Genomic DNA, 1,153,433 nt, shown 5'->3' with positions numbered 1-1,153,433 from the left:
AGCCTGTGTCCCCAGTCACCCCGCATGGCTCCTGGGCTGATCCTAGCTGCTCATGGCAGGCCTTACGCATTTTGTATTCAGTACATAATATCTGTCCCCTACTTTCCCTGACAAAAGAGTTACCAAATTTTTCTCATTTATCTTTCCTCTTTAGTATGATATCCAGGAGAAAAAGAGGGAAATGGCTGTCTCACACCATTGCACTCACACAAGGACGAAATTCCTTCTCAGATCTAAGCATTGCTGAAGGAAAGTTTTGTAAGCCGTTTGTCCTTGAGGGGACACCGAATGTGGCCCAGGTGTCTTCCCATTTTTCTTTAGTACGTAGGCTGTCCTGTTGCCCCTCCACCATCACATCCTTTCCTCATCCTCCTTAAAAAGTAAGATCAGCCAGGTACGGTGGTGCACGCCTGTAATCCCAGCGACTGGGGAGGCTGAGGCAGGAGGATCATGAGTTCAAAGCCAGCCTCAGCAACTTAGTGAGGCCCTGTCTCTAAATAAAATATAAAAAAGGGCTGGGGATGTGGCTCAGGGGTTAAATTCCCCTGGTACAAAAAATTTTTTAAAGGATCGCTAATCCTTTGTTGCTCTCTCCCTGTGTCCAGGCACTGTTAGGTCATTTGTGAACATCATCTCATTTTCTCTTCCTGACACACCTGTGTGGTAGATGCCAGGGCAGCAGTGGAGAGGGGGCCTCTGAGGCCAGGTGCCATGGTCTGAGTGCCACCTCTGGTCCCATTTTACCTTTCTGTGACAGCGTCAATCAAGGTTGCCGACAGACCTCCTTTCAGGTTTGTAAAGATCATGTAGGAGAAGAAATCAGCCCCTGGGGTGGAGTCTGAGATGGACGATGAGCTTCTGCAGCACCCAGCATGAGCTCCCGCTAAACGTTTGTGGTGGTTCTCCCAACTTCACGGATCAGAACAGGGAACTTCTTGAATGTTCTATAGCTACTAAGCGGTGGGATCTCCATTCAAATCAAGCTGCCAACACTCTGAAGGTTCTATGGTTATACATCGTATTTGCCTGCTAGGGCTATCAGAACAAAGGACGAAAGAGTGGGCGGTTTGGACAACAGAAACGTATCACCCACCAGTGCTAACGCCAGAAGTCCAAGCTCCAGGTGCTAACAGGACGATTCCTCTCAAGGGATATGAGCCACAATCTGTGCCACGGCCCTCTTCCAGCCTTGGGTGGTTTGCTGATGGATTCCGGTTTGCTGCTTCTGTGGGGTCTGGATGATATATCACCCCAGTGACTGCCTGCGTCTCCAGGTGTCATGAGAGAATAGGTCTGTCTTTCCCTTTCCACAAGGATGCCAGTCATACTGCATGAGGAAAGCATCACACTCTAGTGCGACATTGTGCTCACTGCTGTGGACCGAAGGTCTCCTCCCAAATGCATGTTGCACTTAATTGCCAACATTAGGGGTGGGTGGAAGCCCTACGGGGTGATCAGTCCACCAGGGCATCACCCTCCTTAATAAATGAATGCCATTATCAAATTAAACTCAGTCTACCTCTCTGTGGGATTTTGATAAAATAAAGAATAAGCTCAGCCGATTTATTCATATTCTCTCCCATCACACCCTGGTGGGCTCGCTTCCTCTGATGCTACGATACAGAATGACAGCCTCCACCTATGATGTTGGACTTCCCAGCCTTTAGAACTGTCAGAGAAAGTTATTTTCTTTATAAATTTCCCCATTGTGTATTCTGTTATAGCAGGAAAAAAAATACTAAGATACTCATTTTATTAATTACTCTGCGATCATTCTATTTCCAAGCACGGACACATTCTGGAGTAGAGGAGTGAAGAACTCCAACATATAAAGTATGGAGCCCAATCCAGCCCATGATAAACAGTGGTCTCCCATTATCCATGGTTTTACTTTCTGAGGTTTCAGACACCATGAGTCAACTGCAGCCTGAAAATATTAAACAAAAGTTCTAGAAATAATTTGTGAGCTTTAAATTGTGTGCCATCTGAACAGCATGATGGAATCTTACACCCTGTTCCATGCCACCTATGGCTTTGTCCAGTGTTTCCATGCGGTATATCCTACCTGCCTGTTAGTAACAAAGTAGCCATCTTGGTTATCAGATTGGCCATCACAGTATTCCAGTGTTCAAGTGATCCTTATTTCACTTGGGAAACGTACAAGAGTAGAAATGCTGCCAACGTGAGATGCCAGAGAAAAGCCATCAAGGACTTCCTTTGCACGTCATCTCACATCATTACAAGAGAAAAAGGGTGAGGACAGACGGCATGCTATTTTGAGAGAGACCCCTATTCACATAATTTTTGTTACAGAATATTGTTTTAATTGTTCTCTATTATTACTGTCATTAATCCTTTACCATGCCTGACTTACGATTTAACTTCATCATGGCAACATATCTGTAAGGAAAACCATAGTATACATAGTGCTCAGAGCTATCTATGGTTTCAGGCTTCCACCGGGGGTCTCATAATACCCCCTGCAGTCAGGGAAGACTACTGTACACACTGTGCAATGCCGTGCCCACCCCCGTGGTGGATAACGTGTGCCTTGTGCCCAGTGCATGTCAGCAATCGCCCTAGGATCTTGGATCTACTATCTCCACCTAATCCCCACCTAATAGAATCTGTGAATGAAGTCCTGTTATTCTCCCTGTTTTGTGGATAAAGAAACTGACTCCTATATGAGCAAATATTCTATCACTCTCCCCTGTCCGCAGGTCCTCTCTCCATGAGGACTGATCCTACCCTGCAGAAAGGCAAGAGAAGCCATCAGACAGGATCTGATCCGGCTCCTGCCTGCGCCTCTGTGCTCCTCTTTCATTTCTGCCCCTGCCACGGAGAAAGATCTTGAATCATCTTGTTGGAAATCAAATTTGAGGACCTATTTTATTCTCACCGGATTAGAAAACCAGGAACAGCACGTGCCATTTTATAGAGAAAACAAAACGTATCCCAGGCTGGGGGTGGTTATGGTCCGCGTGAGTCGGGCACCGTCGAGCATGGTGGCAGGTGGAGCCAGACTGGGCTTATCACAGAGGACAGCTGGTTCTCCACGTGAAGGATGAGTACGGAGCTGCTCAGAGGTGGCCTGGCAGATGTCCACTCCTGCCCCTTCACAGCAAGGAGGTGTCTGGGTCTCACTTTATACATTCATATTAAACATGCTTCTTGTCTTTGATTTTTATTTGCCTCGTGGACGTAAAAACTGAAGAATTCAGAAACGATCATGCTTTTCTCAGACAGCATTGGGGGCGTCCAACAAATGAAACTTTCACCCATCTGGACCGACAGCTCTGACGACAGCCCTATTCCAAAAATAGCCCTATTCAACCCGAAAGCAGATATAAGGAGAAAAATCACGTCAAGAAAGGACGTCACAGAAGCAGAGGAAGGGCAGACAGGCGTGGGTGACAGGACTGGGCGTCAGCACCCAGCCCCGACGCTCCCTCTCTGCCTGGCGAGGCTGAGCTGGTCACGGCTGGCGCACAGCTGGTGGCCTGTCGATCCCAAAGGTCCCACTGAAACACTGGTGGCATCTCTGAATAATGACAGCTGGAGAAGGGCCCAGCCTCGGGATCAGGGGTAGGTGACATGGCGGTTGTGAAATGGGAAGTGGGGTTTGTGGGCTCAGCCTCGTCAGTTTCCCCAGGAAGGTGTCCAGCCTCGCTCTCCTCCTCCTTGTGCTTCAGAGTCAGGTTCAGACCATCTTTGCGCTCGCTGGTGGCGTCAGAGGAGATGGAACCTCAGCCCCTGGTGCTGGGGACCCTGATGGCCTGTGAAGGCCTGGTCTGCTTTTCCTGAAGCTGCTTGGGAGAGGCATTGGACTGGGCCCCGAACTTGAATCCCAAACTCCTGGGTGGCTGGAGAACCCTCCTGCCTCTCTCCCGTTCACCGACTCTTCGCCAGTCGGCATTGACTGGGGCGGTGTTCCTGCCATCTCCAGCTCAGTGACAACCTGGTTGCTCTCCCGGTTTCTAAATTTGGTGGCACTGGCGAGACCATCACCAACAAGCTCCGTATTTCTGAAACGCTTCTCTTATTCCTCGGATTCTGTGCACTTGGTCTAAACTCCAACCAATAGTCAAATCTTTTTCATTAAATGAAAATAAAGATCTAAGTCAATTAAACAGCTAGGAAAAGAAGCGGAACGAGCTGCGTTTGCTGATGAGTTACCATGGAAACAAAATCCAGACTGGAATCCACTTCCGCTCTCTCTTGAGTTGGCAACTCACAGGCCTAATCGGTACTGGAACGGCCCACAGAGAAAGATCAGAACACAGTCCACTTAGCATTACCTCTGTTACCACAGGCAAATACACAAATCCATCTATTGATCCACCCGTCCATCCATTGACCTGCCTACCTGCCTGCCTAGCTAGTGGGAAACAATCTGCACACCAAGTGTTCATGTTCTGCGCTCCCATGATTAATTTAATTCTGGAAAGACAGTTGCAAAGAACCACAGCCTCATGCTCCAAATAAGAGAGAATCGTAACTTGGACACAGCACGTTAGCAAACCATACATTCATGGTCTGATTGGCTATGATGTTCTCCTGGCTCTTCCATCAACCCACCTTCAAGAGTTTGTACCATATGTTAAAAAAAAAAAAAAAAACTCGAGGACTGGGGAGATAGCTCAGTCGGTAGAGTGCTTGCCTTGCAAGCACAAGGCCCTGGGTTCGATCCCAGAACACAGATCTGCAGATATTCTACTCCTGTAAATCCTATAATTAAATAGGTAAGAAAATATCTAACCGATATGAAATTCAAAATCCTGTCCCTGGCTGTCTTCAGTCTAAAATCAAAGCCCTCTCTTGCCACCATTGCTTCCCGTGCTGGAAGACTGTATTTGGAGTCACTTCTAGTAATTACTATTTTCAGTGTCTATGAAAACCAATAGGATAAAGTTCTCCCTTAGGTAATTATTGCTAGGGCTGCGCTCTGTGTCTGCTGCCACAATGTCACCAGAGAGTTCTCAGTGGGGGATCCACCTGAGTTGCCTTTCTGCGTGATATCTTATGAAATGCAGCACACGCTTCATTGACATCAAACGGTGATTCCTCAATGCCCCCCTGCCTTCCCATGAGAACCACTTCATAAGGCCAAACTCACCTAACAGAGTCTTCCATAGGAAGCTGATGAAATTTGTCATAATAATGAATTTGGTTCCAATATGACATTGTACCTTGGAGCAAAATGACTCTAGGTGGAATTTGTTCTTTTTCAGTTTTATGCAGTAAGGACTGAACTGTTCATTTTTTCCATCCAGATTTCAGCAATATTTCAGGAATCCTTCTTTCATAAATCACTTTGGGACAAAAAAAAGTCACACCCAAAATGAAACAGTTGGAAGTATTCTGCTCTGTATGTACAAACAGTTGTAAGTCAGTGACAGTGTCTGTGGGTCCTCAGAGCAAACTGTAGTAATGGGAGGTAGGCAGCTCAGTTGGCATCGAGGTTGCTGCAGAAACTTGCATCTCCTGGTCCCAACGTCCTCACGTGTTTAAATCTCAATAGACAGATCACCACCAGGCCTTAAGTGTTGAAGAGGCACCGTAACACCCCTGCCATATTAGTCAGTTTTCCATTACTATAACAAAATACCTGATGCCGGGTAATTTATAAGGAAAACAGGTTTATTTAGCTTGCAGTTTGGGAGGCTGAAAGTCCAAGAAGCATGATGCTAGCTGTAGTGAGGGTCCCCCAGCTACATCACATCTTGGCAGGAGCCCTTGTGTAAATACTCACTTCTCTCCTCTTCTTATCATGGGGCGTCACCTTGATGACTACCTGTATCTAATTCCAATCACCTCCCAACGCCCTCACCTCTAAACAGCATAGCCAAATGATGTTTCCACCCTCACAATATCTCCCAAAGGAGATTAAATTTCTTTTTTTTTTTTTTTAACTTGCATTTCTCTAATTGCTGGTGATGTTGAACATTTTTTCATGTATTTATTGACCATTTGTATTTCTTCTTCTGTGATGTATCTGTTCAGTTTGTTTGCCCAATTATTGATTGGGTTTTTTTTTTTTTTTGATGTTAAGTTTTTTGAGTTCTTTATATATCCTGGAGATTAATGCTTTATCTGAGGTGCAGGTGGCAAAGATTTTCTCCCATTCTGTAGGCCCTCTCTTGCTGTTCTTGATTGTTTCCTTTGCTGTGAAGAATCTTTTTAGTTTGAATCTATCCCATTTGTTGATTCTTAAATTTACTTCTTGCACTTTAGGAATCTTGTTGAGGAAGTCAGATCCTAAGCTGACTTGTTGAAGACTTAGGCCTACTTTTTCTTCTATTAGGTGCAAGGTCTCTGGTCTAATACCTAGGTCCTTAATCCACTTTTTTTTAAATTTATTTTTATTGCAAACAAATGGGATACATGTTGTTTCTGTTTGTACATGGAGGAACAGCATACCATTTGCATATTCATACATTTACATAGAGTAATGATGTTTGATTCATTCCGTTATTTTTTTTCCTTCCCCCCATGAGATTAAATTTCAACATGAGTTTTTTGAGAGGGTAAAGCATAGAACCCTCTTATTTCATAAATGACTTGGTTCAGTGAGTTGTTTAAAGACAGTTAAGAAAATACAAACAAAGAACTGTTTCTATTTTATAACACACTGTTCTACAAGTAAACTAAATCCCCCTGCCTCCGAGGACCCGGGAATTCAAATGGAGTGTCTCCGTGTGGATCCGCTTGGACGCTGCCTGGGGATGTCTGCTGGCCTAGGAGAACTGGAAGCATTCATTGAGGGACTGCAGGACAGTGTGGTCCCCATCACTGCCCACTTAAGAACCAAAGATTGACACTTCCTCCCCTTACCACCCAAAACTGTGTCTCTGGTTCATTCAGGCTAATCTCTTGACTGACATCAAGATCATATTTTTTTCTTTCTCTACCAGTACTTCATAGAGTCAGCATCTGGAGTCCCTTCCCTTCCATCTCAGGCAGAAGATGCCTCCTGACTAGACTTCCGTCACCTCACTGAACGTGCCCGCACACTTTCCAGGAGGGCTTCACGTGGCCTGGGGTCTCCCAGTTCAGAGAACCGATGGAAATCTATGTTTGATTTCGTGGGCTCCTACTGTGGGCTTTACAGGGTAGAAAGGATTCCTAACTTTATTCACGGCTTCATTTCTGGATTGTTCCTTTTTATTGATGATTTCTAGAGTTCATCCAAGCTCTGAGATCCTACAAATGATGCACTGATATCTCACTATGTCAATAGAATAAAATATTTATCCACTGTTCATTCATGTGGTTTTCAGTTTACCTAAAGTCCAAGGAATCAGGGACTTTTTATGTCAATTAGCTACTGGTTACAGATCATCAAAAAACAAACCTACCGTCACTTTTCCTGTATCTTATTAGCTCCAGAACGGCTGCCTCTGACTTTCCTATTGCCTCGGGCCTTGGATAACCACATCACAATTGGCTTTCTGGATTTCCTCTCCCATCTGATATTGCTATGAAGCTGCAGAGAACATTCTAACATGAGTGGGAATGGAAGATCCCAAAGGGACATTTCATCATAGCACAGCTGAGCAGCTAAAGTTCACAACCAGGAATATGTCAAAGGTCAGAGACAAATGAAAACCGTTAAGATAAAAGATAAACACCAGGGTACTGCGGCAGGGATTAGAAAGCATGTCTGACACAGTCACATCAATGTTTATAGCAGCCCAACTCACAGTAGCTGAACAATGGAACCAACCTAGGTGCCCTTCAACAGATGAATGGACAAAGAAACTGTGGTACATATACACCATGGAATATTACTCAGCCTTAAAGAAGAATAAAATTATGGCATTTGCATGTAAATGGATAGAGCTGGAGACTATCCTGCTAAGTGAAATAAGCCAATTCCAAAAAACCAAAGGTTGAATGTTTTCTCTGATATTTAGATATTAATTCACAATAAGTGGCAGGGTAGGGTGGCAGTATCTAGGGAAGAATAGAGTTACTATGGACATGGCAGAGGGGAGTAAAAGGAGGGGAGGGGTGTTGGGGTAGGAAGAACAGTAGAATGAATGAGACATTATTACCCTGTGTGTATATATGATTACATGACCTGTGTAACTCTACATCACGTACAACCAGAAGAATGAGAACTTATACTCCATTCATGTATGATGTGTCAAAATGCAGTCTACTGTCAAGTACAACTAATTAGAATAAATTTTTAAAAAATTTTTTAAAAAGAAAACAAGTCTGAATTCAGAGTTTGATAAAGACTGGGGCAAATGATTCAGATTAGGGACGTGTTAGGGTGACAGAGGCCTGTCTTCCGTTCTTTTTTTTTTTTTTTTTTTTTTCACAAGCACAAATAAACCAACTTTAATAGATATTATTTTGTATTTATATAGCGCCTTCTTCAAGAACCTTAAATGCTTTACAGACATTATCTCTAATTAATCCCCACAACAACCCTGTGAGGTAGGTATTACTCCCATTTTACAAGACAGGGAGACTGAAGCACAGAGAGGTTAAGTGACTTGCCCAAGGTCACACAGTTAAGTTCACTGAAGAGCCAGGATCCAAGCGCCTTAGCCTCCCAGCTCCCAGCCAAATGCCTCATGAGAGAATCTTTAATGAAAAGTATCTTTAAAGAAAGTATCAAGGGTAGTATGTTATGAACATGAGGTCTTTCTACTGCCATCAAGGAAAGAAAAAATCCTACACTGATGGTTAGAGGCCACAAGACCCATATAGTACATTTCCTTCCCTTTTCCTAAAGTCTTCCGGTTCCTGTCTTAAAAGTACTTCTAAAAGTAAAATTTCTAAGACAGAAGCCATGCGACTTGGAAGTGGGACTGAATTTAGAATATTTACTTTTAGTTATAATTTATAGAAATTTTTATTCCAATATACAAAATATGGGACAGCTATCCCAACAAACATGTACAGTTATATAGCAATTAGCCCCATTTACAGCTGGAACCTGCCCCTCATTTTAATCACAGCCAACCAATGGACAAACTCACATTGCTTTCTAGGTGGGTCACTTTTCTTACTTATTATATACCTTTATTCTTTTTCCCCCAATCTAAACCCTAAATGTTCTTCTAAAAGTATACTGAGTTTCTGATAAGCTTCAAAACATTTTTACTTAGATCCAGCTGCACCAAGAGTAAAAAGTAGATTTAGGACCATCACCCCATACTCCCTCCCCCGACAAATCATACCATGAAAAACGGTGTAAATGTGAACAGTGTGTGACTACCATCGAACCCAACACAAACGCTAGAACTCGCTCTACCATGAAATTTAACTTGGTTTTTCCTGCATGTTTTTAACCCAAAGACATAAAAGCAAACACGACACAGTATTTCGATGCTGTACCTTTATGCAAATGACTTCATCTATCTTTCTTATACATGTTGTGTCCTAGCTGATGGTAAAACTGACTGCTTCACTTTACCCTTTTTCTCTGTACAGAAAACTGTAAAAGTACAGTTTTAAGTCCCAACACAATTTGGTTTAAGCCCTTAAAATACAAGCACTTCCACTGCTCAGACTTTCCTCACATTCTTGGTTGTGATTCTCTGTGCAATGTCAGTAGATCAGGCAGGCTATATATAATTTGTAGAAAACATCTCCAGCCAGGGTAAGGCATTAGAAACTGCATCTTAAAAATGAATTTGTCAAAATATTTTTGATATTTAGTATGAATACTAAATACTAAATATCATAATTTTCCTCCAGCACATCTGTCTAAGCAACCCAGTTAGCTAAGTGACCCTGTTAAAGATCTGTTTATGGGATGAATAGGTGAAGTCATTTCCTGAGCTAAAAGATACAGATAATAACTGTTAAAATAGCAGCACAAAAAACACTCTCTCGTTATTTTTCCACAGTCAACAGTTTTAGTAAAATAACTTTAGAAAATTTAGAGAATTTAAAAATATTTATGCCTGAAAAGAGCTCAATAAAAAAAAATTGAATGCCTGATTATTTTGAATATAATTTTCATTGTTTCCTACAAGTTACATTCAACCACTATCAGACAACTTATGCTGATGCATGGGAAAATGCCAACTTCAATGGTTTACATACATTTTACATTACATTTATTACTTCTTAAAACCCTCAATGAACAAATTTTAATTTCTGAACACTCAGATTTGTAAGGTTGATGGGGGGGCTTGTTTTTGGATTACTGGTCTATTTCTTCAAAATGTAATCTTGAAAAGGATTTTAGCTACTATCCAGGTTTCTAGAGTTACAAAGAATATATTACTTCTTTCCAAGGTAAAAGAAAAGACATTTGAAAATAATATAACTGCAATGACATGAATTTTTCCCAAGTGTGGCTCAACTTGGAACATTAAAATATTCAAGAATTCTAAAGACTGGTATATCACCACTGCACCAGAATTACTTTTTCATTCCAAGAACTACAGGGAATTTTTAAGTTTTTATTTTAGTGAAATGAAAGCAGAGTAAAATAACTGTCTTATAAACTATGACAAAAGAATAAATATTTAGCCAGAGATATCAGTTCCTCCTGAAAAAGAATATTTACCTTCTCTAATTGCAATTTTTCTCAAGGCATCTTAGTGATTTCAGATAAAATTTAAAATTCACTTTAAAAATAGAAACAAACTAAAGGACTACTTAAGCTGACACAACTAATAAAAATATGCTAAAATTTACTGACAGAATCATGGGCACTTCATACAATACTTAGACTTTACCAGTTTTAAGTAAAATAAATAAGGAAAAAATTATAATTACAAAACCAGTCTTTCCCCTTGGGGAAACAAAAAGCCACTTTTGACCAATTGTTCCCTACATATACATATACTGTATATTATCATAAGCTTCTTCAGAGAAGCAAAACATATTTGTCTTCCTGACACTGGATTCTAGTATCTGTTAGTTTTTTTATATCAGGAAGGCAACTGCAAGTGTTGGGCCCAAAAGTATTTCTGGTGTATGCTTCAAAAGACCATGGAATATGCTTCTAACCATACCAAACACAGGCATGTGTGCACTGTGTTGAGAATCCTCTCCTTAAATCATCAATACAACCTAGCACAGATTCCAATTCTTTCTACCGCACTCCCAAAGAATTCAAATCATTATTGGTGCAATTAATAAAGAGAAAATGCATATCAACAACTGGAAGGCTGTTTTATAAGAGGAGCTGGTATCTCTGATTTCATTTCCTTGTTGTATGGAACTGCACAGACAGCATGATACCTGAGCAAAGAAATCAACTACCATGATAGGAAGGGCTTGTTAATCCAGAGTCTTTGCTTTATTGTGTGCAAAGTGTGCTACTGCTCCCTGAGCTTCCTGCATTTCTCTTTTCTTGAAAAATCAGTGCTTGATCCTTTCCAAAATAACCAGAGAAGAAATGAGGCAGAAAATATCTCTTCATCACGGTTCCCCCTCAGTCCCGAGACTGATAGAAAAGGATGTAACCAGACTCAGAGTTCTTTGAGATATCTGATGTCAACCCGTAGAATTCTTCAATAGCTTGTGCATCTATTTTTTCTACAATGTCGTCATCAAACAACAACCAAAAGTCATGACTCTTAACTACTGCAATATAATGGCCTCGATTGGGACCACTTCCACAGTGAACCACAACAGCAACTAGGTCGTACATTCTGTCAGGATTGGTCGCATCACCTGAAGTGTTAAACAGACGGAGTTCTAAAGGAAAAACTACCCGGTAAGAAAGTTTTGTGTATCGATGAAGTTGATCCATATATTTAAATCTCTTCAGGTGCAGAGCTAGAATCATAGGCAGTTTTTAAACTTTCATCCGTTTATGTGCTTCCTGCTTGCTACGACACTCTTCACAGTAATATTTGTATTCACTGCACAGTTTCTGTGTTGCTAAAGCCCCTTAAACAGTGAGTAATTGATGTGTTTTGTTCCACGTCAACAGAAAGGTCTAAAAAATCTTCATCTTTGCTGCTTATAGTTTCACAAGTAAGACATCTGGTTTCATTAGTTAATGTTCCCTGAAAAATCTCATGTACCCACGTTGGGTCTGGTGTGCTGTTATTATTTTCACTATCAATATTTCCATTAGGTAAACGACCATTTTGTTTTTCCTGCTTTCTCTCTTCTTGTAAAATATCAGCAATTGTATTTAGTAGGTAATTTAAGAATTCATGGGCATCTTGCTGCATGTAGTTGTCAAAAAGTTCATTTTCTTTCCGTAATCTTGTTATGAACTTCTTCGGAGGAATTACTCCAACCTTTTTCTTCTGAGTGGCTATGCTATGGAAGAGATCTGCTAAGCAGTAAGAAGGTTCTCCTTCTTCCTAGGCTGACTCTTGTATGCTAGAACTTTTTCCCGAAATGGACGACAAAAATAAAGTGCTTGAAGAACTGAATTGCAGTAGCAGGTATTCCCAAAATTGACTAATCCAAAATAGTGCTCATTAACTGGAAACTGATCTGGACCAATCTCTTTCTCTAATGCCGAGGCATTGGCGCCCATGGTACAGATGGAAGCGAATTTGGAGACTGTCATTAGGATTTCCATCCGCCCAGCGCCATCTTCCACCCAATCACAGCGGCTGCGGCGGCGGGCGGGCGGGGGAGGAGGGCAGCCGCCGGCTCGCACCGCAACCCGCGGGCGGACCCGAGCCCCGCGGACCCACGCACAGAGCCTGCTGGGCCGCCGCTGCGGTCGTTGCCGCCGGCGCACAGGCCTGTCTTCCGTTCTTATTGTCTCTCTCTCTGGTGGATGGTTTTAATGTTTGCGGGGAGGTATAAGATTCAACTGAATTTCTTTTTTGCAGTACTGGGGATTGAACCCAGGGCCTCGTGCCTGCTAGGCAAGTGCTCATCCCCAACCCTGAACCGAATCCTGAAAGGTCTTAAATGACAAGCTCTGGTCCCTTGGCCTCCGTAGTCATCGCCCTGGACAGTAGCGCAGGGGCCCGGCCACCAGGACTACTGTCTCCACCATGAGCTCAGCCCTACTGAGTGCCAGGTCCACGCCCAGCGCCTCACCAAGCGCTTTTGATGATCGCTTCCCCTAGACTTCACGGCGACCTTGAGGCTGCTACCGTTCCGCCCGTCTCATTGCTGAGTGGCTGCAGGAGAGGGGCTGGGACTTGCTCGGGGACTCGAGTTCGTAACCAGGAGGGCCAGGCTCAGTAGCATCGCTGTGATCTCTGCTCCTGTCCTCACGGGCCACTCTGCCCCACCCAAATCTGGGACCTCTCGTTGTCTCACGAGGACACAAATCATTGAATTTAGGTCTTGCCCTGATCCATAGAGGCCTCACCAGAGACTGACTCATCACATCTGCAAAAGCCCTATTTCCAAACGTACGTTCTGAGGATCATGGGATCATTTCGAGGGAGATACTTTTCAATCCACACCCATCACTCTGCTATAGCCAAATGCACTGTGGGCCACTGATTTTCATAATGACTACTAATAACCGTCAACGGGAATTATGTTGGAAGGATATCCAGAAAGCAGTGCATTTTATTCGGAATTATTCTACTGCTTGCCACGTGATAACAGTAGCTAGGAGAACCTTCCATCCCTCCCGTTACCCTTGACACCTGTGTTGACAGAACCGCTCTCTCGTTAGGATGTGTGATGCTTTCTTCCTCAGGGAAGGCTCTCTGGGGTGGATCTGGGTAGAGTCAGAGTGTCAATTTACACTTCAACTTCAAAGTCCTGAGAAAACTTTCAAAGCCCAGGATTACCAGGTTAATGCTGCATTTGATTTACTCCAAGAAGAGATTTCCATCTTTAATAAAAAATAAATAAAGGTACCTATGAGTTCAAGAAGGAAAAAGGGAACAGACAGGCCCGGTCAGTTGAAGCTTTGGGTTCAGATCAAAGCCAGATAACTGCAATACACACGAGAGCCAGCGCGGTCCCCGCTTCCTACTGCAGGGAAAGGCCAGTGTTGTAGGGGCCTTTCAGATGAGGCCCAGCAGCAGGGCCTGTGTCTGGCAGAAATGGAAGAAGCGGCAACCGGAGGCAAGGATACCCGGTGTCCCCCTGGCAATATTAATGGGACAATAATGGCAGCTACCCCTGCCTCTCCCTACTGACCTCGGATCACTCCAAGTCAACCTTTCCTCCTCAAAGATGGTACATCTTTGCTCTGAAAGTCAGGAGACTTTGATAGATCGTTAAACAGGCAAGCAAGATCCTGACCCTAAGCCCACGTCCTTCCCGTCCCTCAGGAGCCTGTGGAGACAGGAATGACCTCAGGTGACAAGACCTTTGGCGGAAAGTGCTGAGCAAGGATCTGGCTTAGCAAATCCTCTGGAAAAGTGACCTGTCATCTGCGTCCACGTTCCACAGATGACAAGATGAAGGCGCGGGCCAGGCAGTCATAAAACGAAGAAGAGCAAGAACTCTCGGAGGGAGGCCGCGGGGCAGTGCATTCGAGTCTGGGTAAGAAGCTCTGGTGAAGATTTGGGTCAGACTGGCACATTCGAGTCTGGGTAAGAAGCTCTGGTGAAGATTTGGGTCAGACTGGCACCCAACAAATACTTTGTCAGCTTTTCACTTTTTCATTTAATTAGAATTAAATGCTGCCAAAGGTAAAAGGTCAAATCTCCTATTTCACGGGATGTGGTTTATAGTTTAGAAGGACAGAGAAAAGGAGGCCAGAGTTAAGTGGAGTCCCGCCAGCGTTGAGAGAGACATCCTCTAGTCCCATCTGTGGATAGGAGACTGTTCACGCTCCAGGTAGACCAAGTTTTAGGGTCAGAATTTTATTTTTACCAGTGCGGCAACGCCCTGCCAGGTGCCATGTGCTGGCTGAACTGTTGGCACCAGACTGGAAAGGAAGAACCAGAGAAGTCGAGGCTGCTCCTTTCTTGGTCATTTTCTCGCCAACGTGTGGGTCGGAACCTTACGGTCAGACGTTTGGTGCAGTTAGGGTGAGCTGAGGGAAGACAAGATGAGGTACCCAAGGAGACGCTCCTAGGGCTGCAGCACAGCCCTAAGAACTCCCTAGGAATGTCCGCTTGCTTGGCTTTGGGGGAAGGTGCTAGACAGGCCCCACATCTGCTTAGATTGACCCCCATGAAGCTTTGCTCCTTTACAAAGGACTTTCACCCACGTACTACCTGCCAGGACTGTTGGATCTTTGCTGATGCTGGTACAACAGTAAGTACTGTGCCTACTCTTAGGTTAGAAATGGTCCAAATCTTCACCTTGTTGGCTTAGGATCAGACTTCCTTAATGGGACTCCCATAGCACAAGAAATTAAAGCAAGAATCAATAACTGGGATAGATTCAAACTAAAAAGCTTTCTCTCAGCAAAGGAAACTATCAGCAATGCGAAGAAAGAGCCTACAGAGTGGGAGAAAATCTTTGCCACTCGTACTTCAGATAGAGCACTAATTTCCAGAATCTATAAAGAACTCAAAAAACTCTACACTAAGAATACAAATAACTACTAATAATACAAATAACTACTAAAAATAACAACTCAATCAACAAATGGGCTAAGGAAATGAACAGACACTTCACAAAAGATGTACAAGCAATCAACAAACATATGAAGAAATGTTCAACATCTCTAGTAATAAGAGAAATGCAAATCAAAACTACACTAAGATTCCATCTCACCCCAATTAGAATGGCGATTATCAAGAATACAAGCAACAATAGGTGTTGGCGAGGATGTGGGGAAAAAGGTACACTCATACATTGCTGGTGGGACTACAAATTAGTGCAACCACTCTGGAAAGCAGTGTGGAGATTCCTTAGAAAACTTGGAATGGAACCACCATTTGACCCAACTATCCCACTCCTCCACCTATACCCAAAGGACTTAAAATCAGCATACTACAGAGATACAGCCACATCAATGTTCATAGTGGCTCAATTCACAATAGCCAGACTGTGGAACCAACCTAGATGCCCTTCAATTGATGAATGGATAAACTGTGGTATACATATACAATGGAATATTACTCAGCTATAAAGAATAATAAAATTATGGCATTTGCAGGCAAATGGATGAAATTGGAGAATATCATGTTAAGTGAGATAAGCCAATCTCAAAAATCCAAAAGAGGAATGATTTCACTGATAAGCGGATGATGACACTTAATGGGGGGTGGGAGTGGGACAAGAATGGAGGAAGGAGGGACTGTATAGAGGGAAAAGAGAGGTGGGAGGGGTGGGGGGAAGGAAAAAAATAATGGAATGAATCAAACATCATTACTCTATGTAAATTTATGAATATGCAAATGTATGCTGTTACTCCATGTACAAACAGAAACAACATGTATCCCATTTGTTTACAATTTAAAAAAGCATTTAATTAAACATCTTCAGTTGTTTTAAAATTTGAATAAATGTCAAATGTGAATTACAAAAAAAAAAAAAAAGAAGAAATGGGAGGCACGGCTGGGTTTTGGTGTCTTTTTAGTATCAATCAACAACTGCGGATTTGCCCTCCTGTGCTAGGCAAGCGTTGGGTAGATTGCAAATAAAACAGAGAACCCCCTCTTCGTGCTACCAAGGTGACATGATAGTTCTGTTCCCGTTACATTCTTCTAATCTCTTAATTAGAAACAGGATCCCCAAAGTTGTCTGATGGGAAAGGTGTTAACTACTCGAGAAGCAGGCGAGGCAGGTGAAGTAGATTTGTTCTCTGGTGTTGCTTCACCCAAGGGCTGAAGAATCTCTGAGAGATAATGAAGATATTACAATAAATGAGATTAAACTGTTTCTTACAGAGTCTGTGACAAAGGCTGTATTTCCACGGTAGAACACAAAGCCAAAAGGTCACTTTCATACACTCATTTAGTCTTTACTGAACAACTACTATAAGCTCAGCTGTAGACATAGTGATAAACAGACATATCTGTGAAAAACTGCCATCTTAGAACTTTTTGGTGGGGCTGGGGCTGGGGATTGAACCCAGGGGGTGCTTAACCACTGAGCCACATCCCCAGCCCTTTTTATATTTTATTTAGAGACAGGATCTCACTGAGTTGCTCAGGGCCTCACTAAGTTGCTGAGGCTGCTTTGAATTCATGATCCTCCTGCCTCAGCCTCCCGAGCTGCTGGGATTACAGGCGTGCATCACTATACCCGGCCAGCCTAGATTTTTAACTGGGAGGAGAGAGATACTTAAAATGTAAAGCCTCTGTATTTTGGATATTGATACTAATCCTACTTATGAAAATGCATAACGACAGGCACATAGTACTTCCATAATAAAAAAAAAAGAGCTAAATTAAATATGCTGGCTTGTGTAAGTCACCACATGGAAAAACAGTTGTAATACAGAAAGGCCTCCAAGATGTAATTACAGGATTATTTACAGAGCACTGCATGACACTGCCTTCTGATTTCATGTCATAACATCATGATTGAAGGCTTCAATGTCAGAGTCAAATTTAGATCTCCCACTTAGGGATTATGATAATCAAAATCTCCTGTCACCGAATCCTAGCCTATTTGAAACACATTTCACTCCAACAGTGAAATGACAATATGAAGAAAAACATCATCAGCCTTATTTTTCTCTTTAGCTTGACAAAGACAATTTAAACGTATTTATTTAGGTCATTTGTTTTGAAATCAACGGGATGCATTATATTCCATGTAAAACTGCTTTGCATTTTTCCGGCATGCTTAAGAGAAATGGAAGCCAATGTCTAAGGAGAAGAGGAAGGAAAAGGGAGTGAATTAAAATCCCAGGTATGCCACATGGAACCTCTGCTAGCTTCCCCCTTATAAAATGGAATCCATCCATCCAACCAGCCAGCTATCCATAGAATAAAATGGAATCCACTACCCTGCATGCTCTCTTGGTTGTAAGAACTAAACGATTAAGTAGTGCCTGTTATAGCATTCCTTGACAAATTTTATTCCAAGAGGAATTTATTTTTCTGTGGAGTAGGGAGGTAATAAATCCGTCTGATTTTCTAAAAACCAGCTGATTTCCCCCAATATCCATAAACTCATCATCCATTTCCCTGAAACATTTTTTGGAATTCCAAGTTGTAACTTGCAAAAATGAAGCATACCCCCTGGAAAAGTCTCAAAGAAGCCAACAAAAATGAAAGAACGAGAAGATTTTTTTGGTGACCCTCCCCCAGGAATTCAACACCCATCTCCTAAAGGATCCTTTTATGTATTTAAATGCATTTAATGACGATACTTAGACCCGTAGGCAAGCACACGTAATTTCCTCTGAAATTCGGTATCATACTTAGAATTCTGTGATTACTACTCTGGCTCAATATACCACAAAAATTCTCCCCTGGCACCATCTACGAATCTGCATGACTTCTTTCAACATCTGCTAACATGTTTACAGATACGTACACATATTTTTAAAGTAATCTATATCATAAAAAAAGCTCAAACAGTACTGGATGTAAAGGTAAAATTAAAGTCTCTTAAACTTCAAATTCCCATTTCCTCACCCTAGAGCTAAGCATTTCAAATGGAAAGGATTTTTATTTTAAAAGTCATCTTAACTGTGGGAAACTGAATTCTCATTTACAGGGGTCTACTCAGTCTCTCTCTCTGTACCATACTGTTTTGAGAGAAAACATATTTTGATAACCGAGAGGGTACCAGGCCTTATCATTATTCTTCTCCTTCAAAGCTTCTCTGGATAGAATTTGAAATTTGCTTTTCCAAATGAAGTTCAAAAATTATTTGTCAAGTTCTCCAGGAGAATCAAAATAAGGAAGTTTGAATGTGATCACTTTGAATTTATGTGTTCACTCGGGGAAGAAATTAAATTTTGAAAATACTGAATCTATAAGTGAAAAGACATGCCATATTGTTTGATTAGTTCAGCTCTTTCTATGTCCTTTAAGAATATTTAATGGCTTCTGCGACTATTGAGAAAGCAAGAATCTTATTCACTCCATTCTAACAACTTCATTGAGGTTTAAGAGACGCACACTAATTGGCCACATGTTTGAAGTGTGCCATTTGTTCAGTTTTGAAATTATATTTGCATCTAGAAAATGGCACAAGTACCAATGTAATAAATATGAAAAAATGCTTCCAAATTCTGTGCCTCTGTGATCTCACCCCTTCTACTCCCTCTAACCACTGATATGCTTTCTGTGGGTCAGTTTTGATTGTCAAGTCATGAATATAAATGCAATTGTGACGGTTTGACATATTTGACTCCATGGAAATGTTACAGGCCAGGCTACGTGGGCAGTGACTAAACAGACTCCATTTTCCTTGAGACTGCATGTTATGTAGGAAATGCTTCCCCGTGGGAACACCCGCCTCTGTACCGGTCAACAGTCGCTTAGCATGACATGTTTGGCCATACAAAATGATGAAATGGCAATTCTTATATAATGAAAAATTGTTCTTTTTGATTCCTAGTTTCCTAAACAATGTCCCATGTTAATGGTGATGTCAACAGTGACTGTTTAGATGTTAGTGACCATTCTTTAGTTTGTACCTAAGTAAGGTCATTTTGACCCACTTCCCCCTCTGCTGATGATTTCAGATCTCATGATGCTAGTTTGTAATTTTGAATCACAGCAACAGACACTTATGATTGATGTGCTGACTTAAGGTATAAAAACCCCTGCAACCCTATGGTCAGGGCTGTTCTCCCAATCGCCATTTTGAGGGGACATTGTGTGAGGCAGTCAGCCGGCTGGCTTCATAACGACTCGCAGCTTTGGATTCTCAGTGGCGATGGGTCTGTTCTCAAGTTGAGGCCTGTAACAGCAACTGCACATGATTTCCTTTTTCTGGCTTCCTTTCCATCACAATTATTTCGAGAGGAATCCATGTTGGTTAATTTGGCGTTTTCTTAAAAAGTTCACGTATACCTACGATAGGACCCAGGAAATACACCCATGTGCATGAATCTTTATCCAGGTTTATTTGCAAGTGGATAGTCAGTCGTTTTAGCATCAACTGTTGAAAAAAACTATCCTTTAAGTTACCTTTGCTTCTTGGTCAAAGATTAAAACTAGAGTGCTGTACATCTGTTTCTAGGCTCGAATCTGGGCTGTTGATCTGTTTCTCTCTTTCTCCAGGACTATACTGTCTGGGTCACTGTAGTCTTGAAGGCAAGGAGTGTTAGCCCTCTGACTTTTGTTTCTTTCTTTAATTTTGTGAGGATATTTAAGACGGTTGGTTTAAAGCCTTTGTTGAGTAGATCTGCCATGAGATCTTTGGATGGGACAATTTCTGTTGACCTATATTTTCCTTTCAATGTGCTTTACTTTCCTGTTTCTTTATATGCCTTGTTTGTTGTTGTTGTAAAGACTGGTCATTTGAATCTAGTCATGTGGTAACACTAGAAATTGGTGTCCCCTGGTCCCAAAGATGATTTTTTTTTTTAAACCATCGTAGTCTGTCTGTGTGTGTCAAGGACCAACCTGAAATGTAGACCTAAAGTCTTCTCAGACTTTTCTGAGCATACATGGGCACTTTCTACTTTTCCTTCTATGGGGAGTTGGTTTTGATTGCCTTTGTCTATAATGTCTGGATTCTAAATGCAAGATAAAAATAAAATGAAGGGAGAGAAGCAGAGATTGCTATTCCTTCGCATCCTCTGGAAATCACTTCAACTGATGGGAGAGGTTTCCAACAGTGGAGGAAAGTGTACCAACAGTGGTCTCCTGCTCTCTCTGACTGCATCTTTGTGATCAGTCCTCAACAATCAGAACAAAGATTCTCACTATTTGGAAAACAAGATCTTCTTTCCTCTACCATGTCTCTCAGAAGCTGTGTCCACTCTAGAAACATCACTGCAACTGCCAGTCATTGGGGTGAAGGATGGATAAATGCAACTGTTATAAAGGCTTAAATTGATGGAAATAAAGCATGCTTTGCTGCCCAAGCCTTCCCCTAGAAATTCCAAGCCTTCAGGCTCCAGAGTTCCAAAACAGTTGCATTAGACAGATTCTGCCAATAAAATTATTTTCTAGGTGGAAAAAGATTCTTAGTGCTTTCTTCTCCTTCATCTGCCCAGAATCCTCCTTTGTCCACTTTTTAATTGGACTACTTTCATTAAGATATACAGATTTATACATAAGAAACTAACAGTCATTTAGATGACCAAAAAAATTTTAGTGCTCTTGCTTTGGAGTGTGTGGGAACACAGGGTTCCCCTTGACTGTTGGTAATTAAGCACAACACTTTTAGAAGGCAATCTGTTGACAGGACCCACATCTTTCCACATGGACATACTCTGATTCTCAAAATGCTCTTTGCAAATCCATCTGATAAAAGAAACTTTAAAAATATAAAGGATATATATATATATATAGATAGATAGATATAGATTAAAACTATACTAAAATAGATTATTTATAATAGAATTAGTATGTCAATGATCTACATATTCACCATTAGGGATTACAAAATTCTATATATATGTGTATACATGTAAGTATAAATAAAAGTATATATATGTGTGCATATATGTAATACAATATTAGAAAATCATTACAAATGAATAAAGTCCATCTGTGATACTGATATGAAAGAATATGTGCATATGTTTTTTTTCTTTTTTTTTTTCTTTTTTTTTTTTTTGGTACTGTAATTGAACCCAGGGGCACTCAAACACTGAGCTACACCCCCAGCCCTGTTTTGTATTCTCTTTGGAGACGGAGTCTCACTGAGTTGCTGAGGGCCTTGCTATGTTGCTGAGGCTGCCTTTGAACTCACCATCCCCCTGCCTCAGTCCCCTGTGCTTCTGGGATTATACGTGTACACGCTGTACCTGGCTGTGCGTGTCATTTATTTGGAACAACAAAGCAGTTACAGAATTTTTAAGAAACAAATTCTACATATATAAACACATATATGTGTGCAAGTTTACCTGTTTATATTACATATGTAAATACATTTCAGATGAGAAACAATCCCAAAGGCAAATTAAACTCCTATCCCACATGTGAAGTTTTTATTTACATCTTTGAATGGGTGGACAGCATGAATTGCTGAATTCCCCTTAGTTCCCTTCCTTAGACTTGTGTAACAAGTAACTAATATTTGCTTAGAATACTTTGTGGTCAGACATGGTGCTGAGGGCTTACCGTTTTACTTCACTTAATCTGAGATGTTATCCTACCAAGTGCGTTTGGATCCCATCCCATTTCACACTTGAGAACACAGGACCTAGAATCGTTCTCTGCTTTCCCACGACTGGGTGAGCGGTCAGCTGAGGAGCCAGCGGGATCCAGAACTGGGGCCAGCTCTGCACCGGCTACCAAATGAAATATGCCTTTATCCTCACTCATGTTAAATAGTAGTTCAATACTAGTAGATTCACATGAGCACATTTCCATTTCACGCAATTGTAAAGCCTGTTTTCCCTTACAATGGAATGGATAAGATTCCTGTAAATGATCAATCAGTTATTTTAAAACAAGATCAGAAATGGGCATATTTTCAAAAGATTAAGTTCTCCAATAAGAGAATCTTAAAATCCAGAGTAGACAATGTTGTGCCTTTCAAGAGGTCGTGGGTAATTACATAGAGGATCTGGAAAATACTGAGAAAAATCTGTAACCAAAACCTTACTCTGAGTCCTAAATATTCTGAACTATTTCCATAATCACTGTGCTTCTACAGTTTGGCACTCTCCATACATAACCTCAAATCTCTCCAGGTTTTAGAAATAGCTGTCCTAAAAACTCAACCTCAGAGGCACGGAAGTATTTCCCATGCACCAACACAGAGAGGACTCTGTCTGGAGGAAGTTCTCAAGAGATGGTGGGGGTCTCAAGGCTGATGGAACGCTTCAGCTTGACAGGTGTGCAGTGTCAAAAGGCTTCCATGAGAGACCCCGTTCTAACGGCGTCACCACTGGATACTAACCAACAGAGAGCTGAAATTACTTGCCTGATGACCTGTTGCTTGTTGGCTGAAGTATCAGGCTTTGCCCCTTTGGGGCCAGTGCTACTTGCATTTCCACCTGGACTTATAGTAACATGGGGACATGGGGCATATCATAGTTGGTGAATGAGGCGTCCCCCAGAAGCCGCTGTTTATGCAGGGATATGTAGAGGTCAAAGGATTGTGAGGGCTGGAACCTCATCCACCCCCGTTTGAGTGAACTGACTGACAGCTACCTGTGGACAGATGGGGCATGGTTGGAGAAGGTGGGTTGCTGGCGGTTCCCTGGAAAGGTGCACCTTGCCCATGTCTCATCCTCCTCCCACGTACTTCTCTCTGCTTCTGACCCACCCTGGACTGAGTCGCTCCCCTCTGCTGGGCCTTTCTTCATGATGTTCTGCCTCATCTTGGGTCCAGAGGCATGGAGTCAGCCACCGGTGGACTGCGACCTCTGAAACTGTGAGCCCTACGTCAGCTTTCCCTCCTCTTTGTCATTCTTACTGGGTGTTTTGCTCACAGTGATGCCAGAGTTAACTAACACAGGCCAGTATTCCCAGAGTTTCCTCAAGTCACTTAAAACACCACAGCTCCTCCAGGATGGCAAAGTCACCTCTTCTTATGCCATGCAAAACTCTCTTAACACGAAAAAAGACTAAAACATTCTAGAACAGAAGTCCAACCCTAACAAGATCCTCCACGGGCTGGACTCCATCTCCCTGTGTCCGAATATGATGGAATTCCGGTATCTGGGAAGTTCTCCTATGTTCCACATCCATCCAGTATTTAGAATTTCATGGATACTATTTATTTCATTGCTCAAAACTGAGACAAGATGGTTTTGGGTCCCTAGAGCATTCAGACTAAATGGAAATTGACGGTGACCACTTTCCAAAAGAGTAGGTCAAGACCAAAGAGAGGGCTGTGAAATCTGTTGTGTGTGTGTGCATGCATGTGTGTAAGGAAACAGAACAGGATAAAAGAGGGCATCATATGGAATAAGGATCATTTAGTCAAATATTGTGGCTATGTATATTTCTTACTGTGAGACACAAAATGTCACAGAAGCTGCTTTTCCGTGAGACATCTTTGATATCAAAGGTAGGAAAGTCATAAAGGGGCTCACTTTACAACAAGAACAGGTTGTCCTCAAAAGCTCAGTGTCCATCCACTGATTTGACAGGGCTGGGTAGGAAACCTTCAGCAAAAATGTGCCCTCCCACGACACAGTACAGTGAATCAAATTTCTAGCTGAAACAAAACCACTATTTATGCAGAGAGATGAAACTGAATTGGAAAAGGCAGCAGGTCAGGAGGACAGAGCAATGAGGTTGTTTTCCTTTCTCGACGATTTGATATAGAGAAATCAAGACAGAAAAGCATACCCTCTAAAACATCACCTGGGTGTGGGTTAGGGGTTTGCAGAAGACGGCGTGCACAGGACACTCCAGCAGGATTTAGAACAGCTTCTTTTAGATCTTAGAAGCAATGACAAAGATGACTTGGGTCAGCTCCGTCATCCTGTTGAGGAAGTTCAATGCCTTGCAAGACCATACAGCTCATGAGAGAGTAGGAAACGAAAGCAGATAGATCCCAAACCTGCTGTTCTTTCTACCATGTTTTCAGTCTCTCCTTCCCAAGAGCTGGTACAAAAAGTCTTTGAGTAGAAACCCAGGAGCTAGCGGGGAAGCCGAGACACACACAGAGCATGGAAACAAGATCCCAGGCACAAAACAAAGCACAACTTGAACAATTTGGTGATTTTATTTAGAACTGCCTTAAGTGAGAAATGTATTATTCATTCTCTGAATTCTGGGGCAAGTCACAATCCTAGCATGCGTCAGGACAGAACTTAGAGACCATAGCATCTGAGTAAGTCCAGAGAGCAGAGATTTGCTCAAGACCACACGGCAGCGTGGACAGAGGACTTGAATCCCAGGGGCCTAATGCCAGCCTATGGCTCTTTCCATCATGCCAAGCTCTCTCTCCTCTAGAAAGGTGGATGCAAACCAAACACAGGATGGCAACCAATCACCCCAAACCCATGATGGACCAAAGACAGTGTTGCAAGTATCGATATCAAGTTCCTCTTGGAAACCAATCAGCAGCTCTCAGGAAGCATTACTGACCCTAGCAATGCCTGCTCCATAGCAGGGCGGATGTTCGCAGGAGGATAAATCACCATCCATTTCTCCAGTTCCCAGTCTGATTCTTACCTCCTCAAGTGCTCCCGGGAAAACTGGACCACTTTGATCTTTGGTGAAAAATCAGTCCCTCAACTTTGGATACTTTTCTCCTTTAACAACATTTTGCTTTTGAGCTGTCGACTGCTCGTTTCTACTGTCAGAAGTAGACTCCAGAGGCTGACTGGATTAGAAGCATCCTTCAGAAAATGTTCATCTTCTCAGAAGATATGAGCAATCAAGGGTGGTGGACAGTGTTATTACTCCTTGTTTTAATAGGCAAAGAGGAGGAAAAGGAAGAGTTGGTCAGCAAGAGTTCTCGGCTTTTCTTTAGCGTCTGACTTCATCTACTACACTGACTTTTATGCTCCAATGAATCCGCACCCGCTGGAGATCAACTGAAGCTACCCTGATTGAGGGGCTTTGCAGAGTCCATTCAACAGAACCCCCAGCCAGCAGTCACCTGATGGCCAAGCTAACGGAGATACCACTGAGGAGAACAGCTGACTGTCGCTGGAACAGTACATCCAGCATAAGAATTCTGCCTCAGAACTATTTCCAGACAAGTTCTGGAGTTGCAGAGAACTTCCTTCAAATCCAGATTCGGACATTTTCCCAGGAATAGAGTTTCAAGTCTCTGCCTAAGCAAGTAACTCACTTGGCTCCCTCAATTATGTCCATTACCAGGGCCCTCTTTCATCCTGTTGAAATATTTTGAATAGGTACTCTGTGCTTATGATGCAGAACATAAGAGATATAGAAGAAAATCCAGTGAACCAAATGTTCCTCTCTCTTTTGTCCCACAGCCACTGAATGCTTCTCCCAGAAACAATCCCTTTACCTAATTCATGGGTTTCCTCCTGGAGATAAGCTACACATCTACAAACACACACGTTGAAATCGCATCTGAGTTCCTTGCTTCAGGCTTGTCCCTGGACCATCTAATGAATGGAGACAGTACTAACAGTTTCTCCAAAGCACTTTGGATAACCACTGGTGACATCCTAGGCATACTGGTGCCCAGATTCAGGAAGCAATAGCTGGAGGAAGCCATCACCCACTGTGGAGGAAGAACATCTGACGTATCACTCAGCTGACGTGCTGTGTGGTACTGATGATTCCAGCCATCTGTTTCTTCTCTTTCCACTGCCAGAGCATCATAAATTATTTTTTGCAGCCCCCAAGTTCTACCTCTTTCTGTAGCAAGCTTCCAGGGTGGAAGGAGTATGTGCCGCTAGACAAAGTCGAAGACAAACACCCGGCTAGGTTCTTTTGATCCAAGAAAATGGTTACAAAGTTCAGATGGATCTTGGAAGCCAATGGGAAATTTTCTTAAGATTAACTCCCATAAAGAGGCATCTTTTAATTCAACTTAATAAATAAAAAAAAAATCCTAAGACACACAAAGACAAAAATATAGTCTTAAAAGTGTTGCGTGTGAGTTGGAAGGTTTCTGAGTAGACAGTATCACTATTCCGGGCTCTTCACTTCTTCTGTTCATGCCTTTTGATGTGTGATTTTTTTTCAACTTTTTTCATTAGAGCTAGAATATATTTTGCCAACTCTGATGCTGGTCTAAACTACGTGACATGTGTTTGCCAAAAAACATACATAAAGGGGGCGGTGATAAGAGATTTTAGCTCAAGTTATAATTGGTCTTGAATATTTCTTTATCCATTGGTGCTTTCTGCCCTCAACATGAAAGGATCTGCCTTTGGTGATCCAGTGATCCAAGAAGGATGAAAGTCACAAGAAGTTTCAGAACTGGATTCTAGTTAGAAGGCATGCCATGCCCAGTTTGGCTAAACCAAAGCCAAACTGAAAATAAGGATACATGACCAATGAAATTGGATGTGGTTTGTTACACAGCACTATCGTGTACCTAGCTGACTGATACATCTTCAAAGATTATGATGTTACTAAAGGGGAAAGGCCTTTTTATGCTTCAGCTTAGCACACTGACAGGCACACACTAGGCATTTATGTTTTGCTGCATTGTACTGACCTAATTCAACAGCTTATCATCAGATAAGCTTTCCCTGGGTGGAGGAAGTCCAAAACTCTTGGCTAATATTACACAGCTAAGCAGCAGGAATTGTAGAGTAGTATTTTTTTCTCTCTTCCATGTTCGAGGACAGTGAGATTAAAGCATGGTTTCTCAACCTTCTCATTATCTCTACTTGCTAGATGCCAGTAGCATCCCTATCCGAGATGTCAAAACTAAAAGCATCTCCAGACATTGACGAATGACCCACGGAGGAAAAAATAATTGTCCATAGTTTAAATTAATAAGCAACTATAATCCTCATTGTTTTAGTCAGCTTTTCCACTCCTGTGACTAAAAGATCTGACCAGAGCAATTTTAAAGGTGGAGAAAATTATTTGAGGGCTCACAGTTTCAGAGGTCTCAGTCTCTAGAAGGCCGCTCCACTCCTCAGGGTTGGAGGTGAGGCTGAACATCATGGCGGAAGAGCGTGGCAGTGAAAAGCAGCTCACGTCATCAGGAAGCAGAAAGAGAGAGAGAGAGAAAGAGAGAGAGAGAGAGAGAGGGGAGGGAGGGAAACACTCCACTCCAGATACAAAATATATACCCAAAGCCATGCTGCCAATGAACCACTCTCTCCAGCCACACCCCATCTGCTCTAGTTACCACTCAGTTAATCCCATCAGGATCAGGATCAGGATCAGGGTCAGGATCAGGATCAGGGTCAGGGTCAGGGTCAGGGTCAGGATAAGGGTCAGGGTCAGGGTCAGGGTCAGGTCAGGATAAGACTCTCGCAACCCAGTCATTTTTCCCCCAAACCTTCCTGCACTGTCACACATCATCTTCTGGGGGACACCTCACAGCCAAACCGTGACACTCATTACCTCCCTTCTCTGGAAAGCAGGACCCGAACAGCCTTTGGGTTCAACATTTCCAACACCCGTGTTCAGAACCTAGAGGGCACTCAAAATATGTGTGCAGCAAGATTTCAAGAAAAAAAGAAACCATAGCCGTGTTTAGGTTCATTCTCTTCCAGGCACCAAATTACCTTAACACAATATACCTCCTATTTCATTATCACGGAAATTCTCGTTATCTTTAATTAGGAGGTTGAAGATAAGATTTTTTTTTTTTTTTTTTTTAAGAAAAACACTCATGGTCAAACACGCAATTTCTGAGACCGTGACTGGACCCAGGATTATTTCGCTCACACTGAGAGTCAGGAGGGCTGGGTGATGATGACGTGAACCCACATAAGCCATCCTTTCACTGGGGTCCTTTCCTTGGACAAGTGCAGCGTGGAGGAGTCAGGGAGCTGAGCGGCTGGGGTGTGTCCCGGCAGAGCCAGCTTCGTGGGCGACACGCTGGATTCCTTTGCCCCAGCTTTCTCGCCTGCGAAAAGGACAGGTTTGAGCTGCATGGCTCTCTAGGGGTCTGCAGGACTTGAGAACCCCAGGAGAGACCAGACAGGCCTCGTTCCGCGTGGTCACGGGCCGCAGGACCACCAGGGAGGAGGGAGAGCAGGTTTCTCCCTCTCGTCCTCCTGCACGCTTGGGCCCGGCTCTCCTCTCTGCTCACCAGATGCCAGAGATATCCCCATCTCGGTTGTGAAAACCACAGATGTCTCCGGACATAGCCACACTGTTCCATGAGGACCGTACACTTGACATCCAGTACAAAGCCACAACGCTTTGATTAGATGATGTTTTAGGTCAGGACACCATTTCTAAAAACACAGCTTTCTCCAAGGTGACCAGACTTCCGTGATAACTGTCAGTCTCTGTCATTGTGAGGCTTAGTCTGGTTTTTTTGGAGGGTGAGGGTACCAGGGATTGAGCTCAAGGGCACTTGACCACTGAGCCACCTCCCCAGCCCTATTTTTGTATTTTATTTAGAGACAGGGTCTCACTGAATGGCTTAGCGCCTCACTTTTGCTGAGGCTGGCTTTGAACTGGCGATCCTCCTGCCTCAGCCTCCCGAGTCACTGTGAGGCTTAATCTTATATTCAGGGGTGATTTCATCTTTGAGGGAATACTCTGAGGACAGTCCTCCTTGTACTATGTGTTGGACAGGTGACAGAACACTACTGATTCTGTGACTTTGCTTTTATTAAATACTATGTTGTTAATAAGGGCTACTCTCTGCCTCACTGTCCCATGACTTCCTAGAGAAATGGCCCGTCTCTGTCTCGTCCCAAGACATGACAACTGGATTTGGAGTCACGCAGCCCAGCCGAGCTGCGTCTCGCCTCTGCAGTGGGTGCTCTCTCCATGCCCGCATCTGCACAGGGCACCCCGTTCTTCACCCACGGGGGAGAGAGCAGCCCACAATGTGGGCCCTGCCCGTCGTCTCTCTAGAGAGAATCCACAGCTCAAGTCCCTGGTGGAGACTGGTCAGGGGTGGGCGAGGACCCAAGCTGTGTATTCATAAGTGCGAGCGTCATCTTTAAAGAGCTTTGAAAGGGAGCTTGTCACTAAGGACAGAAGTGAGTGTTCCATTTCAGGACTTAATTCTCTTCAGGGCTGAGCTGTTTTTCTGCTGCTTCTATCTCCAGAAATAACCAAAATGTCTACAAAGCGAAGTCAATGGCTCCCGTGATCAGAGAGCAGCCTGCTTTATGAAGAAACAGACCAGACTCTTCTGTTCAGTCTAAGACAAACCGCAGAAACCCCGCCAGCTCTTCTTTGGAATCAGCGTGATTAAGTGGACCTTTCATTTCTTTGTAACTCGTGAGCCCTTGTTATAATCTCACCTCAACTGGCTGTTCTTTGGACTGGGGCTTATAACCTCTGAGTCTCCTCACAAGAGGTGAAATTTAAATGATGATATCTCTGTTCTCTGAAAATGCCATCAGAAGCAAACTATAGCTTCAAAGAATTATTTCCCGAAGGCAAAATTGCTGCTGACAAAAGAAATACTGCTTAGATTTGACTCAGCAGGGTTAAGTGGATGCGAAGGAAGGATGTTTACCCGTCTCCACAGGGACTAGCAGAGAGCCCAGTGCTACCAACTCCAGGAAGTCCTTGTGGAATTCACAGCAGCGGCTGGGGCTGAGCACAGAAAATCTCACTCAGTCCCCCAAACTGCTTCCCATAACCCCATAACCCTGAGGTTATGGAGGAGGGAGGAGGAGGAGGAGGAAGACGAGGAGGAGGAGGAGGAGGAGGAAGAGGAGGAGGAGGAAGAGGAGGAGGAAGAGGAGGAGGAGGAGGAGGAGGAGGAAGACGAGCAGGAGGAAGAAGAGGAGGAGAAGGAGGAAGAGGAGGAGGAGGAGAAGCAGCAGGAGGAAGAAGAGGAGGAGGAGAAATAGCAGGTGCAGGAGGAGGAGGAAGAAGAGGAGAAGCAGGAGGAGGAGGAAGAGGAAGAAGAGGAGGAGGAAAAGGAGGAGGAGGAAGGAGGAGGAAAATGAGGAAGAGGAGGAGGAGGAGAAGCAGCAGGAGGAGGAGAAGCAGCAGGAGGAGGAGGAGAAGCAGCAAGAGGAGGAGGAGAAGCAGCAGGAGCAGGAGGAGAAGCAGCAGGAGGAGGAGGAGAAGCAGCAGGAGCAGGAGGAGGAGAAGCAGCAGGAGGAGGAGGAGAAGCAGCAAGAGGAGGAGGAGAAGCAGCAGGAGCAGGAGGAGAAGCAGCAGGAGGAGGAGGAGAAGCAGCAGGAGCAGGAGGAGAAGCAGCAGGAGGAGGAGGAGAAGCAGCAGGAGCAGGAGGAGAAGCAGCAGGAGGAGGAGGAGAAGCAGCAGGAGCAGGAGGAGAAGCAGCAGGAGCAGGAGGAGGAGAAGCAGCAGGAGGAGGAGGAGAAGCAGCAAGAGGAGGAGGAGAAGCAGCAGGAGCAGGAGGAGAAGCAGCAGGAGGAGGAGGAGAAGCAGCAGGAGCAGGAGGAGAAGCAGCAGGAGGAGGAGGAGAAGCAGCAAGAGGAGGAGGAGAAGCAGCAGGAGCAGGAGGAGAAGCAGCAGGAGGAGGAGGAGAAGCAGCAAGAGGAGGAGGAGAAGCAGCAGGAGCAGGAGGAGGAGAAGCAGCAGGAGCAGGAGGAGAAGCAGCAGGAGGAGGAGGAGAAGCAGCAGGAGCAGGAGGAGAAGCAGCAGGAGCAGGAGGAGGAGAAGCAGCAGGAGGAGGAGGAGAAGCAGCAAGAGGAGGAGGAGAAGCAGCAGGAGCAGGAGGAGAAGCAGCAGGAGGAGGAGGAGAAGCAGCAGGAGCAGGAGGAGAAGCAGCAGGAGGAGGAGGAGAAGCAGCAAGAGGAGGAGGAGAAGCAGCAGGAGCAGGAGGAGAAGCAGCAGGAGGAGGAGGAGAAGCAGCAGGAGCAGGAGGAGAAGCAGCAGGAGGAGGAGGAGAAGCAGCAAGAGGAGGAGGAGAAGCAGCAGGAGCAGGAGGAGGAGAAGCAGCAGGAGCAGGAGGAGAAGCAGCAGGAGGAGGAGGAGAAGCAGCAGGAGCAGGAGGAGAAGCAGCAGGAGCAGGAGGAGGAGAAGCAGCAGGAGGAGGAGGAGAAGCAGCAAGAGGAGGAGGAGAAGCAGCAGGAGGAGGAGGAGAAGCAGTAAGAGGAGGAGGAGAAGCAGCAGGAGGAGGAGGAGAAGCAGCAAGAGGAGGAGGAGAAGCAGCAGGAGCAGGAGGAGAAGCAGCAGGAGGAGGAGGAGAAGCAGCAAGAGGAGGAGGAGAAGCAGCAGGAGCAGGAGGAGGAGAAGCAGCAGGAGCAGGAGGAGAAGCAGCAGGAGGAGGAGGAGAAGCAGCAGGAGCAGGAGGAGAAGCAGCAGGAGCAGGAGGAGGAGAAGCAGCAGGAGGAGGAGGAGAAGCAGCAAGAGGAGGAGGAGAGAAGCAGCAGGAGCAGGAGGAGAAGCAGCAGGAGGAGGAGGAGAAGCAGCAGGAGCAGGAGGAGAAGCAGCAGGAGGAGGAGGAGAAGCAGCAAGAGGAGGAGGAGAAGCAGCAGGAGCAGGAGGAGAAGCAGCAGGAGGAGGAGGAGAAGCAGCAGGAGCAGGAGGAGAAGCAGCAGGAGGAGGAGGAGAAGCAGCAAGAGGAGGAGGAGAAGCAGCAGGAGCAGGAGGAGGAGAAGCAGCAGGAGCAGGAGGAGAAGCAGCAGGAGGAGGAGGAGAAGCAGCAGGAGCAGGAGGAGAAGCAGCAGGAGCAGGAGGAGGAGAAGCAGCAGGAGGAGGAGGAGAAGCAGCAAGAGGAGGAGGAGAAGCAGCAGGAGGAGGAGGAGAAGCAGTAAGAGGAGGAGGAGAAGCAGCAGGAGCAGGAGGAGAAGCAGCAGGAGCAGGAGGAGGAGAAGCAGCAGGAGGAGGAGGAGAAGCAGCAGGAGCAGGAGGAGAAGCAGCAGGAGGAGGAGGAGAAGCAGTAAGAGGAGGAGGAGAAGCAGCAGGAGCAGGAGGAGAAGCAGCAGGAGAATGAGGAGTAGCAGGAGGAGGAAAAGCAGGAGGAGGAGGAAGAAGAGGAGGAAGAGGAGGAGGAAGAGGAGGAAGAGGAGGAGGAATAAAATCTCCCGTCAGGACGTCTCCACAAGCGTGGCGGCCATTTCCTACCTGAATCAGTAAGGAAGCGCCCTGCCTTGTTCTCTGGATGTCTCAGTTTTGCTGTGTTCCTGTTCCCGATTGCTGGAACCTGGGGGACTGGAACAACACACATTCATACTCTCAGTTCTGTGGGGGACAATCGGGAGGAATCTCCGCAGACGAAAACCAAGCCAGCAAGGCTGCTGCCTTCTGGAGACTCGAGGGGGAGCCTGGGGTTTTGCTCAGAACTTAACAAGCAGAAATCTGTTCCTTTCGATGTGGACTGAGGTCCCCGTACCCATGCTGACTTAGCTGAGGCCATCGTCAGCCCTGGGGGCCACCTAGGCGCCTCAGCGTCTGATGCTGTTTCTCCACATGCAGAGCCGGAAACGGCTGCTTGACCTGTTGTCATCGGGTCATTGGAGTAATACAAACAGAAGCACCGGAACTAGATCAGGGGTCCTCGAAACGGCGAGGCCTGTGGACGAAGGATCTAAATGCATTCGTAGTATCAATAAAAAACCCTGGTTTTGTGCATGTCCAACAGCCCTTGTTGAAATCTCAAGTTGCTTGGGAAACGTGGCCCAGGTCAAGTTCATATCTACCCTATTTCAATCTAGGTTGAAATACAACAAAACTAGGATAAATGCATGAGTTTGTTCAAAAGCTACATTCTGTTAAATCTTAAAAAAAAAAAAACAAAAAAACCCATTTTTATGCCAAATACTATTATCAGAAGAAATGCACTTTTAAGATACATTATGTGTGGACAGTGATATGACTCTGGAAATTTGTTGGAGAAAAATCTATGCACTATCTTTGAACCAGAAATTAAACTTTATTTGCAGTTCCATTTTATTGTTCTGATCAACACAATGTTCCAGAATTTCCCATGCCTTGCTTGTGATTATTGATTTTGAAGTAGAAATTGGATTTTTTGGGTACTGATCCTAATAGATGAAGATACACGTGTATGTTCTTACATTTACAGGAAGACACTACAAATAAAAATATACAGATACACAGGGTGAGCATTCTGTAATCTGAAAATGCAAAGTGTTCCCAAATCTGAAACTTTTTTCTGATGTTCAAAAAGTTTTGGATTTTAGAACATTTCAGAGATCTGGAATAGAGAGGCTCAACCAGAAAAAAAAAAAAAAATCTATGTAACTATTTCAGAATTCAAACATAAAATAAGGTGAATCTGAAACACTTCTGGTCCCAAGCGTTTTGGCTCAAACTGTGTATTTTGTGTGTGTGAGTGCACACACACACACACAATATGTATTTACATGCAAATACAGGTATCGGTGCTGAGACAGATGCAAAGCTTTTTAGGGACACAGGTTAGATAAAATGGAAAGCTGTTCGTAGCTCTTGTGTTTTTCTTCGATTTTGTCCTGTTAAATTCCATTGTCTTGAAACTAAATGAAAGAGGATGAGTATTAGTGGCTTGTGTTGGCCACAGAGCAAAAATCAAAGTTCCTGCTCCCAACGTACCAGGGCCTCATAGCCTTGGACTACGAGCCCCAAGTGGTCATCTGGAAGGTGCTTGGAGAAATCACATGGCTGACCCGTTTGTCTTCCGTGGTAGCACAGAGTTCTGCCCGATTTCTACCTCCCATCACCTATTCTATCCTAAGGAGGACAATTGCTATTGATTAATGAACATCAGAGACATTCAGGAGGCCCTGTTTTCTAGGATACAGACCTTGGTTATGTATAGACATAAGCGATATTGAGCAAAAGTTCCTTCGGGCACTTTGTTTCCAGAGTTGGAATGACAAAGCGTGGAGTATACCCAGCCACCCACCGTCTTCTGGGGAAGAGTAGAAGGTGCTTCTGCCTCGGACCTGTCTGCATCTGAGAAGACCGGGGGCTGCTGGGGTTCTAGACCCTGGGCGATATTTTTCCATGCTCTGGTCCCCTTCTCCTGGGCTTGTACGTCTTACAGGAAGGTGTGCTGCGAGGTTTATTCCGAATGATGGCAGGACCAGAGGATGGAGCAATAGTGTGAACTGGGAGATGGTCAGCTGGCTGCCTAGACCCCCTTTGCTTCTGAGCTTAGCCAGGCATTAAGGTAGCATTAGGATTCGCCAAAGAGAATAGCAAACGCACCTTTCTGTGGGCTTCCCGCACCTCACCTGCAGGCCTTCTAGACCCAAGCATGGTTACGGGTCTAGGAGCAAAGAGGGGTGGTAGAGGAGAAGCACTATTACCTTGCATGGGAATTGCCTCCATGGAGACCATGACGATTCTCTCCGACAGTGCGGGGTTCATCTCCCTAGAGGTAGAAGGGCCCCTCATGCTGGGAGTGTGAAGTTACTTCTGCTGGGGTTGGGGAACCCTCCTCCTCCACCAGTAAGGAAAATTCACCAGCATTTAGGAGCTCAGTGCCCCCAGCTCCGTCTATGGCATCCCCCGCTTCCCAGTCAACACCACCTTCCAGTCCAACTCTCTCAGGCTGGAGTCAAGCTCCTGCTGTCAGTTTAGCCAGCTACAGATGAGGTTCTGCGTTTGATTTTCAGCAGTTTCTGCCACCGGCTATTTGCGTGCCCCCCCACCCTTCAGGCACACACAGAAGGCCGCAGGTCATTTGTGCGGAGCTCCAGCTGGGAATGCAAACCCTCCAGCTCACCCTCTCCGTTGACCTTGTTCACTGGCATTAGCAATAACCAACCGACATCATTATATTCATTTTTTAAAAATGTTCCTAAGTATCCTACAGGGTGACCGAGCTCCTTGTTTTTCATAAGTGGTTAATTAGCACAATCCCCTGCAGATATTCTGTGCATCCCTATTAACAGTCCAGGCCAGGGACTGTTAAGTGTGCTTTTTCAGACTGGAAAGAGTCACCGGCATTTTAAAATCTAATCAGGTTAGGAAACCAATTTCAGAAACCTCAGAAGCAATTCAGAAAATTCATCCTTGAAATTCTTTTCCCTTAGGTTCACGCTCAGTACCAAAAACAATCTGTATTTATCGGGGCTCGCCAGAGAAACAGAACTAGTATCATCTCACATCACTCTTCATCTTAGGGATGAGGAGACAGATTCAGAGATCCGAGTCCACTTCATAATGATCACCTTGTTGGCCCAAGGTAGACTTCGCTACAGGGCTGAGACAGACCCTATGTGTTACTCTCCTTATCTACAAAAGAACGGTGCAGTGGATGAAGAAATAATCGAATCCACTTCAATTACCTGGTGTGTCTAGGAAACAGGTAATTAGGTTTAACGAAGGGATAGACAATTTAGCAAATGTAACGTCTCAGATCACTAAGTTCACCGCTCAGTCTTGGAATGAAGATAGCTTCAATGTAGAAGGACTAACCCGGCTGGGAGATATCTTGTCCCTGTCCTTTCAAAAACATAGCCCTTAGTCACTCACTGTTCTGGGGTTGGAAGCAGAGACTCTCCAAAGACTTCTCACAGAAATACAAAGGTAAGGTGGCTGCTGACAATTTTACTGAAGCAGAAGAAACTCAGGAGGAAAACTGTAAAATCTTTTCCCCAAATGTCAAATCAGAAAGGGACAATTTCCAGCCATGAAATATATCTAAGAGCGGTTTTCCAAGATCATTTTTGATGCAAAACTATGCGCTAGAAAAGAATCAGAAAAAATAAGAGTTGGCCTATGTTTATCAAAGTCATTACACGAGAAAATGTGAAATGCTTGATGCCTCCAGAGTCTTCAGCAGCTACATGAACAGAGGACAAAATGAGACTCTTCTGAAAATATTCAAAAGCTCTTGCTGAATGCTTTGCACATGGATTAAAAAATCTTTGATGCTCACAGCTTCCTCGAAGACCGTTTTATTTGCGAGAGGAGACTCAGCTAGTGGTTTCACTTTTATGAAGCAGAAATATCATTGAATTTAGGGTTCCAATATATAAGAATTTCTCAACAGGTCCCTTCCTACCCTAGGGCCTTTGCACAAGAATGTAGCTCTTCCTGATGGTTGCATGGTTTGTTTCTCTTACCCACTTGGACCTCACTCACTCACGTGGAACTACAGAGAGATAACCACACCCTCCTCATGACAGTATCAACCCCACCCTGTGATCATATTATTTTTTTCATTGTACAGTGCAGCACAGTGATTCAGTTATTCCGTTCCTGATTATGTACAAGCTATTTAACCTCTTCGGGCCTCCCTTCATTCTGTCATCTAAGACAGCGGAACATTAAACACTGTACAGGGTCCTCGTGAGGGACCTGATGATACCACATGCCAATCACATAGACCTGGGACAGGCAAACACCGAGAACTCAAAAACCTTAGCTGAATTGCCGAAATATAAAATTCTTTTTAAACTTACTGCACTGCTTCTCCTGCCCACTCCCCTCCCAATACTGAAGGAGAGGTGGGCTCTCCCTAGTCTAGCACGGTGACTGGCACCTTACAGATGCCTCAGGGATTCACCGACCGAATTGATCGTGGGCCCAGGGTGAGTCCTAAGTGATCTGAGCACCAGTTTTATCACATGCAGAGGAGATAATGGCTCCCAGGCCACACGGTGGTGAGGAGTCGAGTGCGGGTTCCTGTCCTTCTTTCTCCAGCTGGAACGCATCCCCTGGGGGACAGGTTGCTACACAGGGGTATCATCAGAGGTCTGGGTTTGCAGGAAGATGGCGGAGACAGCAGTTCAGCATGTTTATGCTCAGCGCAGCATACTTCAATATGCATCGGTATGTTGCTCTCTCGGTATTTCCCCCGGCCCCTTCTAGGAGGGCAGGTTGCTGTTTTTCTCTCTTTACCTCAAGGGTCTTTGTGTTTCTAGGTGAAAGCAGCAGCTAGCTTTTGTTCTCAGGAACAAAAAAAAAAAAAAAAAACAGGAAAAAAAAAAAAATCCTGAATGCTGAAGGTAATTATGCTCACTCTACCCAGATCAGAGGGAGGAGAGGATAGAGGTGCGGAGAGAGAAAAAAGTTTCCCCCTTGTTATGAAAGGGATTCTTTGTTTGTTGGGATAGAGAAGGTAAAGGGACAGAGGCTCATAAAATATACCCAGCACCCCAAGGTGTTCCAAGGCAGGGGACACAAGATTCTGAGTCCTTCCGACAGACCCAAGTGACAAGGAGCCCGGGAGAGCTTGAGACTCAAGTTCTCCCCAGCCAGGCAAGTGGCCTGCGGAGGATCTGAGTATCCACTTAAAGGAACAAACGCCGCCCGGCTTACGAAGCTGGACAGCACTCACCCGGCACGCCCTTACCAAGCCCGGTTTGGTTCTTGCGCTAATGACAGGAGATTGTTTCCATGGGAGGCTATTTTGTCTTTTGCTCCTGTCCTTCCCTCCGCTCTCTGGACTCAAGAAAGTCCCCAGACCCATAAAGACTCCTGTGCACTGACTGCAAAATGTCCTCTGGACTGGAGGAAGCCAGCGGCGCTTGGGCCCAGAGCACATCAGTGAACAGGGCAAGACACCCACGTGGGGACAGACGGAGCTCCTGTGGCTGCCTGGGACAGAGCCACGGGTATTCCACCAGGTGGCCACTAGGGACTCTATCAGGGTCCACACACCCGCCTGACGTGGAGTCTCACTGCACAAGTCAGACCCTCCGTGTAAGAGGGTCATGAAGGCAGAGGATCCTGGCAGCAAAGGCCCCCACCTTCCGCCACTGAAAAATGCCTGCTGTCCATGTTCCCCGAGCTGGTAACAGAGGTCAGCCAAAATAGAGGGCCTCTCATCCACCAGCACCACACACCCCTTGAACACGCACTTAGCGTGGCCACCGCGGCCTGTGCTAAGCACAAACGTGCTGGGTGCACTTACGGACTAGCTTGGGGACACCTATCGGTGACGGCTATGGTGTGCATCCGTCCCCTCCGAAATTCAGGTCTGCCAATGTGACAGGAGGAAGAGGTGGGGTTTTGAGAAGGCGATTGGGTCGTGAGGGCGTCTTCCCTGTCCATGGGATGGAGGCCCCACCTCAGGACCAAGCCAAGGATGGCCACTCTGACTCCCTTCTTCAACGTAACACCAGAATCTTCATTCAGAGCGATTAGTCAGGAGGAAGAAATAAAAAGCACACCAATCAGAAGAGAGTAAATTTACCTTTGATGCATGATTCAATATCTCGGAAAACCGAAAGATTCCACTAAATGGCAATTAGAACTGAGACACCCAGTGAAGGTTCAGAATACAAAAATCAGCCTACAGAGGTGTGGGACAGACATCATCAGGATCCCACGTGCATGTGTGACTGCATGACCCGCATGATCCTGCAATCCGCACACTCCGAAAAATGAGATGACTCTCCATTTATGTACGATCTATCAAAACGTATACATGCATCCTACTGTCATGGACAATTAATTAGAATAAAATTTAAAGATTTCAAATAATAAGTAGCATTTTTATATACTGATAGTGAACTTGCTGAGAAAGAAATCACAAAGTCCATCCCATTCAGAACACAGAAAAATACTTAAGGATAAATTTAACCAAGGAAACAAAAGACCTCTACAATGAAAATTACTAACACTAAGATCTTAAAAACACTAAATATGGACAGGCCTCCCATGTTCCCAAATAGAAAAACATATTGTTAAAAGACTTATACCACCCAAACTGATTGACAGATCCAATACAATCCCTATTAAAATATCCTGGTGGGGTTGCAAATTGGTGCAGCCACTCTGGAAAGCTCTATGGAGAATCCTCAGAAAACTTGGAATGGACCCACCTTTTGACCCAGTTATGCCACTCCTCGGTTTATACCCAAAGGACTTAAAATCAGCAAACTACAGTAACGCAGCCACATCAACGTTCATAGCAGCTCAATTCACAATAGCTGGACTGTGGAACCAACCTAGATGCTCTTCAACAGATGAATGGACAAAGAAACTGTGGTATATATACACAATGGAATATTATTTAATCATAAAGAAAAATAATATTATGGCATTTGCAGATGAATGAATGGAATTGGAGAGTATTATGATGAGCGAAGTAAGTCAATCCCCCAAAACCAAAGACTGAATGTTTTCCCTGATAAGTGGATGATGATATATAATGGGGGTGGGGGTGGGGGTGGGGGGTGAGAGAAGAATGAAGGAACTTTAGATAATGTAGAGGGAAATGAGGGGGGGTGTGAAAGATGGTGGACTGAGACAGACATCATCACCCTATCTATGTACATGTATGATTACACGAATGGTGTGAATCTACATCGTGCACAACCATAGAAATGAAAAGATATACCCGATTGGCGTACAATGAATCAAAATGTAGTCTGTAAAAATAAAAGAAAAAAAAAAACAATGGTATTCTCCATGCAACTAGAAAAAAACAATCTTCAAGACGATGATACAGGTAATGCCTTTCTAGATAGGAACCTAAACACACAGGAAGCAGAAGCAAAAAAATTTAAAAACAGATAAATGGGATTTCATCAAGCTAAAAAGAAACAAGAAAGTCTAAGAGCAAATCCAGTTTTCTGATTCTGCACAGCAAAGGAAAAAGAATGAAGACCAAGCCTACAGAATAGGAGAAAATATTGACCAAGTATTAAATAGAGGTTTAATATTCCAGATATATAAGGAATTAGGAAAAAAACCTTTTAAGGAAACACCCTGAAGTAATCAAATTGAAAATGATTGATAGTCTGAATAGACCCTTCTCAAAAAGAGAAATACAAAGGATTAACAAATATATTAAATGCTCATTATCATTAGCCATCAGGGAAATGCAAATCTGAACTCTGATATCATCACACCCCAGGCAGAATGACTATCATAAAGAAGAAAAAAGAAAATAAAAGAAAAACCAAACACTGGCAAAGATGTAGAGGAAAGAAATCTCATACACTGTTAATGAAAAGTCAAATGGAATAGCCATTAAAGAGAAGAGTAGGGGGTTCCCCCTCAAACCCAAAACAGATCTACCACAGTGTTTTGGTCTGGATGGGAGGTGTCCCCAAAAATTGCACATGTGTGACACAATGCAAGAAGGTTCAGAGGAGAAACAACTGGGTTATAAGAGCCTTAACCCAGTCAGTGCATTAATCTCTGATGGGATTAACTGGAGGTAACTGGAGGCAGGTGCCGTGTGGTTGGAGGAGGTGGGAATTGGGGCACAGCTTTGGGATTATATATATAATCCTAAAGTGGAGTCTCTGTCTGCTTCCTGATCACTGTGATGTAAACTGCTTCCCTCTGCCACGCTCTCCCGCCATGATGTTCTGCCTCACCTGGAGCCCCAAGGAATGGAGCCGGCCTTCTATGGGCTGAGACCTCTGAAACTGTGAGCCCTCAAATCAACCTTTCTGCCTTTACAGTTGTGCTAGTTGGGTCATTTAGTCACAGCAGCGAAATTGCTGACTAAAACACACAGGATCCAGATTTCCCAGAAGGAAATAAAATCATCCTAAGAGGTAACTTCTTGCCTGCCTTTATTGTAGTACTATTCACAACAGTTGAGATAGAAAATCAGGCTAGGAACCCATCAACAGGTGACTAGATAACGAAAATATTGCATAGACACATGATGGTATATCACTCAGCCATAAAGAAGAATGAAATGTTGTCATTCACAGCAAAGTGGATGGAACTGGAGGATGTTATGTTCAGTGGAATAATTCAGGCACCTGACTTATTTTCTCCTGCATGAAAGGTTAAAAAGAAAAAGTCAACCTGAATATAGAATAATGATTAGCAGAGTTTAGGAAAGGTAAGGGAGGGAGGAAAGGAGTGATTAGATTTGGCTGATGCATATCGTATGCATCTAGGGAAATATCACACTGTCCCCAATGAATACATTTAAAAAAAATCATATAAAACTCTCAAATCCTTTTCCCATCTCCAAAAGGTGAAGGATGTCTTAACTTCATCCCCACGTGCTCCTGAGCCCTGCCCACTGGATTTTCCTCTCTTTATCCATCTTGTCACTGTCAAAGTCATAGAGGTGACAAGTGCCCAGGAAGCAGGGCTTAGATGGGTTGGGAAGGGCCGCAGGCGGCTTGGGGGCTTCACAGTAGCATCTAAGATGAGCAGCAGGAACCCAGGAGAGGTTTCGTGCTCCCTGCCACAGAGCTAGCCGGTTTCTCCTGGGCCATTTCTGATTCTTTCTGATTCTGCCACCTGCTGACATGAGCACCAAAGCAGTGTCCCCCGAGCAACAGGCTCAGGTCCCCATTTTCTTATATCGCAGAGGTGGGGGATGGGAGGAAGTGACATGAGCACGGAGCAAGTAGAGGCCGAGGTTTCTGACTGCCAAGTTCTCCTGGAGGGGAGGAAGGCATGGAGGGTGGCGATGATCAGGGTGTGGACTTGTCTGCTGGGGCCACCCGTCCCCACTGAGCAATCTGAAGAGCGGGAATCTGGGAGCAGCCCTCAAAAAGTGGTTCCTGGGCTGACATCACCATCGCCCGGGAGACGGGTCAGAAGCGCTCATCCCTGGGTGGCACCCCGGATGCGCCGAGGCGGGAACTCTGTGAGGGGTCAGCAAGCCAGGCAGGTGAGTCAGGTGCACGGCAGCCCCGGATCCTGCGTCTGAGCCCCACTGTGCTGACCGCCAACAGTACCTGGGAGTTTTCCTCTCCGGGCAGCACCCCAGGCCCTGCCGGGGAAACAAGAATCCCCGGGAACGGGAAAGCGGTCGCAGTTATTTTTGCAGACTGGACAGGTGATTGCAAGTCCAGCCAAGTGCAAGAGCCACTGACTTAGGGCATCACTTACTGTGACTGTCCCCCTGGGGGGCTGCACACCAGTGGCTTTTGTTAAGCTGGAAATCCCTCTGAAGTAGGTGCTGAGCCTCGGGGGTCCCCAGTCACCAGTCCAGAGCTGCCCGTTAACTCTCATGCAGACGCATGAACCCCGGGAGGCAAAGCCCGAGGGTCACCCCAGAGAGCCAGAGAGGAGCTGGGGTATACGCAGCACGGCACGCCCACCAAGGGGCTCTCAGGGGACCACCCACAGACACCAGCCACGCTGGGCAGCACAAGCCCACTGACCTGTGTCCCGGACACCCCGGAAGGGGCAGCAGACCTACCCCTCCCGTGGGCCATTCAGGGCCACTTCAATCAGACCCCGGCACCTGCGCCTTAGACCACCACGCGACCCCCTCTGACATTCACCTGGGGGGCCGCCCCCTGGATCTCACAGCGACACCACGGAGCTTCCCCTCAGGAGGGCACACCAGTCCGCGTCCCCCAACAGGGACGCGTGAGGCTGCTAAGTCACAGACAATTAAGGACCATCTCCTCTGAGCCACCAGAGAGCTGGTAGATCTGATGACGACTTCCACACCCAGGCAACATCTCCTAAAGGTCAGAAAGACCCCCAAGAAATCCCCCACCTCAAACAGCTTGGCCTGGAACGTCAGACAGCTCGGAGGTCAGCTTTAATCTTCTCTCTCTCTTCTCCCTCTTTCCTTTGACCGTTTCTCTCTTTCCCCCTTTTGGATTCGTATGTAGATTAATGGCCATGTTACTCTCTTTCATCATTAATTTCTCAACCTCGTCAAGAATATTTTTCCAATTTTTCATCAGATTACAGGAATTGTAGAGAACATTCTCAAAAAGTCAACTTTCCCTACAGCATATTTAGGACATGGCTTTGGCTAAAGAATTGCACTTCAAAGAGTTTAGTATTTTCTCTCAAAGTGGTGCTGGGCACTGGGCTTAGCAGTGGGTACCCACTGAGTGGAAGTCTCAATATTTAGAATATGGCTCAGCCTGAGGCACTGAGGAGAGAGAAACTCACTTATAGTCCCTTGAATAAAAACAGTCAAGAAAATCATCCCAGCAGATGAGCAGAAATGCATAAATGAGAAAAAGCAAGAGAACAAGGGACCCCAACAGCCCACAGCATTCAACAGCTGATCCCACCGAGACCACAGGGGCGGAGATAGCAGAGAATGTGAGAAGTTTGTCATTAAAGTGCTCAGTGAACTGAAAGGAGATGTAAGGAACTAAGAGAAAATACGGGAAGTTAAAAAAGTTTTTCAAGAAAGAGACTCTGAAAAAGAACCCAACAGAAATCCTGGAAATGAAAGACTCAATAAAGCAAATTAAAAATTCACTTAAAACCCTGGGCACCTCAGCAGCTCGGGAGGCTGAGGCAGGAGGATCATGAGTTCAAAGTCAGCCTCAGCAAAAGAGAGGCCCTAAGCAACTCGGTGAGACCCTGTCTCTAAATAAAATACAAAATACGGCTGGGGATGTGGCTCAGGGGTCGAGTGCCCCTGAGTTCAATCCCCAGTACCCGACCCCCCAAAAAAAATCCAGTTAAGAGCATCACCAATAGATTAGACCACCCAGAAGCCAAGGAGGAGGAGGTGAAAGGCCTCTACGATGAAAATCCTACAACAGTGATGGAGGAACTTGAAGATACTTTGGAAATGGAAAGACATCCCCTGTTCTTGGGGAGGCAGAACTGATATTGTCAAAATGTCCATATCACAAGTGATGCACATATTCAATGCAATCCCCATCCAAATACCTATGACATTCTTCAGAGAGCTAGGGAAAAAAAAAGTCCTAAAATTCATATGGAAGAATGAAAGACTCAAACTAGCTGAAGAAGTCCTAAACAGGAAGATGGATGCTGGTGGTCTTCCAATACCTGATCTCAAATTGCGCTACAAATACTAACATCATCAGAACGACATGCAGACCAATGGGAGAGAAGACGCGGAGACAAACTCGCAGACACCCGGCCGTCTGATACTTGACACAGGCACCAAAACATACTTTGGAAAAAAGATAGCCTCTTTAACAAAAGGTGCTGGGACTACGGGACAGCCGTATGCAGAAGATTGAAACAAGATTCCTACCTCTCACCCTGCACAAAAGTCAGCGCAAAGTGGATCCAAGTCCCAGGATTGAGACCAGAAACTGTGTATCGCCCAGAAGAAAGCACACAGTCAGCACTCCGACATATTGGCACAGGCTCTGCCATTCTTAACAAGACTCCTAAAGCGCAAGAAATAAAATCAAGAATCGATAAATGGGGCGGCATCACATTGAAAAGGTTCTGCACAGAAAAAAAAACTGAGTGCAGAGAGAGCCTACAGATTGGAAGAACATCTTTTCCAGCAACTCCTCCAATGTAGATTAATATCCAGAATATATAAGGCAATTTTAAAAAGCAGACTGAAAAGCAAGTAATGGGCAAAATAACTAAACTGTCATTTCTCCAAAGAAGAAACATAAATGGTTAGCAAATACATGAAAAAAAGTTCAACATTCCTAGCAACCAGGGGCAGGCAGCATCAGAAGTACACTGAGATTTCTTCTCATGTCAGAACGGCAATCTTCCAAAATACAAGCAAGCATGGATGTGGTCAGGACGTGGGGGCATGGCACACTCTACACAGCTGGTGGTCCATTTTTCTCTCTTAGTACAGACACTCTGGAAAGGAGTATGGGGATTCCTCAAAGGACTCAGAAGGAAACCATCAGAGGATCCAGCAGGCCCCTGCTCCCCATTTATCCAAGAGAACTGCAGTCAGCCTCCCGTGGAGACGGAGCACATCAGCGTTGATACAACTCCCAAGGGCCACGTTACGGAACCAGACCAGGTACCCACCGACAGAGGAACGGAGGAAGAAAATATGGGGTGTGTGTGTGTGTGCGCACGCACGTGCAAATACACACAGAGACACATATATAAATATACATACACAATGGAGTTTTACTCAGCAATAGAGAAGAATGAAATCAGGGCATTTACTGGTAAATGGATGGAGCTGGAGAACATGGCGCTGAGTGAAAAGAGGCAGAGTCAAAGTCAAAGGTGGAATGCTTTTCTACTGTCGTGCATAACTAAGCAGAATGAACAAATATCAATAAGTAAAATTTAAAAATAAAGAAGAGAAGGTGGAACGTTTCTTAGGTGGAAACAGAGCAAAATAAGGGAGGCGGGGATTGAGTGGGTGGAAATCTCGTGAAAGCCGGAGGGAGCTCAGGCAGGGGGCAGCTCTGGAAGGACCGACCCCAGTTTGCTGCACACGGGCGTGAACGAACCGCACGGGACCCCACCTTCTGTGTATCTGTGAGGCACCAGTAAAAATTAACAAATAGAAGGAAGACGGGTAGGGGAAGAGGGGAAGGGAAGTCCTGGACATTGAAAGGGAGCAGATTATAACCCACTCAGGTACCAATAGGGCCACATGAACTCCACTGCTATGTATAACACATGAATAAAAATGTTTTAAAAATAGGTGCCAATGGCTCCGGAAAGCAGTAGGGAGATTCCTTAGGAAACTTGGAATGGAGCCACCCTTTGACCCAGCTATCCCACTCCTCAGTTAATACCCAAAGGACTTAACATCAGCATACTGCACTGATGCAGTCACATCAATGTTTATAGCAGCTCAATTCACCATGGCTAAACTACGGAACCAACCTAGGTGCCCTTCAACAAATGAATGGACAAAGAAAATGTGGTCCCTATACACAATGGAATATTACTCAGCCATAAAGAAGAATGAAATGATGGCATTTGCTGGTAAATGGATGGAGTTGGAGAATGTCATGCTAAGCAAAGTAAGCCAAACCCCCAAAATCCAAAGGCCAAATGTTTTCTCTGATAAGGGGATGCTGATTCGTAATGGGAGGAGGCAAGGGAAGAATGGTGGAACTTTTGATAGGGCAGTAGGGGAAGGGAGGGCGACTGGAGATCAGAAAGATGGTGGAAGGAGTCGGACATTATTACACTATTTACGTGGATGGTTGCAGGAACTGTCTGCATGGTGCACAAGCAGCGAAATGGAAAGTTGTGCTCCATTTGTGGACAACGAGTGGAAATGGCTCCTGCTGTCGTGGATCACTAATTAGAACAAATTAAAAATATAAAGCTGGTGCTGGGCTTGAGGGGCGGTCAGGCTGCAGTTCTGCAGCGCTCTCGCCATCTCAGGCCTGGCTGCTCGTGGGCGGAAGCGCCTCCCCTCCCTGGGTGCCCATCATGCTCCTCTTCACGTTTCCTTCACCCCACTGCCCACTGTCGGGAGTGGCGCCTGTAAGGTTGAACACCCACTTTCCCAGGCAGCATTCTCTAACTCCACCCATTTACCTGCAAATGCCCTCATTTCATTCTTCTTTATGGCTGAGTAATATTCCATTGGGTATATGCACCGTCTGTCCCTCCTGTTCACATTGCTTCAGCTGTAGCATGTTTAGCGCCCCGGATGCAATGGGAACAGAGACACGTGTGGACGCATGAGTCAATTTTGCCAGGATCCAGTGTGCGACAGGACGATTGTTCCCACGACCTACCCCAGACTACCCAGTGTTCACGGCAGCGAACCCCAGGGTACATCAGCCACCGATCCAGCAGTAGCACCACAAACTCAAGTCAATGCTTTCATACCCCCGACCCTGAGGATCAGCATCTGTCACTGTGCCTTTGAATTCGCCAGCGGATCAGTCCTAACGTTCTTGCCTTGCTAGGTAGATGGCTCTCTTTTTAAATATCTCAGCCGTTCTTCTTCTAACATTTCAGTGTGGTCGAGATCATCTTGGCCAGGAATTTTAAGTGACCTTTGCTCTACTTTCTCTTCCCGTCATTCACAAAATTCAGTTTGGGTTTTCCTTGTGGCCTGGTGACAGCCATCCTCCTTTCGCTGAGTGAATAGACCTCCACTGAGTGGTGGATCAGAAGCAGGTGGGAATCCTCTCATCTTTATCACCTACCATCTTCTTCCTTTAAAAAATCGTTTTTCATTAAGTCACTTGAACCCACAGGGGTCACTGAATAAATTCCTGCATGCCCTCGCATCCCTCGGACCCTCTCCTAGAGTTGAGCTGGCGACCCTGGAACTCAGTCTTCACAGTGACCAGGCAAAGATGCTAATTCAGACTGTGCTTCTGAGGCTCTGGCCTGCTTTCTAAGAAAGTAGAACTTAAAATATCTCCTGTAACGTTCAGTGCATTTCACAGTCTACGCTCCCCCAAAAAAATTCTCCAAAATTTAAACACTGCTTAATTCCTCACAAAAAATATATAGAAAACCGACCCTTTAGACGTTGATTCTTTATAAAGCCATGAGAATCATTGAATGCACAAGAGATTTTGTCAAAACACCTATCTGGAATGATCCCTGTTTCCCACTTAAAAAAAAAAAGTATCCCCCTTTTATTCAATCCATATTGCTTCTTTAAAAAAAAAAAAACATCAAGATTAGAAAAATGGTTTTACGGAGGCATAACTGGTGTGTGCAAAACCTACACGTGCATATGCGTAGTAATGTAATATGCAATGTAGGGGCAGCATGTCTAATGTGTGCAATTTGATCTGCACAGTGACCAAGAGCAAATACACGCATCCCCTCGGGGAGGAGAGGGAAGAATCAGCGCAACAGGAGGCCAGCCTGACCGCTTTCAGTACCTACCCTGGGGCAGCAGGACTCTTGGCATAGACAGCTGGAGCAAGACTCTTAAAAACGCAACACACTTGGAACCGAGAAGGATTTTTAACAATAAGAACAAACTTGGAGATCCGGGTCTTCTTCCCTCTTGACAGCAGGCTGCGGCTAAGGTTTGCAAATGTCACTGTTAACTGGTCACATCCTCCTGACCCATGATCGGTCTCACTTGTTATTCCACATAGAAAACAGAGCCCACAAAGAGCTCTCCTAAGCCGATACCAGTTTCCCAGGATTTTGTTTTTTTTAGTGCCCCGTGAAATCTGATAACACAAAAAGAAAACTACACTGTTCTGACTCATATAATCATATCTAAAAGTCACTGATAAAAAGTGGGCCAATGAGAAAGTAGCATTATGGAAATTAATACACTGTGACAATGTATTCCACATGGAAATCAACGCAATAAACTCTGTGACTATATATTAAACCCAGGTGTTAAACTTATCAATCCTTCAGTATTTAAAATATTACTAAAGGGTCTGTGAGACTGTCATATGCATAATTAATACTGTGCCTGCAAACTTACTGGAAACATTATCCAGGTAGAATATTACGATCCAAGAATCTTGTAGAAAAATGTGTAATTAAAAAAAATAAATTCAAAACAAACGCAACCTCTACCATGAATATCAGCTTATTTCCAAGTTCTAATTAATGTAAGATATTAAAAAAAAGGCAAAATTATATGGCAGAGGGGGAGGGACGTCAGTCACAGGTGACAACATCCCAATCTTCGTAAAAGCAAATCACCATCCATCCACAAATTAGAAGCAATCCTTGTCCTCTATTAACGTGACTATACATCAGCCCAGACGTTACAGAAACTGTCCAGAGATTTCTCAAACAGCTAACAGTACCACCTGCAATCCCCCTTCTAGGTACACATCCAAGGGAAATAAACACCTCTATGAGGTGTGCACATCCCTCCAGAGATAAATGGATGGAAGAAATTGCAACATTTGTATCATGGAAGATCATCATGGAATATCATTCAGACTGGAAAAATAAAGGGGGTGTCATTTGGGACAACCTGGATGAACCTGGAGGACATGATGCTAAGTGAAATAAGTCAGGGACAGAAAGGCAAATATGGACCTGCTCACTCCATGCGTAGAATAGGACAGCTGAAGTGATACAAGCAGAGAGAACGGCTGGGACTGCAGAGAGAATGTGGAAACGCTGGTCGAAGCGTACAACTTTCAGTTACGAAATCCATAAATTCTGGGAATCTAATGTACATCATGGTGACTATAGCTAATAATGCTTACTTGCTTGCTTAAATCAATGTTTATAGCAGCTCGGTTCACAATAGCTAGATTGCAGAACCAACCTAGATGCCCTTCAACAGATGAATGGAAAAAGAAACTGTGGTAAATATACACAATGGAATATTACTCAGCCATAAAGAAGAAGGAAATGATGGCATTTGCTGGTAAATGGATGGAACTCAAGACTATCATGCTGTGAAATAACTTAATTCCAAAAAACTAAAGGCCAAATTTTCTCTGATATGTGGATGCTAACACACAACAAGGAGAGAGGGGAGAATAGAAGTTCACTGGAGTAGATAAAAGGGAATAAGGGAAGGGAGGGGTAAGAATAGGAAAGACAGTGGAATGAATGGGACATCAGATTCCTCTGTTCATCTATGAATACGTGGCCCATGTAACTCCACATCATGTGCAAGCACAAGAATGGGATCCTAATTACAGTAAGTCACACTCCATGCATGTAACATATGTCAAAATACACTCTTACTGTCCTGTATATCTAAAAAGAGCAAATAAGAAATGTAATAATTTAAATAAGTATTAATTCTTCCTGCTAAGGATTGCTTTAGCTATTCTGGGTTTCTTATTCTTCCAGATGAATTTCATAATTGCTTGCTCTATTTCTGTAAGGTACGTCATTGGGATTTTAATTGGAATTGCATTGAATTTGTATAGCACTTTAGGAAGTATGGCCAGTTTGACAATATTACTTCTGCCTATCCAAGAACATGGGAGATCTTTCCATCTTCTAAGGTGTTCTTTAATTTCTTTCTTTAGTGTTCTGTAGTTCTCATTGTAGAGGTCTTTCACCTCTTTTGTGAGAGTGATTCCCAAGTATTTTATTTTTTTCGATGCTATGGTGAATGGGGTAGTTTTCCTAATTTCTCTTTCTGAGGATTCATCACTTATGTATAAAAATGCGTTGGATTTATGAGCATTGATCTTGTAACCTGCCACTTTACTGAATTCACTTATGAGTTCTAAGAGTTTTCTGGTGGAATTTCCTGGTTCCTCTAAGTATATAATCATGTCATCAGCGAACAGGGATAGTTTGAGTTCTTCTTTTCCAATTCGTATCCCTTTAATTTCCTTGGTCTGTCTAATTGCTCTGGCTAGAGTCTCAAGAACGATATTGAATACCCGAACTTCAACTTTATTACAAAGCAATAGTAACAAAGACGGCATAGTATTGGTACCAAAATAGACAGGTAGATCAATGGTACAGAATAGAGGACACAGACACAAACCCAAATAAATACAATTTTCTCATACTAGACAAAGGCGCCAAAAATATGCAATGGAGAAAAGATAGCCTCTTCAACAAATGGTGCTGGGAGAATTGGAAATCCATATGCAACAGAATGAAACTAAACCCATATCTCTCACCCTGCACAAAACTCAACTCAAAATGGATTAAGGACCTTGGAATCAGACCAGAGACTCTGCAGATTATAGAAGAAAAAGTAGGTCCCGATCTTCAACATGTCGGCCTAGGACCAGACTTCCTCAACAGGACTCCCATAGCACAAGAAATAAAAGCAAGCATCAATAACTGGGATAGATTCAAACTAAAAAGCTTTCTCTCAGCAAAGGAAACTATCAGCAATGCGAAGAAAGAGCCTACAGAGTGGGAGAAAATCTTTGCCAATCATACTTCAGATAGAGCACTAATCTCCAGAATCTATAAAGAACTCAAAAAACTCTACACCAAGAATACAAATAATCCAATCGACAAATGGGCTAAGGAAATGAACAGACACTTCACAGAAGAAGATGTACAAGCTATCAACAAACATATGAAAAAATGTTCAACATCTCTAGTAATAAAGATAAATGCAAATCAAAACCACCCTAAGATTCCATCTCACCCCAATTAGAATGGCGATTATCAAAAATACAAGCAACAGGTGTTGGCGAGGATGTGGGGAGAAAGGTACACTCATACATTGCTGGTGGGGCTGCAAATTAGTGCAGCCACTCTGGAAAGCAGTGTGGAGATTCCTTAGAAAACTTGGAATGGAACCACCATTTGACCCAGCTATCCCACTCCTTGGCCTATACCCAAAGGACTTAAAATCAGCATACTACAGAGATACAGCCACATCAATGTTCATAGCTGCTCAATTCACTATAGCCAGATTGTGGAACCAACCTAGATGTCCTTCAATTGATGAGTGGATAAAGAAACTGTGGTATATATATACAATGGAATATTACTCTGCCATAAAGAACGATAAAATTATGGCATTTACAGGCAAATGGATGAAATTGGAGAATATCATGCTAAGTGAGATAAGCCAATCTCAAAAAATTAAAGGACGAATGATCTCGCTGATAAGTGGATGATGACACATAAGGGGGAGGGTGGGGGGAGTTAGTGTTAGGGTTAGGGTTAGGGTTAGGGAGGGGGACAAGAATGGAGGAAGAAAGGACTGTTTAGAGGGAAAAGAAGGGTGGGAGGGGTGGGGGAAGGGAAAAAATAATAGAATGAATCAAACAACATTACCATATGTAAATTTATGATTATACAAATGGTATGCCTTTAACCCATGTACAGACAAACAACATGTATCCCATTTGTTTACAATAAATAAAAAAAAGAAAAATAAATAAATAAGTATTAAAAATCCTTTAAGAGAAGATTTCAAGTGAACTCACCCCAGACATGAAATGGTAACGCGGGTGGCGATGACTAGGGTCGTCCTTATGAAACGCATCTGTGTCACGGCATGTTTTACACTGTCGAGGAAATAACTCGGGTGTGAGGGAGGAAGAAGACTTATTCTGACCAACAGGAAGGACTGTGCCCCAGGAACACGAGTGAACACGGTAGACCCCCAAAGGTCTGGTTCTCCCCTGAAGAGGCTGCACAAGTCTTACAGCCCCCAGAAAGGGGGTGGGGTCCTCAGGTGGGCATGGCACCTAGCGGTGGGGAAACCCTGTTTTCAGTAAGGCAGGGACTTGGCTATTGGGGTCAGAGCCATCTCACCCCAGCCTCAGATTTCATAAAGTCAGAAGTCCACAAAGCTGAGCATACGTATCCAGAGGTCAAAAGACGCCAGGTCAGAGAGGCCAGTGACCAATGGCTGTCAAAGAGGCTTAAAGGAGCCCAATGCAACCTAGGCTTCCTAATTACGGCACCTCATCTTTCCACGGATTCTAGATGCTCCTATCTTGAGACACTCTCCCAACCACAAATGCCGCCTGCTTGCAGAAACTTCAGTTCACAATACCTTGGACAGTTTTATCTGTCTGTTAAATAGCTTTAAAAGCAGCAGCATTTTGGAAAATGACAGAATATATAAGAATGCACCTTCCCGGATGTGGTCACAGGCACCTGAATCCCAGTGAGTAAGGAGGCTCAGGAAGGAGGATTGAGAGTTCAAAGCCAGCCTCAGCCACTTGGCGAGGCCCTAAGCAACTTAGCAAGACCCTGTCTCGAAATAAAATATAAAAAGGGTTGGGGATGTGGCTCAGTGGTTAAGTGCCCCTGGGCTCAAGCCTGGTACATAAAAGAAAAAAAAGAAAAGTAAAAAGAATGAATCTCTCCCAATACTGGCATTGGTTAGCCTAAAATACAGCCCATTCTTGCTTTTAACAAAATATGAGTTTTTTTCAGGAGTCACATTTCTTTTTAATGAATTGCTTGCAGAAAAACAAATCTTGCATGGTGGAAATGCTTTATAATCCCAGCAACCTGAGGCAAGAGAGTCGCAGGTTCAAGGTCAGCCTGGACAACGTAGCAAGACCCTGTCTCATTTTTTGTGGGTTTCCTAGGAGTTCATTTTAGTTACACTTGTATGGGGATCCGCTGTGACACACTTACACAGGTGCAGAGTCTGATTGGTTCCACCGGGTCCCCAGTACCCACCTTTCCCCCTTCCCCTCCTTCCCTGCTCCTCTTCCTCTGCTGGTCTATTTATTTATCGTCTTTTTTCAATGAGTGCATTATAGAGGCACAAAGGTGACACGGGAAAGTCTGGTGGGACACATTCCAGGAGCATTTCCCCTCCCACCACTCCATGATGCCCAATAAATCGAGGGGACATTTTCATAGACTTCCACACCCATGTTCAGGGAAAATCTGATATTCTGGTGTGGGTGTATGTAGCATGGTTTAAAAAAAAACAAAAAACTCAGAATCGATGACGACAACTCTAAGATTTGCCTGGGAAGCGGGGAAAGCTTCAGGGATGCCACTCAATGACACCAAAGGTGAAGAGCGCTGAGCTCGCAGAGCGCATGCACGCGGCTTCCCGGGCACGGCCACCGCGCACCAGCGGATGGACGCGCAAAGACCGGGAAGAGACGCCCTGGTAAAAGATGCAAGGAGAAAATAGTGACGTCATGTTCGGCCAATGTCGTTTATATAAAAACATGGGCAAATCAGCATGATTCAAATCGGAAACTCAAATTGAGCCGACCATGTACTAGATGGCTAGCAACTTTTTTTTTTGGTACTCGGAATAGAACCTAAGGGCTCGTTCCCACTGAGCTACATCCCCAGCCCTCTTTAGTTTTTGAGTCAGGGCCTTGCTAAGTTGCTGACCCTGGCTTCCAACTTAAGATCCCCCTGCCTCGACCTCCCCCGTTGCTGGGATTTCAGGCATGTGCCACTGTGCCCAACAACATCTTCTTTTTTTTTTTTTTTTTTTTTTTTTCTTTTTTTGCTTCAAACCTTTAGCAATGGGGTCCCAACCCCCTTGGAAACAGTAATTCGACTGTAGGGATTCATCATGAAAAGAAATATTTTTACAAAAGTCATAATTAAAAAGATAATCGTTGCAATGGTATGGTATATTCAAACAATGAGTAATTTAATAACAAGTTTACACAGCCTTATAATGCAATATGATGAAATAATTAGAAATGACACAGAAATTGAAGTGCCATGCAGAATAATATACTGTGTTAAATTAAAAATGCAGACCATGGGCTGGGTTGTAGCTCAGTGGTAGAGCGCTTGCCTAGTATGTTTGAGGTACTGGGTTTGATTATCAGCACCACATATAAGTAAAATAAAGGCTTATTGACAACAAAAAAAATTTTTTTTAATTCAAACCATACATAATGACTATGAGAGTAACCGGCATAAATATCTATAAAGACAATTTAAAAAAAAAAAAAAAAAAAAAAAACAGGAAAATACAGAAAATCTTTTTTAAATATTTAAGTTGTTGATGGATTTTTATTTTACTTATTTTATTTATATACAGTGCTGAGAATCAAACCCAGTGCCTCCCACATGCTAGGCAAGCGCTCCGCCACTGAGCCACAACTCCAGCCCCCAGAAAATATTTTGTAGCACAGAGACAACAATTAGGTTTTCTTCCTAAATTTCTTTCAAGTCTGATGTAATATTACCTTAATAAAACTTTCTTTCTTTTATTTTGTACCAGGGATCGAACCCAGAGACGCTTAACCACCCAACCACAGTCCCTCTAGTCCCTTTTTTATATTTTATTTTGAGTCAGATTCTCACTGAGTTGCTTAGGGCCTCGCTAAGTTGCTGAGCTGGCTTTGAACTCTCGATCCTCCTGCCTCAGCCTCCCAAGCCGCTGGGATGACAGGCGTGCGCCACTGCGCCCAGCATAATAAAACAGTTCTTAAAAGAGACGTGAGCAATAGCCAGGAACTTTCCGGAGGGATCCACTCTGCTCTGCATTTCTGCATCACAGTTTCCTCACTGTGTTATCATTTATCTTTTGAGTAATAAAAAGCCTCATCAATTTCCCTACTTGCCCCCCAGGAGTTTGCCCTGCACACCCCCCCCCCCCCCCCCCCAACTAAAGGACACCTTCCCTGAAGGTAGAGGCCATTTCTGAGGTTGACTCAATCTTCCCTGAGACGGGACTCAGGCCAGACGGCCTGTGCATGGCCTGGGTTTCTGAGGCCGGAGCCCCAGGAGGCGCCCCTGAGCCCTGCGCGTGGGTTGATGATGTGGCTTCCCAGACTGGAGGCCATGACGCGCGTGCTCCAGATCTGTCCCCACGCGCCTTCTGAGGTTGCAGCCAGCAACAGTTTCCCAATGCAAGGGTAACAGCAGGGCCGAGAGATCCAGGGCATCCTGCCCTGAGGCCTCAGAAGCAGCCGACAGGCTTAGGTGTTTAATTGAGGACCATGCCAAGCGCCACGCCTAGGACCCCCGGGAGCACCTTGCCAGCTCAAGAAACCCGAGAATGAGACCCGTAGAGACCCGAGCGCACCTGGAAAACCCGGCACCGGAAAGGGGTGAAGAGGGCCGCGCCCGCCCTGCACCGCCCAGACCTCAGCGAGGTGTGAGGCCATCGAGAAGCACCTACCGTCCAGCCCCGCTGCGCGCCGCAGCCCCGGCGGGTCTCAGCGTCCGCCACGCCTCCTCCTGACGCCGTGCGCCCTGCCAGGTGGGCTCTCAGGACAGACCCCACTGGGAAGCAGCCAGGTCCCAGGGAAGGGCTCCAGCTGGAGGGGCCGGAGCCACAGCCGCACCGCTGCGCCCACAGTGGCCCACCCTGCCCCCGGCCGCCCGCGTCCCAGCAGAGGCCCTGGAGCCTGGGCTTCCTCCCAGTGCGTCTCATCTCGCCTCCAGCAGCACCGAGGGAGACAGGGCCTTCCTTCGTCCCCCGAACACTGATGCCTTTTAACTCAAAGTCGAAGCGACACCTTGGTCACCTGGAGACTCCTTGGAGACGCAGGGTCTGGGCTGAGTTGGAACCACGCCCTTTTCTGGGCACACTTTCTGCCTCTCCAGGCCTGGGCTGGATCCTGGCTTCGTTCTGAGCTACTTTGTGAGCCGGTTCTGGCCTCTCCCGGGGTTTCAGGGCCCCACCACAGCTGAACCAGGTTTCGGTAAAACAGACTACCGCAGGGATTCAGTGCCAGGTGCGAGCTCACTGCAGCCTCGGTGCGCTGCGAGGGGCTTGCTGGTGTGAGTCTCTGTGTGGAGAAAGTTGAGTGTTTTGAAAGGTGAGGTGTCTCAAGCACCAGAGCTGGGATTTGAACTCCTGGCCGTCCAAGTTCACAGGCTTCGCCAGGGCCGCCCTCCCAGACTGGAGTTCCTTCACTTTCCAGCCACAACCCTTTGGTAGCCCTGGCTTCGCTTGCTGCCATTCAACAGCCACTCACTCACCAGTTTAACAGCCCACATTTATTACCTTCTGGGTCAGACGTCCTGGGTTGCTCCGCTTGGTTTCTCCGCACTGAGTCTGGCGAGGCCAAAGTCAAGGTCCAGCACACCCAGACACCCAGGAGAGAATCTGCCTCCCGCTCCCCTAGGTGACTGGCAGAGTCCAGTTCCATGCGGTGGCAGAAGCCCGGGCCCTGGTTGTTTTGGATAGCTGTGGGTCATGCTCAGCTACCAGGGGGCTCCACATTCCCTGCTCTGTGGTCCCCTTCATGGTAAGGTCAGCAAAAGCGGGCCAAAGCCAGGCCCCCTGCAAATCCCACCTGCCCTTCTGCCATGTCTCTCGGCTCCCAGGTGCCAGTCCTCTGCTTTCAAGGTCTCGTGTGGTTAGACTGAATCCACCACCTTCGATGGCTGCGGGGTAATTTCCGCAGGTCAGGCCCTGGCTCTTGACTCCCTCTGCCAAGTCCCTCTGGCGGTATGAAATAACACAGTCCCAGGGTCTGAGTGTCCAGTCTGGACATCTTCAGGTGGCCTTTCTGCCCTCCATACGTTAAAGCTCACGCTACTCCATTATCTCTCCGTCTCTCTCTTCTCACTTGTCATTGACACTTTCCACTCTTTACAGTCTTTTGACACTGCGTCCGTCTCTCTGACGGTCTCCTCCTGTCTCTTCCCTGTCATCGCCCAGGGAATATACTTGCGATCCCTGTGGTGACCTTCTCTCTGACTGCTGAGCATTTCCACTACCCACCCCGATTTTCCTGGTGACCTTGTGATGCTCCCATGCCAACAAGGAACTGGCAGTAAGAGGTTGAAAGTTGTCCCCAGATTCAAAAGCTGAATTTTTTTTATTGTAAACCTTCTGGCTTTCATTTGATAGTTCCTATATGCTAATCAGATTAATATCAAATTGAAGAAGCATGAACAATACGTGGTAAGAGAGGGTCAGATTTTGCAGCTTCTGCTAAAACATGTCAGTACAAGTACACTGATTTTTTTTCTCTTTCTTTTTAAATCCAGGGTAACCAGTTTCAGAGCCTCAGACCTCGGACTTCAGTAGAAAGAAATATGATTTGGGGAGGAAACCTGTTAACAGTCCTGCGGAATGACAGGGATTGATTTTGGCATCTTATTTGAATTCCCTGGCTGCTTTTAAAAACATATTAAAGAGATGGGTACTAAATCTGGTCACATCGACGTGATTTTAGAGAGAGGGAGCATGATTTACATGCTATATAAAACCCATTTCTCCATTAGGGATGGGGGAAGCAGGAATCTCAATGGAGTCCCAAGTGAGCTCAGTTACAGAGGAACACAGGATGCTGCTGTACCTAATGGAGACGTGAGATGATGTTCCCTGTTCTCTGTGGGCTGTTACTCAGCTCGATCGATTGGCCTGTAGGAGATCTAAGAGGCTGCCCTGCAGCTTCTGGACTGTGGATCTGCAAGCCCTGTTCCTTCCTATGGCAGAGGAGATACGACATCTTTTAAAGTGCGGCTTGTGTAAATTACTTGTAAAAATGAGAGTTAAGCCTTTACAAATTGAAAAAATAATAATAATAATGGAACTTGCTTTTGCTTCCCTGAACCTCACCATACAACCCCAATAATTCATACACTTTTAAATGCAGAAAACGAGGTTTTTGTTAAAAAAAAAAAAAAAATTTCCTGGTGTGGAGAGTCCTCTGATTTGGCAGTTCTGGTGTCCTGGTCAGGAATCAAGATGTTTAATGATCACCTCATCTGGTTCTGATAATGATGATCATAGAAGGGCTATTAACAGTGTCCAAGAGCTTCCCCTCCCTGCCGTTGTATTGAATTTTGAGGAAGGAGGCGGAAAACAAGAGATGGAGGGGAAGGACCCAGCTAACCCACTCCTTGATTTATACCCAAAGGACTTAAAATCAGCATACTATAGTAATGCAGCCACATCAGTGTTCATAGCATCTTAATTCACAATAGTTAAACTATGGAGCCAACCTAGGTGCCCTTCAATTGACAAATGGATAAAGAAACTGTGGCATACATACACAATGGAATATTACTCAGCCATATAAAAGGACTATAAAATTATGGCATTTGCAGGTAAATGGATGGAGTTGGAGAATATCATGCTAAGTGAAATAAACCAATCCCCCAAAACCAAAGGCCAAATATTTTATCTGATAAGTGGATGATGATACATAACGGGGGAGGGAGAGGCGAGAGAAGATTGGAGGAACGTTGGATTGTGTCAAAGGAAATGAGGGGAGGAGAGGGGGCGAGGGGAAGGAAAGATGGAGGAATGAGACGAACATCATTACCCAATGCACATGTATGATTATGCAAACAGTGTGACTCCATCTCACATTGTGTACAACCAGAGTGATAAAAAGTTATACCCCGTTTGTGTACAATGAATCAAAACAATTTGAAAATTTTAAAAAATAAATATTTTAAAAAAGGAAAGGAGTGAAGTGCAATTTTTAAAATCTTCAGAAAATCTTTCCTTCTGCTTCCTTTGTCTTTATTCCTTCTCATTTCCCAGCACCACATGGTTTCAAAGTAAAAGCCAGATTTGGCCTCTCGGTTAGGATTCGTAGCTCTGGAATGCTTCAAGGCCAAGTGCCCTTCAGCAACCCAGGTGCGATGCTTCCGAAGGGCTAAGGTCGGAGCAAAGTTGGAGTCACCCCAGATCTCCCCAAAACAGCTCCTCTCTAAATGGACACAGCAGCAATTTACCCACTTCTCATGGAAGTTCTCAAAAAAGGCCACTTGAACACCGAGAGAGAAAAAAAAAAAAAAAAAAAAAAAAAAAATATATATATATATAACATTATCTTCTTAGTGAATCATTTCAAAATGCAAATGGCTTATAGAAATTTTGAGCAGTGATGATAATTACAAATTTCCAGCGACAGGGTGGTCCTTGAAAAATCATGGGCGCGAAGGACTCCTTCAAGAATTTTAATTTGCAATCCAGTCAAGAGACGTTCTAGTGCATCTAGAAGCAGTTAGGGGACAGAAGTCCAGCACCAAAGGGGAAAGAACCCAACAAGGGTGTCGTGAAGACCCTCTGATCGTCTACCCCGCAAAGCTGTCCCACGAAGTCTTGCAAGCCACCCCGTTGGGCCACATGGGACATGACGCCTTCAAGTAGCCTTTCTCAAATAGGCAAGTCACGTCCTTCACTGAAATGTAGTGTTTGCCCCGGGGATGCTCCTCTCGTGCTGGAGAACTGCCTTTCAGCTGGCCGGGAGGTGTGCGGAGACCTGTCGGATGTGAGCTTCCTGGTAACAGGTCAGGATGGGATAGGACGTCAGGGGATGCTCTCAAAGCGACTCACAGCCAGCAGGGTCCCAGCGGCCGCTTAATAACTCCCAGACAGCGTCCTGTTCAAACAGGAGACCGGAGGACGGGAAGCAAAGAAGCTCGCCTTTCCTTAGGCCTCTGCTTGCCTGACACGCGAGACGTTCTCTGCATTGCCTTGTTGGCATGTGTCGCTCCTTTGCCATCGTGCCCTGGAAGCCGTCTGTCCCGCTGGATCAGAGGGCTAGTGGTCGGCTGGTTGCCCTGCACGTGTGTAAAACGTCCCTCCTCGTGCACGACCAAAAGATTAACTTCCAGATGGGCAAAATCTGTTCCGACCCTGCATTTTTGTTGCCTCTTATGGATCAACAGGGCTGCTGGTGGGCAGTGGCAGTGGGTCTGTTCCCTTCCTCTCCCCGGGAAGAGTGTCTGCTTCTTGCTTTCTCTTGCCACTGGTGATGGGGAAGAGAAAGACTTGCCTCTTTTGCTGGACACAAAATCCAGCGATGGCATTCGTCATAGGTCAAGTTCACAGAACGCCTTATTCACTCTCATTTCTTCCTCGACAGTGGATATGATTATTATCCCACCTTACAGATGATGAAACCGAGACTTTAGAACTTGACTACCTTTCCCACCGTCCCACAGCTAAAGGGTAGCAAGCCACGGGTCGAATCCAGGTTACGGCTGCACCTTCTCTCCTCCTAACCACGGTGGTATGAAGTAGTGACAGAAAAACGACACCCGGGTTTCAGATTGGGGCAGCCTCCCTCTGAGGCCACTGAAAATGTCACCGAGATCCTTCCCTCTGGGGCCATGATCCCCACCATGAGACAAACAGCACAGATCACCTTCGGTTCCTTGATGCCTTCCTCGTTTCCAGGCGTACATTCTGTTATAAAGTACTTTCCTAACAAGGGTCTTAACAAGCCCAGTGTCTAAATGTCCAACAACAAATCCAGAATTCAAAAGAAAGAACAGGCCTGCTCTCAGGTCTGTGGCTTCTCATTCTGAAAGTCCAGGAGGCTCTCCTCGGGCCCTGCACCCCCACAGCAAGGTCTTCTGCAGCGTAGGACCTGATACGACGTCCGGGGGAAACTTGCCTCTCTACAAAAATACAAGATCAGGAGCCGGCCCAGCCCAGATCTTTCATCCTAAGCTTCTCGCTCCAAGACAAACAGGTGCCTTCCAGGCGCAGAGCCGTTCGTGCCCGTACCACGTTGCTGTTCTGCCTTTGATACAGGCTTTTTTGGTGAGAAAATAATTCTCCCTCTCCTCTCCGCAAAGCATCAAACTGGGTGCCAGGAACACAGAGCTGCGCAGTTTCTTCCGTTGCTCTGGAGACCTGCTGAATGCACCCTGCTGTGCTGTGGCTTGTGAAGCCCAGGTCCTGAGCGGGACAGTCCCAGGTCTTCAGTGCAAACTGCCCACCTGCTTCAGGGAGAAGCCAAGAACCGAAAACGGCCACACCTTGTAATGTTTTGCTTCAATTTCCAAATTATCAAGAAAATAAGCTGAGTGCCCACCTCTGAGGATGTTGGGACAATTAATAAAGGTTTTTGCTTTTTTCCCTAAAGTTGCAGAAACCAAAGGAAACTAATATCGTATATTCTGCTGTATCACATAGATTAATGGGCTTCTCTGATCAGAATAAGCAATGAAGACTTTGTCCTCATTGGGAGGAGTCCAGTGTGTTATAAAAATATTTTCTTTCGGATCCCTCTTTAATTCATTTTAATTTGTTTCCATTGCCTGGTCTTTAATTTTCTGAAAGACCAGTTTTATAGATCATGATTTTTTTCAACTTATCTTGCCATGTGACTATAAAGTGAAAAATCAGTTTGATTCCAAGCAGGCAAGTAACTTGTCTGTGGCAATTGCTTCTTTCAATTAGATCTATCGCTCGGTGGCTGACGCTTCGCCCTTAGATTGATTGCTCAGCATGAATGAAACCTATTTGCAAAAATCCATTCTGTTGACTTTCCAGAATGTTAATAATGATAACAGTAAGAATGGAATGAATGAACTCAAATCATACGCTTTAGCAGTTCATCCAAATGATAAAACATAAGCCTCTTCTATTTTTTTTTTTTTTTTTAAGTTACCTTTTAAAGAAAACCAGAGTAATTGAATGAGTCAATATGCTCTGTGGCGAGACTTTGCCTCCCGGGGAAGGTCAAATTGTGGTGTCTTCAGACAGCTGACAACTTTCTCAAGTCAGTTTTAGGTTCGTATTTATTTTTTTATAATACATTTTTTATACCTTTATTTGTTCATTTTACGTGCTGAGGATTGAACCCAGGGCCTCCCAAGTGCCAGGCAAGCGCCCTACCACTGAGCCATGGCCCCGGCCCTAGGTGTACACTTAAAAGCGTGTTTCCTGTTCCGCTCAGTGTGTGCGAGGTACAGGGGCGTCTCCGCCCTCTGTACACCTGTGTCCGTGAGGACTGAAACGCAAATCCGGCTTTGCACACCTCCTTCCTCTGCAAGGAAGTGGGACTCTCCAAAGAGCATGCCCTTTCTTGTTTCAGTGGTCACCTATGTACCTACTGATTGAGAGAAAGAAATATGTCACCAGTACAATAAGTCCCAAATGTGTATGACCCAAAATGCTGAGGACAAGTAACAGATCTAAAGAGTGAGATGATTCGGGAAAAGTGCTAAGAAATGACCATTTTGGTGGCATCAAGATAATCCGAACATATAGAAGGACAGCAGGCCTGGTGAACATGGGCACCGTGTGTGGAGCACAGGCCTCAGAATCAGGCTTGGCCTGACAGCCTGGCTCCGTCACTTATGAGAGTCCACGTTTGTTAAAAATCCCCCACATGCACCTGCTGGGAGAATTCTTAAAATTCACCTAATCCCTTGCAGGTTGTGTTGCCCACCTAGCAAGCCCACCATACCTGACTGCCCCAATTACTCCTCACCATACAGTCTGGCCCCAGGAACAGCCGCAAAGGAAACACCCCGCCTCGGCCAAGTGCTTACCGCCACAGCAAAGCCTCCTTAGGAAAATCAGACACCTGTTTCAGTGTTTTTAAGGAGAACTGATGAAAATGTATTGCCCTGAATCACTTTTTTTCTTTTTTTGCTTTTTGTGAACTAAGGCTTTTTGTGAGCTCTGGTTCTTTCCTGGGCAGCATGAAGTGCCTTCTGGGGCAGGCGCTGGGTTCTGTCAGTCATCTGACGCACTGAAAGGGGGTCTTCGCTTCACTGGCTCTCCGTGAAGCCACCCTGGAACCCTCACACGGCTTTTCAGTGCCAAAGCCCTTTTCCTGCGCGGCCTCGGGAGGTAGGAAGAGGAGACACAGCTGACACCCAGGAGACACAGCTGCGGACAGATGCGCTCTGCAGCCCCTCAGCAAATGCCCGCATTTGATAAGGTGAGCGCAGAAGTCTGCTGCACAGTCGCCTGCCCTGAGTCATGCCCACCGTGTCCCCACCCACCACCGCCCAGCTCTGACGCCACCCTCTCCCGGTCTGCTCCACGGGCTCGCCGATTGGGTCGGCTTCAGCGTTGCGAAAGCGTCCGGATCGTCCCCGATCTCCACTGGACTCCTCACAGGACAGCAATAAACACTCGCTTATTACTTGGCTTTCAAGGTCAGGAATGGGTCATGCAGAGAGCAATCCCAAGTCCCCCACCGAGGCCAGTTACTTATTTTTTAATGTTTTTAAAACCTTTTTTAGACAGACAAAAGGAATAGCAGTGGATTATCACCCTGGACGCTTCCAGAAATACACCAAAACCCAGAGGGATCCTGACTAATGGCTCAGCGCTGCAGGACTTAAACTAATCTCATCCAAACCAGTTTTTAGGTGATACTTAAACCATGAATACCTGTGATACTCCACAGCCGCTCAGGACTCTGAAGATGAATGCTTACCTTTTTTTTTTTTTTTAAGTATCTATTTTATTAACACATATTAATTGTGCCAATTAATAGGATTCACTGTGATATTTTCCTACACGTATGTATGGAACATATCCATTCACCTTCTTCCACACCCACCTGCACCCTCCCTATCCCACACCTTTCCCACTTCCTAGCAATCACTATTCTATTTTGGGGTCAATTTTATTTTTCTCCTTAGTTTTACATATGAGTGACAATATGCAATACTCATATTTTTTGTGTCTGGCTTATTTCGTTTAACATGATGTCTATTTTCCTACAAATTATAGGAATTTGGTTCTTTTTCATGGCTGAGTAATACTCCACTGTGTATAGATACTGTGTTCTGTTTATGCGGCCTGGGTGATGGGCACCTGGGCTGATTTCATTTCTTAGCTATTGTGAATAATGTCACAATAAACGTGGGTATGCTGGTTTCCTTTTTGTGTGATGACTTCATTTTCTTTGAATGCATACCCAGGAGTAGGATAGTTGGATCATATGATAGTTTTATCTTTGTATTTTTGAGGAACTCCACACTGTTTTCCTTTTTTTTACTATTTTGATTCATTGCACACAAATGGGGTACGACTATCATTTCTCTGGTTTTACATGAAGTAGAGTCACATCATTTGCATAATCATATATGTACATCATTCTATTATTTCTCCTTCCCTCCACTGACAGCCCATCCCCCACTTTCCACTATACAATCCATTCTTGTCTTCCTTCCACCCCCTGTTATATATCATCATCCACTTCTCGGACAGATCATTCGGCCTTTGGTTTTTGGGAATTGGCTTATTTCACTTAGCATGATATTCTCTAACTCTATTCATTTACCCGCAAATGCCATCATTTTATTCTTCTTTATGGCCGAGTAATATTCCATGGTATATACATACCACAGTTTCTTTAACCATTCGTCAATTGAAGGGCATCTAGGGTGGTTCCATAATCTAGCTAATGTGAATTGAGCTGCTATGAACATTGATGTGGCTGCACCACTATAATATGCTGATTTTAAGTCCTTTGATTATACACCAAGGAGGGGATAGCTGGGTCAAAGGGTGGTTCCATTCCAGGTTTTCTGAGGAATCTCCACACTGCTTTCCAGAGTGGCTGTGTCAATTTGCAACCCCACCAGCAATGTCTGAGTGTGCCTTTTCCTTCACATCCTCGCCAACACCTATTATAAGCAGCTGTACTAGCTGACTTTTTTAAATCCCTTCCTGGTGCTTCTGAAACATGGTTTACAATGAGCAAATGAAGCATTTTCAAGAGAGTTCTTTCTGTCCGTTGAGGTCTCCATATAATGGCAGAAATTTGGAGGCACCAAACTCCCGTTCATTGCAGTGGTCACCTGTTACATAGGACATGACAGGAAGACAGCCTTTACGTAAAAGGAGGCCACTCTGTGCCTATCCACTTAGTCAGGTGTCACGGTATCATGCCAACTGGGAAGCAGGCACACGTGGCATAAACGCTTCACACACGGCCTCATCATGAGCATGTACTCTGTTCACCCAGAAGGACACATACCGAAAGGTGCCCGTGGTCATCCCTGGGGGATGGAGTCTCTGGGAATAAGAAGAAATGCTTTCAGTTTTACTTCACATATTCCTGTAGGAAATTTTTAATATCTAAGAGCTTTTAACAAGCACTTGCATTTTCACAACCTCTTTGATAACAAAAAAATATGCCGTTCATGTTTTAACAAGGGTCACCCTACACTGGCTTCACCTGTTAGTGAGCGTATTGCTGTGCTACCAGAAGCCATGGCTTCTGTGACCTCCTCCTTTGCTTCCTGTGCCCTCGGCTTTGTGCTCATGACCATGAGAATGGTTATTTTTGAGAACATAAGCAATAATAAGTGTTGGTGTGGAGTGGGGAAAAGGCACACTCATACATTGCTGGTGGAGTTGCAAATTAGTGCAGCCACTCTGGAAAGCAGTATGGAGATTCCTCAGAAAACGTGGAATGGAACCATCATTTGACCCAGCTATCCCACTCCTTGGCCTATACCCAAAGGACTTAAAATCAGCATATTACAGTAATGCAGCCACATCAACGTATATAGCTGCTCAATTCACAATAGCTAGATTGTGGAACCAAACTAGATGTCCTTCAATTGATGAATAGATAAGGAAACTGTGGTATATATACACAATGGAATATTATTCAGCCATAAAGAAGAATAAAATGATGATATTTGTGGGTAAATGGATGGAATTGGAGAACATCATGCCAAGTGAAATAAGCCAAGTCCCCAAAACCAAAGGCCAAATGTTTTCTCTGAGAAGTGGATGATAATACATAATGGGGGTGGGAGGGTAAGAGAACAATGGAGGAACTCTGGATTCTGTAGAGGAAAATGGGGGGAGGGGTTGGGGGAAGGAAAGATGGTGGACTGAGACAGGCATCATCACCCTGTGTACATGTGTGATTACACGGATGATGTGAATCTACATGGTGCACAGCCATAGAGACAAAAAGTTGTACCCCATTTGTGTAAAATGAATCCAAATGCAGTCTGTAATAATAAAACATAAATAAATAAAAATAAAAAAGCACATCTGGAAATGAACTGTAGTTGGAGCTCCCGGGCCAGGCAGGTAAGAGACGCGAAATTGGGGCAGGGGACACTACTTGGTCTGTCCTCCCCCCGCCTCTGACGGCCTGCTGCTCTCTGTTCTCTACCTTATTCTGTTCTCAGAAAAACAGCTGCTTCTTTTTGCGCATGGCTTCCGTGCCAGAGGAAAGTCACACCTGCACGTGACTGGTCTTGGTGTGCGCTTACTCAGGTCTCGGCTGCCCGGGACTTGGCAGCTTCTCACGATTCCAGGGCCTCTTGCTGCTGAGAGATCGTGAGAATTAAATGAAACCACACTCTTAAAGCTTCTTATGTTTCTTGTGATATGAGAGAGATCCAACCGACTTAAACAGCAACATAGTTGATTGCAAATCGCAGAGACCACTGGTACCAAGGTCATAAGGTTTCTGCGAGACGTTAGCATCACGCTTATCATACGGTACGTATCTGGCAAATGTTAGGGTGGGCATCGTTAAATCCATGGTGATTATTGTCCTCTGGATTTTCTCCTTGGTTTTACGGGTGCCTTTGTTTGCAGTGGTCTCTGCGGTAGGTTTGTCCCGCATTTGTGCCTTGCATAGTAGCACAGTGTAACTTGGCCAAAATCACTCCCGGCAGCTCCTCTCCGCCCTCCCTCCTTCCCTCTGGCCTGCTGAGCTCCCTTCGATTTTCACCAGAGCATCACGTTAAGCGAAATAAGCCAAACTGCAAAGGACGAGGGACTGCGCGTTCTCTCACACGCGGAGGCTGGAGAGGAAGAAGGAGAGGAAAGGTGGGTGGGGATCTCAGGAACATCTGAAGGATTTTTATAAACCAAATGACCCGCTTAACCCAAGTGGGCCGATTCCGCACGTGCCCAGTTTCCACATGGACCCTGGGAGTGGCCCTGTCGCATCACCTGCTGAGGAAGTACCGCGTTGATCTGAGCAGGTGTGCAAGAGGAACCCGCTGCGTCCGCTGTTCCGCAGGGCCAGGCAGTGGTGAGGACAGACGGAGATGGTCCCATTCAGAAATGGCTTCAGAAAAAGGACTGCAGGCCTGAATGGAGACAGTGACCACGTCGCTGACTTCATGCTTCCACTAATCACCAGCCGGGCGCTCGCTCAGCATGGAAGTGCGGACCGGTCAGTGCTGCTCACAGTCTCCTCTGTGTCTCAGTCCAGTGGAAGAGACTTGGTGAGCACAGAAGTTCCTGCCATGTCATCAGACACACAGGGAATTGAAGAGCCAACGTTCTTCAAACCCTCCGATGACCCAGCCTGGTCTGCGGATGGCAGAGCGCCCGGGAGGGACTCTTAGATGCCATGGGACACAGACTGGTCCCGGTCCCGGGTCCCTTATGAAATCAGCTAAACACGACACACCACCATCTGATGTATGGAACATGTCAGCTCAGCTATCGACACTTAGCATTTATTATGCTCCGCGACATTGTCTTAGAACTCGAAAATAACAGACATTTTTTAGCCAACAAATGTCAAGACAGAAGCGTGGACTGGGGGCTTGCACAGACTCTCCTGCACATTTTAGAGCAACACAGGTTTTGACAGAGGCCTCCTGACTGCTCAGTTTGATGGCCATGCCAGCTCATCAGAGCCGAAGTGTAGGATTTCCCAGGGGACGGCATAATGGAATAACCGCGCTCATGAATATGAATGGCAGGGAGGCCATCTGTTCCCTACCAACCTCTTTTCTTATAACAGCTCACAAAGACCCCGCCCCAGCCCCACACCTACCCCACCCTCCAGGGGAAGAAAGGAGTCTGCACGTGGAGATTTGTAACAGTCGGAAATGCTTCATCCCAAGTAAGAAACCAAATTTCAGTAGAAATAAGTTTACAGTCAACCTAAACATACATTAATGAGTCAAAGAGTGCTGGAGCAGGTCTTCTGCACCTTCCACCCTTCAGGAATGAACCTTTTTTTTTTTTTTAATTTTTTTATCCTTTGCTAAAAGGAAAATCACACGGACTTACTTTGGGGGGCTACAAGCATGAGACCCTGGATAAACTTCAGTAAGAGCGGAATGGGTAACAACAACTCCATGACCCCGGAATTCCAACTTGGTTCCAGTTGGTGGATATTCAAATTTGATAGTGTTTCCTTGAAACCTCTGGAATTCATTCCTCACCACTAATTTTGAAAACGGACAATACGGTCAGTCTTACTGCTCAGAGGTGACCAGAAAGAAACATCCAAGAGATCAGAAAATAGAGTCGACAAGGGATACAGCGACGGATGTTTCGGAAGAGTTGGTCCCAAGATGAGTAATATTTTTGGTCAACTGAATTGTATTTGAAATGCATGAAGAACATTTGTGCATTATTTATAGGATTCCTTTGGTAAGTCTTTTTTAAAGGACATGCATATATATGAAAAGAATAATCACTAATTCATTTATGTTGCAATCTCGACCTAGAGAATATTTTGCCTTCTAGTGAGTCTCTCTTGGTTTCAGGGGGAAAATAATCTAAAATTAAACTCTTCTAACAATCAAACAGGACTTGGAATTTAAAAAGAAGAAAGTATCAGCAGCAGAGTCCCTGTGCTTTATTAAATTTTCTCAAACTAGCCTGCTTGTAGATATGGTCTCTGATAAACCATTAGTTTTATCAGAAAAGGGAAAACCACAAGACAACAATACTGTTAAATTATGAAAGGTCGTAAATCGAATTGGGAAGAGCAGATACGTTCTAGAATGAGAAGACAAGGCTTCATTACCTCTTCTTGTTTGTTAACAGAGGTGTGATCTTGGGAAGTCCGCCCATGTGACTCACCCTCTGTCCCTTAATCTGTTATATCACAATAACAATGCTACCAGGGTGACCTGACAAGGTGATAAGGAAAGCAAAACATCTTGAAGCACAAGCGAAAGATTTCATAAAATAAACCTGAGCAACACGTGTTAATGAGAATTAATTCATAATAAAAATAAAATGCGTTTGCTCCTCAGCCTCTTCTTACCACTAAGCTTCACCATCTGCCCCCGACAAGATCCTTATACGGACTAAGACAGTTTCACTCATCTTTAATGCTGCTGCCAGATACTGGAACCAACTAGAAATTGTTAAAGTTGTGCCCTACACATGAGCCTCAAGAATGTTCTAGAACGCCCGCATCCTAAAGGGATGCCACTGAAGGAGCAAGACTTCCTTTGGAAGTCAGCTCACATCCATGTGCTCAGCTTCGATGGGGGTGAAGGCAGGTTATGGGATAGCACTGTGTCAAAGTCCCCTTCAGGCTCTGACGTGCCGGGCGGCTCAGAGGATGGCAGACTGGGACTTGTCAGCTGGCTATGGGGTTTTGCTCCAGGCAAGTTATGAAACCTCTCTGGGCCTTAGTTGCTCCATCTGCAAAGTGAGGGGGGATGAGCCAGAGATCTTTGGAGGTCCCTTCCCGCTCTGACAACATATGATGTCCCAACCCGGTGTTAAAAATAACTGAGAGGCTAGCTGGCGGAGGCAGTTTAGGGTCCGAGGTTAGCAAACCAAAACTCTGTGTAAAGGTGAAACTAAACTTAAGCCGGGTGTCATGGTGCACACCTATGATCCCAGCAGCTGGGGAGGCTGAGGCAGGAGGATCGTGAGTTCAAAGCCAGCCTCAGCAAAAGCGAGGCCCTAAGCAACTCAGTGAGACCCTGTCTCCAAATAAAATACAAAATAGAGCTGGGGATGTGGCTCAGTGGTTAAGTGACCCTGTACCAAAAAAAAAAAAAAAAAAAAAAAGAGAGAGAGAAAAAAAGAAAAAACAAAACCACGAACCTCTAACTAGGAGCTTCCCATGGGAATGATCCAAATATGGCTTCTGCTCCACCTGATCCAGCAACTGCTGTTGCCTGGCATTTGGGTTCACCTGTAAAGGTCCCCCTTGTGCCTTCTGCACAGCCGGGAAGGGCGTGCGCCCTGCAGCTGCCTGACTCATGAATTGCTCTCTGCTCAAATAAATGCTTTAAAATTTTTATGTGCCTAAGTTTATCTTCGAGTGACAGTTGAGGCGTAATGCATTAACTCCCTATTGAAAAAGTCTGCCAGCCTAGAAGACAGAGGCTGGCTAAAACTTTAAAGTAGCTCACGGGCAACGTCACAGAAGGCAGGGCAGACACAGACCTGTTCGGAGCAACGGCCATTCCTGCACCCAGGAAGCAGACGTTCTGTGAATGCTCAGCTTAGGACGGCCATCAGCACCAGGAAGAAAGCGAGGCACAGAAACCTCAGGTCTGGAGAGTGCCAACCAGGCGTGCCCAGCCCCCACGAAGCCTGTGGCCTGCAATTAAAATAACTTCTTGATTTTATTGGTATTTCTTTGTTCCCACTTTCTTTAACTTTCATTTAAAAATGTTTCCCTGGTCCTGAGGACATCCTTCTTTACCAGGTGGCTTTTCAAATAAAGTCTCCCTCCTTGACTCCACAGCCCGTCTCTCGTCTTAATTGGCCTGTTGCTCAGTGAACAGCCGGACTTGGGTCTGGTCACAGAAGCAGAGGACAAACTACCAGATGCCATGTAATTATTCTCAAAGACTCTGGGGAAGGCAGGCAGGGCCCCTACAATTAAAAACAAAACCAGACAGAGCATTAATCTCCAGCATATACAAAGACCTCAAAAAACTTAACACACAAACACCAAATAACCCCATCAGTAAATGGGCACAGGAACGGAACAGGCGCTTCACAGAAACAGAAGTACGAAGGGTCAGCAAATATATGAAAAGATGGTCAACGTCTCTAGCAATTAGAGAAATGCAAATCAAAACTACACTGAGATTTCCTCTCACTCCAGTCAGAACGGCAGTGATCAAGAACACAAGCAACAATAAGTGTGGGTGAGGCTGTGGGGAAAGGTTCACTCATACATTGCTGGTGGGAATGCAGATTGAGCAGCCACGATGGAAAGCAACATGGAGATTCCTCAGAAAACTTGGAATGGAAGCACCATTTGACCCAGCTATCCCCCTCCTCGGTTTATAACCAAAGGACTTAATATCAGCATACTACAGAGATACAACCACATCCATATTTATAGCAGGTCAATTCACAATAGCTAGACTGTGGAACCAACCTAGGTGCCCTTCAACAGATGAATGGATAAAGAAACTGTGGTATATATACACAATGGAATATTACTCAGCCAAGAAGAAGAAAGAAATCATGGCATTTGTCTGTAAATGGATGGAACTGGAAACTATCATGTTAAATGAAATTAGCCAATCCCCAGAACTAAAGGCAAAATGTTCTCTCTGATCTGTGAATAACAGATAGTGGCGAGGAGGGGGAGAACAGAAGTTCATTGGATTAGACAAAGGGGAATGAAGGGAAGGGAGGGGAGATGGGGGCTGGGGACGGGAAAGACGGTGGAATGAATCGGACATCATGTCCTCTGTTCATCTGTGACTACATGACCAGTGAAACTCCACATCATGTACAACCACGAGAATGGGAAGCTATACTCCATATGTGTATAATATGTCCAAATACACTTACTGCCATGTATATCTAAAAAGAAAAAATTTAATTTTTGTTTTCTTAAAATCTCATCTTTTCTTGTGGCATTCAATCAGAATATGGGACTTGCATGGTCACTATAATTCTTTTTAAACAAATTAGGGGTCTAGAGAAAGCATGTCCCAGCCTAAAGTTTTATAAAAGGCATAGTGTTGCGTTTTTAATTTTAAAAAAACATGGTATATGTATATACAATGGACTATTATTCAGCCATGAAGAAGAATAATATTATGCCATTTGCAGATAAATGGCTGGAGTTGGAGAATACCATGCTAAGTGAAATAAGTCAATTCCAAAAAACCAAAGGCTGAATGTTTTCCCTGATAAGTGGAGGATGATATATAATGGGAGTGTGGGGGTGGGGGTGAGAGAAGAATGGAGGAACTTTAGATTATGTAGACAGGAATGAGAAGGAGGGGGTGGAAAGATGGTGGACTGAGACAGACATCATCACCCTATCTATGTACACGAATGGTGTGAATCTACATCGTGCACAACCATAGGAACGAAAAGTTAAACCCCATTTGTGTGCAATGAATCAAAATGCAGTCTGTAAAACTAAAAAACAAATAAATAAAAAATAATAATAATATAAAAAAAAAAAACAGTGAAAGAAATGCTGTGTCCTTGGAATTCACGTCAACTAGGTCCCAAAAGGTCTTTACGACTGGAACGTGGCAACCGTATTTCCCAAACACTTTAAAGTCGTAACCGTGGCATCTTTTACTCAGGGGAGATTGACAGGAATACCCAGTCTTAGCGGCCTGCTGATCTGTTGTGAAAAATCTTCCTCAATGACATTGACTCAGACTCCGGGACACGTTTCAGCGTGTTGTCCTCTACGAAGCAAGCACATTCATAGGACACAAGGTTTTTTTTGACAAAGGGACAAACAGACACTCCACAAAGATCTGCTTTGGCTATGAAGGGCCTTTGGGAAGCACGAGGACCAACCCCAGAGTCTGCTCCACGTCCTGACTGCACAGCACGCAGGAACCAGCAGAGGCAAGAGCCGAGTTAAGATGAGCAGAAGCTTCGCGCAGTCCAGAGGGTCAGGGGCAGGCTTTGGGCCCGTTATTTATTTATTTATTTCTCATACTCTTTAAAAAAAAAAATTAGTTGTAAATGGACACAATGCCTTTATTTTATTTGTTTGTTTATTTGTTTATTTATGTTCTTATTTTTAGCTGAGGATCCAACCCAGGGCCTCTCACGTGCCAGGCAAGCGCTCTGCCACTGAGCCACGACCCCAGCCCTGTAAGACTCTTTCTGTGGTTAAAAATCAGAGTAAAGTCAAAGCTCGGTCAACAAAATACTCTTAGTGAAGGAAGGCAGAAGGTGATTTAGAATTTAGCGTTGACGTTCAGCTGGGTTCTGCCAGAAATGGCTCCATTTTACATACGTCATTCTAAATCCACCCGTAAAACAAAGTCGAGAGGGGATGCCTGAAATAAGTTCTTTCTTCTTTTGAGAGAATTTTATTTTAACTGCTTTATTAATGGATGTTACACCGAACTTGAAATTTATCCATTTGAGGTGTGGAATTCATCGACTTTGGGTAAGGTTACAGAGGTACGCGAATATCACCACAATCTAGGTTGGAACATTTCCAGCACCCAAAGAGAGCCTCCACCCCAAAACAGCCTCCACCCCAAAACAGCCTCCACCCAAAAAGATCCTCCACCCCAAGAGCCTCCACCCAAAGAGAGCCTCGACCCAAAGAAAGCCTCCACCCCAAAAGAGCCTCCACCCAAAAAGAGCCTCCACCCCAAAAGAGCCTCCACCCAAAAACAGCCTCCACCCAAAAACAGCCTCCACCCAAAAGGAGCCTCCACTCCAAAAGAGCCTCCACCCGAAAAGAGCCTCCACCCAAAAACAGCCTCCACTCCAAAAGAGCCTCCACCCAAAAACAGTCTCCACCCCAAAAGAGCCTCCACCCAAAAAGAGCTTCTACCCAAAAAGAGCCTCCACTCAAAAAGAGCCTCCACTCCAAAAGAGCCTCCACCCAAAAAGAGCCTCCACCCAAAAAGAGCCTCCACTGAAGAGCCTCCACCCAAAAAGAGCCACCACCCAAAAAGAGCCTCCACCCCAAAAGAGCCTCCACCCAAAAACAGCCTCCACCCAAAAACAGCCTCCACTCCAAAAGAGCCTCCACCCAAAAACAGTCTCCACCCCAAAAGAGCCTCCACCCAAAAACAGTCTCCACCCCAAAAGAGCCTCCACCCAAAAAGAGCCTCTACCCAAAAAGAGCCTCCACTCAAAAAGAGCCTCCACTCCAAAAGAGCCTCCACCCAAAAAGAGCCTCCACCCCAAAAGAGCTTCCACCCAAAAACAGCCTCCACCCCAAAAGAGCCTCCACCCAAAAAGAGCCTCCACCTAAAGAGAGCCTCCACCCAAAAAGAGCCTTCGCATCAATCCCCACCCTCTGTCTACATGACACTAATCTGCTCTGGATAGATTTGCATCTGTCTTTTCTGAACACGTCACCTAAATGGACTCAAGCACTACACAATCTTTTGTATCTGGGTTCTTCCACTTGGTTTAATATTTTTTAAATATTTGTTTTTTAGTTATCAATGGATATTTTATTTATTTCTATGTGGTGCTGAGAATCAAACCCAGGGCCTCACACATGCCAGGTAAGCACTCGACCACTGAGCCCCAACTCCAGCCCCTATTTGGTTTAATATTTTTGACGTCCACTTATTCTATACCATCGATCAGTAGTGAACTCTTTTTTACAGCTGAGTAGTATTCTATTGTCTGGACACAGCATGTTCTCTTTATTGCCTATTGATGGACACTTGGTTTGTTTGTACTTCTTGTCTGCCGTGAACAATGCTGCTATGAACATTTGTGTGCAAGCCTTCGTTTAGAGATAGGTTTTCAGTTCCATAAGATAGTTCTTCGGTGCATGTCACAGTCTATGCTGTGCTGCTATAACAGAAGACCACTGACTGGGTGATTTGTAATGAACAGAAATGTACTGGCTCACAGTTCTGGAGGATGGGAAGTCCAAGACCAAGGGGCCAGCATCTGCGGAGGGTCTTCCTGCTACCTCATCCCAGAATAGAAGGGCAAAGAGAGGGAGCGAACGGGGCTGGATTCATCCTTTTATAAGAAACGCACTCTCATGATGATGGCGTTACACTCGTGAGGCACGACCCTCACGCCTCGTCATCTTTCTCGCCTCTTAGTATTGTTACTTTGCTACTGAATTTCCACATGAGCTGGGGAGTGAACAAGCATTCCCACCAGAGCGGTGAGGAGTGACTCTGTGAAATGTCAAGTGCGTCTAGCTTTTCAGGAACTGCTTTCTGGAGTGGCTGTGACATTTTATGTTCCAAGGATGTGAAGGGGTCCGATTCCCCCACGTTCTTACCAATATGTGTTACTGTCTCTTTGATTAAGGTCCTTCTGTTGTGCGTGGAGAGAATCTCATTGTGCTCTTAATTGGCTTCTCCCTGATGATGGACGAGGTTGATCATCTTTTCATTTGCTTATTGTTTGTATTTCTTTATTCAAATGTCTATTCAAATCTTTAATTAGGTCATTTGTCTTATTGAATTGTAAGAACTCTTTATATATTCAAGTCCTTTATCAGATACCTTCTTTGCAAATCCTTGCTTCCAGTCCATAGCACATTATTTATGTTTTAATACTTTGAAGCATACAAGTTTTTCATTTTAATTGAGTTTGATATTTGATTTATCCATTTTTTATGAGTCCTGCTCTTGATGTTGTATAAGAAGTCCTTGCCTATTCCAAGATCACAATTTCTTCTAAAAGTCTGAGTTTTCATTTCTGTCTTTGGGGCCGATGAATTGTGATTTAACTTTTGTATACGGATTAAAGTCAGGTTCTAAATTTCTCCTTTCATGTGCATACCACATTGTCCCAAAACAAATTGTTGGGAAGACTTTCATTTTCTCAATTAAATCTCCTTTACTCCATTGTTGAAATATCATTTGGGGGGGAGGGTACTGGGGATTAAACTCAGCGTCACTCAACCCCTGAGTCACATCCCAGCCCTTTTTTGTATTTTATTTAGAGACAGGGACTCACTGAGTTGCTTAGGGCCTCGCTAAGTTGCTGAGCCTGGCTTTGAACTCGCAATTCTCCTGCCTCAGCCTCCTGAGCTGCTGGGATTACAGGCAGGAGATACCATGCCCAGCTGAAATATCATTTATTTTTAATGGAGAAATAAGTAAGAGTGAATAGGAGCTTGGATTGTGGATTCAAATACCCTGGAAAGAATGTTTCCTTCTGTCTTTTAGTAGCTGTGTGTGTCCTGGGCTAGTTACTGAATCTCTCCATAGAAGAGGGGAATAATAACAGTGCCCAGCTCCTGGGGCTGTCCTGGGGATTAATTGAGATGCTACATGGAAGTGCTGAAATGAGGACCTGACACAGAAGAGTCGATGCTCAACAGTGGGGAGCTGTCCCTGTCACCTCCTACCCCACAGATGGGCAGAGGCTAAGAACCAATTCAGCTTCTCCTTACCTTGGAGAACAAATCAAGGCCAACAGACCAAAATACACGAGAAGTCCCGTAGGGGTGGGTGACATGCATCCCAGGGACAGATTCCGTCTTTAACCCGCTCATCCTATCCACTCTCTGCTCCCGTTCTCCCCATTCCCAGTTTTGTGCCTTTTAAGCAATACCTCCCAGATCCCCTTGCAGCTGAGAGAGGCCTGTGGTCTCGTCTCGGTTCATGGGACATGAGCAGAATCAGCTCTGAGGAGGGTCAGGGAAGCTCTGGACTTCTGAGAGCAGCAGACGAGTCCAGCTGGCACGGGTGGGTTCTACTCCAAGGATCCCGTGGTCCTGCTGGAAGAGAGCCACGGCAGTTGTCCCTCAGCCATGGGGCTGATGGAGGAGGCAGGTGAGGTTGGTGGAGCCGAAAGTCAGCAGCCGGCGTGAGCAGCGGGCAGGGCTGGGCTGCCCAGCTCTGGACTTCTACCATCGACCAAATGCCTGGACCCAAGGGTTGGTTTAGGATTTCAGATCACTTTTTAACTTTGGAATATGTGCATATTCATAGCGAGTCTGAGCCTGAGGCTTGGTTATGTGTGACGCATACCTTGTATGCAAGGCAAATGCATCCGCCCCCAATCGTGCCTGCATTCTGAAAGCAACCCATCACCTGAGGACACTTGTGGGATTTTCTTCCACTTATTATCTCATGTTGGCACTCAAAAGATTTCATAGTTGGCATTTTTTGGAATTCCAGAATTTTTGGATTAAGGATGCTCGATCTGATTGATTGACAGCCTACGACGGGCAAAATATTTCATGTTACCTGCTCTCTAAACACTAGAAAAAGTTTTTAAAAGTCAGACATAAGTTTCCTAACTTATATATGAATGCACAACCAATGAAACTCCACATCGTGCACAATCACAAGAACAGGATTCTCCCTAGACTAAGTTATGCTCCAGGTATGTTCGGTATGTTGAAATAGACTTGTACTTTCACATGTACTTAAAAATGTACAAAAAAAGTTTACCATCTCCACTTTACAGAGAAGTGAGTTAAGAATGCAGTGAGTATATATAGCACAGTTGCTTTATCCATTCATCTGTTGAACGGCATCTAGGTTGGTTCCACAATCCAGCTCCTGTGAATTGAGCTGCTATGCACATGGATGTGGCGGCGTCACTGCAGTATGCTGATTTTAAGTCCTTCAGGTATAAACCGAGGAGTGGGATAGCTGGGTCAAAAAGTGGGTCCATTCCAGTTTTTTGGGGGAATCTCCACACTGCTTTCCAGAGTGGCTGCACCAATTTGCAACTCCACCAGCAATGTATGAGTGTGCCTTTTTCCCCACATCCATGCCAACATCTAATATTGCTTGTGTTCTTGATAATAGCCATTCTAAGTGGAGTAAGATGAAATCTTAGAGTTGTTTTAATTTGCATTTCTCTAATACTAGAGATGTTGAACACTTTTTCATATATTTATTAATCACCTGTATCTCTTTTTCTGTGAAGTGTCTGTCACAATGGAATATTATTCAGCCATAAAGAAGAAGAATATTACGGCATTTGCAGATAAATGGATGGAATTGGAGAATATCATGCTAAGTGAAATAAGCCAATCCCATAAAACCAAAGGCCAAATGTTTTCCCTGATAAATGAATGATGATATATAATGGGGGTGGGGGTGGGAGAAGAATGGAGGAACTTTAGATTACTTAGAGGGAAATGAGAGGAAGGAAGGGGTGGGGCATGAAAGATGGTGGACTGAGACAGACATCATCACCCTGTGCACATGTATGATTACATGAATGGTGTGAATTTACATGGTGCACAACCACAGAAATGAAAAGATGTGCCCCATTTGTGTACAATGAATCAAAATGCAGTCTATAAAAATAAAAAAATGATTTTAAAAAAAGAATGCAGTGAGTTGAAATCAGCTGCCCAAGGGTGGGCAGTGGCGGGGGTAGACGTGGTCTCCAAGGCAACACGCCTGGCTCCCCTGAGCCGCATGCACTGGCAGGGTGCCCTCAGGGCAGGGACCAAGGATGGAGCTCCATTTCTGCCCAGCCCAGTCCCTTTGCTTCCTCCAAACACGGCCTTCTCTCCTCCTGCTCTGCAGAGCTTAGAGCCGCCTCTTTACATTTTAAGGCAATATTTTTCTTCAGGGAAATTAGCATTTAGCACCAACAGACAAAGCTTCTGGTAATTGTTTTTAATCAAAATGGTCAAGTAATGGACTATAGGTTACTGCGTGGGCTCCACGGATAAATGGTTGGTAACAGAGTCATTTAAAGCTTTCGGGAAGTCACGTCGCGGCGGACCCCCTTAGGTGGAAAGTAACCCAGACGTTGCCCCTCTTCTTTCCCCCTCGACTGGTGTCCCTTACCTCCACAGAATATCAATGCACCTGGCAGAGCTTCTAGAACATACAAGGCCCTGAATAAATGCCTTTTCCACAGGCAAAGTGGCTTTGGGAAGGAACTAAAAAATATTGTTGTTGTTGATTTATTTAGGTTTTGGGTTTCAAGAGCAATTCCGCCTTGGACAGCATTTCCTGAGCAGGTATCCCAGGAGACGCTGCCGAGTCCCTTAAGACAAAGCTTCACACTGGCCGGATCCTTTGGAGAAATTCCTACTCACGTCCACCTAAGAAAGGTCTGGGGAGGGAGGCGGGGTTGATTTTTCTGAGCACAATATTCTCCAAACTCAATTGACCCCAAACTTATTTGATCTCTCATTCATCATTTATTTTTTGATTTTTGTGCAACATGGTACGGAAATTGCGGTTGTAGGAGAGTTAAAAAGAATGCCACAGCCGGTCTATGTATTCTACTCCATGGAGGACAGGAGCCAGCCGCTGGGAGACCCGGCCTGGGGCCTGTTTTTTGTTAAGGTCCAGGAGCAAAAAAATGGACTTCACACTCGTGCACAGTTGCGGAAACAAAATGTGAAGAAATAAAGATTGTGCAGCAGAGACCTGGGGCTCAAAGGCTGAAATATTGACTCTTTGCCTGCCCCTGCCCCAGGACAGCAAAATTTAAAAAATCGAATCCATATGTTCTGAGCACATAAAAATGGTTAAAAAAAGAAAAAAAGGAGGGAAGAGAGGAGAATGGAGAGAAGGCGGGAGGGCTGGTTTCCACAAGGGAGCAGCTGCTGTACCAGAAGAAACCCCCCCAGCTCTGTGCAGGATCATTTTGCACCGTTTTCTCTATGGCAGCCCTTGAAGGACCCTCTTGCCCGACGTGTGTGCGCCGAGTTCCTGCCTGTCCTTGGAGCCCTGTCTGAGTCTGCTCTCACCTTGGTCCCTTGTCGCTAAATAGGTCCCAGCTGGTCTACATCCCTCTCCAACCAAGCCGCCCACGCAGGCTGCGGTTCTACTCACCGGTGACAGGAGCCGGTTCCGCAGGCCTTCCTCTCAGGCCCTCCCCCAGCCCAGGACGCACACCCACGACGACGTGCCAACTCGTACACGTGGCTGTGTTTTGTGAAGCCGGCCCATGTTCTGGAACAGAGGAGAGTCACTCGCAGAAGCACAGACATTCCGCCTTTCACAGGGAGAAGAATATGCCAGAAGACCAGGCAGCCTAGGCCTGCATTTCCCCAGGCCCCAGGGAGCGGGAGGCCAGGAACTCTGCTCCATCCAGACCAGCACATGCTCTCTGGTTTGCCCCAGTCCCCACCACTCCTTAGTGTTGACCCCAAGGCTGTTCCACTCATCCTGGTCCCTGAGGCATTTGGCATTTGGCACTGTGTTAACCCTGACCCCTAACAGCCTATTTCTAGAAATATTTGCATATATATCAAAATATATTTTTAAATCATGCATCAGCAGAGAAGGGGCCGTAAAGACACTGTGAACTGGCATAAAGAAATACTCTGACCCTGGCTGCCCTGCTGGCGAAGACTGACTTCCATGACGGGTACTCCACACAACTAGGGATGGTGGGTGGAAGTGCTTGGAGCCAGGAAAGGAAAGACGGTAAAGCCGAAAGATGGAGCCATGTGGAAAGAGCCTAAGGCGAGGCAGAGAATCCCCAGGTCCCATTTTAACCTACTGTGTGTTATTGGGCTGCTTACTTAGCATCTCTGAGCTTTAGCCAACTTTTCTCCAAACTGCAGTGAGGCAGCACCTAGCCTTGCCCTCTTGATTTACGAGTGCTCAATAAAGTCGAGTTATAAATCTGGAAACACTTTAGTATCAATCACCTACAACACATAACTCAGGTATCACTAATCCCCTCCTTTCCAATTTGGCCCTAGGCCGAAGCGATAGGAAAAAACCCAAAGCAAAACCCAAAATACAACCACCAAAAAAAGCTGTGCAAAACCCCACAAACGGAAGTTGCTCTAGGACCAAAGCACATCCATCTTTGATGCTGCGCACTGTGTTGTGAAAGGTCCAGATGGAGCCAGCATGGTCTGCGAAAGATGGATCGCCACGCTCCTGCTTACCAAGAGTTCCAGACCCATAAGGCTTCCTGGCACAAGACCCCAGCCCTTCGGATGCACAGTGTCAGAGGTGAGGTGTGGAGCTGCCTCTCGGGCCACCACCGAGCTCAGCAGGGACAGCTGGAACGCTCAGAGAGGGCTCCTCGCTTTTGCGTCCGTCTTAACTCTTCCTGTGCCCAGCAGCCAGCGACTCCCGTCCCCACCTGGCTCATCACACTGCAATGCCTGCCCGCCCCTCCCCGGCCCCCCCAGTGCTCTGGGTTGCTCAGAACAACTCCTGCTTCTTGGAGTCCAGTGCCAAGGACAGACACACCTGTAGGGTCACCACTGGCCCCGCTCCCAGGAGGTACCATGACCTGTCGCTACCAAAGAAGAAACTTCCCGAAAGTCAGAGCAGCCGATGTTATTCCCACCGGGATCCCTGAGCTCCCTCTCCATCCCGAAGCCATGGATTTCAGGGTGGACAGCTTTTTTTTATTTTTCTAGCTGCAATTTCTTTTGATCATTTCCCAAGGTCTATGGCATTGTTTGCATTAGAATAACTAACGCTGGTTAAGCTGGTTCTTCTCCTACACGTTTGATCTCAGAACTAAGATTTTAAGAGGAGATGGTGGTGCTGTTGGAAATTGGTCCTCGAGCTAGTTAAGCAATCTCTATGAAAGAGGTCTTTGCAAAAGAAGAGAAGCCCAAGGGCGGGCGACGTGGACTCTTGGTACAAAAGAATGGTCCACAGCTGTCAGAGCTAACAGAAGGTGAATGTTCTGCTTCGAAAGGCTTTAGTCAAGCAGAGGGACACACTTTTGCCCTGGGAGACAGTGGAACAGACTGGAACATCCAACAGAGATAGGCTGGAAGCACATGACCTTAATGCCCATGTTTCCTGTTTGGGTCAGAAATAAGAGCATGAATCCAAGAGCTGGCTGCTATTGGGTGGGGCGAGACATGCACCACCAGCCGGCTGAGACTGCAGTGTGATTTCTAGGGCGATACATTTTTACTGTGCCCCAAATTAATGTCCCCACCACCACTCTAGTGGAGTAAAACAGAAAACAGCATTCAAGAAAATGCAGTTCGGTTTGTGCATTTTAACACCCACATAGAGATCCTTACTCTGAATAGAATTTTTGAGTCCATGTTCAGTCACAGCAAGGGAAAATTGGCTGAACTTCTCTCAACAAAACAGAATTAATAAAGGGCAAAGATGATATGGATAAGGAAATGACAGAAGTTGAATAGAGAAACTATGATGTGCTGGAGGTGGTGGTGCAGGCCTATAATCCCAGCAACTCAGGAGGCTGAGGCAGGAGGATATCAAGTTGGAGGCCAGCCTCAGCAACTTAGTGAGGCCCTAAGCAACTTAGTGAGACCCTGTCTCAAAGTAAAAAAATTAAAAGAGCTGGGGTAAATTACCCCTGGGTTCAATCCCCAGTACCAGGGGAAAGAGAGGGAAAGAGAGAGAGAGAGAGAGAGAGAGAGAGAGAGAGAGAGAGAGAGACACTACACCAAGTCTTACATATTATCTAATTTAACATTCACTATTGTACCCCTTCCACTATGTAAAAATGAATGAACTAAGTTTCGATAAGCTAGGCTGCTTAGTAGTTTGAGGGCAGACATTATTTAATAATTGGTTCGATATTATAGCCATTGGTGCATCATCAGCACTGTAAGTGACACTAACAGAGAATGGAAATGTGTCAGGTAGCTCCTTGTGGCCTACTAAACCTCTGGTCGTAATGCCTACCTATCATTACGCCTCATACCCTCAAGATGCAGGAAACTCCAGCCAGGTCTCTAATTCCTGCCATGAAGCAGTATTTTTATGGATAAGAGAGGAGAGGCCTGTTCTCAGACCGTGGTGGTGGAGAAGGATGGATGATGCTGGATTGAGAAATGTCAGACCCCTTGGAACAAGCCATGGAGCCTTCTGGACATGGAGGCCACACTTCCCCAGGTGTGCAGAAGCGGCACAGTGAACCCAGGGCTTCCTGGTGGAGATTTGACTTTTGACTTCAATCTCGACCTCTATTCACCCTGCAGCCTGACGTGCTAAAGACCTGCACGTCTGAAAAGGGCACAATACAGCTCTGCAGAGGTTTGGGGGCGCACGTCTTCACCAAAGGGACTGGCGCAGGTCCTCACGTGCTGTGACGAGGGAGAGGAACAGAGCTCAGATCTCGTAGAAAGAGCGTCAGAGTCTGTGGCCTGGTGGTAGATTCAGCAGCAGGGCTGTGAGGACGTCAGATCCAAGACAGTCTGCAAGGAGCCCACGCCCCTCTGCGCTCCGGGTTCAGGAGGGCCCGACCCCGGCTGCCTGGGTCAGCATCTGCCACGGCGCCTCGCTGGTCGTGTGAAGATTCATCCCTAGTGTCTGAGTGCGGGCGACTGGGAGATGTTTGATTACGCAGAATGAAAGGTTAATTATGGCAATTAATTTGACAGGGAGTGAGGAAGAGTGGACGTGCAACAGACCTGGGGCTAGTTTTAGGAGTACTGAAGAATGAGATGCAGAAATAGCTTGTCTTGGCTCAGAGGGAGGACAAATGTAAGACCCCAAAGGGGCTCTCTTCCCTCCAACGCTCCCTGAGTTGCTGCTGTCAACGAAATTGAGGAGCAAGTGACTCCAGCCTTGGGTGTCCATTCTGGACCGTAGCTGCTCCCTCAGTGAATAGTTCTGCCCACGATTCATTCGACCAATACGTATGGTCCGAGGCCCAGAGGAAGGGCTCAGGACGGTCCAGATGCGCACACTACCCTTGAGAAGATAAGAGCCGAAAGTGGCCGTGGGCCAGGCGCACAAAGATACGGTCATCGGAACACTTAAAGGGAGGACCTGGGCGCTGGCCAACCAGGATGGGTTTCTCCATAGAACTGGGTGTTGGAGGATTCCTGCCCTTTCAGACATTACGTTTTTACTTGCTGGATTGTGGGGCGATCCGAGGGGACTGGGAGAAAGGCCAGGGTGAGGGCACATTTGGCAGTTTGGGGACAGACACCATCTACCAATTGATTCAATATTACAGCCATTAGGGCTTCAGATTACATATAAGAGTTGATTGCCACCTTGCCACCCCGTAAGTGATATTAGCAGAGAACAGAAATGTACCAGGCAGCTACCTGCTGCCTAACAAACAACTCGAAACCACTCTGCTTTTAAATAAGGGTCATCGATGATTATGCCTCATAGGTGACAAATGGATCAGCTGATCTTGGCTGGGTCCAGTCAAATGTCTTGGAACCAAAAGGGACCTCTGCTCTAACATGGGCTTGGTTGAAGGCAAGTGAGCTGAAGCAGTTTTGGGGTACGTGTCTTTCTTTTTCCCTGGGGACCAATGAGACAGTGCAGGTACATCTTCCTCACGAGGGTAGCACAGGTTTAAGATGGAGCCCAGTCATGGAACATGCTTCTCCAACCACCATCTCTGCTGAATCCCATCGGTCAACACAAGTCATATGACCAAACTCAGCATCCAGGGCTTGAAAATGGCCTCCACCTTCTGCCTGGAGGACATGCGAGGTCTCTGGACAAAGCTCTTGGGTTCACGGAGGGTCAGCAACGCCATCTACGCAGCATGGACATTTCTACAAATGTCTGGTATCCATTTCTACTTCTGGAAAAAGCAGGTTATTTTTCATTTTATTTTATGGTTATAGACGCTCTCCTCCTCCTCCTTCGGTCACTGCTGACTCTACATCCCAAAGCCCAAGGGTGGCATATGGCCTAGGTCTGTCCGGTCACACCATTCTTCACTTTGGCCACGATCACGGTTCAGAGACTGACATGTGACTCAAGCAAACTGATACGATTAAATTCTGGGGATTCTGCTGGAGTTAGTGGGAAAGAGAAGACTCTTCCTAATGAAAGTTGCTTTTTCTTTTCCTCATACAAATTCTGAGCATTTTAATTAAAAATTCAAATGGATAGACATTAAATAATAGCTCATTGGTATTTTATTAATGAGCTTGAATATTCTCACATAAAAATATTGCAATTTATATCCATGTTATTTGCCTAGTTGTCCTTGGTAAGACATTTTTTTAAATTACTATTTTTTTTATTTTTACAGACGGCATTTTGATTCATTGTACACAAATGGGGTACATCTTTTCGTTTCTATGGTTGTGCACGATGTAGATTCACACCATTCATGTAACCGTACATGTACATAGGTAATGAGGTCTGTCTCAGTCCACCATCTTTCATGCCCCACCCCTTCCTTCCTCTCATTTCCCTCTACATAATCTAAAGTTCCTCCATTCTTCTCTCACTCTCCATCCCCAACCCCATTATATATCATCATCCACTTATCAGGGAAAACATTCAGCCTTTGGTTTTTTTGGGATCGGCTTATGTCACTTAGCATGATATTCCATTTGCAAATGCCATAATATTATTCTTCTTTATGGTTGAATAATATTCCATTGAGTATCCATACCACAGTTTCTAAGTAGGCTCAAATCTTCATCATGTTGGCTTGGGATGAGACTTTCTTAACAAGACTCCCAAAGCACAAGAAATCAAAGAAAGGATCAATAAATGGGATGGACTCAAACTAAAAAGCTTTTCCTCAGCAAAGGGTACAATCAATAATGTGAAAAGAGAGCCTACAGAGTAGGAGAAAATCTTTTCCACATACAGTTCAGATAGAGTACTAATCTCCAAAATTTATAAAGAACTTACAAAACTTTACACCAACAATACAAAGAACCCAATCAATAAATGGGCCAAGGAACTGGACAGATACTCTATAGAAGAAGATATACAGGTGATTAATAAATATTTGAAAAAGTGTTCAACATCTCTAGTAATTAGAGAAATGCAAATTAAAACAGCTCTAAGATTTCATCTTACTCCATTTAGAATGGCGATTATCAAGAACACAAGCAATAATAGATGTTGGCGTGGATGTGGGGAAAAGGCACACTCATACATTGCTGGTGGAGTTGCAAATTGGTGCAGCCACCCTGGAAAGCAGTGTGGAGATTCCTCAGAAAGCTTGGAATGGACCCTCCATTTGACCCAGCTATCCCACTCCTTGGCCTATACCCAAAGGACTTAAAATCAGCATACTACAGAGATACAGCCACATCAATGTTCATAGCTGCTCAATTCATCATAGCCAGAGTGTGGAACCAACCTAGATGTCCTTCAACAGATGAATGGATAAAGAAACTGTGATATATACATATATATATGAGATATATATATAAATATGAGTTTCTGAGAGGCTAGAACTTAAGCCCGGACCTTCGGCGAGCCATCCTGGTAGCAGAGGAAGCCCTGAGAACAGTGTCAATTCAAAGGACAAGGGAGACACAGCATGCAAAACCGAATCGCATAAAACTGATGCCCTTTGACGCCTGGCTCCAGCTGTGCCTGAAACATCAGCGCTGAGGTTTTCAGGTGTATGTGCCAAAATTTTCTCCTTCTTCCCCTTAAATCAGTTTGAGTTTTAGAGAGAGAAAAAGCCATTAAGGGTCTTATGTTGAGAAAATCATCTTGGCCAGGAGGATTTAGGCAGGATTTTTGAGAAACTGTCATGTGAACCTAACTGCTATCTTGTCTTTCTTTGCCTTCAAAAGAAACGTTTCAATTCTTCTTCTTTCCCTGGAGAAAATAATTTACAAGAAAAGGTCCAGCAATACCCAACACACTTTGAAAAATGAGTCGTGGGACCCGTCTTTCATTTCTACGCGGCACGTCTTAGCATGGAAATGAGATCCCTTCAGTCAACACCCTGGTTAATTTTCCAGTTGGTCTAACAGTGTGTTTAAGAAACTCGCCTCCCGGAAGATTAGCTGGGCCCCGCTGCATCAGGGAGGCAATGTAACACAATGGCCAAGCGGTTAATCTATTCATTATGTATATTTTCATTTTTAACTTTTTTCTGAGAACTAACTGAAGCATGAGGGATAACACAGCTTTCTTAAGCAAGTGCTTTCAAGTTCTCAGGAAGAAAGTTCTAGGCATCGATTTCTACACAGTCTTTGTCAAAGTTGCCTGATCCAAGCCAGCTGGGGATTTTATACCTATACTTTTCTCAAGGATGCCCCTTATCCAAAGCAGAATTCACCCCCCAGTCAAGGTGACCCACACTTGGGATCTTGTGCACATTTAGACATCTTTCCACGTGTTCTGTAACTCTCTGGAATATCCTCTAGGAAAGAAAATCGAAAGCATTTCAACGAATCCGGTTCTTCCACACATCACCCCAAGCATTGCCATTCAGTGGGTGATACCGACTCTTCCTGACGCTGATCTTCGAGACCAAAGAAATATCAAGGGGAATAACCGTGACAGTTTGCAGAGTCATGGAACAACCAAGGTAAAAATCCCCATGGCAACATTAATATCCCAAGTAAAGGACCGAAAAAGAAATAACCACGAATATACAGCCCCTGGCTGATGCGAGACACAGAGGCATGCACTTGTGCAGGCGTGATTTGTCACCCAAAGTCAAATACAAAACCCAGCATTCCCATTGATGTAGGCGGCCAGGCTGGTGATGAGCAGGCTCCAGCTGAGCTTTGCCCACCTACTGACCTGCACCCCTCCACTGCGTCCCAACCTGACATTGTTACCCTCGACACTCTTCAGAGCAAGAGGCCAGCACCGGCTTTGGGTCTGGGCAGTTGCTTATTTGTTTGCAAGGATGTTGACAGTTTTCGAAAGCGGTCACGAGGCGGGAGGGAGCGTCTGGGCTGCTTCCGCTAACGTGGGCCTGGCTTTCCCAGCAATTCTGCTCGGCAGGTAATGGCACGGCAGGATGCCCCCCAAGAAGCCCCCGGCCGTCCGTTCTCCCCAGATCCAGGGGGAAGGAAGGTGAGAGGACTGGAAGAGGGTCCTTCCCTCTCCAATCTCACTTCTCATGTCTTCCCCTCCATTCCCCAGCCCCGGGTCGGGCCGGGCCAGGTGCGGGAGCCCGCGGGGGCGACCAAACACTGACCTTTCAATCATGCCCTGGTCACCCTCGGAGATGCCACACTGAGGCTGCACTCAGGGCCCCGAAGGGAAGGAAGATCCCAGGCGAGTGTGTCGCCAGGAAGCCGCGCAGGGTAGGTTCCAGCCGGCTTCCTCAGGGAAGCTGTGACTGAGCCGGGATCAGGAGGACCAGGCGTGGAGCGATCCACATGCCAGGGCGCGGGCGAGCCCTGGAGGTGGAGGGACGTGCGGGCTGGGGCGAGAGCGCAGCGGTGGGGACGCGAGACGAGACAGCACCGCGCTGCGGAGCCCGAGTCTGGTTGGTGCGCACAGGCGGACGGAGGAGACGCTTGCAAGGGGTTTGGCTAGTGCAAAGCACCGGGGATGTGTCCACCAGTGGCCGACGTGGCCTAGGGGATGGGACAGTACTGCAAGAGCTTTGAAGCCACCCGTATGGAGCTGCCTCTGTAACCCCGCGAAGGCCCCCTGACCCTCCCCTGGAACCTTCCAGTTACCCTGTGATCAAGCGGCTGCCGGCCGCTCAGAGGGTCCCCGAGACACTCTTCCGTGCCAGGGCTGCCGTCCACCTTGGGATCGCCTGCCCCCTTGGTAAATGTTAGGAACGCAGGTTGCATTTTCTAGCAGAAACCCAGAAATAGTGTAGAAAATGCTCTTTCTTTTCTTTCTTTCTTTTTTTCTTTCTTTCTTTTCTTTCTTTCTTTCTTTCTTTCTTTCTTTCTTTCTTTCTCTTTCCCTCCCTTCCTTCCTTCCTTCCTTCCTTCCTTCCTTCCTTCCTTCCTTCCTCCCTCCCTCCCTTCCTTCCTTCTTTCCTTCCTTTTTTCCTCTCCTCTCCTCTCCCCTCCTTTCCTTTCTTTCCTTCCTTCTTTCTTTCTTCTTCCCCCTTAACTGGTGTGTGCAACCACGCCTGAAAATCAGAGCTGTCCACGTGTTGGATGAACTGAACGGGACTCACCCAAATTCACCGCAAGACCCCCAAACAAAGAATGCTTAAACAACGTGAGCGACATCAGGGGACAAGGTAAGAAGACAGAGCGCGTGCGTGTGGGGCGCCCTGAGTAAAGGAAACCAATGAGCGGGACGCGCAGGACGACCACGCAGGAGCGGAGGTCCCTGGGAGCTGGGTGGCGGGCGCTGCGTGCTCGTCGGCTTTTTGGGAAGACCGCTCGGAACTTTCCAGGTCTGTTTGAAGAGTGACCCCTGCCCAGTCTGAAGGGACCGCATTTCCAGTTGGAGAAAATCAGCCAGGCCACCTGGATACTTCCACAGTCACGTGAGTAGTGCAGATTTCACCCTGAGCCACACCATGCAGAGCTGCAGGGATTAGATAAGCAACTACTACCCTGCAAGATGAACGGATGTAAGAAGACGTGTCAGCTTCTTTAATTGCCAGTGTTGAAGAAGTAAAAACAACTGGGGGTATAGCCCAGCATGCAGAGGGCCCTGGATTCCACCCCCAGCAAAGTAAAACATTCTCTACAATATATATGGGGTATCTCTTAAAAAATGCAACATGTGTTCGTTTTTTTTTTTTTTTTTTTAATTCGGAGAAAAGTAAAAAGAAAAACTACCTGTAATGCTACTACCCAAGAACTGAAAATATAATGGTAATAAATTTTTTGGATTAATTTGTTTTAATTAGTCATGCATGACAGTAGAATGCACTTTGATATGTCATGTATAATGGAGTATAATTTCTCATTTTTCTGCCTATACATGGTGGAGAATCTTTATATGTACACAGGGTAATAATGTCTGACTCATTCTAACATCCTTCCCAATCTCCATACCCCCTTCCCTCCCACATTCCCCTCTACCTAATCTAAAGTAACTCTATTCTTCCCTAGCCCCACTACCATTGTGAATTAGCATCCACATATCAGAGAAAACATTTGGTGTCTGTTTTTCTGGGATTGGCTTATTTCACTTAGCATGGTATTCTCTAGCTCCATCCATTTACCAGCAAATGCCATCATTTCATTCTTTTTCAAAGCTGAGTAATATTCCATCATATACATATATATTTATATATATATTTGATATATTATCACATTTTTTAATCCATTCATCTGTTGAAGGGCATCTAGGTTAGTCCCATAGTTTAGCTATTGTGAATTGAGCTGCTGTAAACATTAATGTGGTGAGATGAAATCTTAGGGTAGTTTTGATTTGCATATCTCTAATTGCTAAAGAGGTTGAACATTTTTACATATATTTGTTGATTGATCGTATTTCTTCTTCTGTGAAGTGCCTGTTCAGTTCCTTAGACCATTCATTGATTGGATTATTTGGGGGTTTTTTGGAGTTAAGTTTTTCGACTTCTTTGTATTTCCTGGAGATGATTGCTGTATCTGAGCTGCATGTGGTAAAGATTTTCTCCCACTCTGTAGGCTCTCTTTTTATGTTATTGATTGTTTCCTTTGCTGAGAAGAAGCTTTTTAGTTTGAATCCATCCCATTTATTGATTCTTAATTTTACTTCTTGCACTTGAGGAGTCTTGTTAAGGAAGTCAGATCCTAAGCTGACTTGTTGAAGATTTAGGCCTACTTTTTCTATTAGGTGCAGGGACTCTGTTCTAGTGCCTTAAAGTATCCTACAGAGCTATAGAAACAAAAACAGCATGGTATTGGCACCAAAACGGACATGTAGACCAATGGTACAAAATAGAAGACGTAGAGACAAACCCACATAAATACAGTTATCGCATACTAGACAAAGGTGCCAAAAACATTCACTGGAGAAAAGATAGCCTTTTAATAAATGGTGCTGGGAAAATTGGAAATTCACATGTAACAAAATGAATTTAAACCCCTTTCTTTCACCCTGTATAAAACTCAACTCAAAGTGGATCAAAGACTTAGGCACTACACCAGGTAATATACTTTTAATAGTTTTTTTTTTTCTATACCAAATTTGGAGCTTTCTAAATTTTTTTTCTGTATTTAAATAGCTCTTGATTTGAAAGGGCTCCCTCTTCTGCTGTCGCTGCTGTTTTCTTATTTCTCGGTTCAGTGCCTTAAGAAGGCTATCACAGAGTCAGAGGCTGCTGAAGTGAACCTACTGCGATGTCACAGCTACAGAGTCTGCACTCAACAACGTCCACATTTTATTTGTTTAAGGTAAAACGGGGTGGTAAGAATGTAAATTGGCAGGGGCACAGTGGAAAACATTTGGCACTGCTCAAGAAATTAAATATAGAATTACCGTACGACTCAGGAACTCCAGTCCATTCCATATACAGAAAAGGAATTGAAAACAGGCAGTCAAATACTTGTTCACAAATGTTGATAGCACCACTATTCACAAGGTAGAAAGAACCCAAACGTCTATCAATGAATATGGATAAACAAAACGGGGTACATCCTTGCAATGGAATATTATGTAGCCATAAAAAGGAATGAAGTACTGATACTGTTAATAAACATAAACCCATTGAAAGTTTTATTCAATTATTGAATTTATTTATTGAATAACTTTATTCTTCCAGTTAATGACTTTCTAATCTTCCCGGGGAACTGGTATAGGTTTCTGAATCCCCTCCCATCTCCATAGTTATTGCATCAAAGTCCAAACTGACTTAAAGACAATGATGTGTCCCTGCCAGCTGAAAATTCTTGGACATAATGTGAACCTCACTCCACATATCCTTGGAGACTACATAGATGAAGGGTTCATCCCTCACTGCCGTCTCTGACTGTCCATTCCCACATCTAATCATTAGTCAATCATGATCTCCCTGCCCCTGGACCCTGCCCGTGAATCCTGTCTACCAGTTCCAGAAACTTGGCTAAACCATTCATGGACCTGCTGCTATGGCAGTGAGTGTGAGATCTTAGTACTGCCCCTGAATCAGAGCAGATGCCGGCCATGACCCTGTCCTGGTGATCCAAGTCTCCACCATGAGGCATGTTGTCATCTCTATCCTACTGAAGAAGATACTGAAGTCATAATGACCTGCCCAAGCTCACATCATCCACCTTGGTTCTGGGACTTGTGAACTTGAAGTTTGACCCTAAACCTGTGGCCCTAAGTATGGCACTGTGTCACTTCTCTGTCATATCTCATCAGTTTCTTTTTTTTAAAAAAATAATTATTTTTTAATTTTTACAGCCTGCATTTTGATTCATTGTACACAAATGGGGTACATCTTTTCGTTTCCATGGTTGTGCACGATGTAGACTCACACCATGTGGTGTCATACGTGTACATAGGGTATCGACGACTGTCTCAGTCCACCATCTTTCATTCCCCCTCATCTCCTTCTACGTAATCTAAAGTCCCTCCATTTTCTCTCACCCCGCCACCCCCATTATATATCATCATCTGCTTCTCAGGGAAAACATTCGGCCTTTGGTTTTGGGGACTGGCTTATCTCACTTAGCACGATATTCTCCAACTCCATCCATTTGTCAGTTTCTAAATGAACTCTTTGCTTCAGTGAAACAAATGACTCCAGATGTCTAAACTTGACCTTGGCCTGCCAGTCCACAACCTCTGAGGTCTACTGGCTCCAGGGCATCCTCGCCTCAGGGAAGCACTTCATTCTTCCTTCCCTCGGAGATGTCCCCGAGCTAAGTTAGCCTCAAGCGGCTCCATCTCTGCATCGACCTGCGTCTGCTTCCTTCACGTCGTCCCTCCTCCCTCCCCCACCTTTCCTCGTGACCCCCCATCCAGCCCGCCGTGCCTTGTGTGTGTGAGGTACGGGAAGCGCCGTGCACACGGGGGTAAGGCGTGGGAAAGGCTCTGCTCACGTGGCTAGTCTCCCTGCCCCCACCAGACCCCTGGTACGCATATGCACAGCCATCACCTCACACATGGGGCCTTTTGCTTTTTGCATGCAGAAGGCACTCAATCAATGCTGCCAGCAGAATCATTTCATCACATGCCATCTCCCGATTAGACTTCCGCCTGAACTGCGGCCTCCTTATCTTTGCGTGGCTGCACCAAACAGAGTTGGTGGCACGTAGGGGGAGGGGGAGGTCATAGCAGATGGTGGCTGAACGAATCAGTAATTGCAGTGTTTACTTAATGGAATGGTCACAGGTCCTCAATAATAATACACATCAACCCGTGCGTCTGGGTGGGTGGTGCATCCATGCCCAGGTAGACCATTAGTCCCTCGTGAACTCGGAATGTGGACTTTTGCAACCTGAAGTCCCTGAGCAGGTATCCAAACACAGTTAAACGGAAATAATAAGTTACAGTGCCCGACAGAACGGGGGGGCTATAGTTCACAACAACCTATTGTACATTTTATGAGTAATTAGAAGAGAAGAGGTCAAAGACTGTAAACGCAAAGTAATGATAAGGAGATGGAAACATTAATCATGCTCATTTGATCAATACATGTTGCCCTATCCATGGAATGGAATGTCACGCTTTACCCCATAACTACGTACAATTATTATGTGTTAATAAAATTTATTGAAGTTTAGGAGATGGAAATGTCACCAATTCTGATTTGTTTCTCACACACCGAATGCATGTGTTGGATTATCCCACAATACCCATAAGTTCACACGATCAAAATAATCTAAAAACTAAAATGTGTATTTTAAAAAGAAAACAAATGTAGCCTCCCCAACACTTAGCCCAGAAGACGTGTGGCTGAGGAGGAGATGTGTCTCTGTTCATTCAGTTTCGACACATACTCCCTGAGAACTCACTTTCTCCAGGCTGGGCGCTAGCCCCCAGGGAGGCGGTTATGACAGAGGTGAACTCTGCAGGCTCACGGTCCAGAGCAACGCGACAGAAAAATAGGCAAGCGATCCAGTAAGTCAAAATGCATTCCAGGCACATGAAGGAACCAAAGGCAGCAGCTCAGCAGAAGCAGATGGGAGGAGTGGAGGCCTCTTCAGAAAGAGCAGTTGGGAATTCATCTCTGCAGAGGGGAAGTCAGAGCCGAGACCTAAATGATGAGCTAAATTCCAAACTGTGAAGTTAAAAGTGACACTCGCTGCTGAAATCATTTTGTAAAAAATTCAGAGTCATCCCAGGTCAACACCACTCGGGGAAGAGGTAGCACCCAGGAAAATCGTTCTGAGGCAGAAACAAAAATCAGTTTGTTAAGGTGCAGCCAAGAAGAGGGAAGGCAGCCGGAAGGGCAGGTGTGGGTGAGACGGCCACAGAGACCAGAGGAGAGGACCAGAGCCGCCAGGGTAGGAAGCGGGGTTGGATTCCAAGTGCGAGGGAATGATCACAGTAGGATTTTATGTAAGAGGTGTCGCCCTCTGATCCACATTTTAAAAAATCTATTCTGTCTACGATTTGGAGAATAGACTAGAAAAAAAGAAATAAAAAAGATGAATGGAAGCCACCCCAGCAGTCCAAGAGGCGAGGGCAGGGAGGAGTGGTGCACTTGAACTATATTAGAAGTGTCCGCAGCAGGACTTCCTGCTGGATCGGACACGAGGGAGGGCCTCTCAGTCAGCTTTGTCATTGCTGTGACCAAAAGACCTGACGAGAGCAAATTTTAGAGGCTTAGAGGCGGTAAAGTTTATTTAGAGCGCACGGTCTCAGAGGCCTTGGTCCATACCCTCCATGGCTCTGGGCCGGAAGTGAGGCAGAACATCATGGCGAAAGCTGCTCAGGACAGGGCAACAGGAAGAAGGGAGAAGGCTCTATGCACCAAGGACAAAACAGGGGCCAGGAAGGCGCAGCCCCAGTGACCCACCTCCTCCAGCTGCACCCTGCCTGCCTACCTTGGCCACCCAGTTAATCCCGATCAGTGAATTAAGCCGCTGATTAGGTTCTGCCTCTCATAAGCTGGTGGTTTCGCCTCCAAACCTTCTTGCATTGTCTCACATGTGAGCATTTGGGGGGCAGCTCATATCCAAACACAACAGAGAGGGAGAAATTCAGGATGACGCCTTGGGCTTTTTGTTTCAGCAAATGTTTGGGACACCAATGCCTGTAATATATAGCAGAATAAACAGAGATAGCTTGGGAGCCCAACAATTCATATATAGATCCACTAGTGCTTTCCTCATCTGTCTCCACCCAGGATTCCTTGAGTGAAAAAGTATTAGACAAGCAAGTGAAGGGACCGGATGATTCAGGGAGGAATGTGGTAAGGCCAGACGTTGCTTTCAGAAAGCCCTGAGGACAGCCGTGGACCCTGGGTCGCACAGAGCTACTCTTTGTAAAGGAGTTCAGCCCGAGGCGGATGCATGCCCTGGTCCTGCAGATGGCCTGTCTGTAGCTGGAGAAGTACCTAGTGAAGGGACCCTCATTCTGGAGAGTTAAGTTCCCTTTTATTTCATCGTTTCTTTCTGCATCAGAAATTCAAAGGCATCTTGTCTACTTTTTCTCAACCCCATTATAAAAACCCCATAGCGATCGGCCTCTGCCAGTCACCTCCCGAGTTGAAAAAATCAAGGTAACAGATGTGACACATTCAGAATTTGTTAAATATAGATAGTGAGAGGAAGGATTCAATCCAGGTCACTCAGCCTGACAGCGTGGGCTTCTGAACAACTTGGGAATGGGTGGAGCTCAGGAGTTCCCCAAATGATTTTTCCATTATATTTTTATTTTTACAGGCTGCATTTTGATTCATTGTACACAGATGGGGTACATCACTTCGTTTCTGTGGTTGTGCACGACGCAGATGCACACCGTGCGTGCAATCGTACGCGTACACAGGGTGATGATGTCTCAGTCCGCCATCTTTCATACCCCCTCCTTTTCCCGCCATGTAATCTAAAGTTTGAACTTCAGTCATTGCCTCTCCCATATGCATTCCTGACTCAATATTTTATTCTGAGAATTTTTTAAGCAGAGATTTGATTCTGAGGTGCTCTAATTACCTGGGATCTGGGAGCAAACTAATGTGTACAGTTCCACATTACAGTTCCACAAAGAGCTCAGTGGATGACATTTCCAATGATTGTCTCCCAAGGCACAGGACTGGCTAAACTCACTAATTGTCCTTTGATTTCATGGACCATTGAGACGTCAGCCCTTGCGGTTTCCTGCTGAATGGCTCAGGGTCACCAATACCCACGGGGTCTATAATCTTCTGTAATTTCAATTATTGCTTCCTTATCTACACAGGCTGCTGGGTGGCCGCCCCTCGCTGTGCTTTTTCTTTGCTGAGAACTGAATTTCCCTCCTGCTCCTTCCTTCCCCAGCTACCCTATTTCCATGGATCTTATCCTCGCCTTGCCGAATTATTAATATTTGGGGGCTGCTTCTGCTGCACATTCCTGAAATATGTTTAGTCATGGTCATCAAAGGCCCCCTATGCAGGAAATAACGAATAGAATCATTTAACTCTGAAAAGTTCTCAAAAATGCATGAATGCACTCTACTATCATGTATGACTAATTAGAACAAATTTTAAAAATCTAAAAAAAAAATCGCAAATAATTGTGTGAATGCATATAAATTGGACTATTGCCCTTAGACATTATCTATGTATCATACATGATTATATATAATTATATATGTATAGCCAAATTATAGTATCAATAGGCAATAACAGAAGGCCAAATGGTAAAAATGTGTTCTCAGCTTGTGCTGGGAATTCATATTCTTGCACCCCACTTCCTGGTAGCATGAACTGGGTTGACCTATTTAAACATCTCTGGTTTTCAATTTGTTCATCTATAAAAATAAGAGTGAGTTTGAAAATCCCCTGAAAAAGTACTGCATTTAATGAAATAATTCCCCGAGTTTAGCACAGTGCCTGACACGCAGGAAGCAGCTGATAAAGATCCATGATTTCCACCACTATTATTATCAAGAACCTAGAATATTCTGCACAATTTGATCTCGCTTGCATACGTGAAAGGCATCGAGACCAGAGACTGGCACCCAGGGGCATTCAATAAATTTCAGATATTATTGCTTATGAATCAATTAGAATCACAATGTGATAGCTTAGGAGAGAGAAGTAGAGATTATCTGGTGTAATCCTCTCATTTTACAGATGAGGAGACTCGTTCGGGAAGGGAAATCACCTGTCACGGAGGACGGGGGCGCCAGAAGCAGACTGCCCTGGGGGCTCCTCGCCAAGTCACCCCCCGCCCTGACTCCCGGCCAGGGCACAGAGGGGACAGTTTTAAGTTGATGAGGAAGCAGAAGGAGAAAAAGAAAGAAAAATGCATAAGAGATGCTACGAAACGGATCCCACAGAGAACACCAGGGCAGACCCAGAAAGAGCTCAGTGGATGACGTTTCCAACGATTCCCGGGCATGAGAGGAGCCTCCCAGAAATCAAATTCTGACAATGAAAATTGGGACAAGGAAAAAAACAAAAATCTAGAGCCAACTTAGAAGCCCAATTTAGAAGAGCGAGAAGTTACGTAAAGTCCTTAAGGACGTGGATCTTACGGTGGCAGTGACTTTGACCTGAGATAAAGACCAGGAGCATCTTACGCATAATATTTTCCCCAGAGCCTGTTGATCACCGTGGGCCTCCCCAGATTATTTAAGACGTGTCCCACGAGGCACTGCGTTGGGAGGCCGCTCTGCCACAGTTCTGGCTATTGTGCTGCTGCTAAGTGTGCAAGAGTGACTTCAGCTGGTTAGAGGCTCCACCCCGGCTGGCTGAGGAGAGGGTACGGACCTGGCTGGCAGCAGGGAAGGATTGCCTCCTGCATAAGGGCACAGCGGGGAGCCCAGCGTAGAATGGCCATCCCTGTGTTACAGGGAAAGGACGCTAGTCCTCACGCAGGGGATCTTTTTAAGTCCTGAGTAGGGCATCGGCTGCTGCTGCTGCTCCTCCTGGCGGGGGTCCTGGGTGCGGAGCTAGTTAAAGCCCACCAAGTCCCCTGGGCTCTGCTCTATCACGGCTTCATACGTCCTGCGAAGCCAGGGGAGCAGAGTCTCCCTGTGCAGAGATCCTGCGTGGGAACGGGGAGGGCCCAAGGCTAACGGCAAGCACACGTCAAAGCCAAAGCAAAGGGCCCTGGGCATTCACCTGATGCGCTGCCAACAGGCAGAGGAAACCCCTCCCCGTTCCGTGGCTGCGTCTCTCCCTTGAAGGAGATGATTCTCTTTCTCGAGTGTGCTTAGTGCGCGGCAGGTGACGACTAGGAGCCCGGAACACAGGAACGTGGATGAGGCCTCCAAGAATTTAAGGACATGGCACCTCTCAGGTCTTCAGGCAACAGTGCCCTTCTGAGGGGACCGCTTAGCAGCATCCAACACAGCCAACTAGCTGAACTGTGCGCTGTCCTCTCTGGATCCTGGGAGAGGTCAGCGTAGAGGAGATCACGCCATCTTGCAATCGTGGAATCTCCTAGAAACCCTACATGAGGGCTGGTCCCAAGGAGACAAAGGCGAGAAGCACAGTCTCCAAATGTTGTTCCCCGTCAACAACTGGAACCATACTCTCAGGGCCCATACCCAGAGACTCGCCACTAAGGCAGACGTGGCTTGAGCATCCTATTAGGATGGCCAGCCTGACAGTAGATGGGAGATGCCTTGCTGGCCAGGTCCCCCGACCTGAAACATAAATTAGAGGCAGACACCAGATGAGGGTCCAAGCATATGGCACACAGCTCAGGACCTCGATGCCTTTGTTCCCATTGCTGCTCCTTCCTCCTTGACTGTTGAAGACCTCAGCCACTGGACTCGTGCAAAATCTTTCAACGATCCAAAAATGATCAGAGCTAGTCTTCTCAGTGAAGAGGAAGTAAAGATTCAAGAGGTGACTGCCTGATGGTCCAGATCATGGCAGGCCTGCCTCAGTGGGACCAAATGCCATGCTGCAATGAAGTACCACCCAGGCAGGTTAGGTGCCCACATTCCAGCAGATCATGACCAGGAGCTACCACCTCTATTTAGGGCAGCAGAGAGTAGCAGCAGGTCTTCAGAGCCAACTAGATTTGAGCGACAGTCATTGTCTTCTTCTAACTAGCTGTGTGACCTTGCTTAAGCTGCGTGGCCTCTTTGAGGCACGGCGCTTTCCTACCAGAAACAGGGCTAAAAAATACCGACCTGAAAAATCTAAGATCAAACGCGGTACTAAAGGCCAAGTGTTTCATCTATTGACTGCATGATAGGAAGAGATCTATAAATGGTAGCTGCCATGATCATAATTGTGTTTTTCCAGGATCATGGAAGATAAAAGGACCCCTGAGGTAATGGGATTCAGGCAAGTGATATTTTCAAAGGAGAGAATTAGGAGGACGGGCTCCCTCTGACCCCTGACAGGGTGGGCAATGGGCGAAAAGGGAAATGCAAAGGAACAGGGAGGGACGTTAAAACTTTCAGCACTAGACACAGCTGGTCCCAGCCTGATCGGCTCTGGGGGTCGGGCCTGGAACTACAAAGAGACCAGGGCACAGAGCAACTGCAGATGTTGAGGAAAAACCCAGCCTGGCAGGCAACTCGGAGTGTGTAATGACAATCCAAAAAATGGGCCATGCAACCCGCAGGCAGCGGGCACCTGGCATTCTGGGTGGGGAAGGAAACTTGGCCAGATGACCGAAGGAAGCCCAGAAGCCGTCTGCATCTGGGGAGTCTCTGGGCTGGCCACAAGATCCCAGGAGCAGACTGGGAGTCAGGATGACCGCAGTCTTGGGCAGGGACATTGTGAACACCTGGGTGCTAGAGGGGCTCTTGTTGGGCAGCTCACCCTGGGGTGCTGGCAACTCCCAAGCCAGGGACAGAAGGCAGGGCTAGTGCTCACATAGAGACTCACTGATGAGGGTCAATTAGCTCCTGGATTTAGGGGAAAGAAAATTGAGAGTGTTGAAACTGGACAGCGCCAGAGAGACAGAGTAGCGACGCTAGGGCCAGAAAAACCCAACTTGAGAGCCAGAGCTGGCGTTTTGTGTTAGCAACTAAAAGCTCCTGGCAAATTTCTTAACTTGTGAAGACTTCATTTATTTATCTATAAAACTGGAACAAGAGCTGGCAAACGGCATCATCGTGGAGACTCAATAAAACGAATATAAGCTGTTTTTCTTCACATCACTCTCTAGAGCTGATTTAGATATAAACTCTCGTGCACATCTTAGTAACTATATAAACAAATATAAAATGATAATTTATAGAACATTATAGCATTTCAGGTATAGCATGTTCAACAATGGGTACAGCAGATGATAACAGTCTATTTTTTTTTTTTATGATGATTTGGCACCTTGGGGATTTGTAGACTTGGGAGGAATCGCCCTTCCTGGGTGGGTGAATTTTCAGAGGTCATGATTTGCTTGAGAACATGACTTTCATATGCAAATCCATCAGTCCAGAGCGCAGATTCTCAACCTCCTCCTCTATCTAAATTTCACACACCAAGTCAATATTTCTCTTGCTCTTAATCACCCGAGAGCCAGGCACCGGACAATTAGGGACCACCCTACCGCCTAGAGTCCCCAGAAAGGATTCAGACTATTCAGTCCTGAAGTTGCCAAACTCACCCACACCGCCTCCATCCCTGCCCAGGAGAACTACCAAAGCCACCCTGGTCTCTTCAGGGGCCCAGTGTGCCTTGGTGTGCGGCCTGGTAGGGCACAGCATGACTCTCCTCTTGGGAACTGAGACTGTCTTAGTCAGCTTTGCTTTGCTGGGACAACACACCCAACAAGAACAACCCGCGGAGGAAAATCCATTCCTCCAAGTCTGAGGTGAGGCAGCAGATCATGGCGGAAGGGCCCAGTGGAGGAAAGCTGTTCAGCTCACGATGGGGTCAGGAAGCAGAGTGGTAAGGGAAGAGGTCCTTAGGGCTGGTGAACCCCTTCAGGGTACACCCCCAGGGAGCCACATCCTCCAGCCATGACCCAGCTGCCTACAGTTACCACCCAGGCAGTCCATTCAAACTAGGAAGGCCTGATTAGGCGACAGTTCCAAAACGCCAACACGTCACCTCTGAGCACTCCCACTGACACAGGAACTTCTGGGGACACCTCACGTCCACACTGGAGCGTGACTGATTAACTCACTTTTCAACTCCAGGCATCTCCTGGTCTGTCGGCCCCACTATGCCAAAGAAATACAAAATCATAGGTAATTGTAAGTTAGTTAAATCAAAGACAGTAAGTGGCCGTGAACTATCCACAAATACTTTGAATGCTTTTAAAAAGAGTGACAGAGAGGCATTATATTAAGTTAAAATGGAACGGTCTGTTCAACATGTTAAGTGAGAAAAAAGTAAGAACGAATTTTATTGTGCAATTCCATCTATGGAAAAAATATTTATCTATTCATCCACCTACTTATATATTTGTCTACAGAAAGAGGAATTAAGAATTCACATTCATTTACTGACTACATAGATGGACTGAGAAGAAAGATACTGAAGATTTATTTTTTTCTATATATATATATGTATCCTTTGAATCTTTAAAACAAAACTGAATTCATGCATTACTAACATAATAGTAAAACATGACTATAACATCCAATTATTAACATGTACAGAGTTAACAGGTATTGATACCATAGGATGATATCAATAGTCAATGAATATTACTTGGATATTACCAGACCAACTCCTACCTAAGAGAAACTAAGAATTACCAGTTTTTGACCATTGGGGATTTTTTTTTTTTTTTTTTGAGCTTCTAATCAGCTCTAATGAACTATTAGAGAAAGGCGTATGCTTGGAACCCACAGCTTTCAAAAAGTTATTTATCATCATTACCTTCCTCTCCCCTAATATGCAATGATTCATTTTCCCACATCCATAGTTTGCAAGCGACTTTTGAATTAAACCTTAAAAGCTAAATTTTTTAGAACCCGTCCAAGCCTAGCCCTCGCTGCCAATAACAAAGCACAGAGTAATTTGTTTTCCTCTATAATTTCAAAGTGGGTCGATATGAGAATCCTTTATTGCTGCCGTGGCTCCCGTAGCCCTTGATGGTGAATCATTACAGAAGAAGTCTGGGATCCATAGACTGGAGGTGGTCAGATTCCATTTTTCATGTGGTTTCTGTGGTTGCAAGTGAGCTTAAGGCAGAGAGAAGAAAAGCTAGCTTTCATACTGTGCACTCCACAGAACTGAGGGTCTGGGCTTCTAGAAGAGGTGGTGGGAGTAGGGAGAGGAGAGAAGCTGTGGGCTTCAGCAATGGCCTGGAGTCCAGTCCCATCTCTATTCTGCTTGGACGTGTGACCTTGAGCAAGTCACTTCACCTGATTGTTAAACCTTTGTTTCCTTATTGGTTTGATAAGGAACATGATGATATCCACACCATATAATTATTATCGAGAACCAGTGAGATAATTAAGGTTCCCGGTACACCGTTAGCACTCAGTACATAGTAATTATTTTTCTTGTATTTGAGATAGTACAAACTGAGTTTGGTTGAATTTTGCCTTCAATCAAAATCAGAGAAATCCATAATAGGCACCAACTATGGGAGAGCCTGAATCTCGGCTCGCAGAGAGCTTATTTTCTAGTTGAATAGGTCCAACATATTCTTACAAGGAGCTTGATAAGCATTCATGATTTATCTAGTCATTTAAGAAAAAGCCAGGTCAGTAGGTCGTCCCATATGAATTGTCTGGCTAACAAAAGCAACTGGATTTCAGAGGAAGGAGAGAGAGTTTTCTGGAAGGCTTCACAACAGGGTTGGGATTTGACTTGGTCTGTCTGGACAGAGAGCACGGTGCGAGGCATTGGCGAGGGGACGCACCTGTTGATGCTGATGCTTTTGGACAGTTCTGCCACTCTTCAGTACTTTCCTTCTGAGCATGCACATTTAATATTTGCATCTTGGCACAATCACTGCTGCTGTGATTACTTACAAAGCAACTTTCAGCTTTCCTGCCATCCCCTATTTTAGAGAGAATTCTTGAAAGGAACAAATCCCAAGGTCTAAAATGAGATTTTTTTTTCCCTCCCCAATAGCAAGAAGGAAACAAAACAAAAATTATTCATCAAATGGGTCATTTGACTAATGCAACTTTGCTTCTTGTTTTGTGGTTCAATAGAACCACCATGGAAAATTCTTAAAAGAAAAGCCAGCGTAATTAGGGCTTTATGGGTTTTTCGTGGAAAATGCTTTAGCTCTAGATGGGCTGGATTCCATTAGCGAACTTACTCAGAAGCCCACAGGAGCTATCCAACAAGAATATCCTGTTGTGGTGGTGGTAAAAGGCATAAAAATTGATCTTAATTACTCCCGACTCCAATTGCAAAGTCAGTGATTGATGCTGGAAGGTTAAGATGTTGCTAGTATATTTCTATGTTCCTCTCTAAAATGTCCTTTTCAAAGGAGGGTTCTCAGTTCAAGACATCAAAACATGAATGAATAAAAGAGAGAAAAAAAACTGAACTTAAAGACCAGAATGAACACAAGGTTAGTCAGTTTCCATAGCACCAGGAAGTAAGCAAATAATAACCCAAAGATCTTTCTTCCAACTTTTAGTACTGAGACTTAAAATGTTTTCCACCAACATGTTCCCGCTTGAATTCCCTGTCTTGTGATCTGCGGGCATCGGTACCTATAAGCATCGTTGGTGCAACATTTTTCTAGAGATGCTGTTGTGTACTTTGAAGAAAACGGCCGATCCACAGGGACCTGAGTGAGCCGTCAGAGTTAAGGCTGATGAGCTCACAGTGGAAAATGGCTCCTGACCCTTTCTCTACTCCTCAATGGCAATCCTCTGCTTCCCTGGTTTCGTCGCTAATCCCCAAATCACACAGCAAATACACGGTCACCTAGTCCTTCCTTCCACCTTGATATCCCCGTGGTCCTTTGGGTTATTTCTTCTAGTCACTTACCACCTCCTCACCCAAACTTCCTTCCCTAGCCTCCTTCCTCTGCTTTATTTTCTTAACATGTTGCATGATTGTCTTGATTTAGTCTATTGCCATTGACCCCTTCATTTGCTTATGAAGGCAAGGGCCTGCTGACCACTGTACTCCCAAGGCCTGGTGCATGGTGGACATTCAATACATGTTGGTTAACTGAAAGAATGGCAAAGGAAAGATGGAGTGGACAAGGAAAAATGTCCATGGAAATTTACTCAGAAGTAACTCTTCCATAAAAGAATAACTCTTCATATATGAATAGATTGACAGGATTTGCTACTATAGGACCAAGTATGGTAGTCCATGCCTGTAAACCCAGTGACTCAGGAGGCTGAAGCAGGAGGATCACAGGTTCAAGCCCAGCTTCAGCAATTGAGTGAGGCCCTAAGCAACTAAGCAGGACCCTGTCACAAAATAAAAAAATAAAAAGGACTCAGTGGTCAAACAACAAAAAGAGGAGGTGGGGGCATTGGCTACTGTAAGATCAAATGCCTGTGTTGGCCACCATGTGGAGAAGTGAGCCTTAAAACTCCTTCCCATCATCAAGGAAGTGGTCAGATGGCCTATCACAGCTGGCCACTGAAAACCACGTCTCTGCTTCTGGTTGAGACTTGGAACAGTACATGGAGACTGTGTGTCCCCAAGGAGAGAGATGCTACCTCCATCCCACTCCTGTGACTCAGAGCCCTACACCTGGAGCTGAGAATTGGCTGTTCTTTGATGCCCAAAGTCATTTTTAAGAGAAACAAGATGATTCACCAGGATGTTACCCTTCATCCTGGAGATGCGCCCTGAAGATGCTTATCTCCTCTCCAGGAAAGTGAAGACAGATGTCATCTGGAGTCACGATGCTAGAGGTCTAGCTCTAACCCACCAGCATCTGGCAGAGGGATTCAGGCAAGTCATTTGTCTCTGAACACTGGTTTTTCACCTATCAGTGAGAATAAAGGACAACTATCCCTAATCTGAACATCCAAATTCAGAAATGCTCTGAAATCTGAAACTTTGTAAGCTGACATGACATCACAAGTGGAAATAACAAACCTGCCCTCATGTGACGGGTTGTAGTTGAAACAGATGCACTAAAAACACAGTACGGAATCATCATCAGGTGCGTGCACAAGGTGGATAGGGAGCATCAATGTGTTTAGATTTCATCCCATCTCCCCCACAACCTCATCATATACAGGAAAAACTCCAAGATCTGAAAAACAAAACCGAAACCTGAAACACTTCTGGTTCTGAGTATTTCAGATAACGAATACTAAACCCAGAATAATACACAGCTACCATATATTGAGTAATTATTAACACTAAATACTTTAAACATATAATCCTATTTGACCTTAACAAGTATTATTATTATTATATTTTGGTACTAGGGATTGAACTCAGGGACACTTTACCACTGAGTCATATCCCCAGCCCTATTTTTTTTTTTTTTTTTTTTTTTTAATCTAGAGATAGAGTCTCACTGAGTTGCTTAGCACCTCACTATTGCTGAGGCTGGCTTTTTTTTTTTTTTTTTTTTTTTTTTTTTGTGGTGCTGGGGATCGAACCCAGGGCCTTGTGCTTGCAAGGCAAGCACTCTACTGACAGCTATCTCCCCAGCCCACCTGAGGCTGGCTTTGAACTCATAATCCTCCCGTCTCAGCCTCCCGAGCCGCTGGGATTACAGGCGTGCACCACCATGCCCAGCAACAAGTATTATTTGAAGAGGGCATGGAGGCTAGGGGAACATCAAGTAATTTATCTAAGAGCACCCAGAAAGTGTCAGAGCCCAGCTTTAAACTGAGGAGAGTCTACGTCTAAAATCTAAGCTCACAATGACAACATAACACCTCTCCCACAGACCTTGGAAATGGCATCCTGAATTTAAAAAAAAAAAAAGCTTTGAAAATTAAAACGCATTGAGCATGTGGACTTCCACTAGTAACCATGGTTTTCTAAACACCTACTGCAGAGTTATACAAATGAGAGGCAGCCTGTATTTTGCTTTGAGAAAGAATAGGGACCTTCTGCATTCAGCCATCACGGATGATTCAATAGTATAGCGTGTTCAGCCACAGTTTTCTAAAATACCTTGATATTCCCTTAGTTTTCCAAAATCAAACCTTTACCAAGTTATTCTGTGCCAAAAAATCAATATGAGGAAGGTGGAAGCATTTCAAAATTAAACCCCTAAATAATAAATCTCAATGAGGCATTTAAAAGAAATGAACCCATGACAGTTTCAATTTGAAAATTACTTTCTGTAGGAGGGGGTGGAACCAGCCAATGACATAATGTTTCTTAAGCCACCACCTTGCTATTAAGTCCGCTGAGATGTCTCCATGATGAAGGCCAGAAGTCAGGCAGAGTGTCGGGCTCTGTTCCCCTGGCTCCCCAGTGATCCCCCACCACGGAGGGCCAGGGCAAGCGGCTCGCTTCCTGTCTGCTTTTCCCCCTTTCGAATGTCAGTGCTGACACCTAGATTCACCAGGACGGTGTAGACTTCAATGAAATCAGAAATGAAAATCAATCATACATGCTTTCTGCTGCTACGGGTCCCCGAGCCACCCAGCCGTCATGCAGCCAGGAGCCATGTGAAGCCTGGGGAGACGCAGCCAGTTCAAAACACCCGCGCAAACCAGGACGGACAAGCCGCCAGGCCCAGGGAGGTGAGCATGTGCTGATTCCCACCAACAAAAGGATGGCGCACGGGGCCCTGCGGACGGACAGCCACCCGTCTCCGTTGGTGCACGGTGTTGGTAGTGTTTGCAATCTCCAGCTTGGAAAGTCGACTCTCTTGGAGAGGCCCGGGCTGCTGACCCACGTGTTAGTGAGCAGGAGCACCTGGGAGGGAAGCTGGCCTTCAAGATCCTTTTTTTCTCTCCCGGTTTTATCCTCCTGGGGAGGAAAGAGACTCGCCTAGGACAACACAGCAGGCCGGCGGAAAAGTCAGGTCTGAGTCCAGTCTCCATTTGCTCCATTTCACAGGTAACGACGTGGTTTCCTCTTAATATGCTCTGACTTTTGGAAGCATAGACGGGGCCCTCCCGCATCCCTCCCGCCCTGCTCCCTGCCATTCGTTCTATTGAACGCACAGATGCCAGACTAGTGCTGAAAAATATGCAGAGGATCATGTCTCTCTGGCTTCATGTCTCCAACAACGTACAGAATAAACCCCAGGTTTCTGTCATTTGGCTCCTGCCGGCCACCGTGGTCTCTCAGCCTTCCAACATGCCACCCACACCAGGTTTCCTTCCTGTTCTCTAAGCCCAGCTAACTTGCTTCCACCACAGGGCCTTTGCAATTCATGTTCCCTCTACCTGCAAGAAAGTCTCCGAGGCATTTATGGTATGGGCCCCAGTATTCTCTCGACTTTCTTTAAGCACTTTTTACTCTTTGAAATCATGGTATTCATTGGTAAATTTGTGTCATTTATGTGTTGTCTGTCACTGGAATGTGAATTTCAGGAAGGCAGTGACCTCGTTTGTGATATTCACAAGCATCTACCATGAGCCTAGCACACAGAAAGCACTCGATAAACACTGGCTGGTGATGCGTGAATGAATGAGTGCCACAGCTGTCATCTCCCGCCATGTGTAGGACACTGCCACTGACCCCATACGTGGAATATGACCCCTATTAATCAGAATAGCCCATTTCTGAACATGCTGGAACATCAGATTTCCAATATTCAGATCAGTGGTTCAGCTGCCCCAATGGAAGCATCTAAGTGCTGAACAGACCAGGTCTGTGCAGGAACCAGAGGAAATGATGTGACTGTGTCCACTGGGATGTCACCCTCCAGGATAGGGCTGGCTAAGAGAAACCCATTTTTCCCTTCCTTTGGGTTCCAGAGATGAGTTTGTTTATTTTCCCCCACTGCGCTAAAGCTGTTTCCTTCCCTGCTTCCTTCATCCCCCGAGTTAATGAATTTGCAAAGGAGATAGGATCTCCCTGCTCCACAGAGTGAAAAATGAAGATTTGTCCTCTCATGGAAAATCACAGCCACTTCTTGTGGGGCTCATGATCAGACTGACTAAACACCACAGGCAGAGAAGAGCTCATGTCAAAATTATTCCTATACAAAATCAAAAGCTTGTTCATTCTAATAAACTGTGGGGTTTTTTTCTTAATACATCTGGAATCTACACCCGCAGTTAATATTGTTAGTAAGATTGCATATTCATAAGAAAGAAAATATATCAACTATTAATGTTTCCCAATCCCAACTTTCACGTGTAATGTTTTAGGGTATTACTTAGGTTTTCTTCCAACAAAAGAGAGTTTGAGAAATGTATCAACCCAAAAATCTGAGGACAATCGCTAGTTAAAAACAGGTAGTTGCTTTGCCCTTCATAAGAACTCGAACCTTGGGAGCTGACAAATAAAGATAAATTACCAGTCTAGAGCACTCTAACTAACTAAGCCACTGTAGTCCCTTAAATGAATCTCAAAACCTAAATTTTGCTTTGTTAGCTAAAATTTCTTCTCTCATTGTCTTCGACTATGTGACCTAGAATTATGTAATACCAAGAAAAGGCTGTAAAAGCCAGGTTCTTTATCACGTTGACTTCACTTTCAGACTTAATGATATTCCTTGACTAGAAAAGGCTTTGCTTCATGCTAGAAAGATCTGTGAGATAAGACCTGTACTCTCTCTAGTTGCAAACATAAATTCTCATTCATATAAAACAAAGAATATATGGGACAATATTCTAGACAGTGTTATAGGGTATAACCAAATTCAATGTCATCTAATTTAAGAACTGATATTACTTGATGTAGAAATGTATGTCTTTCCTAATTCACCTTAAAAGAGATGAATGACTTAAAATTTCAAAAGCTTATCTGCATGCTATCCATAATATCTCACCTCACTTGCTTATTTTTGAGTTGTTTATGATATTATTTCCCCCAAATGGATCCATATTGTTTTTATCTGCTATGTCTTAGTAGTATTCCATCTGAGCAGAATCTGAATGTGGCTCCAAGGAACCATTGGAATCATATGGTCCCATTCTCTTGCTCTTCAGATGAGGAAACCGTGATTTCCACCACAAGGAAATGGCTTTCCCATGTCCGCTCAGCAAGGACTCCATCTCTCAGTCTTTGGACTGAGAGGATGAGCTCTTTCACTTATACATAGTTTCTTAAAGCAGGGAATGCAGGAGAGGGAGGGTGGGGAGTCCGCCATGCTTCTTTTTGTTCTAAATGCTGATAGCACGGTAAGGACAGTACTTTGGGAAGGAACCGCAAACATCAGTTGGGTTGACCAGTTCTCTAAGCCACACACCTGGTCACCGACAATGTATTCTGTCATCTAAGCCTTGACTGCTATTTCCCCACTGGTACTGAATGAATGCCTTATCCCAGCCTGCAGGCTTGGGGAAACCCCATCTGGTATCCTTCCTCTTCCTCTATCTCCACGTGAGCCTTCCAAAATAATCAATGTGGTGTGGGTCACTGTGAAAACGATACTGAAGAAAAGCTAGCATGAGGAACTTGCATGTAAAACCTGCCATGGCATCTTAGGAACTTTCTTGAAGCCCACTGAACTACGGCCCTCTGCACCATTTTGTAAATTTGACATTTGTCGGATGGGAATGAGAAAGTGAAGGGGGCAGAGACAGGCATCTGTTTGTAGAGTTTAACATTGATTTTTTTTTTTTTTTTTCTCCTTCTATACATATGCCCAGACATAATTGTGGTGAATAGTTCTTTAAAAATTTAAAAATACATTAAATAGAGTAATGAGCCTCCAATAAATGTGTACATGAATAGTTCTTTCCTTGACACGGCTTTCTGTCATGAGAAGTAAATGCATTCCCGGAATGTGCTGCGGGAAATCTCTTGACAGCTACTGTTTTGGATGGCAATATTTTATATTTGGGTTTCAAATGCCCTCTGATGTGTTTTGACCCCTCTGTCCTTCATCTGTTCTTTCCACCACTGTCTAAATCCTGCTTTGATGTGCCTTCACAAAACAGCTCAGTGTCCTGCTCCTGAATCTCCCCTTGGTCACCACACTGGTCCTGGCTTTCTCTAGTTTGTGCTGGGTTAACTGATGCACATCCTGAGCCGGCCCAGAATCCAGGTCTCTGCACAGACCCATGCTCCTTGCCTGTCCTGCTGTTACTGGGTCCCTTTCCTGGCTACACAGGTAGTATAGGCAGTGCTAGGACGTGGACTCAGACATAGATTGCCAGTAGTGCCTCCCACACTGAGTAGCACTATAGCTTTGGGCAAGTGAATTCACCTTTGGAACCACAGTTTAGCTATCTGCAGATGGCGGACAAATTATTTCAAAGTGTGGTTAAGAGAATTCAGTGGAAGGATCCACATTAAGTGTTTTGCATGGTGCTGGCATGTAATCAATATCCAATGGTAGCATGAAAAGCCATGTTGTCTGCGGGACAGAGTCTAGAGCTTCCTAACTATTGTAAACCCTCCAAAAACTAAGCCATCTCTTAAGCATCTCAAGTTTCCATGATTTCTTAAACAATGTGACCAATGAACGATTCACTCTAGTCCTGGAAACGCTGGGTAACCTATCTCAAGGAACTGCTTGTGTTGACAAGGCCAGGCAAGGCACCTAACTCACCTTGTTAATTTCCATCACGCTTGGGCTGGCAGGACCTAATCACCAATATGGGGAAGTCTCCACTCAACGCCGTGGATGCAGCTGCCTCCTTCTCCTCTGGAATTGCAGACATCACAGGCCATTCCCAACGAGGGTGACCCCAGATCCTCAGAGGTTGCAAATTTTGTCCCAACTACTAAGAATTAAACCTTGACACTACCCTGTATTTATATATGCTCAGCCTCTCCCCCCAGCTGAACGAGGAGTGGCTTGTTAGAGGAGCTCTCAAATGTGTTTTATTATCTTTGGGATCAAATTCACTCTCCAAATGATAGAAAATAGTTGTTTTATTTTTGTTTCTGTTGTGTTTTCATTGTAGTTGTTGCTTTGGTTTTTTGGTTTTGTGTCTGAAGTGCCTGATCAGAAACACTAGAGCAAGAACTGATTCCTGCCCTCTCTCATTCTCTTTATCTGAAATTTAAAAGACAAGTTAGTGTCTATCACCAGACTCTTCCCATTTCAAATAACAGAAACCTAATTCAAACAATTTTCAGCAAGCCATATATCTGATAAGGGGATATTATACAAAATATACACAGAACTCAAACTCTATAGTCAAATAAAAAAGTCTTAGGACTTGAATAGACATTTCTCCAAAAAGGACATATAAATGGCCAACAACAATTGTCTCAGCATCACCAATCAGAGGAAAAGACAAATCAAAACCGTAGTGAAGGCAGCTCAGTGGTAGAGCACTTTTCTCACATGCATGAGGCCCTGAGTTCAATCTCCACTACTGTAAAAATAAGAAAAAGTTTTTTAAAAAATTAATGAATATTACCTCATGCCTGCTGGAATGATTATTATCAAAAAAACACAAAATAACTGGACACAGCGAGTCCATCTGTAATCCAAAGGACTCACAAGGCTGAGACAGCAGGATAGCAATGTTAAAGCCTGCCTGTGTAACTTAGACAGAACCTGTGTCAAAATAAAAAATAAAAATAACCACGAAAGGACTGGGGATGCAGCTCTACCACGCTGACAAGGACATGGATAAAAAGAAGCTCTTATGTTGAGTTGGTGGGAAGATAAATTGGTGTAACCATTATGGAAAGCATTACGGAGATTTATCAAAAAACTAAGACTACCATGTGGTCGAGCACTCCCATTTCTGAATATACCTCCAAAGGAAGTGAAATAAGTATTTCAGAGAGATATCTGCCCTCCAATATTCACTGAAGCATTATTCACAGTAGCCAAGATATGGAAACCACCTAAATGTCTATCCACGGATGAATGGATAAAATAAATATTGTGTACACAAACACTCAAAAATTATTCAGCCTCAACAAAAGAAGGAAATACTGCTGTTCATAAGAATATGGATGTACCTGGAGGACATTAGGCTCAGTGGAACAAGTCAGACACAGAAAGACAAGACTACATGATGCCACTTATCTCTAGAATGTAAATGATTGAACCCATAGAAGCACAGAGGAGAATGGTCCTTGCCAGGGATTGGAGAGTAGCGGACACTGCAAAAAGCTGATTCATAGACTACAGAGTTTCACTGATGTCGGATGAATATGGTCTGAAGATCTAAGGTACGTCATGGTGACTGTGGTTAACAGTACTATATCGTATACTTGAAATTTCCTAAGAAGGTACAGAAAGAAAGAAGGAAGGAAGGAAGGAAAGAAAGAAAGAAGGAAGGAAGGAAGGAAGGAAGGAAGGAAGGAAGGAAGGAAGGAAAGAAAGAAAGAAAGAAAGAAAGAAAGAAAGAAAGAAAGAAAGAAAGAAAGAAAGAAAGAAAGAAAGAAAGAAAGAGAAAGAAAGAAAGAACAATAGGAGAGGAGAGAGAGGAAGGGGAGGGATGAAGGAAGGGAGGGAGGTAACACTGTGAGATGATAAATATATGAAGTGATTTTAGTTTGGTGATCATTTCTATAAACACACACATACACATATATGTCAGGACATCAAATTGTAAATCTTAAATATATATCATTTCTATTTATCAGTTATATTCTAATAAAGTGAATGTTTTTTTAAAAAAACTAGATTAAGGGGAGGCAGCAGGGGAAGGAAAGATGGTGGACTGAGACAGACATCATCACCCTGTGCACATGTATGATTACATGAATGGTGTGAATCTACACAGTGCACGACCACAGAAATGAAAAGTCGTGCCCCATTTGTGTGCAATGAATTAAAATGCAGTCTGTAAAACTAAAAATAAATAAAATCTTAAAATTTAAAAAACAACTAGCTGAAGCAAGTAAAGAGAAATTACGTGTACACTGAGATTTCATCTTTCATCAGATGTTAGGATGGCCATCCCTGGACAATAAAAATAACAACAAATGCTGGCAAAGATGTGGGGACAAAGGAACTGTTGTACACTATGGGTAGGAATGTCAACTAGTACAGTCATGATGCAAATCAGGACAGAGGTAAGCTAGGAAAGGAATCACCACATGATCCTTAGTATCCCACTACTTAGTAATTACCCAAAATAATTAAAGTCAGCGTACTGTAGAGATGCAGGCACACCCACATTCACAGCAACACAGTTCATAATAGCCAAGCTGTGGAACCAGCCTAATATCCATCAAAGGATGATGGGGAAAAGTGGCATACAACAGAGTTTTAGTCAAACATAAAGAATGAAATTGTTATTATTATTATTTTTTTTTTTTTTTTGGTATCAGGGATTGAACCTGGAGGTGTTTAACCACTGAATCACCCCCTTAGCACTTTTTCTTTTTTATTTTGAGACAGGACCTTTCTAAATTGCTTTAGGGCCTTGCTAAGTGGCTGAGTCTGGCCTTGAACTTGCAATCCTCCTGCCTTAGCCTCCTGAGTCACTGAGATTACAGGTAGGAGCCACTGCACCTGGTGAGATTGACATTTGCAGGAAAATGGGTGGGACTGGAGAACACCATGTTAAGTGAAATAAGTCAGGTTCAGAAAATCAAGGGTTGTATGTTTCCTCTTACGTGCGGAAGTTAAAAAGAAAGGAAAACAAATGGATCTCTTAGAAGGGAAACCATTACAGTACAAGAGGGAGATTAGAGGGAGGGACGGGGAGGGAAAGGGGAGGTACAGGAGAATGAACTTGATCAAATGACGTTACGTGTGTGAACGAACTTGCCACAATGAAACTCACTATTCTGTATAATTATTATGCACCAATAAAAAAAATTTAAAGGAAGAGATTAATTGGCCCATAATTTAAAATTTGATGATTATGCTAAGTCCAAGGAAGTCTCACTCAGTGCTCTCATGAAGTCCCTGAAGACAGGTCTATTTGTATTTTTTTTCTAGAAAGTTCTTGACATTGGCTTTGTATCAGGCAGCCCTCCCTGCCTGATTTCGTGATTTCCAGCAGCTCCGATCTCCCCTACTCTCACCCTAACAACCAGTAAAGTAAAAGCTTTTCCTTCTCAGAACTGGTGCCCTGTTTGAGAGGCCTGGCTTGAGTCTCGTGCCCTCTGCCAAACTCTTCACCGTATTTGGGGGAAAGCAGAATCCTGGATTGATAACCTCCCCAGGATTGGATGCAAGTGCAAGAGGAATCCTTCCCAAAGGAAAACTAAGAGTTGTTTTGAATAAGGAGAAGCTGGTCTGGTCTGATCTACTAGATCTAAGGCTCTGGAAGCCCTGTCGTAAGCTACCTTGCAGCCTCTGGACCAGGAGCTGAAAGGCCTGGCTGATTCCAGTAGAGAGACCAAGGGTACATTTCCCCTGCATCCTGGGGGAAGCTGGTCCTCTGGAAGTTACACGTCTCCCCTGCTGCTCTCAATAGCATTCCGGTGTAGATTCTCCAGGTGGTGAAAAGTGGTACGTTAAAGTTGGGTTTCATGGGACGCTGACTCTATCTGGTCTGAAGCCAAGTGAAAGAGGATGATAAATACTTCATCTTAGTCTAAGTCATGCTGCAGGCAAGTCAGTATTCCCTCTCTTAACATCGCCCATCCCTTCCTTCTCCTTTTTAATATTTCAGTCAGTCCATTATCGCCCAACATTTGTTATTTGCCTATGTGTGCCAAGCACTAGACTAGACACAAGTGCCAAAGAATTATAATTCTAAGTCCTTTTGGAGGGGGTGCATTTTATGATCTAGACAGTCGATGATGTGATCGTATATAATAAGCCCTATTAAATGATATGGCAAGGTTTAAGGAACATGAAGAAGGAACAGTTGTGAGATCAGACAAGGCATCCGAGAAAGGTGAGGTCTGGGTGCTGGAGAATAAAATGGAGTTTTCCGAATGAGAACGAGGGGAGTGGGGTCCCAGGAAAATGGGACAGTGAAGGCACAGAGGTGGAAAACAAGGCAGGAGGGAGAGTTCTAAAGAAAAGAAAAGAGGAGAGGAGGGGAGGGGAGGGGAGAGGAGGGGAGGGGAGAGCAGGAGGAGAGCAGGAGGAGAGCAGAGGAGAGCAGAGCAGAGGAGAGGAGAGAGGAGGAGAGGAGAGCAGGGGAGAGCAGAAGAGGGGAGAAGAGAGGAGAGGAGAGGAGAGGAGAGGAGAGCAGAGGAGAGGAGAGGAGAGGAGAGCAGAGGAGAGGAGAGGAGAGCAGAGCAGAGCAGAGGAGAGGAGAGCAGAGGAGAGGAGAGGAGAGGAGAGCAGAGGAGAGGAGAGGAGAGGAGAGGAGAGCAGAAGAGGGGAGAAGAGAGGAGAGGAGAGCAGAGCAGAGCAGAGGAGAGGAAAGCAGAGGAGAGGAGAGCAGAGGAGAGGAGAGCAGAGCAGAGCAGAGGAGAGGAGAGGAGAGCAGAGGAGAGGAGAGGAGAGCAGAGGAGAGCAGAAGAGGGGAGAAGAGAGGAGAGGAGAGCAGAGCAGAGCAGAGGAGAGGAAAGCAGAGGAGAGGAAAGCAGAGGAGAGGAGAGCAGAGGAGAGGAGAGGAGAGCAGAGGAGAGGAGAGGAGAGGAGAGCAGAGGAGAGGAGAGGAGAGCAGAGGAGAGGAGAGAAGAGGAGAGGAGAGCAGAGGAGAGGAGAGGAGAAGAGAGCAGAAGAGGGGAGAAGAGAGGAGAGGAGAGCAGAGGAGAGGAGAGGAGAGGAGAGGAGAGCAGAGGAGAGGAGAGGAGAGCAGAGGAGAGCAGAAGAGGGGAGAAGAGAGGAGAGGAGAGGAGAGGAGAGCAGAAGAGGAGAGGAGAGGAGAGGAGAGGAGAGGAGGGAAGGGGAGGGGAGGGAAGGGGAGGGGAGGGAAGGGGAGAAGAGAGGAGAGGAGAGCAGAGGAGAGGAGAGGAGAGGAGAGCAGAAGAGGGGAGAAGAGAGGAGAGGAGAGCAGAGGAGGGGAGGGGAGAGGAGAGGAGAGGAGAGGAGAGGAGAGGAGAGCAGAAGAGGGCAGAAGAGAGGAGAGGAGAGCAGAGGAGAGGAGAGGAGAGGAGAGCAGAAGAGGGGAGAGGAGAGGAGAGGAGAGCAGAGGGGAGGAGAGGAGAGCAGAGGAGAGGAGAGCAGAGGAGAGGAGAGCAGAGCAGAGGAGAGGAGAGGAGAGCAGAAGAGGGGAGAAGAGAGGAGAGGAGAGCGGAGGAGAGGAGAGGAGAGCAGAGGAGAGGAGAGCAGAAGAGGGGAGAAGAGAGGAGAGGAGAGGAGAGGAGAGGAGAGCAGAGCAGAGGAGAGGAGAGGAGAGCAGAAGAGGGGAGAAGAGAGGAGAGGAGAGCGGAGGAGAGGAGAGGAGAGCAGAGGAGAGGAGAGCAGAAGAGGGGAGAAGAGAGGAGAGGAGAGGAGAGCAGAGGAGAGGAGAGGAGAGGAGAGGAGAGCAGAAGAGGGGAGAGGAGAGGAGAGGAGAGGAGAGGAGAGGAGAGGAGAGGAGAGGAGAGGAGAGGAGAGCAGAGGAGAGGAGAGCAGAGCAGAGGAGAGGAGAGGAGAGGAGAGCAGAAGAGGGGAGAAGAGAGGAGAGGAGAGCAGAGGAGAGGAGAGCAGAGCAGAGGAGAGGAGAGCAGAGTAGAGGAGAGGAGAGACGAGGAGAGGGAAAACTAGAGTTGCTTCAAATAGGGAGAACACTGGTCTGGGAAGACCCTCAAGTAAGTGGTTACTCTGATTGGGGTCAGGGAAGCTCAGAAGGCTGTGAGACGAAGCAGACAGAAGGACATGCAGAGGCGGGCTGCTCAGATTCCCTTTCAAAGAAGGACTTGCTCCCCAGCAGCAGTGAGAGCAGTCAGCCGAGGGCCCCACCTCTGAGCAACCTCAAGGTCAAGTTCAGGGACGACTTCAGTGGTCCAAGGCTCTGCCTTCTGAACATCGAAAGGTCTGGCCACTTTGGCCTGGCAGGAGACACTCTGATTCACAGTACGACTCCAGATATGTAGGCTGACCGAGGCGAGGTCAGAACAACATCAGAGTCTGACTTTGTGCATCCAGTATCACTCTTCTTACTTCTTCTCACTGGTATTGCTCTCTGATAAATGCCTGGAACCCCAAACTCCACCTGGGGTCTGCTTCCAGAGAATCCGTCTTGAGAGACCAACATGGCTCGCACCACATGAGCTTGAACATGAAGCTCAGAAGTTTCCAAAGGAAACCACCATGTGAACTGATGAACTCAGGATCTCTCAACGTCTGGAATAAATATCCTGAAGCTGAGATGCCTAAGCTCAGAGAAGAGAAAAGAAAATCAAGGATTAAAAAAAAAGAAAGAAAGAAACCTGGGATTGGGGATCTAGCTCAGTGGCAAGCACAAGGCCCTGAGTTCAGTCTTCAGCTCTGGGAGAAAAAGGATTAAAAAATACACTATTGATTCAAGAGCATTTCCAGGTGTTCAGCATCCACTACTTTGGAGGCATTGGAAACACGGAGGGTAAGGCGTGGCACAGGGCACCCTGGGAAGGCTTCTGTAAGAAAGCATCCCTGCAGAGAGCCAAGCTTATCAGAAGCTAGCAAACTAGGCAAAAATGAAGATTCAAAGACACACTGCAGGATGAGCTCTGCCTTCGTTTGCTAGGGTTATCACAAACTGGTGGTTTTAAACAAAGGACATCTGTTCTCCCACAATTCGAGTCTAGAATCCAAACATCAAGGTGTCAGCAGGGCTATGCTCCTGGAAAGGTGGCAAAAAGCTTGCCCTTGCTGCTTCTAGCTTCCAGGGTTGCAGGCAATCCGTGGCATAAGGCACTAGTCATACTGGATTCAGGCCCGTCTGATGGCCTCATCTTGATCAGCAAAGCCCCTATTCCCAGCAAGGTCACATGCTGAAGTCCCGGGGGTTAAGGCTGCAACAGATCTTTAGGGTAGACACAGTTCCACCCCAAACAAGCTCTCATAAGAATGTCACTGGCCTAGGCAGGCTATAATCACCGTGGTTAGAAGGACCAATTTTAGAGTCGCACAGTCAAACACTGGAATTGTGACTTTCCACTTCCTATGTGACACTGAACAAGCTCCTTTTCCTGTGAGCTCCATGTTTCCTTATATATAAAACAGGAACAATGTCAGAAGGCCTCACTAATCCTCATTTTTCTCCTCTTCTTTCACAACCACTGCCTTACGAGGAAAGGCACAGTCACTTGGCTTTCTGTAAGTAATTCAGGCAGTGAATTGTGTGTCACTCTGGGCGGCGGTACTGAGGAGGTAGTTGGTCCTCTCTTCCTCCTGTCTCCTTTCCCCTCCTACGACTAATCATAGAGACTTGTGTTCAGAGGCAACAGCGTCGTCTTTAGCCTGATGTAATAATCAGAGGCCTCTGGCTACTGCATAAAAATGGATCTGCACTGGAAACGTAACATGAACAAGAAAACAATTTTGTTCCCTTAAACCACTATTCTGATGTCACTGACTGCCACAGTGCAAGATCTCATCCTGACTCGTACCTGGGGCCGAGCTCACAGTATTGTTATGAGGTTTGAATGTGATAAAGTACATAAATCGCTCAGCATAGGGCCTGGCACATAGGAAGTCTCAGTTACAAGAGTTTTTATTACATGCAACAGAGCAAATATATTGCAGCGTTTGCAGGGCACAAAATTTGAGTTTATTCTCATTCTAGCATGGGGGTGGGGAAAGAGTGCGTGTTCAGCAGCTGGTATATTCCATCCACGTGGATAACACTGATTAACTTTCTACTACTCTGTCAAGTACTATTCTAATAGCTAGATGTGTGTTGACTGATTTCCCAGGATTCTCCTTTGGTGCGGGTAAGAAATTTTCAATAGCTGGCTGAAGTTTTCACTAACTGGCACGTTCCGATAACTGGCTGAAGGTCACAGAGTCAGGAGATGGCAGAGCCAGCCCCTGAACCAAGCTCTCCAGCCCCATGATCTTGCACAAACAAGTACAGCTGATCGCAGAGTGTCTGAACCCTTCCCAGGACAATCCTGGAAGGGGGAACAGGAGAGGGAGGGTGTAGCATCTTGCTCTGAAGATGTCCCAGGGTCAAGTTAGCCATCATCCTGGGAGAGTAACAAAATGCTCTGAGGTCTCATCTGCTGAGTTGGGCAAGATGAGCACAACGCGTGTGTGACTTGGAACGTGGTTTCTCAGAACATCGTCAACACACAAGCACATTTGGTTTGAGCTCCATGTTTACAAAGAGGCCAGGCTGAGGATGCAGAGGAGGGACATATACCCCTCGGAAGGCTACAGACCCTCATTCTCCAGGCCTGCAGGAGGGAACAAGGGACTGAGAATTCCTCTGGAGCCCAAAGCATCAGACATATGACGTCCTCCTCCAACGAGTCCACTACTTTTACATGGGCTTGGCCTTTGTCCCCGCTCTCGGTAGATTGCTCTAGTATGGCAGGTCATGGAAGCACAAAGCCTTTTCTAGAGCCAAGTTTTATTTGCTGAAATTGCCCCCAGGATCTTGGAGTCAGAAGACCAGCTGCGTATTTTATGTGCTGTGGCTTTCTAGAGAGAAACATTGAAAATGGCCCATCTGTGTAGTTCCCCAGGTCTGCCAGAACCAGGTACCAGAGACAAGGCAGCTTAAGCAACAGAAATTCATTGTCTCCCAATTCTGGAAGCAGAAGTCTCAGACCAACATACCAGCAACATTGTTTTCCCTCCTGAGTCCTCTCTGCTTGGCTCACAGGTGACACAGCCTCTTGCTGTGTCTTCACACTGTCCCTGTCTTTATCTTTTCTCACAAGGATACCCATCTTACAGGATTAGGTGCTAACCTCATCTCATTCTGACCTGGTTACCTCTGTAAAGACCCCTCTCCAAACACCGTCGCCTTCTGAGGTCCTGGGGGTAGAACTTCAACATGAGAGTTGAGGGGACAGGGGACACAGTTCAGCCCATAAGACTCTCCAATAGAAGAATCGTAAATTTCAAAGAAAAAAGTATTTCACAACTTCTTAGGGAAGAGAAGTGGTTCTGAATATTCTGGTTGGTGGGGTATTCTGCAAATTCAGATTTTTTCTTAATTTTTTTTAGTTGTAAGTGGACACAGTACCTCAATTTTATTTATTTATTTTTATGCCGTGCTGAAGATTGAACCCAGCGCCTCACACAGGCTAGGCAAGCGCACTACCAACTAAGCCATGACTCCAGCCCTAAAAATTCAGATTTTTTTGGTTTTGTTTTGTGGTGCTGGGATTGAACCCCAAACTCATGCATACTAGTCAAGTGGTCTGACCACTGAGCCCCACCCGCATCCCTGAACTCTTTTCCCCTGGTGTCCGGCATGGAATCCAAGGCCTTGTGCATGCCAGGCAAGCACCCTACCACTGAGCTGTGTTCCTAACTTCAGCAAATATTTTCTAAAGTTTGTTGCTATTTTTTCCTATTCACTCCAAATGGGTAGAAAGACCAATTCCCTCTGTGAAGGTGCCTTTGTGGTCAGGACCAAAGAAAGTTGAGCCATTGGCCAGTCATACTGACCACATAACCAACTCATATCAGTACCATGCTGAACTTCCACTTCAAAGCCCTTTATAGCTGAAATCACTGATTGGTTTTCATGGTCTACCTTCACACCACCAGGAAGAAAAGAGGAGCAGAAGCCACTGAAAGGATAGGAAGCCAGGGCTCAGCCAAGCGTCATGTCACTTGTTTACTAACTGGTGAAACAGGGAACAGAATTGGAACTTTGGTTGTGTGTTCAAAATTCTATCACCCACCTCAACTTTACTGTGCTTTTCTGGTGGACACTCTTAACAGTGTGTGAGAAGTAAATCACACATATTCTCATTACTCAGAGCATTGCCAACGGACCAGCAGAACGGTTATCAGGTGGGACTTTGGCACAAGTACTGAAATTCAGGCCCCTGCCTTGCCCTGCTCAATTAGACTCTGCATTTTAATGAGATCACCAGGTTTTGCAAGTACATTGAAGTCTATGAAAAGAACACCATTGGTTTTATTCCCTCCATGTTCCAGATCAGGACATGAAGATTCCCCAGGACAACGGGTAACCTGTCTCACAGCACATGACCCTGTAGAAATAGGCTTGGGACAAGAACGCTCCTCTCCAGAATCCTAGTCGAACCCAGTAGCTTAATAAATAGTAGTATTCCTTCTCTGGGAATTGGTCTTCAGTATAAGAAATCTCTCTTCTCTCTTTTCTTCTCTTCTCTCCTCCCCTTCCCTCCCCTCCCCTCGCTCTCTCTCTCTCTCTCTCTCTCTCTCTCTCTCTCTCTCTCTCTCTCTCTCTCTCTCTCTCTCTCTCTCTCTCTCTGCCTTCTGACTACCATGTCCAGATGTTCTGCCTCACTCTGGGCCCAGAGCTGGGGAGTCAGCCACCTATGGACTGAGACTCTGAAATCTTGAGTCCCAAATAAACATTTCATCCTCTACATTTTCTTTTCGGGTCACATTTTCTTTGGCCACAGAGATGCAAAGGCTGGCTACACACCTCCCCCACGTTACAAGAAAAATGTCTCCAGATACTGATCCTGCTAGGACTCAAAAATCACTATGGGTTGAGAACCACTATACTCAATTCAATTCAAAAAATGACATTCTCTGCAAGTTTCTAGTAGGAAGTACACACAATTAACGTCCCCGCACTCAAATCGGCCCGGCCACCATATCTGTATCTTGACCTGGGCCCAGTATTGTATTCTCTGTTCGCTGTCCTGCAACCACCAAATGAAGTGGGTGATCTTGAATCAAATGCTTAACTTCTGTGCCCAGTTGCCTCAACTACAAGATGAGAAATGACAGTCTTTGGATTTGTTCCTTTCTTGAGTCCCCACGATTCTACACTCTGTGATACATATTTGGTTCAGTAACACAAGAGGCCTTGAATTCTTCATGGAAAACTATTTGGTAATGGGATTTATGTAAGTAGCTCAATAACGCACATACGTACGTTTAAAAGCATGGCCCTAACTATTTAACATGAAGTGCCATGGTCTGTATCAGAAAATCAATTTTGTATGTCAACACACCTCTCAAAGAAATCAACAACTGAGATATTTTAGAGGGAAGAGCAAGACAAAGCTGCAGAGGAAAAGGAAAATAATTTGCCTATATAAGAATGACTGGCCCTACTAGATATTGGGACATATCATAAAATTGTATTATATAATGAATCTATGGTAGGGGTACAGGAACCACCAAAGAGATGAATGAATCAAATGTATAGAATAGAATCATAGCTAAGTATATAAAACATTTAGTAGATCTGGGCATGGTAGCACACACCTGTAATTCCAGTGGCTTGGGAGGCTGAGGCAGGAGGATCGTTAGTTCAAAACCAGTCTCAGCAACCCGGAGTTGCTAAGCTAAGACGGTGAGGCCCTGTCTCTAAATAAAATACAAAAAGGATTGGGGATGTGGCTAAGTGGTTGAGTGCCCCTGAGTTCAATCCCTGGGATCCCCCCCAAAATTTAGTGGACATTAAAATGGCCAGTAAGTGTATGTTTAATAAATATTGATATCAAAGAAATTCCAATTAAAACATGTAAAGTACTCACAATAATTAGGTGGCATCCAGTAAGAAGAACTGTATAAAATTATATAATATTAACCAAGAAAAGCATTCAGGAAAATGGAGTAAAGGAGTGTGTGAAACTCAAGTCTCTCCTCTTCTCGACACCCACCCATCCCACCATGTGGCCCACCCGCAAGACCTTGTCTAATCTCGATTCCCTCCCCAAGACCCCAACTCCAAATATCATCGACATACAAATTTGAAATGTTTCCAATTATGGCCTTTCAAGAGACACAGTCAGACCATACCATGCCTTTGATTTTATTCTTACCTAATATACTTTGAATTTTTTTTCCATTTTATTAGATGTTATTTGAAAACACAGTAGTCATTACTAAGTTCTGTGTATTGGAGGCTTGGTACCCAGGGTGGCGCTATGGGGAGGTGGTGTACACTCAGAGGTGGTGTGATCTCCTGGGAGGTCTTTGGGTCACTGGGGAAACAAGGGGGTGTAGGGCCCCTGTTCCTTCTTTGTTTTTGCTCCTTGACCATGAGGTAGGCAGTTTCGCTCTGCTGTGCACCTCCACCATGATGTGCTGCCTCTCCACAAACCCAAAAGCAACCGGGCCATTAATCGTAGACAGTTCTCTAAACACTGTTAGCCAAAGCAAGCCTTTTCTCTTTATACGCTGACAACCTCAGCTGTTTGTTTTTAGACAAAGCTGACAATACACCAGTTAATCATTTGTTCACGGATCACAGTTTATTCATCCTTAAACATTAAGGCTGGGGTTGTGACTCAGTGGCACAGCGCCTGCCTAGCATGCGTGAGGCACTGGGTTCCATCCTCAGCACCACATAAAAATAAATAAATTACACAATCTTTAAAAGATTTAAAATAAACATTCAGAGGTTTCCAATTTTTGTAAAAATTAAATAAGAATGCAATTAATCTCCCTAAATATTGATTAGATTTATCTCTATTTTGCTTGAATTTCTAGAAGTCAAACTATTGGTCAGAGATGGTGAATATTTTTGCAAGACTTTTGATTGACATTTAACATCCCCTAGGATGATACAAACCCACACGCCCGTCTAGTAGTGAAAGTATAATAGTTGAGCCTATTTCTCCAACCACATTTCTTTTTTTGTTTCCAAACACATTTCTCACACCCATTTCTGTGGTTATATTTTGAATGTGCTAACACTAAATATTGTCACTTGAAAAATTCTGAAGAGGTTCCCCTTTGAAAACGATATATTTTGTTAAGTAGATATTTTACTATTAAAAGTTTGAACTCTGTCATACATTTTTAGGTCTTTTTATTCCTACTGTTTATTTGAACCACAGTCTATTTCATAGACTTTGCTATCTATAAAATCCTATGAACCACTAGCTTTATACTTTGATTATAGGAGCCTTGTAATATATTTTAATATCTAGGAAGATAGGTTTCTCTCTTGTTCAAAATTTTTTTGATCTATTACCAGGTTTTTTGTTTTGGTAGGAGGGGGTTGTTGAGGGGGACTATCCAAGCCAAAATCTAGAGCAGGCGCTTTAGATATTTTAACTGGAATTGCATTTAACCTATATGGTTACCTATGAGAAGTTAAATGATAGTAACTCAGTTTTATTTTCCATATAATAAAGCTCAATATTTGATCACTTGGTTAAGCTTTTTTCTTGAAGAATAAGATGTTACTTTTAAAGTTTATTCCTGGTTGTTTAATACTTTCTATTTTGAATATTATCACTTATTGATTTTCTAATGTTATTATTACTGGTATATAACCAAAGTGATTTTTTAAATATTTATTTTATACCTTTACTCATGTCAGAATTTTGCTGATATCACTCATAACTTTATAGGTTTAGGTCCTTTGCAGCCATTCACAATATTTTCCTGATTTCTATATGACATATATACATATAATCTATATGTATGTGTGTATATCTGTATATATAATATACATATAGATATATACAGATATATAGACATAGATATACAGATATATATGTTAAATATATGTTAAACTTACATTATGGTAGTATCTATATTTTTAAGAAATAAAGTCCAACTTCCAATATGCCTAAGCAATACAGTACCAGTCTAGGAAAACATTGACCATCTATCTATCACTGTGGAAAGTTAAAAAAAAAAAAAAAAAAAAAAAAAAAAAAAAAAAACAGATAATTCTGATACTCCTGTGTTCTCTTCAGGGCAATCTTCCTATTCCTGTTTTTAATTTTTCCTCCAGATTCTCAAAATCTCTATTTTTTCTAAGACTTTCCTTTTGATTTCTTATGCTAAGCTAGCATTAATCATTAGTACATGGGAGCCCTCAGATTCTCAGATACTCAGTAAAAAATTGCTTATTCTGTTAGCGTTTGAGCTAAATCAGAGAAAGGAAAAACAACAACAAGAAACAGCTGGGTGTGTTGGTCCCCATTCATAATCCCAGTGGCTCTGGAGACTGAGGCAGAAGGATCACAAGTTCAAGACCAGTCTCAGCAATTTAGCAAGGCCCTAAGCAATTTAAGAAGACCCTGTTTCAAAAGAAAATATAAAAAGGGTTGGGCATATGCTTGAGTGTCCCTGGGTTCAATCCCTGTTACCAAAAGAAAAAAAAAATTTCAAAAGAGAAGTGGCTAGTTTAGGGAAGCTAACTAAGGGACAAATGAGAATGATATCAAGGACTACTACCCTAAAGCTGAAATGCAAACACCTAGTTTTGAGAATTTCACTCTAGATTTTTCTATCCGAATGACCTAGGGTAATTCACTTAATCTTTGTCTGGTTCCTCATCTATAAAATAGATCCAAATAATAAATAAATAAGCAAATAAAAAATTTAAAATAAGGATAACTATAGCAACAATAATGAACTCATCCTCAAATCCCTAAAGCCCAGAGCACAGTAAGTGCTTAGATAATGTCTGCAGAACAGCTGGGCTTCACCTTCTAACCGGTAAATAGATAATACACACTGAGCAATATTTAGTGTTGTGAGCCTCAATGGAGATAATAAATATGAAAATTCCTCATGAACCATAAAGCACCACACTCATGCAAGGGTCTTTACAAGCCCCAAGGAGCACGATGGTCTTCCTGCTTGGAAGATATAAACCGCAGCTTGCTGTCTTCCCTTCTGCTGCAACACAATGGCGGTAACCAGCATCTTCAGCATGGGGTTATGAGGATGGAGCGCAGCAACCAGTCCGAATGGCCAACAGCACTAAGAGGTGGAGCTACAGGAGCATCTTCCTGATTCAGCAAAGGGGGTGCTGAGAAGCCGTGAGTGAGAAGACAAAGCTGTTCAGAATTACACTGCACCCCAAAGGCAGCCCTTGAGACAGGCTGAGGGCCCCCTCTGTTTCACGAGCCCTGGGAAAGGCAGTCAGGAAGGCCCGGGAAGCATATGGCAGGAGAACAGCACGCTGACAGCTGAAGCACTGTTTTATAATAACACGTAAAACAACAGCCACGCAAGTTAAAACAGGATCGCTTTAAAATGCATGCACAGATACACACACGGAGTCGTGTCTCGAAAGCTGGCACAGAGAGGCTGTCTGAAGAGGCAGACTGAGTCAGCTGAAGAGTCGGGAGTTAGCAAGCTCCTGCCTACGACACTGACGTACAAGACTGTTGGAAGTGGGGAGGGGGTCAAAACCCACCTCTCCTCCTCGCCATGGTCCTAACCAGCAGAAGGAAAACACCTAACAGTTAGGCAAGTCCCCAGGGACCCTCAAGTGCTTCTGCTGAATGGTTTTGAGAACGTAGCTTGGGTTCGAGGTCATCGAACACTTGGTATTTCCTCCAGAAACCTGATCTTGGGGTTGACCTGTGTGAGGATATTGGATCTACAGAAGTCATCTGCTCCTCCACCTAGCCAGTTGAATGGAAGACAACCAGCATCACCAGCAACAGGTCGCCTGCTACAGTGTGAGATGGCCAGGGCTGCCTTTTTTAGTAGTTGAATTAGGAAAGAGAAACATTGCTCTTTCCCCCAAAAATTTATGATTCATGCCATTAGCTGTTTTATACATATACATATATATATACATATACATATATATATGTATATATATGTATAAATAACATATTTAAGAACTCATGTAGATAATATATGAAATCCAGGAGAAAGTACTAGCCTCAAGAGGTACTCTCTATTTGGGGTGTGTTATGGTTCAAATATGAGGTGTTCCCAGCAAGTTCATGTGTAAGATGTGCAGAGGTGAAAGGATTAGATTAAGAGAGCTGAAACCTAATCAGTGGATTAATCCATTTGATGGATTAATCATTTGAATGGATTATGAGTGTTAATTAAAGGCAGGTAGGGCATAGCTAGAGGAGGCAGGTCCCTGGGTGTGTGCCCTTAGGGATATTATCCCCCTGTCTTTATCTTTAAGCTCTCTGTTTCCTGGCTGTCATGACCTGAGCAGCTTTCTCTGCCACGCCCTTCCTCCATGATGTCCTGCCTCACCTAAGGCCCAGAGCTATGGAGTTGGCCAACTATGGACTGAACCTTTGAAAGCATGAGCCAAACTACACTTTTCCTCCTCTAAATTGTTCTTGTCAGGTCTTTTGGTCACGTCACAGAGATGAAAATCTAACACAGGAGATGATATAAGCAGTTGACCAGTGCTCACATATTGATACAACTATAAAGGAGGTCACACTCTACTCATCCATCAAGGAATAAATGTCAGTATAACACAAGGTCCTGACTAAAGCCACATCATGTTGGTATAACCACTAACATGCAGATATGCTCAACTACCGTAAGACCTGGCCAATTTATACACCACCAATTTGCATTCGTCCTAACTACCATTGGACCAAGGTAGGGTTTCCCAAACCACAGGTAATGCCCATAGAAAGTTCTCCCCCATCTTATGAGTTCGAATAGTGAAGAACCTGCTTTGAAGAACTTTAGGTCCCTGAGAAGCACTGAGTTTCATTCTTAATAAGGGAGGACTTGAATCTTGAGTTAAATTTGTGATTTTACTGAAATCCCCTGATTTTATAGATGAGAATATTGAGATCCCAAAAGGTGAAGAGATGCCCCAAGGCTACACAGTGGCAGAACCAAAACCACACCATCCCATCCCAAGTAAAAACTCTTTCTACACAATGGTACACCCTAACTCTTGCTTTGCCAATGACAAATTATTCTCACCTATTAAGTAAATCTTCAGGTTTGTATTTGGCCCACTATATTGGCCCCTATTTACTTATAGACTTATTCTCTAAAGCTACTCTTCCTACTAAATACTACATAATGGAGCTGGGGAGATAGCTCAGTTGGTAGAGTGCTTGCCTTGCAAGCACAAGGCCCTGGGTTCGATCCCCAGTACACCAAAAAAAAAAAAACCATAAACAAAAAAAAACACTCCCTAATGCAGAATTTCCATAATGCAGGTAGGGTATTTACATTAAATGGTTGCTGTTGTTTCATTTTACCATGTTATATTGGGGAGGGGGAGAGTGTTTTGTTTTGCTACATCCCAATGCTTAATGAATTGAGATTTTAAAGATAATGGATCTTATTATTACTTGTTTGCAATATTGGATAGCTCTGGAGAAAATTCTCATTATTTGCTTAGATTCTCCTATGTAAGTCTCAAAAGGGACGTGTGAATTTCAATATGGTTGGTACTGGCCATGACCCTTGGAGTGCCTCACACCATACAGAATCTCAAGGGAAAAGGAGGACAGAGAAGCAAGAAGTGACAGAATTCTACGTTGAGTAGGCCACGTTAAATGGATTTGGTTCAAGTGTGTCGTCTGTTTAGCACTCATCTGTTCTTAGAAGCAGGAAATCCTAAGATTGGAGGAAAGTTGAGCTTCTACGGAACCACCTGCAACCCTCGTCTGTGCCGACCCTATTATTTGGGGCCTTCATTCCCCAATGACATTCTCAGTTCTCTTTTTCTATCTCTAGTGGAAATAATCATGTTTACTCTCAACTCAGAAGTACTTCCTACTCTATTTTACTCAAATCTTTTTACCTTCCAGGGATGATCCTAAGGAAACTTTGGTGCCAATGCCATTTCTAAGATTTGTTAGCTGTGTGACCAAGGGCAAGTCAGGCAAATCATTTAATTTCCTGAGTCTCATTTCCTGAGCTTTAAAGTGAGAGAATAACAGTATCTGCTTTATAGGAAGTCACTGCACAATTTGTGTGCGTATCAAAGAAATAGCGGCATTCACTGGGCAATAACAGTGATGCTTTAAGTTATTATTATTTTTTCCTTTCCACTCGAGATACTTCAGTACTTCAGCGGGGACCTTTCCCTCCATGTAAGGAAACCCGAGTTAACTGGCACTATAATTTCTAAATCATTCCGGTGATATTTTAAAATCTCCTGTGGATTGGTGACTAAGGAAACTGCCCCGTTGAACTGCCCTTTATCTCATCCTGAGCACAAGACCGTATTTATTTTTTTCAGGGCTGTTGTTACACAGCAATGAAAACGGGGTGGCTAAACCTATAGAGATTTATTAACTCATGGTTCCTCAGGCTAGAAGTCTGAAATCAAGGTGGCAGCAAAGCCACATTCTCTCCGATGAGTCTAGGGGAGGATCCTTCCTTGCATCGTCTACCTTCTGGTGTTTGCCTGCCATCTCTGGCTGCCTTGGTGCACTGGTGTAAATGTGTCCCCAAAGTTCAAGTGTTGGAAATTTAATTTCCAATGTAAAGAGGTGGAATCCTCAGGAGGTGACTCCGTATGAGGGCTCTGTCAATTAGAAAAGACTTCAGGCTGTGAGTTTGATCTCTCGCTCTTTCGTCCTTGTCCTCTCTTGTCATTCTGCCTTCTGTCATGGAATGAGGACACACAGAGGCCCTGGCCATATGCTGGTGCAGTGCACATGGACTCCCAGTCTCCAGAGCTGTGAGCCACATAAATTTCTGCTCAGTATCAATGACCCAGACTCAGGTGCTCTGTTATAGCAGTAGAAAACAGAGTAGGACACTTGGCTTATATATGTCCCATTCCATTTTCATGGCTGTCTTCTCCCCACCTGCTTGCACATCATCTTTGCTCTGTGGGTGTCAGTCTGTGTCCAAATTTCCCCTGTTTATGACATCACCGGCCATAAGGGATTAGGGCCCATTCTAATAATTTCATTTGAACTTGCCAAATTCTTTAAGATACTGTATTAGTCAGGGTTCTCTAGAAGAACAGAATCCACAGGAAGTATGATTTTAAAAAGGGGATTTATTTGATTGGCTTCCATGACCAGAAGCTGGATGGTCCACAGTGGCCTCTGCAGCTGGAGAGCTAGAAGAAGCAGCAGCTGCGCAGCCCAAGAGGAGGAAGCCCCAGAACAAGAGGGATCAGCAGTGCTACCTAGTCCAAGACCAAGGCTTCTGGAAACTCCCTGGAGAATCCCTGGCAGAGTCCACTTTGGGAGAGTGAAGAAGCGAGACTCAGGAATCCTCAGACGATTGAAGCAGCGATCAAGAACCGGTTCAAGAAGAGCCGAGCTGCATCTGCCTCTGCTTCCTTGTTCTTCCAGCTTTTATTCCATCCTATTGGGCGGTGTTGCCCATGCTGAAGGAGGGGCTTCACTCCAGTTGGCTATCCCACATGCCAATCATTCCTAGGCACACCCTCATGGCCACACCCAGAGGCCTCTGAATCATGGGCCTCTCTTAATGCAGTCAAGTTGACAATTCAAATTAACCTTTACAGATTCCATTTCCAAATAAAATCACCTTCTGAGGTTCTGGGGTTAACACGTCCTCATATCTTTACTGGGCACAATTCAAGCCATGATGAGAGACTAACACGCAGTAAGTTGACCACTGAAACAAGCTATTGTTTTTATTACATTACTGCCAGCAGGATTCAACAAAACTATGTATTTTCTCTACTTTGAATACATATTAGTCTTTTCTCTTGACTGTGGTAAGCTCACTGCCAGCTGAAGACATGTTTTGCTTATTTACTTTGAGATAAGTTCCTTCATCTGCTGGGGCTTCTGTAGCAGAACACCACAGACAGGGTGGCTTGAACAAAAGCAATGGATCTTCTCACAGGTGTGAGAGCTGGAAATCCAAGATCCAGGTGTCAATAGGGTTGGTTACTGGCATGCCTCTCTCTCTGCCTTGGAGAAAGTCACTTTTCAGCTGGGACCTCTTCTGTGCATCCTGGTGCCTCTCCTTCTTGGGAGGTCATCTCTTATGATCTCACTTAACTTTAATCATTCTTCTTAGAGGCTCTATCTCCAAACACAGTCACATTGGAGATTAGGGCTCCCATTTATGAATTTTGTGGGGACACAATTCAGTCTGAAATAATGATATTCTCTTCTAAGCAGATACCTATCCATGTGATGGAAATTAATCTATATTTTCTATTGAGCAAAAGCTTTGCATATGAAAGAGAAGGAGGAGGCAGAAGAGGAGGAAGAGGAGGAGGCAGAGAAGGAGGAAGAGAAGTTGGTGAATACCTATGTGTGGGGCATGGGGTGGAGGGAGTAGGAGGATAAATTCTCATAAATTCTCTAACTGAACTACTATCCTTCCTATGCATCACTACTTTGAAACACAAAAATAATGTGCATTTCTAAATGAAGGAACACCACGGAATGATCCAAATATTTGTTTCAAGTCAGGCATTCTGCTGAATTCAGAGCAAGATCCCAGAACAAAAATTATATACCCAACCTCTTCACTTTGTTATGATGAAGTATGTACAGACTAAAGACAAACGATAGTATCTTTCTGGAGTCTTCCAGAGTAATACATAGGAAGATGCCATGGATTGTTCTCTCAAATTATGTATAGAAGACACACAAATCCCTTCTTCCAGATCATCATAAAGACTGACCTCTGGGACACCACATCTCCTCATTTTTCTAAAAGCTCAGGGCTAGACACAACACCATCAAAATGGTACCGCTAAATCCAACTGCACCCTGTATCCAGCCCACCTGGGACCCTGGAAAAGTTACATGGTCTCCTTTCCTGGGAATTTTTAAGGCCAAATTATTGAGTTTCAGTGTGACCTATAGAGTTGAATCTCTTTCATTTTCCTTAACCACCATTCTCTCATCTCTCTAAAGGAATGGTTTCCAGTCTGGCTGGCTGGAATGTCCCACAAGTGGGGCCTGGGCAGCTCTGCCCTCCCAGTCTCCATCTAAGGTATCCACAATTGGAATGCCGGGGTGATAGGCTTCTCAGAAGCCTGACTTCCTGCAAACCTTCACCAGACTCTGATCACTCCTGTATTATGTGACCGTCTCACCGGCATCGATCCAAGGAGTGGGAAGTGGGTTTGTCGGGATGTTTTACAAGTGAGCCCTTAACTATTCTGTCACAATATTGTATCCATTCATCCATCCATTCCTTAGCAGACTGTTCAGTGACAGTCACTACTGTGAACTAACCCTGGAACCAGACAATGGGATATGAGGTTGAACCAAAGAGATGAGTCCTTGTCTTCAAGGAGGGCGATAAATTGTAGAAGTCCGCCTCCCACTGGAGTGGAGGGCAGGGGGAAGGTCTCTGGCGTCTTTTGTATTTTCTCACAGTGGCAATGGCAGGGTTGTGCTCACAGCAGGTGCTCAATAAATAACTGGTGAGTCACAAACCAGATGTACAGAGTCAGCTTTGTTGCCTGGGTGGCTACTGATTTATGGCTCCATATGGGGCCCTCTCTCACCTTCTCTTTGCCCTCTGTGCCAAGACCTCAGCCGCCTTCTTTCTGCTTCTATTCTTCCATTTTGTAGATTGTCTGCTATTTTCTTTGTCTCTCCTCAGACCCTAAGCAGCCCAACCCAAATAGAACAAAAAAATTGGAAGGAAACGGGGAAATGGCTTCTTCTTCCCATGCAGGCTACCCCACAGGTTGGCCAGGCTGTTTCTGCGGATGAAATGCAGAGTTAAAACCATTCCTAATCACATTAACCACTGTCAAGAATGAGCCGGTTAGTTACAAAGCATGATAATGCAGAGAAAATTCTAATTAAAAGAAATGAAGGAATCTAACACATATCATCAGTCATTATTCTGTCATCCTTACCAATATAACAAGGGGTGGTTTGCGCCAAGAGTCTGGCTATTGCTTTTGAAAGAGAACTATTTATAATTAGGACTGTGTTGAATATTTAAAAGTTGCAAAATTACCATGTCTCTAGGGGAAAGTGTCTGTGGAACCATGCAGCAGCAAATCCAGAAAGATTTCGGATGCATTTAAGAGCTTCCAATGTACATTAAACAAGGAAAATGGGCGATAGCAATTAAAAGCAACATGCATTTTTATAAAGCCATCCGGCTAATTAATTGTCATTGCACAAATGCTGCTAAGCCGATAGGATGTTGATGGGTGTCATAATTAGTGATTATTCAGTAAATCAAAATTCGAAGATCCTTTTTCTATTTTTTTCAGGTTTTATAGAGCACCTCATTAAATTGTTCCTCCAATGTCCTTTGACCATTATTTAGCTCTCCTAGCTATCTACAACATCTGAGAAAAGCTACCAGAAGGACAGCTGAGTTTCCAAAATAGTTAATACAAAGTCCATGACATTGTAATTCACGCAGATGACCTCAGAACCTCACCAAAATACTTTGTTTTTCATTTCATACTATAGAAAAGCACAGAGTGTGCTGTAATGACTCTCTGCCCATCATCGTAAACTATCTAATTTTATCTACACCCTGATCTATTTTCCCTCTTATTCTGATTATTTTGAAGCATATACAAGATATCAAATTCATCTGTCGACATTGCAGTTTGTAGCTCTTAAAGGACATGAAGTCTGAAAAAATGACCTCTCTCGTCCCTAAAATAATTAACAATAATGTGGCTTTCTTTACTTCAACAGACTCGGACCAGTAAATTAGATGGGTTGGAGAGGGAAGATATGCATTTACCTACTCACTGAATAATTTTAAGAACTCATTTAATTTCCTTAAGTTTCAGTTAGCTTAAAGTTAACTATGGTTGTTATAATAGTTAAATCAGAGATGATTTACATAAAGAACACAATTCAGGACCTTGCATACGCTAAGTGTGCAATGTCAGTTATTATAACTAAAATGATTAAACCAAACCCTGTCAGTCCTATTGGAGGTAAATGAGATAAATGGTAGTTCTCTGGACAATCACTTCAGTGAATCATCAAGTTCCACCCTACTTCTAAATCCGGAAGGGATACTTTTTGAACTCATGCGACTTCTCATTATTCTTTGACACTACCACTGGACACACATCCTGGGGGGAATCTCTTCTTTTGCCTTCCATGATTTCAAGACAGTTTCCCCACTGGCTCCTCCCTAATTTTCATTGGAGCACCTTCTCAGACCATTAACAACCATAATTTTTCAAAGTCCAATATGATTTAATTGCTAGCAACTTGCACATTCACAACTCCAGCCCCGATATCACTTTTTGATTCTGGATTTTTAAAGCCAACTCCCAGGGGTCATCTCCTTCTGAATGTCCCACAGCATCGCATGTACACATCTGAAAGTAGAATCCTATTTACCTCTGTTTCAGATATCTATTACTCTGCAATTAAACTTCCTCAAAACGTAATGGTTTAAAACAGTGAGTTGTTGTTCTCATGATTCTGTAGGTTGTCTGAATGGTTCTTCTGCTCCATGGGGGTAGGCAGGGTGCTAAGAAGGCTGAATGAAAGGTCCAACCTTCACATGGCTGGTGGTTGAGGTTGGCCACCAGTTGGAGGTCAGCTGGGGCTATCCACCAAGGGTCCTGGTTCTCCTCTGTGAGCTACTCCCACGTATGATGCTTGGGATTCTTTACAGGTGACAGGTGGATTCTAAGAAAGAACATTCTGAGAGAGAGAGAGGCAGAAGTAGCAAAGCTTTCAAAGGCCAGTCTCTGGGTCAACAGAGAATTACAGTTTTAGTCAGTTGTGTTTTTCCACTGTGACCAAAAGACCTGAAGAGAACCGGAGGAGGAAACATTAATTTGGCTCACAGTTTCAGAGATCTCAGACCAGAGATGGCCAACTCCATAGCTCTGGGCTCAAGGTGAAGCAGAACATCATGGCAGAAGGGAGTGACAGAGAAAAGCAGCTCAGGATATGGCAACTGGGAAGTAAATAGAGCTCAGCTCACCAGGGACAAATATAAACCCCCAAAGTAGGCCCCCAGTGACCCACCTCCTCCAGTCACACCCTACCTGCCTACAGTTACTGCCCCGTTGATCCCTATCAGTGGATTAAGAATCATAACTCAATCATGTCACCCCTAAAATTTCTTGCATTGTCTTACATGTGAGTTTTTGGGAGACACCTAATATCACAACCATGACAATCACTTTCACTGAATTCTACTGGACAAAGGAGGTCACCAGAAGACTCAAGGGGAAGGGGAATACGTCTTTTCTCTTGATAGGAGATTGGTAGGGTCATCCTGAGGAGGAAAAAAACAGCAGGAAAGGTGGGAGATATTTTTGCAACCATGTTTGGAAACAAATTTTTTGTTACCCCTAACTGTGTGCCTCCTCCAGAGTCCTCCTTCTCAAAAATGACATCATCCTCGGCCCAGATGCTCCTGCCGTAATTACACTTGACTCATCTTCACCCTCATCTCCCATGTCTCCCCAATCTCTGAATGTTGCCATTTTTACTCCATGTATTACTCATGAGTCTGTCTGCTCTTTCCGTATCCACTGTCACAATCTGGTTCAAGCCATTGTCATCCCCTGTGTGACTCCTGAAATAGACTCTTAATGATCTCCCCAGATCCACTTTGCATGACTTTAATCCACTCTTTAATCCACGTAGAGCAAAAGACTCAGTTCTCCAGCTAAAACCCATCAGTCGGTGGGGAGGAGAAGAGACGTTCACTTGATTAGACAAAGGGGTTGGAGGGAAGGGAGGGGTGGGAACGGAAAAGACGGTGGAATGAGCTGGACGTCACTTCCCTCTGTTCATCTGTGAATACCCGACCCGTGAAACTCCGCATCATGCACAACCACGAGACTGGGAAGTTATACTCCATGTATGTCTGACATGTCACAATGCATTCTACTGTCATAAATAACTAAAAAGAACAAATTAAAAAATTTTAAAAACCACCAGTACTTTCTCATTATGATTACAGTAACATTCAAATCCATAACCTGACCCCTAATGTTCTACATGAACTGTTCCCTGTCCACATCCACAGCCTAACTTCCTACCACCCTGACCACAACACACACTCAAACACTGACCCTGGTCTTCTTCTGTGTCTCAGATGAACCAGGGCCATCCTGTCCACTTCTTCCCGCCACCTCCAGGGCCCTTCCTGCTACTCTCAGCTCAGCTAATCTCCCCATCTCTTTCAGTTCACAATCGTGTCACTTCCCAAGGGACGCCTCTCCTCACCCCTCAGGTGAGGGTAAGTCCCTGTCCCATACACTCCATTATACATTCCTAGGAGAAGCGTGCCTCTGGTCACAATGTCGTCATCAACCACTTGATCCATCACCTTGTTTAGCGTGTGTGGCTCTCTGAAGATCCCTCAGTTAACACTTATTATTGATCGATTCGCATTGAATGGTCAGCAGCTCTATAACTCATGCAATGAAAAATGCAATGAAACTTATCTAACATACATTCATGCTTCATCTAATGGTTGTCACCGCTTTCTTGCACTTAATAAAGCTAAGTAACATGTCAGTGTTACGCTTGGGGGTCATTTTAAAGAGCAAAATTGCCAATAAAATCAAAGAAATGCAAAAACCACAGCACTCATTTAACCCCCCAAAGGGTTCTTACTTGCAGCCTGAGAGCTGAAACAAGGAGACAGAGCCAGGTTCCACCTCAGCTGCAGACAGGCCGGCTGGGCAACTGGAATTCTTCACCACTCTGTGCATGCCCGAGAAGGAGCGTAAAAGTAGGATGAGTATTGAATCTTAGGGTCACAACTAAATTTTAGTGAGCAGGTGAATTTTCAAAGACAGGTTCATAAATAAAGAGGGACCATGTGTCTATGTTTAGTGAATGTTTCTCTTATTGGAGTGTCAGCTTCATGAGAATAGGAGTTTGGTCTGCTTTGGTCACTGTGCCCCCACCATGCCTGGCATATGTAGGTGTACAATAAGTACTTTCCCAGTCATTAAATATAGGTGATTTTATTCTTTCTGTAGGGATGCAAAACTCAGTTCTTAACCCTAACTTCCATCTAAGCTATAAAGGAACAACCAAGATATACCCACCAAGAATAGATGGAGTCTATAAAGACCAAATTGAGATGAGCTCTTGCTGAAATAGGTTGACTTGGGTATGAGACAAAAAGGAATTTCTGTAATGGAATTGATGATGAAGAAGAGCTGAGTTGGGGTGAAAAATCAAGGGATGAAGAACTCAACCAGGTATAAAACTGACTCTTGGTGCATAGTATACAGTCAAACGTGCAGGTCCGAAAGGTAGACTCTACTGTGGCTCGTGCCTGGGGCAGGAGAGCTCTCACAGGAAGGTAAGGGAAGAAACTGGTAAACAACTGAATGAGCAGATGGAGGCAAGGCCATGGAACATGGAGAGCTGAGGTGATCAAATTTAATCAGCATGGTGCAATGTCACATACCCTAGTGACAATGTCACAGACAGTTCCTCAGGTCAAGTGGGTGGCAGAAGAATAGTTTGCAGGGATAAATGTATTCATAGGACATTGGTCTTGAGTTATGCATTTATAATTCAGTTCCTGGGAGAAGAAAGTAGCAGGATTTAAGTAAGAAACCAAGGTTCCCATCTCATAAATTGCATTCTCAGTAGGCTGTAGTTCCAGGAAGGACATAAGTACTAATCAGAGAAGGAAATCAGGGCAAGCTCACAATCACACATCCTAGGTACAGAGAGCCATGCCAGGCTAAGTGGACATGCACCCCCAGGGGAAAGAGACTCCAAAACCAAAGCAACAAGTCTGACCCCAAAGCCCACTTCACTGGATTGGCTGGTACATCACCTGCTTGAATAGGGATTGATCACCAAGTGGGTAAACCGAGTCTGCAGCAGGCTTCACAGATGGTCGCAGTTGAAAGGCACAGGTAAAAAACAGCTTGACTCTTTTGAAACATTCCAGAGTCTTAATGGGGCAAAAGACTGAGGGACTGAATGGCAAGATTTAGATGACATGTTTATTCCAGCCAGGATTCATTGAATGCCCATTAGAAAGAACAGGTCGAAGTGGAAATGAAGAAAGACCAACACAAGATGAATGTGTCCTCTATCAAGTGTGGAAAATTTCAGAATGCAAGACTTAGACAATGATATTAATTTTCTAAGAGATTTTAAGACTAGAAAGGCTGATGATTTTCTAATTAGCATCCATAGGACTATTGCATATAAAATAAATTTAAGATATAATAAGGGTCTTCAACAAGCAGAAAATGAATAGGAGAAAAGGTTTTGGATGATGAGTCAATCAAAACAAAAGAAACTCACAGATTCTAAAATGTTCCATAGGATTGCACGTGGATACATGGATACATACAGTACGCATGTCCCCATTTAGATGACACAAAGAACTCATAACTGCAGGGATGACTATAAGCACTGATAGTCCCAAGGAAAGACTACCGAAAAATCTACACTGAGGCGCTAAATCAGATTTTTCTCACTCTTAACTCAATCTGGAAATCTAACCTCACACATGCTGATTTCAGTCCCCAAAATAAACCCTGCTACAGAGAAAACCGAGATCACAGAAAAGCCTCGTGGGTTATGTTCAAGATGATCAGCAGAATTCTTTAAGGAGTCCTTGTGTTTCTTCATTAAAATAATCCTCTTGGAGCCTTTATACTTGGAATCTCTTGTCTTTCAGAGACAGTTTGTGGTTCCAAAATGAACTTAAAGCATAGCGTCTTATAACAAGGGGGAAGGAGGAACCACAGGTTGCATCCAGGTATTGAGCTTAATGCAAAGCGTAAATAAAATAAATTCTCTTCTCTGGATCCTCCTCCCAGGGTATGTTCACATATCACACATGCTTTGGCATGACGTATGCAAACACACGCCCACATACCTACACACAAACACACAACCTCGCCCCCAGTCCAATCCTCGGCTATCACCTGATTCCAACCCCTGTTGACAAATGACTCGCTCATGTGATTTCTTCCTGTCCTAGGTGGTAGCACTCTGGAACAGGGACAGCTGTTCAGCATCTTCTTCCTGCCTGTGCCCCATTCACACATTTAGCTTCCTCTCCTGCCAAGATCTTTCCTGTTGTTCTTCAACAGCTATCCCAAGCCCACTGATCCAGTCACGACTATTCAGGGTAAATCTAAAATGTCTCCCAGGGCAATAACCATTGCAAAGAACCACAGAGTTAATCAAGGACCACAGCCTAAATGTACCAAGGGAGGTGTGGGTGGAAACGCCACCAACAGAAGATAGAGCTGGGCTGCGGGTGTCCTGTCACACCCATACATGCTGGCCTGATGCCAGTTTCCCAGACGGAAGGGACGCTATGAGTTCTGAGTGCTCCTTGTCACTCGAGTGGCAGACAAGAAGTACCAGGGAATGGATGGCCTCTTGCAGCAGTCTTCAACCAATGACTGACAGAAACTGGCATCCCACTAGGCAGCAGAATTCTGGGTATATATTTTCCCCTGGTTGCCAGTTTTCTCAGCAGGATTAAGCTTCAAGGGCCCGTAGTCAGTCTGCCTTTGATGAGTCCATTTCTTTACTGGCTGTTTTCCTCTGGACTCTTTTCCAATACCAACCAAGTCTCCAACTCTCTGGACATTAGCTAGGAGTCATTACATCTAACTCAGTTCTGACGCTAACTACTCTGAGTTAGTGCACAGCCCACAGGTTAAGGACTCAGGGCCAGGAATACCAGTACTCTCCCACTTGAGATTCCAATCATAGGTACTGGGTCTCTAAGTCACCCACATCTCTCTCTGGTTGGCTCTGACCCTGAGGTTTCCATGACACCTTCCTTAGGTTTGATAATTTGCTAGAATAGCTCCTAGGAGAAACACTTGACTTAGGTTTATATTTGTTGTTTATAATAAAGGATGTAAGGCAGATTAAGAGATGTATATGGCAGACCTAAGAGGTGGAGAGGACAGGAGGAGGAGGAAGCATATCACCCCTCAGCACCTCAATGTGTTCACCAACTCTGAAGCTTATCAGATCTCATTGTGCTGGAGTGTTTTTGTTTGGTGTGGTGTGGTGTGTGTGTGTGTGTGTGTGTGTGTGTGTGTGTGCTCTTGCATGCATGCATGAGCTGGGAATCCAGTGCAGGACCTTATGCATGCTACCCAAGCACTCCACTACTGAGCCACATCTCCAGCCCTGTTATGGAATTTTACAGAATGTATCCTCCAGCCCCACCACCCATCTCCCCTACTTTGGCCCCAGAGGTCAGTGGGTGGGGTCAAAAGCCCTAACCCTCTAATCCCTTGGACCCTGGAGATGAAACCCATCCTGAGGCTATCTAGGAGCCCCAACCTAAAATCATCTCATTAGCATGTGCTCTGGTGTGATGAAAGGGACTCTGAATGAATAACAAAGACACTCCTACCACTCAGTACTAGGGTCTGAATGTTTGTCCCTTCCAAAACTCAGGGGGAAATTTAATTGCCATTGTAACAGCCCTAAGAGGTAGAAGCTTCAAAAGGTAGCTTAGGTCATGAGGGTACCACTCTCAGGAATGCATTAGGCCATTACTGCAGGAGTGGACAAAAGGAGGGAGTCATTTGGCGCCATCTCTCTCTCTCCCTCTCTCTCTCTCTTTCTCTCTCGCTCTTGCCACGTGACGCTTTCCGCCATGTTGGAATTCAGTAGGAAGGCCTTCACTAGATGGATACCACAATCTTCAACTTGCCAGCCTCCAAAACAGGACCCAAATCAACTTCTACTTCTTATCATTTATCCAGTCTCTGGTATCCAATTATAGCCGCAGAGAATGGACTCAGACACTCAGGAAATTCCAACACCTTCAGAAGCCCGGTGCCAGGAACCTGGGACAAAGACCAAACATATTACCCCACACTTCTCTTTACTGCTCCACTTCCCCAGTCCCCACTGGTGTTCCCTTTACCTTTCAAATAAGCCACCTGTCTCAGGTTTTGCTTCTGAGGAACCCAAAGCTAGTAGGTAAGATCAGCGACATGGGTGACGGCATGTATAAAACCTGGTTCCCTCAGATCTTCTCTAGCAGAGCAGACACAGAGGAGATTCAATAGAGTGTTCAGTGACACTCCAAAGATCCAAGTGACAATGCCTGTGGGGAGCGGGGTTCCATCAAAGTAAATTAAAGGACATTAAAAGAAAGAATGGTAAAGGCAATTCGCACGGCTGTTGAAAACGAGAAACGTTCAGTGGAAATCTTGTAAAATACCATAAAATTAAATGATCCACTCTTCAAAACACTTGAAAAGCAAAGTTTTCAGAAAGAACAAGCCTCGAGTTCAAGTTTAGAAAGAACAGGAAGGTCTACTGAACAGCTCTAATTAGCATTTTTCCTAGATCGTATTTTAAAGGAAAAATGAAGGTGCAGGTTTGGGAGAAATACAAGCCAATGTCGATCAACCCTCATACACTTTTGTGAGGTGTCTAATAATACCACTATCTTATTAAATGGGCCACAAGTATTCTGTTGCTGGTAATTAGGTTCAGAGTTTGTGTCAGGATTGTAATGGGTTATTGATTGCCTCTTAAAGAACTTCAGAGCTCCTCAGGCTTAGAATCCATTAATGAATGTTGGAGCTGATAAAGTTGAGTTTAATTACATACTGTATGTCTTGTTAGACATTAAACTTCCATTTATTTTATTTATTTTTTATTTTTTGCTTAGCTGAAATTTTATTTTAAGCCTTCACAAAATAAATGTCTGTCTTAGCTGTACCTTTTTCTTCAGAAGCTGCAGGCATCGATGAGAACTTAATTTGGAAAAATTTAGCACATTATTCTTCATGATTTATCATTTTATGCAGCAGTAAGGCTGTGTCTGTGCCTGAGTGGGTATATTGTGCAGAATCTGCAGTCTAATCAGGTATGCTGCATTGTGACGGCCTTTTTCCTGTTCCCAGTCCCCTGCTACTGTCCCCATACATGGCTCATTACATAGGATCCCCTCCCTACAAGAGGCTGATGTGTGGACAACATAGTGGCCAGGCCAGACACAGGGGGCCCTCAGGAACTAAGATAGGAATGGAGAAGCACAGCTTGCACCCCAGTTCACTAACTTTCACCCACCCATGCAGCTCTGGATTGTGCCTGTTTGAGCACATTCTAAAAGCCTCTCTTAATGGGTCAGCAGACTTGATATAATGCCCCAAGTAGTATATAGAACACACTTGCAAAAGAAAACAGCAACAGACTTTCTCATTACTCATGGCAAGGGAACAACAGTTTCTATTCTGAGCTCCATGCTCCCTAGTTCTCAAAACCGAGAACAAGTTCTTTCCTCTGTTAAGTTTTTCCTGGATTACACACACACACACACACACACACACACACACACACTCACTGTTTTAGTCAGTGGTTTACCCTGCTGTGACTAAATGATCCTATCAAACAACTGTAGAGGAGAAAGGTTTATTTGAGGGCTCGTAGTTTCAGAGGTCTCAGTCCATAGAAGGCCAGCTCCATTCCTTGGGGCTGGAGGTGAGGCCGAACATCATGGCAGAAGAGCATGGTGGAGGGAAGCAGCTCACATGGTGATCAGAAAGCAGAAAGAGACTCCACTTGCAGGATTCAAATATGTACCCCCCAAAGTCATGCTCCAATTCCCACCTCCTCCAGTCACACCCTACCAGTTCATTTACCACCCAGTTAATTCCTATCAGGGGATTAATTCACTGATTGGGCTGAGACTCTCACAACCCAATCATTTCTCCTCTGAACCTTCTTGCATTGTCTTACACATGACCTCTTGGGGGACACCTCACATCCACCATAACATTCCGTCCCTGGCCCCCAAATCTCACAATCTCACAATGCAAAGTACATTTTGTCCATTTCCAAGACTCCCCATGGTCTCAACAGTTCCAAGAGTACCCAAAAGTTCAAGTCCAAAGTCTCCTCTGAGATTCAGGAAAAATCTCCCATTTCAAGCTTCTATAAAATTAAAAATAATTTACAAGTATCCAGTATATAATGGTACAGAGTAAACATTTCCATTCACAAAACTAGGGGCATAGAAAAAAGGGATAGGACCAAAGCAAGACCAAAGTCCCATTTGGCAAACAAGTCTTAATGTTCCATGTCCAACTGGGCAAACAAGTCCTGTAGCACGTGGGGCACATGGCAGTGGGAAGTCCTCTCCAAAGGGCTTGTGTAGCTCTGCCCCTGTGGCCTTGTTGGTTGCAGCCCACGCAGCCTCTCTGTTGGCTTGTCTCTGTTCCATTCCTGCGGCTTTCCTAGAATTAGTTACTGGCATTTCTGAATCTCGGAAGTCTCCACTGCAGCTTCAGCTTTCTCCTCACATTTCCACACCTTCCCTTCTCAGGGGCTGCCCGCAGGGACTCTGACCCTGTTGTATTTTGCCTGACCTCCAGGCCTGTCTTCGAAATCTTGGTGGAAGCCTCAATGAACCCTTATCTCCAGCAACCTGCATTCCTGCAGAACCAGCACCACGTGGCTGATGCCAAGGGCTGCCGCCATCTTGAGCAGTAGCCAAACCTCCAGGGGCCCTTGCTGCAGTGGCCTCTGAGTGACTAGGTGGCTGAGCACGTTGAAAAAACTTGCAAGCCCCCTTGTGCAAGAAGGGTGCCCTGCTGGTCTCTTCTCAAGAGAATCCTCACCTTTACTCCCTTGAGCTAGAGATGGGTGTGGTCTTGCCAGCTCCTGAGATGCCCTCAAGTCACCTTTCTTATTGACTCTGGACCAAGTCTTTAGCTTTTCTTTAGTGGCAGTAATGTCTAATACCAACAACTTCCTTAACCCTAGTTTTACTGAGGCCTTTAAAGCCCAAGTTTTCTGAATCTTTCTGCTCTGCTTTCTGCTTCTCATTGTCACAATACATTTGTTTAAAAGCCACCAGCAATACCCATGCCACTTCCTGAATGCTGTGCTACCTAGAAATTTCTTCCACCAGATTAAAAAGTCCATCGCTTTTAAAATCAGCCTCATAGAAAGTCTCAGGACATGGGCAAAATGCAGACAACTTCTCAGTCAGAACAGAACATGAATGCCTCTACTCAAATTCCATTAGAGTCCTCCTTTCTGAGCCTTCCTGAGCCCTGTCTTCACTTACCACAGCCTCTTGCTCTTCTTGCTCTTCTGGTCTTCTGAGCTCCCACTAGAATCAGTCATTCATCTCCACTTACAACAATCTAAAGCATCTCCAGCTTGCACTGCTACACATCTCAAAATTCCTCCCACCAACTCCAAAAAGCTTCAAATGATTATGAACCATGAGGTTTCAATCCATACACAGCAGTCTGCATTCCTTGGGGCTTAAGGTGAAGCAGAACATCATGGTGGAGGGAAGCGACTTGGGTCATGATCAGCAAACAGAGTGCACAGGTCGGATACAAATGCATACCCCAAAGCCACACCCCAGTTCCCACCTCCCCCAGCCACATCTGCCCACTTCAGTTACTAATCCTTACCAGGGGATTAAATCACTGATTGGGTTAAGACTCCTAGAACCCAATCATTTCTCCTCTGAACCTTCTTGCATTGTCTCACACGTGAACTTGGGGTAGGGGGACGGGACACCTCACATGCAAACCATAGCACACACACACTCCCCTCCCTCTTATCTGCTAAACACTTTCAATTGTTTCTATCCTTTGTTTGGAAATGAACTACACATATGAGAGTTCCTGAAGGTCAGCTTCCTTGGGGACAGGGATGATTTTTTCCTCTAAGCTTCCCACTGGAGCTGATCACATTATTCTTGCTCAGGGGTTGGCAGTTTATTTGGAAGCCTAGGGAAACACTGAGTAGATAAAATCCTCTTTTTTTTTTTTTTTTTTTTTTTTGAGCAAGGCAGAGCTAAGGGGTGGAGAAAGAATATCCACAGAGAAATATTTTGAAGATATACGGGAAAATGTGAAATATCTGGCACTCTCTTAAGAACTTTCCCCAATAAAATGCTAATGGTTGATTTTAGACAGTTCCAGAAACTGATTCTCCTTGAAGAATATTTCTCAGACCAAAGGCAAAAAGAAAAGAACTGGAAAAATCTAATCAGTGTTTGACTACAAAGGAAGCTGTAGCCTAATCAATGGTATTAGCATATGTGAAGAAGAATATGTCAATAGAGATGGGGATGTCTGCATGGAATAGCAAGAGGGAGAGGTTTAGGGAGTAGTCTGCCATCCTATGCTCCCAATGCCCCATTAGCACAAAGAAGGGTGTCCTTGAAGACTGTCACCCTTTCCTAAGCATGGCAAAGCAAAGGGAAACTCATGTGCACCTGTCAGTCACCTGAGGAAAAAGGCCAGAAAAAATATTAAGTTCCTTAAGTGAATTGTGGCCCATGCGTTAACATTCTTTTGAAGTTCAAGAATCGAAAAGTTGCCAACTTTATGATCAATATGGAAAATCAAACAAAAAAGTCCTTTTTGTCATTACAGAAGATAAAAGTGACTTGCTGTTCTACCCATGTCTCATAGAGAGAATTCCACTCCCGTCTAAACCTGATATTCACCGCCAGGGGCTTTTTAATCTTGATTATAGGGTCAAAAGCAACTTGAGATTATGATTTGAGTTTCCATATTGGACGTGCTTCCAGAGACAGAGTACTCAAGATGGTTCTTTTCCTGACTAACCCTTTGGACTTCATGAAATACAGGGTCCTCCAGGGTGTCTTCTCCCAGCCGGTCATTGTAAAAGTCCCTCCCTTGCACATCCTGTGACCCTGGCACCCACATAATTGCAAGCTCACAGTCTTCTCTCCACCACTCTGTGATCTCCATGAGGCTGGGTCTTTCCATACATGACCAACAGTCCCAGGATGCTGGAACAGGGAGGCTGGTGGGGAAGGGAGGTGGCAGATGCAGACTTTCAGCATTAAAACCAGAAAAGTCCCAGGAAAAAAACAAAACAAACAACAAAAAAAGAAGAGTTGGATTATTCTATCATACACTGCTCTTTATAGTGGCCCCCCTCTGGTGTCTGCAAAATAAGTTCAAAACTGATTCTGGTGATTCTGCATGTAGAGTTACCAACTGGGCCAATTCAGTATATCTTTATGCATGTAATTATGACCAAGAATTTGTTTACAGTTTGAAATACACAAAGGACAAATCATTTTGTTGCTTTTTTTTTTTTAACTTTTTATTACCAAAAGAGAAAATAAAATGTGAAAAAGCACACTCCATAATTTATTGCACACTGGAGTATAACTCTGAAATACATCACCCAAGACTGAAAGGAAACATGGAGGTAGTTATGATGGGTTCAGGATGAATAGGATGCTGGTTTTGTTTTACTGGGGGATTTTTACATTAAAGATTATTTTTATGACTTTTAACCTGATTCAATGCTGATTCTTTTAAACTCCAAATCAGACTTTATTTTTCTCTAAAATCTCCTGGAAAGAAATCATTTTTCCTTTCTGAATTCTTTTACAACTGTGGCCTGTGACACTCATTTATCATACACCATTTTAGTGAGTTTTTGTTCCTCCCCTGTTGCATGTGTTCTGTCTGTCCAGACTCTAGACTCCCAGAGGACAGGCAGCAGGTTTCCTGTCACGTGCCGGCCTCCTCCAGTGCACAATAACCTCTCTGCCCCACTGTCCCCAGCCAGCCCTGTGCAGCCCTGCCTGGGAACATTATCCTCCATGATCCAGAAAGTCACAATGCACAGCCACATGACCCTGCCATCCTGTGCAACTAGACTCTCCTGAGTCCCGAAACATTCTCATGGAAATGGCTGGGCCATTCCTTCTCCATAATCCCCTCCTTTAAAAGTCTTTATAGGCCCCAGGACAGCCACTGTGAAGGCAGTCTCTGTAAATCAGTCAGCCAGAGATGTGCAGAGTGGAGACTTCACACGGGCCCTGCTGCAATTCACTTCTGCTCTGTTCTGCCCACAAGCAAGAGGCACACTGAGTTTGCAGGCAGGGTGAGAAGCAGCAGGAGACCACCTAGAGAGAAAGCAGCAGGTTTGGTGGAAGCAGCGGAGCGCTGTACCTAAGTGGAGGCCTGTTGTGAGATTTACGCTAACAAAGTTCTCAAAGTTAACCTGAGTCTTCAAAAGATGGAACTGAAGTTTTAGAGCCCTTTCTAAACACCTGTTTTTCAGGCTCTGATATTTATCCTACAGAGAGGGGATGCTCATTACAGCAAAGATGTTTCTTATACCTCCTACACCAACATGTCTTGCGCACTGGGGTTTAAGATCTCTGGAGGAACATATTTAAATGAGGAACTAGATCATCTTACCTCGCAATATGTGGACATTTCAAATTACAGAGAAGGGAAGACCCTAAACCAGAGGCAAACTGAAGGTAGACATGGAGAAAAAAAGTCTCACCACTTTTATATTATCCCTGTCCTGAGAAAAAGGGGAAATCCCTCCCTCCAGAGTGCTCAGCCAAGGGCTAAATTTGTGAACTTTTTCTTTAATTAAAGAGCAGGAAAATAATACTCAAAATAAGGAGATGGCCCTTAGGCCCAGAAATTTAAAAATATACTATACATTTTAACTTTTCCTTCCTTCAAGTGTTTTCTATTCTTTTCTTTCTTTCTTTCTTTCTTTTTCTTCCAGGCTAAATGTGGTCTCCTTGCTTGGTGGGAATTCTTGATGCAGGAACAAAAATCCCAGTTGTCATTGCGGGACTGAGAAATCATCAGGTGTGACGGCATTCTGGCCTGGGCAGTTGTCACCACTTTCATTCTGACATTCACAATTCATTCTTCTACTCCTCATCCACTTGACCCCCTCCTGGTATCTTTACAACATTATGCAATTAAGACCTTGTAATTTCCTAAAAAGCTTCTGGCTTATTACTCAATCTTAGCTCAACTAATATACTCTGAAAGCAAAATCATAGGCTGGGGACAGGAATAATTAACGATCACATACGCAAGTACAGGAGTGAAGAGAAAGGAGGGGACTCTATGCTGTGACGTGGCTGGGGTCATGATTTCACAGCATTGATGTGTTGCTAAATATTTCAAATACCAAATACTTGATGAAATTGAATTCCTAGTGCAATGTAGTACTTTCCACTATTGGATTATGCTTTTTTGGTATAAAATAGAGGTATTTTGATTTTACCTGTCATGACAAATATAAAGGCAAATGCATCCGTGAGAGTAGGTCCTATCTAGAATGTTCTATGCACTATGCCCAATGCCCTTGCTTCATTGGGCCTATCCGAATCCCCCCTGCCACTCAAGTCCTAACCCACTTCCACCATCACCAGGGAGCCTGCCCGTGTCTTCATATTGCTTTTGCAGAGTCACTGGATTATGGTTCCCAACTGCCCAGAGGCATAAATTCTCATGACATTGTATAAGGCAAAGAGAAACGCAGAGAAAGAGCACCCTGACCAGGGTTTCGCAGGGACCTGGCCCTGGTATCCCCAGCACTAGCCGTGTGGAAAACAGGCTGTGCTCAGCTCTGAGCTACTCCATCCTATAAGGCAGGAGTTTGCCATGAGTGCAAGGCCAGGATAGAACTGCTGCACCCCGTTTGTGCAAGTGAACAACCAACATCCACCCAGCCCCATCATAAGGCGCAAACTGGTAAATAACTTACGTGTGTCCAAGGAGCGCCTGGACACAGAGACATCCCAAATCATATCAGGAACATCAGACCCATGAGCATATCAGCTTCACCAGATGCAATTCCCTCACCTAAGACCATAAAAGGAGGAGCCCCTGAGACTGGATGGGTACCTTTCCTGAGCCCTGCTCAGGAAAATCGCCACAGCAATGACCTTCTGAATCTCCATCCTAGGGGTTCATCAGAGTGTGGTCTCTCCTGCCTGTGACAGCCACGGATGCCCCACTCCACACTGACATCCCAAACTGATACTCCAAGTTGACATCCATCTGGACCTTAGCCTACACTAAGCCCCTGTACTTGGACAGCTGTGCACCCTGAACAAGCTCTTCTGCTGGCTCATCATCTTATCTGACCCCCTACAGTGACCTCTGCATCTGTTCTCACTTCAGCCTCCTGAACCCCCGTGGCTGCCTTCGCCCTTTCCTGGCCTTTCTGTAATCGATAAATATAATTGTGTGAAGTGTGATGTGTGACTTATTGAGTGTTACAGAGATTAGAAGTTAAGACTGGAATAAAAGAATTTGTGATTGTCTGGCTTCTGGCTCCCAGGTGACCCACAAGTATTCAGTGAACGGCCACGGATGAAAGGGGTCTAGTTTATGAATTTATTGTTATTCACTAAATTCTGAAATTGTGGAAAGACACAAATGTGTTTGGTCTATGTTAGTGACAAGACTCACTCACAACTCAGGAAATGTGAGACTCAGTAAATGACCAAGGCTGTATTAGGGGTCTCCAGATAAATGAAACCAATCGTATGTATGCACATGCATGCGTGTGTGTGTGTGTGTGTGTGTGTGTGTGTGTGTGTAGAGAGAGAGGGAGAGAGGGAGAGGGAGAGGAGAGAGGGAGGGGGAGAGAGAGAGGGGGAGAGGGAGAGAGAGAAGAAATTTACTCACATGATTACAAAGGCTGAGGAGTTCCACAATCTGTCAACTGCAAGCTAGAAACCTAAGAAACAATGGTATGAGTTCCAGTCCAAGGGCAAGAAAAGAACAATGTCCCAATGCAGTCAAGCAGAGGCACAGATTGCTCTCCGCTGTGCTCTTGTGTTCTGTTCAGGGTGATCCTACACTGAGGAAGACAGGGCCCTTTACTCTATCAATCAAATGCTAATCTCGTCCCACCTCATCCAATACCAGTCCAAATGCTAATCTCATCCAGAAACACACAGCCAGAATTCATGCTCAAGCAAATGTCTGGGCACCCTGTGAGCCAGTCAAGTCAATAGATGAAATCAGTCACTACAGCCACTGTTTGGTTTCTACTCCTGGCAAAAGAAAAGTCAGCTTAGATCAAGTTTGTCAAGATGTTTTAGTTGTTCCTGGGGAATAATTGGTGTTAAACTGGTATTTTTTTAAATCAGGAAATTCTCAGAAACTTTATAAATCAAAGTTAAAAACAACTTTCCATGAGTAGTTTATAATATGCATAATACAATAAAACTCCCTGGAAAGTACGGAACCTTAGACCCTAAGATCATAAGGTGGGGTCTCTCACAGTCCTGACACAGGGATCAGCCGGTCTCCTTGCAGTCATTTAACCTATGCCTTTTTAAAAAATCCTAAATCATGCTCCAATGTATTTTATTATGTTGGTGTTTTAAAATGATTTCCTCAACTTTCCCATACGCAGGCCAAAAATAAAGATACTGTTTAACATTAGTAGTTGTAAATATGATCATTGCCTAGAGGAGAGGAAAAGTCACCCCTTATGCCTGCTCAGCCACGAGGCTGATTCATCTGCCCACCGCCAAGAACATGGAGGTGAACACGATAGATGGTCCCCCATCTGAACCTCCCCTCAGCACCCTAGCTGACCCTTATCCGGGCCCAGATCAGCAGCATGTTTCTCACCATTAAATTTCCAAAAATACTTTTCATCATCACCTTCGAGAGAAATCTGAGAAATAAGTTTCTTAGTTATCGCCGGAGAAGAGCTGGTGCCTGTGCTGGCTCAACTTCTATTGCTGTTGATGAAATATCTAAGAAAACTCATGATTAGTAGAAGTCTTCTTTGGGCTCACAGTTCTGGAGATTCCCATGCCCGATCCTCTGGCCCCCATGATTTGGGCCTGTGGCGAGGCAGCACGTTATGGCTGACGCACATGAGAAGCAAAACCCCTCATCTCATGGCTGACATGTTTAGTGGGGAGGTTCTTTAAGGGCACACTCCAAAAGACCTGGAGACCTCCCCCAAGCCCACAGGTTTGGGACCAAGTCTCCAGTATATGGGCCTTTTGGGGACAGCGAAGATCTAAACCGTAGCAATGACATCACGAGTCCCTCCTGTGCAGCGGCTCACAGAGAAGACTCACGCCTTATTTTATGATTTTTTTTTTCCATCAGTCTTGTCTTTCCATTTACGTTCTGGATTCTTTGTATCTGCACAAACAGGAAAACAGGAGGGCGGGAAGTACTTGCTGAAACCGTCCCTGCCTCCCTCACATTGCCACGTGACTTTGTGGATTTGTTATTACTTACCTCCCCCTCCCAATAACAAACCCGTCTGTCATCGTCACCTGTGCCATTATACACAGGACCGAACATCCACTTTGGAGGGAACCGTGTTTACGGAGTCCTTCCCGATCTTCCAACCCACACTCCGGAAGCCTGCGCTTCACTTACGGTGTCTGCTCCGTGTCCTTCGCCTCTCAATATCTCTGCATTTTTCTTGCTTCCCCAGTGAGACCGTGTACTCCCTGGAGTCAGAGCTAGCCTCTCACTCATCTGTGTTCTCACGTGGGCCTCGTTTCGTGTTTATGGAGATGAATTGAGCCACGGGTCTGTATCAGCTTCTGCTACGTAAAAAAAACACCCCAAAACTCAGTGCCTTAAACAACCACTATGAACTGAACAGCTTGTGAGTTTTAGTGCAGCTATTTGGGCGAGGATCAGCTGGGGAGGTTTTTCTAGCATCTTCTGGGCCTATTCATACACCAGCAGTCAACTACGAGCAGGGTTGGCAGACAGCTGGCTAGGGTGTTTGGGCACCAGTCCCTTGTGCTCCAGGAAGCTCTTTGGCACCTATTCATAGGAAGCCACCAGAGTTCCGAGATGACAAATGGAATCATGTTGGTTCCTTGAGGACTAGGCTTGGAATTGACATCACATCACTTCCACATGTTGCATGGCCCAGAGTCCAGGGGTGCAGAAGTAAGCCCTCCTGTTTGATGGGAGCAGCTGCAGGGCACGTTGCCAAGACCATGCATAAAGGAAAGGGTGGAGAAGGGTGGCCACTCTGCCATCTGCCTGGAGGTTTTCCTTTCTGCAAATCCAAAGCCGTTGGAAGCATGCGCTGGCTTGGCTTAGTCACCATTCACCGTGTTCTTCTCTATCACGAGGCCTCAAGGCATTTACCAAGCCTTTGCCAAAGACAGAGTTACTAGGAAGAATTACTAGTGGGCGTGGAAATTTGGAGATACATAAAATGGGAGAAGTCATTGGGATCGAGAATCTAAATAAACATATACCTAAAATGTCTACATCATCTATTTTCTTCAATTACGTATGATTTAAAACGGGGAAACCAAGCAACTACTGAAGCCAGTAATAAACTTCAAGATCATCTGGTTGAGGGGCTGCAAACCAAAATCCCTCAGAACCCAATGGGTAAGATAAACGAGTAACACGGTTGAAGTCAAGATGCACCTGGCCCAACTAAAGACATCAAAACTCTTGCTTTTTTAAAATAGGAAGAAAGAAATTGCTCAGAGTAAGTAAAAATACATGCCTAGACTAAACTCCGACCCCAGGACTCCATTTGGTCATTTCTGATCCCACCAGCTCTCACCCTCCACAAAGAAAAACTAAGATCCAGAGAGGTTAAGACCTTCTCCCAAGGTGGCCCAGCTGGCCGGCACAGAAATGAAACCAGACCCGAGCCTCCTGCTGCTTGGTACTAGTGTCAACACTACCTAGAGTATAATTTTGCAACTTTTCTTCCTGATGGGAAGAGGAGATTCAATCTCTTCACAAGATAGTTGCCTCGTGGGCTTTGTCAGAATAGAAAAAGCTTCCTTGGAAAGTGACCGTCTCGAGGGAGGACTGCCCGGGTCAAGCTTCTGAAAGCAACTACAGTTTGATTTGTGGCACTCCCCCGTGGGACCCTGGGTGAGCCTGCCGCTTCTCCTCTGCAAGCAGGAGGCAGAGGGACGCTGAGGTGAAGCAGCCAGCCGCTGTCGCACTGACGGATGCCACCCTCCTGGGCACAGGCTGTGCTTCCAGACAGCCCGGCAGACATATCTGACTTGCCCTCCTGGCCCTGATCTTGCCAGGCAGAAGTAGAAATGGCAAAGTGGGACAAGGAAGGAGAGAAATCCAATCAGGCTGCAGTCACTTGTGGTTAGAAATGGATGCTCTGCCTGTCTTTCCTTTGATTCTGTTGGTCTGTTTACTTCTCTTTTCCAAAACCTTGTGGTCTGCTGTTCAGGAAGGAGGAGGGGATGAAGCCAGGATGTGAAGAATGAGGAAGGGTTTATAAACCAGAGGAAAACATTTCCAACAGAAAAATCACACCCTCAGTATATGCAGGAGTACAAACTACAATTTGGCCAGCTGCCTGGCGTCACAAGGCGCTGGTGGCCTTGCTGTGATTCTCTGGGGAGGGTGGTTCTCCAGGAATCTGTCCTTGATGGTCACCTAAGAGTTGTCCTTGGTTTAAGCCTGCATGTGGCCTCAAAGCTGTCCCTGGAGGGTTTGCAGCCCAGCTTGGTGATGAAACTCTTAGATGAGAAAAGAAATGGCTTGCCTCCAAGTTCTTTTCTAGCATAAAAAACAAAACAAGAAATATTTCACTCAAACATGTGGAGGTGGTAACTAAAAGACTGGACCTTGGGTGCATACAAGTCAAAAGGAAATTGGGGCAACAAATGAGCCAGTTAGAAGTGAGTTCTAACCAACCTATAGGCCAGATGGTCAACCCCTTTAAGCCCAGAGCGGCACAATCAGGATGCTTGGCATACCAGAGTCTGCTCCTTCTACAAGGTTCTACGATCTCTGTTTAAGAAGCAATGAAAGTGCTGGCTTGTCAGGGGTCCATCTGATCCAATATAGAAAGAAAGATTAAAAAGGCAAACACTTTTAGGACAGGTATTGCCCTGGGTGTTTTCAGAAATATATCCACCCAGGGAGTGTCAGTTCTGGTTTTTACTTTCTGATTGCACAGTATCCATCTACTTCCATGTGGCTTTCAAAAGGTGATATTTTGGTGCACATCAAATGCAAAACAGAAATGGGCTGTGCAGGGGCTCAGAATACCCAGGCTCTGTTCTGGGTTTAAGGAATGGACCTCTGACCTCCGGAGTTTTAGGTGTCCTCAATTTTAAAATGAGAGATGGGAGCAAAAATGTAGGAAGATCCTTTTAGCTCGATAGTTTCATCTGCATTGATTTTGCCACAGTGATTGTTTATTGATGCATATTTATTCATGCTTTTTTTTTATTCATTCATTCGACAATTTTTTATTAAGTCCTGCTTTGTATTTTATCACCGTTGTAGGGGTGACTAAGTATAAAGTCAGGAACAATAAAAAGCAGAGTCCTCACCTTCACAGAACATCCATTCTAGATAGCGAGATAGATGATCAGAAACTTAAATTGGGGGGAGGGGAGCCCTAATTAGAAAGCAAGATCATTTTAGGGATGCTTGGGGATGAGAATCAGGAGAAGGGGAAGAACCCAGAGGCCCGAGGGACTCCCTGGGGTGAGAGGAGTGGAGAATAACCAGATCCACAGGTAGTCCAAAATCCTGGGACTGTCCCCCAGGTTGCAGTAAGTGAGGTGGCAACCTGGTAAGTGTAAATGGTCATATTGGGAAGGTGGGGGGCTAATTCAAAGAAAAGGAAATGAGATGCTAACACCTCCAAAGCTCTTTCCCCTCTCAAGGTTGGGGACCCCTGGGGGTGAGGGATCTGATCACAAGGAGTTGCTAATGAGTACCCCCTGGGCAGATCCCTTCCTGCCTTTTGGTCACCTAGGCAAGATAAGAAGAAACCTGAGATCTATAAAAACGCAAGACGCTCCCACTTCCCCGGGCACCAGCTCTGGGTCCCAGGGAGCTCCTCTCCAGGAGTGTTCGCCCTTTCCCCCTCTCTCTCTCAAATAAAATTTGCTATCTGCACAAAATAAAATTTGCCTGGGCTATTATCGGGTGTTAAATCTTCATCACCAGGGGAACAAGGACCCAATCCTTATTTCTAAGACTGTCTCCTCAAGATCTTTAATCTTGATCACATCCGCAAAGTCCCTTTCATCATCTAGTGCAACACCTCCGAGCTCCAGGGATGAAGACCTAGATGTCTCGGAGGCTCCATTAGGGTGTTTACCACCAGACTCCAGCTTCCTTTTCAGTAAATGACTACATCGAACTAAAAGCTCTTTCAAATTCAAACTACCATGAGCTCTTTGCTCTCACGTTTTGCTAAAACTAAAAGTCGCATGTCTTCTGCATAAGGACTCATGAATTTTGCTAGAAGTAAACTCTCTTAGGTGACGAGCGTGCCCATTTCACTTAGAAATGGTGGGGAGTAAATTAGTGTCAAAACTCCCTAACCTCTAGAAGATTCAGGGGCGGAGCTGGGAGCACGCTTGGGGTTGGCCCCTGAAGTTAGCAGGTGTTGGGGCTGCTCTGTATTACATGGCTGGCCTCAATCCCCTCAACTCTAAGAAAACAGAATCACTTCCCTTAGAGCCACTAGCAAGCAAGCAAGTCAACAGGATAGACTGCTTAAAAATGGAGCTTCAAGGGACATACATGCAAAGCTTCCCCAAACCATCCTCTCAGCATGTACCCCAGGGCCCACTGCCCTTCCTAAACATGCAGCTATCACAGGCCTTACTCGGGAGGCACAGGGCCACGCGGCAGGAAGAGGGGGATTACTTCTGGACTGCATCATGGCTGCTGGCTTTGCAACCTCATTCTTAGACGTTCTAAGAATCTTGACTCTACAGCAAACAAATGGCTATTTTCTACAATTTGCTCTTTTGTCTTTGAAAACTGAGAGAAAACCAGAGGAGCGGAGTGGAACAGGAACCATGTGCGTAAGCTGACAACCGAGGTGGGTGGGGAAGAATCTAGATGACTTTTCTGGTCTCAAGTCGCCTTTCCCTTGAGCAGTAGTGGTCCTGTTAAATTAGGGCCATAATCTCAGTGGTGTTCTCTGGCATCTGGGCTTGCTCTTGGGAAAAAGGCTGGGATCAGAACCACTGTTTAGAGTTAGGCTACTCAACTGATCTGTCCAGGGATTAAAGCCAAGATCTGGGCTCAAACACACCATTCAAATACAGGTCTCCTGAGAACCGTTGTCATTTCCAGAAGCTGCCAGATGAGTCAATTTCAAAAATTCTTATTTTGCAAATTATTATGAAGAATATAGAGTTTGGCGACAGAAGTTCCTGCCTTGAATCTTTTAATAAGATTCCTCTATGACCTTAAGCAAGCCATGAACTTCTCAATTTCTTCATCTGGGAAGCAGAAATTAGTAACATCTATATCACATGACCATCATAAGGTTCAAATAAAACTAAGAGAGTACAGCACTTGGCAAGATGTAAACACCTTACACATATTAAGGATGCTGCTATCCCCACAGCTCCTCAAGCAAGAGTAAATTGAGGGTGCTCATTAATTTTGACGGGCTGTCACGATTTTTAATTGTGTATTCATGTGCTTGTTAGGTGAGTGGCCCTTTCTGCCTGCATCCCTGCATCCTACAAGCTCCTGAGACCTGAGACAGTCTTTCATGATCAGCCATGTTTTCAGTCTCTTGTCTAGGACCTGCTTCTCAGTGGGTTCTCAAATATTTAATGAATTGATTAGAGAGAGTGAAAAGAACAGGAAGGGGGGCAATAGAAGGGAGGAGAGGTAGAAGTTTTGGAAAAGTGGATGATGCAATGCCAACATTATTCACTAAATTGTAATCAACCTACTTGTGGCCTAAAGCTATCCCTATTAAGAGCTTATAAAAGAAAAATCATAAAATAACCATTCACAGTTAGTATGTAATAATAATAGTGTGCTATATACAACTCACTGTCAGATCGAATTCTTAAAAGTCTTCTGAGAAGGTCCTATCCTGGTCTCATTTTATAGATGAGGAAACTAAGGTTTCGGAAAGGAAAATAACTTGCTGGAACTCACAGAGTTGTTGAATGAGAGAAATGGATTTAAGTCAAATCATGAAATCTAACTCACAGCCTGTAATGTGCTACTCCACACGAAATTCAATTTTTATTTATTTATTTTTTCATTTCAGAAATACTCAGAGCAAATTTAGAGTGAAGATAAATGATGGAAAGTAGGCCACAGGACAAGAAAGGAAGCATAGGACCCAGGTGCAGAGGTACATGCCTGTAATCCAGCTACTTGGGAGGCTGATTCAGGAGGATTGCAATTTTGAGGCCAACCTGGGAAACTTAGCAAGACCTGCCTCAAAACCAAATAAAAAATGCTGCGGAGATAGCTCAGTGGGATAGCACACATGGATTCTATCTCCTATGCTGACAAAACTAAATAAATAAAGGAAGAGGAGGAGGAGAAAGACAGAAAAATAAAAAGGAGACCTATGAAGTCCCCTCTGGGCAAACGGTATATCATACAAAAGGAAATAGGGAGAAGTGCACCGTAAGGTCAAGGGATGGAAGATATTCTGATATGCTGCCAGGCAGCTTTCAGATCAGTTCTATAAATAAATTATTTTCAAATATTCAATAAAAAAGAAGCAGGCATTATTTAAAGACATGGCTGGGTAAAATGACAAATGGCATACCATTTCAATTTCTCTCAGGCATGCAAGTTTTAGCTGAATAAACATAAAAGAAATCAATCTACATGGTGCAAATGTGGGGGGAAAAATACCCAAGATCTATGTCAGCAATAATAAAGGGCATCTACTATTCTGAAACAGCTAGCTCATTGAAAACAGATACAGAGACCAGTGGAGAAATGCACGATGGGAAAACCTAAGAACCTCTTTCCGTCAGTTCTAAGCTGTGGACGTTCAGTTAAGGTCATACTCTTCGGGGAAACATTTCAGAAAAAGACTCTGTAAGACCAACTGAATTGAGAAAGCCTGGTAAAGATTAACTCATTGTTTTTGTCCTTCTGTGATCAGCAGCCATTCCGGATCCCAGCATGGTTTTCAAATATTAATTATCTCCCCCAAATCCCAGGAAGTAACGTCTATGTTGTGGTGTTACAGAAAATACTTGTGTGGAAAAAAGACGGTGTCAAACTCACAAAGAAAAGTTGACCAAGATGTAAAATTGATCCCATTACTCCTGAACCTTAGCAATCAGTTTAAGAAATGCAGCAAAAACAAAGAATCAGATTGTCAGAATCTTGAAGATCATTTAGTCTAGAGGTAACTACTAGCAGCCCCTGGTCCAGAGAAACATGTGACTTGCATGGTGGCAGAGTGGGGTTTTGTTTGTTTGTTTTGTTTTGTTTAATTTTGAATTGGTGGCTGACATGTAAAAATTGGAAAATTCCAAAAATTAAAAAAAAAATCTGTATTTCTCTTGTAAATGTGAAAGATGAGAGAATTCTAGGCCCTCAATCCTGAGTGGAGACAATCTGCTAGATGGAGAAGGGGCGACCCCTTCCTGACACATGTAGTGCTTTCTAGATTGGCATAGTCCCTATTTGTACCCATTACTTGTGCTTCTGGATTTTCTGTTCAGAGAGTTAACATCAGCCTCTTGGATTCTTGGAATCTGACAATGGCTTATAAACATACAAATCGTCCAATTCACTGTCCCCAAAGCTCTTACAACTTCTTACATTAGTTATTCTTGTGTGCTCAATGGGTCCTTTCTCCATTGATTCATGTAGCAGATCAGTGACTACATGCTACAGTGCTGGATTCTGGGGCTAAAGCACGGGGCACCTTTTACACTCTGGTAGGGAAGAGATAGGGAAGTCTTAGCTCCCCAGTGACCTGGCAAGCCTCAAAGGCAGGACCCAATCCAATGTATTTTTAAACTAACACCCAACACAAACATATAAGTATGCAAGTGTGCGATGAAATAGAGAACAAATAAAGGAATCTCTTCATTTGTTGTTCACAATAATACTAAGAGAGAAGCATGGTTGAAATTATCTATTTATCAACAAATGAATCATGGACTGAGACTGACTTGGCCAAAGCCAGTAAGTAGCAGAGAGGGACCTGTCCATTCATCAGTAAAACGCACACCTTTCTAGAAAGGGTTTTACCTGCAAGTAACCCTAGCAGTGCTGTAAGACAAATACTATTTCCTGTTAGGATTCATTGCTTCTAGTCTATCACATGGATTTAGGTCTAGGTCAATTGCTAATTACCTGTGTGATCTTGAATAGATTACCTAACAGATGCTTGGTTCCTTCATCAATAAAATGTTAGGTTGAACAAGATAAAGCCCAGCCCTCTTTCCTCAAGTAAAACTCTATAATCCGTAGGATGCAAAGAAAGCTGATTGCAGTAATGCTATGGATGTGTTCATTTTTTTGGTTGGACTTATGCTCTTAATAATAATCTCTTAAGAACTAATTGTGTGCTGGTAGTTTAAGTAAACTATAGCTAATGCACCATCAGACTGTGATAAATGTTGGCAGGCACTCAATGCTGATTCAATTTTAACAGAATAATGGCATTTCCAATGTTGATCTACTTCCTAGATGCATCATTCAAATGAAAATATCACTGGCTCATAATATTTTTTTTCACCAGTTAGATTATGGGTGAAAAGTCAAACCATACTTTGACTTTCAAACTATATTTTGACTTTATAATTACAACGAAAAAAAAAAAAAAACCCTTAAATTACCAAGTTCTTTTTAATTAGTTGAGGGTACCTACAGATAACTTCCTTTCATTTTGAAGCTCTTCGGTAGGTAATGTTGAAATGTTGCCCCTTTACGACAATGGCACTTTATTAAATTGCTTTGGAAGCACATGAAATCAAAGTGCTACTTCAGTTTAAAGCTACTTAATATTAATATTTTATATGGAAATTAAAGTGTGATATAGGCTCTGGAAGTCTTAGCATCATTATGTTTTATTATGCACAGCGAAACATTGATCGATGGCAAGCCAGCTGAAGGTACTTCAGGTCATAATTTTAGATGGCTTTTAACTTCTAGACAATGTCTTGGAACAAGTTCCCCTTGTACATATCCCGCCTTGGCTTCTTGTTTTAGTCAGCTATTTTTGCTACTGTGACTAAATGATCTAACCAGCACAATCACAGAGGAGGAAAGGTTTCTTTGAGGGCTCATGGTTTCAGAGGTCTCAGTCCATAGAAGGCCAGTTCCATTCCTCAGGGCTGAAGGTGAGACAGAACATCATGGCGGATGAGCGTTGCAGAGGGAAGCAACTCACATCGTCAGGAAGCAGAGAGAGAGACTTCACTCTCCAGATACAAAACATGTACCCAAAGCCACGCCCCATTGCCACCTCCTCCAGCCACACCTACCACTTCAGTTAATCCCATCAGGGATCAATCCACTGATTGGGTTAAGACTCTCTCAACCCAGTCATTTCTCCTCTGAACCTTCCTGCATAGTCTCACAAGTGAGTTTTGGGGGGACACCTCACCTCCAAACCATAACACTTCTCATCTGCAGTTTTCCTCCTGATGCTTCATGAGAAGGGCCTGTGTAATCCTTAGAGCAAAGGAACCCATCAAATATGGGTGTTGACAAGAAGAGGGTGGTGTGGTAGGTGTCTGGGCAGGTGCATTCGACCTCCATGAAGCATGTAGCTTAAGTTCTGCCATATTAACCACTACTGAAATTAGGCCCAAGAGGTTAGTACCACTAGTTTGTTCACTGAACCTGTTCTAAACAAAACTTTATTCAAAAACTTTAGTACCATTTTTCATTCATTAGCAATCCTCTCGGATGTTCCCCATCCCAAACTCTCAGTCCTAGTTCCCTAGGAAATACCCAGTTCCTTCACCATATGCCTGTCATGTGTTTTTGGTTAAAAATTAATTTCTCTGCTTCTTTGAGAGCCTGCATTTTGAAACCATTTTGAAACTGCAAACAACGGCCTCTCCATTCACAGAGTTCTGCAGATCCACTGGCACTGCCCTAGTCCCGACTCACCTGCATCCCTCAACACACACTCAACTGAAAACAAGGAACTGATCACTAGTTGGAGGTAGGAAAAATTTACAGAGTATACTTTTCTACAAAAAAGAAGTAAACTGGGTTGGGAAGGGGGAGGGACTAGACCTACCACTTAGCTGACTGGAGTGGAGAAGCGGGTCACTGAGCTGCATGCCTGAGGTGGGGGTGGGAAGAAACCCAGGCGGAGAAAGAATGGACTGGACCCTACCTCAGTGATGACCACTGACTAGCCGAAGACTCCATCTCCTCCTGCTTCCCGGGACCCTCAACCCTGTTCCCCAAACAGGAGGGGGAGAAGGAGCGTGAAAGTGGACTTCCAACCCACCAAAACGGGAGAGGACAGAGCCCATGCCATTTCCTTAAGTGGGTCTTCCCTTCTCCGCCTTTTGAGATTTTTCCTGTGTCTTCTCCTTCCAGTGACTCAGACCTCCCATCCCAGCGTTCCCAGGACAGTCCCAGTTCATGCCGACCACGGCAGCACAAGGTGTGACAGCGTCTTCCTTCCTTCCCAGCCCGTTCCTGTCATCCAGGGGGAGAGATCATCACCTTGCAATGGCCACTTGGGATCTTTAAGAACATTCTCTGTTGTTCTACATAAAGTTCAGTTATTACCTCCTTCAGGAAGTCTTCCTTAACTTGCAAAGTTACCATGACCCCCTATTTTTTATTTCATAGATCTTGGAAGAGATGTGGTACTATTTCACCTTTATAAAAACAGTGCTTTGTGAATATAACCTCCCTCCTAGACTTAGAAGAGCCAGGACCAAATTATTCTTTTCCATGTTACTCATAATGACATATATACAGTAAATTTTATGTGTGTGTGTGTGTGTGTGTGTGTGTGTGTGTGTATAATTTTTTTTTTTTTTTTTTTTGGTGGTGGTACTGGGGATTGAACCCAGGGGTACTTAACCACTGAACCACATCCCGCCCTTTTTATTTCTTATTTTGAGACAGGGTCTTACTAAGTTCCTGAGGGCCTTTCTGAGTTGAACTTGCAATCCTCCTGCCTCAGCCTCCCAAGTTGCTGGCATTACAGGTGTAGGTCACCGCACCGGCTTATATATTCATATTGATATTTATAAATACATATTTATATATAAATATACACTTATATATTGATATATGTATATTTATCAATATAAATATTCATATATTTGTATTAATATATGTATATATTTTTGTACTTATTTATACCAATATAAATATATAATTTGTTTTATATATTTAGATATTTCTTCACTTGGTTTAAAAGTATGCATAAGTTATTATAATCCCTGAATGAGAAAATATGGAGATAAATTTTCTGTTAAATTTGTATTAGAATTAAATTTTACATACAAAGTACTTAGCACATTGTCACTTGGCAAGTCTTAATACTGGCATCCATTTAGTGTTATTGTAAATTATCATTATAAATTATTGTTATATCATCTTGTGATTAATTGGTTCTGCCTCTGTACTTTGTCCACACATTTACTTACATCATTGATCATGGATTATTTTAAATATATATCAGAGCTCAAGTAAGATACAAAAGAACAGAGACAAGGTTTGAAAACAATTTTAGCACAATGCCTACTTTATGGTATAACTGAACAATCTAAAACATACTGAATTAATTTTTTTGCATGCAAAATTGAATTTGCTTTTCCAAATCGTATCCAATAAGGGATTTGTATTCAGAACCCATAAAGAACTTTCATGAGTCAATAATGGAAAGATAAGTAACTTCATTTACAAATGAGCAAAAGATTTGAATAGACATTTTCCCAAAGAAGATATATGGTTGGTAACCACATGCAAAGATGCTCAGCATCATTAGTCACTGGAGAAATTCAATTCAAAACCATATAATACACCACTTCATATCCACAAGGATGACTAAGATTAAAAGACAAGAGCAGGTGTTGGTGATAACATGGAGTAAATAAAACCTCTAAGAATTACCAGTGGAAATGTAAAATGACTGAGCCACGCTGGGGAACACTTTGGTAGATCCTCCCGTGGCTAAACCTGTAGTTACCACACAATCCAGCAATGGTGTTCCTGGCTCTATACCCGACAAATGAAAACATGTCTACACAGACGGGTATACAAAAATTCACAGCAGCGTTACTCACCAAAGTCAAGAGGTAGAAACAATTGAACATTCATTTACTGGTGAAGAGAGAAACTAAATTCAGTATATCCACCCAACAGAATGTTATTCAGTAATCAAGAGAAACAGAGTACTAATGCTCTTACAACATGCAGGAACTTTGAAGGCATTCGCCTTTGCGAAACAAGACCCACGACAGAACACGTTGCTCCTTTTCTCAATAAAATGCTCAAAAGGCAAGCATACTGATAAAAGGAACTGATTGCTTCGGCGGGGGTGTAGGAATGGGGCGTAGGTGTAAATGGGCATGAGTGGATGGAAACATACTAAAAGTAGATTGTGGTAATGAATGTACAATTCTGCAAATAAGCTTAAATTCATTGACCTGTACGCTTAAAATGAGTGAATTTTATGGCATGTCAAGTATGCCTCAAAAAAGGTATTCTTAAAACAACCAAACTGATAACCTACTGAATAACTGAATAGTAATACAGTAAAAAAGAGCCATGTCTATGACCCACAAGTCGCCTGCTGCCCAAGTTCCCCAATCTAAGGGTATTTTTCCTTTTCCCTTTAATTAGGGAGAGATGCTTAAGAGATGTGGTAGATGTAATATCCCTTGGGTGATTTGGTTTTAAAAAACAATATGGTCACACTTTTACATTGCTGGTGGAGTTGCAAATTGGAAAGCAGTGTGGAGAATCCTCAGAAAACTTAGAATGGATCCACCTTTTGACCCAGTTACCCACTCCTCAGTTTATACCCAAAGGACTTAAAAGTAGCATACTACAGTAACTCAGCCACATAATTGTTTATAGCAGCTCAATTCACAATAGCTAGGTTGTGGAACCAACCTAGATGCCCTTCAACAGATGAATGGATAAAGAAACTGTGGTATATATATACAATGGAATATTATTCAGCCATAAAGAATGATAAAATTATGGAATTTGCAGATAAATGGATGGAATTGGAGAATATCATGCTAAGTGAAATAAGCCAATCCCCCAAAAACCAAAGGCCGAATGTTTTCCCTGATAAGTGGATGATGATATAAAATAGGGGTGGGGGTTGGGAGGTGAGAGAAGAACGGAGGAAATGAGGGAAATGAAAGGGAGCAGGATATGAAAAGTGGTGGACTGAGACAGACATCATTACCCTACGTACATGTATGATTACACACATGCTGTGAAGCTACATCATGCACAACCATCGAAACAAAATGGTGTACCCCATTTGTGTACAATGAATCAAAATGCAGTCTGTAAAAAATTAAAAATAAAAACTAAAACAACATGATCTGGACTGTAGTGGAATAAGGACCCTTGGTTCCATTCCTGTCTGTAAGTACTTTACTGTGTAGACATGGACAAATCCTTTACCCTATGGGTCTTCCATTCTCTCATCTTTAAAATGAAGCCCAGCAGATGTGATGTATCGTGCTTGCCCATCATGGCTTACAGGGTTAGTCCAGGACCTGAATTGGAATATATCTATGATTTCTAATGTCCTTGCTGCATTCCCTGAAATCCAAGGAACCCTGCAAAGAAGTCACTGCACTAAGTGGCTTCTATGTTGTATCTCAGCTCTTACGCTCTGCACAGATAGTCCATGGCTTACAGGTTCCTGGTTCCATGTAGGATTTGTTTTTTTAATTTATGATGAAGTGAAAGAGATTTGCCTTCGGTAGCAACTGCACTTCAGATTTTCAAGTTCGATTTTTTTTCCCACGATTGCATGTTGTATGATTCTCTTTTTTGACCCTGAGTTTTGATGGCCAGCCACAACTGCCAGTCAGCTCCACCATCACAAGAGGAAACACCCGACACTGTCCAGGGCCCCGCGTTGCTAAGCTGTGATATCTGGTAGGTCAGGTAGATTTTGTGCAGCTCCAGCTCCTGATGGGTTATCAGGATGCAGCCTTTTGTAAGCTGAGGCGCACATGGGCTTAATCTCTAACATGCCTTTGTCACCCAAGCCCAGCAAATAACAAAACCTCCTCCTAACTGACCCTTGAAACCAGGCACAGAGGTACACACCTGTAATCCCAGGGACTTGGAAGGTCGAGGCAGGAGGATCCCAAGTTCAAGTTCAGCAAGGTAGCGAGACCCTGTCTCAAAATAAAAAGTAGAAATGGCTAGGGACAGAGCTCAGTGGTAAAGCACTCCAGGGTTCAAACCCCGGTACCAATCATTTTAAAAAAAAAACAGTTACCTGAATAAAAGGTGGGAGAGATTTATTCTTATATTCCAAGTGGATATTGGAAAATACCTACTAGCCGAGTCTGATATAACGTGTGTGTAGTGCAATTTCACTTTGTCTCAACATTTATAATTTAGGGTAAATATAGATTTTAAAATTAAGGCAACCAAGGTAAAGTGTTGGATTCTGTAGTCTACAACTGTTAGCAAAAACATTCTCAGCAATTGCTCACTTAAAAGCCAGTCCTCCACTCAAGCCTCACCTCTATTCTGCTCTGCGGTTTCTAGTCTTTTGAAGAGCATAACAGCGCCCAAGCAGGGAGGTCCAGCCTCCAGGGGTTAGAACCCGAATCTGCCATTCTGCTTGAGGCCCACTTCATGAAATGGGGTTTTAAAAGGGCAGGCACATGATGTCCTTTTGCTGGGCCTAAATTACTTTACGTTCCTTCCAAAGAAGGAGCTAAGCGCCCCATAAATAAAACAATCAAAATTTAAAGGCGCCAGCCTGTTTTCTCACCAGACCACCTATTCTGATTTCACAGCCGGACTAGAAGGAAGACATCAAACATCCCAATCTATCAGCACGAACCCACGAAAGGGACTGGGGTGGTGGCTCAGTGGTGCAGTGCTTGCCTAGCACAGGTGAGGCACCAGGTTCCATCCTCAGGACTAACCAACCAAATGAATGAATGAATGAATGAATGAATGAACGAACAAATAAATTTATAAATCGTTATCTTAAAAAAAGGAATTCACCAAACTTTCTTTTCTCACTAATAAGGATGGAACCCAGGGCCGCTTGCTAGGCAAGTGCTCTACTGCTGATCTACATCCTCAGCCCCCATGAAACCCTCTTAGCGACCTGCTTCCTGGGAACTGAGAGCCACCAGACTCTTGCTGGGCATCATGGGATAACACCTGGGACACAGAACACTGGATGTGAATCGTGAGGTCAACGACCTATTCAGCAAAAGTTGAATTGGGACTCGGGTTAAATGGTTCTCAACCTGGGTCAATTTTGTCACCCAGGAGCATCTAGCAAAATCTGGGAACATTTTATCTGCCACAGTTTGGGCTGGAAAAGGTCCTAACAGCATCTAGTACAGAGAGGCCAAGGATGTGGTGGAACCTCCTAGGTTTGGTTCCGGTGCTAACTGACAGTGCTGTATGAACACCAAGCAGTTGTGGGAAGGCTTGGGAGTCAGGCAGGAGGCTTTATGGAGGGTATGAGGACAGTCCGAGAATGGCTTGGGATTTTATTGGGGTTAGGAGGTGGGCTAGGATGAAGACCCCACCCGTGGGCCTGAGTTTGCCTGATCTGAATTTCCCACCAGAGCCAAGACGGAGTCTCTGGGCTTTCTTAGGTCATGTTCAGAGGTGTGGCCAAAGGGAAATGGGGTGATGAGATTTGCAGAGGTGTCAGCAGTGGACAGTCAGCTCAGCAGACCCTACGATACACAGGAAGTACCCCCGCAACACCCCATCGAGCAGTAAAGTTCCACAATGCTGATTTAGAGAACCCTTGCTCCGCAGGCAGGTTCTTCTGCCTTGGGCTCTGTGTAGGTAGATCCTCTCAGCCAGCAGCAGAATCCCTTTCTGGAACTGCCTTTGGCCAGGGAAAGGAGCTATCTCACTTGAGATTCGCCCTTTTTCTGGAAGCACCCCACAACCAGTATTAGGCTGTACCAAAGCCCCTGTATTTCATTTCAGGGTAGCTTTGTAGGACCATCACCCCGACATCTCCCCAGAGATCAGCTGAGCCCCTGCTGCAATCGCGTCTCTGTTCAATGTCTTCTGTCTGGTCCAGCTTCTCTCCTCTTGTCTGTCTTCCTCCTCCGCCAAACTTCCCCATAAACTTCCTGTACACAAATCTCCATCTCAGAATCTGTTTCCCAGGGAACCTGACCTCATGACTAGGGTTGGAGTGAAAAGTAGAATTTACCTTGTGAGCAGGTACACATATACATATCTATTTTGTTTTCTCTATATAAATAAATTTTCACAAATCAATACCAACCATTATAATATACTCTGATATTTTCAAATCTAGTCTCTTTATTTTTTTTTAATGCTGACCAGAACCCGATACAGTGATCTCACAAAACACTAATGTGTCTTGATCCACAGCCTGGAAAGCATTTATTTCAACGTACAACCAGATTATCCATGTTGGTGGACTACACTTTTTAAAAATGTAACTAATTGAATTTCTTCCTCTTACTCAATTTGATCTGCCAGTTTGGATCCAAACACCTAATTAGTACTATGTGTGCAGCCACAGCGTAAAAATCTTAGCCACAGACTACTCTTAAATAGGCCTCATTAGCTCCAATCATGTATTATAAATGCAACGAAGGCTAACACGTTGTTGCCCTTGCCAAAATTAGTACATTTATTCTCATCATTATTGCACCATTAGTAACTAACTTATTGCTACTGCAAAGCTTAAAGAGTTAATATTCTTAAGAAAGTAAAACATTTCCCCCCCCAAACCTGGCTTAGACCATTTTCTTTAATGACCTCTTTCTTTTCTGAAAGAAAGACTTTGATAAGGTTACAAGAAAGGAAGTTTTACTGGATACAGTTTTCAACACATACGAACATTGATTCAAAAGATAATTTCTATGTGTGTCTCTTGCATGATAAATATCATTTACAAGGGTGGGATACAAACTATCTCCTAAGGAAGATAGTTCCTAAGGAAGAATCTGCCTCTGGGAAGCAGATTCATGAAAGCAAGTTTGGGAAAGAGCCACAGGAAGGGACAGAGATGGGCCAGCCACCAGGGAGGGACAGTGTTGAACAGCACCCAGCAGCTAGAACTCCTGATTATCTCTGCTGTCCTAATGCTTTTTTCTGTTTCATTGTAGAGCTTCGGGCTCTGAGATTTCCTGTTAACTTCAAGAGTTTGTTCCTTATGATCTCCCAGAAGATTTATTCAAAATAAGCTCAAAGGAACAGGTAGAGTTGTTTTCTGCTCAGAATATACCTACCACCGGGCTTACGGCCAAGGTGAGGAATATTTTGACATCTTCAGAATCACCTCTCATGGAGACAGAAACTTACTCTTCTTCATTTGTTTTCTTTTGATGAATCAGGCAATCCCTACATTTATTACTCTCTCTTCTGCTTCATCCTCAGGGACATTAACTGAGTCCTTGGCAGGGAAGAGACTCTAGCAAGATTCTGGCATGATGTCTTGGGGAAATTATGCCTTATTTGCTCATTTTGAAGGTGTTTGAGCTGGTGTAGACTCCTCAAGTCAAGATCTTAAGAAAGTTCTTAATCTAAATGAGTCTTATTTTAGAATTGCCCTTTCCAAACTCCTATCTGATTCTTTAAAGGGCTTTGTAAGGAAATCCCTTTATCTCATTTGGATTTCTGGAAATCCTGCTGGTTGGACCCAGAAAAGCAAACAATTTTGGTAAAGTAAATTTCAGATCTTTTAGCACAGGCTAAAGTGAATGTTTGCTATTAGGACACATGTAAATATTTTATGAAAAGGAGGCTTGCCTAAAATAAACATTTTTTAAAAGATCAAATGAAACTTTTATTTAGAAAGTACTTTCCTCCAAGGGGTTCAGAAATGCTTTCTAAACACTTGCTTGATCTAAAATCAAGATTTTTTTTCTTTTATCTTGGAATTATCAAAACATCTCCCTTCTGTGGTTAGATTTGAGTAGAGTTCCCATTCGGGGGAAATAGTCATTATTTCATTCAAAGTTCTCCAGAAATAATCTGGAAATCCAGAAATTAGGCCACTAGGCTTTTAACCAGGCAGGCGGCCCTGACCAAGTCAAAGGCCCACATTGTGTCCTAAAACAAGCTGACCTTGAACCTTTGAGGAGTGTTTCTAATCTGGAAGGTAGAGTTCCACAACCCTAGGGTCATGACAACACCATGGGAGATAATTACTGAAATATCCTGTTATTCAGGCTTAACTATAGTTAGGAGGTATGCAACTAATTTAACAAAGACATTCAGAACAGAACCCATTTTCCATTCTCTGTTTTGCATGTTTATAGTTTCAATCTAAAATTCTAGTCCATAGAATGTGGGGTTGAGAGGAAGAAGTGAGTTCAAACCAGAGCACTTTACCAATGAGCTGTGTGATACTGAGGAAATCGTCTGCCTTCTCTGATCCTCCAGTTGCTCATCTGTAAACTGGGAATAGTAACACCACCATGGTAAAGTTGTCTTGGGCATTAAGTATAAAACATTAAGGCCCGTGGCACAAACAGCACATTCAAGAGATGGGTGAGGTCTTATGCTTTTTAACACTGACATAATTATTTAGTTCATGAGAAAATTGGACATATTCAATTATTTCAAGAATGAGTCTATGGTGGGGGACAGAGGTAGTTATAAAGGGTGCTGAGAATAATAAAGGAAAGGAGGTGAACAGAGAGAGCCTTCCAAGAATGAGAGGGCTTCATATACAAGGAGAAAGATACATTTTGTGGATCAGAATAATGCAGGCGATAAGATGATCAGCTGAGCTTTGAACACTCCTGCTTCTGGAGAATGAGATTATGAATCCTCTGTAAATTCCCAGTAAACCCACAAGATGCTGAATGTTGACATTCGTGAAATGACAAAAAGGTTTGTGTGCTCCCAAGAATGACTGAGATATTCCTTAAGTTACCAGAAAAAGAAAAGATGCTGAATAATAGGTAATATCAAATCACATTACCACTCAAAACCAAACTCGAAACAGTAATTTCGGAACTCAAAATGCTACTTAATTAACATCAGAATTATTAATGTACCATCTTAGAAATTATATCAACTTCTCATTCATTTCTTAGGCATTTAAAGTCCACCAATCATATGTCCAGTTCAGTAACAGTCATAAAGAATAAAACCATCCAGGCATGGTGGTGCACACCTGTAATCCCAGTGACTCAGGAGGCTGAGAGAGGAGGATCCCAAGTTTGAGGCCAGTCTCAGCAATTCAGAGAGGCCCTGAGCAACTTAGTGAGACCTCGTCTCAAAATAAAAAACAAAAAAGGCCTAGGGATGTGGCTCAGTGGTAAAGCACCCCTGGGTTTGATCCCCAATATTAACCCCCAAAAAAGGAGGAGAAGGGGGAGGAAGAGGAAGAGGAAGAGGGGGAGGAAGAAGAGGAAGACAAGGGGAAGAGGAAAAGGAAGAGGAAGGAGGAGGAGGAGATGAGGACAACCAGCATGGGGGAGAATTCTTGTCCTCTAGAATTCCAGAATCATCTATCACATATTCCTCAAAATCGTAAGGAGCCCCGGTCAGCCTGTTTCCCCCCGCTGAGCACTGCACTGTCTTCTGCGTTCAGTCACGTGCCCTGACAGGTTCCATTCCGCCTGTGCTGGGGCACAAAGTGCATTCTAACCCAAGGTCACACTCTTAGGTGTGAGCAGATGCTGGAACCAAACCTGCATCCTCTCCCTTCCGCCAGCTTTCCCTGGAGTCACACGGTGCAGCTGATTCCTTCCTACTTGTCAGGTGCTGAAGCGATGTCAGCGAGTGAGCACCTGCAGGCGCCTGCAGAAGAATAGGCCCCTTCTCAGTGCCATGGTGTTGACCTCCTGTTCACCACCGAGTCTCCAGGTCCCAGGACAGTGTCTCACACCTCAGAGGAATTCACAATCGTTTCTGCTAAATGCAAACCTAGACACATACCCTAGATGTGCTACGGTCTATTAAAAACCTACCTAAAAGATAAAACTCAGAATCGAACCGCCTTCCAGGTATTGTCTGACCCATGCGAAGGACATTTTGATACCCCTGAATACAACCCAACAAAACACTATCTTTTTCTGGAAAAAAAAAAATGAAAACTGTCACCCATTCAGACAGATCATGAAGTTCACTCAGAGTCCCAAATCTTTCTCACAGGAATTTTTTTTTTTTTTTTCTTTTCTGCCTGTGTAGCTTTTTTTCTTTTCTTCTCTTTCTTGGGGTTTTGTTTTGGTTTGGTGTTTTGAGATGGGACTCTCTCTATGCAGCCCACCCTCGCCTTGAATTTGTGATCCTCCTGCCTCAGTCTCCTGAGTGGCTGGTATGGCAGGTGTGTGCCATTGAGCCCGGTTTTATCCTTGTTTATCTTTATCATATTAAATTTGGTCCATTTGGCATCCCTGACTGGTCTTGTTCAAATCTGCCATGTTATTTTCTGATGTGATTTCTACTCTTCCCAATTTCAACTCTCTTACAAAGCTGATTGGCAAATCCATCTGTGTTCTATCTAAACTTTAAATACACATACACACACACACACACACACACACACACACACACACACACAGGAAAAAACAGAACACTTTGAATGTCATTAGTCACCTGGCTCAAAATTGCTACCTATATATCAATCAGCTTTTGAATCTCCCTAAATCGCTATCATCCATAGACATTTCCCTCAAAGATATCATATAAAGCTTTGTCAAATGCTTTGCTCCAACTAGAGAGCCCAGGTCAGCCTGTAATAATCCCAACCTAAAGCTAAGTATGCTGAGCAGGGGGAATCCAGCATTTCCGTTTGTCAAATCTACTGTTTATTGCAAAAAGTCTACACTCTAAATCTTTTAGGGCATGAAGTTGTAAATTTAATCCCAGATACTCATGCCTTGAAAGCCTGTGTTTTTTACTATATTTTGAGAAACTTCTCTGCTTTTCAACCATATTCACCACTTACCTGAGCAAAGAATGCTTCTTATCAAATAAGGGAGGAGTGATTTGTCCAAGGAGATAGAGTCCATTTAAAGGAAACTCGGGTTAAAAAACCTCAAAACTCTTATCAGAATATTATCTGGCTACCTGGTTTAGAAATCAATCTCTTTTCTCAACTGTTAACTTTTCTTCCTGATGCAAGAATTTTAATGCTTGGGCTGAATCTGCAAGAAGACTTTATCCCACTATGTATACAGTAGAGTAGTTAATTATGAGAAGAATATTTGGGGAGTATTGTATGTTGGATGAAGATTAACTTGATGACTGCACCTCAAATAAGTTAAACTTTTCAAGAAGTTTGCAAAAAGGAAGGTTATTATAGCTGTCTATAAAAAAGAAAATCATTATTTTCATTATTTCATCTTTAGATCCATTGACAAATCTAGACTTTTGAAATAAGTTATCTTTAGTTGTTCTGGCTTTACCATCTATTTGTATGTCACAATCTATTTTTCTTAGGGAAACACATATCTATGATCTATGATATGTGTTTTGCTTTAGAAAATGGTTTCTTCGAGTTCTTGGAATAAATCACCAAGTCCTATTTCCTGTTTTTGGGTAGTTACAAGGATTCCCACAATTATTTCTAAAACTGACTAGAACATTGTGGAAAGAATGTTTAAGTTCAGAGCCAAAATTATCTTTGGTTGTCTTCCCTTTTATAGCCATTTAGCTTAACTCTCTATCTGACAGAACATTCTCCTAATAGACAAGCTTCTCAGAATGCATTTCGAGGCTTATAAGACCCCTGGCCTCCGTTAGTGCTAAAGCTAAGATGCCATCACCTCTGACTTATAAAACAGACCTCCCTACCTTGCTGCACTGGCCCACCTGGTGCTCCCACCGACTAACTGGTAACTGTGTTGATGTATGACTTTCTTTTCTTCTCTGACGCTAGAAGTTGGTGTAACCTCTCAGGGTCACTTGAATTCTTGTTTCAAGGTCATGGTTGCTCCTATTTGGCTTGGAATAAACTTTCTCATTTCCTTTCAAGCAGAGCCATTATTTTAGGTTGACAATATTTAAAAGGACAATAGTCATTCAAAAGACAACGGCAATCCTACCATGTGCCTTCACCAAAGAAGACGTAAAGGTCTTGCTCTTGACCTTTATTGCTCTATACAATAAAGAAGTCATTTCAAGGTCAATCAAAACTGATACAATAAATATCTACCACGAAATTCTTTAATTGCTGTTTGCTTTTATAAATCTGATTATGTTATTGTGATGTGAGGTTTTTCTTGGTGGACCTGCAAAAATAATGAATTTCTTGCTGTTTTTTTTTTAGTTGTTATTGAAGAGTCTCACATGAACATTTATGTTCTCCCTGAAAGGCTTTTGTGGATTTAGATCCTTAGCTGTGGTAAATCTATCACATTTTTCTACATTTGACACTTCACAGATTTTAATGAAAAATGGGGACCCCAGCCCTCGATGATAGGTGCTTATTATAGAGATTTGTTAAAAGTAATATCTCATGACAGCAATGTCTCTGACATAAATTATTTAAAAACCCTCTTGGAAGTGCAGAGCTATCATTGCTCTTTTGAATATAGTATCACTTCTTGTGGTACACAGCAAGGATGATAAATAGGAAATTATTACATTTTAAACCATAAATATTCATCAGATCTTGTTCTCTGGTCAATCGGTGCATCTTATTTTAGTTCCTATTGTTCTTCTTCAATCTTCTCTGGTATTTTCACTAGAAGAAAAGTGAGACAATCATAATTCTGCAGGTTTGTGTCTTTCCACTGCTGAAGGAACCTAAGGTGCATAACTTTGAAGGGAAAAACAATAAATGATGAAGGAAGAGCTCACCAATATCAAATGTCTTACTTGCCGATTCCAGATGGAAAGTGGAATAAATTATTGGTTTAATAATATTGCTTGAGAATTGCCAGCTTTCTGGAAATATTCTCAAAATGACAGACAATTGCCAGCGTGAATTCTTTTTCCAGTTGAAGATATTTAAAGATTATAGATGCCGGAGAATAAATCACTTTGAATTCATCTCAGAGTCTTATAACATTTAAAAATATTTAAATAGAACAATAAAAAGAATTCTCATCTTTTTAACAATTTTCCCATAATATTCTTCGGCATGATCGCCATTTACAGATGAGAGACTTATTTTCAGCCTAGGGCTTGTCAGTTATTATGGACCATGAAAAAAAAACCTTGATTTTTACCCTGATTGAAGCAAAGCAAAGTAAAACATTTAGAAAGCTGATTCAATAAAAGGAATGCAGTATTTGGGCTAATCTCATAACAAAGTTAAGAGTGAGTCCTATAGAAACCAAGGGGATTTCTAATTCTGGAAAGAATTCCTGTTTGATTGAAAGATGTCCCTGGAACTTCTGTTTGGCCAGAAAGATGCAGGTTCTTGCAGTGGGGTGTCATTGGCATGGAGGGGACTTGTCACCATAGCTGTAGGAGAAGTCTGAAGTAGCCAAGAGATGTGGGGCCTCTGCTAACAGGAGGGCGCAGAGTCTGCCATGGGAAGTCAAGAGAGACTCCAGAGAAGAATGGATCCGGAAGCTGAGCAGGTGTCCCCCCAGATGTAGGGAGTAAAGTAACTGCAGATACCTTAATGGAATGCCAGATTATGGGAAGGTGAATGAGCATAGATTCCTATCTTTGCATGAACTGTGATCAAATTCACTGCATAAAACAATACAGACATGTTCGCTCAGGTAGATACGGTTCCCAATGGGGCAGTTTCCAGGGTCGGTGCAGGAGTTCCAAGCTATTGGTCATGTCACAGGAGTATGGGAATGCCTGCTTTACCCTCCCCTTGGTTTTGACCAGCAGATGTGAAGGTGGCATCTAGAGATTGACACCACACAGACGAGAGGTCAAGTGCCTGGAAATTGACAGGTACGGGGATTTCAGGAGAGAAACAGTGACAGAAGAACTGAAGAAGGTCATGTGAAACCTTGATCACCTAGAAAATAAGGAGGGCGTTCAGGGTTCAAGGAGGAGATTGGATGCAGAGGGGCACACAGGCCAGAAGCACGGTTCTGGAAACTGAGGTACAATGGTTAATAGAGAAACCGAACCAGTTTTCATTGATGAGAAATGAGTCCCGAATCAGATCAAGGGCAGCAGGAAGAGGGATGGACCCAGAGGCCCCCATAATGAAGAAAGGGCTTTGTTTTCCACTCAACTAAACCAGTGGTGGGGAACACTGAGGCTTGATTTACCTGCCCACGCGTCACCCTTCCAAAGGTTTGGAGTGAAGTCTAGGAACCAGCATCTTACCAAGGGCCCACGGGCCTCAGACGCAGGTGGGCTGGGAACCAGGAGATAAGAAACACCGAATTTAAGTAAGGTTCCTTCCAGGGTCTGAGAAAGGAGAGAGCTTCTGCTGCACCGAAGATGATCAAGTCATCCTAGGTTATCCAGAACTTTCTCAGTTGTAGCATGGGAAGTCCCAGGTCCAAGGAAACCATTCCATCCCAGATCAACTGGGTCAGCTGGCCTCCCCGGCAGAAAGGGAGGTGCCCTCACATCCGGGAGCTCACGGAAGAATTAAGCCCTGCCACCTCGATGCCATGCTTCCTGCAGAATCCATACCTTGCTCACACACTTGAAGCTCCTCGCTTCTTGATGCAAATCTGTTACTCGTTGAGGGAAAATCTAATGCTTAAAAGCTCAGGAGGCCCTGCGTTGATGGTCCATGCAAGTCCTATTTCCAGAGGCTATAGATCAAATTCCCTGATTCTCATCCTAAAAATGGAGGAACTCAAGGAAAGGGCAGCGCACACTAGCTTTGGGACCACTATCTACTTAACTATCCTAATAAAATATGCCAGGCTGGTTGGGCTCCAGTACCTGGGTTTGTATCAACCTTCAGAAAATGTGTGACCACGGGCACTACTTCCTTCCCTGTGCCTATCTTTCCTCATCTGTAATTTAGAAATGAATCACAGTAGTGTCTACTTCATAGGATTAAACTAGTCAAGACATCGGGACCCTCGGTAATTACTGTGTGCCTGCCACACAGTAATTACTCTATAAATGGATGCAATTGGGAGCATTAAAATCCTAATATTTAAGATAATTCTGAACCATTCAGTTATTTGACTGACTAACACTAGTCTTTTGGCACCTGAGAAAGTGAAGTTGTAATATTCAAAGTCATATTAGGGTTGGGGATGAAGCTTAGGGATAAAGTCCTTACCTAGCTTGTGGGAGACCCTGGATTCAACGCCCAACATTGCAAAAAATAAAACAGGCACTTTAAACAAGAAGCTGCTTTTCCTAATCACTTAAAATATTGTGTGGAAAAATCCTGCTCTCCAGCCTTTCCCTGGAGCTGGTGGAAGGAAGGATGAATCACCCCACGCAGGATGTTCGGGAGCCCCCGTAGGCAGAGCATCCAGGAAGTTCGCAGCGCAGGAGGGAGCTTGGAAAGGTTTCAGAGCCTGCAGACGCTCAGATTGCTTCTGGAAGGATCAGCACTGGTGGGATGTCCTTAGCCACACACTCACCTCCATATGTCTCAGCCCTCTTCACCTGTCCCTCTGACTGTGACAATGAGAATATTGAAATCAATAAGTTCAGTCTGCTTGCTCCACACTCTCCAGTGCTCTGAAATGAAAAATGGCTCAGGAGGAAGACGCCAAGCAGAGGCAGGGAGGACTCAGGTGGGAGCTGGGACTGGCAGTGTGCACTGGCTCCAGACCCAGGAGCGGAGAGAGAAGAGCAGGCGGGGCTGGGAATACCGGGGGTCCTGCTCCATTCTGTCACTGCTCAGTAGTGGGGACAGGTCATTTTAATTCAGTGGACCCTCTAGTCCTTCCTCTGCAAAGTAAAGGCTCTGGTCCAGATAAACAGCTATCACCCCTTCTGGTTGCAAAAACCCTGACTGGCATTTGATGATAAAATGTCAGGCAGCTGGCTCTTGCTCCACTCACCTCCCCACTAAGTGCCTCCCCTTGTCACCCGGGTGTGCTGCATTTTGCGCATGCGCTTGCCTTTCTTACAGACTGAGGTTCCCTAGTGGTAGAGATTTTGTTTAAGTCTCATTTTACTCCCAGTGCTCAGAGCCAAGCCTGACATGGGAAGATGCTCCCTAAGTGTCTGGGGAACTGCACACCCCTGTCTTAGCCTCTTGGCGCCTATGAGTCAAGTCTCGGCCAGAAACTGGCCCTCTCACATGGAGTAAGCGGGGAGAGGGGAGCGGAGGGACTGTTTACTAGGTCCAGGCAGAATCAGGGTCAATGCGCCACCGCGGGAGCTATCAGTAAAGGGAACTGCTACCCTCCAGGCCCTGAAGGGGGGAGGGGAGACAGACAGCCATGGCAGGGACCTTGAGAAAGTAGTCAAAGCATGGGTGTTGGCAGAGCAAGCTGCGAAACAGCAGCTGAGACGGGCAGAGGGAAGCAGCTGAGGGCGTCCCAGCAGGAAGGGAATCAGGGCCACGTACCCGTCCCAACTCACCAAGCCCTCGTCCTTCCAGTCCTTCAATCTCCTGCCAAGGCCTCCTGGCTGAAGGGCAGGGAGCAGGCCAGCATGGTGGAGGGCCTGAATGTGACAGCGTTCACAAAGGGCCAGGGTGGGATGGACAAGGGTGGAGAGCAGATTTCAGGGGACAGGGGTCAACAGAAGACACCCCCACACTCGGCTCCCTGCGTCCCAGCTTCCTCCTTCCATAGGACCTTGAAGAACTCTACCGCTTCATGTAATTTCCTTCTCCATAAATGAATGGGCATCGCTTCAGCAGGCGTGTACATCTCTAAGTACACATTTACATGTTGCTTTAGAAATGTTACCAACTTTCTAGCTTATTTGGTCTTTTCTCATCAACTAGACTGGAGGCTCCCTAGGGGCAAAGATGATAGCTTCTATTTCTAGAACCTTCTCTAGCATATTCGTGCTATAACTATGACCCTCGATATGTGTAACATGATTGAGCATCTTGTTTTTTAATTGGTGCATGTTAATTGCACAGAACGATGGGTTTCCTTGTGGCATATTATTACATGCATATAACATACTTTGGTCATTTCTAGCCACTTCTACCCCTGCCCTGCTCCCACAGTCTCTGGTCCCCTTCCTCTCTTCTAACAGTCTCTATGTTCATGCCCTCTTTTCTTCCCCCTAGATTCACGTATGGAAGAAAACATGTGATACTTGTCTGGGTCTGGTTTTTTTCACCATGAGGATCTCCAGTTCTATCCATTTTCCTGAAAATGACATGACTTTGTTCTTCTTTATGGCTGAATTATACTCCATTATGTATATATGCCACGTGTTCTTGATCCATTCATCTGTTGACAGGCATCAGGCTGATTCCATAACGTGTCTATTGTGAATTGTGCTACAAATCAATGTGGATATGCAACTATTTCTATAGGGTACTGACTTTAATCGTTCAAGTATCTACCAAGGAGTAGTATAGCTGGATCACATGGTAATTCCATTTTTAGTTTTCTGAGGAACCTTCACACTGATTTCCATTGTGGGTGTACTAATTCACATTCCCACCAACAGTGTACAAGGGTTCCTTTACATATATCAAATTATGCAATCAGTTATTCCTATCATGTCAGTCAATTTCTAAATCTCTAAAAAGAACCAAATAAACTATACTGTGTGGGTGACTGTCTTGTATAGTGTTTTGTTGAAAAGTGATCATGGCAAAAAGTCTCCACCCTTGGGAAGATTGGCTTTGAACTTCTCTCCATAGTAGTTTCCCGGAATTTTTGTGTTCAACACACCTTTTTTAAAAAATATTTTTGTAGTTGTAGATAAAGGACAGAAAGCCTTTATTTTATTTGTTTATTTTTATGTGGTGCTAAGGATGAAACCCAGGGCCTCATGCCAGGTACGTGCTTTGCCACTGAGCCACGACCCAGCCCTTGACACACCTTATTAATATTCACTTGGAGTAAAGTGCTGCACAAGACATTGTGAGAAATCAAACATCAAATATGACTCAGCTTCTGTCCCAGAGAATTTAGAGTGCAGTGGGAGAGATGAGATATTGGTGTAACCAGGGGGAAAGAAGGGAAAAAGAATCCTAAAATAAAAAGAAATGAAATGCTAGGAGAGTTCGAAGCAAGAGCAGTGATTTTGATGGAGGACATCAAATAGGTTTCATTTGGGTTAGGTTCTTGAAAAACACATTCTGTGGTTATGAATAGGTTAAGAGAAAGAATTTGCTACGTGCATGTGATTGAAAGTCTTCAGGGGGGCAAAAAATCCTCTTGGTTAAAAGAAAGTGTCTCATGGAATACAATTTGTAAAAAAACAATATGGCAGAATCAAATATGGTGGGTCTTGAATGGCAGGTTGAATCTGAACCACTTCTCTTGCAGGCAATAGGGAACTACTGAAGGACTGGGAGCAAGTAATGATTGCTAGAACTTCAAGAAAGAATAACAGCAAGTTACAATCATTGAGAGCTCTGTGTGTGTGTGTGTGTGTGTGCCCGCTTGTGGAGCAGGGAATCAAACCCAAGCCCACACATGCTAGGCAAGCTCCCTACCATTGAACTACACCACACTTTTCCAATCCCCAATGATGCAATCAAGACTCAGGGTGGGAGGAGCAGCGACCCCCTACTTGGCCAGGGGAGAGAAGTATTGTATCACTGATACTGTTCAGAATTGCAGCTGCATGATGATAATGAGAAGCGTCTAGACTTTTAGCTGATTTCATTATTCTTTCCGAACTCTCCACAGACAATGCAATCCCCCATCCGCCCTTCTTGCCTGCACCTGGGGCAAATTATTCTACACATATTAGCTCATTTAATCTTCAAATCATCCCTGAGACGTAGACACCATCATGAGTGCCAGAGAAGCAGGGAAATAAAGGGATTTTCTCAAGATAACAAGGCTAGTAAGTGGCAAAGCAGAATTTGAATGCAGTCTGTCTGGTTTCTAATAACTACTCCAGCTGCCCTGGCAAGAAGATTATAGAGAGCTTCTTTGAAATCAGGGGTTATGCCTGTTAAACTTAACTCCGTGCAACCCCCCGCTAAATTGGAATTTACAGTGGTAATTTTGCGATGATTCCAGTCCTAAAGAAAGATCCATTCTTCTCTATACACACATTATCCTAAACAGCTCTATCCTGATTTTAACTTGCTTCTATTTTGAGTCCTAATAGACATAAATCAAGGTGTCCACCAAGAATCCAGGTGTATTTGACAGAAACCAAATAACTACAATTGTCTAATCAGGCATGTGGCGATAAGTGCTGTGGCAGCCACCGTGGGGGCAGGCCAGGGAGTTAACAGCCCGATGGTTAAAGCAAGTCATTTCCAGCCTTCTGACTGGCTGTTCTGTTTGCAGCATTTCTTTCCAAGTAGCCCAACTGTTCCAGAGGGTTGTTCTTATTATTAAACCCTTTAAGTATTCTGAATGGCAAGGGCAAAGCTCTTTGCCACGCTATGTTTTGAGCATGATTGGGCATTGTGAGGGAATTTCGCATTGTTCGCTGTTATTAACACCGACATGGTACTTTGACTAAGAAACCCTGCTGATTGGTGGATTTGGTAATCAGTTTCTACAGGACGATGCTTCCCGATTCCAGGGTGTCTTCCTGTCCCCTCCTCCTGGCACCTTCCTCCTGCCTTAGCCCCTTCCCCTTAACCCACCCCTCTCCCTCAGATGACCATCTCCTCACCATCACCCCTGCTGCTGACCAGCTAGAAGCTCACTAATACATGAGGCCCTGAACTTGGCTCAAACCCTCGCAGATTAAAATAATAATAAGAGCAAACATAATGGCAGCCACCAATCCTCAAGTAGGGCTTACCACCTGACAGGGGCGACCTGACGTAATCTCCCAAACAACTCTAAGTGGTAAGAACTGCCCGGACCTCCAGGTCTCTAAGAACACTGAGGACGCATAAGAAGAACGCGAGACTTCAAAGGGGTCTGTGGTCATGCTGTTCATAGCAAGTGGAGTCTGGATTGGCCAGGAGGCCTGCATGGCTCCAGAGTCCAGGCCCCTGGCCCCTCCGCTACACAAAGGGATTGCACTGCTGTTGTGATTGAACAGCAGAGGGAAGACAGAGGCAATCGTCCGAAGCAATTTCTATGAGAAACGTAAGTCCTAGAGGAGCTTTCCCTTTGGACTGGTTAGAAGGGGGATAATTTCCTCTTGGGACAGAGTTGGGCATGTGCATCATTTTGTGAACCCCTATTGAGGCAGGAAGTCAGGTGCCCCGTAGGCAGCCAGGAGGAGGGCCTTGGAGAAGGACAGGAGGGGAGGGGACATCACCCCCACCTGAAAGGAGACAGTGGGTCTGAAAGTCTTCCTGTGACTCCCTGCACCGTGCCAGCATTAACCAGGATGCCTTCCTCTGACCTAGGACACCTGCTTCTGCTCCTCACAGCTTCAACCCAGGCAGCCCCTCCTCGGTTACCCTTGCCCTTAGCCCTAGCAACAAGCAGACCCCTACCGGAGATGCTTCCTCTTCCTAAAAGACAGGTCCAAAACCTCCAGGTGAGACCTGGCCTCTTAACTATGTAAATAAGGGATTGAAATTATGCACTTCTGATTGGCTCATTGAACTCAGAGCTTAGAGAGCCCCGTTGGCCCACGCAGCCATCCCTCACCCCACCAAGCACCTGGGTTGGGCCAGCAGCCACGCCTTTAAAAACCCCTAGACAACAGACACCCCTCGGCAACCCTCTCTTGGGGCCCCTCTCCTTCAGGAGCTCTGCTTTCTTTCTTTCTCTAATAAATCCCAGTCCTTTGCCCTCACCCTGTGTCTGTGGACTTCACTTCTCTAACTCACAAGACAAAGAACTCGACTGCCTAGATCCAGTGTCACAGGATGGGTCACTCCCATGGCTGTGGTTGGTGACACTGACACTATTTTTCGTTGTTAAAAAAAAAAAAAGATCCAAGGAAAATTAAATTGCTTTCTCCAAAATAAGAGAATTACAGATCTCTGACCCTCCCCCCCAAGGAGACTTTGGTCTTTAAGCACAAAAACCCATTCTGCCTAGCATTAGCAAAAGAAAGTTTAAAGAAACAAAATTAGATTTTACCCGCAATATGTTAAATGAAACTCTCCGAATTAAGCCCATTTTTAAAGGTAATTGAATGCTAAGATTTTACTTATTTAAGAGCAATTCCATTCCACCCACTTGGCCTATTAGCAGAGCAGACATTAGCAAGCGCACTAATAATGTAGGGGTGCTTCACTCACTCCATTCTTTTCCTAGTCAATATGTCTTCTTAAACCGGGAAAAAGACCAAAAGAAAGAAAATTCCCCTGTAAGGCAAACTAATCTGAAGACACATGATAAGGGCAAACTTTTCCTCAATTCAAAATGAATATGCTTCATTGCCCCCTTTGATTGGTTTCAAATTCATTTCATTTGATAAACTGAGACTCATGTCTGCATCCAAACGTGTCCAGAGTGTCCATGGAACGTTCTTTCACCACTTCCAAACCTGCCACCAGAGGCTCAGACCTGGTGCAGGGAGGGGAAGATAAAAAGGTAGGGAACTTGCTTAGTCAGCGAGAACATTGAAATGACTTGTCTCCTCAACAATAAGATGGCAGATAGACATTTTCATGCAAGATAATGTTGAACAATTTTTAGAGGCGGCTTAGAATATTGACTTGGGAATGTTGATTTAAACAATGGCTCTTTGGTCCTGCCAAGGCTCAGGAGAGGATGCAGTGGTCAGTTAGCGATGTCTTCCATGGACAGTGAGATGCAGCTTTGGAGATGGCCCAGCGTGCTGGAGAAGATGTTGACGTAATAAAGCTTGGCCCGTTGAGTTCTCCATAAGCCATCCTGGTCCATATTCTCCTGCATGCTCTCATGTACGTTTTCTCTCTGGGGCTTGGAGTAATGGATGTCGTTTACAATTGTCAAGAGTGCTGGTCTCGCTCCTGTCCATCCACCCAGTTGATGAGACACCTTCACATTCCCACGGCTCCCAAGATGAAGGCCCAGCTCCCGACCAAGTTCTAAGCCCTGCATACTCAGACCCTCGGGCTCCTTTCGGACTTGTCCTCTGCCGCGTTTCCCTCCCTCCTCCTGAGCCCGGCATGCAGCACCCCAACCCCTCAGGGGTACTTACCCCACCCATCACAGGCCTGGGCGCACCTACTCCTCTGCCTGGAATCCTCTTCCTCCTCCCAGGCCCTCCAAACCTGTCCAGTGCTCTGCCCGATCATCTTTCCTCTGGGACGTCTTTAACCCATCATCCAGACCAGGATATCTTGCCATCCCAATTTGATTGGGGACCACCAACAGAGACTCTCATTACACAGGCTCAGAGCAGCTGGAACAGGTGCGTAGCTCTCCGTTTTGAGGAATGAAGAAGGAGGGGTGGAGGACAGGCTCAGAGCTGCCTTGACTATTGAAACTCATGTGACCTTTCCAGTCACTACTTCCCTAATGCTGGGGATAGAACTCAAATTGGGGGCCATCATCTGTTTCTAAAAGTACAGGTGTGGTTTCATCCCAAATCTCTCACGGGATAAAGCCAGCCAGAAAAAAGAGTACATTCACTATGTAGGCACAGGATGATAGGGACAAAGTCAGCTGTAATTAGATATCCAAGTTTTTATTTTCAAATCAGAAATATTATAATTCCTTTTTTTATTACAGAATGATACATACTAGTTATTTTAAAAATTCAAACAAAACAGAGACACAGAAAATAGGAAGTGAAAATTCTCTTCATCAGGGCCGTTACTGATAATCAGCAGTATGTTCTTTCAAGATTTTTACCATGTTCAAACAAACTTTTTTGTTGATATTTTGAAAATGAGATTACATTATAAACATGGTTATATAACTTTTTTTTTTCCTTCTAACCAAATACACCATAGATGCCTTTTGAGAAAGATCAAAGCCTTCTCTTACACCTGAAAGCTGCCTTGGTAGCATCCAGTAGACTTTGATGTTCTCCTGTTGAACTTGTCCCAAAACGTCAACATCAGAGAAGGCCACTCCATGACCAGAATGGATCAAGACAAGAACAAGATGACTTTACAATCACCTCTGAACACAGGCACAATGTGAACATTGTCTAAGTCACCACAAAAATACCCAGACATCCCTCTTTTTCTATCATGAGTGACAGCTGCTTTTTGATCCATTATATCCATTCATCCTCCTCCAATCTGTCCTCCTAGGTGAGCTTCATTAGATACAAATAACGTGGAATTGCCCTAGTGCTCAACAGCATCTGATCCAGACTACAGTCCCACTTTCTACCCCTCCTCAAAGCCACGTCCACAAGGCAAACCCCACAAGAGTCCTTTCTAACACCATCTTACTGAGCCGCTACCCAGTATTCCATAGATCTCTTCTCTTTCCCTGCAACAAGAAAACCACTCAGCTTGTTCATCTGCACGTGGGTGCCTGTTGGGCTTTGGCTGGATGGATTTCAGTACCAACATGCACAAATGTGTTTATTTTTAAAATTTGTTTTGTAGCATTCCAAAGTATGGATGTACTATTCTTAATTTAACTAAACATCTGTTGACAGATATATATCTGTTTCCAATGTCCGTGTAATGAATACCCTTCTACACATTCTTCTATGTATTGTCCTAGGCTACATTCCTAAAAATAGAATTGCTGAGTCAGAGATTATTATTCTTTCATTTCATTTTCAACAAGCTTTAAAATGAATTTTAGACCATATAAAATTTAAACTATCAATTTTAAATCACATATAAATTTTAAACTATATATAAATTTCAAACCATATAAATTTGAAACTATAGCTATGGGTGGCTCCTTTGTGGAAAAAGGTCATGTTATGCTGTGCTTATATTCAATTTTGATTCATACTTAAAAATTATCCTCTCGAAAGTGAATAATAATGCCTATTCCTCTGCATGTCAGTTTAAGATATGTAACTATAAAGAAAATTCAAAGGCCCATTTCTTTCAACTTTGGATTCCTTAGTTTTAAAATTCAGGCAACAGTGTCTACTTTGTAAGCCTGCTTGAGGACATTGAAGGATATAGTATAGAGAGAAGTTTTGTGCCTTTTGCTTGGCCCACAAAACGTGTATGAATAAATGATAATAATTGACATTATTAATGCTGTTATCATCATTTGGTTTGTCTGCCACCTTAAGTTTACCTCTGTGAAGGGGGCCTAATTCTATCCTTCGATGTTCAGAAACTAAATCTCCACTATACTAACCCTAAGACCTTGAGTTACTATCTTTAATAATATGAGGCTAGGAAATTTAAATCATGTGAGGGAGCTGGCTACAGCCTCTAGGAAAGAAAAATACCTTCCCTACTATCTTGCTAATCGGGCCTCTGGCTACAATTTCCAATTGATCCCTCCCCTGGGGAATTTGAGAATATTCTAATACCCAGAACTTTGGCACACAGGCACTTGATAAATGTCTGCAGATTTTATCTTAAAGAGCAATAATGCAATTTGGGTGAAAATAAAGAGCAGCCGACTGGAGGCTCTGAGGGATGAACGGGGAGATTTCATGGGCCCACTTCCCTATCACAGAAAGAGATATTTATTGCGTGCAGCGCAGCTGAGGGACTGCATTTGGAAATGCCATAGAAAGTAGTCTGTGGTGAGGTCCTGGGGCTCAGCCCAGGATAAGGCATTTGGCAGGTTCAGCCCCAGAATGGCAGGAAGCCTGCTTCCCAAACAGCAGCTGCAGAAAGAGACCGAGTTTGTTAAAACTTATTTTCCTCTCCCACTGCACCCCTGGGGCACTCTCCCAGGCACAGGGCTCCCTTTGTGGTGCCAGACAGGAGAGCAGGGGAGGGAGGGCAGAAGGGGAAAGGGGGGAGGGGGAGGGAGAGGGAGGGAAGAAGCAAGAATTCACTTTTTGACAGCAAGAAACATGATCAAGGTAATACTCACAAAGTGATCCTTTCCCCAAAAGAAACAGGCCTCTCTCTGAATATATGAATACATTATTATTGATATTATTATTATTATTATTATTATTAATTATTGTTATCACTGATGATATCACTGGAATTTTTATATTAACCTTGTTGGTGTCATTATTTCCTTAATCAAACCTCTTAATATCTATTATTTTCACTTCAAGGATGAAGGAACATTTTAAATAATAATCTTACATTTTATAGAAGAAACAGCACAGAAGTATTGAGTAACTGCCCTAATATTTTCTCACACATTGAAGACCAAGGGGATACTGGGAAACAGACGGCCAGGATCCCAGCCCTTGGGTCTCCCCCAGGCCAGTCTTCTGACTACTTACCTCTCTTCCCAATTGTTTGGCCGATGGATCATACCTATGTAGTATCCCCTCAATCATTAGAACAGCTTGATAGGCCAGAACTCAGGTTATGTAAATGGGTTATTAGAATGAATTTGGGCTTCATCACCCATTAGCTGTGTGACTACCAGCAAGGCTCTTACCTCTCTGTGCCACTGTTTACTTATCTATAAGGACAATATCCAAAATAATAATAATAATACCCGCCTAATCAGATCATTCTGAGAATTCAACAAAATATTGCTCACGAAACACCAATCAGAGTCTGACACACAATGAGAATGTGCTAAATCTTAGGGGAGGTGGTAGTGGTTAGGGACTAGTGGATTACTTCTTGATTGTCTAGTCAGGATTTTCCAGTTACATTGCAGATCTTGAAAAATAATTTTACTGGTCTCCACTAGATTTTTTTTTTTTTTTTAATGAATAAAAGGATTGACATCATCTAGAGCTAGAGAGGAGAGTTGCTTCAAAGGAGTCCATGCCAGAGGGCAAACTTTGGCATTTATTTAGCTGATGCCCCCCACCCCAAGTCCTCAAAGCCTGAAGACAAGAGGGGCCCTGAATTCTGAGTGCCAGCAATGCCAATGCCGTGGAGAGAAGCAGCCCAGCCCATTAGCAGATCCTCACTTGGGGGAAAAATTTCTCTATTCAAGATTCTGATCAAAGCTTTAAAGTAAAATGGACAAAGATGCAGAATTCTGCATCCAGTTTTAAGCCCTTAAATAATGCCAAGCATGCTTTGACAGATTAAAAGAAAAAGATAAAAGATGTATTAGGCAGAAACAGTGTTGCTTTTCTGCTTTTAGGGTTTGCACAGAAGTGGGAATTTTGATCCTAGACTTTTCTCCCTGGGGACTTGATGCTTCAGAGGGTCAGCATCCCCCACCCCTGACCTTTTATTGAGTCAGATGCAGGAAAAGAGGACAAAGTGCAGGCAGGAGTTGCAGCAAATGGGTAGGCAAGAATCTAGAACCTTCTGTAAATTATACTTCCTTCGACTTTCTGGAATGCTACATGGAAAGAAAGAAAACAAAGCCATCCTGGATGGACCTTCCAGGGACAAAGAAAGGTCTTTCCTAGCCTGTGTTTCCAGACTGAGCAGATTCAATCTCCTCTAGCTTTTCCTGCAGCATCCGTTGCTCTTTATCATGTGGAAGGCAGAAGTATTAATAGTGCTATGGAAAATGTGGGACCAGTTGTTCTCAGGAATGTTCTGCGGCTTAAGATTAAATGACACAAGGTATTTGATCAAACACAGACACCAGTAGGGCAGGCCAAAGCCTATAGCCCAGAAAAAGAAAATCACAGAGAAACCACAGAGGTGGGCACAAAGCAGATCTGGGACCATCAGAGACAGACCACACCTTCCAGAAAGGCAATTCAGCTTTAAAAGGAGGCCTGCAATTCTCTCCGTGCTTTCTTTTTACTGAGGCAGTGAGGCAGTCATTCCCCAGCCTGGGATCACAGCATTTCCTTATCAATGATTTGATAAAGTTGCAAATAAGGAAAGTTTCTTCTGGCAGAAGGTCTCACCATCTGACCTCCCATTTGACCTCCCCATCTGACCTCCCCATGGAAATAAATGAAGCCTCTCTAATCAGGCCTTTCCAAGGTTCTGTTCAAAATAACAGAAAGGGAAGAGTGACTCAGTCTATTTCACAGACCTTTAAAATGTGACCGATGTCCACAATCCAAACCCCTTGGTGTTGAAAGCAACTTCTGAAGTCCCATGGACTTCAGATACAGCAGACAGATAGGTAGATTAAGTTAAAGGGCCAAATTAGATTTTTCTTCTCTTTCTTCCTTTCTCTTTCTTTAAAGTAATGAGGTTTCATTAGCTCAGGCACACTGTGTACATGGAGTAACCACAATTAAACTGACAAAGTGTTGCTGGGGAGAAAACCAACTCTGATGGAGAGATCAGGGTGGCTGATAACCAGCATCAGTTACTTGGCACACAAGAACATCCTGACGAGTTTGAAAGTACTTTGTGCTGTCTGGCCTGTCTGTAAGTCTGTTCTGCGTAGTATATGGCTTAACTATTTTTCTTCTTTCCACTTAAAGAACAAAATGTCCTTTGCTATAAACCCTAATCCCTGATTTCTGTGCAGTGCCTGTTTGAATGTGCGTGAGTTTTTGTCTACGTAGCTCCTGATTTTATCACCAGTCCACTGTCTACCCCAAGCACTACACCTTTTTAATTCTGCATGGAAAAAATCTTCAAACTGGGATGCTTGGACCCTCTGGAGTACAAACTTTCCAAATGGCACAAATAGTTTCAAGGGAATATGTTTCCGAAGCCTCAGTTACAGTATGTAATTTCCCCAACACTTCACCCAGCAAAGGACCTGTGGTCAGTAATATGCCAAGTTTTGTCCCCTGTGCCTCAACATCTTTTAGAAGAAAAGCACGGCTCTCCCCTGCCCCAATGGCTGCTATGCTAAGATTATCCAGTGTCTCCAGTGCTTGCCTTCAACAAATCTGAAGGAGAGGTTAATGAACATGTCCACCAACACATCATTACAAATTAGTTTGATGATAAACTAAGATGCTATCTTTGGCATCTATCTGTAAAGTTGATCATAGACTTGACTGAGTAACATTAGTTTTTACAAAACCAAAGCAGAAAAATGACAAAATTGGTGCTATTTCATCTCTAATTCCAACAACAAGTAAATATGAATCCTGGTTCATGAGCTAAATAAAAAAGGAAAAATTCCAATTATCTCATTAAAAGATGAATTTCTAATACAATTCTCTAATATTAGTGTTTACTGAAATTGGTCTTGTGTGTTATTTTCATCAATTATCAACTAATGGTAAAAATCCAGAAAAAAATTAACTGTATGAACGTAAGATATTTAAAATTTTTTTTAAAATTTCAAATTCTATGCATATTTTTGAGATAGTTAAGTGACTACCAAAGACCTTCAACAGAAAAATTTACCACTGTATGATAAAATTTTGTGGAACATTACTTCAACAAGAAAAAAAAATGCTATATACTTTTTTGTTATGTAAGAAAAACTTGTCCAAGGACATTATCGATATGGACGATGTGGGGAATCACATCACCGTGGTTCATGGACCTGTGGACACATTTTAAAGAAGGATATGACTGTTCTCTTTTAAGATAGGAATAGTGACAACAGACTGGAAATTATATCTTTTGGAACAGTTTAAACAAGAAAAAATAGGAGTGGTCAACTTACAATTGTGTAAAAGGGTAGGTTTTTCAAAATTCTTTATGTGCTTCAGAAACAAAAATGTCTGAAGTCCATTGATCTCAACCCTTGCTACTCAATGTGAGGTTCTGGAACTTTCCAGGCATCATCTAAGAGCTTTTAGGAGTACAGATCTCAGGCACACCCTAGACAGGGTGAATCAGAATCATTCTAAGATGATCCCCAAGTGTTCCGTATCCCATCAAAGGTTAAGAAGAACTGCTCTAAGCTGGGCATGGTGGACATGCCTATAATCCCACTGACTTGGAAGGCTGAGGCAGGAGGATCACAGGTTCGAGGCCAGCCTCTGCAACTTAGCAAGGCCCTAAACAACTTAGCAAGGCCCTGTCTGAAAATAAAAAAACAAAAAGGACTGGGATGTAGCTCCATGATAAAGTGCTTCTGGGTTCAATCCTCGGTACAAAAAAAAAAAAAAAACTTTTATAGCATTCTTTCACATGAATAGTGTCTCAAAGTTAACCTTCTTCCCTTCATCCTGTAAGGACTCCCACGGAAACCACGCCGGACACGGGAAATCACATAAGGGAGTTTATTAAGCAAACAGAGTGTCTCCATGCAGGGTAAGAGAGAAAATGAGAGCAAAAGAGAAAGGAAAGAGAAAGGGCACGTGCAAGAAAGAGTGTGAAAGCCAGGAGGAGAAAGAGAGTGAGTCAGGGGGAGAGAAAGCAAGAGAAAAGATGGCGGTGAAGTATCTTTAAGAACCCCACCAGGCTAACAGGGGACCAATAACGGAGAAGGATACTTGCAAGCTGACTGATGAACCAATAGCTAGCTAGGATGTTCACAGACTGACAGTAGTTGGGGAAATGGCTGCAACGGAAAGGGCGGGGGGAGCAGCTTTGTACATTACACATCCTTTTTTTAAAATTTTTTTCAGTGCTGGGATGAAACCTAGGGTCTTGTGCAGGCTAGGCAAGTGCTCTACCACTGAGCTACATTCTCAGCCCTTTTTCTTTTGTTTTGAGACACGGTCTCACTAAGTTGCCCAAGCTGGCCTTAAACTTACAATCCTCCTGCCTCAGCCTCCCAAGTAGCTGAGATTACGGGCATGTGTCACCATGCCTGATTTAACTTTCCACATGTCTTCTGTTTGTTTCCCTATCCTAGTTTATCAAATTAGCATTCAGTGAGCCCCCAGTAGAAACCCACAGTCCTATTGAAATCTTCCTGTTCACACCCTGCAAAGCTTCTCACATCTAATCAGCCAAGAAACCAAAACAAGTTTATTTTTTTGAATAGGTAACTGTGTACCAGGCAATGAGGATTGAAAGTTAAATAAGATATATCCCAGGCTGACCTTCAATAACTTTTTCCTAATGCCTTCTCTGGTGGACAGACTCTGTTCAAAAATAAATAGAAGAACAATAAAATTTTAAAGAGTTTAACTGAGCAAACAATGACTCATGCATTGGCCAGGTCCAAGCCAGAGTGGCTCAGGAGTTCTACCAAGGGAACACCAAGGCGAAGCTTTTCTAGACAAACACAGAAGTAAAGCGCAAGAGAGCATTTGATTGGTTACAAGTTGGTCTATGCTGCTGAAAACTCTCTGCTCTATAAATCTATATAAATATGTGTTTGCTGATTGCTTCTGACTGGTTGAGCTAAAGTTCTGTTTTTCTGACCATTAATACGAAAGAGCATAAATTTCATTTAAGTTTACAATTTTATCAAGGTTAAGGCCACACGCGGGTCTGACTGGCTTTGTCTGCTCAGGGATTCTTCAGGCCTGGTTTTCATTCTATAAACTCCCAAAGCTCTCAGCCTTCAGGGGTTCTGTTTACCCCCTCCCCTGAGCGTGGATGGGGATGGGAGGGGTCTGTGACTTTCTCCCAAGCAACAGACTATGGCAAGATGGCAAAACAGACCACGCCATCATGGGCTACGTGATGTAAGTTCCCCGACAGACATGCTCTAGTCTCTCTCTGCCTTGCTGGCCTTACGGAAATGTCCGGAGCCATGGCCTTTGGAGAGGGTCATGTGACAGGAAATTGCCTCTAGGCTGCCCTCTGCCAAAAGACAACAAAAATACTTAGCTCTCAGCACTGCTACTGCAAAATTAACTAACTAATTTTCCCCAAGAACCCAAAAGCTCGGAAGCAGATTCTTCCCCGGTCGAGTCTCCAGAAGAGAATGCGACCCAGCCCCGGTCTCGGTTGCAGCCCTGTGAGAGCCCCAGGCAGCTAAGAGAGAGCCCGGCCCAGTCATTCCTGAACTCTGGAAGTTCCAGAATTCCTGCCCCAGGGAAAGTGGGAGATAACAACTGGAGGTTGCCTAAGCTGCTGAGGATTCAATGCTTTGTTGTGCACTATAGAAAACTACCCTGCTCTGACCAGACGGGCTCTGGAGGACTCTGGCCGCCGCTTTCTTATCCACCATCTCCCTCCTGTCCTTGTCCCACATCGACACCAGCAGCAGATGGGCTGGTGGAGCACTTGGCTGCCTGGGTGAGGTCCTGGGTTCAATGCCTGGCTGTGAAGAAAAAAGAAAAACGCTGCCCGCAGAGTAGCTGACAAGAACCTCACCACATCAGATCCATGCCTGAGATCAGGACCCTGTGAGGTCCCGAGAAGCAGGCCAAGCCCATCAGAGGCTTTTGATAAGTGTGCATTAAGTGAATAAAAACATAAGAGCAGAAGAGCCACCTGTATGTAATACAATACTGAGCGACGAACCACCAGATTCAAAGTGCAGGTCCTCCAGATGCATCCGCTCTACACAGCAAGGGGACAAGAGGGCCACACAATGGCGGGTCTGCTCTCGTCCTGGTGTGACAGCTAATTTTTTTTTTTTTTTTTTTTTTTTTTTTTTGTGGTGCTGGGGATTGAACCCAGGGCCTTGTGCTTGTGAGGCAGGCACTCTACCAACTGAGCTATCTCCCCAGCCCGACAGCTGATTTTTGCATCTTTTGAAAAGTTATTTCCCATATCGAACTGTCCTTCTCCAGCATCACATAAAGTAGGCAACCCTCTGCAAGTGCCTACTTGATGCATTTTGAGCCCGCATCCTAGTTCCTGCTGCAGGGGGAGGAGGATTTCTGGCTTCCTGCGGCACGCTTTGCTGGCTCCCCGTGATCTGGGACCTGACTCGTGTGGACAGGCACATCCCCGGAGTGTGCACTTCCCTCCGTTTGGCTTCATCCACACAGAGAGCTTCAGATGCTCCTAAGCTCTGAATACATTGCCAAGGTCTCACGTGCCCCGTGGCGAGGGCGCCAGGATCAACAGCAGCTTGGTTTCCTTCCTGACGGGCTGATCAACCCTGGAAGGCACAGGGCTGCTCTCCCTGCTTCTTGGTGTCACCAAATGGTAACCGGGAAAAATTAACATGATGGATGCTGGGGCTGGAGATGGAGCTCAGTGGTAAGGCACTTGCCTAGCATGGGTGAGGCCTGGGTTCAAATCCTAGTACATCCAAAAAGAAAGAAGTCTGGATCTCTGCACAGGGACTGTTCCATTCATTTCCACTGTGCCGACACAAGGTTGGTGGTAGTCACCGTGCCCACCTCCAGCCTTATGTCTGTCCAGCCCACACGACTCACCAATGCATGCTCAGTTCCATACGGCAGACCGCTGATTGTCTCTCTGCCTTCACACTCAGACCTGCGACGATCTCCAGGACGTCAGGACCCTTCCAGGCGATTCCCTGCGGGCCCTTTAGGGAGGTGCCTCATCTCCACGGGGCCCTCTGTGCTGCCCCTGCCCCGGCTCACTCGCCTCCCCAGGCCTCCTCACCCCAACACCTCGCTCCGGCCACCATGGCTGGCTTAGAGCAAAGCCACGATGCTCCCTCCGATGGAATTTCCTGCATCCTCCGTGCTCCTGTGTCCCTTCCTTTCTTTGGCAGGATGCTCGGTCCTCCATGAAGGCCGATGCTCAGGACCTCACCTGGTCCTGGGTGCCTCCACGGCCCACCTGCCAGTAGCCTAACACTGGAGCTTGGGGCTTTAACGCACGAATTTTAGGAGACATAGTTCTGTCCATAGCAGACCCTGGGGACCCTTCCGTGGCCCACTACCACCTTAATAAACTCCCACAGATGCATGGGGTGTATTAGCTCTGTTTTGTTCCGCCTCTCCACCCTTATCACTTGGCAAATTCCTACTTTTCCTCCAAATCTCTACTCAAATTTATTCCCTCCAGGAAGCCTTCTTTGCCTCCCTTCTGATCTTCTTATCTCTCCCTCCTGCCAACTCCTCTCACAGTTTCCTTTACTTTGATGGTAACACCTGCCACTCTGTATGTGAGACCTAATTTGCTCCTCAGTCTTCATCACTAGAATGCAAAGCCCTCAGGGGTAAGGACACGAGATCATTTGCTGCTGCGTGGAAGTTAGCATATTTTGGTGCACAGTGTGGACTGGGCAGAAATAAGACAGGAGGTAGGGCAGGCTGGGCCCCAAACAGTGCCTAGGATATAAGAAATGGCATGATTCATGCTTTGGAATGAATAAATGGGTGAGCTCGGGAGTGAAATTAGGAGAAAGTCAGGGAACAGATTCTCCCCTGGAGTCTTCAGAAGGAGGAATGGCTCTGTCTACAAGTTAGTTTCAAATTTCTGGCCTCCAGAAATGTAAGAAAATGTATTACCCTTGGAAGCCTCCATGTTTGTGATATTTTGTTACAGCAGCCATCAGAAACAGATACGGATATTTCTTTGCGTGATTCATTGAAACCAGTGACTCTAAGACTTGGGATCCCAGGTTCTGCCGTTACAGAGCCTGACTGGGTAGATGTGGGGCGAAGCCTAGAAATGCATATGATTTATAAGCTGCTTGGGTAATTCCATTAGGGTGGTTTCCATATGGTTTGGATGTGAGGTGTCCCCAAAAGCTCATGTGTGAGACAATGCAAGAAGGTTTGGAAGAGAAAGGATTGGGTCATTACCTTAAGCTCATCAGGGAAACAAGCCCTGATGGGATTAACTGGAGGCAGCTAGGGCGTGGCAGGAGGAAGCCATTCATTGCGGGTGAAGCTATTTTTTGTATCTGGGGAGTAGAGTCTCTCTGCTTCCTGATGATCATCTGAGCCCCTTCCCTCTACCACAATCCTATGCCATGATGTTCAGCCTCACCTTGAACCCTGAGGAATGGAGGCTGCTGTCTGTGTAATTGAGACCTCTGAACCCTGAGCCCCCAAATAAACTTTTCCTCCTAAAATTCCGTCACAATTGACGGAAACAGTAGATAACAGACAAAGTTTTGCAAAATGTTGCTTTAAACAGTCAAGGTGCCACGCTCTTCCCCCGACTTCAATCAAAAGTCTAGTTCTTTCTTTTGTGCTTTTTCCCTAGTTGAATGGGAAAGAGGAAAAAAAGCCTATGCATTTGGTTCAATATTCACTTGAAATGGTCAACAATGATTTTAATGATAAAGCAACGCTCGCTGAGCCCAGACACACCACGTCCCAAATTGTAGACCAGAGGGAGTGGAGTGAGCCAAATGACTTTCCGCTTGAATAGGGAGAACACGGGAATTCTGACGGACCCTGATCTTGCACCAAAACAAGCAGGTGTCACAACAATGCAAAGGACATGTGCTGGCAAAAGCAGTCACTCTCATTCTGGTGGCTCTCTTGGAGTGTTTGCATGTGTCAGCGGCTCACAGCACAGCCAGCAGGGTGGCGGAGGGGTCCAAGCTGAAACTCCTGACCCGGAAGCTGCGATTGTTTGTGTCCTCTGAGGTTCAAGTGTGGAAACTTCATCCCCAACACAGGGCTGTTGAGAGGTGGGACCTTCAGGACGCAATGCAGTCATGAAGTGTCTGCCTTATGAATCGATTGCATTGCTGTCCTGAAAGTGGGTTCGCTTTGGGGCAGGTGGATTTGGTATCAGAGGGAATTCAGCCCCCTTGGTTCTCATTGCTTTCCTGCAATGATTCAATTACAAGGCCATCACTAGAGGCAGCCCCTTGACCTAGAACTTCCTGGCTTCCAAAACCATCAGCCAAGTAAAATTCTAATGTTTATAAATTACCCAGTCTCTGGTATTCTATTACGGCTGCACAGAACAGGCCAAGACAGAAGCTTAAGATGGTCTGCATCAAATTCCCCACCAAAACTAGTCCAGCAGATCAGAATCCTACCAATGTCAGAATCTGCTGCCGTGAAGCTGGTGACAGCTCAGTGCTAATGGCTGTGGACCTGGACCTTAGTACTGAGAGGACCAATTTATGCTGCCATCCGAATTACCAGGCACATCATGTTGACCACAGGATTTGGGTCTAGGACTCACCTTAGCTATGTTGCTAGCTGGCGTAGGACTTGGCCCTAGTTACTTAACTTCTATGAACTCGGCACCCCATCTATGAAATAATGATCATAATTCCTACCTCACAGGGGCTGTTTGGAGATTGAGTAAATAGTCTGTGGAAGATAATCCATAAAATATTAGTTACTGTTGGAAGGCATGCACACGTTCTCTTGGCCATAGGCTACACCCTCAGCTTGCTTGACAGTGTGAGCTCACAGGAGACCAAGGAGAGTTCGTGAGTTGACCTGCACAACCCACCACCCTCATTGGCCAATCCCTAAATAGCACAGTGGGTACATCAGTCAATTTGACAGGGGGTAAGCTGGACATTGGAAATTTTATGACCTCATCTAGCATGACCAGATGGGCAATTGGGCAGGTGCTAGAAAATATTGGTGACAGTGGGGAATCCTTTAAAATGACGCATACATTAGTTTTTTTATTGTTTGTTCTGATTAGTTGCACATGACAGCAGAATGCATTTTGATTCATTGTACACAAATAGAGCACAACTTTTCATTTCTGTTTGTACACGACGCAGTCACACCATTCATGCCATAGTATATGTACATAGGGTAATAATGTCCATCTCGTTCCACCATCTTTCCTACCCCTCCCCCCTCTCCCCCCCACTTCCCTCTGTCCAATCCAACGTTCCTGCACTCTCCCTCTCCCCATCATGGATCAGCATCCACAGATATATCAGAGAAAACATTTGGTCTTTGGTTTGGGGGGATTGGCTTATTTTGCTTAGCATGATATTCTCCAACTCCATTCATTTATCTGCAAATGCCATAATTTTATTCTTATTTCTGGCTGAGTAATATTCCATTTTATATATATACCACAGTTCCTTCATCCATTCATCTATTGAAGGGTATCACAATGGGTTCCATTGTAAATTGAGCTGCTATAAACATTGATGTGACTGAATCACTGTAGCATGCTGCTATTAAGTCCTTTGGGTATAGACAGAGAAGTGGGATAGCTGGGTCAAATGTGGGTTCCATTCCCAGTTTTCTAAGGAATCTTCATACTGCTTTCCATAGTTGGTTGCACCAATTTGCAGTCCCACCAGCAATGTATGAGTGTACCTTTTCCCCCACAACTTCACCAACACGTATTGTTGCTTATATTCTTGATCATTGCCATTCTGACTGAACTGGGATGAAATCTTAGAGTAGTTTCAATTTGCATTTCTTTAATTGCTAGAGAACATTTTTTTATTCATTGCTAGTTGAACATTTTTTCATATATTTGTTGACTGACTATATCTTTTGTGAAGTGTCTGCTTGGTTCCTTAGCCCATTTATTGATTGGGTTATTTTTTTTTATGTTAAGTTTTTTGAGTTCTTTATATATCCTGGAGATTAATGCTCTATTTGAAGTGCGTGTGGTAAAGATTTTTCTCCCATTCTATAGGCTCTCTCTTCACGTTATTGTTTCCTTTGCTGAGAAGCAGCTTTTTAATTTGAATCCACCCCATTTACTGATTCTTGATTTTATTTTTTGTGCTTTAGGAGTCTTGTTACGGAAGTCAGATCCTAAGCTGTCATGGTGAAGATTTGGGTCTACTTTTTCTTCTGTTTGGTGCAGGGTCTCTGGTCTAATTCCTAGGTCCTTGATCCACTTCGAGTTGAGTTTTTTGCAGGATGAGAGTCAGGGGTTTAATTTCATTTTGCTGCATAAGGATTCCAGTTTTCCCAGCACCATTTGCTGAAGAGGCTATCATTTTCTCCAGAGCACATAATTTTAATTTCTATCCTCACTTAAACATATTAACTGAATCCATTCCTAAGCTTTTGGTGAAGGCCAAGGTCTTGATGTGTGGTTGACCACATTGGCCCAGGGGTCAGAGTTCACACTGTATTTGTTGGATAAACAACTTGAACTCGTCATTAACTGAGATGCACAGGCTTGCTCTGCGCAGAGCAGAATGAGAATGGAAAGACCGTGAAACATCCAAGTGCAGACTGCGCAGGGCTTGGCCCCTCCATCCTGCGGCTTTCAGAGGCATCTCACCCACACCTGATTCAGCAGTGTTTTTAGCAGCTCAGATTTACTCTCTCCAAAACATTTACAAGATCAACTCTCTTCTTGCACTTACGTTAAATGTTTACGGAACATTTAATCCAAATATGTAATTACATAACGAATAGAACTGGCACAAGAGGAGATGGGCGGGGACACAGCGAGCTCTCAGAAGGTAACCACTGGGTGGGAACAGAAGGACCAGGGAGCCATGCATTCATTCTCTGAGCCGCAGGCAAGAGGGTGGAAGGCACTGGCGATCGGGGGGGAAGATGAGATCGGTTAAGTTTCTGATGCAGCAATTTGTCTGATAAAGAAGCATTAAACAACGGGCAAAGAGCGGCTGACAGAATCCGCACGGACCGAAAGCAGCCTTGCTGGGCAGAGCGGCAGGTGTGACAGCGGGGTCAGAGGGAAGGCAGCGATCTGGGGCTCTTACTAAGTTGTACTTTAATGAACAACGTATTTCATCAACCCCTTGGGTATTTCGAGAGTCGCCTCAGATAAAGATTCCGCCCACTCCAACCCAAGAAGAAAGCTTAGGAAGAATCCAGAAGAACATCTCAGGACAGCAGCAGAAAGTCGAGAGCCGCCTCCACCCGAGGCCCAGCAGGCACGCTCGCAGGAAGGCCCTTTGGCGAGGCCACAGCCTCCTCACTCCAGACTCAGCCAGACCAGCATTCCCAGGACGAGCACACGAGGGTCCGCAGCACCAGTGGCAAGAGCCGCAGCAGCTACAGCTCTGAGGGTCTTCTCACGGCCAGCTACCACACCAAGGGCCGCGCGGACTCAGCGCACCTATGCATCAGGCTTCACAGTACCCGGGAGGTCCCATGTCACAAATAAGAACGCTGAGCCTTGGGAGGCTAGAAACATACTCATGAGCACATGCCAGTAAATAACAGAGCCTGGCTTTAAACGCGAGCCCGTCTCACAGTCGGTTTCATAGGACATAAGGAAAGAGGGAGCCTTCCTGGGTGTGGAGATTCACAGGAGCACAATGTGATTTATTTATCTGTTTGTTTGTTTATTTATTTATGAATGAACCCAGGGGTGCTTTACCAACTGACCCCATCTCCAGCCCCTTCTTATTTTCTACTTTGAGACAAGGTCTTGCTAAATTGCTTAGGGCCTTGCTAAACTGCTGAGGCTGGCCTCAAACTTGCGATCCTCCTACCTCAGCCTCCTGAGCTGCTGGGATTACAGGCTGCACCATCGCACCCAGTGCACAGTATGATCCTGAACAATAATTGTAATTATTTAAATGATGTCCCTGGAGATAAGGAGGGACTTAGTGTCTAACTCAGCAACACAGCAGAGGCAAAAAAGGGCCTAGATTTGGGGCAAGACAAGTGTCAACATCACCATCTGGATGTGATACTCTGAACTAACCTGTTAGGATGGTGGTGGCAGCGGTGGCACGATGGGGGGTGACAAGGGGAGCGTTGCCCAACGTGAGGCAAACAAGCACGGCTTCCAATTGGCCATTCCATCATCTAATACCTGCCTGAGAAAATGGCATTGGAAAATGCTGCTGGGATGTCACCTCTGTGGTAGACCATTAAGCACTAGCTGCACATGAAGCACCTCACCCAGTGTGATTGACAGGTGAACTCTAAGCCCTGGCACCAGACCAACAGCAGGCTGGAATGTTCTAGAAAATATCGGGCCCTTGCAGAAGACAGTTCTCACCTGCACCGTATCGCTTCCTTCCTCCAAGATCCCAACGGGGTTACGCTGGCAGCTCCATGTCAGCAAAGACAGACTTTGCTCAAGGGTGCCAAGCTTCTTACAGGTGTTAGAACCCACTGTTCTCCATAGGTGTTTGGTGGGTTAGAAATAAGACAAGAGGGCAGAGGAGGAGGAGAGACTGACCCAAAGGGAGTGTTTCTCCATGATATTCCTCAAAATCAAACCAGCCTTGAATGACGGAGAAGGACCACAGTCGTACTGAGAGGCTTAGATGCAAAGGAAATCAGAGAAACCGAACGTCTCATCCGCTCATCCCCTAAACGCATACACGCGACACCTGCCACAATCTCTGACCTGCCCGTTGCCCGCGGTGCAGCTCGTACTGAGGCCATGTTCTCTGAGCCAGGTCCACGGCCGGCTGACAAAGCGGCTGTTCACCTCCTGGAAGTACAGACAGAGTTTTGGTTCTGTGTGGGTTTATTTGTCTAAGAAATCGGCTCTTAGCTTTTACTCGATCCCCAAGTTCTTACCTTTAAAAGTTAACAACTGATAGTAAAAAAGAACCATGATTGAGGTAAAAGAATTAGCAAGGAATTATTACCTGGGAGGACCAACCTCCTCCCTCCCCTGTGTGTCTACTCCCGCGTCCCATCTGTGGTCACATTTTATGTGACGGATCCCTACTAGGGTGTAATGGTCTGCTGTTTGCCTTGTACTTTCTGAAGGACTGTGTATAAATAATAGTTCATGTTATGGTCATTACCACTCAATTTGCAGGTTGCTCCTTCTAACAGCTTCAAAGAAAGACAAATATTTAATGACCAGTCGCCGTGTTCCAAGGACAGAACTGTGCAACACATTTACAAAGAGGGCAAAGAAGGACTGCTCTCCCAAGCCACTCCATGGGCTGATGAGTTTGATCTGTTCTTTGCTTTCTTTCCTTTCCTCCTGCCTGCCTGCCTATATTTCCTTTTCAAAAATACAAAGATAGTGGAAAACATTAAGGCGTCTGAGAGATTTTTAAACGTGATTAATTCTGCATATTTATAAAGGATATTAACACATCCTGCAGCTAAATGGGACCAAATGGGTTTTATGAAAATAACAAATAAATAAAAATGCATTCGCACAGAGATGGGAATAGACACATAAGTTCCAAAACTCTTCTAGGAACTGAGGGAAATTAATGGATTTCATCATGAGACTCCTGAGCCGGATACAGACTCCATGTTCAATTGCATGATGCTTGGCTACATTGTATTCTCCCCCTTAGTTTGATATACACAGTGAAGAATCCTCTGAAGAATTTAAGCAAACACTGTCAGATAACAGCAGTTTTTGAAGACTGACAACCAAACACGCACACACACACACACACACACACACACACAGAGTCTGTTTTTCCCAGCTTCCATTTCCAGACTGCTTACACACACACACACACACACACACACATACACACAGTCTGTTTTTCCCAGCTTCCATTTCTAGACTGCTTCTCCGGTAAAGATGACTTATTTTAAAAAATAATTGCACTTATTTTGACTACTCTGGCTTTTGAAGACAGTTTAGTTATATTCATTGCACAAGCATTCGGAAATGGTCTATTTGTTTCCTAGATCCCAGCCCAAGCACTATCAATTCATCTTGTGGTTTTGAAAGAAATAAACACCCCACAGGACTCGTCTGTTTTCAAAGGCAGGTAGGTGTGTAATAACTCTGGGATTATTTTGGGACTTAAAGCAAAAGGGCTCCTGCCTTCTGCTGCTGCTCAACTCAAAGGAAGCTGGGTTCTTTGGCTTTGCAGAACACGGACACCGCCTTCTGCGACAGGTCTGGTAACAGTGCCTGGGCTAGAAGCAAAATCCTCAGAACGTGAAAATCAAATTCTATATAATCCGCTTACAGGAGAAGCAAATTAAAAACTATTTTTGTAAGTTTTTGAGCCCAACACACGGTCTCCACCACAAATGGAATTTGACATTCAATCCCTCCCTACCAATGACCCAAGGGATATAAGTCTGTCAAGAAGCTTAAACTTAGCTAAGAAGTCAACCTAAGCCACTGGCTGGCCAGTCCAAATTGAAGATAGGTTTGCTATATTTTTCTAAACAGAATCTGTTCTCTATTTTGTGTGGGTAAATAATTTCCTTGCAAATTGCTTAAGTACTGCATGAGCTCAAACAGAGCATAATGCTCAGCCTTCTTCTCTTTGTCATAAAACACCACAAAATCAACTCAAAGCCAAAACCCCAAGCCTGTCTGGATGAAGGACTGTTGAGACGCCATTTTTTTCCTTCTGTTGCAGTCCCTCTTTGGAGAGGAAGCAGATGCACTCATCTGCCTCGCGATGACTGTCTGCAAGAACACTGTGCTGGCCAGATTTCTGCAAACCTGACTAACCACTTATGCATATGAGAGATATATTCTATTGGCCAAGTAGAAATGTACCTGGAGACGTTCAGAATGTACTACATTAGACACATACTCACAGGCAAGTGTTTTTAAGTGGATTAGCCTAATGGTTACCCGTGCCAAGCTGACTATCAAACAGAACGTGCTCAAGTCCCATCTCTGGTACTAGTTAGCTGTGCGACCCTGTGCAGGTGACTAAACTCCACCATGCAGCTTTCTTGTTTTAGTCTACTTTTTCATCTGTGACCAAAAGACCAGGCAAGAACAATCAGAGAAGGGAAGCTTATTTGGCTCATTGTTCCAGATGTTCAATCCATAGTTTGCAGATTTCATAGCTCTGGACCAAAGATGAGGAAGGAGGACGCTAGTCAGGAACTGGCAACCAGGAAGCAGAGAGAGCTCCTCTCACCAGGGACAAAATAAACACACTAAACGCACACCCCCAGTACCCACCTCCTCCAGCCACACCCTAACTAGTCACCACTCAGTGAATCCATATCAGTGGATTAATGCACTGGTCAGGTTAAGGCCCTCAGATCCCAATCATTTCACCTCTAAACTCTTTCATTGTTCCATACACGGGTCATGAGCTTATGGTCATATCTAAACCATAACTTTTATTTATTTATTTTTTTTGGTACTAGGGATGGAACCCAGGGGTGCTTCACCACTGAGCCACATCCCCAGCTCTTTTTATTTTTTTATTTTGAGGCAGGGTCTCACTAAGTTGCTCAAGTCCTCACTGAATTGCTGAGGCTGTTCTCCAACTTTCCATCCTCCTGCCTCAGCCTCCTGAGCAGCTGGGATTTCAAGCCTGAGCTGGTGCACCCAGCAAACACTTGTGTTTTGGGATGTGACGATAGCTGTGGCATGGCTGTCATGGAGTCATGAAGTGCACGACGTTAAGACCCTCCTTCTGGGGCTATCTTTGGAAACTCGACTTCAGCAGCTTCATTACACAAAGCCTCAGCTTCTTCCATCTCAGGCTTCTGCCCATTACAAGTGGAGTCGGGAGGGATCCGTTCTCTGGGCATTTCTCTAAGCGGAAGCAATTCTCTTTTGAAAAACAATTCTGCTTTCAGCTTTAAAACTAAACAATAGGGGTAAAAACTTCAAGGACCTCCCCATATTAAACTTCTTAAAACCATGAGCTACATCTAAATCTTTAGCTTGCCCACTTCTGTGGAACAAAATCTAAATCTTTCAGTTTCAAGAGCAAGTTGGCGGACATCTACCTCCCTATTCCTTTCCTTGGGGTATACTTGTTATCCTGCCCCCGAACGTTCCCTGGCCATAATGTCACTGTCACTAACCGGTTTTGTTTCCTGCAGCCTCTGCTTACAGGAATCATGGAAGCAGGGGTAAAGAGAAGCCAAGAATATGAAGGGAAGTTGGGGACCTTGCTCTGTTGGTGGGCAGCAGGGCAGCGGGTAAATCAAGGCCCTGGTCCCACCTGTATTCAAAGCCAAGCCTAGTCTCTGAGAGGAGCCACACCCTTGTCTTCCCTGCGAATCCACCTGTAAGTCCCTGGATCCTTAAGGCAGCCTGACTCAGATTCCCTTCCCTGAAACCCAAAGAACTTATGTCCCATGCTTCCCACTGGAATGGACATTTTATTACCATACACTGTTAGGAAGCAGTAGACCATCTGGACATGTTCTATCAATCATAGGTGATTGACTGACTGATAGACAGACAGACAGTCAACCTTCCCATTCCAGAGAACGTCAAGTGGCATACATCCTTCTTTGCAAAACACTATTTCCCTACCCCATTCCCTCCTCTGTTCCAAACGGAACAGAGTCATGAGCAGAAATCACTGACACAATCTTTGGAGGAAGCCCCTACTTTTGGGAAGATGTTCCCATCAGTCCCAGGGAAGAGTCTGCCCACAGAGATCCCCACGCCGGGATGACAGGGCTACTCTGGTGAACTCCTGGGTCCCTGTAGAGGTGGACTTGGTTCTAGCTCATCAGTTCCTCGACCCCCTCAGCCATTAGCCCCAGCTTTCTGACCTCCAACCCAAGGGCTATTCCTTAACCCTGGCACTCCCCTGCTGACCCCCAACTCACCTGCTTACCATACGGCAGAGTTCGTGGCTGTTTGGGTACAGTTTTCTGATCCCATGTGGATGTTCACAGACTGACTCTTTCTCTCATCAAGCTCATAAAGCTCGGACAGTTCATGAGACTCTTTAGCCACAGATAATAGTGGCTCATTTCCTCTGACCCAGCTCTGATTCCTAGACCCCCCCAAATCCTAAATTTTTCACATCACTATACTGGTGTTTTAGTCAGCTCTCTCACCACTGTGACCCAAAAACCCAACAAGAACTATTTTAGAGAAAGAAACGTGTACTGGGGGGACTCATGGTCTCGACGGTTTTGGTCCGTAGATAGCCAGCTCCATTCCACAGGACCTGAGATGAAGAAGGATGTCCTGGAGGAAGGTAACTGGGAACATGGCACCAGGAAGCAGGGAGAGACTAAGCTCAGTTCACAAAATGTTTACCCCAAAGTCATGTCTCCGATGACCCACCTCCTCCAGCCACACCCTCCCTCCCTACAGTCACAATTCAATGACTCCCTGCCAGGGATTAATCCACTGATTAGGTTAAGGCTCTCAAAACCCATCATTTCTCCTCTGAACCTTCTTGCTTCGTCTCACACATGAGCTTCTGGGGGACACCTCACATTTAGCCATACCAACTGGGAATCAGGAGGTCTGGGTTTCAGCCCTGGATCCATTCTTCCGTGATTTGGCCATAGTCTACTGACATGAAACCACTTCCTAAACTCCATTGTTTAGTCTTCCAGGACCACCATAACAAGGTGCCATAGCATAGTGACACAAATTTATTACATCACAGTTCTGGAGGCTAAGAGTCCAGGATCAAGGACTGTGAGGGAAGGCTCTGTCCCAGAAGTCTCTCCTAGCTTCAGGGAGCCCAAGGTTTACCTTATCAATGGCCAACTGTTCCTGTGGTCTCTTCACCTCATCTGCCTTGTGTGTGTGTCTGCATCCAAATTTCCATTTTATAAGGGCAACAGTCATACTGGATTAGAGGCCAGAACTACTCCAATATGGCCTCATCTTGAAAAGTTACATCCACAATGACTCTTTTTACAAATAAGGTCACATTCTGCAATACTGGGAATTGGGACATCAGCCCATGAAATTTGGAGGGGACACATTTCAACTAAAAACTGGTATCTCCTGTTTTATCTACTTTCCAAGCTGACATGAGAGAGAATGGATACAAAAGAATTTTGTAAACTGTAAAGTGCTACCCCAACACTAGGAGTTATGGGGACTTCAACATACATCCTTGTTGAGCCTTACAGCCCAATGCCCATCCTATTAATTATTCTGCATATAAGACTGACTAGAAGTGGTCTTGCTACCTCTATAAAAGTGCATTTATTTTTCTGCAAATGCTATTTCCTTTGCATTTATTGATTTGCATAAAATGCCACTTGCTTAAATATTTATGTTATGTGGATTTGGTAATAGTGTAGCTTAATTTCCACAAAATAAAAAGGTACATTATCTCTCACTGCAGACAAAGCCCTCTTTTTTTCCAACCCATTTGCATCTCTATCTCTCCAAGACTGAGATTTATATAAATGGATTAACAACACAGAAATAAAATAGTGTCCTGGGAGGGGGGAGGAATCTGACGGGAAAAAGGGTGTGTACTTTGAAACTATCTAAAACTTTTCTAAGAGTTCCTCTAAAGCCTAAGCTGATAGAAAAGCAATTGAAAGTCAAACTAGCTGAAATGATAGTCACTATTTCCCCTAAGGAGGAAAAAGGGAGGAAGTTTTCTGATTCCATTTGGTTGTTTTTCCTAAATGCTAGTGTTGGGACTATTTTCTTCCCAGAGGAAGTGGATGACAATAGGAATAATTGTCTTCATAGGGAGTAGCGACAAAATTTTCTAATATCTTGGAAAATTATTTTTAAATTACATGGCGTATTTGTTTCCTGTAGCTGCTTCAACGAATTACCACTAGCTTGAGGGATTGAAATAACAAAGTTTTTCTCTCACGGTTCTGGAGGCTACATGTACAAATTTTGGCAGGATCACACTGCCCCTGGGGCCCCTGGAGATGGATCTGTCCCTTGCCTCCTCCGGCTCCTTGTGTCTATCTGTCCCCTGTCGCTCCAATCCCTGCCTTATCCTCTGTGTGTCTGCCTCAATTTCCCTCTGACTCCCTCTTGGAAAGACATGTAGGACGGCATCCAGGGCCAACCAGAGTAAACTGGGGTGATCACCTCATCTCAAAAAATTTAACTTCGCCATACATGCAAAGACACTTTTACAGGAGGTCACACTCAGAGGTTCCGGGAACTTGGTATGGACACCTTCCAGGGGGCATTTCTCAACCTGCCACATGTGTGTAGAAAAAAGAAGTATCAATATATGTGTGTGTGTGTGTGTGTGTGTGTGTGTGTGTGTGTGTGTGTGTATACACCTGTAATCCCAGCAGCTCAGGAGGCTGAGGCAGGAGGATCTCGAGTTCAAAGCCAGCCTCAGTCAAAGTGAGGTGCTAAGCAATTCAGTGAGACCCTGCCTCTAAATAAAACATGAAATTGGGCTGGGGATGCAACTCAGTGTTCAAGTGCCCTTGAATTCAATCCCTGGTAACCGCCTCCCCCCCCCAAAAAAAAAGAGCAGCTTTGTGTTCCTCTGTTTTGGATAATGGGGTCCCTGTGAGAAATGTCATTCCAGGGAAGATTCAGAGGCTTCAAAACAGGTTGAACACTCCAGCTCAAGGGTGGCGGTTCTGAAAATGCTTCTCTGACTGCACGTGGAAAAGAATTTTCTGAAAGAACACATACCTAGGTCCGCATAGGAGATTCTGTGTCACGGCTCCGGAGGTGCTTTGGAACCTGCGTGTTGAGAGGGGCCGCGGTGGTTTGATCCCGTCTCCAGGATAGGGTGTCACCTGGCTCCAGTAAGTCAGGGTGCTCGTGGGCCTGTTCTTCATCTCCTATTTGAGAATGGTGGCAGGAGAGGAAGGGGTCGTGAGGCTGACAAGAAGAACAGAAGTCTGGGGAGGACGTTCCTGGGCTGTGAGCACTTCAGGGCAATTGTTTTTTAAGGATTATTGGCATTTTCTTTAAAATGTTACAATGCCTCAAAAAGACAATACTGAGCAATTTCCCTTCTAAGATGTCCCTAGATTAGCCCATTCATAGAGACAGATGTGAAAGGTGGTGGCCAGGGGTGAACCAAGGGAAGGGAGAATGGGAAGTCGTGGTAATGGCACAAAGCCTGCGCTTTATGAGACGAGGTGTGCTCCATCGGATAGCGGTGATGGTGTCCCAAGGTGGATGCACTTATGGTCGCTGAACTATACACTGAAAATTGCTAACGATGAATTTACGTTATTGTATTTTACTATCTTTTTTTAAAACTTCTCAAGTGGGACTGGGCATGTCGCTCAGTGGTAGAGCACTCACCCTGGGTTTGACCCCCAGCACCAGGAAAAGAAAATATCGTATGAAGCGAGGTGTCACAGTGTCGAGCCCTAGTCCCGACTGAATTCTTAGTGGACGTTTTTGTGCACGCCTTTCCTGTATGATTTTGGTTTCTAACAATCGGCACCCTCAGCTTCTACTTGGACTTCCTTCAGAAGATGCTGACGAATGCCCAGGAAGAGCCTGGATGGCCCTTAGCCACTGACTTCTGGCTACACTGTGCTCAAGACAACTTTGCACGTAGCTCATATCCAAGAGTTCCCCTATGAGACCCCAAGGTTGCCTGGTCTCTTCCGATCCTCTGCCTCCCTGGCATGCTCACCCGTCTCCCCTAGAGTCCTTCCTTCAAAAATCACCGTGCCACACACACGCTTTACGGTCCCCATTTGGCCGAGCTGGTGAGAACAATTCTTAGATCAGAACCGACCACACGATTTTTTCCACCAAAACAGAAAAAGAGTTATGCTCTCCCTTGTGGAATGAGTTGGTTTTGTTTATTTTTAACGTGCACAAACAGCTTTAGGAAGCATATGAAGATGACCCAGGATAGCCAGGGACAGCTGCAGGGAGGAGGCATGGACGGCAGGAAGGATTTAGACGAGCACAGACTGGGGGATGATGGCCTGAAGCCAGGAGCCAGGCCGGAGGCCGCAGGGGCCAGACATATAACTGCGCGAAGAGACTACGTGAATGGCAGACGAGAAGCAAAGGCAGGTTCTGGGCACAAGAGATAATTTTTAGAAAAACCAGGCCTGCTCGACAGATGTGCAATTAAAACGTGCCCAAGATTTTATGTAGCTCGTCAAATGAGGAACAAGGAGAATGAAAACCAAAAACACATACGGGGCTACCTGCAGCGCCGGAACAAACCTGCCAACAGATGCATCTGTGACTTCACCACTAAAAACGGGAGAAAAGCATTTGTGCTTCTAAGAACAAGCGTCATTTGCATGCTCTTAGTTTTCTACAATTTACAGATCTGGAAGATAACTTGGCCTAAGATAATAAATGGCCAAGAATGCTACAAAATCAGAGAATGCCCAAGGGTAAGATGGTAATGCCACATATTCAATTGGAAGGACACGCACGTGTCTGTTTCGGCCCTTCCAAAGTCTTCTGACTTCTCCTAGCAGGGGTCAAATGATTTGGAGGAACACTGAGTTAAATAAAGCCGTGGGGTATCCGTTCTCAGAGTCTTAAAGGGAAATAAACATTTAGAATCAACACAAAGGGAATAGATAGAACGGGGGACACTTTTCTATAGAATGACTTTTAAGATAGTCTAGGCTGTACCAATTCTGTAAGGGTCTGCTTGGGAAACCCACACTGTGACCTTCTTGAGATAACAGGATCAAGGGAACGGGGACCTGGGTCTTCCCACCTGAGGATCCTGGTTTCTCCTCACCGCGGTGAGCAAACAGCTCCCCCGGGTGGGTCTCCTATAACTCGTGTGTCTTTTCTGTCCCCTGGATGCCCCCTGTTCCACTGCACAGGGCAGAGCCTGCATTCAAGGTAGCACATGCGGGTGGAGGGATTGGTGGGGAACCTATTCTTGTCCCTTACCCCACCCGTCCCTAGCGTTTACATCTGCACCTGTTATTTGTCTAGCATGACTTGGGCTCAATTACAGACCAAGACATTTCTCAAGAGAAAGGAATGTGGCCGAGACACACCTGCTCTACTCTTGTCCATCAACTTAGCTGTTGGCGCAGGGCATGCTCCAGCCCCCACCCAAGAACAAACAGCTGCTCTCATCAGCTGTAGGCCTTTCGGAGGTGAAGACACCAAGCCACTGGAAGTCACTTCTTCTGGGACAAGCAGAACGACTCATCATTCTGAGGTCCAATGGCGGTTGGAACCAGAAGACATAAATTCAAGTCCTGACCTTTATTGTCACTAATCCTGTAGGTTTGGGCAAATATTTACCACTTCTTTATCTGTAAAACAAATGTAACCCCCACTGAGCCCACGGGGTTACTGTGAGCATCAAACTATTCATTGAGAGAACACAAAGCACCTACTGTGTATCTGGCACATAAGAATTGCTCAATAAATGTCCATCTCTCACTAGTTGACTTCATTTAACTGAATTCAGGAAGGTAACACTCTTTGGAGTTCAGGCATATGGTGTGCTACCCCTAATGGTATGGGAGACAATTTTACACGGTACATGTGTTATTTTTATATGTATTATATTTTTAAAATACTTCTTCTGTAAGTCCAAGATTTCTTAGAAAATTTCGCTTAGGTTAAAACTGAAGTACTTAAGAAAACAAGCCAACGAAAAGAAGAATGTTAAGTGAATCCACTTACAGGTCGTAGACAGAAAAAGTGGTATATTGTAAAGTTGCATATGAGTGACTGACTTTAGGGAGACACTCATATATTGTGCTGATGGTCCAAAGAGGTTTTAGGAAGAACGTAAAGAGGCTTCAGGAAGAACGCTTCGCTAGGGGAGAACTCTGTAAGACAGCTGAACAGCGATGGACTGCTCCAAGAAAGCATTCAGATGCTGGAGCCGTGCAAGCCGAGTGTCCCAGACCTGTTGGAAGAAGCCACAAGGTGGATGTGATGCTGGCTTTATGTGTCAACTTGACACCTAATGGTTTGCCCAGACAGCTGGTAAAGTTTTTCTGGATCTCTCCGTAAGGGTGTTTCTGGAAGAAGTCAGCAAGTGACTCAGGAAAGAAGACCATCTCACCCAGTTTGGATGGGTTCCATTGAAACCACTGCAGATGCTTGGGATGAAAGGGCAGCGTAAGGAGAATTCACGGTCTCTGAGCTGAGACATCCATCTTCCCCTGTCCTTGGACACTGCAGCTCCTGGTTCTCTGGCTTTGGGACTCAAGTCTGGGCCTTTACTCCTGAAGCAGTAGTTACTACTGAACTATTGCTTTGCCTTTCTCCAGCTTGCAGATGGAAGATGGTCAGCCTTGCTGAACTCCACATGAGCTAATTTCCATAATAAATCCCCTCTTGAGGAGAGGGAGAGAGAGAGTACTGGGGAGTGAAACTGACCAGTTACATTACGCACATGTGTGCATCTCTCACAATGAATCAGGCTGTCGTGCATAACTATAATGCACCAGTAAAAATTAAAATAAAGAAGGTCGACGCCGTGGCACACACCTGTCATCCCAGCAGATTGGGAGGCTGAGGCAGGAGGATCTCAAGTTCAAAACCAGCCTCAGCAATTTAGCAAGGCCCTCAAGGACTTAGTGTTTCAAAATTTAAAAAATAAAATAAAAAGAGCTGGGGATACGGATCTGGGTTCAATCCCTGATACCAAAAGGGAAAAAAAAAAAAGAAATTGAAATAAAGAAATAACTCTCTTTATGCATCTCTCTATATATAGAGAGCCTACTGTAGGTTTTGTTTCTCTGGAGAACACACTCATGCTCGGGGACTCAGACTGCAGATGGATGATTAGACTGTGTGCCCATTAAGGTCCCCTTTGAACCACAGGAGACTATGCTGCTATCATTAGAAGGATTTTTGCTGTGCGAGTTTACAGGCCCCAAGTCAAAAGTCCTGAATGAGAGACTCCTGGGAGAAGGCGGTGTCCTTCAGAACTTGAGGGCCGTGGGCTCTCTCCGGTGCCCTGTGCGTCCCCTGGCTGAGTTTCTTGTCCGCCTCCACCAGCGACTCCGCGCCAATTTCCAGCACACTTCACAGGCTCTGCGCTTCTTTCACTGAAAGCTCCCTTGGAGAATAGGCCCAGATCCTGCCGCCTGGTGATCTCCTCTGGGTGAGAGTCCTTGGAAGGCACAAGGTAATTAAAGCCCACACACACGAGCTAGAGCCAGCTCTGGCTGACTGATGTGGCTCCCCTCTGATTGGGTCTGATTTGAATAAGAATGGCAGGCAGGCAGCGGAGACAGCAGAGGCTAAAGAGGCCCTTCCACCTTCTGAAGGGAAAATGTCAGAGGGGGCGTGAGCTCTGGAGCCAGCTCCCACCTTCCTTCCCCAGGGCGCGCTCTCTCTGCTCTCCTTCTCTCTCTGTCCCTCTCCCACTGAAGACCTCAGTCTGCAGTTTCTGGAATGTTCCCCTGGCCTACCTGGCTGCTTCACAGGAAGCACATTTAGCACAGATCATCAGGTGGGGTGATTCCCGGGAGCAAGGGAAGCCCCTCAAGCACCCCTTTTGTCTGGCATCCCTTTCACAGACAGCAATGTCTTGGTAAAGCAAGCCCCCCACCCCCTGGCCCCCCGGGAAGCACCATGATTGGAATTCAGGCAGAGGCTGAAATGACCTATTTGATCCTAATGGTAGAATTTGTGCCTAGGGACATCAGTGCCAATGCTGTGACTAAGGACAGTTCATGCCAGGCAGGATCCTGAGGAATATACTGATCCTTTGTCACGACTACCTGTGAGGTAAGGGGCTTTCATTATCCCCATTTTATAAGTGACAGGCTTGGATGAGCTGCAGGCTGGGGATTCTAGCTCCAACCTACGGACTCCAAACTTAGGTTCTAAACCAAGGAAGCCATCCACGGAGAGACCATCTGAACCAGCTCTTCCTTTTTAAACAATGGGAAAATGACCCCGGGGCACACACCTGTGACCCCAGGGACTGAGGCTGAGGTAGGAAGGTCGCCAATTCAAGGCCAGCCTGGACAATTTAGCAAGACCCCCATCTCAAAATAGACAGTTAAAGGGCTGGGATGTGGCTCAGTGGTGTAACCCAGGACTGCAAAACATTAATTAGTTAACCTGGCAGAGCGGGAACCCAAATCCAAGGCTTTCTGGAATTGAGTCCAAATTCCAGACTCTTTCAAAGAGGCCACCGTAATGAAGGGAAAGGAAGAGATGTGAAAGATTCTGGGTTGGAATTAGGGAGGAAGGAAAGGGGGCCAGCCATGCGCAAACGCTTCGCCCCTCCCTGGTGGCAGTGTGGGGTCCAGAGGGGGCCTGTACCTCAGGCCCCTGCTGCACCACCCTGGCTGTGTGGCCTCGGAGGAAGCAGTTATCCCTCCCCATTGCTGGAGAAGCAGAGGCTGTGAGAGGCCAGGTCACCTGCCCAAAGTCCCACAGCCCGGCCTGGTGGCACAGAGAGCCAGACCCAGTGACTGGTAGAACAAACTGGAACAATTGACTTTGGTTGTAAATGTTTTGAGCTTCTGGAGTTTGTTCGTTTCTTGGGAGGAGGAGGGGAAAGTGAAGCAGGTTGCTGGCTTTTCAAGTGTTGAGTCCTGACGGTGAGTGACATCCTTGCTAAGCACCAGCCGGGTGACCCTTCGCCCTGACAGCGTGCTCCCAGCTCTCCCCAGGTGCCGGGTGCTGTCCCCTTACCAGGCGGGCTCTCAGTGACAAGCTGCCTTTCTGACTTCCCGTGGGAAAGCATGCCCCGGTGACCCCCGGAGCAGACGAAAGGGTCACTGGGAGAATGAAGCAATTAGCGGCCCCTGACGAGCGGCTGTCATTAGTGACGGGGTGAGTGAAGGCGCCGGCCCCGTCCCCCCCATGACACAGCGAGCTGCGCAGGCTGGGGCCCTTGACCGTTCCCGCGGCTGCTATTCCCTAAGACGCCCATCTGGCTCTGGTACAGGAAGCAACCCACGTGTCCCCAGGACCTGGCTGGCATTTGAAGAAAAGGGGCTTGCTAATGAGTAAGCAGCTGGCCTGAAGGCCGCGCACCTCAGGGCCTGGGGCAGCTCTGGGCCTGGTGCCCCTCCATGCTCGGGCCCCACGGGATTGAGTGTAACCGTTAATTAGACACCTGGGCCCACACTTATGGCCCACGGCTTCAATCCCTGTTAAGGTTTTTAATAAATCAAACCCTCTGCAACCATCTGCCAACGGAAGAGGGTAGCAGAAGTCCCGCCCTGCTGTCTTCCCCAGCCGGCTTCAATCCCCAGCAGTTAACAGGCTGAGTTGCCCCTGGGCCACCCCTTCGCCTCGCTCGGCCTCTGTTTCCTTATATGTAAAATGGGAATAATGATATTTCCTAGTTTTATTAGAATTGCGTTGAGACTACACAACCAATGTTGTTTGCGTATACACTGCCCAGTCTCCTGTCTGCATCGCCCACTAACTAAAAAGTGACAGAAGGCCAGAAATAAAGGTTTCCATGCTCACCTGTTAGCTGAGAGGCTAAGTTGCCCCAGAAGCAGTCCCCAGGATAGGGACCTGAGAGCACACGACAGGTTTGGAAGTGATTCCAGGAAGCAGGAAGTCGGGAGCAGGGAGCCAATGAAGCAGGAATGTCAGCCACTTCCTGCTGTGGCCAGCTGAAGCTCGGTCTTGATAAGTCTCTGATAAAGCCTGCTGGGAGGGCCAGGGTGGGGCCCTCTGCCTGAGTCTGTGCGTGGCTGTTGAAGGGAGGGGGAGCAAGGGCGGAAGCTGAGCCCACCAATCCCCATCCGCCACCTGGAGAAGGCTGTTCCCAGGGGCACTGACTGCCCCGCTCCTCCATCCGCCCTGAGTACCTGGTAGACAGCCCTCAGGCAGAGTCGCAGGAGCTTGCACAGGACATCTGCACGCCCGGACGCAGTGGACGCCCACAGGAAAGGGCCAGTGCACTGCCAGGATCTGCTCCTCTTCCTCTCTTCTCTGGCTCTCAACACATGTTGGTACCCAACAAACATTGGGCAAGAGAAGGAATAAATTGAGGCGATACACATACAGATGGTGTTAACTATAATAATACAGGTAACTATTCAGAACCACAAAAGAGGAGATTACGTTACCAAGCAGGTTAATATATACATGATGGAATATTACTCAGTCATAAAGAAGAATATTATTATGGCATTTGCAGATAAATGGATGGAATTGGAGAAAATCATGCTAAGTGAACTAAGTCAATCCCAAAAAACCAAAGACTGAATGTTTTCCCTGATAAGTGGATGATGATAAATAATGGGACTGAGAAAAGAATGGAGGAACTTTAGATTACATAGAGGGAAATGAGGGAGGGTGTGAAAGATGGTGGAATGAGACAGGCATTTTTACCCTATATACATGTATGATTACACAAATGGTATGGATCTACATGGTGCACAAATGTAGAAACGAAATGATGTACCCCATTTGTGTACAATGAATCAAAATGCAGTCTGTAAAACTAAAAAAATAAAAAATAAATTTAAAAAAAGGAGATAGAGCTTACTTTATCTAGGAAGGATCACAAGGGTTTTAAAGAGGTATCATTTGAACTGGCTTATTAAGAATGGGTGACCTTTACCACCTCTGGAAAGCACAAGTTATATTCCTTTATCTCTGGTACAGTATTGGGGGCTTAATAAACATTTGTTTTGTGATGAATTTGACCAAGTAGCAGAAAGGCATTCCAGCAATAAGACTTGTATGAATAAGGGAACAGGGAGTAAAAAGCATGGCATCTACTAGAAACAGGAAGTACGTTTTGATCAGGGCGTAGATGCTAATGGTTTCCAGTTCCTGTAATGTGGGGATGGCACATTGCAGCAGGAATAAGTGAATGCCATGCTGAGGAGTTTGGACCTTATTCAAGTTGTTGCAGTGACACCCCCTGTAATGGTTAATTAGAATTGTCAACTTGATTGCATTAAGAGATGTGGATGATTAAGAGGCTTCTGGGTGTGGCCATGAGGGCGTGTCTAGGAATGATTGGCATGTGGGATAGCGAACTGGAGTGGAGCCCCTCCCTCAGCGTGAGCAGCACTGCCCAATAGGATGGAATAGAAGCTGGAAGAACAAGGAAGCAGAGGCAGATGCAGCTCGGCTCTTTTTGAAGGGGCTCTTGATTGCTGCATCCATTGTCTGAGGATATCGGACCCTCCCTTCTTCACTCTTCCAAAGCAGACTCTGCCAGGGATTCTCCAGGGAGTTTCCAGAAGCCTTGGTCTGGGACTAGGTAGCACTGCTGATCCCTCTTGTTCTGGGGCTTCTGTTTCTTGGGCTGCGCAGCTGCTGGTTCTTCCAGCTCTCCAGCTGCAGAGGCCACTGTGGACGATCCAGCTTCTGTCCTGGAAGTCAATCTAATAAATCCCCTTTTATGATCATACTTCTGTGGATTCTGTTTCTCTAAAGAACCCTGACAAATGCACCCCTGAAATAAACCCAGCTCCTTCTCCCTATATCCCTGCTTGGATTCTGGTCTTGGCCAATGGTACATTACCAAATGTGATGCCAGCAAAGGCTTGAGAAGCACCTGTTTACTGGGGGCCTGCTGTCTCTTGTTGCTCTGAGAGACCCTGAGATCACATATGGAGGCTGGGGGACCAGGTGCTCTAAAAGCAAACCATCCCAAAATGGCTCCTACCACCAGCTAACTACCCGACACCCGTGAACGAGGTTGACCTAGACATGCCAGCCCCAGCAGAGCCAATTCAGACCAGAAGGCTCCAACCAAACCACACAAGTGTGAGCACTCACAGACACTTCCTGTGTCACATGGGAGTGTTGGGATGCAGTGAGAGCTTACCGATTCGACTGCAGAGCCGATGAAGGTTTGTGGAGGAGATGATTGTTCTGGAAGCAGCGTGCGGGTCTCAGAAGCGGCTGCTCCAGCTCTGCCTTCACTGGAACAGGTGACCCACCCTGTGCTCTCGCCCTTCTCTGAAGTTCTCCCGCACAGGACTGAGACAGGCTCCCCACAGGAAACCCTGATTACGTCACGGATTGTCGCTAGACCTGCTTGTTCTAGACAAGATGTGAGACCTGATTTTTGGATCTAAATGTTCCAAGCACATGCCAGAACAAGATTCCAGGTTAATAAGACAACCAAACTATTATCAAATGGCAAAACAAGAAGATCAAAGCAAGAGGATCGAAAGTTCAAGGTAGCAGAACTACAGGGAAAATAGATCAGAGCCGGAGACGAGATCAGGATAAAGGAACGACTTTCCCCACTCTAAAGAGACATAGTCGCGTTTAGCTGACGGTGGCTGTTTGTGTGGCTCCCTGTTCAGCTCTGACACTTTCACCCTTGGATACAGTCAGCCACGTAGCGGAACTGGAATGGAATGAAGATGTGTGGCATTGTTTCGACTCCCAAGCTATGATAAAAGGCTCGGAGAGAAAGAAATTGCTGCCTAGTATGTCAGGATGCACTTCTTTCCAACTAGTCCAAGAATTGAAGGCTTTGTGTCAATCAGAAAAACTCAAGGTGGAAACAGGACCCTTGGCTTTTTTTTTATCATTATTATTGTAAACAAATGGGATACATGTCGATTCTCTGTACATGGAGTAAAGGCATACCATTTATTTGTGTAATCATAAATTTACGTTGGGTAGTGGTGTTTGATTCATTCTGTTATTCTTTCCCTTCCCCCCACCCCTCCCACCCCTCTTTTCCCTCTATACAGTCCTTCCTTCCTCCATTCTTGCCCCCCTTGGCTTTTAAAGACTCCATATTTGAGAAGTCCATCATAGCCAACCCCCTGGCAGTTCTATTCCACAGCTTTGGGCTGTGTGTATCTGGCCTTTCACAAATAGCCCAACCAAGGCTATGACAGCTTGTGACTTACTAGAATACCAGAGCAAGTCAGCACCAGGACCACGCTGGAAACTATCCCTGCAAATGTCCTGTGGTTGGCTTTATCCACAGCTCCATCTCTGCCCTCGCAATTCCCTCAAAGATCGAGGTGAGGCTAATTTAGGAAACTAGAAAAATCATTTGTCTTGTTTTCCTCTGAATTCTAATGTATTCTTCAGCTTGCAAATTGCATGAGATCTTAGCTAAGATAGGAAGCAGGAGAGGGTGAGGAATGGGGTCTGGTTCTGCTATATTTACTTAACCTTAAAAATCATAACCCACTGTAATTATGAGAAATGACCCAGAAAGGATCCCCTGTCCACCCCCACTGTCCCCTCCCCCCTCTACGAACCCTCATTTTCCTGACTTCAAAGGGAACCCGTGCTCTGATTACTGGTAAGCAGCGTTTCTGAGGTCCGCGTTGAAAGCGCAAGTCTTTGTGTCTCTATGGAACCAATTATCTGCAGCGCTAGAAAATTAAGAAGTCGAATTCTGTTTCCGTGGATGCACACTCAGATGCTAGGCGCTGGCGCCCAGTTGAGGGTGATAATGATCCTCTCACAACCCCTCGTGAAAACACAGCACTTACCTGGCAGCTCTTCCCACTTGCTCAGGAGGCCGGGCCTGGATCGGTGGGCCTACATCATGAGGCGTCACCCATGTCTGGTGCTGGTGGTTAGGGTCACTAACCACTATCTCATGGGGACCAACGGTTGTCTGAACTTGCTAAGCTGCTCATGCGCAGATAACTGATTTCATATTCGGTTTTCAGGGGAATTGATGGGTTTTTGAATCTGTGACGAGCATGACCCAATTGTAACAGGGTGGAGAGATAAAAGGAAAGTCTTAAGAGAAAAGAAATGAGAGCCCCAGGATTTACTATGAACTCTAGCAACATTAAATGTTATTGCTAATAAGGTTGTAAATAATAATAACATAACATTTATTGAGCTCCTCAAAGGCACCTGTGTCCAAATAGCAGGCTGCCACTTGCTTGGTGTGACCTTGAAAAATTACTCTATTAGCCCCTGAGGAGTCACTAACACAGAGCAGCTTAACAACAGAAATGTATCGTTTCGCAATTCTGGAAGCTGGAAGTCTGAAATCAAGGTGTCCCGAGCCCACACTCTCTCTGGACCCTTCCACGATGCTTCTTCTGTCTTCTGGTGATCGCTGGAAGCCCTTGGCATTCCTTGATCTACGGAGACACTGCTCTGGACACAGCCTGTCATCTCTCAGTGGGTGTCTGTCTCTAAGTCCAAATTTCCCCTTTTTATGGGGACACCATTCATAATGAACAGAGCCCACCTACTGACCTTATATGAACCTCTATAAAGATTTTCAGGTAAGGTCACCTTTTGAGATACTACAAGTTAAGACTGCAACAAATCTTTCGTGGGATAAACTTCGACCCACATCAGGTACCTAACCTCTTTATTTCACTTTCCTTTTATGGAATGAGGCTTCATCACGGGGCTGACATCTCGGGGCTACTGAGAAGATTAAATCAGACCATATATGTAAAGGGCTCATCACAGAGCCTGGCACACAGCCGGAAGGCAGTAAACGTTAGCTATTATTATCATTAAAGTAGGGATATAGTTCCTTAAAGCTCAATTTGTTTTGCTCTGCTTCATAGAGGAAAAGCTGAGGTGGATAATATTTTCTCTCAACTCTAAAGGGCATAAAGATTTTTCTTAACAGTGCAAGTTGATATTTACATCTTGTGCTTTACAGGGAACTATAGGTTTGAATAAAGTTTACTTTTTCTTTTAATATTGCAGCCTATTCATACCATGATAAAATCACTTTGAATAAATACCTTACTCCCAGCAAGTAAACAAATCTTAAAGGTTAAAAACCTGAACAATTTAAATAAGGTTAAGAAAGGTTCCTTCTACATTATCCCTAAAATAAAAGAAATTAAGGCTCTAAAATGCAATATCAAGGAGTTTCATCCCCCAGCTACACTGGTGCAGGTTAATATATCCCTGATGCTTAAATACTGAACAGGCCACAGCTTTTAGATTTGAGTACATCTGGATTCAACTCCTGACTCATGGGCTCTTGTGAGCCCTTACAGGCTCTGTGGCCAGAGAGAAGTTTTAATTTTTTTTTTTTCAGTTTGTTTCCTCATTTGCTAAATGGAAAATAATATTGCTTCAAAAGAGAAATGCAAATTAAAACAACTCTAAGATTTCATCTTACTCCAATTAGAATGGCTGTTATCAAGAACAAAGCAATAATAGATGTTGGCGTGGATGTGGGGAAAAAGGCACACTCATACATTGCTGGTGGAGTTGCAAATTGGTGCAGCCACTCTGGAAAGCAGTGTGGAGATTCCCCCAAAAAACTGGAATGGACCCACTTTTTGACCTAGTTATTCCACTCCTCAGTTTATACCCAAAGGACTTAAAATCAGCATACTACAGTGATGCAGCCACATCAATGTTTATAGCAGCTGGACTCACGAGCTAGATTGTGGAACCAACCAAGATGTCCTTCAGCAGATGAATGGATAAAGAAACTGTGGTATATATACACAATATTACTCAGCCTTAAAGAAGCCTGAAATGATGGCATTTGCAGATAAATGGATGGAATTGGAGAATATCATGCTAAGTGAAATAAGCCAACCTCAAAAAACCAAAGACTGAATGTTTTCCCTGATAAGTGGATGATGATATACAATGCGGGTGGGGGGGTGAGAGTGAGAGAAGAATGGAGGAACTTTAGATTACATAGAGGGAAATGAGAGGGAGGAGGGGTGGGGTATGAAAAATGGAATGAGACAGACATCGTCACCCTGTGTACATGTATGATTACATGAATGGTGTGAATCTACATTGTGCACAACCAGAGAAGTGAAAAGTTGAACCCCATTTGAGTACAATGAGTCAAAATGCAGTCTCTAAAAATTTAAAAAATAAGACAGCCTAACCATCAACAGATACACAGAACACATTGTAAGTCAAAATGAATGTGATGCACCTGACCTACTGAAGTCGGCATCCAGCCCACCCTACCTCAGGTGCGCTTGCTCAGAACATTCACGTTACAGTCGGCAACACCATATAATACTTCAGAGTACTGAACATCTTCTGCAATTTATTTATGCTGGAAATAAAAACAGCACGGATGTACGAGCACACTGTTGTACCAATGTGGACTTAACATTTTTAACATTGACGCATCATGGATCAGGGACCATCTGTATATACAAGGTGACATTATACTGTCTTCAAAAGGAAGGAATTTTGGACACAGGTTCCAACACGGGTGGACCTCGATGACATTTTGCTACATGAAACAAACCAGTCACAGAAAGACAAACACTGTGAGTCCACTTACATGGGGTGTCTGGAGTATGGGATCCATAGAGACAGAAAGTAGGACGGTGGTTGCCAGGGGCCAGGGGACAGGAGGGAGGGACAGGGAGCTACTGTTTAGTGACGCAGGGCTTTGGTTTTGCCATTTGGAGAGTTCTAGAGGTGGATGAGGCTGGTGGGTGGGCAGCAATGGGAACGTCTTAATACTACTTGTGAGGCGGAAACAGGACAGGAGTGTGCCCTTCGGGGCTTTGTGTGTTGACATTTTATTCCCATGATGAGGTATTAAGAGGGGAAAACCTAATCTGACTTGGTGTTTAGAAGCGGAACCTTTCAAAGATGATTAGGATTAGATGAGGTCATTAGGGTGGAGTCCCCACGATTGGATCCTGGTGACTTTATAAGAGGAGGGAGAGAGACCAGAAGATACACACACTCATCACGGATTCCCTGCCTCTTGCACGTAATGCTCTGTACCACCATGGACTGTGCCCACAATTGGGCCATCACCAGGTGACGCCTCACACCCTGGCACAAAAATAAGCCTCTTTTATTTATAAAGCAGCCTGCCTCAGGTATTGCATTACAGTAATGCAAAATGGACTAACGCACCGCTGAACCGTGCAATTAAAAATGGTGAGGATGGTAAATTTTATGCTATTGTATATTTCACTATGATTTTAAAAATCAATTCTGAAAAGCTAATAAATTCTAAAGAACAAAACAAAAATGCGAAGCAGCCTAAGGAAAGCCCCTAATGTGGTGGCTAACAGATGGCAGGTAGATTAGACACATTCCATCATTAATATTCTCCTTCCTCCCCATCACCGATAGTTGGCAAAAAGAAATGGAGTGTGCACAGGGGAAGGGACTCAGTGTGAAAGATTCCAGATAATCCACTAGCCCTTGATTCTGAAAGGAAGCTAATTAAGTAGGTCAACCACATTGAATCAGGAGATAAGGAAACTCGTCCTTATGCCACGAATAACTGGTTCTGTCAATGTAAGCAAGTCAGTTAGCTCGCTGGGCCTATCTTCTCATCTGTTAAATAAGAGGGTTGAATTGAAGGATCCCCATGAAAGCCCAGTCCTTAGAGACTGACTGCACCATATAAAGTCCAGACGCGGTGTTTAATAACGAGGGGCCATCGCTCAGCATGCTAATAGGCCTTTTATGCAGAAAATAGGAGAGGGGGAGAAACATCTTTTACCGTGTTAACATGACAGATGTGCCAAAGGGAAGAGGGAAATAAATTAGAAGTCAGGCTGAAGTGAGCAATTAATAGCAAAATACCACCACGATTCTTTGTCAAAAGTACCGTACTGTCATAACCAGGCGTGGCAGCCAATGCCTGTAATCCCAGCTACCTGGGAGGCTGAAGCAGGAGGATCACAAGTTTGAGGCCAAGCTAGGCCACTTATCAAGACCCAGTCTCAAAAATAAAAAATAAGAGGTCTGGGTATGTAGCTGCAAGGTAAGGAGTCCCTGGATTAAATTCCTGAGACTGAAAAAAAAAAAAAAAAAAAAAGACTACTAGTTTTTCAAGACGAAAGACCTCTTTTTTAAAAAAGTGTTTTTAGCTATAGATGAACATAATACCTTTATTTTATTCATTTATTTACATGTGGTGCTGAGGATCAAATGCAGTGCCCCACACATGCCAGGCAAATGCTCTACCACGGAGCCGCAACCCCAGCCCCAAGAAGAAAGACCTCTTGCACAACCATGCTGGTATAGTTAACACTACTACAATACACACTTAAAAATAGTCAAAATGGTAAATCTCATGTTATGTGCTTTCACCACGACCAAAGAATATGGGTTCCTATTCTCTTCCCTTCACCTCCTTGCTTCTCCAAACAATGCTGTTGGATTTCAAACCTCTTTAGAACATCAGATCCATTCTAAGGTTGAAAGCTGCGGGGGGTTCGAAACCTCCCAGTGTGGTCTCCCCGCACCCCAGCCCTCTGAAGATTCCCCCTGCTGCAGGAGGCTGGTTTGAGATCAATGCTGTGTACTCCATGAGGAAATGGAAATGCCCTCTCTCCGTGCATTCAGTGGGGAATTAATCAATAATGGTGGAGCTTTGCTAGCTAAGCCCTTCAATCCATCTAACCATTTATTGTAAATAATGCATAAGTGGACCTTAGAGAGGGTATTCCTGTCTGCCTCCATGGAGAGACTTGATAAATGTAAGAGAGGTGAAAAGATGCATTCATCAACCCCAGGGCTTAGCACATGCTCAGTTAAGTGGCAGTGACTGAACTCACAAGGGAGCCGAGAGCCAGGAAGGGCGTGGCAGAAGCGTGTGGATCATTCCTCCGTTCTTTCATTCACTTGCTGATATTTCCTTACCATCCACTCTATTCCAGGCCGCGGTTAAGAACAGGGGCTGAGGACGTGAGTCAGAGAGAGGAGTGCGCTCAGGGAGCTGGCTGGCTGGCGTGCTAGAAACGCCTGACAGATCGTTGTCACGGCCTGTGGGCCACAGAACTTCCACACCAGGCGATGCCCGCCATGGCCAGGGGGAAGCTGCGTCGGGCACCCAGAAGCAGCGACACGTGGGACTGGGTGAGTGTGTGGGAGCATAGAGCCGAGTTGGTAGGAGAGGAAGAAAGGAAGCCGAAGGCAGGCTGCTGGAGACTGCGTGCCGGGAGGGCCTGTCCACCTCTTCCTCCCTGGGCTTGCCCGTCTCTCTTTGCCCCCTCCTAGGGAACCTCCAAAGGTCACTTCCACAGAGACTTTTTTTTTAAATATGCAGTGCTGAGGCTCGAACCCAGGGCCTCGCTCATGCGAGGCAAGCGCTCACCACTGAGCTACAGCCCCCACCCTGAGACTTGCTTTCTGTAATCAGTAGTTTACTCCTAGCTGATGGAGCAAGAATCAGCAAAGAGGAAAGAAGAAAAAGGGACATTTCACCTCCTCAGTAGGAGCCAACACAAAACAATCAAATCTGCCGGGTGAAGTGGCACACACCTGTGATCCCAGCCGCTCGGGAGGCTGAGGCAGGAGGATCGCGAGTTCAAAGCCAGCCTCAGCAAAACTGAGATGCTAGGCAGCTCAGTGAGACCCTGTCTCTAAATAAAACATGAAAGAGGGCTGGGGATGTGGCTCGGTGGTCCAGTGTCCCTGAGTTCTATCCCCAATACCAAAAAAATAAATAAAATAAAATCAAAGCTGACTTTTACCCACAGAGGAAAACAGTGGATGTTGTTTGATGAGAAAACAAAGAAGAACGCGAATCCTTCATTCTGAGACATTTGGGAGGCGGACACTTTTGAGCAAAAGAGAGGACCTGGTGGGAGGAACCCGTCTGGCAGCTCCCCCTGAGCCAGCTGCACACAGAGGCGGGGTGCTCGGGGTCCAGCCTCACGGCGTCAGAGGGGCCCAGTCCCCACGCCACAGTCTGGGGTTGCAGGTACCCTGAGCTGGAGACTCTCTCCTTGGGACCCTCCCTTCCTACCTGTGTTTGACAGAAATAGTCCCTCCCTCTCCATTTTCTTACTGACCTCAGAAGACCGGCTTCCTTCACTCTGTGCCCGCGGGAACATCTAAGTCATCTCCCTACTCTTGAGAGTCGGAGTTTTAATGCTGACCGCAGTGCAAGGCACGGGGTCACCTTCTCTGGTGCCAGTCACTAGACCATCATCAAACACGCACGTGGTGGAAATGCTGACCATGGTCGAATTCTGACACTGAGACCTCAGGGTCTCCGCTCCTGTGTCTGGGGATACGTCTCCATATTGCCCAGATTTTAACTTTTAAAATCTTTGACTTGATAAAAATCCAAGCAATGGCTGCTTCCCTGGGGCCCGGAACCCCTGCCCTGTTCTCAGTTGAGACACAGCAGAAACCCACAGCCCCGCTGGGTAAATTCGGGCCGCAGGATCCGCAGGATCTCAGAAACAAGGAATGTCAAAAGCAAATTGCCTTTTGAAGTTTGCAAATCAATGTTCTAAACTATGAGTTTATTGGCGACCAGAGAGGACCGAGCACTGCCCTTCATTACCCAGAGTACTAAACTTCTCCTCTGGGGGCTAATTCTAAATTTCTGCTTATTAAAGAAAGAAACAAAACATGTTCAAGTCTTACCTGCTCCTATTTTTTGCCTTTTCCACTGACTCACAACATAATTTTGCATCTACCATCTCATTAATCTAAAAAACATTTTGGTGACTAAATTTAGATTTTTGTATAGCTGAGACTTGAGGGAAAGGCTGAAGTGATTTTGGTTACCTAGAGTAAGACTGGGCATCTACCACTTCAGGAAAACTACCAGAAACTTGTTTAATATTTAGGGAAAATGAAGAAACGGGGTCCAAGTTTGAAAATAGATGTTCTAAGTTTTAAACCGAAAAAACACGATGAGAGAGCCACACTCCGTGAGTGGGTGCGACAATTCATTGTTTAAAAAAATAGCCCCTTCTTATGTAGCAGTCTTAGATTTGCAGCAAATTTAAGCATAAATTACAGTCTGTCTATGCCCTACGCTCGCACCGCAGGCTCCCCGACATCAGTGTCCTGCATCAGAGTGATATTTCTTTTCTTTCATTTCCCCCTGAGTCACATCCTGAGCCCTTTTTATTCACTTATTTATTTTATCTGAGACAGGTCTTGCCAACTTGCTTAGGGCCTTGCTCAATTGCTGAGGCTGGCTTTGAACTTGGAATCCTCCTGCCTCAGCCTCCTGCATCTCTGGGAGACAGAAGTGCATCACCACGCCGGGCCAGAGGGGTGTATTTCTTAAAATCAGTGAAGCTACATGGACACGTGATTATCACCCAAATCCATAGTTTACCTTAGGGTTCACTTTTGCTGCTGTAAATTCAGTGGGTTTTGACGTATATATGATGACATGTATCTGATATCACATAGAAGAGTTTCCCTGTCGTGAAAGTCCCCTGTGCTTAATCTACTCATCCTTTCTTCTCTCATGACCCCAGAAAATGACTGATCTTTTTTTTTTTATCCCAGAGATACTTTATTTATTTATTCATTCATTATCTTTTTTTTTTGACAGTGACAAATATTTTTTAAAAAGTTCTTTTCATACATGTATACAGGGTAATAATGTCTGTCTCAATCTACTGTCTTCCTCTCCCCACCTGCCCACCTCTCCCCTCATTCCCCTCTGTACAATCCAAAGTTCCTTCATTCTTCCCTACCCACCCCCCACTATAGATCAGCATTCGCTTATCAGAGAAAACATTCAGCCTTTGGTTTTTTGGAGATTGGTTTATTTCACTCAGCATGATATTCTCTAGTACCATTCATTTACCTGCAAATACCATGATTTCATTCTTCTTTATGACTGTGTAATATTCCATTGTGTATATATACCATTCATCTGTTGAAGGACATCTAGGCTGGTACCATAGTTTTGCTATCGTGACAATGACTGATCTTTTTACTGTCTCCATAGTTGTGTGTTTTTCAGAATCTCATGCAGCTGAAATCATACAGTATGTCATCTTTTGGGACTGGCTTCTTTCATTACTAATACGCATTTAATGTGCCTTCGTGTCTTTCCATCCTCTGGACCCAACCCCAATCTAGTCACTCATTCCCTTATAAGGATGGGTGGGTTGTTTCCAAGTTGAACAATTCGTTTTCAAACCCCACCTGAGACTAATTGCTGTCTTTGTTTTCCCATAGAATTTCAGAGGCGACCCACCAAAACTCTTCACTGATGCATGAATCCCTGTCCACGAGCGTCCCAATGGCCTGACGCCTGGCTTTGCTGGCTCTTCCTCAGGAAGTAATTCACCCTTTTCACAAGGCAGCACGTTTCATTACAGGCTCTAGTGATTATTAAACAATTCTTCCTAGTGGTGAGTTATCCCTGCACCTTTCATAATAAAGCCGATGCCTTTCCATGTGCTTTACTAAAGGTATGTATATGGTAAAAATCTCAGTGTTTTTAAAATTGTTTTTAAAAGTGACAGAATTATGAGGTTTCTTGTTTATAAAAACATTTATGAAATTCATTCTCTTATTTACCTCTAAGTATGTTTTATTCCATCCCTGATTTCTTCTGCTGTCTGTTCATCCTTCCATCGTGAATTACTTAGGTTCACACTCATGATATTCAGCGACGGAGGATTTCACATAACCAGTAGGATCCCTCACAGACCCGCCATCTAGCAAGGCCATTCAGATGGTCATTGCTGGTCGCCTGAACTTCGTATTCCTGCCATGATGTGCATGTGACCCCCAGAAATTCACAGGTTGGAAATTTAATCCTCAAATGTATATGTTGATGGAATTTGGAGGTGGGGCCTTGGGGAGGTAATTGAGATGAGATGAGACCCTGAGGGTGATGAGGCCATGACGCCATTAGTGGCTTTATGGGATGGGTGAGCTAGCACACGCACTCGATCTCACCTTTTGAGGCCTCTACCATGGTGTGATAGAGCCAAGAAGGCCCTCATGTGATGTTGAGCAGATGCTGGCACCATGTTCCCAGCCTCCAGAACCATGAACTCAAAAACCTCTCTTCATTATAAATCATCCGGTCTCAGGCACGTTGTTATAGCAACAGAAAACAGACGAAGACACTCTCGTTGCGAGTCTCCCATGCCATTAGGGCCATCCTCATTTAGACTTGCTTCCTTTTACTCTATAATCTTTCTCCAAAATCGGGCACACTCTTCCGTGAGCATAGAGGAGAGGGAAACAATTATTTCTCATGTGTGGTGTATAAATTCCAATTATTGCAATTGGAGGTTGCATCAGTTTTCAACCACATCACTCTGAGACTACATGAAACCCAGAGTTAATTAAAACTCACCCCTTCCCCATCTGCTCGACTCTGCTTCCTCACTTCATCATATTTTCCCTCTATAGGTTTCATCCTGTTACATATGCCCCATTATTTTAATCTGTCAAGTTTTTTTTGTTTTTGTTTTTGTTTTTTTTTTTTCCTGTTACTAGGGATTGAACCCAAGGCCCTTTAACATGGAATTACATCCACAGCCTTTTTTAACTTTTTAAATTTTGAAACAGGATCTTGTTACGTTGCTGAGGATCTCCCTAAGTTGCTGAGGCTGGCCTTGAATTTGAAATCCTCCTGCCACAGCCTCCTAAGTCTCTGGGATGACAGGTGTGAGCCACTGCACTAAACATCAAGATGATTTTGAAAACTATGTCTACTATTGAAAATGTTGTTCCTCTCACTCTGTGTCATGGTATTTGTTTTTGAGCTATTGTGTTTAATTAATTAATTCACTCATTCAACCAGTATTTATTAGTGTCAATATGGTGTCAGGTTCTCAAGCTCTGAAAATGCAGAGTAAACATTCATTCATATTCTTAGGAAATATATAGTTTAGAGATAATGGCTGGTTATAATTGATCAAACTAATTAATGGGTAATTACAAGGGATACAACTGTCCTGTAGTATAAAAATATAATTTTATTCGTTATTATAAGCAAGTCATCCAGTGAGGATTTAGGCGGGGGAGTGGTAAAGAAAGGCTTCCTAGGGGATCATGGTTGAACCAAGAACTGATAGACAAGCGGAAGCTAACTAGGAGGTGAGGAGAGCATGCCAGCCAGAGAAGAGCCGAGTAAGGGACTGGAGGAGACGGAGAACAGCACGCTACCGGGACCTGAAATGAGGCCAGCATGTTCTTTTACACAGGTTTTTCATCATTGTGACCAAAAGACCCGAAGAAATATCAATCAGAGGAGGAAAAGTTTATTACAGATCACAGTTTCAGAGACAGCAGTTCATAGATGGCCGATTTCATTGCTCTGGGCTTGAGGTGAGGCAGAACATCATGGCGGAAGGGCATGGTGGAGGAAAGCTGCTCAGGACATGGCAGCCAGGAAGCAGAGAGAGAGAGCTCTGCTCACCAGGAACAAAGTACAAACCCAAAAGCACTCCCCCAGCGACCTCGCTCCCCCAGCCACGCCCTGCCTGCCTGTGGTCACCACCCGGTAACCCATTCAAGTGGATCCATGGTGATGAGGTTAAGAAGCCTCTCGTGACTCATCGTTTCACCTCTGAACTTTCAGGCAGTGTCTCTCACATGAGCTTTTGGGGGGACGCCTCATATCTAAACCATAACAGGTGTCCAGAACGCACGGTGGTAGCCTGGAAGGAGGCATGCGGGAGACACTGTAACAGAGGCAGGGCCAGACGACTTAGGGCTTTCTAGGCAGGAAGAATGATCTGGCTGCACTTCAGCAGCCCACGGGGTCTCTCTGAGGCAGACTCTTCTCTTAAAATACTTCCTCTTCAGTCCTTTAAATTTTCAGAGCCTTTCTGCCCCATTATTCAAGACCAGGCCCTTTAGCTTGTCTGATAAGGCCCTCGCTCGGATTCGGTCTTCCTTTTCAAGTGTGTTTCCAGTGACCTCTTGATGTGGGCCCTGTGTTTCTGCAGGAGGCACCAGCCCAGAGGACATTTTCCCACCCCTCTGCCTTCACCTGTAAGGTGCTGTCCCTCTGTTCCGGTCTCTTCTATGGTCCATAAGAGCCAAGAAGACATGGCTACTTCGCAGTTCCTCAGACAACGATTCAGTCTTGTTGGTGAGACTGTCTTTTCCCAGTGAGCAGGAAACATTTCTGTTCCTTGGTGGGGGGGCACTGCCTCACTTTAATCTCTACACACAGTAAACAGCTGATTCGTGTTTGTAGGTTATACACGTAGTCTCCTGTAAGAACTCCCACCAAGCGAGATCACTCCTTCTACCCAGCTCTACTGCGCTCTCTGTGCTGAGCAGGACACTAATGCCTGGTGATCATGACATTCAGGGTCTCCCGAAGAGATTCCGTGGAACCTTCTGCATTAGGAATCTTTATGCAATAAAAAGGGCACATTAGGGCATGTGGCTTCCTCATCCCTCATGTTTTAAGGCAGTATTTAAAAAACAATGTTTCTCACTAGTTCTGAGTGATATCAACAGAAGTCACTTGAAAAGGGGTCGGGCCTTATGTGTTTGGGATATCAAATCATGTACGGATCCTATTTGTCAAACTTGCCAGACCATCACCCTGTCGGTGGACATTCTGACTGTCCCAGAGAACATTATCATCTGTTTGTTCATTTGACAAATATCAAGACTACACCACATGTGGCAATATGTGTGCACAGAGGTTGGATAAGGCTTACAACCAGGTTTCTAGACAAACAAAAACCCCCAAAACAAAAATTACAAAAAATGAACTAGAAAGATATCCCAACTGGTAGTGCCTGCCAATGTCCATGGTGTAAATATTCCCACAAGGCTGAATGGCTGATTTCAAGTCAATATGCCATCACTGAACTCAGAGTAGAGAAGAAATGTTCAGTCAGGGCACACCAGGTACTCAAGCTGGCTAGTCAACAAGAGAAATGATGAACAAAACAGTCAGCTGTGCATAGGATCTACCCGGGTAGCTCTTAGAGCCCAGTGCCAGCAGAGAAAACAAACAAGTTAATAACAAATTAGGTAAAGCTGAACTGAGAGGAAGACGGCCAAGAGAAGGAACAGCCACTGGGACAAGGCAGGTAGTCACAAGAATCCTCAAAGGAGAGCTGTTCCAGCTGAGACGCTTTCAGAGGGAGCCTGTCAGGAAAGAAGGGAGGGGTAAAGCATTCCGGGCAAGAGGAACAGCACTTGCAAAATTTGGGACCTGGAAAGAATATAGTTGTTTAAAGGACCAACAAGTCCAGTATCTGGAGTGGATTGAATATGGGGAAATTGAAAGGGACTTAGTAGGAAAGGTGGGCAGGACCTATGTGCATGGTCTTGTCTCCTAAGAGGGAGTCTGGATTAAAAAACACAAAATAGAGCAAATGAATGTTATTTTTGTTTAAGACGTGAAATAGCCTTAGCAATTTTACAAGATCACTCTGACTGCTATGTGGGGAATGGCCTGGAGCATCTCCCTTGCTGATTTGACCATGGATCTCTGCTTTCTCCCTAGATTTTTCTCTGGAGTCATTCACAGTATATTTGGGGGAGATTTTATACTCAGAGTTGTAAAGAGGAATGCAACTCATTGCATTAGTCTGCTTTTTGTTACTATAATGGAATACCTGAGGCAGACTAACTTTATAAAGAAAAGAGGTTTATTTAGCTCATAGTTTCGAAGGTTGGAAGTCCAAACAGCATGGCACGGGCCCTGGAAATTCCCTTCCCTGTGACTGCATCATCTTATGGAGGATGGCAATAGCAGAAGTATGCATGGGAGGGAGAAATTACACCACAGAAAAGGAAGCCAGAGAGAGAGACAGGAGTCCAACCATTCCTTCTGAGAGCCCAGCCCCATTTCGGATGCCTTCCTGCACCTCCCAATACGACTCCTCTGAGCTTACAAGATACACTTAAATCAAATCCAAACCACGACCCTGGCTAACCATATTACTTCTCAACCTCTCTTGCAGCAAGGCATACAAACCTAAGTGTGATTAACAGGAGCTTCTTCTTGGCTGCTCCCTACCAAATCGTTCCAGGCTTTCCCAATAGACTTGGTGACATTGCCACTGTTTGTACAAAATCAGGAAGTGAAAACAGCTAACAAGAAACCCAAGTGGCCCCAGAAGACCCAGACGAGATGATGTCTCCTGATGAAGGTGAGGCCTGACGCCCGGATATTTTCAAAAAGAGGCGAAATCAGTTCCAGAGCAGCGCTGTTCAAGAGAACTCACCTGAGGATGGAAAGTTCTGTCCCTGTACCGTTGAGGACGGTCGTCACCGGCTGTAGGCCAATTGCACATTTCATTTCAGTCATGTGACAGAGGCACTGAATTTTAAATTTTATGTATTTTAAATTCCTTTAAATTCAATAGTCACTTAGGCTTCGGTGACCATAATTGATGTCACGGTACTAAAAATATTAATGGAAAAATTTTAAAGTGGTGACATCCTTCTATTTTATAACTAAAGGAAACCTCTGCTCCCACATAAACTCAATCCCACAAGGGCGAGGAAATACACTGAAGGTATTTCAAAGGTCACCCTGCAATTTAGTCTTCTGATGCTGTTTTCTGCCTATTTTTTCCTGTTCAAAGCCATATATACACAAGGGGACTTGTTAATGCCTCTAAATAATAGATTAGCCTTATTTATTACTTGTGCTCCCATACTCAATTTCTCCTAAAAATATTCCCACATTTTAGACATGAAGGCTTCCTCTTTGTTGGAAGAAGAAAGTTCGGAGAAGCTAGAGAAGACAAAATCATCTTGTGACTTGGTACCCAGATTGGTTTTGTCAACGTGTAGCTGAAACCAACCAACAGCAATTATTACCCACCACTCCTATTTTTGTATGTCACCATGAAGAGTTCCTTTAAATCTGCTTTAAGTTCCCTGAGCCCTTTTAAATTATATCATACCAAGTCGATGGATGGGGAACATGGCCAAGAATATATGGTCCATTAGAGAGTCCCTACTGGCCTCCTATTACAAGCCATTTCTCAAAGCGTTCTGTTATTTTGCAAGATGAATCTTTCTTATTGATTGTGCTTCCTAACCCCCCAATCAAGAAGAACCAAGCCTGTAAGTGGTGTAAGACAAGGGGAGGCAATTTGCTGAATTCAAATGAAACTCCCTCCACATAGGCTTGCTTTCCCTCATCTAGTGTGTCCTCTCCTTCCTTCCCTTATCTGTTCAACACATTTTCCCAGAGAGCTTGCTGTGTACCTGGTACTATGGCGGGTCTAGGGATGGAGTAATTAAGACAGACAGGTCTTCGTGCTATGCAGTCACGGAATGCTACCAGCATGCTGGGCAGCAGGAGAAAGAGAAAAGTGTGTGAAACAGATCAAACCGTTTGCGTAAAGAAAGGAAACTGCCAGGCTCCATGGCGCAGGCCTGTAATCCCAGCAGCTCAGGAGGCTGAGGCAGGAGAATTGTGAGTTCAAGGTCAGCCTCAGCAATTTAGTGAGGCCCTAAGCAACTCAGCAAGGTCCTGTCTCTAAATAAAATATAAAAAGGGCTGGGGATGTGGCTCAGAGGTTAAACACCCCTGGGTTCAATACGCACCCCCTGCCAAAAAAAAGAAGAAATTAAGAGATGTTTCTGGAAAACCAATACACTGAAGTCAGATTTCATCCAGAAATGTTGCCTTTGCTTAAAGAAACTATTTCCTAGAATCATCTTCAAGGCCCATAGAAATATTCATCTGAAAATTACTGACAGGGTTAGGAGCGTTGCTCAGTGGAGAGCTCTTGCTTATGTGTGCATGGCCCTGGGTGTGATCCCCAGCATCACAAAATATAAAAAAAAGAATAGGAATTTATTGGCAATCAAGGCAAATCTCACTCCATCACTGAATAAAGGACTTTCAGATCTGTGAATGGAAGAATAGATAAAATGTCAAAATTTCTGTTTCAGGAAGATATTAGTTTGAAATTGATTTGTGAGCCATTAAAGTTGCCCTATCACGGATGAGCTAGTCTGAACTCCCAGGGTGTTCAAGAGTCTCCAACATTTATCTCCATCTTACTTCACCAATTTTCTATCTTTCTGTCCCTCTCAGAAACCTTCAGTTGCAGTTGGATGGATGTACTGATTATGTCCGGAAAATGTTGGAGGGTTCTTTGCCTCTGTCCCTTAGTTTTCTGCTCAAATTCTTAGCAATTCCTCAAAGCCTAATTTAAGCCTTAATCATCTATGTGAAGCTTTGCCCAACCACTCTAACCTCTCAAAAGCACACCATCTTCTCCTCTGAGCTCAAGACACCTCATGAAAATGACACTTCTTAAAATTTTTGCAATGACAATTTATCTCTTTGCAGTTAGCAGAGGTAAGAGATGTCTGCTCAGCCATAAGGGCAAGATGCCTTATACTCTCTTTATTCATAAATTACTGTGTATACATATACAGTGCATTAAGCATTTTGCTGAACCTTATTTCATTAAAGTTAATCCTCATTATAGTCCAATTAAATAGGCATTTTCTTTACCTGTGTACAGAGAGGAAAACAGAGGCCCACAAAAGGGAAATGATTTACCCAAAGTTGTATAGCTAATAAAACAGAGCAGAGTTTAAAATGGAAGTTTCCATTTCAAAACTAGGGACCTTTCTCCATAAGAGTAAAGAGATTTTGAAATCAGACCCCTTGGTATTTATTCCTCTATGTGTGCAAGACAGCGCTGGCCAAAGAGTAGGTATTTAGTGGGTATATATTGAAAGACTGGTTGATTGCTGGTTAATGAATGATGATGTCGCTTCCAAAATCAGCAGCATCAGTAATGCAAAAGAAATGGGGTGAGGATTCAACCTCTATCATGACATACGCAGTAATTTGGGGGCCTAAAAAACAAATACAAAAAAGAATCGCCTGTGATCATGGCCATTGTTGCTCCAAATACATCTGACGCACCTGACCTCTGAATCTTTTCTTTCCCTAATGGTTTCAGGCCAGACCATCCGATCCTTTCTGGTGTAACAGCTCCTCCATAATGGAGAAAGATTAGAACAGACTATTAATACCCAAGCAGATGCAGAAGCCACCCAGATGGATAATTTCAATGTTAGTACAAAAATATTGAAAAGAGCTACAGAATGTCACATAGAGGATTAGCAATACAAAAGAGATTGAAGGCATTTATTTTTGGAAAAGTAATTTTTTTTCCTGAATATCACTTGTACATTTTGAATAGAGCTTCTACAGCTTATACATGAATTCTACTTTCTAAGCAAGAGGTAGTTTGCATGGTAGATAAGCGTGCGGGGTGCATAGACTTGATCGTATTAGCTTCCATTTGCCAAATGTGTCCTTGCTTTGCACAGGACAACTCAACCACGCTCAGTCACGTGGTTAGAGAGCACTCCCTAAACTGACTATAGGTTGGTGCAACAAGAGATTATGTAAGGATCATTGTAGAGATTATACAATCACAGTTTTGTGGAAGAGGTAAGTTTTTAACATGGAGAAATTCATTAGAAAATCACATTTAAAGAACAATTGAATAATATAATAGCTAAATTTGAAAAATCAAAATAAGATCATTTTTCTAAAAGGAATATATATTTTAAGGGCTTTCTTTTTTTCTTCTAAAAATGACCCAACAATGATTCAGCCACACTTAAACTCTATCGACAGTTTATGTGGAACTCTAGGGCCCAGGTGTTAGTTTCCATAAGTTTCTCTTAATAAGAAACCTGGGATTCTCAGAGGGTAACTAATCCCCTAGCTTGAAAGTGAGTCATATCAGGGAAGTGGGGAATACTTAGGTTTTGCTAAGGAACATTTCTGCTCTTGAAGACATCAAATGGTCCATGTCTTCATCTACTTTCTGCTGCAGTAACAATATCACAACCTGAGTGATTTGTCACTAATGCCAACGTGTTTTGTTCATTATTCCAGAAACTGGGAAGTCCAAGGGCAGGGCACTGTCCTGACAAGGAGCCCCCTCCTGCATTAAGACAGCTAACCCACTCCTGAGATAACTGAACTAATCCATTCCTGAGAACTCATTACCTCTTAAAGGTCCCCCCTGCAATGCTGTTACAATGGCAGTTAAGTTTTAACATGAGCGTTGGAGCCCACATTCAATCCAAAGCAGTCAGCTTAAAGTGACTTGCACTGACCAATTTAAGGCAATTTGAGCATCAGAAAGAGAAAACAATTATGGCTAAATGGAATCCATTTGAGTGCATGAAAGGCCATGATCCATTCAAACAACAAAGGGGGAATGCTAGCACAAAGGTAGTGCTATTGCAGAGGGTGACTACTAACATAATTTTTTTCTTTATACTTGGCTATAACAGTTTAAAGACAGATTATGTGTAGATATTTTGCTACTTCTTTTTATTCTTCTGGACCTCTGTTAAAAAGGTGTAGATGATATGCTTTCTGTGTAAGCAGGGAAGAGTAGGTAAAAGTAGAGGCAGCCATGGGGTTAGTTCCAAGGAATGTTGCAACCATAGAAAAGATTCATTGTGGCCGGAGGTGACACTAGGTAGCATGAGGCTCAGTTGGTGGTCAGACTCCATGACCAGAAAGAAAGAAAGAGAGTTCAACTGTCAGTTTTGAGGTGACTGGTGAGCCTGTTGTTCTCAGAGAGTGAGGTGGCCCTGTTGATTATAAGAAAATACTAATAGGTAGTACTTATTAGTATTTCAGGTATTCGAAACAGCTAATAATTTCAAAGAATATTTATAAGACAGGGTAATTATAATCATTGGCGGGAAAATTGATGATATGGTTCCGTTCATGAAAAACTCATTAAAGAGTGCCTCATTTTAAGGGAAAACCCCTAAATTTTAAGTATCTATACCTGTGGGAAAGGCATGAGATTTAAACCCTTCCAGTGATATAAAGAGCATCGTTTTGTAGATGTAGGCAAATGATGAATGACTCAGGTTCAAATCAATTTGGGATAAGAAATCATACACTGATTAGAAATTATTTGCTTGTTAATCCAAATCCCATAACGTAGGTTACTCTGGGAATGTATTGGGTGTGTGTTTGTTGGTTTCTTGTTGAATCAGCAAAGACCTTTACAATCTCAGGTATGCATCAATATAAATTCCAGCATAATTTCAAATTATATGAAAACAAGCACTGTTGTAACCCTACAATGGCATTTTAAAAACTTACATAGAAATAACAATTAAGTCAGAGCATTGATAATTTTGAACAGTTTAAGTGTAATTACAGTAATAAGTTTAGTAAATGTTATTATAGTTTTGTCTACTCTTTAAGGTATTTATAGTATTCAAAAGTTTCAGTTGCATTAAAATTCTAATTGTAATTTGCACATTCTACGAGTTTAATTAACTGTACTTGTAATACATTTGAAACGTTCAATTTGATGTTTCCAGTTTTCTTTATCAGTTATGTACATTTTTATTTAACACATTGAGCAGTTTATGAGCTATAGATAAAAATTTTTGTCCCTCTTTGTTAAATAAAGGAATTTTTTAAAAATTGTATCAGCTAAAACAATTTCAGAGCGCATAATTAATTTGCTTAGGTCACACTACCAATGAAGAGCAGACCTAGGACTCCAGTTGATCTATGCAAATTCAAAGCCCATGTTTATATTTACTGCAACCAGACTCTTGGCAGACATTTTTGGGATAGTTTTCACATTAGAGTATTTTTTTCCCTACTTTGCAGGAAATGATTTGGGTTGTCCACACGCAACTTTTCGAACAGGTTGCCCATGGCTGAATTCAGTCATTAGAACTGTTGGTTTGGACCCCATATTTTATATGTTACATATAATTAATAATACGGGTACTAGGAAGGCTGTGGCAGGAAATTCACACAGCAAGGCCAGCCTGGGCAACTTAACGGGACCCTATCTCAAAATAATTTATTTTAAGGGTTGGAGATGTAGGTAAGTTGTAGAGTCATTCCTGAGCATGTGGGAGGCCCTGGGCTCAATCCCCACAACCAAAAAAAAAAAAAAAATTAATTGATAACATTTTTAAATTGGAGAATTTCCCATAAAAAGGCAGGCACACTGGTGCACGTAACATCCCAGCAACTGGGGAAGCTGAGGGAGGAGAATTACAAGTTCAAGGGCAGCCTTGGCAACAAAAAAGGATAAAAGGATAGGGGATATAGCTCAGTGGTAAAATGTCCCTGGGTTCAATCCCCAGTACCAATGCAAATGTATGACTTTTCTTGAAAAACTGTTAATATTTGGCAACAATCAGCAGGAAGCAAGTGAGGGCTGTCCCTGGAATGGAGCACTCATCTCCTCTGCCCCACCCCACCAGCTTCACTGGCCCCAGTGTGCATGTAAGTGTCCTGTTACTACTGCACACCGATGTACTGAAACCAACTGCACAAGGACCCTCACGTCACTGCATGCCAATGTCAAAGGGGAATTTTTTTAAAAAGTTGTTTGACCTTTATTTTTATTTATCTATATGTGGTACCAAGACTTGAACCCAGTGCCTCATACCAGGCAAGTGCTGTACCACTGAGTCACAACCCCAGCCCTCAAAGGGGAATTTTAATAGTACAGAACACAAGGTAGAGCTGGGCTGTATTTTATGACCTCAGGGATACGTTCTAAGCTGCAGAAAGGCAATTCTCCTGACCTGGAATTGGATGGATGGAGTAATCAGCAAAGAAGGAAGAGCCAGCACAGGATACTGAAAAGGAGCAGCCAAAGAAGTCCGCTGAAGTCAGAAGCGTCCACCCACCCACCCACCCATCCATCCTTTCATTCACTTGAAAAGGCGCATACTTCACACACGGGTTCCTCGTGTAGGCAACAGACTTGCCTGGTGAAAACAGGAGGTGAAAGGGACAATGCTGTAGGCTGGGCCCACTGTGAAGATCCGCATGGCTTCTTTGGAAGGAATCTGCCTGTGGCTAGTCTGGCCCTGCCCGGATTGTCAACAGGATCTGCTCCCTTCCTCAGCAAACAACCTGCATCTGCAGGAGACAGGCAGGCCCGGAACGCCCTCCTTGACAATGTGAAGGACATGAGCTCCCCTGAAAGCAGGTGGGGGGGGACTTGGGTGACCTTTGCACAGACCAGATTCCAGGACCCAGGGAGACAGGACCAGCAGAAGCAAAGCCTCCCACCACAAATCTGTAAGAACAAGTTCCAGTTAGGACTGGTCAGTGTGGATCAACGTGACTCAGAGATGCCTTGGATCTTTAACATGTCATTATAACAGCAAAATCTCTCCTCCATGGGGAAGATCCTGCACAGCCAGGACTTAAAAGTCTGATGCCATCCTGCTGTCAATCAGGAGTCAGAAGGTGGATCTGGGTAGGACTCTCAGGAAACCTCCTTGGGACCCTCAATAAAACAGTAGGGCAGGAAGGACATGCTATCCCTCTCCTCTCAGAGAGGACCCGCTCTCTCCCTTTCTTCATTGAAAGTGCCCCCTTTTCCCTTTTCCTATCTCATGCCTGTTACTACGTGTGACTTGTCTGCAGTCCTTGGCATGGTGAGGCGTCCGCAGCTGCCTCAGCTCCATGGATGGCCTTGCTCTGCAGGGCTCACACTTGTGTGTTGACTTTGTCCGCACTGCACTGGACAACTTTCAGCACCGACTCTGGTCCAGGCACTGTGGAATATGTACCAGGTATCGATAGTGAACAAAATAGCCAAGACCCCTTCGATCACCTATCACAACCTCAATAGACAATCACACAGATAAGTTATAAAAAGTGTGATGAATGAGATAAAGTGGGGGGGGGGGAGTAGAAGAAGTTGTGAAAGCACATGCCAGAGGCTGTTCACCCCGTTCAAAACAGGATTCCCAGTTACTTAGAGCCCACGGGACACTGGCCATCCTTTTGGAAACCCTGGTCTGCTTCGGCGTCTGCTCATCTGCTAACTGAATTAACAGCAGTTGACAGGAACTGAGGACTCGGCGTGTGCTAAGTTGGGTAATGAGTACTTTCCACAGATCAGCTAGTTAACCCTCATACCAAATATATTCTAAGACTGGTTTTATGAGCATCTCCATTTTGTAGAAGAGGAAGCAAGCACAGGCATAGGAGAATGAAGAACTCTCTCAACTCTGGAGAGTGAAGTCAGACTACGTCATACCCTTAAGCCTTTGACCTTCATGTAAAGGAGGCATTCCTTTTCTGAATCCATGTAACTCATAAAAAACTGCACATCAAACACACACAACCACACACACACACACACACAAAGAGACTTATCCCAAAAGAGTAAATGTCAATAAACCTTAACCCACTTCTACAGTAAAGAGTTTATCCAGCAAGAACAATATTCCTCCAATGATAGCTTTTTATTAAGGACAACATGAGCTAGGACACAGGGTGCTATCCAGTCTCAGAACACAATTTTCAAGGACAGAGTATTTCCACTTTATGTTGCAAAATAATGAACACATGGACACCCCAGAATGCTTATCCAACATAGCTTGCCATGTTAGTATTTAAAATAGGCGAACATGTGCTGAGAGATATAAAGAAATGTAACTATACAGATGATTTCTTCCCTACTTGGCTCAACATTGATCATTCACTGTTAAGTAAACACTCTCTAAAGTAAAAGGAGTCAATGGGAATTTGGATCTTTGAAAAGAAATTACACAGCCAAAGCTCACTTGGAGAGGTGAGGAAAGGCAAGGCAGAGGAGTCTCTACCAGGGCTGAAGAAGAAGCTTTAGGGCTGATAACCTTGGCAGAGAAAAGCTTTCAGACTGAGCCATTAGCATATGCAAGGAGATCATTTTTTATTCCTTTACTTTTGGGAGCTGGGGAGAATGCTTTTTGCCCTTATCCAAGTGTGAGGAAGATCATGGCCCAGATTAACGTGAGAAGCATGAAAATATCTTCTTCCTAGGTTTCTTCTCATCACCAAGGACTCATGGACTTCCTTAAACCTTCAGTGTTCACAGCCCGTAAATACCACTTCCAGGGAAAGTTCTGATGTAGCCTGAATCCCAATCCTTAAACACCCTGCCCTGGAGGCCTCAGGAAACTCTGAAAACCTTCCTTTCTCCTCCGAAAACAAAACCTCACTAAGGTCAGGGTATCCTCTGAGCCATTCAGACATGGGAAATCTTTAACATGAGACAACATGCACACATTCTGCCTAAATAGAACAAATACTCGAAAGGCCTTACAAACAGTGCCAAGGAGGCAACAAAGTGTTTTGTTTATTTTTTGTATCTTGAGAGGATGGGGGAGAAAGAAATGTTTTCAAGTGCTATGAGGCCACATGATAAATTAGAGCAATATTTCTAAAGTGTATTTAATTACAAATTGGCTTGAGCTTCCGAAAGGACAGAACTTGTAGATAGATATGTCCTGAATGTGAACCATTACCATACTAATGATATATTAAATCACTTTTATAAAATAAAAAACCCACTGCTTCTGGAGTACATAAAAATGTATCTGAAGCCTTTCACAAAGCTGTGCGAAGGAGACCTTTTTTGTATTTTATTTAGAGACAGGGTCTCACAGAGTTGCTCAGGGCCTCACTAAGTGACTGAGGCTGGCTTTGAAGTCGTGATCCTCCTGCCTCAGCCTCCCAAGTGCCTGGGATTACAAGCATGCACCGCCACACCTAGCAGGCGGATACCCTTCTAAGTCCTGAGGATACAAGAGTGGATGAGACAAAAATCTCTCTTCTCCAGGGGCAAGATACTGTGTTATGGAGAAACAGGACACAAAAATTTCCGATACGATGTCTAGGAGGGGTGGAGTCCCTGAAGGTGCACACAGCAGCCAGTGGACAGGGTGGAGGTAGGGGCAGGAGGGATACGTATTATGAAAATAGTTTGCCAATGTCTTACCTCCTTTCCAGGCTGTGGGACACTGAGAACTCTGGGTGAGAAGCCAGGAGGTAGGGGCTCTTGTTACATCCTTCTCAGCATGTCCTCGGTTTGGTTATATTTGAGATATCAGGCAAATCTGGGAAAAATGAGAAGTCTTGACCAATCAAGAAACTGTGTTCGCAGGTCAGGTTCGTGGCTTTATTGGGAGGCAGGACAGAACGTGGGCACTGAAAGCAGAAGGACCTAAGCTCAGAGGCTAGTTCATCCTCTCCTTCCCTGTCTGACCCACAGCAAGTTTGCTTTTTCTCTCCAAATCGATATTCTCATTCATCAAACAGAAATCTATACCCACATCATACATTTCCTTGAGGGTTAAGTTTGATTGCTGTGCAAAATTAGCTCCAGGTTTGGCATGTGGCACACACCCAATAAATGGGAGATATCCTTCTGGTGGAGAGCAAATGAGACCATGACTAATACCTTCCAAACAAAGCCCTTTCTATTTTCTGCAGATGTCCCTTCTTTCTTCCAGGTAAAGTAACCTGATTATCGTAAATTGCTCTCCTGAGGCTGGTAAATGGTACCTGTCCGAGTTATAGACTGGTCCACTAAATATTCGCATTTTAAAAATAATAGAATCCATTTGCAGCCATTCAGATAAGTGGAAGGGAAAAAATCTACTGAAAACTAATACAAATCATTCAGTTACTGGGTACAAATCATTTACAATTGTAGGGGCCAGATTTGCCCAGGTTTGGACGCATAGGCAGACACCAGCCGTGGAGAGAGGAGAGACCTGGATACTGAGTGGGTGTGTTTATGTGCGTCTGAATGACTGTATACTAAAAACAAATAAAAAAATAAACTTTAACTTTGATTCCTTCATGGATTATTCTTACCCAGCACTCTGTGCTAGAGTTGGCAAAGATTTTCAAGTGTTGACTCGAAATGTATTTCTGTCATTTATATACCCTGTTTGGAAACAAAAAAGAAAGATTTTTAAAGCTTTGTAAGAAAACAGTGTGCAGCGGAGAGAAGATTAGTCATCTGGTGACCAAAGGCTCAGCCTGGGGAAAGCTTATGTCAGGAATGTAGGCCTCACGCAGCAGACAGACGCAGGGGTGTGGGATAGGAATTCCCAAGAAGTACCGCTTACATTTGATCCATGAAGTGGCAGGTGTTCTTGGAAATAGGATCCTGGGTTTGGCCCAGACCACATTCTCTGTCAAAATGGAAACAAAGACGGAAAAATCACCACCACACTGACATTTTCCATTAACCTCTGGCATGGAACCACACACTCTTATCTGCCCACAACTGCTGCTCAGTCAGCAACCCACCTCTTATCTTCATTTGCAGACTGTGGAATTACCGCAGTCTCTGAAAATGAACCAGGAGCAAGTACTACTGCCACCTGAAGCTCTCTGGTGACTCAGATCTTCCTGGGGCCCAAAGGGGATGGTGGTAAATAAATGTTTATCTTGATGAACACACATCACACGACCTGAGCTTTTAACTCCAGGTCAGTGTTTATGCCACTGTGTTTGGAACACTCAGGGGTTGACCATCCATCGGGCTAAGAGGGAGGACAAAGAAGAGTGACCAGTTGGCTGGAAGTTGTTGGCACACGCTGTGGCCACCCTCCTGTCTCTGCTGGGACTGTAAGTGCATTCAGGGTAGGAATGACCCCCAGGAAGAGGCCTCTAAAGAAGGAGTCAACAGTACAGGACATGGCCCAGTTCTTCACCCATGACAGACATCCCAAATGGACGTGGACTTTTTTCCCTGGTTGTCCATTAATAGGCCATCTTGGCTCACTCATCCAGATAGTCACTTCTGATTGATCAGACGTGGCACAAGGAAAGAAACGTGCTTCATATATGTTTACATAAGGGCACAGGATAATTGAGCACCTTTTCCCCTACAGGGATGAACTAAAACAACCTTAAGCTTAGGAATTTTAACACCATTAATTCCTGGCTAGATTTTAACCCACATGACACCGTTCTTCTGAAAGCCCGGAGTCTCTAAAGGAAAATGTTATCGCAAAGTAGCAGATGTGAAGCCTCGAAATGTCAAGTGGATTTAGAGGAAAACTGCACTTCTAAATGGCAACAGGTGGCCTTTACTTTTCATGCTCATTTGGAGAGGGAAGATCACAGAAGAGAACACATTCTTCCTGCCACGATCATGATAGATAATCAGGCAGGAGGCGAAAAGGAGGTCTAACGCCATAATGATGTTACAAGTCAAAACATTTGAAAAGGTTATAAAAATTCGCTTTCCATGATACTCAGTGGTTTTTGATTCTTTGGTGGGAGAAGGAACTGAGTGCTCATTGTGGCATTTCAATGATTATCTTAATTTCAAGTAGACAAAAATGGGTTTTGAAGACAAGTATCGAGTTGCATTTCATGAACAAAGAAAATGGACATGGTAGAGAATGAATGACAAAGAAATGACCTAAGCAGGTGTCCTCTCTACTGCCCATGCCTTCTTTATAGGCTATTTCAACCTTTAAGGAAAGGCGAGTCTATCCCTGTATCAATCAACACACAGGTGATCTATAAGAAGTCAACTTGGCTTGGCATCCAGGAAGGGGCTCATTGTGAAACCAAGGTCTTTCAGTGTGAGGTACAAGCCATTGTCTTGCAGTTGCTTTATTGGCTATTTTCACTTGTTCAAATCTACTCAGTCTGCATAAGCAAACACTATTCCCTGTACACCCGTCAATAAACTCACTTCCTGTGAACTTCAAGATGGCGACATTCTACCAAGCATCTAACCCGTGCAGAGCAGGGTTCTTGCTTGGCGTGTATTTTCTATACTTCTTGTAATCTTCTTTTAAATGGATCAAGCAAAGAGCCTCTCCGTGCCTAAGAGCTCTCACTGTTTCCTTTCTTACACTTTAAATGTATGTTGGACCCAGTTTGTCTCATTATTTCTTTGAACTGCTCCCCACCAGCATCCCATTTTGTCCCCCACAAAAGTATGCATGGAGAGAAAAAGAAGGAATGGAGGGTCAGAGAATTAACTGTCAGAAAGCTTCAAAAAGAAAACACACACAGAGTTGAAGAAACAGCTGCTAATTCTGTTATAGGATACGGAATGCACAAACTGCTTTATACCATCAGCTAGCTGATCCCCTGCAGTGGCAGATATATCCTACCCAGAGCCCCTCATTTTTTAAATGCTTTTTTATGCTGTCTTCACTCACACTGGTCACGTCTCACCCAACTACACCCTTCAACTACTGATTCTCACAACCCAGTTAACCCAAGACAAAGAGTCACAGGAATTCTGAAAGCATCAGATCTATTACACTGATTTGACAGGGAGTAATCATTTTTTTTTTCCTGCCAAAAACTCCTAAAGGAGTTATCCATTCTGTGATTCATTTTAATGATTTTTTCAATGAATTTTCCATTATTTTATTTTTATTGCATAATTAAATCCTTTACACACTTCATCTATTAAAATGAAATCAGTTTAGGCAAAACAGTGCTTACTTGAATTCTGATATGCATTGTGTTCTTCTTGCTGTGTTTAATTAATGACATTTCAATAATACAGTCATTAATCTTAAGTGATACAATCACCAGAGTCAAATGACGTGATGATTTCTAAGTTCCAGAAAGATCACTCAAAAATCAAAGATTCTTTAAAATTTTTTTGCAACACTTTTAAATTCAAAAGTAAAAAAGTATGAAGAGATTGACTGTCAGAAAGGCCAGTCCTCTCTCCTACAAAGTAAGAATTTATAGTGGCCAAGGGGACCTGGCTATTATCAGTTATGCCTTTAGAAATACTCAGAATTTTTCACATTTCTCTTCTCCTTTCATACTATTTCATAAGTGTTTCATCAAGTCTTGTTTCCATACCTTATTCCTTTTAATAAAATGTGGGCTAATAAAAACCACTAAGAATAATAATAAACGGCACTGAGTGGACATTTACTCCAACCCAGTGTCCTGTCTAAGCTCTTCCGTGTGAGAATGTGTTCCACTTCAACAAACTCTCACTACCGTTTTATTATTATGCCTATTTTCAAAAGAAGAAAGTGAAGTCAAAGAGGCTAAGTAACTTCTCTAACTTCACCCAATCCAGAAGAGTGGGTCTGTGGGCTGGGAATGTGGCTCAGAGGTAGAGTGTCTGCCTGGCATGCGTGAGGCCCTGGGTTCAATCCCCCAGCACCATGCACAAAAACACATATCATTATTTAAACAATAATTTAAAAAAAGAAGAAGAGCTGGTCTGGCATCTGACTCCAGAACTTAGACTTCAAACAGCACCATTCACTGCATCCCCTGAAAGAGAGTCACCACCCAATGCCTCGATTACTCCATTGTTTCTCCCCTCAGCCTGGACTGAACACGAGGAAGCAAACACTTGGTAGCAATCGCCTGAATTGTGTGCCTCCAAATGTTACTTAGAACAAATGCTTCTTAGGTCAGAGACCATTTTTTAATCATCCCGCCTTGGTCACACACTTCTTTACATGTTAAATGCTATTTCACACCTACTAAAATTATACCCTGCTTCAAAATAGTGTCCATTTCTGAGACTAAAATAGAGGGTAGTTCTGAAGAAGGTCAAGGCAGTATTCCAAAGAGTGGTGGGCAGGTAGCATGTTACATTGAGATTACCTTGGAAAGGATTAAAGCATTGACAAAATAAGAATTAAAAAAAAAAAAAACTTTAACATCTCTATCCTTTTTTATTTTTTTATTTTTGTAGACTTTATCTTAGTCCATTTTGTGCTCCTGTAACAGAATACCACAGACTAGGTAATTTATAATGAAAGAAATGTGTTTGGCTCGTGGTTCTGGAGGCTGAGGAGTTTAAGAACATGTAGTCAACATCTGGTGAGAGTTTTAGTCAGCTTTTTCATTGCTGTGACCAAAGGACCTGAAAAGAGCAATGCAGAGGAGGAAAAGTTTATCGGGGCTCATAGTTTGGAGGTTCAGTCCATGGTCAGTCAACTCCATTGCTCTGGGCCCACGCTGAGGCAGAACATCATGGTGGAAGGGCATGGAGGAAACAGCTCAGGACATGGCAACCAGGCAGCAGAGAAGGCTCCAGTCCTCTCTAAGGGTTTCCTGCACATGTTCAATACGTTGTTTATGATCAAGAACAAGAAGATTCTAGAACAAGCAAATATACATGGAAAACATCTGGTAGAACCTAATTATTTTACAGAGAAATAAACTGGTTCTGAGAGGTTAAGCAGGGTATCTCAGAACACACAGCTGGCTGAAGAGCAGATTAAGCACCAGAATCTCAAGGTTTTCATTCCTAATCCTGAGAATTTAATACCAAATCAAGGTTTTCAGCTAAAGAGAAACCTCACCTAAGGGAGAAACACCTGGTTTCTTCCACGCATTCATATCCACTTGCTCAAGAGGATTATATGCTAGGGGATTAAAAAAAAAAAAGACTTTTCAGTGATATTTAAGAATTTAAATAAATGGGATATTTGTCAAAGAATTGGGGTCAGATAAGCAGAAGGACAAATTCCAGTCAATGGTAGCCTGCAGAGACCACAACCCATGCATCAAAACCATGCAAAACACAACAAAGGATCAGAAAAGAAACATGGACATTGAGAAAAAAAATTTCTTCTCCACTGATGCCAACGTGAATTTGTTAAGAAGCCATTCTAAACGGATCTCATTTCTTTCTTGATAATTTCATTACTGGTAATAAAGTTCCCAGTTAGAGGGCAGTGACCATAGGGAAAGCCATCTTCTAATTCCACCTGGATTTCATTGAATCCTCACCACCATGTGGAGGTGTCGACACGCACTTTTCTGGGCGGAGTGGCAGACACAGAGTTCTACTGAGGTCTGTCTGACTCCAGAAACCCTCTTCTGTTCTTGCTATCCTCAGCCTGATGGTAGCCTCTAAGTTACTGGGGCAAGCGAAGGGCTCAGATATGGTTCACTGTGATTTTAGCAAAACACTTGACGGTCTTCTATGCTTGTGTGTTGTTCAAGAGACCAGCAACTATTTGAATGAACCACAGTCAGTGAGTGCTACTTACTGAATTAGTCAATACTGAATTGGAGAGAAGTCTTCAGGACAGTGCCATAAAGTTCTATTGGGGATCAAAAGCTCTTGAATGTTTTAATCAATACATCAGATTAAAATATAGAATATGCCTCTGCAAAAAAAAAAAAAAAAAAAAAATCTTTGGAACACACTACTGAGCAAGGAAACAGTACACTGGCCAACAAAATCAAGTTTCAGAATCATCTCTGCAGGAGGCACGGGTTAAAACCAATGTGGATAAATTCAATAACTATGAAAGTCAACACTTAACATCTAAGCTTTAAAAAAAAAAATCAACCAAACAAAGGCAAGAAGAGAAAAAGTCAGGTTGACAGCCATTCCTAGTTTTCTTTTAAAAATATCAAGGACTTTTATTTCAATATTACCCAAGTTTCCCTTTGAGACACAACCTGGTGCCAAACTGGCAGATGAGGCTGGAGGTGGGCATATGTGGAAGTAGATCGTGGACTTTAGCTCTGCCTCTAGAAGAACAGGTTGGGATCAAGCCATTCAGTCCTCTCCTGGAGGGTCACACAAAAGGTGCTGGGTAGCAAGCAAAGAAAAATAGGTACATATCCAACTTTCTGTGGTAACTCAAATTTATATAGTCTTTTAAAAGGTAATTGGAATGTCTTGCTGATGGTAAAAACAAAAAGCAAGAACAGAAGGTATAGAAGAAGTGTCCTTTAAAAATATCAATGACATATCCTGGAATGTGAAAATGTCCCTTTATAGTTAAAAATTATTTTAATATTGTACCATTTTAGACCTTGAATGAGTCTATGTTACAGCATGTGTCTGTAACATAGACTCATTTCAATTGTAAAAACAATTGAAATGCTACTTTAAAAAAATCAGAATCGGGCACTGTGTTGCACCACTACTGTATCTTTTTGAAAGAATTAACAGTATTTTCCTATTGTGAAAGTTAATTCTGATGACATTTTCACATTCACCAAAAATTTTTTTCTGTATTTTTGCATCCCCAAATATTTAATACAAGTAGATTGTGCATGGTTTGGGCATTCAGAGATTAATAGAATGATGAGTCAATTTTAATTTCTAAAGCCATGAAAAGTTGCTTTGAGGCTGAACAATTCTGAATTTTTATTTATAACAACATGCACTGTCCATGTTTCTTTCCCTACCATAAAGGAATTGATCAGTTTCTTCATTAAAGCAGCAAGAACTTAATAAATCTTGTTTTAAAAAAAAAAAAGAAAGAAAGAAAAGAAAAATAGGTACAGAGCAATGGTGCGTGACAGGAGTAAGAGTCCTCTGGGCAATGATAGTGGATTTGGAGGTGTGAGAAGAAGGCAGAAGTCTTGAGTTTTTAGATTGGCCAGTGGGCTTCTATGACCATGAGCAGCCACGGTCAATATGTAAGCAGATGAATGTGGCCCAGTTCCAATGAAAGCTAACTTATGGACACTGAAATTTGAATTTCATGGAATTTTCGCCTACCACAAAATGGCATTCTTCTTTTGACTTTAAATAATTTTTTTTTTTAAATATACAAAGCACTGTTAGCTCACAAGTAGTATAAATACAGGCAGCAGACCTGATTCCAGTGGCTGGAAATAGTTTCACGAATGAATAAGAGAAAGAAAGTGATTTATTCCATGTTTTAGGGAACAGAGGCAGACAACACCAGAAGCCATAGGAGATGGACTTCAAGAGGAAGAGGAGAAAATAATTCTATGGTAATCCAGCTGTTTTAGAATAAATCTGGGGGAAAATGCCAAACTATAAAAATTAACAATGAGTCAGGTGCAGTGACTCACACCTGTAATCCCAACAACTAGGGAGGCTGAGGCTGGAGGATTGCAAGTTCAAAGCCAGCCTTAGCAACTTATTGAGGCCCTAGGCAACTTAGTGAGACCCTGTCTCAAAATAAAACATGAAAAGGGCTAGGGGAGTGGCCCAGTGGTTAAGCACTGGGTTCAATCCCTGGCAAAATAAATAAATAAATAAATAAATAAATAAATAAATAAATAAATAAATAAATAAATAAAGTAAAGAAAAAACAATCACAATGGAAGAGTAGTAAGCCAAGCCAAAAATTGACCCAAGGAAAAAAGGGTCAATTTTCTTCCACAAAATGAGAGGAATTTCATCCTTCCATGACTTAGGATAGTCCTTGAGGCCGAGGTCAATAGGGAAACATGAGCCCTAAACAAGGGCAGAGGGCAGGCCCTGCAGCTTCCATGGATGGAAGGATTGGATTTCCAGTCACATTATTTTAGTCCACAACCCCAAACTTTTTCTCATTCCAGAAGCAAAGCTTTCAAAATAAATAAATAAATAAATGAATACAAAAGAAATTCTCTTCCAGAAGACTTTGGGTGACCATAAGGCTAAGTTTTAGTTTTTAACTCCAACTCCTTTGACTATTTTAATTTCATCCTCCATGCTCTTAGGAACCACATGAAACTCAGCAGCAGCCCCCTTGTGGAAAGAGGATGAGTGCAAAGCTAATAGGTTTCCTTGGTGGATGTGTGTCTTACTTGGAAAAATGTGCTCCTGAATCAAGTACCAGGGAATTGCTCAGGGCTGAAGATTTCCCCATGAATCACGTACTGCAATTGAACACTCAAATGCTATTTAAAAAAAAAAAAAAAAAAAAACACTGCCTTTATCTCAAATACCATGTTTGTAAATATGGCATGTAGTGGATTGATTTCTAAACGGTCAGGGTTAATACAAGTCCAGGGCAGGAGTGACGGACGGCCCGGCTGTGTATTACACTGTAGAGTTTTACCATCATCCTCTTTACATTAAAAAGTAATGAATCTCATCCCATTGCCAGGTTCTTAAAAGCAGAGCATCACTTGATCACGTGACGACATGAAGACCCAGCTCATAAATAGTAAATGCGAACCGGATTTTCTTACCTTCAGGAACAAGAGCGACTGAAAGCTCTCTGGTCCTCCTGGGACCTAAACTTCTTTAGTAAAAAAGTTTGGAAGTTCAGAGAGAAAAATAAACAAAATAAGAGCCCTTGAAAGTATGGTAGATCAAGGAAGTTGAGCAGTTACTCTATGGTTATACCACTTTTCAGAGTGGAAATAAAAAATCCAGCATTTATAGAAAATCCCCATTTGCTGATAATTACAAGTAACATGAATGTTCTCTTTTTTCGGGAGTAACTTTCAGAAATCCTGGTCATTCAGGTTAGCATAGCACGTGTATTAATTTCCTAGGTCTGCCATAAATATGTAGCACAAACTACGTGGATTAAAACAATTAAAAATTTATTCTCCCACAGTCCTGGAGGCAAGAAGTCCAGAATCAAGTGTAAGCAGGACCATGCTCCATCCGTTGCTCTGGGAAGAGTCCTCCCTTGCCTCTTGCTAGCTTCAGATGGTGACCAGCAATCCTTGATGCTCCTTGGCTGAAGCTGTACCGCTCCAGACTCAGTTTCCACCATCCTGTGACCTTCTCCTCAAGATCTCTCTCCTCTTCCTGTAAGGCACCCGTTGTGTTGGACCAGGAGACTGCTCCACTCCAGTAAGACTTCCTTGTCACTAATTTCACCTGCAATGACCCAATTTCCCAAAGGGTCATATTCCAAAAGGTTTGAGGAGTTAGGATTTCAACATGTCTTTTGGAGGCACAAAAGTAAACCATGACAATACTTAAATCTGACCCATAGGATCAGGCCATGTGAATGAAGAAGACAGAAGAGGCCAAAAATAAATCAACAAACATTTGTGTTGAACATTTTTGCATGCAATCAGACGTATGGTTTCCTTAAGATCTTTTCCATCTCAGGCACCGCAGAACATGTCTTCATACAATACTGCTAATCCTCATGCCACTCTGCAAGCTCCATGGATCATTTCAGTTTTACAGGTGAGAAAAATGAAGATCTAAGAGACACAACGACCTACCAAGGACACAGAGAGAACAAGAGAAGTGAGCAAGATTCAGATGCAGGGCTGAGAGACAGAGCAATGGATAAACTCATAGGGCCAAGCAGCCAAACAACAACAAAGTAAGTTTTTATTATTAATTGACAGTAGAGTGGTATCGTTTAGATGAGTGGTAAATATTCAGAGAAAAGGGTGTGTGGGACGGGGGCTTTAATGGTGTTTCATTCTGAACCCACGTACAGACTAGAATTACATTAAAAATTGTCAATTACTGAGCACTAAGTTTTGGCTAGGCCTTGAAGTCCATATTTGAGATAAAAGATTGAATAAGATATAATCTCTGCCTGCAAGATGCTCAGAGCTTATTACAAAAGAAAGATAAGGAAATGGACAATTTAAATTTGGTGTAATAAGATAACAATAGGTAACATGGATGGGGTATTTATGCCCTTCCTGGGTTTATTCTCAGTTCTTAATAAGCAGTCATGCGTCAATCCTAATATCAAGCCCTAAGAGGAGATGCTATTTTAAAACTCCACTCCACGAGTGCGTGCAGAGCAGCACTGCTAGGAAGTGGCAGAACTGGAATTTAGACCTTCCAAAGTCATACCCTCAGCTGTTAAAGTGTATCATCTTCCCAATAGAATATGGAAGGCAGAACTAAGCAAAGACATTGCAAGAACACAAAAATGAGGCAGGTAACCACGGCTGTAAACTATGGGCTGCCTCTGTGCCCAGTGAGGCGTTTCTTTCTCTGGCGTGATACAGGCAGCAGGTAAAGAGCTGGAATTTTCTCACCGTCTATAAGGAATAGAGTTCATGGGTGGGTAATCCTAATAATTGGTCACATGCATTTCTTTGCCAGGACCCAGAAAAATCAAGCTACTTGGCAATGGACACAATGCGCTCGGTCATAATCTCAAAGATCAATGGAGACGGGGTCTGAGCTCACCACAAATCCATCCTGGGGGAGTCCCCAGAGAAATGGTTTTAGTGACCCTCAAAGTCCCAAGTGGAGTTTGGGTGGGGGGAGTTTATTCCCCTTACCTATCTGAGCGGAAGGCAGGATGCTTGCAGGTCTTGTGTAGGTAGATGTGCTGAACTTCCCATGGTGTGTGGAGGATAATCCCCTACCCAAGTCATGCCACTACATGATGCATCGGCCTTCACTGGCTCAGCATCAGGTAAACTGAGTCATTCCTACTAAAGAGTCCGAGAAGTCTACACCAGTCTATTTATGTAAAATCTCAAGTCAAACAATCCCTCCATATACTGGCAACCTTTTGTTGGGTAAACATTGCTTACGAGGGAAAAATTTACCAATGAGAAGCCCACAAGGAGGATACAGCCCAGAGGCATATAAGAATGCTCCACAGAGCTTCCAGAATGTTGAATTAGCCACCATTTTTCTCCTTCCCAATAGGATGACTTATCTATTAATTAACTTTCCCCCCCTGCAGTACTGGGGATCAAATGCAGCACCTCACGTATGCTGGGCAAGTGCTCTACCATGGAGCTGCATCACTAGCCTGTTTGCTCTTTTCTTAAAATATATTTAATTGAGGAATCAACCCAGTTATCCCACTCCTTGGTTTATACCCAAAGGACTTCAAATCAACGTACTACAGCAACACAGTCACATCAATGTTTATAGCAGCTCAATTCACCATAGCCAAGCTATGGAACCAAGCTAGATGCCCTTCAATAGTTGAATGGATGAAGAAAATGTGATCTATATATATATATATATATATATATATGATGAAGTATTACTCAGTTTAAAAGAAGAATGAAATTATGGCATTTGCTGGTAAATGGATGGAACTGGAGCATATTATGCTAAATGAAATAAGCCAAACCCAAAAAACCAAAGGCTGAATGTTTTCTCTGATATGCAGACGCTAATTCACAAATAAGGTGGGGGTGCATAGGGAAGAAGAGAGTTACTTTAGATTAGGCAGAGGGGAGTGAAGGGAGGGAAGGGGTGTGGGGAAGGAAGGACAGTAGAGTGAAACAGACATTATGACCTCATGTACACATATGACTGCATGACCCATGTGATCCTGCAACATGGACAATCAGAAAAATGAGAGATGACACTCCATTTATGTATGATCTATCAAAATGTGTAAATGCATCCTACTGTCAGGTGCAACAAATTAGAACAAATAAAAAATTGAAAAATACATATTTCATTGTTTATATTGAAGGAATGCAACATGACAAGATGCACGTCCACAGTAAACTGTTGATCAGTAGTGAAACAAATTCTCGTGTCTGTCATTGCACATGGTTACCCATTTTCCCCTCCTCAGCAAGGATGGCTGCCATCTACTCATTTAGCAAAGATCCTGAATGGGTCACACTATCATGTCACACATTAGCTCCTTCTACTTGTTCACCCTACGGAGCTGCTACTTTGTACTCCTGGACCTACGTTTGCCATTTCTTTCCCCGTCCACCATCCTGACAATCCCATACTGTCAAGCTGCCATATTTTTTTTTAATCTGTTCTTTTTAGATGTACATGATAGTAGAGTGTATGTTTGGCATATTACACATCCATGGAGAAAAACTCATTCTAATTGGGATTCCATTCTTGTGGTCGTACATGGTGCGGAGTTTCACTGGTTGTGTATTCATATCTGAACACAGCAGAGTTATGTTCAAGTCATTCTTCTTCTGTATTTTAAAATAAAATATTTCACACAAATTCTGGATTTCCAGCTTCCTTAGGCAAAATCAGACCCATCACGAGATGACAACCTAAACAAACTGGAGAGCAGCTGCCCAGCATGCACAGAGGAGGCGCTTCCTTCCCAGTTTGGCACCATCCCGACCAGGTCACTTTCCTGGCCTATCTGACAGCCCCCTGCAGACTTCTGGGTTTGTGACTGCTCTTACAAAGATCGTGGCCGTTCCAAGAGGCAAGCGACAGCGGCTGGGATCCCTTCACGGGCTCTCATTTAACAGGATTCATGTCTGTGTGTGGGTGTGCTCCCTGTTATTTCTCGACCTCTCAGGGCACAGTACCTTTCACAGATAGTGCCATTTTGGTTCAATAAAGGAACAATTTCGTTTGAAAGCAGCTGCTCATGTTCAGTTGAAACTTCTCCCCTTTTTCAAGCATAATACTCCTTTTAATAAAACCTGACGTCACATAAGCTCTTCAGGCAATTATAAACATTCAGTTGTTCCTCCTGTCTGTTACCCTAAGAACAAAACACTGGGTACCACCCCTTATAATCCACAGGCACAGTCTCAGGAAGTCCTTCAAGCATCAGAAGGAGATGTTTCTAATTATCCAATTTTAGCAGATCTCTCCAGCCTGATTTGGGGCTGATCCCAACATCTCAGTGAGAAGCCAACTCTCAGAATCTCCAGCGTCTTTAGCTATAAGAGCATCTGGCTCAGCTGCTTCAATCATCATGAGAAGAGACCTAATGTGAACAGCAATGCAGTCATCACACGAAAACATATGTCAAAGGTGTCAGATGAACGTCTGGCATGAAGTCGAAACTGCCTGATGTGGAAAAGCTGGAGGAAGGAAGGAAAAGGAGAGGGGGGGATAACACTCGAGAGTCCAGCTAGCCATTAAGGGTGGATATGTGTTTCCTAAAGGGTACTTTTAAAGAAAGCCCTTTAGAGTCTCTACTGAGCAGACATTATGTTAAAAGAAAATCTGGAATTGCAAAGTTTACCTCTAGTTGGCTAATGTGGGGTTGCAGACGGCTGGCTTGTTGCTGCTGATAAACCGCAGCACTCGAACTGTTGGCTCTGGCGCTTCAAGCAGGGCTCTCTCAGGCTCGCAGACGCGGCAGGACCTACCTAGCAGAGCCGGGTACACGTCTGTTCCGTCTCTGCCGCTTTCTCCTGCCATTCAATTTGCATGTGTCACCGAATCACACACATAAAGGGATTTAAATGTAATAATGTAGGCATGGGAGGGGCTGCAGAAGGATAGCATCTGACCTGACTCCTCTGATTACATCAACTAAGACTTACAGTTAAAACGCAGGTTAAAAGTATACATATGTAATGTATAATATGATATATATAAATATATATATAGGATTTATAAAATATATAAATAAATTATATATAAATATATAATTATAAATATAATACAAATATAAATCTACATAAATATAATATATAATGTCATAAAATTAAAATATATAATATGTAATATAATATTTGTAAATAAATCATATATGATTTATATATTATAATATATATGAATACTATATATGAATATAGATAATTATATATAAATATGACATATTATAATACATAAATAAATATATAAAATAAATATATAATATAAAATTATATATATGTAAAATCAGTCCATACCAAAGAGCAAGAGCGATCTTAGAGTTAGGGGTCCCTCTCTCCAGGTCTCAGTGATGGTGCAGGACCAGGGGTTGGGGCACATTTAGGACTATCGCGTCTGTCTCCTCTGGAAGGGCAACAGAAGAGCCACTTCTCCTCTCAGCAGCAGCTTCCCCCAGCAGCCGCTCAGCTGCCAAGACCATCTGGACTCCCAGGGGACCAAAGGCCAGGGTAGGACCTGCTATAGTCCAGATCTGCAATGTCCCTCAAGTGTCAAACCAAAAGGCTTGGTCCCCAGCAAGGTGCTATGAGGAGGGTGGACCCTGCCTGCTGGGGGTCTCTTTGTGGGGGCATGCCCTGAAGAGATGGTGGGACCTCAGCCCCTCCCTTGCTGTTTTTGCCTCCCAGCCATGAGGTGAGCAGCTGTTCTCGTCCATGTTGTTTTCGTTGGCTTTTCCACCGCTATGGCTAAAGACGCGCCTAGGACAATCGTAGAGGAGGAAAGGTTTATTTGAGGGCTCACAGTTTCAGAGGTCTCAGTCCATAGAAGGCCGACTCCATTCCTCAGGGCTCAAGGTGAGGCTGAACATCATGGCGGGAGAGGGTGGTGGAAGGACGCAGAGAGAGACCTCACTTGCCAGATACAAATCTACACCCCAAAGCCATGTCCCAATGGCCACCTCCTCCAGCCACACCCCATCTGCCTCCAGTTACCACTCAGTTAGTCCCATCAGGGATTCATCCACTGATGGGTTAAGGCTCTCACAACCCGATCATTTCTCCTCTGAACCTTCTTGCATGGCCTCACACATGAGCTTTTGGGGACACCTCACCTCCAAACCATAACACATGTGCTCCTACCTAATATGCTGCCTTACCACAGACCTAAAAGCTATAGGGCCCACCAGGCATGGCGGGAACATCCAAAACTGTGCCAATAACCTTAACCCTTCACCAGCTGACATTCCTCCTCAGTGTTTTTTTCTAGTAACCCAAAGCTGACCAACAGGGCCACCGTGTGAGGTAGCACTCATGATGTCACAGGCAACGGGCTGCTAGTTTCGCACACGCTATCTCATTTAATCCTTGCAACACCATGATGCGGTTGCTGTTATTATTCCCACTTTACGGATGAATTACCGAATGCTGCTAGAAGTCAAGGGACTGAATCGAGAGACCAAGCGTGCAGACACAGTGACAGAGACATCCCGAGTTTACACACACAGTTGATAAGACACACAAGGTCTAGTAAGACAGTCTCACTGGCCTCTGATGTCCTTCTTTGGTGCCTTGATAATAACTTAAAGACTTATTTCTGATAATTTAGAGACATTAGAGAACGAAAAACTTATGCAAGCAGATCTCTGTAGAACATAAGGTAGCTGGAATTTGTCTGCTCTTTCTTTGGATTTCAGGAGCTTTGTGCTTGGGGCTTATAAATCTGAACCCATGCCAACACTGTGAGCAGTTTTCCTGTAACTGCATCTGCAAGTACTCTCAACTTAAAAATGCTTCTCTTGAAAGGCCCAAAATATCCCCCTCTGAAAAGAAGTCCCGTATAACATCTTTGTCAAATGTTCCCCTTCTCCTCCACACCCTCCCTCTCTTCTCCCTTTCTGTGAATCGGATGTTCTTGCACTGATATGCCTAAATGAGGAATTCAACTAAAATGTAAGTGGAGATAAAGCATACTTCTTGCATGTCATATTCTTAACTACTGATAATTAGAGAGAATATATTGGAACGAGCCAAGACCTACAGGAAAATGCTTGTTTAAACACCTCTACTTTCATTTAACCTTGGAAATACAGACAAGAAAGGAATTTGAGCACCAGAGAGGACCTTAGAAATCATCCAGTTTAGTGGTTTTCTGACTTGGACCTGCAGAGCTTTGGGGGCCTGTTTAGTGAGTGGCCAGACACGAAGGCCTGCTGAGCAGGGTTGGGGAGACCTGAGCAGGGCCTCCTGCCGCTGCTGCTTCAGTGAGCACAGATGGGTCACTGGGAGTCACTCGCTCAGCACCCAGTCCATCTCCCACCCAGGGGGCCACCTGTGCTGCGCAGGACCTAGGCTAGGCCGAGCCACCCAGAGGTAAAAGGGAGCTTCACGGTGGGGTGGCCACCGGCTGGGGGCTTATATCTTCTGACGGGGACAATGGCAGCCTCCATTGGGACAGGAGTGCAGTTTCTGGTGACCAGATCAGTGTGATAGGACGCCGGTCACCATGTTCTACCACAGGAGGCACATGGATGGCGTGGCGGGTGCTTTTTCCAGCTGCTCGGGATGTGGGCCAACATGCATCTGCTATTATGTCCTGTTGTGGCACTTCCTTACAATTTAATTTAGCCAGAGTTCTGGGGGAAAGAAAGTAGGAATGCCACCTATTCCATCAACGGCCTCATTTTACCCAAGGTCCTGGGGGGTCAGAGGGGTGAAGAGGTCAGCGGTAGAGATGAGCCGAGTCCAGTTCTCACTACGAGCTTGACAGGTGACATTCCAGGAAGTGGCTTGGCAAAGAGTATCCCAGGTAACAGCTCGGCCCCTTAAGAATCACCTGTGAGACCCCTGGCTGACCCTCACCTACTCCAGCCAAAAGCTCCGGTGTTACAAATAGACATTTCATTGCCTTTTACATTTCAAAAGAATTTTCAAATCACCTGATGTGGACTTCCAAATCTCATCCTAATAACATATCAGCAACAGTCCTCACGTGCTTCCTCCCAGAAAGAATTCAGGTGTCTGAGGACAGCTCCTGAGACATTACATAGGCCTCTTTGGTTTTTGAATTTGTCATTTCCCCCCCAGTGGGTGTAGTATCTGTGATATGGTCAAAATGGTGCAGGTCTTTAGATGACAACATCATAACACAGAAAGGACCAGAGACGACAGATCATATCACTGTTTAAAGCAGGAGCTCTGATATGGGACTGGTGACCTCGAGCGAGTTATCTAGCCTCATTCAGGTCTCAGTTACCTGGGCTGAAAAAGGAGAGTGATAGCATTACCTAACTAACTGATGGGATTGGGGTAAGGATCATATGGGATCCACCCAAAAACGGGACCATCCTGACACACGGTACAGGCTTAGTAAGTGTCAGCCACTCTTATTATTACTGTAAAATGGACTCCTACCTGTGATGGGAAAATCCTTCAGGAAAGTGCCTCCTGCCTTCCAATCCCAGGCTTCTGGAGGAATGTCCTGGGAGCATCTGGTCGTTTGTCCCAAGGTCTGCTGGTAGGTGATTTTCTGCCTGGGAACTTGGGCCAAAGAGAGCACTGCAGCTGGCCAGCGCCCTCTCCATGAGACATCGCTCACAGCCTTCAGTCTTTGGGAAACTCGTTCTCGAAGCCCACGTCTCTGTATTCTAGCATCATGAAAAAGCGTCTACATCTCACCATTTACCAAGCGCTTCTTTGAACAGTTTGATTTGATGTGTGAAAATGGTACGGAAGCAGGCTGGGCCGATCTTTACTCAGACTTTTCAGGGGCCACGAGAAAGCTGAGGAACAGCTGCGAGCATGAGAGAGGTATGTGGCCAGCCAATGGTGCACTCCAGTCTTCTGACTGTGGCTCGAGGATTCTTTGAACATTTGTGTAGCAGAATGGGTGGCTGTGTCAGTCAGCTTTCTGTTACTATTAACAAACACCTGAGAAAACTGACTTATAAAGAGAAAAGGTTTATTTTGGTACATAAAAGCTTATACGACTTCCCAATAGCACCAAGCTAGGGACTAAGCCTATGTAGATAGAGGTGAATAGTCATTCTTCTTCTTTCTTCTTCTTCTTCTTCTTCCTCTTCTTTTTCTTCTTCTTCTTCACTATTTTGCCATTCTGGGGATCAAACTGAGGGCCTTGCATGCTAGGGAAGCACTCTGGCCACTCAGCATACCCCAAGCCCTGGACATTTATGAACCAACCTATAAAGCAGAGGTTGCAGACCCAAAGGCAGATGCGTGGGGAACAAGTATGAATTAAGGCAACAGACCACATGGTGACAGAGACCAGGGACATCCTACCTGCCTAAAGGCATTAACTTTCAAAGGCTTTCAGTGTGCAAGCCAGTTGGCACTCTCTCACACCAAGGGTGGGAATGACAAATGGCACTTTTACAAAATTTGGCAGCTCTATAAAATGTGAAACACCTACCATATGATCCAGTCATTTCATGCTTAGGTATTTACCCAAGAGAAGTGAAGTCTTAAATACAAAGACTTGAACACAACCATTCCAAGAGACGCGATCTATATTAAGAAAGAACTGGACATAATCCAGATGTCCAGCAACAGGGGACTACATAAGCATATTGTGGTATCTCCATGTAATAAAGTCATACTCAGCAATAAACTATTGTTACACACAATATGCATGAATCTCAAAACAATTACTTTGTTAAGTGAAAGATATTCTAAAATACAAATAATTCTAAATTGACAGAAAGGAAGTGAGTTTACTAAGCCTAAGAACAGGCAGTAAGTGAGAGGACAAAGATCTAGGAAGATTACAAAAAGGTTCAAAGAAATAAACTGAGGTGCTGGATATGCTCATGACCTTGATTGTGACACTGGCTTTAGGGGTGAATGGGGTCACAACTGTAACATTAAATGTGCAGTTTATGGAATGGCAACTGTATCAGACTCCTAGAGATGCTGTAACAAAACAACCTCAAGGCAGGCAGCGTAAACAACAGAACTTTCCTCATTATTCTGGAGCCTAGAAGTCCAAGGTCAAGGTGTCAGCAGGGTTGGTTCTTTCTGAGGCTGTGAGATAGAATCTGTTCTGCGCCTCCCTCTTAGCTCCAGCTGGTTTTCTGGCAACCTTTGCTGTTCCTTGATTTACAGAAGCATCGGCAGAAGCTCTGTTTCCATCTTCCCATGACCGTCTCTCTGCGTGTGGACCTCTATCCAGCTCTCCTTATAAGGACACGGGTCAACTTGGATCCAGGGCCTTCCCTACTCTAGCAAATACCCTATCTTAACAAATCACATCTGCAGTGACACTGTTTCCAAATCAGCTTACATTCTGAGGTCCAGGAGGTTAGGACGAAGACACATGAATTTGTGAGGGGCATAATTAAATTCGCGACAGTGATTATTACTAAATAAAGTTATTTAGGACCTGAAGACCTGACACTACCAAATTAGCTAAACTCAAATTGTCGCTTACTGTATGTAATAGAGGATGAACTTTCCTTCATTTCTCCTAAAATTAAGACCTCCTGAAGTGAAGTTACCTTTGAGTTTGTGAATATAGGAATGATATCAATTCATTCTCCCCTTCCTTCTCCCCCCGCCTTTCTCTCTCTCTCTCTTTCTCTGGTGCTTCAAGTACTCAGTTTCCCCAAGCCCTGCCCACCCACCTTCTTTTCTCTCATCATTTTCCATTCGTGACCTTTCTGTGGGATTTTCTTTCTTAAAATGTGTTGACCCCTCCTGAGCTTTCACTGGAGGAGAAGATGCCATTTATCCACTGAAACCCCCGTCTTGTCCCTCATTTGCTCCAAATACCTTAACGCAGTCCTGCTGAGCGCTGATACCATCCCAAACACAAACGGAGGCACAGGCCCTTTTGGTCACTTACAGCCCCTCCATGATCAGGTCACCCTGATAATTCAGAATATGCTCATATTGATTCTTCATATTAGTAATGGAATTCCCACCGATTAAAAATTTCTCTGGACATACCCAGGCAGCACTGCTCCATCACAGGGCAGTTCTATTTTTAATTTCTTGAGGGACCTTCTACTGTTTTCCATAATGGCTGTATGTGACATTCCGGCCACAATGTGCCAAGGTTCCCTTCCCGCCACATCCTTGCCAACACTTGTTACCTTTGTCTTTTCTGATAATGGCCGCTCTACCAGGTGTGAGGTGATACCTTGTGGTTTTAATTTGCATGTCTCTGATAATTAGTGATTAAAAGCATTTTTAAATGAACCTGTTGGTCAACTGAATGTCTTTGTTTGAAAAATGTCTATTCAGACTCTTCGCTCATCTTTAGTGTGTGTGTGTGTGTGTGTGTGTGTGTGTGTGCGTGTGTGCGCGTGCACCCGCATGCCGTGCTGGGGATTGAACCTAGGGCCTCGTGCCTGCAAGACAGGCACCTGACAAGCTAAGCTATATCCCCAGTCCATTTACTCACCTTTTAATTAGGTTATTTGTTTCCTTACTATTGAGATTTCTGAGTTTCCTATGCATTTTGGTATGAATCCCTTATCGGTGTAGGTATCTCTTAGCTGTATATTTCTCTCTCCTTCCTGTAGGTTTTCTCTTCACGCTACTAATGGTTTCCTTAGCTGAGCATGAGATTTTACTTTGATGCTGTCTTGTTTGTCTGTTTTTGCTTTTGTTGCCTGTGCTTTTGAGTTCATAACTAGCAACCCAGCAGACTCTTAAGAAGAGTAAATGCACAAACTTCTGGAAGGTTTGAGGATCCCAGTTAAAGTTACACCAACAGATGACAAAGACTTCTGGTTTGAAAATTAAGAGAACTAGGTTTTGTGTCTAGTTCTTGCTATTAACCAGCAGTGGCACCTTGAATAAAGGTTAAATCCAATCAAGGTTCTCTGATGCTCTGAAGTTCCTGGAAGCATTAGCCTTCTTGATATTTCAGTTTGCTCATCTGTAAAATGAAAGGGTTGAGGGAGATCATCTCTGAGGTTCTTTTCAGCTCTAAAATCCTCTGGTACTTGCTGAGTTGAATTGCAATGATCTTGCTTCTAAAAACTAGAAAAGTCACCATTGATATATCACATATCTATCTGCAGCTTTCTTTCTCCAAACTCACAAAACTCAAACACTGAGTCTGTTTTCCAAAGGACGGTTTGTAAGTAATGGCAAGGTTCATGCAAGAATACAGACTTCAGGGCGCAATGTGAACCGAATGCAAGAGAATCAGGATTTCAACAGATAACTAGTCTGGTGGATGGGTACTTGTTATCCACGACAATGGAATACGGACAATGTTTTACTCAGAAGAGACCATTCAAAAAATATGAGCGTCCTCTATTACAAAAATAGAACAAAGCACAGCAAAATGGAGATAAACTTGACAGACTAAGGTACCAGATGAAATGTAGAGGAAATTCTGTGAGCATCAGTATTTCTGTAAAATGCGTATAAACCAGATTATCTACTCTATCTGCCAATCTTTCTTTTATAGCTTCATAGGCCCCTAGGACTAAAAGTAAGTGTTGATATTAAATTTATTATAATAGGGGAACTGAATTCCAGTGCAGTAGTCCCTAAGCATTTTCTTATGAGGAACAATTCTGAACTTCCTTAAAGTTTTATAGTTACTGAAAGAAAAAAGGTAATAAAGGGTGACAAGGACAGCTGACAGTCCCCCTCCCATCTCCCTGCCTGGAGTCTCTGGGAACTTCTGGTAGTAATGTGCTGAAAGTAATTGGGTCAGTAATCAACCAAGATCAGTTTAAAAAGGAGCAGAGAACGGGGCTGTTCATACACATTTTGTTTGCTGGAATTATATCCTTTTACTTCCTGTGTGAACCTAAGCCAGTCGTTTCCTCTCTCCTACCTTTGTTACAGGGACTTGGTAAAATAATAGCCAACAGTAGGAGAGATGGCTGTATTTCTAACATAGCTTATTACGTGTTCTGAACTTTCTTCCTCTACCTTCTAGGCACACATCTAGTGTACATTTCCCAGCTTCCTCTGCAATTTAGTGCAGCTATGTAGCAGTTCTTGTGAAGAAAGCAGAGGTGATGTGAGCCATTTCTTAGCCTGGCCCCTAGAGTTTTATCTTGTGATTCTTTATTCCCTCTCTCTGCAAGGCAGGTTCACATCTCTTTAATCCTAACAAAACCCCATGATATAGGTACTATTACAGATACAGAGAGCTTAAGTATCTGCCTCAAAACCACACAGTTGTGTTGGGTGGGATTACAAACCTAGGTAGCCTAAATCAAGAGTCCTGGCTCTTACCCATCGGCCTCTCTCAAAACAGGAAACGGTTTTAGGTGTAGTACCTGGCACAGAGTTAGATCTTAATTTATGCTAGCCACTATTTTACAGACAAAAGAAAAATCACCAGAGTCTAAATAGTTGAAAACAAACCTGATTCTAAAATCCTCTTATCAACAAGAATCTTTATAACACAGAAACATGGAAAACAAATAACCTTGTATTTTTAAGTAAAGTCTGTAAAGGAAAAAAATAATAAAAATCAGAAAAGCTGAATTTGTTAATTTGATGATCCAAACTATAGTTTATATCTATAGTTTAATAACCAAAATGGCATTTCTAATCAGTATGTTTATTATATGTTATAGCAAATAACTAACAAAGTCCTTATTTCTCACCAACAAAAGAGGTGTGGAATGAGCTGGTCAGTAAGCACGATAGCTCCAAAGACATTCTAATGATGTGAAGAAAATGTTCTTAATGTAATGTGATCCAATTACATAAAGACATTTATTACTAATTGGGTGAATTCACTCATTCAAAAATGTTTACTGAGTACCAAGTCCACGCTGGGTGCTGGGCTAGGAGCTGTTCATATGGTCCCTGCCTCCAAAGAGTTTATGGTCTAGCTATTCAGCACACGGATTCTCAACAGACAGGGAGCGTGCCCTTCCTAGGACTTGGTTTCCTTGTCTATACCACGAGGGGTTGGGTCACAGCCTTGTGAAAGGCTCTGCAGCAATTAAGTTCTACAGGAGGAAACAGGATCCTTTATTCGGCCCAACGTAAGACATTATTCAGTGTATCACCAGGCCTCTGACTCACCTAACAGCACCATGAACCTGTTAATTTCATTTCATTTCGAGTGACCAACCAACTTTGCATTCCCGAGACTGAAGTGTTTCCTGAGATGTGAGAACACTCTGGACCTAAGCCCAGAGTCCCAGGTAAACAGAGATGGTTGGTCATCTCAGTTCCATGTCAAGTTATGAGACTTAAATGCTAAAATTAATTACGGAAACCTCAATTAATGCCTTTTTGTGTTGGAAGGATTTCATATGCAATATAAAACAAGAAGAACAGGGACTGTGGGTACGTAGGAAACCCACTCAGTTGTCAAAAATGTTTAGAGAAACAACACATTTGCCATGAAGGTTGATAATTCACAACACTTACATAATTATAAGTTGCATAGTTATCAGCTTCTAAGAGTTTGGAGGTGGTTGTTTTCAAACTAGAATATTAGTTCAGAGACTGGAAGGAACACTGACTACCAGCACCCTTAATATTTCAGTGAGACAGAGACATATTTTTAACTTCTAAAAACTGTGGTTTTAAATGGCATATTATAATTTTGTTCTCAAAATACAGTGTTCTTTTAAAGATTATTCAAATATGATCACCCTCTAAAGTTTCATCTTTCTTTTTTCCCCTCATTTACCACATAGATCAGTACCAATTATAATGTTCCTTCAAGTCAAAGCTTAAGAATCTCAAGGGGGTTGTGGGGGAATCCACAGGGGTTCCTAGCCCCCCAACCCAGTCAACTCTAGGGGCAAGAACCCTTCCCAACATTAACAGTAAAACCTATCTGTCTTGGGAACTCCTGGGCCCTTCTCTCCAATTCCATTCTCTTCCAAAGACCCCAAGGTCTTCTACAATGCCCTAAAGAAATAAATTGTAAAATAAAGTCCTTTTTTACTCATTAATAAATTCAGGACCCCAGGGCCAAGCAAGCGCACCAGGAGTAATTCAGATGGATTTGAGGACTTAAAGCAAGAAACAAGTGACTTTGGTTGTTATGTTGGTTCATGGGGTGTTTCCTCTTTTATTCACCCCAGTGACAAAGGGCTGTAAAGTAGTAGTTCATAAAATATTCCCAAAATCCCTTCACAAAGTTGAAAATGGCAGCTTTTAAAATTGGAGCCAGTTCACCAGTAAGGCAGTTCACCAAATCTCAATACTAGATCAAGTTTCAGATGCTGGTCATGCTAGGCCTCCTCTGTCCTCCTCTCCTACAGCAATCTTTCCCAGGGCACTTCGATCCCCATGTTCCCGCTGACACTCCCCTGTGACACACACACACACACACACACACACACACGCACACACACCTTCCTAATGCTCCTTCTGTCTGGAGCCAAATAAATGCAAGATCAAGCAGAAATAAGCAGAGCTTCCTTTCATACTCTTGCTTTGGGGAAGAGGGAAATTTGCTTAAATAAACCATATGCTGATTTAAGAAGAAACGAACTGAACGGCAGGGAGACCGAGTCGATGTCTTTCGCTGGAGCTGCTAGTGCCTGTCAGATACTCAGTCACACAAGTCAGTTGTTAGAATCGCCATGCCACCTGCCTGACCTGAAGTCTTGTTTTAGTCTTCGAACCTGCTGATACTGTCTAGTGTTTACAGACTTCCAACGTTTACTGTATATCAAGCACTGCCCTAAGTGTTCTCCTTACTTACCCTTGCTTAACTAGCACAATCCTTTGGGATAGGTACTGTTATTAATCCCACGTTAGAGCCAAGGAAAACTAAGGCTTAAAGAGGTAAAGTGACTTTCCCATAGGGACCCTGCTCATAGACTGCAGGGCTGGGATTTAAAGCAGTGCTGGCTTGGTTTCAAGGCTCATAGGCCGGTGTTGGCTTCCTACCATGCTCAAGAAGCCTCCTCCAAATCCCGGAGGTGATTACCAATCTTAGCCTTCTAGACTAACTCCTCACCATCATTCATAGCTTTGGCTGATTCTATCCTAAGACTCACCTCTATAAAATTCTGCACACAGAGTGAAGCATCTTCTCTCTTCCAGTTCCAGGTAGACGGGCTCCCTGTGTCTTCTTGAATGATCAGATTCAAGTTCAGTGTTTCCACCAGTGGTCCACTTTCTTTCAGGCAAATTCCAGGCTATATCTGCACAAAAAAAGGGGAAGAAATAATGGCATGTAGTGAAACTTGGGTAAAGTTCTAGACTCAACTTACTTTGAAAGTTTTTAAATCTTATTCATTTGTAGGCAGCAATGGTTCTTTCTCTCTAGCTGGCTCTCTCTTCTTCAACTCCCTCCTAACCTTAATCTGATCTACACCTTTCCAAGAGCTTCTTAAGGTACACTGTGTGACCTGTTGTTATCTACGTGACATTTGCAGAATATCGTGGAGTAGATGAACACAGAAGGGCATCATGTCATGTCATTAGACATCTAGGCAAGACACCGAGAAATGCTGCAGGGATCAAGAACCTCAGATTATTGTTATCGAATTTATCTCTGGGCTTCGAAGAATTCCTAATTTGATTCTGTAATAACATGTCCTTCCAAATGCCCCAGAAGTTCTCAGCTCAGATATCATGAGGAAATGTAATCACATTCTCTAGCCCAAAATTATTCAGTACTGAAGGGCTAATGGTGCTCTAGCTTAAAGTTGATTCCCCCAATACAGAGTATCAAGGGCTTCTCTTGAGCCCTACTCTGGGCTGCCACTTTGAAGTTGAGACCCAGGTTCATGTTCAGTCTCCAAAGACCCATTTCCATCCCTTCCTCCCACCCTTGATCTCAGACATCCTTCACTGCCAATAGGCTGCATTTTTATTTCCCCCGCAAACACAACTTTCAGAAAGCTGCAATTTAGAAGTTTCATATACATTTGCTGGAAGCCTCCTTAAATAGGAAGTGGCTTCATCATTCACTTAAGAGTCCAAACACTACTTCCCGCGCCAAGGGCGAGGGCCAGGTCCACCCCCGCGCGTACACCCACCGGGGTTGTACGCACTGCCCACGGAATCACCCTACATTTTAAAACGAAGGGTCTGATTTCATATCGAAACTTGACTCTATCTCGGGTGGGATTTTGTCTGCTTCTCAGCCCCTGAGCCCGAGTTCTGCGTTGTGCCGAGATGTGGTCGCCTCATTGTGCCCGGCTGGCCTTCTTACACGCGCATTTTCTTTCTTTACATTTTTCTCTTTTTGCTAAGAAACGGCAGTGTGCCTCGCTTCCCTGACCCAGTCGCAGCCTGTCGTCCCCTGGACAAAAAGCGGCGGCCCGCTGCTCCCTGCAGCCGTGGTGGCGGCGGCGGCACAGCGCAGCCGGGGCCACCCGAGGCTGGTCGCTCTGCGCCTTTGTTGGGCCGGCTACAGATGGTGCCCCAGCACGGGGCTGAGCCGAGGGCGGGTGTGGGAGGCCGGGAAGGGGGTCGGGAAGGAGGGGGGACTCGGCGCAGCAGCCAATCGGCGCACAGCCCATCAGCTGACCGCTTTTGCTTACACCAGGTGCACGCCGGCTGCGGGGAGCACAAAGCGCGGCGCACCGAGGGCGCCGGCAGCGAGCCGGGGAGCGAGGCGAGGCCCGTGCGCCCGCGGCTGCAGCGCCTGCCCGGCGGGGAGAGAGGCCGGCGGCGTCAGCCCGGGCGGCGGCATCCCCAGGCGCCTTCCTGGGACCAGACCGCTCGCCACCCCGCCCTGTGCACCCCAGTTCTGTCGCGTTCCTTCCCAACCCTGCTCGCTTCTGCCCCGGCCCCCGAGAGCCGGATTTAGCCCCGCCGCGCGCAGCAGCTGTTGCTCCTGTAGCTGCCTCGCCTCCGGTCTTGGTGCTCTGCCGGGGGTCCCCCAAGGAGCCAGTGCGCGCTGCGGGCTGGGAGGGAGGCGCCGCTCAGCCGATCCTCCTCCTCTTCCTCCTGCTGCTGCTGCTGCTGTCGCCGGCCCGTGCGCACCCCAACACCCCCGCCGGCCGGGCCTTGGGGTAAGTGCACTGCCCAGCCGAGCCGCAGCGGGAGGGGTGGGAGGCAGCCAGGGGGAAGTCGAGGCAAACTTGTCAGCGTGGCGGACGCCGGAGGGTCTGGGGGACCGCGGGATAAGATCGCGGGCCTAAGGGGGACGAGGGGGCGCGGCTCGCGGAGCTGGGGAAAATGACGAAGTCGGGCAACGAGAATCGAGTTCTTCTCCCCTCCTCAAACAAAACCAGACCTCACCAGCAGCGAACCCGGGGAGGCAGGGAACGGTGGTTGGGAAGGCAGGCCAGACAGAAATGGGCACAAGGCGATGGCGGGAGCCCAAGTGGTGGATTTTGGGGACCCACCGCGGGGAGGGTGGTGCCCGGGAATGGGAAGAAGGAGGGATGGGATTGGGATGTGAACTGGGCAAGGCAGCTGGGGCCCGAGCTAGGCGCGGAAAGGGGGCCAAGACGAGGAAAAGGAAGGTGGCAGATCATGGGTAAAGAAAAGAGGAAAGAGGTCTTGCGATGTCCTTGTCGCTGAGAGGGAAGGGGCAAGGGGCGTAATTCACAAAGCAGTTTGTGTATTGAAGTCAGCATTGGGAAGAATCTGCCCTCGGGCAACCTAACGAGGGAAAAAACCTCACCGCACACATTTTGCGTCCAGAAGGGGTGGCAGCCCCAGGAAGCTTGCCAGGGATGCTGAAATGTCAGGGAAGCTTAGGTCCCCTCCTGGAACAGAACCGGCGCGGGGTTCCCGGCTCGGTCGGGGTCAGGAGCTAGGAAAGTTTGCCAGCGAGTGTCCTTTGTGCTGCGTGGAGAGGGGTGTGGGCGGCCGCCGACTCCCGCCGCGCTCGCGAGGTTCCCGCGGCGACCGCCTCCTGCGGAGGGACTCCCTGCCTGGCAGGCTGGGCTGGGTGGGAAAGTCCGGCAGCCTAAGGGGCGCCGCGCACCCGGGACGAGTGCGAAAGTCCGTCCCGGGACGGTTGCGGGAGAGAGGGCGTGGATACTACGACGGAACGACTCGGGTGATGCTTGCTCGGGGAGTGAGGGACCTTGCTTGCCATATTCGCCGCTGTAGCCCCAGCGCCAAGGACAGTACCATGAGAGTGAATGAGTGGGTGACCGAGTGAAGGAAGGAAGGAAGGAAGAAGGGGGGATGGTTTTGAGACCCTCGAACCACATAGCGCAAAAATCCAGAACAAGGTCTCTATCCTATCCCACCTTTAGTATTTCCATTCCTAGACCCGGATAATAAAAGTGGAACTCAAATTAGGTAAGTAAGCAGGTACTCATGACTTGGGTTTTTGCACGTAGGATTTCCTGCAGGACAATATGTTGTTTTGTTTTGTAATTCGTTTTGCCTCAAGAGTCTGGATGATTTTTATTGCTCAAAGTTGATGATTATTTGCTTTTAAAAGCTAGAACCCGACGAGTGGAAAGTTCAGGAAGGTTCATACTTTGCTCAGTGTGAATCAAGAGGAAAAGTGGTGTTATTGGCTCCAGGGGCCATGTGTGTCCCCAAGTCTCTGATTTGCATGCAAATGTGAGCAGATCCTGGCAGATGTCTGGCCTCATCCATTCACATGAAGGAATTTGAAAAGACAAGGAGTCTTCAGTTAACAATAGACCTTAAGAAAATGGAATAAAGGGGCAGTGTGAATTTTTCTGTTTGAGAATTCCATGGCTTGTTGACACCTTTATTCGAGAGCCAAATTCTTTGAGTGGTATTATTTTGAAGGCTCCAAGGCTGTTTGTTCTTTACCTGGCTGTACTGTGTTTGTGTGACATTCAAGCTAGGTATTCTAAGCTACTTAGGAAAAGTGCTTCCATGAAGCAGACAGTAACTTTAATTCACTTTCGGTGGCCTGAAGTGATTTCTGAATTGACATCTCAACTTTTGGAGTTTCCTTTCATGGTCTTTGAAAAATAGTACTTTTGGCTCACACTGGTTACCCATCCTCAGAGATAAGTCGTAGAGGAGAAGACAGTTGTCACTGACCAACAGGAAGTTCTCAGTAGAATGTTCACCGTTCTGTCAAAGTCATTTGGGTCTTGAAGGCACCAAACTTGTACAAGTGCCATTCCTAGTAACAGGAGTGGATTTGGGGTCAGAGTGGAGAACAACAAATAGGGAGGCAATCATGCAATGGACCCCCAGAGCAAGGACCTTCCTGCCTGGTTGAACCTTAGCTGATCAGCCAACCCCACTGCCCCGTTCACCTCCTGGCATTGGGTGACCCGGTGAACAAAAGGCCTGTGGGCCACACGTGAGGCCAGCCATTCTACCTCCTGACACACCAGCACCAGTGGCCTCTTCTTTTGTCAGTCTCAATCACTGCTGCAGGGAAAAAGACCCTGTTCACAGAACAGCATTTGCCCCTGTTTTCTATATATTCTCTGAAAGGGACATTAAAATACCACCAAAAAAAAAAAAAAAAAAAAAAAAAGACAACATTGTTTTGGAGGACTCAGTGTTTGGGGGGGTGGGGTGGACAACAGATGTTAGTCTTCTATTTTGTGTTTCCTGAAGTTATTTTTGCTGGTTCAGTGCCTTTAACACATAATGCAGTATTTTCCATGAGGGAAAAAGAAAATGAATTGAGTCCCATTTCAGTAAGAAAATGTTATAGCCAAGTTTGCATCTTCCGTCTTAGAGCTATATAGAAGTCAGAAAGTAACAAATCATTGTAATAAACTCTTATGTGACTCTTAAACCTGGAATTCTGTCTTCCTGATGGAGTTGAGGGATGACTATAAAATAAAAATGACATTTCTAAACTAAGACTACAAACCTTTTTGTTGTAAAGTTATCATCTAGGTATTTTTGAAGCAAAATACCAATGCTTCGTATCTGTGAATCTTTGTCTTTGGCTATTATCCTGCCTGTGTGAGATCTTTATTGTGCAAGTCTAATGAAAGGAAAGATTAGGGAGTTCATTCCTTGGTAAATAAAAGTAGTTAATTATTAGAATGGATCACTCTGCTACATAAAGGAATCTCAGGCCAGCTCCAACTGCAGTCTGTGCCTCTGAAACATCATCACAGGTAGCTCTGGTGAATGTTTGAAATTCTAAAATAAAGCAAGGGACAACTCCACCATTAATCTGTCTTTGGTTAGATGCTGCTAACCCTGGATCTTGTCTTGAATGGCCAGAGACATATATATATACTATAGCAGAGATACTCAAGGGAGTACATCAAATATTTTCAAAAATCTGCCTCTACAGAGTTATATTGCTACTTTCCCCAAGCCAACTGACTATAAGTAATTATAAATAATCAGAACTGTAGGCTTTTAATATCACCTTAAGTAAGCCATAAGCCACAAAATATGGTAAATTACAGGCCTCGAATGTCATTTGTACTAGAGTTCCACAATGCTTTCTTTAAATTCATTTCTAAGCTGCAAAATAATAGTTATCTGAGTGATTCACTTGAGCATTAATGTAAGGTTGCTCAAATATTGTGTTTAATTTTTTTGAGTTATTATGCAGATCATCTATTTTGGGTTAAGCCAATCTGAAGATAAAGCAAATTTCATTTTAGAAGCATATTTTCGTTTCTGGGAACAATGGAAGTATCTTTAACTCATGAACAGAGCTTTGATTAATATTTTATTCAGTATGAAATTATAATTATATAGATTAAGTCAGAAAAACATGTATTCTCTCTTGTTTGAGCTCAAAGTACAGAAGAGAGATTAAAGTTAAGCTCTAGTTGTAAAACTCAATATTTTAGGGACCATAGAACCAGAATTTAGAATTTGTTCTAAAAGTATCTTAAATGAAGTTTGCTTTTAAATTTGTCTTATTTTAGAATATAATTATTTATCTTCTTGGTAGATATGTTAAGACTATAGCCTTCACATCTCTAAAAACAGTTAAGTGCAAAAGTGGTTATTGACATTGCATTATAATCCATGGTAAAATTATATATATATATATATATATATATGCTTCACAGCCACTCTGTAAACCGACTAAGTATAATATTTAATAAGTAATATGTATGTCTGTGTATAATATATATAATTTTATGTTATGGTGTTTTTTAAAGGAAATAAAACGCAGGATTGTATTCTCCTGTTTTTCACTTTTTATGTTTTTAAAAGCTCTATCAAAGTAAGGATGTTATTCGCAATTTTACCAGTTATTTGGTTAGTAGCAAGCTATATTACTCAGTCATAGCCAGGTGATCTTGGATCGCTTTCTGAACAGCCAGCCTTCAGATTCCTCATGGCAGAGTTGGGCTGATAAAGCTGGAGGGACTAACTACCGGAATCAATCAGATTGCTAGAAGGTGTATAGAAGCGCTGCTTCCAATACTACAAGTAAAGTAAATATCACATCAGATACACTGAAAATCACCCGTGACATATAAAGCACCTAGGTTCACACGTGCAGTGATACACACCAAAGGTCCTGTCCACTCCGACTTCAGAGGACCCTCCAAAGATGCCGCTATATTAGCGCAAGACACTTAGTTTTGAAAGCTGTGCAGTGAAAGCTGCTTTTACAGTGGCTTATTGCCTTCCATTTACACTCTTTATAGCTCAGAGGTCGGAATGTTATTTGAAAGCTCTGATTAATATAAACGAGTTGTAATTTTGTGACCCAGGCTCTCCTGGCTCACGTCTATTATACCACTGGCAGACATGTGGTCTCCACAGCTGTCCCCTCATTTGTGTATGAAACAGACACACTGGTGGCATTTTTTGGTTACCATAGTTACATTTACAATATACATGTGACATGACATCTTTCTGTGTGAGAGGAGACCTGGGAGTTAAAGTACAGCTACTGGAAGTTGGAAGAACACATCGAGCAATCCGCCATTGTCTGTGCAGCTACCTTCTCAGTTGTGGGAGGAGGGCCATCCTCCAGTAGTGTCCAGGAAAGGGCAGTCACCAGCCTCTGCCTAACAAAGATTTCCAAGGGAGGTATTTCCAACAATGCCTAACCTCTGCAGGAGAATGTCCATTAAATATTCATTTCAAAATATTTGCTCTTACTATTTATGACTGTCCTTTGTGGGATAATGTATTAGCATAGTCATTTTCAACTCAGACAGGGAAACCTGGATAGTATCTATCTTGGTGAGACCTAGGAGACCAAAAAATAAATGAATAATAAAATTTAAAAAAAAAAATCAGTTTGCCCTATTAAGCAGTAAGCACAATGAGAGACTCTTCATTTAGGGAAACTGAAAAAAGCTTTACAAAGAAAGAAAGGTGGCTTAATTGGTTTCATGCCTATAATTTTCTCCTCTAGAAAAAAAAAATGTTAGCATGGCAATAAAGAATATCATTAACCTGCATTGTTATTTCACAATAGTAATAAGTCTTAATTTGCATCCATAATACTCGTTGTAATCAAGCCCTGTGCAGAGAGTCAGGCTCAGCTCCCAGCTCTGACACTAATGATGGACGTGTGACCTTCCAGATGTCCTGCAACTCTCCCCATGCTTCCTGTTCCTATCAGAGTTCTGTATAGAGAGTTAAAGGTCCAGGGCACAACCCCCTCCTTTTCTGTAAGGTGATTTTTCTCCTTCCTAGCTCTGCAGCTAAAAGATTTTGTTGTTCTTTTTAAAATGTTCTCCCCCTAATATTGACAGTTCCCTACCACCTCATCTGGGCCCTCCTGGGGGGAAAGAACTTTCCTGGGAATACACGGAGCTATTTATGCTCATTAAACATTTGTTCACCCAATAAATATATATTGAACACCACCTGCTGTGTGCTAGGCATTATAGAAGGCACTAAAACCAAGAAAAGTTGGCTTGATTTTTCTGCAGCTTGTAATTAAATCCACCATAAACATTTGTTTCCATGAATCCACATATTCTTTTACAAATATTTATGAGCACCCAGGACAATTGGCAGTGTCTGGAGACATTTTTGGTCAGTTGTTCTCAGGACTGAGAGCAGGCAGGGTCCTACTGGAATCCCGCAGACAGAAGCTGGGGGTGATGCTAAGCATCCTAAAATGGGCAGGATGGTCTCTACAGCAAAGAATTATCCGGTGAACATGTCAGTAGTGCAAATAAGACGACTTGGGGGTGTAGCTTAGTGGTAGAGCACCCGTGACTTAAATGCCCAGTACCATACCCGCCCCCCCACCACAAACAACTACAAACCTGGGGCAGAGTTGTTCATTGCTTGTAGGCCTCAGTCTGAAGTCAGTGGGCCTTGAGTAAAGAGGAGAGGAGGCTGGAAACAGAAAATCAGTAGCAACACACAGGGCAGCATGAGCTGCAGAAAGGGAAGTTGGGGCTGAGTTGACAGCTACAGATGTCTTAGAACTTTAAGTGTTGTAAGTCTCAAACATTTCATTTATCTGCCACATTATGAGATACCAGGCATTAGCACGGTTTCTTCTTTCTTCTAATAACTAAGGGACTGGGGCCATGAAGAAGGTCATACTGACCATGAACCAGTCCCAGTTTATGGGTCAAAGAAGAGGGGATGCAAGCCTCTTCCTAGCCTGAGTTGAATGTGTCTAGTTCCCACATCTAGTCCAAGATGGAGGCTGGGATAAGAGGCCAGACTCCCCTGTTCTCTTAGACCCAGTCCCTGCTCCAGCGGGACAGGGGCTGCTTCCGGGACTGCGGAATCAGAGCAGGACAGAAGACGACAGTGATTCAGCATCGTAGCTTCGGGGTTACCAAAGAAAGCAAAGACCAGGGAGGCAGCAATTCAAAAGTAGCAAGCAGGGAGATTTAAGATGGGTTTCCCGTGCGCCTCCGGACTCCTCAGGTCCTCGGTCTTAGGTCTTAAGCTGACCATAGCAACTTAAAAAATTCTTAACTGGGGGAGAAAGTTCCATACGAGAGGGAGGCCAGGGTTAGACGACGAGATGACCCAGAACGTGTGGAAAGAATGAATTGGGAAAAGACGCTTATAGCGTCAGTTTCCTGCTTCTGATCTTGCTTTGGCGGAGGCATTCCAGAGGTGACCAGGTATATACGCATGCCCAGGCCTGGACACTGGCCTACAAACAGAGCAGAGGGACTCCACACTGCGGACTGTACGCTTGTTTGTTTCTGTAATAAAACTTGCACATCAGAGTGAGTTTTGAGTTCCGTGTCGTAGGGGTGTGTTGTCTTCTCGTTTCTCCTGCATAGTGTAGTGTTTTCTTAAGAGACGGGAAACTGAGTCTGGACCCACCACTCAAGGTTTTCATTTGTTTTTGCAACATTGGGGATTGAACTCGGGGGACTCGACCACTGAGCCACACCCCCGCCCCCATTCTGTATTTTATTTAGAGACGGGGTCTCACTTAGCTGCTTAGCGCCTTGTTTTTGCTGAGGCTGGCTTTGAACTTGCTATCCTCCTGCCTCAGCCTCCCCCAGCCACTGGGATGACAGGCATGCGCCACTGCACCTGGTTCCTCAACCCTTTTTTATTTTATGTTGAGAGAGTCACAAAGTTGCCCAGGCTGGCCTTGAACTTGCCATCCTGCCTCAACCTCCTGCATTGCTGGAATGACAGGCGTGCACCACAACGCCTGGTTCTGCTCAAGAATTTTTTCATCCTCAGTGATTTCCAGGATCCTGAGTGAGATTTGCACAGGACTTCAGCCACATCCTGAGAGTTTCCAAGACACTAATGGAATCTACATTAACTCCTCGGACATGAGTTATGGAATCTACACACTCATTAAGTCATCAGCCGATAACAGAAACACCGAGAACAGCAGAGTAGCAATTACGGGAATTCTTCGGCCTGTTATTGCAGCTGATTAGGGTTCTGAGCAGTGAGGATGACATGTAAGGTTTACCTCCCCAAAGGACCAGTTAGCTTTGCTGTGTTCTATGGGGACACACCCAACCAACTTTCTCATGTACTCACAAACTCCTATTTCCCAGCGGGGAGGTCAGGTGAAAAACTTGGGTCATTTTAAAAACATCTGAAGGGAAAACACATAGTGGGTGGACAGATGCTGCTGGGATAACTTTCTCTGCATGTGTAAAAGAGAGCAGTGTCACGATGGAACGCTGGTGCAGAAGTTCCCAGATGGCTTCACTCCCAGGATTGAGCTAAGGGAATGAAAGCTGAGTTCCATGCAAATGAGAAGCGTTAGTAATTGGAGGGAAAATATTACACAGGGCTCCCAAGTCATACCCCCCAGAGTCCATCGTTTTCCTTAGCAAGTAGTCGCAGCAGGACCATGAAAATAACCCCCAACGTGAGTTCCTTGCCTTCCAAGTGTGTTGGGAACCACCACACACACTTTATATGCATTAACTCAGTTAATCCTTCCAACAACTACCATGCAGATTCTCACCAAGGCAGCTCAAGGTCACACAGCTAGTGTGTGCTTAATAAATATTTGTCAAATGAATGAATGGATATACTCAGAGGGCAGAGTCCTTCATATTCTCAGTGTATAGCATTCCTGCTTTGTAGGCAGGACACTTTGAAGAACTGCTTCTGGGACCTGTGAATGGCACTTCAAGAGCTGCTAAGAGGCAGAGCAGGCATGTGAACTTGGGTGTGTGTGACTCTAAACCTGCCCTGTTAAAGCACTTGGCTGTGTTTCTTCCTCCTTAATTGCAGCTATAAAACAAAAGCCTGGACTAGATTAGCTCTTACAGCCCATGCATATTCTACAAAGTTATATAATTCCATATAAAAGTAATGTTTATGTAAAAGAAAACATTTTTACCACTTTTAATTTTAAAATCTCTAACTAATCGTCATTGAATTATCCTTTAAAATTATATTGGAATTATTAACAGAACATATTTTTAAACCATATTTAGGATAAATAAGTTTAAATGGATGAAAATGCATATTTAAAGATTACATCCTTCCAACCATTACCATCACACTGCATATTAAATTATATCATCGCTGTCTAAATTTAGAAGTTTCTAAAAATCGAAAAGCATCTTCCTGTTATACAGAAATTCTTTAAAAAATTCCTGTTAATATTATCAGAGATAAGTAAATTGTTGACTCTTATGAAAAGTATTAAATAATTTTTAGAAGAGCTTCAAGCTGCCAGCCATGTTTAAAAACTACCACCTGAGATCCATTTCTAAAGCTTGTTTTGCTTTAAGGTATCCTTCTGACATGCAAGTGATGTGTCAGAATGATGTGTCACTCACTGCAGCAGTGTTACAGGATGTATAACCCCAGGCAGGGGGAAAAGAGTGGGTAACAAGGCAGGTCTTAGAGTTGGAAAGACTTTGTTTCAAAAGTGCATCTCAGCTCTGTGTGCTAAGCCTCAGTTTCCTCATCTGCAAAGTGAGGAGGGTAACAGAACCTGCAATTCCAGAATCGCTGTCATTGTTCAGTCATCTGAGTCCCTTAGCCCAGTTCTTGGACCAAAGTAAGTAGTAAGCAATCAGTAGAAGCTGTATTATGACATTTTCTGACATTTCTGCCTGCTACTGTGTCTGCATTCTGAGGATGCTAATTCTGAGGCAAGAGAGCAGTTCTAAGGGACCAGAAGATGTAGACTAGAAGTTTCGTGAAGTCAGAAGTTCATGTGATTGTTACTTTTTGTGGGTAAGAGAGCTTTATATTTTTGTCCAGACATGCAAGAAATCCTGTCAGCTAATGTATTTTGGATGACCTGGCAGACAGAGGAATACATTAGAGCCTTTTTCTTTGTTTCTACATTCTGTTCTGTATCTATGTTTTCTGTTCTTTTTCCAAAAATATTATAATGCCCCTTCTTAGTCTGTTTCCTGTCTGTTGCTATGACAAAATACCTGAGGCTGCCTACTTTACAAAGAAAAGATGTTTACTTGGCTTGTAATTCTGGAGGCTAGAAAAACCAAATAGCTGGACCCCAGAGTCTGGTGGGAGCCCCTTGGCTGTGTTACAACATGTTAGAAAAGGTGACAGGGAATTGGCTATATGTTGAAGGGGCACTTGTATGAATGGGGAAAAACATGAGCTGCAGAAACTGAGCTTGCTTTATAACAACCCATTTGCCCAGGAACTACTCAATTTCTGCTACAGGCAGACTAGTCTCCTCCAGTTGTTGTGCCCCCATGACCTGATCACTTTTCACCGGACACCGCCTTTTAAAGGACCCACTACCTCAACACCACCACACTGGGGACGAAGCTTCCAACACAGTGATCTTTGGCAAACAAACATCATCGAGACCACAGCTGACCCTAAATTGTAATTCGAGGAATCCCATTTTCTAGCCAGAGACAGAAGGTTACATTTAGAGATATTCCATAAAGAGGATATGAATTCAAGATGGTGTAATAACTCATAGGCCCAAGGGCTTCACCTCTCTGTATCCACTGTGATAATAAAATCATGGGGGCATGTAAAACTCGGAAACAATGCTAAGCATCTTGAGGGTGCTCAGCAGGCAGTGCTACACCCCATTATTGTTAATTCTTGACAGCGTCATCTTCACACATCATCAGCTTATTGGTCAAACTGCGAAGCTCCTGGTTAGATCAGGATGCTCCAAGGCAGAGTCAATCAAGAAGCAAGAGGAAGTCACCAGAGGAGCCAGATCTGAGTGACCTCTTAAAGTGATCCCAGGTGGATTGACAGGGGCAGACTGCTGTGACTTCGCCTCCGCAGCCCCCTGCCCCAGTTCAGCTAGCAGATTTCCATTTGCATATGAAAGAGAGCATCATGAACATTCTCTCTGAATTCTTTGTGATGCAGAAATAATAATTATTTACAGAGGACTTCATTGTCTTGATTAACCTTCATAATCAGGGCTTCCCATTTGATCGGTGGCTGCATTTGTTGATGATGGAAGGTTTCCACACTCTCAGTCCTTAAGTCTTTTGCCACGTGGCTACCCTTGCAGGCCAGTGAATGGAACTTGCTAAGGGTGCTGAGAGGAATGCGTAGCAACCCCGAGCATTAGGTATTTCCCATTGTAAAGATGTGGGGAAACCTGAGGCCAGGAACTTGCCCAATACCTTTCAGGTGGTACAGACGTCAGAGCAGCTGCTCCGGCTTCTGGTTCTCCTCTAGGTTGGTTGCACTGGTGACACTGACCCTGATTTCCCCGCATCTCCTTGCCCTTGCCTGAAGCATAGAATATGCTGTCTTAATTTAGGATTATTTATTCACATCGCTGTAATGCCATCACCACCAAACAGCTCCGTAAGGGAAAGAAAAGTGCCTTCGTCTCAGGTCCCTGGCACCTGTGATAGCACTTGGCACGTGGAAAATGCACTTAGCAAATATTCGGCAAGTGAAAGCATTTCCATGGCATATGTCTGTTTTCATTTTGCCAATGCTGTGCCTTTTCAACAATTTTTATAAAGTTATTTTCTCCATAGTTAAAGAGAAAACAAGTGGTTCTTCAGGATGGATTGTACTCCTGTTGGTGTTTATTATTTTAGAGAGTGTGTTACAGAAATTTGAACTCGTCTGGGGAAGTTTTTTGTGCTATTATTCCCAAGCAAGTGTTAGTAATCAAAAGATATTCGCTATAGGACCCTAGAATATCTTAGAAGGGTGATGTGGGAGGTGAAGACGATGTATGTGGTATTATTTCTGACCCAAAGGAGCTTCCAAACTCATTGGAGAGAGAAAGTGAAGGGAGACAAGCCAGTGATCATCGGCAGAAATTCCACAACAAAGCAGGGGGAGAAAAGGGGTTCCTTTTTTATTTTTGGCACCAGGGATTGAACCCAGGGGCACTCAACCATTGAGCCACATCCCCAGCCCTATTTTGTATTTTATTTAGAGGTCTCAGTGAGTTGCTCAGCACCTCACTTTTGCCGAGGCTGGCTTTGAACTTGCAATCCTCCTGCCTCAGCCTCCCCAGCTGCTGGGATGACAGGCCTGCACCACCATGTCCAGCTACGACTTCAACTTTGAATCTCTACCATATCACGTACTAGCTGGGCACTCTTGGTGAAGAGACTGAATTTGGGGGCCTAAACTCTCTCACTTAGATCTTGAAAGAGTATTAGGAACAGAGCTGTCCTGAGGACACATGGAAAGTACTGGTCCAGTTCTGAGAATGTCATGGACACTCGCTTCGGTCATTTGGCAAATATTAACCGTTCCACTTGTGCGCAGATCATTTTCTGTGGACGAGGGGTACGGTGGTGAGCAAAGCAGGTGGTGTGGAGCTTGCTATCTCTGTGTGATGACTCCACTGATCACCCACACGTGGATGGGAAATGACAGCCGGATCAAGGAAGCCCAGGGCAAGAGAAGCATGGAGGCCAGGAGCACATGCCATGGAGGCTTCCCAAGAAGACCCCCTAAGGAAGTGACCTTAAGACCAAAATCTCAATGACAAGCAGAGTTGACCAGGGAACGGAAGGAAGCGGAGAGCGCAGCACTGCCTTGTTAACTGAAGTCCAGAGGTCAGAAGGTGCTGGGTGGGCTTGAGGAACAGAGAAGAGGGGTGTGCCACGGGAGAGAGGAAAGGGGGACTCTCTTCCCCCTGCTTCCAAAGCACACTTGGAGTTAGGGAAGGCAGAATGCAGATGAAGTTCAGCAAAAGGAGAGTTCTAGTTATACACAGGAGAGATGTGCCCCAGGCTTTCCCGGAGAAAGCCTGAATTCCCAGAGAGGAGAGTCTCCCGAGCCGTTCTGAGTCTTGGCTGGTTGGGTGTCAGTCAGGCCGGGGTCCCACATGTTGGAAGTGGCCTGAGCCAAGCTTCAAGAACAAAGGACAGCCCTGGAAGAAACCCTTGCCTTCATTTCTGTGTGACCTTGTACATGTGAACTGACTTATCTGAGTCTTGACTGTAAAGGATGATTTTTTTTAATAACATCACAGGATTGCGAGAATGGAAAGATACGATGTAAGTGAGCCTGGCACACAGGCAGTTAGCTTAGCTTCTTCCGGTTCTGCTGTTCTTTGTCTTCTCCCCCTTGAAATATGATTTCCTTCTCTGTAGCTGCACCTCTGATAAGATGCAAGTTAACTGACCACCCATCACCGGGGTGGCCCATAGATGAAAACTGGTTGAAATTAATTTGGGGAGGCCTGAAAAATTTCTCTTGCTTGACCAGCGCATGGCTCCTGTGTAAGACATCATTCTTTTTTTTTTTTAATTATTTATTTTTTTATTTTTACAGACTGCATTTTGATTCATTGTACAAAAAATGGGTTCGTCATTTCATTCGTATGGTTATACACGATTTAGATTCATACCATTCATGTAATCATACATTAGCATACTACAGTAACGCAACCACAATTCACAATAGCTAGGTTGTGGAACCAACCTAGTGGCCCTTCAACAGATGAATGGATGAAGAAACTGTATATATACACAATGGAATATTATTCAGCCATAAAGAAGAAGAAGAATATTATGGCATTTGCAGATAAATGGATGGAATTGGAGAATATCATACTAAGTGAAATAAGTCAATCCCCAAAACCAAAGGCTGGATGTTTTCCCTGATAAGTGGATGATGATAAACAATGGGGGTAGCGGGTGGGGAATGAGAGGAGAATGGAGGAACTTTAGATTATGTAGAAGGAAATGAGAGGGAGGGGGTTATGAAAAATGGTGGAATGAGAATATCATTCTTGCTCATGATCCCCATATGTAAAAGGTATTTGGCTACATCTAGCTGATGAACATGGAAGAGACCCATGCTAAGTGCGAAAGGTCATCCATGAGACTTGCATGTTGCATATGTCCCTTTCTGAGGGATGTGTTCTTAGTGGAGAGGTTTTCTTTTTAGCCTGATCTCAATCATTTAGGGTTCATAATTCAGAGACCATTTCAACACTGAGTTAGTGCCAGTTTGCCTCTGTAATAATTTTTGTTCTGCCTTTGTACTGACGTATAACTAAATTCAGACACTATCACCAAATAGTTACCAAAGGAGCCGATGGAGTTATTTTTAAGCAAGATTGGTTATGCCTCATTCTTTCACTTTGCTTTTGTCTCACCCCACCCCACCCCTTTATTATTATTATTATTTTTATTTTTGCAGTACTGGAGATTGAACCCAAGGCCTCACAGATGCTGAGCAAGCTCTCTACCACTGAGCTACATCCCCCCCCCCTTTTTTTTGAGACAGGGGCTTGTTAAATTGCCCAGGCTGGCCTTGAACTTGGGCTCCTCCTGCCTCTTACTGTGCTTTGTAAAGGCAGTCAATCTCTGACTCCCCTGCCTCCTTTTATCAACAACCTCCTTTTCTGTCTATGCCCTTTGAGGTCTTCAGAAATCTTTACTAGATTTTGATGAAAAAAACTCCCAAGTGTCTCTCCAGCTGTCATTTAACTCCCAAGTGCCAGTCCTGTTTCCAAATGCTTCCTGGATGTTTTCACCCTGAGAATAACAAACATCACTAGGGGGTGAGAGGAAGCAAATCCAGAATGGACGGTGGCCCTGTAAGTGGAAACCACTGGCTTCTGAGGAGGAAAGAAGCCCCCGCCAGGTGGCCCGGCAGGGAGGAGGGCTCCCGCCCCTGTCCTCCCACCCAAAACGCTCAGGTGGAAACACATCCCCTCCAGAGTCGGTGCTGGCTCTGGGCGGTCATCGCAGTCTCCCAGACTCAACCTCGGCACCCTGTCCCTCCTCGCGTCTGGTTAGCTGACCACCCCAGTTCCAGCTGCGATCACCCTTTGCTTAGCAATTATGGAAGCACTTCCGAGCTGGTGGCCTGGTGTGGGTCTCCTCCCAGTGCGCCGGCCCCAGGGCGGGCGGACTAACCTTCCTCCTTACAGACACGGTCCCTGGTTCCCCGTGAGAGGCACGTAGGGGTCTCCGCCGGGAGGTGTCAGGGCCCCTCCACGTCCACTCAGGGCCCTGTCGTGCCTCTGCCTTGAGGATCAGGCACGTGAGCACTGGTTCAGAGCCGGGTCCCCGCCCTGGTTTCGTCCAGTCTTCTGCGCCTGGGTAGCTCGCCCTCGGGTGCTCCCTCTCCCTGTGCGCTCGCCTTAACCTTGCGCATGCTTCCTTCTGGGGTTTAAGTGATTGGTCCCTCCCAAGTTCATGTGCTGGCACTTACACACCCCTAGGAAGGTCCGCAGAGCTGAGGCCCCTGCGGGTGTGGCCAGTCGGGATACCTTGCCCTCGCCAGTGGCTGAGAGCCCTCGGAAGGAGGCTCAAGGACGGGCTCCGCACCCCGTGCCCTTCATCTCTCCCGCCACGTGAGCAGACAGAGAAGCCCTGCCCAGACCCTCTCTTCTGATGCCTAGATGTTTGGGTTTCCTGCCTCCAGTACTTTCAGGAAATTCTGTTCTCTCAGGGGGTGGGGGAAGGAAGGAGAGTAGACTGAAGCAGACATCATGACCTCATGACATTATGACTCATGACCCATGTGATCCCGCAACGTGTACAGTCAGAAAAATGAGAGAGGACACTCCATTTGTATATGTCCTATCAAAACGGATAAATGCATTCTACTGTCACCTACAACTCATGAGAACAAATAAAATTTTTTAAAAAACAGAAATCTATAGCAAAACTTTCTATTCCTTATAAATTACCCAGTCTTGGGTATTTTGCTAACAGTAGCAGGAATGGACTAATACACTTTGTAAACGGTCCCTTTTGAAACCCTTTATTCACTCCCTTTTGAATGTAGCCGCTGTTTTCTTCTGGGTCTCTGACAAGAATAAGCAGTGAAGAAAACTCCTCAGGGAAGCATGAGAGGCCCCGCGTATCGAGCACAGCCTTACCTTCCTGTCTTGATTTCGGTTCCTGTCCTGGCATAACTAAAACCCCATAGAAGTGCCAGAGTTCCTCCCCTGTAGCTATTCCAGGTCTGCGGCTGCTAGTAAGTGGTGAACAGCTGGCTCTGCAGAAACAAAGTCCTGATTTGTAGGGCCAATTTTAAACGTCCAACGTGACGTCTCTGAACTTGCACTTGGAAAGAACAGCTCGCCATTAGCTCTGGATGTCACGGCTGTGCCTGCAGCGTCCCCTCAACCTGGAAGTACTCCACCCGCCCTGTGCCTCACGCAGAAGAGTTGCTCATGAACTACTGGAGTTGGTTTCTATCACTCCTGCGGGCATGTGGAATAGTTGAGACCCTCATTACCAGCCACATGTTGATGGCTTTATCAGTCCAGAAATATTGTGCTAACATAGGTGCCAGGTAGATTTTTAAGACTTAAAATCCCTGAAGTGAAAATAAGCTCCTTGTTCATATTTTTATGCCAAGGTACTGAGCTGACTTACAAAAGTTGCTTAATTCTCCAAGATAATAGCCCTTTTTCTGGTCTCATTTTCAAATTATGTTGCCATGGTCCTCATTTAAATATAATGTTAAATAATAATAAGCCACCATTACAGTATACTTCCTTACTTATGTCCCTTTAAACCTAAAATTCTTTAGAAAACTTCTAAGGTGCACACTCATCCTAGCTATATAAGATTATGCTGCAATTTATTCTCTTTTTTCCAAAGAAAATAGCACATATTTACTACTGAACTCACCTACTAGCACAAGCATAAAAACAAAGAGAAAAATCATTTTCCCAGTAAAACATGTCCAGCTGTGTAGATAGTGGTGGTGTTTTCGGCTTGCTATGGTAAGACGACAGTGACCTTGAACAGCATAAATCTGTGTTCTGTCTCATGCGCAATTCCTTAGAGACCCTACTTGGTGGTTCCCCAATGTCTCCTCTTAGAATCGTACCTGATTTTATTACCAGCTTCATGAAGATCCACTGAGGGATGGACATTTTGCTTCTGTCTCTTACCCAGGAAAAACTTTATCCCTAAAGTCTCATGAGAAGACACAGGGAGGAGGAATGGAATCGACTGCACACACCATAACGGCAGAGAAAGGGAAAGAGATCTGCAGTTTATTCCAAATTGTGTTCTAACGAGAAAGAACCCTCTGATTTAGTCCAACTTTCTAAGCGATAACTTTAATTTTGTTTCATTTAAAAAAAAAGACTCCTATATTTAACGTTCAAAATGTAACTACGATTTCGATTTGAAAACCAAGGTAAGCATGAATAAAGATGATCTCGTAATAGCATTGGATCATCCAATGCTTTAGATTTTAAGGGTTATGAATGACAATACAGATATTCAACTAAAATTATTCTTTTTGCTTTTAACTTAATAAAACACATGAAGAGAAACTATAGGAGGCATTATGATTTATAATGGCTGCTGGCATTTTAATGTTATCAGCTGTTCCCTGGCACCATTTGATTACACAAGGCCTAAACTGTATAATTAAGGACCTTCCCACTAATGTGCACCATTGGATTTATGGTCTCCTGGTCATCAGCGCTGTGAGCACTTCTGAGTATTGGACCATTAGTTTCAAACTCATACTAAGATAGGAGAACCACTGTCATCAAGGAGACGCTATTAAAAGAAACTATTTCAAATTCAGGGAGGTGGTGTTCACCTGATTGTCATTTACCAAAACAATTTAAAAACCTGATTAACAGAAATCCTAATTAACTAGATTTTGCTCCCATGAGTCCACTTTTAGGAGAAAAGAGAAAATTGGAAGAAAATAAGTTAATAACCAAGGCTTTAGAGTAAAAAAAAAAAAAAAAAATTCCAATATGAGCTCATTATCAAGGACTTGAAGAAAAGTATACTTAAAAAAATAACACCCTTATCAAAGGCAAGAAAGTGGGTATTAAAGTTAGCATTCTCTTCAATACAGAAAAGAAAACTAATCTATAGGCTAAAACCTTGGTTAACCAGAAGAATAAGCTCAGGAATGTGGCAAGGCATATAGAATATTGGAGATCCAATGAGAGCGCTAAGGCAGGTGGTGTGACAGAAAAGGTCCTAACTTCAAGTCCAATAAACTTGGCTTTAACCTCAGGTCTTTCACCTAATAGCTATGGGAATTCTGATGAGTCACTTATATTAGTCATGGTTTTGCAAAGAAACATAACTAATAGATACAAATACAGGTAGGTAGATAGGCAGATAGGCAGGAAGGTAGGATGGATGGATGGATATAGAAGTGCATATGTATTATGGGAATTGCCTCATGTGATTATGGAGGAAAAGATGTCCAGGAGGCTGAGACAGGAGGATCTCAAGTGCAAAGCCAGCCTCAGAAACAGCAAGGCGTGCTAAGCAACTCAGAGAGACCCTGTCTCTAAATAAAATACAAAATAGGGCTGGGGATGTGGCTCAGTGGTCGAGTGCTCTCGAGCTTAATTCCTGGTACCCACCCCAAGAAAAGAAGTCTTGCCACCATATGCCAACTGGAAAATCTGGACAACTGGGGTTCAGTACTAGTGTTACGGGATCGTAAGTAAAGCACCGTCTACGGTTTTTGTGCCCTAACCTGCTCGCCTTCCTAGTCTTTGGTGTTGGGGACTCTCAGAGCCACCGTGGGGTCCAAGTCTTATAGGAAGGCATACCTTTTACTTCATTCTCTTGTAATGATTAAGAATATCAAGTTCTTTAAGTTCTTATTAGAATAAGTAGTTATAAAAAATAGTTTACAGAAGGAATTCAAAACCAAGTTTATTTGAAGAGTTCAGGGACAGATGGCTTTATTTTACTTTTTAAAACATAGCATTCAGTGTGCTTAAGTTCTGGCAACTCAGAGGCCATGTTCTGTCATTCATCTGAATACTGCTATCATTAACCTTGACTAGCAGGAAATTTTATGGTAAAGATATGTACACTTTCACATGTCTGTCCTCAAATTTTAAAGGAACATTCTAATGCGGAAGGGATATGTTCTTGACATTTTCTTTGTCTGAAGTTTAAACAGCACTTAATTGGCAAATTCTAAGCGGTCAGACTCTTTAGAGAAAGATCAGAGACATAGGCTCCCATCTTAAGGGCATGGATGTTTTATTTTTTAAAAAATAAAAGTGTTGTAGAAATGTCAGATAGTAATTGTTATTACTGGATTAAAAGTCTAACTAAAGGTAGCATGGAGCCCTAGTCAAGCAGAGAAGAATGTAGTGAGTGTTCTGAAATAGATGTGAAAATGTTTGGCATAGGTTGATAAGGAGAGTTATTTTCACTATTACAAACTAAACTTTAAAAGAGTCTGGGAGCAAAATCAAATCTGATGGAGTCTAATGGAATTGCTTAGCTTGGCTAGCATCCAAAAATCTATGGCTTGGTATTAGCAGCCTACACACTGGCATTTTCTGTACTGGCCATGATGAATCTGTTTTTCGTTGGTACATCTGTAGTGTAGGGTGTACCATCCAAAACCATTGCACCTACCAGCTTATATGCAATTTATTAACACAGCGTGGTGAAATCCATGTCCACAGTGAAGATACTAAGCACGATGCTGTGAAGTACTTAAAAATAAGTCATGAAACTGAGCCTTCTAGGCATATTAAGGCTGCCAAACTAAAGATTTAGCATTTATTTAACATTTAATCATGCTGCTAATTACAAAGCAATTATTTCATATAGACATATTACAAGAAGAGAATTAAAATGATCTGTAAAAGACTAAAATTAATTGATTTCACGGTAGTTTTTATATCACTGCACTTGCTGGTGTTAAAAAGAAGCAATAAAAATAGCCTAGTTGTTGGTTGATATTTTATTCTGTTTAGCTTCCTGTCAGTTTCTCAATGCAATAATGTTAAATTGCTACTTATGATTCCAGCTATGCAAAAAGCCCATTTCTTTTAAAGAAAAAAAAATTTCTTGATCATAACCAGTGAATTTAACAAGAGAAAAAAAAATGTTTTTCCTGTCTTCCTTCCTTTGCCTATCATAGAATCTCAGGTTTAAAAGGGATTTGAAAGACCAAAGGTTCAAGAATTTTTCAAACTGTGTCTGGTGTGTGAGTTTCAGAACATTGGAGGAAAAATGATTTGGGCACAGAGCTGAGATAGTTCATGAATAATTATTAGTCTGGCTCACTAGGTCCTCAAAGAAGAAGCTGCAAAGATCATCGAATTTATCGCAGCTTTTGAAATTAAGAAATGGCTCTCTCTATATATTTCTATGCATAAGATTTGTAGGTAGTGGGAGCAGACAACCAGCTTTCATAATCACTTACGAGTATTAGGGGTGTGTGGGGAAAGGGGTTGGACAATCAGTGCTGTATTTATTAAGATGAGCATTCACATGGAACTCATTGATGTGATCTTCTTTTATTTCCAGAAATATGCTTTTTATTGGATAGGCAAAACAAATTTTTGATTCTTTTTTAATTTTTAAACTTTATTTCTAATTAGTTGTACATGAGAGTAGAATGCATTTATATATTTTGATAGCTCATACATAAATGGAGTGTAATCTCTCCTTTTTCTGTTTGTACATATTGCAGGATCACATGGGTCATGCAGTCATACATGTACATGAGGTCATAATGTCTGTTTTCACTCTACTCTCCTTCCCTACCCCTCCCCTTCACTCCCCACTACCTAATATAAAGTAACTCTATTCTTACCCTATCCAACCCTTATTGTGAATTAGCATCTATTATCAGAGAAAACATCGGTCTTTGGTTTTTTTGGGTTGGCTTATTTCACATTAGCATGATATCCTCTAACTGCATCCATTTATCAGCAAATGCTAGATTTCATTCTTTTTTAAGCTGAGTAATAGCCCATCATATATAACACACACACCACTCACACACACACACACACACACACACACATATATACATATATATATATATATATATATATATAAAATTTTCTTTCTCCATTCATCTGTTGAAGGCATCTATGTTGGTTCCATGGTTTAGCTATTATGAATTGAGCTGCTATAAACGTTGATGTGGCTGTGTCACTGTAGTGATTTTAAGTCCTTTGGGTATAAACCAAGGAGTGGGATAACTGATCTTAAAGTAGTTAATAGGTCTATTAAAATCATACACTTTTTTAGTATTCTAGAGCTACTGTAAAAAAGTACTACAAGCTGAGTGGCTTAAAGCAACAGAAATCTATTGCTTGACCATTGTGGAAGCTCAAAGTTCTAGACAATGGTATCAAGGTTCCAAGAGACTTGTACTCCTTTGTGTCTTCCCAGCCTCTGGGGATCTGCTGGCAATCTCGGGTGCTGTTTGGCTTTCAGCCACCTGAGGCCAGTCTCTGCCTACGTTGTCACATGGCCACCTCTCTGTGTGTCTCTTCCCTATTCTCTTAGAAGCATCAGTCCTATCTGAGTAGGGGCCCAGCCTCCACCAGTCATTACATCTGCCACAACCTGATTTCCAACAAAGATCACAATCTGAGGACCTTGAGGTTGAAACTTGGACATTTTTTGTTTGGGGAGGATACAACTCAATCAAAAATAAACACTTTGTTCCAGATGATGGGACTCTCAGGTAGATGTCCTAGGCGTTTTACACTCGTTCCAGACGATGGGACTCTCAGGTAGATGTCCTAGGCGTTTAACACTCGTTCCAGATGATGGGACTCTCAGGTAGATGTCCTAGGCGTTTTACACTCGTTCCAGACGATGGGACTCTCAGGTAGATGTCCTAGGCGTTTAACACTTGGTCCAGATGATGGGACTCTCAGGTAGATGTCCTAGGCGTTTAACACTTGTTCCAGATGATGGGACTCTCAGGTAGATGTCCTAGGCGTTTTACACTCGTTCCAGACGATGGGACTCTCAGGTAGATGTCCTAGGCGTTTTACACTCGTTCCAGACGATGGGACTCTCAGGTAGATGTCCTAGGCGTTTTACACTCGTTCCAGACGATGGGACTCTCAGGTAGATGTCCTAGGCGTTTTACACTCGTTCCAGACGATGGGACTCTCAGGTAGATGTCCTAGGCGTTTTACACTCGTTCCAGACGATGGGACTCTCAGGTAGATGTCCTAGGCATTTTACACTCGTTCCAGACGATGGGACTCTCAGGTAGATGTCCTAGGCGTCTTACACTCGTTCCAGATGATGGGACTCTCAGGTAAATGTCCTAGGCATTTTACACATACTAGCCCATTTCATTTTTTAGGAAAGACACTACACCACTACCCCTCTCAAAGGAAGTCAGGGAGACTAGAAAAGCAACGTACGCAGAGCTGGGTTTTAATCTCAGCAGTGGGCTCCAACGCCTGTGTTCTTTCTCCTACTCTGAAGAGCTGCCTCTGTGGGCGTCACGGTTTACCGTTCTCTTTTTTTTCTCCTGGGCAACGTAATTTCCTGAGTTCCCCAAAGCCACAGCTGCCTTTCCCACAGTAATATACTGTGCCCGGCTACTTTTTAGAATTACTTTGATCTCGGGTCTTCTGTAGTTATCCAGTGCAAAGGTATCACACAGAGATGATTGATGTTTTCGCCAGGAGGTGGCTAAAATGCCTAACACACAAATAGGTGCGCCATCAACCAAGAAGGCCAGTTTATTCATTCTGCCGCCATTTCTGAGTGCCCACTCCAGGCATAGCATTCTGCTGGACCTCTGCACTAAACTTGCCATCCGAAACTCTCCATTTCTGAACGTCAGCCTCTCCTTTAGGAAACAGAAACCATGACATTTGGTAGAGGGTTACACAGTTTTTGTTCAGGTTATTTTCTACGCTGAGTGCTCTTGGCCAATTATTACTTTCAAATACCCTAGCAAGGAGAGCTATGATACTTGACTTGAAAATAGGGCCTCTATTCTGATGAAAATTTTTGTTTGCCTCATCCAGAGAATCTGGGCCAACTAATTCTTTATGGATTTTCTTCTAATTCAGCTGGTTGATTTCCTAAGAGTACATTGGTTTTCCTGATCGAATTTTTGTGCCTCCAATGTCCACACACCAGTTTCCAACAGCCCTGTCCTCTCTGGGGTAGCAGAGAGAAGCCCAATAAATGAGATCAAGGGTCTCTTATCTCACACCTTGTTTTCAGAGAATGTCCCTGAGCCCTTATAGGGTAGTCACTGTGCTCAGTGAAGTGCCTACTAACATAAATTAAGTGTCGTTGCATATGAGCACAAAGGTTAGGTCACCTCTGAGTGGAGACTGGAAACAGAGTGGCTTAGGACAAAGCCAAGTCTAGCCCCAGCCAACACGCCTGCTAAGACCCTCTGAGCTTGCCTGTGAGTGGTGGCAGATGTAGCCCAACAGGGATGGAGGAAGTCTGGAGTTTTTAAGCTTGTCTACCACTGGCAGGCCTTCTGTGGCACTTTTAAAAGACACCTATATTCCCAGATCTACTTCATCGAAATCTCCAGGAGGCACAAGAACCTGCATCCCTCTGAAGGTCCCTGCGTTAATGAAGATTGTGTTTGGAGATCTCTGGCTGTGCTGCCTGACACGGCAGCTACTGGTCACATCTGGCTCTTAGATTTAGTGATAAGGGTAAAGATTCCATTTCTGTCCCACCAGCCACATTTCAAGTATGAAGTGGCCACTCAAGAGTCAACGCACTAAGTGCTGGGACAGGACCTTCCTGTCACCTCAGGTGGGGCAGCTCTGAAGGATCTCTCTTCTTTCCTCTCTTCTGTCATGTGTCTTCTTTTACAGTCACTAGAATCCTTGTCTCATTGCTACCGCATAAGTGATGATCTCTTTAAGGGCAGGGTCTGTCGTCGCTGGCCTGTGACAGTGAACACGTAATGGGGATCTTTTAGACTGAATTAATCTGATTCATCCAGCACCATCTGATTGGATCTCTTGCATGTAGACACTCCAGATTCAGCAGAGTCTAGAGAACAGTTGGATCTGGAGCAGGTTTTTCTTAATCTCAAACGTAGTGCGATGGAGCAGATTTGTGCTAAATTGCAAGGATTTTTTTTTTTTAAAGGTAAGGCTTTTAAGAGCTCAGGTTTATATCACCCAAATGCAGAATAGACACGACAAGACTGTGAATGTTTGCAAGCTTAAACGTTGGCTTATGTGGGGACCTAGAAAGCACATTTTAATGGTTCTATTATTTGTTTGCTTTTGGAGTGCCCTCTAGTAGATGGTAGGCCCAGCAATAGCCCTGGGGTCACTCAATGGGAACAAGACCTGAGACTCATGCTCATACTGGCAGATCGAAATGCCAGCTAGAACTCTTTCCAGCCTGGACAAGTTGGGACAGAACCGGGGTACAGTTTGGGCTCTGGCCTCAGGTGTCTGGATTTACACAGAACTTCCACCAGGTACTGGTTCTAGACCTCCGCCATTATTTCAATGTTCTGAATCTCCATAAAAATAAGAAACATACTCATGTCATTAAGCAGAATAATTTATGTAAAGCTCGGTGTAGTGCATGCCATATAATAAGAGCTTAATAAGTGCTAATTCCTATTATTTTTACAACTACTACGCAACCAAAACTATTCTGCTGTGAATGTTATGATGTAGAAAATGGGAAGTGTCTACAGGGTTAGAAAATACCCTGTCATTACTTTGAGAGCATCATGTTTGGCAAAGTCAGCCAAACTCAGAAAGTCAAGGGCCATATGGGGAAGCTAGAGAGGAAAAAGGAAAGAAAGGTGGAGGTGGGGGTCTCGAGAGATCAATAGAGTAGAGGAAACAGGAGGGGAGGGAAAGGGGAAATTCTAGGGAGTAATATCGACCAGAATTATATTGTTATATCATGTGCACATCCAATTGTGTAACAATAAATCCCACCATTATGTATAATTATCATGCACCAAAAAAATGGAAAAATAATTCTCTATTGTTTCAAAACTATTCCATTCCTTCCTACTTTCCTTGGGCTAACAATTCCCTTAGTTTACGGTTTACATCTTTGCATCCAGAATAACTGAGATCGATATATTAATAAATATTTTTCATACTTTCCTATTTTTTCTATTTTATTCCTTTTTTTCTTTATTTTGTTTTGTTTTGGTTTGGGGAAGGATTTAACACTATTACCTGCAAGAAATTAGGCATGTGGAAGTGCTTTGCGTATCGTTCCGTCTCTCTTGGGCCATACCCTCATGTAAGATGTAAGGTTCCATGGAAACTAAACTACCTTTGCTTTTAAAAAAATTTTCTAGTACCCTAGAAATCTACTCTAGGGATAGAGGGTGTCTCTGAGGTAACCACACTGTTTTGTAAACAGATGAATCATCCCTAGGTCTTGACTATGCTTTGTTAAACTGAAATCATTTGGGAAGAATATGCATTGCCTTCACCAGCTACAGATGATCCCAGATGGTCAGTCCTTGCTTCTGATACTTTATGGTGATTGTCATCTGACTCAAACCCAGGGGTTCTTTGGAGAATTGTGTGACCTGTAGGAGGTGAGGTATAGATAATGGGTTTCAGGACTAGGATTATTCTGTTGAATCCTGCCTCCATGACTTTCCAGCACTGCCTCTTGAGGACATTACTTAAAATCCCCATGCATCAGTTTCTCCCGTGTTAAGGGGGACAATCATATGCTGACCTCCTGGGGATATTGTAAGGAGAAAAGTAAACATCAAAAAGTGTTAGACTGAAAAAAGAGGAGAAGAAAACTTCCGATATTTCAGGCAGCACAGTAATAGCCTTGTAGGAAGAGCACAACTAATTTAGTTTTCAGCAACCTCGATCTCATTTCCTAGTTGGAAATTTCCAAAGGAAATACATGTGTTGGTGATCCTAGGTACCAGGTGCTGCTCAGGACGTGTCCTTTCGTTTAATTTCTCCAACATGCATCTGAGGTAGATGTGAATATGTCCCTTCTAACAGAGGAGGAGCCAAAGCCCAGAAAAGTGAAGTGGCTTCCTCTCAGGTGCCATTGTAATTTCAGGACACACCCCGCCTGCTCTGTCTGCTTCTTGAGACAGTAGCCTTAAAAAAACACATGTAAAACACACACATGATTTCTCCTAAGAAGCCAGGACCAGGAGTTTTGCACCCAATCATAAGGTGTCCTGCATACCTGGGTGTCTGTAAGAATAGAAACCTGAAGGAGAAGCATTCCGCTTCTGGACTCTTAGGGCTGAAAGCTCTTCTCCATCATCTAGTCTCAGCATCTGGTCTACATCATCATTTTAGGCTGGTGTGCCCTGAGGTGGAGGCACAACCAGAGGTAAGTCCTTGGCTCCCCTCGTTCTTGGTCCAGTACTCCCAGTCTCTGCAATATATGTTTCTCAAACTACCTGAGAACCAACCAGGATTCACAGGTAGGGATGGGCCCATAGTCTATGATTTACTGGTTCACTTGGTGACTTGACCTCTCTGAAAGATAGGGAGGATCTACTATGTCAGTACATTTGTTGTTGTTGTTGCATAACAGAAACCTCTTATAAAGAAAAGAGATCGATTTAGTTCCCAGTTTTGGAGGCTGAGAATCAAACTCAGTGTAGCCTCTGTGGTTCAGCCTCCAGTGAAGACTACATGCGGGTCACGTGGTGGGAGGGCATGCAGCAGAGGGAGATCACATGGCGAGGCAGGAAATAGGGAGTCGGGTCAGCAACTCCAGGAGGCCACTGATCCCTTCTGAGTCAGTGCCTCTGATGACTTAAGAAATCGCTTACTTGGCCTCACCTCCTGAAAGTCTACATCACCTTCCACCAATCAGCACTCCTGGATTAAGCTGCCCACTCCTTTGGTGGAATAAACAGCATCCAAACCCTAGCAAATACTTCAGACTATTTGCATGTCGGGCACTCAGCATAGTGATTGATGCATAGAAAGTCTTCTATTTAAGTCTATTATTGAAGTGTGCTGCGTTCATGTTATTATTGTTATTATTATGATTCATGAGGCCTCTCCTATCTTGAGTGCCAGCATCCAACACCTACTCATTTTTCAAATCCTCTTTACACTTCTTTCAGTTGAGTTTCTATGTCCTTACACGGTTTGCAACACAGGATCTATCACCAAATTTTTAAAAAGTTAATTTATGCATCTTGCAAATTAAACTTGCAATTTGGCTGGGCTTATGTAGAACAGATCAACCATTATGATCAATTCACTGCCATGTTAAAAAAATCAATGAACGTTGTTTAGCTGAGTTGACTAATTTTTTTGGGAATAAGTTGGCCAGCAGCATGATTGATTGAGCTCTCTCTCCTACCCCTGACTTACCTAAGCAAAGGTCAGGGTGGAGGTTATTAAGGAAAGCAAGCTACTGCCCTATCCCTATCCTGAATGTTTTCCTAGGCTGTAATGAATGGTCGATTAATGGAACACTGGAATCCAATGTCCTTCAGAGTTTTCAACTTTACCTAAATGATAAAGAACACAAATTTAAAGTAACCCTCAGCTAAGCGAAGCCCTGTGGGGTTCTGCAAGGGATAATGTGGTAGAGACTGGGAACAGGGACAAGGCTGGCTTTCCAAATGCCTGCCCTCAGCTCTCCGAGGTGCCCTCTGTAGAACGAGAGGTTGTTGACGTGTGTCGGGCTGTCTCTGCACCTCTCCACCTTTGGGCTTTTGCATATTTCGCAGGGAGGCTGGGCCTGCTTGCCTCTGAGCAGTCGAAGCCCTTCAGAACTGAGGTTGGCATTACTCCCCGGGGTTTCTCGCACAGGGCACTCTCTCCAACCACACTGAGCCACCTACGTGGGTCTGGACTCGTGCCAGCTGGCATGGGCTTTTGGCTTTTCATTTTTCTTTGTTTTTTAAGTTTTTCTTTGGTCATTCTTTAGTCTACCCAGTCCAGGCCTGCCCTGTTTACCATGCCCTGGCCAACTGCTCTGAAAGGGCTAATGTGCTGGCCATGCCCAGTTCCTCTTGGGAGCCAAATGAATTGTGACCCCAGTTTTATGCTCAGCTTGGAGACCAGCTGCGCCTTTGGGCTTTCCCAGAGATGTTGGCGAGCCTGCACCTGCGGGGCGATGGATTTGCCCTGTCCTGAGAGGGAGGAAAGCCAGGGGGAATCAAAAGATCGCTTGTGTCCACCCTCTTCACACACTAGGACATTTATACTACCCAGCACGCCAGAGAATTCGGGAGTCTCTAGTAAATAATTAATAATAATAATAACCACTACAACTTGAAGATAATGAAACAAGGGAAGGACACTCCCATTTTTCTTTGGACCCAGAGAAACCACTCCAGAAATTTAAAAAGGGATTAGGAAATGATGAATGGAGATGAAAGCACTTGGATTTATTTGTTTTTCTGCCAATTAACTGGGTCAGTTTGGATCACCTAGGGATCCTCTAAGGTTCTGTCTGCTTTGAAAAATAGGTCTTCCAAAAGCAAGGAGAGTAAAATGAATTTTTGTAAATGTGATGCTTTTTAACAAACACAAATGAAGTTTTCTTTAAAGCAAAGATCCACACCTTCATGACCTGAGTTTGTAATGATAGGTTTACACACATGGAGTATTTGCCAACAATATTTTAAAATTCATATCTCAGCACCTCATTATCAAATTTTCCCTTTAGCTCAGCTTTATAGGTGATCATATTATATAATTCAGAGGTATAATTATATAATTCGGAGGTTGTAAACTAGTCACAGGCTCTAAAAGACTTCAGAAAGCAGATGGGTTTTTATTTGCCCTGCCCAGCTCCATCATTTCTGACTGCCTCTTGGAGTGCAGCAGTCTCCAAGTTTTAATATGACCACGGCCTCCTGTAGTGTTTGACTCAACTGCCTTCACGGCACTGAGTTTGAGATCTTTCCATCCCTCCTTGATATCTTAATAACACACAAACAAACCATAAAGGATGGAAGGAGGGGAGAAGAGAGGAAAGAAGGAAGAACTCCTTCTCTGAAAATGGCTGAAAGTGTAGCCTTCCATGACACCCCTGTGTGGAGAGTCTTCTCTACACAGAAGACTTCTTGAGCTTCCTTTTGGCTTGGGAAGCCAGGACCACTTTCCCCCTCAATCCACTTACTTTGAAATAAAATAAAGTAAAATAAATAAAATAGTTGCAGGACTTGTCCGAAGTCACCCAGAAAGTTTGCAGTGAAGCCCAAATTAAGGCTCCCTTGCCTGGCGGACATCCTGGTTGGCCTCGGACGCGCAGGTGCGCTGCTTGCTGATGAATCGAGTGGACTCTCAGGAACAGCTTCTCATGCAAAGGAGCCTCTGCGAGCTCCCCAGTGCCCTTGCAAAGGGATGCACTTTATTGTTTCCTTAATGCGTTAGGGAGACTATTACAGCTCTTCTCCCATACGGACCTCCATCTGCTGTCATGAACGCACGGCAGGGTGTTTGCTTTGGATGATGTGTGAACTGGGAACATAATTTTGGGAAATGGGTAGACAAATCAAAGAGTCAGGGTCAGAGGCCAGACAAAAGTTGGAGAAATTAATGTCTTTAAAATAGTCTATGCAGACTCAGTGTTTGGAATCCGTTTGCAAGACCTTCTTGACTTCCCAAGGGAAATAAAACATACCCCTCATAAAGAATCTGGCTCCGCCTGCAACAGCCATCTACATTTAGGTTCAGAGCTTGTAGCCAATTGGTCCACAAAAGACAACTTCCACTAATTTCAGCTACCCTCTACTTCCTTTTATTCTCCAGACCCATAAAAGAGACCCAGATTCAATGTGAGACATCAAACCTGTAAATAATAACAGCTAACATCTATTGGGCACTTGCTGTGTGCCAGGCCCTCTGCCAAAAGCTTCACATTTAATATCTCATTCTAATTCTCTCACCACTCTTGCAAAGTAGGTTTTATGATCTCCATTATCTTAAAAAAAAAAAAAAACAGAAATTGAGACTCAGAAAGTTTCAGTATCTTGCCCAAGGTCACAGAGTGGAATTTGAAACTAGTTCTGTCCCTCCAGAGGCTACACTCTTAGCACTAAGCTGTCCTCCTGTTTCAAAGGGCTTAAGGTCCCTGCAAGCATTAATAGCACGTGTACCTGCGGGAGAAGTCATGGTGGCCCTCAAGCACAGGGGATCCTTCTACAAGGTCACTCCACAGAGTCTGGTCTGGTTCTTTATCGCCCTCCAGGGAAGTGTCCATAGGAAGAGCTTGTGCTGAGGTGATAGATTTTTTTTTAACCTTTATAGGGCCAGAAGTAGAGCTGGGTTGAACAAAATCCCACTTCTCCATTATTGAAATCATCCCCCCAAAAAGACAGCAAGCAAATTTGAATGCTGCATTAGTCCTTGGATTATTTGCACACTGGGAGACCTAAAATAATGATTTTCAAAATGGTTTCTATCTGCTATGACTTTGTCTATGAAAGCATGCGTATAAAAATAAATGACTTAAGAAGACATTTTTCTTCATTGGATAAAGAATTTAGTTCTTCATTGTTGGGACTACACTGTCTATAAGGTTGGAGTTTTATGGGGTTTTGTTTTCCCTCCGCAGTGCCGGAGATTGAACCCAGGGTCTCCCACATACAGGGAAGGCCCTCTACCACTGAGTTACACCCCCAGCCCAAGGTCTCTGCCCTTATAATCTGCTTGCCCAAATAGGTGTTTAGTTTGACTCTGATGCAGTATTTGGTCTTTGGATTTCTAACCCTATTAATTCTAATAATACAAGTTGAAAATATAATGGAAAAGATAAGTAATAATAATGACTCTCCCAAACACCTGCCATGCCCAAGGGCCTTACAGAGATTTGCTCATTCATTACCTTCCAACAGCAGAATGAGAATGAAATGTAACCACAACCCTGAGGAAGTTCCAGAGATTCAAAAACCATTTGAGGGCCCATTACGAACTGGTCTCTTTCCCAGGCCCCAGGCCTATTATTTTCACACAGGGTTATTTTTATTATCATAATTTTCATGGATGAAGAATGTATAATTAGTCTTAATTTTAGCTATGGAAAGTGAGATGCAAAGAATTTGAGTAGTTTGCACAAGATAACCCACCCAATAAATCAGAGTTTGGACTCAGATCACCTGATTCCTCCAGGAGAGTTTATTGTGGAATCCCAGAGCTGATTTTTTTTTTGTTTTCTCTTTCTTAACAGTAACAAGAATTCACAAAATCGCTGGGCAAGGTGGTGCAGGCCTGTAATCACAGTGGCTTGGGAGGCTGAGGCAGGAGGATTGTGAGTTCAAAGCCAGCCTCAGCAACAGTGAGGTGCTCAGCAACTTAGTGAGACCCTGTCTTTAAATAAAATACAAAATAGGGCTAGAGATGTGGCTCAAAGGTCGAGTGGCCCTGAGTTCAATTCCCAGGACCAAAAAAAAAAAAAAAAAAAGAATTCACAAAATCATGTCATTTTAAGTGCATATTTCCTTTTGCCCAACTCCATAAGAACTTTGTGCATAAGATCCCAGCCTGAAGTCCTACCGGGTGTTGTCGTTTTGTTAAACAAACACCCCATCTGAAACAACTTCCTGGAGAAAACTAGAGCGAGGGCCAAGTCCATTGACAGTGGTGAGCACGCATTCCATTTCCTTTGGAATTTTGTATCCAGAGCAGAGTGTTGCAAACATATCTTGCTGAAAAAAAAAAAAAAAAAAAAAAAAAAGAAGCATCAAATGTAATTGTATAATTGTGGGCCTCTTTTGAAATGTGTCTCTTGCCAATTCTGGGCCTTTAAAACCATGGTTTGTTATTGAAGGGATTGTTTCTTTAAACTGCCAGGCTTGTTTGTGGAACATCATTCTGGTAATTAGCAGGACATTTTATTTTCACATTTGACAGATTTAGCCAGTCAGCCCTAGAATAAAGCCATTTTACTTTAAAAAAATCAATGCCAGCCATTTTTATTTGTTGCAGTATTTAGGATAATTAATTTATATGTGTGGTAAAAGTTGGCCTGAATTATAATGGATTTACCTTTTTACTGTGGTTAAAACATGCCTAATGTTACATTTACCACCTCTGATGTTTAAGTATGTCGTTCAGTTGTGTTAAGTATATTCACATTGTTGTACAGCAGATCTCCAGAACTTTTTCACCTTTCAAAATGAAAACTCTGTACCCATTAGACACTAATATCCTCTTCCCTCAGCTCTTGGCAACCTCAACTCTTATTTACCTTCTGTGACTTTGACAACTTTACTTTGTGAGAATGGAATCATACAGTGTATGTCCTTTCGTGACCAGCTTATTTCATAACGCCCTCAAGACTCATCCATATCATAGCTAGCATACAACAAGATTTCCTTCTTTCTTAAAAATGTGTGTGTGTGTGTGTGTGTGTGTGTGTGTGTGTGTGTGTATTTGTCCCTCAGTATCTTAGTGAAATTGGTTCTTAGGACACCATCTCAAATACCAAAATCCACAAATATAAAATCATGTGGTATTTACATATAATCTACACACATCTTCCTGTACACTTTTAAGTCATCTCTAGATTACTTGTGATTCCTAATGCAATATAAAGTCTCTGTAAATACTTGTTATACTGTAATGTTAGATAAATAATTACAAGAAAACATCTATACATGTGTAGTATAGACATGATTTTTTTCTGAGTGTCTTTACCCACAGTTGGTGGAATGTGCAGATTTGTGTACCCCCATGGATACTGAGGGCCAACTCTGTGTACCACATTTTCTTTATCTATTCATCTAGAGATCCAAGTCTGGGCTGCTTCTACCTCTTGGTTATTGTAAAGTTTCAATGAACATGGAGATGGGGGTGAATCTCACTTTGGGGTCTTACCTTGAATTACTTTGGATAACCAGAAGGGGGATTGCTGGATTATATGGTGATTGTGTTTTTAGTTTTTTGAGAAACCACCATATTGTTTTCCAGAATAGTTGCACCACGTCATGTGCAGAACAGTGCACAACGGTTCCAATTTCTCCATCCTTGCCAACACTTATGTTTTGTTATTATAGTGGCCATTATGTTACAAGATGGTAAATTACTGAGGTTTTTTAATGTGCATTTCTCTCTCTCGCTCCTTTTTTTTTTTTAATGGTATGGGATTGAACCCAGGAGGCACTTTACCACTGAGATATAAATCCTACCATTGAAAAATTTTTTTCACAGTATAAATTTAATTTTTAAAAATTTTTTTTATGTTTACAGACTGCATTTGGATTCACTGTACACAAATGGAGTACATTTTTTGTTTCTATGATTGTACACGATATAGATTCATACCATTTGTATAATCATACATGTACATAGAATAATGATGTCTGTCTCATTCCACCATTTTTCATATGCCCCTCTCATTTCCTCATATGTAATCTAAAGTTCCTTCATTCTTCTCTCACCCCCCACCCCCATTATATATCATCTTTCACTTATCAGGGAAAACATTTGGCCTTTGGTTTTTTGGGATTGGCTTATTTCACTTAGCATGTTATTCTCTAATTCCATCCATTTATCTGCAAATGCCATAATATTATTCTTTTTATGGCTGAATAATATTCCATTGTGTATATATAAAGAAACCACAGTTTCTTTATCCATTCCTCTGATGAAGGGCATCTCGGTTGGTTCCACAATCTTAGCTATTATGAACTGAGCTGCTATGAACACTGATGTGGCTGCATCACCATAGTATGCTGATTTTAAGTTCTTTGGATATAAACCTAAAATTTTTTTTTTTTTTTAATTTTGAGGCAGGGTCTCACTAAGCTTCCAGGGGTCTAGCTAAACTGCCCAGGCTGGCCTCCAACTTGCAATCCTCCTGTCTCAGTGAGTTGCTGGGATTATAGGCATGGCTACTGGCCATGCATGTCTCTTGTAATTGGCATGGCTTATAATTGAGCATTTTTTCATATGCTTACTGGTCATTTGTGTATCTTCTTTGGAGAATTGTCTACTTAAGTCCTTTGCCCATTTTTATTTAAGTTATTTTATTGTTGTTGAGTTTTAAGAGATCCTGATATATCCTGGCTATTATCTCCTTACCAGAAACATGGTTTGAAAGTTTCTCCTCTTGCTCCAGAGTTCACCTTCTCACTTGGTAGATCATTTTTCCTTTGGTGTGAAGACACAGTTCTCAGTTTGAAATTAGTCCATTTGCTTGCTTTGTTTTTTTGTTGTTCATGGTTTCGATATCATGTCCAAGAAATCTTTGCCAGATCCCATGTCCTGATGCCCTTCCCTACGTTTTCTCCTAGGGCTTTTGGGTCTTACGTTCAGGTCTTTAATGCGTCTTGAGTTAGTTTTTACATGTAAGCATCAGGTCCACGTTCATCCTTCTGCACGTGTATGTCCAGTCTTCCCAACAGATTGGTTGAAGAGACTGTCCTTTCCCCATGTCTCCTCTTGGCACCCTGGTCGAACATAATTTTGACACAGATCAATATACTGAAGGGTTTATTTCTGGGATCTCTGTTCCATTGGTCTGTGTGTCTTAAGCACCTTCTTTTGTATTACGGATGGTCATACTCTGTTTCTAAAGGAGTCGAATTCAGGTTTGGGAGAACAAAATGCCTTTCTTCCACATTTGATATGATAGCTGACATTGTGGGTTTCTGTAGTTGTTTGGTTGGTTTGTTGAGGTATGTGTTATGTGTCAAAGACAAATTTGAATATTTCACTGTAATAATCTCAAATCATACCATTTAAACTATAATGGAGCAACGCCCATGGTTTTCAAGCTACAGCCTCACAAAGGCTATTTTTCACTAGTAATCAACTGCTTGGGGGAGTTTCTCATAAAACTTTAATACATATTTTAATTCCTGATACATTTCCTTAAATTCAATTGAAACACAAAAATTAGTTGAAATTCCATCATAGAGTTATGAAAGATAGATTTATTGTTTTGCCTTTCTGTTTCAAATGTAGATTGAAGAATAACCTGTGACAGAATTTTTTTAAGGTTTATTGCAGCCCTTTTGCTTGTTTTAGGATTAGTCTAAACTGAAACAAGAGCGGAATGAATGTGTGGAGTTAATGATATTTGGAAAATGTTATTCTCTGAGGTATGTTTTCATTTTGTAGCATTCCCCATAAAAGTCAGAACTGGGTAGCTTTATAATAGTAAAAAGTTTTGCAAATGCATAATAAATGGCACAGTATTTGGGGTGAGGTAGGAGGGGGAGGAAGGCCAAATGCATTTCTTTCCCAGAGACCCACAGGCTTCTAGCATCATGCTAAACCTTCATCTTACCTCGAACCTGGATTGAATGATTTTGTCTTGTGAGACCAGTCACATCATTTCTGTTCTTTGTTAAGGAACAGAAAGGTTGTAGGATGTATCTTTTAGTACTCACTATTTATATTATTACACTTTTTGGCCAATCACAAGGACACCTGTTTTTAAAAGCAAAAAGATAACATGAAGTGCTAAGTGAGACTTGGCTAGGTGTTGAACACTACCAGGCTTTAAACACATTAGATGCCCTGTCTTATTGGATCTTTCTAGAAAACACAAGTCACTGAAGTTCCTTCAGTACTCAAAGCTGGGGTTGATTATGAGAAGAAAAGTTTAAGAGAACATACAACCCTACTTTTAATAATTAGCAAGTAATGGGCTGAATCTTAGAAAAGCAAGACTAATAACAAATCCATTATAGCTTTTTATACCTGAATGGAATCCAGAAAACTGGAACCATTAACCAGTAATATCATCTTTATAAGCCAGTGAACAATATATATCTGATCTCAGAAGATCTTATTAAAACCTATAGATGGGACTGGGTTGTAGATCAATCAATGGTAGAGGGCTTGCCTAGGATGTGTGAGGCACTGGGTTTGATTCTCAGCACCACATATAAATAAATAAATTAAGTAAAGGTTCATTGACAACTGAAAAAAAATTTTTTAAAAACCTATAGATGATGGTCAATAGATCAAATGTCCTTGGCTTTGCTTCTTTCACTTATCCTCTCACAACTACTTCTTAGCTAAAACTAAAACGAACACCATACAGTAACATGGTAATAAATAAGGAACATTTAACTTCAATGAGCATTTACTATGTGCCAGTCCCCATGCTAAAAGCTTGACATAGATTTCTTAAATTTTCTCAGGAATCCTATGAGAGAGGTACTTTTATGATCAACCCTTTTGTATAAATTGAGGAACTAGAGACCTCAAAGAGATTAAATAACACATTCATGGTTTATAACTATCATATGGCCAGTGACATTTTCATGAGGTTAATGAAAGTCCATATCTGAGATAATATTTTCATGCATAAATGGAATAAGTATATTTGTGGGGGGTTTTTGTTTGTTTTTGCACAGGGTTGTCTGGGGATTTAACCCACATCTTCTCTGCCCCTGAACTACATCTCCAGCCCTTTTTTATTTTTATGTTTTCATTTTGAGATAGGGTCTTGCTAAATTGCAGAGGCTGATCTCAAACTTGCAATCCTCCTGCCTTAGCCTTCTGAGTTGCTAGGATTTCAAGCATGCAACACCACCCTGGCTCTATATTTGTGTTTTTAATGAAGACTACTAGTATGGTACAATAGAATTCTTTTATTTACTCAGTCACAATCAGATGTGACTATTAGAATGTAATAAAAAAAAAAAAAAACTAATGTCTTCCTTTCATAGTTGTGTTAAATTAACTTTTTGCATAAAAATATATGAACTAGAAAAGCTTTGGCTGGTACATTCCCACAAAATGTACCATTTAAAAAAGAAAATTTCTGGAAACAATTGAGGTCTTAATTAAGAAATGCACTGAGCCAGGCACAGTGGCACAAGCCTATAATCCCACCAGCTTAGAAGGCTGAGGCAGGAGGATGATGAGTTCAAAGCCAGCCTCAAAAAGCAGAAGTGCTAAACAACTCAGTGAGACCCTGTCTCTAAAATACAAAATAGGGCTGGGGATGTGGCTTAGTGGTTGAGTGCCCCTGAGTTCAATCCCTGGTAATCCCCTCCCCTGAAAAGAAATACAAAATGCACTGAGTTTCTACTAAACTGCTTTTCATGTTTTGCTTTTAGTAGGGATGACCTTTTTGTTTTTGGAGCCATAAGTATGTGCAATTTCTAAAGTCATCTTTTCTTTTTAAAGAAATGACATCTACAAGCTTTTCTGGTGTAGTCCTAAATCAGTGTGCTGTGTGTGTATTTAACGACTTTGTCCTGTCCTACATGCACTCCCAATTATAAAAGTGAAGGAGCATTAACTGCTTTTAGTGTAGTAAGAGGGATGTAGGAAGTATCCTGGAGTTTAAAAGCTTATTTACCTATTTGAATGCATTTTAAACATTCCTTTCTATTAGATTAGTAAGTGACTAGGCCTTTTTAGTAGACAAAAGGAAGGTTCTAATGTAGAAAGTAGTGGAACAAGCATTAACGCCTTTCCTGATCTAATTTTCAGACACAGCGCCAGACTTGTGGCCGAAGTAACTCAGACTAGAAGCTGCACGCGTGCCTGGGATTGAGAGACACAGTTGAAAGACTCCAAATTGCTTCCTGCCCTTTGGAAAGTCCAGAACACGCTTCAACCGGGACTGCTTGAATGTTTGCGTTTTCTGCTCTCTGTCGACATAGAGTGTTCCCGTTTTGTTAAAACTCACGGGCAGTACTTGAGCTTGTTCAGCAAGCCAGCATGGCCGGGGTGAGCCTGCCAGCAGCGGCTTGCCAACTGCTGCTGGGCTTGCTAGTGCTGTCATTAACTGAGTCTTCCATACAGAATAGTGAGTGTCCACAACTTTGTGTATGTGAAATCCGGCCCTGGTTTACCCCACAGTCCACCTACAGAGAAGCCACCACTGTTGATTGTAATGATCTCCGCCTCACGAGGATTCCCGGCAACCTTTCTAGTGACACGCAAGTGCTCCTCTTACAGAGCAATAACATCGCTAAGACCGTAGATGAACTTCAACAGCTTTTCAACTTGACTGAGCTAGATTTCTCCCAAAACAACTTTACAAACATTAAGGAGGTAGGGCTGGCAAACTTGACCCAGCTCACCACTCTGCATTTGGAGGAAAATCAGATCACCGAGATGACTGATCACTGCCTGCAAGACCTCAGCAACCTTCAGGAACTCTACATCAACCACAACCAGATCAGCACTATCTCGGCTAATGCCTTTTCAGGCTTAAAAAATCTTTTAAGGCTCCACCTGAATTCCAACAAATTGAAGGTTATTGATAGTCGCTGGTTTGATTCAACACCCAACCTGGAAATTCTTATGATTGGGGAGAACCCTGTGATTGGAATTTTGGATATGAACTTTAAACCCCTCTCAAATTTGAGAAGCTTAGTTTTGGCAGGAATGTATCTCACCGATATTCCTGGAAATGCCTTGGTGGGCCTGGATAGCCTCGAGAGCCTATCTTTTTATGATAACAAACTGGTCAAAGTCCCTCAACTCGCCCTGCAAAAAGTTCCAAATTTGAAATTCTTAGACCTCAACAAAAATCCCATTCACAAAATCCAAGAAGGGGACTTCAAAAACATGCTTCGGTTAAAAGAACTGGGGATAAACAACATGGGCGAACTTGTTTCTGTGGACCGCTATGCCTTGGATAACCTACCTGAACTCACAAAGCTGGAAGCCACCAATAACCCCAAATTATCCTACATCCACCGCTTGGCCTTCCGAAGCGTTCCCGCCCTGGAAAGCTTGATGCTGAACAACAACGCCTTGAATGCCGTTTACCAAAAGACCGTAGAGTCCCTTCCCAATCTGCGTGAGATCAGTATCCACAGTAATCCCTTGAGGTGTGACTGTGTCATCCACTGGATTAACTCCAACAAAACCAACATCCGCTTCATGGAGCCCCTGTCCATGTTCTGCGCCATGCCCCCCGAATACAGAGGGCAGCAGGTGAAGGAAGTCTTAATCCAGGATTCGAGCGAACAGTGCCTGCCAATGATCTCTCACGACACATTTCCAAATCATTTAAACATGGATATCGGCACGACGGTTTTTCTAGACTGTCGGGCCATGGCCGAGCCAGAACCTGAAATTTACTGGGTCACTCCCATCGGAAATAAAATAACTGTGGATACCCTTTCGGAAAAATTCAAGTTAAGCAGTGAAGGCACCTTGGAAATAGCTAACATGCAGATTGAAGACTCGGGGAGATATACATGTGTGGCCCAGAATGTCCAAGGGGCAGACACTCGGGTGGCGACCATCAAGGTGAATGGAACCCTTCTGGATGGTACCCAGGTGTTGAAAATATATGTCAAGCAGACAGAATCTCATTCCATCTTAGTGTCCTGGAAGGTCAACTCCAATGTCATGACATCAAATTTAAAATGGTCATCCGCCACCATGAAGATCGACAACCCCCACATAACGTATACGGCCAGGGTCCCGGTCGATGTCCATGAGTACAACCTGACACATCTTCAACCTTCTACAGATTATGAGGTGTGCCTCACAGTATCCAACATCCATCAGCAGACCCAGAAGTCCTGCGTCAATGTCACAACCAAGACTGCCGCCTTCGCTCTGGACATCTCTGATCAAGAAACCAGTACAGCCCTAGCCGCGGTCATGGGGTCCATGTTCGCCGTGATTAGCCTCGCCTCCATGGCGGTGTACATCGCCAAAAGATTCAAGAGAAAAAACTACCACCATTCACTGAAAAAGTATATGCAGAAAACCTCTTCCATCCCCCTGAACGAGCTGTACCCTCCGCTCATCAACCTCTGGGAAGGGGATAGCGAGAAAGACAAGGACGGTTCCGCAGAGGCCAAGCCAACCCAGGTCGACACATCCAGAAGCTACTACATGTGGTGACTCAGTGGATATTTTGCTTCTGGTAGTAAGGAGCACAAAGACGTTTTTGCTTTATTCTGCAAAAGTAACAAGTTGAAGACTTTTGTATTTTTGACTTTGCTAGTTTGTGGCAGAGTGGAGAGGACGGTGGATATTTCAAATTTTTTTAGTATAGCGTATCGCAAGGGTTTGACACAGCTGGCAGCCACTCCTGGCTCCCGGTGTGTGTTTGGTTTTTATTCTTATCATTATTATGATTATTATTATTATATTATTATTATTTTATTTTATTTTAGTTGTTGTGCTAAACTCAATAATGCTATCCTAACGACACTGCTCAATAAAATGATTAATGACAGGATGGGGTTCCCCTGTGCTTTTACCAATAGCATGACCCCTTCTTCTGAAGCCATCAGTAGAAAGTTCTGCGTCCTCCAAAAAGGTAATTAATATACAGTTTTGAAGCAGCATCGAACCTTTTGTAGCAATCTGGTTCACAGACTTAAATCAAGAAGCTGACTAGACTCGCTACCTTCCTTGAATGATGTTAGTTGACTGTACTGTAATGTATCAACTGAATTGAATGTTTGCCTTTCAACAACCACTTCTCTCTGATTTTTCTTCTTCTTTTTTTTTTTTTTTTTTGTTGTAATAGTTCAAGAGGCTTAGAACAAGCTAACAGGCAATAGAACTATGTATATCAGATTTTTTTAATGTAACAAACTACATGTTAATTGTTACCTTATTCTTTTTATCTTTAGTAGACACTTTTAAAAGAAAAGATAATTTTGTTGTGTTTAACTCACCAACATGTGGTGTATCATGAAGACAGAACTATAATAAATTAGTTTTGTTCTGATTTTTTAGAACACTTGCAATAACGTAGCATTTATGGTTCTTGCTAGTCGCAGTGGTACTATTTTTCATATCCATGAAACGACAAATGAAATAAATCAGCCGTTGCATGTTGACTTTTAAAGCTAGGCCCTAAAACGTTTTGAATTCTTTTTGTATAGGAAGAAATAACTATTTTAATTCAGACATGTTAATGAACAATATTTCTATAATTTAAATATTACAGACCAGAACTAATATATAATGAATTTATATAATGAAAAAAGCTGTATTAATATATCCCATGTATAGCTAAACATGGTATTGTGTTTACACACACAATATGACACACACACACGCACACACACACACATGAGCACATGGATTTGTGATTGCTTTTCTGTAAGGGTTAAGACCTGATTTATTCCTTACAGTATCCACATTCTCCATCCAAGTGTAAAGCACGGAGCCTTGGACTATCTCAGAAGTGTGCCTGTGTCCCTTCTTAACAGCTATCTATGTGTTTAGAGTCACACTCGTCTGTGAATCCCTGTGGAGATATCTGCTGAGACAATGATCAATAGAAAATAGAACAACTTCTGCACGGTTGGCATTTGTCATCCAAACAATAATATCCACGTAGTTTGGCAGAGTGGAGTGTCTGAAGATCACATAGGAAATTGTGTGCGAAGCTCAGAACAGGAGCCAGGTTGAGGCAGAAGGCTAGTTCCAGGAAGAGGAGAGGGAGGGACTTTGAAAGTGTAGGTAGAGGACAGAAGACCCATTTGAAAATGTGAAGTGACCAGGCAGAGACGTGAGCAAGGCGATTCCAGATGGCTGCTCTGACATGGACACCGTCACATCAGGAACCATGAGACAGTAAAGAGGGAGCAGGATGAAGCAGGTGCCAGAGGGGCAAAAGCCAGGACAGTGGGCAGGAAGAAAGTCCAGCTGAGGCAGGCTGGGGGATTCCTGTCTTTGTCAAGTTCTGTGTTTTGTGACTCATTTGCTTAAAACAGATCACTCGGGGGTTGGGGGTGTAGCTTGGTGGTAGCACATTTGCCTAGCATTCCCAAGACCCTGGTTTCAACCCCAGCCCTGAGAGGAAAAAAAATAATAATTTCTTTCCATTTCTAAGGGAAGTAGGGAGGGAATTTCAGATGCTGAAACAAGCCAGCTGCGGCAGGAAACGGTGAGTCCCTGTGCTAGAAGCATCCCTCCCCACAGCCTTTGTTGATAAGAAAAACTGAGGTCCGAGGCAGGCTTGCCACTGACCCAGGTCAGACCCTCCTGCCTGTGACAACTCTGTTCTCACACTGATGGCCTCAGGCCCAGCAGCCTCCTAGACTCCTCTGCACAGCTCCTCAGTTCTGAACAACCTGATGCCCCTGCGCTAAAAATGCGGCAGCCCCCAACTCCTGTTGATTCAGGATGACTTTCAGCACCAGGGTAGCACAGAGGACCAGGCAACCGTCCACCTTGCTGCCAAGTCCGTGTGGAAAATGGAGTTGGGGAAGCTTTGGATGCAGCCATGAAGCCTTTCCTGTTGGGTAAGTCTCGTTTGCAAACATCTGCAGAGTAGTAAACCCTCTACCGACATCTCTGCTACATCTGTAAGCCATGAAAGCACGCAGCTCTGAAAATCAGACCCACGGCAGCTTGCAGCTGTCGGGAGGAGACACCCACAAAGCAATGACTGGAACCTGGCACAGAATGGACGAGGAAATATGGTGAAATAACTGAAGGAAAGCAATTCAACCATTTCTCCATTCTGAGTAACATAGCAAGCACAGGGAAACGCAAATGTTTTTGCCAACAATGTTCTTTGTTCAGTTGGGGAATTTTTTTTTTCCCTTTAAAAAAGTATTGAAGCCTTTTTTTTTTTTTTTTTTTTTGTCTTGATAATGGGTCAGTTTGTACTAGCTGGAAAGCAAGATGGCATAGTTCTTTTTCCCCTAGCCGAGTATTTCCTCATTTATATTTAATTTAATTTGATCAGTTAGACAGTCAGTGAAATTAGACATCAAACTAGGTCCTGATTGATAATGGAGGCTCCATCACCTCTACCAGTGAAGTGGCTATTACAGGTCACATTCTCATTTCACATTTTCCCTTTTACTCCCCGCTGCGCTCAGGGTGTGGAGTGTATCTCTAACCTGATTTTACAAGGTTATTTTTGGAGCAGTTCCCTAAGACAGGCATTCCCTAATTTGCTCATTTAATTAATGACAAATCAAATTGATGCCATGCATTTAAAAAATGCATGATGATCGGTGTTTCTACTCAGGCGACGTGACTGGCCAAAAGGAATCACCTTCAGTTCTTTTGCACACAATACCTAAGTCAGTATTTTCTGCCATTTGGTTTGTATTTCTTCATCCATTCACTTACTGCTAATAACACCACAGGTACCCCTTTACATGGTGTTTGCTTTCTAGCTCTATTCATTTTTCAAAGCATTTTCTTTTCTTCATTCCTGTTTTTAACCATTGGGAGGAAAAAAAGCATTTTGTGCTTCTGACACTTTGCTGGGAAAGCCACGCTTTCTGCCTTTCTGTTCACTGGAAAGGAGAATTTAACTGCTTTCCATGCACTCTGAGTACAACTGAAAATTATTTCTTCACCTCATTTCTTTCACTCTTACCCTGCTTGCAAATAGACTTTTTTTCTTTCTTTTCCTTTCCCTTTTTTTTTTTTTTTTTTTTTTGTTTCTTCCTTTTAATTCAAAAGGGATTATCTGGGAGAAAATGTTTCTTCAAAACTAAATTTTAGAATCACCATTTGTTGCTCTCAAATGAACCTCTGCAGGACTTGATCGAATTGGTGCAGACACGATTTCTTTGTTTCCTTTCCCCAACCAATAATGAGCTTCTCTCACTAAGTTAAACTGGGAATTTAAGGTACATAGTGAGCACAGGGGATGGTGAAGGAACGCATGATTTTTATTCTTGCTGGTTTAGCCTTGTCTTGGTTAACGGAACCAAACTGGTTTCTTACATTGCAGAACACCTCAGAGACTCGATATACTAATATGAAGTCATGGCATTTGAACATTGATAGAGAAATTGGGAATTTAATTGAATCCCGAAAAAGTCTGGTGAATTGAATATTATTCTTTCCAACTTACCAATATGAGCACTAAGACCTACAAAAGCTCTATAAGAAAGTGACCATGACGGGAACCTCTCGCTCCCCAGCCTTCTCTTCCTCCACCCAGCACCCTCCTGACGTGGAAGGAGGAGTTGCTATTGAAGGCCAAGTGCTGGGGGTCACTGGGCACAAAGGAGAGCTGGGGGAGGGACCCCGAAGGCTCTCTTCACATCTTAAACATTTATTCTCTCCTTTCAGACACTCTACATGCTGGGATCTGTAATATGGGCTTCAAAACGATTTACACAGGCTACATTTTAGTTCAGATCTTCAACTGCCCCATGCCCATCCCTGTTCCACATTCATAAAATTAAAATATTTAAACCTTTTTTTAAATTTTTTTTATTTTATTTATTTATTTATTTATTTTTGCAGTGCTGGGGATCGAACCCAGGGCCTTGTGCTTGCAAGACAAGCACTCTACCAACTGAGCTATATCCCCAGCCCACCTCTTTTTTTCTTTAATTGGAGGAAATTCAAAGCTCTTTTGTCCCTCAGGGGAAAGGGAAAACTTACATAAAACTAATGACAAACTCTAAAGATTAAATAGGAAAATGTGAAGCCCACGTGATTGAGCAGTTCCAAGGGTGGTACCCAACATCATGGAAACCCCCGGAACAGCCAACGGCTCCTGCATTATCATGGGTTGGTGCAGTTTGTGGCTAGACTTATGTGTAGCCAATACTGTGCCCCCCAACAAAAAGAAGCCCAGGAGCTGTCTCAAAAGACATTAAAATGATGGAGACTTTTTAAAAAGGAAATACAATTGCCCTTGCAATGTACACCATTTCGTTGGATGTATGCTACCTAAGACGAAGCAAAGTCAGGGTCACCTACCTTGTGAAAGTTTCTCCGGATGTCAACCAGGGTGGTTCTGCCACCCCTCGACTTTCCACCTTGGTTTTTTTACTTTCTTTCTCTTAAGGTTAGATCAACAGTGAATTTCAGCCTGGGCCCTGACAGAGTGATCAAGAATTCCTAGTAAGTGGGGTGTCCTGAATTAATAAGGTGGCATTTCAGTGTATCAGCCTGCATATTAGCGTGTCTCCACAATGTCCATGGAAGACCTTGTGGCAGAAGGAAAAGGACAACCAAGTCACTGCTGGCAGGACTGGGATTTTTTGTTTTGTTTTGTTTTTACAGCAAGGACTTGAGAGAAAAAGAGAAGCATGCATTGTGTATTTAGTCCTGTGCCAGGAGCCTCTCAGGGTCATTTACGCGAATCCTCCAGGATCTCCGTGACTTCCTCCAGGAGACAGGACCCATGTCGTCCCTACGTCAGTGAATAGTGATGATGTGCCCCCCAGAGCAGAGCAGAGCCTGGAATCATACAGCTGGTCAGAAACAGAACTGGGACATCCACTCAGGTCGACATGACTAAAACTTGCAGATTTTCAACCACAAAAGGGTCCATGAGCTACCTCTCAATCAGGAGTTTAGACACGGATCTCCAAAGCACATTTAGCACTTGGGACAGGGACGGTGGAGGAGAGGCACTTCCCAGCACTGAGTCCAGGGTCTCATTTAAGACTCAGACCTGAGATCAACACAGCCAGGCCTCCACATCCACTCCTTCTGTATCTGTGGATTCCACCACCCATGGATTGAAAAGGCAGGTTGAGTCGCCCTCATCTAAAATACTTAGAAACAGAAGGGCTGCAGGTTTCAAAGATTTTTAGATTTTGGAAAATTTGTTTACTGGTTGAAAATCCCTGATCTGTAATTCAAAACGTACCCAAATCCAAAAATTGTTGAGCATTATGTCAGTGCGTATGATACTTTTGAACACTAATATAGTGCTCAAACAGTTTTGGTCAGATTTCTAAATTAGGGAAGATCAAGCTATATTTTTTATTTTTTGGTGTGTCTGTACTGTTATGGTTTAGGCAGTAGGTGTCCCCCACAAAAAAGTTCATGTTTGAGGCAATGCAAGGAAAATTCAGAGGAAATGATTGGGTTTTGAGAGCCTTAACCTAATCAGTGTGCTAATCCCCTAATAGGGATCAACTGGGTGGTCACTGTAGGCAGGTGGGGTGTGGCTGGAGAAGGTGGGTCACTGGAGGTGTGCCTTTGGGGTATATATTTTGTCCCTGGGGGTTTCTTCCTGATTGCCATTCTGTGCCACTTTCCTCCACCACTGTTTTCCACCATGATATTCTGCCTCACTTAGTGCCTAGAGCAATGGAGCCAGGTGTCTATGAACTGAGCCCTCCAAAACCATGAGCACCAAATGAGCTTTTCCTTCTCTAAAAGTGTTCTCGCAGGCCTTTTTTTGTCACAGCAGTGATAAATCTGAGTAAAAGATGGACTGAACGTACCCTGTCTTTTCTTGTCATTGTTCTGTAAGCAATGTGCTATAACAAATATTAACTCAATAGCATATCCATTGCTTCAGGCATTATGTGTAACCTAGAGGTGATTTAACATGGAGGAGGAAGTTCAGGGTTATTTTCAAACACTGGGCCATTTTACGTGAGGGAATTGAGCATCTTCAGACTTTGGTATCCACCAGGGGTCCTGGAACCAATTCCTAGGGGATGGCCAAGTGACAACCATATGGAAATCAAACCAAGCCAACAGGGAAAAGAACAACTATAAAAAGTTTGTGATGCCCACTTCCTACAAACAATTGGAAGAAACTGAAGCTAAAGAAAAAAATAGTAATAAAATTGAAATTAATAAAAACAAGACAGGTGGTTGGGCGGGAGTAAAAGTAGGCTGCCTGAATGGAGAAGGCGGTATTCACTGGGGGCTGTGCTGAGCACCTGGTAAGAGTCTTACAGCACGCTCTGTAAGACGCACCCACAGTGCTGTGCTGGGCCCCTCCTTGACTTGACTGCCTTACTCCTTTCCTTCATGGGCAGCGAGGGAGAGAGCAGCTTTGGTGATCACAGAGGACTTCCCACAAAATGTTTGTTAACATGGCATTTAGTGCCACCAGCCAGTTACGAGGGGGAAAATGCTGTCTTGCTTTTTCTTCCTAAACCATTAAGGTTAATCATTCCTCTGATCTACTCTTTGAAGCTATGCTACATCGTCCAGTGCAAAGACTTATTCGGAGGCCCTAAGTGATCTCATCTTTACTGTAGAATATTCCAGGCGTAGGGGTGCCGGGGGCATCGGCTCGCTCTTAGGGAACCGTTAGTGAAACGCTTGATGCCCACTGCCACGTATTTGTGATCTCAGTGGCCCTCACTTGTAAAATATATGCTGTTCTACCTTCTGGAGAAAAATTAGTCTGGATGTCTCCTGTGCTAATGAAAGAAGACCACTATAAACTTCCCCTGTTAGAACACCACGTCCTCATTAACAATGTTTGGTGTCACCAGGTTCTATTCTGACTGGCTTAGGTGTGTTCACACATCATCAGGTGGTTCCTCTCTGCTATTCATTTAAATGCAGTATTCTTTTTTTTTTTTTTTTTTTTTTTTTGTGGTGATGGGGATTGAACCCAGGCACTCTACCAATGGAGCCGTATCCCCAGCCCAAATATGGTAAATACGGTATTCTTTTAACAGCAATAGATGAAGAATGGAGAGAAGTACATGTTAATAAAAATAGCATCTCATTCTAAGACAAGGGGAAAAAGAAGAAATAAATAAATGATTTGGGCATAGCTGCTTCTAGTCTTTTCTCCCTCTGTATGTATATTTATACTTGTATATACTCATAATTGTAAAAATTCACCTGTGGATATAGAATTAAAATCCTGGTATATATGTTTTCTATCATGCAAGAAGTAAGCATTTTTATATTACTAAATTCTCTTGGAAAGGATGATAGTAAAGGCTGTAGACCCATCTCATATGGATATGCAGGAATTGAACAATTCCTTCTTTTGGACACATCTCTTCCATGTTGAGGACTAGGGCCATGAAATCAAGCCTACACTGCCTACATTATCAACAGTGCAGTCATGGAGGAAGACCGACATCCACCGTCAGAACTCATAACTCCGCGAACATGACTTGAAGACACTGGGGCGGTCAGAGTTCAAATCTCACTACGTGAGCTCAGAATTAAAAGATAAGGTAAAAGTTCCACAAGGAGATGCAGAGGGAGGGTATCTAGGCGGAGGGAACAGATTGCCCTACGTGCCAGCTTTCCATCACTATGATGAAGTACCTGAGAGATGAGTCACTTACGAGGAGGAGAGGTTCACAGTAGCAATGGCTTTTTGTTCCGTGCACAGTCACTTGGCTCTTGTTTCTGGGCCTGTGATGAGGCAGAAGAACCTCAAGGCAGAGAGCGAGTAATGAAGCAAAACTTCTCACCTCATGGCAGCCAGGAATTGAAGGGAGAGGAAGGGGCCAGGGTCCCATCTCCCTTCAAGGGCACGCCTCCAATCAGCTAGCTTCCTTCCACTAATTCCCACCTTCCAGAGGTTCCGCTACCTCCCTATAGCACCAGGTGATGACCAAGCCTTTACCTTATGGACCTGTGGGGAACATTTCAGATCCAAGTCAACACTGATTACAGGGCATGGAAGAAGACTCCCTTGAAGACTTGGGGATTCTGAAAGCATTTTGAAGAAGGGGAAGGAGCTATTAAAAATAGAGTAACTGAATAGACAGCTGAGATAGGAGAGACGTTTCAGCAAGTTCTTATGTAAAGATGGGAGGGAGAGGCTGGGTTGAACGAGTCACCTATGGTCCCAGAAGAAGTCTTGCTTCCACTTTAATTTTTTTAAAGCTATTCGACATAATCACCGGTGGAGTGCTTTCCTTGTGAGATGAGAGAAGCTTGCAGGAGTCGCTTGGTAAACCTTTCTGAGCCCTGGGGGACTCAATATGGAATCTCGGCTGTGGTAATAAGTAAGACACAAGCATTAAACAGATGTGAGATTGCCCTAATTGCCTAAGTCTCTCCCAGTCAGTGGCCTGACGTTAGCATAGGTCCTCTGGTGTCTGGAGTCAAGGAAAGGGGAAGTACATGTTTGGAAAATTGAAACTGATAATGTGGAGTTTTAAAGCACAAATTAACTATCTAACTCCTTTGACTACTAATGTAAGTACTTCTAGTTCACTTGCTTAGACAACTAATTTTTTAGCATTGCAATAAACAGGCCTTGTCCTGGGAAAGCCACATTTCGATACAGCTACCCACAAACTTACATATTGTACTCCTGTTGTTTCCACAAGTACAAGTGAGGGATTTTCTTAGGGTTCCTATACTGGATTAATCCCTCATAACAAATTTATGACAGCAAACAGAGATTGACGGAAAAGCTTCTTTTCCCCAATTCGGCTCTTAACCAGTTGCATTGTGGACCTAACACTTGATGGTATTTTTATCACTGGGAGATTTGTCCAAACCTCTTTGCAGAGTTCACATATCCATTCTCTGAATTATGAGTTCTGTCTGGTGAAAGATCCAAATGACCATCCTACAGATACCTTAATTATAGTCCATTTCACCAGGGACAACACGAATTATAGTTAGCTTCCCGTTAGCTACATAAATTGAATCAAGCACTTTGGAGACAGTGAAAAACACTGGCCAATCCATAAGTCAAGAGAGGTTTGTTGAATGAGTGAAGTTATTCACAACTTTGACTTTGGAGTGAACAATAAATTGTTGCCAGAAGCAGAGCTATCTTCTGCTTAGGTGTTGTTGTGTCTGGTAATAGATTTTTGGACTGTTGCAGAGAGCAAGTTGGCATTTGGTTGATTTGGGGAACAGACTGCATTTCTTGAATTTTCTTCGTTTTTTCTTTCATGTTGAGGCTTGGGAAATTTTGCCTTCATTCCAAGTTTGTGGGACTCATCAACCCAGGACATCTGCTGGGGCTGAACCACTTGAGATGATCTGGGATTGCTTGGATTTCTGTTCAGTCCCCCAAGGTGCTATTCTGAACACATGACAAAACAGCTTACATTTTCTGAGCATATTGCAACTCCCGATAGATTTGGCCATCACAAATACTCCCCATGCAGATAAGTACATATTCTTTATGGTTCTGTGGGGTATACTCACAATTCCCCAAGGGCTAGAAGCCTTATTCAAGATACTTCAGCTTTCTCTTTTGACCTCCACAAAACTTGCAGTTTGAATATAACTAGCAGGAATTAATATGCAATCTCTCTACGATCTCCTACAACCACTAATAGCCGGGTTGAGGGAGGCGGTTTGGGAAAAATGAAAATACTAGGAAAGAAGTGAAAAAAAAAAAAAGTCAAGCAACCATGCAGAAACACCAAGCTGGTGTAACTACTGCTTAGGGTAGAATGGCAGACATCCGTCTCTCTTTCTCTAAAAGCCCCAGAACATGAGGTGCTAGTAGGAGTGAAGAAATTACCATTTCTTGCAAGTCTGCTGAAAGAAGAGCCTCTTAAGACAGTCTTGCGTGTCTCAGTTTCCCTCTTCCCTCTCCTTTTCCCTTTTTCTGTTAGCAAAGCTCTCTGGAATTCCTACCGCCATTCCTAACCTCATTCAGGTTCTCATCTCTGCAGGCAACAGCAATTCTCGGAATGAAGAGAACTTCAAATGTGACTGAGAAGGGTAGAGGAAGAAGCTTGAACTCTGAGAGTTCTAGTTTTGCAGTTTTCTTTTAAGCCGTCCTGCCTAGTTCCCCAAGGAAAATGAAAAGAGACATCCCGCCTAGAAGTTCTGTCCATGAACTCAACGTTTCCGTATGATAGGTTTGAACATCCTTGATTTTTCATCTAGGAGATCAGCAGAGAGTTAACAGGGTCTGGAATGGCCAACATCACAGTGGAATTGGTTGGATAATTCAATTCTTAGCTCTATTCTTGGTCTCTTCCTCCACAAAATAAATAAATGACATGAAATAAAAATTAAATTGCTTATATTTTCTAACTTAGTAGTTTCCATCAATTTCTGCATCTTTGCTTCTTGTTCTCTGCATTGCCATCCTGCAAGGCTATTTAAGACCCTACCTCCAGCCGGTGCAGTGGCTCATGCCTGTAATCCCAGTGGTTTGGGAGGCTGAGGCAGGAGGATGGCAAGTTCAAAGCCAGCCTCAGCAATTTAGCAAGGTCCAAATCAACTCAGTGAGACCCTGTCTCCAAATACAAAAAAGGGCTGGGGATACAACTCAGTGAGTAAGCACCCCTGGGTTCAATCCCTAGTACCAAGAAAAAAAAAAAAAAATAGAAAAATAAAATAAATATTTGTAGCTCCAAATACAGAAACATGGAAGTGGTGGAGTTCTAGATTTCCATGAGAGGAAACAATGACGTCCATAACTCTGCTGCTTGGGATGCCTGCCTGATGAACACACCTGGCTGGCTGACCCTTTGAGCTCTTCATGACGTAAAGCATGAGCTCTGCTTGCTTCACTTACTATGTGGTAACTTGTTACGGCAGCGAAAGTCAGAAGAAACTTTATATACTATTTAATTTAACATCCTGCTTTAAACTGAGGCCAGGGAAAGAAAAAAAGTCGAAAAGCTGAAACTAGAACTCAGCTCTGAATTTTAGAAATAGAAAAACTTAAGCTTTCTTCCCAAATTTTCCTACATTGCACCGTCAGGAAAATTGCTTAAGCCTTATATTTAGTCCTGAGGGAGAAAAATCTATGCTCACATATGTCTGCCTGTGGTGAACTTGCTGTGAGTTCCTGTAACAGTATGGAAAGTTCCTCTCGGCTCTCACCTCTATCCCTGGCCTAAATCAATCGTTCTGGACCACAAGTTACATCACCCCAACAACCCATTTCTGTTCTTCGAATGGACATTTTTTAAAAATATGGCATATTTCTCTTTTTCCTGCCATCTTGTGAGGGAAGTTGATGGCCAGATAGAAATAATTCATCATGATCCTTTCAAATACCAAAACACTCTGCTCCTATGAAATCATTTTGAACCTCTGTCACCAGTGAAAACGCTGGCTGTCGGGGAAAAAAGAACTTTCAGTTTCAAAAGATTCAGTTCCCACATTTAGAATCCCCCAAATCAACTTAAATTCATGAGTTGTAAAATTTATCCCTCCTAATGAAATTCTCCCCAAACCAAAAGCTCAGAGGGTCTTTGAACCTCACTCACTGTACACATTTTTGGACAACTTTCAATTTAAAATGAAACTAAGTTTTCCAATGGAGGTATATGTGTCATAGGAAGGTCCTTTTGCTGAATAAATATTTACTGAGCATCTGCTATGTGCAGCTGATGATCACAGGTCATTCTGTTTACTTGGTCAGGGCAAGCAACAGGATAAAGGGGTTCACATTGCTTCATCCCAGAGATTCATAGGAAAGAAACATTCTCCATATCCCAGCCACCTAAGTGGGTATCCGCAAGAGTGTTCTCAGTTCAAGTAGCTGCTGCTTTCACCTCAAAACAAGCCTTACGGGAATTTAGAGAAAGGAGCAATCACTGGGAACTGCAGAGAGCAGAAGAGGGGGAATTATTTTTGCAGAAGAATTTATAGATGAGAAAACACTGTGGTAGGGCCTCAGAAAACAGGGAAAATTTGAACTTGGGAAAGTGAGCACAAGGCAAAAGAAGTCTAAAGGAAATGCAAATTATGGGGTGTGCAATAGCACTTACTACAGTAAACAATTCAGTTGCTAGATCACGCAAGAGGTAGTAAAAATAACAAATTTCTGTTAAACTTCGAAAATGTCCTAGGCACAATGCTGGGTTATATGCATAATTCAATTTAATCTTCAAAATAACCCCATGAGACAGATTTTATTGTTTTTTTCCATTTTACACAGGAGGGAACAGGAGGCTTAGAAGGTTAAGTAATCTGTTCAAGGTCACCCAAGATGCAGAATCAGGTATTTAACCCCAGAAGCTATGTTTATAAACTGCAACACTATCCTGGGATTAGTTTATGAGGAAACTAAGTGCTGGTTTGAAGGCCTGAGACTTCATTCTGCAAGAATAGGGGTGCAGGGAAGGGTTTTGAACAATGAGGGTGACAATGTCAGTCTTCAGGAAAGTCAATATAGCAGTACCATGACCATATGCAAAAAAATATTCTCCTAGAATTCTCACGAAAATATGTGTGCATACATATGCACAGCTTTCAAGAACAAAGACTACTTCCCGATGTCCATGTATTAGCTTTTCTTAACTGTGACAAGAGGCCTGAAATAAACAACATAAAAAAGAAAAGATTTATTTTGGCTATTGTTTCAAAGGTTTCAGTCCATGGTTAGCTGACTCCACTGGTTTAGGCCTCTGTCAAGGAAGAAGAAACATCTTGGTGGAAGGATGTGGTGGATCAGAACTACTCACCTCATGGCAGCCAGGAAGCAGAGAGAGAAAGGAGAGAAGGGATCAGGGGACAAGACAGTCCCCGAGACTATGCCTCCAAGGACCCACTCCCTTCAACTCGGTCCATCTCCTACAGTTTCTACCACCTCCCAAGAGTCATTTAATTATGAACCCATCAGTGTATTAATCCGCTGATGAGGTCAGATCCCTCATGATCCAATTACTTCCCCATACCCTCTGAGTGTTGCTGTATTGGTGACCAAGCCTTAACTCATGAGCCTTTGGGGGACATTCCAGATCCAAATTATGACATTCGGCTACCATGAAAGGACATACAGTCAATTAGAGAGACTCCATCATTTCCCTCCCCATTTCAGGAAGTGCTCCAGGTCATCAGACTACACAGCTGATGACAAAGAAAGCTGAAGGGAGAGGTGAGTCAAATCCTCACAGAGGCTATTTGAAGATTTAACACACAAATTGCCTCATCTTTTAAACTTTTGTGGATGTGAAAATCAATTACCTATAGAGGAAGTATGAAGATTATCTGTGGTGAATGATTAATTATGATGGTATACCTTTACCCCTTTCTGCCTTCAGTAGTATAAGCCCCTAGTGTAATGGTTAATTTGAATTGTCAACTTAATTGGATTAAGAGATGCCACAGATTAAGAGGCTTCTGGGTGTGTCCATGAGGGCGTGTCTAGGAATGATTGGCATGTGGGATAGCGAACTGGAGTGGAGACCCTCCTTAAGCATGGGCAGCACCCCCCAATAGGATGGAATAAAAGCTGAAAGAACAAGGAAGCAGATGCAAGCTCAGCTCTTCTTGAACGAGTTCTTAATTGCTGCTTGGATCATCTAAGGATATTGGACTGGTTTTTTCTTCACCCTTGCAAAGCAGACTCTGCCAATGATTCTCCAGGGGTTTTCCAAGAGCCTTCGTCTTGGACTAAAGTGACACTGTTGATCCCTCTTGTACTGGGGCATCTGCGTCTTGGACTGCGCAGCTGCTGGTTCTTCCAGCTCTCCAGCTGCAGAAGCCACTGTGGACTATCCAGCTTCTGGTCATGGAAGCCAATCTAAAATCCCTTTTTATAATCCTACTTCCTGTTGCTTCTGTTCCTCTAGAGAACCCTGACTAATGCACCTAGCAATTTTGTTTTACATAAAACTGATATCCTTTTTATAGCAATGGAACCCAACAAAATGTGAGAGGGTGTTCACAAGAAAAATAAAAAGATAAATTACATTCCAAGCCTAACAAGCATTCACATCCTCCATTATCCATTTCACTGTTACCAGATAATATACTGACGTTCCTCACGAAGTTCATGTTGATGTGAGGTAACACTTACTAAGCATCACATGCAAACTTCTTTATTTGTGGTCCACAAGTGACATTTTAAAACCCACATTTATGGGAAATTACTATTTGGCTATGGAAATTCAAATGCTAATGAGCAATTATAAGTGTCTCCTCGAATTGAAGTCATAAAGGAATAGCAAGATTATATTATGGATTTTATAATTCATTCATTCATCACTAAATAAGTCTTTCTTGGACCCCTTACTACATGTCAGGGGACACCAGGAGAACAAAGCAAACTTGGTTCCTACTCTCCTTGAACTTATGTTCCTAAAGGGCAACTAGATCATAAATGCATTAAATAATTAGTTCATCACAGCTTGTAAGTGCTACGAAGAAAATAAAAACGAAGATAACAATAACGAGTGTTGGAGAGGGAAATAATCTATTCCTTCATCATGCACAGCTTTCTATAGCACATTCTAGATCATGCTAATATGAAGAGACTCAGTCCCTTGGTGCTGGCTTTGTAGGGATAGCTGACTGTACTCTGATGAGGACACTTTGTTACTTAAATATCTCTTGCAGCAGTTTGCAAATGGCATTCCTATTCATCACTGCAACACTCCTGAGAGGCAAGGGGTTCAAGCCTCATTACCTCTGTTTAAGGGAGAGGCTGGGCATTGACTGGAGAACCACCTTCAAGCAGATATTAAGGAGCAGAGCAGGTGTGGGGTGTGCCGTAGCCCGGCTCAGATCCCTCCAGCCTTTCCACACAGCCATTCATTCTGCCCCTCAGTGTGGGCCAGGAGCTAACACATGCCTAGAGCTTCTGGAAATAAACCAGCTCATTCCTAACTCAGGAAAGAAAGAAAAACATATTTGTTATGAAATTAAAATGATTGTTCCCAGCAATCGTTAATATAAAGTTTGTTTACGTATAAAAACTCCTAGGTGAGAAACAGTAAACAGAATCGCGAACTAAAAATTTTTGTTGAATATTTTAGCTGGGGTTTTCCTCCCTTATTACCACAAACAAATAGCTTTAACAGTGGAAATTTCTCTGATGTGAATTCATGCTAGCTGCTTTAAGGGAACCTTGTTATAAGACAAAGTCATCATGAATCATATTCAGAAGAATAGATTGTTATTTAAATGCTCAAAAGATAGCAGAGAACCATAAATGAATGTTCTGGAAAGATGGAAGAATTGTTTAGTTCAAACTTATAACATGATGGGCATGATTTGAAATCAAGAAAAATGAAATGACTTATCAAAGTTCTCATAGCAATTGAGCGAGATTCAGATTTTAGTTTCTTGGTTACAAATCCAGTACTCTGTCACAGGTTTTAGAAACTATATTCAGTGAAGTCCACACATCCTTGGACTCCACAGTGGATGTATGAAGACAGAGACACAGTGGCTTAGGAAAGATGAAGTCATTTTACTTATATCATAATGAGGGGAAGCAGGGCAAACTCAGTGACTCCAATGCCTTACACTTTTTTACATTTAAAAGTCATCATAATTAAGGACATACCAAAAAACTACAAGAATGATATAAAGAATTCTCAGATGCTTTTGATCCAGACATCTCCTTCCTCACCTCACTGTTTTTCCCTCATTCTCTCCCCTGATCTCTTGAAGAATAAGATATGGACCGATCTTTTTAATCCTTAAATTCCTCAGTGTGTATTTCCTAAAACTAAGAATATTCTCTTACATGACAATTAAAATTTACAAAATTCACACAGTAAAATTTACAAAACTAGGACATTAATAAGGATAGAATACTATAATCTAATCTTGAGCTCTTAATCAGATTTTTCCAATTTCCCCAGGAAGGCTGTTTATAGCAAAAGAAAAATCCAAGATTAGGTTTCATTGAGTTGTCATGTCTTTTTTAGTTTCCTTTAGTCTGGAATGGTCCTTGGGTCTTCATATTGTACAACCATGACATTTTTGAAGAGGACAGGCCAGTTGTCTTATAGAATGCCTCTCGATTTGGTTTTGTCAGGTCTTTTTTCATGATTAGATTTAAGCGATGCCCTCTTAGCAGGAGTACCACAGAAGTGATGCTGAGTTCCTCGTGGAGTGTCACATCAGAAGGCGCATGATACAAATGCATCCCGTGAGCCACCTGCATCATTTACTTCAGGTGCTATTTACCAGTTTCTCTATTGTGAAGTTATTCTTTTACCCTTTGTAATTACCATGTGGGAAAATGCTTTGAGAATACGTAAATATCCTGTTATTCCTCAAGCTTTCACTCACTGGTTTTAGTATTCATTGAATATTCTTGCCTGAATCAGTCAGTATTATGATGTTTCCAAAATAATGACCTGCCTCATACCAAATCATGAATGCAGAAATAGACCTGGCCGTACATTACTCTTTCTAATTACCCTGTCCCTCCACTTCCTCTTTCATGCTTTGCTTCTTTTCCCTCCTCTCTCTAGAAGCACAGTAACTCTGGGAGATAAAAAAAATAAAGTTTTCAGGAAGAGATTAAAAGAAGTGACTTTATTTTGCCTACAGAAATACAGTTGAGAGGCAGCCATAACTGTACGTTTTAAGAGAAGATGGCAGACTTCCGCAAGGCACATTTGCAGCAAATCCTATTTTTCACAAAATGATCCGCAAAGTTGGCATCTTGAAAAGTGAACCAGAGATGCTCAAGTTGAGAGTGCTGTATTTTAAACCCTTATTTTAATAACTAAGCTCTCAGGAGTCTGAGCTCTGGAGTCAGACTATCTAGGGTCAAATACTGGATCTGCCACTTACTAAGAACTTGGACAAGAATAAGACTTTCCCCCCATCTGCAAAATAGGGATAATAATAGTAATTATCCTTTTGGGATACTACTTCAAAATTTTTAAAAATAATATATGAAAAATAATCAACACAGAGCTTGCTTGCAAACTGTATACCTAACCAACATTTCTTAGGCATGTTCTATTTTTGAGGTATTTCAATAGCCATTAGGAATACAATTATAGGTAAGATTTACCTTGTTCCATTAAGAACCAATAATGCAACAATAAAAACACCTATATTCCTCACTATAATATGACGTGATGCCAGAGAATGCCATGGAGAAGGAACAGTGAACAATTTTTAATGAGGACAACATAAAGATTTCAAAAGGAGATTAATTAATTATTACAGTACTGGGGATTGAATCCAGGTGTGCTCTATCACTGAGTTATATCCCCAGCCCCTTCCCACCCCTTTTTATTTTGCTTGGTTTCCAAGGCTGAACTCAAACTTATGCTCTTCTTGCCTCTTCCTCCCAAGTTGCTGGGATCCCAGGAGTGTGCCACTGAGCCCAGCAGATTATTTTATTATTGGTCCTTCAAACAAAAGTAGAATTTTGCCAGTTGGAAAAGTAGGGCTAAAATCCCAGTAGCTAGAGCAGTGTAGTCAAAGTGTGGAGGTGTAAATGCATCTGTTATGCTCTTGGAAACGCAGAGTCTGGTGTGACCAGAGCATGGATTTCAAAGTGGAAAGAGTTAGAAATAAGCCTGGAAGGGAGCCTTCCTCCAAGTGCTGGCCAAATGATTAATGGGTTGATTAGATCAACAGACACTTCCCTGGCATCTACCATGTGTCAAAGATTCTGTTGGACACTAAAAAAAAAATGGGGAATAAGGCAGATATGGTCTCTGTTATTGGGCAACTGACTTTTTTAGAAGTACTAGCTACTAGTTCAAGTCTCAGCACCACAAATAAATAAATAAATAAGTAAATAAATAAATAAATAAAAATAAAGGTCCATTAACAACTAAAAAGTAAAAAATAAAAAATAAAAGAGGTACTAGCTCCAAGGGTGCCGTCAGAGATTTCATCTAAGATCTACATAAAAATCTCATAGAAAGACAAGGGCAAAACATTATGAACCTAAACCACTCAAACATCAGTTTAGTAAGCTGTTTGGGGCAAAACTCATTAGAAATGAATAAAAGGTTAGTGTTAGTGATATCAAGGTCTTCCATTTATATAAATATAGCTTGCAACGTTGTCCTCACTTGTCATTTGATCATACAATCCTTAATGAAGTAGGGGAAGTATAATTATCTCAATTTACAGATACAGAAACGGGTGCAGAAGATTAAACGGTTTGCTGGAGGTCTCAAGCAAATTTTCCAACACAATTTTGTTCTCAAATGACAAAAATCATGTTCCATGCTGACTCTGCCTGGTGGAAAGTAGAACGTGGCCCGATTTCTTTGCTCAGAAGAACCTTCTATTTATAGTAGGTGAAGATAAAAGCATTTAGGGAGAGAACAAAGTTCTGAACTAGACTAAGGCTCCATTCTACTTAAAGAACATTCTCCTACCTTCTTTCATAAAACAGCCCAATATCTGGCTACACCATTCACTAATGATTGTCCTTCTTACAGTTTTCTACAGACACACGAATCATTCCCCTTTGTTCTTGGAGGTCTTGAGTTTTGATTCACTGTGACTTTCTCCAGTACAATTCCTGATGGCTGTAGAGCATCCTTTCCCTTGCCTGACATCTGAACTCCTTAATCCCCTTCCTCTCTTCCATTGATCTGTGCCCCACACAACCTCGGTCACTCACTCCCACCATCATAAGGGACCTGATCATTCCATACTCTCAATTTCAAATATCACACGGGGAAAGGTGAATCTACCAACTCCTCTTATTCAGGCTCACTACTGTTACTCTTCATACCATCACAGGAGGATGTTCAAGGAGGTCACAGAGAGGGGGACCTTGACCCAGGACAAGGGGGTCCCTGATGTAGGTGATGGAAAGGAATTTTAGCATGCATCAGATATGGAGGCACAGAGACTTATTTGGGAAAGCAAGGAGTACATGGGCCATTTTAAGAGGTGGAAATGCCTTCGGAGTTCTTGGGCTCTTCTTTTAAAGGAAACTTGGTGATGGGTGGACACAGAATAGTATGTAGGGATGACATCAATCTGGTGATCACAACAGTTTCTGGTGGTCTGGCAGTAGTGTTGGGAAAGTACTCTATCACCTCCCTTTGCTCAGTCTATTTTAAAAGTACATACAGTAGTGGGATCATTAACAGCGTCTATGGCAATTTTCACAAGTGAGCAAATTTCCACTGACTTTAAGATTGTGAGTGAAGGTTTGTAGATCTCCTAGAAATTAGTGAAATTTCAGTCCTAGGAGAAAGAACTGCCTTAGGGAGTGAATGTGTGAGGAACTGGAACACAAGGTTTTCAGATTTAAGTTATGGTTTCCTTGTCCTTCCTTTTGTCTCCTTGTTACCTATTTTTTTTTTTTTTCTATCCTACCTCAGTCCCAGTCCAGGACCTGATCCATGAGTCCTAATGTTGCTTTCCTACCCTTCAAACCTCCCACGACCTTACTTCCTGCTTACCTGACTTCCATTCCTGGGGTATCATTGCCTTCCTTGATGGGCATCGGCCCCCATGCCTGTGTCCCTTCTCAATTTTCTACTTTCCAATAAAACCCTACCCTAGGTACATCCAACTCTCAACCAACTCTGCATGTATACTTGGATAGCTGAATGTGGCTGGGGTAAAACTACCACATGGCTCTATCTCTATGTTCGTGTCCACTACCCTCAAATGGGCCAGTCATGCATACAAAGCCCGGTCCATTCCCTTGCCCCTCTCCCAAGAGAATTATTTCATGCTTTCTCCTCCAATGGCTCAACTCCTCCCATGGCCTCACTCTTAGCTACTGAATGACTTTGCTCCTTATTTCACTGGGAAATTGGAAGCAATCACAAGAGAAATTCCACATATTCTCACCACCCTGTCTACCCACCCACTAGATTTGTGTCCTCCATATCCTCTGCCTTCCCTCCATTCTGTTTGCTTCTTGGACTAACTATTATTGCTCCTACCTCAATTCGTTCCCCACAAATGTACACTAGATTCCATCCCTTGCCTACTTTAGGATATTTTCCTAGCAATTGTTTCCTCTCTTTCCTGCATAATTAAATATCCTCCCTCTACTGAATTATCCCTGTCAAGTATTCAATTGTGCTGTAATTTCTTCCATCTCAACAGAATGACACAATCTTGACCTACTTCTCCCCTGGCTACAACCTCATTTCTCAGCTCCCCTTTATAAAATTCTCAACTCTCTGTCCTCCCCTTCAGTCTTTGGAATTTACTTCCCTGAAATTGGTCTTGACAATGGTGCCAATCCCCACCCACCACTGCTAAACTGCCTGGCTGACTTCAAGTTCCCATCTTACTTGAATGGTGTAGCACGTGACACAGCTGATCACCCCTTGCCCTGGAAACAGTGTCCTATCTTTGCTTATTGATCTTCCTCTCGCTTCACAGACCATCCTTCTCAGTTGTCGTTGCTGGTCTCTTTATCTCCCCAACCTCTTCATGGTGGAGTGCTCCAAAGCTCAGTTCTCATAACTCTTGTCCACCCACACTCACCCCAATCTCTGAGTTTGAACTGTCATCTGCACATCCTCGATTCCAAGTTTGTATCTCCAGTTCAGACCTCTCTCAAATTCTAGTCTTTGATACACAACTGCCTACTTTACATCTCTACCCTGACGTTTCATAGGTGGTTTTCAAATTAGCATGCTCAAAACTGAACCCTGATCTTTCTCCCCAAAATGCTCTAGCTCCAATCTTCCCTGTGTCAGTTAAGAGCAACTCCACTCTGCATTTTATCAAGTCTCAGATTTGTGGTGCCTGTTATCCTGGATTCCCCTCTTCCTCTCACACCATTACCATGTTTTACTGGCAAATCCTGTTGGCTGTACCTTCAGAATCCAACTCGATTTCACCACCATCAATGATAAAACTCAATCTATGTCACCACCATCTCTCACTAGAATTATTGGTGAATTTTGATAGTTCCACATTTAAAAATGTCCAAGATCTGATTTATTCTCACCTGGATCAAATAGTATCTCTTACCAATTTGACTCTAAGAGTCTCCTAACTGTTCTCCCTCCTCCTGCCTTTGTCCCTTATACTCTATTCTCAACAGAGTAGATAGAATGATTCTCTTAAATATAAGATGGAGCATACGACTTATGAGTCTGAAAGCCCTCAAATTGTTTCCCATCTCAGAGTGAAATTCCACATCCTTCTATTTGCCTTCAAAGCCAAATATGAGCTCCCATCCCTGCTACCTCCCTCTGAGACCTCGTGCCCTCCAGCTCTCCCCCCTGATTCTTCTCTTTCTACCACACCAGTCTTCTTGCATTTGTTCAAACACTCCACACCCTCTTTGACCTGAAGGTCTTTGCACTCTGGTTGGGCCCTCTGTCTACCTGTTAGAATTTTCTATGATACAAGACATGTTCTAGATCAGAGCTGTCCAATATGGTAGCCACTAGATAGATACCTGAAGCTATAGAGCAGTACAAATATTACTAGAGCAACTGAGGAATCAAATTCTAAATCCTCTTTAGTTTTTAATTTAAGTGTAAACAGTCACATATAGCTGGAGCCTACAATATTACAATATGTCCAATGTGTTCTTCCTTGGGACACCCCATGGACAGTCCCTCACTTCTTCCAGGTATCTGCCCAAATGTCATTTTTGTAATGAACCTTTCCCTAATCAAGCTATTTAAAATGACAGCTCTGTTCCCTGCTTTGTTTTCTTAATATTTCCATGCTAATTAGATACATAAGATACTTTCTAATTTTTTCATTTATTTGTATATTTTATCTCCAAGTTAAAATTAAAGGAAGGTCCATAAAAGCAAGGACTTACAGTTTTGTTTTCACTGCAATATCACCCATACCTAGACTAATATTTGGCACACATTAAGAGTTCAACAATTTCTTATCGAATCACAGTCTCCTGACAACCATTACCTTCTTGAATGATCTTGACCAGTCATGATCTGACTCTTGGCCTCTACTTTCCTCTTCTTCCCATTATTCTCTGATACTGAACTTCAACTGTTTTTTCTATTATTTTTTCTGTTGTTGTACTATTTTTTATTTTTGAAATTAACCTTTAATTTCTTTCTTAAATATTATTTTATAAAGTTATTATAGATCATTTTTTGAGTTCATATGAATCAGTTCATAGGGCTGGGGAGATAGCTCAGTGGGTAGAGTGCTTGTCTCACAAGCACAAGGCCCTGGGTTCAATCCCCAGCACTGCAAAAAAGAAAAAGAAAAAACATCTACTGTTCTGCTTCTTAGAACAATAACATTTCTATTTGTTTATTCACTTTTTTATTGCTTATCCCCTCACTAGACTATAAACTCCCAATAAGTAGGGACTATGCACATTTTAGTAATTTAACAGGGCGCTTGACACAATTATTGCTCATTGAAGAAAGTCTTTCTGGATTATGAGGTAATAAAGTCTGCCATCCAATAGGCATTCAATAAATATTTATTGAGGAGTTCATTAATTATTTAATCTTCAAAATGAAGGAATTTAACTAGTTGAATGAATAGGTTCTTCTAACTTGTGCTCAAGTTATGGGTCTTCAAGAAGTGTCCAAACGTAGGTCCGCATAACCACACAGAAAGTGTCCATCTCCTGCATGACTTAGTCTTGCAGGACTGTGGGTCATGAAAGTCCCCAGGGAGGTGAGGGCACACAGGGAAAGCTGGCATTATGCCTGCCAGCTGTGATTGGGAGCCTACGAGTGGCCCTCTGCTCTCTCACTGTCTTGGGTGATTTTTGTTGTGGGGTTGCTTTGTTGAAGTAGTTTTGTGAAAAGGCTGTGGAGGGCATTTTTGTGTTTCTAACAGAGCCACCTTCATGACACTGGCCAGCGTGGTGAAATGACCACCCCTGGCTGGGTCTACTGCTCTCTTCCAACCCTCCCCACGGGGCAGTGCCTTTTAATAGCCCTTCCATTCTTTACTGTGTGAAGCTAGAAAGCGGCAGAGACAGGAGACTGAACTGGCAGTAAACTTGCCCATTCACCTTTAACATTTCGAGTCCATAAAATATGCTCTAGTATTAGCAGAGTAGGGGCGAATTCCTTCCTGCTTAACAGATTTTTTTTTTTTTAAATAGAGTTTTAACATTTAAAAAAAGATATCCCCCAAGCTCTCAGCAGATCTTCCACATAATAGAACCAGGACCCACTGCTGCCTGCCTCAGCTTAGAAATCCATTTTGTCAGGATCAGTATTATCACCTCCTTAGTCATTCATGAGAAATGTTAAAAGTCACCTCCCAGTCATGTTACTGCAGGTAAAATGACACTGGACCTTACTGAGGCCTCTACTAAAGTGACTTTTCTTTACTTGTGACCTGAATGTTACCAAAGACAATCAATAATTGAATAGGTATTGGTGGCATCATTTCATTTTTGCCAAGTGCAAAATTTTAAGTTTATTTTATAAAGTGGAAATTTGTATTTCTCATTCTGAATTGAGGCCTCACTTTGCGTTGATAAAGCAGCCTTTGAAAGGCTTGAGACTTTAGGGGGCCTACACGTTCGCTCTGAAGCTATGCTAATGAATGACAAGAGTTTTTGGAGATAAGGAGAAATGGCCACCACTTATACATGGCCCTTTTCAAAGGGTACTTTCTGCAGCCTTTCCTTCTCATGCTGAGAGACTGCTGACTGACAGCCTCCATGAACCAGTTCAGAATGGGTTCTTGGCACTTCCAGTTATTTACTGTCCCTACCGTGAGAACCATCTTTACAAGTGTGCCCCTGTAAATCTTAAGAAGTGTCTGAACTTTGCAGTCTCCTCCTGGTCCTCCTCCTGATTCTGCTCTGATTTCTGATTCTGACAAATTACTGACAGTGGTGTAGTAATTGACTGTTTAGGGGAGGACAAACCATTCATGATGAATTAACATAGGCTAACACAGTGTCTGCTTTGCTACTTGCTAGATCTACCATGATTACAATCACTGTTTATAAACCTTCCAGTGTGGAAATCTTGGTGTACAAAGCAAATGTGAAATGCAGAAATAGATGAACTTGTAGAATATAATGAGTAATTGGGATCTTCTTATTTTCAAGAATAGTGATGGCATAAATTGAAATTCAAACAGCATTGCCCATCAGTGAGTGGACAAAATCTTCCGTAGTGAGAGGCGCAGAAAAGTGAGGGATGGGGAGAGGGCAATTAACGGGCAGAGCCACACAGGTGGAGAGCAGGGGTAACCTCCACTGTTCAGTTGCACAGGAGGGTGACTGTAGGTGACAACAATGAACTGAATATTTCAAACAAGCTAGTAGAGAGGACTTTCAGCGTTCACAACACAGAGAAATGATAAATGTTTGAGGTGGTCAATAGGCCAATCATCTGATCTGATCATTACACATTGAACACTTGAATCCAAAGAGTGCCCTGTACTCCATAAACATGTACAATTACCATGTGTCAACTAAAACATTTTAAAATCTCTTACAATGAAAACTCAAGATTTGCCTGTAATTAGAAAGTAAGTTTTCTTAGATCACATAGAAAACTCTTTTTAAGGTACCAAAACTCATCACAGATTCCTTAACTTATGGGGACAAATGACAAGTTTTTATTGTTTTTTTTTGTTTGTTTGTTTGGTTGGTTGGTTTTGTTTTATTTCCTTTTTTCCTTTTTTTTTTTTTTTTTTTTGCATTTTATTAGAGACAGTGTCTCACTGAGGCTGATTTTGAACTGGGGATCCTCCTGCCTCAGCCTCCTGAGAAGGTGAGATTAGAGGCATGTGCCAGTGCACCCGGCTACTGCTCTTTATAATAATGTCTGGAGAGGTTTCCTGATAGGATTGCCCACCTATCAGGCAGGTGTGCTCCTTTAGCTGATCTCGAAAGAGAACAGAGGTGGTAGGAAAAAGAATGGGAGCAGGGTAGCTATAAAAGTTGTTTTCGCCCTGGCTCTCACATTTTCCTAGTCTACATTCACGGAATACATCAGGACAGGGTCAGGAGACAGTGTGGTGTAGTGAAAATCACCCTGGCGTGGTGTCAGGAGTCCTTGATTCTAATAGCTGACAGCCTCTAACTACCATGTGACTCTGTGCCAATGACTGGCTGCCATCCCCCTCATCTACTTAATTAGGAGGGTCTGAAAAACTGGTCTGTAAAGAGCTCTTTCAACTCTAAAATTCTATGATTCGATGAAATGTAATGACTTTTGTAGAAGGAGACAGATAATTCATTCAACCAAGTCATACTGCCTCAACCTAAATGATTTTTTTTTGGTTTCAAAGTTCAACTGTAATTACAAAGAAATGAAGGGGACAGAAATGAGTTGCCACTTAAGGCTAACGGGCATCACAAGCAGCAGCTCACTTTCCTGAAATGCACATTGACAATTAGCAATTAACATCTTCTGGAGACAAGCAAATAATCAGGAAGGCTTCTGGCAGAAGGGAGTCATAAAATTTCATGGTACCACTTAACAGATATTTTATCACATGATAAATTAGGTACCTTTCCATCCACTGTAATAATATATTTCCTACAATAATTAGAGATGATTCAAGGCCTGATGCACTCTGGTTGGGCCTGATCCTGAAGAAATTGCTTGTTCAGTAAAAATTTGGTAGGTTTGTGACAAAAAAAAAAAAAAAAAAAAAAAGAGAAAGGAATGATTACCTCCTTTCATATTTCAGTAGCCAGTAACAGAAAACTGAACCCCCCAAAAGAAAAAAAAGTGGCTCAATAGCCTGCAAAGTCCAGCCTTTGGCCGGGCTTCAGGTAAGGCTGGATTCAGGAGAACACACTAGGTCACCAGGACACTGTCCTTCCCTCTTGCAGCTCTGCTCTGCTCTGCCTTCTGTTGGTTTACTCCCAAGTTCCACAAGCAGCAACGTGGCTGACTGCTGTGAGCTCAGGATCCACAGCTTCACAGGTTGTTTCAGTGCAAGTGAAGGCTTGTTTCCCCCCAAAAGTCAGAACAAGAACCCTGAGTATTATTGTTGGACTGCACGGAATCACATGACCAAGACTGAAGCAAGCACTCCAACCCAGGGATTCAAGATGATCATAAGTTGGTCTGGGGATGGTGGGAGAAGCATCCTTTCTTTCTCCCCTGTGAAGTAAGAAGGAAGGAGAGAGATGTTCCTCAAGGAAATTGAAGCAATATTGGCTAGATATCAATTTCATGTCTGAAATATCATGAGATCTTACAGTACAGTTTCCTAGACATCCAAGATCCAACTCTTTATTTAAAGCTGAAAATGCCGAGACTTGAAGAAACAGGCAGTAAAGCCTAATGGCTAAGCTGATAGGTTTGGGAACTGGACAGCCTTTGTTTTGAGTTCTGTTTCTGTCACATGCTAGCTCTGTGACCTGAGCACATTACTTTAATGACAAGAGACTCATTTTGCTTCTCTGAAAATAGAACTAGTCCCAGACTCACCTTGCAGAGGTGTTGTGAGGATTAAATGAGAAAAATGAACACAAACATTAGCAAAGTACCTAGTACTTAGTCAAATAAATGGCAGCGATTATTATTACAGACAGGAAAGGACTTGTCCAAATTCACAAAACTAATTAATGGCAAAACTGAAACTTTTCAGCCAAGAAGTCTCTTGACTTTTTGCTCAGAACTAGAATGAATCAAGGTGAAATTTAATAGTACTCAAGTCAATTAGACCCAAAATAACATAGAAAAAAATTAGACTTTATTCCCAAATTGCTACCTAGGACCTCTCAGATCACATTTCACAATGCCCTGCAATGTTAACATTATGAAACCCTCTTGAGAAGGGTCCACTCACTATGACTAAGCAGATCTGAGAAAGACACACTGAACTAAGCAATTCCTAAGGTCCCCGGGAAATATGGCTACCTGGCTTATCAATCAAGGGTTTGCTGAGTACCCTCTATGTGTCTAGGATTGTGTGAAAAATTGAAATAGAAAATACATCCCTTGCATTCAAAGACCTCACCTTTTGGGGTGGGTGGAGACTGAAAATGTTGAAGGTGCAAAGGCAGAAGGGATCACTATGGCCAGATTGAAATCACAGGACTAGCTGGGATAGATTCAATAAAGGCACAAGGAACTGCAGGTGAAGAGTTCAGCATAAGACTAATAAGAAACAACCAAATATAAATGAATGAATGAATGAATGAAAGGAAGTCTAGCAGAGTAGAGGAAGGAGAGTGGGAGAGGACAGGGGGAGGGGAAACGGGATCATACCTGTATGCATTTGTCAGGATGAACCCAAGGGCTACCTACGTATAGCAATAAAGCACTAATTAAAATTAAAAACCTTCCCATAAAAAACTTTAAAAAGCCATACACAACACTTCAACATACGTCATGCATATCAATGTACTCTGTGTGTGTGTGTGTGTGTGTGTATAGTTTGCAAGCACTATGCATAGCGATAAAGCACTAATGTACAATGAATCAAAATGCAGTCTGTAAAAATAAAAAAATAATTTTTAAAAATAAAACCAAAAGTTAAAACCTTTTCATAAAAAATTTAAAAAGCCATACAGAACATTTCAACATATGTAATGTATATCTATGTACTAATGTGTGTACGTATACATGTGTGTGTGTGTGTAACTTGGCACACACAGTGCACATGAAAAGGATAGATGAACTTGCTATTGAAGAGATGGGAAAGGGGAGCATGAAGCATAGACAAAGGAGAAGGAAATAAAGCCAAGCAAGACAGGGGCAGCCCTGGATTCAGGATTAAGAGGCTGTATGTAGGTGGGTGAAGCTCAGGACCAATAACCCGCAGAAGGATGACCCCCGTCATTACACTAGCCCTCAAGGTCTTTGCGGCATCCACCACTGAGTTCCTCCTCCTCCCAACAGACCTCAGTTCTTACCCAGCCGCTCTGCTCACTGTTTGCTAAATCTTCCTGAAACACCCGTCTGTGCCACGTGCCCCTTCTGACACTTAGCCTTTCCTGCCTCACGTCTGCCCGGCATAACTCTGGACCGTCATGTCCACGTCATGTAACTGTAAACCTCATCATTCCTTGAACTGATGATAGCTGGGTTTACTAAGTGAGGCAGGATGGTGGGTCTCCCGTAGGCAGACGGGATAAAGGCCTAGGACAAGGGAGGGAGGAGAGGAGAGCAGCATGCCCTCCTGGAGGGGGACATGGGTGGGGAGAACATTCCGTTACTTGCTACTCCCGCCCGCTCTAACCTAGGTGACTTCTGAGAACACTGGTTACCAGTCCTATAGCTGCAAACACAGCAGCCCTTCCTTAGTTACCCTTACCCCACCCCAGCAACCACCGACCACAAAGTCGACTCCTACCTGAAGTGCTTCCTCTCCCCAACAGACATGCCAAACCAGCAGGTTGGACCCGTTCTCTTAATTATGTAAATAAGGGATTGAACTTACGCATTTCTGATTGGCTTATTAAGCTGGGAGCTTGAAGATCATGACTGGTCCATGCTGGCATTTCTCACCCACCAGTCACCTGGGTAGGCCAGCAGATATGCCTTTACAAACTCCTAGACAGCAGACACCCATTGGCAACCCTCTTAGGACCTTGATCTCGTTAGGATTTCTATTAATCCTGTTACTTTGCTCTCACTCTTGTGTCCATGGATTTCATTCCCCAAATTCATGAGACAAAGAACGCACCCATCCATGCTTCATGTAACATGAGGACATCTACATCCACCATTTCATGTCCTCAGACTCTACCTGGAGCCTGTCACAATTAAAATTGGTTGTGATCTCTCTCCTGTCTAAGTGCCAAGTAGGAGAAATAGAAAAAAATGTAATACTGATGATAACACCACCCCCTTAATAAATATTAAACACTTTACCTGTATGATTTAATTCAATGTTTTTAGCAACTCCATAAACAATCTTGGCATTCTCGTTTTGTAGTTGAGAGAACTGATCGTCATGGTTTTGGGTCTGAAATACCCCCAGAAGCTGATGCATTGAAGGCTTGGTCCCCAGTGAAGCAGTGGGGCCTTTGGAGGTGATTGGATCATGAGGTCTCTGAGTCCATTGATGGAAGAGAAGCTTCCTTTTCTCTAATGACAATAATCTCGCATTGCCTTGAAAGTCATTTATTTATGTTTGTGTCAATCTCATGAGACTTCCAGCTCTTGTTGGAGTGGAGCATTGTTATATGTATTAATAATAAACAACATTTATATCATAACTCTCTAACTTACAAAGCTCCTTAACCGACTTAGTGCATGGGACTGTTACTACCATCTTGTGAAACAAGATTCGGATTTCTACCTTGCATGTAAGAAAATGTAAAGTTCAGATATTCCTAATGGGGAAAACTGCTGATCAGCAGTTGTTGGAGCTGTTCTACATAAATGCCCTGGTTCTCTCACTCTGCAGTGGAGACGTGGGCTCCACACTGGTGTTCTCCAGCAGGAATAAGGTCCAGTGACCACCAGTGGTAATTTCCTTGATCACATACCCTTTATGGGCTCCTTCCTATTCGCACTTCCCACATCTAGGTCAGTGTTTCCTGGGACCAATTCCCGAACAAACTGCTTGCTTTCAATTCCTTTTCTCAGGATTTGCTTCCAGGAAAACTGAATTAAACTACCTTCCAGAAGTACTGTTTTTCCTAGTAGGATGAAGGAGAGAGGTTAGGGAGGCAAAATCATCAGGAATTTTTAACTATGTGATTTCCAAACAAAGGGGAGGAGGGAGTTATTATCAAGAGAGTAGTCATTTAATAGCCTACAGCCTATTAATTCATTGCCAAGTCAAAACTCCTGCTTCAAAAGGGTCTGGTATTAAGTTGACAGTTGCTTTGGAATCTAAAACAGAATTGGTTAGAAGGGAGTAGAGAAAGATTTTTTTTGCATTTGTCTGGTTATTTCCATTACAGACAGAAATACTCTGACACTTGCTCCTTTGCTCTGATTACAGCTTAAGGCAATTTCAAAAGTTCTTAGGCTGAATTGGAACCCCAATGTGTACCAAGTAGCTTAGCTCATTCTCAGTGTCTCAAAGTCTTCACACAAAATCATGGGTCTTGATGGGGCCAAAGGGTTTCAATAGAAAAATAAACGGATACAATTTTAATTTGATGAAGGGAAAGGGGGAACATGCATAAATGCATGCACAGCAACACAGAAAGCCCACAGAATAACTAATGTTACTCTGAGCTCGCAGGGCATTTTTTTCCCCAGAGAATTATATGACTCCAGTGGTGACTTCATTATACTTATAGCATCTCTGGCTCTCTCACCAGAGGGAAAAATTGGAACACGGACATTTTCAGTCAAGAGGCAGAACTAGGATGAGGCCTTAATACCTGACTCATGTAAAATACTTCAGATTTGGGGAAAGCATATTCCTCAAAATCTTCACTTAACTTTCTGTTAATGAACAAGAAAGTGCTTTTATATCTGAAAAGGTGCTATGCAGGTATAAATATTTTTAGTTTATATATTTTTTTAAAAAATCATCTGTTCAGATAGAATTCCAGTTAAAATTGGAGGTGGGAGCTGGTTAGGAGACCTGGTTAGGATGTCAGAGATGTTGGTGTCTACTTTAGAGAGAGAAGAGGCCTGGCTCAGGACCGAGCAGGGCTGCTCTCTTGGCCCTTCGGCAGAGCCAATGCCCAAACTGAGAGTCAAACCTTCACGTCTTCACAAATCTGTGGGATAACTTGGCACTGGAGAGTGAGGGGTTTCACACCTGACTACATATTGAAACTCTGAATACTACCTAGATTCTCAGAGATCTTTGGAGGATCATCTCAGCAGGTGGTAGCTTCTACCTTGAGATATCCCTAATGGGTGAACTCTGGATAAAGGCACAGAGAAGAGGGACAACAAGGAAACTCTCATGGTCTCAAGTGATCGGGAGGGGACGCAGAGAGTTTCCTTCAAGCTAACACACAGGGTCACCACAAACCAAAATTTTCAATAAGAAAAAAAATAGAAGAAGAGGGACTTGAGAATTTGGAAAAGAGCATCAGAGAAAAGGTTTGTTTTTTTTTTTTTTTTTTTTTCCTCTTTGCATTTCTAGGAGAATAAGGAGGATAAAGCAAATTTCACCTGCTCCAGGCAAAGGTTTGAGGAGTCCAGTTGCCTTCTGCCAGGCTCAGAGGAGCTCTGCCTGTGCTGGGCATGCTCACGTTGGCAGAGCAAAGCCTGTGTTTTGAGAAGCGTGATCCTCTTGAGTACACCTGGTCATTTCTCTCACCCAGTTGTCCTAGGTTCAGGCTAAATCAAGGTAACCTGAAGCTTTTCTCTTCTCAGCTAAGACACTCTTCCTCTTCTTCCATATCCAACAGAGACCTGGGAGGCAGGAGTCATCACTGAATTAGTCTAAGTACAACTAAAAGCTCCTCTCGTGAAGAGGAGGCTCCAAGAGGGTGCAAATCTTTCACTTCAAAACCAAAATGGTGTTCTCAGACTTCATATTTATTAAGCTTTTGTTTACCATATGAGGTAAGCTGGGTAGGTGGTAACGGTCCCATTTTAGAGATGAGGCTATGGTTCATATTAATTAAAAGCTATCAAGTGATTCATCAGGTTTAATGACACCTACTTCCATGGAAAATACGATTCTCTCCAGGAGGGGGAAAGCCCCACTTTGATGGTTCCACTGATGTTTCAACCAGAGCTTCAGTGGAATGTCCCAGGTGGGTGACATTGACGTTTTCTTCCCCTCTTACCCTGTGATGCTCACTCTTCCCATCACTGAATTCTCCATCATTTTCAAAGGTGGACTTGTAATTGTAATAGTAATTGCCAAGGTCATTCCTCTATTAATGCTTTGCTCTTTGGGTGCCCTTTTCCTCCACTAAAGGTTATCGCACTCACTAATCAAAAGTAAGGAAAATGCCCTCAAAGGTCATTTTTGAAGCTTTGTCTTAAAGACATTTCCTTTTGCAACTTTGTCAGGATCTTTTGCTAGTTTCTTTTTGCAAGCAAAAAGAGTGCCATGAAAATTGTTCTTATATGCAAAAAGTTTCTGATATTCAGTAGAAGATTTATGGTGGGGGAGAAAGCTCAGCTAAGAGTCAGGAGGCTAGGTGCTATGAATGTGTCCCCCCCCCCCCCCCAATTTCATGTGCTGGAAGCATAATCCCCAATGTAAAAGTGGGAAATAGGAACTTCAGGAAGATGTTTGGGTCTAAAAGGTTTTTTGTCCTTGTGCAGATTAATGCATGATAAGAGGGCATGATGGAGAGAGTTTGGTACCTTTCTGCACCTCTGCCTTTTGCCCTGTGAGGAAACAGTGTTCAAGACTCCATCTCAGGCAAAGCAGCCCTCACCAGATCTGAGCACTTTGATCTTGGACTTCCCCAACCTCCAGAATAGTGAGAAATTGATTTCTGTTCTTTATTAATTATCCAGTATGAGATATTTTTGTATAGCAGCATAAACAGACTAAGATGCCAGAGCGTAGTCTTACATCTACCACTAACAGGCTATATGTCGTTGGGCAAAGCATTTAATTACTACATCACAAAATCCCTCATTTGCAAAATGAAGGAACTGGAACAGATGGTCTCTGGGGTACATTCCAAACCTAAATTTATTACAATTCCATGGTAAATAATATTGGGTTATTTTCAAAATGAAAAATATTTTACAATGAACTCTAACAAAATATTGAGATAAGGAGTCATTGCCTGTCTCTTGGGTTATAAAGGCTTTTTATCAGGATCTGGTTTTGTCCCACAGAGAGTGAGGACAGGAACTAGGAAGAGTTTAGGGTTAGATAAAAGGAAAATTTATTTTAATCACCTTGGTTACTAACCCTTTAATTAGTTGGTAGGTGCTGTATTCATTCTGAAAATCACTGACCAAAAGGCAATTTTTCAGGACCACACATAGTTCATCTCTTGAACAAAACATGGAATACTTTGAAGAAGGATGCCCAGTTTCCAGAATGGTAAGATTTCTGGCCCTTTGTCAAAACTGGACATCACATTTTCCCACCAGGGTCAGAGGGGATTAGAAGGGAGTGGCCCCAGTAATAGGTATTTCCCAAACCAACAATCCCAGGTCTGGTTCTAATGGAGATTTCCAAGAGAAAGGTGATATTAAAGATGGCACCCTGCAAAGAAGAAATGAAGTAAAATATGGCCATCTAAGAGAGCTCAGGTTTCTATCTCCATAATTGGGAAACAAACTCCTGGGGCTCCTTCCAGCTCTAGAATCCTAAGATCCTGTGGCTTTATGATGTGTCTCGATTATTTATGATATGTCTAGATAGAATCCTTTGGAAGCAATGTCAATCTAACTATAAATCCCCTGTTAATTCATAAACAGGCCTCTTTGCTGGAATTTTTTTGGTGACCATAAATCACTAGAACAAGAAGACAATAGACTTAACCCAGATACATTAATATCTTGAATTTTCAGGTTATTCTCTGTAAAGTGAAGCTATATGGAAGAGTCATTGACCAGAGTTCATTTATCATACCTACCAATTCCAATGATCCCTTTTACAAACTATTTTTATCCATTATTTTAAAAATCCAGTTGGTATGAATAGTATCTTCCTTAATTAGCTGGAAATGCAAAGTTTAATCTCAAAGCAAAGCCTCCTATGTTGCAACAGCTTGCTTTTCCAAAATCAAGTGGACAATTGTCCTTTGGATACTAATTAGCATGAACTCTGGTCCAGCTTGTCTCCACTCAGTCCTAATGAAGTGAAATAGTTCCAGCTTTTTAGTTTTCCTTGGTGTTTCTTTGCTTTGCTAACACCTTTCTAAGTAGGCTTTTAAGGCTGTATTTTAAAAGTGTTTTACAACTTTAAATGCAAAATGTATAAAAGAAACTGCATTGCTAGGTCAATAGGCTGGGATTAAATTAAATGTTTGTGAAAGTCTATTGTAAATGGTAAAGTACTTCACCAATGTTAATTACAATAATAATAAACATTGAAGCAATGCAGATTGGTGGTTAACAGCCATGGGCTTTGGAGGCAGAACAACCTGGGTCTGAGTCTCACCTTGTCTCTTACCAACACTATAATTTGACGAGTTTTTCCACCCCTGAGTGCCTCCTTTTCTCGCCTATGAAATACAAATAATATCAATATCTACCTCCCAGGTTCATCCTAAGTGCTGTTCGGAAAGCATATAAAGGACTTACCTAATGTGTGCTCAATACATTTTAATATTATCATTAACTATGTTAACTCGATAGATGTTGGTTAAGAACAAAAGTATTGATTTGCCTATGGATCACTGTGAGGGTCAAATGAGAAAGTGTGTACAACATACAGCACGGGCCCAGCTGATGTCCTACTTCACTGACTCTAGGAAGTCATCCCTCAGGAGGTACCCTGTTACGGTGTGTCTTTCTAAGAAAGAGAAACATTCTGTCCATTATACTATCAACCTTGAGGCACATTCTTATTGCAGAAAGGCAAAATTCTGAGGAAGGAAAATGTGCCTCAGGACCAGTGAAATATAAGGGTTTTAAATGCATAATATGCAATGGTGAAAGATAAGGGAGGGAGGGGGAAGAAAATTCTCATCAGACAAATTTTGATGTGCCTCAGAACTATCCGTGGATTTTTTCTCTCCATACATGCAGAATGATAATTCTTGTTACTGAGGAAGAAACAGTAAAACCCATTAAGTTCCAGGTTTTCAATTCTGCATATATTTTAGCAAAATCAACACAGGTGCATTGAAATGGGTTGGAAATTGTAACAGTGAGCTTATATAACCTTTATTTTCATTAAGAATAAAAATACAGATTGCCCTAGAAATAGGATACTGGGACAAAGAAGTATCTTTTTGCTCTGCAAGTCATCTTATGAATAGACTGGGCAAGTATGATATCTGCAACCATGGGACAAATGGGCCAAGGAACTTGCCAGAAGGAGTTCCTAAAGAATCATCAAATAAAGCTGTAATGAATCGTGACAAATCTCTGTAATATATAGGGAGTCCTTGCGGATAACCTATTGGTCATAGTCCCTTCTCCCACCCATAGTGAGTATCCCTGAGGAGAGGATAATTCCAGAGCCCCTTTCACGGGGTCTCAGAGTTGTTCTCACGGAACGTGAATCCCCTTTCACACGCTGATGCTGGGGTGGGTGGGGAGGAGCAGGATGTGGGGGCACGCTAATCATCGCTGCCAGCCTTGACGGCAAGGTGGGCGATGCCAACTCTAAGTGGCAAAGGAGAAAGTCACGTTTGAAGTACAACTTAGACAAGATCTGGAGAAGAAATGACACAGAAGAGGAGGAAGAGCTCTCTTTTATTTCAGGAAATTTTCCCAGTCGACTGCAATGGGTGGGAGACAAGAGAGGCAGGAAAGAAGGAATGTTCTGGGGGCCTGGGGTGGTGGCTCAGGGGAGCGCTTGCCTAGCATGTGGGGCACTGGGTTCGACGCTCAGCACCACCTTAAAAATGAATGAATGAATGAATGAATGAATGAATTAAAGGTATTGGGTCCATCTACAACTAAAAAAAAGATGTATTAAAAAAAGAAGAAGAAGAAATGTCCTGGAACAAAGGAAGAGACAGAAAATAATGCAGCTGCTGCTCTAGGGGTGGGTGGGGGACTCCGCAGTTACTGAAGAACACAGGCCTTTGTACCCTCCCAGTCACCATGTCCACCTTCAAGCCCACCAGTGAACCTATTAGAACCTACACTACTTTTAGACTGTTAGAAACATTAGAAAACAGCTAACACAGTGGTTCCCAGTCCAACTATGCCTTAGAACCATCTAGAAAGCTGTAAAAACGTACCAACATGTTAGTCTTACTCCTAGGGATTCTGAGTTAATTGTCCTTGAATTGTGCACCAGGCAATTAGTGGTTTGGAAAAACACTAATTTTTCTTCTCTCAAGTGATTCTAATAAATATGCAAGGCTGTGAACCTCTGATCTAATTCACACTCCTTGCTTCACAAGTAAAGCACTAGGGCCACACAGGAGCACAGAGACTTTCCCGAGGACATGCAGCTGAAGCCTCCAACAGGTATAGCTCTCTGGCAGAGTCAGGCATTGACCTCAGCTGTTCACTGCTCTGCAGGTGCATCCTACCCACACTGAGGCCTCGTGCGGGGTGAAGGTATGTCCCTGCCCTTTGACTTGGAATCAACTGTGTGACTTTTCTGGCCAATAGGATATTAGCAGACATGTCCTCTCACACTCCATCTTCTGAGATGAGAAGAACACACTTTGGTAACTAGTAGTGGATCCAAGGAAAATGGAAACCTTGTGGCATAGACATGCACCCAGCCAACCCAGACATGTATGAGTCAGAAGATTAATAAATATAAGAGAAAGTGTTCAATATCTCTAGTAATTAGAGAAATGCAAATTAAAACAACTCTAAGATTTCATCTTACTCCAATTAGAATGGTTATTATCAGGAACACAAATAATAATATATGTTGGCGTGGATGTGGGGGGAAAGGCACACTTTTACATTGCTGGTAGAGTTGCAAATTGGTGAAGCCACTCTGGAAAACAGCATAGACTATGAATCCTCAAAAAACTTGGAATGGACTCACCATTTGACACAGTTATCCCACTCCTCTGTTTATACCCAGAGGACTTAAAGTCAGCATACTACAGTGATGCAGCCACATCAATGTTTATAGCAGCTCAATTCACAATGGCTAGATTGTGGAACCATCGTGGATGCCCTTCAACAGACAAATGGATAAAGAAACTGTGAGATATATATATATATAAACACACATACACACACACACAAAATGGAATATTATTCAGCCATAAAGAAGAATAATATTATGGCATTTGCAGATAAATGGATGGAATTGTAGAATATCATGCTAAGTAAAATAAGCCAATCCCAAAAAACCAAAGGTCAAATGTTTTCTCTAATAAGTGGATGCTGATATATAATAGGGGTAGGGTTGGGGGTGAGAGAAGAATGAAGGAACTTCAGACTACGTAGAGGGAAATGAGAGGGAGGAGAGGGGTTGGGGGAAGGAAAGATGGTGGACTGAGACAGACATCATTACCCTACGTACATGTATGATTACACGAATGGTATGCATCTACATCGTGCACAACCATAGAAATGAAAAGTTGTACCCCATTTGTGTATAATGAATCAAAATGCAGTCTTTAAAAATAAAAAAATGAAGAAATGCATATTCTTATGAGTACTGACTTTGGGGTAGCTTGTCATGTGTTGTCATTATGGTACCCGCTGATTGAGATAGACGTAAACCCAGGTTTTCTAATATGGTTTGCTTCATCCCTAGACTTCTAAAGGCTTATGATCTATAGGCTGTGGAGTAAACTCTGATCTGCTAGTGCCTCCCAGCAGACAAACCAGTCCAGACCACTCACTTGAATAGCATAGAAAACTCCAACATGTAGAAGCCAAAGATTCTTCTTTATCAGACATTTCTTCTACTGATCGCACCTCTTAACCATTTCAGTATTTCAGTGATCCCTGAATGATTATAACAGGCAGTTTTTGATCTCTCAATATATTTAAAATTTAATTTTCTAAGAAAAGAATATTATTTTAGATAGGTACTCTTAGCCCCATTTTACAGATAAGGAAATCAAGGCCCTCTGAGATAAGAAACTTGCCCAAAGTCAGACAAAACGGGAACTACAGAGGCTACCCTGACTCTGAAGGACTGTGCGACACCACCCTCACCTTAACTATATTTCTGTGACCAATACTATTTTTAAAAGATTTTTTTAGATGTTGATAGACCTTTATTTTATTCATTTATTTACACGTGATGCTGAGACTCGAACACAGGGCCTCACACATGCTAGGCAAGCGCTCTACCACTGGGCTACCACCCCAGCCCTTACTAACTATTCATACTGGTTAATGTGGCAGGAATGCACGTCGCCCCAGGGTGCTATTCGAAGAGATCTCTTTTTCCTTCAGGCATTCTCTCCACACATTGGCTGTCCTTCCTGCTTTTGTAGTTGACACATAATAATTGCACATGTTAATGGGGCCGTGATGACTTGATACCTGTATACATTATGTCATGATCAGCTCAGGGTCATCAGCCTATCACCTCAAACATTTATTTCTTTTTGGCAGCGAGAGCTCCCAGAAACCTCTCTGCTGGCTGTTTCGGAAGACACAAAGAATATGACTGTTAACGACAGAGAACACTGCTGCTTGTCCCCTCTGTCTCCTTGTAACTTTGCACGTGTTCCCCAACCTCGTCCTCCTCTCTCCTCTGCTCCCCTCCCCGTCTCTGGTAGCCCCTACCCTCTTCTTCCACCTGTCTATGGTAGATCCTGCATGGGCTTGGGGTTAGATAGTGTTGTCTTTACATAATATCCTCCAGGTCTCTCCAGGTTGTGGAAAACGTTAGGATTTCATCCTTTAAAATGGCCACATGCGATTCCATTGTGCACATACACGCCACGTCCTTTGTGTATTCATCTATTTCTGGACATTTAGGTTGATTCCAGATTTTGGCTACTGTGAGTAGTGCAGTTCCTCCCTCCTTCTCTCCCTGTCCCTTTTTCTTTGCATTGACATTTAACTACAGGATGTCTGTAAAAACTGAATACACAAATTATATATGTATGAATTGAGGTGGTCCTTATTGGCATCATGCTCATTCACCCATGCTTCCAGACTTAGAGCACCCTGTATTTTTCCCTGATGGGGAGCTGCTAGACTGTAAATGGAATTTGGGGGTCAGGAAAAAGTGTTTGATTAGAGCACTAACCTTCGAGGGTTGTAGTCATTTGGAAAATGTCAACCACAGTAGAGTACGCTTTGTGTGTGTGTGTGTGTGTGTGTGTGTGTGTGTGTGTGTGTGTGTGGTTGGCTATGTGTTTGTTCTGCTTCTAATTTTCTTCAAGGAAGAAAAGTTGTAAGTTGGGAGTCCACAATACTGCAGCACCCTGATTGGGAAGGGAATACTATTTATTCCTCTTTATTTTTGAATGAAAGTAAACAATAACTGTTTTAAAATTTGCCTATCAGCCCCATAGAGCTAGGTACCATCTGTTTAGCGGATAGTATGTGCCATTTCTTTTCTGGAAGACTGTAATCAGCACGTGTTACTCATTGTGATGACTCAGCACAGAACCTCTTTCAAAGGTTGGGATGTTGCTGGGTTTGGGTGTCGCACAGGTTAAAGACCGCCTCGCCTGTTTGAGACTGGAAATGCTACCTTGTCTTTTTCTTACGCTTCCTTCCTGCCAGGGCACTGGGATGTGACCTCAGCTCTGACAATGAGATGCTGGTGCTGAGGCCTGTCCCTTTTCATAAGGCAGATGAAAGCTGTCCTTCAGGAGACCTCACTCCGCGGAGCAGAACGAGGACGCATGGCCACCGCTGAACACAAAGAAAGATGAGATGAATATGAAAGATCGCAGCCTCTGACACTGGATTTAGCAAGAGGGAAGAAGGCTGGGAATGGCTTTTCTGTGACCCCTTAGCAGGTAGGTATGGCTCTTGCCAGTTTAAATTTAAGGAAAGGAGGTCTGAGAGGAGAGGAGACTTGCCTAAGGTGACACAGCCAATGGGAAGAAGAGTTATGATTTAAACCAAACGTCTGTCAGACTTCAAAGGTCACACTGTTCACTCTGCCACTTTCACTGGGTGGACCGAAAACATGCCACAGCTATTCGGTAGTTCCCCGTCCAGAGGTGCAATTCCATCCTCCTCCTCTGGAGTGTAGGCTGGACTTAGTGACCAGTTTCTAACAAAGAGAGGAAAGAAGAAGTCAGGGTGCCAGATTCAGCAAACAAAAATAAAGGACACACAGTTAACTTTGAATTGCAGATAATAATGAATATTTATAGCCAAATATTGTGTGGGAGATACTTATACCAAAAAAATTACTGGCTGCTCATCTGAAATTCAAATTTAACCAGGTATTCTGGCAACCTGATTAAAAGTAGCAGCCTGTGATTTAAAAAAAGAGGTCATAAAATGTACTGTGGCTTCCTCTTCCTCTTAGAATACTTAAGAGTAAGTCGGCTGGCATTTTGCATAGACATCGAAGCAACCTGTGGAGAGGCAGAGACTTCTAGACAAGGGCCAGCAAGGAATTGCAGCTTCTAACCAACATCCATACTCAAGTCTCCACGTGATTATGACCCAAGGTGACATGTTAACTGACATATTGAACTCATGAGAGACGCCGGGCCAGAATCAACCAAGCAGTATTCCTGACCCAGAGAAACCATACTGTCCAATGATTTTTCAAGCTGTTAATTCATGGGGTAATTTGTTATTGGACAAAAGACAACAAATACAGTCATACTACTTAAATAGATATACATCTATTCAGAATTCTAGTTAACCATTTTAGCCTATAAAGAATCTTTTTGTTCAAAGGAAAATTTTGTCTTTTGTTTAAACGTATCACATCTCCTATAAAATATCTCTACTGCCCAATGCAGCTCCAATATAGCACTGACTGAGTTCTTTTAAGGAGCATTTATCAAGAATGTTTTCTGAGCAAACTTTAGGCAGGAAAAAAAAATTGTCATATACAACAGATAAGCAATGTGCTTTAAGATTGCAAACTTTCACATTGGTCATGTTATTTGGTCATTGAAATAAAGACTATTACCTGACTTCATAGGCTTAAAAATACAAAAGAAGGAAGGCTTTAAAAGATTCAGCGATATGCTGAAGATCACACGACCAATCACACAGCAAGGATTCTAATGCAGATCATCTGACACTCAGTGTCTAAGGCCCGGCCTCTCTAATCTGAACAGGGTCTCTTTCTTCCCGACATTGGTCACTGATCTTAAACGGTGTTCTCTTGCAGATGTTTTTCAGAGATGTTAAAACGGAGGATGGAAAAAAGGGTCATCAATCACCTAACATCAAATCACAAAAGCGAGTCTGTCCTGACCTCTGAAAAGTGACTTTTAATTTTCCTCATTAATTCAGCAGCTATGGCTGACAGTGCCATTGGTGGTCAAGAGTTGAGTCAATCACTCAGAAACTCCCGTCACACTATTTGACTTGACATTTCCCATTATGGGAAAGGCCCTCAACACAACAACAAAAGGACAAATATTGGGACAAATCTGTCACAGGCAGGAAACGCAAGACAAAGAAAAGCAGGGTTAAAGGTGGAAGGCTTGGACTTCCAGTCCCGCCAATCTAATGTGCGCCACCTCGACTCCCTGCCCAGGAACACTGGGTCTTGACGAAAGGCCAGTGGTGCTGGTTTCGCTCTGCAACTCATCATTGATTGTTCAGCTGTCCTGCCAACCTCCACACTGGAGTCCAGATTGGAATCTTATTTTTGAAGTTGATTCCAGAAAATGTGTGTTTCTTTTGTAAAGTGTTACAACTTGAATAAGCAGCATTCTAAGTACAAGGAGAATGAACTGGATACCAACGTTAGTAAAACTTGAAAAAGGAAGCAAATTCAGGAAGATGAATTTTGTTCAGAAATCATGGTAAAGAGGGAAATAATACAGTGGGAGAAACCCAAGAAACTCTGGAGCAGTTTGCGGTCTTTCCACTAAAAGTGTAAGGAGGAGCTGAGAACGGAGCAGGGAGCTGCACAAGAGGAGGGTCGACCTTTGCTGAATGCTTTGCTCTGAATCTTCACTCTCACTGTGTCCCAGGATAAATCAAAAAACCCGCCAGCAAATGACGCCAACTGTAAATACAAGCAGAGCCACAAGCCATCTAATATCTCCATCTTGCAAAATGTCTTTGCAAGATTTTTGGAGATTAAAAAGAAAATCACATGTGGATGTGGGATAAAAGGCATACTGATATGTATTGGTGCAAATTGGTGCAGCTAGTCTGGAAAGCAGTATGGAGATTCCTCAGAAAACTTGTAATGGACCCACCATTTGACACAGTTATCCCACTCCTTGGTTTATACCCAGAGGACTTAAAGTCAGCATACTACAGTGACACAGCCACATCAGTTTATAGCAGCTCAATTCACAATAGCTAGATTGTGGAACCATCCTAGATGCCCTTCAACAGATAAATGCAAAAAGAAACGTAATATATATATATATTATATACATATATATATACACATATATATATATATATACACACACACCATGGAATATTATTCAGCCATAAAGAAGAATAAAATTATGGCATTTGCAGGTAAATGGATGGAGTTGGAGAATATGGTGCTAAGTGAAACAAGCCAATCCCAAAAAACCAAAGGCTGAATGTTTTCTCTGATAAGTGGATGATGATACATAAGGCGGGGGCCCTGGAGGTAAAAGAAAAATGGAGGAACTTTGGATTGTGTAGAAGGAAATGGGGCAGGAAGAGTGGGGGAAGGAAAGATGGTGGACTGAGACAGACATCATTACCTTTGTACATATATGATTACACAAATGGCGTGACTCTACATCATGTACAATCATAGAAATGAAAAGTTATACCCCATTTGTGTACAATGAATCAAAATGCAGTCTGTAAAAATAAAAAATAAAGAAAATCACAAAAGAGAATTTATTTATAGACACTTTAAAAAAGCTAACCTGAGATTCTACCATTGAGCAGATTTGTACATTCTAAAGACCCTCTGCATATTTCACTGATGCTGACGGAGTCATTGTTGGCAGCAATAATGCAATTGTTTATGCAGATTCTGCCACCTGTTCTACTTGTTTGCTTTTTGCTGCTTGAAAAGGAAATTCCTGGCACTAGAAGAAAGTGGACCCTTACTCACCTGGGGTCCCAGGAATGACATGGGGCAAGTGCACACCCTGCTCTTACCATCCCACAGGAACGGCGTGTCTGCTCTAAGGTGGGGCAGAGTCAACGCTGGCTCTTCCTTTCTGACAAGGGCAAGGTACCAATGGCCATAAAATCTAAATTTCCTGCCACTTAGGGTGTTCTCTTTTGAGAAAATTATTACGGCAAGATGCAGATGTTGAGAGCTTTTTATACTTGTTCAAAGCTCAAAGTAGCCACCAGTGTTTGAACTGGAGTCCTAAATGCTAGGAGGTCACCTCTGGAAGGATGGGTCTTGAGAACTGTGCTCAACAGGAATGCTTCATTCATGCTGGGTAGTGACCAACCACGCCAATCAATTCTCCTCTTCTGGGGAATCTAAAATGCAAGAAAGGTATACCTAGCGAACTGGGCACTCAGCTCAGTATGAACTAGAAGTAAACAGGGAGAGAGAAAACCCAAACCATGAAAGCAGCTGATTGAATACTTGTTCTTGAGCCACAAAACCCACTGTGAACATCTGAGCTCCAAATGAGGAATGGCTATACAGTCACTCAGAGAGGATTCCACTGTTTCCTTAACTCCTGGACTATTTTAATGGTAAAAAAATGACTATGGAACCAACCTAGGTGCCCTTCAACAGATAAATGGATTTAAAAAATGTGATATACATATGTGTACATATATATATATATGTATATGTATACACACAATGGAATATTACTCAGTCTTAAAAAAGAATGAAATGATGGCATTTGCTGGTAAATGGATGGAGCTGGAGAATATCATGCCAAGTGAAATAAGACAATCCCCCAAAAAACAAAAGTCAAATGTTTTTTCTGATATACAGGTGCTAATTCACAATGGGGAGGGCACTAAGGAAGAATAGAGTTACTTAGATTAGGTAGAGGGCAGTGAAGGGAAGGGAGGGAGTCTGGGGTCAGGAAGGCTAGTAGAGTGGATCAGACATTATCACCCGCGTACCTATATAACTATATGACTGGTGGTATTCTGCATCATCTGTAACCAAAAGATTGAGAAGTTATACTCCATTATATATGAGGTATCAAAGTGTATTCTATTGTCATGTATAACGAATTAAAACAAATTTTAAAAATTAAAAAAAATGCTATAGCCTGAAGTCAAACATGTATCTTTCTTGGTACCAGAAAGAAATTGGTTAACTAACAAAACTTGATCGTTTTTAGTGCTTCCACTTTTTTCCTGGAAGCCAGGAAGCTCTTAGCTTATGTTAGTGACTATATCAACTCAAATGGTCAGCACTTTGTTGCTTCTTCCGTCGCTTGGTCCTGATTGTCACTACACATAAGCTTTGTGAATGTGCAGGCACATTATACTTCATACGCATTATGCTTTAGAAGGTCCTTGAAACTCATTGCTCAGTCTTTGGAAGGGCAGATGGCCAATAAAATGAGACATCCCGCTTAGAGGAATCTTCTAAATTCTCTTCTCTGATATTTTTATGGTGGCCTTTAGATCTCCGAGTCTTTGAGTTTCAGCAATTTCTAATTCTTTTCAAAGCAAAGAAAATGAAGTAAAAGCACCAAACAGCTGTCCAAAGTTCAGAAACAATCCTTCATGAACAATTCTGACTCCAGGCACAGATGGATGTCTCCAAAAGCTGTCAGGCCTGGTGTCTGCTTTTCAAAAGCTGATGTGGAGATATTATTCTCTTCTAAGCAGGAAAAAATACCCTTCTATGGTGAAATCATAGTATAGATCCTAAAAATACCTCATGTTTCTCTATGTCATGGACTTCATCTCTAAATTCCCAAGAGGTAGATGGAATTAAATTGATGGAGGAATAAATGTACACCCAGAATCCCCTCACCCTATCCTAATTGGGTAAAAAGCTCTTCGGTGTTGCTATCTTCCCCTCCCTCCCAGAGGCCCAGGTCAGCACCTTCAGTTCATAGATGGAGAGGGTGAAGATAAGAACCACCAAGCTGCTACCTATGCTAATTCAATAAAATGTTCTTTCCTCAAGGACTGCCTGTGTTCCAGGTTGCGTGCTAGGCACAGAGAATGCAGTAGTGAGCAAGTCATATCTGATACCTGCCTTCCTAGAACTTCTATTTTTCCATGGGTACACAACCAAGAAAAATATTCAGCCATATAGGGCACTGGAAAATGTCTGGTGATATCTTTAGTTGTCACATGGTTCAGATGATCTAATCCACCAGCATTCAGTAAGTAACTTATGGGGATAATTTAACACAATGAAGAACTTCCCCCAGCAAAATGCCAAAAGGTCACTGTCCGAGAAATAAGCAATTACAATAGAAGATGTTCAGTGCTGTTATAAAAGAAGCACAGGATGGCTTTGAAAGCACAGGTCAGGGCACTGACACAGTTTGGAGGCAGAGGGATCAGTTAGCCACATTCAGGCTGAAGGCAGACCGATCATGGTTCACCAGGTGTTAGTGGAACAGAGAAGCTGTTTCATGTAATTGTCCAAATGTACTGAAAGGATAACTAAATACGTGAATACAAGGTGGACATGTGGGGCTGGGCGGTGGCTCAGTGGTAGAGCGCTTGCCTAGCACATGTGAGGCACTGGGTTCCATCCTCAGCACCACATAAAAATAAATTAAAAAATAAAGGTACCACCTACAACTAAAAATTATTTTAAAAAAAAGATGGACATTTGTTCACATCTCATTCTAACCCACTCATTGTTGAGGTCCAAAGCTCACTGTCCTGTGTCTTTTCACGTCATTTGATTACACATATCATTTATCAGAGACCAGGTAGTGCTTTATCACTCCCCAGTAATCACAGCTTCCTCATCTAACCTGAAGGGGCAACAGGCTGAATTTGAGTGAAATTTCACTATAGATTAACCATCGTGTACTCCCAAGAACTCACAAATGCTCACGTGCTTCTGTTTGCAAGGAGGTCAGCTATTACCTGTTTTCCTCAAGCATAAGCACTAACTTGACTGACAACCAACTATATAACCTTGCCTCAACCGTGACTTGTCAAATGCCCCCAGAGAGCTCTTCTCAGACATCACCTAGGAAAGGATGGATGTTCCTGGGGCCAGAATCAAACAGAAACTAGTAATGTCCAACATGTATAGGTGATCTAATTGGGTCATTTTAAAGTATTTTTTAAGAGACAAAATAAAATGCAAGTATATGCTATTCTGTAATCCATCCTCAAGGAATTTGAGGGAAAGTCAAAGGAGAAAAGAAGCAATTAAAGAGATAAATTACATGCCTGTGGGTTCTGCTGGTATTTCATTTGATATAAAGCATTCAACACACTGAAAGTCATAGAATGTTATCAGTAGAAAAATCTTAGAGACGCAGGTCAGCACCTACAGTTCATAGATGGAGAGGGTGAAGATAAGAACCAGGAAAGAGCTAGTCTAGGTCACTGTGCTGGTACAAGAAGAGCTAAGACCAGAAGTACTAAGTATGAGCTCTGGGGTTAGGTAATCTGGAGTCAGGCTCCAACTCAGTCTCATTTTGTCCCACTTAGCTTCACTTTCCTCCCAGGGAAAACAAGGATTCTAGCAATGCCTAGATCACAAGGGGAGTATAAAGATTCAATAAAGCATGCACGTACAGTACTTAACAATTCTTGGTTTGTAGTAAGTGTGCAATGAATATTAGCTGTTAGGATGACTACCCATGGTAGAGAGGTATTCTAAAACACAAATCATATCATGTTGCTGAGGAGCTAGCTCTCCTATCTGGGAAAATACTTCTCTCCTCAGTTCTCTTGCCAGACACTGGGCGAGAATAGAATCTGAAGAACTAAGTGGGGGTGAGGGGCAGGCTCTGGATAGATCTTCAAACTCCTCCATGTACACAGGCCTCAAAGCCTGAGCCAAATGCTTCACTATTTGTTTTATCCTAGAGTCCCCCGGAGGTGTTAGAAAGTAACAATCGCAATTTTTGAAGGTGGATAGACCATGAATCATAGACTTATATGCTGAATAATATCTCATATACTTTCTAATCTAATTGGATCTTGATTATGGAATCCTCAAGGGTAAGACCTTAGTCCTTTACTGTATTATTTAGTTTGGGGTGGGCTGCACACCCCATCACAGTGCCATGCGAATTTCAGATGAATACTTGTAGAAGATGGAATCATTTATTGGTAGTTAAGCCTTGTTGTTGTTACCTTGGATTTGTCTATGAATTCTGTGAAATTCATGGTACATTTTAATACATTCCAGTATACAGCACATTCTGACCTCAAACTGATGATAACTTTAGTCAACATGAAGTGAGCATTTTCTAACCAGGCAATGGGAAATCACTTCACGTAGATCATCTCCACACAAGTCAGGGAGGAAAAGAGTCTTATCATTATCACCATTTCACAAATGGGGAAACTGAAGATCAGATGTCGCTCACCTGACATCACAGGACTCGTAAGTAGGGGAGCCGAGATTCAGTCCTGGGCCATCTTAGGCTGATCTCCCACTCTGAATAGACTTGGATCTCCAAATATGACAAAAATAATTTCTCATTTTTCCCATGTTCCACTACTCGGGCAATCTTCTACAGTTCGTATACACAGGCCAGAATTTTTAACCCCTACTCAGTCAGAGTAGGTTGTCTAGGCTACAGTCTGGGGTGGTTACCTAAACACACACGTGTTCATGCGCACACACATCACAACACGTGCGGAAAATGAGAACAAAGAGAGAATGCACTAAAACAGATGCCGTATCTGTGAACCATCCGCCACCCAAGGAAATCAGCCAAGTTGAGAGCACTTGGAAAAAGAGAGCAAAGCCATGTGTTTACTAACACTTGGGAAAACTGAAGTTTAATCCCAAGACCAGACATTAAATATCATTATGTAAGGCACCAGTGCTGTGTCAAGTTCCTGCAAGGCTTAACAGCCAAATTAGCAATAAATTCTGACAGCCCCATCTATCAGCTCTGTTCAGCCAGTCCAACAACAACACCATGTTTCTTTGCAGGCCCAGGGAACACACAGTTGCTGAAGGGGGTGGAGGGAAGCACTTGATTACATTTGGTTTTGAATAATTGGTTCACTGAAATTCTTAGGCTGAAGAAAAATGGCATTTCTAATTTATAGAAATCACTATTTGAAATATAGTTATGGCTGCTCAGAGAACCCCTGGAACTAAATAAATTTAAGTCGGCACATTTAAGAAAGCCATTAAGAGGTACCTAATGACAGCCCCTCCAATTATCCCTCCAACAGAGCTGATGTGGAACCCTGCCAAAAGGCAGCTCCTCTCCTCCCCCACTGAGGTCGTGTGTGGCTTGATGCCTGGAAGCCCAGATGGGGTGTATCAAGGCTTCTCACACCCACAGGGCAAGCTCAGAAGCCTGACGGGGCCAATAAAGGAGAATAACACATTCCAGGGAGAAAAGAAGGGAAAAAATTCTACTGGCAACTTCAATGCCTCTTAGGGAAGGTCCCTTCATAAATGTGTGCTGTCTGCTTGCAAATATCCTTCTAAGATGCGCTGGGTTTGCCTTCCCATTCAGAGTTACCAGCATCTTAGAGAGCTAGGAAGGGCTACGGCAGACCTGCTGACCATTGCAAGGAGCCTGGAGTGTTACCGCATGTCCGATCTGAGTGAGAGACAAGCCACGCTTCTTCGCAGCCCTGTTGCACCAGCACTTTAGTATGGTTTTGATATTCTTAGACCTCTTCATTGTCACACAGAAATTCAGGCAGACAGCATGTAAAAGAACACCTCCCCAGGTCACTTTGGTAGCCAAGTCCCCTGAAGATGAGTAAGGGTGATACTTTTGACCTCAAGGGCCTTCTGTGAACTCGCCAGTGATTATCTTACGGTCCAATTCTGGGCATCCAACAACTTCAGAAAACCAGTGAAACCTGGTGATCTGGTCTGGCTGTGATGAGAAAGCATGTCTCCTGTCTTTTGACACAACATGGCCCATTTTGTGACCTTGCTTCTTTGACAAAGTAAATGAGACCCTGGTTTGAAAGAAATGAGGCCAGAGAACGACACTCAGAATGCTTCTGCAAGCACTGCAGCACTGACGTTTCATTTTGGACTTATCGTTCCTGGACCCCCTACCCCGTTCATGCAAATAGGATCCCAGTTACCACTGTTAGTTACACCCATTAGACACAAATTAGGATAAGGGCAGGATTGGGATGTGAGCGAAATCTGATAATGGTATCTCTGTGGTAGACACAGATCTGGCATGGCCCAGATCCCCTTCCAGAAGATTTTGCTGCCCAGATACAGGGACTATAGCAGACAGCATCCAGCTGCCAGTTTGTACAGGGCCTGCCATAACGGCAGGAAGCAGCTCACAGGACCCGGGCACTTCCCAGCGCAGTCTGCATGCAGAGCCTGCAGAGCCCTTGACAGGCAACGCTTCCTGCAGCACTCTCTGCGAGGCAAGCCAGAGCTTCACTGGCCTGCGTTACAGTTTAACTTCTTCCTCTGCCAACTTTGCTTTCTCTTCCCCTTTGCAGATATTGATGCCCAAGGAATGTGTGATACCTCAAAACCCGTTTTAGCATGTGCTTCTGGAGAACCCAATATGTGCAATCACCTCCTTCTGTTCTGCGACTTCTCTTAATTATACCCCCTGCTTGCCCAATACCCAACAGTAAAATAGGAAGATAAAATGCTTGATCGATTGGCAGTTTCTTCCCCTGCTTTCATTTATTGTCCAAAGCATGATGTGGTAGTAGAATGAGTAAAGTCTTTTTAAACAGAGATCTGGGTTTGAACCTCACCTTTGAACGATCTGGGGCACAATAATTAATCTCTCTGAGCCTTAGTGTTCTCTTCCATCAAGAGATGATGTCCCCATCTACCTAAGAGGGCTCCTGAAGGAATTAAGTGTAACCACATGACAACATCTTGTACACAGTAGGTGTCTAATGCTTGGCTCTCTACAATGGCTCCTTTGGCATTTGACACACATGTTCGTTGACCTTTTCAGGTATCTATTTCTTGTTTCTTCTATGAAACACTGAGTTCCCGAAGAGCAAGAACAGTGCTGTTTGCGTCATCTGGATTTTCTATCTGATGCCAGGAACGGACTGATGTTGTAAATGACAAATACAATTTTTATCCATCAATTTAAATAAATAAGGTGAAAGAAGAGCCCACTGAGAGATATCAGAGGTGCCTTCTATGTGGCCAAGAGCCTGAAAGTGGGTTCTGGGTATCTTAGCCATGAGGTCTCACCATGGAAGTCAGCACAAAGGCTTCAGTGTAGATGGAGGCTTCTGCTCACCACTACGAACCTAAGGCACAACGGCTGACAAGGTAGAGCAGACAACGTGGTTGGGACCCCAAGGCCAAATGCACAGATATTTAACAACCTAAGCAGCCAGCACAGTTGACCCTCAATGTCCGTTCTCCCCCAGACGATCAATTCAATCTGATCACCCTGATCTAGTCTAGTTAGCTGGTTCAAAGACAAGAACGCAAACAGACTGGAGAGGAGGAGTTATACTGTACTGTCACCTAGAGGTTTTCTTCTTCTTGCTCTTGGAGGTGAGAAAGGAAGTATGAAGTGTCAGTTCACAGTCACCAGAAGGACCAGCGAGAGGACGAAGCTGATGCGGAAGATTACACGGCAGAGACCTCAAGCCCCTGGGCTGAGCTGCTGCATGGCCGAAATACAAAGTCTGCAGTACGTCTTGTCTTCCTGCAAAAATAAACGTCCTTGTGGTTCAGGACACTGGACTCTGGGACTCTGTTCCTTTGCATCTGCAGCTCAAATATCCTAAGAGGTAAGACAAACATTCAATATGCAATCGTAACTCTCCAGGGACTCTTATATTTAGCAGCATAACAAAATTGTTGCCTTAAAACAAATTTAGCAGAAAGAGGCTAATCTGAACTCTTCATTTTAAAATTAAGAAACAAGACCCAGAGCTTAGCTATTGTGAGTTGAGCTGCTGTAAACATTGATGTATGTGGCTTTGTCACTGTAGGATGCTGATTTTAGGTCCTTTTAAGTCCTTTAGGTATATACCAAGGAGTGGGATAACTGGGTCAATGGTGGGCCCATTCCAAGTTTTCTGAGGAATCTCCATACTGCTTTCCTGAGTGGCTGCACCAATTTGCAGTTCCACCAGCAATGTATGAATGAACTTTTCCCCCCACATCCTCACCAACATTTATTGTTACTTGTTTTCTTGATAACTGCCATTCTGACTGGAGTGAGACAGAATCTCATTGTAGTTTTATTTTGCATTTCTCTAATTGCAAGAGATAAATTAAACATTTTTTCACATATTCGTTGACCAATCATATTTCTTCTATGAAGTGCCTGTTCATCTCCTTTGTCTGTTTGTTGATTGGGTTATTTGTTTTTTAAGTGTTAAGTTTTTGAGTTCTTTTTATATCCTGGAGATTAATACTCTATCTGAGGTGCAGGTGGCAAAGATTTTCTCACATTCTGTAGGCTCTCTCTTCACGTTCTTGTTTTCTTTGATGTAAAGATTTTTAGTTTGAATCCATTAATTTATTAATTCTTGATTTTACTTCTTGCACTTTAGGGGTCTTGTTGAGGAAATCAGTTTTTAAGCCAACATGATGAAAAGTTGGGCCTACATTTTCTTCTAGTGGGTGCAGGGTCTCTGGTCTGATGCATAGGTCTTTGATACACTGTGAGTTGAATTTTGTGCAGGATGAGAGGGAGGAGTTCAATTTCATTCTACTGTATATGGATTTCCAGTTTTCCCAGCACCATTGTTGAAGAGGCTCTACAATGTATGTTTATGGTGCCTTTGTCTAGTCTGAGGTAACTGTATTTGTGTGGGTTTGTCTCTGTATCTTCTATTCTGTTCCATTTGTCTTCTTGTCTGTCTTGGTGTTGATCCCATGCCATTTTTGTTACTATAACTCTCTACTATAACTTAAGGTCTGGTTTTGTGATGCCTCCTGCTTCATTTCTCTTGCTGAGGATTGCCTTGACTATTCTGGGTCTTATTTCTCCAAATGAGTTTTATGACTACTTTTCCTGTTTCTATGAAGAACATCATTGGACTTTTAATACAAAATTGCATTACATCTGCATAGTGCTTTTGGTAGTATGGTCATTTTGACAATATTAATTCTTCTTATCCAAGAACATGGGAGATCTTTCCATCTTCTAAGGTTTTCTTTAATTTCTTTCTTCAGAGTTCTGTACTTTTCATTGTAGAGGTCCTTCACCTCTTTTGTTAGATTGATTCTCAAGTTTTTTTTTTTTTGTTTTGTTTTTTGCGGCTATTGTGATTGGGATAGTTTTCCTAATTTCTCTTTCAGCTGATTCATCATTGGTGTATAGGAAGACAGTTGATTTCTGGGTGTTGATTTTATAGTCTGCTACTTTGCTGAATTCATTATTCATTTATGGGTTCTAGAAGCTTTCTGATGGAGTTTTTTTTTTTTTTTTTTTTTTTGGAGGGGTCTTCTAAATATAGAATCATGTCATCAGTAAATAGGGATAGTTTGAGCTGTTCTTTTCCTATTCTTATCCCTTTAATTTCTTTCTTTTGTCTAATTGCTCTGGGTAGGGTTTCAAAGACTATGTTGAATAGAAGTGGTAAAAGAGGGCATCCCTGTCTTGCTATAGTTTTTAGAGGGAATGCTTTCAATTTTTCTTCATTTAGAATAATGTTGGCCTTGGGTTTAGCATATACAGCTTTTACAACATTAAGTTATGTTCCTACTATCCTTGGTTTTTCTACTGTTTTGCCAAATGAATGGATAAGGAAAATGGTATATATACACAATAGAATACTACTCAGCCCTAAAGAAGAATGAAATTATGGCATTTGTTGGTAAATGGATTGAATTGGAGACTGTCATGGTAAGTGAAATAAGCCAGTCCCAAAAAACCAAATGTTCTCTCTGATAAGTAGATGCTGACACACAATAATTTGGGTTGGAGAGAACAGATGTTCACTGAATTAGACAAAGGGAAATGAAAGGAAAGGAGAGGGGATGGGAATAGGAAAGACATTAGAATGAATCAGATATAACTTTCCTGTATTCATATATGAATACACACCAGTGAAACTCCGCATCATGTACAACCACAAGAATGGGATCCTAATTAGAATAAGTTATACTCCATGTATGTATAATATGTCAGAATATGCTCTACTGTTATGTATCTTGTAAAAACAACAAATTAAAAAAAGAAAAAATTCTAACAGCGGCCATTCCAATCATTTTTCATTTACAGTTTTGGTTCTTCTCTGAAACACTAACAAAGAGACGCATGAAAAATCTGTAACACATCCTCTTAAATTTTATGTGGTTTAAGGTCTCTTTGATTTGCTATCCATCTACCCAACTTGAAGGCTATCATACTCTAGAATATTTGGTCTGAGTCTAATCTAGTTTGAAAGTACACTCTGGTCCACCATAAATATTTTCTGTGTTATTTTACTACACTACAACTGTTTCATTTTCTGGCCAAAACATATGCCTTTTGATTTTTTTTTTACTAATTCACCTTGGTTTTGCATGCTTAAATTAATATACTTTTGTTCTGATTCATTTCGCCTGATTGTCAGTATTTACCCTTCTGTTGACCTACCTGTTTTTTACTACTTTTTTTTTTTAATTCAGAAACCATTTATTAAGGTTTAACTCTCAATTTCACTTGGAACTGAAGAAAGAGCTTCCCATTTGAAGGGTCCTAAGCAGGAAGATAAGCAGTGGTTACAGAGGGCAAGGTGGTCACCAAAAAACAAAAGACCCAGAAAGACTGAGTGAGCTGCCAGAGAAGACAGAAAATAGAAATCACAAGTAGTGTCAAATCTCTGCTTAGCCAAGACTATATACCAGGCTTCTGGGCATGCTCCACACAGCTGTTAATCCACGATCCAACAGCCTGTAATTACAGGTATCAACCACGTTCCTGGGACTGTGCCCTTTCCTTAGTATCATGCTCTTTGCCAAACCACATCACAGAAATGGACCTTACTACGAGATCTGCAACTTGAGCCCAGGGACAATAATAAATGTTTCACAGGCCCTGATAGCACAGAGTCATTTGTAAAATGCTATACTCATCGCCGACCAGAAAACAAGAGCAGCCTAAGGAAGAAAAGGGAGGCATGTTGATCTGATCGGAGAGACTTATCAGTTATAAAAAGGAATTTCAGTACCGCTCAGAGAAGGGAGATCTCTAACAATATTGCTCACTCTGACAATAGTGGAATGTATTCCTATAGCAGAAAGAGAAGGGAAATAAAGGTCATTATACGCAAGGCATACACACATGAGCTCAGTCAGGAGCACCCCCGACCATCCACCCAGCCAAAGAACAGTCACAGCTGAAAGGTTCTACCCTGATCTGAGGTGGGTGAAACAGGCATCTATCTTTCAGCAGAGGTTTAGGAGGACTTTGTCAGTTTTGTTCATATAAAACAGTGTTTGGAAGGCTGGGGTGCCTCAGTGGAAGGATGCGATTAAACCATTGTTGCTCAGTGTTGTCGGAAAAATCTTAGTGACCTGGAGCAAGGGAGTGTCTTAGACCTGAGCAGAGGAGGGCCCAGACGTGGCACTGAAAGGCGGGTCAGTCACAAGGTGTGCCTGAGGCACAGCGCTGAGGGAGGCAGTTCCTCCAGCCCGTCTTCTGTATACGTGACTCGGGCCCCAGCTATTTACACTTGACTCAGGGCAGCCCGCTCAGAGACTGGCCTGGAGCCCAGGATGGCTGAACGCGAACATCCCTGCTGAACACGGTGGTTAGAGTCCCGGGCAGGCGTGGGGCATGAAGCGCACGAAGGGTGATTCTGTGAGCATGTCAGGGGTCTTCAGCAGGAGTCGGTACCTTGGGACGACGAGACGGAGGCACCTGAGGGGCTTCATGGAGGCCCGTCGGGTCGCAGTGTGGTTCCTGGACGACTTGCCTCAGAATCATTTGAGAAATGCAGATTTTCTATCTCCAGCCAGAACCACCAGATCGGATCCATGGGAGCCGATTCCCAGACTCACACTTCGACAAGGTGGTTACCATGTCCGAAGATCAAGTTGTAGAAATGTTAATCTAACTCAGAACCATTACCTTATCGGTGGGGAAACTAAGCCACAGAGATCATTAACAGAATCTCACTCCCCATGTGTCCTCACGCTTTCCACCGCACGTGTCCCACGCCTCCCCTGACTGGTGGCTCCATTAGTCTCCTTCCGCGGGCAGTGCATTGCCGCCCTGCTGGGCCTTTCGCACGCGTTCATCCAGGGCACGCTTAGTGAATATCCCTAAAGGAGGAAGTCTTTTCTTAGGCTCAAGGGAAACAGAAATGGAATCCCAAAATCCGTGATCCAAGACCTACGTGTTGCCTCCATAAATTTAATTATAAACCAGATTTCTTTACAACCATTTCTATCACTCTTCCTTTAAAATTTTCAGGTGCTTGTTACACGCTCACCCAGCAGTTTTTCAATAACAACTGTTGACAGAACAGACCTGGTCCCCCATCCCTCTACCCGACTCTCCGCCAAAAGTCTTCTCAAGTCAAAAAACTAAACCTTCCTTGGGTTCTCATCTAGAAATAGGCAAAAATGTGCCTTCTTACAGTGAGGTCTTAGCTAATACAGCCAGATTTCAAACTGCTCGCCCAAATCCAAGACCATCTGAAGTCCTAATGTGATGATCATTAAACAGCTAATAACAACCCGCACACGAGGAAGACCATTAGCCATGCAAACTGGCTCCGTCCAACAAAGACGATCTGAGCACACGGTCCCCGTGTGCTTTCGTTTTAAATGTGTTTCTCTCTTTTATTGTCTAAAAACTGTAATGAAATGTCACCAAAAGGGCAAAAGGGACACCATATTTATTAAAATAGAGATCCCCCCCCCCCCTCTGCAAAGAAAACAAAGTGCCACCTAAGGCAGGCAAGGAATAGCACGCAGGGACATGGGCTGAGAGGCAGCCTCCCAAGGCAAGGAGTTTTGCAGGAGAGAGGAACATGGAGGAGAGTCAGCACTTCCAACCACCACCTGCTGGACCTCACTGTTCGAGGGGGAGTGGGGAACCCTGAAAAGAGGGCGAAGGGAAAAGAAAAAGTGGTAGAAAAATAAAACTTGGTCCCTCGCATAATTTTAGAGAAAGTTCAGGGAATTTAAACGGATAGGGCCAGAAACAATAATAATAGTACCTAAAATCCATAAATAAACCACTGCATATTTTTCAAAAAGCTTCAGCACCATTTTTATTGCTTCCTCCTCAGCCGCGGCCTGCAGCTCCGGTGGTGACGTCCAGTGTCAGTGGAGTGGGAAACACCTTGGTTCTTACCCGCCACATCTATAATTTTTGTTTCCCGTAAGAAGCCACAGAAGAGCTGTAAGAGTTAAGGGAGGCAGGCCAGGCCTGGTAATTTGTAGTTCTACAGAATAATAAAAGCTGCTTTTCCCACCCTGTGGGCTGGGATACCAACGCCAGAGCTACAAAGACATCATTCTGGAAATATTCCTAGGATATCTGTCACACAGTCTGGATTGCCAATAAAGCACTCCGCATCCCTGAGAGACTAAACCTACGACGCAGGGGTGGGGGAGAAGGCTCTCTCACAATGGGACAGTAAATGCAAAAGTCACCACTAAGTACCCAAGGAACCTGAATCAACGTGAGAATCAGGCTGCTCAAGATCAGTGCACTATCTAAATGTCTAAAGATGGAATGACATTTCCCTTTCCGTCGACGTATTCTCATGCTGCCAAGAACATCACAGGATTCCTTAATAATGGCCAAGGGGCTTTCCCTGAAAATAGGTCCTCCCATCTGTATCACACAGATATTACTGGCACACGTCATCTCTTCCTCACATACACAAAGCTTACAACCCACTGGCTTCTGCCACCGTTAAAATGATAGATTGCTACTTTTTTTATATAATTGTCATAAAATTCCATGCCCAAAACTGAAATGCTTTCTTCCTATTTTTCCACATAAGTGACCCCATTAATGTTATTTCTCTACTTGAAATAATTGGATAATCTAAAAGTGAGAAATAAGCACTTTCCTTTTCTCATTGTTTTTCCTTCTTTATCTCTACCAGCCCCAGGAGATCAAACACACTTGTCCTTAGGGAAATATCAGCAGTTAATGATTCATGTTCAAAGGCTCGAAGTTGTCTAATTAACAAAAGGCGATGTTTTGAAGAAGCCATTTTTGCTTTCAAGTTAATAGCGCACAGTATATACAAATGCTGGGCGGCATGCAGGTTTTCAAGCTTCCAGTGTGCTGCTAATTCAAAATTCTCCAGCATCATTTTGTCTGACCCAAACTTCATGTCACTAGAAGTGGACCACTTTCATTTCTTTCTTTCTAATTTATTGGTGCTTTTCCAGAATAGGTCACACATCACGTCCTTCTATAATGTGCTTGTAAAAGTCATGTTTCAGTTTTTATTAAAATACACACTTGATTAATGAAAACAATATGAACATATTTTTCTGTAAAGTGTCTCCTTAATAATATCAGTCACTAAAAAAACGGACTCATGAAAATAGTCCAATCATCCTCTTAATGTAACTAGTGGCATGGGCTAAATATTTCCTCAATAGCAGACACTTGGTAAGACTTCTGGTACTATACATATCACCATGTCATCATGAGATTTTATAGAGAGGAGCTGATAGTTACATTATAACTATTGACATTTCCTAAATCAGTATGTTTCTAATATCAGTGCTTTTGAAATTAGCAGAACCCCAAACACATCGGATAATGTGGCAACTTCACCATGATCTTGGATTTTTTAGCAAACTTGGTCTCAAGAAGCCAAGGGCTTGCTGCTCTACAATGCCTGGACGCTGTGCACGACAGCTTAGTTTCACGGCTGGTTTTCTTGTCTGTGTCTGCTCTAGCAAGCAGGCGTTTCATCTTTGCATCTTTACAATGCAACACAGTGGTTAAGAACCTAAGCTCTCAACTGAAAGCTGGCTTGGTTTGAATCTTGTTCCTATTTCCTAGTTTATGGGGAAAATAACTTCTAAGTGCGGCCTCCTTATCTGTAAAATGAACACCTGCTATTTTTTCTTATCACTCTGAATAAATACTATGTATTCAAAATGGCTTGTGACTAGTTAATACTCACCAAATGTTACCTATTATTTGTGTTCCTTGCATCCACCCACTGGATGAGAATATAGTTAACTACCTAATGCTTATGAAAAGAGCAAATGAGTGAGTTAATGAGTACTAGTATTCCCTTTTACAGATGAGTAAAGCCACCTTCAGAAAAGTAAAGGAACTTGCCCAATGTTGTCACCTTTTAAATGGCAGACTCGTTTCTCAAGTTCGGGTCTATTTCTGACTAAATTACAGCAGAAGACTGCCTCTCTTCCATACACAGGGTGAGCTTCCTACTGGTTGAGATAACACCTTAATTTCAAAAATGAACCAAGTGGGTTTTTTTTTATATTAGGAATTATTTTTAAAAAATTGTTAGGCAGAAATGTCACAAGCTTCTCTCCTGCGTCACTGCCAATTAATGTGCTAAAGAGCAATAGCTATGAAATTGGGACTTTGTTACCACATACTCTCCAAAACTCATAAAAATGGGGAACAGCTGATATTCTGACAGCTAACTTTCCCACTTAAGTGCCTGCCGCTCTCAATCTTTGTCAATGGGTTTCTCATAATTAAGAATTGTGGTTCTCAGAGGATACCAATGGCAACTCAATAGCTCAAAAGTTTTTAGAAAAATTCCAGTGCAGACTGAAGGGCCGGCACCCTTGAGCATCTGCACTCAGCTCCAATCCCAAAGACTCGGCTCGGTGAAGAGAGCAAGAAGCCATCTACGCAAGGACACTTAGGGTAGATGTTCTCATTCTTCAAGGATAATTACTTGAGTTGCCACCTTACTCCACTGCTACGAAGAAAAGGAAATTTTGTGAGAAGGAAATGAGATCATTTCTCAACTCTAGGTAGGTGAGGCCCCTTACACTTGTTCCTCTACCAGAAGTTATTACTAAGATAGATGCTCTTAATGCACACATTGTAAGTAAGACCCAGTATTCACCCTGAAAGCCTTGTCACTTTACTGTCCTAAGAGATGTGACTCTTTCTCCTAGTGTTTCAGAAAGGAAAGGAGGTTATATCTTACATGTAAGAATTTTTAATTGTACCTGATTTAGCTACATTTTAAAGGACTTATTCTCAAAATACATGCTTATAAGATTTATCTTTTCCTTTCATGTTTTGTATTCATCAAACGGAATTGGATTTCACTTTCCCAGAGCTAAAAAAATGACCTAATTTAAAATATTCAAGAATTAGCCATTAAAGAGGTATCTGAGAAAAAAAAAGTAATGGGTGAGATTCATGCATATGCTCATTCAACAAATCTGCACTTAGTCGTGATAACATGCCGAGGACATGTCCTGGAGAAAATGAGATCTTAGCTTTCAATTCCTCTCTAACCTAAATATCCAAAAACATAGCAATGTTGCTAATCATTTGGAATTAAAAATACAGAATAATTCTGGCCCAACCTAATTGCTTTTGTTGAAGGCAACACACCATAAAAGAAGATTACTAAACATTCAATTTTGAGAAAATACTCTTGGCAGGTATGCTGATTTTAGAAGTTACCAGAGAAGTCAGAGCAGAACCAAGGTTGAAAAAGAATGAAAAACTCATGGTATAAAAAGTATGGTGGGCCTGATCGCCTTTTAATGTGTATATACTCTCTGTGCCTTTCCTCCTGTTACTAATATGCTTATCCTAAACCTTGTCATCTTCTCACAGGTATTTCTCTATAATTTATGTGTCACTTACACTATTTCCAGAAGTATAAAAGTATAGTGTATATCAAATAATCTCTCCACATATGTAGTATATATACTATATTTATATATACAAATACCATTACATTACAAATACCTAGTAAGATACCCATTTGTGATACTTTGTTAGGGTCGCTATTGGAAGCTAATACAAGTGGGATCCGGCCAACTTGGGGGGAGAGTCACTCTCAACTACTCTCCCTGCTATGGGCAATCCTCTCCCTGTCCCATATTCTAGGGATGTCTTCACATTCCCATGGGAAAACCAGGTCAAGCTAGGGGACTGACCCCAGAGAAGTGAGCCTAGGAAAAGTGCCCCTTTTGATCATCTTACCTATGGATGCCACTGTCTGGCATACCAGTGTTCTCTTCAAGATCCTGCCATCTGGCATGCGGACAAGCTTTGGGGTATTTGGGGCTCTCTTCCACTTGAATCCACCATCCTCTATCCCATTCACACATTAAGGAACCTTTCATCTCTCTTGCCTCTGCTTCCTTTCTCTCAATGACAGTCACAAAAGCAAACCAGAAAGACTGTGTGGCTTGGGGAGCTGGGTCACTGGGGATATGCCTGTAGGGTACGTATTTTGTCTGGGGTGAGGGGACCTCTCTCTGCTTCTGATAAAGGCCACAATTTTTAAACATCACATGTATAGCTTCCCAGGCTTTCTAATCCTTTCGTGTCAGTCAAAACAAAACACAAACCTATATTGCAATAATTTATCCTGCTAAAAGAGAGATGTCCAGACAAGATTTATTTAAACTAGTTAATGGCTTCATGCTGCCTGGTCACCCTGTGCTGAGCTCATAGCTAGAATCTCTCATAATTGGAATAGCAGCCTAGCTACAGTGAAGGAAAACCTTCAAACGTTTCAACAAGCGGTGAAGCAGAAATAATTCCAGTTGTCTCTGGACTGGGTAGTTGTTTGTCCTGTCTCCTCCCATGCTATTTCTTCCTCCCTCACAGTCTCATTTTTCAACTTTTAGCAAACAGTATACAATTAGAAGACCTTGACTAGCACGGCCTCCATTCGCAAGCTTCTGAGCTGTTTTAATTCTCTGTTCACAGGAACTTCCTACTTATTGTACATTTCAAAGCTCTTCTGTTTCAAGTAATAAATTTGGTTGCTGCCTGGTAGTACATCCATTATAATGCTGTTGTTTCTGAGAATAAAGGTGCTCCAAGGTAATTAAATAAGAGCTGGGTAGTTTTCTATTGAAACAGAAATAAACAGCCCACTGTTCCTTTGGTGATAAATGAAATTCTTCTCGATAAAACAAGGTAGTACAGATGCTGCACCTTGAGTCCTTGTGTGCCCATCAATGATCTTATGAATGAGTCTAGATGTTATTATTTCCCGTCTTCATGTAGGTACACAGTGTTACAAAAGAAGTGGAATATGTATCATTATCATACAGAAAAAACATATTTTGGATAGGAGCTTAATGCATGTTCGCAGCAGCATCACTGGTGGGTGCACTGTGATTACTGTGTAGCACGATACCAGTTGTAATTTTTTATTTTTTAATTTTATTTGTTCTAATTAGTTGTACATGACAGTAGGATGCATTTATACATTTTGATAGATCATACATAAATGGCGTGTCATCTCTCATTTTTCTGATTGTCCATGTTGCAGGATCACATGGGTCATGCAGTCATACAAATACATGAAGTCCTCATGTCTGTTTCACTCTACTATCCTTCCTTCCCCCATACCCCTTTCCCTCCCTTCATTCCCCGCTACCTAATCTAAAGTAACTCTATTCCTCCCTAGTGCCCCCCCTTATTGCAAATTTGTATCTGCAGATCAGAGAAGACGTTCAGCCTTTGTTTTGGGGGGTTTGACTTATTTCACTTAGCATGATATTCTCCAACTCCATCCATTTACCAGCAGTTGTATTTTATGGTTCTTCTTCCCACTTCTAATAAGGAACTATATAAAACCTGCAAAGTATATTATTACTTATTAAAATGCCTTGTGATTGGATAAACAGGGAAGATTACTGGAGACCTGCATATTCCCCCATACTAACTTTCCATAATAGGCATATATAATATGCATCTCAATCTTTTATCCTGTAGGAATGAACTGCAGGAAATTTGATTATTATTCCTTCTTTGCTGAAATAAAAAGAATAAATTCTGTTGGTTCTATAATAGCCCAAGATGAAAAGTCACAGCATTTTCATTTTAAATTGTTTACATGTGGCATCCAAACTACTATAGAACTTTTCAGAATTTCAAAATCCATCTTCCCCCAAATTAAGATGAATTCACAAGTGCTTTTGTTTTGGAGGTTGTCACTAGGAAGATTGGGTTTCATGGGTCTAAAGGAGAATTAAAGAGCCTTTTCCCCATACTAAACCATTTTCTTTATTCATCCATTCACCAAATATCCACTGGGTACCACTATCCTGCACCAGACAGAGAGTGCTCTGGGTGCAGAAGAATCTTCAGCGACAAGAGGAAGTCACAGCTCACCTGGAGCCTGCATTCTGTAAGAAGACAGTAAGACGTTTGAAGGGGACTTTTATTATCACTTCATCTTCAAGGTATAAAGAGCACACCATGGAATGAAGAATTTCCATGGTTAACTGAAGACATAGTCTGAGTTGTTTTCTTTATCTCTACAGTCGAATCTTGATATTAATAAATGAATTAGAAAAAACGCAAGAAAATATTAAACTTTTCTGACAATATCATGAACAACCTTAATAATAAGCATGGGTTTTGGTTCAGATTATTGTCTTCAAAATAATGGTCTCAGTTATTTTAAACTATTTGCTATGTAAACACAGACTATATTGACTGCTCTTGTAGTTTAGTTATGAGCTGTTCCCCAAAAGCTCATGTGTGAGACAATGCAAGAAAGTTTGGAGGTAAAATAATTGGATTATGAGTCTTAATCAGTACATTAATCCACTGAGAGGTAACTCTAGGCAGGGGGGGTGTGGCTGGGAGACAGGGGTCACTGGAGATGTGCCTTTAGGGTATATATTTTGTCTGTGATGAGGTGATCTCTCTGCTTCCTGATCACCATGTCCTGAGCTGCTTCCCTCTACCACACCCTCCCGCCATGATGTTCTGCCTCACCTTGAGCCCAGAGCAATGAAACCCAGTGTCTGTGGACTGAGATGTCTGAAACCACGAATTCCCAATAAAATTGTTCTTGCCAGGTCTTTGGGTCACAGTGGCAAAAAAAAAAAAAAAAAAAAAAAAAAGCCAACTAAAACAGCTGCACAGAAATTATCCATTAGTTTCTTTTGCTTTTCCCGTACCTAGAAAAGAGTTCATTTTCAAAGTGATACTGATAAGCTCTATGATGCAACACTGCCTTTAAAAATGCTGCAGGCTCTGAAGACATCAATGCTGGATGCCACGTTGGAAATGATGCAACGATGAGCAATAGTAATACAGCTTAACTGTCAGCGAAACTGCCAAAGCATCAACTGGCCTGATGACTCCAAGATTCACATTCACACTCTGCCGACAGCTGAGCTCTGTGATCTCCTCCACTTGAGACATGAAGCCATCCAGAGGACACACACTGGCTTATAGAATCTTGTAATCTTCCTCCCTAGTCACTATTTCCTCCTAACCATCACTCCCCAGGACATTTGGTGGCACCCCATAATGGAGGTATTATCTCCACTTTACATATGTGTAAATTGAGGCTCAGAGCTGTGAAGTAACTTCTTGCGGTCACTGATAAATGGCAGACCCAGGATCAGCATTCAGGCAGCCATCAGTACTAGACTAGTTCAAGTCTTCTCCTGAACTTCCTGTCATTGGATGCATGTGGCTGGTGGGTGGTGTAAGCATCACAGACACAACTGTCCAGAAGCACAATACGTCCTTTCTTGTCCTCTGGTCACTTTCAGATTCTCCTGACCCTAATAATGACCACTCTCTTCTTGCCTACCTCTCCCTTCTCACCAAACCCATTCTAAGAAAGAATATATATCTGTCTTTTATATATTTGCATGAATTTGCATCACTAAAAGTCACAAAGGAAGGCAGAAATTATCTTTTCTAAACTCAGCCAGTTTACAGATGTGCAGACCAAGCCAAAGAAAGGTTATGGGACCTACCTGAGTTCACAGAGCTACTTATCTCACAGCAGAGGCAAGAGTTCTGTCTCTGGACTCCCAACGAGGGCTCCATTCACTACACATTCATGAAGGCATTCTGCATTAGAGTTTTTCTTTACTTCGAAGGAAGGGTTCTAACCCCAAAGGACTTTCATACATCAAGGACTAAATGGAGAAAGCACAGTGAAAGACAGGAGCCATGTATGATCGCTAGAAACAACATTTTGTGTGAGACCAGCCCTGAGGAGGGAACCCACTGGTGAGCACTGGAGACTTTCTCCTAATAATTTATGTGGAATGTCCTCTCCCTGCCACAGAAACCACAGTCCTCCTGCTTCCCTTACAAACAGCGAGCACCTCTCCCTCCCCAGTCCTCTCCAACAGGAGTCAACACAATCGTTATATTAAGGCTCCACTGGAAGCCACCACTGTGTAAAAAACCAAGAAAGTTCCAAATTGATCATTTCTAGTTGCTAAAGAAGAATAGACTTTCCTTTCCTGATTATGTTCATTATCATAGATTTCAATTTGTCTCAAATTACAAGGAAAAATAGATTGAAATCTATAGCTGGATCCCCAGGTGTAAAGTTTCATTTTTTAAAATCAATAGGACATGGAAGCCATTTTGCATTAAGTATTTCTGGCTCCTGCTCTGAAGAGCTGGGGCCATTATGCTGCATTTAGTCATCCAGATAGTTGATCATGCTCAGCCATGCTTCTTTCTCCTTTCAGCCTTTATGTCCTGCATAAGCATGAGGTGCTGAATGTCAGGTTTTTGAGTTTCTTTCTTCTGAAAATAAGTGTGTGTCGGTTTCTTGGTCTGGGTATTGATGGTTGGTTTTCTGTGTCTCTGCCTATGTAGATTAGTCCAGAGGGAGGATGAGGCAGGTCATCCAGATGCTTGGAAAAAAAACTGGGAAAAAATGGGGAGGAAGGAGAGCCAGACTATTCATATGACTATTCTCCTGTTTGATATGCAGTTTGATGTATAAGAGTTCAGTTCCTAACACTCATATATTGCTGGTGGAGTTGCAAATTAGTGTAGCCACTCTGAAAAGCAGTGTGGAGATTCCTCAGAAAACTTGGAATGGACCCACCATTTGACCCTGCTATCCCACTCCTCAGTTTATACCCAAAGGACTTAAAATCAGCATACTACAGTGATGCAGTCACATCAATGTTCATAGCAGTTCAGTTCACAACAGCTAGATTGTGGAACCAACCTAGATGCCCTTCAATTGATGAATGGATAAAGAAACTGTGGTATATATACACAATGGAATATTACTTGACCATAAAGAAGAATAAAATTATGGCATTTCCTGGTAAATGGATGAAGTTGGAAAGTATCATGCTATGTGAAATAGGCCAAGCCCAAAAAAACCAAAGGCCGAATGTTTTCTCTGATAAGTGCATGACAATATATAATGAGGCGGAGGGGTGGCAGGGGGAGGAGAAGAATGAAGGAACTTTGGATGGTGTAGAGGAAAAAGGGAGGGAGGGTGTGTGGGACAGAAAGATAGTAGAATGAAACAGATAATATTACCCTAAGTACGTATGATTACATGAATGGTGTGAATCTACATTGTTTACAACCATAGAAATGAAAAATTGTACTCCATTTGAGTACAAGGAATCAAAATGCAGTCTGTAAAATTAAAGAAAATTTTAATAAAAAATAAAAATAAAAATAAAGAGTTCAGTTCCTAAAACAATATATAGAACTGCATGAGAGTCAGAGCTAGGCAGAAGTAAGTCAGCAGCTAATTCAATCTCCTCATTTCATGAATGGCTTACCTGTGGTCTAGAAACAGGGAAGAGTTAGGGACATATCACAACCTACTTGCAGAGTTGAGCTTCAAAACTGTGTCTGAGTTCTATACTTTACACCATGATGTCTTAGCTTTCCCAAAAATGGTCTGGAAAAAGGACCTGGGGCAAGTGGATTATTTTGGAAGCAATCGTGAGAAATAAGAGCAGGGAAGCAGGAAGATGAGTGAGAGAAGGAGAAAAGAAAAGGCAGCACAGATCGATTATCACTGTGGCACCTGAGGACCAATGTCACTGGACACTGTCTGGAATCATGGAAAATGCACGTAAAAACGGAAATGCTTCCCAGGCTGGAAGGCGGGATGATCACCCACCCATTCTGTAAGAGTTGTCCCCAGAGGCAATGACTTCTCTGGACTTTCTGACTGCTCAAGTCTTTGCTAAGCAAGCCGAGTGACTTGAGAGAAAGCCCAAGGACAGAAAATCAGGGTGCGTGAACGGGCCGCACTAAGACACTTCCTTCACAGCTGAGCGGAAGTCAGGCGGAACAAGGGTGCTGTCCCAGGCCACAAAAGCTCCACCACACGTGGTTTTTCAACCGTGTCGCCTAGAGTTTTGAGGTTCTTCTACAAAGAAGCCCCAGAGAGGACTGAGGGAAGCTCGGTGTATCAAGTCAGGGTTCTCCGATGTTTAGTTTAACAACATGAAAGAGGATCATTATGGAAATTGGCTCCCGTGATCAATTATGGAGGCTAAGTCCCACAGTATGCTGTCTCTGCAAGCTGGAGACAGGGAAGGCTGGTGATGAAATTCAGTCTGAGTCCTGAAGCCTGAGAACCTGGAGGGAATGCGGGGACCAGAGGGGTAAATCTCAGTCTGACGACCCAAGAACTTAGAGATCCTCCCTTCTGGGGTTTTTCAATCACAGTAAAGGACAATCGTGTTTTAGTTCATTAACCACCCTATGAACCTATCACCATTGCCTAGGAGGACAGTTACTCTGAAATTTCGGCAGGTTATCAAAATGACCTAGAAGATTTGTCAAAACATACTTACCATGTCCTATCTCCAGATTTTCTGATTTTGCAGAAATATGCATTTTATTAACAAGTTACAGGCAATGCTAATACTGCTAAAGCACACTTTGTATACCACTGGCAGCAGGGATGAGGGACACAGTCAAATCAAGTCACAGCAACAGCCCAGGTTCAAGGGGTGCGGTAAAGGGAGAAATAAATTCCAACTTTATTCCAACTGGGAAGAGTTGGCAAAGAATCTGTGACTACCTACCATCTACTACGGGAGATGTAGTGAAGGGATCTAACGTAAGGGTAAGTGCATTCAAGGACAAAGGAAAGAGAATGAAGGAGAGTTCATGTGTTGATCAAACCTTTTTAAAAAGTGTTCAGGGAGAGGAAAATGCTAACCACCTGATCAGATCATACTGTACACATGTACTGAATCATCACTGTATCCCACATAACATTTATGATTAAAATATTAATAAAATAATTTTTAAATCAAGCAATTTAAAAAATGAGTGTCAATGTATGTGAAGAGATGATTACTGAAAATTTTCCAAAATAAATGCAAGGTTCCAATTTCATAGATTCAAGAAGTACTACAAACCCCTAGCAGGAAAATACAAGGAAACTCTCACTTGGCCACCTCATGGCTAAACAGGACGGAAGGAAGGAAGGAAGGAAGGAAGGAATGAAGGAAGGAAGGAAGGAAGGAAGGAAGGAAGGAAGGAAGGAAGGAAGGAAGGAAGGAAGGAAGGAGGGAGGGAGGGAGGGAGGGAGGGAGGGAAGGAAGGAAGGAAGGAAGGAAAGAAGGGAGGGAGGGAGGGAGGGGCAAAAAATGACAAAGGGAAAAACCTGTCAGGGAAAGGTGACAGACTACGTCTGGACAAACAACATTTGCAGGTGACTTCTCAGAATAAGTGATAAAAATCCATGAAGAAAATAGGGTGACATATTAGATAGACTAAAAATAAACAAACCTACAGCTTAGAATTCTATTTAGAGTAAAATCAAAAATTAAAGCAAATTTAAAACATTCCTAAACAAATAAAAAATAGGATAGAGACAAAACTGTGTTCAGAAGAAAAATTCCAGATTAAAAATGCATTTATCTGAAGATAATAACTGAACATTAATAATCTAATATTTATTGAAAGAAATGACAGAACAAATAAAATATAAGGGAAGTATTAGGAAGTAATAATGAAGATGCAAACAAAAACCAATGGACTAAAAAACAATTCAACATGCAAATTAATAAAGCCAATTAATGGTTCTTCAAAATAATGAATAAATTCAATAAACACCTATCAAAAGTGAGAAAAAAAAAAACAAACTGAATATCAAGAATAAAAGGGAGACAGTCCTAGAGACACTACAGATATTAAAAAGGAAACAAATTGATACTGTAAAAAATTCTATGCTAATATATGTGAAAATTTAAATGGTTTATTTTAGGACTGCTTTCTAGAAGAACGCAATGTACAAAACCCAAGAGAAGAAGATATGAAAGCTTTGGGGTTTCCTTACTATTTTTTCAATATTGAATCCATAGTTTATTTATTTATTTTATTTTATTTTTTGGTACCAGGATTGAACCCAGGGGTTCTTAATCCCTGAACCACATCCCCAGCCCATTATTTTTTTCAATGGCATGAAAATTAATTTTTATTTCAATACCTATTTTTATTTCAATATATATTAGGAAAAAACATTACCAGTACATCAACCCACTAATTTACAATAATGATATAAATTTTCTCTCTTAAAATTTTAAGGGAATATCTCTGGCATACACAAAATATCTATTACATAGAAAATGGAATAAACATGTGCACACAGATCAAAAAGAAAAAGGGCATTATGAATAACTAATTGTGCCCCTACAGGGTCTCTTCCTGATCACATCTTTCCTTTCCCACTCTTCAGAAATAACCAAATCTTCAATTTTGTGATTCTTATTCCATTGTTTTTCTTTACATGTTTACTACATATATGTGCATCCTGACACAGCACATTTAGTTTTGTATGTTTCAGAATATATGTAGGTGCAAACGTTACCTACGTACCTATGACTTGCCTTTTTGTTCCTGGCTACGCTTGTGAGATTTATCCATGATCCATTTTTATTGCTGTTAGTAGTCCCAATAGATCACATGATGCAACTCATGCTGAGGTTATTTCTGTATTTTGGGCTAAAATGAAATGTGTTATTTTGAATATTTTCTTTCATATGCATGAGTGAAACAGTTTCTTTAGAGAATATGCCTAAAAAGGAAATATTTGACCCTTTTTAAAAAAAATTTATTTTGAGACAGGGACTTGTGTAGAGTCTTGCTAAGTTTCTGAGGCTGGCTTTGAACTTGTGATCCTTCTGCCTCAGCCTCCTGAGCCACTGGGATTACAGGTGAGCATGCCCAGCAGAATTCAGTTTATACAGCTTTCCACAAGAAAATACCCAGGTCTATATTGGCCTCTCTGTTAAATTCTTATAAACATTTAATAAAGGAATAATAGAGACCTTACACAAAGATTTCCAATATTAAAAAAGGAGGGAAAAATACCAACTCATTTTATGAAGATACCATAAACTATCCTAAAATCTGATGGAAAAGAACTAGCCAATTTCTGTCAAGAACATATATCAAGAAGTTAAATCCAGCCATTTTTAAAAAGGCAGATGCATCATGATCAAGTTGAGTTTCTTCCAGAAATGTAAGATTGGCTCGACTATCAGAATGTTAATTCACAAAATCCACCATATTAACAAAATGAAAAATCCATCACAGAATCATCTCAACAGATGCAAAAACAAAAAAATCTTATAAAATTTAACAGCTATTAAGATTAAGAGCTTAGCACACTAGGAATGGGAGAAAATATCCTTAATCTGACAGATGCTAAAAAGAGAAGAGGGACTACAGAAATATTATGCTTAACAGCAAAATACTGAATGCTCTTCCTCTGAAATCAACCATGTGAACAGAATCTCTGCTCTCTTTGCTTCTCCTCACCGGTGTGCTGGACCTCCTAGACAGCTCAACAGAAGAGGAAAAGGCAGGTCAAATCATCGAGAAGGAAGAAATAAAAGTGCGGTAGGCAGGTGACCAGATCATACATAGGAAAATCCAAATAAGTCTGTTAATTTTAATACTAATAGGTGAATTTAGAAAGTTCACCAGCAACACAACTAGTACCTATTAAAAAAAAAAAAAAAAAAAGCTATTGCATTTTCATGTCAGAAAAACATTAGAGAAAGTTTAGTGCTGTTGTTTTGTTTTTGATTTGTGGTGCTGGGCAGCCAACCTAGGACCTCACCAAAATCAAGCAAGTGCTTTACCCCTGATCCTCACCTCAAGCCCAAGAGAAAGAAATTTTAAAAAAAGGACCCCATTAAAACAGAAGCCATAAAACCCAAATATTTACAAACAAATTTGAGTAAAATATCAAATTAAAAACTTCAAAACATTATTGATGTAGGAAAAAAAAAATAGCTGACTCCAGCTTCCTGAGGTGGTCCTTCCTGTCCTACCGAAAGTAGAAGGAAGGACTTGTGAAGGCCTCATTGCAGGGACTCAAGCTCACCTACAGACTGCGACTTAGTCACAGGACTATAGAAAGCTGCACCTTTGCCTATGAATGAAAGCCACATAACAGGTTCCTTTTACTCCATATACCACGGCTAGCTTTCAATGAGAATAAGGAAAAAAAAAGTTTTTTTGCATTCTAAAAAGTAGAAAACATAGTTAAAGAGGCAGAGGAAACAGATTCGAATACAGCAAGGATGTTATAATTATCAGACTAAAGTTTTAAAACAACATCGTTAAATACTAAGTGCTCTAATGGGAAAATTAAGCAGCATGCCATAATAGATGTGCAGTGTAAACACAGAGCAATTCCAAGGGAAGAAATCACAAAGAAATGCCAGAATCAAAATCCCTGTAATAGTTTAGCTATTGTGGGTTGAGCTGCTATAAACATTGATGTGGCTGCGTCACTACAGTATGCTGATTTTAAGTCCTTTGGGTATAAACCAAGGACTGAGCTAGCTGGGTCAAATGGTGGGTCCATTCGAAGTTTTCTGAGGAATCTCCACACTGCTTTCCATAATGGTTGTACCAATTTCCATTCCCACCAGCAATGTATGAGTGTGCCTTTTTCCCCACATTCTTGCCAACGTTTATGTTGCTCGTATTCTTGATAATTTCCATTCTGATTAGTGTAAAATTAAATCTTAGAATTAAACTATGGAACCAACCTAGGTGTCCTTCAACAGATGAATAAAGAAAATGTGATATATTTACTCAGCCTTAAAGAAGGATGAAATTCTGACATTTGCTGGTAAATGGATGGAGCTGGAGAATATCATGCTAAGTGAACTAAGTCAAACTCAAAAAACCAAAGACACAATGTTTTCTCTGATATGCAGATGCTAATTCACAATAAGTGGGGCACTAGGGAAGAATAGAGTTACTTTAGATGAGGTAGAGGGGAGTGAAGGGAGGGAAGGGGTATGGGGGAAGGAAGGATAGTAGAGTGAAACAGACATTATGACCTCATATGCATATATGACTGCATGACTGATGTGATCCTGCAATGTGTACAATCAGAAAAATGAGAGATGATACTCCATTTACATATGATCTATCAAAATGTATAAATGCATTCTACTATCATGTATAACTAATTAGAACAAATTAAAAATTTAAAAAGAAAAAAAGGAAAAAATTTTAAATGGGGAAAAAAAATCCCTCTAATAATAATGAAGAATGTCTTTATTGGTCCAATAGTACACTATTGCATGGCTGAGGAAAAGATTCTCTGAGCTTGAGGACATATCAAAAGAAACTTCCAACACTGAAAAACAAAGAGAAAAATAACTGTAAAAATGGGTGGAGGAACCCAGTAACTATAGGACAACCACAGGATAAGAAAGGAAGAGAAATAGAGGAAATATCTGAAACAATAATGTCTGAGAATTTCCCCAAACTATTATCAAGAATCTAAACCAGAGATCCAGGAAGTCAAGAGAACACTAAGCAGGATACATGCCCAAGACAAAAACAAACAAACAAACAACAACCACACTTAACCATCAGAGAGTCAAGCTGCACAAAATCAAAGATAAAGAAAACCTTGAAAGAAATCAAAGGGGGGAAAAACACCTTAGCTGACAACAGAGAAGCAACAATAAGAATTATGTGCAAATTTCCTCAGAAAACAGGCAAGCAGGAGCTGAGTGCAGTGAAATACTAAAAGTGTTAAGAGAAAGAAATTACCTGCTTGGACTTCTGCATGTTGTGAAATTATCTTTCAAATGTGAAATACTAAAGATGTTCTGAGACAAAACTATGTTGTCACTAGACCTGAGTTGAAAAAAAATGTTAAAAGAAATGCTTTGGAAAGAAAGATCAGAAACTCAGATCTACATTAATGAAGGAAGAGCATTGGGAAAAGAATAAGTGAATGTACAATAAAAAACTTCTATTTTTATGCTTCTTAATTGATTTAACAGGGAGGCTCATTCAGAACAACAATAGGAATAATGTAGTTGGCAAAGACAGATGATGTGTAAGTGAAATGAACAGTAGTAATGACGTAAGATGGAAGATGATGAATATTTTATAAGGTTCTTGTACTCTCAGGAAGCAGTAAAGTATCATGTGAAAATAGACACAGAATAGTTTTAAAAGTATATGAAATCCCTAGGGAAACAACTAAAAGAATTTTTAAGAAGTATAATTGATATGCCAAGAAAGGAGAGAAAAATGGAGTCATACAAAAGGTTCAACTAAAATCACGAGAGGCAGGAAAAAAGTGGACCACAAAAAATAGTAATAAAGAATAAGGGTAATGATTAGGAAACTCTACAAATATGGTACATGCCAATTCAACTGTAACCATAATCACCTTAAATGTCAATGGTCTAAATTCACTCAGTGAAAAAAGAAGGTAGAGGATCAGAACACAAGAACCACCTACGTATTGTTTAGAAGAAACCAACTTCAATACTGTGCTAATGCTAATCAAAAGAAAGCTACAAAACTATGGAACCAACCAAGGTGCCCTTCAGCAGATGAGTGGATGAAGAAAATATGGTATATATATACACAATGGAATATTACTCAGCCTTAAAGAAGAATGAAATGATGGCATTTGCCGGTAAATGGATGGAGCTGGAGAATATCATGCTAAGTGAAATAAAACAATTCCAAGGGCTGAATATTTTCACTGATATTTGAATGCTAATTAACAATAAGGGGTGGTGGGGCTAGGGTAGAATAGAGGTACTTTGGATTAGACAGAGAGAAGTGAAGCACGGGGAGCAAGTATGGGGGTAGGAAGGCTAGTAGAATGAATCAGACATTATTACCCTATGTGCATATATGATTACATGGCAGGTGTAACTCTACATCATGTACAACCACAAGAATGAGAAGTTATACTCCATTTATGTATGATGTGCCAAAATACATTCTACTATCATGTATAACTAACTAGAACAAATAAAAATCTAAAAAGAAAGCTTAAAATTTTTGTTGAAGCAGAATTGAGAGCAATGAAACTGTTCTGGGACAAAGGTAGACATCAATGGTTGTAAGGTGGTCAATTCTCCAGGAAGACATGGTAATCCTTAATGTACATGCCCTTAAGATCCGTGCATCAATATAGGAGAGGCAAAACAGAACTACAAGGAGAACCAGATAAATCTACTATTTTTATAGTCCTTTTGTTTTACAAAAAAAATCATTTATTTTTATTAGTGTATTATAATGATATAAAATAATGGGACTCATTAGGCCATATTCCTACATGCACTTAACAGTGATCATCTTACTCCCCAGGACCTTCCCTTTCACTCTCCTTCCTTCCCCATCCATTACTCTACTCTACTGATCTCCCTGCTATTATTATTTTAATTAAGGCATTATAAATCTGTCTGTCTATATCACTATTCTCACACATGGACAGAGCGTAATTTAGTGGAATTCATTCCCCAGTGCTCCCCATTCCCTCCCTCCTTTCAATCCTCTTCCTCTACTCTATTGATTTTCCTTCTAATTTTTTCGAGATTCCCCCTTTTTCATTACTTTCTCCAGCTCCCTCTCTAGCTCTTACGTAAGAGAGGAAACGTTTGGTCCTTCACATTCTCAGTCTGCCTACTTCACTTAGCAGGATGTTGTCTAGTGCCATCCATTTACCTGAAAATGACAGAACTGCAGTTTTCTTTATGATGGAGTAGAATTCCATTTGGTATATCTACCATATTTTGTTCATAGTAGGCCGGTTCCCTAACTTGGCTACTATGAATTGCAGCACTGTAGACATTGAAGTGACTGTATCACTACGTATGCTGATTTTAGTTCTTTGGGTAAATACCAAGAAGTGGGACAGCTGGGTCATATGGGGGTTCCGTTCCTAGCTTTTGGAGGAAGCTCCATACTGCTTTCCAAAGTAGTTGGACTAATTTGCAGCCCTACCAACAATGTAAAGTGTATCCTTACCCCCACATATTCACCTGCAATTATTATTATTTGTATTCTTGGTGATTACTATTCTAATGAGTGAGATAAAATCTCAGTGTAGTTTTGATTTGCATTCCCTTTATTGCTAAGGATGTTGACTATTTCTTCCATACATTTGTTGACCATTTGTATTTCTTCTTTTGAGAGATGTCTGTTCAGATCATTTGCCCATTTACTGATTTGGTTATTAGTTGTTTTATTTTCTTTATTTATTTTTTCAATGCTAAGTTTTTTGAATTATTTATACATTCTGGCTATAGCCTGGATATTAATCCCTCAACAAAAGAGAAACAGGCAAAGATTTTCTCCCATTCTGTAAGCTCTGTCTTCATGCTTTTGTTTCCTTTTCTGTGCTGAAAGTTTTTAATTTGATGCCCTTCCACTTATTGATTCTTGGTTTTCTTTATTGAGGAAGTTGGTTCCTGTACCAATATGTTGGAGTGTTGACCCTTAATTTTCTAGCAGTTTCAATATTTATGATCTAATTCTTAGGACTTTGTGCAGGGTGAGAGAAGATCTAGTTTCATTCTTCTATATATGGATATCCAGCTTTCCAGCACCCTTTGTTAAAAAGACTCTTTTCTCCAACACATTTTTGGGTCCCTTGTCAAGGATCAGATGACTGTACATATGCGGGTTAGTCTCTATGTCTTATATCCTATTTCACTGGTCTTCATATCTGTTTTTATGTCAGTACCAGGCTATTTTTGTTAATGTAGCTCTGTTGAATAATTTGAGATCTGGCATTGTGATACTTCTAGCATCATTTTTATTGCTGAGGATTGCCATGGCTATTTTGGATCTTTTATTCTTCCATAGTACTTTTTTTTTAATTCTATGAATAATGTCATTGGCATTTTGAGGGATATCTACTGATTGCTTTTGATTATAAGGTCATTTTTACAATATTAACTCTGTATATCCAAGAACATGGGAGGTCTTTTCATCTTATAAAATCTTCAAAATCTTTCTTTAGTTTTCTGTAACTTTGATTGTAGAGGTCTTTCAAATCTGCAGTCAGATATATTCCCAATTATTTTATTTTATTGTGAATAGAATTGCTTTATCGATTCTTTATCAACAGATGCATTACTGGAACACAGGGAAGCTATTGATTTTGTATGTTGATCTTATATCCAGCTACTCTGCTGAATTTATCAGTTCTAGAAGTTTTCTTGTGGAGGTCTTTGGGTCAAGTCATCAGTAAGCAGAGATAGTTTAACTGCTTTTTCTGTTTGAATGCCTTTAATTTCTTTCTCTCGTGTGATTGCCTTGACTAGAGTTTCAAGAACTATGTTGGATAGGAATGGTGAGAGTGGACATCCTTGTCTTGTTCTTGATTTTAGAGGAAATGTTTTTACTTTTCCTCCACTTGGTGTGATGTTGACTTTGGGCTTGTCATATATAGACTTTATGATGTAGAGGTTAAGTTCCTTCTATTCCTCGCTTCTTCAGTATTTTTCACATGAATGGGTGCTGGATTTTTTCAAAGGTTTTTTCTGCATCTATTGAGAAGATCATGTGATTTTTGTCCTTGATTTTATTTATGTGATGAATTACAATTTTTGACTTACATATGCTGAACCAAACATGCATCTCTGAGATGAATCCAACCTGCTCATGGCGTACAATCTTCTTAATGTGTTTTTGAATATAGATTACTAATTTTTTAGCATTTTTGCCACTATGTTCATCAGGGATATTGTTTTATAATTTTCTCTCCTGGAAGTATCCTTATCTGATTTTTGTATTAGAGTGATACTGGATTCAAAAAACAAATCTGGAAGTATCCCCTCCCTTCCTGTTTCATAGAACAGTTTCAGGAGAATCGGCATTAGTTCTTCTTTATGTCTTGAGAATCCATCTGATGGAAGGCTTTTCTTTGTTGGAAGGCTTTTTGTTACTGCTTCAATTTTTTTGTTGGCCATTGGTCTATTTGGGTTTTCTATGTCCTCTTGGTTCAATCAGGGTAAGTCACATGAACCTAGAAATTTGTCAATATCTTCTAACTTTTCCAGTTTATTGGAATATCAGTTTTCAAAATAGGCCCTAATGATCTTCTGAACTTCATCAATGTCTTTAGTGATATCTCCTTTTCCATGTCTTATTTTGTTAATGAGGGTCCCCTCTCCCTCTCCCTTTCCCTTTCCCTCTCTCTCGTCTCTTTGGTTAGTTTGGCTACAGGTTTATCAATCTTGTTTCTCTTTTCAAAGAATCGACTCTGTTACACTGATTCTTTGTATTTTTTTAAAATTTTGTATTTGACTAATTTTATCTCTGATAATTAGTACTGTCTTCTACTGGCTTTGGAATTAGATTGTTCCTGCTTTTCTAGGGCATTGAGATGCAGCATTAGATAGTTCATGTGGGAGCTGTTTGTTTTTAAATGTAGTTACTTAATGCTACAAACTTTGCTCTTAAAACTGCCTTTATAGTGTCCCTATGATTTTGATATATTGTGTCACTATTCTTGTTAAATTATAAGAACTTTTATGTCTCCTCTTATTTCTTCTATGATCCATTCCTCATTTCAAAAATATTATTCAATCTCCACATGTTTATATAATTCCTATAACTTTTCATGCTATTGATTTCTAATTTAGTTCCATTATGATCTGAAAAGATGCAAGGGATTATATCTTTTTGGTTTGTTTTTGATAAGACTTGCTTTTTGTCCTAAAATATGGTCTATTTTAAAAACACTCTATGAGCTGCTGAGAACCAAGTGAATTCAACTGCTGATGGATGATATATTCCATAGATGTTTGTTAGGTCCACTTGGTGTATGGTATTATCTAGATCAGAAGTATCTTTATTGATTTTATTCCTGGATGACCTATTAGTGAAAGGGGAGTATTGAAATCATCCAGTATTATAGTACTGGGGGTCTATATAGGATTTAATGTTAATAAGTGTTTGTTTGATGTCATTCAGTGCACCAATACTTGGGGCATAAATATTTACAATTGTTATATCTTCTTGTGAATTATCCTTTGCCAATATGGAATGATCTTCCTTGTGTGTTCTGATTAATTTTTGATTGAAATATGCTTGGTCAGATATGATAATAGCTACTCCTATTTGTTTTCTGACTCTTTTTGCATGAAATATCTTTTTCCATTCTTTTATTTCCAGCCTGTGCATGTCTCTGCCTATGAGTCTCCTGCAACCACCATATAGCTAGGTCTCATTTCTTAATCAATTCTGTCAATCTGTTTTTAATAGGAGATTGAGGTCATTTACCTGCAGAGTTATTATGGAGAGATGCTTATTATTTCCTGCCATTTTGGTTTGTTTCATATATTTAATTCAATATTAATTTTCACTTGCTGAACTGCTCTTCTAGTGAGCTACATCTTTTGGGGAGCTCTGGGATTGGTTTTTGAGTTTTCTGTGTGTAAGTATTTTGTTATGTATTTTCTGTACTGCCTGGCTTAGTGATCAAGAATTCTTTTAGTTAATCCTAACCTTTTAAGTTTGTAGTTCTCTTTCTATTCTGAATGATAGCTTTGTCAAATATAGCAATCTTGTTTGACGGTTCTTTTTTTCAGAGCTTGGATTATCTCATTCCAAACCCTCCTGGATTTGAGAGACTGAGCTGAGAAATCAGAAGTGAGCCTTATCTCTAAATGTGACCTGACATTTTTCTCTTGTGGCTTTTAATAGTCTATCCTAAGCTCCCTATTAGGTATTTTGATTATGAAGTGTCTTGGAGGGGTTGTTTTTCTATCTTGTCTATTTGGGATTCTATATGTATCCTGTATGTGGGTGTCCATCTCATTCCTAAGGTTTAAAATTTTTTCTATTACTTTACTTAAAAGTTTCATAATGCCATAAGCCCATATTGCCATGCCTTTTGCAGTCCCAATGATTTGTTTTTATTTTTACAGACTGAATTTTGATTCATTATACACAAATACATTTGGTCTCTTAATGGGCTTTCATTATGAGCTTTCATTTCTTATTTTTCTTACTGCTTACTGAGTGTTCAAGTTTATATACCCTTCAAGGCCTAAAGGTTTGTTTTCTATGTAATCTAATCCGTTGGTTAAACTTTCAAGTTAATTTTTACTTTGATTTATTATATATTTCATTTCCAGGAATTCTGATTGGTTTCTTTTCAGAATGTCTATCTCTTTATTAAAATAGTCTTTTGACTTCTGTATTTGTTCTCTTAATTCATTCCTAAGTTGTTCTTTTAGTTAATTAATCACTTTAATAATCAACTTTTTTGTAATCTTTCTCTAGAATTTTATCTCCTTCAATATCTGTGGGTCCCTTTTTGGGGGATAGTAAAATGAAGGGGAAGAAATATTGCCTGTGTTCTCATGCTTTCAGAGGTATGAGACTTGGGCAAGTATTGCAATGGATTCTTTCCCCCCTTTTTGAGAATGTCTGCTGGTGTATACTTATCTCTTTTATAATAATTTTTGTGTTGTTTGTATACCTTAGGTTCAATACCTGCTCAGTGTAATCCAAGTGTTAATTTCAACAACCAATGCCTCTCAGTTTGCTAATACAGAACTACTGATTTAATTCATTCTCAGGAAGCTGCTGTAATATTGTTCCTCTCTGGAACAAGAGGAATCTACAAATTATTTTTTGTACATGACACATGACATAGGCTGATGACACAAGTTTTGAGCAAGTAGAATCCAAATATTATTACAATAAGAGCAATGTTTCTTTCAGAGGTGCCCATATCGTGCTGGTCAGAGGGTTCCAATGGGACCATGTACCTTGCCTGGTGTGTGTATTTTGAGTGATATGACAATGAATTAGAAGAAGATGAATCTTGCATGTATGACTTCAAAGTATTTTTCAAGTGCAACTGAGTTTTCATTTAGTATTGCAACTGCATGTTTGATAAGCTCAATTGAATTACTAATATTGGCCAATTATTTGTGCAAGGCATCAGATGCTGTTTTGAGTTCTTTATGGTTTGTTTCAATAACATTGTTCACATATGTCATATCAACCCAGGTGATTTCCTGAGGTAGAATTGTAATATAATACTTCAGTGTTTGATTCATGACATAATTCATATCCACACAAAATTTCCTATATTCCTAACATAAGTACGTGAAGTTGCTATATTTATGGGGTAATAATCTACGATCAGGGTAATCTCCTAAAATGTATAATACACAGATAATGACCATTTATGCACCACTTCATTGTTAATACAGTATCCTGGCATGAATAATGGGTCTTCTCTACTTGAAATTTGATATTTATAACCATTTCATGTTTGTGGTACTGGTGCGGTGGGAAAAACTATCAATGATGTTCCACGTGAAAGTTGAATTACATGTAATAAGCAATCTCCTGATGCTGAGCATCCAGAAAGCCTAGATGGGTCAATTTGTGATATTGATTTTTGATCACAATTGTTAGTGTAGGTGAGCATGATGGCAGACACTTGCAATCCCAGCAACTCAGGAGGCTGACCAGGAGAATCAGAATCTTGAGGCCAGCCTTAGGAACTTAGCAAGACCCTATCTCAAAATAATAATAAAAAAAATTAAAAGGACTAGGGATATAGCTCAGTGGTTAAGTGCCAGTACCAAAACAAAAAACAAAAAAAAGTCAGTGTTAAAAAGTCCACTTAGTATGCTATTTCTGATGTCTTGCCATGCACTCTGCAGTAGCTGTCACATCTTATTACATTACGTTTGAAGCCTTCTATTCTATCCTGTTCTATTCTGAATCACACAGTACCTGAGAGTCTGCAAATCAGTTTTCACGATGCCCACCTCATGTTTCCGTTGTAATCCAATTGTTCCTGATATTTTTGCCAATTGTCCTGTTTTTGTAACAGAGCATTAATTTGCTAAGTTCAAGCAGACCATGAAGCTACTATGTATGCTGTCGATTGCTGGAAAGTCATTGGTGTGATGTTTGAAATTGAGTAAGTTTTTCTTTATTTCCTGAATTTCTGCTTCCCATATCCCTGAAATTGCTAAATTTGCTATTATATCAAGTGCTGCAATCAATTGTGGAGATTTCCTTCAATGGTATTTATCAAAGTATCAGGTAGGTAATGTGGAGTTGTATTATATTCTTTAAACATTGCACAAAGTATCATTAATTTGGTTGTGACACAATCATTTTTCTGAAATTTTATGTGGATCCTAGTTGGTTGGTAGATCATTCCAATTGGGACGTGCATCATGGTTTCATATAGTTTGGGTTTGTGAAGTTTCAGTGCAGGTAGTGTGAGTCCTTTGGCCCATGGTAGTTTCCAGTGTGCTGTTCTCAGGCAATGTGCAGCATTTCAGCATCCCCTCTACATATAGCAGTGTCCCAGTGAGGCACAGTCAATGCAGCATGATTGAAATAATATGTCTGAAGCTATGTCTCTTGGTATCCTCAGACTCCACAATGTTAGGTGTGTTGTACTGGGTACTATACCAAAACCTGGAGGTCATTCCAGGATCTTCTGGCTGGTAAAATCATGTCAAAAATAATAATTTGTGAATCCAGGGCCAACATGAGCTGTTTTGTCAAAATTACTTGTTGTGCCACGTCTCCATCACCAACATAGATATTTCCTTTGTACAAGACTATCTTGAGAACCTTTAGAAATGTGAATTATATGTCTTCCTGTGTGCGGTCTTGGAAGTGTGCTAAAAGTTCTGGATTTATGTAATAATCTGTCTTGTTTTCAGAGGTGTCTAGGTTTGTAATGTGTTCTGCCTTGAATTTTGTTAAGGTGTTACCAATTTGATATGTCCTGGAGAGCGTGCTTTGATTACTAATGGCGAATTGGAAAGTAAAGCATCATAATTTGGAGAGAATAGTTCAGGTCATGTTTGTTTGCCACCATCACAGATTAACATGTGGGACAGGCCTTTCCCCTGAGACAATCTCTGCTAGGCTTTGGGTGTTGTCTCGCTTGTTCACCACTCTGATACAACATCTCAATGAGTGTTTCTATTATGCAAAGGATCCCGGTGGTGGGTTGCCTACAGTGATGCCTCTGTCTGTTGCAAGTGGGTGTGTATGTGTCTGTGGAGTCAGTGAGCATGCTAGTAGTAGGTGGCAGTGTACGAACAGCATCTGGGTAATAACACCATTTTTGTGGGCACAATAGTAGGATGTGCTAGTTATGGTAGTGCAGATGATTAAAAATGAATAATGACGGCTGTAAATGTGCACAAGTAGCCACAAGGCTGAGAGCTCAACTGCATCTTATTTGAGCTTGGAAATTAGTGCCTGGACCCAGATCAATGTTAGAGTGGCAGGTGTTCATCCTTTTATTGGATTCAGTTTGGGTTTTGCCAATGCCACCTCGGTTACTGCTGCACTAGTCAAGATGACTAAAAATCTTAGAACAGTCGATATGATCAGTTATTGATGTATCTAGTTATATGGGCTGAGTAGTTGATTACTTTTTTTTTTTTTTTTTTGGTAGTTGTAATGTCCCTTGTGCCTTGAATGAGGACACAAGGTATTTTCATCTCCTGGTACCAAATTTTCCTGTGGGGAGATATTTCTTTAATATAATTTTTATTTGTTTTAATTAGTTATACCTGACAATAGAATGCATTTATGCATTTTGGTAAATCATACATAAATGGGGAGATATTTTTAACTTAGTTGTGACGTGTACCTTGTAAGGTAATGAGTTAGGTCTTTCTAAGTCCCTTTTTTCTATAATTTCAATGAGTGTATTTAAAAAAAATTTTTTTAGTTGTAGATGGATACAAGGTCTTTATTTAATTTATTTATTTGTGTGTGGTGCTGAGGCAAGCACTCTGCCATTGAGCTACCACCCCAGGCCCTCTGTGGGTATATTTAAATAGGAGTGTGTTCTCTCTGAGTGAGATTGAAACATGCTGGAAGCAATTTCAGTTGGAAAGTTGGGGATCTGGGCAATAATTTTAATTCTCTTTTCAACAGTCCATTAAATCTTCCTACGTATCTTGCTGCTGTCGAGTCATGTGGTAAGTGAAAATTCCATTATATATTCCTTTCATTGCTGAGGCATTGTGCTGGGTCCTCTGAACATACTCTATTATCCTGGGGGCCTGGGGACTGCACTCTATAGCCTTAACGCCCTGGCTGTAAAAGCTGCTCAGAGTTAGGCTGCTTCTAATGCAAAACATAATCCTTTGTAGATGTCTACCATTGTTACTGTATATATTTATGGGTATTGGTGTTGTACAGACCCAAAGAAGTCTATTGTATAGTAGAGTTATATGTGCCTGGCTTATCTGTGTCTGTTGGTATTCTGAATTTAAATTTTGTTAGTGAAGGCTTCCATTCTTCAGATCCCTGTGTTACCCTTCACATCTCATGTCAGATTACTTTCTGGTTCCTGTCTTTCATTCATACAGTCCAGGATTGCCCATATGTCTTTGAATGCACGTGTGATTAATAGCTCATGTATTTTTTTTGCATGTGGACTCTTCTTAATTGTCCATTTTTCTCCTTCCCTCTTGATTTCCAGCACCTTGGGTATATCCCATTTTGTCACCATCTCCTTTTCTAAGTGTTACAGGTGGGAGTGTATGTCTGCCGTTATTATCTCCAGCCTTCATTAATTTTGATTTTGGCATTTGATCCTCTATCCTTTTATTTCATGTTATGCATCTACTTGGTTTTTATATTTGGTTGTGTCTGAATCATCCTTCTGATGTGATGATACATGTGTGACCCTGCTGCCAATGTTTTGTGAGTCTTCTTGTTATTCTCCCCAATATTGGCATGACCCTAGGTCTTTGCTGTTTATTTTATAAGCACTTTGTGTTCATTTGTGACCACAGGGCTATGCCATTTGCGACCGCTTATGAGTCTAAATATATAAATTTTTGTCTGTTGTCCAACTTTAATACCACTGCTGAGTTCTGCAAGTAGTGCAGAAAGTGAAGTTCCTTGCTCCATGAGGACATGTTGTCCAGGGGCCTGAGGGCTGCTGCTTCCAATTTCATTGTCCCTTGGGCCACAGAGGCTGACCATCTCTAAACCAGGAGATATGGAGGTTTTCTGACCAGGGGTACCCCATTCCCCTACATTGGAATGAATTTGTTCTGCCTCCAAAACAAAATCTGGTAAGTTGATATCCGTCGTGTGTATCTCCTCTGTGTGGCCCTGGTTGGCCCTTGAAGCCAGCGTCTCTGCTTTGTGTGCACCATCTCCAGGTAACAAGTTTTTGATCCATTTGGATACCTGCCAACTTTTCAGAACTTACCTAGTATCATGCATCTGATTGCAATATGTCTTTTACAGAGTCGGAGGCTCTGTCCATTTTTCAAAAAGTGTATATGTATATTTACTTGATGCATTTGGGAGTTTAGTTTTCCAAAGTCCTACTAGAACAAAATCAGGTTGTCTTGGTTCCTTGTTCCACAATGTGCCACAAGGTGCCATCACAATTTCTAATTTTAGTTGTGCCTGAGGAGTTCCATAATGCAATTTTTGGAAGGTATGGAAATAACCTTTTAATGCTTCTAGTATATGTTTTTGCTCTGCTCCCCATGAGAATTCCTGTGACTTTTAAAATTTTATGCATAGGTCTTACTATAATGTTTAGATAAGGTATATTTTGCCTCCAGTAGATGAACAATCTTATCAGTCATTTCGTTTCCTTGTTTAGATGAAGGTGTCCACATTGCCAAAATTCTGTCTGTCACTGTCTTTGGTATCTCGCTACCATCTGATTATCATGAAGCTCCTAAAAAATTACAGGTGGTAATTGTTTTTTCCCCTCATTTATGTCCACCTCCTAGTTTTAAGTTCTTCTATTAATTGTTCCTTTCCTGCTCCTCATTTTTCCTTAAAATTATTTGTGATTATTATGCCATCTATGTAAGATATGAGTTATAATTTGGTTGATTTAAGAGTAGCGAATGAACTATTACTGGACTATTTATATATCCTTGCGGATTCTGACTAGAATAAGTGATACTCCATGTATGTATAATATGTCAAAACACACTCTACTGTCATGTATATCAAAAAAGAACAAAATTGTTAAAAAGAAAAAAGAAATAGCCTTGTGGGAGTCTTATAAATTGATATTGCTTGCCTTCACATGTAAAAATGTGGTAATTCTTGGTTTTCTTTATGTATACATATTGCAAAGAATATATCTGACATGTCAATTGTCACACACAATGGAATTTTCCATTATATGGTGTTACTTTATGGATGACTTCTTCTACATCTGGTTACACACCTGGAAGTTTCAAAGATACCATGGTTTCTATAATCTACTGTTAATCTGTAGGCTCCATTAGGTTTTAGAACTGGTCATACTGGGTTGTTAAAACTATTAGACCTGATAGGTACCATTACATTTTCCATGAGTAATTTCATTATTTTTTCTGTAGTTTCTTTATGACCACACTTCAATGAATATTGTTTTTATATATGCTGTGGACTGTGGGCTTGGGTATTGTGATATGTGCTATCTGCACTTTTGCTATCTGCATTTCATAATTTTTATGTATTTTGTTGACCATCAATTTTTACATACTTCAGGTATCGTATTTAGGCCCCAAATTTTCTTCAACTCAAGTGAGCAATACATGGCTCCTTCTATTGGGTGAACATGATAGCATTAATCTTTTTAGTCTGATTGCACTGTATTCCAATTCCAAGGATTGCCATCCAATCCTTCTTTTATTGTGGGGATACTATTTTTGTTAATCACTCTTCAATAAGGTTATCTATTATCCTGTGTCTATTGGGAAGGCGTTTCTATAGTTCCCTCGATTTCTATTGCCAATTGTATGTATGTCTATTATCTCCAGGTCCTATGAATATATTCTGTACTGGGCCCTTCTAGTTTGTTTGAAAAGAATCTCTGGGTGCCTCTTGTAGCATTATTTTGTAAGTTTTTTTGTTCTTTTCCTGGAGGGAATAAATTCCTTCTCTGTAAGCTGCTTCTATTTTGTGGGTTATATTCCTGGAATGGTCTTGGTTTCCAGGTTTCTCTAGGTGTACTGTATGTTTTGTTTATTGTCATACATAATTTTGTCTGTTTGACTGTAGTACAAAATTTTGCCTGTTTTGGTTGTGCTATATAACTTGTCCTATATGTATTTGGCCTAGTAAATGTTCTAGTGTTTAGTATGAAAAAAAATTTGACTTGTGATGGCCCTGATTTGAAAGTAATTTTGTCATGAATGCTATCTTGTGTGACCTATATGGTTGTGATGATGGTTTGAATATTGGTAATATGTCATGCATGTGCTGATAGTCTGCTAATGCATCCATGAATGAGAATTTTGTTCTGTTGCACCTATTAGCAATACTTTCTTTACTTCTTGGTAGCTGGTTCCTCAAATGGTGTTGCAGTTACAATTGTTTGGTGATATATACATCATTAAGTTGCTAATTTTCTGGTGCTTTTAATTGCTTGATCTAGATCTGTTCATGTTAAAGTACCCCTCAATTTTGTGGGGTCACACTAAGGGTTTGTTTTTCTACAGTTTATTTATTTATTTATTTATTTATTTATTTTGGTACTAGGGATTGAACCCAGGGGCACTTGACCACTAAACCACACCCCCAGCCCTATCTTGTATTTTATTTATTATTTATATTTTGTATTGTATTTATTTATTTAGAGTCAGGGTCTCACTGAGTTGCTAGTGCCTCACTTTTGCAGAAGCTGACTTTGAAATCATAATTCTCCTGTCTCAGCCTCCCGAGTCGCTGGGATTACACACGTGCGCCACTGAGCCCAGCTTACAGCTTACTCTTACCCAGCCCCATAAAGAGAGGACTTTGTGTGATTAGATGTGAGCCTTGTTATTTCATGATTTAAATTTGGACTTTTCAGCTAAGGAGGAAGTCTGTCTCATTTCAGAGCCATTTAATTCCCTAAAATTTGCTTCTCTGTCCCACAGGTGTGCTGGCCAATCAACATCAGTGGTTTGTTTCTGCATAAAGTCTGTCCTATGTCTTTGGAATTCTGCCCTGGTATGTCACCTGTCTGCTGCTGTTTTGAGGACCTCCTTGTCCCTGATTATAACCTACTACTATTCTTCTAGTTACAGTTGGGGGTGCTGCATAGATCTGTCCCCAGGGATCATCACCATCTCGGGGGTGCTTGGAATGGAGGGCCTGTGGTCCTAGGTGTCATCTGTTATGTGGTCATTATATCATCCACCGATTTATGTCACCTGAGTACTTTAAGTACCAATTGTTTGCCCTACATCTGTCCTGTCCAACTTGCAACAGGATTTTTTAAATAATATTGCAGGTACTTTCTTTCCTCAACACTCTTTATATTTATGGGTTCACTTTACTATGATCCTTGAAATATAATTCTACATGCTCTGGGACTGCTAGTGATAATTTTCTTCTGACCTCCAGCTCTGTGGGTACCATGGATCCCTGGAGGTAAGCACCATTTTAGGGGTTTTCTCTTGTATTCTGTACTTATCTTTCATCCTGGAATTAATATTTTTTCTAGTTAATTATCTTGCCCATTCAAATAATTTCCTAGCATAGCATACTTCTATCATCTACCTTACAGGGTACTAACAGCAGATGATCTAAGATTTGCTTCCCTTCCATCCCCTCCTTTGTACACTTCTATTGCCAACCAATCCTTCCTAAGATGAGATCTTGCACAGTGTAGGTAATTTGCCTTCCCAGATTTACAAACTTTGGTCCTTGATCACAGGAATCAGAGCTGTGCCCTCCTTCCAGGGCCTGAGTTAGTTCTCCCTGAACAGTCTGCACCACAGCATGAGCCAGGTCTTGGACTGGCAGAGCCAGCTTTCAGTCTATGTTCATGAGTCTTTGGTTAGGGCACCAAACTTACATATATTGCCAAATGACTTCATTTGTTTGAAAGAAAAATTTGCATATTTCCAATTATTTTGCCAATGGTCTGTTTAATCATTGGAGTCCTTCTTAAACAAATAGAACCCTGCCAACTATGCCAATTGTTACAAGCAAGCTATGCAATCAAAGTAGACCAAATGCATTTGTAGCTTTCCACAATGTTAGAATTTATTGAATAACAATAAATCCACAAGCTACAGTGCTAATTTACTGAATATATGTATATCTATACATAGATATATTTGTATTTCTCTGTTTAGATATATATGTATGTATCTGTGTATATATGTATATATATATTGAGAATATATGTATGCTGAATATATATCACTTAAGGACTAAGGGTTAAGGCAGCCGCAGGGTTTCAGGATGCTGTGCCAAGAGCATACCCGGAGAGAAAGATGAATGAGAAGAGAGGAAGAATCACCATGGGTGGTCAGATAAGGGTTTTAATGAACCAGTTCTGTGCAGCTGTCAAGGCAGAGGGTCGGACAGACGGCAGTTTCAGTTTCAGAGTGTCAGCTTGAAGTGTGGGCTTGGAGTAGGCCACACACTGTGACCATGGACAGGAAGAAAACACACTGTGAAGCAGCCCAAAGGGACAGGAAATTGGAGGTCCGTGGCTGCAGCCATTTCCTAACAAGTGAGCAGGTGATGGGCTGGGGCCACCACATCCAGTCTGGAGGGGCTCTCCTTCTGGGGTTCTTGGGTCCAAGGAATGGCATCTGAAGAAGTTAGTGAGCTTCTGTGTCCAGTGTTCTGATACAGCTGGGATGGCCACACTGGGCACTCTCAGTTCAGCCTGATAAGTTGGCAGGTGTAAGCTATTCATCAATTTGTGCCTTACGGCTGTGCCGGGCAAATGGTAGCTATGTATCTGTACAGACGAGGTGTCGCCCTGCACATCATGAAGGCATTCAGAGCAGTGCCCAGCCTGACATGCACAGGTCTTCAGATCAGACCCTGCCTGCTACTGTGCCTGCCTCTCCAGCCTCCAGACTCTTCCTAGCTGGTTCTGTGAGCCACTGGACCAAGGGGAAGGAAGCTGCATACCTCTCTGAACCCCTAGCCCGATCTCCCCGGGCACAGTCCTCTCTGCCCATTGAAATACACCCTCACAGGCACACTCCTGACCACCCAGAAGGCACTTGCCACGATCTCCTCGCACCCCCCGCAGCAGCAAGCCCCGCCTGGCTACTTCACCAGGGCACCCTGCCTCAGCTCTCCCATTGCCAGCCCAGCACAGATCACTTTTCCAACACCAGCTTGCTGTGCAGCTGTTGGTTCAGTGAAGTTCAGATGGCTTCTCTGTTCTATGGTTCTCCCATGCCACATTTGTTTGCTGTGTTCCTCTCTTTCTGTCTGTGTCACGCCTCCCTCTGTGGTGAACTGGGGCTGCTGGCACCAGCAGCCTGGCTCCCATGTACGTTCTTGTCCTTTGTTGGAAGCAGTGGTGCTTCTATGGCTCTATGACCCCTATTGTCCACTACTGAATAATAGTGGAATAACTGGGAAGTGGAATAACAGGGAAGCTTGGCCCTCCTGATTTACCCCCTTTCCTTCCCTCACTCTGCTGTTACAGCCAGAGACTTCAGTACCCCTCTCTCAGAAATGGACAGCACCAGCAGACAGAGAATCAGTAAGGGCATATCGATTTGGTGGGGAGAGGCACTGGGTTGCTTAACCACAGAGCTACATCCCCCAACACACAACTTTTTTAAAATTTTGAGACAGGAGCTCACTAAGTTGCTTCGAGCCTCACTAAGTTACTCAGGCTGGCTTAAAACTTGTGATCTTCCTGCCTCAGCCTCCCCTGTCTCTGGGTTTGATTGCAAGTGTGTGCCACCAAGCCCAGCAAGGGCATGTAGCTGAACTCAACAACACCACTGCTGAATGAGGCATAATCGACACAAAACAGCAGAGTAAACATTTTTTGCAAGCTCACTCAGTATGTTCACATTCTGGACCATGAAACTCACCTTAACAAGTTTAAAAAAGCAGACGTCTCTTCTCTGAACACAACAGAATTAGACTAGAAATCAATAAGAGTTGTAAAATCCTTCAAATACTTGAACATTAAGTAACATGTTTGAGCAAAGAAAACAATCACAAGAGAAATTCAGAAGTATTTTGAGCTAAACAAAAATGGAAACACAACTTATCGACATTGGTAGGACAGAGAAAGCAAGGCTTAAGAGGAAATTTAGAGAACTGAAATCACATATTAAAAAAGAAAAAAATCTGAGATCAGTCATCTAAATTTCCTAATCAAGAAGTTAAAAAATGAAAAGCAAACAAGAGAAATAATTAAAATAAGAATAAAAGTCAAGAAATTTGAAAATAGAAAGTCAATAGAGAAGATCAATAAACCAATAGCAGAGTCTTTGAAAAGATCAATAAAATCAATAAACTCCTATTCAGGAATTAAGAAAAATACATAAATTACTAAAATCGGAAAGGGAAGTGAGGCTATTACTATATAGCTCCTATGGATATTAAAAGGCTAACAATGGAATACTCTGAACAACTCTATGCCCAGAAATTTGGTAATACAGGTAAAATAGACCAAGTCCTTGGAAGACAAAATCTGTGAAAGCTCACACAGAAAGTAGACAATCTGAGCAGGCATATATTTATTTGAGAAAATGAATCAATAATCTATAACCTTCCTAAAGAAAAGGAAGTATACCCAGATGGGTTTACCAGTGAACTCTTCCAAACATTTAGGAGATAAATCACACAAGTTCTCTACAAACTCTTTCTAAGGAGAGAGGCAATGCGACACTTCGTAACTCGTTCTGTGAAGCCCTCATTGCCCTGATACAAAAATCAGACAAAGACTTTACAAGAAAAGAAAACTATTCACCCATGTCTCTTATGAGCATAGATGGAAAAAATACACAACTGCAAGAACATCAGGATCTGATCATAAAACTCAGACTCCGAAGGAATGAAGAGAATTGTCTTTGTTCATAGATGTTGCAGTTTTCTATGTATAAAATCTGAAAGAAAAAAAGAACCGCCTATAAATAATAAGCCATTAGAGAAGAGTTAATATATAAAGTTAATCTCTTTCCTATGTGTCAACAATCAAAAAGTGAAATCTGAAATTTAAAACACAATACCATTTTCATTGAAACCTCCAAAAATACTTAGGAATAAATAAAAATAACAACATATGTTTAAGATCTCTATAAGTAAAATGATCAAACTTTGGGAAAGAAAGAAAGGAAAAACTAAATAAATGAGGAGACTTTTGTGTTCATGGCTAGGAAAGCTAAATATTGTAAAGATGTCAGTTTTTCCCAACTTGATATACACATAAGACACAATCAAAATCCCAGAAAATTATTTTATAGGTATTGGAAATTTTGCTCTAAAGTTTATATGGAAAAGCAAATGATCTGGAAAGGCCAATACAATGTTGGAGGAGAATAAGAAAGTCGAAGGACTCCTAATGCCTGGCAGCAAGACTTTCTATGAGGCTAAAGCAATCAAGGCATTCTGATATTGGCGAAAGGATAGACAAAAAGATCGATGGAACAGAATAGCAGTCCAGAAACAGATAAACATAAACTTAGTGAACTCATCCTTGACCCAGGACAACAGCAAAACAGTGAGCAAAAGATAATCTTTTTAACAAATGAACCTGGAACAACTAAACAGCCTCAAGCAAGATAAATAAATAATCTGCACACATACCCACACTTTCCTCACCAACTAACTCCAAGTGTATCACAGTCCTTGACCTCAACCATAATAAGGACTTTAAAAATACAACACCAAAGGCACAATCCATGAAAAAAGTTGACGATTGTAATTCACAACTATTTAAAACTTCTGCTCTTTCTGCTAAGAAAATGGAAAGTCACAGACTGGGAGAAAAAAATAGGTAAAAGACACATCTGACAAAAGATTATTATCCAAAATATACAAAGAGGTCTTAGAGCTCAACATAGAATAAAACAACCTGACTAAAGAATGGGCAAATTATAAACAGAAACCTAACCAAAGATGATATATAGATGGAATAAAAGCCTATGAAAAGATTCTTCATATCACATTAGGTTATTGCAAATTTAAAAAACAATGAGATACTACTGCATACCTATTAGAGTGGCTAAAATCCAAAACACTGACAACACTAAATGCTGACAAAGATGTGGAGCAATAGGAACTCTAATTCATTGCTGGTAGGAATGCAAAATAATACAGCCACTTTGGGAGATGGTTTCATTTCTTATAAAACTAAACATATTTTAACGTGTGATCTGGTAATCATGCTCCCTGATATTTACCCAAATAAGTTGGAATCCTATATATGTGTACACATATACATACAACCCATACATGGATGTTTATCACAACTTTATTCATAATTACCAAAACTTGGAAGCAACCAAGAACCTATGGAATGCACTACCTCAAAAGGGAACCCTAAGGTACACTGTGGACTTTGAGTGATGATGGTGTGTGAGTGAAGGTTCATCTGTTGTAACAAATGTACACTCTGGAGGGGATGTTGATACTAAGGGAAGGTATAAATGAGTAAGGGTAGAGGGTTTATGTAACATCTCTGAACCTTCCTGTTAGTTTTACTCTGAACCTAAAAATGTTCTTAAAAGCCTATTTTTAAAAAATACATCATTGAGACACATTAAAGGAGAGCTAATTAAATAGAAGGGTATACAATATTTGTGGATTGGAAGGCTCACTATTGTAAAAATGTTAGTTACCTGTTAATTGTTCTAAAGATTCAACATAATTCCAATCCAACTTCTAGCAAACATTTTAATACATAAGTTGATGTGTGTAAAATTTATATAAAAATGCAAAAGGTCAAGCATATCCAGGAGTATCTTGAAAAAGAGCAAATTTAAAAGACTTAAAATACCAGACATGAAGATCTATTAAATACTATAATAATTAAGAAAAAGTTACATTCATACATTGCTGGTGGGAATGCAAATTGGTGCAACCATTATGGAAAGCAGTATGGAGATTCCTCAGAAAACTTGGAATGGAACCACCATTTGACCCAGCCATCCCACTTCTTGGTCTATACTCAAAGAAATTAAAGTCAGCATACTGCAGTGACAAAACACATCAATGTTTATAGCAGCTCAACTCACAATAGCTAAACTATGGATCAACCTAGGTGCCCTTCAAGAGATGAATGGATAAAGGAAATGTACATGTGTATGTGAATATATATATATATTTATATATATATGTACATATACATATATATGTATATGTATATATATATACACATGATGTATATATATCATGTATATATCATATATATATATCATGGAATATTACTCAGCTTTAAAGAAGAATGAAATTATGGAATTTGTTGGTAAATGGATGGAGTTGGAGAATATCATGCTAAGGGAAATAAGCCAAACCCCTCAAACCAAAGGCCAAATGTTTTCTCTGAAATGTGGATGCTAATTCACAATAAGGAAGGGGAGCACTAGGGAAGAACAGTTACTCTAGATTAGGTAGAGGGGAGTAATGGGAGGGGAAGGGATATGGGGGTAGGAAGGATAGTAGAGTGAAACAGACATTATTATTACCTCATGTATTTATATGACTGCATAGCTGATGTGATCCTACAATATGTACAATCAGAAAAATGAGAAATTATGCTCCACTTATGTATGATTTATCAAAATGCACAAATGCATTCTACTGTCATGTACAACGAATTAGAACAAATAAAAATTTTAAAAAGATAGTTTGCTTTGACCTACCTGTAGACAAATATTTCAATGTGATAGAAAAGGAACAGTCTTGCACATCTGTGATCCCTTGATTTAATGTACATCTTATTATACAAGTAATTCAATAAAGTTCTAGGAATTATCAATGAAAATATTTTCAGGATTTTAGAATAGGCAAAACTTTATTAAAAATGCACTAAATACGATGAAGTAACAGGTTGATGAACTGGACTACATTATAATTGAGCACCTCTGTTCATCAAAAGATATTTAAAAGGCAGGTCACAGGGTATAAAAAGTTATTTGCAGTATATGTGTAATGTGTATAAAAAACATTTAAAGAAATACAAAATAATAAACTCAGTAGAAAAAAGGGGCACAAAACTTGAACTTAGATTCTCCAAAGTAATAAATATTTAAAAAGGTATTCTACTTTGTTATCAAAGAAATACAAATTAAAACTACAATGAGATACTACTACATAAGTACCAGAATAGCAATACTTAAGTGATAATTAATGTCATGTACTAATAAGACTGTGGAACTACAACTTTCATTCTGCTATGAGAAAGTAAAAATTCAGGTAACTAGTAAGCAAAATTTACAAAACTGAACATACATGTTTATCCCTTATGACCCAATAACTTCAGTCTTCAGTATTTACCCAACAAAAATTCACATATATTTGTTGTGTACCAAAAGATGTATGCAAGGTGTTTATAGTAGCATTAGATAAACAAACAACCTAAATGTCCACCAATAATAGACCAGACAAATAAATCATAATATATATACATTTTATGTATATTATTTGTGCTTCCCATATGTATGATTTATGTATGATACACTGTTTTTACTTACCATAAATAGATTCCACACAAAAGCACACATATGCATGGATTTCATAGGAAAATTATTTTATATACTATATACAGAATTCATAAGTTAAAAAGTAACTTATTGAAATAATGATATCCACAACATAAATAATCAATGGCACAAAAGATGCCTTTAAATCATACTTTTTATGTCTATATATTATAAATTGTCCATCTTAGGATTCACTCCCTAGTTCCTTGTTATTTCATGTATAATAAAATCATCAAAATGGATGTCAGTTCTTAAAGATCTAAAAACATGCAACCATCCTTCCCAATTTTGGGAAAAGAAATAAAATGAGTCAAAGACTATTTCCTTTTGAACGCATGAGCTTCAGGGAGTCAAAAATAAGAGAAATGCCTGGCCTAGTTCGGTATCAATGTTAACCTAGTTACAAACTGATCTTTCATAGCTTGAATTGGATGCTATTACTTTCAATTTTTTTTTTTTTTACTAAGACATGTTTTATGAAATAAAGAAGACTCCAAAAAGACACCAACATGAAACTGTTTCAAAAATTAGAGGCACTGGTCTTCACTTACAAATTAATTTTTAAATAAATTACCACTAGGAGATCTGTGATCTTATCTTGCCTCCATCACTATATAACCTTCAGCAATTCATTTATCTTTTCTTGCTCAGTTTCATTACCTACAAAATATTAAAATTGGATAAGTTCCCATCTAGCCTTAGCATTCTACATATAAGCAAATGTTGATGAAGGTAAATTCCTAAGGTACTGGAGTATTCTACTTAATATTAACTCTTGTAAAGAATACACAGAAGAATTTTATTAATTAATTGCCTTAAATACATATCATTCAGAACTTTAAAGTCATAATTACTAGTTTGTGATGCCAATTCAGTGATATTAATTTTGAAACTATCTCTTCCTTCCTTTAATATTTAAGATTATTAATTAATGTTAAGATTAGTAAATGTTTTATAGCCAGAACACTAATTGCCCTACAACTCCTCTGTATTCTGTCTGAAAGACTATATGAAGTTATGAAAACTTTTTTCATTGCATTTTCTGAGAGAGATAACACAAATAATATTCTCAGAGGAACACTGAGTTTCAAATCTATTCCTGATAGCGTTGATAAGAAATCTATCTGGGTGTAGTGGCTCACGCCTGTAATCCTAGCAGCTCAGGAGGCTGAGGCAGAAGGATCATGAGTTCAGAGCCAGTCTCAGCAACATCAAGGCACTAAGCAACTCAGTGAGACCCTGCCTCTAAATAAAATACAAAATAGGACTGGGGATGTGGCTCAGTGGTCAAGTGGCCCTGAGTTCAATCCCTCATACCAAAAAAAAAAAAAAAAAATGGAGAAGAAGAAATCCAGCCGTCTATTTGATAACAAACAGGATAGTGGGGTGGGGGGAATATCAGTATGCATCCAGAAGATGGCACTTTCTAGGAATAGCTATGTAATTGTCAAACATGTCAAACATGTCACCAATCTGTACAGGTTTTTGTCAGGAACTGTTTTCTTTATAACAAGTGGCAACATAACGGGAACCTGCTACTGTTCAGAGTTGTAGATCGCCAAGGTGAAAGAATTCAAGGTGGGAGGGACCTGAAGGACAGCATGTATCAAAAATAAACAAAATGTCTCAGAAGGACACTTTGACCCACTGGACTGTTTCTTGATAAATGCACGTAAGGATAGAGTCCCTATTCGGTTTTTTCCCTAGTTAAAATATCTATGTTAATGTAGTGTGTGGTGCTCCCCAGGGGCTGGATGGCAACATGAGATAATTATGCAAGACCAAACTGCTGAAGAAACAGAAATAACATGACTGCCCATGCGTTTCAGTTCAAAATATTTCTGGTGTTAAGATTAGAATGACCTAAAAAGATCCCCACAAAATAAAAATTTTATAACTGAAAATATCTCTTAGGCAAATATCCAGATAAGTAAAGGGCCTTGTCCAAGGTCACTGCCCAAGATCATAGCCACTTAATGGCAAAGCCAGGAAGAGAACCTGTCACCAATAACAGGCCCTGCTCAGGAGACTTGACCTCCAAGCAAGTGGTCAGTGGGCAATGGACAAAATAGACAAAAGAGGCAGAAGTAGGTTTAAGAGACTTTCTTGGGTAATATCACAAATTCTATCCATAGGATTGAAACGTAAAAGGATTGTGTGTGTGTGTGTGTGTGTGTGTGTGTGTGTGTGTGTGTGTGTATGCGATTACACATAGTAACCTCTTTCCCGACCCACCTCCAGTTCACTGCCTATCCAGCAACTATGATCTTATCAAACCACAACCCATAGAAAGGAAACTAGGTACCATTATTGAAAAAGGCAAGATTTGATATCTTTTCAAAGGTCTAAGAATCTTGACTTGAAGAAGATCGACATCATGTGCTACAACACTAAGTTATGACTGAGAAGTGTTTTGAGATGAATGCAGGTGGTTTCAACTACTGTAGGTCAGATTTACTAGGCAGACTCATTACATGGCTTCTGCAATGTCCAAAGACATGATTATAGATAACCCCAAATTACCCAAATCCTGCATAGCTCAGAGAGGAGAGATGAGGGATCCCAACTCTAACTGAATTATTAAATACTCATCATGAAATAAGCCTGTTGAATGTAGAGTGAAACACACATTATCACCTCATGTACATAAACGATTGCATGACCAATGTGATCCTACAATAGGTACAATTGGAAAAATGAGAGATTATACTCCATTTATATATGATTTATCAAAATGTATAAATTCATGCCCAACTAATTAGAACAAATAAAAAATTAATTAAAAAAGTGAAAAAAAAAAGTTCTATACCAGAAAGAATTGTTGGGATTCATGCTAACAATTCTTAAAAACTAAGAAATCATCAAGAAGTAAGGGTGGGAGTTGTGGCTCAGTGGTGGAGCGCTCGACTAGCACATGTGAGGCACTGGGTTTGATCCTCAGCACCACGTAAAAATAAATAAATAAAATAAAGGTATTGTGCCCATCTACAACTAAAAAAAAATATTTAAACAAAAGATGTAAGAGCTGTTTCAGGAAAGTGAAAAGGAGGCAAAAGCATAGCAAAGCGGGCACAGAATGCCTGCTAGCCCAAACCACCATGTTTCAGCTCATACCGCCATTACAGCTTGCCTCTATTCTTTTCCAATATTCTCTTTAAATTGGCCCAGCCGAGTTCATTGTCTTATCCTTAACCTACTGCCTTCACACTTTACCTTGCTCTGTTCCTTTCGAAATTCCAAAATTATTAATCAAAGTTAGATTGCTCTATTTCATTTTTTTTTAATGTAAATAATTGGGTGGGGAACATGAAAGTAATTAAGGATTTCTTTTCTTGAATCCTCCTGATGATTGCCTCAATAACCCCTTTCACCAAAATACAAGAACTTCACCTTAGTAAAATTGTATCTGGCTATGGAATCAGCTTCGATAACCCACAGTAGAGGGACCTAGCTAAGATTCAATCCGAATTTTCCAGTTTTCTTGATAAATGACACAACACAATTCAAACTATGTAAAATAAAATAGTGGTTCAGGTAGCCAGGAAATGCAAAAGCATTTCTGGCTATAGGTAGGAGCTAGATATAGAGGTTCAAAAAGATTACTGGGACACTGGTTTTCTCCATTTCATGCCTCTGTTACTACAGTAATCCCCAGGAAGGCTCTAGCTATATTGCAGCAAATTCAAGCATCAGATCCTGCCTCTTAAACCCTCTCCAGCTGAGCCACGATGGTGGCATGAAAGAATCTCTTTGTAGAAATTCCAGCAAAACACGTGAACTTTAGCTTACTGACCGTGACCTGGCTTGCTTCATACACACATTGCTGACACAGCAGGTGAGTTTTTTCTCTTTGGCCAAGCCTGCATTCAAGTCTCCCAGGAGTCAGAAGGCAGACTGAAGCACACCCCACACTATACAACCAGTCCAGAGGGGAGGACATTTCCTCCCACCAAGAAACCAGTTTCTAGAACCAGAAGACAAGAACAGAAGCAAGTCAGAGGGACAAGAAACCAGAAATGTCCACTGGTAGGGCACACATTCTAGAAAAGACAAAACTATCTCCAAAAAAATGTACATTACCACCAGGGAATATTCCCAGAGTATTTTAAAACATGCCAACCTATGGTGACCACTATGGATTATCATTACTGTAATTTGTTGTACCTTACGAAGGTGTTGTTCTCTGAAAGATGGTGAACTTTATACATCAACTTGAAAACTATAAAATGCTCTTGACTTTGTAACAGGAGGCCAAGGAACTGGACAATAATTTCAAATGTTATTTCATGTGGATTATAACACTATTTAACTAGAAGTGCTTCATAGGTAAAATAATTGTTTGCACATTCAACCATTTTCTTTAAAAACTAACAGGCTTATAAAGTTTTAGGGTTGCATTGAAATGACATCATTTTTTTTCTAAATGACTATTTACAGGAATCTTGATCTACTTGCTAGATCCCAAAAAATAATTAGCTCCTTAGGGAAAATCCAACTCTTCAAAACTTCTAGTTTAAACAGAAAATAGCCTTTAGTTCTTCTTCCTAAATTGTTACATTTATTATTTATACATTGTTGCCCACTACATTTATAAAGAAAACTAATAATTTTTCTTAGAAATGCTTTGAGACATTGAATCTACCTCTTCAAGATATTTCAAGATGAAAAACTATCTCATTTAAATGTTAGCAGGTTTCAAAAAATTAATACAGCACAGAGTTTATAGCCTCACAAATTATTTCAAAAATGAAAAGAAAACTCTATTTGTTTTGTCCCCATTTCACAATCCCCTGCAGCTAGAAAAAGACAACAAATTAAGTGCAATGAACGTTCTTTTGCTTACTAGGGGCAATTGATGATTTTCAAGCCAAGAGTATTAAATGTATCTTTAAATACCTCATAAACAATAATATTAAGTGTAAATACTTAATTCTAATGTGAACATTAGAATTATTATTAGCTTCTATATATTGAGGTTTTTTTCTAAAAGAGTTTTAAATAAACTTAAAGGATAACAAAAAAAGAATGACATAATTTTTTTAAATGAAGTAAAGGAAAAATAAGGGTGTGAAAGCAAATTGAAGCTATAAGTGAAATTTATATTCATATGCATTCCATAAAGCCCACTTACTAATCAGGGTCTTAACCTAGATACTTCAGTTCCAAAAGCCCTGAAGTGAACAGCTACAGAATATTCTGAAACAAACAAATGAAACAATACTGATCAGCAAAAGAGAATTCTAAATTGTAGATGGTATACATGTCTGTAAACACTGAACTTAGTAAACTATTCTAATCTCTCTCTCTTTCTCTCTCTCTCTCTCTCTCTCTCTCTCTAATGCAAAGATACAGAATTCTTAAAACTTTAATTTCTTTTAAGTTCACCACTTTATTCTGATACATTCCAGGCAGAATGATTTTATATTCATTCTATGACAGGACCCCTTTTCACATGCTAACATTGTAGTTAGAGTAGGCTAAAAGGATTTGTTATAAATAGCCATTTTGACATCATAGACTAAGCAGAGTTAAAAGCAGAGCTTTGAAGCATCAGACTTAACAAACAGGGCAGGGCAGGCCTGTCCCAAAGAAGAGTCCTAGAAGCCCAAGGCTAACTGGTTGATGGATGGAGAATACAAGGAAGCAATAAGGGGAAAATGGCAGAAGGAGGGAGGGAGGGGGGAGAGAGAATTAAGAATCAGGAGTACAAAGAGAAAAAGGAAAGATAAAACCTAGGAATAGAAAAATTTCAACATATCAGGAAAGAGGGTCACTTCTTAGAAGGTTAGTAGAGCTTGCTCTCAGCTTCCTTCTTGACAGTGTACTTGATCACTTACAAATTCAAAATTCATTGATTCCTTTTTCTTCAAATACCTTAATAGGAGTTTATTATGTTTTTAACTACAAGTTTTCCATCATCAGCAAAGTATGCAAATTAAAACAACTCTGAGATTTCATTCTACTCCAATTAGAATGGCTATTATCAAGAATACAAACAACAATAGATGTTGGCAAGGATGTGGGGAAAAAGGCACACTCATACATTGCTGGTGGAGTTGCAAATTGGTGCAGCCACTCTGGAAAGCAGCGGGAGAATCCTCAAAAAACTTGGAATGGACCCACCTTTTGATCCAGTTATCCCACTCCTCAGTTTATACCCAAAGGACTTAAAATCAGCATACTACAGTAACGCAATCACATCAATGTTTATAGCAGCTCAGTTCACAATAGCTAGATTGTGGAACCAACCTAGATGCCTTCAACAGATGAATGGATAAACTGTGGTATATATACACACAATGGAATATTATTCAGTCATAAAGAAGAATAATATTATGGCATTTGCAGGTAAATGGATAGAATTGAAGAATATAATGCTAAGTGAAATAAGCCAATCCCAAAAAACCAAAGGCTTAATGTTTTCCCTGATAAGTAGAAAGTAATATATAATGGGGTCCAGGGAGTGGGGAGTGAGAGAAGAATGGAGGAACTTTGGATTATGTAGAAGGAAATGAGAGGGAGGGTGTATGAAAAATGGTGGAATAAGACAGAAATCATTACCTTATGTACATGTATGATTACACAACTGGTACGAATCTACATGTGTACAACTATGGAAACGAAATGATGTACCCCATTTGTGTACAATGAACCAAAATGTAGTCTGTAAAAATTTTAAAAATAAATTTAAAAAATTAAATTAAATGGTACCCTATTACAAATATTAAAAAAAAGAAAGAAAGAACATTGAATGAGTGCAGTGTGGGAAGTCATCCTTATCTAGCAGCATCAGAAGATTCCCTGTCCAGTTTCCCTGAGAGAAGGGCTCCCCTAACTCCATCCTATCCTGTCCATCACAGAAGCAGCTCCTCCCAGTCTTGCCCCCTTTACCTGTGTGTCTATAAATAAAAGAGAGTTCAGGGATCCCATGTTGTTGTTGTTAGAGGCCAGAGCTGGTATGGCCAGACCCGTCATGCCCCCTATCATTTAAAAAGGGTGAAGGCTCTTGCGTGTTTACTGAGTGGATAAGTTTATGGGTAATAGACTGAAAATCAGTCAACACCATCCTCCAGCAGTTAACCCTTTTCTCATCCGCAAGGGATGTGGCAGAGAGACCCCCACAGTGTAGGATAGTATCCTGGCTATTTGGTGTCAGCTACTCATGACAAAAAGTAGTTTCCAAGCAGCAGGTGCTTGGAAAAGTCCCTAGCAGTTTTATAGGATTCTTGTGATCTTCTTCAATCCAGGCACCTCAATATTCTTCCCTATCTTTCAACCAGACTTAAACTGACCTTAAAGTGACTTAAAGTGACTTAAAGTGACCTTTAAACTGTTCCTGAGGGCCATAGCTGTTTAGGGTCAAACAGACCTGGGCTGGATTTGCAGTTCACTTATTGGCAGGTCAAGGCATTTAGTCTTTCTCAGTTCCAGGACTCACAACAGGATATGGGTATTATAATATCAACTCCAACAGGCTGTTAAGAAGTCAAGTGAGAGAGCATGCAAAGCTGTTAGCAATATACCTGACCTTCATGAGGTGATCTGCATTATAGGCCCAAGAGAGAGGTTCAAGAGCTCTAAGGAGGGTAGGATCCTCCATGGGTCGAAAGACTATTGTAGAGACAGAAATCCTCGTTCTGACCCAGCTAACCTGTCCTCACTGTGGAAACCTGAGCCATCAGTGGCTCAACCTCAGCACCTGCACTGGATCAGAAGTGACAGATCCTCTCTCAGGTGCCCTTCCCCTTTATAAACTCCTGTGGCTGCCTGAGTATTGTGAACTAGGAAATTTCCAAGTAATTTCCCTTCGGGGAAGTTACGAGCTGTACATTGAACTCTCCTTCCTGTGTTCTCTAGTTTTCAACATTATCTTTTAAATGGTCAGAAAGAACATGTAAGATGTGAACGCTGAAGAATGGAGTTGAGTTTTGAGGGATGATGAAGCTTTGCAAGTAGGCAGACCTGACCTTGAATCCCATATTGGTTCTATGACCTTGAAGAAGTCATTGAAGCTCCGTGAGAACCTGCTTCCTGGCCTGCAAAATGAAGCTAAACATCTTCAAGTGTTAGTGAATTCTCCTGACTTTTAGTAAGCATTCAATCTTTTCTTTCAGTGACTTGACTAAAATACTCTGAAAAAAATCATAACAATTCATCTTAATCCTTTTAGAGATGCTGAAAATATTTTTGATAAAAATAACATAGCTGGGACATAGGGAAATTTTACCCAAAAAAATCCTATGCAATTTAAAATAACAAAAATTAAACAACAATAAGTTATTAAAATGATTGCTTTAATTTCACTATCAAATTGCAGAAAGACAACTGAACATCTGATTTGTACCTCAGATTGAATGTGCAAGAATTATAAGCACACTGAGAAATGTGTTTTAAGATATCATGAGCACACATTAATGATGAGACAAAAATTTTTGTTCACTTCTGAAAGACCCCCAAACCGAATATTTAAGTACTATTTCAAAACCTATTTTCATAAAAGTGCATCAAAATGTTCAGAAAAATTATTTGTGAATAATAAAACAGCCTTTCAAAGCCAGGAGGAAAACTGCAGCTTGGTTCACTTTTCAGCTCTCATATTATTAGTTCAATAAGTGTATTTAAAAATCTTTCTGATCTTTTACTCACAGTGAAAGTAAATTTTTAAAAATGAAAAACCTATAGGGCTTTTCATTTCCTATTAAGTATCATCCACATATCTAACATCAATAAAATATGACAGTCCCAGACCTGAATACAACAGCCTCTGTATTGTGTGGACACGTTGCCTACGGTACCCACAGAACAATCTCTGAAATCAGCAGGAAGGAAGATCAATCAGTAAAAACAGGAATGTGAGCTTCATTCAAGTACCTGAGAACACCAAGTTACTTTCATCTGTTCTCAGTACTGACTGCTTTTTAAAAGTCATAATATTTTATTTAAAAATATGAGTATAATTGACTAAAGAAATGTGTTTCATGGGCAGAGTGATCCTTTCTGCTTTGTTCTTTGTCTGGAATGAGCCAACTAATAATAATAATAATAATAATAATAATAATAATAAAAATCAATGACGATTATTGCTTAACTCTTGTCTTGAGGTCTTACGGGGTACTTGCATCACTGAAGTGCTTTTATATGCAGGACCTAAATTAATCCTCAAGACCATTCTACAGTTGAGAAAAAAAAAAGTTTTTGCAACTTTAAATAACTTGACCAGCCCATACATTAAATAAATGATGGAGCCTGGATTGAAATTCAGACATGTCCTACAAATTTCTGGCATGCATTTATCTATTTATTCTTTTAATAGATGGTCTTTCCTAAAGATACATTACCATAGAAGAAAGATGGCCAGGAATGTTTTGCCATCTCCTGGTGGAGAGGTGAAATCTACTTTTCTCCCCATGAATCTAGGCTTGCCCAGTGTCTTCCTTTGACCAATGGAATATGAAGGAAGCAACTGAGTTACTTCCCAGGCAGCATTAAGGAGATCCGCAGCTTCTGCTATCCCACTGTCAGATATCACTGCAGTGGAGGGAGAAGCCCAAGCACCATAGGAGGCCACAGGGAGGTGAACAAAGAAGTTCTAGTCAACAGCCCCAAGAGCAGGCACCAAATGCCAGTCCTACGTAAGCCATCGTACACATCCCAGGTCAGTAGAATCTCAAAATCATTCGCAGCTCTGATAAATACCACATGGAACAGAAGAACCAACCAGCAGAACACATGGCACAGTGACACATAATAAACGGTTGTTGTTTAAAACCATTAAGTTCTTATGTGGTTAGTCACACAGCAGAAGATTATCTAACGAGTCAAAATATTCTTCTCAAAAGGAGACTATTGGTATGATATAGCCAAATACAACTCTAAAAGGTATGAAAATAGATCAGGCAATTGCTTTTCTCTTGTAACCTGTATTTACAATACAGCCTAGTAAAGTAGAAAACTCAGAATAGACAATGGCCCTTTTTCTTACATATTCATTTGTTTACTTGTTCATTTAAATATTCATCAAGCAAGTATTTCTTATTATGGATGAACGTCTGTGTTAATTTTGAGGGTGACAGAGGAAATTAAAATATGCCTACTGTTTTCAAAAACTTTTAGGTCTTTAGATTGATTGATTCTTAGTCCATAGAAAGTAAAATGGAAGAAAGAAAATTTAGGGAAAGTGGGGGAATAAAACAGGGGAGGCCTAGTCAGTATTTTGAACTATTGTTGATAATACACAAAGGAGCTTATGTAATATATACTGTGCTTGTGTTTTTGTATACTTCATTCCTACCTACAAAATGTTAAACCCCCAAAATGAACAAAAGAAGGAGTATATATTCAATTGCTTTTGCTTTTCTGCTTTGATCTCTTTAAGGCTACTATTTTCCTTTTTTTTTTTTATTACTGGGAATTGAACCCAGAGGTGCTTGAACTACATCCCCAGCCCTTTTTATTTTTTATTTTCTATTTTGAGACAGGGTCTCACTAAGTTACTTAGGCCATTACTAAATTGCTGAGGCTGGCCTCAAACTTGCCATCCTCCAGCCTCAGCCTCCTAAGTCACTGGTATTACAGACATGGACCATGGTGCCCAGCTCTAATTTCCTAACCTATTTGAGTTTTAGTTGTCTTAAATGAAACCTAAGAAGATTCAGGCCCTGCTGGCCCCAAGAGATGTTGTGACATACAAATTATAATAATGAGGTAACATTATAAAACCTTGGTATAGAGTCCAACACTCATTTGCATTACCATCTTATTCAGAGTGACAACCTTCCCTTCCTTTCCAAGTGATATTTTATGCACATGTAGGCAAAAGATAAGCAAAAGAAGAAAATAAAAAGTAACTGCAAAATCATTACCCAAACATTGTATCCTCAGATTCAAACATGATGAGCTAAGAATCATTTTATGCCCCTCCCTGGCCTCAGAGCAGAGCGTGGATTTGAAGCTGATGGAGAAAGGACTTGGATTTTGTCATGGGCTATAAGGATATGAATCTCTCAGTACCATCTTCCCCGCAACATGTAGAAAACCTATATTTTATAGGAAATTGTGAAAGCCACAGACACTGAGAGAAATGATTGAATGACCAAGTCCTGACAACCCCCGTTTGATCCCTGGATCCAGCTGTGTCTAACCCTTACCTTCAAAGTTATGTGAGATAACAAATTCCTTTACCATTCAAGTTAATATAAGTTGAGTTTTTGTTAGTTTCACCCAAAGAAGTTTTGAATAAAAATAAAATTAAGAATATCAGAGACATATTGAAATCATCTGAGACCCTCCATAAATTGTTTGAACAATTAACCTCTTACAGAGATTAAAGCACCTCTAATTTTAAAACAAGACTGTAGTTAAAGCAAGATAGACAATGTGACCTTTTCATCCCAGACACCAACCTGAGGACAGCCTTTACCTTCCAGTTAAATCCCGTCCCTGAGTCTTAATCACATACCAACACAGGTCTTGTCTAGCCCTATCTTTTCAATTTCCATTTCACAAAGTGTTCTCTTTCCAGAATGACAGGAAATGAGCTGGAAGACAGGGCAAAGGGTCAAGAAAGGGAGGATGAAATTTAGTTGTGGCTTATTGGCATTATAGCTAATGCTTCCACAGAAGTCCCAAGCCTAGACAGCCTTATTCATTATCATTAAGAAAATAAATCTAGCAGGTGAGCACTCCTGAATATGTTAGGGGAATGGAGAAATACTGCTATTTTGATAATCAATTCAAAAGAAAATTAAATTTACTAATGGAAACTACCACTATTCATTTTCTGGACACCTATAAAGATAAAGCCAGCTTAAAACAACAAATAGCCACCTAAGCTCTTAACCTTCAGATACAGTGCAAGAACATTACCTAAAAGGTGCTTAATCATTACTGGTGAAGGAGGTTTTTGTTTCAAACTTCACCATAGATCATTTGACGCTGCCCTTTGGTCCTACGCTGACCCTTCCTTTCAGTGCCCTGGACCTTCAGGGAATGTTGGATCCAAGTGCCCAGGGCCCTCCCACCAAAACTCCACACACGGGGCAGAGAGGCAGACTGGGCCTGCAAAATAAATGGCTCCTGTCAGGCAAACTGGGTTCCAGCTTTTCCTCCAGCCAGGCCCCGGGAAAGGGCCAGAGTCCCGTGGACATTTTCCTTTGCTTACATGCAGAGCTACTCGAAACTGAAGAAGAAGCTCCTGGTCGACCACAGGCAGCCCCTTATCCTCCCACTGTCAGGGATGAAAGGATTCAAGCCTCGGGTGCAACAGAGCTGCAGACACTGACTTTTCCAAAAGATAAAAATCAACCCCCCTCCCCCCAAAATACTACAAGTTCACTGTGAAGTACAGAAACAACAGCTTCCTCAGAGTGGCTACTCTCCACACACACGAATGCTTTAAAGATGAAGAAGGGCTGTCGTATGTGTTAGGGCAAAGGACGAACCCAGAGCAGGACACTCAAGTCTCCTTTTTCGGGCTGGGAACATAGCTCAGTTGGCAGAGTGCTTGCCTTGCAAGCATGAGGCCCTGGGTCCCTGGGTTCAATCCCCAGCACCAAAAAAAAAAAAAAAGTCTCCTTTTTCGTGCTGAGGAACACCCTCTCAATTCCTGACCATCTTCGGGCAAACCGAGGACAGGAAGATGATGGAGGAATTACTGATAAGAGCAGGGGCAAGGCTGAACCCTGTGGGGCAGCACACAAGACCAAGTGCAGAGGGCAGCAAGGGCTCACAGGAGTGTTGCTCCTCATTCTGGAGTGCCCAGTGTTAGTGGTTGCGTCCAGTCATTCAGCTCAATGTTTACTGAACACCTACTACACATCAGGCCCTATTCTAGGCCTCTGGACATATTCATGAGCAAAACAGAAAAAAACAAACTTTCCTTGTGTTTTGTAGTGATGGACTCTGGGAAGAGAGACTGACAAAAAATTTTAAAAATGAATGGAGTTTATAACACCTTACCAAATAACCAGCTCTGCAAAGAAAATAAATCAAGGAGAGATCAATGAAATGGCAGGAGAGCCAACGGGAGATTTGCCATTTTAAGTTGTTATTCAAGGAAGACAACAGGAAGAAGTCACAGTGTGAAAGATTTGAAGGAAGGAAGGGAACAGGCCAGATGTTCTGGAGGAAGAGCATCAGAGGCAAAGGAAAGAACAAATGTGAAGACCAACAGGAAGGACCTCGCTGTTCAGATTCAGACAACAGCAAGGAGAACTTAGGGTAGATTAAGAGGGGGACAGTGGCAGAGGTTCAAGATGAGGACAGGGAACCAGATTGTGTAAGGATTGATAAGACATCGGCTCTTTCTCCTAGGTGGGAGGTCTTTGGAGAGTTGTTAGCAGAGGCATGATTTCTAACTTGGCTGCTCAATTGAGAGGGAACAAAGCCAGGATGTGTGTTAAGAAGTCATTAGCATCACCCAACTTTTCGGTTGTGCTCTGGGGAGTTCAACAAGCTCTCGCATTTCAAAATGCATCTTAATTTTATAATCAAATTATTACTGGCCTCCCAATAATACAGACCCACCTCATTCTTAATGCAATGACCTCCCCATGGGGAATTCCCCTTCCCCCCCTTCCTTCTCGCTCATTCTCACACCTCACTCCCACTTACATTATCCGCTCCACAATACAGGCATAATCTCACTGCAAAGGAGCTTATTTTTCAAAGAAATATTTAATTTTAATTTCTGATATTGTATTTCTCCATTTAGAAGTTCCATTTCATTCTTTATATATTTTCCATTTATTTCTGTTATGTCCATATTTTAATGTCAATTTCTGTAGATACTTATCAGAGCTGTTATAAAAGTCTGAATCGGCCACTTCCAATATCTCTAAAATTCCTTGGTCTGAGTCTAGGCTCTACTTTGCCTCCCGGATCACATCTGACTACAGGATCCTTTCTTACTCTTTTCCAGGCCTGGGGATAAGGGTCACATTGCCCTGCAACTTATATTGTTGACTATCTGGATTTGGATGTCTTCTTTTAAAGAGTGTTGAAGTTTTGATAGGCAATAAATATTACTTGCAAATAGGGGGATGTTTTCAAGGCTATTTTAGTTAGCTCTTCTCCTGCTGGGACTAAAGGATCTGATCGGAACAATTTTAGAGGAGGAAAAGTTTATTTAGGGGCTCACGGTTTCAGAGGTCTCAATCCACAGATAGCAGACTTCATTCTTCAGGGCTCAAGGTGAGGCCGAACATCATGGAGGAGGAATGTGGCACAGGGAAGTAGCTCACCTGATGAGCAGAAAGCAGAGAGACTCCACTCTCCAGATACAAAATATATACCCCCAAGGCATTCTCCCAGTGACCCACCTCCTCCAGCCATACCCTACCCACCTTCAGTAGCCACTCAGTTATTCCTCATCAGGGGCTTAATTCACTGATTGAATTAAGGATCTTATAACTCAATCATCTTTCCTTTAAACCTTCTTGCATTGTATCTCACGTGAACTTTTGGGGAGCACCTCACATCCAAACTATAACAAAGGCTCATTTTTATGCTCTGTTAAGATAGGTCTGGAACAGCCTTTACTGTAGAGCTAGTTTAGTTCTAGTAAAACACAAGCCTTCTGAGCTCTCTAGTGAATGTACCAGTGTTCAACTCAGTTTCTCCAAAACAGTTGAAACTTAAATAGCATCAAGTCCTATAGGAGATGTGGGAACTACTTAGCTCACAGCTACCCAGTCCACTGTCCAGCCTTGTTGAAGTTCGCCATGTGCATGAACAGAGTCAAGAAGAATCCTACATCTATCTCTGAAGCTTTTTAATCCATAATGATCTCTGACACTCTATGCCCAAATTTCCAGTGCTCTCGTCCTCCACAAGTTCCAAGACTTATCTCTTCAACTCAGAAGTCCTGCTGGGCTTTGATTGAGTTTCACCTCTCTGTGGCTCTTCCAGAAAGTGCCTCAGGATAAAAGCTGGAGTGATCTTAGGGATCATCTTGTTTATTGACCTTCTCACAGTCAACACGGACCTATATGGCCAGAAGCCCAACATCAAAAAGCTATTTTTTATGTTCTGTTCAGTTTTCAAGACTTTTTCCCCCTCTAGTAGATCAGGGTCGGAGCTACAAGAGCTTGACAGAGATGTCTACACAGAGCAGGGGTTGTAATACACTCAGGTAGCAGCACGAAGCTCAGAACCTATGTTTCCCAACTCCACGTGCTTTTCCCACTTCGGCACACTGTCTCCCATGGAATGATTAAGAGTGTTGTATATGAGTTTCCTAAAGTGCCGTATCAAATTAACACAAACCGATGACTTAGTACAACAGAAATTGATTCTTTCCCAGTTCTAGAAACCAGAAATCCAAAATCAAGGTGTGGACAGAGCTGGTTCATCTGGAGGTGGAGAGAGAGAATCTTTTCTATAACTTTCTCCTAGCTTTCGGTGGCTGTTTGCAATGCCTGATGTCACTTGACATAGACAAAAAGCACTCTGATGTCTGCCTTGTCTTGATATGGCCTCTTCCCTTATTTATGTCTCCCCCACTCATTTTTTTTGTTTTTTTTTTTTGTTTTTGTTTTTTTGGTATTGAGGATTGAATTCAAGGGTGCTTTACCACTGAGCCACATCCCCAGCCCTTTTTATTTTTTATTTCAAGATACAATCTTGCAACATTGCTGAGCCTGGCCTCGAACTTATGATCCTCCTGCCTCAGCCTCCTGAGTTGCTGGGATTACAGGCATGTGCCATCGGGCTGGGCTCTTCTCTTCTTATATAAGAACACTTGGCATTGGATTTAGAGCTCACCTGGTAAATTCAGGATGATTTCATATACGGGTTCTTACTTCATTACATCTACAAATCCCCTTTCTCCAAATAGGGTAACATTCACAGGTATGAGACATTAAGATCCAGGCATATCCTTTGGGAGAGGGGGCACAATTTGACTTGCAATAGATAGGAAGGATAAATAACATGACCAAAGTCACACAAAATGATTTGGAAGTGTGCGCCTTATGTGCAAACAGATATGAAGGCTGACTCCTGATGGGCTTATTTTGGGGAATTTAAAAGTGTTTTCATGGAGAGCTTCCAGGACCACAAGTAGAAACACGAAATTCAGTTGAAAATGTTCCGTCTTGCAGGAGCTGGGTCACATCGCGACCCCACACCACTCTCCACTTTCTGCATTAGACATTTAACAGCACCATTAAGTTGGCTGAATCACCCAGGATGTGCCCAAGGATGGCTGCTTTCACTTAATCCAGACTCTTCTCTCTCTAATGACCAAATGAGTCAGGACTAGAGGCTTGCATCTTGAAGGCAGAGACAAGTAGTCGAAATGAAGAGAAATAAACTGTTGACAGGCCTTACCTGGAACAGGAAAAATGTCACCACTATAATAATTCTGTTTGCTAAGAGGACCCAAATGCTGGTTTTCAGAGTCTTCGCTGGGAAAAGAAACAAAATCTGTTCTGTGGCATCTAATTGTTGTTTTAGCTATAATTTTTTTTTTTTTTTTATCAACAAGTGACCTTTGGTTTTCAGCATGAGTTCTTTTTCTTAAATGTTTGCCCTCCTTTCTCAGCAGGTTTATAGGGTCCATTGTAAGACAAAGATGAAAGCAACAGGGAGAATCATCTCATAAGAAAAATTAGCAAAAAAGCACGGTGACAGAACAGCAAGGGCACTTTGTTTAGAACATCAACCCAACATAAATAATTTGACAGCACTGATTCATTAAGAAAAAAAATTATCTAGAACAGATCCCACCCTGAGATCCCTAAACAATTCTCTGAAAGCTTCCTTTGCCACAGACACATCCCCAACATTACAATTGGAACATACCCACTTTTTACCTGGGCTCTAAGTCCTGCTGGGTGCTGATCAGAGCCAGTGCATTTGGTTTGCTTTATGATGTAGACAAAACACAAACATTAAGTGAGGTCAAACAGAACACCCACCGGCAATCCTCAAATCTCTAAAGCTGATTTAAAAGAAACTGGAAAATTGAGTTGAATAGGCATGACTAAAACAGGCTCATTTTTAATGAAAAATAAAGCCTGCCAATATCAACCCCCATTGTGCCAAAGACCCCACCAAATTGGACTGGACTGTAAGAGCCAGCGAGGACAACTGCTCCCCAAACAGAACAGCTCGACAGAAGGAAATATTTAGAAGAATGTCAACACACCTGAAGTCAGAATCGGGCTCTGTGCTTGTCAACTCAAGGCAGGTAAAAGAAGTTACATGTGTGGTCAAAGTAACTGGAAAATGAACTGGAAAATGACCAAGCGGGGCCAGCATGACACAGCTCTGCTAATAGGAGGGAATTAGAGATGGAACGTCTTGTCTGTGAAGTGTAGACACGTCAGAGAGCAGGCGGTTCCCTGCCCAAGGACCCAGAGCACCTAGTGCACGAGGGACAGCAGTTACCTGCCCGAGGTTGCAGAGCACCTGGTGCACGAGGGACAGCAGTTACCTGCCCGAGGTTGCAGAGCACCTGGTGCACGAGGGACCAGCACCCACGTCCTTCCTGCACTTTGCCGTCTTCACTGCAGCCTTCCTATGCAAGGCCTCGGTGGGGTGTCGCACTTTCTCCGAGCTCACACCTGGGCCCTTTCCTCTTTCTCCTCTTCCCTCTTTCTCCCCTTCCCAGTACATCTCATTCTTTCCCTGCAGCTTTCATTTCCATGGGCAGACCAAGGCACTTAGGTTCATTTCTCAGGCGCTGACCTCTCTAAACTCCATTCCTGGAGTCCGCGGTCCCATCGTGCTTTTGGCCCGCTCAAGTTTGACACAGACCAACCCTTCCCACCACCAGCCCCGCTCCTGCCCAGCTGATCTCCACCTACCGGATGGGACCACCATCTCGCCAGCTCCTCTGCCAGAAACCGAGATGTCAGCCTTGGACTCTTTCCTCTACCCTGCCCTCCATCCAGCCTGTTAGGAAGACCTCCCAGGTGAACCTCAGAAACATCTGTATCCACTTTCATCGCCACAATCTCGTCTGCACCGGCAACCTTTCCCTACGTGCTGCCTCCTAACTGCTTGCTCTGTTCTGCTCTTCTCACTTCTACCTCATTGGCCAGAGCACTTTTTAGAAAACATTCCATTTGGGCTGGGGATGGAGCTCAGTGGTAGAGGGCTTGCTTAGCATGTGTGAGGCCCTGGTTTCAATCCCCAGTACTGCAAAATAAAATGGAATAAAAATATTCCATTTGGGAGACCCAGACCCCTCCCGGCCACCTGCAAGGACAGATATCTTGCCTCACTTCTCCAGCCATGCACAACCCCCTCCTTGACCACTCTGCTCATGCGGAGCTCTTCAAACATCCCACATCCCTCACATTCTTTCCACTTTGGAGTCTTCTCCCCATGCTGTTCTCTGGCAGGAATGTTCTTCCATTCTGAAAGGCTGGTTCCTTTTATACTTCAGGGTTCCTGTTAAATGTCACTTAAAAAGAAGCCTCCTTGGATCAGCCATCTAAATGGCCTCTCATTTTCCTCCTGCTGCCCTTTACAGCAGGGCCTTAATTGTTTCCATCACAGCACTTAGTACGATCTGTAGTCATTTATTGATTTGGTTATTGGTTATCATCCATTATAAGTCTCAGTTAAATGCCAACAGTGATCAAGTCTGCCTCCCCCACGGTGACACCCCACAGCACCAGCACCTAGCATATCATACTCAATACGTGTTCCTTCACAGAACAAAAACAAAGGACATGTAAGACATTGTTCTCTCTACCCAGAGGGGACACAAAAGATGATGGGCTTCCATTCAGTATCAATATATCCAATACCATAGACAGAATCTCACATGAAGGTTGCTACAACACAGAAAGTTGTCAACTCTTATTCTCTAGAGATCCTTGTTAAACAGTATCCCATCCATCAAGGATGGATTAATTTCATCTCTGGCTCAAAGACAGAACAAGATGACTTCACCCAGCCCCTTACGATTTCATGAAAAATCCATAAGCGCTCGTCCTCAGAGCACTCTGATGACAAAGCAATTACCCTTTTAATGAAAAAGGATCCCGTTTTATACCCATCCCCATTGAATTATGGACCTCAAAACTGAATTGGAGTCTAATAGACACCAAGCTCAACTACTTTCCAGTTCCCAGAAAAGATGAGACAAAATCTGGTGATATCTGGGGACCCTAAGTGCCGTGCTGACAGAATGTCCTTCCTGCTTTCTCTAGAGGCTCTTCCCTGAGTACCAAGTCTGTAGGTGTCTGTTAGGTACCTTCTTCAGCTAGTGGGCCAGTCCCTGACAGCAGAAAAGACACTCACCACCTTTCTATCTGTTCATGGGTGTTCTGGTGTGGATGCGAGGTATTGCCAAAGCTCCTGTGTTAACACAGGGATGTGAGGAGAGGAGATGATTGGTGGATTGTGAGAGCTGTGACCTATTCAGTCCATCTTAGTTTGAAAGGACTAATGTGGGGGTGACTGTAGTTAGGTGGGATGTGGCCGTAGCAAATAGGTCATCGGGGTGTGCCCTGGAAGGGTTCACCTTCCCTGCAGCCCCTTCTCCCCCATGTCTCTGCTTCCTGGCTGCCAGGAGATGCTTCCTGCACCCTGCTCTTTGGTCATGATGTGCTGCCTCATCTTGGTCTCAGAGCAATGGATTTGGCTGTCTATGGACTGAACCTCTGAAACCATGATCCCAAAGGAATTTTCCCTCCTTTAAGTTGTTCTTTTCCAGTATTTTGGTCACGGCAATGAGAAAGCTGACTGAAATTAAGACTATACAGATTCCCTTTAAGGTGTGACTTTCTCCATCCCTACCACGTTGGCTTTGGCCAGAGGACTGGATTCTATACTAACAGCACATGAGTTCCTGTGCTGCGGAAGACCTGCTCTGGAATTCCAATCCATTTTCCTAGAGTCTTGAAACCTATCCAAGCCTCTGTCACCCATTTCTTCCACCAGAGACTGAGCTGCTCCATTACAGGACCCATGATGGAACCACGACTGACACCCCAGAGCCCAATCCATTCTCCTCTCCCAGTTTCCTCCACTTCACTGACACAGCTTAATTAGCCGCGGAACTAGCTATCCCATTCCAGAGACAAGACTTCCGCTCTCTCCTCATTCCCAGGCCTTCTTAGCTAACTTCTTTTCATGTATGTTTTATAATGTAATCTGTCCAAATTATCACACTGCTAGCTAAATTCACACTTTTACTTTGTCTTTCCATTTTAATCCTCCATGATTTCTTTCTATACAATATTCAGTTTGGAGGCATAATCTTATAAACCATTACTTTCTGGACAATAGCTCTAGAGAACTTCATTATTTTCAGAACACAGAGTGACAAATGCAGCCTTGGAAGGCAACAACTTCTTTCCCCCTTGAGAGTCTTTGTACAACTTTCCATATTCAGTACCCAAGGACATTTCCTTTCTCTTTCTGCTAACACAGAGTACAGTAAGGTTACATTAGCTAATAAAAGCCCTCTGCTGACAAAAGATGCTTTTGAAAAGTCACTCGAAAAGGGAGCTCTGTCGACAGCTTTATTAAAATAAAATGCCACATCTTTGTGAAGTTAAAAGTCTCAGGATTGTGGTTAAAAGTCTGGTCATCTCTATATACAATGGAAAGTCTTTTAAGAGTCATGTTTTGCTCCAGTTGGACTAACTGTGTATGACAGCTAGAATATAAATTCAGACTTTCTCAGTCCATCTAACATTTCCTTTCTGTCACGTAGGGGTTTCTAAGTGAGGGATAGATCTACAGAATAAGATGATAGGTAAGTTCTAAGCTGAACACCAAGTAGCAGAAATTATGGAAACCATAATACTGAAATATTTTCATGCAAGTTAAAAACTTAGATACTGTCCTATTCAATTTCTGTTTCTATAAAGAAATACCTGAGACTCATGATTCTGAAAGTGTTTGGTCTCTGGTCTGGAGGAGGCTAAGACGTTCAGGGTGCATCTGCTCAGCATGTGGTGGGGACCCTTTTCCTGCATCACTTCGTGGCAGAGGGCGTCACACTCACAGTGAGACTGCAAGCATGCCAGAGAGAGGAGCTTCTAAAACAAAGCCACTTCCTTGCTAGTTCTTCAGCTCGTTACCCCATCATGGATTCATTATGAATCCATTCATAATGAATCATATTCTCCATTCATGAGAGCAGAGTTCTCGTGACCCAATCACCTAACAAAGATGCCACCTCCAAATACCATTAGTATATAAATTCATAAATTAAGATTTCAGTACATAAATTTGGGGGGTACACAAACCATAGAAGGTATCATTGTTGCTCATCAGCGAGGTAAGAATGCTTCGACGTGACTCTTGGCCAGTATCCAAAGAAATGTTATTCCCATAAAATGTGACCTGGAGAGCACATTTGAATAGGCTTTCTAATACATACTTCTATGGCATTCATTAAAATGCAAAATGCAGATATCCTTAAGCTCAGTTATTCCTCTTCAAGGTACTCTGGAGAGATACCTGCACAGGTGCAGAAGGAAGCCTTTACAAGAATGCTCATTATAGCATTGTTCATAATAGTAAAAATATCAAGATTCACCAACATTCCCAGCATCAGGAGACTGGTTTTATGTATATCTACACAGCAATTTAAAATAATGAGGTAAATTTAAACGCACAATGCCCTGGAAAGATACCTCATAATGGAAATAGTATAATCCCACATGTATGAAAAGAAGAACCCTATTTCATTCATGCATTAATAATGAGATACATAATGCCTGATACATATATATATATTTAAACCATATATCAGATAATGATTTACAAATATTTTTACGACCTTTTTATATACACTTGAATATTTGGTTTTTGTGCATATGCTTTTATATATATAAATTTAAATTAAATTTAAATGCATGATTTACTTATTTGTACATCATATGTCTGATATATCTGATATTCTAAATCTGATAATATGTCTTTTGGTCAACTTTTTGTCCCTGTGAGCAGAAATATCTAACAAGAACAATGTAAAGGAAGAAAAGTTTATTTGGGGGCTCATGGTTTCAGAGGTCTCTATCCACAGACCGCGAACTCCATTGCTCTGGCCCAAAGAGAGGTAGAACATCATGGGTGAAGGACATGGTGGAGAAAAGCAACTCAGGACATGGTAACAGGAAGCAGAGAAAGTTCTGCTCACCAGGAACAAAATATGACTCCCAATGACTTGCCCCCAGTAATCTGTCTCCCCCAGTGGAATCCCACTTGCCTACAGTTACCACTCAATTAATCCCTATCTGCAGTCTAATCCCCTGATTAGGTCACTCCTCATAATCTAATCATTTCACCTGTGAAAATTCTTGCATTGTCTTACACATGAGCCTTTGGGAGACACCTCATATCTAAACCATAACAATATATAAAAAGAAAATAAAATATTTGGGAACCAATCTAACAAAAGAGGTGAAAGACCTCTACAATGAAAACTACAGAACACTAAAGAAAGAAATTAAAGAAGACCTTAGAAGAAGAAAGATCTCCCGTGTTCTTGGATAGACAGAACTAACATTGTCAAAATGGACATACTATCAAAAGCATTATACAGATTCAATGCATATTCTATTAAAATTCCAATGACATTCTTCATTGAAACAGTAAAAGCAGTCATGAAATTCATTTGGAAAAATAGGAGACCCTGAATAACCAAAGCAATCCTTAGCAAAAAAAGTAATGCAGGACGCATCAGAATACTTTAAATTATTCTACAGAGCTATAGTAACAAAAACAGCATGATATCAGCACCAAAACAGACATGAAGACCAATGGAACAGAATAAAAGGCACAGAAACAAACCCACGTAAATACAGTTGTCTCATACTAGACAAAGGTGCTATAAACATACATTGGGGAAGATAGTGTCTTCAACAAAAGGTGCTGGGTAAATTGGAAATCCATATGTAACTAAATGAAATTAGACCCCTATCTCTCACCCTGAAAAAAACTCAACTCACCATGGATCAAACACCTAGGCAAAAGTCCAGAGAACCTGCACCTAATGGAAGAAAAAATAGTCCCCAAACTCCATCATGTCTGCTTAGGAACCAAATTCCTCAAGAGGACTCTTAAAGTGCAAGAGGTAAAATCAATAATCAATAAATATCAGACTAAAAACTTCTTCACAGCAAAGGAAACAATCAAGAACATGAAGAGAGATCCAACAGAATGGGAGAAAATTTTTGCCACCTGCACCTCAGATAAAGCATTAATCTCCAGGACATACAAAGAACTCAAAAAACTTAACACAAATACACACACACAAAAAAAACAATCAATAAATGGGCAAAGGATTGAACAGACACTTCACAAAAGAAGAAATACAATGGTCAACAAATACATGAAAAAATATCTCTTGCCATTAGAGAAATGCAAATCAAAACTACACTGAGATTCCATCTCACTACAGTCAGAAGGACAATTGTCAAGAATACAAGCAACAATAAATGTTGGCAAGGATATGGGGAAAAAGGAACACTCATACATTGCTGGTAGGAATGTAAATTGTTGCAACCATTATGGAAAACAGGATGGAGATTCCTTAGAAAACTTGGAATGGAACCACCATTTGATCCAGTTATCCCACTGCTTAGCATATACCCAAAGGACTTAAAATCCGCATACTATAGTGACATGGGCCCATCAATGTTCATAGCAGCTCAATTTGCAATAGGTAAGGTATGGAACCAACCCAGGTGTCCTTTAAGAGATGAATGTATAAAGGAAATGTGATATTTCCTTTATACACACACACACACATACACACACACACACACACACACACACACACACACACAATGGAATATTACACAGTCATAAAGAAGAATGAAATTATGGCATTTACCAGTAAATGGATGGAACTGGAGGCTATCATGTTAAGTGAAAAAAGTCAATCCCTAAAAAACAAAAGCTGAATGTTCTCTCTGATATGCAGATACTGACTCACAATAGGCAGGGGTGGGGAGCAGAGCGGAGGTTCACCAGATTGGATAGGGGGAACGGGGTGAAAGAAGAGGGGATGGAAATGGGAAAGACAGTGGAATGAATCAGACATCACTTTCCTATGTTCATATATGAATATACAACCAGTGTAACTCCACATCATGTACAACCACAGGAATGGGAAATTATACTCCATGTTTGTATAATATGTCCAAATACATTCTACTGTCATGTATAACTTAAAAGAACAAATTAAAAAAATCTTTAAAAAAAAAAGGAACCAAACTAAAAACAGAAAGTAAAGGGTGAATTTCTGGCATTGCATTATATCTCAACAGAGCTATTAATTTTAAAAAATTAAAAAATTAAAAGGTCTTGAAGGGTACCTAATCATCTAATAAGAGTGGTTATTTGGAGAGAAGGAATTAAGATATATTTTAAGAATAAGAAAAAATTAGTATGTCTCTCATTATTTTTGTATTTTAAAATACATGGCAAAGGAAAGAAAGAAGGTCCTAAGTGTCACTCAAAATGGTGGTGTATTATGAGAAATGCACGCGAGTACATTTTATTCCTCCTAATTTACACGGTAAGAACAGATATTTATTGTAGTAAATATACACTTGGGGTACTCTTGCAAGCCCTGAGTATGCAAAAATTCATAAGCTCCGTTCCTTTCCTTCCTGGAATTTATGGTGCACAGAAGAGTAAAGACGTGTACACGGCCAATTGTTAAAACAGTGTGATAAATGCTATGTCACCAGCATAAACCTCTCGCTCTGGAAGTCCAAGGGCAGAGACCCAGGGGAGAGGAGCTGAACTTTAAAAGATAAGCAAAAGTGAGCCAAGCAGAGAAGGGGTGAGGGCAGAGGGTCCGCAAGAGCCTCGTGGCACGGAGTATTCACGAGTGCACGTGAGGGGTGTGCTTGTAAGAGATGTCGGTGGGGAGCTTGCAGATGCGGGCACAGCTGGAATAGGACAGAAAGGACTCTCAGTAAAGCCTTGCTCAGGGATTAGGACGTTATTCTGCAGACCAGGGAAAGGCAAAGCGAGGAAGGAGACGGGAAGGGAAGAGAATGGCCACAGGAAATAAGTGCGGGCTTCCTGAACCGACCAGACAGGAGAGAGGAGCCTGTGAGCCAGGCAGCGGGCCGCAGTGGGGATCTGAGACCAGCAGGCAGGACTCCGCGACTGGTGTGGGAGGGAGCAGGGGACGTCGCAGTGACTCCCAGAAGCCATTAGTTGTCGGAGCTCACAGAGGAAGATCATAGCGGCTCGCTTGCCCCTCAGGACACAAGATGAAGATGAGAAGAGGGTTTTTTCACTTGAAACAGAGGAAGCCCAGCCCCGCACTTAGCACGCTCCCCACAGACATCCTGAGCTCCAGCGGCCGGGACATTGCGCGCTGGGTGGAGTGGAGTTGTGAATGTGTAGCAAGGACGTCGCGGGGCAGGCGGTACATGGAGCCCAGTGCTCACGTGCATGGTTTCCCTGAATCCCCGGGACTCCACCCCGTATAAAAGGCTTACTGAGACTGAGAAACAGCACAAACGCGGCCGCCGGCCTGCAGAGAACCCATTTGCTCTCCTGCTTCAGACACAGACGGCTCCGGGAGGTGAAGGTAGATGGCCCCAGGTGTTCACATCCCCAGAAGCCGAGCCAGATTATAAACCCATCCGCCTTCCTCGCTCCCCCACATCCGTACTCATCCAGAGCTCCCATCCCTTCATCCCGGTGAGATCAGAGTGACTCTGCGATGGCTCAGTGACTTCCAGGACGTCTGCAACGGCCACGTGAGGCAGGTGCACCGTATCAAGGAGCAGCCTGGTAGGGAGTCCGAGCGCACCAAAGGCCTCCATGCCCTTCCTTCGGGCCAGGTGGACTATGCAGCCCAACACCTGGGGATTCCGACTCAGAGACTCTGGGATTTACAGACCCGCTATAGGAAACTGAGGTGGGATTTGTCGTTGCTGTTTGTTTTGTACTGAGGAACCCACAAGTGCCATCATCGAGCTATATTCCCAGTCCGTCTTTTTCTTTTCTTTTCTTCTTTTTTTTTTTTTTTTTTTTTTTTTTTTTGAGATAGGGTTTCACTATGTAACTGAGGGTCTCGCTATATTGCCTGGCTGGCCTTGAACTTGCAATCCTCCTGCCTCAGTCTCCTGCATCACTGGGATTATAGGCATGCGCTACTGCACCTGGCTGTTCTTTTTTTTTTTTTTTTTTTTTAATTACCTTGCATGTATTTGCTCCTTTTCTGTTAACATCACCCCTGTTTTTCTCTTGAGAACCACATGTGCTCTCGAGTCAGTCCACATGGCTGGTGGGGGGGTTGTACTTCACCTCTTCTTTCACGGTGAGTGTCTGATTCAGACTTGACTAATGGGTACATCTTATCACCTTTCCCTCAGGCATGTGATATAATTCAGTCCATGGAAACTATGGTCCAAGACATTTTTTCCAAATTTAGACTCACAAGAAAAAAAATTCCTGAAGCTTCAGGACACAGGAAGACCCTACCTGAGCAGATAACCAAAATGGGAGAATAAGGAGATGAAAAATGGAAACAGAAATGCTGAGTTCCTGAATCAAGCCGCTCCTGAAACCTAAGCTGGGTTTTTTAGTTCATTGCACAAGCCAGGGCAGCCTTGATGCTTTAGCTATTTTTCACTTCTGACATGTATTGGTCTGTAACCAAAAACAAAAACCAAAAAAAGTCACAAGAAAGAAACATTTGCACCACCTTCCTCAAGAATTAGAAAATGCTGAGTGGGTAGCTACCTAGCCTTCCCCAACATATTGGCAGATTCAGAGGGAGCTGAGAGCTGCCTAGGAGCAGCAGCTGATGCAGCTGTTAACACCCAGAGATGCATGTGTTGGTCTTGCAGAGATGCGTGCGTTGGTCTTGCACAGAGTCTGTTACACGCAGCAGCTGTGGGGTGTACATACCAAAAGAGAAGGTTAAATGATCTCGGCTCATAGGATGGCTCTGCTGTCCACCCAGCTCTCTGACATTCTGGCACACACAATTTCCTCTACCCTGACGTTGGGCATGGAAGTCCTCCCTCTCAAAATGTCCTCCCTCTTGGCGCCCGGCTGCTCCCATGCCAGTCATCTCCAAGACTCACCTCTAGATTCACCTCCTCCAAGGAATCTCCCCCAGTCACTGCAGCCTTGACTCTTGACTTCTTTCAACTCCTATCATGCTTACCCCATACGGCCAACATGAAATCTAGCAAAAGAGGTGAGTTTGCCTATCTAGCTTGGGAAGATACTCCCAAGGCTTGAATGCTGTGTGCTGCAGAAGCGGGAGGACACAAAAAGATAAACCGGAGGCTACTGTCAGGCTCTGTACCGTGAGAGCTCTGGGTTTTAGGATAAGAAGCGGGGCAAGATAATATCCGAAGAGTCTGCAGTTCTGTTGAGGGTGTCCTGGGAAAGGACAAGTGTTCACCAGCAGCCAAGGGTCTGCTCACTCAGGCCTTGAGTAGGTAGGGAAGTCTCAGCTTCCTTAATTCCTCCCAAGGGGGAGAACTGCGCAGATCTGTGGTGCAGGGCTGTCAGATGTTAAGAGAAAGGCTAAATGTGCAGTTGTTGAGAGCCCAGAAAGCCAGACTCCAGCAGACATCAAAGGGCCTATGAGATTGATAGGCAAGTCCCTAGGAGCGCTGCCAAGCAGTAAGGCACCCAGTGAGAGACACCACAGAGAGCAGCTGCTGGGGTTGTGGCCACAAACAGCACGACACTCCTTCACCTGGAGCTGTCTTGGTGAAGAGCACTAGACTCTAGCTAGAGGGTCTGACTGGGAACTTCACCTGGCAAAGGCCCAGCTTCTGACCTGTTATTGTGAAAAGCTGGTGGCATGCATTTAAGACGTGGACTCGGGGCTGGCAGGCCTGGATGGGAATCACAGCTCTGTCGCTGAGCACTGCACGACCCTGAGGAGCTCTCTGACCCTTTCTCTGTCAGTGTTGTCTTTCGTAAAATAGGGACCACAACAGTGCTGGGCAGATAAAACAGGAGAGGGCACAGGAAGTGTTTGCTCCAGGCCTGGCATATGGCAGCTGGCTCAGTGAGTGTTGGGCTTCATTATTAGGATTGCTGTTATCCAGGGGAAGCCTGTAGGGATCAGAAGCTGTTGGTGTGTCAAGACACCATTTATTGAAAAGATGGAATAAGAACTTGTCCCCTGGAAGCCCAAAGCAATTTCAGTAGCCCAGGATTGGCTGGAGCTCGGGTCCACACTGATCCCTGAGAATCTGGACAGTAAAGACCTCATATTCCTATTGGGGGTTTGGCCCCCAAAGGGAAGCTTACATTCTTTCTTGAGTTGCTTGTGAAGTTTTCTACATTCCTTGGTGTTGCTGGATTGTAAACTTCTCCAACAAACGACCATGTCTTCACTTCTAATTCGATCTCTTTAGGGTCTACATCAAAGTCAAGGGCCCGTACTGATCAGTTGACTGGCCCTAAGGGTCTGATGTGGGTAGCCACGGTTTCTCTCACAGTGTCAGAAAAACCTGCACACTATCAAAAAAATTGTAAGAAGAGGAGACACCTCAGAGGATACAGCAACGTAAACATTCTACAAAGACAGTTGTCCTGGAAGCCTTAAAAATATTCATATTTTTTAAAATTTATTTGTTCTAATTAGTTATACATGACAGTAGAATGCACTTTGATACATACATAGATGGAGGATAACTTCTCATTCTTCTAGTTGAACATGATGTGTTCCACCAGTCATATAGTTATATATGTACATAGGGTAATATGTCTGATTTGTTCTACTGTCCCTCCCATCCTCTACCCATCCCTTCCCTTCACTCCCCTCTATCTAATTTAAAGTAATTCTATTCTTCCCTAGTCCCTGCCCCCCTTGTTGTAAATTAACATCTACATATAAGAGAAAACATTTGACCTTTGATTTTTGGAGTTGGCTTATTTCACTTAGCGTGATATTCTCCAGCTCCATTTACTAGCAAACGCTATAATTTCATTCTTCTTTAAGACTGAATAATATATATAGAGAGAGATAGATAGATAGATAGATAGGTAGATAGATAGATATGATAGTCTCATATATATATATCACATTTCCATTATCCATTCTTCTGTTGAAGGGCACCTAGGTTGGTTCCATAGTTTAGCTATTATGAGTTGAGCTGCTATAAACCTTGACATGGCTGCATCACTGTAATAAGCTGATTTTAAGTCCTTTGGATATAAACTGTAGAGTGGGATAGCTGGGTCAAATGATGTTTTCTGGGAATCTTCATACTGCTTTCCATAATGGTTGCACCGATTTGCAATCCTACCAGCAATGTATGAGTGTACATTTTCCCCACATTCTCACCAACATTTATTGTTGCTAGTGTTCTTGATAATTACCATTCTGATTGGAGTGAGATGAAATCTTAGTTTTGATTTGCATTTCTCTGATTGCTAAAGATGTTGAACATTTTTTCATATATTGTCATATCTTTTGACATAGTGATTCCTTTCCTAAGAAATCATCCTACCAAAATAATCCAAAGAGTAGAAAAAAACTTTAGGTGGAAAGTCATTCTTTCAATTGAATATGTAATCAGGAAAATTTTAAAACTACCTAAATGTGTAACAATAGAGCATGTTATATAAACTATTTCTCTTCTTCCATGAAATGATTTATTTAAAATAATGCTTAAGCAGCATTTTAAAGGCTTAGTGTTTCTGATATAATGCTTAGCAGAAAAAGTTGTATACAAACTATGATCTCAGTTAATGTAAAATGCACAAAATATTAATACTGGTTATTTGATGCAAATCTGCTGTGCTTTTTATTTCTTTATTGATACTTTATATTTTCTATTTCCTAAGTTTTCTGCAATAACAGGGCATTACTTTGGCAATCAGAAAAATGTTGGAGTATTACTTTTTTAAATTTTTTAAAAATGTTTTTAGATGTTGATAGACCTTTCTTTTATTTATTCATTTATTTATATAGGGTGCTGAGAATCAAACCCAGTGCCTCACCCATGCCAGGCACAACCCCAGTCGCTGGACTATTTCTTTAAATGATGCGTGTGTACGGATTTTCTCGATCATGCCGTCACTGGAGCCAGCTAGGTATGGTAACTAGTAGACTCTGGCCAAGGTCGTGAGGGGTTAATCTCTGTGGTCTGGCCATGTCAGGGCAGCAAGATGGCTATCCGAAAAGGTGCCCAGCCTTCATCACTACCAGAGGACACTAGAACACCAAAACAAAGACTTCTCAACACTCCATGTCAAACAAACAGGTCTCTCTTCAAGACACCATTGTTCTCTCTGCTGGTTCAGCTGCCAAAGCTCTTTCAGTGCTCAGACACAGAGGCCTCTTCCTCACCAATATCCTGCCCACAGAGCCCTCCACCAACTCTTCCTTGCCCTTGCCACCAACCACCTTTTCCAGAGAAAGTTCTAGAAAGCTCCTTAATGCCCAGGGACCACAGGTCACCATCCTTGACCTTCTCATCAAAACGGTCTCTTTCAAATGCCCAGGACACTTGAAAATTAGGTGAATCATCAGTGTCTGTGTTAAGTACTACAAAGGCTCTGTTCAAAATAATAATGATAACAATAATAATGAATATAAAAAAAGAAGTCAATTCATGATATCCTCAGTTATTAGAACAGCTACATAAGATTATTTATGTACTTATTGGAAACATGACAAATACATGCTTTATTTTAATACCTCATTGGAAAAATATACAATATTTTATAAAATCATCTCTTCTGCCTGATACACTTGTTTGGCCATGTTTTCCTGATAATGTAAAACAGATGAAAAAGAATTTCTAATTTATTTCCTCTTTCTCTCAGAATTTCAAGGGATGTCCATTGTGAATACTGATAAAATGGTTCATTATTATTTTCCTAGGTTTTGGTCATCTCTGTGCTAATGAATTCATTAAAAATTCAAGTAAAAAAGAAAGTTCATGAAGATAGAATGTTAATATGCCAGTGCTGAGAAGACAGCATATGATTACTTTTGCAGAAGATCAGTTAGAGAACTATCTAGAGACAGCAAGATATTCAAAAGATGCTCCTAACATCCTTTCTGACCCTATGACTATTCTGAGCACAAACTCAGGATTTAGCTTCCTTCACTAACACCTAATGATAAAAAAAACCCATGTATTATGTATGAGAGCAGTAAAGCAGATAAATAATAGTCTCCTGACACTTCAAAGGAAAATGAAGAAAATGTGAGTAAATACAAAATCAATTCATCAGATATGCTTTAAAATTACAACTGTCAGAGTTAGAAGGCATCTCCAAAGATCATTTTACTGCATCAGCTGATTTCTGCTGATAAGCTACAGCTCCATCCACAAGAGTGAAGAAGTAGCCCCAGAAGGAAAAGGAGCAGGCCTACTGGCCGCACAGCTGGCCAGCACCAAAAAGCAAAAGCGAGTTAGGTTTCAGTCTCCAGTGTCCTCACAGGGGCTTCTTTCCACAGTGCACCAAGCTCCTTCTCTGCAAAAAATAACTCTCTCTGGAGAATGTGGAGATCATTTCTCTAGTCATAGCACACACATTATGCTAGTTAGTAGGAAACACACACACACAAACCATATATACAGTCTTAGCACTTGAAGACCTTACAATCCAGTGAGGCAAAAGTCAACACAGACAAGAGCTCTATCGAACTTGCACAGCCACAAAGAAACTCCACTTAGAAGGTGCACACACGGTTTCAAAGAGGAACTAAGCCCCGAAGGGTGAGTAACAGGTATTCCAGGCTAAACTCACCAGGAGGACCAAAGCCTGGATGTGAATAACTTATCTGAGAAGCAGCAAGCAGAAAGCACGAAAGCTATTCCCCATGCAAAGCAGAACAGCCTTTGCTTTCCACAGCCCTAATGAGCTAAGGCCTCTCCATCAGTCCTCCCTGTTTCTCAGGCCTCCCGAAGGGTGCCACTGTGTTCTCCTCGCCTTGGTCTACACTGCACCTCTGCAGGGAAGTCTTCTCTCTCTTCCTCTATGCCAACTCCCCATGGCTTTCCTGGATGGATCCCGAACTTCACCTCTTCTCCAACCTCCCTGGGAAAGTTCCTTATGCCTTCCTTTTCATTCCTATAACATTTTTTACATATTTCCTAGCAAGCATTTTAATTGTGAGTTTACATACCACCGGCATATATCTCAAAGAAGTCTGCAAGGAGGGTCGAAAAGATAATAGGCGCTTAAGTAATTTCCGGTTTGATAAACATCTTGAATGAATGCATGCATGCCCTTTTATGTTGAAAGCTCGGTGCTAAGGATGATACAGAGAGAATGCACAGAACGAGTTCTTAAGGGAAACACACAGAGATAACTCAATAAGTGGAAGAATAATTTTCAGTATTGAAATCCCCAGGGAAACATTTCAACTCAACTAAAGTCCTCATGTCAACCTAAAATCTTTCACATACAAATGCTTTGGCATTGATTTAAAACTGTACCTAGACAGATTCATAAATTCAGATCCTCTTCTTGTTGCATTCTTAGAGCTCATAAAAGGTGGTCTGATAAGGTAGATCTTTGGGTATGATTTAGTCGTATTAAACAGAAATATAAGGAAAAGAAAATCACTGGTCTTTCTTTCATCACTGGGCATGTAATCCATTATAAAGGTGTTAAATTCGTTGGTAAGTGTGAAAATGAGAGGAAATGAGTCTTCTGATAAAAAAAAAATGCAATGAGACAGTAAACTAAAATTAATGCTTCACAAATACTCAGCTCCTCAACCTTATTGTCTCAATTTGTTATTCTCATGAATTATCAGAAAGTGAAGCACAGCCACTGCATCTAAAAATAAAGATTTTATTAAACTTCATTATGCAGAAGAGTGCCTGAAGACACTGCTTCTCCTCTGACCTCCTGAGCTACTCAGTCCCAGGGTTAAAGTAACGTCTCATTAGCTGTACCTGATGTCAGCAGCTATGTTACTAAACTGCCTGTCACTCAACCCCAGGCACTAAAAAATACCTATGTCATCGGATGCTTTATGCCGCCTACTTCTCTTTGCCATACAATAGCAGGAACTGTAGTGCCAGGAATTGCTATTAAAAATAACTACAAAAACTTGGTTATTTCTGGGATACCTTTGAGTTAATGGGAAAGAAGCTACTATCTGCCAGGAAAGTGCTGCACACCAGAAAGAGCTGATTGATAGGTAGATGATAGTGTATTCGTCTGCCTGAGCTATGTCATAATCCATTAAGCTGTCTATTACGAAATATCATAAACTGGGTAGCTTATCAACAGCAGAAACCTAGTTCTCAGAGTTCTAGAGGCTCAGAAGTGCGTGATCAGGGGCTGGGCCTACCAGGCAGCTAATGAAGGCCTGCTTTCTAGCTCACAGACCCCGCCTCCTTGTGTCCTGCCATAATCAAAGAGGCACAGGAGCTCTCTGAGTTCCCTTTAATGAGGACACCAATCTCATTCACAAGGGCTATCCACAAGCCATAATCCCTTCCTCAAGGCCTCACCCCCAGTATCATCACCCTGAGGACTGGGCTTCAACATACCACAAACATTCAGACCACAGGAGAAGGTCACAACGAAATTCCACAGATTGACCTAAACAACAGAAATGTGTTTTGCTCAGTTTTTAAGACTGAAGTCCAAGATGGGGGTCCCAATGGGGATGGGGTCTAGGGAAGCCTCTTTTTTTGACTTGTAGGCGGCTGTCTTCTTGCTGTACCTTCACATGACCTTTTCTCAGGGTACAGATAGAGTGAACTGTTTCTCTTCCCCTTCTGATAATCCTGCTGGATTATGGGACCACCCTTATGACTTCACTGAACCTTAATTATTTCCATAAAGGTCCTGGCTTCAAATATAATCACCTTAGGGTTAGGAATTCAACACAGAAATTGGAGGAAAGGGGACACAATAAATAGACAGATGGAAGTAGAGTTACTAGCTTCTAAAGAGATAGGATCAGGATCAGACTTGGATGTGCAGGAAGTAAGACACTGTGAAGTTGAAAACTGAAAAGTGTCAGGAAAAAACCCATGATGCTCCCAAATGCTGTATTTGCACACATGTGCACCTGCACACCACAGTACCTAAAATGTTACGTTAGGAGTTGTTGCTGTTGTTTAGTTCTGGGGATTCAACCCAGAGGCACTTAACCACTGAGCTACACCCCAGTCCTTTTTATTCTTTATTTTTTAAATATTTTTTTAGATGAAGATTTTATTTATTTATTTTTATGTGCTGAGGATCAAACTAAATGCCTCACACACACAAGGCAAGTGCTCCACCACTGAGCCACAACCCCAGCCTTTATTCTTTATTTTGCTTAAGGCCTCACCAAATTGCTATCCTCCTGCCTCAGCCTCCGGAGTCACTGGAATTACAGGCATGTGCCACTGTTTCCAGTTCCCTAAAATTTTACATTAAACTTTCAAGAAACATTCACTGTGCAGAAATTTTGTGTCTGGCACAAAACTACATGTTCTGGAATATGATTAACTGAATTCCCAGCTAAAGATATTTATATTCTAAGAAAGAATCTATGTTTTAAGAAAGTTGTTCTTCACCTATCTGAAGGTTGAAATTAAAAATTTAAAAATACATTTTACATAATCATTATCTTGAATCTAAATGGCATGAGTGGGTTCTTCTTGGCATCTATATTTTATAGATATTTATTTATTTTAAAAGTCTCTCCGGGTGGGGCTGGGCATGGTGGCGCATGCCTGTAATCCCATCTCCTCTGGAGGCTGAGGAAGGAGGATTGCAAGTTGGAGCCTCAGCAACTTAGTGAGGCCCTAAGCAACTTAGCTTGACTCTGTCTCAAAGTGAAAAAAATAAAAGGGGTGGGGATGTAGCTCAGTGGTTAAGCACCCCTGGGTTCAATCCCAGGATCCCCAGTACCAAAAATCAAAAACAAAAACATACAAAGAAAAAAAAAAACCCTTCTCTCCAGGTGATTTTGAAGCACAGCCAGTATGGAAAACCAGTTCAGTCTACTGGGATAATCAATGGCCTTTTCTTTTAAACACTGAGGCCTCTAGAAAATAATGTGCGGATATTACATTCACATTGTAAATGAACTCTCTAGATTGCTAGTAATAAATGACTAGGGCAACATGAGACTAATAGGCAAGAGAAGGCCTGAGTGACTTAAGATAATGTACTGAAACTTGACAATAGATAAGAAATCTCTTCTTGCAAATATAAGAGACTATTACTGCCATTCATGGTGGGCCACCACTGTACAAGGCAGACCATTCCCCTTGAAGCGCTTCTCAGTTTTGAGCCAACACCTGTGTTTCTGTAACTTCTACGCTTTTCACTCTTTGCCTTCGCTACGAGTTTTTAGGAAGAGGCTCCACTATGCTTAAGGTCTATGGCTTCAGCCTTGTGGGGTGCCTGAGTATACTGGGACTAAGAATGATCAAGATAATTAGACTTAGGCCCACGAGTAGGTAGGAGTCCAGAATTAACCTTGCTGCCATTATCTTGGGATTCAGTGGATCACAAACCCAGGGCAGCTATGTATCTGTCATGCTACAACCTTCCCCTTAACCTCATCCTGAAGCCCTCAGTCTTATCTATTAATTAGATTTCTGTCTGGGTTGCCTGTTCTCTATTAGTGCCCACGAAGAAACCCTGGGCTGCTTGCTTGAGTACTGAAATTCTGTCTTGCTCTTGCTACCTGTACAGCACCCATTCAGCTAACCGCTAGATAGCCAGCTATGCTACCAGCACTCTATTGCTCTCCGTACATCAGAGTCCATCCCCTGTACAACTAGTCAGGGCCTGGACTACATGTTTTTCACTCTTGAAATATTCAGGTTGCTATATGGACTCCTTACTTAGACCATTGATTCTCATTGGAAATGATTCTGCCTCTCCTGCGGGGTTCTTGCTGGAATGTTTTTGAAATCGTTGATGATACCTTTGGTTGTTACAACAATGAAATCTGCCTCCTCCCATATCATTTCACTTTTACTAGCATTTAGAGTATGGTCGTCAGGGAAAAGGGACATCCTATAACAAACGCACTAGTTGGTCCACATAGGATCAGTTGCACTTTGCTCCTCTGGACATTTATGCAGAAGAAAAATCTCTTCATTCATATCTGAGACTGGACGCTAATATCATTTTACATACAATCCCTAAGTATTTTTTTTTTGTTTGTTATAATATGCAACAAATTTCCCAGAATAGGCTTTAGGGACTGTAAAATCAAGATGAGAAACTAGTTGGAACCTGAGCAAAATTGTTCACTGTCCTGAAAGTCACTTCACCAATAATTGTTGGGATTTAAGTCCTAAGTGCAAGGCTCCTGTATCTACTTGCATTTCTTATTTCTATTCTTCCTTTAACTACAAGTAATTGATTACTTCATTTTATCTTTTAGTGTAACGACGACAAGCACTTACACACTGAATGTATTAATTTTAATTACTTTACATTTGCTAAAAGTTGATATTAAAATTAGGACAATATATTGACTTATTTTCTATGCAAAATTATGAATGTACATAGATTGCATTATCTACTAATTAATTATCTTTGAGAATAAAGAGGTCATTACCAAATAGCTGTTGAAAAGATGAGATGTTAGGTCTGATAGGTTTGGGAGATCAGTATTAGTATTTATTCAAAATAAAGTGAATATTCACATAAACCCTGTGCATTTTGATGTCCCATTTCAGGGCCTGACCCTAGAACTACCTCAGTTTCTGCAGTTCAGCTCCCCAAAAGGATCCATGCAAGGATATCCCAGTATACCCTTCAACCAAGTTACCCAGAGACATATTCTATGCTATCATTTAAAAAGATATCATAAACATCATTTGTGTAATTCATTTGAATTAAACCTATGTTCTTAACACTGAAGGCATAGAAGAGATGGTTTTTCATATTTTTTAAACCTGTATTTTAATAGTGCTTTCACATGTATTGATTTTACTTCATATTTACAACAAGGACAGATAATAGAGGAGATTGCATATTTCCCTGTCCTAAAAAAAAAAAAAAAAAAGATTTCTTGAGGTTCTCAGAGTCTGACCAGTTCAAAGCCACAGAGCTGGCCAGAGAAGGCTGGAATTCAAGTTCACACATTCACAGGCCACAAGCGGAACCCTCTTCACTTCTATACAACACTGCCTCTCACGTGAGACAAATAGCCACAGGAGAAAAATAGAAAAGGTAGAAAATAAAAGGGATCACTATGAAATGTTAAAAATGTGTAGAAACAAATAGGATAAGGGTGATTTCTGAAAACCTCAAGAGAAAAATTCAACATGGCAATCTAGAAGATGTGACAAAGATAGTTTTTGGACATGTGAATATACTCTTTCAGGGCAACTTACCACAGCCCACATCTTTAAACCTCCTTCAAAGGCCCAAGGTCATGTATGAATGACTTCCTGAGAAGAGCTAGCTGTGCTGCCCTCTACTGTTGAAAATAAAGCAGACAGGCACGCAAATGGCAATCAGATTTACTGTGTGCAACAGTGTAAATGGACAGCAGCAGGGCTGTAAATATCATTTCATTTTCATCAATATGTAGTTCAATAGCAAGTTTTTAATTAAAATAAATATTTTGACTGCATTGATATCAAATAATTCTGTTGTCTTAATAAAGGCAAAATCATTACAATTCTTAATCGTTAATATTATCTGGATTCTATGCACAAGTGTAGTTGAATAGACATGAAAAAACGTTTAGTTCTCATACCTATTATTCAGTTCTTATAATGCCAGGGCTAAATGAACGTTAAAGATAACAGAGGTTCAGGCGCAGTGGCCCACACCTAAATCCCAGCAGCTCGGGAGGCTGAGGCAGTAGGATCTCAAGTTTGAAGCCAGCCTCAGCAACTTGGTGAGGCCCTAAGCAACTTAGTAAGACCCTGTCTTGAAATTAAAAATAAAAATTAAAAGGGGCAGGGAATGTGGTTCAGTGGTTAATCACCCCTGGGTTCAATCTGTGGTACCAAAATAAATAAATAAATAAAAATAACAGAGGCAGGCAAATGGATGTGTACGCCTGACAAATCTGAACCATAGGAAGCAGCTGTCTGGAGAAATGTGTAAATAAAAATTCTAACACGGTCTAGGATCAGTGAGAAAGAATGCCAAAATTGATTAGTAATGTCTTCCAGGGAAAAAAAAGTGAGATGATGCTCCACATGCAGCATTAACACCATCCCTGGGTTAAAGCAGAGGCCTAAGCTAGTTTGAACCCCTTATTTTACAGATGAGGAAGTCAAGGCCCAGTGAGATATGTAAAATAAAATTTGTAAAAGTCCATTAATTTGGACAGGGCTCCTGTATTAAGCAGCAGCAGACCAAACTAATATGGAGTTTAGTCACCAGAGCTGAGCTTTAAATTAACTGCAGGAAGCTGTATAACCAATTAGCCTATAGCCAATTAAGATGTCTCTATGCCTCACTTCTGTTTTCTATAAATGCTGTCAGATCACATTGTTGGTTGGAGTCCTTTGAACCTGCTTTGGTATTGAGGGTTGCCTGATTCACAAGTAGTTTTTGTTTTACTTTGTTTTGCTTTGTTTATAATTGCTCAAATAAACTCTACTCAATTTAATTGGTTATAGGAATTTTCCTTCTAACTGATAGTCAAAGATCGCCCCGCTGATTAAAATTAGGCTAGGTTAAGAATTCAAGCAGCTGGTACTCTGGAACATTCTCTTGCCATTAGATGTAAGTTTCTTCGTTAGACTTCAAATAAGAGTGCTAAAGAAATTCCAGTCCCAACTTCAGAAAGTAAGAAGTGGTGTCTGTTCTCAATGAAGCTTTCAGATAATTCTTTGCTGGCACCAATGCGCACATTTTCTCCCTCACATAGGCTGAAAGTCTTTGTGAAAGGTAAGGGTGCAGCCAAAGCCTTTTCATCTTACAATTGATCTTTTTGATGATTTGTTCATAAGAAACTAGAATTTCCCATTGTGGAGTCATTTCCATGGTTACCTATTGATTTCCTATAGGAAGCATGCTGTTTACACGGCCATCATGTCTTTATTGTGGAAGGTAAATCGCCTTCTGAGTTTTTGCTTTATTTGCAACCTGAGGCATATAAAAAATGAGCTCGGCAAAATTACCAGAACAAGATAAATAAATGATTCATGCAAGTTGGTTTTGCATGAATAAGTGATTAATCCTCTTTCAACCTTGCTAGGAGAGAATGCAGAATTAATGTCATTCTATGCAAATAGAAGCCCACTTTCCTGAATTCTGACCTAATTATAAGTATTTGTGAGGCAAAATGTATGTGAAATTTCTCACAGCTTTTAAAAAATCTGATAAGATTGCTACTGAAAAAATCAGAAACCAAGCACCTCTTCATAAACCTGAACTGCAGTTGCACATAATGAGATTTGCAATTTACCCTAAAGGTTCTTTCAAAACATTCTATATTTTAACATTCCAAAGGCATATAACTTTAGTGGTACAAATCAGGCCTTACTATTGCTTACCAAATAGCCTGGTGCTTGGTTTAAAACAGTAGCCTGAATTGATTACACTCTGGGAAGCAAGATGCCCAGGACACCAGTGTCTCAGCATAATGAGAAAGTAAGTGGATCACTCAATAAATCAATTAAACCACTAAAGAATCCAAGACAACATCAACAAAATGAAATTCCCTTAACTTGGAGGCATACAATAACCATTTCAGTCTAGAGAAACGTGCCTGAGCTTTGTGCTAGAGGCTTAAGTCTCTGCCCACAGTGTGGGTAGGGACTGTAAACATAAACTTGGACCAATCATGTAATGCCATACAAATCATAAAAATAAAAATATAGGAGGAAGAGATCACCTTGGACTAGAAGATGGTCCAAAAGCCTTGTAGTATAGGAAGTAAGAAGTGTATTTTGGATATTTTGAGGAGCAGTGTAGAAGCAGTGAAATTTGAATAGGTATGAGTGGAAAGTTAAGACAATTAACATTTAATATAGAACGGCTATTCCACTAAACCCTTTATACTATTTTTTTTGCAGTGTTGGAATAAAACCCAGGGCCTTGTAAATGCTCTACCACTGAGCTGCACTTCTGGCAATTTTTATTTTTTTATTTTGAAATGGGGTCTCACTAAGTGACCAGGGTGACCTCCAACTTGTGATCCTTCTGCCTCAGCTTCCCAAGTAACTGGAGTTACACTCACTATCTTATGTCATCTTCACAACTGTCTAAGGGGGTGGGTAAGCCATTATGGTATCTTTTTTATAGGTGGAAGAGCTGAAGTTAAACAGCTGGTGTCATAGAACCAGTAGCAATGATTTCAGTGAAGACTGTCTCCTGAGCCCACAGCCATGACTTTACCATTCCAGGGAGAAACAGGGAACATAGCAGCAAAGAAGCAAATCACACAGCAAGAGGGTGGCAGAGGGTAAATCACCCAGTCAAGAGACAAGAGGCGGTGACGGGAGAACCTGCAAGAGGCTGGATTACAGAGCGCTCTGAATGCCATTCTTGGTAGGATAAGACTGGAAGACTGAACCCCACTGAGAAGGTGCCAATTAATTCAGGTGGTGCTGACCTGTGAGGCAGAGGCGGTCTTAATCACAAGAATACTAAATGCTCATTATCCAACCTTTTAATTAGCAAAGAAACTACTCAGCCTGGAAAAGTTATCAAGAAAAAAAAAAAAAAAAAAAAAACAAGATTTGATCATGCTGTTAAGGGAGAGAAAAGAAAAGAAATAAACAATCCTCTGATCTCTCCCAGGCAACAAATCTGTATTTCAGATGTTTGTTTTTCTATCTTCCAGGTCCCCAGGGGAGACAAAACAAGCAAAGAGAAGAACAGATGGGACTGAAAGCGGAAGGTAACTGATGAAAGGAAAAGGGAAGGCTGGGAAAGAGTGTGGGGAGAAGGACTTGGGAGCGGGAGCCAAGGATTGTGAAACGTAGAGTCTCCTTCTCTACGGAAGGAGACACACCCAGTGACTCCTCTACTAGTTTGCCGTGTTAAATGCCCGGATCAAGCATTGGTGGAGCTTGAAGCCTTGGAACAATCATACAGACCTCTCAGCAGAATTTACCTTACAGAACCAGGTCAGGAATCAGGAGCTGGGTGTGTGCTTCAGCCCTGAGGTAGGAAAATGCAGGACAGCCAGATTCTCTGCCAGATTCTCTTCGACTGGTGAATGTGGAAATGAAACACAAGGAGGTGGACAGAGAGGGCATGGGGCAGGGAATCAGGAAGGTAGTCCATCCTCCTGAGAAAGGATAAACACATTTCCCCAAGGTGGCCAGGTAAGTGGTAGAGGACTCGCCGCATATCTCCTGCCTCTTAGAGAGCACGCTTTCTTCCATTCCTAAGGACTTCAGGATGAGCCACACCTTTACCCAAAGCCACTGAGTGGATGTACTTAGTGGATGTACGACCTCAGGCAAGTTATTTCCCTCTTTGCCATAAGGATAATGTTTTGGTAAGTTTTCCACTTCTATGACTAAAAAACCTGGCAAGAGCAATTAGAGGAGGGAAAGTTTATTTGGCGGCTCATGGTTTCAGAGGTCTCAGTCCAGATGGTTGGCTCCATTGTTCTGGGCCCAAGGTGTGGTGGCAGAACATCATGGTGGAAGAGTGTGGTGGAGGAAAGCTGCTCAGGACTTGAGGACCAGGAAGCAGAGAGAACCAGACAGCCCTCCTCACCATGGACAAAGTATAAACTCCAAAGGCGCACCGCCCCTGTGACCTACCTCCAGCCACACTCTACCTACACTCAGTTAATCCATTCAAGTGGATTAATGCACTGATTAGGTTAAGGCTCTCATGACCCAATCATTTCACCTCTAAACTTTCTTGCATTGTCTTACACAGGAGCTTTTGGGGGGCCACCTCATATCTAAACCATAACAGATAAATTAACTTCTTCACCCTCAAAAACTCAAGTATTCATGCTCAGACCTGTAGCCAAGGTTGAATGGGTGCTGCCAGCATTAGGCTCCTCAGTCTTCTGCCCAGCACCAGACTCGTGTAATTACAACCGAAGGGCTCAATGTTCCACTTGGGGAAGAGGCAGGCTCCTCCCTCTTTCCCCTAGCTTCTACAGTTGCTTTGACTGATTGAGGGGAAAGGAAGGAAACCGAGACAGCACCTTCAATGCTACGCATATTTATTGAACATCCGAGCCATGCACTCTGCTTAGAGCTTCGTATGTGTTATCTCATTCAATCCCCCAAGAGTCCTGTGGATCATTATCTTTGCTGTACAGACAAGAAAACAGACTTTCAGAAAGATTAAGTGACTTGCCCAAATCCCACTGGAACTGGCCCTGGCTCCAAGCTACAGGTGAACCAGGGTGCTGGTATGTGAACAACCACACTCCTACAGCCCTCGCCAACCTCGGAGGACTGTTCAATCCAAGCAAGGACAGCCTGGAGTCCATATGTAGGTCACGATCAAGAGGAATCCACTCCATTTCTGAATGTCAGTTCAACAAATCATGCTGCGTTCCTGTCATTTTGGAGACACTGGAGCGATGTGGCAATTAGAGAGAGATAGGAGGCATCTTTCCTGTCCTCAAGGAGCCTGTGGTCTAGGCTGAAGGTGACAAGGAAACAGATCACCACAATTAAGGCATCTTACACTGAGATCTGAGCAGAGCAGACGTGGAAAGGAGGAAGGAAATGAATCAGGAAACAGACACTGAGGGACTTTGGGAAGAAAGTAAGGGAGGAGGGAAAGGAGGGAGATAAGCACCTATGGAGTGCGGGCCCTATGCTAGGCTCCTGATTTCCTTACCCTCCACTCTCCCAATGCCTGGTTGTAGATGCCCTTACCCCATCACAGCCCTGCACCAAGCCCTGCACTGGTTTTCCTCAGAATGACCTGGATCCAGCCTTCCTCTCTGGTACAGATCCTACCACACCGGCACCCTCACTGTGCCTTGAACACACCCAGATCACTCCCTGTTTTAGTCAGCTTCTTCACTGCTGTGACTAAGTGATCTGACCAGCACAGTTAGAGAGGAGGAAAGGTTTGTTCAAGGGCTCATGGTTTCAGAGGTCTCAGTCCATAGAAGGCCAGTTCCATTCCTCGGGTTTCAAGGTGAGGCAGAACATCACGGTGGGAGAAGGTGGTGAAGGGAAGCAGCTCACGTCATCAGGAAGCAGAGAGAGACTCCACTCTCCAGATACAAGATATATACCCAAAGCCACGCCCCGATTCCACCTCCCCCAGCCACACCCACCACTTCAGTTAATCCCATCAGGGATTCATCCACTGATTGGGTTAAGACTCTTACCACCCAATCATTTCTCCTCTGAACCTTCCTGCATTGTCTCACATGTGAGCTTTTGGGGGACACCTCACAGCCACACCATAACACTCCCTGTTCTCTCCATCTGAAATGCTCCCCTACTCCCTCCAGACACACACGTGCTCTGCTTACTTCCCTCTCATCCTTCTGGTCTCTAAAACAATGTCGCTTCTACAGAGAGGCTTTCCGTGACTCCCCTACTAACCCACCTCCCACCCTCCTGCACTGTCTCCTTGCTCACTTCTTTGTCCCTCTGAGGCACCTCTCCCCACCTAACCTGATTTACATTCGTTTGTTGTCTGTCTCCCCACCTCTCTCCCACAATGTCCATTCCACAAGGGCAGTGATGTCGCTTACTTTATATATCCTAGTGTCTAAACAGCACCTGCCTGATAATAAATGCTCAATTAAATTTTATGAATATGCTGACAAACTTGTGTTTACGAATAAGGAAATGGGGGTTCGTGAAGGTTCAGGTCACACCGATGAGCCCACCGGCTTCAGGACATGGTACACCCTTTCCTGCCTCACATCTTGGGCCTTGAAATTCTGTCTTCCTGAGACTCTGCAGATGGGTCTGCCCATGTTCAGTTCCTCCTCATGTCTGCAGAAGGGCCTTCTCGGGTTATCCTACTTAAAATTCCCCTCCGCACTCCCCAAACCCTTCATCCCTTTACCCCATTTTATGTTCCTCATGACACTTGCGACTTTGGAAGTTCTCTGGTTGGTTGTTTACTGTTTATTATCTTCCCTACTAAGATGAAGCACTGTGAGCCACCGGACCAGTGGGGCCCGCTCTTCTCCGCCGATGCCCACTCAGAACAGCCCAGGACGGGGCAGGGAACGCAATGGAAAGCACGCCAATATGTGAATGAGAGTGCAGATCTCTGGGCACCACGCTTAGCCCATTATCAGTGCTCACTGGCTGTGAATTATTTTTTCAGTAATAGAGATTGTGAGGGTAGTCATACTAAAAATTTAATACGAAAAGATCATAGAAAAATTTCAAAGCTAAAGGAATATTGTGAAATCAGAGTTGGCTTTTCTTAAACGATATTCCCTAGGTAATTTTTGCCCAGTAGTCTGTGTCCTGGGCCAATATAGTGGAAATTGGGCCCAGTCACAGGGCTTCTGGGAAACTCCTTTCTTATGGGTCAAAAATAGTGTGCTTCAACCAAGAACTCAGCTTCTGAGAACCGTCCTGTGCAATTCGCCTATTAAACATATAAACATTTCAATTTCAGGAAAAGCATCTAATGTGCAATTTAATTTGGACTCAATTTTGTTCCTCTCTACTCAGAACTGATAAGTGTAGCTATTTTCACATGCAACAGATGTTTTCGTGCAGTTGTGCATGACTACCGGTGACTGGGAGCAAGCAAAACATCAACCAACAAGGACCATAAAACTGAAAGTACCTAAGACATGTGGCCTGAAACATGTATGAATTTTTTTAATTCTATAAAAGTGTAAGGTGCCCATTTACATATTTTGGGGAAGGTTCCTTATTATTCCTGATCTGTTAGTTTGATTCTAGCTTGCCAGAGCATGTTTTCTAATTTTTTAATTATTTTTAAATTTTTATTTGTTTTTAGATATAATGACAGTAGTGTATATTTTGACTTATTACATATATGGAGTGCAACCCATTCCCTTTTGGTCCCGTTCTTGTGGTTGTACATGATGTAGAGGTACACTGGTTGTGTATTCATACATGAGCACAGGAACGTGATGTCCAGTTCATTCCACTGTCTTTCCTATTCCCATCCCCTTTCCCTTCCCTTCATTCTCCTACGTCTAATCCAATGAACTTCTCTACTTCCCCTCTCTACCCTCTCTTGTTATAGGTTAGCACCCACATATCAAAGAGAACATTCAGCCTTTGATTTTTTGCTTATTTCACTTAGCATGGTATTCTCCAGTTATATCCATTGGCTTATTTCACTTAGCATGGTATTCTCCAGTTACATCCATTTACTAGCAAATGTTGTAATTCCATTCTTCTTTATGGCTGAGTAATATTTCATTGTGTACATATACTACAGTTTCTCTATCCATTCATCTGTTGAGGGGCACTTAGGTTGGTTCCATAGCTTGGCTATTGTGAATTGTACTGCTATAAATATTGATGTGGCTATGTCACTGTAGCATGCTGATGTTGGGTCCTTTGGATATGTGTCGAGAAGCTGAATAGCTGGGTCCAATGGTGGTTCTATTCCAAGTTTCCTGAGGAATCTCCATACTGTTTTCCAGAGTGGTTGTACCAATTAGCAGTCCACTGGCGATGAATGAATGTACCTTTTTTCCCCACATCCTCATCAACATTTATTGTTGCTTGTATTCTTGATGATTGCCATTCTGTCTGGAGTGAAATGGAACCTCAGTGTAGTTTTGACTTGCATTTCTCTAATTGCTAGAGATGTTGAAGTAGTGCTCTATTTGAGGTGTAGGCTGTAGAGGTTTTCTCCCATTCTATAGGCTCTCCATGTTCTTGATTGTTTCATATACTGTGAAGAAGCTTTTTAGTTTGATGTCATCCCATTTATTGATTCAGGTTTTACTTCTGGCACTGTAGGATTCTTATTGAGGAAATCTGTTCCTAAGATGACATGATGGAGAGTTGGGCCTTTATTTTCTCCTAGTACGTTCATAGTCTCTGGTCTAAGGCTGAGGTCCTTGAACAACTTTGAGTTGAGTTTTTTAGAGGGTGAGATATAGGGATTCAATTTCAATCTACTCCATGTGGATTTCCTGTTTTACCAGCACCATTTGTTGAAATACTATCTTTTCTCAATGTATGTTCATGGCACAGTTTGTCCAGTATGAGATGATGTATTTGTGAGGGTATGTCTCTGTGTCTTTTATTCTGTTCCATTGGTCTCTGTGTCTGTTCTGGTGCCAATGCCATGCCATTTTTGTCATTACAGCTCTGCAATATAGTTTGAGGTCTGGTATTGTGATGCCTCCTGCATTACTTTACTTGCTAAAGATTGCTTTGGTTATTCTGGGCCTTGTGTATTTCCAAATGATTTTCATGACTGCTTTTTCTATTTCTCTGAAAAACTGTCATTGGGATTTTAATGGGAATTGCATTGAATCTGTACAGCGCTTTTGATAGTATGGCCATTTTGACAATGTTAGTTCTCACTATCCAAAAACACAAGAGATCTTTTCATCTTCTAAGATCCTCAGTTGCTTCTTTGAGTGTTCTGTAGTTTTCATTATAGAGGTTTTTAACCTCTTCTTTTAGACAGATTTCCCAAATGTTTTATTTTATTTGAAGCTATTGTGAATGGAACAGTTTTCCTCATTTCTCTTTCAACTGATTCGTCATTGGTATACAGGAAGGCAGTTGATTTATGGTGTTGATTTTATATGCTGCTACTTTGCTGAATTTGTTTATGGGTTCAAGGGGTTTTCTGGTAGAGTTTTTTGGATCTTCTAAATATAGAATCATGTCATCAGCAAATAGGGATAGTTTGAGTTCTTTTCCTATTTGTATCCTTTTAATTTCTTTCTTTCTTCTAATTGCTGTTGGTAGAGTTTCCAGGATTATGTTGAACAGAAGTGTTGAAAGAGGGCATGCCTGTCTTGTTCAAGTTTTTAGAGGGAATGCTTTCAATTTTTCTCCATTTAGAATGATGTTGGCTGGGCTAGGGATGTGTCTCAGTGGTTAAGCGCCCCTGTGTTCAATGCCCAGAACCCCCCCAAAAAATAGAATAATGTTGACCTTGGGTTTAGAATATATAGCTTTTACAATGTTGAGGTATGTTCCTATTTATCCATAGTTTTTCTAGTGTTTTGAACATGAATGAATGCTGTATTTTGTCAAATGCTCTTTCTGCATCTATTGAGATAATCATGTGGTTCTTGTCTTTAAGTCTACGATGCAATGAATTACATTTATTGATTTCAGTATGTTGAGCCAACCTGCACCCCCTAGGATGAACCCCACTTGATCTTGGTGCGCTAACTTTTAAATATATTTTTGTATGTAATGTGCCAGGATTATTAAGAATTTTTGCATCTATCTTCATCAGGGATATTGGTGTGAAGTTTTCTTTCCTTGATGTGCCTTTGTCTGGTTTTGGTATCATGGAATGAGTTTGGAAGGGTTCCCTTCTTATCTATTTCATGGAATAATTTGAGGAGCATTGGTGTAAGTTCTTCTTTGAAGGTCTGGTAGAACTCAGCTGAGAATTCATCTAGTTTTCCTTTGTAGACTTTTAAAAAAATATTTTTTTTCTTAATTAGTTGTAGATGGACACAATACTTTTATTTTATTTATTTTTTTTATGCAGTGCTAAGGATAGAACTCAGTGCCTCATACACGCTAGGCAAGCATGCTACCACTGAGCCGCAACCCCAACCCTGTGGGTAGGCTTTTGATGGTATCTTCAATTTTATTGCTTGAAATGGATCTGTTTACATTTTCTATGTCCTCCTGTTTCAATATGGATAGGTCATATAGCTCTAGAAATTTGTCAATATCATCATGATTTTCTAATTTATTGGAATATAGATTTTCAAAGTAGTTTCTGATTTTTGTCTGTATTTTAATAGTGTCTGTGGTGATATTTCCTTTTTCATCATGAATTTTAGTGATTTTTCTCTTTTTCTTCATTAGCTTGGTTAAGGTTTTATAGATTTTATTTAGTGTTTCAATGAACCAATTTTTTGTTTTGTCTGTTTTTTGAAATTTTGGGGGGCTTTCAATTTCATTGGGCCTGATTTTAATTATTTCCTGTTTTCTAATGCTTTTAGTATTAATTTGTTCTTTGTTTTCTAGAACTTTCCGATATAATGTTAGGTTATTTAATTGGTGACTTTCTATTCTTTTAAAGAATGCACTCAGTGCAATGAACTTTCCTCTTAGCACTGCCTTCATAATGACCCAGAGACTTTGATAAGTTGTGTCATTATTCTCATTCACCTCTAAGTATTTTTTAAATTTCATCCCCAATTTCTTCTACTATCCATTGGTAATTCAATAATGTATTATTTACTCCAGGTATTAGAGTAGCTTCTATTATTTATTTTATCATTGATTTCTAATTGCATTCCCTTTTGATCTGATAGAATGCAAGGTATTATCTCAATTTTTTTGTGCCATAGCACATTTTTGAAACACATGTTGTATATAAATTTTTAAAAGGATATGTGCCTTGGGATATGTGCCTGTATTTTTTATTGTATTCAGTAGTAACTAAGTTTGCATGTTTGGGAGGAATTTGAAGCACTTAATTCAAGATTATTTAAGAAACATGTAAAATTTTTAATTCATAATATAGTATAAGGTTTATTCTTCAAAAAGAAAAAAACTTAAAAAGTTATAAAACTTAAACAATCTTAATAAAATCACAGTCCTGATACATAGAAAAATGAAGATTGCATTCATATGTCTTCAAGATTCCTTTGCAACTGCTCAAAGAGGAGAGGGTAACTTTTGGACACTGGTGTAGATCTTGTCTTTATTTAGGAGGATTATTTGGACACAGCTGTTATTGCCACAAAGAATAACCCTTCATACATGCGTACCACACCCACTTCTGACACACTCCAAAACTATTCCTGAAAAAAAGAGGCCAGCAGCTAAAGAGTGCTGTGGAGAGCAGTGAGTCTGCAAGAGAACCACCTGGATTCCAATCCTGACTTTGGGGCAGATTAGGCTGGAAGGATGGGCTAGGAGGCCTGTGTGTTGACTCTTCCCGAAGACCACTCCCCAGCTAACTACCCATCTTTGTACTCTGTGCTTACACTTGCCTTGAAAGGGAAAGATGAATGTGGCCAAAACGTATCTATAAATCAGTTCTGCAAGAAAAGAAACTGAGTTTCTGTAAAGTACCAAGGGAACCTCCAATGGCTTAATGCTCAACAGACCTAATCTTGGTTGATGGTGGCAAGTCTTGGATCTGGGTCCCCCAGTCATGCCGGCTTCCCCTGTCATGAATGCTGATGTGGCAAATCTTGCCAGTATTTTTCTTTCTTTTCTGTTCATTTTTTTCTTTTTTTTTTTTTTTTCTTTTTTTTTTTCTTTTTTTTTTTCTTTTTTTTTCTTTTCCTTTTTTTTTTTTTTTTTTTTTTTTGAGAAAAAGGAAGAATTTTTATTGCTTTGCTAGCAAAGGAGAAACACAGGAGACTCTTGTTCCAGAGTCTGATTCTGCCCATAATGGCAAGCATGGGATTTTTAAAGAGGTGATTCAGAGAAATGAGACTAGGGAGGAGAGATCAGGAAGGAGAAGACTAGGGAAAAGAAGATCAGGGAGGAGAAGGGCAGGGAATAGATGACTGGGAAAAAGAAAAAAAATGTAAGTTTCCAAGTCACAAGGAATATAGTCAAAGCATCTGGTGAACTCCTGTTACATTTCCCCACTGTCAATTTCTAGCTTCCATTTCTATGGGAAGTGGGTGATGACATCTCCATGCTACTTCCTGCTGAAAAGGGAGATGAAGAGGGCCTTTAGAATGAAAGTTTTTTACTTGTTGTTGCCATTCTCTTTTCTGGGTTTTTGTTGCATGGTTGCAAAGGGTGGAATAGCAACAGAGCAATAAATGGAGAAAGGCAAACACAGGGGCAGCAATGATGAACAGGGTAGTCAGAAAGGGGTAGAGAAGACCCAGTAAAATAGACTTTAATATCTCTTGGTATCCAAGAGAAGAGACTAGAGCACCAGTCACTTAGGCCTATCCCCATCTCAGCCAAAAGGGTTGTGGGGCATTCAAGGGTCAGTTGTAGCCAGGTTGCTCATTGTTGCCTGATCTCTTCAATACTGGTCTCCACCTGAAAGGAGTTGTTAATATAAATGCAGCAAGATGCATTAGCTATAGCACAAACTTCCCCTTGCTTGGCTAACAGATAGTCTAATGCCATGCAGTTATCTCGAACTACCTTGGCCAAGGAGTCCAGAGAAGTCTGTAAATTTGAGATGGACAAGGCTGTCTCATTGGCCAAGGTGATCCAAGTTGTTGACAGACTTTGGAGGACCCAATGGTGTGCCCCAATTCCCCACCAGGATAATAAGGTGTAACCAAAAACGTATTTTTGCCATCAGGAATTCCACAAGGGAGGTCCCGGACCAGTTGAGTGAAAAGCTTTCAGGAACTTGCCCAATGAGCTGATTCCTTTCAGGAATGAACTGAAAATGGAGTCACTATATACCCTATAAATATTGTGAAGTTTCTGAGGTATTTGGTAGCCCAAGGATAGTTATTAATTTTACAAAGTCAAGTCCTGCAGGTTTCCAGTGGTTTTCAAGACCACACAGTTGCAACCTCAAGGTTCAGTCTATGATCTTCTCATTATTCCAGGGAAAGTCTGGTATTACCCCAACCATAAATGCTGAGTTAGCAGCATGGTGCTGGAGCCAATTCATCTTATTGCTATACCCTGGCTGGTTGTGCACTACAGCAAGAAGGAGCTGATGCTTCCCTAACAGTTCAACTTAGAAGCCCCAAAGAAGAACTGGGGATGCAGCTCAGTGGTAGAGCACTTGCCTAGCATGTGAATATATGTGTGTGTGTGTGTGTGTGTGTGTGTGTGTGTGTACACACGCACATGCATATACATATCTTGATATATATAGACACATAAGAAAGAATAATGTATATATAGAGAGTAATATACATTATATATATGTATATATATATATAGAGAGAGAGAGAGAGAGAGAGAGAGAGAGAATGACTTCTAGCCATGCTATATTGCTGTGTGCTTGTGAGCTACCCCAGAATGTGATGAACAAAGAGAAACTCACACATCATCTCCTTCATGTTTTCCTTAGTTTGCCCCAGGGGTGATATGTGTACAGTCTGGTTACTTGCTTTGTTCACACAATCCCTGTGAAGATACTTAAGAATGGATGAATACTACTACTTGATAACCATTTAGAGGTACTAAAATAGGAAGAGAAGATTAAAATATATAACTCTGCATACAAATTTGTGTATATTTATTCCATAACTTAAAATCTCTTTTCTCCCTCTCAGATCATGTAACCCTTTGGACAAAACATGTAGATTATGTAAATATATATGTGTATATTTATATGTATGTTTATATATTTATATTCCAAATGTCTCCATGTGTGCATTGTGTGTGTTGCAGACTTCTCTGGACTCTTTGGCCAAGGTAATTCTAGATAACTGCATGGCATTAGACTATCTGTTGGTCGAGTAAGGGGGAGTTTGTGGATAGCTAATGCATCTGTATGTATTATTAAATTTATACTTACATCACATGGCATTTGGAGGTGGTAAAGGCACAGTCATATCTGCACAAAAGCCAGCTACAGTATTCTGAAATCTACAAGCCTCTTATGACACAAGTGGAGGCTACCAGAAGCAGGACGTCTGGTCCGTGGATGTGTGACCCCTCAGAGCTGGGCAGCTCTTCAACTAGAAGAGCTTTTTAAATAATCCAGATTGTACAAATCCCCTCCATACACGCATATTTCCTACAGTAGATTGTGCTAGAAGTCAGTCTTACTATCACAGTTCCATTATCAGAAAAAAGTGGAATAAGGCCTTTTCTAATCCATAATCACAATTTCTGCCTGAGTGTCTTGATTGAGACCACATTATCCTTTCTTGCCTATAGCCCTGTCCTTAATTTCAGACTAACCCAATTTGCTATCAAACGTGGCTTGGGATACAGGTCCACATGTTCCCCTCTGATCGGGACACAGCTAGAAGTAGCAGAGCTGGAATTCAACATGAACTCTCCATGGTCCTGAACATGGAGTTAGCATGAGTTGATTTGTTTCTCCCCTCCCCGCATTCCCTCAAAAAGATATGTTGGAGTCAAAATTCACAATACATCAGAATGTGGTCTTATCTGGAGACAGGATCTTTACGGAGGGAATCAAGTTAAAATGGGGTCATTAGCATATGCCCTAATCCATTATGAATAATGTCCTTACAAAAAGGTAAAATCTGGACATCAATGGAGACACATAGAGGGAAACTGATGTGAAAAGACAGTGAAAAAACAAAACCCAGCCATCTACATTCCATGGAGAGAGGTCTGGAACAGATCCTTCCCTTACAGCCCTCAGAAGGAACCAATCCTGCCAGATTCCAGCCTCCAGAACCATGAAATACATTTCTGTTGCTTAAGTCATCCAAATGGTGGTACTTTGTTATAGTAGCCCAGCAATCTGAGTGCAGAATTCCAAATTGCAAGTGTATGTCCCTATCAGCTCATTGCACCTGTCCAACTGCACAGTTCCCAGCTCAGGAGGGCTGTGTTCCCAGCATCACGTCACGGTACATTCTCACACCAGACGGCACACTCTGCACGCCCTCACACAGTGCCCCTGACCAATCTGAGGATGGACAGAGTCTAACACACTGAGAGACCTCAGCGTTAGTCAGAAAACACTTGTTCCATGTGATTAAACTTCAACAACAAATTTAGCTAAATTATCCTCAAATTAAAAGACTATAAAAGAATGATGTTAGGGAAGCACGGCTGGGTTTAACACAGTGCTTTTAAAAAGAGACAACTTGAAGTCATGGTATACTGGTAATTTTGTAATTACTGAATTTCAAAACGTAAGAATGCATTTGTGCTTAACCTATTAGGAACCTCATCTGAGTATGAGCCAGGCAGATGTTTGCATTGTTGGTAGAAAGTTGCTGACTCTAGATACCCTGGGTACAGCACTGTTTCCAATTCAGATGGCCTAATAATTAAAACTGTCCCTAGAGTAGAAGGAGTTTCCTCATCTAACATCACTGGCACAGAGCTTTTCAACTAAAGATCATACTAGTTTATTCATCCTCCTGCATAACATTTATTGTGTCACAGGTAAAGCCCCAGGCATTGGGGGAGTAAAAAGGGTAGTCTGAGTCATATCAATCTTGCTCTCAAAGAGCTGAGATGCTTCTAGGAGAAATGAGATAGGCACATAGCAAACTATAGTATAGAATGGAAAATTATTAGTGTCACACACAAAAAAGAACAGCTAAAATGCTGCAAGAGGTCAGAGGCATTTAGGAAGGAAGATACTGTGGGAGTGGTGACATTTTTCAAGATGAATGTCATTACTGGGGAGAGAAAATGGCATCAGCCAAGAAAGAGAGAAGTTGAGACAGACTGGAGTACAGGATATGTTTAGAGGAGGCAGGAAAGGCACTTGGAAAGGTTGCCTATATCTCATTTACAGAGGGTCTGAACAATTGCATCAGGAATGCAAGTTTCACTCCAAAGAATAAAAGCAGCTGCTCAAAAAAGATGATCTTCAGAGGTGCTGCAGAGAAATTCCAGGGGTAAGAAGTCACCTAGTGAGGTGTCTCCTTGTCAGACGACATGAGTCTCTGGATTCATGCTAAAAAACAGCAATCCCTCATCACAGACAAGGACCACACAGTGCGGGGAAGCTATAACCTTCTGAAAGCCCAGGTACACCTTAAGTGCTCTACAGGGAATAGAAAATCCAAACCCAAGGGGCCTCTTCCCTTCCTGGTGATTCTCCTGGGCAGGAAGCCAGTTCAGAGATGTCTGCAGCTTGTTTTCAAATCACAAATGACAATTTCTTAGCAGGAAGTAATATTTTTCCACTTTTTCTCACTCCTTGACACATAATTGGTAGACTCTCCCAATACCTGATAGTCTCATAAAAAACATAGCTGAAGGGAAAACAACTGTTGTGGGATGGAAGGAATAATATAAACTCTAGGCATCTCTGACCTGATTAAAGCCATTTACAGTGAACTTTAGCTGAGTGAAGCAACTACTTACAAAGCAACTAGAAAGAACTTAGAAAATCCACTGAACAGAAAGTCGATGGATCCCACAAAACCATGATTACAAAACGGCAAAGTTATACCAAGAAGAGGTTTCTGTACTCTGTGGCCTTATATCTAAAATCACCCCAGCTTGAGAGCTCCATCTTTGCCTACCATACCAATTGGCTAACTGTATTGTGCTACATACATATTCTGTGCCCAAGTACTATGATCAACTTTAAGTGTGGCTTCCAGAAATGTGTCAGGAGGAAACATAAATATGCAAAGACCTGTGCGAGAGGATGTTTACTGAAGCATTATCTAAAATAGAGAAAGAATGGAAACAATGTAACTATCCACCCCAGGAGAGGATGGCTTAAGTGTAGTACAGTAACACAAGAGATTACCACCCAGTCAATCAGAATAAATTAAATGCGCTAACAAGAAAAGATGCTCACATGTTGTCCGTGAGTCCATTAAATATTGCTAAGAAAGACCAGAATGCAAATAGTGTGTTACATGATTTTGAACCAAGTTAGCAATGATTGTTTCTGGGAATTGCAGAAAATCCTTCATTTTCTAATTTGTACAACTGAACGGTTTGAATTTTGTTACAATGAGCATGTATTGTTTTTATAATTAGAAAAAGGGTATTTCTATCAGAAAAGATTAAAAAAAGAAACTCTAATCCTTCATTAAGATTTCCAGATGTAAATATTGTAATATTGTATATAGTTGAGATGATTTTAAGATCTTTTAAAGTGTGCTGAAAATAATGTAGTATAAAATAAGCTGCTCAGCACAGTGGAAAGAAAGCTGAATTTTGAGTCCAAAGCTTTCAGTTATGAGTCCCACCTCTCCATTTTCTCTCTCTGAGCTTCAGCTTTTCTCATATATCAAGTAAGTTGCTACAGTTACTGACTCCCAAAGTCCCTCCAGGTATTAACATGTCATTATTCTAACTGGAAATAAACATATCATGGATTCTATTCTTTCTTGTTAGAAATGGCCTACCATGAGGCCACAAAACTGCTATAATTCAAACACAGGTGGGACTGGTCCACCTGAACTCTCAGAAGAGCTGAGTTGCATCGTGGAACGAGCTTCCATCCCAGATTCCTGAGTCACAGCACATTCTAGCTCACTAAAGAACATGAGGGAAAGGGAGTCTTTTTCTTTAAACTTGCAATCAGAAGTTCTGCCAATAATCCTAGAGTCCTCGCCACCCCCGCCATGCACACGTCAATTATTAGGCAAGAAACTAATGCCAGAGAAGGATAGGGACTGCTCAAAGTCTCACAGTTAATGGGTAGAAGATCGAGTCTAAGACACTTATCTTGGCTGAGTCTAAGACGCGACATCTTACAAACTTCAGGCTAAACAGATGAGGTGAGTTCTAACCAATGCCTCCATCTTCCTCCATGGCCCTTGATCTGATGAGTCTCTTTGTGATGCCTCCCAAAGCTCAGTACATTTCTCCAAAACCACAATACAGTAAAATAAAAAGCCAGCGCAGACAGATGATTTCCATTCCGCACTTCCCACCCTCACACAGGCGGGGACACTGCTATACACCTATCACCTACTTTGAGGACGCAACCACACTCCAGGTGTGGATCAGTTATCCCGGTCACCTGCCAGGGTAAGGCCAAAGTGCTTTGAGATGGAAGAGAAATTAAAATTAGGGTTGACTCAGAAGTGTGAGGAGCTGTATTTAACAGAAAGATCATATGAAATAGGCAATAGAAGACCTAGGTTTGAGTCTATGTTTGCTACTCAGTTGCTGTAAGACCCTGATAGAGCCATTTAAGATTTCTAGGCCTGGTTTCCATATGTATAATCAGGAACCGCTCATTCATTCATCCACACATACCTGTGCCTGTGTATTCCAGGCATAGCGCTAGGCGCAAGGGCTACAATGCTGAGTCAAACCAGACCCATTCAGTTCATGCTGTCATGGAATTTGTGGTCTTGAGAGAGACCACAATGCAAATAAATGGATGAGGATTGGAAGACAAAAAAACAATGAGCAATTAATGCTTCCAGTTGGATTTGATGGATGATTAGCCATTAACTCAGTGAAAGAAGAGAGAAGCCAAAAGGAAGTACATTGCAGGAAAAAGTAGCACCATGTTCAAAGGCCCAGGGGTAGCAGAAAATGTAGCTGGTTTAAATAAATGTGATACGGTCAGTGAAAATGGCCATTGAATAGTTTAAACTATGGGAGTGAGTATTATACGATAGCTATGAGATGATATAAAACAGGATGGAACATTGCTTTAACTATTAAAGTGCAAGATGGAGTAAGTGTAATAAGAAGATAAGAGTATACAAATCTTTTGAAAGAACTCTGCCCCTAACACAAAGGCACCCTCAGAACATTAGCTGGTATGGTTTAGTGACTAGTGTACTCTAATAATAAAGATTGGAATGGTTTTTAAAAGCATTAGTGACTTTTTTCAAGTTGAAATATTTCAGCAGAAAGAACCAAAGATAGAGGTTTACCATGCATAGAAGAAGGGTTTGCCTTTAGGGAAAAAAAGCAGCATGATTTGCCAGCAATATCTACTGCAGAAACACCAATGGATGCCAGCGCAGTGCGATTCAATACAGGTGAAAAGGCAGAAGGCAGTTACCAGCTTGTGCTCAAGGGTAGCTGCTTGGAAAGAGTTCAAAACCCAACATCATGGGTCAAGTCCCAATTACAGAAATCATAAGATGACTTTGTCACAACTAAAATTTCTTCCACAAAATGGATCTTTTGCTTTGAACTTGCATGAAACTTATAGCAAGGTATCAAGAGAATTGATGGGTCTTTTTTTCTTTCTTAAGAACATTGTTGGGGAATTTACTGATAGACTCATAAATGAGGGCGACAGAATGTCAGCTCTGGTAAGGATATTAATTAAAAGAAAATTGACTGTTGACATTTCCACAAGTTCAGACTAGTAGATCAAACACAAACCCAAAGGAAGACAGAAGGTCAAGGTGAAATTCTTTAAGCCAGAAAGTAGGTTAGGATTTTTGAACAAGATAAATGAAGTTGTAGACCTTGGACTTTTTTACTTATAAGAAACCTAAAAAGGAACCATCTGAAACTTAACAGGAAAGGAATTTATAGAAATAACATATCAGACAGCAATCACAAGACTTAATACAGATTAGACCAATGTAAATTTTCTTCTTTGACAAAGTGAAAGACTAAGTAAATAAGGGGGGTAAGGGTACAAAATCAATTATAACCTTATCAGTCTTTTAAATTCTACACTGCATGCATAATACTATGTAAGAGAAAAAAGTAGATTTTATAGTAATGAGGTGGTGGGAAATTTATACTTGCCACTTACAAGAGTAACTTAAATGCCAGAATAAATTACATTAAAAGATTTAAATATACAAAAATAAAAACATTTCAAAACTGAGTATGTACTAAAGCTTTAGAAAGGAAAGCCAAAAAGTTTTGTGTATTTTTTATTTTTTGGAAAAAAAATCTGAAAGGAAAAGATGCACTTCCTAGTTCACCTGTAAATCAACACATTTCTGAATATCAAAACATAACCCTCAACAGAGACCAACAGCAGACTGCGGAAAACACTGAAGAAAACATAGTAGACACTATAATACCAGTTTCAGAATAAAGCAAGCTCACTAAGATAATACCGATGGGGAGCAAGGTAAGGAATAACAAAGACAATGGACCTAAGACCAAATGCCTGCTTTCTGATGAGGTTTTGCTTTGGTCATTGCTGTAATATAAAAATTACCTCAAAATTTAGCAGCTTAAACAACTACATGATTATTATCTCACAATTGGTGTGAATTAGGGATCTACAAACAGCAGTCATCTGAAGCCCTGACTGGGTTAGAAGATGCATTTCCAAGATGGCTGACATGTATGGATGACATGTATGGATGACATGTATGGATGGCAGACCTCGGTCTCACCACACAGACCTCCCCATAGGCTGCTTGAGTACCATCAAGATTTTTAAGTATCTATAATGTGCCTTCCAGAGTGCTAGAACGTCACCCTGGCAAAATCAGTTCAAAACAGTAAACCTCAAAGTCATAAAGAACTCAAGAAATCATAATATATTTTAAAACTGAGCAAGATGGGATATGCAATTTTCAAATTATGCTCTCTTCTCTCCATCCCACTATATCAATGGGCCACTGAACTAACAGGAAGGTAGGAGCCCTACTCAAGAACCAAAGGGCTGTCCATGGGTGTCAAGATACCTCTGACTAATACCAGACCTGTACCAAGTATGTCAACACAAACTTCCAAACAAGGCCAGTGGTTTTCTACCTAGGACCAACCAAGAATCACCCACCAATGCTTGAAAAGCTTAGATTTGAAGTCTGAAAAAATTTTTAAAAATTATTCCAAATCCATCCTATGTACAAAAGGTGGTACTAGCCTACCACTCTACAGTGGGAATTCTACTTTACCATCCAATCAACAAGTGTTTATGGAGTATCTGTTAGGTGTCAGGCACCACATTGACTCTCTCCCTCTTTTTTTTTTTTTTTTTTTTTTGATACCAGGGATTGAACTCAGAGCACTCCTACAAACTCCTACACTTAACCACTGAGTCACATTCCCTTTATATACTTTATTTAGAGAAAGGGCTCACTGAGCTGCTTAGGGCCTCGCAGAGTTGCTGAGGCTGGCTTTGAACTTACAATCCCCCTGCCTCAGCCTCCCGAGCATGCACCACCGTACCTGGTCCACATCCACTCTTCACAGGAAAAATAGGCAATGAACAGGCAAAGAAATAAACTAAAAAAGACTTGTTGTAAGTACATAAAGGGAATAAGCAGAGGACTGTGACACACAACACTGGGAGAAGAGAAGGGGAACGGGGATGGGACACCTCTCTGAAATCAGGTTTAATGTGAGACTTACAGGAAGCAGCCACCTAACAAGCCAGGGAAAGCCTGTGAGGTCCAGCATTCCAGGGGGGCTCACAGAGGGGCACGAGAATGCTCGTGGGCACCCTGCATGAGTCAGGTGGCAGTTTGGCTGAATCAAGGAGCCAAGGAAACAGTCCCTCGAAATGATTATAATGGAAATAAGAGGCACAGCCCAACCTGGTCAGGGTCTTACAGCCAGGAGCAAGAGTTTAGGCTTCATGCTAAATACAGTGGGAAACCAGCAAATGGTCTTCATCAGGCAAGCGCCAAGGTCAGATTTAAATTGTACTTTGCAGCATAATCCATTAGCCCTGAGTGTGTGTGTGTGTGTGTGTGTGTGTGTGTGTGTGTGTGTGTGCGTGCGTGTATGTGTATGTGTGATAGCTGCTAGCAAGTAAAAAGGAACCAGGCAGCCTGATTTGGCCCACACCGGGATTAGACCCTTGCCCTTGCTCATTAGAATAGCACCATTTACACCGGACTCTGAAATGAATGCAGTGATTGCTGCTGATGGTTAGTTTGTCCTCATTTCCTTAAGGTGAAAGGTCTTATCTCATGACTCATCCACATGTCCTGCTGATCCTCCTAATGAAAAAGTTTTCAAACAATTGATACATTGGTTATTATGAGTCCAGAAACAGCAGACATAAATCCTTCTGTCGCCCAAATATATGCTAGGATTTCACCTCCCTGTCTTTTATCCTTACGAGGGGTATCCTTTAGTATAATTCTCATGACACCTCTTGCCATGCTCTTCTCTCTACTTTTTCTTTTTGGTAAGGTGACTGCTCAGTGATTATGAATATCATATCTGACATCTTTTTTTAAAAAAAAATAAGTCTCTGACAGTGACTCAAGGGGAAAGAGTCATAAAAATGTATTGAATGACAAGTTCTATGGACCACAGACTTAGGAATACATTGCAAGTTAGCCTTTTTACACCAAAATCAATAATGCACCTAAGAATTGAAGTAAAGTGAATGTGTGGTCATCTTGGTTTGCAGCAAACTGACTCATTCTGGCATCCTTTCTAAGCATTATAATGTTTTCATCAGTATAACTGGTTATATGCTATGAAGTATTAAAGGTGGAAAGAGCAATTCTGGAATTAAACTCTGTCCACTCACCTTACCCCTATCTATCCAAGACCTTCAAAGCTCCATTTCCTATGAGATAATGTCTCTAATTACTCTAATCACATAATTTATTCACATTAAATGACATTATGTGATTTCTTGCATAAAGCCATTAAGATACAAGCATGTATTGTATTTAGTTTTCCATTTACCCTAACCCTCAAGTAAACAAATAAACACAAACAGACACAAGGACTTGTGTGCAAGGAATTTATTTTGAAGAGACTCCCAGGAAGTAGCAGTTAGGGAATGGGGGAGGGGAGCAAAACAAACAGAAAAATAGGAAAAAGAAATAAAACAACAGGAGGTTCTGGTAGCTGTTGTGGGTAGCTGGTGCTCCATGCAGCCGGAGCTAATTCTCAAGGGCCTGGGTAGAGTGCACCCAAGAATTTCCTTCTGAAGGACAAGAGACTGAGACATTTCTTCCATTGTCCATTGGCTGAAGTCTGCCGGGGGGCATTAACTCCACCACAGTTCTGTGCTGCCCAAAAGGTAGATTTTGAGAGCTACAGAGGCTTTAGGAAAAGCCCTGAAGCAAAAGCATGGAGGAGCAGAAGGGACAGAAGATGGGATGCAGCCATCTTGCATGGTAACTGTCCAGCACAGCTGCAGCTGAAATCAGTGGTAGATGGAGGGCATGTGACCTAAGGTACAAAAAATGCCTGCTCAAGCACAGAAATGAGGTTGCTAACAAAACACTGAAGGTACAAACCATCATCTCTCTTAGCTTCACAGAAAGACTGGCTGATCGTCTGATCCGGGTCTGAGAACTGCCCGAGTACTAAACAAATACTCCCTGAGCCCTAGCTGGGATAAGGCAGAAGACAAAGACAAGCTGCCCAACTCTCAAGGAGCTTGCAATCTCATAGGAATTCTCCACAAATCACCACCAAATGAACATATAACTGCTGACTCTGAGTACAAAAGCAGAACAAGTGAAAGAGCATCATGAAACAGTACAGGGAATCCCTTCTTCTGGAGCCAGAAAGACAGAACCAAGACAAGTCCAGGAGCTGCAGTGCTACCCTGGACAAGGTGCTTACTGTCCTCAGGTCACAATACCTTCACACCATGGTTGAAAAAGTAACGTGGTTGCTTCATGAGGTCCTGTGAGAATTAAATGCAGGTAAGCACTAATTGCAGGGCCTGGCACACAAACAGTAAGTGTTGGTTATTTTTGTGAAAGTTAAAAAGAAATTTAATGGAAGAATGGGATTTAGAGGAGAAAAGGTGGATTCAACAAATTTCTCTAAAGTTACATTATCTGAGGAAGAACTATTTATTTTAAGACTGGAAGGCAGGCATTTAACAGTTCAAAAATGCAGCACAAAAATGCGTGGGCTTTGGAACAACACTGACATAATTTCAAACCCATGTATCATGCCACTGCATTGCCCTGGGAAAATCTTATATGGCCCTTCAACCAGGCCCATCTATAAAATGGGGCGATGTTTCCTGCCTCATAGGGTCACTGTGAAGAGCAAATGAGAATGTTTTTGCAGGGTTCTCAACCCATTTTAGATCCTCATGAGGGTTGTTTATTACTACTCACTGTTCATTCAGTAGACACTGATTAAGCACCTACTGTGTGTAAGGCAATGTACTAGTTTCTGGGGAACAAAAAGACAAGAAAAAGGCAAGGTTCCAACAGTCAAAAATCTTACAGGTTAATGTTATTAATATTTGAAGAAATCTAGCCATTTAAAAGGACCCAAACTTGCAAGTTATCCTAATATCAAATGCTATTACCCTAATACCAAAGAGAGGGAGGCAGGAAGTAAAGGAGGAAAGAAAGGAGAAAGGAAAGAAACAAAGTGGGTTACCTCTGAGACAGAGTTCCTGGACAGGCAAGATAATGAGCTCTATATAAATTCACATCTGCTCAGGGTAATCAGAAATCTGCAAAGTGAACTGAATTCAGAGGTTTCTCTTGTAGGGACTAAGAATGTATAAGGCCAACTACCCTGGCTTTGGAACAGATAACAATGCTCCTCTTTCTCTAATTTTTAATACAAGTATGACCAGGATGAAATGTCCATCAAAACAGCCTAGAAAGGAAATGATGTCATAAATTTGGGGAGAGAGAAGAAAAATGAATGGGGATTATTACGACGTTGTTCCTAAGTCACTGCCTTGCCAAAACAGAATGGGGTTACCCCTAAAGAGCTAGATCTGAGCTAGCATCCCAATTTTCTTACAATTAAGAGCGACTCTCAGGTAAGCATGTTATTGATGGTTATACACCATCCTTGGGGACCTTCCTTTCTTACATCTGCAGAATGCCTGACACTTCATAAATCACTTTAGTGTCCACTATCTCACAATTTTCATGACAACCTGGAAACCCAAATCTTTAAGTCCTGTTTCCAGGGCATTTTCCATACTGTGTTCAGACTCTAAGCAAAAGGAAGATGAAATCCACAGACTTGGAAAGCCCTGACAACAGGAAGCCATTTGTCCTTAGAGACCTTGAGGGCCTCACTGAAAGCATAATTCCCAGCTAAAGAATCAGTGGCTCTGACTCTGTACCATCCTTCCAGGCAGTCGGATGTGAAATCCTTTATGAACATGGAGCCTACTTCATGAACAGCACCATTAGAGTCAAGACAGTAAAATTCATTTGAAACTAATTGGTGAGTGAGTAATGAAGTTGCTAAGGTTTATGAGCCTTGCACTAACACTAATACAGAGGTACAGTGTCAACAATAAAAGCGTAACCATTGACAAAACTAGCCTTCTGTGGAGAGGGGAAAAAAAAAAAAAAAAAAAAAAAGCAGGCCTTTTCCCTTAGCCTGGAGGCAAAAGCAGCATTAAACAATTTCAGAAGTGACAAGATCACTTTCTCTCGCCTGGTCTTAATAGAAGGAAAAGATTCACCCCCAGAAATAACCTTTGAAGACTTGATAATGGGACAAAGCAGGAGGATGTGTGTACATCTCCCCCAGTTAGATTTCAAGCATCTACAGAAGCAAGTGTGTCTATGTAACAATGTAGCCTCAAAAGCAGCCATGGTCAGGGACAACAGCCCCTTTGCTCATGCGACTGTCTGCTACCACGGGGGGTGCCAGAAGAAAAGATTTTGAGCAGAAAAAGAACTACCTTCAGTGGGCCTCTAAGAACATGCTCACCTCCTTTGCACATCTTGTTATGGTTTAGATATTAGGAGTCTCCCAAAAGCCGATGTATGAGACAATGCCACAAAGTTTAAATTTAAATGGTTGGATTATAAAAGGTTTCACCTAATGAGTGCATTAATCCCCTGATAGGGATTAACTTGGTGGTAACTACAGGCAGGTAGGTTATGACTGAAGAAGGTGGGTCCCTGGGGGCAGGACTTTGGGGTTTGTCCTTGTTGAGCAAGGACAAAATCTCTCGCTCACTCTCTCTCGCTTGCCCTCTCTCTCTCTCTCTCTCTCTCTCTGCTTCCTGGTACCATGTTCCCACCTGATTTCCTCAGCCACACACTTCTGCCTTGATGTTCTGCCTCACCTCAGGCCCCAAGGAATGGAACCAGCTGTATATGAACTGAGGTCTCTGGAACCGTGAGCCAAAAAGTAAACTTTTCCTCATCTAAAATTGTTCTTGTGAGGTCTTTTGGTCACAGCAGCAAAAACACACCCACCCCAGATAGCTGAGCAAATGAATTCATTGAGTACTGAGGAAAATCTATGACCAAATATTTACTTTCGTTTGTGCTGAGTAGGTATTGAGTTGTTTGTCTTAATAGTATTGACTAAGAAAACCAAATGATTCTATGCATCCATCCTAGACAGTTCTAGCAAGCCCTGGAATGCCCATTGAGGACCTAGTCTGGCTCTAGAGCCATGCAGTCAAACACAAGCCATTAAGTACTGAAATGTGGCCAGTCCTACCAACGCTTGGTAAGTATGCAAATCACACCAGATTCTGAAGTCTTAGCATAAAAATAATGTAGAAAATTCACAATGATTTCTATGTTGACTATATGTTAAAATAATCATAGTTTGGATAGAATGGTTTAGCTAAAATAGATTACTGAATATGTTATTGAAATTAATTCCACCTCTTTATACTTTTAAAAACTACTGGAAAAGATAAAAATACAAATGCAATTCACAGGTAGGTAAAGCATTGTCTTTCTATAAGACATGCTGCACTGTCAGGCATATACTAATTCCCCCAAACCTCTATTAAGCCATTTGATAAGTTTAAAAGGAGATGGCATAAATGCCCTGTTTTAGTTCTCTTGATTTCAAGTAAGTTGGAAACTGTTTACCTGTTCTCCAATGTGCTTGGAAAGTGGTATACAAAACAGTGTATTTGTTTTCCTGGCTATTCTTGGCAGTTTGAACTTTCATTGGCTCCAGAAGGTACAAAGTCTGTTTAATGGATCTGTGAGATTCAACATGGCGTGATGGAACAGGGAGATGTTTTAACTGCAATGTTTCAGGAGACTGCTTAGAGTTCAGCTGTTGAAAGGAATACTGATGTATCTGAGGTTAAGCACTCCATCCCCAGTCAGACACACTAAGCTCAGCTTTTTTGGTGGGCCAGGGATGCACTACCCACCTGGGCTTGCTTTCATGTAAATGTTCATCCTTGGTTCCAATAGAGTCAGTGAAATAATGGTACAGTACACTTAGCAAATCCATTATTATTACCACCTTTACATATATAAAGAAAAGCACATATTTTTCTTGATATAAAAAGAGAGTTTAAAAAAATGTTGTAAGTTTCAAAAGTCATGCAAAGTCAAAATACTGGAAAAGATGTTGTATCTGTTCTCCCATTTGTCTTTAAAAAAGAATTCTCAAGCTGCAAAACATTTATATTTGGGCAACTTAAATCTAACCTACTTAGGAGATTTAGAAGATCATATAGAAAAGCATTCACTTATGTATTATGGCTTTTTATCATTTTTCAAAAATTCACTATTAAGAAACTCAGGATAGTAAATTCTTGCAAATTTGACTTTGATCCTTCAAATTGACAAGAGGCATTCACTGCAATATTATATAGGAAAAACCAGAGACCAGAGATCCAGACCAAAGGCTGACTCTACATTGCTATCTGTGTGGAATGGGACAGTTCATTTCCCTCTCTTATTCTGAGGGAGTCTGTCCCCCAACATAAAAGCATATTTAGTCCAATTCCATAATTAAAGCACTCTGGCTGAGCACCTTGAAGAGCCACATCCAACGTCAACTTCTCTTCGTCCACTTTCCCCTATTCCTCTCCCAGTGCAGTTGAGGTGATGCCTCATGAATTTGGCTGACCTTCATTTTCAACAGCTGTGCCGGGCAGCTTTGGCCCAGGCTCCTGTCTCCAGTGGCTTTTGCACCTGCAGTCTGGCTGGCTTGAGATTCTGTTTTCTGCCTGCCTTGGCAGCAGGCTGGAAGTGAGAGCAGTTGCCTATGGTTTTCTCTGAGCCTCCTGTCTCTGGTGACAGGGCCAGGAGCTACCTAAGGGGCTTGTCAACAGCTAAGACTGTCTTTCTGCTCCTAGTTTTGGGAATTATCTTGGCTAGGCCTAGCTACAGATCTGCCTTTTGGAGTGAAGGTTGACCTTTTGTAAATATTAACCTACAAGAAAGATAAAAAAAAATTGGCCCCACTCCAACAAGCCAACCTTAATAGATCAATAGGATTTGGATAAGAGGGCAGAAATAATCATACAAAAGGTAATGCTGGGTGCACACTACAGACTAGAAACCGTTAAGGAATATATGTGGATTTCTAATTTAATCTTTATAACAAACCTATATAATAGGTATTACTATTATTTCCATTTTTCAGATATGAAAGTTGAGGTTTAGAGAAATATTGTAACTTTCCCACAGGTTCATAGGTATTAAGTGACAGAAGTAGGATTTAAAGATATGTATATTTGCTTGATTCTAGAGCTTATTTATATCCCTACTTTACTATTGGGATTCTTCTCCCCCTCAGAATGAATTTTTGGGAAATCGCTTTGATGCAGAAAATGTTGGCTATGTTTGACTTGATCATCTCTTCTGCCTGAGATGCCTAAAATACCTGAACAGTTGTGCATTAGCTCAAGTCCACTGTGAAAGCTAGACATCACCATTCATTTCTAAGCTGACTTCTAGTTTGTTATTTTGCTCTCTTCCTTTTCTAGGGGAAAGGGTAGCAGGAGGGGACATAGAGAGACCTCATCAGGAAGCAGACAATTCACTAATTTCTACAATTCAAGCTTCAGTGCTAGTAGGCATCAGAAAGTAGAGCTTCCCTAGGTGTGTCCCTGAAAATCTCCTTGGAAAATAGGGAGAACCCTAGGACATTTCTGAATTTATGCTCATCTGCCTATTTTTATCCTCTAAATGCATTTGATAGCTGCTTCTCCTTTCAAAGGTAATTCAGATCACACCACAGCGCCATGGACCATAAATCATTCTGAAACAGAACTCTTTCTGGGGCACACCAATGTTTACTCAGGGGACCAATCTGGGAAAACTACCCAATTGTATATTTCAGCAGTCTACTCTAAGCTCACAACCTGACAACATCACAAAGAGATTCATCTTCAGCGCTCACCCATTGCCTTAACACCAGATTCTGCTCAGCTTTGCAGAAATGCCTTTGGAATCTCATCTTTCAGGATGGAACCTATCCTTAGTAGAAGAAATAATAGGAAATCATGCTCACCAGAAGCTCCTCTTAAGGAAACAGCTAAGGAGAAGGCATGAAGATTATTAGACCTCCAACCCTCAAGATATGATTGCTTTACATCTGCCAAGTTCACCAGAAACTTACTGCATTTCTCAGATCCAGGACCCATCTCTGAGCCTTCCCCTAAGCTGATGCTGACTTATCAGGTGGCACCTGCCAACAGCCTATAGTACATGTTTAAAAATGATTGAGGGCTGCTATGATAATTTCCCCCAATCGATTTCAATTTCACTAGACATTAGACCCTCCAGACCTGGACCCTCACTTAAAGAGGCAACTGGTATAGTAGAAGAGCGAATTATTGACAAATAATAATAGCTCCTATTTACTCACTGCATGCCAGACATTTTATATATATATATATATATATAATTTTATATATATAATATTCTGCTGACAACTTAAGGAATGATAACTCCCATTGTTTGAGTTGAGTAAATTAAAAATTAGATGATTTACCCAAGGTCATACATATAGTGCTCAGTGCAGCATAATTTGAATGGAAGTTTCTCTGATTCTACATAATTCTGCTATATAGTTACTGCCTCCAAATAGAAGGCAGGAAACTTGGTCCAAGTTCTAGAACTGGCAGCTGGGAAATCTTAACCAACCCTACTTGATTCACTCTGGGTCTTAATTGGTTCAGCTACAGAATGGAAACAATGCCATTGAGTCTTAGTTTAGGACACAATTCTGGGAATTAAATTGGCTGGGTTGAAAAACCAGCCTTACAAGAATTCAATTAGCTTCATCTCTAAAATGGGAACAACAGTAGCATCTACCCCAGCAGATGTTGAAAGAACTAAGTGAGACAAAATAGGTGGAGTTTTGACCTTGGCATATACTAAGCACTCTTCATCTTCATCATAACTACCACCACCATCTTATCGATATAAGGGGTAGATTTTCATCATTACCACAACCACCAGCGCCACCATTTTATCATTACAAGAATATATTTTTCCCATCTTACCTCTCAGGATGTTTTTGAGAACTGAAGATAACATGTATTGAAAACAATAAAGATCTACACAAATTTAAGGAAATTACTCTCTCTCTCTCTCTCTCTCTCTCTCTCTCTCTCTCTCTCTCTCTCTGTGTGTGTGTGTGTGTGTGTCTCTCTCTCTCCATGTTATGGAACTTATAATAAAGACTTAATTACATTATGAGAAAGCTCTAGGCTCCTTATTTTGACTTCAGGAGTCTGTAATCTAACCTGCTCCAAGTTAAACAACACAAAATTCTTCCACCCTGCACTTATATACAAGTAATACAGAGCAACTGGGTTACAACATGAAAACTCCCCATTTTAAAAATGGTTTTCTCCTCTGCCTGGCTCTAGAGACTCTAGACTTGTGGTGTTCCTCTGGACAGAGGAGAGCAGCCAACATCCCAGGACTCCTGATATCAGATGTTTCCATCAGGGGTAAAGCATGAAAATTGTCAAGAGCAGAAAAGATTCAGGTATCTCCATCTGAGAAGATAAGATCACAGGGGCCACAGAAGATAGAAGTTTTATACTACACAGTCAAATCCCGACAAGTTCGCTTATTGGTATCTCCTTTCCTTGTCCGTAACATCCAGCTGTTAATAGCACTGGTCTCACAATGTCACCAAGTGAGGTAAGGCACTCAGCATAGTGTAAGTAATAAATGATTAATAGACATGGTCATACTACTTGCTGAGGTAAGTAATTGTACCTAATAATGTTTCCTCCAACTTCCTGTGAAATATTTGCTGGTGAAAATATTAAAATGGGAAAGATTTGAAATTAGGGAAAAGTTGTGAAATCAGCTATAAGAAGGTGTTTGTGTCCTATGTCACTAAGACTTGGTCAGGAACATGCATCTCTGAGACAGACCTGAAGGCACTCTTCTGGCTCTCTGACCTCCCATGGAGAGTAATACCTCCCAGGCTTCTGAATACACACTGCTCATTTTTTTTCCAAGTTGTTCCCGGACATAAAGGGATTCTGGGCACTGGCACCAGAGCCTATCTTGCAGCTCAACCTCTTGTAGATCTAAACTAGGCATATTCTGGAGACAAACTGATTAGATTCAAATTCTGGCTTCATCATTTACTATTAATTCAATCTTTGGCAAATTATTTAACCTAAGCCTCTTTTTTCTCACCTATAATATGGGGATGATGAAATAGAGACCCTAGGAGAATTCAGCGAGACAGCGAATGTGTGAAAGAGAGAATAATGCTTCCCTCCCCACCAAGTGTCCATGGCCCCTAATTCCCAGAACCTGTGAAAGTACTAGGTTACATGCCAAAAGGGATGCTGCAAATGGAATGAAGATTTCACCCTGTTAAATAGATATTATTGTCCTGGATTATTTGGGTAGATTCAATCTAATTGCATGGGGCAAAAAAAAAAAAAAAAAAAAAAAAGGCAGGGAAATCACATAGAGAAGTGGCAGGAGGGCCCCAAAGCAAAGAAGGGACTCAACCCCGCATTGCTGAGTTTGGAGCCTGGAGGAGGAAGCCATGAGCCAAGGAATGTGGGTGAGCTCTGGAAACTGAAGACTTTGGTCAGTCGACAGTAGGGAAATGGGGACTTCAGTCCTACAACAGCAAGGAACTGAATCTTGTTACCAACCTAAATTATCAGGAAGCTGATTCTCTCCTAGAGCTTCCAGGGAAGACTGCAGCCCTTAGGGCACCTTATTTTTTGCCCCATAAGACCTGTGTTGGACTTGTGACTTACTGAACTATAATAATAACAATTTGGTGTGTTAAGCTCTAAGCATGTGGTAATCATGGCAGCGGTAGAAAAGTTGTACTTTCGAATGTCAACACTTAGAATCTCAAGCACTTAGACTGGTCTTTATAGAACAAAGTAAAAACTAATTAAAATCCAGCAATTGAATGACACTGATGATGTTTATCATCTGGAGGATGACCACAATGAACTTTTTTAGGTTACAGCTGAAGTTCTGAATATTAAACCTGCCTATAATCACAATATTAACATTTTTGAAGCCTCGCCATTGGTTAGCTACTCTACTACGTTTTCCTTGCAGTAAGTTATTAATCTAACCCTCATAATTGTCCTTTGAAGTTAATATACAATTATCTCCATTTTCAGAATGTAAAACTGGAATCCAGAGTTCATTTGTCTTATGCTAGATTCTGATCTGAGTGATTTGTGTTATGCAGAACTTATCAAGGACATAAATTCCTAAGTGGGAGAGAAAAATTCATAGTGTCCCCAGAAGATGAAAATACAGCACAATGGGTTATTTCATTAATGGACACACTTGCTTTCTATTCCTTTATATTAATGCCTAAAGCAATACAGTTGGAGCTCTTTGAAATCAAGTTAAACAAGGAGAAATGCACAGAAACAGTAGAACTTTAAATTCTTTAAGAGACAGAAAGAGAATTGTGCTCTTTGAGTAAGACAACCCTAGATATGTTCCTGCTGAGACTGAAGCATGTAAGTTTTAAATAAGGAAACCAACTCCGAATTCTCAGCAGCTCAAGAAACATGAAATGAAACTCACATGGACTGAGACAGAGTTTAGATATGGGATCAAATGTGCAGTCTCCTTTGAACAAAGTCTTACATGATGATTTTATTCTTCTTTCTCAATCAGAAGGCAATCTTAAGTTTCTCATTATATAACTGCAAGTGTCAATTAATAGGTGTACACCAGACAACTTGTGTTCTCCATATACTGTAGCTAGCACTAATGGCATAAAGGTATTAGAACTTTGGAAGGCATTTTAAAGGACTGGGGAAAGTATGTTTGGGGGTTGAATGTACTGGGTTAAGAAATGAATGCCTTGGGTGTAACTCTGAGCTCTATCATGGTCTGTGTGACATGCACAAAGTGACTTTACCTTCTAAAGGTTTTTAAATATGAAGTTTATAAAATGGAATAAATAATGTTCATCAATAGGTTGTTTTAGCATTAAAAGAAGCCACATGTGGAAAACACATAGCCCAATGCCTGGCACACAACTCAGTTACTTAATGATCATGAGAAGAATGAGACAGAGGAACATGTGTATGAGACAGCTGTCACTCACACACAGAGACCTAGTGCTCAGATGTTCATAAAGTACTTTTATGCACAATAGCTTCTTCAGGTCTTCTACAAACTGTTTATCATTGTTCTGTTTTGTGCCATGGGAAAAAACACTGCCAGTACAGATGCTCAGGGAGAGACCTATTCCCTAGATCACATTCTCATCAAGTCCTGCTGAGAATTTTCTGGTGACTTGTGGAGGGCAGAGGAGACAGAGAAGTGGTGTGGGTTCTGAGGGAAGATCTGCATGTGGGTTCTATAATTCCACTGATCAAAGGCAGCAGGAGAAGCCACGTTCTCACTCTGTCACTTTGGCATGATACTCATAAATTAATCCATAAGGAAAACTGGGTTAGTAACCAAGACCCGCTTGGACCACAGAAATCTCATACAGTCCCACTGTGAGGAGAATCTAACATGAAAATCTGGTGCTGAATGTCTGTCTGTCTCTATCTCAAGAAAGTAGAGGAGACTTGCTCAAAATAAATAAAACAATAAAAAGTTAACAAATTACCAGAGTATCCAAACAAAGCAGAACTGGGAAGCTCTTTTTTTTTTTTTTCTACTTGATGCTGGGGTCAGTAAGGCAGAAAGAAGAGGCCACAGTGAAAGCACACACTGAGTCACGTGGAAGTAGGTCACACTGATCTGGACACTCTGGCAGCTACAGAATATGAAGATAACAAGGTTCTAAAATAGACACGGCCGAAAATGTCCAAGGAGACACAAGTCAGAGAGCTGTATCACTAAAGAGAGGAAAACAGGGACACCCAAATATGCTCAAATTAGAATATAACACAGAAGTATTTTAAGGACTCAGATCTAATCAAACATACAGAGAGGAGGAGTGTTGGCAGGACAAGGCACAATACAGAAGTAGTATATATGGATAAACCACATTTGTTTACAAAGAATAAAGTCCCATAGCAAAGGTGAAATCAAAATTGCATTTCTAAATTATCTATGTAGTCCTGATCTTCTCATTCTGACTGCCTTCATTTAATCTCTATAAGAACATGTCACTAGTCCCCTCGTCCATCTCCAGTTTTAACTTCTCATATCTACCATGTTAGCATTCTTCCCAAAGTACACAAGTGGCTAACACACTGGAATAAAATTCACACACGCCATTCTAAGATGTGCCAATAAGAGATAGAGCGCCTCAGATAAAGCATTAATCTCTAGGATATATAAAGACCTCAAAAAATTTAACACCCAAAAAACAAATAACCCAGTCAATAAATGGGCTAAGGAACTGAACAGATACTTCACAGAAGAAGAAATACAATCCATGAACAAATATATGAAAAAGTGTTCAACACCACTAGCAGTTAGAGAAATGCAAATCAAAACTACTCTAAGATTTCATCTCACTCCAGTCAGAATGGCAATTATCAAGAATACAAGCAACAATAAATGTTGGCAAGGATGTGGGGAAAAAGGCTCACTCATACATTGCTGATGGGAATGCAAAATGGTGCAACCATTATGGAAAGTACTATGGATATTCCTCAGAAACCTTAGAATGGTCACTATTTGACCCAGTTATCCCACTCCTCGGTTTATACACAAAGGACTTAAAATCAACATACTACAGTGACACAGACACATCAATGTTTATAGCAGCTCAATTCACCATAGCTAAACTATGGAACCAATATAGGTGCCCTTCAACAGATGAATGGACAAAGAAAATGTGGTATATACATATGATGAAATAGTACTCAGTTTTAAAGAAGAATGACATTATGGCATTTACTGGTAAATGGATGGAGTTAGAGAATATCATGCTAAGTGAAATAAGCCAAACTCAAAAAACAAAGGCCAAATGTCTTCTCTGACATGTAGACGCTAATTCACAATGCGGGATGGCGCTAGGGAAGAATAGAGTTACTTTATATTAGGTAGAGGGGAATGAAGGGTGGGGAAGGGGTTTGGGGATAGAAAGGATAGTAGAGAGAAACAGACATTATTGCCTCATGTACATGTATGACTGCATGACTGATGTGATCCTACAATATGTATAATCAGAAAAATGAGAGATTATACTCCATTTATGTATGACCTATCAAAATGTATAAATGCTTTCTACTGTCATGTACAACTCATTAGAACAAATAAAAAAATTTTAAAAAGAGAACTGCAGCAAATGCACAAGTTATTTTACATTTGATAGATTAAGGTCAATTGTTTTCTAAAATTGATACATTTAGAAAATGAATAAAATACATTCTTTAAAAGATAAAAATAGAATCCCTGGAAAAACCAATAGTATAAACCTACCAAATTTACAGTGTTGACTCATTGTATACATACACAAACTAATAAAAAAAAAAAAACAAACACACATAAAGCAAAGGAAATAGCAAAGGAACATAAAAACAGAAAACATGCAACAATAAAATGACATAAAAAAACTAAGCATGTTTACTTACTATGCCAACAAATATAAATGGCACGAACTTAAATACTAAAGAAAAATACTTTCAACTATGCTCAAAAAATTAATTCCAAATAAAATATTTCCTGTAGTCCAAGACATGCATTCTTTATCATTCAACATTTCAGAACTCAAATGTTGAACATTTTGTGTTCATGTTTCAGGTGAAAAATAAATTTTTGTTTTTTTTTATGAATAGCTATTATTCAATAAAGAGTGCCTTGTACAATTCTTGGCATTTTAGAATATAGTAAAGGCTGCCACAAATGGCAGATTTAAAACAAAATGATTCAAAAAGATTCAGAGTGAAATGATGGCTAAGTTTTATCAAGCAAATGAAAATTAAAAGAATATGAAAGTCATGATATTAATACAAGACAAAGCTGAATTCATGTAAAAGGAGCATTAAAGAGGATAAAGGGATTAACTTAATAATCTACAATTAAGACAGAAACTTGAGCATCCCTGAAATGAGTAGCATAATATAAAAGTATTTAAATTTTGTTAGAAAGGAGACATTCACCTAAATACAATGGCAATGGAAAACATTAAAGAAATCCCTTCACTCCTGTGAGTTCAAGTGAAAAAACTAGCATAAACAATTGAAATCATGTAGGAAGTATGTTCCATCTAATATATATCATAATCCATATTCTAAAAATGGGTCTATGATCTTTTAAGCATATACGAAGAAGTCATAAAAATTAACCTTAGAGCTGGGGTTGTGGCTCAGTGGCAGAGCACTTGCCTAGCATGTGTGAGGCACTGAGTTCAATTCTCAGCACCGCATTATAAATACATGAATAAAATAAAGGTCTATCAGCATCTAAAAAAATATTTTTAAAAAATTAACCTTATATGAATTAAAAAGCAAAGAAAGTCAATATCCTAAAAATAATAGGTCCTGATGACTATTGTTAACAATAAAGTGTTATGTACTTGAAAATTTATTTTGATAAAATGAATTTTAAGTATTCTCACCACAAAAAATTAACTAAGATGATATGTTATTTAGTTTGTGATAATCATTTAATAATTTATACATCAAGATATCAGTGTACACCTTAAATACATAAATTTTGTCAATTATGCCTCAATAAAGTTGGGGGAAAATAAATACAGTCAATTGCTCAAGTTATGTCCCTAGAATGAATTGATCCATAGACTCTTTATAATCCACTTTTCCAGGCCCATTGCTACCAACTCATTCATTTCACAACCTACTATGATCTTCGATAGGCAGAATTAATAGTCAAAATGGCCATATTACCAAAAGCGTTATACAGATTTAATGCAATTCCTACTAAAATTCCAACAACATTCTGCATACAAATAGAGAAAAGCAGTCATGTAATTCATTTGAAAAAATACAAGGCCCAGGATAGCCAAAGAAATCTTTAGCAAGAAAAGTGAAACAGGAGGCACCACAATAAGTTATACTACAGAGCTATAGTAACAAAAACAACATGGTATTGGCACCAAAGCAAACATGAAGACCAGTGGAACAGAACAGAAAGCACAGAAACAAACCCACATAAATCTCTCATACTAGTCAAAGGCACCATAAATGTACATTGGAGAAAAGATAGGCTCTTCAACAAATGGTCCTGGGAAAACTGGAAGTTCATATGTAATAGAATGAAATTGAACCCCTATCTCTCACCCTGCACAAAACTCAACTCAAAGTGGACCAAGGACCTCAGCATTAGTCCAGAGACCCTGCACCTACTGAAAGAAAATGGAGGCTCAACTCTCCATTATGTCAGCTTCTGAATCGACTTCCTCAATAAGAATGCTGAAGCACAAGAAGTAAAATCAAGAATCAATTAATGGGATGGTTATCAAACTAAAAAGCTTCTTCGCAGCAAAGGAAACAATCAAGAATGTGAAGAGAGAGCCTACAGAATGGGAGAAAATCTTTGCCATCTGCACCTCAGAGCATTAATCTCAGGTATACAAAGAACTTAAAAAACTTAACACCAACAAAACAAATAATCAAAAAACGGGCAAAGGAATTGAACACAGGCACTTCACAAAAGAAGAAATACAATGGCCAACAAATATATGAAAAAATGTTCAATATCTCTAGCAATTAGAGAAATGCAAATGAAAATTACACTGAGATTCCATCTCGCTCCCGTCATGATGGCGATTATCAAGAACACAAGCAACAATAAGTGTTGGCCAGGATGTGGGGGAAAAGGGTGCACTCATACATTGCCAGTGGGACTTCAAATTGGTGCAACACTCTGGAAAGCAGTGTGGAGATTCCTCAGAAAACTTGGAATTAACCACCATCTGACCCAGCTATCCCACTCCTCGGTATATATCTAAAGGACTTAAATCAGCATGCTACAGTGACACAGCCACATCGATGTTTGTAGCAGCTCAATCCACAATAGCTAGGCTATAGAACCAATGTAGGTGCCTTTCAACAAATGAATGAATGAAGAAATTGTGGTATATATACACAATGGAATATTACTCAGCCATAAAGAGAAATGAAATCATGGCATCTGCTAGTAAATGGATGGAACTGGAGAATATCATGCTAAGTGAAATAAGTCAATCCCAAAGACCACAGGCCAAATGTTCTCTGATATGTGGATACTGACTCATAATAAGCCTGGAGAGGGGACAGTGGAGGTTCACCGGATTGAAGAGGGGGAAATCAGGGAAAGGGAGAGGGAATAAGAAAGACAGTAGAATGAATCGAACATAACTCTCCTATGTTCATATGTGAATACATGAGCAGTGTAACTCCAGTTCATGTATAATCACAAAAATAGGAAGCTATACTCTGTGTATGTATGACAGGTCAAAATACTGCCATGTATAACTAAAAAGAACAAATAAAAAATAATTTGAAAAAATTTTAAAAGCCAGCCAGGCTTAGCAACTTCACAAGACCCTCATCAACTTAGTGAGACTCTGTCTTTAAATAAAATACAAAAAAGGGCTGGGGATGTGGCTCAGTGGTTGAGTACCCCAGGGTATAATCCCTGGTATATATGTATGCATGCATGTATGTATGTATGTATGTATGTATGTATGTATGTATAAATAAATAAGATTGTCAGTATAAAATCAGTATAAAATCAGTACTCAGTATACTGTCAGTATTGACAGTATAAAATCAGTCTCAATAAAAGGAAGTTTAACAGACATATAAACTTAAGATTGGATATAAAATCTAAAGAAGTTAAGATTTTATTTAGCAGCAGTTTATCATATAAAAATGACAGGCTGGAAACTGATTTTAGTATGTAGTAAGCTTAATACGATTCAACGGTGTGCAACGCTGCTGCTGAAAAATGCTAACACTCTGTTACTGGATGTTTGGTAACTAGAATCAGAGAAGCAATCTATTCCAATTTCAGTTTGGGAAGAGAAACGTGTTTTTATTGACCTCAAAGACAGAGAGCACCAAGTTCTCCATAACGGGAAATGTTCAAGCAGAGGTAGAGCTATGGTCTGGGCCATGTACTCAGACTTTGCAGGATTAACCCCACCCTGGACTGAAGGTCTGAAGGTCCCTGGGGTCTGAAGTTTGTGTCAGTGGTGGAAGAGCGTGTGCCTCCCTGGAGCCTTATTCAGCCAACTGCATTCAACCAATTCAACTGTTCCTGACCCGAACACTCCAGGTGACTGACTTCTTATTTCCTTTCAGGTTCACACCCCAGGGCAAGCTTGAGCACACAGATTCTGGTCAGGGAGAAGTGGACTGAGTAGAAAGAGCAGCAGCTGGTAAAATCTCTCTGACGTGACCTGTACCTGAGTTGTCTCAGACACCTGGCATATTTATGGGTCAGACACCAGGGCAAAGAAGAAGTAGCTGTTCAGTAGCATATTCACAGGTAAGCGCCGTAACTTAGGGAAGGGAAGGCCTCTTATAAGGCAAAGGCTTAAAGGGAGGCATCTCCAGCTTGCTCCTGGGCACCCACGAGCTGTACTCTTCTCTCCTTTGCCTTTTCTGCTAAGAAAGAAGGAGCAGTGGCCAATTATGGAAACTAGAATCAGGGCCTCTTTCCTCTCCGTGTTCTCTTCCCCAAAGCCTGCTCAGGTAGAGAAGGGGGCCTGAATCACTGACTCGGCTCTTTTAGACCACGTGTATGGTACCGCCTCCAGCTCCTTGTCTGGTACTCTATGCCTTCACAAAGACATGGAGTCCTCAAAAGGCTCTAAAATGCTGAGTTAAGTGACATTCAAAGTGTGGTAGGAGAAATTATGGTCTATTCTGAGTCAAAAGATCTACTAGCCTTGTGACTTTGGGGAAACAACTTCCCCAACTCAGTCGTCCTAGCTGTAGGAGGGGAGTAATAAGACCTGTCTTGATACTTACTGTCTAGTTTTCAGACGCAAATGAAGTAAGAGACATGAGGAAGGGCTTACTGACTATAAAATGCAACATAAATATAATGAAACAAAGTCAAATTATTAAGTCATCCGATCTTTTTTCAACAACCCCAGGAAATGGTCGAGTTATTATCCCCAATTTTTTGGCAAGGGGCAAAATAGAAACTAAAAAGGAATGGACTATTTGCCTAAAATCCTTCAGCATTCTGTCCTGCCCCCTCAACTGTCCACAAATCCTTTTTGATGTTTCCTGCAGTCTCTGCCCTTTTTTGCATCACACAAGCCCCATTCCCCCTGGGTGGAGAGGCCCTCAGAAAAACAGCAGAAAGACCAGAAGAGGGGAAGAAACAGGGTTGGGACTTCTGCTCCCCAGAGCTCTCCCAGGCTCAGCACTGGATTGCTGATAATGGCTGGATCCTCACAGGTTCAACTCTTGTCTAGAGCTTCCAAGTGACAGGTCTCCTGGGGCACTGTGGACACCGGGTCCTCTTGCTGACCCCTTGCAATTTGGGCCTAAGCAGCATCATGGGTTTCTACCATTGCTAATCCTTGGGACCCCGTCACCTTTTTCTGGGTGCCTCTGCCCAGTCTAACACATCTCTAAATTATGCCTTTATTCACTTCTCTTAAAAATTTCAGTTATAGTGGGTGCAATGGTGCACACCTATAATCCCGGCAGCTTGGGAGGCTGAGGCAGGAGGATCATGAGTTCAAAGCCAGCCTCAGCAACTTAGCAAAGACCCTGAGAAATTCAATAAGACTCTGACTCTAAATAAAAAATAAAAGGGGCTGGGGATGTGACTCAGTGGTAAAGCACCCCTGGGTTCAATCCCTGGCACCAAAAAAAAAGGAAAAGGGAAAAAAAGAAATTTCATTTAGGTGAGATTTCTGTTTTCTGCTGGGTTTCTGGTGGCGAAACTCCTATTTTCCAAACTTCTTGTTCCTAGACTTCCTGGTACATTTTTACCACCAGGTCTCCAGAGTCTCTCTGAGCACTTCTCTCACTTTATTCAGACTCTCCCTGCAGGAATGAGGTGGCCACAAGCCAGCTGGTTCTCCCCAGGCACTAACTCACCTGGGGCTGGACCAGCCCTTTCCAGTTCTTTATGACTCCAACAGCTGCCCAGCCCTCTCCTAGGCTCCTGTTCTCCCATCCTCCCCTCTTCCTTCACCCCATATTTTGCTCACCTGTAGTAAAGAGCGTGGACTCTTGAGCTGTGTGCTGTGTGATCTGGGTTGAGAAACTGAGCTTTAAGGCACTCTGTGTACCACCAGGGAAACACATCCTATTCAAACCATGTGCTTCTTTCAACTCCACATTTGTAAACTAGCCTTAAAAAAAAAAAAAAAAGAAAGAAAAAAAAGAAAAGAAAAGAAAAAAGGTAATTTCTGCAGAAAGGGATAAAAATGGACCATCCTATCTGTTTTGCCCTCAAGGTTACACAGACTATTTCTTCCCTCGCAATACAATCAAGTCCATTTCTTCAAGACTAGATCACAACTGTTACTAGGCACATGGGCTGCTAACTATCTCCAAGGCTGCAATAAATCAGTGGCAACACTCTTTTCCACCATCAAGATTTACAGCGGACACAGACACAATAGTCATTTGGGCCTCCAGGGTGCCTTCTCACTAAAGACCATGAGTTCGGTGGTTACACATAACATACAATAATGGCTTCATCTTCCTAGACTGTGATTGAAGAGAAAGAAATAAAAATGTCCGTGACTTCTTATGTTCAGATGCATCCAAGGGCTGACATAGAATTCAGGATTTCAAGCCCACTCCTCTCCTTGCTGTGAAACCAGATGATCTGTTGATCTCTGATTGTCATTCAAAACATAGGCCCACAAAGTCAGCATCTGCCACCTCATTGGCCTTTTCTTCCTAAATGTGCTGGCTGTCACCAAAAAGGGAAATGGCGCTGCTAGGGACGCTTTCCAAACCATGTTAGTCATGAAACACTGAGGATAATTACCAACAAATTGAAACGCTTGCCTAAAATGATGACTTTACCAGCCTACCAAATAACTGGTATTTTTCTACAGTTCAAGAGTATGAGACTTCCTAAGTTATTTTATAACATTTTGGCTACTGATCACAGGTACAAATTACCCCATGCTCAATTAAAGAAAGATGAAAGTTCAGCTTTCTATAATTAAAAAAATAACTTGTTCAGCCTTGGGGCTAGAATTAAATGTTAAGGATTTGTGTCTCTTGCAATCCTCCACAAAGAATTAAAGAAGCAAATGCCACTGTCACAGACCTACTTAATATCAAGACTTTATTCATATTGGACATTATTCATGATGAGACTCTCTAAAAATAAGTCATTCTCATACTCTTTTGGCTGTTTGCAATAAATGACTTTCTTCTTCAATATTCTGTTTTGAATAGTGCATCATTTAGATCATTCTTGATAAGACAATCCAAATATTTTCTTTAGATTATGCTGTAAATATTACATTGAATTTAAGGACTTAAAAATATGTGAGGAAGTATTTTAGTATAATAAATAAAGCCCAAACAACCAACCCTGCAACTAGTTACCCATAGCTTTTATTTCCATAATGATAAAATGGCTTGTGATGGGTAGTTTCATGTCTCCCCTTAGCTAGGCTGCTGTCCTCATTTATTCAATCAAACACTAATGTAGGTATTGCTGTGAAGGTATTTTGTGTGTAAAGTATGTGTGTAAAGTCCAGTCAGTTGACTTTAAGGAGATTATTCTAGATAATCTAGGTGGACCTGACTGAATCAGTTGAAAGTCCTTAATAACAGAAATGAAACTTCCCTGAAGAAAAAAATTCTTCCCGTGCCTTCAGTTCATGCCCTGGGGTTACAGATTCCCCTTTCTGACAGTCTGCCCTACAGGTTTAGGAATTGCCTTAGCAGCCTCCACTTGTGTAAGCCAATTCCTACAATAAATCTCTCCATCCACTCATCCTACTGATTCTTTGTATCCTGACTGATAAATAAGAATAATAATGCCTATTCTGTAGCAGTACTATGAGGATAAAATGAGATCATGCACATAAAAATTATTATTTTTTATTTTTACAGGCTGCATTTTGATTCAGTGTACACAAATGGGGTAGATCATTTCGTTTCTATGGTTGTGCACGATGTAGATTCATACCATTCGTGTAATCATACATGTACATAGGGTAATGATGTCTCAGTCCACCATCTTTCATACCCCTCTCCCGCCTCATTTCCCTCTATATAATCCAAAGTTCCTCCATTCTTCTTGAACCCCCAAGCCCCTACCCCATTATGTATCATCATCAACTTATCAGGGAAAACATTCAGCCTTTGGTTTTTTGGGATTGGCTTATTTCACTTAGCATGATATTCTCCAACATAATATAATTGGGAAGCATAGGTAGTATTACTATTTGATATGAGTAGCTCAAATTCAGCTAATAAGTCCATATAAACAATGCTCTTTCCTAAAAGATCAGAACAAATCATTGTAATTTCCAAATGCTGAAAATTCTCTTACATGCAAAGGCTGCTTTGCAATACTATCAAACTCAGCTTCACAGATTTGAAGACTTAGATCGTCACACCCAAAGCTGCAAGCATCCGGATGTGGTAGTCCTCATAAGAAGCCCAGTGAACTTGAGGCAGAGTCTTCAAGGATGGGTATCAGAGGTCAAGTCTAAAGGGTAGGGGTAAGGTCTGTGTTCAAAGAGGAGTCTGGACAAGGCTGAGATAAAGGCAGAGAATGGGTTCAGAGTCAGAGCTGGAGGACTGAAAGTGAACAGAACTCGGGAGGAGGGAGGAGGGAGGAGGGAGGAGGGAGGGATCTACCTCCAGACAGCTCAGCTCTCCAGTGGCTGGGTGAGGGGAGGAGCCATGAAGGAGGGACCCCTGGCCCAAGCGGTGAGCCGAATGGACTTCAGGCTCAGGGACTCCCATACGAAGAATCTCATGACAAGTGGCACCTGGTGAGAGACATGGTCACCTGACTCGTTTCTTCCTTCATGTCACGCAGCTCACTTACCGCCCAGCCTCCCGAGCAGTCAGATCTGGGTGGACTGAGAATACCAACGGGAGAAGGGCGGAAGTGATTTTTCCCTTGGCAGAGCCCACAAACACCTTTCCACAATTCCGTTACTCTTTCCTCCTCTGACTGAATAAAATGGAGCCAGCCCCAGGAAAGCCTTAAAGCCACATATGGAAAATGGAAGGGCCATGGAAAATGGAGAGCCACAGAAAAAGCCCGAATCCCTCACTCACTCCCTGAAGAAAGTCATTCAGGAGAGCTGATTGAGAATGTCTGCATCAGACCATTAGATCATCAAAAAATGAACTTTCATTGCATTAAGCCACTAATAGTTTGGAGGTTCATCCGCTAGATCAAAAAAACTATTACCAAATTTGACATGCTGTTGTCACAAAAACTTAGAAGGCGCAGCATCGTTTTAGGCAGCAGATGGCAAGGAAATTTATAGTGGAATCAGAAAAGATGGAAACCCATGCTCTTTATTAACAAAACAACCTGGCCCTGAAAGTATCATCTAAGCCAACCACCAATTTAGAGGCTTGTCCTGAAGTTAGAATAGGACTATGGCCACCATTTAAATCTTTCTGAAGGATTTCCTTCCTTCACATCTATTTACCACTCCCCACTTTAAATTTTCTACTCAGACTGTTTATCCCAACAGGTGCTCCACCCTTTCCTCTTCCCAGGCAAATCCTATTCTTCCTCAAGGACAGGGCAAGCCTCATAGCTCCACGGTACTTTCAGAATTCTTTAGCCCATGGTAATCCTGTCCTCTTCTAAATACACTATTTTGCTCACTAATTTGAATATTAAATCATACGCTGTCCTGTACTTTCTTCTGATACCCTAGCGAAGCTGTAAGCTTATTTGGGGAGGGATCAAATCGCATGCTAACCTTCCCCCACCTTGATCTTCGCAGAGCCTTGCGAGAGCATAGTAGGCTAAAATGAATTGTAGTTCACACATTCTATATTTTGTTGTAAGCAATGGTCAGCTGACAAGGCTGTGGGAGAAAAGATGCTGATGTAACACACTGGGGAAGGCAAACAGATGTCGTTTGTACACCAACTCCAAAAGCATGGTGGTGTGGTTGCCTGGAGCACAGTAACGAGAAAGACGCTGGAGCCGTACCCAGGCTCCTGTCTTAGGACTCGTGAAGTCTACCAGCAGGATCTGCAAGGACACTGGGTAGGGATGTGGCAGCGTGAAGTTTTACTGCTTGGTATTGTAACCAATGAGTGGTGGCGAGACTCTCAAGGCTTGTATAGCCAGGCACCTACTTGGTCACACCAGATGTCACCCTGGCTCCTCATTTTACCTAATATTATATTCTTACTCTTATGTCCCCTTTATCTTCTCATCTCCCAATTTTCTTCATCTCAGTAAATGGTGCTTGTTAAATTCAGCAGCTCAAGGGAAAATGCAGGGCTTCACCCTCAATTTTTCTTTCCCTTTACCTCACTCTCTCCCAACATCCTGCCAATCCCTCCCTTCCCCGTCTCGCTCTTGGTCCTGGGGATGGAACCCAGGGTGCTTCACCACGGAGTTACATCCCCGGCCCTTCTTATTTTCTATATTGGGACAGGGTCTCACTAAGGTACCAAGGCTGGCCTTGAACTTGCGATCCTCCTGCCTGGTCTCCCAGGAAGCTGGGATTACAGGCGTGCACCACTGCACTTGGCTAACACTTGGGCAATTCTTTCTCCTAGACATACAATCGCTTTGTCCCTTTGGTTTCCTCTCCTCCACTCTATCATCATCTCTCAACCAGACTGTTGAAATAAACTCTTCACTGAAGTTTAAACTCCTAACTGGTCTCCCTGCTTCTTTCCTTATCTTCCAGCAGTCTATTCCCTCCAAAACAAAACAGCAGAATGATCTTTTAAATCATTAATCAAATTTTGTTACTCCAGTGCTTGAAACTTCCCAGTAGGCTTGCTTTGCTTTGTACTTAGAATAAAATTTGAACCTCAGAGAGTGGCCTAAACCTTATAAAGTTTGCCTTGTCCACCTCTCTCTGACCTCATCTCAAACCAATGTCACCCTGGCTCACTGGGCTTCTGACACACTCATCTTTAAGCACATTAAGCATAGTCCTCCCTTACAAACTTTGAAATTGAATTTCTTCTGTCTGGAACACTGCTGCCTTTGATTTTTGCCAGTACCTTTAGGTATGCCAAGTCTAGCCTTAAATGCCACCTCTTCAGTGAAAACTCTCCGAACACCTTATAAAAAAATATTCCCCCAGGCTCACTGTGTGCCCCGGTCACCTCTGGAATTATTATTATTATTATTATTATTATTATTATTTCATTTTGTCTATCTCCCTCACTGCATCGTTAGCTCCGTAGGAGCAGAGGCCTTTCCCAATGTCTTCATTGCTATATCCTCAGCAGTGTGAGCTTCATCATCTCATTAGCCTTCTTAACCCTTCTGTTCCCCGTTTTTAAGATAAGGACTTGAGAGTCCATGTTCGCTAGAGACCCGCTCTGACAATCTTTACATCTGTGGTTGCAGGAGAGTCCAGAGCTCAGGCTTTCCCAGATGGTAACATTTCCAAATGCATTTTTCAAATGGAGTCAACCCTCTTAGGCAGCCCAACAGGGAGGTCAAAGAGCCAGCAAGAAGGAAGGCGGGTAAGTTGAATCACACAGCTCCTTTGCCACACCACTCCTTCCATACTGAGGAGATGCAGATCATTAGGTACTAAATGTGTAGTGACTGTCACTATTAATTGGTGGGTATTAATACTGTAAGGAAATGGTAAATCTCAGGCTGGACTCCATGACATCAGTCCTTTACAATAAGATAAAACCTTAGGAGTTTGAATCTAAAGCATTACAAAAACCAACACAGAAATTGTTTTCCCTGTTGGTAAAAGTGAACATTGGTTTCTAGTTATACTGAATATTTCCTTAGTTACCAGGATCTGTATTAAACATTTTATGTAGCTTTATCATTTCATATTTATCATAATCCTACAGAATAGGCTCTAATATCGTCCTTGTTTTATGAGTGAGGAAACTTTTATACAGAGAAAAGATGCACCTTGCCCAGGGCCACAGAGCTAAGAATGATGGAGCCTAGATTTGGACTGGAGCTGGGCTCATTCTGAGCCCTGTGATCTTAGCCATGGAATAGTGCTGCCTATTCTCACCACTGTGATCTCATCATGCAATCTCAATTTTTCTTATTGAAAGGCTTTCCATTCCTCAAGTCTGAGTCAAAAGGCCACTTATCCCATGAAGCCTTTCCTAGCCCTCCCCACAGACCCACTCTCTACCTTTCCTTCTCTGCACTGGTCATGGGAAACCAATCTCTTGGGAAAAGAGGATCATGTAAGGCATGTCACAGACAGTGACAGAAGCTTCTGTTAATCTCACGCATGTCCTTAGAAAGAAGCATTAATATCTGCCCTGGAAGTTAAATGACTTGAGAAAGGTCTTATGGTTCAAAGTAGCAGAATCGGAATGTAAACCAGGGCCGGCATGATTGCCACACTGAAAGCATTTCCACAAAGTTGCCATGAGATCTTCATTATACCCCACAAAGAAATGCATCTGTTATAAACCCTAATAAGATCATGTCGCTCTTCTTTATTTTTGTAGTCCTTTTGCCAGTTATAATTTCACACATATTTGTATGATTAACTCAACTTCCTTTTTTTAGGCCTAACTCCATGAGGAAACTACCAGATTTCTTTTGCTCTACTAAATCCCTAGCACTTGGTTAATTCAGTAGTCATGGCCCTAAACATAAATAAATAAACGGTGTACCTTTTATCATCACATACTTAATATATAAATATAACCCATCCTTGCTAGACTGTAAGTTCCCTGAGGCAGGTCACCTGCCTAATTTATATCCCTGAGTCCCTCACAGGAACTCAGTAAGTATTTATTAAATGAATTTTGCTTATCAGTCTGTACCATCTGAAATCCCATATTAACCAAGGCTGCTAAGTGGGTGGTGGACAAAATCATAGAGTAAGAAGACCATGTCACTCCTGCACAGGGGTTTGTAATCTAAGAGCTACAAGTCTGAAAACCAGGAGAAAAGGTAGCTGAAACGTGAAACCCTATCTCACAACTGGCCCGGGTCAGAACAGCTCCGGGCATGCTGCTACTATGAACAGCTCGGCGCATTCGAGGCGAGATTTGTTTCTCACAGCACGCAGACGTTTCAGGCTGGCTGAGGGTGTTGCTTTAGGTCATTCCACTTCTAGGACACATGCTAGCAGTATCACTGGTTGCCAGGGCAGAAGAAAATGGGGCAAGGCAAATCATGCACAGCTGCTAGAGCTTCTACCTGTAAGTGGTTGATGAGGTTGGGTCCTTTGAGGTGAGCCACGCCCTCCCTTCCACAGCAGGGGGGGAAGCCAGGACATTTGGTGGACAATGTCCGCCCATGACCTCCACAAAAAAGACGGCTTAGAAGGAAGCACTGAGAAGTGATCCATTTAGAACCTGGTAAAAACACAACCAAAGCAATATATTGTTTCTAAACCACTGAAATCGCTCATCTTTCCCTCAGCTCCTGAGCAGCTGCTCTCTGGGCCATCAAGGTCCTTGTCTGGGAAATGGGGGAGGGGGGATGAAATTTCAAAGCTACTGTGAAAATGTAATGATGTATATAAAATCACTCATGTCAGGGCCTGAAACCATTTTTCCCTAAATATTAGTCTTTGGGGAAGTAAGTATTGTTGTTGAGACACAGGAAATACTAATTCCTCCACAAATTCCCACTCGTCTTCTAAGTTTGACAATTCCATTTGGTTGATATTCATGACCATCTACATTCCATACCAGAACTCAAGGAATTTGAAGAGGTATAAATGGTAGTGGCAGAGCACTTGCCTAGCACGTGTGAGGCACTGGGTTCGAGTCTCAGCACCACATATAAATAAATGAGTAAAATAAAGGTCTATCTAAAAAATATTAAAAAAAAAACCCTGGAAACCACCTGTCCATCATAGGCAGACCCAGACACCTCTATCCAATAGGCTGTGCAAGTTACCACCATTCCTCTGTCCTTCTGTTCATTCCCTGACTTCGCAGCCCTCCTGGAACAGGGCTCAGTGTAGGACTGATGTGGCGTGAGCCTCAGGGGCAGCAGCAAGACGCGAGGGGTCTTGCCAATGATGCACAGCGTTCCTGCTCTCCTGCTGTCCATGCTCGGCCAAGTGCGTGATTCAAGGAGCTTTAAAGGGCAAATGGACCAAATCAAAAATTACTGCAGCCCCACTCCCAGCCATACGTCCCTACAAATGTTCTCAGGGTAAGAAGCACGTGTCAGGGCTGGGATCTTTTTAAATACATGCGCCATGTGAATACCTGGGAAAGAGCAAGAACCCCAGTCCTTTCTTTCCTCTCGTTCACACTGATAGTCCTCAAGGACTGATACAGGAACGAAGGCTGTGTCTGCAGATGTCGGTCATCAAGGACCACTGCTCATGTGTTCACACTGTCTTCTCTCCCTTTCATGTTTGTTTTTTTGTTATTGTTCTGGGGGGATTTTTGCTTGTTTTGTTTTGTGCTCTTTTTTCTTTTTTTTTTATGCTTCTTTAAAATTTTAAGACAGGGTATCGCTAAGTTGCTTAAGGCCCTGCTGAGTTGCTGAGGCTGGCTTTGAACTCACAATCCTCCTGCCTCAGCCTCCTGAGTCCCTGGGATTACAGGCCTGTGCCACCATGCTGGCTTCTTTCCATGCTAATGGAACGACAGGAATGTAGACTGGCTCCCTTCATTTTCCTTCCTTCTGTCCCTGCAGTATAAGTAGTACACTGGTCCAACGTGAGTTCAACACTGCACTTTGTATGAGTGATATGAAACAAAAGAGAATCAAATAACAACCATGTGGCACTTTAATTTTGAAAATGTTTTTCACCTTCTGTTTCAGTCATCTGCATAGCAACCTGTATTTGTTTCCTAGGGCTGCCATGTCAAAATTCCACAAACTGGTTGACTTAAAGCAGTAAAAGTTTATTGTCTCCTAGTTCTGCAGACTGAGAAGTTCAAGATTAAAGCACTAGAAAATTTAGTTTCCTGGTTTATAGACGGTACTTCTTTGCTAGGTTCTCACATGGCAGCTCTCTGGATTCTTTTGTTTTTTTGTTTGTTTGTTTTGTTTTTATCGGGGGGTATAAGGGATTGAACTCAGGGTCACTCAACCACTGAGCCACATCCCCAGCCCTATTTTGTATTTTATTTAGAGAAAGGGTCTCACTGAGTTGCTAAGCACCTTGCCGTTGCTGACGCTGGCTTTGCACTCACAACCCTCCTGCCTCAGCCTTCCCAGCTGCTGGGATTACAGGCATGGGCCACTGTGCACAGCTGTGTTCTCTTTTGTAAGGTACTCACCCCATTCGTGAAGGTAGGCCCCCCACAACCCATTCCCCTCCCAAAGATCCCAACTCCTAACATCATCTTAGGAATTATGACCTCAACCTGTGAATTTGGGGGTGGATACAAACATTCAGACCACAGTAAAGGGGGTCATAATTACCTATCCTCCTCTTCCTAGAACCGACTGGAGAGTCAGGGCTAGCTCTCTGGTCTGGACACACAAGCTTCTTCCTCCTATCAGATGATTCTCAGAGAAAGTGCAGCTCCTGGCTACTTCCAGGGGCAGTTCTTTAACACCAAACTACTGGGGAAGCAAACATGCTCCCCCACCAAATGCAAAATCCCTCATCTAGATGCTGATTTGCAAATACTGCTTAACAACACACTATTTCATTTGGACCTTCAGTCTATTGTTTGTGCACATAAAATCTGCTTCTTGCTGTACCTCTAAGAGACAGGTAGAACAATTATTATCTGAAAAATGAGAAAATAAGGATCAAAAAGGCCAAGGGGAATGTACAAATATGCAACACAATTTAGAAGGTATGCTAGAATCCCAGAATCTCTTCTTCCTCTGAAAAGCCTCCATTGCCCTCCTCTATCCACAGGGACATGGCCTTGAAACTGGAGAAAGAGTTGAGTCACAGAGAAGATTTCAGAAGTAGAAGGAAATTAGTCCTATTCAATACTGAAGGGAAAATGGAGGACAAGCAACTCCCAGGACACATAAGAAAATATTGAACAAGTGTCCCTGCCCCTACACAATCTGTGTCGGTTAATGATCCCACCTTTCCAAGCATGGGAAATCTGAAATATGCATAAGCTTAGGGAAAAAAATCACACCTATGAAATCCTTCTAACAAAAAGTAAAGTTACATCATAATCACCGGCTCCGAAATAATTTGGAAGCTCTACAGTTGTCTCTTCTGCAGGTTAAAAACTGCCATCCTCCACAAAATTAGTCTCTACCAAATCAATTTCCAAAACAATCAATAGTAACACACTCAAAAAGAGTGTCTGAGAAATAATGAAGTCCGATAAAATGAATCACATCAGAGAAAACTCAAGCATGACCTTTTGAGCAATGCCATTTGTTTAGTTGACACTCTGTAAGATAAATAACTTTAAAATAAATGTACATGGGCCAACAGTGATAAAAAGGACTGTATTTGAGCATAATTTCAACACAGATCCCTAGTTCAGCTTTCAAAGCAATCATACCTTCCCCTGAAAGAGCACAGCTTCAATTTAAAGACTATATTACATAAATGATAAAATGTCTTAACATTTCAATGCTGGGTCCAGTAATAATCAAAGGAAACAGAAAATTAGTAGAAACTGAATAATTTGCTGACTGTAGCAAAAATCCCATGACAATCCATCACCTTGTCAAATGACATTTCTTTTATTGGCTCTCTGGCTTCAGTTTGAAATCTGTCCAAATGCTGTAGCAACAGTTAAATATTTTATTCAGGTATATGTTTTTGTTCCTGCTTTTAAAGACATCTCTACCCTCTGCCCTCCATTTATCTGTCACAGTCTCTTAGCATCAAGAACATGCCTGTTCCTAGCGTCATGTATTATTTATAAGATACATCATGCCTAACGCAGATAATGCACTGAAGGTCTGTCATCTCTGTACCCAACCTTCTTGACCCAGAATCCCAGAGAAACTGATAAATATGCAACTCCAGCAACAATAGCAATGACAATAATGATACCAGTTAACAGGTACTAAGCTTTTGCTTTGTTCCAGGCACCACATTAAGTATTTTGTGCGTAATGTTATTTCATCTGCACCCTAGCAATACAGATATTATAATCATCCAAATTTCACTCAGAAGAAAATTGAGACTGAGAAACACCCTCAGACCACACCACTGACATGCTGAGGCCTCCCCCTTCCACTGCCTTATGAACAGCATTAACCAACACACTGGGAGCCTTCAGTGGTCACCTAATCTCAGCACCTGTTGGTGAAACAGATCCTGCAATGAGTGATGGCACCTCTCTTCACCTGGGGTTGCTGATGCCCACCTGCTGACCTGAGTCAGCACACAGCAACCAAGAATCGGAAGTGGCTGGAAAGTGCCATGGTGTGTGGCATCCACAGAGAGAAATGGAAAAATGTGGAAAGGAAAAAAAAAAAGTACAGATAAAAGTGAAAACAGTGTTGGCTCAACTTTAAGAGTTTATTTACTAAATTCTAGATACTCTAGTGAGTTATTTTGCTGTATTCACACATTGACTCCTCATGATAGCTCTGTTTATTTACATACATTGGATATATTAGTTTTCTATGACTGCTGTAAACATTTCCATGAACTTAGTAGGTTCAAATAACATAGAAGTATCATCTTGAGGGTCTATATTTCAGAATCCTGGAACAGGCCTTGCTAGGCTATCTCCAGGGGTTGGTAAGGATGGATTCCTTTCTGTAAACTCTAAGGAAAAAATCTATTACTTCACCTTCCTGGATTCTAGAGGGATGTTGACAATCCTGGGCTCTTACCCTCCTCCTCTGCCTTCAAATTTAGCAACATTGGACCAACTCTTCCTCATGGAACCATCTCTGTGGTTCTTTCAAATTCCTCTTATACTTTTAAGGACCCTGGGCTCATTCCCATAATCCTGGATACCCCTATTTTCTAGTGGGCTGAGTAGCAACCTTAACTTCATCTGCAATATTAATTTTCCTTTGCCATGTAACCTAACACCTTAACAGGTCTAGGGGATTATGATATAGACATCTTTGGGGGGGCCTTAATCTGCATACCAGAGTCTACCTTCTGACCCCCCAAAATTCTCATCAGTCCCAAGCTGTATATTCAATCATTCCCATTATGCAAGGCTTATCTGAACTTTCTCTGTGGGAAAATCCTGCTCTCAAAACTCAGAAGCCAAATCGATTCATTCAGTATGTAATAAACCAGGAGGTTAAATAATAAAATATTAACATTGTTTATCTCTGGATAGTGGAATTCCTCCTTACCATGGATTCCATAATTTGTTACAACAAGCATGAATAGCTTTCATTTCAGTTATTAAAAATAAAATAAGTCCAAATGAGAGCCACTAGAGACATGTGCAGAACAGTCAGGGAACAACCAGAGTCACACCACCAGCTACCCTGAACTGGGGAGGGAACCGAAAGCCCTCACTGGAGAGAGAGTCTGCTGATGGACTGAAGGTTGAGTCTTGCAAGCCAACCCAGACAAAAATGGAGTTGGGGGACCATGTGAGGACTGGAAGTTAGTTACTCATGCAGCTTTGCCTCCCCTCGCTGCCACTCGCTGCATCTAGCGGGAGTCGGGAGAGGACAGCTGGCTCACGGTGAGAGGCTCAGACCTGATGAAAACCACAGGAGGATTCAAGAAAAGTGAAGGACATAGGTCAAACAAAAAGCCGCGCTTGGAGATTCGTGTACAACAGAAGAAAGAGCACAGAGAGCCAGGTTCAAGTCCTGCCTTCACAACTTACAACCGTGCTAACGTGGGCCACTGTGGTCACCTCTCCAGGTCTCCATTGGCATGACTCCAAAACATCAGTGGAAATATCACCCTATGCTTCACACAGGTGTTCTGGGAGCAAATCACACAGCGCAGGCGCAGAGCCCTTACTGGATACACAGGGTCATCATGGAGAGGGAGGGAGAATTTGTGACCAATAAAGTCAAGTGGCCCAGTGAGGTGATGGGAGAGGTGCAGGTCAGTGGTAGGTGGACTGGAATTTGAGAGACAGCTGAGGATAGAGAACTTCAAAGATATCAACTCGGGGGCTCCAAGAAGTTGACTTTCTCAAGTCACACACTTATAAAGGGTGGCCGGGCTGGGGTGTGCTCAGGGGGACAGCACTTGCTCAGCAAACTTGAGGCCCCAGGTTCAACCCCCAGCACCACAAAACAAATCTCTTGAACACTCTGGCTTCAAATTATCCTATATTCTTCTTCCCTCTGTTTATATCACCTTATGAAACAAGAAATTCAAGGCTTTGAGTAGCAGAATAAGGATTAGAGACTAGATCTGTATCTAAGTATAATGGGGTGTTTTCTCTGTGTCAGGCTCTATTGTAAGCACTTTGTGTAAAGTAATTCATTAAATTTCTCCAATATCATGTAAGATAATTGTCTCCCTATTGATAGAGGAGGACACTGAGGCATCCAGAAGTTAAATAAAATCCAAGATGGCACAGATAACAGCTGCGCAAGCCAAGCGTCCAATCTGGCGCAATACCAGAACCTGCACCCACAGTCACTAAGCTACACTGCCCATTAGCAGGTGTGCACACACATTCTGCCCGTGTCTGCATCCATTATAAAGGGTCATGCATGTAACAAGGGCTCTCAAAATATTTGTTAAGGTCAGAAAACACTGTGTGCTGCAGTATTATCTTGGGGCATGGTTTTAAAAAAAAAATGAAGTAAGAGGAAGAAATGGACATTCTGGGTAACTGGGTATGGAAAACCCATATCCAGAAGCGACAGTTGAAATGGCCAAGAAGGGACATGATAAAGAAGGTGACCAGGTCAAGAAACCAAGGGAACTGGTTGGATCCTTCCAGGATGGGGAGGGAGGTGTTCTGACAGATGGCTGAATGGGTTAAAGGGAACCCAAGGCAGAGGAAAAGGAGGGAATGAGGAATCACATAAGGGACGAGTTCCTCAAGATAACATGGTGACCTGGTATCTCTAATCACACAAAAGAAAATACAAAATTGAAGAAAATGGGATTGTTTGAAACAAACTAGGACAAGCACGGTTCCTCAAAAGACATTCGGTAGAAGATAAGTTTTCAACACATATTCAAAAGAAAGAATTTGAAGCCAAAAACACTCAGTAATTCTAACCATTGACCTAGTGCCCCTTTACCAGAGAGTTAGGTTTAGTTATTAGCTTTAATACTGCATTTTATTTTCAATTTCTGAGATTTAAACCTGGGAGGCTTTGTCGGAAACCAAAGAGGTGAGATTACTCTAGCCATTACTCCCTAATAATAGATTACTGCACTTGACAAAACCTGTAAATAAAAAAAAAAATGCTTTTCCTTTTACTAGAGAGAAAGAACTGTAAAGAGAGCATTTAGGAAAACATGTTGTAAAGACAGATCACTCTGAGTACATACTACGCTTTCATGGGCCATTTCTGTAGGCCTGTTGAATAATCCCACGTTATGGTTTGGATGTCCCCCACAAAGCTCAAGTGTGAGACAATACAAGAAGGTTTAGAGGAGAAATGATGGGTTATGACAGCCTGAATCCAATCAGTGAATTGATCTCCTGATGGGATTAACTGAGTTGGTGACTAAAGGCAGGTAGGGCATGGCTGGGGGAGGTGGGTCATTGGGGCCTTGCCTTTGGGGTATTTATTTTGTATCTGGTGAGTGGAGTCTCTCTCTACTTTCTGATATCTTGTGAGCTGCTTCCCTCCACCACACTCCTCCATCATGCTTTTCTGCCTCACCTTGACCCTTGAGTCCTATCTATGGAACAAGACCTCTGAAACCATGAGCCCCCAAATAAACTTTTCCTCTTCCAAAATTGTTCTTGTCGGGTCTTTCAGTAACAGCAGCAAAAAGACTGATTAAAACATCCCGCAAATATATTTGTGTTAAAATCAAATGAAAAGGTAACACGGCTTCCTCCAAAGAACTCTGTAATGGTTAATATGAATTGTCAACTTGATTGGATTAAGAGATGCCAATGATTAAGAGGCTTCCGGGTGTGTCCATGAGGACATGTCTAGGAATGACTGGAATGTGGAATAGTGACCAAAGTGGAGACACTCCCTAAGCAGGGCACCACCCAATAGGATGGTGGCTTGGAGGGAATAAAAGTTGGAAGAACAAGGAGGCAGATGCAGGTGCAAGCTTGACTCTTTTTAAACAGGTACTTGACTGCTGCTTGGATCATCCTAGGACATGGGCCTCTCACTTCTACACTCTTCCAAAGCGGACTCTGCCAGTGATTCTCCAGGGTGTTTCCAAAAGCCTTGGTCTCAGACTAGGGTAACGCTGTTAATCCTTCTTGTTCTGGGGCTTCCTCCTCTTGGACTGCACACCTGCTGGTTCTTCCAGCTCTCCAGCTGCAGACAGTCATTGTGGACTATTCAGCTTCTGGTTGTATAAGCCAATCTAATAAACCCCTTTTTTATAATCATACTTCCTGTTGTTTCTGCTCCTCTAGAGAACCCTGACTAGTATACCTGCCAAATACAATAAGGCATAAAGATGGATAGACAATGCCCTTGGTATGAGTGCCATATTGCCTTCACTAGAGCATCCAACACAGCATGGTTTGCCACCCGGAGTTTCTAAGAAAGCAGTGCACTTTTTCCATACTGTAGCTCATTTCAACTGCCCCTTCTACTTCAATAGGAGCAGGAAAAGAAGCCCCGGGAAACTGCCATTCTGGCAATGAACACAGAAATCCTCCAGAGAGTCATTAACTTTTAAGACACCTCAAAGTGCAACTCTATGATACTGAAGAAGATGGGGGTACTAGTTTTGCCAAGGACTGACTGAACAAACCTCTTCAAGGCCTACAAGTATTTCAACAAAACAAAGAAGTAAAGTTGTATTCTGCATAAAAGTCACTCATTGGTTTTATTTGGCAAACTTCTCTCTTACTGGGTGGCAATCTGTTGGGAGAAATCCTAGTTCTTGGCTGGCAGCAGTTAATGTCTCAAGTGTGTAAACATGCAGGGAAGAGCGTTCGGCTCCTACCTAGGAAAGTAAATAACTGCCCCAAGTTGACTCCGTGTTACCAAGGGAACCCATATAGGAACTTGGTGGTCTGTTCCCCCGTGGCACATTGTGATTGGGCAAGAAACCTATCAAATGCATAGCTATTCCTGCAATAAACGAGTTTGCAGGCTGATTGCCACAAGCCTGCTTCCATCCAACTTCCGGAGTCTGGGGGTCTTGACTCCACATCCTTACCAGCATCTGAGCTAGCCTGGCACAAACTATAGCCACCACTGTGGATACGGAATCACATGAGTGAGCAAAAATGGAAACAACTCCTTCATAGAGTTCTCAGTATGGAGGGAAGACAGGTATTCATGTAAGAATCACACAAATAAATGAAATCAGAAGTTAACATTGCTGTATTTTAATTAAAAATCATAAATTTACATAGGGCAATGCTGCTTGATTCGTTCTGTTATTTTTTTCCCTTCCCCCAACCCCTTCCATCCCTCTTTTCCCTCTATACAATCCTTCCTTCTTCCCTTCTTACCACCCTCCTTATCCCTAACCCTGAACCTAACCCTAACCCTAACACTAACCCCTCCTACCCCCCATTATATGTCCTTATCCACTTATCAGCAAGATCATTCGTCCTGTAGTTTTTTGAGATTGGCTTATCTCACTTAGCATGATATTCTCCAATTTCATCCATTTGCCTGCAAATGCCATTATTTTATCGTTCTTCATGGAGGAGTAATATTCCATTGTATATATATGACACAGTTTCTTTATCCATTCATCAACTGAAGGGCATCAAGGTTGGTTCCACACTCTGGCTATAGTGAATTGAGCAGCTATGAACATTGATGTGGCTGTATCTCTGTAGTGTGCTGATTTTAAGTCCTTTGGGTATAGGCCAAGGAATTGGATAGCTGAGTCAAATGGTGGTTCCATTCCAAGCTTTCTGAGGAATCTCCATATTGCTTTCCAGAGTGGCTGCACTAATTTGCAACCCCACCAGCAATGTATGAGTGCACCTTTTCCCCACATCCTCACCAAAACCTATTGTTGCTTGTGTTCTTGATAATCGCCATTCTAATTGGGGTGAGATGAAATCTTAGGGTAGTATTGATTTGCATTTCTCTTATTACCAGAGATGTTGAACATTTTTTTCATATATCTGTTGATTGCTTGTACATCTTCTTCTGTGAAGTGTCTGTTCATTTCCTTAGCCCATTTGTTGATTGTATTATTTGTATTCTTGGTGTAGAGTTTTTTGACTCTTTATGTATTCTGGAAATTAGCGCTCTATCTGAAGTATGAGTGGCAAAGATATTCTCCCACTCTGTAGGCTCTTTCTTCGCATTGCTGATAGTTTCCATTGCTGAGAGAAAGCTGTTTAGTTTGAATCTATCCCAGTTGTTGATTCTAGCTTTTATTTCTTGGGCTATGGGAGTCCTGTTAAGGAAGTCTGATCCTAAGCCAACAAGTTGAAGGTTTGGGCCTACTTTTTCTTCTATAATCTGCAGGGTCTCTGGTCTGATTCCGAGGTCCTTGATCCATTTTGAGTTTAGTTTCGTGCATGGTCAGAGATAGGGATTTAATTTCATTCTGTTGCATATGGTTTTCCAGTTTTCCCAGCACCATTTGTTGAAGAGGCTATCTTTTCTCCATTGCATATTTTTGGCACCTTTGTCTAGTATGAGAAAATGGTATTTATTTGGGTTTGTGTCCATGTCCTCTATTCTGTACCATTGATCTACCTGTCTATTTTGGTACTAATACCATGCCATTTTTGTTACTATTGCTTTGTAATAGAGTTGAAGATCTGGTATTGCGATACCCCCTGCTTCGCTCTTTCTACTGAGGATTGCTTTAGCTATTCTGGGTTTCTTATTCTTCCAGATGAATTTCATGATTGCTTGCTCTATTTCTGTAAGGTACATCATTGGGATTTTAATTGGAATTGCATTGAATCTGTATAGCACTTTAGGTAGTATGGCCATTTTGACAATATTAATTCTTCCTATCCAAGAACATGGGAGATCTTTCCATCTTCTAAGGTTTTCTTTAATTTCTTTCTTTAGTGTTCTGTAGTTCTCATTGTAGAGGTCTTTCACCTCTTTTGTGAGATTGATTCCCAAGTATTTTTTTTTTTTTTTGATGCTATTGTGAATGGGGTAGTTTTCCTAATTTCTCTTTCTGAAGATTCATCACTTATGTATAAAAATGCATTGGATTTATGAGCATTGATCATGTAACCTGCTACATTACTGAATTCACTTATGAGTTCTAAGAGTTTTCTGGTGGAATTTCCAGGTTCCTCTAAATATATAATCATGTCATCAGCAAATAGGAATAGTTTGAGTTCTTCTTTTCCAATTCATATCCCTTTAATTTCTTTGGTTTGTCTAATTGCTCTGGCTAGAGTCTCAAGAACGATGTTGAATACAAGTGGTGAAAGAGGGCATCCCTGCCTTGTTCCAGTTTTCAGAGGGAATGCTTTCAGTTTTTCACCATTTAGAATGATATTGGCCATGGTCTTAGTGTAGATGGCCTTTACAATGTTAAGGAATGTTCCCACTACCCCAATTTTTTCTAGTGTTTTGAGCATGAAAGGATGCTGTATTTTATCAAATGCTTTTTCTGCACCTATTGAAATAATCATGTGATTCTTAACTTTTAGTCTGTTGATATGGTGAATGACATATATTGATTTCCAGATGTTGAACCAACCTTGCATCCCTGGGATAAAACCCACTTGATCGTGGTGCACTATCTGTTTAATATATTTTTGAATGCGATTTGCTAAAATTTTGTTGAGAATTTTTGTGTCGATGTTCATTAAGGATATTGGTCTGAAATTTTCTTTCCTCGATATGTCTCTGTCTAGTTTAGGTATCAGGGTGATATTGGCTTCACAGAATGAGTATGGGAGGGTTCCCTCCTCTTCTATTTATGGAATTCTTTGAGAAGTATTGGAGTGAGCTCTTCTTTAAAGGTTTTCTAGAACTCGGCTGAGAACCCAACTGGTCCCGGACTTTTCTTTGTTGGTGGGCTTTTGATGACCTCTTCTATTTCATTGCTTGAAATTAATTTATTTAAGTTGTGTATGTCCTCCTCGTTCAGTTTAGGTAATTCATATGTGTCTAGAAACTTGTTGATGTCTTCGATATTTTCTGTTTTGTTGGAGTATAGATTTTCAAAATAGCTTCTAATTATGTTTTGTATTTCACTCGTGTCTGTTGTGATATTTCCTTGTTCATTCCGAATTTTAGTAATTTGAGTTTTCTCCCTCTTTCTCTTTGTTAGTGTGGCTAAGGGTTTATCAATTTTGCTTATTTTTTCAAAGAACCAACTCTTTATTTTGTTAATTTTTCCGATTGTTTCTTTTGTTTCAATTTCGTTGATTTTGGCTCTGATTTTAACTATTTCCTGTCTTCTACTACTTTTGGTGTTGGTCTGCTCTTCTTTTCTAGGGCTTTGAGCTGTAGTGTTAAGTCGTTTATTTGCTGATTTCTACTTCTTTTGTTGAATGCGCCCCATGAAATAAATTTCCCTCTAAGTACTGCTTTCATAGTGTCCCAGAGATTTTGATATGATGTTTCTTTGTTCTCATTTACCTCTAAGAATTTTTTAATTTCCTTCCTAATATCTTCTGTTATCCATTCATCATATAATAGCGTATTGTTTAATCTCCAGATGTTGGAATAGTTTCTGTGTTTTACTCTTTCATTTATTTCTAACTTCAATCCATTATGATCTGATAGAATACATGGTAGTGTCTCTATCTTCTTGTATTTGCTAACATTAGCTTTGTGGCATAATATATGGTCTATTTTAGAGAAGGATCCATGTGCTGCTGAGAAGAAAGTGTATTCGCTCTTGGTTGGATGGTATATTCTATAAATGTCCGTTAAGTCTAAATTATTGATTGTGTTATTGAGATCTATGGTTTCTTTGTTCAATTTTTGTCTGGAAGATCTGTCCAGTGGTGAGAGAGGCATGTTAAAATCACCTAGTATTATTGTGTTATGGTCTATTTGGTTTCTGAAATTGAGAAGGATTGTTTGACATACATGGATGAGCCACTGTTTGGGGGATAGATGTTTATGATTGTTATATCTTGCTGATTTATGCTTCCCTTAAGCAGTATGAAATGACCTTCTTTATCCCTTCTGACTAACTTTGGCTTGAAGTCCACATTATCGGAAATGAGGATGGATACTCCAGCTTTTTTACTGAGTCCATGCGCATGGTATGTTTTTCCCCATCCTTTCACCTTTAGTCTATGGGTATCTTTTTCTATGAGGTGAGTCTCTTGCAGGCAACATATTGTTGGATCTTTCTTTTTAATCCAATCTGCCAGTCTATGTCTTTTGATTGATGAATTCAGGCCATTAACATTCAGGGTTATTATAGAGATATGATTTGGTTTCCCGGTCATTTGGTTCATTTTTTAAATTTTATTTATTTATTTGTTTGACACAACTTGTTTCCTCCTTTATTTGACAATTCCTTTAGGGTAATTCCTCCCTTTGCTGATTTGCTTCTTTGTTTTTCATCTCTTCCTCATGGAATATTTTGCTGAGAATGTTCTGTAATGCTGGCTTTCTTTTTGTAAATTCTTTTAGCTTTTGTTTATCATGGAAGGATTTTATTTCATTGTCAAATTTGAAGGTAAGTTTTGCTGGGTATAAGATTCTTGGTTGGCATCCATTTTCTTTCAGGGCTTGAAAAATGTTGTTCCAGGCCCTTCTAGCTTTTAGGGTCTGGATTGAAAAGTCTGCTGATATCCGTATTGGTTTCCCCCTGAATGTAATTTGGTTCTTTTCTCTCACAGCCTTTAAAATTCTGTCTTTATTTTGTATGTTAGGTATTTTCATTATAATGTGCCTTGGTGTGGGTCTGTTGTAATTTTGTATATTTGGAGTCCTATAAGCCTCTTGAACTTGATTTTCCATTTCATTCTTCAGATTTGGGAAATTTTCTGATATTATTTCATTGAATAAATTGTTCATTCCTTTGGCTTGTTTCTCTAGGCCTTCCTCAATCCCAATAATTCTTAAATTTGGCCTTTTCATGATATCCCATAGTTCTTGTAGATTCTGTTCATGATTTCTTACCATCTTCTCTGTTTGTTCAACTTTGTTTTCAAGGTTAAATATTTTGTCTTCAATGTCTGAGGTTCTGTCTTCCAGGTGTTCTATCCTATTGGATATGCATTCTATGGAGTTCTTAATTTGGTTTATTGTTTCCTTCATGTCAAGGATTTCTGTTTGGTTTTTTTTTCAATATCTCTAACTCTTTATTGAAATGATCTTTTGCTTCCTGCATTTGCTCTTTTAACTGTCGATTGGTGCGATCATTCAATGCTTGCACTTGCTCTTTCATCTCATCGTTTGCTTCTCTGATCATTTTAATTATGTACATTCTGAACTCCTTTTCTGTCATTTCTTCTGCCATGCTGTCATTGGGTTTTATTGATGTAACATCTAGATTTGTTTGCAGCATTTTCTTTCCTTGTTTTCTCATATTGTTCAGGTATCAGTGGACCGCTGAGATATTGCAGATTTCCTCTATTGACTTACAATGTCCCTGAAGATTTCTATATATATCCCCCCTTAGCCTTCAGTAGCCTGAAGTCTTGGAGGAAGTTGATAATGCGGTGCTCCACAAGGAAGCTGCCTCTCTAGGAGTGGTGGCCTTCAGGTGGGGTATAATCCCTGTTAGTGGGCAGAGGTGCCTCCACTTGTTGACCAATGGTCATCCAAAGGGGACCTAGGCTGCGGGCTGAGGCAAGGCCTGTTTGGGCCTGAGTCTCTAGTTTTACCGTTCTTGTGGGAAAACCTCACCCGGCAGGGAAGACTCACCCGGTGGGGAGGTCTCGCTGGTCAGTTCCCTCCTAGAGGTTCCCCTCAATTTACAGCTACCTCCTGGGCTGGGCTGCCTTCCTCTGCAAAATTCCCAGGGGCCCGGCCCTACCTCCTGGGCCTGGGAGCCTCACCCTTTGCAGATGAATCTCCTTAGGCTGCCCCTCCTCAGAGAATCTGCCCGCAGGCCTGGAACCTTCGCTCCGCCCTAAGCCTGTCTCTGTGCAGCTCTTCCACCCAGAAGCCTCCTAGATCCTGGGACCCTGCTCTGCACCTAATCGCCTGGCTATGCGGCCCCTCCTCTGAGCAGCCACCTGGGGCCCCGTACAATCGCTCTGAGACCCAGAGACCCGCCACACGCCTCTTCCTCCAGACAGCCGCCCAGTATTCCGGTGCGGTCACTAGGAGTCCAAGAAACTCACTGCATGCCTCCACCTCCCACCAACCACCCGTAGCCCTGGGCAATCAATCACTCCGAGTCGAAGTGACCCTCCCCGTTCCTTCTCCTTCTCCAGATAACCCCCCGAGTGTTCAGGAGCGGTCGCTCTGAGTGACTCTGAATCCACGTGACCCGCTGCACGGGTCCTCTGGGCAACCGCCCGGAGCTCTGGTGCGGCCACTGAAGACCAAGCGACCCACCACGCTTCTCCTCCAGGCAGCCCCCCTGTGTTCAGGAGCTGTCACTTTAAGTCCAAACCACTCACCACTCGCCTTCTCCTCTGAGCAGCCGCCTGAAGCACCAATGCAGTCACTGCGAGTCCAAACGACCCTCCGCGCTCCTCCTCCTCCTCCTCCTACTCCTCCGGGCAGGCCCCGGGGTTCAGAAGTGGTCTGAGTCCAAACAGCTCACCGCGCGGCTTCTCCTCTGGCAACCGCCAGTAGCTCTGGTGTAGTCACTCCGAATCCAAGTGGCCCCGCTCCTCCTCCTCCTCGTCCTCAGGGCAGGCCCCGGGGTTCAGAAGCGTCGTTCTGAGTCCAAACAGCTCGCCGCGCGGCTTCTCCTCTGGCAACCGCCTGTAGCTCTGGTGCAGTCACTCCGAATCCAAGTGGCCACGCTCCTCCTCCTCCTCCTCAGGGCAGGCCCCGGTGTCCTGAGTCCACAGAGCTCTCCTCGCCACTCCTCCCCTGGGCAGCCGCCGGAGCCCCAGTGGTTGCTCCGAGTCCCAGCGCTGTGCCGAGCGGCCTCCTTTACGGCCTTGAAGTTCCCTTTGATATCTGAGGAAACGTCATTGGGTTTTATTGATAAAGTATCTAGGTTTGTTTGGGACATATTCTTCCCTTGTTTTCTCATATTGGTCAGATGTCAGTGGGACTCTGTGATATTGCAGATTTCTTCTATTGACTTATAGTTTCCCTGTAGATTTCCAGTGTATCACCTCCCAGCCTTCAGTAGCCTGAAATCTTGGGGTAAGTTGATAATGCAGTGCTTCCGAAGAACGCTGCCCCTAGCCTGCTACTGGTTCAAGGAAGAGAGACCTGGAGAGGTCTCTGAGTGCCCTGCCCTGGTCCCAGAGGCTGCTTGCGGGTTGGAGGTCTCCGCTGGCTTGGGGACTTGTGGCTGGCTCTGTGTAGAAAGGCTCTCACTGGGCGGTCTGCTCCGAGAAGCTAGCCTAGAAAGGCGCTTCCTACCGGAGGAAGCCGGGCTGCTTGGGGAAGACCCTGGCTGCCCTGTCCTGGTCTCTGAAGCAACCTGCGGGCAGGGCAGGCCGGAGCTCGCTGCGTTGACTCAGGGACTTGGAGCTGGTTGTGTGCAGAAAGACTCTCACTGGGGGGCCTGCTTCGAGAAGCTGGAGAATCTGGCCCTGTGGGAGGAGCCCACCACCGGAGTGCTCAGGGCTGCCTGGGGAAGACTCTAGCTGCCCTGCCCTAGTCTAATAAGCCGCTTGAATCTGGGCCTGCCGCCCGGTCGAGCTTCACCGAGTGGGGGAGACTCACCCCGTGGTTCTATTTTAGTCCGAGTCTCTCAATGCCTCCCCTTCTTGAATCCTGGGTTTTGGAACGACTGGAGATGCAGTCACCCTCTAGTCCGCCATCTTGAATCGCCCCGTGGATATCATTGCTTTTATGAATTTAAAAGACCTCTTTGTGGAAACGATTTTGAACTGGGCCCTGGAAAGTAAGTGAGGTCACCAAGGCAAGACAGGAGTGGAGTGCTAGATAAGAAGAGTCTTCCTAGAAAAGGAGAGGCCATGTGCAAGGGCTTTGGAGCAAAAAACTCCATGATGTATTCAAAGTGTGGGTGCCAAGAGCAGAGAAAGCCCTGGGGACAGGGGCATGAGCTGAGGCTGGAGAGAAAGACTCAGTCAAACAGTGCCAAATGGAGGTTTTGGGTTCTTATAAATGCAGTAGGTAGGCATTGAAGAAGAGGTTGGTAGAGAAGGTGTGATATGCATCAGATTGGCATTTAAAACAAAAAAACATTGTGGTGCTCAGTGTTAAACAAATTGGTAGAGGCAAAAGATAATGACAAAATTAAAGGGGTGGGGTGGGATAAAGACTAATGGGGTCCTAAATTACATGATAGCACATGTACACAGAGTATCTAGATAGAGAATGAATGACTGTCACTTAATCCACGTTTGCTCGTGTCAGAAGAGTACTGTATGGTGGTTGTCAAAAGCACTGACTGTCCAGCCAGGCTTCCTGGTCTAGAAACCCAGAAACCTCACTGTGCACCCTTGCACAAGTTTTATAATCTCTTTGCCTCAGTTTCTTTCACCTATAACATGGGATAGTGCTATAGGTTTCCAAAACCATCAGGGTCACACGGTTCTTAATATTTATAACTTTTGGACTTTTTAAGGGTGTGATATTACACTAGATATTCTGTTAAAACTTCCTGCAGAGTCTGGGGCAAGCTCTCATAATTGAATATATTAACATATTTTGAAGAAAAATGTATGATTACAAACACTATGTGGGTTAGAAAAAGACTGTAATAAATAGACTCTCATCACTTCAGATCAGGTTTTGCCATCAAATGAGTTTGCACCAAAGTTTCTTTATATTTTTTCAGAATCTTTCAAAGTTCAGTATTACAAATAAGGGACTGTGAACCTATAGGATCTACCTCCTAGAGTTCTTAGGAGGAGTAACTAAATCGTTGTTGTAGTTCCTTGGACCAGTGCCTAGAGTAAATGCTATAGAAGCATTTGTGGAATAAGTAAAGCTCATGTGCACCAGCTAGCTGGGTATATGAATTTAGGAATTCTCACCTGTCAAATGCAACGATGACCTCTGAGGTCCTTCCATCCTCAAGTTCCCAAGACTCTCGAGTATCCTGAGGAATGCCTATTTCCATCTCTTTGTGGAGAAGTTAGAGGAGGACCCTGAATCCATTCCTGACCAGGAAGTAATGATGCCACAGCAATTTACGCCAGCCCTTTCACGGCTTCTGTCCCATGGGTCAGTTCAGTTACAATCAGACCCTATTCTGTATTTACCTCTCCTATAAGGCTATCTAACTGTCATCCTCCTAGACCTCAGCCTGAATAGACTTTGCCTCCCTCACAGTACTATTTCCACAGCTTCGGTCAGCCCCTGAACTACAGTCACCAATATGAGTCACCAAGCTCTGGAAAAGAAAGACCTCCTGGGCCAAGCACAACCAGAGCCCAGGAAATGGAAACCAGTAGCTGTTCTCACTGTGCTTGCTGTCAAAGGCACCAAGGAAGGGAAAGGTACCATCAAGGAGACTTTGGGAGAGTCAGAAACTTAACCATGCTGAACATTCTTGGTTCCCTATGTGCAATATCAGGATAATAATAACAGAACCCATTCTGCCGTCTTCCTAAAGTTGCTATGAGCACCACACAAGCTGTAATGTAAGTAAAAGGAACTTTATAGATTGTGGTTTATTATTATCATCTGTTGACTTTCTACCAAAATTCTTTCTGTTCTAGTTATAGATAGTATCCTGGGAAAAGAAAAATCTGCATTTCAATGCTTTATTAAAGAAGAGAATGAACACATATTGAGGGCTTACCAGAGGCCTTGCACTATTCTAGATCCTGTTCCATGTATTTTATCTCAACCAGAAGATCTGCTTTTGCAGACAGTCATCATATGCTTCATGCCTCAATTACTTAGTGTCTCTTGGTCTTTATTTCAAGACAAATACTGTTTTATGAAAGTAAAATTCATTTACAACAGATCATTAGCTAAGAAATAGAAAGCCCCTAAAATAAGAACACAAGCTTGATATTTTATAAAGGGTTTGTTCAGATATGGTCGTACTTAAATGTTCCAACAAGATACCATTATCAACCCTATCTGTAAGAGAAGGAAACTGAGGCTGGGGTAATAGCCTGAGAAGTGGGAAACTCAGAGACTGAATCCAGGCTATGAAAAGCGTGTATTCAACCACTCCACTCTGGACTCTCTGTGGTCCTGAGACTACACTGCAGGTTTTTAATGAGCAAGTGTTAAGTTTCTTTTCTCAGATCATTTTTTCAAACTATTTCATGTGGAAGGAAAATAAAACCGCATGGGACACAACAAAAAGTGGTGAGTGTCATTCAACTGGTGTAGAATGGAAACAGAAAGAGAGGCATCTCATGGTCACTTGCCACGTGGACATGAAAAGGCAGGACTGTGCCCCGGTGCAGCTCTCCGCCCTCCCCATCTTCCCAGTAGCTCTGAGCTGGGTGTGTCAAGTTCTACAGCAGAAGGAAAGCCACTCCTGTGTGCCTGGCCTCACCCTCCCCTCCCGTGTCAGAGGCACAGGGGAAAGCCACTGTGCAGAGTTCATAGTTTCTGGCACGTTTCAGACGCTGTTTTTCACTGCTTTTTGCTTCTTTTTCCTACATTGAGACAGAGAAGCAATTACCTCTCTGTCTTGCTCATCTTGATGCCATGCTTCACTGGCCTAGAGAGAAAAGGAAATGGGAATGGGAAACTAAAACCAAAGACCTAGAACCTGAAGACAATGTACAAAGTGTTTAACTCAATGAGATTTGCATGGAAATCTGCAGTTGAATTTCTATCCTACTCCATTTCTTGGAAAAACTTAATTATTGCATCTGGCCAAGGCAAGATGATTAAACACACACACACACACACACACACACACACACACACACACACATTTAAAGTTCAGAGAGCCTAATAGATCTACATGTTGCATTTATATAGTGACTTGCACTTAATAAAGCATGTTCCATACATTATCTCATGTATTTCCTAATGTAGTGCTAATTCTTTAAGCAATCATTTGAATTTCTGATGTGAAAGGATTTGGGAGGCACAACATCATTTTGAGTGCCTGCTAAATGCTAGTCATTGTACTGAGTGATTTGCATTCATTATCTTTAGTCCTTCCAACAACTCAGCAAGGCAGCCACATCAGTCAGCATCCCAGCGGAGTTTGCAATCTTCCGAGGACTGCAGGAGTAGCTGAGGCTAGCATCAACGCTCAGGAAGTCAGAGAAGGGAGCACACGGCAGCAGGAGCCAAGGCCTCCAGGCAGCACCGCAGCCCACCCTGGGATGAAACGAGAAACCCAGGGACAGACACTGGGAACCACTGTGTGCTGGTCCTGTGGTCTCCTGCTCCTCTTCTCCCTCCCCTCCACTGGCTGAACACACTGGGAACAGGAGGACAAGGGATGCCACCGAGGCGACCCTTCAGCCTCCTGGCCACAGAGCAGGGTGGGAAGGAGTGACAGCAGACCTGGAAAGGAAGCAGAAGACGTGCAGCACAGTCCAGTCCTCCTCCAGCACCAAACCCCTCCATCCAATTGAAAAAACACCAGATCCAGATGAGACGATATTGGTTCGGTCATCTTCCCAAATGACACCTCAACCAAGCAACTACCATCTTCTCATAAATATGAGAAGAACAAAAGGGAGGTCAGGATAACTAGCTAACATCAAATGTAACTTAAAAATTTTCCCGAGGCCTCTATATTTGAGCATGAGGTCTAAACTGATAAGCACAGCCACCAATAGCAACCAGCCTTCCTTTGCCGCTATTCCATGCTCCCCGTACCCTTGGCCTGCTTCTCAGCTGGAGATCGTTCTTCACAGATATGGCAACCCCAATCTTCATTCCTGAAGGATCTCGGTTCTTGGGTGGTTCTGTCATTGATACATTCCTATCATTGCCCATGGCCTAGGATTGTTGGGCAGAGTGCCACAGGCCCATGGCGAGGCCCAGACATAGTCTTCTTTTCACACACTGCATACCAATAACCCAATTTTCCCCTGTCAATCAGGATCTGTCCACGAATACAGTGACCCCTTTTCTATACAATGGGTCAGCAACACAGAGATGTCAAAATGGCCAGGAGCAGCTTCAATTTCCAGTTTACCAGAACCAGGCTTTAGTCTCTTTAGGAAGCATTCTTTCTCTGAGCATTAGAATCTCCAGGAGTTCTTCCAATGGGTTATTTGGTATATTTGTAAGGCAGGGCACTCTTATCTCTATTCTTGGTTCCCAGACTTGGACACAGGAATGGTACTATATTTTGACCATTAAGGCTTTCATACCACACCATGGAGTGCCCATCCCCCCTGTCCAAACCCAACCTGAAATCAGGGGCAAAGATGCCTACTGGCAGGGTAGATAGATCGTTCTTACAGAACACAAAACAAGATAGAGAAGGCACAACCCGAAGACAGAGACACCCAGCTCTATACATATTAAACACCCCTTTTTTTAGAAAAAGAAACTAAGACTCCAAATGGCACAATAGTTTGCCTGAGGTCACACAGCTTGGTGAGGAAGCTGAGACTCAAATCTAAGCCTTGTGTTCTTATTTAAGAAGCTAACACCACGTGGAAGAAGAGAAAGTCTCTCGACTTCCAGTTGAGGAGAATTAGGTTCATCTGAGATGCAAACCAATTACCAGCTTAAAACACTTCCTCACATTGATAAGTAAAAATCCAAAGTTCCCTCCTGTGGTTGTGAAAATTAAATCTTAAAGATTATGATAAGCAAGGGATTCAAACAGCTTTATTAGCTCACTCAGTGGAATGTGTTCTTAAAGATGGCTTCGCCCCTAATCACCAGCCCCCACAATCAGTCTCCAGTGCAGACATGTCTAATGGGAGTATAATGTGATCTATATTAGTAATTTCAAATTTTCTAGTGTCCACACTTTAAAAAGCAAAAAGAAAAAGATGAGGTTAATTTTAATAATATACTGGAACTGAATACATTCAAAATACAGTGTTGTGCTATATAGTGGTATTTTGTTTGTTATGTAAAGCTGGACCATTATTTTAATGTTTTTTACAACTTGATAAAATAAGTTCTTGGTGATTACAGGTATGTAAAGATGTACGAAAGCACTTAGAAATATTAAAAGGAAGGGAAGTTTTCCTGACTGACTGTAATCTTCAATAATTGTAAGAGGTTACTTTTCTGAAACTGCTATCAAATCTGCATTTATACATTTATCATTTTCAGGATCATTAGTAATCTGGGCACATTTCCCATAAATGATCTGCTTCCTTGTGTCCCAAGGCACAACTTGTTCATATTCACCTCAGTGATAGACCTTTGGCAATAACACCAAAAGTTGTATATACTTTGGTGTAAAAGGCAATCTTTTTTACACCAAGAATTAGCAGGCAAAAGGTAGCTTTCAGTTCAGGGTGTGTGATATGGGCCTTCTTGAGATATAAGCCCATTAGTCTAATGAATTTTCTTTTTTCTCATACAGCTTTCTCCAACAAGTCAGACTTCAGTAACTACCCTCTTCCATACTTTCTTTCCTCTCTTTCTTTCATTTAGGTGTTTTTGCCTCTTTCAATGCTCGTGAGCCTCTAAGCTTTCCTGCTTTCTCTTTTTTTTTTTTTTTTCATGGAAATCACTGTATCCATAACACTTAGGTATAATTCAAGATATTCACTTTGTAACATGATAAAAGCCACAGAACCTCCAGGGTACAAATAGGCTCTCAGTTTTGGGGTCCCACAGGTGAGGAGCTGACTCTACCAACCAAAATGGGAAAGCCATAGTGACAGTTTGATCAACAATGGACCACCTATACAATGATGATCCTGCAAGATCATGTCACCTGGGAACATCACAGCTTAGTTTGTGTAAGTATGCTCTACGATGATCACACACACAACAACAAAACTGCCCAACAACACATTTCTCAGAACTTATTCCTGTTGCTAAGTAACATATAATGTAATCAATATAAAAATTTTCATGGGAATTTCATGCTAATTTCATGCTAAATCTTTGAAGTCCATTGTGTGTTTTATAGGTATAGTACGTCTCAATTCAAACTTGCCATATTTTAAGTGCTCAATAGCTGCATGTAGCTAACAGCCATCTTATCAGACAGCATCATTCAAGGCATGAGAAGATCTTCCACTTGATGTGTGTTTTCTCTTCAGGTGAGATTTATTCTAACCTCTGCTCTCGTGTCTGTTCATCTTCCTTCTATTTCTGGGTGTAGGATTCCTTTAAGTATCTTCTGTAATGCTGACTTAATGGCCAGGAATTACTTCAGTTTATGCTTATCTTGGAAGGTCTTCAGTTCTCCTTTGATCCTAAAGAACAACTTTGTTGGATATAGTAATCTAGCTCTCAATTAATTTCTTTCAGGGCCTGAAATATATCATTCCTCGCCCTCCTGAGCTTCAGAGTTTGTCTTCTAAGAAATCTGTTTTTATCCCGATGGATTTGTCTTTATAAGTGTCTTTATAAGTGCCTTAACACTTCTATCTGGTAGATGTCAATATTCTTTCTTTCTATTTTTTTTTTCTGTACTTTTCGCAATTTAGCTATAAAAGGATGAGAAGAGTTTCTCTCCTGGTTATCTAGTTGGTTTTCTGAATATCTCCTATACCTGGATGTTCAGATCTTTCCCAGTGTTTGGGAAATTTTCTGATATTATTTCACTGAAGAGGTTTTCTGTTTCTTGAGCCTGTACCTCTGCTTCTTCATCTACACCTAGATTGGTACATTTGGTCTTTTAATCATGTCCCGTGGGTCATGTGCTCTGCTCATTCTTATTTTTATCTCTCACCCTCTGAATGTGACAATTCATCAACCTTGCCTTCAAGCCTTGATGTTTTTCTTCCACTTGGTCTCTTAGTAAAGCATTCAAGTGAGTTTGTTCTATGACTTATTGAGATCTTCATTTCCAAGATGTCGGTTTGGGTCTTTTTCAGAATCTCTATCCTTTCCTGATTTGCTCTTCCATATCTTGTATTATCTTCCTTATTTCATTCAGCTGTTTATTTGTATTCTCTTTGGATTTATTGATCACTTTTAACATCATTCTTTTGAATTATTTGTCCAGCATCTCCTCCATTTCAATGTCTTTGGAATAAGTTACTAGTGAGTTATGGACTGTTGGAGGAGACAGATGATGTGTGTTTTCTCAGTGTTGCATACTCCCTATCTTGAAATTGGGGTTAATAGTAACTCTTAGGACCAAAACAAATGATGATAGTATTTTTAAATAATAATAATCACTAATACTTCTTTATTTGTCATATAACAGGAATGCCTACATTTTAGAGGGCATATAGTACTTAATTTTTAAAATAAAATATGAGGAAAATCAAGTCCTAAAATTATTAGGTATCTGCCCCCACATCACATTAAGTATCTGCCCCACAGTTAACAATTAAGCACCAACAATGTAACTTCTAAGTCTAGGGTAACAGACTTTGAAGAATAACAAAAATATCTACCAAGTTCTAATTGTAACAATAATATCTACCCAGTACTGTACTTCAGTACCCAAAAGGGAAACAATCAGATTGAAATTTTGGCAAGGCCAACTTTGCATGATAAATGAAATTATTATTATGACCCTGTCCTCAAGAAGCTTATAATTTTGTGAGAAGAAAGAACCCAGAGGATGAGATAAGTAATCATAAAGGTAGTTTATAGCTTTTAACAGGCAAATAAAGGTGAGATGTATAGAAATCCAGAAAGGTAGTGATCAACATTGGATGTCACAATCAAGAAAGTCTGCCCAAAGGGAGCTGGGCCTTGAGGCCTGATAAGGGAGATGAAGGGCATACCTGCAAATGCAAGTGGAGGCCACTTCCTGGAGGCAGGTGACCTGTGCAATCACACAGGCCCTGCACTCAGAGGGATCCTCTTCTTATTCAATGTTCTGCTATCACTACCTCACAATTCTTAATACTTTTGTCTTTGAACTTCTATTTTTCAAGTTCAGTCTGTTGGGACAACAGAGAATGTGTCTGAACGAAAGAGATACATGGAGCGTACAATGTATGTGACCTTCTCCGATTTTTGCTGCTGCCCAAGAGCCTTCATGCTGCCCCTGAGCACAGAACTCCAGTGGACCCACAATGTGTGACTGTTCGACAGACTCAGAATGAGTATAAGTTAAATGCGTTATGACTACAACTGAGCATGCGGGCAGCCCAGAGACAGCACAATTCTATTTGAACCAGAACTTGTGTCAAGCACAAAAAGAAGACAGTATTTCTAAGCAAGGTGAAACTGTAGGAAACATGAATTGAAGAACTCCATCATATCCATTCTTATTTTCATCATTTCTCTTAATTAACCCCTCATACTGAAATGCCAACCAAGCAGAAAATGCAAAGAGAGCAATGCAGAGTTTCTTTTCCTTTTAGTCCCTCCTAGCTCATCAGAAAACTGAAGGCAGGAAGTGTCAGTAAAGTGTGTAAGTATTAAGACATAAAATTTTAACAGCAGATTTCATTTGGAACTTTTTTTTTTGCTGTTCTGGTAGGTATAACTACTTATGCACAAGCTATGAAAAACAAATTGAATAACTTTGGTAATTCTGCATGTAAGTTAAATGTTCTTATATTTGCATTTAAAAGGTAAATGGTAAAGCTTTGTGCCCATAATTTAAAGTTTTAATTTTTTCTTATTTAGAACAATATTAAATAACAAATAAAAACACTACATTAAGTCAAGAGAAGAAACTCAAGACAGATAGACAGACAGACTGTGGAAGAAAGAGAAAAGCTTTATATTTTAGTACTATCATGGCATTTTTTTCCTGCTTTTGAACAAGGACACTCATGTTTTCATTCTGCACTGGGCCTCACAAATTATGTGGCTAGCTCTGTGGGAAAGCTTGCATGCATTCCGCTTGCCTAAACCAAAGAAACACATTAGGGCAGGGGATGTAGCTCAGGTGGTAGAGTCCTTGCCTTGCATGCACAAGGCCCTGGGTTCAATCCCCAGCACCACAAAAAAAGAAAAGAAAAAAAAAAAGACATTATTGATTTCATATGGCACTGCTTCCTACTGAACCCAAATAAAAACTTGGGAATCCTTCTCAAAGCAGAACTGCAAGAAGCAATCCAAACAGGCATACAAGTTAAATATACGGACAAACCATGCAGATGGAAGGGGTGCTGGTATTCCAGGCAAAGAAAATACCAGCTGGTGTGTGCCAGGGTAATGAGTAGGTCAAGATGCTCAACTATCCACTGCCTGTGAACACACCATCCCATCTCCACATATCAAACAGTGTAACAAACAATATAACAAAACAAACAATATAAAAAAGGTCAGCTTGACACATCAGGTAACTAGACTCACATCAGTTGTGTGTGTCATTTACTACGGAAATGACTGGTGATATAGAGCTCCTTTTAAGTCTATTAGAGAAAAAGACTTTAAAAGATGTGAGCCACAATCAAGTTATCAATACTCACATGGTGCTTATTATGTACCAGATGCTATTTTACATGATTTGCCTATATATTAACACACTTAATGGGTGGAAAAACCCTGTGTACTGTGGTTATCCATTTCTACAGATGAGGAAGCCAGGACACAGGAGGGCCTGGTACCTAGCCCATGGTTATCAGCTCATCAATAGCAGAACCAGTAGCTGAACCTACATAGAGGAGATCCAGTGTTTGTACCCTTTAAATCTCTTCAAGGAGTCCCTGCAGAAGGTGTCTGTCACAAACACAGCAATGTTTTTCCAAAGATGCTGTGGATGGATGGGTTCTTGCACACGCGGGAGAATGGCCTCCTCTGTGTGATATTCTTTGTCACTTGGACCCAAGAGCAGTTCTACTAGAGCTACCTTGTAGTCCCTGATGAGCAATTTGCACTCATTTTATCCCTTCCCACACTAACCACAGGAGTTCAAACTCAGTCCAAGAAATAATGGCAGTCATGACACCAGCTCAGAAGGCTAAACTGCCCTGTATGCCAGGTTTTGTAAATATTCCTTCCTTCAGTCCTGAAACCACACTGGAATCGTTGAGCTGGAAGGGTCCTTAGAGATCATCGAATCCAGGGATAATAAAGAGGCTCATGTCACATGCCCGCTGTAGCTGGATTGATGGGTAGCGCGTGCCCGTGGCAACAAGATGAGAGTGTTTTTGAGACCATTTGGAGCCACTGACGCTGGGCACATAACCGATATTCAGTGATGAGAGTAAGGAGGGAACAGCAGAGGCTCGTATGCCATCCTGGCAGTAGAGCTCAGCACGTGGGCACATGGGCTCCGGCAGCAGATTTCCTAGGATCAAAATCTTGCCTCACTGTTTGCTGGTAGCAAACTACTAAACCTCCCTAACATCGGTACTCTTATTTGTAAAATAAGGATGATAAAATCAACCTCATGGAATCATTGTGAGAATTTAATGAAATAATAATTAGCATGCTTACTGGAGCATCGGGTTTACCTTACATCCTCCACACAGTATTATTACCTGTCGTCAAGGAGCAATTCATGGTGCCTGGCACGGGTCCTGGAGGTGACGGTGGCACATGTATGCCGTTACGATCTAGGTCCACCTCTGAGAACATACAGATGAAGATGCTGCAGCTGCAGTAACTACAGTATTGTCCCAAAATCACATACGTTGTCTCCTTCAGAATCGGGGGCACTCAGGGAACACTGTGCCGAGTCCTGGCTCTGGCCACGCCTGCATGCAACTCTGGGCAAGTCCATGTTCCCTGGACTTCAGTCTCCTCACCTGAAAAATTCAAATCCAGCGGATTTCACAGAGTATTTATTCCCAGAAGTTCTGTATTTCCAGGAGTTAAGGGTAACTTTTACCCCTAGTTCAGTGGATACTACAAACAGTAATACTTTCCTTCCAGTTTTCACAGTTTTAGTGTTAAATAACCACCTGGGTGTTCCTTGCACAAATACACGTGCACATTCCATTTCCTTTGTTCTCAAAGTTCAGGGTTTTATTCATGATGGCCACAGCTGGACACCAAAGTATTGCACCCTTAAATTTGCAATGTGCCTCAGCGGGTCTACTGAACTATGACCTGCAGAAGTCACATCAGCAGCCTTCCACTTCTTCAGCATAGGGCCAAGCTCACCTCCCACCCTCCCAGTCTCGACCCCTGCACCCGTGATAATACTTTCACTTTTTTTTTTTTTCAACTGAGTCCTATCTACCAGTTTACTATACTTCAAAATCCAAGGCAGAATCTAAAACACAGGTCAAAATGCAGATTTTTATTCATTTCTGATGGGCATTTACTTATAGTAAGTGCCCAAATAATATCATGAACAGTAAGGCAAAGAAGAATATAAATTTAATGTGAAGTATACACATACACACGTAATATGTATTTTTGGCAGAAATAAGCATACATGTTATAAATTACATATTTGTATTAGACAATGTTATATAGCTATTTCCAGGACTTTGTAGCTCAGGAATTGTAGCACTGCATTTGTAAATCAGGGGTTATGCATTCAGATTTCACTAAGACCTTCCCTATGTATGTAGTTCAGAGAAATATAACACAGATATTAAGAATCTGTACTCAAAAGCCACATTACCTGGGTTTAAATCCTGACTCTCCCTTGCTAGCTGCTGACTATGAGCAAGTTTTTAAATTCTCTACCTCTGCTCACCTGCAAAATGGGAAAAATAATGACTACCTCATAAGAGTCGTTTCAAGAACTCAATGATGCAATATCCTTTAAGCATTTAGCCCTATGATGACCCAAATTTCCTACAGAGATCAGTTCAACCCTCTTGAAATGAAGACCTCAGATACTGAAGTTTGTTTTGTTTTGTTTTTCGGATTTCTATTTTGCAGACAAAGAAATCAAAGTTGAGAAGAGAGCTGTTACTTGCCATTTGAGGAGCAGGGTAGGACAGAACACTACTCAGAGCAAAGCGAGAACCAAAATTCAGTTTTTTCTAAACCTCAGAGTACCTGCTTTGCCCAAGCCAGGGTTCATCCTGTCTCTTTTGATGGAGAAACATCTGCCTAACTGCTCCACTGCCTGAGGGGAATGCAGGTCATATTTTCAATGCCCAGTACCATTCCTAGTACATTGAAACTAAGGTCTAAATGAATTTATCGGTTCTTCACTTCTGAGTTCTTTTAGATGCTAAAAAGAACTGAGAAGTGGTAATTTCAGTCTCTGGGAAACACCCTAGTGTAGTAGCTTGGAGAAGAGCTCTGGAGCCAGAAGAGCACAGGCTCAGATTGTACTTCTGCCTCTTCCTCATTAATTTGATCCCAGCCAAATGACTTCACCTCAGTTTCTTCAGTCACGAAAAACAGATAATAACACCTCCGCCACAGGCATCTGAGTAATAAATTGGATAATATTTGATCTTTATTTTTATGCATCACCTTGGCTATATTATAAACACACAGTAGTCCAAAGACTTTCAGCTGTTGCTGCAGAAGTATTTCATAGAAGTGGTCAACATCTACAGTTGGCTATCATGAAACACAAAAGATCATTGCTTTAACCCAGGTGACCTGATCCAGTCAGCTGAAAGACAATAAAAGCAGAACCGAGGTTGCTCGAGGAAGAAAATCCACGCACGCACACACATGTGCACATGTGCACACCTACACACACACACACACACACACACACACATCCTCCTTGACTCCGTCTCTCTGGTAGAACTCTGGTATGGTATGTAAAGCACATTCTCTGCTCACAGCACTTAAAGAATGTTAACCACTAATAGCATTAGCAATATTTATATTTGTTGAACATGCAGCAAAAGCCATCAATGCAGGGACTATAGATATGAAGGGTATTTTTTTCCTAAAATTTTCCTGAAGGAATCATTCCAGCAACTTAATTTCAAAGAACTAAGTAGATAAAAAAAAAAAAAAAAACTCACATAGATAGATATTGTGAAAGCAAATAAAGGAAAATATTAATATTTAGAGATCTGGTGAGGATATATAGGATTCTTTGTAACACTTTTACTTTTTAGTATGTGAAATCATCTTCAGGCTGGGTATAGTAGTACATGCCTACAATCCCAGTTATTCAGGAGACTGAGGCAGAAGAATCACAAGTTCAATGCCAGCCTGGGCCACTTAGTAAGACTGTCTCAAAATAAAAAAATAAGCTGGGTGCAATGGCACACACCTGTAATCCCAGCAATGAGGGAGGCTGAGGCAGGAAGATGGCAAGTTCAAATACAGCCTCAGCAAGACCCTGTCTCTAAAATATTGAAAAGGGCTGGGGATGTGGCTCAGTGGTTAAGCATCCTTGGGTTTAATCCCTCATATAAATAAATAAATAAATAAGAAAGACTGGGGATGCTAGAACTTGCCAAGCATGCACAAGGCCCAGAGCTCAATTTCCAGTACCAAAAATAAAAAAATCATTTTAAAATAAAATGTTACAAATTTTTCCATAATAAAAATTGATAAAATAAATTTTTCCAACAGATTTACTGTGTTGACAACCAAAGTTCTAAGAAACAAGGATTGCTGCTGTGAATGTGAGTGACAGAGATTAGTGGAAAAGGCTTATTGTAAACATGTTAAATTTACTATTAAATAATCAATTCAATTGCCCACTATTGCACAGTATTATCTCTATGAACCCTCAATGAATAAAGTTTCAAAAAAGAGAAAGCGATTATATTTTGTTTGGGGAGATTGGAGAGAAAACGTAAAATTTCACTAGGGAAAAAAATGAAAGAGGGGAAAAGAGGGTCTCTCAGGCGATGAGACACAGGTCGAGTGAGGTCAGTCTGTTTCAGATGATGAAATCTATCTCCACAAACACTTATTACAAGTGCCCAGCAGTTGAACGAGCAGACCAGCACACTACCTAGCAGGGCTCCATGTATTTAAGAGCCCTTCCTCCAGGCACAGTGCTAAGAAGTTTATTTAGAAAATACCTAAGTATCTCCTGGGTCTAGATACTAGTGACAGTGGCAGGCCCTTCTGTTGGATCAAAGTGTGCCCTGTGGCTAAACGTGCCAGACTGACAAGGCAGAAATCCTGGGCCATCTGCTGGGCACAGCTTTGTTCACAGGCTTCGATTTTGATTAAGAGATCACAAACTGACTTGTTATTAATATTGTAATTCAAACTTTGTTGGCAGCTACCTCATGGACAGCCTGCCTACCCATTAAACATGACATTTGAGCTAATACCCTGTCCCCCTGTCCTTTTGCCAACAAACACGTTACTAAAAATCACTGGAATCCGAAGGCAGTGAAAGTTCAGCAATCAAACCCTGAATTCTGTTGCCATCACTCAGTGCCCATGGTGAGACGTTCCATTCAAGCTTCTAAGGCCACATCGGTGGGCCTGAGCTCATCACTAGGACACCCATGGACTTTGTCCCAGCGTGACTGTGAGACAAAGAAAAGTCTACAGGCCTTATCACATCATCTGATTCCCCCAATCTTCTGCTATCACTATCTTCCATATACGATCTGCTCCCAGGAGAGTATATTCTATCCCAAATTAGGGTTTAGAGTAGAACTGACTTCTTTATTTTAAAAAGTTTTCTTTGAAAACCTACCAAGTAGTCAATGCCTTATTAGATACTATACAAAGATACTGAGACACTCCTCCTATCCCCCAAGAATTTATAATCTGGGGGAGAGCTAAAACATAAATATAACCAGACCCAAGTATAACATCGTCCTTGGCACCCAGGTATTCCAGAAAGGGACTTTGTATGGTATTGACTATATGATGATGAGTTTTCTCTGGTCATATTTGGGACAAGTTTTGGGACTTTTTTATTTGTACTTTATACTTTGCTTAATTTTTTATGGTAAATATGACTCATTTTTACAAAAATAAAAAATAATGTTATTTAAAAGAAAAGGATCCATTGATGAAATGGAGCTTTTTTTCTTTTTTTCTTTTTTAATAGGGCATTATAGTCACACCTAATCACTGAGTTCATTTTGGCATAATTCGTAAACACATATAACATAATTTGCTCCTTTTGAGTCCCCAGAACTACCATCTTCCCCTCCTCCCTCCTGGCTCTATTGGTCTTCTTTCTATTAATCAATTTATTAAATGGTGCCCTCTATACATAGAAGTGTAATTCATTGCAATATATTCATACATGCACATAATTCATTGACATTTATTCTACATTTCCTCCCCTTTCCCATTCCTCCCCCTCTCCTCCTGACCTCCATTGTTCTTCCTTCTATTTTCATGAGATTCCCCCTTTTTAAATTCCTTATTTCTCTCTAGCTTCCACATATGAGAGAGAACATTCAACCCTTGACCTTCTGAGTCTGGCTTATTTAACTCAGAATGATGTTCTATAGTTCCATCCACTTACCAGGAAATTATATAATGCCATCTTTCTTTATGGTTAAAACTCTATTGTGTCTATATACCACATTTTATTTTTCCAGTCCTCTGTTGAGGGACACCTAGTCTGGATCCAGAACTTGGCTATTATGAATTACAGTTTTAAACATTGGTATGCATATATTACTACAGTATGCTGATTTTAGTTTTTTTTTAATAAATACTGGGGAGTGGTATGGCTGGGTCATATGGTGGTTCCATTTTTTGGTCTTTTGAGGAATATCCATACTACTTCCCAGAGTGGTTGCACTAATTTGCAGTCCCAAAAAACAAAGCATGAATTACCTTTCTCCACATATCCTCACCAACAATCATTGCTCTCTGTATTATTGATGTTGCTGTCCTAACAGGAGTGAGATAAAATGTCAGTGAAGTTTTGATTTGCATTAACCTGATTGCTAAGGATGTTGAACATTTTTTCAGATATTTGTTAGCCACTTACAGTTCTTCTTTTGAGAAAAGTTTCTTTAGTTCACTAGTCCATTTATTGATTGGGTTATTTGTTTTTTTGCTGCTAATTTTTTTGTTCTAAGTATATTTTGGGTATTAACCTCCTGTTGGAAGACTAGCTAGCAAAAATGTTCTCTCATTGCTGTACAGAGCTTTTTAATTTGAAGCCATTCTACTTATTAATTCTTGGTTTTATTTCTTGAGCTTCAGGTGTCTTATTAAGAAAGTTGGTATGTATGCCAGTAGGTTGAACTTTGACCCTATGTTTTCTAACAGTTGCAGAATTTCTGGTCTAATTCCTAGGTCTTTGATCTGCTATAAGTTAATTTTTTATGCAGGGTGAGAGATAGGGTTCTAGTTTCATTCTTCTACATATGGACATCCAGTTTTCCCAGACCATTTATTAAAAATGCTGTCTTTTTTCCAATATATTCTGTGGGCACCTTTGCCAAAGGTGAGAAAACTATCAATGCAGATTTGTCTTTGTGTCTTCTATTCCATTCCATTGGTCTCCTGTCTGATTTGACACCAGTGCCATGCTGGTATTTTTCCCTATAGCTCTGTAGTACAATTCAAAATCAGGTATTGTGATAACACCAGCATCACTCTTCTTCTTCAATATTGCTTTGGCTATTCTGCATCTTTTATTTTTCCATATGAACTTTAGAACTGTTTTTTTCCAGTTCCATGAAGAATGCCATTGGTACTTTGATGGGAATCACATAATCAGCATATCACTTGGTAATATCACTTGGTCATTTGCATAATATTAATTCTGCCTTTCAAAGAGCATGGGAGGACTCCCATAGCACAAGAAATAAAAACAAGAATCAATAACTGGGATAGATTCAAACTAAAAAGCTTTCTCTCAGCAAAGGAAACTATCAGCAATGCGAAGAAAGAGCCTACAGAGTGGGAGAATATCTTTGCCACTCATACTTCAGATAGAGCACTAATTTCCAGAATATATAAAGAACTCAAAATACTCTACACGAAGAATACAAATAACCCAATCAACAAATGGGCTAAGGATATGAACAGATGCTTCACAGAAGAAGATCTACAAGCAATCAACACACATACGAAAAAATGTTCGACATCTTTAGTAATAAGAGAAATGCAAATCAAAACTACCCTCCCTAAGATTCCATCTCACCCCAATTAGAATGGCGATTATCAAGAATACAAGCAACAATAGGTGTTGGCGAGGATGTGGGGAGAAAGGTACACTCATACATTGCTGGTGGGGTTGCAAATTACTGCAGCCACTCTGGAAAGCAGTGTGGAGATTCCTTAGAAAACTTGGAATGGAACCACCATTTGACCCAGCTATCCCACTCCTCAGCCTATACCCAAAGGATTTAAAATCAGCATACTACAGAGATACAGCCACATCAATGTTCATAGCTGCTCAATTCACAATAGCCAGACTGTGGAACCAACCTAGATGTCCCTCAATTGATGAATGGATAAAGAAACTGTGGTATATATATACACAATGGAATATTACTCAGCTATAAGGAATAATAAAATTATGGCGTTTGCAGGCAAATGGATGAAATTGGATAATATCATGCTAGGTGAGATAAGCCAATCTCAAAAAACCAAAGGACGAATGATCTCGCTGATAAGCGGATGATGACACATAACGGGGAGTGGGAGGGGGGCAAGAATGGAGGAAGGAGGGACTGTATAGAGGGAAAAGAGGGGTGGGAGGGGTAGGGAGAAGGAAAAAATAACAGAATGAATCAAACATCATTACCCTATGTAAATGTATGATTACACAAATGGTATGCTGTTACTCCATGTACAAATGGAAACAACATGTATCCCATTTGTTTACAATTAAAATAAATTAAAATTTAAAAAAAAAAGAGCATGGGAGATCTTTCCATCTTCTAACGTCTTCTTTATTCTCTTTCTTCAATGTTCTGTAATTTCCACTATCAACATCTTTTACCTCCTTGGTTGGATTCATTTCCAAGTATATTGTTTTGTTTTACTTTATTTTTGAGGCCATCAAGAATGGAATTGTTTTCTTGATTTCCTTCTAAGCAGATTCATTATTGGAGTATAGGAAAGCTGATGATTTTTGTATATTGATCTTGTATTCTGCTACTCTGCTGAATTTATTTATCAGTTCTAGAAGTCTTCTGTTGGGAGTTTTTGGGGTCTTCTAAGTAGAATTATGTCATTAGCAAATAGAGATAGTTTGACTTCTTCTTTCCCTGTTCGTATCCCTTTAATTTCCTTTTATTAACTAATTGCTCTGGCTAGACTTTCAAGAACTATGTTGAATAGGAGTGGTAAGAGTGGACATCCTTGTCTTGTTCCCAATTTTAGAGGAAATGTTTTCAATTTTCTCTAGTCAGTATGATGTTAGCTTCAGGGTTTGTCATATATAGACTTTATGATGTTGATGTAAGTTTCTAGTTTCTAGTTAGTAGAAACTAATTCCTAATTTCTCCAGTGTTTTTAACATGAATGAGTGCTGGATTTCATTTAAGGTAATTTTCTGCATCTCTTGAAATGATCGTGTGATTTTTGTCCTTAATTCTACTTATGTGATGAATTACATTTATTGACTTAAATATGTTCAATTGATTTTGCATGGATAAAATAAACTTGATTATGGTATACATTCTTCTTAATTCATTTTTGAATGCAGATTGCTATTATTTTATTAAGGATTTTTGCATCTATGTTCATCAGGGATATTGGTGTGTAGTTTTCTTTCCTTGACATGTCTTTGTCTAGTTTGGGTATCAGGGTTACACTGGCTTTAGAGAATGAATTTGGAAATGTTAACTCCCTTTCTACTTCTTGGAATGATTACAGGAAAATTGACATCAGCTCTTCTTTAAAGGTCTAGTAAAAGTCAGCTGAGAATCCATATGGTCCTGGGCTTTTTTTCCTTCATTGGAAGGTTTTTAATTGTCACTTCAATCTCATTGCTTGATATTGATCTGGTTGGGTTTTCTACACCCTGTTGGTTCAATTTGGGCAAGTCATATGTGTCTAGAAATTTGTCAATATCCTCTAGATTTTCCAACTTACTGGAATATAAGTTTTCAAAAAAAGTCTTCCTAAAGGCCTCTGGATTCCAGCAATGTCTGTGGTGTTATCTCATTTTTTTTTTTTTTTAATCTCTAATTATGTTGATTTGGGACTTCTTTTTTTCTTTTGATTTGGTTGTCTAAGAGTTTATCAATCTTATTTATCTTTTCAAAGAACCAATTCTTTCTTGCATTGATCCTTTGTATTCTTTTTATTCTCCATTTCATTAATTTTGTCTCTAATCTTAATTATTTTCTGACTTCTTTAATTATTTTCTGGCTCTAATTTTAATTATTTCCTTTTGGAATTGTTTTGTTCTTGCTTTCCCTAGGGCCTTGAGATATAACATTAGGTTGTTGACCTGAGATATTCTTTTTTCAATAAAAGCTCATCAATGCTATAAACTTTTCTCTTAGAATTGCTTTCACAGTGTCCCAGAGATAATGACGTTGTATCTCTGTTCTTATTTGTTTCTAATTTTTTTTTTATTTCTTCCCTGATTTCTTCTTGGATTATCCCTCAGTTAAAAGTACATTATTCAGCATGGTGGCACACAACTGTAATCTCAGCAACTTGTGAGGCTAAGGCAGGATGATCACAAGTTCAAAACCAGCCTCAGCATCTTAGCCTAAGCAACTTACTGAGACTCTGTTCCCAAAATAAAAATCAGAGCTGGAATACAGCTTAGTTGTAAGGCACTCCTACCTTCAATTCCTAGTACTGCCCCCTAAAAAAGTGTATCATTCAAGCTCCTTATGTTTAAATGGTTCCTGTTTTTTATCTTGTTATTGATTTATAATTTCATTCCATTATGGCCTGATAAAATGCAAGAAATTATTTCAATATTTTGTATTTCCTAAACCATGGTCTATTTTGGAGAGGGTTCCACATACTGCTAAGAAACTAATTCAGTTGTCAATGGATGAAATATTCTATAGATATCTGTTAGGTCCATTTTATTAACAGTATTTTTCAGATCTGAAGAGTCTTTACTTAGTTTATATCTGCATGACCTATCTATTAGTGAGAGGGGTGTACTGAAATCACCTACATTATTTTATTAGAGTTCATCTGGGTATATCAAGTAGTGTTGGTTTTATGTAATGAGGTGCAACAATATTTGGGGCATAAATGTTTGTAATCATTACATCTTCTTGTTGGATAGACCCTTTTATCAGTATGAAGTGACTTTCCTTGTCTCTTCTGATTGATTTTGACTTGAAGACTGCTTTTTCAGATCTGAGAGTAGCTACTCCTGCTTGTTTTCAGTCTCCATTTTATGGTATATTTTTTCCAACCTTTCAGTCTATGAATATGTTTTCCTCTCATGTGAGTCTCTTGTGAACAATATATTGTTGGGTCCTGTTTTTTAATCCATTCTGCCAGTTTCAAGTTTGACCATTTATATTCAGTAGAGAGAGATGATGATGATGATTTCCTGTCATTCTGATTTCTAATGTTTCATTCAGATTTGGCTCTCCTTTCTAAGCTACACTTCTAGTGAGATTCAGTCATTTGCTGGCTTTGAAGTTTGATTTACATTACCTCTGCAGAAAATATTTCTTTAAATATTTGCTGTAGTGCTGGTTTAGTGGTCATGAATTATTTGAGCTTATGCTTATTTGGGAAGGTTTCTATTTTATCTTCAATTCTGAAGGATTGCTTGTCTGGATAAAGCACTCTTGGTTGGTATAAACATTATCTTTCAGAGCTTGGTATACATTATTCCAAGATTTTCTGGTTTTTGAAAAGTCTGGTATGAGAGATCAATGGTGATTCATATTGGCTTACCTTTAAATGTGACCTGTTGTTTTCCTCTTAAACCTGTTCAAATACTCTCCTTGTTTGGTATATTAGTCATTTAATTATAATGTGTCTTGGAGATTATCTTTTTTGATCTTGTCTACTTGGAGTTCTGAATACTTTCTGAATTTAAATATGCATCTCAATTCCAAGACTTGGAAGTTTTTCTGATTTTATTTCACTGAAAAGGATATGCATGTTTTTAGTTTTTAATCTTATTATCTTCTTCAACATCAATGATCATTATTTTTGGGCTCTTCATGTTGTCCCAGATTTCTTGAATATTTTGATCATGGTCTCTTATCATCTTTACTTTATTGCTAAGTTTTTAAGATTGTATATCTTGTCTTCAAGACCTGAAAATTTGTCTTTGGCATGTTCTAATCTATTAGAGATACTTTCCACTAAATTTTTAATTTGACTTATTGTTTATTTAGTTCTAGAATATCTGTTTGGTTCTTTTTCAGGATCTCTATCATTTATTGAAATTATCTTTCACCTCCTGTATTATCTCTCTTAGTTCATTAGATCTTATAGTTCCTTGTTCATTTCAACCATCAACTTTTCTAATTCATTGGCATTTTGTCCACTTCAATATCTGAGGATTCAATCAGTGCAGGGTTATATACTTTTGGAGGCATTGTATTTCCTTGTTTCTCAAGTTTTCTGTATTTCTAAGTTAAGATTTGTCAATCTTCTGGAACAGATCTTTCTCCCACTGTTAACTGGAGGACTCTCTTATAGCTTACATTTACTTTACTATGTGTTCCTCACCAGCAAAATAGCTCTGTCAAAGAGTCTAATGTGTTCTCAGGATTTTAATCAATTATTCCACATTAAGGAGAGCTAATCATCACCTGTAAATACAACTATCGAGATTTTTTTTTTTTTTTTTTTTTTTTTTTTTTTTTTTTTTTGTCTTGGAAATGCCTAGGACACTCTAGAAGTATAAACTCAGGTACAAAAGATCCAATCCCAGAGCCTGCAGAAAAGTGATGGGGCAACTGCAGGGTCTTGAATTTCTGAATGGAAGTTGGCAGAATTAAAATGGCACTTTTTAAATGAATTTAAATTGGAGGAGGAGTAGTAAATTTTAACCCCACTCTATATATTTTGGAAGTCACTGCAGTAAGAAAACACCTCTTCCATAAACCTGGACAAATTCACAACTCCCTGCTTCTTATTCTTACTTATTCTGCCAGTAAAGTCCAAGAAAATGCAAGAGCATAAAAGTCAAGGATCTTTTTAAATCATCTGACTCAACAGACAGACTATGGAGGAAGGTACACAGGAGGAAGTATTGCAAGAAACATTATTTACCAAAGAGAGAAATGTCAGCTAACAAGTACCAGCTTATGGCTCCAACCTGCCTGTAAGTGTCCCTTCACTTAGAAGCTAATGGAATGATGTCTTCATAGAGGAAATAACTCACCTCTACTATGGAGAATGTACATGAGAAGTTGCATGTAATGAAACTCTCCCAGACAGAGATCCCTAGAATAATATATGCTGAATTATATGACTCATAAAAACAAAAGGTTTTTCAAAACCAAGGCAAGGGATGAAGTCGATTGAGAAAATGAACATGTAAATTTCTTCCTGACTTTGGCACTTACACAATGTGTGATCCAGGGAACTGCTGTCAAGTTTAATTAGCAATATGGTTCTGCATGTTGGGAACATGATCACCTTGCTCTTATTAAAACTTTACAAGGTTACATTAGAGCTTAATAAGTAACTCTTGTTAAAGTTCTTAGTACCTTGCAAAAGCATATGGTTATAATCCCTAAAGATTAGAAAAACACAGCTAACCTCTATGAGGAGAGAGCCTTTATTCTCCAGAAATGTCAATCCTAATTTTCCCCATTTTCAATATAAACAGGCCATGTTTCAAAAAAATTCTTAAATCTTCCAGTGTCCATCAGTCAGTGAAAAGACAATTGTACATTATCTGTCTTAATTCGTTCATTCAAGAAATAGACATTGCCTATCCATTCTCTGTATATTAATATAGGAGACAAAAGATTAATTCTCTAACAAATACTCAGAAGTAGATTAGGGATAAGCTGACCACTCAAGTAATAAGGGCCTCATCATATAGGGGAGAAGAAACACAGTTTTGGGGCACCGAGTTATTATTAAAAATGTGATAAGACTAAGAACATGGGTTTCACAGGAGTCCAGGTAGGAAACAAGGTATGTGACTAAAAAGAATTATCTAATAAACTACTCTGAGTGCTCTGTGAGTCCCACAAAGACATATCTGAAATGTCTGCTTTCTATGGAGGGTAGATATAAGGAGTTTAAAGAGTGATTTTGCTGAGTGGACAATATAAATTTGGGGGATAACACTTAGACAACAAAGGTTAAGTTGAGGATTGCCACTAGTGTTGGTCCTTCTTCATCCTTACCCCACACACAGCTCACACTCTAAATGAACACATACTTAAGCACATCTGTTAAAGAAGCATCAAATTGTTAGCCTGAAAGAGACACTCATGAGTCTTGTTAAGGTATGAGCAGTCTCTTCCGTCACGTTCTTGAAGTCTCCAGAACCGTAAGTGAACCAGAGTTCATTCTCCCAGTCACTGAATCCTCCTGGTGCTCTTTGCCCTTCTCTTAGACCATCCCAGACAGGACTGAAGTCATACAGCAACACATGGAAAAAAATAATGCTGAAGAGACTTTGGGTTTTTTGTTCTAATTTGTCCTATTAATTTGTTTTTAATAAAGCACTACAAATGTGATGCATGCAATTGTTTTAATATAAAGCCAAAAGGGGACAGAAATATTAGTTTCAGATACTAAATTGTATTATCTGTCATATAAAAAAAGACAATGCTCCAACAATTTAATATTGATACCAATCATCCCTTTCCTCCATTTTCTCTCCAAATATATAGACTACCAGTTCTAACATGAAAAGTACATAAAATTGAAACTTGCAAGCATCTGAGGTAAAGCTCAGTTCTGAGAAGCAATCAGTGTATCTCCTGGTGCAAGTTAATGCCAAGTGCCTCCAATAAGATCCACAACTCAATGAGGCTGAGGTTTTAAACACCGAGAACACAGGAACAAGGGTCATTAAACAACCTTGCTGATTAGGCAAAATGTACATCACTGACATTGTGATATTTAAAACACTGAAACAATAGCTCTGCTGTGTGTATACAACCCAGAATCAAAGAAAATACAATTATCTTCATTAAACTGGAGTATACAAAAGGAATCCCAAAACCACACTTACTATTTAAGCTTCTTCTCCACCTCATTCAGGTCCTTTGTGCCCTTGGAAAGTCAATTCACCTCTCTAGAACCCATTTTCCCCTGTGAAATTAAGAGGTTAGATTAGATAATATTTACAATGCTGAGCAGGTGCATAATACAACACAAGGGAGTTAGCAGCCCTGGCGTCTAGCACCTGATCTGTCATGAAAGGTTAGGCAAGTCATTTAACCTTCCCCGAGTCCCAGAATTCCTCATCTATTAAATGCAGACAAAATCACCTTCTCTGTTTTTTGTATAGAGCTAAAGACAATCAGGTTGAAAGTGAGTAGAGAATTATAAGGGTCACATAACTATATGAGCAAGGAATATCATGATTAATTTAACTTCCCAAAACATCAAATAGAAAAGAACATCATTTTCCCCCCTGAATTTGCAGAGGGAAATCACAAGGTGATGATTCTGCTACTCTGAGTATCTTTGGAGCAAATGGCTGATGAAGGTACTGGGAAACCAGAGTCGGGTAGTGAGAATTAGAAGTCAACTTCCAACACAGACCCTCTGTGTGACCTCAGGCAAGGTGCTTCATCTGATAACCTCAGCTTTCTGATCTCACAGATGCGGAGCTGGGCAAATTATAACAGAGACGATTCACTGAAAGCTCAAGAGGCACCATGCTCTGCTTTCCTGTGCCTTCAATCAGTCACATCTCAAAACAGCCCTAGGAGGGAGGAAAGATGGCCATTCCTGCTTCACAGGTGAAGTATGTGGCATTGCACAGGTACACCTCTCAATTATGTCCCCTGATGTTCAGGAACAAGCAGTTGGTCTGATTTAATGCCCACATGCTCCATCCCTAATCTGCAATTCTCAAACTTTTTGGTCTGAGGACTCCTAAAAATTGAGGTCACTAAAGATAGTTGGCTCAGAGTTACACCTACTGATACTTACTGTACTAGAAATGAAATTTGAGAAAATTTAAAATATTTAATTCATTTAAAAATAATAATAAACCATTATCTGGACTATTAATCAGCCATAAAGAAGAATGAAATTATGGCAGGTAAATGGATAGAACTGGAGACTACCATGCTAAGTGAAATAAGCCAATCCCAGAAAAACAGGCCAAATGTTCTCTCTGATAGGTGGATGCTAACACACAATAAGGAAGGGCGGGGAGAGGAAGAATAAAAGTCCATTGGATTATACAAAGGGGAACAAAGGAAAAGGAGGGGGAGGGGAATAGGAAAGACAGTAGAATGCATCAGACATCACTTCCCTAGTCTTGTGTTTGAATATATGACCAAGGTAACTCCACATCTTGTACAACCACAAGAATGGGATCCTAATTAGAATAAGTTACACCCCGTGTATGTGTAATGTGCCAAATATACTATACTTTCATGTATAACTAAAAAGAATAAAAAATAAACCATTATCTGTTAACATTAATAAAATATTTTGAGGAAAATACTATATTTTCCTCAAAAGTAAAACAGTCATTAGAATGACATTGTTTTAGTTTTACAACTCTCTAATGTCCAGCTTCATACAAGGTAGTGGGGGAACTGGCAGTTACCTCCCCCAAATCCAACAAAACAAATGTCAAACAGAAAGGAAACTAGAAAAGATAATTACAATTATACCAGCACCATTTTAACATTCATCTAATAAGTATCTTAAATTTCTAAATTAGAAGGTCACCATATTTAGTGAATGAAATGGAATAATAATCATGATGGGATTCTAAATTGCATTTTATACTTCAGTGATAATCCCAGACAAATCAGCCGTTACTAGCAATTACTAATAATTCATTTTTGTTAACAGCCTGAAAAAGTTTCTAAAGGGGAATTAATGATCAGGAGCTTGACTTGAAAAAATGCACATGCCTATGTGATCCTAAGAAGGTGTAAAACAAAGCTTCCTAAGCAGGTAAGGTCCGAGGGAGGAGAAGGAGGACTGGACGGGATGGATCCGTCAGCAAGGTACAGCTTGGCTGTCACTGAGAAGACGGCCCCTAGGCAGCCCCTAGGCAGCCTCTGAATCAGAGGAGCTGAGCGTCTCCCATTGCTTCCCCCCTAAGCCTGCGCCAGACCATCCCTTCTCACCTCTTCCTTCCACACCCCACCCTCAGGTAGGATCAGTCTGCTTTTCTGAGTCGTTTTGTTTGTTTCATTTTTTAAAAATTTATTCGTTCTTTTTAGAGATACATGACAGTAGAGTGTATTCTGACATATCACACACACATGGAGTATAACTTATTCTAATTAGGATCCCATTCCTGTGGTTGTACATGACGTGGTGTTCCACTGGTGTGAATTCATATATGAACAGAGGAAAGTGATGTGCAATTCATTCCACTGTCTTTCCCGTTCCCATCTCCTCCCTCCATACCTCTTTGTCTAATCCAATGAACTTCTAGTCTCCCCTCCCACCTTATTGTGTGTCAGCATCCACATATCAGAGAGCACATTTGACCTTTGGTTTTTTGGAAATGGCTTATTTCACTTCACGTGATAGTCTCCAGTTCCATCCATTTACCAGCAAATGCCATAATTTCATTCTTCTTAATGGCTGAGTAATATTTCATCATGTATACATACCACATTTTCTTTATCCATCCGTTGAAGGGCACCTAGGTTGGTTCCATAGCTTAGCTATTGTGAACTGAGCTGCTATCAACATTGATATGGCTGTGTCACTGTAGTATGCTGATTTGAAGTCCTTTGGGTATAAATCAAGGAGTGGGATAACTGGGTCAAATGGTGGTTCCATTCCAGATTTTCTAAGGAATCTCCATACTGCTTTCCAGAGTGGCTGCATCAATTTGCAGTCCCACCAGCAATGTATGAGTGTACCTTTTCCCCCACATCCTTGTCAACATTTATCGTTGCTTGTATTCTTGATAATTGCCATTCTGTCTGGAGTGAGAAGGAATCTCGTAGTTTTAATTTGCATTTCTCTAAATGATAGAGATGTTGAACATTTTTCATACACGTTTTGACCATTCTGCTTCTTGCAGCACTACGAAATTGACATTGAATCTTAGGGAATAGGCAAAAATAATATTCTAGATTCCTTTCCCTCTGAGCTCCACCTGCACTGAAACAGCATTTTATTCACCCAACAAATGTTTTCTGAACAACTGTCAAGTATTTTTATCTCCTCCAGATCTCAATGCAAATATCACCTACTCAGCAAGGTCTTCCAGTGTCCTCTGGATAACTGTGAGTACCACCAACATCACCACTTCCCTGTTACTTCCTTCTTTTTGCTGTAGTATTTACTAATGAATCAGGTCTGTTTTGTGCTACGTCCTCTCTTGGTTGACAGTAGTTAACTTTGCCTTAGTGAAGAGAATTTGACAAGGCTTTCTTCAAATTGGTTAACCATGCAGATGTCCAGCCTGCCTCCAATCTTACAGAGACTCGTGTAGGGAAAAATGAGAACATATAATACAAAGTCAAGAGTTTTTTGTTAAAGTTCTAGGAACTGTCCAGATCTTTAGTAAGTGTGTGTATAAGGGGGTGGGGCAGAAAGTTATTTTTAAAAAGAACACAAGTCAAGTCTAGAGATGGACGAGGAAAATTATATGTCAGGCCATTGAGGTTAAATGGATGGACTTAATTACACAAGTGATATATTCATGGAAGAAGTGACCAGAAAGTAGATTTGGGCCTGTGCTTTCAAATTCTTCCAATGAATGTGCCAAGGTTTAGCAATAGATATGGATGAATATAGGCAGTGCTTTGCAAATTCATAGCCTGGTTTCTGGCCCTGATTCTGCCATCCAGAGTTGTACTCCTTGGAAAAGTTACCACTCTGAGCTGCTCCATTTCCTCACATATAGAATGGAGGTATTATAAATTTCTTTGTCAGATGTGGATTATGGTGATTAAATTAAATCAGATTGAACAAGGTGAGACCTAACACATATATTACCATCAATTAATATTTATTAAGAACTTACTATATTCTAGTCACTCTTAGACCCAATAAATGCAAAATATAAGTCCCTGGTCTCAAGAAATTCTCAATGTGAAAGAGAAGCAGACTAGTCAATAATTCACTGTGATACATACTGTACTGGAACTTTGCAAACAGAAAATACAGAGAGCAAGTTCTTAAGAGTGGTTGAGGTCAGGAAGGAATAAAGAAGAAAGATCACAAAGATAGTAATGACTATGGTAAGTCTAAAAGAATGAGTTAGAATATGCAAGTACTAATAAAAAGAAGTTTTCTAAGCAGAATAACTATCACATGCAAAGGTATGAATGTGTAAGAAACAATCAGATCTGCATGCACAGTTCAGTGGTAGATAGAGTATGGAAAAAACCAGACTAAATGGCTGGCAAATTAAGAAACAACCAGATTTGAACTTCATTATTATTTCTTTTTCCTCCTCCTCCTCCTCCTCCTCTTCTTTTTCTTCTTCTTCTTCTCTTCCTCCTTCTCACTCTTCCCCCTCTCTCCTTCTCCCTCCCTTCCTTCCTTCCTCCTTCTTCTCCTCCTCCTCCTTCTTCATTCTTCTTCTTTTTTCTCCCTTCTTTTTCAGTACTGAGGATTAAACTCAGAGCCTAGAACTTGCCAGGCAAGTAGCTAGGCTCCGCCCCTGAGCTATATCTCTGCCCTTAAGAACTTGGTTTTTCACATAAAAGAATTGGATGAGGAGGATTAATTTTAGATAAGAAGAAAAAATTCAAAAGACAATGTTGAATCTATACATTATACTCCATTAATAAAGTGGCCTTCAATGCCAATTAAAGGAGTTCTAATTTTAGCACATGAGCTATTGGAAAGGCTTCTAGGCTCTAAATTAGGGGAGAAACATTAAAATTCCATTACAGGTAGATTGGGCAGGTATACATTCACAAAGAGAATTAAATTCACAACAAGGTAAAGAGCTATGAAGCTAGTGTACATCCAAGAAAAACAGAGTAAAGCCTCGGACCTGGATTTTGACAGTGGGAATGAAGAAGACACAAATCCAAAAGACACCTGAACAGACCTGATGTTGAAAATAAATAAGAAAGAGAGTCAAAATTGCCTGTAGTACTTAAGGTTTATGAAGGATATGTGGTGGTGAAATAGCTCTGAGGGTAGACCATTTGTTAAGAGTAGCAGTTGAGAAAGCTATCAGACTTTTGGTGCTGACATATTTATTCATCCATTCACTCATGCAACAATATTTATTTGTACTTATTTATTTATTTGATGGGTTATATGCATGGGTGTTGGAGACAGACAGAAAGAGGATGTAAATATAGATCATGAATCTAAACTTGGAGCCTTAATAGGGGACATACAGGATGTACTTAGGTAACTATTAAGACAAAGTAGAACATGATACATTTAATAAAAGAGGGATTCATTGTAGTGAAAAATGGCTCCCAATTGGGGAAATCAGAAAGGCATTATGGGAAAGTTATGATGTAAGCTAAGCTGGGCTTTGAGGGTGAGACAGGCTCATTAGACTTAGGTTGACTCTATGCTCCAGTTTACCCAACACAGTCCCAGTTATGCCTTTTGTCAAGGATAATGATCAAAAGCACCCCTCTTTCATTCTCTAAAGTGTTGGTTTAGACAATAGATTATGTGGCTGCCCTAGGCATAGTTAAGGGTGACTAGCCTGTGCTCTTAATAACTGTCAGTAAGTCTTGAAAAGTGAGGTTAAAAGGCTGTTAGCACTGTATTATCTACAGTTAGGGAGATAATGGCACTTGTCTTCTTGATCCTGTTATCTACTAATTTCTTGGTACCAAATATCAGAGGAGAATAGAGAACTAGATTCAAAAAGAGACCAAGATGGGAGCTGACTCCAAGTCAGGTTAATGCTCCTTTCAACCCAGGACCTCCTTTGAGAAAGCATCCACAGAACCAATGGTCTACAGAACACATTTCAAGAAACACAGGACCTCATAACCTACTGAGAGTTGGTGTGTGTATGTGTATGTGCATGTATGTGTATGATGTGTATCATTAGTAAGGTGCTTCTAAATATAACAGAGTCTAGGTTAATTCTATATCACCTACCACGTAAAGTACTAGGTGAGCTAAATCTACATAAAAAACAAATTCTAACACTTTCTTGGTTCCTCAATGAAATAGGTATGGAATTCCATACCTATTTCCCTAGCTAAGTATTGCCATGCAAGACCCAGGGCTTCCTGCTGCCAACTCTTCACCACCATTTTTTTAAGAGAAACTAGATTATTAGGAGGAATTTGATTTATGAATACCAGCAACTAATTTTTACCCATGATTCTAAACTCTACGTTTAAAACTCTACAATGGCTAAAAACATCCTGACCATAGGACACCACAAGTAACAGAACTAAAGGTGCTCTGCTTTCTGGTTAAAAAGGATTATTGTCCAACCCATCTCCACGAATGTAAATACCAGAAACCTCCACAGCTACAGAAAACCTGGTGCCTTTGGAAGTTTTCTTTTGAAAGCTCTGAAGAATGAGATTGATGATAGAATCTGTAATGTCTCTCTCTCTCTTTTTTGTAAGTCACACCACACAAGATTTAAGAGCTAAGCCAGAAAACATCAAATGACTTGTTCAGAATTGTTCAAGGAGAAACACTGATTTTTTTCTTTTGCCACCAACAAGAAACACTAATTTTTACAAAAGGTAAAATGAGATATGACTAGCAGCATGTCTGCTAAAAGATGCTGTTATACCAACTATCATAAGCAGATCAATAAAAAACAAATTCGTATTCCCGACTGCCTGAAAAGAAAAAGACCCTCACAAATCCATAATGCATGAAAGGAAAATGGTGTTAGCAACTAATGAATACAAAGCTGGATCCCAGTGACCTCCGAGCCTATAAAAATCAAACACATTTTTATACAACCTTTATTTCTTAGTGGATCTGGTAGTAGATGACTCTGGTATTCATTGAACAAGGGATAGCAAGATATTCTTTTATCATTTTAAGGCTCAACTTGGCCAATACAGGTATATTTTGTGGCAATGGAATGTTCAATCTTTAAAAAGGGAAACTACATCACCATCCAGAAACTGCAACAGCTAAGCACATAAATGTAATGGGGATTATATTGTTCACAATGCAGACAATCAGCTGGACATAGCCCAACAATTTAGAATTTCATAGGAACATGCTATCTTAAATTTGTGATATTCTTATGATCTAAGCTGCTTCATTTACATTATTACATTTGAGCTTCTCAGAAAGCTTGTGAGATAGACAAGGCACAGGAGGCAAGAGCCCTATCAGAGACGGAAGCCAAGCATCACCAACTCAGTCCCACGCCGGAGCGTCTTTCTCCAACACCACAGACGTCAAGCACGTGCTCCCCAACACCAAAAGTGCTGCCTGGCTCTGTCATAAGTTTTTAAATGAATAATATTTGAAGGATCATCTTCGCCTAGTCGAACAGTGGACGAAAGGGGAGCAGGTCTTTGATACCAAGGTAGCGAATATCCAGGTTCACTCTTCACAGTCAGGAGCAAGCAGCTCGTCTGTGTACTGATCAGGACTTGAGGGCGAGACCTTGGAATACAAAGAAATCTGGATCTCTCTCTTAGATCACCAAGAGAGCCAGGCCATCAGGAAGCCATGTGGCCAAACTGAGAGAGAGAGCAACGCTACAGAGATGAGACTGTGGGGGAGAACTCTGGAGGTATCTCAGCGGAGGGCGGGGTCACAGAAGTGTCTGCAGAGTCCAGGCAGGTAAGCTGGTGAGGGAAGCAGGCTGGCTGGACGCTGGGGTGAGCTGGACACACCATGCGCACCGAGTGACACTGCTCGACTCTAGCTAAGAATTGCCACGCAGGACCCAGGGCTTCCGGCTGCCAACTCTTCACCACCATATTTTTTTAAGAGAAACTAGATTATTAGGAGGAATTTGATTTATAAACACTAGCAACTAACTTTTAAAAATTAACACTGCATAGACCACACTGAATGTGTTGTTGATTAAATTTGGCTTGTGTGTCAGATTCAGCCTGTGGACTGACAATTTTCAACTTTGAGTTTCAGTTTAAAGCTTCTGGTTTAATCAACAAAACGTCCTTAATTCCTTCTGGGTTCGTGATGGATTATACCTAATCACTTAAAAATGTCCAATGCAGGGCTGGTAAATGCACACTACAGCTTTTACCTATTCACTGGGATGGGGGTGGCAGAGGCAGCATGAATCTCTCAACTTCAAGTTTATTATTTAAGATACCTGGAAGTATATTTAAAATTCACACAGTTTTTGCCTTCTAATTCATAAGACACGTGTTGATCCTTTTCGTTTCAAGGAAGGTTTTCACCCCAAATTCTCTAGTAAAATTGACTCCGAAGGAAAAAATGTGCCCCATTTATTCTATAAAAACCTCTGTGAACCCCTTTCAAGGAAAACAGCCCTGGATTAAACCAGAATTCTCTCAAAAGTGCCACCTTCCCCGCCTCCAGCTGTTGTTGCACCTAAAGCTTTGGCTCCAGCTATCCATCAGATTGACAACAGCCAAGGGCCAGCGCTGGCTGACGTGCACACACAAAGGCAGACACATTCCCAAGAATTCTCAGGGCTCACTCAGAACGTGGCCTGCTGGTCTTGCTTAATCTGATCAACACCCCGGCTGCTGTCAGAAACAATGGCCATGATTTTTCAGGCCTTTTCTGGCCTCTTGCCTTTCAAAACAATGCCTCTGCCAAAACGTCTAGAAGAATAACTCCTCTTCACCCCAGGGTTCAGACTACAAAAAGTGGCCTCACACCCCTTTCATCTTGAATGCCGAAGTTCACCGGGAAGTGGACGGTAGAATAACTCAGCGGGAGAGCGTCAGATGGAAGGTGAAGCTTCTGGGGCAGCGTTGCTCACAGCAGGTGCTGAGGTACTGCCCTTGCCAAACCAGCTTGGTTACAAAATATCCTAAATACTCAGAAGCACTCTCACTCCTAAGTCAGCTGGTGCCTGTAACAAGGTAGCTCATGGACCAGCACACAGGCACATTTCAAGGCAACAGACATGCGTGAACACACATTATACATTCAAGTCTGGCCAAGCCTGAAATATAATTTGCTTGCTCCACCTAAACTTTGCTTTTTAATCTTCTACTTCTGAGTGGATTCTTTAAAATATTCCTCTTGTATTCTCCATCTCCTAACACCAGAAATGCCCTTTGTGTGTCAATAACTGATGGATCTCAAATCAAAGAAAGCTGTCTCCTTGGAAAGCTTTCTGGGTCTCTGTTTTTTTTTTTTTTTTTTTTTTTAGGTGCAGTATTCTTTATCCTTGAAAATTGCATGATCATGCTAGCTATATGTTGATACGGGATTTTATTTTGACACCTTTGGGATGTTTCCTCCATCTGCCAGGAGCATTCAGCAGATAATTTATCCTTCATGGTTTCAAACCAAAAGAAAAAAAAAATTACATAGTAAAGATTAAAAGTGCCAGAAAAACAGAGTTAACTTACCTCCACTCACAGGCTAGAGAGGAAACCACAAAGGAATTTCTGACAATTGCAATTTGTCTTAAATATGCCAATACACTGTTCACGTTCAAGACCCATTAAGCAGATTTGTAGCATTCACTTCACATCTGATGTACTAGAGTCTGAGAAAATGGATTTTTTTAACCCGTTTGTGACAATGAAGCAGACTTCAGTAACTGCAGATCTGGGCAAAGCAAAATTGCCTACTCTCCGGGAGTCCTGAGGTTGTGTGAGACTAGACGAGACTCTGCCCTGATACAGGACTTGGGGGACAGTGACTGGACGGGCATCTTCTCTGCTTCCTGGTCAGGAGATGGATGGAAGCAGGTAACTGAGGACCTTGAGCCCTCCGTCCCTTAGCAAGGTACGGTAAGAGGTGGTCGGGTGATGACCTGGGGTTTGGAGTAAAGATGAGGTTCTGTTTCAGTGCTGATATGATGTGCAGGCGGTTCCTGCACTTCCCTGGGCTTGGATTTCTTCACCTTTAAAATGAACATATTACCCCCTTTGTAGTATTGTTGTAAAGATAAACCAAGATGGTGTACTTACAAAGCTTTGGCGTCTGACACACAGTAAACGCCCTGTGAACGTTTTTTTCTTGTGTGTATTAACTGAGGGTTGCTGAGATTCAAGCGCTCTTCTGGGTGCTGGATAAGATAAAAATGAGGAAGATGACTTTTTCTCACCCTACTGATCCAGGGCTCCAGGAATGACCTCACCCTTCTCTACAGCCTTCTCTCAGAAGTCCAACAAGGGGCCTCCCGGTCCACATTTTCCTGACTTGGAATGGTACTGCCCTAGGAGCCAATAAGCCCACATTAAATCCTGTACTGACTTCACTGGATACTGGTTGGGTCCTGCGAACAATCTGCGCCTGTGTTTGCAGAGGTGAGAAGCAGAACTCTTACATGATTTCATCTTCTCTTCTCTTTTCTCTTCTTTCACTCACAGCCAAATTCTGAGGAATTGCTCATGTTCGTCACTTGTCCTCATTTTTCAACCAACCTCTCCCTAATGTGGAATTGTCTCAATAATCGACTAGATGCTATAACATGGGTGAGTCGACACACAGATAGCCCATAAATGTTGACTACTGATATCACCAACAGGACAAAGAAATCGCTTCATAAATCATGGACAACAGTACAGTGTCCACTCTTTTTCCATTCATGGCTGTAGAAGTATTTTGTGTTGAAAATTATATGCCTCAGGATATTATCCAGAAAGTATCAATTGCTGTTTCCTCCTCTATTCTCTGTTTACCTTTGATACTGTTTCATTCCCTAATTATTTTCTAGTTATAATAATCATTAATGTTCAACACATAATCACATGACTCTCTCCATTATCTTGAATCCACGGAACTTTGATACAGATTTTTTCAGAGAGAAGTGGAAAATACGAGTTTTGCCAAACATTTGAGTTTTACTTAAGATGTGACTTGCATATCATCGTTTCTGGTCAATGCATCTTAATGTCATTAAATGTATGCAAAGACTTTCACTGGTGCCACAATGTCATTCCAAACTTGATTATGAAAGACCAGGAGCTTGTAAGAAACATCAATGAGCAATGCGAGAAAGAGCTTAATTCTAGAAGGTTTGATCTGGAAAGCTGTGATAAACAGGTCAGTGCCAGAGATGCCTTGGAGAAACTCTTAACTGAAGTACAATCCTCTAGACTAACGTTCTGTAGCATATGGAAATCCCGCGGCAGTAATAGCAGAGTCCAGCCTTCCTTTGCCTACATGGCCGACTCCCCCTATAGCAAGTGGTGAGGGTGAATTCTTCATTTCCAGTCATTCATCAAAGCCTCCTTGCTAAGGTCTTGCCCTTCCACAAACTTCATCTTACTCACAAAGTCCAAAAAAGAGAACTTCAACTATGGTTTTCTATAGTGCTCACAATGTTCTATACGGTAGAACATTATTCAAGAAATACTTGTTTTTTAATTACTTTTTTATTCTTACAGCCTGCATTTTGATTCATTGTACACAAATGGGATATATCATTTCATTTCTATGGTTGTGCACAATGTACATTCACATCATTTGTGTAATCATACATGTACCTAGGGTAATGATGTCTGTCTCATTCCATCATTTTTCATACTCCCCTCATTTTCCTCTATGTAAAGTTCCTCTATTCTTCTCTCAACCCCCACCCCCATTATGTAGCATCATCCACTTACCAGCGAAAACATTCAGCCTTTGGTTTTTTGGGATTGGCTTATTTCACTTAGCATGATATTCTCCAATTCCATCCATTTATCTGCAAATGCCATAATATTATTCTTCTTTGTGACTGAATAACATTCCATTGTGTATATATACCACAGTTTCCTTATCCATTCATCTGTTGAAGGGTACTAGGTTGGTTCCACAATCTAGCTATTGTGAACTGAGCTGCTATAAACATTGACATGGCTGCTTTACTGTGGTTTGTGGTTAGTTTATCTCCAACCTCTACCACTCTACCGTAAGCTCTACTGTAAGCTCAGAGTCCATGTGATGTCCATCCATGGGCACCCAGCACAGGACCCGGAAAGTCCTCAATAAAGTAATGTGGCTTCACTGATATAGTCAAGGAAGAGAGCAGGGGGAAGACAAGGGAGAAAGAAGGAAAGAAACCAGAAGAGATGGAGGAAGGGAGGGAGAGAAGGAAAAATGGATAGATTAACAGGCATATCCAAGAATTTTTTTAAAAAGATTATGTTTGTCCTCTGAAAGTATGTGACCTAGGCAAGTAGACCGAAATACGTACAAGAGTACAAGGAGTCCAGTACAAGGTGATCTATAATCGCACAGTCTAGGATCTGGTCTCAAAGAAGGGAGAAGGTGAAGGTCTATGGGGCTGCAGAACTTAAAGACTTTATGAAAAGAAGGTAATTTTTTTTGCTGGACTTGAAGGAAGTGCAGAATGTCAAATCCTAGGATGCTCCTTGGCTCTCTATCTCACTTCTTGTATTAGATGTTAATAATTAATGACTGTTGATTAATGTGCTATAAATGAATAGTACGATAAGTGCAGCTTGGTTTTCCTGGACTTGAAGAATAATTTTCACCATCATAGAGAATAAACTAATGTTTAATGAACACACCACGTATCATGCTCTATGCTAGGGGCTGAACAAGAATGACATAGTATCATCCTTAGACAAAGCACTCTGATAATGTCTTTCTACAGGTAAGGCAACAGAACAGAGAGGCTAAGCACCTTGCTCCATATCACATCACTGGAAAATAAGAATCAACCACGGATGCTTGGAAAACCTGAAAGAACCCAAACAGATCCTTCACTACCCTCACACATTTTTCATTCCAGTGATATCAGAGGTGCTGGTATTTGCACTACAGCCTCCAGATCCACTCTCCACTCTGCGTCCCAGCACCTGACCTCTGGAAATGAACCACAGCCTCGCGCCTGCTCTGGGCTTCCCATCACATTATCCAGTAGAATGCACGGACAGGGAACTGGAAAAGAGCGGTCAGGAGGCGTTCACCCCAGATCCCTGAGGGCTGACATCCTCCAGGAGGTAGAGGATTCTGCTAGTCAGGCGCTCCATATGTACATACAGCTGTCTTCCTCCCCTGGCCCTCGCTGCTTTACTCCCTGTCCGTCTCCCATATCTTGCTGCTCTTGCAAATGTTTACGAAGAATCCATTTATACCACAAGACCCAGCAATCCCACTTCTGTGTAAACATCCAAAGGAAGCGAAATGAGTACACCAAAGAGATCCCTGTAGCTGCGGTCACTGCAGCACTCTCTACAAAAGCCTGTCATCCCAGGACTCGGGAGGCGGCGGCAGGAGGATGGCGAGTTCAAAGCCAGCCTCAGCAAATGCAAGGTGCTGAACAACTCAGTGAGACCCTGTCTCTAAGTAAAATACAAAACAGGGCTGGGGATGTGGCTCAGGGGTCAAGTGCCCCTGAGTTCAATCCCCAGCACCACCACCCCACAAAAAGAAAATGTAGTACATATACACAATGGAACATTCAGCTTTAAAAATGGAAGGAAATGCTGTTGTTTGTGACTACATGGATGAGCCCGGAAGGCATTATGCTCAGTGAAATAAGCCAGACACAGAAAGACAAAAACTGCACCATCTCACTTGTATGTAGAGTCTATAAAAGTCACACTCATAGAAGCAGAAGGTAGAACAGTGGTTACAGAGACTAGCTGGGGGCATCGAGGAAGAGGGAGAGTCAGCAGTGTGGACCCAAGGGTACAAAGCTTCCGCTGGTTAGCAAGAGTTTCTGAGATCTGTTGCACCACACAGTCACTACCGTTTGTAATAATGCAATGTGTACCTCTTGCTTAAAAAAAATCCCTGTATTCAGCTTCCTCAGTGATACAACATAAGTGTGCCATCTTTCTCTGCAGAGAACCTGACTGTTGAGGGTGATGAGTGTGTGAATCGGAATACTAAGGTCCCGATCCCGGGCACATTTTAAAGGATGTGACACACCAAGAGCAAGTCACCAAGAGACTGATCTTCAGAACAGTCTAAGATTTTCAAGTCTAGGTAAACAGGAATATAATAATATTGACAGAAATAGGGGCATTTGTAAAGGTGGCTAGTAGTTTTTAGGAGACTGTGACTATTTGTCTTTTCATTTGAATGTCTGTTTCCGAACTATGAACCCTTTTTATTAAAAAGAAATAAGATACATGGGGCTGGGGTGGTGGCTCAGTGGTGGAGTGCTTGCCTCGCATGTTGAGGCCCTGGGTTCGATAGCACCACTTATAAATTAAAAAAAAAAAAAATTAAAAGATTCACTGACAACTAAAAAAAATTTTTTTAAAGGAAATAAAATATGCAAAAAAATTGATATCTCCACATTCCAGTTCTGTTCTACCAACCTCTTTTACCAAAGAAACATCCTTAAAGTGTTTTAATGCTTTATATAAAATATAAGTATGCTAGCTCAAGAAAACCATTACTCATAATAATGATTATAAAACTTTATGCATTAGATTAATCGGTGATAAATTACTATTTCTGTAATTTGGAAACTTGAAATTTTCACTCAAAATTGTGTGTCAGAGCTCTATTCAAGTGAACAGTACACAAACCTATTTCCTTTATTTTAATAGTTATGCAATAATCCATCACATGAATGTCATGTTTTCCTTGTTCCTTCACTGACTGATTTTTCACTTCAAAAACTGATACTTCAGTGAACCTCCTTGTAAAAAGTCTCCTCAGGAGAATTTTCCCAGGGTTCTTATGGCATTATAGGGCCAAAAGGAACAAAATGAGTTCAGAAATCTTGATTTTGAGTTGCTATGCTCTTAGGCACCAAAACAGGATTTTAACAGTAATTAGAAGATATAGTTTCCCCAAATGATAAAAGAACAAAGAACTAAAAATAAAGGTATTTCTGTGTGCAGTCATTTATTTTTTTCAGTTAAGGGATAAGAATATCTCTTCATCAGGCCTTAAACCTGGAACCTTATAATCATTATCACATTTAACCTTCACACCTACCCTTCATGAGATAATTGACATTCACCAATGCCTCATTAAAAATCACCACTCCACTACAATTCTGTTTTACCAGAAAAATAAACTAGGAAATTCCAACTGTTTTCAGTGAATTCTTTTACAAAATCATCTTCTCTAGTGCCAACAAAAAGGCAAGCCAATAATAAATAAATAACAAGTGAAATGTAGTCTGTGGGGAAAGTAGAAGCTAGATAATCCACAAAGTAGTCAACCCCAGGAAAAATCAGGAATGAGACTATACTTGAACTTTTAAAGATAATTTGTCCTCACAATGAGACAGTGTCCTGATTTGAGGCAAAAATGTCTCCTCCTCAATTAACTATAGATGTTAATTGCATCAGAACCCTCAATAACTCCAAGCAGTGACATAAATTAAAATTACCCCAGGTGGGCATGGGCCACATCTACTAGAATCACAATAGAAAAATCATACCATCAGGTAAATAAACTACATTTTCCCAGAATATGATGGTTTTAGGAAAAAGGCAAAATATTTTAAAGAAAAAAAATATTCACATGTCCCTCCAATGCATTCAGAAAGAAGGTCAATATCACCTACAGGGCTTTGTGGGTTTTCATTTGTTTTCTGCTGTGTTATTTCTTCAGTTCATTCCTCTGCCAGTTCTTAGCTTGGCACCCCAGTGGGGGGAACAAAGGAGCATCACATGGGGACAATCAGCAGCAGCCAGTGCTTCAGGTGTCATTAAAGTATGAGTTGAGAATCATTCCCAGTCTGTCAACTTGGAGAAAGCTGTCCCTGCGCTATGATTTGCCAGATTTTTCTGTGCTACCCCAAAGGATTAAGTGGAAAAGAGAATTTTCCTTAGGAGGGCAGTGTCTAGAGTTGGCCTTAGGGGTAGAGGCAGAACAATAAAGCAATAACTAACATTTTTCAGATGTGTATTACTTTATTTAGTCCTCAGAGCAGCCCAGGGAGGGCGCTATCGCTGAGGTTCCCAGAACTGCCCAAGGATGCAAAAGTTGAGACAGATATCTAGGGCTCTGACTCTGATCCTTCTCACGTGATACCATACCGCCCAGCCAGCTCTTCGTAGGTGACTAGCAGATGTCTGTAAACAGGCCTTCTGTGTTGAAAATCCACCTCTCTGAATTGCCTGCATTCTGTGATTAGCCATTCAGTCTCTCATGGAAGAAATATTCTCTATTCAAGTGCAAATATAAAGGGCCCTTACATTTTTTTTAAATATTCAACCTAGTAATTCCATTCTTCGGATTACTTAAACAAAACATTACCAAACACCTAAGATATTTGGTGTAACATTTGAAGTAGTATGTTCTGTAATAACGAAAAGAAGATCAAGAAACACATTGGGAAGGCCAGGGAAGGAACGGAAGGAAGAAGAAATAATTTCTGGAAATAACCCAAAAACCAAACAACAGGGGAATGAACTTTAGAATAGCAAAAGAGAGAACAGTATTTTTCTAATCACAAGTTATAATTTATAAAGGAAAAAAATATTACAGTTGGTCAAAGTCAGCAGGTTTTTTCTTAATAAAATGGATACAAAAAAATAGCATGAAATAGAAAAAAAAATGGAACAGAAAATAAAGGAAGTGAATCACAGCTTGTGAGGGTAAGAATTATTTCATGAAACCTCTCTTTGTAAGTATGTATGTGTATGCATACATCAACAGCTTCGTGGGTAAACATCAATATCTCTCAAAACACACATGGTTCTCACTTTATTGGCTAGCAGGGCGGAGGGAATGAGAAGACATCTCAAGTTCACTCTTCCCTTTTCTCCAGCTCTTTCCACTCATGCTGGTCATGGACCTTTTAGCTCCTGTCCCCATGTGCTTCTTCCTTTCACCATCAAAACCCCAAGCTTAGCTTCTTACCCAAAGTCACCTCAGACTAGCTCATGTGTCTTCCTAAAGTGCGTTCACTTGATAGGGGTCTCATCCATCTTTATGTGGGTCATTTAAGGTGTTTCTCCAGGAAGTGTAGCCAATTTTAAGCAAAATCATGGAGGAAAAATTCTAAATTATAGAACCAAGTTTAATATAAAATATATTTTTAGTGTGGGGCACAGGTTTAAATAAAAAAAAAAAAAACCCAATACTTTAAATGCATTGGCCTGGGTTATTATTCATTCATTAAAATTTACATGCAAGAAATTCTGGAGATTCTGTATAACTAAGGAAAAAGCAGGTCACCAAGTGGTACAGATATTAAGATAGCAATTATTGAAAATACAAATGCCTGTAGGTAGACGGGAGGAAAGGCATGAGCAAAAAAGAAAACAGCAGTTGTCTTGAAGAGACGTATGTGATTGTTACCCCTCATTTTATATTTTATTTCTAACTTGAGACAAATAGATCTGTTCCATAATTAACTCTAGTTCAAATTTGCCTTAGACTCTATCAATCATTCTAGTAAATACAACAAATCAGAATGTACTCCAAGCAGGCCAAGAGCCAGTCTGCTAGGGAAGCTTACAAACGGAACTGGTATGCTAACAGCATGACATTTGCATGGTGGATGGAACATATCCTTGCGTGTTTCCATGCATCCACACAGCTGTGGACACATGCAGATGCTGGGGGAATGACCACCAAAGCTATCCATGGTTGTTTCCACTTCAGCGTGAGCTAGTGTACCTGGTCCCTTCCAATAAAACATGTTAGTGTGTGTCCAGAGTGGATGACACTTCTAATGGTTACTAAAACAGTGAAAAGAAATCGTAAAGACAGGCACTAGAAGGTACTGAGATGTTTACCTTTAGGGCCTACTCCTCCCTCTTTTCAATTTATAATTTTTCCTCCAAGATTTTTTGCTTAAATGACTCACATAAAGATGGATGAGACTCCTACCAAGTGAACGCACTTCAGGAAGACACCTGAGCTAGTCTGGGGTGATTTTGGGTAAGAAGAAGCTAAGCTTGGGGTTTTGATGGTGAAAGGAAGAAGCACATGGGGACAGGAGCTAAAAGGTCCATGACCAGCATGAGTGGAAAGAGCTGGAGAAAAGGGAAGAGTGAACTTGAGATGTCTTCTCATTCCCTCCGCCCTGCTAGCCAATAAAGCAAGAAAAATGTTGTGTTTTGAGACCCTAAGAGTTACTGATGTTTCCTACAAAACTTTGATGTTTACCACAAGCTCAAGTAATTACGAGACTGTTCTGGTTCTTGCTACCCCACAGGATCTGGATTAATCTTACCTGTCAATCAATTGAACACCAACCTGCAGTGACAATATCTAATGTGTGTGGCAGGATGAAGTCTTCCAACCTCACGTCCACTTATTCACTTCTACTTCTCATCACCAGTTGAGAAGATAGATTTTAGTGAAGCTGATTAAAAAGAGAATTTTAAACTAATAATGCTAAAAAGTGGCCAAGACTAAGAGAAAACATGAAAGGTTTGTTTGGAAGATATACCACTCTTAAAATAACACAGAGACAACAGTCTCTCTTTATGTGGGACAATTGAATCTACCACCATTCCTGGATCAGGATCAGGAAAAAGGTCCTCATGACTTTGATTTAAGGTGGGAGAGTGGGAACAAGTCACTGAAAATTATTCCAGAGATCCAAACACCTCACCAAAAGCTAACGTGAAGTACAAAGTATATTTTCCTTCTCTAAATATCCTTTAGCCCTGTGGATATTTTCAAAGTATCCTATATAGATAAGTGCAATCATTAAAGGCCATCCCTTCTATAAAAGCTAATATTAAAAAAAGCTGAATGTACTTTTCCCAGATCCAACTTCATCTGTTGCTGTTTGGTGGAAATTTTATAAGCTTAATTTCTCGGGCAGAGACTGGGAGACATCCCTGACTTAAATTGAGAAACTAAATATCTAAATTTGAGACCAAGATTTCCTTGTTACACCTTGAACTTCTTGATCTAGGACAGATACTACCAATGAATAAGGAGAAAATTACTCACATTGGGGAAGGACATTAAGTCTTTTGAGTGAGTGAGGTACCATGCCGAGATCTCAAAGGCAGAATCAAGGCTTTTATATTCTCTGTCTGTCGCACCCCATGTCACCTATAGTGCAAACCCCTGGGGCAAAAGAAAGAGGAAATGAGTCTAGACTCTCATGAAATGAAAGGACCTTTAAATTCAAAGTGTAATTTTCCACAGTTAAGGAAAGATGCTTTAAAAAAATCCAGTACCATCAAAAGTAAAGTATAAATGTTCACATGTTCTCACTCACCATCCTTAAAGTACAGCCCTCAGTGACGAAGACACCAACTGTCACTTGTTAAACTCCTGTTTGCATTTTGTAATACCTTAAATCTTAGAAAAACATTAAATGACCGACATAAAGATTAATAAGATCTTTATCAAGCTAAACCACTTGATGAAGTTACCTCGGCTGGTCTGGAGTTATTTTGGAAAAGAAAAGGCTGAACTGGAGGAGGGTGGGGTGGAAGAAGTGTTTAACTTCTTGGTTAATATGACATGACTTATGGCTGGGTTGTGGCTCAGTGGTAGGGCACTTGCCTGGCATGTGTGAGGCCCTGGATTCAAACCACGGTACTACATATAAATAAATAAAATAAAGGTCTATAGACAACTAAAAAAATTTTTTTTAAATATTACATGACAAATATTGAAGAAATCATTGAACCTAATCTGTACATGTTCATATCACACACACACACACACACACACACACACACACGTTTTGTTTATGGAAAGAATCTAGTCCATGGCCTAGCTGAGCAGACTGTTCATTCATTTCCTTGCTGATTTTTTTGCTTTACATTTTAGCTAACTACATTCTTTCCATTTTTGAGTCTGATTTTTGAATGAAATGGTCTTATGTTTTGCTATAAACCCCTTGATGCTACAAATTTTCTAAACATGAAAATGTATTTTAAAAAACACTAAAACTCCAGTTTTTGAACAAATAACTACATCTGGGCAGATTTACTCTTTGGACTAGCTGATCTTCAATTGCAGAGCTCTAACAAGGAAAACAGCTCTGGTGTTTACACACTGAATTCTGTGAATAAGAAACCCTGCCATTTATCTGATTGAATGTAAATAAATGAAGGCTATTGTTATTTTTCATGACCACCTCATCTGCAGAGCTGTATTCCTTTCAAAGTGTTTCCAAACCCCTTATATAATTATGTCATTTGATTCTCAATATTTGTCCATGAGGTAGGTCAAGCCAGGGTGAGCATCGTGTCCAATTATACGTGAAGATACTGAAACACAAAGAGGAAAGGTGACCTATACAAGGTCACTGAAAGTTAATGTAGAGGAAGGACACGCCAGCTATCCTGGTTACTAATTTAATTTGTCTTCTATTACATTACTTGATTTCTCTAACATCAAGGACTGCCTTTCTTACATGTGCTTCAGAAATGTAAGTAAGAATGGTGATTATTATTCCCCTGGATTCATCCTCTCCTTTGTTCAGAATAAGTAATTTCCAGCTACCAACAGATAGAGTGGGTTTCCCACACATTTTCCCATAGACTCCGTGAAATTTTCAAAAAAGATATCCATCACACATGGAGGTATGAAGATGCTTTTGGTCTTATCTTCCCATGTCCTCATTTGATCTATTAAATTTGGAACTCAATGCTTCTCTGAAGGTGTTTAAGATTCAGTGCTCAAATCCCAAATTTCTCAAGGGTCAGTGAGTCAAATTCATTTACACTTTATCCCTGAGTTTCTTTCCTTTTTATTCCCACTTTTATATGAAAAGCAATAAACCAGTGACCCGTGCTTTTCACTCAGAGACTCTTTGGTCTGTACTTTAATCACTTCTTATCTGGGGCTTCACTGTAGGGCATCGTGCTGGAAATAAGTATTACACAACTATTTACTTCTCGCTGGACTATTCCAGCAATTTCTATCAGGTCAGCTCAATACTAAAGTAATCGGCAGTTATAAAATCATGAGTCCAAATCTGCTACTAGTTGGAAGGAAAATGAGGTCAAATATGCAGGATTGCAAAGGACAAAAAAAAAAATCTATTTGGGGTTTTGTATAAAACACAGTTCATGAACACCTAATAAATGCTGGGTAAGAAAAAAACAAAGTTATACTTAGACTCATAAATATAAAAGCCTGCAGTCATTAGAAATAATGATAGAAATCTAAGTTTACTGACATGAAATGTTGACAACTTTACAAAATTGTATATAATGACTTAATCTTAAATGTTACCATGCCTAAAAGAAAATCCGGAAATTTTAATTTCTCTCTAAGTAGGGGTACTATGGATTATTTTTATATTTTTAAATTTTTATTTATGCTTTCTAGTTCTTCTCTAATGAATTTATTCTTTCTTAATTTGTAATAAGGGAAAGATCAAAGTTTAGCTGTGTAAATTTAACTAAAGCAAAGGTTAACTGGACCACAGTCTTTCATTCCCCATTTTTCAAAACAGGGGAAGAGTTACAGAATAAAACTGATGTGAAAGGAAAGATTTCATGGCACAAAATAAAAACTTATTGCTGGGGAGCAATTTTAATTTATGATACATACCAATTAACCCTCAAGAAATTATAAATAAGTGAGCAGAAAGTTAAGGGCAGTTACTTCTTCATCTTTTCTGCAAATTATTTTCTTCATTATTTCTTGATCTACTTTAGGAACAAAGAGGTAGCTGGGTAGACAGAGTTCTGTACATGGAGTCAGAAGGCCTTGGTTACTCTATCAATCTCTCCTCTTCATTGGGTAACATTTACTACCTCTCTGAGATTTCATTTCTTTATCAAGAATGAGGACAATAATACCTAATTCATGAACCTGACATGAGAACTCGCTGAGAAAACATGGAAGATTTTGGAACATGGAGTTAGAACTCAAAAGTATAACTTACAGCCGGGCACAGTGGCATGAGGTGCTAACCAACTCAGGGAGACCCTGTCTTTAAATAATATATAAAAAAGGGCTGGGGATGTGGCTTAGTGGTTAAGTGCCCCTGCATTTAATTCCAGTATCAAAAAAAAAAAAAAAAAAAGTGACTTATATATGATTCTCTCCCCTGATTTTACTTTGGTTTTCTGCTCTGTCTGAAACAGAAATAAATATATTAATTTGTGACTCTTATTAAATACATCAATTCTTCCTCAGTTTCTAGGATGGTATTCTCCTCTACTTCTCTAAGAGTTCAACATCAACATCATTACTGCTGGTTGGTTTGCTTGTTTGGTTTTGGTACCAGGGATTGAATTCAATTCAGGGGCATTTGACCACTGAGCCACATCCCCAGCCCTATTTTGTATTTTATTTAGAGACAGAATCTCACTGAGTTGCTTAGTGCCTCACCATTGCTCAGGCTGGCTTTGAACTCTCCATCCTCCTGAGCCACTGGGATTATAGGTGTGTGCCACCACACCCTGCTACTACTGGGTTTTCTTCTACAATACATTAAACTTTGATGTTCCAGCTTCAGTTATTCCCTTTTTACCCCATATCTTATTTTTTTTTAATTTCTAAAGATTTTTCAGTTGTAGATGGACACAATGCCTCTATTTGTTTATGTGGTGCTGAGGATAGAACCCAGTGCCCCACGCAAGCCAGGCAAGCACTTACCACTGAGCCACAACTCCAGTCCCTTATCTTCTGGATGGATGACCTTGCTCCCAAGTTTCAGTTGCCACTTTAAGCCAATGACTGTCAAATCTCCATCCCGTGAGCTACAGTTCCATCTGTTCATATCTTCATCCAACATCCTACAAACACCTCAAACTAAGCACAGGCAAAATTCTACTCATTATTGATACACTACTCTCCACCTCCAAATCCCAAATCCAATCAGTGTCCTCCATTTGTCATCCAGCATGATGACAGACCAAGCTAGAATCCATGGGATCATTCTCAGTCCTTCCTTGACCTGCAGAGCAGACAAAGCTTTCGACCCAGCTCCCGTCTCTGCCTTAGCTGAGGCCGATCAGTTCTCTTCACAGGCCGCTCTCTTGCCGTTCAAACCATGCTCTGCATCACTGCCTGCAGTCTCTCTAAATCACACTTCTGGTCACTTCCTCCCTTGCCTAAAGCCTTCATTGACTCCTCATCAGCACCATCTTCCTTTCTGGCCTGCATAACCTGATTATAACCTGTACTCCACACAACCTCTGTCCCAGGCACAGTGGATTCTTTCTGGTCCCAGAGGCCGTGGGCCCTTTTATCACTCGATTCTGGTTCCACTGCCTGGAATTCTCCTCTCTGACTTCTTCAACTACAAATGAACTCATGGAGGCCTGGATACGATGTTACCTATTCTATGAAGTCACACAAAGAAGATCCTCCCAGGGCCTGTTCTCATTCCCTGCAGCACTGCAGGCCAGGCTCTGGGTCCATGGGACAAGCCCCACCCCCGTGCCCATCACTGCTTTCTCAGAGTATCTAGCTGATGGCCAAACACAGAACTTAACAGAAGTGACTGCACAGAGCAGGAATGCACTGGCACATGCTCAGACAGCTCCCCCTTGTTGCTGACTTCCTACAGGTTGTACAGTTCTACTGACACTATCCACTCAGTTAGCTGTAGTTCAGAAAGAAGCTGCAATCCAGCCACGCTGCCACCCTCCCGTGCTTGGGCTGACATCACCAAGCTGTGAGCAGACTCTCCTGGTTCACAAACCAAGCAGCCCCTGCGTAGGCACACCAGCCTAGAGGCCCCTCAACAGAGGAATGGATAAAGAAAATGTGGTGTATACACATACGATGGAATACTACTCAGCTCTAAAGGAGAACAAAATTCTGACATTTGCTGGTAAATGGATGGAGTTAGAGAATATCATGTTAAATGAAATGAGCCAAACCCAAAAAAAAAACCAAAGGCCGAATGTTTTCTCTGATATGCGGATGCTAATTCACAATAAGGGGTGAGGGCTAGGGAAGAATAGTTACTTTAGATTAGGTAGAGGGGAGGGAAGGAAGGGGAAGGGGTATGGGGGTAGGAATGATAGTAGAGTGAGACAGACATTATGACCTCATGAACATGTATGACTGTATGACTGATGTGATCCTGCAATATGTACAATCAGGAAAATGAGAGATTATACTCTATGTATGGTCTATCAAAATGTATAAATGCATTCTACTGTCACATACAACTAGTTAGAACAAATAAAATTTAAAAATTAAAAAAAGAACATAAAAACAGCAAAACAATAAATAAATAAAAGTTTCTTCCTTACCAAAAAAAAAAAGGAGAGAGAACGCTGAGTCAGAGAGCAATGCTCCTGAATAATGTCTTGCCTGCACACTTCCAGTCACAAAAAGTCCATCTTCAGATACCACTAATATAAAGTTGCCAGTTTTGCATCATAACTTATGTATTTATAACTGTCTTTGCCACTGAACTGTGAGCTTTCTGAAATCAAAGGCTGTATGTTATTCATATTGGCACACTCAGTGACAAGCCTAGCATTTGGCACCTAGTAGGGCACAATAAATTTTGTTGGAAGAGCAAACCTAATACTAATACCTAAAACCTGAAAAATTTGTTAGGTCTCAAAATCTATTTGTAATTCTAGCTTCCTATAATTTGGTGAAGGATACAAGCTTTAGAAAAAGGTATTTCAAAGAGGTAATCACAGGCAGCTAAAATTACAGGATACTTGAGATGGTCTTGCACAACACCAGCCTGGAATATCGTCTTCTGTGTGTTCCCTGGGGAGAAAATAATCATGATACTGTCCAGCCACCTGGAGTCACAATTACACCTGTGGTACACTCAGGTGAAAGAGCCAGTCAAAAAAAGGAAAGGGTCCCTCTCCCACAGCAGGTTTCAGATGGAGGTGTCTAGAGGGGTTTCCAGGATGCTCTAAGGAGGATGTTTGGGCCAGGCACCTTCTGAGCAGGTCACTCTAGTTGGGCTGCTAGCCCCACACTCAGCAAGGCACCAAACCTGTGGCACCAGGAACAGTCACAGTTTGATGTCAGATGTTCTTGGATCCTAAATTCAGTTCTATTCACTAATGATATGACCATGGCATCCTGCCAAAACTCTGTGAACTTCTATCTTTTTATTAAGAAGAAGCAGAATTATTGCGAGGACATGAGATGAAGAATCTTACACACCTAGCATTTACCAGGTGAGCAGCAGATGATAGCAGTAGGAAACAACTGAATTAGAAAAAGAACCTACAGTATGTAAAACCCTGGAACAGACTTCAGATCCAGGTGACATACAGTAACACTGTGACCCTGGGCTACTTGCAAAATCATAAAGAAGGTGACTTCCTCAACTGTCTATTCAAGGAGTTAGACTTGATTGTTGAAGTTTTTCTTTTACACCCATCACCTAGCATTATAGATTTCACGTAGCTAGTTTTATTTCTAGGCCCCTAATTTCATAAAGAACATAATTTATAACAATGAACCAACTGAGGTCAGAACAATTAAATGACTTATCCAAGATCAAACAGCTGATAAATTCCAAAAGATGGAAACTAACATATGTTAATCTTTACTATGTACTAGGTTCCATGCATAATTCTTGGATCTCAACCTTCTCAAAATGGAAATTATAGGTTTTGTTTTGTTTTGTTTTGTTTTTAGTAAAAGTAACTACCTTTGAAAAAATGATAGTGTATTTGTAGAGCTGACATTTAGTTGAGACCCAAATCTTCAGAATGAGGACTGGGCTGCAGGAGGGACACCACAGTACAGCAGAGACTATATTAATGGAGGCAGGCCATCTCACTATTCCTAAACCCCTACAGAGCTAAATTCCATATTTTCTGCATTTAATGGACACTGAATAAACACTGTTGAAGATCAGACTGAGAGGGAGCAGCTAAATGGCATCCAAAAGTTTTTCTGGGTTTGGTTTCGCTTTGCTTTTTGTTTTTGTTTCCAGTTTTTATCTGTAGAAAGCAAGCCATCTTCCATGAAACAGCCTTCTGTCTTCTCCGCTGTAACCGCTGACAAGGCTTGGAATGAACCGCCTGTAGAGTCGTTGTTGTATTGATCAAATAGTTGGAAGGAAGAATGAAGGCATTTCCAAACTTTTGTGGTAAGCAGAAGTAAAAAAATCGCACAGCAGAGGGGAAAGACCCCTGAACTGGCCATTAGGAGACCACCATTCTGGTCCCAACCTTGTCCTAACGTTCTGTACAAACATGGGGAATGGCTTCCACTGCTGGCGGGCAGCTCAGTGCTTTCTGTACCTTGTGGAAAGCGGACACATGCTCTGTCAGGTCTTGTTCTGGCTTATGGTGTATATGGGACTGGAAGAGGCAGGGTTCAGGGTGGGAAGATGGGCAGCACAGCAGACGTGGATCAGGCTTGGCCACAAAGCCAATGGCTGACCCGTGTGGCGACCGTCTCTCTGGGGTCTAGACTGCTTTCCCCATCTTTATATCCATGCTGCCACTTTCCAGATTCAACTCTTTTTCTGGAAGCTCTGCTCATTAATTCATAAGAATGATTGAGAATCCTGCTGATCAATTAAACAAGAAACTTCGGATAAAGCAATAACCACTCAGAAACTACATCGATTTCTTTCTTTTTTTCCCTTTTCATTCTGAAAAATAAAAATCCCACTATGATCACATTAGCTTTTCAGATCACCTCCCTACCCATGGGGAGACAGAATAAACAGATTTTTCTTTAAAACGGCATCAAGACTGTACATTTCCATCCTTAGAAAACTATAAAAGCATGCATATGCCTATTTAATTTCATATTAGAAGGAAGACTTTTCCTGTGTCTTGAGGAGTAGGAGAAGATAATGAGTTCAGTTTGGTACAAATAACATTTGAAACACAATGTTGTTCTCCTTCCTATAAATACAGACTGCAAATCTCATTAATCAGACTTCATTTCCTCCCTTTGTGAATCTAAGATTTTAATTGTTCTAATCCCTTCCCTGTTGATTTCTTGCTGCAATTTTACACAGCAGCAGGTCACCTCTTTCTTTTTTTTCAGAAATACATTAGCACAGTGCTGAAGTCCTAAATAATATATTTTTTAATTGGATGAAGAAAACAAAAAAGAGGAAATCAACACTGAAGTTCAGGGGACCTAAAAATAGGCTTATCCAAAAAGATACACGTTTATTCATTGGAAGCTAATGTTAATTAGCTTTGGCCTTGACAGCCAAAAGAGAAAATCTCAAGATTTCATATTTAGGAATATCTATCTACAAAGAATCACTGTATTGCCTTAAAAATTCTAACTATTTAATATCAAAAAATACAGGAAAAATGCTCAGTGTTTGGCCACTGGAAGGTAATACCTTATACACACTTTTATATCCATAAAGCGTTATTTTCTATAATATGGGATACATGAAAGATACATTGACGGGAATTCAAACGACCACCATTCTCACCTTCTTGTTCTGTTGATAACTATGATTCTGAACAAATTCAATTCCTTTAGGCCTCATTTTTCTCATCTGGAAATAGCTATAAAACAGTTAAAGATCATCTTAGCAAACAGTTTTATGATTTTATCAAATGAAACTTTAAATACCTCTTAGTAAAATATATACTTTCCATGTGTTTCATGAAGAATTTGGAGACAGTACAAAGCTATGCTATTCAATAGCCACAGCCACATGTGGCTATTTAAGCTTACAATGAGTAAAAATAAAATAGAGCAAATTCAGTGTTTCTGATGTACTAGGCCCATTTCAAGTGCCCAGATAACTACACGTGATCAGTGGACAGTGCAGACGTTGAACATTTCCATCACTGCAGATATTTCCATTGGACAGGGCTGGTATGAAAAGATAGAAAAGGCACTGGGGCTTTGTTACCTTTATCCTGTACTGGAAGAAATGTTTCTTTCAGTCTTTCAACTAAGTATTCCAATAGACGTCAGTCCACTGATGAATGCCCATTGGTACATGCAACCAGTTACACTTCTGCCCAAATTTTACTTTTAACCTGCCAACTTTCTCCTTCATCTTCCTAAGAATGTCATGAGAAATATTACCAAATCCCTTCCTGAAATTCAAGTGCCCAATGTATGTTTTAAAAGACCTCTGTAACCACTGGAAAAAATAAATACAGAAGGCTCTTCTGTCATGATCCCTTATTATTAAGCCATGCCAGGGTCTCATGCATCTTCTATGAAAGCACAAATCGTTCCTAGAATAGTTCTTCCACCATCTTGCTATGGTCCATGCCAGGCTGACCAACTTTCTTTCAAAACTGTTTTTAAATCTAAAGTACAAATACTTCTATTCCCTTTCTAGTTTCCCTCTTGCATCCCAGGGCTCCTTGCTGATAATAATCCAGCCATTCCTTTGTACCCAGAGACATAATTTGTATATTCCATATAATTTTAAACTCAGTTAAAATTAGGTGCTCCTTTGTGGATTTCAGCTCTGTCTTCTCCACCACTGTTCAAGTTTGAAAATAATAGTCCTTCACAGTTTTTTCTCTTCCCTATTAACTTTTCCTCTTTTTTTTTTTTCTGTTAGTGATGCACAATGATTCCATTCCTTACTCCTCTTCCTTCAAACACAGTGAGAGAATTTTGTTCCATTTTTCCTTAGAACTTCTCGCAAATCTCAGTAAGCCTCAGCCTCTCACGCATCTGTCAGATTTCTTATACTCATCCTTAGTTAATAAGCCTGTATTTGTTAAGATCTTGGTTGCAAAAAGTAGAAGCTCAGGGCTGGGGCTGTAGCTCAGTGATAGAGCTCTTGCCTCACATGTGTGAGGCACTGAGTTCAATTCTCAGCACCTCATAAAAATAAATGAATAAAATAAAGGTCTATCAACATCTAAAAAAATGTTTTTAAAAAAGCAGAAGCTCACTTGAAATAACTTTCACAATAAGAATTAAGAATACACGATATTCCCCCCTCCACTCCCTGACAAGGCTGAGAATACAGCCACTTCTCAGGGAAGACTAAAACTGACATATGAAAAGGTATCAGATTTCAAAAAGGGCAAAAGTCTTGGTGGTTTAAAGCTACAATATAAAGAAAATAAGAAACAAGTTAAATTAAAACTCTGAATTCATAATCATAAAAAGAAATATATTTTCAATCCTGTCAATATCAAAAAGGACTCACCAGCTGGGCATGCCTATAATTCCAGCAGCTGGGGAGGCTGAGGGAGGAGGATCACAAGTTCAAAGCCAGCCTTAGCAACTTAGCAAGACAATGTCTCAAAATCTTAAAATTAAAAAAAAAGGGGGAGGGGGTTAGGGATGTGGTTCAGTGGTAAAGTGCCTCTGGGTTAAATATCCAAAAAACAATAAAGTGACTCACCAAAAGCAGCAGTGCTTTGACCCCTTTGAATCTCACGTGTTCTCACACTTTGATCTCTTGGTACTCTTCCCTTGGTGACAGAAGGTCACCAACACTTACAAGAGGGTAATTGATTCCACTTCTTGAGGAAGACCAAAGTTATAATTAGTTTAGAAATACACTGTTAGAGAAGTGTAAGAATTCCTTTCAAGAGTTCCAGAGGGCAAGGGAGCCAATTTTAAGGGGTTCGTTACTGACAAATTTGAATACTTAATAATAATAACTAATTGAAACAGGTTGAAGGCATAAAAGGCCCTGAGGTGAATTTATCAAAGGCCTTTTCTGAATCTATTGAGATGATCATATGATTCTTGTCCTTAATTCTGTTTTATGAGGTAAAATACATTTACTAATTTGCATGTATTGAACCAAACTTGGCTCCCTACAATAAAACCCACTTGACCATACTGTACTCTCTTCTTGCTGTGTTTATTCTAAATGTGGCTAATATTTTATTTTTTTAAATTTTGGCGGTAGCTACCAGAGATCAAACCCAAGGGCATTTTACCACTGAGCCACATCCCCAGCCCTTTTGCTATTTTCTATTTTGACAGTTTCACTAAGTTGCTTAGGGCCTCACTAAGTTGCTGAGGCTGACTTTGAACTTACAATCCTCCTGCCTCAGCCTCCTAAGTCACTGGGATTACAAGTGTGAGCCACTGTATCCAGTTTATTAAGGATTTTTACATCTATGTTCATCAGGGATACTGTCTGTAACTTCGTTTTCTTGGTGTGTCTTCGTCTGGTTTTGGCATCAGGGTAATCCTGGCTTTATAGAATGTATTTGGGAGCGATCCTCGCTTTTCGACTTCATGGCATAATTTGAGGAAGACACCATGGCATTAGTCTTTTAAAAGTCTGGTGGCATTCTAGCTGAGAATCCCTCTGGTCCTGGCCTTTTCTTTGTTGGAAGGCTTTTAATGGCTGCTTCAATCTCACTGCTTGATAGTGGTCTGTTTAGGTTTTCTATTTCTTCCTGCTTCAATGTGGGCAGGTGATATGTGTCCAGAAACCTGTCAATATCATCCTGATTTTACAGTATATTGCAGTATAAATTTTCAAAATAGTTCCTAATGATCTTGTGGATTTCTGAAGTGTCTGAGGTGCTATCTCCTTTTTCATCTCTAATTTTGTTGATTTGGGTCTTCTCTCTTGGTGAGTTTGCTGAGGGTTTATCAACCTTGTGTATCTTTCAAAGAAACAAGTCTGTGTTGCATTGATCCTCTGTATCATTTTTTTATTCTCAATTTCATTAATTTTGGCTCTGATCTCATTTATTTCCTGTTTTCTACTGTTTTCACAAAGACAAACCAACAGTAGTGTGATACTTGATAAAGGTGCCAAAAACATTTGTTGGAGAAAAGATAGCCTTTTTTAACAGATGGTGCTGAGAAAACTAGATATTTATATGTGTAAGAATGAAACTAGGTCCCTAGTTCTGACCCTACACAAAAGTCAACTCAAGGTGAATCAAAGACTTAAGAAATAGACCAGAAACTTTGCAACCACTAGAAGAAAACAGGGTCAACAATCCAACATATTGGTGTAGGCACTAACTTCCTGAACAAGACCTCTAATGCTCCAGAAATATAACCAAGAATCAATAAGTGGGACAGCATCAAATTTAAAAGTTTCTACACAGCAAAGGAAACAATTAAGAACATGAAGAGAACCTACAGAATGGGAGGAAATCTTTGCCAGCTAATTTTCCAACAAGAAAAGAGACTACTTAAAAAACTCAAAAATATCCAGGGTATTTAAAGAACTCAAAACACACACATGCACGCATGCACACACACACACACACACACACACACACACACACACACACACACACAAAGTAACCCAATCAATAAACAGGCAAAAGAGCTAAAAAGACGTTTCTTAAAAGATGAAATACAAATGACCAACTACTATATGATAAAAATGAAAAAAATGTTCAGTTAGTCATGGTCACACATGCCTGTAATCCCAGCAGCTCAGGAGACTGAGGCAGGATCACAAGTTCAAGGCCAGTCTCAGCAACATAGAGAGGCACTAAGAAACCTAGTGAGACCTTGTCTCAAAATAAAGGGCTGGAGATACGCTCAGTGGTAAAAGCAACTCAAGTTCAAATACCACTACCAATAAAAATAAATAAAAAAAGATGTTCAATATCTTTAGCAATTAGCGTAACACAAATCAAAACTACAGAGATTCCATCTCATCCTGGCTAGGATGGCAATCATCGATAATACAAATAATAAATGCTGGCAAGGATGTTGGGGAAAAGGCCACTCATGTTGTTGGTATGACTGCAAATTAGCACGACCACTTTGGAAAGAGGTATGAGATTCCTCAAAAGACCAGGAATGGAACCACCACGTGGTCCAGGTGTTCCACTCCTTGGAATTTATCCGAAAGAACTAAAATCAGCATCTACAGTGATTGGGACACATCAATGTTTACAGCAGTACAGTTCACAATAGCCAAATTATGGAACCAACCCAGATGCCTATCAATAGATGAACAGAAAAAGAGTATATGGTCTATATGCACAATGGAGTTTTACCCAGTCATAAGAAGAATGAAGTTATGGCATTTGCTAGTAAGTGGATGGAACTGGAGGACATCATGCTAGGTGAAATACACCAGACTCAGCAAGTCAAAGATGAACGTCTTCTCTCATATGTGAAAGCTAGAGTAAAGAAGGGGGAAAGAGGGTGAGCTAGATCTCACAAAAATAGAAAAAGATCAGTGGAGTAGAGAAAGGAGATTGAGGGGGAAGGAGGAAGTACCAATTTAAAAAACAATAAATAAATAGAAGGAAGACCGTAGAGTAGAGGAAGGGAAATGGGGAGGGGAAGAGAAAACGGAGGGGATTGGAATGGAGGAAATTAAAATCCTTGCATGTATGATTCTGCCAAAATGAAGTCCACTAATGTGCATCACCATAAAGTACTAATAAAAACATTTTTAAAAAGAATGAAAAAATGAAAAAAAAAAAAGGTCATGGGTACATAATGAGCTCAAACAACAAAAATTAATGTAAAGAATGCAAAAACATAGTGACACAAATCTAGAGGGTTGAGCTGGATGAACACTGAAACCAGAATTTCACCCAGAGAGTGCCTGATTACAATGTAAATGGAATGTCCAACCTCACGGGGTGCCCACTTCTAAAGTGAGGGCATTAATTCAGAAGCAGTGGGATCCTGAAATTGGAATGGGAACAGATGGCAGGACCCTGATGAAACTGGGGATATTGAACCCTAAGCTCTTCATTGCCAGTAGAAGCAGTCTCGGCACAACTGTCCCCCAACACACGCACCCCTGTTCTGAGGAGATCGACCATAGACTGCCTGAGGAAATGCAAAGGCCTCTCGTAAGGAAGTCAGATTGCAAGACAGGGCGAATTCTCCCCTGGATCCACCCCCATCATCCTTGTCTGTTTCTAAATCTGCAACTACATTCAAGACCCAGGAGAACCCTAAAGGAAAGGTATAGACCAGATGTGGTGGCACACAACTGTAATCCCAGCGATCTGGGAGGCTGATTCGGAGAGCACAAATTTGAGGCCAGCCTTGACAATTTAGGAAAATCCTTTCTCAAAATTTAAAAAGTTGGGGATGTAGCTCAGTGGTAAAGTCCCCATGGAGTCAATCCCCAGAACTCCCCTGCCAAAAAAAGGAACAAAGGGTGACCCAGGAGAAGATCTGCTATACTCCAAGAGAACTACTTGAATTTCCTAAAGTACATGTGGGAATGGAGATTAAGGGTGTGGGATAATGGTAGGAAGAATGTAAACTTGAATCAGACCAAATCTATTGACATGAGGACACCAAGCAAGGGATTGTGCATTTAATGTCGCAACTCAGGTAATGAGAAAGGATGGAGAATGACTGGTGGATTGGCTGGAATATGCACCAAAATGTGCCCCATGTAAATGAATTTGAAATACCGGAACTGCCTAGGATAAGAGGAGGAGATTTAAAGGCTTAGGGAGATTAGACTGTCACAGTGGATTTGTCCTTAAAGACCTATTCGCTCACCCTGAGAGGGTCAAGGGGACACAGGCTTCATGAAAACTTTGATAGAAAAGTTGTGAGGAGAGCCCAACACCCAGGAAGAACTCACGATTCTCATCACTGTAGGCAAACACTTACTTAGTGGGAACTGCTGCCCACATATCGTATGAATAACTGGATCCCGGAGTGGGAGGGGCCACGTAATGGCACTCACTTCCAAAGGCCAGGTAACCACAGTTATTGTAATAGACGGCAGGGTCAAAAGAGCCATCTGAATAGTCTGATGCACACAGACTGATGGTGTTGCTTTAGTTGGCCATGGTGTCCCTAGAAGTGAAATTGATGGGAATCTAGAAGTACACGTTGCAGATGGAGTTGCAGCCTAAAACTTCCTTGTGCCAGATTCTCTCACAAATCATTGTCTAGGGGAAAAGATTCTCATAGATTGGTTCAGATAGCCTTCTCTGTGCCAACTTGCCATATCCACAAAAAAGAACCTCTGAGGAGTGAAATTGACAAATTATGCCATGTCCAGGCATGGCTAGATCACAGTGAATCCCACAATTAGGGGTAATCACAATGCATCAATAAAAAAATAAGAAGAAAGAAAACAGGATCACGTTGTATAAAGAGCATTGCTAGGAGGCCATGTCCACCAATGTGAGAAAAAGTTAAGGACGTCAGAATAAGGTGGAAAGGTACCCTCTCAGAATACACCTACTTTAGCTGAACAAGCCTAAACTATCAAGGGCATCCCATGCAGTTTGCCTCTTTTCTTTAGATACTGAGGCCACTATTATAATCACAAACTGTTTTCGAGAACCATCAGAGCCATTTTTAGCATCTCAAAATCCTTTTACTGAGGATTCTTTATGTCTGACTCCTTAAATTCTGGAGATCAATCTGGCTCTGCCCACAATTCCTTTGTCTACGGTAAACTCTAAGGAGGATGAATAAATTTCTCCCAAGGTCCCTGCTATATGCCTAAAAGGCAACTTAGTTTTAGTAAGAATATAAAACCAGCAAATGTCTCAATAACTGAACATAACTTGGAAAAGTAGATGGTGGAGATATAAAGCCCAAATGCCTCTGTCTAACTAATTCATGTCATTAAATTGATGGCATAATAAAACCTAGCAACAGAAAACAGTCAAGTACACATGGAGACCATAAATGACAGATTTCAATGCTAGTGATGCTTTTTCCCCCACGTCCCAAGGAAATAATAGGTTTAGACATTATAGAGTTGCATTAATGTATTTTGATTTCATGACAGTGTGGGATATTCAGATTTACTTTTTCTGCAAATGTCTTAAATTGATTAAACTTCCTAATGATGACTGGAATAAAAGAAAAGCAGAAAACATCTTTTTCTCATTGTTTTTTTCTTATGTACACACGAAATAAGGCTAAACTATAACAACACATCTGAAATGTGTTTTTTTAGTGAGCCCTTTCTGACAGATACTGATGCCTTTGTTGTTGTTTTTTTAAAATATTTGTTAGTTGTCAATGGATATTTATTTATTTATTTATTTACATGTGGTGCTGAGGATCAAACCCAGTGCCTCACACATACCAGGCAAGCACTGTACCATGGAGCCACACCCCCAGTCTGCTTTCATTGTTATTACTAGGTATTACTCTGTGGTTAATATTTTTAAAAGCACAGAAACTTCCTTGATCAAAATAGATACGTGTTCAACAAAAGTATCTTTTGCAAGGGCTGGGGTTGTGGCTCAGTGGTAGAGCACCTGCTTAGCAGGTGTGAGGCACTGGGTTCAATCCTCAGCACCACATATAAATAAATAAAATAAAGGCCCACTGACAACTAGAAAAATATTATTTTTAAATAAGTATCCTTTGCAAATTAAACTTGAGTTAGGACAGCCAGGATTCCAGATACTGAATCAGAAATGTTTATTTTACACAGTAGTCATCTCACTAAAATTACAAAATTGATAGAGTTGACACTTGAAAAATTTTAGCCTCAGAGTAATCAACCTACTCGATATGATATATACTTTGTGTTGTCAACAATTATGTGGTAAGTGGTTTTTGTTATGTGAATGAATTTTTCCAGTTACATCATTTTTAAGGTACTTGTTAGCAATTACAATCATGTTCTCCCTCCATCAGTTGGCATCTAGAAGACTTTGTTTTCCCTCGTGTAAGACAGCATGTTGCAGTAAAAGATAAGGACCAGTTTGACAGTGGCCAGAGCTTGCATGTGCTGGCTCAAAAGCAAGAAGGGTTACATTTTTAGGAATTCTGTAAGACAGTTGTTAAACACAACTGTTATTAAAACAAACAAGAAATAGAACTTCCTCAACTTGATAAAGGACATATCCACAGAAAATCTCATCCTAATTGAAAGAACAAAACTTTCCCCATAACATCAAGAACAAGACAAAACATTCACTTACCCTTAACCGCTTCTGTTCAGCCTTGTACTAGAAGTTCTAGCCAGGACAATTCATCAACAAAAAGAATAAAAGGATACAGATTATAAAGAAAGAAGTAAGGTATGTCATTGGGATTTTAATTGGAATTGCATTGAATCTGTATAGCACTTTTGGTAGTATGGCTATTTTGACAATATTAATTCTAACTATTCAAGAACATGGGAGATCTTTCCATCTTCTAAGGTTTTCTTTGATTTCTTTCTTTAGTGTTCTGTAGTTCTCATTGTAGAGGTATTTCACCTCTTTTATTAGATTGATTCCCAAGTATTTTATTTTTTTCAAGGCTATTGTGAATGGGGTAGTTTTCCTAACTTCTCTTTCTGAGGATTCATCATTTATGTATAAAAATGCATTAGATTTATGAGCATTGATTTTATATCCTGCTACTTTACTGAATTCACTTATGAGTTCTAAAAGTTTTCTGGTAGAATTTCCCGGTTCCTTTAAATATATAATCATGTCATCAGTCAATAGGGATGGTTTGAGTTCTTCTTTTCCTATTCGTATCCCTTTAATCTCTTTGGTCTGTCTAATTGCTCTGGTTAGAGTTTCAAGGACAATGTTGAATAGAAGTGGTGAACGAGGGCATCCCTGCCTTGTTCCAGTTTTTAGGGGGAATGCTTTCAGTTTTTCACCATTTAGAATGATATTAGCCATGGGCTTAGCATAGATGGCCTTTACAATGTTAAGGAATGTTCCCACTATCCCTATTTTTTCTAGTGTTTTGAGCATGAAGAGGTGCTGTATTTTATCAAATGCTTTTTCTGCATCTGTCAAAATAATCATGTGATTCTTCACTTTAAGTCTGTTGATATGGTGACTGACATTTATTGATTTCTGGATGTTGAACCAACCTTGAATCCCTGAGATAAAACCCACTTGATTGTGGCAGAGCAAGCAATCATGAAATTCATCTAGAAGAATAAGAAACCCAGAACAGCTAAAGCAATCCTTAGCAGAAAGAGTGAAGCAGGGGTTATCGCAATACCAGAACTTCAACTATACTTTAGCAATAGTAACAAAAATGGCATGGTATTGGCACCAGAATAGACAGGTAGATCAATGGTACAGAATAGAGGACACAGACACAAACCCAAATAAATACAGTTTTCTCATACTAGACAAAGGTACCAAAACCATGCAATTGAGAAAAGATAGCCTCTTCAACAAATGGTGCTGGGAAAACTGGAAATCCATATGCAGCAGAATGAAACTAAACCCCTACCTCGCACCCTGCACAAAACTCAACTCAAAATGCATCAAGGACCTGAATCAGACCAGAGACCCTGCATCTTATAGAAGAAAAAAGTAGGTCCAAATCTTCAACATGTCAGCTTAGGATCAGACTTCCTTAACAAGACTCCCATAGCACAAGAAATAAAAGCAAGAATCAATAACTGGGATAGATTCAAACTAAAAAGCTTTCTCTCAGCAAAGGAACTATCAGCAATGTGAAGAGAGAGCCTACAGAGTGGAGAAAATCTTTGCCACACATACTTCAGATAGAGCACTAATTTCCAGAATATATAAAGAACTCAAAAAACTCTACACCAAGAATACAAATAACCCAATCAACAAATGGGCTAAGGAAATGAACAGACACTTCACAGAAGATCTACAAGCAATTTTTCATACAGATATATGAAAAAATGTTCAACATCTTTAGTAATAAGAGAAATGCAAATCACAACTACACTAAGATTCCATCTCACCCCAATTAGAATGGCGATTATCAAAAATACAAGCAATAGGTGTTGGCGAGGATGTGGGGAAAAAGGTACACTCATACATTGCTGGTGGGGTTGCAAATTTGTGTAGCCACTCTGGAAAGCAGTGTGGAGATTCCTCAGAAAACTTGGAATGGACCCACCATTTGACCCAGCTATCCCACTCCTTGGCCTATACCCAAAGGACTTAAAATCAGCATACTACAGAGATGCAGCCACATCAATGTTCATAGCTGCTCAATTCACAATAGCCAGATTGTGGAACCAACCTTGATGCCCTTCAATTGATGAATGGATAAAGAAACTGTGATATATATATATATATATATACACACACACACACACACACACACACACAATGGAATATTACTCCACCATGAAGAATAATAAAATTATGGCATTTGCAGGCAAATGGATGAAATTGGAGAATATCATGCTAAGTGAGATAAGCCAATCTCAAAAAACCAAAGGACGAATGATCTCACTGATAAGCGGATGATGACACATAATGGGGGGATGGGAGAGAGGCAAGAATGGAGGAAGGAGGGACTGTATAGAGGGAACAGAGGGGTGGGAGGGGTGGAGGGAAGGAAAAAATAACAGAATGAATCAAACACCATTACCCTAGGTAAATATATGATTACACAAATGGTATGCCTCTACTTCATGTACAACCAGGAAACAAGATGTACCCCATTTGTTTACAATAAAAAAATAAATAAATAAAATGCAACCTGAAAAATAAAAAGTCTGGTGGAAAAGATAAAGATTCAGATTCAGCTTCATAACAAAAAAAAGACAAGAAAGAAGTAAAATTATCTCTATTTGCAAATGACTTGGTTGGGCACACAGAAAATCCTAGGAAAACACACAGCCAATTAGAGCTAATAAGCAAATTCAGTAAAGTTGAAGTATATTAATTCTATACACAAAAATCAATTGTATGTCAATATATTAGCAATGAACAATTCCAATTAAGAATTGAGAAAACTTCTCACTTTGAATAGCATCAAAAGGAATAAAATACGTCAGGCACAGTGGTACACGCATGTAATCCCAGCAGCTCCAGAGGCTGAGGCAGGAGGATGGTGAGTTCAAAGCCAGCCCCAGCAAAAACAAGGTGCTAAGCAACTCAGTGAGACCCTGTCTCTAAATAAAATACCAAACAGGGCTGGGGATGTGGCAGAGTGGTTGAGTGCCCCTGAGTTCAATCCTTGGTACCCCCCCAAAATAAGAAAGGAATAAAATAGTTAACCCATTTTGTCCCATCATCCCAGATGTGGAATACCTATAAGAACTTAATTTGAGCAACAGATATACCACTTATGGTAAATTCAAAGCACCTAAATATTTATAATGCTGCTGAATTAAAAATTTGGGACTTGATAAGTTAAGAATAAATCTTTGGTGCATGTCCATAATCCCAGCAACTGGAGAAGCTGAGGAAGGAGGATTGTGGAGGCCAGCCTGAACAACTTAATGAGATCTTGCCTCAAAAGAAAAAAATTTATAAAGGGCGGGAGATGTAACTCAGTAGTAGATTGCCCCTGGGTTTAATCCCAAGTACTACAAAATAGATGATAGATAGATAGATAGATAGATAGATAGATAGATAGATAGATAGATAAATAATAGACAAATAATCTTAAATATATTAAGTCTTTTGCAATGGAACATGGTAAAAAGAAATCAACGACCTAATATATGGAAAAATACCCTGTTTACATCAGTCAGAAGACTTAATATTAAGATGCTATTACTACCTAAAGTGACCTACAGTTTCAACATAATCCCCATCAAAATCTGTATGGTGAGAAGTTAACTTTATCCACAAAAAGGTCTAATCTTTACCCTTGGGTACAGGGAGTTGATCTCTAAACTTCTGGAATGTTCTGCCTCATAGAAGCGTCTCTGTTTGCTGGGGCTTTGACTAATTAACAGTCAATTATTGTGATTTATGGTGGGGATATATTATTATCAGTTCCAAACTCCAGAGGAAAGGGAGACTAACGGTGTCGGCCTGAACCTCCAGAGGGGCTGCAGACAACAGGTCAACAAACAGCATGTGATCAAGCCCCAGTAAAAATTCTGGACACCAAAGTTTCAGTGAACTTCATTGGTGGCAAGACCCTCTGAATATCGTCACTCGTAAGTTGTAGTGGGAAGGAAGTAATGCTATCTGAGACTCCAAAGGGAGAGGATGACAAGAGGTTTCATCTTTGCACCCCTCCCAGATTTTACCTGAACCTCAATCTTTTGGCTGGTCCTAATTTTTTTTTCCTTTTGCTGTGATAAAATATAATCATAAGAACTTTCCTAAATGCTATGCATAATTATTGAATTATAAAATCTGAGGCTAGTGTAGAAAACCCTAAACTTGTAGCCAGCTTGTGTGATGCTCTTAAGGCTATTTATGTGCATTTTTGTGTATGTTGGATTTATTATGTCATAGTATGGTGATGAACACCTCTTCTCAACTCGGTGCTGATTGATTTGCCTTGACAACTTGAAATTGACAATGTATTTATATCACAGAAATCAGCAAATGGCATGAATTTGATCTGAATTAATTTTTTTGCTAATAGTGAAACCATTAACAATACAAATTATACATAAAATTTTAGTTCATGTTTGATATAGACTATAATGGTATAGACCATTACATTGTGAAGAGCACCAAAATTCAGGAAATAGTCTTATAAATATTCAAAATTATTATCTACACAGGGAAAGGAGGGGGAATGAGAACAGGGAAGACAGTAAAATGAATCAGACATAACTTTCCTATGTTCACATATGAATACACAACCAATGAAACTCCACATCGCTACTAATTCATCGCTAATTCAGCAAATTGCTGACATCATAACAAAATAATAAATTTCAAACAAATATTTTCACTATTTAAATTTCACATTACTCGTTATTCTAAGTGAAAATATCAACCAATGCTCAAGATAGAACTTTGCCAATTCATCAACAGCAGTCATAGCTTAGCTACGATTTCAAGAATTCAGAAAAAATCAACAAGAGCATTCTGTGAGAATCAACTGTCTATATAAAATTCATAGTGAGAGTATTATACATTTTATTATTTATTGTAAATTGTATTCTGCACCTATTTATGTTAGTAAAATGCAAAGTAAACTTACATATGTTTATATACATATAATACACAATGCACACACACAGACATTTTGGAGAGAGGGTCAGTTGTTAATCATTTACCAGCATATTTTGGTGTTATTTTCCTGGAGGAAATAGGTCAGTCATTTGACAAACAGTTGCACAATAAGTTAAATTGCATAAATAGCCTTTCATAATTTCAAGATGTAGAAGATAGACTGACGAGTAAAGCATTCACACTTAATACCTCCAAGCTGTCTATTTTTTCTGAAAGATAACAGGCCATTTCTGCAATGACTCTGGCCTACTCTTCAGACAGACTAGAATTTATTGAGTTATTTGAACAGCGCGTGTAGCATATGTACTTCAAAAACAAGAATTGTTCTCTCTTCTAGCCACTCAGACACTGCAAAGGACCACAACACCTTGGCAGGAGTCAAAAATAAGTGAGTCATAAATGACCTAAGGCATTTCTGAGATTTCTCAATTCATTTTTCTCTCACCTCTTGCAGGGACACAATTCTTACCTACTTTAAAACTCTTGGCTCTGTGTCCTAATTCTAACCTGATCCCCGTCCTTGGGCTGAAATTTATCCTAATTCCGATGGTTAGCAATCTGTGAAGACTAGAGTCAAAGAGACATATTAGAAATAGGGAAGAGGGAAAAAATACAGACCCTAAAAAACAGAGAGCTGGCATTTCTTGGATTTTTTACCTGATAAGCAAATAAGGGACTATTTTAATACATTCTTCTGTTGACCTTTAAAACCATCCATCCTTACGTGTGGCATTAGAAGCACATAATGAGATTAGTATTTAGAGATTTGTGAGAATAGGTCAAGTTAGTCACAGGCACATCCTCATTTTGTTTCACTGTGTTTTCTGCCCTGGTCTTTTGCAAAGCAATGTGTACTGGTTTCAAAGACATGCAGCTGCGAGGATACCGTGCTGACCTTTCATCTCACTTTCCTCTAGTGTGCAGGGAAACATCAGTAAGCACTGACGTACTGGAATCAGGCACGTGTGTAAACAAAAGGTCTCCTGAAATGTCCAAGAGAGAGAAGAAGCTGAAATCCAATTCAGATGGTCTTCTAGATGACCCTCCCGAAATGCACCTGGGATTATGACCCTACCACTTCCCACAGTGAAAGACAGCCATTCAGGACAGAAAGGACAGGATGTGCCTCATCTGAGGATTCCTCAAGGCTTATTTAAATGCCAACTCACTCAGGAAGTTGACATTGATGATGGCAGCTGAACTGATCTCTCTTTCCTTGGAACACACCTACAGGGCTTCAATGGCACTTGGGGGCACTGACGGCCACAAGTGTTTTTAGGTGAGCAGAAAAGTCCCATTTTTTTAAATTGAGGGGATTTGCAAACTAAACCACCCAGAAGTCTAGGTTAGAACCACTAGACCAGTTCTTCTCAAAGAACTTCCAGCTCTAAAAAAGATCCACAGTCTCTAACAAGGGAGGCTAATGTTTGCCACTCTCTAGTCCTAAGAACGCAGAGATTCAATCAGTAGAAATGTGACAGTCACCTCTTGCTCTGATAAAGTTTGGGACATTGGAGGTAAGTGCATCTCTGCACAGAGGTTATTTATGTCCCTGAGCCTAGATCAGCTGTTTGGGCAAGGCTGGTAGAGGGGAAGCATGTTTGCCTCAGGAGTTTATTGCAGGCAAATTATCCCTGGAAAATACTGCTAGGAAAAGTGCTGACCAAACAACATCTATATTTACACAGTTAGATATTCATTAAAGCAGAAAATGCCCACTAAATTTAGAGAGATGCTAAGTGCCAGATTCAAGAACACACCAGTGCAGCAACGTTGGCTCAAATTTGCCCCCATTGTGCACCAGGGATAAATAAGTCACGTTCATGACAATAACTTTTCCCAGGTGATCCTGACTACAAGATTGTCAAGTGTACCTTGCAGGAAAAACAAGCTTTGCTTTTTCCTAAGGAACATAATGAGGTCAGATAGTAGGATTTCAGGTGAGAATAATACCAATTACATCTGAACAGGGTGTTCACTGCTGCTATTTCGATGGGTGGGCCTCAATGAGAGTAATCATTTCATATCTGATATTCTCAATTATTTTGACATCTAATGTGGTCAAATGATATTTGCAAACCCTCTCTATGAAAGAAGCAATCATTTTGTATATGTAGACTAGCTGAATTTTAGATTTGAGAGCATGCAGAGAAAGGGGGAACTGATGTGTCTGTCTCCTTCCTTCTTACATAAGAGAAAACTTGGCCCAGGGAAGCAGGTAATTTCCCCAAGATCAAAAAGTGAGAGGATTCACAATTTCTAAACTATCAAACTCTTGCTACTTAAATTATGATTCATGAAACAGGAGCAGCTGTATCTGGAAGCCTGTTCATATGCAGGATTCCAGGTCTGGCCCCAAACCTGCTGAATCTTTAATCCACAACCTAAAAAGAGCCACACTGATGTGTATGTTCAATAAAGCTCAAGAAACATCAGACCAGCCTGTGTTGCCTCTTTAAGGTGAACCCTGATCTAAGTTGATAGCTCGGGAAGCAGGTCCAGAGAAAAGAATGTTTGTGTTGGAGATGAGAAGCAATAGAAATGTATGACTCTGGAGAGCCTGAGACATTTCAGGAAGGTAAAGGAAGATAAAAGAGAACCTTGGGAGCTTTGGGCCCTGAGGGCACCATCAAGTTTTAAATCAAATAAGAGAAGAAAATTCTAGATCTGGGCAAGAAAGGCAAAAATGGGATGAAGGGACCAGAAAGAAATTTTCCCTTCTTTTTCAATTTTCTCTACAGGTCTTATCATTAGGAATTCAACTGGATTTCAATATTAAACTTTAAAAAAAACTAATGAGATAGGTGAATGCTTACTTCTTTTGAAGTCACTCTAGAGCACAACCGGCCAACTTTTTTCTGAGGTTTATCACTGGTATTTAGAATGATGTTCCTATAGCATGCAAAATCTACAGAGACAAAGTCGTCTGGCCATTATGTTTAGTAAAATTCTGTTATAAGTAAGTTTAGTTTTAATTCTTGAAAAACAGATCATGTGTGGCAGCTTTATTTATTTTTAGCTAATTAAAATCCCTATTCCTAAAACCCTAACAAACCATGGAATTTTTTTTTTTTTTTTTTCCTGGCACTTAGGATTGAACCCAGGGGTGATTTACCACTAGACTGACCTCAAACTTGCAATCCTCCTGCCTCAGCCTCTGGGGTCACTGGGATTAAAGGCATGTGCCACCCATACCTGGCCATGAAATTACCCTTAAGATATGAGCAATCTTAAAAGGCATTGACTATAGTCACACATGTGATACCCGAATCTTCCAGATGTCTGTTCAGTGCTGGGCCTCAGAACAGGAGAGTGCTTGACAGTAAGTAGGTACTCAGCAGGTATTAACTGAATGAACAAATAAAGCCCCCAAAGCCGTCTTCCCTCCAGCTCCTCCTGAAATGGAAACTACATGATTCTGATACTTTGTGGGGGAAATCTGCTTATCAAAAATTCCTTCTTGACATTCTGCAAATCCTTCCTGCAGCTCATCTCTAATCACTCTGGTCTGAACAGAATAAGTTTCTTTCCTATCCTGTATGACCACCTTGGGCTATAAGCAATTACAGTGCCTGCCCAGTCCACACCTATATTACTTTTGGATTACATCTGTCTCTGCGTAAAATGCAGGGTTGACTCATGATAGATATGAATGTCATGGACAATTGTTGCCTCAAGTTTCTATGATTTCTTCATATGTGCATCAAAAATGAATGGAATATATATTTAAACTTGGATCCAGGAGTTTTGGGGTTTGGGGTCTCTTGATGAATGGTTTCTAGTTGTTCCATATACAATGCAATAAGGGTAGAGGACAAGCAGCAGGGGAGAAATATTTTAAGATACTTCCCTTCAAAGGCTGCCCAGCCCCATTCATCTCTTCCTCTTTCCCCTTCTGCAGCTTTAGGCACAGTTACAAAGAACCGCACTGATTCCAATTCCCTGAGTTCAATTTTCAGGAAGGCATATTATGATTGATTTCAGGATGGCTAACTGAGAGGGAAAATCCACTGGGTCTCCCTGTGCTGCCAACTTGGTCTCACTGTGAAGCCCCACTCATTTCAACAGACAGGTACTTGACCTTCCCAGGTCCTAAGCACATCCAGCACTCTGCCTGAAACCACAAAGGTATTTCACCTGAGGACCCTTAGTACTGCAGAGAGAAAACAAAATCTTAAGTGTACCCAGGAGGGCTCTGAAACAAACCTGTGGCAAAGGAGAACAGCAGAGAGGAGAGAAGAAGGAAAGGCCACGGCCAAACATGTGGGAGTGAAGGGACAGGGACAATGAGAGGGAGCCGAAGGGAAGTGGCCTTTAGGTGCAAGAACGAGAGGGAGATGGGAGATCCAGTCCAAGATGGAGCGTCAGAGAGCCTCCAGCAGGGAGAGGGGTGGGGAAAAGACAAGCAGTAGAAGTCTAGTATTTTCCAGCTTTGCAATGAAATCAAAGCGTCAGCATATGAAAAAGTGGCCTAGAAAAGTTGATAGTTGCAGACAGCACCAAGACTCCCAGAAGACCAGAAATCAAGACCCACATAAATCATCTGCCTAATCTGTCATTTTATAGGCAAGGAATCTGAGACGTAGACAAAGGAAGTTTCTTCACTCGGCTACCAGCTGGGTATCAGCACAGACATAATAAATGACTCACCTGAAAAAATTGCTTGTTGCCAGAATTTATAGACTTTTCCTAGCCTTTCTGAACATGACCAAAGTTATGTGCCAAGGCTACATAAAAATTATTTTAGAAAATAAACTATGACCACATATAGTGACTGACTTACTGCTATATGGAACCAGATGCTTCTGATTACAGTCGTGATAGAGGATGTAGATAAAAAGAACCACCATTACCTCTTTTTCCTGTGCTCTGAAGCCAGCAGAATGATCACTCCAATAAGGACCCAAATCACAGATGGAAATAGTCCTATAATAAGCAGTGATTTCCCTTTCCCTGATCATAAGTTAGCCAGCTAACCATGAGGCTTCTAAATATGATGCCTCAGCAGAAATCAACTAATGACATTTTTTTTTTTCCACCTCAAGATAAGCAGCCTGCACTATGCTAGGAAATCTCACTCAGCCCTATTCAGGGAAATTGAGGTCAGATGAAATATAAGCCTCCTTGGCACTTTTTTTTAATGAAGCATTTTTTAAGTTTAATCACAAGGTTCAATATCAACATTTCAACACATAGGTATGGCTCCTAACCACTCCTTTGAACAACCCTTTCTTTTAATCTAATCTGAAATCTCTGAATGCAGAATTAAATTTTCCCCTAGTCATTCAGGCAGAGAAAGGCTACCATTGAGACAAGAGTTGAGATAATATCTTTCTCTTAAGCCATAATCATTTGCAGAATTTCTCACCCAAGAGATGGGGGTTGATTTTTATTGGCAGTTTCGATATGGTTATATGTAGCATTTCATGGATTGTTTTTATAAAAGTTCCTCACTTCAGTGTAGTTGATGAAAAACAATTACTAGTAACCTGGGTCAGAGTGCTTAGGCAGATGAACTATTTCCTCAGAATCATCTAGAAAACTCCTGCCTCACAGGAAGACATTTTATATGCAAGTGGATATACACATAGTCTTATAAAATAATTATAATAATAATAACAAAAAAAAATAGCTAGGCATAGTAGCACATGCCAATAATCCCAGTGGCTCAGGAGGCTGAGGCAGGAGGATCATGAGTTCAAAACCAGCCTCAGAAAAAGTGAGGTGCTAAGCAACTCAGTGAGATCCTGTCTCTAAATAAAATACAAAATAGCCTGGGGATGTGGCTCAGTGGTCAAGTGCCCTGAGTTCAATCCCTGGTATCCTCCCCCCTCAAAAAAAAACCCAACAAAATAAAACTATAATAGAAATAAAAGAGATGAGCAAACTGCTTCTTGTATCAGGCCAGATAGTAACTATATTAGCCACTGTAGACCCCAGGGGCACAGTGAACCTGGGGGGAATTCTACCACTGAGCTGCAGTCCCAACCCTTATTTTTATTATTCTATTTTGAGATAGTCTTGCTAAACTGCCCTGGTCAGCTTCAAACTTGGGCTCCTCCTACCTTAGTCTCCTGAGTAACTGGATTTAGAGGCATATGCCACGGCACCAGGTAAGAGTTAACAATTTCTTAAACTGGATTACCATAGATTCACAGGTAGAAACCACAAAACCTCATGTTTAAAAGGACCCTGACACAGATGTTATATCAAAGCTGCATTTACTTAGCCAAAGTTAACTCTATCTGCTATAAATTCAAAAAGAGCAAGGGAAAGAAAAAAAACCAACAACTTAAAGAATATGGAAATTAACCTACCATTCCATTTAGATCGACCTCTGCCCTGGTGCAAGACGGAAACTAGAGATAGGAAGGGTGAAATCTCATGTTTGCTCAGTCACTCACTTTTCCCGATTCTACTCATGAGTTTCTCAGGAACTCTGGAAGTCTCTAGAACTTTCATCACATGCGTACTCTGTCCCATAATAGTTACAGGTTTAAGAATGCTGTATCACTTTCTTAGTGAGGGGCGTATGAACTTCTTAATCTGGTGCTTAGCTAAAGAATCAGCAATCACCTCCAAGGCTGGAAGAAAGGGAGAATCACCCACCTTGCTGAAAAAGTTCAGGTCTCCTCAAAATGGTGTCTTCTCAAGGGATTTTCAAGAGTGATTCTGACTCTGCACCGTTTTTCCTTCAGCACTGATTTTAAAACCTACTCAGCATAAGACCCCATGCCAGCACACCTGGCCCAGCATTATTCAATGCCTTACACCTCTCTACCAAATCCCCGCCCAGCTCGCTGAGCCCATAGAAGAGGTGACAACTGTACTAGGAAGCGAGGGACTTCTGGAGGCAATGTGCTCCTTTTGAGAACCACTTCATTGAGAATTTATTTCTCAGACTAATCACACATCTCTGTGCTCCGGAAGTTTTGGACATACTACAGAAATCCCCTAACAGGAAGCAACTGCCCCCTATTTGGCACCATTGAAGTCTAAGGTTATATACTACTATTTCCAAAATTCGCTCACAGTACCACAATTTGGGGTGAGGAAGACTGGGAGCTCCCCACACACAACCTAGCTCCCTGGCCTGGGGACATGCGGCTCTACTTGGTGCCTAGAGGAAAAGCAGGCTGAGATAGCTGGAGGCCAGTAAAGCTCCCCTGGTTTTGGTTGATGCTGGTTCTCAACTACATCATTTGCTCTATAAGAAACTCATCGCTTCAGGAGGCCCCCATTTGTAACAGTGGATTTTGTGGGAGAGCTTAGATGTTTAAACGTCAACTTCTGGATATTTGGTCTACTGACTCATAGGTTTAAATACCAAAGAAAGATGGCAGTGCATTCTACTGCTGAACAAATGTCTACAGATTAGAAATTGCTCTTGTAATTATCCCAACTTTATATTTAATAAGGAAAGAAAGCAACAGAGATGCCTGATAAAAATGTTCATCTAGGCCTGATAGAAAGATGCACTGAAACTACTAGGACTGGACAATTCAGCATAATGGGCCTTCCCAGGTAATCATGGTGACCAGCCATTGAAATCATGGTCACCATCATCTGTCACCCTCAAAAGTCTCCTCTACTTGCTAGATGGTTTCTGAAGCCCTGTTGATGGGGGAAATGATTTTTGTTTCCTAATTCAAGTATTAACTGAATGGAAATCAAGCCTTCATGAAACAAGTTCACACAGAGATCTGAATAACTGATATGCCTGAGATCCGCCCATGGCTTAAAGGTAAGTAAAAATGAGACTCACTGAGAAAATTACATTAGGGAAAAGGTGCCGGGTAGAGAACACAGAACCGGGGAAGTTTACGTGTTTGAAATAAATAGTCTCATTTACAGATTTGCTGGGACAAGGGAGTGAGAGATGGAAAAGGAAGAAAGGATTGATCTGAGAGGTAAGTGTCAGTATAGGGATCTACTCCATGGACCACCTCACAGATGCGCTTCACTGCAAATCACTTTTGCATCTGAAAGTCACATTGCCTACATCTGACTAGACCAAAGCTTCGCAGGGCCTTGGCCATCCGGAAGACAGTAACGACAAATTGTTTCTGCCCACTCTCCCTATCCAGGCTCACCCCTTCAAAACCAAACCTCAGAACTCAACCCCAAAGCACTACTGAATGACGTCACTGTTACTGGTGGACTCGTGAGTACACAAAGCATATTTCTAGAATTTCCTCTAATTCCTGAGCCTCTCTCCCTGAAAATTTACTCTATTTGTCCAGCTTACCTTTTCCTCAGAAATAAAAATCCTGCCAATTTGCAATCCCCACCCAACAGAATAAAAGTTCTACCAACAGATGCCATAATTTCGTTTGCCTTTGTGGCTGAGTAAAACTCGATTGGGTACATATACCACATTGTCTTGATCCATTTATCTATTCATGATAAATCTGGGTTGATTCCATACTTCAGTTACTGGGAATTATGCTGCCATAAACACTGAATAGTACTATAGAACGCTGATTTTAGATCTTTCGGAGAATCATGCTAACTGAAATAAGTAGGACTCAGAAAATCAGTGGTTGAATGTTTTCTCTCCTCTGTGGAAGCTAGAGGGCAAGAAGGTGGTGATGGCAGAATCAGATATCAAAAAAATATGGGGAAGACCAGCAGCACAGAAAAAGGAGAATGAGAGAGGGGGAGGAAAGAGGGAAAGGGAAAGAAATGTGGAATGAATCTATCAAAGTCATATTACATGCATATATCAACATACCAAAGGGAATTTCACCTTTCAGGTACATGTAGAAAATACCAATAAATAAATAAATAAAGGAACAAAAGGAAGATCAGTAGAGGAAGGAGGTGGGGGAAGAACACACAGGGTGGGAGGGTGGGGATGGGAATCATATTCCTTGCATATATGATTTTGTCAAAATAAACCCAGATACTATGTATAATTACAATGCTCTAATAAAATGTCTAGACCTTCAAAAAAAAGGCTGGCTATAGGCATAAGCTAAGCAGACATCTGACCCTTCACCTGGTCTTCTGAATATTCCCAGCAAGCTCTTGGGACCCTGGGAGGTTATAGCTGTAATCACTTTTGATCCTCAGAAATCAGGTGGATATGAATAACTGCCCCTCAATACCCACAGGGTATTGATTCCAGGACCCCCAAACATAACAGACCACAGATGCTCAAGTCCTTTATATAAAACAGTGTAGTATTTAAATTATATTTTCACATATACTTTCAATCACCCCTAGATCGCTTATAACATGTAATATAATATAAATATTGTGTAACTAGTTGTCATATTGTACTGTTTAGGGAATAATGACAAAGTAAAACTCTGTATGTGTTTGGTATAGATGCAATTTTTTCAAATATTTTGATCTCCTGAGAGCTGAATCCATGGATGCAGAACCCACAGACAAGGAGGGCCAACTGTATATCAAAACATCAGGTTATACACCTGAAATGGATCAAATGCATTTTTTATTAAGTTGTTTGTGCAGTTAACCCAAGATTTCTCCTTCACAGGGAAACATACTTGGTCAAATACTTTAAAATATTCCTTTAGAAGTATTGTCCAATAATAAAGGAATTTCCTCTAAATAAAAATTGAGGCCAAGCTCTAAAAAATTATTTTTGCCATCATTGTTTATTTTCATCTTTTCCTATAGATTCAAGTTTAAGACCAATGCCGTTTTCTTATTTAAATGCAACTCCAATACCACCCAACTTCTGTGTATAAGTCCTGTCAAACATACCCTATTTTTGTATGATAGAGCCCATCAGTATGATTTCTTAGGTATTGGGTTGTTGGGTTTCTTTGGTTGGTTTGTTTGTTTTTGTTTTTTAGAGAGCAAACATCAGACTCACAGGATTTTATTAAGCAATTTGATTTTAAAAGAATATGGTGTTCTTAGGTATTGTTTACTGAAATTATTTTTCTAAACAATTTAATATATATTTTAAAAATTCAATATCAATTCTTTAAAAAGAAATGTGTAAAAAAAATAATTCTAGTGGGAGGCAGGGTGTCCAAGTTCCATCCTCATCTTACCGCTGAGGAAAGGGGCGCCTGCTAGTCCATTGGCCCAGGCTCTCAGCCCTGATTGTATCATTCACACCGCGACCTGTCCATTCACTGCTTTAGCTTCCAAAGATCAGGTCGTGTGGCGGGTGCTAGTGGTTCAAGCCTCGCTCAGCCCGGTGACCGTGCTGTGGCTGATGCAAATGGAAGGGCACAGTGCCAACCCAGACTGAGCAGTCGGGGAAGGTTTCTCAGAGGGAGAGGTGACTCCTGAGCTGGCTGTAGAATGCACAGAGGTACCCAGACAAAAAGGGGGGCAACTCGTGGAGAACTAGCCCTCTGTGGGAAGGCGCGAGGGGGATTCTGGGCCCGGCATCAAGTGTTTCTGTTTTCCTTCACTATCGATCACAATGAATGACACTAATCCCTGGGACTCCCAACCAATCAGGAGCCACTGGGAAGCTCTCCAGTCGTCAGTGGAATTTCTCAAGGCTCTCATTCATTCTTCCGTTCATTCACCCAACCATGCACTAACCACTTGATGAATATTATCTTTTCCGATCCTTGCCACAGACCTGCAAGACAGAATATTATCTCCATTTCACAGATAAACAAATGAGTCTCATCACCATTTAGTGATGGTGATCACACAGCTATGAAGTGACCAAAACAGAATTCTACCTATCCCCCTGACACGGGTTCTTTCCAGGACTCCCCACTGCCTCATTCAGTTATTTAAAATATTTACATTTATTCTTGCCTACTGTGTGCTCTCTGTTGTGGAAAACAAGTCCACAGAGTCAGAATTTTTAAATAGAAGTTTTGCCGGGAATATAGCTCAGTGGTAGAGCATGTGGTAAGCATGTGCAAGCCCCTGGGTTTGACTCCCAGCAACTTAAAAAGTAAATAATGAAAGAAAAAATAAAATGGGTATTTTTCTAAGAATTGCAGTGTAAGAAAGTCAAGGATGCTCACTTGCCAGTAGCTGTGCAACCACCACATCCCAGTTCCAGAGCACACCAAAATTACAGCTCTTCTTAACATGTGAGTACAACTTAACCAAGACTGAAAACTGCTCTGTGGTCACCAAGGAAGGACGCGGTTGTGAGCTCTGGGAGGAGAAAGAAGACTTCTGGGGCTCAGGAGAGAAGGGGTGATGAACATTTTAGTTTTATATTGGCAAACTTCCAAAGGGTTATTTGAAGAGAACATGGGTAAAAGTGAAGCAGGAGGTATCACAATACCAGACCTTAAACTATACTACAGAGGAACAGTAACAAAAACGGCATGGTATTGGCACCAAAATAGCCAGGCAGACCAATGGTACAGACTAGAAGACACAGAGACAAACCCACATGAATACAATTACCTCATACTAGACAAAGGAGCCAAAACCATACAATGGAGAAAAGGTATCCTATTCAACAAAAGGTGCTGGCAACATTGGAAATCCATATGCAGTAAAATGAAATTAAACCTCTATCTCTCACCCTGCACAAAACTCAACTCAGAACAGATCAAGGACCTAGGAATTAGACCAGAGACCCTGACCAAAGAGAAAACACAGTAGGCCCGAATCTTCATCATGTTGGCTTAGGATCAGACTTCATCAACAAGACTCCCAAAGCACAAGAAATAAAAGCAGGCATCAATAAATGGGATGGACTCAAACTAAAAAGCTTTTTCTCAGCAAAGGGTACAATCAATAATGTGAAAAAAGAGTCTACAGAGTGGGAGAAAATCTTTGACACATGCACTTCAGATAGAGCACTAATCTCCAAAATTTATAAAACTTTACACCAAAAATACAAAGAACCCAGTCAATAAATGGGTCAAGGAACTGGACAGATACTTTACAGAAGAGGATATACAGGCAATTAATAAATATATGAAAAAGTGTTCAACATCTCTAGTAATTAGAGAAATGCAAATTAAAACAACTCAAAGATTTCATCTTACTCCAATTAGAATGGCTATTATCAAGAACACAAACAATAATAGATGTTGGCGTGGATGTGGGGAAAAAGGCACACTTTTACATTGCTGGTGGAGTTGAAAATTGGTGCAGCCACTCTGGAAAGCAGTGTGGTGAATCCTCAGAAAGCTTGGAATGGACCCACCATTTGACACAGTTATTCCACTCCTTCGTTTATACCCAAAAGATTTAAAATCAGCAAACTACAGTGACGCAGCCACATCAACGTTTATAGTAGTTCAATACACAATAGCTAGATTGTGGAACCAACCTAGATGTCCTTCAACAGATGAATGGATATAGAAACTGTGGTATATATACACAATGGAATACTATTCAGTCACAAAGACAAAGAATATTATGGCATTTGCAGATAAATGGATGAAGTTGGAGAGTATCATGCTAAGTGAAATAAGCCAATCCCAAAAAACCAAAGGCCAAATGTTTTCCCTGATAAGTGGATGATGATATATAATGGGGGTGGGGGTTGGGGTGAGAGAAGAATGGAGGAACTTTAGATTACGTAGAGGGAAATGAGAGGGAGGGGGTGTGAAAAATGGTGGAGTAAGACAGACATCATTACCCTATTTACATGCATGATTACATTAATGGTGTGAATCTACATTGTGCCCAACCATAGAAACGAAATGATGTACCCCATTTGAGTACAATGAACCAAAATGCAGTCTGTAAAAATAAAAAATTAAACAAATATATATATATACAGATAAAATAAAGCAATTCTCTAGAAAAAATATATAATATGTAAAGTCAATCCTCATTATCAATGAAACTTACTTTCAGTCAAATAAAGCATGATTTCATTTTTCAAGTAAAATAAACATTTTAATGCATTAAAAGACAAACAGAGAAGAACATGGGTGACATTCGCTCAAAGGGGTCCTTGGTGTCAGTCCAGGGAAACACTGAGGACCTATCGTCTTGCTGAGACTCAGCTGACTCCCGCAGCTCCCGAAACGAAGCGTGCTGGTAATGGAGGGGCTGATACCTCACTCTGGAGGCTAACGTCCATGCCAAGCACTGAGGGAGGACTCGGAGGCAGAGGAAGATGTTCTGTGGGGTTATAAACACATAAAGGTGTAGGAGACGTTGGTTGTTCAGAACCCCTTCCTATGTTTGAGGAATCTCCATTTAATAGGTCTTACTGGGGGTCAAGGAGGGAAAAAAATCCTCTTTTCTAAGAGCTAAGATGCTAGCTACTTGCTTCCTCTGAATCCCTTGCCACAGGCAGGTGATGTGCACATGTCTTAGGAGCTTTTGAAGCAAAAGAAAAGAGATGAGAAACTGCACCTTCCCTCCTGGCTACAATACATTAAAGAAAAGCCACATTCCTGGTGAAGAAATAGCAGCAGCACAAAGTGGGATTTCCATGGTTTAGTGGTGGAGAAAGGAGTTTCCTCTCCAGATCAGCTCTATGGCATGATTTTGATCTGGTTCCCAGTCTTTACAACAAATTTGAGTTCTCCAACACTGATTCAATAACCTAATTCCTGCTTAATCAGCCAGTCAGTCTCTGTTGCTTGCATAAAAACCCCTACAGGATGCAGTGGGCATCTGCAGATCTGGTCTGCTTCACATCTTTTAGCTCTTTCCTTATCCGTTTCCCCAGGGAACTGCCGAAACCCCAAATTAAACAGGAGATCAAAATGGGTTTCCCCGCCACAGAGGCTGTTCCTGTCCCTTCCATCCATGGATACAGCTAAACAGCAGGCTCATCCTGGGATCCTGTTCCCCTAAACACGGTGACCTCTCTGCGTGTGACACATGACCAAAGCTGAGCCAACAATCTAACCGTGGATTTTGTTCCTTATTTGCAACTATGAACAGAGAACTCTAGCAGTTTGGCTTGTGAGACATAAAATATAAAATGGCCAAGTGCATTTGCCTTCTGATCACCATGAAGTAATCTGCTTCTAATATATATATATATATATATATATATTCTAATATATATATATATATATATATATTTTTTTTTTTTTTTTTTTTTTTTTTTTTTTTTTTGCGGTGCTGGGGATCGAACCCAGGGCCTTGTGCTTGCAAGGCAGGCACTCTACCAACTGAGCTATATCCCCAGCCCTGCTTCTAATATTTCTGACACAAAGGATCCTGCATAAAGGAAGAAAATGGGATTCGTCGGAATTTTAAGCTAGCCTGTTTCTCTCATTTGACAGAACAACTTTAGACCAGGGAGCGGAAGTGATTTGCACATGGCTACACAGCTTTTAGACAGCAGACCTCAAATCCTCTCTGCCTCCTGCCAACACCTGCACATTCTTTCTATCCCCTACTGGGCTTTAACCTTGCAGCACTAATTAGTACATAATCTAATGATTTACTAGAATGAAGGCTTTCTGAGGGGAAGGGTATTCTGTTTTTTTCTCCCCTGTATCTCTAGTGCATAGAAGCATCCAGTAGAGAGTAGATGCTCAATAAATTTTTTAAATAAATTAATGAGTTCATTTTCTCCACCATCTAGGTAAAGTAAGTGCAAACCTGAGTGATTAAGACCACACATTATAAATTGCACGTTTCACGTGCAAATGAATGCTAGCACTAAAATATTTCGAGAGTCTCTTGTGTTTTTCAGAGTTGATCCAGACAGAAGCCTTAGACACGTTTTGCCTGCATGTGAGAGTGCTCTGGCACCCTCCCAGGTCCAGGAAGCAACCTCTCACCCTTCATCCTGGTGGCTTGAAATCAGTGGCTAATCCCCTGTCCAGTGTGCCCACCCCCTACTCAAATGCCTGTGTGAACGGGATAATTCAGGGAAGACAGTACGTTGTTTAGCACCACGAACATCTCCAACCCACATCCTCGCTTCTCTCCCTCCCCACTGGGCCAATGCCTTGGGGGTGCTCTTCATTCCCTTTGAACTAGTAGCCACTTCAGGGAGGGGGGCTTGAGCTGCACTCCCCACTTGGCATGGTATTAGCCTTTGAAAGTCACTCAAGGTTGCTTTCCAAGTGGACTGTTTATTAGGCATAAGCTGTAGAAGAGTTTTTCTCAACATTTTGGTCATTATCCTCTGTCTGCTTTATGTTAGAAAAAGTGGTTTGCTTCTTTCCAAAAAATAACTTAAATCAATGGTTTTATCCATAGTTTCTGGTCATTTTATTTGACCTTCAGAGTCACTTTCTCAGAGTTGCTTGTATCAAGGGGATGCCCGTGTCAACTGTGGATCGTCCTGTTGTAATCGGCCCAAGGAGTTTCTCCTCCCGGCATGCTACCGCTCACCCTCAGGATGATTCATGTTCCAGATCCCCCTCCCTCTGCTTATCCCTATACACTCCTCCATTAATTCCTTTTCCCAGCATAAGGCAATCAGGATTATATGTCCCTGGTACACAAACGAGATAGAGAAGCATCTATTAGTAATCACTTTTGTTGCAACAGACCCACATTCTGGAAATGAGCACTTCTACCCTGCCATAAGCTGAAAGCTCTTCATCCTTCTGGGCATTAAGCTCATAGCATACTTCTACACTTCAGGCAAGCATCCCACACTATATTCTCTGTTTGCACTCTCTGGGCCTGGCAGCCCTGCCCAGTCCCTGGAACAAAGAAATTGAATATATTACCAAAAAGCATTGATTTCTCTTCAGTTAATGTCTAATTGCTAGACAACCCAGGAGCATTCAATCCAATTGAGTTCAACTCAAGAAGCATCTACCGGCACCAGGTATTGAACTCAGCATCCTCTGCAATTATCAGTGGGAGAAAAACACAATCTGTGCCTTCAAGGAGCTTATCATGGTCTACATGTTTACTTAAACAGCCAGGCCAGCAGCATGTGGCAAGTTATGATGGAGATATAAACAGAGGTCCAAAAGGTGGCGAAGGAAAAATGTGGATTGCTTCACAAAGCTGTGGGCTCACCACTTTGGAGACCACACTGGCAGTCCAAAACTGTGAGTTATTATTTAGCTCAAGTAGGTCAGCTGAAAGGGGAAGAATGCCCAGTGCAGAAATGCCTGATGTAAAGTCACTAGGTACTGAACTGAAGTGCAATCTGGAAAAATTCACTGTCCATTTCTCTACCAAGGAAATGCAGCCTCCATCCTCCTCCCTGCAGATTGCTAGGGCTTCCAAGCCACTGCAGTTAGCTCATGGAATAGAAGATCACAAACACTGACAAACAATTCTCTCTCCGTTTTCATCACACCAATACATGGACTCGGTCTTCTTCCTGCATTTTTAAATTTTCCTTTTTATGCAAATTTTCATGGAATAAAGGTAGGAACTGAGGGAAGGAGGGAAGAAAGGGGAGAAGGAAGACGGGAGAAGAAGTTTATGATTTTTTTAGAGAAATAAGAAAAGCTATTTAGCAATCAAGGTAGTTCTCAAATAATTTTTACAGGGGACTGGGTCATGGTCCAGGGGCTGACTTCTTGCCTTCCATGTGTGAGGCACTGGGTTCGATTCTCAGCACCTCATATAAATAAATAAATAAAACAAAATAAGGGTCCATCAACAACTAAAAAAACAATATGTTAAAAAAATAAATCACCACCTGAAAATCCTCAAGCCCTGCCTTCAAATGCTGCAGGACGCGGGCCCAGCAAGGCAGGTCCACAGTCATTGCCAGGACAGGCTCTGAATGGAATCAGGGCAGAATTCCCATGTTCCAGTTTCCTCGTGCGTTTGTGTTTTTTCCCAAAATACGGTGTTCCTGTCCCTCCCCACTCCAGGTCACCATCTGGCCTTAAGGTGTTAGGTCCTGTAAACCTCAACTGGTTTTTGCAATGAAATTCTTGCTGAACCTTTAAAAAATAATAATAATCACTTTTACAGGAACTTCCTTCATTTTCTTTGGGGATATCTGGTTTTCTTGTGTTGGTATCCCAGGGCTGTTTCCTCGGATCCACTTTCTGAAACATTTCTGTAAAACAAAAGTCTTTCAGCTCCTTTGTATGGAAGGAAACTGAAGACTTAGGAAGATCAATGTCCTGTTTGAAGTCTAAGCTGAGGCAGAGTCCAAACAAGAACCAAGTTTTCCAGACTCCCAATCTACGCTGCTCTAACCCCACTACTCCAGATCATAAATGGACATCAGGCTGTGGCTGTGCTACATTCTGTTTCTTAATTTCTAGGGTCAGTCTTCCAACAGAGAGCTGTCTTCCTATGTTTGTCTATCCTGAATTTTTCTATCTTAATTATTCTCTAAAAAAAGGGGAATAGCCATATTTTTTCCATGTCTGAGGCCACCTTGTCTTGGAACACATACAAGCCTAACAAGTTGAGTATCCCTTATCTGAATGCTTAGGGCCAATTTTAGGGGTTTTTTGTTTGTTTGTTTGTTTAGATTATTGCAGAGTATTTGCATATATACTATGAGATACGATCAGGATGAGAACAAAATGTAAACATGTAATTCATTCACATTTCATATACACTTTAAACACAAAGCCAGAGGGTAATTTTACACGATGTTTTAATGTGGCTGCAGTTTGATATCACATTAAGTTCAACATGGAATTTTCCATGTGTGATATCATGTCGGTGCACAACAGGTCTCAGATTCTGGAGCATCTGGAGTTCATAATTTTGGGGTAGGGATGCTGAACCTCTGCTCAGAACCAACTGTGAGAGGCCAAGCAAAACTCAGCAACACTCTCAGAACCAGTGGTTGTCTGATGGATAGCTTGATGGTAACAGTGGCCAACCAGACAATACACTCTGCTCATTTCTTCTATAAGCTAAAAGGTCAAAGAAGCAAGCCCTGGGATTTGGCCTGCATTTCTAAGAAAGAAAGAAAGGCAGTAAGTCCCTTGGTAAGGACTATTTAGATGTTGGGAAAAGGCATCTGCTTATCATTTTCTTCTCAGAAAGCCCAGTATAGAGCTGGAGTTGTAGCTCAGTGGTAGAGCACTTGCCTAGCATGTGTGAGGTACTAGGTTTGATCCTCAGTACCACGTAAAAATAAAGAGATAAAATAAAAGTCCATCGACAACTAAGAAAAATAAAAAATGAAGCCCAGCATAAAAGCAACCTTCCAATAACAGAAAACCAGAGCCTCTGTGCCCAGCTCTGCCCAGAGTCTCTCACAACAGTATATGTGGGGCTCACAGAAGTTTAAAACTCTCTTGGGTGCTTGGCAGTGACCATTATCCAACAGACAGAGCCTCTACTTTCAGATAGTATACAGGGTGGCAGATTATGTTCCTTCAACCAGAATGAGATGGTTATTCACAAGAACTGTGAATGCCTTCCTTTCCAAATGTAACTGTGACCATGGTATGCTTTAAATCTAAAATGCTAGATTTTGGAACTAGTATATAAAAATCTCTGCTGATTACTGTCCCAATCTGCCCAAAGCACCCCAAACTTTAATTTAATCATGTCTCTAACCTACTTAAAAATCTCCAGAGATGCTGATTTGCCCAAGGATGAATATAAAACTTTTTAGCCTGGAGTTCTGACCTTTTATGAAGTGACAAAAGATGGGACAAGATCTGTCCGACCTAGCACCAGCTCTGCTTAAGAGCAAGGTTGTTTTTTGCACTAATCATTAATCTGTTCTAGGGTAGGTGGCCAATAAATATTTTATGCAGATGAATTGCAGAATAAGAAAAAAACAGGACAGTAGTTAGAAACACAGGTTTCCTCTTCACTTACAATACATGCATTTTTCTGTGTGCATACTATAGTTAAATAAAAGAAAAAAATTTTTAATGAGCTTCCAAACTAGTTTGTCCGAGTTAAAGTCCCTGCTCTGCCACTTTCTGACAGCGAGCAAGTAACGTTATACATTACCCTTCTAAACTTCATCTGCAAAAGGAAGATGTGTTAGTACCCAGTGTTGTGGTAAGGATTTAGGGAGATGCATGTGAAGCATTTGGCACAGTAAGAGCTTAACAAATAAAGGCTACAGTTAACAAGGATGAATGAATGTTAATCTCCACCTCAACTTTGGATACTTCTTCCACTTACCAAGCACATACTGTGTATCAGCAACTATATTAGATACTGTTCCAGGAACTTGTTAAATTCTTACTGATACCTTGAGGCTCTCCTAACATTTTCTGTGCAAATAATCATTTTTTTCTCCCTCTTACCAAAAACAAACGAAATAGATTATCAAATTGAAACCGTTGTCTGTTTTACTGAAGGAGGGCAAAGAAATCTCTGTGCATCTTCCCCAGAGGTAAATGTTACAACTTGTAAGAAGCAGAAAAGATTAATGCTTGAAAATTCACATGTGAAGTTTCTATCTAGAAGAGCTACTGTTCGAACTTAGTCCCTTCTTTCATTAAGGGTTTCATTTGTCCCCCAATAAGACATTGGGTTCCTTACTCCCAGAACTTCTCAATGCCACTTTATAAAAATTTGGAGTTTGAATAAGATCAGGTTAAGGTGATTCTAGGGTGAGTCTTAATTCAATATTACCAATGTCCTGATGAAAAGGGAAATTTCAGACACAGGGGAATACTCAAAGGGAAGATAATGTGAAGACACAGGGAGAAGGGTCCATGGGACCAGATGCCTCTATAAGATAAGGAACAACAATAACTACCAAAGAAACACCAGAAGCTATAAGAGGAAAGAAAAAAATTCCTATTAATATCCCAAAGACATTTTTCACAGAAAAATAAAATGTAATCGTAAATTGTTTATGTAACCACACATATACACAAATAAATTTTAAAAAATAACCAAGCAATATTCAGCAAAGCAACAAAGTTGGAAGCATCACACCCCCTAATGTCCAAGTATGCTACCAAGCTACAATAATCAAAATGGAATGATACCAAAATCAAACACATAGATCAATGGAGCAGAGCAGAGAGCCTAGAAATAAACTCACTCATCAAGGTTGACTAATTCTTGAAAAGGGTATCAAGAACATACAACAGGGAAAGGAGAGTCTCCTATAACGGTGCTGTGAAAACTGGAGACCTCGTGTAGAAGAATGAAATGAGACCCTTATCTCACAACAGATGCACAAATCAACTCAAAATGGAGACAAGACTTTGACACTGGAACTGTAAAATGACCAGATGGAAGCAGAAGAGAGAAGCTGCAGGACTTTGGTCTGGGCAATGGGTGTTTGGATATAAACCCCCAAAGCAGCATAGACAGCAATACAAATAAACAACTGGAAATACCTGAGACTAAAGACTGCTTATGCACAGCAAAAACAATCAAGAGAGTGGAGAGAACATGCATGGAATGGGAGAAAATATCTGCAAATGAAATATCTGATAAGGATCAGAATATTCAAAATGCATAAGAACCTCAAATGACCCAATAGCAAAAAAATAAGGAACCCAAATAAAAAATGGGCAAAGCACCTGAATAGATATTTCTCAAAAGAAGACATTTAAATGCTCAATCAGTATGTCATGGGCAGGGTGGGGTGTGTGTGCTCAACATTACAAATCGACAGGGAAATGCAAATTAAAGCCACAGTGAGTTATCATCTCCCATTTATTTGAAAGGTTATTCTCCAAAAGACAAAAACCAGCAAATGCTGGCAAGTATATAGATAAAGAGGAGCCCTCATACAATGTTGATGGGAATGTACACTGTTATGCAAACGGTATGAAAGTTTCTCAATTAAAAGGAGGACTACCATATGACCTAGCAATCCCGCTCATCAGTATATATCCAAAGGAAATTAGATCTGCATGTTGAAGAGATATCTGCATTGCATGCTCACTAAAGCATCAATCACAACAGCCAAAACTGCAATCAGTCTAAGTATCCATCAACAGACAAACAGATAAAGAAAATGTGGCAGTGTGCACACAAGGTGGAATACTCTTCTGCCTTGAAATAGAAACTGTGTCATTTTCAACAACATAGGATGATATTAAGTCAAGGAAGCTAGGCATAGAAAGAAAAATATCACATGATCTCTATAGTATGTGGACTCCTTAAAAAGTTTAACTCATAGAAACAGAGCAGAATCGTGGTTACCAGGGAATATGAAGGACAAAAAGCTGAGAGGATGTTGGTCAAAGGATACAAAATTTCAGTTAGAAAGAATAAACCCAAGAGATCTATTTTATAACATGGTGATGGTGACTATAATTAATAACAATGTTTATATCCAGAAAGAGCTAACAGAGGATAAGTTAAGTGCACCAAAAAAAAAAAAAAAAAAAAGCATATGAGGTGATTTATACAATAATCACTTCAATTTAACCATTCTATAATATGTGCTTATTTCATGTATTTTTTCTATTCTTGTGGAACAGAAATGAATGCAGGGGTGCTCTACTACTGAGCCACATCCCCAGCCCTTTCAACATGTTTGTTTTGAGACAAGGTCTCGCCAAGTTGCCCACGTTGGCCTTGCCCTTGTGATGCTCCTGCCTCAGCCTCCCAGGTAGCTGGGATTACAGGTGTGCACCTCCACACCCAGACTTAATGTGTACATATGTCAAAATATCATTTTGCACAGGACAGTTACAATCTTTTTACTGGTCGATGTAAAAAAAAAATTAATGAAGAGAAAAGAAAGAATTCTTCTACCTCTATCAGAGAAAACAGTGTCTTGCAGTCATCTCAATTTTGGACTTTCAGTTTCCACAAATGTGGGGCAAATTTCTGTTTTTTTAAGCCACTGGTTTGGGGTACTTTTTCAGGTGACCCTAGCAAACTAAAATAGTCACCATTATAAATATCTTCTTTGGGGCTGATAATCTACATAGGTTGAAAAGCTCCTGTAGAATATGTCAAAAAAAAAAAAAAAATGTGAGGGCTCACACAGGTGGCACACTCAGGAACAAGGCTAAATGACAAACAACAGCTTTTGAAGTAAATAGCAGCAGGCATTGAGGGCGAGCTAAAGCGAGGTGAGAATCTGACCTTAGCATCAAAAAAGCACTGATAAAAGAATTGCTTAGCATTGATGGACCAAGTCAGTCTTCTTTGGAGGTTTTAAGGAGGATCTAAAATGATGAACACAGATCTCCAAGAGGAATGAAACAAACACCAAGGATGTGAGAGCTGAGAATGGATCCCAACAGGGGTTGGTAATATGGCCTGCAGACCAACACTGGTCACCAACTGATATTATAAACAAAGTTTTACTGAGACACAGCTATGCTTATTTATTTATATGTTGTGGATGTCTGTTTTCAAGCTACCATGATGGAACTGAGTTATGAAGAGACCATGACTGGCAAAGCCTGGAGTATTACTGTCTACCTCTGTACAGAAAGTTTGCCAAACCTGGAAAGGAAAGATGCTATCAGTCATGCTCGAGCTTTAGTGGGCACCAGAATCATGAGGAAGACTCGTTAAAATTCAGATTGTGGGGGTTTCAAGATTGTGGGATAGAGAAGGTTGCTTTCTTTGCTGCTCTGCAGTGTGAAACCAAGAAAGCGGATAGGCAGCTTCTCAGTAAATGAGGTACTGGAAACCTTCAGTACACTATAAGTCCACAGGGTAGAAACTCTACTGCCTCAGATGACACTGTTAGATGGGTAGACACACAAACAACATGATAAAAGCAAGGGAGCAAACTGCCCCCAACAAACCAACATACCCTAATAACAGAATCCATCGACACAACTGTGGAAGAAATATCAGAGGAGTTTAGAATATACATAGTCAACCTGATCTGCGAGGTGCAGGACAAAGTAAGGAGTAAAATCAGAGAGAAAACGCAGGAAGTGAAAGATCACTTCAGTAAAGAGACAGAGAATCTGAAAAAATAAATCAAGCAGAAATCCTCAAAATTAAGGAATCAATAAACCAAATTAAAAATTCAATGGAAAGTAGGACCAACAAACTAGATCACTTGGAAGACAGAGTTTCAGGCAATAAAGACAAAATATATAAACTTGAAAACAAAGTTGACCATGGAGAAAAGATGTTAAGAGACCATGAAAACAATTTCCAAGAAATATGGAATAACCTGAGAAGACCAAATTTAATATTCATCAGGATAGATGAAGGCTCAGAGATACAAACCAAAGGAATGTACGATCTTTTCAATGAAATAATATCAGAAAATTTCCCAAACCTGGGGAATGAAATGGAAAATCAAATACAGGAGGTTCACAGGACCCAAAATATATAAAATTACAACAGATCCACACAGAGGCACATTATTATGATAATGCCTAACATACAGAATGATAGCTGTTAAAGACTACCGGAGAAAAATGACAGGTTACATTTAGAGGGAATACAATTCAGATCTCAGCGGATTTCCGAACCCAGACCCTCAAAGCTAGGAGGTGTTGGAATTATATATATACCATGCTCTAAAAGAAAAATGGATGCCAGTCAAGAATACTATACCCAGCAAAATTAAGCTTCAGAATTGACAATAAAATAAAAACCTTCCATGATAAACAAAAGTAAAAAGAATTGACAACTAGAAAGCCTACACTATGAAACATACTCAATAAGATATTTCATGAAGAAGAAATGAAAAATAAAATTGAAAACTAGCAAAGGGAGGAACTACGCCACAAGAATAGTTAATCAAAAAAACTAATTAAAAAACTAGAAAACTAATTAAAAACCAGAAATAAATCAAAATGACAGGGAATAAAAAATCATTTCTCAATGATAACATTGAATGAAAATGGCCTAAATTCATCAATTGAAAGACACAGACTGGCAGATTGGATTAAAAAACAAGACTCAAGAACATGCTGTCTCCAAGAGACTCACCTCATAGGCAAAGACATCCACAGACTAAAGTCAAAAGGTTGGGAAAAAACATACCAATCGCATGGATCTCATAAACAAGCAGATGTTTCTAACTCATATCAGATAAAGTGGACATCAAACCAAAGTTAATCACAAAAGACAAAGAAGGCCATTTCATACTGCTTAAGGGAATTATACATCAGCAAGACAAAACAATCATAAATATCTATGCCCTAAACAACGGAGCATCTATGTATACCAAACAAACCCTTCTCAAATGTGAGGATCGAATAGACCACAACACAACAATACTAGGTGACTTTAACACACCTCTCTCACCACTGGATAGATCCTCCAAACAAAAACTAAATAAAGAAGCTATAGAACTAAAAAGTACAATCAATAATTTAGACATAAGAGACATACATAGAACATTTCATCCATCAACAAATGAATATACTTTCTTCTCAGCAGCACATGTTTCTTCTCTAAAATAGACCATATCTTATGCCACAAGGGAATTCTTAGCAAAAACAAAAAAGTAGAGATAATACCGTGCATTCTATCAGATAATAATGGAATAAAATTAGAACTCGATGATAAAATAAAAAAATAGAATCTACACTAACACCTGGAGACTACATAATACTACTAAATGACTGATGGATAGCAGAAGAAATCAGGGATGAAATTTAAAAATACATAGAGATAAATGAGAATAGCAATACAACATATCAACATCTCTGGGACACTATAAAGGCAGTGCTAAAAGGAAAGTTCATTTTATTGAGCTCATTCATTAAAAAAATAGAAAGTCAATAAATAAATAACTTAACATTACATCTCAAGATCCTAGGAAAAAAAAGAACAAAATCAACACCAAAAGCAGTAGAAAACAGGAAATAATTAAAATCAGAGCTGAAATCAATGAAATTGAAACAAAAGAAACAATCCAAAAAACTAACAAAACAAAAAGTTGATTTGTTGAAAAAAAATTAAGTTAATAAACCCTTAGCCAAACTATTGAAGAGAGAAAACTCAAATTACTAAAATTCATAATGGAAAAGGAGATATCACAACAGACACTACTGAAATATTGGCAATAATCAGAAGCTACTTTGAAAATTTATACTCTAAGAAAATAGAAAATCTTGAAGGCATCAGCAAATTTCTAGAGACATATGACCTACCCAAATTAAATCAGGAGGACATAGAAAATTTAAACATCAATTTCAAGCAATAAAATTGAAAATCCATCAAAAGCCCACCAACAAAGAAAAGCCCAGGACTAGATGGATTCTCAGCTGAGTTCTACCAGGCCTTCAAAGAACTTACACCAATCTCAAATTATTCCATGAAATAGAAAAGGAGAGAACCCTTCCAAACTCATTCTGTGAAGTTAGTGTCACCCTGATACCAAAACACATCAAGGAAAGTAAACTTCATACCAAAATCTTTGATGAACATAGATGCAAAAATTCTTAATAAAATACTAGCAAATCACATACAAAACATATTTAAAAGGACAGTGCTCCCCAATCAAGTGGGGTTCATCCCACAGAAGCAAGGCTGGTTCAACGTATGCATATGAATAAACGTAGTTCATCACATTAATAGACTTAAAGACAAGAATCACATGACTATCAATAGATGCAGAAAAAGCACTTGACAAAATACAGCATCCATTCATGTTTGAAACACTAGAAAAACTAGAGATAGTAGGAACATACCTCAACATTGTAAAAGCTATAAATGCAAAACCCAAGGCCAACATCATTCTAAATAGAGAAAAATTAAAAGAATTTCCTCAAAAAGCTGGAATAAGACAGGGATGCCCTCTTTTACCACTTCAATTCAAAACCGTCCTGGCAACTCTAGCCAGAGCAATTAGACAGATGAAAGAAATTAAATGGATATGACTAGGCAAAGAAGAAATCAGACTATTCCTATTTGCTGACAACATGTTTCTATATTTAGAAGACCCAAAAAACTTAACCTGAAAAATTCTAGAACTCATAAATGAAATCAGCAAAGTAGCAGGATATAAAATTAATACTCATAAATCAACTGTGTTCTTATACATCACTGATGAATCAGCTGAAAGAGAAATTAGGAAAACTATCCCATTCACAATAGCTTTTTAAAAAATAAAATATTTGGGAATCAATCTAACAAAAGAGGTGAAAGACCTCTACAATGAAAACTACAGAACACTGAAGAATGAAATTGAAGAAGATGGAAAGATCTCCCATGCTCCTGGTTAGGCAGAATTAATATTGTCAATATTATGCAATCAAAAGCACTATACAGATTTAATGCAATTCCTACTAAAATCCCAATGAAGTTCTTCATAGAAATAGAAAAGGAAGTCATGAAATTCATTTGGAAAAGTGAGAGACCCACAATAGCCAAACAAATCCTCATAGAGAAAAGCGAAACAATAGGCATCACAATATCAGACCTTAAATTATACTACAGAGCTATGGTAACAAAAGCAGCATGGTATTGGCAAAGAAACAGATATGAAGACCAGTGATACAGAATAGAAGACACAGGAGACAAACCCACACACATAGAGTTATCTCATACTAGACAAAGGCACCATAAACATAGAATGGGGAGAAGAGCCTCTTCAACAAATGGTGCTAGGGAAACAGGAAATCCATATGTAACAAAATGAAATTAGACCCCTCTATCTTCACCCTGCACAAAACTCAATTCGTAGTGGATCGAGGATGTGGCGTTAGACCAGAGACCCTGCAGCTTCTAGAAGAAAATGTAGGCCCAAATCTACATTTTAGGTTTAGGAAACAAATTCTTCAACAAGACCCCTAAAGCGCAAAAAGTAGAGTCAAGAATCAATAAATGGGATAGTATCAAACTGAAAAGTTTCTTCACAGCAAAAGAAACAATCAAGGTGAAGAGAGAGCCTACAGAATGGAAGAAAATCTTTGCCACCTGCACCTCGGATAGCACATTCATCTTCAGGCGATCCAAAGAACTCAAAAAACTCAACACCAAAAAAAAACCCCAGTCAATAAATGGAAAAGGAACTGAACAGTCAGTCCACAGAAGAAAAAATATGATTGGTCAACAAATACATAAAAAAACATTTGACATCTCTAGCAACTAGAGAAATGGAAATTTAAAACACACTGAAATTTTATCTCGCTCCAGCCAGAATGACGATTATCAAGAATACCAGTAACAATAAATGTTGGCAAGGATGTGGGGGGAAAGGTACACTCATACATTGCTGGTGGGACTGCAAATTGGTGCAAGCATTCTGGATAGCAGAATGGAGATTCCTCATAAAATTTGGAATGGAACTACCATTTGACACAGTTATCCTGCTCCTCAGCATATACCCAAAGGACTTAAAATCACGTGACCACATTAATGTTTATAGCAGCTCAATTCACAATAGCTAAGATATGGAACCAACCTAGGTGCCCTTCAACAGATGAATGGATCAAGAAAATGTGGTACGTATACACAATGGAATATTACTCAACCATAAAGACTGAAATTATGCATTTGCAGGATGGAATTGGAGACTATCAGGCTAAGTAAAATAAGCCAATCCCCCCAAAACAAAGGTCAAATGTTCTCTCTGATATGGGGAAGCTGACTCACAATACGCATTTGGGAGGGAGAAGAGGAGGTTCATGGGATTGGACAGGGGAAGTTGGGGGATGGGAGGAGGTATGGCAATGGGAATGACAGTAGAATGAACCAGACATGACTTTTCTGTGTTCACATATGAATACACGACCAATCTAACTCCACATCGTATACAACCACAAAAATGGGAAGTTATACTCCATGTATGTGTGATATGTCAAAATACATTCTACTGTCATGTATAACTAAAAAGAACAATTAAAAAAAAAAAAACTCAAATTGTGTACAGGGCATCGTAGAACAGGCCTGAAATCCCAGTGGCTCAGGAGGCTGAAGCTGGAGGATTGCAAGTTCAAAGCGAGCCTCAGCAATTTAGTGAAGCCCTAAGCAACTTAGGGAGACCCTACCCTAAATAAAATATAAATAAATATAAATTTATAAAAACTATAAAAAGGTCTGGGAATATGGCTTAATGGTTAAGCACCCTGGGTTCAATCCTGGTACCAAAACCAACCAAACAAACAAAACAAAACAACTCACAGACTGCTGAGTCCCCAAGATTTTCTGAATGAAAAACGCGGGGTGGGGCCTATGCATTTAAATTTCTAACAAGTACCAGTGACCACATTGTGAACCACACTGCTGTAAGTTTATAGTGACCAAATATATAGTGCTTTAAGTTCATAGTGACCAAATTCACCCTGTAAGAATGATTTACAGGGAAGAGGAAGATTTAAAGGAAAGGGCAGCTGATTTTTAAAAAAAGTTTTGATTTTGAAAAAGAACACAGTGGGAAGACTTCTACTGCCTGCTTTCGAGCTTATTAATACACCACAGTAATGTGTGCTATGGTCATAATGATGATAACAGATCAGAGAAACAGACTACGGAGTCAAGAATTCAACTATCACATACAGAGTCGACTCAACTCCGACAAGGATGAAAAGGTAATTCAATGAAGAAAGACTGTGTTTTCAAAAACTGGTGCTGGAACAGCTAGATACCCATTAGCAAAAAAAAAAAAAATGAACTTTGACTCACTTCTTACACCATACACAAAAGGGAGAATAGCCGCTTTTCTTCATGGTTTATAGGAAGAATAAACACAGAAGCAGATCACATCAGACACCGATACATGGAATATATCTCGAGATTTTTACAAGAAAGAAAAAAATGAATTTTTTAAATTAGTTCTTAGTTATATATGACTGCAGAATCCGTTCTGATAAAATTAAACAAGCAAGGACTATATCTCATTCTAATTAGGACCCCATTCTTCTGGGTGGGCACGATGGTGGGATTTCCTTAGGTATTTTCATATGTGCATGTAGGTGTTTTCCTACTGTCTTTCCTATTCTAGCCCCCTTCCTTTCCTTTCTTTCTGCTTTGTCTAATCTACTGAACTTCTCTTCCTCCCCTCCTTTATTGTGGTTTAGCTTCCACAAACCAGTGACATATCTTGTTATGGTTTGGATGTGCCTAAAAAGCTCCTGTGTTAAGTAGGAGGTGAAATGATTAGATTGTGAGAGCTGCGACCCAATCAGTGGCTTAATCCATTTGATAGACTTGATTAATCCATTCGATGGAGTGATAACTTGAATGGAATACTGCATGGTAACTGTAGGCAGATAGGATGCGGCTAGAGGAAGTAGGTGAGTGAGGTGTGTCCTTGGGGATGATACTGTGCCCGTGCTCCTCCCTCTCTCTGCTTCCAAGTTGTCAGGAGCTGAGTAGGTTCCCTCTGCCATGATGTTCTGCCTCACCTCAGGCCTAGGGCGATGAAGTCAGCTGACTATGGACTGAGACCTCAGAAACTGAACCAAAATAAACATCTCCTCCTCTAAGTGGTTCGTATCAGGTATTTTGGTCACAGCAACAAGGAGTTTACTAACACAAGATCCAAGTGTAAGCACAAAACCCACTTATGTCCAGATACTCCTTAGGCTCACAGCCTCAAGGTAATTTCATGCAATATTTTTAGTGTGGCTGCATTTTGACGATGACCTGTCACATGAGGTAAGGAGTGAAATGTACCACGTGTGTCAGCCTGTTAGTGCCTATAAAGTCTTGGATTTTGGAGCACATCATATTTTTGATTTTCAGTAAGGGATACTCAACCTGGACTCACATATCCTGAGGGAGAGAAGATATCCAATTTTCACCTATCACTGAGTGAACACCCTGCTCCATGTGACCCACTTCCCCATCACCATGCACAATTTTTGCCAACTACTAAAGATTTTGCCACAGTCAGCAACAAGGAATATTTGCAGATGCTTTGTAGGCTATTCTGGGATTCTCTAACTCACAAGGAAGTCCCCTCATCCTGCATTTGACAAAATGTTGGTCAGCACACAGGAGTCAGTAAGAAGTAGGTCCCCAGAACAGGAGATAAAGCAAAAAGTAAAGGGAAAATCAACTTTGAAGTGTTGGTTAGTTGATAGTAAGACTTGAGTTTCATAGATTCTTACCAAACAAATGTAAGAATCATCAGAACGATTCAGGCCAAATGATTTCATCTAAATGAGTTGAAAATAACAAAAGTGATTTTATTAAATACTCTCCTGGACAATGCAATATGAGAAGTGATCTCTGCTCTTAAGGGAAACCAAATGTACGTGGGAATATAAATCACCCCATGACGTGGCAGCAACAGGAGATGCAACCCAGCTCTGCTCATGCCCAAGAGGGCTCCACACCAACCTGAGTCCTAAAGAGTGATTCGTGTTTCAGGTAGATGCACTTGTGAGGTGGGGAGGACATGGAGCCGTGGACCAGGGAGGGCATGCTAAACAGAGGAAAGGCAGGTGAGAGCACAGGTAAGTTCAGGACAAAGCAAATCCTGATGTACATCTGAAATATCTAGAGGGGTCATCCAAATGAGACTGGGGTCAGACCATGACGTCCTTGTAGGCCAAAGAAGGCCCTTTCAAATACCTTGAAGTCATTCTCAAAGTGATGTTATTAAACACATATTTTAGAAAGATCACAGTCAAGGCAATACTATGGGTTTAATGTGGCCAGGAAGGAGGCTGGGAGGCCGGTGAGAACGTTTCTGTGGGAAACAGACTTCAGAGCGGACAGCAGCAAGGTAAGGGTGTGGGGCACGTAATTCAATGTTGATGTAATTCAAAATATTTGGGAAATTCAATTAGCAATATTTAGTAATTAGACTAGACTAGACTTAAGGGGTAATGGGCAGAGGGGAGTTGTTAAAGATGATTCCCAGATTTCTGGCTCAGGAGAGTTTCCCTGAGTTTCTCTTGGCATCAGTACCAAGATTGTGGGACTCAATCTGCATAACAACTCAGATCCACAGGATCATGAGCTGTTTTACAGGTGAGGAAAGTGAGACGACGCAGCCAGGTTAAGCGACTTGTCTAAGGTCACACAGCTAAGACTGAGTTTCAGAGCCCACTCTCCTCGTCTCTATGACATCTCGGTTAAGCTCCTTATTTGACAGATAAGAAACTGTGACTCGGTGAAATTGTGTATGTAGCTAGTATTAGGCAGGATTCGACTATGGTAACATAGTCTGGAAATTAAACTCGGTTTCTCCGGGTGGAAGAATCCTACTAAAATGTATTTCTCCTCAAGTATACAGGGAAAAACAAACTAGTAGTTCCTAACAAAAAAAGTCCTAATACATTTAATACATTAATACATTTAGTTAGTTCTGTGGGTTAGAGAATCAAGTAAACAGAGTAAATAAGTATGTGTTTTATGTAACTGTTATCCATATCACAAGATGGCACAGGGATTTCTTTATTCACAGAGAATACTGAAATTAAAAACTAAGGCGCCGACTGGGGTCTCTTCCTCTGGTGCCCCCAGTTGAGGGTGGTCCTCCGACTTGTGCTTGGTAAATAAAACCCTTTAACTCATGCTTTCCTTCATTTTGTGTTGTTAATTAGGACTTGTTCCAGGGACCCCCTCCTCCCCACCTCCACCCGCTTCCTCATTCCTGGTTAGCACCGGCCAGGATGGAACCACAGCCGCCAAGGCGCCCAGCTGAAAAATCACTCGCTGCCCTAGGGAATGTTCTTATTGAGAAGACTGCCTGAACAACACCCTGCAGTCAAAGCAGCCATACAAAATAACCCTTCCGGGTGGGAATTTCACCATACATAGAGTAGCTGCACAGAAAGGAAAGGAAGAAGATCTGAGCTCCGTCTGAGCACTGCCCTTGGCTATGGGTGCGACCTTGGTATAGCACATAAACTCTCTGCATCTCAATTGCTTTTTTATAAAATGAAAGTCTGGACCAAATGATCTCCAAATTTCCTTCCAGTTTCTAATTCTATGATTCATGAGATTCCTAGTACCTCTTTTTATTTCTATACAAGAGGGTCATCTATCCTAGTTTCCATATTTTAGATGGACCTGATACTAATTAAATGAGCGTACCCTTTGACCTGCTCCAAACAGCTAGGACTCCAGAATTCTCAGACAGTGTAGGCTGAAGTGTCCACATGCATGCCTGTGAGGCCCTCAGTACTCCAGGTGGACTGGGCTTGGGAAGCACAGGCTACTGACTTCTTCTGAATGGAATCCTGAGGAGCCAAAATCCAAACATTCCAGGTCATGACAATATTTGTTAATGGAAAAGAACAGAACGTATTTAACAGTCCAATCTTCAACTTAGAAATTTTTAGACATACAGTGAGTGGCTTCCATTTGCATTTTTATCTAGGGCTCTGAAATTTTTAAAGATTTCCCCAGAAATTCACATTCAAGTGTCTTCCTCCTAAACCTGGCACCATGATACACACCTATATGCAGGAAGATCTCTTGAGCCCAGGAGTACAAGGCCAGCCAGTGTAACGTAGTGAGACCCTATCTCTAAATTTAAAAAAAAAAAAATTAAGATTAAACAAAAAGAGACTGGTTCTTCAGAGTTCTCTAAGTTTTAATTAACACAAGGTATAAATAATGTTACAGGGTACAGTAGGCATAGGGTAGATGGGCTTTGTATACATTAATTCAGAGTCTCAAATGAATGGTCATGTTTCTTTCAAAAATAAAACCCCTTTTTGTTATGGTATAGATGTGAGATGTTCCCCAAAGGCTTGTGTATGAGACAATGCAGAAAAGTTTAGAGGATTCAAAGAGTGGTAACTCTAGGCAGGCAGGGTGTGGCTGGAGGAGGTGGGTCATGGGGAGCATGTCTTTGGGGTATATATTTTGTGAGTTGAGCTTAGACTTCCTCTCTGGTTCCTGGTGCCATGTCCCCAGCTGCTCCCCTCCACCACACAGTTACAACGTAACGTTCAGCTTCATCCTAGCCTCCAAGGAATGAAGTCAGCTGTCTATGGACTGAGACCTCTGAAACTGTGAGCCCCCAAGTAAACTTTCTTCCTCTAAAATTGTTCTTTTCTGGTAGTTTGGTCACAGCAACAAAAAAAAAAAAGTTGACTAAAACACTAGGCTTATTCTAAAATCTCCTAGGTTATTTTATTGGCCTTTACAGGGCTCTGTAAATCACTAATCTGTGCATTGTGAATCTAAGTTCAGAGTAATATCCGTCCCTGAGCTGTTGAAAACTGGTCACACAATTTTCTCTTCCCCATTCCCTGTGTCTAAAGGTAAAGAGAAAATTGAGTTCAGTGGGTGAAATCTGGGGCTTCGGACCCGCACTGCCATTAAATGATAGGGAAACTCTGAGGATCCCAAGGACCAAGAATACATTCAACAGCTTTGTTTTGTGACTTACTCTCCCCCAAACCCCCAAATGCCCATATTCTCCTCACTCTTGCTCTCATTCTGGCTTTTCACATTCTGTTCATTCCTTGGACATCAGCCTCAAAGCCGAGATTTGCCTTAGAAACTCCTTGATGCTACCTGGTCCCAACACCTTTTCCTGGCTCTCTATCACTCAGGCTACAATCCTCCATGTCCTCTGCTTCTGTAAATGCACGTTCAATCAAACTTGGTTCAAAAGTGTTTGAAGAGATGATTTGTCTGCACCAAACATGGACAGATTTTGCTGTTATTATTCCATAAATGATACGTTTTAACAACTATGTATATAGTATTTATATCATGTTAGGCATTGTAAGTAATCTAGAGATATATGGGAGGATGTGCATATAGTATATGCAAATACCTGTTTTACATATGGGGTTTGAATTTACACAAAGTTTGGTACCCAAAGGGGGTCCTGGAACCAATCCACCATGGATATCAATGGACAACTATGTTAGGTTATGTCAGTAGTGCTCAGTCTTATTCTGTCTACCTTTCTGCCCATCCTGCTACCCCCATTTTTTATTTTATTTTCTGTCCTAGTCTCTGCTCCCTGAAATCTTAAGTAATTCAATATATTCATTAATATTAAAATGTTAAGGGCCAATAACACTATCATACACTGGTATTTTAACAGAAGTTCCTTCACTTCATTTGGGTAATGTTCTCAACATTAGTATGCTGAAAAGTTGCCAAGACATCTTGTTAAAATTCAGATTTCCTCAGTCTCGGTAGAAAGGTTTTCATATTGGAGGCCAGGGGCAAGATCTAGGGGTCTGTATATTCTATAAAGTATCTGAGATGGCTCAATGAGAAATAATAAAGAAATGATTTTTATAGTGCAAATTTCAACATAATGGCAAATGGTAAGACAATGGGAAGATTTTAATGTTTTTATTAGTGTATTATAGTTGGACATAAAAGTGGAGTTCATTTTGACATCATCATACATGCCTGGAATATAATCTGCCCCACTTCAATCCCCAGTACCTCCACTCTCCCTCCCCTGTTGCCCTTCCTCTACCCTAAAGCTCTTTCTCCTACTTATTTATTGCTAGATATGCATAAAGGTGGGATTCACTGTGGCATATTCGTACGTGTACACAGCATGATTTGAACCATTTCATTCCACAGTTTCCTCATCCCTCCCGCCTCTACCTCAGTCCCCTTCCTCTATGCCACTGATCACCCTTCTGATTTCATGGGATCCTCCACCCGATTTTTTCCCATCTAGCTTCTGCATATGAGAGAAAACATTCCACTCTGAACTTTCTGACTTAGTTCACTTAGCACGCTGCTGTCCAGTTCCATCCACTTATTGGCAAAGGACATAATTTCATTCTTTTCATGACTGAAAGTCCGTTGTGTGTATATACCACATTTTCTTTACACATTTTTCTGTTGATGAGCACCTGGGATGATTCTATAACTTGGCTATTGAGAATTGGGCTGCTATAAAAATTGACATACCTATATCAGTGTAGTATACTGATTTGAGTTCCATTTAGATATATACCAAGGAGCGAGATAACTGGGTCACAGGGTGGTTCCATTCCTTAACATTTGCGTAATTTCCATACTGCTTTCCAATGTGGTTGTACTAATTTTTCTCCAGATCCTCTACAATACTTATTATTTCTGTATTCTTAATGATTGCTGTTCTAACTGGAGTGAAATGAAATGTCAATGTAGGGTTTTTTTTTAATATTTTTTAGTTGTAAATGGACACAATACATTTTATTTACTTATTTTTATGTGGTGCTGAGGATCAAACCCAGTGCCTCACACATGCCAGGCAAGCACTCTATCACTGAGCCACAGCCCTCAATGTAGTTTTGATACATAATTTCCTGATTGCTAAGTATATTGGACTTCTTTTATATATTTTGGGCCATTTGTAGTTCTTTTGAGCAATGTCTGTTTTGCACTTTCCTCCTTTTTTTAAATTGGGTGTTATATTTTTTTCTTTCTTTTTTTTTTTTTTTTTTTTTTTTTTTTTTTTTTTTTTTTTGGCGTTAAGTATTTTGAGCTCTTTATAAATTCTGGATTTAATCCCCTGTTGGAGGAGCAGCTGGCCGGATCTTCTCCCATTTTGTAGGCTCTTTCTTCATGCTCTTGTTTCCTTTGCTATGAAGAAGCTCTTAAATTTGATGACATCCCACTTATTGATTCTTGGTTTATTTCTTCAACTTCAGGAGTCCTATTGAGGAAGTCAATGCCTGTGCCAATATGTCAGAGTGTCGATCCTATGTTTTCTTCTAGCAGTGGTGAAGTTTCTGGTCTAATTCCTAAGTCTTTGATCCACTCTGATTTGACTCACGTTCTGGGTGAGAGATAGAAATCTCATTTCATTCTTCTACTAATTTCATTCTTCTACGTGTGGACATCCAGTTTTCCCAGCACCATTTGTCTAAAAAGGCTATCTTTTCTCCAGTGTATTATTTTAGCTCCTTTGTCCAGATGACAGTGAGGGCTCTATTACGCTGGTCTCCATATCTGTTTTTGTAATGTCCCCTGCATGGTTCTTGCTCAGAATTGTGTTAACTATTCTTTTTTCTCCCATATGAAATGTAGGACTTTTTTCTAGTTCTGTGAAGAATTATCATTGATATTTTGATGGGGATTGCATTAAATCTGTACGTCACTTTTGGTAATATGGCCATTTTGAGAGGTGTCTCAAACGCCAGAGGTCTTTTCATCTTCTGAGGTCTTCATCAATTTCTTTATTCAGTATTCAATATTTTCACTGTAGAGATCTTTCACCTCCTTGGTTAGCTTTATTTATTACCATGTTTTTTTTATGTTATGGTGATGAACAGAATAGTTTTCCTGATATCTTTCTCAGCAGGATCATTATTGGAGTATTGAACCTATTGATTTATGTATGTTGATCTTATATCCTGTGATTTTGCTGATTTTATTATTTCTAGAAGTCTTCTGGTGGAGGTTTTTTAGGAGAGTCTTCTAGATATAGGATCATGTTATCAGAAAGCAGAGCTAATTTGACTACTTCTGAACATTTATCCCTTTAATTTCCTTCCTTGCCTGACAGCTCTGGCTAGAGTTTCAAGAACGATATCGAGTAGGCGTGGGGAGAGTGAACATCCTTGTCTCGTTCCTGATTTTAGAGGAAATGCTTTCAGTTTTTCTTCATTCAGTGTGATGTTAGTTTTGGGTTTTTCATGTATAGTGATTATAATGTTGAGGTAAAAGTTCCTTCTCTCCCTAGTTCCTTCCACATTTTGAACATGAATGGGTGCTGCGTGCTGTTGAAGGCGTTTTGCATCTACTGATATCATCATGGGATTATTGTCCCTAATTCTGTTTACATTTATAGATTTGCAGGTGTTAGACCAACCTTCCATCCCTGGGATGAAACCCACTTGGTTATGGTGTACTGTCTTCTTACTGTGATTTTTAACGTGGCTTGCTAACATTTTGTTAAGGATTTTTACATCTATGTTCATCTGAGTTATTGGTCTGTTGTTTTTTTCCTTGATGTGTCTTTGCTTTGCCTGGTTTTGGTATCAGGATGATATGAACTTCATTGAATGAGTTTGGCAGTGTTCCCTCCCTTTCTATTTCATGGAATAATTTGAGGAAAGTTGGCATCAATTTTTCTTTAAAGTTCTGGTAGAATTCGTCTGAGAACTCATCTGGTTTCTGGGCTTTTCTTTGTTGGAAGGCATTTAATTGCCACTTAAATCTCATTTCTTGGTATTGGTCTGTATAGGTTTTCCATATCCTCTTGGTTCACTTTGGGTAGGTCCTATGTGCATAGAAATTTGTCCATATCTTCTAGACTTTCAAGTGTATTGGAGCATAAATTTTCAAAAGAGTTCCTAATGATCCTCTGGATTTCAACGATGTCTATGGTGATATCTCGTTTTTCATCTGGAGTGTTGTTCATTTGGATCTTCTCTTTCTGTCTTTTCTCAGTTTGCCTCAGGGTTCCTCAACTGTGTTTATCCTTTCAATGAAACAAGTCTTTGTTGCATTGATCCTTTCTATGTGTTTTATTATTAATTTCATTAATTTTGGCTCTGATCTTAATTATTTCTTGTCTTCTACTGGTTTTGTAGAGTTTGTTCTTTTGTTTCTAGGCCCTTGAGATCCCAGATTATTAGATTATTAATTTGGGATATTTTTGGTTTTTTTTAAGTAAATATTCAATTTTTTACACTTTCCTCTTAGAACTGCCTGCCTTCAGAGTGTTCCAGAGATTTTGAGATATCTCACTTGTTTCTAAATTTTTTTTTAAATTTCTCCCCTGATATCTTCAATGACACATTCCTCATTCAAAAGCGTATTATTCAACTCCACATGATAAAATGGTTTCTGGTTTTTAATCTTGTTGCCGATTTCTCATTTCTTTCCATTATGATCTTATAGGATACAAGGAATTGTCTCTGTTTTTGTGTATTGGCCATGACTTGCTTTGTGATGTACAATATGGTCTATTTTAGGGAAGCGACTCAGGTTCAGTTTCAGAGCACTTCAGCTTTCATGAGTAGATAGTATTCATGGTCAGAATTAAAAGGTTCACATCCTTAATGGAGAACACGTATTACAATGACCCCATAGGGAGATTAACTTATCACCATTTTACAGATGAGGAGACTGAGGCTCAATACAGATAACTCAGCAACTCAGGTGGCCCAGGTCATGAGTTTCCAAGTGCTCCTTCTGTTACTAAAGCAGAGCTATCTCAGGGTTTATCCTGGACTAAGCTCCAATGCATAATTTGTTTGAGAGTTTAGAATGTGAAGACTTACTTCCTGCTACCATTCAACTGGAATGAGGGAATTTATTGGTTTGGCAATTTGCCTCAATTTCCCAAAGAAGTATTCCATTCCAGGTACCAGAAGGAATTGTGCTTATGTTGAAGGAGCAGATTAGAAACTGCAAGGTTGTTATCAGAGGCAAGGACAGTTAAATGTACTACAGTCCCACTGTATGGACTTAAAGATAATTAGTAAGTAACTTTTTTTTGGTGTTTTGAAATCATCACATCCAGATTTAAATAAAAATAATATAGTAAAACAAAAGCGAGTTCATTAAAATCTAATCATGTCCTTCTCCTTTAGGTATTAAAATTGGAAGCTATGAGTGATGTCTTTAATTATAGTCCTGATGTTTTAGCTGCTGAGCAGTTTATTTAAAGTGACAGAGTCATTTTCTTAGTACATAATTACTCCTACTGAATTTGTTATGTAAACAAATAGGAGACTAATAACTCAGAGACAGAAGTAAAATTGATAGCACTCACCAGATAATAATCTTAATGTATTTATTGCAGATTGCTGATTCAGACCTAATTTAGTTTGAGAGTTAACTAATTAGAAAAGTGCTACAAGCTCAGTTCTTCAACAGAATCTGTACCTAAAATCTCATGGTGTTAAAGACAAAAAAGATCCATTGCAAACGCTGGGAAAGAAACATTAAAAATCAATATCAATATGATTTCTCAATTCTCTTTAAACCTACCTATATGACTCACCATTTCTAAGACCAAAGGGAGGATGCTAAATGCAAATCAAATCCTCATTTTAAAAAAATGGGAGTTAGTCCATAAGGTAATGGCCTAATTTATCAGTAGTGATACTCCAGCAAAGAGTCAGTAAAGAAAAAACGTTGGAGAGTAGATTCTCACACTGGGTGAGAGGTATGGTTTCAAGATGGTCTTGAAGGTGGCTTTAATATTCTACAGCCTCATATTCAGATCATAATCAATTAACTCCAATTTCACTTCTCCATATTTACAATTAACAATTATCTGGCTTTAAAAAATATGCTAGATATTTTCCCACATGCTTTTTAAAATCAAATCCAAAATGCTCTATAAACTGCTTTCTGATTAAAAAAAAAAAAAAGATATCAGGCTAGGAATGTAGTTCAGTGATAAGAGGGTTTGCCTTGCATGTACAAGGTATGATCATCCTATGTCATACAAGGAGTCTGTTGGTAAAATTTTGTCATGAGATGGTTTAGACCCATGATGGAGTCATATAGTTTCACAGTAAAGAATTATGGCTGAGTCCGCACAGGGCACGACATTGCTGGTAGGATTGCAGATTGGTGCAGTCACTCTGGAAAGCAGTATGGAGATTCCTTAGAAAACTTGGAATGGACCCACCATTTGACCCACCTAGTCCATGCTTTGGCCTATACCCAAAGGACTTAAAATCAGCATATTACAGTGACACGGCCACATCAATGTTTATAGCAGCTTAATTCATAATAGCTAGAGTGTGGAACCAACCTAGATGCCCTTCAACAGATGAATGGATAAAGAAATTGTGGTGTATATATATATACACAATATAATACAATGGAATATTATTCAGCCATAAAGAAGAAGAATATTATGGCATTTGCAGATAAATGGATGGAATTGGAGAACATCTTGCTGCGTGAAGTAAGTCAATCCCCAAAAACCAAAGGCTGAATGTTTTCCCTGATAAGTAGATGATGATATATAATGGGGACAGGGGTAAGGGAAGAATGCAAGAACGATATATTGTGTAGAGGGAAATGAGGGGTGGGGAGAAGGCAGGGGGAAGGAAAGATAATGGAATGAGACAAGTATCATTACCCTATGTACATGTATGGTTACACAGTGTGACTCTACTTCGTGTACAACCAGAGAAATGAAAGGTTGTACCCCATTCGTGTACAACAAATTTTTTTTAAAAGTTAGGGCTTTTACATATTATGCTCCTTTTAGATCAATGAATATTTTTAAGAATTTAACCTTTATTTTATATGTTTGTTGTTATTTGTTTGTCTTTTTCATGTGGTGCTGAGGATCAAACCCAGGGCCTCACTTATCCTAGGCAAGCCCTTTACCATTGAGCTATAACCCCAGCCCTATATCAATGAATTTTCCCAGGGGAATCATATATGCAAGCTTTGGAGGCATGGTGTCTGGTGACAAAGCAATCCGCAGTTGAAACTTGACACAGAGATGATCTGAACACCATATATAATCCCACCTTACTATAGAGGCAGATTTTTACATGTTCAAAATGTTGGCATAAACACTCAAAATAACCAATAATGGGCAAATAATGATCTTTCAACTGTAGGAGATGATGATGGACTTATTTTATTTTTCATTGTTTCTTTGAACCTAATGACAACTAATGCTTGATATGAGCTACATCATCCTACTTCAGTCCAGTAACCATTAAGAATGCTTTCATGCTTTCTTTTTTCAACAGATATCTACTGAGAGTCTACAATGTTCTCAGCTTCGAGTTTGGCAAACAGAAAAACCTCCCTTCTTTGTATTCAGATAGTACACATTGGAGACCACTCCAAAATTAATAATAATGAGAACTGCAGAAGGTGAGAGTTAATATTTAGAAGGGGAACGACAAAAGTAATGAGAGATGTCACGATTAATTGCAATAATCTTTAGAATGATTATAAATAGTTCAATTGTAATAAATGCTGCAGTCGTGAGAATAAAACCTTTGATAAGCAAGAACAAAAAGTATTTATATGTAATAGGTAATTGCAGGTATGTGTGGATTGCTGGGGTTATATAAATTATGCTGGTTTGAACACAGATCTTCTTGTAATTTTTTTAAAATTACTTTTAGTTGTAGATGGACACAATTCCTTCATTTTATTTATTTATTTTTATGTGGTGCTGAAGATGGAACCCAGTGCCTCACGTGTGCTAGGCAGGAGCTCTACCACTAAGCCACAACCCAGTCCCAATCTTCTTGCCCTTGTGTAGTCTTCAGCCTTGGAAAAGGCTGTTTGTGGGAGGGGGACAAAAACGGGCATTCTCAAACTCAACTGGATGGAGCCACACTGGATGCACCACAGGCATCCAGTCTTGCCCTGGCTCTCTCGACCACCTTGACCTGGTTCATTTTTCCTTTCCTTTCCTCATGGATGGTCTCTTGAAGATGACTGACCATGCTGAACATATTAAGAATGCATTCAGTCCCACCGGCTGCAGAGGCTGAGGCAGGAGGACCTCGAGTTCAAAGCCAGCCTCAGCAACTTAGCGAGGCCATAAGTGACTTACCTGCTCAGTGAGGCCCTGTCTCTAACGTAAAAAAAAAAAAAAAATGGCTGGGGATCTGGCTCAGTGGATTACTGCCCCTAGGTTCAATCCCCAGTACCAAAAGAAAAAAAAAAACCAAAAAAACAAAATAAAAGAATGCATTCAAGATATTGCTAATTCCATATTTAATAAACATAGGATGTTGGCATCAAGATATTAGGATGGTATGATTGAGCTAAAGGCTTATGCTAATGGGCAACGTAACATGTCACAAGATACCAAGATCCCTCAAGAACATAACCAGAACCTGAAGATCAACACCACCAAATTGGGAATCAAATTTGTATTTGCAGGTTCAATTCTACCATATTTTTCAATATGACTCAAGTCATACAGGCTATTACAGTTAATGGGAAAGAGTTGAACTGGAAGAGAAATATAAAATGAGGAGCAGAGACATAATCAATACAGTAGTTTAGTATTATATGCTCTTTAAGCCTACACGAATTCAAATACATCTTACTCAGTAAAAATAACCATGATAATAATAATTTCATTAATGTGGGTAATTCAGCCTGCAGTTTTACTCAGTAAGTATGTGGCCAAGAGTGAGTGGGAGGTGAAGTGCATGGATCTACTATTCTTTAGCTAATCTCATTTCCTTCATACTGAAAAATAAAAATGACTAAGAACAGGGCTGGGGTTGTGGCTCAGTGGTAGACAGCTTGCCTAGCATGTGTGAGGCACTGGGTTTGATTCTCAGTACCACATATAAATGAATGAATAAAATAAAGGTCTATCAACATCTAAAAAAATTTAAAAATAAAAGACCAATTATATTGGGTGTTTGGAGATAACACCCCAAATTCTACCTTACACGCTAACCAGAGAAGGTAACTTCCATGAGATGCAAACTCACTATTAAAACACTAACTGTTTTACTAAACCTTTTCACTGTGATCAAAAGACCTGACAAGAACAATCAGAGGAGGAAAAGTTTATTTTACGTCCCACAGTTGCAGAGGGCTCAGTCCATTCCTTGGAGCCTGGGATGAGGCAAGACATCAGGGCAGAAGGGTGTGGGGGAGGAAAGCAGGTCAGGACATGATGAACAGCAAGAAGATCAAAATACACAACCCTAAGTCAGCCACTGAACAACCCCCTCCCTGCCTTCAGGCTCTTAGGGGATTGATTGGATTGAGGTTCTCATAACTCAATCATGTCACCTCTAAACCTTTCTACATTATCTGCCACAGGGGCTTTTGGAGGACACTTCACATCTAAACCACAACACGGGTCAAAAATGTGAAAAAGCAAATTGTTCATTGATATAATGCCATATATTCATAATTTGAGTAAAGTTGCTAGAGATATACTGAGCCACACTCTGCTTTCTTCTTTATATTACATTGATATAATTCTACATGTTTCTAGTAAAAATTTAGATCTACTCCAAAATCAGATACCAACTAAAACTCACCCTGCAGGTAACACATGCCAATATGTTATTAGCGCCTTTTAGCAGCTGATGTGTTGGGACTATACAATAAGACGGTGGGTCATTGATCTTCTGAACTGCCAAAAGAATTAAGTTGTACTGTAACACAGACATACACCTTCACATCAGGAAGCGTCCAAGTAAACCCTTCTTCCTTTATTCTAAGACTTGCACTGGACTGAAACATTGATTTTCTTGCTCAGACATTTGAATTCTTGTTCAAACATGTGATTTTCTTATAATCCTATGAGCCTCTTAAGGCCAGAGACTATGTTTTGTTTACTGGCATATAAGTCCAAGTGCCTGGCAACCATAGATACTCAATAAGTGTTCAATGAACCAGTGAACAGAATGTTGGACTTAAAACTGAAGATGACAGAATTTTGTTAGGTTGGGTGGAGGTCCTACTAAATAAAAACCAAAATTGCCTCCAGTGTCAAGTGCAGCCATGAAGAGCAATCACTGATATGAAATACAGCATATCTGACTGTGTTTGATTGAGTACATAGGGAGACATAAATTTATGGACTCGTGAATTTCCTCTAATTTTGAATTTTGTGTCCATTGCTAATTTGTCTCAAACTTCCTTGGAACCTTGCAGTGTCAAAATAATCTTTGAGTTGAATAATATTTTCCGATGATGCACCCAGACCTAAATATGCATTTCATTGTGATAGTATAATGTTGGTATCTTTTAGTGAGGCTGATGCTGACCCCTCATGATAAAACATTTTTAAACCATTATTTTAGAGAAGTTTTAGGTTCACAGTGAAACCCAGAAGAAGATACCAAGATTTCCCAAGTAACCCTAGTCTCCCTCCGAACATGCTTAGCCTGCCCCATGACCCCTCAACATCTCCCCACCAGAGTGTTCTACTGTTGCAACAGATGAATCAACACTGATACATCATAATCACCAGAGTTTACATTAGTGTTCATTCTTGGTGTTACGCATTCTATAGGTCTGAACAAACGTACAACAGCACATATTCACCATTACGGTATCAGGTAGAGTATTTTCACTACCCTAATAATCTTCAGTCCTCCCCAACCCTGACCTAGGATAAAACTTCCTTTTGTGTGTGTGTGTGTGTGTGTGTGTATATATATATATATATATATATATATATATATATATATATATATATATATATATTTTCATTTCTCCAGTTTCTGAATGAAACTTCATTCAGCCGGGCCTGGTGGCGCACAACTTGGGAGGCTGAGGCAGGAGGATCACAAGTTCAAAGGCAGCCTTAGCAACTGAGTGAGACCCTGTCTCAAAACATAAAAAGAGCTGGATATGTGGCTCAGAGGTGAAGCCCCTCTGGGTTCAATACCTGGTACCATTAAAAAAAAAAAAAAAAAAACCTCATTCAGGACAGAATTCTTGGCAGCGGTTTTCCAAAAAACCATTCATTTAAGGAGGTTACAATGGCCATGGTCTGGGACTATACAAGGCAGTGAAGTGTTTAGGAACACAGACTGACATAAAGAAGAACAAAATTACGTCATTTGCAGGTAAATGGATACAGTGGAGAACATCGTTAATAAAATCAGCCAGACTCAGAAAGTCAAGGTTCATATGCTTTCTCTTATATGTGGAAGCTAGAGAGAAAGATGGGAGGAAAGCGTTTCATAAACATAAATGGGGAAGTACAGTAGAGGATAGGGGTTGGGGGAAGGGAGGTGGGGAGGTAAAGAGCAATAAAATTGACCAAACTATGTTCCGTGCGTATATTACTATTTAACAATGAATCCCACTATTGTGTTAATTATGAAGCATCAATAAAAAATGCAACATAAAAATAAAATAAAGATCACAGGCTGGAGGAAAAACTGTTCAGGGTCATATCCTGGCTCATCTCTTAATGCTGCTTGGCCATGAGTAATTTGCTTAACCTCTGTGAGCCTCATTTCCTCATCCATAAAATGAAGATAATAAGAACAATGACCTCAAAAAGTGTTTTGAGGATTAAGTGAGCTCACTCATGTAAAGCATTTTGACTAGTCACACATGGTGCATACTTATTGTACCACAGGCTGTCTTAAATGCTTTGCTTTTATGAATCTGAATAAACACAACTAATACATGTTACATGGAATAAATATCAGCAATTATTATTAAGTTTAATAAATTATCAATCCTCCACCATTATGACCCATAAAAACAATAATTTCATGAGTTTGATCTGATGTTTTATAAGTTGAAGATATATAAGTAATTTGTTTAAGACAGTTCTGGTAAATAGAGGAATGAGATCAAAGAGTGATTCATATATCAAGCCCAAAATATTAATTCATTAGTAATAGTCCCTGAACATATAAACTATGCATCCCTAACCCAAAAACACACACAAAAAAAAAAACTTTTTGAGCACCCATGTGATGCCATAAGTGGAAAATTCTATACCAGTTACACTTTGTTCATACATGAAATTATTTAAAATATTGTATGAAATTACCTTTAGATTATATATATAAGAATTTGCGAAACATAAAGGAATTTCATTTTTAGACTTAAGTTCCATCCCCAAGATTATCCCATTATGTATATGAAAATATTCTGTAAAAATCTGAAATGGGAAACAACTCTGCACCTAAGCATTTCAGATAAGAGATAGTACACTTAAAATAAGCTGGGGGTTCACATTGCGTTTGTATCTCCCAATCTGGGACAGAGAGAGTAAGCCAGTTTGGGAGGATACAAAATTGGAAGGGGAAGAAATATTCCCTTCGAGGCATCTGCCTGCATTTCTCTGACTACTCACAAATCACTGTCCACTGACCCAGCTCAAGGCTTACTTTGTCCATCTGGGCAGTTGGTGAATGTCTATGGGGACTGATCCCAGAGAAATTTTGAAAGCGTAGGCATCTTAAAATATCTAAAACTGAAGCTTGAAATCATCATCATTTGAATAATATTCCCAGAGGATTCCAAATAAATATACAAATACAATACCTTAGCAAGATCATACTTCATACATTCAGTGCCACTGGACAGTCTCAGCTTAGCTAAGAGATGGCTGAAAGGATCAGTGAGAAGATGCATACGTTGTGATGAAAAAAATCAATGAGAAAAGTTAAAACATACATAGCAGGTGAGATAATGGGAGACTCTGGACTAAAGATCAAAAGTACAAGTGAGGGGATAAAAATAAAATTAAATGACCCCACCTTCCCCGGGTGGACACCATCTCCCGGTGCTCACCCTGATCCTGTCTACCCTTCGGATCAGTGAGAACACCTTCCCACTCCAGTCTTCCCACTTTGTGCCTACTCTTTGGCTGATATAAAATCACCCTTTTCCTGAACTGAGATTACCCCAAATTGCCTTTTTTGACTAATATAAAGTGGTTGCTTTCATCTGAGCATCTGCAAAATCAATTTTCTTCACCCTTCACTTTGGAACACATGGTTAAATAAAGCTGCGTAGCTGTTGTGCCTACACCAGTGAACTGCACTCAGATCTAACTTTTCCAAATCACCATTGATAATCGTGAAGATTCTTGGTCCCACCCTAGAAAAAAACTTCCTGGCTGAATGATTACATTTTTAAAAAATAAGAAGCAAGTCTTCTCTGTGCTTTAAACAGTTTTTAAATGAACTAAGAATCCTTATTGAGAGTTTTTTTTTTTTTTTTTTTAATGAACTGAACGCAAGCATTAACACAGGAACAGTTGGGCGCTAATCATTTAGCTGGCAAAAAGTATATTACATGGCTAATGGAAACACCAGGGAAGCACAGGGGAAATAAGAACTATGTGTTGGCAACAGCAACATGTCTGTAGGCAGCTCCGAGTTACCAAGTAGGCTTTCATTGCTAAATGCAGTAAGGAGCAAAGGAGTTGTTACAGCATCCTTCTAACCTCTTGAGAATTTACCATAAGAGGCATCTCAGTCCTGAGAAGTTCAAAGAGGAATAGCTTTGACATTACTAAGGAATATACCACTCACATAAACTCCATGGGCCCATTCAGCAGAAAAGTGACCAGGGATAAAAACACCAGTCCTCAATATTTGTAGAGTACTGTACCCACCGTCCTCCTTTCATCTTGTCAAGAATAATGAGGTTCAAAGATGTTAAGGGACTTTTCCAAGGTTGCATAGGTAATAAATGACAGAGGCCAAATTTAATTCCATAAAACTAAATGAGCTTCTACTGACTTCCTAATCTTTGCTGGTAACATGTAGCACAGCTCTAAAAAATAAGTCAGAGGACCTGCCTCCCGAGAGTTTTCTGCCTGTGGAAGACATACATTCCCAATCATGCAACCACCATATACTCAGGGTCAAGCATATGCCTTGGGTGATGCGGATGCTGGGAAATAAGCACTGTCAAAGCATACTCGGTTCCTGTCACCCTGGAGCACACGCTCTAGTGAGGTCAGCAAGAGGCAAACAAATAAATAAGATGATTGATTCAGTGATACCGACTCAATGAAACAAGGTGGCACCACAGAGCTGGGAAAGTGCTCCAGTGGATCAAGAAATGCCCTTCTGAGGAGATGAGAGTTCAACCCAGGTTTGACAGACCTGGACCCTGAAGATCCTGCAGAACCCTGTTGGAAGGAAAAGACCAGAAAACTGCCTTGAGGCTGCATTCTGATAGGAAGCAGGCTGTTTTAGCTTGATTTTACCTTCATTTGGAATGGGTTTAGGGGAAGCTAAGGAAGAATATGGGAAGAGGAGAGAGACCAAATGCTCCTCCCTTCCACCACATTCTCACCACAAACCACACTTTGGTGTGGTCTGCTCAAAGAAACCAACCTGGTGTCTGAGAAACAAAAATCAAGAGGCAAAGCCTAGTGAGCAAGGAAGCCAGGTTCAAAATGAAGGAGAAACAGGCTGCTTGCATGGGCCCTTGCGGGCCACCATACGATGTCCGCACTTTGTCTCATTGAGAAGAGAAACCAGTGGCAGATTTTGAGGCAGCAGTGGTACAGTTGGCTCCACCTTTTCAAAGGAGAGAGCTAGCTGCACATGAGAATGGATTGGAAGAAGCGAGGGGAGAGGCAGGCAGACAGGTGAAAGGTCAAAGTGTGGGGGCATATTTAAGCTCTAAAGCAAAGGACTTGCTATCAGTTGGGTATGCGCGAGATGAAGGCCAGAGGAAACCAGGTGATTTCCAGATTCCCGAATGGAACGTCTTGGTCAGTGACGATGGTCTATCAGGATTGGGAAGACAAAGAGAAGAATGGGATTATTCTTAAGAAGCGAATCGAGAAACCCGTTAACACGTGAGATGTCCATCTGATGCGTGTAAAAGAATTAAAGGACAGAAGGACACAGCCACTGAGACCGAGGCCTATTCTGAATAATGTGAAAACACAGGGAAGAGAGGTAAACTCAGAGAAGCGCGGCCGAGGAAGGGCTCACACAGGAGGTGACACTTGGCTGGTACTTTTACAAACGCTCAAGAAAGGGCCCCGGGCGAGAACTGGACTCCGAGGCCATGGGAACAACCTACGCCCAAAGGCAGGAGCCACAAAACCACCCAGGCTCATGCTGAGCTTTGCCACATCTGTCTCCTGAGAGCGGCCTGGGCTGCCAGGCACAGGAAGGCAGCGGGAAAAGAATGAGAAGGAAGGTCATGACCAGCGCCCCAGGAGCAGCCGGAGGCTGTGAGGAGGCAGAGCACCGGATGTAAAGTGAAAGGCCGGTTCCAGTCTCAACACCACACAAACCGGCCGGGCAAGGGACTTCCCTTCTCTGGGTTTACTACCGCAACTGTGAAATAAGTTGTTAAAGTCTAATTTTTTTTAAGACAAACTTGAAGTTGAAAAATATAAATAAAAATGATTAGTAGTCCTCTAGTATCTCCCACACAGAGATACTTTCTCTCTCTCTCTCTCTCTCTCTCTCTCTCTCTCGCTCTTGCTCTCTCTCCCCCCCATACATGTGTGTGTATATATACATGAACATTATAGACATTATATATATACATATATATACACGCACACACACACACACACACACACACACACACATAAATAAATCCTCCATCTCATTTCAGAAAAAAATTTGAGGCAACCCTAAGAAATACATACTGATGTGTAGTGAATAATTTGTCCAGCTTTGTCCCAGTTCCTGGGAGATAACTTCTCAATCCTGGGAATTTCCTGAGAGAGGAGTCTGCCGTTCATGAGACTCCTCGGATCAGACCTCGCTTATGCTGATGAGATAACTCCCAGGATGGGTGCCTGGAAAGACCAACTGTGGTCTTGGGAGGGTTGGAGGCTGGAGCTAGCCCAGTCTCCAGGGAGGGGAAGAGGACTGAATATTAAATGCAGTCACACAACCCAGGCTTCCATTAATCAGGCCGATGCAATGGCCATATTTGGATCTGGAATGTCCCCCAAGGCCCATGTGTCCCAGGCTTGGTCCACGGCCGGGCACTTTGAGAGATGGAGCCTCGTGGGAGGTCTTAGGCACTGAGGGCATGCCATCAAAAGCACATTGGAACTCTATTCTCTTCCCATCTTCCACTGCCCAGTCTCCATGAGGGGAGCAGCTTCCTCTGCCACGTGCTCCCTCTACGATGTACTGCCTCACTGCAGGCTCCAAAGCAACTGGCTAGCCAACCATGTGCTGAAACGGAAGTCAGAAAAAAAGACAGGCAGTTAGTGTAGAAGAGGTCATCGGGTCGAATGGAGGAAAACGAAGTATGATCTGAGTCCGAGAAGTTGGAAACCGCACCTGGGAGACTGGAACGTTCATGTTTTCAGAGCCCTTTGATACCACCCCTCCCAAAAAGGTTGTTAATGAAGCACCTCCTGAGCAGACAGAGGGCTACTCATCACTGCCCCCTGGGCTGCTACTCCCTTCCTGTCTAGCACTCCACCCGGGCCCTTCCAGCCCGCCTGCCCCCCGGTCATCCCACTGGCATCTCCTGGGCATCTCCTGGGCCTAGTCCCATAGGCAGGAGGAGAAAGATGAGGTGGGGGGAGTGGGAGAATAAAGGAAACTTTAGTCTATAAAAGGGGCAGGGCACTCTCACTTCTTGGGGTACCAGAATACTAACCATGACCCTCTTTTCCCTCCTAGGAGAACCTGCTTTAACTCCTTGCCTCGGTGTACTTCTCTAATGTTCAGACTTCAACATTTGAGGAAGCAGAGCTCATCACCAATAACCAGCAGTATCAAAACCTCCAAAAGTGAGATTCAAAATTAATCTTTCCTCAAGATTTCCTTAAGTTACCTCAGTTATTTTGTTACAGTAATGTCAAGCTGACTAATACAGAAATGAAATCCCAATTAAAATTGTGGAAACCAAGGCTTGCATAAGCTTCCTGGTTGGTGAACATACGAATGTTTCAGGAGGCTGATGGGTCCTGTTTCCAAGGGGAGAGGATATGGAAACTCTACATCAAGGACCCTCCCAGACCACACTCTTTGTCTCTTTAATTGGCTGGTCCTGATAGACAGTCTTTATATTAAAACTGGTATAATTTTAAGTATAGCACTTTTCTAAATTTGTGAGTCATTCTAGAAAATTATCAGGCCTGAGAGGGGTCATAGGAACGCTTGAAGAAGTGGCTAAGACGAGTAGGTATTCTAGGGACTTCTAAACTTACAGCAATTGTGTGAAGTGATGTCTATCTTTTGGGGGGACTGTGTCCTTAATTTGTGGAGCCTGGACTAACTTCAGTTAGTATCAGAATTCTATCATAGCACTATAATGACATAGATGGAATTAATAGCTACAGCCCAGAGAAACAGGGATACAGAAATAAAGTGGTAAAAGGAATGCAGTTACTACTCATATTCCAAAAATGAATTCTACAGCAACTTCATGGTGATTTTAGAAATAGTATGATATGATGGTTATGAACACAGTTTACAGCCAAACCTACACAACTCAAATGCTGTCTCCTGGGTAACCACAGGCTAGTAACTTCACCTCTCAGAGCTTTCTTACCAACCATCATCTACAACATGGAAATGATAATAATGCCTATTTTGTGAAATTATTTTAAAAATTAATCAATTCATAAAAAGTGTTTAGTGTAGTGTTTAACACACAAGAACATTCAATACACCTTAGCTATTATTATGAGAATAAACCATAGCATAGGCCAATGTCAACACTTTACAACACGATTCAAAGTATTTTTTAAATGTGCTCCAGATATGAAACACTGTTTAGCACTCTCAAATAGAACTTCTGCAATATCATGTTTTATATCTGTGATGTTCCCAGTCATGCATAGATACTGAGCACCTATAATAACTTTTAATTCACTTGATTTTCAATTTATTTAAACAGCCACATGAGACTAGAGGCTATTATAAATTGGACAGGGAAGAAGGGAAGGGTATGTGGGTCAGGCCACATGCCTGTTGGGTGCTCTTTCATGAATAACATTCCTCTTAGCCAAGCTCCTGGCAAGGCCTGGGCAAGTGAGAATTCAAGTCCACCTAATTCTAAGTTACTAGCTAAAGCCAGAATCATGTGCCATGTTCATCTAAGAGTAGGGTTAAAGTTTTATTATGAAGCTCAAGAAGCATATCCATCAGGCATAAGCCTGGAGAAGAGCCCACCACCCAGCACATGTAGGTGAGCCCCGGTAATATTTGCAGATATGGATAAGTCCAAGTCTTTCCTCAGAAAATAGTCCAGGGCCTGGGGATGTAGTTTAGTGGTAGAGCACTTGCTCAGCATGTGCAATGCACCCAATTTAATCACCAATACAAGGAAAGAATCCAGTTTACTACGATTTATAACAATAAGAGGCCCCGCAGTTTTACATGCTCTTATATCGTGGTATGAATTAAAGGAGAAAATGCACATAACTGTTTGTCACATGGACTTGCATAGCAAATAGATTTTAGCTCTTATTGTCATCATGGTCGAAATTATTCTATGATATAAAATATGTCTGCAGTAATTACAACCTAAAAAATCATGTAAGCAGATATTTAAAAGTTCAATACATTGCCCATAATCTCAGGCTGGGCTATAGCTCAGTTGGTAGAGAACTTATCAAGCATAAGTAGGCTCCAGAGTTTTATTCCTAGCACTCCTGATAAGAAAAATAATACAGAATCTCAAGTAATGTTATTTACTAATGAACCCTTCAAGATAAGCTAGTGGTAAAATATAACCTGTACAAAGTGAGTTAACATTTTTGCATAGGATTTTTAGACCTTGGCCAATTAAGTGGTAGTGAACCTTTGCCAAAACTGATGATGTAGCATTAGAAGCAACTTATTTAAAATAATTAGATCATAGGGCCACTGTCTGCGGAGGATACTCTAAATTTGAGAAAATAGAACTATATCATCAGCATTTGAACAAATGCTTATCTATTTTCTGCTGCAGAACAGCATGAATTTGGCTCATCCAGGAATAATACCAAGTCATTAAGATACACATTAAAAAGGAGAGTCTGAAACATATTGTATATTGTCTCCCTTTAGAGCTATCTAATCTATCGAGACAATGTCTCTAATGGCCTGGATTCTGGAAGTGGTATCAGGAGACAAGGTACAACTTCCATATGAGTAGCCAGGGGTATAAATCTAGGGCATAACTAATTCCTGTACATAAGCCAAGGGAAGGTCAATAAAATCAACATTTCCAAGGTTCTCAAAAAACTTAAGCACAAACTGATGAAGCTTATATAATACTAGTCAATGAGGCAAGAATTCAGCCTAAAGCCCAGATGTTTCTCCTGCAAAATACTGTCCTGAGACACCCGGACCTGCTGTTTACCAAAAAGGAATTGACCTACCTTTAAATGGAATAATTTGGAGGGAACAGAAAGCGTTTATAGTAGAATCTCTCTGTGTTTGGTCCTAGGCAGGTAATTGCTCCTAGGAAACGAGAGTAACAAATAGACTAGGATCTGAGCACAACACGGAGACCAGTGGCAAATATTCCAAAGGCAAACGCCTCTGCCTGTGCTCTGTGTCATCAGAGACTATTACCAGGACCCAGACGAAGGTCTAATTTCAAGGTTTTTAAAGTTGGGAGTGTTGCTCCGTATCGCTCTTTTTGGACACCACAAAGTGAACACAGAATCCTTTGGTATTCATCTCCTCTGCCTTGCTTATCACCTCTGCAGCACACCAAGATCACAGGGCAGCAGTGTGGTAAAAGAAGAATGAAGAGATGGGTGCTTTGGGGCACCAAAAAACCACATGGAACAATTTAGGTCATGTCAGTTGTACAGCAGTAAAAACCACCACGACGAAATGATGCATCCATTAGAAATAAAAGTAACACGGAAAACATGCCAATGGAAGCTTATGTATATTAAAAGAAAAATTTCTTAGACCAAGTAAATTTAGTAGTTCATTTGAACCAAGGAAAACAAACACAATCCACAGATCCAGCAAAAGGTTCTCAGAACTCCAACCAACCATAGGATCAGACAGCGCTAATCGGGGAACAGAAGCAAGGCATAGAAAACAACTTAACTGGCTACAGCCTAGTCAACCAGTCATTTAGGGACAGCTTAACTAGTACTTGTTTGCAGGCTAATCAGGTAGGTGGCCATAGTGCTTCTGCAACCAGCCAAAGCTCAATCACCATCGTTTAACTCCTTGTTTGCTCTGCTATGCCCAATACAGATGCCTAATCCAAACCCGTGGCCTCCCACAATTTTTATTTCACAATTTAGAACTTATTTCTGCTCACATAAGGGGAATTTCAGGGCATGCAATTGTGGGTTCAGGTTTAACTTGCTCTAGAGCCTCTGAATTGCCTGATGTTTCCCTCATGGACCCAGGTTGGCTGCTACAACTCCACCCACACAGTCACATTCCAGCTTAAGGGAGAAAGGAGAAACGTTTGCACCTACTGAGCAGCCCAGCTCTGAAACAAAATTCCATACAGGATCATTGCGTCGAACCATAGCCAGTTTCAAGGCTCTGCCTGGCGGGCTTCATGGGGTGGGGGGCCTCCCTCCACACACCAGCATGATACACCCCAGTAAATTCCAATTTTCTGGAGGGAGAGGCAGTCAAGGAGGACGCTGCAGCACAGTGACCCCCACGCCCTGCCCAGCCAGCCATACCTATAGCCACATCTGCATTCCTAGCTGGGCATCTCCAAATCAGAGGCCTCTTTCCCAGAGGCTGTGGCTGAGACACCTTCTAGGCACCTCCATCAAGATGGCCTTATGGGGGCCTTGCTAAGCACTTTCTCCACTTGGACTTGGTGCTTTTCTACTCCTAGCCCCTCCCCCTTTCCCATCCTGGGAACCCTTTCCCCCAGCATCCATAAAACAGCAGGAGTCTTCCTTTCAGGCCCCTTCAGCAATCCAACAAGTCCCCTATATGCATGCACCCTTGCTCTAAGCTGATCCAAGGGTGGGGAGCAGTACAAGGGAGCCAGCTCCACTTTTTGCCTCTTGCTTGTCATCCCAATAAATCAATAAAGACTTAACTTTTACTTTTAGCTTGGCTCATTGTCCTAACTGGCTACTGCAAACATGGCAGCTGGATGGGACCACAGACCTTCCCAGAGACCCCACAGCCAACTTCTACTCCAGCCTGACTGGCCCAATTGAGACACATGCAGCTGCTCTTAGAGGAATAGTATCTACGGTGAGAAGACATTGATCAACCATCACTGTCTGCCAGAACTGGGAAACACAGAATTAGGAATTCAGAAAAGAAAGACATTTAGGCTGAGCCACAGGAGACAGTTTCACATAAAAGGTTAAACTTTATACTGTGCTCCAAAGATAAGGTTTAGAGATGAGAGAGCATGACAGATGAAATAGACTCGGGAAAGGGTCTGAGGAAGGAATGAGCTTCTGGGACGAAAGAAACCACCCTGCTTCTCTGGAAAAAAATAGAAGGAAAGTTGGGGGGTTCTGTTGTGGTGGTGGCCCTGAGGATGGAGCCGAGGGGCACCTTCCATCTGAGCTACATTCCCAGCACTTCCGTTTGCTGTGACTAAGTTGCCCAGCCTGTCCTAGAACGTGCAATCCTCCCACCTCGGTCTCCTGATTCTCTGGGATCACAGGTCATGTGCCACCACACCTGGCAGAAAGGTTGGATTTGGGAAATAGATTACAGTTGTACTCCAGGAGATGACAGAGCATGTCACTCATAGGAGAATCTTTAGCAAGTCTTGTACTGGGAAAGTAAACTGAGAAATGCCTGTAAAAGAGCTGCTATTGTCTCTCCAAACATGTTAGTAAACATTTATGCACAACAAGTGGCCTTAATACATGCAGATTGCACTCTTCAGAAGAGCCAAGGAAAGCACAGCAGTGCAATCCAATGAAGAGAGCCGATCTGCCAATGTCTCAGCTTTGCCTCCCGCTGAGATCCATGGGGTATCTACACAGGGAACCAAAGCAACATATGGCCCTGGAAATACAAGCCTCTGATCTTGGAATCAACAGAGGACTCTTTAAATTAAAATATCAAATAAAAAATGCCCCTGAATAACTCTGAGTTTGAGTTTTGTTTCAGGCTTTTTTGTATGTGCAAAGAGAAACGGGGCCATTGGTCAAATGAAAAGATGTATTCAATAATTACAGCAGATAAGATCAAAGCCATGTTTTCCCTGTATGCCCTGAGAGGCATGTTACTCCCGTTCCTTATTAATTGGCACTGAAGGTATAAACAAACAGTGGAAATAGAACCGGGGAGTGGGGTTCTTTCAGGTCTCTGGTTACACCGCCTGTGGAGTAGCATGGGGTTAAACACCAAAAAGCTCCAGGACCAAGATCTTTCCTGCCACGTCTAAGGGAGCTCTTCCCCAGAAGGAAGTGGGAACTCTCCAGAGATCGCTCCTGAAGCAAAGCCTCTACTGATTCGTAAGAGCTCGCCTTCAGGATGGTTCCCAACAGTCTCATTTTAAAGAAGATGCTTTTTCTTTCCGAACCCCAATTGGCAAAGTGACTGTTACCAAAAACTAAAATGTGGGATGGTCTCGTTATGCAACTATGCTGGAGATGGACAGAAATCAAGAAACCTGCAACTCTAGCCTCTGAAAAATGAAGTCTCACATTGGCCCAACAAAAAGAAGACATTTTAATTAATATGCCTCCCTGTGGCTTTGCCTTTCTTCTTGTGTGCTCAGCTGGAGTAATTAGAGGAAAACCGAAGGGAAGCCTCCCCCAGAAACCTCCTCCAGGCCCCTCCAGCTGAGTCTCACTCTTCACTAGCAACCCAGGAGGAGACTCGGTAATGCACATCTGCGCTGGGGGAATTATCCCTCCAACCACCACCCACCGGGAACTACCCTGGGGTTTTTGTTTTGTTTTGTTTTGTTTTTGTTTTTGTTTTTCAAGCAGCATACCCTACTCATTTTAAAAGAAAGAAAAAGAAACAATCACTTATAAACAATCATTTATAAAGAAACCCACGTCACTCTCCCTCTGATTCAACTCCCTCTTCTGAGATTTATCCTTATTTAAGAATAATTTATACTTCTATGAAATTCACCCACTTGAAGTGTACAGGTAAGATGAGTTTTAATACATTCAGGCAGAATCAAGCTATAGAACATTTCCATCACTCGGAAAGTTCCCTAGTGTCCATCTGCCATCAATCCCTATTCCTGTTCCCAGGTCCAGGCAACCAGCGATCCTTCTGTCTCTGCCAATGATCCGTGTCTAGAATTGTGCCTGTTGTAGAGATTTCACATACACAGAATAACGCAATAATGTCCTCTTGAACGTGTGTCTAGTTTCTCCTACTGAGCATGTTTTGGAACTTCATCCATGCTATTACATTTACAAGGAATCTGTTCCTTTTTATTGCTGAAGGACATTCCACTGTATAAAAAGCCCCATTTTGTTTATCTGTTTGCCAGTTGGTGAACACTTGAATTGTTTCCAATTTGGAGGTTTTATGAATAAACAGGAACATTCAAATACAAGGCTTTGTGTGAACACATGATTTCATTTCCCTTAGGCAGATGTATAGAAAAGAAATTCCTGGCGTGTAGCTATCTGCTCAACTTTCTAGGAACCTTTCAGGTAATTTTTCAAAGGGTTGTACATTTCCCACTTCCATCAGCAATGTGTGAGATTTCTTCTTCATAATCCCAATAACATTTAACATATTGGGTGTCTTTCCTATTACATATCTTTTAATGAATGTATAGTGATAGCTCATTTGTGTTTCCCTCATACTAATGATGCTGACCATCTTTTGTTATTCATAGAATTTTTATGGAGAAATTTCTGGTCAAATTATTGGCCATTTCTTTAATTGGATGGCATATCTTTCAATTACTTAATTCTTTTTTTTTTTGGGGGGGGGGTGCTGGGGATCGAACCCAGGGCCTTGTGCTCACAAGGCAAGCGCTCTAGCAACTGAGCTATCTCCCCAGCCCCTCAATTACTTAATTCTGTGAGTTCTTTTCATATTCTGGATAAGAGTCCTTTTAACAGATATAAAATTTTCAAATATTTTCTCCCATTCTTCTTGCTCCCCACCCCCATTTTCCTAATGCCATTTTTTATAGAGCAGAAGTCTTCATTTTTTTTTTTTTTTTAGTGTGCATCCTAAGAAATGTTTGCCTAAGGGGTCGCACATTTTTTTACCCTTCTTTTATTCTACGTGTACTATCCTTTTAACTCCTACATGTAGATCTCAGATCCAATATTTGAAGAGAATTTTGTGTGTGTTGTGAAGCAAGTGGCAAGAGTCTTTTTGTTTGTTTTTTCAGATGTAGCTACTGTAATGATTAATCTTAGGCATCAAGTTGACTGCATGAAGGAAAATCTAAATAGCAGTAAAGCACTATTTCCAGGCGCGCTTGTTGGGGTACTCCCAGAGGAAATTAGTGTATGACTAGGTAGACTGAGTGGGGAAGATGGGCCCTCAAACTAACTTTACAAGTAAACTTTAAAAACCAGATACCTGTTCAAACTAGTCATGGTACAGATATAACAAAAAGGCAAAAGAGAAATGAACTCACTTCTCGAGAACTAGCATACCCTTTTCTTTTACCCATGGAAATTGGAATTCCAGGTTCTCCAACCTTTGGACTCTGAAAGTTATACTCACGGCATCCAGGTTCTACAGATTTTAGCTTCAGTCTGAGCTAAACCATGCATTTCTCTGGGTTGGAAGCCTTTGGATGTGGCTATCAGCTTCTTAGATTCTCTAGCTTTCAGACGGCCTACTGTGGGACTTCTCAGCCTCTATAATTATGTGAGTCAATGTTCCCCAATAAATATATATATATGTATATCTTCTTTTTCTCTCCTTTTTCATATTGCCATCTTATCTGGATACATGATAGATAGATAGATAGATAGATAGATAGATAGATAGATAGATAGATAGATAGAAGATAGAGATAACCAATGGGATACATACATATATCATATCGGTTCTGTCTCTCTGAAGAACACTGACAATACAGGCACTCAATTATCCCAGCATCATTTATTGAAGACTCATTTTCCATAGACTCACCTTGCAATTATGTCAAAAAAAAAAGAAAAGAAAAGTGACCATAAATGTGTAGGTTTATTTCTGGGCTATGATGCTAACACCAAACTGTCTTGATCACCATAGCTTTATAGTAAACTTTGAAAACCAAGTAGCCTAAATCCTCCAATGTTGTTCTTCTGTTTTAATGTTTTTGTTGTTGCTTATTCTGGGTACTTTGCATTTTAATTTAAATTTTAGGATTTCTCAATTTTTATCAAAAGCCTGTAGGGATTTTGATAAAAATTACATTGAATCTAGAGCTCAACTTGAGGAGAACTTTCATTTTTACTAAAATGAATTTACAAGCCATAAATGCAGCATATCTCTCCACTTATTTAGGTCTTTGTTAATTTCTCCTAATAATGCTTCATAATTTTTGGTATATAGTTCTTGCAATTTTATTAAATTTATGCCTAAATATTCTGTTCTTTTTTATTTCACAGTAAGTGATGTTATTTTCTTAATTTTATTTTGAATTTTTAATTTCCAGCATATAGAAATACAGCTGATTTTTACATATTTATTTTGTACCTTGTAGCCTTGCTAAACTTGCTTATTGATCCTGGTAGCTTTTTGGAGGATTCCTTAAGATTTCCTACATACAAATCATATTGTATGTGAATGAAGATAGTATTACTTCTTGCCTTCTAATTCATATGTTTTTAATTTCTTATTCTTGTCTTATTGCACCAACCAGTCTGCAGGGCAAAGTTGAATAAAAGTGGCAAGAGAAGCATCTAGGATCCTTTCAAAGGATGGTTTTTAATATTAAGCATAGGGTTATCTGTAGCTCTTCACCGGGTTGAGGAAACTATCATCCACAGTAGCCTCAACCCCATTTCATCATTCAAAGTTTCACTTTTTGCAGTTTCAGCTACCCACAGTTGACTTCTGGAAATATAATGTCATGACTGTTTTGAGAGAAACCATATCCACATAACTATTACAGTGTATTTTTAAAAATATTTTTAGTAGATAAAGACAATACCTGTATTTTGTTTAGTTTTTTTATGTGGTGCTGAGAGTGAACCCAGTGCCTCACACATGCTAGGCAAGCACTCTACCACTGAGCCACAAGCCTAGCTCTACAGTGTATTTTTATAATTGTTTTATTTTATTAGTTATTGTTGTAAAATTCAAAACATAAATTAAGCTTTATCATACTCATGTATGTATAGGAAAAAGCTGTATATAGGGTCCAGTACTATATACAGTTTCAGGCATGTACTGAGGTCGTGGGACATAATATCCATGGATAAGGGAAATCCTCATTTGTCAAAAAAATACATCATGAATGCATATTGGGTATTTCAAGTGGATTTTGTCTTTTATTCTATTAATATGATGTATTATACCAATTGAATTTTGAATAATAAACCAACCTTGCCACGTAAGGAGATGAGAAGTCACCACTCTATCCTAACAACAAGCAAAAGGCTGGACAAACTGAAAAACCAACAACTCTTCTTAGATCCATCAGAGAAGTGAGGTCACCAGGCAAACCTAAGCCCACCAAATCAGAGGACACACAGGGGGACACAGAGAAGCACAATCTACTAGAGCAGAAACCTCTGCAGGAACCAGTGCCCAGAGAGGAAAACCTGAACTGTAACTGAAAATTGTCGGAGGCTTGGTGTGGACAAATGTAACAGTTCAAACTCCAGGGGACCTTGTACAGTGGCACACACCCATAATTCCAGTGGCCAAGGAGGCTGAGACAGGAGGATCCCAGGTCAAAGCCAGCCTCAGCAACTTAGCAAGGCCCTAAGCAACGTGGTGAGACCCTGTGTCAAAATAAAAAATAAAATGGGCTGGGAATGTTGCTCAGTGGTAAAGCACTTCTGGGTTCAATTCCTGGTAAGAATAAAAAAATAAAAATAAAAAAAAAGAACTCCAGGGAAACCTAGTCACAGGGGGCCGCCATGCTTCTGTAAATTTTATCTACAGAAGCTCTACCAAATTCTCACAGTGAAGACTGAAGAAAAAAATCCCCTCATGCTTCCAACAGTGAGGGGTTTTGAAAAGGAACCATTCTGAAAATATGCAAAGCATTTTGTTCTTAATAAAAACTGCCCTCAAGAAAAATGATTTTTTTCAGAGCCAACCAGCTGAGAGGCATCCTGGTATCCTTTCAAAGGAGAGAAAGCATTTCGGCTTTTAATATTAAGCATAGGGTTATCTGTAGCTCTTCGCCGGGTTGAGGAAACGATCATCTACAGTAGCCTCAACCCCAACCCATCATGCAGTTTCACTTTTTGCAGTTTTAGCTACCCACAGTTAACTTCAGTCTGGAAATATTAATGTCCATCATGACTCTTTTGAAAGAGACCACATTCATGTGACTATTACAGTGTATTTTAAAAATATTTTTAGTAGAGCCAAACCACCTGAGGAAAAGAAAATACCCAATGCCAGCCAACCGGAGGCTTCCACATGGGGAAAGAGAGATACCTAACTCCAACACTGCAGCCATCCTAAAGGGTCAGGGAAGACTGAGAAGCATTTATAAAGGTCACAGTTCAGGGACACAGTCTCACAAGAAGACTGAGGCCTAATCGTAGGACTAAAGAATGTTTCCCAATCCCTGACATCTTACAAAACTTACAAGGCCTACTGTAAGGCAAAAAAAAAAAAAAAAGAAAAAGAAAAACACACACTTTGAAGAGATGGAACAAGCATCAGAACCACACAGAGATATAGCAAAAGTATTGGAATTTATCAGACCAGGAATCTCCTAAAACAATGACTAATATGCTAGGGAGTTTAATGGAAAAAGTCATCATCATGAATGAACAGATGAATCACATAAGCAAAGAAATGGAAAATCTAAGAAGGAAAAAAATCTATGAAATGCTAGAAACCAAAAGCACTACAATGGAAATGAATGTCTTTGATGGGCTCATTGGTAAACTGGGCATGACTGAAGAAAGAATCTCTGAATTTGAGAGATTGGCAATAGAAATTTTCAAAACTAAAAACCAAGAGGAAAAAGACTGAAGACAAAAAAGAACAAAATTCAAGCACTCTTGGACAACTACAAAAGACTTAACATATGAGCAATAGAAATATGAAAAGAAGAAGAAGGTCGTTGTGAAACTCAGGCTGCTAGTATTTTGTGGATAATTTTTGCTTCTGTGTTCATAAGAGATATCACTGTAGTTTTTTTGTGGGGTTTTGTGTGTATGTGTATGTGTGTGTGTGTGTGTGTGTGTGTGATGTCTTTCTTTGGCTTTGCTATTAGGATAAGAATGGTTTCATTAAAGAGTTGAGAAGTTCTCTAAGATCTATTTTATTTTGTTGTGACTGTTTTTTGTTTTATTTTGTTTTTATTTGTTGTTGTTGTTGTTGTTGTTGTACTAGGGATTGAACCCAGGGGGCCTCTACCAATGAGCTACACCCCAACCCTCTTTTTTTGTTGTTGTTCTAATTAGTTATACAGTGGAATGCACTTTGATGTATCATACATAAATGGAGTACGACTTCTCTTTCTTCTGGATGTACATGATGAAGTCATATATGCATGTAGCGTAATAACGTCCAATTCATTCTACTATTCCTCTTACCCCTATACTGACTCCCCTCCCTTCACTGCCTTCTGCCTAATCCAAAGTAACTCTATTTTTCCCTAGCCCCTGCCTACACTTTATTATGAATTAGCATCCAAATATCAGAGAAAACATTCAAACTTTGGTTTGGGGGGATTGGCTTATTTCACTTAGCATAATAGTCTCCAACTCCATCCATTTACCTGAAAATGCCATCATTTCATTCTTCTTTAAAGATGAGTAATATGCCATTGTGTATGTATACCACATTTTCTTTATCCACTCATCTGTTGAAGGACATCTTGGTTGGTTCCATAGTTTAGCTATGGAGAATTCCATTCCAAGATTTTTTAGGAATCTCCATACTGCTTTCCAGAGTGGTTGTACCAATTTGCAGTCCTTCCAGCAATGAATGAGTGTACCTTTTTCCTTACATCCTTGCCAACATTTATTGTGACTTGTATTCTTGTCATTCTGACTGGAGATGAAATCTTAGAGTAATTTTGATTTGCATTTCTCTAATTGCTAGAGATGTTGGACATTTTTTCATAGATTTATTGATTGATTATATTTCTTCTTCTGTGAAGTTCCTGTTCAGTTCCTTGGCCAATTTACTGACTGGGTTATTTGGGGGGGGGGGTTGGTTTTTTGAGTTCTTTATATATTCTGGAGATTAATGCTGTATCTGAGGTGCATGTGGTAAAGATTTTCTCCCATTCTGTAGTCTCTTATCATGTTATTGTTTCCTTTGCTGAGAAGAAGTTTTTTAGTTTAGATCCATCCCATTTATTAATTCTTGATTTTACTTCTTGTGCTTTAGGATTCTTCTTAAGGAAGTCAGATCCTAAGCTGACAGGATGGAGATTTGGGCCTATATTTTCTTCTACTAGGTGCAGGGTTTTTGTTCTAGTGTCTAAGTCTTTGATCTACCTTGAATTAAGTTTCATGCATGGTGAGATATAGGGATTTAATTACATTTTTTTATTGTAAACAAATGGGATATATGTTGTTTCTCTGTACATGGAGTAAAGGCATACCATTTGTGTGATCATAAATTTACATAGGGTAATGTTGTTTGATTCATTCTGTTATTTTTTCCCTTCCCCCCACCCCTCCCACCCCTCTTTTCCCTCTATACAGTCCCTCCTTCCTCCATTCTTGCCCCCCTCCCACCCCCCATTATGTGTCTTCATCCGCTTATTAGTGAGATCATTTGTCCTTTGGTTTTTTGAGATTGGCTTATCTCATTTAGCATGATATTCTCCAATTTCATCCATTTGCCTGCAAATGCCATAATTTTGTCATTCCTCATGGCGGAGTAATATTCCATTGTATATATATGCCACAGTTTCTTTATCCATTCATCAACTGAAGGGCATCTAGGTTGGTTCCACTATCTGGCTATTGTGAATTAAGCAGCTATGAACATTGATGTGGCTGTATCTCTGTAGTATGCTGATTTTAAGTCCTTTGGGTATAGGCCAAGGAGTGGGATAGCTGGGTCAAATGGTGGTTCCATTCCAAGCTTTCTGAGAAATCTCCATACTGCTTTCCAGAGTGGCTGCACTAATTTGCAACCCCACCAGCAATGTATGAGTGTACTTTTTTCCCCACATCCTCGCCAACAACTATTGTTGCTTGTGTTCTTGATAACTGCCATTCTAACTGGGGTGAGATGGAATCTTAGGGTAGTTTTCATTTGCATTTCTCATATTACTAGAGATGTTGAACATTTTTTCATATATCTGTATGAAAAATTGCTTGTAGATCTTCTACTGTGAAGTGTCTGCTCATTTCCTTAGCCCATTTGTTGATTGGGTTATTTGTATTCTTGGTGTAGTATTTTTTGAGTTCTTTATATATTCTGGAAATTAGTGCTCTATCTGAAGTATGAGTGGCAAAGATATTCTCCCACTCTGTAGGCTCTCTCTTCACATTGCTGATAGTTTCCTTTGCTGAGAGAAAGCTTTTTGTTTGAATCTATCCCAGTTGTTGATTCTTGCTTTTATTTCTTGTGCTATGGGGGTCCTGTTAAGGAATTCTGATCCTAAGCCAAAATGTTGAAGATTTGGACCTATTTTTTCTTCTATAAGAAGATTTGGACCTACTTTTTCTTCTATAAGATCTCTGGTCTCATTCTGAGGTCCTTGATCCATTTTGAGTTGAGATCTGTGCAGGGTGAGAGATAGGGGTTTAATTTCATTCTGTTGCATATGGATTTCCAGTTTTCCCAGCACTATTTGTTGAAGAGGCTATCTTTTCTCCATTGCATATTTTTGGAACCTTTGTCTAGTATGAGAAAATTGTATTTTTTGGGGTTTGTGTCCATCTCCTCTATTCTGTACCTTGATCTACCTGTCTATTTTGGTGCCAATACCATGCCGTTTTTGTTACTATTGCTTTGTAGTAGAGTTGAAGATCTGGTATTGCGATACCCCCTGTTTCACTCTTCCTGCTAAGGATTGCTTAACCATTCTGGGTTTCTTATTCTTCCAGATGAATTTAATGATTGTTTGCTCTATTTCTATAAGGTATGTCATTGGGATTTTAATTGGAATTGCATTGAATCTGTATAGCACTTTTGGTAGTATGGCCATTTTGACAATATTAATTCTGCCTATCCAAGAACATGGGAGATCTTTCCATCTTCTAAGGTTTTCTTTAATTTCTTTCTTTAGTGTTCTGTAGTTCTCATTGTAGAGGTCTTTCACCTCTTTTGTGAGATTCATTCCCAAGTATTTTATTTTTTTCAAGGCTATTGTGAATGGGGTAGTTTTCCTAACTTCTCTTTCTGAAGATTCATCACTTATGTATAAAAATGCATTGGATTTATGAGCATTGATCTTGTAGCCTGCTACTTTACTGAATTCACTTATGAGTTCTAAAAGTTTTTTGGTGGAATTTCCGGGTTCCTCTAAATATATAATCATGTCATCAGCGAACAGGGATAGATTGAGTTCTTCTTTTCCTATTCGTATCCCTTTAATTTCTTTGGTTTGTCTAATTTCTCTGGCTAGAGTTTCAAGGACAATGTTGAATAGAAGTGGTGAAAGAGAGCATCCCTGCCTTGTTCCAGTTTTTAGGGGGAATGCTTTCAGTTTTTCACCATTTAGAATGATATTGGCCATGGGCTTAGCATAGATGGCCTTTACAATGTTAAGGAATGTTCCCACTATCTCTATTTTTTCTAGTGTTTTGAGCATGAAGGGATGCTGTATTTTATCAAATGCTTTTTCTGCATCTATCAAAATAATCATGTGATTCTTAACTTTAAGTCTGTTGATATGGTGAATGACATTTATTGATTTCCGGATGTTGAACCAACCTTGCATCCCTGGGATAAAACCCACTTGATCATGGTGCACTATCTTTTTAATATATTTTTGTATGTGATTTGCTAAAATTTTGTTGAGAATTTTTGCGTCGATGTTCATTAAGGATATTGGTCTGAAATTTTCTTTCCTCGATGTGTCTCTGTCTGGTTTAGGTATCAGGGTGATATTGGCTTCATAGAATGAGTTTGGGAGGGTTCCCTCCTCTTCTATTTCATGGAATACTTTGAGGAGTATTGGAATGAGCTCTTCTTTAAAGGTTTTGTAGAACTCGTTTAATTTCATTTTGTTACATATGGATATCCAATTTTCTAGCACCATTTGTTAAATAGGCTATCTTTTCTTCAGTGAATGTTTTTGGCACCTTTGTCTAGGATGAGATAACTATATTTATGTGAGTTTGTCTCTGTGTCTTCTATTCTGCACCATTGGTCTGCATGCTTTTTTTGTTACTATGGCTCTGTAGTATAGTTTAAGGTCTGGTATTGTGATGTTTCGTGCTTTATGCTTCTTGCTTAAGTATTACTTTTGCTGTTCTGGGTCTCTTATTTTTTTCAAATTAATTACATGATTGCTTTTTCTAGTTCTATGAAGAATGTCACTGGAACTTCAATAGGACTTGCATTGAATCTGTATAACACTTTTGGTAATATGGCCATTTTGACAATATTAATTCTGCCTATTCAGGAGCACAGGAGTTCTTTCCATCTTCTAAGATGATCTCCAATTTCTTTCTTTGGTGTTCTGAAGATTTCATTGTAGAGGTCTTTCACCTCTTTTGTTAGATTGATTCTTAGTTATTTTTTTTTTTGAGGTTATTGTGAATTTCTCTTTCAGTAGGTTCATCATTGATATATAGAAATGCATTTGATTTATGGGTGTTGATTTTATATCCTGCTACTTTACTGAATTCATTTATGAGTTCTAGTTTTGGGGTAGAGTTTTTGGGTCTTCTAAATATAGAATCATGTCATCAGTGAACAGGGATGGTTGGAGTTCTTCTTTTCCTATTCGTATCCCTTCAATTTCCTTCTTTTGTCTGGTTGCATGAGCTAGGGTTTCAAGGACTATGTTCAATAGGGTGGTGAAGAAGATTTCAGTTTTTAAAGGGAATGCTTTCAATTAGTTTTTCTCCATTTAGAATGATGTTGGCCTTGGGCTTAGCATATATAGTTTTTACAATGTTGAGGTATGTTCCTACTACCCTTAGTTTTTCTAGGGTTTTGAACATGAATGAATCCAGTAGGGTTTTCTAGACAAACTGTAGTTCATACAGGAAAATGCAAAAGACCAAGACAAGCAAATTCAATTTGGGAAAAGAAAAAAATGAAGGATTTACACAATCAGATATCAATACATAGTAAAAAGCTATAATGACTGAAGCCATGTGGTATGTGTACCCTCGAACAGAATGAAGAGCCCAGAAATAACTCACACATGTACGGTCATAGATTTGCAGAAAACACTCCACTGCAGTTTAGAGGGAGAAAATGATTGTTTCCCCTTTGTGGATGGTGTTGGAACATTAGATCTCTTTTCAGGGAAGGATGAACCTTGACCCCTAATTTCCACCCTGCCCAAAAATTAATTTGAAAGGGATAATAAACTTAAATGTGAAACAAAATATAATAAAACTTCAGAAGAAAACATACGAGAACATCTTAGCCATCCTGGAATAAGCAAACATTTCTAAAACAAGACACAGAAAACCACCAATCTTATAACTGAAAAAATATCTCAGACCCATGCAATGGAATACTATGTAATTGTAAAGGGAAAGTAAGATAAGAATCTTTTTACATATTGATATGTGATGGATGAAATATTACACAACTATAAAATATTGAGTTTGGAAAAAAAGAGGGAGATGTCCATATACTGATATGAATCCATGTACTTATGTGGAGAGATCGCTAGGATATATTATCAAGCATAAAAAACAGTAGAGAATGCTGACTATAGAATATAATGTTTTAAGTTTTAATAAAGCAGAAAAATGAGAATATATAGTCACATTTTCTTCTATGTACATAAAAGAAATGTATAAGTAAGAAATTAATGAAAATTATTAATTAACCCCAGGAATAAGGGGATAGAGGAACATGGCAGATGGCACCAAGTTCAGAGAAATCTCTCAACATGTAGTATTCAGAATCATTTAGACCTTTGGACCATGTAAACTGTTTTAATCACACAGAAAGTAATAATATAATATTATGCATAATATAAGCAAAAGGAAGGATAAATAGGAACACACACCATACCCCACAGGATTAGTTTCTAATGGCAATTACCCTCCTAAGCAAGATTCTTTGGGGCAAAGGTGAAAAGCATAGAAGATAAAGAAAACAGACTTTTAATAAACATATTTCATAATGGCAAAATGCAAAGATCTGTTAAATCTGGGTGGCGGAGACAAAAAAATTCAGCATGTCCTTTTTACTGAAGATACCACAGTCCTCTGAGAACAATAGATTTTTTTTTTTTTAAGACAAAGCATTTCATTGTTTTCTGTGTGATCAAGAACTACAGGGAAGAAAAAACATGTCTGAAGCCAAAAACACAGTCCATTTAGAAGGCTTTGGCTCATCAAGAGATCACAATTAAGCCAGCTAAGGTCTTCCTAAGCTGAGGGTGTTCAGAACAAAACAAATCCTGCCTGCTTAAGTGCCTGCTCCCGTGACTGGGGGCCAGGCCAGAGCGTGAAATGTCAGATTCAAGTGAGGGCAACAGTTCATGAACAAAATGGAAGTCTCTTGTTCTCATGATTCCTGTAGGTAAGGAGCATAGTTTCCAAATTGAAAACTAGACCAAGTAACTATGACACCTTCCAAGACAATATTTTGTGTATGTTTCATGATTTCTTTTTAAGGAAATGCACAAGGTCTAATTACATAAGCTGTTTATTCTCATTAGCCTTTTGGGTTTCAGCATGTGTAGGTTTGCTTAAGCTTTCTCACTATTAAACTCAGCCAAATTCATGCTCAGAGAGAAAGTCAGATTCCAGTATGCAGCTCTACAGCAGATCTCCAAACTACCCAAATCCCTGGGGTAATCCAAAACATTCTGTCAGCTGCTACGTGTCTTTTTTCTCTTCTGCAAAAAGCAGTAGCAAGATTAATGTCAACACACACTCTTCCCCAAGGTTTAGCCTGTTTATCTGCAATTACTCTCCTGAGCAAGATTCCTTTTTTGCCACTTGTCAAAGGTGAAAGTTAAGATGAATCATTCTATTAATATAAACAAATACAAAACACCTTATATTATTCAATACTTTCCAAATTTCAAAGCACATATTTAATCCTCACAAATCAATCAAGAGGTAGGGCAGGTTTTAGTACTCCCATTTTACAGAGGAGAAAAGCTGAGGCTCTGGAAAGTTAAGTAGCTAACCAAAAAGTTACTCAGCTCCTAAGTGGATAGAACCCCCACTCCTTTCTTCTGACCCTATGGCACTAGGCCATAGACCCCAGCCAAACAATTATTGATTTAACTTCAAATTCCTCTCTATCGATCCATAAATTGCAAATTCTCTGACCATCATGGCCATCTAATGTATTCAATTCCTATTTCTGGAGATCGATCTTTCTCAAAATCTCTCTCCCCACTCTTTGGCCTGCCATGGATGTGAATTTTCATCATCTGAGGTCGCTCCTCTGGTTAAAGAGCTGGTCTTTGCCCTGCAGGCCAGTTTTTCTCAGTGCTGTTCCTGAGGTGCCTACATCAGAAATATACTGCGAACATGTTAAAAATATAAATTCCTAGGCATCACCCCAGAACCACAGAATCGGAGTCTCTCTGGGGAGTGTGTTTGGGAATTTGCATTTTTTCACAAGCGCCCCCACGCTGCTGCCAGCTTTAAAGTTGAGAACCACTGCTTTCAGCAATGGAAAGCCTGAGGTGTTTTGAGCCAGAGACTAGAATTATCAAAGGGATATTTTAAGAAGATAACAGGGAGGCAATATTTAGCATAGGCTGGAGTGGAAAGAGATGAAGTCTAGAACTGTCTGGGATCACTACAGTAGCCCAGCTTGAGAGGCAGGATGGGACAGGCAGGTTGGGAAGGAAGGATAAATATAGGAATAAAAAGGAAACCTGTAAAGGGGCTTTGGATAAGTCACTATTATGTCTTGTCTTTGTTTCTAGAAAATGTCTATACTTAATGTGTGCTTTTCCTTTCATCCCACCTTGCCATCACTAAGAAGCCAAGTTAATTCTGCAAGCATATTTCACCAGCGACACAGCTCAGCTCCTGCGTGTGCTAAGCTGCATACAAGGGGATTTAGCCGCAGTTCAAGCTAGACTGCTTAATTAGTCTCCTGTGACTCGGACTGAGTTCCTTTGCTAAATTCATTTAGATTAGAAGAAAAGGTAGTAAGCTGCCAACTGATGTCCAAAAGCATTTGGAGTTCAGTTCCAAAACTATAACCTTGCATGTTTTCCATGTGTGCCGAAGAAGTTCAAGGGAGCTTCACTTTCTAAATCACTGTGTGACTCTCATTTTATTCCCTAGAAACCGAAAACACAGAACAAGAACCTAGGAAGGTTTCCTTTTTGTTTGCTTCCCTGACCTCCATTCCTGTCCTCTCTCCTCCTCCTGCCCTTCCTCCTCCTCCTCCTCTCTCTCATACATCCCACATTGCAATGATGGTCACGTGTCATACGGGGATGCTTTCGATTTTTATCTTTCTCACAGCAGATGCTTGGAAATCACATCAACCTGGAACTCGGAACCAGTTTTACCACTGCCTTGCTGTAGGACCCTGAGTGGCAACTGTCCCTGCTGGAGCTCAATGGTGTCATCTGTAAAATGAGAAGACTGGACTAGCTGATATCCAAGGTCACACCAATCCAAATAGTCTACATTTCCAACCTGACTTCCGCAGATACCTTACAGCAACATGCAAGTTTAAAATCTCCAGATCCAAATTACTCTCGTTCATCTGCATTCACAACCCTTACAGCGCCTGGCAGGGTGTGCACTGGAGTCTTAGACTATGGCAGCAACGCTACAATGAAGTGGGTTGAGCTACTTAACTGCCTGGACACATTTTTCACTACAAATTCTTTAATCAGGTTTAGTGAAACTAGATAATGCAGGGAAATGTTAATGAAATCATTTTGGCACCTGGTCACATCAGGGGAGTGTCAACGCCTTCTCTTCACCCAGGGCCTCTCAGTAGGTAATTTCCCATCACCTTCCTCCTCTTGTCTTCACACTCACCAAGAAACACACACTGATGCCAAAGACACACCCGGCACCACTCAGAGGAACAAGACAGCCAGCCAGCTACAGACATGGGGACATGACAGAAGAGGTGGTTTCAGTTGCCGTAAATTCTAACAGTCAAATGTGGCCCGAAATGCAACCTTTCATGAAGTGAAAAGAAGCAAACAGCTTAGGGGGCTTTGTTTTGTTTGCTTGCTTTGGATTTTTTGTTGTCAATGCACCAAAATGAAACCTTCATAGGCCTGCGTCCACAGGTCTCAACGTCCGGTCTCATCTCCCAGCAGTTAGACGGCACTCCTACTGTGTCCTGATCAAGATCCATGACAGCATGGACCTGCCATTCACTCCTTCCATAAATGGTTACCAAGTGAATGCATACTACATGCTGTCCTGGAAGCTAGGACACAGCCTCTGTCCTCAAGATGCTTCAACATCTGTGGATGAGACTGAACGAGACTGAACCCAGGGCCTTGTGCATGCTGAGCACCCCCTCCGACATTGAGCTACACCCCCAGCTGGGTGTGAGATATGAATCAGATGTCTATGAGTATAACATATAATATATTACACATGTATGTTTTACACACATCCACCTGGGGAAAAGTCAAAGTTATACACACTCAAATGAAAATGGTAATAATTGCTAGGGGATAGAATTATGGATTTCTTTTCTTCTTTGTAATGTTTTGTAAATCCTCTGATTTTTTTTGCAAGCTTTACACTTTCATAATGAGAAAGAAAGGCAATTTTCATCATAAAAACTGTATGATTTTGAAGATTTATTGATACAGGAAAATGTCATATATTGCTAAAAATCTAACATTGCAAAACCACATGTATAATAAGATTTCACTTTGATTATGCGATGTAAATAAGAAACTGAAAGGGCATGTACCAAAATACTAATAGCAATTACCTTTGATGGAGTAATAGACAATTTTTAATTTCATGCTTTTTTTTTTTAATTACCCAAGATTTCCACACTGAGCCTGTACATTTTTATTTCATGGCATTGCACCACCTCTGGGAAGCCTTCCCTGATTATAACCATCTACTACACACCCAGAAAACTTTTTGAATTTTCTATCAACACCAAGTATGAGATGCTACTCATCATTATTTTTCTCGTGAGCTCTGAGAGGGAAGCCTTAGGTGTTTGATGTCTTTCACCCACGCCAGCATTTGATCATGTTCAGCAAACACAGGTAGCTTCATTGATTACTCTCAAATGCTACAATGACTTGCTGCTGCCCAGGTTTAGGGCTGGGCTGTAAGTTATGCAGGCAGCAGAACTGCCCCCAGCGGCCCTCACGCTTTGTTCCGACTCTCTCCCGGATCGAATGTTGGCACCTTGGAGGGGTCGGAGCTCATTTCTAAATAGTTTTTCATCCTCAGCCCATCAAGGTTTGCTGTGAAAAGTAGACCCAGCAGATGGAACAGAAGGAGAGAGCTCATTATTACAGAACATAATTTATTACCCACAGGATTTCTGAGTCACTGCCACAGGGCACAGAAGGAGAGATTCAGAGAATATTGAGCCTGGAAGGGAGGCAAGAACTCAAGCTTCCCCGTGCAGACACCGGGTGCAGAGATAATAAGCAACGTGCCCACAGGAAGTTGGTGACAGAGTCCCTTCCCCCACTGCCACAGCCTGAGAGACAGATGACATGCACACTCATCTGCTCAGAATGACGGGACAGGGATGATACAGCGAAACTTCCACATTTGGCTCTGAGTCTGCTTGTATGGTTTGCATGTTTAAAAGGAAACTGCACAATGTTTATGAACTGATGATTAATGTTCAAACCTAATAAAGACATACCTTTTTAAAATAAAAATATCTGTTCAGACAGAGTGACTTTTGCTTTTTCTGGGCAGATTCCTGGGACCAACTGTTTGACCTAACCAGGTTCATGCTATACCCTCCAGCGGCAAAGCCTGTGGTGAAGACAGAGAATGGATTTTGGGGTCAGACAGGTTCAAGTTTCTAATGTAAATTTTATTTCTTACAAAAAAAAAAAAAAAAAAATCTTACTGAGTGACTCTGGAAAGTCAGTTAACCACCGTGCCCTGTTTCCTTGGCAGTGGAGAATGGGACTCGCAGGTCACCATGAGAGTTAAGAGATGCGTGACAGTCCTGGGAGCAGAGCAGCTGCTCGCTTTGCTGACTCGTTTTTGCATCATTTCTCTCCTTGAGGCTGGTTTCTGCTACCACTTCTCCAGGCTGCATTTGTCACACAGGACAGAAGACAAGTCACTTCTCATTCAGCTACTTAACCCGGGTCGCTCTTGGTCCCTTGAAATGGACTCCTCTCTTCTTTTGCCCCATCAAAGGCCTGATTTTTCTTCCAGAATCAACTCAAGGTTCACATCTCTAAATTTATTCTTCAGTCACCATCACACACATATTCCTCTCTCCCAGTTGTGACAGAGTTTTGGGAGAGTGGCAATGTTGTCTACATGTAAAAGCACATTCAGGGAGAGAAAACAGGCAAGAGGAGAGAACCTAAGCTTCAGGGTCAAGAGGTGCTGACTAAAAGTTGGCCATCTGCCAACAACCAGCTGGGTGACCCAGAACAAGTCACCTTGGACCCTGATCCCCCATCTCTTTGTCTGTTAAATAAGCATCATAATCCCTCTAGCCGGATCTTCTACCATGATCAGTCCAGTAGGACAGGAGTAAGGATAAGAAAGAACAGGAGGGGAAAGGAAGAATCGAGGTAGAAAAAGGCCATGGGGAACTCTGGGTGGGTGAAGATGGAAGAGCTCAGTGGAAAGGAGACGGCAGGGGCCACCTGCCACATCGGGAGCAAGGTTGGTGGTGATGGCCCTGGGCAGAGTCAGAGGGGCCTCATGCCACCAGATTGGTGAAGATAATCTTTTCTATCCTAGAACAAAGCAGTATGTTTGGCATTACTTAGGAAAGGAGAGGAAAAAGCAACAACTCACCCTTAAAGAGGCAACGGCTGGCCTATCTGGGATGCTTAGTTGCAAACTGTGTGGCCAGAGACTGGTTTATATTAAATTCAACCACAGAATGTTCAAGGCATATTTCAATGCAGTAATTTTGGGCTCCCTAGCACATTTCCCCCATCTACACATCAATGACATGTGTCCCACCGCCCCAGCTCTGGGCTCACAGAAGAGACAGATGACCCAGATTGGGTCCATTGGAATAGCACACTTTCAGGGATGCTACTCAAACTGTTTCACAACCAGAACGACAAGAATGCCACTTGTCAAAATGGCCTCCTGCCACAGATAACTAGTACAGCCAGGCTGGACGCCAGCCCACCCACTCCTGTGGGCTTAGGACAAGGGTGGCAGGGGATCCAAGACCAAGGAAGGTCAATCAGATCCTCCTCCAGAATGAAAAGTGGACCTTAGGAAAAAGAAGCAAGGTTCTTTACATCAGCCCAGATATGAAACCTGAGACGAGAGCAGAATGAAAGCAGAGTAACAGGAATGGAAGAGAAAACCGTCGTAAAATGTGTCCTGCAGTTCTTTCTTTAATTCCATGGTCTGCACTATCATCCATCCCAGTTACCTGAGCCAATCAACTCTATTTTGTCTTAAGCTTGTTCAAATTGGCTTTGTCACGTACAATCAAGGGTTGTGACAAAAACTCCTTTGTCCACAGTGGCAAAGCTTAGCTGTGTACAAGAAGGAGCCACGTGCCAAGTTAATCACAGTGGAAAGACCAGGGATCATTAGGAGAAAGGAAGGAGAGGCCCTGGGGACTCACCTCTGGACGAAGAAGTCTCTACCCTCAGCTCATCTGATCTCTGATGATGGCTAACTTCAGACAAGCAGCTGCTGGAACTGAGCGGGGAAACCCCAGGGACCCTTGTCACAGCAACCCAATGTCAGGCTTACTCTTCAGGCCTCAGGTGTTCAGTCTGCTTCAAGTTAATATGCACTTCCTCCTGTGCTGTGATATCCCTGGCCCCAGGCTGTTTCAAGCAAGCGAAGTCCACTGTGGCAATCTATTACTCTCTTAACATTCCCCAGGAATAGGGTCTCTGGGCTTTGCACACATAACACCCAGTGAGTGCTCACACCAGGAAAGACAGAGGCCACGTACAGTAACATCCAGCTCCTGGTCTCCCACCTGACTAGGCAGAACAGCTGCCTGGTTCTGTAGTGTAAGAGTCCAGTAGAATAAAGATACTGGAAAAGAGCTCTGGCTATTCATCCAAATCCCTTGTGACCAGAGCTCAAGTGGCCAAAGTCTGTGGGTTTGTCAGATCCACATATGGGTGACCTTGATCATAAGCAGTGAATGGAAAAGGTCACCTGAGGTTATAAAACTTTCAGTAGGCTCTTTACATTTAAGAAAAATCCCTGAAGTGCAAAATACTCAAAAATGCAGAACTCAGTAAAAGCCTAAATGGAGAACACCTACAACTAATCTCACCTTTAAAAAGTTAATCAAAATGGTCAGAAAGCCCTTGTCAGACATCCCTAGGCTTACAGTGCTCAGGGCTTACTGTACAGCTATGCATGAAGGCAGCCAGGAAGGCAGGAACATGTAGGATGGACAGCCATCAGAGGGCAGGAACCGGGGAGCAGGCACAGAGAGGAGGCAGGACACAGAACCCTCTTCCCGGTCAAACACAGGTCTGGTCAGCCTCATGGTCCTCTCAGCTCACTCTCCACTGTAAGCAGCAATAGTAGACGTTCAATGCGAGTCAGCTGGGCAGCAGGCACTGTGCTAAACACTTGGCATTGTTAGATAAGCAACACTGGGTGAAAACCTCGCACAGTATTTAGACATCTAGTAAGAGCTTAACAAATGTTATGCATCATCATCATCATCATTTTTAATCTTCAGAGTATTTCCATGAGTTAGGCACTACCTGCTAGAGTTATTTTGTACATCACAAATCAGAAGCTGCTAGTTTGGATCTTGAATGTCCCCTAAGACCTATGTCTTGAAGGCTTAGTCCTCAGCCTGTGGTGCTACTCGGAGGTGATGGAACATTTAGGAGGTCTAGTGGAAGGAAACTACATTACTGGGAAGCATTCCTTTGAAGGGGATCTCAGGACCCCAACCCTTCCTGTCTCTCTTTCTTCCCAACCTACATGAGGGGAGTCGCACTATGATGTGCTCCCATTATGGCCTCAGAAGCAAGGAATCCAATCAGCCATGAACTAAAACCTCCAAATTGTGAGCCAAAATAAACCTTTCCTGCCAGGCACAGTGGTGCACACCTGTAATCCCAGTGGTTCTGGAGGCTAAGGTAGGAGGATAGAGAGTTCAAAGCCAGCCTCAGCAAAAGCAAGGTGCTAAGCAACTTTGTCTCTAAATAAAATATGAAATAGGGCTGGGGATGTGGCTCAGGGTTTGAGTGCCCCTGGGTTCAATCCCTAGTACCCAACCCCCCATAGAAAAGAAACAAAATAAACCTTTCCTCTTTATAAGTTGATTATCTCAGTCAACTTATAAACTTTATATAACTCAATAAGCATAAAGTTACTCAATAAGTAGAGAGGACACGATTATAAACCAGACAACCTAGTTCAAGAGCTCTTAACCACCAAAGCATGGTGGTGCACACCTGTAATCCTAGTTACTCTTGAGGTTGAGGAAAGAGGATCACAAGTTTGAGGCCAGCCTGGGCAACTTAAAGAGACCCAATGGTAAAATACAATTTTAAAAAGGCTAGGGATGTAGCCTGGTAATAGAATGTTTACCTATCATGCACAAGGCCCTGGACTCAGTCCCCAGCTCCTGGACAAAGCTGAAGCTCTGAACCATTATGCTCCAGCCCAAAAAGGAGTTTCAGAAGACCAGGGAAGAATCTCCTACCAGTAATTTTCATATGCTGCAAATGAGCGACCGTCTCACTTTTTCCTATCTGTACTCTGTTATGCGGCGCAACTTAAGAACAGACCAATCACCACTGAGAAGTCCAAATTTGAGAGCCTTTATTAGCCAGTGGGCTGACTGTCTCACACAATGCCCCGAAAACTGCTATTGCGGAATAGCCCTGACCATAGGGTTGCAGGGGTTTTTATACCATAAGTCAGTACATCAATCATAAATGTCTGTTGCTGTGATTTAAAATTACAGACTAACATCATGAGATCTAAAATCATTAGCAGAGGGGGAAGTGGGTCAAAATGACCTTACTTAGGTACAAATTAAAGAATGGCTACTAACATCTAGACAATTGCTGTTGACATCACTGGAAAATAGGAATCAAAATGAGAACAATCTTTCATTATACAAGAATTGCCATTTCGTCATTTTGTATTGCCAACCACGTCATGCTAAGCAACTGTTGACGGGTACAGAGGCATGGCGTTCCCAGGGGAAGCATTTCCTACATAACATGGAATCTCAGAGCAAAATGGAGTCTGTTTAGTCACTGCCCATGTTGCCTGGCCTGTAACATTTCCATGGAGCCAAATCCGCCAGCTCGTCACGTACTCCAGTGGTTCTCCAGTATTATCATGTATCAAAATCACCCCGCAGGGGAAACAGGTTTCTGGGTCCTATCCCTTGAGCTTCTGATGCAGGAGATGAAGGCTTGGAGTTGAGGACTTGCAATTCAGCAAGTTCCCCGGTGAGTTAATGCTGCTGGAAAAGCCACCACACTAACAACCACTGCCAAGTTCCTGCTTTCAGTTCGTGGGTCTACGATCGTTGAAAGGGTCAGCTTCTCCAGGAAGCACTCTAAAGCTGCTTTGTACGTGAGCATCTAGTCACGTCACCTTCTCCCACATCTTCATTCCTTGACTGGTTCATTCATTCATTGTACACACCATACCAAGCTCCTACTATGCTCCACCCACAGACACTGGGAAAACAGCCATGACAATGCAGAATTGATTTTCAACCTGGAGGAGCACACAGCAGGTAATTACCAAATAAAAACACAAACTTCAAATTGGTCAAGTGCTAGAAAGAAAAGGAACTGGATTCTTTAAGAGAAAAACCACAGAGGAGGCTACAGTGGAGGCTCTTGGCTTTGTTGATCCAGTACACATTCCTCCTTATTCCTTGCCCCAACTCCTACCTCCTGTTCTCCACTTTTCTTTGGAAGAATAACCTCAAAGGTAGGGCTCCACACCCTCGCCTCGCCCAGGTTGAACCAAGACAGGAAAGAAAGACATGAGATGGTCTCCAGTCAGGCCTCCCTTTCGCCCTGCCTCATGATGGAAATCAGTCCTCAGGTGGAAAAAATGGGAACAAGGAGTGACAGAGGTAAGAGGTGGGAGGAAAAGGGCAGAGCCAGAATGCAGGAGGCCTTGTTTGGAATTCCTGGATCCAGTCATGCCTGAGGGCAGCTGCTTTCCTGGCCTCCCTAGTTGAAAGACCAATTAATTCCTTATTCTGCCTCATTTTCATTATTTTATTGAAGATAACCAGGATGAGCATAGGAACCTCATTTATATTTGAGAGTGATACTTTTCTGGAAAAGTAATGATTAGATTGAGGCCAAAAGAATGAGTAGGCGTAGCCAAGAGGAGAGTCAGAATTACAGTTCCAACACAGAAAACAAGAGATGCCAAGGACCTGGGGTGGGAAAAGCACTTCCGGCGGGAACTGGAAGCAGAGGCGGTCTGGGGGGCTGGTGTGCTGGGAGAGGAGGCAGGAGACGTAGTCAGAGCCTGCAGGCTGTGTAAAGGCCTTTGTAACTCACCTTAAAGAAATGGACCATAAAGATCCATCTGAAACCAAAATTATAGGTGATCAGGTCGAATCCAGGAAACGGAGGCCAGTTTGGATCCTGGAAGTTGGAGGCGCCCCTGGGAGACTGGAATGTCCCTGTCTCCAGAGCTCTTTGATCACCAGGTTACCTGCCCATGCCACCCCTCCCCAAAGGCCACAGACAGGGGATTGCTAATGAATGTCCCCGGGGCCCTACCTGCCTGGGTCACTCCATTTGGCCCTTCCCCTGCCCATCTGCCTCCCACCTCTGGCCCTCCCACCAGCATCTCCTGGGCCTGGTCACTTAGGCAGGAAGGAGAGAGAGAAGCGGGGAGACAGCAGGAGAACAAAGGGGACTTTAGTCTGTAAAAGGGCAGGGCACGCTCACTTCTTGGGATCCCAGAACAGCAGCCACGGCCCCCTCGTCCCTCCTGGGAGAAGTCTGTGTCACCACCTTTAGATACAACCTGCCTCCTGGGCTTGTCTTGGCGTGCTTCTCAGGTGTTATACTTCAACATCTGAGGAAGCAGAACTCGTCACCAAATCTACAGTTAACCTTATGACTTAAACTAACTTTCCTTAAGTCAAAGTTTTCCTCAGCCCCTACGCTAACTCGAAACAGAGCTGTCCACACACCATGCCCCTCCATGCCATCTCCTTCACCCTTTGCTTATTATGGATTTCCTACTGCATCCAACTGACTGACTCTGGGCCCAAACTGCCCTCTCCTAGACTAGAGGAAAGCAGACACCCTCTGACAGCAGATGGCAGGGGACAGAATACTCAGGGTAACACTGCTGTTTCCATAACTAAGTCATGGAAAGTAGACCCCATGGGGCCAATTAGCACCATCTCTAACTACCAGCGGAGGCCCTGTTCTCAGATCTGCTCTTCCCTTTACACAGCTCTGCTTCCTGTTGTGCGAACTCAGATGGAAGGATACTGAGGGTGGAAAGTAGTCACGGAGGAGTTCAAACAGCTGCTCCTCTGAGGAAGGACATGCGCTATTCCTTGCTCCAGCATCCCAAGGTCCCGAATCCTACAAACCACACCGCAAACTCTAGGAACCCTGACACACGCATTCTTTTAAAAGGACTACTTTAGTTAGTGAAGGACAGTGGCGGCGGCAGTGACCACAGATGCCTCGGCATCCATCACTAGATAGATGTCAAGCACCGAGAAGAGCCCGGGCATGTGAGGTTGCTCTTTTTTTCTAAATTTCATAGAACTGAGGCTCAGAAAGGTGAATGGTGTCGAAGGATCACCAACAGTTAAGGCAGTAAGTGAGAATTGAAACTGAATGCCAGACTGTGGGCCCGTAACCACGGTGCCATGTGACCTTCATCATCAGGAAACTGTGCCGACTGGTCTGCAGAGCAATTTAGGTCAAGACGACCACTGTCCTCCAGTGAGGTAAACTCCAAAGAAAGAAAACAAGGGCATGCGAGGCCACTGCAAACACACACCACGGCGCTGCCGACTTCTCAACGGCTCGTTAAAACTGAGGGCTCTCGAGAAGCCAGTTCTTCCTGCAGACTCCCCGGTGGTCACAGGGCTCGACTGCCCACCTGGCCAATCATCCTCCCTAAGATGCTAGCATCTGGCTGCATGAATTCCATTTCTCTGAAATCCTTTGGCAATCCACCTTTCCGTCAATACCCACAGCGCCAAAAGCCAAGAAGAGAAATCCCTGCAACTTATCTTAATCGTGTTGTTTCTCCTTAGAGTTTGGCTCCGCTCCGGACTAACTGGGAAATTTAAGGCAAACTACTTAACCTTTCCAAGCCCTGGTTCTCTCATCTATGAAATTACCTTCCTTATGGTGCTGCTATGAGTAAGATGAGAAATGATTCATGCCCAGCATTTAGCATATGGCACGGTGCCTGACACGTAATAAACATTTAATAAATTTCAACTATTTGGGCCAAATTATTATGTATAATCTGATATATATACATATACTATTATGTACAATGTGATGTCTAAAATATCAGACTTTTCAAATAGATAAATTAAAGATCATTATATTAAAAGAAACCATTTTACAAGAATTTGGCATAGGCTCTTTTGTGTCTGTCTATCTTTCCTCTTATTTCTATTTATAACACTTCTAACACCAAATGTGTTGGGTTTTTCCTCACACCAACCGATCTTCTAACTCCCTAGGATTGAATGTCCTACAATTTAATCCAATTCTGACACCAACTAACCAGAGTTAGTGTCAGTCTCCACATGTCTGAGGGTTCAGTCCCACTGGGCTGCCCTCACTTCAGATCCCAATCCCAACTACTGATACCTAGATACCCTCACCTTCCCTTGACTTGACAACTGTAGCGGTGAGCTTTCCATTACTGAAACCAAACACCTAAGAGCAGAACCTTGCAAAACCTTACAAACCTTACAAAAAAGAAAGGTTGGTTTTGGAGGTTTCCATGACCAGTTGGATCCGTTGCTTTGGGCCTGTGGTAGCACATCATGGAGGGATCACACGGAGGAGAAAGCTCATGTATCTCATGGCTAGGTACAAAAGAGATAGGGAAGAGAGCAGAGTCTCACAATCCCCTTCCACTTGCCCCCCCCCCTTCAAGTTTACACCACCGTCCAACAGTACCACCTGGAAACTACCCCTTGAACCCAAGGGCCTTTGTAGGACATGCCAGATTCAAACTAGAACAACTGCAAAGGGAAAGTTTCCTCAGGACCCATGTTTCCATTTCAGTAATTTTTGGTAAAATGGCTCAAGGAACCCAGAGAAACACTTTACTTACATTTACTAGTTTTTTATAAAGGATACAACTCAGGAACAGATAAAAGAGATGCAGTGGATTAGAAAGAGGGGCAGGGTACATGGCGCCTCCCATGCCCTCAGCAGCTGCTCCAACCTCCCCGCACCTCAAAGAGTCACCTAACCCAGAAGCTCTCTGAACACCACCATGTAGGAGTTTTTATAGAGGTTTCGTTGCTAGGTATGACAGATTAAATCATTTTGGTTGCCAGTGATTATCTCAATCTCCAGCCCCTCTACACTCCCCAGAGGTTAGAGGGGTGAGGCTGAAAGTTCCAATCCTCTAACCAGGCCTTGGACTTTCTGGTGAGTAGCCTGATGCTGAAGCTATCTAGGGGTTGCCAGACACCAGATAGCCCATTAGTACACAAAAGACACTCTTATCACTTGGAGATTCCAAGGGTTTTAGGAGTTATATACCAGGAACAAGGGACAAAATAGATACATATTTTATATTATACCTAAAAGTTAAATAACTACAACTCTGGGAAAATGTCTGTGATGCAATGCAGGGTACATTTGAATTATAGAGCTTAATAACCCCATATCCACAAAAAGAAATTCTATAAGGTATAAGAATGTTATTTTTTTTAAATTGTCCATTTCTGGAGAAAGCAATCCATATTTTAAAAATTCCCAAACAATGCGCCAGGCAGGAGAACAACAGAAGCAAATCCTTCTAGCCTGGAGCTCTAGAGGCCTGAACTGTTCACAGCTAGGCACCACCTAGTTTTGAGAGGTAGAATAAGTTTCTTACAAGAAATTAAGGAAGAGGAGTGTGATGTAACCAACCAAGTTACATCATAGTTGTATGATGTAACACGTGAGCTCAGCCAGCTCACATAACCTTTATAGACGTCAGTGTTCTTGTTGATGAAATGAGATAAGGACACACAGATGATTTTTCAGGTCCCTTTTTGCTTTCAAATGCCATGACCGGAGAAAGACTACCACTACCTGTGCAAGATAATAGGGGAACTTTTCTCAAATAATACTGTCCTTCAAATAGAAAGCATGCTCTTTTATTTCAGCTTCTAACCCTGACCCTTGCTGGTAACCAAACCAGGTAATGATTTAATCTGTAAAAAACAAAATTCGAAGATGATACAGAGAAGTAGGTTACAGGTGTTTGCCATCCTGACTGCCCAGGGTTATGCCCTTTCCTGCTTATACCTGCAAAGAAAGGGACATCCTCTTGAGCAGTCAGCATTGGGGACAACAGCCTTCTCCCAAGAAATCACCATACCTTGATAACATACAGCCCTTCCTGTTGGAAAATCACTACATTTATCTGAATATCATGCTATTCTCCAAACAAGGGACAATCCTGGCAAAGGGAGGTAAATATGTAAGCTACATGGGAATATAGGATATAAAAATAATTTCACATTTATGCCACAGTCATAAAGAATATATCACCTCTCGGCATGACCTCATTACAGAGGAATTCATTGCATGTTTTATTAATTCTAGGAAAGATATGCATTTCTTAATCTGTCAAGAGGCAAAGAGTATAGGACATTAGAACCGGTTTAGTGATTGGTACTAGTGACTAGTGAGTGTCTCACGGATATTCCTCCTGGAGCTTCAGGGATAGATGTAAATGGAGTCCATTTGAGGCTACTAAAGTGAGACATCAAAACTCTTGGTTGTAAGCAACAGCACTGATCATTAACTTAGTCAGAAACAAACATTTTGTGGGGAGTGAATCTCACAGAACCAATGGAAGCTTGGAGGAGCTGGCTAAATACCATGAAGCACCCCTGGGAACTCCAGAGGTCCAGAAGTGGGACACAGAGCAAGCACATTGCTTCCAAGGCAGTGAGACTAAGAGGCCACTGGATGAATGACATCCAAGTATCATTATGTCCTTAAGTCACTTGCTCAAGATTCAAAGTCCTGAGAGAGTGAATCTGATTGCCAGAGTTGGTCACATGTCAGTCACATGGGAACAGAAAGTAAAAAGGCTCTGTATTCTTCCAGTTCCATGGAAAAAGAGAGGCACTGAAAACTTACCCTCCCAGAAATGCTACACAAAATAGTGAAGGGCAGTCTCAAAGGAAATCAGGGTACCATGAAGGAAGAACTTACGCTTGTTTGCCACCAAAAGAAAAAGAAGTCAAAAACAATATAGCTATGTAAGTGTTTGTCATTTAATAAACATGTCCAGGTCATATGATACTATAAAGAAAGAAATTCCAGGGCATAGAAGATCTCGGAGGCCAAAAACATGCAATATCTAACAAGTTCTCACCACCTTGGATATCCTGAGCTGTTATGCATTAAGAAAGGAAGGGATTCCAATAAGATTCTTAGACCTGTACTCAAAATAAAATGGCCAGGCACTTAGTTGCTGAACAAATTCCCACTAAGTCATTGGATTATTTTTCTCCTTTTCCTCCCTCTTTTAAAGAAGGATTTAAAAAAATCTGCAGGTTTCACCAGAAGTCCCTAACTTTTGAATTCAGATACCTCATAGGTGCAGCTGCAGTTAAAAGCCTGTGGTTTTAAGCAAGGCAAATACCTGTACCCGCTCCTAAGCCAGGTTTTCAACAGTGAATCCAAAACAAATGGTCTTGACTTAGAAGTCTCATCCTTAGATCCCAGGCACAAAGGGGTGTTTGGCAGCAGCACACTCTTTGTAGATTGGGAGGCAAATGCTACAACTTCTGTGGAAGTGTGACCAGCGTTCATTTTGAGATCTTCAGGTGGCATCATGAGAAATGTCACTCTGGCTTATCACATCAATGTGACTTGGTGTGTTTTGAAAACCACCTACTTCAAGTCTCCCTACTTCACTGAATGTTGAGGTGTAAAGACATAAAACTTGTTGGAGGGAGTTTTGACCTATAGCAGGCAATTGTCTTATTTTTCATAAGCCGTTTTCATTTTTTAACATACAATTCTCACAAGCTCTCCTTCCTATTCCATGAGGAAAGAGTCAATCTGGATACTTTAAGTTAACAAATTACTAAGCAGATATATATATATATATATATATATATATATATATAATAAAAAGCACCAAGCTCATTTGGTATACGTACATTTTTCTAAACACCGCTAAAAGCTACCCTGTTCTACTAAGAAAACACACAATGAATTTGAATTGTTTAAAGTAAGCATTCAATTCAGCAAGGCCTTGAAATACCACACTACGGTTTCGAAATGTCTGAGTCATGAGAGACTTTGGACACAGAGAGTAGACATGAAATGCTGCTGCACGAGTTTCTCAGGAGCACCTGAACCTGTGAAGCTAGGTGAGGATGCGAGTCACAAAACAAAGTCAATACTAGATATGCCCCAAAAGAAAGCAGTGTGGGCAAAAGGAGGGCACTACTCTTCTCTTCCCCAAAATGAAAGCATTTTATGTCCATTTTATGTCCATTGATGTACTAGTAAATGCTCAGTTGTAGCCAGAGGTACCCCAACATTTACTAGACTCTCCCAGGAACTAGGTCACTCCTGCCTAATTAGCAATTAACTCTTTGCAGTTCATTTGTGGCCTGTTTGTACTGAAGTGGCTGCCTCCTGTCCTGAAAGAATCTGACCATTTTTCTAAAGGTGCCCTTATTGGGAACTTGGGTCATCTTGCACAGGATGCACAATGCTAAGCATTCCATGGGAGTCAAGTTCATATCCAGCAACCCAGAGTCAACAGGCCAGGATCTGGTCCTGTTTCTAGAACAAGTCAAGTATCCTTTCTGGCCCACCATTTCTCACTTTGAAAGTCAAGAATTGAATACAGGGATGAATCTTATCATAAAATATTTCTATTTTATAGAAATACATTAGCACTGGAAAAAAGAAACCAAATTATCAAAAGTCAAAGGGGACACGAATTATGTCTTTTTGCCTCTAAGTACCAGCAGCAACTGGGAACTTTACATTCAGATATTAAAAGTTTTCTTTCATGTGCCTGCTGTTACTTGTTTCTTCCCACAAACAATCCCCATCTAGCTGAGTGGAGTCTTTCCATATCTCATGCTCACTCATGTATTAATTCACAACATGTTCATAAATGCTGGTGTATGTGTGTGTTTCAATACATTATATATACTTATGTATATATCACATACATAAAATTCAGTCCAGTAGGGTCAGTTGTGCAAATAAGATTTAATATAGCCTGATACATGCCTTGATGGAAGAAGTAAAAATTGACCTGTGAGTGGTACCTGCCCCAAACTTTAGTGATCAAAGAAAGATGGGGTGAAAGAAAGATTCAAGTCGAACTGAATAGCAAAACACAATAATGAGTTTGCAGTTAAAGAGGGGTAGAAGGAATATTGCAGGCAAAACAAACAGCCTCTATGACATTCCAGAAGCAAACGAGAGCATGGCATGGCCAAGGAAAAAAATTCTTCTAGCAAGAGATGAGGTTAATTAGGTCAATAGGTATGTCATTAAAAGGCATTTGTATGTATATATTTACAGATAGGTATGCACATATGTGTCCATATATCCATACAGACACACACATAATGTGTATGTGTGTATAAAAGATTTAAGCAAAAGTAACATTAATCAGATTTGTATTTTCCAAGGATCACTCTGACTGCAGCTCATTGAGTGAATTTGAAGAGAGGAACACTGGAGGCACAGAAACCAGACAGAAAGCGGTTGCCATAATCCAGATGAGAAAAAATGGTGACCTGTAAGGGCGACAGCAGCAGAGACAGAGAAAAGTGAATGAAACCATAAAAGACGTAGCAGAGAGCTTCCATAGAACTTGATGACTGACTGGACACGGGGTGGCGGGGAGGGGAGGGGATGAATGAAAGGGAGGAGTCACAGTTGACGCCCCCTTTTCTTGTCTGACCAATTGCTTGATGGTGGTCTTGTTCATTGTAATTTTAAAGGTTAATGAGTTCTGGAAGGAATTTGAATTTCATAAATTTGAGGCACCCGCTCAGGACAGTAATTACTAGACTAGATTGGAAGTGCAGATTTGGGGATCATGAGTATATTAAAGGTGGGATCACCTAGGGAGAATGTGCCAGGAAAGGAGGGCCTGAAAGAAAACTCTGAGGGATAAGCAACCAGTAAATGACCAAACTAATTGTTGTACAACTTTACGGAAATTATAAGTGGTAAAAATTATAATTAGGAACAAAGCTTTATTGTATTGTGTTGCATTTAAGAGACCTACCATAAAGCCCAAACCTAGTAGTGTCGTGTTCTCACAGGGTACCCCAGACCCTTCTCTGGATGGTGTTAGAACCTCATGGCCTCCTGTTTCTTCTGACAGTGCAAGGCTGGAGCAGGACGCAACAAGTGCTGGCTGCTGACCTTTCATATTCGTAAGCATCTCAGGTTGTTCTGAATTGGCGTGGCTAGGGTATGAGTACCATCTCCTCCTGTCTTCTTACTCCGGTTGCCCTGAATCGGCATGTACCTCCCTGCCGGACTTGCCTCCTCATCTCTGAGGTGGTTTCCATAGCAATGATGAACTGAGGAGGAAAGACAAACACACCCCTCTCCCCGGGCATGCAATACATTAAAATGAAGATATCAAAAATACAGTTTGAAAGATAAAAAGAAAACTAGTACAAAAACCATATACCCAACCAAAATTGGCAAGGGAATAATACATGTGAGCTAAATTCCTCATTTTTTTTTTTCTTCTTTTAAAAGGTGTCAGTAAAACTTCCCAAAGCTGAGAAATCAAGGACTAGAGACACAAACATCTTACAACTACCAAAACTAAAAAGGGAAATGAGAAATAGCAAAGTGGATCCTTTTCTGAGTGGGCCTGGGCAAACAGGGAAAAGGAGCAGTTTTTAAAAATATATTTATTTTCTAGAGGAGTTTTAGATTCACTGCAGAACAGTATGGAATGTGGAGTTCTCCTACATCCCATGTCCCCCACATATGAAGCCTACAGCACATCAACACCCGGCACCAGAGTAGTCCCTCTCTAACTAGTGTTGAGCCCACACAGACACACCCTTAAAACCTCGTCCATAGTTTCCATAAGGGTTCACTCTTGGTGTTGTGCCTCCCATTTTGACAAATGTATAATGACATACACCCACCATTATGATATAATACAGAATAGTTCTGCTGCTCTAAAAAATACTCTGTGTTTAGCCAGGTATTGTGGCACATGCCTGTAATTGTAAAGACTTGGGAGGCTGAAGCAGGAGGATCTCAAATTCAAGGTCAGCCTCAGCAACTTAGTCTTAAAATAAAAGTGAAAAGGGCTAGGGATGTAGTTCATTGGTAGCATACTCCTTGTCGGATTGGCTTCTTTCACATCATAATATACATTTAAAGTGTATCATGTCTTTTCATGGCTTGGCAGCTCATTTATCTATATGGCTGAAAAATATTCCATTACCCGAATGTATTACAGTTGATTGATCCATTTGCCAATTGAAGAACAGCATGATTGCTTCTAAATTTTTAAATTATGGATAAAACTGCTAGAAACATCTGTGGGCAGGTTTGGGTGGACACAGTTTTCAATGCATTTAGGTAAATACTGAGGAGTGAGGTTGTTGGGTGAAAATTTTCTAAGAAACTACCGAATTGTTGTCCAAAGTGATTATAATATTTTGCATTTCTACCAACAAGAAGTGGAAGTTCCTGTGACTCTACATCCTCACCAGCATTTGATGCTGTCCATGTTCTGAATTTCTGCCACTCCAGTAGATGTGTATTGGAATCACATTGTTCTAATGTGTAATTTCCTAGTGACATACAACGCTGTATTTTTGTTTGCCATTTGTGTATTTTCTTGGGTCTTCTCTCTTCAGATCTTCTGCTCATTTTTATTTGGATTGTTCCTTTTCTTATTGCTGCAGTTTCAAAGTCCCTAATACATCTGGATAACATTCCTTTACAAGAGATGTCTCTGCAATTCTGCATCTTGCAAATACTGTGATTTTTTGTTGTCAATCCCCTAACAAGTGTCATTAGCAGAGTAGAAGAGTTAATTTTAATGTAGTCTAAGTTATCAATTATTCTTTCATAGACTATGCCTTTGGTGTTATATCAAAAAAAATCTTCACTAAATGCATAGTTACCTCAATTTTCTTCTATGTTATCTTCTAGAAATTTTACATGTAGGTCTATGACCCATTTTTCAGTTTTCATGATGATTTAAAAAAAGTTTTGACTTTATTTTTAATGCTTTGGTACTTTTGTGTTTCCAACTAAATATTTCACTTTTAGATAATTTTGAAAAACTGATACCCAAGAACCTGATTTTTTTTTATTGTAAACAAATGGGATACATGTTGTTTCTCTGTTTGCACATGGAGTCAAAGGCATACCATTTGTGTAATCATACATTTACATAGGGTAATGTTGTTTGATTCATTCTGTTATTTTTTTCCTTCCCCCCCCACACCTCCCACCCCTCTTTTCCCTCTATACAGTCCTTCCTTCCTCCATTCTTGCCCCCCTCCTTAACCCTAACCCTAAACCTAACCCTAACCCTAACGCTAATCCCTCCTACCCCCCCATTATATGTCATCATCCGCTTATCAGCGAGATCATTCGTCCTTTAGTTTTTTGAGATTGGCTTATCTCACTTAGCATGATATTCTCCAATTTCATCCATTTGCCTGCGAATGCCATAATTTGATCATTCTTTATGGCTGAGTAATATTCCATTGTATATATATACTACAGTTTCTTTATCCATTCATCAATTGAAGGACATCCAGGTTGGTTCCACTATCTGGCTATTGTGAATTGAGCAGCTATGAACATTGATGTGGCTGTATCTCTGTAGTATGCTGATTTTAAGTCCTTTGGGTATAGGCCAAGGAGTGGGATAGCTGGGTCAAAAGGTGGTTCCATTCCAAGTTTTCTGAGGAATCTCCACACTGCTTTCCAGAGTGGCTGCACTAATTTGCAGCCCCACCAGCAATGTATGAGTGGACCTTTTTCCCCACATCCTCTCCAACACCTGTTGTTGCTTGTAGAACCTGATATTTTTAAAAATAAATAAATGAGTTTATCCCCATGAAATTGTTTGACTAGGAGTCAAGAAAAATGAGTACAAAATTGTTGAGAAGAAGTTTGAATCTATTACTTCTTAAATTCAACAGAAATCTAGTGAGGTTCTGCTCTGGGGTTGTCACTGGGTCACAGAAGTGTGCTCTACAAGGACCTGATCTTGGTGTCAGCAGAGCAAACCTCACGTTCCAGAACTGCCTGGACCTGAACCAATGTGCTGTCAAATGCGGGGTGATGACTTCATGAGTCTGTCATCCATCCAGAGGTGAAATATCAGGAAAATGGAGAACTGGTCCTTCATGAGTGATGTAGGACAAACAGTCAAGGAAGGCAAGGCACCGCACAGGTGGTGCCAACACACTGCAGGACCAGGACCAGACTGCGCCGTGATGTCCTCTGCCGCTTTCCAGCTAGCTGTGCCATTGGCCATCCTGCTGTTACAGGCTGGGGCCTTCCCGGAAGCTGAGGCAGTGCAAGGCCCCCTTCTTGCAATCAGTCAAAGATTGCAGACACATCCGTCAGAGCAACAGGCATGAATTCATTAGGAGGATGGGAAAGGGCAGAAGGGACACTCTCATGGCTGGGCAGCTCATTTACTTATATGGCTGAAAAATATTCCATTAAATGACTGTATTTATTGTAGTCTTCTCAGAGAGGAGAGGGATGGCATGCTCCTCCTGCCTCCAGTGCTACTGGGTGTGGGGAGTCCCGGAAGGTTTTCAGAGTCACACCCAAGTCCATCTTCTGACTTTTGACTGACAGCATAGGATCTGTATGGACGACCTCCAGGACAGGATGGTTTGGCCCTCTTAGAATAGGACAGACCTGATGATTCAACTTCTAAGCAATTACCCTGAGAAAATTAGTCAGAGATCTGGATAAGCTGTTCATTCAACACCCTTCATGATAGAGGAAAATTTACATAAATAGTTAAAATATATCCATATGATAGAATGTTATAAAGCTATTTCAAATAATGTCTTTAAATAATTTTTATTTTCCTGGAATTACAACGAATCACTAGGATATGGAAGGTACATTATTTATGCATTATTCCTCATACTTTTTCATATGATGCATATTAGTTGTATAATCAGAAAAGACTTAAAGTTTTTTTCCTCAGGGACTTGAAGTATGAAAAAAAAAAGGACCCAAAAATAAGATATTCAGTAACTACCAACAATTTTCAGGACACTGGACCAAAACAGAAATATGATGTCCAATCCCACTGCTATCACAAAATAGATTTAAGCATTGGAAACACACATAAAACTCTACAGCAGAAATCTGTGAAACATAATTAGTAGAGGTTGGTTTACTAAAGAGAGAATTTAGATAATTAGAAGAGAGATCTGGGGGTTTAAGAATTATAGGGGAAGGATAAATGACAGAATTATAACCAGGAACAAAACAAGGTTCTTCAAATATCTCTGTAAAATGTAATCTCTCAGCAGACAGCAAAGCATCTTCAACTTCTGAAACTGTACTGTGTGCTATTACTACCTCCAGCCTATCCTGATGTTATCTTCATTGTGGGGCAGGGAGCTGACATGAAATTTTGCTTACCATTTTTTCCAAATAATATTTTCCAAATAATATTATGCTTCAGAAGAAGCAGCTCATTATTTGTGGTACAGGTCCTGGATTGAAGGTCCACGTTTAAGTCACAATTCTATTGCTTATTTAGAGCATGATGCGGGTAAGTCAATAGCCGACATGAGACACTTGTCTTCTTTGTTTAAGAGACCAGCTCTGTTCTATCATAGAGTTAACACAAGGATTAAAAGAGATCATGTACATGATGGTGAAGAAGTGTTAAGCAAACAAGGTGCATTGTATAGTAAGATAATTCTCATCCTATCGACAATTCACAGTTTGGCCTCCTGTAGCAATTCAAGAAGATCCAAAGTTGAACCCCTGGTTGAAAGAGCAACTCACAGACCAATGTGGCTGCCTAGAGAAGCACCCTATTACCCTCTGGTACTGAGTGTGCAGTTCTCAAAATTCTGGGTACACAGTGGCAGATGACCTTCCCACGTGGACGAGGGTCATTCTTCAGATGCACCGAGCATGTGGTTGTGCTTCCAAACTAGAACTAACCATCAAACAAGCTCCTGAAGGCACCACCAGCCCCCAGGTCTGTGTTGTACTGCTCTATCTGTTCATTCATCCGTCCACTGAGAAAAGATTATGCGAAAAGCTTCAGAAAAAAACAACAAAGAACAGAAATCAGACAACACCCTGCCCACATGGAGCCCACACCAAGGGGGGAAAGAAAATATTAATCAGAGAAGCACATACACAGATATAAAAATGAAAGCTATAATGACAAATAAAAGAGATGTTCAAAGGTTGTAATATTTAGTTGGAAGGGCTGATCTGGACCAATGGATATGAAGAAGTCTTTCCTGAGTGGAGATAGGAGAGATGGATGAGTGTTGAGAGAAGACTCACCAGACCATGTATAGGGATCAGCATGATAAAAGGTCCTGTGGCAGAAAATACTGACATCAAGAAAATGAAAAGAGGATAGTATGTCTAGGACAGAGATCAGGAAAAGGAAGGTACAAGATGACAGAAAAGGGTAGACTACACTAAGGTTTGTGCTATGTTTAGTTTGAGAGCAAAGGAAGCCATTGAAAGATTCTGATCAGAGAAGGGACCAAATTCAATTTGTATTTTGAAAGATAATTCTGACCATAATGTGTCAGGATGCCAGGTCACTCCATATGAGATTTACATAAATTTTTACATACAAATTTAAATTTACATACAATTTACATGCAATTTTTTTTCCACATACACAGTTATATATAGGGTCCTACAGTTGACAAGTTCCTACCAAAGTTCTAATTTTAAAAGACCACAAGATGGCAGGCATGGGGGCGAATGCCTATAATCCCAGCAGTTTGGGAGGTTAAGATGGGAGGATTGAAAATTTGAGACCAGCCTCAGCAACTTAGCAAGGCCCTAAACAACTTAGTGAGACCCTATCTTAAAACAAAAATTAAAAAGGCTGGGGATATGGCTCAGTGGTAAAAGTGCCTCTGGGTTCAATCCCCAATAGTATCACCACAAAGAAAGACCACAAAAAATCCTTGATCCTATTTCTGTAAGACAGTATTGATGACCAACACAAGACATTATTGACAAATCCTAACCCAATCCTACTGTCTGGAAGGAGATAATAAAAGGTCAAGAGTTTCAGCCTCATCTTTTTTCCAACATGGCATATCAACATGTTTTGATTAATGAAAATGATAAAAAAGATTAAAACAGGCAAAAGTCAAAGTCTAGAACAACTGGAAAATTCTGGCAAGCATTGTGAAGTTAAGCCACAACATCTAGACTAAATCTTACCCACATTATTAAGATATGCTAACATGCAGATCCACAGCGAGATGTTCAAAGTATCTAATAATACCAAAAGGACCCAAGTGCTGAAGTTAGTGGATAATGGACTTCTTTGTAGATATTCCTGCAATCACTTCGCTGTCTCCTGAAATCATTCTGAAAGGTTTTCTCCAACGAAAGAGAAAGGAGTGCTTCGGGCACTGGGACACTAAGCATGCACAGTTCACAGATTTGTGCTAGAAATTTCACTGATTTACCATTGACATATTATCGGTTGCTGAAACTATTTTAACTATGCAATGCATAGTTTTCTTTTTTTTCTGTTTTCTTACACGGGCATATGTATTTAACAATAAAGTTAGCACAGATTAAGAATGTGTGAATGATCATGATACACGTGCTTACCCAGTGATGAGTAAAAATGATACTAAGACTATTTCTGCGAATAACAACATAACGAGTAAAAGTTCTAGGTCAAAAGCTGCATGATATGTACAAGTGAACTTTGTAGTGATACTAGTCACACAAATAATATATTTTAAGACTTAAAACTATAAGTCTTATACTCCTAACAAGGCATTTTATGTTTATTCTTTGATGGTATATACTGGCTTATTTCATCACGCAGTAGAGCATAACTCCTAAAGTAAAGATGAAAATTCGATCATTCATGTGAATTGATTTTCCTATATAAATTATAATGTGACATTATAAAATTGGCAAATGTATTGCTGACATGCCAGCAAATCAGGGCAATGAATGCCATGCCAAATGGATACAAATCAGTGGTCCTACCTGCTTACCTTGGATTTTGTCTAAATCTGAATGCACCTGGACAAGGGTAATATGCATGGCAACAACATCTATCTTATGCATCCTGTCACAGGAAAGTGTGATGTCTAGGAGCCATGACAAGGCAGAGTAGAGAAGGCAGCCCAGGCTAGAGATGGAGAAGTTTAGCAAGTTAAGAAGGAATAAGTAGGCATCCAAGGGTCACAGAGTTCTGCTTTTAGCACAATGAACACATAGTGAGAGAGCAGGAACTAGGAGCAAGGACATTGGTTAGAAAACAGGGAACACAGAAGCAGTGACCCAGGCAGCCAGAGTGACAAAACCAGAAAGGAGGTTCAGTGAGGAAAATAGCAGCCTGAGACCAAATTCTGAGAGGAAGAGCAGAGGAACAGTGATGAGGAATCTGAGGACTGGAAGCATCTGAGAGACATGGGCTTCTTACAACCAGAGAGCTCAACCTCCTAAGGAAATCTGCCCAAGAGACCCAGAAAGTTCGGGAGAAACCTACAAAGAACAGAGCACTAACTAGAAAAAAATCCATTGTGTGAGGCTGGATGTGGGAATAAGAATCACCCCTGGGTTCAAATTTGGCTCTATTGCCAACAGTTAGCCTTTAGGACAGTTATTTAATCTCCATGCACTTTGGTTTTCTTCTCTATACAAGATAGATAGGCCTACTAAATCTCATTTCTCAAAGCTGTTAAGAAGATTAAATAGGAGACTCAATGTGAAAGAACATGGACCCTAGCAAAATAAATGTCCACTTCTGCGTCTTCTCCCTCATATCTGCCAGCACCTCGTACCTTTCTCCAACAGGGTGACTCTGCGGATCTCTGTTCCACGTGCACAGGGCAGCCTCTTCTACACGACTTTGTTAATCCCTCCCTCACTTCACACAATGCTCTTTCCTTTCTACACATCACCATTGATCAATAGTCTTAGTCTTAGGAATGAACGCTTATTGCTTTAAATAATCTGTTCACTGTGAGGACAGTGTGGTTATCTGGGGAACAACTGAAAATGCCCACAGGTTCACAACTCTCCTTTTGGCCAAGCTGACCTCAGTGATCAAAGCAGTTAATTTGGTCCAACAGGCTTGCTTCAAATGAGAGGCAAAAAAAAGCTGCTAGATCACATCAATTCCAAAGCCTATTCTTTCTTTAAAAAAAAAAAAAAAAAAAAAAAGAACTGCTGATTTTTGTATAAATGGCTTCAAACACAAATAAGCATAGCTCACTGATAAGGTCAAGTGAATGCTGGCATTGTCTAAACTGATCCACTTGGGAATAGCAGATTTCAGAGATGCATTTGGAAAATGAGGGATTTTTTTTTTCCCGGTACTAAGGATTGAGCCCAGAGATGCTCTACCACTGAGCTACATCCCCAGCCCCTTTTACTTATTTTTTTATTATTTTGATCTGCGGTCTCACTGAAGTTGTCAGGATTGGCCTTAAACTTGTGACCCAACTGCCTTAGCCTCCCAAATTGCTGGGATTAGAGGCATGCACCACTGTACCCAGAAAAAAAATGAGAGGTTTAAAAAAAAAAGAAAAGGTTAATTATAAAAGCATCTTGGTGACTACAACCTATATTTTTTTTAGAAGTAAACATATCCCTTTTCCACAACTATCACTTTAAAACATCGAAACTAAAATCAGTTCCGAAAGTTCTATCACCTCAATCAATTTTTGCCCTGAACCTAGCCAGCCAACAAGTGAGCAAAGCAAATGTAAAACTACAAGGTATTACAATAACACAATCCCTGTATTTTCATGGTAATTATTGTCTGATCCAGTCAGTCACTCAATTTAACAAATAGTTATTGAGTAACTGCCACATACACAATCTTATGGTACATAACAGATAGTAAATTTTGTCCTTCAAATTAAAAGATGAAACATAACAGCAAAGACATTGAGAGTCTAAAGGGATAAAAAGGGAAATACAGCATCTCCCCAAATTGAATTATTTTAAATTACTTTATCTTAAGTGACAGTGTATATCTCTCTCATCCAGATTCTATTTCAAATCTCTAACCCTTATGAGACTTAAATAATTCTGACAACCAATTTACTGAAATCTTGATCGCACTCTCTTAGCACACTTTTATCTATCTTGCTGGGGTCTATTCGCACTTGTGGTTATTATCAGGACCTCCTCTGTTCTGGCATATACTGGGAACCAACTCCTGATTTGTACTATTTCTGCTGAAGACATCTGACTGTTGGCATAAACAGACAATAATCAAAATACTGTTAAATTAAGTTAACATTAATGTTAACTACTTCTCCTATACCCTACATCCTTTTGTTACTTTGTCCACTGAAATTAATGAGATTTTCCTATCTTTGGCCACAACTGCATGAGTCCTGGCCTTGGTATGTGACCTTGTGATGCAGGGATTCATTCGAAACTCCTGGAATCATTCAGCTCTCTTCTTAAATGCCATTGTCACATAAGCACTTTGCTCTTCTCTCTGTTTCCTGATGCCTATTAATGGAAGATAGTTCACAAAACACCTAAGAAAGTTGTTGCATTACCAGTTTTAAAAACTTATCCCCCAATTTGACATTTCCATGATCCCCTATGATACAAGAATAAGGAAATAAATAACAGTAACCTGAAGAAGCACAGCACCAATTCTGTAGAAATTGCATCCATTTATTTTAATTACATATTTATTAACACATGATTTTTTGGTTAAGTTCAGCTTTCTTTTCAGGGCTTCTGAATCCCTAACAACTATGCCCTTTTAAGTATTAATTTCTACCATTCTATTTAAATGAATTCTGTGCAAAGAATAAAACAACAGCACATCACATGGCAAAGTAAGCATATAGTTTGCACTGCCCCATTGCTCAGATGGTGAAACAGTGAATTAGCAGCAAAAGTGGGATGTGGGCCAAGGCCAACTAAATAATTCACTGTGCAATTCCCAATGCATGAAAGATGGTAGAACTTAGGACCATGTGTTCAACAATTTCCACTTGTGTCTACTCAGAGCTAATACATCCTTGGTATTTCTAAGTACAGCAAAAACCATTAATTCAAATCTTCAACTATATGCTAAACTGAAATCAACAGGCCCCAAAATACCAATAAAGATTTCTATGTAAAGCTATTAAATTAGGTTCTGAAATTAGAATTCAAGATTTTGCAAAGTGGCAATGTTCACTCTTTACTACATTAATCATTCAGGAAATCTGATTATAATCTACCAGAGTACATTAGTACTACATGATGGAGGAGCACAGAGTGAGAAGCCCAGCTGGAGATCTGGAATACAGTGGGGAGCGGGTGGCAGGGAACTGGCTTAGATTTATTGGAGACAGAGTAAGAAATGAGTCGGAGCAAGCAGCTGACATCCAGACTAAAATTAGAGAAGCAAACTTCTCTACAGACCCGGCGACTCAGCCAAACACCAAAGGAAGAAGAGCAGTCCTCTAGCCATATAAGAATATCAAGCAGAAAAATGTACTGACCCATACAGGTCTGTATAAGAAACAAAGATTCCAATTAAGTGCAAAGAGTACTTGGAATCACTGAGTTCTAGTCTGGAATCGAAAACTCGTGAGATATATTTCCTGGGGATATCTCTTTGATCTGAGTCTTAACCCCTCCTACAAAGTAGGAATTTTTAAAAACTACCTTACAAAGTTGTGAAAGGAATTATCTGATCAGAAAATAGTTTGTGAATTGAAAATCGACACAAAAATGTTCTTAAGCTGGGGTGGTGTCTTGACGTGGCTCTTGACACTTGTAGTGTTAACTGAATGGAACAACATTTGAATAATGACTGACAGACTTTCTTCCTGGGTCAGTCTGCTGCACCATGATCCCTAGCCACCGAGGCTGAAGCACCCACTACTGGATGGCAGAGCCAACCTAAAAACAAGAAGTCATCGTTCAACCCTGACTTTCAAGACAGACTTAAATCATGAAAGACATAGCACTCAGGACAGTAAAAGTTTTAACTATGAGAATCATGAACTTAAGAGGGAGAAGGGAGTTTTCTGAATTCCAGAAGTTTCCCTTTCTATTACAAACCTGAGCCTGACTAAATCAAGACACAGAGCTTTTTTTCCCCCCTATAAGAAGTATAAGAGAAAAGACTGAGGACACAAGGCAAGAATGATTTTCCACTAAAAGGAAAGGGCCTCAGAACAACTCCTAGGCTGGATTAAAGAGCTTCAAGGGAAAAAAAGGTAGAAGGTAGATGTGCCGATGTGATGGCAAAGCCAGACCTGGTTGTGGAATGAAATTACAACAACGTCATGTGAGAACCCTGCCTAGGCAGTGATCAGTTCCCCTCCCGTCTCGGCCTTTCTCCAGGAAGCCGAAGTCGCCCTGGGTCCCTACTTTGGCATCGTCAATACCTGCCCTAGGAGGCTGACTGCTCCCTCCTGAAACGTAATAGATGTCTGTGAAAGGAGCTGTTTCTTCCTACCTGTTCTGTGCGCATGCTTTATGTTAGAGACCCTGCACAGGCCTTCAGCGCAGAGACTAAGAGGAAAAAGCCCCAAGGATAGGATGGGTCTAAGATGACTTAAAACAACCTATAGATATTGTGACAAACTGTGGATCTGGGCTCAGAATTTGGAGTTTTCTTTTTCCTCTAGGCCCATGGGCATAAAATAAAGTTCTCATCTCCGAGGTGCTTGCTGCTTCTCGCCCAGTCTGTTCCCCGCAATGCCAGGGCTTCTGCCACTTCCTCCCACACACAGGAGAGTGGGAACTAGAAACACCTCTTCCCGTCCACTATGCTTTGAGGCCCCAAGAGTGGGAGGACGTTTTTCCACTTCCACCTGGAATCCCAGGAGGATGCAATCTTTTAGAGTAGTCCCTATTAACACGGGATGGCTGCAGCAAAGAGAAAGGACAGGGATGGACAGAAGGCGAGATGGTAGAGGCAGAGAAAGGATCCACGAGAGCAACGTGGAGTGTGGTGGGAAAGCAGACATTCCCAACTGCCCCGCTGGAGCCCGGAAACTCACCGAGAGGGTCACCGGACTCAAAGAAGCCTGACTAGGATCAAGGAAAAAGAGAGGCCACCATACGCTGGCCATGGCAGATCATGAGCTTGGGCTTTCTTCCCCTTCCCCTTCCCGTCTCCCTGAGTGGAAGCCGCTGGTATGCCTGGAACCACCTGGTGCACATGGGAAAGGAGGTCTCCCGCCCTGACTCAGGAGGTGTCTTCCTAATGGACTGGCAGACAAAAGTCGACAGGGAAAAGAAGCTGTGTTCTCTAGCTGAGTGGGTGCTATTTGTCTCTGACATTTAGCAAACCCGACATCAAGGGAATTCTGTGCTTTCCACTGAGCTCCAAATCCAAATATTTTATATATATATATATATATATATATATATATATATATATATATATTTCTATTGATTTATAATATAATACATAATTTAAATCAATAGAAATATTATATATTATATATTTGGGGCTGGAGCTCAGTAGAATGCATATATATATAATGTGTATATGCTAATATACATATTAGTAGTTTCCATTCCAATTTCCTCATAGTCCTCACTGTCACCAACCTAAGTAAATAGAGAAATGGGCAACACTGAAAAATATATTAATAGTTTCTGAGAATGATCTTAATCTCCTCCAAAATGGAGACAGAATAAAGTGTCTGAACTATGTCCCTTTCTTCTCTTTGGGCTATGTAAGTGTTGCTTCTAGGACACACAAAGTCCCTGAAAAGTCAATAAAAAAGTAGCAAATAATAGTTTTGCAGGTGGTTTTGGATTTCTCTTCAAAGGAACACATACACACACACACACTCCCCACTGGCTGTTTAAAAACAATTTGCACAACCTGCCCAAATTTTCTACCATCCCAAAGTAGAAAAATAATTCCTAAATAGAGTCACCTTTTGAAACTTCTGAACTTTTGAATATCGAAAAATAAAACCCTGAGTGGCAGGAGTGGGGAATGAAGGCAGCCAAGCTCATTACCAGCCTTCCTTTTTGCCTTTTTTACAGGTACAATGAAACTTAAAGGTCTCAGGGAGAGAACGAAAACTCGGAAAATTGAAAGTTACAACCTCAAGCAGTTTCTGTCAAACTACTTTCTTACCAATTTGCTACGTGCACCCAGCCAACCCCTGCAATGAAGAGGAAAAAATCCATTTTTTCACCAGATATAGGGAAATAGTGGCAAAGCAAAAACCCTCCCTCCAAGAATAAATACTGCAAACTGCTTGACTCGGTGAGCATAAAGGCAATCAGTAGATAAGCTGAAACTGCACCTCTTTTTGATTTTTTAAACATAAAAATGCACCCCAAAACAAACATGCTCATGGTGTGCATTCTTATCTAAAATGCCACTAACCCACTGCTCTTCCGAAGCCAGCTGTGGAGGACATTTGACTCACATCATGTAACTTTGATTGCAATCTATTACCAATTAGACTTTATGATGTGCTTCTCCACAAAGGTTTCTAGATTTAAAAAAAAGAGCTAGGTTTTATATGTCCAACAAGTTGGAATGTAATAGAAAAAAATGAAGCTATGAAAAAGCTTTTGAGTTTAAAAGACATGAGTTCCACTATAACTAACACTTGGTTTGCTTCAAAAAGGGATCTTAATTTGCGGATGAACCTTGCTTATCTCTAACGATGCTTCTTTCTAATATTCCTGAACTTTCATGGCTACTGGAATTTAAATTTAAATTAATATTACCCCTTTTGACCTATATATTATATAAGGTAAAAACAGTTTCCATGAAATCTGCAGTTGTGTAAGATGATGTGATCATTAGACACATTACGAAAATTTCATTTGAAATGAAGTAATATTTGAATTAGATATAGGCTATCTGGCTTTTCTGGACAATAGTTTGGTTTTTATTTTACTTTTTTTTTTTTTTTTCCCTATCAAATCTCAGCACCTTGCCTTCTGGTTTATAAGCAGGTCTGAACAATCTAAGAAGGAAATTGCATGTCTCAAAATACCAAGCAAGGAATAATTCTCCATTCAACTTTCTTTTCAGTAACAGCAGCACAAAGTCAGACAGCAAAAAAAAAAAAAAGATGTTTTGGAAATAAATAATTTCTATTACATTCTTTTGAGATTGTAGAAGTATCACTTACATTAAGGATAGCTGGAAGAAACATTTTCAAAAGGAAGACATTGAAACAACCCTAAATTCACTACCTAAAACTGGAGTAAATATACATTTTAATTTCACTATTTTTCATTCTGAAGCCCTGATTATTGGAGATTGGGATGAATGTGGATTGCACCTACACCATATTCTTAATTTGTAAAATGGTACTGGACAGATATTAAGCTTCCACAAACAAAATCTAATAATGACAGAGGCTTTGGATTCACTAACTGAAAGGCAGATTAATGCTACCCAAAAAAATGCACATGGCTTAATCAGCAGAACATATGAATATGTTACCTTACATGGCAAAAGGGACTTAACAGATGTAGCTAAAAATTTTGGGATGTGAAGATTACCCTGGATCATCCTGATGACCCCAATCTAATCACATGAGTCCTTAAAAATAGAAGAGGAAGGCAGAAAAGTAGATCAGGAAGTTGGAATTTAAGAAGGACTTTTCCCTCCATTGTGGTTTTGAAGATGGAAGAAGCAGTGGACAAGCCTAGGGACAGTGATCTCTAGAAAATGGAAAGGCTAGGCAATGGACTCTTCTCTAGAGTTTCCTGGAAGGAACATGGTCCTACCCACGACACCCTGATTTTAGCTCAGTGGACTAAGATCACGCTGGACTTCTGACCTACAGAACTTTGAGATCAAAAAAAAAAAAGCGTGTTAAGTCACAAATTTGTTATAATTTGTTATTGGAAACAATAACAAAGTACCACAGAGACCCTAATCTGACCCTTTATATACTGGGAAACAAAGGTCCACCAAGTATGAAGACAAAGCTAGGAAGAAAGAACTTCTCAAGATTCCAGTCCAGCGATTGTCCCACTGTCCCAGTCTGCCCTGATTGCTTTTGTATTTATCTTTATGTAATTTTTTTATACTGGTGGAATGAAAAGCATTCAGAGAAAGAGAGACATTCTGTTTAACTAGGACTTAACTTGACTCACAATGTTTGGATAGAGATTCAGAGCTAGATAAGAGGACAAGTAAGGGAAAGAAAGGAGGAGATATGTGTTCAGTTTAAAAACACAAAGCTGCTCTAGGTAAAATCAGCCTACATTTTCATTGTTACTTAAATGTCTGTCTTTGATCCTTTACTGTCTAACTAGTTTGGAATTTGCAGAAATTAAAACAGCTTGGGAATGGGTTGCATGTCCTGCTGTCTCTGGAGGATTTGTAAGGCTCTGTTATCCCGTGGATTATGCACATTTTCTGTTGGCTTAGGTGTCAACCATCTGCAGTATAACTGGAGCTGTGATATGCCTGCCGAGATCATGATTACAATCACAGCTCCCCGGCAACAGCAATGCCAGAGTCAGCAGCGTGAAGGACATCAGAGCCCACGCTTGCTTCAAAAATCTCACCACGTTCACTTCTGCTTCGCTTTCTGGTATGTAACAGGAGACCAGCGTCAATGCCACAGACAGACTTCTCCCGAAGGTCTCACAACCAGTGCCTTTCCTATGGGCACCCGAGCACTGATTCAAAAAGACAACTGGTAGGAACAGGAAATGCTTCTGCATTTTTTGTCCTAAAAGCCCACGAGTATCCCATTCCATTTCTATAAACAGCCCTCAGGCTGACCTTTCAGGATGTCCTTTTTGTTCACATTAGCTGGGTTTCATCAGGAGAAAATATCCTGGGATGAGAATAAAGGATAGAAGCAAAAGCACGTAACACGGTCTGCCCGCTTCTCAAAAATAGCCAGAATTGACCACAGCTTCCATCTTATCTGGGCACACACGACTTCTATAAACAAAAGTATATCTGTGGTCATGCCTCATCCCAGGAAAACGGCTGAAAGGTAGTGCACCTGCCCCTCCGTTCATGAAAAATGACCTGGAGGATACCTGGAAGTGGCCACGGAGGGGGAGTCCACTGCTCTCAGCGCCACCTCCAGGGTGTGACCAAGAGCTGGGGGTCTAATACAGCAAAACAACCAAGCCATCCTGCAAGGCTCTTTGGAAGTCCCACCTCCAGCTTTATGACTTCCCAGAGCACATGACTCCCAGTGACTGCCTCCTTCCTCTGAATTTACGCATTTCTCTATGTGCATCTATCAGTGGCAGAAACACAATTCTAAGGAGCTAAAGCAAGAAAGATAATTACCGGCAGACAGAACTAAAACCCGCGGATTATAAAGCTGAATTCTGGCAGAGCCGTCTCAAGCAAGGCCGTCAGAAAGCTGTGCTTCTCTGGCTCTTTGGTTCTGCTTTCCCCAGGTGGCTCCCTTTCTCCCCAAGAGCTAGAAAGATGGCTACCAGGAGTTTTAGGCTCATGTTCTCTTTTTTCAGCAACGTCAACAGAAAAGCGTAACTCTTTTTCAAAAGTCCCAATGAAAGTCACAGGATTAAGTCTCTTGCTCCAAACGGCCAGGCTTGACCACACGCCCTGAACCAATCACCACAACCAGGGCAGTACGACTGCCCCTCAGGCTCTGAGGCCACCAACAGGAAGCCACCCAGCCACATGGTCTGAGAGGAGTCCATTTCTCCAAGGAAAATCACAGTAAAGGTGAGGGCCAGGCGGGCAAAACAACCAAATTCCGAATGGGTCCTCATCCAGGGCACTAATGATGGTAGTACCTCTTGAGAGGAGGAGCGCATGTTTCCCTTTCCCCTCTGTTTACAAATTTCTGCAAAGTTATTGTGTTGTCTTTATTTTTTAAATAGGAGTGGAATAGAGGAACGGCAAAGCAAAGTTAAGTGTTAAATAAATGTAGATATGATAATGTAAAGGTCAAGGGTTTCCTGCAGACTATTAGGATCTCCCAATTCCCATAGATGTTATCTTTTCTAATGCATCTCCACGTGTGATAATCTCATTTGATCAGTTTTAAAAGTCACTGCTTCCAAATGACTAAATAAGACAAATGACATCATGAACTGCCTTTCCAAATGGTTTCTGCTCCACTAAAATGTATTGCTCTGAAACCAAAGGCATAATTCCAAAATAATTCAAGGTAAAGCTGTGTGATGTTTTTTTAAAAGCAAAGAAAAAAAATTTCCACTGGTTCTAAATTCTATGATAAGAGATCTAGTGAAGTTTCTTGGCCTCACAGATCAAGACCCTCCTTGATGCAGCCCCAATCTGGCTCTCCAGCTCTATCTCCTAGGAAATCCAACTATGTACCTTGACTCATCCATGCTGGTCCATTTCTATCCAGCACCCACCAAGCTTTCTCATGACTCCTGCCATCTTCTGGCCACTCCACTGACTGGGAAATGCCCTCAGTCTACTTTTTGCCTGTAAAACCCTCCTCATCTTGAAAGGCCCAACTCAACACCACATTTTCTAGAAGACATTCTCTGATTCACTTATTGAGATCCCTGAGCTCTCAAAGCATATTATGAATATTCCTCTCTGGCCCTTATTTCATTTTGCCTTATGTTATAGTTACTTAAGGTCTCTAAGTGAACAAGGCTGTGTCATTTTCTACATATTTATTACCTTTTCCTCAGTCTGAAGTTCGCAATCAAATTGTTAATCTTACTTTATCTTCTTTTATTTATTACATCACTGAGTGAGAGAAGGAAGGCCCTCAAAAAAGAAGATAGAGTTGTTCCTCTGCAAACTATAGACAAGAAAATAATCTTTAGTATTATGATCACAACACTTTCCAGAGGAGTCTACCATTTTATGTCCTAGTGGCAAAAGAGAAGAGGGAAATGGTTATGGCCCCTACTAAATAAGAAAAAAGGTCCAAGAATGAGATTGAACTCTACCTACTACAATCTGACTTTGGCAATCCTGTGAAATGGACTAAATTTCAAAATAAATCTCCTGCCTAAAAGGTTGCCGGGATACACTCCAGTTAGGCTGACACAGCATCTTTTCAGAGACACTCCCCAGGTGGGTAAAGACGGCCCTGCCTGCCCCCCGGGCCTGAGCCTGCAGCTATGAGGCAGTCTGGAAGGAAGTTTTAAGAAAGAGCCACCCCAGCCAATATCTGTACACCTCTTCAAAAGGCCAGAGTTCCTTCCTCACCATCGAGCATCACCACTCTGACTAGCATGGGAAGGGCTAGTTTAGGGGGATGCGGACCTCAGGAGTTTGGGGGAGTGCAGATCTCAGGAGCTCTGGGATCTTTCCATGAATCTCAGTACCAGAGCACTTTTTACAAAGGAAGCACAGCAAGGAGAGGTGCACATTTTATTTTTCCTCAGTATGACTTGTAAATGCCTAACTCCGCTGCCCTTTGACTCTTTTTTAAAGTGCTTTTCTTCTGAGAGAAAAAAAATCCCACTTAGGCTTTCCATTGAGCTTGATTAATTGGGTGATAAAACAGATACTTTTACAAAGTACATCATCAGAAAGTAGGCTCATTGTAAATGGTGAGATATGTCAAAGGAGAGCCCAGACTCTCTCAGACTCTAAAAGTGATGTTTAACTACCTCATATCACACATCATTATAACAGCAATTTCCAACAAGTCTGACCCCAACTCTCATCAATTAATACATAGGACACAAACGTGTCCCATACATCTGGAAGGAGCAGGGAGAGTCATGGTTTTGAAAATACAGTGTTGATTTTCCTAAAGATAATGTACCAAAACCTTTTTAGCTCAAAGATCACAAATTTATGGGACACATTTTCCTTCCTTTAAAATTATCATAGTTATTTACAATAGCAACTTCAAGTATATACAAGACCACTTAATAGTTTACGAAACACTTTTTCACACAGGTTTTAAAATCCCACACTCTCTGCCACATTCTCCAAGCTTACCTAACTACTCCCTAAATTATAGTATTTCCCAAAAAATATTTTAAATACTCCCAATTTATTTTTAAGTAGTAAAATGAAATATTTTCCTTTTAAATAATGAGAGAATTATTGGATCATAATTTAGAAAACTGAGTGCTTAATTAATCCATTACTAGCATTATGTACTTATCAAAAGCCTACAATGTACTAGAACCATAGTGTTCTGAATTTTCAAGTCCTAAGTACAGAAATAAAATTTTAATCTAGGTTTAGTCATGCATCATAATTAAAGGGTGTGTAGTAGACATATGCAAATAAGCCATCTTTACAAAACTGCCATATTTCAAATTTCATGGTATACACAGAAAATAGGGCAGTACTAACAGGGAGAGAAGAGTTGATAATGGCCAGAAGGAGGAAAAAGAAAGAAAGAATGGGTAAAGCAGTCACACTGACGATCCAGACTCCCCTTTTCCTAAACCCAACAGTCATGCCCAAGGCAAAACAGGCAAATCCCTTAGGTGAAGCATCTTGGAAGCCAGAAGGAGCAAACAACAGCACTGCCATTTGACTAGGTTAGGGCCTGAAACTGCACTGGAAATGCATCCCTTCTGTTTGAGGATTTGGCTCTATTAAATTCTCACCCTTTGGGGGATGCTCCGGGAAATATAGGGCATACAATACAATCTATGCGTAGTTATTTACACTCTGTGTAATTGAAAATCTGAAAAAAGAAAATTTTTGAAGTTGAAGAGCTGATAATGAAGCCATGATACTACATAGTAAGTGACTGTTAAGTGCTAAGCATGTTATAGCCACCACCTCGTGCGGTTCAGTGCTGAGAGTATTCTTAACCACGTTTCCTATACAAGGAAGCCAAGACCCAGGAAAGTTTGATCATTTACTCACAGTTCAGGGACAACAGATGAATAACCTGGGTCAGAGTGGGAACATCAGGGAAGTCAGACTGATGCTACACTCTGCGGAGTCAAAGGCCTTGCAGTTCTTAAGAAGGAGCCGAAATGCCGAAAGAATTAATTGCTGAAACAGGACCAGATCCAGGTAGGACCCAGGAAGCAAAAAAGGAAGGAAAACCAGGGGGGGAACAAAGTCCCTCCCTCCCTCCCCTCCTCCGTTTCTCCCTCCCTCCCTTCCTTCCTTTCTTCCTTCCTTCCTTCCCCCACCCTCCCTCCCTTCTTTCCTTCCTGTTTTCTTTCTTCTCTCCCTCCCTCTCGCTTTCACTCTTGCACAGGTGTACACACATACACACAAACACACACTTGTTTTAAAGCACACTGATAGAGAGATAGAAACTTCAACCAACATGCAAGCAAGGCACTTACAATTACACCTTCCAATTCTGTAAGCTTCTGCCACAACCAGGGTTCGTATTTACAGAGGCAAACGGAATTGAGTGTAAAGGGAATTTTAATTTATGGAGAGAAGGTAGTCAAAAGATAAATGGCACTGAACTTTGTCTTAGATTTCAACAAAGGACACCAGAATGCGAGAAGCTCCCTAAATGTATCCTTTATTAAATACTAATCAGGCCTGGACCAGGATATTTACTGGTTTTGCCAAGCAAAAATAGTAGATAATTTAGTACTGGCATTAACAAAGATTTTCGCTTTACTACCATCTTCCCTGGAGGGCTTTATATTCTTAAGCAACAGCATTTCACCCAGGAGAAGAGTTGTGGAGAACACAAAGAAAAACAGAATCATGCAAAATGGAAACTGGTCCACCAGCTCCGACTGCCCTACACAAGTTGTCAAGGTAACAAGGAGAAAACACCTTTAAATCTGAATAGTTACACATATCAGAAACACTGAGAACAGCAGAATTAGAAATGACTGAAAATGCAGAGGAAACAACAACAGTCCTGGAATATGCCAGACTCAGGGGACTGAGTGACCAGTTGACCATGCCCGTCCCCGTCACCAGTCACCCCCTGTGAAGGTCTTACCAGTGTTTTTCTCTCTGAATAAAAGTTTTTAGCTCCCTGAAAAACTAGAACTAACTAAATTCCTAAAACAGAAGAAAAGGAACAAAGCATAGTGGGGGGCGGAATTAGACAATTTTAGTCAAGGTTCTCCTCAGCGCTGCTAGACCAACCACTTCAAGTCTTAGGCACCATGTATTCCTACCCACAAAAGGAGGTTAAGCAAGACAAACTCTGGACTCTGATATTCTCTGATTTTATAAAGGCAACCTTCTCTGAATTTTTAAAAATCTACTTTAAGGGCTATCGTGTAGTTCAGTGGCAGAATACTTAACATGAGTAGGGCCTGAGTTAAATACCCAGCACCACAATAAAAATTAAAAATAAATTCAGTTTATTCAAATGAGTCTATATCATCAATTTAAATGTGAATTAAAAATTAACATCGACTATACTCAGTGGTCCCTAAAAAAGGATTCCCCAAAATTCCGCCTTAGAGTAGAATTAAGTTTATTCCTATATATCCTACTGAGCTTTGGTTGATAGAGGATGAACCAACAAAAAATATTTTCTTTTTAAGAACAAAGTGTTGGGAATTTCTGTGATAATTAAATTCTTTATTCTCTCCTCGTGGCTGCCATTTTAACTAGCATTTCATTGCCCTCTCTTGGTAGATACTGGGATAACAAGCTGTTTTCTTTGTAAGGATTACAATTTGGCTTTGGGCTTCAATATAATACTGAATCTTGCCAATAGGGGGATCTACTTAATAAGGCAAGAGTGTATGCAATCTGTAACGTTTTAAAGACAGCAATATGTTGCACTGAAGGTTGGCTTCCTCAGAGATGAACAGTAACGTGCAGAAGCTTATTGGGAAGTGCTCCAGGGGGTCAATCCTCCTTCAGGGGAAGGGATGAGACAGCAGGGGCTGGGCTGTGATGTGGGGCCAACAAAGGCCTGGACTGATCCTCAGAGAGCTCTGAAGCTGGCTGTCCTTCAGAGTTGTCCTGAGTTTGGGTAAGAAGTCACATACCAACCAGCCACTGGATACAGGCATGCCCTTGGGGGTCATGACCCCCAGCATGACATCTCTACCTACAGTGGCACTCTTGGATGTCCCTTGGACCTGAGGGAGAACTTGGGTGTGGCATCACAGTCTCTATGGCATAATTACTCTACACCATTGCTAATAACTCTGTTTCTTAGTAAATATCACAGCACACACCACGGAACTATCCTTAAATAATGATAAAAATCAAAGGTAATAAATACAGGAAGTGATGCAGTCACTTGGAAAGCAATTTAGCTGATTCTTTAAAAATTAAATATACCTTATGATCCAATAACTCCACTCCTAGGTGGAAGAGAATAATAATATGCCCACACAAAGACTTATAAGGAAAGATCATAGCAGCATTATTTATAAAAGGCAAATATGGAAGGAAGGAGAATGAAAGAAGGGAGTCTCACATATGAGCTTTTGGAGTACACCTCACATGCGAGGGGGGGAATCATCATGCTCCTTGGTAGCATAAGCTGCTGGGTGGGATTTCTTTGAAAATGGGATCTGGAGTTAAAATAACAGACCAGTCTACATCTGTCAGAATCAGTAGGTCCCTGAACCTCAACATTAATAACTAAATTCATTTTGGGGAAAGCTCAGCATAGACAGCGCTCATAATCAGTAAGACAGATACCTCCCTACAGCAGCCTCTTGGTGTGGTTTCAGTATATTAAAAACAAACAAATGAATAAGCAAACCACTCTAAGACACACGCATTTGATGTACCTGTAAAATCTCCGTCTCTGCCCCATCTGAGAAATGGAACTGTTCTCCTCACTTCTACTGATGCTCAGGGCTTAATAATCCTGTTTGATTCATGCTCCAGGATTGCTCTTGATGTCCATTTTTACCTGATTTCATCAAGATACAAAAATCACAGGAGGCCAAGGGAGAATGGGGATGGGAACGGAGAAGAAAGGTGTCTAAGCCCTGTTCAGACACTCAACACACCGCTGTCCTAGGTACTCCTCACACATGATGTCACTTAATCTAATACAGTTCTATGAAGGGGACGTTATTTTTCACCTGAAGTCATGCAGCAGGGTAATAAGATGACCAAGGAGGCTCGCCATGGTGGCACACGCCTATGATCCCAGCAACTTGGAATGTTGCAGCAGGAGGATCACAACTTCCAGGCCAGTCTGGCCAACTTGGCAAGACCCTACTTCAGAATTAAAACAAACAAGCAACAACAACAACAACCAAAAAAAAGGGCTGGGAATGGACTTCAGTGGTAGAGTGCCCCTGGGTTCAATCCCCACTAATGCAAGAAAGAAAAAAAGAAAAGTAGCTGGGGAAAATGATCATGAATAAGACTGTCCAAACCAGATGATACACAACGACCAGGCTACTTCACGATTGTCTTTTTGGAGTCACGTAGCCAGACTCTGCCCCCATGAATGCTGATGGGGTTCCCTGTGTAAAAACTGAATATCCCACTGTAAAATACCCTGAGAAGTTTTCCTAACCAAAAACGTATTTCTGCAAATTAAATCCTTCTCGGTGGTCACTTCTTTCAAGGAGGTCTGGAATAGACGAGGGAGATGAGCTGCTTCTGGCTACACAGACGTGGGACAGAAGAGGATGGGAAGGTGGCCTGCAGTCACAGAAGCAGATGCCGAGATGGTGTTCAGGATGCATGGTATTTATTAGGAAATCAGGACTGGAAGGAGGAAGTTATTTCACTGCTGCGACTAAGTGACCCAACCAGCACAATTATAGAGAAGGAAAGGTTTATTTGAGTGCTTACAGTTTCAGAGGTCTTAGTCCACAGTAGGCCGGCTCCATTCCTCAGGGCTCGAGATCAGAGTGGACATCATGGCGCAAAAGCATGGCAGAAGGAAGCAGCTCACATCATCAGGAAGCAGAGAGACTCCACTCTCCAGATACAAATATCTACCCCAAAGCCACCGGATTCCCACTCCCTCCAGCCACACCTACCACTTCCATTAATCCCATCAGGGACTAATTCATCGATTGGGTTAAGACTCTTACAACCCAGTCATTTCCCCTGTGAACCTCCCTGCATTGTCTCACACGTGAGCTTTTGGAGGACACCTCACGTGCGAACTATAACAAAGGTCAAATGTGATATGGGCCTGACAAAGCCCTGACCAACCTGCTGGGAATTTCCAGAGCAAGAAACAACCATCGCCAGTGATACCACTCTTCTGTACTTGTCCTTAAGAACTAAAGTTATTCATGCATGCCCATGTTGGTAATAGAACGATTCACAAAAGCCAAGCTATGGAACCAGCTAGGTGTTTATCAACAGATGAATGGAAAAAGAAAATGTGGTGTGTGTATATATATGGAGTTTTATTCATCCATAGAGAAAAAGAAAATTATGTCATTTGCAGGAAAATGGATGGAACTTGAGATCATTACGGTAAGCAAAATAAGCCAAACTCAAAAGGTCAAGGGTCATATGTTTTCTCTCATGTGTGGAAGGTACAGAGGAAAAAGGAAAAGAAAAGTGGGGGGTGACTGCATGAAAAGAAAGGGAGATTAGTGGAAGAGAGGAAGGACCTGAGGGAGGGGGAGGGAGAAGGAGGGGGAAGCACTGGGAAGTAATACTGTCCAAATAAAATTGTTATAGTGTGTGCGTGTACTAAGGTATAACAACAAATCCCACCATTATGCACAACTATAATGTACCAATTTAAAAAAGAACTAAAATAAAAAGGAATAGTGGATGTGAAGCACGTAGTTAGTACTCAATAAAATGTACTGAACAAAAAAAAGAAGGGGTGTGATGGGCGGACAGATCTGGCTCCATGAGAACGTTACAGGCCAGACTCTAAGGGAAACGACTAAACAGACTCCATGTCGCTCTGAGACTCCATGTTATGAAGGAAATGAGCTTCTCCCATGGGAACACCCGCCTCTGTGCCCATCCTCAGTTACTTGGTGTGACATGTTTAACAATACAGAATGACAATTCCTATGTAAATAAAAATTGCTCTCTTCTGATTCTTATTGCTCAATGTACCATGTGAACAGTGATTGTGTGGGTGTTAGTAACAATTCTTTAGTTTCTACCTAGGTAAGGGTCATTCTGACCCACGTCCCCCTCTGTCGATGATCTCATGATGTTAATGTGTAATTTCGAATCATAGCAAGAGACACTTATGATGGATGTGATTTTTGGTATAAGAACCCCTACAACCCTGTGGTCGGGGCTGTTCTCCCAATAGCCATTCTTTGGGGCACTGTGTGAGACAGTCAGCCGGCCGGCTGAATAAAGACTCTCAAATTTGGACTTCTCAGTGGTGATCGGTCTGTTCTTAAGTTGCGCCCCATAACAGGAGGAGAAGGAGGAAGGAGAAGGAGGAGATTGAAGAGAAGGAAGAAGGAAGAGGATGAGGAGAAGAGAAGGAGAAGAAGAAGGAGAAGGAGGAAGAGGAGGAGAAGGAGGAGAAGTAGAAAAAGGAAGAAGGAGGAGGAGGAGGAGAAGGAATAATGCCCATTAGAGTTCCCTGTGCCCCATCTGTGTGTCTCCTAAACTAGGAGGAGACCCTAAGGTTGGCTCAGGTTTATAAGCAGTTATTCTCACTGCACAACCTTTTTATTATAGTCTGGCCACAGTGGTGACAGGAGAAATTAGAAAAAGAGTTTGTGGTCCTGCTAGAACGGTAGGTAGAAGAGATGTAGCAGGAGAAATACAGAGGTCAGAATGACTTCGGCTGCAAGTGCAGACTGCTTCAGTTTGCTGAAGTCATGTGCACAGTCTCACACACAAGGACATGCACCGGCAGAGCTGTCCCAGAGTTTGAGTAACCAAGGTTTCATTTCCCCGTGATGACCTCTCCTCTTCATCCTTGTGCTGGTAGAATAGTAGAAGCTGGTTCCAGATGTAACATTCCAACAGGACAACGTCAAGAGGCAGAAGAGGGGCTGGGTTATAGCTAAGTGGTACAGCGCTTGCCCAGCCCCGGTGAGGCGCTGGGTTTGATCCTCAGCACACATAACAAAACAAATAAAATAAAGGCATGCTGTCCATCTACAACTACGAAAGAAGAGAAAGCAGCAGAAGAGGAAAAGAACAAGAAAACCTTTCCTGGGATTCCTCCCCAACCCCACCCCAACAGACGTGACCTCACACCTTACTGGCCAAAATGAGTCCTATGTCACCAGTAAGCCAATCACTGGTAAGTGATCCATTTGAAATAATCATGACTGCCTTAGTCCATCCAGGACGTATGTGATGTAACTAGGCATGAGCTAACTTTCTTCCCCTAAAGACTTTAAAGGAGAGGGGTGGATATTTGTACAAACTCAGAGTCTTCTCAGGAAGAAGAAAAGGGCAAATGGCTGGTTGGGCATGAAACCAACATTATTCCCTCCACAGGAGCTGAAATCAGCAAATGTCACCTAGACACAAAAAAAAAAAAAAAAAAAAATGAGGCAAGGGTCAAGAGTAGCAGAAGCACCAAGCAGGAAAAAGAACGGAGAAAATCACATTGGTTTGTTTCTGCCCATATCCCAGTGTCCTAAGAAATCTATGTTTTTTAAACCAAACCAAACAAACATCCTAGAAAACGAATTCCCTAAAACAGTTACACTTCACTGGGATTCTGGTTACGCCATCCATGATATATCAGTCAACTTCCTATCACTGTAACCAAAGTAATTGACAAGAACGACTTAGAAGAGGAAAGGTGTATTTTGGATCATGGTTTCAGAGGTTTCAGGACATGGTTGGATCTGAGGAAGAACACAAAGAGGCTCAGACCTAATAAGGACAGGGAGACAGGAGGAGAAGAAGCAGGGCTAAAAGGCAGGAATACCATCCAAGATAGTAAAGGAGGACAGAAAGACAGTAGGCCTTCGAATTGAACTAAAAATAAAAACGCTTGTATTCTTTATATCCAGAAGAGCTCTACCGAACTGGTATAAATAAGAATGACTTCACACTTTCCACTTTTGTGTTGTACTTTCTCACTCAGCATAATAATCTGTGGAAAGAGAGTCAGATTGCAGCAAGAGCTACAAACAGTAGTACAGGACCCCCACTAACAAAAGTAGGCCGTTAACCAGGTCGCTGGTGCTGCAGGAAGAGCTTCCTCTGTGGGTTTTACCATTCTGGGCAACTACCTTTAAGAAAAGCCCATCCGACTGGGCATGGTAGAGCACACCTGTAATCCCAGCAGCTTGAGAGGTTGAGACAGGAGGATTGTGAGTTCCTAGCCAGCCTCGGCAATTTAGCAAGGCCCTGAAGAACTCAGTGAGACCCTGTGTCTAACTCAGCTGGGTATGTGGCTCAGTGGTTAAGCACCCTGGGTTCAATCCCTGGTACAGAAGAAAGAGAGAGAAGAAGGAAGGAAAGAAAGTTCAACCAAAGTTTAAAGGTATTAAAGTGATGGCTTAATCATATCATCATCATCATCATCATCATCATCAATTCACACATGTTGAAATATACTGGTTATCAAAGGGAAAATTCTGTAAAGAACATTTGCACTATAAAAGGAAGTTCTTATTAGCTGAGATATAAGAAATCAGTTTGGTCCCAAGTATTTAAAAATATTAATTGCATGCCCAGACTTGCTTATTTGTCTGACATTTTTTGCATTTTAAATTTTAATGTTTTCATAGAAAGGACTTCAATGTCTTTTTGATGGTGGATGAGATCAAAGGACAAGAGCAAAATTTAAAAGCTTGGAAGAACATATTATGACACGCTCTATAATTTACTAATAATTACCAGTGAAAGAGGTGATGGTCTTTTTAAAATACTGGGAACCGAACCCATGCACACACTGGGCAAGTAAGTACTCTACCACTGAGTTAGGTGATGGCCGGGATGCGGTACCAAACACTGTATTCACTTGATAAAACTTCTAAATAGCATTTTCCATTTGAAGGGGATCCATTCCAAAGAAATTTATATACCTCAGACATAATATTTTCATTGAGCAGTCATATAAACTTAATTACAATTTTAAAGGATAAATTGTTAGAATTAACTGGGGATGAAAACTGAAGATGAATTTTGAAAATATAGGATCACCTGCTTACTTTTAAGCAAAGATTTAAAAGAAATATCCTGAACTTGCTAACCTTGTTTTGAAATTTCTTCTCCAATAGTTATCAAATATTTTCATAAGACTGGTTTCTCTAATTGAAGTGTATTCAAAACAGACCATAGAAACAGTTTTGAAATCCATCATTTCCTACAAATAGAATTGTCATCAATTCAACTGAGATTAGATAATTTAACAAACAAAAAGGCAATTTATTTGTCACATTGAAAATGTTGTATCTTGATGTATATGGTATTCTTTCAAAGTGGGTGTCATAGGCAATTTAGTACTTGGAAACAGTGTTTTGCTTGTAACATTTTGTATAACTATGGTAATGAAACAACAAACAGTTCTAAATTTAATTGAAATTCTCTATATGAGCTGTTCTCAAAGTTTTTAGTCCATTTCACGTCTGAAAAAATGATTGAGGGGCTGGAAGTGTAACTTGGTGGTAGAGCACATGCTTAGCATGCATGAGACCTGGACTTCAAATGGAAGGAAGGAAGGGGGGGAGAGAGAGAGGGAGGGGGGGAGGGGAGGAAGGGAGGAAGGGAGGGGGGAAGGAAGGAAGGAAGGGAGGGAGGAAGGAAGGAAGGAAGGAAGGGAGGAAGGAAGGAAGGGAGGAAGGGTAGGAAGGAAGAAAGGGAGAGAGGGAGGGAGGGATGGAGGGAGGGAGAAAGGGAGGAAAGAAGGAAGGGGGGAGGGAGGGGAAGGGAGGGGAAGAGAAGGGAGGGAGGAGAAAAATAGAAAAATGATTGTGCATATCAGACCACATTTTAAAAACAATTATACTAAATCATATGGACTTTGTATTTTATATGCATTGTTTAAAATTCATTATCAGATAATTTACTTTTCTACATTTTATAAAAGTATTGGTCTGCAAGGAACAAAAATTTTTTTTGAAAAAACAAGCAAACAAATACTCTCTTACCACAGATACTGTGAGAAAAATTGTTCTAATTCAACCTGCACAGCTAAGACATTCCTATTTCAACACAGAATGAGTCATCAGCCATTCAGTTGACAGATTAAGTTGATTAGCATTACATTGAAGTACTACATGAAAGTCATGACAACCTGAAATAGCTTATTAAAAGCCAGGTATGTGAATAAAATCATCCAAATGCTCTTAACCTTTTTATTCTGTCAATTCAAACTTTCAAAATGTAAAAATAAAAGGTCAAGGCCTTTCAAGAGGTCAAATGTGTATTTTTAATAGACTGGAAATGGCCTACCTGTCCGTCAACAATTAGATGTCCATACAATAGAATGTTATAAAGTCATGATGAAGAATTAGGTACTTTCATGTGTGCTGATGCACAATTATCTCTAAGATATTAGAATGTACGGAGGCAAGTCACGAAGAATATATGCTGCAATTCTATTTATCCTGAGGGATGTGTATCTATCTCCATGCTTTTATCTGCAGAGATTTTTCTGCAAGAATTCAGAGCAACCAGACAATAGTGGTTGCCTTCTAAATGGCTGGGGGCTTGGGCTTTGAAATGAGGAAAGATGTTATCATATTCTCACTTGCTCTATGTATTTAATATATGCATGTGATTTCAACAAAAAAAGCTCATTAATTTTATAAATTCCTTAACTTAAAAAAAAAAAAAGGCCAAATTAGAAATCTAGAGAAAATATTGCTGCTAAAAGAGAAGACACCATTCAGGTCCATCTATGTCTCAAGGCTGGAGAACTGTACTTCACAAACTCTTATGACAACTAAAGGTGATAAATGACCCTTGATAAGATCCTGGGTCAAAAAAAATTTTTTGGAACCTAAAGCATAAGAATACTGCAAAAGAGAGGTAAGTTGTCCATCATTTAAATTTAAGACCGTATGCATCAAAAGGCACTATGCAGAAAGTGAAAGGCCACCCATAGAACAAGAGAAAATATTTGCAACCATATAACCAAGAAGGATCAGTAACAATAACAAATACAGAAGGGAATGGAAGATGGGCATCAGAGCCTGGGAAGGGTGGGGGGAGGTGGGATGGTATTCAACAAGGGGCAGCAAAACAGGGGAGGAGTGGTACCTGCCTCTACTTGAGCACAATACAGTAACTAACTACTGGTTAAGACCACCTAGGATGTATTCCAAATGACTCGGAGAGAAGAGTGCAAAATCCCAAAACATAAACGTGATGAATGTTCAAAAAAATGGGAATGCTTATTACCCTGATTTGCTTATGTATACATACATTGAATTACCAAAATGTACCCAAGAAAAATGTGCAACTATTATGTCTCAATTTAAAAAAAAAAAAAAGAATGAGAAACTCTTACAACTCAATAAAAATAAAGCTCAATTTAAAAAGCAGACGAAGGATTGGAATAGGTGTTCTTTCAAAGAAGTACACAGAGAGGCTAAGCATCATTAGTCATCAGGGGAAAAAAAATTAAAGGTGTAATGAGATAAAGCATTTCACACTCACTGGGATGGCTATATTAAAAAGACAGAAAATAGCAAGTGTTAACAAAGATGCGGAAAAAATAGGCCACTCATCTGTTGCTAGTGGGAATGTAAAATGGTGCCGTCGCTTTGAAAAACAGCTTGGTAGCTCCTCCAGAAGTTAAACAGAGTTTCCATATGACCCAGCAATTCCTCTCCTAGGCATGGACCCAAAGAGGATTGGAAACAGATGATTACACAACAACTTGAACATGAATGTCCACAGCAGCATTATTTATAGTCAAAAAGTGGAAGCAAGCCAAATTCATCAGCTGATGAACACATAAGCAAAATGTGGTGTTCACACAATGGATTATGGTTCTGTCTTCCATGAAAATGAAGTAGTGATGCATACCTCAACAGGGGCAAACCCTGAGAATGTTAACACCAAGTGAAAGAAATCAGACACACAGGGCTACTGACATGCTATATGATGTCATTTATAAGAGATATGCAAAACAGACACATCTAAAGACAGCAGTTTAGCTGGTGCCAGAGCTGGGGAGAGGCAGGCAGGCAGAGCTAGCAGACCATCAGCTAATTGCTAAAGAGAGAGAGAGAGGATGAGAGTGAATGAAAATGGCCTGTTTTTTTTTTTTTTTTTTTTTTTGTTTTTTTTTGTTGTTGTTGTTGTTTTTACTACAGGTAGACATCAGACTAGACAATGGATTTGCTGACAATATTATTGATTTAGGGGGAAAGAACATCAGATAGATATAGTATGACTACCAGTTGGGAAAGGACTAACTCTACTCCCTCTAACAAGTAACTACTTCCTAATAAGTATTAAAAAAATGAATCCCGTTCATGCCTGCAAGAGGAAGTAGATAGAACTAGGGGCTACATTCTGGATGAATGCCCACAGCCTAGGGCAAAAAGAATGTGACATGCAGCTGCCAACTGGAATCAGTCATGCAACATAGCTAAGCCCGGAAAGCACCTTCATTGTCCAAAGGACATCAGACTTGAACATATTGAAGTGTGGAACACATGTCAGCAGAGACTGGGGAAGCCACCACACTTTCTATGGGGCTCAGTAACCAGAGTTGTTAAGGCCAAAAATCTGTAAATTAAAGATGAGACTGAGGATTTTAAATGAAAAGGACTGAGCTGTAAAGAAACGGAATGAGGCTGTTCTAATCAGAGTGCCTGAAAAGTTATGCAATTGAGCTTGACTGCGTTCTCTGTGGGAGGTAGAGGTTCATCACAGCAGAGCTGGAGGCTATAAATGCAAAAAGAAAAAAAGAAAAAATAAAACCATTTTGTGTTTATACTCTGAGAGGAGACTCGTAATATGATCCAAGCTACATATGCCACCTCTGCAGGCTGGAAGATAATTTTTGAAATGAGACCACTTTCTCCCAGCTCCTGGCTTTATTTAGGAAGCCAATTTCCTAAGATTCTCAACCTTAGAATGCATAAAAATTAGTGTACCAGATGGTATACACACCAAAAAACTGCATGTACTATACTTTATGAGATATTTTTAAAGGTAATTTTAACTATATCATAGAGCTGACTTTAAAGAATCCCTAAAGCTATATACTTTAAAGAAGTGACCCAACTATAGTAAAAACATACACACAAGGGAGGACACTAGTCATCAATAAAAAAACAGCAATTCCAATTTTGAAAATTATTCAGAATAATTTCCAGTGTTCTCACCATCAGAAAATGCTAAATAGATGAGCTGATGATGTTAAATAGCTCTATTGAGCCATCTCTCAATGTACACATATTTCAAAGCATCATGTTATAAATATTTATAAATTTGTCAATTAAATTTTTTTAATTTTATTTGTTCTAATTAGTTGTACATGACAGTAGAATGTATTTATACATTTTGATAAATCATACATAAATAGAGTATAATTTCTCATTTTTCCGATGTACATATTGTAGGATCACATCGGTCGTGCAGTCACATATATACATGAGATAATAATGTTTGTTTCACTCGACTAACCTTCCTACCCCCAAACCCCCACCCCTCTCTTAAATTTTTAAAAAAGAACAATGTCAAGAATCATTTTATAAAAGCACTGCTCATGGAACCTAGGATCTAATCAAGAACACCTGGGGCTTTAGAAAAGCTTTAGACTACTCAATTCATTGAACCTGGGTTTGCTTGGTCCACATTTTGTATTACGGACAACTCTGTATTATGGATTTTAAAAATGAAAAGTCAGAATGCTTCCCCTTGAGTGGCTCATGATCTAGAGGTATTTAACCTAAAGTGCCTAAATTTAAATTATTTAATAAAACAGGATAATCTAATAGAGAAAGAACAAAGAAGACTAGCAGGAATCTCTTACGTGATAAAGACTTGATAAAGAAGGTGGTACTTGAGATAAAAATGTAAAAGCTTTGTATGTTAATTTCCTGGGCTGCCCTAACAACACACCACAAGCGGAGTAACTTAAAAACAGAAATGTACTATATAACAGTTCTGGAGACTAGAAGCCCACCACCAAGGTGCAGGGGCACCTGGCTCTCCTTACAGTGCTTGACAGAGTTCCACTGAAGGATGATTGCAAAGACTCATCCTAAAAGGATTGCATGCCAGATGTATGCCCCCTAGCTTGGATGTTATTCTGTGGAGTTTTCCTAATAATATATTACTCATTTCAGTCTGGGGATCTTGCTAGAGGTGATGGGAATAATTCTACAAATTTCCAGAAAAACATCATGGAGACAAAACACATGTTGAAACCCTGTGATGTCAACCTCACTACAGAAGAATGTTTTTATTATGTTAAAAACCAAACACTGCATTTACTGGCGCAGCCAGAACCTGTTGGGCCACAGAAACTTATAGATAATAATGTTTCCCCAAGTTCTAAGCACAAAGCACCTCCCACAGAAGCTACTAGATATGGACCAGCTTATTTTATCAATGGCAAGCCCTGGTGATTAGGTAAGGATAATCTGTAAGGTTACTGTTTTCTCATAATCTTTCGGTAAAAAACAATTCCTGCCTATGCTTTGGAAACTTCTTTGATTTTTATTAGTCACAAGCCTGTCATCAAAGCCTGAAGAAAAATGTATATAAACCCAGCCTTCCCCAGAATAAAGTGGGAATGATTGCACCAGAACTAGAGTCTGTGTCTTTCATTCTCCATCCATCGCCGACGCTGTCTCCCTGTGCCCCCTTACCAGTGTGGAACCCATGGACTCCTGCTAGGGCTGGACCCCGGCACCAAGGTGTGTGCAAAGCCATCCTCTCAGCTAAGGAAGGATCTGTCCCAGGCTTCTACCTAGCTCTGGGTAGTTGTTCAGCATGCAGCAGTGTAAATGCAACCATCAGGTGGCATTCTCCCTGGGTGTGCGTGTGCACGTGTGTATAAATTTCCCCTTTTATAAAGACACAGTCATGCTGGATTACAGCCCACCCCAATGGCCTCATCTTAACTTGATCGTCTGCAAAGACCCTGTTTCCAAGAAAGATCCTCCTCACACATGTTGAGTAGGACCAATCTGTGGTGGAAGGCAGGGGACATAATTCAACCCCTAACAAGTAGGTTAGCAGAGAATGAGAATTTCGGGCTGGCAGAAAAGCATGTGTGGTAGAGACTGCACAGGTAGGAAGCACCTCCATCATGAAGACCATCACGTGCCCGTAGAAGTGTATCCTCCACGCAAGAAATGCGTGACACGCAAAGACCTAGACTTGCAGTGTGAGGAACAGAAAGACAGACAGCTGTACAGGACACTCTCTGTGAGGTTACTGCACTTTCAGAGATTCAGAGAAAGGATGATGGAAAGTGTTGATTCCACTGTGGGAGAGAGAAAAAGCCAGAAGAATGGGAAGTTTACTTACTAACCTACTTAGTAAGCAGCAGGGCCAGCAATGAATAGAAAAGGCTTCTCCAAAAAAAGAAGCCAAAATAAAGATTGTGAAAACAGTTACAACTCAAGGGTGAGAGAAATAATTGGAAGCAATAACAACTAGAAGGGTTCAGAGAAATCTAAGTGAACTTGGTGTATTAAAAGTGAGGGTGGAAAGGAGAATAAATATATGTATTTACATAAAGAAAAATTGGAAGGATTTATAAGAAACTAATCAAAGTTACTGCCTGGAGAGTAAAGTGTTGAGAATAGAGAACAAAGAAAAGTAGGAACAGGGCAGGGGGGAAGGGAAGGTGGATGAGACTCCTTAACACACATTTTTTTATATTCTTTTAAGTTTTTATCCTTATGAACATATTTCCTTTTCAAACAACAACATAAAACATTTTGCAAAGAAAGAACAATTCAGTGGAATAGCAGAGACAAGCCAGAATACAGAAGATTATAGAGGTACTTAGAAACTGGCTTTAATCTTTTGGCAAAAACCTACAATCTTAATTTTGTTTTCTTAACATGCCTGATTTGTCATTATCATTATACATTTTATTTAACGTTGTTTAGAGAAAAAAGAAAACATCTTTAAAGACTTAGCGTGGGTTAGAAAGACAGCTAAATCCAATAACAATGTAGAAAAATGAGAATCAGTAATCCCTATTATCATTTTGTTAAACCACTAATCTCCATGAAACATAAAATCAATGTACTTATCCAGCCCCAGAAAGAAATCACATTCAAATGAATAGGAGCAAAAAGGCTTTATTGCAGTTTTACCAGAAAGCATGCCTGGCCACAATAAGATATAATACCAAGACTTTAAAATGTTGTTTTTTAAGGCAAAGAAATGGACAGGGGGGATGAATGAGGAGTTAATGCATGACTATTCCTATTTAATTTCTACAGTCATTAATTAGAATCAAAGTCGATTCACACAAACACTCCCCAATTTCTGCCTTATCAGAGCAAAGAAAAAAAAAAAAATGGAACTGTTTGGTACAGAGAGTGGCAAAAAAATCCTTATGGCAACATGAATAGCTCTTAGACCACAGTTATTACAATTTCAACCCTTTTATACTAAATGGCACTTTCAGTGAAAATAATGATACCCTCACAAGAGTGGGAGGTGGGAGAAATGTCTCTCAGTCAATTTGTGTTTAGAAAAAAGATTCTAAAAGAAAATCTTATTTTGAAACTATGGTCATAAAACCCTTCTCTTAAAATAAGGTGTCAGGTTTTTGTCCTGAATCAATCAGATTCCTTTCTCCCATGACTGCCTTTCAAGATTTAATATCTCCAAACACACTGCCAAATAAAAATCCAAAAATGTCTTCAATGATTGGATATTCCACCCAATGAAAAATTATTTTTTTATTGGAAATGGCTGTCAAAACTATTTTTATTGCTCTCCTAAAGGCTCAATCTGTGATCATGGACTATACTTCTTTATTCTGAGAACAAAATGAATTATAAGGCTGCCTCTCTTTTTCAGATTACATATTTTGTCATTTTTGGCTCAGACTATAGACCCAAAAGGTAAGGATGCTCTTCATTGGGTGCCTTTCCCCTGAGCGTCTTTAGGCTATTAGTGATAGGGGAAGGTCGTTGTAGACATGCAAACTCAGTTTGCTCCTCTTAGTTTAAATCTCTTAAGAAATCTGCCCCCCTGTTCAACTTTTGAAGGCAACAATAAAATAAACAAAAACCTCATGAAAAGTTCCAAGTGCCTATTTGTGTTCAAAGACACAAAGAATATTTTCCCTTCTATTACTGTCAAAACAGAAGTGTATGTTCAGCTAGAACCGTCTGTCTGTGGATAGGATGAACTGAAGGGTCTTTAATGTTGGCCCTGTCTCCAACTCATCAGACATTTCAACACCGTGTCCTTGTGTTTTCTTGGCTAGAGCTTTGCATCTATAAAGATTGCCCATTAAATTTCAATAAAAGTCAAATGTTAACAAGTTACGATATTCTAAATAATATCTTTAGAGGGATCTGTTCATTGGTTTATTTCCCAATATGGTAATGAAGAAAGTGGTCAATGGTATGTATATGTGTGAATTTTGATGAAGGGACAAGTACAAGTATTAACTAACACCTAGAGAGGGCAGGGTGGGTGGCTTGGTCCATTCAAGATGCCATAGAGAACACCACAGACTGATGGCTTATAAAGAACATATAATTCCAGGGGCCAGGAAGACCAGATCAAGATGCTGGTGGGTGTGATGTCTGCTGAGGGCCACTTGCTGGTTCAGAAGCAGTGCCTTCTTGCTGGGTCCTCAGAGGGAGGATAAAGGATCTCTCTGGGGTCTTTTTTATAGGTGCATTAATCCCCCCATTCATGAGTGCTCTGACCCCATGACCTAATCTCCTTTCAACCATCTCCCCTATACTATCACTTGGGAATTAGGATTTCTACATATCAGTTGGGGAAGGGGAGGACACAACCATTCAGATCATAGCAGGAAATCTAGAAAAAACACCAATGGAAAGCTAAGAATGGAAGTGCTGAAAGAGAAGGTGGAATAGGAGAAAAAAATGGGTTTGCTCTGCTTCTCGAAAGTTTTGCACACACAGCCAGCCCTGCCATCAGCTTCCCGTTGTGTACATGTGAATATCCATGTGACATTTTATCCTTGACATGTCTTTCGCTCCTGTGAAATATATTCTTGACACCAAAAATGTCTAAAGGTAGGTTCCACCAAGGAATTTGTACTAGTATCAATAATTACTTCAAGTTGGAGGAGGAGGGGCGCAGACAAATCTTCTAGAGGGAAAAGAGGTACCATAGATTCCAACAAAACATGTAAAGAAGCATTTGCTATTTGGGGTTATGGGCCATGCACTTTTAAATGAGAAAAGGTAAGGGTAAGAAATACATTACTTCAACTGTAAATGGAATTTCGTAAAAATATAAAGATTTATGTGACAACTTTTATAGGAATGTGATAGATCTGCTAAATTTCCAGTCCTATGTACAATACTCTAAGAAGCAGCTGACAGTCCTCTCAGGTAAAAAGAGGCTAACTTCTGTTTCTGAGCAGAATTTATCACATTCTTAGAAATCTATATGGATGAGATTCTCCTGTTCCTAAGCCACCAAGTGATGTCGTTTTATGCTTGGGCACAACTTTAAAGTTACCCCCATAAGCATAGCCAAATCATTATTGTTCATAAGATAACTTGTGCTTCTGGTAACTTCAGTTACTAGTATTTCCTTCCCAAAAATCACTAATAGCAAGGGATGCATGTAACGTATTTGCATTATTCCTAGAATTATGGCCAGAATGAGTACCTTTACATAGTACTTTTCAAATAGAACTACTTAAAATAACAAAGTGGCTAAGACCAAACACCAAAATACTAATGGTGGTAACTATTATGTGAAATTACAACTGATTTTTTGTCTTTGTGACTCTCTAGAATTTATGAATTTTTCACAATGAGGATACATGATTATAATAAGAAAAAATACATATGGCTATGTTTAATCTTTGACAATGAAATTTTCCAAGGAAAATTAGTATCTCTACATAAGTGCAAATTGTATGTTATTAATACTGCTTTTCCAGTATTTAGTACTTTCTTCCACTTATCCTGTATGCTTGCATAGAGATCACAAGCTCTCTAAGGACACATGCTGGCCCTTACTCATATTCATACCCCACCACAGTACCTCATAGTGCCTCATATATTTGGTAAGTGGTCAGCAGTTACTTGAGGAATGTATGATATTTCTAAGAATGCAAAAGGTTCAAGTTGATTATCAGAGCATATCATGAAAATAAATCTAAAGTTGTCCACCCATACTAATGAGAAATGAGAAATAACTGGAGAAATAGCCACTACTTTGGCCCACAGCCCAGTATATGGCAAGAATATATTTCACCTTCTTGTAAGATTCCTTAAGATCCATTACACTTTTCATTAACATAATACTTAATGTTCATTTATAACAATTATAATGACTGCAAATAAGAGTCATCAAGCACTTTTTGACAATGAAAATAAAAGACATAATGAAAAAATTTATTTTTTTGGTACCAGGGATTGAACTCAGGGGTGCTCAACCACTAAGCCACATCCGCAGCTCTTTTTTATATTTTATTTAAAGACAGGGTCTCATTGAGTTGCTTAGGGCCTCACTAAGTTATTTGAGGCTGGTTCTGAACTCGACGAAATCCTCCTGCCTTAGCCTCTCAAGCAGCTGCAAATATAGGTGTGTGACATCACACCTGGTGATATAATGAATTTTTTTCAGTTCTTTCAATTCACTGAATCCTAAAACTTGGTCAAATGATATTTGCTAAGCTCCTTGGTCTAAAAAAGTGGTGAGAACTAAACCTTTAAATACAATATTCCAAAAAAGTGATTTTCGTAATTTACTTGAACCATAGACATGGAATATAGATGCTCTTCAATTTATGATGTAGTTATACACAGATAAACCCATTGAAAGCTGAAAACACCGCAAGAGTTGAAACTGCATTTGACTCATCTAACCTCCTGACATCACAGCTTAACACAGTACACTGTGGAGTAGCATTGGTGCCCTGTGATCCCTGCACTGACAACAAGCTGCACTTGGCGACTACCCAGCATCATGAGAGGACTAACCCCAGAAAAGATCAAAATTCAAAATTTAAAGTGCTGTTTCTACTGAACGTGTATAACTTTCACAGTATTAGAATGTCAACTTCACAAATTGGGGCCCAATTACATAGAGAGACATTTCAGATGGTATAATAAGGTTGAGGAAAAAATTAATGCAACTTCTCTTAGTTCACCAGAAGCCAGGAAAACATTTATAAAAATGAACAAGATCACTGATAAAATCCCCTACATATTTAAACTATAAATCAGTTCACCTTTTTGGAAAACCAGTCACAGTCACCAAAATGTAAAATGTACAATACCTGTGGTCTTAACAATTCTATTTCTAGGATTCTGACCACCCAAATCCTCTCATTTACATATAAGGTACAAATAAAAAAATATTCATTAAGACCTTATTTGGAATATGAAAAGCTACTAACAACCTCAAGTCTACCTAAAGGAAAATAAATTCAAATAAATTACAACAGAAACATCTAACAGAATTCTAGGCAACCATTAAAAAGAATGAGATAGTTTATAGGTTATACTGACATGAAATGATTCCATTCAGAAGAGGGAAAAAGTACTTACATATATTTATACATGAACTTTAAAAGTTCTAGAAATTAACTTGGAGACATGGAATGAACATGAGAGGACTTTAGGTATTTTACATTAATAGAACTGTGATTTTTTTTTCCTGCTACCAGGGATTAAACCTAGAGGTATTTAACCACTGAACCACATCCCAGTTCTTTTTAAAAATGTTTATTTTGAGACAGGGTCTCACAAAGTTGCTTAGGACCTCTGTAAGTTGCTAAGGCTGGCTTTGAACTTGCCATCCACCTGCCTCAGCCTCTCCAGTCACTGGAATTACAGGTGTGCACCACCATGCCTGAAGCATTAATCAAATTTTATAACCATGTACTAATCTTTGATTCGTAAAGCACATATTTATGTGTATCAGACATTAGGACATTTTTTTTACACTACACATAAGAAGTCTGCAAGTTCTAATATTAGTGATAATTAACTTGGGGGAAGGGAGTAGAATTATAAGTGATTTCAACTTTGCCTCTCTGTTAACTTTCTTTCCACAACATACATGGCACACCTGTAAAATTAAAAAGTATTAAAATTACTAAATAAAAATTTCAGAGAAAGAATTCGAGGCCTCCCAGATATGGTGACAGAAAAGGCAAGATGCACTGCCATAATATGACTTCATTTTCCTAAAGCAGTGACCACCCCCGTCTGTGTATTAATAAATCACCAAGACATATAGATGTCTTATAGAAGCTCGTCCTTAGAAAACTCACAAGGACACATGTTAGGTTGGCCTGCCTCATCTGGAAGAGGTGGGAGGAGAGAAGCTAGAGAGTGTGAAGAAATGGAGATACTTTTTAAAGAGGTATGTGATCGCATGTGTAAAATATCTATTTGTTAGGTAAAGGTGAAAAAACAAAAAAGCTTTTAGAAAGAAAAAGGCCACCATAAACAGCATTTAAATTGATTTAAACTATAGGATGAAGCAATTTTTTTGCTCATGGTGACTCTTAGCATCTGAAAAAATTTTCTACGCTGTCCAGAGGCCCCAAACAACTTAATAACCATCTATGTCCTAAGCAAGAATAGCCGTTTGGAAGGATAATTCACATAAACTATAAAAATTATTTTACTCTTAACCGCATTTACTTACTAATGGGATATGTGTGCTTATTGATCAACTGACAACTTCTCTAACCTTGGAATCAGATTGGATGCCGTCCCTCATTTCCTATGCCACACATTTTTAGTAGTACTTGCTTTGTATCATAGCAATCACCAAAAACCCAGCTGCCCAAAGATATGGCCTCACTGAAAGGAATATATCGAGATCAGCGTTGAAACTGAACTATCCTCAGCTAGCGATTTGCATGAATGTTGAGTACCATTGTGTTTCCCCTGAATATTTAAAATATCCTGCAGAGGGACTGGGGAGATAGCTCAGTCGGTAGAGTGCTTGCCTTGTAAGCACAAGGCCCTGGGTTCGATCCCCAGCACCCAAAAAAAAAAAAAAAAAAAAAAATAATCCTGCAGAGCCCCTGAGAGCTCCCCTCCCAACCCAGGAGGCCTAAGTGCATTTTGGGAACAATGGATTCTTATAGCATAGAATGATCTTCTCTGTCACTTTGTTGGCTCAGCACTCGCCGCTTGTTTATGCTTAGAAAATTTTATATCCACTAAGCAAAGAGTAAAGTAAATTAGCAAATCTTGCAGTATAGGGAAAGAAGATGCTTTCTGAGCCTCTCTGATAATTCACATATTTGGGTAATTCATGCTGCTCTTCTGGCATCCACACTTCCTTCCCACCTCCTCCCCATCTTTGAGCTCCCTCTTCTAACTCTACAGCAGCATGAAAATTTTTATAGTGCAAGTAAAGGTAAAATAATGACTCCTGCGAGTTCAGGGCCCCATTACCTTCAATCCACATCTATGACCATTTGGCACTACCTCACAAGAAAACACCTAGGAAAGGTGAGGAACATTAAAGAATAGAAACCACGTACCTAATTGCTTCATCGCTGATGCATACATGCCAGTTTCCTAATTTCCATGCATGTAGCTAAGCAGTTAGCAAACAGTCCTGACAAGGGGGGAAACTGCATGGACTGAACATTCCTCTTGGCATAGTACAAAAATAACTTGGGCTTTAGGCAAAGAATTAAGACCGGAAATTATTATTTTGTGTGCGTTTTCACTTAAAAAATAAATACTACAAAGCTTTTGAGTGGATATAGAAGCATTCTGAAAGAATTACTATGATTGGCCTCCATCGCAAAACCAGTTGTTTCCAGAAGGTTAACATCTAATTAGTCCCCCTAACTAACCTGGCTCAGTATTGCAACCTAATCACCTCATTCAAAGTCGAGAAGTTGTAGAGCACAGTATTTCTAAATAAAATCTAATTTCTACCCGCCAAGGAAGATGGTTTGGGGACTTTGCAAAGTTCCCTTTATTTACTCCCTCCTTATTTACTGTTTTTTCTATGAGAATCAAGAGGACCTCAGGCCATAAGAGTGTTACTGTTCTTCCTACCAACTGTACCTCATCATTCATTATTTTGCAGCTTTTTCCATACCGTACATAGCATAATTTGCTCCTGGTGGGATATAATGTCATTGCATTCAGAGTGAGGGCTATTTTAGACTTTATCCTAGCCTAAACTAACCAAAACCAAAACTGAACTACATTAAGAACAAGTGAGGGGTGGGGATACAGCTCAGTTGTAGAGTGCTTGCCTTGCAAGCATTAGGCCCTGGGTTCAATCCCCAGCACTGCAAAAAAAAAAAAAAAAAAAAGAACGAGTGGGAGGTTGGGGAGGAGATGGAGAGAAGGGTAGTGATGGAAAACCTGGGAAAGAAACAGAAGGTGAAAGAGCAGCTGGAGGCAGAACCCTCTCAGTTGGTGTTGGGCAGGAGTCCACAGATCTCTTCTCTGTCACGACACTTAAAAAGTTGCTTGCTGCTCTCAAAGCATGTCCTACGTTGCCTGCCTAATTAAGTGTTCAGGTCTATCATATGAGACTGGCATTTTATGGGTGAGGAAACCGGCTCTGTAAGACCAAGGACAACACGAGCCACTGTGATGCAAACCAGGCACTCGGGATGTATTGAGGGCTGTTCTCAGACTGCACCAACGTTTAGAAACTTCAGGAAAGGAACCTAAGAGTCAGGGGCTTTTGCTCTTTTCTTCAATCAAATATGTCTTAATTCCATCACTTCTGTGCTTGAAGCTGTGCTGGGAAATCACATCCTCCACCTCCCGTTCCAATCCTTCTTCCGCTATCGTGACAAGATCTACCGTCTGTCTTAATTCAAACCCATTTTCTTTGTTACTATTACCTACATGGGGTGAAACGTGTGGTTATAAAGTTTTAGCCAGAGCACTTTGAGAGTTAAATGACCACTCAAAATATCACCAAGTACAACCGCCAACACGCAGATGTTTAATAAACATGTATTGAATACCTAAATAAACCATTGATAAAGGAAATCTTTCTTATTATAAATGATTCTAGCATTGAATTAAATGTGTTGCAGATAAAAAGAAGACATTTTAAAACTTGTACCCCAACTGTTTAAGTTGCATTTTTGCAACTACTGGCAGATATAAACATAATGAAAGTCATAATCAAGTCATAATGAGAAAATCACACATGGCAGAGTGACGGGCACAGTGTGGCCATTCAAATCTAGTGAACAAATTTAAATTATGCTGATTTGAGTTTTTAAATCACAGGGAAACTTAATGACATACCTGATTCTTAGTTCTCAAATAAAACCTGTTCCCGAGTTTCATATCTCTGGACAGCATCTTTTATCTTTGTCAAACTCATAGGTTTCATACATTATCAAGTTAGACCCCTCGCATATATTTCTCTTAAGATTATGTAACTGTGTAAATTCTCTAAACAGATCATAGCAAAAGAAATTATTTCTCTGAAATTGCTCATCACAATTTCTACAAGCATTTTTTTGAACTCTTTCCCCTTTTTTCCACAAGGAAAAACTGTCTTGTCCAGTTCACGTAAAATGGGTATTTTATCATTTGTAGTTAAATAGAGAAAAAAATGGAGTTGTTCCGCCACCTTGTGGTTGAGCAGGGTATTGCCGCACAGAGCCAAGGCATATTTTAAGAATAAGAGGGACACTGAGGGGGGTTGTTCATGTTTTCCCCACCACCCTCCAGCTGGCCTGTCCCCACTTCCTCATCTCCAAATCGTACCCCTTCCTCAAACCACTTTAAAACAGCCCCATCACAGAACCTTCTCTCACAGGGAATGACAATGACCAAGGAATGACGAAAAGAAACTGCTCTAAACATCCATGCCCCTTTATCTGGGTCCTCTTATTTTCTAGTTCTTATTATATAGTCTTATATCCTCGACGAGATTCTCCGTATTTTGAGAGCGTGTGGACAACCACCTTCAGAAGTATGCTGAAGGCACTCCAGCCATACCTACTGACACTAGTGCAATGCTAATGTTTTAATATTCAGAAAACTTTGCAAGTCTGTTGTTAAACCATTGGTGGATTGAAATCAGCCAGGTGGATTTACACAGTGGAAATCAGAGAATACTGCCAATCAGAACACTAAAAATTTGTCTTATCAACTTTAACTTCTCCACAACTCACTTTTTCTACACGTCACACAGAGTAGGGAGAGGAGGTGATATTGCGTACCTCACAGGATTGTTGTGAAGATTAAACGGTCCACATAAACGGCTTTGTCTAGTGGCTAGCACATAGCTTGTGCCCAGTAAGTGTAATAAAAATAATCCCCATAAGCCTAGCATGGGGCTTTGTAAGTAGTACATCGCAAATGCTCAATTACTAAGTATAAATAAAATCAGGAATTTCAAAGGGGAATTTTAAGAAGTGTTTACACTGACGGTAGTTTCATATTAACAACAGGCTGGACCATTGCGGGGGATGTAAGCTCTTGACTTAGAAATAATTCAGACGTTTTGCTCTTCCCTGTCCTCCCATCCTATGGACTCCTGGCTCCTGCTCTCTGGTTCTCTCCCCCAGCCCTGCTTCCTCCCTCCCTTCATCTCTCTCTAGCTCCGGATAACCTTCTGCATTTCTCTCCCATTCTGATTCACTCTAAAGTGGCTTCCTTTTTCCTTTTTTTACCACTTTAGTTCATAATGCAAAATAAATAATTTATGCCTCATTTTGCTCCATAAAAGGTTTACAGTGAATAATAGATAACTTGGTTTCATATTTAGTGAGTAAGCATTTTATATTTCTCCAAGGGAAGAAAATAAAGTAGCTTTTTACCACTTTTTCATTGATTCCATGCTCTCTTGGTCCTTGGCAGAAAATGGGTTCTTTGTATTGACCTTTAGGGAAAGGCAAATTAAGTTTCCAAGTGCAGAGTTGAAAACTGAATTGCTTGAGTTCCAAAAAAGGCAAACAAGAAATATCCTTGTCTTGTAAGGTTGTATAAGCCACATTCCCAAATGCATGCTGTCTCCTTGTTTCTCATCTGGATTAGAAGTGTTTCTATGTTCCATTTCTACCATAGGTCTCCTGCACCTCCTCTGAGGGCTTTCTCCCTTGCCCTCTCACCTCTCCTCACCTACCTCACCCACTCATAACATGGTAATTTCTTTAGCTACAAGATTGCTTCCGATAGCTAACTATGTTTAAGGACCTTCCAGTAGATTCATTTACTTGCCTAAATACAAAACTGAAAAGTAAAACAACTCATTGGTTGCAAAAATAGGCCTGGAATATGACTTACTGCAGATAGCTTAGAATAAAATTATAATCGTTCAAACATAACTATATTCCTCTAAAATAAAATTTCTGAATTATTATTAATTGTTAGAGAAGTGTATTGGTACAAATGCTATCCACAGTTATTTCTCATTTAAAAAAAAAAAAAACACATAGATTGAAACGAAGAGCATGTCATCAAGACACTGATCAAATGTTACACGTTTTGTTTGGTGAAATATCTACTTCAGTGCCAATTGACAGAGTGCCTGACCCCAGAGTATGTAAATGATGCAAAGCGTCAGAGAGTCTTCACCCAAGCAGCAGAAATAAGATGGTTGAGTCAGAAATTAAAATTCCAACTAAACACAGGCATCTAGAAGATTAGATCACATGGTATTTGATTCATCTCTTGGTCTGCCCCAAAGGACCCTGTCAATCACAACGATTCCATTCCCCACCCACTGTCACCACCAAGTTGGCTATACTTTGTACTTTCCCTTTTGTGTCTGAAAACCAAACCTAGAGCAGATGGCTGGATTCAGTGCCAGAGCAAAGGTAAAATTGGCTGTCTCACCTGAACAGGTACTGCCAGGTTTGATTAAGGTAAAAGCCCAGCAACAAATACCTATAAAATCAAGGGTTTAGAAAGCACAATCTGAACTTCTTGTTTAACTTACCAACAACAACAAAAAAAAAAAAAAAAAAAAAAAAAAACCTTCTTCAGGGGAAAATTTTCCCTCATTGACAAAGAGATAAAGAAAAACTCACATATTTCATCTACAGTGAGAACTGGTTTCCTGTGTCAGCAACCCTGTAATTTCCAGGCTGTATAAAAGGCAAATTATATTCAATATTCTCCAAAACTGAGCTCATAGGTAAATTCCAAAACATGAAATTTAATCCTCCAGAGCTGAAACTTCACTAAAGCAAATATGTTTGAAAATATTTGGTTTAAAAAAAATCATTGCAAATTAAAATTTACAGTTAATGAAAAGTCAGAGTTTCCAACTGAGGAGATTAAAGCCAGAATCAGAATTAGGGGACAGAATTCAGTGCTGAATGATGTGACCAATCATTTATGAGCCACTAGAGCTACAGCATATAACTGAAAGTGGAAGAGTTAAAATTGTGACCACACTGAAAAATCCCTCTGCAAATAAAGTTCACTTCACCATAAACTCCTGACCTTCTATGCTAAGGCCGAAAGGTTCTGGAGTTCAAAGAGCCACCAATTTTGGCTGAGTGAAACAGTCATAGAGCAGTATTATCTCCATTTACTTATTAAAAAGGACAAAACGATGAAGAGAACAGAACTAGAAATCACTGCTATGGCCATTCATAAATTGGTGATTTTCTCAGCATTTTTACTACTACCAAGAGAGACATAATCATACATTGAGTAGATTTACACCATTCAGCCCCCTCTCCCAGGTAGCTTGCAATTAGTTAAATTATAGCAATAACAGCTGAATGTCACAAGGCAGAAACCTCAGTAGCTTAATGCACTGTTCCTTGTCATCAGACTCCAAAACTGGAATATTAAGGAGTGAGATCGATGTTTCCTTTGAGGCAGATGAACCTGATTGTATTTTCGAAGCCCAAGGGCACAGACCTTAGGAAAAGCATCACTCAAGCTACATAATGCCTTTCACTATGTAAATTACTGTACTTTCAAATAAGATTTAAAAAATCGCATGTATTTTTTAATTTTATGTTTTCTAATCCCTTACCTCCTCCACAGCAGCCAAAAGAAAGGCAGCCTCTGAATATGGCTGTGGCTTAGCAGCACAAACAGTGAGCAACTTTATCTTGAGAAAGCCAGAGTTTCAGATCTGGGCCCAAACCTCACCCTTCCACTCACGCATGTGGAAGATTTTTTAAAAATTAGTTAATTTACCTGCGTTTCAGTCCCCAGATATAGTGCCATGTGGTGATAAGACTTGATGAAATTGTCACGAGGATTTAATTTTAAATATACGTAGTGTTTGTATAGTGTCTAGAACTGTGCTGTCCAATACAGCAGCTACTAGCTACATGTGGCTATTTAAATTAAATTTAACTTAATTAAAATTGAGTTCTCTGTTATACTAGCCCTATTTTAAGTATTCAATACTCAGCGTGGATGGTGGCTATTATATTGAACAGTGCGGATACAAAACAATTTTATCCTCAGAGAAATTTGAGGATAGAGCTAGAAAATGAGGCAAGTGCTCAATAAGAATTCATTTGATGTGATGGTCATTTTTTTCCATCTCACCAGTTTCTCTAAAGTCTTACAGTGTACCAGGTGTTACTTTGTCAAAAGGAAAGCAATGATAAAATATAAGTGTGTTTATCATTTTTTTTAAACTCCCAAGAATACCGGAGTTCTAAAAGAACATAGGATGGAAAAAGCAGTACTTACCTCAAATGGTGAAAGTTCTAACAATGGGGATTTCAGACCCTGTAGTCAGACACTGAAGATCTCATGCAATGAGGTAAAAAGACTGCCTGTCAATCCCATGGAACTGCCTATGTGCTTTATTGGACTGTGGGTCTAAGGAGAGAGAGAGAGAAAAAAAAAAAAAAAAAGAGTCTTCATATGTAAAGATCCACCTACTTACAGCAGTGATGTTGACTTAAACACATTAACAATTACTAAGATACTGAAAAACAAAAGGGCCTTTTCGTCACAGAATTCTTATTATACCAATTGTTTTCCTGGTTTGGTGTACTCCAACTTTTTCCTGCTTGAAATATCTAAAAAGAAATCATTTTTCCAGAAATATTTTCACCAACTTAGTCTTGGACACTTGAGCAAAATGCTTTGCATTTGTTTCCTATTGGTTGTTAGTTTGGTTGGTTGGTTTCATTTCCTTTCACCTTGTGTTAGCTGCTAGGCAGGAACAGTTAGCCGCAAACTCCTGTGCCTGGTGGGGGGCATGGCAGCCACCCTTTCAACGACTATTAATAATACTAGTTATTTTTGTGTTTCAGATCAGGCCATCCAGAGTTAACCACAAGGAACCAGCTAAATCACGGAGGCACTCCAAGGCATTCTTGTAGGTGACCTAGAGTGAATCCTGCTCATCCTAAGCTCATTATAATGCTGAATTCTCCACCCAGGAGTTATTCTGTCTGCCATTTTTGAACATGGGATGCATTAAGAAGTACAGTCTGGAACTGAGCGTGCCCAGGCATGCGCCCACCTCTACCTGTGACAGGAGTCTCTCTAATATGAATATGCATACATTTCCCTGATAAAATCCCCTTACCACCTGTGTTGAGGAAGACAGCTACTTTGGGAGCTATCTGGCTGCAAAGCAATAAACCTTCCCTCACTCTATTATCTCCTCATTGTGCTTATTGCCTCTCTGCTCAACAGGGGCGGGATGTGCTGTTTGTCTCCCTTTACGGTTCCAAATGCCAAAACTGTACTTGGAAAGCTACCCGAACGCTAAAGATACTGGGGTCTAAAAGTTAAGAGATTCTTGAATTACAAGAAGGATTATACTCTCAGGTGATATTTGGAGGTATCTTCTGAAATAAATGTATAGGCACTTGTAGATTAGATGTTTGGTTGAATTTCTCTGTAACATGACTAAAAAATAAAGTGTAAAAAATACACGTCTTTGCTTTCAAAACCACACGTAAGTTGGGTGCAGTGGCACACGCCTATAATCCCAGTGGCTCCAGAGGTTGAAGCAGGTGGACTGCAAGTTCAAAGCCAGTCTCAACAATTTAGCAAGGCCCTAAGCAACTCAGCAAGACCTTATCTCTAAATAAAACATAAAAAGGGCTGGGGTTGTGCCTCAGTGGTTAGAGCCGGGGGGTTCAATCCCTGGATTCAAAAAACAAAAAACAAACAAATAAAAAACAAAAAAACTACATGTAGATGAAGCTGACTTGGTGTCTTATTATAGATGAGAAGGAAGATCCAATTTAAAAATTGAAAATTGGGTCTGGGGATTTAGTTCAGTTGGTAGAGTGCTTGTCTCACATGCCCAAGGCCCTGGGTTCAATCCCCAGCACCACAAAAAAAAAAAAAATTAAAAATTGGAAGATCCAATTTAAAAAATTCACAAGTTCTGTTTATAAGTGAAAATGTCCAGGCAGTATGAAAAACTTACTATCTAGAAGGTGAAATGAAAATGAAAATATGTGAAAATAACTCCAAGCTGTGCTTTCCAAGGTTGAGTTACAAACAGGGCAGGTCCATTCTCAGAGACTTCACATCTGAATATAAACTTGTTCATATGTTTCTCACGAGTGAAATTAATTCCTTGCTGATGGCATTTGAGGTTAAATAAATACACAATTCCCCTCTTTCACCCCTTCACCAATTATCAAACCATCTCCCCTTGACAGCATACCATTATGGAATATTCAATAACCATCAACCCCGGATATGACAGCTAATGTACTCACACAAACAATATTCTGACCATGATTTCATCTTTATGTTTTTTGTTGCCATATCAACAGGGAAAGTTATGGATTTCATAAAACCATAATGCAAGATAAAAACACTGGACAAGATGAAAGAGTTTTTTTATTCTTCTGAAAGCATATTTACTAGCAGCCTCAACACAAAAACATAAAGTACTACCTTTTGGAAAGCATCAATAACAGAGGATCATAATTTTGTAAGACGCAACTCTCAAGTTATTTTAATCACTTGCCATATTTTTTTCTTTTGGTTAAATGATCCATACGCCCTACACTTTGACAAAAAATTTCAGCTACTAAAAAAGACATTATTTTCTGTCCAATTTACTTTACACTTTCACTATTTTTCAACAATACTGGGCACAAATTATGTGCAATGTAACTATTAACTATCATTACTGTATTATTTTCCCTTCCATTAGATACGAACTTCACAGTTTTTACTACTTTCTGATGTAAATTTCTTTCCATATTATTTGGGGGAGGCATTCTTTAATGAAAACACATGAGAGAGGCAAAGTGATTTTTTAGAAAGCATAGCTTACAATGAACACAAATTTGTAGACATAACTAACTTCCCTATAGAGCATAAAAGCTAATTATCTAGACCATGCTCTTCAATAATAATAATAATGGTAAAAATGTCATCATGAATGCGTACCACACCTTCACTGGTCAAAATTCTTTAACTAAAGTAACAGAAATCATTCTGATTTCACCTCGACTTAAAGGAGAATTTTGTCATAAGAATGCCATGGGCTGAGGATACGGCCCAGCAGTGCAGCACTGACCTGGTACATGTGAGGCACTGGAGTCCCTCCTCAGCACCACATAAAAATAAGTAAATAAAGGTGTCCACCTACAACTAAAAAATGTTTTTAAAAAAGGAACTGCCAGTGTGCTGAACAGACTCTTCAAAGAAGAAGAAATACAAATGGCCAACAAATACATGAAAAAATGTTCAGCATCTCTAGCAATTAGAGAAATGCAAATTAAAACTGCACTGAGATGCCATCTCACTCCAGTCAGAATGGCAATTATCAAGAATACAAGTAACTGTGAATGTTGGCGAGGATGTGGGGGAAAAGGGCACACTCATACATGGCTGGTGGGGCTGCTAATTGGTGCAACCACTCTGGAAAGCAGTGTGGAGATTCCTCAGAAAACTTGGAATGGAACCACCATTTGACCCACCTATCCCACTCCTTGGTTTATACCGAGACAGCGTACTACAGTGACACAGCCACACCAATGTTTACAGCAGCTCAATTCACAATTGCTAAACTATGGAACCAACCAAGGTACCCGTTGGCAGATGAATGGATAAAGAAAATGTGGTACATATACACAATGGAATATAACTCATCCATAAAGAAGAATGACTTCATGACATTTACCAGTAAATGGATGGAACTGGAGACTATCATGTTAAGTGAAATAAACCAGTCCCAGAAAGCCAAAGTCCAATGTTTTCTATGATGGGTGGAAGCCAACACACAATCAGGTGGGGTGAGGGGAAGAAAAGAAGTTCAGTAGATTACACAATGGGAAATGGAAGAAAGGGAAGAGGAATAGAAAAAGAAAGACAGTTGAATCTGTCTGTTGATCTGACATAATTTTCCTATGTGCACATATGAAAACATCACAATGAATCCCACCATCATGTACATCCACAAGAACGGGGTCCTAACTAGAATAAAATATATTTTATGCTTATATAATTATATCAAAATTGATTTTAATGTCATACAACTAAAAAGGACCAATAAAAAAAGAAAACAAATACAGTGTGTGAATCAAAAAAGGACTGGAAAGGAGCCAAAAATATACAATGGAGAAAGAGAGCCTCTTCAACAAATTGTGCTGGCAAAACTGGAAATCCATATGCAGTAAAATAAAATTAAACCCCTATCTCTCACCCTGCACAAAACTCAACTCAAAGTGGATCAAGGACTTAGGAATTAGACTAGAGACCCTGACCAAAGAGAAGACCAAAGTAGGTCTGAATCTTCATCATGTTGGCTTAGGATCAGACTTCCTTAACAAGACTCCCAAAGCACAAGAAATTAGAGCAAGAATCAATAAATGGGATGAACTCAAACCAAAAAGCTTTTTCTCAGCAAAGGATACAATCAATAATGTGAAAAGAGAGCCTACAGAGTAGGAGAAAATCTTTTCCACACGCACTTCAGATAGAGCACTTATCTCCAAAATTTATAAAGAACTAACAAAATTTTATGCCAAAAATACAAAGAACCCAATCTATAAATGGGCCAAAGAATTGGACAGACACTTTACAGAAGAAGACACACAGGCGATTAACAAATACATGAAAAAGCGTTCAACAGCTCTAGTAATTAGAGAAATGCAAATTAAATCAACTCAAAGATTTCATCTTATTCCAATTAGAATGGCTATTATCAAGAACACAAGCAATAATAGATGTTGGTATGGATGTGGGGAAAAAGGCACACTTTTACATTGCTAGTGGAGTTGCAAATTGGTGCAGCCACTCTGGAAAGCAGTGTGGAGAATCCTCAGAAAACTTGGAATGGACCCACCTTTTGACCCAGTTATCCCACTTCTCGGTTTATACCCAAAGGACTTAAAGTCAGCATACTACAGTGATGCAGTCACATCAATGTTTATAGCAGTTCAATACACAATAGCTAGATTGTGGAACCAACCTAGATGCCCTTCAACAGATGAATGGATAAAGAAACACAATGTAATATTATTCAGCCATAAAGAATAATATTATGGCATTTGCAGGTAAATGAATGGAGATGGAGAATATCATGCTAAGTGAAATAAGTCAATCCCAAAAAACCAAAGGCTAAATGTTTTCCCTGATAAGTGCATGATGATATATAAAAGGAGTTGAGGGGTGGGGAATGAGAGAAGAATGGAGGAACTTTAGCTTATGCAGAAGGAAATGAGGGGGGTATGATAAATCGTGGACTGAGACAGACATCATTACCCGTACATGTATGATTACACGAATGGTATGAATCTACATCATGTGCAATCATAGAAACAAAATGACGTACCCCATTTGTGTACAATGAATCAAAATGCAGTCTGTAAAAAATAAATAAATAATTAATTAATTAAAGAAAAAAAAGGGACTGGAATCTGAAAGAGACAGCTGCCAGGGACTAAATCTTTTCTTTCCTTGTTACTTACCTGATTAATTTTTCTCTAGAAAAAAGAACTTTCATCTACTTCTCCATACATATACCAAATAAAGCTACCTCTCAGCTACCAAATTACAGTCTTATCTCTTTTTTGGGCTCACCTCATAAAAAGAGTCACCAAGAGGCCAAAATCATGAGCCAGGGGTTAGGGGTTAATCATGTAATATAAACATGACCACCAGGTAACACACTGATGGATTGGACTTGCATGTTCTCACAGGGAAATAAGCACAAAGTTGGAGAGAAATTCCCCAAAGGTCAACTATTATGCATTGTTCCATTCCAAATTATTTCATTTACACAATTTTACTTGATAAGGGGATCCAGTGCCTATCTGTGCCTACTTAATATCTAGTTGTGCTAGTTCCTATTGGAAAGCCAAGATATTCCAAACTATGCTATTCATGCAGCCATTGACACTAACAGACATATACGTCCTGCTAACTTTAGTCCTTTTATTACTAGTGACGGAGCATATCCCAGAAGATTAACTTCAGATAATGCTTATGAAATTTTGATGAAAGAATGACTTCAGAATAAAGTCATGCAGAACACAAAAGCCTGCCCCTGCCTGCCCCCCAAGAGCAATGGCTAAAACATCTCATAGATCATTTTTGTTGAAAAAAATAATAACCAGTCATATAGTCACATCCCACAATCTAGCCAAAGATAATTCAACCTATAGAATGTTAGTTTTACTCTATTGCATTGCTTTCTTCTTCTTTAAATTTTTTTCTCTATTATTGACCAGATTAGTGAAAAGCCAAAAGCCATTCGAATAGCCAATATAATATTCAAGTCCGAGGCCTATTTACAGTAGTCAATTTGGGCAACTGATTAATGTAGAGGGATACACGTTTTTCACCATCTAGTTCTGATAGTTTTCAGAACAGATTCTGAAGATCAAGGCCCCTGGTCAGTAATGAGCAGGTGTCCACAGAAAACAAGGTAGGTTTTTAGACTTGGAAACAATGAAAGACAGACTGCTTGGCATTCTGAAGGTGGGTTATATCAGCCTGCAAACAGCCTTTCGTTATTTTAATCTCACACTATAAAATGTGTGTGGATCCTTTGCCAGCAAGATAAAAACAAATTAAACTGAAGGACCAACATGCACTGAATATCTCATTTTGGCAGCACCATCACTGACAGCTTCACAGAAAAATAAAATGGATCCTTCCAGACATTTTTCCAAACAGTAGACAGTACTACCAAGAAAGAGGCAAAAAACAAAAGTGGCATAATGCTCTACAATACCAGAGTGAGGTTTTTTCTCTCGCAGTTCCTATGATTCCTTTTATTTTATTTTTATTTGCTCTAACTAGTTATGCATGACAGAGCTTTCTCTAACGTTTGTACTGCCCTTAGTACTTTATGTACATAGGTAGTCATTTGTTTGTGAGATTACAAGTGTTCCTACTGCCCCACATCTTCTTCATGTGTGTGGTCCCCAAACTGGTAAACAGCGTTGTGCATATAATCAGAGCTCAGAAGTTTTTCCTAAAATGAAACAACAGCACGTTCTTTGAATGTTTGCAAAATTCCCTTATGGTTCATAATTCCTGAAAAATGAAACGAGCAGTATCTTCAGTCAGTCAGAAGTTACTCTTTCCTATACCCACTTTTCTCTTCGTTCCTTTTCTCCTGCTGCTCTTTCCAGCAGGAATGTCCTTTTCTAGTTGACCCAAACCCTATCCAGTCTTCAAGCCTATGGCAAATTGCCTCTTGCCCGTGAAGCTTTCATGGTCTCCCAAGTTAGAATCTTTACCACTTCTGAAGTTCCATAACCCTTGACCACAGCCTTTCTATGACTCTAAAGCAGAAAACTGTATTGTGTCAGTGAGCATCTCCCCTGTCAAGGGAAAGCAATTGCACAACTCTATCTGATGAAATATTTACGAGGTGACATCTGAAACCTGTGCCTCCGACAGGGTCAGGCTCATTCAGGGTGCCCTCATGCTCAGATCCCATTAAGGAGGATCTTTTCTCCTTGCAACTGGGCCACCTGCTAAAAGAACAAAGAAGAAAGCTCCCAGGTAGCTCTGTGATCTACTGTGTGGACAGCTGCAAGCACTCTTCTCACAGAAAAGGGACATCTGAGGCCTCTCTACTGGTAGGCTGTGGCTCCTCCTCTATAAACTTGGAGTCAGCCTAATGCCAAGCGTGACCAATAATAGTCCTGTTAGTCTGAATGCTTAGTTGAATCTAAAATGACTCTATGGTGGCTGTCTCAAGGACACTGAGGTAAGTAGGTGGGTTGGTATGCATAATGTTCTTAAACAGTCGTTAGCACAGATTAACTCAATAGACGAAAGCTATAAGTTATCCATGATCAGAAACTGATAGTCATTGAACATGAACTTAGGCATGTCTGAGTTCAGATCCTGTGATCCTCATCTTCACACTTTGGCTCTTTTCTTATAGAATCATCACCCCATCTTCCCCTTTACATTTGCTCTCAAAAAAAAAAGTTTTTATATCAGATGTGAACTTCAGTGCAAAATTAAGAGACTGTATTACCTACCCGCAGACACCCACCTTTATAAGTCCGATCTTTTTTTTTAGTTGTAGATGGACATAATGACTTTTATTTCTATCTTAAATGTGGTACTGAGGCTGGAACCCAGTGCCTCACAAATGCTAGTCAAGCACTTATAAACCCAGTCCTATAAATCTGATCTTAATGTATGCTCCCAAACCTATTAATGCTAGGTATAACCGTTATTATTATTATCTGAGGAAATAATGAACTGAGTTCAAAGAGTCCCTTCCTTTAGGAAAACTAACTGAAATGCTCAGAAAAGATTTGGGGAAAAATCAAGTCACCAAAAATGTTATGCTATTGAAGTGGATGTGGGTGAGAAAAACAGGAGTGAGGATCATGATCTCAGATTGCTTTATCACCTTTTACTTTCTGCCTCACTTTTTACTGTCTTTGGCGTTTTTGTTTGTGTGTCTCAGTGCTAGGGATTAGACCTACATCCTTGAATATGCTGGGCTCCACCACGGAGTTACCCCCAGCTCTACCCGACACTAAAGATATCAAAACCAGATCCCTGAGTAAGCCTAGCATTGAATTCTAATCAGTAGCCCATATACACACTTAGATACAAACTCATGGACAAATATCAAATATCAAAGATTAGCAAAATAACAGTCAAATATCTACAATGACTGTCCTCTGCTTTAATCTTTACAACACACAAAGTAACCTGATTAAACTAATTGCTTACTTTTCTGTTGTATCCAAAGTAACTTTGAGTAACCAAAATCGCTTAAGTTAAAACAAAGTGATTCTCTTGTCCCCCACCCACTCTCAAAAGGCCTTCACCTGTGAGCGTATTAAGGAGTTCCAGGGACTATGAGAATTGGAGTATGAAGTGAAAGAACTCAGGTAGTTTTGAGCTTGATGAGCCTACAGGAAAATCCACTAATTGAGAGGAAATGCATAACTGGGAGGAAAAATACTGGGTTTGAAGACTGACCTTGAGATGCTTTATCTCTGAAGGCATGTGAGTAGATGTTTTTACTAAAGCTTAGGGAAGGTGAGAAAATAACCAACCCTGAGTGACATTCACATTTTTCAAGAGCCAGGCAGGAAAACAATAAAAGGATACTGTTGATAAAAATTAAAGGAGTTCATTGTTTTGAACTAAGCTTCTGCAATGGGCCACAAGGGTCTCAACTATAAATAAAAATGGAGCCGGTGGCAGTAACTTCTCTCTGTAATCCCAGCTACCCTGGGGGCTGAAGTAGGAGGATGCCAAGTTTGCAACCACTCTTGGCAATTTAGCAAGACCCTGTCTCTGAATAAAATAGAAAGGGCTGGGGGTGCATGTGCAGAAGGCCCTAGGTTCAATTGCCAGTAAAAATAAAAAATTAAAGAAAATGGAGTCAGTCAGCTAAAGGTGCATGTCACTCAGCTGAAACTAAGCTGCTTATCTGATCTTCTGGAGAAAACAGGGATTGGAGATAACAGCCAAATATCTATAATGACTTTCCTCTGCCTTAATCTTTACAACACAGAGTAACCTGATTTAACTAATTGCTTACTTTTCTGTCGTATCCAAAGTAACTTTGAATAACCAATCTGCTTTTGTTCACCATTTCCCTTTTCCAGCCCTTCTCTGTAAAAACAAATCTCTTCTGCTCAGCTCATCAGAATGCTTATTCTGTTGGATGGAATGAAGGGTTGCCCAGTTCTGGGATCAAAAATAAAGCTAATTAAGATTTTGAACCGGCTATAAATTGTGTCTTTTGACAAAACTAAGAGGAAATGGCCAGCAAGAGGGACCGCAGTTGGAGCTCAGTGGTACAGTGCTTGCCTAGGACGTGTGAGGCACTGGGCTCAATCCTCAGCACCACATAAATTTATAAATAAATAAATAAAGGCATTGTGTTCATATGCAACTAAAAATATATATTTAAAAACAGGACTGTAAGCCCTGTATGGTGGCACACACCTGTAATCCCAGCAGCTCAGGAGGCTGAGGCTGGAGGATGGAGAGTTCAAAGCCAGCCTCAGCAAAACTGAGGCACTAAGCAACTCAGTGAGATCCTGTCTCTAAATAAAAAAAATTAAAAAAATTTTAAAAAAAAGGACAACAAGACTGAATGGCAGTCAAGACGCTGGTACCACAGGAATTACCAGGGAAGGTTTCTAGGAGAAGCTGGGCACAGTGCAGCAACTCGGGAGGCTGAGGCAGACGGCTTGAAGGCTCTAAGTGAGTCTCAGCAATTGAGCGAGGTCCTAAGCAACCAAGTGAGACCCTGTTTCTAAATATAAATTGTAAAAGGGGCTTGGGGGTATGGCTCAATGGCTAAGTGGCCTTGGGTTCAATCCCTGGTGCCAAAAAAAAAAAAAAAAAAAAAAAAAAAAAAAATCCTAGGAGAAGCAAGACATCAGAACCGCGAGATTAGCTAAGGCTTGCGATATTGCACTGGATTCAGAAATCTGGAGACTGGGAATCCTTTCCTACCTTTTTTGCGCAGGTCTGGGAGAGGGAGGGGAAGCTTCAGGGAACTGACATCTCCATCAGGGAGTGGGCTCTACCAACACAAAATCCCCATGGGACCCCAAAAGGCTATTCTGCCTCCTGGGCACAAGCACTAGCTCACGTCATCCAACTTCCCAGCAAGTGCCAGGCCTTCAAAAGCCCAGGCGTGCGTTTCTCCCTCCCTCCACTCCAGCAAACGCCTGCCAAGCCTCGGACACCTGCAGCAGCGGCCTCTCCAGGTCCACGCCCGACAGGGCCCCTCCCCAGCGCTGGCAGGAAAATTCCGAGCACGCCATTTCGTGCTCCCCACGGCTTGTCCGTACCTTACACGGTTTTGTTTTGAGCTGGTGTGCACTTGGCTCAGAACAAGCGGAGCCAGACCAAGCACTTGGAGGAAAGCTGAGGGGAGAGGCGGGAAACCACAACTCCCGTGAGGCAGCGGGGACGCGGGGCCCACAGCTCCCAGCATCCTCCGCGGGGCTCAAGGGTGTCAGCGCAGGTGGCGCCGCGTGAGGCCGCTAAAGGCTCGCGAAAGTTGTGGCGAAAAAGCGGCCTTTCGGGATGGCAGCGTCTGAGAAAGAGACCGAGGCCCTGACAGAAGAGCTGGACGTAGCGCGCGGCCTGGAGAACTTGCCCGTGAGCGCCTGGCCCCCGGGGGCGTGGCCGGCGCCCTTCCAGGTAGGGGCGGGGCTAGGCGGCCGGGAGAGCTGAGGGCAGGGGCGGGGCTAGACGGCTGATGGACGGAGCGAAGGGGCGGGGCTCGACGGCTAAGAGCTGAGGGCAGTGCCCGAGGGCGGGGCCGGCGCCCTCCCAGATAGGGGCAGGGCTAGGCGGCTAAGACGGCTGAGGGCAGGGGCGGGGCTAGACGGCCGATGGAGCGAAGGGGCGGGGCTCGAAGGCCAAGAGATCTGCGGGCCGTCCCCGAGGGCGGGCCCGGCGCACTGTCATGGGGGCGGGGCTAGATGGTTGTGACAGGTAGGCGTGAGCGCCCCCACCTGGTGGCATTTCTCAAACTTACTCTGCAGGCGATTTAGCCAGACTTTTTTTCTTACCCAACCACGTAGCTATTGGCTCCTGGGAAAAGTTCAGAAATGCACAGGCTTGGGTCTTTTTCTATGAACCTGTCTTTAAGATCTTAGCAAGGATTTTGTCCTCTTCTGTCCCTAGGCTGGCAATTGCCTGATGTGAAAAACTAGAGGCTTCCCAAGGTCCCTTGGAAAGATCCTTTACAACCTGGCTTTTTGTCCAGGCCTGTCCTCAGAATGCAACTGATTGCATTCTCACATCCGGGGAAAATAAAATCAGGTACCTCTCTGGTCTCAGGTGCCTCGTGTGTGACATAAGGCTTAAGGCCTATTAATGGATCTCTCCCAATGTTAAAAACAGCCCCTAGAGTCTTGACCGAGGTCTTCCTCATGCTGCGAGGTCTTAGGCAAACACAAATTACCTTTGTGAAGCATTAAAGTCCTCCAGTGTTCCGTTTAAATAATAGTACCTCTGTTCCCAAAGACTTTGAGAATTACAGTAAAATTCCTGGTCTGCCGATAGAACTCAATAATGCTCACTACTATTACTATCTCAAAGACCTTTCTCTAACTTTCACACCCCTCTGATCTTGGCATAAAAGTTGCCTGAGGAATTCACAATGACAAAGAAATTTTTTTAAAAAGTATGTCAACGTGAAGTGCTGTTGGGAGAGTGAGGTTCAGAGCTTAGCCATCTTAGTTATTTCAGAGCCTTAGTTTTTTCATCTGCAAAATGAAAATGATTTAATTTTTTAAAATATTCTTTATAGATGTTGATAGGCCTTTATTTTTATTCATTTATTTATATGTGGTGCTGAGAATGGAACCCAGTGCCTCACACATGCTAAGCAAGCTCTCTGTCACTGAGCCACAACCCAGCCCCTAATCTAAATATTTATAGCCCTTTCACATCCAATATTAAAATTGAGCCCTGTGTGTCTTTTCTTCTACCTAGAGTTGTCATGAATTTCAAATGAGTTGACAAATTCAGTAGCAATTTTCAAAGAGCATAGTAGGATATTAATATCAGAAGTGGTTATTAGTCTCTCAAACAATGGTTTACAGCCAATAATACAACTGCCAGTATTTGTATTGGCAGGATATGGTTAACAACAATACAAATGGCTGGCACCCTGTGAAACACTAATCCCTGAAAGATTATTGAAGACCAAATGTTGCTGGATGCAACACTGAACACTGATGTGTGTTTCTTTATATAACCATAATGGAGTGTCTATAATGGGCCAGGTACCATTAGGCTAGGCCCATAAGCTGATGAGAATCACAGTTTCCACCCTAGGGTTTCAAAGAGGTGTAGAAAGGGCTTGGTTGCCCTTATGGATTTTGCATTTTTACTTAAGAGACATCTAACACGATAGATGACAGTTCTATCCCATTAATTAGATTCCAATATTTATTGAGAACTAAATGTATGTAGGTGGTGAGCTGAAGCCCAGAGAACACAATGAGCAAAGAAATGTTCTTCCAGCCCTCAAAGAGTTAACAACTGAGTGATCTTTTATTAGTTTTAACTAAGTATTTGTGCCACTTCGAACTGAGTGTGGTGGTGCTATACCTATAATCCCAACAGCTCAGGAGGCTGAGACAGGAGGATCACAAGTTCAAGACCATCTGGGCAACATAGGAAGACCTCATCTAAAAAAAATAAAATAATTCAGTTTATCTTAAGGATGAAATTAACACAAGAATGAATTAATTCATGTATCGTCTCTAGAATCATCATAATCGTTAATGTCTATAAATTATGGGGTTTGATGTGCTAGTTACAGTTTTCAAAATGCACATTAAATTAAATACTTGTCTGTTTTAAAGTGGGGGAGGAAGGGGCTGGGGCCGGGGCTCAGTGGCAGAGCGCTTACCTGGCATATGTGAGGCCCTGGGCTCGATCCTCAGCACCACATAAAAATAAATAAATAAAATAAAGGTATTTTTTTAAAATGGGGGAGGAAAAAGACAAAGGGAAGTCTTGTTATCGATCTCAGACTGCTGTTGATGGCAAAAATGACAATCGAGAGATGGAAACACACTCCGACCATATTCTAGCTACCTGTATGTGTGCACAACTCTGGATAGAGAGTACAAGAAGATAGGATCCTTTCCCCAAGGAGTGGAGTCTTACCCAGAAACTAAAACATGCTGGATACACTTGAAAGACAAGCCTTACAGTGTGTGCAACCAATGGTTTTGCTTGTGGTTCTAGGGATGGAACCCAGGGCCTCCCACATGCTAGGCAAGCACTCCACCACAGAGCTACATCCCAGCCCACCTCAGCTAATTTTCTTCCATATATTCAGGGAGCACAAAACCAGTCTTATAAAAGGTCAGAACAGCTTGTTTTTGCCAAACCCTTTCTTCACAGAAGTATGCACACTTAAGAATTAAGGCATGAAAAACGCAAGGTAAAAATAACTTTGTGTCTGGTTTGCTTTGGGGACTGTGCAAAAAGGCAAAAAGCACATTCGAATGTTCAAGTTGGAAACAAGCATACCATCATGTCATCAGTGTGGAAAGCCAAGGAGAAAATAAATTAGTTGATTTTCTTGAGCTAAGAGTCAGATGTAGTCATTTTTCAGGTCTCTGAAACCAGCTTCAAACGTTGTTTTTAAGATCTCAAGTGGACCTTGATGAGAATTATGTGGCTGGCAGTCTCCTAATAACTGCTTGGAGCAAAAACAAACTTATGACACTAGAGGCCAAGTACAAAGATTCTTGTAGCTAGGGTTTCAGCGCAACCAAAAAAGGAAAGAAGATTTTCACAGCACTTTTTAAGATCCAGAATTGAGGCACAGGTTTTAAGCCCAGGATATCATGTGGGTCATATTCAAGTTTCTGGGGCTTTGATACAGAATGTGACTCCAAAAGCCAAACTTCCAGTTAAAGGTTATCAAGACCTGCAATCCAGCAATCAGGAAGTAGCTCCTCAGCCCCTGCCCTGTGCCCAGGACTCTGGATAAGAACCCACCCCATCATCAGGCCCATCCCAGACCTCATGACCATGCTTGTTCTATTGGTGTAAAAGACGAGAACTTCACACTTAGTACGATCAGAGGAGCGTAGCCCTGCACTCAGGAACACTCAAACCCGAAGTTCAAGCTGTCAATCAAGGCTGATCTGCTTCAGAGAAGTGTGGGCAAGAGTACCAAAGTAGATTTACTCTTCAACACGCTGTCTCCTGTTTCCATTTGGGCTTCTTGGGTAATTATTATTTTTTAAAAATTCTCAATTTTCTTTTATAAAAACAAAAACAAAAACTTGAAACCTCCACCCAGCGCTTCCAGGATCCAGTTTCCAGGGCATCATTTTGCATTGACCATTTGGCATGTTCCCTCCTCTTGCCTGAGCAATTCAGTACTTGGATGCACACAAAGAAGCTTCTGTTGTAACAGTGCAAGAAATGATAAAAATCCCATTCTTCATGTTCTCCTCTGTGTTTTTCTGGCTGGTTCCCCATCCCAGCACGTGTCCATGGCAGGTATTAAAACAGTATTTGTTAATGAATGAAAGAAGTCTGGGCTGGGTCAGCGCTTGGCTTTTCAACACTCCAAATGGATAAGTAATAGGAAAGTAATTCCCAGACCCAGTTTTGGCTGTTTGGAGCTGGAGAGTGTAACTCCAGAACCTTCTCTTTTACCGTCCTCCTACACTGCCTGTGTGTTTTTTATGGACTACTTATGTGCCCACCACTAGAGTAAGCTCTTTACATGGACTCTTTCATTTTATTTTCCTTTACAGCAGCCTATGAGGTAGATCAAGAATTGTGTAGAGGGGCTAATTTGCCAGAAATATGTTATAAATATTACCTCTAAAAATAATACCTAGAAGAATTGGGAGAAGCTAAAATTTTAAAACAAGTGCCCAGCACTGAGTACCGTGTTTTCTATCTAGTTCATGATTACCGCCCCAAGAGTGAGTATCATCCCTGTCATCACTGCTGATCTGAGGTCATGTGCCCAGTTACCATGCTTACAGGCCTGGCTCTGTATGTGTCTCCTTTAGGACAGGCCATATTCTGCACTAAGAAGCTCTCACAGCTGTTCCCAGCCACAGTTATGAGTATTCTTTTTCTTTGTCTTTTCTGTTTTTGTTTTTGTTTTCTTTTGGAACTGGGGATTGAACCTAAAGGTGCTTTACCACAAGCTGGATCCCCAGCCCTTTTTATCTTTTATTTTGAGACAGGGTCTTGCTAAATTGCTGAGGTTGGCCTCAAATACGTGATCCTCCTGCCTCAGCCTCCTGAGCCACTGGGATTATAGGCATGCACCGCTGCACCTGGGAGTCACTTGTTTTCTGTGTGGCCTCCAGCACACTCTGCTCCAGTTTCTTCTTTCATCTGGACACCTCACTGCTTGCTCTCTGGCCATTGACATCTTTGACTCGGTTTTCCAGCCATTGCCTAGAACCATTCTCAACTTCCACCCTACTGTATCAGTCAGGACTCGTTTGTTTGCAAGAAACAAACATAACACAAACTGCCTCAAGAGAAAGAGGGAATGAATTGCCTCACGTAACAGGGAAGTCCAGAAGTGGGTAGGCATGCCTGGATCCAAGCCTCTAACCGTCCATCGGATGCGCCTCCCACCACGTTCTCTCTGACTCCCCAGCTTCCCCTTCCTGGGGTCTGCTGCCCATGCAGTACGTCCGTCTATGTGGCCGATGTAAGGATGCCAGGCAGACACTCTGGTTCCACAACTCAGCGGGAAGAGGATGCTGCTCCTCCACGTGTTTCAGCACGAGTCCCAAGATCGTGCTGCAGGGTCCAACTCAGGTTGCATGTCCTCCCATCAACTGAGCAGTGTTGCAGAGAACGAGCCATGTTCTGTTTAACCAGGTCTAGAGCCCCATCCAACGGGACCCTCATCCGAACCACAGAGGCCAAAGCAGAGAGGGTTCTGCTGGGGAGAGTCGGGGCCGTGGCATCAAAAGGAAAGGAGTGGAGGCTGGGTAGGCAGAAACACGTGCCCAGGGCTGCCATGCATGCTGCGCTGCCCACATCATGGAGAAGACGGGGACAAAGGAAGGTGAAATGATTCCCACCCGTCACTGTGTCAGGGTCTGAGACCACACCTGTGAAAACAATGTCTTCTTTTTAAACAGGAAATGTACCTAGAAGCCTGTCTTACCCTCTGAAGTTACCTGCAACTCATTTGGAATTAACTATCGCTTGAAACCTAAGGCCCTAAAGCATGTTAGATTGTGCTTCAAATTTAACTGCAGAATTAAAAAAAAAAAAAAAAATATATATATATATATATCACTTTCCTCCCCACCCTACTCCTTCTTCACGAACTGAGTTTTGAACAGAGCCTCACGTGCTATAGGTGTTCTACTACTGAGATATACCCCCATCCCTTAAAAATATAACATTTTAGAATCTTTTTTAAAAATATTGGTTTTTAGTTGTAGATGGACACAATATTTTTATTCATTTATTTTCATGTGGAGCTGAGGATCAAACCCAGTGCCTCACATATGCTAGGCAAGCGCTCTACCACTGAGCTACAACCCCAGCCCCCACATTTTAGAACGTTTTAATAGTATGTTTTTTACAATATCTTTTCAAAAAAAAATTAAACTCTCATTTTTCTGGATTTGTAAGTAAAAATAAGCAAATGAAACTATTTTTCAGCAACAAATAATATGTTCTTCTGGTTAGAAAACTGCAATAAGTCAGACTTGATTTTAAAAGGTATTGTCTATGTCAAAAAATATTTTAGAGTTCAGTGATTTCTGTAGTACATTAAAAAAATCAATTTACAAGAATTCTTCTTGAAAACTTCACAAAGAGATGGTAAAATCTTCATTTTATAAGTACCTCTTGTCAGATCTGGTGGTGCACACCTGTAATCCCAGTGACTCAGGAGGCTGAGGCAGGAGGATCGAAAGTCAAGATCAGCCTCTGCAACTCAGCAAGACCTTGCTTGACTCAAAAATAAAAAAAAAAAATAAATAAATAAATAAATAAATAAATAAATAAATAAATAAATAAATAAATAAATAAATAAATAAATAAATAAATAAAATAAAATAAAAGGCTGGGGAGGTAGGTCAGTGTTGGAGCTCCCTCGGTTCAATCCTCAGTACTGCAAAGGCGGGCTGGAAGAGTCCCTCTTACAATGCCTGGGTGGCCATTTGCATTTCAACTCTGAATCTTGAAAAAGCCAGAAGTAACTTCTGTGAGAGAGGTGAGATGGCTGGCGCTGGTTGAATTTGACTGACGGGGCATCTTTCTCCAAGCCTGCCTTCATCCCTGTAGAGCATCCCTGCTGAGCTAATGCTGTTAGAAGCACACACAGGCCTTTCACCCACACCCCCGCCCCCTCAGGTACCCCCACCAGCACCCTCCCCATCTCACCGGAGATGTCAATCCTCCCCCGCTCCCGGCGCAGCATTTTTTTTAAAGCATAGGGTTCTGCACTTTGCCGCCTGGGTGTGCTGGGGCCCCCGCAGGGTGGAACTGCATGCTCTTCAGTGCCTGTCAAAGCCTGGTGGGGAGGCGAAGTATCAGTGGAGCACCGACTCCACTAATGAAGGATGTGCCGTGTGCACATATTCCTCCCGGAGCTCTAAAATCTATCCTCAAATGAAAGGCCGTGCTGCCGGTGCCTTGCAGAACTGCCCAAACCCAACAAGGGACAGCAGGCCAGTGGCCTTTCGTCCCGGGAAACCACTTCCTGGAAGAGAATGGTTCCGAAGGACACGGGTGGAATTTTTCTCAGGTTCCAATACTAGAAAGTCAGTGCTGTTTCTAGGCAGTGAGATTACCCCTTACAGAGAGAGCAAGCCTTGCATCTAATCATACGTCCATCCTGGAAGTGGCTGCACTCAGGTGGAACTGAGAGCCTGCTTCTATTCCACACATTGTATGTCTAAGATCGATGAACTGGCTTGTTTTTATTTCCCCACTCACTTTGTGTTAGACAGCTTTCTGCTACTGTAACAAAATACCTGAGATAATGAACTTTAAAAAAAGAAAGGTTTATTTTGGCTCACAGTTTTGGAGGTTTCAGTGTGCGGTTCAATGGCTCCATTGCTCTTTGGCCTGTAATAAGGCAGAACATCATGGTGGGAGCACTTCATAGAGGAGGCTACTCACCTCGTGGGAGTGACAAGCAAAAGAGAGACAGGAAGAGGCCGGGGTTCCAATAACCATGTGAGGACACACACATGACTTAACTTCCCCTCAGGAGGCCAACCCCTTAAAGGTCCCACCACCTCCCAGTAGCACCACAGGTTGGGGGCCAAGCCTTTGTGGGTCATTTATCAAGGCTTTAGGGGGATATGGGTCTTTGAGGGACATTTATCAAGCCCACAGCATACCTCACTCTTCTTACCAGTTCATTTATCTTACCTCTTTGTAAATCTCATTAAGTCCTTTTTGGAAGGAGGCAGGTATAAATAAATGAGTTAAATTCCATATAAGCAAGAATTATTCTATACATAAATAAACATGCCAGGCTCCTGAAGGACACTTCAGTCTTCAGGGTTTGAAAACATGTGTCACAATGACAGGGAGGAGGTGACCAGAGATCGGGATTCACACAGATCTTAGCCTTAGGGTTTTCCATGACATTTTATAAACATGTTTTGAAAGTCAGGTACCAAAAGTAGTAAATAAGTTCATATTATCCCTTTTTATCCCTTTCTCATTTAATAATAACAATTTACATATATATATTCCATTTATAATGAATTTATTAATATCTATGTGAAAAATACCATTTTTTTGAAATTTTGTCTGCAACTGATTTGTCAGTTGACCCCCAGAAAGGACCTGAAGTAAATGACAGTAAAAACATGTATATGCATTATCTGATAAAGAGAGCAAACCCTAAGACAAAACACTGAACTGCATGCAAACGTGAAATTCAGCCCAGATTTTCCTAACATCCTGAGTTAGGAAAAAAAGTTAAAAGGGAAACAAAATAAGTTCCAGAGCTTTCAATTTCTGATAAGAGAGAAAGTATCTTTTTCTCATTGTTATCCTTATTCCTAAAATAAAACCACACACATTTAAATCTAAAAATCAAAATCTTTTAAATTGGAGAGACAGCTTTTCAGGCAGTATTTTAGTGTATTATGTTTTGTTAGCTTTGTTTTGTTCTGTCCTAACTTTTATGTAGGCTAGAATTAGGAAGTCTCCAAGCCAAAAGCTACAGGATATCATATATAATATGTACCCGATGTATACCATATATATCTATAGATGTGCATATATTTGTGTGTGCATATACGTGTGTGCTGTATGTCATATATATCTATAGATGTGCATATATTTGTGTGTGCATATACGTGTGTGCTGTATATCATATATATCTATAGATGTGCATATATTTGTGTGTGCATATACGTGTGTGTGCTGTATGTCATATATATCTATAGATGTGCATATATTTGTGTGTGCATATACATGTGTGTGTGTGTGTGTGTGTGTGTTTGTGAAATATGGCAAATCCTCTCGCCTGTCTTTACAGTACACCCCGGATCACGTGCTGGGACCCGGAGCAGACGTGGACCCCGCTGAAATCACCTTTCCCGGGTGCACGTGCGTCGCGGGCCCCTGCGTCCCCGGCACCTGCTCCTGCCTGCGCCGCGGGGAGCACTACGATGGCGGCGGGCGCCTCAGAGCTCTGGGCTCGGACGCCAAGCACGCCAGGCCGGTCTTCGAGTGCAACGTCCTGTGCGGCTGCGGCGAGCGCTGCGGCAACCGGGTGGTGCAGCGCGGCCTGCAGTTCCCGCTGCAGGTGTTCCTGACGGAGAGGAAGGGCTGGGGGCTGCGCGCCCTGGAGCGCATTCCCGCGGGGAGGTTCGTCTGCGAGTACGCGGGGGAGGTGCTGGGACCCTCCGAGGCGCGGCGCAGAGCGCGCGCGCAGACTGCCCGGGACCCCAACTACATCCTCGCGGTCCGGGAGCACGGTGCCGGGCCGGTGATGGAGACCTTCGTGGACCCCACCCACGTGGGGAACGCGGGAAGGTTCCTCAATCACTCCTGTGAGCCCAACCTCCTGATGATTCCCGTCCGAGTCGACTCCATGGTGCCCAAGTTGGCACTTTTTGCAGCCAAGGACATTTTGCCGGGAGAAGAACTCTCCTACGACTACTCGGGAAGGTTTCTTAATCAAGTGGACGGTGAAGACGAGGCAGGGCCAGATGACGAGAAACCGCGGAAACCCTGTTACTGCCGCGCCAGGTCCTGCGTGGCCTTCCTGCCCTACGACAGTTCACTGTTCCGCACCTTAGGAGAGCCAGACAGCCATTAGGACGGCAGCTCCCACCCACCGCCTCGCGCCGGGCGCGGGCATCAGAGGGCCCCCGCACGCCTGGCTCGCAGGACCCACTTCTGCCTTCCCGTCAGCACCTTCCCCTCGAGGGACGTCTGCTGGTGCCAGGCAGCTTGCAGGAGGCCAGTGCTTGTCTGCCTGGCTGCATCATTTACCTCAGGAATGTGGCAGAGACTGCAAGTTGTCCACCAGTCTCCTTCCTCCCCGCTTTTACAATAGAATCCTCATTTTTTCCTAGGTAATGACTAACCAGAGTACTTGCCTTCGTAGTTAGATGTGGCTAGGTGATTATGTTCTAGCTTATGGGACAGAAGCAAAAGTGGTGTGTCCTTCCCTCTCTTTCGTCCTGTAAGATGGAATGTATACATGAAGGCTGGAGCCAGGGCAGCCATTCTAAACTCCATACTGACCCTAGGAAAGGGTCACAAATAGAAATCAACAAAAACAGAAGAGCATGGCTGTCTGGTACTGTAGAAAATGCTATTGGTTATGATCTGATACCTTTGCACTTTTGGGTGAGAAATAGTCTCTCCTTTATTTAAGCTACTATTACTGTACACTTGCACCAAATCTAATCATGATTCAGGAAAACCCTTGTGAGTGCACACCTAAGCCTTAGGACCTAAAGTTGGTTCTTGCCAACTGATTTTATCAGTAATAAGGCTGATTTTTTTCTGTCTGAGTCGTGCATCTTATTTCTTGTTCATTTTTAAACATCATTAAGGAAAGGGCATGATTAGTTATCACCCACTGTTATGGTTTAGATGTGGTGTCCCCCAGAAGCTCACATGAGACAATGCAAAAAGGTTTGGCGGAGAAATGATTGGTTTATAGTCTTAACCTAATCACTGGATTAATCCCTCATGGGATTAACTGAGTCAGAACTAGAGGCAGTGGGGTGTGGCTGGAGGAAGTGGCTCATTGGGGGTCGGCTGTGGGGTATATATTTTTACCTGGAGAGTAGAGTCTCTCTCTGCTTCCTAATCACCATGATGCGAGCTGCTTCCCTCTACCACACCCTTCCACCATGATGTTCAGCGTCACCTTGAGCCCTGAGGAATACAGCTGGCCTTTATGGACTAAAACCTCTAAATCCGTGAGCCCCCCAAATGACCTTTCCTCCTTTACAGTTGTTCTGGTCAGGTCCTTTGGTCACAGCAGCGAAAAAGCTGACTAAAATACCCACTGAAACCCTGATAGCCACCATCAATGACAAAAAATGTAACCATGAAAGTGACTTCCATGTTATAACTAAAAGGCATCAAAGGAAGCACGTTGTAAAATTTTTATGCTACAGTTGGCTGTACTCTAGACCTTGTAGTTATGTTTCGAAATTTCAAACGGCCTCACTTCATATATTAATAACACAAAAATAACCCTGTCAACACCACAGAAGGACATGGAGGTTTAATCTCAAAGTTCTGGAGAAACAAAGATTTCTACCTTCCTTACAACAACAATACTCTAAATAAAATACAGAAAAGGACCGGGGATGTGGCTCAGTGGTTAAGCGCCCCTGGGTTTAATACCTGGTATAAAACACAACAAAACTTGTGCATTAATTTTCAAGCAACATCATTCATAATAGCAAAAAAGTGAACAGCACCCAAATGACTAGTAATTGATGAATGAATGTGATATACAAAATGTGGTATCCATGCAGGGAATACTATGTGACCATAAAAAGGAATGAATGCTGATATATGTCATGATGGATAAATTGAAAACATTGAAATTGAAAACATCATGCATAAATTGGAAACATTTTTCTAAATGAAAGATGCCAGACACAATATCATATACAGTATGATTGTGTTCATATGCAATATCCAGAATAGGCAATACGGTTGATAGAGAAGCTCAGCAGTTGCTAGGGTGTGGGGTGGTGGGGGGTGGGTTTAGGAGTTACTTTAAGAAGAGGAAGCAGAAGAGGAAGGGAAGGAGGAGGAGGATAGTGTCCCACGTGGGTGCCTTTCACTTGGAAACTGGCAGTCTGTAACTCTGAATGTTCGTTTCAGGACTAACACACTTTAGGCCCCATCAAAATGCTTCTCCACTTGCTTGTCACAAAACAAAACAACTGTGCCTAATGCTGGGTGACATTTGTGGACTGGGCCAATAGCCATCAGAGATGGACAGTGCTTTGGACTGCAGACAGAGTGGGAAAAGCAGAAGGGCTTGGTTTGATAAGAAAATAAGTAAGTCTGTTCACTTGCCAGACCCATTCTCTGGACATTGATACGACTGACACTTGAATGACCGTGTCTATTCTTCTTTCATGTAGGATGTCAGTTTTCTTCCTGTTCCTGTTTGTGATTTCAAAGGTATTCTCAAACCAGCAAGGTATTCATCACAGTTGCACATGGAGGCTGAGAAATATTTTGCAATATTAAACAATTCATATTACTTTTATATTTGCATATTTACACATTTAGTATTAGTATTTAGTATAGAGCTAGAGAAAATCACAGTAGTGATAGTAGTTTATATGATGAAATTAAAATGTTTTTGTTGTGTGAATTTTTTTTTCTACTGGGGATCAAACCCAGAGATGCTTTACCACTGAACTACATCCTTATCCTTTTTATTTTGAGAGAGGGTCTTGCTAAGTTGCTGAGGCTCACCTCAAACTTGCAGTCCTCCTGTCTCAGCCTCAGTCACTGGAATTACAGGCATGCACCACCACACCCAACCGAAATAATAATTTATCATATATGACCTGTTAAAATATTTGAGCGTGATATATAAAATTCATGCTTTCAGCCTGGCATGGTGGCACAAGCCTGTAATTACAGCAACTCAAGAGGCTGAGGCAAGAGGACTGGAAGTTCAGGGCCAGCCTCAACAACTTAGCAAGGCCGTAAGTAACTCAGCAAGACCATGTTTTGAAATAAAAAACCAAAATGGAGTAAGGATATAGATCAGTGGTAAAATGTCCCTGGGTTCAAGCCTCAGTACAAAAACAAATTTTTTTAATGGTTGGTTGTCAACTCTGTCTCAGCAGAGTAAAGTTTTCTTATTAAATTAAATTAAAAAAAAAAAACTATCAAAGAGCTACAATGCTTCAAAAAAGATGGTTGTTTGGTATGATCATGAACCAAACAACTACGTGAAAATCTTATTTATAACAATACAACTTATAATTTCACTGAAAGGCATGAAAAACAAATTTTATGGGAAAATATATAAGGACTTATGAATCAGGTCATTATTTTGTTGACGATCAGAATACCATTGGGTGAGCTGCATGCCCAGGCATGAGCAAAGATGATTAAACAGATCCCTTACTTTTGCCAACTTCAAGTCACATAAAACCCAAGCTTCCTGTATGGTCCTTGTTATGGGGTGCAACTTAAGAACAGACCGATCACCACTGAGAAGTCCAAATCTGAGAGTCTTTATTCAGCTGGCCGACTGACTGTCTCACACAATGCCCCAAAAAAAATGGCTATTGGGAGAACAGCCCCAACCACAGGGTTATAGGGGTTCTTATACCAAAAATCACATCAATCATAAGTGCCTGTTGCTATGATTCGAAATTACACATTAACATCATGAGATCATCGACAGGGGGAAGTGGGTCAGAATGACCCTTACCTAGTACAAACTAAAGAATGGTTACTAACATCCACACAATCACTGTTCACATGGTACATTGTTTAGTAGCAATAGTAATCAAAAGAGAGCAATTCTTTACTACACAGGAGTTGCCATTGTATATTATTAAACATGTCACACCAAGTAACTGAGGATGGGCACAGAGGTGGGTGTTCCCATGGGAGAAGCTTATTTCCTACATAACATGGAGTCTCAGAGCAACATGGAGTCTGTTTAGTCATTTCCCTTAGAGTCTGGCCTGTAACGTTCTCATGGAGTCAGATCTGTCAGCCCATCACAGTCTTCATCCTTGTGAGGATGTTCTCGCTGAATTTCCCTAAAAATACTTTTGACTTTTAATGTTCCCACATGTTGCATGTGCTTCTCCCACAGACCCTCCTTGCCTCGAGGCTCTGAGGGCGGGAAGGAATCCACTTTCCTGATGAGGCTGGTATGAGAGTCCAAGTAATGGATGTCAAATTATTAAACAGAGGCTACTTTACACCCCAGTCAATTCCTCCTTGTCACAGCATCTCAGCCTCCAGCTGTGACATTCTCCCTTCTACCCATTCCCTACAATGCATTCTGGACTCTTCAGTCTCTGATGACTGCTCGTCACTCATGGTGACAACCAAACTTCTAAACCTGACCAGACAGTCCCTGCCCACCTCTGCGCCTCACCTCTCTTTCCCTTCATTTCTCTGAGGCTCACCTTGAAAACCCAAGCTCACCCTCACCTTCACCTTGACAATGGCGTTACCTTCTGGAGGAAGCTTCAGGAGCTGGTGGCTTAACTTAGCCTTGAGGGCCTTGCAGGGTGTGACTTTTACTTAGTGCTGTACTTACCTTTGCCTTCTTTGCAGAAAATTCTGTTTTCCTCATCCTGATGTTGTTTTGGATATTGCTGGAATGTCTTAAAACTCCATCTCCAGGCTTGTTTACAGGGCTGCGAAATACCTAAAATAAGGGAGCCTGCCTTCTCTCCTACTACCCAGTCTCTCCTCCCTTCCTCCTTTTAGAACCTGGCCCATGTGGGTAGCTCTCCTGTTCCTAAACAGGCCCCAGAGGAAGCAGACTCTTAGGACAAGCACAGGAAGGTGATTAGTATGGGATGCTGCTAAGATCAACCCCTGTGGAATGGAATGGAAGGAGGAAGACTGGACAAAGTTGAGGGGGGTTCTCATCCCAGCTGACCTCCAAGGGGCTCTGAAGTGAGATGGCCCTTCAGGGTTGCTCCACACTGCAGCCCCGGTGGGGCCTCCACTTGCCTGTCCCGACCTGTCATCTGCTATGGTCTGCCCCTGGAGAGAGGTTTGGGTACGTGGGCTGAAGGCACTCTTGGCAATGAGAGGAAGAAATCTTTCAGGGGATGCAGTAGTGCACACAACATCCTCAACACCGCTGTTCTTAAATTCTGGCACCCATCCAAATCTCCCAGCAGGCTTGCTAAAGAAAACACAGCCTGCTTGGCTCCAGATTCCTAAAGGTTCTGACTGAGCAGCTATGGGAGGTGCCTGGGACTGTGCACTTCGAGCCAGCGTCCAGGGGATGCCCTGCTGAGACCCCACCCGGAGCACCACTGCTGGGCACGGGGGAAGCACAGGCAGCGGTGCCACTTAACCTCTGCCCCTTCGCAAGGTGCTCACCACTTGCTGCCTCGGCCGTGTTATCCGTATGCAGAGTCTTTGTGAGCCGCGTCTTTTCGGGAATGCATGTTATGGCTTATGTTCCTCAGGAGAGTACACAGGAAGCCAGTGATGGAATCTGGGCAGGACGAGGATGACACGGTACTTACATTTAAAAATATGGCTGCATAAGGAGAAGGGCTTGCTTTGGGGCAGGGGGAAGCTGTCAGACAGGGTTCAGGTAGAGCCCTTAGGAGGCTGTTCAGAGTAATGCAGTAAGTTATGGTCTAGGCATGAGGTGTCCCCAAAAGCTCACCTGTGAGACAATGTAAGAACTTTTAAAGGTGACATGACTCGAGCGGGAAATTAGTCTATTGATAGGGGTTAACTGGGTAGTAATTGTAAGCAGGCAGGGTGTAGCTGGAGGTAGTACTGGGGTTGTCTTTGGGGTGACTATTTTGTCCCTAGTGAGTGAAGCTGCCTCCTGGCAGCCATGTCCTGAGTTGCTTTCCTCTGCCTTGATGTTCTGCCTCACTCTGGGCCCAGAGCTATGGAGCAGCATCTACATGGGCTGAGAACTCTGAAAGCGAGAGCCCCAAATAAACTTCTTCTCCTCTATGTTGTTCCTGTCCCTGTCGCGTCTCTGGGTCACAGTGGTGAAAAGGACTAAAACAGTATCTTTAATCAGTAAAGATGGAGAAAAACAGAGTAAGTATGTAAGTGGCCACAGGGACAGGACCAAGAGATGCACTACACTCAGGGGTAAGAGAACATTTGAGTTGAAGAAGGCTCTGCAGACTCTGCTTATGTAACTGGATGAATTGAGCACTTCTCAAACACAGAAGAGAAATGACTGGTAGGACATGACGGCCTCAGACACGGAGCATTTACCACTTTGATGCTTTCTTCTCAAAAGCTGAGGTGCAGTTAAAAAAGATAGACATCTGCAACTGCTTCATTTCTCTTCTCTCTGTACACACGTTGACATCCCCCACGCAGTTCCCAGCAGAAGGAGATGTCCGTGCTCCAGCACGTACTCCAGGGCATGCCTCTCTGAATATCTGACTGTCAGAAACTGATTCAAAGTTCCTTAAGAGAAATGTCCCCTTCTGAGCTGGTTGCACCAAAAAGAAGAAACAACACGGGCTGGCACGATTGCCAGGAAGTGCACCAGCATCCTGCCAGGTTGGTGCACCTCAACCACAGGCTCTGCCACTGCGATGACAAAATGAAAAGGAGAAAAGAGGAGCGGCGACACAAAGGAGAGTCTGATCAGAAGTGTAGACACAGCGAGTCGATTCAAGTGTGCGCCTGCCTGAAGCAGAGGTGCTTAGGGTGATGAGCCCGGAGAGGAAGGATGTCTGGGTGTTTGAAAAGGAATGTGCAAGGAACAAATCAAAAAGGAAAAGGAATATGGAGCAACAGGCTTCGAACGTACGTCGAGGAGTCGGGAGTATTTCTCTAGTCCTGATAAAAACAGATTTGTAGACAGATGAAACACACACACACACACACACACACACACACATCTTTATTTTTTAATCTACCAAATGAACAAAAAGTGTTTTGTTTTCAGAACATGATAATTATATCAAATAAAAATTAGTTTTAAAAAAATTCAAGGGCTGGGGCGATAGCTCAGTCGGTAGAGTGCTTGCCTTGCATGCACAAGGCCCTGGGTTCGATCTCCAGCACCACAAAAAAAAAAAAAAAAAAAGAATTTGAAAAAAATTCAAAATCTTGGGAGACTTGTAAGGCTCAAGCAAGGGAGGCCTGGGCACCTGTCATTAAGAATGGGTTAAATTATGACAAGTATTCATTTGTCATCTGCCACTGGCCAAAGATCAAATGGATTCCTTCCCCATTTTATTTTTTTTAATTTTTCTTTTCTCTCTTTTTTTTTTTAGTTGTAGATGGACACAATACCTTTTTTAATTTATTTTTGTGTGGTGCTTAGGATTGAACCCAGTGCCTCTCTCATGCTAGGCGAGGGCTGTACTGAGTCACAATTCCTGCCCCTCCTTCCCCATTTTAAACACTTTATTATTTTTTATTTCTATTTAAATATTTCTGTCTTTTTGCCATTATATTCATATTTCTGAGGCTGGTTAAACTCCTTGTCTCTTCCCTGGACACTGCTACAAAATATATAATAAGTGTTCTTTGCACTATTTCTTTAAGAAAAAATTCACTAGGAATACTCCAATCCCAGTTTCAGTTTACTCATTTATAAATAATGCCCCTCATGGGAACATTACAGGTTAGAAAGTCATCATTTATCCCTTTTCACAAACCCCACTTATAAGAGTCTTATAGGGATTATAGGACATAAAAGTCCCAAAGCTCCAAGTTCATATTGCAAAATCCACAGGTTCCAGCCAAGAAAGCATGTGTCAAGCAGATCCTCGTATAGATCAAGAAACTGCAAGCAGGTTGATTTCAGGTTGTCAGTCCCAACAAATGCCAAAAGCTGAGGTCATTGCTCACATTTAGTAAGTGCCCACCACATTACCTGCTATTGTCAAGGTTCTTCGTTCGATCCTGTGGTAAGGCCTCTGTCCTCGTTGTCAAAAGCACTATAAAGTACAAATCACTCCTGAATCACATCTGACCAGCTTCAGACCTGGGCCCTATTTACAGAATTCTAGAGAGAAGAGTCCTCCATGAATGTCAGATGACAGCTCTGCAGCAGGCCCACGCAAGGGGCCTGGCTCGTCTTTCTCGGCCTTACCTTCCTCCCGACTGGTTTCCTGTTATTCAGAAGAGAGTCAGGAGACAGAGGACAAGGAAATTCCAGTAATAGGGCCATCAAGATGGACGCAGCAGTGTCTACCAGGAGCTGCTCTCCTCCTTCCTCCTAACCCTCCCTTCCCCTGCAGGAGAGCTCACTATAGTCCTCATTTTACAGATGATTCAACTAAAGCTCCCCAGAAACAAGAGGCCCCACAGCTTAGGGCTGAGAAGGGGGATGTGAAACTATATAATCCCAGGCCTCGTGTTAGTAGGTGAACTTAGCTTTCTAGGGGGAGGGCACAGGAAAGCACATCTTGAACAATCTCCCCCAGTTACTTCTAACACAAGTCAGGCCTGGTCCAGGGACCAGCTCTCAGAACGATCAGAGTGTGGGGAGAAGGGAGGGTTAGGGGGGGAAGCTGATGAGACTAGATATATCAGGTCCCTGGTTTTCAAACTAGATTTCAAAAAAAGAGAGACAACAACAGTCCAGGGCACATGAGGTCAGAGGGAGCCCAACCAAGCCATATGTAGGAAAGGTTGGAATTACGAACCTTGTGAGGGGCTCCAGTCACCGAACCACAGGGAGAGCAGCAAAACAGTAACTTGAGCCAGTTAGGAGATCACTGTGGATGGTGGGCAAAGAGAGTGGAAGCGGTTTACTCATGAAGCCTGATTGCATTAACCCTAATCACTTTTGCAGGCTGCTGTCTTTCGCAACCAAGACTGAACTGATCTGATGCCTAGGGTTGAATGTCAGCCACAGAAAGCAGGGAGGTGCCAGCGCTGGGCCACATGACCTGTTTGATTTCATTCATTCCCCCAACAACTGTTTCTGAAGAGGATCTCCTCTGCCAAGCTACCTTGGCTGTCTTCAGATTCATTTTAGGACAAAGAACTATTATAATGCTGCAGATTCCCTGGGTGTGGGAATGTAAATTCCTACCATCTTTTCAGAGGGCGGTAATATCAGTTACTATTTAAAATATCCACTGGGGCAGGGTGTGTAGCTCAGTGGTACACTGCTTGCCAAGCACATGTGAGGCGCTGAGTTTGATCCCCAGCACCATAATAACAAAAAGATAATCATATGCTTTAATACAGCAGTTAAGACTCCCAGGAGTTTATATACCATAGCAATATTTGCACAAATTGGCCAACAAACAAATAGATACAACTAGGTTTCTTAGAACATATTTTAACAATGAAAACTGTAAATAATCAAAAAATTCATCAATCACGGAATGCTTAAATAAATTAACTAGATTTTTTTTTTCTTTTTGCTAGTGCCTCACACATTCTAGCAAAGAACTATAGCTTCAACCCCAATTCAGTTATTTTCAAATGAGCTAAACCAGCTAAAGAAGAAAAAGAAAAAGAAGGGAGAAATCTCATAAAAATCAAAGGGAGACAATAGAGGAAGGGGAGCAGGAAGTAGGAGATAGGGAGGGAGGGGGGCAAGTGCTAGCAAGTGATATGTGCATGTAAGAATACGTAACAAAGCCCATCATTACATACAACTATAATGCACCAGTAAAACCGTGGAAAAAATTAAAAATCATATGTGCTGCACCTATATAGTATGTTCATAAGGTGTACAAAATAGTGAGTGAATAATATTTATAGTACATGACTTGTTTTTTAGGGTGCTAGGAATTGAACCCAGGGCATCAAACATGCTAAGCAGGCACTCTCCCATAGAGCTACATCCCCAGTCCAGTTCCATTTTGTTTATAAAAACTATATACAAAATGTACCTATTTATATATGATTTCTGTGTGTGACTATATGTGTATATGTTTACAAAAAATCAGTGTTCACTATATATCAATCTACATGTATCATATACACTTATAAATGCATAGAAAAAAATCTGGCAAGATGAGCTAACTATTGATATTAGTAACCTACTGAATGGGTTTGAGAGGAACAGAAGTCAAATAATGAGTGACTCCTACATCTGTTCTTATGCATTTTATTGTTGATAATTAAAACATAATTACACAGACTTTTGTCTAAAAGAAACGATGTTTAGGAATAATTCTTCACAAAGGCCGTAGAAGCCAGTCACTGTAGTGCATGCCTGTAATTCCAGTGACTGAGGAGGCTGAGGCAGGAGGATTGTTGAGTTCAAAGCCAGCCTCAGCAGCTTAGAGAGGACCTAAACAACCCAGTGAGACCCTGTCTCTAAAGAAAAAGATAAGTATATGCTTTAATATAACACATTAATGCTATATTGATGTGGCTCAGTGGTTAAGCCCTGGGTTCAATTCCTGGTACCTAAAGAAAGAGATAAATAAAGGCAGTTGAAGTAGTTTAGAAAATAGTGAAAAGATGAGAAGTCATTCCAGGGATCTCTTACCTGCTCCTCCCAACCTTCCCAAATCCACAGCTCCCCTAAAGTAATGATTCTCCAACTTTAATCATTGATTAAAAAAAAAAAAAAAAGAACAAAACCTATAAAAATACAAACAAACAAAAAACGATCCTGCCACTAGAGGGGGAACAGTACACATGAAACTACTCCAAACTGACATTTCACAGAAAAAAGTCCCCAGAGATGGCAGCACAGGGAGGGCCCCACGAAGCCTGTTGGAAGCCGAAAGCCCACAGGCCAATACCCAAGATCGGCCTTGAGCCTCCTGATACTCCTGAAGCAAAGGCTTCGCTCCTAAGTACAGACTCCCGCTGGGAACGTGGCTGGTCTCAGTGATGCCCCTGCAGAGCTGCAGCCCCACGCGTGTCCCTGAGCAGAAGCGCTGTGCCCGCAGAAGTGGCCCCGAACGGTCTTAGGACCCCGTGCCTGCGGTCGAGCCCGTGGGCAGAACTGGGAGAAGCGACTACGGACTCCAGCATGGTCTCCAAAGACCGGGGACTCGATCTTAGGAGGATGAGGACGTCCGCCCGCGGACTTCTGCAGAGGGGTCTGGAGGCAGCCCACGCCGGGCTCCATCCTCCACTCGCTCCTTTCGGATGTGAGCCTGGCACAATGAGCTGAGAGTGGACCATGGATGGGGTCGTCGTCATTTCCAGGGAGGCCTGTGACCCATGTACTCAGCCTTCTCCACGCCACCCCCAAAACAAACCCACTTCTTCAGAGTCACTTGATTCTTTTGTTTAAAAAAAAAAGAAGAAGTGTACATGGGGGGGGTGGGGGGGTGTGATGAGAACATTTCTTTCAAAATTGTGTGGCCACACAATATGTCCATATTAAGATACTGCAATGGACTAAGCACCAACCTTGAGAGTTTGCAATGGGTTTAAAGCAGGTCAGAGATTCACATGTAGATTACCCTGAACTATGTCAACCCTCCTGCCTCGACTCCACCTTTCCTAGAAGTACTTTCACTTAATTTTCAAAATCTGAAGAATAGGCTTAGCAACTCATGACCAAAGTCACCAATCCACTAAGTGGTAGGATGAGAAATTAAACCTAGACAGTCCAGCTCCAGAGCCCACGTTCCAACCACTGATCCATTCCACCTCCTCATTCCTCGCCTTTTTTCTCCTGGAGGCTATCTCTTGCCCTAGTAATTCTCTAGTTGATCCACCTCTTCCCACCCCAAATTCAGAATAAAACTGCAGATTCGATGAAACAATAGGACAAAGATTGCAAAAATGTCTGAGTCCTGATTCTGCCTCATTCAGCCCTGTCACCCCAGGCACCTTGCAAACACGTAGGAGTCCTACTTACTTTCCTACAGGTACACTGGGAATACAGACCAAGAATAACCACCTCCTCCTGGTACTGTGCTTCAGATTAAATTAGATCATGGACTAAGGCATCCACCACAGTGCCTGGCACCTAAGAGATGCCCCAAATTGTTGGCTGGAAGAAACACTGGAGATGTCAAGCAGCCACAATTTCTAGCACAATGAAGACAGAGTCCAGCGGGGAAAAGCGAACTGTTTCAGAAAGAAATACTTTGACCTTTTTGGCCTTTATAACACAGCCACCACTGAAGGGCAGACCGATGGTGACTTGCGGAGTCCCACCACCATATAACCTTGCGTGCAGGCTGTGACCATCCAGGAATCGTATACCATCTACCTAATACTCTGTGAAGCGCTTTTTGGGAGTCCTATAGCAAAATAATTGCATCTGAAGAACTAGGTAGGGTAGTCCACGCACAGAATTTTCTTTCAGAGAACCTGGGCCCATTATCACGGTCTCTGTGAAAAATGCGGCAGTCTAAGTCAGCTAAACAGCTCACTTAACTTGCTCCTGTGGTCACTGGGCCCCATGTCATCACCATCCTCTGAAGAGCTGGAGAAGGGCTGGTCGTTTTCTCCTCGAACAGACTTAGTCCCTTTCAGACCTTGTTTGTTTCTGCTCCTAGATCAGCAGCTATCAAATTTGGGGATCTACTAGAAATGACTGAGGACCCTGAAGAACGGTTGTGAGTTAGATTTAGAGACATCTAACATATTAACAATTAAGACCGGGAGTTTTTTTAAACATGAAAACAAAACTATTCTAGGAGCCAGCAGGCTACACACCACGTAATCTCTGGAAAATCCCACTGTACACTCATGAGATAATGTGAGTGAACAAGGCAACTAACATCATCTAAATATTATTATAAACATAACACTGACTCACAGACCCCCTGAAAGGGCAGAGTCCCTAAACCACACTTCAAGAACTGCTGAGCTAGAAAAAACCCACTCCACCAATTCCAACGAGTCGCCTATGCCAAACCCGATTCTCCTGTAGACATCATCCTGATGTTTGCATTGGGTAATTTATGAAGTTAGGATCTGGATCCAGGATCAACAATCTCAGGGAAGGATAAAATGAGAATGGAGACTTGAAATGACAAGGTAGAACTACCTGAAGGAGTCCTCTGGGGAACAGAAATGCCAATCAGCTCTGAAAACACGCAGAAAACACCTCACAGGCTGATCGACATCTCATGGGCCAACACACTGCCCTCCTTTTCTGTTTTCCTTCCTTTTTAATCCCTGTTATGCCCACGAATGACACTTTCATCCGTTCCAAGGTAGAGTCAAGAGGACAAGCTTCAGAATTTCACAATATCGCAGCGACCAGATCCAGCTTTCCCTTTGAAAAAGAACTTTATGGGATGGATAGGCCACAGGGGGATTTCCAAACTCAGAGGTCTGGACGCCAGCTTTTTTTTTTTTTTTTTTTTTTTTAGAATGGGGGTCAAGTTCACATTTTCAAGGGCAGCCTTTGTATTTTCTTGCTCTGGGTGCACTTGGTTCTCTGTTGACAGCTGTATCTCTGTAGCTGACCAGACCCATCTGGTCAGCTCCTGCTCCTCTTGCTTTTAATAATTACATGCGTAATAGGAACAAGGACCTAGGAAGCACTTACCCAAGTGTGTGGTGCTAAACAATTTAAGGTAAATATGAATATTAATTGCATTTTACTCTGTGGAACATTACCTCCCCAAAGGCAGTCCAAGTGAGTAGGTAGTGGTATAAAGACAAGACCCCAGGCAACCTCACCAAGACTGTCTTCACAAGATGCCAAACTGCCTGTTAAAAAGAAAAAAAGCAACTAAAGAGATTAAAAGGCCTCCTTCCCTTGTCATCTCAAGGTAAATAAGGTAAAATCTTATTTGGCAAGTTCTGGGGTAGAGAAAAATTGTGCACTTTGAAAAAACAATCAATAAGGGGCCTTCCCCACCAAGGAAGCGTAGGTGAACTTTTTATCAGTGCCACCTGGCAAGGAAAGTCTTATCTCTTTTCCCCTGATGGCCTCTTAGCTGGTTTTACTTTCCCCTAAGCATTAAATCAGAGCATCTAAAGTTACCCTGTTAAGATGCCAGAATGACATGTTGGAAGAGAGTCCCTCTGATCAGTCTTCCATTTCCCTCGGCAAAGAAAACAAGGGGCTTGTCAAACATGGCCCAGATCCAGGGCAGGGAGAGCAATCCTATCCCAACCTCAATTACTCTGAAACGGAAGCACCTTGTTGCCTGACAACTGTGACTAATTCCAAAGGTCCAACCGGCCTTCTCACCATGATGACTTTGAGGTCAATGACCATTTGGGGGCAGATTAGAATCTGATCTGAAGCTGAAAAATTCCACCCGTTGGTGCTAATCCCTTGAACTTTCCAATCCTAAATAGGGCAAGTTTCAGAAAATAGCATTTCTCATTTCACCTTCTACCTGAATATCGTCTATAATGGTTTTGCTTAATCAAAAAATTAATTAAACTCCTGTTCTAATGATCTACACAGGAGTCACAGGAAGGAAGGAGTTCTGGCCAGCTGCCAAGACGCCATCTGAGGGTCCTGGAGTTAATCATTTCCATGGTGTTTTAAGCATGAAAAACAACACAGGCCAGCTTTCACCAACAGCACCACTGATCCTGGCAAACCTATAAAAATGAGGCCTGCTTTGGGGGCAGTTTGTATTACAGAGAATTAAGTTTTCATAAGTAAAATGAACCCATCAAGAAACTGGCATTTCTGCTGTTTTCTGATATGAATCTGCAAACTTTGTAATAACTGCTGGCATTAATGAAAATGAGTCATGAGTGGCTCTGTTGAGATCACCCACTGGGGACAGAGGAACGGAGTCTTGTAAGGCATTTCTAGTAAAATGAGCTCCCTGGCACGTCCCTGCCTCTTTCTCACGCTTTTTTTTGTTCTTGTACATTACTTAGGCTGTTAATTCTTCAGATAGAAACGCATGAGATTTTGTGCTCCATGGAATGAATCGTCTCTTTATAACCTACATTGTAAACTGGTACCCCACAGGCTGAATCTGGCTGCAGAAGCAATTTATTAGGCTTTCACAGTGTTTTTTAAAATCTGAATTGGCTGCCAACATTAAAAACTCAGAAGACTTGATGGGTTTTTAATATCCTGCTCCTCCCGAGAGTCCCATTATCAAGCATCTCCACGCAGCCTCCTTCACCTGGTGACGTTTCTTTGCCTGGCTTTGCATCTCCTTTCAACCTCCTGAGAGCCAGCCTGCACGTCAATTCTCTTAGGAGACACACTGCTAATGGTAAAGTTAGTATCTGTTGAAGGAAGCAGAGAGAAAGAATCACAAGCACAACATCACTTAAAATTCTAAAACAATGCCAGACACGGTGGCTTACGCCTATGATCCCAGTAGCTTGGGGGCTGAGGTGGGTAGATCACAAGTTCAAGGCCAGCCTTCGCAACTTAGCAAGATCCTGTCTCAAAATAAAAAATTAAAAGAACTGAGTATGTAGCTCAGTGGTAAAGAGCCCCTGGGTTCAATCCCCAGTACCAAAAAAAAAACAAAAAAAAAAAACAAAAAAAAAAACCAAAAACAAACAAACAAACAAACAAAACCCCATATACCCCTTGCATAAAATCCCTGAGTTACAGAACAGAAAGAACCATAAACTGCTGAAGGTAATTTTTTCAAAATATTCTTTTTGCTCAGTCAACTACAGATTTACTACACACACAAGTTTTATTTGCAACTTGGAAACTCAGGAAAAAAAACATGATCCCTTTGGAAAAGGTGATTAAAAAGAGGACTAATTCTGGAATTCTCATGGAAAAAAGGTCATTCATTACTTCATTATGTACACAACAGAATTATCAGAAAGATAGACCCTGGAAAATAGAAATGAGCAATACCCTGTTCTACCACACCCTTCCACCAATCAACTTTAATGTTACTTTCCATTTCTATTTTTCCAGAAGGGTCATATGGACAATTGAAATGCTTTGTCCAAAAAGGGTGGGGGACAGGGAGGAGGGAAAAGTCTATAATGAGATAGATCTGTGTTCTATTTTAAGCCCTGGAATGAACCGTGCAGTTTGAGGCATCTATGCCATTTGATGTTTTCCAAGAAGGAAATGTCACTCTTGATTACCACCACATCATCTGCCACCCCTGCCCCTTCTAATCATGTTTACAAGACTAAGAAAAAAGATACGCCTATACCCCACTCAACTAACACCCTGAAAATAAGGAAAGATTGTCCAGGACTCAGGACCAAAACATACTGGAGAACAAGCTTCAAATTCCTTCCATGCTTCAATGGTGGTGAGAAACAAGAGTCAGAAACAAGCCTAACAGGAGAGCTACTGGAGTTTTCAATAATGAAATTCACCCCTCAAACAAATGATTTGTTCTGCCACAAGTTTTTTGTTTTGTTTTGTTCTTGTTTTTGCAGCACTAGGGATTGAACCCAGAGCAAGGGCTCACTAAGCTACATCCTAATCCTTTTTATGTTGAGACAAGGTCTCGCTAAATTGCCCAGGCTGGCCTCAGATGTGGGATCCTCCTGCCTCAACCTCTGGAGTCATTGGGATTATGAGCATGTGCCACCACACCCACTTTACATGTGTTTCTTTAATGCAAGTAAGAAACCAGGCACAATGGCATGCCTGTAATTTTAGCTACTGGGAAGGCTGAGGCAGGAGGATTCCAAGTTTGAGGTCAGACTCAGAAATTTGGTGAGGCCCAAGCAACTCAGTGAGACTGTCCTAAAATAAAAAATAAAAAGAGCTGAGGATGTGACTCAGTGGTAAAGCATGCCTGGGTTCAATTTCCAGTACCAAACAACGAGAACAGCACAGCAGATACACACACGCACACACACACACAAACCCTTGTAGTAACTAGGAAACAGAAAACAGTAGGACATGGTGCTGGATCACAGGTGATCTGACACACATTTTGAAAGAAACAGGCATAATTTAAGAGAAATTTCCTTGCAAATTAAGAGAAAACCTTAGCAATATATGAAGACTTTAAGAAAAAAAAAAACTAAAAATTCTTTAGAAGCACTGCATCTTTGCCTCACCATAATAGTTCAGTGGCTTCTGGAATTATCACACTTTCCATCAGGTTAAGCTTTCTGAAGGGATGAAAAGGCAGATAAAGATACTAAGACGCTGCCATCCAATAAAAAATCATCTAAAGAAGTCTACACTCGCTGGGCAGGTGTGATGGTACACACCTGTAATCCAGCAACTCAGTGAGGCCTTAAGCAAACATAAATAAAAAAATTTAAAGGGCTGGGGATGTGGCTCAGTGGCTACGTGCCCCTGGGTTCATTCCCTAGTACCAAAAAAAAAAAAAAAATTCTATATTCCAGGTCAGATCTTTTTTTTTTTTTTGGTTGCGGGGGACCCAGAGCCTCACACATTCAAGGCAAGTGCCCTCCCATTGAGCCAAATCCCCAGTCTAGATTTTTACCTTTTTTTTTTTTTTGCATGCTGGGGATCAAACCCATGGCCTTGTGCTTGCAAGGCAAGCACTCTACCGACTGAGCTATCTCCCCAGCCCGAGATTTTGACCTTTTGATGTAAGCATCTCGGAGGGGGAATCTGGAGGAGGTTCAGGGTTTAGTGCTCAAAGGACTGACCAGTTACAACTGGTGCAAATGCCAGTGGAGATTTAGTTAAGGTGCTGGTAGTAGTAAATGACTACTTTGCTAGTGCTCTGGCACAATGAACAAAGTTCCTTAAGTTCTGAGTAGTCTGCCTTCACCCCTATTTTTTCTTCATGCTATTTGTGTACGATCTTACAGAAGATGAGGTTTTTCCGGAATACTTCTATGGCACTGAAACCAAAATAATTATACTGACAAAAAAAAAATCTTAGTCTTCTCATATGTCAGTGTTATAAAGTGTAGTGACTACAGCTGTCATTATATAGTGACACTATATAGTCAGCTGTGTAGTGACTAAAGCTGTAATCTCGGGTGCTCTTCAGTTGGTAACCTATACATGTGGTTCTTAAATGAAGGGCTTGTTAAGATTTTATTTAAATGCTCTCTGATATTATGCTGCTGCTAAAAATGCAATTCTAAAGACTGTGTCCAAAAACACCCAAAAATGTTTATGCTATAAAACATTAATTAACAGGAGAAGAAGTCAAAATATACTCAGTATAAATATAATGCTGTTAAGAAATACATGCAGGTGGGAGGTAACAAGTAAAAACAAAAACTGTACAATAGTGGTGACTTTGAGAACAAAATACTTTCACTCCTACATTAGCTACTTCCTACCAAGGTTTCTTTGTTTCTTCCTTTTGCCTGGAATTAATCAACAATTCCTGGAAGTTCACAGAGAAACACTTTATATCCACAAAGTGACTGATCAACAAATGTAGCCAAACACACCAGAGACCTACTGAGGCATTAAGAAGCGAGAGCATAGTATGATTCCTGGCAGAACAGTCTTGCTTTTTGGAACAAAAATTGCCATCAACTGCCATATACCAAAACTAACAACTAGCTAATGGACAAGAGCAGACATCAATATATATTTATTAACAAGAGAAGAAGTTAAAATACACTCACTATAAATATAATGATGTAAGAAATATATGCAGGCGGAAAGTTTTCTAGCAAACAAAACACACAAATGTCACAAAGTTGATTCTTTAAAGAAAACAGAAAGTAGGGGATGAGAAAAGGAACCAATGAGAGTGAAGTCTGATGTGGCAGACACCAGTTTATTTGACATAGTGCACAACTCAAGCATCTGATATTCCATAACCAGCAAGATTTCCAAGTTCTGTTACAAAATACAGAATGCCCTGAATACGGTTAATCCGAGGTCTTCTTCCTCTTCTCCTGTACCCAGAGTTAAACAGGTTTCCCCAGTTAGTACATATTTCACATTCACCAGAGGCTTTGCGGGGAGGGGAAAATAGGGCTTATACCTGCCCCTCTGAGCCAAAGGCACTTAATATTAAAAGATAAAGCACAGTAGAGTCACCCACAGACATTCCCAGTTCAGAGTGCTGAACGGTAACATACCATCGCTGGTCCACGTGGGGTTCATCATAACAATGTAAAAGACACCGATTTCCTTGGAAAAACAAAGTGCAGTGTGAATATAAACAACTCACCCCCTCACCCTCTTCTGAAAATAATACTCAGAACTCTCACTTTACATGATTAGTATCACTCCCAGGTTCACGCTCAGAAAACAAAATAGCTAAAAAATAATCTGTCATAAATTCTCACTAAGCACTAATGGCAGGATCGGACACCACTCACAGACTCTGAGAACCTCAGAGACGATGTTGTCCATCCCTCCTTCGAGAGGTGAGGAAGCTGAGGCCCAGGCAGGAGCACCGTTGGACCCTGGGCTCAACCCTATAACACAGGCCTCCAGAAGCCCAGTGCAAGGCCCCTTCTCTCCCCTTCCTCTTTAAGAGGCTCTTGAAAGTAACACACGGCGATGACCTGTCAAGATGCACCACACCATAAAGCGCATGTGCTGACACAAGCTAGCGATTTGGTCTTGCAAGACGGTTCCTTTGGCCATTGGGCAGACATGTCACCCACCTCCACCTCGGGTGGGAATTCTTTGTACAAGATCATTCAAAGTTCTGAGGGAAGCCGAGTGCGGGTGAGAAAGGACTTCTTTTGGGAAGGCTCCTCCTGGCTGTCAGTCGGTGGTGGGCAGGCGGTCAGCTGCGCAGCGGAACCCCAGATTGGAGGCAGAGCTGTCGGGGGTGTTCTGGCTCCGGGCGGCACAGCGGTACCTATAGCAGTAGGACTGCGCAGAGAGAAGTACTGAGGTGAGTGCTTCTGCGACCCTCGACTTGGGGCTCAGGACTCTGAACTGCACAAAAGCACCAGCTGTGGGCAGGCGACGCCACCTGCAGATGGAGCTTCCCCACAAAGCGCCCTGGAAATGCTTGATGGGCACGCCGTGCAAAGCGCAGCCCGCTCAAGGTAACCACATCCACCAGTGCCATTTACCTTATGACACTCATCACACAAACAGGCTGGTGTCAGCATTACTCATAACAGCAAAGAAGAAAACTGTAAACCCCTGGTACCTTGTGGCACACTTGTAGGACAGGAGAGCCAGCAGCCACTGAAAATCATGTTTTTATGTAATTATTTAATGACACTGGCAATTCTCATATACAGTGTTAAATGAAAAAGAACGCTCAACAGTATATATGGTCTGACCTCCGTCTACACAATCACAGAAGCCAAGGTGGGGAGCCACTGGAAGACTTGGAACATACTACAATGTGCGAGGTCGCTACCTTTGAGCAATGGGGCTTTGAATTTCCTGCGGTACATATATGGTAATTTTGACATTATAATAATAAAGATAAGCGGCAATCAAGAAAATATTAAGGACAACATTACGATATCACTTACTAGCCCAAAGATTGCCAAAAATTAGCAAGCTTAGGAACACCACAGGCAAGGAAGGCTGTGGGGGAAAACTGCTTTAAAAAAAATAATTATGGAATTGAAATTCTAGTAACTCATAAAGCTGTATAGTTTCCTGTGTGCTTTGTTTATGTGTACATTGAGAAGAGTAGGGTACAGGTACATACAGGCACACACTCACACACTGACCACCAACTACACACCAGGATGGTGCTGGGTGTTTTCCTGTTATTTCATTTAATTACAAAGTCTGGAAACAGTAAGCAAATTACTCAAGAAGACACACTTGACAAAGGAAATAGATTCTAACTCAGGTCTAAGTGTGGTGTGCTTACCTCCCCAGCAAGATCCTGTACCCTAGAAGGAAGGGTACCCCCCTTCCTTCCCACCACCCAACACGCAGGTCCTGCATGCACACACACACACACACACACACAGGACAGCACATAGTAGGCATTCAGCGATTGACAATGGATCACTTGGTACAAACACTTCAGAAGCTCCCAGATTCCAAAAATAACCAGGCATGAAACTGGGATTGTTCTCTGATCCAACATAATAGAGTGAAGATAAACGAGTCATCCTGTGCACCACGAGCCCATACTCTGAGTTGGCCGGAGACACTGCACAAGAATCATGGAACTCATGTGAAAAAGATGATTTACAGACAGGAAAATAGGTTGGTATGCATAGTTTTAAAAAAATCTCTATTCTCTTTTCTCTCACAAGAGTCAAAGGCTTCTCATCTTCATAAAAATTATCTCTAAAGTTGACATTGCAATTTGTTGCAGCATTTCCGCCATAAAAAGAAAGACATTTGCTTTCTGTTCTAGAGACTGTAAAACAATAGCAAAAAAATCTTCTCATTTTCTTTGTGGTCAGATGGAATAAGACTTACTATCTCCAGTAGACAAAAGGACGATGAATTTTCAAAAGTGCTTGAAATGATAAAAAATGACTGGCATCTGTTACTACACTGACCCCAGGACCATGGAAGCTCTCAGATGTGTAGGTTGGCCACATGGGAGGACACAGCAGAAACCTCGTTCCATGTGGGCTCCGCCACTGGGCCCCCCTGACACCACAGCTCCCACAGATACCCCAGGGTGCCAGCAGCCATACTGTGGCAAGGACCAAGTTCCAGGGGAGGCAGGCAGGCAGACAAGTTGCCACACATGATAAGAAACAATCAAGCATTTCCTGATCGCCTTTTGTATACACCCAGAGATGAGACCCAAGCCAAGGCCTGGTCCTGTCTCCTGGAGGGCCAGGCTAGTTAGGAAACAATGAGCACATGTCCAATGGCTACAACGCGTGCTAGAGTGGAGCCGCTTCACTGCAGGGGTGAAGGAGCTGGCTTGGCAGAAGTCAGGAGAGACTCTGTGTGCACGGCAGTGCCTGACCTGCGTGGGACATAGAGGACTGCAGCAACCGACCTCTGACTTCAGCACACACGAGGACAGCAGGAGTGCTTGCTTAAGTGCAACTTCTGTGCCACACACCAGGAGGCTCGCCTTCCTAAGTTCGGTGTGGGGCCCGAGAACCTGCATCTGGAACAGGCTTCCAGCTGCTGCTGATGGGGCACACTGTGAGTGGCCCTGATTTATAGGATTTAGAAAGGAGGAAGGAAGGAAGAGTCAGCGGAATCAACAATGACATCAGGAGCAAGAAAATGGAAAGTTTCAGGCAAATTAAGAAGAACAGCAAGACCATAGGCTGGTCACGTCACAGCATGCTTTATTTATTCATTAAACATACGAGAGCTTCTAATATGCTGGATGCTATTTTAGGCATGAGGATATAATCAGAGTAAGACAAACAAGGTACCTGTTATCAGGGACCTTCAACAGGGAGTGGTAAACTGATAAACCCAAGACTGCTTCTGGCAATTGTCATCTCTGAAGAAAGTGGAAACGGAGGCCTGGGGTGAAAGCCCAGTGGGGGAGCGCTAGCCTTGCCCGTGGGAGGCACCGGGTTCGATCCTCAGCACCACATAAAAATAAATGAAGGTATCGGGTCCATCTACAACTAAAAAAGTCTTAAAAAGAAAACACAAGTGAGACAGAGAGAGAGGACTGAGAATGACGGTGGCAGCTGACCCAGGGAGTTCTGGAAAGACCCCTGAGACGGGGCGTGTGAGCTGAGCTACCCAGAGAGTTAGAGAACGGGGATTCCAGGCAAAAGCCATGACAGTACCAAGATGGAAATGCGGTGAGTACAGGACAGAGTAGCACTGCACTCTCTCAGCAGAGAGAGCAGTTTGGACTGGATAGAAATGAGAACTGGGATGAACTTCTATTTTGCTGATTTACTCATCAGCAAGGACAAAATCCAAGGCCCCTGCGCTACTTAACCTCAGGCAGAGTCTCTCCCTCATTGACAAAATGGAGCTACGCGCGGATTGTTAACACACCTCATCTTCCTTTACACAATCATGCAAAGCACTAGGCAAACAAAGTCCTATAACTTTACTAACACTCAGTCTCACAAACTCAGTTTGCTTGTCTTATCTGACCCCTTGGGTCACCTCCTCCTTGCTGAGACAGGGAAGCTTCAGCCAGCTTTTCTTCATCGGCCCTTAGAGAAGCTCTGTTTGACTATGGGAACAGGACACCTTGCTGGTGTCTGAAGGTGGATATCTAGGTGCTGAGAAATGGGAATGTTTTATTTGCTCCATCAGTGGGAAAGCTGAGGGTATCTCCAGGGCTGTGGTACAAGACTCTGGTCTCTGTTGAATGGGCCTGTTTCCATGTGCTACAAAATCCAAGATTTAAGAACTCTGATGAACTGTTAGAACCCACTCACAGCACTGTGTTGAGAAAGATTCTGCAGCCAAGCCACGGGAGAGAAGATATCTGTGATAGGTAAGAGACTCCCACCACGGCTATATTTGAAGGAAAAATGATTCCTTCATTTCTAGAAATAAAAAAATCTGATAGTAAACCATCAATAGGCAGGACATGGTGGCCACACACCTGTAATCCCATGGCTACAAAGGCTGAGGCAGGATAATCGAAAGTTCGAGACCAGCCTCAGCAACTTAGCAAAGCCCTAGGCAACTGAGCAACAACCTGTCTCAAAAGAAAAAATATAAATAAAAAGGGCTGGGGATGTGGCTCAGTGGCTAAGCGCCCTGGGTTCAATTCTCATTATACATGCACACAAAAAAGAAAACCATCAAGATTAGAAAACTAGCAACAGATTTCTTAATAGATTTCTTTAGGAAGTAGATGGATGATTTCCATTATTTTCATTTTTATCTTTATTATTTATTTTCTCATTTTTATGCTGTAAAAATGTTTTGCTTATGCAAAGAAAAGCTTAAAATCATTAACCACTGGAAGAGTTTGATTATAGCAAGCCCTGAGACTTGACATTAACCAAAAGGACAGTGAAGAACTTAATCCTAAAAACTGTCTCACTGCAAAAGTCACTGTTGAGAGCCCAGGTTCACTGCCTGTGAAGTCAAGTCCCACCGTCTTTCCATTTCAGATGAATGCACTGACTCTGCAAATATTCATTAATACGCTGTTCATCTTCAACTCCAATAATAAGCAGCTAATAGAGCAGACGATTAGAAGAGTAAATGGCCTGATTATAAATGTTCTCACGACTTTTTTTTTTTTCTAACTCTACTTTTAGCACCAAAAGTGGTTCTTAGAGTGTGAGGTTTTTAAAAAGGTGGCTGGAAAATGGGTCAGTCTCTTAATTAAGAACAGAAGTAGTAGGAAGGACCTAAATTCAGCCCCATTTCATCAAAAGAGCTAATTACTGTGTGAAATTGATCTCCATATCTGTGCTAAGAATGTGACCCTGGACTCAGGAACAATCCCTTTATGATAATGACTTACCAGCCTTGGGGCTCTGAAGTCAAGTGGGGCCATAATATTGCTCTTAGGAGGGAAAGGTTATTTTTAAGGTAATTGAATAAAACCTTCTAGGGAACCACACCCCACCACCCAGGTCTCTGGATTCCCCACCCACAGCCCCTCAGACTGACACCAGCCCCTCTCCTTCCCTCACCATCTTGGTGGGAGGATGAGCACTTCCTCATGGTGTGGATTGGTCTGAGGACCCCAGAGGTTCAACCTCACAACACCAACAACCACAACTAGTATTTCCTGAGTAACTACTATGAGAACTGTTCTAATAACTTCAAATATATTCACTCAATTACCCTCTCAATAATCCTATGAGGAAGGAATTATTTGTATCTGCATTACACACACGAGGAAAAAGTGAGGTTCAGATGTTACCAGTGTCCCTAAGGTCACACTACTTACAAGCATGGATCCAGGATTCCAGCCTACAGAATCCCATCCCGACTCTGCTCTTAACTTACACCGTGGCACATCAGTTTCTGTGTCCTCATCTCCTCGTGGAAGTTGTACTTCAGACAGACTTTCAAAGAGTTATGGAACTCATGGGGCTGGGGTTGTGGCTCAGTGGTAGAGCGCTTGCCTAGCATGTATGAGGCACTGGGTTTGATTCTCAGCACCACATAAAAATAAACAAATTAAATAAAGGCCCATCAACAACTAAAAAAAAAATTTTTTTTTTAAAGTTATGGAAGTCATCAGAATTCACTTTGGTCATGCAAACCAGTTGTGGCCCATGATCAAAAGTTAGCTATCTTCTGATAAAGATAATTTTCTTCTCTCTCTCTCTCTCTCTCTCTCTCTCTCTCTCTCTCACATCTTGCTTTGCTTTTTGTGTCAGAGGTCTCACTATGTGGCCCAGGCTGGCCTTGAACCCTACTCAAGCACCTGGGATTAGAAGCCCATCACAGAGCTCTAAGCAAGGAAATATTAAAAGTAAATTATACTATTCTTCCTTCTTATTGAATTCCTTTCTTTTATAGATTTTTCAGCTATTCCATGAGCAGTATTTCTAGGATTCCAACTATTTAGGACTTCAGTTTTTGGTTCCTTCTTCAAAACAGAAAGGATAAAACAATTTATTTAAAATGAAGAAGATGATTCAGGATAAAGAAGAGAAGACTAATGTTTGTGTGTGTGTGTGACTGAAGACTGAACCCAAGGTCTTGCCCAGGCTAGGCAAGCACTCTATCACTGAGCTGAATCCTCAGCCCTTTTTATTTTTTATTTCAAGATAGGGTCCCACTAAATGGCCCAGGCTGGCCTCAAACTTGAGATTCTCCTATCTCAGCCTCCCAAGTAGCTAGGACTGTAAGATTTATATTTTCTTTCCTATCAAAGTTAAACCTGTAATGCAAAAAAGGCATATTTGCTCTTTCACGTGTATAAGTTAGGGAATCATGTGGTCAGAATGGAGCCATCTTAAATTAGGGAATCATAAGACCACAATGGAGCCATTTTAAAAATTCTCTAACAGGTATCTAATCACAGCTGTGGCCCTGTTCCATGCCTGCCCCAATTTTAAAATGAGCTGATTGCATAGATTGTACCCCCAAACTCTTCCTCAGGAGCAAGGGGCATTACCTTGCAATTTACTAGGGATAAATGCTGGCGGACTGCCTCCCAGGCAGGCTTGCTCCCTGGTCTCCCTCTGGGAGCAGACCCCTCTGCAGAAGTACAATTGTGCCTTGCCAACCCACTTCCAACCACATGTTTGATTTCCTGTGCACTGAATTTTACTAAATTTTAACCAAGTACTTACATATATTGTCCCATTTATTCTTCATAAAAACCTCAGAGTGACTGCAATTATAACGTACCTCTTCCAAATATGAAAACTGAGGCTTAGAATTTGCCAAGGTCACATACGTAGCAAACAACCATTGCAGATCTCCAACCCAGACATAATTTCATAATTCATTTCTTCATCATTTTGCAAAAGCCGTCACTCCTAACCTGGTGGAAAGGCCAATAATGCTATTTTCCTAAACTCACTGAAATAACCACAAAGACCTACATCATGTACAATTTACTTGCAAGATCATGGCATTGCCATTTTTCTCTGGAAAATGCTGTGATTCCATTCAGTTTTGTCACTCTCTATTCTCTTCTTCTGAGATATCCTCTCACCATCACTCGGAGCCTGACTAAATAAAAACTTATCCTTCAAGTAGACCAAGAAAGTTAAAGATATATAAATATAAACTTTAAATCCACCGTTTTAATTTAATTTAATTTAATTTTGGTACTAGGGATTGAACCCAGGAGCACTTTAAACATTGAGCAACATCCCCAGGCATTTTTATGTTTTATTCTGAGACAGGGTCTCACTAAGTTGCTTAGGGCCTTGCTAAGTTGCTGACACTGGCTTTCAACTGATCCTCCTGCCTCAGTCTCCTAGCTACTGGATTATAGACCACAAATGACTTACCACTAATTTTAAACAAAGACTTCTAGCTAAATAAATCAAAGAATGATAAAAATTAATCCAAAAAAGATAAATAAGGACAAAAAGTAACAAAAAACAGATGAGACAAAGAGATAAAAAATATCAAGAAAGCACATTTAAATCCAACCTTATCAATAATCACAATAAATATAATTGGCCTAAATACCTAACGAAAAGGCAGAGATTGTGCCAATTAATTCAGTAACTCAAATGAAATAGACAAATTCCTTGCAAGTTACAAATTAACAGAACTTAATTGAGTAGAAACACCTTATATAACCCTACATCTATTAAATAAATTAAACTTATAGTAAAAACCTGCCATGGTTTGGATATGGTTTCAGCGTCCCTCAAGACTTCATGTGTTTAAATCTGATCCCCAATGTAAGGTATTAAGAGGGTGGAAATTTAACCCCACTATAGTATTTAGAGGTGGCCTCTAAGAGTGATTAGGATAAGTCAAGGTCATTAGGGTAGAGACCCTATGATTAAATCTTGGGGGTCTTATAAGAAAAGAGAAAGAGACCAGAGCATACACAGATACACCCCACACAGAGGCCCCCATCTCTTACCATTTGATGACCTGCACCATCTCAGAACTGTGCCACCAAGAAGGCCATCATCAGATGTGACCCCTTGGCCTTGGACCTCCAGAACCATGAGCCAAAATAAAATACTTTTCTTTAAAAAGTTAGTCTGCCTCAGGTATTTCATTACAGTAATGAAAAGGACTGATACACAACTGCAGGCCCCAATGTCTTCACTGGGGAATTCCATCAGACATTTCAAAAAGAAATAACATTAATTCTACATAAACTCTTTCTGAAAATTAAAGAGTTTACTTTATGAACATAGCAATCCCTTGCACTAAAACCAGACAATGATATCAGAAGAAAACAGAGCCATACAAACCATGAACTAGATACAAAAATGATCAACATTTTAGCAAACTGAATCCAAACTACATAAAAAGAATAACATATCATGACCATGTGGGAGGTATCCCAGGAATGTAAGTATGATTTAGTAAATAAAACTTGGTCAGTGTAAGTCATCATATTAACACAATGAAAATACCAGCTAGTCACCTCAATAGGTGTAGAAAAAGTATCTAGCAAAATTCACATTCATTGCTGATTTAAAACAAAAAATACCTCACAAAAAAAAAAATCTAGTAACAGAGAAAGCATTCTCAATCTGATAAAGACCATTCATGAAAAAAACTAGAGCTAATATCATGACTTATTTTAAAAAACAACACTTATTTCCCCAAAGTAAGAATGAGATATGTATATAAATGTGTTTTACCACGTCTACCCAATATTATCCTGGAGATTCTAGACAATGTAATTTGCTGAGAAAAAATTATAATAGGCATCCAGATTCAAAAGGAAAACTGACTATATTCACTAATCATTTATCACCTTTGTGAAAAATCTGACAGAATCCATAAAAATACTACTAGAACTAATAGAAGAGTTTAGCAAGGTTGGGTAACACAAGATGAATACACAAAAATCAATTATAGCCAGGTGCAGTGGCACACACCTGTAATCCCAGTGGCTCCGGAGGCTGAGACAGGAGAATTGTGAGTTCAAAGCCAGCCTCAGCAATGGTGAGGTGCTAAGCAACTCAGTGAGACCCTGTCTCTAAATAAAATACAAATAGGGCTGGGGATGTGGCTCAGTGGTAAAGAGCCCCTGAGTTCAATCCCCAGTACCAAAAAAAAAATATATATATATATATATAAGTACATTTTATAAAAGCATATATTAAATTGAAAAGATTTTAAAAAGTCAACTGGAGGAGAAGAGGATGTAGTTCAGTAGAAGAGCATGGAACTGGTATATTTTAGTGTTCTTTCTTGTTTAAAATATTCACTTGTTTGCTTGTTTTATAATACCCATCTTCCCTACTTATTCTTGAGAAAATCCTCTGGTTCCCAATTATTAGAGTAATAGACTCTTAAATAGATTCTTGATTAAGAAAAGTGCTGAATGTCAGAGAAATAACTGGTGGGTTTGGGGTTTTCAGACACTACTTTATAAAGAGACATTCACCTGTTTTCCATAAAAGTTGGCTTCCCAATAAGAAGACTGAAATACACTTGTAGTAACAACTTCAATAAGAGAAATAATCTGGACTAAAGACTGTTATATGTATATGAACAAATAAGTATATTAGAACATATGAGGCAATGTTTTAATTTAAAATCAAAAACAGAATTTTAAGGTTGGCACATCTGTAATCCCAGCTGTTCAGGAGGCTTAAGCAGGATTGTCAATGCCTGGAAAGCTTAAAAAAAGCCTGATGTCCATGTCGCATCCCAGAAAAATCAAATTAGATAGGAACAAGTATGGGGGTGGGGGCAGGCATGAGTACTTTCTAATAGATCTCAGGTGATTCCAAAGTGAAATAAAGTTTGAGGGCTAGCACTTTAGGGCAAAGTTTGCTGGTGTCTCCATTATCAAATTAGTAACTTAATTTAGAGCCATTATAGGTAGTTTGAAGTCTCTAACAGCCTGCACTGAGTAATTACCATGCAAAGCTTCACAGCAATAACCATCTTACAGGGACAGAGAGAGAAGCTGAAACTCTATGACTTGAAGAAAAAAGAGAGAAGACATTATTCAATTTCAAAATGTTTCATGAAATTTACCCATGAAAACACAAAGTCAGACGAACCAAGAACTGCCAACTTGGACTCTGAAATTATAGCCCAAAGAGCAAGACGTGCTCTCATACAAAAGGACAGAATGACACTTGACAAAGCACACGTTTACACCTGCGAGGGATGCTTCCAATCTGGTATACCTCAGACACCACCCACTTACGATGCTCACCCGAATGTCACCAGAGCACCCAGAAATTTACAGAAGTCTCAAATATTAAGGATGCGGTTGTAGGCTAGCATGTGAGAAAACGTACTAAGCCCACCCAACACCTGGGACAACAAAGGCCACTCACAGGATTTGGTTAACAGGCCACTCACAACCTCTGCTCCCGCCACATCTCCCCATGCCTGTGACCAAACTTGATACGACCCTCCTACATTTTTTCTGGTTTCAGGGGGATAGGAATGTATAAGCGGAAGTGAACGGGACACTTTGGGGCTATTTTCTATAATGGATCCATAAACCACCAAAACAAAATTTAGTGACATGACTTACCTTATGGCACATGTAGGAACCACCTTTCTTCACTCGGTCTTTCCCAGAAGGGGGGCCTTTCTATGGATAAAGAGAAAATACTCTGTTAGTCCAGACCACGTGGATGCCCCTCCCACAGTGGGAGAGTCCACTTGGGTCCATCTGGCCATCTTGAGGTTACCTCAGCTCTTCATATGCAATCTACCTGGGCACTGCACCTGTACCCTCCCACCCTCCCAAACGCCCATGGCCCCAAATTCCCACTCCTTCATGAAGTCTTTGTGATGACTGGGAGCAATCCCCCTCTCATCCCCTACAACATTCCTGGCCTAGACGCTGACTACGAAGCCCCTTGCCAGCACCTCTTAACTTTTCAATACTGACATGAACATTCATCCTGCTTTATAACTGGTTTGCTCAACCACATGGCAAGCTTCTTTGCACTATTTTTATAATTCCACAGTGCAACACCTAATAATCCCATTGCCAACTGAATACATTTTTTTGGGGGGGTCAGGCTTACTGAGACATAACTTAACAAACAGTAAAAAAAAAAAACAAAAAAACTGCTTTTTTTTTTTTTTTGGATCAGGGATTGAGCCCAGGGGCCTTTTTATTTTGAGATTGGGTCTTGATAAATTGCTTATGGTCTTGCTAAGTTACTGAGGCTGGTCTTGAACTTGTGAACCTGCTGCCTCAGTCTCCCAAGCTGCTGGGATCACAGGCCACCATGTCCAGCTAAAAACACTTTCCACCTTTAAAAAAATGCTTATATTTTAATTTTTTAATTTGTTCTAATTAGTTACACATGAAAGTAGAATGCATTTATATATTTTGATAAATCATACAAGCATAATTTCTCAGTTTTCTGACTGTACATATGGTAGGATCACATGGGTCATGCAGTCATACATATACATGATGTAACAATGTTTCACTCTATTATCCTTTCTACCCCATACCTCTTCTCCTCCCTCCACTCCCCTCTACCTAATATAAACGAACTCTTCTTCCCTAGCACCCCACCCCTTATTGTGAATTAGCATTCCCATGTCAGAGAAAACATTTGAACTTTTTTTTGAGTTTGGCTTATTTCACTTAGCATGATATTCTCCATGCTAAATTACAACTCCATCCAGTTACCAGCAAATGCCATAATTTCATTCTTCTTTAAAGATGAGTAATATCCTATTGTATGTATGTATGTACGTATGTATGTGTGTGTATATACACACACACCACATTTTCTTTATCCATTCATCAATTGAAGGGCCCCTAGGTTGGTTCCATAGTTTAGCTATTGTGAGTGGAGTTGTTATAAACACTGATGTAGCTGCATCACTGTAATATGCTGATTTTAAGTCCTTTGGGTATAAACCAAGGAGTGGGATAGCTGGGGCAAATGGTGGTTCCAGTTCAAGTTTTCTGAGGAATCTCCATACTGCTTTCCATAATGGTTGCACCAGTGTACATTCCCACCAGCAATGTATGAGTGTACCTTTGTCCCCACACTCTCTCTAATATTTATTGTTACTTGTATTCTTGATAATTGCTATTCTGATTGGAGTGTGATGAAATCTTAGTTTTAATTTATATTTCTCTAATTGCTAGAGGTGTTGAATGTTTTTTTCATATATTTGTTGACTGATTGTATATCTTCTTCTGTGAAGTATCTGTTGAGTTCCTTAGCCCATTTACTTATTGGGTTATTTGTGTTTTATTTTGTTTTTTGTTTTTTTGTTGTTGTTGTTGTTGTTTTGGTGTTAAGTTTTTTGAGTTCTTTGTATATCCTAGAGATTAATGCTTCATCTGAGGTGCATGTGGTAAAGATTTTCTCCTAATCTGTAGACTCTCTCTTCACATTATTGTTTCTTTTACTGAGAAGAAGCTTTTTAATTTGAATCCATCACATTTGTTGTTTCTTGATTTAACTTCTTTCGCCTTAGGCGTCTTGTTAAGGAAGTCAGATCCTAGGCCAAAATGGTAAAAATTTGAGCCTACTTTTTCCTTCTGGTAGGTATAGGGTCTCTATTCTAGTGCTCAAGTCTTTGATCCACTTTGGGTTGAGTTTCATGAAGAGTGAGAGATAAAGGTTTAATTTCACTTTGTTACATGTGGCTTTCTATTTTCCCCAGCATCGTTTGTTGAACAGGCTATCTTTTTCTCTAGTGAATGTTTTTGGCGCCTTTGTGTAGTATGAGATAGTGGTATTTATGTGGGTTTGTCTCTGTGTCTTCTATTCTGTACCACTGGTCTATATATCTGTTTTGGTGCCAACACCATGCTGTTTTTATTACCATCGCTCTGTAGTAGAGTTTGAGGTCTGGTATTGTGATGCCTACTGCTTTACTTTTCTTGCTAAGGATTGCTTTGGCTATTCTGGGTCTATTATTTTTCCAACTGAATTTCCTGACTACTTTTTCTAGTTCTATGAAGAATGTCATTGGGATTTTAATAGGAATTGCATTAAATTTGTACAATAAAAGCACAGTTCCAATGAGTTTTGACAACTACACAATCATGTAACTGTCAACATAATCAAAATACAGAATATAGTTTATAGTTTGTCTTCCTTAAAAAAATTATTTATAGACTGCCAATTAAGAACCAGGCACAGTTCTGAGCATTTTGCAAGTATTAACTCATGTAGCCCCACCAGCACTTTGCTGGTAAGTTAGGTAAGTGGCAGTGGGATTCACACCCGGGAAGCCCTGCTCCTGAGCCCATGCTCTCAGTTGCTATGCCTTGTTCCCTGTTAGCAACCCAAACTGTAGCAAACTGGGGACAGCCTAACAGGAGGGAAGAAGGAGCAGCGACTGTCACTAAATTAAGATCCTGTCAAGTAGCCTAAAGGCAACTTTCTTCTAGAAGGAGCTTCTGATAATAGTGCAAGGCCAATGAAGATCTGAAAGCTTCCACTGCCAGATTAACAGCTCAACATCAGGAAAGCCAAGAAAAGGGCATCTGAGAAGTACCAACAAGCTCCTGTAAGCCCGAGCCCATCAGAGGAGCAGGCTGGGGTAAGAATTTTTTGCTTTTCCCTTGTTCTTCAAAAAGCCAACTAAACATAGACTTCTGCTCTGTTTACTGAAAACAAGAGGAGCATGGACAACCCTCCTTCTATCTTGGTCTCCCCGATTCTTGTCAAGGGCCGTTGCATAAGTGGCAAAAGTTACAAGAACCACATTTTCTCCAAGTATGGCTGACATAACTGTCCTGTGAGTGTAACATGTGGGCAGAAGTGCAAGTTCTCTTCTAAGCACTGCCAGATACTCAGAAACTGTCACACACAAAGTCACTGGCTCTTCATTATTCTTCTGCAGGGTCACAGTGTTCCCAAAGCCTGAAGGGTTTAATGTAATAAACTTCTACTGATTATAAAAAGCAAGCTGAAAATATAGAAAGCTACATGTAAAAATAACGACTAGCATCCCAGCTTACTTTCCAGGAATATCCAAAACCTGACAGACACTGCAGCAGAATCTTCTGGGTGAGCTTATTACTGTATAAAAGCAAGACATTCACCAAGAATTCACCGAAGCATAAATGGAAGCATCCACAGCTGTGGATCTGTCCCATAAACGGTCACGCTCTCTTGCATTAAACTTCTCGATTGGTATTTCTTGAATCACACTGCTTCAGCTCCTTCTTCACATGCTGCGACCATGTACAGAATGACAGATTAATTCTGATTAAAGCCTCACCGTATCGGCTAGCATGCAAAATTAAATTCTCCCATCAAGATACATCTAAGAACAAGGAGTTGATTTGCCAACAGGAAGATGTGAGAATAAAATAGTTCCCATTCTTCACCTATTCAGACACCCAGGGCTGCAATCGATCAATGTGACTCTCATCTAAGGGACTCTCACTGCCGAGAGTCATCCCATGCTGATTTGATGGCAGCAGTTAACACAGTCCTTAACCTGGGTTACTGTTCAGCTGGTTGCTATAAATAAGACTATTTTTGCTAGAAAACAACATGACGTAAGATTAGCCACAACTGTTTGAAATACTTACCACTTTGCCAAAAAGCAGAAAAATTACCAGGAGGATATAATGGATTGAACAGTGCTCGGAAAATTCAGGTTCACTCAGTCTTAAAAAGTTGTGAATTCCTTTATTACTCTACTAATTAAGATTGTTCTCATCTTTATTAATCTTTTTGGAGAATGAGCTCTTTCTGTCACTGATTCTTCCCTCGTTCTGGTGTTTTCAATTTCATTGATTTCTGCTTTTTTATTATTTCCTTCTTTTTGCTTACTTTGGGCTTAGCTTGCTCTTCTTTTAAGACTCTTCCTCTTTTCCTTTCAGTTTTTTCTCTTTTGGTGCTGGGGAATGAACTCATGGTTTAACACACACTAAACATCTGGTGACCTTTCCCCTTTTGTAATGTATACATGCACCTCTACAAATTTCCTGATTAGTGCTGCTTTTATCAAGTCCTGCAAGTTCTCATGTTGTATTTTCCTTTTCCTTCAGTTCAACCTGCAGCCTGATTTACCTTATGACCCAAGGATCAGAAGTACGTTGCTTAGTTTCCATGTGTTTGTGGAGACTTTCCTATTATTACTTATTTCTATTTATTTTATTTCTATTTATTTATTTATTTATATTCTTTATTTCTATTTATTACTGATTTCTAGTTGGATTTCATTATGGTTGGAAAACACACCTCTTATGACTCCCATTTTAAAAAATTTTTTGCATGAGGTTCATTTTATGGTTCATGATATGGTCTATCTTGGTACACATCCCATGAGCACTTAAAAAGAACGGATATTTTACTGATGCAGGGCAAACTGTTCCAAAAATGTCAAACAGATCCTGTTGGTTGATGCTTTGTTGAATTCTTGTGTATACCTGCCGACTTTCTACTTAAATGTACCATTAATTGTTGAGAAAAAGGAATTAAAGTTTCCAACTACTAGTGTGGACGACTCTACTTGTCCCTTCAATTATATTTCTCTTTGCTTCTCACGTTTCAGCTATATTCATCGGGCCACAGTATTACTTGTCCTCCTGGTGGAATAACCATTTTGTCCTTAGATAATATCTTTCCCCGACTCTGATAATTTTCTTTGCTTTGAAATCTACTTTATATGCTATTAACATAGTCATTTCTGCTTTACTATGATTAATGTTTGCATAATATCTTATTTCATCATTTTGTTTTCAATCTGTTTATATCACTATATATAAAGGGAGTTTCTTGTAGATGGCATACAGTGGGATAATGTTTTTTAATCCACTCTGTTATTTGTCTTTTAATGTATTCAGACCATGTACTTTTTTTTTTACGGTACTGGGGATCAAACTCGGGGCCTTGTGCTTGTGAGGCAAGTACTCTACCAGCTGAGCTATCTCCCCAGCCCAGACCATGTACATTTTTTTAAAAAATATTTTTTTAGTTGTTGATGGACCTTTATTTCATTTATTTATTTGTATGCAGTGCTGAGAATTGAACCCAGTGCCTCACATGCTAGGCAAGTGCTCTACCACTGAGCTACAAGCCCAGCCCTAGACCATGTACTTTTAATATAATTATTAATGTTAGGACTTACATTTGTGATTTTATTTTTTGTTTCCTGTTACCTATTCTTTCTCCTGCTTTCCTTTGGGTTTCTCAAACAATGTATTTTTTAAGAATTCCAATTTTATTTACTATAAGGTTTTTAAAAAAAAAAATATTTTTAGTTGTAGATGGACATAATACCTTTATTTTATTTAGTTTTTATGTGGTGCTCAGGATCGAACCCAGTGTCTTACACATACTACGCAAGCTCTCTTCTGACAAGCAACAACCCCAACCCTTACTCTAGGGCTTATGAGTACATTTCTTTGTATAGCATCTTTAACAGTTACTCTAGGAATGTGTTAATGTATATGTGAGAAATGTACACACACACACTAATGCACACATACGCATGCACACATCACACAACCAATAAACTGGTAAATTGACACAATTAACTATGATCTTTTCAGAATCAAAAGAGCTTCACATTCATTTTTGAAGGACAGTTTTGTGGGATACAGAATTTTTAATTGATAGGAGTTTTTTTTCAGGCTTTTGATTATGTTGCACCACTAACTTATGGTCTCTTTTGTTTCTGATAAGAAATAGTAGTTAATCACATTACTGTTGCTCTATACATAATGAGCTATTTTTCTCTTATTGCATTCAAGATTTTTTTCTGTCATCCAACAGTGTGACTACGATTTGTCTAGCTGAGTTTCTCTTCATGTTTATTCTCACTGAAGTTCATTGAGTTTCTTGAAACTAATTCATTTTCAACAAATTTGGAAAATTTTCAGAATATGTCTTCAAAATTTTTTTGTCCCTTTCTCTCCTTTCCATCTGGGGCTCCCATGAAACATGTTGGAATTATTATGTTAGAAGGTGTGATATTGTTGCACAGGGCTGTTTTGATTTTTCTCCAGTATTTTTTCTCTGCTCTTTGATTTGGATAACTGCTCTTGATCTACCTTCAGGTTTACTGATTGTTTCTTCTATCATTCCTAATCTGCTATTGAGTTCTTCTACAGAATATTTCAGTTCAGTTACTGTCCTTTCCAATTTTAGAAAGTCCACTGGTTCTTTTTAAAAGTCATTTCCATTTGTCTGTTTGTCGACTCAGCATATTTCATGCTAATTCTTCAAATTTAGCTCTTTGAATATATTAGTCGCTATTTTTTTCTTTTTTGGAGATAAGGTCTTGCTATATTGCACAGAACGGCCTCAAACTCCTGGGCTCAAGCAATCCTCCTGCCTTAGCTTCCCAAGTAGCTGGGACCACAAGCACATGCTTCAGAGTGGCTCTGTGTTAGCTGCTTTTAAGTCTCTGTTAAATTCAACATCTGGATCTACTCAGAGTCAGCTTCCATTTAAATAATCTTTTTCCTTAGTATGAGTCACACTTAACTGATAGTCTGCATGTTTGTTATATTTTCTCTGAAAACTGGATATTTATGATGTTTCTACATATAAAATATACGGGCTCCATGCATACACACACACACACACACACACACACACACACACACACACATATAATAGCAACTCTGAACTGTTTTTTCTGAAGGATTTTGTTTCAATAACTTGCCTGAATATAAACTGTTCAATCTGTTTTTATATCATCTGCAACCACGGGTGGCTCTGCTCAAATTCTTTATTTTCCAGCCTGGCTCCCTTGAGGCCATACCTGTGTTGTACCCTTGAACTTCTGGCTGATTATCAAGCAGAGTTGCTGCTCGGACACCTTGAGCCCACCAGGCTCCCATCCTTAGCCAACTCATGAGGAGCCACATTCAGAGTGGCATCGACTGAGTCCCCAGGCTCTCACCTTGCCTCGCTCTCCTGGGTCCTCCCCACCTTATATTTAGTAGTGACTGACGGCGGATGGCTGAACCTAAAAAAGCTTCTCCCTTTGATGTCTCTTACTTCCATGATTTCCCTTTTAAATTTCCTCCTGGTCCTCCACCCATTCCACATCAGAACTGCTACCCTTGGGTTAGTAGTGCTGCGGGGTTTGGGGAACATTCTGAGAAGAAGCTGATGACTTCAGCTAATGGAGCCACATGTTTTCAGGGCTCACTCCCTCCATCCCAGGTCAACACCAACACCCTTGGCTGTGAGGTGAATTTTTTTTTTTTTTTTACCACCATCCTGAACTGCCAAAGCTACATTAGATTTTTGCAGACAGAGAAACAGAATATGAGATTAGTCCCAGGCAAAAATATCAAGTACTCTCATCCATTCTTGCCCAAAGCTTTACAAGTTTCTCAATAATAAACACATCTCAATTTTTTTCTCTGTCTTTGGCAGATTTCCAGTACCATATTTGTTGTCTGCATTAGGAATCACTTGACCTCTTCATATCGTAGTTACTGAAATAAGTACCCAACCAAAAATATTCAGGATCCTCCAACAAGTATGGAACTTGTCGAAATCCTGGTTTTCAACATGCCAATTAAAGAAAAACATCCATCAGACATTAAGGAAATTCGAATGCTGACTGAACATTTGTTAATATTAAAGAATTACTGTTAAACTTTTTTTGAGATTTGATAATGCTACAATAGCTGCTTACTTTTTTAAAAAGCATACTGAAGTTTTTTAGGAAAAAACATCATAAGACATTTGGGATTTGTTTTAACATAACCCAAGGTGTTAGATTAAACTAAACTGGATAATTATTAATGTGACAGCTTTACAATGTGTCCCCTTGGCTAGAATGAGCCTCATGTCCCAGACTTCTCTCCTGTTTCCGCTTCCCATGAGGGTGAGCTACAGGAGGCGTTTACCGGGGGAGCTAGGAGACAGCAGAGAAGCAGTGGCCATGGTGTTTCTGTGCTCAGAAGACTGACATGGTCTACAGCTGCTGCTCCCTGCCCTGGATCTTCCTTTGGCTTCTCTGACTCTGGGCAGGTGTCGTCTGAGCCCCGGGATGAAGAACAGTGGCTTTGCCTGCATGAACCCACATCATGGAAGCTAAGGCCAGTGAGAGGTGTTGGTTCCAGTCCACCTGCACGGCCTCGAGGGCGTGTTTCCGAGTTCAGTGTGCCTTTGCTCCCCCACCAGACATCACCTTTCTTATCCAACTGTTTTCCACACGAATCTCAAGCCCCAGCACTGGACTATAGTCACTGTGAAAGGTGACAACTCTGTAACAGTCTTCATTTCACACATGTGCACACACACGCCCATGTGACTGAATCATGGCTGGCAGAGTGATCAGTCATTAAGCTGACTTATGGGTAGATTCTACTTTCATTTATATTCTAATATTTTTACAACAAAAAGCCAAAGAGGTAACATAGGCCCAATATGTTAACATAAACATACACTGTCCTTATAAATGCCATCATTAAAGAACTCTTAATACTGCTACCTGAAGAGAAGAAGAAAGAAGGGGTTCAGAGACAGTGTGTGAATTTTGAACCTTTGAAAATTTGCATTCATGAGTTCCTTATTTGTTCTTTTAATGATAAAGATAGGAACGTATTCAGTGCAATAACAACTGAAATGCTCTGGCATGCGTTGGGGTAGCACAGGAAAAACAACCAGCCACACAAACTTTCCCTTTACCCCATCAGCTCGTCAAACATCAGGCGTCAGGGAATGCCTGGATGGTGCTCAGACGCTGGCTGAGAGCCTGCAGCTACTGGCGGAGAGTGGGCGGGCTCGGAAAGATGATGCAGCTTACAACCACTTGGATCCTTCCTGTTAACCCTAATGGGAATCAGTGCTTCACAGAAAAGGTGGGAACAGAGGATTTACTTCTGGAGGGTAAGATCCAGGTAAGAGAAATCAGAAAATGCCTCTGTGAAGTGACAAATACAAATTCCCTGCATCCAGTAAAATAAAACGTGGACCTTGAAATTGATCAAGTTTCCAAGAGAATGCTCAGGCTAGCCAAACAGTCGTCTTACAAGCCTTACGTCCTTCCCCCTTACCAACATCACTTCTCACTCCCTTTATCTTCAATCCCCAGGATGATGAATTTCTCCTGTTCAATCACTTTGGCCTAATGTGTTCATGTGCACTTGCTGGTTAACCTCCAACTCGTCCCCCATGATCCATCAAATGTTAAAATGCTGTCTTTTGTGTGGGGGAGGCTGGGTCTAAGGACTGAATCCAGGACCTTGTGCATGCTAGGCAAATGCTCTACCACTGACTACTTACCCAGCCCTCTTTAATTTTCACTTTGATAGGTCCTCTAAGTTGCTGAGGCTGGCCTCAAACTTGCAATGCTCCTGCCCCAGCCTCCTGAGCAGCTGAGAGTACAGATAACTACCATCCGCCTGGCTTCCAATGTTCTTCACTGTGAGGGCATGGCTGCAGATTCAGACAACCTGCCTGGGTTCAAATCCTAAAGCTAACACTGACCATGAGATTGTGGGCCAGTTAGAGCCCCTCCAACCCCCAGGCTCCTCCCTACAAAATGAAGATAATCTAATGCCTATTTCACTGTAATGATATGGGGATTAAATGAGATAATACATAGAAAACTCATAGCAAATAATGAAGAATAAATATCACACTGATGTTACCATTACACATTATTAGTTCATAACTAACATGTTTCTTGAAGCTACCAAAAATTTAATAATCCTGGTGGCATATAACTAACTTCAAATTCCAAACCCATAGAGACCACTTGACCTAGTTTTCTAAAGGTCAAACTCCCAAATAGTCTCCAAGTTCTAATGACATATATGGTATGTTAATAACTCTGGTAGTCGAAAGACAGACTATTTTATATTACAATGAAAGTACTTGGCAAGGTACTGAGGCAGCTATCTACCAAAAACAGCACGGAAACATCCTGTGGGCCACTGGACATGGCAGAATTGACCTTCACCTCGAGACACTTTTAAAACTCTGAAAATGTCACTTGTCTTTACACTACTTTCTTTTCCCTCACCCAGCTCAAATTGTACCATGGACATCTCAGAGGAAAACTAAAGCTCATTGTTTTCAATTTGACAAGGGCAGCTATGCTTTATTTAAAATATTTGTGAGAAAATCCAGCAATCCTGTGATTACCTTAAAGAGTTTGAATCCTGAGAAGTAATTCTAGATTCCTCCCTTGCCAGATCTTATTCTCTACTCTGTGACCTTGAGGGGCGAGTGTGATCCGTGGAGAGCTAAGCTGCGCTTGCCCTGGCTGGCTAGAAGCGGGCTGCCCGGCACACTTGGCTTCCCGGCAAGCCTTCAAACCAGCAGATCACATCACACAATTTCGCCCTCACCCCGCCACCCTCACCATGCCCATTTCATCACTGTGATCAAAAGACCTGACAGGAACAACTCGGAATAGGGAAAGTTTATTTTGGCTCAGTTTCAGAAATTCAGTCCATAGTTGGCCAACTTCATTGCTCTGGGCCCAATGTAAGCGAGAACATCATGGCAGAAGGGCATGGTGGAAGAAAGCAGCTCAGAACAGAGCCACCAAGAAGCAGAGAGACAGCTCTGCTCACCACGGAGAAACTATCAACTCAACAGGAACACCCCCATGACCTACCTCCTCCCGCCGCCCCCTACCTGCCTACAGTTACCATCCCGTTAATCTACTGAAGTGGATTAATCCAACAATTAGGTTACTCTCATAAATCTAATCACTTCACCTCTGAGCATTCTTGCATTGTCTCACACATGAGCCATCTCATATCCAAACCTTAACAGTGCCTAACCAGATCAACTGTCTTCCAGGCTTAGCGGCATCTGTACCCGAGATACGTATGTAGAGCAGCAAAGTAAAATGTCCCAATAATGTCACTTTTTTTATACACCCAATGTCAAACACAACAAAGGATTTTAAGAGTGGGCAGATAAAATCATTAGTTCAAATAAAGCTTTTTGAATAACGTGGAATTTTATTTATCCCCTAAGACAAGGACCAACAAAAAAGGAACTGCAATTAGCTTTAGGTATTGCATGAAGAGGAGAAAAAGGAAGATGAAGCTCAAAGGAAGGTCAGAGATAGAAAAGGAGAGTTCAAACAACAGAATCGCACATTAAACACACAAACCAAATTAACAACCCCACACTATTTCTCTGTAAAGGAGCATGCTCTTTATGGTGATTATCCTGTTAGTAAAATGAATGAAAACAGTCATTTCCTTCATGCCAGGTTTACAAGGAAGAGAATTCTCAAAACTAACACACCATGGTGGCTCTTCATTTTCTAAGAAACCACACACCTTCCACGGTCCAAGGTCTACGGTAACAATTCTTGCTAGTGCTAGGGTAACGCATAAAACTTGATTCTTAAAATACTGATTTTAATGGTAGACTAAGTATCACATAAATAAAAAATAGTGGCTGATATTTACCGAGCACATATTCTACCTGGGTTTTTTTTTTTTTTTTTTTTTTTTTTATGTTTTCAATCCATATCTTCTCTAAGTGGTAAGGCAACCACGTAATTTATTATCCAGACAAGAACACTTTCAGGAGTGAAAGGGAAGCTATCGACAATCATGCCAGGCACAGACATGAACCATGTCTGGGCACCAAGTCTTTGTCTCATTTCACGAATGGACAAGTCACCAACAGAAAAGCTGAACAGCCCGCCGAGGTCACCCCGCTAGTGAGTGGGGGAGCAGGGCTCCCCGGGACTGCAGCTCCGGGTCGGCCTGGCCACGCGGCGATGTGCACCCCGGGAGCTGCCTCGTAGAGTACCACATTTTTTAAATAAGTCTCCCAACTGGTTCAAATCGTAGTGCGTAAGCATTTCTTGATTCACAAATCCCTTTCAAGAAAACAGATAAAATCTAAGGAGAAACATCAGCCAAGAGTTCACGTTCATTTTTTAAGATACTCGTTAGCTGGTAGATGGAGCCGACATTTGCCCCTTGCTGGGTGAGCTTCTCAGTGTCCCATCCAGGCACCTGCTGCTTCCACCTGGGCTTAGTACACGCTGAACGCAGCAACACCTGCCACTGGGACAGGCCTACTGCGGGACACTCAGGTCATGAGTGGTTCCACTGGCTCAGACCCCTGGGTGTCTGTGTCCCCAGGCACCATGGAAGCCACCACTCCACTTCACAGAACTGCTGGGCCCCGTTTCATCAGCCCTCACGTTTGACAGGCATGGTTTTGAAACACTTCCATGGACAAATCGCACCACGGGAAAAATAAAGTAATAAATACAGAGGAGTCTGACGTTTTCCTTTCTTTATAAAATACATGATAGCTGCCATCAAACTCAATGAGCCAGAATTCGGGTGGGCAGAGGGCTGCCCGACTGCCAAGTGGCATCTGCTTAAGGGACATCACGCTGGCGCCGTCACACTGTCCTCTTCTTGAGCCCCCGGGGACAGGGATATCCACAGCCCTTCGCCCTTACGGTTCTGCCTGTCCTCAGACGACACAGGGCTGGTTTTGCCTCCACCCAGGTCTGTCAAATGACACCTTGCCAGATGGCTCCTTCCTCTGCCCAGCGTGGCACCCCCACCTCCTGTCCCAGCTATGGTGTGAGCAAAAGAACACGTGTGGTCTTTTCCCAGGTTTCCGGCAGAGCTGCAGAAGCCCTGGAGAATGGCGAGCCCTCTCTTCAGTGTGCTGACGATGCCTCAGGGCAAGTGGGCAGAGCAGAGAGAGGACGGGCGTGGAGAGCTTCACCAAGGCAGGGTGAGAGGGACGCGACTTCGGGCCCCACCCGACTGGGCGCTGGCTGAGCTGACTTAAGGAAGCTTCCCCAGATCCTCTAACCAGTGAGGTCCGAGTGCGCGAGCCTGTGCACGCGCTGGGGCAGGGCGCACCTGGAAGAACGTGGAAGCTCTGCGCCGCCTCACCTGGCCCTGCGCGCCTTTCCATTTGGCTCTTCCCGAGTTGTATCCTTTGTAATGAACCAGTCATCATAAATAAGGTGCTTCTCTGAGTTCTGTGAGTTGTTCTAACAAATTACGAAACCTGAAGAGGGGGTGTGGGAACTCCCAAACCTAAGTCAGCGAGGCAGAAGCATGGGTATCCTGGGAACCTGTTTGCAGCTGGCGTCTGAAATGGGGGCAACCTTAGAGGACTGGGCCCTGATCTGGGGAGTCTGTGCTAACTCCAAGAGTCAGTGTCAGGACTGAGTTGACTACTGGACACCTGGCACTGGAGAATGGGAGAACGGGTGAGACCAAAAAAACATGCTTCCCCTGTGGGAAAAATACCCACATATTTGGTGTCAGAAGTGCTATCAGAAGAAACGAAATACATAACTGGGCACAGTGGTGCACGCCTGTAAGTCCAGCAGCTCGGGAGGCTGAGGCAGGAGGATCATGAGTTCAAAGCCAGCCTCAGCAACTTAGCAAGGCCCTCAGCAACTCAGTGAGACCCCTTCTTTAAATAAAATATAAAAAAGTGTTGGGGATGTGGCTTGGTGGTTAAGTGCCCCTGGGTTCAATCCCTAGTACCAAAAAAAAAAAAAAGAAAAGAAAAAACAAAACACACTAGCCCTTACCACCTCGTGACAAATAATAATTTTTATCTATTTCTCCTGCTACAAAGCAGACAGCTTGACAGCACAAACTTTGTTCTGCAGATTGCTTTATCATTAGAGCTTTCAACGGTGTATGAAAGTGTTGATGTCGATAGCTACTTGAGGAATCAGTGGATGGCCACTGTTATGGTTCAGATATGAGGTGCCCCCCCAAAAGCTCATGTGTGAGTCAATGCAAAAGGGTTTAAGAGTTGAGATGACTGGGTAATCAGAGCCTTAACTCGATCAGTTTGTGAATTCACTGAGAGGGATCAACGGGGTGGTAACCAGACAAGTAGGGTGTGGCTGGAGAACGTGGGTCACTGGGGGTGTGCTTTGGGGTTTTTATTTAGTCCTTGTTGAGCAGAGCTCCCTCTCGCTTTGTTTCCTGGTGCCATGTCCTGAGCCACCTTCCTCCACCACACCCTCTGCCATGCTCTGCCTCTCTTTGAGTACCAAGGAATGGAGCCAGCTATCTATGCACCGAGACCTCTGAAACTGTGAGGGCCAAATCAACTTTTCCTTCTTTTTTTTTTGATATATTTTAGTTGTCAATGGACATTTATTTATTTATGTGTAGTGTTGACAATCGAATCCAATGCCTCACACATGCTAGGCAAGCACTCTACCACTGACTGAGCCACAATCTCAGCCCACTTTTCCTTCTTAAAATTGTTCTTGTCATATCTTTTGGTCAGAGTGAAGAAAACTGACTAAAACCACCACCTGCACTTAAGTTTCTACATAATGACTCTTGGCCAGAAAGCAGAGATTCAGCAAATGAATAGAGAAGAGGGAAGAAAAAGATAAATATGTAAGAGGCCCCTTTATGATTCATCATTATAAAAGCACAAAATATAAAGTCTTGGTCTTAAGACACACTGCAAGTAAAAGTGACTACAAACCTATAGGGAGCCCACAGCAAGGGCCCGGCAGTAGGTGTCAGCAGGGTCCACCACACAGGACAAGGGATCGGGAGAACCAGTGCCTAGTGTGGTCCCTCCACTGGACTCAGTTCCCTCCTTTGGGAAAGGCAAGTGCTGCCCGAGGGACCACATGAAGTCTCTGCTCCGCTGCCATTGCCGAAAGCTGGTGACCACATCCCCAGATCCTTGCTTCTTGGTGCCTTTCCAGACCAAACTCTTTCACTCCCTCTGGGGAACTCTCCTCAGACTTTTGCAGAGATGTGAGATAAGCAACTGCAACCTTCTGTAAGAGGCCTTGTTCAAGGGCCTCTTCCCCTCCAGCCACTCTCCTCAGCTGCCAGGCAGGAGGGAAAGAGGAGAAAGTGGAGCAAGGTCCTGGGAAAAAGGCAAAATGCGCTCACCTGTACAGTGGCAGACACGTGTGCTTAAGAGGTGTGCGTTAATACAACTGTGGAAAGTAAACAGCAGTTCCTCCATGCAAGGATAAGAAGCATCTAGGTGCTGAAAACTAGTCTACCCAAACACAGAAAACCCACTGTTGAGAGAACACATCACACGTGGATACCTGCAAGCAGAAACTTTCTCATCACCCATGAGCAGCTGGATGGCATGTGTCTCCTAGTAATGCAAGTGGTTCTTTAATCCCAGCAGCTTATGATGCTCATGGACAACAGAAAAGAACATTCATGTCTGTCCAATCCCAGAGAATCCTTCTAGACTCTTCAGTCTGTTTTATCCTGAACAATGCATGGTATACAGTGGCATCATGCCCCACAAAGACAAATTCTGGGTCAACTTGAACCAAACCATCAACATGACATCAACATCCAGATCACACTTGCTGAGAGATCTGCTGCAGATTCAATCCCTTCCATTTCCCAGATTAACTGTGACATGGCTCAGTCCTGTAAGGCCAGATATAGCTCCAAACATCACTTGAAGGGAGAAAAATAACCAGCTACATGTTGCTGCCCGCAGCAACAATCCCGCGGGAAAGAATCGGGGGTGGACTGGGAATGAACTACTTCTATTATCTTTTTCTGGGCAGCTTTTTTGCTTGCTTGCTTGCTCGCTAGTTTATAGAGGAAGAGAGGCTTGCTTAGAGGAAGAGAGGCTTCACTTAGAGGAAGAGAGGCTTTGAGAGGAAGAGAGGCTTTGCTTAATCTTAGAGGTGCTATGCTTTCAGAGAGGCTGTGCTTTCAGAGGTGCTACTTCTTAGAGGTCTGCTGCTGCTTCTTAGAAGTGCTCTTAGTGGTGCGTCCTACGTCCTATCCGAGGTGCTGCTTATCAGAGGTGCTTCCTATAGGTGTGTTCCTTTCCCAGCGGAAGAGAATGTCTTATATACACTAAAGCAGCCGATCAACTTAGGATTAAGTAGCACGGTTGGAGCACATGCCACGGTACCAATTAAGAAAGAATGAGGAACACGTGTTGACCATGAGCGCTGAAAAGACATCAAGCAATCAGGCAAAAGGTCATGAGAGATCACGCCATGTTAACACTAATTATGCGCCACCTCTTGGCCCAACAGCAGCCGCCATCCTAGAGCCACTTAAACATGTCTCTACAGCTACATACACTAAGGCTTTATCACATTCTCTTAGACTCACTGTCTTTTTGTTTTCAAGGATAATTCATCAGCAAGTTGGGAAAGAATAAAGCAATTAACTTGAATGGTAATCTTAGTTAAACATTATTTTCAAAGAACCACTTGACAACTTTTCATGCTTTTGTTTGGACATTTCAAAACTGCATAAGTGTTTAATGCCCAATTTTGTATGTTCTGGCACAGTGTTTACTTCCTGTACTGAGTATAAAGTGGAGACTGTCCATAGAAACAAGTGTTATAATTCATAATTGCATGCTACCCAGATGGCATCTCTCTTTCCACATCCCTAACAAGGCCCAGAATAAATGTCTTCCATGGATTAGATTCAGAGCAAGGTGTAATTTCATAGCTTGCTAGCTTATTTCATTTAAATTTTCCTTAAGTTTAAAACATAGTAGTCATAATTGGCATTTTTTAAGAGCTCACTACACACTAGCTTCTCCACTAAACACTTTCTTTGAAGTATCTCATTGCAAGCGTGTGATAACCCCCAAGGGAGACTACTCTTTCCTTTCTTACAAATGAGAGCTGATTCTGAGAAACCTGCCCTGGTTTATTGAGCTAGTGAATGACTCAGCTGTGACTTAAATGCAGGTCCATCTCCAAACTACACGCTTTTGACAATCATGCTACTTTCCCTCCTTACTTGAAATTAAATACTCCTGCACTTCTACAGACTTGATGTGTTTGTTGGCTTCCTTAACATCTGCAACCTTCACAAGGGAAAGGGGTCATGTCTGCAGATTTCCGGAGCCCAGGATACAAACCTGACACTTAGCAGACTGCTGATAAATTTTGCTAAGTAGATAAAAGTACAGTCATCCTTCAGAATCTCCAGGGAACTGGTTCCAAGCCCTCAAGCCCCTTATATAAAATGGTGCAGTGTCTGCACATAACCTACGCACATCCTCCCCTGTACTTTAAATCAGTTCGGGATTACTTACAATACATGATACTATGTAAATACTACATAAATAGCTGGCATGTTATATTGTTTCGGGAACACTGAGGGGAAGAAGTCTATACATGTGCAGTAGAGACACAATTTTTTTTCCTAATATTTTCAAACTGCACTTGGTACAATCCTCAAATGAAGAGCTGACAGCCTTCGCTTACGCAAAAACTGACATATGGATATGCATGCAACTATATTAAAAATGAGTCCACGAATCCGCATTAAAGAAATCACAGCATAACCTGATTAAGAAAAAATAGATAATTTAACTGTTCTATTTTCTCTTCTGGTTTTATTTCCAAAGCCTTAGGGAAAGAACAAATGAGTCACACTGTGGCACAGGGAAGTCACTACAGGTAAGCTACAGGAATGGGAATGACATACATTACTTTACGATTCATTAATAAGCTAGGTGCCAGATCTACAAACAACTTGGCAAGTCAATACTTTTTAAGAACAATTTAATGAAAATAAGAGAGGAAGAAGGTAAGAAACAAAAGAAACTGTCTCAAGATCTTGAAAGCTATCCGTGTGATTGGCTGCCTCCCACCTGGTTTCGGAAGAAGTCACAGCATGACGCAGCAGTCCGCATTTCTTAAATTATCTCTCGTATTTATAACGCTTCTTGAAATTCTTGATCTAACATACAAGGTTAATGATAACCTATTACCACAAGGAAGGAAGTAGCCCTTCCTAGTTTGTTTTTAAAATAATACCTGGTCCAGCAAACATGGACAGGCCTGGGGATCAGAAGGACTGGGATTAAATCCAGACGGCCAATGGAGCTCAGAATCTGGAGCAAAGTCAAGACCTCTCTCCCCTCCCTGAAGTGACATCAGAAATGAGTGTCAGAGTTCGGGCCTTCTTTCACATAACAGGAACACTTTGAGCACGTGGGAGGCAGGACACAGAGGTACACGTGTGCACAGGAAAGCACTTTGCACAATTTAGAAGGGGAAAAAAACTACATCAGTGCAAAGAATAACCACTTCAACTTTATTTCTCACAAAGGCACAAGGCAGTCCGGGGAACGGTCTGAACTACTACACCAGGATGCAGGGTCCTACGCATGTCCCTTCACTTAATCCAATATACACTAGTAAGTGCTAAAGCTAGAATCTAGAAGGGCTTGGGGAACCATCTTCAAGTAGGAAAAGACCACTCTCCTCCTTCCCAATCCAGTTGTAATGATTCCATCTCTGGTTCAGGAGCACTAAGGAAAAACTGTCCACAAATATGGACAAGTGAAAATCATTCATGTATATGGGCTGCAAAGAAGAATAATTCTGTGGGTCAGAATACACAGGCATATTACTCTCTTGACCACCAAAAGTAATGAAAGAGACTTACATTAAAATGCAAAGCAAATAAAAAAAAAAAATTCAGGGCAGAAATACCATGGGAATAATAAAGGGTAAACTGTAATACCAACGAAAAACAATCCGTGTGGAGAGGTCCCAGATATGAAGTCATGGAAAGAAGCCTAAAGAGGTGGAAGACAGGAAGCTAAGACTGGAAGAGGAGGCCTGGCCCTAGATGCAGTGTTAAGCTGTGAGTTCCCACCTCCAACCACACCAACACACGAAGATTAAAAAAAAAAAAAAAAAAACCTCAAGCAAAGTCAGGCTTGGCAGCACAAGAATATAATCCCCAGGGCTCAGGAAGACGAGGCAGAAGGATCACAAGTTGGAGGTCAGCTTCAAAATGCAGCAAGACCCTCAGCAGCTTGGCAAGAGCCTATCTCAAAATTCTTAAAAGTAAAAAGTTTTGGGGGTTTGGGGATACTGTAGCTCAATGGCAAAGTGCCCCTGCTTTCAATTTCTAGTACAAAAAAAAAAAAAAAAAAAATTCACCCAAAATGGAGGCCTGATTCCACCTAGAATTCACAGTCTCCTCCTCAGCACAGAAAAACTGTTCACAGCTGACTTGTCAGCTGTGGACATAACTAAGGGAGCCAACAAACAGAGTCTCTGCAAGCCCCTGTCCCTGACCCCACAGTCCTTTTCAGTAAAGAAAGGTACAGAGAAGGACTAAACCACCTATGAAAAGAAGCCATAAACCTGGACTTTGGTGCTGGCTTCCTAATCTCCAATAGACCAAAACTGCCTATCACCATGGAAATGGTAACTGCAATCAGGAATCCTGAAATTCAAACTCTCTGCCGGCAAGGGCTGTGTGATGCCTGTGTCTGCCACCAGCCCAGAGCAAGTGCTCAAAAATGCTGTTAAACAGGTGGAAGAACAAGAACATAACCCAGGCTGTTAAGCAACAAGGGGTGGGCTGGAGGAGGACGCATTCAAAGGCCACGTCGCAATCGAGAGGTGCTTGGAAACAACCATTAGTTCTCATTTACTGAGCACTTACCATATGGTAGGCACAGCGCTGAGTGTTCACTGCTTTTTTTAATACTCAGAACAACCCAATGTTGGTGAATTTCATTGTTCCTCCTGTTTTACAGATGAGGAGACAGAACTGAAGGACTTTACCGTGCTGCCCAAGGTCACCAAGCCATCAGGTGGCAGAGCTGGGAAGCAGACCTAGGTGTGAATCACTTTAAAACCGTGTCACCCTCAGCTCGGGATGCCTGCAAGACCAAGGCAGCCGCAGACCCGAGGGCAGCAGCAGCCCGGGAAGGGCCGGCACAGCCTTAGCACAACCCACCAGGGAAAGCACAAAGCCCTACGAGGGCGAGAGGACTCCCCAACAGCCCGTGACGTTTTATAGCCACAGGGCAGACAGACACAGGCTCCTGACCTCTCCTCTGTCACTTAACCAGTGTCCCGTTACTCAGTGCAGCAGGGGGAACGTCACCAAGAACCACAAGCAACCACATTAGCAAGCTCTCTAATCTTTTCACTGACCCAACCTGTCATGATGACCTTCTGCCCCCTCAATCGCAGAGCATATGGCTCTCTCTCCCCAAGAGGGTGACACGCTGTGAAAAACAAAAATAAAAGCCTTTTTATTGCACATACTGATGCAAGGAGGATGGTGTACAAGTCACTTTCCAACACCCCTCGCTGTTAGCCCACAGAAATTCCATAAACAGCTCGATGTTCCCATAAGGAGTGGGGAACACACTGCAGAGAGAGAGATAGAAACAACTCTGCGCACGCGCTGCACACAAAATGCACCCGCTGGCTAGCTCGCTGCTTGGACCGCTGCTCTGAGCACGGAGGAGGTGGCCAGCCCAGGGCTGAAGGGCAGGCCGGGCCACAGCGGGTCAGCAAGCAGAAGGTGAGGCATCTACTGAAGAGACTGCCCGTCCTCAAGGCCTCAATAAGGCCAGGCCCTGCCTTTCTTATCCTTGGAGCCCCCCTGACCTACAGAGGTACCTGTGACTGCTGCCGCTGTTCTAAGGGCACCAGGCCGACAAGCCTTCCAGGTCCCCCTGCAGAGAACACGCATTTCACCAAGGCTCTGCTCAACGTCACCCACAGCAAATCCTGACTGGGTAGACTGCGACCCTTGTGCTCAGCATCCAGGACCTTCTTGACGGCGGGGCCCGTCGTGCACCCCTGTACTCCCCAGAGCAGGTGTAGCTCCATCACACGCTAAGCACTCAGGCATGGGGACTGGCTCCAGTGCACAAGGCTCTGTCCTGGATCCTGTCCCATTCACAGTGAATCAGTGACTGAAGAACAGCCAAACCTGTTGGTAGTAGTAAAGCTACTATAAATTGAACATCCCTGATTGTAGATCCCAAATCCAAAATGCTCCAAAATCCATAAAGTTTGGAGCACTGACATGATACTACAAGTCTGAAAGTTCCATGTTCACAGACTTTGTTTCATACAAAATTTATTCCAAGTGTTATATAAAATTACCTGCTTGCTATGCATATGAGATGTTTATGAAACAGATGAATTTCCTGTTCCGAGTTGGGTTCCATCCCCAGGATACTGCATTGTGTATGTGAAATATTGCCCCCAAACATCCCAAAGCTGAAACTCTCCTTGTTCCAAGTACTGGGGTGTCATTCATAAAAAGGGACATTATTATCTTCCACTCATGTTATTCAGAGGAATGTAACTAAGTTGTCCTGCAGAGTAAGTTATCCCAGGTGAAGCTGAAGGAATGGAGATTCTTATCTAGAAAGAGAATGAACACATGCTATGACTGCATTCAGACATCCGGGACCTTCCATGCTCAGGACAGAGGGAAGACACGTTCCTGTTCTCACCAAGGGCAGGATGAGGCCAGTGAGCTCAGGGGGACCGTTTTGGCTAGACAGGCAGCTTCGAAGAGTGAGAACATCTGCTAACTCAGCAACCTGCCCAGGTGTTAGAAAGTTCCTGCTCCCCAGGAGGGTGGTAGCCAGCGGCTGCAGGACTACAGCTGCCGGGCATCAAGGAAGGGATTCCTGCACCCACTGCTCCCCAAACTAAGGAGGACAGGATGCATTTTGGTGCCCTACTCTCTTTGCTCAAGAAAAACCAACAGTTACAATAAGAGGTTCTGAAGGTATTATTGTAAAGTAGAAACAAATCTCATTTGTGTCATCTTCCAAACAGCAGAAAGAATTGACACTCACCCTTTTCAAGTAAGAAAAACATGTTTGGAAAAAGTTTACAGGGTTAAATATCTGAGTTATATACATCCATGCTTACTTCTATTTCTCAATCTTTTTTTTTTTTTTTTTGCTAGATGAAGAGTTTGGCTCCAGAACCACAGAGGAAAAAAAAAATCACAAAGAAGAAACATGAGCACTTCTTCTGGAAGATTTTCATCTTTCACTAGGGAGAAAAAGATAAAATTATTTTCTGAAACACAGTCCCAAGAAGCTGACATTTTGATCACCTTGCTTTCCCCTTAGCCCTTCTTAAGTATAATTTGAAGCCACATTAATTCTTTACCAAGTGAATGTCATTAACATTTTCATGCTGTTTTTCATTTTGAACATGAGGCTACTCCTCCATCTGACTTACGCATGCCCCTAGAATGTCCTTTTTGAAAACTGGTGAGGGAAGGCCTCGGGGGAGCTCAAACCTTCCCATTAGCTCCTCCCCCACACATAATGACACGGGAGGATGCCTGCTGAAGGGATGAGCCTGTGCCCTCCCAGGGCGACAGAGGATGGCATGACATTTATGTACCTCTGGTGCCAGGCTAAGGCAGGGCTTCTCAAGCCACAGGGAGAGGGGAACTAGGAGACAGTCTGAGGAGCTCCTTTCATGTTTTCTTACACACTGAGACATGCAGTGGGGGCAGGCCAGCAGAGGAGACATGGGGAAGAGGAGCGATTCAAGAATGGCAGCCCGAGAAAAGCAAAAGGAAGGCAAGTCCAAGCCCAGACACAATCGTGGGATGGCAAAGTATCCACGCAGGTTGACAAGTCTGGCGCCTGCCAGCATGCTGAGCTCAGGTCAGAGGACTGGCATGTGCTCCAAGTTCATTTAACATGCACGTGAGGACAGGTGAGGTGAACTTCCCAACAAGTGAAGATCAAACTCTGTATCAGGAGGGCACAGAAGATGGGTTTATAGCTTCTCTGGTCAATTCTACGCTGCATGGAAACAGCCCTGAGAAAAGGTGTACATTTCCAAAGTGTCCAGCATTACTGTGATCTACTGTAAAATAAAACATTCAAATCCATTGTACAATAGATTCAAATTGTTTCTGTTGCTAGAAACAAAACAGAATCTCTAGCTAACATGTGGCCAGTTGCAGGTATGAGGAGGAACACACTCTGAAACACTTTGCACCCCACTGAACTAGGATGTTAGGATTGCTAACAAAAGATACAGCTTGGCACTCTTGAAAGCAGTATGGAGAATCCTCAGAAAACTTGGAATGGACCCACCTTTTGACCCAGTTATCCCACTCCTCGGTTTATGCCCAAAGGACTTAAAATCAGCAAACTACAGTGATGCAGCCACATCAATGTTTATAGCAGTTCAATACACAATAGCTAGATTGTGGAACCAACCTAGATGCCCTTCAACAGATGAATGGATAAAGAAACTCTGGTATATATACACAATGGAATACTATTCAGCCATAAGAAAAGTATTATGGCATTTTCAAATAAATGGATGGAATTGGAGAATACCATGCTAAGTGAAATAAGCCAAGCCCCAAAAACCAAAGGCTGAATGTTTTCCCTGATAAGTGGAGAATGATATATAAAGGGGGTAGGGGAATGGGGAGTGAGAGAAAAATGGAGGAACTTTAGCTCATGTAGAAGGAAATGAGAGGGAGGGGGTATGAAAAATGGTGGAATGAGACAGACATCATTACCCTATGTACATGTATGATTACACGAATGGTGTGAATCTTCATGGTGTACAACCATAGAAATGAAATGATGTACCTCATTTGTGTAAAATGAATCAAAATGCAGTCTGTAAAAAATTAAAAGAGAAATAAAAAATAACAAAAATAAATTAAAAAAAAAAAGAAATCATTACTTATAGAGTGGATGCGGGGCGCGTGCATGTAATCCCAGTGGCTTGGGAGGTTGAGGAAGGGGATCACAAGGTCGAGATTAGCTTCAGCAACTTAGTGAGACCCTAAGCAACTTCATGAGAACTTGTTTCAAAATAAAAAAGGACTGGGGGTGTGGCTCAGGGGTAAAGTGCCCCTGGGTTCAACCCTATACAAAAAGAAAAAAAGAAAGAAAAAGAAATAATTATTTTTAATTTTCTTCCCCTTGCTTCCACAGGCCAGCATTCCTCATTAACTCCCATACAGAAGCATGCAATGTATCAATGAGAGCCAAAGAGAACATAAATGAAGCAGGAAAACATCAACAGCAGTGCCTTTGAGGTATAGAAAGTATTTTCCATACGTGAACAAACTTAATTCCACAACAATTTCATCAGAAGAATATCATTATTCCCAATTCATAGATAAGGCAGTTTAAGTTTAGAAATACAACTTAATATTAAGTGGTTGATTTTATTATTTAAACCTAATATTTTGACTAATTCTAAGACTAAAGTTTTTTTTCCCAAAAGGGGGGCGGGCAGAGAAGTCACCTAAGTGCAGTAGTGTTCTTCTCAAAGTGAGAAAAAGATATTATAGATCATTCTGCCCCATCACATCTTCGTCTTCCTCACAAGTCAGCCTGGTACCTGCATACTGAGAACGAGTAGGCAGATAGATGTGAGAAACTAGAATGTTACATAAGATCTACTTTTTTTTTTTTTTTTTTGGAAAGCACTACATGCTGCCACAGATTAGTATGGATTTTGCACTTAGGCAACTGAAAAGAAAAAAATACAAACCACATTTAGAAAAAAATACATCAGCTGGGCATGGTGGCACACGCCTATGATGCCAGCAACTCAGGAGGCTGAGGCAGGAGGACTGCAAGTTCAAAGCCAGCTTTAGCAACTTATTGAGACTCTAAGCAACTTGGTGAGACCCTGTCTCTAAATAAAATATGAAAAGAATATTAAAAAGGCTGGGGATGTGGCTCCGTGGTTAAGTGCCCCTGAGTTCAATCCCTGGTACCATAAATAAATAAGTAAATAACAACCCCCCAAAAAAAACAAAAAAAATACATTATTTGGTTAAAATACATCACAGTAACGACCACACTGTGGGCCTCGTCTGTGTGGAAGGACGTGGTACCATCTTAACATGGGCACTCTGTAACCACCAGAAAAGGACAGATGGACACACACACACACACACACACACACACACCCTTACACTAAACCAAGCCTACTTCATACGGTCAAATACCTCATCCTCTCAGGACTGTGTGTACAAAGCACACAAGGCTGTTTCCATAAACTGCTTTTGCCATAAATGACTGCCCAATAAAATAAAAACTAATGATTAACTTCTGCTCCCTGAAAGCCACTGAAGAAGAAAAAGGCATTTCCTGACTAGCCTCTGCACAGAGGGAACTGACTCTTCCCAAGCTCTGTAAGAACCTTTAAAATGACTTGCCATCCTAAGTTAGACTTGGAGCTAACATAAATAACATAAGTCTGAAGAGGTCAGACTCTGGGTTGGAATGTTTACGTGGTACTTGGGATCAAAACTTACCTTGAAAATGCACACTCCTAACCAGTCTTTGCTTTTGAAACACCTGGAGTTTGGACAGTGATCCAAACTCCCCTAGTTCTACACGTCCGGAACTGCCATTATTGAAGAATCAATGACTATAAACCAGGTTCTTTGCTAAGCACTAGAGATATATAGGCCATTAGGGAAGAAAGGCAAATAAATTGGAACCTAAAAGAGAAATAGGAATTAATCAGACCAGATGAGAACTAGTACAGCTGGAATAATTTGCACTCAAATCCCAGAGAGAAGGGAAACCCAGAAAGTTGACCTTGTTTTCCCTAGAGGTCAACCAATTCACATGGCAGCAGACATTAAACAGGACTTTCAATAGACTCAGCCTAAGGCAGGGAAGTGGAGTTCAGAATCTGAAAGAAGGAGAAAACACAGTAAAACCCCCAGACTTCTCGCTGGCACTTTGAAGAACTCTACCCAAAGAGAACTTAAAATAGACTAGTCCTCAAGGGACAAAAGCTCAACTTCAGATCTCATTTCCTGACTGAATTAAGCTAAGATGAAACAGAAGTGTCCAGATGCAAAGGTAAACATGCTCCAGAGAAAGATGGAACTATCTAGATCTCAAAGAACTGTAATTTTTCACATATAATGTCTGGCATTTGATCAAAAGTAACTAAACACATGAGAAAACAAGATGTGTCCAAAAACCAAAGACAACAACTGAAGTGGATCCACATGACAGCCAGACATCCCTTATCAGAGGAAGACATTAAAAAATGATAACTAAAAACCACAGTGAAATAATAGTACACACTGAACACAAGAGTTGAAAATTTTTAAGAGACAAAACCAAGTGTTGACAAGAACAAACTTGTTCCTTTTCTTTGGTTAAAATAGAGGTAAATATAGCAAACTGTTAACACATCTTAAATCTAACTGGTAAGTACATAGGTATCTATTATACTATTTTCTGTACTCTTCTGGATTTTTGTGACATTTCATAATTAAATGTTTAAAAAAGAAAAAGGTGTGGCTAGAGAGAAAGGAGCAAGGGCTAGATTATTTTAGGCTCAGAAATCATATTCTAGGGTTTATAATTCACTCTGCAGACAATAAGAAACCACTTATGGATTTTATACAGGACAGTGACAGCATTAGATTTGCTCCACGGAGATCACTGTAGTTGCAAGACAGCAAAAAGGGTGAGGGTAGGAAGCCAACTGCAAGGAAACCTGATACAATAACCCAGATGAAAGATGATGATAACTTATCCATTAGAAATGAAGAAAAGTTGTAAAGATCTGAACGATGAAGTGAGTTTTCTTCAGTCCTTAAAACTGCTAAATTTCAGCCCAGTCCAATCAGGAAGCCAATGAGGCCACTGTGACAAACACAAATCTAAAATGGGAACAGTTTCATTAGAGCAAGGACAACTTCCAGGACACAGCCTGGGACTGGTAAAATGAAAAAAAAAAAAAAAAAGTGAATTTTTCTGCAACCCCTTAGAAGAAACACCAGCAGTTACAAGACTGAAAGCTAATAAGCCCTCAGCTCAGCGCCAGATGGTCAGATAGATACATTCACAACTCGCCAGGATTCTGAAGCCTTGCGCACCCTTCCAAACATGCAGATGCTTTTTATTCGAGAGGGAAAAAAAATTCTATTTCTGATTCTGACAGCAAATGCCAAGTCACATTCTGCCAGTAGAGAATGGCATCTCCCAACCACAAATTCCCTGAGAATTTCACAACCTTATTCTCATATTGAAGAGACAGGCTGTCTTTCAGCGCTGCTTACATAGCCCCCACCCCAAGAAAGTAAAGGAAAAGGAGGGAGAAAAACAAATTCTGAAGAACTGGGCTGCTTCATCCGTACCCAAAAGAGTAGATCTGTGTCTCTAGATTATTCACAAACAGCCCACATGTTTTTCTGTGAGGACAAATTAAGCAGTCAAACAGAGACTTATCTGCACTTTCTGAAAAATGGCCTGAGGCACAGGGTCTGACAAGTTCTTCAATTACTCTGAGCTTTTTGACCCTGCGAAGGGAAGAGACTGGAAGAATTCATTTTCTTTATCGCTGTGTTCTGTGCTATCCAAAAGCATACACTAAGCACGCCCAGCTCCCAGCGCAGCAAGGTTCACCGTTGTTCTTTGGTCTGATTTATGAATGCCTAGTTTTCTAGATATGGAATTTTACATAAAATTTTCCCCCAATCTGTTCACACAACAAAAAATATTCAAAGATGTTCTTTTTAAAGGAAGAGCTTTCCAAACATATGCCCATTTAGTGTCTCATTTTTTATATATCCTCTGGAGAGTTTGGTTTCGGAGGCAGGGTAATATACTAGCTTGCATTCAACAATCACCACACCAGAGTAGGGAAAAGAAACAAACAAATTTGTGAATGATGTCATACAAAGTCTGTCACAGGAAGAGGTTCAAGAAATCGTCACTGAAGGACTCAACTGTCTGGCTCAACATTTGCCCAAGAAATGCCCATTCTCATTTTGTCTGAATAATGTTGCTGAATCAAAACTTCAACCCATCAAAATTCAGACAAGTAGTCACATGAAAAATACCATCTAGTAGATCTTAGGAGTTAATACTAAAACATTAATGAATTTTGCACAGTTATTTATACATCACACTTTGATCGAATTTATGAGGTTGAGTATGATTTCTCAAATAGTGATGACCTTCACGATCCTGCAGCACATTAAAGATCACAGTGGCAGGGGATGTAGCTCAGTGGCACAGCACACGCCCAGCATGCATATGACCCTAGGTTCAATCCCTGACACCAAAAAGAAAAAAAGAAATGCTCACAGACACTTATGCAGCAAAGGTCAAAAATGAGATGTGCTTCATGTGCCTTTAGGGAAATTCAAGATCGGTGTCGAGAGAACAGAAATCCTTGCCATCACGTGCCCAGAGGACAGCTGTGGAGCTACCTTCCAGGATGCCAGCTCTGCGGAAGATACTCACTGGGTTGAGCACTTCTTCAGCAGAATGGTGGACGGTCCACCAGTCCGAAGTCCACTCCCACGCGTTCCCCACCATGTTGTATAAGCCGTAACCATTGGGAGGAAAGGCATCCACCTAAAAGCAGAAAAGGGAAATGCTGTCAAAGTACCGCCCTCGTTCAAAGGAACCTCTTTGGTGCAGAAATGTGCCAGGAGCTATAATTTCAGAGTAGGAATACTAATTTTCATGCCAGCAGTCAAAATACAATTTGACCAACATAAAAACAAAGGAAAAGGCGTTCTTTTATTTTACTTCAAGTTCTCAAAGGGAGTTTAGAAACCTATGAGAAATTTATATTAAATAGCCCAGAAGCCAGTGCAATTATTTCTAACAGAGTGACTAGTACTGATCCTAAGTCAAGTCTCCATCTGTGTGTGTGTCTGTGCGCATGCACACGTGTTCACACAGGCAGGGAGAGATGGTAGTCAGTAGGAAGATCACACTGGACTGTGTCCATCTCCTCACCAGAGCTCAGCCTTCCAGCCACACCGTGTCCGTCAGCACTGAGAGACCCCACGTCAATTCCGTCCTCCCCATTAGCTCCCTCCAACAGGCCTCAGTCACTATCATTAAAAACTTGAGGGGAATTGTTTTTATAAGGAGAATGTGAACTCCTTATCGAGTGTGCCTGAAATGGCACATTTGCCACCTCCAACATCCGGAAGTCTGAAGCAAATTACACACTCAGGTAGGAATCGGACCACATTTGAAAGGCAGGTCAGACAGTAATGCGAGGTACTGTCACCGTAATAGCACCAAAGAACCCAAAAAGAGAAGGGAAAGAGAAAAACTTTTAAATAACTGTAAATGAAGAACAGATTTGCTAGTTTCATAACTTAAAATTTCTCCCAATCTTCTAAACATTTTTTATCAGTGTATTATAATTATATGTAATAGGTTTCACCATGCCACATTTGTGTGTGCACAGTTGTTCGATCTCGTTCCCCAGTACCTTCTCTTTCCCTCCCCTCCAAGATATTTTAACAGAAATCCTGAACATAAAGGAAAATTTCTTTTTTTTTTTCCAATGGAAAAAAAAAAATCAGGTTATCCTTGGAGCTTTTTATCTTTTGTGTTTTTTCCATGCTAACGAAGGAGGACTGAAAGAATGAATAAAATAACATTCATTTCTATGTGGCTTCAGATGGTTTCACATCTACACATGAATATGGAAGCATCTGCTGCTTGGGCAATTCAGAGCATTTCAATCAAAGTTAGGAAGCGCCTCTGAAAAGAACCTCGTCTAGAGGAGCTGGAAAGTGGAACCGTGCTGTCACTGCTTCCGCAATCACCAGTCATTATGGAAATGGCAGAGCTTGGGCACTGGCTCACTCGGTTATTCCAAGCACACAACTACAGGCAGGGAGAGGTTCGGTGGTGAGTAAGCTCTGAGGAGTGTAATGAGGGAGGAGAGAAGAAAACACTGGAAGCTAAAATTCCAGTTCTAAGAAGCAGAAGGGACAAGAGGGGTAAGAGAACAGAGGGAGAGAAAGCCCCACAGAAATTCCAAGAGGGAAATATTTCTGGCCGAAGGTATTGACTGCCACAGAGGTGGAGAGGTCCAGCAAGCACTGGAAGACACTTCTGAGACAGGAGAGGACACAGCACCAGCTGTGTTCTTCAAAACTCTGGAGAGGGTCAGAAAGAGCAAGGTGGCGCAAGAGTGGGAGGGAGCACGATGAGAAAGAAGAAATCCGCGGCTTCAGTGAGGGAAGGGGAGAAGTCAGGGGAACAGGCACGATGTTGAACTTAAACATTCTGGAGGGAGGACTCATCTGGGGGGCTTCTAGAAAGAACAGACAGAGCTGCTCTCAAGAGCCAGCCTGAGGTCCCGACTTACCAAGCTAACTAAAATCAGCAAGTAATTCAATCTACCTGGGCGCTGTTGATCCACCCATGGAAAAACAACAGGACCTATTCAAAGATTTGGAATCCCCCCCCTTTAAATAACCCAACGTTTAAGCGAGGTAAAATCAGGAGGTCACCACCCCCTAGATTAATGTATGTATTTCTGTAGGAAAAATGAAAATTTCAACTGCTCAGGGTTAAATTGATCATATTAACCAGAACTTACTCTCAGGAACCTCAAAAGAAAACAAATGTATAAAACAAGGCCTTCCTTTTTTTTAATTTTTTTTTTTATAATTGTTGACAGACCTTTATTTTATCAATTGATTGATCTATATGTGGTGCTGAGAATCGAACCCAGTGCCTCACACATGCTAGGCAAGTGCTCTACCACTGAGCCACAACCCCAGCCCAGACAAGGCCTTCTGATAAGCTAACCTTCAGGTGAAAATGGTGATATCCATTAAAACCAGAAAGAACTCACATGGTAGGATGGTGACCTAGCAAAATGTAAATTCAATTCTTTTCTATGTATAATATTTCACATGTATATTTTGTATATATTTTATATTCTTTTATATATTGTATATTTACATATTATATATTATCTTTTATATATATCATATGTATATATATAATTTTTTTAGTTGTTCATGGACCTTTATTTATTTATTTGTATGTGGTGCTGAGGATTAAACCCAGCGCCTCATGCATAAGTAGGCAAGCACTCTACCACTGAGCGACAACCCCAGCCCCTAAATTCAATTCTTTAGGCTCAAAATGGTTCAAGTATTTTCCTTGGTTTCAAGTCAGATATGCAATAATTAAATGCATGAGGTATCCAGTGAGGAGCTATTTGACGATAGTACATTCCATCATTAAATCTGTGCTCTCAACTGCACAGAGCATGTGAGCAGAGCAGAGCAGCTTAGGTAGACCTGACAAAAGACTCAATTGAAAGAGGTCACGATCAATCTCATTCCAAACACAGGTGGGGGTCACCTCTCTCTGGCTTTCTTGATCTCTCTTCAGGGTCTGGTTTTTTCAATTGGTTCTTCTTTTTCCTGGTATTGGGGTTGAACCCAAGGGTACTCAACCACTGAGCCGAATCTCCAGCCCTTTTCTCTTTTCATTTTGAGACAGGATCTCGCTAAGTTGCTGAGGCTGGCTTTCCATTTGGCAATCCTTCTGCCCGAGTCTCCTGAGCCTCTGGGATTACAGGTGTGTGCCACCGTGCCTGACTCTCGAATTGGTTCTTTCGAGGTTCTAACTTCTGTCTCAGTAACTTCCATGGCAAAATTCTTCAGGTAGTAAGATGTGCTGATCTCCTGCATCCAGTGTTCCAGCTCTAAACATCACAAGAGTGTCCTCATTTTACCACACACTTTGTGTTTTTCTGCAAAGGTGCACTGACTTGAGGAATGGTGCAATTCTCCCTTGCAGCCAGTTAAACACAGTTAGCCACTGCTGTAGTACCAAGTGCTGTGCAATATGCACGACGGCCCAGGGCAGCCTTACCATGTCCTGCTGCTAAAATCAGAGGCACTTATATCATTTGTCCAGTCCATCAGAAACAGTTATCAGAGATCTGTCCAAACGAGGGCAGGGATGAAGCCATTACCCATGCCTCTGCAATGGAGCTCGCCACCGGGGGCCACGTGGACACTTCCACACTTTGGCCTTCAAAGCTCTCATAGGACCAGCTACTACTAACTGAGACCTGCATCCACCGAGACCCACACTCTCGGCTTCGAGGTCAGAGCACCTGCCCTGCTTGTCACAGCACGCCACCCGTGAGGGGACCCAGGCTGCTGAGGCCCTTCTCCTGATGGTCTCTTGTGTATCCACAGCCAAAGAAGGCCAGGTGCCAGCTCTCGAGAGCAGTGCCATCCATTTTTAGGTCAGCTGTGTGTACAGGTGAGATGCCACAGGCTTCCTAGCAGACTGAGGGCAGCTGCCGGGCTGTAACGACCACCCCGTCCGGGGTCTGATAAGCACTTTCACCAGCACCTCCAGTGACACCTGGTTCATCCTGCAGCACCACTTCTGCTTCCCAAAGGTGCCCCACGAGCACCCTCAGTCCACGCAGGGCTCCCCACAGCAAGCTGGGCTCCTCACCCATTTAAAGTCGAGAAAAGGTTTAAGATCACTTCGTCCCCAAGACCCAGGTCACGTACTTCACTGATTAACACTGTGTCCTGGGAGGGCAGCAGCTGTCCCGCAGGACACTTGGGAGGAACTGGCTACCAGACGGTTTGATCGGACTCTGCCTCTGTGGAATCATGCACGTCCCGAGGGTTTGCGTTGATTAATCGTGTGCATAACTCACACACGTGGAATCTGATGCACTCGCACACTTACTGAAGGGCTAAGTATTCTCATGCAATTTCTTTTTGATATTAATTCTGCTCCAAAAACTACAATGCTGAAACTGTGACAGTTCACATCGATGTTCAATTTCCGGAAGGTCAAGGGCTTCCCCGTTCTTCATCTTTTCCAAAAATGACTTGGTCTCTGGCTCTCGCTTACTTCATTTTTTAGTAGCAGTTCTGTAATTGTCTGATCATGTACCAAGTAAGACACCTATGTCACACTGACAAATTGATTTTGGAAGTGGTATTTTTGTGTCAAACCAAAATACAATTGCTTTCAAAAAATGACAACTGTTTGAAAGATTGTTGGGGGAAAAAAAAAAAAAAGATTGTCTAAACAATAAATCCAGCTGAGGGCTATTTGCCCACCGCAAGATTTACTACCTCAGTGTGTTAAAAGAAAATGCAAATGTTTTTGCTGTACTCTGAGTGATGGTGTCCCCCTCAAAAATCCATGCTGAAATTCCAGTGCAAACGTATTAAGAGGGGTGGTCTCTGGGAGGTGATTAAGGGACTCTGCATGGGATGAGCAACCTTACAAAACAGCTCACGGTTGAAGGAAGTGCTCCCTATCCTGACTCCAGACCCGTGAGGGCACAGGGTCACTCCCTCTAGAGGACACAGCAAACACCACAGCGGCTGGTACCTTGATCTTTTGACTTTTCAAAAGTGTGATAAATCAATTTCTGTTTATAAATTGCCCTGTCACTGGTGTTTTGTTACAGCAGCACAAATGGACGAAGACAGCTTTCTAACACAGTTTCATTAGTGTACCACCACGGCCCAGAAGAGCAGGGAGAAGGGAACTCTTGTATGCCAAAAAGGGGAATGTCTCACAGACCTCCTGGAAAACAATATGACCACATAGTTCAAGGTCTTACCAAGAAAGTTTACAGGGCTGGTGTGCAGTTTAGTCAAGGAGGTGCTTAGCCATGTGCAAGGCACTGGATTCAATCCCCAGCACCATAAAAATAAAAAGCAGAAAAATTTCTAACCTTTGACTCTTTAATTTTACTGCTAGACATGTTTCTTTTAAAAATCAGAGACACAGCTGCATATATATGCATAAGATATTCATTCATTTTTACCGTCCCCCCCAAAGAAACAGAAGTAACCTAAATCTGCAACAATCAGACCTAAATAAGAGTTTATTACTTTGTATATGCAGATGCTGAAAGACAATGTGTTGATGACATACTATTCATGTAAAAAAAGAAAAAGAAAAAAGTGCTTCCTGTATTAAGCAGGTAAAAACGGGATTTTAAGTATCGTGTCCAGTGTGATCCAAATGCAATATGCAAAAAATCTATGACCCTTGGGCTGGGATTGTAGCTCAGTGGTGCAGCACTTGCCTAGCACATGTGAGGCACTGGGTTCCATCCTCAGCACCACACACAAAACTAAAAAAAATAAAGTTTTTAAAAAAATCTATGACACATATATACCAGAAACACACATGACAGCAAATATGGTAGTTGAGAGCACAGGCTTTGGAAACAAACCGACCTGGTTCAAATCCCAGCTGTGCCGCTTTCCAGCTGTGTAACCTTGGGCAAGTTAGTTAACCTCTCTGTGCCTCAGAATGCTCACCTGAAAAATGGGGATAACAGTACCTACCTTACAGAGTTGAATCAACAGCAAAAGAGACAATTCATGCAAATGGCTTAGCAGATGCCAGGCACACTGAAAGCCCTCAACATCCACCAGTCATTGTTATTGTCCTTAACACAGAATGAATGGGAAGGAAAAGCAGCAAGGATTCTCTCTGGGTGGCACAATACCAGGTCAGTTTAGCTTTCTCTTTATACTGATCTTGTTTTACTAAAATTTCTACAAGGACATATTAAGGAATCAGAAAGAAATATGCATTATAAAAGAGAACATCTGATTGGGCCTGATGGCATAAGCCAATAGCCCCCACAACTAGGGAGGCCGAGGCAGGAGCATTGTAAGTTTGAGGCCAGCCTTAGCAACTCAGGAGAACCTCAGCAACTCAGCAAGTTTGCATCTCAAAATAAAATGAAAAATGTGGTAAAGCACCCTTGGGTTCATCTCCAGTACCAAAAAAAAGAGAGAGAACACCAGATTCATTACTAGCATGTTCCCTGGGACAGCACTGAACTCAGGAAGGGAGGCACACGTCAGTCAGACAGGAGGCTGCCTGCTGTCCACCGCCATCTCGCATGAGCTCTCCAGAGGACACCTCCCTCACAATGTCACTACTCACAGGCGCGGTTCCTCGGAAGCCGTCCTCTGCAGTGTTGGTCACGGGGAACTCACCCTGCCAAATGTTGGCATAATGTTGGCCTCTTGGCTGCAGCTTATTGCCCCAGGGGAAAAGTCTGTTGGAAGAGACACGGCATCAGCCTGCCAAAGGGAACGGGCTTCTGGGTTAAAACAGGGGAGAGGGCGCCACGCTCTCCTTCTGAGTGAGCTTTTAAAATATATATACAGAGAGAAGAGCTTCTCATCAGCTTTTTCTAGTTTCCTTACAACAGCTCGTGTCAAGCAGTCAGCAACCTGTCTTTCCTGAGCACTCAGAAGGCTGGAAGCAAATCCCAGAACTAAAGGAGGCCTCGGAGCGCAGGAAGGGTCCTCGTTCTGGACTTATTTGGTAGCGTGATCAGACACCGCCACACCACACTGTCTCACAGAGCCGTGGCTATTTTAAGGAGCTTTTCCTAGAAGATGTGACCCAAACAGGAGTCTTCTGTCTCATGGCTCTAGAAGCGAAGAAATACCACTGCTTCAGAAGATGCCTAAAATAAGAAAATGCCAACCGCGGGGCAGCCTGCCAAGCAGCTCTGTGGACCAACACGCAACACGTGGACCGCTGCAGGGGCCGGGCTGGCTGGGACCTGGCTCTGAGGACTGCGGAAGGTCGGGGGGCTGTTCACCAGTAACACCCAAGTAACCTCCCGAGGAAGAGGAAAACTCCGTAAGAACAAGAGCTGCTTTTGTTCCACTTTCTGGGCAAAGCAGGTTCCGTGGAGTTTAAAAGACACCGGTCAGGGAGCGGGGCCTCCGTACCTATCACGCAGGCCCCCCCGGCAGCCGTACTCCCACTCGGCTTCCGTGGGCAACCTCTTCCCTGCCCACGTGCAGAAGGCCACGGCGTCATTCCAGGAGACGTGGAGCACTGGATGGTTCGGCCTGGGGAGGAGGGAGAGCAGAGTGAGAACAGGCACCGACCGGAACAGGAAAACAAGAACTGGCTCCAGCAGAGAATGGACACTCATCCTCGGATGGGTCAGTGATGCCCTGGATGACCACTATGGCCGCCCAATGGACTTCTCCATGCCAACTCTGTCCCGCCTGTTTCCAGAGAACCCAACCGAGGATGCCTAGGTTCAAACTGGGCATCTTTCTACTTTCCACTAAGGTCTGGCTAGTCCTATGTGCCTCACTCAAGCAGATCCAACTCCATCTCCCTTTTCCCAAGGGGACAGAGGACGGGGAAGGCATCTCGGTTTGAATCCCCCGCTTGCCGCTTTTTTTAAGTGGTCTACACATTCCGTGTCCCTTCCCCATACATCTTCACGTTTTCTACAGTCATTACAGCAGGACTTTCATTTACTCTTCAACAAACGTTTGCTGAGTAGCTCTTATGTGCCAGTCACTATATCCAGCACTGACAAAAGAAGCACTTTTCTCAGAAGACTGACTCAGCCAGCCACTCAGTTTACTACATGGATTTAAAAATACATTCCGGGATGGAGAAGCAGCACCCAGTAGAGTACATACTTAGCATGCATGAGGCCTTGGCTTTGATCCCCAACATCGCAAAAAACAAAAAACAACTTCTTCCTGCTTTTTCCTCAACCATGAACCCAGGAAAGAAGGTATGAATAGGGAGCTAAGGTGCCCAAGGACCCTAGCACTGTCCACCTCCCTGACTATTTTCAGCACAAGGGCAGCCAACTCAGGCTGGGAAGATTTCTGACTTTTGTCAAGGGGCTCTATCCCTAAAGCTGAACCCCATGTCCTCCCAGCTTCCGACAATAAGGGCAGCAACCAGGAATGCTGGGAACACAGAGGCTGAAAAATGCCATCTGAAGAATGAGGTTAGGGGAGCAGTCTGCTCGGGCTGCTGAGGGACTGGTCCTTACCCAAACCCTCTCCACCTCAGGGCTTAGAGTCGACTCTATTTTTGCTTGAGCTAATTACTTCCTTGCCACCCTGGAGACTTCTGACCGACTTGCTGCTCTGTGGTTTTTCAGTCAGATGGAAGCTTCAAAGTATGTCAGCCCAGGACTAGAGATCAATGGGTCCCATATCCAAGGGTGGGGCTTCTGCAGGGGCCACCTGGCAGGACACCAGTGCCCACCGTTAAGACAGACAGTCTTCTGCCTCATAAAGATCCAGTCACGATGCAGAATAAATGGCAGACTGGAAGGATCGAACACACCATGAGTCTATAACAGCCCTGACAGAGGGGGAAATCTGCAGGACGACACTGACAAGCCAAATGAGGAAGCAAAGACGCCTCCGGGGGTTAGCAGTGTTTCTGTCTTTACTACATTATTTCCTGCCATTTCATTTTCCTACCAACCTTGGACGGTTTGCCACTCTCCATTTACCTTATAGCTGAAGACGGCCACTGGGATCGTTCTCAAGGGCACAGGAGTCTGTTATGGAGTGAAGCGTGTCACCTGGGCACACCTGACTCACCTGTGCAGAATAGTAGAGTCAGGCCCCTCTGGGTGTCTCCAGTTAGCGCCTTTAACAGGTAACCACCAGGGCGCAGCTGCAACCTCGAAGCAACCCAGAACAGGCTGATGTTAGCCACCGTGACTCTAGAACACTGCACTCAGTACCAAAACCCCATCGGGTCACCAAACACATACCCCTACCAGATATCAGAAGCAAAGATTTATATGTGTGGATCTTCAACAAAAAGTATTAACTCATGTCATAAAACGTCACAGTGATGAACAAGTAAGTATTTAAATGTTGCTAAGATTTTATATACATACATATATACTGGGTTCTGAACCCAGGGGTACTTTACCACTGAGCTACATCCCCAGCTTGTTTTTTTTGTTGTTGTTTGTTTGTTTGTTTGTTTGTTTGGGACAGTCTTGCTAAGTTGCGAGACTGTCTTCAAACTTGTGATCCTCCTGCCTCAGCCTCCCAAGTTGGTGGGATTAGAGGTGTGTACCACAGCGCCAGTTTCTGAGAAGTTTAAAAAGATACACTGCTGGCTAACACTCTATCATCTCTGACAAATGAAAGACAGGTTGTACTTCTCCTTTTTAAAATATGGGAAACAGTCAAGCTTACAGTCAACCAAGGTGGTCAGAGATCAAGCTCAATCACTGAGAAAAAATGGAGAATGTTTTTAAAAGACCTTGGTTCAATTTCTAGCTCCAGGTGGGTTGTGTGAGCTGGGGCAAATTCACTGCTTCTCTAGCCCCTGAGAACCCCATCTGGGAAATGCTTCCCCTAACTCAGAATACCAGAGGAGGTCAGATCCTGTAAAGGCTCAGTAAACTGTTACTGGGACCTTAACTTGGACCTTTAAGGTTCTGTTCATCATGTTAAGCAAATAAAAACAGCAGGGGTCCTCAGTCAGTGAGTGGTTAAGAACAGAGGCTTTGAAGTCAATCAAAACTACATGCGAATCAGGGCTTTGCAGTGTGGGTGTGACCCTGGCAACACCTTTAAGCTTGAGACAGTGACAGTGAGTTTTAACTCAAGACACAGCACACAGGGCTTAGCAACTCTGCTTTTTAACAACTTAGGCTAATGACTTAGAGAGCAGTCAGTAAAAGGAACCATTTTCACATGAATGTCCCCCATGATAGTCAGTAACAAGGACAGGCGCAAAGGATGGTTAATACTAAGTGAAGGGCACACATTTGCAAAGGATTCTTCTACTATAAACCCCAGCTGACTCAAGGTCATTTCCATGACAATGGTACTCTCAATCCCTTGCATCCTGCTGAGCTTGGTTGAGTGGAAGTGGCAGGGAGGCTGTGTCCCTGCTACCAGAAACAGCATCACTGGAAACCCCACACCCCACTTTCATTCACACTGTTATAGAGCTGGGATCTTCAGAGAAACTGAGGCAATGCGAAGACATCCCTTCAAACCCTGATTCTTGAGACCAAGTCAGAAAGATTTCAGAAACATCACTCAGAGTAGCAGGAATGAGTTTATGGAAGGGATAGCAAAAGGGAAAGTGGACACTCTCCAGGGAGAGAGTGAGTCCTCTCAGCGAGGAGAGGGACGATGTGCCTCTCCCAGTTTTATTGAGGATCCCAGAGAAGTTTCCAGAGAGTCCCGCACAGGCCCACCTCTTGATTTTGGACTGACAGCAAGGTGACATTAGTCTTTTAAGTCCCCACTGTCATGGCAACTCTAGGTCACCTTGGCCCATGCTGACCAGTTATAACTGGCTTCTTAACCATATATTCTTACAGACTTTATGGTTAGGAGGAACTCTTCTCATGTCCCAGAGTTTCAGGATCAGCTCACCAGTCTCCTGGGCTGCTCCTGTTGACATTATCCTGGGCCTGTATTTCCCCTGCAGACAGGAATGGGACCTAGCCGGTCCACTGAGGCCAGGCAGGGCTGCAGGGGAACTGCTTCTTGGCAAAGAAAGCCTGTGAGGTCAGCACCGTGGATAGAATGATTCTCTTAACCTCGTGTACCCGCCTTCCTCATCCGTCTGTCCCCTAACAACATCAGCAAGATGAGAACATGCACAGCCGCTCAATCACAATGTGATGGCAAAGGCCGACTTAGACCATTTCGACATGAAAGGCGCACCGTGTCCTTAAAGGACACCACCACAAGGGGTTGTATTTTACAGAGCTGAGCTGAAAGGCAAGGTTGCCTGCTGTTTCATTTGTGGCACTGAAGAAACAGCTGGCGACGTCCTCCTTGCCTGGACCACTCCGCATTCAGGTGTCACTGGCAGGCAATTTGCCACGTGTCAAGGGAAGCAGTGCACGGAAAGCCGGGGTCATGCCACTCTGGGTGTCAATGCAGCCCTCAGACGCTCACCCAGCCCAAGTCCACCCCAGCACCAAGCACCACAGCAGAAAGTTCTAGTTCTTAAGTTTTAAAAAAGAGGGGGGAAAAAAAAGGGCTGATAACATAAATACAAATGACAAAATATAACAATATGTAACCCTCTGTTGAATTTGGGTGGCAGATAGGAGAGGAGTTTGTTTTCCTCAGACCCTTTTGTGTTTTGAAATATTTCCTCATTAGCAATTTAAAAAAAACCCAGCTGGGTGTGGTGGGCCAAGCCTGCAGGTAGAGCTACTCTGGAGGCTGAAGGAGGAGGATCCAAGTTCTAGGCCAGCCCCAGCAATTAGTGAAACCCTGAACTGTAATTGCAGTGGTAAAGCAGCCCTCTAGGTTTGACTCCCAGTACCCAGAAGAAAAATAAAATTCACCTCAATGGATTCATCTCTTCTCCTATTAACGGGCATTTGGGCATTTCCAGTTTGAACCTATTTTGAATAGTGCTGCTTTGAATATTCTTCAAAGGGTTTGTGACTTTTAATAAATATGCATATGCATTTCCATTCACTGTACGCTGTGGAGAGAAACTGCTGGATCATAACACACCCCCAGCTTTAGCAGAGACAAACACAAGCTTCGTCCCCCGAGGCTTCAAATCCTTTTGTGAAGGGGAGCTGCCATGGTGGCTGACCTACAGAAGGCACGAGGGCAGTGCCAGGGCCTTCAGCCCATTCTTATCGTTCTCCCCTAATTTAAACTGGTTATAAGTACTTATTGAGTGCCACTGTGTGCCAGTCATGAAGTCTAATCCCTAAAAACCTCAGAGTACAACTTAGGACAGTTGGCAGAGGGATGATTTTTACAATGATTTATTTTCCATACAATCATTAATTCTGTGATTTCCAAAAGTGGAATACATAGTATGAACCTTGTCGCCTCTTTTTCTCTCAAAAACATCTCCCACATTCAAACTGGCAGGTCCCCCTCTCCTCTCTCTCATTCTAGATGTCTGCTTTTCATTGCCCTTAGTGTTCCTTTTCTGAAATTTCTCACATTACTCTAGCAACCCACCCGAAACAGATTGTTGGCAAGTCATAAAGTCATAGAGCCATGCGATCGTCACCAATCTGAGTGATGTGCACAGAGCAGCAGAGCACAGCCTGGCCTGGGCAGGGGAAGCCAGAATAACCCTGTGCCTGACCAGGGGTCACCACCAGTACTCTGGTTCAAAGCAGAAAGACCTGAAGCGAGTATGCAAAGATATGTGTATTGCATATAACACTGCTCTAAACAAAAATCACAAAATAACCCAACTGTCCTTGATGTTCGTGCACGCCAAGACATACTACGCAGTCAGTCATCGAACTGTTCTGACGTGGGAATACACACGTAGTATGTTGTAAGGTAACACAGAGCATACACATTGATTCTGTCTCTATAAATATATGCATAAAATGTATACTGGCATAACCAGAAGAGAAAGATTCTAGAAGAATGCACACACACTTTGCAGGGGTGAAGGACTGGGAGAGTAATACTTTTCAGGAATGAGCATGCAACACCAAACTGGTTTTCTCAACCTCGGCATTAACTTTGGTGTTGGGGGGGATTTTTTTGTTTGTTTTGGGTTTTTTTCCTGGTACTGGGGGTTGAACCCAGTGGTGCTCTACCACTGAACTGCATCCTAGCCCCTTTTTTATTTCACCTGGAGACAGGGTAGCCCCCTGTCTAAACTGCCTGGCTGGCCTCGACCTTGCGATCTTCCTGCCTCAACCGCCCTAGTCACTAGGATTACAGGCATGGATAGTGCCACCGGGCACGATGGCGCTCACTTTAGGCCACATACCCTTGCTGTGGGGGTGCCTGTGCGCTCTAGTAAGGTCAGCAGCATCTCTGACCTCCACCGCTAGATGCCAGTTGCATCACAACAGCAGAACACAGAAATATCTCCACTGTTGCTAAACGTCCCTGGAAAGAAGCAAATCACTGACTGGACCAATAATTGGGGGAAAAATTCCTCTTTCTAAATGTTCGTAAAAACCGAGTGGTAATAAAAGCATCTTACCCAGAGTCAGCTGCCCGGGTTTTAAGAGCACAGCACACTGTACAAGACACAGGCTCCTCTGGCCCTTTGCCCTCTCTAGTCCCCGTTCACTCATCTGTGAAATGGATGAAAAACACTACCATCTACTTCCTAGGGCTACTGTGAAGATGAAATAAGGAAACACGTAAAGCACTTGGCCAGGTAAAGAGGAAGAACCTCAGAAGGGTCAGGTATCATTATTAATCCTTCTCATTTATGTTACTGCAGGTTGCAACATTCTCTCGGAGTTTTCAAAGAACAAGATCCTAATTGGTCCACCCGCCCCCAAGAGTTCTTCAGCTCGGGCCCATCCACGCACCACTTCGCCCCTTATAGGATATTGACAGGCTGAGAAAAGTGCCCGAGAGGAAAAGGCCAAGGAAGCATTACAGAGCATCTGTCACTTCCCAAGACCTCTCAGGAAGAGTAGGTAGTGAGGGTCTTCCACGGCAGCCATGAGGTGAGAACCATCTACAGGTAAACTAACCCACTCCCTGAGGCAAATGCACAATGAGGGTGTTGGCAGTGCTTGGGCACCGGTAAGGGCATCAAAGGACACACCTCGCCGTCTGTGACACAGACCACAAGTCACCACTGGAACGGTCGGATGCAGAGTCCCAGTCCCAGCTTGACACATGAAAGGAAGTCAAGTAATCAGTCGCCCACCGTGGAGGACAGGAGGGAAGGGAGGCAGGGCCTCCGTCATCCTCACCAGCGGGCCCTGGGAAAGCCAAGATGTTTTCTGGTCAAACTCATGGCAAATCCCATCTCATGACACCAGACATCTTCCTTTTCCTAATGTCACTGTTTCTTAACTCAGCATTTTAAAAACTTGTTCTTGAACTACTGGTTCTGTCTTGAAAAATAAATGCTATTCTAGTATCTTTAGGAACTTGTGAAATGAGCAACTTCTGAGTTATGTATTAGCTAGTTTATCAAGATTATATGCAAATGATGACATTTAATTCCTTTTTCTTTAACAGGAATCATCTTCAGGTGTGTTGTTTGCAGAGCAGAAGCAGCAACACAGGTAGACTGACATATATGCTCCCACTCAGCCTCATTTTTCATTTTATTATTATTATTTTTTCTGTGTGTGGTATGGTTGTCCACCTACACATTTTCTGCTCAACTGAGACAACTTCCAGAGTTACAGACTCCCTTATATCCAGAGGGAAAAGGACTTTAACATGACCTACTTCTAGTCAAATCTCCATAGCAACTGTCTTGGGTTTAAGTTGAAACAGCTGTACCAGCCAGCCAGTGACCAATTACAGTGTAAATGGGATCTGCGTGGGTACTGCTGTCCCCTTGAGAAATGGACTTGAGAGAGCAAAGACATCCTTTCCCACCTCTCCCAAGAGACACTGCCAGATCTGTAGTAACAGCTTAAAGAAAAGGAAAGGGGAAGACGGCAAAGGTGCCTTTATTCTTGCCAGAGGTGGTAAATCATGCTTCTTATATACACACAGCCCAGGATAAAACTGGCACAGGAAAAAGACAGAGTATGGTGTAATTATGCAACGTCAAGTGTAAAGATGTCAAGTTCACAACTTTACAACTGCTCTCTTAAAAATTTAATGCATTTAGACAAGCAAATTAAAAAGATGGACGTTTCTTGAAATGTAGTATAAACATGACAGTTACCCCTATAAAAACAGCCTGCAAGAATTTTTCAACTGGCACCAGTGAACAATGAGAAATTACAGATCTATTCAAATTCATGAAGTATAAATAAAACTGGAGGAGAATCTAACAACTGAAAGAATTAAATGGAACCGTGAACATGCAGGGAGTAAAAATGTTTCTTCAGCACCCAATACAACGTGGAAAGTTGGAGGAGGAGGATTAATCAAGGGTAACAGTGAATTCGTCATCAAAACAGATAGGTAGTTGAGCCTGACAGCTTATTTCAAATTAAATCTTAAATCAGCTCCCTTGACAACTTGATAAACTCTATGGAAAGAAAAATGCATGCTTTTCCAGACAGGATACAAATATTTATGAAATTTAAGGCAGACATGAAATTTTATAATTTTTGCTTCAGTTCTCAGGGAAATTCCCCACGCCGTAATGTACTGCCTTCCCAAGGCACGCAATCAGAGTGCTCTAAACATTTTTGGGCCTGGGGAGCAGAGGAAACCCTATGTACAGTTACACACTATGGACTATGAGCAAAACAAGGACGTCTGGGTTGAAAGAACCCTTAAAAGTGATCTAGTGTACTCACTTGCAATAGAGACCTGCATAAATAGGGCGGGGGAGAGAGGAGTTGGGGATTTTAAAGAATGAACAGAAATAAGAGAAAAGCTTATTGTTAGGTCGGAATCTGAGCAACTATGTGAGGTAGAGCAGAGTGAGTAAGGCAAAGGACAGCACCACATGGCGACCAATCAAACAGGGGCAGGAAAACTCCACTGACCATTACCTCCACCTACCACTCGGCAGGACCACCCACCCATTCTGGCCTATAAAAACCCCAGGCAGCCAGAGCCATGTGCAGTTTTCTCCAGCTCCCTACCCTGACCTGTACCCCGGGGGGCTGGGAATTTGGCCCGAGAGCCAAATTCCAATAAAGCTTGCTTCAGTCACTTTCTGTCCGATTTTATTTGGCCACTAGCCCTGCCCCTCAGCCTACATTTACCTTATTGTTTAAAAATATTTTGTACTATTTTAAGCAAACAGATGGCAGTGTAAGTTGATATGATATTTTTTTTTTTCTTTTTTTGAACTGGGGACTAAACCCAGGGACACTTTACCACTGAGCTACATTCCCAGCCCTTTTTATTTTTTATTTTGAGACAGGGTACCACTAAATTGCTGAGGCTGGCTTTGAACTTGCAATCCTCCTGCCTCAGTCTCCCAAGTTGCTAGGATCACAGGCATGCAACACCATGCCCAGCACCATCTTGAAAGCAATGGGCCAACACTCAGCCAAAGCCTACATCATGTGCACGCGCAGCAAAGAGACTGGTTGAATCACTTATTGTAAGCCCATTATGAATACAACGGTCATTAAAATTATATGCAGAAAAAAATGTATTTACTTGTATAAATCTTCACCATTTACCGAAAGTAATTATAAAAATGCCAATTATAAAAATGTACAGTAAAAGGTCAGCAAAATATGTTAACATGTAGACAGGCACACATATCAAGAAATTATTAGTAGCACATATATTGAAATGGTTGTAATCATTATTTCTGGGTGGTGAGATTGTAGGTGATATCTAGTGGTATTTTTTAGGCCATTTTAAATGTCTGAGTTATTTTGAGTGAACTTATTTTTTTACTTGGGTTTTGTAAGTTTTCCCTCTTAACAGATGTGAGAATTTACAATGAAAAACAGAAGCAAGCAATATTAAATTGTTCATTAAAAATTATGAATTCACCTTTGTACTACAAATTTCACTTTTATATTCACCTTTCAATATTGTCAATAAGCACATAGTTTTTTACATAGTTTTCTCAAATTATATATCAATTGCTTTCATTGGTTATACTTGGTTTTAAGTGGATTCAAAACAATCATTTTTAGTGAACTCACAGTATTTTTTAAGACAATCTATTATAAATTCCCAGTCTCCTAACATTAAGTGACTCAGTTATAATTGTTTGTCATTGCTTCTTTGCTTTATACATAACACTACAGTGAACATCTTCAAACACCTTCACTTGCTTCTGCTAAATTTAAAGAAGTAGCATCACTGTACCTAACTAAGAGTGTGTCTTTACAAGTCTTGCTAAATATCATTTTTTTAAAACCCATCGCATTAATTTATGGCATAGGTAATTTCCCTCTGGAAAAAGAACTGAGTATATGTATTAATCATGGTGTTCCTGATGAAGTTATTTAGAACTCTTTACAAGGAGGATCTACTTAGGATATTTAAGTTGCCAATGACTTACTTGTAGATTTTTTCCAGTGTTTGAGACAGGGAAATTAAATAAAGTCTGAATGCCATTTGATTACTTCTGAATTATTTCTTGATGCTTTACAAATGCTGAAGCTTCTGAGAAGAAGGATCAAACAGAAAACAAAACATTTCCAAGGCATTTTAAGAACAGAAGATTCTTCTACACAGGTTGCCTTCAGAGTAAACAACCAAATGACTAATCTCAGCTTAGTCCATTTTTGTGTTGCTATAACAGATCACCTGATGCTGGATAATAAATAAAGAAATTTGCTGAGCTCATGATTCTGGTGGCCAGAAAGTCCAAATGGCATGACTCCAACTGTAACAAGGGTTACTAAGCTGCATCACAACATGGTAGATAAGTGGAAAGGAAACTGGATGCATGCAGAAGGGGACAAGCATGTGCAGTGGCCTCATGGGAGCTAATCCAGGCATATGAGATCTAACCCACTCCCCAGAAGATGGGCATTAATCCCTTCCAGGGGTAGTGCCCCCATGATCTGATCGCCTACTGGGCCCCACCTCTTAAAGGTTCTAACATCTTATTGCCACTGGGTCCAAGCTTCCTCTATATGAACTTTTCTAGGTAAACCATATCCAAACCATAGCACCACCTACTATTTGAAAATGAATGAAAAATGAAAAGCATCCTCACTCCACATAGCACCATGACAGAAGAGGACAGGGACCCTAGTTGTCAAGGCAGGCCAGGCTCACTTGTTGAGATGACCTACTTCTGTCCCATGGTTAGAGACAGGCATCTGCAGAAAGCCATACAACTCTGTGGATCAGCTGCTGCCCCTCTAAACAAGAGTCTGGTACTGTATTAGCTAATCGCAGCCAAGCCAGCATCAGCCAGAGAACAGACTGTGAGCACTTCACAGCTGACCTCCTAGGCTGCCAGGCTGGCAAACACCATTTCGCCCTGCAGCTTGATGCTACGCACCAGTGGCAGAAGGGTGGCTGCTGACTCTTCCTTGGGGGCACCCACTGCAAGAAATACCTGTATATTTTTTTAACAATACTGTGGGGCTGGGGAGATAGCTCAGTTGGTAAAGTGCTTGCATTACAAGCACAAGGCCCTGCGTTCCCCAGCACCCGCAAAAAAAACCAGTACTGTGCATTTTGCAAATTTCTGCAAGAGTGGAGAGAATAAAACAGGCTTGACTGGGGAGTGGAAACCTGGAAGTCCCAACACTGCTACATGCTTAACACAGGGTTGCTTACAACCCACAGGATTTTAAAGGTGGGAAGGATGTAGGAGACACTGTACTAAAATTTCCTCATTTAACAGATGAAAAAAAAGTACTGGAAAGTTGGCAGTGGCAGAACCATGGCTGCAGGCTTTCAGTTCGTGACTCCTTCCGCTATTCAAGCATCTCCCAGTGGCTATTCCGTGAGTGTCTTCCATAAGATGTTGGTAGGGAAAATGGTTCTACCACAGAAGCAGTCGTAGTGGCTAGAAAGGCCCTAGGTCAATCAAAGTTAAACTATTTTTAATTGCAGGACTTCTGAGAATCTTTAAAATGCTAATGTAGTGTGGGCCAAATCTTGGTCAAGTGCAGGATGTGGTCTGCGCTTGAGCTGAGTGGTAAAGCATTTCTGGTCCCCATCCTGGCTCTCCTGTTACAGGATTAACCACATGAGGTTGGCCTGGCAAGTTGCTTGAAGTCTCAGAGCCTCTGTTTTCTCAATCAGTAACATCAGTGTACCAAGAAAACTTACTTAATTGGCTTGCTGTGAGGACTGAGCATAGTAAGCACTCAATAAAAGGCATGTACAGCCCGGTGTTGGTACATTACTGGACTCTACAGAATGGATTCACGATGTCACCCTGTGCTCAGCCCTGGGGATACAGAACAGAAGTATATGAACTAGAAATGGGGACAGACAAATAAGGAGATAATTGCAAGTCTGTGATAAGTACTGTGGCCAAGAGGAGCTCAGTGAGCCAGGGAGTCCAAGGAGAGGCACCCAATCAAGGTCAGGAATGATCCCTGCAGATTCTTCCCATTGTAGGTGAGGAGGAGGAGAAAGTAGAGGCAGGGTGGGGATGAGTTCAGGGCTTTCCACAGGGGAGGTCACCTCACCCACCGCTATGTAAATGATCCAGCAAAGTTGGGCATCAATTTTTTTTGGTCCAGTAAAATATAGTAAAAGATCTTCAGAACCTCAGTTCTGGAGGATGCTAGGAGATCAACTAGATTCAATGAGTATCCAAAAGCATCTCGCTAGCATGTCTCTAGGAAGAATAGGGATGAGGCAGGATGAATATTAGTCCCTATGTGACCTGGTGGTTAGATTTACACCTGTTACCCAAGTATAATTAAAACCACTTCACTCCCCAAAGTATCACAAGTCAGATAGGTGCAGTCACTCAACTAGTAGTTGGTCCCCTAGTAACAGTATGAACAATCTGTCAGACATCACTTCCTGGTGGGCAGAAACAGTTTCTGATCTATAGCTAAACTGCTATCTGCCTCCCAGAGATCTCCCATCTGCTGGCCCTGCTTAGGTTCCAGAGACCACACTCTTTCACTTGCCTTTCAAACACCTGTAGAATAAGCTAAACTCATTCACCTCCTAGTCTTCTTTAGAGTCAGTAGCCTATTGGATCTTCCCCAGGCCCTCCCATCTCAAACTTAAGGGCTCCCCATGTCCCTAGTTTCTCAAGCCAAAATCCAAAGTCATTAGATTGTTCTCTTTCCTTTTCTATGTTCTCAGATGTTATTTCCAAATATCAGACCACCTTTTAGCATCTCCACTCCTACCAGCCTGCCTCCCAGCCCCATCATCTCTCACCTGGACTATCACAAAAGCCAGAGTGGTCTCTCCAAAATGTCAGTTAGATCCAATGGCTTCCAACTGACATTATGATGAAATTCTGACTCCTCTGAGGTCTACAAGGCTCTCTGTAACCCACCGCCTCGCTCCAGGCCCAACCTCATCTTGGGTGGCCCTCTTCTGGATAAACACCAATTTTAAATACAGTCTTTCCAGTGCAACATCCTTTTGTTGTGAGAGAACTGATCAACTCCGGGCTGAAGGGTTTAAGCAGAAGTCTGTGGTGGGGAAAGTGGCAGGTTGGCCCCAAGGCACCAATAGGTGACCCCTCATGTCGATCTAGAACAACTAACACCATTTCCCTTTCCTGGGCCAGAGCTCACCTATACGAGGAAGGCTCTACAGCCAGGTCTTTTTGGAAGTTCCATCCATTCTAAATTCTTATTTGTTAAGTTGATCTTGAAGCTGGACATCCCTGGGTCTGGTTTACTAATCAACAGTCTACCGTGGTTTCTCTAGAGAGGTGGATGGTGCGAACCCCAACATTCAGGGCCAGGGGATGTCAGTACCACTTTTATTTCTTAATCCCAGTTAAACATCTAAAGGTCCATGACTTGAAAAGAAATCAATGGACACCTTAAACAGGCACTTCTAATCTCAACCTCTAAGGCCCCAGCATGTCTCAGTATATTCACTTTGATCAAGCGCCTTGGAACGGGCTGGGGGAAGAAGAAGCCGTGCCTGTTATCCTCTCGTGCTGGGCTCTCCTCCACCAGCCTTATCGTGGCTCGCTTCCTGAGCACATGCCACACCGACTGCTCAGGCAGGCAAACAACTGCTCTCTTCTAAAAGGCACAACAGTGCTACCTTCTTATCTTACCCAGTCAGCCAGACCTGGACTGCCTTCCCCAAGAACTCAGTTACTATGAACCTACCTTAACCCTGATGACCAGTCCAGTGTCCCTCACCAAGGAAAAGCTGACTGTGTAACATAAGACAGGTCACACCAGGTCTGAGTCCTACTGCTTTCAAACACTAGATGCCCGACAGATGATACCCAATGGCATGCTTTCTTTTTTTTTTTTTTTTGACAAAAACATGTTAAGTGCTTATTAAGTGACAGTTATTATGCTGGGGACGTAATGGTGAATACAACACATGAATTCCCACCTATCTTCACAGAACAAATCTAAGAGAGGGAAAAGTATTCAAGAAATATCTGCACAAGTAAGTACACCATAAGTGGATGGACACTATGGGAGGAAGGCTCGAGAAGCCAGAGGAACAAATAGGGGAAAGAGGGTGTCAGGAGTGGGTTCTGAATAGTGTCCCAGGGCAGGCTCAGCTGAGACCAACCACACAGGGCTGGAGGTGGGAGGCAGAGTGGTGGCCACAGTAGGCCTCTGCTGCAGGCTCTGTCCTCTTGTTTCCACATGAGTCCCTCCTCATCTGCAAGGTTCCCTCCAACACCTCTTCCCCACTCGGACTTCCCAGAGCAATGAACTTAGAAAACCCCCAATGGCCAAGAGGTGTCACAGGAAAGCGCAGGACAGTTTGAGAAGAACAGCACAACCAGAAGGAACTGTGCCCACACCAATGACAAGTGAGGGTGGAGCCACAGGAAGAAGGTATGAGTGCACTAGAACAATCCTGCCCACAAGCCCCTGATAGGATCCTGCTGGGTTCCCTCCCAGAACAGAAGCCCACCCGAGGGGAAATCTCAGGGGGGAAAATCAAAATGCCAAAGAAGGACAAGAGAAAAGTAAAAGACGTGGAGGAGGGACAGAGATCTCAGGCAACGGAAGGCCTGCTGTGCACACTACAAGAGGACAGGCACAAGGAGCTCAGCGAGGCCACAAAGCTGCCCTGGACCACACTCCTTCTCAAGGTTCAGGGAACCAGGTCACATGGAAATAAAGAGGAGACTCCAGCTCAAACCCAATGCAAAGCTACCACAAGAAGGAGACAGGAGGAAGCACAACAGCTTGCTTGCAGATAACAACTGCAGCCGGGAAGGTTGTCAGGCCTTGTCCCACTGTTGTGACAAAACAGCTGAAGTTTAGTAACATGCAAAGAAACAGGTTTACCTCAGCTCACGGTTCTGGAGGCCCTGGAGCATAGCACCAAAACCTGCTTGATGGTGGGGAGGGCTCCCTTGGATACACCACAGCATGGCAGGTGGGATCGTCGAGGAGCACACTCGAGAGGAAGGGACGGCGCGCAAGACAGGAAGCCAGAGAGCGATCCGGCAGCCAGTTCACTGTTGAGCCCAGCAGCAATCCTTTCAGTGGCAGTGCCTGTACCTGATCACCTCCCAACAGGCTCCACCTCTTGCTTTATTCATTTACTTATGCATTTTATATTAATTTATTTATTTTCATACTCGGGATTGAGCCCAGGGGCACTGAACCACATCCCTAGCCCTTTTTATTTTTTGAGACAGGGTCTTGCTAAATTGCTTAGGGCCTCGCTAATTGCTGAGGCTGGCTTTGAACTTGTGATCCTCCTGCCTCAGCTTCCCAAGCTGCTGGGATTACAGGCCTGCACAATGAAGCCTGGCTAGGAGCTGCCTTTTAATGTCTACCACCTCTCTATACTGCCACACTGGGGACCAAGTTTCTAGGGGACAAACTATATCCAAACCGAAGCAGAAGATATGTTCAAAGATTTTAAAAACAACACACTGTTTCAAAATGATGGGACTGGCATTAAGAAAATGATACATGAATAATAAATCATAATCTGCAAATTCAGATGGGGTACAGAAGTCAAAAGGCCAACTGGAAATAAAACAAAAAGCCTTTTCAGAAATATTGCATAAGAGGCAAAAGACAAAAAGGAAAAGAATGTAAAAATTAAAGAAAAAGAAAAAAATAAAAGAAAGAATGAACACTAAAAATGAGTAAAAAAAAATCCTACAGATATATGAAGAGTTCCTGAAGGCGCAAAAACAGTAAAATTTATTTTAAAATTCTCTTGATGTTTAAAAAATGGTGAAAGTACACATTGAAAAAGCAAACTAACTGGAAAACACCACAATGACCAACAGCATGACATATTCTAGTGAAATCACTAGATAATAAAGAAAAAAAGTCCTTGGGTTGAGAGGCAAGAGTAATGGGTAACTCTAAGATGAAGAAAATTAAGATCAGCAGCCCTTTGAAAAACAATGCTTCCATCCAAAAGGAAAAAAAAAGGTATGTAAGACCCTGAAGGAAAACAAATGTGAAGTAAAGATTTCACATCCAGCAAAACTCACTGTGAACCAGGAAGAGTATGAACACAGCACTGTCAACATGCAACAGTCTGGAGAAGACTGTCCCCGGCCACTCCCTGAAGAATCTGGTAGAGAAGAGCTTCGCCAATTCAAATGAGCGGTATGACACTGTCACAAACCACTAATCACGTGGTTCCGCGTGGAGTTAAGCTTAAACAGGAGGTAAAAAGCAGAGAGTACTCTATGCATGGACATATGTTCCAATAATATGGAACGAGTGCAACTATTTTAGAACGGGAGAAACAGGAAACGCATATATAAATGTCTGGGTTTTTTTTAAACCTGTTCTCGGTAATTACACTGGTGATGATAGCATTGGTATTGTTATTTTGAGACTGTTATGTATGTAATCTGGGATAAAACAAATAAGTAATTATGAACTACTCTAATTCTATCCCCTATGTCCTTGGGAATCAGGATTACCAGTGTTAGGAAAAGAAAAAAAAAAAAGAAAAAGAGAGAAAGATGTCAATACAGAACAGGCAAAGATAAAAAACCCGAAGTATCAATGTGGACGCATGAGGGATTTTACCTTAGCTCTGTCCACTGGGAGGTCTAGAAACAATCACAAACCTAACAACAGCAAGAGTACCTGGAACCTGGAGAGGCTTCTGGAAACACTATTTTCTACTAAAAGTAGTGTCTGCTTAGAGTAATGGATAATTCCAGGCAGGGGATGGGGATCTATCCTGCCATCAGAAAAAGCAAAGAAGCCACAAAGGCCTCCTAGGGTCAGTACAAGACTCAGGACAGTTGCCCAAGGCAGGACCTGGGAATGGGAGTAAAGTGCAAGTGGACACAGGGTATCTTTCTTGGCTGATGAAAATGTTCTATTATCTTCTGTGATGACGGTGCACAACTCTATATAGACACAGAAAAACAACCAGGGAACTGTGCACTTAAAAAGGTAAATTTCATAGCATGTAGATTACATCTCAGTAAAAGATGTTAAAAAGAAGTAAAGCTGTTAAAAAGGAGAAAGAGTGAAAAAAGGATTCCCAAGAATTTGAAATGGTATCCAGCACTCAAAAATCAGAAAATATAAACTTCAGAAGGGATTATGATTCCAAGTGAATAAAACTCATAACATGAGCTTAAGTTCTGAGTTCATAAAGATGTTTTTAAAAACCTAGTTGTAAGTACATAAATCTACATTCATGATAAAACTGGACAGAACTACATACACACAGAGAAATGAATAAAAAAAAAAAACTGGTGAAATCAGATAAAGACAAATGAATTGGACTAACTTCTGATTTTCTAGTTGTGAAACTAGTGTAATTATACACTATGAGACCCATAGAGGAAACATGGTAAAGGGTATACAGGATCTCTCTTATGTATTATTTCTTTACAACTGCATGTGCATCTACAATTACCTGAAAATGAAAAGTTCAATTTAAAAAAAATGAAAAAACCATCACCCATACAGAGTAATGGAAAACCAATTCATTATTTTAAAAGCTGGTAAAAATTCAAGCATTTACCTATCTTTCCTGTATGACCTGTACAAATGGTTAAGAAAATAGTTAAGTGGAAAGAACTTATCTCTTTATGAAAGTATCTCCATTAATAAATGAAAAAGAACTATTAGATTATCACTCTTACAACCCACAATAAATTCATGGATTTAGCCACCAGGCATTAACAATAGACAGCACGATGAAAAGAGGAAGGAGCAGACATTAGATGCCTCCTGGGGGGGAAGACACCACTTTGACGTCCTGCCGTGGGGTGTGAACATGGGTCTGATCAGACCAGAGGTGTGCCACCAATTAGCAGGACACAGAGGACAGAGAGAAAGCTGCACTGTACTGTCAGAGTCCAATCAGCAAATTCAGACCGTGGGCAGGTGTGCAGGTCCTGTAGTCCTCAAGGGATAAGCCAGTAGGGAGGAGAAGGGGAGCAACGAAGGGAAGCCTGCAGATTGTGAATCTCAAAAGACCCAAGTTCCTTTACATGGATAAGGTTAAACTTGGGACATAACCTGGGTGATAATGCTATAAAGAAACACAAGGATGCACCTGCTTTAAAAAGTAGGATAGGGGCTACTTTGGGACAGATGGGGCTGTGGGGTAGGTAGCCAAACTCTAATCCCTGACCTGGGTAATGGTCACAGACAGGTCTTCCTTACAATAACTAAGAAAGCTACAGATGTCTGTTACGTCATCTTTCTCCGTTTGTGTTTTATTTCACAATAAAAAGGTCTTTTAAAAAGGAAACAATGTATCACTAGTATAACCTGCATAAATGGAAGGCAACGTTTAAAGTAAATAATGAAAATAAACAACACTATTTAATTTTTAACTACCCCTATAGGAAGATGGCAAGCCCTGATTTTGGTGTTTAAAAGAAAACTAAGAGCCAGGCACATTGGTGCATGTCTGTAATCCCAGCCACTCAGCAGGCTGAGCAGGAAGATCCTAAGTTCAAGGCCAGCCTTGGAAACTTGGTGAGACCCATCTCAAAATAAATAAAAAGGGCTGGGAATGTAGCTCAGTGGTAGAGAATTTGCCCGCTGGCCTAGCATGTGTGAGGCCCTGGATCAGAGAGAGAGAGAGAGAGAGAGAGAAAGAGAGAAAGAGGAAAGAAACGGGTGAGCAGGGACAACTAACAAGCTCTGTCAAATGTTAAGGACGTTGCGGCATTCAAATGAGACTGACTTAATCAAATCTGAAAAAGGAAGATCTTTCTCATTATGTGATTCAAGGTGATTTTATACTTTCCCATCTACCACCTATCATCTTAAATTTATCTTATGAATCATTTTCATATCCTGTACTTCTAGAAACACTGAATTTAAAAAAGATCTGGTGCCAGGCATGGTGGGGCACACCTACAGATCCAGAGACTGGGGAGGCTGAGGCAGGAGGATTGCAAGTTCAAAGCCAGCCTCAGCAACTTAGCGAGACCCTAAGAAAGTTGGCGAGCTCTGGTCTCAAATTTTTAACAAAGGGCTGGAATGTGGCTCAGTGGTACAGCCCCTGGGTTCAATTCCCACTACTGAGATGTAGGGAGGTCTGATGAGTCAAAGTCAGGCCCAAAGGGATGAAGAAAACAGAACTTAGCTCTCCAGATCACTGACAGATTGCATTCATTCAACCCTCTCCAAACAAGCTTAAAAGGTTTGCTTTTCCATTATGAGTATTTAAGCAAGGGACAACACTGCAACCCAGTAAGAGCTACTTGTCCTCGTCCTGGTTACAGGTGCACATGCTTCCCTATGCACTTAAAAGGGCACCTTTGGAGCCCAACAATAATTCACCTCTGCCTTCACGCCCAATGTGTTTGAAGGTTCTCAAGTGACAAGACACCCTGTATCTGAACGCACAAATTAGAGAAATAAGTGCAAATGCCTTCCCCCGCCTCAACTCTGTAGCTTAAAACAAGACGGCACTGCCCAGACTGCTGGGTTATCAACATCAGCTGGAACTGACCACAAAGCCCTTGGGGGAAAAAAAAGCCCTTGGGGATCAGATTACATAACAGACCTGTAACACAAACTCGCAAAGAGCAAAGAAAATGTGAAATTCAAATGCAGTCCGATAAGGTTTTTCAAACATTTATCTCAAACACATTAAAAGTGACCTGATTCACCAAAACATGGTTCGAGACCAAGTCATGTTTTACTTTATTCCCCTCCCCCGCCAAGCTTTGATATTTTAGTTTGAAATGAAAGGAAATGTGAGCCAGGCTAGCTCAATTTTACAGGTACTGCTGCTCTCCAGAGAGGATATAATGCCGCAACACATCAAGATGAAGCTCAGGGCGGGGGCTGTGCAGCTCAGGGACAGCACGTCTGCCTAGCATGCGCAAGACCTGGGCTCCATCCCCCGCCGTGAGAAGAAGAAAAAAGATAAAGTTCAGGCAAGAATTCAAAGGGAACCTGTAGGGAGGTCAGGACTAGATTCATCTTCTGTACTTTTTTTTCTTTTTCCTTTTATTCATTTTTTTTTTTTTTTTTTTGGTACCAGGTATTGAACCTAGGGATGCTTAACCACTTAGCCATATCCTCAGCTCTTTGCTTTTTATTTTGAGACAGAGTTTCACTAAGTTGCTCAGGGCCTTGCTAAGTTGCTGGGGTTGGCTTTGAACTTGCCATCCTTCTGCCCCAGCCTCCCAGGCTGCTAGAATTACAGGCATTTCTGCATCTTAGTCAGTCTCCCGAGTACACTAACACGCCCCAGCATCTCCTGTTGCTCTGCATTCTCTGCCCCCTGTCATGCGACCTTCCAGCCTATCCTCACTCCTTCCCTTGTTCTTCAATTTTTCTGAGATATGTACACAAGCAAATACATAAACATTATGAACCTGTTGAAATGGCTGGTACAGGAATCTAAATTATAATTATATATATAGTCCATATACATACAATATAGTAGTATAGCTAATATAAAATTGGATCTTCTCTGCGTCTGATTTTGATTAACATTCTGAACAATAATGGGATAATTATTTAAATAGTGATATGAAATACTTCTATTATCATGGAAGCACGGCACACCATTTCCAGGATGTTTGATAGAAACACACCTAATTCAAATCCCCTGGATCCTCTCTATGAGACAGAATACACCCCTGCCTGTAAGGACCAGTCCCCAGACTTCATTATGAACATTCGCAGCAAAGGGCCCCCTTCATGGAAACTGCTCGGACCATGTGAATTCATGAATGTCTAAATAGGAAGCTCTCTCTCCACCTGGCCCCTGATGAGATCCAGGCAGTGAGAACAGAACATTCAGTTAGCCCTCCATTCTAGAAATGTCTACTATAAAGGAAACCCACCAGTGTCTACAGCTGCATTCAGGCACACGATGCATGACTGGGACACGAGGACAGCTCAGACGCTTCCTCAGATACCATTCTGCCTTGTGCCCTTTGCACCCAGGCAAGGGGCCCTGGCCTGTGGGCCTGTAACTCTGGGCAAATCTACAGCCAGACAACGGCTGGGAGGGAGAGGAAGGGGGCCTCTGTAGTTTGGATTTCTCACCCAGACCTCTTCTGAGGAGCCAGAGAAGTATGAGAGTCTGTTAAATGTTACTTACTGCCTGCTGGATACCAGTCTTCACCTGCTCGCTCAACATGCCTTCAAAGACAAAGGAGTCGCCAAACTTCTCAGCCTATTAGAAAGGTAGGAAATAGAAACCCAGAGAAGGTTGCAGTCATGTGGTTCACACAGGCCATCTTCTTTGAACACTGCTAACGGGATTCTTCTCCCAATGAATCTGAGTTTTTCCTGTCACTTCCCAGAAGACCCAGAAATGACTTACAGTCATCTGGCTTCCTCTAAGAACAGGGTAATGTCACTCTTAGAACTTGTTTTCTTGTAAGACTTTGCTTAGTTGTTAAGATTGCAAATGGAAAAGATTAGCTTTTGGGTTTTTTGTTTGTTTGTTTGTTTTGCAATAATAGGGACTGAACTCAAGAGTGCTCTACCACTGACCTATAATCCTAGCCCTTTTATTGATTTTGAGACAGGGTCTTACTAAATTGCCCAGGCTGGCCTTGAACTTACACTCCTCCTGCCTCAGCCTCTCCAGTCTCTGGGATTTCAGGTGTGCCACTGTGCAGGGTGCTGGGATTAGCTTTTCAGAACATGACTGTTCCTGTTGAAGAAAATACACTTACCCAAGTTAACAAATAGCTTAGGGAAATAATAGAAATCTATACATATGCTATTACATAACTGAGTTTTGTCCTTTGTCCTCCGCCTGGAATTTAGCAGAAAGAATTAAATGCCACTGCTGATATTCTGACACATTCCAGCTCCACTAAGGTGTCAAATGTGTTTATAAATATCAAGTGGTTAATTCAAGCACTACACAGAAATCTGAATTTTAATAATTTTATTTAACATGAGTGTCTCAAGTCTCCATAGACCTGGTTCTCTTCATTGCGTGAGACCCTGTTCGGGAAAACTGGGTCACTTGTCCTTGGCATCCATGACTCTACTCCTCTTCTAGTTTTCCTCCATATAGCTGACTCTTCCCACTCGTCTCCTGAAATACATGGGTTCTTCTAACAGGCTGCTTCTCAGAGTGCTGCCCCTGGCTCCGTGCACTTCTCACACTCGGCCACCAACCCTCCAGCTCTGTGCACTTAAGATCGTACCACCTGTCTGTTAAAACCATGGGCTGCTGCTCTCCATCCCTGGGGATTCTGATTCTGGGGGCCTGCAGCAAGGCTCGGAAACTCTGCCTGTGTCAAACCTGGTACTTCTAACAGTGGTTCAAGACAAACACACTGGCCAATTGCTGGGCAACCTTCCCATCTTGTCCCTTTAACGACGGCCAGCACTTCCAATGACTCCAGATTGCTACCTCAGTCCCGTGCTGTCCTCGCTGGATGAAATTAACTGAGCCCTGCATCCCTGCGTTTCAGGCCTTACGAGCTCCTTGAGCGCCCTTTTCCAAGTGCAGATTATCATCCTTTCTTCACCCCGGATGTTCTTACCGTATTTCCTGGTGACATCACCATGCCTAAGAACCTAGCCATTTTTTCATTCCACAAACATTATCCAACACCAACTATGGACTTGATTTGAAAATAAATGAAGGGATACAAGGTCCAAATCAGAAAGACATGATCCCAGTCTTTACTGTGGACACAGACAAAAATCATGACCAAGGAAGAAAGAAAAAAGTGATTATAACTTCACTTCACCTTGTAAGGTAAAAAAAGGTCAAGAAAAGCCTCCTTCTGACAGAGTGAACAGAGGGAGGCTCCTTGAGAAAGTGACAATTGAGCTGAGATGACAAGGACAAGAAGGAGCCAGGCACAGTGGACATACCTGCAATCCCAGCTATTCCAGAAGCTGAAGCAGGAGAATCCCAAGTTCAAGGTCAGCCTCAGCAACTTAGCAGAACCCTGACTCCCCAACTCCCAACCCCCCCCAAAAAAAAGAATGAGAAAGAGATGGCCATGTAAAAAGAGGGCAAGTAAAGGGCTATGGATTATAAGCGGAGGAAAAACATGGACCAAGCTTCCACGGTGGGCAAGAATGTCTCGTTTTCAAGGAATAAAAACATAAAATGAAGTTGAAGAGAGGGGGAAAAACATCTGTAAAGTGCCACCAAAAAATGCAGCATTTTGTCCAAGGAAGAGGTTCTGAACCCTTTTTGTGCCCTACACCCCTTTGGCAGCATACTGAGGCCTAGGGACTGCCTTCTCAGAATGCAACATTTAAATTCATAAAATAAAATCAATAGAACTACTAAAACAACCAGTTACATCAAAATATTAATAAAACAAATTGGTGTTACAGTAACCTATATGCTTTTTATTAACATATTAAGTACGATCTGGTACTAGGTCTCACAATGATACTACTTCAAAGTGGGGAGGAATGAAAACAGTATTTCAAGATATCTGGAATAATAACAATAAAGAAAAAAGTCTATTATTTTTTTTTTTAACCAGGGATTGAACCCAGGGGCACTTAACCACTGACCCACATCCCCAGCCTTTTTTAATATTTTATTTAGAGACAGGATCTTGCTGAGTTGCTTAGGGCCTCACTAAGTTGCTGAGGCTGGCTTTGAACACACAATCCTGCCTCAGCCTCCTGAGCCACTGGGATTACAGGAATGTGCTACCGCATCCAGCAAAGTCTCTGATTTTTATTGGTAAAAAAGTCACAAGTACTAAGGTTACCATGGTTTGTTGTCTGTGTCATAATTGAAGGGCATGCTAAATTTCAGGCAGAAATATCAATATTCAGATGAAAATTCTCTCCATCTATGTTCATGGATGCCTAAATTCTGCTTATTCTATCGAATCTTCATGGAGAGCCCTGGTCTAAGGAAAGCCTTCTTCCCATGAAAGTCTTCTAACTTTAGCAGAGTACTGGCAACTTGATCTCAGAATATTCTTATGAAACAAAAAGAACAGGGAAATTTGTTTATGGCAAATATCTACAAAAAAGATTTACAACCGCTTTGTATATTTTAGGAAACTGAAAAGAAATGTGAGAGTGAGTGCAAAATCCTATCTGAACATTATTTTGCTTTTTGCATGCACTCTCAAATTAAGGCTTTTAAATTATGAAAAAAGAATGTTGGTGCCAAAAAAGGCAAAAAAGAAAAGACACAAAACAGAAACTCCACATAGTCAAGACAAGGGGAAAGTTTTTGGTAAGAGAAAATTGGATGCCTTTTAGGAAAAAAATCTATGTCAGAGCCTCACAGACACACTCCTGAACTGGAAGCCTCCCCTTCCTGCTCTTGTTCAGGGCACACGTTCACTTCCAGGGCCCTGCTTGGTGAGTCAGTGACCACAGGCTAAAGCCTGGAACAGCCACAGTGGAACTTGTGAACCGTGGAGGCACTGGAAAAAAGCCACAGAAATGGAAAGCTGCGCTTCTGCATCTATCATTCCTGAAACACATGATGCTTCTGGAACATCCAAACTGCACATTATTGACCGGGAAAGTGGCCTTACTTTATGTGCTATCTGTTATCTCAAAACGTTGAGTGAACAGTCACCATCTCTGGCATGCTTAAGCAGTAACAATATACCTTCGTGGTTCAGAACACAGGCTCTGGGGTCACAGTGGCCAGGCTTGAATCCCAGCTCCATCAATAACTAGCCATGCGACTTAGAACAGCTCGGTCAGAAGGAGGCTTTTCTTGACCTTTTATTTACCTTACAAGGTGAAAATGCTTAGTTCTAACTCAGGGTTGCTACCCTCAGTTGCTACCTGAAGAATCATCAATTGCACAGGGTTTGGGAAGAAATTAATTGATACACACAAATAAAGGGCTTAGCACTGTGCTAAGTTGTCAGTCAGTGTTCACTGTTATTTAAAGCATTTCTCAAAGTGATGGAAAAGAACAAATTCCGCCTTATTCCCAACACCATTACCTCTGTCAAGTAGCCAGTGGAGTTCACGAATGTCTCGAACTCAGCATTGCTGACTTCATGGGCGTCCATGTAAAAGGCACCAACGGTGACTCTCCTCGCAGGGGCCTCCCCATCCTGCTTTATCTGAGGTTCGTCTGTGCCCATTGTAAACACTCCAGCAGGGATGGGGACCATCTGCAGTGAAGAGGGAAACACAGAAGTCAAGGATCACAGACAGAGGGTACCCGGCTAAGGTGTGCAGGTCTCAGTCCACAGCAAGCGCACGATGCGTAGTAACCCCCACCACAAAATCACCATAAAATTAGTGGAATCGCTCTGGGCTCCAATGAAGGTGAAAAAAAAAATGAAAATTCTTCAGGAAAGTTATCTTTTTAGCCCAAATTCTATGCATCATAAATTTGCACACAGAATGCAAACAGGTTTAATAGATACCAAATCTGCCAATGGGGAAACCCCAGGGGCTGGGAGAGCACACCACTGTTTTCATTACATAGGTGTATATTTTTGTCTGATATATTTTCATTTATTTTGAATTAATTTTAAAAACAAACATAAAAATGCCATATATAATATCTCCAAATACCCACTACATGACTTTTGCCCACTAAAGATAACAGGAAGGGCTTAGATCACTGAAAAGAAAGTCTAAAAAGTTTACTAAGGGATTATGTTTTGTGTAATTCCTTACTAAAACCCAAATTGCAATTACTCTCTTCCTATCTAACTTCACACATGAACTCCAAACGCCCCGGGAAAAGAGACTGAGACTGCTGTGTTCACAGGTTCACGTTGTATTCCCAGCACTGAGTCCAGGGTCTGGGGATGGTACAGAAACTTTCCAGTTAAAAAATCCAAGTCTAGGAGCTAGGTGTGGTGGTGCATGCCTGTAATCCCAGCAACGGGGGAAACTGAGGCAGGAGGAGTGAAAGTTCAAGGCCAGCCTTAGCAACTCAGCAAGACCCTGTCTCAAAATATAGAATAAAAATAGCTGAGGATCTGACTCGGGTGGTTAAACACCCGAGTTCAATCCCCATCACAAAGAAAAAATATATATATATGCAGGTCCATGCTCAGGATCATGAGTCATTACAGAAATGAAATTCAGAAACTTAGATTCCACCTCACCCCACAAGCAAGTCTACAACCCAAAAAAAAGACAATAGCAAGTGAAGACGAGAATGTACAGAAACTGGAGCCCTCAGACACAGCTGGTAGGAATGCAAAATGGGGGCCAGGTGTGGTGGCACACACCTGTAATCCCAGTGGCTCTGAATGTTGAGGCAGGAGGACCGGAAGTTTGAGGCCAGTCTCAGCAATTTAGAGAGAGACCCTGTCTCAAAATAAAATATGAAAAGGGTTGGGGATGTGACTCAATGGTTAAGCACCCCTGGGTTCAATCCCTGGTACCAAAAAAAAAAAAAGGATTTTAAAATAGTGCAGCCACTGTGGAAAAAGGCAAGCCAGGTCCTCAAGAAATGAACAAAGAGTTAATGTATGACCCCACCATGCCACCCACCAGGTAATTATCTAAGAGAAGTGAAGCTACATCCACATAAAAACTTATACACAAAAGCATTCACAGCAGCAGTATTCGAAAGGGCAAAAAAGTGGGAACAACTCAAATATCCATCCTCTGATGAATATACAGCAAAATGTGGCATTCCTTAACTGGGAATAATGCTCAGCCCTAAAAAGAATGGCGTATTGATTCATGCTCCAACATGGATGGATCTTGAAAACGGTACTCTAGTGAAAGAATCCATTTCCCAAAGGCCACATAATGTGTGAACTGCTTCAAATGAAATATCCAGAATGAAAATACAGACAGAAAGGAGTTGGTAACAGCCAGGGGCTGCGGGGTGGGGTGGGGTAGGAATGGGAAATGACTGCCAAGGAGTGTGAGGTCTCTTTCTGGGATGATGTCATGTTCTGCAATAAGAGGGTAACAATGGTGTGACTACACTAAAAAAAGCAGGGATTGGTGCACTCTAAAAGAGTGAATTGTATGATGTGTCAATTATATCTCAATAAAAAGCCGGCTCTCAATCATACCATCTGTCAGAAGCACACTCTGCAGACACAAGGTCTGACTTTTCAATCATGAGTGCCAAGTCACTTGCATAGACTGCTCAGCAGCTTAGGAATTGTCAGTCTCTACAAACAGGAGTTCAAATCAAAGAGCGAAAAAACAAAGAAATCAAGGAGATAATTAGTTGAGATAAAAAGAGAGAATATAGCTTAGTAATAGAAGAGTCAGAAAAACAAGATTGGAAGCAGTAGAAATCAGGAAATGATTATGGATTCCACTTTCCATTCCCACTAACTATGCTGGTGGTTGCTACAATTCTGTGCATGCATTTCCCAATAAAAATGTTACTATTCTCATCTATGTGAGTAAGAAACATACATTCATCCAATGTTTTACTATTCTAAGAAATCATCTGTGGTTACTTCTGTCCCCTAACCTCAACACAGGTCACCCAGTCTTTCTGATTCTCCTATGTATATCTCCCTGGCATCTGTCCCTCTTTCCTATTCCCAGGTAACTGCGGAGGTCTCAGAGTTGGTCTACTTGTCTCAACCTCATTCTTTCATAATCCTCCTTACTTCTAAATCACCCACTTCCCATTCATCATTCATTCAGCAAGTATCAAATTACTATGAAGGGGACTGGGGTTGTAGCTCAGTGGTGGAGCACTTGCCTAGCACGTGAGGCACTGAGTTCCATCCTCAGCACTACATCAAAATAAATAAAGGTTAAAAAAAAAAAAAATCATTCCTTTAAAAAAAAAGTCCTATGGAGTTTTCTGCAAAACTCAAGTCTTCTATATCCAGCATAATTTATAACAGCTCCATAACAGAGACAGGCTAAAAACAACCTAAATTAATGAACATTAATTGTGGAGTTCTTAAATGAAATGTGGGCCATCCAGAAAATGGGAAATTAAGCTGCTTTAAGAAAAGAAAGAAGAAAAGCAGCCACAGTGGTGTATACCTGCAATCCCAGGGACTTGGAGGCTGAGGCAGGAGGATTACAAGTTTGAGGTCAGCCTCAGCAACTTAGTGAGGCCCTATCTCAAAATAAAAAATAAAAAAGGGCTAGGATGTCACTAGATGTGCTAGAACAATCCTGGGTTCAATTCCTAGTACCACAAAAGAAATAAAAGAAGAAAAAAAGGAAAATTCTAACATATTTATATGAAAGGATCTCAGTAAGATAAAGAGCTATGTGAACAAAGGACATTGCCCAATAATAGTACACAGGATGTGACGTCATTTGTAAAAAGAGGTTGTGAAAAGAGGTTGAGAGAGAATAAGGACTCGCATATTTTTGTATTTGCTTACATTTGTAGAACGGCTCTGAGAAAATACACAGAAAATGCACGGGGTGGATGTCTGAGGGGAAGGTTAATAGATGGGGGAGGGGCTGGGGCTGTAGCCCAGTGGCAAAGCACTTGCCTGGCACGTGAGAGGCACTGGGTTGGAACCTTAGCACCACATATAAATAAACAAAGTAAAGGTATGCTGTCCATGTACAACCACAAATTAAAAAAAAAAATAGATAAGGGGAAAATTTCTCACTCTTCACACACATATATATTTAAAAAATTTTTTAAACCATATAAAAGTACCATCTATTTAAAAAATAAAAGAAGTGTCAACCTGATTATACCATCTTCTCATTTAAATTATTCAGGAATTCCCATGACCTTTCGGGGTAAAGCACCTGAATGTCAGGATCTAACTTCTCTCCACCTCTCTGGTTCTGAACTTCAGCTGCACTTCTTAAGCCACTCTGGCTCTCTGTAAGTGCGTCACTGTTCAAGGATCACGTCCGGGAGGCCGTTCCTGCCTACACCCCCTCCCTGGCTGGGTCACGGGTCCACCACTTAGGTTCCTCTGATGTAAGCCTCTATCTATATCCTAACAATTCTCTCTCTCAATATCCAAGTTACACAATTTCATCTTCCCTAGATCCTAAGTCCACTGGGAACCAGAAATAAATTTTTCATTTCTATATTCCCCAACCACTAGCAAGGCTTGGTAGACACTAAAAAATCTTTACTGACTGAATGAGTGAGATCAGGAATATAACGAGGATTTATTATTTGAATTATTCATAACTATAATTATAGAAATTCTATTTCATTTATAACACAGCCTCAGACATGGGTGACATGTCTCTGTCGCAGTGAAGCCTGTGTAACAGCTCAGGGGCTGAGGTAGCCTGCCCCATTATTCTCCCTGTTGTCTAAGTGTCCGGGACACAAGATTCCACAGTCCTTAGAAGTCAGAATTTTAAGCAGTTTTACAAAGAAGGAGGAAAACTGAGACCTGAGGCAGAATTTCAAGAATATTCTTAAAATGATTATTAAGCGGTCGTACTAAAAGGTTCCATAAAGGACTTGAAGAAAAAAAAAAAAGCAAGCTTTCCGGCAGCAGGCAAGTGGGCCCTGTAATGAGAACACTTGTCCATCCCTCGGCTCAAAGACAGGCCCACAGCAAGCTCTGCCTGTTGTGCCTAATGGGTTTTTACAATTACCTAATTTTTTCATCCCCTTCTGCCTCAAGGTGAATACCAACAAAGCTAATACCATCCCAACCTCCACTGTGAACTACTGGCCTAGTTTCTTTTCTTCTTTCATTAAGCATCAGAGATAGCCAGCACCGAACAGACCAAGTTTCCATTCTGGAGGTCATAGATAAAATAGTTCTGGACTGTTCAAATTTCTAATTTATACTGATGAAGTAAAGTTTTCTGTCCTACAACCGTCGAATGTCACTCTAGTAAAACCCAGAACGGAGGTGTTTCAATCTTCAGGACTCCCAACCCAAATCCAAAGGCCACTTTAACTGAGCCTTTATGGAAGGTCCAGAGTCAATTTGTTCCCCCTTGAGTCTAAAGGTGAGTTAACTCTTCAGCCACACCACAGCTTCTGCCACTGCCACTCAAGCCGGAAGCCTAAGTGAGGCCAAGGATGGCTCTATTATCACCATGAATGGGCTACACACACAGGCTAAGTGCAATGGGTATCTAGCTTTAAAAATTTTTTTTTAGTGCTAAGGATTGAGCCTAGGACCTGACCCCATCACTACGCTACGCTGCTAGTCCCTACTATTTTTGTCAGCTCCTCTACTTCTTGTGAAATCACCCAGTCTTTTTTGAAAACCACTTCTCTCCAAGTGTAGTGGCATGGGCTTGTAATCCCAGTTACGCAGGAGGCTGAGGTGGGAGGATCTCAGTTCAAGGCCAGCCTGGGCAGTTTAGTTTACCTGCCTCAAGTTAAAAGGGAATTGGGGACATAAATCAGCAAAACAAATCAACAAGAGGGGAAAAAAAAAAAACAAAGTCTGAAAGAGAGGGGAAAAAAAAGAAAAAAAATCAGAAAATCACCTTTTAAACTAAGTACATGTGGCCTAAATGGGACTGGATGGCCCTGCTCCACATCCTGTCACTCAGGCCTGGTCAATCTAGCATTATTTTTACTTTTCCTTGATTTGTGACGATGGGTACTAGGAATTGAAACCAGAGACACTTTACTCATTTCACCACAAGCTATATCCCCAGTTGCTTTCATTTTTTTATTTTGAGGCAGGGTTTCACTAAGTTGCTTAAGGCCTCACTAAGTTACTCAGGCGGCCTCAAACTCACAATCCTCCCCCCTCAGACTTCCAAGTTACTGTCATGCACCACTGCACATAACTCAGCGTTCTTTTGACCACCAAGATGTAACTAGTAATAAGCCCGTGACCCAATGAAAGTTCATCTCAGAATGTCTGCTGGAGCTACCAGGAAAGAGGAATTCTTTCTTCTACAACTAGTTTATCAGTGGGAAAAGAGACATTACCTGAAGGTGAAGATAACACAAAAGAAAAAAGAGCCAAGGGGCAGTCAGAGAGGCTTGGAGACCTTCCTGATGCCTTGGATCTCACTGTGTCTGGGGCCAAAGCAACTCTCGAACTTCCCAAGTATATGAGTCCATAAAGGGTCCTGCCAATTTCTTTTCTGCTTGAACTAATTTGGTTTTTTGCTTTTATTTTTCATTTGGTTGGCTGGTTTGGTTTGGTACTGGGGATTGAACCCAGGGGCACCTTACCACTGACCCACATCCCCAGCCCTATTTTGTATTTTAATTAGAGACAGGTTCTCAATGAGTTGCTTAGGGACCCACTAAGTTGCTGAGGCTGGCCTCAAACTTGTGATCCTCCTGGCCTAGCCTCCCTAGTGGCTGGGATTACAGGTACGGGCCACCACAGCTGGTTTATACCAGTTTTAATTATCATTTTTTTCCACTTACTCCTCTAAGAGTTTGCCTTGCACACAAAAATAAAATAAGGTCATATGCAACTCTTTTTGTGTAGCTCTTCTTCCTTTTCCACTCCTCAAACTTAAATGCTAAAGGCTACGCAGAAAGTCAGGTAAGTAAGAAGAGAAATAAGCTCTCTGGATCTGCCTACAAACTGTGGCCTTACCCATCCACACAGAGCTTGTCTGTTTTTACCATTCTCTCACCCTACTGCCTCCACAGACGTTAATCAGACATGGAATGACATTCAAAGTTTCTTCCATCTTGATGAGGCCTCAGTTGCCTCATCTGTAAAGCGGGAGATTACAGTAAGTCAGGATTCTTGGGTCGATGAGTACGAGTACAACAGAAGTATACTTTACAAAGATGTCTTTAAAAAGTATCTGACAGCCTTTCTTCCCCAGGTAGTCTTTCAATATTGTATCCACATAAAAGGCAACAGGTCATTCAAGGAATTGTTTCACAAGGACTAAAATATGTGAGGTACTTATGCATATGGAGATTAAAACGGGTCTAAAAGTGCCTGCAACATACAATGAGATAGACAACAATACTAAACTAAATAGATAAGTTAGCATCAGAAAACAACAGAAAAACATGCTATGGAAATTTAGAGGAAAGAAAAACTTATTTTTGGAAGGAAGGTCTCACAGAAGAGATGGCCATCAACCGTGTTTTCGTTATGGGCTGCATGACGCCATCAGAAACGTCCTCGGACTTCATGCACACACAGAGGCACCGCACACAAGTTTGGCATCTCATGATCCTAAATGCCTTTTAAACTCCTTTTCTAAATGATCCATGCAGATTAAAACATCGTGCCACCTTGTTACCAAAAAATAAGTGATTTGGAAAATTGTTAGGATAATCTTCTCAGTAAGAACTGTATTTTTAAATATATTTTTAGTTGTTGACAGGCCTGTACTGAGCTACATCCCCAGCCCAGAATTGTATTTCTTAACCAGAGGGAATTTAAGTCAAATGTTATAATGTATATTGCTTCCCAAATGATTCTTACTACCATACTCTCCAGTGAAACTGTAAATTTCTTGAGAGTAAAGTCCAGTGCTATTTACTTCTTTGGGTCCCTCACTTTACCAAGTGCTCATTAAATCAATTAAAATGCAAAAGAGGAAAAAAAAAAAAAAAAAGGGATTTGCACCTAAGAAGTGTGACATTTAAAAGTGTGAAAAATGTCACTCCCAGGAAACCTGAAATCATTTGCATGTCCCCAGAACACATGAGGTTTCCTACATAGTTTTGGGCCAAAGCTATTCTCCTTGGAATGTCCTTCAATCTGACTCTCCATCCCTAGCTCCTGAAAATATCTCCTCCAAGGCCTAGCTCAAAAACCTTTTTAAAAGGCACCACTTGACATATTCAAGAAGCATGAATCCCCTTTTCCTCTCTACGTACTCTGTATATTACATAGTATCATCCCTATATGCAAATTTACATTTATATGCAGTTTGTGTGTGCGCACGCATGCACACACATTTGTGAGTCTGAAAGAATGAGAGACAGAACCTGCCAGAGTGGAAATACGATGAGAGTGGAGAACAGGTCTTTTTCTTTTCTGTATACCAGGCACACAACAGAGTCCTATATGTGTACCAAACAAACATCAGTTGAATCAAACAAATAAACAGAAAACCAAGAAGAAAAGAAAAACTACCACTATGATCATTTGACTCTCCTGCAATATTGTACTTCCTACATTTAGAATAAATGCTGCCAGAATTAAACCAGTCATCTGCACATAATCTAAAACGTTTAAAAACAAGGAAAACAGGAGAAGAACTACCTCCCTTGAAGTCATTGGCCTTGAAAACAGTTACTTCAGGATCAATAATTAGGTTGAGAGTCCTTAAAAGTCTGTAGAATGTGTTCTCATCAACTATTAATTTATGAATAGCTTGGGATGCCTCCAAACATTATAGAAAGTGAATACAAAAGACTGGCCAAAGATGACCCATGCAATATTCAGTTAAGGGCACAAAACCACTCTGCAGGGATGAAAGATGTGTATTCTGTAAGTTTAATTCAAAGATAATGGTGACCCACACTGCATTCTGGAACCTACGGGAAGACAGAGCACATAAAAAATGAGAAATGTTCAGTACTGGCCAGACGTTTAGGGACGAAGTTTTGAGACAAACCAACATGCAAATAAGACAGCTGTCCTGTTAGCTACAGAACAGATCAATAGAGGGGCTTTCTCCTTAGAAAGAGGAAGAGATTACCCATTAGCATGTAACTTAGAGGGGGTTAAAATCAAACATGGACAATGTAAACTAACAGTAATCAGGACCTCCCACCACATGAAAGGTAAACACCAATAATGAGGGCCTTTCCCTCACTATCTTTAAAAACATTTTAAAGGCCAAGTTGTCAACTTCCTACACTTTGTACCTCAAAGGCTACATCACTGTCCTAACCTCCACCACCCTGTGTCCACTTGAGGACAAATATTGTTCATAATTGTTATGTCAAAGTAAATACAGACTACTGTGACAGCATATGGAAATAATGAAGGGGAAGGAAGAGGAAGAGGTCAGGTAAGACCTGCCATGGATGTACCTCTCACCCGAATCCTGAATATTGGCCAGAATTAACCCAATGGAAAGAAAAATAGGATGGGAGAAAAATAAAAAATAAAAACAGGATATACTAGGTATACAAGAAGGGGCACTGGGTTCGCCTCAGAGGTACCAGTATGCAAAGTCCCTGGCAGGCAAAACCAGTACCAGTGGTTATTGCTGTTATTCTGTATATACCCTAGCCCCTACACATCCGGGCACTGTGCAAGAGGTACCAGGTAAATAAAAACAACAAAGCAACCACGGTTGGCTTAGTCCTTCCTCGTGTTCAACCTGTCAATAAACTGCACAAGTCCTTGCCCTCAAGCAGCAGACCACACTGGAGGCGACTGCACATCAGTACAGTGCTGGAGACACGGGTCCTAATTTCCCCACCGTTAACAAGAGAGGAACTGAGATTTTGAACCCGAACTTATCCGACTTAAAATCTGAGGTCCTCCGGCAGAGGACGGCGGGAGGTGCGGGAGCGGGCGGGGAAGTTAACTCCACAGCCCCCGGCCTCGCGGAGCCGGCCGAGGGGCGGGCGGGACGAGTCCCCGAGCGAATGGGAGCGGCAGGTGCGCGGCGTGGGGGTGGCCACCACCTCCACTGGCCTTCCGGTCACCTTCCCCTCGCCGCGCCCCTCGCGACCGGGTTTGGGAGCCAGGCAGTCCCCACCCGCCCGAGGGGAGGCGAGGGCGCACCTTGGCGGGCGCCGGCGGCCGCTCTCCTGGGAGCGCGCTCGGGGCGTTCGCCTCCCGCGAGTATCGGTGCGCGGCTGAGGAGCTGCCGGGGGCGCCGGGCCGCTGAGGCGTCCCGCAGCCGCACGCCGCGCCTGCACCGGCCCCGGCCTCTTCGCCCCGCGCCGCCCGGCACATCAGCAAAAGCAGCGGCAGCAGGAGCACGCGCCCGAGCGCGGCGCAGCGCCCGCCAGCCGGCCCTCGCGCGGGCGCAGCCATGCTGTTCCAGGAGCCATGTGACCCCGTGGGTCACGTGGCCACGCCCTCCTTAAAGGGGCCGCGTCGGCCGGCTGGGACCGCGGGGCGAGTTGCGCTCCCCGCCTCTGTCCAGGTACTGCGTGGAAGCGGTCAAGCCGGAGAACGCGGCACAGCTCTGATACTCAAGGTCTTCCTCACACCACGCGCCCATTTATGATTTCTTGGTTAAAAAACGATACTCCTCATTTACTGAGCGTTGGCTGATGAATCTCAGTGACTCCTCACCATGATCCTGTGAGCTTGGGTTCCCAGAGCAGTGGAATGATTTTGCCCGAAGGCACATGGCAGCCAAGTGTCCAGAGCGAAATTGAAACCCAGGGAGTCTTGAAACTTGCTAGAGTTTAACCATTATTCTCTACTGCAGGCAGTTTAGTAAGTTGTCCCTGACAGGAAACAGATGTTGAAAGATACCAAACTAAGAAGAGACGGAGTTGGGGAAATCCAGACTGGAACGTGCACACACGGTAATCCCCAGTTTTATCCCAGACCAGCCACATCAGTGTCACCGGGTCAATCCCTAGAAGGGTAGTCTTGACGGAATCTCTGGAAACAGGACACAGCAGTGGGTGTTTTAACAAACTCTGGATGATTCTAATGTACATCAATTTTAAGAAGCCCTGTTCTGTTTTATGAGCAACAAAAGCAAAATTAAAACAAAAGATGAAAGGGAAACTTACTGATTAAAACTGACCTATCAATAGTCTGTCGGGGTGGCGCTGTCCCAGCTACTTGGTAGGCTAAGGTGGGAGGATCACCTGAGTCCCAGGACTTTGGAGACCAACCTGGGCAATGTAGCCAGACCCTATGTCAAAAAACAGACAAAACCAAAAACGGCACCCAACTGCAACACCTAAGCCTCATCTAAATAATGATTCAAACTGCTGATATAAAATTCACATATATATTTCATATATATGTATATTTGTTATATTTATATACATATTAGTTGTTCTTGGAACTTTATTTTCTTCTGAACCTTTATTTTATTTACTTATGGACTTTTATTTACTTTTATGCAGTGCCTCACACAGGCTAGACACACATTCTACCACTGAGCTACAACCCCAGCCCTGCTGATATAAAATATTTTGAGATACTTTGACTATCTCTTATCTGGAACACTTGGAACTGAAAGTATTTCAAGTGTCAGATTTTTTCCAGTTTTGGAGTTCTTGACTTCACAGGTAGAGCATCCCTAATCTAAAAATCCAAAATCTTAAATGGTCCAAACTCCAGAACTTTTGAGTATCACATTAACACTCAAAACTCTTCCGATTTCACAATTTTAGATTTTTTTTTTTTTCCTTTTGCAGTGTTGGGGATCAAACCGAGAGCCTCAAGCATACTAAGCAAGCACTCTAACACTGATCTACATCCCTAGCCCTGAATTTTGAATTTTTGAATGAATTTTAATTTTTTATTTTAAAAATTGGCCCAATTAATCAAATTATGATATTTGAAAAAAATAATTACTGTAAATTTGTTTTAGGTTTTTAGGAGTATTAACAGTATTTGTGGCTGTGTTTCCTTAAAAATCCCTTTCTTTAAAAAAAATATTGCTTTCTTAGAGGTATATATGTGGAGCGAAAGATATGTCATGGTGGGGGGTACTAGGGATTGAACTCAGGGACAGTCAACCACTGAGTCACATCCCCAGCCCTATTTTGTATTTTAATTAGAGACAGGTTCTCAAGGAGTTGCTTAACCCCTCGCTTTTGATGAGGCTGGCTTTGAACTTGTGATCCTCCCTAGCCACTGGGATCACAGGCATGTGTCACCGGAACTGTTAGGTATGTCACTGAGAATTAGTCTCCCAAAAATTAGGTGATGAGATGACTAGCTAATTGGCCATGAGTTGATAACTGTTGTAGCCGCTTAATGGGTGTCTGGGTGTTTATTGGATTATTCTTTCTGCTTAAATATATATTTGATTTTTTTTTTTAACTCTCAAGCCCTTTTCTCCTCATTGACTGTTTTACAGTGGTTTGCTTTATTTTACAACAGCTGTTACACATTTTCTCATTCGATTGCAACCAGTTGGCAAGAAAGTGCTGTGCTCTATCCATTTCATCATTGAGGAAACCAGAAGTTCAATGTCTGAACCAAAGTTTTATGTATTTACTGTGCACAATATATATTCCAAGGCTTAGGTCAAAGATGGTCTTTATTCGTCTCTTCCAAGTGGTCCCTCTCAGCACACACTGGTCAACTTCTCGTCGGAGACATGAAGGTCTTTGTCATAGTCTTGCCAGGCCATTAAGCTAGAAACTCCGAGAAGAGAATCCTGTCTATTTTGTTACACTGTATCGGCAAAATGTGGCAAAGTTCTGACACATGATAGGCACTCAGGGTGCACATTTCTTGAATTAATGGATATATGAATGAATGGCGGAAATCATTCTCTTTCTCCTAAGGGGAAGAAAATTGCTAAGAAAATGATAATTCTCTCTTTGTCCATCATATAACTTCATTTTGGTCACTAAGTGAAAAACATTAATGAGAAATGCCTAGGTGAAGAGGCTTCTGCTAGAAATTAGAGCTAAATGTGTCACTCAGCAGATAGCTCTGCACCAACTAGTGCAATTATCTAGATGTTTTCCCACCTTCATCTCTCACTGAGGTCCTTATGCAAGCTTTTTTCTTCTTTTTTCAATGCTGGCTATTGAGCCCCAGAGCCACATCCCCAGCTCCGAAATTCTTGTTTGTTGTCATAACTTTTAGAAGTCTTTTGTGTGTGTGCATGCATGTTTGGTTTTGGTGCTACTGGGGATCATATGTAGGACTTTTTTTTCTTTTCTTTTAAGTTGTAGATGGACACATTACCTTTATTTTATTCCTTTATTTGTATATAGTGCTGAGAATCGAACCCAGTGCCTCACTCATGCTAGGCAAGCGCTCTTACCGCTAAGCCACAACCCCAGCCCAGTAGGGTTTCTCTCGTGCTAGGCAAATGCTGTGCCTCTAAGCTACATCCCCAGGCTTCTTCTCCATTTCTATAGCCCTCGCTGCCACTTCTACCTAATGAAGTTAGTTGAAGGACTTGCTCCTGAAAGTGCCTTGTGTGTTCACTGAACAGCTCAGAGACCAGTGTGGTGACAGTGGAGTCAGCAAGGGTTAGAGCACAGAAAAGAGGGTTCCGAGGGCCAGGGTGTGTGTTCATGATAGAGAGCTTGCCTGCCATGTGATCTCAGCCCACGTGGTCTGCCTGCCACCTGTGGCTAGAAGGCCCTCCGCCAGCAATGCCTGCCGACTTGCATTATTTCATCTCCTCTCAAGTTGGCCTAGGCTCACCTTGTGCAAGTCACAGTCTCCTCACTGCTGTGGAACACATCAGCTCGGTCCTACCTCAGGGCCTTTGCACTTGCTGATTCTTCCACCTGCGATGCTCTACCTCCCTTATGACTTCCTGTTTCTCAGCACTCAGGTCTCAGCACAGACGTTACCCCTCCAGGGACACCTTTCTTGATCCCCAAATTCAAAATAATCCTTCTTCCTTTTGCTCCATCACAACACCCCTTTTCCTGTCTTCTTTCCACTTTTCAGTACCTGAAATTACTGCGTGTGTTCTTCTCTCTGCCTATGGAGGCTGGTACAGCATCCTTAGCAACAAATGCTGTGTCCTCAATACATGGTATGAACAAGTACTAAGTAAACATTTGTTGAATGAATGAATCATCAAAAGAATAAAAGCCACCCAGGGGTGGCAGTGCCCACCTTTAATCCCGGTCACTTGTGAGACTGAGGTAGGAGGATTTCAAGTTTGAGACCAGCCTCAGCAATTGAGCCAGGCCCTAAGCCACTTAGTGAGACACTGGCTCTAAATTAGAAATAAAAAGGGCTGGTGATGGAACTCACGTACCTCTGGGTTAAATCCCCAATACCAAAAATTAAAAAATTTAACAAGGAGCCTTCGGTTTGGAGGTCCTGGTCTTTGTCTTAAGAGAAGTTCCCCACCTGACTCTGTGATGCTCATGGACACTCCAGGTGCAGCGTTCCATCTTGAAAGCCCGGGCGGCTGGTGAGAGGAATGGTCAGTAATTCTAGCCTAGAGTGTGTCAAGATTCCCTTTACTTTGTTCACTAAGTATTTGTGGAGTGTAGACTCCTAGCCAAGCACTATTCCCACTGAGGATACAACAATGAGAAAAAGGGGGGAAATTCCTGCCCCGAGGAGCTGACATGAAGAAACTTTAAAAAATGTGAACTATGCAGAACATGGCTTAGTACACAAGAACAGCTCAAGAATTATTAGCCAAAGTTATTATGATTATCAATTTATTTAACATCTGAAATAAGCACTCCAGAGTGCTTTTAAAAAAATCATTCCTGTCAGACATGGTGGTGCACATCTGTTAATCCCAGCAAATTTGGGAGGCTGAGGCAGGAAGAGCTCAAGTTCAAGGCCAGCCTCAGCAACTTAGCCAGGCCCTAAGCAACTCAGTGAGATCCTGTCTCAAAATAAAATATAAAAAGGGCCGGGGATGTGGCTCAGTGGTTAAGTGGCTCTGGGTTCAATCCTCTGTACAAAAAACAAAAACTAAAAACAAAAACAATATGTGACATATTCCTTTACATTTAGACAGTCAATGAAGTCTGAATATTTAGAGGTAGGAAAGTTTTGCCAGTGCAATCCTCTGATCAGACTGTTTATGTGGTCAAATCTCCTGAGTTTATGTGGTCAAATCTCCTAAAGCCCATTAGTTTAGCGTTTGAAGGGGTTTTGTTTGTGTGAGTGTTTTTGACACGGAGCCTCACTATGTTGCCCAGACTGACCTCAAACTCAAGTGATCCTCCTGCCTCAGCCTCCCAATTAGCTAAGTCTGAAAATACACACACATTACCAGGGCTAGCTTGAGGCTTTTCAGTTTTGCTAATTTGTGCTATAACCAGTGAGAGAAAGTGGTGTACAGAGAACATTGTAATAGCGTTCATTTCCTCTTTTCCTGTCCAGATACTTCTTGTCTTCTCTCCCTCCTTGAAAGCATATGTGTGTGCACAGGTCCTTAAAATACAAAGAAATACATTTCAAAAACACACGGGGGCTGGGGCTGTAGTTCGGTGGTAGAGCATTTGCCAAGCATGCATGAAGCCCTGGATTCCATCCCCAGCATCACAAAGACAATCAAAAATGAAACTTGGGGGTTGGGGTTGTAGCTCAGTGGTAGAGCACTTGACTAGTACATGTGAGGCACTGGGTTCCATCCTTAGCACCACATAAAAATTAATAAATAAAGGTACTGTGTCCATCTACAACTAAAAAAAATTTTTTTAAATATTAATAATAAAAAAAGAAACCTAAGCCTGGCGTGGTGGCATATGCCTGTAATTCCAGGGATTTGGGAGGCTGAAGCAGAAGGATTACAAGTAAGAGGCCACCCTCAGCATCTGAGGCTTGAAACAACTTAGTGAGACCGTGACTCAAAATAAAAAAACTAAAAGGGGCTGGGGATGTGGTTCATGGTAGAGCACCTCTGCACCTCTGGCTGGGTTCAGTACCCCAAAAAACAAAAACAAACAAACAAAAACCTAAGACAAGACCTGTAGAAAACCAACTCAGGCTTCAGTGGGTAGAGGGATTACCCGGTAGCAAAGCACTTGCCTGGCATATCCTGGATTCCATCCCCAGCATCAAAAAAAGAGAAAAAAAATTTTTTTTTTCAGAAGGAACTAGTACACTGTGGAGAACAAAACCAGATCTAGGAGCTGGTTTCGAGGCCACAGCAGGTCCAGGGACCTCGGAGGCAGAAGCACCTGGACTTACTTCCCACTCTCCTCTCTGAGCTCTGCTTTTCCCTGCGTGCTTACTTCTTCTCTTCCTGTTGGCTCGCCTTCCTAACCCGCTCCTTCTAATTTGTCTTATTTTTTGGCTTCACAACTTCTGCTTAGTCACAGTTCCTGTTCTAGCATGCTCTTGACCCTTGGTGGCCTCAACACCATGCAGCCTCATTCAGCTGCTGTCGACACGCAGGTGTAGGTTTCCCCATGCAGCTGTGGCTGCGGGAAGCCTGGTTTGCCTGGCTCCTCCTCCTCACACCAGGGCACCAGAATCCCACCTCCCCTGGAGGCAGGTTAGCCATCTTTATCCAATCAGCTACCATTCATAGGTCCTGCACACTTGTAGCTTGCACCAGAATCACAGAGAGGTGTTTTAATTTTATTTTTTGCAGTCCTGGGGAATGAGCCCAGAGGTTAACCCTACCACTTTTAGTTTTTATTTTGAGACAGGGTCTCACTAAGTTGCTCAGGCTAGCCTTGAACTTGTAACCCTCCTTCCCCGGGCTCCCTGGTAACTGAGATCTTAGGCATGAGCCACCTCCACCTCACCTGGCACAAGGAAGTCTTTTAAAAGCAGAGGGTGTGCCCCAAAATTCTTGAGATGAGGCACAAGAATTTGCCTGTCTATCATGTGTCCTGATGCTGCTGCTTCTGCTGATCTGACATTTTATAAACTGCTGCTTTCTTACAGTAAGCCACCAGCCCTGGCCCTTCGTACCTTAGCAATGCTGGGGTTGTGGCAAGCTCTGTGATTAACAACTCTAATACAACTTAAAATTACCCTTCTCCAGACTTACCATATGTTTATCTTCTGAATGTTCCTGGACAGTAGTAATTGGAAAGAAAAATGAAAAGAAGCCCGAATGGCATCAAAAGAAATTTAGAGCAAGCAAAAGATGCTTTATGTATCTCTAGAAAGAAAGAAGAAGGAATAATATCAGAAATTACCGTCTTGGGTCCCTTCAAGATCTCAGCTTTCACCCTGTTCCACGTCAAGTAACATGAAGGAGAAGAACGAATCTCAGCTCTTTCAAGAATGAGAGCTCAATTGTAAAGGCAAGATCGATAGATATTCCAGGTGCTTCTATAATAACATTTTTATTTGTATCCATTTATTTAGAAAATGAAATGTCAAGATGCTACTATGGAACCAGAGCATTAGCAAAGGAAACTGCAAAGTAAATCACATCACCACCTCTATATCTTTGAAAGTCACAAATATGCATCACACTCTTTGAAGCCTCTGCCAATGCTGAGCATATGCACAAATTCTTGTAAATTGGTTTCTTATGAGTCTGTGACCAAAGCTTGGAAGATCAATGACAAAGAAACTTTTTTCTTTTTTCTTTTCTTTTTTTTTTTTTTGTCCTAGGGGTGCTTAACCACTGAGCCACATCCCCAGCCTTTTTTGTATTTTATTTAGAGACAGGGTCTCACTGAGTTGCTGAGGCTGGCTTTCAACTCGTTATCCTCCTACCTCAGCCTCCCTAGCTGCTGGGATTACGGCGTGCAGAGTAGCTTCTTTCTAGGCAGACTAAAACCATCACCCCTACACAGAACAGCCTCACCTAAAGTGATGGAAATTGCCCCGGAATTGAGTCGAAACCTGGACTTTGATTCATTATACACATTAAACTTCTGTGAGCCTGCATTTTTTGTTTTGCCTGCTTCCCAGCTGTGCTTTACTGAGATCAAGTGTTCAAGTATAAGAAGAGAAATGAACACTAGAAGATAATTCTGTGGCATCAGTTTGCTTCTAAAGGATATTCCTATCCCGTTTATGGTTTCTGAAAACTAGCTATATTTTATGGACCGTCAACACCTTTAATGTGGTATTGGTTCATTTCCCTCCTTTTAAAAGTAGAGGTATGTATTTCAGTACATGGTCTTAGAATAAGGGAGACATTGCTTTCCCTATTTTGCTAATTGACAAATAAAATATGAGTTCATTTTCTGTTCTTGTCCCTTTCACCGTTTGCAAATGTAATAATCTCTCAAAGAGAAAATTGCCCTGTACTGTCAGAGAAGATTCTGGCAAGCAGAGGAATGGCCTCCAAAGACGTCCACATCCTATTTTCTAGAACTTTACAAATATATTACTTTACATTGGCAGAAAGGACTTTGCAGATGTGATTAAATGAGAGTCCCTGAGATGGGGATTAACGTGGATTATCCAATGTCATCACAAGGAAACTCATAAGCAGGAAAACCAGCCCTGGCTGTGCCTAGACTGATAGGCAACTCTGGCAGAATGGGCAGACATGCCGCAGTGTTGATTTTGAAGGTGGAGGAAGGGAGCCGAGAGCCAGGAATGCGTGAGGCCTCTAAAAGCTGGAAAAGACAAAACAACGGATTCCCCTTGACAGCCCCCCAACACCCAGAGAGAAACACAGCCTTGCTAGCACTTGGATTTGAGCCCCAGTAAAACCCAGCTGGGACTTTGGTCCTATAGAGCTGTAAGACAGTACATTTGTACCATTGAAAGTGAGTTTGTGATCCTTGTCTGGCAGCAAGAGGAAACCAATCCAAATTTGTATTTCAGTTTCAGAATTTTCACGAGGTGCAGGTTGCAACTCACTGGCAGAAGGGCCAGCAGATGTCTGGGTCTCTGTTTTCTGGACAAACTTGGAAGAGGGAGACGATGCGCCTTGGCTGGGACACAGCTGCATCACAGTGAAGGACTGTCCCACCCGCTCTGCCCCTTGCTCCTGTTTTTGCTAGAACAGTGTGCGAGTGACTGATCTGCATGGGCTCATGGTGTTCATCACCACTTGGTGCTTGGGCACAGAACAGTCTGAGCTCAGATGCCCTCTGTTTAAGGGAATTCAGAAGATTGCCAACTGCCCAGCCCCTGGAGTTCTTGAGGTGGTCTCGGAAACCATGGGAAGTCTCCATCCTCCCACTGAGAAACAGGAAGTCACCGGCCCCAGCCACTTCCTGGCCAGGCAACTCAAAGTTCTGGAGTCATTTTCCACACAGGCTCCAGAGTTCCCGACTTACAAGCATGGCGCACAGAAAGTGTAGCAAGGTGCTGCTGATTTGTCAGCGTCCATCCGAATGACCTAGAGGGTCAGTTAAAACACAGATTATAGCCTACCTGCCCTGTCGCCCAGCCCCTGGAATTTCAGACTCAGTGGACACTGAGGTATAGCTTGAGAATTTGCATTTCTAACAACTTTCCAGGTAATGCTGCCACTCAAACCATAGTTTGAGAATCACGGGCATAGTAAGGATTCGCTAGGGCAGTGGCGCACACCGGTAATCCCAGCGACTCAAGAGGCTGAAGCAGGAGGATCACAAGTTTGAGGCCAGTCTCAGCAACGTAACACGACCCTGTCTCAAGATAAATTAAAAGGTCTAGGGCTGTTGTTCAGTGAGAAGGCCCCCTGGGTTCAATCCCCAGCATCACAAAAAAAGAAAAAGAAAAAAAAGAAAGCTCAAGATTCAAGCAACCTGAGCTGCTTCCCATTAAATGCTCTTGGGTAACTTACATAAATTTCAGTTTTTACCTTTCTTCATCTAACAAATAGAGTAAATGAAACCCATCTCTTAGGATTGTGAGGAGGATTAAAAAGGATGGTCTAGCCAGAGGGCATAGTAAGATCTCAATAAATGGTTTCTATTATAATGCACTTACAATTACTATTATGATTAAAGACAAGTTACTGAGTGTCATCAACCTACAAGGCACCAGAGGAACGCCCACGGGCAAGCCATTAGTAGACCTATGTGCCCTCATAAACTGCTCCACCACATCGACTCAGATTTTCCACCTGTGGATTATCCTCTAACCTCATTTACTCAAGAGGACTCTGGGAGGAGAGAGTCTGAATACGATGTTCAACCCCCAAAGCAGAATAAAGAGGAAGCAGAAAGTTTTCAAGTATTTTGTGAAAATGTGCCTAACAATAGAAAAGAGGAAATTCATTTAGGTGTGATGCAGTGGCTGTAGAAATGAATAGAGGTAAACTGGGCCAGGAGCAAATTAATCCTCAAATAATTGAATAAAAAGGAACTGTGTCCTCTGGGAAATTTAACAAGAAAGAAAGGGCTTGGATTTTTTTTTTTTCTCTCTCTCTCTTTCCCCATTCTAGGATAATTGATATTACCATCATGTGAACAAAAAAGTCACCCCTGGAAGGACACCATTTTCTTTCTATTGTGAGGAATTCATTCTCTGGGTCACAGGAAAAGAGCAGGTTAGGTCATTGGGAAAGTTGGACATTCCTATGATTTCCCTATGGAAAATTTGCCTGGTGGAAATTGAACCTGTTGATGGACAAGCCAGTGACTCGGTGGAATTAACCTCACTATAATCAATGGTGGATTTATCACAACTTATCTTTGTGTGTATGTGTGTGTTGATGTTGGGATGGAACCCAGGGCCTCATGCATGCTAGCCAAGTGCTCCACCCCTGAGCTATGCCCCCAGCTTCCATTTATTATAACATATAGTAAAATTTATGTAATTTTAATTTAAGTAGCATTAGAACTTTAATCATGCCTTCTGTTTCAAAAATAAGAAAGAACTGGTCAGAAGAATAGGCAGGAAAATTTGCTAAATTAACTAGTAGTTTGAATATCACTGACTTGAGAGTCAGTGGACTGAGTTAGAGTCTGGGATCAGGAAGTCTGGCTTCTCATCCCAGCAGAGTCTCTTTTTGGCTCTATGATCTGATTCTGATCACTGATTCTTTAGATGTTAGTTTTTTTTACACTTCATCAGCAAAAGAAGGGATTGAGGAGATTGCTAACATTTCCAAAAAATTCACTGTTAAGTACCCTTTTGTAAAAAAATTGCTTTTCAAGCATTGATCACCAAGGAAAGGCAAGTCAAACCCACAATGAGATGTCATCTCACCCCAGCTAGCATGGCTAAAATCAGAAAAAGAGAAGAAACAACAAATGCTGTTGAGGTTCTGGAGAAAGAGGAACTTTTACACATTATTAGTGGGAATGCAAATTAGCTTGTCCAATACAGAAAACAGTGTGGAGGTTCCTCAGAAAACTTAAAAGTAGAATTATCATGATCAAGCAAATCCACTACTGGCCATATAGCTAAAGGAAATGAAATCCGTATATTGAAAAGATGTCTATAGTCCTATGTTTATCTCAGACTATTCATAATAGCCAAGATTTGGAATAGACCTAAATGTCCAATAATGTATGACTGGATAAAGGAAATGTGGTACACACATGCAAAATGGAATACTACTCAGCCATAAAAATGACAAAATCCTGTCATATGCAACAAAATGAATGGACCTGGAGGACATCATGTTAAACAATATAAGCCAGACACAAAGACAGGCCAGTGCTGGGAAGGAGGATCCTTGAACTAACAAATCTGAGATCAGTGAGACCCCCTCTTAAAAAGAAAAGAAAGATTCTGAATGATCACGCTCATATGTACTAATATTAATGACATTATATGTTCCAAAATAGCTAGAAGAGAGGTTTTTGAATGCAGTTACCACAAAGAAATGATAAATACCTAAGGTGAGAGATATTCCACTTGCCCTGAATGGATGATTATATTTGCATGTATCAAATCAACACATTCTAGCCAAAAATATTTGGTATCTGCTGTGTGCCAGGCACTGTGATAGAAACAGGGTAACCTATGGAATCAAAGGACCCGGGATCAGAAATCACTCTAAAATCCACTTGCACATCATACATTCTACCCAGATCTCTTTATTATCAAGTGCTTGATGGATGCTGGTATTTGCCATATACATGTGTCTAAAAAGGTCTTTCATCCTATGTGCAAAAAAGTTTTCTTCACTTCCTGAGCAGGCTTCTTTATGGGGCATGATGGAAGTTCATGATTTCCTCCCAAAAAATAGACCTTTAAGGCAAACTTTATGATTTTCTCATTTCCCCCAAATTCTCTTACTCTCTAATTTTTTTTGACCACATACCCTTTTTATTTTATTTTATTTTATTTTTGAATTTTGAGACAGGGTCTCACTAAGTTGCCCTGGCTAGTCTCAAACTCGCAATCCTCCAGCCTCAGCCTTCCAAGGACCTGGCAGTATCTGGCAAGTGCCACCACACCCACCCAGCTCTACCACATTTTAAGTGAAATAATGACACAAAACAAGATGCATAATTTAACGGCTGCAATTCATCAAATTTACTTGCTGATTAAGAGTTATTCCACAGAACACATGAAAAGTTTTTTTTCCTATTTATCTTACCTTGTATTGTGGATTAACACGTCACCAGTTCTGCTATTGCTTGAAAACATTGTTCCCAAATAGGTTAGCATTGTAACACATCTTTTTTTTTTTTCCCATTTTTTTTTTAACATCGGTGTCTCTTCCCTTGTGATATGCTCTGAAAATAAGTGGAGGGAAATAAAAGCCCATTTAATCTGGGAACCTAGTTTCTAATAGTGATTTGGGGTCAGAATGTACAACTTCTTAAAAAAGAAAAAGCAAGGACAAGAGTTGTAATACAAAGATTTTCTAATAGCAACTTCTCATCCCACGTCTCTAAGCAAAACCAGATGGACTTGAATTGTTCAATTATGCACAAGTTAAAAATAATTAGCAAATTCTTACCAGAATCCTTTTTTTGGAAAAAAACAAATATATTTTGTTGCTACTACATAGAAATCCTTTCACTGAGCCTTGTTTCAATGTTTCTTCCATCAGGTCCAAGACAGTGTCTTCGGAATCTTAGAAGGGCCTTGCTTTTCCTATGAGAAGGACTCTTTGGGAAACATTGACTATTTTCTTTTGAATAACTTTTTTTTTTCTTTTTCTTTTTTTGGTACCAGGGATTGAACCCAGAGGTGCTTAACTACTGAGTCACATCCCCAGTCCTTTTTATTTACTTTTTTTTTTTTTTTTTGGTTGTAGATGGACATGATACCTTTTATTTTTTAGTCATCTATTTTTATGTGATGCTGAGGATTGAATGCAGTGCCTCACACATGCTAGGCAAGCGCTCTACCACTGAGCCACAAACCCAGTCCCCTTTTTATTTTGAGACGGGGTCTCTCTAAGTTGCCTAGGGCCTCATAAAGTTGCTGAGGCTGGCTTTGAACTTGCAATCCTCCTGTTTCAGCCTCCTGAGCTGCTGAGAGGAGAGGTGTACAATACCACACCTGGCTTGAATACCTTTATTGATCTATGATAATAAGAATTATACAGTTAAATTTTTTTTTTCTAATGAAAATGATCTTTACAGAATGGCTTCAAGGATAGTCAATTTCTTCTTTTTTTTTAAAGGTATTTCAGAGGTTGAGTCAGACCTAGAGTACGTTTAAAATAGATTCACTTTCTACTTCCTCCTCCTCCTCCTCCTCCTCCCCTTAAGAGGTAGCACAATTATCAATGTCAAAAAAAAATATAGACTGGTGGAGGGGAGTGTTGAGTGGAGAAGCTACTCAGAAGCAACTTCCTTCACTTTCTATCTTATATTCAATATAAATGTTTCAATGACAAAGAATCATCTTTATAACAGGCACATTTTTATTTGTTTTGTTTTGGGTACTAGGGAGTATTCTAACTCTAAGCCACATCCCCAGCCCTTTTTTAGTTTTTATTTTGAGACAGGGTCTTACTAAGTTGCTTAGGGCCTCACTCAGGAGCTGAGGCTGCCCTTGAACCTGGCATCCTCCTGCCTCAGCCTCTGTTTTTCATCCTCTAAGCATCCCGTCTGAGATTTTTTTTTTTTTTTGCAAGGAAAGTAATGATTAAGACAAAGGCAGACAGCAAAAGTACTTTGCATTCTTCTTCTTTCCATTGTCCTCAGTACCCAGCCCAGCACCTGCTAGAGTAAGTACCCATTAAATAGCAACCTAATAGTGACAGCCCAGCACGTAAGCAATAAAATGTCCCTGAATGCTTCTTCCCGACCCTCCACCCATCCAGTCTCACTTCCCTGAGCTGGACCTACCTTCGTGATCTGTTTCACAGGTCTCCAACTCTCCACCTGGGCTGGTTGCTTATATCCTAAAAATACAATTAGAGGGAAATACTACCTAAAATCTGAGAGCAAGACTAAGAGGAAAGAGAAGGAAGCAGTTGATTATTTTTTGAGTCTTTGTACTTTGATACAGGATGGGAAGTGAAAGAAGCAACAGGCTCCCCTTGATTGGTAACTGAATTAGGTAGAATTCAGTTCTTGGGTTAGTGACTGGGTCTGTTGATCAGTAAGAAGCATGCAAAAGTTTTCAAGTTTTCCACTAGTCTTTTCTCATGCATAATTCCCTTTGCTCTTCTAGATGATTTGAAAAGACCCTAAGAAGAATGTAGTATAATAAATAGAATTATTCATAACTTGGAGACTGTTAATATAAAAGTTGCTTGGTTATAGTAACTAGCTTGCTTTGGATTTTACCCCAAAAGCTAAATAATTACTCTGACAGTCTGCCTGTGAAACTACCACAAAAAGGGCATAGAAATATCTATAAATGTCACAAAACTCATTTATTCTTTCTTTCTCTTCTTTAGTACTAGGGACTAAAGCCAGGGCCTTGCGCATGCTAGACAGGCTCTCTGCCAGTGAGCAACACCCCCAACCCTTTCCATTTGATTTTGAAACTGTATCTCCTTAAGTTGCTGAGGCTGACCTCGAACTTTTGATCCTCTTGCCTCCGTTTCTCAGTAGCTGGGGCTATACATGCGTACCACCACACTTAGCTAGATAGTTTTTTGAGTAAGATAGACAATGTGAATATAAAAAGATGTCATTTTCTATACTCTGTAAATTCTGTAACTTAGAAAATTACTAATTTTTCTATATTCTATAGAATAAATAGGCATTTTGGGAGGACAGTGAATTTCAGATACTATGAGATTATACTTTGTGAAATCTTAGTCTAAATCAGTTATTCCACTGGAAGCTATAGAATGGTGAATTTTAATTTTATTATTTCCTCTACATGTATTTGCTGAATTCTTCCGTAATGAAGAACTTCACGTTTTTCTTTTGACACACAGATTTCAGTTCAGTTCAAATAGTGGGATAAGACAATAAGGCATTTCAAAGCTCCAGATCCAGCTTGTCTACCAGAGCAATTTACAATGACAGTCTTGCAGATGGGAATCAGGAGATGGGGAAAAGTGTCAGAGTTGATAATAAACCCTGGGTTCTGCCTGTTTCACAGGAAAATAATGTGCAAAAAATTAGCAGCTCTCTTTGTTTGCTTATGTGACTCTAGACAATATTGACAAGCTTACCATCAGAGATAGTCTAGCTGCCACGTGCTTTAAAGTGGTAGCTCTTTCATTTTTTTTATGCACTTTTTTTTTTTTTCAGTTCTAAGGATCAACCCCTGGGCCATTCATGTGATGCTAGGCAAGTGCTCTACCCTAGGCAAGTGCTCTACCCACTGAGCTATATCCCCAGTCCAAAGTTTGCATTCATTGGTAGCTATTATGCTGCTTTCCAGATGTCAAGTTGTTGATAAGTTGTCTAAGTTCCCACCACTCACAAGGTGACTGAAAAGCAACCTGTTCTGCACTCCATAGATAGCACAACACCAATATGATCTCTCCCTCTTGGTGTCTTCGCTCAGCCTCATAGGATGCCACGAACCTGGACTCAGAAAAGATCTTCTTGTAGCTCCATACCAGAGGATTCTCTCTCCTGCCTTTGCTTGAATACCAACTAAATTCTTCTCATCTCAAGCAGGACTGCAATGTGTCTGCAGGTCATTTCTCCTGTGAACTCTTGCAGTTCTAACAGTTAATTAGCTGGTAAAGCTGAACACCTACTCTCTATCCAGATCTGAGATAGGTGCTATAAAAGGCACATAAATATAGAACTGAATCCCTGTCTTCAAAGAGCTTATCAGGTTATTCAGATCTTCAGAATTAGAAAGATGGAGCTAGAAGATCATCTAGTCTTGTGGGTGCCTATGAATGAGTTTTGAGGTATTGGGGGTACAAACACTCAGAATGATTAATATTTTGAGTGTCTGTGTTGTGCTGGGACAAGCATCCGTGAATTTTATAAAATTCTCAAGGAAGACTGATTCCATCCCTCCAGAACAGATAGTTACCAAGAAAGACCAGTTGGAGTATTGGCTGTATTTCTCTTTGCTGATACTTCTCATGGTCAATAGCAATCTATCACACCAGGCAATAAGTTAGCATCAAAAAATGGATGATTATGACTTGGCTATTAAAACATTCTGTCTTGTCATTTAAGAGCGACTTAGAGAAACTGTTAACTAAAGCACTTGAGGCTCATTGTGACATTGATAGGCAACTGAAGTTTCCTGCTTGGGAAAAAACTGGAAATAGGGCTGTCCCAACAACCTGAGGTTCGGTTCAGAGGGGAGTAATGAATCAGAACACATCAACAGTTTCTCTGTCCTTGTTGACAGCGTTCTTATTCTTGTGTAGCTCAGGCGAACTTAAAAAGTCCTTTTCTGTCCTATAACTCATTGATCCATCAGATTTGCAAGGCAAGGATTAGTGGTGTCACCTTGTCAACCAACTCAGCAACACACATAACCTGGATATGAAGGGTGCGACTATGTGTGAAGTCCTTTTTTTTCTTTTTGTCTGAGCCCTGCTTTCTTCAGCACGTCTTGCACTTTTAATCAGGGCAGCATTTGAGGGTGGGCTTTTAGGCAGATGAATCTAGCTGCAGTTTTCAGCTATACTGCTGACGAAACCTGTTTCTATTTGTAGGGCTTCCCTGGGGGTAGGCTGGTGTGCTAGTTTTGGACCTTCTTCAGACTTTGGCTCAGTCTCTAACACTGTACTGACTGCACAGCCCTCTGACTTCCCTGCATGGACATTTCAAAGGCAGAGCCATAAACAGCAATTTTCATGCCTGGTCATCATCTTGAATTTTAATCTTGGGAAACAGATTCTTGGTTTCCGAGATCTGTATGGTCCAATAAGATACAGTATGAACTTCAGACGTAATTTAAAAATTTCTAGTAGCCACAGTAAAAAAAAAAAAAAAAAAGTAGTAAAAAGTAATCGGCAAAATTAATTTTAATAGCCCATTTTATTTAAACCAATATATTCAAAAATATTGTAATTTCAACAGTAACCAGTATACAAATTATTGGGATATGTTGCTCTGTTTTGCACTATCTTTGAAATCCAATGTGTATTTTATACATTTCACCTTCCAGAACTTGCAAAATGAGGAAAAGAACTACATGCACAAACAGGCAGAGAAAGCAGGCCACAGTAGGAGTGGGCTAGGAGATTTCCATGCTCAAAAATATGGCCATGCTGCCTGCCCTATGCCTGACACACCTTTCATTTAAATGCTTTAACAATTTTTTCCACATCTGCTAAATGTGTGAAAATAGAGGACTAAGTTCTGCTGGGTGAGGGAAAGCGGGATATGTGAGCATAAATGAGACACAGTCCCTGACACTAATGAAACGTTCACTGGGAGGGAAAGTGGTGGTAAAGAAGACAGGAGACAAGTGTCCACTGTATGGCGAAGATGAAAGCTGCCCAACTCCAATTCTTAAATGGGACTGAGTATTCTTTGGAAAACCCACACATGAATTGCATTGTGTTTCTGAGTTAGAAACACATGAAATGATTACCCTTCATGATTTCCCTGTTACATTATCAGAGACTGATTTGTTTTATTTTCTAGAAAAGTAGAACGGATACCCCTTTGGAAATGGAACAGGTTATTTTCACTAGGGCAGATAAAGGTCTGTACTGCTTTGTTGTGGCGAGTTGAGGGACTTTCCTGATGATGGGGAAGGATAGTGGAGACATTAGGCACTAGATTCTAGTGCCCAATAACTGTGGGATTGTGCCCAGAGGAGGTGCAAGAGGAAATAAAATGAACCTAAACTTGGTCAAGGGAAGACATTTGCCTTAAATAATACATTGCATATGTTTAAGCCCTCTGAGCCAGTAGAGGGCAGCAATAAAGGTCAAGGATTCAAGAGTTAACAAGCTCAGCCACCTGTGTGACTTTGGGAAGGTGATCTAACTTCTGTGTCTGTTTTCTCATGGGTTAAAAAAAAAAGGGGTCACATAATAGGATTTGGTGAGATGATAAACAGTTTAAAGCAATAAGTGGCATATAGGGTGCAGCCAATAAATGCCAGTAATTATTACTTTGGGCACTATTATTATCCCAGTAGTACTTTGTTACCTACCGTGCTTCTCTAACCTGTACTAAAGTTTCACAAAACTCTAAGCAAGGCTCTCTGTCCAGTGATTCGGATAGAAAGTAGGCAAATTCGAATGAGTAACTCCCTCTGTAAGATGGAAAAACGGGAGCACAGAGATGAAAATGACTGGCTCAAGGGCTCAGAGGCTGCTGCTAAAATGGGGAGGTAAACCGTTTAAGGAAGTGGTGGTGAGTGCCCCCAAAGACAAGGGCTTAGGACACTTAGCGGTGGAATCAGCCTAGCTGCACCCACTTAAGTCTCTGTGAGTGACATCTTGGGAAGTTACCTGATTTTTCTGAACCCTCAGTTGTGAACCTGCCAAAGAAAGACAGTAAAATACGCTCAGTGCTAGTAAAACTCAGTAGCAAGATGCACGGAAAGCGCATGTGGTCTGGGTTCAATAAAATAGCCTCTTTTTAGTCATTGTTATTATTGCTGTTGTTATTAGCAGATCTTATGCGGCGCCTGTCTGGGATGCTGTGATGCCTTTTGGATCGCCTCTGTACCCCAGCGCCTGGCACCCAGTAGACGCTCGGGAAACGTTTGCGGAATGAACACACGTCACCTGAGGTAGGGAGCTAAGCCCTTCCTCTCCTTCCAAAACCCAGAGCCCCAGGCAAAACTCGTAGCCCGGGAGCTCAAGCACTACTTGGCAGAGGGTTGAAATCCATTTCGCCCCTTTTGGAGATGCTGGGAGGGCGCCTCGCTTGGACGCGCCATCCTTGCGCGAGCGGCTCTGTTCAAAGCCCTTATTTTTCTGGTTTGCCGTGTGTTTACTTAAGCGTTTACAGGAGCAGGTGGGCTGCTAGGAGCAGGCTCAGAAACGGGATTGCCATTTCTATTTATTTTCTGCTTCCCCACCGCTGCGCTGGCAAGTCACAACACGGTTCCTGTCTTTGCGCACCAGAGGTTTGCGTTTCTTTACCTCCTACCCGGCGACGAGAGACACACGCAGTTCAGAAAAGTGCTCTCACGCGACCCGCCTCTGTGTCCCCGGTTGCGTGGACCGTCGCTCCCAGACTTAGGCACCCCCCCCCCCCCCCCCCGCAGGGCAAAGCAGATTAAATAAAGACAACCTCGCGCCTTTAATCCTTGACCGCAAACACTGGCGTTTTTGTGCCCCGGATTTCTGAAATTCTTGGCTCAGGGACCCAAGGCGGGGGGTGGAAGGGTGGACAACAGCTTGTAAAAAAAATAAATAAACTTCCTAAAGCAGAAATTCGAGCTCCTCCCCGCTTCCCGGTCCTCAGTGACACCTGGATTCCGGGGAAGGGGGACAAACACAGGAGGAGCGTCCCCAGGGGGTGGGGGCGCCCGGCGTCTGGCGTCTCAGGTCGGGAGCTGAGAGCCCAGCGAGTCCCCGCGCAGAGCCGAGTTTGCAGCGGGGCTGCCCCGCAGGACGCCCCTCCCCCTTCCCCGCGCGCATCTATTTAGAGCCCAGCCCCGGAGCCCAGGGGATTCTGGGACTTGTAGTTCCGCCCTGGAGCCCCAGGCGCCGGCACGACCTGGGACTCGGACTACATTGCCCAGGGAGCTTCCCGGCCTATATAAGCCGCCCGGAGCCGCTTCAAAGTGCAGTAACCATGTGGATGTTCTGCTGAAGCGTTTCCTCAAGCTTGCTGGGGTGGGAGGAGTGGAGGAGGAGGTGGTGGTGGAGGAGGAGGAGGCAGGGGGTGGAGAGAGAGAAAGCGCACGCCGAGAGGAGGTGTGGGTGTTCCGCTTCCATCCTAACGGAACGAGCTCCCTCTTCGCGGACATGGGATTACCCAGCGGCTGCTAGCCCCTCTCCTCGTCCTGCTCCCCCAAATCGGCGTGGCTCCCTGGGCACCAAGGTAGAGGCTGGGGCCGGGCAGAGGGCGCGGGGAGTTGGCACTGGCTCCCGGGCGCAGAAGTTTTTGCCCCGCTTTCTGGGAGTTCTTGCATGCACTTGGCATGCATGTGGGGGTTCTTTTACAGCCGGCAGTTTATTTGGGGGGAGGTCTCATTTCAGGCTTTAAAAAAGCCCAGATGTCCTCCCCGGACTCCAGTGCCTGGCTTTGAGGGCTCCCCCATTCTGCACCGAAATGGCATTCCCCCAAGTTGGAAACTGTTGGAGCAGCTGCAGGAAATAGTTTTATTTTTTGGAGGGGGGGTTGGAGGGGGTGTCACAAGTGAGTCTGCTCGAGGAAGCAATCTTTCTAAAAATGTAGCCCGCTCAGCGCTGCATGGTTAGGAGAATAATGCATGCGTGGGGGCCCCCGTGGGGAGGTTTTTAAAAACGGAAGAAAACTGGGGGAGCGGTGAGGGCAGAAGTCTGGACGAAGCTCGTGCCCAATGAGGATGCGTGTTTCGAATACTTACGGTCCGCGCGGGGAATCAAGTGCTTTGGGATCTGCCGAACACTTCCCATAGACCCAGACTCATGCACGTTCGAAGTTTGTGCGTGGCCGGTCCCACTGGTCAGTTATGCACTGGAAAGAAAGAAGCGAAATTACCTGTAATTTTTGATCCCGCCAACCTTTCTGCCGAGTTGGGAGTGGGGAGGGTCTCTCCAGGGAAAGAGGCTAAAGAAGGTAGACACGTGGAATTTGGAGGAGCATTTCTGTTACAGACGCATAGAGTTTCATACTCAATGGTCTTTCTTTCTAAATATTTAGGAGCCGATTCGGAGGAGCAGGATTCACATTTCTGGCTGGGCGTGCTTTGGTAACAGAGTGCCTGACCTGGGTCAGGTGAGTGTGGAAGCCTGACTGTTGTAGTCAATAATGAGTTTTTGTTCTAGTCTGTTTAGTTCTCTAAGCAACCCTGGGGGTGGGGAGTAGGAAAAGACAAGGAAACTCCATGGCTCAGTCTTCAAAATTTGTCACTGCCTCTGGTGAGGACTTGAGGGAGCAGAGATCTAGAGGACAGCCCTGGTTTGCTTTTACTAAGAATTGAACCCAGGGGTGGCTTTACCACTGAGCCACATCCTCAGCCTTTTAAAAAACTTTTTATTTTGAGACAGGGTCTCCCTAAGTTGCTTAGGGTCTTGCTAAATTGCTGAGGCTGGCCTCAAACTTGGGAACCTCTTGCCTCAGCCTCCAAGTGGCTGGGATTACAGGCCTGTAGAAGTGAAACAGTGTTTTTGAGGGTGTAGGGTGGAGCTAAGAAGGGGTGACCCACTGCTGGCCTTAGATTCTGATGGATGCAGTGTATTTCATCTGCCAAGATCCGTAAGCAAAAATTTAATGCCTGTCTCTTTCAAAAACAGTCACTTTCTTTTTTCTTACTGTGAACATGTGTTTAATCAGAGTAGGTTGGATTGCAAGAAATGAAAGTGGTTGCTGGCAAACTGAAAGAATTAGAACTTTAAAATGGGAAGTTAGTTCTTAAAGAATAAGATAGTGGCATCAGGCCTTGACTGAAGCTACCTGCATGTCAAGGAATCTGTTGTCTCTACTGTTTTGGTGCTTCCTGTGGGATAGGAGCCGAGGGCAGCGTTTATCTGTAAACACAACAGCTCCTATTTTTTCCCCAAAATGGTCAGACTGCACTTCAGGAGAGGGAGGTCTCAATGGGTGCACATACATCCCCATTGCTGCAGATTTGGCTGTCAAAAGTTTTTTCTTCTGAAATGGTCAAGGAGCAGGGTAAACAACAGGGCTGTGGGGGTGGGGGGCCGAGGGCTGCTGGGTCTTGGTAACTTCTTTAACATTCTAAATATTTAGCTGTTCCCTGGGCTACAATCTTTGGGCTTTTCTAATTAGAAAATAAAAGCCAGACGCTTCATTATAGCAGTATAATGCTTTTGTTTCCTGTTGATAAGATCCTCAGGGTGCTGGTGGAGTGAGAGGCATTTGGATGTGTGAGGTCAAGTTCATTGGTGGAGTTTAATTGACTTTCATGACTGAGCAAGAGCTCGTAGGGCCGAAGTGGAGGTAGAGTTCTTCCCTGCAGAGTGCGGTGCAGGCAGGGAGAAACTGGTCCACAGACTCTGCACTACTAGATTGCTAACGTGTCGAGACTGGCACTTCAAGTTCTTGTAAGCCAGATGCAGGGTTACTTGTGCTGTGGCTGTATTATGTATCATATATCTTTACCTGTACCTTTGAGCCAGGTATATAAAGAAAGGTGCAGAGAGTGAAATCACTCGGAAGCAGCATGTGACCCCAGGGCATTGGTACTGTACTGCAGGAAGGGTCAAACGGAAGTAAACAGACTGCTGTTCATGAAATGACTCTTCTGTGCCATGATGATGAACTAACTATACTTGGTATAAGAAGGAGGTGATGGGGTCAGAAGAGTGGATATTTGAGAAGGCCTTCAATGGTGGGCAAGTTCATTTGGAAAACTGTAAATGGAAAGTCTGAATTAGAGTACCACACAACATCACCAGGAATATTGTCTACATTCAGCATTAGACTCCTCTGGTATACCCGAGGTACAATGTTGGTTTGGGGTTGTTTTCTTTCTTCCTTTCTTTCTTTCTTTTTTTTTTTTTTTTTTTTTTTTTTGTGGTGCTGGGATTGTACCTAGGGCCTCTCACATGCTAGGCAAGTGCTCTACCACTGAGCTACATCCCCGACCCTTTTTATTTTGAGACAAGTTCTCACTCAGTTGCCTAGGCTGGCCTGGAACTTGAAATCCCTCTGCGTTAGCCTCCCTACTCACTGGGATTACTGTGCCCAGCTGAACTACATATGGATGACTTGCCTCAAGGTGTCCAAGCAGGTTGAAAGGGTCAGGTGTTTCTCCATGTGGAGAATTTGAGAGTTTAAACTGCATTTAGTCTGATCTGTTAGATGCTGGTCATTTCTCCTGCACCCTCCAGTTTGACTTACCCAGTTGTACAGAAGATTTCAGTGTTTCATCTCTTTCTTTCAAGCGTGTTTATGTGTGCATGTGAGTGTGCACGTTGAAAGAACAACCAGCTCTTGGACTAATTCAGGGCAGAACATGAAATCCTATCAAGATTTTCTTTATCACGCTGGGAAAGTTCGTCATGTTCCAGATTAATTATTCTAGCCTCCACATCAAGTCCCCTGCAAGTCTTTAGAGCTTGACGGTAGCATTATCCATTTGAAATAAAGTGGGTGTTTTTTGGAGGGAAACGTCTTTTTTAAATTTTTTGGTGCTGGGGCATCGAACCCTGGGCCTCAGGCATGGCAGGCAAGTGCTCTGCCGTTGAGCTAAATCCCCAGCCTGAGCATCTTCTTTTGGAGACTGAGAGATGGAGTGGTCTCTTGGAGAACAGAGTAGTTCTACTAGAGAGATCTGATGTCAGGCCGGGGTTATAGCTCAGTGGTAGGGCGCTCACCTACCTCGTGTGAGGCACTGGGTTCGATCCTCAGTACCACCTTAAAAATAAAAAATAAATAAAGGTATTGTGTCCATCTACAACTAAATATAAATATACATACATATATGTATGTATGTATGTATGTATGTATATATATATATATTTATTTATTTATTTTTAAAGATCTGTTGTCTTTTCCCTTGAAGTATTTTCATCTGAGGAAGAGCTGGGGAAGAGACTGACTCTGCCTCTCAGCCACTGGAATATGACCCACTGACTTCCAGAGAAAAATCTCATGTGGTTCTTTAGCTCATATTTATAATGAGCTCATGGAAATTCTGTCTGATTTTTTTTTTTTTTTTTCACAAGCAGCTCTTAAAAAACAAACCACATGAAACAACAAACACCAAATATGAACAACAGGGGAAAAAAATTTAAAAAGTAGGCCTGAAGTTAGTTTTCCAGGTCAAGCTGTCCTTGGATATGTCTAATTAAGGAGTCTACACAAGGCCACTGTCCCATCTCTTTTGCTGTTGGTTTGAGCTTTTAAAATAAAACAGATTGCACTTGCAGGCTTTCTATTAACTAAAAGCGCATGTGATTTTTTTTTTTTTTTTAGTTCATTTTTGCTGTTTTAAGTTTTTGTGGGTCCCTTTCGATGAATGTGATTAGGCTCACGGTGACACAAAGGATGTAACTTTTTTAACTCCCAGTTGTCACCACATTGGTGGTTCCCAGATGATTGCTAATGAGGATGAGCCAAATAAACTTTGAGAGTCCTGCCAACTGGGTAGAGTTTAATGAGTGGGGTGTGATGAATCTATTTAACAGACTCAAGCGCCTGTTAAAGTCATTGTGATTCAAGCATTTTATTTGTTCAACAGGTGTCTTGTGCAGCTACCGTGTGCAAACGCTGTTGTGGGGATACAGCAGTGAGAAAACAGTCCTGTGCCTTAGGTTAAGTTTTAGTTGGGGAGAAGCAATCAATTTAAATGAGCAGGTAATCGAGTGTGATGGGTTTTAAGTTCTATGAAGAAAAATAAGACAAATTAGGGAAGGGAAGCAGAAAATAACAAGTGTTGTCAAGCATGTAGGCAATTGGAACGTGGCTCGCTGGGATGCAAAGTGGCGCAGCTTCCATGGAAAACAGAATAGTGGGTCCTCAAAGAAGCCGATTACATAGATTACTGTGGGATCTGGCACTTCCACTTATAAGACTCTAAAAGAATTGAAAACAGGGAGTTGAGTAGTATCTCTACACCCTCATCAATAGCGGTTTTATTCATAGTAGCCAAAAGGTGGAAACAACCCAAGGGTCTATTGATAGATGAAGGGATGAACAAAATGTGTATGTATGTAGTAGAATATTATTTAACCTATTATGCATGCCACAATATGGACAAACCTTGAAGACATGAATTAAGCCAGATACAAAAGGACACATACTGTATGATCTTCCTTATCTGAGGTACCTAGAAAGGTTGGATTCACAGAACCAGAATGAGTGCTGATTGGGAGTGGAGGGGGCAGTATAGAGGGAAGGAGGGAGTTTCTTTAGTGGATACAGAGTTTCAGTTTGGAAAAATGATAAAGTTGTGGAAATGGGTGGAGGTGATGGTTGCACAATACTGTGAATGCACCACAGAGTTGTAATCCTTAAAAGGGGTAAATTAATGTTATGTGTACATTACCACAAAAACAAAATAATAGCAGCAAAGTGGGATAAGGCAGGGCCAGCTAAGGGACTTAGCTGCTAAGGTGCTAGGGATTGGGATCAGAAAGGGCTACTTACCGTGGTGATGTGTGAGCAGAGATTTGTTGAAGGAAGTGAGCCAGTGAACCATGGAGATATCTTGGAAAAGGGATACTTGTAAGTCTAGGCAGCCAGTGCAAAGGCCCTGCAACAGGAGCCAGTGGGACCTGCTGGAGTCAGCGCAAGGAGGTCAGGGCAACCACAGCTCAGGGAGAGGGCCAGGTGTTGGGGTGGGCAGGTGAGTCAAGGTCCCTGTTGAGAGGGCCAGATTCCACAGGTCACCAGTGATTTCCTGAGGACTTCTGGACCCTGAAAGAATTCCAGTATGGTTTTCCACATCACCGGATTTCGCATCCTTTCCAAAGAGACTCTGGCGAGGCTGGCAAGATCACATGCCAGATGGGAAACCCAGACTTCGAGATCGCCTGGTTACTCACATGACTTACCTGGGATTGAAATTCAGTTCAGCAGGAAAGGAATCCTCTTCGATCCATAGGAAAACCTGCATTTGGTTTGCACCAAATGCTAAGAATCTAACAGTAACACTGAGGTTCCAGCACAAGTCTTGTGTGCCCTCCTGCCATCTGTCCGCTCTCATTGTAAGGGGGTTACAAGATGAAGATGGTGCTCTCCAGCATTCCTGGGGAATAAGAAGCTCCACATCAGTGATTCTTCCTTGTAACCCAAGTGGGCATCTCCATAAGGGCGAACCTCAGACGTGGTTAGTTATTAGGGACGATGCACCTATTTATTGTAGTAAAACATGGGGGAGATAAGCGACAAAACAGTTCCAACCATCCAAGGTTAGGTTCCTGGTTTTCCCCCTATTATACATATGTAGCAATTATGTGTGGGTTTCAGTTTCATAAAAAGGGACTCATACAGTAGCTTCCATATGATAACTTACCTTCTGCACCTAGGACATTTCAAACACCTTTTTTTTTTTTAATTAAAAATCATAAATTTACATAGGGCAATGTTGTTTGATTCATTCTGTTATTTTTTTCCCTTCCCCCCCACCCCTCCCACCCCTCTTTTCCCTCTATACAGTCCTTCCTTCCTCCATTCTTACCACCCTTCTTATCCCTAACCCTAGACCTAACCCTAACCCCTAACCCTAATGCTAACCCCTCCTACCCCCCATTATATGTCCTCATCTGCTTATCAGTGAGATTGTTCGTCCTTTAGTTTTTTGAGATTGGCTTATCTCACTTAGCATGATATTCTCCAATTTCATCCATTTGCCTGAAAATGCCATAATTTTATCATTCTTCACGGTGGAATAATATTCCATTGTATATATATGCCACAGTTTCTTTATCCATTCATCAACTGAAGGGCATCTAGGTTGGTTCCACAATCTGGCTATGGTGAATTGAGCAGCTATGAACATTGATGTGGCTGTATCTCTGTAGTGTGCTGATTTTAAGTTGAACACCTTCTTAATAGACATCTGTGAGTTCATTTTTCCCAAAATATCTGTCCCTTTGATGGGATTTCATCTGAGTAATGGCAGGTATGGAATCAGCAGGGTAAAAAAAATACATCATTCAGATTCATCACTGTCACAGAGTCCAGCTTTCCTCACTTGGCTTATTCTCTTCTTTTAAGAAGAATAATTGGAAGATAAAACATTATTTACATGTTACCTGTCTTATTGCAGAGGTCAAGGCTATATTAAGTATCACATTTCTCATTTGTTCGAGTAACCTAATTCTGTAAGGTAGTACCGGGAACTCTTTCCTGGTTGCTTGCACTTAAAAAGAAAGCTTGACCATGGAAGATTTCAGATATGTACCAATAACTAGCAGTCTTAGTATAATGAACCCTTTTATTCATTATGTATCCTGTACCCTCAGCCATGATCTATTGATGACCCGTCTTGTTCTGCTCATATCTTCAGATTTTCCTTGAGTCTTGGATTACTTTGAAGCACACCCAGACACACCAGTTCATCTGTATTTTAGGAGGAAACTTTAAGATTGATAGTCTTTATGTAGACATAAAGAAATGCTGAAAAAACCTACAGTTGTTCCCTCCTCCATTTGCTAATGAGGTCCTGCCTTGCTTCGTGTCCTAGCTCAGAGGAGATCTCAAGACCAATTTTAACTGTACTTGTAACTTAGTTAAAATTACAATTAATTTCAAATCAGACTTCTTGGGATTATATATAATTATGTATATAAATGCATATACTCTCAGCACCTAGCAGTTTGAATTAATACCTAAGTAGATAAGTTGGAAATGGTGATTTCAGTCTATGTATTTTCTCTGCACCTTGTTTTTTTCCTGTGCATTTTGTGGTGGTGGATGGAGAAATTGGGTTTTGTATTTCCTTGTAGTTTAGATTTGCCGAGTGCATTGGTGTGATTTAGCATGCTCCTCTGTCCCCTGTATTTGTCGTGATTTGGTGGTTAGATGTGGAGGCGTTGTCAGACAGGTCTGGTTTCTTTCCTTGGTGAGGTTCACTCAGGAATGATGTCACATTCTCTCATAATGGATGTCTCTCTCCTCTTTCGATGGTGGTGACTGCTCATGGCCTTAATCCACTAGTTTATTTCAAGTTATAAAACTCCTCACTCTTACTTTCACTTTTTTCTTTATTACTTAAAATTCTTGTATAAAAATAAATTTTTGGCTGGTGCAGTAGCGCACACCTGTAATCCCAGCAGCTCAGGAAGCTGAAGCAGGAGGATTATGAGTTCAGACCAGCCTCAGTAACTTAGCAAGAACCTAAGCAACTAAGCAAGACCCTGTCTCTAAATAAAATATTTTAAAAAAGTGCCGGGGAAACCTAGAGAATCAGCCTGAGGGGACTGGGAGAAAAAATTGACATAGTGAGCAAGGAACAAATTCTAGCCAGAAACCCATGCTCCGAGGGTCCCTCTTTCTTCATCTTTCCGTCAGTGGCTTTGGATTGACCCTTCCATCTCCCATGGGGGCAGAATTCTATGAGCACGATTCACGGATCTTTCCCTCAGTTTTACATGCTAATAGTGGATAACAATCTTGAATCTCTCAGCATCTCTTCCATTAAATTGGAATTGCTTTCTCATAGTTTATATTAGAAAGATGTCCAATATACTAAAGCAAACCAGAAAAAAAAAAAAAAAAAAAAAAAAAAGTGCCAGGGATGTGGCTCAGTGCTTAAGTACTCCCTGGGTTCAATCTGTGGTAACAACAAAAATAATAATTTTTTAAAAATAAATTTTCTCCACTTAGTTTTTGGTTTCTCCAGGGTAGAGTTCATATAGGAAAGACAAGATCACTGCTAAGTCTCTTTTTTAAAAGTTATTTTTTAAAATATGTTTTTTTTAGTTGTAGATGGACACAATACCTTTATTTACTTTATTTTTGTGGCGCTGAGGATTGAACCTAGTGCCTCACACATGCTAGGCAAGCGCTCCACCACTGAGCCACAACCCCAGCCCACATCCCAGCCCTTTTTACTTTTTATTTTGAAACAGGGTCTTGCTAAGTTGCTGTGGCTGGCCTCAAACTTGTGAACTTGTGATTGTCCTGCCTCAGCCTCCCGAGTGGCTGGGATCCAGTGTGTAATTACCATGATTGAAGTTGACATTATTTGTCCTTGGTCAGTGAGAGAGATGTTATTCAGATTGGTTCCTGAGACTTGGACGTAGCCCGAGAGGTCTTCAGTTCCTTTCTTGCTCTGTGTATGACAAGCTATTCCAGGTTCCATCTTTTGTATTTCTCAAATCAGCCATTTCATTAAGGAGCCCTTGTCTTTTAAGAGAGAAATGGTATTTAGAGACCTCTGTTTATCTGAGAGTGCAGACTCAAATATACACCTAGTATGTTTGCACTGATGAGGTTGATAAGGCAGAGATTCTTAAAAATAATGTTATATGTTATACATTAAAAAAAAAAAAACTGAGCTGGGCATGGTGGTGCACATGTGTAATCCTAGTGGCTTGGGTGACTGAGGCAGGAGGGTCCCAAGTTGGAGGCCAGCCTCGGCAACTAAGTGAGGCCCTAAGCAACTTAGCGAGACTCTGAAAATAAATAAGTTAAAGTTAATAAATAGTTTATAAATAAGTTAAATAAGTTAATAAATAGTTAATAAATAAAGTTAATAAATAGTTAATAAATAAGTTAAATAAGTGAAGAAAAACCTGAATTCTTTTTCTTTGTAACTCCTGGGCTCAAGTGACCCTCTTTCCTTAGCCTCCCAGGTAGCGGGGACTATTGGAAGTGTTCCATTATGCTGGCAAAACCTGAACATTTTTAATGAAGACATTTCTACAGTGCATTTGATATACCCTTGCCATTTGCAAAGAATTCTGAACATAATCTTAACTTATTAATCAGCCTGAGTTTTAGCAGGAATGTTACCCTTGTTCTACATCCTTGTTTTTCTAACTGTGTGACAATTTGTTGAAAAGTGGGGAAATCACTTGCATGGGTCTTGATTGACTTTTTTTTTTAAAGTGAATTAGATAGAATAGAGAATATCAAAGTGTGCTGTGTTGATCCAGGTTGAATATTCTTATCTGAAATGCTTGGAACCAGAAGTGTTTCAGATTTCTGGTTCTGGAGTACTTGCGTATGTCTAATGAGCTATACTTGGGGATGGAACCCACATTGTAAAATGAAATTCATTCATTTATGCCCCTTATGCACATAGCCTGAAGGTAATTTTTTGCAATATTTTAAATAATTTTGTGTATGAGACTCTGTTCCATGGCGTGGAATTTTCCAGTTGAGGCATCCTTTCATCGCTTGAACGATTTTGAATTTTGGAGCATTTCAGATTTGGGCTGAAAGGTACTCAACTTGTACTTCTAAAAGCACGGTATACATTGCCACAAAATATTCTCCCCCATCCCTTTTCTGTCTCACACGGTGAACATCGGGTGTTAATTTCAGTGTTTTTTCTAACTGTGGATTGCAGTCAAAAGTTCAAGAAACATGGTCCTCCATCTGTCCTCCTCACAGTGCCATCCCGGGAACCACCCCTGGCTCTCGCTCATGAGCTTGTCAGCTGTTGCAGACTCAGGCCTCTCCGATCAGAGCTCGAGGTCTCAGGGAGGTCTCCAGGTGCCAAGTTCACGCTTGAGAGGCTGTGCTGGAGGATGCTCGCCCTGGGCTTTTCAGGACTTCTTTTTATAGTTCCTTTGTTTTTTTTTTTTTTCTTTTCAGGGCTATCTCTCACCTATTGTCACTGACCTTTGAACTTCCCCAGCTACCTCATTTTCAGAGAAGTGGAAAGGTAGCCCAAAGCACAGGCCTAAGGTGAAACTAAGCAGCGTTGCCAGGATTCTCCCTGACAAAATGGAAACTTCATTGCTTCCCTGTAGTGATGCTCTCAGTGGCCGTTCAGGTAGATGTAGAAAGATACCCAAAGCTACCTGGAGAGCCTGCAAGGGGGTGAAATCGCACACGCCTATATACACAGCAACAAATCAGCTAGCTGCATTGTAACCTGCTGTTTTCAGATACCTTGAGGAATTGAAGCTTGATGTTTTAGGCCCTGTCTTATCAGCCCAATTTCTGGACAGCTTGGTGCTGTGTTACTTACTCATCAGAAATATCTGAACTTGCAAAAAAAATTATCACTTGCCTCCAAGTTTCTTGGTGGTTATTTGCATATCACGAGGAACTTTTAATCTAGGAAGTGATTTCGTTTTGCAAAACCAGCTAAGAAGCATTCCAGGCACCTATTTCTGAACAGAGAAAGCTGATGCAACACCCAGACGCCCAGACTTACAGACGTTCACCTGTGTGCCTTGTGTATGTGTGTGCGCATGCACAGTCTGCCCGCTCTGTCCTTCCACACTCTCTCTAGATGCCCCTTGCCCGTATCCTCGTATTTATTAGGATGCAGCAGATGATTTCTCTAAGAAATTTCCTGATACTTGAACATCTTTCTAATCACTTGAAATTCCATGGCAATTGATCTCGATCTCTATCTCTTTTTCTCACAGACCCCCCCCTTTTTTTTTTTAAATCCACAAGAGTAGCTAGTACATAGAAAGTACTAATAAAAATATTTGTTGAATGAAGTAAATATTATTATTATTTTTTTTATACTGAGGATTGAACCCAGGGGCACTTTGTCACTGAGCTATACCCTCAATCCTTTCTTAAATTTTGAGACAGGGTCTCACTAAGTTGCTTAGGACCTTGCCCAGTTTCTGAGGCTGACCTCGAACATGGTATCCTCCTGCCTCAGCCTCCAGTACTGGGCGATAAAGTGATTTATATACCCGTTTTATCTCCTTTTGAAGATTGTAGGCTGTTTCTCAGAAGATCTGATATTTTCTACCTTTCTGCTGATGAAGTATTTCCTTGAATTGGCATTTGGCTTTCAAAAGCCTCTCTGGTATGGATGGCAACGTGGGGACCAGGTGGAATTGTCTTAAGCTGTTCTTTTCGATGTCTTTTTGAGATGTTGCTCTGTACAGTCCCCCATGTGTGACTTGGGGAGTTGTCAGTGTTCATAGTGGGGGAGGGAGGAAGTAGTGGGACTGGTATCGCCCTGCTGGGCTGCAGGACCGAGGCTCCTGGGCCCCTGCGTCAAGTGCTTCTCGGGTACAGGCAAAACAAGAACATCTGTGCGTCTGTTTCCTCCTCTTAGACAAGGTACAAAAATACCTGCTTCGGGTCATTGCTGCCAAGTCGTATAGTGATGAATGCTTGCAGAAGACCTTAGAGGAAAGAACAGAGACAGCTAAACCTGTGCGCCAGAGCAGTGGCTCTCAACCAGGGCGGCAGTTTTGCCTTCCAGGGGACGTTTGGCATTGTGGGGAGGCTTTCCGTGGCCCCCTCTGTGGGGCTGGGTGGAGCTCTGCTGGCATCCAGCAGGTAAAGGCCAGAGATGCTGCTCAACACACTTCAGTGCACAGGACGGTTCCCCACCACCAAGAACTCTGGGCTTCAAAGTGTCAATGGGGCCGGGGTTGAGAGACTGTCCTGGAGTCAGTTTCCCAGGCTTAGTGAGACTTTTATCTTTTTGAGGACATTGACCTAATCGGATTTACTGGCTTTTTGTGGTTTAGGCAGAAGGGATCTCCTTAGATTGGGATGGACTTAAGCTTTTTTTTTTTCTTTTTCTTTTTCTTTTTTTTTGTGATATTGGGGATTAAACCCAGGAGCGCTTTACCACTGAGCAACATCCTGGACTCTTTTTGTTTTTTGTTTTGAGATGGTCTCTCACTGAGTTGCTGAGGCTGTCCTCAAACTTGCCATCCTCCCTCTTCAACCTCCTGAATAGCTGAGACTATAGACATGCACCACTGTGCCTGGCTCTTGAAGCAAAAAATAAACTCCCTCTTCCTACCTCCCACACGCACTGGCCTTGGTGTGTGGAGTCCTGTGGTATTGGACCAGCTCTCACCACTAATGAGCTGTGTGACCTCTAAGAAATCACTGGACCTCGGGTTGCTTGCTTGGTTGTTTTTTCCACCTATAAAATGAGGAATTTTGGCTAAATGCTGTCTACCTACCAAATCTGAAGTTCTCTTACTGACCAATTTTGAGCTTTTGATTGGCTTCTCTTACTTTAGTTCTAAGAAATAAGAACAGATGTCAGTTTTGGCATCTTTTTAAAGGAATAGCTTCTTGTGGAAGGTGTACCTGTTATGAGAATAGACTATTGAGCAGACGTGTATGTGAAGAACAGTAGCTCTGTGTGTGTGTGTGCGTGTGTGTGTGTGTTTATAATGAGCCACATTTAAGGTAGAGAATCGTTCTAAACTTGAAATTTACAGTTGCTGTTTCTGAGATTGTCACCAAGGGCCCTGCTTAAAGTTGAAACTTCTGACTTCCTTTCGGACTGGCTGAAAACGAAAGCAGACTGATGTGAACCCCGAGCCAAGCGGTGTTCACCATAGAATCAATTTTGTCATGTTGGGGACAGGCTGTGTTCCTGAGGATGTTCTGATTGGCAGCTAACGGGACCAGAAGGCCCAGGAGGGGGCTGCGGGTGGATGTGTGTGGTGAGAAGAGGGTGACATGGTGTCCAGCCCAAAAATGTCCCGCTGCTGATCCTCAGTTCATAAAGCAGATGATATCGCCAAGCATCTTCACGCAAAGGAAGTTCTGAAATTAACCCCGAAAGTGCCCAGCCCGAGGCAGATGCTGTCATAAAGAAAACCTTCCTCTCCCTCTTGGAAGAGTGGAGCGTGAGTGTGTTGGGTTTGCTCTCCCCTGTATTTACAGCTTATGACCATATATGTACCTGGGCGAGGGCGACTTAAGGAGACTCCTGCTCCTCCAGAGGGAGGCTCCCTGGCCTCTTCCCGGGAGATTGGTCAGTTGCCAGCGGCTCTTCCTTCTTCTGGCAGACCTCATGGCCTGCCTGCTCTGCCCATTGTGAACCCGCCCCAGTGGGGGATGCTCGACCCAAAAGTGGAGCGTCACCTCTTAGCGTCGGTCCTTATCTGTAGTTCTGGGGGCCAGCTGCCTGACAGCCTTGGGATCACTGGGTACTTTTGGTCCTTTGTACCTACGCCCCTCTCTGTGATTTCTAATGTCAAAGGAACCTTTTTGATTTTGTTATTTTTAACACAAGCAGTAATAAAACCAGCACTAGAGGACTCTGACAAGGGCCCTTTGTGTTTCGGAGGATGTTTTAGCATGGATATGCCAAGGCAGAGCAGGGAAGCTGATGGATTTCGCTAGCTACGTTTTTCCACAGAGGAAAGACTGTCCACCTGGCTTGTACCTGGGGGCCAGGTGGCAGAGCAGCTGAGTGGGATGCAGACATCTGTTCCTCACCTGGCTGTGCTTTGGTGGCTCTGGGTCTGTTAGGACTAGTGAGGAGAACATTCCAGCTGAATGCATCTTTTAATGGGTCCCTTTCCTGCTTCTACCCACTTGGACTTGATGGTTTGTAGAGATGATCCTCAACTGATGGGGAACCCTGAGAAGTTTGGGAAGAGCAGCTTATGAGCGCAGAAGACAGCAGGTTACAACTTAGGGTGGCGGTGGCCACGAGGACCCTGCTCTGCTGGACTTCCTGTGTGCCGAATAATTTGCTCTCATTTAACCCCCAGTGTAACCTCGGGAGGCCGCTCCTCATCATCTCCATTTTATAGCAGAGAAGTTAACTACCAGAAAGAAAGCATCTCGGTCAAGGCTACGAACTTCCCATCTCTCTTAGAATAAAAGGAAACGTGTTTAGCGAGCACAAGGCGCTGGGCACCATCTCCAGCACAGAGCAGTAAAATGAGATGGCAAGCATTTCCAACCTTTTTATGTTGCCTGGTGAAGTCCTCTGGCCCTGGCTTCCCCCTTCTCTGACCTTACTTTGTATCATCTTGCTTTCTTCATCAATTTTATGACTGTGGCTGACTTTTTCTTGAACTTGCCAAGATCTTGCAAAGGCTCTGCCTTTGGTCCTCCAGACTAGCTGTATGCTCTGTTCACAATGCCCTTTTGCCTGAAAATTTAAAAAAAAAAATTTTTTTTTTTGCTTGACTTTCTCTGCTTTGACCTTCAGATCTTAGTCTAAATGTCTCATCTAGTTTTTGAGTTTTTTTTCCCCAACCAGCCAAAATTAAGTTGTCACTCAATCGTATCACCATGTTTTAATTTTTTGTATATACGTCTCATATCTGATTTGCCTTGCTTGTTTTATCTAGTTTATTTGCTGCCTGTCTGCCTTCACTAGTATCAGGAGGGCAGGGACCTTGCCTGGTTTTGTCCTGTATCTCTGACTACTGGAATAGTGACAGCATTTGGCAGATGTCAATGCACTTGTTGATAAAACAGAAGATTGAAGTTTCATATTGAACTAAACCCCTGGCTATTTAGTTTTATGTTTTGCATTTTCCTATAGTTATAGCCGATTTTTCCTATTTGAACACTGTGAGTCCTAAGCACTCAGCCATTGCCAGAGCAAATCCTAGAGGAATGTTCATAGCAGCATTTTTCAAACTTGTGGATCTCAGGACCTCTTCACATGATTAAAAACTATTGAGGAATCTCATAAAATATTAATTTTAGATTAGAAATTAACAACACTAGAACAACACTGAAAAACTCCCTGACCCGGTTAACTTAGTAACATTTTTTAATGAAAAATAATATTTAAAAAAAGTTTGAGATGAGTGACATCATTTTTACATTTTTGCAAATTGTTCTAAGGTCTGGCTTAATGAAGAATTCACCCAGTGTGTATCTGCATCTGCTTTCAGTCTGTCATGACATAGTCTTGCAGCCCCTGGCTGCATATGTGTATATGTGTATATGTGTAAGACACTGAGCAAAAAGACAGGTAATGTCTTGGTATTATTATGAAACTAGTTTTGACCTTGAAATTCCCCTGAAAGAGTCCCAGGAAGCTAATGGAGAGCTATTGGCTCATGGCATAGATGGGTCTTTGGAAGGCTGGACAGCGGAATGGAACAGGTGAGAGAAGGAGAAGTCGAAGGCTTTAACGGCAGGATGCAGCTGAACGTCCCGACGTCTGGATATTGTATCAGATCTTTCTGTTCAGAAATAAATGCACAAGGAATACTTTTCAGCTGTTTTTGCAAAATTAAAAGAAATGACTTCCCAGCTAAATTTCTCCTAAAATACAAAGGAACACAGAGAACTTGGGTGCCTGTGATACTTGTCTTGTGCTCATCATTTTTCCAATAAGCAAAATCATACCAAGCAGCCCAGAGGTTCTGCAGTGGGAGGGGACGTGAGAAAATGATCAAGCATGGGTTTCTCGCCGTGTCTGAGAATAGCAGCTTCAAATGCAACTTCCTTGACAGCTCGTTGCTCTGCTGTCCTCCCTGGTTCTCCCTAGAGCTTTTGGTCTCAGGTGAGGTGGTTCCTTGTCTTGAAATGAGATCATCTCACAGCTTCTTTACACTTGGGTGTCCATCACGACTGGTATTGCAGGAATCCAGATGAAAACTCTACTAACAGGATGTAGACGCGACATTAGCCAGCTTGACTGTGTAAGAGGGGTGAATGATTACCATTCAGGCCTCTGGGGAGTGTGTCTTGGCTGATAATGACTTTCACTGAGAAGGTAATCGGACCATAAAGCACCCACGAGAAGCTTGGTCATCAGGATGGTGTGCAGATGTGGCAGCGAGTCCTTGGCACAGGACTCTTGTGCTTGGAAGGGCCTCATTGAAGGTGACCCTGTTGAGGGGACCCTCTGCCCAATTTCTGAAAGTCAGACTGCTCATCCGCAATGGCCAGGTGCTTCTTCTGAATTAAAGAAAGGAGGCTTGCCTTTCCTGATGGGTATCTGCAGGTCCATGGTTTTGTGGCCCAGGAGCTGGTATAAAGTCAACTTGTGATTTCTCACTTGTCTGTCCACCCTTGAAGATGAAGTGACACGTGATATCTTAGGTAACTTCTTAGTTAATGAAAGTGTTCTAATTTAGTCTCAGTTTCAGAAGTTCCTAACTTATAAATGCTGCATTGTGTGTAGGCGAAAGTTAAAAAGTTTTTTTTTTTTCTTAAGGAAAACGAATGTAATGCAACTGAAGTGTGTGCAGGAGAAATAAAAGATGGGGAAAATTACAATAAGTGAGTTTGCTGCCACCGTCAAAGCTTTTAGGGGGAAAAATATTTCCAAAACCTATCTGGAGCTATTTAAAATTAAATGAACATATTTCTTTTTCAGCAAGGCTGGGCTTCTGCCCTGTTTTAACACCAAAGTGGGAAAGAGTTCTAAATAATTGAATTATTTAGAATTGATAATTCTAAATAATTGAATTATATAGAATTGATAATTCTAAATAATTGAATTATCGTCCCTTTGAAGATATTCCCACCTTCCCCACTCCCAGCAGGGGACCTGGTTTGATATTAGAATAGGGAGTTGAGTTGTGAATTTGGGTACCAAAAATCTACAGGACCTGGGCTGTGCCGTCCAGGCCCAGCCTCCTCATAGACTTCCAGAGGATTGAAAGCTTATGGGGGTTCGTGTTATCTTCAAGTCTGTTTCCAGCAAGTAAGAAATGTGTAACAAGCCTAGGAATCGCCAGATAAAGGCAGAGGGGAGTGAAAACTTGGAAGCAACTATGTTTTCATTTCAATCTCATTCGAAAATACAAAAATGAACCCTTAGTAAGGGCCAAGCATGGCCTTGAGCACATTGTGTGTGTCGCTGATACCTCATAATAAACCTGGAGAGATGAAGGATTGCCCCCGCCCCCCGCCTTACATATAAGGGAGGTAAGGTTCAGAGAAGCTCTCTTAAGTTGTTTAAGGACACACAGCTGGTAAACGATGAAACTGAGAGTCACACTCAGTGTTTTAGTCTATGTCTCTATGTAGACACGCTTATCAGCATTCATAAGCCATTTTAGAAGAATGGAGGGGATGGCCAATGGGGATTGTGTTAGTCAGCTTTTCTTGGCTATGACTAAAATACCCTATGAGAACAACTTAAAGGGGGAGAAGTTTTATTTTGGCTTGTGGGTTTCAGAGGTTTAGTCCATGGTAGACCAACTCCATTGTTCTGGGCCCAAGGTGGAGCAGAGCATCATGGCGGAGGGTTGTGGTAGATTAGTGCTACTCTGCTCGTGGCAGACAGGAAGTAAGGGAGAAGGAAAGGGGCCCCAGGGGGACGAGCACCCTTCAAGGGCATGGCCCCCTGTGACCCACCTCCTCCAACCATGCCCCACCTGCCTACAGTCACCACCCGGGGAATTCAGACTAGGGTGGACCCATCAGTTACAGCTCTCACGGGCCAGTCACCACACCTCTGAGTTCTCCTTCATTAACAGCAGCCTTTAGAGGACACCCCATATCCAAATCATAGCAAGGATGGAAGTCAGAGTAGCTTCCCAGGGGTAAAATTTAAGAATTTTGTTTCTTGCTCCACTATTTCTCAGAAATTTGCTAAAAAAAAAAAAAAAAAAGGCCCATAGGCTTCTGTTCTCTTTCCTTGATTCCATGATGTAAACTTGGCTTTTAATTTGCTTTAGAAAACAGACTCCTGAAAAAAAAAAAAAGGCCTCAACTCACTTAGGCAGTGGATCAGCTGGCCCTGTACTTCCATTGAACTTGGGTGTGGCCACTTGCCTGGCGCAGGCGCTGTACGCCTTGCCTGGGGTTTGATGTCAGTCCTTGCCCTCCCGGGTTTGTAGTCAGTGGAGAAAAGTAGGTAAGTGAAGAAGTGAATAAGCCATGCTGGGACTGTGGTGGTGGGCCAGGGCGGGAGACCAGGTGCTATATAGAAAAGTGTGTCGCAGAGATGAAACCCAGGTTCAGGAATTCAGAGTGAGCTTCCTAGAGGTGGTGACATCAAACTGGGGCTGTAAAGATGAGCAGAAGTCAGGGGCAAGTGGCCTAGAAGGGAGAGAAAGCTGTCATGCAGCGGAGACAGCCTGTGCAAAGCCCAGGGGACAGAGAAGCATCTAGCATGGTGGGTGGGGGAGCGGCCTTGGAGGATAGAGCGAGGAAGAGAGTGCACGGAGAGATGAGGAGCAAGAGGCAGGCGGGGCCGGGTCATGCAAAGCCCAGAGATTTTGGAGAGTTTTAAACAGGGGAGTGACATGGTCTGATTGATGTCTCTAAAAGATCACGCTGGCTCTTATATGCAGAATAGATTTTGATGGCTTCAAAGAGATGAATAGGAAGGCTTTGTAGCATCCAGTTAAGAAATGATAGACTTGGGGGGAGGCGAGAAGGGATGACAAAGAACTGGAATGTTCAGCAATATGTGAAAGATTAAAATCAGTGAGATCGGATGGTGGGTTCAGCTTCTTCGACCTTTTATTTGACAGATATTGACAGAGCACCTACTGTGTGCCACCCTTTGGTGTTGGGGGATTTTTGTAGAAAGCAGATCCTTCACTGGATCTCTAAAATGAGCTGTGCTTTGAGCGTGTCAGGTCAGAATCCCACAAATATGAACCTGTAACTGCAGCTGGGCAGGGGTGATCCCCAGGTTGTGTAAGAGTGGGGTCTGTCTTCATTCGGGAGGCTGGGGGAGCGTGGCTGGTGGAAATGGCAGTTGACTTGAGATCTGAAGGGAGACTCAGATTTCACTAGAGCTAAGGGTAGGGGCAGGGATGAGAATGTTCTGGGCTCAAGAGAAGAACATGGGCAAAGGCCCCGTGGTAGCCATAAGGAGACAGGGGAGACTGGAGGTGTCATCAGGCCTTGGTGGTGGCAACGAGGAGGAAGAGGAAGAGTAGCTGAGCAGGCAGGGGGATGCTGTGGGCATCAGGAGCAGAACCCTGGTATCTGTGGGCTATGAGATACATTGACACATGGAGGTGGCCGGGGCCGACAGAGAGCGACACAGGTGGGGAAGCCCACCACCTTGCACTTTTGTTTGCCCAAGAGATCTGAGCATGTACTCTTTTTGCTCGCTGCTTAGGAACAGACTCCCATGTCCCTTATCCTTAAACATCACCCAGGGGGACCTTTCTCTGCAGAGCAAAGGAGAGCCCAGTCAGCAGGCAGCTTGGCTGCTGGGGCTACATGTGTGGGAGCCCCTCCCAAGTGCCCCACCTTCTGCTGCCCCGGCCAGGCCCCGCGAGAAGAATCCTATTTTAACAGGTGCTTCACCTTCCCAGAGGTAGTGGCCAGTGGCAGCTGTGTTCTCACAGTTGACGCTATACAGATAGCGCGTCCACCTCACGCAAGGTCCTTTGCTGAGTGCTTGGTGATGTATTGTAGCTGAACCTCAGGATGACCTGCTGGGATGGGTGCTGTTACTGTCCCTGATGTGCAGCTGGAGAAAGGGAGGCATAGGGTAGTTCTAGGAGTCACCTGAAATCCTGCAAGTGGGTAAGTGGCAGAGCTGGCGTTGGATGCAGTCACTTTAAAGCCGGAGCCTCAGTTCCTCTCTGCCATGGGATGAGAGGTTTGTCAAAGGATAGCTGAGTAGCCAGAGTTCTTGGAGGTGGCTGTCCTTTTGTGTGTTGGGGATCAGTAGGAATATTCCTATCAAGGTCAGGCACTGAACCAGAAGCTGAGTCCACCCAGAGGGGATGTTGTGTGGGGAGTGCACTGCTGGATGAGAGATGTCGTTGCGTGCCTTATAGAGTTCCTTCCAGTGTTTATTCTGCTATTCTGTATATTTTGCTAGACCGGCATCCTCTGCTAGGGAGTTGCATCTAATTCTGTGTTGTTCAGCTTTTTCCCATCAGGGGATTTAGGGAGGATGATTATCTTCCCTGGAGTAAAATACATCGTCAGGGGTCAGAGAGGAGATCATTTGTTAAAATACCCAGCTGACTCTGTATACAGGGGAGCCTCACCTTTATGAAGCTTAATGTTTGAAATTCTAGAATCTTCCACATTTCACTTTTTTTTTCTTGCTGAAAGAAAATATGTGACCTTGAGCACTGCACAGGGCCACCGTCCCAGGTCCTTTGCAAGCACCCTCTCCTCTTTTGCTCAATCACCCCCTTGAAGTAAGCATTATCCCCAAGGCAGAGGAGGAACGGGTGGACGGGTGGACTTGGGATGAGACATGAGACGGTGGTGAGCTGACAGTAACAGCTTGCTTACAGAGCACCAGGTGGCACTCCCGGACTGACCACCCGGCCGTTTTCTCGTGTATCAGAACTTGTTAGCCAAGCCCCCCGGGTGTCCCTAGGGTTGGAGGCACCACAGTAACGCAGCTCCATGGCAGGTTGGCTCTGTTTTTCTCCCTGTGTTCCCCAGCCACTTGTGCGAGTGACACCCAGGCCTGAACGCAGCTGCCACAGGCTTGCAGACACAAATGGTCCAGAATCAGATAGAGTCAGTCTCTCCCACCCAGCTTTGGAACAACAGGAAGTCCTCCTAAAGATTGCTCCCAGGCCCCTGCTTCCCACCTCTTCCCCTTTGACCCCAGAGGCCTGTTCTCCTGACTTTCCCGGCCTTTGTTTTCCTTCCTGGACATCACTGGTAATTGCGGCAGCCCCTCCCTCCCCTACCCTCCCTTAAAGGTAGGCCAGGGGAGACCTCCAGAGGTTTCCAGGGACACCTGTGCTTCTCTGCCTGGTCCTCAGCAAGGGGGATTATTGCCTGATTCCCTTGGGGAGGAATCTGTCTCCCACTGTTTTTGGTTGTTTTTTAATTGGGACCCCTGGCTGATTGCCTGATTGAGGACCATTCGCTGTGGGATGCGAGGGCCTGTGTTTTCAGGGGAAAATGTACAGTGTGGCTAAAGGTTACTCGTTCAATTATCTTGTCAACTTAATAAGCTTATTGGTTAGAGGGAAGATGCTTAATTTTTCCCTGTGACCTATGGAAATATTACATGGCCAAGGTAGAAAAATTAGGAAATGCCACAGTAGAAAAATCAGGAAACAGAATTGTGCATAAAGAGGAAAATTGGTCCATCGTAATCTCACCATTCAGGGAATAAGAAGAGCGAACAGTTTAGTCTGTGTTGTAGGGATTGTTGTTGAACACTTCATTTAAGAGCCAGACTTGGGTTCAAACCCTGGTCCTCCTGCTCGCTAATTTTATGTGCTTTGGGCATCTTACCCTCTGTACAGGTCAGTTGCCTGGCAGAAAATGAGGTAGTGGCCGTGCCTGTCCCGGGCTAAGGTCCTGAGGATCCAGTCAGGGAGCATTTGTGGGCACGAGAGTGCTTGGCCATTGTTAGCTCTAACGATCGGGAAGGGAAGTCACGCAGGATCTTGCTGTGGAAATTCAGTACCCAGGCATCTGTTGCCATTATCAGCTGCAGGCGACATCGGTGATGTCACACTTTGTCATTCCAGAATCCTGGCTTGTGTCTGCTTCTCCGCGGGAAGGGCCTAGTACCTTTCAGCGAGGTACCCAGATGGTGATGAGAGTTTCTAACACGGCAGCCTCTCCGCTCTTCCCTGGCCTGGTGCCCACTGGAGCTGAATGCCCATTCGAAAGGCAGACCTGAGAGCAGTGTCAGTCACCTTTGTCCTGCCCAGGCACTTACCTGCTCTTGGGCATCTGGCATCTCTCCCTTGCCCTTCTGGAAGGCTGGTGTGTGCAGACACAGATTTGGTCTGACTCAGAATTCAAACAGATGGTTTTCCAGTCATTAGTCCCAGGGCTGGGGATGTAACTCAGTAACAGAGCCCTTGCCTAGCATGCGCTAAGTCCTGGCTGGGTTCGTTCCCCAGCACTGGAAAGAAAAACCATTTTGTGCCTTCATTATACACGATACCGGGTTTTTGTTTTGTTTTGCTTAAAATACGTCACAATTGACCGGCGGTATCTCTCACTGGTAGAGCACTTGTCCAGCATGTGCAAGGCTCTGGGCTTAATCCCTAGGAACCGCAGCAGGGAAAACCAATCGGTCCCAGAAATAGGCTGACTTTCTGGTCCTTTATGATAAAACTTCTAAATATAAACTTAAGGGGGAAATATTAATGCCTGTTGGTGTTTTCCACTGGTGCCAGTGGTGCTATTTAAAACCTTGGTATAATCCCAGGTACTGGGGAGGCTAGGGCAGGAGGATTGGAAATTGGAGGTCAGTCTGGGCAACTTAGCAAGACCCTGTCTCAAAATAAAGTAAAAAAGGGCTGGGTATGTAACTCAGAGATAGAACACCCCTGGTTCAGTTTCCAGTACTGAAACTGAATATATATATATATATATATATATATATTTTTTTTTTTTTTTTTTTTTTAATTGGCTTGCCTTTAGGTGTAACATCTAGTTAAGAAGAAATGACCAGTGATTGACAGGATTCTAGAGCAGCACTTGGCCCACCCTCCCTGGGTCTTTGCTTCAGGTTCATAGATACGGGCTCTGTGGTTTGAGAGTTTATTCTGTATTCTCAGTTGCTGTCTCCTTCTATAAATAAGTTTGTGTCTGTTGAAATGCTCCTTCTCTCTCTTGCAAGGTCTGGGTTGTTTGGAGGGGGTAGAGATGAGCCTCCCCCTATAGCTTCTCGCAAGCCGGGGACTGAGCTGGAAGGGTTCGCTCTCAGCAGCTGGCAGTCCTGCTGAGGGAGGATGCTTCCCAAAGTCCCATACTGATCCCTGCTGCCTGATTCTTCCTAAAAGAAAACTTGGCACCCAGAAAGCAGTTGAAGGGGAGTGAATACTTTTTCACACCATCGCGAGTCTTGGGCTTTGCGGCTCATGATTCCTTGGGAGGGGAGCCTGAAGGGTAGGTGGGGAAAGGTCTGGGGTCTGGGTTGGGGGAGACCTCTGTTCCTCCGCACATCTGCACACCAGGTGTGCACACCAGCCCTCACTCTCCCACGCCAGGGAGTTTGTTTCGTCAATGTCAGTTCAGCTTTTTGTAATTGGCTCCCACTCCTCAGTATTTGTGGCCCTGATCGAAGCTGTTTTTATGAATCACTTCAATGTTTTTGTTGATATTTGTATGTGTGTTTAATGATTTCTAGGCTCGTGCATAGATTTCGTGGAACTTGAGTATTTTCTAGAACTGCCTCTGACTAGCTCTGTGTCGTAGGCCTGGGAACCTTATTATTTGCACCCTAACACTGAAGGGTTTGGAGCCAGGTGCTGTCTTAGGACCTTTCTCATCCTGGAAGTATTTTTGGTGAAGGGTGAGCAAAAAAAAAAAAAAAAAAAAAAAAAAAAAAAATTAGGTAACCTTTTGGGCGAAGTGCACACAGTTGACTTTTTAAAAGGCAGCTTGGGGTTTTGGGGGTATTTATGACACCGGGTTTCCTTTTATTAATAGCATTTTGTTCTTTGGTGCCTTGGCCCTGGGCTGATGGCTGGCCAGATCCGAGTTTTATACCAGGTGTTTCCTTCTAACTTAGCATTCCCTGAGGCGATCGGGGCATGTTACTGTTTCATAAGTCAGACTTTCCAACTCCTTAATCGCTGAAGTTCTTGGCCGAGTTCCCACAGTCTTTATAGTCACTGTTTATTATTGAGGGTCCTCAACTTGAAGAATCTGATCCAGGCTGGTTTTGTTAGAAACGAATGTCGTCGTGCTTGGAATGTCCTGAGGTTAAATAATAAATGAGCGAGACTGCTCAACATACGCCCTCTCTTGCCTCCTGGAATCCCCTCCCTGTCAAAGTCCTATTTAAATTTGACTTTTAAGTCAAATTGGAACATTGAACTAAGCCAACTCTTGGTGACTCCTCCCGTCCCCCCACCCCCCATTAGCGTTTCTTCTAACCATGTTGCATGTTTTATTTTGTCTAGGATTTTCAAGAGCACCATGTCTGACAAAATGGCCAGTTTCCTACATATTGGAGACATTTGTTCTCTGTACGCCGAGGGATCGACAAATGGATTTATCAGCACCTTGGGGTAAGAACACTCGATTTCTTGTGTGGGAGGATTGGTTTAAGATATCATAACATCTGCTTAAAAACCGTGATTTTTTTTTCCTGAGATAAGCATGTTACTATTTTGCCGGGCTTTTCCAAGGGCAATTGAAATCACAAATACCAAATCCCACATTAACCAAGTTTAACCTCTTACCCAAGAACACTGTTTTCCATCGGTTTTGAAAGAATAAACCCCTCATGAGTTAGGACTCTATTAATTCAGAACTTCGTGGATGCTTAGGTCTCTTTGAAGCAGAACCTTCCTTACATTTGCCGAATACATTTGAAAGTTACAAATGGCACCGAGTTCTGTAAATCAGGTTTTTTATGTTCACTTGAGCTTTCTTCAATCTCGATTCCACTTTTAAGGATATAAATATATTCCATTATGCACTGATTGGATTATCTTCTCCCCTTTCCTCCTCCTCCTATTGTCTAGAAGAGGAAATGAGAAGCCAAGTAGCCCCAAAGGCAGACAAAAGCAGAATGGAGGATCAAGATGGTTAACTCCAGACAGTCAGGAGTGGTCTATGCTGTCCTTGTTCAGGGAGGAGTGGTCAGGCGTATGTGGCATTGTTGAATTTGGCAAGAGCTGGTCTCAAATAAGTGGGGAGAAGGCAGGTCTGTAGTGTCTCCAAAAACCTCTGTTTTACAGCAGCCAGAATCTTCCTTTTAATTACAGCTATTATGGCAATCAGACTTGTTTGCTGGTATTTGTGCAGAGTGAGTATTCCCAAGGTCTCATTCAGCTTACTCCACCCCCAAGGAGGAAATTATTTCAGATTCAGAATGACAGCTCCATTAGACCTGGGCTCTCACTGTACGGAAAGTTTGTTTTCAAGTCATCTGATAAAAAGAAGTCCCTGTGCCTGCCTGGTCACCAGTCCAGTGACTGCTCCCACATTTGACGTCTCTACCTGGTGGACCCCCCTAAACCTACCTCCCGAGTGCTCAGCAGACAGGTTCCTGCTGCTTCTCCCTCTCTGACTGTCCCTTCTTTCATCTTGGCGGCCTCCTCCTCTTTTCATCCTCTGTGGTTGAATTCTTCACCCTCTTATTTTTCAGCGATGGCGAGAGTAACATGCAGCAGCGGTAAGCCCTGCCTCAGCCCCAGGTGTTCACTGTGTGCCAGGTGCTGTCCTAGGTCCTGTGCCCACACCCTCCTCTTAATCCTCAGCCCCTTCTTCACGGTGTCACCACGGTTGATGGAGGAGCACCTTCAGAGAGGGGCAGACGCTCACCCAAGGATTCACAGCTCGGAAGGCTCTTGTCTCCAAGGCCACAGGGCCTGACAGTTACCTTCCGCAGGGCGGCCTGCCCCTTCCCAGCTTCCCGGAGCACCTCCTCCTTGCCGTCTGCCCACAGCCCCACTCTGGATGGCAGGGCTGCCAGCCTCAGCTCCACCATATGCCCATCTTTCCTCTAGGGGCCCCTCGTCCCCAATTCACCCAGGCTCACTTGCATGCCGGTCAGATGCAGAGCCCCTGGAAGCCCCTAAGGCCTTACCTCCTTTTAGGTCCTACCACCCTTCCTTCCAGAACATTCATTCTTAAAATGCCTCCAAGGTTCAAACTCTATGCTTTATATATTTTTTTCTCAAGTATTACAAACCAATTAATGATGAGTGCCCCCCCTCCAATAAAGTGAAGATACGGATTTGATTCTTGCACTGCAAAAATATTTTTAAAAAATTAAAAAGCAATCAAGAGAGTGTGGCTGTTCTGTAAAAAATTGGGGGGGGGGTGTCTAACACTTCTTCTTTTTTTTTTTTTCTTCTTTTTTTTAACCTGAAGATTGAACCCAGGGGTGCTTTAGCCCTGAGTTACATTCCTAGCCCTTTATATTTTTTATTTTGCGATAGGATCTCACTAAGCTGCTGAGGCTGGCCTCAAACTTGTGATCCTCCTGCCTCAGCCTCCTGAGTCTGTGGGATTACAGGCATGCACCACCTCACTTGGCTCTAGCACTTCCTTTTGATGAATATTTCCCTTTTTTCTTGCACATATTTGAGGATAGTTGGTATCAAAATTGATTTGGAAAATTAAGTTTGAACCCCCCCCTTCTTCCTTTCTGATAATGTTTAACGTTAATTTATGGAGGACCAGGCTCTAGCGGGACTTGGTGTCTGGCTCCCTAACCTCTCCTGTTGGTGCAGATGGGTGGAAGTCACCTCTAGTGGCTTTATTGCTCCTTGAGCTTTAGAACTTCAGCCCAAAGATTCACAGCTCAGAAGAGAAAAAGCCATCATGTTCTTGGATGCTAACCAGTGACATGCTTTTGAGGCGCCTCCAGAGCCTGTTAGAAATAAGGGTCCTTGGGTCCCTTCCCTTCAGTAAGCCTGGGATGACAAGGTTCTGGCATCACTGCTGTTTCGACAGAGAAAGACTGATGAGCAAAGCTGAGAGTCTTTGAGACCAGACCTTCCATTTTACAGATGAAAAAACTGAGATCCAAAAGGGCAAAAGGACAGTCACATCCTGCCACTGGCTGGTGGCAGAGAGCCATCAGCAGTCTCTACCTGACTAGGGCCCTTTGTCCTCCTTCCCCTCCTTGTTTGAGAACTCGATGATTAACTCAGTCCTGCCTTGGATTCTCAGCCCACCGTTTCAAAGTATTTTGAAATACCACGACCAACTTTCCAGAGTGGGGTTTTTTCCCCTCTCCAGTTTTTTTTATTGGTGTGTTACACTGTTACATAATGATGGGATTTGTCATTACATATTAGTGCATGCACACAAGGCGACAATATAATTTGGTCAACATCTCTCCCCTGCACTTCCTCCCTCCCTCCCTCTCCTCCTTCCAAACCCTGGTCCCTTTGCTCTAATCTGCTGATCTCCTTTTGCTTTTCATGTGATTATACCCCAGGGTAGGGTTTTTATATGTGCACATTATACTCTTGATTTTTGCCAAAAAAGAAAGAAAACAAAACCCCTCAAACCATTGACCACACTGTCCCTCCTGTTGATGCACAGTGAGGCCTTATGTTTTGAAGCCTGAGGAGGCCAGCTGCTGGTGGCTACTCTGGACCCTGGTTCACTCACCAAATGAATCCTGCCCTTCAGCCTTGGGCAAATTCTGGGCTGCAAACTAGGCATTCACTGCTTCTGTGGAGCTTGTAGCCTAGAGCATCTTTGCTCTCAGCCAGGGAGGTTGGGAGGATGGAGGAGCAGAGGCAGGGAGCTTCCCAGACCACAAAGCCTTGCTGGGGGTGAGGCTGTAGTGAGTGGCAGAATCAGGGCCTGGAAAGACAGGCAGAACTTCAGGAGGTTGAAAGAGCAGTGAGAGTAACAGCTGGGCATTTAGTGGTACCTTCAACTTGGGATAGGAGGTAGCGCAGACTCATGGAAGGAGCCCCCCAAAGCCATAGTGGTGTTAGCTGGGAGCAAGTTCCGTGGCCACTTGACAAATGAGCCCATTCTGCCAGTACTAGTTTTAGGAACTTGGACAGGTCATCTAACTTCTCGGAATCTGTTTGCTCATCTTGGTTCTTCTAAAAGGATTGTGCAGGTCAGATTGATCAGTCGGGACTTGAAATGCAAGTCTTCATGTAATTTGGTGCTGGTCATTTATTGGTAATTATTTTTCTACTTTCCCCACTCATTACTTTTGAAGCTCCAAATCCTTCCCTATCTCTGTGCATTTTCTCTGGGCTTCTAGCACCTAAAATTTCCCCCCTCTTCGTCCTCCCACCTCTGCTTCAACTCTTCCAGTAATTCCAGCGTGCCTTCCTCTGCCTCCAGCGCCTGTGGCCTCAGCCACACTTGGTTTTTGGTTGTATGTTCTTCCTTCTCTTACAGCCTTTCAGTTATACCATCCTTATCAGTTTGCTTCTGTGGCTTCTGCAGTAGCCCTAAGCTCACTAGGGGCTGGGAACCGGCTCATTTTCATCCTCACATCCCAGGGCCTAGCACAGTGCCTGGCACAAAGTTGGCTCCTCAGCTCCATTAGATGAATGCATTCACCCTTCTTGGATGTCCTCTGACGTTGGCACTATAGCAGGTTGTGCCCAAATCTATCATGACTATGGTTCAGGGCAGGGAATAGTAACTTATTGCATCCAGCATAGAAGCAGAACCTTGGGTTTTTGGATTTGATGGAACTCCATTTCCTTTATTGCAAACAGCTCCTTGGCAAAAGAACATGAAGTCTAAATTTTGTGCAGGAAAAGCCCTGGGATATTTAATTTTCGCATAGTGCTGAGGGTTTTATTTTCCTACACTTGGTTTGATCTGGCATTCATCTCTGTTTTCTTTGCAGCCTGGTTGATGATCGCTGTGTCGTACAGCCAGAAACTGGGGACCTTAACAATCCACCTAAGAAATTCAGAGGTAAGGTGATGGCCTTCCCGAGGGGTCATCTTGACTTCCTTGAAGGGCATTCACTTGGTGTGTGTGTGTGTGGTGGGTAAGAGATGATAGATTTAATTACTTGCATATTTTTTCAGTGTGGTTTCACTGCAGGCATTACAGATTCTTGAATAAGACATAAATTAATTGTCAAGATTGAGATGTGTTTTACTAGGGCTTTTATTTGCCTATCAAAAAACGTTGGTGCTAATTCCATTTAGGACTTTTCATTTGCACAGATATTCCTCCAGACAAATAGGATATATGGATCCAGTTACAGGAACATTGGTTATTTCAGTAGATCTCATTGTCCCTTTGGGGTCCCTGATAGTCTTATATACCTCAGCTGGAATGAACCATTCTTAATTATTGCACTTGCTTTTAAAGTGAGAGGATAGAGGCAGGACAGTTTTTCCTACCAGTATTATTTCACTTTATTTTATTTTCTTCTTTTGCCTCTTAGTTTTGGTATCTTAAACACCTTGCAGAAGGTGTTTAAAATGCATTTGCAATCTCAGATGATATGCACTTTGTTTGTTGATGTGGTGGGGTTATTTGTAGCCACATACTGGAATTATCTGGGGAAGCTTTTACATTAAGTAACTACTCAGGCCCCACTCTAGATCAATTCAATTAATCTCGAGCAGTTGGGACTGGGACACTGGCAATTTTTGAGGCTTCCTAAGTGATTGTTTTATACAGGCATTGTTGAGGACCCACTGGGTTAAGTATTTGACTTACGACCTCAGTCCTGAAGAACTGAAATCTTGCCATTTGCAGATTAGATCATTTAAGTTATAAGTTCTTATTGCTGAGTGATTTAGAAACTGGCTTTTTGGATGAATGCTAAAGAAAGAAGAAGGCAGACATTCAGATGGAAAGGAGCCATTTGGAAGCCATTGGTGTTGACCTGCATCCAGTTGGCATGAGGCTGTCAGGAGAATGTTTTCATCTGAAGATGTGGGGGGTGGGGAGGATCGGGGGAGTGTTTGAAAAGAGTCGTTGATGCAGGCCTGAGGAACGAGCCAGAGGCGGCGGTTGCCTCGGTTGCCATTTTAGCCTTAATCTCTCCTCCATGTCTCCTTCCAAAATAAGACCTTGAGTGCAGAAGTGAGAGATTTGATCCCATGATCGTGATGCACTCACTTAGAGAATTAATTCCCTGCTCCAAGATTGACTGACACTGCCTGAGGGTGCCGGGGATGCTGCCCGCATTAGCCCAGGGAGTCCTCCCTGCACCCCAGAAGGGCATTGATGTCCTCAGAGGCAGATGCTTTGTCGGGGTCACGTGGATGGAGATGGATGGTTCTCAACTTTGGCTGCACCTGGAGAACCTTCAAAAATACTGTGTCTGAATTACATTCCCAAGGATCCCGTTTTCAAGGGCCTCGGGATTTTGGAAAAGCTCCTTAGGTGATTCCCTTGTGCAGCCAAGGTTAAGAACGGCTGCTAATGGCACTTGAGCTGTAAACTGCCAGCTTTATTGCTTAGGGAAGAGCTCATCCAGGCTCAACTTCTGTGTTGGGGACGGAGTAGAGGGCTATGCATCAGGAGCCTGTTGCTTGGCTCCATCCTGAGTTCTTGTCCCATTCCACACAGGCCTCAGGGGTTGGCAGCGAATCTGGGAGAGATGGCAAAGCAGTGTGTGGTTAACCAGTGGCTATTTGTTTCTGTTTTAAAAAAAATAGTCGAGGGCTGGTGGTGTGGCTCAGTGGTAGAGTGCTTGCCTAGCATGTGTGAGGCACTGGGTTCCATCCTCAGTACCACATAAAAGCAAATAAATAAAATAAAGGTATTGTGTCCATCTACAACTAAAACATATTTTTAAAAAGTTGAGAATATTGTTTCTTTTCTAATTGAGAAATAAAAATTGTGTCTGTTTATGATGTTTTGAAATAAGCATACATTGTGGAATGGCTAAATGACTAAATGGAACTAATTAACGTACGTGTTTCCTCTCTGCTTTCTTTTGGTGAGAGCATTTATAATCTTTGCATGAAAGATTTTCAAGTAGATACTGTATTATTGTTATCTATAATCACCCTGTTGTACAGTGGCCTCTTGAATTTAATCCTCTAAAGGAAATTTTGTATTTTTCCCCAACTTCTCCCCAGTCCCTCATCCCATCGGTCGCCTCTGGCAGCCACTACTCTACCATCTGCCTCTGTGAGCTCAGCTTCATAAGATTCCACAGAGAGCTGGGCACAGTGGCAAATGCCTGTAATCCCAGCCTCTTAGGAGGCTGAGGCAGGAGGATCGTGAGTTCAAACCCAATCTCAGCAACTTAATGACGCCCTAAGCAACTCAGCAAGACCCTGTCTCTAAATAAAATATAAAAAGGGCTGGGGATGTGGATCAGTGGTTAAATGCCCCTGGGTTCAGTCCCCAGTACCAAACCCTTCCCCACCCCCCCAAAAAAAGAACCCCAAAAGATTCCACATATAAATGAGATAATGCAGTATTTGTTTTACTGTCTGGGTAATTTCCCTTAGCATGATATCCTCCGGGTTGTTATCACAAATGAGCCAGTGGCTATGTGAATATGGGTTAGAACATTAAAATAAACAGGACCATAGCAGGGGAAGTCAGAGGAGAGAGATTTTCCTGGTACTGGGGTAAAAGTGCCTTATGCTCGGATGTCTATCTGGTGGCTGATTTGAAGGGACCGTTTTGAGATAACAGTGGCAGTGTGACAGAGGTCATTTGGAAAGAAGCAAATTTGTTTCATGGCCTGGCCTGTTTCTACAGGTGGTCACGTGACAGTGGCAAGATTTGTTGACTGCTTTTCTCCATAAATTTAAAAATGAAGGTTTCTAGAGTGTGAACTATTTTGCACGAGTGGGAAAATGTGGTTCCAAGCTAGCTGTGCCGCCAGCTTTGTGAATGTGGGTCAGGATGTCCTAATTTCCACTTGCTGAACCAGGGACCCCTGAACTCAGGTGAGGGGCCCAGGCACATCTGCCTTTGCTAGCTGCTGCCGCGCTGGAAAGATCAGCTCTTCAGCTGTGCAACTTAGGCATTAAGGATTTCACATTTTTTCAAAGCATCCCTTGAGCTCTGGGGTAGCATACTTAAAACAATTTTTTTTTTTTTTTTTTTTTCCAAAATGAGGGAAAACCATGTCTCTTTTGGAAGAGAAGGCTGCCCTTCCAAATATAAGCATATTTTGAAGTTGAAGCCATTTTGATGTTTAGAAATGTCACCTAGGGCAGGCAGTTGGGCAATTTGGAGGCATTTCTAGACCATTTCTGCGCAGTGCCATTGCTCCCTGGAGTGTAACAAGCACAGGGAAGAGAGAGACACTGGCCACCAGCCCAATGGGATCTCAGCCATCAGTGGAGCTGTGTCTAATCACTGGGGTTTGCCCTCAATTTTACTGTTCCCCTGTTAAGTGATTTCCTATATGGAGAGTCACCATAACCTGTTCTTAAGTAGATGCAAATCAGAGTCCTGTTTATGTCATGCTCCCCTGGCCTGTCACTCTAGGGTTCTGACTTTGTTAGCTCCTCCTGAGGTCTGCAGCAGCCATGGTTAATAACACAGGTTCTTGGCCCAAGCGTCCTGGGTTCAAATTCAGGTCCCACTAATGCTGATCCATGTGACCCTGGACCAGTCACATCTGCACACCTTGGTTTTCTTATCTGTAAAACAAGAGAATTGTCCCTGCCTCATAGTCACTGTGAAGGTTAAATGTGCAAGAATTGATGGAATCCTGTTGTTTGTGTCAATATGGGTGAACCTGGATGATATTGAGCTAAGTGAAATAACCAGGCACAAAAAGAAATACTGCCTGACCTCTGTCATATGAGGAATCCTAAAAAGTTGATCTCAAAGTCGAGAGTGAAATAGTGGTTATCAGAGGCTGGGGAGATGGAGAGAGATTGGTCAACAGGTACAGAGTTATAGTTAGAAGAAATAAGTTCTGATGTTCTCTTGCACAGTAGGGGAACTATATTAATGATAATCCATTGTACATTTCAAAATAGCTAAAAGAGAGGATTTTGAATATTCTCACCATGAAGAAATGATAAAGTGCGGGATATAGCTCAGTGGGAGGGCATTTGCCTGGTACGCGTGAGTCCTTGGGTTTAACCCCCAGCTCTACAAAAAGAAAAGAACAGTTAGGTATAGTGGCACATACCTGTAATCCCAGCTACTCTGGACGCTGAGGCAGTCTCACAAGTTCAAGGTCAGCCTGGACAACTTAGTGAGACCTTGTCTCAAAATATAAAAAATGAAAAAGGACTGGGATGTGACTCAGTGGTTTAATCTCTGCAATCAAAAAAGAAAAGAAATGATAAGTATTTAAGGTGATAGGTTAATTATTCTGACTTGAGCATTCACAAATGTCTAGATGAATTGGAACTTTACAGTGTGTCCCAATCATGTACAGTTATTATATGTCAATCAAAAATAAAACAAAACTAAAAAAGCCTTTTAGTGCTAAGGAGCCTTGGCCCTTGTTAAGGGCTCAGTAAGCCACAGTTATTCTTCTCTTTTCATTCCCAGTACTTACAACAGTGCCTGGTACTCATAATGGTAGCAGAAGGGAGGGCACCATATGTGAATCCTTTGAAGATACAAGAATAACGATACGGTGTTATTTCTGTTGTCTTTAAATGGCTTGTGGGTAAGGATGTGTAGACCCCAGGGGCCTGGATTTGAGGACCAGTGCTCCCCCATACAAGCTGAATGACCATGAGAGATGGTGTAAGTTTCCTGAGCTTGTTTTCCCATCTGTAGAATGGGGGGAAATTTCTTCCTTAGATAATAGGATCAAAGATAATGTTGATTTAAAAACTTCATCAAATACTAGGGACGTGGTAGTTTCTCAGTGATGGGCAGCTGTTGTCCTTCACGGCAGATGGAAAAGGGTTAAACCTGGGACACATGGGTTTTTTCCTCCATTGGTTTAAAGTGCATTTCCAGAATGAATTGCTTTTTTTCTGATTTCTTTGAACATGTCTCCTGCCCCAAACTTTGTAGGAAGAAAAGATTGGCTGCACATCTGTTTCACCTAAGCCAAGTCTTTTTCACAATCTGAATGAATTTTGGGCAGTGTCATTGTCCTCTAAGTGACGAGAGCTGTCTGGTTCTTTGGTTAAGGTGGCACTATTGGAAAGCAACAGTGTCCGTGGAAGGTGCGGCAGAATCTCTGTTCTCCCTGATTTGCATTGGCTTTTGCCCATGATCTTACAAAAACAGGGAAGGCAGACAGATTGAAATTAGGAATAGAAACTTTGTGGTCAGCACACTCCTTTCTCTGCATTATCTTTGCCTCTTCCCACTCCTACCCGCCCCTCCCCCACCAATATGCTAAATATAAAAGACATCTTCCACAAAGAAAAGATGGAAGCTGACAGCCAGTCTCCATGTTGATCCCAGAATCTCTGCTGTTTTCAGCAGAACCTCCGGGAGTGTCAGAGTAGAAACACGGGATTTGGGACTTGGGGGAAATAAAATTGGCTTTAGAGTTGGTCAAGCCATTTGTTGCGTAATTTCCTTTTTCAGATTGGGACCAAGGTCAGCTTCTTGAACTCAAAAGTTGATCTTTTCTGTTTACTCCAAGAGGCCAACCCTGGCCCCAAATTCTTGACTTGGAACAAATGTAACCATATTAATGTTCTCAAAGTGTGCAGGCAACCCCTAGTTCCAGAAGCAAAAACTGTTTGAAGGGGAGCCTGCTTGTGGGGAGCCTGCTTGTAAGCCGAGGAGGTAACAGGACACATTACTCCATGATCAAGGGGTCTCATGAACAGGGAGGGTCTGACATCAGACTGAACGTGCACATCTTCTAGGTAAGCACCTGCCTTGTCACCTGGGTTCCTGATCTCTCTTCCAGTGAAGCGGCTTCAGGCACAGTTACCCTGTTTAAGCTGATGCATTGCTGAGGCCCTACTGGGTGCCAGCCACTGGCCTTGGTGAGGTGGGCAGGCACAAGATGAGTTAAATACAGCTCCCTGGCTTTCAGGAATCTTAGGGTTTCATGGTGAAAGAGATCCACATTGTAAGTAACACTGGCTGTCATTCAGAGAGCATTTATTTTGTGCAAAGCATATCCCAAGAATTATTTCTCAATCCATGTAACCCACCTAGGTATTGATGTTCCTGTTATGCATATGAGGAAGTAGAGGCCCCAGGAAGTCAAGTCACCCATAGGCAGTTAAATGTCACTGCTTCAACTAGTTGTCATTCCTTCCACCAACATTTTTTGGGGACCGCCCAGTGCCAGTCATTTGTACCCCAGGGAGGAGAGATGGTGACATGTTCCAAGAAGCTCATGCCAGTCCATAGGTGCAGATCTGCAAGCAACTTGCTTAGTGTCCTTTGCTTCTGCACAGCAGTGGTTTCTACGTAGGGAGAAGTGAAACAGGTGAACTATCGTCCTTGGTCCTGCTGGGCAAGGGGACAATGACACTGTACATTTATATTTTTTCCTTTGGTGCAGCAGCTCCTCAGACTGGGACGCATGGGTTCTATTCCAGGTGCCACTTGGGCTGACAAATGTCAGGAGCTAGCCTGGCTTCATGTGGCTCTTAATGTCAGGAACAGATCCGATCCCTCCTGGAGGGCTGGGCCCAGTATTTTACCCCTCTGACCTGTGGACCCATTTCTGTCCACAACTGTGGGCTCTCTAACGCTGTGGCTCTGGTCACCTCTAAAGTCTCCAAATGAGGATGGGCAAGATCTGACTTTTCTGCCCCTACCTGCTTCCTGGCTCTAACTCAGGACCCCTTCAATGAGGAAGGTGCCAGGTGGAAAGTTGGAGCTCTTGGACCTTTCCACTGCCTGCATCTTCAGCCATTGCGAGGACAAGCCGTAGGACGCGCAGTGTGTAATCTGTCACATGGTTTGAGTTCCGTTTGTAGTGCCCGTGAGGGTCCAGCCTGGGCATGTCCAGAGGCAGATGTTGGTGTGAGGCCTCTGGTTGCTCAGCACGTCCACCGTATGAAGCAGAGAGAGCCCGAGAGCTGCTTTGTCAAGTTGGCACTGGGTGAAGATGCTTCCTGGCCGTGATGACCGCCTTGGGCCTAAAGCCTGGCTTTGAGTTAGTGGCTCAGACTTGTGACCTTTTTGTTTTTACTGGGCCCTTTGTTCTGTGGTCCCAGAGTGCTAGCATCTTGCCAACCCATCTGTATGGGGGACTGTTGGGTTTCGTAGGGTGGCTTGATGGGGACAGAGAAGCATTTGACATCTCATGCAGATGCTTTTGTAATTGATCTTTAAACCTCCTGACAGCTTTGAGAGAAGCCTCAACTAAAAGTGACCTTTTTCAGGGTCCAGTGATAGGAAATATCTGAGTGTCAGTAACCCATTTGTCTGATCCTGGTCTTGCCTGCAGTTGAGTTGAAGGTAGGGAGCAGTTCTAAGCAAATGTAAGAAAACTGACAAGACGTGAAGAAGTCAGAGCTAGCGCCTCACCTGGCGACTGCCACCAAGAGTTCTGGTACCTTGGGGGAGTCATGTCATCTCTCTGGGCCTCAGTTTGCACATCTATTAAATGCAGTTTATGTGAAGTGACCTCCGGCTCCATACTTTAGTCAGTGGCAGAAATAGGCAGGTTGACCTTGGACGAGAAAGCCCTGGAATTCAGGAGCCTCTTGCTGTCTAGGAGTAGGTTCTGTTTCTTTGGGATTACAGGTTGTCCCTGTCAAGATAAGAGTGAAGGAAACAGGCCCAACCGGAGGCCACATGGGGACACAGCCAGGATCTTGGATCACAAAGGTCGCCTACGGTGGCCGTAACAAACTTGCTGGCTGGCTTAGCTTTCTTTCAAACCATGGTCCTTTGCTTCCCATTGTTTTAATTGTTGCTTAGCAACATTTTTTTCCCCCTTCTTTTGGCAAGGCATAGAAGGAATGAACACATATCTTATTTAGTTTGAAATACCCACATGCAGAGGGGTGGGCCTAACTTAAATCTCGTTTGCTCTTTGGATTCTAATCCATGACGGACCTTTCACAGCAGGGGACAGGACTTCATTTCTGCCAGTCTTGTTAAATAAGGCAGAAAAATCAGCTATTTAAGGTGACTGTCAAGCGGATGCCTTGAGACGGATTTGAGGTTTTGTGCATGCACAAAGTTGCCTCACAGGAGAGTCTTTTGCAACTTGTTCTGTATTCACAAAATCGCTTCAAATTTAATAAAAAGATTAGTAGGTTTTCTTATAATCTTCATTTCAGACTTACTAGCGTATCTCGATCTTACACCAACAGACTCTGTTTAAAGGGAACAAAACTGTAATTTAAATCAATTCCCTGGGCAGCATAGAATGCTCACAGCATGTTACACAGTCACTGGGGATGTTGCTTGATTATGCAGGAGTCCCACACACGCAGTGTGTCCCTCACTAGAGTGCCACCCACTTGCTCAAAGCTGAGATTCACGACTGGGGCTCTGGGCATCCTGAGCATGGGCTTGATGCCTGGTCCCATTTGCTTTTGTTTTTGGTACTGAGGATTGAACCCAGGGGTGCTCTTCCACTGAGCCACATCCACCACCCCATTTATTTTTTATTTAGAGACCGTGTCTTGCAAGGGTTCCCGATGGTCTCAATAAGTACTGAGGCTGACTTTGAACTTGTGATCCTCCTGCCTCAGCCTCCTGAATTGCTGGGATTGCATGCATGTAGCACCACACCCAGCTCCACATTTTTTACTACCTGTGACACCCTTGGAAAATTGACCTCAGACCTCTGTCTGACATTGATTTATCCCTCCCTCCACTTAGTTGTGAATGAACAATGGTTTTCAGCTCTGTGTGCATAAAACACCTGCAGTGCAGCAAATACATTCGTCATCTGATTATAACACCAGAATTGCTGTTGTGCCTTCTTCCAAGGCAAAAATGGATTCGGAAATCCCCGTGTTATTGTGTCACATGGTCAGATCATTACATGGTTCTCCTGACAGCAGTGTGTCGTGGTTGAGGAAGGGCTTCCCTTTTGGCGGAGGGTTTGTGATCCTATCTGCTGAGCATTGGCGAAGACCTGGGGTGAATGGCTACACTCATAACTCTTTCCCTTCCTCATTTGACAAGCGAGGAAATCAGAGAGATTTAGGAAGTCTGCCGGAGTCAAAGAGCAACTCTGGGTCAAAGCTGGGGTTGGGACAGACTTCAAGTTTCCTCTCACACTTTGGGATCATGGATCAAAACAAATCTCTCTCTGTGTCACTAATGATAATCTATGATAATCTGTTTTTCTATAAAGGCATATAATACTGAGTGTCCAAGTCCTCACAGGCATTACTTCATGGCTTAGTTATTTAATGTCCATGCTCTCTCTTTGGTTGTTGTTGGTGGTGCTGTTTTTTGCAGTGCTGAGGCTAGAACCCAGGGCCTCACCCATTGCTAGGCAAGCGCTGGACCACGGAGCTGGACCCCCAGCCCTGTGTAGGTTCCTTTATGTACATGAGCGGATTCGATCTCATTGCATAAGGAAAGTACCATTTTATGGATGGGGAAACATACAAGATGGTGAGCATTTGTTTGAAGCTCACACAGCTAAGTAGTGGCAGAGTCAGGGTGAGAACCTGGAAAACCTCCTCTTCACACCTGCCCTGAGCTGCCCTTAAAAGAAAACTGGCCTCAAAATAGTCCTAGACTACATTACTGGGTTTCTTAAGCATTCCCTCCTCTGAGACCCCTGACCTTGTCATTCTGATGGAATGCGTGGAGCAGACATCGTATGCTAGAGATGCGGCTTCCTGCTCACTTAGCCCGAGCACAGCACTTACCACAGCTGGCTTCTCTTCTTGTCTCCCGGGCTAGGCTTCGGAGCACCTGGTGGGCTCTCACCTTGCCCCACGCTCCTGGCCGGGTGGCCCGCATCATGGTGGTATCTAGTTAGAAGCCAGTTGAAAGGAATCAGCATCTATTTGGATGTGGTTTTTCACGGTTCCCCATCCCTAGCCGTATTTTTGTTGGGCACTCATCTTTTTACTTTGCTGTCTAACGCTTTACCATAATCTCTGTCCAAATGAGTGGAGTCCGGCAGTTCTGTTAAGAACTGTCTTCACCCTGGAAAGAGGACCGTTGGGCTGGGGGTGTAACTCAGTGGTAGAGCGCTTGCCTAGCATGCATGAGGCCCTGGGTCGGATCCTCAGTACCAGGAGGTGGGGAGAAAGCAAGAAAGAGAAAACAAAGTGGACTCTGATTGGCTTCATCCTGTACTATAGATTAGGTCTTGAATGGCCCCAAAGGCCCATGTGTTGAAGGATTGGTCGCCGGGGTGGTGCTATTGGAAGGTGGTAGAACCTTTAAGAGGGTGAGCCAAGCGGGAGGTCTTCAGGTCTTCAGGGATGGGCTCTTGAAGGGGATTGTGGGGCCCCGGTTCCCTCTTCTCTCTCTCTCATTTCCTGTCGATGGCTGGAGTGATTTTGCTCCACCACATGCTCCTGCCTTATTGTGCTGCTTTGATCCAGACTCAAAGCAACAGGGACAGTCGGTCATGGACTGGAACCTCTAAAACTGTGAGCAAAATGAACCTTTTTCTTCCTAAGTCGATTATCATGGGTATTTGTTATAGTGTTGGAAAGCTGACTAACTCACCCTCTTAGAGTATTTTCTCCTTTATCCCAAGTTTGATCTCTCTTTTTTTTTTTTTTTTTGTTGTAGATGGACAGAATCCCTTTATTTTATTTATTTATTTTTATGTGGTGCTGAAGATGGAACCAGTACGTCACACTTGCTGGGCAAGTGCTCTACCACTGAACCACGACCCCCGCCCCAAAGTTTGCTCTTGATTTCCTGCTTCATGGCTGTAGTTTACAATTCCTTGGCTACAGTCGATATATAATCATGAAAAACAATGACTTACTACCTTCCTCCTCTGTTCAAAGAATTCTGGTAGGGTCACACGTACTTTTGCTCTTCATCGTCCCCGTTTTACGGTTTAGCACCCTGAACCCGGAGACAGTGGGGAACCAGGCTGGGCCTTGGATTTGAACTTGGGTCTGGAGGACTGCCAGCTAAGTGAATTCATAGAGTTGTCCTCCTCAGAACACATCTGAGGTCTCGTCTCACCTCCTGGGTTGAACATTTGAGAAGCGTATTGCCCAGTGGGACTAACGCTCATGAGAGGTTCTCTGGGAAGAAGGCCTCAAATTGATACTGCAGGTGACAGTTTAGGCTGGCTGCAGCAGACTCCTCCCTTGTTTCTGCACTCCCACCTTTGACCCCTGTGCCTGAGCGTGGGCATCCCCTGCGGCCCATTCTTCCCTGCACTACGGCAGTCAGGGTAGGTTTGAAGATGTCACTAGGCTGCCTGGACCCCCTGGCGGTCCCCAGTAGTGCTTTGGATAAAAGACATCCTGTATTGCAGGGGTCACAGAACTCTGTACAAGTCACTCCACTTTGCTCTTGGCCTCATCTGCAGTCCCCATCTGCACACCGTGTGCTCCAATCTGACCGGCTTCCTCCTGCTAGTCAGCATACTCTGATTGGGCCTTTGTGTGTCCTGTTTCTTGTCTCTGAAGTTTCCTCCAATCTCCATGCGTTCTCCTCTACCCCCAGTCTGTTTAATGCCCACTCATCCTGATACATTGGACGTGTCCTCAGGAGGCTATGTTGCAGATCCCTGTGCCACCTTCTGCGTAGACGGATGCCAAACTGTGTGAATTGGACTTGAAGCTCTGCTTTTTACTGGTTCTGTTATCTTGAACATACTGTTCAACCTCTTGCTGCCTGCTGTCCTCTTCTAATGACGAGGAGATCGAGTTAATCCACATAAAGCATGCCCAGTGTTAAATGCCATAGCACTGTTTGCCATTTTTTTTGCTTTTTGACTTTTAATTATTGCTTGCTTCTCTCTCTCTCTCTTTTTTTTTTTTTTTTTGGGCGGTACTAGGACTTGCACTCAGAGGCTGCCTCGGCCTCCCTGCCACTGCCCGGGCCTGTTGCTGGTTTTCCCTTACTCCTTACTCCACCCATTACATTTGAGAGGCTGGCATCTGTGCCTGTCTCCCTAAGGCTGTGCACAGGTCCCGGCCTCCAGTAGACATTTGTGGAATCGATGGAGAGACAGCTCTTAGACATTGCTTCTGAAGCTTGTGTATGCATAGGAACCTGCTGGAGGCTTGCTAAAATGCAGATTCTAATTCAGTAGACCCAAAGTGAGACCCGAGGTTCTGGTTTCTAACCAGCCTCCTGCTCCTGGATGTCTCTCAGGAGCTGTGGACACGTGTGTTCCCTTATTTTAGGTCTGTCACATAGAAGACAGACATTCTGACTCCAGGACAATAGAGAATGAGGGCCAGTGGATAAAAGTGACCAGTGTTGATAGAGGTGTCAGGAACTTGACTCTGACAAGTGCTGACTGGTTACCCAGGAAAGAATCCTGCATCAACTTATTGAGTTTCCCTTGGTTTGGGTGGGACTGACCATCTGTTGGGGATTTTGGAGAGGGAATTTCTGTTCTGGGACAGAGGTTAGGTGGATGATCCCGTTTGACTATAAGTGTCTGTATTCCCACCACAGGACCCAGCTGTTCCTTCTGTTCTGGTTTCCGGAGAAAGCCCTATGGTTGGGCTTTTGGGTCACCAAACAGCTGTGTGCAGACCCAGCCCTCAATGAGCAGTTCTCAGGAAACCAAATGTGTTCAGTGCAGTAGGTGGAGAGCATTGCAAAATATCCGAAAGATGGCGTTACTGAGTATTTGAGAAGGTGAGCAAATACAAAAAACAAGAGTCTTTCCAAGTTCAGTTTCCTGCTGAATCTATCTGGTTTTAACGAGTATTTGGGATGTTTTGGGGACACAGGGTGCAGGGCTTAGGCACCCTGGCCCTGGAGTCAGACACGGATCCAGGTCTCTGCCTTGTCTTCTGTTTACCAGCTGTGTGGCCTTGCACAAGTCACTGAATCTTGTAAAGTCTTAGTTTCTTCACCTCGTGGTGGCAATGGCTTATAACAGCAGGGAACTGGTGGGGATTGTTTCCGGATGAGAGGGTGCGTGTGCAACAAACCAACACGTGTAGCACAGCTCAAGCACTCACTGAGTCGTAGCTGTTGTGACTGATTGCAATTAGCGACTTTCAGGACTTCTCTCAAGAAGACCCATCAGGGCTCCGCCATCTTGTCAAACTTTGGTGTGTCTAAGAATTCAGCCCTTGGAATACCTAAAGGTATTCATGGGCGGGCCACCTGGAACCTTTCTGAATTTCTTAGATTTTCTCCACTGTGGCTGGAAATCAGGCCATGCTAGACCTTGCGGCTTTTGGAAGAGAACCATCAGGCCTTTGCCCTCCTCCCATGAGCCTTGTTAGCTGAGTACTGAAGGATGGTGAGGCTGCCTTCTGCATAGAGCTGCAAGCCTTGCGGAGTCAGGAAGTTGTGTTTATCTTACCCCAACAGCAGGCATTCCAGAGACTCCTGCCCTGCACATGGAAGATACTGCCAGTCTGCTCTTTGCTTAGAGCCGCCCCTCTCTGTTCCTCACATTGGGTGGGTTTTATTTTTTTATTTTTCATTTTTTTGCAACTTTGGAGAGGTTCCTGCCAGGCAGGGTGCTATTCTCCACCTGACTGAGGGCAGCTGTGCTCCAACAAGTGAAGAGAGACTTCTTCCTTAGCATCGGTGAGGGTGGCGACGTCTCGTCCCAAGGTGAGAGGTCAGCCAGCCTCCTGTGGGAGGCAGCAGCTGTGCTCATGTGATTGGCACTGGTGTGGGGGAGCAGCCACAGGTGTGGAGGAAAGAATGCATCTGTTCCAGGAGCCAAACCTTTGTCCTTCCCAAAGCAATAGCTGCAGATCAGTGAGGAAAACCTCCGATTTGAGCCGTTGTAATAGTTGGGAAAATAAGTTGGGCAATTATTCCACTTTCCGAGATTTAAAAGTTCCTTTTTCCGTCTGGTATTTTTCCGGGTACATTTGAGTTCCAATTTGGGTGCCTCTGAAATGTCTGGATGTTTTGTGCTGCTAAAATTATGTGTGTCTAAAAATGTTATTGGTGATGACACGTGGATCGGCCCCCCTCGGACTTAGGCTAGCAAATCTCTGCCACTGAGGTTTCCTCCTCCCTCCCATAACCATCCCTACGAACGTGGCATGCGAGGTAAAGGTAGGAAGTAGACTGATCCAGCCCAGGTTCAGCTTTAACCATTATGCAGAGCACGCTCTTGAGAACTTGAGTCTTGTCAGCACAGAATACCGGGGTTTTGTTGCCATAGTTTCAGTGAAAAATTTGACCTTCGCTACAATAACATACAGTTAGAAAGAACCAGCTAATCGGTTTTCTAAAATTAGTGTTCTCTAGTACATAAACCAGTAGGAACAGAGTATTTAATTAAATATTATACAAGAATACAAAAGCCCAAGGGAATGCAGTCCCCTGGTCCAGGCAGGGGGAGGGAGGAAACCCATAATCCTTTTTGACTGGTGTTTTGCAAGCCTGAAGAACTTTACTTTTTAAATTTGATGTTAGCATTGATTTTATTTTCAGAACTGTCAGGAATGAATATATTACAGCTTGCCGAGAGAGAGAGAGAGAGCAAAACAGAACATTCAACATTATTTCCAGTTGTCCCCTGCAGGGTACAGACTAACAAGGCAAGATGATGTGGGTCCAGGATTCTGGCGAGGAGAGTTCTTGGTGACTTGCAGGCTGCGGGGTAGGAAGGGAAGTTCTTTCCTGTCTGTGGTCTGGGCATTTTTGAGCTCAGAGCTCAGAGTTTGTAGGCTCTTGTTCCTTTGAATGCTTCACGCGTCATTAAACGGAGCCAGCATCTCCGTGTTGTGAGTACAGCTGCGTCCGGCCCCTTCCAGCTCCATGGTCCATGGAGCCCTGATTCAGCCCCAGGCAGGGATCTCTATGTAAATCACGTAAAACTTAGCATTTCTTGTCAACTACCTATTAACGCTTGCAAGAGCTTGTCCTTCTGAGGATGGCCTCAAGTGTCATCTGCGTGGCATCAGCTTGCAAGCTGTGGTACTGTTCGTTCTTGGAGCCAAGTGGCTTTCAGGCTTGTGGCTTCAGGACATTGAAGGTTCTGGTGCTGGATTGACGTTCTTCTCTTCTGGTTCATCACATGCCATGAACGCTGAGCAGGCGCAGAGGCTGTCGCCCGTGGGACACTCACTCGGCCCTGGCTTCTCGCGAATTTCATCACTGTAGCTCCATCTCAATGATGTATTGATGAATTTTCTCTCCGATTTTATTTTTATGATGTAGCTTCTTATTTTGCCTTAGGATGATTACTGAGTGGAATCTGGAAGGGCGAGGTATATTTAAAGGAGGCTTAAGTTTTTTCTCCTGGGCTCTTTTACCATTTTACATGTTTTCGTAGTGGCATCTGAACCCTCGCAATGGAAAATATGTCCTTGGCAAGGCTCACAGAAATGTAGCCCCAAAGGTCCTTGTTGTGCAGACTTCCCGACTCTGTACGTGCCCATCCACCTGAAGGGACAGAAATGGTCCCTGCCCTTCAGGAATGTGCGATCTCAGGAGAGGAGATGAGTGAGAACTACTTTGCAGATTATTCTTGGGCAATGTTGAATTCCAGACACAATGTTCCTTCCCTAATGTCTGCTGTTATCATCTCCTCTGCCCAGTCATTGTGCCCAAATAATTTTTTTTTTCCTTTCAAAAACTTGTTTCTTGAAAAATATGAATTTTTAACCACGGTTCAGAAGTGAGTTCATTGTGTTGTTTTTTTTTAATTTGTTCCAATTAGTTATGCATGACAGCAGAATGCGTTTGGACTCATTATCCACAAACGGAGCACAACTTTTGATTTCTCTGGTTGTACACGAAGCAGAGTCACACCATTTGTGCAATCAGATACGTGGGTGCTGATCCCTAATGGTGGGGCAAGGGAAGAATGGAGGAATGTTCAATTGGGCAGAGGGGAGGGGTCTGGGGTGGGGAAGATGGTGGAATGAGATGGACATTATTACCCAAATAATTTGAATTCATGTGAATGATAGCTTAAGAAGATGCAGTTAGAGAGCTTACAGGAAAGTGAAAGCCTACATTTTAAAGTGCTTTCTGTCTTGTCACCTGTGCATTCTCAGGCCCCATGTTAATGGTCAGTAATTGAGTGGTGATACTGAGTAATATCTTTGAGGAGGTTAGATATGCCTGGCCCGTTGGTGGGACGGGACTCTTGACTTTTTGCACTTAAAAAAAATGCTTTATAACTTATTTGTATGTTAGATAGTAGGATTGTTTGTTAGTTCTTTAAAACATAAGGGACTGGCTTTATGGCCTCATGTGATCAGATTTTATACATATTCCACTGTGCTTGGCAGTATTTCTTTACTATCTGGGGTGCAATTTCCTCCCTAGATGATTTTACTTTTTTTTTTTTTTTTCTGCTTGATTTATCAATTATTGAAAGACATTTGCTAAGATTTTCTGCTGTTAACTTTTTGTTGTTATAGAGCTGCTCAATATCCTGATCATGGGGGTGATTACACGGATTTACCTCTGCTTTAAAACTCATGGAACTGTGTACTGAGGAAAAAAGTTAATTTTACTGTAAATAAAATCTTTAAAAAGGTTAAAAAGTTTTCCACTATGACAGGGGTTTTGCTATTTTGCTTTCTAGTTTTTTCTTTATGTATTATATGGTTATGTTAGTATTAGCTTATACTTTATTAAATTGTTTTAACTTCCCAGTGAACTAAATGTTTATTATTATGTAGGGAATTTTTATCTCTAATGTTTAATGTCTTGAAGTCTCCTTTGTCTGATATTAAAATTAGAATTTTTAAAAACTGTAGCCCACCCCTACCACTTTTTTTTTTTTTTTTTTTTTTAAGTTGTAGGTGGACACAATACTTTTATTTTTATATGTTGCCGAGGATCGAACCTGGGGCTTCATGTGTGCTAGGTGAGCATGCTACCACTGAGCCACAACCCAGCCCTACAATTTTTTTAGTTAGTATTTGTTTTTAGATAAAAGTTTTTCTTTAAATTTTCAATTATCTGTGGTCATATTTTAGAATATGTGTGTGACTTATCTGTCATTATATTTTAGAATACATGTGTCTCATAAACTGTATATAATCAGATATTTAAAAACTATCCTGTCTTTGGCTATTAATTGGAATATTAGTTCATTTACATTTGTTGTAATTACTAATGCATTTGTATTTATGATCTTAGTTTCTTTTAACCTTTTTTTTTCTTTTTATATTTTTTTCCTCCTATAAGTTCATCAGAGATTTTTGTTTGTTTTTTACTGTTCTCCGTTTTTTTCCCTCTTTTAGCTTGGAAGTCATACTGTATCTGTTTACTTTAGCAGTTATCCCACATATTTTAATTTGTTATTTGATTAAGTCTAAGATTAATAACTCATTCTCTCTTGCAATATCAGGACATTAGAATGTTTAAACTCACGTCACCCTCTCTCAGTATAAACTGTTTGTTCATAGAAGAATTACTTAATTTTTTAATTAAAACTTGTAAATTAGATATGATGTTTTACCTACATATTAGTTTTTATTAACTCTTCTTTCGTGGATAATTTTCTTTTTTCTTTCTTCCTTTTTGGTGCTGGGGATTGAACCCAGGGCCTCATGCATGCAAGGCAAGCACTCTGCCATTGAGCTATAGCCATAGCCCCAAACTTAAATACTTTCCTTTCTGCTTCAAGAACATCCTTTGGAATTGGGAGAATGTGCTAGTAGTAAATTCACTTATTTTGTTAGGAAATATTTATGTTCATTTGTCTGAATATTTTATTTCTGTTCTCAAGTGATAATTTTGCTTGGTATAGAATTAAAAATGGGTGCTTTCTGTCAGTATTACTTTTTCTTTTCCTTCCTTCCTTCCTTCCTTCCTTCCTTCCTTCCTTCCTTCCTTCCTTCCTTCCAGCAATAGTCTTTGCTCTGTATTTGCTCTCAGGATCTTCTCTCTGCCTTTTTTTTAAAATTATTATATTTTTTTGCAATTTTACTAGTATGAGTTGAGATGTTTTCATTTATTCTGCATAATATTTGTTAGATTTCTATATTTGAGATTTTTTTATTAACAACATGGAGAATTCTGAACCATTGTCTATGCAAATTCAACCTTTTCCTATGAACTAAATGTTTATTATTATTAATTAAATGTTCTTATTAACTAAATGTTAACATTATTAACTAAATGTTTATTTGCTTCAGGAACTTTAGGTTATGTTTTTTTCACTTTTTTGTTTTTTCTATCTTTGCTCTCTAGGCTGGACTCTCAAGAATTTTTAACAATCTATTCTTATTTACTAATTCTGTCTAATCTATTTTTTATTCTTTGAGAGTTTAATGTGAATTATATTTTCATTTCTAAACATTCCATTTGAATCTTCTAAAGATATTTGGTCATTCTTAGTTCTCTATATTTTCAAGCCTCTATTTTATTTCTTGCTACATATAAAAGGAATACTTTCAAAATAATCTGCCTCTATAAATTCCGGTCAGTGAAATCTCTGGAGATCTTACCGTTTTCTGCCTTGACTGTTTCTAAAAACGATTTCTCACTTTTACGTTTTGTGATTTTGATTATCAGCTCGTGTTTCTTTTGGAATTTCATCTTTGGGAATTCTGTGAGGCCTGGGTTAAAGTTATACTCCTTCACAGAAAATTGTTTTCTTTTGCTGGTCGCCTGAGGTGCTGCCAACTCAGGGTTTCTTTAAGTTGAATTCTCAGCCTAAGTTGTCAAGTTTTGTTGTGCTTATTTTCTTCTTGGACTTTCGAGGATTTCCTACATTATGTGAGTCATGGTGAAAAGCTAATATGGGGCCCTCTGGGGTTACAAATTGTTGGTTTTCTCTGCTAAACCCAGTGCCAAATTCAGAAAGGTGCTTCCTTTCCCTCCCCATTGTTCAGGGCGGACTTGGTGTTACTCACCATTGGCTTGAAGGTATAGCTGCTTCGGGTCTGAGATAGAAAGTTCTCTTAGAAAACCGATCTCGAGCGGGCTCAGAGTTTTATCCTTTCTACACATCACAGCATCACCATGGAAGCTGAGGGTCCCTAGGTTTTCCATGCCCACAGAGTCAGGGCTGGCTCTTGGATGGACACCCTCACAGCCTCTTATTTCCACTCCAGTACTGGTCTCTCCAAAGTCCCTGCTAGCTAACTTCTTCAGTAGCTGGTTTTAAAGTGTGTTATAATAGTTCACTGAGCTTTTTTGCATTTTAATTGAGAGGCTCATTCTGAGTATGTCCTGTTGCAGTAGAAGAAATGGAAGTGTATACCTTCTACTCTATCTCACTGAAAACTCTCATTTTCTGGATGATGGAAAACATGGCGGCTAGTAAGCTGTTGAGGTTTATTATTTTACAGTTATAATCCTCAAAGAGAGACAGATCTCTTTCATGTGAATATTTAAATGATAGGATATTGCACGAAAGGGACTTCATAGTTGAGCTTGGATCAAATTTCCTCACTGGGATCAGTCACCTTAGGGTTAGCTGTGTTACTATGGAAGTTCCCATGAAAACCATCTGGGACAGATTCAGTTGCTAAAAAACGGAGGAATAGTCCAGATGCCCCTGTGATGGTAATGAGGGAATTATGAATAATATTTGAGTATGTTAGGAATGATCCTAACTACAGCTGAGGGACAAATCTACCTAACAGTGGTTTTCAACTGAAGGACATTTGCTGTTATTTAGAAATTCAGATATGGGCAATTGCTGGACTGGGGATTGAACCCAGGGACTACCCTGAGGCACCTCCCCAGCCCTTTTAAATTTTATTTCGAGACAGGGTCTTACTAAGTTGCCCAAGCTGGACTCAAACTTGTCATCCTCCTGCTTCAACGTCCTGAATAGCTGGGATTGCAGGTGTGTGCCATGATGCGTGGATATCCCTGAAATAAAAACAACCTTCATGTTCTAGAAGTTCTACTTTCATTTCATCAGTTAGAGCTGTGTATCATCTTACCCCAGGCTGCAAAGAGTTTGAGCAGAAGCGGGGTTGTTTTCTCAGCCTCTGTATAAGAAAGCAACCAAAGAGAGAGGTGTGGGAAATCATTTAGGTAGACAACAGTGTTTCCGTTTTGTGATATATTGATTGTACAACGAGGGTTCCTGCCGAGTTTCTATTTCACTGTCTTGGTGATTGAAGACACTGGCTTTGGTCAGCAGTCTCCATAAGAACAAGCAGATCTTTTTCTAACTGAAGTTACTCATGAAAAGCCCTCTTTAATGGATATAAGCAACCAGTGTGTTCCCAGTTGATGGTATGTACCATTAATAGTGTGACTGTTTGTGATAACAGAAAATTTAATGAGTAATAGCCATTTGTCTCATTGATGGACATCTGAGAAGTACACCCCAAGCTAATAATTTCTGCTTCTTCTTTGTGACTCCTTAGTCGGGTTAGATAGGTAGGGTTAGGTGAAGAGAAGCCTTCATGTAAGTGACTGGGTTTCTACCCATCAAGTCTGGGGACCATTTATCTCAATACTTTTGGAAGACACTTCAGGCTTGCAGAGGAAAGTGGATATCCTAGAGCTTATCTTTGTCTGTCGTCCCTTTGGTGTGAACAGCTGCCGGGGGATCATTCTTTCAGCTCGCCTGTAGGCTTGCTTGCCCTGAAGCAGCTTTGTTAGGAACCCATGCCTCACCGGCCATATCCAAACAGTTGGGTTAATAATTTTCATCCTCAAAAAGATGTCAGGAAAACCCCCAAATACATGAGATGATCTATTTCTAATTTGCTGTCTTCTCCCTTTCTTCCTGACCAGGAGGTAGTTTTTGCTGGTAATTGGTAAATTTTCCCCTCATCTGACCTTGGTGAAGCCTTTCCTTTCTTACCTCTGTACTTCCGTGTGGTGGGTGCACATGCTGTATGAGTGAATTCGGTTCTGGAAGCATCTTCCATTGGGTTGAAATCCTGACTGGTGTGCTACCTTGCCCCAAATACTTTCCTGTCTTTACCTGCATTTGAGTAAATGGAAACAGCAGCACAACACCTTTTGAGTGCCTGAGAGATGATGGAGTTGGGGAATGTTCTCAGATCAGTGCAGAGCACATTTGAGTGTACGGTTCTTGCTCCACATGTTCTCATGATGAGAAGGATGTAGATTTTTCTTTCCCTTTTTTTGAGTTCTTCCTGTGACTTGTAAGAAGGACCTTTCTTCTTTGGAAGGGTGGAGGTGGAGGGCAGAAGGAATCTTCCCCAGGCTGGGAGAAGACCTAGGACCGCAGGTGCATCAGTGTGTGTGTGTGTGTGTGTTCTCAGACCTGTCATTCACCTTTATTTATTTATTTTTTCCCTCATCTCACTGTTGAGAGTAGTGACAGAGGATGGGAGAGCAGTTACTGAGATCAGGGGTCTGTGATGCCCGCCTGGCTGTGGCATGCCTGGTTCCTGGGAATGTTCCTGTGCAAGGGCACGGGATGCTCAGCTGCTGTGGCAATGCCCTGCATGAGGAGGCTCTGTGCAAGAGTCCTATCAGCTCTGACCTTGATCTCAGGTACACAGCTTCCCGGAAGAAAGGAATTCTTAAACTAGACAACCATGGTGTTTCAACAGCTCTGCTTCCCTAGTTCCTGCCTGCCTTATAGTAACTTTTTTTTTTTCCTTTTTTTAAATTTTTATTTTTTTATTGTAAACAAATGGGATACATGTGTTTCTCTGTTTGTACATGGAGTAAAGGCATACCATTATGTAATCATAAATTTACATAGGGTAATGTTGTTTGATTCATTCTGTTATTTTTCCCTTCCCCCACCCCTCCACTCCTCTTTACCCTCTATATAGTCCTTCCTTCCTCCATTCTTGTCCCCCTCCCTAACCCTAAACCTAAACCTAACCCTAACCCTAACCTTGTAGTAACTTTTAATAATGGACTTTCTGGAGACCTACACAAAGCTCCTAAGATTGCACTTTGCAACTGCAGAAAAGCTACATAAGACGTCCTGGTTTCTATAACTTTCCTGAATACAAAGAATAATGCTTGCAGTCTTTAACCTGATAATGAGACCTATATAAATAAAGATTGCTGGTGTAACTCTTTAGATCTGCATCTCCATCAAAGCAGAGCTCTGCCTGATCCCAGCTTCATCTTCAAGATCCATGTTTGTGAATATTTATTTTCCAATCCCCCTTCACCCCTCACCGCACATGAGAGTTTGGTCGTGCTGGGCACGACATCTCACTTTGGTGGAGTTGGAATATACCCATCTTCCTAGCTGAGGGAAGCCAATGGCCTCCTAGGTGATAGAATCTGCCCAAATGAAAAATTCTAGCAAAAATATTCAAACCTGGGCTTGAAGCTAAGGAGTAGCTCCTGAATCTTTCCTCCTCTCCAGAAATGCTCTCCTCTCCAGAAATGCTTGCCTCGGAATTTACACTTGCCTGACCACTCGGAAGCAGGTGTGTTCTCTGCCTTCCTACAGTAATCTGCATGCAGTATTGTGCTTCTTGGTTGTTTCCTTGTAAATGTCATCTATTAAAATGAATTGAGAGTCCGTCTTAAGGATGGACAAATAATTGCATGGCAGAGGTGTAGGACGCTTACAACTCAGTGGGGAAAAAACAAACAGGTATGAGAGAACTATGGCTGTTCTTCCCACTAGAATTGCTGGGAGCCACATTCTGATATGAATCTGGACATACCTCCCTGGAGGGCGTGCTGTGCAAGAAGTGTGGGCAGATAAGACAGGACAGGGGACCAGAGGGCTGACTCCCAGTGGTCAGAAAACAGCCCAGCCTGAGGAGCTGGCGGTCTGGAGGCCCAGCCTTTACTTTGTCGCTGACTAGCAACTTGACCTCCAGCATTGCCCTCCACCTGTTCTGGGCTTTTCTTCTTCTGTGATGTGAGTCGGTGAACTAGATAATGAAACACGATACTTTTGTTGGGAGTATATCCCACCCACACTGGGCCCGGGCAATTGCATTTTACAATTGTAGTTGTGGTCTCTTCAGTCATTCATATTTCTTTGTGTCCCTGATTAATTTTAATCTCTGTTTTATGAAAGATTAGATCTCATGTTTTGTTCTTGCATCGTGGTTTTAAGTAGCACTTGATAATTCATCAGATTTATGACTCATTTATTTATATGAAGACATAATACGTATGTGCATTTCTTAATCCACTTTAGCCAAGAAGTGATTGCATTTTTCTAAACTTATTTACAGTGAGAAATTCTAACATAAATAATGAAAAGACTAAGCCCCTTATGTTAATGCCCCCAGATCTCCTAATTCCATTTCCCTCTAGATGACACAGATTTGCCTTTTTTGATTGTTTCTCAGTGCAGTGTGGCTTCAAAGGACTCTATCCTGTAGAGAGGTCAAGTGAAACTAGAGTTGCTGGTCTGATTTTTTTTTTTTTTTTTTTTTTGGTACTGGGGATTGAACCCAGGGTGCTTAACCATTGAGTCAATTCCCCAGCACTTTTTTATATTTTATTGAGAGACAGAGTCTCACTGAGTTGCTGAGGCTGGCCTTGAACTCATGATCCTTCTGTCCCAGCCTCCTGAGTTGCTGGGATTACAGGTGTACACCATGACACCTAGCTCGATGGTCTGATTTTGTTCAGTATTGCATTTACTGCGGCCTCATGCCTTCGAATGTTACTTAAACTGTAATATAGCATCCCATCAAAGAAGAGGTCTCTTATGCATGCAGCAACTAGGAATCTTCACCCTTTTCCTACCCAGGTACACAGGCGTGTAAGTCATTCACCTGCCTCACCTGCATCAGAAACAGCTCCCTCCCTTCCTGAGGCAGCATGATAGGCAGAATATGAAATAGGATACTGGCTGAAAGTTTTCCTTCTTTGCCTTTTCTCTTTCCTTGCTGGGGATGGAACCCAGGGCCTTGCACATAAAAGACAAGTACCCTGTTCTGAGCCACACCCTGTGCCCACATATGTTGTTGGAAGATGATCTTGAAGACTGTCACATTATTTCACTCTGTTGATTTCAGGTTGCTTATTTATCTACCAGTAAAGCAAAACTACAAGTTTAGCTCCCTCTGGGTCCTTTTCCGGGTCTAAACCATCCAACCTGTCTTGTTCTCTTGTTGGGGTAATAATCTGATCCTTTCTGAACTCCATCCTCTTTGACTCCATCACCGGGCAGGACACCGAGAAAGCATAGGCTGAGAGGTTATTAGGAAACATCATTTATTTTTATTCCTCTGAATGGAGTCTTTCCCCCAGCTCAGCTCAGGTTTGTTCTTAGTACTGGATAAAGTGAATAAGACTTTAATCTGATTCTTAAGTGGAGAGACACTGCCAAGATTAGATTGCAGTTGAATTAAAACCAGCGGAATTGGTTTCGATTAATTAACGGAGAATTACCGGCGTTCATCTTCAGGTTTTCGCCCTTGTGCTGCGGTCAAACGCCAAGTTTGGGTTGATGACACATTTGGATGAACTTTTTCCCAGTTGTGGCAATGGCACCCAAGAACAGGTAGAATGAAGAGCTGTCTGCATGTGGGTGAAAGCGGTACGGTCTTGTCTTTGTAGTACGTAGTCATTTATGTCTCCTTTCTCTGAGGGCGTTTAGCTTTAATTTAGTCCACTGAGTTCAGCAGCTGTTTAATCTCCCTCATGCAGAAAAGAGCTTTCAGCACCTTTTCCTGCAGCCCGTATGTGACTTTATGAGCTGTACAGGTAGCGATGAATGAACCCTTCGTCCTGTTGACTGGAGTTGTGCCAGTGGCCACCTTCAGTGTTCTTTCAAGGTGACAGGAAAGGCATTTTATAGGGAAGAAGTCTCTCTCAGATCGAGCATGTCATTTTAGGGCTAGGGCTAAGTGACCTTTTACTCTGTAAGAATTGGGAAACCCACATTCTCTCTGTCACAGAAACAAGTTTCAAGTGAGTTCCAAGTCTCATGTTCTTGACACTTGGAATAGGACTCTTGCAATTCTCACCTGATCCCCAAACCCAATTGAGACCATCTGGATTCTTAACGCTCCCTTCTCAGAAAAAAATGACCACTGGAGGCCAAACCCTGTGTGTGTTCTCATGTTACGGGGGACTTGCTTTTCAGGAGAGCAGGGCCTGTTTTTCTTCTCGGTCACTGGAGCACAGATAATACCAGGCAAGTTATCAGAAAAAAAAAATCCTAGCCCTCTTGATTTTTTAACTTAGAAATTATTGGTTCATATGAGGTTGTAGTTTGCAAATGTTTTATAAAAACCTTATAAATGCTAATTTGCAATAACTAGTTTAAATAAACATGATGTGTGGTTTTTTTTTTTTTTTTTTTTTTTTTTTTTTTGTTTTGTTTTGTTTTGTTTTGTTTTGGAGGGGAATACTATGGATTGAACTCAGGGGCTCTTTACCCCTGCACCACATCTCTAGCCCTTTTTATCTTTTTATTCAAGACAGCATCTCACTAAGTTGCTTAGGGTCTTGCTGAGTTGCTGAGGCTGGTTTTGAATTTGTGATCCTCCTACTTCAAACTCTGGAGCAGCTGGGATTACAGACATGTGCCACCACACCTAGTCCCTAATTATGATGTTTTTCTCAATAGAAAGATGCACTGACAGAAGTATTTAGTAATCATTCTTTCCCTTTGGTCACCAGAATATTTAAAATTGAAGTCACAGGGGTTGGTGTTGTAGCTCAGTGGTAGAGCGCTTGCCTAGCATGTGTAAGGCACTGAGTTTGATTCTCAGCGCCACATATAAGTAAATAAAATAAAGGATTTAAAAAAAAATTGAAGTCACAGATAACTTAAAATCCTACCAGGTCTGTGTAGAGGGGCTTGAAATTATTTTTCTCTGCCAAAAATAAATAATCAAAGGATTTTTGTGCTTCCTAAATCCTGGAAGCTCCAGCATGCACGAACCATTAAACTCATGTTCGCTCGATCCTTCTTTCCTTCCTTCCTTTATTTTCTTTTTTATTTATTTATTTGTTTTATTGTTACTGGGGATTGAACTCAGGGGCATTCAGGCACTGAGCCACATCCCTATTTTGTATTTAATTTAGAGACAGGGTCTCACTGAGTTGCTTAGCACCTCACCTTTGCCAAGGCTGGCTTTGAACTTGGGATCCTCTTGTCTCAGCCTCCCAAGCCACTGGGATTACAGGTGTGCACCACCATGCCCGACTCTTGTCATTTCTTACAAACTTGAGTCTGAAGTTTGAAGTTATTATTTTTTTAACCTGGAAGTAGGGGAGAAAACTCTGCTGAGAGGCAGAATTGAATTCTGGTGCAGTTGAAGTCTTTGATCCCTCTTCCTGTGTTTCCATCAGAACTTCTGGCTCTTTTTTGCCTGAAACTGTGAGCTGGATGCTGAGAAGCAACAAATTGTCAGAGTTAGCTATCACTTTCTTTCTCTTGGCCATTTCTCTGCATTTCCTCTGAGGGAAGGGAATAATTTTCACTTAGAAAATGCCCCATGTCGTGCAATCCCGAGGTAGAAGGAAAGTGGATGTTCCTACCACCTGAAAAGCCCAGGCTGGCTGGTTTGGCCCCAGCCCCAGGAAAACAAAGCAAGACTTTCTTCTTGAGACAACCCCTCTCAGTGCCCCTGTTTTCTTTGGAAGACTTTTTTTTTTTTTTTTTTTTTTTTTTTGCTTATGAAATCCTTGTCTACATCATTTCCTGTGCCTTCAATCCTTCTTTATAGTTACGACATTCACCTGTCAGTGAATCTGCTAACAACTTGGTACATTCCAGAAAGAAAGCCGTTTTTGGCGGTGTGGACTGCTGGTTTTTGAAAAGTTCCCTAAGGCCCCAGATCTCTCTGAGCAGGCCAGGTGGGAGCTTCCGACACGTGTGCCGCTGCTCCCCACAGCGGGGGCACGGGAGGTGCGGATTCCCCAGGACACACAGCACCCACAGGCGTGCCCTCAGAGCACCCAGTCACTGCCCCCCTTGGACACGCCAGGCTCTACCTGATGGGGTCATGGTGCTGATTTTACAGAGTGCTTCATGAAAATTGTGTAGTGCCCAGTCCATCATAAATGATTGCAAACTATGGGTGTTCTGGTGCCTGGCACGTGGTAAATGTCCTTAAGCCACTAAGTGAACCAAAAATCCTTGAAGGAATAATGAGACCAATTGTCTTCAGCTGGGAGCTCATCCATGATGCAAGTGACAACCCTGGGAAGTAAATAGGCCACGCTGACTCGCTGAAGATTCAGGCGACTCCGCCAGGACCCAAAATGGCTGCAGAGAGGCAGGAGGCCTGAGCTGAGGTAGTGTCACCTGGCTGTGTTCGGTGGAGTGACCCCCGCTTTGTGCAGAGCTGACCTGGCCGAGTGCTCCCAGGTGCATGTGCTTCTCCTGGAGAAGCAGCCAGCTGTGGCTTCTCACCGTGGAGGTTTGGAGGCCAAGGCCAGGGCTGCAGGGAAGTTACTTTCCATAGCAAGTGTTCCGTTGGTCTCTTTCTGGTCCCATTCTGCATGTAACGAGAAAAAAGACCATCTGGTGTCGGGAAGGGAGACAGACTGGGAATGTAGAGAGGGGCTAGGATTGCTGTTGTTATGGGGGGTGCTCTTTTATGTGCCCCTCTCTTTTGAGGCTAAGAGGAAGAGAGGTGCAGTCATGGAGTGGTTCCAGAATGTTCCCTCATGAAAACAATCTTCTGATAACTTCAGTGTTCGGAACTCTTTATGAGGACAGATCTTTCTAATCTCCTCAGCATGGCCAAGAAACTGTCCATGCTTCCTACTCAGAGAATTTATTTCATGTTTTAATTATGAAGAGTTGAGTAGATGTTTCAGGGTGGACGTGGGTCCTTGCTCATGAGACAAGGTCATGACAGAACCGCCCCTTGGCTTTGGTCAATGACTGAGCACTCATTCAAAAACGTTTCCCAGACTCTTGCCATATTCATAGCACATCTGATTGTAGTGCAGTAGATACGAAAGCAACACCCCATCTGCGGGGCTCACGCAGGTTCTAAAGGCACCGTCCCTTAGTCCAGTGAGAAATCTGAGAATCGGAGGGGTCGGGGCAAGGCAGAGAGGGAGGGCCCCTACCAACCGTACCCTTTTTTGCATCATCTAAAGCTGCAACTAACCTTCTGCTTTTTGCTGCCTCTGTGTTTTCTGAGACGAGCTCTCGGCTCCTGAACAACTTAACTTTTCACAGAAAAGGTTAGGTAGCCTCTGAGAGCGCCGAGTTGAGGCAGGCTTGCTTTCCATCTGGGTCCTACAACAGCAGAGGTCGTCCCGTTGATACGGCCGTGTGTTTTGGTGAGGGTGCTCATCACATTTGAAGGAAGAATGGGTGAGACTTTACTGGGTGGTGGTTCATTTCTTGCCTGCCTCCCCTGGTAGGTTGTGAGAAAGGACACCAGTTGCTTTTACTGTCGGGGGGAGTCTGCCGGGGAGGGGTGCTCTTAGGAGTCCGTAACATGGTACGCTCGGCCCTGAGGAGGGGTGGGAATGAAGTAGAGCAAGAGGGCTTGGGGTAGAGAGGAGAGGGACGTTCTTTTTTTATTATTTTTTAAAAAAATTTTTAATGCAGATGGACCCAATATCTTTATATTATCTATTTATTTTATTTATTTATTTTTATGTGGTGCTGAGGATCAAACACAGGGCCTCACACGTACGAGGCAAACGCTCTACCACTGAGCCACAACCCCAGCCCCCAGAGGGACATTGGTAAACACCAAATTATAGGACCAAATCCGAGGACGGGCAGAGTCCAGAGGTACCTTCTTTTCTAGGTGGACGGGGTATGTGATACCAAGGGGTTGATGGGCACCAGATTTTGAAGCTCTTGACTTAGACATTTGGATCTTGTTGTTACTACTAATATTCATTTAAAAAAAGAAAAAAAGGGCCTTTCATGATGTCTGACTATGCTAAGCGAATTATATACATTGCCTCATGTAGCCAACAGGGCGGTCCCATGAGATACAGTGCTGGTGTCCCCATTTCTAAAGGAGGAAACGGAGGCTCAGCCAGTGTAAGTAACTCCCCAGTGTCACACTCAGCAAGTGGCAGAGTTGGTGATGAACTCCGGCCAGGGCAGGAGCAGAGGCCCGCTGATTTCCGTGAACCTGGCACTTTTCCTCAAGGTGGGAAGCAGCGTACCATTCTCGATATTGTCAGAAATGAGCCCAGTGCTTGGCACATGATGGGCACTCTAGGTTTTGAGATCAGGAGTTTCTGCCCAGGTGGGATCAGTCTGGTAACCCTGTGTGTTGGCACAGATAATAGCCATTATTTTTGTGGCATGAATCAGCTGATATTTTTGGTGCTAGCTGGGTGCAGATGCAGTTGGAGGTATGAGGGACCCACAGTGGTTGAGTTTGGGGGTGGATTGGGCTGGAGGGGAAGAGGCTTTAGGGCAGCAGCAAGGCGGGGTAAATAGGAGGGAGGATGAGATTGACAGTTGTATCCACGAGAGGGAGGAGGGATGGGCAGCAGAGGACACGGAGCCCGGAGTGTCAGTGCACCCTGGGGTGACCCACACTCCTGATGGGTGCCAGGGACAGAAGCAGCCTCTGCGTGGTCACTGGGAGGATGAGGAGAGCGCGACCGTGCTTTTAGAGCAGCAGTTTCTCGTCCTCCGGCTGATGGGGCTGAGGTGGGTTGCATTTGTTCATGAATGAGGGTCTACATATGCTTCTGACGGCAGTCCAGGAAAGCAGCAGAAATGGCAGTGGAACAGGAGCCGGTGCCCGTGTGCCGTGGGAGCGCACGGCGCTGACGAGGAGCCTGGGAGAGGAGAGCTCTATCCGGGGGGTGGGACTGTGCCCACGCCGGATGTGCCTCCATCTGGCACCGGCTGTGCTTTTGAAGCAACGCGCCCTGTTATGTCGGGGTGAGAGTGCTGAAGGATTCCGTGTTTTCGTTTGTAGAAAGCACCAGAGTCCCATGATCAAAGTCAGGGCCCTGGGGGAGTGGAGTCGGCTGGTCTCCCTCCCTCTTTGAAGGTGAGGAAACTGCCTTGACTGCACCCAAGGTAGGTGTCGTTAGTTACTGCAGGGTGCAGCCTGGGCCGTCACTGATCGGGTTTTGGTGTGTATCTTCCCAAAACAGTTCCTTTTCATTGGAAGACATACAGAAAAGTATGCAAAGGTACAATTCTGTGAGTTTTCTTGAAGCTGTGATTACTTTCTGCATCTTGCTCTTTTTTACCTGGGAGAACTTCTCTATAGCTTTCTTCTTTTTATTTTATTTTATTTTTTTGCGGGGGCATTGATGTCAGTGCCCACACATCTGCCACTTGGTTCTTTTTAGTTGTTCAGGATTATTCCATAGTATGGATATACCAGATGGTATTTATTTCTTCTCTCTCTTTTTTTTAATTTTAGATGTTGATAGACCTTTATTTTATTCATTTATTCATATATGGTGCTGAGAATCGAACCCAGTGCCTCACAAATGCCAGGCAAGCACTCTACCGCTGAGCCATAACCTCAGCCCCTTATTTCTTCTCTTAATGATATACATTTCAGTTGTTTTTTACTGTCATGAATAGCATTCCCAATTTACTGAGCAAAAAAATTGCACAGGCCTTGCTCTCTGCCTGTGCTGTTCTAAATGCTGTGTGAATATTAACCGATGCCATCTTTGTATTACGCATTATGAGGTTTGTCTGTCTTACAGGAGAAGAAACTGGGGCAGGGAAGCAGTTAAAATTTGCCCTGTGTCCAGTGGCTTGAAGTCCAGATTTGAACCCGGGCAGCTCGGCTCCGGCTGCCGTTCAGCAGTGAGAACCTTTGCATAACTTCTTATGCAGCTGTGCAGATGTTTCTGTGCGATGGCTAGCATAGTGATGGAATTAGCAGAGAAACTTCTTTCCTCATGTTTTTTTTTTTTAAATGAACTTTATGTTTTAGAGCAATGTTAGGGTCTCAGAAAAATGGAAGGAAAGTACCAAGATTTCTCATGAACCCCTTGCCCGGCCCCCAGCCTCGCTCAGGAGCCCCAGAATTGGAACGTCAGTGGCCCTGCACGAACCAGCGCATAATTAACGACACATTGTCACCTTTCATTGGGGTTCACTCTGAGTGTTGCGCGTTTGGTGGGTTTGGACAAATGGACACGTATCCTGCTTATGGTTTAGTGCTCAGAAGCTCTCTGGCTCTGCCTCCCTCCCTCCCAACTCCTGGCAACCACTGATTTTTTTAACTGTCTCTGTAGCATTGCATACTCCAGAACGTCTGAAGCCTTTTCAGGTCGGCTTCTTTCACTTGGGGTACACATATAGGTCCCCTCCATGTCTTGCCGTGGTTCCGTAACTCTCTTCTTTTCAGCACTGAGCAGTATGCCATTGTCTGGACGGACCCCAATTTATTTTTCCATTCACTAACTGAAATACAGGTCGCTTCCAAGTTTGGGCAATTGTGAATAAAGCTGCTGTAAATATCCACACGCAGGGATTTGTGTGGATATGTTGGGGGCACCTACGGGGTAAATACCGTACGTCTTCAAGGAAGCATCTTAATGGAAAAATGGCCAAGTGTCCAACCCAAGGTGGCTCCTGAGCATCGATAATAATGTCAGTGACTAGCCTTTATTTGACATGCGCTCAGAACTTTATGCGCATTGCATCATTTAGTCCTTAAGGCATCTGGTCAGACAAATTCTTAAAAGAAACAACATGGTAGTAAGATCTTTGTGGTCCCCGATCAGATGGTCACTGGGACCTGGAGCCTCACCTCTAGCTCTCGGTTGAGAGTCCTTTTGATGTGTTCACTTGGGCTTCCTTTTTGAGAGGTGGGAGTGCCAGGGGTTGAGCCCAGTGACCCTTTACCACTGAGCTACACCCCCAGCCCTTTCTTGCTAAGTCACCAAGGCTGGTCTTGACCTTGCCATCCTCCTGCCTCCCCCTCTAGAGTGGCTGGGATTACGGGCATACGCCATCACACCTGTCTTGGGCTGCCCTGCGATGAAATCTGTTGGCTTTCTCTTTGGACTTCTAAATAGTGAGCTGTGGCTTTGTAGCTTAGAGGATATTGTATTTCTTTAGCATTTGGAGTTAAGTTTGCAAAGTTAAATGATTCTATTTGGGTCTTCTTTTTCCTCCTGATTATTTTTGGAGATTTTATGCTTTTGCCTCTGTGTTAGTTATAACGCAGTGATACGAGTCAAAGCCCAGATAGGGGTAAGGGTATCCCCAGTTCTCAATGTAAATGTAAGTTAAGGATTTCGTGTGGTTATTTCAGCACTCACTATAAATTTACTGAGAGTCATAAATTCATGACGCAAATTCATCTCGTTTAAAGTGAGCTGTATTGTACAGATAAGCTGCTTTACTCTCCTTGCCATCTTTTTTGTTTCCTGCAGGAACATCCTCCACTCCTCCTGAATAAGTTTATAATAGTATTTGGACCATCCTCAAACTGGCCAGCTTCTCAGTTCATTTTAAAAGCTGGAAAAACATGCTTTGGAACAGATGTTCTGAGTGAGAATTTTTCTTTCAGTTGACAGGTTTAGTTTGTGTAAAATGTAGGCGGAGGTTTAATTGGAACTAAACTTATTCCAGTAGACTATGTTATATGAGGAAAAATGGGGGAAAAGTTGAGGATTCTTCACAGTGCAGGGAAAAAGAAAAGCAATTAGAAACTCCAGGAAACCAAAAACCGAGCTAAAGAGGAAACGTCTGCTTGGTATGCATTAAACAGTCACACAGCTTATAGACAAAGCAAGAAGCTCAGGGTTAGAAATAATGCTGATCAGCCTTGATGATATAAAAGAAAATTATGGACGACATAGATGGTAAGAGATGAAAAGATGGAAAAAGGTGGAAAGGGTCACTAATAATCTCAAGGTTGAGAGCTCCAATAGAGAAGCAACAGGAAAAGCACTGTATATTTTTAAAATAAAAAGGAAAAAATGCATAGAAAAGGAATTACCAACATAATCATTTTAAAAGAGGAAAACAACTGCTAAGAAATAACAAATAGTTAAAAAGTACATCTTCTGGAGGAAAGGACTCCTGTATGGGTCAAAGGCTATTGCTTTCATTTTAGAATAATTTGGTCAAATAAATTTTTTTCCCCCAGGGGGAGTTTCCAAATCCAAAAAAATAGATGCAGTATATCCTGGTGAACCTACCAGCCCTAATGGTGTTCTGCATTTTACCATTTTTGTTTCTTGTCTTTATCTTGATACTACATATCTTAAAAAGCCCAATCATCTTGCTATTTTACTCCCAAGTGCTTCCAAATACATCTTAGAATGAAAGAGGTATCTACTTAAAAAAAGGCATCTACTTAATCACAATAAAATTACCAATCTCTTGATATTACCATATTGAATTTTCTTTGGAGAAGACATTTATAGTTAATGTGCTCAAATGAATTTCAAGTCAAACTTCCTCTTGTATGTGTTATGTCTTTCAAGTTCCATTTATGTCTCTTGTAATATAGAATGATAGTACTCTCTTCCTTTTTTCATGCCATTAACTTACTGAATAATATTTCATTGTAAAAATGTGCACCTATATTAATTTGATTATAAACTTGTAATTAAAAAAAACGAATTAGATTTAAAAATTCAAAGGTTAAAGAGTATAGAATATATTTATATTTATAATCCTAAATGACAATGTACCTACTGTATAAAATATTTTATGTTGAAGAATATTATTTTTATGGTGGTGGCGTGCCCATTATGCTATAAAATGCTTTAAATGTAGATTTATTCTAAACAAAATCATAGGTGAATCAGCAATTACTATTAAAAAATAAAATCCTTATTGTGTTCTCCTTAATCTGAACTATACTTTATTAAAAATTCCTTTTCAGTGACTTAAACGTATTCATCTCTAATGCAGGCACTTTACTTAGCAATTATTTGGGCAGGATTCTTCACTTATTTAAAAATTTTTAAAAAAATTTTTACAGACTGCATTTTGATTCCTTGTACACAAATGGGGTACATCTTTTCGTTTCTATGGTTCTGCACGATGTCGATTCACACCATTCGTGTAGTCATACATGTACGTAGGGTGATGATGTCTGTCTCAGTCCACCATCTTTCATACCCCCGCTCCCTCTCATTTCCCTCTGCATATTCTAAAGTTCCTGGATTCTTCACTTATAAAGTTGAATAAAAAATGCTTGTTCTCCAGGATATTCGGCCTCGTTAGCAAGGCTGTGAACTTCCGAAGCATTCTGCCACGTGGAGTCGCAGTTGTGTTTAAAGCTAGCAGTTAATGGAGTCCTTCCAGGGGCTAGCCACTGCTCCAAAAGCTGTTAAGTGTATTGTTTAATCCTAACCACAGACTGCGGGGGACTCTACCTGAAGCCGGAGGAGGTTAAGTTATATTGCGTAGGATGTCCAAGCCAGTACATTACTCAGCCTGTCTAGGAACGGTCCTGCTGATTCTGTCAGCAGTGTGGATCAAACCTCCCCCTTGGGAGAGGTTCCCCTCCCTGCGCATTAGACAGCATCCCCTCTGGGTTCCGAGCAGGGGCTCTGCACCTGGCTGCTTGGTTTTGACCCTGGCTCTCAATAGTTCTGTGACTTTGGATGAGTCACCTGACCTTGAAGTGTCTCAGTTTTCCCATCTGTAAAATGGAAATAAAGTTCCTGCTTCACAGGATTATTATGAAGATTGAATGACTTCACATTTGCACAGATCTTGAAACAATTCCTGGCACATAAATAAGTTTTTAAAATGGTTGAGAAACTGTGCCCTAGAAATACTGTACCTGGCATATGGATATACGGATGGATAGACAGAGGGGATGGATGAATAGATGATAAGATAAAATGGGAAGCAAGTTTTATACCACTTTTCCCTCTTTTTTATCAAGGAAGGGAACCCCTTGGTAAGATTTTTCATCAGGTCCAGAATATTTTGCAGATTTTTTAATTGTAATAAAACTTTACTGGTGATATTATTTATGAAATATTTTATAGATGTACTTTATAAAAGTTTTGTTTTCTGTATTTCTTATTGGTGCATTATAATTTTACATAATGGTGGAATTCTTTGTTACATATTCATACATGCACATGATGAATTTGTAGATTTCTTTTCTGTTGTTGGTTTTTGTCTTGGTACCAGGGATTGAACCCAGGGGCTGTTAACCACTGAATCACATCCCAGCCTTTTTTTATTTTATATTTTATTTAGAGACAGGATCTTGCTAAGTTGCTTTGGGCCTTGCTAAGTTGCTGTGGCTGGCTTTGAACTTGTGATCGTAAGTTGCTAAGGCTGGCTTTGAACTTGTGATCCTCCTGCCTCAGCCTCCCAAGTTGCTGAGATTACAGACGTGTGCTGGGCTAGATTTCTTAATGATCAGTGTTCATAGCTCTTAATGATCAATGTTTATATCACCTTCCAACCACTTTTCCACGTACAGCGAAACAGAACTGGGTTTGGACTTTTCTCTCAAAGAGAAAGGAAAAAATCTTAGTCATATTACAGCTTTCAAAAGTCTTCTTGAAATGTCCTAGAGGAGCAGATTAACTCTAATGTGTGGGTGGTAGACGCGGTCATTTGGCCTTTGCCACGTAATCTGTCCCCAGGGTCTCATGAAGAGAGGGAGAGGTGACAGTGGGTTGTGATAAAGGGACTTGTGTCGTTAGCGATCACTTGAGAACTCCTGTTGCGTTCCACTTTTTTGTTTTTTAATATTATGAATTTTACTACTACATAATTGCTTAGAGTCCAGGAGACTGAACCCTTAGAGACCAGCGAATTGCTTCTAGGTTTGCAGGTGGATGCTTGGAGGAGTCCGACTCTTGCCTTCACTCTGGCCTTCACGGATCCTTCCGGAAGAAGTGTACCTGGGATGGAGTCTAGAATCATTTCCTTAGTGTCTCCTGACCCCTCCTCAGCAGCTCAGCTGGCTGGCCATGTGTTTGTAAGAGCTGGTTGGTTTGTGATAAGGAGTCTTGGATGGGGACATGATGCTTCTGCCTGTAACTGTTGAGCACGGAAGTGAAATTCTGTCTTCTCTAACAACTCCCTCATCGAGGACCATGTGGAGTTTCCCATCTTCTTCCTTCACTCTTCCAAAGACATGACCAGTTCTTGGCACTGATAATGACAGTGTGAGAGGGTAACTGTGATCGCCCAAGAAATCGTAGCTTTATTTGACTGACATTTTTTTAATAATTTGAACCTTACAGATACGGAATTATTTAGAATTTGAGTACTAACAACCAAAAGTCATTAAAGTGCATTTCCGGATTCTCACTTAATAATTTTTTTGGGGGATCCAGTGTGGTACACTGACTGAAAAGAAGAAAAAAAGAGGAGAAATTAAGCTAATTTTATCTCTGATTTTTTTTTTGGGGGGGGGGGGTTCTGGGATGGATTTTGGACAGTGCTAAATTTCCCAAGGAACTACTTTTTTATTTTTGTTACAGCACTGGTTTTGTAATGTTAATGGTTCAGTTTGAGTAACATAAAGGATTTTTTAAAAAATTAATGCGTGTTAAAAGAACATGGACTGTAGACCTGCCCATAGTTCTTTAAAAATGTAAACAGATAACCCTTTTTGTGTTGTTGTTAGTGTTCTTTTTTCTTTTTCCTCAAAAAGTCACATTTGAGATTCAGGATGCCTGATTTCCTTAGAGAAGCATTTTAGACAAGTTAAACTGAATGACTCCTTGCTCGTCGGCATTCACCCTTGCTTACTTTATGAACCATGTAAAAGACGGGGATTTAGATACCTCTCACCAAAATATCTTGGTATTTTAAAAAATTCTTAATTCCTGTATTTATATAAGAAAAACTATTAGACCATAATGTCAAGTTGCAGCAACAAGGCTTGCATTTTGGATTTTAATAGTCTCCCGTTTTACCAAAAGCTTGCCTTGTGATAACCGTAGATTTTTTGATTTTTATTTTTACTGATAGTATGCAGACAAGAAAAAAAAAAAAATACTGAGTGGGTGAAGCAGTTGGCCTAATTGTTTAAACTGAGATTACTTAGGAAAGGATATCTGACATGTTTGTATTACACCGAACAAATTGTTTACAGTAGAGATCATTTAAATGTGCATTACCAATATCTCAGGTTTTACTTTTGCCAGCACTGTAGGTTGAGATTTTCCAGAATCTTATAATGGCAGCTGCTACCTCCTTGAATAAACCACAGGACTTTGCACTGAGCTGAAAATAGCTCACCTTTGAAGGTAGTACTCATATATTCATTCAGAAAAACACAAAGTGCTTCCAGGGCACCATGCACCGTTCTTCTGCTACAAGACACTGATCTCTGCTTCCGCCTTCATGTTCTTCTTGAGAGCGTGTCATTCTCTTGGTTCGCCCTTCTTCTGAGAGCACCAGTTATATTAGAGCAGGCCCACCCTACTCCGGTGTGACCGCATCTTAACTACTTACGTCTGCAGTGAATCTCTTACCACATTCTGCTGTGGTTTGTGCCCTCAGAATTCATATAGTGAGGCTGGGCACAGTGGCGCACACCTGTCATCCCAGCAGCTTGGGAGGCTGAGGCAGGAGGATCGTGAGTTCAGAGCCAGCCTCAGCAACTTAGTGAGGCCCTAAGCAACTCAGTGAGGCCCTGTCTCTAAAACAATATAGAAGAGGGCTGGGGATGTGGCTCAGTCATTAAGCACCCCTGGGTTCAATCCCGGGTACCATAAAAAAGAAAAACAATCAAATAGCGAAAGCCTGAGACCTGATGTCCAATGTCGTGGCCTTAGGAAGTGAAGTCTCCAGGAGATGACAGGCCTTCAGGGCGCTGACCCCGTCCCTGGTATGATCAGTGTCCCCTCATCTCTCCACGTGAGGGCCTAGCAAGAAGATGCCATCTGTGACCTGGGAAGTGGGCCTTTGCAGCACTCTGCCTTGACTGGCAGATCTGTGAGAAAGACATGCTGCTGCTGCTCAGCAAGCTTCGGGTGTTTTGTGAGGCAGCCCGAATGGCTTAGGGCACTATCTGGATTCCTGGGTGTTCGGACATCATCCCGGGCATTCTGGGGTGGCACATTTCAGCCCCTAACAGATGCAGGTAAGCTGGCTAAACGTACCGGTGCTCACAAGTGGAAAGTGAACAATGCCTGCACATGTCCTGAAGCTGTGAATCCTGAAGCCAAGACGCCCCTTCCAGTTACCAGCAGCCTGTGTTCACTGAGCTCTGCTGGGCAGGAGGCGCCTCACGTGCTGCCTCAGTCCTTCCTTGGAAGCAGCCCCGGAGATGGCTCTGTCCTTGTCCTCACTTTACTTTTGGGGGAACCTAGGAATCTTTGGCTTCATGACCTCATCAGTTCTGGTGTTCATTTCTGATTTTCCTATTGATTTTAAACTTCTGGATGCCTGGATAGCAGTGACGTCTAACATAGGTGCACACCACGCCCACTAAGCCTCCAGGTGAAAGGCGGTTCTTTCTTTTTTTTTAATTTTCTTTTTTTCGTTGGAGAGGGACACATGCCTTTAATTAATTAATTTATTTATTTTTAATTTTTTTTTTTTTAGCTGTCAATGGATCTTTTTTATTTTACTTATTCACATGTGGTGCTGAGTCTTGAACCCAGGGCCTCACACATGCCAGGCAAGCACTCTACTACTGAGCCACAACTACAGTCCCTTGTTTATTTATTTTTATGAGGTGCTGAGGATCAAACCCAGTGCCTCCCATGTGCTAGGCAAGCACTCTACCCCTGAGCTGCAGCCCCAACCCCAGGGCAGTTCCTTCTCAATGTTGGGGTGGTTTCTGATCTTCCTCCTTCTCCCCTCTGGCCTGCTCAGTGCCTCCCTTGGTCTGTATCCCTGAAAGATCTTACGTAATATACAGCAGGACTGCAGAGATTAATTAGTTAATATTTGTGAAGCACTTTGAAGATGAAAAGCTCATGAACACTTAAATTAAATTTTGCCTCTTAGTGCCAAGAAGTAAACAGCCTCCTTCATTCCTGCTTGGGGCCAGGAAAGCGCCTCTCTGCACGCAGGAGAGTGTGTTCCCAAGGTGAGCGGGCTTATTGATGATCTTCCCAAGAGGAGCACACAAGTTGTTATGGATTCTCTTTGGAACTGCGGCGGGTTCTGCAAATTATTAAATGGTGGACTCTCTGCTAAATGGAAGTGGGACTGTTACTGAAACGAATTTTTAAAAAGAACGTCTGGGGAATTAAATTGAGTGCAATCCCAGAAATTTGGGGATGAATGTCAAAGTTGTTTGAAGCAAATTCTTATGTTTCCATAGTCATATCAGTACCAAAATAGACATGATGTTTCAGCACATGAGGGTGCAGGTGTGCTCCTTGTCCTTTTCATCTGTTACCAGGTTGACCTCAGACTTGTGCCAGTAGATACAGATTGGCTCATGGTGAATCTGAGTGGCATGTTACGGTTTGAATGTGAGGTGTTCCCCCCAAAAGCCCACGTGTGAGCCAATGTGAGAGGGTTCAGAGAAGAAATGATTGGGTCGTGAGAGCCTTAAACCAATCTGCGAAATCATCCCCCGTGGGCTTAACTGAGTGGTAACTGGAGGAGGTGGGCTCTGGGGCGTGGTTTTGGGGTATATATTTGTATCTGGAGAGTGGAGTCGCTCTCTCTGCTTCCTGATCACTGTGATGTAACCTGCTTCCCTCCGCCACCCTCTCCCACTTCACCTCAAGCCCTGAGAAATGGAGCCGGCTTTCTATGGACTGGGACCTCTGAACCCATGAGCCCTCAAGTAAACTGTTCCTCCCCTATAATTGTACTGGCGGGGTCCTTTAGTCACAGCTGCAAAAGAGCTGACACAAATGGTGGTGTGACATCAGCCCTGTCTTGCCCACGGCCCTTCCTGGTAGCCAGGTTGCTACAGGAGGAACTGCTACCTAACCTCAGATGAACTGCAGAGAAGCATGTTGGGGAGGGAGGACAGATCCATAAATTCCTAGGACAAACAAAATGTTAAAGTCAGTGACTTGGAGGAACTTGTAAGCCAAACTGGGAACCAGGGTGTGAATATATTTTAGACGGTCCTGAAACGCAGCCCTCAAGCCCTGCGTCCAAGCGTTGCTCTTCACAGGAGCAGGTAATGAACCTGCCGATATAGATGAGCAGTATTTTGTTGCATAGGACTTGTTTTCCCAGAATTTATTGACCTTTATCCCAGCCTCCCCTATGAGCAAGCCTCTATCTGTTGAATCAGCTTCTCGAACCTCAGCTCTGAGTAAACAGAGAGCTTAAAGATAAGTCATGGGCCGGGGGGTCAGTTGAGCCAGGAGTGAGGCCAGGTAAGGTCAGAGTTCACAGCCAGGTCAGAGGCAGGGAGGGGGCAGAAATAGCCTGCACCGTTTGGCCCAGGACAGATGGACAGATGGACAGACAGACCCCCGTTGCCACTCTGTCACTTAAACACACTGCAAGAGCAGGGTTTTCCCAAGCTTCTAACCTCCCAGAGAGGAAATCAGGAGAAGCAAAACTGGTTTCCACTGCTCTTGGTGCCAGAAGGAAATCTAGCAGTGGCCAAGGCCCAGGGTGAGTTGGTTACTGTCCAGAGTCACACAGGTTAGACAGGTGGAAGACACGGGAGGTGTGGGGAAGGCGTGTGGGTGCCTTCCGGAGGTTCGGAGCTTGGGAAACCTGTCTTCCTCTGCTCTCGGCCTCAGCAGCCCTCCCCTCACCAGTCTTCCATCTGGGTGCACCTCTGGAGCGGGAGGATCAGGAGAGCTGGCCCTGGAACCCTGTGTTTGCCACTCACAACTCGTATGACCGCGAGAAAGTCCTTCCACCTCTCTTGCCTCAGTTTCCTCATCTGTAAAGTGGGGATATTAATAATACCGGCTTCATGGGCAGGTGAGAATTCTACCACTGGGCCACCAGAGCAGTCTCCCTAGTCCACTGGGATGCTGTGAGATTAAATGGGATAATATGTGGTTAGATCCTAGGGTGTGACTTGTGATAGGTCCAGTTAACGGAAGCAGTGAAGTGTCTTTCAGTTCCTACTTAGGTAGCATTGGATAGTCTCATTCGTTTTTATCACTGGTTTTCTTTGGTTATTCCTCTTTCTTTAATCTCATCTTGTAACGGTAACAATAAGGAGAAAAGTCCCGATGGCTAATAGGTTAACTCCTGGTTGAACTTCTGAGATGCTGCAGGTTGGAAGTGAGAAGATAAAGAACGAGAAGGTAGATTCCTTTTCTCTTGGAACTTAAATTTTTGTAGGAAAGGAGACATGCCAGCAGGGATCGCAGAGCAGCGTAGAAGGTGCTAGATGCAGGCGGAAAGCACCATCAGAGCTAGGAAAGGAAGACACTGGTCCACCATATGGAGTGGGCCTGTGGGCTGGGTCTTGGAGGGCTTCACAGGGAAGGTGGCGCCTGAGCTAGTTCCTCTTTTTTTTTTTTAAATATATTTTTAAGATGTTGATAGACCTTTATTTTATCCATTTACTTATATGTGGTGCTGAGAATCGAACCCAGGGCCTCATACATGCTAGGCAAGCGCTCTACCACTGAGCCACACCCCCAGCCCCTGAGCTAGTTCTTGAAGGCATACATCAAAAGGCAAAACTATAGCAAATGTAGTTGTTGATTGAATTGACTTTTTTTTAAGATTCATGAGCAGGGCGGCTCCATTCTACAAAGTAGAATGAACTCTCCCACGGGGTAGTAGCAGATCGGTGGGTATTGTCAAGTGAGTGAGGAAACAGAATAATAGAAAAAAGGCTGATTGGTTAGCGTCACATAACGTCAGATTCCTTTTTGGTAAGGGTCCAAGCAGAGAGACTTCCTTATCAAGCCAGGTAAAGTTGGTTGGTTTGGAGATTTGGTTATTCATTCCCCTGCTCCGTGATTTCCTTGAAGGTCAGATAACCAACCTAGTTTCAGCCTGGTGGTGTAGACCTTTAACGTGAGTGACTCCATTTTTGTTTGGTCTGTTGGGCCTACGGCAGGATCCGCGTCCACACCAGTCAAGTTTTCTTATTTAACAGGCAGAGGTTGGATGATAGAATACTTACCATCCCTCCACCAGTGAGCGAAACTTGTCTGGTGGGAGAGCTGCCCTTAGCTTTCCAGATATGTGGTCACTGGAGATCTTGGCCAGACAGTGCCGTGGGTGGGGGTGGGGAAGTCTGGATGCAGGGACCTGAGAGGAGCAAGATCACCTCACGTGGAGTTGTGCTAAAAATGAGTGACAATGTTTTAGGAAACAGCAGAACCAAAAACCCAGAAGAAACTTTGTTTTGTGGTGCTGGGGATTAAAGCCAGGGCCTTGTGCTTGAGAGGCGAGCACTGTACCAACTGAGCTATCTTCCCAGCCCTCCAGAAGAAACTTCGATGTGCACAGCGATAGTCGGAACTAGTTGTATCCTCGCTGGTTCTGCCGAGATTCTTTGGGGTCCGCCATGTGTTTCCCTCTTTCCCTATTTTAATTCCCCTCCTGTTCTCCTTTTCCCTTCCATTCACACTCCTTCCATGGAGTTCTGCCAGATGCCCCTTACGTGCCAGGCCTAGGATCCCAGCCTGCCCTGGAGGCGGCCTCTCCTGAGGCAGGGAGATATTTGCCTGAAGAGCTAAAGACAGGAGCCAGGTGTGTCGGCACACGACTGTGATCCCAGCGACCTGTGAGGCAGAGGCAGGAGGATTCCCAGGTTCAAGACCAGCCTGGGCCATTAGGCAGACCCTGTCTCAAAATAAAGAGTAAAGGGGGCTGGGCTGGAGCTCAGTGGTAGAGCTCCCCTGGGTTCAGTCTCCAGTCAAACAAAAAAAGGCCTCAGGGCCGAGTTAAGTGTGGCTGGTGATGCAGAGAGCGGTGTGTAGGAGGAGGGACTGTCCTGGGCCAAGGAGGGGCAGGGCTGCCTTCGAGGTGGGGTAGGTCCTGTGGGAGAGCAGGTCTTCACCAGGGGGATCAGGTCCCTCCAGCAGAGGGATCTGAGCGACACAGGCCTCGGGGGGCGAGAGTGGGCCAGCCTGTGCAGCTGGCGTGGTCCAGAGGGGCCGGAGGTGCGGGCGAGTTCTGCGCTGCTGGCTTCCACTCTCCCGCGGATCCAGGGGGCCCGTGAATGCTTCAGCACCAGAGAGCACCGCCATTACATTGGGTTATGTCGAAAGTCCATCCGGTGACAGCGTGGAAGATAAGTTCCTTACGCTTGGTCTCCCACGTGAAATGCCACGTTGGGTTTTCAGATGCGTACTTTCTAACATTACAACCATACGTCCGTGTGTCCGGGTGTTTCTTACGGTAACTGCAACGGTGCAGCTGCTTTACAGAGTCATGAGCGAATCATCGGGAAGGCTTTTATCAGTGAAATCGTTTTCCTGACCACGCTTGCTCTGGGAAGTAAATTTGTCAAAGGCTCAGTGTGTGAGAGGTTGGTGCCTAGCGATCATCACCCACTGCTTCTGAGACTCGGACCTCTGGGGGCTGCCTTTTAAAGCTTGCTTCAGTCTCTTTTTGTGTATTAAGAGGGATCGTGAAATCCACGATCCCCAAACCGGGAAGCACGGAGCCCGTGTGTCTGCCAGCCAGGGTCACACAGCTGTCCAAGGGGGTCTTTAGAAGGGCGCGTGGACACTTTGGTATTTGGTGTGGGGCTTTGAGCTCATCCTGGGAGTTGCAGAGTTTGGGAACTCAGTTCTCAACCTTAAGCTTTGTTCATCTTGAACTCCAGCTGTTGTTTCTGAAAACGAGCAGTTCAGTGCCTTCACGCCTGTTCTTTTGTTGTTGTTGTTGTTCTTTTTAGTTTTACAGGGTGCTGGGATGTATTTTTGCATACATACAAGAGTATAGCTTCCCATTCTTGTGGTGGTGCATGATGTGGAGAAGGCTGGTCGTGTATTCACGTATGAACACAGGAAAGCGATGTCCCATTCATTCTACCATCTTTCCCATTCCATTCCACCCCCCATCCAATCTGGTGAACTTCTACTCCTCCCCCACCACCTACTGTGAGTCAGCATCCACATATCAAAGAGAAGATTTGGCCTTTGGTTTTTGGGGATTGGCTTATTTCACTTACCATGAAGGTCTCCGGTTCCATCCATTTACTGGCAAATGCCATAATTTCATTCTTCTTTATGACTGAGTCATAGTCCACTGTGTATATGTACCACTTCATGCCTGTTTTATTAGGTGTTTCTGAATGTCTAGGAAAGAGCTGAAGATAATTATATTCAGGTTCAAGGAAAGATCTTCCTGTGGGGATTTAATATTTTTGAACTGTTGACTGACCAAGAACTGATATTTACCGATATTTTTGTGTTAATGAGTCTCTGGTATAACAGGTAAGAATTATATTGCTATTCATTTCATCTATTCTCCTAATTCTTGAGCATCTCCTGGATTTGGATCATTGCATTATCACTGAGCTACAACCCCGCTCTCCCCTGTATTAATTTATTTATTTGTTACCATAGCTGGGACACATAAGCCTATGATCTTTTCAAAGCTCTAACTTTTGCTTTATCATTGATTTTTTTTTTTTTTATCCATAGTTGGCCGTTTTGGGGTGTCAATCGTCCTCCCTTGTCAGTGGGGATAACTGTGGATGGGCTAAAGGTTGACGGCATCTCGTCAGTGTGTTTGCATGTATCAGTTGTCTTTGCCTCATAGCCATTACAACACCTCGTGGGCACACAGCAGGTGTTCATGGCTAACGCATCTGGGGTCACAGAGACGTTGCTGACCTTGCATGAGCCTGTCCACGTGCCTGGGGGCTGCTGGATGCTGGACGGGGCAAGGTGCCTGGGTGACTTGGCCGTGCTCCACATGGCTCTGTTCTCCTGGTGGTTCTAGGGAGCAAGGCTCAGCACACAAGCCCGTGAAGCCTCTGCTCATGTTGTTCTGCTGACCTCAGCTTGTCACTTGGGCCAAGTCCACAGTCAAGGGGCAGAGCAGGCTACCCCACCTGTGCTGGTGGAGGCACTGCCAAGGTCCATGCAGAGGCCCCGGATGTGTGGAGGAGTGAAGATTTAGGCCAGATGATGCCGCTCATCCCTGAGAGTTGGAATTTTTACTGAGAACAATCGATTTGACGTCAGCAGCACATGTGTGAGCTCCTTTGCTTAGGGATTCATCAGGGATTGCTTGGTGGTGGAGAACAGAGACCTAGTCAGGTTGGCTTTAGGATTACTGTACATGTAACAGGCACAGGGATATTTTCCTACTGGAAACGAGACCACATTGGTCTCCCCAGACCTGGGACTTGGGAGCTCTTTTCTTTTGTCTGTGGGAATCTGCGTACCTCTGTTCATCTGTGATCCTCCCCCTCTTCCTTTCTCTCTCTCATGACTCATCATGACCACCTCAATCCCAATTCTTCACAGCCTTGCGGCTCAAACCCCGACTCTGATCTCACAGTCTGTGTCTAATTCCTGTCTCAAAATCTTGGCTCATGGACTGGTTATTCCTGGATGTGCTCTTGATGAGGGCTGAATTCTTCAACTTCATCTCTTCCTTTTCCTTTCCTGATCTGGTCCTGATGACTCGAGTTCCATCTCCCACCTAGACTTCTTCCTTGAGCCCCAGACTCTCATGTAACAGCTCCTCTTCCACATCTCCCCTCGGATAGATCTTGTGGGCTTCTCAGACTTCTACCCCAGTGGACCACTCGATTTCCTCCTCTAAAGCCAGCGTCTCCCAGTAAATTGCCATTTACTGAGATATAAGGAAATTTACCAGTCCCAAGCATTTTCTTTGTTCCGATGCTGGCCATGGAACCCAGGGCCTTGTGCGTGCTCGGCAGGTGCTCTGCCACTGAACTACACCCCCAGGCCCAGCTTAAGCATTTTTATAAGTATACAAGTTGAGTAGTATGAAAAATGTTCACATTTGTATGAGAAACACCTCCAGAACTCTCTGATCTTGCAAATCCGAAACTTCATGTCCAATAGACAGTTTCCCTTTTACCCACTTCCTGGCCCCTGGTAGGTCAATTTACCTTCCGTTTCTAGAATTTTGTCAACTTGAGCTATTTCGCGTAAGAGGAGTCACGTGGCATTTGCATTTCTTTAGTCGGGCTGTTTCACTGGGTGACTCCATGGAGTTGATCTGCATTGTGACATGTGGCTGATCATGTCTTTCCTGACTTCTCTCTCTCATCCCCTAATCTAGTCCATCAGCAAATCCTCCTGGTTTATATTCAGATTACGTTGACATCTGACTGCATCTCATCTTTTCCATCCATGCCACTGTTTTCCTAATCACTGCTGGCCCCTACATGGCCATGCCACTGGTCTCCTACCTGCTGGCATCCTCGCCCCCGCAATCCATGCTCTACTGAGCAACCAGAGTGATATTTAAAAAAAACTACACTGACTCTTGTCACTCCTTGGCCTAAAACCTTCTAGTGACTCCCATCACACTGAAAAAAAGATGCAAAGCTGTCCCCTTGGTTTATAATGTCCTAAAAGATTACGATCCCTTAGTTCATCGGCTTCAGTCATGCTGCTTTCCTACTGGGCCTTAAACACACTAAGGCTATTTCTGCCCCAGGGCCTTTGCACTTGATATATTGCAACCTGAGCAGCTTTATTCATAGACACTTGATTGATTCACACCTTTCCTTCATTCAGGAGCTGCTCAGCTGTGACCTCTCCAAAGAGACCTTCACAAAATCCCTGCTCTAAAAACACTCACCCAGATCGCTCTTCTCTTACCCTGTTTTCTTTTGCTGCAAGCACCCCAAGCCCCTTCCTGGCAGATCCTGTTTCCACTTGTGACTTTCTTGCTGGCAGTCTCCCCCAAAAGCATGTAAACCCTAAGAAGACCAGAATTGCATCTCAGCATCTGAAAGAGTGAGTAGCCCTTAGAGGGTAAAAGAATGCTTTGTGTCCTTGCACCTCAGCTGCGCGGCCATCGTGACGGAGACGCCTCGTGTAGACGTGGTGCCCTAGGTGGGGTCACGTCCAAGGCAAGTGCCTCTAATCCAGGCCTCCTGCTCCCAGCGGCCTTCTCTAGCTCTTGTTGCTTTGTGAGCCGTCACTCCCGACGACGTCGGAGTGGGAAAGGGCAGCTGCCTCCTCCAAGCTCAGGGAAACACAGCGCGCACGGAGGGACGGGAAGCGCCTGTCTCTGTCTGCTTGGCCCCAGAACACCCTTCCTAACCGCGTCCTGGCTGCTCTCCATTACCTGCAATCACATTTCCTATTGTACAGTGAGGACAGCGCCTCATTTGCACAGTGAATGCTGGAAATGGGCATCATAACTCAGAGCCAGGCGTTCCTGCTGCAGGGGAGATGGTCTGCGGACAAGTCTGTGAATTACATCATGGAAGCTTCTATCCTTCTCATAAAGGATACCAAAATATCAAAAACAACAGCAACAACAACAACAATGGGCTTTTCTTCCCGGTTTGGGATGTTCCTGGCATCCTCCTACCTGCTTCCCTGAACTTGGGGAGCTCTTGGATCGGAAGCATGTGTGATAGCTGGGCTTATGATGAGGTTGGGGCCGACAGAAGCATTGCTTCATCTGAAGGAGCTGCACACACCGGTGACCAGAGTCCTTGTGCCTTAAGTGGTCTCCCCTGCCACGCAGGAGAGCTTCCGATGCGTCGGCAGTGTCGAGATTGGGACGTTGTCTCTGCCAGTTCACGCTGCCTCATGGCCTTGAGCCATGAGGTCTGACTGGTCTGTTAGAAGAAATGGTTTTTAAATAGGGTTCATGGCACCTGGGGTCTTTGAGTAGGTAGCCAGGGGTCTGTCAATGCAAGAGAGTCAGAGATATGACTTCAGGTGCCATGGGAGGGGCAGCCCTGGCACGGACGTGGTGTTCAGTTCTTTGGTCTGGGCACTTACGTAAGTGTGTTCATTTGTGAAAATTCAGTTCTCTACTTAGGATTTGTATACTTTTCTCCATGGATGAACAATAACTGAAACCCAAGACTGTGTATCTACTGGCTGATGTGTTGTTCTTTTGACATATTTAATATCCAGAGCTTACAGTGACCTTGTAGGGGAGGTGATGTGGGTCTGGGTAAGAGCGGTGGGGTAGGCATGGCTGGAAATATTGACCCCCTTTTTTTTTTTTTTTTTTTTTTGGTGCTGGGGATTGAACCCAGGGCCTGTGCTTGTAAGGCAAGCACTCTACCAGTTGAGCTATCTCCCCAGCCCTGACACCTCTTTTTAAAAAAACGTTGGCCAGCTCTGCAAGAGGTTCATAGTCTCATGGGGCACAGAATGGTTTTGGTCGCTTCTTTTCCTTGTAGTGAATGAACAAAATTACAATAGTAAGTAACAAGCATTACAAGGTGGTATGAAAGGTTTGACTGCAAACACAGTGGAACTCACTGATGGACAGGGCCCGGGCTGCTGGGCCGTTAGCGTAGAGAGGACCCCGGTTGGCTTTGGGATCATGGGTTCTGGACCTGAGGGTATGGAATGTAGAAATGCCCTGGTGGAAAGTGGGCTCCGGCCCTGGGTTCTGTGGGTGGACCTGGAACCAGGCTGTTCACAGGCAGGCGTGGGCAGAACTGTGAGAAGGGATGACTGGGAATTTCGGTAGGGAGAGACGACGGTGGAAGGCAAATGCTTGGCAGGAGAAAACCAGCATTCTGTGAGGAGGCAGGCGAACTTCTGAGACAGGAAAAGAAAATTTGAACTAGAAGGAGGGGAGGTGGCAGGCTCTAGTTTGGAGGGATCGATGGTGGGACAGGTTCCGGCCATTGAGCCTGTTCTCCATGGGCTGCTGGGTTGTGTGCTGGGCATTTTTATTTTAGGATGAATGAGGTTGACATTTCAGTGAAAATTGGGCTCCAAAGGAATCTTCCTCTTCATACCTCAGAGCTGGAGCAAACCTGATGGATAAGCTGCTTGTTCCACCCTGTCATTTAGGAGACACGGGGACACCCCGAGCCAGGGAAGTCACTGCTGAGGAATCCGCAGAGATGTGGCTAAAATTCAGGGATTTCTTGATGAGTAATTGTTTCACCTATTTCTTCATTCATCACACGCTCATTGAGCATGTCCCCACTGTGTGCTCAGGATCCTACTGTATAAAAACGAATGAACAAAAAAACCCTTTGCCCTCATGGAGTTTGAAGTCCACTGAAGGTGTCAGTAGAGGAAGTAGAGGAGCTCTTCCTAAACAGGTCGTTTAGGAAAAAGCTTTGCGTTCCTCAGATCCCCACTGGTAATATACGGTTCATCCGGGGACTTGGGTACACAGTGAAAGAACCTCGGAACTCTTCACAGCTGTACTGTGGGGGTCGCAGGTTGCTAGTTGGCCCTGGGTTCCTTCATCCAGTGCAGTCTGCTGGGTTCGTGTGCATGGTATACAGAACTTTTTCTTGGGTTTTAGTGTACGAGGCTGCCACTCAAGGATCTTAGAAATACAGGCCCTTTGTAGGGAGGGCTAGGCCCTGCATTGCTTCCAAACCCCGAGGAGTGATGTCGCTGCCAGTAGGTGGACCACTGTTTAAGACTCAAAGATCCAATCAGAACACTTGTAGAGGAGGAAAAATTTATGTGGGGGCTCGTGGCTTCATAGACCCCAGTCCATAGAAGGCTGGCTCCATTCCTCGGGGCTCCAGGTGAGGCAGGACATCATGGTGGAAGAGGGTGGCAGACGGAAGCAGCTCATGCGATGATCAGAAAGCAGAAAGAGACTCTGCTCTCCAGATACAAAATACGTACCCCAAAGGCACACCCCCAATGCCCACCTCCTCCAGTCACACCCTCCCCTCCTTCACTTACACTCAGTTAATCCCATCATGGGATTAATCCACTGACTGGATTAAGGCTTTCATAACCCGATCATTTTCTCTCTGAACCTTCTTGCATGGTCTCATTCATGAGCTTTTGGGGAACATGTCACATCCAAACCATAAAAACCACGCTGACAAGCAAGAGTCCAGAGACCTGGAGATTAGAGAGACCTCTCGGATCACTCACAAACTCCTGAATGATAGTTTGGTTTTCCTTGGTTTTGATCAACTGATTTGTATTTTTTCAGCTTCATCATCACAAGGTACTCTATATGTAATAGCTTGGAATAACAAGGTGCTCAATAATTACAAAAAATACTTTTGCCATTGAGATTTGTCCAGGAAAATGACCTCATAATGGAAAGTCTCTAACCTCCAATTCCTTTTGACCTCATGGAAAAAATTATGACACCATTTTCGATCAAATAAGATTTCGAGTTCATTAATTGTCACATTATAACAGAACTGACTGTAATCACAAGAATGACAGTTATAAAGGAAATGAGATGGTTGATGGGGGGTCGGTATTGAGGTACTGTGAGTACATTTGGGTGGTGCCATCTTGGTTTCTTATTCTCTACTGCCACCTCCCCCGAATCTTAGTGCATAAATAGCATATGCTGACACAGAAAATCTTGAAGGGTAATAGTTTTTATCTGAAACTTATCTGACAATCAGTGATAATAAAGACTACACATTCCACATGCATCTTGAAATACTCGTCCTTCTAGTGTATAGTTTGTTTAGACCTAGGCGAATGAGAAAAAATACTATTTTCATATTAGTACAGTGCTCGACACTATTGGGCTTTCTTCACTTATTCACCAATAAGTGAATAAGTTGAGCTTCCGTGTAGGCATGTTTCTTTTTTTAAATTGTCTGATATGAGGCTAAAAATGTAATTACATAAAATTCTATAAACAGATTTTTTTCAACATTTTTATTTCTGGAGGCTTTTTCTTTCCTTTGAGTGACGGTGTCAGAGAATGCAAAGATGTCAGAGGGGATGGTTCAGTTTGACTCTCTTGATTAATTTTTCTTGCTCTTGATGAATGCTCAGATGAGAAGGTCCATCTGACCCCAGGGGTGCTGAGCCAGTTGTTTTTCCAGATTGTTTTGCCAGGGAGAATTATGGGATTCCTGATGTCCCTGGAGCAAGCAGGGACTTTGGTGTTGGCCCAGCCCATTGGTCCTGCATTTTGTGGTGGGCTGCTTCAGGTTTTGAGTTGTCACTGATCACAGTGCCATAATACTGCAGCCGACGTGTGCCTAAGATTGACCTGCTGATGGGGCTCCGTGATTGCCATAATGAAAGCTGTAGGCTTTCCGAAGAACAGAAAAAGCATTAAGGGTGACCGAACCTCAGGTTTTTCTTTTGGTAGATTTTCCGTGTACTTTGTTTTAGCTGTGAGCACTGAGCCCTTACACTGGTCTGTGTAGGCCGACACCAAATGAAGAAGGTAACCGTCATCAAGAGCGTGGGGCTCAAGGGGTTAAGCCAACTTGGGTTTTTATCATGTCATTCGGAGATTTCTGTCATTCTGACTGAAACAAAACATTTGACCCATGTGATATCACTGATGTCAGGCTATCAGAATATTTCACTTTCTCTCAGTCCTGTGGCTACTCTGTGGCTGTCACTTAACATTCTGGTTCAAGGAAGCACCGTTTGGTCAGGGACTTTTGGTGCTAGGCTTGGGGTCAGATGGCCTGGGCTTGGTTTCCAGCCCTGTCACTCATCAGCCATTTGATGTTGGGAAGCGTGCTGAATATCTTCCAGCCTTAGTTTCAACTAAAAGATTGAAAGACATGTGTGCTGAGGGTGAGATGAGATGATCCTGTGGAGTATATGCATAGCACATCCTAGGCCCCTAGTAACTATAATACAATTAAACTTCTGTTGAACGTTATAAATATCACATAATGATATCATACCATTGTAACATCAACAAATAGTCCTAAAATTTTCATCCTTCGTATCTATGGGAGATTGATTCCAGGCCTTCTCAGAGATGCCAAGATTAATGAATGCTCAAGTTCTTAGATGAAATGGTGTGGTATTTGCATATAACTTGAGCATATCCTCCTGTAGACTTAAAATCGTCTCTGGAGAGTTTACAATACCTAATACAGTGTCAAAGCTAGGTCCGTTGTGTTACTGCATTGTTAATGACAAGAAGTTAGTTGGTACACGTTCACTCCAGGCACAATGGTTTGTCCTTAATGTTTTGGTCCCCATGCTGGTTGAGTCCAGGGGTGTGGAACCCATCGATAGAGGGCTCACTGTACTTGCTGTCTACATTAAGCAACTTCATATGTATAGAACACACACACATGTACATGCTGGCTTGGGTGTGCTTGGAGGAGAGGAACAGTGATCATTGAGTGTGTCCAGTGTCCCTTTAAATGGAAAGTCTGTTACTGATCCAGGTTCCTTTCTGCAGTGAAGTTCACGTTAGCGTATTGAGCTAGAGTTTTTAATGAGAGAGAATGGAGAATTAGCATTCTCAGACAGAATGGCCGTGCTCAGATTTTTCTGGTGCTGTGTGCGATGCTGTTGGAGGTGGACTTTATGGGGGAATTGTGTTCCCTTTTTTTTTTAAAGCCATCCTGTTCCCTACAGATTCAGGCACGTTGTATCTGGATTGGACAATTAGCTCTAACTGCATTTTTGAATGCTAAATCAAATTAAGCCTTGAAAATGTTTTTTTTTTTTTTTTTAACCATATGCTACATTTCACAGTGCTGCTCACAGAGAATATTAACATGATGAAACACTCAGGATGCAGAGGAAGGTTAGTTTCAGGTTAAAGAAGAAACTGTGGTCAAGGGTTTAGACAAGTGGTGTTTCAAATGACTCATGTAGCCGGTTCCTTCTAGCCTTCCACAGGGGAGACAGGAGGACCCCAGAGACTCCCCGAGGTTCGTCCTACAACTGTTCCCATTAGCATGGTAATCTCATCTCCTAATATGGCCGGCAGGGAGAACAAGTGATTCAGGGAGGAGATGGATGAGCAGAGGGGGGGCTTGCCAGGCCTTTGTTCCCCAGCTCACTGGTAGGACTGGGAAGGAAGTGGCTTTCACCCTGTTGTCTCACAGGCTTGTTAAAAGTTACTCACAGCTGGCCTTGTCCCCCTACCCCCTCCAGAGGCAGAGTTCCCATTGCCAAGTTCATCAGAGCTGACCCTCTCTGTGGGCAAGCCACAGGGGCTGGACTGAATGCCCAGCCTGCTCATCCCCCAGCGGGGCCACCTCCCCTTGGGAAGAGGGATTGAAGGAGCACAGAGAGGCCACACCTGGGCAGATTTTGCTCCCATGGGAAACATCAAGCAAGAGGGCTGGAAAGTACACACCTCAGACCAGACAGTACTTTTTTTGTTTCTGTAACTACCATGCATTAAGTTAGGAAGTCAATTAAACACTGGACTCCATAACCCTTAGGATTTAACTGCCTTGGCCCTACGAGGGGAAACCAGTCCTCACCCTTCTGTGCCAGACTCAAAGCTAAAGTACCACCTGTTCCAGATGCTGAAAATTTCCAAGTGATTTTTCTAAGAACCTCTTCCAAGGGGCCCAGATCGGTCCTAACAGCCCAGCCAACTTGGATGGTGCTTGTCCACTCCAGTAAAGCCCTGAGCCTGTTGTCCAAGGGGCCTGCCTGCAGCCACGAAGCACGTCCCCAGTGCGGGATTAACAGCTCCCAGCAGACGTCTCTGCTGTTCCAGCCCAGCATGGTATATGTTGGCTGCTTAAACATATAGAACCTTGCTTGCCATGTTCTATATAAACCTCTTTTAGGGAAATTTGGGATGATAGTGGCGATCTATATTGGGATGATCTCAATTCAGTATTAAATAAGTCTGGGACAACAAGCAACGCCCACCCCATTACAAGTTTTATATGAAGCAAACATCTATTTTTGCTTTGTGCAGACTCCACTGTATGAAGTGCTAAAAATAACCAAATGCCCAGAAATCATTTGTGATGCAAAAATGACTGTAGGGGGAACTGTGTTGTTTTCTGCCCTGGTTTATAACTCAGTCCTACAGGCCACAAATTATGCCCTAGATCTGCTCCTGCACGGTCAGTCCGAAGCTCCTCTGGCGTTGGAGGGACCTGTGTTTGTCCCCTTGGGCTTGAAATGTCATTGTGCCCCCACAGACTGTCAGAGAAGCTTAAAATAATTCAGAATTTTTTTTAAAAAATTGTGGTCTGTTTGATTTGGGTATTGAAGATTTTGTGAATATGTTTTTTCAGATTATCTTTTGAAAAAAATAAAAAAGATGGTCAGGGATGGAAAGAAATAGATGAGAGGTTAGAGTCAGCCACCAGGGCTGTGCTGCCTTTTCAGGGCTCAGCACATTTCCTGATGCTGACTTCTCTTAGCCGTTCTGTGCAGGCGACTGGAACACACAGTGCTCCCTGCCTGGCCTGAGCTCCCAACCAGGAAGGGTTTCCCCGAATCCAGCGTGTATTGTCACATCACAAAACCGACCTCAGAGATCAAGCTCTGAATTTGAGAGGCTTGATGCCTCTTATTTTTATCAAATAGGCAATTTCCCTCTCCTCCTAGGAGATAAACAAGCTTTTGGATCCAAAAATGTCAACGCATGCCAGAGGAACAGCTGGTTAATTTAATGCCTAAAGGCTGTGTTCCTGCTGCGGGTGTAGGAAAACGCTCCAGCCCGTCTGAGTACCTCCAGGATGAGCCAGTTGACCCAGTTCCCTGTGAGCTGGGAGGAGACGGGTAGCATCTCCTCCTCCGCCTGCCCACCAGCCTGCAAGAATCCAGCCTGTTCTGCAGCGTGGGTGAAGGTGGACAGAGTTTCGTGCGCCTCTCTATTCTTGGCTGAGATCAGTGTTATCTCCAAACTTAAAAAAAAAAGAAAAGAAAAGAAAAAGAAAAAAAAGATGGAAGACGATAAGTGAGTGACCCTGTTGCGAGAGAAGGAGGCGAATGCAGGCTAGCAATGGGCGGTGTGGTTTCTCCTGGGCTGCTTAACCCTTTGCAGGCATCCCTTTGGCGGTGAAAGTTTCTTTGGCATCTCTTAGGTTTCTGTGTGAGATGGTGTGCTTTCAGAAACTTAAATGACTCAGGGGAAGTGAAAGCAATGCTAGACTTTCTGGAAAAATCTGTGGAATGTGTTCTCCATCTCCCAGTTGTGCGTGTGACTCTTCTACCGTAAAGCGACTATCTTTGGGGCTGATGGCACTTCTCAAAACCTGCAAAGGACAGTGGCAAAACTCTAAGAACCCTAGAAGGAGTTGCTTTATTTTTTATTTCATTTTATTTTTTTAGCACACCCCTAGTCTTTAATCATCTTTCCAATATTTATTTAAAAAGTTCTCAGCATATACAGGAATCTTAGTGTATGTAGGGAGGAAAAGATTTTTTTTTTTTTTTTTTTTTTTAAATGAGGCCATTTCTCTTATAAGGGAGATTGGCTAAAACAGGAAATTTGGACCTAATTTGGAAGAAAAAAAATTGAAATAAATGTTTAAACGGAAGTAGTCTCGTAAATATTTTCACTTTGAAGAATGGAATTCCTTGTATAACTACATCCATAATAATATCTTGTTATATCTGAACTTTATGATATGAAACTGAACTTGGGGAAATAGTGTGGGAATCTGAGCACAAACCCGCCCTCAGATGGCCTTCTGTGTTTCACGGGGCAACATTGAGCTCTGTGGGTCTGAAACTTCCTCAAGATTGTGGGCCGGCTGGGGTCAGGGTGTCCCAGACCCCTCCTTGGCAAAGTCCTCTTCCGTCGGTGGCTTCTCAGCCTCTTCTCTTCCTGTGTGCCATCCAGGCTAGTGGGGTTGGGGTCCTCAATTCAGCCATCCAGCTGGCTGGTTTTAGCAGAGATGCAGCTTGAATGGGTCCCCTTGGCTTTTAGCTTTCACTTGCCTTATTTGGTAAAGCTGTTGGGTTCCTTATTCCTGGAAAGGGCTGTTTCACCAGTTTCGAGGGCTGCTTCCCACCTCCATCTCCTCCTGAGCTGGAACCAGAGCTTGCTGGCTGCTCCAGGGCATCTCTTTCCAGTTGGGGTATCCTTAGGAATTCCCGTGGTATACAGGCTGCTGGTGACGCCCCCTCACTGATGAGATGTCTCCTGGTGAACCAAATACTGCACTGGAAACTTCTTTTTCAAACAAGGAACTCCTGGAGGATGTCAGTTTTTTGATTCTCTCTGGGGCCCAGATTGGGGCACGCCTTTTGTGCTTTGCCCAGGATCTTGCTGTCTAATATTTCTTTCCAGTTTCTGCATTTCTCTCTGCCTCTTTGGGCTACTTTTTTCTTACTCTTTTTTTCAGGAATAGGTAGCATCCTGCACACGTAAGCTCCACGTCCCAAGTTTTAATAGAGCTCGTCCCAAGTTTTAATAGTCTCTAATTCTCTCAAGTACCTCTTTCGATGACACTTTTAGGAAAACTCATTCCTACTCTGTTTGTTACATAGAGAGTCACATTCTGAACCTACCACACCCAGATCCTGAACCACATGGAATCTAGAATCCTGACAGCACATCCTCCTCGAGTAGCTAAGAGGCATTGTTTCAAAGAAGTAATTTTGAAAACATCATTTGCTTACGTGGTAGGGAGACGAGGTGGGGCTTATTTCTTGGAGCCTTAGTTTGTTTGTGTTTTTTTTTAAGCCTAAAAAGGAAGTTTGTGGGCCCGCAAGGATAGTTATGCCCTTCTGATGAAAGGTGGGATGGAGATTCTGGTGATTACAAGAGAGGAAGTGAGGCCCATGTGAGCTCATCCTCCGCGCTGCCCCACAGAGCCTTGTCTCTCCTCCCCACCCCCCCCCTCGGTGGGAGAAGGAGCGAAGCTGCCGCGCCCGCTTTCATTTTCAGGAACCTGTTGGTGGAGGCTTTTTCCGTCCTGCCTCCGCCTCTCTCCTCCAGCCCTGCCTGTTGCAGTGGCAGCCCCTGCTCTTCCTCTGCACCTTGCACTTGACTCCAGCAGTGTGTGAAGTTGAGGGACGCCAGCATGATCCTAGGCACCCCAAAAGGCTGCCCAAGAGGCACAGGGGTGACGAGCAGCTTGCTGGGGTGGAGGGAGAGGAGATGGCACCTGTGTGGCACTTGCCACCATTAGCCAGAAAATGCAGTCAGAAGGTGGTGCTCAGCCAGCCAAGCCAGGGGAAGTGACTGGTGTGGCCCACCCCAGAGGGACTTCCTGCATGCTGTCCCTGCTGGGTCAGGCATTTTGGCATCTGAATACTCAGTTTGGTCCTATGTGGTTTTGGCATTTTGTTTCCTGTTTAGAAAATAACAAGCACCGTTGAGGGATCCACAGCAACATGCTGGGCATGGTAGGGACAGCTTGGCCTGATGCTGGGCGGCTGTGTATCACCGGCCAGATATCCGTGCAGGGTGTATAGGAACGTTTTGATCTAACTGCCTGGAGTCCTTTGCACACTGGAGAAGAGTGTCTTTTGGCCAGAATTTGTTTGTTGGTTCTTCTTAAATGGCTCTGACCTGCCCAGGTGTCCACAGCCATGCCATTGTGCTAAGGGTGACTGCTGCTACCAGTAGGTACTGGGCGCTCACCTGGTTCCTTCTCTGTACTGAAATGTTAACCCTCATGTTCCCGTTTCTGCCGTGAGGCTGGGGCTGCTCATATCCTTGTTGTACCTGGAGGAAAGAGGCTTAGAGAAATAGCATGCCCAGAGCCACAGCTAGCAGGAGAAGTCGGCCCTGGCAGCCGGACCCTGGAAATGGCCTTGCCAGCCTCTGTGCCACAGGCCTCTCAATACTGCGTGCTGGGTCGCCATCCGACTCCAGGTAGCCCAAGTGCTTTTTCTTATTTTAACGTCTCTGCAACTTGTAGTTCAAGGGCTCCCTGGTTAAATGAGCACAAGTTATTATTTTTTAGACCTTTACTTTATTCATTTATTTTTATGTGGTGCTGAGGATGGAACCCAGTGCCTCACATGTGCTAGGCAAGCGCTCTACCACTGAGCCACACCACCAGCCCCACGCACAAGTTATTTTGGTGACTGCTGTCACCTTTGCCCTCCTTTATGGTCACACTCTCTCAAACTTTGTTTCCCTTGCTATCTTATTATGTGTGTGTGTGTGTGTTACTGGGGATTGAACCCAGCACTTAACCACTAAGCCACACCTCCAGCCCTTGCTTTTTATATATATTTTTTATTTAGAGACAGAGTCTCACTGACTTGCTTAGGGTCTTGCTCGGTTGCTGTGACTGGCTTTGAATTCACGATCCTCCTGCCTCTGCCTTCAAGCCACTGGGATTATAGTCATGTGCCACCATGCCTGACCCAGTCCTTTTAATTTATTTTTAAAATTTTTTGGATGGAGTCTGGCTAAGTTGGTGAGGCTGGCCTTGAACTTGTGATCTTCCTATGTAAGCCTCCCAGATTGCCGGGATTACAGGTGTCTGCCACCAGCCCAGCTCTTGCTTTGCTTTTTTTCTTACCCTGTTCATTTACCTCTCAGGTCTGTGAAGGTCTTGATTCCCAGGAATTACCTGGGAGACTACAAATATTATATTTCCACGTTCTGTCTCTGCATAGGAATAATTTTGTTTGTTTGTTGTACATTTCCCTGGATATTATGGTGACCAACCAGCAACAATTTAAGGCAATGTTTCTCAAACTACACAGAGATCTTAAAAGGCAGATTCTGAAGTAGCCAACCTGCTGTCCTGTCCGTGGCGGGAAGGAAGGTCCAGGCTGCAGATGCTGTGTGCACCTGCCTCAGTTGGAGTAGTTGGGTCTGGATCCCTTTGCCCTGCATCTGGACTGTCCTCCTGTGCCTTTCTAACCCTTCAGTGGGCGGCTTCTGGTGGCTGGAATTTGTGACTTTTAGCAATCTTCTTGGAGTTTATTGCCTCCAGGGTAAAGGGACACAGGTGGGCAGAATATGGAAGGAGAAGCCGCCTCCGTTTGGAAAGGACTTGTTAAAAAGGCAGCATTGTTAATTGGTATCTTGGTGTCTACTCTTTGTCACTGAAGGCTGCATATCACGATGCCTGGAGTCTTCCCGAAGACAGCTCTTAGCTGCAGAGGTTGTTAACACCTCTCATCTGACTTTTGTTAAATAGCCTGCTGAATCTAAAATAGAAGCTGTGTAGGGAGATTCTCCCGGAGCCTATTCCAGATGCCAAGCCTGCTGCAGGAAGATGGTATGGACTCGAACCCCAGCTATGCAGCCAGCCGTAGAAAACCACAGAGCTTCCCTCTGACCCTTGATGCTGGTCTGTGTCCTGGAGCATCCCCACCCGGTGATCCTTAGACCTGGCTGCTTATCAGAGTCATTTAAGGCTTAAAAAAAAAAAAAAAAAAAAAAAAAAAAAAACACCAAGCTTTTATTCAAGAAGCAGGTATATACAGTTTCCTCAATAAAGAACGATGTCGCTGTGAAGACTTAAATCTCCTGTTTGTTCCCTCCTGACCCTAGAGTAAGGCACTGTGGCAAGATTGTTCAGGAACCTTCCAGACTTTTTTCTTTACATGTAGTCATGTTGATAAAAGAGTCTACAGAGTCTGCTACTAAGGCTGCATTTGAACATGACACTGGACCTTTTAACTTGTATCGGGGTAGCTGCTGAGTCCTTTCTTTTGGTCAGCTCTGCCTACCCTGTTCTCTGCTGTTCTCCAGAAAACCCTGATCTACTTTCTGGTCTCCCTGACTGCCTCTTCCTCACCTCCAGAGCTTCATCCGGGTCCTCATCTCTTCTTTTTATTCACTCCGTAGTCAGTCTCATCCAGTCCTGGAGGTTAATTGTGCTAATTGACTAGGAAATTTGTTGCTCCGGTCCCCATCTGTCTCCTAAGAGCTAAACCTGCATATTCAGCCGACACCACCACTTGAATGGACCTCAGAGGCATCTTGAATTCGTAGTCTGTCGCAAAGTGGCAGGTTTCCCTGTCCCACGCCTCTTCCTCTGCATGATCCCCGTCACTGCATAGGGTGACTTTTTGCTCAGGTGATAACCCTTGGGGTGTCTGTTCCCCCCGTCACATCTGAGCCATCTGAGGCCTGTCTGCTCAGCTTTGGGTGATGGTTCCGACCTACCTGCTTCCCACCATCTGGTCAGCTGCCCTACCCTGCTCCAAGCCACCATGATCTGTTCTCAGGCTTCAGAGCGGCCTCCTAGCGAGAAATGGATTTCGTATTACAATCTTCGCATATCTCACCAAAAAATTCACAAAGAAGCAGGACTTAGTTGTCCCCGTTTTGGAGAAAACCCTCACGCTCCAAAAATGCTGGTTGAGACCCACTTGATTGACGCGGGCATGATCCATAGTCTGAGGAGCACAGCTTTGAAGCCTTGCTGTTGAAGGTGACCATAAGCCAGCGGCATTGGCCTTGGCTGGGAGCTCTTTGGAAATGCAACTCTGAGCCCTGCCTGGGTCTGTTGGATCATAGGCTGTGCTGAAGGAGGTGCCCAGGCAGCTGGCAGGTTGGAATGAGGGCTGTGGTCCTACGATAGGTCCCTTGGCATGCCACCCTGCTGGCCTATAGTCCTCTCCATTGAGTGCGTGGAGCTGGGTGGTCCTCAGAACCACTCAGGTCATGCTCTGTCCCTGCGTAAACAGCCTCCCACCTTACTTAGAACCTGTAGGACCCCACATCAAATCGGGATCTCACCTGAAGAATTTAAAATACACAGAAACAAAATGATAGGCCGCACTACAGAACTGGAATAGAATCTCTTTCTATGCAGCCAGGAGTGAGGACAGCTATTTGACAAGATTCAGTCCGCTTCCTGTCTCTTAAAACGGGCCTCCCTGAGACTCTTCCAGCTCACTCAGCTCCATCTTGGCCACTTTTCTCTGCCTTGCCCACAACCAGCTCCTTTCTGCCCCTGGGCCTTTGTACTTACCACCCGTCCTGCCTCCCATTTGCTGCCTCTGTGGCTTTGCAGGACTCATCCCGTCACTTTCCTGCTTGTCTCTGTGCAGATGACAGCACCTCAGAGAGACCTCCTGACTTTCCTGTCTTATCCTCTTTATCCCTTTAGCTGATTCATGTTTTTTTTTTTTTTTTTTTTTTTTTTTTTATCTTTGGAGCAGTTATTACTCCCTGTGTGTTCTGTGTGTTTTATGTTGCTTCCTGACTTTTTATCCCCATGTAGAATTCAGGTTGTGTAAGGACAGGAACCTTACCTGTCTTGCTCGTCACTGTCCTTAGTGCCTGGTGGACTGTGTCCACTTGTCTTTAGTGTCCAGCCCAAAGGAGGCTCTGATTGCATGTTTGTGGATGAAGGAGCCTGGAGCCAGGGGTTGATCCTTGTGGTTTCCTGATCTTGACCACCGAATCTTCCCCGGGCTGGACAGGGGAGGAAGAGCGCTTGGTCCCTGGTAATTCACGACATTGGTCCTGTCCTTGTTTTTTGATTCAGGACAGTGTTTCCTGGTTGGCTTCTTGGGGAAGAGTGTTAAGAGGAGAAAGAAAAAAAGGTCAGGATAACCTGATTATTTTCTTAATGTGATTTAACCATCACCAGAACTTTGACTTGAACTGAGCTTGCTCTTTTGATCGAGTTTGGAAGAATTTTTCATTTACCTGGGCTGCCTGGCTGGCTTGCTTTCTTCCTAAGAGAAGCCTCTGATGCCCACAGCAGCTAAGGTTGATACCAGAGTGTTAAATGTCAGAGGTTGTTCTGGTGTGGCTTTGGAGGTGACGTGTTGAGCACGATGACTTCCTTCAACTTGGTTGATCTTTTTTTTTTGAAAGTCTTCATTGGGAACAATGTCAGTTTAACAGTCGGGTCTGACATAACTATATTATATAACCAGACATTCTCAGGATGCAAATTGAACAGGCTTTGCAGTTATGCTTTAGAACTCCTTTTATTTTGTCTGCTTTGAGGATTGGTCTTCCTGCTTTTCATCTTCTACTGTGGATGCATCCTTCTTTGGGACATTAATTCAGAACCAGGGTTCTGAGGAATGCTTCAACTTAAAAGTGAAATAAACCAAACCCAAAAAAACCAAAGACTGAATATTTTCTCTGATATGCAGGTGCTAATTCACAATAAGCAGGGGAAGCTAGGGAAGAAGAGAGTTACTTTAGATGAGGTAGAGGGGAGTGAAGGGAGGGGAAGGTATGGGGAAGAAGGAGAGTAGAGTGAGACAGACATGACCTCATGTGTATGTATGACTGCGTGACCCATATGATCCTACAACATGTACAATCGGAAAAATGAGGAATTTATATTCATACTCTGTTCACCTATGATTTCATACTCCTCTTATGTATGATTTATCAAAATGCATAAATGCATTCTACTGTCATGTATAACTAATTGGACCAAATTTTTAGAATTAAAAAAAAAAAAAGGATAAAGTCAACACGTAATAACAGACTTTGGGGAAGGGCAGGGAACCGCGTCAGTTTTCTGCTGGACTGTTTTACCCTGGTGCCCACCTGCCGCTCCTGAGAAGGCACCTGTTGCTCTGTCGCAGGCTGGTCCTGTCCTGACTCCAGCGCTCCTGTTTTGCGTGGTGTGTGGAGTCACGTTGGGCTCTGTTACGCTGTTTGTCTTTAAGTTCCAGCACATGGGTAGTATTATTGGATGCACCTTAAACACAGGCATTAGGTTTTGCTCATTCCATGTAAAATAAATGATCATTTGTCCATTGTGAGGCCATTTCTTCTGCTGAAGGGCAGCAGTTTCTGATGCTTTTCCTTCGGGTCTTTTGTTAATGATAACCCTCCAGGGCGCAGGGGGCTGGAGGTCCAGCTCTTACTGGTGTATACTGGCCCGTGTCACTGGCTGGAGCAAGATGGCATGTCTTCTGGGCTGGACTCTGCCCCCTTCCCTGTGTTTCATCTCTGCTTCCCTCTCTGTGGGTCACGTTTGGAAACCGTAAAGGCAGGACTGGGTTGGGAATGGCTTCCAACCTGCCATCCATAACTCAGGCGCGTGTTCCCTTAGCTGTGCCGGAGCCAGGAGGGTGACTGCCTGCTTCATCCACCTGTGAAATCTGCAGGCTCTGAGGCCGTGGGCTCTCAGCACGGGGGCCAGGGGCCACCATCCCTCTTTGACCTTTGGAATGGGGAAGTTGAGTGAGCTCCACCCAAGCACCATGGATTCCGGAGGGAGGACTCTTTCCCTCAGAAAAGGACAGCGGTGTTACTCCAAGAGGAGGGGCTGGCCTTCGCTGGGCGGGCTGGGAACAATTAGCTTCCCTGGTCTGATGGCTGGAAAGCCGTCTGCGCTTTGAGGACTGGGGACATGCTGCGTTCTACAAAAGAGCCTGCCCAAAGCCAGGCGAGTCAGCCCTCTCTCTGTGAAATGGAGATTGAAGCAGCCCTTTGTGAATCCATTGAGTGAGAAGATGTGGCGGAGGGAGACTCGGCCTCTTCTCATGGTCGCTTCGGTGCCTGGTGCTGTGTCTGCCGATACCTGGGGTTAGGTGCGATGTGACATTGGTTACGTTTTATGAATTAGACAAATGTTTCCCTTCTCTGAGTAGCTGTTACATCTGTGAACAGGAGGCTTAGGCAAGGTCACTTTTAGCCCTAAAACTTGATACTGTCATTCAAGTCTCTCCTTCTGTTTTCAGAGAAGCAGTATGAGACTCAAGAGGACAAGTGGCCAGAGTCAGTTGACTTTTATCATTTATCTAAAAGCAGAGTCCGGATGGTGTCTTGTATTTTATCTAAGAGCTGAGGTTACAAAAGAGTGAACACAACAAGGGAACTAGTGACAGATTTTTTTCTTATGGTCTCTAATTTGACTCAGAAACACACATCAGATAATTATGTGTAAATTTCAGATTTTTTTTTTCCCCTTGGGAAAATCCCAAAAGATGGAGCTGCAATGTCATTTGAGTTTATAGAATACGGCAGAAGATACAGGCAGCTGTTCTAGTCAGTTTTTTAGTCAGAGTAACCAGAAGACTTGACAAGAACCACTGCAGAGGAGGAATGTTTATTTGGGGCTCATGGTTTCCGGGATCTCAGCCCATAGATGCCCAACTCCATTGCTCTGGACCCAAAATGAGGCAGCACATCATGGCGGAAGAGTTGGAGGAGGAAAGCCGCTCAGGACATGGCAATCAGGAAGCAGAGAGAGCTCTGCTCACCAGGGACAAAATATAAACTGAAAAGGCACACTCCATTAACCCATCTGTTCCAGCCACACCTCACCTGCATACAGTTACCACCCAGGTAATCCACTACGTGGATCAATGCACTGACTAGGTTAAGGCTCTCCTAACCCAGTCATTTCACCTCTGATCTTTCTTGGATTTTCTCACACAGGAGGTTTTGTGGACTGTCTCATGTCTACATCATAGCAGCACCTATGTTCTCTGAGAGTTGTATTGTAAGACATGGCAAAAGTAAATACTTAGCAGATTTGTGTAATACAGCAGGACAGCTCAGAGAGAAAGGAAGCGTAAGATGTGGGTTCAGCAGAGAAGTGACAGCTGCAGATCCAGTGCCCCGTGCAGGATGGAGCGGTAGGAGCGCAGGCCTCACTTACAGGCAGAGAGAACCTCTGAAGATTGACGGGTGGGGAAGGATGTCGTCAGCAAGTGTTTCAGAGAGCCCACCCTGGTAGATGGCTGAAAGATCAGAGCTAGGGACGTGGCCAGGAGGGGCCCCATGGGGACAGTCAGACTTGAACCCCTGTAGAAGCAGCAGGAAAAGAGGGATGGTTTTAGGTGGAAGGTGGACTCTGTTGGGCTTGTTCATTGGCTTTGGGAGGCGTGAGGGGGAGAGAGAAGTCCAGGACAATTGAAGCAGTCTTTCCTGTCTTGCTGGGAGAATAGAGGTACCATCAGTCAGGGCAGATGGTTGGGAGAAGGACTAGATTTGGAACAGGAACGGGGACAGGAGATGATCTGATGCTGGTTTGTTTGGCCATGGCCACAGGCCTGTGTCAGCCACCCAGATCCTTGAGGGATCCAGCTGAGCCCTGAGCAACCATGGAGAGGTGCACTGGAGTCTGGTGTGGAGTCAGGAGAGACTAGATCTGCTGACCTGCACGTCTTCAGCCAAGAGGCGACAGCCCTGAGGCACCCTGGTACACACATGCAAATCCCAAGACAGATGGTATAGAGAGCCCTCTCAGGGCTCTGCCTGGAAGCCCTGGGGTCCTGTGTGTGCTTCCCCCAGGTTTTGGGGTCACTCGGCTTCTATAGCCTGAGCTCCTGCCTCAGAGGAGTGTCTTTGGGCTGTGAAGCCACTTTGCCTTCAGACTCTGAGAGCCCAGAGGGCTGGGGATTCTTCCCTGTTCCCCACCTTCACAGGGGACTGGCTAGTACTGGACACTCAGTGACCCAACCTCATGAGGCTCAGGACTCCAGGAGGCCTCGTTTCTTTTAGAGATCCTCATGGGGCCAGGCTGAAGTCATCCTCTGTAAATGCTGTTCAGAATTCCACCCTGGTGGGTCTTCACCCCTTCCCAATCTTACTCCGCCCACCCATTTACAGATTTATTTGGAGACTCTTCCTGAATAAGGTGCCTGTATGTGACTCTGTTCCAGGATCCCCTTCTGCAGGATGTCGCTCAAGATAGAGGTTCGTTTTTATCTCAGGCAGGTGAAGTCCAGGTCTGGTATGGCGGCTGCATGGTTAGCAAGAGCTGGGCCGCTGTCCCTGTCCCATCTCCCACCCGTGGAGACCTGGCACAGGGACCCCTCCCCTCTGCTCACGGTTCTCACATGCGCACCTCTGACCTGGCACGGGGACCCCTCCCCTCTGCTCACGGTTCTCGGATGCGCACCTCTGACCTGGCACGGGGACCCCTCCCCTCTGCTCACTGTTTTGGGATGCACACCTCTGACCTGGCACGGGGACCCCTCCCCTCTGGTCACAGTTCTCGGATGCACACCTCTGACCTGGCATGGGGACCCCTCCCCTCTGGTCACAGTTCTCACATGCGCACCTCTGACCTGGCACGGGGACCCCTCCCCTCTGCTCACGGTTCTCGGATGCGCACCTCTGACCTGGCACGGGGACCCCTCCCCTCTGCTCACGGTTCTCGGATACACACCTCTGACCTGGCACGGGGACCCCTCCCCTCTGCTCACGGTTCCGGGATGCGCACCTCTGACCTGGCACGGAGACCCCTCCCCTCTGCTCACGGTTCTCGGATGCGCACCTCTGACCTGGCACGGGGACCCCTCCCCTCTGCTCACGGTTCTCGGATACACACCTCTGACCTGGCACGGGGACCCCTCCCCTCTGGTCACAGTTCTCACATGTGCACCTCTGACCTGGCACGGGGACCCCTCCCCTCTGCTCACGGTTCCGGGATGCGCACCTCTGACCTGGCACGGAGACCCCTCCCCTCTGCTCACGGTTCTCGGATACACACCTCTGACCTGGCACGGGGACCCCTCCCCTCTGGTCACAGTTCTCACATGTGCACCTCTGACCTGGCACGGGGACCCCTCCCCTCTGCTCACGGTTCCGGGATGCGCACCTCTGACCTGGCACGGGGACCCCGCCCCTCTGCTCACGGTTCCCAGAGGCGCACCTCTGGGCTGGCTGCCACGCCTCAGTTTCCTTATCTGAGAAATGAGACTGGAGAAACCAGGGAAACCTAGCTCAGAAAGTACTTGCGAGAATTCCTTGGGGGCAAATTGTCATAGGGACTCCCCAGACGAGGACCCTGTGTGGCCAGTAGAGGGCCACTTTATAAATGGGATACGGGGGCATCTTTAAGGGCAGAGAAAGAGTAGATAGAGAAGACTCCGAAAAATGGAGGGTGAGCCAGAGAGTGGGAGCTTGGGAATTACCGGAGAGGTGAGCGCCTCACAGGGAGCTGATGGGGAGGGTCCCGTGGTGCCAAGATTGTGGACGACAGAGCTGAAGGATTTAGGTCACTGGTGACTTTGGAGAGAATTTTGGTGGCATGACTGGGGCAGAATGTTCTTTGAAACCAGAAGGACCAGGTGTGACTCATTTCAGAGATGAGGAGCTCTGTTCTCTTTGTTTTTCTTTGAGATTTGCTTCAGTGTTTCCCTGTCCCACTACACCCCCCAGTAAAACCAGAAATTAAATCCAGCTCCCCTAACCTGTAAGTGCTTCGTTTTTTAACATGAGCAGCATTGACAGTCAGGAAGCCAAAATTGCAGTTTGTTCGGTAAAGTCCTGTTCCAGAAAGCTCCCAGGCTGCAGTTGGCATCTATCTCTCGGGCAAATGTCTATGGTAGAATTCCCTTATGAGCCAAGACTGAGGACAAGTCCATTAGAGTTTGGTGTGGTGGGCTGGGCATGGCGCACACCTGGAATCCTAGCAACTTGGGAGGCTGAGGCAGGAGGATTGCAAGTACGAGGCCAGCCTCAGCAACTTAGTGAGGCCCTAAGCAGTTTAGTGACCCCCTGTCTCAAATAAATAAAAAAGGCTGGGATGTGACTCAGTGGTGAAGTGCCCCTGGGTTCAATCCCAGTACCTTCATGTGTGCATACATACCTACATGATAGTGGAAAGCCAAGTCCTTATGCCAACAAGTGAGCTCTTCCCATGAGTTTTCCTTTCTGCTTGTCAGGTGTGAGGTTTTAGTGACATTCGTATCATCTTTAGTTCCAAATCTGGAACTTAGTAGCAGAGCGAAATAATAATAGTTGGCAATTCCTGGGAGAGGCCTTCTGCTTGGAGTCCCTTGTCTGTAGGAGCCATGGTTGGGATTTGGGGCTTACTGATGTCCGAATGGCTTAGCAACTGCTCACAGGTGGGGCTTTGGGTGTCAGAACCAGGTGATCGTTGTAATAAAGGTGCACAGTGTCACCTTTATTGTAGTTCAGGGTTGTATGGATCAAACAGCCGCCTCTGTGCTGGAACCCTTTCCTAAGGATGATGACCGTGGACATCTCTCCCTTTCCTGAAATCCTGGGCAGCTTCTCATGATCAGAAAGACTCCTGGGCTGCCTGTCTTCGCACGGTCACCTTTCCCGGGGACACCGGTCAGTGTTGAAGCGCAGCATCTGCTGCGTGCTTGTTACACAGACGTCCCTGTCTCTGGGAGCCTGGGGGTGGTTGTGATCCACCTTACGGCACGTTGATTTCATGTCGTTTCTCTGGGTCAGTAAAACTGTGCCAGGTTTCAGAGGCCAATTTCCTCAGCGCATTGAGGAGTCAGCAGGGACTCCTGCTGGCTTACGGCGTGTGGCATCCAGCAGACATGAGTTAGGACCACAGAGCAGCGAGTCGGTCAACTCAGGGGCACTGGGTGGACGGGAGGGTCGAGTGCGTGACCACGGCCACTGTCTGGAGATAGGAGCCCAGTGTTGCCCAGTCCTGGTCTGTCTTGTTTGTTTGCTTTTTAAGGGAAAAGCGGCAGAACTGGATCGTGATGGGAAGTTGCCCGGCTTCTACGAAGTGGCAGTTGATGGGAGTCCATTGACAACATCCAGCAGGCGTCCAGAACACTGTCCGAGAGCTGGATGGGACTGAAGTCCACCAGCTGGCAGATTTTGCTTTAGGTGGTGTTGTTTTCAGTGAAGCCACCTTCAGCTCAGTCAGTGTGCACGTTCATGCAGAGAGCAATGCGGAAAGTTCTGCGGGGCTCAGGGTATGTGTGGAAGATGAGGACATCACTGGGCCCCGTGGCGCTCCTCGAGAGGTGGAGAGCTGGGGCAGGAGTCCAGGGCCGTTTATAAACAGTGTCGTCGAGGGCAGAGGTGTGCCGTAGGAGTTGCCAGGCTGGAGCAGTGAAAGGGGGCACTTGACTTTGGTTGTGAAGGAGACCAGGCAGAGGGGGGCCTGTGATAGTCAGGTTTCCAGTACTGTGACACATGCCTGAGGGAATCAGGTTATGAAGAGGAGAGGTTCACTTGGGCTCACCATTTTGAAGTTTTCAGTCCATGATTGGTCGGCCCCATTGCTTTTGGGACTGTGGCAGGGCAGTAGGTGACAGTGGGGACTTGTGGCAGAGCGAGGAACTTTGCAGACAGATGCCGCTGTTCAGCTTGCATGCTCTGGTCTGAACTCTTTGGCACAGTGCGATTGTGAGATCCAGTGATGTTGTCCTGTGTATCAATAATCCACTCCCTTAAAACAAAACCAAACAAAACATGGTGCGTTTCCTCTGGGACACTTTGGCCCCTGATTTCTGGTCCACCCAGCCATTCGCTGTGCACATTCCCCAGTGAATTTGAATCGGTGTTGAGTGTTTCTGAGGTCTCAGGGTAATTCACAGGAGATGCCAACCCTCAGGTTTCGTTTGGAATGGCTGCCTGCTATCATTTGGACCTAGAAGGTTCTTCAGAGGCCAGTCTGTTAAAGACTTCGTCCCAGGCTTGGTGCTGTCTGGAGGTGGTGGACACCTTTGAGAGGTGGCAAGGACTTGTGGTCATTGGAGATGTGCCCTCCAAGGGGATGATGGAACTGTGGCCTCTCCAAATTCTGTTCCTGGCCACGAGGTGAACAGGCTTCCTCCAACACGTGTTCCCACGATGATGTACTCAGGCTCAAAAGCAAAGGGTTCAACCTATCAGGCACTGAAACCTCTAAAACTGTGACCCCAATAAACCTTTCTGTTTATAACATGATTATCTCGGTTGTTTGTTGCAGTAATGGAAAACTGACTCATACACTAGCTCAGTTTTCTGTTGATACCACAGATGACCACAGACAGAGTAATTTATAAAGAAATTCATTCATCACAGTTCTAAAAGCCAGGAATCACAAGAACCTGATGTTGGTATCGGGCAAAAGCCATCACTTAGCAGAATAATGAGCAAGCCTGTGTGAGAGAGAAAAACTTGGACCCAACTCATTCTTTTTATTGGGAATATATTCCTGAGATAACAGCACGGCATTAATCCATTCATGTGGATGGAGCCCTCATGACCCATCACTTCTTAAAGGTTCCACCTCTTAACACTACCACACTGTCAATTAAATTTCAACAAGAGGGCTGGGGTTGTGGCTTAGTGGTAGAGCATTTGCCTAGCATGTGGGAGGCACTGGGTTTGATCCTCAGTACCACAAAAAAAATAAGTAAAATAAACATTCATCAACAACTAAAAAAAATTTGTTTTATTTTAAAAAAAATTTCAACAAGAGTTTTGGAGGGGACATTCCAACCATTTGAATGACCTTGTCAGGGAGCATGTGGGTGGGCTCCTTGAAGGGCCACAGGTTGGAGCTCAGAAAGAATACCCTGTCTTTGAACCTGCCAGTTTTGTATTTTTTAAAAGAAGAGTTTAAAGGGCTTTAATTTTTAGCTTCTGAATTGAGAACACTTTCTTGGCTTTTATCTAATATACACGAATATTTATGGGTCTTCTACGTAAAACGATCATCTGTGGGCTATTGAGGAATTTCTGTGAGACCATGCTGTGAAGCGTGGTATCTTGGGAATGTAAAGTTAATGGTGGTGGACACATTCCTTGGAAGGACATCAAGATTGGGTCCTAGGAGCTAATTACTGTGGTTGCCCCCCTGAGGTTGATTTGTTTCCAAGAACGAGCCCCATAGAACATCGCTCGCCATCACGGCTCAGGAATGGAGAAATCACAATCCGAGTGCCACTTAATTTCCTGGTTGTGTGGCATAGAGCACAAGGAATCACAGCATGAGTTTGTGGTCCTCGGTGAAATTAATTCAGTGTTATAAGTTATAGCTGTTCCTGGAAGAGACCTTGGTCAAAGCTGTCTTCAACAAATATGGTCTCCTGTCCATTGCCTGAAAAGTCATTAACAGGAAGAGTGACCTGGGAGCGTCATGGAATTTCAGTCTTATCTAGACCTACTTTGAAGACCTTCTTCTTCTTCTTCTTCTTCTTCTTTCCTCCTCCTCTTCCTCCTCCTCCTCCTCTTCCTCTTTCTTCCTCTTTCTTCCTCTTCCTCTTCCCCTTCCCCTTCTCTTTCCCCTTCTCCTTCCCCTCCTCCTCCTCCTCCTCCTGAATTCTCAGGCCCAGGTCTGCCACCTCACATTCTCATAGACCATAGTGCATTGTGACATTTTGTTATTGTATGTTACCTCTAACTTTTAGAGAAATTATATTAATTTTACATGCTCAAGCATCCTTAATTATACGTATAGGTGTTTTTTTAGTTTCTTGAAGTTTCTTTTTTTGATACCAAGGATTGATCCCAAGGGCTTGCACATGCTAAGCTAGTGGCTACCACTGAGTTAGACCCCAGCACTAGAACATTTTTTAAAATTAATGATGGAGGAAATTCTCTTGTGATGTTATTAGTGGTTGGATATTGGGTAGGTTGGAAAGAAGAAGTCGACTTTCATAAGTTGATTATCAACATAGGTGCCAAAATAAAGACAAAAATGTTCCTTTTGACAAATGATGCTGGGACAACTGAACTTCCACATGCAAAAGATTGAAGTTTGAAGACTTCCTCACACTAAAGTTAACTCAAAAGTCTAAATATAAGAGCTAAAACTATATGCATCCTAGTAGAAAATACAGATTTCTACCTTCATAACCTTGGATTAGTTGATAGCTGGTTCACACAACACCAAAAGCACAAGTAAAAAACAAATTAAATCAATTGGACATCATCAAAACTAAAACGTTTTGTGATTTGAGGGATACTGTCAAGATAGTGACAACATAACACAGAGAATGAAGGAAATATTTGTAAATCAGTTGTTTTGATTGAGGGACTAGTATTCAGAATATATAAAGAGTTCTCGTCATTCAACAATAAAAAGACAACTCAGTTTTAAAATAGGGAAAGGATTTGAATGGATATTGCTCCAGAGACTATCTCTAGATGTTTAGTAAGCACATGAAAAGATGCTCAGTAACGTTAGGGAAGTACAAATCAAAAGCACAATGGGAAATCACTAGAGTAGCTATAATAAACAGGATAATATAGTAAGTGTCGGTGGGAATGTGGAGAAATACACTGCTGGTAGGATCGTAGAAGGATGCAACAGTGTTGTAAAACAGATTGACAGTTGCTCATAGAGTAACTTGTGCCCCAGCAACTCCCCTACTCCCCTCCTGGCTGTGTACCCAAGAGGAGTGAATTACTAACACCTGCTGCTGACCCTTACAGACATTCCGCTGTGTGAAAACTGCCTCTTGCAAAAGGCTACATATTTTATGATTCCATTTACATGAAATGCTCAGAATCCAGGGAGGATGGGGAATGACCACTAATAGGTGTAGGATTTGGGGGCGGTAATGCAGATATTCTGGAACTAGATCATAGTCACTGTGGTACCAACTATGCATTTTCTAAAGACTGCTAATTATGCTCTGAATTCTGTTGGATGTGAAGGAAATTTTCATCAAAACAGCTACATGTAAAATGTTCAAGTTTCCTGGTCACACTGCATATAAAAAGATATAAAACAATAAAGCATCAAGTTTTGACTGCAAAACAAGTAACGGGAGAGGTAAAAGGGAAAGAAACAGGATGAGACCTGTTTGGGGTTGACAGTTTTTGAGTGCGCCTGAGGTTATATTTTAGTGGGGGACCGAACATCCATTTTACAAAGGTCATCGAAGGCTAAGGGGCTGGCGAGGCCTTTTGAGGACACAGTGATGAGCAAGACCCAGGGTCTGGTTTTCAGAGTTGCGGAGGAAGAAGCCCCAGGACACCCAGGGTAATGCTTCTTGGATGGGCCAGTCTTCAGGGAGGCACTAACTGAGAAAAACGTCAAAGTGGGTTGCTAGGAGAGTACTCCTACATTTGGGGATGAGTTTGTGACAAGGGCTGCCTGGCCCGTTGACGAGCAGAGTGGAGGATCATTTCTGTCCTGCAGACCTGGCATCCATGGGCCTGAGCAGGGAATCCACAATTCCTCCACTGGCCACATAACAGCGTGTGAGCCAGCTGGCGTGGGGGTCCCCTTAGCTGGAGGTGGCGCGCTCTGCCAAGGACAACCGAGGGCCGGAGTGCCGGATCTTCGGGGCTGAGGTGGGACCACCTGCGACTGCCAGCGCATATGTCTTTCCCTGAAAGGCATTGCAGAGAAGGGACCTCTGGCCGTGCCGGGCCAGTCTCCAAGACATCCGATCAAGTGCCAGGGAGAGCAGGTTCGCTGCGAGTCTTTGGATGGGATGCCCTGCAAGAGACACGCTCTCTTCTGGAGCATTCCACCAGAATCTTCTCATGAGGAAACCCCGGACCAACCCAAGTGAGGAGCGTTCTATTTAAAAAAAAATAAAATCCAGGAATAGGGGAGAGAACCTTCCCAACCGATTAACTGTAAAACAGCAGCAAAAGAGGGAGGGCACGGATGATTTCTCACAGTGTCACCTAAGTCTTTAATGGTCAACAGACCCGTCGTGTAGACAGGACTATACTCTTCAAAAACGTCATGGCTGCAGCAGCCAGAGAACTGCTGTGGGAAAATCACAGCAAAGTGCAGTACTGTCCAGGCTGGCCCCTGAATCGGGGTGGAGGAGAGCACTAGAGGGGTCAAAATAGGGATATGAACCATAGACGTGATAAAGTTATGCCAGCAATGTTCCATTGGCTAAAGATGGTAAGAGTGTCCATGTCAGAGAATATCCCTGTTCCTACCAAGTGAACGCTGAATTAAGGACATGCTGTGTGCACCTCACGTTCAGATGGCTCAAGAAATGACTTTGATATACGTCACACACACACACACACACACACAGAATGTGTACCATAAACCTAGTGGGTAAGAATAGGTGACATAGGGCATGGGCAGTCCACAAACCATTACTTTTCTAACTTTTCTACAAGTTTACAGTCTATTCCAAACAAAAATCTGAGGAAGCGTGCCCCTGAGTGGGGAAGTCAGCTTTGAGCCTCTGTTCTCGAGGCCAGGAGCGTGGAGCCAGCTTGCTCTGCACGCTTTCCTTTTCTTCTTGTGGCCTCCTCTCCCTCATCCTCTGCATCCTCTCAGGTGGGACCAGAAAGTGCAGGTGGCCCCTATGAGCGGGCCCGAAGATGCAGACAGGTGTGGAGCAGAGAGGAGACTAGGGGCCGGGAGGATGGAGCAGGTGTGGAACAGAGAGGAGACCAGGGGCAGAGAGGATGCAGACAGGTGTGGAGCCAAGAGGAGACCAGGGGCTGGCAGGATGGAGCAGGTGTGGAGCAGAGAGGAGACCAGGGGCAGGGAGGATGCAGACAGTGTGGAACAGAGAGGAGACCAGGGGCTGGTAGGATGGAGCAGGTGTGGAGCAGAGAGGAGACCAGGGGCTGGCAGGATGGAGCAGGTGTGGAGCAGAGAGGAGACCAGGGGCTGGCAGGATGGAGCAGGTGTGGAGCAGAGAGGAGACCAGGGGCAGGGATGATGGAGCAGGTGTGGAACAGAGAGGACACCAGGGGCAGGGAGGTTGCACACAGGTGTAGAGCAGAGAGGAGACCAGGGGCCAGGAGGATGGAGCAGGTGTGGAGCAGAGAGGATGCAGACAGGTGTGGAGCAGAGAGACCAGGGGCAGGGAGGTTGCAGACAGCGTGGAGCCGAGAGGAGACCAGGGGCAGGAAGGTTGCAGACAGCGTGGAGCAGAGAGGAGGGCAGTGTGGGCATGGAACCTCAGGTGGAGATGACGTTGGAGGCCTCAGTCTTCCAGGTCTGCATACTTACAGTTTCTGCCTCGCTCTTTGCAGTTCTTCCCGTTACAGAGTCTTGACCCACTTTCCTTTTCCTTTCCCCTCCCCTCCCCTTCTTTTCTTTTCTCGCCCCCCCCCCCCGCCCGTTTCTTCCTTTATCCAGGAACAGGGGAAAAGAACTTTCCCCACTAAATATGTTTTAAAATAACAGTGAGCGATGGGAGACAAAGAGGCTTTCTCACAGTGTCACATGAGTGGTCTTCAGTGATTAACGTACCCATTACATGGACACATTCTAAGGCCGTTCTAGCATAAACGCACCTTGGGGGGCTAGAGGAAGCCCCGTGGGAGGGATGGGGTGGGGTAGAGGGCAGGAAGCCTTCCCTGGGGAGCTGGGCTTTGAGGTGAGCTTAACGCAGGGTCGCAGGGTCGGTGGAGAGCGTCCTTGGTGGGAGTGGCCGTGGCGCTGGCTGAGGTGCTGACCTGGAGCACACTTCCTGGCAGAGGGGAAGGACAGCACTATATGGCACATTTGTGAGCCACGTGACTTTGGAATACCCCTAGTGGGGCATTCGCAGGGTCGGGCATTTTATAGAAATGGAACTGGAGACGTGGATGGGTCACATGAAGACCCGGGTGTTCCTGACTCGAGTTTTTCCCGCGGTGGACAGTAGTTAGTACGTGGTCCATCTCATCATTCCCGAACCACATTGTTTATTGGCGTTTTATAGTTCTGCATACTGGTGGGGTTTGCTGTCACATATTGGTGCACGCACACCATGTAACAATAGAAGGTGGCCAGAGTCCCTCCCTTCCCCGCTCCTCCCCGGTCCCTTTCCTGTATGGCTCTCCCTTTGATTTTGATGAGACATCCCCCCTTTCCTTGTCCTTCTTCTGTAGCTTCCCCCTATGAGAAAAAACATGCCATCCTGACCTCCTGAGTTTGGCTTATTTCACTTAACATAATGATCACAAGTTCCATCCATTTTCCTGCAAATGACATGATTTCCTTTTTCTTCGTGGTTGCATAAAACTCCCCTGGGTATATACACCACGTTTCCTTTATCTGTCAATGCACACCCAGGCCGGTCCCATAGTTTGGCTGTTGTGAATGGTGCTGCTGTGGACATGGCTGTGTGTTCCTTTGGTCCCTTTGATTGCTGATCTGTTGGAGATGTCCGGACAGCACTTGAGAGTCCACCGTGATTGCTGGCAGGCACGTGTGTCTGTTAGAGCCTTGCTACCCAAGTTGACCCCAGACCAATGGCTTTGGCGTTACCTGGAACTTGTTAGAAAGGTAGAATCTCAAACTCCTCTCAGGCCTTCTGAATCAGCCTGCATCTTAACAAGATCCTCAAATGATCTGTCATTTCAGAAGTGCTGTTTTTAGAATCGAGTTATTCAGCAGGTGACTGTTTCTCAGAGCGTGGTTGGATTAGAGTCATCTTGGGAACTTATTAAAACTGAGGATTCCTGGGTCCCTTCTTTCTACCCAGACATCTGTGTTTTAGTAAACTCTGTGGGAAATTATGATGGACTCTCAGGAGGACTGAGCTTGGCTGCTGTGATACAGAATCCTAAGGAAGTGGTTTTCAGTTGAAATCTCCTGCAAAGGTGGTGGGGCCGTTGTTCAAGTCCCCCCTCCAGATCCGTGCAAGGATCTCTGAGGAAGGGCCGCAGCAGGTATTCTGTTAGACGTCCCTGTGTGACTGTCGGGAGCAGCTGCATTGACAGTCACAGTCCTACAGGATTTTAGGCAGGAAGTCAGTTTGGAGACACACTTCTGGCCATCAGGTAGAATCCTAAGCACAGCTGGCAAAGAACTTTTGAGACATGGTACAGAAGGACCTACGTGCTCTGTTTTGTTTCTCAGTCTGTTTTCTCATATTTTGGTAACTTCAGGGCATTGGTTCTCAAGAAGAATGAGGAGGAAGGGTTTATCCTGTGATTCTAAAAGGAGATGATTTTAGACTCCAGAGGACATTTGGCAAAATCTGCAGTCGCTTTGGATTGTTAACTGGAGCTGGGGCGCTACTGACAACTTACATGGAAAGCTCAAGGATGCTGCTGTTATAGTTGGTTTTGTGTTGCTGTATCAAAATACCCAAGGCTGGGTAACTTATAAAGTAAGAGATTTATTTGGCTCATGATTCTTATTCCTGAAGGATCTAGGCTGCATGCAGAAGGGAACTAGGAAGGGAGAGGTTGGGCAGAGACCCTAAGTACCTTCTCTAGCAGGGATGTGTCCACTCCTCTCCTACCAGACAGCATGGATCCATTCATGAGCGTGGAACCCCGTGACCCCATCATCTCCCATTAAGCCTCACCTATTAAAGGTTCTGCCACCTCAGCGCCATCACACTGGGGACCAAGTTTCTAGTACATAGACCTTTAGGGAACAAACTGTATCCAAATGATAGCAGCATCCTACAGTGTGTGGGGGCAGCCCTTCCCAATCAGGGCTTACAAAGCATGCTCAGGATGTGAACGCGGGCGATGGAGAAAGCTTGTGCTAATCTAGGCACCTTTCTGAGGGTCGAAGTCGTTCCTGAAAGTGCCTTCCTGGAGAATCTTGAAATAATGAGCCACTATTAGGAATGGGAATGCGTTGTGTCTTTCAGGTGGGCGTTCTAGGGAGAGAAAAAGCTCTCGACAGTCATTCTTTTTGGCAGATACATTGACTTAGAAAGGCGGTTTGGTGGTGGGCTGTGTTTGCTAGATCAAAAATAAAGTGTAAGCAAATGAAACATAGGTCATGAAATAAATTAAGAAAGTGACTTTTCTCTTTTTTGAGATGTACACATGATGTCTTGGAGCGATTCCTGATTTTTAAAATTAGTTCTTTTTCGTTGCACTTTGGGTTGGTGAAAGGCTCTGTTTGCGAGGGTTGGGTTAATGCATAGAAATGTCAAAAATATGTGAGAGAACAGCTCCTGCTCACACCTGGGGGGCTGGCTGGGGAGTGCTGGGGTCGGGGGGAAGGACTGAGCTGCTCAGGGTGGGGTCAGCAGGTCTTCAGTGGAGCAGGAACAAAGGAATGGAGGAAGACAGGAGGTCCTTTTGGCCTGTCTGTGGAGAATCAGGTCCAGAGCAGCAATGGCAGCTCAGCCCAGCCGGCCATGCTGCTTCACTGCATGCGGAGAGCTTGTGCTGTGCCTCTGTGCTCCAGACACCTGGGCTTACCTGTTAGGCCTCTGTCCCCTGTCAGAGTCGGGCACCAGGTTTTACTGACTGTGTAACCCAGCATGCGAGCACTCAACGCATGTTTGGGAAAGGAAGGAGAAATCAAAATCCCTGCAAGAGGAGCAGCCCCTTTCCTGTGTATAGTGGGACTTCCTCAGAGGTGCTCTGTGATTTTTGAAATAGTGAGGGCAGAGGACGGGGATGCCCTGTGCCTCTAACTCGGCGGGAGCTGAGGATGTGGAGTTCCACACGGTGTGTTGGCTTTGCAGGTCTGACACACCGCTGGCACCTCCTCTTGATTTTCCTGCATTCCTGTCGAATTTCTTACAGGCCAGACCCATCCAGCTCCGTCCTCTTTTCTAGAAGACGCTAGTTTTTAAGTTCTCTCTCCCTCTTTTTCTCTTCCCCCTCTCCCCCTCCCTCCCTTGGTGTTGAATTAGGATTTAAAGAAAAAAATAAACTTTAAATTTTAATAAGCTTTAAACTCAGTGAATATTTTTGCTTCGTTTTTGAAAAAAAAAAAAGAAATTATACTCAAAAGTAAATTTCAAAGGTGATTTTTTAAAAAATGTGCTATTATGCAAACCTAATTTTAAGCCCACAGGCAGGTTGGAGAGGATGGTAATGTAGTGACTCTGCATGTTCTTACACTTACCTTTAACAGTGACCCGCCTGGGCTCAGGTTGATTTTTCTGTATTTCCCCCCGATTATTCTGAAGCAGCTATCAGACATCATTTCATTAGGGGTTACCTTTTTGAGCCACTGCCTTTAAAGTTATAAAGCCATTTGGATAGAACAGGGAATCTGCAGAAACCCCCCTCGGTCACAGCCCCTCTGGGCACTAGCAGTTGAGCCAGGAGAGGCCCAGTGCCTCCAGTGCCCTGTGACGGAGGCCACAGGGATTAGGTAAGGAGCCCCCACCCCAAGCCCTGTCAGAACAGAGCATGCTTTCCTACTAATGGAAATCAGAACCTGGTAACCTTTTCCACAAAGGGAAAATTTGGTTTTTCATTATCAGCAAAATCATCCTTCTTTTCATGAGAACATGACAAGTATTTCATTGCCTCCTTGACCGAGGTATTTCATGCATGTGTGCGAGCATGCATATTTATATGTGTGGATGTACAGAGCTTCGGTGTGTTACTCGGTGGAATTTTATATTCTTATATTGTACCATACGACCCTTGCCCAGGCTGAGAACATTTCCAGTTCCCTAGAAAGCCCTGCCACTCAGAAATTACCACCTCGTCCCTGAACAAAGGTAACCGCTCTCGGATGCCCTAAGTGAGTTTTGCCAGTTCTTGAGACTCCTGTAAGTAGATTCATTCAGGATCAACGGACTCTGTTTGCTTTGGCATCTTTCACTCAAAATAATGTTGGTAAAATTTATTCAGGTCTTGTGAGACCATCTTTGTTTCCTGTGGCACGTGGTTTCCAGCGCCCCAATGCTGCATGAATCTGCCACTTGTTAGCCTGTTCCATCCCAGCAGCTGTATTTATTGAGTGTTTCCTCTATGCTGCGGTCTGTTTGAAGGGCTTTAAGTGCAGTAGTTAATTTAGTCTTCTGGGTTAATGAGTGAGTTAGCTGTTGTGGTTATTCCCTTTATGGGCAAGAAACTAAAACTTTGGTTAAATAATTTTCCCTGAAGCCATACAACTGACACACGACGGAGCTGGTTTAAGCCATCTCCAGCTCCAGATCAGCGACGCCTCAGCACCTGCACATCTGGGTCTGTCACATGGTGTGGAATGCGACCGTCCACATCCTTGGTTGGATTTTAGGGCTCTGTGAACTCCAAGGGGTGATCTGTCGTCTAGAGGGAGACACACAGACACAGAAAGGTCTGGTCACCTGGGCTGGGTTTCTCAGCCTGAGTGGCAGAGTCATGACTGGAACCTGTATGCACAGATTCCCTGTCTGAATTGTTTGGCATTCTCTTGGTGAACGCTTTTGTTTATTTCCGTTGCCAGCAGAGTCAAATATGATCAAATATGTTTTATGACTCTGCAGGTTGCCCTGGAATTTTAATATTTTTTTTGTACCTGAGATTGAACCCAGGGATGCTTAACCCCTGAGCCACATCCCCAGCCCTTTTTTGTATTTTTTTCTTTTAGAGACAGGATCTCGCTAGGTTGCTCAGGGCCTCATTAAGTTGCTGAAGCTGGCTTTGAACTCGCTATCCTCCTGCCTCAGCCTCCAAAGCTGCCGAGATTATAGGCATGTGCCAACACATCTGGCTGCCCTAGGATTTTTGGTTGCAAACAGTAGCAGCTGACAGAAGCCCACAAGGAAACCATAGAATGTTGGGTAACTCAGAATCAGCAGGGAGGCTGGGAGCCAGGCCCAGACACTGAGGGCAGTGTGGCTGTACAGCCAGGTAAATGCTTAGGAACCCTTTGAAGAGGGTACCACCCCACTGCCAGTGACCCCTGAGCCCTCTGGATGCCAGTCCCTGCACCGTCCCTGGTCACCCCACCCTGTGTCCACAGGCAGTCTCTAACTGGCCCTGGAACTTTGCAGCTGTCTCTGCAGGCACAGAAGCCAGGGGGGAAAGTCGGATTGTCCAGTGTAGGCAGTGCCTGTGTTTAGGCTGTTGGTTGGAAGGAACAACGGCCCCTGCCGTTTCTACAGCAGAGAAGCAACTGCCTTGCCAGCTGATCAGTGACTGGCTCAAGCTGGTGTTTGTTCCATAGTCCTTGCAAATGGGCAAATACACATGTAGTTGCTGAGGTAGAGGAGGTTGGACAGGAAGTCGCTGCCCACGTTTCCAGTCTGTTAGTGGGGGTGATAACCACGGGTGTTGTCAGCTGGGGGATTCTATTCAGAGAAAGCATCCGCTCGTCTCAAGTGGAAAAAGATGACCGCATCGCCCTTTGTCTCTTAAAAACAATGTTTATGTTTTTTGCAGAAGGTAATGGAAGGTTTACTTAGCAGTCCCAATCGGAAAATGTCGCTTAACTTTGAAAAGCTGCTGTCCCGTCTATGATGCCAGAGACCCAGCAGTAGGTGGCGGGCTTCCGCTCACAGCGCCTGGAGTGGGGGCTCCTGTCCACACAGGGCTGGGTTCTCCCGCGCTCGCTGCCATTTCAGACCCCCCTTTCCCATGAGCGAGCGTTGGTCCGTGTATCCGTTGTCCCCCGTGCACTGAGCGCCCCAGGGACAGAAGGACCAAGAAAGCAGGCGAGCCCTGTCCTGGTGAGACTGACAGCCAAGCGACAGTGAGTTGGGGCGGGGTTTAAGTATGGATTGTCTCATTACGTCCCTTTCACTATTTTGGAGGTAAAGCATCACCTGACTGGGAAGTGACGCCCCTTCTCCACGTTAGATGTTAATCATGTTGTCCTTCCACGATTTTTATCCTGTCACCTCTACCCTTTTCAGAAAGGCAAGCTGTAAAGGATCAGCACTGAAATGCTTCACATTTGTAGCTTTTATGTATTTGTATATCACATACAGTATGTCATGTATAACTGTATGACTGTATAACATTCATACATCACAGGATACACCATAAATGTACGTGTATTACATTTATTATATATTAAGTATATTTGTGCATATATACAAGTGTAATGTTACATTTGTATTACAATATAATGTATATCATATTTGTAATATATTACAATATCTATTATGTAATATGTAATTTGTATACATACAAATTAAGTGTAATATATATTAAATATATAACAGTATATTTATAAAATATGTTTGTAAATTACACTATAGACTACATATACCTGTAATGTACAAATATGTTAAATATAAATTATATATAAAAGATACATATTCTGTACATTTATACATAATTATGCATATGTAATATATGAATTATGTATATAATTATATATTATGCATAATATATAATGTATGAATTTACAACCAAAATTTATAACCAAGACAGTCATGTTTATACATTTTATATAAAATACATTGTTTATATTATTTTAATGGTATATTTACATTTCCTTTGATCTCTTCTTATATAAAACTGCACTTACATGTGCTGAGGAATTTTTTAAACAGTGGCCAGCTTGTTTTCTTTTTAAAAAAGTGTTTTTAGTTGTAGATGGACACGATACCTTTTCTTTCTTGTTATCTGTTTTTTAAATATATACTTTTTAGTTGTAGGGGGACACAATACCTTTATTTTTGTTTTCATGTGTCGCTGAGGATCCAACCCAGTGCCTCACCCATGCTGGCAAGCGCTCCCCCGCTGAGCCCCTGTGACTCCTCTTCAGTCACGTGACGTTTGAGAGTCGGAATTCTGTAGAGAAGACAGGGGTGGTGGGAGAAGGGACTGGTTCCTGAGGATGGACAGCGGCGTGGCCGAAGCTGGATGGATGCCCAGCTGCACTTTTATGTGTCCTGTGGGGTCCTGTGATGGGTCATCATGGACGCTGTGTGAGGACAGGTGTCACGTGGTGGCCTGGCCTCCTGGTTGCTCTCTTCCCTACTCTGTGCTCCTACATGCGGCAGTGAGCCTGAGGCAGGTGGAAGGAATTTCTTTGGAATGTGCGCCCCGTAGCAGAATTGCCGGTGAACGTTATAGGCAATATGTGTTCTTACTCTGACTCACACCATCTTGCCCCTCCACTGTGACTGCCCCACGTCTGTGCACCCATCAACAGTCTGAAAGTCTTCTCTGTGCTGAGACTTGTATCTTGGTCCACTTGTGCTGCTGTAGCACAATGTCACAGACTGGGTAGTTTTATAATGTACAGAAGGTTATTAGCCGACAGTTCTGGAGACTAGAAGTCTAAAAATGAAGACACTGGCTAGCTGGTGTCTGGTGAGGATTTGACCTTTGCTACCAAGATGGTGCCTTGAGCGTGGCCCCCACAAGGGAAGGAGCACTATTCCCCACATGGCAGGACTGTCCATGAGCAAGAGCTCACATCCCAACCCTTTTTATTTAGCTTTAAATCCACCCTGGGGGATGAAGCTGCATGGCCTATTGCCTTCCAAGGGCCCCACGTCTCAAGGCCACTCCATTGTCAGTTCTCCTGAGTTTTGTAGGAGGAACATTCAGAAGGTAGCATCTGGCTTGTTGCCAGTCTGTAGTTACAAAGTAATAGCTCATTAAAAACCAAATAGCAGTGGAGTACCGGAAGGCAGTTTAAAACTTTAAATATTGTCATGTGATACATGCCACATTCTTCAAAAAGTTGAATGTGTGAGAATGGGGGTATAGTTAATGGGTACCAGGTTTGTTCTGGGGTGTTGAAAATGTTTGGGAAGTTGATGGAGATGATGGTCACACAGCATTGCAGAGGTGCCTAAATGCCGGTGATTGTCCTCTTTAAAATGGTTTGATTTTATGTAAAATGAGTCACCCCCCCCAAAAGGTAAAAAAATTGGCAATATACAGAATAAAAGTAACAGGCCCGGTGCCCAACACCTCACCCCTTCCCACTTCCCAGGATCTGTGCTTCCAATATTTTAACCTTCCTTCTGGGCATTTGCCTCTGTGTTTCTAGATGAGGTGTGTTCCTCAACGTCTGTAGATTAATCTATGTGAAACACCGCTTGTCATTTTCTATTTGTTACAGATAAGGTTGGCTTTATGATGCTTCTGTCTCTTCGCCCTCACTTTTTTTTTAATTTTTTTGCTAATGCTCAGTCATATGGACTGTGTACATACAGTTCACCACTGAGCACAGGATTGTAATAGGCAGCTCTCCCCCTGGACGTGAATAATCATCTTATTTCTTTTCTGTGCATAACTCGTCTGCAGCGTTTGCTGTCTTCTCTCCGAAAGCCTCAGTATGTTTTCCATGTGGCGCTGGATCCATGGACTTGCCCCTCCCATCCTCGCCATAGTCCTTTTGTCCCTGGTACCTTTCTCTCCGCTGCAGGTTTTGTGGCGTTGAGAGGCCCTTGCCCAGCTATGATCATGGGGACTTCCCTCAAGTTATCTGTTTGCGACATGGGTGACCATAACTTAGCCTCCTATCTCTGCCACAGAGCAGGAGCTAGGGCTTAGGGGCGGACCTCTTTTGGTTGGTGATGAAGTGGTCCTCTCCACGTTTTGATGGCGTGCAGCCTCTCCGCTGCTTCTCCTGACTGGCAGACCCTGACTGCGTCTGTTCTCGTGCCTGGTCACCAGTTTACACAGCTCAGAATTCTGAGTGGAGACTTAACTTGGTCAACTGCTTAAAAGGCACTGCTGTACCACATTTGAGTTCTGGGGTTGGCACAAGATGTCAGATGGTGTCCTTATTCCTGGGCTATTGTTTGAGCCTTTTTTTCTGCTGGAAGCCTTGAGGATCTTCTCCTTGTCCCCATTAGTTTGAAATTCAACAATCATATTTGGGTCTGTTTCTATTCTTTGTGCTGGAGTGTTGGTTGTTGTTTTGTTTGTTTGGTTTTGTTTTTCTCTTATCTAGGAGAGTCATCTCCTCTGGTCCAGGAAATTTTCTTGTATTTTTCTTTAATTTCTACACTCAAACTTGTGATCCTCCTGCCTCAGCCTCCTGACTTTTTGGTGGGCAGGGAGTACTGGACATTTAACCCAGGGCACTTAACCACTGGGCCAAGTCCCCACCCAACCATTTTAATTTTTTTTTTTTTTAATTTAGAGACAGGGTCTCACTAAGTTATCTATGGCCTCACTCAATTGCTGAGGCTGGCTTTGAACTTGCGATCCTCCCACCTAGCCTCCCGAGTTGCTTGGGATACAGGCGTGCACCACCTTTGCCTGGCCTCTGGCACCTTTTGTACCTGGCTGTTCTGTATTTTTCAGCCTGTCCCTGGATGGTTGACCTATTCTTCACTCGCATGAATGTTTTCATAAGCATCTACAAACTAAGCAGAGCCAAAATAAAATGATTGACCTCTGCTCCTCTCCCCGACCCTGCTCCTCCCCCCCACCCCCCGACCCTGCTCCTCCCCAGCCTTCCCTTTCTTGCTGGGCACCGTCACCAGGAGAAAACTCCCTTGGAGATATAAGCCAGAGCAAGTCCGTCCTTTGCTCAGAACCCTGGAGTGCGTCCCTCTGCTTGAGGTGACTGACATGGCTTGCCAGCAGGCCTGGGCACCCCTGCGTGAAGCTTTATCTACCTGCTTCTGCCACCACAGCTTTCCCCATTATTCTCCAGCCCCTATTTTCATTCTTTTACCATTGTCAGGATTTTTCCCCCCAGCTCAGGGCCTTTGCGTTTGCTGGTTCTGTCTGCCTGGAAGGCTTTGCCCCCTGGTTTTCCTCTCGGCTGAACCCCTCCTTGCGTCTCCTTCAGCTCTGCATTCCGACCTGAGATGCCTCTCCTAGTGCCCCTGCAGGCTGCCTCCGCCCCGGGCCCACCGCCTGCAGAGACCGTTCTTGCCTCCATAGAACTTTGAACGTGCCCTGATTCCGCTCGTCTCTTGGTCTCGTGTGTCTCTCACTGGGATTGTCTTAAGAAGTTGGTGTGACAGGTTCAGGGTTCTACTGTGAGCACCCAGTACTGAGCCTGCACACACAAGGGACTATAGTAAACAGAAATCAGATCTGTGAAGAGAATCCTGGAAGCTGAGAGCTGGAGCTGGCACCAGAGGACCCATCCGCCATTGCTTCAGGAGCCCCAGGGACCATGACTTCAGCACCTTGGTTGGATTCCTGCCGTCTGCCTAATCCCTGAGATCCTGGCTGTAGGAACCACGGCTCAGGAGTCCAGAGTTGTAGAGATGGAGAGGCTGGTGTGGGGATGGAGGTCTCGCCCTGGGTGGCCTTCATTCTTTGTCCATGTCTCAGATGTGGATGCCTCCTGTGTTCGTGGACGCTGCTCATGTTCTATGTCCTTGCCCTCCCTCTCCTCCTCCCCATAGTGCTCCAGGCAACCTGTGGCTCCCTCTGCTCCCGACCCTCTCTTCCCGTGCCGCACAAGTCCCTATTTTGATAGCTGACTCCTCTCTTAGCAACTCAGATCCTCCCTTTAGGTAGTAGAATGTGACTCACACCCCGCAGATGGCCTGCAGCCCCCTTGGACGTTGCAGCCCGGCCCCTGCGTTCCGCTGAGTGCTTTCTGCTAACTGAATGTGGCATACACTACAGCTTCAGAGCATTCAAGTAGTTTCTTGAAAGCTAAGTTTAGTTTATTCCTCAAAGGCCTAAATAACACCTGTCACATGAGATTTCCTTATGGCATTTTTTGGGGATGAAACCAAACCACAGTGTGCACGCTTGTACACATGCACATGCGTGTTCCCCTCCCTCCACAAAGCTATCCTCTGTGTTCTTCTGGATTTCCTGTATTCGTGCCTTTTGCTACCTAGTGCACTATTAGGACCCAGCCGAACTTCTAATTTTGCCCAGCCGTACCATCCAAATAGCAAAGGGCATCATGGAGCCGCTGAATTGCAGAAATTTCGGAAGGTACTTAACATTACATTTGAATTGCCTAATTTAATTTTCACTTTGAATCTGTTGCTAAGCAACCGGGAAGACAGGGCAAAATCAGCAAGGCTAATTTTGGTTCTGCTACTAGTATGTTAGCATCTCTTATATTTACATAGACAGTTGGTTGTAAATACACTTCAGCCAATGCAGGTCTCTCTGTTGTCAAGGAAAATAGTTGGTGCGGAAGCTGAAGCAGGCGAGTGGCTTTGTTGGATTGGACGGTGCCTTAAATCACGCGCTCACCTTAGGCGACCGTGGAGTTACCTGAAGTTGTGCACCTGTTTTGTCACCCGTTGTTGAGCAGGGACTTGGCTTGGGAGTGACATGCACAGTTGGAAAGTGGTGCTTCTCAGTCCATGTCCTCTTCGCCCTCCTGGATCCAGCCAGCCTGTTCCCTGAGTCAACTTAAATGAATTTTTTTTTGGAATGCATAGCATTTCGCCATCAGTCTATGAATATGTTAGAAGTGGGGGGAAGGTCATTGTATCCTCCACGTCTTACTGTTGGTGAAAATCGAAATCGTCAACCCTATTTGGTCCATAAAGTAAGTTGTATGTCACGTCATGGGGCTGGTGACAAATATTTTGAATGCTTTGAGACAGAGTCATCTAGTTTCTAAAGGACGATATCCTGGTCCAGTCTTGATGCCACCCTGGGCCCTGGGTTAAAGATAGGACATTGAGTTCTGGTCAGCAGTCTCCTGGTTGTATGTGGTTTTTCTGCAGGTTCATATACATCAGGTTGGTAGAAAAATGCCATATGACGTCAAGTTGCCCCTAAGACAGCAAATGACCCTGACCTGTGGCTTTCAGAAGAGGCAGAGGAGAGGAAGCAGCCCTACCTTTTAAACTGTGGTTTTCTGTCATTCCTTTGTTTGCCTGAGACCTAGCCAGTGTCTTTCATAGGCGGTGAAAATCATCTGAGTGGATGGATCAGGTTTCTGATAAAGATGAATCCAGGGTTCCTGTATTTCATGACGGCCTGTGACTCAGTAGAAATACCGAGTTGATGAAGGAGAGGATAGCATTGAGAAGGTGCCTTTGCTGCCACAGTTAAATGACCTTCCGCCGTCTTCCTGAATACCGTTGAGAATGTGGCAGAGTTGTAGTGCGAGGTTAACGGGTCACGATCCTGACCGGAGGAAGGAGCCTTCTGAGGTAGAAGGAAAGCCTTGGTGTCAGTGTACTTGACAGCAAATGCATTCTTCTGATTTTGAGGAATTTATTTGACTGGAACAATAACTAGGTCTTAACCCGTGACAGCTCTTTGAAGGGAATCTTTCCTAATGAGCAGATAACTCCTGTGGGTAGTTCTGACTTATTTTCAAGGTATGATTTTTCCAAATCTGAGAATTTGCTTCAGTTTTATTAATTTTACTCTACAAATACTTACCATTCAAAAATCCAGGATATCAAAACGTAAGCTCTTCAGGAGGCAGGCATTGACTTTAAATATTGGTTTCCTCGGGAAATCATTTCTGAACCTGTGTTTGTTGTGTTGTGTTCTGTCTTGTGCTGGGGATCGAACCTGAGCCTCAGGCGTGCTGAACGTGGGCTGGACCACTGGGCTAAGCCCCCAACCCTCTGAAAAAGTTTTTGATAACTTCTCTACCCCCAAATTTTGGTGAACATATTCCTCGACTCTGTGTGTGCACGAGTGTATTTTTAAAGCTCCGAATCCGTGTTACTGCACTCATGTATTGCATGCAGTATGAAACTACTGAGGCAGAATGGGGTTCACCGATGGCCCCATATTACCATTGATACCTCAGCACACACACGTTTTAAGGATAAGGTTCATCATTAAAGACAGTGCCTTAAATGGTGATTTTTAAATTTCTGGGTGACTTCTCAGATCTGATTAGATCTCAGATCTGATTAGATCGTCATTACTTTTACCTTTTGAGTGTCTGAAGAACTGGGGATCAGTTCTGCCTTTTTCTTGTTTCTTGGGCCCCTCCTGTCTGCCATGTTTTGCTTTTTTTTTTTTTTTTTTTTTTTTTTTTTTGCAGTGCTGGGGATTTGAACCCAGGGCCTTGTGCTTTGGAGGCAAGCACTCTACCAACTGAGCTATGTCCCCAGGCCATGTTTTTTTTGCTTTCTTTACAGCAGTCTTGGGAAGCCACTCGTCCGTGTTGGAGGGTTGGCTGTAGTTGCCTTAGACGTTGTTTAAAGTCGAGTGAGCCAGGCACACCGAGCGGAAGCACATCCGGGGTATTGATAATGAGGGTCAAGGGCACAGGCTGTCTCAGGGTTGGGGAGGTGTTTGCTCTGCAGCCCAGGGATTGTCTTCCCATGACGCTTAGACCACTGCCCTTGGAGGTGCTTCCACCTAGGCCAAGTTGGAGCTGCTTCCATTGCATCCTTTAAAATCCAGTGGCACCAAAGAGACTGGGTTTGTGTAAGTGAATATGTGGCGGGTTGCCATCTACAGTGTCCTTATGTCCTTATGTTTGTCCACCCAGAAGTGAAAGAGATAACTGGTGTGTGGGGGGGTTGGTATTAAGTGTACTGGACTTGGACACGGAGTCCCAGTGTGCCACTTGCTCTGTGACAAGGGACTCCCTCTCGCTGAGCCTCAGTTTCTTCATCTGTGACCACCACACTGTGGTGGTGAGAATCCACTTTGTAAGAGCGAGCTTTGCGACAGGGTTGTGTAGCATCGGTTAAGCATGGTGTCCATGATGATACCTTCCTGAGTCCTTGGGTCGTGTGCCTGTCCCCTTGGTAACCGGTCCCCTTTGTCACTTTGCTTCCAGATTGCCTCTTCAAGCTGTGTCCTATGAATCGCTACTCTGCCCAGAAGCAGTTCTGGAAAGCTGCCAAGCCAGGGGCCAACAGCACAACGGACGCAGTGTTGCTCAACAAACTGCACGTAGGTATCGGGACGGGATGGGGGCTATGGCGGGGCCTGGGCCGTGGGTGATGGCGGCTACAGCTGGTGGTGGTGTCCGAGCGTGAGGACTGGCACCTGGTTCAACCCTCCTCTCCAGCTGCTGGCTTTCCTGTGCTCCTTTAAAGGGTAACGAGGGAGAGGACCCAGAGGAGAGACGGGCCACTGCCCTCGAGAGATGTCTGGGAGCCGCTCTGTCCTCAGGCAGCACCTTTCGGGGGTGGCTTTGGGCAGGAAAGTGGCTACCAGCACATGCTCAGAAAGCAGGCTCCTAGGAGGCAGGGAGAATCGGATCCTGGCTCTGCTGCGCGTCAGCGTGGTCTCGGGCAAGTCCTGGAGTTCTTTGAGCTCTGTTACTTCCCTGTAGACCAGGATGGTCGGTAGCGTGTGCCTCAGGAGGATGTCGCAAAGACTCCATGAAAAGCGACATAAAGGGCACGGAATGATGCCTGGCATGTAGTAAAATGCTTAATCAACGTGGGCTTTTACCATTGTATCTATCCAATTTGTCACATAAGTGATGTGCTCACTCCACAGCTGAGGTGCTGTGTGACTGTACCTCTCTGAGCCTGTTTCTCTTGTCAAATGATGACACAGTTCCTTTAGACCTCGCACACAGAGGTCATCTGTGTGGAAGTTCTTCTAGATGCTGGAAGCCGTTGTTGACGTACGTCCATCGCAAGTGGTGTTGAAATTGCCACCCAGCTCCTGCTTTTTGTCTTGCCGTGTTTTTCCCCACGTCCCTTGGGGGGTCTTCCTAATGTGATCCAATTTCCTGGGTCCCTCCGTCCCCAGAAAGTAACCAGCATGCAGGCATTTTTTTGTTGCTGTGTGTTCCTTGTGCCTACATGCACAGTAGTGCATAGTAGGCCTTCAGATAGTTAAGTGACTAGGGGGCGAAGCGTCTCACTGCTCAGTGATGATCACTGAAGACCTAGAGTGGCCCATGGAGCACCCAGGACCTCCCGGGCCAGCGGGTCAGCCTGCTCTGTTTGTGACTTGATTGACAGTGGCCGAGCCAGCTGCGTTGGTTAAGGTAGGGGCAAGGCGGGGCGGTGTGACTTCTGCGTTCAGCACCCACCATCTCCACCAGGGTTCTGAGCTCCAGGCAGGGTGACAGCCGGGTTCCGAGGCTGACTTCTTGTGGTTTGCAAGACCACGTGTCCAGACCCTGCTTGTCCCTCCAAAGCTTCTGAACTGCCTTCCAGCCAGACTAGACTGATTGATCAATTGATTGATTGCTTGATTGATTGATTGATTTGGTACTGGATATTGAACCAGGACACTAACCACTGAGCCACATGCTCAGCCCTTTTTATTTTTTATTTTGAGACACAGTCTTGACTAAGTTGCTTAAGGCCTGCTAAGTTGCTGACAGACCAGATTTAGTCATTTCATTTCACTCTTGTTTGTTTTGAGCACCCGGGGATGGTACTGGCTCTCTTGACCTTTGCACCCGCGGTGTGTCCTGATTGGAGTGTGCTTCTCCTGGCTCCTCTTGAGCGGGGACCTTGCATCCTTCCTGTCTCAGTGTGCATGCCATCTTGGCAAGCCCCCTGCACACACACCGTCTAAGATCTGGCCTGCCTCTTTTCCTCCCTGTTATACCATTCCCAGCACTGATCATAGGCCGCAGTTATTTTTAGTCATTTCTTAATTATCTGTCACTCATTAGAACACCAGCTCTGCAAGGTTGGGGGCATCATCTCGCTTGCACACTGTCCCATCTCCAGCTCCTGTTGTCCTGCTGCACATAGTCAGCACCTTAGAAACAGTTGTTGAGTGGTATGAGCGCCGTGCTTGTGTGCTGGTGACAGAGCAGTGACAGTCTCAGCCCTCTAGGAGCTCATTAGAGGAGAACGGGTAAGGAGGTGGTTCTGGGGGTGCAGCATGGCGGCTGAGCAGGCACTGGGCCCTGAGTTCCAGCCCCAGCCCCAATGGGGCGAACGAAAACAGGTAATGATGTGTGACAAAGACCACATTAGGGCCAGACCGGCCCAGGGAGGGGAAGCACACAGAGAGGGGTCCACAATCTGGCTTTGCTGGATGCGGAGACGTGGCTCAGTGGTCAGGGAGGGCCCTCCTGGAGGAGAGGGAAGGGACACCACATAAACCTGAGCCTGAGGCACACATGGCGGGGGAGTGGAGGGAAGAAGAAACCAGGGGGTGAAGCCGGGAGGCTGGAGACTGCCTCTGAACGCTTCAAGAACGTCCTCGTCATCACAGCGGTGATGGTATTCTGTGGACTTAATTTCCACACGCCCATTGCTCCCTAGTCACGGCAAACATGTGGCTTCACGAATATGTGATGCAGTTCTTAATTAACATGAATTACAAAGAAGAAGTAAAAGGAAAAGAAAGATTGCATAAAATTCACATCCTTAGGACTGGGGTTGTTGGCTCAGTTGTAGAGCACTTGCCTCACACGCTGTGAGGCACTGGGTTCAATCCTCAACACCACATAAATCAAAGAAAGGTATTGTGTCTACAATTAAACTAAAATGTAAACAAAACAAACAAAACGGTGCATTCTAAATACTCAGGAAGATTCTAGAAGACTCAAGGGAATCAGTCCGCACACCCGTTTCTATGAACCCCATGAACGAGACAGCTGAAGACCGTGCCTGCTGCAGGCGCACAGTCCCAGTCACGCAAAAGCGCGTTACCTGTGTTGCAGTTTTCCAAGGGGGCCAGCAGCTCTTGGAAATACCGTGAAGAAGGCAAAGTCAACTCTCCCCTTCACCCGACGGTACTCGCCCTTCTGGAAAAATCTGTTAATGGTGCTAATCAGACCACACAACACTCTGTGCTTTGTGTGTATACGAAAAATGGAGTGAGGTGCTGGGTGAAGACAGTTACAGATACCTCTTAACTTACGGAATGTCAGCCAGCCGTGGACTTACACGGCCTGAGTGACGGTTCCTCGTTACAGTCTGAGCAGGCTGGCCTCTGATGGTGTGCCGCTTGCCTGGCTTCTGTCCTCCGAGTCGCAGCAGTATCCTTCTCTTCCGTCCTTGTGCCCGTGCAGAATCCGCCTGCAGTCTATGCTGGGAAGGCGGCCTGGAGTTGAATGGGTAGGGAAGGGTGCTCGGTCCTTCTGCATGTCACCCGGGAGAGAGCTGCCCGGTGCAGGGGGTTGTCTTTCTAGAAGGTCTGTGGGTCTTTAGCTTTTGCTTCTCTGCTGTAAAGATCGTTCTGTTCCATGAGATCTTGTTAGTACACCTCAAACTCTTTCTTCTCCTACGCTTTTTACAGCAGGGGATGCACACTCATGTTGCTCTGGCCAAGCAGGAAGCTGGCGGGGGATGAAGGGGTTGGGTGCAGTGTTGCCCACGGTGGGCGCCTGTCGCGGGTCTGGAGGGGCCGCTCTCCCTCCCTGCGGGGCGGTGACCGGAGGCCACACAATGCCTCCCGCTTTCTCAGGAGAAGATAGAAATCCATGCTTTTACATGTAGGACCTCAATTTTAAAGATGCCTTGGCAGCGGATTCAGTTAGAGCTGAAAATGTGCCCTTGACACCAACCCCAAATGGCCCAGGCCGGATGTGACAGTGGAGCCCCATTTGCCACCTGTGAGCTTTTCTTTTTAATGTATTTTTTAGTTCTACATGGACATAATACCTTGATTGCATCTATTTATTTTCATGTGGCCCAAGGATCAAACACAGTGCCTCACCCGTGCTAGGCAAGTGCCCCACCATGGAGCCCGAGCCCCTGCTGTGACCTTGAGGTTGTGTGAATTAGCAGTTCCTTCTGATGCTCCTTTCCTGCAAATGGAATAAACAGTACAGGTGGGGGGAGGAAAAAAAAGAAAAACAGTCCTTCAGGTGATCGGGAACTTTGAATTCCTTATGAGAGAGGAAGAGAGTGAACGACCTTCTGTGCTGTTTGTATCTTAAAATGTCAGAGGAGACCTTATCCTTCCCCCATTCAGGATGGCCCAGGTGGCTTTTCCAGGCCCTTGCTGCGTGTTGATTTGTGCTGGACTCTGTGTCGGCCCTATTTTCCTGCTTCTCTGCAGCTCCCCCACCCCTTGTCTGAAAGTCATCTGTGTGTTTCACGACAGTCGATAAAAGGCTGTGCTTCGGGCAGCCACTTGCCTTGGGTCTTCATTTTTATTTTTGTCGACGGCTGTGCAGTCCCCTGTCAGAGGTCAGATTATTTTAAATTAATGCCATTTAAGGAATTGGTCGTCTAGACCACTTGACTTCCTTTTGACCAGGATAAGCAACGCCAACAGCCCTTTGAAGGAGAATGACATCTAGTGGCCGGTCACGGCGTTTGCTCCTTCTACAGGAAGAACTGGATTTTTGAGGCTTTGGGTTAGAATTTTCCAAAAGGCTCTTGTGAGCTTCCCTCCCCCTTGCGTCCCCTCCTTCCTTCTGAAGGCCTCTCTCCTGCTTCCTAAAGCCGTCCACCGGTCCCCAGGAACAGCACCTAGGTTGTTTGGAGTATGAGAAACGATCACTTAAAGGAAGCCGAAGCTTTCATAGTCAGGAGGAACCAGAGGAGGGACAGGTCTTCACTGTCTTTCAAAGCCTGGGTCACAGGTTGTTTATTTTGGGGAGCCTGGATTCAGTGTCACGTGACGTGACTCAGCGCTCACTGACCTTAAGTAACCTTTCCTCACCGCTCCAGTGACCTCTCTGTAATAATTCACTAATGGTTTCTGAGTTTCTGAAATAAAATATAGCAGGTGACTCTGAGGGGGTTGAGCTTGATGTTGTTTAGGGAACACAGCAAGGTCAGTAGGGGATCATGTGGCAGAAACCCCAGCGTGGACTGTTCTCTTCCTTCCACGTGAGAAACAGCCCCCCACCCGTGTGAAAGGAGGGGAGTCACAGGATTCCATTGTCAGGATTTTTAAAGAATGAAAAGGTTAAAAAACATCCAGGCTGCTCGCCACAGACAACCAAGGTGCTTTTAGAATTTACACACAGGAATACTATAGAAAAAGAACTGCAAGGTAGGTGTGCGTAGGAGAAGGAAGGAGAAGTTTGATTGATAGGATCCATACATCTCACCCCTTGTCCGGGCACAGTGGCACATGCCTGGCATCCCAGCAGCTCAGGAGGCTGAGGCAGGAGGATTGCAAGTTCAAAGCCAGCGTCAAACTTAGCGAGACCCTAAGCAACTTATTGAAACCCTGCCTCAAAATTAAAAAGTAAAATTAAATTAAAAAGGGCTAGGGATGTGGCTTAGTGGTTAAGTGCCCTTGGGTTCAATCCCCAGTGCCAGAAAAAAAAAAAAAAAAAAAAAGAAGAAGAAATCCCAAAAAACTTGCTCACCTGTTATCACCTTGATTTTTATTTTGGTATATGCTCTGCTTGCCCACAGGGAGTTTTTTTTTTTTTTTTTTTGGTTTATTTATTTATTTATTTTTTATTGTCAATGGAAACATACTTTTTTTCTCTCCTTTAACTTGTTTCTTTCACTGTGACATGGATAAACAGGAACCTAGATCTGTTTTTTTTTCTTCTTCTTTTTCAGTGTTGGGGATGGAATCCAGGGTCTCACACATGCTAGGCAAGTGCTTTACCCCTGGACTGCACTGCCAGCTATCTATCTATTAATTTAATTCACTTTTGAGACAGGGTCTCCCTGTGTCACCCAAGCTGGCCTTCAATGTGTGATCCTCTTGCCTCAGTAGCTGGGATTACAGGTGTGTGCTACCAGAGCTGGTTATATCCTTATTTTTAATAGCTGCACAATTACTCCATTGTGTGGCCAGATGATAGTTTGGGATAACTAGTCCCTGTGATGAGGTATGAAGGGACATTCAGGATCCTGATAATTTTTACCATTTTGGGAAAAAAAAAAAAAAAAAAAAAAAGTCATGCCCACACCAGGTTATGTAAACTGGAGAAAGTCCTAGAAATGGAATTGGTGGCCAGAGACCCACTGAAGGGCTCATAGGTCAGCGCTGCTGGATCCTCCTTCCGAAGGGTGTTGTCGATTCTTTGTGTTACAGCGTGGGCCAGAACGTGGAATACGCTTGTGGCTGTAACTACCACGATCCCCTTCCTGCCAAAGAACCAACCTTCACCCACGAAGGGTGTGTTCAGTGAAAGGAGATTTGCAGACTTTCTTCCTAAACAAAGAGCTGGGAAAAGTGAATTCTTAGAATGGCCCATACGTTGAATGCGTTTAGTGTTTCTTCAGTAGTGATGCGTAGGCCCAGTTATCCCTAAAGTCGTTAATAGAGATGAAAAGGGTCTCAACTCTTAGTGTAACAGAGATCCTTAACTGAAGTTTAGATGCGGTATTCCAGAATATCTTCACTGAAGAGAGGTTCTTAGCATAGTCCTGATTGTCCGATTTTGTGTGATTTTTCTGTTTACTTTATCTTCTGTGTGTTTTAGACATCTGCCCTTGCTCTGCAGAGCTGCTGATATTTAATTGGACTTTAATATGAAATAGGTGCCTTTCTGATGGCTAATTTGACATATCTTTTTAGTTATGCCAGTGTCCAATGAGTTGCTACTTTTATACCTCTTCTAATAGGAACTTCATATTCTAGATTAAACTGAGACCTTTGGAAATTCTTGAGAGTAAGGGGAATGTCCACAGAATTTTGCCCCTTAGGTAATTTGAGTCCAAGATATGCTACTTAAGGATTCTCTAGCTGAATGCAATGGTTGATATATACCTGTAATCCCAGCAACTGAGAAGGCCGAGGCGGGAAGATCACAAGTTCAAGACCAGCCTCAGCGACTTAGTGAGGCTCTGAGCAACTTAGAGAGACCCTGTTTTAAAATAAGCATAAAAAGGGCTGGGGACGTGGCTCAGTGGTTAAGAGCCCTTCCAGTGTGATGGAAGAAAGAAGATCATATTTGCTTTTTAAAAACTGTTAGGTTTAATTTTACTGATTCCATTGATTATTTTTTCCCCCTTCCTTTGACTTTTCCTCTCCCGCTTGAGTTTCCAGTCAGTGTTAGCTGAGAACTCCTCGGCAGAAAGAACAGATCACTCTGTGTACAGTATAAACTTCCATTCCAAATGGATCCAGTCCAGTGTTTTGTTTGGAAAACGACTTTAGCATCTGTGGGTATTGTGGAGCTCTCTGGAAGGAATGAAGCCCAGGCAGGAAAATAGGGAGAAGCAGAGATGGGGCACGGTTAAGGGAGCAGGATCCCGGAGGGAAGGAGAGAGGGCACAACCTGCCCAGGGCAGTGCGGATGCTGGGGTTGCCACGTTGCCTGCACTGGTGTTATTTCTGGACCTGTCTTGAACCCGCTGGCTTTCCTCCTGGTGTAAGAGGATTGAACACGGGTAACTAATTCCATAAAGGAGAAGGGAGGACTCTAAAGGGACCGCCATTTTCAGAGCAGATGCAGATGTGGTTGATTCGCAGTGCCCCGCACACATGTGGGCAGATCCTTCCCTTCCTGGTGTCCAGTTCTATTTGGGGTCTGGATGGCTTCCTGACCCACCGCTTTTCTCAAAAGCTGTGCCTTTCTAAAAACACCTCCCCCTCAGGTAGAGCTGGAGCAGATGCTGAATTCAAGGGAATGGAGAGATTCTTGACCCAGCCGACTTGGGTCGCCTTTCAGAATTTCAATCATCAGAACATTCTTACTTTTAGAAATTTGTGCATCATAATAGTAGTTAAAATCATTGACGGGGATGGGGGGAGCTCAGTGGTAGAGCATTTGCCCAACTCGTGTGAGGTCCTGGGTTCTATCCCCACCCAGCACTGCCAAAAAAAGTATATGAATAAAATTATTACCAAATGCCTATAATGTGCCTGGCGTGCACCGTCTCGGAAAGGCTAGCGTGGTCCCGAATACAGATGACAAAACTGAGTGAGGTTGTGTGAGATTAAGTGGCCAGGGCAAGAGGACAGAGTTGGCACAGGGGAACCCACGGCCAAGTCCAGAAGGGCCCCATGAAAACGAAGACAGTCTTCCTGGAAGAGGGGACCCCTTGGCCTCTGCAGCACCCAGGAAAGGAGAGTGTTTGGAAGGTTCCGGAAGCACTGTCGTTGTCAGGGTTTCCTTCCATGCAGTCCCTCCTGAACGTCCGTCCTGGTACTTGACTTCTCTCTCATTCAGTTCAGGCCTCGGGGTCAGGGGTGGAAACTGCCGAGTACTGACGGCCTGCGACCTAACTAGTTCTCCTTCAGCATCACTGTAACATGACCACCCAGAGTGGCACAGGAAAGTGAGTGAAAGACAACTGTGCAGGTGGAGTTCCTGTCAGCCTGTTCTAGAACCTTCTCTTCAGCCTGAACCCATTTCCTTGCCTGCCAGAGTGGGACTGGTCATGTCTCCTGGCCTCACTGTAACTGCACGGATTTGGAATTAACCCAGTTGTGAATTTGAGGATTAACTCAGCCACTTAATAAATGGGTGATTTTAAAAATAATCTAGCAAAATTTCTAGTGTCCTCAGTAGAGAAAACAGTTTAACATACCCACTCTGTGTGCTGTTGACCACACTGCTTAGCCTCTCTCTTTTCTTTTTCTCTCCTCTTCTCTCGTTTCCTGTTCTCTCTCTCTCTCTTCCTCTCTCTCTCTCTCTCTCTCTCTTTCTCTCTCTCTCTCTTTCTCTCTCTCTCTGCTAAGGCTCAAATTCTGAACCTTGTAGATAACAAGTCTACATTTTACTAAACTACTACACCCCGGTGACTTCTTTTTTTTTTTTTTTTTTTTTTTTTTTGGTAAATTGCAATAATGAGCTCCCCTCAAAAAACTACTATGTAAGTTGGTTGGATTATAATTAATATCTGGCAGTACTAACTAGCTGTCCACATGTGCTACGGTGACCAGGCACCCTGCAATGTGTGGCATAGGTACCATATTTATCCTAATTTTAAGGAAAAGGAAACAGGCTCACAGATGTCAAATAACAAACTCAAGGTCACCAAACCACAAGCCACCCCAAACAAGCATTTAAATCCACTTTTATTTCACTCCAGAGCTTTAAAGAGGACTTTTGCAGATCATAAAAGGGTACTCCAAAGCTCGGTTCCTCTCACTCTCTTTTCTTTTAAAAATTCACAGACTTTCAAGAAGTCTCTCCCTAAGCAAATGGCCATGAATTCCGTAGAGACAAAGCTCATTTTAAAGAAGTCAAAGAGGCCAAGGAAGCAGAGGCGTGGTTTCTCACGGTCTTGGGGCACACGGAGGGGTTGTCTCTGTGGTTCCTGTGCTACTTGGCTTTGGTGTGGCATGGTTGCTGGGGAGTAGAACCCACGGATGCCTCTTCCTGACCATCTTCCTTCTCCATGCGCAGCATGCTGCAGACTTGGAAAAGAAGCAAAATGAGACAGAAAACAGGAAGCTGCTGGGGACCGTGATCCAGTATGGCAACGTGATCCAGGTAGGTCAAGGCTGCTCTTCTCTTCTGGAGCTGAAGCGTGCCGAAGGACGATGTAAACACATGGAACAGAATTTGGGCGTCTTTGCTGGAGGACTCCATGGAGACAGCCAGTGTGTTGCAAGAGTCTGGTGTTGATTATAAGTGATGGACTCGTGGGCTTTCTAGCTGGCCCTCTCTCCATCTGAGAATCCGCTTTGTCTACCTCCACCTGATGATTTAAGATCAGCCCCGATATTTCAAATGGGAGCCTTCCTACCTACAAAGAAGCCTGTCACAGTGTTGCTGAACTTGCAGTAGCTTCAAAGTTCTTCTTCTCTGGTGGAAATTAGCTTCCCTGTAACCTCTATCTTTTGTTCTAGAGCCGTTTGCCAGAAATAATAAGAGCAATTGTGTACCTCCCAGTTTTTAAAAATCAGAAGCATTTACATTTTGATGCACTTTACATTAATGAAAGATATTTGATGGTTCCTAAATCTTACAGGTCGCAAGCTTTACTTGGCTTATCTATGCTTTTCAGTTTGTCGTGGGGGTAAAACACAACCCAGGAAATGGCTTCTGCAGGTCTTGCCTAGAAAGTCCAACTCAGTGGATCCCAGTCTTGCAGAAGAGAGTATGAGGAGGCGCAGTGCCTAGGGACCTTCTCCATCTGTCCAGTGAGCAGACCATTTTGACCCAGGCACAAAGGATAGTAGTTACCAGTTTTTGAATACCTAGCACATTACGTTTTCTTCATTATTTCCCTTTTCTAAAGATTTTGCTTAGCCTGAACCTTCCTAGTTACAAAGCAATTCCTTCCCATTCTTATTGCTAAGAGTGCTAATCAGGAGGATGAGAAAAGTAGTTAAAAATAATACCCAAACTTAAAAGCAACCTGTCATGGTTAAATGGGGTATTGAGATGAGGCTTTCCGGAAGAGTGAAAGTAGCTCCCAAAACGTGGTTGGAGATGAAATCCTGTTGGTTCCACTCCTTGTCAAGTTCCAGCTGATGAGAGTGGACACAAGGGGCCAACATCGGCTGTCTCGCTGCGCCATGCCTGTGTCCTGCGACTCTCGGCACAGGACTCCTGGTTTGGTTAGACTGGAGAATGTGGCTTGAACCGAGAATGAGAGAGGCATTGGGCCAAGCGCACAAACTCCTCAGTGCATTTCAGTCCAGGTTCTGGGACTTACTCTAAGATTTGGGGCAAGAAATCTTGCTATGTCTCAGCTTTCACACCAGCAAAATGGAAACGGTAATGGTATCTGCTTCCTCAGGTGGTTGACAGGAACCTGTCAGAGAGTGAGCCTGAGACTTAGTGCCTAATCATTTTTATTACTGCCCCCAAGCCTGCCTCTGGGAGCCACCTCTGGTGCTGCTGGCTTGTCCTCTGCGTGGAGGATCAGAGGCCACTCACCCGAGCAGTGAGGATTTGACAGGACCTCGCCTTCCTGTGTTTATCTCGGCCAGAGGGTGTCTGGGGCTCAGACAGGTTTCTCAGCCACCCTTGCCAACCTTGTTAGAATATCTGGGGACCTCTGGAGAGCGCTCTAGCAGTGGTTTCTGTGAGCAGGCCAACAGGGGTCTTGGGGTTGGCACTGGAATTCCAGGCAGGTCCTGCCATTTCTTTAGGGACCAGGCAGTCCTTCCCGAGCCCCTCCATTGTTTCTCTTGACTCACGACCTGGGAAGCCTTGGTCAGCTCTTCCTGGTCTAGACCAGCTTCCAGGCGAGCTGTTTCCCACCAAGTCTCCCGTCTTTCCATCCCCTTCATTAGCCGTCACCCAAGACTCAAGTGCCGGAGCCTTCAAGGTAGAAATCCAAGCTACCATGTTCTTCCATGTGAAGTGACAGTTCCCTAGTTTAAATAAAACTGCTGCCTGTGCTCACGACTGTCCTGCTCAGCTCCGCCTTGGTGTCGGGGCGTGCTCAGACTACAGTTCATTAGTCCCTTGCACAGGGTAAGGCTGCTCCCCTCTGCAGCTGGCAGGTGACAGTAGTCGGCCTGAGCCGTATCCATATGGTCCAAGGCTATGCTGAGAAAGGAAAATAATGCTTTTCTTCTTCTATTTTGCCCTCTATTCTGCTCCTGCTCCTTCCTTTCTCATTATCCCCAGCCTTAGGCACTTTGTGAGTCTTCTGCTTCACAGGCAGCTCAGCGGTTGGACGAACGTCTGATAGGTATTTTCTGTGTCCGAGAGAGAAACGGTAGGACATGAGGAGACGGGCCGACATTCCTGGTTTTTCTCCTGTTGGGTTTTTTAGCTCCTGCATTTGAAAAGTAACAAATACCTCACCGTGAACAAGAGGCTCCCGGCCCTGCTGGAGAAGAACGCCATGAGGGTGACGCTGGACGAAGCTGGAAACGAAGGGTCCTGGTTTTACATCCAGCCGTTCTACAAGCTGCGGTCCATCGGAGACAGCGTAAGTAGCGCGCCTCCCCGGCCCGGCCCGGAAGCCGAGCCGCCCGCCATGCCTGCGTGCGAGACCCAACCAGGGGAAGGCTAAGGTTGGATCCAGAGAAGGGAATCACTATGGAAACCAGTGTTTGGGAAACAAGGACGTGTGGAGAGAATGTGACCTAAATACGGTCGTTATGTTTTCCCACCCTGGCCTCTGGAACTCCTCGGAACAGTGCGTTACCTCAGTCGTTTTGCCATGAACACAGCCATCCCATGCTGACGTCTGGGGAGGGTCCTGTCATTGCGGATCCCTCAGCGGGATGGAAATGTCTGTTTTGGAAACAGACCTAGGAAAGGAGGGAGCATGGAAAAGAAATGGCGTCAGGGAAGGAGAGTGGACTTGAGGTTTCCGTGTGGGTTGGCTGCCAGGTGCTTCGACTCCTTTGGTTGGTCCTCAGCTGGCCCCTGTCCTGAGGCTTTGCAGAATAGAAAGCCACAGGAATTCTTTTTCAGGGCTGCTTAGAACAGTCCCAATATTTGTTAGCTCAATTAGTGAGTCATTATGTGGGCACAGACTTAACAGTGAGTATGTTTGAAAGCTATCAGCTGTGTTCTTGACCTTGTTAAGTTTCTAAAATAGTCGCGTTTTTGCTAAAAAGAAATTTGTGCCTTAAACAGCATGAAGTATTCTCAAAATACTCAACTAGCCTTAATCTAAAACTAGGTTTCAACATTTTTTTAATAGTGCCATTTCAGCGTATAAGCTCTAAGCAGTTTAAGTGTGTGTGTGTGTGTGTGTGTGTGTGTGTGTGTGTGTGTGTGTGTTATATAAGATGGAACAAACCATCTCCTCACAGTTGGTGTACAATGGATATTAAACTGAGAAGAGGAGAGAAAAAATAATCTAGGTTTCACCAGGAGTCATGGATTTATTGAATGATTGTTTATTCTTCTGGAGTTAGAGAAAATTTAGTAATACATGCCCCCCAAAAGTATCAAACCAAAAATAGATGGGCTTTAAGTCTAAGGAAATCATCTCCTCCGCTCCTTTTTCTTCCACCCCCATAATAAAAAACAAATGTGCCTTGTTCTGAATTTCATTTTCAGAAAATCCTGTGCTTTCCTATCCTTTAATCCGTTTAGGGGTGACTTAGTTGAGAAGATGACTTGAGTAGTTATACTTTTAGATCAGTTCTTCTCATACAGCAGGTAATAACCTATTCCTAAGGATCAATTTAGTGGCTTGTAACAATTACTTTACAAAGTAGGGTAGAACAGAAAATACTGGAGTGTGTTACACATGGAGGTAAATATTGTTTCAGGGATAACTTTTGCTACACACACACGCACACACACACACACACACGAGTGTGTTGCTGTATATATGAATGAGTCATAATAGGAAATCTGTTTCTTCATGTCTTTTGCAGTCACCAATATGAAGGTCATTGCTTTAGAAACACATAACCATAGCTTTTTTGTTTTCAAAGAAAAACACTTAACTCAGTATCCCACCTTTCCTAAAATTTAATTCAGCACTTATTTACATACATAACTTAAGTGAATAGAAGGGTGATATGAGGTTTTTCTTACTGCCATGGGCTGACTTGGAAGATATTACTGTTTAATTATTGACAGTCATGTACCAAAATTTAGCCTTAACCTCTGGGGGTGGGACCCTGCCCACTGCAGAGACGTCACAACCTCTTGTGGCAGCTCTGACTCCAGGTCTCAGGCTCTTCACTTGACCCCTCCTGCCCCACCCCCCTCCTGCATAGGGTCAGGCTTTAAAGCTGCTTCTCTGGCCACTCCCAGAACTGCCCAGCCTCAGTCTTCAGTGCTGATCTGTCTGATGAAAAGCTGTTGTTCCTTCCTTTCCAGGTGGTCATAGGTGACAAAGTTGTCCTGAACCCCGTCAATGCTGGCCAGCCCCTGCATGCCAGCAGCCATCAACTGGTGGATAACCCAGGCTGCAATGAGGTAAGGAACACGGAGCCACGGCTGGTGGGCAGCAGCAGGCCTTCCCGGGACCAGAGCTTGTGCATGCTGAAAGTGACTTCAGCAGTCACTTGAAGCACTGTGCCCGTACTGCAGGTGAAGAGCCTGAGACCTGGAGTCAGAGCTGCCACAAGAGGTTGTGACTTCTCTGCAGTAGGCAGGGTCCCACCCCCAGCCCTCAGACTTGCTTCAGAGAAGCATCGTGTGCTCATTGGCTCAGCCCAAGAGGGCTGCTTTTGCCAATTTTTTCCTCCTGACCACAGGGACATCTTTTCTAATTGCTTCTCTCAAGAGGGGATGCCGCCTTCTAGTTCCTAAGAAGGGTCGTTATGATCATCTTGCCTTTGCAGTATATCTGCTTAGCCTCTAAATCGACCATTATAGGACACAGGACGGTTACTAGTTGGTGACATGAGTACTTGTTTAATGGCTAAGGACCCAGACTCTAGGGTGGGACAGATAGGGATTCAAACCTCAAGTCTGTCATTCCCTGGCTCTGGCATTGCATATTAGTCACCTCATCTCGCTCTGCTTAGGTTTCTTCATCTCTGAAATGGGTGTGGTTGTTGTCCCTGTTCTTTAGGCTGTTGCTGAGCATTAAATGACACAGTGTTAGTACTCAGCTGAGTGCCTGGTGTATATATAGTGCACAAATAATGGCACTTGCGGGTACTGCTCCTCATTAACATTTTCATCTATATACACGATTTATTTCTTGCCTTTGTAGCTCATTCTTTTATCAGTCCTTGTTTTCATTTGGCCTTTACTTTTTTTGGCTACAGAACAAAAGACTTGGAAGAAAAGGGAAATATCATTCCCGAAGGGGTAGGGAAGCTTTGCTTCCTTTGGTCATATCTAGAACATGCATAGGGAGGGGTGCGGAGGAGCCATTCATGATGAAGGACTTCTCACTGGCCAGTTGACTCTGCCGGTGCTGGGTTCTCAGTGTGGTTAGGTCTTTGGGGGTTTGGGGCTGAGGCCCATCCTTGATCCTGGAACGTCAGGGCTGCGTGACACAGTTGTGGTGAGGCATGTGTGGACACTTAACTGATGTGTTTCCAGGTCAATTCCGTCAACTGCAACACAAGCTGGAAAATAGTCCTTTTCATGAAATGGAGCGATAACAAAGATGATATTTTAAAGGGGGTAAGTTTTCCCTGAGCCAAGGAGAAAGGCCAGACCCCTCTTTGGGCCAGACAGCGTGACTGACTACGACACAGGATGCTTCCTATGTCCTCACAAGGACGTTTTCAGCAGGGTACCCAGAGGTCATGATTCAATGAAGTGAAATGTTCTTACTTAAAAAAATAAGTAAAGGGGGTAAGTTTGCTGCTTTGTGGGTGTGGCAGCTTTTCATACTTGGTTTTCCTTGGGGTAGCAGTGTTGTTTTCTTTTTAAACTCATTTTTCCTTAATTATTTTTTTTCCCTTTATTAGTGCATGGTAGTTATACATAGTATTTGAGTCCATTTTGACAAAAATCACACGTGCATGGAATTTGATTTGCTTCATTTCAGTCTCCAGTGGCCACCCTTTCCCTCCTCTCCACCCTCCCCTATTCACCTTCCTCTACCCTACTGGTCGTCCTTTCACCTGTTCATGTCTGTATTTTTTTAATTTTCATTTTTTAGTTGTAGCCGGACACAATACCTTTATTTTTTTTAACATGGTGCTGTGGATCAAACCCAGTGCCTCATGCGTGCTAGACAAGCGCTCTACCATTGAGCCACATCATAGTCTCTCGTTATGTATTTTTGATTGGCGCTTTATAGGTATATATAAAGGCTGAACTCACTGGTATATTTATGAATGCACAAAGCATCATTTTGTTGAATTCATTCTACATTTCCTTCCCTTCCCATCCCTCCTCCTTTCTCCATCTCCTCCTTCCACTCCACTGATCTTCCCTGTATCTTCATGATTTCCAACCCCCACCCCAAGTTGGCCCTTCATTTTGCTCTAGCTTCCACACATGAGAGAAAACACTGGACCCTTGGTGTTCCGAGTCTGGCTTACTTCACTTGGCATGGTGTTCTCCAGTTCCATCCACTTAGCAGCAGAGGCCATGATTTCATTCTTCCTCTGGCTGAGTCAGACTCCATTGTGTATACACACCACATTTTCTGGGTCCATGCACCTGCGGTTGGGCTCCCGGGCTGCTTCCTTCACTCAGCAATCGTGGATTGTGCTGCTGTAAACCTTGACGCGGGTGCACCCCTGAAGTATGCTGATTCTCACTCCTTCTCGTGTGGACTTTTAGGGGGACGTGGTGAGGCTGTTCCATGCCGAACAAGAGAAGTTTCTCACCTGTGACGAGCACAGGAAGAAGCAGCATGTCTTTCTGAGGACCACCGGCCGGCAGTCGGCCACATCTGCCACCAGTTCCAAAGCCCTGTGGGAAGTGGAGGTAAGGAGTGGGCTGGGAAAACGGGAAGAAAGGACATGGGGGCTTAGAGGACTTAACCATGTGGCTATAAGTCACCCCTAGGTCCTTAAACCCATCTCATTCCAAGTCAGATTGGGGTGGTCTAGCAAGAGACGTGCACCTTTACTTACCTGTAAGATGCTCTGTGTCCTTCCGTGGAAAGTGTAGCCACCTTGGAAGCCGACTCAGACAAACTGGAAATATTCTTTATCTGGGCCGTAGAATCATCACTTGTATTTTTTTTTTCTTTCCCTTGCTCATTTATTTTGCCACCACGTGCTTTAGCCAAATGTCCACCTGACATGATAGGTGACTCCTGCATTGGCAAAGGAGCAGATAAGCACCCAGGTACCTGGAGAGCACAGCGGGCTGGTCAGGGTGATAAGAGGCTCATTCCCTGGGTTCTGGAGGTTTCCATATCAGAGGAGGAGTCTCATGCCTGCTAGAGAAGAACTCTACCACTGAGCCACGTCCCCAGCCCCAGCAGATAATGTTTTTGAAGTTCGTCCATATTCACCTGTATCCATGCTTCATTCCTTTTTCTTGCCAAATATCATTTGATGTGTGAGGATGTACCACCTTTTATCCTTTTATCATTTGACTGCATTTGGATCATTGTCACTTTGGGGCTGTTGTGAAGGACGCTATGAACGTTCCTATACAAGTTTTTGTGTGTGCATGTTCCCAAGCCTTTGAGAAGCGGAGTCACGGGTGACATATGTAACTGCATGTTGGAGGAGCCGCAAAGGGTCTTCGCCATCTTACGTTCCCACCAGTAGTGTATCACACTTGCAGTTTTTCCACGTGGCCTTCATCTCAGAAGGATATTTTTGTTGGGTGTAAAATTCTGGCTAGATAGTTTTTTTCTTTCTGTGCTTCCAAGATTTTGATCCATTGCCTTTGAGCTTTTCTGTTGTTTTTGATGTGAACTCGGTGATTTTAAAAATCTTCATTCCTAATATGTAGTCTCTTTCCCTTTCTTTTCTCTTCAGTTGCTTTATAGATTTTTTTTACTTTTTATTACTGGTTTGTATGAGTATGATTATGATGTGACTTGGGGTCTCTGTGCATGTGTGTTTATCTTGCCGAAGTTCCTTAATTTTCTGGAATCCGTGGGTATGTAACAGAATGGGCAAACTTGGAGTCATTATTTCTCAAATATTTTTCCTGCCTGCCCCCAGACATAAATTGTATCATTTGATATTATCTGATTGAATTTATGGATCATATTTTCCTGATTGTTTGACTGTCTAGTACTTTATGATTCTGGGTTGAATGTAGTAACACTATTTTATTGAGTGCCTGGAATCTGTTGTTCCTTTAAAGAGTCTAGAGGGTTTTATTTGACAGACAGTTAAGTTACTGTGGATCAGTATGGTGTTTTGGAGGATTATTTTCATGCTATATTAGGTCAGAAGAGTGCGGCCTTTATCCTGGGACTGGATTAACCCTAGGATTAAAGGGGACCCTTTTGATGTCTTAATCATTGCCCACAGTGGTCCATAGGATCTCTTTGCCTTGACTTTCAGAATCAGGGTACCTCCGATGGCTGTGAGCTCTGGGACTTTGGAACTCCATTTCGGTATCATTCTGACATTTTGCTGGGTATTAAACCCAGTGGCCAGCACCTGCCAGGCAAGGGCTCTACCCCTGAGCCACACCCGCTGCTCCCCTTCTCTTTTTTTATTTGGTCCCATGGGCTCTTGCCTTGTAAACACACGGTTTGATGCTCAGCCCACAACTCAAAGGAGGCCCCTGTGCACATGTCTGGGGCTCATTCTCTGTAGCTCCATATTCTTCAGCGCTCTGCCCCACAAATCCAGCTGCCTCAGTTTCCCTAAACTGCAGTTCATCTCCTCAACTCCACGCACCCAGGGCCCTCAGCTTGGATTCTCCAGTGAGAAACCCAGAGACATCCCCGAGCTTGCCCTATCTGTGCCCCTGTTCTCAGAGACCACACTCTGGGCCACCTGTTGCCCAACAGAGTTGTTTTGTACATTTCTTCCCAGATTTGGGGGCGTGGGATGTAGCTTAGTGGTAGCGCACTTGCCTAGCATGCGCGATATCCTAGGCTCGATCCCCAGGACTCGGGGGGAGTTCTGAGATATCTTACCCAGTTTTCCACTTCTTTGTGGAGGTTTGAACTACTTTGCGGGGTGTCTGATGGTCACAGCACCAGCTCTCAGTGCTGATTGCTGTATTGTGGCTGGGAACCGAAGTGACATGCATTTTCTTAATCAGTTGGCCCAGACAGAGACTGGTGTTTCAGAGCCCAGTGACTGGTGTTCTGGCACAGGAGGGTATGTGGATTGCTTTGACAGATCCCCATGAAAATCCTTTTTATCAGCTGTGTGTTCAGTGGCTGAGTTTCAGAATCTTTTCTTTCCTGATCCTGGAGGTAAAGACACTGCAATCCAGCGAAGCTTTTACCTCAATCATGGCTTGTTAACTGGGAGGCTCCACGCCTTCTCTGGAAGAGCATTATCTTAATACTTCCATGTGTTTGAATTTGAGTGTTACATGAGACTCTTGCGGTAGGTTTGTTGGAAGTTACTGATTTTTTTTTTTTTTTTCAGCTTGAAAATCTCGCTCCTGAACTCCAACTTGCCATGTCTCAGATCTGTGCCATCTTGGTGTGGGTTGGCCTCTCTCCAACTCATGGATCGTTCTTACCCTTGCAGGTCGTCCAACATGACCCGTGTCGAGGCGGAGCCGGGTATTGGAACAGCCTCTTCCGGTTCAAGCACCTGGCCACAGGGCACTACCTAGCAGCAGAGGTAAGTGGCAGCCTTGGGTTTTGCCCTTTGATGCTGATGCACCAGGTTGACTTTTCCGACTCACTTCTAGCCACTGGTAGGTGGAGGCCCAGGGTGCTGCTCAGTCAGCTTGCTTTTCTGCATCCTTCTGCCTCATTTCCCTAGAAGGAAAGACCCCCAACTGACTTACACATTTAAGAACTTGGCCGATTTTCACCAAGATGTGGGGAGAAAGTAAGTTAGAGGATAAGGCTCTTCTATGTTTATACAGTGATCTTTGTATTTTGCCCTTGGATATTTCCTTCCTCACATCCAATTGGTCAACCCCACTTCCGTTGTGAGACTCAGCCATAGTGGAAAAGTGGAATAAAATAAAAAGCATTAAAATGCATCAAGAAATAGACAGTTTTAGGAAAAAAATCTGATTATTCAGAGTGGAACAGATGTGCTTATCTTTCACTTGTAGGAACGTCAGAAATCAGAGGAATTAACTTTCTACATCTATGAAGGGCCTCTGATGAAAGGACAGGAGGAATTCACTTTTAACTTTTATATTAAATTAAGGAGCTGTCCCACTGTGTGACAGATGTTGAGTTTTACTTTGGTCTGCTGGAACATGTATGATGCAGATTCGTATCAGATTCTAATTGTACTTAAGTGACCCCTCCTGTCACCTGGTCCATGAAGCAGGACTGTCCAGAGATCTCCAGGGGGGTAGGGTATGTGGGTGTCAGTACTGTGTGCGCGGCTGACCCTAGGGATGGGGACTCTGAAGCTGTAACTCCCTGGGATGCCAAACACTGGAATGAACCCATAGTTTCACGATATTTAAGAACCAAAAATGAAGAAGGCTTAAGTTGAAATTTATAATGGAGCCTCAGGGAGTTACAGACCCAGCTAAATCCATCGTGATACACTTCGATTACCTGGTTCGCTGAAGATTAATGGTGTTTGCTTTATGTGTTATTGAGGTGAATGTAGCATTTCCTTGAGGCCTAATTTTTCCTTTTAACTAACAAATAATGAGACTGTCAATGACCGTGTATTGATCTTTTATTTACGGCAGGCTTCTCCCTGTTGCTTTGCTAGTGACTTGATGGTGTTTTCCATGTCTATACTCGAGAGCATCTCCTGGTGGCTGGTGGATCGTCCATGTGTGTTGCACCTGTGTGGCATGTGGCGGTGGTGTGGCATGCTGGTTTTGTGGATAGAGGGGGGGCACAGCTGCCCAGCTGTTCCAGGTGTGGAAGTTTCCGGCAGATGGGTCCCAGTCCTTGTGAACGCTGGAATGGATGTTTTAATATCCTCATGATTCTTTTTCATCAGGTAGACCCTGACTTTGAGGAAGAATGCCTGGAGTTTCAGCCCTCAGTAAGTATGGGAAAGAGCCTTCTTGTCATCGTCCGGTAGGGTGAGGCCAAGTGATCTTAAGAAACCACCACGGTGGCCATGGAGTGCTGGGAAGGGGAAGTGGGTCTCATTCTGTGCTTCTGTTGAAGGAAGTCAGGTCCTCGTGTGTCCTGACTCACCCAGGGCATTGCTGGGCTGTGCTCAGTTCAGAGTCCCACCTCTAGGCTGCAGAAGCTCGTGCTCCCAGGCTGGACACGGCCATGGCCCCTGTGAAGGTGGCCTGTTGTGAGCAGTTGTCTCACTGCTGTGGACCTTGATCTGTGACTCCATTTTTTTTTTTGGGGGGTGCTGGGGATTGAACCCAGGGCCTTGTGCTTGCAAGGCAAGCACTCTACCAACTGAGCTATCTCCCCAGCCCTGTGACTCCCATTTTTTAAGAAATAAGGTGAAAGGAGTCATGGAAGTAGCCCCTGAGGCCTGGTGGGCATCATTTCTGACGGACAGTTGTCTGACCCCCTGTCCTGCTTTCTCCATGGTCAGAAGTAGGCTTCACGGTATAATGCGATTTACAGGATGATTTGGAATGTCAACATGAAATGGGTGTTTTTTCTGAAGACCATGATCTGCCGGGTCATGCTGATACGTAGGCCCATGGGGTCCAAGGCGTCCATGGTCATGGCTGATGAAGGCAGCAGCCGTGTTTTGTGATATAAGACCGTTCTCTTGTGGAGAGCTTGCTTCTGGTTTAGGATTGGGAAACAAAATGAAAAACTACCAGTTCCTGCTCCTTTGGCAGGTTGTGCGTGTGGTGATCTCAGTGGTAGAGGCAGAAGGCGACTTCAAGGGTATTTCTTTTCCTAGCAAAATTTAGAAAAATTGGAAGGACTTTGAAAGAGCTCATTAATGAGGGGAGTTGGGGTGAAATAGGAATCATAAATTCTGCACTGACGGCTTCCCTCCTGGTCATGGTCGGGTGGAAGATTGTCTCTGAAGGAAACTTGGGAGCTGTCTCTGAGGGCTTCCGGCTGTGAGTGCAGGCTCTTGCTGGGGACTTCTGGTCTCTTTCCCGCTGCCTGGTGGAGCCCCAGCGTTCTGCCTTGATTCTTTTCGTCGTGGTCCCCTTCACGTTGGAGGCATTTGGAAAGCTCACCGTGCACAGTCGCTCTGGCTTGGAGAGCGCTGGCCTAGTCCAGCTTTCTGCCACCGTGTAAGGAACCCATCCTAAAACCCCGTGGGCTGTGTGGCCACTCGGGCACTGTGGGACTGCTTGGATTGACAGGGCTTTCTTTTTCTTGTTCTGGCACCTTCTGTATTTCAAGAGAAGAGACTGTCTCTGTGGACTTGGATCCAGTGACCTAGTGCTGCCATCAGGTCACACAGAGCATCACCTCTGGGCTCAGCAAGCCTCGGCTTCCTTCCGTGAGAGCCGCTCTCTCAGGGAACCTCATGCTGGCTGAGGGGAGAAGGGCTGCCCTCCTGGGCGCTCAGTGTGCAAGGAAAGACCGGTGTTTCTAATGTAGGAGGAAGTGCCTAGGATCACAAGCAGGGCGGAGGAGAGTAAGACAGACCTGGGTTTACCTACCAGACCCACCACTTAGGAGCGGCGCCACCTTGAACAAGTTACTTTCCCTCTCTGAGCCTCAATTCCTTAATGCTTACAATGCAGCAAGTGGCATTTTTTATTTTTCTTTTTGCAGTGCTGGGGATTGAACCCAGGGCCTTATGCTTGTGAGGCAAGCACTCTACCTGCTGAGCTATCTCCCCAGCCCCACAAGTGGCATTTTTAAAGTCATCTGAGATTATTAGCATAGTCCTGTCACATCCACCAGGTCGTCTGGGCTGCACAGCTAAGGCATCGGAGGGCTTAGGACTGGTCTCAAGATGTTCATCCAGCAGAGGAGGAAGCTGCTGTTTTGAGTTGCCCCGACTCCTCATGCATTTCTGAGCTCAGCAGTCTCTCTGGGTCTCCTGCTTCTCTGAGCCAGGGAGGCGGGACGAGCCAGCAGCTGAGTGCAGATCTGGACTGCGTTGCTAGCTAGTCTGGTGCGGCCCAGGCTGCGGTCCTATGTGCAGGAGCCTGGAGAGGGCTTCCCTGCTCCCCTCAGGCCAGTGCCACACCCCTGCGGGCAAGGCGTTCGTTTGGGGAGGGTCCTGCCCCCTGCGCGCTCTTGGCTTGGAAACTTAGAGGGAAAAGCTGGGTGGCGTAGTCGGGAGAGGAAGCACCTCTTCCTCCGCTGCTGCTCTTGTCCCTGAGGTTGGCATCTGCTGCCGCTGGTGTTGGCTCCAAGCGTCACTCGGCTTTCTTAGGCCCATTCTGAGATGAGTGACACCCTCAGGTCACTTGCTTGCTCCTGGGGGAGGCTGGTGCTGCTCTGTCCTTCGCACACGCACCTCTCTCCCCACTAGGTGGCAGGCGCCGACTGCACCGCAGCCTGAGCTGCCTGGTCCTCACGTTTCCACACAACTGACGCCTTGCCAGGCAGGTATCCTGGGGAGCTCCTGCCGGTCCCCAAAGTGCCACCAGCAGCCTGTAGCCAAACCCCGTGTCTCACACTGTAATCGGGTCCGGCTTGATTTTGAAGGTGGCGTGTGGAGCGCTTGACAGGTGATGGTAGTTAGGACAGAACAGGAGTCCCTGGTCCTTTCTCCGGAACTGAGGGTGCGGAGGCGGTCGGCCCCACTCCAGCTGCGACTGCAGCACAGAAAGAATAGCGTCGCTTGGGTTCGTTTAGGAAGTGGAACAGTCTGCTGCGTCCTCAGCAGAGGACGGTGCATGAGTGAGGAAAGGAACCGAGGTTCAGGTATTAAAAGAACTTCTGTTTGTTTTTGAACGGGGTCTGGCTAGGTTGCCCAACCTGACCTCCAACTTCTGGGCACAAGCGATCCTCCTCCCTCGGCTTCCGAAGTAGCTGGGACCTCAGGGGCACATCTCCATGCCTGGCTACCTGGCCAGAAGAACTCTGGTCCTCACGGACAGAGTCGGGGCTGCTGAATGGAAGGAGCAGGCTGCTGCCTGGGCTCCAGTCTCGGGCCCAGGGTGTCCAGTTCTCCCACAGCCTCTCCTCTGCCTAATATTGGACGGGGTTTTCTCGATTCTCTTGTCTTTCTGGTCCCCTTCCTCCAACGGGAAAGGAGACGGCACTTCGGCCTGAGAGAAGCAAACTCTGGATGAAGGGAAAGTGGTTCGCCCGGTGACGCAGGTGGATGTTGTCACCTTGTGGGGATGTCAGGCGTCATCACAGTCCCGTGCGCCGTCCCTGTGCTGAGCGAGCTGCAAAGCTCCCAGAGCAGGGCCCGTGCTGAGCGCACGCTTTCCCTCTCCTGAGGCACGTGGACCCCGGTTTCCCGGGGAAGCCTTCATCATTGCTCATCAGCCTTCCCTGTTAGGGACCTTCTTCCACCTCGGCCACTTCTCAGTGTACCCAGAAAGGCCCTTCCCCCGCACAGCCACCAGCAGTCCCAGAAGTCCTCCCGATTAATTGCAGATAATTCTTTTTCAGGGCTAGTGACTTCATGTAGTTGTCGTTAAGCCACACTGGGATCGCGGCTCATGAACCCTTGGATTCCAGCTTTGTTGTGTTTGCTCTCCTGGGAAGTAGCTGCTCTGTGTAGTTGGGAGACAGCTGTCACTGTAGATCCACAGCTGTGAAGAACTAACTCCTCAGAGTGCGTCCCTGTCCCCCAGCTGCTGTAGGGGGACAGCTCTCTGAGGGTCTTTCCCTTCCGTGACTCTTTGCACAGAGGTGATTGGTCTCCCACTTGGCATAAATGTCTTTTTTGCACCGTGACGAGGTAGAGAGCCAATGTTCTCGGCTCAGGTGGCCGATGATCACCTTTTAGGACTGCTCTGAACCGGGTCCTCCTGCCAGCCGCCGCCGCCGTCCACTGTTGTCTCTCCTGCTCCCGTGGACCCAGGAGTGGCCGTGGTGAGTGAGGGCTTTGGCCTGCGCAAGTCTTGACCAGGTGATTTTGACCCACAGGTGGACCCCGATCAGGACGCCTCTCGAAGCAGGTTGCGGAACGCCCAGGAGAAGATGGTCTACTCCCTGGTCTCCGTGCCTGAAGGCAACGACATCTCCTCCATTTTTGAACTTGACCCCACCACACTCCGTGGAGGTGACAGTCTTGTCCCAAGGTATGATTTAAAAATCGCTTATCCCAAGAGTACCAGGACTGGTCAAGGCAACCTGACTGCTTTAGTCAGCTTTTCTGCTGTGACTGAATGATCTGACCAGAACAGTTATAGAGGAGGAAAGGTTTATTTGAGGGCTCAGGTTTCAGAGGTCTTAGTCCATAGAAGGCTGGCTTTATTCTTCAGGGCTCCAGGTGAGGCTGAACATCATGGTGGAAGAGCGTGGCAGAGGGAAGCAGCTGACATCATCAGGAAGCAGAGAGAGAGAGAGACTACACTCTCCTGATACAAAACATGTACCCCAAAGCCACGCCCCATTCCCACCTCCTCCAGCCACACCTACCACTTCAGTTAATCCCATCAGGGGTCAATTCACTGATTGGGTTAATCCTCTCTCATCCCAATCATTTCTTCTCTGAACCTTCCTGCATTGTCTCCCATGTGAGCTTTTGGGGGACACCTCACCTCCACACCATAACACTGGTCATGTTTCTTGGAATCCAAATCTGTTATGACCTTTTCTTTAAGCCTTTCTAAAGGATTTGTGGGAGCATTTGGACTGGCCGCCCACCATGGCATCCGATTTTCTAATGGTCAGCCATGGTAAATTCTCGACGGTTGGCTAAGTTTCCATCTGTAGGCAGATGAGCCAGCCCCTTAAGCCTAAGCAGCTCATTTTTGCCCTGTGTTCCTTTCTCCCTCCTTCCCCAAACCTGGGCCACCTCCTGGTCAATTGGATAAAAACTTGAAATTTTTAGAAAACGAACTACTAAAATTCAATGTGTGTGCCGTAAGTTTTATTCAAAGTAGTGAGAAGGTAGATCAGCATTCTTTGATTCTTTCGTTCAGTTTAACTCTTGGCTTCGTTGCCTAGGAATGCATTTTTTGTTATGTATCTTATTGATGGGTTTTAGCTATGCATAATATCAGGTCTCGTTGTGACATATTCATACTTGTACATAAGTTATTCCATTTTCTTCCTGAATGCTCCCCCTTTCTTCTCCCCACCCTTCCCCCTTCTTCTCATCTGCTGGTCTCCCTCCTAGTTATTTGTTTTTAATTGGTGCATTGTAATTACACATGAAGTGGGATTCATTATGATACAGTCATACATGCACATGGCATAGTTTGGTGAGAATGTATTTTAAATAACTGGACTATAGATGACAAAAGCTTATTCTTTTTTTTTTTTTTTTTTTTGTGGTGCTGGGGATTGAACCCAGAGCCTTGTGCATGTGAGACAAGCACTCTACCAACTGAGCTATATCCCCAGCCCCACAAAAGCTTATTCTGTTTTTTTTTTTTTTTTTTAATTGTAGATGGACACAGTACCTTTATTTCATTTATTTTTATGCGGTGCTGAGGATCAAACCCAGGGCCTCATGTGTGCTAGGCAAGCGCTCCACCACTGAGCCTCAACCCCGGCCCCCACAAAAGCTTATTCTTCAGGCGAGCATCAGTGTTATTACTGATAGCTGACAGTTATTGAGCACCAGCTGTGTGCCAGGCACAATGCTGAGTAGGTACTTATATCATTTATCACTGCAAGAAGTTCTGCCCGATAGGCATTATCATCCACGCTTCATAAAGACTCTGAACTCAGGGCTGAAGCAACTTGTCCAGAGTCGGAGAGTCTCAGCAGAACCCAGAACCTGGCGTGTCTGTGGCAGGGTCGTTGCTGCAGCCCCTGCAAGTCTGGTGGGTGGAACGTCCTGGTGTGGTGGATCCCTCGTCAGGCTCTCTGAGAAGCACCTGGTGTCCTTACTCAGGGATACGCTGCAGCTCTCCCGCCCCATGAACCTAGCAGCCCCACCTTGGATGGCGTCGGGTTTCGGGGAGCCTGTCTTGTGCTTGATGCTATTGCTGTAGCCCTCGTGGAGAGGTCAAGCCAAGAAGGCCTGCCTTGGCCATTCAGCCATGCTTCACGGTTCTTCGGCCACACTGGGCTGTTAACCCCTTGGATCTGAGGAGGCCAGGGGTCTTCTCCCAGGAAATCCCTGGCGTGCGCACAGCTCTGCATTCCCCAGTTCAGTTGCCTTAAAAAAAAAGACCCTTGCCACGAGATAACGCACGTTGCATGTCATTCACGTACATCAAGCGCTCCGTTCAATATTTAGTAGAGGAGTGGAGCTGGGCAGCCATTGCTGATGTCCGTTTTGGAGAATTTTCATCAACGCCCACAGGAAGCAGCGCACCCAGAAGTGCCCTCTCTCCCACCCCCAGCCCCATCCCCAGCCACCCAGAGTTCTAGCTCTGTCTCTCTTGATGGGCCCGTTCTGGCCCTATAAACGGAATCGCCCGTCCTGTGGTCTTTCGGGCGTGGCTTCTTTCACTTAGCATTGCTTTCAACATTCTTCCACGTTATAACGAATATCAGCACTTCATTTTATCACTAAATAACGTTTATTGTGTAGATGAGACTGCATTTTATTTATCTGCTTATTAGCATCTGCATTGTCTGCACCTGTGATGAATGTGCTCCTGTCAACATTTCTGTGCTGACATTTTTGTGGACCTGCGTTTTGGTCCTTGTGAGTCTATACCTAGGGAGTGGAGCTGCTGCCTCACGAGGTAGCTGGTGTTTGACCTCGTGAGGAGCTACTGGGTCCTTCTTGAAGTTCATGTCTTATTTTACATTCCTACGGGCATACGTGAGGTTCCAGCTCCGTGTTCCCTCCAACGCTCAGCGTTACCTTTTTATATCTGAGCCCTCCTAATTAGTGTGTCGTAGCCCATGGTGGGTTTGATTTGCATTTCTCTGGTGATTGATGATATCTATCATCTTTTCATGTGTTTGGCCACTGGTCTATCTTTGAAGAAATATGTGTTCAGATCCTCTGCTGTTTTTGGATATTTCACAACTGAGTCCTTTGTCTTTGTTATCGAGTTATAAACATTTTTCATTCTAGGTGCAAACACCTCATAGGATAAACAATGCACAAATATTTTTTCCCATTTTTTCTCTTCATGTTCTTGATGAGCGAGAGTTATGAATTTTGTGGAAGTTCAATTTATCTTCTTTGTGCTCAGCTCGTGGTTTTGTTTTTAATCCAAGCTCTCAAAATTTATGGGAGCGTTTTCTTCTAACAGTTTCACAGTTTTCATTCTTTGCACTTAAGTCTTTGATTCATTTTGAGATCTTTTAAAGTGTCTTAGATGTAGGGCATATTGCTTTTTAAAAGCTTCCTTTCACCAGGCGCACGCCGATAATCGCAGCAGTTCAGGAGGCTGAGGCAGGAGGATCTGAAGTTCAAAGCCAACCTCAGCAACTTAGTGAGACCCTAAGCAACTCAGCAAGACCCTGTCTCTAATAAAATATAAAAAGGGGCTGGGGATGTGGCCTGGTAGTTAAGTGTTCAATTCCAGGTACCAAAAAAAAAAAAAAGCTTTTCTTTTCTCATTGGTGGTCCTCTTGTTACATCTGGATGGGTACCAGTCTGGAGAGCCCACCTACATTTCAGTTTAAGTGATTTTCTACATGTATCTTCAGTTCTGCAAGTTCTTTAAAGAATTTTTCTTAGGCTCTCAGAAGACAGAGGATAAACATTTTTATTTTATGCTAAATGTGGAAGTTTGTGGGGGTAGAGAAGAACAGGAGGGTGTGATTGGAATTTGCACATTGTTCCATGGGAACCTTCTTCACGGGTTCCCTTGGCCCAGGCAGTGGGGAACTGGTTGGCCTTGTTCCCCCCGGGACTGGAAATCCCCAGACAAGGAGCGCTCAACTGTCTGGGTCAGCTGACTGAGCAGCCTTGGCTGATTGGAGTCCCAGCCTCTATTCCCTTCATTCATTTCTGTCTGTTGGCCGACTTTCTTTGAGGGCAGGTGTCCTTAGGCTGATCCTAGACTCAGAAGCCAAGGAAGGCTCGTGTTTAGCCCTGAGGGTGGCAGGGGAGTGTCTGGCTCGGTCTACTGGCCTATTCACCTACGGTCTTGGACTAGATCTTTGCTTTTTAAATCTTTTTCTTCATTCTTGCCCTTGGCCTCCTATTTCAGGGTCAGAAGCGAACAGGCTTCTTATTCATAGATTCCAAGGAAGACGTTAGGAGTAACACATTCATTTCTCTCCATCTTAAAGTTGTGCTAAATTTTGCTTGAGGTTCTGAAAGGCTCAGGTTAGATGTATGAATGTGTGTGGGCTCTTACCAGCAAGAGCATTTAGGTGATAGTCACAGGTAAAAAGAACCGCCAAAGTGAGAGGGTTAGTGGTCAACCCTGAATATACTAAGCAAGATAATAGAATTACAGTATGCATAAATTAGACGCGTTAATGACTCTTAAGAGAATATCAGCTTGGGCTTTTTTTGTCCTGGTTCTCTTTCGTGGTTTTTGAGTTAAGGCCTGGGAATGGGATTCTATAGGAATTGAGAGAATGCCCTTTGTGTCTTAAATGAAATTTGATCTAGAACTCTATAGAATGCTAAAAGTTAGCTTAGCTTTTTTTTTTTTTTTTTTTTTTTTTTTTGCCATAGAAAATAAAGAAAATGAATCCAAGTCACTCAGAACAAAAAAATGCAAATCTCTTTGATAAATATCTTGTTCCCATTGTTGAATTTAGATTCATGCTCATCAGAGTAAATGCCACCCGATTGTCCTGGCCTGGCTTACAGGGTTTGGGCCAGCTCTAATGACAGGCAGAGGTGTGTGTCTGGTTATTTGCTCCCTCGTCCCTGTCCCAGGAATGTAGCATGTCATTGTTCTGAGCTCCGCTGAGCCTAAATGATTTCCAGTCTCTCTTCTCTGCCCCTGTCCCTCCAGTGTGTAAAGCTCCACCCAAGTTTTCTGTAACAGAAACTTGCATGGTTGTCTGGGCCTCTCAGTGCCTTCGATTGTCCAGTCCTGTAACTTCTTCTCTTTTGGTGTAGGTTCATCTTGTCTCCCTAATGGGATGATGACAGGCTCTTTAAGTGCACGATCTGTCCTTATTTCTACTCCTTCTTCAGAAGAAAAGCATGGTAAACACGCTTCATGCCACTGTAGAAATAACAACAACAAGTTTTGTAAACCCTGTGGAGAACAGAGAAGCAAGTAAAAATTATGTAGAATTCTACCATTCAGAACCGATGACCTAAAATTTTGGTTTAGGTAGTTTTAGACGGGTTCCTGGGCACACAGAGATGACTATGTGACTTATCATAAATAAGCTATTTTTAACTCTTTTTGTGGGGGACTAGGAGTTGAACCCAGGAGTGCTCTACCACTGAGCTACACCTCCACCCATTTTTGTTTTTTATTTTGAGACATGGTCTTGCTAAGTTGCTAAGGCTGGCTTCCAACTTGGAATCCTCCTGCCTCAGCCTCCAAATCACTGGGATTACAGGTATATACCACCGCACCCAGCAGTTTTAATGTTCTTTAAACTAATAATATGTTTTGCACATGTTTCCAAGTAAATGATCATCGATGGTCATCATTTTAAGTAACTATGTAGTATTCTTTTGTCTGTACTATAATTAAATCCTCCTTTACTGTGGCATTAGATTGTTTATAGATTTTTGCTATTATACATAATGCATTGTTGAACATCTTTGTGCCACATTTTGCACCTGAGCTATTATCTCTTAAGGGAAAAATATAAAATTGGGATTGTCAGATGAAAGAACAGGTACATGTTATATGTTACACAAAGAGCCAGGCTGCTTTCCACAGTTTTACTTGATCACACTCTCACCAGCTCACCCATAGTACCCAGGAATGGGGTGTAGCTCAGGGATAGAGCTCATGCCTTTTAGCATGTGTGAGGCCCTGCCTCCTGCCCCCGCACCAAACAAAAGCGATGTACACGAGAACTTACTTCCCAAAGCTCTTTTTGATACTGACTTTAAAGTCTTTTTAATGTGATGGAATGAAATGGTATGCTGTTTAATTTGTGAAAATTATATACTGCGAAGGCTTAATGTAGAACTACCATGTTTATCAGCCATTTCTAGTTCACTTTTAAATTACTGGTTTGTGTTCTTACCCCATTTATGTTACCACTGTTCAGGTTTTGCTTGGTGATTCATAGAAATTCTTTATACGTGTGGATTAATTACCTTTCTATGTTATGTGTTACACTCTTGTTTCCCTAGGCTGTTATCTTTGAACTTCGTTCAAAACACACATGTGCACGCACGGACACACACACACACACACACACACACACACACACACACACACACACATCTTCTACAGAAGATACAAAATGTATGTAATAAAATTTATCCCTCTTTTTAAAAAGTGAAATCCTGTACTGTATTACACACTTCAGAAAGCTTTTCTTTCCACAAGTTTAGCAAATATTATTCATGATTTTCTTCCAGGAATTTTATGATTTCATTTCTTTCTTTATGGGCGTATATGGAAATCTCAGTTACTACTTTATTACCTCTTATGACAAGCACTGATCTATCCTAAGTAAGAACTTCTTGTTGCTCTGTTTCATGTTCCATCTGTACTGAGATATTTATTCACAGGGTACGCTCTTCCATTTAGAAACAGAGACGATTACAGTAATCTTTGAGCCATTATGAATTATTTTCTCTTGTAAGTGTATCACAGTGTGACTTGGACCAGAACCAGTGGCTCCTGAGTACATGTCGTGCGGTGTAGGCAGCGGAGAACCGTCTTGGTGTCTCTTCTGTTTCCGTGGAATGTATTCTAGACCCAGGGCTCTGGAGTAACCCTAATTATTCTTGTCCCCAAACCCTTCTCTTTTCCCCTTTAGGAACTCCTATGTCCGGCTCAGACACCTGTGCACAAATACCTGGGTTCACAGCACAAACATTCCCATTGACAAGGAGGAGGAAAAACCCGTGATGCTGAAGGTCAGTCCAGTGCGCACTCCCTCCCCTCAGCCTCAGGCTCCCTCTTGAAAGGGCTCCTTTGAGCACAGGAAGTAGGGAGCTAGGAAGTCGGTTTCTTTCTTTCTTTTTTTTTTTAAGCTTTGACAAAAGCATGGTTATAGCCAAACTTGAAAGCGATGAAAGGATTTTCTCCAAAGGAGCTGGGTGAAGCAAAGTCAGGGCTTTTGAAATCTGCCATGGCCTCCTCCCTAGCAGTTGAGCACTTGTCTATATTTTGTGTCTATCTGAAGGGTAATTTTGGCCCCGGGAATATTAGCCTGTGGCTTGAGGTACCTCAAGTATCCTGTTAATTTCCCCCAATATTTACCATTTCTTTATTTCTCTGTGTATTTAAGTTAATGCTTTTGCTTCTTGAAACCTCTCCGGGTATCTTTTCCCCTTTCCCCTCCTCTCCTACCCCGTAGTCTCCAGCATAAATACACACCCAGAACTTGTCTTTTAAAAATGAAAGGATAGTCTTACATAACTTTTTTTTTTTTTTTTTTATTGTGGTGATGGAAAAGGTGACTGGATGTTTCTTTTCTTCTATTTTTTTTTTTTTTTTTTTGAGTCTTTTCAGGCGTATAGAAAAGTTGAAAGTTTGGTACCATGTCTGTCATCATGGTGCTCTGTACTTGGAATTAATTACCATTTTCTGTAGAATCTCATATGCTTCCTTTGACAAGGGAAGCTATAAAGTAATAATAGTGCCCCTTTCCTACCCGACTGGTCCCTACGATACCAGCTTCTAGATACAAAAACTATGAACCATCTGCAGTACATCTGTCAGGAAGTTCTCCTGTCTGGTTGGTTTGAACTCCACAATCAATAGCTCTGAGTTGTTCGGATCGCCCAATGTCTGCTAGATAGATGACTCAGTGCCTTAGCTCCTCAATCCCAGATAATCCTACAAAGACCACCTTGAATTTCAGATTGGCACCTCTCCCGTGAAGGAGGACAAGGAGGCGTTTGCCATCGTTCCAGTTTCTCCTGCTGAAGTTCGGGACCTGGACTTTGCCAACGATGCCAGCAAGGTGCTGGGCTCCATTGCTGGGAAGCTGGAGAAGGGTACCATCACCCAGAACGAGCGAAGGTGAGGGCCCCCTGCATGTGCTAGCTCTGCCATCCTCACCCGCTGTGGACTCTACAAGTCCCCTAGGGAGTGAGAAGATGGTGACTTCACACAGCCATGTCTGAGGGTGGCAGCTCTGTGCATCCTGGGGGCGCTGCAATCTGTGATTCCCAGGAAGAGGTCATTTTGCATTCGGTTTCTGGAGCGTGTCCACAGTTGTGAAGAGCTCCCTCCTCCTGCTCTTTCTCCCCCGATCTCTCTCTAACTCGCTCCTGGGATTACTTTACTAAGTGTCAGGGGTTGTGCTGACTTGGAGATCAACCCTGATGTCTGACGTTTTGTGAAGGTGGTCATCTTTTTGTGGAAAGCACTCCTGGTTTAAGTTTCATTCTTTCTACTAAGTCATCTTGGCTGTGGATTTTAAGGAAACTGGAAAGGATGGGTCCTCTCCTGTATAAGTGGTTCAGTAAGCCCAAAGAGAAGGCCCAGGAGAAGGTTCTAGCCTCTTAGAGGGTGAACACGGTCTATCCTGGCCTCTCTCCTCCTAAGGTCCGTAACCAAGCTGCTGGAGGACTTGGTCTACTTTGTCACTGGTGGAACCAACTCTGGCCAAGATGTGCTCGAAGTGGTCTTCTCCAAGCCCAACAGAGAACGGCAGAAGCTGATGAGAGAACAGAATATTCTGAAGCAGGTGGGTGAGATGTGGTAGACTGGGGGTTAATGGTGTGAGAAATCCATAGGATCACAGCTCTTAGAGAGGAATGTGGGAGATTCCCACCTGGAAGTCTTGACAGTAGGTATTTTTTCCCCTTCTTTGGGTATATTTATTTCATTTCTTTGAAATATATAACTAGCCGAGCACGGTGGCACACTCCCATAATCCCAGCAAGCTCTGGAAGCTGAAGCAGGAGGATCATAAATCTCAAGCCAGCCTCAGCAATTTAGTGAGGCCCTAAGCAACTTAATGAGACCCTGTCCCAAAATAAAAAAATAAAGAGGGCCGGGGATGTGACTCAGTGGTTGAGTGCCCCAGGTTCAGTCCCTGGCACGAGGTTTATGTAATTAGAAGTGGGGTAGGCGGATCATACAGTATACCTGTTTTAGTTTCTAAGGCCCCTCCTTACTGTGCTCCATCATGGACATACTAATTTTTATTCTCTTCATCAGTCTAAGAGGTATTTTTTTTTTCATATCCTTGACAGCAATTTTCGTTTGGTTTGGCTTTTTGATTTTTAACACATTGTAGTTACACATGATGGTGGGGTTCACCTTGATGTATTCATAAGTGCATATCCCAGAGTTTTCTCCACGTCAGTCCCAGCAGTACCCACTTCCCTCTCCTTCTCCCTCCTCCTGACCCCCTTCCTCTACTCTGTTGGTCTTCCTTTTTATTGACTGATTGAGTTTTAATGGGTGCAGGATGGTCATACTTAAAGTTGGAATGTACCGTGATCTCTTCATACATGCACATAGCATAATTTTTAAAATGAATTTTTACTTTCCAGAGCAGTTTGAATAAGTTCACATCAAAGTCAATGGCGGGTACAGAGAGTTCTGCTGTGTCCCCTCTCTCTGGCCCCCTGTCACCTTCCTGCACCAGCGAGGAATATCCGCAGCGATCAGGGAGCTGGCATTGGCAAATCATCATCCCGACATCCGTGGCTCAGCATCAGGGTCTGTCTTGGTGCTCTGCCCTGGATTTTTTATTTTATTTTATTTTTTGCTTTGTTTTTTTTTTTTTTGTTTTGTTTTGTTTTGTTTGTTTTTGTGGGATGGAACCTGTAGTGCTTAACCACTGAGCCACACCCCCAGCCCTTTTTTGCATTTTATTTAGAGACAGGGTCTCACTGAGTTGCTGAGGGCCTTGCTGAGTTGCTGAGGCTGACTTTGAACTTGCGACCCTCCTGCCTCCGCCTCCCGAGCTGCTGGGATTACACATGTGTGCCACTTTGCCCGGCCCTCCTATGGGTTTTGACAAATTTGCATCCTTATACGTGCATCACAACTGTATCACACAGAATAGTTTTGGGCCCTAAAAGTCCTCTGTGTCCCACCCGTTCATCGTTCTCTCCCCCTAGCCCTTGGCAACCACTAATCTTTTTTTTTTCCCTCCATGGTACTGCCTTTTCCAGACTGTCACAATAATTGACATTAAATAGCATGCAGCCTTTCAGATCGGCTGCTGCGACTTGGTCACATGTCTCTAAGGTTCCTCCATTTCTTTCCCCAGCTTGATAGCTCAGTTCAATTGATCTTGACTGTACTTGTTGCATATCAGTCACGTGAGAGTATACCTGTTAGGAACCCCAAGGAGAGCTGAGCTGACTCCTGAGTGTTCTTCACAAACAATACAGAGTGCAATGTGATGTGGCCTTGAAGTCATTTCTTATGTTTGAGAGAGAAGGAGCATTGGATAAACTCAAAAGGCCTAGCTTGCATCTTGCGGGAGCCCCGTAAATCTCCACGAAGGCTTTCCATAGGGCGAGTGGTGGTTTACAGGAAATGCAGAGATGGAGTTATCTGGTATCAACTTAAATATGCTGGTGTAAAGACAAATTTGAGGCAGGAGAGTCCTGAATCCAGGTTAGAGTAAGTATGTAGATGTACCAGCTCTCTAAAGGGCTGGAGATTTGCTTACAGCCTTGGGTGTTGCTGGCTTACAGAGCCAAAAGAAAAATACACTCGTAACAAGCCCCAAAGTTCTCCCTGGGATTTTGGCATTTGGAAGTCCTTTTCTTTTTGGTCTGTAATAGACAAAAATTCATGTTTCAACAAGGATTTTCAGTCCAAGAATAAATTATATCCAGCTGTTCCGAGTGTTGAGTAGACAAATTGCACATCTGGCTTATTGCCCTTGCTCACTTCCACAAGAGCAGTTTGGTCAGGGACCGAGGCAGCGTGAGACTGCACGGCAGGAACTTCCAGCACTCCTTACGCGGGCCACAGTGCCCAGGAGCATGCAGCGATCTGCTCTGGCCCTCGCGGCACCCTAGCGATGCAGACATCGTTCTCTGCATTTTACCGGTGAGAAAACAGAATTTTACTCTGCCCATGACCTGTACTGCTGAGAAGCATCCACCTCGATCAAATCAAGAATAAAGAAAGACGGTACTTACTTTGGTCATATGAAGAGTACGGTCCCAAGGCACCAAAATGAAGCACCTTTGTCGGCGCGCTCTGAGGTTTTACGAGGTGGCAGCTGTTTGTACCGCGAGGGGGTTTACTCGTCACGTCACGGCAGGAGTTCTGGTTGGTGCAGTCAAGGGCGAACTGTCTCCTAAGACAGCCTCGGGAAGCAGGGACAAGGCATCACCAACAAGGCGAGCGAACTCCGCAGAAGGGGCAGGTCTCGGGCCGTGGGCATGCTGGGGTGGAAACGCGCTCCGGTGGACCCAGGTGCCCGGTCGTGTCTCTTCCAGACAGAGGGTTCAGCGATGGCAGGCTTTACTCTTGGTTTCCACACACAGATATTCAAGCTGCTGCAGGCCCCGTTCACCGACTGTGGGGACGGCCCCATGCTGCGCCTGGAGGAGCTGGGGGACCAGCGGCACGCTCCCTTCAGACACATCTGCCGGCTCTGCTACCGGGTCCTGCGACACTCGCAGCAAGACTACAGGAAGAACCAGGTGGGGGTCCAGGATGGTGGGAGGCGACTGTCCGCTGGCCCCGAGGTTCCTGTGCTTGGCTCAGCAGTTTGGGGGCGGGGGGTCCCGTGTTTATCTATTTAGTGGCCAGAGCGTAGGTCCATCTCCCGTTTGCTCTTGGAAAGAACGCACTGATGGTCTGCAAGCCTGGGGAGAGTGTGCATCCCAGCGTCCTTCGGAAAGTCACTGGCGAGAGGTCCCACGGTACCCCGGAAATAGGTCCCACTGTCCATGCCGAAAAACAGAAGAGAAACACAAAGATACCCCGAATTGCCCTTTCAGTGAGATTTCTGAGTTTGAAATTGATAGGCCAGTTATGGCATTTTTGTTACGGCACATTCCCCTACGTTTCAGTGGTAAAGCGATTCTGTATGTTTCTCTTAAAAAGGCAGTAGACTCTTTCCTTCCTACTGCCTTCTGGATTCGGTATCTCTGTTAAAAACTTTTCTTTGGACTGGAGATTTAGCTCACTTGGTAGAGCACTTGCCTCGCATGCACAAGACCCTGGGTTCAATCCCCAACACCACCAAAAAATAAAAAAAAAAACCCTTATTTTGGTTCCAGCTCATGTTTTGAGATATTCTAGGCCATTAACTGTAACTACATATATGTACACATTCAACACAATATATTCTCCCCATGAGATAACGGGTTGACCTCTTGGAGGGGCATTCCAAACAACACTGGGATCCAAGGAAACTGGGAACTCTGTTGCCACATCACTGGTTCTGACCCAGGGGTAATCGTGTGCCCCAAGGAGCATCTGGCAATGCCTGGAGGCACTTCTGAGAGGTACAGCTTGGGAGTGTTACTAGCACCTAGTTGGTAGAGGTCAGGGATGCTATAAAATACTCAGTAATGTTCAGGACAGCCCTCCACAACAGCTTATCTAACCCCAAATGTGAGAATAGTGCTGAGACTAAAGCCTGGTGCAGTGCTGCATGCCTGTCATCCCAGTGACTTGGGAGGCTGAGGCAGGAGGATCGTGAATTTGAGGTCAGCCTCCAAAACTTGGTAAGAACCTGTCTCAAAACTAAACACAAAAAGGAGGGTGTAGCTCAGTGGTAAAGAGCCTTGGGGGTTCATTCCCAGTACCAAAATAATAATAATAATAGTAATGATAATAATAATACTGAGATTAAGAAGACGCTGTATATACAGTACTGTAGATGTACAAGCTCTAGTTTGTTATAATCTTGACTACCATCATTTAATGTTAACTATCTTATGGTACAAAAGTTTTGCTTCTTTTTGTTGTTAGAGGTTTTCATAGTGTTATAATAAAGATAAAGTCTATCTTAAGTCATGCTTCAGAATACAACCTCGTTAGCTGGCTGTGGTTGCTTTAACTCCCTCGGTATGTTAATAGGTAGAGTGCACTGAAGAGATCTTATTCTGCTCCTCTCTGCGTTCTTTGGAGGAGGATTCAGCAGGCCCTGTATTGTCTGCCAGGACATATTGCTTGTTCATGAGGAAACCAAACCAGTCCCTCTTGCTACTGCTGGAGTGGATATCTTTCCTTTGTGGCTTATGGATCCTGTGCAAGTTGGCAGAGCTACATCCCTCAAGTCCAGTGGATTCCCAAACATGCACACCCTATTGAGTATAGGCTGCAGTGTGGCCCGCGTCCACCATGCTAATCCTGAACTGCCCCCAAGATGTAAGAATTAATAAAAAAATAAAACCAGTTTCAAGAGTCACTTGAACTTTGAGCATGCAGACAGTCTTTTTTGAGCAGAGAACTATATTTGAATGAAAATAAGCAACTATCTGCAAGAGGCTTCCTTGAGTCCACAGATATTTCTGTGGAACGTGATGTGTGATCCCAAAGAAGGGAGGCCAAAGATGGGTTTATAATTTATTTATTAATAGTATGTATCCTATTAATATGATTGACTGGCTTAGATATTTCTGACTTTCTTCTACCCACTGATTTTAAAAATGAATTCATTGCCAGACATGGTTGCACACACGTGAAATCCCAATGATTCAGAAGACTGAGGCAGGAGGATTGCGAATTCAAGGCCAGCCTCAGCAACTTAGGGAGGCCCTAAGCAACTCAGTGAGACCTATATCAAAATGAAAAAGTAAAAAAGGGATGTGGCTCACTGGTTAAGGACCCCTAGGTTCAATCCCAATGTAATTCTTATTATTATTTCTCCTCCCCGCAAAATGAAAGCAGAATGTGGTAATACTGTTCCAAATATCCAGATAGGCTTTGTCTGTATTAATGCAATAGTGCAGAGAGGAAAAGGGAACAGTTAAGTCCTGTTGAATTAGTACTGAACTCAGAACTGAATAATAACTTTTGACCTTATAGAAAAATAAGTCATTCAGTTACCAAAAAAATAAAAAGGGAGACATACTATATACTTCACATATCCATATGTAAATAGAAAGGTTTTGCTCAATGACATCTGTGGGGCAAGTTTAGTAAAGGACACCACCTGTTGCCCCAGGGCAGAGAGCGGTCATGTGGCCTGGGACCTGCCTGCTGAGCGTCTGGTCTGGGGTGTCGCAGCTCTCCTATTGTACGGGAACCTCACTGTCAATCTCTCCTGCTGACCTGTCCTTTCTGCCCCTCACAGGAGTATATAGCCAAGCAGTTCGGCTTCATGCAGAAGCAGATCGGCTACGACGTATTGGCCGAAGACACCATTACTGCCCTGCTCCACAATAACCGGAAACTCCTGGAGAAGCACATCACCGCGGCTGAGATCGACACGTTCGTCAGTCTGGTGCGAAAGAACAGGGAGCCCAGGTGAGGCGCCGGCGGGTGAGGTGGATGGGAAGGTGTCTGTGCCTCTCAGGTGTGGGACGGCGCTTTGACCGGGCTCGCTCTGCCTGGGGCTTCCGGTGGCAGGATTTAATGAGGCAGGTCTCAAGTGGCTGTTGATGATTGGCAGGGACGCAGCGTGGATGAGATGCCAGGTGGGATCCCAGCTCTCATCTTTCCCCACTGGGCGACCTTGACTTTCCTCTCTGAGTTTTAATTCCCTCACCTGCTCAACAGGTAGTGAGGAAAAATCAGACAGGAATAGCTTAGCATGTGACGGATGCGTAGCAAGCGTTAAGTACTGTGGGCTGCTCATTCGGGCAGATCACCCCCCACGATGGCATCAGCAAGTCTTTTGCAGACTTGGCCGTTGCTGGGGTGTTTTATCATATGCTAGTGAGTTCTGCCGACTTTGTGTCCTTCACACAGATCTGTCCCCTTCCCTTCATCCCCGCTCCATGTAAGTAAGAGCCATGCTGTGGCAGCCAAGGGGACAGCAGATCCCAGCATGGGTGTTACAAGAGCCCACACTGGAGAGCTGATTGGGGTTGCTGCAGAACATGACTGTGCCAACCTCGTCTCACAGCCTGCTCGTGGGCCAGGAGGTGAGCCCAGGGGGCACGTCACGCACCCTCGGGTCAGGGCTCTGAAATTACACCGCCTTTTTCTATAGATGAGAAAATGGAAGTATAATGAGGTTAAGTGATGTCTCCAAATAACGGTCCGGTACCAGCCAGTGCTGCTCCGGGTCTCCGCCACCTCTTCCTGACGTACACGCTCTCTCTGTCCTTTCCTCCCCCTCCTGCTGGTGGCCTCGTCAGCTCTTCACTGGCCACAGTCCCTGCCTTCTTTCCTCTTTGACTCCTTCCTCCGTTCACTCTTCTCTCTGACGCCTGGGGTCCCGGTGGTGCTGTGGTCCCGGGCTCCACGCCCTCCGTGGGGGACCTGCGCCTGGAGGAGGATTCAGACTCTGCTGTCTCTCCAGTTGAGTTTCCTGTCTCTGGCCAGGTTCTTAGATTACCTCTCTGACCTCTGCGTGTCCATGAATAAGTCCATTCCGGTGACCCAGGAGCTGATTTGCAAAGCTGTGCTGAACCCCACCAACGCCGACATCCTGATTGAGACCAAGTGAGTCGCGGGGCGGGGTTTAGGGTCAAGGGGAGGAAGGGGTTTGGAGGGAGCTGGGAGGCCCAGGGGGGGTTGCACCCCTCCATTTCTGTGCATTCTGCGGCTCTTGCCTGGGCGGTTAAGTTTGTATTTGCCTAAACGTCTGGAAGCTCACCGGGGCGCACTGGACGCTCGCCTAGTTTAATTTTAAGAGGTGAAAATTCTAGAAGTGGGATGATCAGTTAAAAATTTTAAAGGCTGTCATTAATGTTCATTGTAAACATGAAATCAGTTTTGGGAAGTGTTTTAAATGATCACTGTTCTCAAAGTGTTCATTGGTCCGTAGATATTCAGGTTAGGGTGGTCGTCAGTCTTTAGGAAAGAAGCAGGTTTTTGTTGTTTTTTTCTTTTTCCTACATTTTAAGAAGCAGTTTTCCTGTTAAGTATAAATGCAACAATGTGGAGAGTCTTTTACTGATTGATTGATTGTCCCAGGGATTGAACTCAGGCGTTTAACCACTGAGCTACATCCTCAGCGTATCTCCCATTTTTTAAAATTTCAAGACAGGGTCTTGCTAAGTGATGTAGTTGCTCAGGCAACTTAGTGAGGCCCCCTGTCTCAGCCTCCTGAGTCACTGACTGGGATTACAGGCATGTGCCACCATGCCCAGCATGGGTAGTCTTAAAAATTGTGTGTTTTTTGTTTCTTATGCACAACTTAACAAAGGGCTTAGCGCAAAGTTTTTCAGCTTCAAAGTTTTGACCTGGGGCGGGGTAATTCTTTATTGAGGGGACTTTACAGCATGCTTTGGGACGCTGAGCCGCGGTCCTGGCTTCTACCCATTAGATGCCAGGAGAGCCCCTCTCTTCCGGGTGTGACAACCCAAATGGTCTCCAGCTATTTCCAGGCACCCACTGAGGAGCAAAGTCACCTCCTTAAGAAAGAAGTAGAGGTTCTGCTGCACGAGGCCGTGCCATCGGGAGAGTAAAAGACAAAGCTGCTTCGTGCGTGCAGCAGGGAGCTGGGTTCCAAAGAACTCCAGAAGTAACGCTTGTCCCTTCTCCCCGTCCCTAGGCTGGTTCTCTCCCGTTTTGAATTCGAGGGCGTCTCCTCCTCCGGGGAGAATGCTCTGGAGGCAGGGGAAGATGAGGAGGAGGTGTGGCTCTTCTGGAGGGACAGCAGCAAAGAGATCCGCAGTAAGAGCGTCAGGGAGTTGGCGCAGGATGCCAAGGAAGGACAGAAGGAAGACCGCGACGTCCTCAGCTACTACAGGTGAGAGGGAGATGCGGGGGTCTCAGCTGGGGCCCCAGGGCTGGTGGCTAGGAATATGCTGCCTACTTGGCGGTTGCTCCAGGGACACCAGGTGACATCTGGAAGATTGCCCAGCAGAAGGACAGAGGTGGTGTTTTTCGATTTGAGACCTTAAACTGGGCACGGTGGCACACGCCTGTAATCCCAGAGGCTCCGGAGGCTGAGGCAGGAGGATGGAGAGTTCAAAGCCAGCCTCAGCAGCTTAGCAAGGCTCTAAGCAACTCAATGACACCCTGTCTCTAAATAAAACATACTAAGAGCTGGGGATGTGGCTCGGTGGTTAAGCACTCCTGGGTTCAATCCCTGGTACCAAAAGGAAAAAAAAACATCAATCTGGGGACATGTGAACTCATGGATACGTAACCCATAGATAGCTGAGTGTGCCCGGGTTGCACGTAGGAGAAAGGCATGCGAGGCCCGTCCTCACCATCAGCACAGCCTGCCTGTCGCGGTAGTTAAGAGTCAGGCTCTGTGGGTTCAGATCCTGACCCATTTACTGCCTGGTTTTCTGACACTGGTCAAGTTTGACTTCCTGCTCCAGCTGAATAGTGGCGATTGTACCCATCTTCTGGAACAAGTGTGGCCAGACCTAGAAAATGTCCCTGCGCATATGCACACGTATCTGCATTACCATATCTATTCGTACACGTCTGTGCAAGTAGGTAGTGAAAACCATGAGTTTATGCTAACACAGGTAGAGCCTTCCCACCCCAGAATCCAAAAGCGCAACCAGAAACTTGTCAGACCTGACCCGACACTCGAAAGGTGTCGGATTTCAGAGCACCTCAGACTTTCAGATCAGGGATGCTCTTTTTTTTTTTTTTTTTTTTTTTTTTATATGTATGTATTTAGATGTTGATAGACCTTTACTTTATTCATTTATTTATATGTGGTGCTGAGGATCGAACCCAGTGCCTCACACGTGCCAGGCAAGCACTGTACCACTGAGCCACAACCCCAGCCCCAGATCAGGGATGCTCCTACCGGTCAAGTCTGTGCAAGTATTCCCAAGTCTGGAAAACTCTGACATTCAAAACTTTTCTCCTGAGCATTTCCAATAAGGGATACTCGACCTTTGCTTCCAAATCCATCCAACTCCGCGAGGTTTATTCTAGCTGTCGCCCTTCTTGGGTTCTTAACTCCCCCCACCCCAGCTCTGGTCATTGCTGGGATGTTTTCCTGTAGGCACAAGCCCACCGTCCCCAATCTCCACCTCCGCGTCACCTCCAGGGTCCTCCATGGCTTCCTCTGAGGCTTCTAGCCCTGCTGTCTAAAGGGAAAGGAAAGAAAAAGGAGGGCAGGTAACTCAGTAGGTACTTCCAACAGGGAGAGAGAGAGGGTCAAGCAGTGCTTGCAGTATCTTTTACTACAAAAAATAAAACTTTGCAGTTAAAATGTCTTTTCTTACCTCCTGCAGTCCACTCTCTTGCTTTCCATGTGTACATGATATTCATCCTTTCAATTTCTACTTCATCTGTATCTACCCATAAATCATGTGTTTATCTCTCATTAAAATTTTATATAGGGGGCTGGGGTTGTGGCTCAGTGGTAGAACGCTTGCTAGCACGTGTGAGGCACTGGGTTCGATCCTCAGCACCACATAAAAATAAATATATAAAATAAAGGTATTGTGTCCATCTGCAACTAAAAAAATTTTTAAGTAAATAAAATTTTATATAAATTGGTCTGGGGTTGTAGCTCAGTGATGGAGTGCTCACCTACCATATGTGAGGCACTGGGTTCGATCCTCAGCACCACATAAAAGTGAATGGGTAAGGTAAAGGTATTATGTCCGCCTACCACTGAAAATAGATATAAAAAATACTGTATATAAATGATACCCCCACCAAACACCATCCTGAAACTTGCCTTGGTTGTTCAGTATCGTTTCTGAAATGTGTCTGTGTTAAGAGAGGTGGGCAATCTTATCTGGACCTGAGTGTTCTTCTCTTTTACTAACGTACCACCCAGGAGACCGTCTAAGGCCTAGCCACGTTCTTCCGATCATTTTATAAAACACACCAGGGTAAAATGGAATCGCGTTGTGACGCGATTGCTCTAGCACAGCCGGACGTGTGAGACAGGCGCTGTCTCCCCTTGCTCTGGCGTAGCATGAACTTTACATTTTTAATACAGAAGCCAGAACTGGGTCTAGAAGAGTCACATGGGGGCCTGGGGGTCAGTTTGATGTGGAAGCGGGGCTGCCTGGATCCTGCTGTGTCCCGTTCATCCCCAGGGGTTCCTGGAGTGCCAACCTGATGCCCCTTTCCTGTCCTCAGGTATCAGCTGAACCTCTTTGCCAGGATGTGTCTGGACCGTCAGTACCTGGCCATCAACGAAATCTCAGGGCAGCTGGATGTGGACCTCATCCTGCGCTGCATGTCTGACGAGAACCTGCCCTACGACCTGCGGGCCTCCTTCTGTCGCCTCATGCTCCACATGCACGTGGACCGAGACCCCCAGGAGCAAGTCACTCCTGTGAAATATGCCCGCCTCTGGTCGGAGATCCCCTCGGAGATTGCCATTGACGAGTGAGCCTGGCTCCCCCTACCTGTGGAGATGCCCTCCCTGTAAAACCTCCTATTTATAACGTTCTCTGCAGCCGTAGTAAAGCCTCGTGTGATTTCTGCTGGAATCGTGGAAGAAAGATGAAGTTATTTTATTTGTCTTTAAGTATAAAATGAAATTCGGTGCCTGGCAAATATTATTGCATTCCTTAAAGCCAGAGATGGCCAGGCACAGTGCTCATGCCTGTCATCCCAGCAGTTTGGGAGGCCAAGGCAGGAGGATCATAAGTTCAAGGCCAGCCTCAGCAACTTAGCAGATTCTAAGCAACATAGTGAGACCCTGTCTCTAAATAAATAAATACAAAATAGGGCTGGGGATGTGGCTCAGTGGCGAAGCACCCCTGGGTTCAATCCTACGCATTTGAACATGTGCTGTGCGCCAAGATCAAGGATATTAGCGAGGAAGCTAGAAAACGTATCTCCGTGCTGTGGGGAAGACAGGCAGAGAACAAGGGACGTGACTTGACATAAGCTGAGGAGGAAGAGAGCAGGCAGGGTACAGGGGCAGAAAGCGTCAGGGACGTTGACCTTGGGGCCGAGCCGCCTGGGCACAGCCTGACGTCGTGTCCCTCCCGCTCGCCCTCCTTGCAGCTACGACAGCAGCGGAGCGTCCAGAGATGAGATCAAGGAGCGGTTCTCCCAGACCATGGATTTCGTGGAGGAGTACCTGCGGGATGTGGTCTGCCAGAGGTTTCCTTTCTCCGACAAGGAGAAGAACAAGCTGACATTCGAGGTAACGCGCCCGGTGACCCATGTGTCGGTCTCTTTTTCAGTGGTACTGAACAACGTTTTCATCCTGATCAAAATCAGTGGCGACTTTTTTTATTGCGATGCTCTGATTTTTTTTTTTTTTTTGTCATAAAAAAGAACTTCCACTCGGTTTTGTTCCAGAATAAGACACCCGTTCCTTGGCTCAGAAGGCTCTTAAATGACAGGAAGTGAATTGGATCGTGCCGACTGATAGGCCGTGACGTGTGCTCTGTATGAGTGTGAAAACCGTCAGGGAGAAGCACACTGTGCTTGGGATCTGTCGTGGACGGATCATTGGAGGATTGTTAATCCTTACTACCTTTGACTTAAAACGTTTCTGGGATCACTTCTGCCTTTTAGGGGTTGTATGTCTGAGGATCGCTGTGGTGTTACGTGTGCCCTTGTTGGTGTTTGGCTTGCTCAGTGTTCACCTGGGGCAGCTGCACACACTTGGTGATTAGGCCAGTTTTTTTTTTTTGTTTTTTTGTTTTTTTTAGTTAATTAGTCATCCAAGCAGATGAGCAGCTTTGCATTTGTTTCTTGTTTACTCTTTATCAGAGACTGCAAGGCAAGTACGTGCCTTCTCTTACCCCACGGAAGGTCGAGTCTCTTGTTTATTAACTAGTGCACATCAGCAGGAGCCGAAGGGCACCATTTAACACCATCTCCTTTTCCCCCTGGTAGGTTGTCAACTTAGCCAGGAATCTTATTTACTTTGGTTTCTACAACTTCTCCGACCTCCTGCGGCTGACCAAGATCCTCCTGGCCATCTTAGATTGTGTGCACGTGACGACCATCTTCCCCATCAGCAAGATGGCGAAAGGAGAAGAGAATAAAGGTAACGATGATGTGGAGAAGCTGAAGAGTGAGTATCTGAAGGTGCCCGGACATCTGAGATGCCCTCCCAGCCTTCCTGTTCCCCGCTTGTCCTGCCTGGCCTGTGACCTCCTGTCCCCTCCTCCTCTGCTCCTCCCAGCTCTTCATCCAGACCATTTTCAAATGTCAGGCAAAGCCAAGGAAGCGCTGCCTGAGCTCCCTCACCCTGGAGTCTCATTGTTAGTGTTTGGCTCTCTCTCCTTCCCATTCGCCCGTGGGAGTCTGGGATCCGTTTGAAAGTTGCCTGGCATTTTGAATGTTTAGTTCTCGAAGACACATGTCTCCTCATTCGTTCTTCATGTCCCTTGATGAGGATAGTCACGTATGAAACATAATCCAGGCTTGTACCTGTATCCGTTGCCATTTTGTGAGTGGGGAAGTCTCCCTTACCATGTTTACTTCTTCCTCTGTTATAGGAAGAAACATAGTGAGCACATAGTATCGTTTTTCAACTGTTGCTTCACTGGTTTTCTGTAGCTAGAATAGAGAAAGTATTTTGACTCACCTCCTGCTATTTGTTAAGCCCTGTGCTGTGTCATTTTGCATGCGTAGTAATGCTGTGTAATTCTGCTGTTGAGCTCTTAGTCTGGTTTAAGGGTTGGGGTGTAACTGGGTGGTCGAGTGCTTCCTAGCATGCACAAGGTTCTGGCTTTGATTCCCAGAACCGCAAAAAAGAAAAAGGAAAAAATCCTTCTCCTTGATATGTGAGAAAACAGAGAAAGTATAATGTACCCGTGATCAAGCAGCTTTGGGAGCAGTACCGGGGTCCGTGCCTGGTTGACGCTGAGATCCGCAGTACTTCGCAGATTGACAAGCTCATGTTTTACCGATGTATAAAATTTGGCGGGTGAATTTATGTTCTCCACGGGGGCTATGCAGACCCAAGTTCTTTCCAGTACTTTCAGAAGTCTTAAACGTTGGGGTGGGTACCCACCTCTTCAGGTTCCTGGGGTCCCAAGAGTGTAAGGAGCCAGGGTTAAAGAATTCGTTCAAAGGAACCATGCGCCCTTGCCAGGTGCTCAGGCACTCTGGAGACCGTGACCCGGGTCTGTCCTGGCCCTTCCTAGGCAGTAACGTCATGAGGTCCATCCACGGAGTTGGGGAGCTGATGACCCAGGTGGTGCTCCGGGGAGGCGGCTTTTTGCCCATGACCCCCATGGCTGCTGCCCCCGAAGGCAACGTGAAGCAGGCGGAGCCCGAGAAGGAAGACATCATGGTGATGGACACCAAATTGAAGATCATCGAGATCCTCCAGGTATGGGAGGAGGGACGGGAAGGTGCTCACAGAGGCACCGTTCACCTCTGCCCTCTGCTCTGACGGAGCCCAAGGTATTCTGAGAAGAAAAGGGAGAGACTGTCCCTCACCCCTCCCTCTCGTGCATGAGCTGACGTCTCTTGATTCCTTCACTGCCATCTCCTTCCCCTGCCCAGCACAGCCTCGTCCCTCTGTCCACAGCAGGACTTGCTGGAGTCACCTTGGCTTCCCAAGATCACTGCCTCCCTGTCTCTGCCTGCTCTGTGCCCTTTAGCTTGGAACTCACTGACCCTGCAGCTCCAGGCGCCTGAACTCCCTGCCCTGGGATCAGTTGAAGGTTGCACTGATTTTGCTCCTTTCCTTATTCCCTCCCTTTTTCAATCTGTCATTCATCCATTCCTTCAAAAAGCATTTGAGCCCAAACCACTGCCAAGTCCCCCGACGCACTTGGAAGCCAACAGTGAAACCAAGTCAACTAAAGTTCTGCTCCTAAGGAGCTCATCTGGATAGCAAGTGTAGGCATTTCTTAAAAAAAGAAGTGTTAAAATATAAAGGAGGATCAGGATGGTTTTGAGGCTTGTGGGGCCCGGCTCCAGGGACAGCGTTTTTGATGGAGTTAATGGAGAAGGCGTCTCCAGTGAGGTGTCGCATCAGAGACTTGAAGGAAATGAGGAGCTGGCCGTGCAGATATCCAGGAAGAGTCTCAAGACAGAGAGCAAATTCTAAGGTCCTAGAGTGGGGGCAGGTTGGGGACCAGGTCGTGTCTGAGGGCAGATGGGAGAGGGTGATCAGGCGGAGGGGATGCACAGAACTCTTGTGGACGTTACAGGTTCCACACCATCCATACCCAGTGTCTCTGTGCTCCTGCGCTTTCCCTAGTGTGCCGAGAGCCTTTCCATTCAGGGGGTGACCTTGTCCAGGAATGGAAATCACCTCCATGGAGCAGAATGAGGGAGCACAGGTGGGCGCAGGCGGGTGGGGACTTAGAGCTGTAGCGAGGCCAAGAGGGTCACAGACCCAGGACAGACCCTCCCCACTGCACGGGGTCTCCAGCTTCTGCCTCTGTGAGGTCCTTGCTCTTAGAATTGTTCCCTGCCCCTGTCCACAAGTTGTCCCTCTTTCCATGAAGGTTTCCATGTGCCTGGCAAGCTCGCTACATTGTCACAACTTAAAAAATATTACAAAGTCTGGGGAGATAGCTCAGTTGGTAGAGTGCTTGCCTTGCAAGCCCAAGGCCCTGGGTTCAATCCCCAGCACCGCAAAAAAAAAATTACAGCAATCATGAAATTTTTCTGTTATCAGCACTTGCTCCCTGCCTGTCTTCCCACTTCTCTGTGAGTCTTTAGAGCCAGTTCACCCCCAGGAGTTAAGTGTGTTCGCTCCCTCTGCCAGCAGCCTGGGTACCCTGTAACCCGTTCACGTTGATACCTAGAAGTTCCTGTTGTAGTGAGTTTGGAGGCTCTGGGAAGATACCAAGTGGGATGTTCAGCACTTGCTGAGAAGTCATGCTTCAGGGACGGAGCAGGGAGAGGGGGAAGCAGCCATTCAGTTGGTGAGTGAGTGGCCAGGATGCTGGAGCTCACTGCAAGTTACAGCGCTGTGGGCCTACTTGGCAGGTCCCGTGGAAGTTCCGCTGTGACCACGACTGTTGAAGTCGAAGCCTTTGCCTCACTTAGTGCTTACGGGAGTTGATGCCGCCGACACCAGGCCCCGGCCAAGCGCCCCGGAGTGGCCAGGTGCTGAAGGTGGCGTGTTCTCGTAACCAACCTCTTTCTGTTTCCACTTCAATCTCCAGTTTATTTTGAACGTGAGGCTGGACTATCGGATCTCCTGCCTCCTGTGTATATTTAAGCGCGAGTTTGATGAAAGCAATTCCCAGACCTCAGAGACGTCCTCCGCAAACAGCAGCCAAGAAGGGCCCAGTAACGTGCCAGGTTAGTGATTCCCGAGTGGGGTTTCGGCTGTAGAGTGGGACCGGGGAAAAGTAGGGATCCAGACGGCATCTTCTGGGGAGGAGTGTACAGTGTGAACGTTTTTGGGGACAGCGTCTTTGAAAGGCACATCACTGGCGCGGATTCTTCTGGGACAGGAGAATAATGGAAAGAACCCAGATTGCTTCCCTGGACGGATCTTATTTCCTCCTGTCTCGGGGACTTCAGACAGCTGCGGTTTCTAGTGTTGTACTTACCTACAAAGCACCCAGAAAACAATGACAAGACTTTCCCAGAAGCAGTTTTACTCAAGTTGGAAGTTTTTTCCCTGCCCAGGAAGTAGTGGAGGCTGGTTAGGCAGAAAAAAGTCCCCCTGCGAAGCCCCAAGCTTCCTCGGGTGGGGTGGCCACGTTCCCCTTCAGCGGGAAGAAGGGTGGCAGCAGAGGGCACTGGACAGTGTCGTCTGGGCTGGCATGGCCCCACGTGATTCCGGATGGTGTGGGGCCAGCCCAGCACCTCTGCCCTGCGTGCCTTTTCCCACGGCTGTCTAACGTCCGTTCTCTGACTTTTCAGGGGCTCTCGACTTTGAACACATCGAGGAGCAAGCCGAGGGCATCTTCGGAGGAAGGAAAGTGCACTTTCAGATGCTGGGCTGTCGGGAGGGACCGGGATGCGGAAGGCCGCCCTCCTCCAGCCCCAGAGGACTTGTCCCTGGCCCCATCAGGAGCAGCTTCATCTCTGGGCTGTTAGTGAGCTCAGGTCCCTGTGAGGTGGCCTGTGTGTGGGCCTCTTGCCCGGGACAGAGAGGGTTTAAGGAGGTATCCCCCCAAGTGCGTATACCACAAGGTTAGGTTTAAATGGTGAGAAAACAGAAGCGAAAGACAAAGAGGGACTCAGAAGAGAGCGAGCCTCCTCACACCAGGCGCGTCCTCACTGACGGGCTGTGGTGTTAGCACACAGCAGAGAAGCAGTCTGTCTTTCTGTTGTTCCCGTTGTGAGTCCCTCCTACAATACCACGGGACTCGGTTTCAACTGACAACGTTGTTGTTGTTGTAAACTCATCCACCTGCAAGCTAGGAATTGGGCATAAGCACCCTATCACATCGTTCTTCTAAATAACACGCTTTGGGGGATCGTTTGGTGCTGCATAAAATCCTGCTGCAGAGCCCTCAGGATTAAAACGCTCAGAGTTCTGTGGGTTGGCTGCCAGGGCCCCCATCGCTGGAACCGGGCAGGGTAACAGTGGCCTCGATGCTGTCAGCCCTGGGAAGGTGGATTAGCCACACCTGTACAGGCTGCTGATGGAGCTCCTCAGGTGCAGACCTGGCTCTTCCGCAACTGACAGAGTGTTTGAGTTCAGCACGGTGACACTCCCTTGGGTCACCTGACAGGTGGCTGTCCGGCCATACAGTGCCACGCTCCGTCCTCACTCTGCTTTCCTTGTTAGCTCCTCCGTTTTTCGTTCTTTCGGTTGTAGACACGATATTGGTGCTGACACAATAGTTGACTAGCAGTGCCCAGTTGTGGGTGGTCCACAATTTAGTCCATGATGTGCTTGTTAATTCTTAGTTACAGTTTGTAACAGGATAAGTACAGAACAGAGTCATGGTTTGGGCACTTTTGTGTGCGTGTGTCTGTGTGTGTGTGTGTGTGTGTGTGTGTGTGTGTGTATGGTGTGGGGGATTGAATTCAGGGATGTTGTCCCCAGACCTTTTTATTTTGAGACAGGGTCTGCTATGTTGCAGAGGCTGGCCTCAAACTTGTGATCCTCCTGCCTCAGCCTCCTGAGTCACCGGGAATGTAGGCGTGCACCACTGTGCCCAACTTGCTCTGGGCGCTTTTAAGGTCATTTAAGACTGCTACAGTATGCAAGTGGATGATCTGTAAACTTGGTGTAGACATAGATATCTTAATAGCTACGAACTAGAAATTTTAAAAAGCTGGTCCTTTACCACAGGTGGTTTATCAAGCACTGAATCATAGCATCTTAAATAAAAAGTGGTAACTTAGGGGAAACATCCACTTGCCCTTTTCAAACCAGAGATGAAGCACAGCAGCAGAACACTGTGACCCGGATGTCTGTAATCTGGTTGTCGTGCCAGTCTCGTTAGTTTGGTTTAAACTTGAACGCTTACACTAGCCAGGTACGCGGTCCACACCTGTAATGCCAGTGATTCTGCAGTCCAAGGCAGGAGGATCTTTTAAGTTCAAGGACAGCCACAGCAGCTCAGCAAGGCCCTGTCTCAGAATGAATGGACAGGGGACCAGGACACTGGGGATGTGACTCAATGGTTAAAAAAAAAAACAACAAAAAAATCATTGACAGAACATCCTGATTGTCCCCTCCCGTCACGAGGTTGAAGACCAAGCAAGGCTTAGCACTAAAGGAGCTGCATCACGTGAAACGGGGCAGAGGGTAGAACTCTGGGCGCGTCAGGGCCCGGGTGCGGGCCAGACGTCGAGGTTCACGGGCTCTGCTTTCCCCTGTGTCCTGCAGCGAGGAGAACACCCCGCTGGACCTGGACGACCACGGCGGCAGAACCTTCCTCCGCGTGCTGCTCCACCTGACCATGCACGACTACCCGCCCCTGGTGTCCGGGGCCCTGCAGCTCCTCTTCCGGCACTTCAGTCAGAGGCAGGAGGTCCTGCAGGCCTTCAAGCAGGTAGCTCCCGGGGGCCAGCGCGTGGTCTGCCCCCGGGAGGCCCGCGTGGCCGCTGGGCTGCGTCCCTTCAGGCCTGTGCGGCTGACGCCTGGCGTTCCTTAAGGTCCAGCTGCTGGTCACCAGCCAGGATGTGGACAACTACAAACAGATCAAACAAGACCTGGACCAGCTGCGGTCCATCGTGGAGAAGTCGGAGCTCTGGGTGTACAAGGGGCAAGGCCCCGACGAGGCCATGGACGGTGCATCTGGTGAGAACGAGCACAAGAAAACCGAGGTGAGAGCGGCAGAGGCCAGGGCCCGGGCGGGTGGGCGGGCACAGGCGAGGCCCCGGGCGGTGGGCGGGCCTCTCCGGCTAGGGCGCTCCTGATTGGTCCTTGGATGCGAATGCAGATTGTAGGCGGGGCTTGCTGAAGATTTGCTTGTTAAGTCAGGGTGGCAGCCGTTCTCCTAGGAAGCAAGGTACAAGATCAAGGTTTAGCCCGGGCCTGTGTCTCCAGGCCACCGGGGCCACGCAGGAGAGACCCGGGCGTGGAGGGAAGTCCCGCCACGTTTCCCTCCCGGACACCCCGGGGATTAAACCTGTTCTGCAGCCGTGGCCGGGCATCTCACTGTCGGGTGTAGACAGATGTCTTAAAGGCCCAGCGTGACTGTTGGAAAACTGCAAAACTCCCATTCTTCGTGAAAGGCGGTGCTCCCCCTAGCAATCCACACTCCCCCAGAGCTGTGCAAACCACAGTTGCGTTCCTTTTGGTCCCTAGGAGGGGAACAAGTCAGAAAAGCACGAGAGCACCAGCAGCTACAACTACAGAGTGGTCAAGGAGGTAAGCCCCCGCCCGCCTGCCTTCTCCCCTCTTCAGGCCACCCCCAAACAAAGGCGGCCTGTTCTCTCTGATGTGCGGATACTTAGGGTCAGGACAGGTTTCACTGGATTAGAGAAGCGGGTGAAGGGAAGGGACCAGGAGAGACAGCGGAATGAGTGGGTCGCCACTCTCTAGTGCTCCCGTGTGGACACATGACCTGTGAAACTCCATTGCGTACAGACACAGGAACGGGAAATTCTACTTGTGTGTGTGTCACACGTCAGAATACACTCTCCCGTCGGGTATAACCAAAAAGAACAGCTAAAACAAAAGTGAATGATCCTCCAGGGAGCTCTAGTTAGTGTGGTCCAGTCGAAGGCAGGAGCGCCTGCATTTTCTTCTTCATGTGAAACAAATGATTTTGTTTTTAGTTGCAGGCAGATACAATACCTCTAATTTTTTAAATTTGGTTTTAGTCGGAAGTGGATACCATACCTTTATTTTTTAAAAAATATTTTTTAAGTGTATTTCTATGTGGTGCTGAGGCTCGAACCCAGGGCCTCAGGCATGCTAGGCGAACACTCTACCACTGAGCCACAACCCCGGCCCCCTTCAAGTAAAATTGAACAGGGAGAAAGAGGAGGCCGGGGTCCAGCGCCCGCAGATCACAGCCTCAAATTCCAGGTCAAACGCGCCCTGCTATTTCTTTTGGTGAGGTGGGTTCCTGCCTTGAGGAGGTGCAGCCTTTTTACAGGCACCCCGTGTTGTTGATGCAGGATTAACTGAGGTGATGACCAGGCGTCCGTCCACGCCTGGTCCGTGGTACCCCCAGAGACAGGCGCCGTCCTCTAGAAACCTGTGCCTCAGGTGCTTCAGAGTCGGCAGGAGCTTGGTCCTTTCTCACCCCAGAGCCAGCTCTTCCCGCGTTCTGGGCCGTTTAGACCCCTCACAGGGTTTGCAGCGATCTCGCTGAAACCGGCCCCCTTGTCCTCCAAGTCATGATCCGCTGATTCTGGGAGACACGTTCTGACGTGGATCTGGTCCTCCCGGGGCCGCTGCCTGTTGTCTGGGTTGCTCACGCGTCAGGGCACTGTCTCTTTCCCGCTGTCGCTCCCGCGGGGCGTGCTGAGTACTGCTGCTCCCCCAGATCCTGATCCGGCTCAGCAAGCTCTGCGTGCAGGAGAGCGCCTCGGTGCGGAAGAGCAGGAAGCAGCAGCAGCGGCTGCTGCGGAACATGGGAGCCCACGCGGTGGTGCTGGAGCTGCTGCAGATTCCCTACGAGAAGGTGAGCTGGTCCACGCGCAGGGCTGCCGCTCCGGGGTGTCCCCACCCTCCGTGACTGGGGACCCTCGGGGAAGGCCAGCCGGGCAGCTCAGGCCTCATGACACTAAAGCGGTTTCAGGCAGCTCCTGTGGAGCAGACCTGCCCCCGTGCCATTTCTAAGAGTCTCTGGTCCTGTCGGGTTGCTGTAGATTGTCCTTGTAGTGGACGGGGATCGGATTCAGGGGAGCAGGTGCCCAGATCCTCGGCATCTGGTTTGCTGCGAAGCCCTTGTGAGAACATGCATTCAGTCCTGCAAGGGCCAGAGGGGCTTCGTGCTGTGCCCGTTCGACATGTAGAAACTGAGGCGTGCGCAGGTTCGGAGTCCAGGGGCCGTGACTCGGGTGTGTTGAGTTCACAGTGACTTCAGGGAGGCTGACTTGCTAGTGCAGGGTCCCCGAAGAGGCCCCCTGCCCACTGAGGTCTCACAGGCTCGCCTGAGCTCTTGTGGTCCTGCAGATGAGGTGCGGATCCTCAGCAGCTCCCTTTAGATGAGGACGCTCTGGTGGGGAGCGTCCGGATGACAGAGGGCCAGCTGTGCTCCATGATCAAGTCGGGCCCTCTGCTGCGAACGTTCCAGGAAGCTCCTGCACAGAGCCCTCCTCCTCAGTCATGGGACCCTGCAACTCAGGCGGGTCAGGCATAGCTCTCAGCAGCCCCCGGTTCAGTGCCAGCTTAGTGCCCCGGGAGGACCATGCACAGCTGGCCTGCTGCTCCCGTGGTGTGAGAGCCCATGAGGATGGACCCAGCAGGCCCACCTGCCTCCCGTGTGCGGGAGTCCACTGGCCCCAGCTAGTACCCCATATCATGGGTTTCCTGGTGAGCAATGGACATCCGTGGAGCAGTGTCCATCTCCCTAGGCTAGGCTGCGGCTTGTGGTTTAAGGGCACAGTGGTGTGTGTGTGTGTGTGTGTGTGTCTTTGCTCACTTTGGGGTGGACATGGCCATCTCCGTGCCTGAGGACTGTGCACGGAGCCCACCAGCAGGGAACCCCTTGTGATGTGAGGTCTTCAAAGCTCATTTGCCTGGTAACAACCTGGATTCAAACCCAGAGGCTCCTGGGTGCCTGGACACCGGCAGAGCACGTCCCAGTGGGACGGGCAGGTGTGGTGCTGTTGAAGGTGCCTGCTGTCCACCGGCAGCGGCCGTCTGTCCCAAGCCCTCTGACTTCTTCCTCCCCTCCACTCCCGTCCATCAGAGACGGATTTAATGCCTACCGTGCCCCCCAGGGCTTGCCGTTCAGATCCCGTATCCTCCTGCTGTTGTGTGATGGTCAAAGCAGGTTGCTGAGATTCCTTCTGTCACTTGTTCCTGATGGGGACGTCCTATTTTCTCACAGGGTTATTCTTCTGACCAGAGGTGAGAAAACCATAAATATGGGCCAGACACAGCAACCGTCTGTGTCTGCACAACATGCCAGAGTGACAGCTGCACTTCGGAATTGTTACCTGAGTGCTGTCACTACTTGATTTTGCTTCTTGACCCACTAAGCCTAGAATATTGACTGTCTTGCCCTTTCAGAAAAACTTGGCTGACCTCAGTCTAATCCAGAACCAATGGCCAACATTATGCGCTTTTAGTATCTGTTTTAGAGATAAGGAAACAGGCACAGAGAGGTTATGTAACTTACTCTAGGTCACACAGCAAGAGTTGTCAAGCTGGGATAAGAGCAAGGGAGTTGTTTTCCAGGCCCGTGTCCCTCATTGCCATACTCTCCTGCCTCTGAGATGGGGTGATGGATGTGAGATGTCTTAGGGGACTGTTGGGGGCTATGGGAATCTGAAGGACGATTTCCATTGTAGGGACTCTCATTCTGGTTTTGCTCTCTTAAATGTTTTCTGACTTAGAATTGGGCAGAATGAGAATTGGCTTTATATGCTTGTCTTATCACAGGATATTTGACTTTTTACAAGCACAGACTTTTTAATACATGAGATACTTCCGTTACGTAGAATGAGGATCACGTGATCTTGTGTGTGAGCATCACGTCTCATGCACGTGGAATGCGGGGGAAGGCCTGTCCCATTTCGCAGGGGGAATGCTCAGTCCTGGGTTTAGGAAGCCACCCGAGGTGACCAGGAGGTCCGGCAGGTGCTCTTGGTCTAGTTTTGGCGTAGGACGTTTCCGCTCTGTCCTGTCACCTGCTTCTGGACATTAACGTGCCTCTGACAGGTCGGGAACTTAAAAAAGTGTGGCCGGAAGCTGGGGACGTGAGCGCCCGGCACCCGGGAGGTCTGCCCTGGCCTGCCGTCCTGCCGTTTGCAGAAGCGAGGTTCAGAAGCTACAGCATGGCGAGGCGGCAGAATCCTGTGCCCTATGGCCTTTGTCCTGAGCACAGTCTTTCTGTGCCCAAGACTAGTGGGAGGGAATTCCACGCATCCGTGAGGCTGCCTCTCCGGGCGGGGGCGCGCCTCGGTGGAGTTCACACTGAGCAGGCCCTCGGAGTCGCCGGATTCCACCTTCTTGGGAGGTGTTGGAGTGGAAGTGGGCACCCCCGCCTGGCCTGGCCATCAGTGCTGTCCTTCTCTGTCCCCCACAGGCTGAAGACACCAAGATGCAGGAGATAATGAGGCTGGCTCATGAATTTTTGCAGAACTTCTGCGCAGGCAACCAGCAGAATCAGGCCTTGCTTCATAAACACATAAACCTGTTCCTGAACCCCGGGGTAAGACTGGAGGCCAGGGTAAGACTGGAGGCCGTCTGCGAACCTGCTGGGAGGGGCTGGAACAGCTTGTCCTGCTGCTGTGACTTCGGGGGCTTGTGATGCAGCATATTCGTTCCAAAGGGGAACATTTTGACCAGCTGACAGGAGGACATAAATGTTCTCCATATTTTGAGAATAGGAGAGGGGTGCAGGGGAGGGGAGAAGGGAGGGAAGCCATAAGTGCAAAGGAGGATATGTTTCTGAATTTTTTTTTCCTAATTACATCCTTTATTGTATCAAACGTAGCAATATGGAAATGCTAAATCTCACTCCCTAGCCAAATGCATAACAGAGCTACACAAAACTTCTGTATTCCATTTGAGTTTGTTAAATACATATTTCAAGATATATTAAATATGCATTACACATTTAAAAATATTGATAAATATATTACATATGTATTACACGTTTTTAAATAGTACCTAATCTTGCATTTCCTTTTTTTAAATTTAATACACAATGGCTCCCTTTGCAGATCAACTCTATGAATTTTTCTCATTCTTTTTGGTGGCTAGACAATATTCCATTAAATGACTGTAGCTTTTTAAAAACTATTGCTATATTAATGGGTAATGAGGCCATTTATAATTTTAGGCTTTGTAAATAATACTGCAGAGGACATCTGTGTAAATGTACACAGTAGCACTCGAGGTTTCCAGAAAAAAACGTTTGCTGGAAGGCAGGGTGATATTACTTGTTTGTCTTGTTAAGAAAAGGAAAAGGCAAAAAAAGATCAAAAGATTGGCTGAGTGTGGAGCCCAATGCCTGTAATTCCAGTGGCTTGGGAGGCTGAGGCAGGAGGATCACAAGTTCAAAGGTAGCCTCAGCTATTTAGTGAGACCCTATCTCAAAATTAAAAAATAAAATAAAGGACTCAGTGCTTAAACACCTCTGAGTTCAATCCCTGGTACCAAAATAAAAATAAAGAGATCGAAGCCCCTACCTCACTCCAAACATAAAAACTGAGTAATTGTGCATCAGGGGTCCCCAATAAAGCTACTGAAAGATAACACAGGAATTTCTCATGACCATATGATAAACCAAGTTTTTTTTACACAGTGTGCAAAGATCACTAATTATAAAGGAAAAGACTGATAAGTTGGAGTTTGTTAAAATTTAAGTTCGGGTCACCAGATGTCACCACTAAGAACATCTTGGTGTTTCTAGTCGCGAGGCAGAGAATGGGACAGGACATCACGGTGCTCACGTTCACAAAGAATCCATGTGCAGAGCATCCATAAGCAATCCGGAAAGGTCAGCAAGGGGAAAACTCTACCACCCACTTATAAAGACTGGCAGAGCACTCGAGTGGAACTCGTTAGTAGAGAAAGTTGAAATGGCCAATGGGTAGGACATACTGTGAGTCGAGTCATCAAATGCAGATTTATCTGGTGCCTCCGCGCACCGTAAGGTAGGACTACACTTAAAAAGTCTGGTGATTCAAGCACCGTAGGAGTGGGAATGGCAGTGGAGCACAGATGGGTACCATCTCCCAAAAGCCGTTGACAGCATCTTCTGAAGCCCAACATGTTCATATCCCATGATTTGAATTCTGCTCTTGGGTGTGAACCCAACAGAAATGTGTGATGGTCAGATCATGGGGTGGGGGTGGAGAAGGCCTCTCTCCCTGTCATCCATTTAGCTGGATGCTGATTTATCTTAGAAAAAGCTGACTAGCCAGGCTGATGGCACATGCCTGTCATCCCAGTGGCTCGGGAGGCTGAGGCAGGAGGATCACAAGTTCAGCCTCAGCAACTTAGTGAGGCCCTAAGCAACTCAGCAAGACCCTGTCTCAGAAAAAAAAAAATGCATCTCCAGGGGCCGAGCACCACCCTCTGCGTGTTTTTCACGGGCTCCCACCAACCTGCGCCGGCCTCCTCCTGACCGTCCCTCTCCCGTGGCAGATCCTGGAGGCCGTGACCATGCAGCACATCTTCATGAACAACTTCCAGCTGTGCAGCGAGATCAACGAGAGGGTGGTCCAGCACTTCGTCCACTGCATAGAGACCCACGGCCGGAACGTCCAGTACATCAAGTTCTTGCAGACCATCGTCAAGGCGGAAGGGAAATTCATTAAGAAGTGCCAAGACATGGTCATGGCTGAGGTGACGATCCCACACGCTTCTGGGGACCTCTGTGTGGGAACGTGAAAGGGGCCCGGTCCTCCCCGTGGACTGCGTCCCTGGCAGGAGTCCTGTGGGAGGGCAGCGTGTCACTGGGCGAAGGTCCCTGTCTGTCTGTGGGCTGGGGCAGGACTCTGATCCGGGTTTTCATTGCAGTGAAGCTGTTAATTCTACGGATGTCCACTTGCATCCTTGAGCGGGAAGTGGAAGAGAAACAGGGAACCAAGAATATCTCGAATGGGGGTTCAGTGTGGTCAGGACCCAGGAAGCCAATACGGCTTTCCCACTCACGGCTTATGACTTTTATTTATAGTTACATGATTCGTTACCTTGAATTTTTTTTTTGTTACCAAGGATTGAACTCAGCAGTGCTTCATCACGAGCCACATCCCCAGCCCTGTTTTTTATTTTATTTAGAGACAGGGTCTCACTGAGTTGCTCAGGGCCTCGCTTTTGCTGAGGCTGGCTTTGAACTCGCCATCCTCCTGACTCAGCCTTCTGAGCCACTGGGATGACGGGCGTGCACCCTGGCGCCCAGCTGTCTCAGGTCATTCTGTCAGATCATGACTGCAGTGTATTTAGTCCTTTCACTGTAGAAAAAATGAAATCTTGAGTCAACTCAAGATTTGGATTTCTAACCCCGTCTACTTTTCCGATTCCGGTGGCACCAGAATGGTGTGGTCAGGAGAGTGGGCTTAGTGAGGACAGGAAGGCAGCTGTCCTGGCTGTGTGACTTGGGTCGTGTTACCTGGCATCTCAGTGAGCATTCCCGTAAAGTGAAGTACAGTGTAGTTCACTCGGAAGAGTTAGCGAGTGGATTAAATGGAACAACAATGAGTGGTAGCTGACTTCTACTAGAGGCCAACCGTACTCTGGATACGGGTCTGAGCAATTTGCATGCAATAATTTCCTTATTCTATACAACAACACCCTGAGCCAGAGACTGCACGTGTCCCAATTTTTATTTGCAAAGAAACTGAGGCACAGCAAGATTAGGTCATGCATCCATTTCAGTCAGCTTTTTCACTGCTGTGACTGAAAGACCTGACAAGAACAGTTAGAGGAGGAAGAGTTTATTCTGGGGCTTGTGGGTTCAGAGGTCTCAGTCCATAGATGGCTGGCTCCATTCTTTGGGGCCTGAGGTGAGGCCGGGCATCATGGTGGAAGAGTGTGGTGGAGGAAAGCAGCTCAGGACGTGGCACCAGGAAGCAGAGAGAGAGAGAGAGAGAGAGAGAGAGAGAAAGAGAGAGAGACTAAGCTCGGCTCACAGAAGACATGCCCCAAAGGCACACACCCCACCTGCCTGCAAGCACAGATCATTTACTCTCCATCAGTGGATTAACTCACTGATGAGGTTAAGCCTCTTACAACACAGTCATTTCACCTCTGAACTCTCTTGCATTGTCTCATGTGAGCTTTTGGGGGACACCTCATAGTTAAATCATAGCACCATCTATCTTGCTATCCAGCACATAGAGCATAAAGGTCAGTTGTTATAAATAAGTGAAATCGGCCTTTTTTCTCCTGACTTATGCTCTAGCCCTTTTGGGATCTTCTGTAACTCATCTAGTGCTGAAAGCGACGTATTCATAGATTTACGACGAACCGTGTCCTAGGGGCTGGTTATAAACAGGAGTGCCGAGGCCTTTTGATGAACGTTGAAAGGGTATCTGAATTAGAAGTATGTAATCTGAGATCGAAGAGATAAAACAGTAGATGAAAGACTTGAAAAGGTGCTTTGTACAGGATAAGAAGGAGAGGAAACCTTTAAAATAGGAAAACCACAGCCTCACCACTAGGCTCGGAAACACAGGTGCGAGTTTGCAAGCTGTGTGGCCGCTCGATGCATACGTGGTGGGTAGACCCTCACGTCCCCTAAGATTTTTAAATAGTATAAATACTGTGGTATTTCCGTCTGCAAGGGCTGAAAGGATAATTGAGGAGATTTTTAGTCAGTCGGTCAGTTACTTGATTGAGTGAAATTCAGACGCGTCTGGAATACAGGCCCCAGGGGTCGGGGACGGGCAAGGCCCAAGAGCATCCCTCCTCCCCCGCACGTGGAATCGCGTACGGCCGCCGAGCCCTGCTCTCTCCGCAGCTGGTCAACTCGGGAGAAGACGTGCTGGTGTTCTACAACGACAGAGCCTCCTTCCAGACTCTGATCCAGATGATGCGGTCGGAGCGGGACCGGATGGACGAGAACAGTCCCCTCATGTACCACATCCACCTGGTGGAGCTGCTGGCCGTGTGCACCGAGGGCAAGAACGTGTACACGGAGATCAAGTGCAACTCCCTGCTGCCACTGGACGACATCGTCCGCGTGGTCACCCACGAGGACTGCATCCCCGAGGTGAGGCTCCGTGCAGCCCCGGCCCGGCGCCGCGGGTCCCTGGCGGTTTGCAGACCTGCCCCGGTTTTGCAGAGAGACCCCGTTCTGCTGGAGCCGCAGCTGTCCTAGCGTGGGTTTTGTGGGGACAGAACCTGGGGAGAGTCCGTCTCTCTCTCTGTCCCCTCCGGTGGGGAGAAGCCTCAGCTCTGAGGAGCTGGCTCAGCCTGTCGGGCAGAGGGGACGCGCCCTGGACGAACTTCTGGCCCAGGGAGGAGGAGAGGGCTGAGATGCACGCAGGGCACCTGAGTGTCACTGACCTTTGTCCAGAAGTTAATCCTTTAAAATGAAAACCGATGACAGAAACGTGAATGGCCCCCATGAAAAACTTAGGAATAACAGGGACCCATGAGAACATTAAAATGACAGAACGTCACCCCGCGTAACCAGCGCCTGCTAAGATCTCAAGCCCACTCTCCCAGACCTGCTTTTCCCTCTTCACAGAAAAAGGGGTCATACCGGGTATATGTTTTCTCCTAGAATATTTGAGAAGACATATTCTTGGTTTATATTGAAAACTAAAAATGGATGTGTAGCATAAGGTGCATGTGAAATATATATATACTATCATGTGTTTAGTATCAAATATACTTTTTTTCAGATTTTTTTGCAAAAAAAAGTGCATTTTAAAAACTTTATCAAAATGATAAAGGGGTTAACCATGAAATGTCTCCTAATCAGTTCCCTCCACCCACCACACAGAAAATAATTATTTTCTTGCGTATCCTCTAGTTTTTGTGAATAAATATATATAATACATATATATTATATATATTTTATATGATCAATGAATATATTGGTATATATACATAGGCATGTTTTATTTGCCACCTCTTCTTTTTTTTTAATACAAAAGGTGACATTCTGGACACTGTTCTGTCCCTAACACTATATAATAGGTTTCTTTCCATATCAGCCTATGGGCATAACAGTCAAGTGCCCTGTACATATCTTAGCCCACTCCTCTTTTTTTTATTTTTAAAAAATTTTTTAAATTAAAAAAAATTTTTTTTAGTTGTAGATGGACACAGTACCTTTATGTGCTGTTGAGATCGAACCCAGCACCTCCTGCATGCTAAGCAAGCGCTCTACCACTGAGCCACAACCCCAGCCCCACATTCCTGTTTTATATTTGCATAAAATCCCACTGTGCAGCTGTGCCGTGGTTGTCCTGAGTGTGAAACTAACTCAGGATAGTAGCAGGTTCTAGCAATTATGAGAAGAACAAGAAAAGATTGCTTTTTTCCTGACAGACTTGGTCACAACGTTACATTTCTAAACATTTAGGTTCTCGTGTATCTGATGGATGAAAACTGCAGTTCCACAGTTTTAACTTACATTTCTTTTAGGCATAAGGGAGATGTAGCGTATTAAAACTAGTATGAGAGTCAGGTGTGGCGGGGCACGCCTGTAATCCCAGCGACCTGGGAGGCTGAGGCAGGAGGATCGCAAGTTCAGAGCCAGCCTCAGCAACTTAGCAAGGCCCTAAGCAACTCAGTGAGACCCTGTCTCTAAATAAAATATAAATAATGGCTGGGGATGTGACTCAGTGATTAAGCACCCCAGGGTTAAATTACCAGTACCAAAAAAAAGAAAAAAAAAATTTAATGACATATGTTGTCATTATCATAATGCTTTTAATTTCTGTGTCCTTGATGCTTACTAAATGAGCTCAAACCCCTTTTCCTGTTTCTCTTCAGATGTATAATATTTCTTTTTAGTTTATTTAGTTTTAGATGGACACAATACCTTTTATTTTTTTAATGCGGTGCTGAGGATCAAACCCAGCACCTCACACGTGCTTGTCAAGAGCTCTAGCCCTGAGCCACAACCCCAGCCCTGAGATAAATAATACTGCTTTAGGAAAACATTCTAGAGCTGGGGTTGTGGCTCAGTGGCAGACCACTTGCCTAGTATGTGTGAGGCACTGGGTTCATTTCGCAGCACCGCATGTAAATAAATAAGTAAAATTTTACACAAGGTCCATCAACAAGTAATAAAAATATTTTTAAAAAAGAAAACATTCGACCACATTTTTTCTGTTTGCTCTTGGGATGTCCGTCTCAGGCACTGACCTAGATTTTCTTCCTTGGCTCAGGCATTGCAATCACCTCTCAACCTGGCCCACCTCTTCGGTGCCTTGTCGTGAACACGAGTTCTTAATGTTTTTGTTCGTGCATTATAATTATACATAATAGGTGGGTTCGTTTTGACTTGTTCATAAATGCATATGACACAATTTGCTCCATTTCAGTCCCCAGCAGAAGTTCTTAATTTTGATGTAGTCACACTTGTCTCCCTCAGAAGTCATGAACAACCCCTCTTCCTAGAGCTTGATGCTCTTGAATTTCCTAATTATGTAATTTTATAATTATAAATTGGGAATATTTAAAAAAAATCACGGAAACGAAAACCTGGAGAAAATGGACGGCTCTTGACCCGGGCTTCTCACTTGGAAGCTGAGTCTGCTGATGAGTTCTCTGTCCGTCCACCACGATGAGCCCCCAAAGCTGGTTTCTGCCTGCAGGTTAAAATCGCCTACATCAACTTCCTGAACCACTGCTACGTGGACACGGAGGTGGAGATGAAGGAGATCTACACCAGCAACCATATGTGGAAGCTGTTCGAGAATTTCCTCGTGGACATCTGCAGGGTGAGCCTTGCAGAGCTAAGGAGGCAGAGGTGCGGTGTGTGTCCGTCTGCCGGCAGCTCTGTGCAGGCAGGAGGGCAGCGGTCACGTCCTTGCGGCTCTCGTTCCTCGAGTCTGTGGCTCTTTGCTCGGGTCTCTTTCCTTCCCGTCCTTTTAACTGAGGACGCATTTGATTTATTAGCCTCCGGGAGGACCTTCCAGCTGGGTCTGTGGGTGATGACCTGGCACCCGTTAGGGTGAAGTTCGTAGGGACTCTTTCCCCTGACAGTCCATCCGTGCTTGGGGACACCTCCCTGAACTTGAGCATCTGTCCCCTGCAGTCTGGTGTCGAGGGTCCCACAGAGCCAGTCACCTTCTGTCGGGGTCTTAAGCCCCCTTGCTCTTCTCGACCAGCGGCAAGGGAAGGGGACACTCCCCAACAAGGCCAGACCGGGATAGGTAGGGCCGACTGACCACCCGCACCCAGCCCTCTGGGCAGAGGACAATCAGACGCATCAGGGAGACCCGTCACAGCAGGAACTCGTTTATTGAGGAAGTCACACAGCTTTTATGTAGGGTGGGGGCTAGGCGGGAACCAATCAGCTTCAAGGTCAGCAAGGCAGGGGGGTTCACGCAGGCGAGAGTCCCACAGGACGACATGGCAAGCACGAGCTGATCACGTTCGCGGAACTGTTGTTAACCAGTCCCTGACGGTGGTCCGATTCATCGTCACCAACCCTTGAAACCGCCTTTGAGCCCTTGATCTTGCTCACTCGCCAGGGAGTAAGGAGTCAGCCTGAGTTAGTTAACGTGTCATTAGTCCCAACAACCTTCTCTCTCGCCTGCCCAGCCCAGAGGCAGGGTGGACCTCGGGACACTTACGTGGTTTTGCCCTGAGCTTCATATTCATTCTCAATATCTCCCAGTCTTATAATCCCCCCAGTGCAGGGTTTGGGGCGTAGGCTTGTGTTTCTTTAAACCAGGCCTTTTAACGTTTCTGTAGAAGACTGGTCAGCGTCCTGGGCTGTCTGTCTCTGTCGTGAGGACTCAGCAGCCCTGGCTGCCTGAACCCGTGGGGTGGCTGGTGTTCCTATAAACCTTATTTATTAAGACAGCCACTGGCCCTTGATCTGCTGACCCCTCCATTAAATTGTTCAGAAATGCTGTGAAACCACTTCTTTACTTGATTCTGCACAGGGATTCTGAAACCACCCAGCATTAAGATTACAGCATGACTGTCTATTAATGAAACTTGATTTTTTTAATCTGTTATTTAAAAATTGCAATCAGTTTCATATCTGAAATTATAGGGCTTCTAATTCTAATAATCAAAACTATTCTCCAGTCCTATAAATGGCTAATCTTTTTTTTTTTTTGAACAGTTGATAGATGTTTATTTTGGAAAAACAGTAATTGATTCAAGCAATTTAGCAGAGCCTGCTAATGAAAGCCAGTGGTTTTACTGCCAGTATTTTTTATAGTATATTTGAAAATATCATCTGCATAATTTTCTTGGTGGTTATTATAGAGATTACAATACACTTAGGTAAATTGTCAGAGTCGTAAATGGCTAATCTTATTCTAAGCAAAATTTAAGTAGCCCACAGGGGGACATCTCAGGGGTCTGCTCACCCTAAACCCGGCTAGTCGGTCAAACGCTGGTTTAACAGGAGGCGAGATCATGTGGCAGCCAATAAGAATAACCAAATCACAAGTGCGTGTTCTACAGTTTTCCAATTTTCCTGCAGAATTTACTCCACATCTTGGTTTTGAGTGACAGTTACCATGGCAACGCCATACTCCTGAATTGTAGCCCACCATCGGTTTTGTTTCTTTAAATATTTTTTTTCGTTGTAGATGGACACGGTGCCTTTATTTTATTTATTTATTTTCATGTGGTGCTGAGGATGGAACCTAGTACCAGGCCCGCGCTCTGCCACTCAGCCCCAGCCCCAGCCCCAGGGCCACTCTTTTGAACTGGGAATCTCAGTAAAACTTGAATTGAATGACAGACTATGTTAGGACCAGAGCCCACAGGACCTCAGGCTTGTTCCAGACCCTCTCCATTATCTGGAGCGGGGCTGGCGCCCTAACCTAGCTGCACGCCTTTCTCAGGAGGGTAGTTCACCCACCGGGTGGGGGGAAATCCAGACCCCTGTGGATCCTGTGCCACAGCTGCTCTTGGGGGCCTTAGGCCCGCTAGGCCCAGGCAGCCCCTTCCCGCCCCGCCTTCTGTGACTGTGGGACACCTTCCTTTCCACCCTGCATTGCCGTTCCCTCGCAGAGGGGTGGGTGCCTCTGGCCTGGCGTCATCGAGGGAGGGCGGCGAGAAGTACCCTCGGTCGTGCAGGGGGTCGGCTCTGAGCGCCTGCTCGTCTTCCAGGCCTGCAACAACACGAGCGACCGGAAGCATGCGGACTCGATCCTGGAGAAGTACGTCACGGAGATCGTGATGAGCATCGTGACCACTTTCTTCAGCTCGCCCTTCTCGGACCAGAGCACCACTCTGCAGGTGAGAGCTTGCACGCCCTCCTCCGAGCTTCAGGAGGCGTCTTCCGCGGGGCGGTCCACAGGTGCCCGGGGTAGAGAGGGGCCCACCTCTGCGGCAGCAGGACTGGCCGCCTCCCCTATTCCAAAACCCACGGATGCTACGTCACTTCTGCCGGTGGCACCCAGACGCGCGCCTCCCGCGGATGTGAAATCACCTCCGCGTCGCTCTGAGGCGCACCGCTGCGGAAAGGGCTGTCCGCGGTGCTGTTCAGGGAAAAGGACGGGAGGAGAGAGCAACGTGGGACTGGCACAGGGCACGTTTCATCGAGTAGCTTCAGCCCCTGGCCTTAGAGTCTGCAGATGCAGGGCGGGGGATTTGGAGGCCTGACGGCAGCGAGGATGCTTCTCACCACCGTGGCTCTCTTGGTCGTAGGTTTCCTTGGGTTATGTTTTGAACTGGGGTCAGACCAGGGCCTCGCTTAGTAGAGCACCACTGAGCTCCATTCCAGGGCTGGGTATTGATTTATTTCCTTAAATCCCTTTTCCCCTTTCAGTCTTTCCCTCCCCACCTCCAGTCTTAGGGAAGAACCTCTCAAACAGGTGCTAGCTTAGCGCCTCTGTTTAAAACAGCAGAAACACCCAGAACTCCCCTTGTAAGCTGGGGCATATACCTAGAGTTCATCAGGAGCCCTGTGTGGCTGGAGTGGGAAGCCGATGAGCCCAGACAGCAGAGCTGCTAGTTGCCGGGCTCCACGGGCCCCATTTTCAGGGAATTCTCTCCAGATGACGCCTCTTGCATTTGTGCAGTGCACGACCCTGCACCCTTCCACAGTGATTCTCAGTGCACTCAAGCCTGGAATCCAGATCTACTGGATGTTCATGCTGTAGTTTTCCCTTGAAAATATCACGGTTATTTTCCAAGGGAAAAGCAATCCAGGGTCCATACGGCTCACTGTTGCCTTTACTAGGTACCCTGTGCTCCAGACAGTGTGCGAGAAGAGGTCATGGGAGCCGCAGGGCTGGGGATCGGCTCTGTCTAGATGCCAGGTGGCATAACCTTGCCTTGGGGCCTGGGTGGTCTGACTCTGCAGGTTGATTATACAGCGTTCAGTGAAGTACATTCTCCTAAGAACTGAGGGAGATCGGTTTTCTCATTTATTTTAGAAATAGGCTCCGGCAGTTAGTCAAAGTAGCTCAGGTGTAGAGCCGCCTTTGGAACATCAGCACGTGGGTTCCGAGCTGTCGGGGAGCCGGCGCGCACGAGATGCCCAGTGCACTCACGAGCCGCTCGCGTTGAGGGGCCAGTCAGGAGAGCTGCTTCTTGGTTAGCAGGTTGTAGTCCCCTCTCTTGTAGAGTGACAGTTACCATGGCAACGCCACACTCCTGTGAACTGGGAAACAGCATTGCAAAACCAGGATGTGGGAGTAAATCCCGCAGGAAGACTGGAAAACTGTGGAACACGCACTTGTGGTTTGGCTCGTCCTACTGACTGCCACGTGAGCTCGCCTCCTCCTCCTGGTGAACCAGTGTTTGCCCGACTGTGAGGAGAGGTAGAGCTCAGCCAGGCAGGATCCCAGCCACTCAGGAGACTGAGGCAGGAGGATCACAGATTTGAGGCCAGCCTCAGCAGCTGTCTCAAAAAAGGATGAGGCTCAGTCATAAGGTGGCCCTGGGTTCAATCCCCGGCACAAAATAGAGAGAAAAGTAAATCTTCAGCATAATAAATGCTCTGAATCCCTGGCGAGACTTGGGGTGTCCACATGCAGTTAGAATACGAAGTCTGAGTTTTTAAGAGGCGGCTTGTGGATTTCTGAAACACTTCCTGAGTCCCCTTTGGGTTGCCCGTCAGACTTCTTCTGTTGAAAACTGTCTTATCTCCCTAGCAAGTGCCCCCCTCATCCTGCCCCACGCTGGCGAGGGAGAAAGGTGAGCTTGGGTTTGACGTAGTGTTCAGTGTGCGAGTGGAAGGTCCAGGAGGCAGCCGGGAGCGTGGAATTCCCGGAGGAAGAGTGGAAGATTGGAGGTCAGTGTTGGGTTCAGAACTCTGTCCTGCCGTCTGAACTTGGGTAGGGCACTAAACTTGAAAACTTCTTTTCTTGTATCTCCAAACAAGGACATAGCATCAACCTTGCAGGTTATAGTAAGAATTAGATCTTACAGTGCGATGCCCGGTCCACAGTAGGTGATTTGGACACGGTAGCTTGTCCTAGTTCCTGCTAGCTTCTGGAAGGCATTTATGCCTAACGTCCTGGTTGCCTGTATAGCTCTCTTTCTGTTAGACATGGCATTTTGAACAGCACCTGGTTGCTAATCTGTTGGGTGAGCAAATGAAGTGCTAGGCTCGCAGAGAACTAGAGAGAACACAAACAATGAAGGACAGGCTATAAAAGAAGCCAGAGGAAAGTCAAGGAGTTCTCATGAAAGTCAGAACCTAAGAAATGGGAAAAGTTCTAGAAGAAGGTGATGGGCAACCGTATCAGTCAGCTCCAAGTGACTACAGCGAAATGCTGGAGACCACTAACTTAGGAATAAGAAAAGGTTTTTTTAGCTCACAGTTTCAGAGGTTGGAAGGCCTGGTACTTGGATTAGCTCAGTTTTGGTAAGGACAGCGGGAGCGTAGGAGCAAAATGAGCTGAACTGGAGCAAAAACAGAGGAAACAAAAAAGACAGGGGAAAAAAAAAAAAAACCCACAGGAGTCCCCCAGTCCCTGCCAAGGACAGACCCCAGTGATCTAACCTCCCACAAGCCTAAGGTCCACCAGCTCCCAATAGCACCACCTTGTGGACAAAGCCCTCAATTACATGGAGTCCCTGCGGGATACTCAGTTAAAGGTAGCCCAGGTCTTAGCAGCGGTCATGGTTGAGTGAGCTGATGCCCCCAGGCTGCCCAATGCATTTGAGCCATTAGGAGGCAGAACTCAGAGCCGTGCATTCCTCCTTCCTAGGCTCAGATGTCAAATGGGACCGCGCAGATGTGCAGTAACTATCGGCTCACTCCAACGAACTTGGTCAAGGGCTGCTTCTTGCCGAGTCAGGCGGCCGGGCTCTCATTCCACATCCAGCCCTTGTGAGGCGCCACTGCCTCCTCCTTAGGGATAGGAAGCAGCCCAGGGCGGCTCTCCTGGGGCTCTTGGAGTGTGCTGGGGAGCAGCCACAAAACTCTGGAGGGGTTCTTGACCCATTTCTCTTGTCTGCACACCTGGATGATTGAGATGTGGGGAGATTCTGAATATTTTATTCATGTTCCATTTTCTTGCAAAAGATGTTTTTTTGAGGGGGGGGCACTGAATATTGAAAGCGGGGCCACTGTTCCACTGAGCTACGTCCCAACCCCCCCTTTTTTAAAAATTTGAGACAGGATCTCCCTAAAGTTGCTGAGGCTGGCCTCAAACTTGTGATCCTCCTGCCTCAGCCTCCCAAATTGCTGGGCTCACCCAGCACAACAGGCTTCCTGTCCCCCCCCCACCCCCCCAGCCCAACTTTCCGTGTTTTTCTTTTAGCTGAGAAATCTCTTTAGGGTCTCCAATACTTTTTTCTTTGTTGTATTAGCTTCCAGTGTTTTCTAGAGGGGCTCTGTGAGTCAGCTCCCTGTCCCCAACCAGAGACAGCAGAGTAAGCAGCTCAACAGTCACAGCGACCTTGTCTTTGCAGGCCCAGAGCCTCCTGTGGATGGAGACCAACATTTATAATCCATGTCCCATGGATTAAGTGGATGTCTGGGGTCTTGTGCTTTAGAATGAGCACAGATTCATACCTTCCTGGTGGGACAAATCCTCCCATGCAGTTAGCTTCCAGCTGTTCCTCCCTAGTAAACGAATAGTCATGAAGACGACCCGTCAGACCCTTCTCCTCTTTATACGTTGAAGATGTTGCCGGAAATAGAGACTCCTCACTCAGGCTCAGATCCACTTCTCAGTTTGTGTTTGCCAGTTAAAAATGTATGTTCTACCCAGAGATAATGAGTCTAAGTCGACTTTGGAGTTAACTTGCCCAGTCCACTTACTTTATGTTCACAATGAAGCTAAAGCTCAGAGAAGTGAAGGCATTGACCTCAGGTCACACAGCTAGCAGGTAACTGGGCAAGTTCTGGGACTTGGATCCCACTGTCAGTTTCTGTGGTTGCACTTCATCAGATGGCATCGCATTTATCACTGCCTTCAAATGCTTCTCAATTTTCCTTCTTAGATAGGCGCCGGCGGTCAGCTTTCTGTCACTGTAATGAAATGCCTGAGATAATTCTAAAGAGAAAAGGGTGATTTGGCTCATTGTCCTAACAGGTGCCTGTGTGAGTGGTTGGCCCTGGCTTTGGGCCCCGTGGAAGCGGCAGGTCATGGCAGGAGGGTGTGGTGCAGCAGAACCTCTCATCGCATCACAAGCCAGTGGGGAGAAGGCTGGGTCCCTGGTCCCCTTCAAGGGAGTGTCCCCAGTGACCTAAGGGCCTCCCACTGGGCCCTCCCACCTCCCAGCAGCGCCATCCTGGGGACAAGGCGTCTGATGCCCTGGCTTTTGGGAGACGCTGGACATCCAGCCCAGCGGCTGGGCGCCTCCCGCTCTGGCTGGGTCCGGGGTCCTGGCCGTCCCAGTCACCCGCCCGCCCTCCGCCTCTCTTGCAGACCCGCCAGCCGGTCTTCGTGCAGCTGCTGCAGGGCGTGTTCCGGGTCTACCACTGCAACTGGCTGATGCCCAGCCAGAAGGCCTCGGTGGAGAGCTGCATCCGGGTGCTCTCGGACGTAGGTGAGACGTGGCGCCGAGTGGGATGCGGCCTCGCCCCCGGGCCTCCTGCGGTCGCGCGCTGCGGGTGCCGCAGAGCCGCTCACAAGGAGGCCTCCCGGATCCCTCGGCCTCCCCTTCAGCTGCCCGGCCAGCTCTTCCCACAGTCAGAGCCATGAGTCCAAAAGTAAGACAGGTCTGGAAGGTTCCAGGGCAAGCGCGGGGCAGCCTCCTGCACACCAGTTATTAGAGGCCAGGGGTCCCTCTGCAGGACCCTCCCCAGACCTGAGGCACCCTCCCGCCTGCCCCTCGCTGATAAGCCTCTGTCCCCGCTGCGCTGTCCTGACGCCTCCCACGGGCAGCTTTGAAAGGAAGTTAAGGAAGAAGCGAGGAAAATCACTTCTCTTGACATTAGCAGATGCTCCCCACGACCCCCTGCAGTACTGGGGAGGGACCCCAGGGCCTCACAGGTGCTAGACAAGCATCTACCACTGAGCTCCACCCGGTCCCTTAAAATATCCAGCAGCTGGGAGGCTGAGGCAGCAGACTCACCAGTTCACAGCCAGCCTCGGCAATGAGGCCCTGAGCAACTCAGCGAGACCCTGTCTCTAAAGTTAAAAAAAAAGGGGGGCTGGGGATGTGGCTCAGTGTGCACCCCTGGGTTAAATCCCCAGTACCAAAAAAAGAAAAAACCCCAAAACAAAACCACTTTTCTTTTTCCTTTTTTTTTTTTTTACATTTTATTTTTACAGACCGCATTTTGGTTCATTGTATACAAATGGGGTACCACTTTCATTTCTATGGTTGTGCATAATGTAGAGTCACACCATTTGTATAATCATACAAGTACATAGGGTGATGATGTCTGTCTCATTCCTTCATCTTTCATACCCCACCCCCTCCTCCCTCTCATTTCCCTTTATGTAATCTAAAGTTCTTCCATTCTTCTCTCACCTCCCACACCCCATTATGTATCATCATCCACTTATCAGGGTCTTTGGATTTTTGGCATTGGCTTATTTCAGTTAGCATAATAGTCTCCAATTCCATCCATTTACCTGCAAATGCCATAATTTTATTCTTCTTTATGACTGAGTAATATTCCATTGCAAAACCACTTTTCATTTGCACAAGCTGATTTCACACACTTCTGGGATACAGCATGTACTGATCACATGGCCGTAATTAGGCTTTCTTTGTGGTGGGAACTTCGGATTCCTCTCTTCTCTTGTGGTTTACTTGAGATACACAGGTGACTGTCGTAGGCCGTGGTCACCCACTGTTTCATAGAGCACATTCTAGAACTTCTTCTTCCCATCTGACTCTATGTTGATACCCAGCATCCACTTCTCCCCTTTGCCATTGCCGGTCCCTAGTGACCACTGTCCTCCTCCTTCCATGAGAGCTGCTTAAGAACACAGCCTGTTGTTTACCCTTTCCCACCCTCTTAGTGCTGTGTGCAAAGGGGTGAGCCTGCCTCCACTTGAAAGGGTTGTCACCTTGGAGGGGCCACTTCAGCCCTGCAGGGAGGGACCAGAGGACAAAGACTGATGTGGTTCTTAGCGCTGTGGCATCCTGTTCGGCAAGGGTAGATCGTGTTTATTGGGATCCGTTGCCTGATTTCAGTGGCCTGCGCCTGATTTCTTTTGCTCCCACTTGGTAGAGGCTGGTGTCTTCTTCCTTACGTTGCAGCGTTTCACAGCAAGAGATGAGGATTCGAAAGTCTAGATGCTGACGTGAGCTGCCAGAGAAGAGAGAGGGACTCCCCAGATACCTTCTGCTCTCCCCAGACAGGATCGGAGGTCACAGAGGATGTGCTTGTTGAGACCAAAGGAAGCGTAAGGGTGAATCCCTGACCCAGAAGTTAGTTGGTTAAGATTCAAACAAGCCTCTGACCTGAGTAGCTCCTCGCTCGCGAGAGAGGTGAGAGAGATCCGTCTGTCGTCTGGTCAGGGAGAAGGAAAGACGAGGACAGATGGTGTTTGTGAAATGGCAGGGAAATAAGCCCAGAGGCTCAGCCGGGGACTGCGGGAGGGTCGCTCCTCCTGAATCAAGCCACGCCTGAACTCCTCCGTGTGTGCTCGGTAGGGTGGGAGAGCACCCACAGCCCGTTTCCAGCCGAGATGCGCGTACCCCGAGCCCTGTCCTGGTTTTTTATTTCTGTGTCATTTGTCCATTTCTTCCAGACCTCTCATTTTCTGTATTAAACTGTCAGGAAATTCTTGAAAGGCTGCTGGCTCTTGCCCAGCTCATGTATTTCTTGGTAGAATTTAAACAACTGCTTCTTTGATCCTCCTCGGATGCTGGCGTCGCTCGGGGTGAGAGGCAGGGACTAGAGCACCGTTTTCACTTCTGATGTTTTGAAACTCTGAAGACCGGAAACGGTCGTTTTGATGTGGGCGGTTTTCCCATAAAGCAGCGAGGAACGTCACTCTTGGCTTCCGTCTTTAAATAAACTTTTTACTTAGGAATATTTTTAGGTTCATAGGAAAGTCGCGGAGATGGCGCAGGGAGCTCTGTGTTCCCTTCGCCCAGTCTCCCGGGTCAGCGTCTCTGGGGACATCGGTCCAAACTCAGGAGCTGACGTGGCTCTCAGCTGTCGGCGGATTTTCCACCAGCCTCCTTTCCTGCCCAGGCCCCCACCCGGCTGCCCCGATGCCCACGACTGTCCTGCCCCCAGATCTCCTCTGGGCTGTGACGGGTTTAGTCAGCTTTCTCGCCGCTGTGACTAGAGGACCGGCCGGCACACTCGTGGGTTTACTCGGGCTCACGGTTGCAGAGTCCGTAGAAGAGGCGAGGCTGGGCAGCGTGGCGGGAGAAGGTGGAGGAGGGAAGCAGCCGGCATGGTGATCAGGAGGCAGAGAGAGGCTCCACTTGCAGATACGAACATTCAACCCCAAAGCCAGGCCCCAGTGCCCACCTCCTCCCGCCACACCCCACCCGCCTCAGTTAGCGCTCAGTCCCACGAGGGCTCCTTCACCGTGTGGGTGAGGCCCTCATAACCCATCACGTCTCCTCTGAACCCTCTCGCATTGTCTCACGTGCACTTTGGGGCGACACCTTACATCCAGACCATAACAGTGACAGTTCTTGTTCTTTGTTTCTCGTGACCTTGGCAGTCTTGCCAGCTACCTTTAACGTCAAGTCTCCTGCAATGATTGCACTGAAGTTTTTCTCATGATGAGACTGGAGTTTGCCTTTTTTTCCTTTGGTTCTTGAGATCGACCCCAGGAGTGCTTAACCACTGAGCCGCGTGCCCAGTCCTCTGCTTTTTTTTTTTTTTTTTTTTTTGAGATAGGGTCTCACTAACTGGTGAGGCTGGCTTTGAATTTGCGATCCTCCTACCTCAGCCTCCTGAGCTGCTGGGATTACAGGTGTGTGCCACCGTGCCTGGCATGAAGTTTGTCTTTTTTATTTTTTGGATGTTGATAAACCTTTATTTTATTCATTTATTTTTATGTGGTGCTGAGGATTGAACCCAGTGCCTCACACATGCCAGGCAAGCGCTCTTACCACTGAGCTACAACCCCAGCCCCAAGTTTGCCTTCCTCAAGAAGGGAAGAGAGCCTGTCTCAAAAGAATAGCCTGTGTCATCGCGAATGCCGCCTCGTATGATGTTCAGCTCACATCAGCATTTTGGAGATTGCTGTATATAAAACAACCAGCTTCAAAGAGAATCTTTAGAAAAACGACTCCTTAGCCAAATGAGTTCCCTGCCTTGATTCTTAAAGCAAAAGAGCACATCAGTGCCCCAAAGAAGCCATTCATGGAGGAAACCATGAAGCCGTCAGTACTGACTTGCCCAGGCTTGCTGACCTGAGAGCGTTTTAGTGTTCCTCAGCTCCCTCCCCAGAACCTTGGGAAGTCCCCACCTAAAAGATGGTGAAGTGGACTCAGGCACATGCCTGTGATCCCAGCGACTCAGGAGGCTGAGGCAGGAGGACTGCAAGTTTGAGGGCAGCCTCAGCATCCTAGTGAGACCCTGTCTCAAAATATGAAAAAGGGCTGGGGATGTGGCTCAGTGGTTAAGTGCCCCTGGGTTCAATCCCTGGTACAAAATAAGTAAAAATAAAAAGCTGCAGATGTAGCTCAGTGGTAGAGCCCCGGGCTCCATCCAGAGCACATGATGAAGGTGGGGTGGTCAGGCTCTCCAGCTTCACCCTCGATACCTTGCAAGCAGGCGTGTGGTAGGCTGGGAAATCTGCCTGGTGGGTGAAGGGGCGCTGAGGCCTTCACGAGCCCTCTCTCTCCTGTGCAGCCAAGAGCCGGGCCATTGCCATTCCCGTGGACCTGGACAGCCAAGTCAACAACCTCTTCCTGAAGTCACACAATATCGTTCAGAAAACCGCCATGAACTGGCGCCTGTCCGCCCGCAATGCCGCTCGCAGAGACTCTGTTCTGGCAGCTTCCAGAGACTACCGGAATATCATCGAGAGGTTGCAGGTAATGCCTGGTGCCAAGGGAAGTGGCGCTTCAGCCGGCTGAGGTCTTCCCATGTGCCCCTGTCCTTCCCCGAGCCGAGAGGCTTCCATGCTCAGACCCGGGGAGGCGTCCGTGCAGAGCCGCGGGCGGCCTTAGATGAACAGCAGGAACACGGAGCTGCCGAGGGAGACGGCAGCTGCTGGCAAGGTCCGGGTCTCCCAGGGTCTTACTCAGATGTGCAGCTTTCTCTGTGAATGCCGGGCACCCTGCCCCCACTGCCAGGGAGTGTGTAATTATGACAAGGGGCTGCTCACAGCAAGGGCTTCCAGCGAGGGTACATTTTTTTCTAGAATACTTAGGCTCTTGAATCAGTGGACAAACGAGTCCAGCAGTCCCCGAGAGAAGTTGTGTCTAAGAATGAGGACATGAAAATAGAAGCATTCTTGAAGTCTAGCTGGACTCGATGCTTTCTTTCTTGCCTCCCAAGAGATCTGTCCCCCCTCCATCAGGGCATGATCTCAAGCCAGTGCCCGGGTTCAGATTCTGGCTCCACGCACAGAAGCAGTTTGGTATCACCCTGGGAAGTTACTTAACTCCTCTGTGCTTCACTCTCCTTGTTTGTAAAACAGGCGGTGGTGGCCCCTGCCTCCTGGGGGTGGGGGGCAATGTCAGCTTTAAGAGAGTTGACAGCATGTCCCAGATATCTGTACCTTGAGAAACAAAGAGCAACCGTTACTTCATTCTCTATGACTGCTCTGAGGGTTGACTAGCCCAGCAGAGTGTCTTGTTCAGGGTCTTTGGTAAGGTTGCATTCAGGCCATGGCCGTGGCTGGACTCAAGTGTTTATCACTGGATACTGATGGTCAGCTGGGTCCTGGGCTAGAGTCTGACATGGAGCCTCCTCATGTGGCCTGGGCTTCCTCACAACATGGTGGCTGGGGCCCAAGATGGGCACGTCTGGAAGGAGACAGGGGAAGCCTGATTACCTCTGTCACCTGGCTGTCAGAAAGCACACGGCAACACCCACACCGTGCGCTCTGTTGGTCAAGCAGTCTTAGCGGTCCACTCTGCTTCAGGGGGAGGAAGTGGACCACCATGGAATAGGGGAGAAGTCAGTGTCACATGTAAGAAGGACATGTGAGATGCGCTACACTGTAATCGTCCCTGGAAAATTCAGAACCCGTAGCGGAACAGCACCTTGCAAATCCTGAGCACTCTATTAAGAGCTGCTAATGTAATTATTATCATCGTGACTGTTGTTACTGCTGTGACTATAATAATAATTACTATTATTAGATGAAGTAACTGAGCTGCCATGAGCTTATATAAGTTATATAAAGACAGCCAAGTTCGCGGATGTATCCGCCAGCTCCTTGCTCAGTACTGGGGATATACAGTGAGCAGAAAACCCAGAAACGAGCTTCACCTTCTAAAGTGTCGAATTTTGGAGGGGAAGCAGTCACTAACCAGCTAATTGCACAGGTGAACACACAATAGCAGAGGCACAAATTCTGTAGAGAGGCGAGCAGCGTTCGCAGGACTCAGGTGAGGCGCTGATCTTGCCTGGGCTAGTTAGGGGTGGGGTGAGGAAGGCTTTGCTGAGGGAATAACTTTTGGACCAGGCCAGAAAACAGGATTTAAAGAACTGGAGGCAGAGAAATCGCCTGTGCGAAGACCATTATACAGAGAAGAAGAGGACAGCTGGAGATCAAAGGGAGGTCAGCGACTCGGCTGGCGCTCTGGGAGCCCAGGAGCTGGCAGGGTTCTCACGTCCAGCTAAGAATTCCATCCTTAGCCGGGTGCAGTAGCACACGCCTGTAATCCCAGCAGCTTGGGAGGCTGAGGCAGGAGGATCACAGGTTCAAAGTCAGCCTCAGCAACTTAATGAGACCCTGTCTTAAAATTAAAAAAAGGGTGTGGGCCGGGGATGTGGCTCAGGGGTTAAGTACCCCTGCGTTCAATCCCTAGTACAAAAATAGTAATAATGATAATTCCTTCTTTTATCGTGGTAGAACCCAATCTTGAGCAAAGGTAACTGGATACAGACTGGAAAGGCTTCCTGACCCCACTGTGCTTCTAGAAAGGGGAGAAATAATATGCACTCATGACTTTGCACCGAACCTCACTTGCACAACCTACATTCAAGCATACCTATTTCTTGTGCTTTTCTTTGATTTATTGTGCATATTCTAGGGATGAAATAGAACACGTAAGTGGGTAATAGTGGTTAAAAAGACTCACTCAGGGGCTTACAGAATCCTCGCTCTGCAAGTTATCATCCGAGTCCCTGCTGTGATGCGGTTTGCCTGATGCAGCAAGAACTGTCATGATGTAGGAGCGTTTGCTCGGACAGGTCCACCGTCACGGCGGAGGCCCACGCCCAGGCCTCTCGCTTAACATGAGCATCCTCCCCGCCCATCGCTTTGCCATCCTTGCTGGTCTCTCCCTGGTTGCCCGACGCCCTACGTTTGAAAGTGCAATCCTGAGCGGTTGCAGTGTAAAGTTCAGACTTGACAAAAGATGCAAGATTTCATGAAATGCATGGATTTCATGTGAAAGAGCTCCTTCAGTCCCACGCCAGTGCCTTAAGCAAGGATTCGCCAGAGTTAGGACCTGTAGCTAGCGAAGGAGAGAAAACCGCAGGCTTCCCAAGAGGAGACTCAGGGAAAAAGACCCCCAGGGGTCTTGCCGAAATGACCCTTCTTTTTGACTGCTAGAAAAATCATACGAATTAACAGATGTTGCCATCTACTGTCCTACAGTCTTGTTGGGAAAATTACCACCCCCTGCCCCATGCAAAAAAAAAAAAAAGGACATGATTTGATTCGTTTATCTGTTCTTTATGTGTCCTAGACATTATTGAGTGGTTACAATTATTGCCTAAATTTGTTACATATAAGGTAAAATTATCTTCGTGTGGTTTGATTTTAGTTTCTGGATCCAAGATCTGCCAGTTCTTTCTTGGCCCCAGGCAGGTCCCCAGTGGAGGTCAGTGCCATTTAAGCAGCTTCTGCCATATGCCAGTCCTGTCGAGCGGCCCCCGGACCCCACCTTAGCATGCTTCCAGTCGAGTTCTGAGGCGGCGAGCGCAGAGCGGGCTTTGGCATCTTTTGAAGATGATTTCTCATCTCTTCTCCCTCATTTGCCCTTAAGTGGTGTTTGCTGTGTTGGTTTTGCTACCCTTTCAACTTCTCTGTTTTCCTTTCCCGCAGCTGTGTGTTGTGCATTTGAAGACCATCATGCTCTCAGGGTACATGTATTTAGCATGTTGATACAGCATGTTCATCCGTGTGTGTTCTCATGTTGACATGACTTGACCGTGTGAATAACCCGTGCTCATTGAAAACACATGACTGACAGGTGTCACCGTGCAGAAGAAAATCCGCATCACCCCTAATGCCACCGCCCAGAGAACAGCAGCAGTAGCGATTTAAAAAAAAAAAAAAAAAAAAAGTAGTTCGTATGTCTCCTTCGGTTACGGATATTCTTTCTAAAAATAGCATGGTGGCCCCTGGCGTTGCTTGACCATTTCTCCGCGCGTCTTGTGGACATCTTTCCGTGCTGTTAACTGCATTTCTGCATCATAGTTTACGATACGTGGAATGGTCCCTTGAGTAGCACAGAGCCATGGCAGCGGAAGGGGAGGCTGGGGTGTTCTCCGCGTCAGGAGGCCATGCTTCAGGCAGGGTCTGAGCCCGGTGCCCAAGTCGCCCGGCCCGGCCCAGCTGTGCCTGGTGGCTCAGGGCAGACGTGCAGCCCCCGCCCCAGCCCGTGCTTCCATTGCAGGACATCGTCTCGGCGCTGGAGGACCGCCTCCGGCCCCTGGTGCAGGCCGAGCTGTCCGTGCTGGTAGACGTGCTGCACCGGCCCGAGCTGCTCTTCCCCGAGAACACAGACGCCCGCAGGAAGTGTGAGAGCGGCGGTTTCATTTGCAAGTAAGTGGCCCCTCTCTCCGGGGCGGTCAGCAGCCGGAACCCTGCTGCCCGGCAGAGCCCTTGTTCTGGAGAGGGAGGCGCTGGCCGTGTTTTTGACTGTGATGGACACAAGGTCAGGTGCTCGGGTCCTGCTGACCTTCCCAGCCCCAGTTGGTCTGTTAAATCCTGCTTCCCTGACCCTTCCCCCCTTTCCTTTTTCTCTCCCTTTTCCCTTTCGGTGAGCGTCTCTCATTCGAGTTGCGTGCCTGCTCACTCGCCCTCCGCTCAGCCAGCCTGGACGGAGCATGCTCCACGGTCAGCGTTTCAGGCATAAAGCAGTCGTGACTTTTCTGCCCTCAGAAATCTCGGGCCCACAGGACCTCGACCTTTTCCTAGCCGTCGGATCCTTTCTTAGTTTGTGCCTCTGAAAGAAACAAGCAGTTCCACGACCGGACATCTCTGTCTGATTTGTACCCTGAGTTTGTCCGTCCAGCTCCGGGGTGGCCTCTGCCTGTGCGATAATTTGGGGCACCCCTGTAAGACTCTGGATAAGGGAGAGTTTGCGTTTGCCCAAACCCCATCCTCTTGTGCTTACTTTTTTGCGCACCGTTGGCATCTTCCAGCGGCAGGCCACCGCATACACAGCTTCACTCCCTGAGCGGACCTCCTGGTTTCTCCCCTGCGTGGAACCTCTCCATTGTCCGCGGCCGCCTCCTGCCCGCTGAGCCTGTTGGCTGCTAACGACCAGCAGGTGTCACTCTGGAGCCACGGTCTGGGGCCCTTCTGGATGCAGGGACCCTCGTGAAGTCTCTGTGACTTGGGAGCCCGTAATCAATATGGGCTCTCCCACCCACCAGTTACAATAAGTTGCTTGTGAAGTGTTTTTAAGGGAAAGAGAGTTTCGGGGGTGTGATCTGTGGTTTTCCCTCATCCAGGTTAATAAAGCATACTAAACAACTGCTGGAAGAAAACGAGGAGAAACTTTGCATTAAAGTCCTACAGACCCTCAGAGAAATGATGACCAAAGATAGAGGCTATGGAGAAAAGGTACCGTGCTTTATTTTGCTGTTAAAAACGTGCTTGACTGTTAAATCGAAGGGGTGAGTGTGCCACCTTAATTCGGGCATTCAGAGAAGCTTGACTTTTTTTTCCCTTTTCTTTAAAAGCTGTTTATCCTGTTGCTAAAGGTAGCTAAATCCTATGACTGTTTCCTTAAGAGTCGGACCCGCTGGCCTGGGATGTCGCTCAGGGGTAGAGCATTTGCCTAGCAGGTCTGCGGCCCTGGGTTCCAGCCAGAAAGCTCGAATGTACTTGGTCGTCTCTGACGGGCTGCTCGCCATGTAAGGAGATGTCAGAGAAGAAATAAGATTTTCCCCATTTAAATTCGCGGTGAGAAGCACACACCCCTCTGCCTCACAGTCTGCGTTCCTGAACTTGGGGTTCCAGCTAAGCGCACCTGCGGGCTGGCCGGCTTCTCTCCGACCAGGTATTACGCAACCCCGGCAGAACGCGGAGGAACTCCATCCAGTTCTAACTGGAAGCGAAGCAGCAGGCAGACACGTCACCGTCTCTGAGCAGGATTGTGAAAGGGACAGTCCCCGTGACAGAGCGAGCAGGGCTCTGCCAGGACTGTGTCCCCCTCTCCCACGTTGGGCAGAGTGGCCATTTCCAACCCCGGGGCCCCTTCCGTCCTCAGCTCAGCCTCCCAGGCCTGAGCTCCCATCTCAGCTGGTTCCGTTGGACGGTCCTGCATTCACTTGCTGTCTGCTGACCACTTCAGCAGATTTGTGACCGGGAAACACGCAGATCTTAGTGGCCTCTCAAAATGCCCGGTGACTGATTTCTTCAGCTCTGGGAAGAAGCCTTGATAATTGAACGACAGCCTTCCTTGTCGGAATAAGTGGCTCCTGCCAGGCCCCGGGTGTCAGCGTCTTCAGGAACCTTGCTCTCTGACCTCCAGGACGCCTCTCGTTCACGTTAGAGCAACTTTAGACGAGAGATCTTGGATAAGAAAACAGAAACTGTCTGCCCCCACGAGGGCTCAGCTCTCCTCCGAAGTCCCCAGATCACGGGGCTTTCATGTGTCACTCGTAATGTTTAAAATACATAAAATAAAAGGTGAACAAATACTGGCTAATTAGAAAACAGTTTCTGTAACTCAGCAGGAATTTTTGGAGGCATCTTGCCAGGCAAGAGTTTATAAATATAAATAGAAGCAAAGCACCCCAGTACATTTGAGGAGTGGTGAGGGGGTTATTCAAACAGCTGTTGCATAGACACCTAGACAGATAGGCAGGTCTCTCTCTCTCTCTTTTTTTTTTTTTTTTTTTTTTTTTGGCCCTGGGGATTGAACTCAGGGGTGCTTAACCACTGAGCCACATCCCCAGCCCTTTTTATGTTTTATTTTGAGATCAGGTCTTTGTTGTTTAGGGCCTCACTAAGTTGCTGAGGCTGGCCTCGAACTTGCGATCCTCCTGCCTCAGCCTCCTGAGTCACTGGGATGGCAGGCATGCATCCCTGTGCCTGGACCTTTAACTCAATTTCTTAATATGGTGGAGAAATTTGTCACATCCAAGCAGAGAGGCTAGGAGGAGAGTGATTTCTTTCCAGAGTGGTTGGACCTGTCTTCCCCCATCACACAAAAGAAAATTCTAGAGACGACGAAGACCATGAAGCTGAGGACGGCATTCTGGAAACCTGTGTGTAGCCAGCAGCTCACAAACCTGCAGCACATACCAGCAGCTCTCAGACCCATGCTTTGGCCTGTAGGAAATGCCAGCCAGCCCTCCCCACGCGGGGCCCTGCGGAGGGCCTGAGGATACTAAAGCACTTGTGTTTCTCCCCGTCTGGTCTTTGGTCTTAACTTCGCTTCTCCAAGGCTTGCTGAAGACGTTTTTGATGGCTTACTAACCGTTCCCATTGGCTGAAGAAGCGTGATACACAGGTCGGGCCAACTTTGTCCAGGGCAGAAGTCACCTGGGGCCAAAGAGCTAAGCTTTCTCAAGCAAACCAGTTGGCTCTCGTTGGTAAATCAGCGAGGCGTTCTTTGGCCTGGGAGCTGAGGCCATCTCTCTCCTCCCATCTCAGCTGCCTCTGCCCGGCAGCTGGTCGTAGGACTGTTGCCTTCCTGTGGCTCCAGGTCTGTTGGGCTTCCCTGCTCGCCCCTGAGTCTTCACCGCTGTGGGCAGATCTGGAAGGGCCCCGGCGTGGCCTTGTCCTAGCCTGCCTGCCGCTGCCTACAAGGAGCCCCAGCTGAGGGCTCAGACGAGAGCCCTCCATCTCAGGAGCATCTGCGACTGATGCTCAGGACTGAAACCAGGTCTCCAGCCTCCCCGGGGGTGTCCATCCGCATGGGCCACGCCCTCTTTTCTAAGCTGTCATCCTTATAAGTGACGAGACTTAGGTACCCTTTCCCCTCTCCATGTGTTCAGTCAACTCCAGGATCGAGTCAAAGTCACATATAAATAATGAATTTGAAATCATCCTGTATTTTCCTGTTCAAGAACGGTGGTGTGCTTAGATACGTCTCCTTGCCTGGAAACAAAATAAAAAAAAATAAAAAAAAAAAATTGAGAACTGTCACCCGTATTAAAAAGTAGGCTAAAATATACCAGAATGCCTGTACGACTTGCACTGTTTGTCACGGTTCACCAGTTTAGTAGGCGTATCTTTAACACGATGGTACTACCTTCTAGGCTTCTCGTTGGGTGCAACGTACAACACTCAGCCCGTCTCCTGCCTTATCTCAGATCGGCCTCGCCGATAGGTATCGTTATGGTTCCTATTTTTAAACATGAGTGACAAGACTTATGTTCAGAGAGGTTCAGAAACTTGCCTGGGGTCACACAGCTGATAAGAAGGGAGCCAGGAACTTAGAGTCAGACAGATGGCCTGATTCCAGGCAGTCGCTCTTCACCACTGCATCCCCGAAGTGAACAGACTGACAACACTTTGAGTGTTTTAAAGTTCACCTGTGGGTTCAGAATCTACGTTTTCATGATGATACATAATTGTGTAAACAGGCACAGTGGTCCCAACGGCACCAAGTACAGCAGCACTTAAACACGAGCTTAGTTCTGAAAACAGTCTCCGTTGATGCCGAGGATCCACAGATTGTGACCGTCCCAAGACCATCCAAAACCTATGGTTTCGATCAGATCCCCCGCGAGGAGTCAGTCCAGGGAGCAGCGAGTGGTGGCCTCTTTGTCTTGGTCCACTGCCCCAAGAAATGCCTGTCCAAGGTCTCATAGGCGATGAAACACAGGGGCTGAAGAAGATTCAAGAATCACAAGGTTTGAGTCACAATCTCTGTGCTGGTGCATTTTTCTCTTATTATAATAAAATACCAGAAGCTGGTGGCATTTAAAAAAAAAAAAAAGTTTATTTAGCTTCCAGTTTGGGGAGACTTAAAGTCTGAGATCAGGTGACCTCATTAGTTGGCCCTCTGGCAAGCACCAGATGGGGTTTGGCACAGGTGGGAGGCTCTGTGGGAACCAGGGAAAGGGAACTCGCCCGGCAAGAACTAACTCCACGTCCTTGAAGGACCTTAATTTCTTCCCAGGGAGGACTGTCAGTGACATAAATGTCCCACCACCTCCCAGCATCGCCATACCGAGGTCCAGCCTCCCACACGTGACCCTTGGGGGGCACCTGACCCACATCATACAGTTGCTTAGGAATGAAAATATCTGTAATTATTAAGACTCTAAAATGCAAAGGACCAGAAATGCATGTTCTCCTCAGAGTGGAATAGAGGATCAAGAACGACTGAAATACGGTGCCAGACATTTGTCTATGATGCCTATAGCATCCTCCTCACCTGTATGTTCAAAGTAAACTTCAGATTTATCTGAGTTTATCTCAGGACTTCATAAACACTTTGATTCCTACTAAGCTCTGCTTTTCATCTAACAGATTAAACTGTGTCCATATTTAAAGAACAGAATGAATAAATAAATAAATAAATAAGCCTGGCCTAGATAAGCATTTCTAAAAGTTAATTCGAATCCCTCTCCAACTCCCCAAAACTCTTCAGGCCCCTGGGCCCTGCCGGAAAAAAGGAGGCACGGTTTATCTCATGAATTGGCTGCTCTTGTCCTTGACTAGGGTTTTTTTTTAAGCTGCTGTTGACTTAAATTCTTAGTCAAAGAGCTTTGGAAAGAATTTCGGAGGCCAGGAATGAGTGTAAAAGGGCCTCTCAGGATGGATTTGAAATGTCGTTTTCCCTTCCGAGCAGTCGTGGCTGTTGGGTCCTGGAGAGTCCCGGAGCCCAGGTGAGGCCCGGCCTCCCTCTCCTGCAGCCGGGTTACTTGCTAGAGCTGCTTTGTTCCAGGTGAATAAAGCGCTCGCATTTCAAGCTGTGGTGTATCCACTTCAGTTCACAGCACCTACTAAACGCTGGACGTAGTAGGAATCACAGGGGAACCTTCCATCGTCCTGAACAGGGCGACGGTGGTGACTCTCCTGTGCCCGAGGCTAATAGGCGGGACATTGCCAGTGTGACCTGAGTGGGCACCGGCCGCCCTGCCCTCGCCCCCGGTCATCAGTGGCATCAGGCCCTGGGGTGGCGGGTTCTAGCTGGGCCCGCCTGCAGGGTGGGTGTCCAACCCCACTGACACCCCGAAATGAGTCGGAGGCCGCGGCTTCCTCCCCGGCAGAGCTGCTGCGGCTCTGGGCTCCCCTCCACGCTCCCTCCCCTCTGCCCAAAGGGGCCCTTGCCCTGGTTCCCATGGGGTCCAGCTCTGGCCTCCGCCCGCGAGCTCAGGGCTTGCGGGACACATGGCCGAGTGACTTGCCAGGTGTGATGCCCAGATGTGAGGGAACCGCAGCAGCGACCTGCCCACTCCGGCCGGGACTTCGCGGAGGGGGCAGCGTGGCTGTGCCCGGGCCCTTCCCGCATCTCCATTATCCACACCCGAAGGCGAACCCCAGTGCGTTTGCCAAGTGTGTAGCTCAGCTGGCGGATTTCCTTTTCTAACGTATCTTTCTTTTTCTCCCCCTCCCCCTTTTTTCTTTTCCAGCAAATTTCCATTGATGAGTTGGATAATGCTGAGGTCCTAATTTTCTTGCTTTTTTTTTGTCCTTAATGTCCCATGGTGGTGTTTCCATGACACTCTTCCGGCTGGCCCTGTGCCCTGTCTTCTGGTCTCCATGCTGTCCAGTACCTGACTCTGTGTAGCGTCCTTCTGGGAGTAAATAGAGTCTGTCCTGTCTCTGTGACCATTTCCCATGAGTTTGTTTGCCATTTGTCCCTGGAGATCCTGTCTGAGTCTGGATAAAGATTCTCAAAACTCTGATTTCATTCATTCGTTGTCCAGAATCCTAAACTGAATTTGTGGTTGTTATGCCGTTAACTTTCCTCCGAAACTCGGTTTCGGTATTAACATAAGGAACTTTTCTATCCCGTAAAGCTTCTGATGCAAAGAGGTGAAAAAGACTTTGGCATAGTTTTTGAAGTGGTTTTTAACAAACAACAACACTACTGTCGGGGTCTGTGGTGGTACGTATTGAGTCTGAGGCCCACGCAGACATCTTCGAGAGGCATTGTGGTTTCCTAAGTGCTGGTCAGGACCCTGCATTCCTGCGATGAGGAATGCTCTCTATCTGTGGCCTCTCTTCTGCGGAAACTGTCTGTATATCCAGAAATCGAGATGTCACCCAGTGGCTTCCGTACTGATGTAGCATATCAGTTGCATTTGCCCAGAATTATCCCGGAGATGGAAGAGTGGGTGGCCGTTGTGTGTGGGGCTTGGGGGCTTCTTACATATTTTCTGTTTTGTGCATTTTTTCAACATTTCTTGTTATGTTTTTAGGCTGGTGCCTGGCAAGTGAATGGTACTGGGAAAAATTAATTTGAGGACTTAATGTGTATAATTGAGAGGGTTTAATTGATTGGCAAGTTGAGCCTGCTGGAATAGAATTTCATTCGACTTATTAGAGTCATTTTTCTGGTCTGTTTTAATGATCCGTTTCCTCTTTGGGTAGACTAATTAATACGTTATTTTGAGTGAGAGAGAGCTACCAGACAGAACATGTTGTCTACCATAATATGTATTTTAATTAATTCGTCTTAAGTGCAGATATTAAGAAATAGTTCAGATCTACCAAAGGAGCGTTGGAATCAGAGACTGAAAACCAAAAGCAACACGAGGGGTGATGAGTTTGGTCCAGTCGTTTCAGGAAGGGACAACAGAGAGGCTAAGCAGGTCTCAGCCCACAAGCAAAAGAGTGGCACAGTAGGGTAGCGCGTAGCAGACTCAGCTCCTGGCTGGTCAGCACAGTGAATCCTTTGAGCACAGAGCTCATAGACATGGGCAGGGGAGCAGGCGGTGCCTTCTGGAAAGAACTACACTGAAAAATATCCTCTGCCGAATTTCTACGTTGGCAGCTTTCGGATTCTGGTGTCTACCCAGTGTGGTCAGTGCCTCGCTGATTTAAATTTCTCCCCTGAAATATTGAGTTTCTATTTGCTGGAGGACACGTTAAGTCAGGAGCAGAAGCCCTTGCCCGGTGGGCCGGCGTCTGCGGCGTTATCAACACTCCTGTTTTGCACCGTAGTAATGAGTTGATGTCTTTGCTTGCTCAAGATACAGCTTGGTTCTCCTGGCTGGGAGTTCATTGCTTGCTTGTGGAAAGATCCCACAGTTGGAGCAGGTGTGTTTATAATTATACTCTAGGAAATAGAATACTGTCTGTTTATAAAGGAAGAATGTTCTGGCAGGCTCTCGGATTCTTTGAAAATTCCCTGAGGAGGCAAGTGTGGATCCCCTCTGCGTGGTTACCCCTGGTAACCGCCAGAACCCTGGAACACCCGCACCCTGTCCCCAGTCCCTCCGGCTGTTGGGTCTGGCCCTCGAGGCAGAGAGGGCGCGTCGGCCTTTGTCATCATTGCTGCTCTAGAAGCCACGGCGGCTCCTGGGGTTCCTCCCCCCACAGATCCTTCACGCGGCCTGTGCTGCTGGAAGCCGCAGCCGCAGGGGCCGCGCTGCCCACGTTTAATGAGCGCTCCTGCTGGCCCAGGACTGGGGCGGCTGCACATCCAACCTGCATGGCCGCCTTCCAGACCCTGACGGGTGGGGGGCAGCCCGGAGGCCAGAGGAGAGGCCTGCCTGGGGCCCCACCGCCCGGACTGAGGACAGGCCAAGGCCAGGGGGACGTGCCAGGGGAACTCATAAAAAGGCCCAGTGCCTGCTGCATCCCTGTCAGGGCTCCAGCAGGGCAGGGCGAGGTGAGGACAGAGGCAGGGACTCCCCACGAGAAACGTGGCTTCTAGAATAAATCCCACCCGACTCCAGGAAGAGGAGGGGTTTGGGTGTCTTGGCAAATAAAGAGGCAGAGTCTCCTGAGCCTCTGATGTGACCTTTCCCCTGGAGGCCCAGGGGGCTCTGGGGAGGGGGTTGGAAAGGCCCTGCCTGCCTCGTGCCCCTTCAGCTCCGCCTCAGGTGTGGGGCCTGGTGGGCGTCTGGGTCACCAGCCCCCAAACCAAGGTGTGCGGTGTCCGTCACCCCAGAAAGCTCCCCACTCAGCCCGGCGGGGGGCGAAGCCATGCCTCTCTAGGACTTAGGTTTCCACAGCCTGTTCCACGGAGGCAGATGCTAGAGGACTGGGGACAGCGGTGCCCCCAGTAAGTGCAAGTGCGTAGCTTGCACTTTTGGTGGAGAGACAGAAAAATCAGGGTGAGGCGACAGCTGTCAGTCATGAGGAGTGTTGGAGTACAGAAGTCCACGGAACCCTGGGCGCCTGTCGTCCGGGGACTCCCAAGTGGTGGGGGGTACCCCGGGAGGTGCCGGCTGGAGTCGCTTTTCTAAACTGCACAGCGGCACGCCCCTCGGAGGGACCAGGGGCTCAGACCCGAGGCAGAGATGGCACCTCCAGGCCGGGGTCCTCTGCGTGTCCCAGGGAAGGCGTGGTCCGTTCAGAAAGTGGGGCTCCAGCGCGGCGGGTGTGTCCGTTTCTGTGCGTGAGGTGCGATCTCCCTTGAGTCACGGTTCCTTGGAGCTCCTGGGCACAGCGAGCATCTCCGCCTGCCTGCCCTACCACAGAAAAGCTGGGCTGACATTCCCAGGTATCCGGAGGGGCTGCTGCCAGCTTCCGCTGAGCCCGCAACGTCCCGGCCCCCAGCTGCTTCCCCAAAGACGCCACAGAGGGGGGACCTCGGTGGCACTCGGAAGGGGGAGTGAGAGGAGAGAGCGGCAGACTTGTGGATTTCCACCTTCAGGGGGCGTCCTCATGACGCCCTACCCGGCGGAGGTGCCCTACTTTTTACACTGCTGTGAACTGCTGCTGGCTTGGGCACCTGCCAGCACTCGGCGGCGGTTACATAAGAGCCGCTTTTTTTCCTGGAATTTAGGCTCACTGCTGATGTGTGACCTTCAGCAGTAATTGCCAATAAATGCAGCGAGCTGTTTACTGTTAGACACTGGCAACCACAGAGAGCTCAACCCCAGCACGCAGAAGCTCCCAGAGTCTGCACAGGCCTGGTGATTATTGCTTTTTGTCTTAATGTCAAGACGATTCCATAATAACTGAAGTTGTACCAGGTAGTCAAATCAATGCATTTTTTTTTTTTTTTTTTTTTTAAGAAAAGAACCACACTCTCGAGTTCTGAAAGTTGTTCTGTAAAATCTACGTAAGGCTGCGTTGTTGGAACAGAGCAACTTTTTATTGATTTTTGTTTCTAAAAACAAATAGAGTTAAAGAGAACCGTGTCGGTAGGTGTGGAGGTTTGAAATTGTTCAACGAAATGCTGTTTTAGTTCGATGTGCTTTAAAAGCTTTCCATGCCCTTCAGCAAGGGTTTTCAGAGGCTGGAGAAGGACAGGGCCCATCAAGTCCACCTGCAGCCTCATCCACCGTCGTCGCTATCCTTCCTCTGAGGTTGTGAGTAGGCAAAGAGGGAGCCGAAGACGCACTCGCGGCTGGAGGTGAAGGTTCTCTGGGGTGCGCTCACATCTGGCCCTGTCCCCGCTGAAGTTCTCGATTCGTGTTGCCCTTGTGCCAGACTAGTCCAGCCACAGACGTTCCGCTTAGGGAACTCGTAGAAGCCCGGGGGATTGTTAAGGGGTTCCTGTTGAGGACAGTGGATAACAAGGGGTACCTGCAAGCTGGGCTCGTGCTGGTCTGTGGTGGAGACACATGAAATGACTGATGGAAAGATGGACAGGGCCCTGTTGTGCAAGCACCAAGAAGCAGTCTCCCTGGGAAGTCGGCGGGCTCGCTTTCATTTAAGAAAGGCTTCCCTGATAAAATTTCAGGTGTGTTGTATCGTGAAAGCAAACCCACCAGAGGCTCATCTGAGCAGATCTGGGTTCTACTCTGGTACCATAGTTTGGAGGCCCTGATGACTGCCTCATCCAGGGAGGACACTTGGGATTTGGAGACTGGAGGTACTGTTTGCAATTTCTGTTTCAATACCAGTCATTTGGACTCTCTTCCTTTTTTTTTCCCTACGGAGTTGGGTTTTGCTGACCTTGTCTGAAAACACTAGGCAGACTTAAGACCAAAGTAAACACGAAGAGGCAGTCGGGGACGGTGCCAGCTCTCCAGGTCCAGAGCTCGGCAGGATCAGCTCACCGCTGATCACCTGTGAAATGGGAGGCTCTCCCTTGACAGGTGGTGTTGGTGTGAGGTCCGTGGCTGACTCTGCCACTCCCTGCGGGGACAGTACGGGTCTTAGGGGATTTGCACAGGCCCATACCCCCAAATCAGCCTTCCTTAACATGTTTGCTGAAGCCTCTATGTTTCACGTACAAAAAGAAAAGAAAAGAAAAAAAAAATTTTTGATAATGAAACTGCCGAGAAGCTCCATTAATTTATTAACTAGTACCCAGCACTTCGGGCTTTACGTATTATATTTAAGTAGCTGTTGTCTTCTTTGAACATATATAGCTTATCAACAAACTTATATTTACTGCCATGATAGCTTACTGCCATAAAATCGCTTTATCCTCAAGGATTGTTCCTCAAAGGCTAAAATCCTCTTAAGAGGAAATGCTGACAGGCAGTTGGTTATTTTACCAAAATATAAATCAGGTTTGATCTGGTCTTTCCCATGCCTGAAAGCATTTTATGTTTTAGCAGGTTGTGTTATTTAGGGAACTTGCCTGTTAGATTTTATGAAATGAAGTTTACTGAAAATATACCAAGCATGACTTCATATCTTAGCTGGAAGGAATCTCAGAGAATACCTGCTCCCAACTCCCTGAACAGGTGAGGAGTAGAAGCCCAGAGATGTCCATTGATGGCACAGAGTCTCTCAGAGCCAGAACCAAACCCTGGGTGGTCCTCAGTCACTTGACACCCACCAGTGCTCTTGACTTTTCCATTCTGTTTCCCAAATGGAGCACATTATGAACTGCCCTCCTGCTAGGGACAGTGAGGCACACCTGTCATCCCAGTGACTCAGGAGGCTGAGGCAGGAGGATTGCAAGTTTGAGGCCAGCCTCAGCAATTAAGTGAGGCCCTAAGCAATTTGGCGAGACCCCATCTTATAAATAAAATATATAAAAGGGCTGACTGGGCATGTGACTCAGTGGTTAAGCACCCCTGGGTTCAATCCCTGGAACCAAAAAATCAAAAAGAAAAGAAAATTGCCCTTCTGGTTGGATAATGATTCCTGAGGAGGCAGAGCAGGCTCTGCTCTCTCAAACAACTTCGTGATGGTTTTCAAGGTGGGGAAAAAAAGAAATGCAGCGAGTTTAAATTTAACGTTTATGTTAACAGTCAATTCAACTGATTTTAAAGCAAGCCCAGTAGTCATTCAGGAGGAAATGGCATGTGAGCACAATCACAAAAAAATATCAGGAACACCTACTCTTAGAGTGTTTAGGAAATAAATCGATCTATTACCTGTGGCCATTGTGAAAGAATTCTAGATGCTTCTCTGAACTCAGCCCAGGCAAGAAGGGAACTAAAACAAACAGGGATGACACAGTTCTACTTCCAGCTTCTTTATTTAGCTTTGGTTTTGATTGGCAGGGGAGTAAGGTAACTGCCTGGCTCCTATTGGAAACTCCTGCCCATAATCCAGCCGTTCTGGTCCTACGGAGGGAGCCCAGAGGACACGTCGGCAGGAGTAGGGCTGATGTGAATGTCCAGTTGATACCATTGTCCCTATCTCAAACGAAAAGACTGTAGCTTTGATTCTTTCTCTTACCTGTCTTTTTTTCTTTTTTTGCACAAAGCCCAAATGTTGGCACAGTTTTAATTCTTTATCCTAAAGTGTACCGAGTCAAAAATACCTCCTTGGGTCGTGTTATTATTTGTATCACTTAGGGAATCCTCACACAGAGGCCAGTTTTACTTTCCTTCCTACCCTGGCGTCCTTGGGGCCACCATCTGCCTCCTGGCCCTGGCAGCAGCTGGGTGCTTCCGGGGGAGGCTTTCCTCTCTGAGACGCATGGAGCTGGGCTCTGGCGGGAGAGGTCTCTGCAGCGTCAGGTGAGCACCTCCCCAGAGCACCCGTGGCCTTCAGTGAAGCACTGTTGATCCCCTGCCTCTTCTTTTCATTTTACCTGCTGGAAAATAAAAGCAAACCGTAATTCTCAGGTTACGTGACCACTGTCTTATATGAAGAGGGATCGCCCACCTCAGGATTGCTCTGGGCTGGTCAGCGACGCCAGCAGGTCCCACCACATCCGTCCCTGCTGCTCTGCACACATGCCCTGGCCCACTACCCGACAGCCACCTCCTGGAGGACATTTGGTTGAGGCCAAGGTCGCACAGTGAGTGCGTGTGTGCTCCCTGGCTGCCCTCCAGGGCCCCAGACTGCACCTTGCACCAGCCATGCCCCTGGCATGTGCCTTGGGTCCCGGCAGTCCGTGCACAGCCTGGCAGTCACACCCCACCTGAGCTCCCTGCCCCGGGCACATGACCTCTGCACAGACTCGTGGTGAAAACGGAGGGGTGGACGTTTTCCTTAGAGCCACCGGATACTCCTCGGAGGTCATTTGTGTGTCCCTGCCAGTGCCTGCCTTTCTCCTCTGTGGGTTAGAAATTGTGCAGGCGGGGAGGTGGCAGAAGGAGACGGCCGTCTAGGTGGTGTGGCAGGAGCCCCGTCCACTGAGCCCCCGAGGAAATACACAGCCACCGCGCAGCCCCGAATGCAACATCTCCCTTCCTTCTCCCTCCGCAGAGCCTGAGCTGGCACCGCTCCTGCAGGGCTGCACGGGGGCAGCAGAGAGACCGCAGCCTCCTGTCCCCGCAGCAGCAGAGCCCAGCTTCCACAGGCTCCGGGCCACCGGTCACCCGCCCACCCTGCGTGGGGTGCGCAGCGTGGCCTGGCTTCTCCTTCAAGCCCCCGATGCGCGTGGCTCTTCGTTAGAAGCCTCTTAAGACCTGTCTCCTCCTTAGTCAGCCGTACACATTTTTTATCTCCTTTTTTAAATGTGTTTCCCCCATCTGGGGCCAGTCATCTCTTCCAGGACACCCACATTCAGTTTAAAAGAGCGCGTGTCTGGTTCCTGCCATGGCCGGAGGCCGCCATGGCAGGAGCACCTCATCTGTGGTCCTTGCCCCCGTCTTGTCCTGGAGTGTTGTCTTCGCGCTTCTCTGTGGCCCGTGAAACTCAAGTGCCCTGACTAATGTACCACGTTTTATTCCCAACTAGCTGCCACAGGCTCCGGAATCCGAGAACTCCACCGAGGTGTGTTGCTCACCCGTATTGGCAGTGCCAGCAAATATGGGTGCTTCTCAGTCATCCCGGTTGTGTCTGAATCGTAAGGAGATGTCTGTCTCCGTGGTTGGCATGGGAGGGAACTGATCATGCCTGTGCTGGACGGGACTCTTGGTGTGGAAAGTCCTCCGGAGGTGGACCTGCACCACGCGTCCTCCAGGTGGAGAACGTGCCTCTTGGAAGGTCTTCACACAAAACCGCCTCGGGTTGAGACGTTCCATTGAGAAATTCTGGAACCACGAGCTCTTTCTGTTGTCATACAGAATTGACTTTGGAGCCTGTACAATGATGATCCGGTTTTGAAATTCCGGATATTGATTTAGTTTTGAGTCGAAACCGCGGAGAGAGTTGTAGTTGCACAACCAGCGTGTTCTTTCTGTTCTGTCCTTCCTGCCTCTGGCTGCGCACACTCAGGGAGAGACTCGAAGTCATTAAAGTGTGCGAGATCAGAGGGCAGCTTTGCGGGGAGTCCTGTTTGCTGGTGTCAGAATTAACTTTCAGAAACCGAAGGTCACGGGAGTTCTAGCTAGAAGGAGATATACTTCATTGGAAGGACGTCTGTCGAAGATCGTAAACATGAAGCGCAGACGTAGACGCTGAGTCGCAGTGGGAATCGTTCTAATGATCAGTTCATCATATTCTAATCAGAGCGTTGCACTCGGCTTTGATTAGAATACTTACTTGTCTGTCTGGGGGGTTGGGGGGAGCTGCGGTCTGTGTATGCGTCTACCCCCAAAGTGTGTGTGTTCTGCATGAACTGTGCCCTAACGCATGTCTGAATCCCCAGGCCTGCGGGGTTGGGTCTTGCTTGACAGGGTTAATATACAACCATAGATTATAATACCGTAGACCATAGATTATAATTTTATAATCTCTGCAAAAAAAAAAATGCAAAAAATAACGGCCAAGCCAGGTGTGGGGTGCACACCTGTCACCCCCACTACTCTGGAGGCTGAGGCAGGAGGATCGCAAGTTGGAGGTCAGCTTGCAGTAACTGAGCGAGACCTTGTCTCTAAATAAAAAATAAAAAGGGCTGGGGATGTGGCTCAGTGGTTAAGTACCTCTGAGTTCAATCCCTACTATGAATAATGATGATGACGATGATGACTTTGTTTTCCGAAAAGTCGTATTAAACCGTGCAGTAGGGTTGGGAGCGGGACCTATGGTAATTCAGTGCTGGTATTTGGAGAAATCCACAAATAGGCCCGTTGCCTGTGTGACCGTGACTGGGGACGTGCTTGCTGTGTTTGTGACCAATGGTGAAGATGGTGGTCTCCTTAGCTGATACTTAAACTGGAATTTCTGCACACTTAGCAGGAGACTGAATCAAGTCCACCCCTGAGACAACTGGAAGACCACAAGAGGGTAGGTAGCCTGAGTCCTCTGTGTCGGGAGCTCATGACTGACCCCCACTGCCCCCAACCATACCCTGAGATTTAAAGTCATGTTGTTCGTATGGTTAAAACATTACTTGGCTCAGGACCAAGCATGGCCTTTGGTGTAAGTGGAAGTAACTGGCAGTTCTACTTATTATCTACCCAGTCAGGGCACTGTACCCAACTAGGCTGCAAATAATGACCAAGTTTAAGTTTTTCCTTTCTACTTAAGTGAAGTCTAAACAGTTTTTTTCCTATAATAACTGATGGTTGTTATAGATACCTTAACAGTATACACAAAAACATAACAAAGGTACTTCATAATTACCCCACCCAGTTGTGAAAGCTGCTAGCTCTTTCGTATTTCCTTCAACCACGGGTCCCAGTCAACACAGGTGCCTCGCCTTCTCCTAGTCGTTGGGATTATTCTAAGTGTGCCGCCTCCGTACCAGGCTTTGGTGATCTGAGGCTGTAGCTGAGCTTTCTTTGGAAAGCTAGCCGCTGACCACAGACTCTCAAGTTCACGTGTGGTGTGTAAGGTTTCCCTCTGACGAGGAGATGAACAGAAGCGTCTGAGTGGATTCCTAGAAGGGGACAGTCTTGGCAAAAGGGTAGTTACTTTCTTATAGAGCTGACCACACCTTGCAAAACCGTTTTCTAGCAAATCATCTGTATCCACCAGCACCTTGGCAGCATCAGTTTCCCTGTTACCCTTTCTTGGAAGATAACCAGATGTCCTGGACTTATGAGAGCTTTTGCATCTGCCAGTTGTTGTGATCTGTTCATGCTTCAGTTTTCGTTAGTGCTTGCCCTGACCCTACGACATGACCATCATCCCCATTCCACAGATTAGAAAACAGACTCAGATCAGTTGAACACCTTACCCAAGGTCACAGAGCCAGGGAGTCAACAATCATGGCAAAGCGTGCCTTGGAATTGTGGGCCTCCGTACCCTGGAGGGTTTACCCCTGGTGCTCACATGCCCCAGCCGCTGCCCAGTCCTGTGGAACCCCCTTTTTTTGGTCCTCTTACCCTGATGGAGAAATAAACTCCATCATTTCTCAGACTGTGGCTTGAAAAGAGTTCCTGGGGAGTTTGCGTCTTGCAGAATTCGGAGCACAGTGTGGTCGGCCCTCCAGCGTCCTGTATCTCCTGCCTCCCGTGGACCAGGGGCCCTTGAATTCACGTTTTCCATCCTTGCTGCCACAGAAGCATCATCCTAGGTCTCAGAGGTAGCCGGCAAAGGCACCCTGCCATCCCTTGTGGCCTCAGCTCCCAGGAGACTCAGTATTGAAAACCTTTGGCATTAGAAACAGAGGCCAGTCTCTTTTTGCCAGGTCCTTGCTGTGTGATGTGGGGCAACTTGGTTAACCCCCCTGTGCTTCAGTTTCTTCTGTGTAAAACAGAGGTGATGTGGGTCTCCATCCCTTGGGGCAGTGGTAGTGACTGATCCAGGGAGCACTGAGCGCAGGGTCTGGAATACACTGAAGGGATTGACTACCAGGTTGGAGTCAGCCTTGCATTTGGAAATGCTTGGGTAGTCTCCTTCACAACAGGAGTAGGAAGAGCAAAGCATCTCTACACGCGGATGCCACCTTTGCACTGACCAAGGCATGAGAGACTCAGCCCATGTGAGAAGAGTGATCTTGCGTGAAGCCCATGACCTCAAGTGTCTGGGACCAGGAACCCAAAAGACATGTTTCCTCTTCTTTGCACGTGACTGCGTTAACTCCGTGTGTGGCTTTATTCCCACACAGTTCACAGTTCAGTTGATGTGAATGAAGACTCACGGGTGTGGGGGGGTGACACCTGCCCTGTGCCTCCACGTCCCCGATCCCAATTGGCACTGTTTTAACATGTACTCAAAGGAAACTCTCCGTAACTTTTCCTTTTGAGTCTTAGGTAATAGTATGTGTGGAATTTCTTAGCGCGGACACACCTCTGATATTCGTTTGCTTACCGCGTACCTGTAAACTTCTGGGGGGAAAAAACTGACATGATTTTTTTTTAAAATGCACAACCAAATGCTAAAGCTGAAGAGATGATGCTATTTGGGAAGACATTGTCCCCTTTCTCTGCAATCAGATTTCTTAGCCTGGTAGATCATGAACAGCTTAGTCCTTGGGAGTAATGTTTATCAAGATGATTAGAAAAGGTTTTCTCTGCAGATTTTAATTTTTCTTAAATTAAACCAATAACTCAGGAAAAAAAAAAAAACAGAATTTTTCCTTGAACCTGTTTTTACACCAGGGATTTGCATAACTTTTAATAATGCTTATCCATTTTCTCTTCCAGTCCCCTTCTACCAAAAATTTTCAATTTTTATTCTTTTAGAAAAATAAAAGCATCTCATTTGCTACTTAAGAAAAACAAAAATAAGTCCTACTTGCTGGTTTTTTTTTCCTGCACATTTAAATTTTGTGCGTGTGCAGAGAGAAGGTGAGGTGACTGTATAAGGTGCCTCGCACCTTATAATTAAGGGGGGGCTAGTTTGTGGGGAATGTGCTCCTTCTTTTTACCCCTAATGAGAACATTTCACCATACTCTCTTCTGGGGAGATGTACCATCTGAGGCATCCGTTGCTGTGGTGACTGCTGGGGCTTTTCTGCGGGAGGAGAGCCTGAATGGCAACAGGCAGTCCCTCCGTGTCCAGCTCAGCACCCAGTCTGCAGGAGCGAGGACGTCCTGTCCGGAGTCCTTTCTTTCTCTCCTGCCCGTCCACCTGCACGCGGCTCAAGGTCTTGCTGCTTCCCCGCGGTGGTGTGAAGGCTCAGGGGTGCTATCGCTGGCGGGTCCCCCGCCGACTTCCCTGGACCAGCCCAGTCAGCCCCGGGGTCTTCCAGACTCCTGGCCTCCAGCTGTCTAGGCAGACATCTGCCTCCCCAAGAGCCTGCTCCTGGCGCCAGGATCCAGCCAGCCGCCTCTCTCCTTCCTACTCTTCCTCTCAGGACATCAAATAGGTGCCTCGGGATGGTTAAAAGGGAAAAAATCACCTTTCATCTCTCTATTTAACTCACGGCTGACCTTTTCTTTTCCCCTGTTCCTTTCTGAGTCTTTCTTGAATGTTCCTTAACATCTGTTTCTCTTAGGAAGTCCGGCTTTTAAATCCCCGCTTCCCATTTTGATGTGTTTTTTTCCCCGGTGCCTGAGCTGGCAATACCAGAAAAGTTCTCTCAATATCCAAATGGGGTTTTCTAAGCCGTCAGTCTTGTAATGAAACCGTGTTCCCCACTGGCAAGCCGTTTTTTGTTTTTTGTTTTTTTTTTTAAAGTTCTTAAGACATTACAAGTAACTTCCTCCTTGGATCCGTCTTGGAATTTGGAATTGACAGTCAGTCCAGGTGGGAAATGAGTTTTCTGAGCTGTTTCCCTCATTTGCCCCATTTCTGCCCGTAATTGGTGGGTAGAATGGAGAAGGGAAAATTGGGATTTTTTTTTTTTTTTTTTTTTCATTTTCTGCCCATTCAGGTAAAACTCAGCATCCCCCTTCCCTGGCTTGTCACCTGTTGACCTCATTCTCTTTGTCCCTGAGAGAATCTTCGATTAGCAACTGGTTGAGTTAACTGGGGAGGTGAACCAGCCTGGGTGGCCAGGTATCCATGTGCTTCTGTCAGCCATCAGGGCCCAAGTGGTCTCTGCCTGTTCCTCCCTGCCTGGTCCCGGCTCCGAGGCGCCCTACTGCTGTGGTCTGCTCCCTCCAGTGGGTTTTGTCAACACGCATCCCTTGAAGTCCGAGGACCTCTTCTCATAGTTTATTAACAGAGCTCTTTAAAAATCCGACTGGCTCCCTTCCAGTGGCAGGGCCCTTCCGGAGCGCTCCAGCTCTCTATTTTAGAGACCTGCTAGATTTCAGCACCTTGCTCTGCTAGACTTCTCACTCACCTCTCTTGATGACGCACTGCAGGATCTCCACGCCTTCCCACTTTGTCCCTGGGAAACCGTCCAGTGGAAAGCCACCAAGCCTTGGACTTTTAGAAATGGCACAGATCAGGAGGTAGTCCGGGTGTCCCTGGGGAACATGCCTGAAAATGAGATTAAGTTCCTGGGCTGACTAGCTCAGCGTCCTCGTATTCAGAAGAAAGTCAGTTATCTGGTTTTTTATTAGAATTGTGAGTGATTGCCATCCTGGTCCAGTATTCCTGGAGTGTTTATATTTTCAAAACTTTTGTGATGAAGTTGAAATATGGAGATGGTTCTGACAACCCTGTGGTTAACTCACCTTCACCAAGCCATCAACTCAGACCCTTCTTGTTTATATTCCTCCCTACTTCTCCTCTCATGTTATTTTAAAGCAAATTCCTGACCATAAAGTCATTTTATCTATGATGGTTGTTTTTGACTGATGTATTTGACACCTGCCACTAATTTACTCCCTCTGTTGTTATTTTTTCTTCACCATTTGGCCTATCAACTATCCTTGTAAGAAAGGCTTAACTTTTGGCTCTTTATATTATTATACTGGCTTATTCTCTCTTACTCAGTATTTTCTCAGGACCTTGGTAGGAAGTCCTGGACTTGGAGTAACATTTTTATACCATGATGTAGAAGCTGACCTATAAAATTTTCAGTGAGTCCAATTTATCAGCATACCCCAAAGCAATTTCTATGTTTTTATTATTGTTAGTTGCTCTTCAAAATTAGCATTCCTTATCAATGTGTGAATATCACTTCAGATATTTCATGTTGTAGATTGCTGTCTTTAAAAAAAAAAATTTGTTCTCCTGAGAAAATATTGAAGTTAACTTCAGAGTTTTCAAATGCTTGTATTAATCATTTATTTATTTTCACTGAATGAAACTGGGCCACTTATACCTGAATACCCATTCCCCCCCCCCCTTTTTTTTAGTGTTAGTCGCTCAGTTATGCATTAAATCTAGAACCTGATTTCATTATCCTGTTTGAATTAAGGGTGAGGCACTCAGGCAAATTTTGGTCAACCGTTACTATGGAAACATCAGACCTTCAGGAAGAAGAGAGAGCCTGACCAGCTTTGGCAATGGCCCACTGTCACCAGGAGGACCCAGCAAGCCTGGGGGAGGAGGTAGGCTGCCTGCCGTGCTAATGAGCTTCGCGTGTGAGTCTGGCGTGTCCCACGGTAGCTGCGTGTTGCTGCTTAACGGGTTGGAACGGGATGAATGTGTGTGTTTTCAGCAACGTGTTTTGTCTATGGTCTGCTGTCAAACCGAGGTCTAAACCCATTTCCCTGCGAAATAGCACTGCCCTGCAGTTAGGAGTCGATGAAGGCTTTTGTCCCTCCTCCCCAGGCAGAAGCCCTCTTGGTGAGGTCTGAGTGACTCAAGGAACTAGGTTTTATTGTACATTTCCCTGTGGCCATTAGGACTCATGTTTTCCCATAAAACGGGGAAGACATTGGCAGCCAGGATGGTGAAAAGCACCGGGTACCATGTTTTACTGCTGGCAGAGGCTCCCCCACTCTCCATCCTTCATCTCATTTTGGCTTCCAAGTTGGCCATGGTGGGATGGGCACGTCACACATCTCTTCAGTGGAGGAGATGGAGTTTCCTGAGGGCTCACTTGTAATTTGAACCTGGCCTGTCTAGCTCTAACGCATATGCCATGTGCACCCCCAAACTCCTGTGGGAATTGACAAAATAAGTACATAAGGGTTCCTATCCCAAAGGACTCAAAAGCAGATCTGTGAAGGTGTTCCAAATCAGCTTAAGCACAATTACAGGTCAAAATCTTAAAAAGAGTGACTCCGTGCTGGGTGTCACATAGTTTTGAGTCTTGGGGTGATCCAGTAGCTCGGTGCCCAGGGCCCGGGTGAGAGTTGTCTGATGGCCTGATGATTGTAAGTCGGCTTAAGATCCTTGGTGGGTTCCATTCAAAGCAGAAAGAAACTCAGTGCTTCGTGTTGAACACATTTATCCTACTAGCTTCTAGGGAGGGAGTGTGGGTTCATCATCAGCTGGACCTTGACGCACATCTGCTCCGTTCACAGAGCTGTGTGCACTTTGGAGATGACGGGGTTCTCTCGGTGCATCCCTGAGCTCAGCTTTTCAAATCCAGAAACCCTCTGTGGTTCTCTTGCACAGGTTCCTCATGCAACATCTCAAAGCATTTTCTAGGGTTCTTTGACGATAGGTGAGGCCCCTGGGAGGCATCATGGGGGAAATGCATGGAGCAGATCCAGTTGTAAGGAGCTGTAGCAGAGAAGATCCTGCAACCCGGTTTCCACCTTGTGCTCACTGTAACTATAGACGTGAGGCCACAGCCAAGGACAAGCAGCGCAAAGGAAGTGGCGTAGACTTGACCTTGGCAGGGAAGGGTTGATGGATGGCTTTTTGCTTCCCGAATCCAATCAGCCCATTTCTCCATGTGCGTTGATGTTTGTGTTATTGCCAGTTGATACAAGGCCTGTTCTTAAGTACTTTGCAAACTCGATGAGAACCCATTCCGCTGAGTGCCACGGGCTCTTCTTAGGTATATTCACCTCATCTGAAGCTCTGTGAAAATGGAGCTTCTAAGATGCCCATTCTGCGATAGGTACAGTCTTGATATCAGTTCCACAGCCCGCTCTCCCTAGCCCCAGGTCTTGGCTCCATGCCAAGCCCTGCGGCAATGCGAATGCAGGGACAGATGAATTATGGGAACGGCGGATCTGGGTTGGGTAGAAAGAGGGCGATCGTGATCATCACCCTCATGCTTCCTTAGGAGTATTTAGCACGTGTCTGAGTGCGGTCCATCTCTTAAACCAGCTCTCCAGAGTTCTGCCCCAAGCCATTGCATTTTAACGTGACACTCTTGGCTGGACGGCTTGACGGAAACGTATCGTTTCTCCTTCATCTTACCCACCCGAGTTCAGCACCGTCTCCGCCACTTGCCTGAACGCTGGGCATCCTGGGGCACGCCACCCCATCTCTGTGTTCGTCATCAGCACTTCCTTTGGGGGGGTTGTGAGAGGGTTGAGAGAGCCCCCGGGGACAGCCCCGTGTGGGCGTGTGCGTGCTTGGCGAGCGTGCGGCCCTGTCGCCCCGAGTGAGCGCCATGTTCTGTCTCCTCAGGGGGAGGCTCGGGATCCAGCTCCATGAGCCGGGGAGAGATGAGCCTGGCCGAGGTTCAGTGTCACCTTGACAAGGAGGGGGCCTCCAACCTGGTCATCGACCTCATCATGAACGCGTCCAGTGACCGGGTGTTCCACGAAAGCATTCTCCTGGCCATCGCCCTTCTGGAAGGAGGCAACACCACCATCCAGGTGAGCGGGCAGCTGCTGTGGCCCCTCTGCCGAGCGGGAGGAGGGTCCTCTGGCCACAGGCCCGGGAGGTGCTGAGCCTCCTCCGAGGGGCCGCTCACGTCGATAGCTTGCTGCCAACGTTTCGTCATTTCACGTGTCGTTCTGAAACACGAGTGTCATTTGGAAACTGAGAAAACACTGAAGGTGTTCAGACGGACCTGGCCCAGGGCCGGGGCCACGTCAGGTGTGTTGAATGGACCGTTAAATGAATTTTACTCTTAAGTTTTTATCCAACAGTGTAGGTAAGCTCATCACCAGATGACCCAAAGTGTCTGGGCTCTGTGTGCTATTTAGGAGATTTGATTTTCAGCCCAATACCTGTCATCCCAGCAACTTGGGAGGCTGAGGCAGGAGGATCACACGTTGAGGCCAGCGTCAATGAGTTAGCAAGGCCATAAGCAACTTCATGAGACCCTCAGAATAAAACAAAAAGGGCTGGGGTATGGCTCAGTGGTTAAAAGGTTTCAGTAAGTACACAAAAAAATTAATTTTTATATCTACAGACACTGCAGATGCTGCTCACTAAAAAATTCTTCTTTTAGTGGAAAATTAAACTATTTCAAACTAATAGGAACAGATAGGGGAAGAACCAGAATCAATGAGTCAGATAGTCAAATAGACAGATGAGGTTTTTATTAGCTGGGTATGATATTCATTAATGTTTAAAGCTAGAATGTTGGTAGAAGTCATTAAGGAGACAATTTTAAAAACATATAAATAATACAACTTTTGAGAAAAAAAAGCAGCTTTTTTTTTTTTTAAGAGATGGGAGTCTCCTATGTTGCCCAGGCTGGCGCTGAACACCTCGGCTCCGGTGATCCTCCTGCCTCAGCCTCCTGAGTAGCTACAGGTGTGCCCTGCCATGCCGGGCCAGAGGTGGCATTTAAGATGGTTCCCTTAAGCATTTTTAACATCCTTCTTAGTGCACACTGCTTCTCTGTGGGCCCTCAGAACTTGGTTCTTGGCCTTCGGTGTATATTGACCTGGCGTCATCTGAGCCTTGAATTGAAACCCAGGGTCTGGACTACTGAGGTCTTGGTTCTTTGGCAAATCAGAAAAGGGCAGTTCCTCCAGGGGGATAGAAGTGCCCCAGGCCAGGGCACCTGGCTGAAGTGGGGCTTGTCTGTGAACCACGTGGGTTTCTGTGCCCAGAGCGGTTGCGCTGTGATCCGGTGGCCGTTTTCTGTGTCTGTGGCCCTACTCAGGGGGTGCAGCGTGGTGGGGTCTCTAGGAGCTGGTCTCTAGCCAGTTGATCTGCAAGAATTTTCTTGAGACAGATCAACTGTGACACGAGGACAATTGGGTTTCTCCCAAGCCAGTGCATTGAGGGGACGCCAGACCCTTTCATTCTGAGGTTCGGCCTCTGCACTGATCACTTTCGCTCCACATGAATGAAAGAGTGTTGATAGTGGGTGATGGTTTTCTTCCCCGTTTGGCTATTGGGCCAAATAAGAAATCCTAGGTCATTTCCTCCTTTCCCTAATTTTTAAAAAAGCTGATCTGAGAAATCCCAGAATTCCAGAAGCCGTCTCAAGAAATGGAGGAGCAAGGATGTAGGAATACACACGTACAGAGGAACCTGTGCGTCAGGGACAAGGCACAGCACCAGCCACGCAGCGGGACTGAGGCTGTCCCCCAGAAGTCGCAGCAACGCCGTGTGAGGAGGTGTAGTCTGCAAGGTGGGAGCTGGGGTCGGAGCTGGCAGCTCGTGGAGACTTGGCCACACTCCGTGGAAGACAAGACCCAGAGAAACCAGGAACGATGTGAGTGAGAGGGGAGGGCCCAGGCACGGAGGCCGGGCTGTGTGCGTACCTGGCAGCCTCCGATCTGGCAGCACAGCACAGGTAAGCTCAGGACCCAGAAGCTCACCTGTGCTGCAAGGAGGCAGCCAGGAATGAAAGACTTGATTTGCCAAGTAGCAGATTTGAGGGTCAGCAGGCATGGAGGTCTGCGGTGCGGCGTGAGGACCTGGGTAGTGAAATTGCACGGTGCCTGGAGGTCTCTCTGCATGAGCAGGTCCCACCTGCTCTTGAGGCACAGGTCACTGCGCAAGATGGTGAGCGGCTGATTGTGTCACTGCAGTGACCCTCCGGCGACACGCATTTCATAATCCCACGTTACATACCATAAACATACACAGTAAAACTTACCTGCCTGAACTACTCAGGAAGTTAGGCAGAGGTAACAAGAGCCTGAACTCCAGGTGAGTCCCGGGTCACAACTCAGGAGGGGCGTTTTCCAGGGGGACACGGAAATACAGGTGCTGGAAATACAGTCCACGTGTTTGAGCAGCAGTTACACCCGCTCCTGGTGTCGATGCAGTGAGCCGTGTGCGTCAGCGTGGCCTGCTTTGCTGCACCTGAGGGATGCTTTAACAATGATCAGCGGGAGCCGGGTGGTGGCTCGGTGGCAGAGCGTTTGACTGGCATGTGTGAGGCACCGGCTCCAATTCTCAGCACCGCATATAAATAGATGAATAAAATAAGGGTCCATCAGCAACTAAAAAAAAAAAAAAAAAAAAAAAAAAATTGGTGGAAGAAGAGAGAAGCTGGGCCTTCTTGGGACTGATGGGGGAGGGAGGAGGGATGGACTAAGGTGAACAGAGACGCTCTGCTGTTCCCTCCTGAGGCCCAGCCTGGACCACCAGTCGGTGCTGACTGCAGTGGTACCTGATGGGGCTCTGCAGGCTGCACATCCCGGGGACTGGGGGGTGCCTGAGACGCCACGGATTAAGGATCCCGTAAGCGTGGGGCGGCTGCAGGGGCCGAGGGCCACTGGGTGGAGGCTGGCAAGCGGGATGGAGTCTGGGATTCTGGCAGAATGCGTGTTTCTCACGGTGTATCCCGTGGCACAGAAGCCGTTCCTCCTTCCCCCTCTTCGTCTTGTACAGTGATGACGAACATCAGCCTCATGTTCACACACGTGCAACTCACATGCTTGGATCCAGATGAAAGGCCACCCGGAGCGGCCGGAGTTCAGCCCCTGGGGAGGTGGCGCTCACACACGGGGACCCAGTGGGGTGGCCGGCGGCCCGTCCAGGGTGGGAGGGTGTGGCTCTGCCGTCCTCTGCCTTCCGGGCCCTTCTGACCCAGCGCCTCGGCGTCGCCCGGACCTTCTCTTCCAGCCCGGGGTTGACTTTGTGAGCGTCCCCTGAGCCCCAGGCTCCGCTTTCCCTGTGAAGAAGGTGTGGAACTCAGGCTGGGGCTGGGGCCACTTGAGGACAGGAACCCTGCAGCCTAGGGAGGGTGATTCAGAGTTTCATCTTGCTGGGGAGGAGCTGGTTCAAAGTAGTGAATGGCCAGCAGGAAGCCTGCCTGGCTCTGGCCGGGCCTGCTGTGGTGGCTGTCAATGATTGCCGGAGACCTGCCATCCATTAAGGGCAGGGCTGCTCCAGCTGCAGCTTGCTGCACATTATCACTTCCCGTTCTCCGGAGGTGATGACGTGCGTGGCCTGAGGAAGGGAAACTGGCCTCTGGTCAGGTGGGCTCCCTGAGATTCACTGTTCCCAGTGACAGGTGGCAGAAAGGGCAATGGCCTGGAGGCAGGCAGGGCTAGCTATTGCCTGTCCCAGGGACGTCTGCAAAAAGGTGCCTGTGTTTAGCAGGACCTCCTCCCAGGACCTGGTCCACCTTTCCCTGGGGAGGGAGATAGGAGAGCAGCTTTCAGATTCAGCTTCGTGTGAGGTTAGGCAAGGTATCCCTGGGCTTCCGTTCTCGTGTCTGTCGAGTGAGGCATATGCATGGACTTCTGGGTCCCTTGCAAGCTTTGAGTCAGGACATTGTTCAACAATCATCAACTATTTCCCCAGGGAGTCTTAGAACCCAATAGTGAAGCGCAATTGAGTCCTTCCTTGGCTTGTGGAAATAATTACTTTAAAAAGTGGCTCTTCAGCAAATCAACCATAGTATATCCGTGTGGTGAAATACTATTCAGCAATTAAAAAAGAGCACACCGTTGATAATGCGGTAACCTGGATGTGTCTCAGAAGTTTGATGCTGAGTGAAAGGAGTTCTCACAAAAGGTGGCACACAGTGGTTCTTAGAGTCTGGTGATAAAGAACAGATCACACCCACCAGGGTTTTGGGTAAGAGGAGAATTTAACTATAAACGAGTACAACAGAAAGTATCTGAGGAGACAGAACTGTGTGTTTTGATGGGGGTCACATAAGTCTACACAGGTGTGCGAATTGATACAACCAAACACCCAAAAGTCAGTTTTACCCTACAATAGTTTTACAAATTAAGAGAAGTCAAAATTTTCTGGGTCTGGAGGCCCACACCTATCATCCCAGCAGCTCAGGAGGCTGAGGCAGGAGGATTGAAGGTTCAAAGCCAGCCTCAGCAGTTGAGCGAGGCTATGAACAACTAGTGAGACCCTGTCTCAAATTGAAAACTAAAAGGACTAGGGATGTGTGGCTCAGTGGCTGAGCCCCTCTGGGTTCAGTCCCTGGTACCTTCCCCCTCCACACACAAAAAAGGCAAAAATTTGAGGACGGCAATTATAACCAACAGTCATTAAGTGCCTCCAAAGGGCTAAGAAGTATGTGTGGCTGCCTCGGATGGAGCATCTCATCTTATCCTTACAGTCTCCCCATGAGGTGGGTACAATGATGGTCCCTTTTGGCAGACCAGGAGAGTAAAACTCGACATAGTTAAGGAACTTGCCTGCAGTCGATACGAGCAGGGAGAAGCAGAGCTGAGATTCGAACCCAGGCCGCTCGGCACCCCAAACTCCTCCTTCGCTCTGTGGCTTCATTTTTCAGCATGCTCTAAGCAAGAGCGGCCGGGGCCCTGCAGAGGAGCATGCCTGGCTCCTCTGGAAGGGTCAGGGCCTGTCACCTTCAGAGACGGAGGTCTGGGGCTGGGAGTCACAGCTGGAGAGTTCAGTAGAGAAGACAAAGGATGAGTGGCCAGCTGCATTTTGTGGGGGGGCTCGCCGTTTAGGAAGCCCTTGTACCCAAGGCAGCTCACGTGAGTGCCCCGGAGCCTCTGTGAGGTATCCCGGCACGCATTATCCTCATGGTCTAGATGAAGAAACAGAAGTTCAAGGAGGCTTTGACTTAGGCCGCAGAGCTAGATAAAACCCAGCCCAAGTGTCCTAGGCCTCTTCCCCACCACCCCCACGTCCATTTTGATCATCTGAGAAACCACCTCAAAGCTGCATGGCTGCAAGCAGTGGCAGTGGGGCCTGCGCTTGGGCCCAGCTGGCCAGTTCTTGTGTTCCCTGTGGCCGGGCCAGGCCTGCAGTCATGGGGTCTCGATCGGGCGGGACAGCCAGGGGCGCACTTGGGGCTGGATGTCACCTGGGAGCTCAGCTGTGTCTTGATTCTCGGGTGGTGTGGGCTTCCTGGAGCAGGTGGCCAGGTTCTGAGAGCACAGCTTTAAGAAACAGGAAGTGGAAGCACCCAGTCCTTTTAAAGCCCGGGTTTGGAATTCCTAGAATGTCACTTCTGCCACATGCATGGTGTGGATCAAAGCCATTTGTGAGGCCAGCCCTGTTTCAAAGGTGGGGGAGCAAAGCTTGGGCCTCTGGTTGTGAGGAGGGCATGCAGACCAGGAGCGAGGGAGCTGGGCTTCCTTGTGAGGGTGCGGAAGGAGCTGGTCGTGACTGATGGAGCACCCGTCTCGGGTCCCTCAAGCCCCCAGCACGATGCTGCAGCTACACAGGAGGTAGACACCATTGTCGGGAATCGAGGAGTTTGGTTTCCTTAGGAGTTCACTGCCTTCTTTGCAAAAGTGTTGACACGCATCGTTCCCTTTTGGAAGGTGTGTGAAGATTCAGTCTTGTCCTGAGGACAAGGTTCCTGGGGACCCCAGCTCTATAGACCTTGCAAATCTCATTGCCCAGAACCCGAAGGATTCCATTTACGGGAAACCAGAAGGAATGATGAAGCAGAGTTTGCTCCGCCTCCTGCAGTCCACTCCCCTCTGAAACCCGTCATCTTTGCCCTCCCACCCCAAGCCTGAGAGGCCCGGAGGCCGAATGTAGGTGGTTTCCCAGTCTGGCAGAATGGCCTGGGGACAATGTCCCCAAGGCTTCCAGCATCTTCTGTCCCTGCCCCAGCTTCTCCAGTGGAGGTAACATCTGAGGACGGATCTCGCCTCTGAGACCCTCCTACCTGGTGCTGTCAGAGCTGCTCAGGTGTCAGGCTGAGCCCTCTGCTTGGAGGAGCCCTTGGTTTCTCCGGAAATGGGGACACAGTTGTCAGGCCGTGGGATGCAGCTCATCTCCAAGCGTGCTTCCTGATTCTTTGTCCCCACTCTGGTGCCACCCCCTTCCTGCCAGCCCCCAGAAGAAATATTTCCTTTCTGCTTGATGTTTTGTAGCAAGTGGGAAACTATAAAATAAGCATTTGCTTATGAATTAATTTCTGGCACACACGGGCTCAGCAAGCCTCTCAGCACTTTATATCCGTCCTTCGAGTCCTGCCAATTTCTCTGTTCCTTCCTCCTGAGATGTTCCCACCAGCACCCGGGGGAAGTTCCCTTTGCTTCCTCTTCCCTGCAGGAGGACAGGGCTGTCCGTACCTGGAACGCAGAGGGAGGACAGTCTGGCTGCACGTATGTGGCTTTTCTCTTTTCTTTTTTTTTTTTTTTTTTCTTTTAAAGCAAGTGCAGATGTTGTGAGCTGTGCACGCCAGCACTGCTCTGGAGGGCTTGAGAGCAAAACCGAGGGGAGACATATTTTTTGAATTTTTTTCTTGGACGCCTCGCTTCCGGTTTACAGAAGCACAGTGAATTTTCTGTAGCGAGAGGCTGCCCACAGCTCTGTCTCTGCCAAGACCGGGGCTCCAGACACACCCCACAAGAGTTTTCCTTTCTGCACGTACGCATCCAGAGATGGAAAATGTGAGAGGCACTCCTTCAGGAAGCTGGCCTGCAGATTCAGAGGGATCCCTGGCTCCCGGGGCCTTCCCCCCCACCTCTGTCTTGCTTTCCGAGGCCGACTTCAGAAATCAGCCCAAGAGGCGGTATTAGATACGACATCTTGCACACCTTCCAGGAGAGTCGCCACAGAACCCGGCCGGGGAGGGACGTGCTGCTTGGGCTGCCCCTGACCCCACTGAGCAGGGAGACGAGGGTGGGGAGGGTGGTTTGATTTGCCTCTGCTGGCAGCGGAAGGCCAGCCTGGGAGGAGACGGGCCTTGGTTGGACAGGGCGGTCACCCTGAGGAGGAGGAAAAGATTGGTGTGTGAGTGAGTTACGTAAATGGGTGTTGTTTTTGGCAGGGAAGTCAGAAGTGAGTCACTGTGAGTGGTGTTTTCTAACCCCAGGTTTTATCCATGTGGGAAAGGAGTGGCGGGCAGGGCCAGCACGCGGCAGGGCCAGCACGCAGTCAGGAGAGGGAGCAGCTGGCCTTCTCCTACAGACTCCCCTGGAGACTGCACCCCTGCGCGGAAGCCAGGGGGTCTGGAGAGTAAAGCGGCCTGGGTGGGGAGAGACCCCTGGAAGGGGAGGACCGGGCCTCCCAGAGCAGGGCCCTGCCAGCCTCGAATGGCCGTGGCTGTTCTCAGGACCCCTTGGAGCTCCCTTTCTCCTCTAAAATGAGTGTTAGAAAAACCTGGTTCTTCCCTCACAGGGTTGTTGGGAGGAATAAAGGAAGAACTTAGGGGCTAAGCAAATGGCCCAGGGGACCCTGCAGAGGGGCTGCTGCTGGTACAAGTTCCGTGGGGTGGGAAGCCAGGATGCCCGCCTCTGCCCCAGCCCCAGCCCAGGCCTCTGGGCAGAGTCCTTGACCTCTCTCTGCCTGGTTCTCCTGGAGAGCCCTCTGGTGACAGCGCCTGTCGGGGGCTTCTAGACCAGTGAACAGGTGCTCTCAGAAAGGACCTCCCTGGCTGACTCCCAAGACAGTCAGTGATGCTTATTTTTATTGATAAGTAACATTTTGTTTTTCAAAGACAGTCTTCATTTTATGACTTTTGTTTTCTGTCAAAAATTCTCCTTCTGGCCGGGTGCGTCGGCACATGCCTATAATCCCGGCAGCTCGGGAGGCTGAGGCAGGAGGATCACAAGTTTAAAGCCAGCCTCAGCAACTTAGCAAGGCCCTCAGCAACTCAGTGAGACCCTGTCTCTAAATAAAGTATAAAAAAGGGCTGAGGATGTGGCTCAGTGGTTAAGTGCCCCTGGGTTCAGTCCCTGGTACCAAAAATAAACAAATAAATAAACGAAAGATATTCCACTTCTGGTTTTTGTTTGGTGTTTGTGGAGTGGCTTATCTTCCAGTGGGCCTGCAGGGTGCTGTCTTTCCTGTTTCACACTCATTTTTCCTGATTCCCTTCCGTTGTCTGTTCATTCTAAATGATTTTAGAGATGCAGAAGTTTGGGGAACTTGAATCCCGCGGTGCAAACTGCTTAGGCCTGCGTTCATCCTGGATGAAGCAGAAAGCAGAGGGCAGTGTGCTGGCTTCTCGTGGTGCCCATCGCGCTAGCCCCGCACCTTCCCCCTCTCCCTCTGGTGCTTTGGACATAAGCACTTTACCCTCTCCTCCCTCCCCAGGAAACGGGAGTGTCCTTGAACAAGAGTCCTTTAGGATTTGGGGGTCTCCATCCAGGTCTTGAGATGGAAGCTCCAAATTCCAAAAGTAGTGACCATTCTTAGGCACGTCAGCCTCGAGCAAACTCAACTACAGAAGAAGGACAGCAGCCCCGGCTGTCATGAGTGTTGACCCTTGAATGACAGCAGACAGGAAGCGAGGCATGAGCCTGCTGGCCCTTGGCTTTGCCTTTTGAGGCAAGACGATACGGCAGTGGTTAGCAGCCTCCGTCGGGCTAGAAGCAGCACAGTCCCTTTGTCCCTTGGGGTGGGCAGTGTTCACCCCCCTTGTGTTTCCGGAGCAATTAGAAACCGGGTGTTATTCTGCCCCTTCATGATGGCGAAGCCAGCCTGTCAGCAGGAGTGGACCGCTCACAACGGGGGAAGGAGGGACGGAGGTCTTGGGAGAATACTGATCTTCCTGCCTCCTGGGAAACCTATACTCAGGAATGAGTTTCTAAGAGGCGATGTCTTCAAAAGGGCCCTCTGGTTTTCTGGGGTCTCCAAAATTTGAGTAAGAAGCAGGAAAAAAACAAAAACCCTCAGCAGTGAACTAAGCTGGCATTTCGCTTCGCGCCTGGATCCGCAGCGGGCCTCGGTTGCTCTCTTCCTTTCTCGTCCTGCAGGACAGCAAGAGTTCCGTGCCCCTCCTAACTCTCACTAATGACTTGCGAGTGTGGAATGTCTCCTCGGAACTGCCCGGCTGACCCCACTCTCTCCCCTCTGGCTCGTGACGCCGGGGGATAGGCAGCCGTTGCCCCAGGGCCAGATCCAGTCGGTGACTGAGTTGTATAAAGCTTTATTGGAACACAGCCAGGCACGGCCCTTTAGGATTATCTGCAGCTGCATTTGTGCCACAAGGGCAGAGTTGGGCAGTTGCGACAGACACCTAAGATATTTTCCATCGAATCCTTTAGAAAAGCGTTCGCCAGCCCTGGGTTTGCTTAATTTATTACCTTGATATTAAGCCGCTTAGGGGCAAGAACGGTGGCTTTCCCCCTCCCCGTTCTGTGGTCTTCCCCGCCCTGGGGGTGGCAATGGCAGGTTTTAGGTGAATGTTCTTCAGATGAGCCATGTCCTAAGTCCCAGGATATTTTGGTCACTGACTCAGCTAATAAGTGGGAATTCAGGGAAAGCGAGGTCTCTTCTTTTTCCTTCCTACTTTTTGAAGGGGGTGGGGTGGGACGGATGGGGCTCATTTTCAGAGAACTGTTTCCCCCGCGAGGCTGGTCCTTCCTTTCCCTTCCCGCAGGGTTGGAAACAGACCCCGTGGATTCCAGCCCCTCCACTAGACCACCTTGCACACCACCCGCCAGCACAGCCCTGGAGCTGATGGCTTTTCACCTGGAGGACTGGGGCTGCTTCTCCCTGATACACTGATACACTGCCCCTGCCCCTGCTGGCCACCTTCCGACACCGATCGGGAGGCAGGGCAAGGTGGCCCTCCTCAGGGAATCGTGCACGTGGCTTGAGGGTCGAGATACCTGAGATTCCAGGCTTGTGACTTGCGAGTCTTCTCCTCCGTCCTACCCAGGGGCATCTCATCTGAAGGTTGGTCACTTCCTGGTGGCCTCACGTTCTATTTCTGAGCAGGTCCTCTCGGTGGTTAACACCAGTCTCCCTGAGGCACATGCCCTTAAAGCGTCTGAAACGTGGGAATCTGCTCCGCAGCCCGTTTGGCATTTCTCCACATACCTCCTGAGTGATCTCATTCGCTCCCGAGGCTTCCGGATAACCTTTCATGCCAGCAATTCCCAAAGACGTCGCTCCCGGCCCCACCTCTCTACCACTTTCTGGATTTCGGTTCCAGGCCCTGTTGGGCGTCTCCACCAGTGAATCTGAAGTTGGCCTGACCCCAGTGCCGCGTCTCCTGGGCTTATCGCACTCCTGGATGCCACGTCTCTGTCAGTGGGCTCCAGTCGCCCCAGCTAGCTCCCTTTCTCCCTTGCTATTCTCCAGGAACTAATTCTCTGCCCATTCCACCATCCAGGGGTGTGACGGCTGGCACTCGATTAGGGCATACAGTGAGCATCGGCACTGTGGGGTAAACACCAGGCCTGAAGTGGCCCAGGGGAATGGCGGATGCAGGATTGGAAACAGACCCTGTGGATTCTGAGCCCCTCCTCTAGACCACCTTGCACACCACCCGCCAGCACAGCCCTGGGGCTGATGGCTTTTCACCTGGAGGACGGGCTGCTTCTCCCTGATACACTGTTGTCGGTGAGGCCCCCCAGGACACCTGAGCACCTCGTTCCCTGCCTGAATGACTTCCCTAGAGGACAGAATGCATTGCCACCTCGATGAAATCTGCTGGCTTCCTGCAGGATCTGGCATCCCTGGCTTCTTACACTTACTGCCCAGCCACTGGATCCTGCCATGACACTTGCATGCTTGTCCATCCCAGGCCTGGCCTCACAGGGATGGCTCTCCCCCGTGGGAGGCCTGCTTTCCCTTTGCCCAGCAGGCTCCCCAAATCCTGGTTGAAACATCTCCTGCCCTTGGAAACTCCTGATCCCCTGAGTCAGAGGGAGTGGGTGTTGGTCTCCACCTCTGGACCGTCTTTTTTTTTTTTTTTTTTTTGACTAAAGCGGTGACAGCTCTTCCACTGTGGATTGATGGTCAGACTACCGCCAGCAAAGTCCAAGTCTGTCTTCTTCCCTGGAGAATTCCCCACAAGTGCTGGCTGAAGGGAGCTCAGCCTGTGTGTGTGACAGATCAGTGTGCACATTCCTGCCCTGTCGCTTCTTCCGGGAACCCAGTGAGATCATATGCAGAAAGCTCGGCTCAGCTTGGTGCCTGACACATAGTCACTGCTTGTGAATAACAGCTCTGGTTACTTGCGGGTTGTGTATCTTCCCTCTCCCACTTACCAAAACTGTAATTCCTTCCAGAATTAGCCTCCATCTGACTCCCCAGCACATGGGCCTTGGTGAGTGCTCCCTGAAGCAGGGGATATTCTGACCCTGTGTGGTCAGGGCTACTTTAGCCCTCCTTACCTGTCCTGAGGGCCGGCATAAAGATGTGCACTAATGCATGTTACCATTTTAACAGGGACTTCTTCAGGGGTGGCAGAGAGTTAATTTATTTCCCAGAGGAAATAAATACCCTTGCAATGTCAGAGATACCTCTCTGGGCTTATTTCCTCTTCTTTTCTTCCTAATAATAATTATAGACCATAATAATGGGTACCAGAATCTGGGTCCTCATGTGCCAGGAGCCAGGCTCGGAAGTGTCCTCTCCTGAGTGATCCTTCCTGGTCAGTGCTGATCTGACCCATTTTTGCTAATGAGGATGCAGGACCCGAGAGGTGAGGCTATTAGCTCAGAACTACCGAGCTAGCCGGTGGCAGCCTCAGGGTTGTTTCCTGCTGGAGCCCGAGTCATGACCCCTGCTTCCCTCTTTGAAGACACCACCAGTTTCTGATGCAGCCTCCTCAGGGACCTTGCTCCTGGTCACCTGGCAGAGTGGCATCTGTGGCTTCGTGCTTTGTGTTCTCTTGGGTGGTGGGCTCTCTTTGGAGGACACCCTGCCCTCCTGATACATCAGAACACACTTCCGGTGGCCCACGTGTTGGCTTTGTTTATAAATTTGACCATGAATGACGGAGGAGGAAAGTGAGACACTTTTTCTTTCAGACCAGGTGTCTCTCGTTTGCCACATAAAAATTATACATGCTGTGCTCGCTGCTTCCCCTTCTGTGAGTTCCGGGTTCCGGGTCCATGAAAGTTAATGAGAAGACTCTCCTGTGTTAACTTTCCTTCTGTGGAGATCGAGGGCAGCTCATTTAATGAGGGCTCTCGTGAAAAGTCAGATTATATTACCAACGAGTCTTGTTTTTTATTTGCATCTGAAGAAGCATATGTTCATTGGCATAATGTGAGGCTTATCAGATCTCAGCGTTTGCCCGTTTTGCTCAGAGATGCTAAATGCACCAGATTCTCCCCAAATCTGAGCCTTTGCTGGTTGAAGAATATTCACGTCTGTGGGAAGGCAAAGGAAGGACATGCCTCCTGTCTTTATCTTGTGCCCGTCACTACGCGGTGCTGGTATGGACTTTATCTGAGCTATGTGAGATGGTCCCACTTACAGATGAGGAAACTGAGTCTCAGAGGAGCTGAGTGGGAATTTGACCCACAGGTCCGTCTCCCCCAAGAAAAGTCTCTGGACTGTCTCGTACTACACAAACTTTCATCTTCATGGGTCCCACATGAGGACACCAACTGTGGTCTGTGTTCACTTCAGTGCCTTGTTGACTGAGGAGCAGTGTCTTGTCACTGAGGGTTTGTGCTGGTTAATTGATCTGAGAGGCAACTCAGTGCTGCCCATTTACCCAGTGAGATTTTTTTTTTAATCTTTTTTAGTTGTAGGTGGACACAATACCTTTATTTGATTTATTTACTTTGTGTGTGTGCTGAGGATCCAACCCAGTGCCCCACCACTGAGCCGCCACCCCGGGCCCCACCTGGTGAGTTTTAAAGGCCATTACGAATCTACATGAGGCGAACGTCCTTCTGAGTAGCTTTCTTGGGGCAGAGGTGAACTTGCCCCAGCCCTCAGAAAAGCTCCTGATCAGTCCGTTTCTTGGGTTTTCTGGGATCCACTGAGGAGGCAGAGGGTGCACTGCAGATGGCTGCCGAGCCCGCTCCTCTCTTTCCAGTCAGTGCATGCATGTGGCAGTTGTATGCCTGTGTCGTATTTACAAGAGGAAGTATCCCGTTTAATCTTATTTTCACACCAAAGGCCCAAGTGTTAGGAGAACATGGTGCTTTAACACTCCCTCGGTTATCAGCTGCAGAGCGGAGGTTGTGTACCGTCACACAGTTTTCAGAGTGCATTTCTACATCTGTTACCTGGCAACATTGCTCCGTCGGCACATGAAGACGTAGTGGCTCCTGCCAGATCCTTACTCTTCAGACTGTAGAAGGGAGAACGTGTTCCCTGCGGGTTTTAGAACAGGGGCGAGCACAGGGGTGGTGGGGCTCAGTCAAAATGGGCTGAGGGGCTTCAATGACCTTGTACCAGGGTCTGGACCGCGGGTACGGCCTCCTGTCCTGTCTCAGCAACACCTCCCTTCAGCTCTGTCTGGTTCCTTACATGTTAGAAGAGGGTTTGTAGGGTTTTAAATTAGGTAATGCTGAATACTTCCTGCTGATTTTTTTTTTTTTTTTTTTTTTTTTTTTTTTTTTTTTTTTTTTGCAGTGCTGGGGATTAAACCCAGGGCCTCACACGTTGGGCAGGCGCTCTGCCACTGAGCTCCAGCCCTTTTTGCTGATTCTTTATCTCCTTAAACTAAAAACAACAACAAACCCTTGGTCTGGCCATTGTCTGACTCACCCATACACCTAATACCATAATGGCACCCCCGATACAGGAGGGTGTCTTTCTCGTTGCTCCACCTGAGTGTATGCATTGTTGTTTTGACCACCTGCTTGTTCTGATGGCCAGGACATCCCTTAGTAGGACTGACAGCCACAGCATGCCCTGCTAAGGTCGCTCTCTGAGCTGGTTATCGTCCTGCAGGGCACTGGGCTTACAGACAGATTCGAATGCTTAGGGGGGCCTCCACATACTTGGTGGGGGGGCACCATAGCTCCCCTGTCCCACCTGACCAATGCCTGCCTGCCCAACCTTTGAAGACAGCTGCCTCTGAAGTCCCTGGGTGACAGCTTTGAACGTCTTCCCAGGTGGAGCCGCACATTCTAAGACTCACAGGGAGCTGACTGAGCAGGGCACAGAGTCCACAGCGCCTGCCAAGCGTCTGGAGGCATGCTTGTGAGGGCAGCCATCCTAGGGTGCCCACCTCTGAAGCAGTCTGTTGGCATCAACGGGGTAGACAAGAAGTCCCTCCTGGGGCTCCGCAGCATATCTGATGAGCACAGGCTCCTCTCGAACCACCCCGAGGAGGACACAGAAGGGAGCCGACAGGCCTGGAGGGTCTGGCCAGCTTGGGCTGGATCTCGGGGCCCTTGGCCTGAGCACTGAGTGCAGTTGGTCATCTGTCTCAGCATCTATAGGGAGGAGGAATTTTCAGTCTGCTGGACTCTTAACCTGTCCTACCTGTTAAGGCAGAAAAAGACGACTGTTTCTGCCTGGGGCCTCTTTGGCCATCAGGTATCTCTGCAGATCTAGATCTCAGCCTCCTTTAGAAAACCCAAGGTGCCATTTTCACGATTCTTTGCTCGGGAGTGTTAAGTTGGTATTCCTCCATTTCCATGAGGAGTTATACTAGGAGGGGGCCAGAAGATTCCTTGCCCGACTTTTCATTTATCTTTTTAAGTATTGCTAGTGGATTTTTTTTAATGCCCGAGGAGGACTGGGCCCTGAGGGTTCCTGACTTGGACACCCACCCTGAGTTCCCCTAACTTGGCCATCAGCATCCTGCTGTGGAAACTTCGAGACAATTCTTCACCGGCTCACAGTCCTCCAGCACAGGCCCGGCAAACTGGAAAGAAAAACCGGGTCATGCTGCATGTTTTCGGTGAGCACAGGAATCAACAAAGAGATGTTATATAACTTCTATTTATATCCTCCTTGCTCACTATCTGCAGGCAGACCAGAGTGGCTGCGCAGGGATTTAATGAGCTCTAGGGGTTTGCTCACCTTCCTGAGCTGGTACGAACCAGCTTGTTCTCAAATGCGTCAGTAAAGAATCCGGCTGTGGGTGGGCGGCCGGGGTAGGTGGACTGAGTTGTTGCCATGGTATTTTTTAATTCCCCTGTCTCTCAAAAGTCTCACTTCCCCCTTCCCTGTCTCCTTCCTCCCCCCTCCCCTTCTTTTCTTCTCTTTCCTTTCTCTCTTTTTAATCCATAAGCTTCCTTGTTTCTCACACCTACTCTTGATTTCTTGGAGCTGCCTCCGAAAACAGAATATTTTTCCTTTCCCTCCGAAGAGCTCCCCAACGGTGTAGCTCCAGGACATCACGAGAATTTTGGGTGCCCCCTTCCCATAAGTGTATTTTTCCCACCCCCCCTCCCCTATTTCTTCTCCTGTGATTTTTTAAAAAATCACTCCCTCCATTGGGGGTGCTGTCCTGGCCGGCTTCCCAGCTCTCCCGTGCCGGATTGCTCTGGAACCAGGTGGATTCCAGGCTCCCTGGACATTGCCATGTCCTGAAGGTGGAGGGCTATGGTCCTGGACTATGTCCTCCTTGGTGCTCTTGCCCCAGGGCACAGTGACATCTCCTGTCTCCTCTGGCATAAAAGAGAACCACATGGAAACCAGAGAGTGGGTTTGTGCCACACAGGGATAATTCCTGAAGCTGGGGCAACTCCTGTTACCCGAAGGTCGTGGGTTGAAATTACTCAACACACATTTAAAAAAAAAAAGACTGTTCCATGGGATTCTCCTCAGGGTAGCCAAAGGTGCAATCCTGTGGAACTTGCAGCACGGTGTCTTCTGGGGAGCAGAGAGCCTTTTCTGGAAGGCTTCATAGTGTCCCACCAGAAGAGACTCTGGAATGAAAAAGCCTTACAAAAGAACAAGTAGTTCCATGATGACAGACTTTTAAAAAAAAGGAAAACTTTAAAAATCTCCAACGCCAAGCCCACCCCTGCCTCTCTTGGAGTTTGTGATCCTCAGCAGTAGCCCCTTTGAATAATCGAAGGCAGGCCAACTTCCCCTTGTTAACTTGTGCTACAGACATCTGCATAAAATAGCCCCAGATTCCAGACCACTAGGTAATTCCCCCCACCCCTGCTATGAGCAACCGGAGGGACTTTCCCTTTGGACATCTTCCAGCAGCAGAGTTAGACTTATGGTTGTGACTTTAATTCATTTCTCTATTTATCTTTCTTCTGCGGGGCCGGGATGAAGCTCAGGGCCTCGTGCTAGGCGAGTGTTCTACCAGTGAGCTCCAGCTGGTTGTTCTCGCGTTAGAAACTCCTATAATGGGGACGTCCAGAGATGCCTCATACACAGCCTAGATCCCGCACTCCCAGACCCTGCTCTGGTTCTTCTGCCTCCGTTCTCCTTTCCAGAGAAATCTACGTGCACGGACATTTCCTGAGGTCCTCCAGGTTCTTTTTCAAAAGTGTCTGAGGCTCTGCACGTGTTTTACCAGCGTCCCATGGCTGGGTTTCACTTTGTCGGCATAGGCAGACAGTGAGCGCTGGCTGTGGTCCTGTAAACCACAGGAAATCTTCCTGTCAAGCGTCTCCCTCTGAATTCAGGATTCTCAGAAATTCTGTCGTTATTGGAGAAGGCTGTGTTCGCGCCGACCTCACCGTACCACCTTTCAGGAGTCCACCTCAACCCAAGTCTGCTACCTGTCCAGCCCGGAGCTTGTAGCTGTCCATCCTGGGAGGAAGCCAGGTTCTGGGGTGGAAGGCCCACAGATGATTGTCCTCCTGCTCCCTAGTTAATGATGTAGGAACTGTGTCAGTGGGACCACAGTAGTTAACCACTAACTAGGTGGAGAAAGGCTGCCAGCAGGCTGAGCCCATCCGAGGTATGAACAAAACCTGATAAGCCCCTGAGAGGTGCCAGTACCAAATCCACCGCCTTCAGCTGGTCCCTGTCCTGCTGTGTTGTCCCCATTGAGCAGAACCTTCAGCTTTCACATAGAGGGATCTCCCGGTCACTGAGTTCACTTCAGCTGCCAGAGACGGAGACAGGAAGCTTGATGGTTTTGAAATGGCACCACCCTCAGGATTATTGTTTATTTGTTAATATAGTAAATATTTATCAAGCACCGTAGGAAGTAATCTGGTATTTCTTGAGCACCGTGGGAGGTGTCTGTGGCCCAGGTGGGGCCTGGCTCCACATGGGTCCTGCCCTCTGGGAACTTGTAGTCGAGTGGGGGAGGGAGCTGGGGAGTGGGTTCATCTAGTGGATAGCAGACGGGCAGTCGGTGATGGGCAAGCACAGGGGTGCACCTAGGAGGGTGGGGAAGGTTTCTCTAGGGAGGCTCCATCTCAGCAGAGCCCTCGCAGATGAGAGGAGCAGACAGCACAAGTGTCTGGACAGCTGGGCCGCCGTGGGTTTGGCATGCAGGTGGAGCCGAGGAGGCCAAGGTGGTGGGACATGAAGTGACTGTCAGCCACAGTAATACGCCTGTCATCAGGCGGGAGGCTCAATTAGGTGATCTGGGCCATGCCTGCCAGCCCCGAGTCAGTGCTTCTAAAGGGCACCGGGTTGGCTGAGGCCCGACGCCTGCTGGGACGCACACTGCTGCCACCAGGGCCGTGGTACACTGCGCAGCACGTCCACAGATGAGCGCTGTGGAATTCCGTCCTGCACCCCTGTCCATTTGGCCATCGGCGTGTTTTCCTGTTGGATGCCACCGCAGCCACTGGGCTGTGCCCCATAGTCCGGCGGGGCTGGGAGACGTCTGCTGGCGCTGGACTTGGGCCGTGCCTGAGAGCGGGTTGACTGGGGTGACTGCAGGTCCTCGTCAAAGGCAGTCATCTCGGCTGACCCTTTCCTGCCCGAGAGCCAGTGTCCTTGCCTCTGGTGGCCAGGGTGTTTATTTTTCTTTGCATTTTATGGTCCAGCGGACGTGTGCAGTTAGGCGTGTTGAGCAGGGAAGGAGCGTGGCTGCCGTGAACGCCTGCCAGGTGTCAGGTGCTGGGGGCTCTCCCTGCGTTTTGTCCTTGACTCCTCCCAGCAGGCCCCTCAGATAGTCTTACCCTCCTCCGTCCCCCTCCGCAGAGGAGGAAGCAAGCTGGACGTTAAATAGCCAGCTGCCCCAGCTCGCCCTGTTCCCGACACCCCCCGGGAGGACATGGGTCTCTGCCTCCTGAGGATGGGGCTGCAGTGCTTTCTCCGCCCTGTGATCCGCACAAACACAGAACGTGTGCGAGTCATGGATTATTCTTGGCCTTGGTACAGATCTCAAGTCAAATTCCCTGGGAACCTTGGAGCTTTGAGGGCAGAAACATGGATTAGTGTTGACGTGTCATCCCTGGGGCACACAAAATGGACGTAGGATCTCCCCCAACTCCTCAGAGCCTTCGCTTCTGCCTCAGTGCTGTTAGTCTGCGTCACCCCCTGCTCTGGGGTGTGGGCAGGAACAGAGCCTGGTGGCAGCCAGGTCCTCTGCGCGGCCCTCCTGCTGGCTCCCGCTCCCTCCCGGGCTGAGGTGCAGGATGCGGGTCTCATGATACAGATGGGGGTTCTGGTGGGAAGAGGCCCCTGCAGCCTAGCCTGTGGCAAGGCCAGGGGGCAGAAGCCCGGAGGGTTTTACCCAAACTGCCAGAGAGACTTGCCGGATGGACTGTGGAGTCAGCCTCGGAGGCCGGCAGGTGCTCAACCACCATTCAGATGGTGGTTCACGATCTCTGGTTGATGGGATGTCCGTGGACCGAGATTCTAACGCCTCCTGGAGGAGCTTAACAGAAGTCCTTCCTGCGAGCTAATGGAGATTTAAAGGACCTTTTAAGAATAAGCCTCATGTTCCCTCAAAGAGCCACCAAAAATCCTTTTTGCATTTATGGGAGGTGACCAGAGGGGTCCCTACCGTAGTTCTCTCCCTTTCCACGTGGATTTTTGGGTCGTGCCTATTTTGTTCTGTTGTTTTGGGGTGACGTGTGTGTTACTTTCCATGGGTCCTCTTTGTTTTCCCTTGGAAGTTTTCAACTTTTCTCTTCATGGTTTTGGCTAGAAGAGACAGTTATACACCTGGGGATCCCATGAAGCACACCGGCCTTTGGCATCTGTAAGAAATTTTGATAATTGAACCCAGAGAAAATCTGGAGTCTCCTTAACTTCCCATGCCTGGGTCAGGGTCCTCCAGAGCGATGTGCCTGAGCTGCCATCCGAAATGTGTTTGGTTTGACTGTTAAATATCACTGGAGATGGTGACCGCTGACAGGTTACCTGTATCGTCAGTCAGAGGCTCTCTAAGATAAGCCTTTTTAATTTTATTGGCCGAGGTGCTGTTGACAAGCACGTGTGAAGGCATTCGCATTCTGATCTACACAGAGGATCTACCTTCATGAAGGTCCACTGCTTTGGCCTTGACCCTGAGGTCCAGGGTCCCAGTTCATCCGCTTGAGGGTCTCCTTGTTCTTCATCCCATCTCTTGGGCATGGGCCAGAACATCTGTCCAGGTCTTCCCTGGCCGAGTCACAGAAACAGCGTTTGTCTCTAAGTCGTCCAGAAGAGGCTCCCTTGGGAGAGGGAGAGCCTCGCCTCGGAAACTTGACGTTGAAATGCCAGGGCCTCTCGCTGGGTTTGCTTCCTCGCTTCCTCCCTTCCCACTTTGAAGTTCATTTTATTTCTGAACTCATCAAAGCTGGAAACATCCTCAGAGAGGTTGGTAAAGCCAGAGCTCCAGATGTTCACTGGTCGAAGCCCATCCAACCTTGAAAAAACTTGACTTCTGGAGTGTGCGATAATTTTTTCCAAGGGAACGTTCAATTCCAAATGACCGTTTTATTCATGATCAGACCCTGAAGCCCCCAGTCATTGCAAAAGTTCACAGTGGACGACTCAGGACTGTCTAGGGGGAGGATCTTAAATTCTGTCCTTGGGTAGATTGCATGTTGAGAAATGGAAGCAAAAATGTTTGCCTAATTATCTACAGAAGTCTGAAGGGTTTTCTGCAGCTAGTGAAATTCCAGCCAGATTTCTCTGTGAACTTCCTACGGTGACTTGCTGTTCATTGGGTTTCTGCTGTCGTTACAGAGACCATCTTGACCTAGCAGGACCAGCTGGAATTGTTTATTGCTGGACGTTATTTGCATATCAGATTTTGGTCCTCACATAACACCAGCTCATTCATAGATCCATCTGTTTTATTTCTGTGCCTTTCCTTGAAAAGGGGTATAATTGTTAGATAACAATACGACTCTTACTGTTCATAACTGCAACCTTGATGGACCCCAGATGCAGACAAGAAAGGTGGTCTGACCTTTTTTTTTTTTTTCAGATAAGGAGCCTCCAGGGCATAAATGAAGGCAGTGGGTACATTTCCCAAGTTCAGAGAGCCAGCTGGGTGGGAGGGGGAGTCAAGACTAAAGTGTAGGTTTGCTTACCTGTGGTTCTCCACAGGCTCTGGACCTAACCAGGCATGTCATTACTCAGTTTGTGATTCCTGATGTTTGAGTTTTGAATGTTTTCCTTGGTTTCTAAGACTTAAGACCTATAGCAGCCATGGTATGACAGTGGCTTTGTTAACAACTCTTTACCCCAACCTTGGCACACCTTCAAGACGTCGTCGGGAGTCCATTACGAACAGAGATGTGGCCTGTCCTGGGTAAGTTGAGGCCTTGGCATGAGGTGGATCATAAAACCCAAAAGGTGTTCGCAGTATGACAGACACTTGCTCAGCCAAGAAGGGTTTCACGAAGCAGGTGGTTGAGGGCCTGGGCTGAGGGTCAGGTGTGTGACGCCACTTTCTAAATGTAGAACTTGGCAAGTTCTCTAACTTCTGGGTGCCTCTGTTTCCTCAGCTGTAGAGATAGTAATGCCACTTTCCTCATGGGGGGTCTGTTGTGTGTATAAAGCACTAAGACTATGCCTGGCAAATTGGAAACATTCCGTTGCCAGTCACCGTAATTTGATTGACAGAGAGTCTGCAGGAAGTGGTGTGTTGTCAGTTAATCAGGGTGAGGAGCCGAAGCCTAACCCACTTCTTAGTGACCCCTGACCTCGCTTGGTTCCAGCAGGGCAGGAAGGCGTTGTTCTAGTTGAGATGTCCCCTCGAGTCCCAGAGCTGGTGTGAAAAGAGACAGTCAAAGACTCTAGGGAAGAATTTCCATCGGCCCTTGGACTCTCGGGTGCTGGCTCCCTGTCCAGCAGCCACACTATAGGAATTCCTGGACTCAGCCTAGAGACTGGGTTCACTTTGCAGCAGATAAGCAGACATGTGCCGTGAGTGCAGGGGCTGTGCCCTCAGGGTCGGGTCTTGGGAGGCAGTCAAACGGAAAGTCTCCCTCTCAGAGTCTCCCAAGGCCCAGAGCAAGTGCTTCCAGACGGCAGACCAGCCCCGGGTCGAGAGGCCTTCCTGCAGGGCAGGATCAAAGTCCAGCAGCCATCCTGGCTCCGGCCGCTCCTCTCCAGGCCCTCCCCACTCCTGCCAGGTGCCATGCTGGGTCACTTCTGTGTCTGTTTCCTGCCGCTGCCCCGTCCCCCAGCTGAGATGACCTCTCCCATCAGAGTGGCCTCCCGCCCTGGGCAGGGGTGGGCAGGCTGCCTCGTCTGCCAGGGAGTGCCATGATGGCTGGAGTTCGAGCTGGTCTCCCCCTGAACTTCCTCCTCCTTGATACAGAGGATGTTTGTCATGCATTCGGTCATTTTCCAGGGTCTGTGTCCAGGTCTCTCACCGCCTTCTCCCCAGGCTTCCTTACCCGCTCACTCAGCGTAGTTCAAGCTGTGACCTCTTATTGCTAAATAAAGGGGTGTCCACCCCACCGCACCCCTGCCCACTGCCATCTATAGGGTGGGCGCCTCCACGGTGTGCTGGACCCTAACCCCAGGGCCCTGTTTGCCCGAAACCAGGCTCCGTTTCCTTGCAAAGGATTTGAGCATCGGCCGTGGGTGTCTGCCAGGCTAGTTAGCCGGTGTTTTACGGTTTCAAGAAGGACGTGAAGAGGTAGTTTGATTATCCTTTTACTCTTAGACCCCTGCTCCTTGGTCCCTATCCAGCTCAGTCATCCCAAGGAAGGACGTGAGTGCTCGTGACAGAGGGCAAGAGCGTCCGCGCAGGCTATTTGAACTACCCCCACCCAGACCGGTCGAGAGCAGCTGGCTTGGGCACCTGAGGAGTTAGACCCTTTGAGGCCTCAGCAAGGCCCTTTCCTGCCTGGGCCTCAGTTTCCTCATCTTGAAATGGTCTCCAGAGCTGGTTTGTCTGTGCTGCTCTGTGGAGTCCAGGGTTAGTTCCAAAGAGCAGTTTCAGTGGCCTGAGGGAGGGTCCTCCCACTCTGTTTCAAAGGGGGCCACTCTTCTGCACGGCTGGAGTCTTCACATAGGATGGTATTCCGGAAGGGGAGAGAGGAGTTTCCCTACTGGGAAACCATTTGGAAACTGCTGGAACAGAGGGCTTCCGGCTTGCACATTCCGTGATGTGCATTCTCCTGCTCTTTTGTTTTATTTTGAAGCTCGGCTGACCACAGCCATGCCTGCTTCCTCTCCCACTGCTGCCGTGGAGATGGCCTGAGCCACTGGTCACTTCCTCGCCCTGCCCCTGACCCCACTTCCTTCCCCCGAGCATGTCCCGGGCAGGCCTGCTGTCCGGCCGGCCGTGGTGTCTGGCCTTGGCGCTGAGCACCTGCCCCCCACCAGCTCCGTTTCCTCTGCTTTCCCAACCCTCTGCTCCTGTCTGGCGGAGGCGGGGCGGCTCCCCTGGGCTAAGAATGCAGACCGGAGGTGGGGAGGGCGTGGCTGCACCACAAGCCGCTGACCTCTCCCGACCCGCGCCCTCCTCTGCAACGTGACTGGTTTGTGAATGATGCTATCTGGCGTGGCGATCTCCTCAGGCTCGGATGAGGCAGCACCTACGAAAGGGCTTTGGAGATAACGGGAGGGCGAGGACAGGTCGGCGGCAGGCCGGCACATGCTGTTCCACTGGGGACAGGGGGTCTCTGGAGGCGGCCCCCGTCTGCACAGCTTTCTGTCGTTCCCTAGCTTTCCAGAAGCAAACCAAGGCATCCCTTCCCCCTCTCCGTTGTGATATACTTTACCTCTAATCCCATCTCAGGTTCTGAGGGCAGAGCTCGGTGACATGACGGCTGCTCCGTCGCTGTGCAACAAGAGTCCCTACCACGGACTTGGTGGCTGTGAGTCACCAAGCTTACCGTTGTGAAGTCTGACATCAGTCTTACTGAAGTCCGAGCGCCGCAGGGCCGGGTTCCTTTCTGCAGGCCCCGGGGAGAGTCCGTTCCCCCAGTCTTTGGCTTATGGCCCCTTCCCCTGCTCTAAGTCAGCAGCACAGAGCTGAGTCCTTCTCACAAGGCGTCTGTCCCCGCCCTTTCCCTGCCTCCCTCTTCCTCTTTTAAGGACCCTCGTGGTGAGGGTGACGTTAGGCCCCTCTGAGTAATCCGGGATCCGCTCCTCACCGTAAGGCTAGTGAGCAACCTTCGTGTCCTCTGCTGGGCCAGTTCCACTTTGCCCTGCAAGGTGACACATTCACAGATTCCAGGGCTGAGCACGTGGACGCCTTAGAGTGGACATTATCCTGGTGGTTACCTGTGTGACCTGCACACTCATCCAGGCGACTCCTTCTAGAACATTCTATTGCTGCCCTTTGTAGCCCCTCCCACGCACGCCCCTTGAGACCACTGAGGTTTTGGTGTCTTTCTCCGTCTCTGCACCTGGCCTGCCCCAGGCCAGATTTATGTTGAAGGGCTGCCTTACAGCTGCCCGGTGGGATGGAGGGGACAATTTGGAAAGATAAAGCCTCCCTGTGACTATAGGGTCTTGGTTTGGGGGAGAGGAGGTGAGTTGAAATAGGTTCAATAGGAAGATAAGTGGGCATGTGGCCAGGTAGATCAAGGCTGGGAGTCCACGCACCCACCCAGTAGGACCTAAGTCTCTGCCCTCTATCCTGCAAACAGGTTATTACGAGTGAGGTTTGGGCAGGTCTGGGAGCTGCGTGAGGTCTTGGTCCCCTGCTCACCCCTGGAACCTCCCTAAAGTGCCGATTGCGTTTCTCCTTCCACCGTGAAGCGGCTTAACTGATACGCTTCTCAGTTCAGCCTGAGCGTGGCCCGGGACTCGAGCCAAACCTGAGACTCCCCTGAAACATCCCTCCACACGTCCCCACCCTTTTCTAATTTTGCTTTTCTAATCTTCTTCGTGTCTTCTGGGCCCTGTTGTCCATCAGATTATTTTATTGAGCACCTTGTGTGGATAAAGCTGCTGCCAGTCCTTAAGGGATTGACTGAGGACTGGTATAAATAATACAAAATAAACACACGGTCCATTGCAGGAGCATATATAGAAGCACACAGCCCTCCGTCCCCTGCCCTTCTCTCCTTTCAGAAGAGCTTCCCTTACCCCGAAGGTGTCAGCTGACGTGGGCTGGCTTGGCTGGCTGGGTGCTGGGCAGCATGGTTTGGAGCAGGCCGCACTGAGCTGTTGCAGATGGCAGGTGGCAGGCTTCATTTGCTGTATTTATTTTCTTACTGAAAGTGCTTTTGTTTTCTTGAATGACCAGCTTGTCCCCACCTGCTTGTCAGGCAGCCTCCGTGCTGGCGTGGTGACTGATGTGGGTTGTCCTGCGGGGCAGCCCCCTGGTGGCCCACAGCCGTAGTGAGCAGCCTCCTGGGACCTGGGCTGGGAAGCTGGGTCTTGATGCAGAGGTTGGGTCCCTGTAATTCGGCGGCGCTCTCTGTCCCCTAGGCAGCGTCTTGTGCTCGTGGTGTGTTGGCTCTAAGAGGCGAACACTTGGAGACTTGTTCCTGGTGTCTGAGCCGTTATTTCCAGGATGAATTTATTTGGTGGCGCTTCCCTTTGACACGTCTGAGCGGCGTGTGGATCTGAGTCGAGGGACCCACTTAGGAGGGGCCAGGAAATGCTGGCTATGACAGTCACTGTGCCATCAGACAGCAGAGGGGTGCCTGCTGAGCGCCGGCCCCTTCAGGGTGCTCTGGTGGCACCTGTCAGTCACCAGGGGAAGCCCTGCCTTCACGGACTTCACGGAGCTTGCGCTCTGCCTGAGACAGGTGTGAGCAGGCCACGGCGAACGTGGCGGCAGTGCCGTCTGCCAGGGTTCTGCAGAACGGACGAAAGCAGTTGGCCTGCCAGCGTCGGGGTGGCCTCACTGAGGAAGTGACATTACCGGTGAGACCGAAAGATAAGGAGGTCCAAGCCGTGGAGGGGCTGGGGGAGCAAGATCCCAGGCAGTGGCGTCAAGTGTCGGCCACAGACCTGCTCACTGGCACCTTCTTGGCTCGCTGTCAAGGGGACAAAGGGCTGTTTTAGTCAGTGGTCCCTAGGGTGACCTGAAGCTCTGTGCCCCTTGCTCGCCAGGCCTCTGGCTTGGTGGGTTTTCTCTGCTCACTGCCGTTTCTCTTGTATCTGACACGGCGCCCTGCTCGTGACACAGTGCTCGTGACCCCTGCCCGATGGTGGGTGGAGGAAGGAGCAGTGGGAATCTTAGCAGGAAATAAGGCAGTAAGGGACAGTGGAGGACCCTCGAGACGTGAGCTTGGTTCAAGGCTGAGCAGCTGCAGACGTTGAACCCGGACGAGCACTCGGAGAGCTTGGAGGGAAACGGAACCCAAGAGCACAAGGCGGAAGAGGGTTGTACGTAAGCAGCATCAGAGTCGAGACCAGGGAGGTGAAGAAGCAGGGACATGATGGAGAAGTGCCCCCTGGGTACACGGGACAGATGTCAGCCAGTGTGCCTGCGGGTCAGAGGGTCAGAGTGGCTGTGTTGCCTGGTGGCAGATGAAGGCATGGCGGTCAGGTGGTGACTGCATCAGCCCTTGGCAGGTGGACGTGGTTAGAGTTGGGGGAGCCGGAGACTTCGAGGGTCAGGTTGAGTTCTCTCCAGGATCAGAAGCCAAAGGCCACCATCCGGGGAGCACCATCTTTCCAAAGGCGAAGATGTGCAGCCGGCAGAAAGATCTACTGGGAGAAGCAAGTGCATTGTTTGGAGCTTTGTTTTATTCCGCCGGTAATGACCGTATTGTATTTTTATGTAAATAACTCCCGACAGTGTGGAACTTGCAAGGGGGTGAAAAGAGAAGACTCATAAATGCATTCGAAGTACCATATTGTGTTTTCACATCAACAGTGTATACTATTGCTCGCCGTGGGCCCGAAAGCGCACGCGTCTCCAAGAGGCGAGCTACCTGTTCCTTGGGAGTATCCTCATCCCACCACTCTGCCCACCCTGGGTTGCTCACTGGAGAATCAGCCCTTTCCCTGAAGATGTTGAGCCGGCAGCAGCCCGTGTCGCCCCGCCGGCTCTGAGAGTTGACACGCGGGCCGTCCCGAGCACTTTGGACCCGGCTCGCCAGTCTGACTGGTGGATGTCATCCTTACCTGTTACCCAGGCCTGTGGGGCAGGTGGCACATCTGAGTCATCTGTGCGTTGTTCACAGGGCTCTGTGCTGGGGGGAGCCAGGGGAGTCCTCCCGCAGGTCACCCCCCTGCAACGTCGCCAACATCGCCTTCCACCTCCAGGGTCAGTGGCCTCGCTGTGGGCCAGTGGAGGGGCGGTTCCCAGCGGCTGCAGTCTGCCCACCGCGCCTGGCAGGCTTCCCAAGCCCACGTGACTCACGGGGCTCCTCCAGCACACACTTTTAGGGCCCCGTGGTGACGATCTCAGACCCAGCGTGGGAGTCGAGCCGCCGTGTTTGACCCGGGTCCAGCCTAGGTGGTCTGCCAGGCCCGGGGCTGGCCCTGAGTCCCCTTCAGCGTGGGCTCAGCACTGGTCGGCTGGTGTTGAGAATCTCTCTTTCCCTCGACAGCACTCCTTTTTCTGCCGGTTGACAGAGGACAAGAAGTCGGAGAGATTCTTCAAGGTCTTCTACGACCGGATGAAGATGGCCCAGCAGGAGATCAAGGCCACCGTCACCGTGAACACCAGCGACCTGGGAAACAAGAAGAAAGACGATGAGGCAGACAGGGAGGCCCCGTCCCGGAAGAAAGGTAACGCTCCGTGTCTCGTGTCAGCTGGCCTGGGAGGGGCGTGGATCTCCTCCAAGCTCTTCATCCCTTGTAGACTCCGAGACGCAGTCCACCCGAATTCTCAGAAGGAAACTCCTGATCAGTTGTGATGTGATTCTTCCTAGGTGACGCCTGAGCTGAAGCCCCATTGCATAGGAGAGTCTTCTTATCTTTTTTTTTGCCAGGGTTGGGGGTGCCAGGGATTGAACTCGGGGGCACTCGACCACTGAGCCACATCCCCAGCCCTACTTTGTATTTTATTTAGAGACAGGGTCTCTCTGAGTTGCTTAAGGCCTCACTTTTGCTGAAGCTGACTTTGAACTCGTGATCCTCCTGCCTCAGCCTCCCGAGTTGCTGGGCTTACACCCATGTGCCACTGCACCCAGTTTAGGAGAGTCTTCTTGTTTAATAAATTTGTGGACATTCTTCTTGGTCAGGCTGAAGGTTTCATTGGTAGAGGATGCACGGATATTCCTTTCCTGTCATTTCCATTTGGTGTTGGAGAAAATGGAAGAAAATACATACTTTAAAACTGGTGTCTTGAGAGCTGGGCGCAGGGATGCACATCTGAAATTCCAGCGACTCCAGAGCCTGAGGCAGGAGGATCTTGAGTTCGAGGCCAGCCTCAGCAACTTAGTGAGACCCTTAGCAACTTAGCAAGGCCTTGTCTCAAAATTTTAAAAAGGTAGAGGTGAGCTGCTCAGAGTTCAATCCCCAGAAGCAAACAAACAGATAAACAAAACTAGCAGGGTCTGTCCTTGGTCAGGTGATCTCTTCTTATTTTCTCAAGTACAAAGCTTTTGGTCTGTGGTCTCCCAGGAGTGCTACAGGGTGTGGAAGACCCAGGTGTGGGATTCAGACCACCTTGAACAAATTAACTCCTCTGCGCCTCCCTCTTCAAGTTCAGAGCTGGATTTCTCGACCACGGCACAGTTGACATTTGGAGACTTCTTTGCTTTAGGGGCTGTCTTGTGCATTGTGGGGTATTTATTTTTTTCTTTAATCTTTTCTTCATTTCTTTGTTTTTTTATTTTAATATATATTTTTTAGTTGTCAATGGACCTTTATTTTATTTATTTATACACAGTGCTGAGAATCAAACCCAGTGCCTCACACATGCTAGGCAAGCTCTCCACTGCTGAGCTACAACCCTGGCCCTCTTTTTTTTCTTTTTCTTTAATGGTACTGAGGCCTGAACCCAGGAGCATTTTACCCCTGAGCTACATCTCCAGCCCTTTTTAAATTTTTTTTATTTTCAGATAGGGCCTTGCTAAATTGTTTGAGACTGATCTCAAACTTGTGATCCTCCTACCTCAGCCTCCCTAGTTGCTGGGATTACAGGCATGTGTCCCTATGCTTGGCTCTTGTAGGGTATTTATTAGCATGTGTGGCCTCTACCCAATTAGATGCCAGTAGCACATACCTACCCCCAGCCAAATGTGTCTCCAGATACAATGTCAGTTATCCCCTGGGTGGGGGTGGGGGCAGAATCTCCCTTAGTTGAGAACAACTGGTCTAGAATGGGAATAAACAGAAGAAATCAGAGAATGTCTAAGTACTTAAATGAATTAGTCATGTATTAGCCAGCTTTCTGTCACTATAACAAATACCTGAGATAATCAGGTTATAAAGATAAAAGGTTCACTTGGTTTTGGTCCATGACCAATTGACCTCTTTGGTTTTGGTCCTGTCCTAAGGCAGCACATCAGGCAGGAGCATGTGATAGAGCAGGACCCCTTTCCTCATGGCCAAGAAGCAGAGAAACAGAAAAGACCAAAGCCCTCCAGACCCCCTGTAGCACACTCCCCAGTGCTCTAAGACCTCCTGCAGGCCATGCCTCTTAAAGGTTCCATCACCTCCCAAGGGCACATTGGGACGGGCATCCAGCCTTTAACACACTGGGGAATTGTCCAGATCCAAACCGTAGCAAAGCCACCCTTCCCTGTGTCAGTTCTTCTAAAGCTCAAGCTAAACGGTGAACTAGATGAAATGGTTGTCTCCATTTCACAGATGAGGAAGCTGAGGCTCAGAAATGGTCCTGGACTTGTTAAGGATGTGCCACCAGAAGGCGTGGAGCTAGCATCCAAGCCCGGGCCATCCGACGGCCGTCTGTGCTGCTAGTGACAGTGCCTCAGTTACTAGCTCAGTTGTTCCGAGGACTGGATCAGTCCACACCAAGGGCCAGCCATGTTAGGCAAACAGTGGCTGCTGCTGTGGTCAGTGCCATTCTGAGCCTTCCCAGCCTCTTGGGACAGAGTTGACTGATACTTTCCAGTGGTGCTGAGGAGGCAGCTGAGCCCAGGGCCTCAGATGGAGAGGCCGACAGGCTGTGCCGAGGCCCTTCCTCCAAGCACAGGGCAAGCGAGCCGAAGCTGAGGACAGGAGCAGGCGGGACTGCTCTAACCCGCCCAAGGACCACGGGAGGCAGTGCTGTGCCAGCCTCGCGTCCCCAGCGGCCGTCCCTGGGTGTGCAGAATGGCCTCCCCAGTTGTCCGGCACCAACCGCCTCATACTTGCCTTCCAGCCAAAGAGCCCACGACACAGATCACGGAAGAGGTCCGGGATCAGCTCCTGGAGGCATCCGCTGCCACCAGGAAAGCCTTCTCCACCTTCCGGAGGGACGCCGACCCCGACGACCACTTCCAGTCCGGGGAGGGCGCCCAGGCCCCCGCCGACAAGGCCAAGGACGAGCTGGAGATGAGCGCGGTCATCACCGTCATGCAGCCCATCCTCCGCTTCCTGCAGCTGCTGTGCGAGAACCACAACCGGGACCTGCAGGTGAGGGAGGCCGGGCCTCTCGCTGCCCGCGGTGCCTGCGGGGATGCGGGTCTGTGCGGGGTGCTGCATGGCGCCCGAGCTCCCAGGTGAACGCCAGGCGTCGGCCTTGCCAGGTCAGGTGCGTGGCCCCTCTCGTTGATCCAGTCACGCCGCGTGACGCTCCCCGGTTAGTGGCAGACCTCCCGCGCCTGGCAGTGCCACCTGCCTGGGGCGTGTGGGTGACACGCTAGGTCTGGGCGAGTGGATCCCATGACGCTGGCACCAAGAGGCGGCCCAGCGAGACCTTTCTCAGGACCCGTCCCCACCCTCCAGCAAAGCACGGCTGCTGGCCGATGCGGCCTGCCTTCCAGAGTTCTCCACACGTAGCCGCGACCCTCACCCTCCTGAGGCCCCGCCTTCGCTTTCTCCTTGGGGGATGGTAACAACGCACGGTTCTGGTCTTCCGCGCCCGGGCCCTGATCCCTTGGTCGGGCCTGCTCGGCTCCGTCAGGGGGAGCACAGCACTTGCTGGCCGGTCCCAGTGTGTGACATGTGGCTGTGACCCCATGTCATCTACCTCTGTCTTACAAGCTACCCCACTGATCCTGAAGGAGACCTGGAGGGCGCACTAGTGCCCCTGGAGAGCCACCCGAGCGCCGTGTGGAGGCCCCACCCTGCTGCTGGGCCCAATTCTAGACCAAGCATAGTGGGTCCTGTGCTGTCCCCTGTGTGATGCCACTGTCCCTTGGGCTCCAGTGGGAAAGCAAGCAGTGAGGTGACGCTGTGCCAGTGTGCCTCTTGTACCTGTGACCAGTCCGGTGCACCTGGTGACGGGACCTGGTCACAGTGCCCAGCGTCTGGGCAGGGGCCTCTGGGCCCACCAGCGACGCAGCCGGTGCTGGGTGCTCCTGGCGCCCCCGTAGGGCCCTCGTTGGGGTCAGAGGAAGGGTGCCACCCCGTGTGCAGGCCAGGAAGGCTTCTCGGAGGCGCTGACGTGGGCGGTCTGAGCTCACCACAGGGCTGCCCGGGTAGGCCCTCCCGCCACCGCCGTGCTGCCAGCCTGGGGGGCGTGGTTCTGGGGTGGTGCCCCGCCCTGGTCCCGCCTCGCCCTCTGCCCTCCTGCCTCCACGGGAGCCGAGCGAGGTTTAGAAGTCGTCATTTCTTGTTGGGAAGCCTTCAGAATTGTAGTTTATACTTTAGCTCTTCCCAAACCGTCCTTCAGACGAGCGCCTGCGAAGCCCACGGGCAGAAGTCTTTCCAGAACCTGACTCCCTGGTGCACAGCACGGTGGTGCGGGGCGAGGGGTAAAGGATATTTTCATATATCTGAGACCTGGTCACTTAATTTCAGGGTATATAAAGATGATCCATTTTGGTGCTTTCAGACTTTTTTGAGCTGTAGAATCCTTTGTTGGAAGAACATTCATGCAGAAATGTACTAAGCAGATGAGAGTAAAGCTGCTCTGTTCAGAGGGGAAGCCAGGGAGGGCTAGAGCTCCCTGCCATCTGCAAGAGCCCTGGAAGTGGGGGGCACTCCAGGGCCCCCCAAGGTTCTGCAGGGCCCACGGGACAGCCAGTGAGCTGGACCCGGGGATCACGGGATGTAGGTCACAGCTCCCACAAAGTCAAGCCCCTAAACGCAGCTGCTGGAGAGACTGAGGCAGGAGGATCCCAAGACTGAGGAGGGGCTCAGGGGTAGAGTGCCCCAGGTTCCATTCCCAGAGCCACCAAAAGAGAGAAGAACACCTGCCACACAGTCACTCAGGTGGTGAACCTGCCCGGTGACTTGGAGTTCCAGGAGTCCAGTTCCACAGCCATGGCCTCAGTGGGCTTCCGCTCTTGTGGTTGCCGTCCATTTCTACTTCTGTCCTGGGGGTGGGTCCCAGAGGAGGAGGCGCCCGGGAGGGGAGGGGTCTCTGGCTCCCTGCGGTGGGCAGGGCAGCTCAGCCAGAGAGAAGGAACAAGGCCCCGGAGCAGCGCCCCGGCTCCTGGCCAGAGCCTCTCCTCTGCGCACGACCTCGCCTTTGCTGTGGGTAAGGGCCCGGTGGAGACGGCCTCGCAGGCGGACTGCGCCACGTGGCCGTTGCTGCTGTGAGCAAGCCTTGCTGGCAGTGGCCAGGACCTTCATGGGAACGGCGACTCTCACCCGGCACCATGGCCTGGAGCCCTCCTCACTGGCGTGGCTTCCCTCTGAGCCAAGGAACGGCTCGCGGGGCCAGGGGTCTCTTACCTGCTCCCCCCACAGAGAGCGAGGCTTCTTGGGCGCAGCAGGTGCCTGGAGCTGGCGGCCAGAGAAGCAGCCCTTGGGTGCCCACAGCATTCTTCTGTTTTTTTTTTTTTTTGTTTTGTTTTTTTTTTCAGGGACAGAAGGAAAGGGGTCTGAATTAGGGAAGGGGAGGTCCCCGCCAGACACTGCCTGGGAGAGGGACAGGCTCTGGAGAAAGGGCAGCTCCCTGGCCTTCGTGGCGGGTTGGAAACGTGGGCGCTGCACTCGCTGCTGGATTCCCTCGCGCCCTTTCCCCGTCCTTCCTGTCAAATGCGGAGATTTAACCCAGTTATCAAGTGCCCGGCAGGCCCAGCCCCCGTGCCAGCCTCCTGGGGACCCATTGCTGCCAACGTGGTCCTGGGCAGAGCTATGGCCTGCTGCACTCTGTGTCATTAGAGTGGGGCTGCAGGGCCAGGCGGCTTCCCAGAAGAAAGGTCTGCTGAGCACAGCCTACAGGAGGCAGGGGGATGGCACACTTGGAGCCCTAGAAGACAGAGTGCTTGACGGGCAGGAAGTCCATCTCTGCCTGCAGAAAGGGCCATGGTGGGAACTCTGCTGTCCCTGAGCAGAGGGGCGTGGTCACAGAGATGGCCTCCCTGAGCAGAGGGGCGTGGTCACAGAGGTGGCCTCCCTGAGCAGAGGGGCGTGGTCACAGAGGTGGCCTCCCTGAGCAGAGGGGTGTGGTCACACAAGTGGCCTCCCTGAGCAGAGGGGCGTGGTCACAGGTGGCCTCCCTGAGCAGAGGGGCGTGTTCACAGAGGTGGCCTCCCTGAGCAGAGGGGTGTGGTCACACAGGTGGCCTCCCTGAGCAGAGGGGTGTGGTCACACAGGTGGCCTCCCTGAGCAGAGGGGCGTGTTCACAGAGGTGGCCTCCCTGAGCAGAGGGGTGTGGTCACACAGGTGGCCTCCCTGAGCAGAGGGGTGTGGTGGGAACAGCCTCTGGAATTTAAAGGAGCTGCAGGGAAGGAGTCTGCGCCAGGAGGCCCCCTCCACCCGCCTGGCCAGGGCCTCAGCCAGGCCTGAGGCAGCGCCTCCCAGAGTAGCTCGTGTAAATGGCTTTGAATCCCTCTGGCCTCCTGCCGCCCTGAGAAACATAGTGCGTGACTTTAGGAATATGCGGATACATCCTTTTCATAAAGGTTCACACAAAAATGCCTATTTAGTTCAAAAACTTGCCTCTCTCCTATCCGTGAAGAGGTAGCCCAGTGTTTTTCTTTATATTTAAATGGGAACATTTGAAACAGGCAGGAGTTCGTGACACAAATTAACCTATTTCCTATTTTTTGAACCTAACAGTATGCCCTAGATCTTTCCTAATGACGCATTGATCGACTTGGTGTTTCTAATTTCTAACAGTGAATGACACAGGTAGTGTGACTTTTTTTTTTTCTTTTTTTTTTTTTTTTTGTAACTACACTCCAATCTATGGGCATTGAGGGTTTTGTTGTTGTTTTGTTTTTTGGGGGTTCTTTTTGTTTTTGTACGAGGAATTGAACTTAATCACTGAGCCACATCCCTAGTGCCTTTTTAAAATTATTATTTTTCATTTTGAGACAGGATCTCGCCAAGTTGCCTAGGGCCTCGCTAAGTTGCTGAGGCTGGCTTTGGACTTGTGATCCTCCTGCCTCAGCCTCCCGAGCCGCTGGGATGACAGGCGTGCATTCACTGTGGTATATTTATACGTGCACAGAACCTAATTTTGTCAAGTTCATTCCCTTTCCTGCCCTTCCTGCCTCCCTCTCAGCGTCCTCCTCCTGCCCCGCTGGTCTTCCCTCGGTCTTACTGATATCTGTGCCCACAACACACACACACACACACACACACACACGCTTTTTCCCCTTATTCTGCTCTACCTTCTGCAGATGAGAGAAAACCTTGGCTTTGAGTCTGACTTATTCCACTTAGCATGATGCTCTACATTTCCATCCTTTTGGGAGAGGGGGCAAATGCCATCATCTCATTCTTCTTTTTAGCTGACTAAAACTCCATTGTGTATATGCACCACGTTTTCTTAACCCATTCATCTGTGGACGGGCATCTGGCCTGGGTCCGTAACTTGGCATTGTGAATTTCACTGCTGTAAACGTGGGGGCGTGCGTCACTGTATGCGTTCATCTTAGTTCTTCTAGGTATGTATGGGGGAGCGGGATGCTGGGTCATGTGGGGACTCCATTCCTGGGGTTTCGAGGACTCTCCATATGGCTTTCCAGGGTGTTGTACTAGCTTGCAGTCCCACGGACGGGTGTGAGCGTGCCTTTTCCCCACATCCTCGCCAGTCCTTGTTACTGTTTGTGTCCTTGATGATTGGAATTCTGACCGGGGTGGGGTGAGATGAAATCTTAGTGTACTTTTGAACCACCTGTAAAAATGTCAGATGTCTCTGAACTTCACCTGGCGGGAGGTGGGTACAGGAGGGGTGAGAATTAAATGGAGAAATTGGAACTTGACAGGACTAGAGGGTTGGAAGTGGACTCCAAGGAGGAGCCTCCCTCCACTGCATCCCACGCAGTTGCCCTGGAGAGCAAGCCACACCGCCGACGGCCATTGCCACACGCTAAGGCCAACACGGTTGGCGGACCATCATGGGAATCCTGGGCTCTTCCGTCTGGGGCTGCATCTGTCTGTGTGACTGCTGACCAGTCCAGGGCACAACCTGTTAGAGACGATCAGCATGGTAGAAAGAGTGACCTTTCCCCTCTTCTCTCCCCAACCCCAACCTGCAGAACTTCCTTCGTTGCCAGAATAACAAGACCAACTACAACTTGGTGTGTGAGACGCTGCAGTTTCTGGACTGTATTTGTGGAAGCACAACTGGAGGTCTTGGCCTCCTGGGTCTGTACATCAATGAGAAGAACGTAGCACTTATCAACCAAACCCTGGAGAGTCTGACCGAGTACTGTCAAGGACCTTGCCATGAAAACCAGGTGATTCCATCGTGCTGTTCAGTCATTTCGGAAGTGTTGACGAGAGACTGGTGCTGGCCTCGGGAAATGGAAGGGGGATCGTAGAGGAAAGGAAACAGACCAGGTGTAGGAAAGGGGAAATTCTGGGAAATGACGTGGGCCAAATTATATTGTTGTATTTTATGCATCCGCAGATAGGTTGTAACAAATCCCACCATTTCGTGGAGTTAAAATGCACCGATAAAAATACGAGGGAAAAAGTGACGAGCTTGGGAGTCACGTCACATCTGCCTGTTGCCCTGGGGAGTCGGTGGGACTGGTAGTGGGAAGTCACCCCTCGTGTCAGGCTCAGAACTCCACCTAATGATGGACTTGGGAGTTGACCTTGGCCTCCTGGTGTGGTTTGGTTGAATATTCAACTCTCAGTTGAGTTTTTAGGAACAGGTGGTAAAGTGGGGGTTCAGTTAGCACCCGAGAAGTGGTGATTTGTTTCATAAAACAGGAAAAATTAAAAAGTGGCCATTTGAGGGGAACGTAAACCTAGATAGAGACAAAATCTTCACACGAAACAGCCGGAAAGAGACCTGAGGACCTAGCTAGTTGCCATGAGAACTCTGGATTCTGAGGCAGAGCGGACCGCTAGTCTCTGCCGTCCCTGGAGGTGGTGTGGAGCGGCACCCGGGGCCTCTCTCCCCAGGAGAGCCCTTCTCACACGTGGCATCTTGAAGAGGGGCTGCGTTCCAGCCTGGGAGCTGGAACCGGTGTGATTTGCAACTCCACACCGGAGCTGCTCTGGCTGGGTGGGCGGAGCAGGGCTTGCCGTGGCGGGAAGGTGCGTGGTGCTGGGTGCTGGGAGCCAGACCTCCCCTCGGGGAGAGCGGTTTGCCACGGTCCAGGTGGTGTGCACAGCAAGCCGTCGGGCATGCGAGAGTGGTGGTCTGCTGGGCCTACCTTCCTCTCCTGCTGCCCTGGAGCAGATGGTGGGCCCTAGCTGGGAGGAGGAGCCCAGCCAGGCGCCAGGCTGCGGGGAAAGGCTTTCTGAGGCTTCGCAGGGCATTTCCTTCAAACCACGGGTTGCGTTTCTGCCAAGCAGAGGCTGCAGGGGGTTGTGCTCAGTGGAGGCTTTTACCTGGGGGCAGATGATTAATTCTGATATTGCATGAATTAAGCCAGAAGTTTGCTTTCCAAGCTTGCGCCTTAAGCAAAAGCAAAAATGAGTGACGTCGGGCGAATGGAACACACTTTTAAAGGGCAAAATGGGCTCAGACCCTGGTATCAGTCATGCACTGTATTTTCCTTTAAGAACAAAAGCTTGCTGCGCTGCACTATTTGGATTAGACGAGACCAGTTCATCAGTTAGCATGCATGGGGACTTTCCTACTGTTTACTGTTAATTCTGAAACTAGAGATTTTCATCTGTCTTTTATTTTTACCACTTTCTCACGGAAAATCGCAGCCCTCCCCTAGAGACATTGCTGGGAGCGGCAGACATTGTGTTGAAATAGCCGTTGAGCCTGTTGGCCTTTGACGGCTGATTTATGGCCGGCGTTTGTGTAAATGTCTGTGTCTCTCTGCCCAGAACTGCATCGCCACCCACGAGTCCAACGGCATCGACATCATCACAGCCCTGATCCTCAATGACATCAACCCCCTGGGGAAGAAGCGCATGGACCTTGTGTTAGAACTGAAGGCAAGTTTGAGAGCCCTGAGCTCAGGGTGCTCGCGTGGCCTGTGACCTGGTCACAGTCCTGGGACTAGGTAGCAGCAGCAGTTCTGTTAAACTACGTGGAAGATCCAAGTCACGTGTTCTGACTGAATGTGGCACTTAAGTCTTCTTTCCAAATAAGGGCCTCGGGACAGGGACCAGCTTTTCAACTGTTAGGTCACATGTCACTCAGAGCTGAGAAGTGAACTCAGACGGCAGCCGAGAACCAGAAGCCTTCATTCCAAGAGCTACAGGTTGGGAGGCAACGGAAACGTTCTTCTCTCTGTGGTTTCTGGAATGTTCCCCCTTTGAGGAAAAAGAATTGGTAGTACAACCAAACCTATCTAGGACCCCCCCCAAAAATCCATTTTTACTTTATCAGTATAGCAATTTTCCATTCAGTCCTTGACTTAGCAGAAGGGTGGCTAGTAATTTTGGTTTCAAGTAAGGGCAGAACACTGACCAAGGATGTGCCCTCAGGCCTGCGATGACCTCGAATCATGTACAGATGGAGACCTTCACGTGGTTGGTGCGGAAGCACCACTGGCTTGTGAGTCTCCACAAGCACTGAAGTCATTTTTCAGAGTAAAAGCAGTGGTTCTGAGGTGCCTAAGCTGCAGGGTCTACAAGCCGACCTTTGGACTGTGTGACCCACTCATCCCAGAGGGTGACTTGTGGAGTGAGCCCCAGACTCTCCCCCGCTTAGCGGTTCCAAAGGCTCTCACGGAATCCAAGGCATCAGGCCTCGGGGTGTAGGTCGTAGGCGGCCCTCGCCTAGCATGCATGAGACCCTGGGTTCCACACCTAGCACTCCACCCCTGAAGAAAAAGAATACAGAGGTTCAGTTCTGGAACTCGAACTTTCAACCCACCCTGGCTAGTGTCACTGAGCCTCCTAGCCGTCCCCACGCTGGGATGAGTTGAGATCTGTGCTTGCAGCCACATATAGCAGTGAGCACTTCGTCTTTATCATGGAAGGGCCCAGAACTGCAGCGTTCAGTGGAAACACCATCTGTATTTACTGCACGGAAGTGTGTCTTGGGGAAGGTGTTAACACTGAAGCCAGGGGCATGGCACACTTATTTTTATTTTTATTTTTATTTTTTCTTTAGTACTTCAGTGGAGGGTCCAAATTAATTAGTTGATTTGGGTGTATGGATTTTTTTTTTTTTAGCTGACTTTAGCTCCTTCTGAGAAATTTTGCTTTACACCTGGCTTGAGCATCACACCTGGCCAGCACTTATCAGAAAGTACACTCTAAGCCGCTGGACAACCCTGAGACATTCATGTGCTCCGGGGTAACATTTCAGTGACCTGTTCCACCAATTCAACAGTCTGAGGACCTGAGGATAATCATAGAAAGTTCTTACCTGTGATAGCACAGCAACCTGACTGAGCTGCTGTGAAGCTTGGGAGGACCCTGACACACACACACACACACACACACACACACACAAAAGCAAGATCTTTAGAGTCCTGTACACAAAAAGCATACAAATCCTTATGGCCCAGGACCCCGAGTGGGGTCAAGCCGAGATCCGCAGGTTGTGGACACCCAGGCCCTGTTAGCAGAGTGGGACCGAATGGCTTGGCAGGTGTGCGGTGTTCCTCTGGGTCACTCTGGTTAAGTGGTGTTGGTTGCGCTCCCGTAACATTTGGAGTTATGAATGTCATGGGAATATTTTCACACCAGGGGTAATTGCCCTGTGGCCTGTCTTCTCCGGCCTGCAAGCTGAGCAGCAGTGTCTACCCTCATCTGCCCCCACAGAGAGCATGCCTCTCCATACCTTGGGAACATGGAGTCAGCATGGCCTGTGCCCGGACAGCCCTGTCACCATGAGAGTGACAGCCCATCAGGCCTCCAAACTTGCCATTTGGTATCTGCAGGGTCAGCCAACCACAGGATCAAAAATATTTGAGGAAAAATAATTGCATCTGTGCTGAAATGCACAGTTATGTTCTTGGCATTATTTTCTAAAAAATATAGCGTAACAACAGCCATTGGCCTTGCCCTTTACTTTGTGTTAGGTGTTATAAACAGCCCAGAGCAGAAGTGTCTGGAAGGCCTTCTGTAAAGGACCTGAGCATCCCTGGATTTTGGTTCCCCCGGGGTCCTAGAACCAATCTCCCATGGCACCATGTTTAGATTTCCAGTTTTTGCTGGCTCGCGCGTCAGCTGGCCTCTGCCTGTCTGACCTGAGTTGTATCGTGTGCACGCATGGGGTCTGAAGGGGCACCTCCTCTGCCTGGTGCCCTCCTGGTAGATGCCTGTCTGTCCAGCGGGGTGCACACCACATCCCCATCCCTAGCAGCTCCCCTGCCTCCCTCACCCTGGCTTTCTCCTTTAGAACAACGCTTCCAAGTTGCTCCTGGCCATCATGGAGAGCAGGCACGACAGTGAGAACGCCGAGAGAATTCTCTACAACATGCGGCCCAAGGAGCTGGTGAGTTGGGAGCCTCAGGGGACTTGGGACCCAGCCGTGCTCTGCCGCCTTGAGCTTGCTCAAAGATTCACCGGGTCAGAAGGCCGAAGGAGACTCTTGATTCACCTCCGAGCGGTGGGGAGGGGAGGTGCAGGGCCTGGGCTCCCTCCCCTTTTTCTCTCATGGGGGACAGTGTGCAGAGCAGGTCGAGAAGCCCAGCTGGCCAAGTTCAGATTCATTCCTGCGTGCTTTGGGCAGTCATCTGACCTCTCTGAGCCATGCACTTTCCTGGTTCATAAAAGAAAGATAACGTCACCCGGGCTGACATGTGGCCTTCAAGACTAGGTGAGCAGATCACACGTAGCCCTTAGTGCCGTGCCTGGCGCGCGGTGAGTCCTCTGGGACTCGGAGCCCTTTCCTGCCGTCCTGCTCTTCGCTGGCACTTTTGCCAGCTCTTTGGCCAGTGCTGAAGAGATCCCGTCTGGTTTTGGGTGGCTGGTGTGCTTTTCTGGCCTGGGTTTTCCTTGGAGGAGACAAGACCTGGCTTATGTCTGAGTGGTGGGAGTCACAGTGGGCTGTGAGCCCCAGGTTGGAGTTGGGGCTGCAGACTGCCAGAGGAGGCGCGCTCAGAGACGGCGACAGGAGCGGAGGACAGGGCTCTCTTTGTGGACTTCTCCCCATACAGAGAAGCTGTGGCCGACAGACTTCAATGAGGGCATTAAAACGTCTCTGCCTCCTGCCGACCCGAATTGCTCTCGAGGCCAGGCCAGAGTCCCTTTATGTATTTCTTTAAATAAAGTTAAGAGCAGCCCGGCTCTTTGATCTCTGAGGCCAGGGAGTAAGTTCCCAGCCCGAGCCGGGAGTCCTCTGTGCATTTACGTAACAGCTTGTATAACCGGGAGTGACCGGGACTCTAGGGGTCATCGTTCTTGAGTAGGGTCACAGTGACCTTGTGGAGGTCCCATTCCTGAGCCCTTGAATTTAGAAAGCACCCGGCTCTTCTGGCCTGTCTAGGTGGGGACAGGCCCACACCCAGTGCTGTGGCTGCCTCTGGCTCCTGGGTGGCCCGTTGTGCCTGGAGAACATCCCTCTGGCTCCTGGGAGGAGTCGGGCTTCCTGGAACCAGCTCAGATGTCGGGAGTGTGTGAGCGTGCGCTCTGGGACACGGCCCTGGGTCCAGTACCACAGGCTGTCTGCTCGACTTGGAATCAGAGAACTGAGAAATAAAGGCTCGGAGGGGGAGGCCTTTGTCTCCAAAGCCCAACCCAGTGCCTGACGTGGCGTCGGCGCGGAAATGGGTGGCTTGATTTTGGGGTGATGAGAATAATTCCTCTGAACCATCAAAAAATCTGAATTTTTCGTACAACTTAGGGAGTGAAGGTATTTATTCTCACTCTTCTAATGATGAACTCCTGTTCATTTAATAAATCCTGGCCAGGCCCTCCATTGTCCAGGGCATTGTGTGGCCCCAGGGCAGGTGTGGGTACAGGCAGAGCCAGCTCCTGCTCCCCAGGAGGCCGGGGGTGTAGAAAGCAGGACAGGTCCAGAAAGGCTCAGTATGCTGGAGGCATGAGTCCAGCCAAGCACACAGACCCCAGGGACAGAGTCGTGTCATTGTGAAGGAGTCCAAGCTCATTAGCTGTGACGTTAGCAATGTTCTTTGCGCGTGCTTGTTCATAAAGAAATGGAATCTCCGATACTTCTTAAAGCGTTAGCATTGAATTTTTAAAAAAGAATGTTCAAATAGGAAGTGGTCTATAGATGTTACTAGATGTCTGTTATTTTCACATGGTATATAGGCTTGGGGGAGGGGGGAATCGAATAAGATAAAAATTTCACAGCCCGGCAAGGTAACACATATCTGTAGTCCCAGCAACTCAGGAGGCTGAGGCAAGAGGATCACAAGTTTGAGGCCAGCCTCAGCAATTTAGTGAGACCCTGTCTCAAAAAGGACTGGAGGTGCAGCTCAGTGGTAGAGTGTCCCTGGGTTCAAGCCCCAGCAACAAAAAAACGAAAGAAAGAAAAGAAGCTATTCTAAAAATGAAGGAATTTCTTAGATTTTTCCTAAAAGGGCAAAATCGGGATTAGGGAGACCTGGTGGAAAGAAATGTGGCGGTAGGAAAGATCAGGCTTCTAGCCTGCATTTGGATCCCATTTGCCTTTTCAAGGTGCTTTTACGGCCATTGTCTCCTTTTAAAGTCGGCGCCACAGAACGTCTCTTGCTCCGAGTAGAGCGAGTGAATCTCCTCGCCTGTCCCTGGAGGCTCTCCCTGGCCTTCACTGCCCGCAGCCGTGCTGGGAGGATTCTGAGGCTGCCTCCGAGCCCTGTGGGAAAGGGCACTGAGCTGGACGAGCAGCATCTGCCCAGGAGAGGGCCTGCCACCTGCGTGTAGAGACGCCCGTCCTCAGGGGTCCCCTGGCCCTTCTTGCAGGTGGAAGTGATCAAGAAGGCTTACATGCAAGGCGAGGTCGAGTTCGAGGATGGGGACAACGGCGAGGAGGGGGCCGCCTCCCCCAGGAACGTGGGGCACAACATCTACATACTGGCGCACCAGGTGGGAGCGCCCGCACCCCGCCCTGCCCGAGGCCACGCCCCCAGCCTCCCCGGCGCCTTCTCCGAGGGCTGGCTGCACTCGGGAGCGCAGCTCTGGTGCTCTGCATCTGACCGAGGCCCCGAGGCCCAGGACTGTCTGCTTTCCCACTGTGCTGGGGTCACGGGCCTGGAAATCCCCCTTACAAGCACCCACCCTGGGTGGTGACATCGTGGCTCATGACCTCGTTGGGAGCGCTGGGAAAGGCATCTGGCCTTGCTATAAATATGGCCCAGTCTCTACGGCCTAGAGGAGTGAGCTCCGGCCACCCCGCCCTGAACTTGTCAGTGGGACTTCCTTCTGTCCTGGGGATGGGTGACGCTCCGTGCCCTGGTGTCCCAGTGTCCCACTTCTTAATTCTCCTCCCACGTAGCTGGGTTCTGGAAGGTGTTTCCTCCTGGATTCTGATGTGTTTTGGACTTCCGGGTGGGTCTGGGCAGACTGTAACCAGGCCTGTTTCCTGTCCCTCAGGCAGAGGGCCTGGGTATAAGCAGTGATGGGGTTGGGCCCAAGGTTGGTAGGTCCCTGCCCACTTCTCCCCCACGACCAGCATCTCGCCTCCAAGAGGGCTTCTGAACATTCCCCTTGGAGGCTCTGTACAGAAAACCCCATCTCCCGCTCGTCTATGCAGAAATCAGGGGAGCCGAGTGCAGTGGCTCATGCCTGTAATCCCAGCAGCTCAGGAGGCTGAGGCAGGAGGATCAGAGTTCAAAGCCAGCCTCAGCAAGGCCCTAAGCAACTCAGTGAGACCCTGTCTCAAAATAAAAAATAAAAAGTGCTGGGGACGTGGCTCAGAGGCTGAGCACCTCTGGGTGCAATCTCTGGTACCCAAAAGAAAAATGAAAAAAGAGAGAAATCAAGGGGAAGCAAGGACCCTGTGGAAGCTTTCAGAACTTTTCTCCTGGGCTCCCCAGATGACCCCTGTGCAAAAGCCCCTGGACAGAAGGTACAAGCCTCCCACACCTTTGCCCTTCTGCTAGCTGCTGGTTATGATGCACTTTTTAAAGCACAGAGTTAGAAGGAGCGCACGCCTTCCCTTTGTGGAGACATGGCCCCTGCTTCTGTGCTTGTTCTAGTTGGCGCGTCACAACAAAGAACTTCAGACCATGCTGAAACCTGGCGGCCAGGTGGATGGAGATGAAGCCCTGGAGTTCTATGCCAAGCACACGGCGCAGATCGAGGTAAGAGCGGAGCTGGCCAGGGCACGGGGGAGCCGAGGCTTCGGGGCACGGCCTTCAGGGCTGAGGCCTCCATTAATCCCTGCCCTGTGCCAGGGTGGCGTGCATTCCTTCATCTGAGCAATGGAAGTGCTGCGAGCACCTCCTGTATACAGGTCTTGTGTCCGGTGCTGATGATCCAGTGATGGCCCAGACGGTCATGGTTGCTTGAGGGCTGGCAAGAAGGCAGCCTCTGAGCAGAACTGTCCAAAGTCATCTCATTCGTGACAGATTCTGGCCAGGCCACAGGGACATGGCATTATAGGAAAGTCCAGCAGAAGGACCTGCTACAGACTATGACGCCCAGGGGGCCTCTTCTGAAGCCAGACTTCAAGTCGTAGGAGTGGAACAGGCAGAGCCCAGGGAGGAGCTCCTCAGACCCCGGGGAGGAAGGTCCTCCAGGGTGGAGATGGAGCCAGGCCGGGTGGCTGGAGTGCAGAGCTGCAGGGAGAGGGCAGCCCAGAGCCCGCAGAGCTTGGGCTCCGTCCTGGGAGAAGTCCAGACTTGACCCCCAGAGCCATGGGGGCTGCAGGGGAGCGTCGCTCAGGGGGACGCTTACAGTCACATCTGCATTTTAAACCCAACACATCAAGATCTTACTCATGATCCTCCATGAACGAGGCGGTGGCCTCCCTGTTCTTCACATGGAGAATCACAGCTGTAAGCTCAGGGGAGTTGTGTCCCTGCTCCGACTCTCAGTGACAGAGCTGGAATTTTTAGTCCCTGTCTGTCTGATCCCTGAGCTGGGGATGCATTTTATGTCCCCTGCATTGTCTCTTATCCTCTGAGGGAGCACAGGCTTCTGTCTCCAGGCCCTCGGCAGCAAGGGATGACGTGCCATGTTTTACCAGTGAGGAAATGTCCAAGTGCCGTATCATTTTTGAAAGGAAGAGTCGGCAATATAATGTGTTCAAGGTGGAGACTTTTCCAGAGTCTGTTCTTCCCTGATGAATCAGGTTTCCAGGCCCTCTAACGTAACGTATCATGTCACTGATGTGCCAACCCGCCAGGGTATGTGAGCACACACCCTTGATTCATCATGAGTGTCAAGCAGCTTGGCCAGAGGGCCGGTTGCGTCCTCTGGAACCCTTGGAAGACGTGCATCGGGTGCTGTAGAATGTCAGAGGCGAGCAGAACCTTGGAGGTCATGTGGTTGAGCTCCTTGAGTTACTGGGGAGAAGCCCCAAGCTTGGTTGGGTTACAAGGTATGACCAGGGTCATGCAGCCCATTGGAGGCAGGAGAAGAACTGGAGAAGTTCCCCTGCCTCCCATTTGTAAGTGACTTAAAAATAAAAAGAGGTGTGGACAGGTCTTAAATGACAGAGAGAAAGGCCTGATGTCCCTGCCCCTGGCCAGCACCCTCCCCTCTCTTCAGGTTGCCCTGGGGTTACCTGTGTTAAGCCAGGGGACAGTTGGTTGCCCCCGAGGCTTTCTTTCCAGCCCCAGTGTCCTCCCTCGGGGAGTTGGGCGGGGTAGCCCTGGGGTCTGGAGCCCATTCCTGCCCGGAGGCTGCCTCCTCTGCTCCTCCTTTTCCTCCTGAGCCCAGGTGCACATCTCTGACCTGTCCCTTGGAGGAACACAGACTTATCCACTGTGGCTTGACTGTAGGGCAGGCGGCTCTCGATCGCAGGAGCCTGCAGTGGCCCCTGCCCCTGTTTCCAGCAGAATCAGCTGGGGAGCTGGGCCAGGGACAGGTGCTGGTCACCAGCCCCCCCCCCCCCCCCATGGCTCCAGTTCCACGAGGTCAGGTTGTGAACCAGCTCCAGTAGGAGAACAAAGGCTCGCGAACCTGAGCTCCAGCTAGATTTGGGAAGCGCTGGTCTATAAGCCTCAGAAAATGTGGAGCCAGGGCTTGGGATCCTGTCCCACCTCTGGCACACTTTCCCACTTGTGTTAGTCAGCTTTTCGTCACTGTGACCAAAATACTTGATAGGAAAAATTTAGAGGAGGAAAAGTGTATTTGGGGCTCACAGTTGCAGAGACCTCAGCTCATGGTCAGCCAGTTTCATTGCTCTGGTCCCAAGGTGAAGCAGGGCATCATGGCAGAAGGCCCAGCAGAGGCAAGCTGCTCACTCAGGGCAACCAAGCAGAGGGAGGGAGGACGGGGACAGGGGCAAGGGACCCCAGGGAGGATGCGCCCTTCCAGAGCACACCCCAGCGACCCACCTCCTCCGGCCACGTCCCACTGCATGCAGTTACACCCAGTCAGCTCCCACGTCCAGCACTCCCCCTCTGAACTGTCCTGCAAAGAGGAGCTTTGGGGGTCACCTTGCACCCCCACCACAACCCCAGAAAAGTTATGGGGAGGATAGGGTCAGCTCTTGTCGAGAGGCTTGGCCCTGGGCCTCCCCTGTCTTCTCCAGCCTCTGGAGAGGAGAATGAAGGGAGGTCATACTCCGTTGTACTGTGGCCCGCTATCCTTTTGAAATCCCTCGGCCCAGGACTGTAACGCAATTCAGCGCCCTAGCATTTGAACAATCCAGACCAGACTGTCCTCTCGCCTGCTGAGCCTGTCGAAGGCGTCCCCCACCCCGGGGCCCAGCATAGCAGTGAGGCCGTCCCAGAGTTCCATGGACACCTTGGCTTACATGCCATACATTGTAGATGTGATGACAGGTGAGAGGTAGGAGGTCATTGCAACAGGATGTAAGCCAAAGGTCTCTGCACTAGCTCCTCTCTGGCGGAAATAACCCAGTTGTGCTGTCCGAGTAAGGATCTTAGGTTTGCACTACACCGCTCAGTACAAGAGTCGTGTGGCTACTTAAATGAAAATCAAATAAAATGGAGCATTCTGCTCCTTAGTTGAAGTAAGCATACATGCTAATGCTCAGAGGCCACCTGAGGCCAGCTGTCCTCCTGGGCAGCATAGTGGAGAACCATCTCGCCCCTGGGCAGGAGCAGCCTCATGTGACTGTGTACATGAAACAGTGTAAGTTCCAGGTAAAAGCTGGTCACGTTAAAATGACTGGGGACTGAGGTGAGAAAAATGCTTGTAAAGACCAGAACTGTTCTCAGGGCAGTCCGAGCGAGACGACCCAGCCAGGCCACAGACTCCGAGAAGCGTGTTACTTCTTATTCTGAACCTCAACAGCAGGGCCTCCAGCTGCACTCGGCCCTCACATGGGGTTTCCAAGGTGGCTACTGAATCCCTCCTTTGTTTTCTCCCCAGATTGTCCGATTAGACCGAACGATGGAGCAGATCGTCTTCCCAGTTCCCAGCATATGTGAATTCCTGACCAAGGAGTCGAAGCTGCGAATCTACTACACGACGGAGAGGGACGAGCAGGGCAGTAAGATCAACGACTTCTTCCTGCGCTCAGAAGACCTCTTCAACGAGATGAATTGGCAGAAGAAGCTGCGAGGTGGGTCACAGCTCGGGGGTCTCGCTCTTGAGAGGCGGGTCCTGGGCATCTCACAGACGCAAGCTGGGTAATGTCTTCATCTCCCAGCAGAAGCCACGTGGTGTCATTTGTGACTTTCCAGGAGGCCAGTGGCTCTTCAGTAGCTGATAAATTGGGCCCCGGAGAGGCTTCCTACATGCAGCATCCGACCTGATGGGACTTGGAAGTTCCGTGAAGACTTAGAATGCTCTTATTTTCTTTTGTGATTATCTCAATGTCAAAAATACAGGCCGGGTATGGTGTAATCCCAGCAACTCAGGAGGCTCAGGCAGGAGGATTGCAAGTTTGAGGCCAGCCACAGCAACTTAGTGAGGCCCTAAGCAACTCAGCAAGACCCTGTCTTAAAATAAAAAATAAAAAGGGGCTGGGGATGTGGCTCAGTGGTTAAGCACCCCTGGGTTCAATCCCCGGTACCAAATAAATAAATAAATAAATGAATAAAGAGGGAGAGCCCGGGCCTGGTCCTCGAGCTCCCAGGATGGCTGGTAGGCGGGCAGTGCAGTCAGCCTGGTGCTCCTTTGCTAGCACACCTGCTCGCAGACTCCGGTGTTTTCCCTTGGATTTGAGGCCCTAAATCATTTTCTGGGCAGTAGAATCATTTTCCATGTGAGATGCATCGTTGCCCTCCAGCGAGTCCCGGTTGAAATGACACATGTATAGGGCTTCCGCAGAGGGCGCCCCTGCTCCCGGTTTTCATTAGGGGTTTAACGTGGTCTTTCAGCCCCAGCTGCAGCTTGGCACCAGCCGTGTGGCGGACTTACAAAGGAAGTCCCGCTTCCACTGTGATCTGGGCGCCTGCCGTGGGGTGCGTGGGGGCGCGGGAGAGATGTGTCAAGGTCAGCCTGCGGGAGCTCTTGCCACCTCGCCCATCCCTGCCAGTCCGGGACCAACGCGCCTCCTCCGCGCGTTTCTTCTTCGCTTTTCTCCTCGGCTGCCGCGTCCCTAGCTTTGCTAGCGGCCGAGGGGGTGTCCAAGCAGACTGGCCCAAAGGCCCTACTCCACCTGACGCCACCCCTACCCGTTCTCGCCGCCGCCCAGGGGCACCTGAGAACTCTCCGGAGTCCTCGCCGTCCTGCCCCCATGTGCCGGTCTCGAGTCAGGCTGAGGGAACAGGGAGCTTCAGCAGCTGGCGCGGGTGCAGACCTCAGGACGCAGGCCTGGTTCCACCAGGTCACGTCCCTGGAGCCTCCTGAGGATTCCTCCGCACAGCGCCACGCTGGGGGCTGGGGCGGTGAGAGAAAGAGCCCGCAGAGGAGGAGAGGAAACCCCACCCGCGCCCGCACCGCCCTCCAGCTGCTGTAGGCAGGGAACTTGCTTCTGCTCTTCGGCTCCCAGGGGGATATTCCACAATGGCAGCTTTAGGGATCATCCTGACCTCATGCATCAAAGCCTTGTCAGCTGATTCCGTCCTTGTCGGTGACTATGGCTACCGTGTAGGACCAGGTAGATTTCTTCTCTGAGTTCTTAGTCAGTCCATGTACATCTGGGCAGCGTGCGTGTGTGTTACTCTCTCCAAAAATCCTATGAACCAACAAAGACCTCTTCTCCATTTCTGTTAAGGGGTCTCCTCATACCGCTCTTTCTGGATTGGTGTCTCCAGCTGGGGGTTATAGGGGGGCCTCGGCTCCAAGGAGTCAGTTCCATTCTACCTCTGCCGCCTGCCAGTTCTGTGGCCCCAGTAGGTGACCTAACTGCTCCCAGACCCTCACCCAGAAGGTGGGGGCTAGGATGGCCTCTTGGATTCCTTTCATTCCAGAATGGCCATGGCAGATTCCTATCACATTGTAGCTCACGCCTTCCCTTCTTTCAGTCTTTCTGTTTTTGGAAAACAGTTTTTGTTTCTGTGAAGCTTAAACACAAGTATAGTTGTCAACTGAAAGCTTTTAATTGGCTTCAGAGCTATCCGCTGGTAAGAGAGAAGTGGAAAATAATAACTGAATTGCACATGATTTGCATAGCTAGGGAGGAGAGCTGCGCTCATTAGAAGTGCAGTAAAGTGGAAGCGCGTTCTCCCTTCCGAGGGGCTGGCTTCCCACGGGGGTCTGCTTACCTTCCACTGAGGGTCACCTGTGCTTTGGAACATCTGAAGCTGAAACTGGGCTGCCAATGTTGCCTGGTGTTTTTTCTGCAAGAGCTGAGACTTCCAGCCTCTCTGCCCCCCAGAACTCCAGTTCTCTGCTGTGCCCACCAGCACGTGCTGCACGCATGCCCTTCTCACACCTGCATCCTATCTCTGACATCCCCTTCTGACATCCGCTCCGGAAGGTCACGGCCCTGGGGAAGCAGAGACTGAGCTGTGAAAACCGGAAGAGGAAGCTGAGATAGACTTGCACATGCTGCCGCCTCTGCCCTCACGATTGTAGTTCTGATGGGCACAGAGCTGGGAAACTCTGCTTGTACACATGGATGTGGAATCCAGGTCACTCAGCAAAGCCCAGGCCTTTAAGCAAACAGCTGGGAAAGAGTGTTACCCAAAGGTGTCCTGGCTATAGTCGATTAAATCATGGTGCCCATCTGGGGTGGTGGCACTCCACTGTTTGGCTATAACATGGCAGGATATTGATCCAGGCAACTTTTAACCCCTAGTACGTAGAAAACAAGCTGCAAGTTACAGTGGGGAACTCTGCATGCAAGGGCCATGACTGCTTCCTGTGGAAACTTGTCACTGGAAGGGGGCAGACAACACAGGCATATATATTTTTTTTAATTTTCTTTTTAGTTGTAGCTGGACACAATACCTTTATTTTATTTATTTATTTATTTTTATGTGGTGCTGAGGATGGAACCCAGTGCCTCATGCATGCTAGGTGAGTGCTCTACCCCTGAGCCACAACCCAGCCCCCACAGGCAGCTGCTGTGCCAGCCTGATTATGACCAGGCCTATAATCAAGCAGTGGCAGGCTGTGTGAACATGGGAAAGGAAGACTTAGGAGGAAAGGCGGGACCTCAGTAGCATCTAGATGGCTAGGAGGGACTTGGCCACAGCTCGAGAGCCTGTAGAGGGGAGATGTATCAGTCTCTCCTTGCTGCTGTAACAAGTGACCACAAACTTTGATGCTTACAACAACATAAATGAAGTCCAGGGGTCAGAAGTCTGAGAAGGTTCTCAGCAGACTGAAATCAAGTTGTTGGTAGGGCTGTGACTGCCTGCATTCCTTGGCTCTTGTCCTCTCCCTCCTTCAAAGTCCACAGTGTCCATGGAACCCTTCTACTGCTGCATTGCTTCGACTCTGAGTCTCCTGCTTCCATCTTTGACTCTTAAGGACTTATAAATCCTTTTTGTCATTTAAGGTAACGCAGTCGCAGGCTCTGAAGATTAGGATGGGCACATTTAGGGTAACAAATTACCCCCAAATTTTAGTGGCTTAAAAAAGTAAATAATCGATTTTCTCACAGCTTCCTGGGGTCAGGAATTTGGGAGTGGCTTAGGGGGTGGTTCCGGCTCAGAGTTTCAGCTGAGATGCCAGCCAGGGCCACCATCCCCTGTGCACGTGCCTGGATGGGGAGATCCACTTGTTAGCTGGTCCAGGGGGCTGTTAACAGAGGCCTCGGTTCCTCTCCACGTGGACCTCTGTGGGAATCTGCTGCAGGTCCTCACGACACAGCAGAGCCAGTGACTGAGTCCAGAGAGCTCGGAGGAACCCTGGTAACTGCCCTCGGAAGGCAGGTGCCAGCAGGTGTGCTGCGTTCGTTTATCAGAAGCGAGTTGCTGGTCCCACGCACACTCAGGAGGAGGGGGCTTAGCTGCCCCTCTTGAAAGGACGAGCATCAGAGACTTTGCGGACATGTGTTTAGATCCTCACAAAGAGTGCAAGGAGCCCAAGGCACCAGCACGTGTGCAGGGAAAACCGTCACCAGGCTGGGATGCAAAGGCAGAGTGGACAGGGAAGGGAAGAGGGAGACGAGTCCAGAAAGGCGGATGGGATATTGTCCCACGTGCCCCAGGAAGTGAGAGACATGGCACGTCAAGGTGGGTCTCCAGGCACCTTCTTGCTCTTGGATAAATACCACTTGATTTAAAGGACTGAATGTTTGTTCAGATTCAAAATGGTAGTACAATTTAAGTAGAAGGTTAGCTCTGTAAAAATACGCTGTATGAGCTGGGTCGTGGCTCAGCAGTAGAGCGCTTGCCTAGCCTACGTGAGGCACTGGGTTTGATTCTCAGCACTGCATATGAATGTCCGTTGACAACTAAAACAGTAAGATAGGCTTGTGAACTGCGCGTTTCTTGAGGCCGTGCTGAAGTATCCTGCCGTGGACATATCACAGGTGCTCTCTGACCATCCTGGGCGTCCAGGACTGGGGAGAGGGTGCGGTGACTCTCTTGGTGCCCTTGCCATAGCTTCAGCACCTCCTCGCCATTCACCTCTTCTCTCCCATTCTGGAGTATATGTCTCCAGATCAGAAAGGGGCATCTGCCCCAGAAGCAGCACAGTTGCTCTTGTTTCCAGAGCAGACGATTTCTCATCCCACGTTTGCTTCATCAAGAAGATGAGTTATTTCCCAGTGACTGGCCGGACCCTGGTCAGTTTCTCTGAAGTGGTCACACAGGCCATTTACCTTTATCCCCGTCCCTGACCCCGGAGCCTCGCTGCCCTGGGCAATGGGATTGCCTCGCTTCCACGCACTGCTGGGCCTCAGTTTCCCTCATTTCTAAAACGAGGGCTCTTAATTGATCAATGGCTTGCCACTCTGCAGCTGTGCAGTTAGGAAAGAGTGCCTCTTACCACGTACAAACATGATATGAGCAATTATTAAACACCCAGGGATCTGTTTAGTTGTACCACAACTTAGTTTTGAATGGAAGCTTCCAAAGGCTTGGCAGCTTCAAGTGTCATTATAGGGCCAGTGGATTTGTCATTGGCAGCTGTCCTAAAGTTAGAGGATGACTTCACTGGGGAAGAAAAGGGGAGGAAGAAGCACGCTAGGGACCCATTCCCACATCCTCCATTGTCTCTGGGGGGCTGATGTCGGATGAGCCTGTCTTTTGGACACAGCCTCTGGTGCTGCACTGAAATCAGTCCTACCGCGTCTTCTGAGCATCATGGAGCGTAAGGCACCCATGGAAAAGGTGCCTGGGAGCCACAAGCATGGCCACAGCCTTGTTGTTCTGAGGTGGAATGTCCGGCCTGGTGGTGTCACCTGGCCACAGTGGATGGAGAAGGCAGTGACGCCATGTGACACATGGTGCCACATCCTTCCTCTCCTGGGGCCGCTGGGAGCATGGACTCCGAGCTGACCTCCCAGTCGGCCCCCTGTGCTCCTGCTTCCCCAGCCCAGGGAATTGGCAGGTGACTCGATGTTGGGGAAGGGATTATCGCCCTGCTTTGGGACGCCAGCGAGATAGTGGAGCATTCGGAGCCAGGGGGACTGTGGAGATGGGACCCGTCCTAGTCTGAGGCCCAAGCGGGCAACTCTGAGTTCTGTGTCTCCCTGACCTTTCTAGAAACCTCACTGAATTCTCGGGTCCCTGGGCATCTCATTGGGTCCCGGCAGCCCGAGGGGAAGCAGGGCCTCCGTGCCTGCCCTCTGGATGACCCCGGTGCCCGTGACTGGTGCTGTCAACTGGGCACACAGGCCTTTTAGATGTTTCAACTCTCCTCCCTACTTCAGTTCCCCCAATAGATCTTCTGTTCCAGAGAGTTCTCCACGCAGAAATGAGCCAATCTGAAGTCACCGCGTGCCAGCTCTGAAACACTGGCCGCGTTGACCGTGGAGGCCAGAAGCAGGAGCACAGTGGGCCTGAGGGGTGGGGCGGGGCGGGAGGAGGGCCGGACCGGCTCTGAGCGCGCCTCTCTCCGCAGCCCAGCCCGTGCTCTACTGGTGTGCCCGCAACATGTCCTTCTGGAGCAGCATCTCCTTCAACCTGGCCGTCCTGATGAACCTGCTGGTGGCCTTCTTCTACCCGTTCAAAGGAGTGCGAGGAGGTACCGATAGCTTCGGATTCGAGGAAAGGGCTAGCTGCACCGACAGCTCCAGCCTCACCTAAGTACTGTCCGGGAGCATTCCTGCCACGTCCAGGACCCCAGGGCCCCGTTTTCAGGGAGATGAGATGGGAGCTCTTGGTTTTGAGTCTAACAGAATAATTTAAATATTCTCTCTCTCTCTCTTTATGTATACACACACCAGAAAAGCAAGTGAAGGAGCTTTTAAACCTGAACTACCTGAACTATCATCTTAACCCCATTTTTTGGTTGTATTATGTCTTGTTTTTTGGTACTGAGGATTGAACCCAGGGGCACTCTACCATGGAGCCACATCCCCAGCCCTTTTTATTTATTATTTTGAGACATGGTCTCGCTAAGGTGCAGAGATTGGCCTCTAACTTGCGATCCTCCTGCTTCAGCCTCCCACGTTGCTGGGCTTCCAGGCGTGGCCACTGTGCCTGGCAGCATTTTTCTCTTAAAGGCTATGTCAGGAAGCATGAACACCCGTGTTTGGAAGGATCTGACAGGGACACAGGGCTGCGGGTTTTTCCTGAGCGGTGCCTGCCTTACCAAGCTGCCAGGCAGCAGGGGTGTGAACAGGAGAGGGTTCAGTGGAGGACCCCAGTGGCCCTGACAGACACGGGCTCCTGCTCGTCAAAACAGTTATCCAGCCACTGCTTTGTGTTTGCATTTACCCTTCATTAAAAAAAAAAAAAAAAAAATGTTTCAAAGAGATTTTTGTTGCTCACCTTGACCAGTTTCTTCTTTGGTCATCTGTGGCAGCATTCAGGCCAGCATCTGGGGACAACGGGTTGACAGGCCCCACCTTTTAGTGTTAGGCTTTCTACGGTGGGGTTCCTAGACTTAGAAGTCGGAGGCTTACGGCCCGGGCCTGGCTCTGCCTCTCCACCCCGGGGCAGGCCGCTGCGTTTTCTCCTGGCGCATCTCTGCGTTACTGCTAGAGCTTGTGAGACTCAGGAGTGGCTGCTGAAATTCCTGCAGAGTTCAGGGGAAAGAGTCACAGCCTAGTCAGGCTCCCTGGGGCCTCCTGCTTCTTTCCCGTCAAGTTTGAGACCCACTGGGCGAGCTCATTGCTGAGGGTCCTTCTAACTCTAAAGTGGTGCCCCCCCGGGTTGGCATCCACTCGCCCAGACCCAGAGGAGCCAAGGCCTCCTGCTTGGAAAACGTGGGCTTTGGGATTCCATGGGGTGAGCATGTAGGACAGCAGGACCAGATCTCCTGGGAGGGAAGGGAGGTCAGTGTGACCTAAGGCAGCCCCTTCTATCATTCCACCATTGGTGACTGAAGTCACCTAAAGCACATCAGTTCGCCCTCAGAGAGATTTTTTTTTTTTTCCCTTTTGTAGCTCATGTTGAGGCATTTGCTAAGCTTGCCAGGAGCAGGGTTGTATTCACCCTGACTAGAAATAAGATCTGGTTCATTGACCCAAAAACTTTTTTTGAGAGCCATATTTGTCAGGGGATGGGGATGTAGCTCAGTGGTAGAGCACGTGCCTAACACGCACAAGGCCGTGGTCTCATCCCTAATGCCACAAAATACACACACACACACACACACACACACACACACACAAGGATTTTTTTTTTGCATCCTGAAAACAGAATTTCCCAAATGTCCCTCTTGGTTGTGTATAATGACCTTATAGTGTGTGCACACGTGGTTCTGTGGCTCCTAAGACCTGGCTGCCAAGAACAGCAGTGGCCTTAAAAGCTCCTTTTCAAAAGTGTCATCCTCCCAGCCCCCTCCAGCCCCTTTCAGTTCAGAATTGGTGAGTCACTGAGTCTTTAAAAAGCATGACACCTGGGCAGGTTCAGATTACTTCCTGACTCTCTGAGCGTGCCATCATGATTAGCAGATGCAGTGGTACTTTTTAAACTTTTCACTATGGAAAGTTTCTAATACACAAATGAGTAGAAAGCACAGCATAATGACCCACATGTACCTATCAGCCCCGCTTAAGAAATAAACATTTTGCCAGTCTTGTTTCATCTATCCCCCTGCTATATTTTCTGAAACATTTTAAAGAAGTTTAGACATCTTGTTGTTTTGACCATAAATATTTCAGTGTGCCTCTCTAACTTATAAGCATATTTTAAAATCTGTATAATCACCATGTCATTACCATATCTAACAGAACTAACAGTAAATCCTGTAATAGTCTGTCCAAATTCAGATTTCTCCAGCTGTCTCAAAGATGTCTTTCTAGAGTTGCTTTTTGGAATCCAGCACTCTTTTTTAACACAGATTTTAGAGTGGGGAGATAGGTTTTTACATTGACCTCTTCAGGATCTGCATACATGGCTGCATCTATTAAACTGAGTTATCAAGAGTCAGTTTTAAATGGTGTTTACACACTTAAACAGGCAAGCCAGTCAGTGGGAGAAAATACTTAGAAAACATGTATCTAAGAAGAGACTTATATCTACAACATAGGAAGAATTCTTAAAACTTACTAATATAAAGACTGCCCATTTATAATAATGGGCAAAGTATTTGATCAGACAGTTCACAAGAGAAGGTATATAGGACAGAGGGTGTAGCTCAGTGGCAGGACTCTTCCCTAGCCATGCTCAGGGCCCTGGGCTTGATCGTCAGCACTGCAAAAATTAATAATATCAACACACACACTTACAAATAAGCACATGAAAAGATGTTCATCATCACTAGTTGTCAGGGAAATGCAAATTAAAACCACGATGACATATCACTGCAAAACTGCTAGAATGATTGAACTAAAAAGACCAACCATACCAAGTACTAGTGATGATATGGGACCACTCATGTGCCGTGTGAGTGGAAAGCAGTGTGATAGTGTCTTAGAAAGTCACACATACACTTCAGACCTGACATTCTCCTTCCACACCTCAGTCCAAGAGAAATAAAAACATGTCCACTCCAAGATTTGCATTATTCATAATAGCTCCAAACTGGAAAGAACCCAGATACCCTTTTCATTGTCAGATGGATAGATAAGTTATAGTGTATCATTCTATGGAATATTACTCAGCAACAAAAATTATGAAATATCAGTACAAAAACCTGGCTGAATCAAAAAAGCTTGATAGGTCCAAGAATTCAGATGCATAAGACTACCAGGTGAATGCTTTTTTTCCATTTTTATGAAATTCTAGAAAATGCAAGGATATCATAGCAGAAGCAGATCAGTGAGAACCTGGGGGTGGGTGTGGGGCAAAGCATGGAAAGGAGAGAAGTACAAAGAAACGTTAGGGGGAGGATGTTCTGTATCTCGATTGTGTGGACAGTTTCAACTGGTGACTGCATGGCTGGATACACTGCCAAAATTCACCAAATCCAACGTTTAAATTAGGTGATTTTTTTTTTTTCTTTTGACACTGGGGATTGAACCCAGGGGCACTTTACCACTGAGCCATAACCCCAACCCTTTTAATTTTTTTTAATTTTGAGACGGGATCTTGCTAAGTTGCTTAGGGCCTCACTAAGTTGCTGAGGCTGGCCTTAAACTTGCAATCCTCCTGCCTCAGCCTCCCGAGTTGCTGGGATTACAGGCATGTGTCACTGCACCTGGTGTGGATAGATTATTTTTAAATGGTGGTTATAGACCATCAACTTTAGAGGATGTAAACTCTAGCCATTTGCTCTGTCACCTTGGGCACAATATGTAAGATTCCGTTTCCTTCCAAGTAAAGTGGAGGGCTGGAGATGTGGCTCGAAGGGGAGCTCTTGAATAGTGTGTGCAAGGCCCTAGGTTCCATCCCCAGCACTATGCCCCCATGCCAGTAGCAACCTCACAGGCTAGTGGAGAGGACAGATTCGATGGTGGCCAACACAAAGGGGCTAACGTGATGCCCAGCAATTGTTACATGTGCACAAAGTGACACCATGGCTCTGATGTCCACTTTTTGAATTTCTGGAGCGTCTGTGCCTCTTTGTGCCTGTTTCTAATTAGCTCTTCCTTTTGAAGGATGTCAAGGGGGGAGGTAAGTGGCAGGGTCTGGGACAGCAGTTGTTAGAGGAAAGCGCAGCCATTCAGACGTGGCCTCGGTGCAGAGCGTGGCCGGCAGCTGGAGGAGGAGCCGGAGCCCGTGTACTGGCCTGCCCCTGGACGGTGCCGCAGTCCCAGCCGTCCTGAAGACGTGAAACCCCTTTATATAAGTGGCCTTAATCGTGTATTGCTGCTTGTTTACATCCAAAGGAGACTCAAGATGTGACAGCATTTGCAATAGGGGTGTTTTATTTTTTTTAATGAGTGTTTTACAGAACCGTATTTTTAGCCACATCGGCTCGTGTTATATAACCGAGCCATCTCGTGGGACACTCTAAATAGAACTTGCAATAGCAAGAGATGACAAAAAGTGGTAGAAGCTCTTTGACTACAGGGATAATCTAATTGTAGGATGATGCTCATGATACGGAAACGGTCTTCCTCTTTCCCTTGAAGAAGTCTGATTCAGGCAGGGGACCTGCAGTTGTCCTCTGCTTCACTTGTAATAGGAAGTAAGTTCAGGCCCCCCTTGGTGTTCCCCGAGAGTGGGTTGTGACCCATGTGTGAGCTGGAGTTACCGAACAAGCCTTCGGTGAGGGCCTCCTGGCACCGGCACATCCCTCGGGGAATCTGGCGTCTGGAGAGTGAGAGAAACACAGACTGACCGTTAGAAAGCAGTGTCTCCGGGGATGAGCAGGGTGTGGGGGGACACGGAGCTGGAGGGAACGCCCGGCAGGTCAGTCTGGCAAGGAGGAAGGGGTGGGGGAGTCTTCCAGAAGAGGTAGCCTCTAGGCTGACCCTGCCAGGCACGGGAAGGGGAGACTCCCCGGGCAGGAGCAAGGCCTGCGTGGTGAGGCCTCGCAAGTCTGAAGACACAGCTGTACCTCCTGTGTCTGCTGCAGAGAATCCGAGGTGACAGTGGGATGGACGGGGCCGGGTGGCGGACTGAGGAGAACCTAAGGAGAGCCCCTTGAGCAGCGCCGGTTCCCTGGGGCACTGACCGAGAGCCCTGCTCTGCCTCCCCAGGAACACTGGAGCCACACTGGTCGGGCCTCCTGTGGACAGCGATGCTCATCTCCCTGGCCATCGTCATCGCGCTCCCCAAGCCCCACGGCATCCGGGCCCTCATCGCTTCTACGATTCTCCGATTGATATTTTCGGTCGGGCTGCAACCCACGTTGTTTCTGCTGGGAGCTTTCAACGTGAGTACGAGCGGCCCCGTTGCTGCTCTTCCGTCGGTGGGTAAACGCCTTCCGTCTGGGTGCCTGGCATCTTAGCCGGTGCTTCCGATCCGGGGCAAAAAGGAAACTGCTTCTGTCAGCTGTCACAAGAGCCGAAGGAGCAGGCACGTGGTGCTCACCTGACATCCCAGTGACTCCGGAGGCTGAGGCAGGAGGATCTTGAGTTTGAAACCAGCCTCAGCAACTTGGCAAGACCCTGTCTCAAAAATATGAAAACAAAAAAATAGGTGGGGCGGGGGGATTGGGGATGTGGCTTAGTAGTAAAACGCCTCCAGGCTCAATCCCATGTCAAAACTAAAACAGCGGCGGGAGAGACTGCTGGCTGCACATCTCCCTCCTGGCCTCCTTAGGGCCAGGCGAGCCCCGGCCGTCAGTCAGGCACCGACAGTCTCGTTTTGGGGGCATGTCCCTCTCAGGAGTGAGGCGAAAGACCGAGACACGTTGAGCTTTCAGGTAGTTTTGCCAGGCTGGCCAAAGGTTTGCCAGGAAGCCTGAGGAGCAGATCCTAACACCGCACGGTTTCTGGCAGGGGCCACGTAGAAGAGAGGGAGAGGTAAGAGGGAGTGTCCAGACGCAGGGGCAGCAGCTGGAGAGGCAAGAAGAGAGTCGGGACAGTCACTCTCTGTGGTGCCTTGTGGATGCTGCTTTAGGAACTGAAGGAGAGGTCAAGGGCCTCTACAGGAGGACTCGGGAAGCGGAGGTAGCCGACGTCAGGCCATGCAGGGGACAGGGTTCCTGGTAGGAGAAGGACAAAATGTGGCCATGTGAGGTGCTGTGGGGATCTGAAAGTACCTTCCAGAGTTTTGTACCCTGAGTATATAAGGAAGCTGAGGCTCCCGTACAAAAATGCAGGTGGTATTGCAAAATAAGGGGATACAGTGATTAGGTCCCCAAGGGGTGTTCCAATGGCAGAGGCTGCAAGGACTCAGCAGGGGAGGCCATGTTGAAGAGATACGGCTAGCGGGAGGAGGCAGGGTCAGAGTCGTGTCTGGAAGGGAAAAGGAGATGGCGGGGAACAGGGCCCGGGAAGGGCATTGGCTGTGGTGGGCCTCGTGGGCCAGAGCAGAGCCACGCAAACGCCTGGCGGTGAGCCAGAAACCACAGGGAGACAGGCCGCATTGGTGGTTGGAACCGATCCTGCACAAGTCACCTTTAGGAAGAAGTTCCAGACTTCACCCCAGGCCCACGTTTCCACAGCATGTCCCAACTTGGTAAATGTTCGGTCTAAAAAGCAACGGTCAAGTCACTGGGAGAAATCAAACACGACTGGAGGACGTTTTTGATCATGAGACTTTGTGTGGCCCTTGAGCCTGCAGGAAAGGGGACTCGCATACTTGCGTTTCCCGAGCGTTTGCCTTTGCTTGTTGTCGCTTTCAGCATTACTTGGGACTGGTTTTGTACACAGTTCCTACTGGTGGGAGGTGCCGGCAGTGTTTCTGAACCCAGCCGCTGGTCATGCGAAGGTTTTCTTCCGAAAACGGCGTTGGTGTGTGGCCTCCAGTGGAAGGGACGGGAGGCAGGGAGGCCCTGGGGTGATTTGATCAGGTGTGGCAGCCTGAGTCTGGGTCATAGTGTACAGGAGTCACCAGTGGGAAGGCAGCGGTCCCAGCTGGCAGCGCAGCAGCAGAGCCGCTGGGTCCTCTTCCTCAGACCACGAAGGCGTTGCTGCCTCTGTCGGGTGATGACGGAGACGCGTGGGGCGCCAGTAGAGGCTGCCTGGGAAAGAACACTGCCTACTGAACTGAAGTCATGGAGAGACTGGGTCTCCAGGGCTGAAGCTTATCAGATTGGTGACTTACTGGGCTCGAGGTGACAAGAGGAGCTATTAATGTCAACTCTTGCATTTGGGAATGCCTGGCCAGAGTGGCAGAGAGCATGCGGGGGAGGGGAGGAAGAGGAAGAGGAAGCATGGGCGAAGGAAATACGGGACGGCGGGTGGAGGGTGGAAAGGAACTCGCGTCTGCGAGGCTGTCTTCCCGGACTGTGGTCATTCCATGGTTACCACTTCCTTAACATAAAGCACTCGTGGGCAAGATTCAGATTAGGCAGTTAATCACCATGTGTGACACTGTTTGCCAGAGAGGAAAAGGGCCGGACAGCTGTACTGTTTAGAGATGAGAGACCCGCCTCCAATGGGAGAAGGAAGGATGGGTGTAGACGGGGAAGGAACAGCGGAGGAGGCCGGTGGTGGCATGAAGGCTGAGCCCCGTCGCCGTGAGAAGAACGGGGTGTTGAGCTTGAGCCCTGCTGTGCTGTGCAGAGCCACAGGGGAAGATGCAGGGGAGCCTGGGCGAGGGCTGCTTCTGCAGCAGGCTGGAGCAGGAAGCCAAGCAGAGGACCAGCCAGGCAGAGCCAGCAGGGAGTGGGGGCAGCTCCGAGACCACACATGCATAGGAGGGATTTGCTGGGTGGCAACACAAGTGATGAAAGGATCGAGCAGATGCGAGGAAACGGGTTGCTCTCCTGCCACAGCGCATCCAGTGATACTAACCGGTGTCACGGCCCCTCCCTACCTCCTCGAACCCTCCCTAAAACCCCTTAAGTATGGATCATCCAGAGTCGGCAGTGCGTGCCCACCGCAGGAAAGACCCTCACCAGCAAAGGTTAGAATATTGGGGAAATCAGGCAGATGGCACTTCGGAGCCCGAGAAAGCCAGGAGCTCTGTTTGGGGGCTGCTTGTCTAGCTGCCGAGAGGCTCAGTTACACTGACCTGCCAGACTGAGGCCAAGGGAGCTGAAGCAGCAGAAGGTGGCTTTACTGAGTGTGTCCAAAGTGCTTTCTGTCCAGCCTCCTCCAATGCAAGTTCTTCTACCAACATGTTGGGCGATGGCCTAGTAGTGGGGTTTCTAGCACAGGGGGAGCTGTTTCATAGGGCAGATCAGTTAGGACTCCTTCAGTTACAGGTACCAGAAAATCTGTGCGGCCTAAGCAAAGGAGATAACAGATTGGCTCATTTTGACCAAAAAAATCAAGAGCTGGGCTTCAGACATAGCTGATTACGGGAGGTCAGTGGCATTGGGGCCTGTTCCTCTGTCCCATCTCCCAGCTCTGTGTCCTCTGTACTGGTTGTGCTCTCTGGATCTGTGGTACGGCAAGAGGATGCCAGCAGCTTCAGGGGTTATATCCTGTCAAGGTCAAGGGGAAAGAACAAAACTGTCTTGTACTACCATCCCCAGGAAGGACTCAGTGGATTTCATTGGCTCCATTTGGTCACGTGCCTGTTCTGAACAATGCAGTAGAACAATCCCAGAAGTTTCAAGTGTTGTGATTGGTCAGGATGGAGCCCCACCCAGACCTCAAGAACTGATTCCTGGAAAGGGATGGCTCCCAAGGGAAATTAGAAGTGATTCCCAGAAGAAAGGGCAGGGAAACTGAACTCATCTTGACATTTCTTATTTGCTTTCCCAAGAAAATTCTCATTTTCCATGTAAATTTAGAAGCAGTGAAAGACAAGAATTGCCTGCTTCTCATTAAATTGCAACCCTATGATGCCTAGAATGTAACAAATTCAGAAAACACTTCTAATCGTGCTGATCACAGAGTTCGTGGGTAAAGGTGACTTCTGTTTGACTAACTCACATAAGAATGTTAGAAATGATTCATATCTCATTTTGAAAATCATAATCTCAGTATGTGCTAATTTTGTTTTTGCCATATACAAACGCTACTTGATTACCATTGCACATGAAAACGCTTCACTACCATGCAATTAGTAATATGCCTGAAAAACAAAGTCATGAAGTAACTTGGAGCTACAAAACAGTTCTTGGCGGGTACAATGGGCACTTTGCACAAAAGCAAGTCCTTGTCGGGGTGGAACCTAACTGCATTTGTGTGAGAATCTCCTGAGCTCACGCACACACTTGGGCACAGTCTGTACCATCTGACTCTTCTGTCCTTGTTCTTAGGTCTGCAATAAAATCATCTTCCTAATGAGCTTCGTGGGCAACTGTGGGACGTTCACCAGAGGCTACCGAGCCATGGTTCTGGATGTCGAGTTCCTGTATCACTTGCTGTATCTGTTGATCTGCGCCATGGGGCTGTTCGTCCATGAGTTCTTCTACAGTTTGCTGGTGAGTACCAGGTGTTGAAATGTTTTACATGTCCTATGTCCCCTCTCATCAGAGACCCTTCCTTGTAATGGAGACTGATGTGCCTGGTCCAGCAAGGTGGAGGCCTGTCTGGGCCCAGCCTTTGGGGAATGTGAGGCGAAAAAGACACAGGAACCCTGTGCAGAGGGGTGCAGAGTCACACTGCGCCCTATGCACAGCACACCTGTCACCTCGCAGCAAAGATAAGTCTTAGGGCCTGGTTCAGGAACTGTCCCCTCTACATGCACCTTGATTTCTCAGACTGAGCCAGCACCTACCAAGGAGAATGTTCATGAGCTGGTCCTGATCAGTCTCTGGGGGATCCATTTCCCAGTGAACACATGCAGTGACCGTAAGGTAGGAGTCCACATATTATGGCACATCATTTAAAGGACTTACTTTCCAAGTCCTGGGAGACCTTTTCGGTAGAAGTCTTTTTGCTCCAAATGAGCCCCACGGTTAAGGTCTATGACACGCGTTGGTTCTGTGTCCTTTCTTCTGAGCAGGTTTTTAAATTACAGATCACGTAACTGCTTCCTGTCCTATAGATAAAAGTAACCTAGACCTGTAGAGTTGCACAAGAGAACTGTCTCCTTGGACCTATGTCACATGACAGAAACTGTAAATTTATATTATAAGCACACCAAAAATATTAACATGTATAAAAATCATCAAATCCTCAGTATTGACTAACAGCAGGGCTGGACGGTTACAGAGGGCACAAAGGGAAGCTCTGCAGCCCGTGTGGCTTCTGGGCTGGTTACTTTGTGGCTCTGTCCCTCGGTTTCCCCACCTAGGTGTGAGAACCACATGTCTCATGGGACCGTGGCAGGGATTACTTGCTGCCGTCCATGTCCATGCCCTCAAATAGCACAGCCCCAGGTCGTTAGCCACAGGTGGCTCTGTTCTGCTCTGTCCCCTTCCTGTGAGGAATTCGCCAGGATTAGCTTGCTCTGTTAGTGGTGGGTATAGGTGGGCTAAATGGACTGGATCCTTTTTTTCTCATTTTAAAATGGGTCTGGCTGTGCATTGAGGTTTTGGGCAAGGAGCTCTCAGGCTGCACTTTTTCTTGCTCTTGTGGTTTGTTTTAGTCACTTTGTATCAAAAATCTTTAGAGCCCTGTGTCTATTTCTGAGCCTTTTTGTATCCTGCAACAAAGTCCCTGGAGGGAGTTTCGGCTGGTGTGTCAAGGAGACCCACGTCCGCTAATCCACTTCCCCGTCTCCCGCCGTCTCCCACCTGGTGGCAAAGCCCAACTGGTAGTCTCTCATGTCCCTGCTAAGGAGTTTTCTGCAAGATGCAAGAGATTCCCCTTTAGGAAATTCTGGGGACTGATATTGGCCAAATCATAGCATAATATCGTGTGCATGTGTGGATAGATAACAACAAATCCCACTAGTATATAAAACCAGAATGCACCAATTAAAAACTATGGAAGCAAAGAAACTGCGGCCTGACAAGATCAGATGGATTTTGCCCCAAGTCACCCAGTCAGTGGCAGACGCAGGGTGGTACCTCAACACCGTGGATCCCAAGTCTATCCCCCTTTCATTTGGAGCATGCCAAAAGGTCCCCGCCTCTGTGAAACTGGAATTTCATGTTCCATTTTGCATTCAGGTTATCAAATCCCTCACCTGTCACAGAAAGATACAGAGAAACTCAGAGCTTGGGACAGTTTTGCCTGAGCTCAGTTCACCTTTAGAAAAATGTAATTTGGGTTGGTCTAGAGACTGGCTGGACTTGACCTCAAGATGCCATTCAAACTGGGTCGGTAGAAAAAAACATTAACCTCGGAGAAGAAATGCGCAGGTTTGTAGGTAGGCAGTTAGCCAGAGAAGCAGTCCAGACAGGCGTTGAATGCAGGAAGCGTGCGTCTTCACTGCTAAACCAAGGCATGCTGGCGGAAAGGACCACATGACCCCAGCTCTCACCTGCGGGGTCTGTCAGGAGAGGTTAGAGAGCATCCTCGTGGCCAGTGCTGGTGATGGTGGGGGCAGCATGGATATAATTCTTCACTGGAGGAGAGTATGCAGGGATACTGCCTGCCTGGACGGTGGTAGGCAATGTGCTTGTGTTAGAACATGTGACCCCAAGTTCCACTTCTGGAAATGAACCAAAAAGAAACAAGTATGTATAGAGGCATATACAACATTATTGATGATGACACACAATTTTAAAAAATCTTGACAACTTCAAAGGTACTGGTTAGATTGTGGGTTTTTTCCAAATACTAGGAGATCATTTTTGACATGAAAATGCTCATTACCGCTGAGCAAAAAGAATTGGCTGTGTGCCAAAAATATCATGGTATAATATTTTTCTTAAAAAAAAAATATGCATCTATTACATTTTTGAAAATGTGAGCAAGAAGTAACTTGTCGAGTGGAGGTAATCAGGTTTTCTTTTATATAAATGGTAAATGTTCACTGTTTTAAAATCAGAAATTATAGAGGTAGAAAAGGGTGAAAAGTCACTTGTCCTTTCTGTGATTGGGAGCTGTATAATTTCTATAACTCTCGACCATGGAAAACAAGTCCCTTTTGTTATGGTGTGACTGGTGCTTTTACTGGCCTCTGTGGATTGAGCTGCTAGAAAATATTTAACCAACATTAACAGTAATGCGCAGCCTTTTGTTCTGTCCTGTTGATTAAATGCATCTTCCTCGTTTCTTTTGAAGGATCCTACTTTGCCCAGTCCCCTTTGCAGAACTAGTGTTTAGAACACAGATTGGTGTTAGAGCAGCAGAAAAGCTAATTGACCAGAAAATGACCTTAAAATAAAATTCTAAATTGGAAGGGACTCAGAGATCAGCTAGTTCAGTCCCCTTATTTTACGGATGAGGAAACTGAGGTCCAGAGAAGCTAGATGGCTTGATCAACATCTCATAACAAATGAAAAGCAGGGCCAGGAGTCAGACCCTTTCCCCCGAATGGCTTCATGGTGACTGACAGCTACAGCAAAAGCCAGATCTTTGAGAGCAGTTTCAACATCAGCTCAGAGGGTGTACTGAAAACTAGGTTCCAGCCGAGCCTGGTGGCACACACCTGTAATCCCAGCTGTCCAGGAGACTGGGGCAGGAGGATTGCAAATTTGAAGCCAGCCTGGGCAACATAGAGAAACTCAGAATTTATTTTAAAAACAACAACAACAACAAAAAGACCACTAGATTCCAAGTCTGAGAATAACCCTAGAGGGCTCTCTTCCTATTGGTCCCACAATTCCCGCCGCCATGGAGCTGTGGTTGCAGCTCTTGGAAATCAAGCCCTGGGCCTCCCCTACCTACACAGCCCTCCAGGGATCCTGCGCTTCCCTTGAAGCCAGCTTCTTGCTAAGAGCAGCTCCCTTGGCACAGGGCAGGCCCAGACTGGGAACACACTGTGCACTGCAGGGGTCTCCCCCACCCTGGGGAGGACAGTAAGGGCTGAGGCCTCCCGGTGTGTCAACACCATGAATGCCCCTGCCACCTGCTAATTATGTGACTTTGCCCCAGTCTCTTCTTCAGGAAATTGATAATTACCATTTATTGTCTTACTCAGCATGAGTGCTGAGCCCTGGATACACACTGCCTGTTTACTGTTCATAACTACATCCTCTGGTCTGCAAAGGGGATGGGGACAGTATCTAGCCAAGATCTGAGCCTCTCACGGAAGCCCAGGGTCCTCACTGCTCGCGCAGCTTGTATGATGTCTGCCTCCCCTGGCAGGGTGGCTGGTCCCTAGTAGAAGCAGTGATTGTGTCCAGGACACACGTGCACCCTTGCTCTCTGAAATGCACGTGCTGGGTTCCCAGGAGCCCTAGCCTGCTCCGCGTATGCTGGAAGTCGTCACCGCTCCCTCACCCCTCTTGCACGTTTATTTTCCTCATTTTTACCATCTCAGATCTCACTGTGAAGACAGGCAAGTTGTGAACTGTTAAGGAAATGCTCTTCAGTGCCCAGGAGGGCGGAGGGTCTGGAAGCCGTGCTTTCTTCATGGGGTTTTGACGTCGCGTATGGAGAGGCTTCTTAAAAATTGACCTGCTGTCTCTGTGTTTGTTTCTGAAGCTGTTTGACTTAGTGTACAGAGAAGAGACTTTGCTTAATGTCATTAAGAGCGTCACCCGCAACGGACGGTCCATCATCCTGACTGCGGTTCTGGCTCTGATCCTGGTTTACCTGTTCTCCATAGTGGGCTATCTTTTCTTCAAGGATGATTTTATCTTGGAAGTAGACAGACTGCCCAATGAAACAGCTGTTCCAGGTGGGTCCGCCAAAAGGATGTGTCCTGATTATAACCGGACTAGAGAAAACAGTGACGTTAGCAGTGTAGGAGTCTCCCTGATGCCCAGTGTGAATAGTAAAGCCAGAACTCAGCTCTAGCTTTGCTCACAGGGTGATGTTGTATGTCACATGCTGAGGGGGAGTGGTCAGGCTTTACACTTAATTTATTGATTAATGTCCTATTTTAAACCAGCACATCTTTGTCCATAAAGCAGTTTGAGCATGTAGGTTAAAAGCATAGAAATGCGCAGCCTCTTGACTTAGTAAATCTGAGAATTTAGACTAAGGAAAAACCCTGCTGACTGTGCATGTGAAAATATGGGAGAAGTTTCTCTGCAGCGTCAAACTGGAAGCAACCTCAGTGTGAGGGGGAGTTTCCTTAGATGATGGCCCATCCATTGGGTGGAGTCCCCTGCACCGAGGGTCCATCTTTATAAAAGCTTCTTGGAAAAAATACCACCGAAAAGATTGTGGGAAATTGTGGAATAATGAGGGTAGGGTTTTTTGTTTTTCGTTTTTTTGTTATTTGGTACTGGGGATTGAACCCAGAGGCACTTGATCACTGCACTGAGCCACATCTCCAGCCCTTTTAATTTTTTTTATTTTGAGATAGGGTCTACGTTGCTTGGAGCCTCACTAAATTGCTGAGGCTGGCCTTGAATTTGCAATCCTCCTGCCTCAGCCTCCTGAGTCACTGGGATTATAGGTCTGTGCCAGCACACCTAGCCTTTTATTTTTTTAAGTTAAAAAAATTTTTATATATCTTTTAACATGTGGACAGATATACCCTTGGGTCACTAGCAGTGGCTTTCCCAGGGCTTTTTTACTATATGCAGGTTTTATAGTGAGCTTGTGTTATTTTTTTGTATAGCAAAAACAGAAGAGGTTTCTGGTTTTGCGAGTGAAGAACAGTGCTCGCAGGCCTGAGTGATACCCAAGTGCTCTCTTCTCCCTCCTAACATAGCTGCCACTAGTCAGTGAACCGTGACTGTTGTTGGATCAGGCTCCTTGATCACAGGAACGAACTGTGACCTGCCAGTGTGACCTGGCTTCCTCCCTCCCAAAAGCTTGTCTTGGCATGTCACTCAGCCTCCAGTTGACACTTAGCGGCAATTCCTGTCGGCCACCTTGGGGTTCTGAACCTACCTGGGCTGGACCTTGCCTACCATTTGTGCCCACTGAGGCCTCTCCCGCAGCCTTGGTCTGATCTTGCTGGAGGCTGTACATCCCGTAGTATTTGTCTAAGAGCCTCGGCTGTTTGTCTTTAAAGTCGGAGAGGTGCTATTTAAGTGCGATATTTCTAGTAAGCCTACAGGAATTGACATTTCTGGCTTTTTTCCCATCCAGATCACCAAATGAAAGTGTAAATCGCATCTCTTGCTTTGAATTTATATGCAGGACTGAGGGTGTTATTTATGTAGAGAATTGTTTAATCAGCCGTGAACTGGGGACTTCAAACATTTTAACCGTATGCTGCCAGATTTTTTCATCCTAAAATTTCCTTCTCTTTCCCAGAAACTGGCGAGCGTTTGGCAGGCGAGTTCCTGTACTCTGATGTCTGCAGGGTGGAGACTGGGGAGAACTGTTCCTCTCCCGGACCCAAGCAAGGTAGGACCCCGAGGCCTGGCCCCGCGTGAATCTCAGACGGTTACATGATGCAGGCGATGTTGGAAGCAGAGCGCAGTAAATATGCTGCTCAGAAGTAAGGCCGGCGGCAGTGGGAGGGAGCTAAAGAGGAAGGCAGGCCTGTGCTCACCTGGTTCGAGCCATGTTAGAAAGCTCCGACTGTCTTCCAGGGACTGCTGTTCGAGCCAGCAGTGGATCACTAGAGAGGGAGCAGGTAAACGGATCACTAGAGAGCACGCTATGTGCTGGGAATCAGGATGGAATGCAGAAGACAGGCCCCCACACTAACCATCGGGACCAGGGAGACATCACCTCAAACAGGAGACTCTTGAGCAGAGGAGGGATGGTGTTCCTGGAGGGAGTAGCATATAGAGAGACTTGATGATAAAATCCAGCAAACTTGGGGAGATGATTATGCAGAACGAGAGCAGCAAGAAGTGACAGGATCAGAGGGCCAGGCGGGGAAGGGTCTGGACCAGGCTAAGGAGTCTGGCTGGGAGTGGCTGAAAGGGGCCTGAGGAGATGAGCTCCATGTTTTAGCAAAACCATCCTCCCTGCAGCCGGAGAAGGGGACGAGGCAGGCAGCATCTTCCAAGGAAGCACCTGGTGGAAAGCCAGTGGTCCAGTGGACCTGCTGTGCAGCCTGGCTGGACTCTGCTCCCAGTGTTTTACTGTGGCCACAGGACCTGACAAGAACAAGGAGAGGACAGGAAGTTTATTCTGCTCATGGTCTCAGTCCACAGACAGCCAAGTCCATGGCTCTGAGACTGAGGTGGGGCATGGCGGGAGGGCACAGCGAAGGAAAAGCTGCTCAGGTGGTGGCACCAGGAAGGGGAAAGAGCTGCTCCACTCGCCTGGGACAAAATAGAAACCCTGAAGGCACACCCCCAGGCACCCACCTCCTCCAGCCACACCCCACCTGCCCACAGTCACCACCCAGTTAATCCCTGTCAGGGGAGTGACACACTGAGTAGATTAAGGCTCTCATAACCCAGTTGCTTCTCCTCTGAACCTTCTTGCTTGGTCTCACACCTGAGCTTCTGGGGGACGCCTCACATCCAAACCGTAACAGCCAGTGAGCAACCTGGGTCCTGTGACAGGCCCCTCAACTGAGCAGCAAGATGCCTGTAACTGGGAGTGGTAGGCAACTCAGCAGACCTCCAGCGACTTCTCTGTTCATAGGCAGGACATCTTGACCTGGCTTGAGAAGGTAGCAGGGGGTTAAGTGGTGAGACCGGCCATGGCCCCTTTGCAAAGCCTTCGACTCTTGATTCCTTAATCTGGTTCAGAAGCGTCATTTCAGAATCACAGTACCGCCGTGCCCCTCACGTTTTCACTGTCATGACTTGCCCCGCTGACAGAGCTGGTCCCCGTGGAGGAGACGGAGCAGGATAAGGAGCACACGTGCGAGACGCTGCTGATGTGCATCGTCACTGTGCTGAGCCACGGGCTGCGAAGTGGGGGCGGAGTAGGAGACGTGCTGAGGAAGCCATCCAAAGAGGTAGGTGGATCCCGAGGGGAAGGAAGGGCAGGGGGCGCGTGGGGCAGGCGGTGGTGTGAACTGAAGGCCTGGAGGAAGAGCGGGGAGGGGCGGAGCAGCTGTGCGGAAGTAGCTAGGCAAGGCCCCTCCCCCGCCTCTCCTGCAGGGCCACCATGTTGCGCGTTCCCTAGGACGAATGGTCGCCTCCTTCAGGCTTGGGTCTGGCCTCCCACAGCCCATTCCCAGGACCCTCCTGGGTGTACCAGACAACACTTGGAGAATTCACGGTGTAGACCCAGGGTATGAAAAGAGACAGTTCTGGGTTTCAAAGTTTGATGCCCAGTTTAACTTCTGCTCAAGTGGACACTGGTCCAGTTGGCCCTGGCCCCAAGCCCTGCAGGGGATAGCGAGGGAAGTGCTGATGCCAGGTCTCTCCTCTCCAGGAACCTCTCTTTGCTGCAAGAGTGATCTATGACCTCCTGTTCTTCTTCATGGTCATCATCATTGTCCTGAACCTCATTTTTGGGGTCATCATTGACACCTTTGCTGACTTGAGGAGTGAGAAGCAGAAGAAGGAAGAGATCTTAAAGACCACATGCTTCATCTGTGGTGAGTGGTCTCCTGGGCTCTGGACAGCCAGGTGGATGCAGATGGGGACGTGGAGAGTGTGGCGGGCTGGGCCGGTGTTCTGCAGGACACTGGCTGTGTCCCCAGGGAGTGGGGCTCTGCCGTGGTCGGGCTGCCGGAGCGTTCCATCATAGGTGAACTAGAACGCAGACCTTGCATCCCCTCCAGGTCTAGGTGGAGAAGTTCAGGGCTCAGGCCCCAGACCTGGGCTCAGATTAAGCATCTGCCCCTGACGCAGGGTGCAGTCGCTGAGCTGCAGTGAGGCAGTGCAGTCGCGTGTGCTGCTCTGCGTTACTGAGGGTGGGAGAGCGCTAGCGCCGAGGCCAGGTAGCGGGCTGCTGCATGCAGAGGTGCTCAGGCTACTGAAGAAACCGTTTTCAGTATAACTACCGGAAAATGTATGCAAATGAAAACTAATCCTATAAAATATAGGAACTGAGAATCATTTCAGGATTATTCATAGTATAGTTATAAAATACATACATTTCTCCCTGGTATAGGTACTAAAAAAAAAAAAAAAAAAAAATGAGCATTCCCTTTTAAAGATTTAAATTTCCTTTTAAAAGACTTTAGAAAAAAAAATTCTTGTTTTTTCTTTTCCCACTTAAAACCTTTTTAAAGCTCTTCTTTTTGACATAATTTGTTATGGAAAAGTCATAAGACTGGTACAAAGAATTTCTAAATACTCTTCACCCAGACTCTCCAGATCTTATTGTTCCTTGTTTGCTCTTCTTCTGAACCATGTGAGTGTCTGTGGCTGTCACGTCCTCTTATTCCCAAATGTCTCAGTTATATATTTCCTAACGACTAGAACATTCTCATATCTACAATATAATGACCAAAACAGGGAAATCAAGACAGACTTAAAACTATTGTCTAACCGGTAGACCCTCTTCAGATTTCACCCTTCTTTCCAGTAGGGCCCCTGCCAATCCCAGGTCCTGGGTCGCATGTGTCGCCATGTTTCCTTGTGCCTTCCCTGGCATTTTTTGAAGAATATAGTTTATTTTGCCCCTTGAGTTGGGTCTCTCTAGTGTTTCCTGATGGTGGAGTCAAAGTTACACATTTTTTACAGGAATATCAAAGATGTGTTCTTGTCAGTGTGTCATGCGGGGGACACATGACACGGATTCATCTCATAACTGGTGGTGTTCACTTTGATCACTTGGTTAATGTGGTAACTGCTGGGTTCTCCCCACTCTGAAGCTCATCTTTACGGGGAGATACTTTGACACTTGTAAATATCCTCTAGGAAACTCTCAACCGCTAGTTTTAGCATCATGGCTGATTCCTGTCTGAATCTATTATTGTAATGGTGGCTGAAGGATGGTTTCCTTATTCCTTCTACATATTAGGGGCTTGGGGTTTGTTTGTTTTGGTACTGGGGACTGAACCTCTCAGTGCTCTACCACTGAGCCACTTCCCCGTCCTTTTACTTCTTATTTCTGAGACAGGGGCTCGCTAAGTTGCTAAGGCTGGTCTTGAACTTGCAATCCTCAGCCTCCTGACTCACTGGGATTGCAGGCGTGTGCCACTGTGCCTGGCCTCCACAATCTTGTAACGTGTTGTCTCAGTCTTTACCTGGTTGCCTGCCCAGGCAGGAGCACCTCACCCATGTGCCCATTCAACTGGGACACCTCTGGAACCCTGAGGGTAGTCTCCCCTCTGCTGACAAAGCAACAGGTCCCACTGAAGAGAGTAAGCATCAGAGGTGGGGTTCAAACCCAGCGGGTCAGACTCAGCGCCTGGGTTCTCCCGCCCTGAAGCGACGCAGTTACCAGGTCAGCAGAGTCCACCTCTTTATAAAGGGTGGTGCGAGACCACGGATTTCTCAAGGCCGCTCAGCGGGTTTCCTGCATCTCTTCCAGGCCTGGAGAGGGACAAGTTTGACAACAAGACAGTCACCTTTGAGGAGCACATCAAGGAAGAGCACAACATGTGGCACTACCTGTGCTTCATCGTCCTGGTCAAGGTGAAGGACTCCACCGAGTACACTGGGCCCGAGAGCTACGTGGCAGAGATGATCAAGGTGAGTGGCGTGTGGAGGCAGGGCGGGCTTGGGCCCACTGGCCTGGGCGTGCAGCCCGAGGGCGAGCGACACAGCGGAAGGCTCACAGCTGCTGCGGACTGAGCCCTTCTCACCCAGGCAGCTGAGCGTTCTGTGAATGCTCTCGTGGAGGGTGGCTCTCAGCCTGCATCCAAGGAGACGCCGAGGCTGAGACACCAGCACAGGACCACCTGAGTGGGGCCGGGGTGGTAGCCTGGGTCAGGCCCACCTCTCCAGCTGTTAGTGCACCTCTGTCCTTAAAGCAAACACCCACTCGGTGTAGTTGGGCATGGGTGGCTAGTGTGGGCTCAGCCTTCTGGGGGACACGCTGCTCTTCTCTGGGCAGGGATTCCAGGGTGGAGGGGTCAGAGTCCCAGCTCAGCCTTCTTGCTGATGGGACGTGGACCGCTGCATCCCAGCAAGAGGGCGGCTGCTGCAGGGTTTGAGAGCTCTTCTCCGCAGGGCTTTGTGGGGGCACCAGATGCGCACTGTGGGGGTCCCCGGCCAGCTGTCCTTTCAGACCTGTGCTTTCCAAAGTCATTAAAATGTGCAGGGGCGTGTGGCGAAGTGAGGCAGCAGAGCCATGCGCTGACTCCCACTGGCCCCACTGCCCTCCTTCCCATTCCCAAGGACTGGAGCGCTCTGCGCGATAGCAGGAAGCTCCCCGGAGCTGAGCTTCTCGTGTACCATGCACTTTAAAGCTCGTCTTATAAAGATGCTCCACGCAGCTGCGTTGCAAGCATCGCTGGTGTTTCTGTCTTACTGCCAGCAGGACAGCAGTCACGTGACAGTATTTTCCCAAGCCCTCAGGTTCTGGAGAGCTATGTGGGGGTGCCCCAGAGTGCGAGGGTCTTGTGTTGCCTGCACTTTGAGGTCCTCGGGGTCCAGTTCCTTGCTTCAGAGGCTTGAGTGCACACAGGAGTCACCTGAGATCTGATTAAAATCCCCATGGTGACTCAGCAGTCAGTGCCAGGACCTTGCCATTTCCACCCACCTCCCAGAGGGCTCCAGTGCCCACAGAAGAGGCAAGACGGGCACGGGTTTAGGAGATGACCACCCAGCCTAGAAGCTGAAGAGAAGCATCCCTCATCCTGCACCTGCATCCAGCTACTTCATGTGCGTGGTTCTTCTGCTTCCCACGTCACATCCGGTTGTTCAGATTACCTTAAGTGGGCAGTGAGGAGCAGAGGACTTTGGGATCAAGGAGAAATGGACGAGGGTTCACAGCAAAGATGACTGAAAAGAGAGGTGGTGAGAGACTAGAGACTGAAGGGAAGGGGGAAAGAACGAGCAGAGAGGAGGAAGGGGGAGAAAGAGAGGCCCAAGAACGAGGATAATGGCGTGTCTCCTTTTGCAGATGACAGCCAGGCAGTGGGTAAGTGATATGAGTCTTAACTGCCCTGAAGGTGCTGAGCCAGGTTTCAGAAAGGACCCTCCATGACCGTGTTGTGGGAAGCAGCTGGGAGGGAGTGTCGGGACGCTGGGAGTACAGAGGGGAGCCCGTGCTGCGCCCACAGGCGACTTTCTCAGAGATGTCCTCAGGTGCTTTCTCCTCCTCCACTTGGTGACACTGGCAAATGGAACCGCGTCCTCAGCCCGTGTGCCAACACCAGCCTGTGCACCTGTGTAGAAAAGGACCCACTCTCCTCACCCTCGTCACACGTCCCTTTTCTCTCCTGGCTCTGTCGCCTTCTCTCTCCAGTGTCTGAACGTGCCCTGTGTAAAAATCTCTCCAGAGCCGGGTGTGGCGACACACACCTGTAATCCCAGCAGCTCAGGCGGCTGAGGGAGGAGGATCACGAGCTCAAGGCCAGTCTCAGCAAGTTAGTGAGGCCCTAAACAATTTAGTAAGACCCTGTCTCAAAGTAAAATGGGCTGGGGGTGTGGCTCGGTGGTAGAGCTCCCCAGGTTCAGTCCCTGGTACCAAAAAAAAGTAAACTCTCCAGGGCCAGTGCTGATGTCTTCTGTTAATCACCTTACTTTACGGTCACAGGAAGCTCGTGCCCTTGTGGTCTTCTGCCTCACTGGTGCAGACTCAATGAATCTTGTGAGCAGTCACCTGATGAGGATCAAGAGCCAAAGTGGCCCTGCCTGCCACTGCCATCAGGGCCCTCTGCACAGGATGCTGAGGCTCCAGGTCTCGGGAGTGCTGCCCTGCGCGCACCGTTCTTTGATTGTGTAAGACGTCTTGTCAGGAAGCCTCAGAATCTGCGGCATCAAAGCGTTCTTAACAGTGAACGTCAAAGGTGTTTAGTGCACTGAGCGATGGTGCAGTCGGTCTTGGAACCACCAGCTGACAGGAAGTGCCTCTTGGGGCAGCCCTGATTTCAGTGGTGTCTGATCTCAACGCCACGTGAACCCCAAAGGGCATTAGACAAATCAGGTAGGAGCTGGGGGTGCTCAGCTGAACTGTTTGCGGGGTTGGAGCCCCAGGCCCCTCAGAGCTGCAGTGCAGCAGGCTACATGCTTCCTGGTGGACCTGACTCAGTCACACCCCGAGGAGCCACTTTCTGAGGAAGTGTGCCTGCTCTGCACTGGTCCTGGGAGGAAAAAATCAGGTGATCTGTTCTTGAAGCCAACCCCCGAGGCTGCCAGGAGAAGGGAGAAAGGGCAGCTACCAACACTGTCAGCAGAGGAAAGAGAAGTAGGCTGGGGTTGGGGGACGTGGTTGCCGACCTTCTGCTGACCTCACGTTCCAAAAGAAATCATTGAGACAGGTTCTTTTGGGGTATGTGGCCCTCAGGAAAGCCACCCCTTACCTAATGGTGAAAAGCAGGAAAGTTCAGTTCCTCCAGAGCCTCCTGCAAAATGACAGTGCCAGAGGCCAGCAGCAGCACCCAGTGCAAAGGCCTGGGCAGTCACGCTGGGGGCTCCCCAGTGCCCTGAGAACAGAACCCTGCAGATGGCAACATCAGGATCGGCAGATAGGTTTCGTCCAGCTGGTAGAATCTGCCGAGGGCGCTGCGTTGAGATGGGTTCCAGGAACCAGCTGGCTGCAGGAGCAGAGAGTTGAACGAAGGGGTGAAGAGGATGCTTTGTGCTGAGCGTCGGGCCTCCCGGCCTGGACCCAGGCCCCAAGGTGCACTTCCTCCTTTGCTCGCTGTCTGAGTGTGTAGAAGCAGACGGGCCGGCTGGGTCCCATGGATCGCCCTCCCTAGTCAGGGGACAGTGCTGACTAAGCTTCCTGGCTGCAAGTCCAGGTTGATCTCTCCTCACACATCTGTGGAGGGTGGCAATGAGAGGAACCGGTGGAACCTGGCAGGCGGTGGTCACTCATGGAGGGAGGGGACAGGACAACAGCTAATGAACAAGCTCAGAGTGCGGCATCCAGGAAGCAGAGGGCCGCGGGTGACAGAAGAGGTCCTGGGTACCGGAAATTTCTTTTCCTGTAGTTCCAGGACTATGTGAGACACCTTGGCCGCTGGCACGATTGTTGCTCAGAGAGATCAGAGTGGACATCCGTCTCTCAGAACCTGCTCCCATGAAAATCCCTGTGTCTTCTTCTAACTGTCCTTGAGCTGTGAGGCAGGACATGGTGTCACTTTCCCCTTTGACCCCAATAAGGATACCCGTGGATTCTGTCCCCGTGGCTGGTGGTCTCCCTGTGCTTTCCCTGCTGGGAATCAGGGCTGCACCTGATTGGAGAAGTGGTCTCCGAGTTCTAGGGTGTGTTGTGAGGTCACACCTGGTTCACTGGTAGACCGGTCCCTTGGCTCCAGCGCTTGGCGGCCGGTGCTGCTGTGACTCCAAGGCCGGGCAAGCTCATGCTCCTCTGCTGTTCCTCACAGCACCAGTCAGGAGGAGAGCGCCTCTGGGGTGACCTCACATGACCCTGCAGTGCAGCACAAGAGGAGGCAGCCAAGTTCCCTTTCCACAGGGGAGGGTGGCTTTTGATGCTGTTGCAGAGTTTGGCTTGTGGCTTATTTCAGTCAATACACTTTCCCTGCCACACACCCTTTTTTCCTATCATTTTAGCCCCTGTTGTGCCAGCGAAACAGGATTCGTGTTGGTCAGTCCGTAGATGGTCGTTTGGAAGGCCGTGCTATTGAATGGGAAATGCATTATGAGTATTTTGCCCAAGAGTGTTGAAATTCTGCACAAATGGGTGTTTTATAGGGAAGAGATGGAACATGATTCACAGCAAAGAGGGAACAGCACCTTTTTCTACTAAGTCAAATGCTGGAGCCTGAATTAAAGAAAGTGGCAAAAGTAGAGCAAACAATGAGTGGAAAAGGAGGCTTCCGTCGATTTCACTTCTGTATCCTGGATTTCTCCCTCGGTTACACGTCTTATTCTTTCAGCTATGATTTTGAGAGACTGCATTTAGAGATAAAGTGACAGAGTATTGTCCTCTGCTGGTATCTTGGGCTGCTCTGGCTACTGCTGTCCAGGAGAGCGTGTTCATTCACCAGGAATGAGAGCAATAAGACAACTGGGGAGAAGCTGCCTCACCGCGAGTGGCTGGGACCCCTGCGGCTGCTGGCAGAGCGGGCTCTGCTTTGCCACCGCTAGGGCTGGCTGGATAATGACAGATGACAGGGCTTTGCTTTTGTGTTTTGCAGTGCTGGGGATCAAGCGCCTAGTGCATACTTGGCAAGTACTCTACCACTGCACTATGTTCCCAGCCAGTAACAGGTCATCTTTAATCACCATTTACAAAATAGATAATGTGAGATCTTGTTTAATCCTCCCCTTGACGTAGTAGGTAGCACTGTGGCCATTTTACAGAGCGGAATCTCAGGTTCAGGAAGATTGACCGAGCAGTTTCTCCAGGGTCACACAGCTGGAGCACAGCTGCTGAGTCAGAACTCGGTCCTGGGCTGTGCAGACGCACGTATCCCCATGTACCTAGGATGGGATCACCCCTGTGCCTGCTCACAGCACCTTGGTGTCGACAGCGTGCGGCATTGGTTGCCTGGCTGCCTGTTTTTCTGACCCGGACTGTTCTAACTCCCAGGCTCCCCACTCTCAGGGCTGAAGTGTCTGCAAGTGGCAGAAAAGGCCCGGCGGGGATAGGGAGGAGGGTGGGAAAGAGGATCTCCTGGGGATGCTGGCTGGCTGGCCCATCAACAGCAGGACGAGACAGGCGCTTCTGGTTGGACAGGTTTCATTCTCAGATCTGCTCCCCTGCACAGCTCCTCAGGGACCATCGAGCTATTGAGTGCGGGAGTAGGGAAAGGGGAGCGTGGGGCTCTTGCCACAGATGGATCTAGAACATACGGGAATTTTGACTTGTTCAATTATGGTCAGCTCCACTGCCCTCACTTAAACTCGAGACAGGGAATATGTGTCCTCTGGTGGCCAGAGCTGGAGGGCAGTGTGGTGTCTGAGTCCCAGGGAAGGACGACTCACCAGAACCACAGCCAGCCGAGCTCCACGCCCAGGTGACTCATCCCCGTGAGCGCAACTCCCTAGTCATTAAACAGCGCGTCTGGCCCATCATCCTTTAATCCCGGTGCTGACTCTTTCTCACCGTGGCAGACGGTTCCCCACTCCATCCTTTCTCGGGTCGTTGGGTGCTTGGGCACGGCAGGAAGGAGCCAGCATTCCTGGAAAAGAACTTTCCTAAAAGCCTGGTGCAGTTGGCACGAGGAGAGCAACATGAGAGTCTGCCTGAAAACATCTTCTGGGACAATTTTCCAAGCAACTAAGTTCTTTTAGCGAATTAAGTGCCACTGAACATCTATGAGGATGCATTGGGCAGCTGGCCCTGGTGCTGCGTTTGTCCGTTTGATAAGACCCGAGAAGCAAGCTCAGAGGAGGCAGCTTTTGACAAGGGCAAAAGAGCAAAGTGGGAACTGAACGCCTACACGTCACTCCCTTCTGTTTGAAAGCAGAACTGGCCAAAGTCGTGCCCTTTTCTTGACCCTAGAGGGAGCCTAGTGCTGTAAAAATCTGCAGGCTGGCACTCTGCAAGGTGGGGACATGGCCTCGCTGCCAGGGGTAGTCTAGGTGACCCACTGGAGGGAAAAGAGACTGAGTTCCTGGATGGTAATCAGATGGGAGCGAGGCCCTGGACGGCGGAGAGGAAGGGTCCGTGACAGTGGTGGCCACTGTAAGGAAGGGAACATGAAGCTTGGCACGGCCATCCCGAGGGGTGCAGGGTGCAGGGGAGGGCAGGGCGAGCCCAGCAGGGCGCGCGCCTCGCTCTCCCAACCTTCCTGCGCCCCAGTTGCACCTCCTCTCTGCTTTGTCGGGGAGGCAGGTCCTGGCAGTTGGTAACGTGACGCCGACACCTTTGCTTCTTGCGAATTACAGTAAGGGGTTTGGGCTTTTACTCTAGAATCCCGGTGAGATGCCAGGAGGACGTGAGTGTCTTGATGAGTTCTGGCTGGCTCTGTCAACAGCGTCCTTACTCACAGGGAGGCCCCGAGCCTCAGCTGAGGTGTCACCTGGGCTCCCAGAGCCCTGAGCCATGGTGGGATACAGCCTGTGCTGCTCTGTGAATGTGATTCCCAGAAGGCCTCAAGTCAGCCGACACCACGGCGGCTCAGGACCTTCGCAGGAGAGAGAAGTGGAGCGGGACTTGGCACCAGCTCTGCGGAGGCTGGAAAGAGCCTGTCAGCATCCTGGGACCTGCTTCCCACCAGCCAGGCTCTCGCCCCACCCTCTGCACTTGAGCTGGGGTTCCTGTTGGTGGCAGCTGCACAGAGCAGTTGCTGAGCTTAACTGTCCCCACCCAGCCTCGTAACACGTCCATCCCTCTCTAGTCCAGAGGGGATGCAGTCGCCCTCGCCCTCCAGCCTCCATGAGCACCTCTCTTTTCATCCTGGAGCACTTACCATCTGAGCCCAGCTCCCAGGCACTGACGTACTAACGTGTGTGGAGAGGTGTGCACGGTGGCCGGTGACGGTGAGAGGAGCAGAGCGCACAGTCTAGTGCAGGAGACTGGACAGAGTCTGGGGCTGTGCACAGCAAGGGCTAGATCCGTCAGTGGAGAGGAATCGGTTTCTCCCCACTGATTAATTTGCCCAAGGATATAAGTGGGAATGTGTCCGGACACGCCTGCATACGTATATAGATGTTTGCATGCACACACACTTTCCTCAACTTGGCAGGCTTGATAAACTCTACAATTGCATTTTTTTTAACCTCCATACTTTGAAACTTCCTCTACTGCAAACTCAGGGTTGCCCGACTTGCCCCTTGGATTCCTGCATGTCCTGTTTGTCCTACACACTGACTTTGACAGAGCTAGACCACAGGGTCATCTGCTACTGAGAGGGATGCAGCTGTAAAAATACCTCCCCTGGGAAAATGTTGTGGATTTGACTGTCTTTCCCAAGTTCTCTTTGACACGAGGCCTCCGACACGCCCCAGGGGATGTGAGCGTGAAGACAGACCTCAGTCATGTGCATTCCGAGGCTGTGCAGGTGCACGAGACTTGTGCCTTCACCTTTCTGTCTTCAGCGCCTTCGTGTTTCCATTTGTCCGGTGAGGAAGCCGAACCAGAGAGGCCGTAGTCCCAGTTGTAGCTCTGAATTCCATGATGCAACTTTCAAAATCCAGTTGGGAATTCCTGAAATAGAAAAGAGGGTCTCGCGGTCTGTAACGGGAGCAAGGTATCCAGAAGGAGGGTAGACTTGGGTGATATAGTAAATATTTGGGGTCAGAATGCACAGGGCAGGTTAGGAAATGGGGGATTTGGAGAAGATGCAGAATTTGGAGACGTGGTCCCTGGCAGACGATCTGTCACCCTCAGGAGAGGGTACTGCGTGGCCCCACTCTCCAAACCACTCTCGGGCAGCGGCCAGCTGCTTTGATTCCTCAGGAAGTCTTGTGGACGGTGACCAAGAGCACACCTTGTGAGCACTTCCTTCTCAGTGTGTCCAGGAGGTCTGACCTTGAGTAAGCCGTTTCAGTCCTGAGCTGTCCGTCTGTGAACCCATCAGATGAAAGGCTCAGCTGGAGCCCTGTGGCCTGTCAAATAGCTCATTAGCGAGGCTCGTGGCTGCTTATCTTTGTGCACGTTCGAAGATAAACCTAAGTGCTCTCCCCTGAAATAATAGTGAAGAACTTCGGAAAGCTGTCTGGGTAGGCTTAAAGACAATATTTTTATCAAATTGATAACAGCAAAATTAGAAACTAATGGAAACCAGAAAAGCATAGAGGAAAACCAATGAAAATTGCTAAAATCCCCATATATAACCACCGAGAATGTTCTGGTAACTTTCTTAGTTAATTGAGAAGGCCAGGAAGTTGCATAAGCACAATCTCCTGGGCCAGCTGGGACGCTGACTGGGGAGGAGGGCGAGTCAGCCAGGTTGTTTTTAGGCATCTCCAACTGGCCGGCCCTGCCTTCCACCCTTCTGTCCTCTGCCACTTCTGGGTTCCTCATAGGACAGCCCCAGGTACCCAGGACCCAGCTGTGCCACTCAAGGTGGCAAGCCCTGCTTTCTCACAGTCCCCACAGATGCCCAGGGAACAGTGCACCTGTGGCCCCAGAATGACTTCAAAGAATGATTTTGCAGCTGGCTCTTCTGGGGATTTCGTCAGAAGTGGGAGCGGCTCTCCCTGCTGGCAGGAGCCCATCTTTGTTATTCTCTATCATCCAAGAACAGCTATTAACTGAGCCTGGAAGGGTGATTGGTCATTACAGTCCAGCTGAAGATTATGTAATGTGGCCTGTTTTGATAATGTCACTCAGAGCTCAAAACAGAACCGAACGGACGCCTCAACTTGCGAGCACCCTGCACAACCTTCCTGGGGCTTAGTGGGTAAAGTAGAAATCGGTGTCTCTGAAACCCAGAGAAAGAAACTGCACAAGAAGAGGCGCGCTGAGGCCGAGCTAGCACCTGGCTTACAGTGCTGCCTCGCCTCTGGCTTTGTGACCCTGGGAGGGGACATTATTGGTGGATGCTTTTGCACATTGCTTTCCAGGTTATGGGACACAGCCATTTGATCCCACTGCAGTAGCTAGTGATCTCTTTCAAAAAGAAAAAAGAAACGGTGAGCTGAACGCGCTGACCCCTTCGCCGTCCCGTACACAAGTGGGGGAACCGCCCCTCGGACTCAGTCTGGTACTGAGGACTGAACCCGGCGCGTTCGACCACCGAGCTGTACCCCAGCCGTTTTATTTTGAGACAGGGTCTGGCTGAGCCGCTGAGGCTGACTTCCAGCCTGCAGCCCCCCGCCCAGCCCAGGGGTCTCTGGGATGACACGCCCCGTAAATCCTTGGCTTCCATTAGGCCTCACTCCTGGCGCTGTCCTTTGTACAGGTGTAGACAGATGTGCAAGGACGCGCATTCTCCATCAGAGCACCACACAGACGAGTCCTCTGTGCTCCTGTTCAGCCCTTGCCACGCTTCGCCTCCTCTGGCACCCACCATCCTGCTGTGCTCAGAGTTGGGATCTGTTTTTTCATGGATAAATTTTTTTCACCAAGCATAGCGATCACCCCTAGTTTGTTACTGAGAGTGGCAGATTGTGGCTCTTTCTGTTTTTTCTTTCGCTGTGATCTTAGAAAAATGAGCTCCAACCAGTAGTTTTTTTTTTTTTTTTTTTTTTCTTCAATGGAAATAATAACCCTAACTCGCCACAGGGGCTCAAAATGTACCAAGTGTCCTGTATTCCTGCTTTTGCTAAGTTCATCACCGTCTTCAGCCCCCATCTCTCCCCTCTCCAGGGATCCTCGAGGGTGTGTATACACGGGAAGACCGAGCCTATTTCCATAGAAATGCAGCTGTCACCTCAGTTGAAAAGACAGTCTTTCCTCTAGAATCTCCCCAGAGGGGCTTCTCAGGAGTAAAGGAACAACTGCTCCCTTTTCCTAGAAACCACCTTCTTCCCATGACCCTTTTAAAAAACCCATCAAGCTCCTCCGCCCCACCACCTAAAAACCTCGTTCTCTCATCTGGCTATCAAAGAACAAAGTGCACAACAACTAATGGCCCCTTGTCCAGCTGGTAGCAGGTGCTCTACCTGGTGGAATTTGTTGTGGAGGTGATGGATTCTCAGGAGTCTTTCTTAGAATGGCCTCTTCAGTTGAAACTGCGAAGGAAACAAAAAAAAACCTGCTTCTCAGAATGGCAAACAAAATGTTTGCCTCACACAGTCCAGCCTCCTCCCTCCTCTCCAACACCCTCCCCCTTCCAGTCAAGGACATTTCAAGAGGCTGGTCAGCGCCGCCCCCACATCCAAAACTTCAGGGTGTGCCTGTGCAGGGACTTTTCCAACTTTACCTAGAAAAGAACTAACCAGAACCCAGCGCTGTGGTCAGCCTCCTTCCGGCTGTGGCTTCAGTCAGTCAGTCTGCTCTGACAGAAGAAGCAGTGACAGGAACTTCCCTGGTTGGACCAGGAGGACCTGCAGACAGGGCTGCCTCACTGGCCTGTGAGGTGCCAGCAGCAAGGAGAGGGAGGGAAGCCGCGACCTTGGAGACCAGAGTGGCATCTGCCACACACAGACCCTCTCCCAGCCCTCCAGCCACACCCACTCGCCCCAAGGCGAATTCCTGTGTAAGCAGAGTGTTAGTTGAACAGGGCTTTCCGAAAATGCAGTAGGAGCCAGGACAGTGAGATGTGGGGTTCTGCAACGTGCCGGCTGGAGAGATGGAGCCCAGAAGCTCAGCACATTGAAAGTCTGGCTGAGTAGAAAGGCGCTGGATTCAGAGGTTCTCTGGGCTCTTGTGCGAGACACTGGGAGAGTCTGAACGTTTTCATTGTGAGATTTAGACCCTCTGTGCTCAGGTGGATCAGATCGGTGAGGAGCCTCAGACCACACTGGAAATTCTCCTGAGCAGGATACAAAACCAGCTGGAAAGGGAGAGAACAGTTTGGCTAGAATTGCTAATTAATTTAACTACTGGCTACTGTTTGGTAATTTGAAATTTGGCTCAATGGTCCAGAATATTTGTTTAATTAAAATACTGGCAGCATCCAGGATCTGCAGTCTAGGGATGTACTCGCTTCTATGTGTGCAGCCCAGCGTGCGAATTCCCCGCAGTTGGGTTTGTTTGGTGTGGGCTGGGATACTGGAGCGGTCCCTCCCACCCCCTCTTCATGAGGAGACAGCGAAGGAAGCAGTGGAGAGGCGCCTGCAGCTGGTGAACAACCACACCAGGACACCCCTTTCCTACCTTTGCACTGCAGGTGCGCTGGGAAATGGAGGGGAGAGGTTTGTCCCCAGTACCTGGCCCACGGTGGCCTGCAGCAAGCACAGCCTCTCTGTGAGGGTGTGGATTTTAAACTGGATTCAGTTGCATGTTCTACTTCCTGGCATTTTTTTTTTTTTTTTTTTGAGTGGAATATAAAAGTATGTTCAATCATTTGCCATCAACTAAAAAAATGGACGCTCTGAAAGATGTGTTCTCTCTGCATGTGCTTTTATGTGTTCTTGGGCAGTGCCTTCGTGCCCCAGGATCATAGGTATCCTATGGACAAAAGCACAAATCAAGTAAAAAAATTAAAAAGCACAGGATCTGAGTGCCTCTGCTTCAGCATTGAGGGGAGCGGCCAGTCCTGGTGCCAGGGCCCCCTCTGCCCTCAGCACACCTGTAGGCACTCAGTCGCTCCTGAGACTGGCAGCAGATCTTAGACCCCGGTGTATTCAGGGCAGGGACCGTGCCTGTCCGAGCTGTACTTCCTCATGCTCTCAGGCCTGGGCTGGGCCCAGAAATTGTGTATGTTCCCTGAACAGCTCAAGTGGAGGAAGTCTGTGCATTTTGCACCAGTTTGTTTAAACACCTTTCTGAAGCCTTCCTGGGTCAGGGAACCACATACACGGTGAAAGCAGGTGGGAACCTGCCACAGAACAATTCTCATTTTAGTCTGTCACCGTCTGGTCCCTTGTCGTTAAAATGAGGAGGAGATACTCTTCCCTAAGCTTTCAGCTGTCGGCAGACTTGTGCACGGATCTTCTAGAGTCTTTTGAAGATGTCCTTCATGTGGACTCTGGAAATCTGCGGTTCGCTACGCAGATGCAGCCAGAAGAGGCTGATTCCCCTGCAGCTCCGTGCTCAGTCAGCTACGGTGCGTCCTGGCTGCAGTGGCAGCCACCTGTGGTCAGTCAGGGTGACCGGATCTCTTCCTGCCCTCCGCGATGTGTGCCACTGTCGGGGCTGCCTGCCCTGTCTGCTCTCTCATCCCGGCTCCAGTCACACCGGTGGACTTCCTCAGGCCCAGGCCTTTCCCACAGAGGATTTCGGCCAGCCAGTTTCAGGTGGTCGGTCCTCTCTGCCACCACTCTCCACTCTGCACATTCGACGCCTGCTCCTTTCCTGCCTGGACATCCACTCTGATGGCAGGAACCCCGATTCCATTCTGAGCAGCCCAAGGCGCAGGACCGGATCCTCACAGATGCTGTATCCTCAGCAGGAATCAGATACAGTGAGGGCCCTGAAGTGCTGGTTGCGTTTGTTACGATTATTTTTTAAAAATCCTTTCCAGTGTTCACACTTCTTATTTGGATTCATGTAACTATCGAATACCCCCCTCCAAAAATACTCAGTTATAGCAGCCTGGTTTGTAGACACTAGATGATTTTCAGGGTCTGCTGTGGAGAAGAGGCACTAGTCCCCTGCCACCACCTACCCTTGCCCTCCCCAGCCCCTGGCAAACCACTTGCCCTCGCAGAGTCTCTGATTTCCACGTCTTTACTTACAGTGGTGGGATGGTGAGCTCTAAGCTCCCTCCTGGTGGTATGTTTTGTCACATCCCAGTTGATGGCCTAGCTCTGGGCTCCTCCCTTTGACAGTGCAAGTAGGACTTTGGTCTCCCTCTGCAGTCCCTTCTCCTCCTCTGGGATCAGTCTGCAAACTAGTAGCAGCCACCGTGGTGTCCAGAGCCTCCGATGGCGGGTTGGCCTCCTGCGGCCTCCCTGCAGCTCTGGGCTTCTGGTCCCATCAGCGGGCTGCTCCCCATCCCCATGCCACAGGGGTCTGCCTGCCCAGGGGGAGCGAGCTCTTCTGAGAAGCCAGCTCCATTCCTCCAAACTGTACCAGTGTTGAATGTGTCCTTGGTGGGAAGATGGGGCTGTAGGTCTGAAGGACGGACACCAGGGCAGCGAATCTAGTTAGTGATGGCCACACGGGGAAAACTGATTCCCAGTGGAGAGACACTTAAGGTTTTTAAGATGCCGTCTTAGAAATGGGTTATTTTGTCAAATGATCTTTGCACGATACTCTGTGGTGGGGAATGAACAGAATATCATCTGTTCATTATCTGTTCGTTATCTGGGTCTGGGAAGGTGGAGGTTGTCACTTTTCTCCCTCGGAGTCGCTGCACGCAGCTCAGAGGTACTGTTTACACACTCCTCATCAAGGGTCCCCGCCGGAGACCGCGTCGCTCCACCCTTCCACAAACTGGGGTGACATCTGCGGTGTTCTCCCAAAGGTGGTTCCAGCTCTCGTGATGCAGGCAGGCTAGTGAGTTCCTGCCTGCTAGACGCTTGAGCAAACACCCTGGAGTAAACGTGCTGCCGTGTGGCCGCTGTGGGTGCCTGCGGAATGTTTTCCAGCGAGTTCTAACATGACTTTTACCCTGTGGGGTTGCCTTAGGTCATGGCCCTGTTTAACCATCTCACTTGATTCTCATGGGCTTTTATTTTTACTTTTTATTTTATTTTATTTATTTTTTTGGTACTGGGGATTGAACCCAGGGGAGTTTAACCTATGAGCGACATCCCCAGTCCTTTGTGTTTTTTTTTTCTTTTATTTTGAGACAGGTTCTTGCTCAATTGCTTAGGACCTCGCTAAGTTGATGAGGCTGGCCTTGAACTTGAGCTCCTCCTGCCTCAGCCTCCCTGTTGCTGAGATTATAGACATGTAACACCACACCTAGTTTTGTTTACTTTTAATATGTTGAAGCCTTCTGTGTGCAAACTCTGACGGGCAGACAAAACCCAGCCTGCCATCATCAACACTGGTAAATAAAGTTTCGGGGGAACACAGCCACACCATTCACTTATATATATGGTCTGTGGTTGTTCAGGGACTACAATGCAGAGTAGCTGTAACAGAGACCACGTGGTCCACAAAGCCAGGAACATTGACCGTCAACATTTTTATTGCACAAAAGAATGTTCCTGACCCCTGGTGTACGCAAAGCAAGGATAGCACGTTCACTGTGCGTGCTTGGAGCACGTGCAGGAGCGTGATTACTTCTGGAAAGTCTATTAAACTTAGCCTGCCAAGACCAAAATGGGCCAGGTGAGGAGGACACCGGATGCATCTGGAATGAGTCAGCTGTCTTCCTCTGGCTCGGGCTGATTGAGCTGCTCTTGTGGTGGAGCCTGCCTGTCTGTATAGAGCCTAGGTATGAAGAAAGCTGTGGAGGAGAAGCGTAAGCGGGCGGGAGGAAGTGAGTCAGGGGAGAGGAAACCCATCCTGCTCACCAGCAGTGAGAAATGCTGTGCCCAGGGATATGCTGAGGCTTCGGAGATGGAGAGGGGTAGGGAGGAAGCTGAATGGTCGCCCTCCCTCCGTGGACTGCTCCCATCTAGTGTATCAGGATGGAAAGAAGAGGAAATCAGTAGGCCCGTGGTGTCCATCGCTGTGAACTTGGGGAACTGATAGGGAAGCCCCCAGGCCCTGTTTTCAGCCTCTTCAACAATCCCCTTACCCAGGCACATTCATATGTACTGCATGTGTCTGTCGAAATGCCGGAACACGTGGTCCTTAAAACCCATTTTATTTCTAGAGTGTTTGCAAACAGTTTTGCCTGTATAATAAATACTTTTTAAATATACAGCATAGGGGGCAAGTTGGAGGTCAGCCTCAGCAACTTAACAGGACCCTGCCTCAATATGAAAAGGACTGCAGCGGAGCCAGGGGCAGAGCACCCCTGGTTCAACCCCTGGTGCCCCCCAAAAAAGAAAGAAAATGTTCTGGTGATACTTGCACAGTAGTGTGAATGCACTGTACACTTAAGAAATGGCTAAACTTTGCCATGCACATTTTACCACAATTTAAAACAAAACTCATCAGCCATGTCACGTGAAAAGACCAGAGCCGCAGTGGCAGTATTCAAAATTGCAGATCAGGACTCTAATTTGAAAACCTACTTTTCCCATGTTCAATGTTAAAGCAACTTCTTCTTCTAAGTATTAAGAGGTCCATTATGTTCAATTTAAAAGATCATTACTGAACAGTTAAAAAAAAGAGCACATAATTTCACAATCGACAGATGGTGCTGAGACGGCACGTAGTCAGGTGACATGGTACAGCAGCCGCTGCCCCCTAGTGACTCCCACTCTTTTTCTTTTCCTTCCCGTGGATTCTAGGAAAGAAACCTTGATTGGTTCCCCAGGATGAGAGCCATGTCCTTGGTCAGCAGTGATTCCGAAGGAGAACAGAATGAGCTGAGGAACCTGCAGGAGAAGCTGGAATCGACCATGAAGCTTGTCACTAATCTTTCTGGCCAGCTGTCAGAATTGAAGGACCAGGTAAAGAAGGGAAAACCCGCCTCCCCGCCACACACACACACACACACACACACACACACACACACGCACGCACGCACCAGTCCCATGCCCCCGAAACTGGGAGGGCAACTCTGCAGTCGTAATGTTCCGGTGTTGAAGTACTTAGCCTGAAAAGAGGGGGACGGAGGCAGACCCTGCACCCGTCTCCCAGCCCTCCCTGCCTTGTCACAAGACCGGGCGATCGGGCGTGTAGCAGTGGCCACATTGCTTTCAGTGCTGCCAGGGACGTGGCTTCCATATGAAAAACAAAACCAAGGAATGAGAGAGTGCTACCTGACCTGACCTGCGTACTTCCCCTCAGTGCTGCACAAAGACAATGCCTGATGCTCTGCCCTTGGCAGACACGGAGGATTAAAAGCTCGCTCTTATTTTGCTGCCTAGCCCTTGGATTTGTCAGACCTTCATCCCAGATACGTAAATTCACCATCCTGGGATAAACCATAGTCAAGGAAAAGCCTATTTCCGTTCAGTCATTTGCCAAATGCTTATGAAGTAGCCGCCAGCTCTGAGACCAGGTGCTGGGGATAAGATAGAAAGTGACAGAGGCACAATCTCAGGTCTCCCAGAGGGTGGGAGTCCACAGAAATACTGCCCTTCCTGCTCCCTGTCCCTATGGTAAATGCTTTACCCTTTAAGGTGCTGGGAGAAGATTTATACCAAACCCTATGTGTTATTTTCTCCCTTCCAATCCCCTCAAGTTGAACACTGTCACCAGGTGGTTACCTAGCGAGAGGACACCACTCTGCCCAGGGCCCGTACCTTGCTCCTGAGCATATCTATAGCTGCCAGGTACAGTTCAGCATTTTATTGGAGTTTCTGAAAGCTTTCTCCATAGACTAGATGATGAATTGGGTCCAGCGGTAGATACCAGGCAACTTGGCCCTGGAGGTAAGTTGCAGGGTACGCCCCCAGGTGATGGCATATGTAACTGGCGAAGCCCTCGTCTACCATCAGCCCTTGGAGATGGCTTACAGAGCCTTATTAATAATCCTGCTTTGAGTTATATTTCTTTCTGAAAATAAATTATTTCCAATTATGCCCCTAAATACCATTTGGCCTCAAGTTCTTTTCATTCATATGTACTCGGATGTAAATTTTAAAAAGACTATTGAGGAAGGAGGCCTTCCCGATGAAGTCTGTCTACAGCCCTGAGTTTGGTGGCACCCTAGAAAGAACAATAACTTATGATAAGACTCATCAAGATCTAACTAGATCACTTTGCTTATTACTTATTACCTGTTTACCCTGCTGTGCCACATTTGACAAATATGGGCAAGACCAGACTGACTTGTAATATTTCATCTGCTGCAGCCGCCTGTGTCCCCCATCCCCGCCAGTCCCCAGGGCAATTTCTTAAAGCCCTCTCAAGCTTGAGTTCTTTCTCATCCTCTACCACTGGACATAGTTGTGGCCTCAAGAAACTCAGTTTGGTCAGATGTTTTAAAATAGGTACCCAAAGACACTTACACTGACCTAGGACAGACTTAAATAAAGGCTCCCATAAAGCCTGGCGACACCCATCGCCTGTGCCGTGGAGATGTCCTGGCTCCTAAGTCCCATAGCAGTCCAAGTTTGTTCTTGCTCACTCGTGACCATTTCTCAGTACCACACACCTGGATGCTCTTCAATCGCTCAGATCTGTTAATACAAGGAACTGGATGTTTCCAGCTTACTAGAGAGTCTCTTCAAATGTCATACAGAACTGCTGTATTTTGGGGTCTGCTGTGGTAGAGCCAAGCAAGCCCTTCCCTCCAGCCTCTCCCAGTCCTTTGGGTGAGGAGAATCTGTTTTGAATTGCTCGCCAAGGGCGACTCTGAAGATGCTTCTCTGCCTGCTTTGCACACCAGTGAACCTTGAGTAAGGATTGAGTTGAGCTGAGGAATTAGGACCAGAGACAACATTTCACCCCAAGAACACAGGGGGCTCTTGGGAAACTTACCCAACTTTACATGACAGTGCCAGGGTGGGAGCTCCTGACCCCCCAGCGTGGGCTTGATTTTGTGTTCTGAGTGTGTTTGTTTGATTTGCCTTGTTTTGTTGCTGTACTCTGTTTTCTGGTTCACTGTTAAAATTCTGTTTTTTTGTTTTGTTTTGTTTTTTTTTGTAAAGAAACCTAATGTTTCAGAAGTTGCATTATAAGCATCAGTGGATTGGGGTTACGTTCATTGTCATTTTATACCACTGAGACTAGTAGAGATTTGGCGTGTTTTAAATACAACATAGAATTGTTCCTATTAAACTCAAGATTTGACTCAAACAAAATTTGGTTATAGACGTTAGAACCAGAATGGTTTTACTGCTTAATCCCAGTGCTTTTTAAATTTTTTGTTTTAAAGTTGGAAGCACTCTTCAGAACTCCCCTCCCCTCAGAATGATTTTGAAATTGAACTATTTTTTTCTTAGAAGATAGTATAAGCTACAAAGAAACATGAAAAGCCAGTAACACGTTCCTCGGTGCTTTTACCAGGATTGATTTGCTTAAGTTTTAAGGTGCCCAGAATTGCAGAAAAATTCAGCATAGCTTCTTCTGCAGGGAGGGATCTGCTTCCTTCAAAAAGAAATAGTGAGTGTTTTCTTTCCATTATATAATTTCTAACAAAACTTTAGTGCATTTATTTGAGAAGCAACATGTTGAATAGATTTGAATTTTAATGTTTAAAAATCAGAGATTTCTTAAACTCTTCTGCATTTAAAAAAAAAAAATCGCACAGATATGTTGGAGAGCTCCTGGTTCTGAAATAATTGTGAGCATGCTTGCCCTCGAAAGGGAAAATTTTTGAATTAAGCCCCAGGAATGATTAACGAACAAGAAACTCTGTGATAGATGTTTTTCTAAAACAGCCATGAAAGAACACCATTCACTGAGAAAAATGTGGGAAAACAGAAGCTGCTTCAGAACACTTAGATATTTTGTAGAGCTTCTGACCCCCAAACCAGCATAATGGGACAAGAGTGGTTTCAGTGTCGATGGCTCTGGTCCTGACCTCTTTGGTGGTGGTCGTCTTCACCTTCCACCTGGGGGGGACCCGCTCCTGGAGAATGTTAGTCGACACATGGTTGGTCCTGCACTTTTTCTGTTATCGCCAAGAATGGTTGGTTAGGATTGCTGTGCCAAGTAAGTATTAATGATGCATCTCATCTTCAAGTTTCCCCTCCCAAGAGATTCTGAATACTAAATGTGATTCTCTTACATCCTTATTCCAAGGAGGAGAACTAATGTAAGACCTTAATATTTCTTTTTTGCATGTTTCCTTCATAATGCAAAAGAGCCGATACTGAGCGAAGGGTTAACTTTCTTTCTAGAAAATGCGTCTCGCTTCCTATAGGACAGTTACCCCTCATTGCTAGGAATATGAGAAGTGCTTGGAAATCCAGATCATGTTAGCATGTTACAGCATTTGGCATTTTTCATGCAAGAAGGTTATCTTACCAATATTAACTGCTTAAGGAAGAATTTAAAAAAAAAGAAAATATTAGAATAATGGCCCCCAGTTGCAAAAGGGAGTATTGAACAGACCTTACTGAATGCATTTACGTTCCTTATATTGTGCTGGGACCACGAAAGAGGACTAAGACAATGTCTGCCCTCTAGGATCCCATGATTATGAAGCAGGATGGAGAAGTAGACTTTAAGAGTACTGTGTGGTGTGAGGAGTTGAGAAGCAGGTCCTGGGTCCACAGTGAGGCTTGGGGAGAAGAGTTCAGCTTCCACAGCCTTAAGCAGGTGGCTTCTGAGCTGGCAGAGAAACGCAGTAAGGGGCTTCCCAGGAAGGAACTGGCATGAGCAAAAGCATGACAATGCATGGCACGCTCAAGGAATGGCAGAATGTTCTGGTTAATCCACATCCTCCCCCCAGCCAACATTGTGAACCATGGAGTGGTCAGGTGCAGTGGGGGGCACAGGTACATGAAGATGAGAGGTCTAGCCTCTGCCTTCCAGAACTAACAGTCTAGACTGGGAGACAAATAAGTTCAGCAATGAATCACACCTAAGCCTCAGCAGTGTGCACCAGAAGTCGGAACAGATTGCTCTTGGGATGAAGCAACAGGGAAATGCCTGCGACAGAGCTTAGGGAGAGGACTGGAGTTGTTGGGGCAGAGACCTTGCCCAGGTAGAGAGGGCATAGCCTGCACTAGGGAGTCACTCCCGGCACCTGAAAGCTGTCATCCACACGGTTCTATTGAATCAATAAGTGTATTCAAGAGACACTTTGGTTTCCTTTCTCAGTATTTCAGGCTCATCATTTCTGAACGTAACTGATTTTATAGGACTGTAAAGATTAACTGATGCTATCTCCTGTTTAGAATCATTGTAACAAGGACCCTACAGTGACTTGAAAGCAGATTTTCAAACACTGTTAAGATCTGTTATAGAGCCAGACTTGGTGGCACACACCTGTAATCCCAGCAGCTCAGGAGGCTGAGGGCAGGAGGATCGCAAGTTCAAAGCCAGCCTCGGCAATTTAGCAATGCCCTAAGCAATTTAGCGAGACCCTGTGTCTAAATAAAATATGAAAAAAGACTGGGGATGTGGCCAAGTGGTTAAGCACCCCTGATTCAATCCCCAGTAAAAAAAAAAAAAAAATGTTATAAACCAGACTGTGGTGGTGTTTGAGTGTCATGGACAAGCCTTCCTCCTATGCCAGCCTTGGCCACTAAGAGGCCAGGCACATTCGTGCCCTCAGCCTGTGTTGGGCTGTATCTGACTTGTACAGCTACAATATTCTTTGCTTCTGGTTCTGGAATGAAAAGGAGGAACAAAGGATTCCACGCTGGTTTCTTCACGTGTATGGACACAGAGATCAGCATTTCCTCCACTGTTCACGCTCGCTACATGGGAACTCTGAGGGGTTGACCTGTACTGTCCCTGGGACCTTTCACACTACTCTAAATGGATGTTTCGATGTTAGAGTCTCAACTGTGGTTACATTAGATGTGAATTTAATGGATGGCTTTGTTTCAGATGTCCAGACAAAGTACCCTGTGACGTTAAGCAGGGGATCGACTTTGGGCGTTACCTTTGCCCTGACATAGGTGACGGATCAGAGTGCTGTTACAGTGAGACCTAGAGATACGTGCAGCTTGTGTGAGTGTGTGTGTGACAAGGCAGAGCTGAGAAAATAACGCCAGAGGCCGTGAGAGCGTGTGCGCGGCTGGCTGGGGAAGCCTACGCAGCCAGCGTGTTGCTGGGTGCTTATAGGTCAGGTTTAGTCCTTAGGGGCTTTTCGTTGCCATTTTGTCTCACATCCCTTATTGTTGTTGTTGGATGATAACCACTGACAAGAGGGCCAAATACTTTATCAACGCCCACTTCCTTCTCTTGTCACTTCAGTGACAGTAGCGCTGACTTCAATGCCATCTTGTCTAAAAGGCTAATAAGGTGGATCAAAACAGGATCAGACAAGCAAATATGTGTGCCCACTGTATACACTAGCTATAGAGAATTTTCTCCCATGCCATCTTTTATTTGAGAGAAAGGCTATTTGTACCCCTAAAATACTGGGCTCTTTCAGCTTCTTCAAGTATAGGTGATTGTGGCCAATTTTGAAAATTGTTAGTTAAAAACTGTTTTAGAACAGTGGTTCTCAGAACATATTCCCAGGCCAGCGATATCTGTATCCCTCGGAAACCCTTAGCAGTGCAGATTCATGGGCCCCACGGCAGACCTACTGCATCCAACTCCGCACGCCCCTTGGTCTCTGTTTTAACAAAGCTTCTGGGATTGTTCTTAAACTTCAGTGTGAACCACAATTTTCTTTTTTAGAGCAACAAAACAATCTTGGATAGATATGTACTTGGTACTTGAAATTATCTGGTAATCCTAAGAATCAGCCGCTAACCTTTATCAGGGGGGAGCTTTAAGGTTTGACAGGAGGGGCAGGTGATGATTTAGACAAACCTAGAAAGCTCGAACAGGACCATATATGAGGTAGCAGACAGTGGCACAGAGAAGCACCTCAGGCCATCAACTCAAGACTCTGTTGCTGGAGGCCATAATGTTTTAAAGGCCATAAATTTAAGAGAAGAATAACCAAGTAATTGAGAAGTCAAGGAGGGCCAATTTAACACCGGGGAAGAAGATATGTATACATAACAGAAAGGTTATCTCCGGTACCAATAATTATGGAAAGGAAAATGACAGAAAAAATCTTAATACCCAGCTTGGGGTTAAAAGATCTCAGCAGCTTTAAATAGAAACTTCAGTAAAGACCTTTTATAGGGAATGAGCGGGCCAGGATTACTAAATCCATCTGAATGCCAGGGATTATCCCAGTTAAGGTTTATTGGATTCCCTTCAGGATTACCTGTCTAGGGCACAGTTGGTGGGGGTGGGGGGACTCTAAGTTAAATGTCCGAGTGATCAGGCAGTGAGCAGAGTGAATGGCGGGTGCTCTAATTCAATGGCGATGTGTTCCATGTGCACGTAAGGCCCTCCTTCCTCAGCAGAACCACTGAACGTAGTACAGTGGGTGGCACTTCTCTTCACGAGTTGTCCCTCACCCAAGGAAACTTCAGAGGCATCTGAAACATCTTCATTCAGTTCCTTACAAAAAGCTTTTATTGAAAGCTTCCTTTTGGAAATAGTCTATTATAATTTAGATAAGAATATTTACAAGGATAGAGAAGGCATTTTCACAGAAGCCTAAAAATAATGACTTGAGATGATAACTGATGTTCTAAAAAGAAAAAAAGAACCAATTTCAAACTGAAGCTAGATAAGTTATGTTCTCTCAGGATATTTTGTACCAAAAATCAGTTCAAGTGAAAACCAAGATTTAAGTCAGGTGTGGTGGTGCACGCCTGTAATTCCAGTGACAGGAAGCTGAGGCAGGAGGATCCCAAGTTCCAGCCATTTGTAGCAACTTAGCAAGACCCTGTCTCCAAATAAAATATAAAGGGCTGGTAGAACCCCTGGGTTCAACCCCCAGTACTGCAAAAGAGAGAAGGACTTACTTTGAGACAGGGTCTTGCTAAGTTACTTAGGGCCTTGCTTAGTTGCTGAGGCTGGCCTCCAACTTGGAATCCTCCTTCCTCAGCCTTCCAAGTAGCTGAGATTACAGGCAGGCACCATACACTTGGCTTATCCTAGGTTTTCTCCCTCCATCCTCCCAGCTCTCCACCTATGAGATGGGAATGATCATTCTGCTTGTATGGATAAAAGAACAGACTTGGAAATGTAAAAAAAGCTGTAAGGAAATAGGTCTGGTTCCTTAGCCTCTACATTCTTTCTACTACTCTGCCCTCACTCCTCTCCACTTTTAGGAAACCAGAAAGCTCAGAGTAGGACCTTTAGCCACTTGCATACAATTTAATATGTATTTCACGTAGCCTTTTTTATCTGTATTGACTTAAACGTCAGTCTCAAGTCCAGAGCTAGAGCCAACTGGGTTAAGGAAAAACTCTGAATGCAGAAGTACACCCTACCTGCTCAGAGAGCCGAGCCCCGTCGTCACGAGCACATCTTCAGTTCATCAGTAGAGTAGAATCCTCCTTTCGCTTTGGGTTGTGTAAGCCCTTTTGCGCTGGAGCCTGGCTTAGGAAGTGGTCTCTCCTGGCCTTAAATAACTCTGGCTGTCTGTTGGTGGCGGGCATTCCTGACAGTATTTGTCATTCTGGATCTCAGGGAGCTGTGAGGACATTTCCCATCGTCCCAGATGACTGGGTCACTTTTTTTTTTTTTTTCTCTAACCAACTCCACAAGCACCACTGGGCAGAGGAACCCACCAAAGAGTGTGGACGCATTCTCTCCCACCCCTGGGATTCTGACCTCCCTGCTTTTCTGGGTCGTATGGCGTGTCGTCACCGTCGCACAGAGCCACCATTTTCCAATGAGCCCTTCAGTCATTTGGAAATGGGTTTGGGAAACAATCAAGAATCCTATGCTTTTCCCGTTTTTTGTTTCTTTGTGAAACAAGGAGCAAGCTGTACCTGTGACTGTTACATTGCATGACGAGGTCACAGAATTCCCCACTCTGCCTCGGAAGATGCCCTTTTTGAAGCCGTGTGTGTGATATGGTGAGGTACACTATTTGTAGAAAGTGGGTTTCAGTGCAAACCGTAACCACAGAGGTAAATCTATGGTTCAGAATATGATTTGACGTACAGGAAGCGTCTGGGTCTAATGATGAAACTTTTTAACTTTCCAGATGACAGAACAAAGGAAGCAGAAACAAAGAATTGGTCTTCTAGGACATCCGCCTCACATGAATGTCAACCCACAGCAACCAGCATAAGCAAATGAGAGAGGAACTGTATTTACCTTTTCTAATTATCATTAGCGTGTGTATGGCTAATTAGTTCTGATTCACCCACTAAGGTGACATTTATGCTCAGTATATTTGTAAATAACTCAGTTTTATACTGTATGTATATGATTGCTACTCTAAAGGTTTGGATATATGTATTGTAATTAGATTTGTTGAACGGCATGGTGACATTTCATTTGTGCCAAAAATATTAAAAATGCCTTTTTTGGAAGGACTAAAGAAAGCACCTGATTTGCACTTGAACCAGATTATAGATTTAAAAGCATATGACATGTATTTTGTATTTAAAACTAGAATAGCCAGTATTTATGTTTTTTATAAAACTGTGCAATATGAATTACGCAATCACAATAAATTTGTAACTCCCGAGTGTCCTAAAGGGAGTGCACATCCTTGAAGCTGGTGTGTTAATACTATGTGATAAATGGTTAAATATCTAATGATGCTGCTGCCAAAATTATATTACTAGTGAGTTTCAGGCCCCCGGGCATTTTGTACCATGTAGTTATCCTACGGTGAGGCTGTTTGTCGTTGCTAGTGCCTCCGTCTCATAGTGACAACGCTCCAGGTCTGTCAGCTGTTAAATCAGCGTTCATTTTAAGAAATGCAACTTTAGTTTCAAGAATACTTTAAGCTTCTAAATTGATCATTTAAACTTTCTTTAAATAGGAGGCCAGTGTAGACGCTGTAGCTTGTGAGGAATGATTTTTTTAAAGGGAACTTTTTACACAGTGTTGGGAATAAATGCACATTGCTGGCCAATCATTGTCGTCTCCTGGGTGAGTTCTTACGTTATGCGATAGAGAAATGAGGAATGGATGGTTTCTAGAGTATTAGTCCAAATGGCATGTGTTTTTCCTTCATCTGAACCAACATGCCATAGTACCTAAAGTCATTGAAAGTGTATACAGCCACATAAAGATGAAAGACGAACTAGCCCCTTAGAATTCATTCAACACTGACATATTACTCTTCTGGAAAGCCACGTTCTGATTTTCTTTCTTTGTCACGTGATTTATTTTCTGGATGGATGGAAAGTATGAAAGGAAACTTTTATACCCGTTGCCTAGTTTTGTACATGGGTCTCATTTTACTTGAGAATCTCTGCAAAAAATGTTTTAAAAAAATGTATTGAAAGCAGAGTTCTGAAATGAGTCAAGTTTGTAAATGCAAATACGAAAGTATTTAATAAATGATGCAGAATCGTATGCAGTAGTTGGTGGCTTTCATTTGGCATTTCTTTGTGAATTACTTTCTTTAGGGTCAACTTCAACTACACCTGGTTTGGTTATCAAAATAATTCAAAAAGGCTGACCTGGATATTAAAAAATAGCAGTAACTGAGAACCAGTGGAACAAGAATTGGGGAGTATTTGATAGCTATTCCTTCTTTCATCTAGGTTATCGACTGCCAGGCTGTCATGGGAACCTTGATGTTCATGACAAAAATCAGGGATGTTCTGTCTCATAGGCTTTTCCTAGGGGAGTTTTTTTTTAATTTTTTTCTTCTTTATAATATTGGGAAACATTTGACATAATCACAAAAGCATGAAATGTAATTGCTCTAATTCAGTCCCCGGCCCTGTCC

The 1,153,433-nt window shown here is 43.8% G+C and overlaps 4 protein-coding genes, 2 long non-coding RNA genes and 1 pseudogene across 15 annotated transcripts; 3 read left to right on the top strand and 4 right to left on the bottom strand.

Moving 5' to 3' along the window:
- Nucleotides 1–10,484: 10,484 nt before the first annotated feature.
- On the bottom strand, nucleotides 10,485–12,545 carry LOC306650293 (ubiquitin carboxyl-terminal hydrolase 12-like; annotated as a pseudogene). Its single transcript has one exon. The product of its transcript is annotated as a ubiquitin carboxyl-terminal hydrolase 12-like (transcript).
- A 185,518-nt stretch (nucleotides 12,546–198,063) lies between these two features.
- On the bottom strand, nucleotides 198,064–708,920 carry LOC306650319. Of its 5 annotated transcripts, XR_013760864.1 has the most exons (7): nucleotides 708,794–708,920; nucleotides 698,253–698,384; nucleotides 637,061–637,176; nucleotides 524,660–524,739; nucleotides 263,515–263,661; nucleotides 239,468–239,540; nucleotides 238,600–238,704 (listed from the first exon to the last, which is right to left on the bottom strand). It is a non-coding gene; the product is annotated as an uncharacterized lncRNA (long non-coding RNA). The 5 variants fall into 5 exon arrangements; XR_013760863.1 differs by lacking the exons at nucleotides 238,600–238,704; nucleotides 239,468–239,540 and adding an exon at nucleotides 198,064–198,138; XR_013760865.1 differs by lacking the exons at nucleotides 238,600–238,704; nucleotides 239,468–239,540 and adding an exon at nucleotides 258,848–259,448.
- On the top strand, nucleotides 265,015–305,016 carry LRRN1 (leucine rich repeat neuronal 1). 2 transcript variants are annotated; one of them, XM_079122195.1, is made up of 2 exons: nucleotides 265,015–265,482; nucleotides 302,295–305,016. In XM_079122195.1, the coding sequence occupies exon 2, from the start codon at nucleotides 302,526–302,528 to the stop codon at nucleotides 304,674–304,676; it is 2,151 nt and encodes a 716-aa protein (XP_078978321.1). In that variant the 5' UTR covers nucleotides 265,015–265,482; nucleotides 302,295–302,525; the 3' UTR covers nucleotides 304,677–305,016. The 2 variants fall into 2 exon arrangements, with proteins under 2 accessions (XP_078978321.1, XP_078978322.1); XM_079122196.1 differs by lacking the exon at nucleotides 265,015–265,482 and adding an exon at nucleotides 266,108–266,728.
- Nucleotides 307,311–312,320, bottom strand: LOC306650322. The gene is made up of 2 exons (XR_013760870.1): nucleotides 309,089–312,320; nucleotides 307,311–308,964 (listed from the first exon to the last, which is right to left on the bottom strand). It is a non-coding gene; the product is annotated as an uncharacterized lncRNA (long non-coding RNA).
- A 90-nt stretch (nucleotides 708,921–709,010) lies between the features above and the next one.
- Nucleotides 709,011–720,257, top strand: LOC306650312 (histone-lysine N-methyltransferase SETMAR). The gene is made up of 2 exons (XM_079122213.1): nucleotides 709,011–709,148; nucleotides 717,988–720,257. Exons 1-2 carry the CDS (start codon nucleotides 709,032–709,034, stop codon nucleotides 718,771–718,773), a joined length of 903 nt encoding a protein of 300 aa, XP_078978339.1. The 5' UTR covers nucleotides 709,011–709,031; the 3' UTR covers nucleotides 718,774–720,257.
- Nucleotides 720,258–737,161: 16,904 nt separating this feature from the next.
- SUMF1 (sulfatase modifying factor 1) lies at nucleotides 737,162–818,796 on the bottom strand. Its single transcript, XM_079122211.1, has 9 exons — nucleotides 818,529–818,796; nucleotides 808,938–809,111; nucleotides 805,121–805,195; nucleotides 785,708–785,790; nucleotides 784,067–784,189; nucleotides 783,264–783,378; nucleotides 776,778–776,891; nucleotides 748,370–748,429; nucleotides 737,162–738,237 (listed from the first exon to the last, which is right to left on the bottom strand). Exons 1-9 carry the CDS (start codon nucleotides 818,781–818,783, stop codon nucleotides 738,127–738,129), a joined length of 1,110 nt encoding a protein of 369 aa, XP_078978337.1. The 5' UTR covers nucleotides 818,784–818,796; the 3' UTR covers nucleotides 737,162–738,126.
- A 19,575-nt stretch (nucleotides 818,797–838,371) lies between these two features.
- ITPR1 (inositol 1,4,5-trisphosphate receptor type 1) lies at nucleotides 838,372–1,153,054 on the top strand. 4 transcript variants are annotated; one of them, XM_079122177.1, is made up of 62 exons: nucleotides 838,372–838,555; nucleotides 839,360–839,434; nucleotides 862,777–862,884; nucleotides 867,165–867,235; nucleotides 955,450–955,565; nucleotides 964,819–964,905; nucleotides 967,148–967,306; nucleotides 969,166–969,264; nucleotides 970,345–970,428; nucleotides 971,542–971,688; nucleotides 974,388–974,483; nucleotides 975,789–975,833; nucleotides 979,793–979,947; nucleotides 986,651–986,750; nucleotides 987,701–987,861; nucleotides 988,390–988,531; nucleotides 991,308–991,466; nucleotides 994,073–994,245; nucleotides 995,269–995,388; nucleotides 996,443–996,640; nucleotides 998,959–999,210; nucleotides 999,838–999,979; nucleotides 1,000,681–1,000,834; nucleotides 1,001,940–1,002,127; nucleotides 1,003,923–1,004,061; nucleotides 1,004,632–1,004,690; nucleotides 1,006,560–1,006,721; nucleotides 1,006,825–1,006,995; nucleotides 1,007,480–1,007,542; nucleotides 1,008,669–1,008,806; nucleotides 1,011,381–1,011,506; nucleotides 1,013,450–1,013,650; nucleotides 1,015,767–1,016,018; nucleotides 1,018,582–1,018,707; nucleotides 1,021,067–1,021,195; nucleotides 1,025,788–1,025,908; nucleotides 1,030,143–1,030,327; nucleotides 1,034,093–1,034,241; nucleotides 1,035,156–1,035,267; nucleotides 1,040,241–1,040,273; nucleotides 1,047,826–1,047,861; nucleotides 1,049,206–1,049,256; nucleotides 1,054,175–1,054,307; nucleotides 1,056,292–1,056,482; nucleotides 1,083,417–1,083,597; nucleotides 1,086,140–1,086,393; nucleotides 1,091,361–1,091,561; nucleotides 1,093,120–1,093,230; nucleotides 1,095,593–1,095,688; nucleotides 1,098,100–1,098,222; nucleotides 1,099,335–1,099,439; nucleotides 1,102,645–1,102,837; nucleotides 1,108,681–1,108,803; nucleotides 1,113,815–1,113,990; nucleotides 1,117,939–1,118,103; nucleotides 1,122,164–1,122,359; nucleotides 1,123,895–1,123,987; nucleotides 1,125,367–1,125,506; nucleotides 1,125,929–1,126,094; nucleotides 1,127,981–1,128,141; nucleotides 1,143,379–1,143,540; nucleotides 1,151,727–1,153,054. In XM_079122177.1, the coding sequence occupies exons 3-62, from the start codon at nucleotides 862,793–862,795 to the stop codon at nucleotides 1,151,811–1,151,813; spliced, it is 8,250 nt and encodes a 2,749-aa protein (XP_078978303.1). In that variant the 5' UTR covers nucleotides 838,372–838,555; nucleotides 839,360–839,434; nucleotides 862,777–862,792; the 3' UTR covers nucleotides 1,151,814–1,153,054. The 4 variants fall into 4 exon arrangements, with proteins under 4 accessions (XP_078978303.1, XP_078978300.1, XP_078978301.1 ...); XM_079122174.1 differs by lacking the exons at nucleotides 1,040,241–1,040,273; nucleotides 1,047,826–1,047,861; nucleotides 1,049,206–1,049,256; XM_079122175.1 differs by lacking the exons at nucleotides 975,789–975,833; nucleotides 1,040,241–1,040,273; nucleotides 1,047,826–1,047,861; nucleotides 1,049,206–1,049,256.
- The last annotated feature ends 379 nt before the right edge of the window (nucleotides 1,153,055–1,153,433 follow it).

This window comes from Sciurus vulgaris (genome assembly GCF_902686455.1).
Source record: "Sciurus vulgaris genome assembly, chromosome: 19".
Taxonomy (NCBI): domain Eukaryota; kingdom Metazoa; phylum Chordata; class Mammalia; order Rodentia; family Sciuridae; genus Sciurus; species Sciurus vulgaris.
The sequence above is the reverse complement of the archived record's forward strand: the minus strand, read 5'-3'. Positions and strand labels throughout refer to the sequence as shown.

Bases quoted from the DNA above. Each gene is read 5' to 3' on its own strand.
- SUMF1 (XM_079122211.1), bottom strand. From the start codon at position 818,783: ATGGCTGCGCCCGCGCGAGGGCCGGCTGGCGGGCGCTGCGCCGCGCTC. The intron at 748,430-776,777 runs GTGAGTATCTTC...CTTTATCCATAG, and splicing joins CTGAAGAAGTGCTCAACCCA to AAAGGCCCCCCTTCTGGGAA. The intron at 738,238-748,369 runs GTAAGTCATGTC...CTCTCTGCGCAG, and splicing joins GTTCCTACATGTGCCATAAG to TCCTACTGCTATAGGTACCG.
- LOC306650312 (XM_079122213.1), top strand. From the start codon at position 709,032: ATGGCAGCGTCTGAGAAAGAGACCGAGGCCCTGACAGAAGAGCTGGAC. The intron at 709,149-717,987 runs GTAGGGGCGGGG...CTGTCTTTACAG, and splicing joins CGTGGCCGGCGCCCTTCCAG to TACACCCCGGATCACGTGCT.
- ITPR1 (XM_079122177.1), top strand. From the start codon at position 862,793: ATGTCTGACAAAATGGCCAGTTTCCTACATATTGGAGACATTTGTTCT. The intron at 862,885-867,164 runs GTAAGAACACTC...TTTTCTTTGCAG, and splicing joins GGATTTATCAGCACCTTGGG to CCTGGTTGATGATCGCTGTG. The intron at 996,641-998,958 runs GTGAGAGGGAGA...TCCTGTCCTCAG, and splicing joins GACGTCCTCAGCTACTACAG to GTATCAGCTGAACCTCTTTG.
- LRRN1 (XM_079122195.1), top strand. From the start codon at position 302,526: ATGGCCGGGGTGAGCCTGCCAGCAGCGGCTTGCCAACTGCTGCTGGGC.